We start from the raw sequence: 993,437 nt of genomic DNA on the forward strand, positions 1-993,437 counted from the left end.
GACAGTAGGAAAAGGAAGAGAAGGAAACGTAGTAGGTGAATAGGGACTGGGGCTAAGAAATGAAAGAGGAAGCCGCCTGGTAGAATTTTGCACAGAGCATAACTTAATCATAGCTAACACTTGGTTCAAGAATCATGAAAGAAGGTTCTATATATGGGAGAACCCTGGAGATACTAAAAGGTATCAGATAGATTATATAATGGTAAGACAGACATTTAGGAACCAGGTTTTAAATTGTAAGACAGATGTGGACTCTGACCACAATCTATTGGTTATGAACTGTAGATTAAAACTGAAGAAACTGCGAAAAGGTGGGAATTTAAGGAGATGGGACCTGGATAAACTGAAAGAACCAGAGGTTGCACAGAGTTTCAGGGAGAGCATAAGGGAACAATTGACAGGAATGGGGGAAAGAAATACAGTAGAAGAAGAATGGGTAGCTTTGAGGAATGAAATAGTGAAGGCAGCAGAGGACTAAGTAGGTAAAAAGACGAGGGCTAGTAGAAATCCTTGGGTAACAAAAGAGATACTTAATTTAATTGATGAAAGAAGAAAATACAAAAATGCAGCAAGTGAAGCAGGCAAAAAGTAATACAAACGTCTCAAAAATGAGATTGACAGGAAGTGCAAAATGGCTAAGCAGGGATGGCTAGAGGACAAATGTAAGGATGTAGAGGCTTATCTCATGAGGGGTAAGATAGATACTGCCTACAGGAAAATTAAAGAGACCTTTGGAAAAAAGAGAACCACTTGCATGAATATCAAGAGCTCAGATGGAAACCCAGTTCTAAGCAAAGAAGGGAAAGCAGAAAGGTGTAAGGAGTATATAGAGGGTCTATACAGGGGCCATGTTCTTGAGGACAATATTATGGAAATGGAAGAGGAGGTAGATGAGGATGAAATGGGAGATATGATACTGCGTGAAGAGTTTGACAGAGCACTGAAAGACCTAAGTCAAAACAATGCCCCAGGAGTAGACAACGTTCCATTAGAACTACTGACAGCCTTGGGAGAGCCAGTCCTGACAAAACTCTACCATCTGGTGAGTAAGATGTATGAGACAGGTGAAATTCCCTCAGACTTCAAGAAGATTATAATAATTCCAATCCCAAAGAAAGCAGGTGTTGACAGATGTGAAAATTACCGAACTATCAGTTTAATAAGTCACAGCTGCGAAATACTAAAGTGAATTCTTTACAGGCGAATGGAAAAACTGGTAGAAGCCGACCTCGGGGAAGATCAGTTTGGATTCCGTAGAAATGTTGGAACATGTGAGGCAATACTGACCCTACGACTTATCTTAGAAGAAAGACTAAGGAAAGGCAAACCTACGTTTCTAGCATTTGTAGACTTAGAGAAAGCTTTTGACAATGTTGACTGGAATACTCTCTTTCAAATTCTGAAAGTGGCAGGGGTAAAATACAGGGAGCGAAAGGCTATTTACAATTTGTACAGAAAGCAGATGGCAGTTATAAGAGTCGAGGGACATGAAAGGGAAGCAGTGGTTGGGAAGGGAGTGAGACAGGGTTGTAGCCTCTCCCCAATGCTATTCAAGCTGCATATTGAGCAATCAGTAAAGGAAACGAAAGAAAAGTTCGGAGTAGGTATTACAATCCATGGAGAAGAAATAAAAACTTTGTGGTTCACCGATGACATTGTAATTCTGTCAGAGACAGCAAAGGACTTGGAAGAGCAGATGAACAGAATGGACAGTGTCTTGAAAGGAGGGTATAAGATGAACATCAACAAAAGCAAAATGAGGATAATGGAATGTAGTCAAATTAAGTCGGGTGATTCCAGAATGAGATTTTCACTCTGCAGCGGAGTGTGCACTGATATGAAACTTCCTGGCAGATTAAAACTGTGTGCCCGACCGAGACTCGAACTTGGGACCTTTGCCTTTCGCGGGCAAGTGCTCTACCATCTGAGCTACCGAAGCACGACTCACGCCCGGTACTCACAGCTTTACATCTGCCAGTATCTTGTCTCCTACCTTCCAAACTTTACAGAAGCTCTCCTGCGAACCATGCAGAACTAGCACTCCTGAAAGAAAGGATATTGCGGAGACATGGCTTAGGCACAGCCTGGGGGATGTTTCCAGAATGAGATTTTCGCTCTGCAGCGGAGTGTGCGCTGATATGAAACTTCCTGGCAGATTAAAACTGTGTGCCCGACCGAGACTCGAACTTGGAACCTTTGCCTTTCGCGGGCAAGTGCTCTACCATCTGAGCTACTGAAATAAAAAAGAAAACAAACACTGGGATAAAATGCAGAATAAGTATAACTTCTTTTTAAACAGTAAACATATATTCACAAATGCAGTTTATATGATGGTACTATATTTTGTATGAGGTAATGCTGGCAGAGTTCAAATGAATTAAGTATTGTTTATGGTGCAATAAGCTGAAGTTAAGTGCACAGTACTTGACACATATGTATTGCTGAACCACTATTAATAGCACTAGGTTAAGTTGCATGTTGGACGGCTCTTAGCACTATGGGACTTAACATCTGAGGCCATCAGTCCCCTAGACTTAGAACTACTTAAACCTAACTAACCTAAGGACATCACACATATCCATGCCCAAGGCAAGATTCAAACCTGCGACTGTAGCAGCAGCACGGTTCCGGGCTGAAGTGCCTAGAACCGCTTGGCGACAGTGGCCGGCTGCACGTTGGATGAAGTGTTATTTTGTATTACAAAGCCTGTTAATTTTTGAGGAGATTATACAGACTGTGATACGTTATTCCATTGTATTTAGAAAGCAGATACCACTGAAGAAATGATGTGAAGTGTTCCAACACACAGCAGAAAGTTTATATAGGGTTGTATTTTCTGATGTCATGGAAGAAGTGAACATAAACATTAATTATCAGTAATACCGTGTCTACAAATGTTTCATTTTCTATACAGAAGCCAGTGCTCATTATTCAGATTTTAAATGATTTTTTCCAGCTATTATTCCTACCATGGAAACAATGAACTATTGAAGTTAGTTAGTTGTTATAAGTCACAGAATATCTTCTTGAAATTTGTATACTTAGTTTTGAGTATTAAAATTCATAACATTTTTTTCTATAAAAGTGCAGAAAGATGGGCTTCCTAAATACAGAACTGACACTGAAAATTAAATTTCTTGCCTCCAGTACATAATTTTTGTCTGAGCACATTTTCCATATTGACATTTCTGATATATATAAGAGGTGCGACAATAAAATAATGAGACTTACCGTTTTAGTCAAGTTTAGTGTTGTCTCCTTCAAAGTAGTTCCCTTCTGATTGACACACACTTTTTCCAGTGCTTCTGCCATTGATGGTAACATTTGTGGAACTCATCTTCTGTAATATCCTCCAAGACCCTCATCACAGCTTTTTGGACAGCTTGTGTTGTTTGAAAATGGTGTCCCTTGACCGCCGTTTTGACTCTTGGATATAGAAAAAAGTTGCACAGAGTGATATCTGGTGAATAAGGTGGCTGTGGTAGTACTGAAATTTGTTTTGAGGTTAAAAATTGCTGTACTGACAGAGCGGTATGGGATGGAGCATTATCATGATGCAGAATCCAATTATCAGCAATGTTGGCATGGACACGAAGAACTCTTTTTTTATGAAATCTTTCTAAAATTTCTTTGTAGTAATATTGGTTAACTGTTTGTCCAGGAGGCACCCACTCTTTATGAACAATTCCCGTGGAATCAAAGAGGGTGATGGTCGTCCATTGTGGTCCTCATCTTCAACTTTTGTTCTGCCTTTACTAAACATTTTATACCAACAAAAAACCTGAGTTCTTGACGTAACCTCCTCTCCAAAAGCCTTCTGAAACTTACAGTAAGTTGTCATCTTCATTTCACCCAATTTATTGCAAAAAGAAATGGCATACCATTGCACAATATTATGCAGTTCCATTTCTGTCATGAGAGACACAAACATGTGTTAACTTATTACAGCAGAACTCACGACTGAGCAGTTGCATCGATGTGCTGCTTGGACCAGATGCAGTTTATAGACCAAGTTCAAAGATATTGTGCCTACGCAAGCCTGCAGGGTTGCCACACCTTGCAAAGAAAATCAGTCTCATTACTTTATTGTCACACCTCGTATATACTCTCTCTCTCTCTCTCTCTCTCTCTCTCTCCAATCATGAACAACTGTGGCCTGGTGACATGGCACATTGTCAGCCATAAAAATTCCATTGTTATTTTTGAACGCAATGTCCACAAATGGCTGCAAATGGTCTCAAAGTAGCCTAACTTCCAGAGGACCCAGCACATTCCATGTAAACACAACCCACACCATTATGGGGCCACCACCAACTTGCACAGTGCTTTGTTGAGAACTTAATTTTTATTTATTTATTACTCACAATTACAGCCTATTATCTGATAGCGAAAATGGACCACACAGATCACAGTTTGTTGGATAGTAATAAATTATGTATTAACTATTTGTTTCTGATACATATTTTTTTTTTTTGAAAAAAAAGAAAGAAAAAACTAAAACTACTTCTGCTACCTCAAAACTACAATGAAATCCTTAACTAATTACCCAAATACTGATCTACAAGCACTAAAGAATCTGTTCTCTGTTTGTTCTTTTTTTTATGCATTCAACTAGTAGATGGCTGTTTCCAATACTGGATCTGCCCTCATACTACCATGCTTAGCAGCCATTGTCTGGGTGTCAGGCAACACGTCAGCAATATTTCCACTATAGCAAGTAATTCCACCCATCACTGTTATGTCTTAAAGTTCACACTTCTGTGATCAGTTGCACCAACACAGTGTAGAATCTTTGGACAGTATTTCATCTAGTGGTTACCTACCTCACTTACATTCTCTCCATCTACAGAGTATGTTGTCTAGCCTGGGTGGCAGCATAATGACTTATGGTTGAAGGTCTCATGAAGTTTTACTTGGCATTCCTGAATCCTGTGGCTGTAGTATCAACCAAGATGCACCAGGACATCTTGCCCCTTAGTGCTGCTTTGGGATCCAACATCCTTAATAACTGATGTCCATTACTCGCTGCATCTTTATCAGAGTGTGCGGTTCCACAACATGTGTTCTGGTGTGTCCACACTGCACGGGTGCAGCTATCATTCATCTGTCTTCCAATTTTGCATAGGTCTGTAGCATAAGGGCCATGGCCAGCCAGGTAATGAATCAATCCACTCAATAGGCTAAGAAATCTCATGTTTAATCTCTTCCTGATGTCAGGGAGAAATTTGTATGTTCTCCTGCCTGTATCTGAAGTGACCCTTTCATTTTGTCACAGTTGTAATATGCTATCTATAATTGCCTTTTTCGAACTGGCATCAGTTCCAAGCACCCTTCGTACTTCCGTTTGATTGTCTTTCTTTAACCAGTAAAAGACTCTACTTTTCCTGATTTCCATGTCCAGTGGACATATTCCTAGCATTACTAACAAAGCATCATTCAGGATAGTGCAGCAGGTGCCTGTTAGTCTTAGTAGCACTTCTTGTTCAACACTTCTCACTACTTAGGCTGGCTTCACTGGCTACATTCTATGAGCCCAAACACTCACACCATATCCTATGACTAAACCTATTATAGACTGGTGGTATACTCTGATTGTTTTCAGGGGAAGCTAAAATTGCCTGTTTGCAATGGATATAATTTTGTTCATCATGATGTGCAAAGTTACTTCATTCATCCAGAATAACCCCTAGATATCTTGTTACTGTGCTTCTCCTAATTATTATGTTGTTTTGTGAGGTGCTAGTGACAATTTAACACTTGGACACCAGCCCTCAAGTTCATGGAGAGCCACATTACACTTGTCTTCTATAATTCTTCTGGAGTTACCACTTACAACAAACAGCATGTCATCTGCAAATATCAACAGTTTGCTTATATTACTGCTGTCATGTAACTTCTGTAGTATGGGCTCAAGCACTACATCCCAAAACTCCAGACCACACACTGATCCCTGCAAAGAGCCTTTTGTTATTGACTTTATGATTTTCTTTTCTGGGCATGTTAAAGAAGCATGTCAACATGTGACAATAATCTACAAGCTAGCTATACAGCACTTCTGGACACTCCAGATCCCTTAGGTGAATAAAAAAAGACAGCCACCATAGGTTATCGAAAGCGCCAGCAGTATCATTCATCACTGGTAGAGCATACTTAGAATAAGTATCTGCCACTAGCAGAATCACCTTTTTAAATGCATCTTTGGTTGACTTGCCTCTTCTAAACCTGTACTGGTGAGGGTTCATCTCACGTAGCAGTCTGTGATCTTGTAATCTTTTGCATAACAGTTTTTCATATATCTTGTTGAGAATGTTCAAAACACAAATTGGTCTGTACGCTTTGGGTATCACTGAATCCTTATCCTGCCCTTTACTAACTATTACCACTTCAATGTTCTTCCATGGTGAAGGCACTCCTCCTTGTAAGAGACACTCATTGTACAGTTCCCACAAGTAGCTGTCTAATTGGTCACATAGGAATTGTATTACTTTGGCAGAGATCCCGTCCAGTCCAGGAGGTTTTTTCTTTCTCAGTCTTATAATTAGTTGCGTAATTTCTTCTTGTGTTAGGGGAGCACAAGTTTATTGTTTTCATAGTGTTCCCATAACATTTTCTGTAACCTACACTGATCATCTGTCTCGTCTTCTTCTCCATTGTCAGCAAGTGGTGTTTCCATTAGCAAGGCAGCTGACTGTTCCCAACTTTCTGTTACCATCCCATCATTCCTTTTGAGCATTGATAAGACTGTTGGTGATCATATTTTCTTGCAGACTATTTTATATGGTACACACAGGGATTGGTGTCCATGCTAGCCTCCACAAGTTGCTTCCATCATTCCATTTTTGTTTTCTATAACCGTTGTTTATTGTTTAACATACCTGTATCTATGCAACCCTTGGAATCTTTCTTCTTGGGCCATGCTGCTCTTGTGTATCTTCCTTGCTCTCCTCATTTCACATCTTAATTTCTGAAACATCTTGGTCCAGATGCAAGGTACAACTTTAGAATGACCTCTGCTGACACTTATCGATGCATCCATTGCTCTATGTATAGCCTGTGTCAGTTCTTGCATTTTGACATTTACATCATTACCCAGTGATGGACTTCGTGGACACTGAAACACCATTCTCTGTTCTTCCCAGTGAGTGTCCTTGATCTTATTTTTGGAACTTATGCACACTTATGCATTTTGGATTTCCCTTCCAGCGATAGTCTAGTGTATGATATAGTGACCACTCAGTGTCATTTCACTCTCAACCTTCCAGCCTTTCACACAGCATGCTGCTGCCATATTTGCTAAAGTGATATCAATATTTGACATTGCTCCAATCCTCCCTTCGTAGGTTGGTGGATTGTGAGGTTCTTTCAGTACTTGAAGGTTGATTTTCATAATGACAACTTTTAGTTGTCTCCCAGAGTCATCAATTAGGCAGCTATGCCATAATCCTAACCACACATTTGCATCAATGGAGCACACAAGAGGCTTAGTTTGTCCTAGGTGACTAATATCCTTTAGTGTTAGCAGATACTTGTCACTCTCATCACTAAATTCCTAATACATAGGAGCCAAGGTGCAGCTCTCCCTACCAGTTACATTTCCACATAGATTACGTGTTCTGAACAGTATTGTGATATTTTTGTCACTGTTATGGAATTGTTAAGTAGTATTATCACTACCATACAACATTACCCTTGTGTGATTATATGGGCAGTTATTGGCATACTGTGGATCTTTCCTGCCTTTGGATACCGTTCTTGGAGGCACAGTACATCTAAGTGCAACTCATCTGCCACTATTCTAGCCTCAATCAATGCACTGACACTTCTCATGCCATTAAGCTCTCCTATCTTTGTGTCCATTAGGGATTATGGGTATATATTTGATTGTCTTGCCCTACTCATCTATAATCCTATGCAATATGACCATGCATAATCACAAAGTGCTTTTACAACATATCTAAGGAGAATGATTTATTTCTTCTGGCAGAAACCTGCTTCAATAACTTCTCCAGTTTTTCCGCTTCTGTTGCCAGATTGTTACCTCTGAGATGGATTCTATCTACAACATCAGCTACAGGAAAAAAAATATACCCCCCTTTCTGAATGCTGATACCTTACTAGATGTCCTTACACTGTAGTAAGCATCGTCAGCTCTTCCGGTTCAGTGAGTTGCATAACTTTCCCTATGCTTTCATAAACCTGACATGGATCTTTTCCAATCTGTGTTTTATTGTTCGCTTCTTTGTAATAGATGTTTGTTTCCTGTACGAACTGGCTCTGAGCCTTGTACTATTTTTGTTGCAGATTCACATCCTGTGTTGGCGAATCTTCTTTTACTTCTGTAGGTAGTGTAGTGTATTCCTCAGGATGTGTGTTGTCACATTCTAGATACAGCTGCCCAGTATGTGATACCAAATCCTGACTGCCTGTATGTCTTTCCTACATTTTTGTAGGTGGATGATGCTCTACTTTGGTGTGTGTGGCATGCTCTTTTCTGTGGTACTAACTTCTCAGTTTTTGCTGGAAATTCGTTGCTCTTTTGGCATCCCTCCTCCTCTTTGATTGTGATTTATGTTTCTTAGATAGATGGCACTTGATCGTGTCATTAGAGACCTCATTGCTTTCTGGTGTTATGAGATGCCTACCCATAATCCATTCTTAAAATCTGCCTTATTAGGTGGATTTAATACATACAACATTCATCTCTTTTCCCTGTGCATTTTTACCCCTATATTTACATGGCACACATAATGCCACTTGTTTGATTTTATTGCAGTCTTTTCTAATATAACCTTGTTTCCACAATGTTTGCAAATTACTAATTGTTTATCACAATGTTTTCCCAAATGACCAAGGTCTTGGCATTAAACACACCATCTCGCTACTAGATAGTCTTTCGCTAAAAGTGAATGAAACCAAAGATATACTTTTTGTTGCTTCATGAGAGCTGTTCTAACCTCAGGGCTCACTTCAGTAACTTGAGGGACCACTTTTCTTCCCCTTGCTCCTGTCCTGAATTATACTGCAGAGCCACTTTTGAAGCTCTCCTTAGTCAGTTCATCTTCAAGGTTCTGCATGTATATTGTGTCTTTTAGTGTATTTGTATCTTTGTCCTCTGGGATGTTGCACAGTATCATTAAAGGTCTATTTTTCTTAGGTTGTTTGCAAATCAGTGTCTCTTGCATCTTTTTGTTGTTCATTATCTTTCCATGTCACTTTGTGTAGCAGTTTCCACAATGACTATGTTACTGGTTTGCTTGATCTTCCTTTCTCCTTGGTGGGCTTTATTATGGTCGTTAATTTTGGTTGCACAGCCTTTGCCTCTTCATTTGTTCTTCACTTTATGAACCATATATTTTGTTGCATTGTTTGCACATACTACTTTAAATGATGTAGCCTACAGGTTCACATTTGCATTTCACAGATGTTTACTTTCACTGTTCACAACCCCCTCCAATAATACACAGTTATATGGCCAGTGCACTATTGCTTAACTTTTGATAAGTCCCATTAATAGGTTTCAGGCAAACATCCACAAACTGCTACAATAGTTTGCTGTTGAACATCTATGAGCTGTAAAAGCCTAGCCACATAGTTCTCATTTCTTGAAGAATAAAAAGGTATGTATGGAAACAGACACTGTCATTGTTTTAACACACGGCCTAATTGTGTTACACTTATTTCACAGTTGAGTTGACGCATTGTTGTTGATCTAACCAAGACAGGTTTCTCGTCTGAAACTCGGCTGTGGACTGACTGTCTCAGAACCAAAAATTGGCCCCTTATATTTCCTCACAATAATAGGTACTGAAACTACACATTGTTCGAAGTTAAATTTACAGAAATTACAATTAAAACTTAACTCATTAAATTAACTGAATGCATCGAAAAATTTGTTCTTTTTAACAGTTTCTTCTATCAGAAGAGTTAAGCCAAATTATTTGTTTAAATCATGAAATTAACTAATACAGTTATGCAATAATACTTTTGACAAAACTGTTAATTACTTTGGAATTAATTAAGGGCTGGCTTTGCCAACACATTTTCAAATAGTGCCAAATAGATCCATCAATAATACTATTAGTTGTTGTTCCTTCAAACATTTATAATTAGTACAGAATTTATATTTGTTTATAAGTCAACAATAGAATTTAAGTTGCGAAACAATTACTGATTTCACCATATAATGAAAGTATTAAGTAGGAATAGTCGAAATAAATTAGAAAATCAATTACATACATAAAACTAAGCACAAAATTAGATCTGGTGTTATATTCTTTAAAATGGAGGGCCAACCTTTCTCTTTTATGAAAATGCAGATTATACTCACGTATGTTAATAGCAATTAGTTAAAAGGGAAATAAAATGAATTTTAAGCAGGCAGATGGCAAAACAAGAGGGGAAGTAAAAATATTCCAGCTTGCTTCATCACATCACCCCCTCATTGGATTGACCAGATAGTTATTCCAAATAGATAACTGGGCAATTCAATGACCACAAGTGAGCCCAGACAGTGGGTTAAAAATCTCACAGAAACAAAATATTAGATACGAAATCTTATCAAAAGTAAAGTAGATATGTGTTTCAAATTCCTATTTATATGAACTGGCCATATGAAAAATCCCTACACAAAATATTTACATACAGCATATTGTACGTTTACACAAAATATGTACAAGGTATACTTTTAATAAGAATTATGCATCTTCATCAAAAGTGATGTCCTTTTTGGGTAAGCAAGGATTGCATTCAAAGATAAATATCACTTTATACAAGTCCTGTCTTGCTTCAAATAATAAATCCTCATAGCTTGCAAAAAGTTAAATTACACTGCACATCGCAGTTCACTTTTTTTTTTTTTTTTTTCTAACTGAAAATTTCACTTGGTCAATGTTTAGTATTTTTCACAAGCACTTTCACACTTTTAATGAGCTTTAACACACTTTCTCACCAAGTTGTCCATGCATGCCTTCAACATGTCCAAGTGGCAGTTAGTAAGGAAATGCACTGTTATCAGTTCCATTGGAGGTGGTTCCCCTCCGCCACACTACATGAAAAAAATTAGAAAAAATACCCTACTTTAGTACACTTACTTTTACTTCTAGCTTAAGTTTAAGAAAAAATGTTTAACACTATTGGCAAATGATATGATTACATCATAAATAAAAACATTACACAGTTCTCATGATCTCACAATAATAAGCCATAAAATTGACTAAAGTATGAGAGGTGTGGATTAGAAAAAAATTTAAAATCAAGTGCACATTATGCTACTATACGTTACTCTAAGTCATAACTGTCTGAAACTGGTTAAACTTGAAAGATTAAGATCTTTTCCATTTGCAAAATAGCAAAAACTCAAGATGTGAAGTAGCATAGATTTACTAACCATTACATTATGAAAAAGAAATAGAGTCGCCATCACATAACTTAATTACTATTCAGATTAAAATTATGGGGATGGAAGTTGTACCAGATCCTCACCCCACTTCTCTACTCCACTCTGAGCACTACTCTCATTCAAGCAGAAAATTAAGTCATCACAAAATCAGAAAGTGTTACCAAATGGTTGACCACAGTTATCAGTTAATCGGCAAGCTTACTGTTCTTCATTCGAGTATTATCACTTTAAGCTCATAATTCCTCAGAACACAAATAGAAGTTTTCAGATAATGTATAGGTCCAATGATGCAGCATTATATGACTTGTACCTCACTAAAATGTTGCTCTTTCTGTTGAGCTCTCATTACCAGCTGCATTGTCATGAATTGCACAATATACACAGTACCTAATGTTGCCTAGCTCAAAAATAGATCCTCCATACAGCTACACCACGTTTGTTTGTATACAGTTACATTTTTCATTAAGCATGTCTGTCAGCTCCGTTATTTTACTTACACTTCTTACCTTGTTAGATTGTGGAGTGCATTCCCAAAAAATATCCCTACTGCAGAGACAGGCTCGCTAACCGTTAAGACCTAACATTGTTCATTATTTTATTATTTCCTTATCACTTCATTAGCTAATAAATAAACACCTGCTCTGCTTATCCAGTGCCAAATTGACTCTACTGAAAAACAGTCCACAGTAAAAAATCCTTATGCTAAGGCAAACTTGACTTTCATTACTGATCAGACAAAATCATCATTTAAAACAACTATTATTTCACTGTATTAAATCAAATTGCTTAAGACTCTAGCCTGAAGGGTGATATACATACAAACCTTGCTTATTCTTTCCTCACACGAAAGGCTGGGCCCAGAATCCAGGGAACCAGCTAGCAAGAAGACGCCACCCACACCTCAAATCAAGGAGGATTTTTTACAGCTAACAATACTAGATGTAAAAAAGAGGTAAGTGGTCAAGCAAGACACAATATAGCCCCTGCATCTTACTTTAAATTGTTCCATCAGAATGTTCAGTCTCTTTCCAATAAACTGAATGAAATACAAATCTTGTTAAATGATATGAGTGATATTTCTGTTTTATGCTTTACTGAGCACTAGCTAAATAAAGACATGATAGAAGTAGCATACCTACTTCAGTTTAAATTAGCTGCCACATTTTGTAGAGAAGTACTCAGGCATGGTGGTAGCTGCATATATGTTCGAAAAGATATAGACTTCACTAACGTAACCAAATTTGACAGCTTATCTAAAGAAAGAGACAGAACTCTCAATAGCAGAACTGCCAACTAGCAATTCTGTACTCATCTTTGTATATAGGTCACCAGGTGGCGATAAAAAAGTTTTTTATAATCATATGGAAGAGCTGATAGAGGACTTCAACACCCTTAAAAAAAGAAAATATCATATGTGGATGTTTAAATGTTGATTTCTCCAAACCCAGTAAATTTAAAGATGAAATCAAAGACTTACTGAAGTCCTTTAACCTAAAACCAACTATAACCAACCCAACTCATATAACCACTACTTCTGCAACAACCATAGATCAGGTGTTTGTAAACACACAGACTGCAAACACTGGTTTTAGTGACCACAATGCCCAAATACTAACAATCGCTATTCCAGGAGACACGAAAGCCCAGAAAACTATACCTATTCTGAGAAAGTTTAATAATGAAAACATAGATTACTTTTGTTCTCTCTTGAGAAGGGAAATCTGGACTGATGTTTACAGTTCAAAGAGCACAGATGACAAGTTTGATAAATTTATGGCCACATACAAACATTTTTTTTGACATAGCCTTTCCTAAACAAACGTCACTTATAAATTCTGTGCACAAACCAAATAAATGGATCACAACAGGAATAAAAATATCATGCCAGAATAAAAGGAACTTATATGAATGCTCAAAGCAAACCACAAATCCTGTATTTATCAGCTACTTTAAACAATATAAACAAATACTTAGACAAGTTATAACAAAAGAAAAGAAAATGGAAAATGACAAACACATAAAAAATTCCAGGAATAAGACTAAAGCAACCTGGAGTATCATAAAAAGAGAAACAGGTACTACATCATTAGCCCACAAAAATATAGAACTTCATGAAAACAACAATAAAATAATCAACCCCACAGTAGTGGCTAATAAATTTAACAACTACTTTTCTAATGTAACACACCACCTGATTACCGAACATTACAACTCACAACCAGACAGCAATACACTCCAGTCAGATACAAAAATTCTTACAAGATCCCTATTCATGCCTCCAACAACACCTGTGGAATTATCTGTCATTATAAAAAGGTTACCCAATAAGTATTCAGCAGGTACTGATGAAATACCAGATATTATCATCAAAGCAAGTGTAACATCTATTGTAGAACCATTAACGGATATTTTCAATTCATCATTCGTGAGTGGTATATTCCCGAAAAATCTGAAAATGGCAAAAGTGAAACCACTGTACAAGAAAGGGGACAAACATGAAGCTGCAAACTATAGACCTGTATCAGTATTGTCAGGCTTTGGTAAAATTCTTGAAAAACTATTCCTTAGAAGGCTGACAGCCTTTCTAAATAAAGAAAACATAATAAGTGATGCGCACCACGGATTCAGAACTGGCAGATCAACACAGTCAGCTATTTATACCTTCTTAAATGAAATTCTAACTGCAGTAGATAATAAGCAACATGTGTCTGGCATATTTCTTGACCTTAGTAAAGCCTTCGATGTAATTGATCATAATACTCTGTTGCAGAAGCTAGGTAATTATGGAATATGAGGCCTGCCAAACAAGTGGATACATTCCTACCTTCATGACCATCAACAGATCACTCGAATAAAATACAAAGACATAAAAACACAAAAAATTGTAATTTTTACAGTAATGCACAAAACATTGCATATGGAGTTCCTAAAGGGTCAGTCCTTGGGCCAATTCTTTTCATTCTTTATGTTAATGATTTGTCAGAAAAAAATAACTAAAGGGACAACAGTACTTTTTGCAGATGACACAAATATCCTAATCAAATCACTTGATGAGGAAAGCCTACAAAAAACACCTACTGGTATAATACAAAATTTGACACAATGCTCAGAACAAACAAGCTAATAATAAATAATGAAAAAAACAGTGACAGTCAAATTCTACAATTCACAGAAACTACATCCTGCAAGACCAATTTTTAAAATTGATGGAAAAACTGTCTCATCTGTGAGAAACACATAATTTTTAGGTATACATATTCAGCAAAACCTAAAATGGGAGACACATCTTAACCATGTAAATAAAAAGCTAAATACACTTACGTACGCAGTAAGAATCATCGCACAAAATTCAAGCCGTGCGTCTGTGATCACAATGTACCATGGCAGTATTCAGTCACTGCTGATGTACGGCATTATCTTTTGGGGGAACTCCGTAGGTACAAACAAAACATTTAGGCTACAGAAAAAGACTGTTAGAATAATAAACCATGCTAAGTACAGAAACTCCTGTAGACCAATATTTAAAAATCTCAATATACTGCCTCTTCGTTGCTTATATACACTCCTGGAAATGGAAAAAAGAACACATTGACACCGGTGTGTCAGACCCACCATACTTGCTCCGGACACTGCGAGAGGGCTGTACAAGCAATGATCACACGCACGGCACAGCGGACACACTAGGAACCGCGGTGTTGGCTGTCGAATGGCGCTAGCTGCGCAGCATTTGTGCACCGCCGCCGTCAGTGTCAGCCAGTTTGCCGTGGCATACCGAGCTCCATTGTAGTCTCTAACACTGGTAGCATGCCGCGACAGCGTGGACGTGAACCGTATGTGCAGTTGACGGACTTTGAGCGAGGGCGTATAGTGGGCATGTGGGAGGCCGGGTGGACGTACCGCCGAATTGCTCAACACGTGGGGCGTGAGGTCTCCACAGTACATCGATGTTGTCGCCAGTGGTCGGCGGAAGGTGCACGTGCCCGTCGACCTGGGACCGGACCGCAGCGACGCACGGATGCACGCCAAGACCGTAGGATCCTACACAGTGCCGTAGGGGACCGCACCGCCACTTCCCAGCAAATTAGGGACACTGTTGCTCCTGGGGTATCGGCGAGGACCATTCGCAACCGTCTCCATGAAGCTGGGCTACGGTCCCGCACACCGTTAGGCCGTCTTCCTCTCACGCCCCAACATCGTGCAGCCCGCCTCCAGTGGTGTCGCGACAGGCGTGAATGGAGGGACGAATGGAGACGTGTCGTCTTCAGCGATGAGAGTCGCTTCTGCCTTGGTGCCAATGATGGTCGTATGCGTGTTTGGCGCCGTGCAGGTGAGCACCACAATCAGGACTGCATACGACCGAGGCACACAGGGCCAACACCCGGCATCGTGGTGTGGGGAGCGATCTCCTACACTGGCCGTACACCACTGGTGATCGTCGAGGGGACACTGAATAGTGCACGGTACATCCAAATCGTCATCGAACCCATCGTTCTACCATTCCTAGACCGGCAAGGGAACTTGCTGTTCCAACAGGACAATGCACGTCCGCATGTATCCCGTGCCACCCAACGTGCTCTAGAAGGTGTAAGTCAACTACCCTGGCCAGCAAGATCTCCGGATCTGTCCCCCATTGAGCATGTTTGGGACTGGATGAAGCGTCGTCTCACGTGGTCTGCACGTCCAGCACGAACGCTGGTCCAACTGAGGCGCCAGGTGGAAATGGCATGGCAAGCCGTTCCACAGGACTACATCCAGCATCTCTACGATCGTCTCCATGGGAGAATAGCAGCCTGCATTGCTGCGAAAGGTGGATATACACTGTACTAGTGCCGACATTGTGCATGCTCTGTTGCCTGTGTCTATGTGCCTGTGGTTCTGTCAGTGTGATCATGTGATGTATCTGACCCCAGGAATGTGTCAATAAAGTTTCCCCTTCCTGGGACAATGAATACACGGTGTTCTTATTTCAATTTCCAGGAGTGTATGTATGAAATATTAAATTTCACAAAAGGAAGTATTTTAAAAGATGGAAATATCTTCAAGCATAACTGTGATTACCACCCTCATGATACTAGGCAGAAGCATTATCTGCATGTCAATACAGTAAGTACAAACATTTGTAAGAGAGGAGTGTACCATACTGGCATAATGCTGTACAATCACATGCCATCCTATTTCAAACAGATGCAAAATTTACAAAAGTTTTAAGTGAAACTGAAAGAGTACTTGCTTGACCACTGCTTCTATTCTGTTTCCAAGTTTTTAGAGTACCAGAAAAGTGTAGTGTAATTGCTCAAATATTCTTAATAAGTCATTTTATTTTATTATATTAAATTTGTCAACAATATTTGACATGTATTGAATAATTATTAATTATTTATCCTTTCAAAATAACAACGTGTATGATGTTGTACATACTGTTCCAACCTGACTTGTCCTACATCGTTTGTGCGAAATATGTACCTAAACACAATTTACAGGACCAATAAAGAAATAGAAATACAAATACAAATGCATTTCTCCAGGCAACTATGTTTAAAGTTGTAATTCTGTACTCTTAGAAAAGACTGTACCATGACACAGACAGATAGTTACCTCCATATACTGATTGCACTGAACACAACAACTTCTGTTATACCACAATTAATATTAAGAGCTATTATTCAAGATGATTTTTACTGAATATTACCTCTGCTGCTGCACCAGTGAGCTGATTACTTCACGTGTTAATTATATTCCACATATGCTGACACCTTTTATTTTCTGTTTACCTTACTTCTTTGCTTGACTGAAATTCTTTAATCATGGTACCAATTTACTTTCTTCCATCCTCTTATGACTCCATTACTTATAGCTGCTAACACCACATTTATTTATATATCACTGGAAAAACTTTTTCTAAAATATTTCTATACTTAAGTAGTATCCTACTGTACAAAATCACATGAAAGTAGAAGAGAAAATGTTTCTGAGTCACTTGTAAACTACAGATAGGATAGTAGAAGAGTTTGACTGTCTCAGGAAACATGAAAAATGAGACAGACAGCTGGGGTAAGCATTACCACTACATAATAAATCCAACACAGAATGTTGAACACCCTACTTTCTTGGTAGTCATCTTATTACTACCATTTACATAACCCTTACCTGTGATTACAGCACATTTATATATAAGTGGCTCTTCACTACCTGCTCGAGTGCAAACCAAAACTGGAACATTAGCTAGTTTAAATGGTTTGATCCAGAATTAAAATCATCTCCTCCATTTCTTTTGCTAGAATTTTGGCTACCGTTTCTGTGTCCATTCAGGCTATCCTCCACCCAACTATCCCTTGAATTTCTACTGTAATTAGTCCTGTTCATCCTATTTACCAGAAATTCTCTCCCTGGACAAGATGGCGGCTCGTATAGAAGTTTTAGTAAGTGGCTCCGTGAAAAACATGTATACTGCCGATATAAAGTGCATCTTATGCAGTGAAAGACTTTTTAATGGTTTCAGACTATGTTCAGCGAGTCAAAAATGGATTCATTCAAAATGCATCTCGAGTTCTGCCGCGGTAAGCGCAAAATGTGACTGTGGTGTAATTGGCTGTTGTTTGCGATCGATGTGCTTATCAAAACAAGATACTGTGCGAGAAGAAAACGTTGTCTCCACATTAGAACAGGATTTATTGTACGCTAAAGAGTATATACATAATTTGGAAACAGTGATTAGTGATCTCAAACAAAAACAAAAAGTGGAAAACGAGCCTTTTCTTAGGCCTAAAATAAACAGGCGTGTGAAACAAAGTGGAAATCGTTTCGAACTAAAAACAAGGAATAAATATGAGCTGCTAGACACGTATGAAGAGACGAACAACCAGGGACATAAGAGAAATGAATACACGTCTCTAGGGCATACTCTGAAGAGTGAAGAAAACACTAAATTTTCGCAAAATGGTTCACGAAGTGAGAGTAAGGGCGATGTTTACATTTTTTCAGCTAGCCACGGAAGAGGCTTAGCAGGTAAAATGGCCACTATGCAAAATAAACGAAAAGTAAGTGGAACCACCAAGCCTGGGGCTCCTCTACGAGAAGTGCTAAAAAACTGTGAAACATCAGTAACAAAAGGTTCGAAATGTGTCATTATTGGAGGAGGTAACGACGTTTATAGAAACGAAAGTGTCAATGCAACAAGGGCTCTACGTGAAACCTTAGGGAAAATTACACATTCAGATGTATATGTTGTAAGCATTCCACAAAGACACGACTTGATGGAAGCTTCATGCGTAAATAAAGAAATTATTCGAACAAATAGAAAATTTAGAAAGATCTGTAGCAGTTTCGCCAATGTAACATTTATTGATGCAACAAGCTCTCAGAGAGATCATTTTACAAAGCATGGGTTGCACAGAAACAATTTTGGTAAAACAATTCTGTGCAAAGAAATATTAGAAAAAATTGACAAACCACAAGAACAGATACATCCACCCATAACACTGCCAGTGAAGGAAGAAAAGGAAGAGTCACCACTTTGCCCTATAAAGGAAAAATCAGTGTTATTACCAGCAGAAGAACCAGTGTTGTCACCTCCAGAAGAAGAAGTTGTGACACCACCAGCTGAAGAAGAAGCACCACCTTCAGAGATCCGGCAGCCAAGATATGGGAGAGGAGAGAGAAGAAAGAAACAGCTAAAGGACCAGGATTTTGTATACAATGAAGCCAGCAGCAGCCGACCAATTCACAAGAGGCAACCACCTGCGAGAAGTCAGGATTTTTGTTGGCCCCAGATCAGCAACAGCACACCATAACAGACATGGGGATCAACAATCTGACAAGCACACCACTCGTAGGTAATGTAAAAAATATAAACTGTGATTCAAAGTCAAACTGTATCCAGATAAACAAAAAGGGAGATAATATGCTGACATTACTTCAAGTTAATATTTGTTGTATTAGAAATAAGATGTTAGAATTGGAACATTTCTGTAAGATTAAGAATGTTGATGTAATATGTGTATGTGAGCATTGGTTAGTTGCAAATGAGGTAGATATGTTTGTACCTCAAGGATACGTCACTGCAGACATAATGTGCAGAAAGCAGAGGCGAAATGGTGGGGCTGGGATCTTTATCAGAGATAATTTCAACTTTACAAAAATAGATGTATCATCTTACTGTACAGAGTTAGATGCAGAATTTAGTTGTATAAAAATGACTGATGAAAATCTAATAATTGTAAGCCTATACAGATCTCCCAATGGCAACATTGATACATTTTTTGAAAGATTTGAACTAATGGTTAGAAAAATACTAATGCATAAAACAAAGATTGCCATATGTGGTGATCTTAATATAGAAATGGTAAACACAAGTAATGAGCCCTCAAGAACTTTTCTTAATTTATTAAGGTCCCTTAATCTGTACTGTACCATCCAGTGTCCAACACGTAAAAATTCATGCATAGACAATATTATTGTGAATTTTCCCCGTGGCAGCTACACTGTTAGCCTTGCAAATGGGTGCTTTGCAGACCACGACCCATTGCTTCTCAATCTCGTTAGTAAGCAACCAAATTCCACTAGTGTGCACAATATGACATGGGTAAGAAGACAAAAAGAAGAATACATTATGTCATTTATTCTTATACTAGAGGATGCAAGTTGGGACTTTGTCTATAAGTGTTCATCTGAGAAGTCTGATGTTGAAACTACCTTTGAAAACTTCCTTAAAAATTATACAGAATTATGGTATTCATGCTCACCACTAATTAAAACCAACTCTTCTGGAACATATAAAAATAAAAAGCTGGAATGGTACACAGACGAACTGGTCCAGATAAGAAAAAACATGCTCGTACTATACACAGCATATAAAAATGCATGTAAACAAAGATCAGAGCAGGAGGGCACCTTTTATGCAGCATACCAAAAATGTAAAAAATTCTACAAACTTAAGCTGATACAGACAAAAAAGGCTGCTTATGAAGGGTACATAGAAGGTGCAACAAACAAGTGCAAGGCAGCATGGCAGATTGTAGCACAAGAAAATCCCACACGTCACACACGTGAAACTCAGCTCACTCCAAGGGAACTAAATGACTACTTCATTAGCTCAATTAAAGAAATTGAAAGTAAGATAGAAAAAACAGATACATCTGCAAGCGATTTACTTAATGCCCTTCCACCAGTAGATCATGTCTTTAACTGGTATAGTATCACACCTGCTCAGATTAAAAGAACAGTCACAAAATTTTCAAATTCTAAAAGTATGGACTGCTACTGGCTCTCCAATTACATAGTAAAAAAAACTGTAGACTCGATCGCTAAACCATTGGCATTCATATTTAATAAATGTTTACAGTCAGGAGTGTTTCCCGACTCCCTCAAAATTTCCAAAGTTATTCCAGTGTTTGAAAAGGGTGACAAACATCTTCCTAAAAGTTATCGCCCAATCTCAATTGTGCCAATATTTTCTAAAGTATTTGAGTCACTTATGTACACTCAATTAAGTAGCTATTTTGAGACACACAACCTTTTGAGCAATAGTCAGTTCGGATTCCGACAGGGCAGAAATACCACTGCGGCCATCCTGGAAATTGTTGACCAGACATTAACAGCCTTTGAAGACCGGAATATGGTGTCACTTGTCTTGTGTGATCTGAGCAAAGCTTTTGACTGCATTCCCTTTGGCACCCTGGTTGCAAAACTAGTATTTTATGGTGTATGTAACCCAGCATTAGCAGTAATAGAGTCATATCTTCATAATAGAAGACAGTTTGTCTCAGTTAAAAATAATTACTCCCCTGTAGCAGCAGTTAGTACTGGTGTACCACAGGGCTCGGTTCTGGGACCCTTCTTCTTCATCATAGCCATCAATGACCTACCTCATCACATAAATAGTACTACCATATGCTATGCAGATGACACAACCCTCCTCACCTCACATCAGAACATCTCAGCTTTGGACAATAACACACAGGAATCACTCAAATCAGCCATCCACTGGTTCACATCCAATAAATTACTGTGTAACTCAGAGAAAACACAACAGCTTCTCTTAGGGTTACCCAAAACCATAGAAAACAAAACTGTAAAACTATTAGGAATGCATATTGATTCCAAACTTAACTGGGAAGAACACGTAAATCAGGTTTGCAAAAAGCTTTCAAGAGTCTCCTATCTCCTTTGGAAACTTAGGGACATGATTAGCATGAACTTTCTGAGAACAATGTACTGTGGACTCTTCCAGTCACATATTACATATGGCCTTCTCATATGGGGGCACAGCTCTCACAGTAACAAAATTTTGTTGATGCAGAAAAGAATGCTGCGCATAATGTGTAAAGTCGGTCCCACGGAGCACTGTCGTCCTCTCTTTATAAGGCTAAGACTGTTGACCATTGTAAACTTGTATATTTATATCTGTGTGTTACACATTAAAAACAATGGTATGGAAGGTGTTGTCAGGGAAGAAATTCATAACTACAACACTAGAAGGAAGGCAGATTATGATATACCAAGACACAGACTAACAAAAAGTAGTAATTCACACAAAGTGAATACCTTAAAAATATTCAACAAACTACCGCAATCTGCTCGGGACATGCCCACAAAAATTCTTAAACAAAATTTGTACAATTGGTTATCTGACAATCCATTTTATTCTATGCAAGAATATTATGATCTGAGTAGCACAGAGATAAACCTGTAATTGCATAATTAACTCAATTAACTACTATATATACTGTTACAAAATATTTCATATCTAATACCTTTGTATTTCAACTGTGTTAGGTAACTACTTTATTTGCCAGTGTTATGATGTGTTACGTAACTACTGTGTTTGCTACTACAATGTAACTCATTTTTGGTACCTTTGTATGTATCTGAAACAAGAATATGTATTAAGCATTGTAGTCACCTGCTTAAGGTTTAGGTTATTTGTAAGTTACTCATATGCTAATTATATCTATGCCTTATATATAGTGTCTGGAATATTAATATTATTTTATGTACTGACGAAGCCTATTTCATCTTGCATGATCAATGGCTAATAAAGAATCTTGAATCTTGAATCTTGATTGATTATTGTCATCAAAATTCCTCCTATGACCGTCCACTGAGGGCTTCACCCTGTCTACTTTATCAACATAATTCAAGAAATTACTAATATTGTCCGTAGGGGCAGGTACAAGCAATGCTCTAACTTTCTGAGGCAACTTAGTTTCTAAACCCATAATTACTGATTCACTACCTAGCTCCTTGTGCAAATATTTCAGTTTGTTTATCCAAAGGTGACAGAAATCTTTCACAGTACCCTTCCTAGAGTCAAATCTCTCCTCTCCTCAAAATATCCTCAAAATTCTCTGCTGCTTCCCTTTGGACCAATATTAATCTAAAATGCTTTCTCAAAGCTTTTCCATGAAGTACAACTATCAGCTACCTGAGCTGCCCATCCATAAGCATCCCCTTTCAAAAAGCCTCTCACAAATGACATTTTCTCTTTGTCATTCCACATTTTAGGCAAATCATTAAATTCCCTAATGAAATTCAGAGGTTGCCCTTCCCCATATGGTTCAAAATTATTAAATTTCTTATAACTAACAAATGAAGAACTGTTTGGGACACTACATACTCTATGCTTTAGATTTTGTACCTCTTCCATCTTTTTCTCTATTACAGAACGATTCACATTGAGCCGTCGGGGCGCACCATTTAGCAACTGTCCTGCTTCCATTCTTCCTAAGCCCCTCCACTGCAGAGAGTCTTGAATGCATCTTCTCTGTACCATACAGCATCGTTTATGATTGTGTATACAGTGATTGTGGATTTGGACGACTGGGAAAATACTACCTCGTTTGATAGGTACCCTGATGTCATTGTTGGCGTGGTTGTTCGTTGACCAGAATGCTATCTTTCTATGCAGAACACGATCATACGGACATCTTTTGACAGTCTGTATGATTACATTGTAAATTACTCACAGGATGGGGAACTAATGGTTTGTTGCTTTAATTTTTGACACTAGTGTTGTATTGTGATATGTAATTGGGACATACGGTGCTTTTTGACCTCCATGGCGGCGAAAGAGTGACAGACACTCGCACGGGTGATGCCAAACGGCGGCTACTATACTGCACTTCATTCCATTCCTCAGTGCTTACAGTTATTACATCATGGGAAGTGCAGTGGGGGTGTAGATGTGAGCTCTACCCAAGAGGGGGAGCTCTGTCTCCTGCATGCATTGAAACACTATTGGCATTGATTTGTATTTGATATCATGAGATCCTTCTTCTCCAGTACAGACTGAGTCTTTTTCCCACAAATTTTTTCTGGGAGGTGTGCTGAGGGAGGAGACGAGTGGTAGGAGGTGTGATGTGGTCTGGTGGTGGCTTTGTATACTAGCTCAATCGATCCCTACACGTCAAGATGAGTGCACACATGAAAAAAACTTTCAACAAGAAAACACCTCCAATTTGCAGCAATGTAATTACATAACAAGAACATGTAGTTGCTGGAGAAGATACTGATTGCACCTGTCAGTCCAACAGCTCAGCACAAACTGAACATTTCCCACCATTTTTTCAAGTAGGGAGAGGAGGGTGGATGGGAATGCTTGAGGGTTTCCCAGAAGGGAGGGAGTAATTGACTGATCAGTTTGATCAATTATTCAATTAATTTGATGTCAAAGGTGTGCTTGTATCAGAAAGGGAAAGGGGAGAAGGCTTGAGGATTTTCCAGAGGGCTGGGCGATGGGGAGGGAGAAGTCGGAGGGGTGGGGGTTTCCCAGACGTTTGCTTCAATACGTGATCTCGAGCCATATGGCTGTCCAGCAATCTGCCAGTTGGTGAAGATGTCCAGAGAAGAAGCAGGAAGAAACCATGTTTTTATTTCTGCTTAAAATAATGTGAAATTACTTTTAAGTTGAATGACCAATAAATGATTTTTTGTACTAAATTAGTATGTGTTTCACTTATTTATTACTCCTCATACACTAACAGATTTTGAATGGTAAGTATGCAAATTCTCAGAATGAGATTTTCACTCTGGAGAGGAGTGTGCGCTGATATGAAACTTCCTGGCAGATTAAAACTGTGTGCCCGACCGAGACTCGAACTCGGGAACTTTGCCTTTCGCGGGCAAGTGCTCTACCACCAGAGCTACCGAAGCACGACTCACTCCCGGTTCTCTCAGCCTTACTTCTGCCATTATCTCATCTCCTGCCTTCCAAACTTTACAGAAGCTCTCCTGCAAACCTTGCACAACTAGCACTCCTGAAAGAAAGGATACAGCGGAGACATGGCTTAGCCACAGCCTGAGGGATGTTTCCAGAATGAGATTTTCACTCTGCAGCGGAGTGTGCACTGATATGAAACTTCCTGGCAGATTAAAACTGTGTGCCCAACCGAGACTCAAACTCAGGACCTTTGTCTTTCGCGGGCAAAAGGTAGCAGATGAGATACTGGCAGAAGTAAGGCTGTGAGTACTGGGTGTGAGTCGTGCTTCGGTAGCTCTGATGGTAGAGCACTTGGCCGCGAAAGGCAAAGGCCCCGAGTTCGATTCTCAGTCGGGCACACAATTTTAATCTGCCAGGAAGTTTCATATCATCGCACACTCTGCTGCAGAGTGAAAATCTCATTCTGGAAACATCCCCCAGGCTGTGGCTAAGCCATGTCTCTGCAGTATCCTATCTTTCAGGAGTGCTAGTTCCGCAAGGTTTGCAGGAACGCTTCTGTAAAGATTGGATGGTAGGAGATGAGATACTAGCAGAAGTAAGGCTGTGAGGACCGGGAATGAGTCGTGCTTCGGTAGCTCTGATGGTAGAGCACTTGCCCACGAAAAGCAAAGGTCCCGAATTCAAGTCTCGGTCGGGCACACAGTTTTAATCTGCCAGGAAGTTTCATATGCAAATTCTGCCACATGCGTTCCTTGTGATTATGTTCTAGAAATGGAGACAGAATTTCTGGCAGTTCCCAAATACATTTTTCAAAGTGGTGTCAGTCAACTGCATTTGTCCCCCACTTACCAATACAAGCTGCCCAATAAGTGCATCACCATATATGATCATTAGGTGAAATGTGTTACATTTGTCATCAAACTGAACATGCTTCTCCTCTTCTATCAAAGGGGGCCCATGGATGTCATATGGCTGGCTCATGCTTCCCTATATTTCAGTACTGACAATCCCATGCCATGCCCCCTTTGTGTTTAGGATGAGTGTTTATATTGAAGATCATCTGAATGCAGGGGTTTTTGAGCTGCACCAACTGTTACTCTCTGTACAGTGTGAGACACTTAATAATCTTTAAAAAGAGGGATGTGATCATACTGAATAGCAACAGCAATGACTTTACCACCTCTGACAGAGCTGAGTATCACTAGTGCATTCATTAAGATCACATGCACAGAGCAGTTTTCAGAAAATGAACTTATTGCCAAGATGTACTTGTATATACACACAACAGGTCCAGGTGCTTATTACTGGACAACCCTTCTCTGTCTGCCTCAGTGCTGGAGCTGTCTGCTAGAGAAAATACCATGCAGGGCAGTGACCGCATCAATGCTGGGATTGTGAAGCACTACCTGTTACAGAATTTATTACATATACTGCAATACTGTGTCTCGGTCAGTGCCAGTACCGTGGAACATCATCTGCTTCAGCAGATGGTGTTTGTGTCTGGTAAGAAAATTTATTGGAGGGCTCTGCCCATATCACTGTGCTTTGATGGACATTGTCTATCTCAAAATTTATCATACATGCAGTACAGGACTCTGCTATGGAGCAGTGTTGGCATTGGCAGATATTGTTTGGTACATATGTTCATTATATAATACACAGTATGCTACTGTGCCAGCTGTGACGGGTACAAAAATTTATTATGTGGTACACAGGACTTTACTGTGGAGCAGCATCTGCTATGAAACTTATTATATACCACACACAGTACTCACTGTATGAGAGCCAGATTTATCTGCTCTTCCAGGCAATATTTGCCTGGTACAGAAATTTATTACATTGCCCAGGCCCATGCTTTGGATGTTCTGCTCTGTGAAGAAGAAGAAACAGCAGGTCTACTCAGGCATACAGCATATGGTTTATATATTGCATCATTTCTATACAGCAGTGTTCTCTGCTCTGTTGGTTGAAAACAAGGTGAGGGGGGATGGGGGGCCTCTATTAGTCAGCCCTCATGCTAGTTGACCCCCCCATTGGTGGCAGTATGTATCGTGAACTTTGTGTGTGTCTATGTACATGTTTGTTGCTGCATATCTCAACTCTAATTATGATTTTTTGTTGCTGCAGATGGTACTAGTAATATACTACTGCCATTAATGGGAAGTAACATACTTACTTGACTTCTTGTACACTGATTGTCTAGAGGGTGGAGTGAGATAGTTGGGCTTGTGGCTCTAGAACTGTTAACAGGAGATTTCAGTGGTCGTGAGTGTCCATAGACACACACTGATCAGCCAGCTCTGTCTGCCTATAGTTTCTTAATTTTATCAGTATAAACTGGGAGGAGGTGATCGTTAAAAAAGAGAACACAGGTATTATATTGTATTGACAAATATATATCCAGGGTTTGGTGGTCATGGAGGATGATTCCAAACAAAGTTACTAGGGCTCATTTCACATGGTAAAATACTGCAAGGTGCCTGGAAATTACTTTAGGTGGGTGTGGAGACACTACCACCAGCTGAGCTGTTGTGTGTATTAGTAATGCGATAGCAGAACTACGTATTGGATGCATCACGATGTTTTGTATGTAGAGGTATCGTACGTGACAGGACACAGATGGTTAGAGAGTGGTTCCACTTAGTGCAGATCATCTCAGTGCTGATGGAGTAAATTTGGTTAAGGGGTTGTTAGCTGCTAATTTAGCTGTGCTAGACAGCACAGTATGGACTATAGCTAGAAGCAACACATCTGTACAATGACAATATATTACTTCCTCGTGTACAACTAGAGAATCTAGAACATTAGAGTTAATATGTGAGTTTATTAACAATCATTCCTTAGGTTTGCTGTCAAGTTTCTTAAACCTGTGGAATTATTACATTTAATGAGCATTTGGTTTTGGTGGAGTTGTTAATTACGTGGAAACCAATTCAGCAGTCAGCCACCTTACTGGGTTGTATTTTTGCTATGTAGCCAATTGACCCAAGATTGGGAAACATGTTTATTTGTGGTGATGCAGTGACAACTATGTCTAATATCAGCTTCACCTTGCCAGATCATCCTCTCTCCCCCCTCCGTCATAATAGAGGTCAGTGTTGCCAAGGCAGCAACATTATAGTTATACCTCCACCAACATAATGTTGCATGTGGATGTTCACTTTTGCATTGCCAGTTCTGTGAGCAAATAGAAGAATTCAAGCACCAACCATACCATGCCATGCCATCTACTAGGTTAGTCTAAGTACATGGACACCACATTGTGACAGCTACATTACTAGTTCAGCAATGTCTACTGCTTCTAGTGTCATGTGACCGTTGCACAGGATTGTTATTAAATAAGCACTGCTTGCTTTACTTTGTTTTTAATAACCCAGTATCTGAAACAAACAGAAATATTACTAATAAAAACATTTTATTTGATAACTGCAAATTTTAGCATTACTGGAACAGTGAATTGAATTTTGGTCGGTTTTATTTCCTCAGTTATGAGTTATCAGTACTTTTTAAAAAATCAAATATCATTACGCCAAGGAAACAGATAACAGTGGTTAACATAACTAAAAAAATAAGTAGGTTTTTCCCATATTTATTCTTCAGTTCTCTTTGTGTCAATGGCAGACAGCATCTGCCAATTTCAAAATAAAGGATAACTGTAATTACACCATCTCTGAGACTCGTCTTGCTATTTCTCAGAAGATAAATGTGCTTACACATAATTAATATCTGTCAGCTTCTCCCAGAGCACAGGGAACTTCTGGAGAATAGTAATAGGGCCTACTGTAATGCCTACAGTCTCACATATTGTGATAGCAGAAGTTGACCGCAGTGCACCTCCACCTCATTTCAAGACCTTTGAGTTTGCAACAGTGATAGTGATTTGTTTTACAAACTTCTGAGAGTTGTGAATTTGGTGTGCAAGAGTGAAAGCTTGATTTAAGTGATATTAACATTATGGAATACAAACACAAGTCTGGACATTGAAGAGAAAAGAAAAAAGAGATGAACAGGTGAATGAGGAAAGGTCAGACAAGTTTATTCAGCTTTGGATTTGTTTCTACCTCAATGTAGAATGATAAAGAGAAATGACTAAAACCAGTCACCTGATGTTCAAGCTGCAGATGTGGAAAACATAAAGAATAAATTTATTATGTGATTATGGAATAATTATTGTTTGTTAATTTTTCATTTTGTATAATTTTATTTTCTCAGGTGCATTATTGTAAATAATGATACCCTTGCAGAGTCCAATGACAATGCAGGCAACAAAAGTCATTCAACTGAAGTTAACCTTGTTTTGAATTTAATGAGTTTTGTACTGAAGTTGAAGTACTGAAAACCAGTAAGGATAAATCACTTCCCACTGTCTGGCAGCTACAATTTGGCCCCTACCACTAATCCATGTGCATCAGTAGATGTCAGAAGCTGTCATCATTGGATCTAACGACAAAATATGCAAAGCCATCAATTGGTAGCACTGAACTACAAAATATTACCACTGTGTCAATTCATTGTCTGTGTCAGAGTGACTTCATTCATTAGAGAAATATAAAAAAAATATTTCTTTTTGAACTTAAAAAGAAGTTTGTAGACACATTAATACTCCTCATACTTGAATATGGTAGTGCAACTTTCTGAGTATTTTTGCATGAAAGCTCACCCAGGCTAAAACTGGTGATGAATACCTGTGTATAACACATTTGTAACATACACCATTTCGACCATATCACTCCTGCCTGTGGACAGGTATCATTGCTATCTGCCATTAAGTGTAAAGATTATCATACTCTACATTTGCTTTATGATTTTCTCAAAGATTGCACACCTTCTTATTTATCTTCCACTCTTAAACTGCTATCTGAACAACACAGCAGAAATGCCCATTCTCAACAAAATAAAATCCTCTGTGTACCATCACATAACATTGCCATGTTCTCTAAATCATTTTCTATATCAGGAACCTGACTTTTGAAGAATCTACATCAATACAGCAGAAAAATTAAATTCCTTCTGAACATAAAAAGACAGCCAATGGCCCATCTTCTATCACAATAACAAACTCTCCCGTATCCCAGAGTTTAGCTCAATCTCGTTTTGTCCTGCCCCCCACCGCATTCTATTTTTCCCTAATCCTTGTCGGTAGAGTTATTCAATTTATATTCTGCTCTTTCCTAGCAGCCATTGTAACAAATGTCTGCATAAAATCTTGTTACTTTTGTGCATCACTTCCACCACAGCAGGTGATCGGTATGAAGTGTGAACCAAGTGTGTTGCCAGCACTGCAGGAAATGTTCCCATTGCATCATTCCTCACCCAAAGGCAGCCAATTTGTTAATCTCTCTGCTTATTACTCTCACATCATCTCAGAGCTCAAAATGAATAGGACAAGTTATACATTAGAGCACTGAATTATTGAGTTCATTATTGTGAATGATAAAACATTATTTAAATTCATGGTTATAAGTAGGGCCCAGATCTTAATGATATGTCATCTTCACTGAGTGGTGTCATGCAAAATGGGTGTTGTTTGGTGTAACCAACCCAAACTTCTCCATCACTGGTGACCCCGAGTTGTAACATCCTCCGTTTTCGTCGTTTTACTGTGTCCGCGACTTCCGTGTCAGTTATTTTCGTGTGTATTACATCGACACAGCATTCAAACAATGACTTCAGCCCAGCGCCTAATGCTGGATTCTGAGATCGACATGCATCATGTTGCGGGCGATGTACACATGCCAGGACTGCAACACGATACCTCTCACTCGACTATTACGCTGATTTCGCCGGACGTTTTCGAGCCCGCAACAATTAGTGAGGTTAGGAGTGCACATGACTCTGGCTATCAAACACCTTTGTTCCCACCACATGTGCCCTCCCTCATTAACTGTGCAGTTACCTCCTACGGATCTCTGTGCAGTGTGGGACCAGTGCCGATTTCTGCAAATCCTTCGTCGGACAACCTACTACTGCCAGGACAACGATTTGCTATGCCGCAATCTGTGCAGTACCACGGGGATACCTGCCACGTTGCTGGAACTGCTTCGTTCTCAGGTCTACCTCCTCAGCATCCGACCACGCCCGCGCCTGTCCCAATCCAGCATCAGCACATGCCTTCCTACTTCGATACCTTGGTCTGCAACAGGAACAGTAACTTGTTATCTGTGCCTGACATCCATCTCCGTCCCACTGCTATGCCTCAGTGTTTTGTGCCACGTCATTCACCTTATCTGCACACCGTTTTGAGTGGAGTGACTACGAACAGTGAACATTCACACATTCTGTCCCACGTTCGACATCATTCCCCACACTGTGCTTCTGGACAGCCCGCACCTCCACAGCCTCCCTGCAACACAGGTGGCCCCGGCTTTCTGCGGACTAGCACACATTCTCAAACTTTGAACTTTTTCTCACCTGTTGCCCCCGCGCCAGCTCCAGTCAAGCTACCGCTACTGTTCTTGGCACATCTCGGTGCCTCATCCACATCGGTCTTCTGCGACGCGTCAATCCGAACGCACCCGCAATGTGTTGAGCTTCCGCAACCGCAATTGACACATTACGGTGTCTCACCTACGTCGACCTTCCACTTCGCAACGGACCGCGCTCAACCACAATTTGTCACCTTCACGCTGCCACCCGAACAGCCATCATTGCCACATCCCCTGGAGGCACACTCTACTGGAATACTACAGCAACAACAGCTCGATGCAGGCAGTGCCCCGACGAACTCAACTCAACCTGTTCTTCCGAATATTCTATAACGTTTACCGATGCTGCCGCTGTTTAATCCCGACAGAGCAGCAACCTGGTTCAAAATTGTGGACAAAGTGTTTGACCATAACAAACTCGACGAGTCAACCAGGTTTCTGTGCCTCATCACCCACCTGCACGACCAGGAGGACTTGATTGCTGACCTGGTCGACGCCCCGGACTCATCTAACTGGTACACTCTAGCCAAAAAGACAGTTCTACGTCGGCTTGCACGCTCAACTGAGGCAGCAATACGGCAAGTGCTCCACATTGGGCAACTAGGCAACGACAAACCTTCCCAGCTCTGGAGACGATTACGTGCCCTGGTCAGCGCCAATCTATTCTCTGACACAGCTCTCCTCGCCATCTGGTCAGATAAACTATCTCCTCACATCTGCTTTGCTCTGGCTCAAAGCTCTCCTGAACCTGTCGAGCAAAGAATGACAATTGCTGACAAGCTACACGATGCATGACTGCTCTATTTCGCCAGCCCTGTCTACCTGACAGGTCTCAGGTTCAGTCTCATCGCCCTGAGGCCAGATGCAGCCAGGGCCGTACTGTGCCAACCATTCCGCTCGCTCCGGGAAGCAATAAACAAGCAACTGGGACGTCACCGGCTCTGCCCACTGTCACGCCCCCTCCTGCAAGCGAACCTGTTGTGGCCACCGAATGTCGGCCACCGCCACTGGCAACGAACTTTCCACAGGAAATGCAACAGCACTACCTATACTGTTACTTCCACACACGGTTTGGTGAGGGGCACAGAACTGCAGACCATCCTGCTGCTTCCCAAACGCCAATTGCGGGTAGGTCCGGGTGCCGCCTCATGTGCACATGACAGGCACTGCTCAGTGCTCCATTCTGTCCAGGAACGACCGGATAATTGCGGACGACTTTACATGAAAGACATTTCGTTGGGATACCTTTTCCTAGTGGCCACAGGCGCCGATGTTTCGCTGCTGCCTACGTCCTTAGCGTCGTCAAACATCCACCCTCATCATACTTCACTGCAAGCCGTGAATTCAACTAAATTACAATGCTCAGGTTCAACTTCCCACGTTGTCTCACTCTCCGCAAACTGAAAACTCGAGTGGACTTTTTTGGTGTGTGAAACTGACAAACCAATACTAGGCATTGACTTCTTGCGACACCACAAACTTTCACCGGACCTAGTGTGAAACACTGTGTTTCATCATCCGTCCAAGACTCACTTCCCTCGTGCTCCGTCGAGCAACCCCCCTGTGACATATCGGACCGGGCTCATCTAATCCGTACATGCTCACCTCTGTTGACGACGTTACAAGAAATCGTGCACAAGTGCCTTGTCGGGCTCAAACAAGTCACTCACCTATGCAAGGAAAACTTTGAGCTCTCCCTCCGGCTCCTCGAAGCACAGCTCCAGCTCTCCGATGCAGCAAAGGAATTACAGACACTACAGCAAGGACAAAGCAAGGTCAGTAAGTGTGCCGAATCTGCTTGCAATCCCAGAAATCGAGCCTCCGTGTGTTTACCTCCCGCTACCCCTCACAACTGTGCTATCAAGACTGCCATAACATATACTGACAGTTCCGCAGGGCCATACCCTCCTAACACGGCAGCGTTTGACACTCGGACGGACACAAGTGCGCATGCGCGACGAGCGTCACGTGTTCCCGAATTGACGGCCCCTACCACGCCCCTTGCGGACAGCACCTCTAACTATGCAACTTCGGCTCCTGCGCGCCGCCGTGCGACCGCCACTGCCAACACGAACAGTGCACTCGCGCCAAGCGCTTCGCCAGCGACCGTGCTGCCACAGGCCGCGCCCTTGGACAATGGACTCACTAACGGCTCACGAGCTCTACCGAGCATACCTGACCACGGTGCCACTGCTTCGGGCCGGCGGCCATCTTGTCACGTTGAGTGGCTCCGAACACCACGACCACGCCTCGCCTGCCCCGCCCGCCACACATTGTAAACAAACCGCCTCCCGCGCCGCCGGAAACATTTACGTCGTCACCAACGGCATGGTTCACAAGCTTCGCCTCACGCCAGGTCCCCCAATCTCCAGTAAACCACGTCGATTTTGTCCCAAGCGCCTCTCCGACCTTAAAGATCAGATTTCTGAACTACTAAGCTCTGGCGTCATTGAACCCTCTGCCAGTACCTGGTCTACGCCCATCCATATGACGCCCAAGAAAGATGGGTCCTGGTGCATGTGTGGAGACTACCATCGACTAAACGCATGAACAATTATGGACACCTACCCCATACCCAACATTGCCGACTTTACCAGTTCCCTCGCAGGTGCGAGCACATTCTCTGTCATTGATTGCAAACGGGCCTACCACCAAATCCCCATGGCACCTGAAGACATCGAGAAGACAGCAATCACCACCCCGATCGGGTTATTTCAGTTTCGATTCATGCCCTTCGGTCTGAAAAACGCAACCCAGACCTGGCAATGCTTCATCAACGAAGTGCTATTCGACCTAAAATTCTGCTTTGCATATCTTGATGACATTCTTGTGTTCAGCTCCTCCGTCGAGGACAACATTCGACATGTGCAAACTGTTATGAACACTCTCGCGGCAGCAGGCATCGAGACCAACCAGGACAAATTGCAGCTACACCAACCTGCTGTCACTTTTCTTGGTTTTTGGGTCTCTGCCGACAGCATTTCACTGCCCCCTGAGAAAGTACAGACAATACTAAACCTACCCAGACCTTCGTCATTCGAAGAGCTCCGCCGCTTTCTGGGGACGGTTAATTATTATCGCCGACATCTACCTCGGGCTGCGGAGATTCAGGCTCCACTGACGGACACCTTGGCAGGCACCAACACTTCTGGACCTCGGCCTGTTCCATGGACCCCTGCTATGACTGACTCTTTCACTACCCTCAAAAATCTTCTTGCCGAGGCCTGCACCATCGCGCATCCTCATCCCAATGCGCAGCTTTTCATCACCACAGACATGAGTGATACTGCCATCGGCGCTGTCCTTAGCCAGACAATCGATGGCCAAACCTCGCCTCTGCAGTTCTTCTCGCGCAAGCTCACCAATGCACAATGGAAATATTCCGTGTTTGACTGGGAGTTGCTCACGGTATATGAAGCGATCAAGCATTTTAAGACTGACGTTGAGGGATGCCCTTTCTATGTTTTAACGGACTACAAATCCCTGGCTGTGGCCATTACAAACCCGCCAGCTGACCCGCCTCCTCGCCGCTTCAGATACATGGACTTCATATCTCAATTCACCACCGATATCAGACACATAAAGGGTGCTGACAATATAGTTGCTGACTTCGTTTCACAAGTCGACGCCGTCCATTCGCTGTTAGACCTCTCTGAACTGCCTAAACTCCAACACGCCGACGAGGAAACACAAAACCTGATTTCAGACTCTACCTCTTCACTACACTTCGTCTGCACCACCTTCCCTGGCATTTCTGGTGAGATCTGGTGTGACGACAGCACGGACACGTTATGCCCCTTCATCCTGTTGAGCTGTCTTCAACGCATTGCATAATTTAGCCCACCCCAGTGTTCGTGCATCCGCCCGCCCCGTAGCGGAGTGCTTTGTGTGGAGAAAGACACACAATATATAAAACAATTGAAGATGTGGAAATGACAACATCAGCTGCAGACAAGAAGAAGAATACAGTAAAATCCGTTGCTGCACACTCGCTTCTAGATGGACCTGCAGTGTTTTGTGGATGTAAAATCAACTTCAGCATTGACATTAACGATTCATTTACACATGGTAATGGATGGCTTACAGTGGCCATTGTATGAGGTGGTACAGGTGTTCCAAACGTTTCTGGATTGGAGAGCTTCGTCGACAGAGACATCATCGCCTACAAGACCTTTCATGTTACTGAAAATGCAAATAAAGACTTTGGAAAATCAACATACATGTCACCCTCTCCCTTCTTCCTTTATATACGTAATAGACGTAAGATATCTGTAAATGAAACTGTATTTGTGTGGTGTAAGGGAAAAGGTGTTTGCGAATATGTTAAATTTGTTGGTGATTGTACATTGTATTTTCACAAATAAATTGAGGACTGCCAGCAATGGGCACACTCCTGCATCGCGTGCCAACGCTGCAAAGTACACAAGCGCACTTCACTCCCCCTCGGCGCCTTTTCGATCCCTCCTGGGCGTTTCAGGCATATTCATATTGACACTGTCGGCCCTCTCCCCCCTCTAATGGCTTTCGTCATGTTCTCTCGTCTATCGACCAAACAACTCGCTGGGTCGAGGCTGTCCCCCTCCCCAATATTACGGCAGAAACTGTTGCTCGAGCTTTCGTCGATTCATGGGTATATCGCGTTTCGGATGTCCAGCTATCATCACAACTGATCAGGCCAGACAATTTAAGTCGGCCCTGTTCAACGAGATTTGTAACATTTGCGGCATCCGGCGCATCCATACCACAGCATCTCACCCACAAAGTAACAGGCTAGTTGAGCACTGGCATCGCACTTTCAAGGAGGCTCTTCGAAGCCACGACTCTCTATGGACGGAGGCCCTTCCCCTTGTGCTACTCTGCATCCGTGCAATCTATAAGGAAGAGCTCAAAGGCACAATAGCCGTATACGGCCAGAACATTGTTCTCCCTGGCGAACTTGTAAGCCCTTCCGCTTTCCTCCCTCAGCCTGACTTACCTTCCTTCGTGGACCGCATCAGACGCCACTTCATCAACCTCCATATCCCTCTGACTGACAGCCATTCGCGCCCTAAGGTTCACGTCCAGAACTCTCTGGACAATTGCGAGTACGTCATGCTCCGAGGTGACACTGTCCGTGCTCCCCTCCGACCTCCATATACTGACCCGGACCGAGTTCTCCGGCGCTCAGCCAACACCTATGACATCCAGATGAAAGATTCAGCTGTTACAGTTTCTCTCAACAGACTTAAGCCTGCTCATGTCGAGCCTTCTTCTACCCCCCTTCAGGCCACGACCACACCACTCACTGTCGTGGCTCATGACGCTCCGACCACTCCCTCCATGTCAGACTTACACACTCCATCGAGTGACTTCCAGTTCCAATCATTGAGCTCTCCTCTGAACTCGCCCTCTACTCCGGTTTCACGCACTCCGTCGAGTGACCACATGCTCCCCACGTCAAGCTTACCTACGATCACGCCCTCACTGCCGGCCCCTTCACGGGTCCCTTCGACCTCTCCACCATCGCCTGCCTCGCCCTGTCAAGGTTTCTCATGTCCCCCATCTTGAACGTGCCCTCGCTCGAGGTGTTTGTTCCTGTCCCTCCGGACATAATCCACGACATCTCAATAATACTGTGCGATGATACACTGTTCATTGTGTGTTTCCCTTCATCCAGTGCTCATGACACAACCTCCACCATTCCCTGCCACCTGGTGAAATGTGTTCCCCTCCCGCCCGACGTCGACCTGGATATGCTTCGTGTGTTCGCCACGCCCTCCGGAGACATCATTGTCGTCGCTCTGTTCCACCTGCGAACCGCCGGCCTACCTGTCGCCGCATGACCAGCATGCCAAGTAAGACACCTGGCTCACTTCAACGACTTCCAGGTTCGGTGGCCAAACCTTCCTTTACGACATCTACCCACACAGCTCCCCGACGACACTGTCGAGCTGACAGGGGTCCGGCTCCCGCAGACCATCCCTGCCGACGCCTTAGCCACCCCCTCCTTGGCCTGTCAAGAGTACTCCATACTTCATGGGCGGGGGGGGAGAGCTATGTGGCGCTGATGGGGTCAACACCAGCATCGATATGCGTTCGTCTTTGGACTCTGAGCATCATCGTTGGACTCTAAGCATTGTCTTTGGGCTGTTCCAGCATGCTCAGTTTTTTGTGAGCCTTGCCTGTGTGTAGGTGAATAAATGAACTACTGCAAAATGGGTGTTGTTTAGTGTAACCAACCCGAACTTCTCCCTCACTTCCCTCAGTGTCAAATCTCATATTGCTGAGGTAAAAATTATTCCATGGGTAGGAATGAGTATGCCTTAGCAGTCAAACACTTTCCCCACATCAAGTGCACTCTGATGATGTTAGCTGGTGCTTAATGCAGCTTTTTGACATAAAAACTTGTTGGCTGATAACTAATGATCTTTTGCATTTGACAACCTGAGGATGACATTGCAATTCAACTTGGACTAAAGTGAATTCAAAACATTAGTTACAGTATTGAAGACCCTTAATTTTTTGCATTTTATGTTTATGCTTAAGGCATTAATTTATGATGTAATTTTAAAAAATTTATTGTAAGGTAATTTTATTCATTGTATATTGCATTTTCTTTAATTTGGGCCATTTATTAATGTCATTTTTAGTGTTTTAAGTATATCTTTAAACTATTTTATAATATCAACATCTGGGCTCTGGTTATAAGTTTAATGATTATTAAAAGACAACAGCTATTATCTGTGTAGACAAACCGTTGACTAGTGCCTATAATGGTTTTGATGTTGGAACTTTACACTTTGAATTCTGCAACTGAGGAAATAGAAGAGGCAGTAACCATTCAAAACATTTTCTAGCAGATGTTAATTCCCATCTATTTCCTACACTTATAATACATTGTAAACTTCTGAACAATGAACGTGTGCCCTGTGACCTGTTACCTTGAAGTGAAAGAGAACAAGTACTATTTTGTTTTCATTGCAGTCTTTTTTCTAGTCAGACTGAGGCACTTTGCTCATTCTTCTCTTAAAACTCAACATATTTGTATCAATAGAAGCAGGAAAAAATATGTGACAGGATCCCAGAATATGAATTTACCAATATTTATAAAGAATATTACTTGAAATGGTAAAACTCTGAGATTCACTTAAAACACTCTGATACTATATTCCAAAGAACTGACAAGCAGCTTGAAAATGAAACCTATGTTTAGAAAAAGGTATGATGATGCTTGTTCAATGCAACATTATTTCTTAGTCTAAGAGGCTTTGCCTTCAGAGATTCATCTTAGAAAATCGGAGACCCAAATAATGGGAATTTCCTCCGAATATTAGAGCTCTTGAGTCACTATGATCCAGTTCTTGCAAAACAATTTAGCAAGGTTAGAGATGGACAAGAAGTTGGTAAATGTTTACAGGTGCATTATCTGTCTAATGATACTCCAAGTGAATTTATTTCTAGTTGTGGATATCACTTCAGGAGTGCTATTTTGGAACAGAGAGAAAATGAGAATAATCGTTTAATTATTGTTGATGCAACTCTTGATTCAACTCATGCTGAACAGACAACATTCATCTGATGTTATATTTACTTCAATAATAAAATTGATAAATATGAAACAAATGAATCGTCTTTGTAATTTGTAGATTGAAATCAGAAAACAGCACTTGCTGTTGCCCATTTAATTCGCTCAATTCCTGTCAGTGAATGTTGCAGACAAGGTTATGATAATGGAAGTAATATGAGAGGTGTTTGTAAAGGACATTTTCTTCAGTGAAAACCTCTTTAAGAATTTTCTCCAGTTTTCTCCATGTGCTTGCTGTAGCATTAGCTTCAGTGGAGTACAAGCAGCTGAGAGTTGTCATGAAGCAGATACTTTTTTCAGAGTGATTCAACAGCTTTACAACCTATTCAGTTGCAGTGCACAGTGATGAAAACTTCTGAAAGAGTGTGTTAGAAGTTTTTTATATTCCATGTTTTATACCTGTTGGAGTGCTCAGGTTAATGCAGTAAGACAAATTGCAGCTCATTTGGACAAAATTGCCACCACTGTTGAAACTATCGTTATGTGAAATTTGACCACTGAAACATATTATGTGGTACAGCATATTTTGCATTAGGTGAAATCTTTCAAATCTTTAGTCACAGCATCGATGTGGCTAAACTTGTTGGTACCAATTGACTACAGAAGCAAAGAACTACAAGCTCAAAATACTGCCACTGATGTTGAGGTAAGAAACATTGGGATGTTATTAAATAACTTAAAGTATCTTCTTGAAAACTATAACATCATTTTCTCTGAATCTAAAGTTCTTGCCAGTGCAATTAATATTGATCCTGGATTTTTGGATGCACACACTGAAAAAGAAATCGTTTCATGATGAAAACAGGAAAGAAGTGGCAGATGCAAAGTCAGAAGTTTAAATCAAGATACATTTTTTAATGTAATTATTGGCATTGTAGTATCTAACTCGAAAACCCAATATGAAGCTGTGAAGACTTTAGGGTTTTTATAGAACCACTCAAAAATGACAGATGGGTAAGTCTCAGAGGCTTGCAAGTTATTTAGCAATGACTACCATAATGACGCCACAATGGATTTAGAAGAAGAAATTAAATATTTGAACAATTGTTTTGCCATCTGCCTCCTTAAAATTCATTTTTTTCACTTTTATCTAATTACTATTAACATATGTGAGTATAATCTGCATTTTCATAAAAGAGAAAGGTTGGCCCTCCGTTTTAAAGAATATAACACCAGATCTAATTTTGTGCTTAGTTTTATGTATGTAATTGATTTTCTAATTTATTTCGACTATTCCTACTTAATACTTTCATTATATGGTGAAATCAGTAATTGTTTCGCAACTTAAATTCTATTGTTGACTTATAAACAAATATAAATTCTGTACTAATTATAAATGTTTGAAGGAACAACAACTAATAGTATTATTAATGGATCTATTTGGCACTATTTGAAAATGTGTTGGCAAAGCCAGCCCTTAATTAATTCCAAAGTAATTAACAGTTTTGTCAAAAGTATTATTGCATAACTGTATTAGTTAATTTCATGATTTAAACAAATAATTTGGCTTAACTCTTCTGATAGAAGAAACTGTTAAAAAGAACAAATTTTTCGATGCATTCAGTTAATTTAATGAGTTAAGTTTTAATTGTAATTTCTGTAAATTTAACTTCGAACAATGTGTAGTTTCAGTACCTATTATTGTGAGGAAATATAAGGGGCCAATTTTTGGTTCTGAGACAGTCAGTCCACAGCCGAGTTTCAGACGAGAAACCTGTCTTGGTTAGATCAACAACAATGCGTCAACTCAACTGTGAAATAAGTGTAACACAATTAGGCCGTGTGTTAAAACAATGACAGTGTCGGTTTCCATACATACCTTTTTATTCTTCAAGAAATGAGAACTATGTGGCTAGGTTTTTACAGCTCATAGATGTTCAACAGCAAACTATTGTAGCAGTTTGTGGATGTTTGCCTGAAACCTATTAATGGGACTCATCAAAAGTTAAACAATAGTGCACTGGCCATATAACTGTGTATTATTGGAGGGGGTTGTGAACAGTGAAAGTAAACATCTGTGAAACACAAATATGCACCTGTCAGCTACATCATTTAAAGTAGTCCATGTTTGACTTCCACCCCCCAATTTTTCAGCCAGTATAGCAACGCAGTACGTTGACACCGAGGACAACAAATGAAGAAATAGAGCGGGCAAACTGTGACATTTGGTGCCCTGACATGAGGACTATTGTATGTGGCCACAATAAACTAGAACTCGCGAACTTTGAACAGTGAACTCAACAGCAGTTTACAATGCAGTGGTGCAACAGCCGATCAGCGCATGGGTTTCATGGCCACAGTATAACAGCAACAAATCAGAGTGGATTCTATGGAAGCAGCTACTGAGTACAGGAGTAGCTGATCAGCACACATGTGGACACAGCTAACTGGAGGTAAACAAGTCACCTTGCTGAGAGAATTACAACTTGCCGCAGTTGTGATTATCCAGATGACAACCGCAACAGCAGCAGCAAAGCAGCAGAAGGAGAGTGAATGAGAATAAGGTAATTTTATAGCAAAAGCTTAACGGAAGGACATAAATGAGACTGGTTCTGCAGATGATAGTGATTATAAATCAGACATGAATATAACATTGAATGATGGGGATGAAAGTCCTATTTTAGATCGAATGAAAAAAGCGTCATAGACATTGTATGGTGATGTGAATGAAATGGATGATAACAGTACTGAAGTGGATGAAATCATTAAGGTTAAGAGGGAGGAACGTAGTAGTGAAAGTCAGCAAGGGCAAACTTTTATGGCAGTCAACAATTTGGAAGCGATGTTAAGGCAAATTATGAGCTATTTGAGTAATATGAGTATGAAAGAAGACATTAGTAGTATGAAAAAAGGCATTAGTAAGGTGGAAAATAGTATAAAAATGGTTCAAATGGCTCTGAGCACTATGGGACTTAACATCTGAGATCATCAGTGCCCTAGAACTCAGAACTACTTAAAGCTAACTAACCAAAGGACATCACACACAACCATGCCCGCGTCAGGATTCAAACCTGCGACCGTAGCAGTCGCGCAGTTTGAGACTGAAGCGCTTAGAACTGTTTGGCCACACCGGCCGGCAAAATGGTATAAAATAAGACATTATTAGGGTGGAAAATAGTATGAAAGAAGACATTAATAGGGTGGAAAAGAAAACTGATAGCATTAGAACTGACATGGTTAGCTTAAAGGGTGAACGGAAGAAAGAAATTCAAAAGGAGATTCAGGTAGTCAGTTCTAATCTTTCAGAACTAAATAAGAAGGTTGAGGCTGTAGCTAAAGACTGTGATGAAAAGATAAAGAAAGTAGTACATAACACTAATGAGTAATTAACATTAATGAGTAGTAAATGTGTAGAAGAGAGAAACAAACTTTGTGATGACTATAGTAGGAGGGTGGAGGATTCCAAAAAACAATTTAAAGATGAAGTCAAAGCTGCCAGGAAATTTTGTGTTGGAAACAGGGTTAAACTTGAGAACCAAATTGTTCAGATTAAGAATGATTTAGAAACAGAGGCAGAAACCAAATGTGCAGCAGTGGTAGAGGAAAAACTTTTAAAAGTAAATAAAAATGTAGATTCAAAATTGGCTGGAATTGAGAAAAAGATGGAAGAGGTACAAAATCTAAAGCATAGAGTATGTAGTGTCCTAAACAGTCCTTCATTTGTTAGTTGTAAGACATTTAATAATTTTGAACCATATGGGGAAGGGCAACCTCTGAATTTCATTAGGGAATTTAACAATTTGCCTGAAACATGGAATGACAAAGAGAAAATGTCATTTGTGAGAGAATTTTTGAAAGGGGATGCTTATGGATGGGCAGCTCAGGTAGCTGATAGTTGTACTTCATGGAAAATCTGTGAGAAAGTATTTTTAGATGGATATTGGTCCAAAGGGAAGCAGCAGAGAATTTTGAGGATTTTTGGGGAGAAGAGAGATTTGATAAACAAACTGAAATATTTGGACAAGCGGCTAGGTAGTGAATCAATAATTATGGGTTTAGAAACTAAGTTGCCTCAGAAAGTCAGAGCATTGCTTGTACCTGCCCCTAGGGGTAATATTAGTGATTTTTTGAATTATGTTAATAAAGTAGAGAGGGTGAAGCCCTCAGTGGAAGATAGTAACAGGAATTTTGATGACAATAATCAATCAGGGAGAGAATTTCAGATAAATAGGATGAACAGGACAAATTACAGTAGAAATTCAACGAATAGTTGGGTGGAGGATAGCCAGAATGGGCACAGAAATGGTAGCCAAAATTCTAGCAAAAGAAATGGAGGAGATGATTTTAATTCTGGATCAAACCATTTAAACTAGCTAATGTTCCAGTTTTGGTTCGCACTCAAGCAGGTGGTGATGAAGAGCACTTGTATATAAATGTGCTGTAATCACAGGTAAGGGTTATGTAAATGATAGTAATAAGATGAGTGTAATTTCTAATTCTAATGAGATGTTAAATGATGGTGTGTGTAGCACTGTTTACCTCTTAAAAGGAGAGGAGGAACTAACTATTACGTGCATTGAACTAGAAGTAAGACTACAAGCAAGTAGGGGGTTCAACATTCTGTGTTAGATTTATTATGTAGTGATAAAGCTTATCCCAGCTGTCTATCTCATTTTTCATGTTTCCTGAGATAGTCAAACGCTTCTACTAGCCTATCTGCAGTTTACAAGTAAATCAGAAACATTTTATCTTCTACTTTCATGTGATTTTGTACAGCAGGTACTACTTAAGTATAGAAATATTTTATAAAAAGTTTTCCCAGTGATATATAAATAAATGTGGTGTTAGCAGCTATAAGTAATGGAGTCATAAGAGGATGGAAGAAAGTAAATTAGTACCACGATTAAAGAATTTCAGTCAAACAAGGAGGTAAAGTAAACAGAAAATAAAAGGTGTCAGCATATATGGAATATAATTAACATGTGAAGTAATCAGCTCATTGGTGCAGCAGCAGAGGCAATATTCAGTAAAAATCATCTTGAATAATAGCTCTTAATAATAATTGTGGTATAACAGAAGTTGTTGTGTTCAGTGCAATCAGTATATGGAGGTACCTATCTGTCTGTGTCATGGTACAGTCTTTTCTAAGAGTAAGGAATTACAACTTGAAACATAGTTGCCTGGAGTAATGTGTGGAAAAAATAAGCAAGATCTTTATGTATATCACCCTTCAGGCTAGAGTCTTAAGCAATTTGATGGAATACAGTGAAATAATAGTTTTTTTAAATGATAATTTTGTCTGATCAGTAATGAGAGTCAAGTTTGCCTTAGCATAAGGATTTTTTACTGTGGACTGTTTTTCAGTAGAGTCAATTTTGCACTGGATAAGCAGAGCAGGTGTTTATTTATTAGTTAATGGAGTGATAAGGAAATAATAAAATAATGAACAATGTTAGGTCTTAATGGTTAGGGAGCCTGCCTCTGCAGTAGGGATATTTTTTGGGAATGCACTCCACAACCTAACAAGGTAAGAAGTGTAAGTAAAATAACGGAGCTTACAGACATGCTTAACGAAAAATGTAACTGTATACAAACAAACGTGGTGTAGCTGTATGGAGGATCTATTTTTGAGCTAGGCAACATTAGGTACTGTGTATATTGTGCAATTAATGACAATGCAGCTGGTAATGAGAGCTCAACAGAAAGAGCAACATTTTAGTGAGGTACAAGTCATATAATGCTGCATCATTGGACCTATACATTATCTGAAAACTTCTATTTGTGTTCTGAGGAATTATGAGCTTAAAGTGGTAATACACGAATGAAGAACAGTAAGCTTGCCGATTAACTGATAGTTGTGGTGCTAGAGTGCTGTGAATATTATTCAGATAGGTCAACCATTTGGTAACACTTTCTGATTTTGTGATGACATAATTTTCTGGTTGAATGAGAGTAGTACTCAGAGTGGAGTAGAGAAGTGGAGTGATGATTTGGTACAACTTCCATCCCCATAATTTTAATTTGAATAGTAATTAAGTTATGTGATGGCGACTCTATTTCTTCTTCATAATGTAATGATTAGTAAATGTATGCTACTACACATCTTGAGTTTTTGCTATTTTGCAAATGGAAAAGATCTAAATCTTTCAAGTTTAACCAGTTTCAGACAGTTATGACTTAGAGTAACGTATAGTAGCATAATGTGCACTTGATTTTAAATTTTTTCTAATCTACACCTCTCATACTTTAGTCAATTTTATGGCTTATTATTGTGAGATTATGAGAACTGTGTAATGTTTTTATTTATGATGTAATCATATCATTTGCCATTAGTGTTAAACATTTTTTCTTAAACTTAAGCTAGAAGTAAAAGTAAGTGTACTGAAGTAGGGTATTTTTTCTAATTTTTTTCATGTACTGTGGCGGAGGAGAACCACCTCCAATGGAACTGATAGCAGTGCATTTCCTTACTAACTGCCACTTGGACTTGTTGAAGGCATGCATGGACAACTTGGTGAGAAAGTGTGTTAAAACTCATTAACAGTGTGAAAGTGCTTGTGAAAAATACTAAACATTGACCAAGTGAAATTTTCTGTAAAATAAATAAAAAAAAAAAGTGAACTCCAATATGCAGTTTAATTTAACTTTTTGCAAGCTATGAGGATTTATTATTTGAAGCAAGACAGGACTTGTATAAAGTGATATTTACCTTTGAATGCAATACTTGCTTACCCAAAAAGGACATCACCTATGATGAAGATGCATAATTTTTATTAAAAGTATTCATTGCACATATTTTGTGTGAACGTACAATACGCTGTATGTAAATATTTTGTGTAGGGATTTTTCATATGGCCAGTTCATATAAATAGGAATTTGAAACACATATCTACTTTAGTTTTGATTAGAATATAATAGAGGGAAACATTCCACGTGGGAAAAATATATCTAAAAACAAAGATGATGTGACTTACCGAACGAAAGTGCTGGCAGGTCGATAGACACACAAACAAACACAAACATACACATGAAATTCAAGCTTTCGGAACAAATGGTTGCTTCATCAGGAAAGAGGGAAGGAGAGAGAAAGACGAAAGGATGTGGGTTTTAAGGGAAAGGGTAAGGAGTCATTCCAATCCCGGGAGCGGAAAGACTTACCTTAGGGGGAAAAAAGGACAGGTATACACTCGCACACACACACACACACACACATATCCATCCACACATACACAGACACAAGCAGACATTTGTAAAGGTAAAGAGTTTGGGCAGAGATGTCAGTCAGAGGTGGAAGTACAGAGGCAAAGATGTTGTTGAAAGACAGGTGAGGTATGAGCGGTGGAAAATTGAAATTAGCAGAGATTGAGGCCTGGCGGATAATGAGAAGAGAGGATATACTGAAGGGCAAGTTCCCATCTCCGGAGTTATGACAGGTTGGTGATAGTGGGAAGTATCCAGATAACCCGGACGGTGTAACACCATGCCAAGATGTGCTGGCCGTGCACCAAGGCATGTTTAGCCACAGGGTGATCCTCATTACCAACAAAAACTGTCTGTCTGTGTCCATTCATGCGAATTGACAGTCTGTTGCTGGTCATTCCCACACAGAAAGCTTCACAGTGTAGGCAGGTCAGTTGGTAAATCACGTGGGTGCTTTCACACGTGGCTCTGCCTTTGATCGTGTACACCTTCCGGGTTACAGGACTGGAGTAGGTGGTGGTGGGAGGGTGCATGGGACAGGTTTTACACCGGGGGCGGTTACAAGGGTAGGAGCCAGAGGGTAGGGAAGGTGGTTTGGGGATTTCATAGGGATGAACTAAGAGACCTCTTAGTTCATCCCTATGAAATCCCCAAACCACCTTCCCTACCCTCTGGCTCCTACCCTTGTAACCGCCCCCGGTGTAAAACCTGTCCCATGCACCCTCCAACCACCACCTACTCCAGTCCTGTAACCCGGAAGGTGTACACGATCAAAGGCAGAGCCACGTGTGAAAGCACCCACGTGATTTACCAACTGACCTGCCTACACTGTGAAGCTTTCAGTGTCGGAATGACCAGCAACAGACTGTCCATTCGCATAAATGGACACAGACAGACAGTGTTTGTTGGTAATGAGGATCACCCTGTGGCTAAACATGCCTTGGTGCACGGCCAGCACATCTTGGCACGGTGTTACACCGTCCGGGTTATCTGGATACTTCCCACTAACACCAACCTGTCAGAACTCCGGAGATGGGAACTTGCCCTTCAGTATATCCTCTCTTCTCGTTATCCGCCTGGCCTCAATCTCTGCTAATTTCAATTTTCCACCGCTCATACCTCACCTGTCTTTCAACAACATCTTTGCCTCTGTACTTCCGCCTCGACTGACATCTCTGCCCAAACTCTTTACCTTTACAAATGTCTGCTTGTGTCTGTGTATGTGCGGATGGATATGTGTGTGTGTGTGAGTGTATACCTGTCCTTTTTTCCCCCTAAGGTAAGTCTTACCACTCCCAGGATTGGAATGACTCCTTACCCTCCCCCTTAAAACCCACATCCTTTCGTCTTTCCCTCTCCTTCCCTCTTTCCTGTTGAAGCAACCGTTTGTTGCGAAAGCTTGAATTTCGTGTGTAAGTTTGTGTGTCAATCGACCTGCCAGCACTTTCGTTCAGCAAGTCACATCATCTTTGTTTTTAGTTTTGATTAGATTTCGTATGTAATATTTTTTTGTGTGTAGATTTTTAACTCACTGTCTGGGGTCACTTGTGGTAATTGAATTGCCCAGTTAGCTATTTGCAATAACTAACTGGTAAATCCAATGAGAGGGTGATGTGACGAAGCAAGCTGGAATATTTTTACTTCACCTCTTGTTTTGCCATCTGCCTCCTTAAAATTCATTTTATTTGCCTTTTAACTAATTGCTATTAACATATGTGAGTATAATCTACATTTTCATAAAAGAGAAAGGTTGGCCCTCAGTTTTAAAGAATATAACACCAGATCTAATTTTGTGCTTAGTTTTATGTATGTAATTGATTTTCTAATTTATTTTGACTATTCCTACTTAATACTTTCATTATAGGGTAAAACCAGTAATTGTTTCACAACTTAAATTCTATTGTTGACTTATAAACAAATATAAATTCTGTACTAATTATAAATGTTTGAAGGAACAACTAATAGTATTATTAATGGTTCTGTTTGGCACTATTTGAAAATGTGTTGGCAAAGCCAGCCCTTAATTAATTCCAAAGTAATCAACAGATTTCTCAAAAGTATTGTTGCATAACTATATTAGTTAATTTCATGATTTAAACAAATAATTTGGCTTAACCCTGCTGGTAGAAGAAACTGTAAAAAAGAACAAATTTTTCGACGTATTCAGTTAATTTAATGAGTTAAGTTTTAATTGTAATTTCTGTAAATTTAACTTCGAACAATGTGTAGTTTCAGTACCTATTATTGTGAGGATATATAAGGGCCTGATTCTTGGTTCCGAGACAGTCGGTTCATGGCCAAATTTCAGACAAGAAACCTGTGTTGGTTGGATCAACAACAATGCATCAACTTAACTGTGAAATAAGTGTAACACAATTAGACTGTGTGTCAAAACAATGGCAGTGTCGGTTTTCATACATACCTTTTTATTCTTCAAGAAATGAGAACTATGTGGTTAGGCTATCATTTTTCATAGATGTTCAACAGCAAACTATTGTAGCAGTTTGCGGATGTTTGCCTGAAACCTATTAATGACATGTATGAAAAGATAAACAATAGTGCACTGGCCATATAACTGTGTATTATTGGAGGGGGTTGTGAACAGTGAAAGTAAACATCTGTGAAATGCAAATGTGAACCTGTAGGCTACATCATTTAAAGTTGTATGTGTTTGACTTCCAACCCCCCTCCATCCCCCCCCCCCCCCCCCCAACTTTTCATGTGGTATATTAATGCAGTACGTTAACACCGAGGACAACAAATGAAGAAATAAAGCGAGTGAGCTGTCACAGGTGTACTGAGAATACAACATTTCAGGCAATACCTCTCACCAAGGGCAACACACTGGCTGATGGCTTTCATGTAACAACTGAAAGCAATGGTATTTGCATGGAGTTTTCACTGCTAACACACAAGCAACACTGTGTGAAACAACCGCAGAAATCAATGTGAGATGTACGGTGCATGTATTTATTAGTAAAGTATGGTGAAATTTGGCACTAATGGGCTATGGCCGAAGACAAGCGGTGCAAGTGCCTATGCTAACAACATGACATCACCTGGAGCACCTCTCCTGGGCTTGTGATCATATAAGTTGGACCTGAGACCACTGGAAAACCATGGCCTGTTCGGGTGACACCCAATTTTAAATTGTAAGAGCTGGCGGTAGAGTTTGAGTGTGGTGCAGACTCCTTTAAGCCATGTACCCAAGCTGTCAAGAGTTGTGGCAGTGCAAACAATGCAACAAAATATATGGTTCATAAAGTGAAGAACAAATGAAGAGGCAAAGGCTGTGCAACCAAAATTAACGACTATAATAAAGCCCACCAAGGAGAAAGGAAGATCAAGCAAACCAGTAACATAGTCATTGTGGAAACTGCTACACAAAGTGACATGGAAAGATAATGAACAACAAAAAGATGCAAGAGACACTGATTTGCAAACAACCTAAGAAAAATAGACCTTTAATGATACTGTGCAACATCCCAGAGGACAAAGATACAAAGACACTAAAAGACACAATATACATGCAGAACCTTGAAGATGAACTGACTAAGGAGAGTTTCAAAAGTGGCTCTGCAGTATAATTCAGGACAGGAGCAAGGGGAAGAAAAGTGGTCCCTCAAGTTACTGAAGTGAGCCCTGAGGTTAGAACAGCTCTCATGAAGCAACAAAAAATATATTGGGTTTCATTTGCTTTCAGCAAAAGACTATCTAATAGTGAAATGGTGTGTTCAATGTCAAGACCTTGGTCATTTGGGAAAACATTGTGATAAACAATTAGTAATTTGTCAACATTGTGGAAACAAGGTTATATAAGAAAAGACTGCAATAAAATCAAACAAGTGGCAGTATGCGTGCCATGTAAATATAGGGGTAAAAAATGCACAGGGAAAAGAGATGAATGTTGTATGTATTAAATCCACTTAACAAGGTAGATTTTAAGAATGGATTATGGGTAGGCATCTCATAACACCAGAAAGCAATGAGGTCTCTAATGACACAGTCAAGTGCCATCTATGTAGGAAACATAAATCACAATCAAAGAGGAGGAGGGATGCCGAAAGAGCAAGGAATTTCTGGCAAAAACTTTGCAGTTAGTACCACAGAAAATAGCATGCCACACACACCAAAGTAGAGCATCATGGGCCTACAAAAAAGTAGGGAAGACATACAGGCAATCAGGATTTAGTATCACAAACTAGGGAGTTATATCTAGAATTTGACAACACACATCCTGAGGAATACACTACATTGCCTACAGAAGTAAAAGAAGATTCGCCAAAGCAGGATGTGGATCTGCAACAAAAATAGTACGAGGCTCAGAGCCAGTTCATACAGGAAACAAACACCTACTACAAAGAAGCAAACAATAAAACACAGATTGAAAAAGATCCATGTCAGGTTTATGAAAGCATAGGGAAAGTTATGCAACTCACTGAACTGGAATAGCCGATGATGCTTACTACAGCATTAAGATATCTAGTAAGGTATCAGCATCCAGAAAGGGGAGTTAATTTTTTTTCCTGTAGCTGATAGAATCCATCTCAGAGGTAACAATCTGCCAACAGATGCGGAAAAACTGGAGAAGTTATTGAAGCAGGTTTCTGCCAGAAGAAATAAATCATTCTCCTTAGATATGTTGTAAAAGCACTTTGTGATTATGCATGGTCATATTGCATAGGATTATAGATGAGTAGGGCAAGACAATCAAATATATACCCATAATCCCTAATGGACACAAAGATAGGAGAGCTTAATGGCATGAGAAGTGTCAGTGCATTGATTGAGGCTAGAATAGTGGCAGATGAGTTGCACTTAGATGTACTGTGCCTCCAAGAACGGTATCCAAAGGCAGGAAAGATCCACAGTATGCCAATAACTGCCCAGATAGTCACACAAGGGTAATGTTGCATGGCAGTGATTATAGTACTTAACAATTCCATAACAGTGACAAAAATATCACAATACTGTTCGGGACACGTAATCTGTGTGGAAATGTAACCACTAGGGAAAGCTGCATCTTAGTTTCCATGTATCTGCAATTTAGTGATGAATTTGACAAGTATCTGCTAACACTAAAGGATATTAGTCACCTAGGACAAACTAAGCCTCTTGTGTACTCCATTGACGCAAATGCGTGGTCAGTATTATGGCATAGCTGCCTAATTGATGACTGTGGGAGACAATTAGAAGTTCTCATTATGAAAATCAACCTTCAAGTACTGAAAGCACCCCACAATCCACCAACCTACGAAGGGAGGATTGGAGCAATGTCAAATATTGATATCACTTTAGCAAATATGGCAGCAGCATGCTGTGCGAAAGGCTGGAAGGTTGAGAGTGAAATGACACTGAGTGGTCACTATATCATACACTAGACTATCGCTGGAAGGGAAATCCAAAATGCATAAGTGTGCATAAGTTCCTAAAATAAGATCAAGGACACTCACTGGGAAGAACTAAGAATGGTGTCGCAGTGTCCACGAAGTCCGTCACTGGGTAATAGTGTAGATGTCAAAGTGCAAGAACTGACACTGGCTATACATAAAGCAATGGAGGTATCAATACACGTCAGCAGAGGTCATTCTAAAGGTGTTCCTTGCATCTGGACCAAGATGTTTCAGAAATTAAGATGTGAAATGAGAAGAGCAAGGAAGCTACAGAAGATCAGCATGGCCCAAGAAGAAAGATTCCAAAGGTTGCATAGATACAGGTATGTTAAACAACAAACGATGGTTATAGAAAACAAAAATGGAATGATGGAAGCAACTTGTGAAGGCTAGCATGGAAACCAATCCCTGGTGTGTACCATATAAAATAGTTTGCAAGAAAATATGATCACCAACAGTCTTATCAATGCTCAAAAGGAATGATGGGATGGTAACAGAAAGTTGGGAACAGTCAGCTGCCTTGCTAATGGAAACACTACTTGCTGACAATGGAGAAGAAGACGAGACAGATGATCAGTGTAGGTTACAGAAAATGTTATGGGAACACTATGAAAACAATAAACTTGTGCTCCCCTAACACAAGAAGAAATTACGCAACTAATTATAAGACTGAGAAAGAAAAAATCTCCTGGACTGGACAGGATCTCTGTCAAAGTAATACAATCCCTACGTGACCAATTAGACAGTTACTTGTGGGATCTGTGCAATGAGTGTCTCTTGCAAGGAGGAGTGCCTTCACCATGGAAGAACACTGAAGTGGTAATAGTAAAGGGCAAGATAAGGATTCAGTGATACCCAAAGCGTACAGACCAATTTGTGTTTTGAACATTCTCAACAAGATATATGAAAAACTGTTATGCAAAAGATTACAAGATCACAGACTGCTACGTGAGATGAACCCTCACCAGTACAGGTTTAGAAGAGGCAAGTCAACCAAAGATGCATTTAAAAAGGTGATTCTGCTAGTGGCAGATACTTATTCTAAGTATGCTCTACCAGTGATGAATGATACTGCTGGCGCTTTCGATAACCTATGGTGGCTGTCTTTTTTTATTCACCTAAGGGATCTGGAGTGTCCAGAAGTGCTGTATAGCTAGCTTGTAGATTATTGTCACATGTTGACATGCTTCTTTAACATGCCCAGAAAAGAAAATCATAAAGTCAATAACAAAAGGCTCTTTGCAGGGATCAGTGTGTGGTCTGGAGTTTTGGGATGTAGTGCTTGAGCCCATACTACAGAAGTTACATGACAGCAGTAATATAAGCAAACTGTTGATATTTGCAGATGACATGCTGTTTGTTGTAAGTGGTAACTCCAGAAGAATTATAGAAGACAAGTGTAATGTGGCTCTCCATGAACTTGAGGGCTGGTGTCCAAGTGTTAAATTGTCACTAGCACCTCACAAAACAACATAATAATTAGAAGAAGTACAGTAACAATATATTTAGGGGTTCTTCTGGATGAATGAAGTAACTTTGCATATCATGATGAACAAAATTATATCCATTGCAAACAGGCAATTTTAGCTTCCCCTGAAAACAATCAGAGTATACCACCAGTCTATAATAGATTTAGTCATAGGATATGGTGTGAGTGTTTGGGCTCATAGAATGTAGCCAGGGAAGCCAGCCTAAATAGTGAGAAGAGTTGAACAAGGAGTGCTACTAAGACTAACAGGCACCTGCTGCACTATCCTGAATGATGCTTTGTTAGTAATGCTAGGAATATGTCCACTGGACATGGAAATTAGGAAAAGGAGAGTCTTTTACTGGTTAAAGAAAGACAATCAAATGGAAGTACAAGGAGTACTTCGAACTGATGCCAGTTCGAAAAAGGCACTTAGAGATGGCATATTACAACTGTGACAAAATGTCACCAGGCCACAGTTGTTCATCATTGGTTTGAAGAATATTTTGGACAATTCGAGCGAACGGTTTGTTCACCTACATCACCCAATATCAATGCCATCAAATGTTTATGGGTCATAATCAAGACGTCAGCTCAAGCACAAAATCCTGCACCAGTATCACTTTTGCAATTTTGCATGACTATAGAGGCAGCATGGCTAAATATTTCTTCAGGGGACTTTCAACAATTCACAATAAAGTGCCTCGCAGAGGGCTCAATGAACCACCTTCATGCTGTCTCTCTACTGTTGCACTCTCGAACGGCATGCGGGAAAAACGAGCACTTAAATTTTTTTCCGTGCTAGCCCTGATTTCTCTTATTTTATCGTGATGATCATTTCTCCCTATGTAGGTGGGTGCCAACAGAATGTTTCCGCAATCAGAGGAGAAAACTGGTGATTGAAATTTCATGAAAAGGTCCCGTCACAACGAAAAACGCCTTTGTTTTAATGACTGCCACTCCAATTCACATATCATGTCTGTGACACTATCTCCCCTATTTCGCGATAATACAAAACGAGCTGCCTTTCTTTGTACTTTTTCGATGTCATCTGTCAGTCCTACCTGATGCGGATCCCACACCGCACAGCAGTACTCCATAATAGGGCGGACAAGGGTAGTGTAAGCAGCATGGAGGTTTATACCTCCATGGTAAGCAGTCTCTTTGGTAGACCTGTTGCACCTAAGTATTCTGCTAATGAATTGCAGTCTTTGGTTTGCTCTAACCACAATATTATCTACGTGATCGTTCCATTTTAGGTTATTTGTAATTGTAATCCCTAAGTATTTAGTTGAATTTACTGCCTTCAGATTTGTGTGACTTATCGCGTAATCGAAATTTACCTGATTTCTTTTAGTATTCATGTGAATAACTCATACTTTTCCTTATTCAGGGTCAATTGCCACTTTTCACACCATACAGAAATCTTATCTAAATCATTTTGCAAGTCATTTTGATCATCTGATGACTTCACAAGACGGTAAATGACAGCATCATCTGCAAACAATCTAAGACGGCTACTCAGATTGTCTCCTATGTCGTTAATATAGATCAGGAACAACAGAGGGCCTATAACACTTCCTTGGGGAACGCCGGATATTACTTGTTTTACTCGATGACTTTCCGTCTGTTAGTACGAACTGTGACCTTTCTGACAGGAAATCACGAATCCAGTCGCACAAATGAGGCGATACTCCGTAGGCACACAGTTTGAATAGAAGACGCTTGTGAGGAACGGTGTCGAAAGCCTTCTGGAAATCTACAAATATGGAATCAATTTGACAGCCCCTGTAGATAGCACTTATTGCTCCATGAGTATAAAGAGCTAGTTGTGTTTCACAAGAACGATATTTTCTGAATCCGTGCTGACTATATGTCAATAAATCGTTTTCTTCGAGGTACTTCATAATGTTCGAATACAGTATATGTTCTAAAACCCTACTGCAAATCGACGTTAGTCATATAGGCCTGTAATTCAGCGTATTACTCCTACTTTCCTTTTTCGGTATTGGTGTGACCTGAGCAATTTTCTAGTCTTTAGGTACATATCTTTCTGTGAGCGAGTGGTTGTATATAATTGCTAAATATGGAGCTATTTTATCAGCATACTCTGAAAGGAATCTGACTGGTATACAATCTGGACCGGAGGCCTTGCGTTTATTAAGTGATTTAAGCTGCTTTGTTACACTGAGAATATCTACATTCCCACCAATCGTTGACTTTTGGTCAGTATTATTTCGTATCACCAGCAATCATTTACTGATGATGTATTATACTTAGTAGTAGGGGATGTGTGATAGGTTCGCCATGAGCATCAGGTTTATAAAGTATTTGTTTGTGTTCCGACATGTGCAAAGGAGATGACTGTGTCCAGTCACAAGGAAGGTATGGATTTGATGTGGAATACTGTGATAGTAAAGGGAAGAGTATGTCAAGTCATAAGCAAGGTACAGATATTTCTATTTCCAGAGCCATCAGCAGGTGTATTTCCAATACTTCGCTCAGTGTCGAATGTCATTCAACTGAAACCACAAATGTAACATTTAATTTTAAGTATAGCGATCAATTACATATGTGACCGATTTCGTAGGATGATTCTGTCTATGCGTGGTCTGTGGCGGGAATGATTCCCGTTTCCTGCTAATGGCAGGGACTGTCCGAATGGAGAGGGCTGTTACAACGCAGGAATGTAGTTGACTTAACTGTGAAGTTCTCTAGACGGCCGAACAGCGAACTAATACTTAGTATGTGTTGGACAGCTTTCGTAATAAAGTGGAAATTTGAGAAGATTCAATATGGACGTGTGTTTGCACTTGGCCATTATTCCCTCCCATGTAAATTGTTCCGTTGATTGCTTCTTTGCATTTCACGTCTTTATTTAGTTGAGAGAAGATAGATTGTGGTGTGTGCATCTAGCAGGTGGAAGACACGTTGTCTGGTTCTCTAGATATGAAAAACACTTTATTTGACTTTGTAAATTATAGGGGTGATATGGAATCTGTAACCTCACCATCATCGGTATTCGTGAGTGGAAATATCGGTTTCCTCTATTTTCATTTCCGAGTTTCCTCGTAAATGTCTTCGTAGATATGATAAGTTTCTCAGTCGAATGTAAAAAACTATACCGATTTTTCTCATAAAGCTAAATGAAACTCGACTTTGTCTATTTTCGTGGAAAGAGGACATTTATTATTGTCGTGAATGTGTTTCACCTTTAGTTAATAGTTGCTTTATTATAGGAGTCGAGCTGATGTTAAATAATCCCTCGCAGAACGGAGGGTGAGTTCTCTATGATACTGTGGCTCTCGTGCGGTCCCTGCTGGAGCGTCCTACTTGACGTTAAACAAACATGTTTTCCATCCCAGAACGATAGGCGTTGGGGACCTGTCCAGTTCTTGACAGCAGCGCCTCCTAGCCATTAGGGGCAGCTGCGCCACTATACTTTAGATGACCAAGATGCATTTGGGGAAAGCCACCCTTTTCTCTCCTAGTTAACTATACCTGCTTTAGAGTTGGTGAAGCGCGATCATATCAAGGCAAGCGTGGCCAGAACGAGCCACGAGGCTGTCGGCGGAGTAGCTCCATCCTGTGTGCTGATTTTCGGTAGCTTGTGATTGTACATGGAAGAGAGCGCACGATCAGCTGCAGTCTTTTAGAACGACAATTTTGCCCAGTACATGTGATGCATTATGTATGACCTGTTCAATACAAGTGTTGGATTTTTTAGCGACAATTTCGATGTGTGATTATAACTGTCACGCATTTTTTTCCATCAGCTGTGATAGCGTGTATTGCTTTCGGTTAGCTGGGCTGTAGGGTGATTTTTAGTAGGCAAGTGTAGTGAAATCTGACGTCAAACAGTGGAAGCTGCTATATGCATGCAGGTAATACACTTTTTTTTAAAACTCTTCTCTGTCCAGCACCAGCATCTAGTGAGTTGAACGTGTTTCTCACCAAAAAGAATAAAGATTGTACCTTACACACCAGCCTTTTCCCCCCTAGCTTGTAGGTGTAGGGTAGAGTGCTTCTGTGGCTGGTTTCGAGAGGTATAGCGAGATTTTTTTCCCAGCAGGATAACACCAGTTGTATGGTATCGTCAGTTTTTGCGGAGAATTGCTGTCCTTGTGAAGCGCTATGCATATAGTTGTGTAGTTAGGTCCAATCTTTGCGATTAATTACGTAATTAGGATCGATATTTGCGTAAGTTTGGAGTGGTACTGCGAATTTTTTCCCCAACAGCATAACACTAGTATCATCAGTTTTTGCGCTGTATTGTGATTTTAGGCCGTCCTTGTGCAGCACTATGCATATAGTTGTGTAATTAGGATCGAAATTTGTGATTAATTACGTAATTAGGACCGATATTTGCGTCGGTCTCGAGTGGCATTGCGAAATTTTTTATCCAAACAGGATAAGACCAGTTGTATGGTATAGTTAGTTTTTGCGATTTTAAGCCGTTCTTGTGCAGCACTATGCATATAGTTGCTTCATTAGAATCGATCTTTGTGGTTAGTTACATATTTCGGATGCATATTTCCGTCAGTTTCCCGAGAAAAATAAATAAAGAAGACTAACCTAATGCCGGCCGTTGTGGCCGAGCGGTTCTAGGCGCTTCAGTCCGGAACCGCGCTGCTGCTACGGTCGCAGGTTCGAATCCTGCCTCGGGAATGGATGTGTGTGATGTCCTTAGGCTAGTTAGGTTTAAGTAGTTTATAAGTCTAGGGGACTGATGACCTCAGATGTTAAGTCCCATAGTGCTTAGAGCCATTTGAACAATTTTTTTTTGAACCAACCTAATCTTCCAGTTTCCATATGTTAGGGGGTGCACTTAGACTTTCCATCCAGTAGAATCAGGGTTCGAGTCACTGATAAGTTGCGTTTTTTACGTGCACTGAGTGTTTGTGCACAGAATTTTTTTCGAGTGTTTAAGCGTTGTGAGCGTGTTTGCATGCATTATTTCGGTGACCTACAAGTAGTTTGCATGTCTGTGTGCTGTGTACTAGATTAATTCAGTAATTTATGAGTTGTCTGCGTCTCTGTACAACAGTGTACTGAATTATTTCTGAGTAGTTTCCATGTCTGTATATTGTGACCCCAAGCACGTCAGGGTGAGTGTTTTGTATCACCGTAATAAATAAACTAGGTGAAATCCGTCGCTAAATAAATTGTTCCAAAAATAAATAAAGTACACTTGTTCCTCTCTCCAGCAGCCCAGAACAGACTGATTCCTTTTCCGCCCAATTTTCCCCCTCCAGGCCCACAGCATGGTGAGCGTTTTACATCAGTGTAATAAATAAACGAGGTGAAATCTGTCCCTAAATAAATTGTTCAAAAAATAAATGAAGTACACTCCTTCCTCTTTCCAGCAGCCCAAAACAGGCTGATTCCTTTGCCGCCAGTTTCCCCTCTAGACCTTGGGATGGGGGGGGGGGGGGAGGTGAGGAGGCTGGGCAGACGTGCAGCTGAAACACGTGATGCCATCATGATGCTGAGCTCCTATGGACTCAACTGCACGGTCACGTGACCTATCATGGCGCCCTCTAGCAGTGAACTCGCGAACTAGGTCAGTTCTTTGGTCTGGTGGATCAGAGGCTGTTGTCTTTTGTATGGTGGGAGCTTATACGTAGGTTTTAGAAATGACAGATAATTTCAGCAGAGACAGATGTTTTCATGCATTGTGTAATGCATCTTTAATGCAAAGCATTTATTTGTAGGACCGTATTCTTCCTCTTCATATGTTCAAGCATTAATGCTCGCTTCCATTCTTCATGCAGTGAGCTGTGGAAGCACTCCTCGGATGAATGAGTGCATGTAATACAGCTATTAAAACTCCCCCTGCCTGGCACCAATAACTCGCTAATTGAACACCGACAGCTCAACAAGCGCTGATATCTCAGCCTCTTGCGGTGGTAACAGTGAACTAAGCCGCTACAGCTGTAGGTAGATAAGTTTAAACAAATTTCAACAAATTGAAACAAATGTATACAAATTTAAACAAATAATGTTCGAATTGAATGACGTCATGAACAGCCTCTAGTGGGGGAAACACCATCCTAACTCCCCACAGCTGCAGGAGTAAGCTCTTAGAGCAAAATTCCCTGGAAAATTCGAAATTCCCGCCATTTCCCAAGAGGATGATGCACCATCATGCAAAAAGTCGGAAAGGGGGACCCATAGAAGCACATATTTCAATTTCACGCAAAAATTCAAACTTCCCGCCAGGGTGCGTGGCAGGGGCTGCGTCACTTTCCCGCCAAAATTCAAACTTCCCGCCAGGGGGCGTGGCACTTTCCCGCCAAAAGCCTCCATCTTGGATAAGGGTGCTCGCGTCATCAGCTGACGTCACGGTCGCCATCTTGGATTACGTCAGTGGGGTGGTGACCGCCTAGCTACACTACTAGAGAGTACCATATGGCATTGCCCCTCACTTAGTTGGCATTAATCGCAAATCTTTCGTCCAGCACGAAGTCGCAACCGACTGCAAAAAACGGCAGGTGCCTGCTATATATAGGAGGGATAAAAGAATGGACCCACAAAATTAAAGACCAAAATACTTAACATGGGTTTCCTGCAAAATTTTAGAATACATTCTGAGTTCGAATAGCATACATTTCCTAGAGACTGTAAAGCTGATGTCCACGAATTGGCATGGTTTTAGAAAGCATCACTCATGAAAAACTCAGCTTGCCCTTTTCTCACGTGATGTACTGCAAGCTATGGATGAGGTGCAACAGGCAGATTCCATATTTCTGTGTTTTCGGAAAGCATTTGAGATGGAGCCCTGCTGCAGACTGTTAACGAAGGTACTAGCAAATGGAATAGGTTTCCATATATGTGAGTAGCTCGCAAACTTCTTAAGTAATAGAACCCAGTATGTTGTTCAGTATGTTCCTGAAGGAAGGTAATATCTATGGCATTGGTTTTTAAGAAATTCCCCGCAATCTTCAATTTGTTCACTTTTTATTCCGCAAATACTTACCGTCGGTAGAGGAGGCATTCTCGTATTGTCCAATACAAGCTATTTACGAGTTTTCATGCATTTTCATATTTCCATATTCTTGTTCTGATTCGTGTACTATAGGTTCAATTTCCATTTCTCCATTTTCGTCGTATTGGTGTTCCCTTTCCGCATCTTCCTCCTGTTTTCGAGATTTCGCATTTAGATATAGTTTTGTTATCACTTTTTGTGCCTTCTCAACATCTTGAGGTTTTATAGCCTTCTTGTTGCTAACACTTACTCTGCAGCATTGACTGCGTGCTTTGCAGATCGTTTGGTGATACTGAGAGCTGTTTCCGTACGATCTTCTACGTCACTTCTCTTGTTAGATGCTTCAGTCACAGCTGTTGTGGTGTCACTCAGATGTTCCCGTGCAGTTGCTTGGCGTGTTTTCTCTTGCGTTGGTTGGTGTTTACTTTCCTGCTGTGGACGTCGTAAGGGGCTCGCCACGTTTGGCTGTCGGGACTGAGGAACATCTGTGTCCGGGTGAGTTTTCGTCTCCTTCTCGGATCCACCCTGTTTTGCTGAAACGTTATCAGATTTCTGTTTCCTTAGTATCGGGGCCGGTTTTTCTTTGGGGACTTCTTCGGAGCTCGTACTGCTCTTTTCTAATATCCGTTTCTTGTTTTGGTATGAATGAGAACAACAAGAACTTCCATTTTTCGTGCCTTTGTCGTTTTCTTGCTGTTGTATGGAAATTTCACGGACTCCGCAGCTGTTTTCCTGAACAGTAGTTGCAGACTGCTCTTTATGGGTTACTTCTTTTTGATTTATTGCGTACTTCATTCGTTGCTGGTTTCTTGTTCAAAGATGGGAATTCGTCTTCAACTAAATCAGGGGACTGGTCAATCGATTTCATAGGAGTATTCGCGGTGTTGCCCGTTGCAGTACTTCAGTGAATCAGCTCTTGTGCCTCCAGTTTTGTCCACTGTTGCAGAGTATTTCGTAGAATAAACACACTACGTGGGCAGTTTTCTCGAAGATGTCCTGTTTCATTGCACACGTCGCATGTGGGAGTTTGCCCAACATATATTATTTGTGCCTTGCAACAACCTACACGAATATGGAACGGGATATCGGACGTAACAAACATTTGTACAGATATAAACCCGTTTGGAACACTGAATCTTGTATCTATTTCACCACTTTTCGAATTCGATGCTTTTTACCTGACCATATTTAGAAAGTACCTGTATCAAGCCATTGTTGTCTAGCTCTGAGGGAATATAACCACACTTACAGTTTTCAGTTCGCTGTTAGCGTCACGTATATCAACAGTACTGACAGAAACATCGCGATGACGGAATTCAAATTTTCCCTGGATTTTCAGTGATCTTCTGGCTAACATAACAGAAGTATGCAATTTAGCAAAACCCAGTATTTATCATTATCCATTTGAATGAACTCAGCATTATCACCAGATATACTGAAATTTTTATGGAGCCAGTCATAAATTGCCAGAGCTATAGGTTGCATATGTCTTGTATCCTTGTCAAAGGCGAACTTCAAAGAATTTTTGCTGATCGAATCCACAAACATTATTTACAGATACGAAGCGGAACCTTCTCTTCACGTTGAGGACACAGAGACGACGAAGAAGAAATGTTACCACCTGCACGTTCGGTGGGTGCAAAAGGAACATGATATACACGTACCGTAAATGTGAGAACAGAAACAAAGCCAGTAGTTTGCGTGCCGACTTGCCGCGCTGTTCAGCGCAGTTATACGGGCCTACGGGTGTTGGCAGGGAAAATTGGTTAGCTTGCTAGTCAATGTTAGCCGGCACCGTAGCTCAGGGTGATCGGTCGGAGGGTAAGCAGCCCTCTGTAATAAAAAAAAACTGTGTGAATGGATCAACAACGAACTTCAGCGGGTGTCATGGGACGTCCGCCCCGAAGAAACGCAACGAACATTAACGAGCAAAATGAGTTAAAAAAAAAGTCTCACACGATTTTACAGAAACCAATAACTAAAGAAAAAAAAGATTTTCAAGTTGCTAACAGCTTTATATGTCGGCTTCATGGTGAAGTGCCCAAAATTTCAATAATGGTACGGTGATACTTAACGTGGTATTCGCATGTAAGTACGATATTAAGCGGAATTAGAAAAAGTTTACTGTGAAAAATATGGGACGCCATGACTTTGCGTTTGGTGCATGTTACACCATATGTAACTGCGAAAGAAATTTAGCTAATATATGGAATTTTTCTTTAGACTTGAGAGGATATCTCTATCTGTCTCCAATGTCGAGAAAATGGAATTCGTGTAGTACGATCACTTCCGACAGCACGTGCACATGAATGAAATATCCATAACATACCTCATATCTCCTAAACCGTTCAAGATATCTATACGAGATTTTGGCAAGTGACAGCTTGCAAAGAGTAGAGTATTTTGCTATATGGTTAATATAAGGAACTTTCTAGGGCGATATAGCGGAAGCTATGGTTTATACTTTCTTTTTTCATCCATTACCGTAATATTTTTGGGGCCTTAGACAATTATTAGAAAGAAAATTTCCTGGTATGAAACTAAACATGAAATTTCTTATCTTATTTTACAGAAAACCGACACAATGAGGTTTTCCATAAACTACTGACAACCCTAATCGCCTATTACTTTTTAATAAGGCACTCTGTTTCATGATTCTGTCGCAATAGGTATTGCAAGGGAAGTTTGTGAAATTTATACCGTATTTTGACAAAAAAAGGAAAATTAAACTTGTCAAGAAGAGAACTGCAGTCATTCCTTTTTTTCGAGTGGGAAATAGTTACCAATTCAAACAAAAATAAATCACCAACTCTGTTGCAGTTTTGGCAGAATCCTGTAGCACACCGTATTTTGTAGTAGTGAACGACTGGAAAGGAAACTTACAAAAGGATTTTTTCCTTGTTTTTTTATCTGAGAAATGAGAAAATAATTCGCAGGAAGTGGTGTACAATATTTATGTTCCTATCCCCATTCAGAGTGAAGTGGTGAACTTTACCACCATAATTTACTGTCTTTTAATCTGTTAAAGATAGATTAAATATATTTATAATGTATTTTAACCTTAATGAGTGGTTTCGAGCAGTTCATAAAGTAGTGGAACAATGTAATTTTTAAGGACCATCAATGGTGAAATGAGATTTGCTTTGGGCTTTTGCAACAACACAAGAGAAGAAATTACACATTTATTTTCAAATCGAGAATATAGTTCTTGATAAGCTATTGACCTGACTTGTTCTGAGTTCTTCACTTACTAAACCACTGTTTCAGCAGGTTTAAGGTGCAGAAAGAAAATCATTTACCAAGTTTCAGTACAACCTGTTCCTATTAAATAATCACTGGGTTACAAGATTACTCTGAAACTGCAACAAAAGGAACAATTTATTTTGGCCTGACTTGATAACCTTCTCTCTTTCCTAAAAGTGACGATTTTTGTCTAAAAAGATTAACAACTCAGATGGAATCGCCAGTTCTGTTACAATTTCAGTAGACTCCTGGAACGCAGTGTATCTTTAGTAATTAACAGCTGGGACTGAAATTTACTGAAGGATTTTCTTTCTACATAGCCATTTTATATGACATATGAAAAGGTACAGTGAAGGAGTGAATCTTCTTATTGCAAATATCTTTTAATTCATCAGTGATATTGACTTTGACGAATAATTGGCAAGGTTCTGGAAGTCGCTAGTGCGTTCACAGATTCAGAGTTACCAAAGATTGTTAATGGGTCTGTCCTCCTCTGCAGCAAAAATGCAGAATTGTTCTTTTGTAAATGACAAATTAGGTTCAAAAATGGTTCAAATGGCTCTGAGCACGATGGGACTTAACATCTATGGTCATCAGTCCCCTAGAACTTAGAACTACTTAAACCTAACTAACCTAAGGACATCACACACATCCATGCCCGAGGCAGGATTCGAACCTGCGACCGTAGCAGTCGCGCGCCTCCGGACTGAGCGCCTAGAACCGCTAGACCACCGCGGCCGGCGACAAATTAGGTGTCTGTGTATCTGTGGATAACAATATTACAGAAACATGATAGTCATTACTTTATGAACTGCTTGATACTGCTCATTAAGGTTAAAATATATGTCGTTCACTATTAAACATACGGTTGGTTACAGAATTCCTCCAAAACTGCAACGGAATTGGAGATTTATTTTTGTCTGAGTTGGTAACTGTTTCTCATTTAAAGAAACATCATTAGTTATGAGGAACGGCTACATTTCTCTTGAAGACAGGTTTAATTTTCCTGTTTTTGTTAATATACAGTATAAATTGCACAAACTTACCTTGCTGTACCTATTTCGACAGAATCGTGAAACAGAGTGTCTTATTAAAGTGCAATAGGCGACTAGGGTGGTCAATAGCTTACGGAAAACTCCATGGTCCGCTGTGTTCTAAAATAAGAAATATCGCGTTTAGTTTGATACTAGCAAATTCTCTTTTCAATAATTGCCTAAGACTCTTAAGAGCATTACAGTATTGGGTTTAAAAAATAATAACCATAGCTTCCACTATTCGCCCTAGATAAGAAAGTTCCATATGTTAATCTAATAGGAAAATTATGTCCTCTTTGCACTTGCCAAAATCTCATATCGATACCTCGAACGGTTTAGAAGCTATGAGGTATATTATGAATATTTCATTCCTTTGCACATGTGGTAAGAAGTGATCGTACTACATAAATTCCATTTTCTCGAGACCTCCTCTCAAGTCCAAAAAAAAAAAAAAAGTCTTAGCTAAATTTCATTGCATTAACTTGTGGTGTAATATGCAACAAACACAGAATCATAGTGACCCATACTTTTCATAGCAAACTTTTCGAATTCAATGCAGTTTCGTACTTAGATGCGATTATCAAATTAAGTAATTTTGGGCACTTCACCATGAAGCTGACACATAAAGCTATAAGTAAGGTGAATATCAGTTTCTTTACCGGTCGGTTTCTGCAAAATCGATTGAGATAGCAGGGCGTGCACCTCGATTCTGTCAGCGCAGCGCGTCGGGGTAAGAATGTCTCGTTCATTACGGCTCGCCGCCAGGTACGGGTCCGCCACGAGGCTGCCATTGTGTGGATAACAAGGGGGTCGCCCTGGGTCAAGCCGCCTCGCGCTGTGGCACCCTGCGCAGGTAGCCCAGGTAGCCTCAGTTATTTACACAAACGGCCAGCTACATCGTGGAGTGCCGCACCACACGTCCACACAGGCAGAGCACTCAGTTTACTCAGTGAGCTACAATGGGTGGTACAGTACAGTGCGGTGATAGACGTACATTCCGATGCGCTGCGTAATGTGACAGTGTTGCCAGCTCCTCGTTGTCATACATGCGGTTTCAAAATGCTCCTTATCTGATTTTGCAGGTGCAGTGGTGCAGTGCAGTGGTTAACACACTGGACTCGCATTCCAGAGAATGATGCTTCAAACCCGTGTCCAGCCGTCCTGATTTAGGCTTTACGTGATTTCCCTAAATCCCTTCAGGCAAATGACTTTGAGAGGACACAGCCGACTTCCTTCCCCATCCTTCCCTAATCCAATGGGTCTGATGACGTCACTGCTTGGTCCCCTCCCCCGAATCAACCAACCATCCAACCGATCTGATTTTGCTAGATAAGCTTTTGTGTTGAATCTGGATGGAGAATTGCATGCTGACCTCCAAGTGCGACACTTTTTCTTCACCCTGTATGTTTGGTTTGTCAATGCTGGATATTGTTATGGTTGGTGCCTATTTTGTTGAGGACTTAATGTCTGCGACCCCTGTGTCTGTAAAACTACAAACGTTTTGCGACTTCTTAGTGGATACGTATATAGATGGCAGTGTATTCTTTCCTCCATCCATGTGGTTGGAACTAAGTAAAAATAGACAGAAAACCATCGATGCTTGCGAAAGTTCCCACAGCAAGTACAGCAGTCAATACACTCCTGCAGCCCAGATATAATCGTATACTGATTTCTTGAAGTACTGAAGCAAATTCTACTCGACATCAAAATTGCAATCAGTTCCTCAAAAAACAAGAAAAACGAAATGTCTTGATCGGCTTTATAATTCATGATTCAGCAAGTGGCGAACTTCTGGGCAGGGAAAATTACGAGAACACAGTATGTGAAATTACTTTCGTATAAAATCAAATCTGAAAGTGCAAACTAAAATGATAAATACCGCAAATTTTGATGACGGGCGTACATGTATACGTCTGCTTCTACATGACTACTCTTGACATTCACAGTTAAGTGCCTGCCAGAGGATTCATCGAACAACCTTCGGACTGTTTATCTGCCGTTTCACTCTCGAACAGCGCGCGGGAAACACGAACACTTCAGTCTTTCTGTGCGAGCTCTGATTTTTCTTATTTTATTACGATATGTAGATTTGCCTCAACAAAATATTTTCACATTCTGAAGATTAGTAATTGAAATTACGTGAAAAGATTTCACAGCAACGAAAGACGCCTTTGTTTTAATCATTGTCACTCCATCTCGCGTATCATATCAACAACTCTCTCCCCTATTAGTACAAAACGAGTTACCCTTATTTGAACCATTTCGATATCTTCCGTCAGTCCTATTTGATACGGATCCCATACTGCATAGTATTACTCCAGATGAGGACGGACAAGCGTAGTGTAGTTAGTCTCTTTAGAACATCTACAGGGTGTCCAGAAAAGGGCTCCCTGATTTCAAAATTAAATATCTCGAAAACAAAGATCGATAGAGGAATGCAGTAAACGGTATGTTTATTGTGAAAGCTGTAAGAAGTTGATACAGCAGTTTGAAATAATAGTTACAAAAGCTGATAACAGATGGCGCTGTACGCTGTACAGCTCATATCAGCATACATAAGTGAAACAATCGTATGAAACCAATCTTTGCAAACAATCACACCACAATGTTTTCAAAATGTTCACCATTGGCACTACAGAGGTGGCGCAAATGAAGAATGAAATTCGCCATCACATTTCGTAGTGTCTCAACCGAAATGGATTCACATGCCACAGAGATCGCCGATTCAAGCTCGTCCAGCGTGGCGGGATGTTTCGGGTAGACCATGTCTTTCACTGTGCCCCACAAAAAAAAGTCACGGGGAGTCAAATCCGGCGAATATGGAGGCCAATCCATGCCTGCACCAGTAAATTTGGGATATTCCAAAGCAATGACTCGATTCCCGAAGTATTCCTCAAGAAAGCGAAACACTTGTTCGGTCCGATGTGGTCGGGCTCCATCTTGCATAAACCATTCAGTACCTGGTCGATCCTCTAACGCTTGCTGTGTGGCGACAAATTGTTCCAAAATTGCAATGTAACGTGCACCAGTGACCGTTTCTCGAATGAAAAAAGGGCCAATAATGCCTCTGCTACATACTGCAGCCCACACAGTAACTTTAGGAGAATACAGGGGTTTCGCTTCACACCAATATGGCTTTTCGGAACCCCAAAATCGCCAGTTCTGCTTATTCACGTATCCATTCAGGTGGAAGTGTGCTTCATCTGTAAAACAGATGCAGCCAACATCAAATCCTTCACTATCAATCGTTGTGAGCATCTGATTAGCAAAGGCAACCCTTTGTTGCACAGCTAGTACGGGTATAACCTGGTGCGTTTGAATTTTGAATGGAAACATGTGTAGGCTCTTTCTCAGTATTTTCTGCGTGCTGGAACGCTTCAAACCAGTCTCAGATGCAATTCTACCGACGGATGACATTGGATTTCGCTGAATAATTCCAGAAACTGTGGCGATATTTTCAGGCGTAACTGCGGTTTGCTTGCGGCCAACATGCCCCACTAGATCATCAGTTACGCTGCCTGTTCGTTGAAATTTTGCGAAGAGCGTACGAATGTTTTTTGCATCGGGTCCTTTTGGAACATTAAATCGTGCTTGAAAACTTCGCCTTGTTGCCGTAGGACTCTCTTCTAACCTGTGGTACCCTAGCACCAGAAAAACGCGTTGTTCAATGGAGTACATGGTTTTAATCTCTTCCTTCGGTACGCTAACCTCGTTTCACGTTTCAATAGTGAACGTCACCGGCGGACAGAGCCATCACACCGACGTCATCTCAGACGCCGTCGCAATCTGTTCCACCGCGCGACCGTGGCGCGGGGCGCGGACGGCGGAGTGAGCGCGCCGCGGGCGGAGGGTATTTAAATCGGCCGCCGCCGCGAACGAACCCAGTTCCCCCTGAGCAGCCATAGAGTACGGATCTCCGTGCCGGCACGTTCACAGGCGCTCAGTCCGTCAGTTCACCTGATGATGGCGACATGTATGATCGCCGAAATATCGTACCCGTTGGACACTGTAGACCGGCAGTACACCCGTGGATATTTTGATTATCAAATACGCCGGGAGAAACTCAAGAATCACACAATAGTGAAATTGATCGCTCTGGGCTTCGGATCACTAGGCATTACTATGGCGATTACAGCGCCATCTGTTAGCAGCTTTTGTAACTATTATTTCAAACTGCTGTATAAACTACTTACAGCTTTCACAATAAACATACCGTTTACTGCATTCCTCTATCGATCTTTGTTTTCGAGATATTTAATTTTGAAATCAGGGAGTCCTTTTCTGGACAGCTTGTACATCTACATACATAATCCACAAGTCACCGTTCGGTATAAGGCGGAGGTTACCACGTACGCCTATTGGTTATTTCCTTTCCTGTTCAATTCGCAAATAGTGCGAGGGAAGAACGAGTGTCTAGAAACCTATGTACGAGCCCTAATTTCTCGCATCTTATCTTCATGGCCTTTCACGAAATGTACTTCGGTGGCATAAGAATCGTCATGCAGCCAGCCTCGAAAGCCAGTTCCCTAAATTTCCGCATTAGTGCCTCGCGAAAAGAGTGTCGTCTTCGCTCCGGAGATTTCCATTTGAGTTCACGAAGCATCTCCGTAATTTGCGTGCTGATGGAACCTTCTAGTAACAAATAGGTCGCCTCTGAAATGCTTCGATGTCTTCCTTTAATCTGACAAGGTGGGGATCCCAAACACTCGAACCGTACCCAAGAGTGGGCGCTAACTAGCGTTCTATAGGCCGTCTCCTTCATGAATGAGCTACGATGCCTCAAGATTCTCACAATAAAACGAAGTCCAGCATTCACCTTCGTATTACCAACTTGACGTGCTCGTTCCATTTCATATCGCTTTGCAACGTTACGCCTAGATATTTAATTGGTGTGACTGTGTCAGGCAACACCCTGCTAATTCTGTGTTCGAACGTTTTATAGTTGTTTTTCCCACTCTTCTGCTTTAACTTACATTTTCCTGTTGTTAGAGGAAGCTGCCATTCATCAAAATGGTTCAAATGGCTCTGAGCACTATGGGACGTAACTTCTGAGGTCATCAGTCCCCTAGAACTTCGAACTACTTAAACCTAACTAACCTAAGGACAGCACACACATCCATGCCCGAGGCAGGATTCGGACCTGCGACCGTAGCGGTCGCGCGGTTCCAGACTGTAGCGTCTAGAACCGCTCGGGCACCCCGGCCGGCGCCATTCATCACACCTGACTTGAAAACTGATACTTAACGCCGTAATATAGGCTTAACCAAGCAGAAAACAACGTTAAAACATGGAAACATGTAAGAGCAGCAAGTGCAAAGCACCATTGCTCAGGCACAACCGAGCAATGATACTGCGCTGGTTTCCTGCTTGGTTAACCCTGTATTACGGCGTTAAGTATCAATTTTCTTACGTTTTCAAGTTAGCAATGGCATATACTTTCCTTGTTAAATAGCGTGTGTGCCATGTAAAATTGTTACAATAGATATGTTTTCATTGTGAAGATGGTCCATGATCGAAACCGGTAGGTGATTCATGTGGAAAGGTTTCCGACGTGATTGTGGCCGCCTGACAGGAATTAACTGACTTTTTACGCGGAATGGCAGATGGAACTAGGCGTAGGGAGCAATCCCTTTACAAATCGTTAGAGAATTCAATATTCCGAGATCCATAGTGTCCAGAGAGTGCCGAGAATACAAAATTTCGGGCATTACCTCACACCACCGACAACGCAGTGGCCGACGGCCTTCACTTAACGACCGAGAGCAGTGGCGTTTCCGTGGAGTTGTCAGTGCTAACAGACAAACAATACTGCGTCAAATAAACCCAGAAATCAATGTGGGACGTACCACGAACGTATCCCTTAGCACAGTGCGGCGAAATTTGGTGCTAATGGGCTATAGCAGAAGACGACCGACGGGAGTACCTTTGCTAACAGCGCCACATCGCCAGCAGTGCGTCTCCTGGGCTCGTGACCATGTCGGTTGGACCCTAGGTGACAGTGGGAAAACCGTGCCTCGTTAGATGAGTCCTGATTTCAGTTGGTAAGAGCTGATGGGAGGGTTCAAATATGGTACAGACCCTACGAAGCCATAGATTCAAGTTGTCAACAAGGCACTATGAAAGCTGGTGGTGGCTCCATAATTGCGTGGGCTGTGTTTACGTGGAATGGACTGGGATCTGTTTATGTTCGGCTACTTGCTGACCATTTGCAGCCATTCATGGACTTCATGTTCACAAAAAACGATGGATTTCTTATGGATGACAATGCGCCATGTCACATGAGCCACAATTGTTCACGAATGGTTTAAAGAACATTCCAGGCAATTCGAGCGAATGATTTGACAACCCAGATTGCCCGACATGAATCCCACCTAACATTTCTGGGACATAGCTGAGAGGTCAGTTTGTGCTCAAAATCCCGCATTGGTAACACCTTCGCAGTTGTACAGGGTGATTCAAAAAGAATACCACAACTTTAAAAATGTGTATTTAATGAAAGAAACATAATATAACCTTCTGTTATACATCATTACAAAGAGTATTTAAAAAGGTTTTTTTTCACTCAAAAACAAGTTCAGAGATGTTCAATATGGCCCCCTCCAGACACTTGAGCAATATCAACCCGATACTCCAACTCGTTCCACACTCTCTGTAGCATATCAGGCGTAACAGTTTGGATAGCTGCTGTTATTTCTCGTTTCAAATCGTCAATGGTGGCTGGGAGAGGTGGCAGAAACACCATATCCTTAACAAACCCCCATAAGAAAAAATTGCAGGGGGTAAGATCAGGGCTTCTTGGAGGCCAGTGATGAAGTGCTCTGTCACGGGCTGCCTGGCGGCCGATCCATTGCCTCGGGTAGTTGACGTTCAGGTAGTTACGGACAGATAAGTGCCAATGTGGTGGCGCTCCATCCTGCTGAAATATGAATTGTTGTGCTTCTTGTTCGAGCTGAGGGAACAGCCAATTCTCTAACATCTCCAGATACTGTAGTCCAGCTACAGTAGCACCTTCGAAGAAAAAGGGACCAAAAACTTTATTGTCTGAAATACCAACGTTTAATACACCACCTATCAGGAGGTTTAACACCATACTTCGTTCGAAATGCACGCTGAACAACTGTCGTCGATTCACTTCTGCCGTACTCAATAACACAAAAAGCTTTCTGTTGAGCGGTCGCCATCTTAGCATCAACTGACGCTGACGCCTAGTCAACAGCGCCTCAAGCGAACAAATGTACAACTAAATGAAACTTTATAGCTCCCTTAATTCGCCGACAGATAGTGCTTAGCTCTGCCTTTTGTCGTTGCAGAGTTTTAAATTCCTAAAGTTGTGGTATTCTTTTTGAATCACCCTGTATTTCTGCAGGGGACTTCCAACGACTTGTTGAGTCCATGCCACGTCGAGTTTCTGCACTACGCCGGGCAAAAGGAGGTACGACAAGATATTAGCGGGTATCCCATGACTTCCGTCACCTCAGTGTGTAGCTTAGTTCCCTTATTTCAAATGAAGTAAGAAAATAATTTTAATTCTTCTAAAGCGCACAAATTTAATAACAACATACCCCTAAGAAGAAGAATGTTTTGGTTTTAAGATGAAACAGAAGTTACTGGTTAAATTTAACGAAGAATTTAATTACTTAAGGAATATTAAATACAACTGAAAGAACCTAGCCGATGGAGGCATAATTTGGCGAGCATTAGGACGAGCTGTAGGGCCGGATGGAGGTCCGAAAAGAAACAAGAATTAAAAAAATAGACTGCTGAAACATCAAATCTATATTCAACATGATTCCTTTTTATTTTTCAGGCATCCTTTCCCTAGTTCTCGTCGTTCAAAAATGGTTCAAATGGTTCTGAGCATTATGGGACCTAACATCTCAGGTCATCAGTCCCCTAGAACTTAGAACTACTTAAACCTAACTAACCTAAGGACAGCACACGCATCCATGCCCGAGCAGGATTTGAACCTGCGACCCTAGTACCAGCGTGGTTTCGGACTGAAACGCCTAGAACCGCTCGGCCACACCGGCCGGCCGGAGTACACAAACGATGAATATGTCGATATGCTTTTGGTGCCGGTTGCATCCGATAACGAGGCTGCTGCTGCTACTCGTCCGTCTGCTGCACGGTAAACTTACAGGTGCTATCCAGATAACAATGTTTTTCGTCGCCTGGAGCAACGCCTTCGGCCAATCGGTAATCGTCCACAAGAAATGGACAGAGATCGTCCAAGGACTAGACGTTCTCCACAAACAGATGACGTGGTTCTTGAAACCGTTCACCAATCACGTCGGTGAAGTATCCGTGATACTGTAAGGCAGTTCCAGAGATCTCAGAGTTGCTTGTTGAAGTGGTGCATGATGAAGAACTGCATCCATATCATTAAACTCAACATCAGCAGCCAGAAGGCAACATTCGACGAGTATAGTTTTGTGAATGTCTTTTGCACCAAGCTGAATACGATGAAGGTTTCAAAAATAACGTGATACGGGCAGACGAATCTAGCTTCACTCGTGAGGATAGTTTCGACCTCTTCGACAGCCCTTATTGGTCGGAACACAATCCACATGTCACCCATGCACGCTTTGGCATAAACCTGTGGGTTGGAATCGTGGGAGCAGTGCTTTTGGGCACATTGCTGAACAAGAGGGATGCACCCCTGTGTCGTACGTTTCTTTACAGGACTTTCCTGACGCATTAGAAAACGTTCCACTTGCTGTTCATCGACATCTATGGTATCAACATGCCGGTGCACCGCCACACTTTGGAATGAATGTGCGTAACTATTTAAATGAAGCGTTCCCAGGGATATGGATTGGTCGTGGAGGTCTTTTATTTGTGGGGACACTCAAAGGAACAAGTTTGTCGTACTCCACCCATGGATGTACACGACATAATAGCTCGCGTGCAGGTCGCTTCGCCGGCCGCGGTGGTCTCGCGGTTCTAGGCGCGCAGTCCGGAACTGTGCGACTGCTACGGTCGCAGGTTCGAATCCTGCCTCGGGCATGGATGTGTGTGATGTCCTTAGCTTAGTTAGGTTTAAGTAGTTCTAAGTTCTAGGGGACTGATGACCACAGCAGTTGAGTCCCATAGTGCTCAGAGCCATTTGAACCTGGTCGCTTCGGGAATGCTGTATGCAGTTGTGTTGCGTAGGATACTGCACAGTATGATGCAGCGAGTGTCGAAGTGTTTGCAAATCCGAGATGCTCGCTTTGAACATCTTTTCTAAAGTGAACGTTGGACGGTAAACGTACAAAATGGAATTACTGTGCGCAGAATAATGTGCAACCGACGTGTTATGTACTTTTGTATCTCAATGGATACAGACAATGTTACTGTATCCACTGCTATTTTCTGTTGGCTCTGTCAGTGTCATGTACGAAACAAAGTGGTCGTTTATGTCTGTAAGGAGTTCATGTTATGTTTTAATGTATAAATAAAGGTAAGTAACAAAAAGAAATACACAAGATATCACATTGCAGAAGTGTAAATTGGATACAAGTTTGATATTTTAACTGAAAAAAAAAATTGGGCGCGAACGTGACTCGAACATCGCCGAGCCTGCATATCCGTTTCCCATGGCATTGCCTCGTGTCACTTAGCCAGTGGGACAGCTCCGGTACAGTGCAGAGTTCATGCTACCTGTTTCCGGCTACGTTGCAAGCACAACGTTGCCAGAGCTTCGTTTCTGAAATCGCTTTGCTGTTGTACCTATTGGCAGGACAAGATTTTTGCTGGATACACTTTTGTCGTGAACTGGGGCGAGGAATCGCATGCTGACCGCCAAGTGCGGCCTTTTCCTTCACAATGTATAATACAGAAACTTCCCGGTTTCAACTCTGGAATAGTGGTTACGTGGAAGTCACAAAGTTTGTATCTTTCAGCACCAAGTCTGTTTTAGATGAAATTAACACGCTTGGATTCTTACATCAGTCCATCCTTCACTTCCAGCTTTTTTAATGCACCCTTCAAACTCTGAAAACATTGTTGATGGAGTTAATTTCAGACCTAGATTATCACATTTATCAACAGCTGTTGAACTGACGTACTGATAAGATGAAGTTTTCTTGTTTTTCAACAAAGGAAAAACCGTTGGAATGTAATGTGCATTAACGAACTCATGGATCGTAAATAGCTGAGAAAGGAAAACAGTTTTCGGCAATACTTGAAAGTTCCACCAACATATATTGTGTCACACTGACTAAATATTTTGAGGTTTTCTCCTGCGCAGAACATTAGTCTTTCCTTGTCAGCACCATTATGTAATAACAAATCCTCCCCATCCATAATTTTCACACTTAATGTGCTCAAAACAACATGAAGCTTATGAATACTTGTCAGTAATTTCGGCAGAATATACCGCATAGCTCTGTAAGTAGATATGTGTAAGCAGTTGACGTTTTAAATGGTTATAAGAGGCGATCAAAAAGATTCCGTTTGAGGGCGTTGCTGCAGCGTGTGTGCAACGCAGCGTGACTCCGATGCACGTATATGGGTTCAAGATTAATAAAACCGAAAAACTGCAAGGACGTATTCCTAACTGGAAATGGAGGAAAAAAGGTTTTATGAACATGTGTTCGGAAATGGATGGTGGTGTTCAGAAATGGATGGTGTGCGTGCAACGGCAACAAATCGTCCCTGAACACAGTACAGTACAGCACAGAGCTCAGTCATTCCTCGAGGATTATCTGTAGCCACAGATGACGATTATGCAGATTGATGATGCTAGTTCTGGTAAAGGTTGTTTCGTCGGTAAAGAGGACTGATGATCGAAACCCCATAATTGTGATAGTCTGGTTCAAAAACCATCGACAAAATCCTTCCCGTAGAGGGAAATTTGCTGCTGATAATCGTTGCACTCGTCACAGCTGATAGGGATAGTAGTGGTTATCGTGCAGGATACACATAATCGTACTCTCCGCCTCGCCTATCGCATCCGTCTCCCCTCCCCCACGCGGATCCTGTATGATCTCATTCCATTCCCCCACCTCCTACTTTTCCTTGAAAGGATACGGATCCTGTACACCTCCCGCAAACTCGATCCTCCTCACCCGCTTGTCTCGCCCATCCTCTCCCACCCCCGCCCACTGCCGCGCCTGTATTCCCACGTCCCACCCGGTCTCCATCTCTCCACCCTCCTTACCCTCTCCCAAGGTGGCTTCCGCCAGCTCCCCCTCCCTGATGATGTCCTCCTCCCCTCCATCTACCCCTCCTATCAACTTTGATCCTCCCCGCCCCCACTTCCTGTGTCCTTTCCTTTAGGCACCCTCCCTCCCTTCTCTTTCCTTTTCCCCCATCCCCTCCCTCCACCGCTCTTCCCGCGGGCCTCCCCTCCCCTTTCCTCCCTTCTCCCTATCTCCCCTGCCCATGGCATCTGCTCTCCCCTCTCCCTCTCCCACCCCCACCCCCTCCTCCTCTCTTGGCAGGTCCCCGTACACGGTTAGTGAACATTCGCTTGCCGGAGATCAACGCCTCGTGTTTCTGTGTGTGCCGTCGTTTTGTGCTTAAGTGGTTCAGTGTTATTCGTTTCGTGCACCTACGTTCACGTGTGACAATTTTCGTCTACGTATGTGTCCAAGTGTCTGAACAAATTTTATCTTGGACTCTACGCCCGTGAACGGCTCCATGTATTTTAAAAAGTGTTTGTATCCGTTTATATGTCCACCATATTTTTTTTCTCTAATTGTCTCCATTTGTATCTTTTGTGTTTCTCTGCAGCCAAAGAGCGGCGTAGTATGCTGCTGCAGGCCTGCCTGTAAACAGGTTTAAAAATAACGATAAAGAAAAAAAATCATAATCGTACTTTGCGTTACATCATGCTGGCGGGACCCTTGCATGGAGCTTGTACGAGGGCGAGTCAAATGAAAACCTTAAATATTTTTTAAAATATTATTTATTGTGCTGAAGTGGTACGAAGCTGTGCATTGTGCTTGTACGAGGGTGAGTCAAATGAAAACCTTAAATATTTTTTTTAAATATTATTTATTGTGCAGAAGTGGTACAAAGCTGTATCATTTCTCAACATAATCTCCCCCACGCTCAATGCAAGTCCTCCAGCGCTTACAAAGTGCATAAATTCCTTTAGAAAAAAATTCATTTGGTAGTCCACGCAACCAATCATGCACCGCGTGGCGTACCTCTTCATCAGAACGGAACTTCTTTCCTCCCATTGCGTCTTTGACTGGTCCAAACATATGGAAATCACTTGGGGCAAGGTCTGGTGAGTCTGGTGGATGAGGAAGGCACTCAAAATGCAGGTCTGTGATTGTTGCAACTGTTGTACGGGCAGTGTGTGGCCTTGCATTGTCATGTTGCAAAGCCGGCCGGTGTGGCCGAGTGGTTCTAGGCGCTTCAGTCGGGAACCGCGCGACCGCTACGATCGCAGGTTCGAATCCTGCCTCGGGCATGGATGTGTGTGATTTCCTTTAAGTAGTTCTAAGTTCTAGGGGACTGATGACCTCAGCTGTTAAGTCCCATAGTACTCAGAGCCATTTGAACCATGTTGCAAAAGGACACCTGCTGACAGCAATTCACGTCGCTTTGATTTGATTGCCGGCCGCAGATGATTTTTTAGGAGATCTGTGTATGATGCACTGGTGACAATGGTCCCTCTAGGCACGTAATGCTCCAAAATGACGCCTTTTTCGTCCCAAAAGAGAGTCAGCATAACCTTCCATGCTGATGGTTCTGTTCGAAACTTCTTCAGTTTTGGTGATGAGGAATGGCGCCATTCCCTGCTCGCTCTCTTCGTTTCCAGTTGGTGGAAGTGAACCCAGGTTTCGTCCCCAGTAACGATTCTTGCAAGAAAGCCATCACCTTCTCGTTCAAAGCGCCGAAGAAGTTCTTCACAAGCATCAACACGTCGTTCTCTCAGTTCAGGAGTCAGCTGCTGTGGCACCCATCTTGCAGACACTTTGTGAAACTGGAGCACATCATGCACAATGTGGTGTGCTGACCCATGACTAATCTGTAAACATGCTGCAATGTCGTTCAGTGTCACTCGGCGGTTTTCCTTCACTATGGCTTCAACTGCTGCAATGTTCTGTGGAGTCACAACTCGTTGTGCCTGACCTGGACGAGGAGCATCTTCCACCGAAGTCACACCATTTGCTACCTTCCTACTCCATTTGTAGACTTGCTACTGTGACAAACATGGATCACCGTACTGAACCTTCATTCGTCAATGAATTTCAATAGGTTTACACCTTCACTACTCAAAAACCGAATTACAGAACGCTGTTCTTCCCAGGTGCAAGTCGCAAGTGGGGCGGCCATCTTTATACTGATACTGCGACGGTATGTGCGCATCTGCACTATGCTGCCACCTACAGGCCATTCTGCACGCTGTTTGTAGCACGCTCACCAACATACAGGATGTTGTTGTTGTGGTCTTCAGTCCTGAGACTGGTTTGATGCAGCTCTCCATGCTACTCTATCCTGTGCAAGCTTCTTCATCTCCCAGTACCTACTGCAACCTACATCCTTCTGAATCTGCTTAGTGTATTCATCTCTTGGTCTCCCCCTACGATTTTTACCCTCCACGCTGCCCTCCAATACTAAATTGGTGATCCCTTGATGCCTCAGAACATGTCCTACCAACCGATCCCTTCTTCTTGTCAAGTTGTACCACAAACTCCTCTTCTCCCCAATCCTATTCAGTACCTCCTCATTAGTTATGTGATCTACCCATCTAATCTTCAGCATTCTTCTGTAGCACCACATTTCGAAAGCTTCTATTCTCTTCTTGTCCAAACTATTTACCGTCCATGTTTCACTTCCATACATGGCTACACTCCATACAAATGCTTTCAGAAATGACTTCCTGACATTTAAATCTATACTCGATGTTAACAAATTTCTCTTCTTCAGAAACGCTTTCCTTGCCATTCCCAGTCTACATTTTATATCCTCTCTACTTCGACCATCATCAGTTATTTTGCTCCCCAAATAGCAAAACTCCTTTACTACTTTAAGTGTCTCATTTCCTAATCTAATACCCTCAGCATCACCCGACTTAATTCGACTACATTCCATTATCTTCGTTTTGCTTTTGTTGATGTTCATCTTATATCCTCCCTTCAAGACACCATCCATTCCGTTCAACTGCTCTTCCAAGTCCTTTGCTGTCTCTGACAGAATTACAATGTCATCGGCGAACCTCAAAGTTTTTATTTCTTCTCCATGGATTTTAATACCTACTCCGATTTTTTCTTTTGTTTCCTTTACTGCTTGCTCAATATACAGATTGAATAACATTGGGGAGAGGCTACAACCCTGTCTTACTCCCTTCCCAACCATTGCTTCCCTTTCATGTCCCTCGACTCTTATAACTGCCATCTGGTTTCTGTACAAATTGTAAATAGCCTTTCGCTCCCTGTATTTTACCCCTGCCACCTTCAGAATTTGAAAGAGAGTATTCCAGTTAACGTTGTCAAAAGCTTTCTCTAAGTCTACAAATGCTAGAAATGTAGGTTTGCCTTTCCTTAATCTTCCTTCTAAGATAAGTCGTAAGGTCAGTATTGCCTCACGTGTTCCGGTATTTCTACGGAATCCAAACTGATCTTCCCCGAGGTCGGCTTCTACTAGTTTTTCCATTCGTCTGTAAAGAATTCGTGTTAGTATTTTGCAGCTGTGGCTTATTAAACTGATTGTTCGGTAATTCTCACATCTGTCAACACCTGCTTTCTTTGGGATTGGAATTATTATATTCTTCTTGAAGTCTGAGGGTATTTCGCCTGTTTCATACATCTTGCTCACCAAATGGTAGAGTTTTGTCAGGACTGGCTCTCCCAAGGCCGTCAGTAGTTCCAATGGAATGTTGTCTACTCCGGGGGCCTTGTTTCGACTCAGGTCTTTCAGTGCTCTGTCAAACTCTTCACGCAGTATCGTATCTCCCATTTCATCTTCATCTACATCCTCTTCCATTTCCATAATATTGTCCTCAAGTACATCGCCCTTGTATAGACCCTCTATATACTCCTTCCACCTTTCTGCTTTCCCTTCTTTGCTTAGAACTGGGTTTCCATCTGAGCTCTTGATGTTCATACAAGTGGTTCTCTTATCTCCAAAGGTCTCTTTAATTTTCCTGTAGGCAGTATCTATCTTACCCCTAGTGAGATAAGCCTCTACATCCCTACATTTGTCCTCTAGCCATCCCTGCTTAGCCATTTTGCACTTCCTGTCGATCTCATTTTTGAGACGTTTGTATTCCTTTTTGCCTGCTTCATTTACTGCATTTTTATATTTTCTCCTTTCATCAATTAAATTCAATATTTCTTCTGTTACCCAAGGATTTCTACTAGCCCTCGTCTTTTTACCTACTTGATCCTCTGCTGCCTTCACTACTTCATCCCTCAAAACTACCCATTCTTCTTCTACTGTATTTCTTTCCCCCATTCCTGTCAATTGTTCCCTTATGCTCTCCCTGAAACCCTGTACAACCTCTGGTTCTTTCAGTTTATCCAGGTCCCATCTCCTTAAATTCCCACCTTTTTGCAGTTTCTTCAGTTTTAATCTACAGGTCATAACCAATAGATTGTGATCAGAGTCCACATCTGCCCCTGGAAATGTCTTACAATTTAGAACCTGGTTCCTAAATCTCTGTCTTACCATAATATAATCTATCTGATACCTTTTAGTATCTCCAGGGTTCTTCCATGTATACAACCTTCTTTCATGATTCTTAAACCAAGTGTTAGCTATGATTAATTTGTGCTCTGTGCAAAATTCTACCAGGCGGCTTCCTCTTTCATTTCTTAGCCCCAATCCATATTCACCTACTACGTTTCCTTCTCTCCCTTTTCCTACACTCGAATTCCAGTCACCCATGACTATTAAATTTTCGTCCCCCTTCACTATCTGAATAATTTCTTTTATTTCATCATACATTTCTTCAATTTCTTCGTCATCTGCAGAGCTAGTTGGCATATAAACTTGTACTACTGTAGTAGATGTGGGCTTCGTATCTATCTTGGCCACAATAATGCGTTCACTATGCTGTTTGTAGTAGCTTACCCGCGTCCCTATTTTCCTATTCATTATTAAGCCTACTCCTGCATTACCCCTATTTGACTTTGTGTTTATAACCCTGTAGTCACCTGACCAGAAGTCTTGTTCCTCCTGCCACCGAACTTCACTAATTCCCACTATATCTAACTTTAATCTATCCATTTCCCTTTTCAAATTTTCTAACCTACCTGCCCAATTAAGGGATCTGACATTCCACGCTCCGATCCGTAGAACGCCAGGTTTCTTTCTCCTGATAACGACATCCTCTTGAGTAGTCCCCGCCCGGAGATCCGAATGGGGGACTATTTTACCTCCGGAATATTTTACCCAAGAGGACGCCATCATCATTTAATCATACAGTAAAGCTGCATGCCCTCGGGAAAAATTACGGCTGTAGTTTCCCCTTGCTTTCAGCCGTTCGCAGTACCAGCACAGCAAGGCCGTTTTGGTTATTGTTACAAGGCCAGATCAGTCAATCATCCAGACTGTTGCCCCTGCAACTACTGAAAAGGCTGCTGCCCCTCTTCAGGAACCACACGTTTGTCTGGCCTCTCAACAGATACCCCTCCGTTGTGGTTGTACCTACGGTACGGCTATCTGTATCGCTGAGGCACGCAAGCCTCCCCACCAACGGCAAGGTCCATGGTTCATGGGGGGGACATACAGGATAACGGAGCGAAATTTCGATTTGTTATTACAAATTTAAGGTTTCCATTTGACTCACCCTCGTACTACGGCTCGTCTCAATATCCTGTAGAACTCGGTCCTCCAGATCTGGTGTATGCACCGTCCGCCGCCACACTGCATGCTCGTCTGTGTGAAAGCACCCATGATAACACAGACACCTAAAAAGGGCTTGAAATGTTGTGTGATGTGGTTGGTGTCTGTGAGGGTACTTGTCTTGATATAACCGTGCTGCCTCTCGTCTGTTTCCATCTGCTTGGCCGTACACAAACACCAGCTAAGCTTGTTCCCGATATGAATACCGGACCTTTTGCTGCTTACAGTACGCTGTGTCAATCACACAGCCTGCAACACGCAAGGAACACACGGCACATGGATAGAGGAACTTTTATTCGCCAGCGTCATCTATCATGGCAACGATGCATTTCCGTACAAATGTTCGTAGTCCTTTTTCCCTCCATTTTCAGTCAGGAATACGTCCCTGCATTTTGTCAGTTTCATTGATGTTCAACCTGTCTAAACACAGACATGTAGGAAAGGGGTTAGTGTAGCATTTCTATCTTTCCGATGTGCGTGCGGTAAATGCGGAACGTGAACTATGGTGACGTTATTACCAAATGCATCCAAGCAGGACCAACCTGCTGTTATTCTTTTCTTGACTGCCGAAGTACAAACATCGGCAGACAGCCATCGGAGAATGCGGCATGTGTATGGGGCAGAATGTCTGCGAAAACCACCGATGTGGATTGTGCGCCACGGGGTGCTGCTCCTTCGTCGTGACGCACGTCCCCATATCGCAAATGTCGTAACGCAGAACTTACGTGGGAGACACTCGAGCATCCGCCCTATAGTCGTTATCCGTCCCAATGCGATTATCACGCCTTCGGTCCCTTAGAAAAGGCCTTGAAGGGTCAATGATTCCTGTCGGACGCGGATGTACAGGAGGCAGATACGGACGTCTTCACGCAGCAGGAAATGGTGTTTTACGGTATGTGTACCTTCAACCTAGTGCGTTGGTGGGATGGTTGCCTAAATGCTTACGGTGGTTTTGTCTGATTGGCACACCAATTCTGGACTGTACAGCCTTCGAATGGAAACTTTTTGATCGCCCCTTATATTTCATACGTGTGTCCTCGTTTCAGTTAGTTATGTGTAAGTTTTGATGGTTCCTGTTTAGATCACAAATTATTTTCTGCCTCTGAAGTTTGCCACCAGTTATTTCTGCGAGGTCTTGATTCTCGAACACACATGTGTCTTCAGTGGAGGCCTTTATAATAAAACTTCTGTAACTCTTTAGGTTGCACGTTCTTCGCGCTACACCAATTTTTGACAATATTTGGATTCCGAAAATGTAGCCTCTCGGAAGTAGCATTTCCCATCCCATTCTGTTCACTGTAAATGGAATAGTGTCGGAGGACATGTTCAATTCTTCACTATGAAACGAGAAACTACCACTTCGAGGAGGCAGGGAGGGCTCGGGGCTACTAACGGCTGGTAATTAGCCTTGTTCCGTAGGCGTGGGTCCTGCTACCTGCTAAGCCTACATGGTTACAGGAGGCTCAGGTCCTGCGCTCGGGAGACACCTCGTCTTAGCGTGCTGTCACTAACTCACTAAGGTGAGTGAACTCGAGTTCTTAAAAGTTTGTGATTTTGTGCTGTCGTAGCGCTCCGTACCTTGGTTCTCACTGAGTGTCGGTTTTTGGTGCTCAGTGCTATTGTAGGGTCTTGGTACCTATGTTTGTGCTTAGGCCGTTGTATGTGCTAAACGTTCGCTGAATCGCTGCAGCGATTGTACTGCATTCGAAGTGTTCAGTGCCATTCTCAGATTACTGAAAAATGGATGTATATACCGACACTTGTGTGTTTCGTAGTGCAACGTTCAAAGCCAGCAGTAATTTGCAAAGGCATATTAACTCGAAACATCTGAATAGTGGGACTCAGAATTTTTTTTGCAATATTTGTGATTATAACACTTCTAGACATGACAGTTTTCAGAGACATAATCTCAAACGCCAAAAGGTACATGAAGATGAAGTTTTGTGTTCGCTGTGTGCAGAATGACGCCAGATGGATCAGTATTATTCCGTCCACGACGAGATTCCCATAGCTCAAGAAACTCTTGAATTTTCTCATGAAAACGAATTTTAATCGTGGAAACGTAGGACAGAAACAGAGTCATTGTGTTAGTTTGTGCGCAACTCGGGACAGCACGTTTGAGTTACAGATAACAGTGCCAAATTACTCTTTCTCTGCCACCTTAAAGCTGTTTACAAACCCAGACGAGCAAGCAAGTGTCATCAGCAGCCGTTGAGTAGTAACAAAATCGGACGTTACCCTCTGACCGACATGGATTTCACGTGTCATTCAACAGGGAGAATTACTATTTCCTTTTGCAAGACACACGTCTTCTGTACTGCACTAAATCTAAATTCGCTCCGGGCCTCTGCAGTAACCAGGGCGGCAGTCCGTTAAAACCCTGGGTTTGAACCTGTACGTGCCACACAACAAGATTCTCCAGTTCACGCTTTGTGCGGATTCCAGGGCTTGCAGGGCTTGTTGGACAAGAATAATGCGGGAGAATCTGTCAATATCTGACTTTATCCTATGAATGCAAGAATACTCTGTGACTCCAGTCCAGCAGGGAAAGACGACCAGTCGTAATCGTAAATTCCTCACTATGACCGATGTGCTAGAAATATGTAGATAACCTAACTGCGTCGGTATAGGACGCTTCCAGTATAGTTTTGTTTATATGATCAAATGCACTTACTGCACAGTCATTTATCTGCATTCGCAGTCTAGTATATGGTACTTGCAGAGTAATAGATGGGTGATTTAGCGATGATACAGAAATTGGGATGCATTCTGCTTTGTCATTGGCTGGCGTTGAAATTACAGAACAAATGGTAAAATTGCTAAAATTGATCGTGCTATCAATTGCAGTGCTTATTGCAGTACACCGTCCCATATTAATAGTGTCTTTTCCATCCCATTCGTCCACTGGTACGCTGTTGATTACCACATAATCATTGACTGACACCACTTGTTTGAGATGGAGAGAATTGGCGGAACACTAGACATCCGCTACTTGTAACTTTGGAACATGAGATTAAATGTAGAGGTCATCATCTTCAGACAGTTGTTTGGAGGCGTTCCTCAATGCTTCAAACTAGTCCTATTTCCTTATGCTGAGATGCCCTCCACATTTTTTTTCACCGATAAGATAACAGTACCTCTTTTTATTTCTATTACCCCGCACATTTTGTGAACAACACCTTCTGGCGATGGTCAACACCGGAAAAGTTGTTTATTTACATGACTGCAAAATGAGAAAACAATACTCTTCGAAACTGAACAGTGAGACATCTGCTGCACCACCACTGTGAGAACCAATGGATCGAAACATGTCAGCGCCAGTTTAACACTTGACAGAGACCTTGAAGTCGTGGTAGAAAAATAAAATGTATGGCGGTGCACGAAGTTGTAGTCATACGCAGGTTGGATGTGTTACATCTGAAAAACAATGCATTAAACTAATTATGAAAGAAAAACAGAGAAACCCCCTCTTGTCATTAACAGTCTGTGGGATATGGTTTCGTCCAGTACAGGTGACAAAACTTTACACAGGTCTGTACAAGTGACTTCAATCATTGGCCTCCTGCTCCAACGGACCAAGCTCGATGTCAGCACACAGACAGTATTTGTTCATCGGTATATCAGGAGGGAGAGACGTGGTAAAATCTTATAGAAGATTCTATTACAGGGGGTGGTACAATGGGTTAAAGTGTGGATGCAGATAATTCATAGTTTTTTACCTACGCTGAATGTCAGAAAATAACAATGAAGGTTGCTCTCAAACATAATAAATAAATGTAGAGATGCTTATCTGTATCAGTATTTCACATGTCTGAAATGAATTTAGTGCCCTTGTGCATGACCATTTGTAATTTGAATACACAGAATGCTCTCCAACTACACTGATTTTGCTCATAAAACTAATAGAAATCGATTGTATCTACTTTCGTGGAATCATGACTGTTTTTATTATTGTCGTTACGACTGCATGTTTAAAAACATTTATTACCGCAAGCCCTGTGTTATTCCGTACGTCGTAACCTCTAATTATAAAGTAGTCAGCACTTGAATTATAGCTCATTGTGGAACCTAGTAATGATAGTGTTTTTTCCGACATGTGAGTAGATTGTGTGAAACAGACTTTTCTGTGATGATCAAATTGCTTGCAAAACTACAACGCAAGAAACTGCTGCTATTTCGAATGATAGTCTGCTGAATCTGGACTTCTTCTTCAAGTACGGGTGGCAGAAACTTTACGTGCACGTCGGTAGAGGGGAGTTACGGAGCAAATCGTCAGATATCAGCAAGCAGACGGTATTTGTTTTTCAGTTATAGCTTGTTGTTGTTGAACGTAAAATTATTGTATTTTTTCGGAATGTGACAAATGGCGTGAAAGGCTGTATTCTCTAATGTTATTTCACATGTCTGAAATGTTTTTAATACACAAGTGCATGACAATTTATTTTTAGACACTTATTTGAACATGAAGGATGCTCTGTTACCATGTAATTTTGTCCATCAAACTGAAAGAAATCGCTTAACATACATGTTTTTCCCTTGGAGTTTAATTTCGCGCTTTTTCTTTACTCAAATGAAAGTTTCGAAATAACGAGGACATTATGCAGTGATCGGTAGTTTTCACAGCAAAGAAGTGGAAGTGTTTTTTCGATTTTATTGGGGGTGTTGGGAGACAAAGATGTGAATTGTGTCCTGCAGTTGAATGTAAAATAATGACTGTATACGTGCTGTTCTATATTTATAGTTCAACCACCTGAAAGGAATGTAATGCTCACGTGCACAACAATTTATAATTTGAACACAATGATTGCTCTCAAACTATACTGATTTTTCTAATAAAACTAAAAGCAAATGGACAGCACATATTTTCATGGGACATTTATTATCATTTTCTTTTTTAATAGATGCTCACTAATAAGAAGTGTGTGTTGACATTAAATGCAATTGTTACAGTGAAGTGTTTTCCATCACAGAACGGCGGGCGTTTGCATGGGCGCTGTGGGGGACGGTGCGGAGCAAATGCATTTTAGACACACAAGTCACGCTCTGAGTAGCCGTCTTTTATCTCGCTTTAATTGATCAATTTAATTAATTTGCATATCAATTTGATATCAAAATGGCACCCAGAGCCCCATTACCCTACTACTAATAGCTACAAACTAAAAGTACAAAAAAAAGCATCTACAAGCAAGGGAAGAAATGTTTCAGTGTTTGTACCAGCTTGCGAATTAAGCTGAATCTGATGAGCACTTGGAAAGTATTAGGAAAGTGGTAGGACCATTTTCACCAACGATTTGAGCCCCAAAATCCTCGACGGCTTTGGCGCCACTTCTGCTGTTAGATAAATGTAAGTCTGAACCTCAAGGAAAATCTGTGTCTACGGAAAAACATGTGTCGGTTGCGAAGCCCACTGCCTCTGCACAGGGAGACATTAAGCCGAACAGTTGATCAAATAACATAATGAGGAAGAGAAAAATGTGCCTGACTCTTAGTGTTGTCTTACCGAAACGAATTAGAAACTTTCGAGGTGGCAGGAGAAGGAGAGCTGTTCTTTACGCAGTAAGGGCACATGGTTCTCTAAACTTGACTATTGTAAATAAGTAACTAGTGCAGGATAAGAAGCCCATAAAGAGAAGTTCAGTCTTGTGTTCGTGGTTGATGGGACAGACCAATCTAATTCAAGACAAAGCAATTAAGCAGTGTCACATGCATAATTTCGCGCTTTTTTGCAGTCTGATTGCTCTGCATTAGTTCTGCCCATTCCTTAATTTTCATCAGGTCCTTCCTCTGTGCAACAGTAATTGAATACATTCGTCACTAGAGTATTCCGTTAGCTGACCACTTTGCTTGAAAGAAATTTGTGGTACTTGTTAATTCACTTGAAATGCAAGTGGAATACGTTGAATATACTCTATGCGGACAATGTAACTATTAATATTTATCACATTCGTAGACATGAACTTTGGTAGAATATGTTGCTTCCGATGTGTTCCTATTACTTGTGTATAGTGCGAGGACATATTTTCAATAATAATTACTCCATTATGATCTGATCTGGAATATCAGCAGTTCATAAATTCGTTACTGGTAAGCGTGGTACACAAAAATTATTGGTAATACGAAACTTGTTTGTGAATTGTTTGTGGCTAGACGAGAAATTCGGCGTTGCCTGGGTATTTATTTATAGCTGTACCCGAGACTTCATAGGTATGAAATTTATTTTTTACTTATAAAGCTTTTTTGTATATAACATTTAAAGTAGTGTGAGTGGTTAAGTGAACGAAGAGAATGTTTGCTTCGGTAACACGAAAGAGGGTCATATAGACCTAGCTGTGCAGAAAGCATCTGACACTCTCACAACACTCAGCATCTGGCCTTGGCATTGTTTATGTTCATAGCATAATATAAGCTCACCGGCGATTGTACGTGTTTAAAGCGGAATGGTAACTTGTTTAGAATATAGGAATAAGCGGGATTTGGGGTATGAAAACTGTCTCGCCTTCGCCATGTCCTGTCAAAATTTCAGCTTCTATGATGTTACGCTATAGACAAGTAACTTTAAGCCTCTGTGAGTGGAGGGTTGTGAGGAGCAAGGTAATGCATGACACTTTCTTTCAGAGTTACGTTGAGCCTTGCTTTCCGAAGGAGTTTCCAAGGAGCGAGTTAAAGCCTGATGTTCTCAAGGCGCAGCAAGTCTGTCCTCGCGATCTCCATTGGGTCCTTGAGACCGCATAGTTCTCAGTCATTTAGCCGTTTCGGTGTATTCAAAAATTCTCGACCGTTTTCTAGGCATAGAAATGGAATGATTAAGCACGCAAATCACGAACAAAACTTAATAAACTCGTTTTCCCTAACAAAGAATGAAAATAAAACCTATCGAAAGAAGCAAAGCACTGTCGTCAACTTTTTTAATACACAAAATCGATATCAGTAAATCCACATATCCTAGTCAAGTAAATTCGCTGTCAGTGTGTATTTGAAAAGATAAGACTGCGGCACTTAATTCTGTGAGTGACATGAACTTCCGAAAATAAATGTGTCACTGAGTTAAAAAGTAACTAACATTCGTTCTTAGGTGTACTATGAAACTAACACAGCCATTTATTGGTTCTTTGGTGTACTACACTGAGATGATTTAAACATTCGAACTACTAACCTGAGCACACAGTTTTGGATAAAACTTTAAATTACGGTATCTGTTTCTCCGTGTTCCGATTATGATAACATCAATCCTCTACGTTGGCCCAAAAATTTGTCTATTATAAATAGTTCTCTGTTGAAAGCAACCGCAACTGGAGTAATCCATGTTTATGAAATAAACCGCTTTCAGCTGTATATGAACTTTTACAGGAACAAGAAAGGTTTCGTGACTTCAGATCACATCGTCATGTGTACATCTACAAGATAGGAAATGTACAATCGGCATTATGATAAAAAACAGATACCTAGCCTAATAATCTATGTTCTACTACAACCAATATGACATACTCATACGCCAGTGAAACATTTAAGCCTTGATATGGGCAGGAGTGCGACTCAACCTTCTCAAAATAAAATACTGTTACCCACAACAAACTGACAGGTTAGAAGTGCGTTTACCTACAATGAAAAGAGCAATTTAAGAAAACAAGAAACGGTGGAAGCCCCGTCTAGCTGGGGCTACTTCCTTTTCTTGTTTTATTATTTTGCTCTTTTCATTATAGATAAACACACCCTGCCAGTTTTTCAACTGGTCAGTTTGAATATGACGCCCTACTTGTTGCAAGTAACAATATTTTATTTTGAGAAGGTTGAATCCCCCTCCTTCCCATATCAGGGCTTAAATGTTTCACTGACGCGTGAGTATGTCATAATGGTTGCCACAGAGCATAGATTATTAGGATAGGTATTTGTTTTTTTATCATAATATCGACTGTACGTTTCCTATCTTGTAGATGTACACCTGAAGATGTAATTTGAAATCATGAAACCAGTCTTTTCTTGTTAAAGTTCGTATACAGCTGAAAGCGGTTTATTTCAGAAACTCGAATTCGTCCAGTAGTTTTAGAAATTAGCGTATTCAGATAAACAAATAGAGAGACACGACGGTTTTACAGTTTTATTGCTAATATAGATTTGATTCTTTTACCCACTTCGGAACCACAAGTGATGACGTTCAAGCTCCTGCTTGTTCAGACAATACTGGAAATTTATTTTACTAAATTAAAAAGCAGATCTGACACGAAAGAAGAACTGGCTACACAACAAACTTGTAAAGTTAAAACTATGATCTTTTCTCATAATCTACCGTCTCATGGGCACCATTCACTAAATGTCTAAATTCCCTGTCTGTACCCGAGACAAAAACACGATTAAATTTGTTTGGCATCACCGAAGTTGTTAAACGGACAACTTTAAGCGTTCAGTTAAGGCAACTTCGCTAATTTGCTTCCACGCTGGTAGATAGGTGAACGGCTGTTAGTATGGGACGATGTGTAGTATGCGCCACTTGGGGTTTCTTGGATTTTCCGCAAAAAAAATAGACGCATGCGGTGCTTGAAATAAATCGCAGACATCACTCCGCCATTTGGCAGCACTTGAGTAACGTAACTATTAAGTTTGTCTAACAAGCAAATGAAATTTGCTTATGAGTGTCGAAGCTGGTGAATGTTGTAATTTTCAGCACCGGTTTATACTGTTAAAGGTAAATAGTGATATTATCATACTGGTATTAATATTTAAGTATTCTAATGTAGATTTGTATCGTAATAATGAAAATAATAATAAATAATAAAAATAATAATAAAATTCCACTCAAGCCGATTTCTGTTTCTGTCACGTTTTAAAGTGCAGTGCCAGTGTGGTAGTGTGAGTCACACCCAAGTCGGTTGATATGGTCCATATAAGTAAGTTTTTGCTTGTTTTTAAAGCAGGATGTCAAGGTTAAAGAAGAAGCCTGGTGTTAATGGTCGAAGGGAGTGGTGAGAGGCTGAAACAAAGCAAGCGGTTTCACGTGTTTTGGAAGGCAAAATAATCGAAATGGTTGCTGCAAAATAATAAAACAAGAAAAGGAAGTAGCCCCAGCTAGACGGGGCTTCCACCGTTTCTTGTTTTCTTAACTTGCTCTTTTCATTGTAGGTAAACGCACTTTTAACCTGTCAGTTTGTTGTGGGTAACAGTATTTTATTTTGAGAAGGTTGAATCGCACTCCTGCCCATATCAAGACTTAAATGTTTCACTGGCGTATGAGTATGTCATATTGGTTGTAATAGAGCATAGATTATTAGGCTAGGTATCTGTTTTTATCCTAGAACTACACTAGATAGAAGATTAAAATCGGTGGTAGGAAATCAACTGACATCTATTATATCTCAGATGGCGTTCTAAAAGCCAACATTGCAGGTTAAACTACGAAGAAATGCTTGTAGCTCATATGAGAGATATAGATTCCAAATTATTTTCGCTAAGATTGAATTTCAAACATTGGCTTACGATTTGGCAGAAAACTTGAAACTTCCTCACAGATTTAACAGACAAAAGAAATTAGCAGGTAAAGATTTCTGTGAAAGCTTCATGAAGAAGCACCCCGAACTATCTTCTAGAAAACCACAGTCGACAAATTTATGCGTTTTGTCCGATTCAATCGGCCAAAAGTTGAAAGGTTATTTTAACCAAATTCGTTTGATTATCGTGTGCTTTCCGTATAAAAACAAACTAACTTGTTTATGAATCACAAAAACTCCTGTTTTAGTTAAAAACCTATATTTTGTAGCATGGCCCATACTACCCTACACTTTTTTAAAGCCTAGAAGTGTAATTCTTAGAAAATCTCCCCTTGCTGTGTGCCGTTTTGGTTAGAAATCTTCTTTTGAATATTCATACCAAAACAAATCTTGAAGTAAAAGTTTTACGCAATTTTATATTATTTTAAAACAAGAAGAAACGTTTTACGTTAAATGTAGCTGAAGCAGCGCATACTGGACGTCGTTCTTAACTATCCAAGTAATCATAGTGCTATAATATGATTAGGAAATGATGACATTGTTCTGGCATAACCACAAGCGCCGGAACGAAGAAGACGAACGCAAGACCAGAGAAGGCGGTGAGACGACGTCACCCAATAGCGCGCTGACCAGGACGTCACCACGATAGGAGCGGCACATAGTCAAAGTGAATATAAGCCCCGCTCCTGCCTCGACCGGGCCAGGCATCAGAGGGTTGGATCCCCTCAGTCGACGACGTCAGGTTGCAACGCCTGGGCTACTCTCAGGTTGTAATCTCCGTCTTCGGCGGTTGTGTCTGTCTGTCTGTCTGCCTGCCCGTCGCTTCCTGCTGTCTGCTCGCTGTCCACCGCCGCCGCTGCTGCCTGCTGTCCGTCCGTCCGTCTGCGCGCTGTCCACCGCCGCCGCTGCTGCCTGCTGTCCGTCCGTCCGTCCGTCCGTCTGCCTGTTCGCCGCCGTCTGCTGTCCGTCCGTCCGTCTGTTCGTCGCCGCCGCCGCCGGTGCCCGCCGCCGCCGGTGCCCGCCGCCGCCGCCGCCGCCGCCATCCGGTGCCGCCTGGTCGCCGCCGTCCTGACCCTGGTCTACGGCCGTCATCGTCTTCATCCGTCTTCGTCTTTGTCTGTCCCCAGTTTCTGCCCTTTCCTCTCCGTTCTGTTCGTTATTGTTTCTGTCTACGATCATGTCCGCCCCCACTACCACCGTCACTACTACCACCACCGCCATCGTCTATACATCCCCTTCCGCCGCCTCCACCACTATAACCTGGTGTGCCCAGTCCCACCCCCCTCCTTCCATCCCACCTCTCCTCACTCTCCCTTCACCCTCTATCTTTGTCGCCCCCTCTCCCGCTTCTTCCTCTCGCCCCTCTCGTTCTGATCCTTTCCCCCCACTCCCCCAGCCTGTCACTGCAGTTCCGGCTCGGGTGGTGGCCCGTCGGGCCACTGTCCACGCCCAGCTTTCACCGTCACCTTCGCCATCACCGCCGCCACCGTCACCGTCATCGCCGTCGCTTTCGCCTTCGCCTTCACCGTCACCATCACCATCTCCGGCGCCAACTCCGGCCCCGGGACCTGCCCCTCCCCACCGCATTCCCGTTGTTCCCGTCCCCCACACCTCCTCCACCGCCGTCAAGCGCCCCAGTGGCACCCCTGCTTCCTCTGCTTCCAAAAAGGCTCCGCCTCGTCCTCCTTCCTCCACCCATGATGCCATGGATGTCTCCCCGCCTGTCCCTGCCCCCTCCTCCTCCTCCTCTACCCCCTCCTCCTACCGCTACCTCCTCTCCCGTCCTGATCCCTCTCTCCTTGAAGCCCGGAACCTCACCCTCTTCCTTCGCCAGCATTGTCCTGGTGCCCCCATCTCCCTCCTCACCCCTCGTCGTGATTCGGTCCTCATCTCCTCCCCCAGCCCAACCCTCCACACATACCTCCTTTCCCGCATACCTGTCACCCGCTTTGGCCCTCATGCCTCTCTCACCCCTGCTCCTTCCCCACCTCCCTCCTGCCAACCCCAACCTCCGCGTCGCCCGCCAACTCTCACCGCCGTGATCACTCGGCTTAGTCCAGTGATCATGGAGGAGGAGGTGTTGGCGGAGCTCAAGGCGCATCCCCATTTGGAGGTGCATGCGGTTCGCCGCATACATAACGCTGCCGGCCCCACCCGCCTTATGCGGGTTTTTTCTGAGCATGCCCCCTCCATTGACCGTCTCCTGAAGGAGGGTGCCCTCTTTTTTAACCAGCGGTACAAGGTCGACCCCTCCCGTTCCCCTCCTCAATCCCTGCGCTGCCAGAGGTGTCTGCGCTATAACGCGCACCCCACAGCTGAGTGCCGCGAGGCCCCCACCTGCCCGCATTGTCGCCAAGCGCACTTCCTCCGGCAGTGCCCTAACCTCCAATCCCCTCCTTCCTGCAATACCTGCAGTCTCCCCCATCCCACCTACTCCCACAAGTGTAAAGCCCGACCCCCTCCAACCACTCCTGAACTCACCGTCCCTGTCCGTCCCCTGGACGCCCCCACCCCTCCTGGCAATTCCCTTCGTCCCCCCCCCCCACCGCTGAGGACATCATCAGGTTCCTAACCATCGTCCTCCAGAATGTTCATCCCTTTCAGCGCCCCCACACCCTCCAGCAGATCTCCCTTGCCGCCCGTACCGTATTCCAACTCAAGATGTACGCCACCTATTCCAACAACCAGGCCCATTTCACCTTCTCCCGCCTTGACACCCTCGTCTAAATCCCGATCATGGCGCGACAGCAACGTATCCTTTTCAACAACATCCGCTCCCTACCCGCCAACAGGAACCTCTTCCTGCACACCCTTGCCGCCCACCGCGTGGATGCCTTCCTCCTTAATGAAACCTTCCTCCAACCCCACCACACAATTCACACTTCGCCCTACCTCCTCCACCGCTCCGATAATCCCCTCCCAATTGCGCGTGGCGGAGTTGCCATTGGTCACCACCGCCAGATCCCCGTTCGGCTCCAACCTCTCCTTCCCGACCCCACCGAACACCTGATCCTTAGTCTCTTCTTCCCCGGCCTTACCGTTACCTGCGCCACCATCTATGTCCGCCCCAACGCTCCTATTCCCTTCGACTTCCTCTCCCACGTCGATCGTACCTTTTCCTCCTACGTGATTGCCGCCGACCTCAACATCCATAGTCGTTCCGCCGCCCAGTTACGGCGGTGGCATCGGTTCCTCTCCTCTCTTCAAGGCGACCTCATTCCCATCCCCCAGCACACCCGTCCCGAATCCAACTCCACTCCTGATGTTATCCTCTCCTCCCCCAACCTCCTTGGCCGCATAACGGTGGATGTCCTGGAGCCTATTGGCAGCGACCATCTCCCTGTCCTCCTCACCGTTTCAGACGGTCGTCGCCCCCGCCCCGACCCTCGTAATGACCCTCCCCCTAAGTATGTCCATGACTACTCCCGTGCCGACTGGAATGCCTACCGGGATACCGTTTCCACCCAGGTCGATAGCCACCCCTTCACCTACCACCACCCTGACGATGTTACCCATGCCACTTCCTTTCTCCAGCAGACCTTGTCTGAGGCCGTGGAGGCCCACGTCCCTACTGTCGCCATCCACCCCCACCGTCCTACCTTACCCCCACAGGCCGTCCTCCTCCTCCGTGAATCCCGTCGTCTCTACCGTGCCTTCCTCCGCACGCGTGACCCGGACACACTACGACGCCACCGGCAACTCCAGCGACACATTCGTAATTTGCTCGCGGCTAAGAAACGCCGGGACTGGCGACAGACATGCACCCGTTTAAATGCTACCCTACCAATAAACTCGTCCAAGTTCTGGTCGGCCTTCCGTCGCCTTACTGGAACTAAGCCCTCCCCTTATTATCCTCTTCTCCATGATGATCACCCTTTCCCTGACTCCCTTAGTAAGGCCAACCACTTTGCCTCCTACCTCTCCGATGTGTTTTCCATTCCCGATGATCCGCAGTTCGATTACTCCCTCTTCCCGGATATCCGCGATCGAACTGACACATCTGTCCCTCCCCTCGCTCCTGGTTTCCAGTACTTGGACAACATTGCACACACGGAACTCAATGCCCCTATCACTACACAGGATCTCATTGCTACACTCCGCACGAAACGCACCACCGCTCCTGGCCACGATCGTGTCACCTACCGTCACCTTCGTGAAGCTCCTGTCTCTTTCCTCTCCACCCTGGCCAGGCTCTACACTGTAGTCCTGTCCACCGGTTACTACCCCGACCTGTGGAAAACCTCCCGTATCCTCATGTTCCTTAAACCTGGCAAACCGCCGTCAGCCGTCTCCTCCTACCGCCCCATCTGCCTTACCTCGGTCTTCAGCAAGGTCCTGGAATCTATCCTCACCCGCCGCATGCACCAGCATCTCCGCCAGCACCGCCTCCTTCCCGTTACCCAGTGTGGCTTTCGGCCGTCCTTCTCTTCCGACGACCTTCTCCTTCACCTCACTCATCTCCTTACCGAACACCTTAATTCCCGTCGCTCCGCAATCTTCCTCTCCCTGGACCTCGAACGTGCCTATGACCGCGTACGGCATTCCGGTCTCCTCTTCAAGCTCCAAACCTTCGCCCTTCCCATTAACTACGTCCGTCTGATAGGATCCTTTCTCTCCCGCCGTCCTTCCTATGTCACCGTCCATAACACAGATTCCTACACCTTTTTCCCCTCTGCCGGTGTGCCCCAAGGCTCCGTTCTCTCCCCCCTTCTGTACCTCTTGTACACGGCGGATATGCCGCCGCCGTCAGCCCCGGTCCACCTTCTCCAGTTTGCCGATGACACCGCCTTCCTTGCCCTTGCCCCCACCCTACAGCGCTCCCAACACCTTCTCCAATCCCATCTTGACCGGTTCACCGCTTGGTGCAACCAGTGGTTGCTCAAGGTCAATCCCTCCAAAACCCAGGCGATCATTGTAGGCAAAACCACCCCTTCCTTCCGCCTCCTTGATTTCTACATCACCATCTATGGCCGTCCTATCGCCCTCACTCCCACCCTTAAGTACCTTGGCGTCACCCTCGACCGTCGCCTCTCCTGGACTCCCCACCTCCGGACAATCCAAGCCAAGGCACGCTCCCGACTCAATCTCCTAAAGCTCCTCTCTGGCCGTACGTGGGGTCTGGACCCCTCCACCATCCTCCACACCTATAAATCCCTCATCCGCCCTATCCTTTGTTATGCCCATCCGGCTTGGATCTCCGCCCCCCCTCCCTTTTATAAATCCCTCCAAATCCTGGAACGCCATGCTCTCCGCCTCGCCTATCGCATCCGTCTCCCCTCCCCCACGCGGATCCTGTATGATCTCATCCCCTTCCCCCACCTCCTGCTTTTCCTTGAAAGGATACGGATCCTGTACACCTCCCGTAAACTCGACCCTCCTCACCCGCTCGTCTCCCCGATCCTCTCCCACCCCCGCCCGCTGCCGCGCCTGTATGCCCACGTCCCACCTGGTCTCCATCTCTCCACCTTCCTTACCCTCTCCCAAGGTGGCTTCCGCCAGCTCCCCCTCCCTGATGATGTCCTCCTCCCCTCCATCTACCCCTCCTATCAACTTTGACCCTGCCCCCCGCCCACTTCCTGTGTCCTTTCCTTTAGGCACCCTCCCTCCCTTCTCTTCCCTTCCCTTCCCTTCTCTTTCCTTTTTCCCCGTCACCTCCCTCCACCCCTCTTCCCCCCGGGCTTCCCCTCCCCCTTCCTCCCTCCCCCCTTTCTCCCCTGCCCGTGGCATCTCTGCTCTCCCCTCTCGCTCCCCCACTCCCCTTCCCCTTCCTCCTCCTCCTCTCTTGGCAGGTCCCCGGACTCGCACACGCATAGTGAACATTCGCGCGCCGGAGGTCATCGCCATTAGTGTCTCGTGTGTGTGTCTTCGTTTGTGTTTAGTGTTTGTTCGCCGGAACGCCGCCACTGTTCACGTGTACCATCGCCATCGTCCCTGTTTTGTGCGCCGTGTCCACTAGTGTCGGTGATGTTTTCTCATCAGGCGTGAACGGCTCCGTGTTTTTTGTTTTTTGGTGTCTACATTGTTTTGCCCGCCATTTTTGATTGTATTCTCTGTGTCCCCTCTATTTCTTACTTATTGTAAATCTCAAGGCTGAAGAGCGGCGTACTCAGCTGCTGCCAGCCCGCCTTATGTAAGGTGATAAAAATTACAATAAAGGAAAAAAAAAAAACTCGACCGGGCATTAGTGGACAGTATTCTCAGAATATCAGGACTAGACGCGGCCTAGCAGAGAACGCTACGAAAGCAGTTATTTGTGATCCACAAACTGTGTGTCAAACTTGCATGAACAGTATATAGGGGAAGGCGGGGCAAGATGGGGAAGGGCTATAAGCTACAGTTAGAGTGCTCTCATCTGTGGATAGCTACGTCAACATCATCAATACACAGGTCCCAGTGTGTTGACATAGCTGAATCTTAGTTTCGCGGTGGTTTCTGTGAGCTTTGCAAGGTACGTACAATTGTTATACTCATTTGCAATGTTTTACACCTTTCGATGTCCTAAAACATGTGTTTCGTGAACATTTGTCCAGACTGTATATATAGCACTGAATAGTACGTCTTATTAACAGTAAACAGCTGTATCAGTAGTCAATGTTCAGTAAATAGTGTTCATGTAGGCGTAACATAACCTGACAGCATGGTAGGGGGCAAGACGGGGTGGGGCAAGATGGGGAGCTTCCCCGTCTTACCCCTACTATTTGTCCTACCATTACGCTCTTATCGTCTCACGTGTTTACCTCGCTGCGGGTTTTGAACACGTACATTATGCGTTGAATGCAACTGTAAATAGAATGGCATTCGTTATTCCAACGTTTCCTAATTAATTACAAAGTATGCCTTAGGCTATATGGTGATTACAAATACACAAAACGCACAAAGTCAGTATTCTTGCTATGCTTTAACGAATGACTATTGGAAATATGGTATTTACTATATAATATAGATTACCAGGAATGATCTGACTCAATAGTACGTTCCACGTGTTTTATTTCAGATGGTTCGCAAGCATCGGCGACAAACGTCTAAGCAAGATTGGTCATTGGAGTCAATGGAAGGCGCTGTAAATGCTGTTATAGAAGGTCATATGGGTTCTTTCAGGGCTGCTCGACAGTCAACGTGCCACAGACAATGACTGAACGACATGTGGCAAAGAAACGTGCTAATCCTGGCTATACAGTTGTGAAAAGGTGAGGACCAATCACTAGTGTGTTTACCCCAGAACTAGAGGCTGAACTTAAAGACTACTTAACACAGATGGAAGGACAGTCTTTTGGCCTAACACTTAAAGAACTTTATGAACTTGTTTTTCAGATATCTGAACGAAACAACATCAAACATCCACTTAATACTGCAGCCAAATCTGCTGGAAGAGATTGGTTAAATGGGTTTCTTGCACGAAATCCTACCTTAACAATACGAAAACCAGAGGCCGCATCAATCGCACGAGCAATGGGGTTTAATCGAGTTGCTGTAGATCGGTTTTTCGATCTGTTAGAAAGTCAATTAGACACATTCAATTTACGGGTGACACAATTTTCAGTTGCGATGAGACTGGTTTCACAGTCATTCCAAAAGGTCACACAAAGGTGGTTGCTTTGAAAGGGCGCAGGCAGGTGGGAGCAGTTACTTCAGCAGAAAGAGGCCTGACTGTGACTGCAGAAATCTGCGTTTCAGCGTCGGGGTGCTACGTACCACCTATGTTAATTTATCCTCGAAAACGAATGCAACAAGCGTTTGAGACTGGCCTGCCCCCTGGTGCCTGGGCAGAAGCCCAAGAAACTGGTTGGATGACGAAAGGACTATTTTTGACTTGGTTTAAGATGTTTATTGCATTTACTGGAGCGTCAAAGGAAAGACCAATACTTCTCATACTGGACGCCACAAAACGCACACCAAGAATTTTGAACTGATAGATGTGGCCCGCGAAAATGGGGTTGTCTTGCTGTGTTTGCCACCACACTGCTCACACCGTCTTCAACCATTGGACGTGGCATTTATGAAACCTCTCAGTAAATTTTACGAAGATAAAGTAAGATTGTAGCTTCGCATCCATCCTGGAAAAGTTGTTACGCTGCATCAGATCGCAAGTTTATTCGGCACATTCATCAAGCTCACACATCTGAAGTTACAGAAACGGAAGACCAAATACCAGAGATGTTGTCAAGACGTAAAACACCTGAACACTTAACAACTGACGATCAAGCCTCTGTTTCGTCTAAGTTTCAGGTTACCAGCCCTGAAATGGTGTTTGCTATTCCATAGGTAGATAAAAAAAACCATAAGGAAACCATCTAACAGGCGTGGAAAACCCGTTGTTTTAACCGAATCTCCTTATAGGAGTGAACTATCTGAAGAAATTAAACGAAAAGGAGTCCCCAAACGTGTGGCATGTAAGCGAAAACTCTTCTCAAAGAAGTTTAATAAACCTGGAATACCATCAAAAGGACATAATGACAACGAAAAAGTGACGAACGTTACTGACTTCATGCTCAAGGGATAATAAAATGGTTCAAATGGCTCTGAGCACTATGCGACTTAACTTCTGAGGTCATCAGTCGCCTAGAACTTAGAACTAATTAAACCTAACAAACCTAAGGACATCACACACATCCATGCCCGAGGCAGGATTCGAACAAGCGACCGTTGCGGTCGCGCGGTTCCGGACTGAAGCAACAGTAGAGTGGATGGCAGCAAACGTGTGTCCCATAATAACGAAAGTTCCAGATACGTAAAGTCTGTTGCCTTTGTTAGGCTGCCCGCATCATAAGATAAATTTCCCACATTTAAGTGTTAATGTGTAAAATGTTGACGCAGAAGATAACGTCAGAAACTGTACACAAATAACTCAAGGATTTATCTTTTTCCTACATAAAATTGTTGAAGTGTATGGAGTTTACAACTGAAAACTGCGAAAATAAAAGTGTAAGAGGAATGACAACTCGATGACAACCAGGGCGGAGCGCTGCCGATCAGAGTGCGTCTGTAGTGCCAGTGATTCGAGTGCACTGCCAAATGCCGCTCTGCCGATAGCTGCTGAGAGAATCCGAGAGAGACCGGGAGATGCTCCGCATTTGACAGCCTCGAGACCATAGTCGGCGAAACCGACGCACCACGGAGATTAGATGAAAAGACTTCCCATGTTTCAGCGTGCATTAGCACTACAGTGATTACAAAATATTGTCTAATTTATCTAATATCTACATGAGGCATACTTCCGGTCATCTTACGACACCAGGTACTTGAGATGATCTTATGACACCAGATGCTTGAGCAGTGCAGCTGAGACATAGCGCCTTACATCGTGCTTATTGAGGTCATACATAACAGCAGTGTTGTGTACATAGTTCCGCGTAGTCAGCGTGTACACAACTTTCCCACTAGAGCACGCCCCGCTAAGCACAACAGCGCAGGCGCAGCGCTCGTCCGTCTCCGCACTACGAGATGGCGCTGCCTTAGAGACGGACCAAATTCTGCTTCCGCCTATCCGCGTATTAATATGTAACGCAGCCAATGAGATTGCTGCTAATGTAGAACCTTTTCTCCTCGCGGATCACACTCGCGCAGTGATACCTGAACGCGCGAGGTATTACAACGAGTGTACAGGCTTCCGATTAGTCAGTCTGCATTTGTCTGCATTAGTCTGTACCAGTCTATAGTCAAGTTTCAGTCTGTGCCTAATAAGATTACCATATTCCTGTACATAGCCATGAAGATAAACGAATAGACACTTTGTCAAGTATCAGAGAGAAATGAGAATAAGATTAACATGCCAAGACCAAAGGAACTTCAGATGTCAATTGTAAACAGCATCCAGAATCAAGTGACGTAATGTCTATGCTTTTTATTATTTTAATAAATGTGTGTGAAAATTAATCAAGTTCTGTTTAAAGTTGGTCACCGTCAATCTGCTACTCTAAGTGTGCAAGTGGCATTTCTATCGTCTGACCTAACGGCAGAAGATAAACACGCCACGATAAGACCACGAGACATATTGCTGACACTCGCCTACTTCGTTAGAGCGACAAGTCAAATAATCTGATGGTGTGTGTACCGAAGGTCTTACAGTACGCACTCCACAAGCAGTGAACAGGTGTGCGGTGTGAGTCATGCGCAGGACAGGTGTTGTCAGGTGCCCGAGTTTACGTAGTTTCTATGCGATCTGGTAGTGGTCACTAGCTGACGGACACTGAGCTGCAGTAAAAAAACTGTCATCCAAACGTTTATTAATTACTATTACAATTGTGCTTAGTTATGAGAGTGCATGAAGGCGAATGTGAAACGATGTTTTAGGTAAAGTTTTTATATTGTACATCGAAATAACTGGTCCCTCAAGAAATGTTCGAGAATGACGTGTATGTTAGTCATTCGTACTAAGGAATTCGTTATAAACTGTTTTGTCAGTGTATGATACTGAAGAAATGAAATTACGATTTCGGTAAAGCAGTTTTGTTAAGAGGGTGTCAATTTTAGATTTGTGGGTTTTCAGAATTTCTTTATGTTAATTTACTGTTCTGATTCAGTGACAAATTTTGGTTGGTTCTGTATGTATGCACGGGACTGAGCGGGTTTGATGCTGCTTACGGATTGGCTGTGATGTTTCGCTGCCAATCAGAAATTAGATCCGATGAAAATTATTAATATTGTGATATTTCGGTGCTAAAATGTTTGAAAAGTGCCAGAACGTGTGAAAGAGAGTTTGATTTAATGCGCGGTGTGAAACTGAGAACTTTTAGCGAGATTTTAAATAACTAAATTCCGCGTCGCGTGTTGCTTACTCGCGAACGTGAACATTTTGTTATGTGAGACTGATTATAGCAATATTTGATCGAGCCTTTCTAAAAGAAACAATCCGTTTGTAAACTTTCTGTAAAGGGAAACTAATAATTACCATAAACTGGGTACGATTCTGAATGATGTGTACAAGTGGACTTTTCAGACTTTGTGCAGCTTAGGGTAAGGCATGGTAGTAACTTGTGCACGCAAGCTTATCATAATAGAGTGAAATTTTGCACACATAAGTACTATAATTTCCTGTTATTAACCTTCCACCGATAAAACAATTTTTATTGCGACTTGTGGTTACGACGTGTACAGCTGTTTTTTCTATAGCTTACTCCAGCTGAGAACTGCATTTCAGTAACTTCAAGGAGGCGTATGTGTGAGAAGAGATTCACCACAAGGTGAGTGGAATATGATACACAGCAGCATAACACCGCACCGCCGCACAGTCGATGAACAACGGCAGAGTGGACGTTTGTTTACGCGAGGATTAACCTTAGGTGTCTACAGGTCCAAAGACTAAAAACTCCTGTTTATTAGTAATCAATAACAGAAGGCTAATTGCTGAATTATTTTTACACAGCAGTAGTACCCAGTGCTGTAAGGTGGCGATACTGCGCCCTTGTTAGAACTGCCATATCTGTGCATCTCACCGAAGAACTACATTTCTACAGTATTTCTGCATAGGTTTGGCTACTTTTATGATTTTGTGAGTAGGTTTAATAAAAGCATTATTGAAAAATATTACTTTACTGAACTACGATGGAGGTTCAATAAATGATGCAACACATTTTTATTATCGGCCAATTTCACTTGAAAAAAACGCAGATTTGTTGTGGGACACTGTGGAATATATCCGCTTCAGCCCCTATAGTTTCATGAAGTTCTGATAGGTGGCGGCGCTATACACAGCCTTTAAAACAGTGTCTTTAACAGAGGTGTGTTCCAAGCAGAGAGCTGTCATTGAGCTACTTTTGGCGTAAAACCAGAGCATCGCAGATATTCATAGGCGCTTGCAGAACGTCTACAGAGACATGGCAGTGAACAAAAGCACGGTGAGTCGTCGGGGGAGGTATCCATCATAATCGCAACAAGGTCATGCAAACCTCCCGTGTGCCGGCCGGCCGCGCACAGCTGTGACTCCTGCAATGTTGGAATGAGCAGATACTCTCATTTGAGGTGATGGACAGATCACAGTCAAACACTTCGCTGCACAACTGGTTGTCTCTGTTGGGTGAGCAGACACACTCAAACATCAGTTGGGGTACTCAAAAGGTGTGTGCCCAACTGGTTCCTCACTGCCTAACAGTAGACCATAATGAACAGCGAAGAGCCATCTGTGCAGAATTGCTTGCATGTTTCGAGGCTGATCATGACAATTTTTTGTCAAACTTAGTGACAGGCAATGAAACATGCTTTCGTCTCTTCGAACAAGAAACAAAACGGCAATTCATGGAGTGGTGCCACCCCTCTTCCCCCCCCCCCCCACCACCCAACAGAAAAAGTTCAAAGCTGCACCCTCGATCGGTAAAGTCACGGCGACGGTCTTTTGGTCCTATGAAAAAGTTATGCTGTTTGGCGTCCTTCCTCATGGTACAATGATCAACTGTAAAGACTACTGTGGTACGCTCAGGAAATTGAAGAAACGACATCAGCTCGTTCGTTGCCACAAAAATGCAAACAGACCTCTCCTTCTCCATGACAATGCAAGACCTCACAAAAGTCTGTGCACTTGAGAGGAACTCACAAAACTTCATTGGACTGTTCTTCCTGATCCATCCTGCAGCCTGGATCTTGCACCTTCCGACTTCCATCAGTTTGGCCCAATGAAAGATGTACTCTGAGGAAAGCAGTGCGTGGATGATGCAGAGGTTACTGATGGAGCAAGACATTGGCTCTGACGTCTTCTAATAAATTGGTACCATGTGGGCATACAGACCCTCCCAGTTAGGTGTCATAAGGCCATCGCACTGAATGGAGATTATGTTGAAAAATAAGGTTTTGTAGCCAAAACCAACTGGCTTTCAGAGAAAAAGAGCTGTGTTACTTATTGAACACCCCTCATATACTGATATAAAATATTCCACACAACAAATTACATGTATCATTGTAGTAGATAATAAACAAATAGTATAAACTTTCAGAAAAAAATCATAGTGAAAAGGTATTGTATTGTTCGTGGAGTTACTGTGTATAGGTTTTAGCATGATGTATAATAAAGAACAGTTACAAAAATCCCCCACCCCCTCCTCCCATGAGCCATAGACCTTGGGTAGGCTTGCGTGTCTTAGTGATACAGATACAACCCAAAAGGAGGGGTATCTGTTGAGAGGTCAGAGAAAGCATGTGGTTCCCGAAGAGCGACAGCAGCCTTTCCAGTAGTTACAGGGGCAACAGTCTGGATGACAGACTGAACTGGCCTTATAGCGTCAACCTAAACGGCTTTGCTATACTGCTACTGCAAACGCCTGAAAGCAATGGGAACCTACAGCCGTAATTTTTCTCGAAGGCATGCAGCTATACCGTATGGTTAAATTCCGATGGCATCCTCTTGGGTAAGATATTCTGGAGGTAAAATAGTCCCCCATTCGGATCTCTGCGCAAGAACTACTCAGGAGGACGGCAATACCAGGAGAAACGAAACTGGTGTTCTATGGATCGGAGCATAGAATGTCAGATCTCTTAATGGACCAGGCAGGCTAGAAAATTTAAAAAGGGTAATCGATAGGTTAAAGTTAGATATACTGGGAATGAGTGAAGTTGGGTGGCAGGAGGAACAGCACTTCTGGTCAGGTGAATAAAGGGTTATAAATACAAAATCAAATAGTGGTAATGGAGGAGTGGTTTTAATAATGAATAAAAAATATGAACGTGGATAAACTACTTCGAACAGCGTAGTGAACGCATTATCGTAGCCAAGATAGACATGAAACCCAAACCAACACAATTGTGCAAGTTTCTATGGCAACTACCTCCGCAGCTGATGAAGAGATTGATGAAATGTATGATGAGATAAAAGAGATTATACAGGCAGTTAAGGGAGACGAAAATTTAGTAGTCATTGGGGACTGGAATTCGACAGCAGGAAAAGGAAGAGAAGGAAAAGCCGTAGGTGAATGTGGACTGGGGGAAAGGAATGGAAGAGGAAGCCACGTGGTAGAATTTTGCAAAGAGCATAGTTTAATCATAGCTAACACTTGGTTTTAGAAGCATAGAATCATGAAAGAAAGTTGTATATCTGGAAGAGACCTGGAGACACCGAAAGGTTTCAGATTGATTGCATAATGGTCAGGCAGAGATTTCAGCAACAGGTTTTAAATTGTAAGACATTTCCAGGGGCAGATGTGGACTCTTACCACACTTTACTGGTTATGAACTGTAGATTAAAACTGAAGAAACTGCAAGAAGATAGGAATTTAAGGAGATTGGATCTGAATAAACTGAAAGAACCAGAGGCTGTAGAGAGTTTCAGAGAGAACATTAGGGAACGACTGACAAGAACATGGGAAAGGAACACAGAAGAAGAAGAATGGGTAGCTTTGAGAGGTGAAATACTGAAGGCAGCAGAGGATCAAACAAGGGCTAGTAGTAATGGTTGGGTACCACTAGAGATATTGAATTTAATTGATGAAAGGAGAAAATATAAAAATGCCATAAATGAAGCAGGCAAAACGGTATACAAACGTCCCAAAAATGAGATCGATATGAAGTGCAAACTGGTTAAGCAGGAATGGCTAAAGGATAAATGTAAGAATTTAGAAGCATATATCACTAGTGGTAAGATAGACGCCACCTACAAGAAAATTAAAGAGACCTGTGGAGAAAAGAGAACCACCTGTATGAATATCAGGAGCTCAGATGGGAAATCAGTCCTATGCAAAGAAGGGAAAGCAGAAAGGTGGAAGGAGTATATAGAGGGTCTATACAAGGGAGGTGTACTTGAGGCAATATTATCGAAATGGAAGAGGACGTAGATGAAGATGTGAAGGGAGATCGATATTACTTGAAGAATTTGACAGAGTGCTGAAAGACAGAAGTCGAAACAAGACTCTGGGAATAGAAAACATTTTGTGAGAACTACTGATAGCCTTGAGAGAGCCAGCCATAACACAACTCTTCCATATGGTGAGCAAGATGTATGAGACAAGTGAAATACCCTCAGACTTCAAAAAGAACATAATACTTTCAATTCCAAAAAAAGCAGATGCTGACAAGTGTGAAAATTACCCAGCTATCAGTTTAATAAGTCATGGTTACAAAACACTAACACAAATCCTTTATAGAAGAGTGGGAAAACTGGTAGAAGCCGACCTAGAGGAAGATCAGTTTGGATTCCAGAGAAATATAGGAACATGGGAGGCAATACTACGACTTCTCATAGAAGATAGGTTAAGCATTTGTAGACTTGGAGAAATGGTTTAACAACGTTCAAATGTGTTTGAGTTACTCAGGGACCAAAAAGATGAGGACATCGGTCCCTAGACTTACTCACTACTTAAACTAACTTACGCTAAGGACAACACACACACACCCATGCCCGAGGGAGGACTCGAATCTCTGGCGAAAGGGGCCACGCAATCCGCTTTTGACAATGTTGACTGGAATACACTCTTTCAAATTCTAAAGGTGGCAGGGATAAAATACAGGGAACGAAAGGCTATTTGCAATTTGTACGAAAACCAGATGGCAGTTATAAGAGTCGAGGAGCAGGAAACGGAAGCAATGGTTGAGAAGGGAGTGAGACAAGGTTGTAGCCTATCACCGATGTTATTCAATCTGTATACTGAGCAAACAGTAAAGGAAACAACAGAAAAATCTGAAGTAGGAATTAAAATCAGGGAGAAGAAATAAAAACTTTGAGGTTTGCTGATGACATTGTAATTCTGTCAGAGACAAGAAATGACTTGGTAGAGACGATGAGTGGTGTGGACAGTGTCTTGAAAGGAGGCTATAAGATGAACATCAACAAAAGCAAAACGAGGACAACAGGATGTAGTCGAATTAAATCAGGCGATGCTGAGAGAATTAGATAAGGAAATGAAACACTTAAAGTAGTAGATGAGTTTTGTTGTTTCGGCAGCAAGGTAAATGACGATGGTCGAAGTAGAGATGATATAGAATGTAGACTGGCGTTGGAAAGAAAAGCGTTCCTGAGGAAGAGAAATTTGTTAACATCGAGCACTGTCAGAAAGACCTTCCTGAAAGTTTTTGTACGGAGGATAGCCATGTATGGAAGTGAAACACGGGCGATAAACAGTTTAGAGAAGAAGAGAATAGAAGCTTTTGAAATGTGGTGCTACAGACGAATGCTGAAGATTAGATGGGTCCATCGCGTAACCAATGAGGAGGTACTGAATAGATTTGGGGAGAAGAGGAATTTGTGGCACTACTTGACTAGATGAAGGGATCTGTTGGTAGGACATGTTCTGAGGCATCAAGGGATCACCAATTTAGTATTGGAAGGAAGTGTGGGTGGTAAAAATCGTAGAGGAAGGCCAAGAGATGAATACAGTACGCATATTCAGAAGGATGTAGGTTGCAGTAGTTACTAGGAGATGAAAAGGCTTGCACAGCATAGAGTAGCGTGGAGGGCGGCATCAAACCAGCCTTTGGACTGAAGACCACAACAACAACAGGAATCCTACTAGACGAAGTCATCACACAACTTGACGAAGAAAAATTATGCCAAAAAACCATTTGCAGTTTCCCAGTACATTAAGTCACCAACGCAAATTGGGCCAAATTCGTTGCATTATGTCAACAAGAGCATTTGAAAATCATGTCAGCCTCGCTGAGGAAACATTTTCGAAAACAAAAGATCTGAAGGTAACCCATACAATTGGATGGTGAGTATCAAATCCATCTTGATGCCATCGCATACCGTTTACGGAAGGAAGTTAACGAAGTACGTCTTCAGAGGTGAAAACATCGACACGGATCACTATTTTGTCAGCATAGAAGTGAAATGTACCTAAGAATGGGGCACGTCGAGAGTAAACATCTTTAGAAAATTGGCACAAAAATGATTCAGGGAACTAATATAAAAGAGGAATGAGAGAGAGAAAAGTCAGTCACCTGGGAACAGTTCCAAACTAAGATTGTACAGAAAGAAAAAAAGCTAACCCACAGAAGAAGAATACAAAATAACCATGGCGGGACAGCATATGAAGACACTCTGAAGAATTAAATAGAGCCTTCCAGAAATATAACACTAAAACATCACCCAAGACGTTTTCGAGATAAGAAAGTAGGTCGCAACATTAATCAGACATACAAAGAGCAGACGCGTGAGACAACAATATTAAATTATTGAAAAAAAACTTTAGGGAGATCAACCCACGTGACTTTTACAAGATGGCCAGTGGAAAAATCCGTGGATACACACCACAGAATCTATGCTTCAGAAAGCATGACGGTAAACTCGCTCTGACAAATTACAACTGTAGAGAGCTATTTCTATACTTCTCTGAGATACGCAACTACCCAGAGCCACCTTCAACATTTCCGAGTGTTACTAATAAACACACACACACACACACACACACACACACACACACACAGAATCGCAACCACTACCAAAGACGAAATCTACAAACATATCCTTAGGCTCGAAGTGAACGGGACATTTGGCGAAGACGGCATCATCGCAGAGTTATTGAAGCACATAGGGGCAACTTATACAAATCATCGCGGATATTTGGCGCACAGGAAAACTGTCAGGAGACTGGAAAAGTGTCCACCCACTACACACACAAGGCCACGGGAAGACGTAAATAACTATGAAGGGTTCACTCTCCTTTAAGTCACATACAGGATTAATCAAAAAACACTCAGCACAGCTTCAACATGTGATCGGCGAGTATCAAGCGGGCTTCCTGCCACCGTGCTCATGCACATAACAGATCTTCAACATAAAAACAACACTGAAATATGAGGCAATCCCTAACAGCTCAATCATCTACACTTTCGTCGATTTCATAGAGACATGACTTGACTGACTGGGATTTTCCGTTTGATAGCCTAGAAGGACAGGGACTAGAGCCTTATTAACCGAACCGGATGCAAAGACCGTAGTAAAATTCATGGGGGAAGTATCAGAAACCCTTTGAAACTAAAAAAGGTGTTCGCCGAGGAGATGGACTGTTCACAGACTCCTGACAACGAGGCTTTCACGCAAGATAATGGAATACAGGTGAAAATTAAGCCGTGGAAATGGTAAAGAGGAGCCTGTTGAGTCAAAAAGTAAACCTTGGGATAGAACGAAAAAAAAAAAAACAGAAGGAACCAAGTGGATTTAAGACAGAAAAATAGCCTATGGAAAGAGAACGAGAGCCATTGGAAGATCAGAAAAATGAATCTAAAAGCACTGCGTTACGCAAATAATAATAACAATAATAATGAACAGATTTAATATGTTCCTTATAAATTATCAGTAGCGCATACATTACTAATTTGAAATAGAACAAAAGGGTTAATTGAAGAGTTGAGGAAGTATCCTGTTACAAGTTGTTTTTATATAATTTTGCTTTGCATTTCTTTGTTTTGAGTGAAGAAAACTCATTAATTATTTCAATGAAATAATGCAGATGTCGGGCGGCGTAGGCTGGGCATAATGATAAAACAGGGCAGGCGGCGAACTGTGGCGGAACTAACATCAGACGTTAATGCTAGGCAGAGTACAAGTGTGTCCGAACGTACAGCGCATGAACTCTCTTCATGATGAGCCTCTGCAGTCGAATACCCCTGCATGTGTCAATCTTAGCACCACGACATCGGCAACCACGACTAAAATGGGCACGTGACCATTGACACAGGACGTTGGCGCAGTGGCAGAGCGTTGCATGATCTGATGAATCCAGGTACCTTATTCATCATGCCGATTGGAGGGCGCGAATCCGTCGTCGTCCAGGAGAACAGCTTCTTGACACCTGTACTGCAGGACAGAGGCAAGATGGTGGCGGCTCCATTATGCTCTGGGGAACATTGACGTGGGCATCCATGGGGCCAGTGGAGCTCGTGATGGTCAAGGAGTGTCCTACACTGGTTGCAGACTACGTACACCCCTCCATGACGATCATGTTTCCCTCCTCCCCGGAATTTACCGGAATTAGGTGACGTGTGTGCAGTTGTGGTGCCAACTCCCTCCAGTGACCTACAAAGGCCCCATTGGTTCCATTCCACGACGCGTCGTCGCTGTTATCCTTGCCAAAGGTGGAGATACCGACTAGGTCATAATGTTTTGGCTGATCAGTGCATGTTTTTTAGGAACTTAAATGGAATTCGAAATACGGAAACTTTTTGGTACGATCCTAGTGTCTACACTGGGACTCTACCAGGAAAATCAGATTTGTAACAACTCCCACATGCCATCTCAAGGTGTGTGGTGGAGAGTAAATTACCACTCTCAGCCTGCTCCATTCGTCTGGGAAGAATGGCTGTCGGTAAACATCCGTAATTTCTCGCAGTGGTCATTTTGTGGGTCGTATGTGGGAGGATGTAACATGCTGGCTACAATATACTCCCTCCGATTTTCACAACAGTAAACCTCTCCTTGATACACAATGCCCCTAATGTAGAGGCAGCCACCTAGGGATGAAATTTAGAGATATTAAGTGACGCTTACATCTCATCTTGACAGGTATAAATTCCCGTACAGCCAAGCCATCCATATTGCAAACTACGAATCTGCTTGCACTATTTTCGACACGTGTGATTCTACACCTGAATTATTGACTACCTATTGAAGTGTTCCGATGGCTGCTAGAGAGGTATACCTCTACACAATCAGCGTTTTGCAAAAAGGAATTTCAGCTGGTTCATCATTTGTCCATACAACTTACCATGCTTGGAATGCATTTAGCATAGCGACATGAGCAAAATGTCTACCACCAGTCAATGTTTTTTGTTGGCGATGATTGTTCATAATAGCAACAAAAACCTCTCGGAAGGTGGACCTGCTGTCAGCCATAGTTGCTAATGCATCACCGCAAATACACGTGTTGTCTAGTATAAACTCAGTCTTGTTTCAGTTGATAACTTAGCAAGTATCCGACCCAAATAGGTAGCTAGCCAAATCACAAATAGTGTTGGAGCCTGTACAATTGATTTCCACCTACTTTACCACTCTAGCAAAAGAAATTATCATCAGATATAATTATTTAACAGGTTTAAAAAAACTTGGCAGTGAACCTAAGGAGGGACTGTCGGTCTACATATTAGTTTGTCATGTCTGACACGTATTTGCTAGGAAGTAGTAAGTTGCAGCTGTACAGAAACTTTGTTGCTGCCTACAGTCCATACTTTTGCTGCCTAGCACAGCTAAATAAGCAACTAACAGCCCCTCAAAAAAAAAAAAAAAAAAGCTTACTTGATGAGCACCTAAATTATCTACTTAAACGGGAACCACTCACTCACCATCTATATCCTGTGTCTGCACGATACTTCTACGTATAAAACATCTTGATGCACCCAGCACAGTTCTCCTCCAATAGTTCTACTAAACACAACGTGTCAGCAGGTAGCTGCATCCCCGCGCCCACCTAAAGTAACTTCCCGGTGCTGTGAGGTACTTTATTATATGAATCGAGCCTTAGTGATGATGCCAGAAGTTTAGCATTTCTCCATGACCAACTAACCTTAGATGTATACACTGCCGGAAAACCCCCTCAAGAACTGTGTTCAGTGACGCCAGGGTATAATATGTGTGTATTGAGGGGTTGTAGTGTTAGTGATTTATTTGTCACGGTCATCGACGATCAGATGGCGATTAGGAGGTGTGTCTGTAAAGCTTTTGTTTTGACTCTGGGTGCAGTAACTGTGCTGGGTTTAGAGGTGAACAGAGTTTGCAACATTCATACTAGGGAACAACCATGCGCCATTGACGACTATTTACTCCTACTGAACAGCTTCGGCCATTTGAACGGGGTCGCCCGTGGAAAGGTGGATGGACGTATCGAAAGACTGTTGCAGGTGTTGGGCACAATTTATCGCTGGTGTGTCACTACTTTCAGCAGTGGTCTATGAAACATTTCCACAAAGAACATCATCTAGGGCCGAATCCTGGCACATGTTACACCTGCTGTGTCGTCAGAGACAATCCGGAACCGTCTACTTGCAACAGGATTAAGATCAGCTGGACCTGTGGCCAGACTACTACTGACACCACGACATCAACAAACATAGCTACTCGGATGTCGCGAAAGTGTTGACTGGAGGGTGGAACTGCTCTCTTATATCCTCAGTGATGAGAGTAGGTTCTGTCTGTATGTGCGTAGTGGACGTACACGTGTATGGCGTGGACCTCATGAGCTGCCTACTCCAGAGTGCATTCACTCACCACACACAGGTCCTACCACAGGATTTATGGTGTGGGGAAGCGGCGGAGGCATCACGTACAACATGCGGTCACATTTGGAGTTTCTGAAGGGGCAAAGTAACCATTGGCCACTACATTAAATAGGCTCTTAGCCTCATGCTACTGCCATTTCCTTGATAGAAATGTGATGTGCTTTTTCAGCAGGACACTGCACGTCGACATACGGCTGCTGTGCCACAACGTGCTCTTCATAGAGTACAACAACTGCGTTGGCCAGCTAGATCACCAGATATCCTGCCAGTTAAATGCGTATGGGGCATGATGAAGCGGGAACTTTGTCGTTCTCCAGGACCTGCAAGAACCATTGCCGAATTACAATAAAAAGCTTGGGCCAGTCTATCACGGAATGCCATTCGACACTCTTATGATCGCTCGCATGTGAGAATACACGCCTGAGTTGCCGCCAGAGAGGGCCACACTGTGTATTGATGCTTCTGCGTGGGCACCCTTTACTGTGACGTGTGATTCATTTGGCATACATTAGTTATCATGTTCTCCTACAATGATGAACTACCTGACATCTCACTTGTCAGTAAAATAACCATCTCCTTGAGGGTTTTCACATTTCTTTCCGGCAGTGTATTTCACAATATTATCGAGAAGTATGCTTTAGATTGGGAAAAATATGTTTCTCCAGCTTTAATATACACTTAAGAGCCAAAGAAACTGGTACACCTGCCTAATGTCTCGTAGGACCCCCGCGAGCACGCAGAAGTGCCGCAACACGACGTGCCATGGACTCGATTAATGTCTGAAATAGTGCTGCAGGACTGTCCATAAATAGGTAAGAGTACGAGGGGTGGAGATCTCGTCTGAACAGCACGTTGCAAGAAATCCCAGATATGCTCAATAATATTCATCTCTGGGGAGTTTGGTGGCGCCGTGCGGAGAGGCCGAGCGGTTTGAGGCGCCATGTCACGGATTGCGCGGCCCCTCCCGCCTGAGGTTCGAGTTCTCCCTCCGGCATGGGTGTGTGTGTTGTTCTTAGCATAAGTTAGTTTAAGTAGTGTGTAAGTCTAGGGACTGATGACCTCAGCAGTTTGGTCCCTTAGGAATTCACACACACATTTGAACTTCGAGTTTGGTGGCCAGGGTAGCGTTTAAACTACGAAGAGTGTTCCTGGAGCCACTCTGTAGCAATTCTGGACGTGTGGAGTGTCGCATTGTCCTGCTGGAATTTTCCAAGTCCGTCGGAATGCACAATGGACACAAATGGATGCAGGTGATCAGACAGGACGCCTACGTACGTGTCACCTGTCATAGTCGTATCTAGAAGTATCTGGGGTCCTACATCACTCCAGCTGTACATGCCCCACGCCATTACAGAGGCGCCACCAGCTTGAACAGTCCCTTGCTGACATGCAGGGTCCATGGATTCATGAGAGTGTCTGCATATCCGTACACGTGGGTCCAGGCGAGGCGTAAAGCTTTGTGTCGTGCAATCATCGAGGTTATACGAGTGGGCCTTCGGCTCTGAAAGATCATATCAACGATGTTTCATTGACTGGTTCGCACGCTGACACTTGTTGATGGCCCAACTTTGAAATGTAAAGCAATCTGCGGAAAGGTTGGACTTCTGTCACGTTCAACGATTCTCTTCAGTCTTCGTTGGTCCCGTTCTTGCAGAAACTTTTTTCGGCCGCAGCGGTGTCGTTGATTTGATGTTTTATCGGATTCCTGATATTCATGGTATACTCGCGAAATGGTCGTACGGGAAAATCCCCACTTCATCGCTACCTCGGATATGCTGTGTACTATAGCTCGTACGCCGACTAAACGCCACGTTCAAACTCATATAAATCTTGATAACCGCCCTTTTTGCAGCAGTAACCGATCCAAGAACACGCCAGACACTTGTTGTCTTACATAGGCGTTTCCGACGGCAGCGCCGTATTCTGTCTGTTTCCATATCACTGTATTTGAAGCCACAGCTTCTCCAGCTTTAATATACACTTAAGAGCCAAAGAAACTGGTACACCTGCCTAATGTCTTCAGTGTACTTAGTGTGCAATATTTAACCATATTTATTTCAGCCATGTTGGACTTTTGGGGAAATTATAACATGTTTATGAGGTGTTTTTACTATTTCTTGGGTTTTTGGTAGGGAGTACTTTGTGCATGTGTTAGTTGCCCACCACATTTATGTTATACAAAGAAACCTTATTCTCCCATACAGTAATTAAAGTGAAATTGCTTTCAACGTGTAAAGTAAATTCGTAGAATAAAATTGCGAGAAGCACTGAGCTGAATTCTTTACACACTCACAAGCCAAAACATTATGACCGACGGGGTAATAAAAGTATGTAACCAGAACAGATACGGATGGGGAATCATCCTAGCGAAGATATGGACTGCCAGTGGGGAAATTCATTGAGATAAGTGACTTTGACAAAGGGGAAGATTATTATAACGCAGAGCCTGTGAACGAGTATCCCTAAACCGCTAAAGCTGGTAGAATGTTCACATGCTTCTGTCGTGAGCATCTACGGAAAGAAGTAGGACAGTGAAACTACCACTGTGCGCTAAATGGTTGGACGACCATGACTCTTCACAGAACGTGGGGTTTGGAGACTCGTCTGCTCTGTAAAGTAGATAGTGATCTGTGGCACCTTTGCCGAAAGCGCACAATGCTGGTGCACGCACAAGTGTTTCAGAGCACACCGTTCATCGTACAGTATTGAACATCGAGCTCCGCCCCAGACCACCCCTACCTGTTCACATTTGACCCAACGACATGGTAGGTTACGATTGCAGTAGGCACGGGTGTGTCTGACTGATTGGTTCTTATGGGGCGTGATAATAATGTCAAGTGATGTTCCTGCTTGCGGACTACCACGTAACAAAAAATGGTTCAAATGGCTCTGAGCACTATGGGACTCAACTGCTGTGGTCATAAGTCCCCTAGAACTTAGAACTACTTAAACCTAACTAACCTAAGGCCAGCACACAACACCCAGCCATCACGAGGCAGAGAAAATCCCTGACCCCGCCGGGAATCGAACCCGGGAACCCGGGCGTGGGAAGCGAGAACGCTACCGCACGACCACGAGATGCGGGCTACCACGTAACAGTTACTGCAATTTTTTCAGTTAAAATGTTTTCCTGATTACCCATTGCACTGAATGAAAAGCAAAAGAACTATTTCTTTTGGTTGTACTTATGAAAAAGCAACACATTTCAAATATTTATATCTGTAAGCCTCTGATATTTTACCATTCTTCTTTCGCTGATAATTGTAATTGTTCTGTCTATGAAAATACTGCAGGAGACCATCTTTTTCTTGTTCTGACATCAACGCGATAGGGATGTAAGTTTTATTAGCTGTAGCGCTTCGCCGATAAAAACTGGAATATTGCGTTTAAAACACGTTTATTCTGTGAAACAATAACTCTCCGTGTTCTCCTGTTTTAATTAAGTAATTTCATTAATTTCTTGCCGTGTAAATTGAGTTGGAAGCGTCTTGTTCTGCGGCGCAACGATCGAGCGCCATAAATACTCTGTCGTTAGTTTTTTGTCATTAAAAAGTCGAGCCAGCATCTTAATTTGAAGTCCGATTCATTTCTTATAAATTAATTTCCTTTTGTATGAACAGATACTTATAACCTGGAAAAGTAATCAATTTATACGAAAGGAACCACATCAATTGGTGACAGTTTATCTGGCCTTAGATGCAATATTGTTGAGTTTGCCGTGTATATAAATTTTGTCGTCCCACAAATACCACGTATAAGACAACCTGATGTAGAGAAAGAAAATAAATAAGCAATAAATATAAAAAGAGAACAGTTAAAAGTTACATAAAACTATGTGAATGAAATATTCCGATGCCGGAACGGGAATTTTTACCAATGATTTAAAACACTCTGTCAAACATAAGGATCTCTCTGCCTATGCGTGTGATAAAATTTTGTTAGTCGGGTAGATAGTTCACATACAATGTTATAACGCAAATTTAGTGTTCCAATTTAATTAATAACCTTTTTCATGAAATTATCGTCAACAAGATGGCTGACTTTGTGGGCAGTACATGGATAATACGGAACATCGCTACTATCTCGTTTCTTCAGATTGGTAATTTCTTGTTGTCAGTTCACGCTTTGAGTCAATATTACTTGTATATTTCTGTTCTAAACGGAAATACAGAATTTATTAAAACAATATCAGTCATCTGTGGCATGGTAAAAATAGGTGAAATTATTTACATGGAATCCATGGAAAACAGTGATAATGAATCTCATTCCGAAGGCTTACAATCTTGTTTATCTTGCAATTTATAATGGAGATACTTCAACTGGCGAGACGGAATCGGAAGCTGAAGATGAGGAGTTTATTTCACAAACGAGCCACACTGTACACCCGTTTTCAGAGCTGTATAAAAGAACAGAAGCAATGATGAAGACAAATTTCGATCGTAAATCATTAATGAAAGATGCCTTTCAGTTCACTCAGGGCGCCCTAAGATCCGAAATTTCGGAATTAAAAGGTGCTTAGCAGGGAATTCATAAAGCTAAGTTAACAGACGAAGTGGGTTAAATACAATTGGAACAATCTAATCTAAAAACTGCTGAACAAGAGGTAAAATTTGAAGAACAATTTGATGTACAGATCCATTTACGAAATGGGTGTCTGAGAAAGACACACAGATTAATGAAAAACTGGACTCTGCGTTAAAAGTTGCTATAGGACAGTCTAGTACTAGAGTATCATCAGAACGAAAAGCTTCAGCGTAACTAATTCGATCTGAGCTGTGTCACATCAAAACTGCACTAAGCAGGGATACATGAGTTGCATAACGATGTTGCTTCACATATTAATGATATAGGCGAGTTACCTGCTGTTGCATGACACTCTGCTCCTGGTACTAGGACAGGTGATAATTACAACATTCCGAGTCGGTTTGGTAAGATTCATAGAGACTATGCAGATCATAGTAGCCCGTTGCCTAACCGTGCATCATATAGGATGTGGCCAGCTCCAACTTCGTCAACCTTTTAGAGGAAAGTCTGCTAAAGTGTAAACAGTTCCATGTTTTTTCACCTGATAGAAAGAGCATTCACCCAGCAATTTTTTAAAATAATTTAAAGGAATTTTACCTAAGACATGGATTGATTTACAAAAAATACAGTTCACTATGTATCTTATACACGGTGAAGAGCACTATGGACAACAAAAAGTGCCGAATGTTTCAGTCATACGAGCAACATGAAAAGGCTTTCTTGTCCAAATATTGGTCTACCTGTGTGTACGAAAGATTCGGGAAAGAATGTTATAATACAGAGCCCTTCCATGGCCAACAAGATAGTTTACGTAAATATTTAAAAGATATTTGAATAAACACGATAAAGTGTGAACCGATCTCACACGGAAGTGTGCTGTAGATTCTTAAACTACCAGTTAGTATCAGAGAAAAGCTAGTAAATGTTTCTAAGACGCAGTTAGATCATTTTATGTCCATATTGGATTAGACTGAGTTGATACATGAGGATTCTAAAATAAATAATGTCATCGTCATTGGCCAGTCCATTTCACCAGTTAACAATTTTAACAGACAGGGTAGAAATAACAACTGCTGTGACAGCTGTGTAGCACCCTGGCAGGACCTCTGATGAACAACTATACACAAGAAAATCAGAGTCCAGTAAATCTAAATAATAGAAGAATATATGATGTTGGTACTATCCTGGATACCTTGGTAACTCGGAAAGTTAGTGACATAAAAGTACTTGTCACAGGCAGCGGAAGCCTGATTTAAGATATGGTCAATCAAATGTAAATATTACTCGCCAGGGTAGTAATCGAATGCAAAACCACACTGCCGAAACGAACTAGCATACTCAGAATCGAACAGTTAGTGTAATTGAGGTGGCAGAAGAAAAATGCCCTGTTATGTCCCATGCAGCAAACTAAAAGTGATCTTATTACGCCCTCAAATGTGAGTCAAAATGCCAGTTCCGCCTGTTGCGATGCAATGACAGAACAGAGAAGAGTTGTGTACTGATCTCAAAACGTGTGATGAAGAACATGGAAACCTAGTTCACACTGCTGTTAATGAGTTCCCTGACTTATTCAGCAGGCTGAATGAAATATCGAAAGTGCCTACTTTGCCATTTCAGAGTAGTAAAATTATCGGCATGGTTGGGTATAGGTCGCATAATGTCAAGTTGCAATTTTAAGTGACTGTAATCCTAGGGAAATGGAGCCATCAGGTGCATGTTCCTAATTTTAGAAGGTTTAATGGCGATTTTACACACCTAGATAGAAAGGTAACATGAGAGAAAGTCCCTACAGCACGACATTCCTCAAGTGCTTGGATGTATGAGCCAGCCACAAGGCATCAACTTTTCGAAACAGTCCGTCAACAAGAGTACAACACCAATACTTTCGTGTCTGAGTGTGATTGAGCTAGGCGGAAAAGTGTAAGACAAGAGCAGAGCAATATGCCTCCGTTACTCTCGTCACACTATGTAAGAAGTATTAGGTAGTATGCAACAACACATCAAGGGTTTGACGAAGCAATTATGATACTGCCGGCCGAAGTGGCCGAGCGGTTCTAGGCGCTACAGTCTGGAACCGCGCGACCGCTACGGTCGCAGGTTCAAATCCTGCCTCGGCCGTGGATCTGTGTGATGTCCTTAGGTTAGTTAGGTTTAAGTTGTTCTAAGTTCTAGGGGACTGATGACCTCAGAAGTTAAGTCCCATAGTGCTCAGAGCCAATTATGATACTGAAACAGTTTGATTAAGTCAATACAGTAAAACTGAAGACTGCGCACCGATGACTCATAACGAGCAAAACCAATACGGTAATTAAAAATGACATTGTACAACAATGCCGCTCCTCAACCCACTAACCTAGAGACAGTCGATCAGTAGAATCGATGTCATTCATGTCATTCACACTTGATCCTCTGATTATTATAACATCTTGTGTGAGAGATTTCCCGTGTTGGTCATACTCTTCATGCCTGATGGGATGACCAGCATTCATTACTGAAGTCGCACTGATGGGTAGCCCGTACGTCTACCAACACTGGTGACCTACCGAACGGGCAGGACAGGATCAGCATTCATCACGACATAATAGCATCTGACATCATAGTCCATGTGATGGAACAACACAAGCAGTAACCTGAGATGGGCAGAGTACTCTGAGGACTGTGTTGTGAACCAACATCGTTTTAGACAAAGTAATCAAAGAACGGGGAACAAGATCTGAAAAATCGAAACATCTGGAGACCCATCAGGCTGGGAAAAGAAAAGGATAACATCGACGTCACATGCCTAGCCTTCGCTGATGTCCTCACGATCCTTTCTGGTGATGAACAAACAGCAATCCATCAGAGTGAAGTCCTCAAAGAATGTGCCGAGAAAGTTGGACTACAAATTTCTTTTTCTAAAACAGAATTCATGGCTACAAAACACAAAATTTAATCACAAAATATGGCACACTTCAAATACTTAGGAGAAATTATTGAGCCTACAGGTACAGAAAGATTAGCACAAAAAACACGGGAACTCAAAATGCGGAAAGCATATGGGAAAGTTGCGAGCGTCTACAACAAAAAATTCATTTACATCAACACAAAAGTTCGACATTACGCGACTGTTATCAAAGCCTGAAACACTCTACGCTAGCGAGACTCTACACTTTAATTACAAAGGAGACCTCTAAAATATCAAAAAGGCTGAAAGAAAAATCATCCGAAAAATTCTTGGCCCAAAACTCACACAGGAAGGATACCGTCTACAATCACACACACTCACACAAAAATATTCCAACATCGAAAACGATTTCCGCAAACGACGGCTGAAATTTTTCGGACACATCATGAGACTAGATGATAACCGACTAATAAAGAAAATTTTGACGTACTTACAGAAACTGAAAACGACAACAGTCTGGATAAAACAGGTCCAAATTGATCTAAAAAATACCAACATCTCACGGACAGATATTGAAGATTGAAACGTCTTCAGACATAAGGTCTATAGCTGGGAAATTTCATCAGAAGACAAACCCAAGGCACCTAGAAGAAAATGGTCAGACGAACGTCGAGCTGAGCCTGCCTCTGGATTCAACAGATTCCACTGCGGCTTACCAAGCCACCAGCAGCTGCGAACGACACAACGACAAGATGTATTCTGAGGAACGAAAGAAGTAATATTTGATCTTGTTTTATTGCTTCTGTCGACGTCACACATGTTCCTCGGCATCCATCCTGGCGAAACAGTGGAGGATTCCAGCTCGGGAGTGGGCGAAACCTGCAATGAATTCCATTCTTGGTACTGACTTTTTATGAGAGAGGGACGCCAAGTTAGATAGTAAATGGTAAATGCTACCAATGTATTGGTGGAAAGAATTTTACTATAGATTTATTGAAAACAAAAACCAAACAAGGTAAGTACTGGCAGGTTGTAAAGGTCAAATTTATTAAACCAAAAATGCTGCGTAACAATAGTCAGCAGTCTCACTGCATGTAGACGAACTCTAGTGAAGATAATATGTCACAAAGTGTCTGAATCCAAGTGTCTTCATTCACAGCAACAAGCTGAACTAGTCAATTTATTATTAATGTGTATAGATGTATTTGCAGAGGAACATGGCGCCATTTGAGGCTATGAATACTGTATGGTGTTAATTCCTCGCAGAACCTAATGTCATGCGTCTTACTTCATCCAATGGTCCAAGTGGGAGGAAGTTACTAAGGAAATATGTAAAATGCAATCCTGGAAGATTATTAAGCCTTCGTTATCTCCATATTGTAGGCCGCTATTAGCGTATCCTGAGTCAAACAAGATTAAGAGGGCTCTAATTTCACCACAACTTAATGAAATGTGTACAGTAATTTTAAGTTTTCTACATATATGGGTTTGTGTAAGTACGTAGAAGCTGTAAGTTATATGTAAGTTAGTTGCTTTATGCGAATTGACGAAAAACTGATTACACGATTTATGCAAGGAAGCACATGAGTACAATTAACCTGCAGTAATTAATATGTCCTGTACTCATATACACAATGCATGTATAATATATGTATGTTCTACAGTTATTTTGTATGAAGTTCAAAGGATATCCAGAAGCAAAAAGTGTCTTCTGCCAATTAAAAGACTGTTACTCACAAACATAGTTAAGTTGTGAAACAGTGTAATTGAGTGACTAGCTAATCCTCTCTATACCTGCTGTGTTTGTATATCTGTACATAGCAGTGATTAAGTGCATAGAATAAAATTTTCATTACAGTATTTCAGGTAGGAACGGAACCGTGTTATTAAACTCTACCTACATTGCAACAACTGTGTGTTTGTTGATAATTAGCAATAGTTCATTGAGCGATGGACCTTAATAATATTATGAAGTGATAACTGGTGGAATGCAGAGATTAACAACATATTCATGTGTTCAATGAGAGAAGCACAAATGAGTGCTAGGACAAAATGTTAATGGCATGTTACCTGTCACACAACATACGAGGCCTGTTCAGAAAGTAAGCTCCGATTGATTGCCAAATTGAAGCCACAGTGAACATCAGAAATGTTTTACTTGTAACAATTAGCTACACCTTTCAGCTACTTCTCTACGTAGTCGCCGTTCTGACTTAGACTTTTGTCATAGCGTTGTACCAACTTTTCAATAGCCTCATCATAGAAGGCAGCCGCCAGTGCTTTCCGCCAATTCTCCACGCTGGCCTACACCTCGTTGTCTGTGTCAAAATGTTGTCTTCAAAGACAGCGGTTCATGTGACCAGAGATGAAACTCAGGGGGGGGGGGGAATTGCGGACTGTATTGTGGGTAATCTCACATTTCCATTTGAAAACGATGCAGGAGCATCTTCATTGCCCCTGCAGAATGCGGCTGAGAATTGTCTTGAAGAAGAAACAGCACGACAGTTATGTAATGTTAGCTGCATAGCTTCAGGCGAAATTTCTCACCAGGCCCTCGTACTTGGCGGCAGACACTATTTTCTAGACATCTTTACGCACTCACTGCGAGCTCAGAAATGAGAAGAGCGACGTGATGCTAACTGGGGTTATACTAGAGACACTACCCAACACATCTGTGCAAAGCTTTATCGGATTTTCATAGTCGTTTCCATTTCGCGACCGATCGGAGCTTACTTTCGGAACGCCCCTCGTATTTTACACTGCTGGCCACACAAAATGCAACACGAAGAAGGGCCGGAGGTATCACAGCCAAATTGATTTCGGGGGTAACACGTTGTACTAAGATCACATGATTGAAAATACAGTCCCATGTGAAGTGGGGAAGATGATGAATTCAGTATTGAGTGTTGCCACCATTTCTGGTTCAAATTGCCCTGAGCACTATGGGACTTAACATCTGAGGTCATCAGTCCCCTAGAAGTTAGAACTACTTAAACCTAACTAACCTAACGACATCACACACATCCATGCCCGAGGCAGGATTAGAACCTGTGACCGTAGCAGTCGCGCGGTTCCGGACTGAAGCGCCTAGAACCGCTCGGCCACAACGGCCGGCGCCATTTCTGGCTATAAGCGCCGCTACACGCCTCGGCATTGAATCAAAGAGGCTCTGGATATGTTGCTGGGGTATAGCAGTCCACGCTGCTTCCACAAATTGCCAAAGATTATCTGTTGTAGCAGCGGGTGGTGTACCCGGGCCAGTCGTTCCGCAATCATCAACCAGACGTTTTCGATAGGCGAGAGATCAGCAAAACAGGGAAGCCAAGGCAGCAGTGCAGTCTGATGGGCGACGAAGAAGTATTGAACATTGTGTGCCACGTGTGTTCGTGCATTATACTGTTGCAATGTGGCCGTCGGCAAGCTCCGAAGGTATGGGGGTACAACAGACTCCAACACTTCAGAGATGTAACGCGATCTGGTTAGTGTACCAACAGTGCGTACAAGTGGGGTGCGGGATTGGAATCAAATACTGCCCCAAACCACATTACCGCGTGCAGGACCTGTATGGCAATTTATAAGGCAACATTTCAACAATCTCTCACCACGGTGTCTCCAGACACTAATCCGACCATCGTGGTGGTGGAGGCAGAATTGGGATTCGTTGGTAAAACAATGTCGTTCCCTTCGCTTTTCTACGTTTGTCGTTCATCGCACCATTGCCAGCGCAAATGCCTGTGGCATTGACTGAGTGATAAACGCAGTAATGGACGCCTTGTGGAGCGTACACCCTGCTGCAAACGACGGCGAATGGTACGTGCGGACACAGCTTGTTCCACAAAAGACCGAATTTATTCTGATGGTTCGCGATGTGGCAGAGCGATCCACTGCCATGCACACAATATGCCTGTCATCACGTATAATGGGTGTAGCGAGGTAGGTGAAACCGGTCCCTTCCCTCCTACATCCAGCGATTACAGATCCGTATCACACTTGCTTGATTCCGCCCGACACGATTACCGATTCCTCTGAAGGATAATCCGCAATATCTATAGGCTACTATTCTTCCTCAGTCAAACTCCGTAACGTGCTCGAAAGAAACTCGCTGTCTTCTAGTAAGCATACTGTAACTGCTTACGCAAAACAACCTCACGAAAGAAGAATTCCAATACGTCCACACACACGCACGTTCCTCTCTATATAGCGCTTGGTGGTGGGACTACTGGCGCCCGTGATGTGCACCTACGCTGAAATGCTAATCATGTCCATCTCTCGTCGCCGCAGACGCGCGCTGCAAATTTTAGCTGATTTTGAGTGGCCAGCAGTATATAATGTTATATGCACATATCCACGGCCAGTGTAGTCGATCCTTTAACACTGTACCATAACAGCAAACAGTATTCCATTCTACCAGTGACTGACTAGCTACTTACTTTTTCTCTTCCTTTCCTTTTATCACGGTGAGGGACATGTTATCTTCTGCAGCCTTGGAGAGCACTTTCTAGCTGGTTACCACAATATGGAAGCTTACTTAAAAGGACCACAGGGTGACAAACATGTCACGAGCTGAAGGCTGTCCTCCACAGCAGGTAGACAACGCAGACTTCACTTCATCCTGTCTCAGCCCACTAGATGCCTCAGGGTCCGGGCTATCTGAAGGAATCCATTTGGAAAGATAACATGTGAAGCCAGGCGTAGCCAGCAGAACGGGAGAAGTGAGAGACCTGTCATTTCTCTGTGGTCGTGCGACGAAAGGATGTTCGTTTAAAATCCTCTGATTAACTCACAATATATATTTCGGTAGAACGCGTGCTTCCCTGTGCGTGCCTACGTGTAACCCATTTGATAAGCCAGAGTTAGAAACCTGTCATGAAGTGGCTGAGATTTTTTGTGTTCCTCCCCATGCTAGACCATCATTAGTTAACTATGACAAAATGCGCGAGAGCAGGAGTTTGTTTAATTTATTTACAAAATTATTGCTCTTCAGAACTCGAAAGATCTGCTGTAATTGACTGGCCAAGTTTCAGAGAGTTGAGTGAGAGGGCACTTGCTGCTGCTGCGACATCGGTGAATGAAGACTTGCCGAGGCGTCGAATAGGACATCTCGACACTAAAACTGGCTACAGAGGTCGAGCTGGGTCCGGAAATTCCAGCCATTACTGCCGCCGTCTTCCACATTTACTTCGTAAAGGAGAGGTAAGAGTGAGCCTATGGTGTAACTGAATCGAGGGGGCATGAGGCTAGTTAACTTTCATCAGGACTTAATTGCACAGTTTTAACGTTTTCAGCCAGGTAGTTGCTTCCATCATGCGCTTTGGCGATTCTGCTGGTGCTCGTACTTATTTTTCCATGTTCTTTCTGTAAATCACTAATCATTCGTTCATTCGTTGGGTGTATCCGCAATTTACTCACGATTACGGTCTTAACTTGTTCACCCACGTTGCCAAGTTTAGATTTCTTAGTTAAAATCCCTTGTCCATTTATTACATGTTCACACACATATCTCAGTGGGTAGTCCTTACACTGTTTCATAATAATAAACCAAATTGTTACAGTGACCGCTTGTTTTTGTTGATATATCGATGTGTGATATGGTACTAATTTTTTCATGTTAGATCTGGCTACTCTCTTAATTTCCCTTCACTAAGTCGTTTCATTTACGTTACCTTTTTTTTTAATTTCCATGGTCTTGTGAGAAGCTTTTCTTCTCTGTAGGTCACCAGAAATCAAACTCATAGCACATTAGGGATGTGCTAAACAGCTCAAGTGGCACCTCACAAAAGGTCAGTGTATTTTACTATCTAAATTTTCATACGATTTCTAGAATCAAACATATTTTCAGTAAGAGACGCACTTGGATGTGTATATAGTGAAGCAAAGAAACTACCCGTGTATACCGCGTGTGGTATAATAGTTGTGCTCCATGAGTAGTCATTCGCAAACAAAAAAAAAATATTTCTACGTTACTTGCATCTCTGAAAAAACGGGCACTATTGACGATGCGCAGCTGTACGAAATAATTCTAAACTTATTCACTGACTGTGACTTCTTTACATCAGCTGTATTAGGTACTGATGTACTACCTATTAGTGACATATGAAAATTTATGCCAGATGAGAACTCAGACACGAATTTCTCGCTTATCGTGAGTGGTCGCCTTAACTACTTCGTTTGTCTGTGCACGTTCCCCGAACCGACCCAACATCCATTTGTCACATTGTCTACACTCTTATGCCATAGTCCACTATATTCATCACCTAATGCGCACCAGCAATATTAAGTAGAGTCCCGCACAGGGAAAATGAGACTACGAGAAATCGAGACCTCTGTTGTTTCAAGTTCTTAATATAGCACTGTTAACTTTATGCATGAGGTATTACATAACATGCAGTGACATTCGTGAATAATATAAGGGGCAATCAAAAAGTTTCCGTGTATATGCAACGTAGTCGACTCCGTTGCAGGTATATAAGCACCTACAAGTAGGCAAGGAATTAGTCTGGCATTCGTGTCTTTCGGAAGTGCGTGCAGTAAATGCGTAAACTTGAAGTTTGGTGACATTGTTACCAAATGCCTCCAAAGAGGACCCATATGCTGTTATTCTTCTCTTGGCTGCCGCATCGCTCGTACGCCGACTAACCATCACGTTCAAACTCACATAAATCTTGATAACCGCCGTTTTAGCAGCAGTAACTGATCCAAGAACTCGCCAGACACTTGTCTCGCATAGGCGTTGCAGACCGCAGCGCCGTATTCTGCCTGTTTCCACATCTCTGTATTTGAATACACATGCCTATACTAGTTTCTTTGGCGCTTCAGTGTACTTAGTATACAATATTAATCATATTTATTTCAGCCCTCTTGGACTTTTGGGGAAAATTATGTTAGTTATGGTAGGAGACGTTTCGGAGGTGTATTTACTATTTGTTGTGTTTTTGGTAGGGAGTACTTCATGCGTGCGTTAGTTGCCCACCATATTTGATGTTATACAGAGAAACTTTATTCTCCCACACAGTAATTAAGGTGAAATTACTTTCGACGTGTAAAGTAAATTCTTAGAATAAAACTGCGAGAAGCACAGAGCTGAATTCTTTACACACTAACAAGCCAAAACATTATGGCCACCGCCCATCGCGACGTTGGATGCCTCCTGGTTGCGTTGCGGGCAAGTGACGAGGTAATAAAAGTATGTAACCACAGCAGACACGGATGGGAAATCACCCTAGCGAAGATATAGACTGCAAGTGGGGAAATCCAGTGAGATAAGTGACTTTGACAAAGGAGAAGATTATTGAAACTTCCTGGCAGATTAAAACTGTGTGCCCGACCGAGACTCGAGGTTCGCAGGAGAGCTTCTGTAAAGTTTGGAAGGTAGGAGACGAGGTACTAGCAGAAGTAAAGCTGTGAGTAGCGGGCGTGAGTCGTGCTTCGGTAGCTCAGTTGGTAGAGCACTTGCCCGCGAAGGCAACAGGTACCGAGTTCGAGTCTCGGTCGGGCACACAGTTTTAATCTGCCAGGAAGTTTCATATCAGCGCACACTCCGCTGCAGAGTGAAAATCTCATTCTGAGAAGATTATTATTACTCAGAGCCTGTGAACGAGTATCCTTAAAACACTAAAGCTGGTCGAATGTTCACATGCTTCTGTCGTGAGCATCTACGGAAGGAAGTAGAAGGACAGTGAAACTACCACTGTGCGCTAAATGGTTGGACGACCACGACTCTTCACAGAACGTGGGGTTTGGAGACTCGTCTGCTCTGTAAAGGGGGACAGGTGGTGATCTGTGGTACCTCTGCCGAAAGCGCACAATGCTGGTGCACGCACAAGTGTTTCAGAGCACACGTTTCATCGCACAGTGTTGAACATCGAGCTCCGCCCAGACCACCCTTACCTGTTCACATTTTGACCCAACGACATACAAATACTTTCAGAAACGACTTCCTCACGCTTAAATTTATACTCGATGTTAACAAGTTTCTCTTCTTCAGAAACGCTTTCCTTGCCATTGCCAGTCTACATTTTATATCCTCTCTACTTCGACCATCATCAATTATTTTGCTGCCGGCCGCTGGTGGCCGAGCGGTTCTGGCGCTACAGTCAGGAACCGCGCGACCGCTACGGTCGCAGGTTCGAATCCTGCCTCGGGCATGGATGTGTGTGTTGTCCTTAGGTTAGTTAGGTTTAAGTAGTTCTAAGTTCTAGGGGACTTATGACCTCAGCAGTTGAGTCCCATAGTGCTCAGAGCCATTTGAACCATTTTTGAATTATTTTGCTCCCCAAATAGCAAAACTCCTTTACTACTTTAAGTGTCTCATTTCCTAATCTAATACCCTCAACATCACCCGACTTAATTCGACTACATTCCATTATCCTCGTTTTGCTTTTGTTGATGTTCATCTTATATCCTCCCTTCAAGACACTATCCATTCCGTTCAACTGCTCTTCCAAGTCCTTTGCTGTATCTGACAGAATTACAATGTCATCGGCGAACTTCAAAGTTTTTATTTCTTCTCCATGGATTTTAATACCTACTCCGAATTTTTCTTTTGTTTCCTTTACTGCTTGCTCAATATACAGATTGAATAACATCGGGAAGAGGCTACAACCCTGTCTCACTCCCTTCCCAACCACTGCTTCCCTTCCATGTCCCTCGACTCTTATAACTGCCATCTGGTTTCTGTACAAATTTTAAATAGCCTTTCGCTCCCTATATTTTACCCCTGCCACCTTCAGAATTTGAAAGAGAGTATTCCAGTCAACATCGTCAAAAACTTTCTCTAAGTCTACAAATGCTAGAAACGTAGGTTTGCCTTTCCTTAATCTTTCTTCTAAGATAAGCCGTAGGGTCAGTATTGCCTCACGTGTTCCAATATTTCTACGGAATCCAAACTGATCTTCCCCAAGGTTGGCTTCTACTAGTTTTTCCATTCGTCTGTAAATAATTCGCGTTAGTATTTTGCATCCGTAACTTATTAAACTGATAGTGCGGTAATTTTCACATCTGTCAACACCTGCTTTCTTTGGGATTGGAATTATTATATTCTTCTTGAAGTCTGAGTGTATTTCGCCTGTTTTATACATCTTGCTCACCAGATGGTAGAGTTTTGTCAGGACTGGCTCTCCCAAGGCCGTCAGTAGTTCCAATGGAATGTTGTCTACTCCGGGGGCCTTGTTTCGACTCAGGTCTTTCAGTGCTCTGTCAAACTCTTCACGCAGTATCGTATCTCCCATTTCATCTTCATCTACATCCTCTTCCATTTCCATAATATTGTCCTCAAGTACATCGCCCTTGTATAGACCCTCTATACTCCTTCCACCTTTCTGCTTTCCCTTCTTTGCTTAGAACTGGGTTTCCATCTGAGCTCTTGATGTTCATACAAGTGGTTCTCTTATCTCCAAAGGTCTCTTTAATTTTCCTGTAGGCAAAATCTATCTTACCCCTAGTGAGATAGGCCTCTACATCCTTACATTTGTCCTCTAGCCATCCCTGCTTAGCTATTTTGCACTTCCTGTCGATCTCATTTTTGAGACGTTTGTATTCCTTTTTGCCTGATTCATTTACTGCATTTTTATATTTTCTCCTCTCATCAATTAAATTCAATATTTCTTCTGTTACCCAAGGATTTCTACTAGCCCTCGTCTTTTTACCTACTTGATCCTCTGCTGCCTTCACTACTTCATCCCTCAAAGCTACCCATTCTTCTTCTACTGTATTTCTTTCCCCCATTCCTGTCAATTGTTCCCTTATGCTCTCCCTGAAACTCTGTACAACCACTGGTTCTTTCAGTTTATCCAGGTCCCATCTCCTTAAATTCCTACCTTTTTGCAGTTTCTTCAGTTTTAATCTACAGGTCATAACCAATAGATTGTTGTCAGAGTCCACATCTGCCCCTGGAAATGTCTTACAATTAAAAACCTGGTTCCTAAATCTCTCTCTTACCATTATATAATCTATCTGATACCTTTTAGTATCTCCAGGGTTCTTCCATGTATACAACCTTCTATCATGATTCTTAAACCAAGTGTTAGCTATGATTAAGTTGTGCTCTGTGCAAAATTCTATCAGGCGGCTTCCTCTTTCATTTCTTAGCCCCAATCCATATTCACCTACTACGTTTCCTTCTCTCCCTTTTCCTACACTCGAATTCCAGTCACCCATGACTATTAAATTTTCGTCTCCCTTCACTATCTGAATAATTTCTTTTATTTCATCATACATTTCTTCAATTTCTTCGTCATCTGCGGAGCTAGTTGGCATATAAACTTGTACTACTGTAGTAGGTGTGGGCTTCGTATCTATCTTGACCACAATAATGCGTTCACTATGCTGTTTGTAGTAGCTTACCCGCATTCCTATTTTCCTGTTCATTATTAAACCTACTCCTGCATTACCCCTATTTGACTTTGTGTTTATAAGCCTGTAGTCACCTGACCAGAAGTCTTGTTCCTCCTGCCACCGAACTTCACTAATTCCCACTATATCTAACTTTAACCTATCCATTTCCCTTTTTAAATTTTCTAACCTACCTGCCCGATTAAGGGATCTGACATTCCACGCTCCGATCCGTAGAACGCCAGTTTTCTTTCTCCTGATAACGACATCCTCTTGAGTAGTCCCCGCCCGGAGATCCGAATGGGGGACTATTTTACCTCCGGAATATTTTACCCAAGAGGACGCCTTCATCATTTAATCATACAGTAAAGCTGCATGCCCTCGGGAAAAATTACGGCCGTAGTTTCCCCTTGCTTTCAGCCGTTCGCAGTACCAGCACAGCAAGGCCGTTTTGGTTATTGTTACAAAGCCAGATCAGTCAATCATCCAGACTGTTGCCCTTGCAACTACTGAAAAGGCTGCTGCCCCTCTTCAGGAACCACACGTTTGTCTAGCCTCTCAACAGATACCCCTCCGTTGTGGTTGTACCTACGGTACGGCTATCTGTATCGCTGAGGCACGCAAGCCTCCCCACCAACGGCAAGGTCCGTGGTTCATGGGGGGTCAGTCACTTTATAGAATGTAAAACATTTTTCGTCGTTTGCGACCTACTTGGGGCCGAGTTGAGATTCTCTCTGATGAATAGGCAACGGGTTCCATAGAGGTATGGGTGGTGGAATGCGATGCTCATTTCTGTTTCTTGGTGCATGAATGAGTGTATGATTATGAATATACCATCCTAAATCACGTATCCTTTCATTTTCCTGGCTAAGCCATCTGACTACTCAGTATGAGGCACAGTAAAATTTAACTTTGGTATAAAGTAATGATCATACACAAGTAATTTGTCGATAAGAGCACTTTCATCATCTATACTTGGTCTGTACATAACATGTTTGATTAATAAATGCCGGCCGCGGTGGGCGAGCGGTTCTAAACGCTTCAGTCCGGAACCGCGCGACTGCTACGGTCGCAGATTCGAATCCTGCCTCGGACATGGATGTGTGTGATGTCCTTAGGTTAGTTAGGTTTAAGTAGTTCTAAGTTCTAGGGGACTGATGACCTCACATGTTGGGTCCCATAGTGCTCAGAGCCATTTGGACCATTTGATTAATAAATCATTAGGACCAAATTTTTAAGAAAGTAAGATTTCTGTATTACACATCCAATCACTTCCCTAATGCATTTGTGGTGGAACAGATAAAAAAATGTTTAGTTAAATTAGATATGATATTCTGATTATTTGGTTGCAGGAATTTAAGAAAATAAAGATATCCAATACACTCTTCTACAAACAGCCGGCCGAAGTGGCCGTGCGGTTAAAGGCGCTGCAGTCTGGAACCGCAAGACCGCTACGGTCGCAGGTTCGAATCCTGCCTCGGGCATGGATGTTTGTGATGTCCTTAGGTTAGTTAGGTTTAACTAGTTCTAAGTTCTAGGGGACTAATGACCTCAGCAGTTGAGTCCCATAGTGCTCAGAGCCATTTGAACCATTTTCTACAAACACTATCAGATTCAAGTAAGTTTATTATCGAATTAAGCAGAATGAATAAATTAAAGTAACAGTTTTTATTTATCACGAGACTGGTACTTCAGCTTCCGACTCTTTTCAAGATTACGGCTTATTCATATAATGCCGGCCATTCTATCGGCGACCATTCTACAGGCGACCTTTGACAAAATCCTCTTTGTACAGAAGTACAGTACCTTTCACTTGGCATACCCTGCTACAGGATTAAGAAACAGAGTTCGAATCGTCTGGGAAATACTTAGACAAGGGAAGCAAACAGGATACATAGGTTTTCTAATGAATGATTTTTCTTTGTGGTCTGAAGTGTTCTTTTTGTCTTATATTTTGATGTGTTGTGATTTTGGAGGTTCTCTTATTTTTTTGTATGTTGTGTGATTTTGTGGGGACAATTTTAGGGAAATTGATAGGTGTGTGTTGCTCATTCCTCGTGTTTCCAGTTGTTGAATATGAATTTCTTTCGCATATATACAGGAAGTTTATACGAAATGGCGTCATGCAATCGATCAAAGAGTTTGTCGAAATTTTTTTGTATGTTGTGTGATTTTGTGGGGACAATTTTAGGGAAATTGATAGGTGTGTGTTGCTCATTCCTCGTGTTTCCAGTTGTTGAATATGAATTTCTTTCGCATATATACAGGAAGTTTATACGAAATGGCGTCATGCAATCGATCAAAGAGTTTGTCGAAGCGAATGAAGTGTGATCTGATGGAAGGATTGGCAGAATTAGAAGTGCAAGGCATGTGCGATTATGACGTAGAGGCCTTAGAGAATGTGTATATCAGGTTCGACGGTGGAAACAGCATACAAGATGCAGCTTCTTTGTCCAGAGGGCAAGATACTGCGAACGTTGGTGAGGAGGTTGAAACACCAACCTCTTGTGTAATGGTAGATCATGGTAATACACCAGATGCTGCACGCAAATCAGACTCCACTCAGACCAACTGTGTGAAGATGAAAGACAAAGTGGTGAACCTATTATGTAAAAAACAGGCAAGGTGAGATGTGTGAATACATTTTCTGGAGAAATTAAGAAAATTGATTAGAAATTAAGCAAGCAAAATGAAAATTTAGGAGAAAAGTTGGTTGACAATAAGAAAACTGCATGGGAGAATGCCGTGTAACAGCTGAGAAGTTTGCCAACAACATTGAAGAAATAGCCTCCTAAACGAACCCTTCCAGATCATAAGCATTCAGCTGTAGGAGGAATTTAAGTCATAACAAAGCACTACCGGCCGTTGTGGCCGAGCTGTTCTAGGCGCCCCAGTCCGGAACCGCGCTGCTCCTACGGTCTCAGGTTCGAATCCTGCCTCGGGCATGGATGTGTGTGTGTCCTTAAGTTGGTTAGGTTTAAGTAGTTCTAAGTCAAGGGGCTGATGACCTCAGATGTTAAGTCCCGTAGTGCTCAGAGCCATTTTATGAACAAAGCACAAAATTGTCAAAGGTTGAAGAGAGTACTGAAACCATGGAAGTGGAACATGTAAAATTACCAGAAGAGGTTAAGGGGCACGAAGAAGCAGTACAGTAGGACTTAGAAGTAATATGGGTGCAACGGAGAAAGGAACACGAATAGATTATGGTCCACGCGTGGGCAGATAAGTTAGAATCATTAAAAATGAATATTGAGGAAGAAAATTAAAATCTAAAAGGCGAGATAGATAAGTCATCTGAGAGTGTGAAGGCACTAGCGAGTTTGGACAGAACCAGTGATGATACTGTGCCGATTGTGGTGACTAACTGTGATGGGATTAAGTCCTTACTAAAATTTAAAGACGTTCAGTGTGAAATTAACTGGCATCACCTAGGAGTCTAGTGGGAAATGTATGAGCGTGTGGCTAACGTGGAGGAAACGTCAGGACATATAACTGACACTGGTGGGAACGTTAAAAACGACTTGTGTCTGCGGTAGCGTTCTCGCTTCCCACGCCCGGGTTCCCGGGTTCGATTCCCAACGGGTCAGGGATTTTCTCTGACTCGTGATGGCTGGGTGTTGTGTGATGTCCTTAGGTTAGTTAGGTTTAAGTAGTTCTAAGTTCTAGGGGACTGATGACCATAGATGTTAAGTCCCATAGTGCTCAGAGCCAATCGACTTGTGTCACACAGCAGATGAGAGCAGCGCTGGACATGAGGATGAGTGGGATAGTGAACTGGAAGACCACGGAGCCATATATAATGTGAATGATAATAGAAATGTCCAAGGATTTTCTTCACAACAAAAGATGGAGGGTTTCTACTACAGACGTCAGCATTCGAGATTTTTCACAATTCACCCAACAGCACCTATCCCAGGGCGTGGTTGGAGCAGTTCTAGTACTCACTACTTTCCACATGGCCTAGTGGCTATCGTGTAGAATTTATGTATGGCTATTTAGAGAGTGAAACAGCCCTTGGGAGGCAATCAATTGCACGGAAAAGTACAATGCACAGGGAATTAGGCGCTCTTTTCAGCAGACTAGTCACATCAAACACAACATAACAATGATACAGAATTATATCCAATTAAGGTTCTTGAGTGCAGCAAGGTTCTATGAACAGATAGTTCAGAAGAATCAGTTATTGTATAGCCAATACAGTCTGGCAGAATTAATTCGGAATTGTTTCACGAAGTTTCCAGTGTACCTTAGGTACATCATTTTAGCTGGGAGAAGCGAGGATAGTGTTGAAGCATTTAAAAGCTTATTGCATGAACTGGAATACGATGCAAGGGGCAATGCTATGTGAAATCACATCTAAAATGTTCACAGAAGGGCAACGCGTTTTGTATTATCTGGAAATAGGGCAGAGAGTGCCACTGAAATGATACAGGATTTGGGACGCACATAATTAAAACAAAGGCGTTTTTCGTTACGGAGGAATCTTCTCACGAAATTCCAATCACCAACTTTCTCATACGAATCCGAAAATATTTTGTTGAGGCCGACCTACAAAGGGAGAAACGATCACCATGATAAAATAAGGAAAATCAGAGCTCGCACGGTAAGATATAGATGCTCGTTCTTTCCGCGCGCTATACGAGATCGGAATAACAGAGAATTGTGAAGGTGGTTCGATGAACCCTCTGCCAGGCTCTTAAATGTGATTTGCAGAGTATCCATGACGACGTAGATGTAGATGTAGAACTTGCTCCGAATTACTGTAATGAACCATCGCGTAATATAGAACGCAGTAGGAGACGGCGAACCAGGTGCGAAAGAATGTGGGGATGTGATCACTTTGATGGGAAACATGAGCACTATCATCAGAATGGTAGGATTCACTAGAAAGCCCAAACTGAGGAAATGGGAGTAGACTGAATTATGGCAATGGTAATCAATATTGGCATGAAATGAGGAACAAAAACAGGACTGTGGTTCCGCCAGGCAATGAGACACGTTTCACAGAGCCACGGAACAATCTGGCAGAGAGTCGTCTATGTCAACAACAATGATGAGAGTCAGCAGTGGAAGACGTGATGAATGAGGATGTGGAGACTGAGTTAGTGTTCAATATAAATTTTGTTAGTGCGCTAGATGTAAGATAGGTATTTTTGAAAGAGAAGATAGAAGCAAAAACTCCGGCCACGAATCCGATTGTCTCGATCTCATTAGATTTGGTTGTTTTAAGTTGTGCCTTTGACACAGGCAGTCCATTTTAATTATAAAGAGTGCGTTTCAGAAATATGGAGAAGTAAGAACTTGACTGATACTATCACTGAGGCTAATCAGTGTTAAGAGAGCAGGTTTCAGTAAAAGCACAAAGATAGAAAGAAAAACTTAGCTAATGTTTGGGTGTCAGAGAATTTAGCGGATGGCAAACTTGATAATTGCACTGTTATTAAACTTTAGTGTAATACTGGGAGTGGATTGTATACATTCCCACCAAATGATGATAGACTTGGCTGGAGCTAAAGTAATGATTAATCTAGAAGGAGTCGTAGAGAAAATGAGATTTGAAGTCTGTGTTGTGAGGGGTGAAGCGGAATTCAGATATACTAAAGTTTTACTGAGGCGAAATTCGTGACCTAAGTTTGATGAAATTGATAGGGGTGAAAGTAGGTAGGGTACTTTCTCTGTCTCAGCAACGAGGGGACGAGACCCTCGTGAGTATGGTAAAAAGGGGTGTTTCTGGTGTTAGAGGTGCATCAGAAGCGGTTCAAACGGAATTGTGTGGAGCGCTGCAAGAATATGGGGAGGTTTCTTCTGACTTGGCTAGTGCCAGTAGTAATTTTGAATATGAGTTTAGGGTTGAAGAACACCAAAAATGTGTAAGACCATACCTCATCTTCCTAGAGTGTAAAGATAAGGTAGAGAAGGAGATCCAGGAAATGTTAAGAGAATGAATTATAGAGCGAGCAGTGAGTTATTATGACAGTCCACTCTTGGAAGTCCCAAAGAAATATGACCCTGTGAGACTAATTCTGGACTCTAGAGAAATTAATACTGTTATCTTACCAGAGACCGACCGACCAGAAACTTTAGAAGAACTATTTCAATAATTTTACAGCCCGCAGGTACAGACTTCTATAAATCATTGTTACTGGCAAAGTGTATTACACCCATAGTGCCGCCATTACACAGCATTCTTGTCCTTTAGTACATGTTATCAGTTCAGGAGAGTTCCATTTGGTATAAACATGTCTTTATTCGACGACTGAATACGATATTCTCATATGACCTGAGGCCTATGAGAATTTTATACAGAATGAGTCACTAACTATTGCGACCAAGAATAACTCCGAAAGTATGATAGGAGCTGAAAAGTTTGTGGGAAAAAAGTTGCATGGGACAACGGGGGCCATAATATGACGTTGGTTTTTTGTTGCTAGGTGGGGTCGCGTCAGAGATATGAAGGTCATTTTTTTATGGGTTCTATAGTTTGGTACTTATTTTCTGATAGCGGCTGTCGTGACGAATCCAATGATGTATAACAGTAAGGTCTTTCAAGGTCAACGAAGTTCAAAAAGGTGTCATGAACGTCCATTTACAGACGGTGTTCGAAGTGATGTGTCGTGGCCGGCTCGTTCGCCAGAGTGGCTGCCTCTGGATTTTTTTTTTGGGGGGGGGGGGGGTAGGTGATTCGTAAAAGACATTGTTTATAAAGACGTTCCAGCTTCACCTGAAGATATGCGAGAGAGAATTGTCAGAGCATGTGCTTCGATAAGTGCCGAAGTGATAAGGATACCATTCAATCCATGACAAAAAGATTGCAGCACTGCATTGATACTAATGGTCATCACTTCGAACACCTTCTGTAAATGGACGTTCATGACACCTTTTTGACCTTCGTTGACCTTGAAAGACCTTACTGTTACACATCGTTGGATTCGTCTCGGTAGCCGCTATCAGAAAACAAGTACCAAATTATAGCATCCCATTTAAAAAAAATGAAGTTGACCTTCATATCTCTGACGCGACCCCACCTATCAGCATAAAAACCAACGTAATATTATGGCCCCCGTTGTCCCTTGCAACTTTTGTCCCACAAACTTTTCAGCTTCTATCATACTTTCGGAGTTATTCTCGGTGGCAATAGTTAGTGACTCACCCTGTATATTCTCAAGCATCCCGAACAGGCCGAAACTGCGCGACATCGCCCCTGCTCGAGGTACGTCGCACCCGTTAACAGGTCGCGATACATATCCCAAAAATCTGCATCGAGTGCATCGATTTAATGTGGAGAAGAAGGCTCCGTTGATCAAGTCCTTTCCAGTTGTCCCTTTTTTCAGGTATAGAGAGACTACAGGCAGTTCCACTTGGGCCTGCAAACAATTGTAAGAGGCCAAAACTTGTGGACCACAGTTAATATGATTGCACATAGAGTATCTAAAAAGCAGCTGCTTAATTTCCAGTCCAATGGAGCATGTGGGCGCTCTGAATATCAAAATAAATTCAACAGATCACAAGAAGTGCTTCCTCCATTACAGATAATGATAGGCACATATAAATTTAATTAAGAGAAACTTTAAAATACGGATATATATAACTAAATAAAAAACATTTTTTTAAAAAAGGAAGGGAAGAAAGAAAGAAAGAAATAATTCTATGGCCACCCACTCAGGTATACATAGACTCGAGTGTTGCCGAGGCACGCACATAACAGTATGGGCAATGCAGAATCGTGTAGCAACAATAGGTTTAGAAGTAGGTATGATTATAGTTAGTGGGCAAAACTCCAGTTCCGAGGCTGCCAGTAACATATCTAATAATATAAGCTGGAAGTTATTCACTTGGAACTTGGGTTAATTCCTTTTATTTTTCGTTTTTTAAATTGATTCTTATTTTCAATTTTATGTTTTATTTATATATTAACATTACAAATGGTTGCCGTTAACATAATTTATTACTGTATACAACATAGAAATCATTGTATGTCACCATGATTATTGAATATGTACGACCTGTTTAGAATTTTCAGATAACAGGTCAAAAATTCGTGGCGCTAAACTGAAGTTGAGAACTGAGTTGAAATTCATTTAAAAAAATTGCATTTTGATTACAGGTTACGCAGCTGGATTTGAATTCCTCTAGGACAAAATAATCTCGTAAATTATTGATTCCCTTGTATCAATGTTTTAATTAACCAATATTAATCAGAACATAGTCGTTTGGATAAAACAGACCACCTGCATGGAGGAACTTCGACCTTATGCATCCACTGTGATACTCCACTTACTTCAGAACGCTGTTCAAAGAAAGTGTCGAAATGTATTATGAGCAGGGTTCTTTTATCGGGCGTTGCGGGATTATTTCATGGAAGCTGTCTCCCACAGATCCTTTTACGTCACTGCGAAAAAGAAGTGGTTCCGATTTCCAATACGTGTTGCTAAATCTGGAGACAATTTCTAAAAGAGGAACCAAATACAAAACTTGCCCCCACGAAGAGAACTGATAAACCAAAATACAAGTAAGGAAACATATCTACTTCTACAAGCATAATCTGCCAACCGTTGTAAAGTGCATGGCAGAGGATACATTCCACTGTACCAGTTATTAGGGTTTTTTCCGTTCCATTCGTGTATGGAGGGAGGAGAATGAGTGTTTAATTGCCCCCACACGCGCCGTAATTAATCTAATCTTGTCCTCGCGATCACTACGACAGCGATACGCAGGCGGTTGTATTACATTCTTAGAGTTATCCTACCATTCTGATGATAGTGCTCATGTTTCCCATCAAATTGATCACATCCCCACATTCTTTCGCACCTGGTTCGCCGTCTCCTACTGCGTTCTATATTACGCGATGGTTCATTACAGTAATTCGGAGCAAGTTCTACATCTACATCTACGTCATCATGGATACTCTGCAAATCACATTTAAGAGCCTGGCAGAGGGTTCATCGAACCACCTTCACAATTCTCTGTTATTCCGATCTCGTATAGCGCGCGGAAAGAACGAGCATCTATATCTTACCGTGCGAGCTCTGATTTTCCTTATTTTATCATGGTGATCGTTTCTCCCTTTGTAGGTCGGCCTCAACAAAATATTTTCGGATTCGTAGGAGAAAGTTGGTGATTGGAATTTCGTGAGAAGATTCCTCCGTAACGAAAAACGCCTTTGTTTTAATTATGTGCGTCCCAAATCCTGTATCATTTCAGTGGCACTCTCTGCCCTATTTCCAGATAATACAAAACGCGTTGCCCTTCTGTGAACATTTTAGATGTGATTTCACATAGCATTGCCCCTTGCATCGTATTCCAGTTCATGCAATAAGCTTTTAAATGCTTCAACACTATCCTCGCTTCTCCCAGCTAAAATGATGTACCTAAGGTACACTGGAAACTTCGTGAAACAATTCCGAATTAATTCTGCCAGACTGTATTGGCTATACAATAACTGATTCTTCTGAACTATCTGTTCATAGAACCTTGCTGCACTCAAGAACCTTAATTGGATATAATTCTGTATCATTGTTATGTTGTGTTTGATGTGACGAGTCTGCTGAAAAGAGCGCCTAATTCCCTGTGCATTGTACTTTTCCGTGCAATTGATTGCCTCCCAAGGGCTGTTTCCCTCTCTAAATAGCCATACATAAATTCTACACGATAGCCACTAGGCCATGTGGAAAGTAGTGAGTACTAGAACTGCTCCAACCACGCCCAGGGATAGGTGCTGTTGGGTGAATTGTGAAAAATCTCGAATGCTGACGTCTGTAGTAGAAACCCTCCATCTTTTGTTGTGAAGAAAATCCTTGGACATTTCTATTATCATTCACATTATATATGGCTCCGTGGTCTTCCAGTTCACTATCCCACTCATCCTCATGTCCAGCGCTGCTCTCATCTGCTGTGTGACACAAGTCGATTGGCTCTGAGCACTATGGGACTTAACATCTATGGTCATCAGTCCCCTAGAACTTAGAACTACTTAAACCTAACTAACCTAAGGACATCACACAACACCCAGCCATCACGAGTCAGAGAAAATCCCTGACCCGTCGGGAATCGAACCCGGGAACCCGGGCGTGGGAAGCGAGAACGCTACCGCAGACACAAGTCGTTTTTAACGTTCCCACCAGTGTCAGTTATATGTCCTGACGTTTCCTCCACGTTAGCCACACGCTCATACATTTCCCACTAGACTCCTAGGTGATGCCAGTTAATTTCACACTGAACGTCTTTAAATTTTAGTAAGGACTTAATCCCATCACAGTTAGTCACCACAATCGGCACAGTATCATCACTGGTTCTGTCCAAACTCGCTAGTGCCTTCACACTCTCAGATGACTTATCTATCTCGCCTTTTAGATTTTAATTTTCTTCCTCAATATTCATTTTTAATGATTCTAACTTATCTGCCCACGCGTGGACCATAATCTATTCGTGTTCCTTTCTCCGTTGCACCCATATTACTTCTAAGTCCTACTGTACTGCTTCTTCGTGCCCCTTAACCTCTTCTGGTAATTTTACATGTTCCACTTCCATGGTTTCAGTACTCTCTTCAACCTTTGACAATTTTGTGCTTTGTTCATAAAATGGCTCTGAGCACTACGGGACTTAACATCTGAGGTCATCAGCCCCTTGACTTAGAACTACTTAAACCTAACCAACTTAAGGACACACACACATCCATGCCCGAGGCAGGATTCGAACCTGAGACCGTAGGAGCAGCGCGGTTCCGGACTGGGGCGCCTAGAACAGCTCGGCCACAACGGCCGGTAGTGCTTTGTTATGACTTAAATTCCTCCTACAGCTGAATGCTTATGATCTGGAAGGGTTCGTTTAGGAGGCTATTTCTTCAATGTTGTTGGCAAACTTCTCAGCTGTTACACGGCATTCTCCCATGCAGTTTTCTTATTGTCAACCAACTTTTCTCCTAAATTTTCATTTTGCTTGCTTAATTTCTAATCAATTTTCTTAATTTCTCCAGAAAATGTATTCACACATCTCACCTTGCCTGTTTTTTACATAATAGGTTCACCACTTTGTCTTTCATCTTCACACAGTTGGTCTGAGTGGAGTCTGATTTGCGTGCAGCATCTGGTGTATTACCATGATCTACCATTACACAAGAGGTTGGTGTTTCAACCTCCTCACCAACGTTCGCAGTATCTTGCCCTCTGGACAAAGAAGCTGCATCTTGTATGCTGTTTCCACCGTCGAACCTGATATACACATTCTCTAAGGCCTCTACGTCATAATCGCACATGCCTTGCACTTCTAATTCTGCCAATCCTTCCATCAGATCACACTTCATTCGCTTCGACAAACTCTTTGATCGATTGCATGACGCCATTTCGTATAAACTTCCTGTATATATGCGAAAGAAATTCATATTCAACAACTGGAAACACGAGGAATGAGCAACACACACCTATCAATTTCCCTAAAATTGTCCCCACAAAATCACACAACATACAAAAAAATAAGAGAACCTCCAAAATCACAACACATCAAAATATAAGACAAAAAGAACACTTCAGACCACAAAGAAAAATCATTCATTAGAAAACCTATGTATCCTGTTTGCTTCCCTTGTCTAAGTATTTCCCAGACGATTCGAACTCTGTTTCTTAATCCTGTAGCAGGGTATGCCAAGTGAAAGGTACTGTACTTCTGTACAAAGAGGATTTTGTCAAAGGTCGCCTGTAGAATGGTCGCCGATAGAATGGCCGGCATTATATGAATAAGCCGTAATCTTGAAAAGAGTCGGAAGCTGAAGTACCAGTCTCGTGATAAATAAAAACTGTTACTTTAATTTATTCATTCTGCTTAATTCGATAATAAACTTACTTGAATCTGATAGTGTTTGTAGAAAATGGTTCAAATGGCTCTGAGCACTATGGGACTCAACTGCTGAGGTCATTAGTCCCCTAGAACTTAGAACTAGTTAAACCTAACTAACCTAAGGACATCACAAACATCCATGCCCGAGGCAGGATTCGAACCTGCGACCGTAGCGGTCTTGCGGTTCCAGACTGCAGCGCCTTTAACCGCACGGCCACTTCGGCCGGCTGTTTGTAGAAGAGTGTATTGGATATCTTTATTTTCTTAAATTCCTGCAACCAAATAATCAGAATATCATATCTAATTTAACTAAACATTTTTTTATCTGTTCCACCACAAATGCATTAGGGAAGTGATTGGATGTGTAATACAGAAATCTTACTTTCTTAAAAATTTGGTCCTAATGATTTATTAATCAAATGGTCCAAATGGCTCTGAGCACTATGGGACCCAACATGTGAGGTCATCAGTCCCCTAGAACTTAGAACTACTTAAACCTAACTAACCTAAGGACATCACACACATCCATGTCCGAGGCAGGATTCGAATCTGCGACCGTAGCAGTCGCGCGGTTCCGGACTGAAGCGTTTAGAACCGCTCGCCCACCGCGGCCGGCATTTATTAATCAAACATGTTATGTACAGACCAAGTATAGATGATGAAAGTGCTCTTATCGACAAATTACTTGTGTATGATCATTACTTTATACCAAAGTTAAATTTTACTGTGCCTCATACTGAGTAGTCAGATGGCTTAGCCAGGAAAATGAAAGGATACGTGATTTAGGATGGTATATTCATAATCATACACTCATTCATGCACCAAGAAACAGAAATGAGCATCGCATTCCACCACCCATACCTCTATGGAACCCGTTGCCTACTCATCAGAGAGAATCTCAACTCGGCCCCAAGTAGGTCGCAAACGACGAAAAATCTTTTACACTCTATAAAGTGAATGACCCCCCATGAACCCCGGACCTTGCCGTTGGTGGGGAGGCTTGCGTGCCTCAGCGATACAGATAGCCGTACCGTAGGTACAACGACAACGGAGGGGTATCTGTTGAGAGGCCAGACAAACGTGTGGTTCCTGAAGAGGGGCAGCAGCCTTTTCAGTAGTTGCAAGGGCAACAGTCTGGATGATTGACTGATCTGGCCTTGTAACAATAACCAAAATGGCCTTGCTGTGCTGGTACTGCGAACGGCTGAAAGCAAGGGGAAACTACGGCCGTAATTTTTCCCGAGGGCATGCAGCTTTACTGTATGATTAAATGATGATGGCGTCCTCTTGGGTAAAATATTCCGGAGGTAAAATAGTCCCCCATTCGGATCTCCGGGCGGGGACTACTCAAGAGGATGTCGTTATCAGGAGAAAGAAAACTGGCGTTCTACGGATCGGAGCGTGGAATGTCAGATCCCTTAATCGGGCAGGTAGGTTAGAAAATTTAAAAAGGGAAATGGATAGGTTAAAGTTAGATATAGTGGGAATTAGTGAAGTTCGGTGGCAGGAGGAACAAGACTTCTGGTCAGGTGACTACAGGCTTATAAACACAAAGTCAAATAGGGGTAATGCAGGAGTAGGTATAATAATGAATAGGAAAATAGGAATGCGGGTAAGCTACTACAAACAGCATAGTGAACGCATTATTGTGGTCAAGATAGATACGAAGCCCACACCTACTACAGTAGTACAAGTTTATATGCCAACTAGCTCCGCAGATGACGAAGAAATTGAAGAAATGTATGATGAAATAAAAGAAATTATTCAGATAGTGGAGGGAGACGAAAATTTAATAGTCATGGGTGACTGGAATTCGAGTGTAGGAAAATGGAGAGAAGGAAACGTAGTAGGTGAATATGGATTGGGGCTAAGAAATGAAAGAGGAAGCCGCCTGATAGAATTTTGCACAGAGCACAACTTAATCATAGCTAACACTTGGTTTAAGAATCATGATAGAAGGTTGTATACATGGAAGAACCCTGGAGATACTAAAAGGTATCAGATAGATTATATAATGGTAAGAGAGAGATTTAGGAACCAGGTTTTTAATTGTAAGACATTTCCAGGGGCAGATGTGGACTCTGACAACAATCTATTGGTTATGACCTGTAGATTAAAACTGAAGAAACTGCAAAAAGGTAGGAATTTAAGGAGATGGGACCTGGATAAACTGAAAGAACCTGAGGTTGTACAGAGTTTCAGGAAGAGCATAAGGGAACAATTGACAGGAATGGGGGAAAGAAATACAGTAGAAGAATGGGTAGCTTTGAGGGATGAAGTAGTGAAGGCAGCAGAGGATCAAGTAGGTAAAAAGACGAGGGCTAGTAGAAATCCTTGGGTAACAGAAGAAATATTGAATTTAATTGATGAGATGAGAAAATATAAAAATGCAGTAAATGAATCAGGCAAAAAGGAATACAAACGTCTCAAAAATGAGATCGACAGGAAGTGCAAAATAGCTAAGCAGGGCTGGCTAGAGGACAAATGTAAGGATATAGAGGCTTATCTCACTAGGGGTAAGATAGATACTGCCTACAGGAAAATTAAAGAGACCTTTGGAGATAAGAGAACCACTTGTATGAACATCAAGAGCTCAGATGGAAACTTAGTTCTAAGCAAAGAAGGGAAAGCAGAAAGGTGGAAGGAGTATATAGAGGGTTTATACAAGGGCGATGTACTTGAGGACAATATTATGGAAATGGAAGAGGATGTAGATGAAGATGAAATGGGAGATACGATACTGCGTGAAGAGTTTGACAGAGCACTGAAAGACCTGAGTCGAAAAAAGGCCCCCGGAGTAGACAACATTCCATTGGAACTACTGACAGCCTTGGGAGAGCCAGTCCTGACAAAACTCTACCATCTGGTGAGCAAGAGGTATAAAACAGGCGAAATACCCTCAGAATTCAAGAAGAATATAATAATTCCAATCCCAAAGAAAGCAGGTGTTGACAGATGTGAAAATTACCGAACAATCAGTTTAATAAGCCACAGCTGCAAAATACTAACACGAATTCTTTACAGACGAATGGAAAAAATGCTTTCGGCAGAGGTACCACAGATCACCATCTGTCCCCCTTTACAGAGCAGACGAGTCTCTAAACTCCACGTCCTGTGAAGTGTCGTGGTCGTCCAACCATTTAGCGCATAGTGGTAGTTTCATTGTCCTTCTACTTCCTTCCGTAGATGCTCACGACAGAAGGATGTGAACATTCGACCAGCTTTAGCGTTTTAAGGATATTCGTTCACAGGCTCTGAGTAATAATAATCTTCTCCTTTGTCAAAGTCACTTATCTCACTGGATTTCCCCACTTGCAGTCTATATCTTCGCTAGGGTGATTCCCCATCCGTGTCTGCTGTGGTTACATACTTTTATTACCTCGTCACTTGCCCGCAACGCAACCAGGAGGCATCCAACGTCGCGATGGGCGGTGGCCATAATGTTTTGGCTTGTCAGTGTGTAAAGAATTCAGCTCTGTGCTTCTCGCAGTTTTATTCTAAGTATTTACTTTACACGTTGAATGTAATTTCACCTTAATTACTGTGTGTGAGAATAAAGTTTCTCTGTATAACATCAAATATGGTGGGCAACTAACGCACGCATGAAGTACTCCCTACCGAAAACACAACAAATAGTAAATACACCTCCGAAACGTCTCCTACCATAACTAACATAATTTTCCCCAAAAGTCCAAGAGGGCTGAAATAAATATGGTTAATATTGCATACTAAGTACCCTGAAGCGCCAAAGAAACTGGTATAGGCATGTGTATTCAAATACAGATATGTGGAAACAGGCAGAATACGGCGCTGCGGTCTGCAACGCCTATGCGAGACAAGTGTCTGGCGAATTCTTGGATCAGTTACTGCTGCTAAAACGGCGGTTATCAAGATTTATGTGAGTTTGAACGTGATGGTTAGTCGGCGTACGAGCGATGGTCCACAGCATACCCGAGATAGCGATGAAGTGGGGATTTTCCCGTACGACCAATTCGCGAGTATACCATGAATATCAGGAATCCGATAAAACATCAAATCAACGACACCGCTGCGGCCGAAAAAAGTTTGTGCAAGAATGGGACCAACGATGACGAGAATCGTTTAGCGTGACAGAAGTCCAACCTTTTCGCAAATTGCTGCAGTTTTCAATGGTGGGCCATCAACAACTGTCTGCATGCGAATCAGTCAATGAAACGTCACTGACATGAACTTTCAGAGCCGAAGGCCCACTCGTGTACCCTCGATGATTGCACGACACAAAGCTTTACGCCTCACCTTGACCCGTCAACACCGACAATGGACTGTTGATGACTGGAAACATGTTGACTGGCCGAACGAGTCTCGTTTCAAATTGTATCGAGCTGATGAACATGTACGGGTATGGAGACAACCTCATGAATTGAATCCATGGAACCTGCATGTCAGCAGGGGACTGTTCAAGATGGTGGAGACTCTGTAATGGTGTGGGGCGTGTGCAGCTGAAGTGGCCTGATACGTCTAGATACGACTCTGATAGGTGACACGTATGTAAGCATCCTGTCTGATCACCTGCATGCACGCATGTCCATTGCGCATTCCGACGGACTTGGGCAATTCCAGCAGGACAGTGCGACGCCCCACACATCCAGAATTGTTACAGAGTGGCTTCAGGAACTCCCTTCTGAGTTTAAACACTTCCGCTGGCCACCAAACGCCCCAGACATGAACATTATTGAGCGTATCTGGGATGCCTTGCAAAGTGCTATTCAGAAGAGATCTCCAACCCCTAGCACTCTTACGGATTTATGGACAGCCCTGCAGGATTCATAGTGTCAATTCCCTCCAGCACTACTTCAGACATTAGTCGAGTCCATGGCATGTCGTGTTGCGGCACTTTTTCGTTCTCGCGGGGCCCCCTGCACTATTAGGCAGGTGTACCAGTTTCTATGGCTTTTCAGTTTATATTCCAGTATCTCCATCTACAGAGTGCCTGGAGGACACCCACTCCTAGCTATTCCCAGCAGCTGAGTGATGTACTAGATGAACGGAGAGTACCTTTCAATTCCCATTGGGAAGGGGGTATCCAAAGATTACCAGCGTCCGTCTTACCAACTTAACCGCATACCTGCTCAGGCATCTGACCTACGTCAACGATAAATCTCTCCGCCTTTCGACTGAAACTACCACTATTGGCACAAATGCCCTAACATGCAACAAATACTGACTTCTCTTACGAAAACTAACATGCAGTCACTTACAATGGATAAAATAATAGGAAAGGATATGCTGAGAATAAAGTGACCAGTTTCCTTCCAAGGAGTTTATCACCTTCGAAATCAAGTAGCGAGATGTAATGCAAAACAGAATGGCTTACAAGAGCAGATAAATACACTCCTGGAAATTGAAATAAGAACACCGTGAATTCATTGTCCCAGGAAGGGGAAACTTTATTGACACATTCCTGGGGTCAGATACATCACATGATCACACTGACAGAACCACAGGCACATAGACACAGGCAACAGAGCATGCACAATGTCGGCACCAGTACAGTGTACATCCACCTTTCGCAGCAATGCAGGCTGCTATTCTCCCATGGAGACGATCGTAGAGATGCTGGATGTAGTCCTGTGGAACGGCTTGCCATGCCATTTCCACCTGGCGCCTCAGTTGGACCAGCGTTCGTGCTGGACGTGCAGACCGCGTGAGACGACGCTTCATCCAGTCCCAAACATGCTCAATGGGGGACAGATCCGGAGATCTTGCTGGCCAGGGTAGTTGACTTACACCTTCTAGAGCACGTTGGGTGGCACGGGATACATGCGGACGTGCATTGTCCTGTTGGAACAGCAAGTTCCCTTGCCGGTCTAGGAATGGTAGAACAATGGGTTCGATGACGGTTTGGATGTACCGTGCACTATTCAGTGTCCCCTCGACGATCACCAGTGGTGTACGGCCAGTGTAGGAGATCGCTCCCCACACCATGATGCCGGGTGTTGGCCCTGTGTGCCTCGGTCGTATGCAGTCCTGATTGTGGCGCTCACCTGCACGGCGCCAAACACGCATACGACCATCATTGGCACCAAGGCAGAAGCGACTCTCATCGCTGAAGACGACACGTCTCCATTCGTCCCTCCATTCACGCCTGTCGCGACACCGCTGGAGGCGGGCTGCACGATGTTGGGGCGTGAGCGGAAGACGGCCTAACGGTGTGCGGGACCGTAGCCCAGCTTCATGGAGACGGCTGCGAATGGTCCTCGCCGATACCCCAGGAGCAACAGTGTCCCTAATTTGCTGGGAAGTGGCGGTGCGGTCCCCCACGGCACTGCGTAGGATCTTACGGTCTTGGCATGCATCCGTGCGTCGCTGCGGTCCGGTCCCAGGTCGACGGGCACGTGCACCTTCCGCCGACCACTGGCGACAACATCGATGTACTGTGGAGACCTCACGCCCCACGTGTTGAGCAATTCGGCGGTACGTCCACCCGGCCTCCCGCATGCCCACTATACGCCCTCGCTCGAAGTCCGTCAACTGCACATACGGTTCACGTCCACGCTGTCGCGGCATGCTACCAGTGTTAAAGACTGCGATGGAGCTCCGTATGCCACGGCAAACTGGCTGACACTGACGGCGGCGGTGCACAAATGCTGCGCAGCTAGCGCCATTCGACGGCCAACACCGCGGTTCCTGGTGTGTCCACTGTGCCGTGCGTGTGATCATTGCTTGTACAGCCCTCTCGCAGTGTCCGGAGCAAGTATGGTGGGTCTGACACACCGGTGTCAATGTGTTCTTTTTTCCATTTCCAGGAGTGTATATGGGCTGGATCTAACGGATCTGTCTCCATTCTTCTGGAAGTCTGAGAGTATTTCACCTTCTGCATCTTCCATAGAAGGTGGGATGGTTTTCAAATGGCTGTTTCTCCCAGGAATCTCAATAAATTTCAGAGAATTTCGTCTAGTTTATTTCATGGGAACTGCTTAATCAATTTTTGTTCTTATATATCCACAGTGTAAGCTTCCCTCTGTCCAGATATTATGAAACTTAAAACAGTTTTCTCTTTCAGATATCTGGCCTTTCCGGTGGAAGAACACTGAGTGAAAGAAAATATACAAGTCTTCGTGGAACATTTGTATTCTGCCACGATAACAGAAAAATAACAAAAATAAAGAATAAGAAGAGTCACGAGCATGAAATCCATAACTATAACATGAGTGAGCACGGCGAAAATTGGTTAACTTATTTTAGCGGGGAAGAGACCTTCCCCCCGCCTTCCTCCCCCCTCTCCCCTCTGCCAACAACGTCAACGTAAATACTTCCTTCCCGAAAAGCCCTGACGTTGTCGTCCTATTCCGTAGATGGCGTGTATGAATGCCGCCATTTCAAATGCATTACGGAATATATTGACGCTCAGTTCTGTCAAATGTGCATCGACAGTAATACATTCCGGTTGGTCGATGCTTGAATGCTAACTGAAAAGACGCAGCAAAGCTTCCACAATGTCAGAGAGGTAGGAAATAATACGTTATTCGATAAGGATCGACAACATACTGCATGGCGGTATATGATTTCGTACTCGTAATAGTATATTAAACAGTAAACAGCGAGAAAACACGCACAGTCCACGTTTAGATTACCGATAGCGCTGGTCACGGAATGGTTTTTCCGTAGGCCGAAGTATTGCTCCGTTTCAACTGGAGTTCTCCCCTCCACTTCCTGCAGTCGAATAGGAAGCGCGGAATTTTAAGTAAACTGACCAAGCCGACTAATTTGTGTTACTGTCAAATAATGACTGCTAAATTTTCATACAGCTCTCCACATAAATTTTCGCGTTTGTATGAACTTCAGGTGGATTAAATATTTTTAGAAGAAGGAAGTCGTTTAAAATCGGTTGCTAGATTTTGACTGCTTGTGTAGAACGTTGAATTGTTGCCTGATTTTTAGTCAGACACACATGGTTTGTTTATGGAGAGGATGAAGCTGATGAATGGTGTGGAAAGGCCTAGAGATCGCGATTAATTTGGAACTGACAGTAGTATAAGCATCCCGAGCAAAACATTAGACACCTCTGGAGGCGTCAAGATGATGCTGTGTAACAACAATAATCTCAGTTCGGCGAGCCAGAGAATCAACAAGTTTTTTTCTGATACCACTTATTGATGACTAGAGTCCGTTGAACTACCGGATTGTGGTAATGTTCGTTGCTATGTTTCATCTTCTACTCCAAACGCTCCCAGACATATTCTGTGGGATTAAATCAGGTGATTTAGCGAGTCAATCGTTGTGCAATAGGATGCTTGAGTATTCATCAAACCAGGAACGTATGCGTCCAGTCCTAAAAGCGTCTTGGAAGGCGCGAGCGTCAACAGCAGATTCGTTATGAAGATGTATAACAAAGCGCAACATGTCACCGAGAATGCTGAGGTAAACATCCTGGTGCATCCTAAATGAGTGAGACCTAGTCTTGGTACGAAAAATACCTTCAAAACATCCTGGTGCATCCTAAATGAGAGACCAAGTCTTGGTACGAAAAACACCTTCAAAACATTACAGTATCACCTCCGACCTGAACTACATCCTCCATACACAACAGACTAAACGCCTTGCAACCTTTGGATAGAGGCAAAATCGCTACTCGCCGGATCACGCAACAAGCCTCCAGTCAGCTTCAGTGTTGCTTGGTTTAGATTTATGTGCCTTTCTTGAGGTTGTAAGGAGTCAGGCAAATCCAACACCTTCCATGAAAACCCTGACATGATAAGCAAATCCAGTAGTATGTCACATAGCTCCGAATAAATCGTGACATTAAATTAACCAAAGTAATACGAGTAACGAGTGAGCAAATGGAATACCACAGACTAACACAAGAATGCCTAAATGCATGTCATACCTTCCCACCGTGAGACAGACGCAGTTCCGAGGGGAGCAACGAGAATAGAAGCCGAGAGCAGAACCGTGTTAAGCTGGAAGGCCCTACGATAAGGGACGGACGGACACCCACGTGGCCAGCTAACCGCTAGGACCACACCACCCACAAGTTTTAACGTGAGACTTTTTCGCGTCTCTGTTACGTTAGGACCACCCCCCAACCCATGTTAAAAGATAGAGCCCTCCAGAAGAACAGTATAGATCTTACGATAACGCTAAAAGGACCACACCAGCTGAAAGTTTCAGCGTGAGACTTTTTCGCGTCTCTGTTACGTTGCAAACTTTAAAAACATTGCCCCACCACGAAAAGTATAACGTTTCTCATTGGATGGACAGAATTTTTGTAGGCGGAGCTTAAGGTTAACATTGAGACCCTGATTGGTCAGATGAAAACACAGTCAGATAGTTTTTTTAAACCAAATTCGGTAAATTGTAGTAAGGAGAAGTTAGAAGGGAGTTGCTTCCGAGACGGCGAGGTGAGGGGAGCTATGCTGCCCGCCGCCCCCTGACGAACACCGACAAGGTAATGAACGCACGCGATGCCGCATAACAGCGCATAAAGCTTCACTCAGAACAGCAGAAGTCTCATCTGTTACACCCCCTTTTTGCGTAATACCAGTGTCGATTGTCAATTAAAGCTCATGGTGTTCACATTTGCCACTTGAAGTAAAAATCTGAAACGCGATGATTTTTCTGTTATATAGTTATTGAGAAGCCACATCAGCCACTGTAACTTACAACAAGTTAGATAAGTAATTAAAGATAATTGAGGGTCACTGTAGACCATTTTGATAGTTTTCTCTTTTGTGAAACTTAATTTAAACCTAGATTACAGATGTGATATGGCATAGGTCATCCTTCGATCCATTGTAGAACTTGGAAACCCATTCAGGCAATATTCGTTCACATTTTTGTTGAACGCAGTTGGTTTTTACCATCCTGTATTAAAACATTTCCTTTTATCAATAGTGCAATTTATAAACGATGTTTTGTGAGTAGAATAAAATTTCCAATGGTAAACTTAACTGCTTTTTCGACGTTATTTTACCAGCTAACTAAAAATAGGAAAGCCTTGAACCCCTTCCAATAAATTTAGTTAGTATTAAGATTCTTTTACAGGGAGTGCAATGGAGCTGACGCTGAAATTATTAAGTATTTGGTTATATCATCGTTAGTCTCACTGAACTCTTCTGAATTCTACATGTCATGTGTGGTCTGGCGTCTCCTTACCAGCAACAGGTCCCAGGTTCAAACTAGTCAATTCCCTAAAAAAAAAAAAAAAAAAAAAAATGCCCAGAGCGTCGTTCCGCGAAAGTGGTAGGGAGACATGATATAGAACAAACAGACACTACGCAGAATGTTAGAAAATGGCGACCCTGCCAGGATGGTAAAATACCATTATTGAAGGTCGACCGCATGCTTAACTAGGTCAGAAAAATATCGTGTTGAATAATTTTCGTAATAAAAAAATTTTTTTAACGTTATAAATAGTCGAAAACAGTAGCTGCAGCGATTGATAGTAATAAAGTATTCAATAGATAGACATTCTAGCAGAGACAACAGCATAATTAAGTTATGAATTTTAATATTGTTAGAATTAAGTTTTCTCTCCAATGCAAGCGCACAGGTGGCGGATACATCGTTGAAAAGTTGGTTCTGACCCAACAAGTAAGTGAATGGTTTGTCAAGTCGTGTGAACAAAAAGTTTATGAAACGCGTGATATCGTATGAGCGCATGTTGACTCGAAGTAGGGCGCGTGAATTGCTTTTAAAACAGAAAATAAGGGATTCGGAAAGATTAGCAATGGCAGATCGAGACCTTGACCGAATTGAGGTGGAGACCCAGCATGAAAATGGACAGAGAATAGAGGACAGTACATCAGACGATGCAGTATCGCGAGAAATAGGACATATAACTCACCATAACGAGGATAATGTACGTCAAGACATAGAAAACGTAAATCAGCATACGACAGAGGAGCAGGAAAGTAGAGAGACAGCCGATGAGGATTCTAACTTGCGTCTTGAATACGTAGAACCCATAGTACAAGTAATCAGAGTTCCCTCACCACAGAGTACAAGGAATTCGAGCAGAAACGTGTCACCGCACAGTTCAATGCAATCGGTTGCAAACCAACACTTGGGCGAAAACACAGAGCGTAGGACGTCGGAAGAAAACGCAATAGAACCCACCAATCTGGCAGAATTAGTACAATTAATGACGGAAACCATGACAAGACAAAATAAAGAAATTGCGAACCAAATTAAAATTCAGAATGCAGAAATGACGAAACAAAATGAAGGAACCACGAGACAAATGCGTGAGATTAAAGAACAAAACAAAAAAAAAATTCAGTTACACCTAAGTCATATTGAAGACGAGGCAAAAGAATCTCGAGAAGTGATAGGAAACTTAATAACAGGTCACAATCAATTGAGAACACACACTGACAAGGTACAAGTGGACGTACAAACATTGCGTAATGACACTCAGGACGAGATCAAAACATTACGTAAAAACACCCAGGGAGAAGTCAAGAAATTAGAGAAACAGATAAACGAAATTACTAGACAAGCAGCAGGTACAGCGCGTGAAATTGTTGAAAACAGTGTGTTACACAAACGTATCACAAAAGCAGAGCTGAAAAGATATGATAACCGCATAGTCAAAATAGAAGCGCAAACGAAGCAACAATTTCAGAAATTGCGAACAGAGTTGTTGCAAACCATTGAAGAGCGTAGTGAACAGGATTGAACAAGCACAGAGTCTGCAACCACATCCGTATCTGTAACAGCACCGAAAAAGCAAGCAATTAACGAAGATATTACGCATTTGCGATTCCAATCACAGGCGGAAAGTAACATACGTGAAACCAGACAGCCTGCACAGCAACAAACACGTTTCGAAATTCTTGATGAACAAACGTCATCACAAACACATGCGGAACCACAAATGTATGTTTCAAGACAGTTTGGATCGTGCAATGAAGCAGCAAGGTTAGCCAGACAAGATACCGAACCAATACCTAACAATGGAAAGCCAGGTCGCGAAGAGTACAGTGCAATGCATTCAGCTACACGTTCACAACCGATGGAAGAAAATTATTGCGTACCAATCCAACGATACTACGCAAGGGTAGGCGAAAGTTACAGTGGACAATATCCAATGGATCTACCACAACCGGAAAGAACGACGGGAGAAATGATCAGAAACAAAAGTGGCGAAGAATCGCGAATTTCATATGGAACTATGACGAAGTACGACAACGATCGTTTCCTCAGTCCGAAAATTTCAACACTTTCGAGAAGGAAACTCATTACATCCACGAACTTTTATTGGTCAATTCCGAGTAGGATTACCAGAACACTGGACGCTAGCACACAAATTAGACTTTATATGTGCACACATGTCAGGAACAGTCGCAGAAACCATGCAGAATGTTGCAGCGACATGCCGATCGTACGAAGATTTCAGAGAGAAGTTTCTCTCACGATATTGGTCCAGCGAAGCACAGAACAGGGTGAAGTACGAATTATTACAGAACCCATATTTTGAAAATTCAGGAGAGAAGAGTCCCGTGAAATTTTTCGAATTAATGGCAAAGAAAAATCAATGCTTAGATGTACCTTACAGTGACGGAGAGTTGATTAAATTATTCGCGATGAAGCAACCATTGAAATACCAGCAATCATTAGTAGGTCGCGGAGGCAATGACGTCGAAGCATTTAAAGGTATTCTAAGGGAACTAGAGTTCATATTTTCGGAAGATGACGCAAGAAAAAGACGAAGCGCACGTGAAAACGAAAGCAAAAAGCAGTGGAATCCACAAGACACAGTACGAAGAAACAATAATTACGAACCATGTGATAACTTCGCACCAAGAAACGACAATAGATTTCAACAAAGAACCGGTTATGGATTTAGAAGAGAATATGGCAATAACTATAATTCACCCAGGAACGGCAACAACTATTACAGAGGGAATAACGACAAACGGAACGGGTACTGGAGAACCAATAGACCGACAAATTATCAACAAAGAAACCACTATCAACAAGCTGAACAAGAAAAGAGAATACAGATAGAAGAGGTAGAGGTAAGACCACCAAACCCCGATAAACGTTCGAATTGACAGCTAAGCGCCCATGCCAAAGAGAATGACGCACCGACCCAGGACAATTGCAGCACCTCGAACAGAGAAGCAGAAATCTTATCACGAGAAGAGAAGAAGGAAGAAACAAATCCGCAGGGACCAGATGAAAACGAAGACAAGAAAATAACAATATCGTGTTGGGACGAAATTAATTGGGAGAATACTGACGAGGAAGATGAATTACCAGAGGCATACACAACGAATGTAGGAGGAAAGGACGAAGTAATGAGTATTGCAGAGCTATTTGAGATGGAAACCAGGGAAAGCGAATTCAATGAGGATAATGCGCAGTCGACAGAAGTTGAAAATAAGTTACGAGTGGGCGCACAACCCAACGTATATAATGAAGGAAGCTATGAAGCGATAATTAGAGCATTTAGATGCGATTATGTGGAAGTAGCGACGAAGAAGGAGAAGATAGACGAGGATGAGGAAAAAGTAGAGGATGTTGAAGAAAGTGTAAATGAAGGAAGAAATAGAGAAGAGGAAATAAAAGAGAGAGAAGTAGCAGTCAAAGCTGGGAAATTCCTAAAAAGACTCATGTATGATTCAGTGGAGGATTCGTTGATGCAAGAAGAAGAAGAACAGAACCAACCCTATCAAATTCAACTAATTGTGAAGGCCATGGTAAAGCATATCCCATTCAATATTGTAATTGATAGCGGAAGTGAACTGACTGCGATCTCAGAAAATTTATTCATGCAGTGTAATGCCAAAGAGGAATTGCCAGTTCTGAAAACACGTAAGATTAAAGTAAGAGGTCCTATTAGAAACAATGCTGTGGAAGTTACGAGACAAACAAGGTTAACTCTTTGGTGTCAAGGTCAAAAGATCGAAGCCAACTCCGTGATTATACCTAAACTAACTGTAGATTTGATCATAGGTGCAGATTTTTTAAATGAGAGACGAGCGATAATAGATATGGGGAAAGGTAGCATAACATTCGGGAATGTCACACTTCTCTTAGAGCAAAAGCTAAAATTAGAAGAAATACCAGTTATAAACAAACAATTAAGAATGATGCGAGATAAAGAGGATGAAGAATTAGAATGGTATGCACAAAAGGAGGAATCGCCTCAACTCATGTTAGAAGTTCATAAAGAAATCGACGAAAAATTGCAAGAAGTTCAAGGTATTTCGGAACACAGTAAAAGAGAATTAGAGGGTATTTTACGAGATAAAGCAGAGGTATTTTTACCTAAGACTGGCAGTATTAAACACTTTCAGTACAAGTTTGAAGATTAATTTTATTACTGGTAAATAATCAGCACAATATTTCAAGATTATGTTGCAGATAAGATCGTCAGGAGAAAGAAGAATGAAGAGAGAGGAAGGTGGGAAAAAGAAAGAAGTTTCAATAAAAATAAAAACAAAAATAACACCAATAGTACCATAGATTAAGGTGAAGGGATAAAGCGTAGATAGTCTAACAGCGTGAAATACTAAAATGCTATACACCACGACACTACACAAAAATAAAAAACGAATTTGAGGTTTCTTGTATAAGTTAAGACTCAAAATATCTTAGAATTGTAACATGGAAAGGGCGGGGAAATTTGTAAAGATTTTTAAAAAGGCGCAAAACAATGTAGGTACTAGACATATGTTAGATGAATATAAGTAAAACTTTTTGTAAGAACCATTGTAAAAAACTCCAGCAAGGACGAGATGCAATGACCCACACGTTGCAACCAGAGAAGTATCAAGAAAGGAAAGGACGTAATTAGCAAGACACGATTCCTACAAGGCAGAAGCGTCGAGAGAAAGGAAAGGACAGCAAGACCAACAGAAGGACCTTCTTGTAGCGAAAGTGGTCAGTAAATAAATCTGCTGCCAAGCGGAACCACAGAGTGCTGGAACCCTGCAAACGCCCACTCAGCGGAGCGAGCAAAAAACGGCCCAACGAGAAGACCGCTTGGGCAAGCCACCACTGGCAAAAAAAAAAAAAAAATGTGTAAAAGTCACACTACTGCTATTAAACAGCACGCTGATGCACGAAACTGAAAAAAACTTCCACAAAGTAAAAATGACATGCACAAACAATTTATCAAACTGTTACTAAGAGGAGAACTTCAAAGCGACTAGTTATCAATAAATATTTCCATATCCTGCCCAGAGAAGAACCAAGAAGCAAGTATGAAGCAGAGAAAAAGCAGGAAGAACAGAAGTTGAATATTCGCAAGATTGAGACCAAGAAAGAAGATGGGTGAAGAATAGACGACATACCTTCCCAAATCCCTATTCTATTGTAAACTAGTCGTCTGCGAAGTATTACAACGAAAAACGACCGCTTTCAGCGACACATAACGATGACTTTCACGCATACAAAGCCAGTAAACCACGAGATTCTGCACTCACAGCTCCATTCCATTATGGAACCTCCACAACAGCAACACACACTTGCAAAGCCAACAAGGAACGACGAACGAAGCTGTACATCAAATACTTGCCCACATCCATCTCGCTCAAGTCCATCACCTTCGTGCAAAAACATTCGCCAACCTCATGCTTAAACATTCATAGGATTGTGTGAATGTGTGAAATCAAATTATGTGATGTAGGAATTGTGCAAAAGAAACGTGTGAAAAACTAAATAAGTTAAGCACACCAGACAGCTAATAAACTACAAAATAACAGTAATTGACTATGCACTTAAGTAAAAAATAGACTATCGATAAAAATAAGTAATTAATTCTGAAATGGACAGTATATAAAGAACAAAAGTAAGGCATAATAAACACTAAAACTATATGCCACTTATTTTCTCCCCATAAAAATAAAAGAATAACTATATTTTACTTATTTTCTCCTTATAAAAACAAAGCATAAAAAATTATCTTGTTGGATGTTTTCCCCTTTCTTTTAACATTTGAACCATTTGTTAGGATAATATCTCAATACTTGTGTATGTATATTTCTTTGTCAAAGCAATTCTTGGAAATAATTCTTATTTGTTAGTGTAACAATGTTGAAATGAGTGTCTAGAAACAAAAACATTTTACTTGTACATGATATTTAGAAAATGTGTTAGGAATAGATTTTACTTAATTACTACATTTATAAAAAAAATATATTTCTAAGAAAATCGATGTGAAAGACTCCTCACTTTCGATAACAAACTTCTTGAAAAACAAACTTCACACTTAAATAAAGAAAGAAAATAATTAAAAATTAATAATAGCACAAAAATATTCTTCTCTTCTCATTTTTGAGAATAATATGGAAGAATATAAAAATATAAATTAGTAATACAAACTAGCATAGAACCAGAGTAACGTGGCTGAACAGTAGGCAACAAAATTTAGATAAAGGAATAATTTTTGACTGACTTAGACAACGATTCAATCATTGCCTAAATTCAGTGCAAAAATTAAGTTCGAAGGGTGGTGATATGTAAGGTGTCAGGCAAATCCAACACCTTCCATGAAAACCCTGACATGATAAGCAAATCCAGTAGTATGTCACATAGCTCCGAATAAATCGTGACATTAAATTAACCAAAGTAATACGAGTAATGAGTGAGACAGATGCAGTTCCGAGGGGAGCAACGAGAACAGAAGCCGAGAGCAGAACCATGTTAAGCTGGAAGGCCCTACGATAAGGGACGGATGGACACCCACGTGGTCAGCTAACCGCTAGGACCACACCACCCGCAAGTTTTAGCGTGAGACTTTTTCGCGTCTCTGTTACGTTAGGACCACCCCCCAACCCATGTTAAAAGATAGAGCCCTCCAAAAGAACAGTATAAATCTTACGATAACGCTAAAAGGACCACACCAGCTGCAAGTTTCAGCGTGAGACTTTTTCGCGTCTTTGTTACGATGCAAACTTTAAAAACATTGTCCCACCACGAAAAGTATAACGTTTCTCATTGGATAGACAGAATTTTTGTAGGCGGAGCTTAAGGTTAACATTGAGACCCTGATTGGTTCAAAAAAATGGTTCAAATGGCTCTGAGCACTATGGGACTTAACATCTATGGTCATCAGTCCCCTAGAACTTAGAACTACTTAAACCTAACTAACCGAAGGACATCACACAACACCCATTCATCAGGAGGCAGAGAAAATCCCTGACCCCGCCGGGAATCAAACCCGGGAACCCGGGCGCGGGAAGCGAGAACGCTACCACACGACCACAAGCTGCGGATCCCTGATTGGTCACATGAAAACACAGCCAGATAGTTTTTTTAAACCAAATTCGGTAAATTGTAGTAAGGAGAAGTTAGAAGGGAGTTGCTTCCGAGATGGCGAGGTGAGGGGAGCTATGCTGCCCGCCGCCCCCTGACGAACACCGACAAGGTAATGAACGCACGCGAGGCCGCATAACAGCGCATAAAGCTTCACTCAGAACTGCAGAAGTCTCATCTGTTACACCCCCTTTTTGCGTAATACCAGTGTCGGTTGTCAATTAAAGCTCATGGTGTTCACATTTGCCACTTGAAGTAAAAATCTGAAACGCGATGATTTTTCTGTTATATAGTTATTGAGAAGCCACATGAGCCACTGTAATTTACGACAAGTTAGATAAGTAATTAAAGATAATTGAGGGTCACTGTAGACCATTTTGATAGTTTTCTCTTTTGTGAAACTTAATTTAAACCTAGATTACAGATGTGATATGGCATAGGTCATCCTTCGATCCATTGTAGAACTTGGAAACCCATTCAGGCAATATTCGTTCACATTTTTGTTGAACGCAGTTGGTTTTTACCATCCTGTATTAAATCATTTCCTTTTATCAATAGTGCAATTTATAAACGATGTTTTGTGAGTAGAATAAAATTTCCAATGGTAAACTTAACTGCTTTTTCGACGTTACTTTACCAGCTAACTAAAAATAGGAAAGCCTTGAACCCCTTCCACTAAATTTAGTTAGTATTAAGATTCTTTTACAGGGAGTGCAGTGGAGCTGACGCTGAAATCATTAAGTATTTGGTTATATCATCGCTAGTCTCACTGAACTTTTCTGAATTCTACATGTCGTGTGGTCTGGCGTCTCCTTACCAGCAACAGGTCCCAGGTTCAAACTAGTCTATTCCCTGAAAAAAAAAAAAAAAAAAAAAAAACACGCTCAGAGCGTCGTTGCGCGAAAGTGGTAGGGAGACACGATATAGAACAAACAGACACCACGCAGAGTGTTAGAAGGTACCCAAATGTAAATGTCAACTGTACGCAGTTCGCTTCAGAACGATCGCGGGGAGACTGATTGAGATAGACTCGAACAGGCTGACAGCAGCAGTTCCTGTCAGATTTGAATCCGATTATCATCGGCAAGGCGTGACACCCGTCTTCGGTTCCTCTAGGATTTTTTACGGCCACTGTTCGCACGTCTTGCTATATAGCTACAAGCAGTACACCATTCCCTGTAGAAACGTTGGACTGTCTGCGTTCATATGCGAACAAATCTGGCAACTTTATTCTTTATGTGGTAGTGTGCACGTCAAAGCACGATGGCTGCTTTCTGACATTCTGTTACGTCTCCGAGTCGACCCATTTAACTGCGCTAATTCCACAGACTTACACTGTCTGATTAAAGGTATTTCGACACATATACATACATACATACATTAATCCTTGTTCCATAGATCATGTATACGACATTTCGTAATTATGTGGAACGTGTCACTTTAACATAAGTTTTCTTTACACAAAATAAATAATTAATTAATTAATTAATTTTTTTTACAGTTACTACTTTATATCTAAGAATTCATCTATTGAGTAGAAGGAGTTGTATTACAGAAATTCTTTTAATTTGCTTTTAAATGTTGTTTGGTTATCTGTCAGACTTTTAATACTATTTGGCAAATGATTAAAGATTTTCGTGGCAGCATAATTTACCCTTTTCTGTGCCAAAGTGAGATTTAATCCAGAATAGTGAATATCATCCTTTCTTCTAGTGTTGTAGTTATACACTTCGCTGTTATTTTTGAATTGGGATGGGTTATTAATGAAAAATTTCATAAGTGAATATGTATTGCGAAGGTACTGTGAATATCCCGAGTTCCTTAAATAAATGTCTGTAAGGTGATCTTGGGTGGGCTCCAGCTATTATTCTGATTACACGCTTTTGTGCAATAAATATTTGCTCTGTTAATGACGAATTGCCCCAAAATATGATGCCATATGAAAGCAGTGAATGAAAATAGGCGTAGTAGGATAATTTACTGATATGTTTATTACCAAAATTTGCAATAATCCTAATAGCATAAATAGCTCAAACTAACCGTTTCAGCAGATCATCGATGTGTTTCTTCCTATTCAATTTCTCATCAATGCACACACCCAGAAATTTTGAGTATTCTACCTTGGCAACAGATTTCCGTTCATGGTCTATATTTATCAATAGTGTTACGCCATTTACTGTACAGAATTGTATAAACAGTGTTTTATCAAAATTTAGTGAGAGTCCATTTGCAGAGAACCACTTAATAATTTTCTGAAAGACATTATTTGCAATTTCCTTAGCTACTAGTGAACATTAATATGACGTATGTCCACCATTCGCCTCCTTGACGACTTGAACTCCGCTGGGGGACACTTTCAAGGTGGTGTCTGAATGTCTATGGAGGAAAGGTGGCCCATTCTTCTTCAATAGCCGGAAACAGAGAAGGTAGTGTTGTTGGATGCTGGAGTGTGGGGCAAATTCGACGTGATAACTTGTCCCGAACGTGTTCCATTAGGTTGAGGTCGGGACACTGAAAAGGCCAGTCCTTTCAGAAACGTTATTGTCTACAAACCATTACCTCACTGATGCTACTTTATGACAGGGTGCATTTTCATGCTGCTACAGTCATCGTCACCGAAGTGTTCCTCAGCTGTACGCACTACAAATTGGTGTAAAATTTGCTCACATCCTTTCAAATTTAGTACAGTAAAGTACAATAAAGGGACGACATCGTAACCACGAACGGGTCCCCCATACCATAACACCACTTCCTTCATATTTCACAGTTGGTACTACACATGATGGCAGGCAAAGTCCTCCAGGCATTCGCCAAACCCGCTCACTTCTACCGTGTTGCCACAGGGTATAGAGTGGTTCATCAATCCAAATTACTCAGTGGGTACAGCGGTCGAACAGCTCCTCGTAAGCCACACACTTTCGTGGTCAGTATTAAGCGACATTTGAGGTGATCTAAAGAGCGTCGCCACTGGACACTGGATGACTGGAAACGAGTGATTTGGAGTGATATATCATGCTATAAACTGTGGCCATCCGCTGGAAGGATTTAGGTTTGCGACTGCCTGGACAACGTTACCTGCCATCATGTGTACTACCAATTGTGACGTACGGAGGAGGTGGTGCGGTATGAGGGTGTTATTGGTCGTTAGGATGTTGTCCCCTTATTGTACTTAAGAAAACACTAGATGTGGAATGATATGAACAAATTTTATGGCACTGTGTTTTGCAAGCAGTAGAGGAACAGTTTGGGGACGGTGCTTGTTTGTATCAGTATGAAAATGCTCTCAGTCTTAAAGCAGCATCTGTGTGGCTGTAGTCTATGGACAACAACATTCCTAAATTGATTGGTCAGTTCAGAGTCCCGACCTGAATAGAATGGAATACCTTTGGCGCGAGTTAGAGTATCGACTTCGCTCCAGACTCCAGCGTCCAACATCTCTACTGAAAGTGTCCACAATTACTTCAAAAGTTTTTCTAAGAAAGTGTCAAAAAAATGAGAAGTGTTCTCGTATTAGTTTGTGCAGGACTAGTTGCCAAAAGCAGTACCTCACAAAATTTATTATGTCACTGCGATTAAGAGGTGGTTCTGACTTTCAATACATGTTCGCAAACTTGAGATAGTTTGTAAAAGAGAAACAAAATACGAAGACTTTACCTCCACGAAGAAATCTGATAAAGTGTAAGTTAGTAAAAATATCTAGCTAGAAAGGGATGGATAATATGACGCTAATTTATGTAGTGGCCGAAATTATCTGATCCGTTACGTCAGAACCAACTTTTATTATGTAAAATGTAGATTATGACGAACAAAGCTGCTCTCATCTAAAGCAGTCGATTTAGAACAAATCGATTGTTTGCAATAGGTCTTGGGTTTATAAAAGAGCGGCGAGTTGAATAGAATTGAGGCATTGACTTGGGAAAGGTAGTAAGTCAAATTAAATCGTTTTTCAGATTTTTTGACGAAACGGTAGTAAGACATGTCGCCAGTGGGATAGAAATAGAAGAATGTCAAAGTTGTGAGCATTTGCGTTCTTACAAACGACAGAACGTGGCACTTGTAGTAACATCACATGAACCGGCATGGATATCGGAGTAAGTCAACAAGCCACTGAGTTACCAGCTTTTACTCTCTGACCAGCTGTTCATTACTGTGTTATTCATTCGGTAGTAATGTTACCTGGAGTTGTTAGTACGACGAAATGCCTCCCAAACCTGTTCTATACAATATGGTAGGCCATATTTTTCGTCTGTAATAAAATTTACTTGTTTACATTCAGTGCTAACAGCAAATTTTGTGTTTTATTGTGATCAACCAATTTATTTGTGTACTTCCTTTGTACTGGCTACTTGTAAATGCAATGCAAATATAGCTGCCGTAGTTTTGGAGGGAACGACGCACGGAAGCTGCACTCAGTTTCAGAACCAAAATTGTGTAGGTAAAGATAATTTTCTTTTTGTTTTAATCACCATAGTGCAGATAAAACAAAGAAAGCTGCGTAATATCGAGGTTCTGCTTTGAGCAGAAGATAAGATATCTGTTACTGACTCTATGTGGCGCGACAACTGCGCCAGCCAAAATAAAAATCAGATGATTTTAAGGACTTTAATGTACATAGTGGTAAAAGTTTGATTGATAATGTCAACCTGAAATTTCTAATGTCGGGGAATTCGCACATGCTTATGACGGAGATTTCGGCGTAATAGAGGAGAGAAAGATTTCGCAAACAATGGCTCCTGAGTAAGTAGCTGATATGATTAGAGAGGCAAAGAATGAACGAACATTCAGTATTGTAAAGACGACGAAGGACGATTTCTATGATATCGCCTCTGTGTGCGATGCATTATTGCATACAGCACCAGTAAAAAGTGTAGTTCTGCTTTTTGAATTAGAAATGTGAGGGATAAGGTGCTCATCACAGAAATAAAAGATTTGTCAAATGAAATGGATTTGTGGAGGGTGCACAACATTTCGAAAAAGGGGAAATCAGTCAAGAACATGTTTGCATTTCATTCTCTACCACAAATTGGATGAAGGCCCATCATTAGTGATGCTAAAAAAAGATTTACAGGCAATGCTGGACTACATAGACATCAAATATCATGCATTTCACCGCAGTCTTCCTACAGCATAATTATATTTCTTATAAAAATGTGCAGCTTGTTGTAAATATAGAGTGGCGCACGAAATGTGTTACCAATTGTTTCTTTCACAATTTACGACGCACATTAGATATCCGAATGGGATCTCTACAGCAGTTCCAGCAGAGCTTGGAAAAACAAATGAGTTACGAAATGACGTGTAATTCACGATACTGCCGCTAGGAGACTAGTAAGCAGCAATGGCTGACAATGGAAGACTGACGACACAGCAACGATCGGCAATTGTGTTACTTTTTCATGAAACGAAAAGCCTTGTTGTGACTCAGAGGCGTTTTCGACAACAGTTTAACACACGATGGGTCCATTGCAAGAAGACCATATACAGGTTGTACGAGAAATTTGTACAGGAAGGAACAGTATTGGAAGCGAAGCGACCTCAGCCTAAGCCTGTTTGTTCACCGGAGAATATTGAAGCGGTACGAGTTGCTGTACAGAGAAGTCCCGGGAAATCGTGTAGAAAGGCAGCAGTGCAACTGGGAATATCCAGACGCTCCGTTCAACGCATTCATAAAAGTGACCTCCATATGTACCCATACAAGATGACCTGTGCACAGAAGCTCACTGAAGAACACAAGCAGCAGAGACTACTGTTTGCTCAGTGGGAGGAGGATAGGGAAGAAACTCTCAACAACATTTGGTTTTCAGACGAGGCTCATTTTCATTTAGACGGTGTGGTAAATTAACATACTAAATGTACGCTTTTGGGCCACTGAAAACCCACAAGTGCTTCATGAACGACAACATTATCCTCCGAGGATTACAGTGTGGGCAGCAATTTCCAGTCACACACTTATTGGACCCTTTTTCTTTGAAGAAACTGTGAACAGTGTGGTGTCACCGCCAGACACCACACTTGCTAGGTGGTAGCTTTAAATCGGCCGCGGTCCGTTAGTACATGTCGGACCCGCGTGTCGCCACTGTCAGTGATCGCAGACCGAGCGCCACCACACGGCAGGTCTCGAGAGACTTACTAGCACTCGCCCCAGTTGTACGGACGACGTAGCTAGCGATGCACACTGACGAAGCCTCGCTCATTTGCAGAGCAGATAGAATAGCCTTCAGCTAAGTCAATGGCTACGACCTAGCAAGGCGCCATTAGCATTACATAGATTGTATCTAAAGAGTCTCACTTGTATCGTCAAGAGCGATGTACCACAAGGATGGATTAAAGTTAAGTATTCCAGGAGCTACGTACTTTTCTTTATAGCATTCATTACGTATCCTGTTTCAGACCTATCTACTAGCCTGCGTGAGTTAACGCGTGCCTTTCGGCTACTTCCGAGTGGCGTGGCTGTCTTGTTACGCCACAACAAAAAGCGAGCGTTATTTGAGCATGCTTCGCAATAGCTTCATTCCACAGCTTCTTGCTACTGGTTCAAATGGCTCTGAGCACTATGGGACTTAACTTCTGAGGTCATCAGTCCCCTAGAACTTAGAACTACTTAAACCTAACTAGCCTAAGGACATCACAGACATCCATGCCCGAGGCAGGATTCGAACCTGCGACCGTAGCGGTCGCGCGGACGCGGTTCCAGACTGTAGCGCCTAGAACCGCTAGGCCACTCCGGCCGGCTTCTTGCTACTGCCTTGCCCTTCAACACGCAGTGGTTCATGCAAGATGGAGCAAGGCGACATACTGCAAACTCTGTGTTGGAGATTTTATACGAGCATTTCGACATGCGGATCATTTCACTCAGGTTTCCAGGTCGCTTCAGTGACGGACAAAATTGGTCCCCCAATAGTCCAGACCTCAATCTATGTGACTTTTTTCTTTGGGGTACCTAAAGGAAAAAATTTTCCCGAAACGTCCACGTGATTTAATGGAGCTCAGAAGACCTATTCTTCAAGCTTGCAGTGAAATTACGGAAGACATGTGCCGTAGGGCTCAAATGGTTCAAATGGCTCTGAGCACTATGGGATTTAACTTCTCAGGTCATCAGTCCCCTAGAACTAATTAAACCTAACTAACCTACGGACATCACAGACATCCACGCCCGAGGCAGGATTCGAACCTGCGACCGTGGCGGTCGCGCGGTTCCAGACTGTAGCGCCTAGAACCGCTCGGCCACACCGGCCGGCTATGTGCCGTAGTGTAATCACTAACTTCAGTGTTAGTTTGAAGGAAGTTAGGAAACGAAATGAGCCGGCCGAAGTGGCCGTGCGGTTAAAGGCGCTGCAGTCTGGAACCGCAAGACCACTGCGGTCGCAGGTTCGAATCCTGCCTCGGGCATGGATGTTTGTGATGTCCTTAGGTTGGTTAGGTTTAACTAGTTCTAAGTTCTAGGGGACTAATGACCTCAGCAGTTGAGTCCTATAGTGCTCAGAGCCATTTTTTGAAACGAAATGGTGGACATATTGAGCATGTGCTGAGTTAGAACAAATCTCCAAGGGCGGAGATTGTATTGACAGTAAAGTATATATTTAAAAACAAAATGGTAACACATTTCGTGCGCCACCCTGTATATTTGAAAAGTTAATTTGGAGTTCCTGTAAACATTTTGCAAATAGAACTTTGTATTTCGTAGTGATAAAACCGTATTTTACTTCTCGTGTCAAATTTGCTGTTCATGACGTAGTCCCTTACCCACGCTAACGCCTCAATTGCATCGCACGTTAATGCTCGACTCGGGGGAAGACGCGTCGGGCCTTCACGTGGCACCACAGGCGAGGGTGAGAGCAGGGCCTGTTGTAAGAGAGGAAGTGGGAGGGGAAGGCGCATTAGGCAGGCTGCCTGGGCAGGCGACACCGCTGCAGCCGGAACAATAGCGCGCCGTAATCACCCGCTGGCAGATCGATGTAGCCGCGCTAACGACACCGAGTCCCAGAGGGGCTTCTCTTGTCTTCATTTTCTGTAACAAACGTCTCTATCCCAATAGAAAGGTTTTGCGCCAACCATAGAGTAGGGAACTCGCTAGCAACTAATCCTTTAAACACAGACGGACAAAATTTCTGGATCCGTTCTGTTACCGGTACAAAGCAAAGTTTCTGTTACGTTGCTTGCGTGTTTTATCCAGTGGTAAGTAGTGTTTACTTCCTTGTCATTTGTGGGTTACAACCACAAGCAGCTAATAGACGACGGTTCCATTAATACGGTAAGCACACCGAACAAGAAACTGGTCACCCACAGGTGACATCACGCTAATATCGTGTAACATCGAATCCATCCTTCTAATGACACTTGCTAAATCTTTGCAAAGAGGTATACGTAAGATAAAAAAAGGAAGCAATGCGCTGCAGCAGATATGCTGTTAGATGAGAGAGATGTGACTTTCACTTTTTTGTAAGTCGGCAGAAAGAGAGGAGTTTGTGGTGTCTTGATGAAGAGAGTACGCAAACATTTTATCGCTCTTCCTGTTGTAACATTTTTTCTGAATAAGAAAAGTGAAGTGAAACACAGTGCCTGTCTATTTATTTGACTAACAGTTCACCTCACCGCATCGAAATAGAAGTTTCTTGCATTAGGCGACACGGTCAACAATTAGCAACTTCTACGGCAGCTGCATTCGAACGACCATTGCAGCAGAAAGAAGAGGTAAAGTTTCCCACTGAGAAGAAAATACAACTAAGAACATTTATTATTAAATTTTCTACAAAATTTATTTCAGATTTGTTTGATGGTGGCCGGCCAGGGTGGCCGAGCGGTTCTAGGCGCTACAGTCTGGAACCGCGCGACCACTACGGTCGCAAGTTCGAATCCTGCCTCAGGCATGGATGTGTGTGATGTCCTTAGGTTAGTTAGATTTACGTAGTTCTAAGTTCTATGGGACTGATGACCCCAGCAGTTAAGTCCCATAGTGCTCAGAGCCATTTGAACCATTTTTTGTTTGATGGTGTCTGTTCGGCAGCCGGGTGTAAAAGCATTTCAATAACTTCCATTTAGCCGGCCGGAGTGGCCAAGCGGTTAAAGGCGCTACAGTTTGGAACCGCGCGACTGCTACGGTCGCAGGTTCGAATCCAGCCTCGGGCGTGGATGTGTGTGATGTCCTTAGGTTAGTTAGGTTTAAGTAGTTCTTAGTTCTAGGGGACTAATGACCTTAGAAGTTAAGTCCCATAGTGCTCAGAGCCATTTGAACCATTAACTTCCATTTATGAGTTCACAGTTAAAAGTCAAAAAATTTTCAATTCAAAAACTCTAATTCATTATCGAGCCAGCAAGTAATAAAAAATAGAGTAGAATACAGCCTCGATAATGTGCGAAGTTAGGCGATGAAGAGAGACCACAAGTTTCTTCAGGTGTGCCATATCCAGCTGAACCCACACACTGATGATTACTTCTGTAGAGCTATCAAACTGCTGTGATTTTGCTTACTTTAGTTTATTTAACCTGGCAAGATTAGGCTCACTAAGCACTCTCTTACATCTCACGATTCTGTATATTTTAGGTTACAAAAAAAATGGTTCAAATGGCTCTGAGCACTATGGGACTTAACATCTATGGTCATCAGTCCCCTAGAACTACTTAAACCTAACTAACCTAAGGACATCACACAACACCCAGCCATCACGAGGCAGAGAAAATCCCTGACCCCGCCGGGAATCGAACCCGGGAACCCGGGCGTGGGAAGAGAGAACGCTACCGCACGACCACGCGGGCTTTTAGGTTAAACTGATTACGGTTAGCACGTTATAAATCACATGTAACATACAACATAAAACATATAGTAATTACGAGGGCGTGCTGAAAAGTAACGGCTCCGAATTTTTTATGTGAAAGCTTTTAAAGTTTCTTAAAAAAAAACCTTTTTAAAATTCTACATCCTTATCCTTCGGGTCTACGTATTTTCAGCCTTCTTCCGGTAGAGGGTTCCAAACAGCAGCATGTAACATGGCTGTGTTTAACTAACAAGGGAACCTCCCCATCGCAACCCCCTCAGATTTAGTTATAAGTTGGCCCAGTAGATAGGCCTCGAAAAACTGAACACAGATCAATCGAGAAAACAGGAAGAAGTTGTGTGGAACTATAAAAAAATAAGCAAAATATACAAACTGAGTAGTCCATGCGAAACATATTCAACATCAAGGACAATATGAACTATCGAGCGCCGTGGTCCCGTGGTTAGCGTGAGGAATTGCGGAGCGAAAGGTCCTTGGTTCAAGTACTCCCTCGAGTGAAAAATTTGCTTTTGTTATTTTCGCAAAGTTATGATCTGTCCGTTCGTTCATTGACGTCTCTGTTCACTGTAGTAAGTTTAGTGTCTGTGTTTTGCGACCGCATCTCAAAATCGTGCGATTAGTAGACGAAAGGACGTGCCTCTCCAATGGGAACCGAAAACATCTGATCGCAAGGTCATACGTCAACCGATTCCTCCACAGGAAAACACGTCTGATATATTCTATACGACACTGGTGACGGCATGTGCGTAACATGACAGGAATATGTTGTCGACCCACCTAACTTGTACACTTGGCGAATGGGTAAAACAATTCTTCTACCTTGCCCGATTTAAGTTTTCTTGTGGATGTGATAATCACTCCCAAAAAAGTGATGAAAACATAAGAGTTTGTCATATAAACTGCAACAAATGAATGCAACAATTTCACAGTCGCACAGTTTTCCCTGTGCTCTGTCAAAACATATGTTTTTCATACAACGTCCTCATACTACGGCGCAGTTACCTCGCATCGGACGGACAGATAATAATTGTCTGAAAATAAAAAATTAAACTTCTCACTCGAGGGGAGACTTGGACCAATAACCTCTCGTCCTGCAACTCCTCACGCTAACCACGGGACCACGACGCTCCTGGGTTTATGCTGTCCTTGATGTTGCCTATCTTGCGCATGCACTACTCAGTTTGTATATTTTGCTTATTTTTTTCATAGTTCCACGCAACTTCTTCCTCTTTTCTCGATTGATCTGTGTTCAGTTTTTCAATACCTATCCACTGTGCCAACTTATAACTAAATCTGAGGGGGGTGTGATGGGGAGGTTCCCTTGTAAGTATGTCGGTACGTGAGAAACAGCGTGATGCAATCGAACTGCGAATTCGAAGAGTTGGTTCACACAGGGAGCACTCCCTCAAAATGACTATTCCAAAAAACACATAAACGCTGCGACATCTGCACCAATCTGACACCTTAGGTCCTGTCATCGATCATCCTCCGTACAGTCGCGATCCCGACTTGGCTCCAAAACCGAAAGAACACATTCGAGGACTGCTCTTTGACAGCGATGAAGCGGTGCAAGCAGAGGTAAGACTTTGGCTCCTTCAACAAAGTCGAACGTTCTACAGTGTCGGTATCAGCAACCTGGTCGGGGTGACTCTGTTGAGAAATAAATTTGTAGACATGAAGACCCACCATGAACCGTGGACCTTCCCACTGGTGGGGTGGCATGCGTGCCTCCGAGATACAGACAGCCGAACCGTAGGTGCAACCACAATGGAGGGATATCTGTTCAGAGAGCAGACCAACGTGTAGTTCCCGAAGAGGGGTGAAAGCCTTTTCAGTAGTTGCAGGGGCGGCAGTCTGGATGATTGACTGATTTGGCCTTGTAACATCAACAAGAACGGCCTTGCTGCGTTGGTAGTGCGAACGGCTGAAGGCAAGGGGAAACTACAGTCGTCATTTTTCCGGAGGGTATGTAGCTTTACTGTATGGTTAAATGATGATGACATGCTCTTGGGTAAAATATTCTGGAGGTAAAATAGCCCTCATTCGGATCTCTGGGCGGGGAATACTCAAGGGGGTGTCGTCGTCGTGAGAAACAAAACTTGCGTTCTACAGATCGAAGCGTGGAATGTTAGATCCCTTAATCGGATAGGTAGATTAGAAAATTGAAAAAGGGAAATAGGTACGTTGATGTTAGGTAAGTGGGAATTAGTGAATTTCGATGGTTGGAGGAACGTTACTTCTGATCAGATGAATGCAGGGCCATAAATACAAAATCAAATGGGCGTAATGCAGGAGTTTAATAATGAATAAGAAAATAGGGATGCGGGCAAGCTACTATGAACAGCATAGTGCACACATTATTATATAGGTTGGATACCACAGTAGTACAAGTTCATATGCCAAGTAGCTCCGCAGATAATGAAAACACTGAAGAAATGCGTGATGAGATAAAAGAACTTATTCAGATAATTAAAAGAGACGAAATTTTAATTATGGTAGGAGATTGGTATTCGACAGCTGGAAATAAAGAGAAGGAAAAATAGTAGGTGAATATGGACTGGCGGAAAGGAATGAAAGAGGAGGCCGCCTAGTAGAATTTTGCAACGACCATAATTTAATCATTTCTGGGTTAAGAATCATCAAACAAGCTTGTATACATGGAAGAGACCTGGAAATACTGTAAGGTTTCAGATTGATTATAAATGGTAAGACAGATTTCGGAACCAGACACTTCCAGGGGCAGACGTGGGTGAATGTACGATGGCCACTGTCAACCATCCATTGCCATGGGTGAATGTATCGTTAATGTCTATGCTGAAATTGAGTCTGCATCCACAGAATACTGCTGGTCCATCTAGAAGGGCGTGTGCAGCGACAGATTTAATTGTGTTCTTCTTCTTGTCGGCAGCAGAGGTTGTCATTTCAACGACTTCTATTGTTTTGTAGATTGTCTGTCTTGCACGTCGCCTTTGTGCAAGACAGACAATCTACAAAACAATAGAAGACGTTGAAATGACAACCTCTGCTGCCGACAAGAAGAAGAACACAATTAAATCTGTCGCTGCACACGCCCTTCTAGATGGACCAGCAGTATTCTGTGGATGCAGACTCAATTTCAGCATAGACATTAACGATACATTCACCCATGGCAATGGATGGTTGACAGTGGCCATCGTACGAGGAGGAACAGGTGTTCCAAACGTGTCTGGACTGGAAAGTTTCGTTGACAGAGACATCATCGCCTACAAGACCTACCACGTTACCGAAAATGCAAATAAAGACTTCGGAAAATCTAATTATATGTCACCCTCACCCTTCTTCCTATCTACACGTAGTAGACGTAAGATATCTGTAAATGAAACTGTATTTCTTTGGTGTAAAGGTAAAGGTACCTGTGAATATGTTAAGTTTGTTGGAGATTGTACTGTATATTTTCATAAATAAATTGATCTGTAGCGTAGCTTAAAAACGGACAAGGGTACATCTAGAATCTGTCGGCATAGAGTATGCAACAGCATGTTACGTCAGCTCTCCGAGCGCTTGACCTTTGACCCCGCCGATAAGGCGTTGCTACGCCAGCTTGGCAGCGCGCCAGCCGCGGACTTAACGCACAATTTATTGGTTATGACACGTAGACTAAAACTAAAGAAATTGTTAAAAGGAAATTAGACATAAATAAGTTGAAAGAACGAGAGATTGTTGAGAGTTTGAGATGGACCGTTAGGCAAAAATAACTATAACAGGAAAAGGAATACAGTAGAAGACGAATAGATAGCTTTGAGATACGAAATAGCAAAGGCAGCAGAGGATCAAATAGGTAAAACGGCAAGGCCTAGTAGAAATATGTGGATAGCACAGGTGATATTGAATGTAACTGATGAAAGGAGGAAACATGAAAATGCAGCAAATGAAGCAGGCGAAAGAGAATAAAAACGTCTAAAAAGTGAGACTGACAGGATGTGCAAAATGGCTAAGCAGGAATGGCCAGAGGACAAATGTAAGGATTTAGAAGTATATGTCGTTTATGGAAAGATATATATCGTCTACAGGAAAATTAAATAGGCCTATCGAGAAAAGAGAAGCAGTTGTATGAATATCAAGAGATCAGACGAAAGACCAGTCCTAAGCAAAGAAGGGAAAACTCAAACGTGAAAGAAGCAGATAGAGGGTCTATGCAAGAGAGATGAACTTGATGGCAGTAGTATAGAAATGGAAGAGGACATGCAGGAACAGGAACATGAGATGGGAGACGCATTACTGCGAGAAGAATTTGACAGAGCAGTGAAACACAAAAGTTGAAACAAGGCCCCGAGAGTAGACGATATTCCTTCAGAACTACTGATAGCCTTGGTGGTGACAGCCATGACGAAACACTTCCATCTGATGAGCAAATTGTTTGAGAAAGGCGAAATACCTTCAGATTTAAGGAATAATATAATAAATCTAATCGCAAAGATAGCAAGTGCTGACAGGTGTGAACATTACCGAACAATCAGTTTAATAGGTCATGGTTACAAAGTACTAACAGGAATTGTGTGCAGAAGAATGGAAAAACAGTGAGAAGCTGACCTTTGGGTAGATCATTTTGGATTCCGGAGAAACGTAGGAACACGTAAGGCAATAATGATCTTACGACTTATCTTAGAAGATAGGTTAAGGGAAGTCAAACCTACGTTTATAGTTCTGTAGACTTACAGAAAGCTTTTGACAATGTTGAATGGAATATCCTCTTTGAAATTCTAAAGTTAGGAGAGGTAAAATACAGGGAGCGAAAGGCTATTTACAAGTTGTACAAAAACCAGACGGCAGTTACAAAGAGTCGAGGGGCACGAAAAGGAAGCAGTTGTTGAAAAGAGAGCGAAACAGGTTTGTAGCTTAGCCCCGATCTTATTCAACTTATACATTAAGCAAGCAGTAAAGGAAACCAAAGAAAAATTTTGAGTAGGAATTAAAGTTCAGGGAAAATAAATAAAAACTTTTAGGTTTGCCGATGGCATTGTAATTTTGTTAGTGACAGCAAAGAACTTACAGGAGCAGTTGAACGGAATGTACAGTATCTTGAAAGGAGGATACAATTTGAACATTAAGAAAATCAAAACGAGGATAATGGAATGTTGTCTAATTAAATCAGGTGATGCTGAGAAAACCAGACTAGAAAATGAGACTGTGAAAGTGGAAATGAGCGTTTGGCGTCATTGGCCGGGAGGCCCCTTGCGGGGCAGGTCCGGCCGCCTTGGTGCAGGTCTTACTACATTCGACGCCACATTGGGCGACCTGCGCGCCGGATGGGGATGAAATTATGATGAAGGCACAACACCCAGTCCCAGAGCGGAGAAAATCTCCGACCCAGCCGGGAATCGAACCCGGGCACATAGGACGGCAATCCGTCACGCTGACCACTCAGCTATCGGGGCGGACACTCTGAACGTAGTAGGTGAGTTTTGCTGTTTGGTTAGCAAAGTAACTGATGACCGAACGAGAGAGGATATAAAATGTAGACAGGCAATAGCAAGAAAAGCGTATCTGAAGAAGAGAAATTTGTTAACATGTAATGTAGATTTAAGTTTTAGGAAGTCTTTTCCGAAAGTATTTGTATGGAATGTAGCCATGAATGGACGTGAAACGTGGACGATAAAAAGTTTAGACAAGAAGAGAATAGAAGCTTCTGAAATATAGTGCTACAGAAGAATGCTGAGGGTTGGATGGGTAGATCACGTAACTAATTATGAGGTGCTAATAGAATTGGGGAGAAAATATTTGTGGCAAAACGAGGCCAGACGGTGGGATCGGTTGTTAGAACACATTCTGAGACATCGCCAGTTGAGTACTGTGAGGACGTGTAGGGGTAAAAATCGTAGAGGGAGACCACGAGATGACTGCAGTATGTAGGTTCAGAAGGAAGTAGGTTGCAATAGTTATTTGGAGTTGAAGAGCCTTGCACAAAACGGAGTAGCATAGAGAGCTGCATCAAACCAGTCTTCGGAGGAGGAGGAGGAAATTAGTGTTTAACGTCCCGTCGACAACGAGGTCATTAGAGACGGAGCATAAGCTCGGATTAGGGAAGGATGGGGAAGGAAATCGGCCGTGCCCTTTCAAAGGAACCATCCCGGCATTTTCCTGAAGTGATGTAGGGAAATCACGGAAAACCCAAATCAGGATGGCCGGACGTGGGATTCAACCGTCGTCCAAACCAGTCTTCGGACTGAAGATCACAACAACAACACTTTTATAAAGACGTAGAATGTTAATAAAGTGTGTTTTATTTAAAAAGCTTTACCAATTTTCACCTAAAAATTCGGAGGCACTATTTTTCAGCATGGCCTTGGACTATAGTCCATAAAGAGAAAGGAATAGCTTACATTCGTTCACAAGTACAACAATAGAGACAGGATACATGAAGGTACGAGTAGTTTTAAACTACTGCGACTAGCAGCAATGGACATGAGAGAGGAGGTGAATGAGGGAGAGAAAGGGGAAGGTTATAAAAAATCACTGATGATAGGGGAAAACAAACTGATGTGATTGAATGAGAAATTGAAAGAGCAAGAAAAATGAATGGGAGAAATGGGGCATTTGGTTTACTGTTTGACAGAGGCAGAACTGGCCATATACGTTAATTTTTGAGAAAATGTTACGAGGAGGACAGAAGCGTTTTTGCTTCTTCTTGAAAGCAACACTGCACTGAATCGCGCGCAGAGTGCACTGTAGCTGGTTACAGAGACTGACACAGCAACAGAGAGGGCGTTTGCAAAGGTTTCATCCGCTGTTCCACACTGTCCCACAAATTTTCTGTAGCATTAATATCTGGAGCTTTAGCGGGCCAGTCGAAATGCGACAGCGTACCTGAGTGTTCGCTAAACCAGAAAAGTGTACGTGCAACCCTGTGACCATGGCGGTTATTACCTTGGCAGATAGGTGTGCTCACAGCATACTCCTCATGAAGATGTAGAAGAAGGAGCAATACTTTGTGACCGAGAATACTGACACAAACGCCCTGGTCCATTTTCAAGGTAAGCTGAATGCGTTGATCAATGTCGTGGTAGGAAAAACGTCCTCAGAACACCACAGAAACCCATCCGCCTGAAATGCGCCCTCCGCACACTGAAGGTGCGCCGCTAGTTCTGAGAGATGGCATGAGCCCCCTCTCATATTTCTTACGATATTCGTCTCTAATTGTATGCGGTGAAAAGTTGCTATTCCTTCACACGCGGACTTCCCACGCAGCGTCTCTCGTCACCTGGGTGGTCCGGTGACAGGCGTGCTCCGCTGATCTGGAAAGGGTTAAGCCGACGGGTGTGAGGAAGTCGAGTGAATGCTTTGCAGACGCCAACATTGTCAAAAGACACGCCCGGAGGGGTCTGAAGTAGCGGCTGGGCTAGAGGTTCCGTTACTTCGCAGAATCTTAGCGAAAACACTTTCTGGCGGGCTACCAGTGAGGCGTGGGAATGACTTGTGTACCCAGGCAGTTGTGACGGGAAAATTCCCGCGCTTTCTGCAAAATAGTAACTGTGATTGGCTAGCTCAGGGCATAGCTCCGTGACGTAGCAAAATCAGCGCAGAAATTGGCACCAAGAATCTCCATTGGTGGAATGGTAGTGCTCCGGCAATGGAGTGGAATTTTCCGCCGGTTTTCGAGTTGCTGATTGGAACGTTTAACCACGGCCACTGTCGTGGGGGCGGGAAGGTTGTGTGTTCGACCTGTACGGGTGCTCTAGGTAGTCGGGTTTCACCTTTCGGTCGAGGACGTCGAAGCAACCAGCCATCGCCTCCGGTACGCTAAATCGTGTTCTTGCAGTTAAGAAGACAGATTGGTAATGTATGTCCGCAGCACCGGCAGACAGGGATTTTCCTAGGTGATAATCAGAGCTCAGCAGAGCGCGCCTGTTCGTCTTTTTCTAATTTTGTTCTGTCTTGGGTAGCAGCAATTAATGTTGGGTTGGCTATGTGTTTTCTCTTAAGATTTGAGTTGCAAGGAATTGGCTCCACATACCACTTCGTCATAATTCTCACAATCTAGTTTAGGGACAACTTCACATTCACAGCGTTTGTTTGAGTATCCAATTTGAGCCAATTTGATGTATTGTAAATGTTTCATGTGTTTTTGTTTATTATTTTGTGTTTAGTCTTAATAAATCATATTGTTATTTTGGACAGAACTTTCATTCTGTTAATCGGTAGAGCAACCCTATCATTCCTCACTATGTTAATGAAACCTTCGTTTATTTAACTTATTTATCAAATTAAATTATTGCAGGTGCCAAACTCTCTTCTACTCCACTGGCAGGGTTGATTAGAGTCAGTTCGCGTATTTTTTTTAATCCTTGTGCAACAGCAAAAGTCGGAGTTAGAATAGGGGGGGGGGGGCTTAGAGCATCATTTACATATGTAGATTCTAGAAGAATTTAGTGTTAAATACACTGCTAGCCCCAGCACCTTGCAGTTCTAAATGTGGAAAAATATAAATTAATGCGGTTTAGTAAGAGGAACAAACCTGTAATGTTCGGTTACAGTATTATTAGTGTGCTGCCTGACATAGTCAAGTCGTTCAAATATCTGTGTGCAACATTGCAAAACAATATGAAATGGAACTAACATATGTGAACTGTTGTAGAGAAAGCGACTGGTCGACTTTGGTTTACCTTTAAAAGAGACCGCATACAGGACGCTGTAGTGACCTATTCTTGAGTACTGCTCGAGTGTCTGGGATTCGTACCATGTCGGATTGAAGGCAGACATCGAAGCAATTCAGAGGCAGGCTGCTAGATTTGTCTAAGGTAGGTTCAAACAACACGTAAGTGTTACGGAGGTGATTTGGGAACTCAAATGGGAATCCCTGGAGGGAAGGCAGAGTTATTTTCGAGAAACGCTATTGAGAAAATTTAGAGAACCGTCATTTGAAGCTGACTGGTGAATGATTCTACTGCTGCCAACATACATTGCGCTTAAGGACCACGAAGAAAGGATTCGAGAAATTAGTGCTCATACGGAGACATATAGAGAGTCGTTTCTCCCTCGCTCTATTTGCGAGTGGAACAGGAAAGGAAATGGCTAGTAGTGGTACAGGCTACCCTCCGCCACGCACCGTACAGTGACCTGCGGAGTATTTATGTAGATGTAGATGCAGTTGTAGGTTAAGTGACTCACTGGATCATCGATGCACTGTAAGCCCTACCTCAATCATAAGGACGCAAACCGCGACTCTTGGGACCACACTGCACGCCTCCCGTCAACTATTGTCCAGCTTCTGCATTGTTTGGTCCATCGAATATGTGCAGCTTTTTGTGCTTCTGTGAGCAGTGACAGTTTGCTAGGTACCCTTCTCAAAATATGCTAGGTACCCGTCTCCAAATACCCATCGGCAGAAAGTGATACTGACAGTAGCAAAGAAGAAGCAAAAACGCTTAACTCTCTTTTCAAATGTTCTTTTACATAGTAAAACCCAGGAAGTGCCCCAGTTTAATTCTCGTACCACTGAAAAGATGAGTGAAATACGAGGGGCGTTTAAGAACTAACGCAAAGCATTTTTTGTCGGCCTATTTCAGTTGAGAAAACGCGGAATTTGTTGTGGAACATCGTCGAATATTCTCGCTTCAGCCCCTATAGTTTCATGAAGTTCCGATAGGTTGCGGGTGGTGGCGCTGAACGTAGCCTTCAGACTGGAGTTCTATGTAGAGAGCTGTCATTGAGTTTCTTTTGGCGGAAAACCAGAGCAACGCATATATTCATAAGAGCTTGCAGAATGTCTACGGAGACTTGGCAGTGAGCAAAAGGCTAGGCGTCTATCATCATCAGAAGGTCGCGCAAACCTGTCCGATCTCCAGCCGACCGGCCGGCCGCGCACAACTGTGACTCCTGCAATGTAGGTATTTGATAACTGCCTCTGACTCCTAAAACTCCTCTCTGGCCGGACATGGGGGTTGAACCCCTCTACCATCCTCCACACCTACAAATCCTTAATCCATCCCATCCTCTGTTATGCCAGTCCCACCTGGATATCCGCCCCCCCCCCACATTCTATAAGTCCCCCCAGATCCTCGAGTGCCATGCACTCCTCCTCGCCTTCTGTACATGCCTCCCATCCCCCACGTGGATCCTCTGCGACCTGATTCCTTTCCCCCATCTGCTCCTATTCCTCGAACATATCCACATACTCTACACCTCCCACTGCCTTGATCCCCATCATCCCCTGGTTGCTCCTCTCCTCTCCAACCCCGCGAGTGGAACAGAGGGGGGAGGGGGGGGGAAGTGTGACTTTGGCACGAATTGTGCCCTCCGCCACACACCGCCTGATGGCTAGCGGAGTATATATGTAGATGTAGAACCCCCACCCTCTGCCGCACCTTCACTGTTGTGTCCCCCTTACCCTCCACCTCTACACCTTTCATCTCCTTTCCCAAGGTGGCTTCTGTCAACTCCCCCTCCTGGATGATCCCATCTCTCTCCCTCCATTTATCCCTCCTATCAACTGTGATCCTCCCCTCCCCCTCCCCTCCTCTATCCTTTTCCTGGGCTCCCTCTCCCCGCCATTCCATCCTGTTTTTTCCCCACCTACCCTCTCTCTGCCTCCCTTCTCTCCCCCGAGTCCTTTTGCGTTTCCCTCCTCTGCCTTTCCCCATTCCTCTCTCGCGTCTGCCCTTCCCCCCCCCCCCCCTCCACTTATGAGTCCTCTCACTCTGTCAGTTCCCCTCCACCTTCGTTTCTCCTCTCCTCCCCCTTTTTTGCCCTCACCTGTCCAGGTCCCCCCCCCCCCCCCCCCGTCCCCGCCATCTGCCTTTGGCTGTGGTGTGTCATCTTCATGCTGACTTTTTAGTGCAGTGTTTCCAGAGAGTGTTAAGTGTTGCGTGTCTTTTCCGAAGTGTAGCAAACGGACATCATACTGTCGCTGCGTGTGATTTTTATATCTCTTGCGAACTGAAACCAGACTGTCGCTGTGTTTTTTAATTGTCTGTCTACTATTTTACCTGTCTGCTTCCTGTGTATTTTATTAGCATCGCCAACCCCTTTGTTTTATGTTTTAACTTTCCACAGTTTTCCGCCGTTTTACAATTTAAGTCACCGTTTTATCGCCTGCTGTTATTGTTCCTTATCTTCTTATGTTTTAAAAATTCAGTAGGCAGCGTACTAAGCTGCTGCCAGCCCGCCCCCTTCGGCGGAATCGAAATTCAATAAAGGAAAAAAAATAAAAAAAAGGTGTTCGACGGATCACATTCAAGTACCTCGCTGCAAAACTGGGCGTTTCTGCTTGTAGTGCTGACACACTCGTTCACCAATCAGGGTACTCAAAGGTGTGTGCGCGCTCGGTTCCTAGCTGCCTAATAGAAGTTCATAAAGAACAACTAAGGACCATCTGTGCGAAGTTGCTTGCACGCTACGAGTTTGATCGTGACAATTATTTGTCGAACATCATCGCAGGTGATGAAGCACGGGTTCATCACTACGAAGTGGAAACAAAACGCCAATCCATGGAATGGCGCATCATCTCTCCTCCGAAGAAACAGTTCAGAGCTGCACCCTCAGTCGGTAAGTTATGGCGATGGTCTTCTGACATTCTGTACGGGTTATTCTACTTGGTGTCTTCCATCGTGGTGCAACGATCAACTTTGGAGTGTACTGTGCTACCCTTAGGAGATTGTAGAAACGACTTGAGCGTGTTCGTTGCACAAAAATGCAAACGAACTTCTCCTTCTCTATAACGAGGCAAGGCCTCACCCAAGGCTGCACGCTCGAGAGGAACTCAACGAAACTTCGATGGGCTGCTCTTTCTCAGTCACCCTACAGACAGCATCTCGCACTTTTCGACTTCCATCTGTTTGGCCCAATGGAAGAAGAAGTACGTGGATGATGAGGAGGTTACTGATGCAGCAAGACGTTGGTTCTGACGTCGACCAGTAGAGTGGTACCATGCGAGCATTCAGGCCTTCCCAGTAAGGGAGCGTAAGGCTGCCTCGTCGAACGATGATTATGTTGAAAAATGGGGTTTTGTATTCAAAAGGGTGAGGAATTAAGTGGTGCATTGTAATCTTGAACAAAAACAAACCTGCTTTCAGAAAAAAAGGTGTTCCATTAGTACTGATACTAGTATCACTGGCGTTGAGAAACAGCTGAAATCGTTAAAACTGAACAAAGCCTCAGGGCCCGATGGAATCCATATCAGATTCTACACCCAATCTGGGGCTGAGTTAGCCCGTTTGTTAACTACAATCTGTCGTAGATCATTCGAACAAAAATCGTGCTCAGTAGCTGGAAGAAAGTACACGTCAGACCTGTCAACATGAACGGTAGCAGAAATGCTACACAAAACTATAGCCAAACGTCTTTGACATTCGTTTCTTGTTGAATATTAGAACATATTCTGAGCTCAAACATAATGAGGTATCTCAAACAGAACGACCTCTTCCACGCTAACCAGCATGGATTTCGCAAACATATGTCGTGTGAAACCTAACTCGTATTTATCTCACATGGCTTGCTGAAAGCCATGGATCAAGGCAGTCAAAAAAAAAAAATGGTTCAAATTCCATGCCCGAGGCAGGATTCGAACCTGCGACCGTAGCTCAAGCCAGTCCGGTAGATGTAGTAGTATTTCTCGCTTTCAGTAAAGCATTTCACTCCGTACTACACCTACGCTTATTATCAAAAGTACAATCGTATGGGGTATCACATGAAATTTTTAACTGGACTGAAGATTTCTTGGTAGGGAGGACGCAAAATGTTATCTTGTGTGGAAACTCATCGACAGATGTAGAAGTAACTTTGGATGAATCCCAGGAAAATTTCTGCGTACCATACTGCGCTCGACAAAGCTTCACTTCGGTGATCTGACGGGAACCGGCAACGCGTCCACGTATGCTGAGGGAAAGAGAAAAGTCTCAGAGTAGCTTGCCCTGGTATGCAGTACGGTACACCTTCGTAGGCACAATGTCTGTAACAGAGTTAGTGGTCGCCACATCGAGCTGCTGTTGTAATGCATCGGTACTGTTCTGTCGTAGAGGACGTTGGATTTTTTGTTTTGGAATTATGTAAATACGTAATGTTTAAGTGTTAATAAAACAAATCTGCTTAAGTGATAAATGGACGTTCCGTTATGTTTCGTTTCGAATTGTTACCTAATAACTGTACTGTGTCACGCCTAATTCAATTCCTCAAACACAAGTGGTTGAAACGTCCTGGCAGATTAAAACTGTGTGCCCGACCGAGACTCGAACTCGGGACCTTTGCCTTTCGCGGGCAAAGGTCCCGAGTTCGAGTCTCGGTCGGGCACACAGTTTTAATCTGCCAGGACGTTTCATATCAGCGCACACTCCGCTGCAGAGTGAAAATGTCATTCTGGAGACAAGTGGTTGAGTTACACATCTGAATTGAAACAGCCGTAAAACGGAGACGGTACGTTTCCCGACACGGATTCCTGTTCGAAATATTATGTTTTCGCTCCCCTCTACAAGTACTAGAAGTTTGTAACGGGAATGTTCTAACAACCAATATATTAATCGATGTGCCCTATTTGACCCCTCATGGTCTGATTGTACTTCTGAGTCCCACTTAAAAAGAAAAAAGAAAAGCAAAAATATTCTTTTTCGTTAGAAGCCTGACAGGACTGCTTCGCTCCGTTTATTTCTAGTTTGGTGCACTGTTAACATCTCTCAGAACTTTAACAGACGTATTATCTGTGACTCCAGAACAGTCCGAATATCAGCATTTGCAGTCCTCACGGTACTCGGTTGTATGTAGGTGGATGTGGGTCATTCTGTGCTTTGTTTAGGGTGTTAACTGTGATAATCTGGTCTTCATATTTTTCTCCCAGTTTTGTGGTTAATCTGCTTATGTTAATAACTGTTTAGAATCACAAAATATTGAGGATTTTTAGAAAAAAGACTGTGGTGAAACATGTTTGGGTGGTGAAAGATGGTTCAAATGGCTCTGAGCACTATGGGACTTAACACCTATGGTCATCCGTCCCCTAGAACTTAGAACTAGTTAAACCTAACCTAAGGACATCAGACAACACCCAGTCATCACGAGGCAGAGAAAATCCATGACCCCGCCGGGAATCGAACCCGGGAACCGAGGCGTGGGAAGCGAGAACGCTACCGCAAGACCACGAGCTGCGGACGATTTTTAGAAAACTTTCGTATAAAATATTCTGTACTTGCAAGTCCCATTGGGTCTCTTGCTTCATGTTTTTGCATGACAGACCACGACAATAAAAATGGAAGGTAATTAGAAAATGGAGTTATTGTAGAAGCGTTCCCCATCTGATATTAACAAACTAATTTAGGAATGTCGTGATTCTGAATCAAAGGACGTTCTTGAATAAGTAGTTCGAACTCGCCAATTTACCGGCCAAATAAACAATAAATGACAGCACGCCAAATGTCATAATCAACAGAATGTTTCCACTTATTCTCCAGAAGCTGAAGAAATTCAATTTGAAGACGACAATGATAGCAAGAAATATCTCCTAATTACTTTTAGAATAAAAGAAGAAAAAAGAGGTTTTCACTTTCAGATGAAATTTGAACCCATAATTTTATTGTTTCGCATCTTACAACTATATTTCTTGATAATGGCCATAACTTTTTTCAATATTTGTTATAATTACTGTGATGTATTGAGATTAAGTAACACACTGCACGAAATTTTAAGAATTTGCAGCGGTAAAAATGCATTACATAAACTTGGTATTTGGTTCATTTTAGGTCACACATTGCTGAGTAAGAAACATAGCCAACATATTGAAATTGTATTTAAAGCTGAGAGCGGAGTGATGTATCTCTAAGTTCTCAAGATACTGGTTTGTTTGTCTTGTGGATTTTTCACAGGGGATGCACTCAGTTCCGCCCATAAAACCAGGAATCATGTGGTAGTAAAAACCGTCATATTTCGTAAACAGTTAAAGATATCGTAACGAGGCTTTTTGCAAATGACAGCACGCAATGAAGCACATATTTTTTGAATGATTAATACTCGATACTATTTTATGAATTATTTATGCAGACTATTTAGATTAAATGAAATACTTTACTTGGCTTTAACACTGACTCCTGATTAATTATGAGCCTTATTGGTTGTTCAATGAGTTTTTTTAGGAATTTAATATGCTTGTTATATTAGGATACATTTGTATACACTTGAAGGTAAAGTACGTTGGTAAAGCGTTTAAAATACTCTTTTAGATGCAGTATAAAGGGTATAGATAAAACTTAGTACATACAGGTAGTGATAGCATTGTGATCGAGTCATTTTTCCATCTCAGCCAATAATTTTGTAGACCAAGAGAAAATAAGTGTTTCAGTAATCACAGGGTGGCTGTCAGCTACTAGTGTGTTTCATCATCTGGTCAAGTCTACAAACATAAAGTATTTCAGGTTTTGAAGCAGATGTAAGTGAACACTCTGTGGACAAGAGCTGTGCGGTGAAGTAACCAGCTCTCGCAAATATTTCAACTGATAAATATTTACACCTTGTGACGCATAGACTGCGGTACTAAAATTCTGAGGTATTTGAGAATAAAAGCTCTTTCGTTAACATAAATCAAATAACGTTAAAAATTAGTTGTTTATTTTCTTTTGTATTTGTTCTTAAAAGGCTAAAAGGGCGAATACTGTTTTATTCAGTTAAACACATGTTAATGAACTTGTATTTTTATGCACCAATCAGTATGGAAGGAATTCAAGTATAGCTTTAAATGAACTTTATTCCGTATTTTGTGCTAACATCCAATTAAAAACCTGAAGGAGGTTTTGACAGCAGACGACTTCATAAAATGGTGCCAGTATATCGAGACAATGCATCAAAAAAGAATTACACGCAAGAAGTTTGAACGGCTTCCAAACGTCGTATTGATGTCTGTGATGGAGGAAGGAACTGATTTCACAAGTGTTCTTCGTCAGATAGTGAGACAGGAAGTTCAGAAGCACCTGGATTACACGGCGAGCAAAAAACCGAGACGCTTCAAGAGGCCATAAGGGAGGAAGTGGAACAGACATTGAACCCAATCTCTCGTCCTTTATTTCCATTTAAAACGGTGAAAAAGTCGAGACCCAGGCGGAGTTACGTTCCTGCAATGCCGCATGAGGAACCTGTTTGGGCACCAAGGAGGACTGACTCCTGGAGGACCCAGGCTAACCAAACAGTATGTTTCCACTGCGGACGACCGGGACATGTGGTGCGCTATTGTCGAGAAAGGCGGCGGATATTTGATGACTCCCGCGCCAGAAGACAGCAGGCCGATCTTAGCCGACGCCAACTCCGGGACGACGAAGATGAACAAAAAGATGTGGGTGCAGGACGACGTAGGTCACCATCACCGCAAGCTAGCCGTTGGATAGGACGCTCCCCAACACGCCGATCAACGTCTCCATCGCCGTTTAGAAGCTCCAGCCGATCACCTAGCAGCCGCAACCTGGAAAACTAAAGGGTGCGACTTTCCTTCGAGGTGAGGCCACCGAAGAGAAAAATCCTCCGCCGTCGATCACTACAAAAATGATAGGAAACTACGTCGATATCCTCAAGGATGGCCGACCAGCCGAAGCTCTTGTGGACTCTGGAGCATCATATTTAGTCATTTCGGAGAAGTAACGTCGCCAGTTGCAGAAAACCGTATTCGTCGACAGCAAAACATCTCTGCGGAAGGTGGTTAATAGGAAATATGTAAAACCTACAGGAAGATGTACCATTCGTGTGGGTATAAGAGGCCATACACAGCCATTAGAATTCAGCGTTTTACAAGAGTGTATTCATAACGTCATTCTAGGATGGGACTTTTCGAAAGCTTCTGAGGCAATTATAGATTGTGGTCGCTCGAAGATCATGCTAGACGAGAGGAGATACTGTGGACAGGAAGATGCAAATCCGAGTGTGTGGAGACAATGTGTGCTGGATGAAGTGATCATCCCTGCAGTCAGCGCTAGAAGGTAGCTGTCACGTATCATGCCATGCATCAGTCCATGGATGTTGTAGTGGAATGTAAGAGAAGCATACCACTGAAGAATAACTTAGTCATCCCAGTCCCTGTCGTCTCGTTTAAGTACGGATGCGGTGAATTGTGGATAGTTAACTGTCGCCGAGAACCGCAGATCCTTTGAAGACGCATGTGCGTAGCAAACGCTGAGCCGTTAATTAAAGAACAGCTGAGCGTCATGGAAACCTCCCATGCCGAGTCTGTGGGCGAAATTACCGCTACTACTACGAGACAAGATCTTCTAGCTCGACTATCACCAGATCTCACTAAAGAACAACAGAAGATTTTTCAAGAGTTCTCTGAATGCTTCAGTCCACAGGTGAAGAGCAAGTTACACAAATCGACGGTGAAGCACCGGATTAGCACTGGAGACCATCAACTAATAAGTCAGAGAGCATACCGTGTGTCAGCAAAGGAACGTCGAATAATTCTCGACGAGGTAGAGAAAATGATGAAGAATGACATCATTCAGCCTTCGCAGAGCCCATGGTCGTCACCAGTTGTCCTCGTCAGGAAGAAGGATGGCAGTTGGCGCTTTCGTGTTGATTACAGGAGGCTTAATAAGATAACTAAAGAGGGCGTTTACCCTCTTCCACGAATTGACGATACACTAGATTGTCTGAAGGGGCTAAGTTTCTCTCAATCATGGACATGTACTCGGGATACTGGCAAATCGAAGTAGTTGAGGCTGATAGTGAGAAAACTGCATTCATCACCCCTGAGGGCCTGTATGAGTTTAAGGCAATTCCGTTTGATTTGTGTAATACACCAGCAACTTTTGAACGAATGATGGATAATCTTCTATGTAACTTGAAGTGGACGATGTGTCTTTGTTATCTAGATGACATTTTAGTGTTCTCAGAGACATTTGATGAACATGTAAAAAGACTGAGGGCCGTTCTCAAGTGTCTCCAACAACGCAGACTAAAACTTAATCCAAGAAAGTGTCTCTTTGGAGCAAAAGAAATCAAGATACTTGGATACCTTGTGTCAAATGATGGTGTGCGGCCAGACCCAGAAAAGTTGAGATCTATAACGGAATTTCCTATTCCTAAAAGTATTAGAGATGTGAGAAGCTTCCTTGGATTATGTTCTTATTACCGTCGTTTTACCAAAGAGTTTTGTATCAAAGCCAGGCCACTCCAAGAGTTGCTAAAAGCTGATGCTAAATTTATCTGGGGTGGTGCTCAACAAGATTCTTCCGATGTGCTGCAAAAAGCGCTGACGACTGACCCTGTACTTGGTCTGTATGATGAGAGACTACCTACAGAACTACATACAGATGCCAGTGGGTATGGGATCGGTGCTGTTCTGGTGCTAATTTCGGATGGAAAAAAGAACGTTATAGCCTATGCTCCTAGGACACTTACAAAAGCCAAATGAAACTACTCCATTACAGAAAGAGACTGTCTTGCTGTGATCTGGGCCAGGTGCAAATTTCGCCAGTATCTGTATGGAAGGCCATTCACAGTTGTTACAGACCATCATTTACTTTGTTGGCTGACAGGTCATAAGGATCCAACAGGACGACTCGCCAGGTGGGCACTACGCCTTCAAGAGTTTGACATTACCATAGTGCACAAAACTGGAAGAAAACACCAAGATACTGACTGTCTGTCAAGAAATCCTGTGCAAGACCATCAAGTCTTTGATGAAGATATTGAATGTCTCGCTCCACTCTAGGATCTGTCTGCTGAGCAGAAGAAGGACGCCAAGATATCTCGAATTATGCTTACCTTAAATCGGTCAGAGGATGTGAAACGACAATTTAAGGTAGTTAATGGATTACTTTGCAAGAAACATTTTGATCCGTTTGGAAAGAGGTGTGTGGCTACCAGTGATTCCTAAACACATGCGCTTAGATGTTCTACAGAAATTCCATGACACACCTGAGGCCGGACATTTAGGATTTATTAAGGCATACGATAGAATCCGCAAGAGATTTTTCTGGCCAGGTTTATTTAGGAGTCCCCGTCATTATGTGTCGCGCTGTGGAGAGTTCCAGAGGAGAAATACAGTTCCTCAGAAACCACCTGGCCGACTCATACCAATTCCACCAGCCGAAACGCCTTTCCAGCGTGTTGGGATAGACCTCCTCGGACGATGTCTAACGTCTGCTAGTGGCAATGGATGGATTATTGTTTGCACTGATTATCTGACACGCTATGCCATTACAAAAGCTGTGAAAACAGCCGAAACATCCGAGGTAGCCAAATTCATCGTGCAAGACATTGTATTAAAACACCGTGCCCCATGGTCGTTAATTACGGATCGGGGGAAAGTTTTTCAATCGAATCTTGTGACAGAGATGAACCGTCGGTGCAACATTACTCATCACATGATGACTGCCTACCATCCGCAAACTAACGGGCTTACTGAACGCCTTAATAAGACCTTGACCGATATGCTATCAATGTTCGTCAATGTTGAGCAGAGCAACTGGGATGAAGTGCTACCTTTCGTGATGTTTGCCTACAACACCGCCAAACGAGTCACCACAGGATTTATGCCCTTTTTCCTGGCGCTTGGGCGTGAGGCGACTACGACGATGGACACTGTGTTTCCGTTACATCCTTATGACGTGGACGACGACTACATCGACCAGGTGTTAACCAAAGCTGAGGAAGTTCGGCAGTTAGCTCGACTTCGCACGCTGCAGGCTCAAGAAAACGATCGCGGAAGGTATGTAGCGAGCCACTGCTCTGTTGTCTACCAACCTGGTGACCTCGTCTGGATCTTCACTCCTGTTCGGAAGGTTGGTCTCTCTGAGAAGCTCCTCAGGCGCTACTTTGGACCTTATAAGGTTGTAAGACAGTTAAGAAATGAAATGATAATTAAATAGACACCCTAGCTGCAAACAGGCGTTGATATACTTCACTGGGGACATGTTGAAAATGTGTGCCCCGACCGGGACTCGAACCCGGGATCTCCTGCTTATATGGCAGACGCTCTATCCATCTGAGCCACCGAGGGCACAGAGAATAGTGCGTCTGCAGGGACTTATCCCTTGCACGCTCCCCGTGATGGGCAAACATCTATTAGGCGCACTACGAATGTAGTGGTGTGGACATGTTGGGAATGTGGATCTCACGGGGAGCGTGCAAGGGATAAGTCCCTGCAGACGCACTATCCTCTGTGCCCTCGGTGGCTCAGATGGATAGAGCGTCTGCCATGTAAGCAGGAGATCCCGGGTTCCAGTCCCGGTCGGGGCACACATTTTCAACATGTCCCCAGTGAAGTATATCAACGCCTGTTTGCAGCTAGGGTGTCTATTTAATTGTCATTTCATTTCTAGCAAAGCTGCATGGTCATCCACGGTATGTGTTCTTTCGGGAACAGATACTACCGTCATATATTGTAAGACAGTTGTCTGATGATACTTATGAAGCTGAAGATTTCGACCTCGACACAAGACGACGAAAAATCAGAGATACGGTCCACGTTCTTCGAATGAAGCCCTACAAGGATCCTGCAACCGAGGGTAAATTCGAAGCTCCAGCGACAGGCAACAAACGGAAAGGCGACGAAGAGCGTAGCGGCAAAAGAAGTTCTACGAATATCACCGCCAGGGCGAGCATCCGCGTTTCTGGATGAAGTATCGAATATATTGCTTCCCCCTACTTATACCTCCCGAGGAGATCACGAATGTAAAATTAGAGAGATTCGAGCGCGCACGGAGACTTTAAGACAGTCGTTCTTCCCGCGAACCATACGCGACTGGAACAGAAAAGGGAGGTAATGACAGTGGCACGTAAAGTGCCCCCCGCCACACACCGTTGGGTGGCTTGCGGAGTATAAATGTAGATGTAGATGTAGATCAGTCATCGGGAGTCTGAGTATGCAGGACCGATGACTCGTTCCCGGACTAGGACGACGTAACATCGAGACGCTGTTCTCTTAAGGAGGGAGCAATGTCGCAGCAGAAGCTGAGTAGCACCGTGGTGTAGTGGTTATGATACTAAACTGTTGCATGGAAGGTCGTGAATTCAAAACTCACCTGGACTGTAGAATTTTAATTTCGGTTTGAGTACATTCTAGAAGTGTCCATAGATGTCAAGAATCATTGTACTGGAATGTTCTGTAGCTGTATATATACTGTAGGTGTACTGGCCGGAGGCAGTTCGCTCCGCGCTCTTGTATGAGCAAGTGCTGAATAAACCTTCGTTAAGTGAAGTTAGTGTTCGTCTTTCATCTAATTACACCTTCTTCTAAGTGACAATATACATAACTACTCTGCTATTAATAATACGTAGAAAGTTATTAATTGCTGACGTAATTTACACAGTACAAACAATGCCAGCATTGATTTGTACCAAACAAATTGTCAAGGAAACATGAAAAAGTTTCTAACGCTATGTAGATAACCGGTATGTTATATGTTGAAAGCACATACCAGTAGACGGTAAAAAATTTATGAGTTGAACAAGTAGTTTACCTAAATGCATTGACCAGTTTTTGTCCCATGCTTATCGGCTTTGTGAATAACAATAACAACACTCAACACTCAAAAACCGTTCAAATTATCATAAAAATTATAATAATTAAAAAGTCAAGAATGATGTGTTCCCAGAAGCCGAACTGCTGTAGCTATAGGTGGAAACACCTCACATTCATGACCTTTTAATTGTCATAATTTTTATGATAATTTGAATGGTTATTGACTTTTGAGTGTTTTTATTGTTATTCATAACGTCTCTGAGCAGTGGTTGCCCTCCCCAGAAAGTTGTTTTTTATCGACTTTACTCTATCGACGAGATAATCGAGCGTTTCTGTAATAATCTTCATATACTGTATTTGAAGAATTTCACTGTCGATCTTCCTAGTTGATGAGATAAACGATGAAATTCTCCACGAAGATTCCTCCCTATCGTAAATTTCATGTACAATTTCATCAATAGATCTGTCTCCAATCGATCACATATGGTACGTCATCGGACGACTACTCTAGCGTCATCCAAAACCAGCTTTAACTGTCCCTGTATTGATCGACCCAGTGCAACAGTCATGGAACTCCATCCCAGAAACTGACATCCAGCACCTGCACAAGACAAGCATGCACGTTTGCGTGGTTGTATTCAACATTATGCCGATTACACCGGTTATTATTGTATCAGTATTTAACATTTTCAATGGCTTATCTCGCGCCTGCATTAGCCTGTGAACTTGCAGTATTAATCACTTACATATCTTACCTAGACAAATGGATTCCCGAAATTTAATTTCTCTGCATTAATTATTTTTTGGTGTTGCGATTTTTTCCTCATCAGTGTATGTTGTTTCTCGATAGTACGGCATCAAAGTTATCTTTACTTAGAAAAACAAGGCAACGAAGTACATGTCCGAAAGAACAGACACTATATCCATATAAGTATATAGTTCTGGCAATACCGGCCATGACCTTCTTCTCTATGCGGATGCACACATATTACCCGAACTCTTACGGGACTTGGAAAGAAGGTCTTCCACGAGTAATGAGTGTGTTGGGTTGGGACATTACGTACGTAGTGTGTGGACTTACACGGTGAGAATGTGGGTCTCACGGAAGGCGGGCGCGAGATAGTCCCTGCAGTCAAAAATGGCTCTGAGCACTATGGGACTTAACTTCTGAGGTCATCAGTCCCCAAGAACTTCGAACTACTTAAACCTAACTAACCTAAGGACATCACACACATCCATGCCCGAGGCAGGATTCGAACCTGCGACCGTAGCGGTCGCGCGGTTCCAGACTGTAGCGCCTAGAACCGCTCGGCCACCCTGGCCGGCAGTCCCAGCAGTCGCACTATCCCTTGCGCCCTCGGTGGCTGAGATGGATAGAGCGTCTGCCATGTAAGCAGGAGATCCAGGGTTCGAGTCACGGTCGGGGCACACATTTTCACCTGTTCCCGTATATATATATCAACGCCCGTCAGCAGCTGAAGGTATTAAGTTAATTCTAATCACATAACTAATGAGGAGGTATTGAATAGGATTGGGGAGAAGAGAAGTTTGTGGCACAACTTGACTACAAGAAGGGATCGGTTGTTAGGACATGGTCTGGGGCATCAAGGGATCACCAATTTAGTATTGGAGGGCAGCATGGGGGGGTAAAAATCGTAGAGGGAGACCAAGAGATGAATACACTAAGCAGATTCAGAAGGATGTAGGTTGCAGTAGTTACTGGGAGATGAAGAAGCTTGCACAGGATAGAGTAGCATGGAGAGCTGCATCAAATCAGTCTCAGGACTGAAGACCACAACAACAACAACAACAATTTCATTCTAGACGGCTGCAGGTCATCAATGATGTCTGTTCTTTCGGACATGTAGTTAAATGACATAATTTTCTGCTGTTGCATGTATGCAGTGAAAATACTGGTGGTAATAGCTTAGTACTTGCAATGTAATGAGAGGGAAGAAATAAAAACACAAACATTGTTATATCCATTTTTATTCAGTAATCAAATACAGGATGCACTGCATCAACAGGTTTTTTCTTTATCTTAACACCAGTACAGAATACAGAAAATAAAACCTTCTTGCAAGCATAGAATACAACATGTATTTCTCTCAAACTTATTGGCAGTACATTAGTTTTCGTTGGCAAAATATTGACCCACTCTTCAAAGTCGTCTACATGCATACTGTTCGTATTTAGATGCTCTGCAATGTCCCTATACACAGCTTTTACACAAGGCAGCCATCTGTTCAGTCTGTCCAACACAATGGATAACATGCTCTGTAGCTCGAACAAGTTTTTAACGATGGAATACTGTAGATAAATGGATGTGTCATCCAATTCCACATGGAGTGCTGAGTTATTTATTGTTCACTGTTGTAATGGATAGAGTTAGAGCAGCACAGTGAACGTCTGGAGAAGGACGGCTCGGATGATACTCGGCGGTCAACTGCTGCTTGATGTAGGCTTTTGGACGACACAGTTCATTCCATTCCACCTCCGTAAACTTCACTTTAAGACTATTAGCTGCATTCTCGATTTCTGTCACAACATCCCAGCCTCTGTTTGTTGTTCCTTCTATACCAATATGTAAACACTTCGAACTACTAGTGGTTATATTGTACACTGAAGTGAACAGTAGTGGTGCACAGGCCTTAAATGGTATCTTCTCATTCACTAAATCCTCACTTTGCTTATGCAATATCCCTGGAATATTCTGGGATGGCGCCTATGATGGAGTCCAGTACCGACCTGTGTCATGGTGACTGGGACCCCTGGGGCACTACAACGAGTCAGAGGCTGGCTGGGTGTCTTCAGCCAACAATAACAGCTGATTGTCCTGCTCCATCAAGCTGACCAGGTGCACAACAGGAGCCCATGGTGCTGCCACCGCTGGGACACATCACTGTTGCAGACCCAGACAGGCTGGAGGACGTCGCATCCACTGATAAGCAAAGAAGAAACACTATTACAAGCAATGATAAAAACACAAAGACTCATCTTGCTCACACAACAGTAAACACAGACATTAAGCAGAGTGGATCTTACTCTTCCGCAACTTCTTCTTATTCTGTTACTGGTGAAGTTGGGAGTTGCAGGATGATCTCAGCTGGCACTTCATGCTGACTGACTGACTGCAACTGAGGCTGTAGATCGGCTGGGCCCGCCTTATATTCCCGATGTGATCAGATGCTGTGTTGCTATTGCATAATGCCAATTTCAAGCACCTCTGGCAGTACAATTGTGTTTGGGGGTTCACTTGGGCTTTCCTTCCAGGAAGACCGGTGTTTGAGTGCTGGAAATGTCCCACCAATTCCTGCGAAGGGGGGGGGGGGGTGCAGGTAGACATCATCAAATTCCCTCCAAAATTCGAAATTCCCACCAAAATTCGAAATTCTGCCAATAGGATAGGTGAGGGCAGATCGGAGGGGAGGGGGGAAGGGGGCTGGGACCTACGTGCTGGTTGAGGAAAACACATGACATCATCTGGGGGTGGGGGTAATGAATTGATCAATTTAATTAATGTGCACATCATTTTGATATCAAAATTGTGCTGATACCCCCATTACCCTACTACTCGCAGGAAGCAGTACATAGATGATGGGGATATGTTGGCTCCAACGTCGACCAGTAGAGTGGTACCATGGGTCATACAAGACATCCCAGAAGGGTGGAGTAAAGCCATCTCATTGAACGAAGATTATGTTGAAAAACAGAGTTTTTTTTTTTTTGTCAAAAGAGTGCGGAATAATACGGTATAGTGGAATCCTAAATATAGCCAACATGTGCTTTAGTTATTGTACGACTCTCGCACATCCAGCGTCTTACGGTGTTATGTTCCATGTGGTGGTATCGTGAATACAGAAATTGCAGTCTCTTCTTCTCCATCTCTTGATATGTTGACAAGGTTTTGTGACATTATTACATTACTGTGCTTCGTGTTACTGATGAACTGTATGCCTGTGTCGACGTCTTTCGTCCTTATTTTGGCAAGAGATCGATCGGACGTGGTTTCTAAATTACAGCCGTTCTGACCCATATTGCGCACATTCTGTCTATCGGCCGTTTCCGTAGTACCCCTGGCATTAGCGACAAATTCTTCAAATGCAGTAAATATGGCTGTCTCATTACCCAGCCTTTTAGCTGTAGTAACAAGGGTTGTTTATCGCGATACAATACCATGTTTCTTCTTGAAAGCGTAAACCTGCCCAGCAGATGCTTTAAACTTTTTTAGTCGCACCTCCATTGTGGCTTAAAGGCCATACTGCTATATATTAATAGCGTGAATCGTCGCCTTTTTCCTGAATGCGTTATTTAAGTTATTTAGACAGATTGTATTGATCTTGGAAAGCGTTGATGCGTGCCTTAGTTTTCAAATAATCTACACCAGCTGTAGAGATCTCTTCTTTTGTTTTAATAATATAAAGTTCCTCTTGGCGGCGCTGAAAGGCGGAGTCCCCTTCTTTCCACTTTTGCAAAAGGCGACAGTCCGTTTCATATACTCCTCTGTTAAGGACAGGGTAAAGTGGTGTGACGATATTACATCTTGATAGGAGGCTTTATCATCACTGCCACGTTGCATCAATGACGCTGTTCGACGAATGTTGATGTGCTGAAAGGGCAGCCCCATTATCGTCATTGTCAACAAGCAGCGAACGTCAGTCCATTATTTTGCTCTATATTTAGCACGTCCTCCTTCCTGAAGCTGTCTGTTATTTCTGCAGTGAAAGTGGAAAGTATAAATATTCTTTAGTTCTTTATAAAAGTTAGTCGACTACAGGGTGTCCAAGTTAAAGTTCCAGCTTCAAAACGATGTAGAAAGGTAACCACTGCGCAGAATGACGTCAAATTTGAACGGCATATTATTTTCGCAAGGGCAAATGTCATGGAACAAAAAAAGTTACCAATAGATAGCCCTGTAAGCGTCTTAGCGTAAATGGGATTGGATACAAACGACAGACGAAGCGCAGTACGACTGCTGTGGTTTGAGATGCACATTAGACCAACCGCACTGCCTAATGTGCGTGACTGCACAAGTTCGGCAGTCAACGGCTGTGGCACTGTTAGATAAATCCATAACCCATGGCAAGGAACAGCATCTTCCACAACAGACCGGAGTGCCTCGGGGCTCACGTTTGGAATACGTTGCCTATTACGTGCCTTCAGTTCAGCTACGTTCGTAATTGGAGCAATGAACATAACATCTTTCACATAACCCCACAAGCAGAAGTCACGCGGATTGAGATTAGGTGATCTGGTCGGCCAGGTTCTAGGGAACCAACGGATGATAATTCTGGAATTTCCGAAATGGGTGATTATTTATGAGTACCAATGCAGGATGCTTCGTAGGAGTTTACGCACCGCGCTCGCAGGTATGTCTAACATTCGCGCAATTACCCGCACACTGCATGTTTGTACACCACCGCTAGACTCCTCCTGCAATGCTGTGGCCAAATCTTCCTTTACCCCTTCTTCCACACTGCACTTCAAAAGAACATGTCTTTCCGAATTTTGTACTCATTTTCTCCCGACCCTTAGCAGACATCAGACCGATGCCTTTTATAGTACACTTGAGTGTCCGGAACATCTACAGGGATTTGTGTACAGACACAGTCTTTGTAAAAGAGTTTTACCAGTAGTGCGCGATTCTTCATGGAGATAGTCTCGGACGCAAGCCATGAGCCGCGCGTCTCTTGGTGCGCATATTCTCACACTTACAGCGCTATCTATTCGTCAATTTTTCGTTTTTTCCCCCAACGACATTTCTCCATGCGTCAATAATATGCTGTTCAAATTTGACGTCATTCTGAGCAGTGGTTATATAACGATGCGTAACAGTCACGACTTTCAAGAGTTCCCATTGTTTGGCGTTTAAACACTGCAATTTGGCTGTCATTGCGTACCGATCTTGGAGGTGCCGCACTATCACTTGTTGGTTCACCGACATTATAAATGCAAACCTCTTACCCACCTCTTTGTACAGTAGTTTTTTCTCGGGTCTTAAGCAGGCGCAGTGGTGCGGAACGAGTGACAGACAGAAAACGTGCGCGCATGTTTAAACGCTGTACTTTCAGAAGGTCATAACTGCATGTTATCAGAATAATGGCCCAAATTTTCGAGCAGGATCGATTGCTGGCGCTGATGTACTGCACGTGTGCTTTTTTTCCTTAAAATATGACTTCGAGTTGGTGACGTTTCCTTGTTAGTGATGCAGAAAACATCAGGTAGTAAATTATATGACGTATTGCGGGAAGACTGCTAGACACAGGAAAAAACGACTAACACACTCAAGAGGGTAAATATCAAGGTACCAACGTTCACAACGTCTGCATTTATCCCACTAACATCCTGTATATCCCTACATGTTGGCACGGTTTGCCTAGCCCACCATGTTAGCAACCATACAGCTGATAAATCGTTTTAATAGTATATCTATGTCGGCCTTGGCGTACTTTTTGGTGCATATACAGGGTGAATCACATAAAACTTGCACCACAGATATTGCTGAAATGGGAATCGCTACTGATGTGTGGTTTTCACAGAATGGATTTGTAGTCAGGGACTCGTACTCTGGATTCTACTGCCAGTTGTTTACGAGATATCGTATTTTGAACAGTTCGCACCCCGACACTTGTACAGTACCTGTGGTAGCGCACACTACACAACACACAAGTGTATACGCTAGTTATGTGGATTCTGGCCAGTAACGAGACAACTGACCGTGTTCATAATGATCACCGGCAGCGGCAATACACGCTTTCAGTCTGGTATGGAATGGTTCAAATGGCTCTGAGCACTACGGGACTTAAAATCTGAAGTCATCAGTCCCCTAGAACTTAGAACTACTTAAACCTAACTAACATAAGGTTCAAATGGCTCTGAGCACTATGGGACTTAACATCTGTGGTCATCAGTCCCCTAGAACTTAGAACTACTTAACGAAATGAATTTTCAGATTCAAAATATGACACCTGGCGAATTGCTGACATACAAGTCGGTTTATTCCGTTACTAACCAAGATGATGTAGTCAACTATCCTACGGAATTTTTAAATTCGCTGGATTTCCCCGGATTACCGCCTCCCAAACTGTAATTAAGTCGGATCGGCAATCATTATGTTGCGAAAGGTAAACCAGCCACGTCTTTGTAATGGCACCCGGCTTGCGGGGAAGAAATTAAAGAACAACGTAATCGAAGCCACAATTTTAAAAGGAAAGTACAAAGGTGAAGACAGTTTGATTCCAGTATCACTAAGATTCCGACCGACATGCCATTCGACTTTAAACGGTTATAATTTCCAGTGCAGCTTACATTTGCCATGTCGATGGATAAATCGCAAGGGCAGTTGTTATATGTTTGTGGCATCAATCTTGAAAATCATGTTTTTCACATGGCCATTTGTGTGTCGCATATTCCCCTGTCGCGACACCTTCAACTTCATTTGTTTACGCACCAGAAAACAAAACTATCAATGCTCCGTATCAAAAAGTATTACAATAAATGCTACCTAGCAATTAACTTTGACACTGATTCACTGATTACCACAAAAGTTGACAGATATATATGAGTTTTCATAGATAGGTGAAGAGGAGATGAACTGAGGTGGCGGAATCCAACAGAGAGAGGACGAGGAGAAGGATAGAGGGTGTGGGGAGAAAAGGGGTCAAGGGATGGGTTCAAAAATGGTTCAAATGGCCCTGAGCAATATGGGACTTAACTTCTGAGGTCATCAATCCCCTAGAACTTAGAACTACTTAAACCTAACTAACCTAAGGACATCACACACATCCATGCCCGAGGCAAGATTCGAACCTGCAACCGTAGCGGTCGCGCGGTTCCAGACTTTAGCGCCTAGAACTGCTTGACCACTCCGGCCGGCCAAGGGATGGGGAGGGGGGGGAGGTGATCCGAGAGATAGTGGGAGAGGACTAAATGGATAAAGAGAAAATAGGGGAGGGAAGATGGACTACGAGAGTATGGAATAAATAAATGCCCAGGCAACACAATGCAGTCTGTGCTGCACTTTTCAACACCGAAACGGATGGATATTTGTACTAAAGAAGTGAACCTCCACCCCCCAAAAAGAAGATTGGTCACCTCCCCAGAAGAATAAATTATCTACGCCCCTATTAACCACTGTACTGCAATGAGAACCAAATTAAGATTTTGGAAGTCTAGATTCTTTAACTTTAGTATGTTTCAGCCAAGTATGACACCAATTATATAAATATTTAACTACGTTTCCAGGATGTATTTTACTGGTTGTGTGAATTCATTCGAAGTTGGCAAAATCATTCTAAATTGCCAAAATGCATTTTAACAAAATCGAAGGACTTGTTTCGTATCCAGTTCGTCTAAAAACTATAGTACTGAGAATACAATGGCGACCCTGAGCCATTTTTCGCGGCACCTACGTTTGCGTCATGAGAGTCCACACTTGTAGTCTAGGTCTGCGTCATGAGGGACCATATTTCGGACCATCATGATGCAGACTAAGACGACGAGTGTTTACTTGCATGATGAAAACCTAAACGACGACTGTAGACCCTCATAACACAGACCTAAACGACGAGTCTGAATCCTCATGACGCAGATGTAGACGCTGTGGAGAGTGGCTCAGAGTTTCCATTATATTCCTACTACAATACATTCATGGAAAAAGACGCTCTTCATTTTAGGAGCATTTGTAGTGTCTAGGTCTTTAGCATCTTGACTCTGCATGTGGGATTCCCCTTAATGTAGAAATACAAGAATAAAATTACATTTTGCAATGTGTGTGGAACTCAACAAAATAAATTGTAATTTAAACTCATAATGTGTATTGCCTTAATCCACAAATGAATATTTTATTTTGCAGAACACTTTTCAAAATAAAATATTTACGAATTTTCCTTCAGTTCCCCTGAAAGTATTATTTAGGCCAAACCAGATACTCCTAAAAATATTTGGCTACTTTTGCAAACACAAGTAATAGAAAATGGTTTACAAACAATAATAAATGTCACTTGGGAGGATTGAAATCAAAAAGTTTAGTCTAAAATAAAAATGAACTGTATGCACTGCAAAATTTCTATCTCAGTAATTGACGCCCAGAAAGCACAAGAAAGAAATCTGCACTCTTAATTAGTAAATTTGCGCTCAAGCTCATAGTTTCCTGTTTAAAGTTCTACTGTATTCTTAATGTGTCTGCTGATTAGTGTTTGAATGAATTATGACGAGATCATTAAGTCTGTCTGCATTAAGACGTGATCGTTTTTCGCTAATTAGGTTTCCAGCGCAACTAAAAATTCTCTCACTAGAGGCACTAGTGGCTGGTATATTTAATATTTTTCTTGCCACACACGCAAGTCGAGGAAGTCGTTGGGAGTTATTTTTCCACCACTGTAGAATATCTCCCTCGTTCACACAGTGTTCTTGCAAGTATCTGCTGACTTCTTCATGTAGGAGAGGAGGCTCTTCTGCCCAGTCCTCAAATTTCGCCATTTTGTACTGCCCTGGATTTGTTTCTTGGGTGCTTTGATTGGGCACTTGTACTGAAACTGTACAGGTTCCAATTAATATTTGCAGAATAATGTGAAGATCGTACTACACATGGTTGAAATTATAATAGTTTTTAGATGATGCTATCATTTATCGTCCAGTAAAGTCACCAGAAGATCAAAACTAACTGCAGGACGATTTAAATAAGGTATATATTTTTGGTGTGAAAATTAGCAGTTGGCAATAAATAATGACAAGAGCGAGGTTATCCTTGTGTGTACTAAACTAAGTCCGTTAAACTTCGTTTACAAGATCAACCAGTGAAATCTAAAGGCTGTAGATTCTACTTAACACCTCTGATTACAATTACGACCTACTTAAATAGGAATGGACACACAGAAAATGCTGTAGGCGTTTTAATGACAAAACACTCTTTTGGAGCATTGCTACGCAGTTGGAGAGCCTTACGATTGGCGGAAGAGGTCGAAAGAGTCTAAATAAGGGCAGATGGTTTGGTATTATCGTGAAACAGGGGAAAGAGTGTCGCGGAAATTACACAAGAGTTGGGGTGGGAATCAGTACAACAATGGCGTTTTCTGACGTGGCGCGATCTATATATGAAATTTCGATCACCAACTTACACCTCCGAATTCGAAGATATATTGTTGAGTCCCATCTACATTGGAAGAAATGATCATCAGAATAAAGTACAACAAAGCAGCGCTCAGACGGAGAGATGTAGGTGTTCTATCCCGCGCGAAATTCGAGAATATGAGACAAATAAGTTGAAAGTGGTTCGATGAACCCTCAACCAAGCACTTGCGTGTGACTTGCAGAGTAACCATGTACATGTAGATGAAGAATATACGCATTATCTTAGGAGCTTACCTTCAGCACACATCTGTCGTGCTGCTTGGTAAACTTCAATTTTTTCATCCTCGGTTAACTTTCTTAATGTGCGGTAGTTAGCCACCATAAACGTTGCAATTTTATGCAACATACTAACGCACGTTCTAGGAAGGCATCGGCGACTTGTTTCAAAGGTTTCATGTCCTGAAAATACATTTTCTCAACATACATATTTCACAAGTGGTTCTATAATATTCAGATGGAATAAAATTACAAACCTCTTCATCGTTATCCCGTACGGTACAGTGAGTTTTTAAGGCATAAAACCACGGTAGAACTAAATGTAGGGTTGGCTCCTTGTCACCCTCTAGATCAACTGTGGCTTCTTTAAACGGCTTAAGAAATTCTATAAGCTGGCCAGTTATATGGTGGTCATAACCCAGCATCTTATCAGAGGCACCTTCATTATGTAAAACAGCCTTCACTGAATCAATCTGAGAATGGACTGATACAAGCATGTCAAAATAACTATTCCAACGAGTTGAAACCCACTGCTTTAAAGATGAGTTCAGTCTCACACAGAGACCTCTTCTCTTGAAGTACGAAACCGTAGCCCGCACTGTTTTAAGAATGGCTAATATATTTGGAACATTTTCTTTCAAAAACTGTTCGCTCAGAACAGACTGTGTTTATACTATGAGACATGCATGGAAGACGCTGATATATTTCGAGAGCTTTAACAATGTTACTGCCCTGGTCTGTGACAAACGTAATTTTGGCAATGTCTTCACGAGAAACACCCATAGTTTCTAAGCCATCTTCCAACTCGTTTCGAATATTCGAGCCAGTTTTTGGGCAGGCAGGAAACGCAGAGCACATCAGTACATATTTATCCAAACGCCAGTCTGAATTTATGTAATTCATTGTCACGGACATGTAATGCACCCCTTTGTAATTGTCTGTCCATAGATCAATTGTACTGGCACATATACCAGAACGAATCGCATGCACTATATCTGGGAGCATTTTGCTGCGCACTTTATCAGCTAAGGTTTGAACTTTCCTAGCTACTGTCACTCGGGAAGGCATAACATTTTTAATATCAACTGAGCCATATTTTTTACCTATGTCGATCAGTGTCTGCCCTAAATTAAGAAATCCTTCTCCCTCTATACTGCTAAATGGTCTCAGGTCCTCAGCACACATTTCGACGCACTTTTCGGCCACTAAATCTTTGTCCTCTTTCAAGATATTTACGGAGTGAGGGAACTGCTTGTCAAACTTGCACACATGTCGTAACATACTCGAGGTTCCCGAATAAGTACTTAAGAGCTTTTTACATAGTTGCATTGAGACACACCTACCGATTTATTTGAAGCGGCCTCATAAACACACGAAAACGTTTCCCATGCGGCACTTGTGCTCTGTTTCGTTACCAGCATGTATTCGCCAGTTGTCAATTTTTTTTCAATCTCACTAAAGTTCGACCTATTCATTGTGCTGCCTCCACCGTTGCGATAAATGAACTGCGGGCTAACTACCTGGCTACTCTAGTCACGGTAGCTTGACAGCGCAACCTGTTGTCAGGCGCAGCAAGCTTGGCAGGCTTGCGGGAACCCAGGTAGCCCGGGCTTGCGGGAGCCCGTATCGGCCGCATTACCCACTATGCCTCAGTACACGCGCACTCTCGTGTTTACGTCGCGGCAGGCTGACCTGCATGAATGGTTGCAGAGGAGCTAGGGGCAAGCAGGCTGCAAGGGGAATTTGTACACCTCTATTCACTACCCCATCCACTCGTTTACTCATCATGGACGCTGACGTGCCACTTGACGAAGCCAACGGAGATTGTCAACAGTCCAGTTATGCATGTGTCGGTGGTTTAGCTGGTCATGATTGGTAAATGTGGTTTCATCACTAAACAAGATACATGATACATCTGGAGTATGCTGTCTTAATGCCCAAGTACAGAAGTTAAAACGATTCTCATAGTCGTTTCCATGCAGCTCTTCACGAAATGGTTCAAATGGCTCTGAGCACTATGGGACTCAACATCTGAGATCATCAGTCCCCTATAACTTAGAACTACTTCAACCTAACTGACCTAAGCACGTCACAAACATCCATGCCCGAGGCAGGGTTCGAACCTGCGACCGTAGCAGTCGCGCAGTTCCGGACTGAAGCGCCTAGAACCGCTCGGCCACCGCGGCAGGCTCTCTTCACGAAGACAGATGTAATAGGGATGGAACCTATGTCGATGGAGAATGCATAGGACACTTGCCTGACTCGTGCCACTTCCTCGTGCGACTGCGCGGGAGCTAACGTGTGGATCAACTGCAACAGCAGCAAGAACATTAATTTCCACCTCTTCTGTCGTCACTTCTTTCCTTCTCTTACGTTTGTCTAGATGTTATGCTACCATTTTCACTAAACTGGTTGAAGAGGTTGGCAAATAATTGTCGAGATGGTTGACGTGTATTGGAATATCTTGCCGCATACACCGTACAAGAACGAACTGCGTTCTTCCTACACTCTCCATCGACCATGAGCATGTTGACTGTTTCTCCATTGCTAAATCCCATCGTCAGCTCACGACCTACTGCTTGGATGTCAGGCAATGCACTTAGGGAGCGCACAATCACACTGTAAGCAAACATAACATCCACCTAGCAAACTACGTATGCTGAATCACACATGTAAGTGTTAGTGGGAAACTTTTCAAAATACGATATGCCGAAAACAACTCGCGCTATAATCCTGGACAATCAGCACTGACATTCTAATTTACCCCAATGCCAACAGGCATGGTTCCAGTTAAAAAACTGTATGTATGCACAAAGATACACTTTATAAGTATTATTACAATGTTATTTGCTAACAATAGGAGCCCCTGACTACCACTCCATTCTGTGAAAACCGCACGCCAATAGCACTTTCCATTTTCGCAATATTTACGGCGCAAGTTTTAGGTGATTCACCCTGTATACTGACTGTAACGTACATAGTTTCCATGACGTCACACGGGTTGCCTCCATGCAGGGACAGGACAGCAGCTAGATGCTCTTCTTTCAACAGCTACCTTGAAGCTTCTTTATTAAAATATTTTACATAAACTGCTGAGTGAAACTGAATGCAAGTGAACCTACTTTCTCTTTACTTTTTCTTATCATGTCAACACTGATTCACGCTATTCTAGCGCAACGCAATCTGAATGCTCAAAAAAATTACAACCTGACTTTAAATAATTAATTCAAAAGAATGGCCTTACTAAAAAGAAATATTAACAATAACCTATACATTTCATTCAGCACTTACCTCACAAAAATCTTCATTACGCGAACTACTGCAATACAGCGAGTGTCAATACTGCCAGCTAAATAAAAGATTCTAACTACGAAAGCCACTAACTATTAATAGGCATGTGGTTAGCAAAGGAAAGATTTTGTGGCAAACCAAATAATGTATTTTTTACCTAATAATGTGACATCCAGTTCAAACACGAATATAAATCGTCATTGACATCCAGTACCAAGATATATAATCATGAATAATTTTCAGTTTCCAAGTCGGTTACTTCCAGGTCGTTATCCTACGCTAACACTTCAGACCTTTACCCTCCATCAATGCTAACTCCTCACATTTAACATCCATCACTGCTGGCTGTTCACCTCTAACTGCCCAATAGTACTTCCATCACTGCTGGCGACTAACTTTCAACTGCCTAACACTACTGGCGATTAACTTCCAGCAACGAGTCCAACCAGCCACAGAGTCTCTTACAAAGAAAGCGCAGTCAAGAACCAATGCAAAGCGCTACACAGCGCTGCCAACACAGAAGCAGTCCACTTACAACCTGACACAGCTTAATCAGCAACACACAAACACACACACACACACACACACACATTTAGATCTACCTATCAAAGTTCAGTATTTTACCAGCCATTAAAATGAAACAGCCAGTCTGTATGTAGCCTCAGAGCCACCATCCTCGCTATATTCAAAAGCATCCCAAGGAATTAAATTGCGCTACGGTCGCAGGTTCGAATCCTGCCTCGGGCATGGATGTGTGTGATGTCCTCATGTTAGTTAGGTTTAATTAGTTCTAAGTTCTAGGCGACTGATGACCTCAGAAGTTAAGTCGCATAGTGCTCAGAGCCATTTGAACCATTGTTTTAATTAAATTGTATAACGTGGTGACATGTTCACACATCTGAACGACCTAAATTGTGTGAATCAATTACATTTTCATAGTACAACTACAACCAGTAAATCAGTAACGTTTTATTAGTATATCTACAAATATTTTCAGAACAAAGTGTGATATTAGTCTCATCCAGTGGTGATGGTTCAAATGGCTCTGAGCACTATGGGACTTAACATCTATGGTCATAAGTCCCCTAGAACTTAGAACTACTTAAACCTAACTAACCTAAGGACATCACACAACACCCAGTCATCACGAGGCAGAGAAAATCCCTGACCCCGCCGGGAATCGAACCCGGGAACCCGGGCGTGGGAAGCGAGAACGCTACCGCACGACCACGAGCTGCGGACTCCAGTGGTGATGACAACTGCATAAATGCCGACACTGCAGGTTCAAACAGGCCAGCCAAAACTTGTGATGACGCCTCAGCGGATGCGTGTTAGCGAAATAAGACACGCTTTATTTGAAAATTGATGTGCTACTGTTATCTGAGGTTTTTCAGAATTTTTGCAGCCTGTATCTTAAAACATGTCTTTTGGACCCTGCTTATTACATTACCACACCTGGGCTTTACAGAAAACTAGAAGAGTAGACTTGAAGTTCATTGCTGACACTTAGCGACTTCAGTTTGTTGAATAAGATATTAGAGGCAGTATTGATCACTGATCATGTAGACATGCTTTAGAAAACAGTCGGTTCATGTCTAATTCGGTGCTACCTAAATAAGAGTTGTCCTTCGCCACATGTTTTATCTCGCTAACACGCATCTCCTGAGCGCAACCTCGTTGTCTGTGTCTGCCGGTCTGTTCGAATCTGCAGTGTGGGCAGTCACGTAACTGTCACAACCACTGGACGAGAATGATACCTCGACTTGCCCTTAAAATGTAATACATTGGTTGTTGATGTATTAGTAAAACGTATTTGATGAGTGTGGTGTTTGTGTGTGTATGTGGTTCGCTGAAGAAGCAGTGTCAGGTTGTTGCTGATAGAGCATATCGCGGCTCTCCTGCCCCTGCATATAGGTAACCTGCACATGTGATGTCTGTGTACAGTACTAATTGTGGTATGGTACAATGTGTATGCACTGAAAAGTGCGAGTGTCGCACTTTGTCAATGACAATCGATTTCAAACCCGACAGGAATCACCCCTGTCCGTGAACGCAGATATAGTTCGTCCAGTTTTCGAGCTAACATTGTGAAGGTGTAAGTTCTGCTGCTGCGCTAACACGTGTGATCCTAAGCTGAGTAGCGATGGCTCGTCGCTGATGTCGTAATATCCATATTTTAATTTTTCCAAGTTCATATTTTCATAAGTTTCTTTAAATTTTACAGACTAAATTTCTGGAAAAGAAGGATATTTGTTCCCATAGTGCAGTTGGACAACTTTGAAACTTCTACTTGATCTATTTATAAGAAGATGAGACTGGTCTGGTTCATAAGGAATCTTAATGTGTTCAAAGAAACCATTAACATCACGAAAGAAACAAAGATTGTCGTACATTTGGTAGAAGCACGCAAAATCCTCATGCCTTAGCCTATATTTTACTATTTTACAGGATTTATTTAGCCAGTCATATGGCTTCAGCCAAAATTCAAGGAGTTCAGCCTTTGATTTGGTTAGCTGCAATCCCCGAACAAGGTCATCCATTTTCGGCTGAGTAAAGAGCTGTTCTTCCAGATTGCTGCCATCATTCAAACTGAAATCATTGACATCACTTGCACTCGTCACACCGTGCTTTTCACTGTTATTCTGCTTCGGTGGCAATGGAATTGATATCTCTTCACTATGTGGTACTGAAGAAATAGATGACGGTACGCTAGGACATGAACTATTTTTTCTGCTCTGGGTACTTTTGTGATGGGTGATTTCCACCACACGAAAATAACAGTTACCGTGATGGTTTGTAGGCTCTCGCCACATTCTGGGAATAGCAAATTGCATACATTTTCTTGGTCCACATCATCAACCCTTTAATGTAGACCGGAAGCTAGCTGGCACAAGTCACATGAGGAGCCCATGTTACATGTTGGTCTTGAACGTGAAAACGAAATAAGTGCAATCGCCTCACAAAACTACGTGCCCGGCACAGTTTTATGTTTCGCTTGTTTAGATCCAATTTAACGTCCACAAACATAACAAAATGTGTCTGCTGGCAATTTATAACTTGTAAATGTTGATATTTTACTTTAAAAGACAGCAATCGATGTTCTTATAACCAAAGAAGTACATATACATTCATAAACGACAGGAAGACAGCTAATGAAACATATCGACGTGTATCGATATATACAGGTTGTATTTAAAAAGGTCGATATATTGAACCCATACACAGAAACGAGAACTTCGACAATTCTTGCTTGTTATCGATGTGGATACTGGAATGATATAAAAATACGTGACGTAAATGACCATATCTTTTGATTTCATTGCCGGCCGCGGTGGTCTAGCGGTTCTGGCGCTGCAGTCCGGAACCGCGGGACTGCTACGGTCGCAGGTTCGAATCCTGCCTCGGGCATGGGTGTGTGTGATGTCCTTAGGTTAGTTAGGTTTAAGTAGTTCTACGTTCTAGGGGACTTATGACCTCAGCAGTTGAGTCCCATAGTGCTCAGAGCCATTTGAACCATTTTGATTTCATTGACGTAGTAGCTTGAAATTTTTACAGCGCTAAGGGGCTATATACCCTAGTAAGTGACATAAATTTCAACTTGATACATCCACCTGTTTCTGAGAAAAAGGAATCTTAAATTTTTTTCGTGTGGTATAATTACAAATTAACAAGTTCCGGATTTTTTGCCTTACTTGTACTGTGAAACCTTGCTTCTTGTCAATTTTTTTTTTTGATTCTAGGTCAATGGGAAGTACCCTACAGATTCTGATGAGTGATTTACGAATATGAAAATATGTGACATAAATGGCCGTATCTTTTGATTGTACTGATGTAGAAGCTTAAATGTTTTATTGCCGCAAAGGGACCTTAGTATGTGCCACAGATTTAAACGTCTTACGTCTACCCATTCCTGACAGAAATAGTTCGTAACAGATGGACAGATAGGCGGATAACAAATGACAAAAAAAGTATTTTTATCGTGGAATATAATTACTAATCAACAATTTCCAGATTTTTTCCTTTACTTGTACTGCGAAATTTTGTTTCTTGCCAAATTTTATGAGTCTAGGTGAACGGGAAGTAATCTACAGGTTTTGATGAATGAGTTCGCGAGTATCAAAATGTGTGACATGAAATCGCTGTGTATTTTGATTGCATGGACTTAAGAGCTTATTTTTGTACACCATTAAGGGACGCTGATATTAGAATGTGCTCTAAATTTCAGCTTCATAGATTTACTCGTTCCTGAGGAAAAGTGGTCTTAACAGTCGGACAGACAGTTTACCGAGTGAGGTACGGAACCCTAAAAAGTAATGGCATTTTCGCGTAATCATAAATAAATAAACAATTTTTTGTTACATAGTGTTATCCACAACGATGTCGACTTGGTGCAGACCTTGGACGTATAAGTTTTCACTTTGGCCGTTCAGGAAACATTACAACCTCGAAAATCACCTCGTCTTCATTCTAGAAATGCCTACCACACAATGGTTCTTTTATCTGAGGAAAGAGGAACAAGTCAGTGGATGCAATTTCAGGAGAATATATGGGGTGAGACAAAATCTGATAGCCCAAATAGGCAGTATGTGTGAATACGTGCAGTTCAGAATGAAACGGGGCGTTGTAGAGCAAAAAGACTCGTTTCAATAGCTTCCTGGTACGTTTCGTCTTCGTATCCTCCCGCAATCTCGTCAGGCTGTAGACCTGGTGGCGATGATTTAAATAAAGTGGAAGTGGAATGACAATTGTGAGTGGGGAGTGTAATTAATTGAACTGTCTACCGCTGATAGCCTATTAGCTGGAATAATCAGTCTCCCTGCCAATCTTCCGTTGTTTCGACCGTGGTGGGCGAGGCCTCTGTTCCGCCTAGCAGGGGTTTCTGGCTGATAAATAAAACTTGGTTAAAGGGGGCAACAGGGAAATGCTACAGACCAGAAGACAGACAGATTAGGCAGAAATTCAGATCGTTGGTTGTTTTAGTCTTCAGTCCGAAGACTGGTTCGACGCAGCTCTACACACAACTCTATCCTGTGCAAGCTTCTTCATCTCCTAATAACTGCTGCAACCTACATCCTTCTGAACCTGTTTACTACATTCATCTTTTGGTCGCCCTCTTCGATTTTTACCCCCACACTTCCCTACGATACTAAATTGGTGATCCCTTGATGTCTCAGAAGGTGTCCTATCAACGGATCTCTTCTTTTAATCAGTTTCTGCCACAAATTTCTTGTCTCTCCAATTCTGTTCACTACCTCCTCATTAGTTACGTAATCTACTGATCTAATCTTCAACATTCTTCTGTAGCACTACATTTCAAAGGTTCTTATTCTCTTCTTATAGGAACTGTTTATCGTCCATGTTTCTCTTCCATACATGGCTACGCTCCAGACAAATACCTTCAGAAAAGACTTCTTAATACTTAAGTCTATATTCGATGTTAACAAATTTCTCTTCTTCAGAAACGATTTTCTTGCCATTGCCAGTCTACATTTTATACACTCATGGAAATGGAAAAAAGAACACATTGACACCGGTGTGTCAGACCCACCATACTTGCTCCGGACACTGCGAGAGGGCTGTACAAGCAATGATCACACACACGGCACAGCGGACACACCAGGAACCGCGGTGTTGGCCGTCGAATGGCGCTAGCTGCGCAGCATTTGTGCACCGCCGCCGTCAGTGTCAGCCAGTTTGCCGTGGCATACGGAGCTCCATCGCAGTCTTTAACACTGGTAGCATGCCGCGACAGCGTGGACGTGAACCGTATGTGCAGTTGACGGACTTTGAGCGAGGGCGTATAGTGGGCATGCGGGAGGCCGGGTGGACGTACCGCCGAATTGCTCAACACGTGGGGCGTGAGGTCTCCACAGTACATCGATGTTGTCGCCAGTGGTCGGCGGAAGGTGCACGTGCCCGTCGACCTGGGACCGGACCGCAGCGACGCACGGATGCACGCCAAGACCGTAGGATCCTACGCAGTGCCGTAGGGGACCGCACTGCCACTTCCCAGCAAATTAGGGACACTGTTGCTCCTGGGGTATCGGCGAGGACCATTCGCAACCGTCTCCATGAAGCTGGGCTACGGTCCCGCACACCGTTAGGCCGTCTTCCGCTCACGCCCCAACATCGTGCAGCCCGCCTCCAGTGGTGTCGCGACAGGCGTGAATGGAGGGACGAATGGAGACGTGTCGTCTTCAGCGATGAGATTCGCTTCTGCCTTGGTGCCAATGATGGTCGTATGCGTGTTTGGCGCCGTGCAGGTGAGCGCCACAATCAGGACTGCATACGACCGAGGCACACAGGGCCAACACCCGGCATCATGGTGTGGGGAGCGATCTCCTACACTGGCCGTACACCACTGGTGATCGTCGAGGGGACACTGAATAGTGCACGGTACATCCAAACCGTCATCGAACCCATCGTTCTACCATTCCTAGACCGGCAAGGGAACTTGCTGTTCCAACAGGACAATGCACGTCCGCATGTATCCCGTGCCACCCAACGTGCTCTAGAAGGTGTAAGTCAACTACCCTGGCCAGCAAGATCTCCGGATCTGTCCCCCATTGAGCATGTTTGGGACTGGATGAAGCGTCGTCTCACGCGGTCTGCACGTCCAGCACGAACGCTGGTCCAACTGAGGCGCCAGGTGGAAATGGCATGGCAAGCCGTTCCACAGGACTACATCCAGCATCTCTACGATCGTCTCCATGGGAGAATAGCAGCCTGCATTGCTGCGAAAGGTGGATGTACACTGTACTGGTGCCGACATTGTGCATGCTCTGTTGCCTGTGTCTATGTGCCTGTGGTTCTGCCAGTGTGATCATGTGATGTATCTGACCCCAGGAATGTGTCAATACAGTTTCCCCTTCCTGGGACAATGAATTCACGGTGTTCTTATTTCAATTTCCAGAAGTGTATTTTGCTGCCCAAATAGCAAAATACAGCCACTACTTTAGGTAGCTCAATTCCTAATCTAATTCCCTCAGTATCACCTGATTTAATTGATTTAATTCGACTGCATTCCCTTAGCCTTGTTTTGCTTTTCTTGATCTTTGTCCTTTCAAGCCACTGTCCATCCCGTTCAACTGCTCTTCCAAGTCCTTTGCTTTCTCTGACAGATTTAAAATGTCGTCGGCAAAACTCAAAAGTTTTTATTTCATCTTCCTGGACTTTACTTCCTATTCCAAATTTTTCTTTGGTTTCCTTTATTGCTTGCTCATTGTATAGATTGAATGAGATTGGGGATAGGTCACAACCCTGTCTCACTCACTTCTCACCACCGCTTCCCTTTCACGCCGCTCGACTCTCGTAACTGCCATCTGGTTTCTGTACAAGTTGTACAGGGTGTTTAAAAAATGACCGGTATATTTGAAACGGCGATAAAAACTAAACGAGCAGCGATAGAAATACACCGTTTGTTGCAATATGCTTGGGACAACAGTACATTTTCAGGCAGACAAACTTTCGAAATTACAGTAGTTACAATTTTCAACAACAGATGGCGCTGCGGTCTGGGAACCTCTATAGTACGATATTCTCCACATATCCACCATGCGTAGCAATAATATGGCGTAGTCTCTGAATGAAATTACCCGAAACCTTTGACAACGTGTCTGGCGGAATGGCTTCACATGCAGATGAGATGTACTGCTTCAGCTGTTCAGTTGTTTCTGGATTCTGGCTGTACACCTGGTCTTTCAAGTGTCCCCACAGAAAGAAGTCACAGGGGTTCATGTCTGGCGAATAGGGAGGCCAATCCACGCCGCCTCCTGTATGTTTCGGATAGCCCAAAGCAATCACACGATCATCGAAATATTCATTCAGGAAATTAAAGACGTCGGCCGTGCGATGTGGCCGGGCACCATCTTGCATAAACCACGAGGTGTTCGCAGTGTCGTCTAAGGCCACAAATTCACGAAGAATGTCCACATAGCGTGATGTAGTAATCGTTTCGGATCTGAAAAATGGGCCAATGATTCCTTTGGAAGAAATGGCGGCCCAGACCAGTACTTTTTGAGGATGCAGGGACGATGGGACTGCAACATGGGGCTTTTCGGTTCCCCATATGCGCCAGTTCTGTTTATTGACGAAGCCGTCCAGGTAAAAATAAGCTTCGTCAGTAAACCAAATGCTGCCCACATGCATATCGCCGTCATCAATCCTGTGCACTATATCGTTAGCGAATGTCTCTCGTGCAGCAATGGTAGCGGCGCTGAGGGGTTGCCGCGTTTGAATTTTGTATGGATAGAGGTGTAAACTCTGGCGCATGAGACGATACGTGGACGTTGGCGTCATTTGGACCGCAGCTGCAACACGGCGAACGGAAACCCGAGGCCGCTGTTGGATCACCTGCTGCACTAGCTGCGCGTTGCCCTCTGTGGTTGCCGTACGCGGTCGCCCTACCTTTCCAGCACGTTCATCCGTCACGTTCCCAGTCCGTTGAAATGTTTCAAACAGATCCTTTATTGTATCGCTTTTCGGTCCTTTGGTTACATTAAACCTCCGTTGAAAACTTCGTCTTGTTGCAACAACACTGTGTTCTAGGCGGTGGAATTCCAACACCAGAAAAATCCTCTGTTCTAAGGAATAAACCACGTTGTCTACAGCACGCTTGCACGTTGTGAACAGCACACGCTTACAGCAGAAAGACGACGTACAGAATGGCGCACCCACAGACTGCGTTGTCTTCTATATCTTTCACATCACTTGCAGCGCCATCTGTTGTTGAAAATTGTAACTACTGTAATTTCGAAAGTTTGTCCGCCTGAAAATGTACTGTTGTCCCAAGCATATTGCAACAAACGGTGTATTTCTATCGCTGCTCGTTTAGTTTTTATTGCCGTTTCAAATATACCGGTCATTTTTGAAACACCCTGTAAATAGTCTTTTAGTCCAAGTATTTTATTCCTGTTACCTTCAGAATTTCAAAGAGAGTATGCCAGTCAACATTGTCAAATGTTTGCTCTAGCTCCATATATGCCATAAACGTATGTTCGCCTTTCCTTGACCTATCTTCTAAGATACGTCGCAAGGTCGCAAGGTCGCAAGGTTCGAGTCCTCCCGCGGGCATGGGTGTGTGTGTTTTTCTTAGCATAAGTTACTTTAAGTAGTGTGTACGTCTAGGGACCGATGACCTCAGTATTTTGGTCCCTTAGAAATTCACACACATTTGAACATTCCAAAGTGATCTTGCCCAGGGTCAGCTTCTGCCAGTACTTCCATTCATCTGTAAATAACTCGTGTTAGTATTTTACAACCATGCCTTATTAAACTGATGGTTCAACAAAATTCACACCCGTCAGCACCTACTTTCTTTGGAAATTCATATATATTGACCATAAAACACATGAAACGCGAGGCAGCCTGTTACAATTTATTTACGGTTAATCCATATACACTGACTGAGCAACAACGTGGCACGAAAACGTCTTGCTGCAAGTCAAGGAAATCACAATCGAAATAGGTACGAATATTTTACTGAGAAGTGGTTGTCCTAACACGAGCTACAACTGCTACCAAGTGTAGGAAGCATGCACATGGACATGAAAATAGCGGTGACACCACGGTAGCGCTCTTATGAAGTAGCTTCGAATAAGAACTGCGACCAGCTGGTGTGGCGAGAGCATGTCTTGTACATTTTATCAGTCTCGGCGGCGGATTTCAGTGGGCGTCCACCGGCAGAAAGTTGACCCTGCAGAGCCAACTTAATGAGGGTGGCGGTTAGAATTTGATACGGCCAGTGACAGCCTCACCTCCCAGCTCAGGGGTTGGTGGGAGGTGGGGGGGGGGGGGGAAGGTGTGGGAGGACTGAAGTGGTGCCAACTCTGCGAAGGCGGGAAGGACTCGTATTCTTGCGCTGCGAAGTAGCCGAGGCTTGAAATGCTCGGAAGCCTCTGCAGCATTCCACTATCTTTCACATTATCAGAAATAATTAATCCGTGCTCCAGAAAACTTAACACGCCTCCATGAGACGGTAGCTCTCTGTTTATTTACACTGTCACTGCTCTCAAATTTCCGGAGAAAATTTGTTTAATATCACTAATCAATCAATTAATTTTATCGATCCTTGAATTAATCATTTGAGCAACCCGTGACCACTATCATAAGGTTCGTAATTTTTCAGGCAGTCCGAATCTGCTATCGAAAACATAAATTAAATTTTACTTAACAACTCCCTCTTCATCAAGAGGCTGGACAGGGCTGCAGTCGTTGCTTCTGCACGCCTGTTGTAGATCAGAGAACAGTTTATTCACTGTAAGGAGATTTCATTAGTATACTACTGTGACGGATAACTTCTTACGAGAATAATCTGTTAGCACCGCACCATAGGAGTCCCTGAAAACACTCAGCACCATCTCCCTAACTATAGTTGGATCTTCGCCTTTTTCGGCGGTAGTGAATCTACATGTACATCTACATACTTACTCTACAAGCCATCATACGGTACGTGGCAGAGGTTAACCTGTAGCACTACTGGGGCAAGGGAAAAAATATTGTCTATATGCCTTCGTATGAGCCCTAATTTCTTGTATCATATCTTCATGTTTCTTACGCAAAATGTACGTGTGGACCAGTAGAATCTTTCTGCAGTCAGCTTCAAGTGCAGGTTCACTAAATTTTCTCAACAGTGTTGCTCGAAAAGAGCGTCCTCCCTCCAACGATTCCCATTTGAGTTCCCGAAGCATCTCGGTAGTACTTGTGTGTTGTTCAAACCTACCGGTAACAAATGTAGCAGTCCGTCCCTGAATTGCTTCGATGTCTTCCTTCAATGTGGACCGGTGAGAACCCAAACACTCGAGCAGTATTCAAGAATGGGTCTCACAAGTGATCTATACGCGGTATCCTTTACAGATGAACCACACTTTCCTAAAATTTTCCTAACTAGCCGAAGCCGACAGTTTCCTAATACAATCCTTACATGCTCGTTCCATTTCACGTCGCTGTGGAGCGTTACGTCTGGAAATTTAATAGATTTGACTGTGCCAAGCAGAACACTACTAGTGCTATATTCGACCATTAGACATTTGTTTCTCCTACGCATCTGCATAACTTACCTTTTTCCATATCTGCGCCTAGCTGTCATTCACCACCTCAACTAGAAATTTTGTATGTGTGGTGCGGTGTCCCGCCTCCCATCAGACCTAAATTCCCACCCATCCACAGACTACGAATGTAGTGCCCCTTGCCCATTATCCTCATTACTCGTGGTATTTCGCCGATTCCCGTAATAGTTCGAGCTGGTGTGCATTCAAACTGAAAAAATCATTGCCCCTATCCGGCAGAAATTTGCAACTTTCCCCACTGGTTTAAAAAAATGGCTCTGAGCACTATGGGACTCAACTGCTGTGGTCATAAGTCCCCTAGAACTTAGAACTACTTAAACCTAACTAACCTAAGGACATCACACACATCCATGCCCGAGGCAGGATTCGAACCTGCGACCGTAGCAGTCGCACGGTTCCGGACTGCGCGCCTAGAACCGCGAGACCACCGCGGCCGGCACTGATTTAAATCAGTGCCAACTCAAAACCAATGTCTGTAATTGTTTGTGTCTAAAATTCTGTTAAATTATCTTTTATCCCCCTCAGTCACTCAACGACGATGTATCCACAAGTTTTCACTCTTTCCTTTGCTCCTTTGCCTCGAGGTCGTATTGTCACAGATGCCATTTGTCCACGGGGATTTGACGGCTAAAGAAGTTAGCACGCAGGATTCGCATCTGCTTCAAATCCACGTCCGGCCATCCTGATTTACGATTTCAGTGATTTCCGCAAATCGCTTATGGAAATTGATAGAATGGTTTCTCAGAAAGGGCACAACTGATTTCCTTCCACACCCTTCCTTAATACAAGCGGTATTATTACTCCATTATTCATCATTCAAAGTTGTTTAACTACACTGGAAGCGTCTGCGCCACATAACTACTCTGATGTGTTGTTGCCGCACACGTCCATCATCTCACCATGCATTCTTGCACCGTTGTTACCCTTAAAATACAGAAATTGAAATATCACACGATATTCCATTTTATGGACTGCCCCATTTTGAGTTGGCTGCTCTAGCGGTTTGCTACGGAACTGACTGGCGGGAATTCGATGTGGACCAGGAATGTAGACATATATCTACAAGCGAACAAAAAATGAATGACGCATTTTTATTAGTTCGAGGTGATAATTAAAACTTTGTGACTAACCTAGTAAGATAATAGTAGTACATCGGCCCAAATAACGATCTAATCTACAGATCACCACCCACACCTGGAAAACTAATGCAGATACACGTCTGCGACATGTTTTATTAGATTCACCAGACAAATAACAACAAAATAAATGGAAATCGTGCTTTACTTTAACCTCGTACAGTTTTGCGATGGCTTCATATTAGCGAAGTTGATAAATTTCAGGCAAAATCTTTTATGAGCCGGAACTCCGTAACTAAACATTTGCGGACCTATGTTTATATGAACGTCTTTCTTTAGTTTTACTTACAGAATAACATATAAAAATATTTGTATATCTTCGTGAATCACCCTGTATACATGTACATTCATTTTCCATAGTATGTATGGATTTAAATGACAGAATGGGCTGGGGAAAATAGAGCCATTGTGTTCAAATGGTTCAAATGGCTCTGAGAAGCATGGGACTTAACATCTGAGGTCATCAGCCCCTAGAACTTAGAACGACTTAAACCTAACGACATCACACACATACACTACTGGCCATTAAAATTGCTACACCAAGGAGAAATGCAGATGGCAAACGGGTATTCATTGTACAAGTGTATTATACTAGAACTGACACGTGATTACATTTTTACGCAATTTGGCTGCATATATCCTGAGAAATCAGTACCCACAACAACCACCTCTGGCCGTAATAACGGCCTTGATACGCCTGGGCATTGAGTCAAACAGAGCTTGGATGGCGTGTACAGGTACAGCTGCCCATGCAGATTCAACACGATACCAGAGTTCATCAAGAGTAGTGACTGGAGTATTGTGACGAACCAGCTGCTCGGCCACCATTGACCAGACGTTTTCAATTGGTGAGCGATCTGGAGAATGTGCTTGCCAGGGCAGCAGTCGAATATTTTCTGTATCCAGAAAGGCCCGTGCACGACCTGCAAAATGCGGTCGTGCATTATCCTGCTGAAATGTAGGGCTTCGCAGGGATCGAATGGAGGGTAGAGCCACGGGTCGTAACACATCTGAAATGTAACGTCCACTGTTCAAAGCGCAGTCAATGCAAACAAGAGGTGACCGAGACGTGTAACCAATAGCACCCCATACCATCACGTCGCGTGTTACATCAATATGGCGATGACGAATACACGCTTCCAATGTGCGTTCAGCGCGATGTCACCAAACACAGATGCGACCATCCTGATGCTGTAGACAGAACCTGGATTCATCCGAAAAAATGACGTTACGCCATTCGTGCACCCAGGTTCGTCGCTGAATACACCATCGCAGGCGCTCGTGTCTGTGATGCAGCGTCAAGGGTAACCGCAGCAATGGTCTCCGAGCTGATAGTCCATGCTGCTGCAAACGCCGTCGAACTGGCCGTGCAGATGTTTGTCGTCTTGCAAACGTCCCCATCTGTTGACTCAGGGATCGAGACGTGGCTGCACGATCCGTTACAGCCATGCGGATAAGATGCCTGTCATCTCGACTGCTAGTGATACGAGGCCGCTGGAATCCGGCACGGCATTCCGTATTACCCTCCTGAACCCACCGATTCCATATTCTGCTAACAGTCATTGGATCTCGACCAACGCGAGCAGCAATGTCGCGATACGATAAACCGCAATTGCGATAGGCTACAATCCGACCTTTATCAAAGTCGGAAACGTGATTGTATGTATTTCTCCTCCTTACACGAGGCATCACAACCACGTATCACCAGGCAACGCCGGTCAACTGCTGTTTGTGTATGAGAAATCGGTTGGAAACTTTCCTCATGTCAGTACGTTGTAGGTGTCGCCACCGGCGCCAACCTTGTGTGAATGCTCTGAAAAGCTAATCATTTGCATATCACAGCATCTTCTGCATGCCGGTTAAATTTCGCGTCTGTAGCACGTCGTCTTCGTGGTGTAGCAATTCTAATGGCCAGTAGTGTACATGCCCGTGGCAGGATTCGAACCTGCGACGGTAGCAGTCGCGGGGTTGCGGACTGAAGCGCCTAGAACCGCTTGGCCACCGCGGCTGGCAGCCATTGTGTAGGATATATTATATATACATTGTCAATCATCATAATAGTGAAATATTACGAACGTTGTGTTTCGAAATATTTCGTGAATAATTGTTTTCTGTATGTCTTAAATTCTCCCTTATTACATTCAACCCTTAAGTAGCAACATTATACGTTGGTGTTCCATCTGTAAATTTAGCCTCTACGGATTTTATACTTATGGGAACAATAACAGCATACTTCGGCATTGCATGAAAACATGAATTTATACACTGTTCTAACTCACTCATATGTACAATATGCTCACGCAGATATCTTACAAAGCCATAGAATACAGTTCTGATATATGGCCGCCAACGAATCGATCTGTCTGTTGTGATCACTGATGCACTGTATAGGTCACGCAAGTACACAGAACACCAATGTTTTATGTAAATGCACGACTCTGCAGAAGTTAATTCCAATATCGCTTCTCTGTACATATCGACGACAGACACATTCCTAACAAACATACGAAAGTCAATAGGGGTATGAAGCAGGGTTGTACTCGGCCATCATTTTCCTCTGTGTGTACCACATCATGTCTCGTAGATTGTACCACTCAAGCCATGTATACTTCACTTTATCACCAACACTTAGAACATTCTGTACTTCTTCTATAATTCAGAAATTTATGTCAGGTGCTTAGCCCACATCCACGCACTTCGATCCACTAACAATCACGTGATTCTTTTTTTCTTTGTCTGAGCCTTGTCCCGCAGTTACGCAGGGTCGGCCATTGTTAATCGGATGCGGCATGGTAAGTTTACCCCCCCCCCCCCCCCCCCGGGGTACCCCCCGGGAAGGAACTAGTGTACCCCAGCTGTCGGTGTCTAATGTTAGCCATGGAATAATAGTGCGAATGTGTTGCAAATGTCTGCGAGTCGTGTAACTGAGGCGGAACGTGGGGATCAGCCCGGTATTCACCTATGGGGATGTGGAAAACCGCCTAAAAACCACATCCAGGCTGGCCGGCACACCGGCCCTACGTCGTTAATCCGCTGGGCCGATTCGATCCGGGGCCGGCGCGCCTCCCCGAGCCCAGGAAGCAGCGCGTTTGCGCTCTCGGATACCCTGGCGGGTCCACTAACAATCACGTGACAAGTATTGGAAAAGAGCATCATTCTCGAACTACTTACGTGCTGCTCGGAGGATTGAGGAAGTTCCGACAGCTGCTCCGATAGGCCGTCGCTGCGGTTCTACTGCTGGAAGCATCGGCCGGCTGCTTTTCCTTATCCCTTTAATGCAGATACGTCGCACAGGATATCGAACGGCTGGTCCGATAAATCAGATAGGCCGACTGTGGGCTGCTGCTGTGCTGGTGCAAATACCAGCAACCAGAATACCTACGTATCCTGGTGCAACAGATCAGCTAATGCTGATTTCCGATACACTGCATCAGGGGGGTATTGTGCTGTTGTGAAAAATTAAAAATCATAAGTAAAAACACATAGAATACACTAATAAACGAAAAAAAGTAGAAAGGTGGGTGTACTAATACCTGCTTTCGAGTGTGACAGTCTTATTATTCCTTTGATTCTGTCCAGACATGGTCGCTGATATCTGTTGGCCCTTCGTGATAATGATCCTTCCACTATGGCGTTCAGACCTCGAATGACGAGGCTTACTCAGCTGAAATAGTGAAAAAAGGGGAGGGGCGAACTTTATTTCCCGACTTTTTTAAGCCATTCTATTGACCTAGAAAGAGAAGGGGAATGTTACGTCCACCCAATGTAGTTTTTAATTTTGTGCGTTTCACACGCTTGTTGTTTCCAGCAGTTTCAATAACGTGATTTTTAATAAATCTTTTTATACGTCCTCGAAGACGTTTGCGAATATTGATTTGTATAATTCAGTATATTATATCACATCTCTATAATCAGTTCCCTGATACTCTGGACATAGCCCTCTCTTTCACAGTTGCCTTGTTTCATTTTAGATTTTCATTCCTGCAGCCTCATTTTCTAAGCTGCTGAACTTGTTTCTTGATTGAACGTGGTACGGCCGGCCGCTGTGTCCGAGCGGTTCTAGGCGCTTCAGTCTGGAATTGCGCGACCGCTACGGTCGCAGGTTCGAATCCTGCCTCGGGCATATGTGTGTGTGATGACCTTAGGTTAGTTAGGTTTAAGTAGTTCTAAGTTCTACGGGACTGATGACCTCAGATGTTAAGTCCCATAGTGCTCAGAGCCATTTGAACCATTCAACATCTTTTTTGGAGACCATAAGATAATACCTAGCAATGTACCCAACACACCCTTTCCAGCCCACATTAGTGCTCCAAAGCACCCTCTTCCTGTATAACTCATTTTCTGAGTTTTATAATAAACTACTTCTCCATATAAATCCCAAATCCTCTTTTAAATAACAAAATTCCGCATACAGACTCATTACGTAGAGTTCTAAGGAACTCTCCCCATCGTCGTCTGCAACGCTACTACGAACTTACTTATCTTCGGAATTTCTCAGTTGCTTGAAAGACTGATGCTGCGTCACTGAAGATTTGGAAGAGCCGCAGTATTACTCTTATTTTATGTAGCCGCATCTCACTCACCGTGACTGAAGAGTCGCCGACGGAAGATGGTAAAGACAGTGGGGTCTCCTAGCGGTTAAATCTGATCAAAGGTCAGTTTTTCCTAAATGTGAAGTTGTTACAGTCTCCCCAATTGACCTTTCAACTATGGAACCCAATCAGAGACCAGCAGTATGTGCTGTGGGCAGACGGTACCAGTACAGGTATTACTGACAAGGGAACCTCCCCATCGCACCCCCCTCAGATTTAGTTCTAAGTTGGCACAGTGGATAGGCCTTGAAAAACTGAACACAGATCAATCGAGAAAACAGGAAGAAGTTGTGTGGAACTATGAAAAAACTAAGCAAAATATACAAACTGAGTAGTCCATGTGCATAATACGCAACATCTAGGAAAGACCGAGGTCAGGAGCGCCGTGGTCCCGTGGTTAGCGTGAGCAACTGCGGAACGAGGGGTTCTTGGTTCAAATCTTCCCTAGAGTGTAAAGTTTACTTTCTTTATGTTTGCAAAGTTATGATCTGTCCGTTCGTTCATTGACGTCTCTGTTCAGTGTAATAAGTTTAGTGTCTGTGTTTTGCGACCGCACCGCAAAACCGCGCGATTAGTAGCCGAAACGATGGGCCCGTCCAATGGAAACCGAAAACATTTGATTGCAAGGTCATAGGTCAACCGATTCCTCCACAGGAAAACACGTCTGATACATTCTATACGACACTGGTGACGGCATGTGCGTCACATGACAGGAATATGTTGGCGACCCACCTAACTTGTACACTTGGTAAATGGGTAAAAAGATTCTTCTACCTTGCCCAATTTAGGTTTTCTTGTGGATGTGATAATCACTCCCAAAAAAGTGTGAAAACATAAGAGTTTGTCACATAAACTGCAACAAATGAATGCAACAGTTTCACAATCGCAGAGTTTTGTCTGTGCTCTGTCAAAACATATGTTTTTAACGTTTTCAAATTTTTCCGTGTGTAGACCGTCAAATCCTGCATATGTCCAAGCAAATCTGAGCATGTCCTGGAATTTTGGAGAGCGAAGTTGATTATATGTGAGTGTCTGAACTTTGATAATTGTCTGAAAATAAAAAATTAAAATTTTCTCCCGAGGGAAGACTTGAACCAAGGGCCTATCGTTCCGCAGCTACACACGCTAACCACAGGACCACGGCGCTCATGGATTTACACCCACGTGGATGTTGCCTATCTTACACATGGAGTACTCAGTTTGTATATTTTGCTTATCTTTTCGTAGTTCCACACAACTTCTTCCTGTTTTCTTGATTGATCTGTGTTAAGTTTTTCAAGGCCTATCCACTGTACCAACTTATAACTAATTCTGAGGGGGGTGCGATGGGGAGGTTCCCTTGTGAGAAGAATGTTCACGCCACCTTCGTTCTAAAAATGAGAGTTCTTATTTCTTCGTCAGTGTATTTTCCCACATAGTCTGTAAACACCCTTCATGCTTTCCACCACCAGCAAGTCGAGGGCTCGCAATAATATCTTTGGGAGATTTGACTGTGAAGGGTGAAGCAGTATGTAGACGGCCAAGGGAGTATGAAGCACGAGGGTGTGCTGAAAACTAATCCCTCCGAATTTTTTGTAAGAAAACTCTTAAAGCTTGTTAAATAAAACATGTCATGAACATTCTACATTTTTATTCTTCAGGTCTACATATTTGCAGCGCTCGAAACCTCTTAATGCTTTTTAAATCTACATCTACATCTACATCCATACTCCGCAAGCCACCTGTGGTGAGTGGCGGAGGGTACCTTGAGTACCTCTATCGGTTCTCTCTTCTATTCCAGTCTCGTATTGTTCGTGGAAAGAAAGATTGTCGGTATGCCTCTGTGTGGGTTCTGATCTCTCTGATTTTACCCTCATGGTCTCTTCGCGAGATTTACGTAGGAAGGAGCAATATACTGCTTGACTCCTCGGTGAAGGTATGTACCGAGCTACTGAGCGTCTCTCCTGCAGAGTCTTCCACTGGAGTTTATCTGTCATCTCCGCAACGCTTTCGCGATTACTAAATAATCCTGTTACGAAGCGCGCTGCTCTCCGTTGGGTCTTCTCCATCTCTTCTATCAATCCTATCTGGTATGGATCCCACACTGCTGAGCAGTATTCAAGCAGTGGGCGAACAAGCGTACTGTAACCTACTTCCTTTGTTTTCAGATTGCATTTCCTTAGGATTCTTCCAATGAATCTCAGTTTGGCATCTGCTTTACCGATGATCAACATTATATGATCATTCCATTTTAAATCACTCCTAAGGCCTACTCCCAGATAATATATGGAATTAACTGCTTCCAGTTGCTGACCTGATACATTGTAGCTAAATGATAAAGGATCTTTCTTTCTATGTATTCGCAGCACATTACACTTGTCTATATTGAGATTGAATTGCCATTCCCTGCACCATGCGTCAATTCGTTGCAGATCCACCTACATTTCAGTAAAATTTTCCATTGTTACAACCTCTCGATATACCACAGCATCATCCGAAAAAAGCTTCAGTAAACTTCCGATGTTATCCACAAGGTCATTTATGTATATTGTGAATAGCAACGGTCCTACGACACTCCTCTGCGGCACACCTGAAATCACTCCTACTTCGGAAGACTTCTCTCCATTGAGAATGACATACTGCGTTCTGTTATGTAGGAACTCTTCAATCCAATCACACAATTGGTCTGATAGTCCACATGATCTTACTTTGTTCATTAAACGTCTGTGGGGAACTGTATCGAACGCCTTGCAGCAGTCAAGAAACACGGCATCTACCTGGGAACCCGTGTCTATGGCCCTCTGAGTCTCGTGGACGAATAGCGCGAGCTGGATTTCACACGATCGTCTTTTTCGAAACCCATGCTGATTCCTACAGAATAGATTCCTAGTCTCCAGAAAAGTCATTATACTCGAACATAATACGTGTTCCAAAATTCTACAACTGATCGACGTTAGAGATATAGGTCTATAGTTCTGCACAGCTGTTCGACGTCCCTTTTGAAAACGGGGATGACCTGTGCCCTTTTCCAATCCTTTGGAACGCTACGCTCTTCTAGAGACCTACGGTACACTGCTGCAAGAGGAGGGGGGGGGGGCAAGTTCCTTCGCGTACTCTGTGTAAAATCGAACTGATATCCCATCAGGTCCAGCGGCCTTTCCTCTTTTGAGCGATTTTAATTGTTTATCCCTCTGTCGTCTATTTCGATATCTACCATTTTGTCATCTGTGCGACAATCTAGAGAAGGAACTACAGTGCAGTCTTCCTCTGTGAAACAGCTTTGGAAAAAGACATTTAGTATTTCGGCCTTTAGTCTGTCATCCTCTGTTTCAGTACCATTTTGGTCACAGAGTGTCTGGACATTTTGTTTTGATCCACCTACCCCTTTGTCATAAGACCAAAATTTCATAGGATTTTCTGACAAGTCAGTACATAGAACTTTACTTTCGAATTCTTTGAACGCCTCTCGCATAGCCCTCCTCACAATACATTTCGCTTCGCGTAATTTTTGTTTGTCTGCAAAGCTTTGGCTGTGTTTATGTTTGCTGTGAAGTTCCCTTTGCTTCCGCAGCAGTTTTCTAACTCGGTTGTTGTACCACGGTGGCTCTTTTCCATCTCTTACGATCTTGCTTGGCACATACTCATCTAATGCATATTGTACGATAGTTTTGAACTTTGTCTAATGATCCTCAACACTATCTGTACTTTCACTTTGGTGAAATCTGCTTTTTGTCACTTTTGCTAAACAGAAAAACCTTCCTACCTTTTTTAATATTTCTATTTACGGCTGAAATTATCGATGCAGTAACCGCTTTATGATCGCTGATTCCCTGTTCTGCGTTAACTGTTTCAAATAGTTTGGGTCTGTTTGTCACCAGAAGCTCTAATATGTTATCGCCACGAGTTTGTTCTCTGTTTAACCGCTCAAGATAGTTTTCATATAATGCACTTAAAAGAATTTCACTGGTTTCTTTGTCCCTGCCACCCGTTATAAACGTTTGAGTCTCCCAGTCTATACCCGGCAAATTAAAATCTCCACCCAGAACTATAACATGGTCGGGAAATCTATTCGAAATATTTTCCAAATTTTCCTTCAGGTGCTCTGCCACAACAGCTGCTGAGCCAGGGGGCCTATAGATAGAGACATCCAATTACCATGTTTGAGCCCGCTTTAACCGTGACCTTCACCCAAATTATTTCACATTTCGTATCTTCGTCAATTTCCTTCGATACTATTGCACTTTTTATCGCTATAAACACGCCTCCCCCTTCACTGTCCAGCCTGTCTCTGCGGTAAACATTCCAATCTGAGTTTAGAATTTCATTACTGTTTACATCTGGTTTCAGCCAACTTTCTGTCCCTAATACTATGTGGGCATTGTGACCGTTTATTAATGAGAGCAGTTCTGGGACCTTTCTATAGACGCTCCTGCAGTTTACTATTACCACATTAATATTGTTATTCCCTGTTGCGTTTTGCCTACTACTACCTTGTCGCGTCTCAGGAGGCGTCTTGTCGGGCCTAGGGAGGCAATTCTGTAACCTAAAAAACCGACATGTGCACTCCACAGGCACTCCGCTACCCTTGTAGCCGCTTCCTGCGTGTAGTGCACGCCTGACCCATTCAGGGGGACCCTACATTTCTCCACCCGATAGCGGAGGTCGAGAAATTTGCACCCCAGATCTCCGCAGAATCGTCTGAGCCTCTGGTTTAAGCCTTCTACTCGGCTCCAAACCAGAGGGCCGCGATCGGTTCTGGGAACGATACTACAAACAGTTAGCTCAGATTCCACCCCGCGAGCGAGGCGTTCCGCCTTCACCAACTCCGCCAACCGCCAAATGTTACGAAACATTCTACATTTTTAATCTTGAGGAGTACATATTTGCAGCACCCCACCCCCATAATGCTCCGAATTGTAGCGTGTAGCACGGCAGCACGGCGGCGTGCAACTAAACTACGTCGGTGCGTAAGGAATAGCGGGCTGTAATCAAGTTTCGAATTCGAAAAGTTCGCCCACACCTGAAGCTCCCCTTCCTGCGGCATGAGAATGCCAGAGCACACACGAGCGCTGCGACATCTGCAACAATCCAACGCCGTGGGTTCATTGTCACAATCATACTCCATACAGTCCCAACTTCCCCCCATTCGATTTTCGTCTAATATATAAGAAACTATCAGCCTCGATTGCGGCAACGAAACCAACCTTTACATAGGTTTCAGCCCAAGTAATTGAGCCTTCTTCAGAAGATAAACCTGATTCTACATGTCTACGAGGGCATGGTCTAGAAATAAAACTAAAACCGCCTGAATAGTTTTATTTCTAGACCACGCCCTCGTAGACATCGCTCCTGTGCTGAGTAAAACACCTCGTTCAAACTCACTTAAATCTTGATAACCTACCATTGTAGCTGCAGTAACAGATCTAACAACTGCGCCAGACACTGGTTGTCTTATAAAGGAGTTGCCGACCACAGAGCCGTATTCTGCCTGTTTACGTATCTCTGTATTTGAATACGCATGCCTATACCAGTTTCTTGGCGCTCACACTGAGGTGATAAAAGTTATGGGATACCTCCTGATATCGTGTTGGTCCTCCATTTTCCCAGCGTAGTGCAGCAGCTCGAAGTGGCACGCACTCAACAAGTCGCTGGAAGTCCCCTGTATAAGTATTGAGCCATGCTCCCTCTATTGAGAAAGTATTGCCAGAGCACGATGTGACCTCTCTATCATGTCCCATAAATGTTCGATGGGATTCATGTTGGGCCATCGGGTTGTCCAAATCATTCACTCGAACTGTCCACAATTTCTTCAAACAAGTGGTGAACAGTGGTGACCCGATGACATGGCGCATTGTCATCCATAAAAATTTCATCGTTGTGTGGGAACATTAAATCCATGAATGGCTGCAAATGGTCGACCGATGTGTTTAGGGTTAAGTACAGATGTACACACCTACATAATATAATGTCCAATCACATTAACGTGACCACCTGTCAAAAACCTGAATAGCCGCCTTTTGCAGTGCGAGACATACAGGAAGAGTGTCAGTGAGGTCCTGAGGTACCGATAGGGATGTGGAGCCCTATCGAAATGAACCGACAGATTCTCGGATTGGTTTAAATCTGAGGAATTTGTTGACCATGGGAGTCCGGTAAATTCGTCTAGGTGCTCTTCGAATCACGTACGTACACGGCGAGCTTTGTGCCACGTTGCATTGCCCTGCTGGTAGATGCCACTCTGCCGAGGAAAAACAGACTGGATGTATGGGTAGACATGGGATAGATGCATACTTGTGTTTATCCATTGTGCCTTACAAAATAACAAGATCACCCAGAGAATGCCATTAAAACATTCCGCAGACCATAATTATCCCTCCTCCGGCTTGGGTCCTTCCGACAATTGGTCCAGTGCCGTACACCTACGGCCATCTGTCTGGTGCAGTATAAAACGTGACTCGTGTGAAGAGGCATCTTGTCACGACCCAGGGGACGTCCAGTTGCGGTTTTGGCGTGCCAATTCCAGCCTTTCTGGCCCTTGAACAGCAGTCAGTATGGGTGCATAAACAAGACGTCTGTTGCGGAGGCCCATACGCAGCAACGTTCGCTGAATGGTCGGTGACGAGAGACCGTTGGTAGTCTCTTCGTTCATCGTGGCGGCCAGCTGCTCAAGAGCTGCACTTCTATTTGCCCGTACACATCTCAGCAGCTGTCGTTCACCCCTGTCATCTATGGCCGTAGTTGGACCATAGTTGCCTCGGCGCCGGTTTCTGATAGCGCCATTTTGTCATGCACGGTATACGAGGGGCGTCTGAAAAGTCCGTGCAGAATTAAAAACTACTTACGTGTTTGGGGTAAAACTTTTTTATTTTTCGACGTAGTCTCCTTTTAGACTTACACTTCGTCCAACGCCGTTCTAATTTGTTGATCCCTTCCGAATAATAGGAATTGTCCAAGTCAGCAAAATAGCTATTAGTTGCTGCAGTCACCTCCTTGTCTGAACAAAATCTTTGTCCCGCTAGCCATTTCTTCAAATTGGGGAACAAATAGTAGTCCGGGAGAGCCAAGTCTGGAGAATAGGGGGGATGTGAAACGAGTTGGAATCCTATTTCCATTAATTTTGCGACCACAACTGCTGAGGTGTGTGTTGGTGCATTGTCGTGATGGAAAAGGACTTTTTTGCGGTCCAATCGCCGGCTTTTTTCTTGCAGCTCGGTTTTCAAATGGTGCAGTAACGATGAATAATATGCACCTGTAATAGTTTTACCCTTTTACAGATAGTCGATGAGGATTTCCCCTTTCGAATCGCAAAGACAGTCGCCATAACCTTTCTGGCCGAAGGAATGTTCAAAATGTTCAATTGTGTCTGAAATCTTATAGGACATAACTGCTAAGGTCATCAGTCCCTAAGCTTACACACTATTTAACCTAAATTATCCTAAGGACAAACACACACACCCATGCCCGAGGGAGGACTCGAACCTCCGCCGAGACCAGCCGTCCGAAGGAATGGTCTTCGCCTTTTTTGGTGCAGATTCTCCCTTGGTAACCCATTGTTTAGATTGTTGTTTGGTCTCAGGAGTGTAGTAATGTATCCACGTTTCATCCACAGTGACGAAACGACGCTTAAAAGTCCTGGGGTTCTTCCTGAACAGCTGCAAACCATCCTTGCAACACTTCACACGATTCCGTTTTTGGTCAAGAGTGAGCAATCGCGGAACCCATCTTGCGGGTAGCTTTCTCATGTCAAAATGTTTATGCAAGAATTATGTACCCATTCATTTGAAATGCCCACAGCGCTAGCAATCTTACGCACCTTAACTCTTCCGTCATCCATGACCATATCATGGATTTTATTGATGATTTTTGGAGTCGTAACCTCCACAGGGCGTCCAGAACGTTCAGCGTCACTTGTGCCAATATAGCCACTCCGAAAATTTTGAAACCACTCATAAACTGTTCTAATCGAAGGTGCAGAGTCACCGTAATGTTTATCAAGCTTCTCTTTAGTCTCCTGAATCGATTTGCCTCTCATAAAGTAATGTTTAATCACCACACGAAATTCTTTTCGTCCATTTTTTGATAATCACTCGACTTCCTTGATTCACACGAATGCCAAACACAATGAAATAGACCAATATGTCTGAAACTTGGTGGGCATTCTTTCCAAAGATGCTACTAACTAAACATGACCGCGATACGCGCCACTGGTGCCATCTCTCGGACTTGGCACGGACTTTTCAAACGCCCCTCGTATTTTAACCATGGCGGCAGACGAAAAGTTTACAATGTTAGCCGTTTCGGAAATACTTCCACCCTTTACCCGAAAGCCAATGATCATAGCCTTTTGGACGTCAGATAAACCTCTCCGTTTCCGCATTGCGACAACGACTGCACTGTTCGCCGACTCGCCCCGACACGATTTATCTACCCTACAGTGCTAGTGCTGCCAGCCGCCACCTGTCAGTGGCTATGGCACGTTGACGTCGAACACAGGCGGTGGTCGCATTAATGTGAGTACCGTGTCGCATGGCTTCGTTCTTCCGAATTTATCACAATAGCTCTGTCGCGTATCGCGTATAACTGAATGTAGAATCATGAGTTTTCTTTTTACACAGAGAAATGGTAAACTAGCAATTGTGATTCCGACAGCCTGAACACGTAACGGTAATTCCCTACTCAAGCAGCTGATAGGCTCCGACCAGTGGTACTTATTTGTTCTAGGATGGCAGACGCAAATGGAAAGGCATTACCATGCGCTTACTGCAGAGTACTGCAATCCTCACACTTCAGTATATGTTGAGACGAACTGTTCTTATATCTGAAGCAAACCAAATTTTTAAATATAGTTGATTCCAGACAACAGACGCTGTTTTAAGTGAGGAACTGGAATCGAACATGATAGAAAAAATCTCATTTTAGTAGTTGTAGAAATGAAATTAGAATACATTTTTCAATGACACAGCAACTATGGCAATATTACGACGCTAACAAAGATTATTAAAATTTAATTTTACATTCGTTTTACTTGTACTGTACAGGGTTAAGAGCGGCACCTTTTCCGGTGTCAGACCAAATCCAACAAGGGGACCTTAACCGACTGGCCGTCCTCGATTTTCTTCGTACTTTGAAACGTTACTTCGGAAGACTTCTCTCCATTGAGAATGACATACTGCGTTCTGTTACCTAGGAACTATTCAATCCAATCACACAATTGGTCTGATAGTCCATATGCTCTTGTTGTTGTTGTGGTCTTCAGTCCTGAGACTGTTTTGATGCAGCTCTCCATGCTACTCTAACCTGTGCAAGCTTCTTTATCTCGCAGTACTTACTGCAACCTACATCCTTCTGAATCTGCTTAGTGTATTCATCTCTTGGTCTCCCTCTACGATTTTTACCCTTCACGCTGCCCTCCAATTTGTGATCACTTGATGGCTCAGAAAATGTCCTACCAACCGATCCCTTCTTCTTGTCAAGTTGTGCCACAAACTCCTCTTCTCCCCAATTCTATTCAATACCTCCTCATTTGTTATGTGATCTACCCACCTAATCTTCAGCATTCTTCTGTAGCACCACATTTCGAAAGCTTCTATTCTCTCCTTGTCCAAACTATTTATCGTCCATGTTTCACTTCCATACATGGCTACACTCCATACAAATGCTTTCAGAAACGACTTCCTGACACTTAAATCTATACTCGATGCTAACAAATTTCTCTTCTTCAGAAACGCTTTCTTTGCCATTGCCAGTCTACATTTTATATCTTCTCTACTTCGACCATCATGAGTTATTTTGTTCCCCAAATAGCAAAACTCCTTTACTACTTTAAGTGTCTCATTTCCTAATCTAATTCCCTCAGCATCACCCGATTTAATTCGACTACATTCCATTATCCTCGTTTTGCTTTTGTTGATGTTCATCTTACATCCTCCTTTCGAGTCACTGTCCATTTCGTTCAACTGCTCTTCCAAGTCCTTTGCTGTCTCTGACAGAATTACAATGTCATCGGCGAACCTCAAAGTTTTTTATTTCTTCTCCATGGATTTTAATACGTACTCCGAATTTTTCTTTTGTTTCCTTTACTGCTTGCTCAATATAGAGATTGAATAACATCGGGGAGAGGCTATAACCCTGTCTCACTCCCTTTCCAACCACTGCTTCCCTTTCATGCCCCTCGACACTTATAACTGCCATCTGGTTTCTGTACAAATTGTAAATAGCCTTTCGCTCCCTATATTTTATCCCTGCCACCTTTAGAATTTTAAAGAGTGTATTCCAGTCAACATTGTCAAAAGCTTTCTCTAAGTCTACAAATGCTAGAAACGTAGGTTTGCCTTTCCTTAATCTTACTTCTAAGATAAGTCGTAAGGTCAGTATTGCCTCATGTGTTCCAACATTTCTACGGAATCCAAACTGATCTTCCCCGAGGTCGGCTTCTACCAGTTTTTCCATTCGCCTGTGAAGAATTCACTTCAGTATTTTGCAGGTGTGACTTATTAAACTGATAGTTCGGTAATTTTCACATCTGTCAACACCTACTTTCTTTGGGATTGGAATTATTATATTCTTTTTGAAGTCTGAGGGTATTTCGTCTGTCTCATACATCTTGCTCACCAGATGGTAGAGTTTTGTCAGGATTGGCTCTCCCAAGGCCGTCAGTAGTTCTAATGGGATGTTGTCTACTCCCGAGGCCTTGTTTCGACTCAGGTCTTTCAGTGCTCTGTCAAACACGCAGTATGGTATCTGTGGTGTCACCGCCAGAAACCACACTTGCTAGGTGGTAGCCTTTAAATCGGCCGCGGTCCGCTAGTATACGTCGGACCCGCGTGTCGCCACTATCAGTGATTGCAGACCGAGTGCCGCCACACGGCAGGTCTAGAGAGACTTCCTAGCACTCGCCCAGTTGTACAGCCGACTTTGCTAGCAATGGTTCACTGACAAATTACGCTCTCATTTGCCTTCAGCCTTCAGCCTTCAGCTACGTCATTTGCTACGACCTAGCAAGGCGCCATTATCATTTGTTATTTATCTTGGGATGCATGTACAGTCAGACCGATGTTCACCAATTATGGATTAAAGTTAAGTATTCCAGCAGCTACGTACTTTTCTTGATAGTATAATTACTTTAACTGTTCCAGACCTCACGCCAGCCTGCGTGAGCTTAAACGCGTGCCTTTCGGCTTCCTCCAAACCCCGTGAATTGGCTCCTGCCAGTTCACAACAGTATCTCCCATTTCATCTTCATCTACATCCTCTTCCATTTCCATAATATTGTCCTCAAGTACATCGCCCTTGTATAGACCCTCTATATACTCCTTCCACCTTTCTGCTTTCCCTTCTTTGCTTAGAACTGGGTTTCCATCTGAGCTCTTGATATTCATACAAGTGGCTCTCTTTTCTCCAAAGGTCTCTTTAATTTTCCTGTAGGCAGTATCTATCTTACCCCTAGTGAGATAAGCCTCTACATCCTTACATTTGTCCTCTAGCCATCCCTGCTTAGCCATTTTGCACTTCGTTCAAATGGTTCAAATGGCTCTGAGCACTATGGGACTCAACTGCTGTGGTCATAAGTCCCCTAGAACTTAGAACTACTTAAACCTAACTAACCTAAGGACAGCACACAACACCCAGCCATCACGAGGCAGAGAAAATCCCTGACCCCGCCGGGAATCGAACCCGGGAACCCGGGCGTGGGAAGCTTTGCACTTCGTGTCGCTCTCATTTTTGAGACGTTTGAATTCCTTTTTGGCTGCTTCATTTACTGCAGTTTTATATTTTCTCCTTTCATTAATTAAATTCAATATTTCTTATGTTACCCAAAGATTTCTACGAGCCCTCGTCTTTTTACCTACTTGATCCTCTGCTGCCTTCACTACTTCATCCCTCAGAGCTACTCATTCTTCTTCTACTGTATTTCTTTCCCTCATTCCTGTCAATTGCTCGCTTAAGCTCTCTCTGAAACTCTGTGCAAACTCTGGTTTAGGCAGTTTATCCAGGTCCCATCTCCTTAAATTTCCACCTTTTGGCAGTTTCTTCAGTTTTAATCTACAGTTCATAACGAATAGATTGTGGTCAGAGTCCACATCTGCCCCTGGAAATGTCTTACAATTTAAAACCTGGTTCCTAAATCTCTGTCTTACCATTATATAATCTATCTGATACCTTCTAGTATCTCCAGGATTCTTCCATGTATACAGCTTTCTTTTATGATTCCTGAACCAAGTGATAGCTATGATTAAGTTATGCTCTGTGCAAAATTCTACCAGACGGCTTCCTCTTTCATTTCTTACCCTCAATCCATATTCACCTACTATGTTTCCTTCTCTCCCTTTTCCTACTCTCGAATTCCAGTCACCCATGACTATTAAATTTTCGTCTCCTTTCACTACCTGAATAATTTCTTTTATCTCATCATACATTTCATCAATTTCTTCATCATCTGCAGAGCTAGTTGGCATACAAACTTGTACTACTGTAGTAGACATGGGCTTCGCGTCTATCTTGGCCACAATAATGCGTTCACTATACTGTTTGTAGTAGCTTACCCGCACTCTTATTTTTTTATTCATTATTAAAGCTACTCCTGCATTACCCCTATTTGATTTTGTATTTATAGCCCCGTATTCACCTGACCAAAAGTCTTGATCCTCCTGACACCGAACTTCACTAATTCCCACTATATCCAACTTTAACCTATCCATTTCCCTTTTTCAATTTTCTAACCCACCTTCCCGATTAAGGGATCTGACATTCCACCTTCCGATCCGTAGAAAGCCAGTTTTGGGGTTGTTTTTGGGCTGAGGAGACCAGACAGCGAGGTCATCGGTCAAATCGGTTTACGGAATGATTGGGGGGGGGGGGGGAAGTCGGCCGTGCCCTCTTTTAGGGAACCATCCCGGCATTTGCATGGAGCGATTTAGGGAAATCACGGAAAGCCTAAATCAGGATGGCCAGACGCGGGATTGAACCGTCGTCCTCCCGAATGCGAGTCCAGTGTGCTAGCCACTGCGCCACCTCGCTCGGTGAACGCCTGTTTTCTTTCTCCTGATAACGACGTCCTCTTGAGTAGTCCCCGCCCGGAGATCCGAATGGAGGACTATTTTACCTCCGAAATATTTGACCCAAGAGGACGCCATTATGATTTAACGCTACTGTAAAGCTGCATGCCCTCGGGAAAAATTACGGCTGTAATTTCGCCTTGCTTTAAGTCGTTCGTAGTACCAGCACAGCAAAGCCGTTTTGGTTAGTGATACAAGGCTAGATCAGACAATCATCCAGTCTGTTGCCCCTGCAACTACTGAATAGGTTGCTGCCCCTCTTCAGGAACCACACGTTTGTCGGGCCTCTCAACAGATACCCCTCTGTTGTGGTTGCACCTACGGTACGGCCATCTGTATCGCTGAGGCACGCAAGCCTTCCCACCAACGGCAAGGTCCATGGTTGAGGGGGGGGGGGGGGGAGGAGGGCATATGCTCTTACTTTGTTCATTAAACGACTGTGGGGATCTGTATGAAACGTCTTGCGGAAGTCGAGAAACACGGCATCTACCTGGGAACCCGTGTCTACGGCCCTCTGAGTCTCGTGGACGAATAGCGCGAGCTGGGTTCGCACGATCATCTTTTTCGAAACCCATGCTGATTCCTACAGAGTAGATTTCTAGTCTCCAGAAAAGTCATTACACTCGAACATAATACGTGTTCCAAAATTCTACAACTGATCGACGGTAGGTATATAGGTCTATAGTTCTGCACATCTGTTCGACGTCCCTTGACGTTGAGTTTCTTTTCCTTATCAGGGAAACAATCGTAGGTAAAATGACTACTCAATTTGAAAGGAAAGATCCTTCCAGTTGCTAATTTACTTATTTTTATCCGTTTTTTGGGGTGACTGTGGGGACGACTCCCCAAGCCTGATGTGCGACTCTGACACTCACGATTGCTCTCTGGTCATTTGAATAATACACTGACGGAAAAAAAGGAACACCAAGAAGGAGTTGTGCGACATAAACGCCAAGTTGGTAGGCGTTTTCCTACATCTGAAAGATGATGTCTACTCAAATTTCGCTTCATTCCCATAAGAGTGGCGTTAGTAGTACCACTATGATGGTGTAAATCAGGTTTGTCTTAATTACACACTGTAACGGTTGTGAGCGTTAGTTACCTTTGAGACTGGAAGACTGGACGTAATAATCTGATGTTAGTGAAGAATGCGTTTAAGGGGACAAAGACGCCGTTATTAATACCTTACTGAGTTTGAACGAGATCGTGTAATAGGGCTACGAGAAGCTGGATGTTCCTTCTGCGATATTGCGGAAAGACTTCGTAGGAATGCAGCCACTTTACGTGATTGATGACAGCGGTAGTCACGAGGATGTACGGTCGCAAGAAGACCGGGCTACGGACGGCCAAGTGACATTAACGGGAGATAAGAGCATCGTGTCTGGCGTATGGCTCTTTCGCATCGTATTGTATCTGCAACACGAATATGGGCAGCAGTTGGCACCACAGAGATTTAATGCTACATTTGCGTGCTGAGCTTTTATTAGCAGAAAACGTAATTATAAGTAATGAAATAAAGAAATAATTTAAGCCACAGATATAGTCCACGGCTGTATAAGTATTGTATACAGCCGCTGGTAACATTTGAAGATTTTTGATCGTCAGATGAACAAGAGGCACATTTTGTTTTCTAGGTCTTGTCCAGATCGGACGTATGTAGCACACCGCCATTAATACTACATTATTTTATTAATACTTGACGAGTTGCAACCAAACGGCACACGTTATTAGATAATTTAAGTGTACTTTTAATTGTGTTTTCATTTCGTAATATATTGTTATTACCAACCTATGTATGTTTTATTTTGTGTCTTTAGTCATTGTAAGATTGTTGGGTGTATTATCGTAGCTTGCTTGGTAGATCTATCACAATTTTCCGTTTCCGCGGCAATGATTTGAAGCTACATCGCGGTTTCGAAAATTATTTTCGTTACTCATACAGTTTATCAGTTCACAATATGGCCGACTTTAGCTCTGTGCGACGTAATATGGCGTGCAGCCATTAGTTTTCAAAATTCCACCATTACTTTCGACAGTTAATTTTCTTGTTCAGACATTGTCGCGCAGCGAGATTAATTTTTACATTTATTCTGATTACCCATACGAATTTAAAATTTTATTGTGTCATACATTACGTGTGGCATGGTACTGACCAGAAAACAATTAGCAAATATGGAGAACCAGAGACTGCAAACACAGACACAATCCGACTCTGACATGCCATTAAATAATGAAAGTGACGTTACAGTTGACTCGAATAGCAACGAGCGACATATTATTAACTATTGTGGTGACGCAAATTTAGAAAATAGACCGTCTACCAGTAATACGCTTAAATCTAGATCCGAACCCATTTTGGTGTCTGACGTTATGTCTAACGACGTGGCGGGGGCGGAATAGTTGCACATCACTAATATTGCCAGAATGTTCGATACTATTATGAAACAAATGAAACAACATAAACAAGACATTGGCGCACGTATCGACCAACAGATGACGTCTATACGCGCAACTATGAAAACAGGACATGATGAAATTAAATCAGATTTAGCTGCAGTTAAATCGACAAACGACACTTTTTGTAGCCGTGTTGAGGAGATAAATAACAGACTGACTGGACAAGTGCCCGACCTGAATGCGAAATTTTCAGAGCTTTCATTACAACAAGAAAACACAAATAAAGATGTGACAGATATTCAAGCCCGAGTGAACAATCTCAGTAAAACATGCGAGTCTATAGTTACTCAGAATAAATCTTATCCAGCAGTGCATGATGATATAAAATGGTGTATTTTCGATGTGGAAAACAAAGTTGACACAATTCACAAACAGCTTTCTGATAAAGTAAGACTATGCACTGACAACCATTTCTAATGCATAAAGAGAGAATTTCACAGTTGGATAGAGTAAAAAAAAATATTTTGACGAGTGCTTACCAAAAAAAAAAAATTGCCTGCTGTTGTCCACGATACTGTCGCGGTTTTTATAAATAACAACAAACACGTTATCAGTCAAGCAGCACAATCTGCCGCTGCGCAATCGAAACAGTTTGACAATTACGTACAACCAGTGTGCAATGACGGTAATAGCAACCAAAACACACAGTTTGGCAATGAATACAAGTACATTTATGACGCATACACACCGCACATTAAGTACTCACAACAACAGTACGCACCTCGACATGACACGCTGCAATGCAGTCGTGATAATTCTCAACAACATTTTCCTTGCCATTCGCCAATTGAACTTTACAGTAATCATTCTGAAACTAAACATTACTATAATGCCAAGGAAGAGGAGAGCCTCATAAGACACAGACAATTTCAGCCATTTACACCTGAAAAAAAGAACCGTACATCCTGTCATCTTTCTTAAAGCCTTCAGAGATGAATTTCCTTGTCCGTGGTGTGACCGTAAGAGGATAACTTATGTTGTGGGCTGTATCCAAGGCGACGCAACTGTATGGGCCTATAATGAAGCCGACAGATGCGTCACGTACGAACAATTTGAGAAAGCCTTTTTACCTAAATTTTGGTCAGGACTTCGTAACCAGATTGTGGATCCTGAACCATTCAATCTTAAGCACGTCAATTTGCGCCGATATTTTGAGAAATATTTAAATGTGGGAATTTCCTTGACGGGTCTGTTGCAACGCGCGACGTTCTCCGCGCATTAAAGGCAACACTGCTGTTTAATATCAAAGAAAAACTTCTGCACATCCCAGACAACGATGCAGACTATTTTCTCACAGTGCTCGATTCTGTCAATATGCTTTACGAGGACCAGCGTTCCGTACGGTAAAACAATTGCTACAATGTTTACACCAGCGCCACGCAAAATACGCAGGATAAACCCAATTCCGGCGCGCCGGCTGTTGTCGCAAACACAAGCCAACAGAATTAACCGCTTCAAATGGCAAATGTATATACACAACAGAACCAACATGCTCAACACAGCACAAACAGCAATTATAACAATTCTTATTCTACTGGCGGCAATCCAAATAAGAGAAGCGCAACAGCAACAACAACGACAGCAACTACAACGGTAATAATAATTATCAGAATGGTAACAAAAATTTTAAGAGAAAAAAAAATAACTATCAATACTCACCAAACCAGCATCAGAGCTGGAGTAACACCAACTACGCTGCCCAGTGTCAAAACCCTGCGACACCACCGCAGCGAAACAATAATAAAGGCCAGTGGCATTTGCCACAGGAGCAAATGCAAACTCAAAACTGGAATGCATCTACGAACCCGCCGGTGAGTCAAAACATGAAAACGCAACGACCGCCACAGTTCGGAAACTGGTAGAAACAATACCCAAATGTAAATATTATCGAAGTAACTAGTCATACTCCACCTCCGTCTGTGCCTGCACCTACTACAAATGTGACGACGTCAAACTAAAAACAGTCACTACTATGCCCCAGGTCGTGGCTGTGCAAGAATTGGGGCGGGGGGGGGGGGCGACTTCAATTTAAATGTATTATGTGATACACCCACTTTGCAATGGCACATGTAACACCTCCGTTTTTTATCCCGACCTGATCTGATCGAATAGCAGCCCAATATTTATTATTAACATGACCGTTAATCTAATGGGGCTGGTAATCGGAATTGACTGCTACGGAAGTTGTTACTTTCCAGTTCGTCCTGTTCAATACTATAATACTGAATGTATGGTAATAAGGAACACCAACACAGTTTTACTAATTACGAACTTATATTCTTCTCAAAACTCAAAAAGGAGACAGCCACTGCCTTCGTCATACATATCTAATTACGGCTAATCTCAGCACAGGCTTTCTTCATTTGCCATTATCGTCACACGCTAATCCATCACTGCATCCAACACTGCAATCCAAGGTTAGGCCGGCGCGGTAGACACGAAACTAAATATCGGCACTAGTAACGTCACTGATCACTTTTGTAAAGATACTTCATCACTTTCCCGGTATTTATTTATTACTTAGGGTTTAACCACGGCGATGGTGACACCCTTTTCGGTTAAAAAGCCTGTATTCCAATAATGGCCTGCACACACACACACACCATTCCCGCCAACCACTCTGGGGCATCTCCACACTCGCTCTCGCAACACGTCACAATCGATTGTTCGCCCTATCGACCTGTGCAGAGTGCAAAGTTATAGTAAGGGCCTACGGACCCCTTACACACAGTCATCATGTACTTGACTGTTGTATACAGCAGCCATTATTATTCATAAGGTATAATCATGACAAAAACTTATCTGATGAACTGTTACAAGAGAACACACAATGTCGTTCATCATCCAATGAAATTGTTTTGGCGCAACTACTCGTGTTGTGGCTGGTATTCCCACTACTATTATTCTGGACACAGGAGCGGCTGTTAGTGTCTTGTCCTATGACCTTTACAAGAAAATGAGGGAGTTTTAACCCATACCAGAGTATCCTGTCCAGAACTGTAAAATTTTAACTGCTGTAGGCAATAAGTCTTCTAGGGTTAAGAAACAGGTATTTGTGACAGTCAAGGTAGGTAATGGAATCGTGCAATGGCCATTCCTCGTCGTCCAAAACCTGGTCACTAATCGTATTTTAGGTTTAGATATATTGTGCGAGAAGGACAGCACTATTGACTTCTCCTAGCGTAAATGTATGCTTAGAGATAAGGGCAGTGATATTTCAGTTGACCCAGATACCGGGACTCTGAAGCACGATAAATATTGTACAGGGTACAAGATTCAGTTAATACGAGACACTGATGATGCTGACACACAGACACACGCACCTGATGCCGAGTTTGAGGACTTGAAAACTTTAATTAGTAATAAGTTAACAGAAACTGCAGCTGTCACACATGATGAACGTAATGAACTTTATGATGTTTTGTCCAAGTATATACTATATTTAGCAAACGACCAGGTGTTTTCAACACACATGTGTATAAAATAGTAGTTAAGCCTCACCAGATTTTCTTCTACAGAACCTATAATGTGCCACTATCCCAACGAAGTGCTGTGTGTCACGAGTTCAAAAAAATGTGTAAGGTGGCATATTAACTGACTGTGAATTTCGCACTTTATATGGGAGATTTTATACATCGTAACAGGAAGGTGAATATGTCACCTGACATACTTCGGCAAAAATTAGCAGATTTGCCTATTAAAATGTACAGTATGCAATGCAAAGGGATGACACTCAGTCGACAGTATTAACACACCAAACCTAAATCCTGCATGTCAATGAGCAAGAGGTGACAAAAGCTGCTGGAGGAAACCTTTTAGTTTGGGGGCGTGACGTGGAGCACGAAAGCACCCAGGTGGGGGACAGTTTTGCTATGAGAGACACAAGACCGAAAATTTCGGGGACTCTCCTATGAACCAGCGTCAAGTGTAGGACAGGGCACATCATTCTCTGTACGACGCAAAGGATGAATTTTGTGTGAACACTGTGTTCACTTCGGCTGACATTCAGCTAGATATTAGCTGTAGAATCGTTGAGCTCCAACAGCGGAGGAACGAAACAGCCATGTAGTTAGTTGTTCTTGCGAGAACTGAGAGGGCATTGTAATATGCACGCTGCTCCATTCAGGCACGTGCATATCGCCATATTTCAAGACTAGGGATGAGTACATGTTTTCTCGCCTAACGAGGAACATAGGACAGTTTCAGCTGGTAAAATCAGCATTGACTTTGATTAGCTTTTATAGGACTTTCAGAGGACGAGAACAGCCATGCAGCCAACAGCTCATCGCAGCTAAGGTAAATACCGCTAACAGAGGCGTAAACTTGTTCGTTCACCAGCTTGCCTTCACTGTGATCTCGAGCAACCTTGAGTAATATTTTGCTCAGCTTGTCACAAGAACTAACCATCCTCCGTAGACTTGATTGTCATCCTAAATAGTACCGAGCTTAGAACCGGAATCGGATAATTTGTCGCAATATTGGACAACTTCACGATGTAGTACTAAGAATAGTTTTGTAGAGAACCTTCTGGTTAAAACTTGATATTGTTGTGTTCAGTATTTTTTCGATTAAACAGGACGTAATGTGTTATCTTGACAACTGTCCTAACATTGTCATGTTACAACCTATGTAAATTCGTATTCTTCTTTGACAATAATCCTGAATTAAAAGCAATTCGTGCACAGCTAAACATTGTTGTGCTCTGTCGTAGAATAAGGGTCCACTCCTAACCACAGTCATTTATTCTATAGACGCTAACACACTCACTGGGTGTTTTTGCTGATGTCTGACGATAGGGAAAAGGAGTGGAGTGTCAGATACTGGCGACCCTGCCAGGATGGCAATTACTCAAATTAGAAAGGGCAATTAAAATTTAGTATTGAAAAAAATTCTTTTGTGACAAGGTTACTCAGGGTATGTGTCTGCATAGTGGTAAGAATACTGTAAATGTGTGATCCATAGAGTAGAAAAAATTGTATTAACGAGTAAAGAAAAAGTTTTGAGTAAAAATATTTTGTGGGTGACATTGCTGGCGCATGCGAAGCTATTCACAGCGTTGTTGAGTTGGTTTGAACATTCACAAAGAGTGAACGGCGTTGCTAGTGATGTGTTAATAGCGTAAGAAACTTTCTATGATATTTTGGAGACGTGTCAGGTCATATAACTTCATGTTGACTAGAGCTCAGGCTCGCGCAAATCGAGAAAGACAGAGGTTAATTAGATGGTCTGAGATGGCGGAAGGACGGAGATCATCGCATATAGGGCAAACTGAAGAGCTTGATAGGACAGAAATTGACGTACAACAAAATGTATCGAATGCAGGTCACGAAACCGAACGAAGTGGCAGTGCAGAGAGCCGGCCGCGGTGACCGAGCGGTTCTAGGCGCTTCAGTCCGGAACCGCGCGACTGCTACGTTCGCAGATTCGAATCCTGCCTCGGGCCTGCATGTGTGTGATGTCCTTAGGTTAGTTAGGTTTAAGTAGTTCTTAGTTCTAGGGGACTGATGACCTCAGATGTTAAGTCCCATAGTGCTCAGAGCCATTTGAACAGTGCAGAGGGAAGGGTGGCAGTTTCGTGATTGGCATCGCAGTCTGAGACCGCGTAAAAGCTAACAGAAGACGGATCTGGTGGGTCAGAAGTGGAATCAGGGAACGAGCAACTTCGGTACGTGGAACCAAATGTTGTAATTCTGAATCAAACGGGATAGTTTCCTACGGAAAGAATGTGTATAAGTGCTCAGCACTAGGCACAGAAGTCGGTGAGACGTCACGTGAAAGACGCGAACGGCAAAATTTTCACCACATGGTGACAAGTGACGATGGCGAAGAGTCTGATAGTGTGATCGCAATGCTGAAGAAACTCACTATTGTTGTCAAGCAAACAAGTGAAGCGACAAATGCAGGGTTAGCAAACTTAAAAACCGAAACGGCGAACTTAAGAAAAGAAACAAATGCAGGGTTAGCAGACCTAAAAACAGAAAAAAAGCAGGGATAGAGGACTTAGAAACAGAGACAAATGCTGCTTTAAATAGTCTCAAATTTGAAATCAATGCTGGATTCGAAAAAGTCCGCAAAGATCAACAAAAGCTGCGAACGGAAATTAATGAACAGCTTACTGAAATCCGGAAAGAGGCGAGAGACTCGCGCGAACTAATTCAATTGCTGATAGCTGATCAGAAAAAGGTGCGTACTGACAGCGACCACGTGCAGGATGCAGTGTCTAATATAAACCAAAGAGTTCATAATTTAACACGCAAGGCGTCTGGAAGGCGCAACTCATTGTAGAAGAACTCAATGTCAGAAAGCGTGTCACGCGAGCCGCGTTAAAAAGATTCGAAACGCGCATTGTAAACATCCTCTCGAAAAATCAGCAGCAGTATGAGCAGCTTCGTGCAGAACTGAAGCAGTGTATTGAGAAACGTTCAGAAAGCAGTAGTGAGGCAACGGAATCGGTACTATCATCTGACATAGTGGTGAAAGAAAAAAAATCCAGCGGTAACCAAGTCAGTTATGCAATCTTCCGTGGCAGTTGCGGAAAAACAAAAAAAGTCATGAGATTCCACTTGTATGTCCACAAGAGGTTGCGTCAGTATTTTCCGATCCGAAACAGAAACAATTGGGAGGAGTACAGTTGAGACAAGTGAGCGAAGCGGGTAATGTGTGTTCACCGCAGACAATGGTGCGAGAAGCGGTAACTGCGCACATACCAACAGAGCGGCAGCCGACCCTCAGTACGAACGCGAATGACGCGATAACAGAGCAATTTACGACGACACATGTACCAAATTCTCAATATACGAGTTATAGTACAACAGGTCATAAATCGCAGATCAATAAGAATCAAGTACAAAGACAAAACGTTGATCCAGTAACGGGAATTTAAACGTATCTTTCAGTCCGATACACGAGGAACGTTACGGTTTAGATAATTGCACACCACTGCTTAGATGCGATGCTAGATGGGACTCAAATATGTCATCTCAAGATCCAAATGTGGTAGGACGAATAAAGGAAACCATGACACAATTGAAGGGAACGGAAAATTTTGTGAAAACACAAACGCCATATGGTGCAATACAAAAATTTGACAATGATCATTTTCTGACAGTCAGAAAATTCCAACATTACAAAGAATGCGGGAACGGCTTACACTCCCGTACGTTTATACATCAATTCCAGATCGGTTTACCAGAACATTGGCCACTTACCCATAAACTTGACTTCATTTGTAGTCATGTGGATGGTGCATTAGCGGAAAACATGTAAAGAGTCGCTGCAAACTGTCAGTCGTATGAACAATTTAAGTCTGCATTCTTGGAGCGATACTGGTCCGCGGAAACCCAGAGTAGGATAAAATATTAATTGTTACAGAATGAGTCATTCGAAAATTCGGGAGAAAAGAAGCCAGTTAGATTTTTTGTAGAAATGACGAAAAAGAATCAGTGTTTAGACAATCCATACAGTGATGGGGAACTGATACGTATGTGCACAATGACACTACCCTTGCGGTATCAGCAATCGTTGGTTGGCAAATCAGGAGATAATATACAGGCATTTAAAGGGTGTTAAGAAACTTGGGAATTTGTGGTAAGGTCTTATGGGACCAAACTGCTGAGGTCATCGGTCCCTAAGCTTACGCACTATGTAATATCACTTAAACTAACTCACGCTAAGGACAACACACACACCTATGCCCGAGGTAGGACTCGAACCTCTGAACGCGGCTACCTCGCCCGGCGGATGTTAAAAGAACTTGGAATTCATCTTCAGTGAATATGACGCGAAGAAACAACGAGCTGTGAGATAAACCAGTGGTAGGGGGAATAACAGCAAGCGACTGGCCTTTAATAATGCTTACAATGGCAATAATGATGTTGGGAAAGGTAATCGTTTTGGGAAGAATAGTAATCGCCCATGGGATAATAATAGCTATAGTTGTGGCAGTTCACAGAGGTCAAACAATCACTATGGTTTTGGTGAGCTGCGGAATTATAATAATGGCTTTGGTTCAAATGGTTCAAATGGCTCTAAGCACTATGGGACTTAATATGTGAGGTAAGTATCAGCAAGATTCTGAAGCAGCTTTAGGGGGTGATCAGATACAAACACCAGCATGCTGGGAGACAATTGACTGGGGTCCGACCGATGATGAGGAACAAGAGTTGTTAACAGTTAATACTGACATCATCATCATCATCATCATTTAAGACTGATTATGCCTTTCAGTGTTCAGTCTGGAGCATAGTCCCCCCTATAAAATTCCTCCATGATCCCCTATTCAGTGCTAACATTGGTGCCTCTTCTGATGTTAAGCCTATTACTTCCAGCCGTACAAAAACTGAGGATAACCAACTTGTGAAGGATGTAGTTCATTTATACGAAACCAAGAGAGAAATGGTATGCCAAGAGGATAATGCACCATTGGCAACACCAGTATGACATATACTGGACAGGAACGTATAAAGAAGTAATAGAGGCGTTTGATTGGGCAAATAACTTCATCCCAGAGCATTCAGATGACACGTGTTAAAAGTAAGGAGGAGAATAAAGTGACGGTAGCAAACCAATGGGAAATGCAGGCCCAACACATTGACAGGGTAACATATGACTCGATAGAGGAGGCATTAATGCATGAGAATAAAACTAAAGCTCCTCATGAGGTGCAATCGATCGTTCGGGTTGAGGTAGGTGGCACGCTTGAAGACGCCATCCTTGATACGGGAAGCGAAATGACGGCGATTTCGGAAGAACTTTTTGAGAAATGTAACGCTGAACAAGCACTACCAGTGTTACGGACGAAACGTGTTAAAGTCAAAGGATCGACCTTGCGTCAGCGGTGATTACTAGGCAAACGCGTGTAACTTTTTCATGTCAGGGGCATGAAACAGAAATGAACATGGTAATTGTGCCGAAACTATCTGTGCCCATAATCATTGGAGCCGATTTCAAGTGTCAAAATCGTGTTACACTCAATATGGACAAAGGGTATGTGATGCTTGGGAAGGTACGTCTTACTTTTGAAGAAATCTCAAACATGAAGAGATGCCAGGTGCTTACAAATAACTGACTATGCATCCGGATCTGTATCAATCGGAGGAGGGACATCCGCGGTATAGGTGGGCGAAAGAAACACGACCTGCGGATGACGAAGTAACAGTGGAAATTCCTCAAAAAATAGATAATAAGTTGCGAAAAGTAAGGGATATTTCAGATACAGACAAAGCCGAATTAGAAGGAGTATTACGGCAAAATGCCGAGGTGTTTCTACCAAAACCCGGTGCAATTAAAAATTTTCAATACGAATTCAAGATTAAAGATCACAGGCCATTTAGAGTGCCGTCTTACGCCATTCCACTGTGTTAGCGAAGACAAGTATTTTAAGAATTACACAAGATGCTAGATGATGACATTATTGAAAATTCAACCTCAACATACAACAGTCCCTTGCAAATTGTAGATAAGAAGGATGGAAGTATTAGGTCAGTCATTGATGCAAGACAGATAAATTCCATTCTCATTCCTGAGACCGATCGCCCAGAAAAATTGGAAGAGTTTTTACAAAAGGTCTTTGGGGTTAAGATTTTCTCTTCCCTTGATTTGAGGGTTAGTTTTTGGGAAATAGAACTTACACCTGAATGCAGAAATTATACGGATTTTATCGCATTTGGACGAAGTTATCACTCCAAAAGGCTCCCTTTAGGACTGAACATATCCTCTGGTGCCTTTATAAGAGGTTTGGGGACTGTGTAGGATAAAGAGCTCCAACAGGTCTCATCTGTTACGTCGATGACATATTAGTAGCTGAACCATCATGGAAACGTCATAATGAGGTGCTCGATAAATTGCTACGGACATTAAAAGAACATGAAGTAACCGTAAACATAATGAAATCCAGTTTTGGGAATAAAAAGGTTGAGTTTTTAGGCCATATTAGCGCTGAGCAGGGAATTGAACCTAACCCTAGGAAACTGCAAGCAATACAGAATATAGGCACTCCATACAATAGAAAGACGTTGCGTGGCTTCTTGGGACTCATTAACTTCTACTAAAGGTTCATTTGGATAGAATCCCTTGCTAGCCGACGTTGATGTGCGTTAACTAGTAAAAAAATGCCCTGGGTGTGGGATGCCTAAGCAGAACAGGAGTTCCAACAACTAAAAAAAGTCACGGATAAAGGCACCAATTTTAGCGCATCCCGATTTGACGAAGGAATTCTGTATGGCAACCGACAGTGCTAAAACAGGCTTGGGTGTGGTACTCTTTCAACAATATGAAGAAGACGGGCAACGGATAAGAAAGACAATAGCTTTCGCTAGGGGAGTACTTACTAAATGTGAAAAAAATTACTCGATCACAGAGTTAGAAGCCTTGGCAGTAGTATGGGGGTTTCATAGATTCAGATACTTTTTGTTTGGTGGAAAAACCAAAGTGTTTACTGACCATAAGGCACTAGAATTTATGTTAGGTGCAAAACTACTGCCCGGTACATTAGGTCGGTGGATGTTAACGCTGCAGGAATATGATTTTCGAATCACCTATGTGCTTGGGCCATCAAGTATCATAGCTGATATCCTTTCCCAATTGCCGGGAGGAGTTGACGAAAGCAGAGTGAGTAATACAGAAGAAGAGCAAGTAGCCATGCATTACTTGAAAAATGCGCCATTTGAAAATTACGTCACCAATACCTTAAAACAGTTACGCAGGGAACAAGATAAAGATCCAGACCTCGCCAGGCTTAAAGTTGAGTGTCAGGAATGTTAGAGTGGAAAATTATCGAACATTCCACGTCACCTTACTGCAGCCCTTTACTTATTGTAAAGAAACCCAAAGGGAATATCAGAGTAGTTTTGGATGCTCGTGCAATCAATTAGATTTTATTACCTGTTCGCACGAAACCTGAGAATGTAGAGGAGCAACTCCATAAATTTTTAGATTCTAAGTATTTTTCTACGATAGATCTGTCCAATTCGTTCTGGCAAGTCGCAATAACTTCAAATTCTAGAACATATACTGCATTTATATTCGGGGGGCGAACCTATCAATTTTGTGTCCTTTCCTTCGGTGTGTTTATCACCGCATTGGATACTGTACTTGGTGGTGAAATGATTGAATCAGTTACTCATTACATTGATGACCTGCTCATAGTTAGTAAGACTTGGTCTGAACACATTGATACTTTGCAAAAGATTCTGCATAAGTTCGCACAAGCTGGAGTGACAGCTAATCTCAAAAAGTCGAAATTTGCTTGCAGTGAAATTAAGTATCTTGGACATATTAATGCTCAAGGTATACATCCTGACCCAGGTAAGTTAGACGCAATGAGGAATTTTCCTAGTCCACGGACTAGAAAGCAACTGAAATCTTTCCTTAGACTTTGTTCTTTCTTTCGACGATTTTTGGCACACCAACTTTTAAACAGCAAACATCAGTGGAACCTACTCAAAAAGAATCAGATATGGACATGGTCTGACCAGTGCCAGAAAGGCTTTGATAGTATTAAGCATGCTTTGGTTAATGCAAACATTTTGGATCTCCCTGGTTTTAATTTAGATTTTTGTATGACATGTGACGCCTCATCCTATGGGTTAGGTTCTTGTTTGTTTCAAGTTGTAAAGAATGGAGAACGAGAACATGTGAAGCTTATGAGTTTTGCGAGTCGCACACTTAGTGAACGTGAACGCACTTACTCTACCACAGAACTTGAAACACTCTCTATAGTGTGGGCCTGTAAGAAATTCAACTATTATTTGAATGGTAAGCACACTTAAATTTATACTGACCACCAAGCTCTCACATTTCTGTTAACTTGTAAGCTTGTACGTCCCAGATTATCGCGCTGGGCTTTATCTTTGCAAAACTATTCCTTTGAAATTGTATATATTAAGGGTAAAGACAACATCATTGCCGACGCTTTCTCTTGTCTGCCTCAAGGCTTGAATGAGTGTAAGTCCGACCTGGAGAATGTGAATGATTATCGAATACTTCTTATGCAGGATAAGCTATATCACCGGTACTATATCGACTTATGTAGATATATGTCAACGTTGCAGAAATATGATCCTCACTGAAATAACGTAAGAATTTTACTCACAAATCAATCTGACCATCCTCTGTCGAACCGATATTTGATACATATTGAGGTGTTATTTTATCGCCGTCATCCTGAAGCCACTACTTAGTGTGTTTGTATTCCTAAGGATTCTGAACCCAACCTAATTTGGCACACACATTTTGTTTGGTTTCATTAAGGTACTAAGAAGTGCCTATCAAAGCTTAGTACCTATTGCTACTTTAGCAATATGAGACGTAATCCACAGTATACTCAAAAAATGAGTGATCTGTCAAAAATCTAAACCGCTGAACTTGTCTACGAAGACTGATTTGCATTCTATTCTACCCCGTAAACCTCTAGAAATTGTAAGTTCTGACATAAGTGGTCCACATCCCACAAGCAGTGGTGGTGTGACATATATTTTTACATTTTACGAGTTATCCTCCAAGCATGTTAAACTGTATGCTATAAGATCTTCTACTGCCACTGCCATTATTCGTCGTTTCTCATGTGACTACATTCCTCACGTGGGGAAACCAAAAGCTATTTTATCCGACAACGCTGCATACTATACTGGGTACAAGTATCGAAAATTTCTCAAATACGATAGTTGTTGTTGTTGTTGTGGTCTTCAGTCCTGAGACTGGTTAGATGCAGCTCTCCATGCTACTCTATCCTGTGCAAGCTTCTTCATATCCCAGTACCTACTGCAACCTACATCCTTCTGAATCTGCTTAATGTATTGATCTCTTGGTCTCCCTCTACGATTTTTACCCTCCACGCTGCCCTCCAATGCTAAATTTGTGATCCCTTGATGCCTCAAAACATGTCCTACCAACCGATCCCTTCTTCTAGTCAAGTTGTGCCACAAACTCCTCTTCTCCCCAATCCTATTCAATACCTCCTCATTAGTTACGTGATCTACCCACCTTATCTTCAGCATTCTTCTGTAGCACCACATTTCAAAAGCTTCTATTCTCTTCTTGTCCAAACTGGTTATCGTCCATGTTTCACTTCCATACATGGCTACACTCCATACAAATACTTTCAGAAACGACTTCCTGACACTTAAATCTATACTCGATGTTAACAAATTTCTCTTCTTCAGAAACGATTTCCTTGCCATTGCCAGTCTACATTTTATATCGTCTCTACTTCGACCATCATCAGTTATTTTACTCCCCAAATAGCAAAACTCCTTTACTACTTTAAGTGTCTCATTTCCTAATCTAATCCCCTCAGCATCACCCGATTTAATTTGACTACATTCCATTATCCTCGTTTTGCTTTTGTTGATGTTCATCTTATATCCTCCTTTCAAGACACTGTCCATTCCGTTCAACTGCTCTCCCAAGTCCTTTGCTGTCTCTGACAGAATTACAATGTCATCGGCGAACCTCAAAGTTTTTACTTCTTCTCCATGAATTTTAATACCTACTCCGAATTTTTCTTTTGTTTCCTTTACTGCTTGCTCAATATAGAGATTGAATAACATCGGGGAGAGGCTACAACCCTGTCTCACTCCCTTTCCAACCACTGCTTCCCTTTCATGCCCCTCGACTCTTATAACTGCCACCTGGTTTCTGTACAAATTGTAAATAGCTTTTCGCTCCCTGTATTTTACCCCTGCCACCTTCAGAATTTGAAAGAGAGTATTCCAGTCAACATTGTCAAAAGCTTTTTCTAAGTCTACAAATGCTAGAGACGTAGGTTTGTCTTTTCTTAATCTAGCTTCTAAGATAAGTTGTAGGGTCAGTATTGCCTCACGTGTTCCGATATTTCTACGGAATCCAAACCGATCTTCCCCGAGGTCGGCTTCTACTAGTTTTTCCATTCGCCTGTAAAGAATTCGCGTTAGTATTTTGCAGCCGTGACTTATTAATGTGATAGTTCAGTAATTTTCACATCTATCAACACCTGCTTTCTTTGGGATTGGAATTATTATATTCTTCTTGAAGTCTGAGGGTATTTCGCCTGTCTGGTACATCTTGTTCACCAGATGGTAGAGTTTTGTCAGGACTGGCTCTCCCAAGGCCGTCAGTAGTTCTAATGGAATGTTGTCTACTCCCGGGGCCTTGTTTCGACTCGGGTCTTTCAGTGCTCTGTCAAACTCTTCACGCAGTATCGTATCTCCCATTTTATCTTCATCTACATCCTCTTCCATTTCCATAATATTGTCCGCAAGTACATCGCCCTTGTGTAAACCCTCTATATACTCCTTCCACCTTACACCTTTCTGCTTTCCCTTCTTTGCTTAGAACTGGGTTTCCATCTGAGCTCTTGATATTCATACAAGTGGTTCTCTTTTCTCCAAAGGTCTCTTTAATTTTCCTGTAGGCTGTATCTATCTTACCCCTAGTGAGATAAGCCTCTACATCCTTACATTTGTCCTCTAGCCATCCCTGCTTAGCCATTTTGCACTTTCTGTCGATCTCATTTTTGAGACGTTTGTATTCCCTTTTGCCTGCTTCATTCACTGCATTTTTATATTTTCTCCTTTCATCAATTAAACTCAATATTTCTTCTGTTACCCAAGGATTTCTATTAGCCCTCGTCTTTTTACCTACTTGATCCTCTGCTGCCTTCACTACTTCATCCCTCAGAGCTACCCATTCTTCTTCTACTGTATTTCTTTCCCCCATTCCTGTCAATTGTTCCCTTATGCTCTCCCTGAAATTCTCTACAACCTCTGGTTCTTTCAGTTTATCCAGGTCCCATCTCCTTAAATTCCCACCTTTTTGCAGTTTCTTCAGTTTCAATCTGCAGTTCATAACCAATAGATTGTGGTCAGAATCCACATCTGCCCCTGGAAATGTCTTACAATTTAAAACCTGGTTCCTAAATCTCTGTCTTACCATTATATAATCTATCTGATACCTATTAGTATCTCCAGGATTCTTCCATGTATACAACCTTCTTTTATGATTCTTGAACCAAGTGTTAGCTATGATTAAGTTATGCTCTGTGCAAAATTCTACAAGGCGGCTTCCTCTTTCATTTCTTCCCCCCAATCCATATTCACCTACTATGTTTCCTTCTGTCCCTTTTCCTACTGACGAATTCCAGTCACCCATGACTATTAAATTTTCGTCTCCCTTCACTACCTGAATAATTTATTTTATCTCGTCATACATTTCATCAATTTCTTCATCATCTGCAGAGCTAGTTGGCATATAAACGTGTACTACTGTAGTAGGCATGGGCTTTGTGTCTATCTTGGCCACAATAATGCGTTCACTATGCTGTTTGTAGTAGCTAACCCGCACTCCTATTTTTTTATTCATTATTAAACCTACTCCTGCATTACCCCTATTTGATTTTGTATTTATAACCCTGTAATCACCTGACCAAAAGTCTTGTTCCTCCTGCCACCGAACTTCACTAATTCCCACTATATCTAACTTTAACCTATCCATTTCCCTTTTTAAATTTTCTAACCTACCTGCCCGATTAAGGGATCTGACATTACACGCTCCGATCCGTAGAATGCCAGTTTTCTTTCTCCTGATAACGACGTCCTCTTGAGTAGTCCCCACCCGGAGATCCGAATGGGGGACTATTTTACCTCCGGAATATTTTACCCAAGAGGACGCCATCATCATTTAATCATACAGTAAAGCTGCATGTCCTCGGGAAAAATTACGGCTGTAGTTTCCCCTTGCTTTCAGCCGTTCGCAGTACCAGCACAGCAAGGCCGTTTTGGTTAATGTTACAAGGCCAAATCAGTCAATCATCCAGACTGTTGCCCCTGCAACTACTGAAAAGGCTGCTGCCCCTCTTCAGGAACCACATGTTTGTCTGGCCTCTCAACAGATACCCCTCCGTTGTGGTTGCACCTACGGTACGGCCATCTGTATCGCTGAGGCACGCAAGCCTCCCCACCAACGGCAAGGTCCATGGTTTATGGGGGAAGAATACGATAGTATTAAGAGTATTTTTATCTCAAGGTATAGTCCCCAGTGTAATCCCACTGAATGTGTGTTCCGTGAGGTTAACAGATTTATGAGAACCTATATTTCTACCAAACATACCAACTGAGTAACATATGTGTCTTTATTTGAAGGGATACGCAACAATCTCAATGCTTATGAAACTCCGTACACTCCTAATGAGCTCATGTTCGATCGCAAAGAACACAACGAACACAACGATAGGACAATGCCGTTACCAAAGCTTTCTGGTTCAAATGGCTCTGAGCACTATGGGACTTAACATCTAAGGTCATCAGTCCCGTAGAACTTAGAACTACTTAAACCTAACTAACCTAAGGACATCACACACATCCATGCCCGAGGCAGGATTCGAACCTGCGGCCGTAGCGGTCGCGCGGTTCCAGGCTGTAGCGCCTAGAACCGCTCGGCCACCACGCCGGCTATTTGTAGTTGTGCGCTTGGTCTTATTGCAGGTGTGGGATCTCGTGTCTAATCCTCCTCTATTCCAGGCGACATCATTTGCAAAAGCAAAACATAGATCTTAACTTGTAATGATCGTAAATACCGGAAACGTTGGAAACTTATGCAAAGTTATATGAAAAATATTTCTGTGTGACCAATCATACTTGTGTGAAGACAAGAGAAATATGTCTCTATGTTTATGTGAAGCCAATATGTAATATTTTTGTATCTATTTGCATCTATGTAAAACCCTATATGTAACATGTTTCTATATATTTATCTGTATTTAGGTAAAGTTAAATGATATATGCTCACTTGTATATGTTATATGTACTTGTTACATGTGCCCATATATGAGAAGTTATGAGACTTGCATAAGCTGAAACTATCTATGGACGTTTACTATACGTCACTGAACTTGTAACTACGAGGAAACTGGTGTGCAAAATCGCATAATCGAAAAAGACTATTCATCATATATTGCTATGTATGTAGGCGTGAGGAACTATTTATGTTTGAAATTTGTTTACGACTGTTAATGTAAAATCGTGTTACGAATTGTTTGCATAAAGACTTGTCACCGAACATTTGTTCTACCTCACAACTATTTGTGTACGAATATTTGTAAATCGCCTGACAAACTATCATGTTGAAGTGCTCCAACACTTTTCAGTGCATCGCAAATTGACATTTACTGCGCTGCTTCTCTGTATATTTGCATCTCTGCCAAGTCTGAATAGCAAGAACTGGTTCCCTACTGCACCTACCGTCGCTTTGTTCCAAAACGAGGAAGACCACTCGACGGGTGGAGGAATTTCGGACTGGTCCTCAGGGAGCAATATATTATCGGAAATGACGGGCACTCTTACCTGGTCTAAACGAGGATCGACACCAGAATCGTGCCGTCCGAGGTCCTGATTCCGTGCCTTCACGAACTTATTCTGTGGAATGGGAATCCATCAGTCTTCTATCAGGCGACGTACGACCTAGGACAAAAAAAAGGAACAGTGACGTCAGTGTAAATAAACAGTGTAACCTGTGCAAAAATATAAACTATGCTACGACTGAACGCGCACACGCATCTGCATCAAAACTGCGAACTGCGACATTGAACTACCATAAACAATGCTCACCTTTATAATGTTATCGTATGTTTTCGGTTCATGGAACTGTCAATGGCGACACGTCGTGGAAAGACGTTTTATCTTAAACAAAAAGACATTTCGAGCGCAATACTGTGCGATAGAGACTATCAAAAATAAGAATTTGTAATTTCATGATTAACGAATGTTGTAACTTTAGGGTTTTGTATCTCTTTTAAATATTAATCCACATTTGTAAAATCCGTGATGATAAATCTTAAGACGTCTTCTGGACACGAACACACGGACTGAGTACAAACTATGTGTCCTGTGATGAACTCGCTTCGCAACGGCCGCTCTAGTACTGAACTTTACGCGACAGCGCATGCGCGGCAGGAACAATACCAACATAAAACACTGGAAATCTGTTTTGTGTAAATATTTTGTTATGATATGTATGTTATATATATAATATGTATGTGCATTTGTAGACTTACGTATGCAAAGTTCTTTGGAGTGAGTTGCTCGCCTGCAGGTGTGTATTTTCGCCTCGCAACTCAGGGAGCAGTTTAAAGGCACATTTGCATGCTGAGCTTTTGTTAGCAGAAAACGTAATTATAAGTAATGAAATAAAGAAATAATTTAAGCCATAGATATAGCCCACGGCTGTATAAATATTGCATGCAGCCGCTGGAAACATTGGAAAATTTTTGATCGTCAGATGAATAAGAGGCACATTTTGTTTTCTAGGTTTTTTCCAGGTCGGACGTATGTGGCACACCGTCATTAATACTACATTATTTTATTAATACTTGACGAGTTGCAACCAAACGGCACTCGTAATTACGTAATGTATGTGTACTTTTAATTGTGCTTTATTTCATAATATATTATTATTACTAACCTATGTATGTCTTATTTTGTGTCTTCAGTCATTATAAGATTGTTGGGTGAGTTGGCATAGCAAAAGGTTCCATACTTTTAGGCAAAGAGTCGTCCAGCTCGATCCACCGTCGTCTTTGGCTGCTGTTTTTTTTTCACAGGGAGAAGAAACACGGTTAAAAATGTATGAACGGACCTTTAACAGAAAAAGCCATGCTCATGCGCCGAGAGTTTGTATGAAATATATTTTAACAATCCGTAAACTTAATTGATCTCTATTTAATATTCATTGCTATAATTCATTGTGTGGTCTCGAACCAGGAACGAAGGAGCAAAAAAAAAAATTAAAGAGAGACAACGAACTGTTACAAATCGGTTACTTCAAGGACAACTCCGAGCCAGACGGCCCATAGTGTGCGTTCCAATGACTCCAAACCACCACAAATTGCGACTTCAGTAGTGTCAAACGAGAACTCATTGGAAGGTAGGGTGGAGGTCTGTTGTGTTTTCTGATAATAGCTGGTTCTATACCGACTTCAGTGATGTTTGTGAGTTGGTTGGAATGAGGCCAGCTGAGGATGTGCACTCAAGCTGTCTGCTTGCTGGAGCCACTGGAACTACACCTGGACGTAAGGTCTGGGATGCGATATCGTACGTCACTGGAGGGCTCTCGTGGTTATCCCAAGCACCCTCACTACAATATTGTTCGTTAGTCTCGTGATTCGAACTGTTGCGGTGCCTTTCATGAACAGCATTCCAGGGGGTGTATTCACCGGGACAAAACTCGTCCACATACCGCTGTTATAACCCAACATGCACTACAGAGTGTCGACAAGTTGTCGGCCTGTTTGATCACCAGATCTGTCTCCAATCGAGCACATATGGGACATCATCGAACGACAACTCTAGCGTCATCCACAACTAGCATTAAGCGTCCCTGTCTTCACCAACCATGTGCAACAAGCATGGAACTCCATCCCACAAACTGACATCCGGAACCTGTACAACACAATGCGTGTATGTTTGCATGCTCGCATTCAACATTCTGCGATTGCACCGGTTACTAATGTACCGGCATTTCACGTTTGCAATAGCTATCTCGCTCTTGCATTAAAGTGTGATCTTGCAGTGATAATCACTTAAATACGTTACCTAGACAAATGTATTCCCGAAATTTCGTTACTCTACATTAATTATTTTTGTGTTGCGATTTTTTTTGCGTCTTTGTTTTGGATTATGGAGCAAACATTGCTGGGCTTCTGCTTGTGTTCATATGTGAGTAATTAGAGAATTCTCCGTTTTCCTTACTGTGTGGCTCTCATTTCCTAAAGCCGGGTTGTGATAGTTCATGTGTTTGTATTAGATTTCTCGAATTACTTCATCCAAGTGCCTATAAATGGACCGCTTATAGCCGGGCGTTGTGGCCGAGCGGTTCAAGGCGCTTCAGTTCGGAACCTCGCTGCTGCTACGGTCGCAGGTTCGAATCCTGCCTCGGGCAGAGATGCGTGTGATGTCCTTAGGTCACTTAGGTTTAAGTAGTCTATGGGACTGCTGTCCTCAGATGTTAAGTCCCATAGTGCTTAGAGCCATTTTGGGACCGCTTATAAAGGTTTGACTATAGAATTCCGATAAGTGTTAATCAATGTACCTTTCAGCACTATTAAATTAAGAAGCCAATGATACGTAGACGTGCTTCTGAATATTAGCATGCCAAAAATTCATATCGTTATTATGGAACCTCGCTGTATTCATAACGTGGCCCCAGTTGCACCATCTCACTCCCAAATCCGCATTCTATGATCCTCCGAATTATTAATATGCATGATGCCTAACTGAGGTTCTGAAACTGACAAAGATCCAGTTATTAAAAAGCAGCTGAGTATTTGAAAGTCATGCATCGCTCCTGGCATCACCTTCCTCATACCTCTGCATGCTGGCCGTGAACAGGTCATTCCCTTTATATTTATCCGTTGCAAAAAATAATAACAGAATTACTTAAATCGCTGGGCCGGTTCTATAAATAAAGTCTTATTAAATTTGATTGTGTGCAGGACTATGAATGTGATGTAGACGAATATGAATGCAATCCCAGATGAACCAAGAGGTGCGAGCATAATCCTAGAAATAGCCGTTGTAAACGAGCGCATTTTTAAAGAAATAAACTGAAGTCATTTTAAAACTACTCCTTTTCAAACTATAGGATTTGAAAGTTAGTTCTTAAAGCAGTACGACGCAATTAAAAGAGTAAGAAGACGAAAAGAAGTTCAGAAAATTTCCGAGCGCTGTTATCTACGGAATGTTTCCAAAATTTTGCAAAATTCGCCGTTAGGTGAGTGAGTAGCGTAGAGGTTGTGGAGAATCAAATTTTAACGGCTGTCTCGCCAGTATCCTCATCACTCAGCGTATACAGGTGAGAGGACACAATCATATAGATGCTGACCTATGAAGGGTAAATAAAAATGTTCTGCACACTTTCTAGCGACTGTAATTTTTTTTATTGAGGTAAGGGATTATATGATTATGTGTATCGAAATAACAGCTCAAGAAGTTTTCTTGTTACAGCTAGTGCCATCAGCATAGCTGCTAGACCAACGGTGAAGCTATTTTGTGTGATGGAGTACTGGAAGAGCGAGTTCACCACCGCAGTGCGTCGAAAATTCTGAACCTCATTTAACGAGGCGTCACCTACCAGAAAATCCATTTAAGAGTGGGAACAGAAGTTTAAAGAAACCGGAAGTCTTTGTAAAGACAAAACCAGAGGGTGGTAATCAACATCTCAGGAACTGTCTGGACGTTTCTCACAAGTCCACAAAAGTCAACATCTCGTGTCAATCACGGCCTAAGGATTCCACAGCCAACAATTTGGAGAGTCTCTTATTGTAGTTTTGAGTTCACTTTTCGGGCATACAGAAAAATAACAATGAATTAAGTATGGGTCCGCCTTTTTGCAAGTACACAAATTATTGTTCTCTTTCACCACCGCCCGCATCTCGTGGTCGTGCGGTAGCGTTCTCGCTTCCCACGCCCGGGTTCCCGGGTTCGATTCCCGGCGGGGTCAGGGATTTTCTCTGCCTCGTGATGGCTGGGTGTTGTGTGCTGTCCTTAGGTTAGTTAGGTTTAAGTAGTTCTAAGTTCTAGGGGACTTATGACCACAGCAGTTGAGTCCCATAGTGCTCAGAGCCATTTGAACCATCTTTCACCACCCAAACATGTTTCACCACAGTTGTGCCTTCCTCTGTGGGTATTTTTGTTGTTTTCTTGAAATACATACATACATGTTATTTTTAGGTTAAGGAAAGTGATACATCAGATTTTGTTGTTATTTAAATTGTATGTGCTCTTTACTTTTTATTTTACACTGTGTGTGTCTTGTGGCTGCCAACCAAAAGCTGCCACTATGTTACTTGTAAACTTGAGGAGATGTTAGAAAATCTTCTACACTGGGTGTTTTGTTTCTTATCCAATCATTAAAACGTATGTTCTGGTAAAATTTGTGGCATATGGGTGATTTTGGCCTTACTATTGTAATATTTTGCTTGAACACACATTTCACTGCACAGATTTAGGTCTCTCATGCGTTTCCGACTGTCATTTGTTATGTGTGTGGTTGCGTGCGCACGCGGATGTGTGTGTGTGTGTGTGTGTGTGTTTGTGTGTTTGTGTTTGTGTTTGTGTGTGTGTGTGTGTGTGTGTTTTGTGTTGTCCGGCAATTCGTTTAGAGTACTGAATAGTGTTTTGTTACATAGTAGTCATTTGTCATTGATAACTTTTCTGATCTGTGTGATAGCTTTCTGCATGTGGTAATTTTCTTCTGTTGTCAAACACTGATACAGATGGTTACCGTGTTTTAGGATTTGGAGTTCTGTTTCTATGCCACTGGGATGGTGGTTGTTTTTGATGAGGTGGTCTGCAAAATGGTTCAAATGGCTCTGAGCACTATGCGACTTAACTTCTGAGGTCATCAGTCGCCTAGAACTTAGAACTAATTAAACATAACTAACCTAAGGACATCACACACATCCATGCCCGAGGCAGGATTCGAACCTGCGACCGTAGCGGTCGCTCGGTTACAGACTGTAGCGCCTATAACCGCACGACTACTCCGGCCGGCGGTGGTCTGCAAATTTGTAATGTATGCTGCCACTTTTCAGTGTTCTTAAATGTTCTGAGTAGCTTGTTCTAATGAAAGCTATCACACAGGGCAAAAAAGTTATCAATGACAGAACAGTACCATGTAACAAACAAAACAACACTATTCAACACTCTAAACGAATTATCGGACAATACTAAATGAAACACACACACACACACACACACACACACACACACACACACAGAATGGAAACAAACGGAACAGATGCAAAGTTCGCGGACGCTAAACCAAAACAAAACAAATAACAGATAACAGTCGGAAGCCCATGATAGACGTAAATTTGTGCAGCGAAACGGATGTCCAAGCCACAGCAGCATAACAGGACGCAATATGTAGAAACTAACAGGAAAAACTTGAGTAAATACTGTCAAAATACGAAACATAGCCCATGAATAACAAACTACATGAAATAGATCGCTATACCTAAGCTTCACAAAATTTTTATCGATGTCCACAGGTTCAGCTCAGCTACATAAAAACACCTCTGGTGTGTGTGTGTGTGTGTGTGTGTGTGTGTGTGTGTGGTTTGGGGTTTTCGGGCGCTAAACAACACCTCTGGTACCTAAAAACAAACTTGTCATAGCTAAGGTCCAGCAATATACTACAGTGGTAGGGCATATGCCACAAATTTTTACCTGAACATACATTTTCAGTACTGGATAATAGACGAAACATTCAGTGTAGAACATTGTCTAAAATCCCTCATGTTTGCAGATGACACAGTGTACTAATTTAGACCTGTGGTTGATTTTGATTTTCAGCCACAGGACACACACAATGAAAATAAAAGATAAACTGCATATACTATTTAAATAACAACAAAGTGCCTGCAAACGATACGGTACCGTATTCAGCTGCTCCAAGTCACTGCACGTGACGAGAAATATTTGTGGAAACAGTTTTGCATGGCTATGCGTAAACCCACTCTTGCAGATATTAATCATGAGAAATGTCTTCTCCGTCGGTCTAGCAGCCCGGTTTCTGGAGATCACTGTAACAAAAAGAACTTCTTGAGTTGCTGTTTCCATACATATAATCACATAATACCGTATCTCAATGCAAAAAATTTTTACAATTACTTGAATGTGTCTACATGAATATGAATATCCCTATAATGCAAAGAAGTTAATCTTTGTACGAGACGGTGTTATTTATTGTTGTTGTTGTTGTGGTCTTCAGTTCAGAGATTGGTTTGATGTAGCTCCCCATGCTACTCTATCCTGTGCAAGCTTCTTCATCTTCCAGTACCTGCAACCTACATCCTTCTGAATCTGTTTAGTGTATTCATCCCTTGGTCTCCCGCAACGATTTTTACCCTCCACGCTTCCCTCGCTTCCTCCAATTCTAAATTGGTGATCCCTTGATGCCTCAGAATATGTCCTACCAAGCGATACCTTCTTCTAGTCAAGTTGACCCACAAACTCCTCTTCTCCCCAGTTCTATTCAATACCTCCTCATTAGTTATGTGATCTACCCATCTAATCTTCAGCATTCTTCTGTAGCACCACATTTCGAAAGCTTCTATTCTCTTCTTGTCTAAACTATTTATCGTCCCCGTTTCACTTCCATACATGGCTACAGTCCATACAAATACTTTCAGAAACGACTTCATGACACGTAAGTCTATCCTCGATGTTAACAAATTTCTTTTCTTCAGAAACGCTTTCCTTGCCATTGCCAGTCTACATTTTATATCCTCTCTACTTCGACCATCATGAGTTATTTTGTTCCCCAAATAGCAAAACACATTTACTACTTTAAGCGTCACATTTCATAATCTAATTCCCGCAGCATCAGCCGATTTAATTCGACTACATTCCATTATTCTCGATTTGCTTTTGTTGTGTTCATCTTATATCCTCGTTTCAAGACACTGTCCATTCCGCTCAGCTGCTCTTCCAGGTCCTTTGTTGTCTCTGACAGAAGTACAATGTCATCGGCGTACCTACAAGTTTTTATTTCTTCTCCATGGATTTTAATTCATTCGTACAAAATTGTTTCGCTTCTTATGTTGCATTATGAGAACGAGGGTGTCGCAATACGACACAGGCAGCGACGTCATCGCTGCGGTCAGAGACAATAATCTGACCACTACTGCAGTCACAGCGAAGGCCAGCGACGTGGTCCAGATTCTGCTACATAGTGTTACACCCCTCTGGTCCTCGTTAAGAATTAATTAAACTAATGTAATTATCCCTCAAAAAGATGAAGATCTAAAATGTGACACCATTGTACGCTGGGATGATGAAAGTCATGTGATAGCGCTAGGGGTATATGCAGATGGCAGTAGTACCACGTACACGAGATACAAAAGGGCAGTGCATTGGCGGAGCTGTCATCTGTGATCGGATTATTCATGTAAACAGGTTTCCGACGTGATTATGACAGTAAGTTGAACGCGCAATGGCAGTTGCAACTAGACACATTAAAAGGGAATTAAATAACCGAGATTCACTGTGTAAAGAGTTTGTTGAGAATACAAAATTTCAGAAATTACTTGTCGCCACGAACAACGCAGTGGCTTTCACTTAACGACCGAGAGCAGCGGCGTTTGTGTAGAGGTGTCAGTGCTAACAGACAAGCGACTCTACATGAAATAACCGCAGAAATCACTGTGGGGCGTGTGGCGAACATATCCGTTAGGATAGTGCATAGCAGACGACTGACGCCAGTGCCTTTGCTAACCGCACGATATCGCCTACAGCACCTCTTCCAGGCTTCTGACCGTATCGCTTGGAACCTAGATGACTGGAAAAGCGTGGCCTGATCAGATGAGTCCCGATTTCAGTTGGTAAGAGCTCATGGTAGGATTCGAGAGCGGCGTAGACCGCACGGAGCCATGGACCCAGACTGTCAACAAAGCACTGTGCAAAATTCATAATGGCGTGGGCACTGTGTACACGGAATGCACTGGGTCCTCTGGTCCAACGGAACTGATAACTGGCTGGAAAGGGTTATAGTTGGCTACTTAGAGACCACTTGCAGCCACTAAGGATGGAATTTTTATGGATGGCAATATGCTATGTCACCGTGCCACAATTCTTCGCAGTTAGTATGAAGAACATTCTGTACAATTCGTGTAAATGATTTGGGCTCCCTGATGGTCCAACACGAATCCCATCGAACATTTATGGGACATGAGCGAGAAGTCACTTCGTGCACAAAATCCCTCCGGCAATAATTCTCAATAATGGACGGCTATAGAGGGGGCGTGGCTCAATATTTCTGCAGGGGATTTCCAGTGACTTGTTACGTGCGTGTCGCGTCGAGCTGCCACACTACGCCTGCCAAAACGAGGTCTGACATACTGTATTTATGATAAGTCAACTGTATATGACTTTGAAAAGGCTATCGACTCTGTCAATCGAAGAGTCATGTGGAATACTCTTGCAAAATATGCCATTCCAACAAAGATTATTAACATCATTAAGGAAATGTATGCCAAGTTCTACATAATGGAGAACTAACAGAGCTTTTCCAAGTTAGTTCGGGAGTACGACACGGGTATATTCTTTCGCCAACACTATTTCTTTTGGTGTTGGACCATGTGATGAAGAGAGTGTGGGGGGCCGGAAGAGAGGTGTGCAATGGGGGATGCGGGATAGGCTCGAAGATCTAAATTTCGCAGACGACGTTTGCTTAATGGCACATCGATATCGAGACATCGAAGAGAAACTGGCCAGGTTACAGAGAGAGGCGGAAGTTTCAGGCCTCAAGATAAATGTTCGCAAAACCAAAGAAATTCGGATAAATTCGACCATCACGAATAGGCTGGCCATTAATGGAGAGGACGTAGAACAGGTCCAATCTTTCCTCTCTCTCGGAAGTATAGTCACGACTACAGGAGGCGCTGAGGAGGACAACCGTAGTCGCATCCGCAATGCAAATGGTGCATTTGTACAACTGTATCCTGTCTTGAGAAATAGGAACATCTCGAAAAAGACTAAACTCCGGCTTTTCAATAGCAACGTGAAAGCTGTTCTGTTGTATGGTTGCGAAACTTGGAAGGTGACTAACCATATCAAAAACCAGCTCCAAGTTTTTATCAACCGCTGTCTCCAGCGTATCTTAAATGTTAGATGGCCAGATATAATGACAAATGAAGATCTTTGGAGGGAGACAAATCAGCAACCAATCAATATGCAAATCAAAGAAAGAAAATGGAACTGGATTAGGCATACATTGAGGAAACCAGATGGATCTATTTAAAGGATGGCTTTGGATTGGAACCCTCAAAGAGTTAGAAAACGTGGTCGTCCCAAACAGACGTGTAAAAGGACGATCGAGAGAGAAGCTGCAGAGGATGGGAAAACCTGGCGTGAAGTGAGGAAACTTGCTAGAAATCGTATCAGATGGAGGAATTTCGTCACGGCCCTATGTCCCAGATTGAACGATAGGAACTAAGCTAAGCTAAGCTAACTGTATATGTTACGAATGGAATAAAACATGAAGAAGTGAAAAAATTTATTTGTCTGCATACTCAACCCAGATGTATTAATGGATTCGTAAATTTGTGGATGAAGACTGAAAGTGTTTTACTGGATATTTGACTGAATTTACCAGATTAACAGAAGATTATCTTACAAGTTCGAATTTTACGAAAGCATAATTATTAGACCTTTGATAAATTATAACTTGCAACAGAAAGCCACCGAGACAACCATAGTGTTTGGTTTATCGGCAATATCCAGCCATTTTACTAGAACAAGAGAGTGCAGTTTTCTGCAACTTAGCCCCTCTCGAGAAACAAACGTACTAATTGAAATTCAAGCGGATTTAACTGAACATAATTAAAATTTTACCTGCGTGTTACACTCTAGTTACATGAATTCCGAACACGGTCTGACAGATTAACTGAGAGGAAGTCGTGAATATTCAAGTTTCATCCATCAGATCCATTGGACTGTAACATCGCAATGTTCTTGAATCGCAAGGCTTCTGGTTCAGTTACTGAGTAAGAGCAATTTGTGTTTACTTTTATTTAAATTCTATATTTACTAGCAAATGGAAATGTTATATTAACAAACATAGAGATACATTTTTAATAAAAAAATTATAAAAATATTATTTTTGTTTTTAATTCCACTCATGTGGAAGTACATTAAAATTTGAAAGGCCTGCGAAATACCGTATTTTTAGAAGAATATTTTATGTACATAAGTAACATTCATCATTTTCAAAAAATACAAATGTTTCACATTTTTATACCAAATTTTAATTACATCATAGTAATGCGATTTGTAATTTAAAATAGAAGGACGTTATTTGTATTAAAAAATTTTGTTTCGATATTTGGTAAATACCATTTGATGATGAATATAGCATTTAAGGTAAAAAGTTAAAAAAATATTGTTACTAACCATAATCAAAAAACACATCTCGTGATTAAGTGACTTCAAAAAATGGTTTAAATGGCTCTGAGGACTATGGGACTTAACATATGAGGCCATCAGTCCCTTAGAACGTAGAACTACTTAAACCTAATTAACCTAAGGGCATCACACACATCCATGCCTGAGGCAGGATTCGAACCTACGACCGTAGCGGTCGCACGGTTCCACACTGACGTGCCTAGAACCGAAGTGACTTCACGCTAAGCACTCAGTTGCAGGGAGTTCTTTAAAGCAAAGCACTTAACATCTCTCGAATATCTTCAGATCCTCGAAGGCGATTTTTTCGAGTCTTTTTTTTTACTTTTTCAACTTTTATTATTTTATTTTTTTAGAATTACGTCGTACTGCTTTAAGAACTTTGTGTCCTTTCAAATCTTTTAAGTATGAATAAATTGGAAGAGGGTAATGTCACCTTCTGCTTGACAAATAAATGAAAGAGACAACCGTATTTCGTGTGATTGTCTTGTTATGTTTTCGAACTGTCGCTGGAGAGTGGCGACGCTGGACTGTTTGTGTGGTCATTGCTGCGCCTAAACAGCGTGCGCGAAACTGGAGAAAAGGCATGTAATGAGGAAGCGCCGTCCGCCTGCAACGAAGGTTAACTGCCGTTGTTAGGCCAGCGGTGTCAACCATTAAACTACTGTTTCCGGTCCATGAATATGGAAGCGGGCAATGTGCTTGGAAAGTGGACACTGAAAACACGTTCCTCCTTTGCAACATTCACCAGAATACTTAACAGAAATAGCCACGAGGCTACTCTTAATACAGGTTGTATGAAAAAGTTTCATCCGCTTTCGCAAGACTAAATCTTCTACGTGGGTGCAGGTAGACACAGAGTGAGTTTCAACATACATATCGGAAATGGCCGGCCGCAGTGACCGAGAGGTTCTAGGCGCTTCAGTCCGGAACCACGCTGCTGCTACGACCCCAGGTTCGAATCCTGCCTCGGGCATGGATGTGTGTGATGTCCTTAGGTTAGTTAGGTTTAAGTAGTTCTACGTCTAGGGGACTGATGACCTCAGATGTTAAGTCCCATAGTGCTTAGAGCCATTTGAACCATGATCGGAAATGAAAGTTTATGTTGACGCCAGTTTCAAGTTGCCGGATCACGCGTTTGCCGGAAAGGGTCTTCCTGGCGCATATTGTAGCTCACTCGTTATTTCATTGGCCGATGTGCGTCTAGTCGATATTTGCACTGTTAACTCAACAACAAATGTCGTTTTGCGTTACCCATCACAAGAGGTGTAATCTGGTTATAAGTGTGTGGTGTGATTTTCGTCGGCGTATGGCCAGAACGGTAGCTTAGGTGTAAGGGATGTACGGATCTCGCGTTCTACACCTAGATCTATTTCTATATTCCGCAAGGCACCTTACGTTGTGTGGAGTAGGGTACTTTATGTACCATTTTCACTTACCCTTTTTCTCGTTCCAGTTTCCTGGTAAGCCTCCGTGTGGACTCCGATCGACTGCTCGGTAAGCCTCGGAGTGGGTTCGAATCTGTCTATTTTTATCTTCATGGCGTTTTCGCTAGATACACGTCGGAGGAAGCAATATATTGGTTGACACTCCTACGCACGCACGGTCTCGGAACTTTAATAGTGAACCACACCATGATGTAGGATGCCTCTCTTGCAGCGTCTGCTACTCGATTTGGCTAAGCATTTCCGCGATGCTTTCTTGCTGACTAAAGGAACCCATAACGAAACGCGCTGCTCTTCTTTTGATCTTCTCTATTTCCTTCATCAGTCCTATCTGGTACGGATCCCGGACTGACGGTCAGAGTTCAAGTATTGGTCGAAAGAGGGTTTTGTACGCTATCTCCTTATGGGTGGACTGCATTTCCTGAGACATTTTCCAATGATTCCCAATCTGGCATCCGCGTTACCTGATGTTAGTTTTATCTGGTCGTTCCACTTCAAATTGCTCGGTACTCATAAGTCTAGATATTTTATCGATGTTACTGGACTACACCATTGGCCTCGAAGCTGAACTGTTTTAGGCCGGGGCTTGTGAAAGACTCCGTCTATGTGCCTTCCTTATCAACGAGTTTAGTTAACCTGCGACGTCGCATAGTAAGGGCAGTGAATACGGTTATTCGAGAAATGCTCGCCAATGTATAGGATGAGCCTGCCTATCGTCTGGACGTTTGTCGTACGGCCGCTAGAGTGTACACTGAAAATTTGTGAAAAGTAAATAAAGTCTTTCGTAGCAAACATAGCTATTACCAGTACCTAAAGTTTGTATGTTCTTGCATGTAAATTAATAACCTTTTAAAATCAGATGCTTCTTTTGACAATAAAAACTTTGCAATCCTATGCTTAATTTCACATGGATCCTAAGTTTCTATCTTCAATTATGCAGAAGATATTGTTTTGCGAAATTGATGAATCTTTTTTGGAATCAGCCATTAGTTCGCGAAAGTGCTCAGAAATGGCTGAATTTTTTCCTAGTGTTCTTCGTTCTCTGTAACCGCAAAATTACGCGTTTTTTCCATTTTCCTTGTAGAAAATCTAGTAACCTCGTTTCTCACATTATAAATACAGAATATTATCAGTAGAAATTCTTTCGACCAGAGATTGCACCACTACATGCTTGCCAGAAGAAAAATTTTGAAACAGTAGTTGCATTTAGTTTTTTCAAGAAAGAGTTCTTTCTTGTTTACGTGTGACCTCCGGGACGAAAACTCATTTTCACGCAATATATAAAAGCCATACGTATGACACTGGAGATAGTTATTTATTTATTGGAAGTTTGTAAAAATAAAAGCTGATAGATGATTCTCTGTAGTCAAATAAAGTTTCCCAAATTGTTTTGTCGCGTCATTTTTCATTCCTGATGCTCCTCGTCTGAAACGTACTACTGAGAACTTCCTATGGAATCATTTCTCTTCAGATGACAAACGCCTGCTGGGAAAGACAGAGCTGATTACCTAAATAAATGGACGTTCTCCTGCACTTTTCTGAAAATAGGAAGTTACTGGGCAATACACGAGAGGCCCCCGCTATCGAACGCCCTTTATTGGATAACATGTGACATTTCTCTTCATGCTTACCCGCTGCTAGTATGTACTTGCCTACCTCTCATAGTCTCGCGTAAATTACCCATTTCATAAGAAATGCGTTCCAGAGAACGCCCTTCAGCACAAGTGGAAGACATACGTTCCCTTTCGAATGGTTTTCTATGTTTATTATAGTTATGAAAAGCTTTCATTTTGTTTTTTATTTTAAGTATTCACAATTGAAATTTGTTCTGTAACAAATCTGCATTGGGTCGTAACCTGATTTAGACAATTCATGCCAAATATTTAAAGCAAAGTGAAGGGGGCGGGGGATAGTGCGCAACTAAAGAAAGATTATTATTTTGGCATATTCGTAATAACCAACCTAAAACCAACTGTATATAAGATCGTTGAAGTTCCTCTACTTTTGCTATACTAAATCAGTTTAGATGTAAAAAAAAAAACAAAAAAAACAATACAATGAAGTTTAATTGCAATTATCACAAAGATGCGATGGCACACTCTTCTCCATTGCATGGGGTAATTATATAGAGAATTGTGCGTTAGAAAGGAAGCTTACATTAAATACAGCGTGTATCATAATTAAGGACGTAAACACATGCAGCTAGAAGCAAAAAATTGTCGCTAAACATGGGTCCGAAATCTAACAGTCTGCCATATAATTGCGATCTTGTCGTTACCAATCACCTCTAACTTGATTCTGTATAAACGCCATCCTAGTCAGAGTAAGGTAACAATATCACACAACATTAAGAAAAGTTATTAGAGATACTTTGGCAGAAGTGCAGGTGTTTTGAATGACGACGACAACAGTTACATGGCCGTACTCATAGTTAAAGAAGGTGTTCATGCTGTCGTCCTATTACCCGTCGCCGCAAAGAGTTTCGAACTCTTTCAAACACTCTTGGATCATTTCGAAATTCTTGATAAGGACTGACAATTCTCTGCTTCACTTCTTCGCTCGTGTTAATCAGAGTGCCGTACACTACCCCTTTAAGTTGGCCCCAAATACAAAAATCCACGAGTTCAAATCAGGTGATCTTGGACGCCACGGTACAGCTCCTTCTCACCCAATCCATCTTTGGCCGGCAATCCTGCAAGATGATGCCGCAAATAGTTTTGTCCACTGAGTTTTTTGGTAACAAGTAGGGCCTAATAATATTATTACCTGGTACCCATAACCACACATTCAAAGAGAAACGTCGCTGATATGGAGACTCATGCACAGCATGTGGATTCAAGCCTAGGTAATACCAAACATGAGACCTGTGGTAATTAAACACACTATCACAAGTGAACCCTGCTTCATCTGTAAACTGAATGTTATTGTCAAACATAGTGTTGCCTAAAATTTTTTATTGTATCCACTGACAGAATATTAGTCTAGGACCAGAGTCCACCTCACTAAGACAATGAACCCGTTGGATGTGGTACGGATGCATTGCACTGCGATGCATTATTCTCCAAACACTACTGGCTAATTCTACAGGGTGTTTCAAAAATGACCGGTATATTTGAAACGGCAATAAAACCTAAACGAGCAGCGATAGAAATACACCGTTTGTTGCAATATGCTTGGGACAACAGTACATTTTCAGGCGGACAAACTTTCGAAATTACAGTAGTTACAATTTTCAACAACAGATGGCGCTGCAAGTGATGTGAAAGATATAGAAGACAACGCAGTCTGTGGGTGCACCATTCTGTACGTCGTCTTTCTGCTGTAAGCGTGTGCTGTTCACAACGTGCAAGTGTGCTGTGGACAACATGGTTTATTCCTTAGAACAGAGGATTTTTCTGGTGTTGGAACTCCACCGCCTAGAACACAGTGTTGTTGCAACAAGACGAAGTTTTCAACGGAAGTTTAATGTAACCAAAGGACCGAAAAGCGATACAATAAAGGATCTGTTTGAAAAATTTCAACGGACTGGGAACGTGACGGATGAACGTGCTGGAAAGGTAGGGCGACCGCGTACGGCAACCACAGAGGGCAACGCGCAGCTAGTGCAGCAGGTGATCCAACAGCGGCCTCGGGTTTCCGTTCGCCGTGTTGCAGCTGCGGTCCAAATGACGCCAACGTCCACGTATCGTCTCATGCGCCAGAGTTTACACCTCTATCCATACAAAATTCAAACGCGGCAACCCCTCAGCGCCGCTACCATTGCTGCACGAGAGACATTCGCTAACGATATAGTGCACAGGATTGATGACGGCGATATGCATGTGGGCAGCATTTGGTTTACTGACGAAGCTTATTTTTACCTGGACGGCTTCGTCAATAAACAGAACTGGCGCATATGGGGAACCGAAAAGCCCCATGTTGCAGTCCCATCGTCCCTGCATCCTCAAAAAGTACTGGTCTGGGCCGCCATTTCTTCCAAAGGAATCATTGGCCCATTTTTCAGATCCGAAACGATTACTGCATCACGCTATCTGGACATTCTTTGTGAATTTGCGGCGGTACAAACTGCCTTAGACGACACTGCGAACACCTCGTGGTTTATGCAAGATGGTGCCCGGCCACATCGCACGGCCGACGTCTTTAATTTCCTGAATGAATATTTCGATGATCGTGTGATTGCTTTGGGCTATCCGAAACATACAGGAGGCGGCGTGGATTGGCCTCCCTATTCGCCAGACATGAACCCCTGTGACTTCTTTCTGTGGGGACACTTGAAAGACCAGGTGTACCGCCAGAATCCAGAAACAATTGAACAGCTGAAGCAGTACATCTCATCTGCATGTGAAGCCATTCCGCCAGACACGTTGTCAAAGGTTTCGGGTAATTTCATTCAGAGACTACGCCATATTATTGCTATTCATGGTGGATATGTGGAAAATATCGTACTATAGAGTTTCCCAGACCGCTGCGCCATCTGTTGTTGAAAATTGTAACTACTGTAATTTCGAAAATTTGTCTGCCTGAAAATGTACTGTTGTCCCAAGCATATTGCAACAAACGGTGTATTTCTATCGCTGCTCGTTTAGTTTTTATTGCCGTTTCAAATATACCGGTCATTTTTGAAACACCCTGTAGGAATTGTGTGGCAGGCCTCCTTGTCGAGGGTCCTGGAAAGTGTTCTACTGTTTTCAGCACCATCTCTTCAAGAATAAGAGTTGTTCGTGCAGGCCTTCAAGCTCCAAGTTTCCAGGAAGCGACAATGCACCCTTGTAAACGCTGGGCTCTCGGGATAACTTCGGGCGTGGTATGCTTCTTGGTACAAGCGGTTAGACTTCCGTACATTGCCGACAGCCCTACCACACATGAAATGCATATCCGCTTACTCCTTCTTACTGTAATGTTCCGTGTTACCATCAATAGTGGTACAACACAACTGACACTCCGCAAACAACTGACATGAGTGGCGTTCTGACTGGGTATCAGTCGACGGCATAAGTATTGCACCTAGGGGTCAGAGCACTTTTTATCACGAGTTTTTATATACTTCATCATGACAAGCTGAACCACTAGATATAATACGCACAATTGTCTTGAAATCATTCATAGTGCGGTGCGTTTTCTTTAGTCATCACTGTACTTGTTTGCCGGCCGCTGTGGCCGAGCGGTTCTAGGCGCTTCAGTCCGGAACCGCGCTGCTGCTACGGTCGCAGGTTCGAATCCTGCCTCGGGCATGGAAGTGTGTGATGTCCTTAGGTTTAAATAGTTCTAAGTCTAGGGGGCTGATGACCTCAGATGTTGAGTCCCATTGGGCTCAGAGCCATTTGAAACACTGTACTTGTTTAATCTAACGTCACCGCGGGTTTCAGATAACGGCCACGGGAGGTCAAGTGCAATGATATCCTGGTCGGGTAATACTATACTGTCGCAACCATTCTGTTTACAACTACACGTCTTGGAACTGTAAACAAAGGCCACACCACGGACCAGCCTGCGGTGTCCGCACAGAATCATGTCAGCAGTTTCTGGTATACATCTGCATCATACTCCGCAAGCCACCAAATGTTGTGTGACGGTGGGTTCTTCTGGTACCTATAACCGATCCCCCCCTACCCTGTTCCATTCACGAGTGGTGCGTGGGAAGAATGATTGTCGGTAAGTCCCTGTATTGGCTCTAATTCCTCAAATTTTCTCTTCGTGTTCACTACGCAAGAAAGTGTCTCTCGAAATTTCACTAGTAAACATCTTGGTGACGCGCAGCGCGTCTCTTGTAACGGCGAACGATGGCGCTTGTTGGGCATATCGGTAAAGCTCTTGCGCCGACTACGATCCCGTGACGTAACGCGCCACTCTTCACTGGATCTTCTCTACGTATTCTATCAGTCCTACCTGGTAAGGATCTCATATTGATGAACAGTACTCAAGAATAGATGGAACAAGCCCTTTATAAGTAACCAAAAATTTGCAGTTACCTCTCAAACGGTTCGTGTGCAGACCTGTGTTTAATGAGACTTCTTTGATTCTAGCATCGTGTACTTTCCGCTATATGCGTTTACGCCATCAGTGATTAAAACGTGTAATTCATTGAATCATTGCGTAGATTTGTTTTCTTAATATAACAGTTTAACGTCCACAGTTTGATCACTTTATTACGTAATGGCAGACTGTAGTAATGGTGTGCTGAAGGAGCAAGTACGTACCCCTGTGAAAAGAGACCGAGCAAGATTACACGGTGGTTAGCACAATGGACTTTCATTCGGGAGGACGACGGTTGAAACCCGCGGCCAGCTATCGAGACTCACATTTCCCGTGTTTTCCATAGATAGGTCCAGACAAGTGTCGGGATGGTTGCTTTGAAAGGGCAGGCCATTTTCCTTCCCCAGCCTTGAAACATTCAAAGCTTGTGCTCCGTCTCTAATAACCTCGATGTAGACTGGGCGTGAAACCATTACCTTCCTTTCTTTCTCCAGTGAAAAACAAGCTGGAAGAAGTTGAACTGAAGAATTAAGTAAGGAGAGGAAAGAAAAAAACAGATTGATTTGAAGAACAAGAATGGGAAAACTGTACGTTGGGTGCTTTACTGAGCGGACAGTAAAGAAGAAAAAGACTTTAGAAGTAAGGAGGAAACTACAGAGTCATCAGAAGTATTTATAGTGATGATGATGAGTTATTCTACGTCTGTGGAGAAGTAGGTAAAGACAAACAATTGTGGTACAGGTGTGTTCGGTGCACTACTTGGAGTCATGCTGCGTATACTGGAGAAACTACCACAAGAGCAGGTTTCTGATGACTTCTTATCCAAGAAATGAACGCTCTAAAATTGTTCAAATGTGAAAATGAAAGTGGTAACGCATTCCATGTTACTGTTTAAATAGATTTCAATATTCTAATTTCCAATCAGAAATTTCTGTTAGTAAAGTTTGTTGTATTTAAAAAGATCGAAGACTTTTCATATAAAAAATTCGGAGGCAACACTTTTCAACGCGCCCTGTTATCCGACTCTAAGGCCATCCGAGTTAGAGCCATTGTTTCTGACAGCGGTGGCGGCTGTGTGTACTAAATATTTCACACTGTGTATCCCCAAAATACCTAAAAATGTAATCACATTGTCTTCCCATTATACTGTATACGCACAGTAGGTAAAATTTTGTAATTTGATATCCATCCCAGTGTTGCAACTTCGGTGACCAGCAGTATATTTCAAATTCACAACAGTTCACAGAACGTTTTCGGTAACCTAAAATAAATTTACAACAGTTCAAGATCAATTTTCGAAACAGTCTTCGAGAAATTTCCAAAACGTCCATTCTATTTTATTCTCTTAGTAGATCACGTGGCGCTGACACGTTCTTTGACGAAGGCAGCACATTCGTTATATTCTCCAACAGCCTTCTCTTGCATTCATGTTTCTTCTGTACTCCCATATCTTTGTCCACTCACATAAACAAAAGTCCAACAGTTTGAGATTTGTGATGTGGTGAGCTGACGCCCCCTCATGCTGGATATGTATTACATTACAGGCAGCCTACGGAAAGCTCTCTAGCCGTCAACAACAACAAGAAGTTAACTCTTAACTCGCGAAGTGACTTTTCTGTAACGTATAGCACGTCGTGCGGTCTCTGGGACCCCTATGTTTAAACCGAAATTTAAGGCAAAAATCATTTGAAATTTTTAATTTATACTATATAACATTTATTTTTACAATTATTTAAGTGTTGTTCAAATGCTTCTAGTTTATTTTATTGCACTATACAAAGGCTGAAGCATTTTACTATTTATAACACAAAAGCACATAATTTTGTATGGTTCTTTTAAACAGTACACATAAATAGACTGTTAGAGTACTGAATCGTACATTCTGAAAAATTATACAATCTGTGTAGCAAATAAATTTCCAAATCAATCGAAGTTCCAGGGTTTAAACTTGGGGATAAAAATTCCACCCGACGTACAAAAAGAAAGTCTCTCAAATTGACATTCATTGCTGGGAACTACATTTTTCTTATCACCACTCGTTTCTAACAGACACTAAGTATTTCACTGAAGAAACAGACAGACCCCCATCACAACTTTCCTGAAGTTCTTCCTCTGAATCATACTCTTGTTCGATAGCAGAACTGTGATCACTGGCTAATGTAAAGTCGTCGTTTTTTTCGTTTATTTCTTGATCTACGAGGTGCGGCTAGAAAAAAACCGGACTGATGCTGGAAAAACATTTATTTACAATTATTTAGAATTTCATGTTATCTCCTTCAATGTACTCTCCTCCTCGGTCTCTACACCGCTCCATACGAATTTTCCACTGTTCATAGAAATGCTGCAGATCATTTTCGGTAAGTCCATACATTACTTCCGTCGCTTTTTCTTTTACTGCTTCAACAGTCTCAAATCTAGTTCCTTTCAAAACTGACTTGACTTTAGGGAAAAGAAAAAAGTCACAGGGGGCCAAATCAGGTGAGTAGGGTGGATGATCTAAGATGGGAATGTTGTGTTTTGCCAAAAACGTCTTCACTGACAACGCACTGTGAGCTGGGGCATTGTCTTGGTGAAGGATCCATGACTTTTTTCTCCACAAATCGTTCCGTTTTCTCCGTACTCGCTCACGTAGGGTACCCAGGACGCTAATGTAGTAATGCTGATTCACTGTTTGTCCCTCTGGTACCCAATCAATGTGCACAATCCCTATGATGTCAAAAAAAAAAAAAAAAAAAAAAAACAATCATCATTGCCTTGAATTTCGATTTTGACATTCGTGCTTTTTTTTGTCGTGGAGAACCAGGAGTTTTCCAATGCATCGATTGGCGTTTAGTTTCGGGATCGTAAGTAAAAAACCACGATTCATCGCAAGTAATAACATTTTGTAAGAAGGTGGGATCACTTTCAATGTTTTCCAGGATGTCAGAACAAATCATTCTTCGGCGTTCCTTCTGTTCAATTGTGAGACACTTTGGAACCATTTTTGAACACACTTTGTTCATGTTGAAACTTTCATGAAGAATCTGCCTAACACTTTCCTTGTCAACTCCTGTTAACTCAGACACTGCTCTGATTGTTAAACGGCGATCTTGTCGAACAAGTTTACCGATTTTTTCAATGTTTGCATCAGTTTTTGCTGACAATGGTCTGCCAGTGCGAGTGTCATCACTGGTGTCTTCGCGGCCATCTTTAAATCGTTTAAACCACTCAAACACTTGTGTTCGCGATAAACAATCATCGCCGTACACTTGTTGTAACATTACAAACGTTTCACTTGCAGATTTTCCTAGTTTGAAACAAAATTTGATGTTAACACGCTGTTCTTTCTGTACACTCAACATTTTCCGACGCACAGACAAAACGTCAACTACTTAAAACAGACGCCACGGGCAGACTGAGTGCAGGAGGCAGATGAAACTCGAGCAGTAGGCGGAGCGAGAGTCACGTGACAGGCCACGCGACTTTCAGCCTTATTGCATTCGTTTTATTGTTTCACCAGTACTAGTCCGGTTTTTTTCTAGCCACACCTCGTATATCACTGACACCTTCCTCCATAGACCGACTAACAATTTAATCAAACTTGGGAAAATTAAAAATGAAACGTTCGTGCCAACACATTTTGAGCTATACGGTACCGTACTGAAGAAAACAGGTACGTAGTACAAGAGGCGCGGTCGAGGAGATTCCAACACCTATCAATGACACGTGTCAACAATAAACACAGAAGGCGATAACGCAATCGACAACAAAACATAAGAGGCTTGGCAATTTAAGGAGGGTAGGGGGAGTATAGAAGCATTCCACCACAACTGGCCTTGAAGAGCGAGTTCGGATATTTTCGCGCTGTCTGAGAGATCACACCTCGTGAGTTAAGGGTTCTACCATAGAGGACAAGCTAGTAAGATAAAAGCAGCGCGCCATAAGCGCTTGAAACGGCGGCAGCAAACATCATACAGAACTTTCGTATATGAGGTCTGATGCATTACTCTGTGCTTTGTATTATGTGTTTTGATGATGGTACACTATGTGATCAAAAGTATCCGGACACACCCAAAAACATACGTTATCCGTATTAGCTGCATTGTGCTGCCACCTACTGCCAGGTACTCCATATCAAGGCCTCAGTAGTCATTAGACATAGTGAGAGAGCAGAATGGGGCGCTCTGCGGAACTCACGGACTTCGAACGTGGTCAGGGGATCGGGTGTCATCTGTGTCATACGTCTTTACGTGAGATTTCCACACTCCTAAACATCCCTAGGCCCACTGTTTCCGATGTGATAGTGAAGTGGAAACGTGAAGAGACACGAACAGCACAAAAGCGTACAGGCCGACCTCATCTGTTGACTGACAGAGGCCGCCGACAGTTGAAGAGGGTCGTAATGTGTTCAAAAAATGGTTCAAATGGCTCTGAGCACTATCGGACTTAACAACTGAGGTCATCAGTCCCCTACAACTTAGAACTACTTAAACCTAACTAACCTAAGGACATCACACTCATCCATGCCCGGGGCAGGATTCGAACCTGCGACCGTAGCGGTCGCGCGGTTCCAGACTGAAGCGCCTACAACCGTTCGGCCATATCTGCCGGCCTCGTAATGTATAATAGACAGACATCTACCCAGACCGTCACACAGGAATTCCAAACTGCATCAGGATCCACTGGAAGCACTATGACAGTTAGGCGGGAGGTGAGAAAACTTGGATTTCGTGGTCGAGCGGCTGCTCATAAGCCACACATCAAGCCGGTAAATACCTAACGACGCCTAGCTTGATGTGAGGAGCGTAAACATTGGACGATTGAACAGCGGAAAAACGTTGTGTGGAGTGACGAATCACGGTACACAATGTGGCGATCCCATGGTAGGGCGTGGATATGGCGAATGGCCGGTGAACTTCATCTGGAAGCGTGTGTAGTGCCAACAGTAAAATTTGGAGGCGCTGGTGTTATGGTGTGGTCGTGTTTTTCATGGAGGGGGCTTGAACCCCTTGTTGTTTTGCGTGACACTATCACACCATAGGCCTACATTGATGTTTTAAGCACCTTCTTGCTTCCTACTGTTGAAGAGCAATTCGGGGATGGCGATTGCATCTTTCGACACGATCGAGCACCTGTTCATACTGCACGGCCTGTGGCGGAGTGGTTACGCGACAGTAACATCCCTGTAATGGACTATCCTACATAGAATCCTGGCGTGAATCCTATAGAACACCTATGGGATGTTTTGGGACGCCGACTTCCGGCAAGGCCTCACCGACTGACATCCATACCTTTCCTCAGTGCAGCACTCCGTGAACAATGGGCTGCCATTCCGCAAGAAACCTTCCAGGACCTGATTTAACGTATGCCTGCGAGAATGGAACCTGTCCTAAAGGCTAAGGGTGGGCCAACACCATATTGAATTCCAGCATTACTGATGGAGGGAGCCACGAACTTGTAACTAATTTTCAGCCAGGTGTGCGGATACTTTTGATCATATAGTGTATATTACAGACGATTGAACTGTTTTCAGTGGTATTATTATAAGAATTTTGTAATAGTGGTACCAAACCGTTTAATTCTTAGTTACGTTGTTACTCTACAGGACCGGCCACAGCGTGCCAACCTTCACGCGGGCCGAGTGGGCGGGCCACGTGACGGCCGAGGGTACGCTTGTCTCGGCATTGCTCGTTCCTTGCCGGATGCTCTGGGTAGAGTGCGACATTTCATTTACACTGAAGTGCCAAAGGAACAGTTATAGGCATGCGTATTCAAGTACAAAGATAGTATAAACTGCCAGAATGCGGCGCTGCGATCGGCAATGCCTAAACAGGTATAAGACAATAAGTGTCTGGCCCAGTTGTTAGATCGGTTACTACCGTTACAATGCCAGGTTGTCGACGTGGTGTCACAGTAGGCGCACGAGCGATGGGACACACCATCTCCGAGGTAGCGATCAAGTGGGGATTTTTCCGTACGTCCATTTGAGGAGTGTACTCTGAATATCAGGAATCCCGTAAAACATCAAATCTCCGACCGGGAAAAGATACTGTAAGAAAGGGACCAACGGCGACTGAAGAAAATCATTCAACGTGACAGAAGTGCAACTATTCCGCAAACTGCTGCAGATTTCAATGCTGGGCCATCAACAACTGTCAGCGTGCGAACCATCACCGATATGGGCTTTCGGAGCCGAAGGCCCACACGTGTACCATTGATGACTGATGGCACAAAGCTTTACGCCTCGCCTGGGCCCGTCAACATTGACATTGATCTGTTGATGACTGGAAACACGTTGCCTAGTCGGACGAGTCTCGTTTCAAATTGTATCGAGCGGATGGACGTGTGCCGGTATGGACACAACCTCAGGAATCCATAGACCCTGCATGTCAGCAGGGGACTGTTCAAGCTGGTGGAGGCTCTGTAATGGTGTGGGGCGTGTGCAGTTGGAGTAAAATGGGACCCCTGATACATCTACATACGACTCTGACAGATGGCACGTATGTAAGCATCCAGTCTGATCACCTGCATCCACTTACGTGCATTGTGCATTCCGACGGACTTGGGCAATTCCTGCAGGATAATGCGACACCGCACACGTCCAGATTCGCTACAGAGTGGCTCCAGGAACTTCCTTCTGAGTTTCAACACTCCCACTGGCCACCAAACTTCCCAATCATGAACATTATTGAACATATCTGGGATGCCTTGCAACGGGTTGTTCAGAAGAGATCTCCACCCGCTCGTACACTTACGGATTTATGGGCAGCCCTACAGGATTCATGGTGTCAATTCCTTCCAGCACCACTTCAGACATTAGTCGAGTCCGGCACTTCTGCGTGCTCGCAGGGGGCCTACACGATATTAGGCAGGTGTACCAGTTTCTTTGGCTCTTCAGTTAGGTTAGGTTAGGTTAGGTTAGATATATACTCGAGGCCACATGCGACATGGACAGGAAGAGCTCCAAAGACAAAAATGGCTCTGAGCACTATGGGACTCAACTGCTGTGGTCATAAGTCCCCTAGAACTTAGAACTACTTAAACCTAACTAACCTAAGGACAGCACACAACACCCAGCCATCACGAGGCAGAGAAAATCCCTGACCCCGCCGGGAATCGAACCCGGGAACCCGGGCGTGGGAAGCGAGAACGCTACCGCACGACCACGAGATGCGGGCGAGCTCCAAAGACAACACTTTTACATTATCTATAACATATGGAAAAAAGAAAGCTTTATATATATATATACCGGGTGATCAAAAAGTCAGTATAAACTTGAAAACTGAATAAACCACGGAATAATGTAGATAGAGAGGTAAAAATTGACACACATGCTTGGAATAACATGGGGTTTTATTAGAACAAAAAGAAAAAACACCCCATATTGCTAGACTCATGAAAGATCTCTTGCGCGCGTCGTTTGGTGATGATCGTGTGCTCAGCCGCCACTGTCGTCATGCTTGGCCTCTATTCTGATCTGATGAAGTGCCATCTGTCGGACATTTTTTGAACATTTGTATTTTCTCGGTTCTAATGAAACCACATGTCATTCCAAGCATGTGTGTCAATTTATACCTTTCTATCTACATTATTCCTTGATTTATTCAGTTTTCAAATTTATACTGACTTTTTGATCACCCAGAATATATATATATATATATATATATATATATATATATATATATATATATATATATATAACGTACTAACGGGCTGCCCAGCTCACCTTCCATGCACGCGTCGTTCCGTTCTCTCAGAGTTAGTGTCGGAGTTCGCAATCGTGGCTATATAAGCGCAAAACCGTGCCACCCCGACAGTCAGTGATTTTACTCCTGACGACGATGATGGAGACAGCCATCGAAAGCTCGAGAATTTTTTCCATATGTTATATAGATAATGTAAAAGTGTTGTCTTTGGAGCTCTTCCTGTCCATGTCGCCTGTGGCCTCTAGCTTCGTGCAGTGGGTATTCGAGCCGTAAAGGTGCAGGGAATTTATTCCTACCCGACATCGAGTGGACATTCTCATCTTCATCGAGCTCGCCAATTGCGGAAGAATGCTTTCATCAGTGAGAAGACATCTTGTTTACATATCTCCCTGCAATTATAAAATATACGCTTACACAATGCCTGCTTGTTTGTAGTTTTTAGAAATTGTAGATGAGTAGTTGCTTTTGCCTCAAGTCAATCGCCAGCTCCAGAACGACTACCCAGCCCATCATCTATCTTCGCACACAACAGAAGCAGTGTCTGGCCATCTGGAGGACGTTATAATAATAAACATCTATCTGTAAACAGCAGCTCTTCATCCCACCTCAACCATGTGAACCACATGATGGCACAGAAATACCTTTTACAGTGATCGTGTGTGAATTTGGAGATATGATTTTACATCTCCAGATCGAAAATTCGGCCGTGTACCGAGACCCGACACTATTCTTAATGCGTATCAGCATGTTCGGGACTGGGAAATTTCGAAAATACTTGAGGATCCGCAAAATGCCACCGTAGAGTGTAAGACTATGTTGTGTTGCGACTTTGCCCTCACAAAGAATGGGGTCGTTCTTGCAGCGTCCATACATTTGTGCGGTGAGGGTGTCGGGATATTGGAGCACTCCAATTGCTGAGTGGTTCCAAGAAACTATTGCAAACTAGATTCAGAACTTATTCCCCGAGTTTCACTATCGACAGTAGGGGAAAGTCTTAACGATGGTTGTGTTCTTGGACTTTTACGCACAGCTTTACGATCCATTTCGTAGAGGTTCTTCCTACATCCCACTACCAGCGGAAACAGTGAACAACGAGCAGCTGTTAATGTGAAGAACTGCAACAATGCTTACTTTGCTTGTAACTTCTTGCTTGCGAAAAATTGTTTATAAGTATGATCGCAGTCTTCAGCGGCGGCATGACTGAATAAAATCTTCTCGGTTTTCAAGCCTCGTCAGTTCGAATAAAATTCTCGAGCTTTCGATGGCTGTCTCCATCATCGTCGTCAGGAGTAAAATCACTGACTGTCGGGGTGGCACGGTTTTGCGCTTATATAGCCACGATTGCGAACTCCGACACTAACTCTGAGAGAACGGAACGACGCGTGCATGGAAGGTGAGCTGGGCAGCCCGTTAGTACGTCCGGCCCGCCGTGGGACCGAGTGACGTTAATTGGTGCGAGGGACCGGCGCCAGGTATCAAACTTCCGCTCCCGCCTCTCTACAAGCGTCAAGCATCCCTCATTGCTTCCTTTCTACATCCAAGGCCCGCCCCCACGCCCTAATAAGCATGTACCCCTTGCTTCTGTTAAAACGGTTGTTGTTCACTGTAAGCTCAGCCGCCTCTTTTATAACGGAATACCAGTGTGTTGCCGTATGTCATGAAATGTATGATAGCCGGCCGGGGTAGTCGAGCGGTTCCAGGCGCTACAGTCTGGAACCGCGCTACCGCTACGGTCGTAGGTTCGAATCCTGCCTCGGGCATGGACTTGTGTGATGTCCTTAGGTTAGTTAGGTTTAAGTAGTTCTAAGTTCTAGGGGACTGATGACCTCAGCAGTTAAGTCCCATAGTGCTCAGAGCCATTTGAACCAAACGTATGATATCCATAGGTATTATGAACGTCTTGGTATTGGTTTCCTCGTCAAACATCAGGACGTTGCAAAATTTGAGAGACAGACTCCCGGTGTATCAGTCTATGTATATAGCGTGAAGAAAGTCAATTCACGTAAGCATCATGTGCAGATGTAGGTCAAGTATGCTGTTGCTGAACAGCCTCCACTTGTTCCCATTCGCAGGTCAACGCAAGAAATATGTCAATTTTTTATTCATCTCTGAATGTGTTAAGCAACATTACTGCTAGATCAGAAACATTTTCCACCTTATTTTCTATCAACTGATAGCACATTGTCGTACACATTATATTTGTTCCCAAAGCCTGAATGTCTTGTAAACATGAAAATCTGACAGAGAATGAGATGGATTCCTCTATTCAAAATCCAGTACATGTAGAGATCCCTACAGCGAGTATCGTTGATATTGTACACAGACTCTGAATATCTTCCCATTCCTGTATAAGGCCGTGAGGGTGATTCCACTGCCTCACATACAACTTTCACACAACGACATATACTATTGCTTCAGTGTGTCAGGTTATATGTTCATATGACTCAAACTGCAATTGTTTTAAATCCTTGACAGGGAGAAATCCTGTTAAACTCTTGCAGACAGTTTAACGCCAAGCCAAATATTAAACAGGCTAGTATCTTCAAAAATTCAAATGGCTCTGAGCACTATGGGACTTAACATCTGAGGTCATCAGTCCCCTAGACTTAGAAGTACTTAAACCTAACTAACCTAAGGACATCACACACATCCATGCCCGAGGCAGGGTTCGAACCTGCGACCGTTGCAGCAGCGCGGTTCCGGACTGAAGCGCCTAGAACCGCTCGGCCACATCAGCCGGCTTGTATCTTCCAAAAAGAACTTACGACTCCGTAACTGGTGAAGGCTCCAATACAGTCTACGAAATTGTGCGGAGTAGAAACGATGAGTAATCATTCTAACGATGATAAGCGTCGCAAATTGGAAAATGTACTAAGATAAGTGAGTTTGACAAAGGGCAGATTGTTTTGGTCCGGTGTCTGGGAACGAGCATTTCGGAAGCTGCAAAGCCGGTCGGCTGTTCACTTGCTACTGTTGTGAACATCTGCAGAAAGTGATTTAAGGACGGTGAAACAACGAGTAGGCGTGAAGGTGCTGGTCACCAATGGTTCGTTACAGATGGCGGGGGCTTGACAGCTCAGTTAAGTAGGATGGACAGAGATTTGTGGCAGGTCTGACTATAGAACATAACAATGGCGCAAGTGTTTTGGAGCACACCATTCAATGCAAACTGTTCGGGGCTCCACAGCAGACATCCCTACATGTTCCCAAGCAGCCCCAACACCTCCGCCAATTAGGATTCCAGTGGGCATACGATAATCGAGACTGGACCATGGATCAATGGAAACATATCGCCTGGTCGAATGAATCGGTTTTCTTTTTACACCAGGTTGATTTCGTGCCTGGACACTCCGTCATTCAAGCGACTGGCAGGTGGTGGGCGACACTGTACCACGGGGGGAGGGGGGGGGGGAAGGGGGGGGAGGGGGGGAAATGACATTCACCTGGAACTCCGTAGGACCTGTGACAGTAATCTAAGGCACCAAAACAGCTGTAGACTACATGAACATTATTGTGGACCACCGGCAAGCCTTCATCCTTGCTACCGATCTCATATTCCAACATTTTAACTGTCCATATCACAAGGTTAGAATCGTGCTACAGTGTTTTGAGGAACTAGACAATCATCTCACGTTGGTATCTTGGCCACCAAAATCGCTTGATCTTAGCCCGATGGAAAACATCTGGGACGCAGCTCCGTGTCCATCAACCACAGGACAGTAATTATGGGAACTGCACACACTATGCATGGACATCTGGTACCACATTCATCAGCGGACGTCGACATCGCACTACTACAGGAAGTACACTTGGCCACACTTCCAGACGTCGCGGGATATAAACTTATCCTTCTCCTGGTGACCACCTGGGACGCGGCGTAGCCATCTACGCCCAAGAAGGCATTCCAGTGGCCGATATCACATACCTTCCATCCGCCAGAGGCATGGCCGTCACCGTCATGGGGACGCGTATTGTCAACATCTACGCTCCGTCAGGCTCAACCCGCAGACGCGACAGGGCACTTTCCTATCCAGAAGAAATCGCCCCTTTGTTTCTTGGACGCTGCGACCATTACTTGCTTGGGGGTGATTTTAATTGTGTCCTGCACCCTAAGGATCAAGTGCCCCACTACAACACCTGTCAAGAACTGCGTCTTGTCGTCCGAGATCTGTTGCTCCGCGACACTCGGGAAGTTCGGCACGGCGACGCGCCTGGACATGCTAACCAGATGAGTCACTCCGCGACCCGCCTTGATAGGATTTACATCTCTCGGGAACTCACACCTGCAGTCCAAGGTGCAGAACTTTGGCCCTTGGCCTTTTCGGACCACTTTGCCTACCTCTGCAACATCTCCTACCCCAGCAAGTCTGACGTAGTCGTGCACCGTGGAAGCTAAACACCTCCCATCTTCGTGATCCCGAATGTATTCAACGTGTTACCGTGACATGGGCCACCTGTGAACGTCGCTTACGTAAGTACTGCACGACCTTGACCTGATGGCTGGAATGTGCCAAACCTGCCATTCGACGTACCTTGATTCAGTATGGCAAGGAAGTAGCTACGTGGCGCCGGCACACTACCGACTATTTCTACGCCTTTCTCCGCGACCTGGAACCCCAGCCGCCCACCCCCGACACCCAGAGGGAACGCATCAGGATTAAGGCGCAAATTGAAACGTTGACACGCCGTAGATTGCAGGGGGAGTTGGTGCGAAACCGACGTCAAGCTACGGCGGAACAAGAACATCCCACCATGCATCATATCACCTCCGATAGGAAACATCGACAACAACGACTCATCATCGAGATCAACACCTGTCGCTCCCAGCAAGTCACTTGCCAGGCCGAAATCGTCAGTGCCTTTGTAGACCACTACCGCACAATGTACCGGGAGGAGACTACCAACAACCACGCTGAGGAGTCTGTGTTACCACACGTAACTCGCACACTCGACAGCGACGAAGCGGACGAGCTGATGGAGCCAGTTACGCGTGACGAAGTCCACGATGCAATCAACAAAGGTGCTTTGAATAAGTCACCTGGTGTCGACGGATTGCCGATAGAATTTTATCGCGCTTTCCTCACACTAATGGCGTCACGGAGGACGACGATGTTTCATGAACTGATGACGATGGGGAACGCCGTACCGCCGTCCTTTGTCACGGGAATTATTATACCCATCCACAAACCGACACCGCGTGTGATGACAGCACATTACCGTCCCCTGACTGCTCGACGCAGACTATAAAATTTTTGCTCGCCTACGGGCGACGCGGTGCCGCAAGGTCCTGCCTAACATTCTATCCCCGGAACAGACAGCTCCGGGTGGCTCAGTTAATATACAAACGGCCACAGGAGAATGTCGTGATTTAATTGCACTGACAGCGGTGTGGAGACTCCGCGCCGTGGTGGTTGCCATTGATTTTGACAGCGCATTCGACAAGGTGCGACATCGTTTTCTGTTCTCAGTGATGGACCGAATGGGTTTTCCACCAGCCTTTATCGATGTCATCCGGCGCCTGTACGGCACCGTCGAATCGCTGATTGAGGTTAATGGCCGTGTGGCGGGACCGGTGGCGATCCGGCGTTCCGTAAGGCAAGGTTGCCCACTTTCGACCCTACTCTATGCCATAAGCCTGGAGCCACTCATTGGGAGTCTGACGAGCCACCTTTCTGGTCTCACTTTGCGGCAGCACAATTTTCGATGTCGTGCGTCTGCTGACGACCTCCTCCTCTTGGTCCACTCACGGAGTGAAACACAAACGGTACTTGATTTGATATCAACGTATCGAACTGCAGCGGACAGTAACATGAATGTGGCTAAATCCACGGCGATGTCCATTGGACGTGGCCTCTCACACGACGACTTAGCACCTCTCCCGTTTGTACAAAAACAACGATACCTTGGTATCATTTTCACCTCCACCGTACGCCGCTCCGCTGCCATCAATTTTCGGCGTGCACTCCAAATTACCCGCATGACGGTGCAACAAAATCTTCTCCGCTGACTCGATTCTTTACAACGTGTCCAGTACCTCAATCAGCATGTGGCGTCCAGAGTGGTCCACATCGCACAGGTGCTCCCGCTGCCATCAACTATTGGACGCAGCATCCAGCCTGCTTTCGGATACTTTCTTACGGCCGGTACCCTCTTTAAGGTCTGCTACGACACGCTCACCCTTCCCCTGCGAGCGGAAGGCCTCGGCCTTGTCAATGTGTGACTCCGACCGTAGTCCTTGTACATGTCCACCATGCACAAGCAGCGGCACGGGGGCACCTCCCTTACGCGCAGCTTGCTGGAAATTCTTGTGCCCGCGACCATAACGCCGCCAGTACCTGTCGGACACATCAAGCACCATCTGACGCACATTACTGATTTCATCGTCGACTTCAGTTATGCTCACACACACTTACCGACCACGCGTTCTCCTCGACCTACAGGTTTTTACGCCCCACTGCTTCCTTCCATATCCAGCAACAATATCGAACTCATACACCGTCCAAGCGGTGGCCCACGGTTTGGCGTCACATCCACCAGCCTTTTCTTCCCTCCAACGTCCGGGCAACATGTTACTACGCCGGAAGTGGAAAATTCGCCACAAATCAACATCTTGACGCCATCGGACTAACGGACTCTCCAATTTGTTCGATTTGCCACCTCATGGATGACGATGTCCACCAACTGACTTGTGCTGCCACCAGTGACGTCAGGAAACTCGGCCGGCAGTTCGTTGCCTGTTACCTCCGCGTTCCGCCGGACTCGATTGACCCATGGACTTTTATCCATCCTCAAAATACTTATTTCCCCGCTACCAAAAATCATGCGATTGTATGGGTCAAGGGATGGACGATCACCTACATGGATATGGCGACAAATCACGCCTTGATTTCTGGCAGTACTTACAAACCGCCCACAGTGAAGTAGAGCACCGACAGCGCTACCGCGCCTTCTTCGCCAATTACCTACACGCAATCTTTACGTCACCCCCGCTCAGTTGGATGGTGCCACACGCCGACAGCACTCCCCCCCCCCCCCCCCCCCACGCCAACCCACCTGCTGACATCTGAGACTCTCCGCGCTACTTTCTATATTGTAACCCACAGTGGAGTAGGCGCATGGAGACGCGCCTCCTTTCTTTTATGCACTAGACCAGAACACGCTGGTTTTCCCCCCAACTGTACTGTCCATTGCTTCACACCTCTTAGCTTACATCAGTATTATTATTGTTTTTTTCCTACACCTTATTAATAAAAAAATTGGTCGCCTTGTACGAGTGTAATGTCTCGTGTTATTTCCGCCGGAAGGATGGCATTTCTGTTGTATTTAAACTTGTACCAATAAAGATACACTCCTGGAAATTGAAATAAGAACACCGTGAATTCATTGTCCCAGGAAGGGGAAACTTTATTGACACATTCCTGGGGTCAGATACATCACATGATCACACTGACAGAACCACAGGCACATAGACACAGGCAACAGAGCATGCACAATGTCGGCACTAGTACAGTGTATATCCCCCTTTCGCAGCAATGCAGGCTGCTATTCTCCCATGGAGACGATCGTAGAGATGCTGGATGTAGTCCTGTGGAACGGCTTGCCATGCCATTTCCACCTGGCGCCTCAGTTGGACCAGCGTTCGTGCTGGACGTGCAGACCGCGTGAGACGACGCTTCATCCAGTCCCAAACATGCTCAATGGGGGACAGATCCGGAGATCTTGCTGGCCAGGGTAGTTGACTTACACCTTCTAGAGCACGTTGGGTGGCACGGGATACATGCGGACGTGCATTGTCCTGTTGGAACAGCAAGTTCCCTTGCCGGTCTAGGAATGGTAGAACGATGGGTTCGATGACGGTTTGGATGTACCGTGCACTATTCAGTGTCCCCTCGACGATCACCAGTGGTGTACGGCCAGTGTAGGAGATCGCTCCCCACACCATGATGCCGGGTGTTGGCCCTGTGTGCCTCGGTCGTATGCAGTCCTGATTGTGGCGCTCACCTGCACGGCGCCAAACACGCATACGACCATCATTGGCACCAAGGCAGAAGCGACTCTCATCGCTGAAGACGACACGTCTCCATTCGTCCATCCATTCACGCCTGTCGCGACACCACCGGAGGCGGGCTGCACGATGTTGGGGCGTGAGCGGAAGACGGCCTAACGGTGTGCGGGACCGTAGCCCAGCTTCATGGAGACGGTTGCGAATGGTCCTCGCCGATACCCCAGGAGCAACAGTGTCCCTAATTTGCTGGGAAGTGGCGGTGCGGTCCCCTACGGCACTGCGTAGGATCCTACGGTCTTGGCGTGCATCCGTGCGTCGCTGCGGTCCGGTCCCAGGTCGACGGGCACGTGCACCTTCCGCCGACCACTGGCGACAACATCGATGTACTGTGGAGACCTCACGCCCCACGTGTTGAGCAATTCGGCGGTACGTCCACCCGGCCTCCCGCATGCCCACTATACGCCCTCGCTCAAAGTCCGTCAACTGCACATACGGTTCACGTCCACGCTGTCGCGGCATGCTACCAGTGTTAAAGACTGCGATGGAGCTCCGTATGCCACGGCAAACTGGCTGACACTGACGGCGGCGGTGCACAAATGCTGCGCAGCTAGCGCCATTCGACGGCCAACACCGCGGTTCCTGGTGTGTCCGCTGAGCCGTGCGTGTGATCATTGCTTGTACAGCCCTCTCGCAGTGTCCGGAGCAAGTATGGTGGGTCTGACACACCTGTGTCAATGTGTTCTTTTTTCCATTTCCAGGAGTGTATTTTGTTCATTTACCCTGTTCCTGGTAAAAAAAATATAATAAAATAAAATAAAAAAATAAATCAAAAAGCTACTTTGAGGGAGTGATTCAGTTATGGGAGGGGGGAGGCATCGCGGCCAGGCCTCGGGTTCCGGCCCCTGCCTGCCTTATCTCCACCTGCTCATAACTGACCACTCTACTCTTTTTTTTTTTTAAGTGGTCAGCGCGACAGAATATCAATCACAAAGGCCCGGGTTCGCTTCCCGGGTGGGTCGAAGATTTTCTCCGGTCAGGAACTGGGTGTTGTGTTGTCCAAATCATCCTCATTTCCCCATCGACTCGCAAGTCGCCGAAGGTGCGTCAAATCGAAAAACTTGCACCCGGCGAACGGTCTGCCCGACGGGATGCCCTAGTCACACGACCAACAACAACAACCTGTAAACGTGTTTTTATTCGTCATATTTTCACAAACTGTGGTACTAGTGACCAAGACAAATGGTCTGTGTTGATTTTGAAGCATTTTGTACGTATCAGCTCGTACAGCAGATGAGAAACAGGAAAAGTGGCAAAGTTATCCTTTTTGAAGGATAGTGCCCTCAGTTGAAGAGCTTATTTCCAACCTGACGCATCTTAACCTTAGACCAATATTCAGTTTGCAGTTCCAGAACGTCGTCTACATGTTTTTCCATCATGCTAGTCGCTTTTTTCTTGTCGGTGTGGCGTTTATCTGCTTGAAATCTTATCGGAAAATCAGCTTTGTTTCCATAGTGACGTATCCCATTTTTGTGTTTCCAAACAGTCGCATTTCTGCATAGCCGACAGAAACTCTTGAGAATGACCTGGTGAGTCAGTCTCTTCCAAAGAGATGTATTTCAAATATGTGAGCCCACAATGTTAAAAAGAGACACAAGTGGTCATCTCTTGCAGTTGATATGGTGTCACCCGACGGAAGCCTTAAGCACAAAAGGTTTGATGAGTAACTCGGCTTTTAAGTCAATTAAGGAGAACTGAAGAACTTTACCCTATGTCCTTTTATAACAAAGTGTTTTTTATCGGTCCAAGTGAATATATTTCCCTCGAAATAATGATTTATTAATTCTCTGTATGAAGTTAACCATTTCTCCTCGATATTTTAGACCTGATGTAATTTTATTTCCAAATCCAGTAATGTACTTACTGTCTGGGACGACGTAAGTGGTATTTCATTTTTGACGTTAAACTAATAAAAATTATACTTGTCTTTAACGACGATAAACAGAAAGAGTTAGTAATTTTACTGCAAAGTGACTGAACTCCAAAACTCATAGTGAACTGTCTATCGTTTCGTATGAAAAGTATTTTTTTTTCTCTATTGTGTCTCTATTTAGAACATAAATGTAGAACAATGTGCCAAAAACGAGGGATCAGGAATTTTACTAGAATTATTTTCAGTAATTGATTCCATATGAACTTTGTTATGATTACCAGCTACGGAGTTGGCCATCTTCAGATCTGTTACAGGAATTAAAAAAGAAAAACTGCAATTATCAGCTGCGTAAAGAAACTACAGTTCACATTTATATAGCGTCCATGAATAACGTAGGTGCGATGTGCAGTCATATCAGTTCTTTCCCCTGTTCGATACAAAATATATCCTGTCGTAAGTTTTTCTATATAGTAGTACACGTCACAGTTTATAAGTGCTGCAGGCTTTTGGCATTTGCATCTTTATACAGCGTGGTCAAAACAGTCAAAGAAGTTTGTAAGGGTGTTGCAAGGTAGGCTGTGCTGGGAAATAATTATTAAGAAAAAATGCAATACGTTTTGCCGTTTTCGAGTTAATTAGCACTGAAGTTAACCATTCAGGCCATTGTGCGCGCAAATTCGAGCGGCCAGTCAGCGACGGTGTCGGCAAACATATTCTTCGTTAGCTTTGCTAAAACCGAACATGAGAGCGATACAAATATAGGGTATGGGACGGCAGTAAGGATCGAACCCGAGCCAAAGGCTCAGCAGGAACGTGCGCTATCATCTACGCTATGTGAACAACTGACACTAATTTTGCATTTGGCGAGCCGCTTGAATTTGCGCGCGAACGGCCTGATTGGCTTAACTCAATGCTAATTAGCTCCGAAACGGCGCAACATACCGAATTTTTTCTTAACAATTATTTCTCAGTTCAACATACCCTGTAACACCGTTCCAAGTTTTTCAGACTGTTTCTGACCACCCTGTATAATCGTTCATGGATATTACAGTACTGGCCATTAAAATTGCTACACTAATAGGAAATGCAGATGATAAACGGGTATTCATTGGACAAATATATTATACTAGACCTGACATGTGATTACATTTTCACGCAAATTTGGGTGCATAGATCCTGAGAAATCAGTACCCAGAACAACCATCTCTGGCCGTAATAACGACCTTGATACGCCTGGGCATTGAGTCAAACAGAGCTTGGATGGCGTGTACAGGAACAGCTGCCCATGCAGCTTCAACACGATACCACAGTTCATCAAGAGTAGTGATTGGCGTATTGTGACGAGCCAGTTGCTCGGCTACCGTTGAATAGACGTTTTCAGTTGGTGAGAGATCTGGAGAATGTGCTGGCCAGGGCAGCAGTCGAACATTTTCCGTATCCAGAAAGGCCCGTACAGGACCTGCAACATGCGGTCGTGCATTATCCTGCTGAAATGTAGGGTTTCGCAGGGTTCGAATGAAGGGTAGAGCCACGGGTCGTAACACATCTGAAATGTAACGTCACTGTTCAAAGTGCCGTCAATTCGAACAAGAGGTGACCGAGACGGGTAACCAATGGCACCCCATACCATCACGCCGGATGATACGCCAGTATGGCGATGACGAATACACGCTTCCAATATGCGTTCACCGCGATGTCGCCAAATACGGATGCGACCATCATGATGCTGTTAACAGAACCTGGATTCATCCGAAAAAATGACGTTTTGCCATTCGTGCACCCAGGTTCGTCGTTGAGTACACCATCGCAGGCGCTCCTGTCTGTGATGCAACGTCAAGGGTAACTGCAGACAAGGTCCCCGAGCTGATAGTCCATGCTGCTGCAAACGTCGTCGAACTGTTCGTGCAGATGGTTGTTATCTTGCAAACGTCCCCATCTGTTGACTCAGGGATCGAGACGTGGCTGCACGATCCGTTACAGCCATTCGGATAAGATGCCTGTCATCTCGACTGCTAGTGATACGATGCCGTTGGGATCTAGCACGGCGTTCCGTATTACCCTCCTGAACCCCCCGATTCCAAATTCTGCTAACAGTCATTGGATCTCGACCAACGCGAGCAGCAATGTTGCCATACGATAAACCGCAATCGCGATAGGCTACAATCCGACCTTTACCAAAGTCGGAAACGTGATGGTACGCATTTCTCCTCCTTGCACGAGGCATCACAACAACGTTTCACCAGGCAACGGCGGTCAAGTGCTGTTTGTGTATGAGAAATCAGTTGGAAGCTTTCCTCATGTCAGCACGTTGTAGGTGCCAACCTTGTGTGAATGCTCTGAAAAGCTAATCATTTGAATATCACAGCATCCTCTTCCTGTCGGTTAAATTTCGCGTCTGTAGCACGTCGTCTTTGTGGTGTAGCAATTTTAATGGCCAGTAATGTATGAAGCACGTCACCCATATGTCCATGTATGAGTATATAAAGATGCCAGTGTCCTCCATATTGAGCACTTATAAATTGTTACGTGTACGTTCTGTACAAAAAAAGCTGGTAGTGCAACGTAATGCGAAATGCGCTAGCTTGCGAGATGGAGAGGAAAGCCAGACCAGGATCGAATAAGCGCGGCGAATTAACGGTGCATCGGCCAGCCTGAGGTTGTTTTCCTCTCTCGTTAGGTAAATGCCGGGCTGGTCCCCAATTTACACCTTAGAAATACGATACACAGTCAAAATATGATCACACGACTTCCCACCCTTAAGCTACGTTTTTATACCCACAGGGGTTTTTGCAACGTGCTGCATAGCGAGACCGCCCTCCCCACTCGCAAAATGCAAATATGTTGTTGTTGCTGTGGTCTTCTGTCCTGAGACTGGTTTGATGCAGCTCTCCATGCTACTCTATCCTGCACAAGCTTCTTCATCTCCCAGTACCTACTGCAACCTACATCCTTCTGAATCTGTTTAGTGTATTCATCTCTTGTGCTCCCTCTACGATTTTTATCCTCCACGCTGCCCTCCAATACTAAATTGGTGGTCCCTTGATGCCTCAGAATATGCCCTACCAACCGATCCCTTCTCCTAGTCAAGTTGTGCCCCAAATTTCTCCTTTCTCCAATTTTATTCAATACCTCCTCATTAGTTATGTGATCTACCCATCTAATCTTCAGAATTCTTCTGCAGCACCACATTTCGAGAGCTTCTATTCTCTTCTTGTCTAAACTATTTATCGTCCACGTTTCACTTCCATTCATGGTTACACTTCATACAAATACTTTCAGAAACGACTTCCTGAAATTTAAATCTATACTCGATGTTAACAAATTTCTCTTTTCAGAAAATGCTTTCCTTGCCATATTTTATATCTTCTTTGCTTCAACCGTCATCAGTTATTTTGCTCCCCAAATAGCAAAACTCATTTACTACTTTAAGCCTTTCATTTTCTAATCTAATTCCCGCAGCCCGCATCTCGTGGACGTGCGGTAGCGTTCTCGCTTCCCACGCCCGGGTTCCCGGGTTCGATTCCCGGCGGGGTCAGGGATTTTCTCTGCCTCGTGATGGCTGGGTGTTGTGTGCTGTCCTTAGGTTAGTTAGGTTTAAGTAGTTCTAAGTTCTAGGGGACTTGTGACCACAGCAGTTGAGTCCCATAGTGCTCAGAGCCATTTGAACCATAATTCCCGCATCACCACCCGATTTAATTCGACTACATTCCATTATGCTCGTTTTGCTTCTGTTGATGTTCATCTTATATCCTCCTTTCAAGACACTGTCCATTCCGTTCATCTGCTCTTCCAGGTCTTCTTCTGTCTCAGACAGAATTACAATGTCATCGGCGAAACTCAAAGTTTTTATTTCTTCTCCATGGATTTTAATTCCTACTCTGAATTTTTCTTTTGTTTCCTTTATTGCTTGCTCAATATACATATTGAATAACATCGGGGGTAGGCTACAACCCTGTCTCACTCCCTTCCCAACCACTGCTTCCCTTTCATGCCCCTCGACTCTTATAGCTGCCATCTGGAATGCAAACATACGGGACCGTTTTCGTAGGGCGCGGACAACGCAGTGCCGTTGCGGTCTGTACTAGCGCGAAACGTCTGCGTGCTTCTGGACGAGTCTGTCCCGCACGTCACACCGATTTGCTCGGTTAGAGGAGAGGGGGAAGTCGAATGAGCAGCAGAAAGCAACTAGGCGACAGCTACAGTATTTGTTTCGCGAGCACAGGCAGTATCAGAGAAGCTAATTCCTCGGATCTAATTATTGAAAATTTCACCAGAAACGCCGGCTGACCGCAGAGGATGAGAGGCTTATCGAGTTGGATTCGAACAGCGTATTTTGTGTTGATTGGATTGTTTGGGGGAGGAGACCAGACAGCGAGGCCATCGGTCTCATCGGATTAGGAAAGGACGGGGAAGGAAGCGGGCCGTGACCTTTCGAAGGAAACATCCCGGCATTCGCCTGGAGCGATTTGGGGAAATCACGGAAAACCTAAATCAGGTTGGCCGGACGCGGGATTGAACCGTCGTCCTCCCGAATGCGAGTCCAGTGTACTAGTTTTGTGTTGAGAAATTAAATGAAGTAGGAGGTAATTTGGACAGACACCGGAGAAAAATAAATTAAACATGTAAAAATAAATGTCTTTATGTCCAACGTAATACATTTATTTGTACTGAGCCTTTAACCATAGTTATAATGAGGTGGATATTGTCGTTACTGTGATTAGTACGGTGAACGGTGATTAAAATTCGGCCCGTTTGAGTAATCATTGAGTACGCTCCTCACAGTGAATCCCTCAGCTTTGGCGTAGCCACTGATACCTACCAAGGATATTTTGTTGCCCTAGCGTAGTTCATTAATTTTTGATACGTCTACGTTATAGGTCAGTGGGAACTGCGATTCCTCTGCACCGTCGAGCAACCTTTTTGTTACTAAAATGTTATACGTTCGTTCTTCTTCATGCTGTAAGACCATTCGTGTGACTACTTCGTGCTTCGTGAGTACTCATCCCAATAATATACAGTCTTCCTCCAGTACCCTAAGTTCCGTGTACTTTCGAAGTGCCAAAATTAACAAGTTTTTAGATCGATTATTGCGCTGTATGTTTTGCCTTTGCTGCCTCCGCTGCTAGTGTCGCACCGCACTACACCGCACCTATAGTAGCTTTTAAAATGTGCCTCACAGCGCGCTGGAATACGCGTCGCGTCCATGAACCACACAATACTGCTCTCGTCTAGGGGAGACTTAAGCACCCACCGACTTGCAACAAACTATAAAAATAAACTCAAATCTTTCTGAAATTTTTTCTCGCTTTCTAAAGGGAAGAAGTTTGTCGCTTACTACATTTCGGATGTTGGTTTGCTAAAAATCATACGTGACATTTTAATTTATTACTTCACTGTTACGGACTCTGTCGGGCAGATTCTTTGCACACGTTATCGACATGTACTACTGAATCCAACTACAAAAACCCCGCGACTGCTACGGTCGCAGGTTCGAATCCTGCCTCGGGCATGGATGTGTGTGCTGTCCTTAGGTTAGTTAGATTTAAGTAGTTCTAAGTTCTAGGGGACTTATGACCACAGATGTTGAGTCACATAGTGCTCAGAGCCATTTTTTTGAACCAACTACAAAATTATGTTGTTGTACGACACTTATTTTAGGATATATAGCGTGATAAATACTGAGTAACGCGGAAAAGCAACTTTTCGTATAATCTTAAATATTTCTCTGTTTCTACAGTACAAGATTTTCACTGATTAAAAAAAAAAAAAGTTGCCAAAAGGTAGTTATCGTATCAGTCTATCATGCACAGTTGTCAAATTATAAACAAACACCACTCTCATTTTTTACGTTTTGACGCGCTTCGCCCCGCGCCAAGGAAAACGTTTCACGCAGTGTCCTGCGGCCCGCATCGCACAGCGGAAGAACCAGACGTATTCCGCAACACGCTGCGATAAATTTCCGCATCTAAGAAGACGGAGCTCAGTAACTGACCACTGCTCCGACTGTGAAGGAGTGCAACTGCGAAGTTAAATAAAATAAATCTGCTAAATCTTGACTACAGCGGGACCAGGACTATACGAGATTAACGCTAAGAAAAAGAAGGAAGAAGACATTCTGTGCAGAAAAACTTGCGACAGTATTCATTTTGTACTGAACAGCGGAAAGAATTGGTAAGCTGGCCCATCCTAACTTCGTTATTCAAGGAGGCCACAAAAATTTATATTTTTTTAATAATGCTGTTGTTAACTGTATTTTTGCTTTTATAATGGCCGTCATAGTTGTGAAAATGGCTTACTCCGAAATCGGTAACCGTAATAAACTGCGTATGCGATCTGGCTGAAGATGATTGTAGTATAAGTGCAATTACGACCGCGGGCTTTCAGTTTGACAATTATCCGCCGCAGCAGCTGTGGCGTCAGCGTGGCTGGATGCCGATCGAAGGGGCCTGGGTTCGGTTCCTGCACGCTTCGGTGATTTCCTCCGCGGGGGCACTAGATGTGTGTGCTCATCACCGTTTCATCGTCGGCGACATGCAAGTCACCTCAATGGCGTCAGCTAAAAATACTTGCACCGGCGACAAAGCCGGCAAAAGGACACAGGGAGAGGGAGGGAGAGAGAGAGAGAGAGAGAGAGAGAGAGAGAGAGTAACAATTAAGCGTAATGTCTGAAATATGTCTCCTTAAAATTTCATGGAGAAAAGTAATTTCGGAAGTGGGCCCATACGGACGGGTTACACCATTTTGTCCCGTTAGGTGGTGAAAGAGGACGCGCCCATTCCGAGCAAATTGCTGGTCTCTTTTTAATGACGAGAAGCGCTAAGCGCTAAAGGCAACAACGGCAGAAGCAGCAGCGCCGGCGCGGCGCGGCTCGTAATGAGGCGAAGTGCGCATGCGCAGCCCGCCAGCCGCTAAGGCCCGCTCCCGCGTCAGACGGGCAGCGCAGTGTTGCAGATGTGCTAGGGATAGGTAGTAGATCAATATAGAGCACTCAACACGCATTTCTTATCACATTCTGGCCCACGTCTCTTCCCTGCCTCCGCGTTCTCCTCAGTAATCCGGCAGCGGTGAAACATTAAAAATTAACAAAGGTCTGTCTCCTGGTTTGTCCCTACTGTTTCATCGCTCTGTGCCTGAGGTACTGGTTAAGACAGAGCGAGTTTTGCATCTGGCAGGTTGCCTATTGCTGACGTGTCATGCCCAGCGGCGGTGCGCGCCGGCAGTCACGTGTTTAGTCCTTACAGAGTCAGAGCCGACGTGCATGAGCGTGGCCAGGCTGCGCCTATTCACACGCCAGCCGTCGACCACAGTGCACCACAGGTACGCATCTCTCCTCACTGCTGACAGCTTTCCTCTTGCATTTCACCCGTTTCAATCTTTTCTTTCGTACAGTTTTTCTCCCAACTTTCTTTGATATTTTATCCTAGTTTTTGTTCGTTTTTTTCTTCTTTTTGACATAGTAAAAGTGCAACAGTTCCTTCTAGTAATTTCTATGATTCGCCGTTCGCTTGCCAGTCATCAGGTTTACGCCTTTCGCAGCCTCGGAGTCTTATACAGTTGCCACACCAGTGGACGCTAGGAGACATTAACAGGATGTAGTTGCGATGGTATATCATTTCGATAACACTAAAGTGTCTACATGTGAAACCCCAGTTGCTCGATATCGAATTAAGACAATAAATACATTTCAATGCAAAAAATTAGCAATAGAATAGCTTTTGTTCTCCATAACAAAAAATTATTCCTCGTCCCTACGTTCGAAACGTGTCGTTCGCAACGGAGCGAAATCGCATATTCTATTCAGTACTCATTCGTTTGTGTTTGATCGTAAGAAACTATTAAGAGGGCAGGTATCCATTCGCCTGACAGAATTTTCCTTTGAGGCATAAAAGTCTGTTGGCTCAATAACGCTAATACTGATAACCGAGGGGAAAGTACTGTAGATGAGGGAAGTAGGTTAATCTAGCAAAAAACAAAAGGATATCCATGGAAAAATATAGGTATATAATAATAAATGCGAGAGATATGTAATTGTTATAAACTGGAATTTTAAAAATGTCCCATAGCACCAATAATAAAACTTTGTTGTCCTATGTTGTTTTCTAGGGGCTTCGTAATCGTTGTCTGTTTCATGGACCTTCTTCACTGGTAAAATTAATTTCGCATTGATGTTATAACAATGTTCGCGTCTTTGCCTATTACGTTTTTTGTAACCTACTGTTGTGATGCTCTTAGCAGGAACTTTGTGCAACAGAGCATTTATGGAAGTGAAATTTTTCAGAATTGTTTACATACTGCTTACGTCTTTTATCTGCAGATTTCTTTTTATACGAATAACCATTTAAGGAAACAAAAGAATATGCCAAAGTGTGTGTCAGCACGAGGGCATTAGACTTTAATTTTTACCATATACTAAAAGTAAACTCATTGTCACTGAAACTTTGCTGCCTCATTACATTTTCGTTGCTTTGAGCGACGCCCGCGAAAGCTACCTAGCTAGAGGTATTAGAGCCACGTGAGGAATATCTCGTACAGACCTCCGAATGGCTTAAATCTTGTGCACTGCTTTTGCTATATGATGAACTGCATACTGATGCCAGTTTCCGCCGTGTTAATTAGATTACTAACTGACGACGCCTGTGCCTTCGTACAGTAACACGTGTTTTGCTCACGTGAGACACGGACAGTTGTTCAGGAAGCTTTTTAAAATTAATTTAGCGGTGGACGAATTCGCTCTGTTTTTTTTTTTTTTAAATTAGGATCTAAGTGCTTCTACAAATTAATGTTGGCACGACAGTTTAGGTGCTTTCGTCAGCGCCGGCTGTCATGACCGACACATCTCGCACCAGTTATCAATGCTCAGCTTCAAAAGTTTACGATGAACCACCAGTGCTTACATTCGAAGGTTTCCACTTAACAACGAAGTATAAATCACAACCTAGGCACTTCGAAGTGGAAATCTTATTTCAGACACTATTTCGCACTGGTACTGCTTTTCGAAATCCATAGCCGTTAATATAGTTCCATAATAAACTCCATCAGGGCTACTGTTAACTAGGCACGTTGTATTTCACACTTGCCCTGGCTATAAGAGCTGACTGCGGAGACACGCACAGCCAAATTTTAAAACAAATGCCATTTACACGGACGTCCTTCTTTAAAAAGCTTTTTTCTCACGGCCTTTAAGTTGCAATATATTTTGTGATAATTATTCTTTTGCTACGGTGATGTGTACAACATAATGAAAATCTGCTACTTCCGTAACTCATTTTGCACGTGACACGATCGTAAATTTTATCACACGCTTTTTAAAACATTGTTTGAGTAATTTTTCGTTCTACAAAGACGGTTGACTTATTTCTAACTTTTAAAAGTCATTGCTTGCATGCCAACAGCATATTTACGTTGTTTTGTGGATCCAAAACAGCACGATTCCGGCTCTCAGAAAAGCGACTTACTCAACAGTAGAAGAACTGCTTGAACCGAGACGGAGTTTGATCCCTCAAACCAACTGTAACAGAAAAAATCCATTGCTAATTGTCAGAAACCTCCAGCAACGGGATACATTTTGGCCTTCTTGTTAGTCCAGCGTTTACCGTTTAGCCGCTTTCTTGCAGATTGGCGAGAGAGAGAAAAGATAGTGCCATGTTACGACGACGCCTATGAAAGCATAACTGAAGTAAATAATTTGTAGACAAGCCTAATTTTACGAAAATATTTTTACAAAGGAGCTGCTTATATTATTTTTGTTTCCATGAAATTTAGATTGCTGGAAGAAACTGTAGTACCGCTGAATTGAGTAAGCGCTCATTCAGCTTATACATAACCTTGACTCCTATGGATTAATGAAATGATATAAGTCAACACATTTTTAAAATAATTTTTCCATATTTTTCATCCTTTTACGAATATTAAAATGTAACTGTACGCGCGGACGTGAGCTCTTGCAGCCAGAAGAGTATATTTCTCATATCGATTTTCGGTTGTGTACATTTATATTTCTGGTGGTTGCTTGTTTAGTTGCATGAATGCTCAAAGTATTTATAGGAGTTGAAATATTGGTACGTCTTCTATTGAACTCATTACAAAGTTTTTGCGTAAACCCAGCCTGTTGTAAATATTTCTTAGGCAAAACTTGCATAGTTATATTACTACTTCACAGGATTCGTGTCATCAGAAGAATTAGAAATCTATTAGCAATAACTTGCGTGTGATGGGAAGAAATTATTGATAAAGGAATTCCTTAGTATCACGTCGAGCAAATGTTAAAGAGGCTCAACGGCGTCTATTGAACGTCTACAGGTAACGTGCAATTCTGGAACAGATGTAACGAGCTCGTGGGTAGGCAATGCTAATTACCTTTTACGGTTTGTTCAGAGCGTACTCGTTGCATTAAAGGCACACGTTGAAGCAAATCAGAGGCGTACTGCCACATTTCTTACGTATACATGTCTAGATCAATGTACATACTCCGCAAACCTATGTGATGTGCAAGGCGGAGGACTCTTCCAATTGGGGCTCCTTCCCGTTCCGTTGACGTATGGAGCGTGGTAAGAATGTCTAGTTAAATGCCTTTGTGCACTGTAAAATTGATCTAATCTCGTCATCTCGTTCTCTACGGAGGCGATGCATGTGGGACTGAAACATATTTTTAGATTCTTTTCTTGATACGTTTCTTGAAACTTTGCAAGTTAGCTTTCGCAGGACAGTTGACGCCTGTGTTTCAGCGTCTGCCAGTTGAGGCTTTGTAGCTTTTCCGTGATGCTCTCCCGTGATTCAAACATGTGACCATTCGTGCTGCCCTGCAACATCATCTGTTAATCCTGTTTCGCAAGGGTCTCATACACATAACTAGTATTATAAGATGGTGCTCACAAGTGATTTGTAAGCAGTCTCCTTTTTACACTCACTGCGTTTTCCTAGCACCTGCCAATGAACCGAAGTCTCCTGCCTGCTTTATCAACGACGAAGCCTACGTGATCAATTCCATTTCACATCCCAACCAATTCTCACATCCAGGTGCCTGTTGAGTTGACTAATTCCAGTTGCGACTCCTCGTTATTGTAGCCCTAGAAAATACGCTCTAAGACAAAAAATGTACACACCAAATTATTACAATTAATTTGGCTGATTTATTCCAGAGGAAGGGCTTCACAAATTGAGTAAGGCAATAACGGATTGGTCCACTTCGGGCCCTTATGCAAGCAGCTATTCAGCTTGGCATTGATTAATAGAGTTGTTGGATGTCCTCCTGAGGAGTATCGTGTCGGCCGGGGTGGCCGACCGGTTCTAGGCGCTACAGTCTGGAACCGCGCGACCGCTACGGTCGCAGGTTCGAATCCTGCCTCGCGCATAGATGTGTGTGATATCCTTAGGTTAGTTAGGTTTAAGTAGTTCTGAGTTCTAGGGGACTGATGACCTTAGAAGTTAAGTCCCATAGTGCTCAGAGCCATCTGAACCATTTTTTTGAGGAGTGTCGTGCCCACTTCTGTCCAGTTGGTGCGTTAGATCTTCATAATCCAGCGGCCTTGCTGGCAAAATTAGTGTTTGGCAAACACGAAGATAAGCAGTAGAAACTCCCGCCGTGTGGGGTGGGGGAGAGGGGGGCATCGTCAGGCTGAAACGAGGATGGCTTGCCGTGAAGGGTAACGTAGAACGGTGCGTAGAGTATCATCGACGCACCAGTGTCCTGTAAGTGTGCCGTGGATGACAACCAAAGCGTTTCTCCTATGAAAGGAAATGACACCCCAGACATCACTTCTGGCTGTTGGGCTGTATACGGGCTACAGACAGGTTGGTATCCTACCGCTGTCCGAGGGGTCTCCAGACACGTCTACGCTGTTCTTCGAGACTCAGTTCGAAGTGGGACTCATCACGGAAGGCAATTCTACTCCAGTCGATCAGATTCCAGGCTGAAGAATTGTCTGGAGACGCCCCGGATAGCGGTAGGATACCAGCATGACTGTCACTCACCATATGGCACGAGAACGAGGAGTGATGGCGTGGGGCGTCATTTATTTCCATAGTATGACCCCTTTGGTTGTCATTCGCGGCACCCTTACAGCACAGCGGTACGTCGACGATATTCTACGCCCCGTTTTGTTGCCCTTCGTAGCAAGCCATCCTGTTCTTACATTTCAGCAAGATAATGCCCGCCCGCACACGGCGAGAATTTGTACTGCTTGTCTTCGTGCTTACCAGACCCTACCTTCGCCAGCAGGGTCACCGGGTCTCTCCCCAACTAAGAACGTTTGGATCATTAGGGGCAGGGCCCTCCAACCATATTTTGACGATTAAATTGGACAGAATTTTGTACGATACTCTTCAGGAGAACATCCAACAACTTTATCAATCAATTTCAAGCCGAATAACAGCTCACATAATAGCCAGAGGTGGACCAACGTGTTACTGACTTGCTCAATTTGTGAAGCTCTCTCGAATAAATCATTCATTTTTTTCTGAAATTTTAATCATTTGTTTCTCTGTACATGTGCATCACATATACCCGTTCCCGTTCCAATCGGATAATTCCGTCATGGTGCGTCATCTTTTCCCCCCCTTTTGTCTTGTGTTTGTTTGGTAAATGGAAATGAGCGTTTGGCGTCACTGGCCGGGAGGCCCCCTGCGGGGCAGGTCCGGCCGCCTTGGTGCAGGTCTTATTACATTCATCTACATCTACATGGATACTCTGCAAATCACATTTAAGTGCCTGGCAGAGGGTTCATCGAACCACCTTCACAATTCTCTATTATTCCAATCTCGTATAGAACGCGGAAAGAATGAACACCTATATCTTTCCGTACGAGTTCCGATTTTCCTTATTTTATTGTGGTGATCGTTTCTCCCTATGTAGGTCGGTGTCAACAAAATATTTTCGCATTCAGAGGAGAAAGTTGGTGGTTGGAATTTCGTGAGAAGATTCCGTCGCAACGGAAAACGCCTTTCTTTTAATGATTTCAAGCCCAAATCCTACATCATTTCTATGATACTCTCTCCCGTATTACGCCATGATACAAAACGTGCAGCCTTTCTTTGAACTTTTTCGATGTACTCCGTCAGTCCTATTTGGTAAGGATCCCACACCGCGCAGCAGTATCCTAAAAGAGGACGGACAAGCGTAGTGTAGGCAGTCTCCTTAGTAGGTCTGTTACATTTTCTAAGTGTCCTTCCCATAAAACGCAGCCTTTGGTTTGCCTTCCCCACAACATTTTCTATGTGTTCTTTCCAATTTAATTTGTTCGTAATTGTGATACCTAGGTATTTAGTTGAATTTACGGGTTTTAGATTAGACTGATTTATCGTGTAACCGAAGTTTAACGAGTTCCTTTTAACACTCACGTGGATGACCTCACACTTTTCGTTATTTAGGGTCAACTGCCACTGTTCGCACCATTCAGATATTTTTTCTAAATCGTTTTGCAGTTTGTTTTGATATTCTGATGACTTTATTAGTTGATAAACGACAGCGTCATCTGCAAACAACCGAAGACGGCTGCTCAGATTGTCTCCCAAATCGTTTATATAGATAAGGAACAGCAAAGCGCCTGTAACACTACCTTGGGGAACGCCAGAAATCACTTCTGTTTTACTCGATGACTTTCCGTCAATTACTACGAACTGTGACTTCTCTGACAGGAAATCGCAAATCCAGTCACATAACTGAGACGATATTCCATAAGCACGCAATTTCACTACGAGCCGCTTGTATGGTACAGTGTCAAAAGCCTTCCGGAAATCCAGGAATACGAAATCGATCTGAAATCCCTTGTCAATAGCACTCAGCACTTCATGTGAATAAAGAGCTAGTTGTGTTTCACAGGAACGATGTTTTCTAAATCCATGTTGACTGTGTGTCAATAGACCGTTTTCTTCGAGGTAATTCATAATGTTCGAAAACAATATATGTTCTAAAATCCTGCTGCATATCGACGTTAACGATATGGGCCTGTAATTTAGTGGATTACTCCTACTACCTTTCTTGAATATTGGTGTGACCTGTGCAACTTTTCAGTCTTTGGGTACGGATCTTTCGTCGAGCGAACGGTTGTATATGATTGTTAAGTATGGAGCTATTGCATCAGCATATTCTTAAAGGAACCTAATTGGTATTCAGTCTGGACCAGAAGACTTGCTTTTATTAAGTGATTCGCCACATTGCCACATTGGACGACCTGCGCGCCTCTTGGGATGAAATGATGATGAAGACAACACAACACCCATTTCCTGAGCGGAGAAAATCCCCGACCCAGTCGGAAATCGAACCCGGGCCCGTAGGACGGCAATCCATCATGCTGACCACTCAACTAACGGGGCGGACTTGTTTCTTTGGTGAAGTGCACAGTTTAATATTTCTACACGTTTTAAGCAAATTGCCAATCTTCGCACGACACTGAAATGTAATGGAAACAACTGTGGATAACGTTACTGTCACATACCGCTATGCGATATTATTCCATTTGAGCCAGCTATTTCGCAATTATCTAAGGTGGAGCAGTGAGTCTGAGAAAGCAGTCCTGCGCCCGTCACGACGGGCGGGTTTGCAGCTGGGAACGTCCCTGTAGTACACTTAGTCAGCTCTAGCGGGGCCCTCTTTCGTAGAACCTGGGCAACGACCAACAGTGTGGGTATTGAAAGCTGGGCTGGCGCCTGCAGTGGGTGGTTTATTCCATGGCCGCTCTACAGCGTCCAGAGAACAGGTGAGAGTGACAGTCTTTCTTTTCTGCTCGACTTTAAAAGACAGATAACAACAACAACAACAATAATAATGATAATAATAATAATTTCGTATGGCTCAATGGCCTGGTGCTGACCCAATCATCCATCTGGGGAAATGGGCCTATAGTTAACGTGGAATCCGGACCACATATTGTTTTTGTCAACTCATTTCGTTGAGAGGTCAAGACTAAGTTAAGGCGAAGACTGACGCATCCGTTGACCGACCCAGATTCGATCTCACGGTCTCTCGGTTTCCAGGCACACGCTTTACCACTAGATCATCAGGTCCAACATGAACCATGGCATCATCGCACCAGTGTCGAAGAATCAGTTGTATTCGGTCTAAAAATTTGGTTCACCCAGTAGTATTTCTTCGCTCTGGATAGATTTCTTGGCGCTGAACAATCATGAAGACGCAGCTCCAGCCGAGCGCCAAATTCGTGTGAAGAAATGTGCGTCTTGTACACATAAGGGATCACCAATTTAATATTGGAGGGAAGCGTGGAGGGTAAAAATCGTAGAGGGAGACCAAGAGATGAATACACAAAGCAGATTCAGAAGGATGTAGGTTGCAGTAGATACTGGGAGATGAAGAAGCTTGCACAGGATAGAGTAGCATGGAGAGCTGCATCAAACCAGTCTCATGACTGAAGACCACAACAACAACAACAACAACAACAACAACGTACACTAAAGGAGGAAAGTTACGTGTGCTTTCCCCTGCTTTTTCACAGATTTATGTTCGTCCGTCGCATTGGCGACAGCATCTTTTTCTCGAAGTAGGGTTTTTGAGAGCCGAGAGCTGAGGGCTGTGAACCTGGATTCTGGGCACTCTACTTCTGGCCATCAATGAGACGGCATTATCTCTAGCCGCCGGTGGGTGCTTGTCAGCACACTCTAGCCGTATAAGCGTTTGTAAGTAGCGCAGTTGTGGTCTAGATCCATATTCTGTGAAGCTCATTATCTGTTTACTTTTCCACGCAATTTCTGTTGCTCATTTTGATCATATTTGTGGCTTCTTGTTGTAACATTGTCCTCGATTACATGCGCTGCCTGGATAAGGACGTGTTGTGTGCTAGCTCCATACAGTCTTCCACAGCTTTTTCGTATTTGCATCTGTGTTAGCGTCATTTTGTAATCTAATTTTAACTATGTAGGGCGAACATTAACAAAACCGACAAGCTGGAGGGACTGATTCATGATTGGCAATGGAGGGTAAAAGGTCCTATGAACGTGTGTCCGGAAATGCATCGTTGTCACAGTACATGGCACTGACGAATGAAACTTCCTCTGACAATGTGCCGTGTTTGTAGCCCACTGACGACCATTATGCAGACTGATGATCCCAGTTCTGGTAAAGGTTACTTCATCGGTAAAGAGGACTAATGACAGAAATCCCATTATTGTGATGGTCTGGTGCAAACACCATCGACAAAATCGCGCAGTCCGCGGCTCTCTGCACGTTCGGCTGTATGAAAGTCTGAAAGGACCCATGATAACACAGACATCCAAAAGGGCTTGAAATGTTGTGTGATGTGGTTGGTATCTGTGAGGGTACTTGTTTTGGTATACCTGTGCTGCTAGTCGACCCTGTCCATCTGCTGAGTCTTACACAAATATCATCTCGGCTTGTTCCCGACATGAATACCGGACCACTCTGCTGCTTACAGTACGCTGCCCCAATCACACAGTCTGTAACACACAAGGAACACACGCATGTGTTCAGAGAAACTTTCATTCGTCAGCGCCACCTACCGAGGCGACGCTGCATTTCCGGACACATGTTCAAATTACCCTTTTTCCTCCATTTCCGGCCAGGAATCCGTTTGTCGGTTTTATTAATGTCCACCCTGTATAGAAACTTTCTCTCTGTTAATTTCCTTAGCCGGCCGAAGTGGCCGTGCGGTTAAAGGCGCTGCAGTCTGGAACCGCAAGACCGCTAAGGTCGCAGGTTCGAATCCTGCCTCGGGCATGGATGTTTGTGTTGTCCTTAGGTTAGTTAGGTTTAACTAGTTCTAAGTTCTAGGGGACTAATGACCTCAGAAGTTGAGTCCCATAGTGCTCAGAGCCATTTGAACCATTTTTTTTGTTAATTTCCTTGTTAGTAATGTCAGTCGTAACAGCAAATAAATAACTGTTAATTTCAGTCCCGAGTTGGATTTCAAGATCCTTCAACTTATCTTACAAGTTGTCCTAGTTAGGCGACACTTCACTTTGACGGCGTTGTCCTCGTGCACACTGCTCCACTACAAGGATAACTTACTTATTATTTTGTCAAAGCAGCGAGTATTGCATTCATTGGTTCTTATATCACTATGATTGAATTTCTGTAGGCATCATTTTGTCAAAGCAACGAGCATTGCATTCGCTCGTCTTATGCCTGTACCAGTTAATTTCTCGCCAGACTCTTTTGAGTGGTGTTGTGTGAAAGATATGAGCACTGCGCATGACTCGACTTGCATCACCGCACAACATACGAAGCCTACAACTGTTCAATAGAATACATCATTATCTGCAAAAAGTGTGAGGTTTGTATTAATACTGTATGCCAGGTCATTAATATACAAAATGAGCAACAGGGGTCCCAACACACTTCCCTGGGACACGTCTGCAGTTACACGTACTTCTACATCTGTCGTTGACTCTCCGTGTATGATAACACGCTGCGTCCTCCCTATAAATAAATCCTCAATCATGTCACAAATTTTGCTAATAAACGTTGGTTCGGTACAAAGTCAATGCAAAGTCAAAGACTTTTCGGAAGTCAAGAAATACTGCGTCCCCCTAATTTCCTTCTACATCTATATCTACATATAGATGTGGATACTCTGCAAATCACACTTAAGTGCCTATTCTCTGTTATTCCGATCTCGAACAGCGCGCGGAAAAAACTAACACCTATATCTTTCCGTGCGCACTCTGATTTCCCTTACTTTATTATCATGATCGTTTCTCCATATCTAGGTCGGCGTCAACAAAATATTTTCGAATTCGGAGGAGAAAGTTGGCGATTGGAATTTCGTGAGAAGATTCCACTGCAACGAAAACCGCCTTTGTTTTAATGATGTCCACCCCAGATCCTGTATCATGTCAATGACACTCTCTTCCCTATTTCGCGATAATACAAAACGCGCTTCTCCTCTTTGAACTTTCTTGATGTACCCCGTTAATCCTATCTGGTAAGGATCACAGACGGCGCGGCAATACTCCAAATGGTTCAAATGGCTCTGAGCACTATGCGACTGAACTTCTGCGGTCATCAGTCGCCTAGAACTTAGAACTAATTAAACCTAACTAACCTAAGGACTCACACACACCCATGCCCGATGCAGGATTAGAACCTGCGACCGTAGCGGTCACGCGGTTCCAGACTGTAGCGCCTAGTACCGCACGGCCACATCGGCCGGCGGCAATACTCCAAAAGAGGACGGACAAGCGCAGAGTAGGCTGTCTCTTTAGTAGATCTGTTACATTTTCTATGTGTTCTACCAATAAAACGCAGTCTTTGGTTTGCCTTCCCCACAACGTTTTCTGTGTATTCTTTCAAGTTTAAGTTGTTCTTAATTGTAATTCCCAGATATTTAATTGAATTTACGGCCTTTAGATTAGACTGATTTATCGTGTAACTGAAATTTAATCGATGCCTGTGTAAGTAGGCTGTTTATGTTTTCTTATTGGTAACGCCACGTAGCGCTCTATATGAAAAATCACTGGCTGTGCTGTGTGCAGTCTGTGGGTAGTTTGCATTGTTGTCTGCCATTGTAGTGTTGGGCCGCGGCAGCTGGATGTGAACAGCGCGTAGCGTTGCGCAGTTGGAGGTGAGCCGCCAGCAGTGGTGGATGTGGGGAGAGAGATGGCGGAGTTTTGAAATTTGTCATGAACTGCTATATATATATATATATATATATATATATATATATATATATATATATATATATATATATATATATATGATGACTATTAAGGTAAATACAACGTTTGTTCTCTATTAATATCTTTCATTTGCTAACTATCCCTATCAGTAGTTAGTGCCTTCCATAGTTTGAATCTTTTATTTAGCTGGCAGTAGTGGCGCTTGTTGTATTGCAGTAGTGGGAGTAACCAAGATTTTTGTGAGGTAAGTGATTTGTGAAAAGTACAGGTTAATGTTAGTCAGGGCCATTCTCTTGTAGAGATTATTTAAAGTCAGATTGCGTTGCGCTAAAAAAAAATATTGTGTGTCAGTTTAAGGACAGTCGTGTAAAATTGTTCAACAGGGGACGTTTCATACCTGTTAACACCCATGTGGATAACCTCACACTTTTCATTATTTAGGGTCAATTGCCAATTTTCGCACCATACAGATATCTTTTTGCAATTTGTTTTGATCTTCTGATGACTTTGCTAGACGATGAACGACAGCATCATCTACAAACAACCTAAGACGGCTGCCCAGATTGTCTCCTAAATCGTTTATAAAGGTAAGGAGCAGCGGAGGGCCTGTGACACTACCTTGGGGAACACCAGAAATCAATTCTGTTTTACTTGACGACTTTCCGTCAGTTACTACGAACTGTGACCTCTCCGACAGGAACTCACGAATCCAGTCACATAACTGAGACGATATTCCATAAGCACCCAATTTCACTACAAGCCGCTTGTGTGGTATGGTGTCAAAAGCCTTCTGGAAATCTAGAAATACGGAATCAACTCGAAATCCCTTGTCAATAGCACTCAACACTTCGTGTGTGTAAGAACTAGTTATGTTTCACAAGAACGATGTTTTCTAAATCCGTGTTGATTGTGTGTCAATAGGTCGTTCTCTTCGGGGTAATTTGTAATGTTGGAACACAGTATATGTTTCAGACTCCTGCTGCATATCGACGTTAATGATACGAGCCTGTAATATAGTGGATTACTCCTTAATTTCTTAAATACTGCAGTGACCTGTGCAATGTTCCATTCTTTGGGTGCTGTCTTTCGTCGAGCGAGCGGTTGTATATGATTGTTAAGTATGGAGATATTGCATCAGCATGTTCTGATAGGAACGTAATTGGTATACAGTCTGGACCGGAAGACTTGCCTTTATTAACTGATTTAAGTTGCTTCAGTGCTACGAGGATATTTCCGTGGCTTTATGGATGTCAAGCAAGAAATGTGCGTGTTTTCACATGGCCGACGTTTCCGTAAGCCGTGCTGTTTGGCATGAGGGTGGTCATTGTAATCGGATTACGTTAAAGGTTACCGATAGCCTCGATAAGTACGACAGTTGACGGAAATTCTCCGTGAACTTCTAAGGAAATTCGTTGAGAGCAGAAGACGATTTTTCCTCTAAACGCTGCTGAATAATTTTATAAAATCAACAATTGTGACTCACAGCAAAACGATTCTGCATCCTACATAGATGTCAGGAAATAAAAGAGGAATTAGGGCTCTTGATGGGATATAAAAGCAATTACACTGCATGACCGAAACAGTGAGGCAGCCAGAAGGCGAGAAGAAAATGAAATTAAACTTCACGGGTTGAGAGGTTATGTGATGTTATTCCGGTGATTACAAAATCGAGCCAACTTTACAAAGTTTGAACTCATTTTGTAAGTATGTCATTGTACCCTGTCTGGTCCGGATGCTTCCATCGATTCGGTTGGGAAGAGTGACGTTAGGCTGTTGTAGTCCCTTCTAAAGCAAACTGACCCACATCCTGTGACTGTTCCTTGATATCTTCGATACTGGGACTGGGACGAAGTTGACATCTGGGCTTGTCACACACATCTTCTGTCAGGGGCAGATCTGAGGATCACGGAGGCCTCAGGAGTACCTCAGCAACATGAAGGCAGCTCACAGAAACACGTGCCACATGTGGACGAGCATTGTCCTGTTGAAAAATGCCAGCATGGTACTGTCACATGAGTGGTAAAACATAGGGACGCAGGATGTTTGTGACGTACGGTTGTGCCGTCAGAGTTCCGCCTCTAACTACCTGCAGTCATATCCGATGGCTCCCCACACTATGACGCCAGCAGTAAAACTGCTGTGCTCCTCTAAAACATTTGGTGAATGGGAATTCTCCCGAGGTCGCCGCCACAATCGCAGATGACGGTCATCCCTAGTAGTGCTGAACCGCAATTGATCGATGAACAGAACGAGACCACAGTCATCAGCAGTGCATGCTTCCCGGCCATGGCAATATTCCAAATGCACCGTTTGTGTTGTGTTAACGGCAGACTGTCCATGGGACGGTAATTTCCTGATCCGGGTGCTGCTAGGCTCTGACCAATTGTGCTTACTTGTTTTCGGGTGGCAGTCGCAAATGTGACGATGTACTCAGTGCACAATCCTGCAGTCCTCCCTTGTACTGATCAGATGTGGTCGACTCGATCCTCGAGCAGTCCAACACCAGACCAATCTCACATCCCAAAACCCCACAAATTCTATCAGTTGCTGATAGTTTTGCAAAAACAGACATAATGTCTGATGGGATAACAGCAATCAGTGATTTTATAATGTTACTTATAATCCGTCTTGATTGTAAATTTTTTTATTCATATGACCGGTTTCGGTTCATTCAGACCCATCTTCAGATCTGTAACCATAATGTTACTAGTTTACTATTTCACGGAAGCAAATCTTTTTCATCCTATCTAATCAACATCAAATGTACCAGAACGTTCCTGATATTTCAGTTACAGGAGTAACCCGTCCAAATCCAGCAACTTTCACATGCTGCGTCACATAAAATTGGTTGGCCGAGTGCACGTCATTTATGTTAATTATAACACTATTACCGACAGGTGGCGTCTGGTACATTTGTTACATTCCATTTGCACATACTATATTCAGTAGATTTTTTTTATTAAAAATACTTAATTAAAATACGTAGATGTCAAGGTTAAAATCTGTACTTATCAAAATTTTAAAAAAAACAGTAAAATTATCATTTTTATACGATCTAAAAAACATAGGGAGATTTGTATATCTATGGTGCTGGTGTGGACTTGTTTTCCTCTACGGTCTGCTTCCGTGGTTCCCGCCATTTCGGTGTTGCGCCGCGATCCGCTCAGTCGTCTGATGTCCATCGCCGCAGGCAAGAGGGCCGCGCAGGAGGGCCCCGTCTACGACGCCAGGCGCTGCACGCATCTTCCGGCGTCTCCACCGCGCACCATCTCTCATCCCTCGGCCTGGATCTCCACACGCAGCAGTTGTCATCTTAGTAAGTCGTCATAAATGCTGAAATAGGCGTTATGACTGAATTCGCTTTGCTCGTTGAGGATTAAATCCGGATCTTTATTTTTGTGGGTGTATATTTCAATTTCTTCCAAAATGTTAAGAAACCGTCCCTTATGAGCTCTATGCAGGATGTCTAAATTGTGTTCAATGTTCGTGACTGAGTGCTTTGACGCAGCCATATGCGCCCCAAAAGCCGTTTTGTTTTGAGAGTAGGTGTGCTCCCTGAATCTGGTTTCAAAGTCCCTACCAGTCTGCCCTATATATTGTTTACAGCAGTCATTACATTTGATCTTATATACACCTGTATCCTGAAATTTATTCCTACTATTACATATTCTGTGCCGGAGCTTCAATTTTAACGTGTTATTTGTTCGGAACCCTATTTTAACGTCGGACTTACGAAAGCATCTTTCAATTTTATCTGTAATTCTTCCATTGTAAGTGAGAGCCACATATTTTTTCTTGTTGTTCCTTTTATCTGCGACTTGACTTCCTTCTATTTGTTTCATTTGTCTCTTCTTTATCTTCCTATAAATATTCATCACCTGCTTACACGTATATCCGTTCGCAATGGCTACTTGGTTTAAAATACTTAGCTTCTTTTCTACTTCCTGTTGGCTTAGTGGCAATCTTAGTAGCCTGTATACCATCGAAGTAAAATATGCCCATCTGTATCGTGGTGGGTGACAAGAGCGCTCATTGATAACTAAATCTGTACACGTAGGTTTTTTGAATATGCTAAATCCATGCTTCCCATCTTTCTTTATTAGTGTTAAATCTAAGTAATCTATACGGTTGTGTTCTTCAAATTCCATGGTGAATCTAATTTTTGGGTGTTGAGAGCTCATTTTTTTCCTCATTTTTTGTGCTAACTTTTCGATATCATTTTTATCTCATTTGTATAATAAAATGGAGTCGTCAACATATCTCCTGTAATAAACAATTGTCTCAGCGATATTAGGATTTTCATCAAAGAGTTTGTTTTCTAAGTGATTTACAAAAATGTCAGCCAGCGTCCCAGCTAAACTGTTCCCCATTGCCAGCCCGTCTTTCTGTTGATAAATTTTACCATTGAAAGTAAAGTAATTGAACGACAAGACTTGTTCCAACATTTCCACTAATTCAATCACATCCCCCAGTGCCAATTTACCAGGAGTGAGAAGATTGTTCTTAATGATCTCAATCGTTTCTTTTACGGGATTGTTTGTGTACAGATTGGTGATATCCAATGAAGCTAGTGATATCCAATGAAGCTAGTGACGCATTCTGAGGTATAAGTACGTCTTTAATTTGCTCGGCAAATTCGTGGCTGTTGCTAATGTTGAAAGTCCGATGATATGTATATGCTGCCTTCATTCTGTTATTTAGCTCTTTATTTAATTTATAACTTGGGATACTGGTATTATTAACGATTGGGCGAATCGATTTTTCAACTTTATGGAGCTTTATTTGTGACCGTAATTCGGGGATTCGCGGATTCATTACTTTCAGTTTAAACTTTTCCTCCTCTGTGAATAGAAACACACTGTTATCTATTTGTTTCCTTATTTCTGTTTGAAATTTCTTGGTTGGATCTTTCTGGACTTCTACTATTCCGTTCTCCATAAAGAACTTTTCAGTTTTCTCTATATAGTCTGTATCATGTATTAAAACCATAGTGCCGCCCTTATCTGCCTTTGTGACGATAGCCTTATGTGATTCTAACTTCTTATTCAAGCCCTTAAGAGTTAGTAGTTCGTTTCTGTTCTTGTGAGCAGAGTGCATTTCATCTATAATCGACTTCTTTACTTTAACTGCCGTGTTGGTCTGTTCGTATCTATTCATATTTGCGATATCACATGCAACTTTCACTTCTGCGACAGTCTTCTTTATTGTACTTGAGTTAATTGCGGGATTTAGGTTATATTGCAGCCCTTTATTTAAAATGTTCTGCTCATCCTTTGTTAATTTTATCTCAGTTAAGTTCACGACCCTCTCATAAAAAGTATGCAACTTTTTACACGCCGTTTCGTTATCAATATTAAAATCTACATCTAGGTTAAAAAGCTTCTTCTGATGTCTGTATAGAGTTAATTCTCGCTCCCTGTCAATTCTAAAAAAATATGTGGCTCTCACTTACAATGGAAGAATTACAGATAAAATTGAAAGATGCTTTCGTAAGTCCGACGTTGAAATAGGGTTTCGAACAAATAACACGTTAAAATTGAAGCTCCGGCACAGAATATATAATAGTAGGAATAAATTTCAGGATTCAGATGTATATAAGATCAAATGTAATGACTGCTGTAAACAATATATAGGGCAGACTGGTAGGGACTTTGAAACCAGATTCAGGGAGCACACCTACTCTCAAAACAAAACAGCTTTTGGGGCGCGTATGGCTGCGTCAAAGCACTCAGTCACGAACATTGAACACAATTTAGACATCCTGCATAGAGCTCATAAGGGACGGTTTCTTAACATTTTGGAAGAAATTGAAATATACACCCACAAAAATAAAGATCCGGATTTAATCCTCAACGAGCAAAGCGAATTCAATCACAACGCCTATTTTAGCATTTATGACGGCTTACTAAGATGACAACTGCTGTGTGTGGAGATCCAGGCCGAGGGATGAGAGATGGTGCGCGGTGGAGACGCCGGAAGATGCGTGCAGCGCCTGGCGTCGTAGACGGGGCCCTCCTGCGCGGCCCTCTTGCCTGCGGCGATGGACATCAGACGACTGAGCGGATCGCGGCGCAACACCGAAATGGCGGGAACCACGGAAGCAGACCGTAGAGGAAAACAAGTCCACACCAGCACCATAGATATACAAATCGCCCTATGTTTTTTAGATCGTATAAAAATGATAATTTTACTGTTTTTTTTAAATTTTGATAAGTACAGATTTTAACCTTGACATCTACGTATTTTAATTAAGTATTTTTTAATTAAAAAAATCTACTGAATATAGTATGTGCAAATGGAATGTAACAAATGTACCAGACGCCACCTGTCGGTAATAGTGTTATAATTAATATAAATGACGTGCACTCTGCCAACCAATTTTATGTGACGCAGCATGTGAAAGTTGCTGGATTTGGACGGGTTACTCCTGTAACTGAAATATCAGGAACGTTCTGGTACATTTGATGTTGATTAGATAGAATGAAAAAGATTTGCTTACGTGAAATAGTAAACTAGTAACATTATGGTTACAGATCTGAAGATGGTTCTAAATGAACCGAAACCGGTCATAAGAATAAAAAATTTACAATCAAGACGGATTATAAGTAACAGTTGCTGATAACACTGACTCACATATCTGTGTCCTTCACAGTGATCACTCAACATATGAACTGTTCACGCCACTCATACGCTCTGCCAGGCCTGATAACAACGCTAAATGTGAACAACACTAATGTAATCTGAAGACCATTCTAAATGTTACAATGAATTACAACATTAATGATTTGCATACCTGCCGATGTACGTGTACAAAATTGCATTGACTTCCGACCATGTCTCCCGGTTGTTTCACCTTTTTTTGGTCAGGCAGAGTACAGGGTGTTTCAAAAAGAATGACCTCATTTCTAAACTCCATATTTATTGATAAGAACATACTACGAACATGGGATGGCAGGCCGCTGTGGCCGAGTGGTTCTAGGCGCTTCAGTCCGGAACCGCGCTGCTGCTACGGTCGCAGGTTCGAATCCTGCCTCGGGCATGGATGTGTGTGATGTCCTTAGGTTAGTTAGGTTTAAGTAGTTCTAAGTTCTAGGGGACTGATGACCTCAGATGTTAAGTCCCATAGCGCTCAGAACCATTTTGAACATGTGATAGATTGGAAAATATTCACAAAATTTTAAAGTTTTAGCTATGCTATTGCAAATGCTCTATGCGTTCACCTGCAGCAGCACGAATAACATCTAGACGATAGCTAAATTCGTCTCGAACTTTAGAGCTGTTATTCTGTTCTTCACTTATTCTGTGTTACGAGATAAAGGGGAGATGAGCACACTTTCCTTCACATACTCCCACAAGAAAAAATAAAATGGTATCATGTCTGCCGATCTTTGAGGCCAGTGTAGTGGGTTAGTGTGTCACTGAGAAACTGACATACGTTGTTGTTGTGCCAGTGCGGTGGAGCTCAACCTTGTTGGAAACTGAAGTCATCGGAGTCCTCCTGAAGTTGTGAAAAAAGCCTGTTCTGCAGCATCTGAAGATAGCCCACTCCAGTCCCTGTGTTTTGCTCAAAAAAAGAAGGGACTGTACACTTTTTCACGAGAAATGGCACAAAAAAGTCTTTCACTTCAGGTGAGTCTCTTTCGTGCTCAGTAATGTCATGAGGGTTCTTCAGTCCCCATATGCACACGTTATGTTGGTTTAATTTACCGCTAACATGAAATGTTTCTTCATCAATGAAAATTAACCGTTGCAAAAATGTATCGTCTTCCATGTCCTCTAGCAAAGTACTGCTGAAGTCATCTCCTTTCCTTTTATCACCAGTCAGGAGAGCTTGCACTGATTGTTGTGTGTATGGTTTATAGACCAAACGACGCCTTAACACTTACCAGTCAGTCGTATGAGGCATTGCCAGTTCTCTGCTTGCACGGTGAGTAGACTTTCGTGGACTCCACTGAAAGGTTTGCCGAGTTCTTACATCATGTCATCAGAAGTGCGAGTTGGACCTGGAGTCTTACATTTGCACAAGCATCCTGCCTCTTCAGGTTGGCTATACCAACGACGAATGTTTTTTGGTGCAAGAGAATCAGTGCCAAAACGCAGACGAAAAGCACGCTGGACTGAAATCACTGTTTCACTCTTTGCAAACTGCAGCACACAAAACGCCAGAAGATGCCATCTTACTTCTGACTGATTGTAAACTGAGAAGACGCATTGACTGACATCTAACGGCGATTTTCTGAAACTCTTGGCCACGATCACTCAAACAACACACATTTCCTAGCCAACACGCCCCATGTTTCATAATTATTACCGTCCAAAATCATGTCATTCTTTTTGAAACACCCTATATTTTCCTGTGTCTATTTGCAGCAAGGAATGGCTAGCAATGGAACAACGTCCCTTCCGCCATGCACTGTACACTGATATGAGGAGTATGTGTGTAGATATTCTGCAACAAACTCTCTTATTGTAAAATAAAAGCAATCAGAGGAAAAAAAATATTTATTGCCTTTCTCATGAATTAGTGTGTGTTCACATTGCGCGCCGGCCGACACGTGGTGCGTCGAGCCGTGACGCTCCGGGCTAACAAACCCATTGTTTTGCATTGTGTTGTTCACAATGGCGGCCGGACTGTGACGGCATGGCGTGCGTCGGGTCGCGCCGCTTCGACGTCAACCACAATGTTGAATATTTCCGGCGCGAGCCGGTGGCCGGCGCAAGGTGGTGAACCTACCCTTGAGCTTTTGCATTACACGCAGCAGACATCTCCCTCTTGCTTTCATTCTAAGTCTTATTGAACATTTTTTTCCCCTTTTCATTATTTTATTAAAGTAGAAATCCTTTACATTTCACAATCAGTGAGAAAAATTACAATTATTGAAATGATACATGCAAATTTACTTAGTCAATCTAGATTTACTTAGTTCACCTTTTTTCATACATCTGTAACAATAGGGAACCATATGTTTAACACTTTTTTATTATTCTTCAAATTAAAATGGTGAAATAGAAATGGAAACACCTTAGAGACAGTTATCGATAAAACTTGGCAAAATATGATCAGGTGATCCAGGAAAATGTCCATCGAAATGTACTTCCACTTGGCCTCGGTTTCATCATAATTTCATACAAGGTACCTTTAAAAGAGCTGTGCACAGTTCCTTGAAAGCGGAAACTGAACCATTCAGCCAAACGGCATCATGTCAAGAATTTTCACCTATCACTCTGTCTGTGTCACAAGACGAAGGATCACTCTGAGAGGTTGTCATTGCCTCCAGTCGATGAACCATCACCTATACCAACTATAGCATCATTAACAAAAAAGTGGAAAAAATTTATGGGGAAAAATGTTGAAGAATTTTTGCAACTTGAAAAGGACAAAACACTGTAGGAGACAGCACTCACCAGGTCTATGTCGTACGCGCAAACGACCACCACTTGCGTGCAGGCGGAATCTGCTTTCAGCGCTGAAGACGACGGCGCTCCATTCCATCTTCGAAGTCATCCTCTGACGGCACCAGTCACGCCGTGCTTTTTATGCTGTAGCGTGAGTGAAATAAGGGCTAGAGGTGCACGTGCCGAAGTCCCAGTGCTAATACCGGGTTCGCAACTGTTCGTGTTGACAAGCTGGGCTCCCCAGCACCCGTATCTGTGCTGTACGACCTACCAGTGCGGCCCTTACGACACGACGATCCTGGCGGGCGTCTGTGCTGCGTGGACGTCCAGAACCTCGTCTACAGTGTGACAATGTTCACGTGACCACTGATACCAGCAACGTTGTGTGGCAGTTGTCCGAAAGCGCCATCCCGCCACTCGGAAGGTCACCGTTTAACTCCTTTCAAACTCGCTCACTTGGTTGTAGGAAGCCCGAGTGAGTCTCTGTAGCACGGTTACCTTCTTCCTTCACGTATTTGCCCCACACTGAGCCTCCTGGCTGTGAGCATTCCCTATTAATGGGGAGCTATGCCACTGCGCTACCTGTTGGCGGATGACGTGGGAACCATTATCAGCACATCTACTATACCGCATGTGGCATATGTCAGCGTCGATTCAAAATCGATGCCGTCTTTCCAGGTGTACTAATTTCTTTTTTCAGGAAGTGCATGGTGATTCATTCTGTAATACGAATAAAATTTTTCAGGAAACTTTTTATTTTTTAATGAAAAGCAAAAACCTCTCCTAAATGTCTGTCGCTATTCATTGGACGAGTCCATAACCTATTTCTTCTGTGCTTACGACGAGCTACTGCACTGCACTGTCAATTCAGCTCCTATAAAGAAGTCATTGTTCTATACGATAGTACACTGGCTGGCGGTGAAAAGCTGATGGCTGCACCTGTGTTATCGACGACCTTGCATGTCAGCAGTCCAAGAGTGGGGATTCTCTCGCCGGTGTAGCTCGGGCGTCAAGGGGGAAAAAAACGCGCATATCTGCATCGATCGGCAGTAATTCATTTACCTTCCCTGCAGTGTTTGAAGATTTGCTGAAACTGCCCATTATTCTTTTTGTTACGGTCTCTAACGAGCTCGACATTGACAGGAAATTAAATCCTAAAATTCCTTCCCTCTTTCTATTAAAATATAAAACTCGATATCGAAACTCCTTACCGACTGAGGTGAGATATAATTATTTACAACTTGCGGTACTACACTCTCACAGAAACACGAAAGTGAAAATTTCAAAAAGGAACATACTATGCATTAGTCAGACGTATAAACATCTTATAAGTCTCTGCCGTTTCTCGTCTCAAAGTAGAAAGCAATTAATTAGAACGTCGCAAGCTTTTGCTGTAGTTCGTCCTCAGCAGTTTCATCTTAGAATAATTTCTTCGTCTTTTCTAGTTCCAAATACGAAATGAACGTTCTATTAATTGTGGGCTGTCGCCTTTTATAACGTCAAGTGTGGCGGTCGTCGCCGAGGGAAAAATTCATATATCTTTGGAGTTTTCTGAACACTGATCAATAAAATAACATGAGGGACCAACAATAGGCCTGCACTGATCTCTAATAATACATAGCTGCAATGTTTCACACTACGCTAAACACCCACGAGCTACGGACTGTGATCACGGCATTGACGTCGCTCAGTAGCTCGCATTTACTTGTGAACGGAGACAGATATCAGTGTAACTACCATGTCAGTTTTTTTTGTACGTTTATCTTTACTTCACTCGTAAGAGTACGCTACCCGCTGTTAAAATTTTTCACTACAAGATTTGAAAATCAAGTACAAGTGCTTGATAATTAGCGTCATTTCACAATGGCTGTTACGAATTATGAAGAGCTAAATTACTTTTAATTAAGAATCTAAGATGCTACACTACCACTTGTACACAGATAAGATTTTTTAACGGCATATTTTCTTCAAAATCGGTTGAGAAATGTTACGGAACCAAAAAATCACGCAAAACGAAAAGCAAGCGTTTTGTTTTTTCACGGGGAAAGTAAGTCTTTTAAGAAAAATATAGTCTTAAATACTGCCAAGAGTTTTTACAACGTGATAACTGGAGAAGCGAATTTTTCCCCTTACCCTGTCCCAGCCCAGCGCTCAGTGTGGTCACTGGACGGCTGCTTGCGCCAGCCAGGCGCGGGCCGGTCCTGTATACGAATATCCCATTCCTGCCCATCCCGGCGCTTGGGATAGGAAAAACCGACTGGTTAAAACCGATATCGATATTTTAGTTCTGAATGATAGATATTTTCGGTATTTGTTTGGTCTCTGTTACGACAGATGTTTTCATTTGTTACTAATAACCGAGTAAAAAAACGAAATATCAATTAAAACATAGCAGCAGTGCTAAAATTTCCCATTTTCAAATAAACGTTTTTTAAAAAAGGAATAATTTGTATTCGCAAAACCTGCATTGGTTTGAAATATTGCATTGTTATAGACTATGAGAAAAGCAATGAGTGCTATTCTAGTAATTGTAGAGTCTTGTACCACGGGAGCAAGGGAGAGGATGAGTTATGGGTGGGCGGTATCCTCTTTCTACAACACAAATGCACACGTGGATTAACACAGTTCTTTATTCACATGAACAGATAGCTGCTACTTACGTTTAATAGAATCCATGTGTTGAGCTACAAGCTCATCCGTAATAGTCCTCTTGCTGACAATATCGGTATCTTGCTGTTACATCTAATCTGGTCGCCATGTACTGTCGTAGCCGGTGATGTGAACTGTCAGACGCCAACTGGAACGCGAGTTAGTGACTGAGGCCCTCCTGTCTCACTCTCATCTAATACACTCCTGGAAATTGAAATAAGAACACGGTGAATTCATTGTCCCAGGAAGGGTAAACTTTATTGACACATTCCTGGGGTCAGATACATCACATGATCACACTGACAGAACCACAGGCACATAGACACAGGCAACAGAGCATGCACAATGTCGGCACTAGTACAGTGTATATCCACCTTTCGCAGCAATGCAGGCTGCTATTCTCCCATGGAGACGATCGTAGAGATGCTGGATGTAGTCCTGTGGAACGGCTTGCCATGCCATTTCCACCTGGCGCCTCAGTTGGACCAGCGTTCGTGCTGGACGTGCAGACCGCGTGAGACGACGCTTCATCCAGTCCCAAACATGCTCAATGGGGGACAGATCCGGAGATCTTGCTGGCCAGGGTAGTTGACTTACACCTTCTAGAGCACGTTGGGTGGTACGGGATACATGCGGACGTGCATTGTCCTGTTGGAACAGCAAGTTCCCTTGCCGGTCTAGGAATGGTAGAACGATGGGTTCGATGACGGTTTGGATGTACCGTGCACTATTCAGTGTCCCCTCGACGATCACCAGTGGTGTACGGCCAGTGTAGGAGATCGCTTCCCACACCATGATGCCGGGTGTTGGCCCTGTGTGCCTCGGTCGTATGCAGTCCTGATTGTGGCGCTCACCTGCACGGCGCCAAACACGCATACGACCATCATTGGCACCAAGGCAGAAGCGACTCTCATCGCTGAAGACGACACGTCTCCATTCGTCCCTCCATTCACGCTTGTCGCGACACCACTGGAGGCGGGCTGCACGATGTTGGGGCGTGAGCGGAAGACGGCCTAACGGTGTGCGGGACCGTAGCCCAGCTTCATGGAGACGGTTGCGAATGGTCCTCGCCGATACCCCAGGAGCAACAGTGTCCCTAATTTGCTGGGAAGTGGCGGTGCGGTCCCCTACGGCACTGCGTAGGATCCTACGGTCTTGGCGTGCATCCGTGCGTCGCTGCGGTCCGGTCCCAGGTCGACGGGCACGTGCACCTTCCGCCGACCACTGGCGACAACATCGATGTACTGTGGAGACCTCACGCCCCACGTGTTGAGCAATTCGACGGTACGTCCATACGGCCTCTCGCATGCCCACTATACGCCCTCGCTCAAAGTCCGTCAACTGCACATACGGTTCACGTCCACGCTGTCGCGGCATGCTACCAGTGTTAAAGACTGCGATGGAGCTCCGTATGCCACGGCAAACTGGCTGACACTGACGGCGGCGGTGCACAAATGCTGCGCAGCTAGCGCCATTCGACGGCCAACACCGCGGTTCCTGGTGTGTCCGCTGTGCCGTGCGTGTGATCATTGCTTGTACAGCCCTCTCGCAGTGTCCGGAGCAAGTATGGTGGGTCTGACACACCGGTGTCAATGTGTTCTTTTTTCCATTTCCAGGAGTGTAGTTTCCTCTCTTTGAAGAAGTGTGTAGGGGAGTTTGTAGCTTAGTTTCCTCTCTTTGGAGAAGTGTGTAGGGGAGTTTGTAGCTTTTCGCCTTTTACTCCACTGTGTGGTTATTTCTGTAGTTTTTGGGTGTCTGCGTGATGTGATGAGTGTTCTGTGTGTGTCTGCTACTTGCCTGAGGTTGTCGAGATGATTGATATTATGGGGGAGGGAGGAGGATTAGGAACTGGATATAGGGATTTTCTCCTCTCAAAGATCGTCATTGGGCGTTTGTGCTTGTCATGAGACATGTCATACCGACCTAGGAAGTGGATGAGGACGTTTCCTGATCTGGAACAGCTTTCGTAGACCTTTGCCAGATCTTGGAAATGCTCTTTCAGGAGTGGGATTTCAGCTGCGGCGTGCAGATCATCGGTAGGGAATCGGGAGGGTAGATGCAGTGCCCTCCTGAGGGCACGGTTCTGCGGCCTCTGGAGTTGTCCAGGTGCTGCTCCACCGCGTACCGCCAGACAGGGCACGCATATTCCATTACTGGCCGTATCAGGGCCTGATAAATATTCACTCCTACAGAGCAGGGAAGGGAGTTGGTTGAGGACTGGGTATAGGATGGACATTCTGGCACAGACCTTCCTGTGGACCTCGTCTATGTGGGGTTTCCACGTAAGACGAGAGTGCAAGGTTACGCCAAGGTACTTGGCGGTTCTGCGCCAGGGGAGTTCCGTTTAGGTGGAGGTGGAGGGGGGCGGGGGGGGGGGGGCGTTCAGGAGGTCTGCACCTTCCGAGCCTCCGGGTGATCAGCATAGCCTGCGTCTTTTCAGAGTTGAAGGTGATACGCCAGAGACGGGCCCAAGTTTCTGTGTCATCTAAAACCATTTGTAGCCTACGGATGACCAGGTCCTTGTTCGCATTTCTGGTGTAGAAAGCTGTGTCGTCTGCGTGCTGCGCTGTGTGCACCAGGGGGGCCGTCGGTGTGTCCGCAGTGTACAGACTGTACAAAACGGGCCCCACGACCGATCCCTGTGGCACCCCAGCACGAATACGCCTTTTGGCAGTTTCTACTTTGACAAAGAAAGTTCCATCCGTGAGATAGCTTTTGATCTGCTTAACTATGCTCCCGGGTAACCCTTGTGTGTACAGCTTGTAGAGTAGCCCTCTATGCCATAATGAGTCGAAGGCTTTGGCTACGTCTAGCAGCTCTACCCCCCGCAGTAGCCTCTGTGATATAACCCCTCTGTGGTTGCTTCAACTACTCTCATGATCTGTTGTGGGGCAGAGTGGTTTTGCCAGAATCCGAATTGGAAATCCGGCAGAAGTTGCTCTCTGGTAATATATCCCTGTACGGGTATTAGCAGGAGGCGCTCATAGCTCTTGCTGAGAGTTGACAAGAGGCTAATCGGCCTGTAGTGCTGCGGGAATAGAGGGTCACTCCCTGGTTTGTGTATGAAACCACTTCCGAGTGTTCCCAGGAAGCTGGGAACTCGCGGGAACGAGTAATCTCGTTGAAGGCGTTCGCAAAGTGTGTGATCGCCGAGGATGGGAGGTTTTTAACTAACTGATTGGTGACACTGTCATGTCCTGGCGCCTTTTTTGTGGGGAGGGACCTAATTACTTTTGCCACGTCTTCGGGGGCGAAAAGTGTGGATTCGTCCTCTGGGTCCTCCTCAGCATTGAGGAAGATAGGCAGTTGACGACGGACTTGCTCTTCATGTTCTGCATCCTAGGTTCTGCCGCTTGAAACTGCTTCTCGAATGAGTCGGCGAGGGCGTTGGCCTTTTCAGCACGGTTGTGGGCCAGACCCCACTCGCCGTGCAGTGGCGGCATCCGAGTCCGTCTTTTGGTGAATTGCAGTGTGTGATCGTCTACTTTGAGAGCTGTGAGGAGGTTTTGCCACTCCTGGTTTCTGTGCTCACTGAGCGCTACCTTCAGCTCTATGTGTAGACGATTGAGCAGCCTCCTGTTGGCCTGATTTCTGGTGATCTTCCACTCTTTTGCCATTCTTGTTCTTATGTCGAATTTGAGCTAGCAAGTGTTCTGGGAGCTGTATTTGCGGGGACGACCCGACGCTTTGCGGGGGGGGGGGGGGGGATGGCCTCTTCCGCCATCCCTCTAGAGTCAATGGACTGTGGTCGGAGGACGTTCTGTTGACTGTCCTTGCGGCCACAAACCCCACGATCCTTAGAAAATGTGTGGGCTCAACAGGACACCATGTCTCGAAGGAGACCCTCCTGTCAGCGGAGGCGGCCTAAATACGTGCGGTCGAGAGTGCGTTGGCGTCATATTGTTTGCAAGTCTTCGCGCTACATCTTTGCCGACCGGTGTGTTGCCGACAGCTTACGTCAGCACAGTAATAAAGCCAACAGAAACGAGCAACAAACACATGGCAGAATTGGTACAGAACTGCTGAGATGATAATATCCTTGTTGCTGTGTGTTGTGGCTTAAGGTACGCGTGTACGTGCAGTGTGCAAAACTTGCCCCCACTTGGTGTATACGGTATTTTCTCGCTGTCGTCGCCGGACATACGTTATATTGCAGAATGGCACCAACCCTAGTCTGGAAATATTTTTGCGAAGTGACTTACCAACAAAGAACAATGCTACATTTGCTTTAAAAGATTAAACAAATTTCTACAATTTTTCTGAAATAATAAAAGAGGAAGGAAATTATGTTAACAGCAATAAATTAAAAACTTAACAACAGTTCATTCATAGCATACAAGAAAAATAGAAAGTAGCTGATCTGCTGCCTATGTCTTCATAATACGGCCTTTTCTTCTTGTAGCCTTTGAAAGCGGACAAATTCACAGGAGAAACAGAGTTCCTCAACCTCCGTTTTCACCCTTTAGTACTGACTATTCATAGTACGCAAATACTGGTATGATTCTTCTTTCTTCTTTCTTTCGCTTACGCCATAGTCCCGCAGTGATCGCAGGGTCGCCGAGGTTACAACGGATTTGGCAATGTTAGTATTAGGGATGGCCGGATGCCCTTCCTGCCGCCACCGCGTAGCCCCAGGACGGAATCAGTGCACCCCAACTGTCTGCGTCTAGTGTAAATCTTGAAATAGTGCGGACGTGTTTCAAATGTCTGCGACGCGTGTAACTGAGGTGGAACGTGGGGACCAGCCCGGTATTCACCTAGCGAGATGTGGAAAACCGCCGAAAAACCACATCCAGGCTGGCCGGCACACCGGCCCTCGTCGTTAATCCGCTGGGCGGATTCGATGTGGGGCCGGCGCGCCTACCCGAGTCCAGGAAGCAGCGCGGTAGCGCGCTCGGCTACCCTGGCGGGTTACCCAAATACTGGTATGATCCCCGATTACAGCATGATTTTTGAGCAGAGATTCAAAAAATTTGAATCAGTAGGAGAATATTGGCGATTTTCTGTCGTATACTACCTTTTATCACTTTTCGGGAAAACAGTGATTGTTGGATGGACTTTCTTTTATTTGCCTGTTTAATATTTGATTCTATGTATCTTGAAACTGAGAGAGCCAAAATTTTTCAGTCTTTGTTCAATTTCTACGTGTATTACAGGAAGTAATGGGAATAAAAAACGGAAAATCGGTAATTTCGGAAACCGGAGATTTTGAACGATTTCAACAAATGGGTTAAACCAGCGTGGAAAAAAAAACAAGTAACCGAAAACCGGTTGTTTCAATAATAACCGCCATCCATGCCCAGCGTGCAGTGTGAATGCGGATTCATAACCATAATGTCCCTGCTTCGAATCAAAACCACATGTTACTGTTCCAAGTGCCGCTGGTCTAACACTAACGAACATCATTTGAGCTATTCAGGGACCAGCTGCCGTTAGTTCCCAGTATGCTCTGTTGCCAAGTCTAACAAGGTGGCAAAAAAGAACATAGCCCAGAAATTGCACACCCAATACGCGACTGCTGTCCTAAACACCTGTGAGGATTTTGGCATACCTAATGGTGCGTCTTCTGTGACTAGTACGTTTCATCCGCTGTTCCAAATCGTCACCATCATAACACTTGTACACCGAGATTGTTGAAATAAACATTTTGGTTCATGTTCGTTGTAATATGGATGAGCAGGCCCACTCATCATAGGTGGAAAAAAAAAAAAAAACACAGAACTCTCCTGCCTGAACTACAGCATCCACACACTGTGGGTTAAACACCTCATTGTGCTGTATGTCCACTTGAAGCTCAGTACCATTAGAAAAGAGGAACAATAGCGACTCTTCGGGCCAGACTGCACGCCTCCAGTCAGCTTCTGTCCAGTTTGTGTTGTCCGGCCCACTGAAGTCATCCAGTGGGCAACGGTCTCTTTCGGTGAGCGTAGTTCGCTCCATTTTTGCTCCATTTATGGAAAGAGAGAAAGAAAAATACTTATCTCGAAGGATCGCTTGAACACCACAGTGGACGGCATACCTCCGCTTTCCACCGACCTTTCAACTGTCTAAAGCAACCGGGTACACGAGGACCTACAGTTTAGTGTGGACTCCGAAAAGCGGGGCAATTTAGCATATTACACATATACAAATGATTGCTAGAGTTTAGAGAAGTTATTAAGTAACAGAAAAAAATGAAAGAATGAATGTTGGACCTTTAGACATGTAGTTTGAGGCGACAGGCGCCAAGTCACTATCATATCTCACTATACACCCAAATTTCTCTAATCTTCCTTTTTTTGGACCTTCTCTAAATCATTTTTATTTATTAATTCTTTTAATTGGCTTTTGGTTTCGTGACCAACAGCTATCCACAATTTGTACGTATTACAATCGTCAGTTCTGTGTACTACATACACCACTGAGTCAAAAGTATCCAGACAACTCTTGGTTGATATTAATATGATTTGTGTCCAACCTGAGGCTTTATGACGGCTTGAAATCTGCAAGGGCCACTTTCAATGAGGTGCCTGGATGTCTGTGAAAAACTGATAGACTATTCTTCCTTAAGAGTCGAAACCAGAGAAGGTACTGATGTTGGACAGTGCGCTCTGCAGCGAAGTCGATGTTCTAACTCATCCAAAACGACTATTGGCACGCCAGTCCATTTCAGGAATATTATTTTGCAGAAACCATTGACTCACAGATGCTGCTTTATGACAGGATGCACTGTCTTACTGATGCAAACAATCACCGTATCCGAACTGTTCTCTTACTGTACACAGTACGCATTGCAGTAAAATGTGTTCACAGTCTTCCGAATTTAGTGTTTTCTTAAGCTGGGGGACCACACGTTAAACACGAAGAACACCACCATATCGTATCACCATGCCCTCCGTACTTCACTGCTGGCGCTACATATGATGGCAGGTAACGTCATCCAGGCATTCGCGAAACCCAGACCACTTCATCAGATTGCCATAAGGTATATTGTGATTCATCATTCCAGATCACTAAAGTGCGCGTCATTTATGTTGGCGGCCGAGTTTAGGTTCGTTCTGCGCATCTGACGTCAAAAAATACAGTCAGCCAATGAACAGAGAACGACGTTGCCAGATCTCGACTGCAGAGCAGAGCACGGACGAGTGTCTTCAGTTTTAGAAACGTTCAGTCATAAATAAAGTAATAGAACAAAAGCAATGTCTTGATAGCAGACTTTGTTATTTGAAAGTTTGGAAAAACCATTATTTATACCAATTGCTTCATTTTCTATTAATTAATTAAACCAAACAAGCAATAAGACTCTTAATTCAGGCGATAGCAATGAAAGGTGTTTGTATCAATTTCACGAACCGCTTTTTCGTAATAAAGAACAGCGGTAATTGTTTATTTCCTATTGTACTTAGACGAAGTGCGAGTAATTCATAGGCATACCAACAGTGTTTGTCAGAATTTTGCGTGAGCTGTTATAGTCCTTATGGAGAAACATTGAAGTACGAGCTGCGCTAGCGTAACGGTTAAGGCATTGCGTTGGTAGGCGAAAGGTAATGAGTTAAAACCTTGTGCGATGCTAGATATTTTCTTTATTTAAAAACAATATCGAAGTGTCTTACTTCACGAATTTTATTCGTTTGAATGCAATTTTTTGAAATTTCTAGTGCTTTGTCTCTTCATTAACGCTTTCGCTGCTGCAGTCACGTGCTCCCTGCGCGATTTTGTCATCATTGCACTGCTCGACTGTGCAGACACATGGTGTTCCCACTGCTTTGACACACTTATCATTCGATTTCACAAAAACTATTTGGCCCAAATATTAGATTTTTACACATCTTCTTGACTGATACCTTCCCCCCATAAATGACTTAATTTTGTTTCGATGTTCAACCCAGTTATTGTGCAGCATTAAATGTAGTAAACCATTGCACGAAATTTTGAAGAGTTTGCAGAGGTAAAAGTCCATAGCGTATACTTTCCGTATGGTCGATTTTAGTTGCCACAATGTTGAGAATGAAATGTGGACAAGGTACCTAAATTTCATATAAAATTTACTGTATAACAATATCTCATTTAATTTAAGTACCACATAGGTGTCGTATGTAATATTGAGAAATGTTCCGTCTTTCGCGACTGTAATAAAAGTTTTATTTACACCGGGCGCGTTTGGCTTTATTTTAAAGCACTTCAATCAGTCAAAGGAAGTGGGGGGAAGGTATCAGTCAAGAAGATGTGAAAAAATCTAATTTTAGGGGCAAATAGTTTTTGTGGAATCAAATGATAAGTGTGTCAAAGCAGTCGGAAACACCACGTGTCAGCACAGGCGAGCAGTGCAGTGACAAAATCGCGTACAGCGTGGAATGCGGGGAGCACGTATCTGTAGCAGCGAAAGGGTTAATGCGGCCGTGGTGGCTTTACTTCATAAACTGCGCGCTCCCCCCTAAACGTAAGCTTGCGAACTATACTATACTATGGCGCTGCTTCTCTTAGCGCGTGCGTCGTGTGCAACTGGCAACGCAGCAATCTCCCGCGTCTGGGCGGGCATGCGCGAGCCGCCAAGATAAAAGAATTCAACTATAGTCCACAGTCATCCACTGTCCAGTGGTGTCGCTCTTACACCATCTCAAGTGGTGCTTAGCATTGACTACAGAAATTTGTGGCCTATGAGGAGCCGCTCGACAAATGTAGTCCTTTCTTTTTAGTTCCCTACGCACTGCCATTCTGCTAGCTGGGCTGCTGGTAGCACTTTGGAACAGATGAATGGTTCCTTCTGCTGATTCCATGCGATGTATTACGATTACCCTTCGTAATGTCCGACGGTACTTGTCTGGCAGTACATGCGATCTGCCGAGTCTTGATTTAGCTGTAGTTCCTCCTTCCCGTTAGCACTTCACAATTATATCGACAAATGTTGTCTTGGACAGCTGTAGGACTGTTTAAATGTCTTGTTGTTACTTAGGTGGCAGTCGATGACTTCTGCACGTTAAAATTCACGGAGCTCTCCTGACCGCTCGATTCTCTTGTTACTGTTTCTCTACCGACAGCAGAATACTGTGCGACTTTATTTATACTGGTCGGTGCGCCTCCCGTGACATCTAATATCCAGTTCTGCATTATGTAGGGATGTCCGGATACATCTGATCAGATAGTGTACTTAATTAGTGAATTACCTGTCCATTTACAAAAAGAAATCAGACATCATCTTACTTCGAAAAAGAATCAAATTTTAAAAAAATTAACGATTCAAGCATATACTGATGTTATCTCATGTTGGTCTAGATTAACATGTTTTGTAATATTAATTGTTCTGTGGCGTGTTTTATACATATTTGCTACCTAGTTTACAGTTAAAATTTAGAAATTTGTGGTAAGGTCTTGTGGGACCAAACTGCTGAGGTAATCGGTCACTAAGCTTACACACTATTTAATCTAACTGAAACTAACTTACGATAAATGATAATTATTTGAAACCGTTAGCTGCCGACAGGTGTTGTTGATATAAATCGATGGGGACAGTTGAAAATGTGTGCCCCGACCCAGAATCTCTTGCTTACATGGCAGACGCTCTATCCAGCTGAGCCACCGAGGACACAGATGAGTAGCGCGACTGCAGGGACTTATCCCTTGCACGCTTCCCGTGAGACCCACATTCCCAACTGTCCACAATCTACATGCGTAATGTTCTTAATAGATATTTGCCTCACGGGAAGACCCACATTCCCAACTGTCCTCTCGCTTCCCACGCCCGGGTTCCCGGGTTCGATTCCCGGAGGGGTCAGGGATTTTCTCTGCCTCGTGATGACTGGGTGTTGTGTGATGTCCTTAGGTTGGTTCGGTTTAAGTAGTTCTAAGTTCTAGGGGACTGATGACCATAGACTGATGACCATAGAAGTCCCATAGTGCTCAGATCCATGGAACCCAACTGTCCACAATCTACATACGTAATGTTCTTAACAGATATTTGCCTCAGGGGAAGCGTGCAAGTGATAAGTCTCTGCAGCCGCGCTATTCATCTGTGTCCTCGGTGGTTCAGATGGATAGAGCGTCTGCCATGTAAGCACGAGATCCCGGGTTCGAGTTCGGGTGGGGTCACATGTTTTCAACTGTCCCCATCGAGGTATATCAACAACACCTGTCGGCAGCTGAGGGTTTCAATCAATTATCATTTGTTCTAGAGAAGCTGCACGGTCATCAGTGGTATCTGTCGTTTCTAGAACAGTTACTATCTTCATATAAACTTTCGATAAGGACGACACACACACCCATGCCCGAGGGAGGACTCGAAGTGGTACCTGTTCTTTAGAGAACAGTTACTATCTTCATATAAACTTACGGTAAGGACAACACACACACACCCATGCCCGAAGGGGGACGCGAACGTCCGCCGGGCGGAGCCGCGCGGACCTTGACAAACGCCTTAGCCCGCGCGGCTTTACAGTTACTCCAACCCACACTACACACAAAAACACGCATACGCACACACACACACACACACACACACACACACACACACACACACACTTTCGGCTGGCATCAGGACCTTGACTATGCTCCCGACATTAAATAGCCTGTAAAAGCTGAGTCAGCACCTCATCTCAATGAATGAGATGCCGAGCTCAAGAAAATGGAAAGAGATCAGAATTATCCATCACAGGTAGTCGGCACTGGATTCTACAGTACGATTCATTAGACCACGACAGTTTACTGTAGAACAGCATTGTTGAGCCAATGGCGATTGCAGTGTCCACGCTACCATTGAGTCTGGACCGCGAATCAGTGGAAACCTGCCACCTCCTCGGATGTATCACTTTTATTGTTACACTAGGTCCACGTGTTCGATTACGCCGGCATCCTGGCAAACCGCTGCTCGAAACACGCACCCACCCACGGACGTAGGCTGGTGGGAGCAATATTTTGCTGGGGGAGTGGGGGGGGGGGGGAGGTGGCATTCTTGTGGGCTTCGTGTGACCTATGGTATTAATGGAAGACACTATAACAGCTATAGACTACGTGAACCCTGCATCCATTCGTACTTGATGTCGGCATCTTTCAGTAGTATAACTCTTCGTGCCACAAGACCTGAATAGTGATACAGTTGTTAGAGGAGCACAACAATGAACTCATGTTAATGTCTTGGCCGCAAAATTTGTCTGATCTGAACCCGACGGAAGACATGTTGAACGCGATACGGCCGCTAGCTCCGGGTCCACTAGCGACAGGCCCGCAGTACGGGAATTACGTTACTTGTCCGTAGACATCAGCCCCCTCATAACTCCGGAAACCTGCCAAGGACATGAAGAAACCCTGCTACGCAGCATCGGTGCTTTATTGCGTTCGAAAGGTGGACCAAAATGCTATTAATGGCTCGTCATAAAAGTCAGTGTACACTGAGGTAACAAAAATCATGGGATACCTCCTAATATCGTGTCGGAGCTCCTTTTGCCCGGCGTAGACCAGCAACTCGACGTGACATGCAAGTCGTTGGAAGTCCCCTGCAGAAATATTGAGCCATTCTGCCTCTTTAGCCGTCCATAACTGCGAAAGTGTTGCCGTTGCAGGATTTTGTGCACTAACTGACCTCTCGATTATGCCCCATTGACGTTCGATGGGATTCACGTCGGGCGATCTGGGCGGCAAAATCATTCTCTCAAACTGTCCCCAATGTTTATCAAACCAATCGCGAACAACTGCGGCCCATTGGCATGGGGCATTCTCAACCATAAAAATACCATCGTTGTTTGAGAACATAAAGTCCATGAATGGCTGCAAATAGGCCCAGTTAGTTCAGTTGGACCAGTGGACCCAGTTCATTCCTTGTAAACACATGTCACACCATTATGGATCCACCACCAGCTTGCACAGTGTCTTGATGGCAACTTGGGTCCATGGCTTCACGGAGTCTGCGCCACTCTCGAACCCTACCATCAGCTCTTACCAACTGAAATCGGGACTCATCTGAGCAGGCCTCTGTTTTTAACTCGTCTAAGGCCCAACCGATATGGTCACGAGCTGATAGCAAAAACACACGTGCCGATCGTGTGCTGCCATAGCCCACTGACGCCATATTTCGCCACACTGTTCTAACTGATACGTTCGTCGTAGGTCCCACATTCATTTCTGCGGTTATTTCACGTAGTGTTGCTTGTCCGTTAACACTGAAATTCTAAGTAAACGCCGCTGCTCTCGATTGTTACGTGTAGGCCGTCGACTACTGTGTTGTCCGTGGTTAGAGGTAACGCCTAAAATTTGGTATTCGCGGCACACTCTTGCCATTCCGAATTCCATGCGAGTTCCGAAATGGAATGTCGCATGCCTTTAGCTCCAACAACCAATCCGCGTACAAAGTCAGTTAATTCCCGCGTTGCGGCCATAATAACGTCGGAAATCCTATCGCATGAACCACCTGGAGTGGTAATGACAGCTCCGTCAATGCGCTGCCCTTTTGTACCTTATGTACCCGATACTACCGCCATCTGTATATGTGCATATCGCTATCCTATGACGTGTCGTCTCCGTGTATTTCGTAATACTGCAACATCCCTTTTTACTAGCTGCTCTCCCAAAATGCAAAAAAGAATTATTTCTTAACAGTGTACCTTCCTTGTTTAGCAGCTGCTCTCCCAAACACAAAAGAAGGGCCACAAGCTACATTATAATCTCCCAGTTCTCTGTTAGGTTGAAGCAGAATCTTTATACTTCGATGTTTTGCAGAAGCGGATGGAGCTTCCTCAGTGCATTGTGTAGTATGGTTTCTCGTAGAAATATTTTCTGTACTGTTGAAAGTACTCTGTAGGACTCATCATAATCCTCATTTTTAGAAACATTACTCATGCTTTCTTCAAAATGAGATGTAGAGTTCTCACTATCAGAAGTACTTACAATCGTTCCTATCTCAACATCAGGTGGTGATTTGTTCACATGAGCATTCAGGAGCTACGTTACGATGCTAAAGCAATAGAGAAATCAGCAGAACACTCTGGCAGCGGGATTTCATGTGATCAGTAAAGAAAAACGAGACAAGTGTTGACAATGCCTGAATTATTATATGACATTAAATATTTCTCAAATGTAACATGAAAGCATATCCCACAAAAAATGCTGAAATCAGACGAGAAAGAAAAAAGATAACTTTTTGGGTCGTATCGAGTCGAAAGCAGGATACATAACAATTATCGTCTGTTATCAAATTAGCCGGCCGCGGTGGTCTCGCGATTCTAGGCGCGCAGTCCGGAACCGTGCGACTGCCACGGTCACAGGTTCGAATCCTGCCTCGGGTATGGATGTGTGTGATATCCTTAGGTTAGTTAGGTTTAAGTAGTTCTAAGTTCTAGGGGACTGATAACCACAGCAGTTGAGTCCCATAGTGCTCAGAGCCATATGAACCATTTTTTTGTTATCAAATTAATTTAACGATGAGAATAATTTTTTGAGTCACAAACAGCTCTTACACATACACAATTATGCTGAATTAGTTACTTAAAAGTAACAATAAATGATTTCGAAACCACTGACTGATTATTAGCCGGAGGCTCTTCAGTGTTCTCAAGTTTCCATCCTACGCGTCCAAATGTCGCTCCATTCGCTCGTTATGCGGATACAGTGTGTGACCGCATACCAGTGGATACGTATAGCAGCTTGTTAAGTTTTGCTTAAGGTATCACGAATCGCATTCAGCAATTGTTGTAAGAAAACTCTTCAGAACGAAATATCACAAAGCTGTGCTTCAGGCAAAGACTATAAAAGCATGGACTGAACGGTTTGTGGAAACAGGTTGTGCGGTACGTCGAGAGAAAGTGGTCAACTGTTTGAGTTAGATGCTGGCATGCTTTCGCGCATCTGGGGATGAATTTCGTACTGATGTCGTATCTGCTGTGTGGCAACAGGAAGCCACATGGAACATTTGTTTAAAGAAATTTGACGTTCTGTCAATTACGAAGCTGAGAATAAATTTTTTGAAGCAAGTAAATCTCCTGTGTTATTTAACGTTACTTGTAGGTAACTAATTTAGTCACCCTCTATAGGTAAAGTCATTGATATTCACAAACATATCGTTTTTGTAAAGAAAAAAGATTTAAATAAAAAAGGAGTAGGGGTGAGTGTTGCATCTTGGAACAGCCTTCAGACTATCGCATCTTAATATAAGTTTAATATATTTTTCTATTCCATTTTTAAATGATGGCATTCAGTTTTTATGTGCTGCAGCCGTTTTCTGAATTTATAAAAAAAGCTGCTACTGATAATTAAGGGTTTTTCAAATGTGAAAATATATTCCGGGACAACTGGTCGTGTACAGCGTTACAATCGAGAAAATCTTGTCAGTACTGTATTTGGTCGTCTGTCTGATACACTATTCTCTATTATACACCAGTAATCAGCAAGTTAAATTAAATTAATAAAAAGTGTTATGAAACCAATTGCAGGTTAAATACATTTTTGCAAATGAATCTACTAGAAACTAACACAAATTTCCATTTTCAAGACAGGTGAAACTTTGACACATTAACTCAATAAATATGCATATATCACATGTTCCATGGCAAAAGAACTTCTGTTTCAAGGTACAAAAAAATGGTTCAAATGGCTCTGAGCACTATGGGACTTAACTTCTGAGGTCATCAGTCCCCTAGGACTTAGAACTACTTAAACCTAACTAACCTAGGGACATCACACACATCCATGTCCGAGGCAGGATTCGAACCTGCGACCGCAGTGGTCGCGCGGTTCCAGACTGTAGCGCCTAGAACCGCTCGGCCACTGCGGCCGGCTTCAAGGTACAGGATGGAGCCCGGCCGACTAACTATAGCTTCACCGTCCACACGTTATACAACTTGTTTTAAAGATGTATAGAATTTTACTTGCATAACATTTTATAACTGAAGAATTAACGACATATTTCAGATAGCTTTAATATATTATACAGCACCTAAATATGCAGAAAACTGACCAAAATAGATCATGTGTTCCTCGATACACATCCTTTAGGTGCAACACTCTCTCCTACTGCTTTCGGGCCATACAGACCAGAATACAGGGTTTTGACAAAAATGTGGAAACGCCTAGAGAAATGCATGCTTGAACATAATTTCAGGTGTTAGCTAAGCCTGTAGGTTGCGCTGTTCTAAGTATTTGACCATGAAAAGCACCTGTGTGAGGTCCTCAAACCATGGCAAACGTCAGTCGTGGTTGGAACAGAGTTCTTTGTAGTTGTGAGTGCATTATGCTGGAGCTAATTCGAACGTGGGCGAATTGTTGGTGCTCGAATGGCGGTGCCTTCCGTAACCAGGGCAGCCGAAGTATTTGGTATTTCAAGAGACAACGTATCGAAGAAGATATACCGCATACAGGGAAAGCGTAAAAATATCATCCGATTAGTCACAATGCCGACGAGAAGGTGTATTGATTGATCGTGACAGTCACTGAAGGGGTCTGTGACGAAAAGTAAGAGGACGTCAGCTGCAAAGGTCACCACAGAACGAAATGTCGCACTCGCGAACTCTGTCAACAGCAAAACAACACGGAGGTAGCTCCATAACTAGGGAACTGCAGGGCGAGCTGGAATTACAGATCCATGCAGCAGTGATGCAAATACTCGTAAAAGTAAAATGTGTTGCCTAAGCCATAAAACGTGGACTATGAAGCAACGGAAGAAAGTTATTTAGTCGGATGAGTCTTGTTTCACACTATTTCCAACTTATGGCTGAGTTAACGTTCCAAGAGTGGAACATGGCTGGTGCTGGGTGATGGTCCGGGTAGCCATATAGTGGTATTCCATGGGCCCCACGAATACTGTGAAGGTACGCATGACTGCCAAGGATTATGTAACCATTCTGGATAATCAGGTCCATCCCATGGCACAATGTTTGTTTCTCAATGGCGATGCTGTGTTCCAAGATGGCAGGGCCCCTGTTCATACTGCTGGCATCGATCAGTACTGGTTTTATGACCACAGCGATGAACTATCGCATCTCCCCTTGCCGCCACAGTCACCACATCTTAGTATAGTGAGTCATTGTGGTCAACTTTGGAGAGAAGGGTGCATGCTACATTCATTATCTTTTCCTGAACTTGCCACAATTTTGCCTGAAGAGTGGTATAAGATACCCCTGAAAACCATTCAGAACCTGTATATACTCATTTAGAGACGTGTGGAAGCTGTCTGAGTGCCAAGAGGTTTCCAACACTGTATTAGGCAAGTGTTCCGGTTTCGGTGATGATGATACGTATTTGGGTTTGTGGGGCGCTGAACTGCGCAGATATCAGCGCCCGTACAGAGTCCCAATTTTTACACAGTCCAGACTAGCCACTGTCACGAATTATAATGATGAGGACAACACATATACTCAGTCCCCGGACCCGGTCGGAAATCGAACCCGGGACCCAGTGATCAGAGGCATCAACACTAGCCACTAGACTGCGAGGTGCGGACATGAGGATTCGGTGTTTCCATATTATGTCCATCCCCTGCAAGAAGACAGAGTTAAACAGCTTACGAGGTAGTCAAGATCATTTTACAGATCTTCAGTCGGGCAACGAGCTGAGGCATGTTGGTGCTGCGGCTGATGTGTATTACCTGATCTGTCTTCTCTGCCGGGAGGACAAGTAATTACCGTATATTTGCTTGCGAATTGGTATAATGATATGCGACTGACGATAGATTAACATTTATGTGGACAGAAACATATGTAGTCCCCTGAGCGACTGAACGCTTACTGGAAACTATTGGTGCCGAACATCTGCAGCATGTAATCTTATATAAATGTTTTGGCATACGCTTTAAGACACAAAAGCGGCACACGACGAAGGAATTATCTGAATGGGACGGAAATCAATGGATGTAATGTACATGTATAGACAAACAGATGATTACAGTTTCAGGAAAGAAAGAGCTTCACTAATTTAGCAATTCAATAACGCGTCGGTCCACCTCTGTCCCTTGTGCAAGAAGCTATTTGGCTTGGCATTGATTGACAGATTTGTTGGATGTCCTCTTGAGGAATATCGTACCAAATTCTGACCAGTCGGCACATTAGATCGTCAAAATCTCGAGCTATTTGGAAGGCCCTGCCCATACAGCTCCAAAGGATCTCAATTGGCGACTTTCTAACCGAGTTAGGATTTGGCAAGCCCGAAGACAAGCATTAGGAAAATGTCCGCAGTAACAAATCATCCTTCACCGGTTGTTACTGCGGAAGTGGGAATTTACACAATACCGTGTCAATGTGGTATGGCCTATATAGGACAGACAACGCGTACAGTGGAGGAGCGTTGTACAGAACATCAACGTTGCACTCGCCTACTGCAACCCAGTAAGTCTGCAGTTGCGGAACATTGCATTTCTAACGGAGTTGCAGAGTGTCTACGAAGATCTGGCAGTGATCAAAAGCACGGCGAGTTGTTGGCCGAGGCGTGTGTCATCATCCCAACAAGGTCTACATCTACATCTACATCCATACTCCGCAAGCCACCTCGCGGTGTGTGGCGGAGGGTACCTTGAGTACCTCTATCGGTTCTCCCTTCTATTCCAGTCTCGTATTGTTCGTGGAAGGAAAGATTGTCGGTATGCCTCTGTGTGGGCTCTAATTTCTCTGATTTTATCCTCATGGTCTCTTCGGGAGATATACGTAGAAGCCGGCCGGAGTGGCCGTGCGGTTCTAGGCGCTGCAGTCTGGAGCCGAGCGACCGCTACGGTCGCAGGTTCGAATCCTGCGTCGGGCATGGATGTGTGTGATGTCCTTAGGTTAGTTAGGTTTAATTAGTTCTAGGTTCTAGGCGACTGATGACCTCAGAAGTTAAGTCGCATAGTGCTCAGAGCCATATACGTAGGAGGGAGCAATATACTGCTTGACTCCTCGGTGAAGGTATGTTCTCGAAACTTCAACAGAAGCCTGTACCGAGCTACTGAGCGTCTCTCTTGCAGAGTCTCCACTGGAATTTATCTATCATCTCCGTAACGCTTTCGCGATTACTAAATGATCCTGTAACGAAGCGCGCTCTCCGTTGGATCTTCTCTATCTCTTCTATCAACCCTATCTGGCACTGATCCCACACCGGTGAGCAGTATTCAAGCAGTGGGCGAACAAGTGTACTGTAACCTACTTCCTTTGTTTTCGGATTGCATTTCCTTGGGATTCTTGCAATGAATCTGTCTGGCATCTGCTTTACCGACGATTAATTTTATATGGTCATTCCATTTTAAATCACTCCTAATTCCTGTTGTTGTTGTGGTCTTCAGTCCTGAGACTGGTTTGATGCAGCTCTCCATGCCACTCTATCCTGTGCAAGCCTCTTCATCTCCCAGTACCTACTGCAACCTACATCCTTCTGAATCTGCTTAGTGTATTGATCTCTTGGTCTCCCTCTACGATTTTTACCCTCCACGCTGCCCTCCAATGCTAAATTTGTGATCCCTTGATGCCTCAAAACATGTCCTACCAACCGATCCCTTCTTCTAGTCAAGTTGTGCCACAAACTTCTCTTCTCCTCAATCCTATCCAATACCTCCTCATTAGTTACGTGATCTACCCACCTTATCTTCAGCATTCTTCTGTAGCACCACATTTCGAAAGCTTCTATTCTCTTCTTGTCCAAACTATTTATCGTCCATGTTTCACTTCCATACATGGCTACACTCCATACAAATACTTTCAGAAACGACTTCCTGACACTTAAATCTATACTCGATGTTAACAAATTTCTCTTCTTCAGAAACGATTTCCTTGCCATTGCCAGTCTACATTTTATATCCTCTCTACATCGACCATCATCAGTTATTTTACTCCCTAAATAGCAAAACTCCTTTACTACTTTAAGTGTCTCATTTCCTAATCTAATCCCCTCAGCATCACCCGATTTAATTTGACTACATTCCATTATCCTCGTTTTGCTTTTGTTGATGTTCATCTTATATCCTCCTTTCAAGACACTGTCCATTCCGTTCAACTGCTCTTCCAAGTCCTTTGCTGTCTCTGACAGAATTACAATGTCATCGGCGAACCTCAAAGTTTTTACTTCTTCTCCATGAATTTTAATACCTACTCCGAATTTTTCTTTTGTTTCCTTTACTGCTTGCTCAATATACAGATTGAATAACATCGGGGAGAGGCTAATTCCTACTCCCAGATAATTTATGGAATTAACTGCTTCCAGTTGCTGACCTGCTATATCGTAGCTAAATGATAAAGAATCTTTCTTTCTATGTATTCGCAGCACATTACACTTGTCTACATTGAGATTCAGTTGCCATTCCCTGCACCATGCGTCAATTCGTTGCAGATCCTCCTGCATTTCAGTACAATTTTCCATTGTTACAAGCTCTCGATATACTACAGCATCATCTGCAGAAAGCCTCAGTGAACTTCCGATGTTATCCGCAAGGTCATTTATATATATATTGTGTATAGCAACGGTCCTACGACACTCCCCTGCGGCACACCTGAAATCACTCTTACTTCGAAGACTTCTCTCCATTGAGAATGACATACTGCGTTCTGTTATCCAATCTCCGGCTTGCCGGCCGGTCGCACACTCTTGTGACTCGTGCGGTGTTGGAACGTGGGGACAAACTGTTTCGTGGTGATCGACGGGTCACAGCCCAAGACGTCGCTGCTCAGCTGGACGTCTCTATTGTTAGTGCTGACACACAAGTCCACGTATTGGGATACTCAAAGCTGTGTGCCTGCTGGGCTCATCACGGCCTCCAGAAGACCATAAAGAGCAACGAAGGACCATTTGTGCGGCATTGCTTGCACATTACGAGGCTGATGGTGAAAATTTTTGTCGAACATCGTCACAGGCGAAGAAACATGGGTTCATCACTTCGAATCAGTAGCAAAACGCCAATCGGTGGAGAGGCACCACGTCACCTCTCCTCGGAAGAAAACGTTCAAAGCCGCACTCTCAGCCGGTAAAGTCATGGCGAAGGTCTTCTGGGACTCTAGAAGCGTTATACTGTGTGATGTCCTCCCTCATGGTGCAACGATCAACTCTCAAGTATATTGTGATACCCACAGGAGATTGAAGGAACGACTTCAGCGTGTTCGTCGCCACATAAATGCAAACGAACTTCTCCTTCTCCATGACAATGCAAGGCCTCATACAAGTCTCTGCACCCGAGAGGAACTCACAAAACTTCATTGGACTCACCTTCCTCATCCCCTCTACAGCCCGGATCTCGCAGCTTACGACTTCCATCTGTTTGGACTAATGAGAGAATACACTCTGTGGGAAGCAGTACGTGAATGGTGGGGAGGTTATTTATGCAGGAAGACGTTGGCTCCGACGTTAACCAGTGGAGTTGTACCATGCGGGCATACGGCCCCTACCAGTATGGTGGCGTCAGGCCACCGGACTGAACGGAGATTATGTTGGAAAACAGGGTCTTGTAGACAAAAGAGTGGGGTATAATATGCTGTATTGGAATTCTGAATGAAACTAACCTGCTTTCACAAAAAAATGTGTTGCGTTACTTACTGAACGCCTCTCGTAAAAACAATAATACTGTTATGCTAATGTCGGGCCGCCCTCTGAGATCATGAGCATGCATTCTTCTTTGGCCAGCGCCGGAAATTTATCCGCTAATTTCCTAGGTTACTGCCCGTATCGCTATGCAAGGCAGCAGACAAACCATTAACATTCCTGACATGATTAGCATTTGGTTCCACCGGAATTAAGTATAGCTTTTTTAAATTTTTCTAGGTGTTGGAATGGCCTGAATTACCACGCCTATAAAAACGAAGAGACAATGAAGTTGCCGTTGCGTGAGTGCGGGTGGTCTCCGCTCTGAAATATTATAAAGTATAGCGTCACATAAAGCTAATGGACAATAAGATGTTTGTTATACGGCGACCATGCATGGACAAAAATGTAAAGTAATGCTGCGAGTTATTTATGGAAGGAGGGAAAGGGAGGTAGTAGCCGACTTTGGGGAAGACACTGCGGTCCGGAGAAATGTAAAAAGTAGGAACGCCTGAGAGAATACTGACCCTGATCCAAAGGCTAGTCTTAAATGATATAGTGAAGGAAGTCAAATCTAACATGAAACCATTGCTACATAGACAGAAAGATACTGAAAAAATTGACTGGAATAAGGTATTTTAAATTCTAAAAGTAGTTGGGATCAAATGTAGGAGGCGGAAGTTTAGCTACAACATGTACAGCTACCTGCCCTTGTAACACTGGAACGACCTGAAACGGAGGCAGTATTTGAGAAGGCAGACAGAATTGTATCATATCCCCGATGTTATTCAGTCTGTGCTTTTAGCAAGCAGTAAAAGAGAAATTTGGAAAGGGATTTAAAGTTCAGGGGGAAGAAATAAAACTTTGAGATCTGCCGGTGACATTTCATTCTTTCAGAAGGCGCAAATAATTAGGAGAGCAGCTGAACGGAAAGGACAGTGTCTTGAAAAGAGATTATAAAATGAGCATAACTAAAGTAAAACTAGGATAATTAAATAAAATCGAATTAAATCAGACGATGCTGAAAGAATTAGATTATGTAATGAAATACTAAAATTATTAAATGACATTTGCTTTTTGTGCATCAGAGTAACGGACGTGGCCAAAAGAAAGAGGATATTCAGTGTTTCACAATTCATGTTACACACGTGTGGAGGTTGTAGAGGGGACTTAGTAGATCAAGTTTTACATAGGAAACCATGTCCGGAAACCTGTAAATGTATGTATATACAAGGTGATTCAGTGATGATGTTACAAACTTCTCAGGATGATGGAGGAGGATGACTGTATAAAATTGAGGTAAGGTCCCTGTATCGGAAAAGAACGAGTCGAAAATTATAAGCGAAAACCTTTCTGATACCCCTGACAGTGTAATACATGTACTGCCCGTGTTGTCGCTGAGACTGTAGGGTAGGCAACATTCAGAGGAGGTAGTATGGACCAAAACAAAAAAAAATGTCTAGTAAGTAGGAACGCGTGAGAGAATACTGATCCTGATCCAAAGGCTAGTGTTAAATGATAGAGTGAAGGAAGCCAAATCTAACATGAAAACATTGCTAGATAGACAGAAAGATACTGGCATCACTTCGAATCGGAAGCAAAACGCCAATCCAGGGAGGACATGTGTTTCACAGTAGAGAAGATTATGAAGTGCTCATAGCTCCTCAGGTGCGCATTTTAAATCCCGTGTTCATTGGACACTTTTTCCTTGTTTTAGTCCATCCTACCACCTCTAAAACTTACCTACATTACAATCTCAGTAACAACGCAACCAGTACATGTATTCCACTGTCAGAGGTATCAGAACGGTTTTCGCTAATAACTTTCGACTCGTTCCTTTCCGGTACAATGGGCCTTACCTTATACTGATACAGTTATCCTTCTCCATCATCCTAAGAAGTCTGGAACATCATCACTTTAACACCCTGTATATACATATATTTGCAGACGTAGGCGCCTATAGCTTTGATGCTAGGTAGCGTCTTTGGATAACGTTTCCGGACATGGTTTCATATGTAAAACTTGATCTACTAAGCCTTCTCTACAACATCTACACGTGTGAAACGTGAATTGTGAAACCCCTGTATATCCTTTCTGTTTAGGCCACGTCCGTTACTTTGATGCCCAAAAACCAAAAGTCATTTACTAATTTTAGTATCTCTTTACATAATCTAATTCCTTCAGCATCGTCTGATTCAATTCAATTATATGTCATCATCCTAGTTTTACTTTAGTTGATGCTCATTTTATAATCTCTTTTCAAGGCACTGTCTGTTAAGTCCCTCTACAACCACTATAAATGTGTAACATGAATTGTGAAATACCCTGTAAAACACAGACTGCAATAGCGTGAAAAATGTTTCTGAAAAGAGAACTTCGTTAATATGGAACACGAACTGAAGTGTCAAGAAGTTGTTTCTGAAGGTATTTGTCTGGTGGGTATCCTACTACGGAAGGGAAGCGTGGACGATAAACAGTTCAAATAAGAAGGAAATAAAAACTTCTTAAATGGACTGCTGTACAAAAAGCCTGAAGTACTTAATCGAACAGAGAAGAACAGAAATGTGTGACACAGTATAATAAAAAATGGAATGGTTGATGGGACACATCTTGAGACGTCAACGAATCGTGACGTTAGTAATGGAGGGAAGTGCGGAAGGTAAAAATTGTGGAGGGATACCAAGGAGTTACTGCAGTAAGCAGGTTCAGATGGGTCTAGGCTACAGTAGTTATGGAAGATACAGAAGCTTGCAGTGGATAGTCTAGCGTAGAAAGCTGCACCAAGCCGGTCCTCGGACTGGAAACGTCATCAGCACATCGACAACAACATGGTTACAGTCTTCTGTTTATGTTCTGATGTTCTGTGTTAGCCGGAAAAGCGAACTGAATACCTTGCAAGGGGGGCAGCACCCTCGAGTTCACGCTCGAGAAATAGGTCCGGGAGGTAGTTACAGCGCACATTCCGATATCATCACAAGTGTTGCGCTGCCACAGGCTACATGCCAGTACGAAAATTTCGGGCATAGAATAGTAATTAAGGGTAGACCGGCAATTTTGTTTCGCGGCTCTTACCTACAGAGTATTGAGCCGTGTTGTCTCTATAGCCGTCCATAATTGCTGAAGTATTGCCGGTGCAGGATTTTGTGCACGAACTGACCTCTCGATTACGTCCCAAAGATATTCGATGTAACTCATGTCGGGCGATCTGGATGGCCTCATTCGCTCGAATTTTCCAGAATGTTCTGACGTGGCTCACTGTGTTCCATAAAAATTCCATCATAGTTTGGGAACTTGAAGTTCATGAATGGCCACGAAGTAGCCGAACATAACCACCACTATGGAGCCACCACCAGCATGCTCAATGCCTTATTGACAGCTCGGGTCCATAGCTTCGTGGGGTCTGCGCCACACTCGAACACTGCCATCAGCTATTACCAACTGAATTCGGGGCTCATTGACCAGGCCAAGTTTTTCAGTCAGCTAGGGTCCAACTGATACGGTCACAAGCTCAGGAGAGGCGCTGCAGGCGATGTCGTGCTGTTAGCAAAGGCACTCACGTCGGTCGTCTGCTGCCATAGCCGTCAAGACAGATTTCGCCCCACTGTCCTAACGGGTACGTTCCTCGTACATCCCACAATGATTTCTGCAGTTATTTCACGCAGTGCTGCTTGTCTGTTAGCACTGACAACTCTACGCAAACGCCACTGCTCTCGGTCGTTAAGTGAGGGCCGTCGGCTACAGCAGTGTCCATGTTGAGTGGTAATGCCTGAAATTGGTATTCTCGGCACACTCTTGACACTGTAGATCTCGGAATGTTGAATTCCGTAAAAATTTCCGAAATATCCCATACGTCTAGCTGCAACGTCCAAATTCTTTTAACTCCCGTTGTGCGGCCGTAACCAGGACGGGAACCTTTTCATATGAATCGCTTGAGTACAAATGACAGCTCCGCCAATGCAATGCCCTTTTATACTTCATGCACGCGATACTACCGCCATCTGTATATGTGCATATTACTATCGTATGCCTCCATCCTATGGCTTTTGTACCTCAGTTTATATATGAATCCACTTTTCATCTAAATAAATCACTGATTACTTTAATTTCTAAGCTCCATTATTTGCAAAAATCTCTTGCAGCTTTTGAAATATATCGTCTCCTTAATATCAAACAACTCGTTTAATGTGGAGCCTTTTAAAAACAACTTGCACTGTAAAAACAAGGGAAATCATCTGCTGAAAGTGGACGAGATGAATCTCCATACTGTCTGTTGAAATCGCTACAGTTTCTATACTCGCTGTGTGGACCAACTGAGGGCTACGGCGGGGACAAAGCCTCTTCGTCGTTTCTAGGTCCCCAGTCCCATACAATACAATAAGTAGGGTGTTTTTTGCCATTTGTGAGACAGTCTCCCTTCCCCACCCCTTCCCCACCCTACACCCACCACCCATCCTCCTCCCCATCCCCTCTCCCACCAACATCTATTGATGGAAAAATGATGAGAAATACAAGATAAAAGTCCTATTCATTGAGGACATTCGCATAACCTACATGGTTGCCAGATTTCTGGACCTAGCCCTCGAGGCCAAAGAGTTTTGGTGGCCTCTAAAGTGCAACACTTCCAGATAGTCCACTTATACTAAGCATAAAATGGCAGGGAATTAAAAAATCCAAGATAATTTGCTTGTGAAAACAATTATTATTGACTTGTTTTACATCACTGATGCGTTTCTTTACATCTTATAGAACTCAGTCCCTCGCCAGACGTTTTTAGTCGTCCCAGACGTGTGTGTGGGTAACATTATCATTACTAGGAGAGGCGTTAAACAATTAGGAAAGCTTTATTTAACGTTTAAGCCATTAAGCCAACTTCAAAAAACATCGCGCGCCCATTGTCACCATTCACAGAGGCGGTTGACAACTGAGGCCGCAGGGTCCACTCGCGAGACATACACGATGTGATCAAAAGTATCCGGACACCTGGCTGAAAATAACTTACAAGTTCGTGGCGCCCTCCATCGGTAATGCTGGAATTCAAAATGGTGTTGGCCCACCCTTAGCCTGGATGACAGCTTCCACTCTTGCAGGAATATGTTCAATCAGGTGCTGGAAGGTTTCTTGGGAAATGGCAGCCCATTCTTCACGGAGTGCTGCACTGAGGAGAGGTATCTATGTCAGGCAGTGAGGCCCTAAGATGTTCTCTAGGATTCAGATCAGGATTCTGTGCAGGCCAGTCCATTACAAGGATATTATCGTCATGTAACTACTCCGCCACAGGCCGTGCATTATGAACAGGTGCTCGAACGTTTTCAAAGATACAATTGCCATCCCCGAATTGCTCTTCAACAGTGGGAAGCAAGAAGGTACTTAAAACATCAATGTAGGCCCGTGCTGTGATAGTGCCACGCAAACCAACAACGGGTGCAAGCCCGCTCCATGAAAAACACGACCACACCATAACACCACCGCTTCCGAATTTTACTGTTCGTACTACACACGCTGACAGATGACGTTCACCGGGCATTCGCCATACCCACACCCTGCCATCGGATCGCCCCATTGTGTACCGTGATTCATCACTCCACACAACGTTTTTCCACTGTTCAGTCGTCCAATGTTTACGCTCCTTACACCAATCAAGGCGTCGTATGAGATTTACTGGCGTGATGTGTGGCTTATGAGCAGCCGCTCGACCATGAAATCCAAGTTTTCTCACCTCCCGCCTAACTGTCATAGTACTTGCAGTGGATCCTGATGCAGTTTCGAATTGTTGTGTGGTGGTCTGTATAGATGTCTACCTACGACCCTCTTCAACTGTCGGCTGTCTCTGTCAGTCAACAGACGAGGTCGGTCTGTACGCTTTTGTGCTGTACGTGACCCTTCAAGTTTTCACTTCACTATCACATCGGAATCAGTGGACCTAGTGATGTTTAGGGGTGTGGAAATCTCGCGTACGTATAACACAAGTGACACCCAATCACCTGACCACGTTCGAAGTCGATGAGTTCTGCGGAGCGCCCCATTCTGCTCTCTCACGACGTCTAATGATTACTGATGTCGCTGATATGGAGTACCTGGCAGTAGGTGGCAGCAGAATGCACCTAATATGAAAAGAAGTATGTTTTTGGTGGTGTTCGGATGCTTTTGATCTCATAGTGTACGTCCCAGCCGAGTGTTGCCCGCCGTTCGTGATCGCATCCTATGCAAGCAAGCGCGGGCCACCGTCTCGCGTGCACCCCTCGCGTACCTGCGCCCGGTGAAAAACCGATTCGTCATGCTTCGCGTCGTCACGGCCTGCGGCGCCAACCCGTCACTGCGCCTCTGCGATTGCTCACATCACTCCAGCGCCCTTGTCACGTTAAATCTGCCGGGCTCCACACGCTGGGAAATTAAGCTGACAGCGGAGTTAAATGCTCATCCACGGACACGTAATCTGAGAATTTTAAGCAGACATTAGCAGCAGGGACGGCGACTGTGCAGCGCCCCTGTCAAGTTAATTCTGCACACCTGTCTAATTAATTGATGGCCAGGACTCTATGTAGCCCACACAGGACAAACAAAGATGGTGGCCTCTATGACATCACAATCCAAGATGGAAGAATTACTCCTCAAGGCCACCAGTACCGCAACAGCCCTGTAATTGACGGCGTAGATTCTATCTGTGTGCAGAGTTGCATCCACTCTCCACTTCACTCTTGCAGCGATATAAGAGGGAACCAGTGAACGTGACTGCAGACATATCAGAATTAATTGATGGTCAAGACCCTGTCAAGGAGCACTGAATTTTAGATACACGGTGGAACCCAATAAACATCTAGCCTCGTGCACTGGACCATCACAGTATGCTGCCTAATAATGTCAGTACTGCCTACAACTGGTCCGCAGTATCGGAAATTGTGCTCATGCTGGGTTCCGCAATCACTGTCATTTGCACACAAAGACGCAATGCCTATGGCGTCTATGGGCTTAATTAAGCATTACTCCGTGGACGGCAATGATTTTCTTAGTTGCATCATTATGGGTTATGAGACGTGGGAAACAACTTGCAAGTTTTTCAATGTTTCACCTTAGCAAGAACCAGCTTAGGGTGGAAGAAAGTAATGTATCATGATATACTAAAAAATTAACTAAAGATATTAACTGTCTAATATTGCTTTTGATTTGCGTGTCAAATAGACCTACTCGAAGAAATGTGCAAAAAAAACTTTTGAGGAACGCTGAAATATTAAACAGTTGGAACTATGATGCCAAGGCTCTCTAAAACGTTTAGAGACTATATTTCCCATAATCAACTATTAAATAACAACGACATGCTAATCCAAATACGCCATGTAAAACTAAATACACACACACACACACACACACACACACACACACACACACACACACACACACAAAATGGTCACAGGTCGCTTATGACAATACGCAAGTGTAATTATGGATCTCTGATCACGAACGAAAATTTGAAATTTGCACCAAAATAAAACTGTTTTATTTATTGAAATATGTTGGATTTCGAGCACAAAACACATGTGCCATTACTGTCATAAATTAGTTTTTCTATAAAATTAACAAAATACACATGGCTTGCGTATTGATACTATTGATAAAACCTATAGGTTAAGCAGCATTTGTTGTTGACCAAAGTGAGATTATTGTACCACATTTCGCAAACACGGTGGATCTTCACATTAAATAGTTCACAGCTACATTATCTCTATTACTTTCTAAAATTCACATGGCTTAGTTATTGGCACTACTGAAATAAATAATATGTTAGTAGATCAGTGGTCGATGATCTTTGTCCCACACATTGATAAAACGCATTAAAGTCAAAAATGTTTTTCTATAACACTGCAAAATACGTGAGAACTACTGCTGAACTAACTTATAGCTTGAAGTCTGCGTATGATGTCATATGTACAGCGTGAAACACACAGTCAAGCAAGAACCCTTAGATGTGTATGTTCTGTGACGTGCTTGCTGACAGGTGTTGTTTGCAGAGATTAACTTCGAGTGAATAACTAGATCTGGTTCTTCAGTGTATACGTTCAATGGTAGGGGGAGAGGCTTTGACATAAGAATTCAGTGATTTTGCAACAAAATGCAGCGATTTCAACACAAAATTTACTGATTTCGACATTAAATTACATAATTTCGACACAAAATTCGCCGATTTCGACATAGAATTGAAAAATCGTGTTTCACTCCCTAGTGGTATTAGCGCCTGTCAAACGAAAAAGTGAACTACACCATTTCTTCGTTGCATCTGGTATTTCTGCAAGCAGCTTGATCTGAGACCTAGCCGTTCATTAGAATTTATGTGAGGAATCACTTAAAATCACTTAAAATGCGATATTAGCCAGAAGAGTGGATAGCGTTTTGTTTACAGGAAGGATGACTGGAGTTCAATATACTGTCTACATCAGCATCATTACAGACAACTGACACGACCATCATATTCGTCTGAGTTGAACACATCAAGAGCCGTACTGAACGTCTGCAATTTACAGGAATTGTGTAAACATGCGAAGCGATATACCTCTTGCAACCAGAAATGATCCACTGTGGCACTTATTTCCGAGCATTCTCAATCTACTGACAACACTCATGCTGTCAAATGTAGTGTAGTGTAAGTTATAACGGCAGTAGTGCTATACAATCAGCTGGGTTTTCCCATAAAAAAGGACAACTGCATTTGGATGTTTCAAACCACACTAAACGATTTTGTCAGCCTTGTGTAAGATTTTCCTATCCAAGATTCGATTCTACTGATGTGTATGATAACCACTATCACGTGTATAATGGCAGCGTACGACGACAGTTAGTTACTACGGGAGATACCTCTCTCCCTGTTCGACCACATACTACCAGAGACAGAAGACGTCTACATCAATCGTTTTCACTCACATGGAAGGGGTCTTTGCCTTCCGATATCATGCATCACTGCTTGCTCCGATGTTTCCCCGTTATTCAAACTTCTTGTCATCTATTTTTAGGTCTGAAGAATGTCATCGTTGGCTGAAATTAACAGGCTGGTTCATAAACATTTGTGGTTCGTGACTAGATATAGAGAAAAATAAATTTATTTTGTATTTAAATACATTTCTTAACCCACTGAATCAACATTTCAGCTCATAATTCAAATTTTACTGCTTCAGTAGAAATTCTAAAGCTGATTTTCGGTACTGCTATTCAAGGACAAAGAGGTGAGACTTTGAGCATTAATATTGCTTGATACTTTTAGAAATTATTTATAAATTTTAAAGTGGTAGGTATATTTACGTTTTCCAAACGACAATATCCAATGCACTGTTACACCTAGCTGTGGATGCTTATATGTGTTTCCCCACCTCGTTTTTCTCTTCCAGGAGGCTCCATAGTCTATTCCGCATTTTGGTTAATATGGATTTTAGTATCTGACAGTGATTCGGATTCCCCGTCCAGCCGAGATATCGATAAGGAAGAGAGGTCAGAGATATTCGCACCACCTATTTCAGTCGCAGCCGCAAGCGTGTCACGTGGTGTCACCTACTGACGTGAGAGTACCTGCAAATACAGCGTCGCAACACCTGCCAGTCAGCCTGTAAATATCGCGGTCCAATGTCTGCCACTCAGTCTCGCTCCTTCATTGAAGCCTTAGATAAGTGCCATTCATTAATGGAGTGCTTGGCTTTGCCTGTATTATGTTTTTGGTTCGTGTTGTTCCCTGGACTGTTCGTGTACGAGACTTTGTTACGCACTGGATATAGTTGTAAAACTACAGAAGGTTACCATAAGTAAGCGTAACCTACGGTAGTTTTGCTAGTAGTTTTGGTCAGTTTAGGTCATACCCGCGTTACATGACCGTTAGGTGTGTTGCTTACCTATTAGGCGTTAGGTAAAATAGATCTCTCTCTCTCTCTCTCTCTCTCCCCCCCCCTCTCTCTCTCTCTCTCTCTGTCTGTGTGTGTGTGTGTGTGTGTGTGTGTGTGTGTGTGTGTGTGTGTGAGTGTGAACAGAGTCTTACTAGATTCCCCTAGAAACCGGAAGCAGTGAACTGTCTAGTAACAGAATGAGGATATACTGTATAAACGGCTGCATAGCCTTTGTAACGTGTTTGTTCTACACAGTTATCCTCTTGTCTGTTACTTAAAAATAAACAATATTTGTAGCAAAATTGAAACTGTCAGCGCTTAATTCAAATTTTATTCGAAAATCATTGATTTGTAACGTGAAAGAGAGAAATGCTGGAGCAAAGGTAAAAGAAAAAATACATACACTCCTGGAAATTGAAATAAGAACACCGTGAATTCATTGTCCCAGGAAGGGGAAACTTTATTGACACATTCCTGGGGTCAGATACATCACATGATCACACTGACAGAACCACAGGCACATAGACACAGGCAACAGAGCATGCACAATGTCGGCACTAGTACAGTGTATATCCACCTTTCGCAGCAATGCAGGCTGCTATTCTCCCATGGAGACGATCGTAGAGATGCTGGATGTAGTCCTGTGGAACGGCTTGCCATGCCATTTCCACCTGGCGCCTCAGTTGGACCAGCGTTCGTGCTGGACGTGCAGACCGCGTGAGACGACGCTTCATCCAGTCCCACACATGCTCAATGGGGGACAGATCCGGAGATCTTGCTGGCCAGGGTAGTTGACTTACACCTTCTAGAGCACGTTGGGTGGCACGGGATACATGCGGACGTGCATTGTCCTGTTGGAACAGCAAGTTCCCTTGCCGGTCTAGGAATGGTAGAACGATGGGTTCGATGACGGTTTGGATGTACCGTGCACTATTCAGTGTCCCCTCGACGATCACCAGTGGTGTACGGCCAGTGTAGGAGATCGCTCCCCACACCATGATGCCGGGTGTTGGCCCTGTGTGCCTCGGTCGTATGCAGTCCTGATTGTGGCGCTCACCTGCACGGCGCCAAACACGCATACGACCATCATTGGCACCAAGGCAGAAGCGACTCTCATCGCTGAAGACGACACGTCTCCATTCGTCCCTCCATTCACGCCTGTCGCGACACCACTGGAGGCGGGCTGCACGATGTTGGGGCGTGAGCGGAAGACGGCCTAACGGTGTGCGGGACCGTAGCCCAGCTTCATGGAGACGGTTGCGAATGGTCCTCGCCGATACCCCAGGAGCAACAGTGTCCCTAATTTGCTGGGAAGTGGCGGTGCGGTCCCCTACGGCACTGCGTAGGATCCTACGGTCTTGGCGTGCATCCGTGCGTCGCTGCGGTCCGGTCCCAGGTCGACGGGCACGTGCACCTTCCGCCGACCACTGGCGACAACATCGATGTACTGTGGAGACCTCACGCCCCACGTGTTGAGCAATTCTGCGGTACGTCCACCCGGCCTCCCGCATGCCCACTATACGCCCTCGCTCAAAGTCCGTCAACTGCACATACGGTTCACGTCCACGCTGTCGCGGCATGCTACCAGTGTTAAAGACTGCGATGGAGCTCCGTATGCCACGGCAAACTGGCTGACACTGACGGCGGCGGTGCACAAATGCTGCGCAGCTAGCGCCATTCGACGGCCAACACCGCGGTTGCTGGTGTGTCCGCTGTGCCGTGCGTGTGATCATTGCTTGTACAGCCCTCTCGCAGTGTCCGGAGCAAGTATGGTGGGTCTGACACACCGGTGTCAATGTGTTCTTTTTTCCATTTCCAGGAGTGTATTTATCATATTGCGCTAGAAAACTCAATTTAATTTCCTCAAAAAAAAAAAAAAAAAAAAAAAAGAGAGAGAGAGAGAGAAAAGGTTGATATTGGAACAAAACCGCAAAGCAAAAATACATCATAAATTGCTTCAATACTTCATCGAACTTACATAAAACATGTATCTCCTTTGTATAAACAACTTTCGCATTTATCAATAATAAATGGAAACTTGCTTTTGATAATGATGAAGAACATTCTATTGAGTGCAAAATAACAACATTAAGTTTGTGCATGTAAACTGTACTTGCGTCAACAACAATTGCTTCGGTTACATAAAAGAGCAGAAGTTACGCTATCAACTAATTTTTACATATAAAATGAAATTTATATTCTGTAAGGATATAAAATGTACACTGGACTAACACTGAATGATATGTGGTTATAATTATATATAAAACAAACTGCTAAACAAACAAGCAAACAAAGAGTTCCTCTCTTACATATTTATTTTTGTTTCTTTCCCTACGAATGCTACCAATATTAGCGGTAATCCTACCATTTGGTCCGTCATCTTTTGTACTGCAACAAAACTACCGCGCCATAGCTTTGGTAGTGCGAAACTCTAGCTGTGGATTTTGCTTTTGGCTAGCATTCACTTTGTGAACTACGTCGTCATAGACCACAGGAATCACCTGTTTGTTCCACCGATCTCTGCGTTACCGCCAGTGTGAGTTATCACAAACTGTGTTCTACCTATGTACAGTAGGACAGAATATGGACTTTACTTATGCGGCAGCCGAGAAACAATTTCGGCCTTTCAATTTTCGCTGATGCCAAGCGCCGGTCTGCAACGGCCACTCGCGCGGGAGAAACCACACCAAATAACCCTTCAGTCTACCTGCAACGCATACAACAGCCGGCCTTGTTCGTGATGAGTACATCTCGCCAATAGCAGAATCTCAGGCGTCGTCTGCTAGTCAAACTGACAGCACCACGTATCACCTCCTCGCGAGATTTTCCGGGGCCTGCCAGACGTCACGGCATGGGTAAGGCTCCTATAACCTGAGCTGAACTATCAGCCATGTTTTCCCCAAAGTATAAGATATCCATACTTGGTTACATATGAGTCACGATGCGAGTGGAAATTTTTAATTAAATGCGTTTAAGAATTCGTCGTAAATATGGGTGGCTGGTCAGCTGTGAACTGCACTAGCCACTGCAAAAATGGTTTTCGCATGTTTAGATTTCCAAGTTACCCCGAACGAAGAAAGAGATCGGCCATAAATTTCCGCAGAGAAAACTGGGAAGCAAGACCTCGCGCTGCATTGTGTATTGTAAGTATATGTTAATGGAAGTAGTTATAAACACGAAACCAACTGTATACGATGGTCGGCCGTGGTGGTCTCGCGGTTCTAGGCGCTCAGTCCGGAACCGCGCGACTGCTACGGTCGCAGGTTCGAATCCTGCTACGGGCATGAATGTGTGTGATGTCCTTAGGTTCGTTAGGTTTAAGTAGTTCCAAGTTCTAGGGGACTGATGACCACAGATGTTTAGTCCCATAGTGCTCAGAGCCATTTGAACTATTTTTTGTATACGATGGCGTTTCTTCCCCGAATCGAAAACTGTACTGAAGCAGTTCATCCCAACATTTTTCGATTCCTGAGATATTTTCGGAATTGGCAAAGTGGAGAGGAATGTTTTTTGGATGTATTTATACGTCGTTGTCATAAACATAGATAAAAAAAACTGAATAATACTTAACCCCAATTCTTATATAGGGACGATAGGACGACTGATAGTAAACAGATTTACATAGCGGATTGGTCATTGTGAGGAAATCTGCACAAGAAACATAACCTTCGAAGAATATAGTTTTGGCCACAACTCAACAAGCAAAAAATTTTCTGTCTTATTTTTGTAGTAATAGTAAAGACATTTAATAACAGCTTAAATTCCAGATACACAAAGTTTCACTTGCTCTTTGGACGGAGGGGGGCGGTGGGGGGGAGGGGGAGTTACTCAGACCTCCCTGCTGGGCAAGGACTAAATTAATCTAACGAACCGAAGACAACATAAAAGGTTAAAAACGGCTCTGAGTACTATGTGACTTAACTTCTGAACTCATCAGTCGCCTAGAACTTAGAACTAATTAAACCTAACTAATCTAAGGACATCACACACATTCATGCCCGAGGCAGGATTCGATCCTGCGACCGTAGCGGTCACGCGGTTCCAGACTGAAGCGCCTAGAACCGCAAGAACATAAAAGGTTAGTTTTGGGTAATAGGCCTATATAAACATGCTTCAAGGCCTGAGTTCATGCGTGGCACAATTGAAGGGGCTTCATTATGACAAAATCTTTCAGTTTTCGCTGTGGCTAGATTCATGCTATGAGGAGAGGATGTTAGGCACTTAACCGCCAAGATTACATCTTCAATAATGCTACTTTGTGGCATATTAATATTGCACATTTACACTCAGTAAAAACAATGCTCGCTTTCTACATGAACGTGTGAGAATACTGAACAGGTTAACCACCCACCGAGCTCGGGAAAACATGGCGGACGATTCAGTTTATTATGTGAGGAGCTCTAGCGTGGGTGTTACGCACAGACACAGGCTCGACGGCGGTGCGACTTCCCGTATGAAATTTTGATGCAAACGTATAAACCGTCATATGTTGTATATACGCATATTTCATTGCATTGTGGAGGAAATGAGAAGGGGGAATAAAAAATATAGAGCGAAAACGACGTCTGTATACAACGTGCCGCAGTGGTGTAGGAGAGGTCAAGACTAACATCTCGATATAAGATACCTGTGATCTATCAAGCAGTGAACCAACCTCAAATTGGCTTACAGAACCAACCTACTCTTTAGAGGACGCGCGTCGCACGAGATTTTTAATATCGCACTCATGAACAGAAAAGAAACAGAACACCTTGAACGACAAGAGATAGGACTTTCATATTCACAGGATAGGTCTTTAGCATGTTCTACAGAAATGATTAGCACTTGGACAACGTAGGACTGCGGGTTCTTGGTTGATATCGACGAACTACCCGTGAAATGTGCCAGCAGGTCTCATTGTCGCTATAAACCGAAGGTAATGGATCAGTGTGACTTGAGGAGGTGTGCCTCCCAGACGTATGCGCAAATCGTGCCGTCAAATCAGTGAGTTTCAAAGAGGGCGCATTATTGGCGTCAGAGAATGTGATGTATCCATCCGGGAAATTGCTGCTCGTGTGAGACGAAACGGCTCTGAGCACTATGGGACTTAGTATCTGTGGACATCAGTCCCCTAGAACTTAGAACTACTTAAACCTAACTAACCTAAGGACATCACACACATCCATGCCCGAGGCAGGATTCGAACCTGCGACCGTAGCGGTCACGCGATTCCAGACTATAGCGCTTAGAACCGCACGGCCACACCGGCCGGCTGAGACGAAATGTATTGATAGTGCAACATTTGTGTGCAGAATGGTTCACGGAAAGCTGTAGATAGGTCAGGTTGCAACACCCAGATCATACCCCGAGAAGATCGACGTCTCAGCCGTATGGCATTGCAAGTCATATCTGCGTCCTCCTCAGCTTTGGCGCAACAGTGAAACAGTGGACCACGTCGTACACTATCAGGGGTGACGATTCGTGGCCGTTTATTACTGCATGGATTACGTGTGCGTCGTCCGCTTCTCCGCCTCCCTTTGACGAATGTGCAGAAACATGCTGGACGGCAATAGTGTATGTAGCGACGTCACTGAGAACAGGAATGGCATCAGGTAGTGTTTTCGGACGATTCCAGGTTCTATTTGTTTTAAAATGATTGCCGCATTTTGGTTCGCCACAGATAGAGGGAGCGGCATCACAGTGACTGCATTCGCACAAGACATATGGTTTGGGATACTATTGGGTACAGCCACAAATCACAGCTGGTGTGTGTCCTGGACACTGTGGCAAGTGTGACCTAAGTGGATGATATCCTGCGATCCGTAGCGGTACCCTTTCTGCGCAACACCCCAGATGCCATTTTTCAGCAAGACAATGCACGACCACATGTTGCTCCACAAACACGTGCCTTATTGGTGTCACAGCATGTCAGCCTTTTGCCCTGGCCAACCAGATCACCAGACTCGTTGCCAAAGGAAAATGTGTGGGATAGGATGAAACGAAGGGTGCAGCGCTATGACCTAATGCCAACCACCACAGATGGACTTTGAAACCAGGTGAATGCAGCATGGATGGCTATACCACAGGGCGCCATTCGCGCCTTACACGCGTCGATGCCATCAAGCATGGAATAAGTTATCATGGTCCATGGCGGACACTGTGCCTACTAGGAAACAGGACACACGCTGAACCGAGGTGACTGAAATGTTAATCATTTCTGGAACGTACTAAGTTACATGTCCTGTGACTATGAACGTCCTATGTCTGCTCGTTCAAGGTGTTTTGACCATTTGAAGTTCATTCATTTTTGTCGCTAAAATAGTCCTAGAATATTAAAAGCGCCTTGTTCATGCACTTTCAAATTGTAAAATTGACGTTTTGTAAATTTTACATCAAAATTTTAACAGCGGAAAATTAACAATTATATCGGTATGGTTCTGTGGCCTTTGTACTAAGAAACTACTGTGTTTGTAAGGGTTTATTTTCGACTGAAATGTCAAGGTAATTAGTTTTTACATAAAGTTTACAAAAGTATTTTCTGTTTCATTAACCTCACGGGATAATTTAAGTCATTAACTTAAACGAAACAAAAAGTTTCAAGAATTTGACCGATTAAGCTGGAAGGGCTAAGAGTGCGAGAAGAAATTCAAAAGCTCGCGCGGTGTGCATGCACTGTAGCTTATATGGCTCTAGGAGGCCAGTTTGAGATTGCTTCCCAGCTTGGTAGACTACAAGTGTCCTCTGTCAAACTGTTCGTCTCAGCCTCCCTTGCAGCACTGTGATACGCTGTAAACAGTTATCGCTTACACCTCGGATACACACTCATCAGCAGTATTGTCTTCAAGGCGATTACTTGCATCATTTTTGAGGTCTTGTGAAATGTCCAGCCTTGGATCTTCAACTAACGTGAAAAATACAACTTCTGTATCATGTGGCACAGAAAAACAAGCAGGAAGTAAAACTAGTAAGCAAACGACACAGCGCTATACAGAAATCTGCATTTATTTTGAAGACGTAAGTAACTTCCTCGAACTGTTTACAAGGCGGTTACATTTTATTGTTCATGAAAATATTTCAAAAGTTATTTCACAACCCTACCCCAAGTACCTATCTCGACAAAGTGGGTATAGCCAGCTGTCTTTTCTATAAACTATTTAAACATTTTCCTATAACTTGGCGCTGCTTAAGAACGAACTTTCAAAGTGATCAGAAAATGAGCGTTGAAACAATCGGTATCCTTCAAAGACAATTTGAAATATTAAATGACATGCTTTCTTTACGGTAGTGCTGCACAGATTCCGTAAATATGAGCGAATATTACTGCTTATCCCACTTGCTGTGAACTCATCACCACTGGCAGAAATGCCTTACATTTATCACACTTATTTATGAATTCAAGTAAACAGTGCAGTACGCAACATCCTATGCAGCACAACACGCTGAAGTCCTTCTGACAGATATCTCTTTTTCTGTATGTTCATGAACATGTTTTAAATGGCTATAAGCGCTTCTACAAAGCTTAGTATCAGATTTTTTTTTTTACACAGAAGTCCTCAAAAAACGTCGATCTCATTTTTAACGTACTCTACACAAACTGATCAAAAGTATTCGGGCACCCCTATGTAATGCAGAACTGACTATCGGATGTCGCGAGAGGTGGAGCATAAAAGGTGGCGGGGAGTCTTGTGTTGTCAGGAGAAAAGCAGCAATAGCAGGATGGGCCGGTCACGACAGCTAACTTACTTCGAACATAAACTAGTCACTGTGTGTCAGTCTGACAAGGGGACCCTCCATTCTGTAAAATCACGCATTTTGATGCGCTTAAAATATGTTGTAAAGGCACTTACACTGAGTACCTGGCTATCCGGTTTTTTAGCGACGGGTCTTGGTTTTTGAGAAAATCGATTTTGAAGTTCATTGCGCGCTTTGTATACCCGTAACATATATTTCGAGCAAGTTAGCGTAGCGCAGCGGTGAAGGTTCACGGCTACCGAGTGAAGATACCGTGTTCGAATTCTGCTCGTGTACTTTTATTTTTCAAAATCGACCGAATTTTTCAATTTTATTTCAAAGAATATCAACAAGCAATGTAAGGTGCACGAAATTATAAAGATATATTCAGTTATTAATTTTTTCAAATATTCATTCCGTCTGCGGTTCGCATCATATTTTCCCAATTCATCTTCTTCGTTAAAATCTATCAATTCATCATCAATAATGATCTGTCTTTCGGCCAAGAGATCCTGTATTGCGATACATATCTCATCGCCAATTGCAACGGAATTGGCAGAGATCACGCTAGGCGGTGTATTCGTTACGCGATTCAAATCCCGGAGTAGATTTTCGGCGTGTTTAATGGCATTTGTGATTTCGCCTTTTGATTCTTCGTTCAACTCCTCTACTTGTCGATCTTCTTCTGGCTGCACTACTGCAGAAACACTTGGCTCTTCCATTTCACAGAATTTTTCTAACACATGGCACTAGAGACGCTTTGCGAGCAACTGACGCTGTAGTTAGGTGCGAACGTAAAGGAATGCAACTCACATCCTCATTGGCCTAGGAGATGGGGTTCCCGTTACGGCTAACGGCATTCACGGGAGAGGGGATGATAATGGGCGGAGATCGTTTTCAGGTAATACAAGAAGCGACCGTTGTACGAACATTTGGAACTTCAACTGCGAACCACAAACGGAATGAATACTTGAAAAATTAATAACTTAATATATCTTTATAATTTCGAACACTTTACACTGTTTGTTGATATTCTTTGAAATAAAATTGAAAAATTTGGTCGATTTTGAAAAAAAAAAGTGCATGAGCAGGATTCGAGCACGGTACTTCCAACGCGGTAACCGTGAAACTTTACCAATGCGCTACGCTTACTTGCTCGTAATATATGTAATGTTACGGGAATAAAAAGCACGCAATGAACTTCAAAATCGATTTTCTCAAAAACTAAGGCCCGTCGCTAAAAAACCGGATAGCCAGGTACTCAGGGTAAGTGCCTCTACAACATATTCGAAGCGCATCAAAATCCGCCATTTACAGTATGGAGGGTCCCCTTGCGACTAACAAATCCATAAGAAAAATTTAACCCCTCTAAAGCTGCCCAAGTCAACTGTTGGTGATGTGATTGTGAAATGGAAAAGTGAAGGAAAACCATAGTTAAACCAAGACCGGGCAGATCTTATACATTGACTGAAAGGGACCGTCGAGCGTTGAGTGGTTGTAAGAACAGCATGTGGTCAGCGGGAAGAATCACTCGTAAGTTGCAACGGCCTACCAGTAGTCCAAGTAGCACACAACTAGCACATTGACAGTGCATAGGGTGTTAAAAAGAATCGGGTACAATCGTCGAGGCTCTCCTCATAGGCCACACATTTCCTGATGATGTTTGGTTTGTGGGGCGCTCAACTGCATGGTCACCAGCGCCCGTACAAAGTCCCAATGTTTACTCTACCCAATTTTTCTACACAGTCCAATCTAGCCACTGTCACGAATGATGATGATGACATGATGTGGGCAACACAAACACCCAGTCCCTGGGCAGAGAAAATCCCCGGGAATCGAACCCAGGACCCCGTGATCTAGAGGCAGCAACGCTAGCCAATAGACCACGAACTGCAGACGCCACAGATTCCTTTATTGAATGCTAAGCTACGCTTGATGTGGTGTTAAGAGCAACGCAACTGGGCAGTGGACTGGAAACCAATGGTTTGGTGCAGTGAACCACGCTAGACCCTATGGTAATCCGATGGAAGTGTTTCGGTTTGGGGAATGCCTAGAGAGCGTTACGTGCCATCATGTGTAGTGTTACGTTATTGGGGTGTTTCTCGTCATTAGGGTGTGGTGCTCTTATTAGGCTTAAGGAAACGCTAAATATGAAAGAATGTGAACACATTTCACAGCATTGTGTGCTGTGAAGAGCAGAGGAACAGTTCGATGAGGACACTTGTTTTTTTATCAACATGACATTGCACCTGGTCATAAAGCAGCATCTGTGAGGCTCTGATCTGTGGACAATAACGTTCCTGAAATAAACTGGCCTGCCCAGAGTCCCAACTTGAAACCAACGGGAGAACTTTGGACTGAGTCTGAACGTCAGCTCTGCTGCAGACACCCGAGTCCATCATCATTGCATTCTCTGTTTCGGGCTCTTGAGGAAGAATGGGCTGCCATCCCTCCACAGACATTGATACACCCTTTTGAAAGCGTCCTCACCAGCGCTCAAGCTGTCATAAACGTGGATGGCGGACACACCCCATATTAATGGCACTGTGTTGATACTTTTGATCAGATAGCTACGGCTATGCTCGCCTGTGTCAAGACTTACGCCATGTGTCTAGCCCCCCCCCCTTCCCTCCCCCTCCCTGTCATTTCATAACACCTAGGGACCATACTGATCGAGTGGATATGGTTGCTTAATGTCTGTGTCGATACGGCCCACCAGTTGTGGAGCTCTGTTGCGTTACCGTAGAAGTGTCGACGAGACATAGTTTGCAGGTAGTTTTCATCAGTTGGAGTTGCTGTCGCAGGCGACCGCGACGAGGCAGATCTGATAGAGCAGATGTAAGACGTAAACTAAGTTACTCGAGGGTGTCTCCAAAAAGTCTCACCAATATCTTCAAGGTGTAAGATTAGAATGAAAGGCCTTTTCTCTCGCAATATTTATTACATTTCAGAGAAAGCAATTTCGTATTTACATAACCGAAGAATTCAAAGAAATAGAGTACTTTTTATAAAAGTATTTAATCATGAAGGTGGAGCAGGTGATTGAAAATGCATATCAGTACAAAAAAGATTGCGAAATTAAAGTGGTAGATTCAGAAGGACTGTTCACAAATGCAGTGTTGAATGGTCTGTCACTAGGCCGCTCATTAGAGGATCACTGATATGATATCATTTAATTCCGTCCGAACAGGCCTCGTAAGACCAAAAGTTACCGATCGACCACCGTCTCATCCTCTGCCGATAGGCGTCACTGGATGCAGATATGGAGGGGCAAGTGGTCAGCACACCACTCTCCCAGCCGTTGTCAGTTTTCGTGATCGGAGCCGCTACTTCTCAGTCAAGTAGCTCCTCAGTCTGCTGAGTGCACGCCATTTGCCAACAGATCTCGGCAGACCCGGACGGTTACCTATCCAAGTGACAGCCAAACCCAACACCACTTAACTTTGGTGATCTGACGGGAACCGGTCCGACCACTGTGGCAAGACAGTTGGCGATATGATCTCATTAATCAATATATATTATAAAAGTAAGTGTACATTGTGCGTGCTGCTAAAACTCAGAAACGAGTCCCGGTACGATTAAGTGAGTTATAGGGTGTGGTAGCCCTCTATCCCCACCCGTGAAGAAGGTTCCCGGTTTCACCTGAAGGGCGTGCTTTTAAAGATATAACGGCTGGGAAGTTTCACCCTCTAGAAATTTCTAGAACATTCCAGAACATTCGAGAGTATTCAAGAGCATTCCACAACATTCGAGTATGTTCCGGAACGTTCCACGATGATCCGTGATGTTCTGGAATGTTCGAGAATAGTCTGGAACATTCGGAAGATTCCAGAATGTTCGGGAACATCAAAGATCATTCTGGAGCGTTCTAGAACACTCTCGAATGTTATAGACTGTTCTGGAATATTGTTAATCATTCGGTATGTTCTAGAATTCGCCACTGGTCTCCACCATTGGTAGGGGTCGTGGGTTCAAAAAAAATGGCTCTGAACACTATGGGACTTAACTTCTGACGTCATCAGTCCCCTAGAACTTAGAACTATTTAAGCCTAACTAACCTAAGGACATCACACACATCCATGCCCGAGGCAGGATTCGAACCTGCGACCGTAGCGGTCGCGCGGTTCCAGGCTGTAGCACCTAGAACCGCTCGGCCACCCCGGCCAGCCGGTCGTGGGTTCCAACGTCAGTTTCTTATCAGTGACGGGAACCGAAAAAGTAGTGCAGTGAGTGAATAAAAATAAACAGTGAAATGTGAGGAGTCAAAGTGATATAGTGAATGAATGTAAATTGAAAATAAAATATGAAAAGTGTGTAAAGTGTACTTAGTGTAATTGTTAGTAAAAAGCTGATTTGATATATTTTAGACAGCACCCAAACGTAAAAGAGGAGGATACGTTGTCAGTTCTGAAGCAAAACAACGAAAACAAAAAGAACAGGGAAGAAACGAAACAGACGAGGGCGAAGCTCGTTTAAGTTCCCAATGAACGAGAATGAGCACGGTGAGAAGCAGAGTAACCGAAGAAGAACGAAATGAACGGATTGAAGAATCAGAAACTGTGACACAGTCTTATAATAAAAGACTGGGAACTCAAGCCAGCCATGAAAATATCCTACGAGAAGCGCGGACGAGGAAAAATAAAGAATTCTACCTAACGAATGAGGCATTCCACTACGATCCTACGAAAGAATACAACACACACAAATACGTCGTAATCGGAAAAACGGGTACAATCTGCCAATTTTGCAACGTGAAAAAATTCAGTAGAAAAACACCGGGATTCTGTTGCATGAATGGAAAAATTCGATTACCACCACTGGTAGCACCTCCGCAGGAATTTTTAAAGTGCATGGCAGAGGAAACTCCAGAATCAAAACATTTTCTTCAAAATATAAAAACGTACAACGCCTGCTTCCAAATGACTTCCTCGATGTCACTTCGATCGACACTAACAGAGATGAAATCGATTATTTTTCTTTTCCATTCAAGGACAAATCTATCACAACATGGGATCATTACTACTACTACCCACCAAAGACCATAAATTACTGCAAGTAGAAAGGGAAGAAGAGGAGATGTGCAGAAACATGGGAAAGAAGAGACAGTCAGAGAGACGGAGGAGGAGGAGATGAATAGAGAGAGGGGAAGGGGAAAATGGGCAGAGAAAGGGAGGAGAAGGAGATGAGCACACAGAGGGGCGAGAAGGTGGTGGGCACAGAAGAGGAAGAGGGGGGGACAAGAACAGGGAGAGCGGAAGCAGGAGACAGACAAAGAGAGAGGAGGGAGGAGACAGACATAGTAAGGTGGAGGAGATGGACAGAGGTAGGGGGTGGTGGAGATAGACAGAGAGAGAGAGAGAGAGAGAGAGAGAGAGGTGTAGGTGATGGACAGGAGAGATGGATAAAGAAAGAAGGGACGAGAGGTGGATAAAGAGAGAGGGGATGAATAGAGAGTGGGGGGAGGAGGAGGTGGTAAAGAGAGGAGCAAGAAGGAGACGGAGAGAGAGATGGGACAAGAGGAGATGGACCGAAAGAGGGGGAAAGAGAAGATGGACATAGAGAGGAGAGAGGAGGAGATTTACAGAGAGAGGAGAGAGGGGGAGATGGATTAATAGTAGGTAGAATAAATAAATACCAGGGCAACGCCGAGTTTCACAGCTAGTCTACAAAACATTTCTTCTTCTATTTTAGATACTACATGAAACGCTTTTCTCCTCACTGACACATGCTTTTGGCACTATAAATAGAAATGGAAAATTGATGTAAAGCATCGTTGCCTTGTTCTATTACACTCGCAAGGAAGATTGTGTCCAGTGGCAGCAAGCAGCTTTAAGAAGACCAATACTAAAATGACGAACAAAGTGCGTCGTTAATGAACGCCGTGTGGCACCACCCAATGGGCATACGAAATTTAAGGAATGATCCAACACACGCAGATCGGTCAAACTGTGCGTGGCGGGTTGGTGAACTGCGATAGTGATGTGGAGCAAGCGCGATGCGGCACCGCCGAGAGCTCCATCGCAGACATAGACACTGCTGGGATAAACATGAAGCTTAATGCAGAGGGCATTCTTGTCACTTCTGGCCGCAATTTTCATCTATTTAGACCATAACATTGACCTTCGCTTAACTATACGACACACCTACTGGGGAAGCGAGTATGACTACCGCTCGTCATGGGTACGAGTCTGCCTATATTTTAATCTTGCTCTCTGGACCATGCGTTTGCTCTCGCAGAGAAAAATTATTTTGCATGTTTCTTAAAGTATTATTTTAAATATGTACTGTGATTTCTTGATCACAGAGTGGCCTGATGATGGTACTTGATACCAAAACCAGTTGCCAATTAGGCAAAACGTAAGTTGTGACTTTAGACTAAAGCAAATAATTATTTCCGGTTGTATTGGTCGCTGTTCCAACCGACAGTATGTCGGGAATATACACTAAATATTCCATGCATTTTGGACTCTTCTTTGTACTTCCTAAGCCAGCTAGTTCTGCAATTCCGTGCCTCTATTCCAGTCTCGCCATGACCCCTTGGGTGGCCTCTGACAGTACCCAGCCCTGACTTGGAACTTCACAGATACTGTTCTGTTATCTCACACACAGACAGCAGTGTGTGAGCTGCCACCATTTCGTCACTGAGGCAAAGTGCAATACCCTTGATGTGTCCTTGTTTTGACGCAACTTCGGCAGCTGAAAACAAAGAGGCACAACCTTAATCAAAATAGAAAGCACCTGAGCGGTACAATACAATTTTTCATCTACATTTTCATTTATACCCAGAGAATTACTGCGAAATGTGTGGCAGACGGAAATTCTTATTGTATCGTATATTGAAACTTCTTGGCAGATTAAAACTGTGTGCCGGACCGAGACTCGAACTCGGGACCTTTGCCTTTTGCAGGCAAGTGCTCTAACAACTGAGCTACCCAAGCACGACTCAGGACCCATCCCCACAGCTTCAATTCTGCCAGTACCTCGTCTCCTACTTTCCAAACTTCACAGAAGCTCTTCTGCGAACCTAGCAGAACTATCACTCCTGGGAGAAAGGGTATTGCGGAGACATGGCTTAGTCACAGCCTGTGGGATGTTTTCAGAATGAAACTTTCACTCTGAAGCGGAGTGTGCGCTGTTTTCATTCTGAAAACATCCCACAGGCTGTGGCTAAGCCATGTCTCCGCAATATCCTTTCTTCCAGGAGTGCTAGTTCTGCAAGGTTCGCAGAAGAGCTTCAGTGAAGTTTGGAAGGTAGGAGACGAGGTACTGGCAGAATCGCAGCTGTGAGAGGAGTCGTGAGTCGTGCTTGGGTAGCTCAGTTGGTAGAGCATTTGCCCGCGAAAGGCAAAGGTCCCGAGTTCGAGTCTCGGTCCAGCACACAGTTATAATCTGCCAAGAAGTTTCATACCAGTGCACACTCCGCTGCAGAGTGAAAGTTTCATTCTCTATCATATATTGTTTCCTCCCATTCCATTCACGGCTGGAGTCTGACAAGAATGACTGCAAGAACGCCTGTGAGCGAAAGCTTTCTAAGCTGGTTCTTGCAATACGTACGGCGTCTTTCTTCGAGTGTCTGCCTGTTAAGATCTTTCGACGTTTCTCTTACACACTGTCGGCAGTCAAACAAGCCTGTGGTTATTCACAACGGTTTTTTTAAAAAATAATATCAGTGTCCTCAGTTTTTTCGACGTGATATGAATCCCATAAACGTAACCTATAACCAAGTGTGTGCCGTACAGGTGTTTTGTTTGCAATCTCTTTTTTTTATAGACAAAAGCAGACAATCCTACCATAGAATCGATAACTCTCATTTGCTTTAATGACAACTGAACGTTTTTCCAAGGATTCCTGTTTCATTTCTCCAAGCATTTCTACTGAATTTCCGTATTGCCTGCACCGACCTGTGGCGTTCCTAGCAGCCCGTGGCCAAATTAGTTCGGTATCTGTTGTCATACCTACTTGATACGACTCCGAACACTGGAATAATACTCTAGAATTGGTCGCACTAGCGTCTTGTAAGCGAGTTCCTTTACGGGCGTATTGCATTTCCTCAGAACTCTTCCAACAAATCTTCTATTCGCCTTGTCTAATACTGATTTCACTCAATCGTCGCATTCCATTTCGTTTCTTACAAGGGAACCTCCCCATCGCACCCCCCTCAGATTTAATTATAAGTTGGCACAGTGGGTAGGCCTTGAAAAACTGAACCCAGATCAATCGAGAAAACAGGAAGAAGTTGTGTGGAACTATGAAAAAATAAGCAACTGAACGTTTTTCCAAGGATTCCTGTTTCATTTCTCCAAGCATTTCTACTGCATTTCCGTATTGCCTGCACCGACCTGTGGCGTTCCTAGCAGCCCGTGGCCAAATTAGTTCGGTATCTGTTGTCATACCTACTTGATACGACTCCGAACACTGGAATAATACTCTAGAATTGGTCGCACTAGCGTCTTGTAAGCGAGTTCCTTTACGGGCGTATTGCATTTCCTCAGAACTCTTCCAACAAATCTTCTATTCGCCTTGTCTAATACTGATTTCACTCAATCGTCGCATTCCATTTCGTTTCTTACAAGGGAACCTCCCCATCGCACCCCCCTCAGATTTAATTATAAGTTGGCACAGTGGGTAGGCCTTGAAAAACTGAACCCAAATCAATCGAGAAAACAGGAAGAAGTTGTGTGGAACTATGAAAAAATAAGCAAAATATACAAACTGAGTAGTCAATGCGCAACATAGGCAACATCAAGGACAATGTGAGCTCTACAGCGCCTTGGTCCCGTGGTTAGCGTGAGCGGCTGCGGAATGAGAAGTCCTTGACTCAAGTCGTCCATCGACTGAAAATTTTAATTTTTTAATTTCAGAAAATTATTATCTGTCCGTCCGTCCGTCCGATGTGAGGTAACTGCGTCATAGTATGGGGACGCCACACCGAAACAAACATCGAAACACACGATGTCAGTCGACTACAGCGCACGGAAGAGAGAGTATTCCTGCTAACGAGGCTCCCTGGCTGGCAGTTGACTGTTCACTACTTTGGACGAGAGGCTGGCTCTGAGCACTATGGGACTCAACTGCTGAGGTCATTAGTCCCCTAGAACTTAGAACTAGTTAAACCTAACTAACCTAAGGACATCACAAACATCCATGCCCGAGGCAGGATTCGAACCTGCGACCGTAGCGGTCTTGCGGTTCCAGACTGCAGCGCCTTTAACCGCACAGCCACTTCGGCCGTTGGACGAGAGTGCATTAAATACGTGAGATGTATTCCGTGGGCAATATGAATCCAGCAAATATAGCTCGCGACTTCAATAACAATCGCACGGTTTTGTGGTGCGGTCGCAAAACACAGACGCTAAACTTATTACAGTAACGAACGGACAGATCATAACTTTGCGAAAATAAAGAAAGTAAAATTTTTACTCGAGGGAAGACTTGAACCAAGAACCTCTATTTCCACAGCGGCTCACGCTAACCACGGGACCACGGCGCTTCTAAACTCAAACTATCCTTGATGTTGCCTATCTTGCACATGGACTACTCAGTTTGTATATTTTGCTTACTTTTTTCATAGTTCCACACAACTTCTTCTTGTTTTCTCGATTGATCTGTGTTCAGTTTTTCAAGGCCTATCCACTGTGCCAACTTATAACTAAATCTGAGGAGGGTGCGATGGGGAGGTTCCCTCGTTAGTATACATTGTGAAGTGCTCATGATGTTCTTCGGTAAGCTGGTGATCAGGTATTATCGGGTCTGTTCTCTTTATTATAGGTATCATGTCACATTTCTCCACATTTAAAGAGAGGTGTCATTCTTTACATCACGTAGAAATTTTTTCCAGGTCTTTCTATAATTCCTTGCCATCGGTCAATGACGATACTTCCCTCTACACAATAGCATCGTCAGCGAACAATCTGATAGCACTGCTGATCTTACCTGATGTTTGGTTCATGTATATTGAGAACATAATAGGGGCTATTACGCCTCCTTGCGGTACACCTGTTATTACTTTAGTTTCTTGGAACATTCACCACCTACTGTCACGTAATGGGTTCTGTTTCATATCACCGGCAATTTTCTTGCATTTCGTTACTATTTTCTAATAATGTTGCTCGGTAACCGTCTTTCTTGCTTGCGTTGCTGTTCTGTGCTACTTGCCTGCTTGGTTGTTTGGTGCTCATACACTAGTATGACACAGTATCCTTATTTCCCCTACTGTATGCTGTGGTTGAATGTGCGTGATAATTTTTTGTGTGAGTACAACCCTGAATTTTAATTATTGATAAAACACTAGTGCACGTAGCGGATAACAAGACTCACACACAAAACCAACGCACACAATAACGACGGCGGTAACCGCTAGCATTTTTTCTAGCTTACGCCCATATTCCTATTCGGTTATCAAGAGGGGGGGGGGAATTCTGGTTAATTTGGCATTATTTACTAAGGTAATAAGGGGTTCTTACTCTCACAAATTTAGATGTTATAGTTGAACATAATTTGGAATCACTGATCCATATTGTTATCGGTGCTGACAAGGATTGAAATAGCTAATTGGTCTCGTATTATCAGCCGACCAATGGTCACACTATAGGGAGGCTGAAGGGAATTCACTATCGCACACCAGGGCAAAACTCTTCCATGAGTCCCGGCGCTGAAGCACGCCGCGAAGCACTACGCGAAATGCCGCTGCTACATAAATTAATGCACAAGCGCGACCGCACAGAGCTGGGAAGCTACCTACGGAGGTACTTCAGCACATATTTTCAAGTACGCTCGTGAGACGGGCCAAAGAGGGGAAGTTGGATATACTGCATTTCACACCTGACGGAGAGTCTCCGCACTGCGTCCTCTGGTCAGCACGGCCCGCCTACCTGTACCCGCCACGCTACCGACCGGCCACCCCGGCCGTTGTTCAAACTGCCACGTTCCTGTTGGCTGAAGGGCAGCCTCTGCCCTCTACACTTCTCAGAACCGATCTTTCCGAAGTGCTCTGGCGGTTTCCGGCACTAGAGGAAGCAATGTGGTGCTGGTGTGCAAGACTCACACGTCCCCTTCATCATACTTGGAGGTGCTTTGCCGATCTTCTTCTCAGGATATCCGGCTGCGACGATCTGCCCAACCTCTTCTCCGAAGATATGATGCTGTTGGGAGGAATTTTCTCTACTCTTAAAATGATTGCGTACACTCAGGATACTTTTAAATCAACCCTCCTATATTTCACTTCCACAAACAGAACACCACATAACAGTTTCACATCAATGAATGATATTTCGTAAATCCAGTGAATTCCGGCCCGGCAGAAACTGTTGATTACTTTTACAATAAATACAGTTCCAAACATCTCTCAAGGCTCTCACCAGTCCACCATCCGCAACTCTAGAGAGTCAATAAGTAAGTGTAAGTATCTTTTGTTTTCCTTTACACAGTTCAACTGTTTACAATAATGACTGACGTAGCACCGTCACGGAATAAGGCGCACTTGCTCTTAGTGCTAGTCATGTAACGTCTGTGACGAGCGCGGCAACCACTTGCCCGCACCTATCGACCGTCACCACTGCCGTATCCTCTTGACACACGTCCACCCTGCGCACACAGAAAACCGGCGCGAGGTAGACACTCTCCCGTTTCTCACGCTCATACGTAAAATATCGGGTGTTCGAGGCGGTGGAAAGCCGAGGGTCTCTAAAATTTGCGTCGAAATTCTCGAGGCACTACAGTGCCTCAAGCAATCCTTGTGTTTACCTTTCCTAGTTACCTTTTGAGAAGCCTATCGCATCTACTGACAATCCTTTAAACAGCCCTTCACCTTTCTAAGCCCAACACAGTCACATAACACGACTTCATACGTACTGGAAAGGTATAGAGAAGACGAGGAAGTGTGACGCATCGAAAAAGTAATCGAAATAAAAAACTCAGTTGTTTTCTGCATGTCCATTAGCTGGGTTTCCCATGAAGCGTAATCACAGTACCGCTTCAGTGTCACCACTCTATATATCACCAAGACGTCTGTGAACAGTCTCACTGGGAAGCAGACTTCATACGGCAGGTCATTTACGTAAACTGAAAGAATATCATACTGGTTAATGCGTTATATGGTCTACCCACAAATCTACACGGATTTAGAAAGAATAGCTCGCACATAACTCAGATTGCTCTTTTCTCGCACGATATCCAGCGAACCATGGATAAAGGATAACAGGCACATTTCTAGATCTCCGGAAAGCGTTTGACACAGTGCCACTCTGCAGACTGTTAACAAAAGCCTTAGCGTACGGAACAGGTTCTCAGAAATGAGAGTGGCTCATAGACTTTTTAAGTAGTATAACTTAGTTCGTTGTCTTGGACGGCGAGTGTTCATCGGAGTCAAACGTATGATCAGGAGTGCCTCAAGGAACTGTGATACGACCGCTCTTGTTCTCTACCTATACAAACTATATGACAGATAGGTGAGCAGCAACTTACGACTGTTTACTGATAGGACTGCTGTGTACGGGAAAATGTCGTGTTTCAGTGGCTGTAGGCGGATACAGGATGACTTGAACTGAATTTCTGTTTGTTGTAACGATTGGCATCTTTCTCTAAATTTGGAAAAAATATAACTTAATGCAGTTGAGTAAGGAAAACAATACTTCTTTGTCCAAATACAGTATTAGTGTTGTCCTGCTTGACACAGTCATGATGATTAAATTTCTAGGCATAACGTCGCAAAGGGGGATGAAATGGAACGAACGTGTAAGATCTGTTGTAGGGAATCATAACTCTGATTTATTGGAAGAATTCCAGGGAAGTGTAGCTCGTCTATAATGGAAATCCTTAAAAAACCACTTGTGCAACCCATTCTTAAGTACTGCTGGAGTGGTTGGGATCCATACCAGCACAGATTAAAGAAAGACATCGAAGCAGTTCAGAGGCGCGCTCCTAGGTTCGTTACCGATAGATAACACGCGAAAATTACTCAAACGGGAATTCCTGAAGGGAAGAAGTCCTTCTCGCTAAACAATGTTGAGAAAATTTAAATAACAGGCGTTTGCGACAAGTTGCAGAACGATCCTACTGCCAGCAACGTACATCTGCATAAGGACAGTGAAGAGAAGATTAGAGAAATCAAGGCTTGTGCCGAAGAACTATCGTTTTTTCCTCGTTCCATTCGTGAGTGTAACTGGAAAGAGCATGACTAGCAGTGGCAGAAGGTACCCCCCCCCTCCCCCGCCATGCACTGTATAATGCTCACAGGGTATGTAAGTGAATGTTGACAGATGTACATGAAAGCTGGAAGGGCTACCAGAAGGGAACCGTGGACCCGGAATCGACTTACTAGTAGAACGAGTCGTGACTATCGGGACCTGCAGCGGGAAACCCTAGGAGTAACGGCCGACGCCAACTCAGCTGTCTGTCTGAAGGGATTCCCTAGCGCGGAGTTCATTTCTGGCTTCAGCCGATGAAAGAGAGTGCCGGCCCGAACCACCTCGCCGAGAGAACTTGCTGGATGTCCGCAGCTGTAGTCAAACGAGGGTATCAGTACGTGCGCATAGCAAACTGTAATTTCGACGTTCGGTAAAAGATCAAAACTCCCTGACAGATTAAAATTGTGTGTGAACCGAAATTCGAACACGAATACTTGCCTTCTTTCATACGATCGTTTATTAAGCGCGAGAGTGCTACTGAGATGCTCATCAAACTCCACTGGCATGAGCTACAAGAGAGACACTGTACATCGCCTATATATATATCGCCGGCCCGTAAGTTACGAGAACTTCGTGGCCTGTGCTAGAAAGATGGTGCCACATGACACCTAAAACCTACGAAGGACTCGTAGAATCCATGCCCCACAGAGTCGCTATTTCATTGCGTTCCAAAGGTGGACCCAAACCGCTATTAAACAGGTGGTCATAATATTTTACGTTGCCTCTTCCTATATATACGAGGGTTATTCGGAAAATAAGGAACGATTGGTCTCAAAATGGAAACCACAGTGAATATCCGATAAAGTTTTGCACAGGTGTGTTGGGCAGAGTCTCTACTATGCCCGTCGATCGCGTTATGTCGTTTTTTAGTTCTGAGTACACAGGGAGCACATAAAGATACCTAGAACAATAGACTCTCCCGCCAAGTACGAGGGACTGGTGAGAAATTACGCCTGAAGCTATGCAGCCAACATTACAAAATTGTTGTGCGTTTTAAGCTACAAGTCAATTCTCAGCCGGGTTCTGCAGGGGCAATGAAGATGCTCCTGCATCGTTTTCAATTGGAAATGTTTGATTATCCACAATACAGCCCGTAATTGTCCCCCTCGGAGTTTCATCTCTGCTCACATGAACCGATGGCAACATTTTGGCACAGACAACGAGCTGTAGGCCGGCATAGAGAATTGGAGCAAAGCACTGGCGGCTGCCTTCTGTAACGAGGGTATTGGAAAGTTGGTACAACGCTACGACAAACGTCGGATCGGCGACTATGGAGATAAGTAGCTCGAAGTTGTAGCTAACTGTTGCAAATAAAACAGTTTTGATTTTCACTGTGGTTTCCATTTCGCGACCTATCGTTCCTTACTTTCCAAATAGCCCTCGTATATATCCGGCCCGTAAGTTACGGGAACTGCGTGGCCTGTGCATAGACACACACACACACACACACACACAAACACACACACACACACAGGGTGTCCCATTTATCTTGACCACCCTAAATAAATCTTTCTCCAGATGCAAATTACAAAATCTTTCAAGCAAATGTTCTTTAGCCGCCAGGGGGCATCAATCATCATGATTGCCTTCGTTGTAGCTTTATTTTTTACAAAGATATGAACAGCGGTATGACTTTTTTAAATGGCACCCTGTATTTTTAATTCGGTAATTCATTTCCTCTCCTAAAGACCTATGGTACCATTCACTGAAACACAACGTTATTAATTACATAACACAACTGTGACTTTGAAGCTCCCAGCGCTTAGTACAGGTACTCGGGGTAGTGGAACACATCCACGAGCTGACGTTGACAGAGGACTAATGTAAACATAAGTAGAATGCACACCCGTCATTCCGTCAACTATCGTCAGTTGAAGAGTTGTGTGAGTAGATTGTACACCAACGAAGAGAAGGAAGAAATGCTACTCATCTATGGGGAATGTAAGTTAGCAGAACAGTAATTGCAATACTGTTTTCTTATGTACGCGTTCATTTAGTACAGTAGTTTAGTCCTTTTAAATACCGTTGTGTAGAGTAGGTATACAGTAAACGCTGTCCTTCCCACAAACTGCATCGACATAACGTTTCTTTTATTGTTGTTGAAGGTAGGCGAAATGCTACGCAGGCAGCGGAACTGTACAGAGAGCGATATCCTGACAAGAACCCACCTTCCCGACGGATGTTTCCTCGTCTTGTTGCGACGCTTCAGGAAACAGGAAGTTTAAACCTACGACAACGCAATCGTCGTAGCACTCGCACAGACGAAGCTGCCGAAGTTACTGTTCTCGCTTCCGTTGCTATGAATCCACATGAGAGCACACGACAGCTTGAACACGAGATTGGCATTCCTAAAACCAGTGTACATCGTATTCTTACAGGTCATCGGTTCCATCCTCACCATGTACACCTATATCAATAATTGCATGGGAATGATTTCCAGAATCGTGTACAGCTCTGTCAGTGGGCACAGCAGTAAATCCTCGCCAACCCAAACTTCTTCTCCAATGTTTTATTTATAGATGAATGTTCCTTCTCAAAGAAAGGACAGGTAAATACAAGGAACATGCATTATTGGTCCAGCAACAACCCACGATGGCTTAGACAGGTGGAACATCAGCGTCAATGGAGAGTTAACGTCTGGTGTGGGATGCTTGGTATTGCAATTATTGGCCCTTATTTCATCAATGGTAGTCTAAACGGCACAGCGTATGTCAACTTCCACAGACGAATTCTTCTTCCTCTTCCGGATGAAGTGCCGCTAAGAACCAGTAGTAGATGGATGTCCAGCACATAATGCCTTGCGTGCACGTCGTGTTCTGAACCGAAGGTATCCTGCCAGATGGATTGGTAGAGGAGGAGCAGTTATTTGGCCTGCTAGGTCTTCTGATTGAAATCCTCTGGACTTTTTTCTTTGGGGATGCATTAAAGACGTTGTCTATTGCGATATTCCAACAACTCCAGAGGACATGCAGGAACATATCATGCCTGCTTGTAACTATCTTCAGCAGGAAACACTGGAAGCAGTAAATAAATCTTTCATTCAACGAGTACACCAGTGTATTGGTGTCCAGGGTCACCACTTTGAGCACCTTTGAATGTCCTACTCCAGGGCAATGGTGCAGGAGAGTCAGAGTCAATTTTGTGTTATGTTTGTACTTGGTTTTCGTTTGTTTTCTGACAATTCCAGCAAGTGGACGAATTTGTGATCCGGGCTCGAAGTCAATGTTGTGTTATGTAATTAATAACGTTGTGTTTCAGTGAATGGTACACTGTGATACATTCTTGAACAGGTCTTTACAAGAGGAAATGAATTACCGAATAATAAATATAGGGTGTCATTTAAAAATGTCATACCGTTGTTCATATTTTTGTAAAAACAAAGCTACAACGAAGGCAATCATGCTGATTGATATCCCCCTGACGACTAAAGACCATTTTCTTGAAAGATTTTGTAATTTGCATCTGGACAAAGAGTTATTTAGGGTGCTCAAGATAAATGGGACACCCTATGTATACACTACCGGCCATTAAAATTGCTACACCAAGAAGAAATGCAGATGATAAACGGGTATTCATTGGACAGATATATTATACTAGTACTGACATGTGATTACATTTTCACGCAATTTGGGTGCATAGATCAGGAGAAATCAGTACCCAGAACAACCACCTCTGGCCGTAATAACGGCCTTTATACGCCTGGGCACTGAGTCAAACAGAGTTTGGATGGCGTGTACAGGTACACCTGCCCATGCAGCTTCAACACGGTACCACAGTTCATCCAAAGTAGTGACTGGCGTATTGTGACGAGCCAGTTGCTAGGCCACCATTGACCAGACGTTTTCAATTGGTGAAAGATCTGGAGAATGTGCTGGCCAGGGCAGCAGTCGAACATTTTCTGTATCCAGAAAGGGCCGTACAGGACCTGCAATACGCGGTCGTGCATTATCCTGCTGAAATGTAGGGTTAAGCAGGGATCGAATCAAGGGTAGAACCACGGGTCGTACCAAATCTGAAATGTAACGTCCACTGTTCAAAGTGCCGTCCATGCGAACAAGAGGTGACCGAGACGTGTAACCAGTGGCACCCCGTACCATCACGCCGGGTGATACGCCAGTATGGCGATGACGAATACACGCTTCCAATGTGCGTTCACCGCGATGTCGCCAAACACGGATGCGACCACCATGATGATGTAAACAGAACCTGGATTCATCCGAAAAAATGACGTTTTGCCATTCGTGCACCAAGGTTCGTCGTTGAGTACACCATCACAGGCGCTCCTGTCTGTGATGCAGCGTCAAGGGTAACCGCAGCCGTGGTCTCCGAGCTGATAGTCCATGCTGCTGCAAACGTCGTCGAACTGTTCGTGCAGATGGTTGTTGTCTTGTAAACGTCCACATCTGTTGACTCAGGGATCGAGACGTGGCTGCACGATCCGTTAGAGCCATGCGGATAAGATGCCTGTCATCTCGACTGCTAGTGATACGAGGCCGTTGGGATCCAGCACGGCGTTCCGTATTACCCTCCTGAACCCACCGATTCCATATTCTGCTAACAGTCATTGGATCTCGACCAACGCGAGCAGCAATGTCGCGATACGATAAACCGCAATCGCGACAGGCTACAATCCGACCTTTATCAAAGTCGGAAACGTGATGGTACGCATTTCTCCTCCTTACACGAGGCATCACAACAACGTTACACCAGGCAACGCCGGTCAACTGCTGTTTGTGAATGAGAAATCGGCTGGAAACTTTCCTCAAGCCAGCACGTTGTAGGTGTCGCCACCGGCGCCAACCTAGTGTGAATGCTCTGAAAAGCTAATCATTTGCATATCACAGGATCTTCTTCCTGTCGGTTAAATTTCGCGTATGTAGCACGTCATCTTCGTGGTGTAGCAATTTTAATGGCCAGTAGTATATATATTGCTCCATTCGTCTCTGCTCCACTTACACACTTTCCTTACCGAGTCACGCGCCCGCAACACCACCAGGTGTCATTCAGTCTCGTGAGGGAGGGGTGTAGCGGGGGAGGGGGGCGGGGGGAAGCAGTGGAATTTTTTTTTTTTGGCAAATGAGTGTATACCGCGAAACGATCACAAGAAATCAGAGAAATTAGTTCTATACTTAAGCTTACTAGTAGTTATGGTTCACACACATCATTCGTGAACAGAACTGGAACTTATAATGATAGCACACTGTAAGGTACTAGTGAGAGTATAGAGGTGGAAATAGACGTAGGTTTCGCCGTTATTCCAAGAGCGGTAATTCTCAGGTCAAAATATGCGTCGAAAGTTTCACTGCTACAATAATACAAAAGTACATCACACAGTCGCATACGTAAACTAAAACTATCTAGCCGAATTGAGAACATTAAAAAATAACAAACAACAAGAAAACTGCACACTGTGATCCGGTTGATAAATATGAGTTTTTTTTTTTTGTAATTACGTTCTTCTTCTTCTTCGGTTATCAACCCACAGGTTGGTTGGCAGCAGCACGCCATTCCGTTCTTTTGTCAACTTTCTTCTTCATATCCGCATAGGTCTGGCACCCGATGTCATTTATTACTTGTTGAATGTAGCTTAATCTAGGTCGTCCTCGGCGAGTTCTTCCTTCAATGATTCCTTCTAATATTCTCTTAATGAAATTGTTATGCCGTAAAATGTGACCTATGAAGGTTATTCTTCTTTTCTGTATATTTCGCCAAAGAGATCTGTTTTCTTTCACTCTTCTGAGGACATCTTCGTTTGTAGCCTTGTCTCGCCAGCTGATTTTTTCCATTCTCCGGTAGCACCACATTTCGAATGCCTCTAATCTTCTCTTTTCTTCTTTTCCACTAGTCCAAGTTTCACATCCGTAAAGGGCTGTACTCCACACATAGGTTTTCATGACTCTCTTTCTTACGTCTAAACTAACATTTCTACTCGTCAGTAAGTTTCTTTTTCCATTGAATGCTATTTTGGCAAGTTGTATTCTGTTTTTAATGTCACTTTTGCTCCTTCCATCTGCTGTTATTTTGCTACCTAAGTAGTTAAATTCTGTAACCTGCCCTAGTTTCTCTCCCTTTATTGTTATTCGTATGGGTTCATTGTAGTTCAGGGCGCCACTCACCATCACTTTAGTCTTTTTCTTATTTATTTTCATTCCATACTGTTCTTTTAAGGTGTTTTCCATTTCATTGAGTGCGGCTTCTAAATCTTCTTTCCTTTCTGTAATTATGGCGATATCATCTGCATATCGCAACATATCTATTTTCATTCCGTTAAGTTTTATTCCTACTTCAATATTCTCTCTTATTTTATCTATTGCTTCTTGGATATATGCGTTGAAAATTACTGGAGATAGTGGGCATCCCTGTCTCACTCCTTTCCTTATTCTTGCTGTTTCTTCTTTGTTTTCCTTCTTAACTAAGGCTGTTTCATTTTGGTATATTTTAAAGATTATCCTTCTATCATTATATTTCAGACCAGCCTTCTTCAGAATTCTAAACATTTCTGGCCATACAACATTGTCAAATGCCTTTTCGAGGTCTACGAAGGCTATAAATACTTGTTTGTTTTTGGAAATTTGTTTCTCAATTATTAGTCTTAAAGATAAGATTGCTTCCCTCGTCCCTACACCGCTTCTAAAACCGAATTGGTCTTCACTTAGAGTGCTATTCAATTGGTTTTCAACTCTTTTCAAAATTATTCTTATTAGAATTTTTGATGCGTGTGAAAGAAGACTGAGTGTTCGATGGTTTTCACAGTCCATAGTAGATGCTTTCTTAGGTATGGGGAATATGATGCATTTCTGATAGTCTTCAGGAACTTCACCTGTTTTGTATATTTTCTGTATGAGTTGCAGTAATGTAGCTTTCATTTTGTCTCCTGATTTCTTAATTAGTTCAGAAGGTATATCATCAACACCTGCCGCTTTCTTATCTGGTAGTTCTTTTAGTGCTTTTTCAAATTCATCTTTCAGAATTGTGTCCCCTAGTTCTTCTTTCTCTACTTCTTCGCTTAATTCTATCATATTATCTGTTAGAGGGTCTCCTTGATATAGCTCTTCAATGTATTCTTGCCATCTCTTCAGCGTGTCATATCCAAATAGTACCTTGCCCTCTTTGTTCTTTATAGTTCCTGAAGATTTTACTTTCCGTTTAGCAAAGTTTTGTTTTATTGTTCTGTAGGCCAAGTCAGTTTTTCCTTTAACCATGTTTTCCTCCACCTCTTTACAAATGCTGTTGAGGTAATTTTCTTTTGCTTTCCTAGATTCTCTGTTTATTTGGTTTCTAAGCTTTCTATATTTGTTTTCGCTTTGCTCGTCAGAGGCATTTTTGTATAGTCTTCTTTCTTCCATTAGACAAATTATTTCAGGTGTTATCCACTCTTTCCTGTTTACAGGTTTGGCTTTCCCAATAAATTCTTCTGCTGCTTTATGTATGCCTTCTTTGATTTGTTTCCACTCCTCGTTAGTACTCCCGGGAATAATGTTTGATGCCATCTCATCAGTTTTCCGTGCATAAGGGATCACTAGTTCTTCAGACTTTAGGTTATCTCTGTTCCATACTTTGTTCGTTTTTCTCTCTAATCGCTTGAGTTTGAGTAAGCATTTCATCATTACAAGGTTGTGATCACTATTAATATCCGCAGACGGGTAGCTTCTGCAATCCTTGATTTGGTTTTTAAAACGCGATTTTACTAATATATAGTCGATTTGGTGTCTTCTAGTATCTCCTGGGGCTTTCCACGTGTACCTTCTTCTTTTATGGTGGTTGAAAAGGGAGTTCGCTATGACCAACTTGTTTTTGGCACAAAATTCAATTAGCCGGCTTCCTCTTTCGTTCCTATCTCCTAGACCATATTTCCCTACAATTCCGTCAACTTTCTCTTCTCCAACACTAGCATTCCAATCTCCCATTATAATTAAGTTCTCTTCACCTTTAACATAATTTATAACTTTGTTGATGTCTTCATACACTGTTTCTATTACATCGTCTTCTTCTGCCGATGTCGGCATATAGACTTGTACTATTACCGTGTTCTTTGGTTTGGTTCCAATTTTGACTAGTATTATCCTAGAGTTAAATTGCACATATCCTGTGACTAGATTCCCGAGTTTTCCTTTTAGAATTATTCCAACTCCACCGATTCCAGTTGTTCCTTGGTTAGTACCTGTATGAATGATACGATAATTTCCTGATCTGAAGTCTCCTGGTTCAGGCCATCGCATCTCAGATATTCCTATTATGTCTGTTCCCATTCTGTCCATCTCTAGTTTGAGGTTCTCTAATTTCCCGCATTGGAGGAGTGTTCTTACATTCCATGTTGCTATTTTTAGTGTATTCTTCAACTTTGCCTGACCTTCCATTGTCCCCACCCGGAGATCCGATTGGGGGACTATTACTCCGGATTTATGTTTAACAGAAGATTCTGGCATGGTGCGCTACTGATTCTTGGGATATCTTGAGTGATCTTTAATGGAGTGGTTTCCCGTTGCCTTCTCCATCCTATGCCGTTGACTGTGAAGTTCTTCCGCCTTTAGGAGCAATTTCTCACTCCAAGGACAAGAGAGTGCCCTGCCTCTATCCGCTCATCCGCTCTCTTTGAGACCGTTGGCACTTGATAGGGGGGGTTTCCTTATCCCGGGAAACATTCGGTCGTCAGAGCCTCGTTAGCAATAACAGGGTGTACCGTGCAGCAATCCTTAGCTGCAACTCGGGTAGGTGAGGTTGACATTTGTACAGGAGAGGCTGTTAGAGTCGCTTCACTGTACCTTACGTTATAACAACTATTACAAGCTTCTCGGCTAGGCCATGAAGGCCCGAGGTATGTCTACCGGCCGCTGTCATCATCTGCCTTGGGGCGTCATGCGGACGCGGTATGGAGAGAAATGTGGTGAGCATATCGCTCTCCCGGCCATTGTGCAGACTTTTAGGACCGTGGACCCGCTCCTATTCGTTCAAGTAGCTCCCCCATTGGCATCACGAGGCGGAGTGCAACCCGTGCCAGTCCTCCCACCAAGGAAAAATCCTTGGTAGTACCGGGAATCGACCCCGGTTTCTGCGCATGGCAGCCTGAGGCAGCACGACGACGGGGAAGGCAGGAGTTGAACCCGAGGCCACGTCGACGCAACGGCTCTAGGATCAGGGAGGGGATTAAGCTTTTTTTAAGTAGATCCTACGACCGCCGTAATGAGCGTCCGAGTCGTGTGTTGGTAGGGGATCAGCATGCTCCAGGAATCATCTTCAGTAACTGCGTCTCATACTCGGAATGCCCCAATGAGCAGGAGGGTCCGTAAATAATGAACCTAATAATTACCGAACTGGGTACTTTTGGGTGGCGGCTGAATGCCGAATGTGTCGTCGCTAGTAGGAACCAAAAATCGAGTGTCATTTTGTGTGCATCAGGAAATATATATAGTAAAGTGCCTTGACTTTTAGCCAGTTAGCGGCATTCGTCCTGGCTGTTGGGCAATATAGTCTGTCTTGAAGCAATATATCGTCAGGGCAGACAGACTCCGGCAATCGCTGCAACAGCGATGCCAGCATAGTTTGTGTGCGCCGGCAGCAGTCACCAGTCGCGTCGAAGTAAGGGGCACCGCATACGAATCAACGACTGCGCATCTCGGGCACAGGTGGTCATCCGCCAGATGAATGGACTGTAGTAGCTGACGAATAGCGAATTTCCCGTTCTCCGTCACGTACGACAATGAACGTACCGACGCAGGCAGAAAAGACGTGTGTACTGCACGCCACACCGTGTTCCAGCCAACTTCGGAGTGCTGCTGTGGGACCATATAGATGGGTTGTTGCTGTTGGTAACGGCGATAATAGTCTTTCGTGCTGGACATCCGTCTCGACGGCATGTCCAATAGTAAGTAGCTGGGGTCAATCAAGAACTCTCTAATACGGGCGAGTGACGATGAAATGTATGTGTCCACCGGAAACAGGTGGTTGTAGAGAGCGTAGTGCCTCTTCAGCTATCAGGTTCCCCATCAGACTGGCGTGGGCAGAAGCCCATGCGCGACACACAGTGCTGAGATAAAGCACTCGCGCGCTTTCGTTGACATGAATTAGACCGATACTGCCCTCCCGCTACGGCAGTGACGGTGGCGCACCGGACTAAAAATGAGATCAGTGCTCATGAAATGTCCACATGCTGCTTGAAATCTATCGGCCATCGTAACCGTCAAGGGAAAGCGTGCGCGAAATAGTTCTTCAAGATAGAAGTTGACACAACGTGATCGTAGAAGTATGTCCATTCGACACAGTTTGTTGCTCTGCATCAGAGCGCGTGTCTGGTGCAGTAGTCGGCAGTACGTAGCTGCCCCTGTACAGCGAACATTGCTAGAGAATATCATCCCCAAACCTTTCAACGCCGGCACGTTGTCAAAGGGCACCGACCGCCGTTGTTTGGGGCAGTCCCCCTCCGACATTCATTTATTTTGTCTTCTTCGTTTTGATGACATTCCCAGCAACCGCCTCATACTGAAGAACCATGTGTATTCCACTCCCTGATCTGACCAGGAACACCATATCATCCGCGAATGCACCGCAACGAAAGGTAGCGTCCTGTATGCAGATCCCTTCCAATCACCCCCTCAGACCATGCAAAGCTGGTTCGAGCGCTACTGCGAATAATACAGCCGAAAAGGGGCCGCCTTTTCGCAATGACCATCAGATAACAATGTGACCATATAGTAGCCGTTCACCATCATCTGAGGATGCTCCCCTAGGATCAGTCGAAGGAGCATCCCTGTGGACACCAGACAGAGGCCTATGCATAACAAAGCCGGGCGAAGGATTCCGTGGTCAAAACGTTTGAACGTGTGGTCGAAATCTATAGAGACACGATCAACCCGTATTTTGCAGCCTGCTTTCAACACTATAACATTACCGTATGTTCACAGTGCTATATGAATGCAGGTGGATTTTTTCCTGATAGCGGCATGTAGACATGCGTGGAGGATGCAGGCAAACATCTTGTAGTCTGTATTGAGACTGCCACCTACAACCACCACTCTGTTTTGGTATGGGGCTCAGGATGACACCCATAAAGTGCGAGGGGACAGTGATATTAGGTCGGATCAGTTCTTGAAAAGTCTGTAGCCACTTGTCGCCCGTGAGGTCATAAAAACTGCGGTAGAATTCCTGGGGAAAACAGTCCGGCCCTGGTGATTTGTTCGGTGCCCCTCGCACGAGGCCGATGTCACTCGTCGAATGTGGTGTAGCAGTTTCAATGGCCAGTAGTATATATATATATATATATATATATATATATATATATATATATATATATATATATATATATATATAGGGTGTTACTAAAAGGGACGGCCAATCTTTCAGGAAACATTCCTCACACACAAATAAAGAAAAGATGTTATGTGGACATGTGTCCGGAAACGCTTAATTTCCATGTTAGAGCTCATTTTAGTTTCGTTCTTCCACCTACGCTCAATGGAGCACGTTATCATGATTTCATACGGGATACTCTACCTGTGCTGCTAGAACATGTGCCTTTACGAGTACGACACAACATGTGGTTAATGCACGATGGAGCTCATGCACATTTCAGTCGAAGTGTTCGTACGCTTCTCAACAACTGATTCGGTGACCGATGGATTGGTAGAGGCGGACCAATTCCATGGCCTCCACGCTCTCCTGACCTCAACCCTCTTGACTTTCATTTATGGGGGTATTTGAAAGCTCTCGTCTACGCAACCCCGGTACCAAATGTAGAGACTCTTCGTGCTCGTATTGTGGACGGCTGTGATACAATACGTCATTCTCCAGGGCTGCATCAGCGCATCACGGATTCTATGCGACGGAGGGTGGATGCGTGTATCCTCGCTAACGGAGGACATTTTGAACATTTCCTGTAACAAAGTGTTTGAAGTCACGCTGGTACGTTCTGTCGCTGTGTGTTTCCATTCCATGATTAATGTGATTTGAAGAGAAGTAATAAAATGAGCTCTAACATGGAAAGTAAGCGTTTCCGGACACATGTCCACATAACATATTTTCTTTCTTTGTGTGTGAAGAATGTTTCCTGAAAGTTTGGCCGTACCTTTTTGTAACATATATACGGGTTCAGATCATCAGGCGAATTCTGGGGCCAAGTCATCAACGTCACTTCACGATCAAGCTCCCCAAATAACTGGGCAAATCTTCGTAATCACGAACGTTCCGCGGATCTTCCGCGTAAATGGTCCCATAGAACCGGGCGAACGTGTGCGCTATGTCAGTTTGTGTGACGTCGCTCCCACCCGCCTCCGTGTTAATCGCTCTGATGAGCTGACGGTTGCTGTGGCGCCTCTCGCGACAGTATGATAGACTTACGCCGTTTCGGTGAGGATGTAGTCGTGCACTCTCGCACGAATGCAGACGCCTTCTAGCCGCTTCTCCGTTGTGCAGAGGAGACGGATTTTGGTGCATTGCATGGCCAATTGACTTTCGGATGATGGTGGTTGTGTCACGAGCTCACGTAATGCTGTATAGTAAAATTTCTATGTCGCCCTTTGCCAAATTAATCTGTCACGTCTGTATGCCATCATGGTCTTTCGGAGTGCAGGTCTGACGCATCCTAGCCACCACTGTGCCAACAGTCTTGCCGCCGTGTTAACACCGGTTCCCGTCAGATCACTGAAGTTAAGCGCTGTCTGACTGGGCTATCACTTGTATGGGCGACTATCCGGTCCGCCGAGCGCTGTTGGCAAGTGGGGTGCACTCAGCCCTTGTGAAGCAAACTGAGGAGCTACTTTATCGAGAAGTAGCGGCTCCGGTCTCGTAAACGGACATACGGATGGGAGAGCGGTGTGCTGACCACATGCCCCTCCATATCTGCATCCAGTGACGCCTGTGGGCTGAAGATGACACGGCGTCCGGTCCGTACCATTGGGCCTTCCAAGACATGTTCGGATGGAGTTCAGTTCAGCCACCGCTGTAACGTGGAAGCGCATATGGGCAGATGCCTGAGACAACGACGCCACATGTCAGCAACCGCTCATCGACTTGCTTCCTCGTGAAGGAGAGTGACCTTTAGCGTCCTTGGGCCTCTGCTACATCGGATGAGTTGACGGTGTAAGGTGGCAATAAAGATATATGCGAGATGACCTGTGAGAGTCGTCGGCCAGATTTCTGCATCGCTGGTAGCTGTGCGAAGGCCACGTGAGACGTAATCCTATCCAGTCGACTGTCAGAGTGGGGATGGTGAAGTGTGTATGCCCGCGCTGGTTCCTTCGGTGTAAGAGCCATGTGCCTTTGAGCGCCAGATCGCCTACCAGTACGTGCAGTGCCAGGCATGGGACATTATGTGATATCTGATCCCCAGACTGCAAGACACTGTTAAAATCGCCACCCACTATGTAATGATATGTTTTTCCCTGCAAAAGTGGGGCAACCTCTTCCGAATAGAAGGTGTGACTATCGTAGTAGCGTGAAATACCAGAGGGAGTGTTGTGTATGAGGCGGAACTATGGCCCTCATGGAAAAATGGTGACCCGGCTGATTCACGCAATTTGACTCTTAGTCTGATCACAAGGGGTGGCCATTATTGCACGCGTTGATCACGCGGCTGACGTGAGGATCAATGAACTATACTTGACGGGATGTATCTGGAACATCTTAGGTGATTAGAAGTTAGTAGACAGGAATACAATTAAACGCCTAGCTTGAATTCAGCATCAGCGATGAACGTCGATCTTGACTTTGTACAATAATATTTACAAGTGCAATTATAGACTGAACTGCGAATACTGCTATACAATTCTGATTCCTTCACACATATAAATCAATTGGTAATGCATAAACTGTATGTGTCGCCTGGGTAGGTCGTAGCTACTGACTTAGCTGAAGGCTGTGCTAATTAGTGTCTCTGCAAATGAGATCTCTGAAGCTATACCAAGTGAACCATTCCTATTAAAGTCGGCTGTAAAACTGGGCGTGCGCTAGCTTGTCTCGTAAGACCAGCCGAGTGGCGATGCTCAGTCTGCTAGCGTCGACAGTGGCGACTCGCGGGTCCGATGTGTACTGACGGACGGCGGCCGATTTGGAGACTACGACCTAGCAAGTGTCGCGCCTTGCGGTGACACCACAGGGAGCATTTACGCTAATGAGGTAGACTGCACCAACCGTGAGTGCTATGCCTTGCCGGTCGAAGTGGCCGAGCGGTTAAAGGCGCTACAGTCTGGAACCGCACGACCGCTACGGTCGCAGGTTCGAATCCTGCCTCGGGCATGGATGTGTGTGATGTCCTTAGGTTAGTTAGGTTTAAGTAGTTCTAAGTTCTAGGGGACTTATGACCACAGCAGTTGAGTCCCATAGTGCTCAGAGCCATTTTTTTTTGCTATGCCTTGCGCATTTGGCAAGTATGTCACATCTGTCGCTTCTATGCTGTAGCGGTGAAGGATGACCGTTCTGTCTGCACTGTCACTGAATGGTAGACTGTAGTTGATGTAGCCATACAGGTCTAACTGCAGATCTTGATGATCCTCCTGCAGAAGGGCAATATCCAGTTCTGTAGCTCTTGCCATCGTTGTGTAACATGCAGGTCTTTATGGTCGAGTGAATACTATTGACATTGACTGTTCACATGTGGAAGGTTTGAGAAACCTCAAGTGGTGGGGGCAATGTGTAGGCGCCAGCCCATGGCACGGTCGGCCACCACGCATCCACCCAGCTATATGACATGCATTACTGTGCCGTATGGACTCCTCGTGGGGAGGACCCTTCAGACTCAATGCCAGTCACGGGCGTCGGAGGAGCTGTTGGTGTGTGCCGTGTGACGTCTGCCTCCATGTCGTCTGCCTAACCGCCAACAGAAGATTGGGAGATCAGTGAAGGCTGGCTGCTTTCACGGGAGCCCAGGTTGTTGGGCTCGATCCGATGCGCCTGGTTTCCAGGACCGCGAGGAGGAGGCGAATGTTCCAAACAGTCTGGCGCCTGCTGTTGAATGAGGCTGCTGGAAGCCACTGGAGCTGAAGACGCTGCTTTGGTTTCGGCGTCTTCTTCCAACATCACATACCCATACTGTCGACCTTCTTCAGCTGACAGTCGTCCCTTTTTGTGCAGCTTAGGTGGCTTTCTCTTGCGGGTCTGTGACTCAACATTCGTCGGAGGGCGGTGTTCGGCACGGTCATCGGGAATCCCTGCTTTCCATCCTGACAGTGATGGCGGCTGGATGCCATTTGTGTCGCGATGTGCAGTGGCTGCCAGAAATTTTGCACTGTGCATCGGCGTCGCCGTCGATGCTGCGTCTCCAACGAAACTCATAGTGGCTCAGCGTCGTATCAGGTTTTGATCATCCATCACACCACGTCGTGCCGCCTCCATATACGTTAGCGCAAGGGAGGTCATCGTGGATCACTGGGGAAGTTCCACGCAGGGCACCTGGACGAGACGTCGCTGAAGACACTCAGATCGGACATGGCCTTCCTGGCCGCGGCCCGCACAGGTCCTCAGCTGCTTATCTTCTACGATAATTGCGCGGCATCCCCAGTGAACACGTATGATGGAACGTGCTTCTTAAGTTCTATGCGTACTTGGTGTACTCAGTAAAGTATGGGGTATGTTTCAAACGTATTCCATTTCTCTTCCGTGTGGCTCAGAATTACGTTGAATGGCCGCAGAGCGCCAACGACGAGGTCGGCGGGAACTTCGAAGGGGAGTTCAAATATTCATACGATACGCAGCCCCGGACCGGCACAGAGCCTCGCAGGGAAGCCAGGCAGTCTTGGGCGCCTTGCCACGGTTCGCGCGGTTCCCCCGTCGGAGGTTCGAGTCCTCCCTCGGGCATGGGTGTGTATGTTGTCCTTAGAGTAAGTTAATTTCAGTTAGGTTAAGTAATACGTAAGCCTAGGCACCGATGACCTCAGCAGTTTCGCCTCATAGAAACTTACCACCTCCAACATGGTCAACTGCTACCGCGGTCATATTACCGTCAGCGTCACAGAAGCGAAAGCCGTTTTTAGGTCGTTGAAGCAGTCTGTTACAGGCTGCTTTGGCAATGAGTTCCGGCATTTTGTGCTGTGTACAGTAGACAAAGAGATGTCTATCAGTTCTTGCGGTCGGTTATGTATGCATCACCTCTCGAAGAGAGCATTCTATTTCACGGGCCTTCGATCTTGTGTACGATGCGTTGAACTTTAGTTTGACTGTCGCTTGTCGATACGATAACGCCGTGGCTGGTCGGTATTGTAAGTCAATACAACGACGCAGCAAAGCCCGCTAGCGGGTAAACAAGGACGCCTGCGGAGCGATGCTCGGCGCGCCGGGTCACGGCTGAGAGCCATCAGTCAGCCCCGCAGGCGGGCTAACAACTACTACGCGTTCACAAATCATTTGAGTAACGCTGTACCGAACGCCGCCCTACAGATCCTATGCAGGCGGGGACCAGGAAATTCTAAATTGTCGTAATTCTGCTTTGGATAAACTAGCAGCTAATCATGGAGCTGTAAGGCAGAAGGACCTCTGTCTCTGGTGTACAATGTGGCAGAAAACTGAACAAATGTTTGATACAATTACAAACATGCAGTTAATGCTGATATATAACCATGGGACCATACCTGATTCCAAGAAATGTGACAGAACAGTCGCACACAACTAAAAGGAGCCGGCCGCTGTGACCGAGTGGTTCTAGGCGCTTCAGTTCGGAACCGCGCTGATGATACGGTCGCAAGTTCGAATCCTGCCTCGGGCATGGATGTGTGTGATGTCCTTAGGTTAGTTAGGTTTACGTAGTTCTAAGTCTAGGGGACTGATGGCCTCAGATGTTAAGTCCCATAGTGCTTAGAGCCATTTGAACTAATAGGAAAATATCCCTGATGTCAATCTTGTAACCTGCCATTTCGAACAAAAGGTGAAACTATCAATGAGAAGATAACTACAGATGTATGACAGTTCGAGGAATTTTAAAACTAGATATGCTCACATTAAATAGCTTTTGAAACTGGTACTTAACTTATTTTATATGTTGGTTTCGTAGTCTTCGAAGTATGTTTGTTGACTCCGTATTTATCATTTCAAATAATTCTGAAACTTCCCATGTTTTGTAAAAGTTCCACGAATTACTAACTGCCAAACAATAAATGTTCATACTTTTCTTTATTCTGAAATAATTCAAATAACTGGTTGACAAAAATAACTTCCACCTGCTCCCATGAGTTACAATCTCCAACTGACAACAAAACCACCCTTTACAAAAGAGTTGCCGGCCGGAGTGGCCAAGCGGTTCTAGGCGCTTCAGTCTGGAACTGCGCGACCGCTACGGTCGCAGGTTCGAATCCTGCCTCGGGCATGGATATGAGTGATGTGCTTAGGTTAGTTAGGTTTAAGTAGTACTAAGTTCTAGGGGACTGATGACCTCAGCTGTTAAGTCCCATAGTGCTCAGAGCCATTTGAACCATTTTTGAACAAAAGAGTTCTCAACAGACTATTACAGTTCCACTTTCTGCCAAGCGATTTACATTAGTTTCTATTCGCAGTGGATGTAAGCAGAAATTCATAAAATATGACATTACATATGAAACGTCCCCTTTGAACAATTTATACATGACTGTGCTTAAACTTACATACAATATTTTTAGCGCAACGCAATCTGACTTTCAGAAATCCCTACAAAAGAATGGCCCTGACTTTCATTAACCTATGCGTTTCACAAATCGCTTACCTCACAAAAATCTTGGTTACTCGAACTACTGCAATACAGCGAGCGCCACTACTGCCAGCTAAATAAAAGATTCAAACTACGGAAGGCACCAACTACTGATAGGCATAGTTAGCAAAATGAAAGATTTTGATAGAGAACAACCAATGTATTTACCTCAATAGTCATAATATATATAGCAGTTCATGACAACCGAGCGAGGTGGCGCAGTGGTTAGACACTGGACTCGCATTCGGGAGGACGACGGTTCAATCCCGCGTCCGGCCATCCTGATTTAGGTTTTCCGTGATTTCCCTAAATCACTCCAGGCAAATGCCGGGATGGTTCCTCTGAAAGGGCACGGCCGACTTCCTTCCCCATCCTTCCCTAATTCGATGAGACCGATGACCACGCTGTCTGGTCTCCTTCCCCAACCAACCAACCAACCAGTTCATGACAAATTTCAAAACTCCGCCATCTCTCTCCCCACATCCACCACTGCTGGCGGCTCACCTCCAACTGCGCAACGCTACGCGCTGTTCACATGCAGCTGCCGCTGCCCAACACTACAATGGCAGACAACAATGCAAACTAGACACAGACTGCACACAGCACAGCCAGTGATTTTTATACAGAGGTGGCGTTACCAAAAAAAAAAACCTAAACAGCCTACTTACACATACAAATAGTTTTGTATGAGTTTATAGTCTAACAAATTAAATTATTGATAGACACTGGTATCAGGGAGTTCATAATATGCATTCAGCTTTATTACATCTGTCTACTGAATTTTGGAACAGGTTTTATGCTCACGTATTATAACCTTACTAGACACTGAAACTACTTTGTAGGTATGAACATGGATTCCACAAACAACAATGGTGTGAAATCAAGTTAGCTCTGTTCTTCCACGAGACCAAGAAGGCAGCAGATACCCTGCATAGCTTGATTCTGTGTTCCTTGATTTACGAAAGGACTATCAAACAATTCTGCGCTGTCATCTAATGAACGAAACCGGAAGTCTGGAATGCAGACCAACTTTCTGACTAACTTTAGGAGTTCCTAGCAAACAGAGCACACCATGACGCTAATAATGAATAATACTCGTCAGACGTAAAAATAACTTCAGCCGTAAGCAAAGGGAATGATATTCGCAATATATGTAAATAAACTAGTGGGTAATGTTTAAAGATTCGTCAGATTATTCGGATATAAGAGATAAGTTGCAACGCTGTGGAATTCTAGCGAGCTAAAGGAAGATACGCAGGGGATCGACGCTTGGCGCATGAATAGTGAGTTAGCTTTAACACGTACAAATGTAACTTATTGCACCATAAATGAAGATGAAAGACCCGTCATTAAACGATTACTCGATCGTCGAACAGTCACTGGGAGCAATCATACCATTAAATATCTAGGAGCGTGCGCACATAGTGATTTAAAATGGAACGACAACGTAAAACTATTTGCATATAAGGCAGATGACAGACAACTTTATTCGGAGTACCCTCAAATGTATATTCCACGTACGAAGTAGGTTACGGAACCCCCGTTCAACCGTTACTTGAATAACGATCTTCAGTCTGGGAACCTTACCACATAAGATTGATAGAAAACATATAGAAGACCAAAAGAAGAGCAGCGCGTTATATCACAGGTACATTTAGTAAGCGTGAAAGCGTCATGGAGACGCATACAACTTCTGTGACAGACACAACAAGAGAGGCGTTCTGCATCGCGGCGTGGTTTAATTTCATTCATCGTAATCGATGTTTTTAGAAAGCCCACTATTGTGTCATTCATGATTGCAGTAATAAAACAACGCACAAATTATAGCTTTTCCATGGGTGTGTTTGTCTTGTGTATTGAACAGGGGACCTAGAAACGACGTAGCCCTCAGTGGTTCACAACCCCACAACAGGCCACAGCTGACGCCCCACCTCACCGCCGCCCCTCACCGAACCCAGGATTCGGCCCCCTGTGGACCCCCCCAGGAACGTCTCATACCATACGAGTGTAACACCAAACGTTTGCGTGGTAGAGTAATGATGGTGTACGCGTAGGTGGAGACAGTGCTTGCGCAGCAATCGACGACATAGTGTAAATGGGGCGGAATAAGTGGAACCAGCCCGCATTCACCGAGGCAGACGGAAAACCACCTTAAAAACAATCACAGGCTGGCCGGCACACCGGTCCATGCCACGTCGTGTTGCGGCACTTCTGCGTGCTCGTGGGGGCCCTACACGATATTAGGCAGATATACCAGATTCTTTGGCTCTTCAGTGTAACCGAGCGAGGTGGCGCAGTGGTTAGCACACTGGACTCGCATTCGGGAGGACGACGGTTCAATCCCGTCTCCAGCCATCCTGATTTAGGTTTTCCGTGATTTCCCTAAATCGCTTCAGGCAAATGCCGGGATAGTTCCTTTGAAAGGGCACGGCCGATTTCCTTCCCAATCCTTCCCTAACCCGAGCATGAGCTCCGTCTCTAATGACCCCGTTGTCGACGGGACGTTAAACACTAACCACCACCACCACCATCTTCAGTGTAGAAGGCTGCAGATTCATGAAAGGTATCTGTTCTTTCTGGTATGTCCGAAAGAAAAGACATCACACATACAAATTCTCTGTCTGTCTGTCTGTCATTGAGAATTTTTTCTACTTCAATTGTTTTGTCTGCAGCCTTCTTGTGTGTATTTGGGTGAGATGAAGTGGCAGGGACTGTGAATCCATTAATTTCTTCAAATCTTCTTGCTGTATATAGCAACTATAGCAAATTCATAAATATGTTCGTTCTTCCATACATTGCACTCAGTATTTGAAACAGAGTAGCACAAAATTGAATATGAAGCATATTCGATAACTTAAATAGTCAGTAATGTTAGGATAGGAGTTTTAGTTGACAGACTGATGTAAATAATGTAATCAACGGAAAACTGCAAAACCTCTGAGTGCAATCAAACTCTTTGGAAAGAAATACTACCGTAATATCTTTTTACGATATCTTGATTTCACATAAACGAACAGTGGAAGTGAAGGTTTGCTTGTGTGTGGATTTCTCCACAATGAAAAAGACTCAGTAACCGTAAGTACACAGACAAAATATACTATTTTCTAACATTAGCACGCAACAAAATTTCAAGATTTGTTTTGTCCGGTTTTCTAACTGCAGTAAAACCACGAAAAGACGACTGCAGTGTAAGAGGTAGAACAACACACAAGCGAACATCACACAAGACACAAATGGAAATATTTGTTGTCTAAAAGAACAGACACCGCGCATTCATATAACTCCGAGCTTCCTATACACCAGGATCTCACCAGCACTAGCCTCCTCTAATCCATGTCCCCGCCATATCAGGCAACGAAGCACCGGAAAACTTTGATGCAAGTAAGAGTAATACAGTATCTGATTCTTCCAAACCTAGGACTCGCAGCCCTGTGAATAACCCAATTATAAAGATGGAAGGCTTCCACTTTACTAGGAAAGTACGGGTGGCGCTGAATCGGGCGATGGCGGGAGTGAGCAGATGCTAGAAGTTGATGGTAATGTGAGGCCTACCAGAGTCACAGTGCGACTGTGGCCAGTTGCAGCTCACGAGACGCTTACAGGACTGCGACTCGTATGGCCTGCACAGAGACCTCTATCTATCATATTTACTCCACTGCCAAGTACAGCGCTGGAATGGCTAGAGAACATTAACACAGTAAAGTAGCACTCGGAGATTATCCTTCTTACTGTACTGCCTTATTTATATACCGTGATAAACATATAACAAACAGACAGAAATATGTATTCGTGTTACAAGAAGTTCATATGAGCGATACAAGGGGAAGAACGCTGCATATTCGATCTCGTCAAGGTTTTGGAAGGATAGTAATTCAGTTTCCTTCCATAATTTACTCTAACAATTACATACTGTACATTAAAACTGTAGACTATATACGACTTGTCATGTTTTTTTGGAAATATCCGTTAATATTTTTGTAGTGTCTTTTTCAGAATCAATGTTCGACATCGTCCATGCTTTTATTCATTTCGGTGCTCCAATGCCATCAAAAGGGTTGCCCAGAAAGTAACGCACCGCATTTTTTCTTCAACAATTGTTTATCGAACATAATAAAAATTACACACACGAAAGAATGGTGCTTTATCTACACACCCAATTTTTCCATGTAATCTCCATCCCGTTCTACGGCCTCCCTCCAGCGCGAAACAACTGTGTGTATGCCCTGCTGGTACCAACCTTGTCCTGGTGGTGGAGCCAGTGCTTCACTGCGAGAATCACCTCCTCATCATCCTCAAAATGTCTTCCCCGAATGGCATCCTTTAACGACCCAAACAAGTGGAAGTCCGATGGCGCTATGGTTCAAATGGTTCAAATGGCTCTGAGCACTATGGGACTCAACTGCTGTGGTTATCAGTCCCCTAGAACTTAGAACTACTTAAACCTAACTAACCTAAGGACATCACACACATCCATGCCCGAGGCAGGATTCGAACCTGCGACCGTAGCAGTCGCACGGTTCCGGACTGCGCGCCTAGAACCGCGACAGTTGAGTTCCATAGTGCTCAGAGCCATTTGAACCGCGAGACCACCGCGGCCGGCATGGCGCCATGTCAGGGCTGTAGGATGAATGGGGTAAAACTGTCCAACCCTGCCGGCCGCGGTGGTCTAGCGGTTCTGGCGCTGCAGTCCGGAACCGCGGGACTGCTACGGTCGCAGGTTCGAATCCTGCCTCGGGCATGGGTGTGTGTGATATCCTTAGGTTAGTTAGGTTTAAGTAGTTCTAAGTTCTAGGGGACTTATGACCTAATATGTTGAGTCCCATAGTGCTCAGAGCCATTTTTTTTTGTCCAACCCTGTTTTGCGATATTTTCAGCAGTCCTCACACTTGTGTGGGACCGAGCGTTATCGTGTTGCAGCGAAACATCTCGTGGGTTGCTGTGGCGCCGAAGTCGCCGGAAGCGCCACTTGAGTTTTGTTACTGTGTTGAAATATGCTTCTGAATTAATGGTACCGCCTCTTGGCATCGCATCAATAAGAATGACACCTTCACAGTCCCATAACACAATGATAATGACCTTACCAAAGGAAGCAATTGCTTTGAATTCTTTCTTTGTGAGGACTGGGAATGGCGCCATTCCATCTACTGTCGGTTTGTTTCAGTCTCAAAATGGTGAACCCAGGTTTCATCACCTGTCCCAATCCGGGACAAGAAGACCTCCCCCCAGCTTCAAAACGTTGCAACAAATCAAGACAAATTTTTCTGTGCGATTTGTGATTCACTATTAGAAACTGCGGGACCCATCTTGCACACACTTTTGAATATCCAAGAGTGCGGATAATTGCATCCGCATTTCGTGTGCTGGTTCACAGATGCACTGCCAACTGCCGAGTTGTAATGCGTCTGTCGTCGCGAATGACATCAGGTTGCTGCAACATGTCACGTGTGACAGCCGTGGGTGGTCTCCCCGACGGCTGCGAATCGTGATTCTCCGCCCAACCGCCTTTTGATGACCTCACCCTCCGTGCCCAGCGACTAACTGTACCTCTGTCGACAGCAGATGCTCCATAGAATTTGCAGAAGCGTTTGTGAATATTCCCCACAGTTTCTTTCTCTGGAGTGAGAAATTCAATGATGGCACGTTGCTTGTAACGTACATCACCGACAGACGCTATTTTGCAACTGTCCTGCAGCTACGCTATCTGTCGGAAGTGACGAAAACGGGGCGCACTCGCTCGGGGAGCTTCAAATAATACATACGTAACGTCTCGCCTTCGTAGCATTATTTTCAGCTGAGAAAAAAATTCGGTGCGTTACTTTCTGGGCAACCCTCGTACACAGATGCGGATACTTTTCATGACTTTAGGCATTTATGTTGTCGTGAGAACAGGAAATGCGGTGTTGTTTCCCTGTAAAATTAGTCGCCGTATACAATGATGCAACACTTTGAGCGCTACAAGATTACGATGTCTTCATCTGTCATAATCGACGATCTACACATCATTATCGACTGCAGTTTATTCTGTATGACTCTCCGATAATGTGAGAACTTTCCAGAATTCTCTACTATTGTACTGTCATTTCCAAAAATATCCGAACGACCTGAATTGCGTTCCGCCTGATTTGCATGCAGCCCACATAACGTGACTATCTTGCAAGTGTTACGAACGTCTTTTTGACGGTTTGATTACTACAAGAGACCACTAGAGAACACAGCTGTGTATCTTAAGCGATCCACTACTACCTTAATACAACGAACAGCAAATATTAGGAATGGGAGACGACACAACCTTAATCACTTGTAAACTTAAATTTATTAGAGAAAGTGACATTCTAAAATAAAGTCTCAACATGAAATCATATAACAAAAATTTTTGTACAAGATCAGGTTCCGGCTCTCCAATCGAGCCAAATATTGAAGAGGAGAACTAACTAATAAAAATTTTAAATGTGGTTTCGTACACAACAGCATTGTCAACAATGCTTTTGCCTATGCTGTTATATCCGATGAAATGGAAGTAAAAAAATGGTTCAAATGGCTCTGAGCACTATGGGACTCAACTGCTGAGGTCATTAGTCCCCTAGAACTTAGAACTAGTTAAACCTAACTAACCTAAGGACATCACAAACATCCATGTCCGAGGCAGGATTCGAACCTGCGACCGTAGCGGTCTTGCGGTTCCAGACTGCAGCGCCTTTAACCGCACGGCCGCTTCGGCCGACGAAATGGAAGTAAAGAGAGGATCACGTTCGACTACGCAGCTTTGCGTTTACACTGCACAACGTTTCCCACTAGATCACATACGAGGTGTGGCTAGAAAAAAACCGGACTAGTACTGGTGAAACAATAAAACGAATGCAATAAGGCTGAAAGTCGCGTGGCCTGTCACGTGACTCTCGCTCCGGCTACTGCTCGAGTTTCATCTCCCTCCTGCACTCAGTCTGCCCGTGGCGTCTGTTTTAAGTAGTTGACGTTTTGTCTGTGCGTCGGAAAATGTTGAGTGTACAGAAAGAACAGCGTGTTAACATCAAATTTTGTTTCAAACTAGGAAAATCTGCAAGTGAAACGTTTGTAATGTTACAACAAGTGTACGGCGATGATTGTTTATCGCGAACGCAAGTGTTTGAGTGGTTTAAACGATTTAAAGATGGCCGCGAAGACACCAGTGATGACACTCGCACTGGCAGACCATTTTCAGCAAAAACTGATGCAAACATTGAAAAAATCGGTAAACTTGTTCGACAAGATCGCCGTTTAACAATCAGAGCAGTGTCTGAGTTAACAGGAGTTGACAAGGAAAGTGTTAGGCAAATTCTTCATGAAAGTTTCAACATGAACAAAGTGTGTTCAAAAATGGTTCCAAAGTGTCTCACAATTGAACAGAAGGAACGCCGAAGAATGATTTGTTCTGATATTCTGGAAAACATTGAAAGTGATTCCACCTTCTTAGAAAATGTTATTACTTGCGATGAATCGTGGTTTTTTACTTACGATCCCGAAACTAAACGCCAATCGATGCATTGGAAAACTCCTGGTTCTCCACGACAAAAAAAGGCACGAATGTCAAAATCGAAATTCAAGGCAATGATGATTTTTTTTTGACATCAAAGGGATTGTGCACATTGATTGGGTACCAGAGGGACAAACAGTGAATCAGCATTACTACATTAGCGTCCTGGCTACCCTACGTGAGCGAGTACGGAGAAAACGGAACGATTTGTGGAGAAAAAAGTCATGGATCCTTCACCAAGACAATGCCCCAGCTCACAGTGCGTTGTCAGTGAAGACGTTTTTGGCAAAACACAACATTCCCATCTTAGATCATCCACCCTACTCACCTGATTTGGCCCCCTGTGACTTTTTTCTTTTCCCTAAAGTCAAGTCAGCTTTGAAAGGAACTAGATTTGAGACTGTTGAAGCAGCAAAAGAAAAAGCGACGGAAGTAATGTATGGACTTACCGAAAATGATCTGCAGCATTGCTATGAACAGTGGAAAATTCGTATGGAGCGGTGTAGAGACCGAGGAGGAGAGTACATTGAAGGAGATAACATGAAATTGTAAATAATTGTAAATAAATGTTTTTTCCAGCATCAGTCCGGTTTTTTTTCTAGCCGCACCTCGTATTAAGTACAAGACCACAGCTGATCAACTGGAAAGCAATATTTCCTGTAGAAATTTCTGCATCCAACACTGTTGCCGCAGCGCGGTTAGAGGCGTCGTGTCACTGATTGCGCGGCTCCTCCCGTCGGAAGTTCGAGTCCTCCATCGGGCATGGGTGTGTGTGTGTGTGTGTGTTGTTCTTAGCATAAGTTAGTTTAAGTAGTGTGAAAGTGTAGGGACCGATGACCTCAGCAGTTTGATCCCTTAGAAATTCACACAGATTTGAACACTGTTCCCCGTTCGTGCTGTTTTATGGTTTTATTTCAGTGACACAAAATCAAGTCAAAAGTACAGATTGGGTAAACGAGGCAGCTGTTGAATGGTGATGTGGTAGAACAGCGAAATGAACGTATTGCCCAGTGTGGCACAAACGCCATTAAGACAAAAAAAAAGAGTTTAGTGATTTGTTGGAATGATTCTAGGTTAATGCTAATTAGATCTGGATTTCATTCACACTACAAGCACTCATTTTAACAGGCAGGAGCAGACTTTCTTTACCTCTGGAAACGCCGGTCGAACAACACAGTGTTCCACTATGGTTCCAAATCCACATTGAATATTATTTCCCTTAACTGGAGGAGATTCAGTTTATGTTGCATAATGACAGAGGCGGAAGTTGCGGCAAGTAGAAATTCTGCCACTAATAAGCCTCATTGAACTAGAAATTTTATTTAATTTAATGAAAGGATCACGTAAAGTTACAGGGCATTTATTTCTTTGAATCGAGACGTTGAAAATATGGGTGCTGGACTGGAATTCGGTATCAAATCTCCGCTTTCGCTGGATTTGACCGCTTCAGGACGTACAGTTCCATCATTTCGTTGTTTCCCCAAGATTCCAAACTCCTCAAGGTCCCCATGAAGGCTGCGTGTTTGGGTTCGAATCCTAGTCCGGCTTAAAAATTTACATAGTGTCATTTCAAGCTGCAACTTTCACACGTTAAGCTTTTGGTGAGAAATAATTATTAACGCCTCTTCGCCTGTTGTCAATAATAACTGTGTGGTGTCGACTTCCAGTCAGGCACAGAACTTTTCATCACATTGTTTCATGTTAAAAAATGTTAATTCAAGTTACTGGTTAAAAATAACTCGATAGTTAACAGCTCTTCATGTGTAGCCAACAACGACGACACGTGCGGGTTTAAAAAAAAATGGCTCTGAGCACTATGGGACTCAACATCTTAGGTCATAAGTCCCCTAGAACTTAGAACTACTTAAACCTAACTAACCTAAGGACATCACACACACCCATGCCCGAGGCAGGATTCGAACCTGCGACCGTAGCAGTCGCGCGGTTCCGGACTGCGCGCCTAGAACCGCGAGACCACCGCGGCCGGCACACGTGCGGGTTTCGACCCCCAGTTAGCACACAGCTTTTCCTCACTTTGTTTTTAGTTCCAATATGGGCAAATCTCGTCTCTGCTGAAATAAAACGATATTTGACATCAGTCTGTGGCTAGAAAACAACAGCGATAGGTGAAGGGCTCTAATCCCAGTAAGGTAATACTTTTTGTCTCAGAAACTGGTTTCAGATCCTTTCCCAACACAAAAATTTACGTCACGTCCAAGTATAGACAAGCATACACTTTGTTATTTTTGAATGAAATTTTATTCAAGAATTTTCGTGGTTAGTTAATAGGGACAATAGTTGGTTCATAGGAGCCTCGAAACCTTTCACAATACAAATATTTTCGGCGTGCGATTTCATATGGAGACATCCTAAGTCATACTAATCAAAAGCAAGATATTTCATGTCTCTTAATGCCTAGTCGCTGCTTTGTTCGAGTCTAGGTTAGGCACAAAAGCTTTGTTCATTTAGCGTTGCCTATGGGTGTTGCGTTTTAATCCTATTGAGAAAAGAACAGTACGGCATGTAAGTTAATGTTCAAACATTCTTACAACAAGTTGCACATCAATACTTTTAAATAATTAGCGTCACATTTGTCGTTGTTAATGTGCTCGATAGGTTACTTTGGATCTGCAAATACGAGTACAGCCACGTGTCGTCATGAATACAGAGAATTTACCAGTGATATGCTGGTGATGAGGTTTCTGTAGGCCACTTGATGTTTTTAATCGCGGTTTGTCTAACTGGTTGGTTCAAAAGCCCTCGACAAGCTAATCAAGTATTGGAAAACGTTCGAGAGGGAATGAATACTTCGAATTACAAGAGACGATAAAAAAGTTTCTATGCAAGGCCGTACAGTCCAGAATCGCTACGTCATCAGACAAAATCGCCGTGAGCATTGAGCTCGAAGATACCGTTTGCTAAAACACTTAGTCCTGCTTGGTGAAGAAGTCCGTAACTAACTGCTGTCGCGTCCGACAGGAATTGTCGACCCTTCAGGACCTTTTTTAAGGAACCAACGGCGTGATAATCGCATTGTGGGGATCAGGACTATATGTCGGATGCTCGAGTGTTTCCCACTTGAGTTGGCTTAACTTCTGCGTTAAGACGGGGACGTGCGTTACCGTGAAGCAGCATCACGGAATTTAGCGCCCTATTTCATAACGGTGGTTTTCTACAGACGTGCTGCCCAATCCAGATTCTTCACTCTCCGATGGAATTTTATCGGTGTTTGCCCTTCGGCAGCCAAGAAAATAACAGCACGTTGTTTCTGTTTGGACGCATTTCGCAATAACGTCACCGTTGGTCACGTTTCCGCATTTTCCGCGCTCACGTCGGAAAGACACGAATGCAGACTACTCCCTTGCATACATGTCGGTGCTTATATACTAGCATCGGAGTCAAGCTACGTTACAAAAAAAAATGGTTCAAATGGCTCTGAGCACTATGGGACTCAACTGCTGAGGTCATTAGTCCCCTAGAACTTAGAACTAGTGAAACCTAACTAACCTAAGGACATCACAAACATCCATGCCCGAGGCAGGATTCGAACCTGCGACCGTAGCGGTCTTGCGGTTCCAGACTGCAGCGCCTTTAACCGCACGGCCACTTCGGCCGGCAGCTACGTTACATATACGCTGCAGGAACGCACACAAATGGAAACTTTTTGATCGCCCCTTATATCATAGAACATTGAAAGTCCAGATGTTCTTACAAAATATATTTAGAAAAATCTTGTTTTGACTACCAATTAGCTTATTACATGATTTATCTGACGGGGTTTCGGGTGTTAGTCGTCTCAGACATTAATGCGCATAGTAACAGTTTCAAACGTCACTTATTCTAATAAATTTTAGGTTGCAAGCGTTAAGGACTGCTTCATTTCTAACACAATTTTTCCTGATATGTACAATATCATAGAATTAATTTACATATGGATTCAATGGAACACAATGCATTTTTCTCTAGTGGTCACTTTTAACTATTTAATATAGTCAAAAGACTATATATAAAAAAGATAAGGGAACCCTCAAGAAAGTTATGTTATGTGGGTTGCAAGAAAATCAGGTGGAACGCTACTCTGGTCGTTCAGACACTTTTGAGCGTGATAATACTTAAAAAAATTACAGTACAGCTATTTAGAAGCAAAACACACTAAACGTTTTCGACGCAAAATTCAGTGATTTCGACACACACTTTACCGATTTCGACGCAGCCATCATCCAATTCGAAAACTGAATGAAGTATTTTGTCAATGTCAGAACCAAAAAACTTTTGTTCGATCCTTTATATCATAGAACTTCTTTATTTTGTTTGGTCCAAAGAAAAAAAATATTAAACCTGATTGACAGCATGACTGAAGGAAAGTGTTCAGATTGGTTCAAATGGCTCTGAGCACTATGGGACTTAACATCTGAGGTCATCAGTCTCCTAGACTTAGAACTACTTAAACCTAACTAACTTAAGGACATCACACACATCCATGCCCGAGGCAGGATTCGAGCCTGCGACCGTATCAGTCGCGCGGTTCCGGACTGAAGCGCCTAGAACCGCTAGGCCACACCGCCCAGTGAAGTAAAGTGTATTGGCTCGTCCAAGAAGCGAAATCCCTTAAGTGATTTTTGCTTTGTGTTAACAGAACACATGTATGGAATTACATAATATATTGTTGGGACCACAGTATTATTTGGCGATAATCCATTTTTCGTGTTAAACGTTTCGTGGTAAACGTTTGCCACGGCATTTTATACTTTAAGAATTATATGTGTGCTCATATGATACCGAATAGTCAAATAAATAAATCATGTGATATTCGTTATGAGATAAAAGCACCACATCTCGGAAGTAGTCATAATGAAGTGACTCAGCCTTATGAATTCCTACAATATAAATCTTCGTTGTAAGAATCAGCCTTTCACATACAGTTTCCTAAAAATGTCGGAAGCTTTCCCAGCACAGTAATACTGTATGTTCGGCTGCTGTAACTCTCGACTGTAATTTATATCGGGCACGTTAGGTTTCAGTGCACAGGGTTATACATAGGTACTTCCAGTATTTCAGAAGGTGATTGCATGAAAACTACAAGACATACAGAACAATGACCTACATAAGTGGATAGAGTATCTGTCCTGCTGTTTACAACTTCATACACAACGGTAAGGAGAGGTGGTGCGGTGCGGCAACTGCCGTCGTAGGAAAGCTGGACAGGAGCAGTAATGATTAGCGAACAAGTTAACACAACAACAGAAGATTTACTTAACTTGCATTTCTCCAAGCGTACAAACACTTATTATAAATAATGCTGCAAGAAACACAGTCCAGCTATCACATTATCAACAAGGATGATGTTCGCTGTTCTAAGCACAAATGAATGTATCATAGCAATGAGACTATAAGTGCAAGTGGGGTCTGTGGCTGCCGCCGACCGTCCTGTATGACGGCGCCAGATGGCGCTAATGGTACAGAGTAACTGGGGGTGGGGCTCAGCGGCTATTGGGTCCATCAGATCCAGTGTGACTGTTATCAGTGTCAGATGCAAACTTGAAATTCCGTTGCTGTGACACCCTTGGGGTGGTATCGATACGTGATACCACATCTCCACGTTTTTACTCACAGTACAGGTACTCAATATGGGAACCATTTGTGATGCTGCAGAGGTCATAAATGTGTGAATGATATGTCTACATGTTTTGACACGCCGGTCCCCTTATGGTATGCTCTGCAACTAAACCACGGCAAGTATTACGTAATGAAACTCGGAGAGATTCTCTATGCAATGGTATGTGTCTTTTTTATATGTTTGGTAGTCTGACAAAGTCGTTTTCTGAAACGACGGAAGGACTTACGACTAAACTTGTATAACAAGATATAGTATTTGACATAAAGCGTGGTCGCCAGTCAACCTCGGCAGAGGCTAAGTCCGAGTCATTCACTTGTGGTGCCAATAAATCTGGCTGTCACCCACGATTCAAAGTCTGGCCATCTGCACAAATCTGGCAACGTTGCACGTGCATAAGTTTCTGGAGTCAGTGAGTCTTCCGCTCGAGTTGTTGTCTTGCTCTACCTGCTCATGGTCAGTGGTAAACAACGTGCACTGTAGAAACAAAGACACGGTTTCCAGTCTGCTCCTTCGTTTGATTTTAAACTACATGTTACTCGTCTGCTGAAATTATCAGTGCAAAGGAAGCTCAAAGGTAATCAGCTTCCATTTCATCTGTGTTCCTCTGTTATCGGAATAGTTCCAGTGACTGTGATCTTAAGAAAACCATTTTTAAGTCCATAATTATCAAAAGGCATGTTTCCTACACAACATGAATGAGTTTTCCAGTTTGCAGTACGATTAAAAACAGAAAAAAACGAAAATAACTGTGACAGTTATTCATTTATGAGTTTCGGTTTATAGCAAGTGGATCTGATTATTATTGGTAACTACACTGTCCGATCACATTAATGTGCTAACCAGTCAGAAGCCTGAATAACCGACTTTTGAAGCATTTGCAGACTCAGTGAGGTTCTGGTCGATACCGACTGGCTGTGAAGCCATGCCGTCTCCCGTGCTGTGGCCAGCTATACTGGGTTTCTCTCTGTCGAGGATCCATGGCGTGAACAGCCTAGTCGCCGGGCGGTCTAGGGCGTCTTGTCACGGTCCGCGCGGCTCCTCCCGTCGGAGGTTCGAGTTCTCCCTCGGGAAAGGGTGTGTGTGTGTTGTCCATAGCGTAAGTTATTTTAAGTTGGATCAAGTAGTGTGTAAGCTTAGGGACCGATGACTAAGCAGTTTGGTCCCATAAGATCTTACCAGAAATTTACAATTTTTTACAGCGCAGTCGAGGTAGTCCCACAGATTCTCGATTGGGTATTAATCTGGGTAGTTTGGTCTCCACGGGAGTATGATAAACTCTCTTCGAACTACGCACGTACACTGTGAGCCCCGTGACACATTGCATTGTCGTGCTGGTAGATGTCATCGTGCTTCGGAAAAACAAACTGCATGTGTGGGTGGCCACGGTCTCCAAGGATAGACGCATACTTATGTTGATCCATTGTGCCTTTCAGAATGACTAAGTCACCCAGGGAATGCGGCAATAATATTTCCCAGACTATAATGCTCCCTCCTCTGGTCTGGATACTTCCGATTATTGTTGTATCGCGTTTGATTTCAGATCTTTCACGATGTACACGCCAATGGTTAGCAGCCCCATGGATCATAAAACGTAGTTTATATGGAAAGGCTAGCTGCCGCCACTCAGCGGACATCCAGTTCCTGTATTGTCATGCAAATTCCAACCTTCGTTGCCAATGAACAGCAGTCAGCATGGGCGAATCAACGAGACGCCATTTGCAGAAGATCATATTCGGCAACGTGTGTTGAAGTGTCATTGAGAAGACACTTTTGGTAGCCCATAGGTTCATCTGGGCCGTCAGCTGATCGACAAGTGTGCATCTGTTCATCTGTACATACCTCCACAGCCTTCGGTCACCCCTGTCATCTATGACCCGTGGTGCACTAGAGTTGCTTCGGCGGCGGCTTTGGATACCGCCATTTTGCGATGTACGGTATACTATAACCACGGTGGCATGTGATCAGTTTATAAACTTAGACTTTTCAGAAATGCTTCCACCCTTGGTGCAAAAGATAATGACCATTCCCTATCGGAGTCAGATAAATCACTCCATTTCCGCATTACTACGACTGCACTGTTTTCCGTATCCCCCAATATGATTTATATACCTTCCACTGCTAGTGCTGCCACTTGCCATCTGTGAATGGTTATTGCATGTTGTCATCGAACATAGGCTGTCGTCACATTAATGTTACTGGACTGTTTGTGATCTAACCCCTAAGCATAGTTACAGACATGGGAATTCAATTCATTGGCTTATACACTCAGTTTTCTGGTGCTTGTCAGCTGCGGCTTTCAGATGCAAGCTGTACTCCTCACTTCCAAGCCCACTCAAGACGCGCATCAGCCGTGTAAATGTATTCTTTGTGTCGCTGCTATAACCTAGACTTAGTAACAATGTAGAGTAAGTTTGGCAACTTTGTGATCAACAAATTACTTACTTGATGACACAGAATTATCTGCTTAACTCACTTAATGTTTTCTTGTCATTTCCATTGAATAATCTAAGTTATTTTCACTTGAGATGTGACGTTGTGTTGTTAATTAACAGTCTTGAGTCCAGGAAAGTAGTTCCAAGCAGAAGCTAATTTCATCTTTTACGTTGTGAATTACTGTCTCATCACCAGTGGGGCTGTAAGGAAGATACTAGTGCTGCAGTTATTCGCTAGGTGTGAGGTAACATGTTTGCGTTGTAAAGTGAATGCTGTGTTTTAGCTCTTGAGCCCAATTTCGGTGGAGATAAGCTTTTTACCTCTCCTGTGACAGAACTACAGGCAGTCACATCGAAATTAAATAAGGGAAAACATATGAAGACTTCTGCATCATAAGTCTTTTCGCTACCTCCAGTATCCCATAGTATGAGGGCTACTGTTCTTTCAGTCTCTGCTTGTTTACGAAATGGTAAACACAATGAAGACCCAAAATGTTTGATTTGCAAGATTTAGCTACACCTCCCGGCTACTTCTCTACACAGTCGCCGTTCTGATACACATTCGTCATAGTGTGCTACCAACTTTCCAGTACCGTCGCCATAAAAGGCTGATAGCTGTGCTTTTCGCCGATTCCCTATTCTGGTGTGCTGCTCTCAGTCTGTGCCAAAACTCTGTCCTCACAGCCAGCTGTTAACGTGAGCAAAGAGATGAAAATCATAGGGAGCCAAATCCGGCCTGTATGGTAGGTGATCAAACACTTCCCACTGAAACCGCTGCAGGAGCATCATTGTCGTACCTGCAGTGTGCGACCAAGCATTACACGATGAAGGAAATGCATGACAGTTACATAATGTGGGCTGCATGAACTCAGGCGGACCCCTCAGCAGGGACTTCATGCTTGGTGGGAGACTATTGACCAAAGCATCTTTAAGTGCTCACTTTGCACTCAGAACTGAAAAGTGCGGCGTGTTGCAATCGAAGGGCGTAGTAGAGACATTGTGCAACACATCTGAACGAATCTTCAAAGTAGTTTCACTATCGTTTTAATTTCCCGACCGATTATGGGTTGAGAAAAAGATAACCGTCATATAAGCTTGAAAAACTTGCGTTACTGCACATTTCATAATGCTCTTTTTTTTGCTTATGCTGAGATAATTTTTATTTTTTGGTGAATATACAACTCCAACACAGTAATTTGTTAACTAGGTTTGTTTATGCATACACTCCAACTGCCATAACTACTGGAGTATGACACAGGACAGCATATAGACACGGACCATTACGAAGTCCGAAGTGTGTAATGTCTTACTAATATGTGACAATTTAGGCACTCTTATTTTACAGATTCTTTGTTTTATTAAGCTAGACTTTCATCTTTAGGTTATCATACTAAGTTGTAATTCATTTGTCTTACTGCAATAACTATTTTAATAGCGTTTTTCCATTAGTATTTCGAGCACAAAAGTAAACATAGTAGAGAGAGGAATCATAAAAATAGATATTCTCTCACATATTTCAAACAATTTGGCAATGCACAGGTATTTTAGGGATTTAACACTTGTTGATACGAGGCGTGTTTTTTAAGTAAGTACTGTTTTGAAATTAAAAAAAAAGACGTGCTAAGATATCTCAATAATTTTATTTTTACATGAAAGTCTGTACCTTAATCTACTTCTCTACATAATTTCCGCAATATTGAGGCACTTGTCATAACGTTGTACCAGTTTTTGAATGCCCTCCTCATTGAAGTCTGCCGCCTGACTTGTTAACCACTGCATCACCACTGGTTTGACTTCGTCATCGTCCTGAAGACGCTGACCGTCCAGGTGTTTCTTCAAGTGCAGGAACAGATGGTAGTCACTGGGCGCAAGATCGGGGCTGCACGGAGGATGATCTAGAGTTTACCATCGAAAATATGTGATGAGATCTTTGGTCTGATTCGCCACATGCGGACGGGCATTGTCTTGCAGCAAAACGATGCCCTTGCTCAACTTCCATGGACTGTTGCTTTGATTCTGGTGTGACGTATGCCACCCATGTTTCATCGCCCGTAACAGTTTGACTTAATAAATCATCACCGTCGTTGTGGTACCGCTCAAGGAAAGTCAATGCACTGTCTAAACGTTTGGTTTTGTGCACATCCGTCAACATTTTTGGTACCCAACGTGCGCACAATTTTCGGTCATTCAAGTGCTCGGTCACAGTGCCATACAAAACACTACGAGAAACATTAGGAAAGTCATCCCGCTAGGAGGAAATCGTAAAGCGTCTGTTTTCTCTCAGCTTATTGTCCACTTCCTGCACCAAACTTTCATTAACGACCGAAGGACGCCCACTCCGTTGTTCATCATTCACATTTGTGCGGCCATCTTTAAATTCTTTCACCCACTTTCTTACCATTCTATCACTCATAATGTTTTCTCCGTAAACTGCACAGATCTCACGATGAATATCGACCGCTTTTAGGCCTTTAGCACTAAGAAATCTTATAACAGCCCGTACTTCACAGTCGGCGGGACTCACTATTATCGGAGGCATCTTAAACACTCAGTAGACAACGTAAACAAGGAAGAATCAGACTATAATGGCGTCAGTGCGTAGATTAAGGTACAGGCTTTCATGTAAAAATAAAATTATTGAGATATCTTAGCACGTCTTTTTTTAAATTTCGAAACGGTACTTACTTAAAAAACGCGCCTCGTACATACTGGTTCAGTGTCAACAATTTTTTCAAGCCAGATTCTAAGAGTACATTTTCGCCTAGAAAGGAATTTTCTTGACAGCTTCTTCTGTGAAATCAACCATGTTCTGGTGGGCATTATCTTGCAGTAGCAACACTCCATGCAGTTTTCTTGATCGTTTTTCTTACACTGCGACCCAAACGTGTCTCAGTTACTGATGACAAAAATGCCAGCTCCTATGGACACATTCCTGGGGAGTTTTCTTGATCGTCTTTCTTACACAACGACCGAAATGTGTCTCAGTTACTGGTAACAAATGACAGCTCCAGCGGATACACGCCTGGGGAGCAGTTCACATCACACAACTTCCTTAATGTCCCACCAGTTGCAACATGGTATGTGTTCACGCTGCCCTTTTCTTGAAGATGTCTACTGGTAGGGCTCAGCCGTTATTTTCTTCTCATGAAGCTAACATGAAGTCATTATTCTCGTCACTGGTAACAATATTGCTTAGGACTTCTCAATATGGTAACTGAGATCGGTCAATCAAAATTGCAGACATTGACACCCCTTTAAGTTTTGTTGCTTTGAGTTTGAACATTCTGAAGAGAGAGTGTGTCACTTAGAACACTTTCCAGAATTTTACCTCTCGCTAGCCTTGTAATAGAAGTTTAATGGAGTTCCTTATTTCATTTTGAAGTGATAGCATCACTTTATGTGTGCTGTAACCTTTTTCTGAAATTAAAAAAAATTACTCCGCGAAAGTAAGGGTTTTTCGAATGTGAAAAACTGTTCCAAGGTACCACATGATCATGTACGTATCAACAAACATTCCATTCAAATTTAAAAGTGTTGCAGTCGAGAAAATCTCGTCAATTTTTTATTTAATAGTCTATGTATTACATTATTATACAGCATTTAAATAATCGTGTGTAGAATATTTATAATATTTACAAACGCTCCACAAAACACAACTTCATGTCTCCCAACAACAAAAACAGTAGAAAATGCAGGAAACTGCTTATGGCGCTCTCTAGTGCGCTTTCCTTTAAGTATTTTTTGCTTTCGGTCATTATTTAGAAACACGAACAGGAAACGTCATCCGTACAGGTACAATTCTCTGTCTCCTAAGCCTACACCCGGCTTCTGAATCTTGCTTATTGAATGCAAATGTCGCAAAAAGATTGAATTGTCGCAGTTCGGTACAATACTGGAGGAGTGCTGAAAAGTAATTCCACAGAATACCTTATTATGTTCTCAATATCGACGGAAGTATTTTGAAGTATTATGTGTCATGCATATTACTCGGTCGACTGACGCATGTTGCAATCCCCTGTCAAGAGAGGGCTCCGAATTGTAGTGTGTAACATGGTGGTATGTAACGTAACTACGTTTGTGTTTGAGAAACAGCGTGCTGTAGTAGAGTTTCTCACTGCAGAAAACGTGCCTCCAGTTGAATCCCGTGTACGGTGATCATTCTGTCGACATCAGTAATGTGTAACGTTGGGTTGCTCACCATTTTGAGCCCCAAAATGGAGTTCCGCCATAAAGGATCACCGACGTCAAAAAATTTCAATACCATGCTACACTCCTGGAAATTGAAATAAGAACACCGTGAATTCATTGTCCCAGGAAGGGGAAACTTTATTGACACATTCCTGGGATCAGATACATCACATGATCACACTGACAGAACCACAGGCACATAGACACAGGCAACAGAGCATGCACAATGTCGGCACTAGTACAGTGTATATCCACCTTTCGAAGCAATGCAGGCTGCTATTCTCCCATGGAGACGATCGTAGAGATGCTGGATGTAGTCCTGTGGAACGGCTTGCCATGCCATTTCCACCTGGCGCCTCAGTTGGACCAGCGTTCGTGCTGGACGTGCAGACCGCGTGAGACGACGCTTCATCCAGTCCCAAACATGCCAAATGGGGGACAGATCCGGAGATCTTGCTGGCCAGGGTAGTTGACTTACACCTTCTAGAGCACGTTGGGTGGCACGGGATACATGCGGACGTGCATTGTCCTGTTGGAACAGCAAGTTCCCTTGCCGGTCTAGGAATGGTAGAACGATGGGTTCGATGACGGTTTGGATGTACCGTGCACTATTCAGTGTCCCCTCGACGATCACCAGTGGTGTACGGCCAGTGTAGGAGATCGCTCCCCACACCATGATGCCGGGTGGCCCTGTGTGCCTCGGTCGTATGCAGTCCTGATTGTGGCGCTCACCTGCACGGCGCCAAACACGCATACGACCATCATTGGCACCAAGGCAGAAGCGACTCTCGTCGCTGAAGACGACACGTCTCCATTCGTCCCTCCATTCACGCCTGTCGCGACACCACTGCAGGCGGGCTGCACGATGTTGGGGCGTGAGCGGAAGACGGCCTAACGGTGTGCGGGACCGTAGCCCAGCTTCATGGAGACGGTTGCGAATGGTCCTCACCGATACCCCAGGAGCAACGGTGTCCCTAATTTGCTGGGAAGTGGCGGTGCGGTCCCCTACGGCACTGCGTAGGATCCTACGGTCTTGGCGTGCATCCGTGCGTCGCTGCGGTCCGGTCCCGGGTCGACGGGCACGTGCACCTTCCGCCGACCACTGGCGACAACATCGATGTACTGTGGAGACCTCACGCCCCAAGTGTTGCGCAATTCGGCGGTACGTCCACCCGGCCTCCCGCATGCCCACTATACGCCCTCGCTCAAAGTCCGTCAACTGCACATACGGTTCACGTCCACGCTGTCGCGGCATGCTACCAGTGTTAAAGACTGCGATGGAGCTCCGTATGCCACGGCAAACTGGCTGACACTGACGGCGGCGGTGCACAAATGCTGCGCAGCTAGCGCCATTCGACGGCCAACACCACGGTTCCTGGTGTGTCCGCTGTGCCGTGCGTGTGATCATTGCTTGTACAGCCCTCTCGCAGTGTCCGGAGCAAGTATGGTGGGTCTGACACACCGGTGTCAATGTGTTCTTTTTTCCATTTCCAGGAGTGTATTAGCAGGCAAGGTCATGATTACAGTGATCTAGGATGTCCACGTGTGGTGCATTTTGAATTCATGTCTAAAGGCACAACCATAAATTCTGCAAGGTACTGCGAGACCCTCGGAAAACTGAATGTTCGTTCACACATGGATCACTCTTTCCTTCACCATGACAATGCCCGACCACACACGAACGCTGCGATGTCTGTAAGTATCCGACGTCTGGGTTCACTGTCATCGGAGACACTATTTTTCGCACATCCTTGTACATATAATGTTTTAATGAAATAATGATAAATAATATAATTATGATAAAAAAATTGTTGACATTAGTGAACAGTACATAGCTGTAACATAACGTGCAAGAAATTGCAGTTTAGACAATTGAAACCTTTGAAAAGCATACATCCGAAAAATTTAGAAGTATATGTGTCACAATTAATTTAAGAACTGTAACAGAAACAGAATCTCACAACTCTGATAAAATCATAATATACATAATATAAAATCGAAGTATGCCCTCATGATTATCAGTACTTTCTCAGTGAAGCAAAGTAATTTAAATCCTGTAATAAAGACAAGGCCTCCGGTCCTGATTATACACCAGCCAGGTTCCTCTCAGAGTACGTTGTTACAATAGCTCCGTACTAAGCAATCAATACAACCAGTCGCTCGTTCAAAGATCGATACCTAAAGACTGAAAAGTTGCACAAGTCACACCAGTTTTCAAGAAAGGAATTAGGAGTAATCCACCAAATTACAGACCCATGTCGCTAACGTCGATTTGCAGTGGGATTTTGGAATATAAGTATACTGTACTCAAACATTATCAGTTATCTCAAAGAAAACGATTTATTGACAATCAGCCGACACGGATTCAGAAAACATCGTTCTTGTGAAACACAACTAGCTCTTTATCTTCATGAAAAAATAAGTGCAACTGACAGGGAATGTCAACTTGATACCAAGTTTTTAGATTCCCAGAAGGCTTTTGACACCGTACCTCATAAGCGACATCTGATCAAATTGCCTGCCTTTGGACTATCGTCTCAGTTGTGCGACTAGATTCGTGATTTCCTGTCAGAAAGGTCACAGTTCGTAGTATTTGACCGAAAGTCACCAAATAAAACAGAAGTAATAGCTGGCGTTCTCCAAGGAAGTGTTATAGACTCTCTGCTGTTCCTGATACGTAAACGATTTAGGAGACAATCTGACTAGCACTCTTAGATTGTTTGCAGATGATGAAGTCATTTACCGACTTATAAAGTCGTCATGATGAAAACAAACTGCAATAAAAGAAAAGAAAAGAAATTTTAAAAAAATAATGAAAAGTGTAAAGTCATCCCCAAGAGTACCAAAAGCAATCCGTTAAATTTTGGAAACACGGTAAATCACACAAATATAAATGCTGTAAACCAGTTAAATACTTACAGATTGCAATATAGAAAGTGTTCTGGGTAACGAAAACAAAAGACAGAACACTGAGAAAATGCAACAGATCTACTAAACAGATTGAATACACTACGCTTGTACGTCCTCACCTGGAGTATTGCTGTGCGGTGTGGGATCCGTATCAGATAAGATCGACGGAGGACATCGAAAAAGTTCAAAGAAAGGCAGCTCGTTTTGTACTATCGAGAATAGGGGAGAGACCGCCACAGTTATAATACGTGAGTTGGGGTGGCAATCACTAAAACAAAGGCGTTCTTAATTGCGGCATCCCTTCTACTATATATGGACATTGTGTGACTACATCCACAGAGGACGTGATCGCACTCCTTTGGAGTGCAGCACAACCGCAATTTTTGCTCTTGTGTACAGGTTTGAACCACATGGAACCGTTCGAAACCTTCGACGAATTTTGAAAGAATGAAACTTCTGAGGGTGTCAGCTGTTTCAAAGGTTGTCAAGAATGTATCCTGTTGTTCATCACATTGCTAATTGTCGTCTTTGACCGTGAAATGGGTGGGAATCAACGTTCCAAGGAAAGGCCACCCCTTGAGGCCTTTTCGTTTAGAGTCTGAGCGGCGGTGTGTCTGAAATGTTCACCTCGGTCATCCATAAGAAAATCGTGTGATTTCAATGCTGGGCGATCCGGTTCTGACCATCACAGAGGCGCCAGAAGAAGGGGTGAAATGTGGGTAAGAGAGGCTGCGACTAACTTCCCATCGTTGACACGTCCATGGTGGGCCGAATTGCGGTGAAATTCGATGCCAATGTGACATCATTAACCCACTTTACATCTCACATGAATTTCTTAGCTCTGGGCTTTTTCCGAAAGTCTCGGGATCTTGCTGTTTGAAGCGTCGTCGAACCCGAGGCCGACATCGCATGACGCCGTGCTTTTGCGGAATGTTGTAGGCACCTTCGAGCCAAATTACAGACTTATGCCTCACAATGAGCGACAGTTACGGAGTTTGCAAAAAGTGATCTTTTAATTTTGTTGTGCATTGTAGATACTGCAAATTTACCTCAATGGAAAATGTATATTTGAATAATTGCAAATCCATTGATAACATCAAAACAGACACATGTGTGGCCTTTTTCAAACATCAGAAGCAAAATAGAAAGAAAGTCTTTCTCCCTTTACAAAACCAAATGGAACAATGAATGATCTTGCCTTATTACATTTGAGAACTAGTTTTCAGCTTCCAGAGAGCAGATTGTAGCATCATTAGATCGTCCATATCAAGCCATAAACAAGTTCATATGGCGGTTTCCGACCGTATTAAATCTGGTCTTTCATCAGCAGATCATGGAACGAGGTTAAATATGACCAGCTTATGTAGTGTAACGACGTAAGTTTTGTATAAATGACTTTCTTTTGACATATGAACATGTGCAGACTTCGTCACTTACGTCAGTTACAACACACTTCAAAATTATTTAAATTCTTTTTAAAATTGTCTCTGAATGGTTCTTGAACGAAACTGTAAAACATCATCATTTGAGTCGTATGCGCAGAATTACGTCACTCAGTCCAATTGGTTTGCGCAAACTTTTTTCAATTTAGATGTCGTTTTGTTTCTTCTCAGAAATTATATTAATGTAAGTTATCTGATTTAATAAATATTAGAACCACATTGAAAAAACTTTCAAGACTCAAACTCGCGATGAACGTTGTCAAAATTAATAATCTTGTCAAATAAATTAGTAATTCATTAACATAATTCTTCATAAATAAATTCTCGGAACACGTATTTAAACTTTAGTAGCATCCACTAGTTTATTATCTTCCTACATATAGACGTGAACCTGAGCCTTGACAAGACAGGACTGAACATTTACAACATGATTAAAATTTCTACGACGTCATTGTTGTAGAAACATTACAAATTCTTATTTTTTCAGTTTTTAGAAGCACGATGCAACAACTCGGTTTCAGGATCTTCTGTTGCTCTTTGGCTGTCGACCCGCGACGTATAGTGGCCAGCAATTTTCTCTCTGGTCCCGGCAGTGAAGATGCTGTCTCCGTTCGTTGCGCCGCCCTCTCCGTACATGAAACATAAAAAATAAATACAAAACTTTAGACAATTCACAACCATTACAAATATTACAAAAATACCTAAACAAAACACTAAATTGAACTTATATTCACCTGCAAACTGGGCTGACACTGGTGGATGGTTGACGCTTCAATTTCGCGTCCCACTACATACCCCACCCACAAGCTCAGTTTGTCAGGTTTTAACCGAAAATAAAACTTCTTCTACATACAATATTTAACTGTTAATATTATACATTTTTCTCACATTTTCCGTAATCTAAAGTCCTTGTTCTTAGATTCAATCCTTTTATGACAATATTGTTGTGACTATTTGTCATTTACTTTTAATTGTGCTATTATGTTAATTCATAACCGAATATATGGAGATTACTCCTTTTCATTTAATAGTTGCTAGTAAATAATAATTTAGTACGTTCTTTAACGTTGTTACATTAGGACAGAGCGTCTAAATTGTGATAGGTTAGTTTCAGTTTTATTCATTTACTAGAGTTATTCTTTCCAAAATGTGTATTACTAATAAGTTTCTCACAATAACTAATAGTACTATTTACTTTACGTCGTTCTTTTCCATAATTCTTTCTTTATGCCTGAGGTCAAGAATAAATCAAGCAAACTTTCTTTAGAATCTCGGCACGGCTTTCTTTAACTTCGGACACTTTCTTGGGTAATGGCAATTTATTTAGGAGAAACAAGCGAAAGAGCCCCGTTTGGTGTGTTCTATATTAACACTATTACAAATCTCTATTAAAGGCACTCTGCTATGTTCTCGTGAGCCGTATAGCTCTGGACGCCCATGGTCCCTAAAATTATTAACCATCCCCTTTGGTTCCTACCATCCGAGTAAATATAAAATATACAAAATTCCTTCTGACCTAATAACAAAACTTTCTTCCATATAAATCCCCTTTTAGTTATCTTTCCCCTTTTGAAGTACCGGTAGATTATTGTAGAACGCTTATTTAAACTTCCTGTCATTTCTTTAAAATAACACGTAACTATCACGAAAAACTTCACATGAATAAACTATGAACGCTCTTCCGTATGTAACATATACTAAATATTAACTTATTTAGGAATGAAGGGTTTAATTTGATCGACACTATATAATCCTTTAATTACACCTGATGAAGGTTCCATAAGAAGTAACGCTTTGGGATGTACAATCTTATGAACAACATATGGACCTTCAAAGATAAAGAAGAATTTTCTACATTTCTTATTAATCTTCGAACTTTTAGGATGAGATCGTACTAATACAAGGTCTTCCTTTTCTTGTTCGGATGGACAATTCGTAGAATAACATTTTTCTTTCACTTCGGTTTCGATACTATTACTAGCCTCACATTGGTATACTTCATATTCAAGATCACTAGAATCTATTGATAGGTTCATGGTCTGTGTGTACTTAATCTGTAAGGATTCGTAGCAATTTTCAGGTACTTGATTATTAGAAAACCTCACTTTAAAAGCACATGCCTCCTTATGGATGGTTAAGGAAGAGTCTTTAAAATCTAATATATCTTTATATTTACACAGCCAATCTATACCTAAATTATGGCCACATTTAAGTTGGCTACGACAAGTACAGAGTGAGCAATTAATTATTTAGAAATTTCAAAAGTTAAATAAACTTCCTCAGTAATATTTTGACTTCTTTTACCAGTAACTCCTATAATTTTCACCCCAGTTACAGGTAAGGTTGGGAAATTCCAATACTTTCTTTTAAGTTGAAATAATTCTTTAGATAAAATACTTACTTCGCTACCCGAATCGATTATAATATCTACTTCGGTATCTTTAATATAACCTTTAATAACGGGTTTATAAGTTATATTATTCCTTATCCGATTGTCTTCCTGAAGTAAATCTTGTTGCCAATCACCTTCCTTTTGGCAGCTTAATAATAAATTGCAATTGGGTCTTGTATAAGTTTGACTAACAGTTCCCTTTAGTCGACCCGTACTAAAGGACTTTACTAGTTTTCCGAACTTTCTATGATAACGTCACCTACAACTTGACGTTCATTAATTACTTGAGGATGATTTATCTCATTATCGTTATTGTATAATTTCCGCATTTTAGAGTTATTACCACGATTTTGTTGGCCCGCTTTATCTTTAGATTGACGTTTTATATAACAAAACCGGCTATGATTGTTGTTGTTAAATTTTCGTGGTTCTGAATTATTATTATTATTATTATTTATGAATTCTCCCAATAACGGAAGACATTAAGCAAATGACATTAAGCAAATGACAATCAACTTTTTTTCTGGTTCTTCTTGTTGCTCCAATAGATCTTCATTCTTTTTGAGAAGGCTTGCTTTCGCTCTTCTGACCACTTCGGTCTGTACTGTTTTTGTTTTGGTTGCTCTGGTAAAACTTTCCACTTCTCTACTTTGTGCTTAAAAGTATCTCTGTCTGAAATATCGGTTGCTGTTATATCCGCGTTGGTGAGGTCTTTTCTAACTTCGATCATCCAAGGTGTTGAAGCTTTAAGTGAGGTTACGTAATTTATTAGCTTTCTGGTCAAACGGTTTTCTGGTAATCTGCTAAGATGACCAAAGAATTTCAGTCGCCTTTTCTTAAAATCAATTTCTATGTTTGAAAACTTTTCTGTTGTTTTGATTGTTTGCAGTCTGTAGCCATCTTTAGTCTGTCTTGCTCCTAAAATTTTCCTAATGATTTTTCTCTCTTCTTTTTTGATGTCTTCGAGTTCTCGCTTTCTGTTCAGTACTAGTGTTTCACTTGCATAGAGGACTGTTGGTTTTATGACGGTATTGTAATGCCGAATTTTAGTTTGTCTTGACAAGGATTTCTTGTTGTAGAGGTTGTGGACTAACCAGAATGCTTTTTTGACTTTTTGTAAACGATTTTGCTGTGATACTATTTCTTGGCCTGTTGGTTCAATGTATTCTCCGAGGTACTTAAAATAAGGGATTCTATTGATTTTGCCATATTTTGTTTTTAAGCTTGCAATTTCTACTTTTGAACATAGGAATTCAGTTTTTTCAAATGAGATTTGTAGCCCAACTTTCTCAGCACATTCTTTGAGTGTGTCAATCTGTTTAATGGCGGTCTGCTCATCCTCCGCTAGTATTGCTAGATCATCTGCAAAAGCGAGGTATGGAATGTAAAGATTGTTTTTGGAAAAGCCAAGTGAAATTGGTTTCCAACACTCATTTTTCCGTAGTTGTTTCTCCCATTCCTCCATAACTTTGTCAAGAACGATGTTGAACAAAAGAGGAGAGAGTCCATCGCCTTGTCTCACACCTGTCTGAATGCCGAAGGGCTCCGAAATTTCTCCCATGAATTTTATTTTAGACTTCGTGTCAGTTAGTGTTTGTTTTATTAGTTCTCGTGTCTTGTAATCTAATCCCCTTTCTTCTAAAATTTGAAATAATGAGGGTCTATCTATTGAATCGTATGCTTTCTTAAAGTCTACAAATGTGCATACTAATGGCTTTTGTCTGAGAGCTCGCATTTTGACTATGGTTTTGAGGTTAAAAATTTGTTCTGGGCATGACCTGTTTGTTCTAAATCCTGCTTGGTATTCAGATAATTTTGATTCTAGTTGTTCTTGTGTTCTCTTCAGGAGACAGGCTGACAAAATTTTATAGGTGACTGGTAAAAGCGAGATCCCTCTATAGTTGTTCACATCTGATTTGTCACCCTTTTTGTGTAGTGGGTGAATTAGTGCGATCTTCCAGTCATCTGGGATTTTTTCGGTTTGCCAAATATTTTGGATAATGTGTGTGATTTCTCTGAGTGAATTTGGACCTAAATTTTTCAGGAGTTCAGCTACAATTCCATCTTCACCTGATGCTTTGTTATTTTTAAGCTTCTGGATATGTGAATAAATTTCTTCTTTTGTTGGTGGTGCTGAGTTTTCTGATACGGTTTCTGGTTGTATTTTCGGAAACCTCTCCTTAGGTTCTGGACAGTTTAAAAGCTTTGAAAAATATTTCGCTAGTTCTTCACAATTTTCCTTATTTGTTAAGGCCAGTTTACCATTTGATTTTCGGAAGCAGAGGTTCTGTGGACAGTACCCTTTAATGTGGTTTGCAAAGGTTTTATAGAAATCGTGTGTGTTGTAATTTTTAAAGTTGTCTTCTATCGATTTTAGTTGGTCATTTACATATTTCCGTTTGTTTTGCCGTAAAATCTTGGATGCTTGTTTGCGGACTTCAAGGAATTTCTTGTGGGTTTCTTCTGATTTGTTGCAATTGTAATTTTGAAACGCTTTTTTTCTCTCTTCTAGAGCGTCTTCACATTCCTGGTTCCACCATGGGTGTTTTGGTTTTTTACGTAGTGGGATTAGTTCTTTCGCTGTTTTGAGGATTTTAGTTCGAAATTTTGGCCACTCTTCTGCAGGTTGGTCTTCCCATTTTTCTGTGATCCTCGAATCTTTAATTCTGTGTAGGTCGAACTTCGGGATCACGGGTGTTCTCCTGTTACATTTCCTTTTAGGTGTGAATTTAATTTTAATTCTAGTTAAGTAATGGTCTGAATCAACATTTGCGCCTCTGCGCACTTGTACATCATGAATTTCTTTTTGGTACTCATATGATATTGCAATGTGGTCAATCTGGAATTCTCCTAGATGATGGATGGGTGATCGCCATGTTTTTTGTTTTTTGGGTTTTTTTCGTAATGAGGTTGACATAATTTTGAGATTGTTTTGTTGGCATAACTCCACAAATCGTACACCATTTTTATTTGTAAATTTGTGTGCGGGGTAGTCCCCTACTGTCTTCTTATATTTGCGGTCCTTGCCAATTTGTGCATTGAAGTCACCAAGCAAAATTTTCACATCCTCTGTTGGAATTTTTGACATCTCTGTTTCGAGTTCTTCCCAAAATCTTTCCGTTTTTTCGGGCTCTTTTTTGTTGTCCCCATTTGTTGGTGCATGTACATTGATGAAAGTGTAGTTTTTGTTTGCATGTTTAATTCTCATTGTCATAAGACGATTGTTGATGGGTTTTACATCCTTTACTGAATCTAGAACTTTTTGGTCCACAATAAAGGCCATGCCAAATAGTGCTGCTCCTTTACAAATTGTCTTGTTCGTTCCACTTTTGAAAATTCTGTAATTATTATAGTCTACTGTTTCTGAGTCCCTGAAGCGTGTTTCTTGTACGGCGAGGATTTGGATTTTCTGTTTAGTTAATTCTGTCGTGAGGTTGTGCAATTTTCCTGTTTGAATGAGCGTCTGAATGTTAAAGGTGCCAATGTAAGTATGTGTTTTCTGCGGTAGTTTACCAGAGCACTCCGACTTGCTCTCTCGTATAAGTCCAAGCTCCCCAGAATCCGAATGCTTGGTTGCCACTTTGCAGTGGGTGGATTGTCCACCTGGGGTAATTTTGTCTTTACTTGTACGAGTCATGTTTGCTTGTTATTTATTTTCTAGCTTTCGCTAGTGGTTTAGAACCAGGGATTGTAAGTTCCTGGAGCATGTTTGCAGCCGCACCTCCTGGTGGACAGACGCTGACCATACTGCCGCTTGTTCCAAGTCAGACGCAGCACGGGTTTTGGTTGTCATTTGGTCCGCGGGTGGTATTTTATTTCCCACCTACCCGGCATATCTGCCGAGCATTCCCCTATCCGCCACCTGGGGACGCGCCCGATGGGGGTTGGCAATCCCCTCACGGGGGTTCTGAATTATTATTATTTCGAGGATTGTCATTTCTACCAAATCTAAATTTCTCGTCTTCCCGTTCTCTATTAAGTATGTCTAACTGTTCTAAATATCCTAATAATTCGCAAGGTTGTGGCCATTCCCTTTCTATCATTCTTTCCTTTACATAATACGGTAACCTACTAATTAGGACTCGTATTAGATGACTTTCAATAATTGGTTCTTCAATTAATTTAGCATGGTTTAAATGCCATTCGAAATAATTCCTATAACCTCCCCACCGTTTAGAATATGGAGGAGGGTCTAACAACTCTAAAGTTAAGTGTTGTTGTTTTCCTCTTGACCAATAACTTTGTTTAAACTGCTTAACGAAATCATCCCAGTCCCTAAATTCAGTTCTATGCAGTACTGCCCATTCCGCAGCTTCTGCTTCTAAATGTCCTATTACAAATTGAATCCGTTTTTCATTACTCCATTTAGGAGATAATGAAGTTTCAAAAGCTTTTATAAAGATTATAGGGTGAAGTTCGCCTCCTGGTTTGAATACAGGAAATCGACTTGCTACATTTGAATTTGTCGTTATATCATCCCAACATTCTGCGAGAGACATAGTTGGATTTTGTTTTGATTGCAGAGACGGAGTTGCGTCGGATTTGCTTGCCGCGATTTCTTTATTTGTGTTGTTGTCGTCTGAGCTAGGAAACACGATGCGACTGTCGTCTCTGATTACGTTATTGCTTCTACTACTTGAAATGTTTTCATTATTATCTAATTCCGATAAACGTTTAGTAATTTCCTGCATTCGCATTTCTGTATTGGATACGCGGTTAGCCAATATCGATTCTTCACTGTGTTCACGATGTGAACGCTCTGTACCTTCCTCAGTGTTATTATCTTTGGAAGTCTCAAGGTTACTGCATATTTCGGTAATTAAAAATTTCATGTTTTCTATTTCAGTATGATCTTTTTCTACTCGATAAGTTAATGTCTCTAATTCTACATTATCTATTGAAGAAATCTCTACAGGTTTAGTAGAAACCTCTTTAATAGATTCTAATAATTCTCTACGAACAGTTTCTGTTTGCATAGAAAATTCATCTCGTAACTTATCGTTATTTTTCCCTATTTCATTTACAACTAAGAGATTGACATTATCTAGTCTCTTGGTTAAGTCAGTAATATGATTTCGCATGCGAGCTTTTTCCTCGCGCGATTCCTGGATATGTTCTTCTAATCTTTTACAATTATCAGCAATCTTATTACTAAATCCTACTAGTTTTTCCTGCATTTCAACTTTAGAAGCCTCTATTTTATCACTTAATTCTCGACTGATTTCATTAAGATGTTCCTGTAACCTGTTTGTAGATTTTGTTAGCTCCCCTTTTAATCTAGCAGTACATTCTTCGGTAAACTGTTGTAATTCCTGTTTTAGTTCCTCTCTGAATCTAGCAGTAGATTCTTCGTTAGATCGTTTTAATTCCTGTTTTAGTTCCTCTTTTAATCTAGCAGTAGATTCTTCGTTAGACTGTTTCAATTTAGCGATTGCCCTAAAAAGGGATCTCATGCTCCTATCGGACACAGATTGCTCTTCGTCTGACATTTCACTTCCCGACATTATTGTAAGATATTAACTAGTTACACACGCAGACTTGTAATCAACAATCCTATTAAAAGCACACTCCCTATGTACAACACTCCACTTCCAACTTAAAACAGACTCACCGGACACTAATATTGTAGTTTGTAGTTCTCGGTGATCAGTGTGCTGCTATGATTCAAATGGCTCTGAGCACTATGGGACTTAACATCTTAGGTCATCAGTCCCCTAGAACTTAGAATTACTTAAACCTAACTAACCTAAGGACATCACACACATCCATGCCCGAGGCAGGATTCGAACCTGCGGCCGTAGCAGTCCCGCGGTTCCGGACTGCAGCGCCTAGAACCGCCAGACCACCGCGGCCGGCGTGCTGCTATGGGCTGCAGAAGTAACAGCCGTCGATGCAGCCGTTGAGATGCTGCGACCCCCCTTCCGCAACCGGCAGGACGCTGAGTCGAACACCGGAGACGGTCACTGGCTGCAACCACGCCCGGCTCCACCGTAGACAGGCGAAGCCCTCAGCAACACCTCTAATACCAGCCGGAGGAAGGCCCCCCAGCTGACGTACTGGGCCTGTTAGTTTAGGGAGGAAAAGGTTGTCGGGGTTTGCAGCGTTCAGCTGCTGCCCAACAGATGCGCCTGCTCGTGGAGTAACTACGTGATCGTACTGCTTGGCTGCGCTCCGTCAGATGCCCACACCCGCGACGTCGCCGCTGGCTGGTGAAGGCTCCACGAAAACTCGCGTTGACTTCCGAAGGACTCTTGATGTTTTGTTTCGTACCTGTGTGTCATGGTTGCACACAAGTCCGGTTTATAAGGTCGCCACGGTGTAGTGTAACGACGTAAGTTTTGTATAAATGATTTTCTTTTGGCATATGACCATGTGCAGACTTCGTCACCTACGTCAGTTACAACACACTTCAAAATTATTTAAATTCTTTTCAAAATTGTCTCTGAATGGTTCTTGAACGAAATTGTAAAACATCATCATTTGAGTCGTATGCGCAGAATTACGTCACTCAGTCCAACTGGTTTGCGCAAACTTTTTTCAATTTAGATGTCGTTTTGTTTCTTCTCAGAAATTATATTAATGTAAGTTATCTGATTTAATAAATATTAGAACCACATTGAATAAACTTTCAAGACTCAAACTCGCGATGAACGTTGTCAAAATTAAAAATCTTGTCAAATAAATTAGTAATTCATTAACATAATTCTTCATAAATAAATTCTCGGAACACGTATTTAAACTTTAGTAGCATCCACTAGTTTATTATCTTCCTACATATAGACGTGAACCTGAGCCTTGACAAGACAGGACTGAACATTTACAACATGATTAAACTTTCCACGACGTCATTGTTGTAGAAACATTACAAATTCTTTTTTTTTCAATTTTTAGAAGCACGACGCAACAACTCGGTTTCAGGATCTTCTGTTGCTCTTTGGCTGTCGACCCGCGACGTATAGTGGCCAGCAATTTTCTCTCTGGTCCCGGCAGTGAAGATGCTGTCTCCGTTCGTTGCGCCGCCCTCTCCGTACATGAAACATAAAGAATAAATACAAAACTTTAGACAATTCACAACCATTACAAATATTACAAAAATACCTAAACAAAACACTAAATTGAACTTATATTCACCTGCAAACTGGGCTGACACTGGTGGATGTGTGACGCTTCAATTTCGCGTCCCACTACACTTACCGTCAAATTTTTCCAGCCGAGACTATTTAATAGACGCAGTACAGTTGTCACTGTTTTGTAGAATAGCAATCGATTAAAGCAAACTGGTTTCGACGATGGCTAAATGGTGGCTGCCTGTGTTCTCGCAAAGATCGTTTTATAGAAAGCGTAAGTACTTCCTATATCCTGTGGTAGAAAATCAAGTAACAAGAAAATTGTAGTATTATTCTCGCAAGGAAGGCTCATCTTGTACAGAAGTTCACAACATTTGTTCTAGAGCAGAAAATCAATAAACTGAAATATCCACCTTCGGAATGGAATGTTTTCCACCAGGAAGCATCGGTCCGACATTTATGAAACTTTTTACAGGTGTTCATACTATAGTATAATAAAATAATGGAATAGATGATAATAAAATGCGTGGCTTTTTAAAATGTATTGAATTAATGAGATTAATTTTTCGGCGTGAATGACAAGCACAATAAGCTGAGCTATGCCTGGAAATAGGTCCGTATTAGTTCATATTATTTTGCAGGGTGGAGTAGTTTCTTTCTCCGCTGTAGATTTGTGCTTACCATTCTTTATAATACTACGTTTGGTCGCCGCGTTCACCTTTGAAGTCTTGACCGTATTCCTATTAAGCTTATCGGATCTTCGTAATTTTCCAAAGTACACAGGTGGGCTTCAGTTATTGTAATTATTGTACTATTTGAAATAACAACTCACACGACCTTTCTGTTAATAAAACAATACTGTATTTTTCTATACGGTGCACATATGAAATACACACTCCTCACTTATTCATAGCGACCCCAAAATGGCGGTCTACAATTACTCGCTAAAAAATTGGCGTGCTTCTCACTCTTTCACTAGCTGAGCGCGAATCCCTCCTTCCTCCTACTGGTACCAGAAAAAATCCTCTGTTTATTAACAACTGAAAGTCAAAAAATACATGACGGTAGGCATAGGCTCTATGATGGGCTACCGCTTCATCTTGTCTCTTTGCCTTTAAAGAAGACGAAAACATAAAGGAAATGCAAAAGGTTTATCACAAATGCCCCCCTACTGTATACTGTCGGAAATAAGTCTCTTTATTTAGGGAGACAGTATACAGTAGTCTTATTAACCTTGGGGCTCATAGTTCAGTCACTTGGTGCACGTCAATGGAGTTTTAATACCCTTATGTTACTACAAACATATCTAAAAAGCTCATTTTCTTGGCCATTACAAATTCATACATGTAAATACATTCACATATACTTATATCACGTAATTACATTCACATATATTCATATTACATATCGCACGTCCATGGCGTGCTAACGTCGTAGTCTCTTATTTCTCCTTACATTTCTTAAGCAGTATTATCAGGAGGAAAATGTTACATTTCTTACATTGTCCTTTCACCATATTTTAATAATTGTTTTTCTCCTTGGTGTTTGGTTCATTAGCCATTCTGATAAGCTGTCCTTTCGACACACGTTATCTCATTGTTCGCTGCACTTATGGCCAGCAGCAGCTCATTGTTTAACGCGCCAGACTCAGTGACGCAAACGCCACGTGAGCAGCAGCACTGACCGCGCCCACACTGTAATGTCGCTCCAGGCTCGTGAAGTCGGTGTTGTATTTGCCTTCCAGTCCGCAGACTGGATACGACGGATTCAGCTCCAACGCTCAACCGAAGAACACCAATAACTCATCTCGCGCCTGGGCGAGGATTTCGGCCAGTGACATTGAAGGTAAGAGCCGCACTGCAGGATACGGTATTATCTTCCGTCGTGCATCATAGTTCAGCGGTTCTCACACCTCAACTCGTGGTTATACTGATTTCCTCTGATATCTCCGCCGCACACGCATCACACTCTCTGCATTCACTTTGCTAGACTGTAGCGTTTACTCATATTACGGCTGAGCCGTTATTTTCAATATTATTACGCCTTAATATTTTTGTATCACTTCACACGTGCGAGTATTATACTCGTCCGTCGCGTTGCACTTCACATACATACATAAGTTGTTCTTCTTCAAGTATAAAATCTCACATAAAATTGATAATAGTACATACATAGACATAAACATTGACAATAATAGAGTTGACACATAAATTTACAATTCACATCCACATTTCATATACGCACTCCATGACATGCACCCTCTTACACACTAATACGTAAATCAGGAAGTATCTTTCATTTATTCTGAACATTCGCATTTTCTATTCTTGTCTTGCAGGACCGACCTCCTGCGCGTTTTTACGTCCACAAATACGCATAGAAAAGAAGAAAAGAGTACATACATACATTTTATATGGACATCGACATTAACAATTATATAGTTGGCAAATAAATGTCCAATTCACATTCACATTTCGTATATGGACTCTATGTTAAGCAGCATCTGACAGAGCAATAAGTATATTAGAAGGAATCTTGCACTTGTTCTGAATGTTTGCTCTTTCTTGTTATTGTCTTGCAGGACCGACCTCCTGCGCGTTTTTACATCCACAACTACAATAGAAAATACTACATACATATTTTCATAGATATCGACATTGGCAATAGTAAGGTTGACACATAAATGTACAAGTCACATTCATATTTCCTATATGGGTTCCATGTTAGGCATCATCCATCTTACACACTAATAAGTAAATTAGAAGGAATCTCTCATTTGTTCTGAATTTTTGCTTTTCTCTTGACTTGCAGGTCCAACCTCCTGCGCCTTTTTAGCATCAAAATACACATAGAAAATACGATCCAGCACTACTCACTACATGGAAAACAGGATTTGCTAAGGTCTGCTTCAGAGATCGAGCTGCTTCTAGGATTGCTATTTGTAGTGCGTCGTTAGTGTACTTATTCTATCCTTGGCATTTGATAAATCTTCATACTATGTATAATATTTACAAATGCTCGTTTGTGAGCGAGTGTGGGGAATGTTTTATCCCTTGACAAACCTGACTTCATCACTGCTTGTTAATCATCGTAATATTCCACATTCGTGAACACATATTTCAAGCCATATTTCTGCCTTATTGATTCGACGACATGTACATGTTTACCTTTGTGACGTGTGACCGATAATTTTACCGTATTTTTGTCATGTGTTGCTCCACTCATAATTCATTACCGATAGATAAGAACGCGCATGTGTTAAAATGATGCTTTCGCTTCTGCGTGCAAGAACTCAGTGTAGAAAATATTGTTTCACTGCATTTTTTTTTCATTCCTCATACGAATCGTGTATCATATTTTCATTTATATTAACCTTATAGTTTCTCGAGCTGTAACAGTTAGTCGCTAAGGCAATATTTTTCATACTAGGTTGTTTTACATTCTGATGTCTGTGTAGCAAATCACTGTGCTGTGGTGTGTTTTAAATGTTTATCATGTACCATTGTTACTATCGACTTCACTGTTTCTTTTATACTACTCACTGCTTCTTCGTCATGTTCGTTTTCATAATTACTTACCGTACATGCATCATCATACTTTGCTTTCCACACTCATACAACCATTCATTCTAAGACTTAAAACTATATAGTGTATTCTTTCTTACGTCAGCTTCGTGGCCCTTTCCTAGGTACCCTTGTAACATCAATCTTCATATTCATCGCCGTATACCCATATAATTATTCATTAAAATGTTCCACATAAATCGCCATTTATACTCGTGTACTACCTACAGGGCCCTCACACTAGAACCACCGCCCTATTTATTTCTTCCCACCAATATAAATAAACTCGTATTACTCTAATACACTTTCATTCTCTTCCTAGATTCACTCCATGCACGATACGTCACCACAAACGTAGATTAACTAATTAATACCTTCAATCGAATCTAATAAAACCTTTCACTCTCTCTACTTCAAAATATTATCCAGCAGTGAAATTTCATTTATTTCTCCATATCGCTTTTGTAAACATACAGTACTTACCTCAGTTCTTTTGTTTTAAGTTTATGCAATTACGTTGTGTGCGTATTGGTTGGTGTTTGTATTTACTTAGCTTATCTCCCGCGTGTTGTTCAATTCATGTTTACAGCTTTATTTTGCTGCTTATACTATAAGGTACCGTTTAATTAATAGCAACTAACATAGGTGAGTTCTGTAATAACAAATTTGTGGATATGTATTACTTATAATGTTGTCTGTAGAGAAGTGTGGTTCTACGATATGTTATTTTATAGTTTATGTCTCAGTCACACGCACGTCTCAGTCACACGCATTTTTCTATGTTTATGTCTCATTCTACCTTTCACATCGTCGCTCGCGTATGTGTTGTATGTAAGTCGCTTAGTTCTTAAGTTATGTGCTAATCGCGTTCTTTCAAGTGCACATGTTGTTACTTCCTTTTTCAACTTGTCTTAGTCCTGTTGTATATAGTCGGATAGGTCATTTCCTGTATATATTCTCTTCTACTTCGAATACTTATACTTATTTCTAGCTATGTACATTCAATAGAATATGTTGAGTTCACAAATTTAGCGTATTCTACTCCCCTTATAGCTTACTTGCGTCCATGCGCTCATTTTCTTAAAGCTGCATATGCTTAAACTAATGATTTACTCTTAACATTAATGCTCTTCACAGTATAGTCACCGACTTAGGAATAAATGTCTCTGTTCGTTTAGTTTGTGTTGCTCATCTACGTCAGAGTAACTAGCTGATAGGTACTCTATTTCCTATTGCTCCTATTTTGTCCAGCTGGTTAGGCGGTGTGGATGCCGATTCGCTTAAATTCTAGAATGGTTTCCGTCGCGGTGCGCAGTGTGTCTTTGCGCATCGTACAGGGGACACTGAACTCAACCTTGCTTTTTGCCTACTTGGCCCCTACGATCAGCTGTTAAGCCGCTTCGTATATAATTGTTGAAGTACGCTCTGCTTTAAGCGCGGCAGCACGGCTCAGTATACCCCATCGCTCATGCCTCTCGCTTAAAGCTCGCGCGCTGTGAATTAAGTCTTAAGAAAGTACAATATCAAAATACAAGAAAAGTTTATTTTCACTAGGCTGAATCTCACTCTATGCATGCTAGATAGTAAAAGAAGATTGAACATTCCTTATTGATTAAGCAGGATAGTAGAAGAGGGAGAGGGCACCGGAAATATAAATATTGTACCCCCTAGCTGGAGAGGAACCGAGCGCCAGTCGGTTTATTCGTCAAAGAGCGACAAACCTCCTACCTTCTTGCGTTTTACTGATGCAACAGATAAGGACAGAATGAGATTTGAATTTTCATTTAATAAATTTCCGCAAATCTTTATGTGGATACATGCCTTTTATTTTACCATTTTTTATATTTCCTATCAAGTAGCACCCCGGATGTGGCTTGTCAACAATGATATACGGACCAACATATAACAATTGCCATTTTCTATTCAATGCCTTTAATTTCGATGATTTCGGATGCGTTCTTAGTAGTACCTCCTGTCCAATCTGGAATTCTGTTACATTTTTCAATTTCCTGTCGTAAATTCCTTTCCTTATCTGAGCTTGCTCTTCCAATGTTATTAGCGCTCGCCGTACTTTCTCTTCTAAGATTACGTCTTTGTGCCTTAATTTAGGTATCGGTTTTGCCCATTCATCTAGCTCCATCTTTTCAAACATTAGTTCGGCCGGTGTGTGCCCTGTGGATGTGTGTGGTAGGTGATTTACTATGTGCTGAAACGGACCCAGGTATTCTATCCATTTCCTTTGGTTCTGTGGTATATATGTGCGGATAAACCTATTAAATTCACGGAAGCACCGTTCGACGGGACTTGCTTCCGGGTGGAACTTGGATACTAAAATATGACGTATGTTTTGTGATTTTAAAAATGATTTCCATTGGTCACATGTAAAATTTGAGGCGTTATCAGTTAGGACTGCCTGTGGTTTCCCGATGCGTGGTATGTAGTCTTCCAGAATTCGCCTTATAATTGGCCCTGACCTAACTGTTTTGACTGCGTACAGATGGAGATACTTACTAAAAACATCATACAGGGCTACGATGTATTTAACTCCGCCGCGGGCTTGGGGATAAGGACCTGCGGCGTCAATAGATACAAGATCTCTTGGTTGCTTTGGTATTATTGGGTTTAGTGCGTTAAGACAGGTCCTATTCTGATGTTTGACCTTTTGACACACCGCACAGCGTCTGATTACTTGCTCTATACGTCGCCTCATATTAGGGAAATAACAATACGTAGAAATTTTGGCGGCACACTTCAGCACTCCATAGTGCCCCCATGTGCGGTGCGTGTGTTGAATTAAGTTTTCCACGTATTCCTGAGGTATGCACACACACCACTTATCCATTCGTCGATCTCTTCTGTGAAAGAGGACGCCATTATGTATAATGTAATACTGCTCTAAACGTTCGTGTGTTCTAGCTTGCAATTTTTTCCTTACCTTGCTCCATCTCGGGTCTTCTTCCTGTAAACGTTGCATGTTTTTGCACATTTTAATATAATATGGTTTAAAAGTTCCATCCTCTATTAAAAGGACCTTGAAGTCTGATGTTTGTTCCTCTAACTCGTGGAAATCGGTAAGACCTTGAGGTAACCGTGATAGTGTATCTGCCAAAACATTCTGTTCCCCTTTTATGTACACTATCTCAAAATCAAACTCTTGGACATACAGGCACCACCTCGCTATTCTCTTATGTAACAACTTGCACGTCAGAAGAAAAGACAAGGCTTGATGATCACAGTAAACTTTGGTATGTTTTCCCCAAAGGTAATATTGAAATTTACGAAACGCCCAAACTACTGCTAATGCTTCTAGCTCAGTTACGGAATAAGATCTTTCACATTCTGTGAGGGTTCTACTGGCAAAACTGATTACATTGACTTCTTCCTTACCATCCTTTGTTATTATTTGAAACAGGCACGCACCGAGCCCCTGATAACTAGCATCGGTGCTTAAACAAAAATCCAATTCCATATTTGGGTGTTTCAGGATAGGCGCGTTAATCAGCGCCTGCTTAATCTGCTGAAAATCATTTTCACATTCTTTAGTCCACAACCAACTGTGGTTTTTACGCAGTAAGTTTAATAGTGAACTACTGTTCAACAATTGTTGTGGCAGGAACTTCCTGAAAAACGAGGCCATACCTAGAAAACCTTTTAATTGTTTCTTAGTATAGGGTGTTGGGAAATTCCGTATCGCATCTAGTTTACTGGGGTCAGGTAGAATTCCTACTGGTGAAATAATATGCCCTAAGAATTTTATTTTTTCCTTTCCGAATTCAGACTTTTTAAAGTTAACTGTGACATTGTATTCATCAAATTTTTGCAAAATCCTTTCCAAAATACTTACATGTTCATCCCATGTTTGAGTTGCAATTAATAAATCATCAACGTAGAGTGTAACCTGGCTAAGCAGTTCCGGTCCAAGAACCCTGTCTAATGCTTCAATAAATACACCAGCGCTCACATTTAATCCGAAAGGCAGCACCCTAAATTGGTAGCTCCTCCCGGCATTTATGAAAGCTGTATACTTTCTACTCTCTTCATGTAATAAAATTTGCCAGTACGAAGCTTTCAAATCAAGGGATGTTAAATACTTAACGCCATGGAACTTTAATAACTGCTCTTCTAGATTCTCTGGCCTTGTTCTTAGAGGAACGATGATATTGTTTATTTCCCTCGCGTCTAACACCAACCGCACCGTTCCGTCAGTTTTACCAACTGCGAGAATCGGACTGCAGTAAGGTGAGTGCGATGTTTCAATAACCCTCCAACTAATCATACGCTCTATTTCCTTTCTTACTGCCTCTTTCTTTGCCCAAGGGGTGCCATAAGACGTTCTACAATAAGTTTCATGCGGGTATACTTCCATTTTATATTCATATCCCTTAATAACACTAGGTTGTTTACGAAAAATGTTATGATATTTGAAGAGTAATTTTGTCAGTTCACTTCGCTGTTCATTGTTAAGACAAGTGGATTTATTTATTTTACTGTCTACTATTTGCTCATCGAGGATCTCCCTACCAGAGTCATCAAGTTCCATCTCCTTTACCACTATGGGTTGAGGGTAGACAAATTTAACATTAATGTCTGGCATCGGCCTAACCTGATTTGTCATTGTAGTTCTTATTAAGTCCATAGTCAGCGTGCGCTCCCCTACATGAAACTGGCATTCCCCGCTGCCAATATCTATTTTTATCCCATAACTTCTGAACACCTCCATACCAAGCATACAGTTCACTATAAGTTTATCTACCAACAAGAAAGTACACTGCAAAATTACGCCACATATGCTAATGGGTATGCTGGCCTGTAATTTTATAACTTTAGATTTACTTCCCGTCGCCGTTACGATCTTACAGTTCTCTACAGGTAGTGTGGGAACATTTACTTCCCTCGCTATCTCTTTGAACAAGCTAGTAGACATCAGGCTTGTCGACGCGCCAGTATCCAAAACAACTAGTACATCTATGTTTCCCACCTTTACCTTTATTATTGCTTGAATAATTTCACTTACCTTGCGTGTTGTTTCTTTCTCTTCGATAAACAAGTCTTCTTTCATTTCTGCGCCCTTATCATACCTTAAAAATAGATTCCGGATATGCTGTACGTGTAGGTTTGTTTCAGTGTCTGCTTCCTCCTTTCCGTTCCTGTTCGCTTTAGTGTTTAAGTCGCTCATATTAGTACTGTGGCACACTGACAGTTCATTACCTTCTTCCTCTAGTCACGCTCGATTATTATTTCCTGGAGCCGGTAAAAGTATTGTTTCATTTTCTGCCGTCACTTCTACTATGTTTACTGTATGTTCGCGTGCTCGCCAGTTCGTGTCCCGGTTGTTTCGATTTGACTGTACGGGCTGCCTGTTAACTCTCGGATCCCTGTGTTGCATATTCCGTTCCTGGTAATTTGCATTTCCTTGTCGCCCATTGTCGAAGTTTTCCCTTGAGTTTCTATTGTCTCTGCCATTACCGTACCTATAGGGCTGATATTTAGTTTCGTACGACCCTCGGCCACTCTGTGGCTGGTAGGTAGACCGATTGTACGGATTTCCGTTGTGGCGCGGCGGTACATACGGATGCCATTCATTCATACGCACACGACCGTTATAATTTCCAAAGCCGTTGTCGTTACCGTAGTTCTTCCCGTTTGGGTTGTGCCCATTACCGTTACGATAACTAGGCGTGGCTTGCCCATCCTCATGAATCAGATCTATTGAGTCGAGCACTGAAAGAAAATACTCGAGATCATATTCGGGAACAGTTATTAATTTTTCCCTAACATTTGCAGGTAACTTGTTCTTTAAGATTTTCAGTACATCGACATGAGATATCGGATTATTCCAGTAACGGGTCTTGTTTAGGTATTTTTCAAAATAGCTTCTTAGCCCCCCGAATTTTGAATGATATGGTACTGGGTTAAATACCTCTCGTCTTAACCTCTCCTGGATAGCTGTTGACCAGTATTTATCTAAAAATGCATTCTCAAACTGCTCATATGTCTCGCAAAGTTCTGACATCTCCGTAGCCCACAAAAGGGCATCACCCTCGGTGTGTCCTACTACATATTTAATTTTTTGAGCTTCTGTCCAAGTCCTGGGCAGTACGTTTCTAAAGGCTCGGACAAACACTACTGGGTGCGTTCGCTTTTTCTCATTTGAGAATACGGGAAACTGTCGATGTTTTATTAAGCTCTCATCCATTAACAACGCTGTCCAGCACGGCGGAACAGCATTTCCCTGCGGTGATGGTATATTTGTTTCAGCAAAGTTTTGCCCGCTGCTCGCGTCGCGCGTCGACATGCGGTCGCGCGGCGTGGGTTGGGCATTGTTGTCCGCGCCACTGATTTCTCCCACTGGCGGATGGCTGTTTATCGCTCCGCTTACCACCCCAGGCGATGATATTACCGTACTTTGTTTGTTAACTATTTCGTCTCTTAACCGTTGTTCTAACTGCCTGATATCATGTCCTACGCGTTTTAAGATTTCTTCTTCCTTGTCCCCCATTACTTCCTTTACCGCTTCCACATAGGTACGCTGTTCACGTACGCATTTTTCTGCGAACGTTGTATTGTCGTCCTTTGCATTGCTCTTTACCGATTCATAAAGGTGCACAATGTCTGAGTTGATCCTCTTGTGTTCTAACTTGAGTAATCCTACCTCCAATGTGATTTTTTCTACATTTTCTGGCAAGTCGTTACAGAAAGAATGTAGTTTCGCTACATCTGATTGTACATTGTCTAAGTTGACCTGCGTATTCTTTTGCATTGCCTGTAAATTCTCTTGGGTTTCTCTAATTCCGGATAGCTCCTGTCGATACGTGTGTGTTAGTGTTTCAAATTTTTCGCCCACTATGCCTTTTAATTTCTCACCCATATCGTGAACCGAAATTTGTACTTGTTCATTAATTTTACTATCCACCTCCGTGGAGATTTGTGAAATCTGCTGTGTGAACTTCGTGTCCAGACTATTGAGTTCTGTGCGCAAATTTTTTACGTCGTCTGAAATGTGTGTCATGTTTGTATTAACCTTCTCGATCTCGGACTTTACTGTGGTCATGTCTGCTTGTATCGTTTGTAAACTTGACATTTTAGTCTCTAAGCCCGACATTTTTGAATTTATGTCTGCTTTCATTGCATTCATGCTTGTTTGTATGGATTCTGTTAAGGCTCGAAATAAGGCTTGCATATCTTCCGTATTCACTTCCGGCCTACGCCTGTCAGTATCTGTGTCCGTACTACGCGTACTGCTCTCATTTAAAATATTCTCTGGCCTCGAGGTGCCATTAGTTACGTCTACTGTAATTAACGTATTGCTTGTAATTAAATGTTCTGTATTCACGGGCGTCGAATGCAACAATGGCATGTCGCGCCCAGCATCCAAATAATCACCGTTAAACAGTTACAAACCACTCATTGTTGCATTTTGCAAATGAACATCCACTACATTCGCATTATGATTTTCGAATGACATTTCCTTATTGTTTTGACCCTCCATTATAGAAATCCTTATACCACTGCAGTTATCAAAATAAAAATTTTCTTTTTTAAGATTTTACTTCCGCGCTATTTCTCACGCGAAAAAATGCATATACAGTTGTATGTAATTGTAGTCTCAGCTATTCTTTAGTCAATATATTTTCTATACTAATAAAGAAATGTCATTATCTCCACTTGACTACAATAGCGTTAATATCTGAAGCTTTAGGTTCTGGAATTTAGGAAATAGGTGGATGGATTTTCTAATAGATCTACTGGGAACGCATTCTCTATATGCATTGCGCAGTCCTACCTGATTGTTGTCTTGTAAATCGTACTTCCTCTATTGTGCTTTGTTGTGTGCTCTTGGTATTGTCACCTTTTTTCCTTCTAATTTATTTATTATTTCCTTTTTATAGCATTTCTTCAGTACCACATCATCGTCTCCGTCACATCATCAGCGTACATGGAACATAAAGAAATCGTTAACATACAGGTATATTCATTTTCCTAACAATACTAGTACTCAAAGTTTTGCCCACTGCGTATCGTGCCTGTCACCTGTCGCCACTTTATAGTATAATAAAATAATGGAATAGATGATAATAAAATGCGTGGCTTTTTAAAATGTATTGAATTAATGAGATTAATTTTTCGGCGTGAATGACAAGCACAATAAGCTGAGCTATGCCTGGAAATAAGTCCGTATTAGTTCATATTATTTTGCAGGGCGGAGTAGTTTCTTTCTCCGCTGTAGATTTGTGCTTACCATTCTTTATAATACTACGTTTGGTCGCCGCGTTCACCTTTGAAGTCTTGACCGTGTTCCTATTAAGCTTATCGGATCTTCGTAATTTTCCAAAGTACACAGGTGGGCTTCAGTTATTGTAATTATTGTACTATTTGAAATAACAACTCACACGACCTTTCTGTTAATAAAACAATACTGTATTTTTCTATACGGTGCACATATGAAATACACACTCCTCACTTATTCATAGCGACCCCAAAATGGCGGTCTACAATTACTCGCTAAAAAATTGGCGTGCTTCTCACTCTTTCACTAGCTGAGCGCGAATCCCTCCTTCCTCCTACTGGTACCAGAAAAAATCCTCTGTTTATTAACAACTGAAAGTCAAAAAATACATGACGGTAGGCATAGGCTCTATGATGGGCTACCGCTTCATCTTGTCTCTTTGCCTTTAAAGAAGACGAAAACATAAATGAAATGCAAAAGGTTTATCACAATACCATAGTGAGTATTAATGATTAAACTTTCATTCTCTTTGGAACTGATATCCACACATGCTGTGCCCGTTCATTCGCTGGCTACAGGCTGGTATGAAAATATCCGTCTTCCCATCATGCTCCAGACATGCTCTACGGTTGACCAATCAGGGGACCGGGCATGCCAGTCAAGGATCCGAATATTCCTCAAGACGTTTATGGTGTGGGCTGCAGTGAGGGATCTTGGATTATCCTGCTGGAATATTCCATTTGGTAACCTAGTCATTGAGGTTTTACCATTCTTGCCATCTTGTGGCGAGTTTTCAGCTTTCCTTCGCAGTTATCAAATCAGTATTGTTATTATATCTACACACACCAAAAAAAGTTTTGCATCACCTCGGTTCAGAGAGTTCCGGAATCTGTACAGAAAATTGGAATAGAGATCAACATAAACATCATTTCCGCCCTTTTGCTCAAGAAAACCACACATTGCATGTTGTACCACCATACAGCGAGATCTTCAGAGGTGATGGTCCAGATGGCTGTACACACCGGTACCTCTAATACGCAGTAGCACGACCTCTTGCACTGACGCACTCCTGTATTGAAAAGAATGTGTTTACATGGAATATGTTCAAATGTGTGTGAAATGTTATGGGACTTAACTGCTAAGGTCATCAGTCCCTAATCTTACACACTACTTAACCTAAATTATCCTAAGGCCAAACACACGAACCTCCGCTGGGACCAGCCGCACAGTGCATGACTGCAGCGCCTTAGTCCGCACGGCTGATCCCGCGCTGCGCCTGTATTCGTCGTGGCATACTATCCACAAGTTCATCAAGGCACTGTAGGTACAGATTGTCCCACTCCTCAACGGCGATTCGGGGTAGATCCCTCAGAGTGGTGGTGGGTCACGTCGTCCATAAAGAACCCTTTTCAGTCCATCCCAGGCACGTCCGATAGGGTTCGTGTCTGGAGAACATGCTGGCCACTCTAGTCGAGCGATGTCGTTATCCTGAAGGAAGTCATTTACAAGATGTGCACGATGGGGGCGCAAATTGCCGTCCAAGAAGACAAATGCCTCGCCAATATGCTGCCGATATGGTTGCGCTATCGGTTGGAGGATGGCAGTCACGTATCGTACAGGCGTTACGGCGCCTTCCATGACCACAAACGGCGTACGTCGGCCCCACATAATGCCACCCCAAAACAGCCTAAAACAGCAGGGAACCTCCACCTCGCTGGACAGTGTGTCTAAGGTGTTCAACCTGACTGGGTTGCCTCCAAATACGTCTCCGACGAGTGTCTAGTTGAAGGCATAACGACACTCATCGGTGCAGAGAACGTGATGCCAATCCTGAGCAGTCCAATCGGCATGTTGTTGGGCCCATCTGTACCGCGCTGCATGGTGTCGAGGTCGTGGTCGCGAAGATGGACCTAACCATAGACGTCGTGAGTGAAGCTGCGCATCATGCAGCCTACTGCGCACAGTCCGAGTTGTAACACGACGTCCCGTGGGTGCACGAAAAGCATTATTCAACATGGTGGCATTGATGTCAGGGTTCCTCCGAGCCATAATCCGTAGGTAGCGGTCATCCACTGCAGCAGTAGCTCTTGGGCGACCTGAGCGAGGCATGTCATTGACGGTTCCTGTCTCTCTGTATCGCCTCCATGTCAGTACAACATCGCTTTGGTTCACTCCGAGACGCCTGGACACTTCCCTTGTTGAGAGCACTTCCTGGCACAAAGTAACAATGCGGACGCGATCGAAACGCGGTATTGACCATCTAGCCATGGTTGAACTACAGACAACACGAGCCGTGTACCTCCTTCCTGGTGGGATAACTGGAACTGATCGGCTGTCGGACTCCCTCCGTCTAATAGGCGCTGCTCATGCATGGTTGTTTACGTCTTTGGGAGGGTTTAGTGACATCTCTGAACAGTCAAAAGGAGTGTGTCTATCTTCAGGAGTTCTGGGGACCAGGGTGATGCAAAACTTTTTTTGATGGGTGTAATAGGTTGCCACGTTAAGATTCCAGGAGTTGGATGGTATAGGTCCTAAAAATCGCTGTTCCCTTGACCTTTCACCAGATCGTTTACGGACACATTGGTTTCGATCTTTCCGCCACAAACGAAAGCGAGAATTATAGCTGAAACTGCTGAATGCCACTCTGTATCCCACTTGAGTCTGTCTCTACATCATTCAAATCCCTGTTGGCTTTATACGGTGTCATGAGTAAATGAAGCATTGCAACTTGCGACCTCAACCCAGCTTACATTAATCCGTTCCCTATGGTTCGGGAAGTCACTGTTTGTAAACTCTTCACATATTCCAGCTTTTGACATCCACGTTTTTGTCAGAGCCGGTCGAACAATGCTATGACCTCGTGGTGAAGTCCTTCAGGAAGGGCCCGTGCCTATTCTTGTTATGCTATTATCCTAACTCCATCTCTTCACCATTCGTTCTGCTGTCATGCCCATGATTCGACCTTTACAGAGTCCGAAAAATTGCGATACGATGCACGTGTACGTCCTCTGGGCGAGTTGTGTTTCCATCCCATCTTAATAGTTCTGATATCATTAAACACAACAAATAACCAAATGTACTAACACAATTCTTCATCAGTAGGAATGGCTTTTTTGTGTACTGAAAATTGTCGTGCCCGTAGGTGAAAGAGGTGGCTGTCATCTGATGGACGTTCTACATGGAGTCAAGTTTCCTGTTTCCGACGCAAAACTGACACTTAATTGTAACCCTCGCACCCTTGCAATGAGGATGGAACGCACAAATTGCGTCGAGATTCAATACATCAGTCTCCAAAATAGTTCTTTCCAAGGGTCTAACGCAGCCACGGTCACCTGATGGACATTCTCTTGGGAGTCAAGTTTCTTGTATCCGACGCAAAACTGACAGTTAATTGTAACATTTATTGGTTAAAACATAAGCATATTTATTTACACTATTTACAAGATAGATGCACTTATACATAACTTTGAAATTCTTGGCACTAGCTGTTCTACACACTCTTAGTTCTAACGTGGATCATTGGTTAGCAGTTAGAATTTACAGTCACTTGCTTGTTTTCATCAGATTACTAGCGTCGTGCTATGTCCTTCTGTTCTCACTGCGAGTCTTCCTAGGTTACATGTGCATGCAATGAGTCGAAGCGAAGACGGCGTCCTCTGATGACGTCCGTGGCATCACCCATAGGAAGACAGCAAGCTATGGAGAGATCTAGGCTTGCAACGGTACACTGGCTGGCTTTTTTTAAGTCTTGTCTTCCGCTGTGATGTGTGCGGCCGTCAATGGCAGTACCGAGACAGCAAAATTAAGCTCGTGTAAGGACAAAATTTTAAGCAGAATATTCCACAGGCACTGGAGATACCGAAGGTCAATCAAGGTGTTCATGGTCTGAAACTTTCCATTTCCATCAGCGTAATTAATAACAACAGTAACACATCTAATTTACTGTAAACAGTCACATACAAAAAAGTTAATCGTTAACAAGAGTAGATAATACCACAAATACACGTGTGTGCAGTGTTCTTACGTTACAAGGGGATCAAGATCATTCTCACAATCTGTATAGAATAGTACAGGTGCCCCATCAGCTCACGATTTCTTTCCCTTAGTTGCGCATTCTTACAGATTTGTAGCCTGCGACAATTTACCTCATTATACATCATTTCAACATTTGTAGAAGAGAGTGGAACAGTTTCAGTAGACCGAATCATTATTTCGATCTTCTGTATTCGGAAATCACGAAAGGCTGGGTGAATTGGTAAATATACAGGTTACCCCACGAGGAGGAATGGTCAGTTTTCAGGGATATGACAGGAACGATCATTCGAAGCGATAATGTCTAATAAATATGGGCTCTAAAATGCTTACCTTACAAGCTATGAGCACATGTTCATCTTCGATACTGTGAATCATTTACATCTACATCTACATCTTATTCCGCAAGCCACCTTACGGTTTGTGGCGGACGTTACTTCTGGTACCGTGAGCTTTCACAAAAATAAATGATGAGGTGTGGCGCTCAACTACGTAACCTCAGACTCAGAGTTGAAATATTGAAAGTTTTGGCTGGTTTCGTTGTCTGGGGGCTGGAATACGTACTTGCCACATTACAGGCCAAATACTGCTGAGTCTACAGTATACAATAAGAATATACACATGAATCGAATGGTCGAAGGTTCCTATCACTCGGCAATTGCGAATTTTTAATGAATAGACATTTATAAATCAAAGATTGCAATTAAATAAAATCTGCAGGTACTATCATAACGACTTTAAATGATGAGTACGATAGCAGAAGTACCTTTTAAAATGCCGTTTATTACTGCAAAACATTTATTGGTGTCGATGGTACAGCAATTAAATAAAATATAAGTTGAATAACAGGGAAACAATAGATTCCTACTTCACGTAATTAGTTATGAACAACAACGTAGCTCGCTATATATTCACTTCTACACGCATACTGCGTCTTCACTGCAGAAGCCACGGAAGTCTCACAAGTGCACAAGTCGGCACGACCAAATATTTCTATCTCCCGCGAACACGTGCAAACCGCTCCACACTCTCCAAGTCTCTCCTGCGACCGTGCGTCCGTCGCGCCGTCCTGTCCAGGACTCTCCGTTCAGTACCTCCTGTGTCGTGTGCCGTACTGTTCCTCGCGCCGCCCTGTTCAGAATTCCCTCACTTCGGTAGTCGCCTCCCTTAGTAACGAGCGCTGTGATTGGCGATAGCGCTCCCGTCATGTCTCCAAGTCAACGCACACTCACAAACATTTTGAAACATATACGAAATACTGGATTTACATTTAAATAACTTGAAATTAAATAAATATTCCTATGGCTGGACCATAAACAGACTCTAACACACATGATCAAATACATAAACAAATTAAATAAACATATATCAAATGAATAGAACAGCACTAAGCCAGTAGCCTAATGTCTCTGTGCTCTCTAAAACACAGTAAATAATTCACCAATTTCTTCATGAATAGTATATATCGCATATAAACAAAGACATAGATGAATAAATCTATTTATAAGCATGCTGCTACCGTTTTTCGTGTAACTGTGGAGTACTTATGGCCTGACGCGATCGATAGTAATCGGCCACTTCGACCTTTAACGTAAGATGCGGTCAGTATTGGCCACATTAATCACATCCCCGTCCAGCCACAATGAGCCTACCAAACACATTATCCTTAGCGTCTTTTTCCCCACCCTTACCGTCATCTATGCCACCATATACACTCCTGGAAATTGAAATAAGAACACCGTGAATTCATTGTCCCAGGAAGGGGAAACTTTATTGACACATTCCTGGGGTCAGATACATCACATGATCACACTGACAGAACCACAGGCACATAGACACAGGCAACAGAGCATGCACAATGTCGGCACTAGTACAGTGTATATCCACCTTTCGCAGCAATGCAGGCTGCTATTCTCCCATGGAGACGATCGTAGAGATGCTGGATGTAGTCCTGTGGAACGGCTTGCCATGCCATTTCCACCTGGCGCCTCAGTTGGACCAGCGTTCGTGCTGGACGTGCAGACCGCGTGAGACGACGCTTCATCCAGTCCCAAACATGCTCAATGGGGGACAGATCCGGAGATCTTGCTGGCCAGGGTAGTTGACTTACACCTTCTAGAGCACGTTGGGTGGCACGGGATACATGCGGACGTGCATTGTCCTGTTGGAACAGCAAGTTCCCTTACCAGTCTAGGAATGGTAGAACGATGGGTCCGATGACGGTTTGGATGTACCGTGCACTATTCAGTGTCCCCTCGACGATCACCAGTGGTGTACGGCCAGTGTAGGAGATCGCTCCCCACACCATGATGCCGGGTGTTGGCCCTGTGTGCCTCGGTCGTATGCAGTCCTGATTGTGGCGCTCACCTGCACGGCGCCAAACACGCATACGACCATCATTGGCACCAAGGCAGAAGCGACTCTCATCGCTGAAGACGACACGTCTCCATTCGTCCCTCCATTCACGCCTGTCGCGACACCACTGGAGGCGGGCTGCACGATGTTGGGGCGTGAGCGGAAGACGGCCTAACGGTGTGCGGGACCGTAGCCCAGCTTCATGGAGACGGTTGCGAATGGTCCTCGCCGATACCCCAGGAGCAACAGTGTCCCTAATTTGCTGGGAAGTGGCGGTGCGGTCCCCTACGGCACTGCGTAGGATCCTACGGTCTTGGCGTGCATCCGTGCGTCGCTGCGGTCCGGTCCCGGGTCGACGGGCACGTGCACCTTCCGCCGACCACTGGCGACAACATCGATGTACTGTGGAGACCTCACGCCCCAAGTGTTGCGCAATTCGGCGGTACGTCCACCCGGCCTCCCGCATGCCCACTATACGCCCTCGCTCAAAGTCCGTCAACTGCACATACGGTTCACGTCCACGCTGTCGCGGCATGCTACCAGTGTTAAAGCCTGCGATGGAGCTCCGTATGCCACGGCAAACTGGCTGACACTGACGGCGGCGGTGCACAAATGCTGCGCAGCTAGCGCCATTCGACGGCCAACACCGCGGTTCCTGGTGTGTCCGCTGTGCCGTGCGTGTGATCATTGCTTGTACAGCCCTCTCGCAGTGTCCGGAGCAAGTATGGTGGGTCTGACACACCGGTGTCAATGTGTTCTTTTTTCCATTTCCAGAAGTGTACGTCTGTCCCGCTACTCCCATCCCCTGTGACTTCCACTCCCATATTGACTGCACCTTCTCCACCTACATGATTTCCACAGACCTTAACATCCGTAGCCATGACTGTGCCACACTCCGACTGTGGCATCAGTTCCTTTCCACCCTCCAAGGCGACCTAGTCCCCCTCCTTCAGCATACCCATCCCAAAAGTAACACCACCCCCAATGTTGTCCTCACTTCCCCCAACCTCCTTCGGCATGCCACCGTGCAGGTCCTAAATCCCATTGACAGTGACCATCTCCCAGTCCTTCTCACCATCTCCTCTGCCCCTCGCCCTCCCTCAGCTCCCCACCCTGTCACCCCTCCCAAAGTCATTCACGACTACCACTGTGCCGAGTGGAATGCCTACCAAGAATCCAGGTCAGAAGCTACCCCCTCCCCTTCCACCATCCTGATGACATCGCTCAAGCCTTGTCCTTCCTCTAGAAGACCATCACTGACGCTGTGGCAGCCCACGTTCCCACCAAACGTATTCACCCCTACAGTCCTACCCTTCCTCCACAGGCCGTCCTTCTCTGTAAATCCCACTGGCTCTATAACAATTTGTCCATTATATTTGGACTGTTGAGCTCCGTGGCCGTGGATAATGATATTTCACTGTAAAAATACAGCAACCAGCCACTTTTTAATGCGTTTTATTTATGCCAATATGCATTTCGGGTTTGCACCCATCTTCAGCTGGCAAATTACATGGATCTTCAGTTACTACAGTAGTACAATCTCGACAACAGTTTGGATGCTGCAGCAGGCCTGTGCAAAAGCCACGATTCCAATCATTTACTTCAATTTCGCGAGTTTAAAGTTACGCACTATCAGTTTTTCATTTTACTTACATTCTCCTCTCCTAATTTTTTCTTGGTTTTTCTTCTTTTTTGCACCAACACAAACACTTTTTATCACGTATTTTACACAGGCGCACTGCGTTATCCGCCATGTTGTCGACTGACGGTTTTTGTTCACATACAAACGGTTTATCTATGGACAGAGTTATATTTCACGAAAGTTTTGAGGTTCTAAGATAAGCTAGTTTTCTAAACATTGACTTGGGTGATAGAAGTATTCTAAGTACGATGTATACAATTTTTTTGGCAGTATTGAAGATAATAAACTAACATAACACATTTATACAAAGCAGTAATTCATACATTTACAATATAACAAAGATAGAATTAAGATTTTAGAATTAAGATTTTTATGTTTTATATTATTACATGCATTTGTTGGGTTTATATTAGATTATGTTATTTCTTGATTGTGCTTAGTAAGTGGTTTGATAAGTAGAGTGTGGAAGTTTTTCAGAAATATTCGGTTTGGCAGCTCTGTTTGGTCGTTAAATATGTCAGAAGGGGATGCATGCTTATGTGAATAAATTTCGATTTCTTCTAGGAGGTTCATTCTTTTTCCTTTGTTGGCTAGGTGGAGAACTTGTAGGTTATGGGATATGTGTGTTACTTGATGTTCTTCTTCTGCTACATGTTGGGCGAATGTGGATTTATTTAAGTTTTTTAAACGAAGAGCATCCATGTGTTCTCGAAACCGTATGCTGAAGTTTCTCCCTGTTTGGCCTATGTATGTTTTTGGACATGAGTTGCAGTTAAGTTTGTATATTCCTGATTGATTGTACGGTTTGGTACTATTTTTAATGTTATGGATAGCTTTGCCCTTTATTTTGTTATTTGTATAGTAGCTGATTTTGATATCTGTTCTTCGGAACAGGTTTGCTATTTTATATGACAGCTTTCCTACAAATGGCAAGCTTACATATTTTTCTTTCGGCTGTGTTGTGATATTCTTTAATGTTGTTTTGTTATTGTATTTGTTTATGTGGGGATTTATCTTAGAGTTTAGTTCATCTATTAATTTGGGATTGTAACCATTATTGTAAGCAATTGCTTTGATGGTGTTTAGTTCTTCTATTTGGTCAGCTGGTTCTAGTGGTATTTTGTGCATTCTGTTTAGCATTGCTCTGTATGAAGCCATCTTATGTTTATCCGGGTGGCAGGATGATTTATTAATTGTGTTATCTGTGTATGTTGGTTTCCTGTATACTTAAAATTTGTGTTTGTTGTTGGAGCTGCTTATGCAGAGATCCAGAAAATTTAAACCTACTTCTGTTTGGTGTTCTACAGTGAAGATGATGTTCTGACGCATTTTATTCATTTCTTTTGCAAGGTTATCAATTTCTTCTGCTGTGCCATCAAATAAGATTATTATATCACCAACATACCTTTTGTAATAAATTATCTTGGTTACTATCTGGGGGTTTTCTTTAAAAAATTTACATTCTAAGTTATTGATGAAAATATCTGCAAGCAAACTGGCAAGGCAGCTACCCATAGCCAGGCGCTCTTTCTGCTGGTACATTTTGTTATTAAAAGTAAAATAGTTGTGTGATAGTACTAGTGTTAATAGATCAATAAATTCATATATTTCTGGTAATGCAAAATTGTTATGTTTAAGTAAATTGTTTTTAATTATTTCTATTGTTTCTTTGACCGGTATGTTTGTGTGGAGGTTTGTGATGTCAAGTGATGCAAACCTAGCAGTATCAGGAATCTGAATTTCCTTTAGACAATTAATAAGTTTATAACTGTTCTTTACTGAGTATGTCTCTTCAAATTTGAATGTGTTGCTAAGGATCTCATTCAGTTTCTTGCTGATTTTCTAAGTTGGGCTGCTCCGAAAATTAACAATTGGACGTATGGGACAGTTAACTTTATGGATCTTGGGTTGTGCTCGTAGACGTGGTGCATAAGGGTTCATAACAGTGTATTCATGTATATCTTTTGCATTTAAGAGGAAATCACTTTTCTTCATCATATTTTTAAGTTTATTCTGTAACTTAAGAGTTGGATCAGACTGAATTTCTACTATATTATTGTTACTGAAAAATTCAATGGTTTTTCTTACATATTCACTTTCATACATTACAACAATAGCATTGCTTTTATCTGCTTTACTACTAAAGCTTTATTGTCGCTTAGTTTCTTATTAACACTTTTAAGTATTGTACTGTCATGGTGCTTTATACTATTATTATTATTTGCTTTCTCAATTTGTTTGGTGATAAAATTGTTAACTTTGTGGCCTATGGCAATCTGATCATTCTGAGTTAGTTTTGCAATATCACAGGCTATTTTGGTGCCTGCTATTAATTCTTTAATATTATTTTCAGTCAGGGATGGGGTGATATTATGTTGAAGCCCTTTATTCAGCAAACTTACTTCTTTATCACTGAAGATGATGTTTGTTGAATTTACTAGACGTTTGGAGAATTTATGCTTAGTGGAAGGTACATTGTCATTCACCTTTGGAATTTGTGACATAAGCTTTTTCAACTTATTGTTATGCCTACATCTGACTTTATGCTGTTCTTTCATAGCTATTATACTGACAAAATCTAATGCATGGTTGAATTGTGTGGGAGTAAGTTGTTTACCTAGCTCTAAATGTAATCTAGATAACTGGTGGCTTAAAAACTGCTTCTTTCTGTGTTGGTTTCGGATTTCAGATTGGAGCCATAAAATTTCACTTCTTTCTTTAGCTATTTTCGCTGCTTTGCTTTGACTGTAGATGTTCACTTTGACATATTATTGCTTACAATAATGGTTACAATCCCAAATTAATAGATGAACTAAACTCTAAGATAAATCCCCACATAAACAAATACAATAACAAAACAACATTAAAGAATATCACAACACAGCCGAAAGAAAAATATGTAAGCTTGCCATTTGTAGGAAAGCTGTCATATAAAATAGCAAACCTGTTCCGAAGAACAGATATCAAAATCAGCTACTATACAAATAACAAAATAAAGGGCAAAGCTATCCATAACATTAAAAATAATACCAAACCGTACAATCAATCAGGAATATACAAACTTAACTGCAACTCATGTCCAAAAACATACATAGGCCAAACAGGGAGAAACTTCAGCATACGGTTTCGAGAACACATGGATGCTCTTCGTTTAAAAAACTTAAATAAATCCACATTCGCCCAACATGTAGCAGAAGAAGAACATCAAGTAACACACATATCCCATAACCTACAAGTTCTCCACCTAGCCAACAAAGGAAAAAGAATGAACCTCCTAGAAGAAATCGAAATTTATTCACATAAACATGCATCCCCTTCTGACATATTTAACGACCAAACAGAGCTGCCAAACCGAATATTTCTGAAAAACTTCCACACTCTACTTATCAAACCACTTACTGAGCACAATCAAGAAATAACATAATCTAATATAAACCCAACAAATGCATGTAATAATATAAAACATAAAAATCTTAGTTCTAAAATCTTAATTCTATCTTTGTTATATTGTAAATGTATGAATTACTGCTTTGTATAAATGTGTTATGTTAGTTTATTATCTTCAATACTGCCAAAAAAAATTATATATATCGTACTTAGAATCTTCTATCACCCAAGTCAATGTTTAGAAAACTAGCTTATCTTAGAACCTCAAAACTTTCGTAAAATATAACTCTGTCCATTGATAAACCGTTTGTATGTGAACAAAAACTATCAGTCGACAACATGGCGGATAACGCAGTGCGCCTGTGTAAAATACGTGATGAAAAGTGTTTGTGTTGTTGCAAAAAAGAAGAAAAGCCAAGAAAAAACAAGGAGAGGAGAATCTAAGAAAAATGAACAACTGATAGTGCGTAACTTTAAACTCGCGAAATTGAAGTAAATGATTGGAATCGTTGCTATTGCACAGGCCTGCTGCAGCATCCAAACTGCTGTCGAGATTGTACTACTGTAGTAACTGAAGATCCATGTAATTTGCCAGCTGAAGATGGGTGCAAACCCGAAATGCATATTGGCATAAATAAAACGCATTAAAAAGTGGCTGGTTGCTGTATTTTTACAGTGAAATACCACTGGCTCTACCATACCTTCCTCTGCACTCATGACTGGGGCACACTCCTCCACCACCAAAAATTACAAATACATGTTTCTAATTTTCTGACAGCAAAGAAACTCTGGGACTGGCGCCGTATATGCACATGACTCAAAACCGTACCTTCCCTGACATCCTCAGTAAAGCTAACCATTTTGCTTCCCACCTCTCCGAAGTCCTCTCCCTACCTGATGACCCTCACATTGATTACTCCCACTTCTCCTATGTGCATGACTGCACTGATACCACTGCCCCACTGCTTGCTCCTAGCTTCCAGTACTTGGACTAGTTACTGCCTACAGAATTGAACACTCTTATTACAATACATGCCATTAAACCCATCCTCCACTCCAAATGCAACACTGCCCCTGATCATGATTGCACCATCCACCACCACTTCAAGGAATGCCCTCTCTCGTTCCTCGACGCCCTTGCCACGCTGTACAACACCATCCACTCCACTGACTTCTACCCTAACCTGTGGAAGACCTCCCACGTCCTGTTGTTCCTTAAACCCAACAAACCCCTCCTCCAACACCTCCTCCTATTGCCCCATACATGTTACCTCCATGTTCAATAAGGTCTTTGAGTCCATCTTCTCCCACTGTATCCATCACCATCTAACTCAACACCACTTCCTTCCTCTTACCCAGTGTGGTTTCTATCCTTCCATCTCCACTCATGACCACCTCCTTAACCTTAGCCATCTCCTTTCCCTCCAGTTTAACTCCAGTCGCTCTGCTATTTATGTTTCCCTCGACCTCTAGAACACCTATGACTGTGTATGGCATTCCAGGCCCCTTTTTCAAACTCCAGACCTACGCCCTTCCCATCAACTTCATCCGTCTCATTGCCTCCTTCCTCTCCCACCATCCTTCCTATGTCACCATCCATTATACCAATTCCTGTACCTCCTACCCTATCACAGGTATGCCCAAGGGCTCCATCTTTTCTCTTCTCCTTTATCTCCTGTACACCAGTGATATGCCCAAACCACCCCCACCTGTCCATGCAATATGCTGATGACACTGCCTTCCTTGTCCTCTATCCTACCCTCAATGGCTCCAGCGCTCCCTCTGAACCCACATGGACCATTTTACTGCTTGGTGCAACCAGTGGCTCTTTTGGATCAATCCTTCCAAAACCCAGGCAATCATAACAGGATGTACGACCCCCTTCTTCTAGCTCCATGATTTCTACCTCACCACCTATGACTGCCCTATCCAACTTCCTCCCACCTTGAAATACCTTGGCCTCAACCTTGACTGTCAACTCACCTGGACTCCCCATCTCCTTACCATCCAATGCAAAGCCCACAATAGACTCTGCCTTCTGAAACTTCCGTCTGGGCAGACAAGGGGGCTACATCCTTTCACCATCCTTCATACCTACAAATCCTAGATCTGTCCCATACTCTATTATGCCACTGTCACCTGAATCTCTGCCCCCCCCCCCAAAATTCTACAAAGCCCTCGAAACCCTTGAATGCCATGCTTTCCACCTCGCTTTCTGTGTCTGTCTCCTGTCCCTCACGAGGAACCTTTATGACCTCATCCCTCTCTGACATCTCCTACTTTTCCCTGAACACATCCGTATCCTCTACACCAACTGCTGCCTCAATCCTCCTCATTCCATGGTGTCTCCCTTCCTCTCCACTACCCATCTGCTGCTGCACCTCTACCGATGTGTCCCACCCTCTCTCCATCTCCACGCCCTCCACCTCATCTCCCAAAGAAACTTCCAGTGTCTCCCTGTCCTGGCTGATGTGCTTTGCCCCAGTGTTTATTCTTCCTTCCAACTCTGACCCTCCTATTCCTCTCCCCTCCTCCCTAAGTCTCCCTCTCCTTTCCCTCTCCCTATGTATCCCTCTCCTTTCCCTTCCCCTCTGTAGTTTCCTCCCTCCCCATCCTTCCTACTTCACCTTTCTCAGTCCTTGCACCCCTTCCTGGATAGCTCCCTTCCTCACCTTCCCTGTCTCCTGCCCCTTGGTGTGCTACCAGTTCCCCACTCCTTCCGCCCCTTCCGGCTCACCCTCCTCCACCAAGCCCCCTCCTCTCCCTCCCCTTTCCCTCCTCTCTGGCCTACCCCCATCCTCTCTGACAGGTCCTTTCAGTTTTAACCCAGCTACTCTCCATTGTGTTTTGGTGCTCGCCATATGTGTTACATAAGTGCAGTGTATTTTAAGTGTCGTTGTCCCGTGTGGCTTTCTTGCTGTGAAAGCCGGTTTAATTGTGCTCTCCGTGCCGCCAGTGTTTATGTGCTACATCCCCGTCGAGTGCAATTTTATCTTTATATGGATTTTATCTAAACGTGCCTCATGAAAATACCCCTTTTTGTATCTTTTAACTCCCACTCTTTCCCTTTCTCTTGTGTCAACTTCATATTTTATCCCCATATTTTACGTATTTTCTCCTGCCAGTCCACCCCCACCCACATGGAGTAGGGGTATAAAATAACAATTAAAAAAAACATGATAAATGTCGATTCCTCCATTTCATGCGCGTTATTTCTGAAGGCGGAAGAAATCACTATAATATCGTTACTTGATGATTCTTAGTGTGGAAATCCTACAACAACAGTATGGCATAGGCTATATTTCTTTTAATTATTCTTTCATCCGGTAAAAAAATCAGTTCTTATCAGCTTAATGTCTGTTACGTCCTGCGTCACAGAAATAGAATATTAAACTCATTTTTTGACTCATGACGGACTGCTAAGATCATGCTCTAATTCTACTCTGGCACAGGATGCCTCCTCACTTTCAAACTCTCTTAAGGCAGTCAAATACCTCGTCACCTATGAAGTCTCTTAAGAAAGCCAAATAGCAGCACAGTGTAGTTGTAAATATCAGGTTAACACTACGTATCACTTTATAAATTCAGCAATGTAGCTGATTTTATTAAGATGGCCATATCCCCCTGTGTAGATGGGAGATTGATATTTCGTGAAAAGGTTTCGCCATGGTATTCTCGCCCACACTTCCACCCGCCGAGTGCCACGTCAATTATATCAAACTGATGGACTAATCAATTAAATTCATTATGAGAGTCCCTTTGTATGTTGCGTAACTTATTCCTGCAGTCGGATTACACTTGCCAGGTAACTCATATTGGAATCCCTTGAGGGAAGACGATGCTCTTTTCAGCTAACACTATTGACAAAATTCAGAGAACCGACACTTGAAGCTGACTGCAGAAGGATTCTACTGCCACTAACATATACTTCGTAAGAAGGATCACGAAGATAAGATAGGAGAAACCAGCGCTCATACGATGGCATATAGAAAGTCATTTTTCCCACACACTGTTTGCGAGTGAAATAAGAAAATAAATGATTGGTAGTGGTACAGTGCACCCTCGCCATGCTCCGTATGATGACTTGTCAAGTGTGCATTTAGATGTAGCTGTAAATTTAATCTACGTATTGTCAGTCTGGGAGAATATTGTCTCCTATTTATCGAGAAAACAAGACAGAACGTCTGCTGCTGATTGTCTCTCAGTAATTAGCCTCTAATTTTCACACTGCAGTCACTTCACGAGACGTATGTGGGAGGCTTAATATATTTGCCGACAGCACTTCCAAGAAGCGGACTAGAGCTCCCTCTCAACTCCTCTTTTGTCAGAGTATCGCTTAACCGCCATACTCTCACGAATCTCGCAGTCTTCGATATATAGCGATACAGTATATAACCCCAGCAAAGTCACAGACCCCTGCTAATTTTCTCGAAATCCCATCACGCTACGACAGCACTGTTCCATTAGTTAGGAGGCTGTCTAGCCATCTGCTTGTAACTGGCTATGTAGAGAGCTATCACAAAGAAAAAAGTAGCAAACTAATTTACCACCATGTGGAACCTCGCATCCAGATTTTTTTTACGATTGCCACTGCTGCTCGTCATTTGTTGCTACTGACTCAGTATAATAGTCGCAGATCCCTAGGGCTATTTTCGATTATTAGCTACATTTATTTCGGTCTCGGAAACACATACGGTCGGGAGATCGGTGTGCTGACCACATACCCGTCCATATCCGCATCCAGTGACGCCTATTGTATGAGGATGACACGGCGGCCGGTCGGTACCGTTGGCGCTGTTCGGAAGGATTTTAGTTTAGCTACATTTATTTACTTTCAGCTCAAACACAATCCTCTGCAAATCGCTGCCGGCCGATGTGGCCGTGCGGTTCTAGGCGCTTCAGTCTGGAACCGCGCGACCGCTACGGTCGCAGGTTCGAATCCTGCCTCGGGAATGGATGTGTGTGATGTCCTTAGGTTAGTTAGGTTTAAGTAGTTCTAAGTTCTAGGGGACTGATGACCACAAATGTGAAGTCCCATAGTGCTCAGAGCCATTTGAACCATTTTTGAATTTGCAAATCGCTGTAGCTTACCGATGTCGCAACACTGTTATAGACAGTAGCATACATATCCCGCAAACCACTGCACCGTGTGGACTGTGTCGTATCAGTATTATCAATGTCTTCGATCCTTTTCCTGTTACATGCGTAATGATCGAGTAAAAATGAATGTGTGTATGTACTATAAATAACAAAATGTTTTATATCATCGCTGCGCCAGATATAGTCTTTTTAATGGCTGAAGAAGCCCTACTGCAGCTCCTTTACTATGCGAGGGCTGCACAAAGAAAATATTGTACAGCTGCAATTCGTCGATATCGAATGATTGTCTATAATTGTGTCCCTGTATGTGTTCTAATCTCCTTTATCGTATTCTGATGATCACTGCGTTATACATGCGACAGCGTAATGGTATGAGAGACTTCGTTGACAGCATAGTGTTTCATGAGCAATCCATCACCAGTTTTTCAGTTGGGATATATCTCGGTAACACAACTCTAACAGTATCACAGAGCTTCCAACAGGCACTCTATCCACCGAATCATTTACATCGGAGCATCAGCGGCAGACTTCCACGCCCAGCTGAGATCTGCTGCAAGAGTTGGGGAAGATTCGGGTATTCATCATACCGTTGTTCATTTTTCCCCCACGCGCTTTACGTGAGTGGACCGACCACGGGACCGTATTCCGCCTAGAACAGATCATATCCACACGGTAGAACCCATATGCGTAGTGTAGGTATTTACTTAGAAGCAAACCCAGTACCTAAACGCTTATTCTATTAGCGCGCATCGGGTGCCAATTAACGAACAAGTACTGACCAGACCAAACCAATGTCGATGTTTCCTCCAGCCGTAGCAGTCATCTGAGTGGACATATTCTCAGCTTTAGCTGACCGACCTATCAGTCCTCTGTGTTTGAGTTGCTTCCCTTAACATTCCAGCAAATGAATCTGACCGCAACCCGCAACATAGGTATTCTTCTTCAGCTCGCTCCAGATGATTACTGCTAAGCATTTTACTGCGGTTAATGGTTCCGATGACAGTGTACGGGATCTATAGTCCTATTAATGTGTAATAGATTTAGTTATGTTCAGTTGAATTAGCAGCCCCACCATAGATCTTCCCGCCTGCTTGCAAACAGCTCCATCACTTGCGAACATCCTACATATAAAACAAATGCGCCGTAAGCCGCTGTACAGTTCGTGGTGCACGATACATCGCACCAGTATTATCGATCATCCTTCCATCCCTATCTCGCTCGCTGATCGAGGAAAAAAACGATTGTTCATATTCTTCAATACATACCTTAATCAGCCCTTGTGCTTCTGGGAGAAATAGGTCGTGTTTCTCAGAGATTTTTTGTTCGTTGCATATTCAAATGGAGTATGCCAACCTCACCATCCTACCATCATCCACACGATGCTTTTGCTTCGCGGATCAGCCACGTAACACGCACTGATGTGGGCCCACATGATTGGTAGACAGCGACTATGTAATGATGTAATGTTGAGCTGTAGAATCGATCCTACGGTTCACCAGTACATATCATTTATAAGAATGCGTGATGTCTGTTCCTACGAAAGGACACCACGCAGATTCCGCAGCTGTCAAATACTATACGTAAATGGAAGGGGGTGCTGTCAGCTGCAGCGGGACATTAAACGGAATCAGCGGTCTCTGTGTATTAATGTCGGGATAGCAGCTGGCGACGACCTGAAGTTATAGTGGACGTTGAGAATGTTTGGTTAGGTACGAAGGTGCGGCAAACTGATTTTTTATATATACACTCCTGGAAATGGAAAAAAGAACACATTGACAGCGGTGTGTCAGACCCACCATACTTGCTCCGGACACTGCGAGAGGGCTGTACAAGCAATGATCACACGCACGGCACAGCGGACACACCAGGAACCGCGGTGTTGGCCGTCGAATGGCGCTAGCTGCGCAGCATTTGTGCACCGCCGCCGTCAGTGTCAGCCAGTTTGCCGTGGCATACGGAGCTCCATCGCAGTCTTTAACACTGGTAGCATGCCGCGACAGCGTGGACGTGAACCGTATGTGCAGTTGACGGACTTTGAGCGAGGGCGTATAGTGGGCATGCGGGAGGCCGGGTGGACGTACCGCCGAATTGCTCAACACGTGGGGCGTGAGGTCTCCACAGTACATCGATGTTGTCGCCAGTGGTCGGCGGAAGTTGCACGTGCCCGTCGACCTGGGACCGGACCGCAGAGACGCACGGATGCACGCCAAGACCGTAGGATCCTACGCAGTGCCGTAGGGGACCGCACCGCCACTTCCCAGCAAATTAGGGACACTGTTGCTCCTGGGGTATCGGCGAGGACCATTCGCAACCGTCTCCATGAAGCTGGGCTACGGTCCCGCACACCGTTAGGCCGTCTTCCGCTCACGCCCCAACATCGTGCAGCCCGCCTCCAGTGGTGTCGCGACAGGCGTGAATGGAGGGACGAATGGAGACGTGTCGTCTTCAGCGATGAGAGTCGCTTCTGCCTTGGTGCCAATGATGGTCGTATGCGTGTTTGGCGCCGTGCAGGTGAGCGCCACAATCAGGACTGCATACGACCGAGGCACACAGGGCCAACACCCGGCATCATGGGGTGGGGAGCGATCTCCTACACTGGCCGTACACCACTGGTGATCGTCGAGGGGACACTGAATAGTGCACGGTACATCCAAACCGTCATCGAACCCATCGTTTTACCATTCCTAGACCGGCAAGGGAACTTGCTGTTCCAACAGGACAATGCACGTCCGCATGTATCCCGTGCCACCCAACGTGCTCTAGAAGGTGTAAGTCAACTACCCTGGCCAGCAAGATCTCCGGATCTGTCCCCCATTGAGCATGTTTGGGACTGGATGAAGCGTCGTCTCACGCGGTCTGCACGTCCAGCACGAACGCTGGTCCAACTGAGGCGCCAGGTGGAAATGGCATGGCAAGCCGTTCCACAGGACTACATCCAGCATCTCTACGATCGTCTCCATGGGAGAATAGCAGCCTGCATTGCTGCGAAAGGTGGATATACAGTGTACTAGTGCCGACATTGTGCATGCTCTGTTGCCTGTGTCTATGTGCCTGTGGTTCTGTCAGTGTGATCATGTGATGTATCTGACCCCAGGAATGTGTCAATAAAGTTTCCCCTTCCTGGGACAATGAATTCACGGGTTCTTATTTCAATTTCCAGGAGTGTATATAAACACAAACACAATCCTCTGCAAATCGCTGCCGGCCGGTGTGGCCGTGCGGTTCTAGGAGCTTCAGTCTGGAACCGCGCGACCGCTACGGTCGCAGGTTCGAATCCTGCCTCGGGAATGGATGTGTGTGATGTCCTTAGGTTAGTTAGGTTTAAGTAGTTCTAAGTTCTATTATATATATATATATATATATATATATATATATATATATATATATATATATATATAGGCAGTGACGGTTAAGTACGACACATTCTGCCTCGGCATTCCCGTCTCCGACAGCAGCAGTGTTAGTGCATCATTCCCCATCATACTTGGTGCTGCTACGTTAAAATTAACTACTCGAGAGTCATCATATAGCGTATAGCGATGATGATGGCATTGAAATAGAGGATGACACGGGTAAAGCTGAAATACTAAACACCTTTTTCCAAAGCTGTTTCACAGAGGAAGACCGCACTGCAGTTCCTTCTCTAAATCCTCGCACAAACGAAAAAATGGCTGACATCGAAATAAGTGTCCAAGGAATAGAAAAGCAACTGGAATCACTCAACAGAGGAAAGTCCACTGGACCTGACGGGATACCAATTCGATTCTACACAGAGTACGCGAAAGAACTTGCCCCCCTTCTAACAGCCGTGTACCGCAAGTCTCTAGAGGAACAGAAGGTTCCAAATCATTGGAAAATAGCACAGGCAGTCTCAGTCTTCAAGAAGAGTCGTCGAGCAGATGCGCAAAACTATAGACCTATATCTCTGACGTCGATTTGTTGTAGAATTTTAGAACATGTTTTTTGCTCGCGTATCATGTCGTTTCCGGAAACACAGAATCTACTCTGTAGGAATCAACATGGATTCCGGAAACAGCGATCGTGCGAGACCCAACTCGCTTTATTTGTTCATGAGACCCAGAAAATATTAGATACAGTCTCCCAGGTAGATGCTATTTTCCTTGACTTCCGGAACGCGTTCGATACAGTTCCGCACTGTCGCCTGATAAACAAAGTAAGAACCTACGGAATATCAGACCAGCTGTGTGGCTGGATTGAAGAGTTTTTAGCAAACAGAACACAGCATGTTGTTATCAATGGAGAGACGTCTACAGACGTTAAAGTAACCTCTGGCGTGCCACAGGGGAGTGTTATGGGACCATTGCTTTTTACAATATATATAAATGATCTAGTAGATAGTGTCGGAAGTTCCATGCGGCTTTTCGCGGATGATGCTGTAGTATACAGAGAAGTTTCAGCATTAGAAAATTGCGGCGAAATGCAGGAGGATCTGCAGCGGATAGGCACTTGGTGCAGGGAGTGACAACTGACCCTTAACATAGACAAATCTAATGTATTGCGAATACATAGAAAGAAGGATCCTTTATTGTATGATTATATGATAGCGGAACAAACACTGGTAGCAGTTACTTCTGTAAAATATCTGGGAGTATGCGTGCGGAACGATTTCAAGTGGAATGATCATATAAAATTAATTGTTGGTAAGGCGGGTACCAGGTTGAGATTCATTGGGAGAGTCCTTAGAAAATGTAGTCCATCAACAAAGGAGGTGGCTTACAAAACACTCGTTCGACCTATACTTGAGTATTGCTCATCAGTGTGGGATCCGTACCAGATCGGGTTGACGGAGGAGATAGAGAAGATCCATAGAAGAGCAGCGCGTTTCGTCACAGGATTATTTGGTAAGCGTGATAGCGTTACGGAGATATTTAGCAAACTCAAGTGGCAGACTCTGCAAGAGAGGCGCTCTGCATCGCGGTGTAGCTTGCTGTCCAGGTTTCGAGAGGGTGCGTTTCTGGATGAGGTATCGAATATATTGCATCCCCCTACTTATACCTCCCGAGGAGATCACGAATGTAAAATTAGAGAGATTCGAGCGCGCACGGAGGCTTTCCGGCAGTCGTTCTTCCCGCGAACCATACGCGATTGGAACAGGAAAGGGAGGTAATGACAGTGGCATGTAAAGTGCCCTCCGCCACACACCGTTGGGTGGCTTGCGGAGTATAAATGTAGATGTAGAATGTAGATGTAGATTACTAAAGCATCAAGGTGTCATGCACGTATGTGGGAGTCAGAAAACGGTACGTGCTTCAGTGGAGCGAGAGTATATCTGTGGTACTATCTCGCTTACGATAGCGGCAGCATGGCTATGGAATATGTTGTTTGTGATTTCGGTCATTCAGCCATTCTAAGTTCAACGAAAGTTCAATGCAAGGTGGTATACCAACTCCAACAGATTTTGGATGCAATAAAAACAGAATTCAAAGCCTACAAAAATAATTATTTGCGAAATACTGTCGCATAATCTCCGAATGTAAGTCAGGGCTTTTTAAGTACAGCAGTGCTGTGTGTGATGCTCCCTCCTGCCATTAATAAGTGCCATTAAAACTACAGTCTTCCGTGCCATATATGTCCTTATAGAACCCATCCTGATTTCGAAGTGTAATTTGCTTAGGGGGAAAAATACCCATAACCTAGCGGTGCAATGGAATGAGATGCATCTAACTTAATCTCCAAACGTCTGTCAGAGCTATGTAAGTACAGTGATGTTGTGGGTGGTGCTTCTCCCACCATTAGCAAATTTTGCATTCAAACTACAGTCTTCCACACCATTTACGTGCCATACTGATTTTTGAAATGTACTTCCATATCGGTAGCATTTAGACGGGATCATACACAAAAAGTCAGTCTCCTTAGTTATAAATCAGAGCTTAAAAACCAAGTTCTTTTTAGCGGAGGAAAATGTAAACATTTCTCCCAAACGTTATGTAGTCGCACATATCCATTCAGATAAAAAAAATTCTAGAGTTTATTCTAACCCATAAGCTAGCAGCTACCTATAGAAGGCCACTGCAATAGCACAGACTGATGGTCTATCTCAACATCAACTATTTCTGCTTTAGACAGAGTTTTTATATTCCCGATGCATCCATAACAATTGCTCCTAATATACACCTGATCGTAACTGTGGAAAATAGTGCATAGACTTCCCCTATTAAGGTACTGATATACAACATCATCCATCTATCCAACATATACTGCATGCATTAACATACACCTGATCGTAACTGTGGAAAATAGTGCATAGACTTCCCCTATTAAGGTACTGATATACAACATCATCCATCTATCCAACATATACTGCATGCATTAACAAGTCGAGCACTTTCAACCACCAGTTACGATTACGTGTGTTGTGTAATGCTTTATACGAAAGTAATATGACGCATGGTCGTAGGCAGTACCCAGATTTTCTTTTTCTCCCTGCAGTATACCCTAACACAGAATGTAGTCGCTACCACCTTCGTGAGTAGTACATGTTGGAAAGCATTTGTTACAGTATCATATGGAACTGTGCAGCACTGATCTTAACAGTAGTACTCTAGTGGGGACGAAATGATGGTTTTTAGCATAATGGAAGACTGCATACGTTGACAGGACGTTGGTATTCTATGTCAATTATATGCTTTGACACTAAAAAAAATCACGATTATTCAGCGCAGATCAGTGTACCATCATAGGTATCATATTAAGAGCAGACATAAGTGTGATTGGTGTAGGAAAAAAGCAAGAAAAGAACACATTTTAACGATAATACATTATTCTTCTAATTTTCTATTAACAATGTATAAAGGGTACAAATGTTTCAAATGGCTCTGAGCACTATGGGACTCAACTTCTGAGGTCATCGGTCCCCTAGAACTTAGAACTACTTAAACCTAACTAACCTAAGGACATCACACACATCCATGCCCGAGGAAGGATTCGAACCTGCGACCGTAGCGGTCTCGCGGTTCCAGACTGCAGCGCCTAGAGCCGCACGGCCACTTCGGCCGGCTTAAAGGGTACACCATAAAGTAATAATGCCTCTTACAACATCGTTGCCCTCGTCAAAAATTCTCTTATTGTAGTTCAAACATGTCTCTGACACACAGCACCCAAGGAAAGGGTAGGTCCACATTTAACGCAAGCAGCAATATCCACTATGTGATCAAACGTATCCGGATGCCCCCAAAAACATACGTTTTTCATATTAGATGCATTGTGTTGGCACCTATTGCCAGGTACTCCATATCAGCGGCCTCAGTAATCATTAGACATCGTGAGAGAGCAGAATGGGGCGCTCCGCGGAACTCACAGGCTTCGAACGTGGTCAGGTGATTGTGTGTCACTTGTGTCATACGTCTGTACGCGAGACTCCCACACTCCTAAACATCCCTAGGTCCACTGTTTCCGATGTGATAGTGAAGTGGAAACGTGAAGGGACACGTGCAGCACAAAAGCGTACAGGCCGACCTCGTCTATTGACTGACAGATACCGCCGACAGTTGAAGAGGGTCGTAATGTGTAATAGGTGGACATCTATCCAGACCATCACACAGGAATTCCAAACTGCATCAGGATTCACTGAAAGTACTATGACAGTTAGGTGGGAGGTGACAAAACTTGGATTTCATGGTCGAGCGGCTGCTCATAAGCCACACATCACACCGATAAATACCAAACGATGCCTCACTTGGTGTAAGGAGGGTAAACATTGGACGATTGAACAGTGTAAAAACGTTGTGTGAAGTGACGAATCACAGTACACCATGTGGCGATACGATGGCAGGCTGTGGGTATGGCGAATGCCCGGTGAACGTAATCTGCCAGCGTGCGTAGTGCCTACAGTAAAATTCGGAGGCGATGGTGTTATGGTGTGGTCGTGTTTTTCATGGAGGGGGCTTGCACCCCTTGTTGTTTTGCGTGGCACTATCATAGCAAAGGTCTACATTGATGTTTTAAGCAACTTCTTGCTTCCTACTGTTGATGATCAATTCTTCGGAGATGACGATTGTATCTTTCAACACGATCGAGCACCTGTTCATAATGCACGGCATGTGGCGGAGTGGTTACACGACAATAACATCCCAGTAATGGACTGGCCTGCACAGAGTCCTAACCTGAATCCTATAGAACACCTTTGGTATGTTTTGGAACGCCGACTTTGTGCCAGGCCTCAACGACCGACATCGATACCTCTCCTCAGTGCAGCACTCCGTGCAGAATGAGCTGCCATTCCCCAAGAAACCTTCCAGCACCTGATTGAACGTATGCCTGCGAGAGCGGAACCTGTCATCAAGGCTAAGTGTGGGTCAACACCATATTGAATTCCAGCATTACCGATGGAGGGTGCCACGTACTTGTAAGTCATTTTCAGCCAGGTGTCCGGATACTTTTGATCACGTAGTGTATCTGCGAGGAAGGTATAGAACTTCCATTTCTTCCTGGTAGCAGATTTTATACAGGTGAACATTGTCAGGACCTCTCGCAGTCACGTGGTGTTCTGATGCTGCTTTCATATGATGTGATGGAGATTTATTATTAGCTGCAACCTTTGCATTAATTTTTGCACCCCTTTCCTGTTAAATATCATCCAAAAAATCCTTACCCTCGCAAGAAGTACAAACAACCACTTGGAAAACCACACAGAATGTTAAACACATGTGTTATTCGTTTCATTCCACTATTTCAATCCTCCACCACAATGGAAATACGCAGTTTTATCTCCCACAACAGTATAAAAGAAACCAGCTTCATTTAGTTTGTCAGTACGCTGCTTAATAGCTGAAGTCCAACCATTGAAAACTACAGCCTCGCATTGCGTGTTCTATATTTAGGATGAGATAAATTAATATTCTGCACATCACACGTTGAACTGCATAATGATGCAGATTCAGAAGATGAATGTGGGAGTATCTCCACTCTGCACAGGTTATAAGTATGGTAGAAAATAAACAGTTCGACCCACCGATATACCTCCCCAACACCCTCAGACATCCAGAATTACAGAGCGACCTGCTTTCAAAGATGCCTTTATATATAGCCTAATCTAAAGATCCAAGATACTTACACTTCTTCTCACGTGATCATGACGTCACTTCTGACGACGTATTCTAATTTTGGTTATAAATGTAGTACAGTTGTAAACATCTAGCGTAGTTGCGCTATTTTTCTGTATATATGTGTATCGGTTTCTTGATGGAGGGCCCCACAACCTACCACGGACCCACCGCTGGTGAATCAACCTTCAGACGACACCTTGGCCACAAGGGGTCCATTCACCTTCCAGACCTATTCCGAACCTATAGCTGGTGGATCCACCTTCAGACACCACTTGGATGTATCACTGGTGGATTCAACTTCGAACCCCATCTCGGACGTAATGCGTGGGGGATCCACCTTCGAATACTGTCCCTGCCGTAATGCATGGCGGATCTACCTTAAAACCATATCCACACCATAAAGTGTGGTTGGTCCATCTTCGAACCCCATCCTGGACGTAATGTGTTGTGGATTCACCTATGAGCTCTATCCTGGCCGTATCCGGACCTTCCCTGTACCAAGAAACTGATACATGTACATTCAGAAAAACAGCGAAACTGCGATGTGTGTTTACAACTGTACTATGTTTGCAAGCAAATTTAGAATACGTTGCCAGAAGTGACATAATGATCACGTGAGCATAGATGTCAGCATCTTGGATCTTTAGAGTGTGCCATATATATAGGGACCTTTGAAAGCAGGACGTTCTGCAACGTAGTGGATGTCTGAGGGTGTTAGGGAGGTATATCGGTGGATCGAACTATTTGTTTTGTACGATACTTGTTACCTATGCAAAGTGGAGATACTCATACATTCATCTCCTGAAGCAGCATCGTTATGCAGTTCGACCTGTGAAGTGCGGGAGATCAGCTCATCTTAAATATGGAACATACGATGCAACGATGGCATCTTTCGATGATTGGACTTCAACTATTAAGCAACGCCCTAACAGATTAAATGAATCTGGTTGATTTTATATTGGTACCGGAGATGAAACCATGTGTTTCCATTGTGGTGGAGAGTTGAAATGTTGACATGAAAGGTCAGATCATTTGCTGGAATCTTAAGGGAAGCAACCAAAACTCTGAGGATTCATGGGTCCGTCAGCTAAAGTAGAAGGATATGTCACTAAGAAGTGAAAGCGTAGGAAGCGACAGGCTACAATTTCCGTCGATATGTCACCTCGAGGCTGCGGCACTGCAATTCAGTTCGAGGTGTAAGAGGGACTAAATGACTGCTGTTGCTGGAGGAAACATCGACATTGGTTTGGTCTGGCTTGTACTTGTTCGTTAATTGGCTCTCGATGCACTATAGTCGCATAAGCGTATAGGACTATAGGTGATCCGTTTGGCTCTAAATAATTAACTAAACCACGCATATGAGTTCTGCCATGGGGATATGATCTGTTCTAGGCGGAATACGGTATCGTGGTTAGTCCACTCCCGAAGAGCATGTGGGGGAAAAATGAACATACTACAGTGTAACCCCGAATCTTTCCCTACTGTTGCAGCATTCTGACTTGTGCGTGGAAATGCGAGGTTGTTGCTCCGATGTAAATGATTCAGTGGATAGAGTGCGAGTTGGAAGTTCTGTGATACTGTTAGAATTTTATTATCGAGGTATATCCCAATTGAAAAACTGGTGACGTATTTCTGGTGAAACACTATTCTGTCAACGAAGATTCTGATACCATTATGCCGTCACATATCTAGCGTAGTGATCATTGCAGTACAATGCGATAAAGGACATTATAACTCGTCCTGAGTTGCAAATGTATCATATTTTCTTTGTGCAGACCTCGTGCAGCAAAGGTGCAACAGCCAGATTTTCTTGACCATTAAAAAATCCTATATCTGGCGCAGCGATCATATAGAAGATTATGATACATACAGAGGCATGCAGACATTACTCGATCATTACACATGTGACCTGAGGTACTGATACGACACAGTCCACGCCGTGCAGCGGTTTGCAGAATACGTATTTAGATGTATACTTCTGTCTATAACAGGGCTGCGACACCTGTAAGCTATAGCGATTTGCAGAGGGTTGAGGATTGGTTGGCGTTGGAGATGAGTGTAGATAAGTGTAACTAATGATCTAAAATAGCCCAAGGGATCTGTTACTGATCTATTTAGTCATTCACAACAAATAGCGAGAAGCAGTATCAATCGTAAAAAATATCTGGATGCGAGCATCCGCATAGTGGTAAATTTATCCCAGGACGTAAATGTGCTGTTTTTTTCTCTTTGTGACATCTCTCCATATAGCCAGTGACAGAAAGACGAAGTAAATATTCCAGAATTCAAATCGAGAACAGCTGCCAACATGAGTAACGTAAAAATGGTTCAAATGGCTCTGAGCACTATGGGACTCAACTGCTGAGGTCATTAGTCCCCTAGAACTTAGAACTAGTTAAACCTAACTAACCTAAGGACATCACAAACATCCATGCCCGAGGCAGGATTCGAACCTGCGACCGTAGCGGTCTTGCGGTTCCAGACTGCAGCGCCTTTAACCGCACGGCCATGAGTAACGTAGAAGTAAATATCCTCGGAGTAGTGAAGCAACTTAAATCACTTAATAAAAGAGAGTCTTCTGGTCCAGACTGTATACCAATTAGGTTCCTTTCGGGGTATGCTGATGCATTATCTCCATACTTAACAATCACATACAACCGTTCGCTCGCCAAAAGATCCGTTCCCAAAGACTGGAAAGCTGCACAGGTCACACCAATATTCAAGAAAGGTAGTAGGAGTAATCCATTAAATTACAGGCCCATATAGTTAATGTCGATATACAGCAGGATTTTAGAACATACATTATGTTCGAACATTATGAATTACCTCGAACAAAACGCTCTATTGACACACAGTCAATATGGGTTTACAAAACATCGTTCCTGTGAAACACAACTAGCTCTTTATTCACATGAAGTGCTGAGTGCTATTGACAAGGGATTTCAGATCGATTCCGTATTTCTGGATTTCGAGAAGGCTTTTGACACTGTACCACACAAGCGGCTCGTAGTGAAATTGCGTGCTTATGGAATATCGTCTGTTATGTGACTGGATCTGTGATTTCCTGTCAGAGAGGTCACAGTTCGTTGTTATTGACGGAAAGTCATCGAGTAAAACAGAAGTGATTTCTGGCGTTCCCCAAGGTAGTGTTATAGGCCCTTTGCTGTTCCTTATCTATATAAACGATTTGGGAGACAATCTGGGCAGCCGTCTTCGGCTGTTTGCAGATGACGCTGTCGTTTATCGACTAATAAAGTCATCAGAAGATCAAAACAAACTGCAAAACGATTTAGAAGAAATATCGAAATGGCGCGAAAAGTGGCAGTTGACCTTAAATAACGAAAAGTGTGACGTCATCCACATGAGTGCTAAAAAGAACGCGTTAAACTTCGGTTACGCGATAAGTCAGTCTAATCTAAAAGCCGTAAATTCAACTAAATACCTAGGAATTACAATTACGAACAATTTAAATTGAAAGGAACACACAGAAAATGTTGTGGGGAAGGCTAACCAAAGACTGCGTTTCATTGGCAGGACACTTAGAAAATGTAAAAGACCTACTAAGGAGACTGCCTACACTACGCTTGTCCGTCCTCTTTTAGAATACTGCTGCGCTGTGTGGGATCTTTACCAGAAAGGACTGACTGAGTACATCGAAAAAGTTAAAAGGAAGGCACTTTTTGTATTATCGCGAAATACGGGAGAGAGAGTCACAGAAATGATACAGGATTTGGGATGGACATCATTAAAAGAAAGGCGTTTTTCGTTGCGACGGATTCTTCTCACGAAATTCCAATCACCAACTTTCTCCCTCGAATACGAAAATATTTTGTTGACCCCGAAATACATAGGGAGGAACGATCACCACGATAAAGTAAGCGGAATCAGACGTCCTACGGAAAGATATAGGTGTTCATTCTTCTCGCACGCTATACGATATTGGAATAATAGAAAATTGTGAAGGTTGTTCGATGAACCCTCTACCAGGCACTTAGATATGATTTGCAGAGTATCCATGTAGATGCAGATGTAGACAGGTAGAGTGCTAGACAGCTTTCCAACTAATGGAACAGTGCTGTCGTAGCGGGATGTGATTTCGAGAAAATTAGCAATGATCTATGACTTGTGTGGGGGTACATGTCGCTATATATCGAAGACTGGGAGATTCGAGAGAATATGAGGGGTAAGCGATACTCTGACAGAAGGTAGGGTGAGAGGTTATCTCTTTACCGCTTATTCTCGTGAAGTGACCGCAATCAGAAAATTAGCGGCTGTGCCTCAATTGATCGACGAATTGATCGAGGAAGTATAAAAATGTTCAAGGACTTACGACTATGTAAATATTATGAACGAGTATTCGAAGTGCGGGACAGCCACGGCGATATGGCTGCAGTATAAAAAATGTGATGAGCTATTTTATTGTTGTGATAGCTCTCTGCCTACTCAGTGACGGGTGGGGTTCTACGTAGCCTTCTAACTAATGTTCAAAAAAATGTATGTGAAATCTTATGAGGTCATCAGTCCCTAAGCTTACACACTACTTAACCTAAATTATCCTAAGGACAAACACACATACCCATGCCCGTGGGAGGACTCGAACCTCCGCCGGGACTAGCCGCACAGTCCATGACTGCATCGCCTTAGACCGCTCGGTTAATCACGCGCGGCTTTCTAACTAATGAAACATTACTGTCAGAACGTGATGGGATTTCGAAAGAATTAACAGGAGTCTTTGACTTGGCGGGGCACATATCGTACTTGTTAAAATCAGGTGGATTCGAATGCTGTATTTCAAAGACTGGAAGATTCGTGAGAATATGTCGGGTAAGCGATATTCTGACAAAAGGGGAGTTGAGAGGTGACTCTACACCACTTTTTCTAAATTTTGTGAGCAAACACATTACAGCCTCTCACATAGGTCTCGCGAAATGACTGCAGTGGGAAAATTAGAGGCTAATACGAAGGTTTTTACTGATAGACAATCAGCAGCAGACGTCACATCTTTCGTTTTCTCGATAAAAAGGGGACAATATTCCTCTGTGAGTTCTGTGAACCAATAAATGAATGGCTTGAAATCTTAATCGGTAGACTACATTTACAGCTACATCTATACGCATACTTCGCAAGCCATCATACAGTGCGTGGCGAGGGTACCCTGTACCACTATTTGTCGTTACATTTCTTAATCTACTCGCAAACAGAGCATGGGGAAAAATGTCTATCTACACTAGTGGCCATCGAAATTGCTACACCAAAAAGAAATGCAGATGATAAACGGGTATTCATTGGAAAAATATATTATACTAGAACTGACATGTGATTGCATTTTCACGCAATTTCGGTGCATAGATCCTGAGAAATCAGTACCCAGAACGACCACCTCTGGCCGTAATAACGGCCTTGATACGCCTGGGCATTGAGTCAAACAGAGTTTGGATGGCGTGTACAGGTACAGCTACCCATGCATCTTCAACACGATACCACAGTTCATCGAGAGTAGTGACTGCCGTATTGTGACGAGCCAGTTGCTCGGCCACCATTGACGAGACGTTTTCAATTGGTGAGAGATCTGGAGAACGTGCTGGCCAGGGCAGCAGTCGAACATATTCTGTATCCAGAAAGGCCCGTACAGGACCTGCAAGATGCGATCGTGCATTATCCTGTTGAAATGTAGGGTTTCGCAGGGATCGAATGAAGGGCAGAGCCACAGGTCGTAACACATCTCAAATGTAACGTCCACTGTTCAAAGTGCCGTCAATGCGAACAAGAGGTGACGGAGACGTGTAACCAATGGCACCCCATACCATCACGCCGGGTGATACACCAGTATGGCGATGACGAATACACGCTTCCAATGTGCGTTCACGGCGATGTCGCCAAACACGGATGCGACCATCATGATGCTGTAAACAGAAACTGGATTCATCCGAAAAAATGACGTTTTGCCATTCGTGCACCCAGGTTCGTCGTTGAGTACAGCATCGCGCGCTCCTGCCTGTGATGCAGCGTCAAGCGTAACCGCAGCCATGGTCTTCGAGCTGACTGTCCATGCTGCTGCAACCGTCGTCGAACCGTTCGTGCAGATGGTTGTTGTCTTGCAAACGTCCCCATCTGTTGACTCAAGGATCGAGACGTGGCTGCACGATCCGTTACAGCCATGCGGATAAGATGCCTGTCATCTCGACTGCTAGTGATACGAGGCCGTTGGGACCCAGCACGGCGTTCCGTATTACCCTCCCGAACCCACCGATTCCATATTCTGCTAACAGTCATTGGATCTCGACCAACGCGAGCAGCAGTGTCGCGATACGATAAACCGCAATCGCGATAGGCTACAATCCGACCTTTATCAAAGTCGGAAACGTGATGGTACGCATTTCTCCTCCTTAGACGAGGCATCACAACAACGTATCGCCAGGCAACGCTGGTCAACTGCTGTTTGTGTATGAGAAATCGGTTGGAAACTTTCCTCATGTCAGTACGCTGTAGGTGTCGCCACCAGCGCCAACCTTGTGTGAATGCTCTGAAAAGCTAATCATTTGCATATCACAGCATCTTCTTTCTGTCGGTTAAATTTCGCGTCTGTAGCACGTCATCTTCGTGGTGTAGCAATTTTGATGGCCAGTAGTGTACACGCCCGCGTATGAGAGCTAATTCTCCTACCTTACCTTCGTGACCATTACGCGAAATGTATGTTGGCGGCAGAAGAAACCTTCTGCAGTCAGCTATAAATGTCGGTTCTCTACATTCTCAATAGTGTGCCTCGAGAAGAACATCGCCTTCCCTCAAGGGATTCTTACCTGGCGTCCCCATCTGTTGACTCAAGGAAAAAAATTACTCATCATGCAAAGGGACTCTCGTAATCAATTCAATTAATCTGTCAATCAATTTGATATCACTGACGTGGCGCCTGCGGGTGGAAGCGAGGGATAGAGTGCCACAGGTATGATTCGCCAGTTGGTGTGGTAATCATGCGTTTTTTCGCTGTGTGGAGATCTTTTAACGAAATTTCAATCTCCCATCTACACAGGCAGAGACGGTCATCGTAATAAAATGAGCTATGTTACCGAATTTATAAAGTGATACGTAGTAATATCCAGGTATTTCCAATCCTCTGTGCTGCTATTTGGCTACCTTAAGAGACTTCATAGGTGACGCGGCATTTCACTACCTTGAGAGTTCGAAAGGGAGGAGCCATCCTGTGACAGAGGTAGAGTATGCACATAGCACTCCGTCATGAGTGAAAATTGATTTTCATAGTCTAGTCCTGTCATGCGGGACGTAACAGATATTAAGCTGATAAGAACTGATCTTTTTACCAGATGAGAGAATAATTAAAGCAAATATAGCCTATGTCATACTGTTGTACAGGATTTCCACACTAAGAAGCAACAATGTAGTGGATCAAAAACACCTCTAAGTGCAGTTCAGCAATATTAAGGGATAAATTTCGTTCTGGGAATGTAATTGGGTGTAGGGGGAGGGGAGGGGATGTGTGGGGTAGAAGCGCGGGGTAAGGTAGGTTGCCGGATTGTGTTCACGCACTTCCCTTCTTCATAGGTCTGCAAACTGAAGATCGAGCAGGTGATTTCCCACTCTATCTACCCCACTATGTCACAAGAAGTAACTACAGTTATGCCGACCGTCCACGGTGTACATTAACATCACAGGCTACACAGTGTACAAACTTATCCGGGGGATGTTTATTTTCAACAAAATGTGTTAACGATACGTGGAATGCAGACATGTGTTACTTATAAGACTAATACAACATACGCATATGGAAAGAATCCACCTAAATCTCTGCACGCTGTTCTACATTGCTAGAGAGGAAGTTGATTCTTAATTATCCTCTACAGCAGCTGTAGAGCTCTTCCGGGAAAGGCAAATTCCCCCTCTACAATCACTGCTCGCTTTTCATTTTTCAGACAGACTATACCTCCCCATCACTTCCTCTCCAGTTCTACATGTAAGTAGAACAACTAACTTCAGTGAGCTCGTGATTATATAGTGGAATTATTTTCAGTTTATTAAATGAGTACTTTTTGCGAGTGGTAAATTGGGCCATTATAGAAAATACGTGCCTGTAAACAATGGCTGAGAAGTGCTTAATTTGTAAGTCGCATGTAGACAGTGTCCCATGTTGCGTTGTTGGTAAAGGGATTGGATTGGCAAATGTGAAGTCTTGCTGCTGTCTATCGTTGACAGCACATTGTAAAGCCGTGTAATAGTATTGTAGTCGCTTCGTGATGAATTAATGGATTACCAGGAAGTTACTACTCTTCTCTCGCCGTTAATTGTGTTACTGCTGGGTTGCAAAAATCTTTTCCAATCAGGAATTGCTGGCACTTGTAGAGTGGAGCTACTTACCACACATTCACAGTATACCTTCCTACATGGATGTAAATGTGTCTGATGGAATGGGACAGATAATGTGCAAGTCTAGAACAGTAATGTGCTGCGATGCAAAACCTTGGCTTATGTCGAAATACCTGAATTTCTATAACATATAGGTACCTAAGTTGTAGATGGCTGGATTATAAGCCTCTGGGTCTCTTCAGAAGTTGGAAGAGCTTAAACTGGGGTGATGCGTTTGATACCCTTTATGCTGTGAAAAGTATTCCAGACCATGATAGTGAAGACAATGAAATTGATGTGTCGGCAGCTGGGCCAACACCTTGTAGATAGAGGTGGCTTAAAGGGCACGCGAGACTAACGCAGACGGGCGTGAAGTACTGGAACAGGATACGTAATTAATGCTATGAAGAAAAGAATGGAGTTTCTCATATACTTATCTTTAATTTCTTCTTGTACATCTCTATGGTGAACACAAGTGAGACTCTAATTACAATCACTGTAAGGCTAATGGCGCCTTGTTAGTTCGTAGCCATTAACTTAGCTGAAGGCTATTCTATCTCTCGGCTAATGAGAGAGAAAGGCTTCGTACGTCTAGTCGCTAGCTCTGTCGTCCGTACAACTGGGCTGAGTTCGAGTCAGTCTCTCGAGACCTGCCTTGTGGTGGCGCTAGGTTTGCGATCACACAGTGGCGACACGCGGGTCCGACATGTACTACAGGACCGCGGCCGATTTAAGCTACCACCTAGCACGTGTGGTGTCTGGCTGTGACACCACAGAAATCGTCATCGTCGAATACGTATTGACAGCATGTTACACTTGGGACAGGTTCTTCAGTCTGGCAGACAGCTCCAGCTGTTGAATTTTTTTACATAACAATTCAATCAATAACAGCAAATAAGGGCTCACTTAGTAAACTGAAAATTATTCCACTATACAGACACGAGCTCGGTGAAGATATTTTGTCTACTCACATAAGAGAAGAGGCAGAAAACGCCTGTCTGCAAAATGAAAATCGAGCGGCGCTTGTAGTGGTGGAATTTGTCTTTCCCGGAAAAGCACTACAATTGCCGTGCAGTATGACTAAGAGTCCATTATCCCTCAAGCAGTGGAGAACAGCGTGCAGAGATTTAGGTGGATTCTTTCCATACGCGTATCTTTTATTAGTACAGTAAGTAACTCATATCTGCATTCCACGTATTGTTAAGGCATTTTGTGGAAAATAAACAACCCCCGGGCATGTTTGTGCACTGTGTGGCGTGTGATATAAAGGCACACTGTGGACGGTGGACATAACTTTGTGAAGCATCCTGTAGTTGCTTCTTGTGACATAGTGGGGTAGATAGAGTGGCAAATCGCCTGTTCGATCTTCAGTTTGCTGACTTAGGATGAAGGGAAGCGCATGAGCACAACCCAGCGATCTATCCTACACCGCGCTTCTACCCCACACATGCTCCCTTTCGCCCTGTTACCCCCATGGGACACAATTTATCTCTTAACATACCTATACTGTACTTACACGTGGTACACACATTTGATATTTGTTTATAACTCACTTTATTTAAACACGAAAATTACACTTCTGTCCATTAAAATTACTACACCAAGAAGAAATGCAGATGATAAACGGGTATTCATTGGACAAAAAAATGGTTCAAATGGCTCTGAGCACTATGGGACTCAACTGCTGAGGTCATTAGTCCCCTAGAACTTAGAACTAGTTAAACCTAACTAACCTAAGGACATCACAAACATCCATGCCCGAGGCAGGATTCGAACCTGCGACCGTAGCGGTCTTGCGGTTCCAGACTGCAGCGCCTTTAACCGCACGGCCACTTCGGCCGGCCATTGGACAAATATATGATACTAGAACTGACATGTGATTACATTAACACGCAATTTCGGTGCATAGATCCTGAGAAATCAGTACCCAGAACAACCACCTCTGGCCGTAATAACGGCCTTGATACGCCTGGGCATTGAGTCAAACAGAGCTTAGATGGCGTATACGGGTACAGCTGCCCATGCATCTTCAACACGATACCACAGTTCATCAAGAGTAGTGACTGGCGTATTGTGACGAGCCAGTTGCTAGGCCACCGTTGACGAGACGTTTTCAATTGGTGAGAGATCTCGAGAATGTGCTGGCCAGGGCAGCAGTCGAACATTTTCTGTATCCAGAAACGCCCGTGCAGGACCCGCAATATGCGGTCGTGCATTATGCTGCTGAAATGTAGGGTTTCGCAAGGGTCGAACGAAGGGTAGAGCCACGGGTCGTAACACAAATCTAACGTTCACTGTTTAAAGTGCCGTCAATGCGAACAAGAGGTGACCGAGACGTGTAACTAATGGCACCCCATACCGTCACGCCGGGTGATACGCCAGTATGGCGATGACGAATACACGCTTCCAATGTGCGTTCACGGCGATGTCGCCAAACACGGATGCGACCATCATGATGCTGTAAACAGAAACTGGATTCATCCGAAAAAATGACGTTTTGCCATTCGTGCACCCAGGTTCGTCGTTGAGTACACCATCGCGCGCTCCTGTCTGTGATGCAGCGTCAAGGGTAACCGCAGCCATGGTCTCCGAGCTAATAGTGCATGCTGCTGCAAACGCCGTCGAACTGTTCGTGCAGATGGTTGTTGTCTTACAAACGCCCCCATCTGTTGACTCAGGGATCGAGACGTGGCTGCACGATCTGTTACAGCCATGCGGATAAGATGCCTGTCATCTCGACTGCTAGTGATACGAGGCCGTTGGGATCCAGCACGGCGTTCCGTATTACCCTCCTGAACCCATCGATTCCATATTCTGCTAATAGCCATTGGATCTCTACCAAAGCGAGCAGCGATGTCGCGATACGATAAACCGCAATCGCGAAAGGCTACAATCCGACCTTTATCAAAGTCGGATACGTGATGGTACGCATTTCTCCTTCTTACATGAGGCATCACAACGACGTTTCACCAGGCAAGGCCGGCCAATTGCTGTTTGTGTATGAGAAATCGGTTGGAAACTTTCCTCATGCCAGCACGTTGCATATGTCGCCACCGGCTCCAACCTTGTGTGAATGCTCTGAAAAGCTAATCATTTGCATATCACAGAGTCTTCTTCCTGTCGGCTAAATTTCGAGTCTTCGTGGTGTAGCAGTTTTAATGACCAGTAGTGTAATTTTATACCCTTAAAACAATATTTTTAATAATCTGCAGTTTTTCCATCCCCTGCAACGGCGGAACTGTTAGTACTTGAGAAAAAATGAACAGGACCTTTTTTATAGGAAATGTTATGTAGCTTTGATATCGTACTGAGAATCATTTTCGCTAGGAGCCGCGTTTTCAAGTTATTGGAGAAAAACGTAAAAAAGTTACCTTGAACCACCCTCCCCCCGCCTCCCACCACAACGCTCACACCCCACCGATCAGGATGTTTAGTATGATGTTCAGCACACTCCCTCCTAGTACTGTGCAAAAATTTGCCACTACACGATTTTTCCGCTAATCGACCTTTTTTGGCTTCGTTGACTGGGCTAATTATTTATTTGTCTAATTGTAATTTGCCGTTAGATTACTTTATTTCGTTTTTCTGAGACAGTCCACACATTTCAGACACAGATACACTATGAATAAAGGATAGCATCTGCAATTCTGTTACGCTCAGATAATTCCTATACTGGAAATTAGGCCTAAAACTCTGACATCAGTAAACATTTGTTGGCCAAGAAATGTCAATATACTACGTTGACAGTTACTACTGCTCTAGTTCTGTTTACAGTATGATGTTTTTAAGGTCACTGATTAGTGGTATTCTCCTTTTTTATCGTGGTGATGTACGCATTTGCCTGATGTCCACAGATCTTGGTGATCTGTGGCTACCAGACAATTACGTAGACTGCCGAGATATAAAGTACAATACGACTATTCAAGAAGCTGAAAGTGCCTCATCTCACAAGACTCAGACTAGGATCATTACAGTATCAGTAAGTGTCAACGCTGTCATACGTTAAAGTTTTTTGCCTCAGATTTGTTACCATGGGACAAATTCTCTCTATAGTTATTATTTGAGCAACCTTATGTTTCAGACAGTATGCTGCATTAAATACAGATCTGTGGGTGAACGGGCAGACTTTCACAGAAAAGTGAAATTTTGACTGAAGGTAACATATAGATGGGCAAAAAATGATGTAAACAGTAAGAACAGCCAAGTGTCCACATATTCCAATCATATTGATTTTCTATCGTTTATATTGTTAAAGAAAACAAATGAGCGTCCACTAGGGATGCCGCGGCTGTGGTGAAAAATGTTCCGATAAATACAAACATATAAATACATTGTGTCAGTGGGCAGACACTGTTAGACATAACTCTCATTGACGCTTACAACTTAACGATTCGGTCCTTTCACGACCACAGTGTACCACCTAAAAAAATTAAACACCGATCCCACCGTTTCTGCCACTTTTGGAATGAATCTTGGTAGTGTATCTTTGTTACGGGGTATAGCACCCCCTGCAATTCTACTTGAATCACTGTATCTAATTGAATAACTGTCATCAAATTTTAAGCCAAAAATTCGTGAATAATATAGGCCTCACGCAGTCGTCCATTGTCATAATGGAGCGCCCAATTGTTTATACGTTTCTTATGTAGATGTTTTCTCCTCACATCCCCCCTCAAACGACTTAGAACACTGCTGGATATAAAACTTATTATCGACAGCCTGACATGGAGGACCGAGCGAGGTGGCGCAGTGGTTACACACTGGACTCGCATTCGGGAGGACGACGGTTCAATCCCGCGTCCGGCCATCCTGATTTAGGTTTTCCGTGATTTCCCTAAATCACTCCAGGCAAATGCCGGGATGGTTCCTCTCAAAGGGCACGGCCGACTTCCTTCCCAATCCTTCCCTAATCCGATGAGACCGATGACCACGCTGTCTGGTCTCCTTCCCCAAATCCACCAACCAACCAACCTGACATGGAGGGAAAATCCCATCTGTATAAAAAAAATAATAAAAAAAAGTCAACAGGCACATAATCTTACTCTCGAATTGTCGGGCGTTTTTGCTCGAGTTGAAGAAGGAATATTCCATTGCTGGTTACAGTAGTTTCAGCGTCCTAGAGACAAAAATCCAACCTTCGCCACCAGTTCCAAACCTTTGAAAGAAAGTTGGGATCGTCTTGAAGCAGCTGCGTAAATTCCCAGCAAATTTCCACACAATGCTGCTTTTGATTGCCTTGAAGCGTCGGTCACAATCTTCGCCACTATCTGTCACAGGATCAGTTCTTTTAACAGACTACGTTCATGCATATCATAACTTACTTCAACGGTGTTGCAGAAGACTTGGATAGTCTGTTTTTGATCTTACAGAATCGGATACCTCAATCTCCAGTTATCTTCTGGTGTGATGTCAATTGACCCCCGATCGGAACGTTCGTCATGACGAATAGATATTTGTTTCTTTTTGAAGGGATGACACCAGTCATGAGTCTGTCTCTGACCTAAAGCTCTGTCTGGAAAAAGTAGTTTCAACATTTGGCGAGTTTTTGCGGAGGTTTTCCCAAGCTTGAAAAAAATGTTGCCTTTTCAGGTCAGCCATCGCAAAACAGTGAGCTCACAGCAACATGACTGTGGGAATATGCTGAAAAACAACTAACCAAACCTCTCAGTTCGCAGCCGCTTGCCGCAACGCCATTGTGCCACACAGATTTTAGAAGGGTGTGTGGGGAGACACCTTGCGGGATTTCAGTGTACTAGTAACCATTTGAACACAAAATTCAAGCTATTTGTGTAGGTAAAGGTCGGGTAGTAACAGACACGTAAGCTTTATCGAAATTATAATATTTTCTGAAGGCTGTATTGTGACGTTCTGCACACTAAACAATACTATGGTACTATAATCAATAGATTTATAAACTATTTCATGAGAATACAGGTACCTGGACATTCGTTGATTTTTTAATATTTTTCCAATCTTTGCATTTTGGTCGTTTAAATTTTTGGATGATTGAATTGGACATGAAATTGTAATGTGCAAAAATGTCAGTTTTGTTTCAAAAACTTTAAAAGGACCGTAAATTTTTACAAAACTAATATTTTTCCTCATATCGCCTAGTTTTTCAAGGAATCTATCAACCTGTTCCCTGCTGAACCCCCCTGATCGCTGCAAACTAGTGGATTCAGCTGTCCTTACCGTTAAGTCTTCACGTCTTTTCATAAAATCACAGCAATGTCTTACACTATGATCTTTGCCTTATTGCACTTATTTTTAGTTGTTCTGCATGTTTTTACACTACATTTAAGAACTCATCTTGAATCAAGGGCAAAAATTTTTTAACATGATTGTACAATACTGTTTTCTTTTCCTCACAGAATGCTTTCGGAAAAAGACATACACTGAGGTGGTAAAAGTCATGGAATACCTCCTAATACTGTGTCGGACCTTATTTTGTCTGGCGTGGCGCAGTGCGTCGACGTGACAAGGAATCAACAAGTAACTGGATGCCCCTGAAGCCATGCTGCAACTATAGCCGTACATAATTACGAAAGTGTTGCCGGTTGCAGGATTTTTTTGCACGAACGACCTCTCAATTATGTCCCATAAATGTTCGATAAGATGTATGTCGGGTGACGTGGGTAGCCAACTCATTCGCTCAAATCGTCCTGAATGTTTTTGAAACCAATCGCGAACACCTGTCGCCCGGTGGCATGGTGCATTGTCATCCAGGAAAATTCCGTCGTTGTTTTGGAACACGAAATCCATGAATGGCTGCAAATGGTCTCCAAGCAGCCGAACATAACCAGTTCCAGTCAATCATCGATTCATTTGGACCAGAGGACTCAGGCTATTCCATGTAAGGCGCTGCAGTCATGGACTGTGCGGCTGGTCCTGGTGGAGGTTCGAGTCCTCCCTCGGGTATGGGTGTGTGTGTTTGTCCTTAGGATAATTTAGGTTAAGTAGTGTGTAAGCTTAGGGACTGATGACCTTAGCAGTTAAGTCCCATACGATTTCACACACATTTGAACATATTCCATGTAAACACCGGCTACACCACTATGTAGCCATCACCAGCTTGCACACCACCTTGTTGACAACTTGCGTCCATGGCTTCGTGGGGCCTGTGCCACTCTCGAACCTTACCATCAGCTCATACCAATTGGAAACGGGACTCATCTGACAAGTCGTCTAGGGTTCAACAGATATGGTCCCGAGCCCAGGAGAGGCGCTGCAGGCGATGTCGTGCTGTTAGCAGAGACACTCGTGTCCGTCATCTGCTGCCATAGCCCATTAACGCCAAGTTCCACTGCACTGTCCTAACGGATACGTTCGTCGTCCGTCCCACATTGATTTCTGCGGTTATGTCACGCAGTGTTGCTTGTCTGTCAGCACAGAGAACTCTACGCAAACTCCGACGCTCTCGGTCGTTAAGTGAAGGCCGTGGGCCACTGCGTTGTCCATGGTGAGAGCCAATGCCTGAAATTTGGTATTCATGGCACACGCTTGACACTTTGGATTTTGGAATATTGTATTCCCTGACGATTTCCGAAATGGAATATCCCATGCATTTAGCGCCAACTACCATTCCGATTTTAAGATTGTTAATTCCTGTCCTGTGGCCAGAATCGCATCGAAAATCTTTTCACATGAATCACTTGAGCACAAATGGCTGCTTCGCCAATGCACTGCCCTTTTCTACCTTGTGTCATCTGTATATGTACATACCACTATCCCATGAATTTTGTCACCTCAGTGAATTATTTCTTAAAACTGGTTTCGTGGCTCTGCCTTTCTTTTCCTGTAAAGTTTTAGGTCTGTCACTTAATTAATGTACTTCTTGGAACTGAATATTTGTCACTAGCTTCTATGTTTGTAATTCCAAGAGACTCACTTTGTCTAAGTCTTTCTTCCTGTTGTTTTCATCCGATTCATGTTTAATTTTCCATCTTTGCCTGTTAATGAAAAAGAAACCTAAAATGTTAAGTTTTTGTGCTATTTGTTTTGTCCAGTACAATCACACACAGCTTTGTCCGATACAATACAACTACCTCTATTTATGTTTAACTTTCCGATTGCTACTTCATTTTATATTTTGGGCTAGACGTTGGCACAACCTAAAACCTAGAGAAAAATATAAAAAAGATGGTTCAAATGGCTCTAAGCACTGTGGGACTTAACATCTGAGGTCATCAGTCCCCTAGACTTAGAAACTACTTAAATCTAACTAACCTAAGGACATCACACACATCCATGCCCGAGACAGGATGCGAACCTGCGACCGTAGCAGGCGCGCGGTTCCGGACTGAAGCGCCTATAACCGTTTGGCCACAGCGGCCGGCGAGAAAAATATAAGTTGTATCTAAAGACACAAGAAAACGTAGTATTACTGCCTTGCAAACATAACACAACACTCCAAAGCTCCTGGACCTTAAAACTCACTAGTATCATACACTGAGGTGACAAAAGTCATGGAATAGCGAAATGGATATGCATAGAGGGCGCTACCACGCCGGCACAAGGTATTAAAAGACAAAGCATTGCGAGGCTGTCATTTGTAGTCAGGTGAGTCGTGTGATTATGGACACACCACGGGAATTGACAGACTATGAACGCTGAACGATGGTTGGAGCTAGACGCATGGGACATTCCGTTTCCGTAATCGTTAGATAATTAAGTATTCCGAGATCCAATTTGCTGAGAAGTTTCAGGCATTACGTCTCACGCCGGACAAAGCAGTAGCCGAAGGCCTTCACTTAACCACCGAGGGCAGCGGCGTTTACATAAAGTTGGGAGTGGTAACAGATAAACAAAATAGCGTGAAATAATCGCAGAAATAAATGTGGGACGTACGAAGACCGTATCCGTTACGATACTACGGCGAAATTTGACGTTAATGGGCTATGGCAGCAAACGACCGACACGAGTGTCTTTTCCATAATTGCTATCAGCACGACATCACCTACAGCGCCCCTACTGGGCTGGCCACCATATCGGTTGGATCCTAGCGACTGGAAAAGCGTGGCCTGGTCAGATGAGTCCTAATTTCAGTTGGTAAGAGCTGTTGGTGGGGTTCGAGCGTGTCGCAGATGCCACGAAGCCAAGTCGTCAACAAGGCCGTGGTGGTTGCATAATGGTGTGGGCCCATTGAACCGACCATAGAATGGACATGGTTATGTTCAGCTACTTGGAGACCATTTGCAGCCATTTATGGACTTCACGTTCCGAAAGAACGATGGGATTTTTATGGGTGGCAGTGCACCATGTCACCAGGCCACAATTATTCGCGACTGGTTTGAAGAACATTCTGGACAGTTCGAGCGGATATCTGGCCACCCAGATCGCCCGACAGACATGTATGGGACATAATCGAGAGCTCAGTTCGTGCACAAAATCCTGCACTGGCAACACTTTCGCAGTTATGGACGGCTACAAAGGCAGCATGGTTCAATATTTCTGCAGGAACTTCCGACGACTTGTTGAATCCATGCCACGTCGAGCTGCTGCACTACGCCGGACAAACGGAGGTTCAGGACGATATTAGGAGGTATGCCATGACTTTTGTCACCTCAATGTACTGCTAGGCCGGCCACTGTGACCGAGCGGTTCTAGGCGCTACAGTCCAGAACCACGCGGCTGCTACGGTCGCAGGTTCGAATCCTGCTTCAGGCATAGATGTGTGTGATGTCCTTAGGTTAGTTAGGTTTAAGTAGTTCTAAGGCTAGGGGACTGATGAACTCAGATATTAAGGGGAGGTTTACTATCTTTGGCCCGAAAAGAGCATGTTCTTTGAAAATTTTTCTCGGGATGTGTTACAGATATCAATGTCAAATTTGGCCAAAATGTTTACTGATATTTCCTCCACAAACTGGAATTTTTTCGACCGGAAATGTCGAAGAACATAGGCGGAAGCGCCGTCGGAACGAAGTAAAATTTCGATGTAGACCACGTGCGGTATGTCACAAGTCAGCCGGCTCGTCTGAATTCCAAATTGAGTAGACGTTAGCGAAGTATATAAGATTATTTAGGACTTGTTCCTCGCTTAAGTTATTTGGACCATAGGAAACAAAATGGCGGCCATTTGAAACAAAATAGGGTTTTTTCACCAATTTTTCGACTTCGTCGGACAAGTAAAAATATTTATAGTTGATGGATCGGAATAAAAGTGGTATAACTCCTAGACAATTTAGCTAGATTCGTCGGAAACAAAGAATCATGCCAATCGGTTCAGTAGATTTGAAGTTACCATACCGAGCGAAATAAAAAAGTCACTTCGAGACAAACGTGTTTGAAGTTTTGACTACATATAAATGCAATATTATGCAACTTACAGTCAATCTGCTATTCAGGGTCCATAAACTAGTCCTTTCTCTTCCTCATAGAGGACGTTCTGCTCGATCTGGGCCATCCTGCGCTGCTCCAGAGCCGCTCGTACGGCCGGTGACAAGCAGTTGTCGGCCGCATCAATCCGCTGGGCGTCCGAAAGCTTGGCAAACTGCGTCGAATAGAGTCCCAGCGTGACGTCCATCGTTGTCATGGTTTCCAAAATTGCTGAATACCCTTCGTTGAAGCTGCTCACTGCCAGGAAAGTCGCAATCTCCACAGTCTTCGAACCAGAATGCAAATACTTGGAGACTAACTTCCAAACACACGCGTTCAAACTTTCATTTGAATTTTGTGTGTTTCCTCCAAAGCTCGGTACAATAACTCGTCCTCCGAAACGGCCTCGAAGATCGGGTGAATCACTTTTTGAACTTCTTTGGAGAGCGGCTGGTCGTGTTGATATTCGTCCAGATGTCCGGTAGCCTCTGCAATGCGCCACTTGCGCCAACTAGTTTCCCCAGCCGGACAATTTTGGTGTTGTAGATAGTCATCCGTCGAACACTTGTGGAAATAATTTGCCCAAATGGCCTTCCTCATCTGTTCCACCGAATTGGAATGCCGTCGGATTGCCAAGCCTTAGTATGTCGTAAGCTCCTTGATCACTTAATCAGTTTTAGTCATGGGCAAGCACATAGAACAATTTTTCGTGGCTACAAAGTCGAAATTCCCGAAAAACAATGGTGCGTGAAAAAGGCCGATTTCAGGTAGGTGCATTTTTTTGTTCAACCGCGAATAACAAACATTTCCGTTCCGTATTCGGAAAAATCGTTTCAGGGCTGGTTTCCAAACACTTTCATGAATCCAAAAATGCAATTTAAAAAAATAGATTTTTTGAACCAAAATATAGTAAACCTCCAGTTAAGTCCCATAGTGCTGAGAGTATTTGAACCATCGTGACAGCTGCTACCACTAGTGTTAGACGGCCTTGCTGTGCCTGCTGGTGACGTGATATCTGAGACGCCGCCGGCGTGTTGCAGGAGTGATGACGTCTTGAGGCCGGGCGCCGCAGCAGCAGTTGGAGCGCCGCCCGCCCGCCAACCGCCCACGCAGCATGCGCTGGACGCTGCCCGTCCCAGGTTGGTAGCGCCACGCCGCGGCCAAGCAGCTGATGCCTCTCTCGTCGCGAAACGCACCGGCAGCGTCATTGTTACTTCTCAAAAGCCTAAATAACATTAATATTTCGGTAGGTTTAAAGCACAAGCGTAAACGATAATGTGATAGGAGGGTTCATTCACAAGACTATATCATCTTCATCGCGATCAAAAAGTAACGCACATGAAAAGAAATATGTCTGTAAATACACTACTGGCCATTAAAATTGCTACACCAAGAAGAAATGCAGATGATAAACGGGTATTCATTGGACAGATATATTATACTAGAACTGACATGTGATTGCAAAATGGTTCAAATGGCTCTGAGCACTATGGGACTTAACATCTATGGTCATCAGTCCCCTAGAACTTAGAACTACTTAAACCTAAGGACATCACACAACACCCAGTCATCACGAGGCAGAGAAAATCCCTGACCCCGCCGGTAACCCGGGCGTGGGAAGCGAGAACGCTACCGCACGACCACGAGCTGCGGACCATGTGATTGCATTTTCACGCAATTTGGGTGGATAGATCCTGAGAAATCAGTACCCAGTACAACCACCTCTGGCCGTAATAACGGCCTTTATATGCGTGGGCATTGAGTCAAAAAGAGCTTGGATGGCGTGTACAGGAACAGCTGCCAATGCAGCTTCAACACGAAACCACAGTTCATCAAGAGTAGTGACTGGCGTATTGTGACGAGCCAGTTGCTAGGCCACCATTGACGAGACGTTTTCAATTGGTGAGAGATCTGGAGAATGTGCTGGCCAGGGCAGCAGTTAACATTTTCTGTATCCAGAAACGCCCGTACAGGACCCGCAATATGCTGTCGTGCATTATCCTGCTGAAATGTAGGGTTTCGCAGGGATCGAACGAAGGGTAGAGCCACGGGTCGTAACACATCTCAAATGTAACGTTCACTGTTTAAAGTGCCGTCAATGCGAACAAGAGGTGACCGAGACGTGTAACCAATGGCACCCCATACCCTCACGCCGGGTGATACACCAGTATGGCGATGACGAATACACGCTTCCAATGTGCGTTCACGGCGATGTCGCCAAACACGGTTGCGACCATCATGATGCTGTAAACAGAACCTGGATTCATCCGAAAAAATGACGTATTGCCATTCGTGCATCCAGGTTCGTCGTTGAGTACACCATCAAAAATGGTTCAATTGGCTCTGAGCACTATGGGACTTAACTTCTGAGGTCATCAGTCACCTAGACTTAGAAACTACTTAAATCTAACTAACCTAAGGACATCACACACATCCATGCCCGAGACAGGATGCGAACCTGCGACCGCAGCGGTCGCGCGGCTCCAGACAGTAGCGCCTAGAACCGCTCGGCCACTTCGGCCGGCTGAGTAAACCATCGCAGGCGCTCCTGTCTGTGATGCAGCGTAAAGGAGCCGGCCGCTGTGGCCGAGTGGTTCTAGGCGCTTCAGTCCGGCACCGCGCTGCTACTACGATCGCAGGTCCGAATCCTGCCTCGGGCATGGATGTGTGAGCTGTCCTTAGGTTAGTTAGATTTAAGTAGTTCTAAGTCTAGGGGACTGATGACCTCAGATGTTAAGTCCCATAGTGCTTAGAGCAATTTGAACCATTTTGAGCAGCGTCAAGGGTAATCGCAGCCATGGTCTCCGAGCTGATAGTCCATGCTGCTGCAAACGTCGTCGAACTGTTCGTGCATATTGTTGTTGTCTTGCAAACGTCCCCATCTGTTGACTCAGGGATCGAGACGTGGCTGCACATTCCGTTACAGCCATGCGGATAAGATGTCTGTCATCACTGCTAGTGATACGAGGCCGTTGGGATCCAGCACGGCGTTCCTTATTACCCTCCTGAACCCACCGATTCCATATTCTGCTAACAGTCATTGGATCTCGACAAACGCGAGCAGCAATGTCGCGATACGATACACCGCAATCGCGATAGGCTACAATCCGACCTGTATCAAAGTCGGAAACGTGATGGTACGCATTTCTTCTCCTTACACGAGGCATTACAACATCGTTTCACCAGGCAACGCCGGTCAACTGCTGTTTGTGTATGAGAAATCGGTTGGAAACTTTCCTCATGTCAGCACGTTGTAGGTGTCGCCACCGGCGCCAACCTTGCGTGCATTTTTTGAAAAGCTGATCATTTGCATATCACAGCATACACTTCCTGTCGGTTAAATTTCGCTTCTGTAGCACGTCATATTCGTGGTGTAGCAATTTTAATGGCCAGTAGTGCATAAGTTGAAGTGTATTCGATCGCTCAGCCACTGTAAGATAGGACCACAGATATCGACGACAAACGACGCCGCCAACGTGGCAGGTGACAGGCACATGACGTCTGCTGTAGTGTGTTGTTCATTGCTTGGTGGGCGTATGCACATGTTGTAGACCCATTTTGTGTGAAATACACAGCGGATCAGCAAAAGCTTGTCCCGCAAATATTGCGTAAATACACTCCTGGAAATTGAAATAAGAACACCGTGAATTCATTGTCCCAGGAAGGGGAAACTTTATTGACACATTCCTGGGGTCAGATACATCACATGATCACACTGACAGAACCACAGGCACATAGACACAGGCAACAGAGCATGCACAATGTCGGCACTAGTACAGTGTATATCCACCTTTCGCAGCAATGCAGGCTGCTATTCTCCCATGGAGACGATCGTAGAGATGCTGGATGTAGTCCTGTGGAACGGCTTGCCATGCCATTTCCACCTGGCGCCTCAGTTGGACCAGCGTTCGTGCCGGACGTGCAGACCGCGTAAGACGACGCTTCATCCAGTCCCAAACATGCTCAATGGGGGACAGATCCGGAGATCTTGCTGGCCAGGGTAGTTGACTTACACCTTCTAGAGCACGTTGGGTGGCACGGGATACATGCGGACGTGCATTGTCCTGTTGGAACAGCAAGTTCCCTTGCCGGTCTAGGAATGGTAGAACGATGGGTTCGATGACGGTTTGGATGTACCGTGCACTATTCAGTGTCCTCTCGACGATCACCAGTGGTGTACGGCCAGTGTAGGAGATCGCTCCCCACACCATGATGCCGGGTGTTGGCCCTGTGTGCCTCGGTCGTATGCAGTCCTGATTGTGGCGCTCACCTGCACGGCGCCAAACACGCATACGACCATCATTGGCACCAAGGCAGAAGCGACTCTCATCGCTGAAGACGACACGTCTCCATTCGTCCCTCCATTCACGCCTGTCGCGACACCACTGGAGGCGGGCTGCACGATGTTGGGGCGTGAGCGGAAGACGGCCTAACGGTGTGCGGGACCGTAGCCCAGCTTCATGGAGACGGTTGCGAATAGTCCTCGCCGATACCCCAGGAGCAACAGTGTCCCTAATTTGCTGGGAAGTGGCGGTGCGGTCCCCTACGGCACTGCGTAGGATCCTACGGTCTTGGCGTGCATCCGTGCGTCGCTGCGGTCCGGTCCCAGGTCGACGGGCACGTGCACCTTCCGCCGACCACTGGCGACAACATTGATGTACTGTGGAGACCTCACGCCCCACGTGTTGAGCAATTCCACCCGGCCTCTCGCATGCCCACTATACGCCCTCGCTCAAAGTCCGTCAACTGCACATACGGTTCACGTCCACGCTGTCGCGGCATGCTACCAGTGTTAAAGACTGCGATGGAGCTCCGTATGCCACGGCAAACTGGCTGACACTGACGGCGGCGGTGCACAAATGCTGCGCAGCTAGCGCCATTCGACGGCCAACACCGCGGTTCCTGGTGTGTCCGCTGTGCCGTGCGTGTGATCATTGCTTGTACAGCCCTCTCGCAGTGTCCGGAGCAAGTATGGTGGGTCTGACACACCGGTGTCAATGTGTTCTTTTTTCCATTTCCAGGAGTGTAGAAAGTGGTACTGATGCGCGGTTTTCACAGAATGTGTCGGTAGTTAGGATTCATGTTGTTAGCCGACCAAGAGACCGTAATAATACTTAGAAAGTGCATTTCTTGTGCAAACATACACTTTTTTAAATGGAACAAATGTAATTGACATTAACAGGCTAAAAGTAGAGTAAATAGGAATGTCAGTGGAATTTTTCACTGGATTCTAGTGCGAGTCGTTTACGAAATATCATATTCTTAAAAGTTGCCACAACATTTGTTTGTGCCATTCAGCCTGTATAGTTCCTAGGTAGGATGTTGTTATATTTGCTTACAACGTGCTTGTGTGTTCCTCGAGTTCATTAAGACTTGCTAGTCAGTCAGTGTGTGACCGTCCAACCTGTAGGTAGTGAGTGGACAATGCAGAAAAAACCGACTTGCTCGTGGCGCATGCAGAGTGTAGGTAGAATGCAGTTCGTTCTTGTACGATGTATGCGGCAAGATATTCCAATAGACGTCAACCATTTCAGCAGTTATTTATCAGCCTCTTACGCGAAAGTGGCAGTGTAACACGTAGACAACGTAAGAGAAGGAAGAGGGGGAAATTAATGTTGTTGCTGCTGTAGCAGTTGATACCCATGTTAGCTCCCGCGCAGTAGCACGAGGAAGTGGCAAGAGTCAGGCAAGTCTCCTACGCATTCTCCATCGACATCGGTTGCATCCCTATCAAACCTCTCTCCATCAAGAGCTGCGTGGTAACGATTATGAGAATCGTATTAACTTATATATATCTGGGCAGGATACTTTAGATCTGTCATGTATCTTGTTTAGTGATGGACCTATATTCATCAGTCATGGCCACGTAAATTGTCGAAACATGCACTTGTGATCTGTTGACCGTTTCCGTTGCCTTCGTCAGCCAGAATGGCAGCGTCCATGGTGTGTAAACGTGTGGTATGGTATAGTGAACCATCAGCTCATAGGCCCGTATTTGACAGACAGAACACTGAACGCGCCCATGTATCGCAGCCTCCTAACAGACCATCTTCCACGGATGCTAGAAGACGCCTTGTTGCAGACTAGGAGGAACATGGGGAAAGAACATGATGGCTGTCCAGCCCATAGTGCACGAAGTACTACAGCATGTCATGTTTCCAAAATCGTTGGATTGGACGGAGAGAACATGTATCTTGGCGTGTCCGTTTTCCGGATTTGACACCTGTAGATTTTTTTTCTGTGGGGATAGCTGAAACACGCTGTCTACAAGGACATACCAACTACATCCGACGATATGCAACGATGTTTTATTGCAGCCTGCTCGAACATCTCCACTGAAAGTTAGCACGTCCGCAGCAATCGCTCAAAAGAGGAAAGGCCGCTGGACCTGATGGGATACCAGTTCGATTTTACACAGAGTACGCGAAGGAACTTGCCCCCCTTCTTGCAGCGGTGTACCGTAGGTCTCTAGAAGAGCGTAGCGTTCCAAAGGATTGGAAAAGGGCACAGGTCATCCCCGTTTTCAAGAAGGGACGTCGAACAGATGTGCAGAACTATAGACCTATATCTCTAACGTCGATCAGTTGTAGAATTTTGGAACTCGTATTATGTTCGAGTATAATGACTTTTCTGGAGACTAGAAATCTACTCTGTAGGAATCAGCATGGGTTTCGAAAAAGACGGTCGTGTGAAACCCAGCTCGCGCTATTCGTCCACGAGACTCAGAGGGCCATAGACACGGGTTCACAGGTAGATGCCGTGTTTCTTGACTTCCGCAAGGCGTTCGATACAGTTCCCCACAGTCGTTTAATGAACAAAGTAAGAGCATATGGACTATCAGACCAATTGTGTGATTGGATTGAGGAGTTCCTAGATAACAGAACGCGGCATGTCATTCTCAATGGAGAGAAGTCTTCCGAAGTAAGAGTGATTTCAGGGGTGCCGCAGGGGAGTGTCATAGGACCGTTGCTATTCACAATATACATAAATGACCTGGTGGATGACATCGGAAGTTCACTGAGGCTTTTTGCAGATGATGCTGTGGTGTATCGAGAGGTTGTAACAATGGAAAATTGCACTGAAATGCAGGAGGATCTGCAGCGAATTGACGCATGGTGCAGGGAATGGCAATTGAATCTCAATGTAGACAAGTGTAATGTGCTGCGAATACATAGAAAGATAGATCCCTTATCATTTAGCTACAAAATAGCAGGTCAGCAACTGGAAGCAGTTAATTCCATAAATTATCTGGGAGTACGCATTAGGAGTGATTTAAAATGGAATGATCATATAAAGTTGATCGTCGGTAAAGCAGATGCCAGACAGATTCATTGGAAGAATCCTAAGGAAATGCAATCCGAAAACAAAGGAAGTAGGTTACAGTACGCTTGTTCGCCCACTGCTTGAATACTATTCACCGGTGTGGGATCCGTACCAGATAGGGTTGATAGAAGAGATAGAGAAGATCCAATGGAGAGCAGCGCGCTTCGTTACAGGATCATTTAGTAATCGCGAAAGCGTTACGGAGATGATAGATAAACTCCAGTGGAAGACTCTGCAGGAGAGACGCTCAGTAGCTCGGTACGGGCTTTTGTTAAAGTTTCGAGAACATACCTTCACCGAAGAGTCAAGCAGTATATTGCTCCCTCCTACGTATATCTCGCGAAGAGACGATGAGGATAAAATCAGAGAGATTAGAGCCCACACAGAAGCATACCGACAATCCTTCTTTCCACGAACAATACGAGACTGGAATAGAAGGGAGAACCGATAGAGGTACTCAGGGTACCCTCCGCCACACACCGTCAGGTGGCTTGCGGAGTATGGATGTGGATGTAGATGTAGATGTAGATGCCGGTGATCATTTTGAACACAACCTGTGATGGTCAATCGTGTCATTGCTGGTTAGAATCCACATAACCAGTGTACGCACTTGTTCTTTAGTGTGTGCTACCACAGGTATCGCCCAGGTGTCGGTGTGGGAACTTTTCGAAATTCGATATCTCGTAAACGACTCGCACAAGAAAAATGCAACAAACAGCACTGTCATTCTAATTTATCATACTTTTAATCTGTTAGTGTCAATAGGCGTTGTTCCATTTAAAATAATGTATGTTTGCACAAAACTACACTTCATTAGTATTATTACAGTCTGTTCATTGGCTAACAATGCGAGCTGCTGACGACCAATCCATTCTGTGGAAACCGCACATCGTTAGCATTTTCGATTTCCGCAATATTTGGGGTGCAATTTTTATGTGATTCACCTTGTATATCCATATGCTGCAGTGTCGAACAATTCAAGGATAACCAGATTAATTTACGGTTTCCGGGCATAAAGTTCAGTTGCAGACAAGAAAAGAACCTGGAGGTCGGGCATTCTGACGTGAAGATCTTATGCTGCGTTGCCTTCGAAAAGTTTGAGGAGACTAGCTGTCCAGTGTCAGATTTAGTATGGCAGTGCTTGTAAAACTACGTAGAAGCTAAAACTTCGTGCACGTCGCGATCACAGAGTGCCAGGTAAAGACACGCACCTACCTACTGTACATGGTCTCGGTCATTTGTTGAGATCGATGGAATGGCAGAACTAGTCTGTGATCTCTTCAGTGATGAGGCGTGGTGTCATCTTATCTCACCAGTTCCCACGAGGAATCAACTGCAGGCGGGCGGGTATTCAAGCTGGAACAACACTTTCAGCAAGATGTAGTCATAATGTTTTCGTTATAATTTTCAGAAAGTGAAGTTAAATATTTAATTTTTGCGAATTTGCAGGTGCGTGTCTGCGCTTCTAGTACGAGGGCAGTTCAATAAGTAATGCAACACATTTTCTTTCTGAAACAGGGGTTGTTTTATTCAGCATTGAAATACACCAGGTTATTCCCCAATCTTTTAGCTACACAACACTATTTTTCAACGTAATCTCCATTCAATGCTACGGCCTTACGCCACCTTGAAATGAGGGCCTGTATGCCTGCACGGTACCATTCCACTGGTCGATGTCGCAGCCAACGTCGTACTGCATCAATAACTTCTTCATCATACGCGTAGTGCGTCCCACGGATTGCGTCCTTCATTGGGCCAAACATATGGAAATCCGACGGTGCGAGATCGGGGCTGTAGGGTGCATGAGGAAGAACAGTCCACTGAAGTTTTGTGAGCTCCTCTCGGGTGCGAAGACTTGTGTGAGGTCTTGCGTTGTCATGAAGAAGGAGACGTTCGTTCTGATTTTTGTGCCTACGAACACGCTGAAGTCGTTTCTTCAATTTCTGAAGAGTAGCACAATACACTTCAGAGTTGATCGTTTGACCATGGGGAATGACATCGAACAGAATAACCCTTTCAGCGTCCCAGAAGACTGTAACCATGACTTTACCGGCTGAGGGTATGGCTTTAAACTTTTTCTTGGTAGGGGAGTGGGTGTGGCGCCACTCCATTGATTGCCGTTTTGTTTCAGGTTCGAAGTGATGAACCCATGTTTCATCGCCTGTAACAATCTTTGACAGGAAATTGTCACCCTCAGCCACATGACGAGCAAGCAATTCCGCACAGATGGTTCTCCTTTGCTCTTCATGGTGTTCGGTTAGACAACGAGGGACCCAGCGGGAACAAACCTTTGAATATCCCAACTGGTGAACAACTGTGATAGCACTACCAACAGAGATGTCAAGTTGAGCACTGAGTTGTTTGATGGTGATCCGTTGATCATCTCGAACGAGTGTGTTCGCACGCTCCGCCATTGCAGGAGTCACAGCTGTGCACGGCCGGCCCGCACGCGGGAGATCAGTCTTGCTTGACCTTGCGACGATGATAACACACGCTTTGCCCAACGACTCACCGTGCTTTTGTCCACTGCCAGATCACTGTAGACATTCTGCAAGCGCCTATGAATATCTGAGATGCCCTGGTTTTCCGCCAAAAGAAACTCGATCACTGCCCGTTGTTTGCAATGCACATACGTTACAGACGCCATTTTAACAGCTCCGTACAGCGCTGCCACCTGTCGGAAGTCAATGAAACTATACGAGACGAAGCGGAAATGTTTGAAAATATTCCACAAGAAATTTCCGGTTTTTTCAACCAAAATTGGCCGAGAAAAAAAATGTGTTGCATTACTTATTGAACTGCCCTCGTACATACAGAAATCCTTGCAGCACATAATTCCGTAGCGTGACGCTAGAGGAGCCAAAACGAAACTGATGAAATGAAATGTCTTGTGTCTACAGCCTCCCATAGGATAGACCGGTCGCCTGGTGCAAGTCTTCTTAGTTGACACCACTTCAGCGACTTGCTCGTCGACGGGGATGATATGATATGAAGACAGCACAACACCCAGTCCTCGAATAAAGATAATATCCGACCCATTCGGGAATCGAACCCAGACACCTTGCACGAAATTCAGCTGCGCTGATTACTCAGCTATCGAGACGGACAACAAAATTGTTAATGTGCAGTAAATAGCAGTAATTCGTATCGGGCATCGGTAAAAATGTTGCAACTGTGTAAGACCAATCTGTGTAAACTCTTTAGCGACCTGGATTGGCCTGTGATGGCTGCAAAATTTCCGTTGCTGCCGAAAACGAATACTTCACGATGCATCACTTTAGATGTAGATGTAGATGTAGATAAATGGGTTGTGCCACGTTGTTTTGGCTCCTGTAACAGTCTGCTACTGTTCTATGGCGCTGAGATTTCAACATAAAGGGTCCATCAAAAAGGTCTTTACAACTTTGGAATGATATAGAAATTTATTGAGATAACTTACAGAATCAATAGCTGTGTCATTTTGTAGCAAACAACCTCAAATATCACATAAAAGTTCCATGTGTGACTACCGTTTGTGCTACGGCAAACTTCCCACCGGTAATCAGTTTCTTCCCACACTCTTTGCAGTGTCAGGCTTAACTTGTGCAACAGCAGCGTATATTCCATTTTTCAGGTCGGCTAAATTGTTTGGCAAGTGAGGAACATACAAACGTTCTTTTATGTAACCCCAGATAAAGAAATTCAGTGATGTCAATTCTGGGGAGCGAGGTGACCAGGCAATTGGCCCTTCACGGCCAATCGAACGACCTGGGAAGCGGTTATCGATGAAACCTCTAACTCCTGTGAGGAAATAAGGTGGTGAACCATCTTTCTATAGTAAACTGTCCCACCTCGATCATCTTAAAGGCCTACGCTTCAGTTTGCAGTGAACAACCTGCATCGACAAAGGTCTTGAGTGTGGAGTAAATTGTAGGCCTACTTGGAAGTTCTTTAGCGTATTCGGTGCGAAATTTACGCGCTGGCGCTCCTGGCGGCGGAATGGGGTACTGATGCACTATGTAAATCAAACTTGGGGTTGTTTGTTACAAAATGACAAATCTACCGATTCTGTAAGTTATCTCAATAAATTTCTATATCCTTCCAAAGTGCGAGGCGTGATTTTCTACGAGAGTACGGCACTACAAATCTGTACAGTGTACAAATCTCGTATTGTACCACTGACAACCATGGTCGCCCGATCTCACACTACGTGATTCTTTCTCTGGAAGTTTCTAAAATACTCTGTCTATGTCTATGTTCCGCTTCCACCAACTTTGGGTGAACAGCGATGACATGTAGCAACAACAATGAATGCAGTAACTCGCGACATGCTTGCAAAAATATGGTACCCGTCTGAATTGGGGCTGGACGTTTGTCGTCGCTCTGGTGGAGGACACATTGAATATTTGTGATGGGTAAATGTAAACTTTGAACCTAAGTGTGATTGTAAAAAGTGTCCCATAGTTGCATATGCATTCACGTAAAATATACGAGGAGTTAAAAAAATTTCATTTCTCGAGTGGTGATAGTATGAACTGACCCAAGACAAAAACATCCAGTAAATACGGGGTCTGGAATGCACACCATAAGAGCTATGAGCACTTGTTCACCATCGCTACTGTGAAAGACAGTTCTGCTACATCAAGCTCTTTGCTATTCTGGATGACCTACAAAATTCAGTAAACAAACGAGGACACATTCCTCTGTTATTATTCATGGATAGAGTATGCAGCAACGAGCGAGGTGGCGCAGTGGCTAGCACACTGGACTCGCATTCGGGAGGACGACGGTTCAATCCCGCGTCCGGCCATACAGATTTAGGTTTTCCGTGATTTAACTAAATCGTTCCAGGCAAATGCCGGGATGGTATTTTTGAAAGGGCACGGCCGACTTCCTTCCCGTCCTTCCCTAATCCGATGAGACCGATGACCTCGCTGTCTGGTTTCCTCCCCCAAACAACCCAGCCTAACCAACAGTATGTAGCAAACATCTGTTTTTGTTGTTACTGTACAGTGTATTCATTGTTTTAGGTATTAGGTCTAAGCGAATCAGTTTATGTTTTGATAAGTTTGTGAAATACTTCAACTTTGCAGTTTTATCTTGCACTTACTAGCACAACGGAAAATGGCAAATACGATCTTCTGTTATGGTCTGTTGGATGGAAGCAAACATACTGTATACTGAAAAATATCCAGAACGCGGGGTACCATCTGCACTACTATTGAGTCATCTTTTCCAGCGACTACCAGGCTCTGGCTGCAGAGCTCCAAAATCAGCAGGTCGTTGCAGACCTCACACCATCCCTACTCCTGTTGTGGAGAAGCGAGTATGTAATAGCATGCAGATTACATTAGAAGGTCTACTGTTTCACAGTCGTAGAATAATGTGTTCTCATTCGTCTACTCATTTGTTTACTGCTTTCTTTAGGTCGTTCGCGATAGCAAAGAGCTTGCGGTGGAAGAGATGTGTTTCACATTAGCGAAGATAAACGAGTGGCCCCAGATCTTAAGGTACGCATTTCAGAGCCCATGTTTACTGGATATTTTTGTTCTGTTTTGGTCCGTACTACCACCTCTCAAAATATGGAATACTTTTTTTAACACCCTGTATACATTTGTACAGTCAGAGGTTGTTTTGAACGTAAAATGCTTTGTAGTCCTACGGCTAAGTTAAAATACACCCCAATTTATATTTTAATTAATGAAGACGATATAGTCTTGTGAAATTAGATGAATCTTTATGAAGCAATCTGTACTGTTGCAGCATAATCTTAGTTATCTAAACTACTCAAAAAAATATTGGCATCATAATCATGACATGCATCGTTTTTGTTTGCTTAATCGTAAACCTCTTTCTCAATACTCCTTAGACGACACGAAACCGCTACATTCAGACACCCGTGCAATGCAGCTGAAAGAAAGCTTGCATGCTCACATGGGATGCATCCCACGTACTGCTAAGGCTGAATAAAAATTATTTTAAATACTGAGATCAGCCTCTTCTGTCACTTGTCATGGTCATTTATCTGTGAAGCTCAGCTTTTACGTACAGTCGGTGTTTGAAGGTTTACGGACGTAAAGACTGGAGAAGCCAGGTCACTGAAGAAATAATGCGGTGTAACAGACAGTTATGATCAGCAGATTAACAGGAGTCATAATCGAGGAATTCTTAGGAAACAATTGCTTCAAACAATATATGCTATAACATATGCAGTATTTAGAGATTCGTATATCCCAGCAGAACATGTGGTAAATATCTCGATAATGTGATCACTACGATTATTGCAGTGTGGATACATCGAAAATGGTGTGCATACTGTTCCCTTCCACTGTGATTTAATCACTTCAATGAAACTCTTTATCTGCACTGCGATGTTAAGAGAAGAACGAACCACAACACAGCAACTTTTGTTTCGGGAATTATCACTGTGTAAGAACATTATTTGTTAATATTCACATTCAAGTCACATTAACGTGACAGCTGCCTATGTTCGTCGTCAAAGTGCGGTAACCACTCACAGACAGCAGGTGGCTGCATTAGCAGGGGAGGTTATATAAAGCGTGTCGGGGGACGCCGATAACAGTGCAGTCATTGTCGTAATGCGGAAATGGAGCGGTTTAACTGACGACCAAATGGGCACGTTCGTTGACTTTCGGGCCAAGGGGGGAAGCATTTACGAAACGGCAGAGTTCGTAAACTATTCGTGTGACACCGAGGATAGAGTATTCCGTGGATGCCAAAATGGCGCTATCCGAAACTGGCCCCGAGGTAACTGTGATGCACAACAGGCCATAGATGACAGAGCTGAACGATGGCTGCGAAGATGTGGACGGGTGAATTGATCTGCAACTGTTGAGCAGCTGACAGCCTAGATGAACCAATAGGTTACCAACAGTGTCTTCTCTACGACCGCTCAGCGAATGTCGGGCCTCCTCAACAGGCTTGTCGTTCAGGCACCCCTGCTGACTGCTGTTCATGAGCGACGAAGGCTGGAATTTGCACGCCAGTACCGCAACTGGACTTCCGCTGTACGGCGACAGCTGACATTTTAACATGGATCACATTTTATGCCTTATTGCACAGATGACCTTTGGCGTGTACGGCGTGTAACGTCTGAAAGCAAACACCCTACTTCAACCGTCGGAAGGGTTCATGCCGGAGGAGGGAGTGTCACTGTCTGTGGAATGTTTTCGTGGCTTTCCCTGGGTGATCTCGTTATTCTGGAAGACACAGTGGATCAGCGCAAGTGAGCATCTATCCTTGGGGACCATGTCCACCCTCACATGCAGTTTGCTTTTCCTCGGCACTATGGCATCTACCAGCAGGACAGTGCAATGTTTCACACAGCTCGCAATGTACGTGCGTGATTCAAATGACTCTGAGCACTATGGGACTTAACATCTGAGGTCATCAGTCCCCTAGAAGGTAGAATTACTTAAACCTAACTAAGCTAAGGACGTCACACACATCCATACCCGAGGCAGGATTCGAACCTGCGACTGTAGCAGCAGCGCAGTTCCAGACTGAAGCGCCTAGAACCGGTCGGCCACACCGGCATGCTTGTACGTGCGTGGTTCGCTGAGCACCAGGATGAATTTCCCGTACTCGTCTGGCTACCAGGCTCCTCGGATATAAACTCGATCGAAAATCTGTGGACTGTTTGCGCCATGGATCCCCAGCCGAGAAACCTAGCGCTGCTGGCCACAGCGCTGGACGCCGGCCGGGGTGGCCGAGCGGTTCTAGGCGCTTCAGTCTGGAACCGCGCGACCGCTACGGTCGCAGGTTCGCATCCTGCCTCAGGCATGGATGTGTGTGATGTCCTTAGGCTAGTTACGTTTAAGTAGTTCTAAGTTCTAGGGGACTGATGACCTCAGATGTTAAGTCGTATAGTGCTCAGACCCCATTTTAAACACAGCGCTGGAGTCGGTACGGCTCCAAATCCCTGTCGGTAACTTCCAGAACCTCAGTGACTCTCTTCCTGCACGTCTTGCGCTGAAAAGGTGGTTATTCATGCTTTTCACAAGTCATCACGTTAATGTGACTGGACAGTGTATATCAGTTCAAGCATATGTTTAGCTTTTTAGTAAGCAATATATCATTTATGGGTTTTGTGAATCTGCCGATTAAAGGGTTTGCCAGTTGGAATTGTTTCTTCAGCGACCTCTGCTGCTGTAGGCTTTAAACTCATTAACCTTCAAACGTCGCCGTTACAGATATGCACAGTTTGTAATATGTAGGTGGTGCCAAACAATATTTTTTGAGCAGTTTATTGTGTAACTCGATTTTTTAAATTATTATTTCGTCAGTGAAATTTCATACAGTCAATGGTCTATCACCAGTCTTCTGCGGAGGTTGACAGTTTGTGTGTCGTGTCTCTACAAGAGAATAAACCTTTAGCTTTACAGCCTAATGTACACTTTATTGAAACTTCATGACATGTTAAATTTGGACCTGGGGCATTGGATATCGCTGGCATTAGCCTTATTCGTTGAACTATCGTGGCTTGTCGGATATCTTCAACCTTGCAGTAAAAGTTTTTTTCCTTAGATGACAAGGGCGCTGGTTCTAAAATTAATCTGTCGGACAGTTAATGACTCTGGACGTTGCGATACATACGTTTCCGGCATTTTAACAATCTAAAAATTTTGTGAAAACTTGGCTATAGCATAATTATGAGGACTATTCGTTAAAACAGTAACCAGATAAAATTTAGGTACGAAGCTTTCGAATAAAAGTCATCATAGCCGGCATCAGGTTTATAAATCATCTTCAGAAGGCAGCTACCGTCTGAGGCCTTGTTTTGTGTTAACTTAATGACTGGGTAACGTAGAACCCACAAAATAATTATCATTTTGAATTGAAAATAATTGGAAATGCGTGTTAAAATGAATATGGCCTTATATTTTGATTGATATGCAGTTTGGCGAGGAATTGGGGCACATGTGAACGGGCGATGCAGTCGTTATGTATTTCAAGTACAGCTTTCCAAAATATTCATCTTGCGGTTGAAGCCTGATTTTGGTCCCTCTTTGCTTTCTGATTTGGAAGGTGGTTTTGTTGAAAGGGAAAAGATGCAGGAAACGATGCAAAAAAAGATCACATGCACATACGGCCGGAAATGCGTACCGCGGAAGTACAACCACTGGAAAGTGGAGGCAAAAGATCTTTTAGAATGTAGGTTTCAGTGACTGAAAGCGCCAATCAGAATACACCAGGCAAGTGGGAATGTGCCCTCTGTACTAGTGTTTTAGGCCGACACTCAAGAGGACAGTGAGCTGTAGCACCATTGTGCAGCAGCCACATTACCCTTCATAGCACGAAAGACACATCTTCCAGCAGGAGAGACAGCGACATCCACAGGTAGTGCTGATATGCCTCGCCTCTGAGACATTGTGGAAGGATGACTGGTCCCACCACGCAGAGGCCAATAATCCCAGCCCACACACTGAGGCTGAATCGGTGCCAACGATTCTCTGCCACAATGACATGGGGATTCTCCGTAGCCCACAGGTTAGCATTGTGAAGGTTGACGATAAAGCCAATCGTAAACGCAGCTTCATCTGTGAGTAGGTTGGACGACAGACATCCCAGCACCGTGGTGGCCTATGCGACGAGTCAGCGACAAAAACGTAGCTGCAGAGTCAAGTCCATAGATAATAAAACTTGCAAGTGATGCAGATTGTGGCAGTTGTGGGTAACGTTCCACGCCGTAGTCTGGCTTACTCCATGCTGAAAGGCCGACTGCCTGTTGCTGATACCGAGGCCACTGTGGAAGATCTTTTATCTCCACCTTCAAGTGGGTGTACCACATTTCCAACCATATATCCATATGTCCCATTTTCCTCCTTATCCTCTCAGGGATCTTATCCCGCATATTGCTCCCTTTTAGCTAAATCACCCTGTGAAGAAGTGCAACTAGAGTCCTAACTTCAGGAAACGCAATTATCTTCTTTAAAACTCATACATGTTTCGATGAAGTTTCACCATCGTCAATTTCATTTCATTTTCTGTAGAAAAGCAGGTGAAGAGTTTGCCTGATAATACATACAGTTTTGGGGTTATAATTTTTGTATTTATAACGTTATTACCGCGATATACAGAGCGAATCACCTAACATTTGCACCGCAAATATTGGGGAAATGGAAAGTTCTATTGATGTGCGGTTTTCACTTAATTCATTGGTAGTCAGTAGCTCGTTTTATTAGATAATCAACAGATTGTAATAGTAATTAGAAACTGTTTGTACAAACAAACTTTTCTTAAATGGAACAATACCGATTGACATTAACAGACTAAAACTAGGGTAAATTAGAATGTCAGTCGTGTTATCAGGTTTCTAGTGCGAGTCGTTCACAAGAAACCGTATTTTGTTCAAAAATGTGTGTGAAATCTTATGGGACTTAACTGCTAAGTTCATCAGTCCCTAAGCTTACACACTACTTAACCTAAATTATGCTAAGGACAAACACACACACCCATGCCCGAGGGAGGACTCGAACCTCCGCCGGGACCAGCCGCACAGTCTGTGACTGCAACGACTTAGACCGCTCGGCTAATCCAACGCGGCAAACCGTATTTTGAAAAGTTCCCACACCGAATCTTGTTTGTGCCCTTCAACTTGCGTAGTTGCTACGTACGATGGTTTATGTTTACTTACAGTGTTCCTTGAATGCATTGCAGTTTGCTAGTTAGTGTGCGACAGTCGAAGCACTAGGCCGTGAGTGGACGATGGGATCTACCAACGTAGAAAACGGCGACATGCTCGTGGTATGTGGAGAGTTAGGAAGAGTGCAGTTCGTTATTGTACGCTGTATGCAGCAAGATATCCTAATAGATGTCAACCATCTCAGCATTTATTTATCAACATTTTCAAAAAGTTACGTGAAAGTGGTAGAGTAACATCTAGGCAACGTAAGAGAAGGAAACAAGTGACGACAGAAGAGGGGGAAATTAATGTTGCTGCTCCTGTAGCAGCTGATCCGCACGTTAGCTCCCGTGCAATAGCACGAGGAAGTGGAACGAGTTAGGCAAGTGACCTACACACTCTCCGTCGACGTAGGTTCCATCCTCTCTCCATCAATAGCTGCATGGAAACGATTATGAGAATCGTGTTAACTTCTACACATGGGCATTAATACAGGATACTCCAGATGTATCATGTATCTTGTTTAGTTATGAAACCATATTTACCAATCGTGGCCAGATAAACCACCGAAACATGCATTACTGGTCTGTTGACAATCCCCGTTTCCTTCGTCAGGTGGAACGTCAGCATCCATGAAGTGTAGACATGTGGTCGCAGGTAGTGAACCATCAGCTCATAGGCCCGTTTTTCATAGAAGGAACACCGAACACGCACAAACATCGCAGCTTCCTAACAGATTATCGTCCACGGAAGATAGAAAACATTCCTCTGCAGACTAGGAGGAACTTTGGTGTAAGAACATGATGGCTGTCCAACCCATAGTGTACAATATACTACATCACGTCTTCACGAATTGTTTTAAAATCGTTGGACCTGTTTCTTGGCCGGCCCGTTCCACGGATTTGACACCTGTAGACTTTCTTCTGTGGATAAAGCTGAAACACGCTGTCTACAAGGTCATACCAACTACACCCAATGATACGCAACGTCCAGTTACCGCAGACTGCTCGGGCATCTCCGCTGAAATGCTAACACGTGTGCAGAGGCGTTCCATACCACACTGGAAGGGTGTACTGCCGCTGCCGATGATCATTCTGAACACAACCTGTGATGGTCAATTGTCTCGTTACTGGCCAGAACCCACAAAAATAGTGTATGCACTTATGTTGTTCTTTAGTGTGTGCTAGCACAGATACTGCAAAAGTGTCGGTGTGGAAACTTTTCAAAATACGATATCTTGTAAATGACCCGCACTAGCAACCAGCAACAAAGACCACTGGCCATATGCAACAGGCATGGAACTCTACTCCACAATCTGACATGCAGCACTCGAACAACACAATGCATACGCGTCTGCATGCTTGCTTTGAACATTTGGGCAGTTACGCCGGTTATTAATGTATCAGCCTTTCACATTTGCAGCGGCTCATGTCGCACTTACATTAACCTTACAATGTTAATCAATTAAATATTTTACCTAGGCAAATGCGATCCTGACCCTTCATTACTCCACATTAATTGTTTTTTGGTGCCGTGATTTTTTCCGTCAGTGTGTGTTTTTGCTTAACTTCTTCACTAACAATTTTTTTCAGAGGGAAAGACGTTGAAGTATGGTTATTTTAATCAATTCGGAGTCACAAGTAACAACATGAAAAAATATATGCCACAATTTCACTTTACAACACGAGGAAGAGTGAAAAGTACGAAGTTATTCGTAAGTACCTCCGACATTTCAGAAGACGAATGTGCAAGAACTACAAGACATGTAGGAAACAGATACACATCGATGGATAACGCGTCTCTTTAATTTTTTATTCGCCGTACAAGTGATCAATATGGGCAGCGTTTGTGACGCACCAAACGTCAATACATGCGTGCAGTTCATTGACACGAATTGTCCGGGAAGGCGCGACAGCAGCCTGCTTTGTAAATCTGTTCGTTGGATGGCCTACCTCCAGGCGTAAACTAATTCGATGCAACCATACACAGTATAGGGTTAACGATGAAACTGGAAGGAAGCGGAGTCTGCATGCGCTAATCATAAGAAATCTGTAAACGATTGGCAGGTTTGCCTTTACCAGTGGGAAATTGGTGTATAGAAATAACATGCAGCAAATTCCCGCTGTTTCTCTGAAAACCTATCGTGAAACACATATGTCACACTAGTGAAAGTGTTGTAAAGTGAAAGGGTTAAAAAAGGTATATTATTCCGCAGACAGACAAGGAAGACAGACATTGTTCATTGTTATAGATGAATTCTAATATAAAAGAGAGAGAGAGAACTGATTAAACAAACTTTGACCATAACCTCAGAAATTGTATTTTTAGAATAATTTTCTTAACCGTTCGAGATCAAAAGACGGATCAGACAAAGGGATGGATTACCGCCATTGCTGTTCATTTCGGTTCTGGGAAAAGTGATAAAGAAATGACAAAATGAATCAAAAGGCTTAAATATCAGCGGAAGTCTCCTAAATGAAACGCGCGTTCTTTTTCTAGTATTTGCTGATTACACAGTATCCTTCTCCAATAAAAGACCAGAACCAATCCAATCTATAGAGAAACTCCCAGAAATGGCGGCAAAAGTAGGGCACAACATTTCATACTGCAAGGCCCACTATATGTGAGGGAACAAATCAAAATTTTAAAATTAAATTTTAATCACAGATTCGGCAGAATCTCTCAAGGAGACAAATTCAGGTAACTACCAGAAATCATTGAAACTGTAGTTCACAATGTGGAAGCTAGCAAATAATGAACTGCAAAACTATAAAAAAGCATACAAACTCACCATGAACAGATGTAACATAAACTCTGTGTCCTACCAGGGAAAATTGCAGCACTGTCACACAATTGTTAAAACAGAAGCTGTTTACGAATATGAAACCATGATAATTGGTGGTAGACTCCAAATAAAAGTCGGTGAAAAAACAAGAAAGGAAGATTCTCAGAAAAATCTTAATACCAAAATGCGAAAATGGAATTAGGATCAAGCAGACGTTACAGAATAAATCACAGGCATCTTCAAAGAAGAGGGTTACAGTTCTGCCGTCACCTACATACAGTGTGTTCATAAATTGCCGTTACAGATTTCTAGGACTTGTAAAGGGGCGTGAGTAGATAATACGAGGGCTATTCGGAAAGTAAGGAACGGTTGGTCGCGAAATGGAAACCACAGTGAAAATCAAAACTGTTTTATTTGTAACGGTTAGCTACATCTTCCAGCTACTTCTCGACACAGTCGCCCCTCAGACTTAGACATATTTCGTAGCGTTGTACCAACTTTTCAATTCCCTCGTTATATAAGACAGCCGCCAGTGCTTTTCGACAATTTTATACTCTGGACTGCAGCAAAGATGAACCTCAGGAGTAGCCAATTACGCGCTGTATTGTGGATGATCAAACACGTCCCATCGAAAACGCTGCAGGAGCATCTCAATTGCCCCTGCAGAGTGTGGGCGAGAATTGTTGTGTAGAACGAACCGCACGACAGTTATGTTATGTGGATTGCATAGCTTCAGGCGAAATCTTTCGCCAGGCCCTCATACTTGGCAGAAGACGCTAATTTCTAGCCATCTTTACGTTCCCACTGTGAGCTCAGAACTGAAGAGAGCGACATGATGCGATCGACAGGCGTACTAGACACAGTGCCCAACATATCTGTGCAAAGATTCATCAGATTTTCACTGTATTTTCCATTTCGCGACCGATCGTTCCTTACTTTTCGAATAACCCTTGTATTTTGAACTAGAAACCATGGACGCAAACGTACCGTGCTACAGCCATTTGAAAACATGTTACTAAAGCGACCACTTGTACAAGTAGTTGATAAGGCGTGACCGAGTACATCACTGGTTCAACAGTTTCACTCATTAATAGCCAAGGAATTTGTTCGTGTACTCGTTGACGTGTTCTCTTCAACGTGTTTTTCTTTTTTTTTTTTTTTTTTTTTTTTGTAAAATTTAATGTCTTGGTCACATGATACTTTATTAAAACTAATTAGCAGTTTCGACTTCGCAGTCCTCATGGGCGTCGAAATCGGCCATCAATTTTAGTAAAGTGGCATGTGACAAAGACATTGACTTTTATAATCTAATCCGATACAGAAGTCACAGGTCTCCTTCGCAGGTCCAAACCGCCTCATTTCGCAGACCTCTTCTAAGTAGAACTTCATCAATCAGGCAACTAAGAATTTGACTTCTCTGTTGCCTTGCAACAATGTGTCTACACGTTACCCCCATATAATAGCGCTGTCTAAGTGCTAAGATTGTCTTGCAGCAAGACAAGAGATGTATTTTGCACGCGTGAGAGAGGTATATTATTAAAATTAAGTTGTCCACCTCACTTAACAAGAGTTGCCAAGTGCTGTCTGAAACTGAAACCAAATCTAAACCTGTGTGACACACTTCTGAACGCTAGTTGCAAGCAGGAAGTAATGAAAGATAACCGAAAATCTCTTATCATACCTCGCCATACCATCTGTAGAAAAATCTAAAGATTTAGCCATTTGTTCTTCTTCTAATAACTAACAAATGCAATCAATAATTCTGATTGCATACGAAAAATATCATTTACACTAGAGACTTGTTTACATAATCTGTGGACGATCTACAGAATCATGCCTGTGTTGAGAATATGTAAAACATTTTGTGGCTGTTTGTTACTGTACACATCTATCTTAAATTGTGTACCCGAATCAGCGGCCATTTCTATAGTCATAAGAATATCTGTCTTACTATAGCCATGTCAAAGTATATTAAGCAATGTTTGAAAGACGAACCGGAGCTGGCATCTAGGCTAATTGTGCGAATTGATTAACTCCTTTTGGAAAAGATTTTAATTGGGCTGAAATTAATGCTCAGCTAATGGCACAATTTGTATGCGCATCGTTCGGATTTTACGTGTTAAAACAGTCACCATCATTCGGATATTACTTGCAAAAACAGTCACCCTCAAATAACTCTGGCCTAGAGCCCAACTGATTGTTCAAATGTGGTCCACCGCTGTATCGAATCTTGGTCTAAATTGAGTTTTAACCATTTGAAAAAAATGTTGCTTCATTTGGATTTTACGTGCAAAAAACACATTTTTCTGTGGGGTTTTTGAAGCGCCTCACATCTGTACTTTAAACTTGTGCAAATCGTTTCAAGCTTTTCACGAATGTAGATATATGGATAAAGTCAAAACGAAATTTTTTATCCAATAATCTTTCTGCGTTGTCGATATACGATGGTTCAAAGTCGAGATAAATGTAGCACGTAAAATTCGTTCTTACATGAACTGAAAGCGCAGAAACAGTTTAAAGTGAATCAAATAAACGAAAAAATTCATTCTTACGATAAAATTGAAAACTCACTTTCACGAATCTAGCTTCTTTCGAATTTTACGTGCAAAAAAACATGTTTTTTGTGAGTTTTTATACGTGCGCTGCTTCTATGTTTCAAACTTGTGCGAATTGGTTCAAATTTTCTAAGGACGAAGATAAAGTAATTAAATGTCGTCCTGTTCTTTTGTGAAAGCTTTATTCGTTCCCTTGATATAAGCAACATGGGTGGAAAGACAATAAAAAACCTATACTGGATTAGTCATCGCCCTAGTCAACAAAAATCTACATCGGTCGCCAAGCTACGGCGATCGAATGTCAAAATTATGGTGGAGCAGAAGTTGGGAACCAGAATGAAAATGCCCCTGTTGTAGCACAAAAAAAGGAGAATATGTCCTGGGTAGAGTTAGGGATGTGAAAGAAATGATCTATCTTTTCGACTTAATCGAGATTTTTTACTTGTTAAACCTACTTCTCCAACACGGTGATCTCTCTTAGCCCCACCCCCTGTTACATGTATTGTGAGGGGTGTAAGAACAAATAGGCACAAATTTATGTGTTTCTATAGAGTGGGATGCACCTACAATAGGAAGTACCCGAGAGTGGGGATGCATCTATAATAGGAAGCATCCCGGAGGGGGGATGCATGCATCTGATGGCTCTGAGCACTATGGGACTTGACATCTGAGGTCATCAGTCCCCTAGACTTAGAACGACTTAAACCTAACTAACCTAAGGATATCACACACATTCATGCCCGAGGCAGGATTCGAACCTGCGACCGTAGCAGCAGCGCGGTTCCGGACTGAAGGGCCTAGAACCGCTCGGTCACTACGGCCGGCTGATGCACGCATCCTAAAATCTAATGACACGCAGTGTCATATTGCACGACATGACAAATGATGTGCTGAATGACATGATGGCATGTGTCATGTTATAGGACACGATATCATGTGTCATGTTACTTTACTTGACACCATGCATCATATTACGTGACATAGGTATTAATACAGACAAGTAAAAAAGCGCGAATATGTCAAGATTTTTTGATACAATAGCAGCAGTTTTCATTCTGGTTCTAATATCAATAACCGTTTTTCGAACTACAGTATTCTAGTGTTTCATTTAGCCTGCAGATTGCGTAGAAACATCACGGTGCCGCAGAAACTGTATTTCACATTTTCGGCTATAGGTTCCTGATATCAAAACGATCACAATTTTTTCTTCTACAGTCCCCAAACTCTTAAAACATTCTGTAACACACTTTATAGAAAGATCCAACACTAATTACAAAAATGAGCGTCTTTATATATTTCACCTGAATCGACAGAATAATGCAGCAGCTTACACAACGCAAATACACCGCATAAAAATCATAATATACGAAAAGCACGCTTGAGAATTGGAATCAGCTCCGAAAAAGCGCCATGCAAGAAATAAATAAGAGAAAATCGTGGCTGGTAGCAGAAATGTTGTTTTTACACTTCCAGACTTCCACCGGCCATTTCTAATCGATAAAATAAATTTGAATCCCTTCTGGAGTTATTTTCTCTGAAAAAGCGCACGCGGGTTAATTGCCACAAATCTGTAAATCAGAATGCTTGTCACATAGGCTCCTCACATGGTCAGTATTTACTGCATAGTATTGTGTATTGAGCAATAACATTTACTGTCTGAGGTCGGTATTGGCGGTCTGCGAAATATATTGAAGGAGACTGCAGAGCTTTAAAAACAATGACGCTCTTTAAAAATATTGCGCAATTTATCGTACTGTCTAGTATTGTGCCAGTTTTACCGTTGCCCCGGGAGTACCACTAGGAGGCAGTCTACACACACACCCCTGTCCATTTTCATTATTTTATGTTATGTCAATGTGCTTAACCCGCACCTGCTTGGTGCTAGTCATTGTTCTTATGTAATGTTTCGTGTACTGTAATTTTTTGTGCTTCTCATACGAAGTATATATTTTGACGTGCAAGGAAGGTAGTGCAAAACGCATATCATTTCCTCCCGAGAGCGAGAGAAATTCACTTCAGTCCAAACTAATTTTGGCAAAGAACTGATAAAAAAATTGCAAATGATTAGAGAGTGGGTTGGAAAATGAAGAAATGAATTTGGTGAACGATCAGGAAAGGCCAGATACTCGCTGTCCCCAACAGCAGAGGAAACAAGATCATGGACGCATGGCAATAAGCAGATGTGTTTATTTTACTTGTAGCAGTTCTCAGAATTGGCAAATCAGATCAGCCTACCTGTCCACTGAGTACACATGTTTGTTTTTCTTTCAACGGTTGTCACAGCACAGATATGAGACCATGTAAGCTATCAGTCATCATAATTGTTTTATTCCATTTGCAAGGTTTGTTACAGTAGATAAGTAATGGAGAACAACATACGCACCCGATAAATTATACACTTCACTTGTTTCATTTGTAATTAGTGATACTGTGGTTTATGAATCTATGCTGCCATGAAATGCTCTTTGGCCCACTGAAATGTTCACAGGATTCCTCTCGGAATTGTTTTGCCATTCTGCATAATTTCTGCTTGTGTGATACACTTCCGCACCGTCGAGCGCCGACATATTTGCTATGAAGGCATAATTCTAACTGTCGTGTCCCGGACTGACAAGCCAAAAGATTTATGATAACGGCCCAACGTGGCGGTGGGTGCCGCCTGGTGGCGTTGTGGTCACGTGGGGCGGTAACAAATGTATATAAGCGGTGCAGACATGGACGGGGATCACCCAGGCGAAGATAATGGGCTGCAAATGCGGAAATCCATTGATATAAGTGACTTTGACAAAGGGCAGATAGTTAACACGCACAGCCTGTGAACGAGTATCTCGAGAACAGCGAAGCTGCTCGAATGTTCACGTGCTACTGTCATGAGCATCTCCGGAAAGAGGTAGAAGGACAGTAAAATTAACCACAAGGCGGTCAATGGTGCCGCATACACGGCCCGTTATTTACACGTGTGCGTAGACATCTGATACCACATACCTCCAAAAACCTGCCAACAAACTGTTGGATCCACGACTCTTCACAGAACGTGGGGTGCGGAGGCTTGTCTGCTCTGTAAAGTACGATAGACGGTGATCTGCGGCATCTCTGCCGAAAGAGCGCAATGCTGGTGTACACCCAAGTGTTTCGGAGAGTACCGGTCACCGTACATTGTTGAATATGGAGCTTCGCAGCATACCACCCCTAAGTCTTCAAATGCTGTCCCGACGATATTGTCAAGTACGATCGCAGAGGGCACGGGACCATTGGGATTCGACCGTCGATCAATGGAAACTTGGCGGCTCTTCCAGCGAATCACATTTTTGCTACACAAGGTCGATGGTCGTCGCCACGAACGCCTTCAACGAGGTGAGCGTCGCTTCGGAACGAGCAGCGCGCCACGGATGCAGGCTGACGGGAGCAGTATTATGCTACGGGAGACGGTATTTTGCGCCTCCATGGGACCTGTGGTAGTATTCGAAGGCACGCTGAGAGCTGGGAACGACCTGCATCCCTTCACGCTCGATGTCTTCCCCGACGGCCACGTCATCTTTCAGTAGTCTCCGACTGTCGGAGCCAGAACCGTGCTACAGTGGTTTGAGGAGCATTACAGTGAACTCGCGTTGATGTCCCGGCGACCAAATTAGCCTCATGTAAATAATATGGAACCCATCTGGGTCGCTATCGAGTGCCGTCACCGCGTACGCAAATCAGCGGTCCGTTATTTAGGCAGATTACATGACCTGTGCGTAGGCATCTAATACCACATACCTCCAAAAACCTACCAACAAACTGTTGGATCCCTGATACCTAGAATCAGTGATGTATTTGGTTCCAAAGACAGACAAAGAAGCTATTAAGCAGGTGGTCATAATGCTGTGGCTCAACATTGTAAATATTGCGCAATAGTATTGTGCGTTCTTGGCCTTTCGCACAACACATTGACACAATATTATCGTGTCAATGGCAATGAGTGTTTGAGGATCGCTTATTGTAGTTACATTCGTTGTAAGTAAACTACACAGTAGGATAGTCATATCTCCGGAACAATAAGAGATAAAATTTCATTTGGAAACAAGTGTGATATATTTTCCCATATATTACAACAAATTATTTTAGTATGTCCTTGGATCTTACCACGACTGGAACTAAGGCAACCTCGCCTTAAATTAAAACACAGATGTGTAAAACTTAAGGACGAAAGTAACTTTCGTATGATGTGTCACTGACAAGTAAAATAGCCCGATGAATCTTGGATCATACATAGAAAGAACTACGACAGTATAGTACAGAAGGTAATTGAAAGAAATATGCATTCAGACGAACAGAAATTACACCTTTATTTATAACTGCACTGAAGTCACCGCGATTCCTAATGGTCCTTTGGAGATTACAAATGGCGTGACATGGATCTGAAAAGAGAGTATGTTCACCACGGACGACAAAGCAATGCATGCTCTGCAACGTGCCTTCATGCTGTGGCCACAAGGTTGGTAAGGTGTTCTTGTGGTAGGGCGTGCCAGTCCTCCACCAGCGTGCATCACAACTGTTGGATGGTGGTTGGTACATGTGGACGAGCTTCAATACGTCTTCGCAACGCATCCCATAAGTACTCTATGAGATCTAGGTCGGGGGGGGGGGGGGGGCGGTGGCTGTTCGACGCTGTAACGCAGTGCCATCCATATAAATAAAGTCAGTGCCCGATACACCCCTGATAAGAGGCTCATGGCAAAGGAGTACAGTGTAACAATAATGTTGATCGTGGACTGTACTGTACTGTGTTAAAGATTTAGCTGCCAATACGCCCGTGGAACATAACGCCTCCCCACACCTTAACACCTGGACCACCGAAATGGGTGCATTACGTGTTTTCATCTCTCGTCATATGAGGACATGGCTAGCGTTGTTGAATATGACCGATTTGGTGATGCAGCTGTTGTGAGGGGGCGAGGCATCATGGTCGTAATGACCTCCAGCTCTTTGAAAACAATCATGGAAGTACTCCTATACGGTAAGCGGCGGAAATACTTAATGTACCCAGGAACACTGTGTTACAGTAGATAGGCCGTGCGGTTCTAGGCGCTGCGGTCTGGAACCGCGAGACCGCTAGGGTTGCAGGTTCGAATCCTGCCTCGGGCATGGATGTGTGTGATGTCCTTAGGTTAGTTAGGTTTAACTAGTTCTAAGTTCTAGGGGACTAATGACCTCAGAAGTTGAGTCCCATAGTGCTCAGAACCATTTGAACCATTACAGTAGATACACATTCACCAACGGCCATTCAGCAGTTGTCAATAGCAGTGGTATAGGAACAGAACGTCCTAACGAAACAACTTCTTACCAACTTTGTGGTCAGCATGGGAGAACGTTGCAGAACATGCATTGCTGTCCGTGGTGATCGCACACCAGTTTCAGAACCCTGTCACGCCATTTTTGATGTCCAGGGGACTATCACGAGTCGCGGTGATTTCCGTGTAATTATTGTCTTTGAATAAAAGTGTTATTTCTATTCCTCTCACTGCGTAGTTCTTTCAGTTGACGTCAGTAGCAGTTCTTTCTACGTATGGTGCAAGTTTCATCGAGTGAGCGATTTGGCAGTGACACATCATGCGAAAGTTAGTTTCGTCCGATAACTTTTGCACACCTGTGTATTAGTTCGCTATTCTATAAGCAATTCGCGGTTACAAGAAATAGAAAGAAAATTCTTTAGGAAATAAGTAAAGCGCTGTTGACGTGTATGGATCTTTGAATAACTTGTGATTAAACAGGCTCTCTCAAGCCCAATACCCCACAGCTGTAGATCTAGGGTTCGCATATTTTGTTTATCTCACTGCTTAGTACATCATTTTAGCATAACTTTCAAGAAATTGTAGTTCAGATAAATACGTCATCTGGGAAGCATTTGTCCAAAAATTTGAGAAGTGCCTGTGTCGTGGAACTGTCTTAAGAAATTCAGAGTGCTCCAGGAGGAATGATCAGTATTCAGGGATATGAGAAGAATGATCATTCGAAACAAAAAAGTCATGTAAACATGGGCTCCGAAACGCGTACCTCAAGAGGTATGAGCAATTCTTGATCTTCGATTCTGTGAAACATATCTCTTCTACTGCAGGTTCTTTGCTTTCCATATTTTGGAAGTGGTAGTACGGACAAAAACAAGAAAAAATGTAAAGTAAACATGTGCTCTAAAATGCAAACCTTAAATGTTATGAGCACTTGTTCATTAGAAGAGTTGTGTTTCAAGGTAGTGAAGATGAACAAGCTCTCATAGCTCTGAAAGTATGCATTTTAGAGCGCTTGTTTACTAGACACTTTTTTTCTTGTTTTGGTTAATATTGCCAAAAATATCGAATGTAAAGAGCTTCCAGTAGAAGAGTTTTGTTTCACCGTATCGAAGATCCCGAAGACCCCATAGCTCTTAATATACGCGTTTTAGAGCCCATGTCATATCACTGAATATTTACCATTCCCCTGGAACACCCTGTATAATAGCAACAAACTTCCACAAATTTGACAGCTTCATAGTGCAGGGTGTTTCAGCACAGCGGTTAAAAACTTTCAGGAGAGATAGAGTACACCTGGACGATGGAAAACCACACAGCAATGCAAAGTCGGAAATGCCTTCCTGACGCGGTAGTGACGACAGAAACAAGAAAAGAAGGACACGAACAGGGCGAGAAAAGATGACTATTATTCTCAGAAAAACAGACAACAATTATCGCCACAGGAGGTGTTCGAAATTTCGACCCCAAATGGTGATGCAGGCCTCACATCTCTAGCGCGTGGAAGATCTCATGTACTGGAAAATATCGAGAGTGTCCCGGACTTCCCCACCAGCTGCCAAGACGGGTGCAACAAGTTCCTCAGTCCCGTTAACGGGGTTTCGTGCACCAGCTTCCCAGAGGAAATAGTCAAGGCAAGTGAGGTGCGGCGATCTCGCTGGCCAGTGCACCGGACCACCACAGCCGACCAATGTTCACGATACGTTGTATTCAGGTGGCGGCGCATATATAGGCTGTGATGTGAGAGGTCCCATCTTTCTGAAACCGTATGGCAGAAAGCATCGCAGCGGGTACTTGTGCATCGTCCCATAGCTGCGGCAATACTTGCTGAAGAAAGATGAGACAGTGAAACTGGTTCCACTCCATGCTGGGCGCCTGGTACACCAACCGGTTGTGAATTTCTTGAAATAAGACTAGTAGGAAATTTCGTATAAGATTCAGTGAGCATTTGCTTAACAAGAAAGGACAGATTAACATCATTCAGCTTTTGGGTGAGCACTTAAAATCTACTGGCCACCGGCCCCCGACGTGGAAGAATTTACATGTACTCCAGGCCGCCCGCAAAGGGAAAAGGGAAATCCTTTAGAGGAAATAAAAATTCTTAAGCATTCTAGTGCAGAAAAGGTAGATTATTGATAGATTAATTGATTAGCAGGAAACAGTTATATTATGATATGATACCCACTACATTAATCCACCAATAGTTCTTTAGCGTAAATATGACGCTATCTTATTCATTCTTTTATCTTCTGACTGGTTTTTTATGTTCTGACTAGTTATGTTTTACTTATTTTAAGTTTCACTGTTAAGCAGGTATTAAAATACTTAATAGGGGTCATTTTATCGCTACACAGCTTGTGTCTTTGCACTTATTTTATCACTTACCTGCCCTGATGTAATTTTAATAACTTTACCGTTCACCTAAATTTATTGCTTTCCGCATATGTAATTTAGCTGTGCAACCGATTTTCTTAAGAATGTTGGTTAACCGAAGCTATCTTTCTTTAATGCCTGTTACTACGGTTGTATAATCCAGTCTTTACGGCTCTGTTTGTGTGGCCGGCTACAAAGTCTGACGTATCTTGAGTTCTCGACCGCATTACATTTACATTTCGTCCGCTGTACGCAACGTTCCATGTTGCGTACGCCAGAGCGTGATTGGCTCAGTATTATGTAAGCTCTTTTAAACTTTTTTCTTGGTTGACATAGTTCTTCTTTCCAATAGGTATTGTAGTTATACTTGCCATTTCATTCCCTGTTCAGGTCCCTTATGCTTTTAGTTGCCGAATGACGATAGGACGATGTTTGCTTATAATTTTTATCTTAAAGCCATATGCGTGCATTCAAGAACGGAACTTGGTTCATCACATTACTTCTTAAGTAACTTCACAGTTATTGTTAGTTGTAGGGTCTGCTACACCCCCTCGGACTTTGCCTCATACTACCTTCACCTCCTGTTTTTAATATACCAGGGCTCACAATTTTATTTTACGCTCTAGGTTAATCTGAAAATGCCCCACAAGGTCGAAACGCATCACTGCCAATAAATACATAAAAACAGTTTTTAAGCAATACTGTATTATTTCAAGAAAATACAGACGTTGGGCAACAAGTACGGCCTGACGAGGTTATCCCCAAGTGTCTTGGCCCACACATGAACTGAAAACCGTCTCTGGGCGGCACGGGATCTTATTGTGTGTGGGCTGTCCTTCGATCACACATCGGTGTCGTATGGGTCGAACATCCAATTCCGCGTGAAGATCGCCTCATCGGTGATCAAAATAGTGGCTGGGAAACGGGGATCTGTGGTGCGTTACCGTAAATACCGCCGTCCGAAGTCTATTCGTGGAGCATAGTCGTATCCAGCCAGTAACTGCACGCACTGGGTGTGATTACAGACGTTTGCAGTTAGCATGCAGGATCCTCGAGACGCTGCTGTGGGAAATCCAGATATGACTGCCGACAGCCCGCGTATTGACACTAGGGATGGGAAAAACCAACTGGTTAAAACTGAAACCGGTATTTTACTTCTGAATAACCGGTATCTTTCAGAATTCGTTTGTTCCCGGTTATATCAGGTATTTTTTATTTTTTGCTAACAACCGAGTAAAAAAAACGAAATATGAGTTACCCACAGCAGCAGTGCTAAAATTTTTTGGTTTTTATATAATTCTTTTCAAAAAAGAAGTAATTTTTTTCGTAAAATTTACTCTGGTTGGAAATATTGCGTTATAACAGAAAATGGGAAAAGCGATCAGTGCTATTTTAATGACAATGCCGACAGAAACGAGCAACAAACACATGGAATAAGAACTGGTACAATACTGGTGAGACAATAATGTCCCTGTTGCTTTGTGTTTTGGTTAAGGTACGTGTGTAAGGGCAGCGTGCAAGACTTGCCCCAACCTGGTCTATACGGTAGTTTCTCGCTGACGTCGTCAGACATCCGTTGTATTGCAGAATGGCACCAACTCTAGCCTAGAAATATTTGTACGAAGTGACGTAGCAGTGAAGTAAAGAGTTTCATTTGCTTTAAAAGATTAAAGATTTTTCTGCCATTTGTGTGTAATAAAAGAAAAAGGAAATTCCGATTACAATAATAAATTAAAAACCTAACAATTCATTCATAGAACACAATAAAAGTAGAAAGTAGCTGATCTGCTACCTGTGTCAACACAATATGGCATTATCTGCTTTTAGCCCTCGAAAACGGACAGATTAACACAAACAACCTCAATTTTTCCCCTTTACCACTGACTATTCGTAATGCCCAAATAGCGGTATGATATCCGATTATAATATGATTTTTGAGCAGAGTTTGGTTTCTACGTTTATTACAGGAAATAATAGGAATAAAAATCCAAAAATCTGTTATTTCAGAAACCGGTTATTCTGAGCGGTCTCAACAGTCAAGTCAGACTGGCGGGAAAAGGAACCGATATAACCGAAAACGAGTTGTTTCAGCGATAACCGCCATCCCTAATTGGCATCGGGATTGTTCTCTATCAGGCCCAGCACAGTCTCCTAGCTGGTTACCATTGTTATTATTGTGTCTCCTCGCTGAAGGGTCCTCTTTCGGACAAACTCCTGTGCTTGCGTGCGAAGGTGTGACGGGAGTTTTCCTCTTGGTGTAACGTTGGGCCTACAGCCGATCTCGTCTCTCCCACCGCAATCAGCGGCCCAGATGCATATCAGCGAGCTCTGCGTTCGTGTAACGAACCGTCCTACTTCCACCCTGTCAGCAAGCGAAAAGAAGCGCAACGACCTCGCACATGCCGCGACCTCTAACATCGCGGTATACGTGGCACCATCTACCAGCCAAAGCCGTCCCAGCACTTAAACTGTACTAAGCATAATAAACATGTTTTCTCGCCCTTTTCGGGTCCTTCCTTTCCTGTGTTTTGTCATTTTCCATCGTCTGCGTGTGCTATATATCTCCTGAAAGTTTGTGATCACTGTGCTGAAACAACCTGTATGCAGGGTGAATCACCTAATACTTGCACCGCAAATACTGCGGAAATGGGAAGTGCTACTGATATGCAGTTTTCACAGAATGGATTAGTAGGCAGGGGCTCGTACTGTTAGCCAATAAAGAGAATGTAATAATACTTAGAAAGTGTCTTTTTTGAGCAAACATACACCTTTTAAATGGAGCAATTCCTATTGATATTAACAAACTAAAAGTGGGTTAAATTAGAAAGTCAGTGGTGTTTGTTGCAGGGATCTAGAAAATCTGTGGTAGGATCTTATGGGACCAAACTGCTGAGGTCATCGGACCCTAAGCTTACATACTACTTAATCTAACTTATGGAGAACACACACACCCATGCCCCAGGGAGGACTCTAACCTTCGATGGGGGCAGCCGCGCGAACCGTGACAAGGCGCCTGAGACCGCAGGGCTACCCTGCACGGCTGCAGGGATCTAGTGCGAGTCATTTACGAGATACCGTATTTTGAAAAGTTTCCACACCGATACTTGGTTGTGTCATTCTACCTGCACAGTTGATAGGTTGATGTTGTTAGAGTGTCTTGTGTGTTCTTTGAGTACATTGCGACTTGTTAGTCAGTTAGAGTGTGACAGTACGGGTAGTATGTCGTTAGTGGACGGTGAGATTTACCATTTTAGAACAAGCCGACGTCCTCTTGGTGTATGGAGAGTGTATGAAGGGACATAAAGATGGGTAATAATATTAGAACAGCGACCCACTGTCTCAGTGCGGCCGTAAACCCCTGCCCGTATATACAAGAGTCCTGCAGCAACAGCATTGAGGAATGAAAGACACTTACACATATTTACGAGTCACAACTCACATCCTAGCCAACAGAAACATGGAAAACACACTGAAGCGCCAAATCAACTGGTACATCTGCCTAATATCCTGTAGCGCCCCCGCGAGCACCCAGAAGTGCCGCAACAGGACTTGGCATTGCCTCTACTGACGTCTGAAGTAGTGCTGGAGGGAACATGAATTCTGCAGGGCTGTCTATAAATTCGTAAGAGTACGACGGGGTTGAGATCTCTTCTGAACAGCACGTTGCAAGGCATCCCAGATATGACCAATAATGTCCATGTCTGGGGAGTTTGGTGCCTAGCGGAAGTGTTTAAACTCAGAAGACTGTTCCTGGAGCCACCCTGTAGTAATTCTGGACATGTGGGGTCTGGCATTGTCCTGCTGAAATTATCCGAGTCCGTCGGAATGCACAACGGGCATGAATGGATGCAGGTGATCAGACAGGATGCTTACGTACGTGTCACCTGTCAGAGTCGTATCTAAACGTATCAGGGGTCCCGTATCACTCCAACTGCACACGACTCACGCCATTACAGAGCCTCCACCAGCTTGAACAGTCTACTGCTGACATGCAGGGTCCATGGATTCGTGAGGTTGTCTCCATACCCGTACACGTCCATCAGCTCGATACAATTTGAAACGAGACTCGTCCGACCAGGCAACATGCTTCCAGTCATCAACAGTCCAATGTCGGTATTGACGGGCCCAGGTGGGGCATAAAGCTTCGTGTCGTGCAGCGATCAAGTGTACACGAGTGGGCCTTCAGCTCCGAAAGCCCATATCGATGATGTTTCGTTGAATGGTTCGCACGCCGACGCTTGTCGATGGCCCAGAATTGAAATCTGCAGTAATTTGCGGAAGGGCTGCACTTCTGTCACGTTGAACGATTCACTTCAGTTGTCGTTGGTCCCGTTCTTGCAGGATCTTTTTCCGGCCGCAACGATGTCGGAGATTTGATGTTTTACGGTATTCCTGATATCCACTGTACACTCATGAAATGGTCCTACGGGAAAATCCCCACTTCATCGCTACTTCGGAGATGCTGTGTCCTTTCGCTCGTGCGCCGACTATAACATCACGCTCAAACTCATTTAAATCTTGATAATCTGCCATTGTAGCAGCAGTAATTGATCTAACAAGTGCACCAGATACTTGTTGTCTTACATAGGCTTTGTCGACCGCAGCGCCGTATTCTGCCTGTTTACATATTTCTGTGTTTGAATACGCATGCCTGAACATCGTAGTGCAGTGCTCATTATACTACTTGAAGTCGGCATCTCGAGACGAAAAAATTGGCCAGTCACCTCCAGTCTAGCACAGCGCCATCTAACGAGTGTATTGTATACCTTAAGAGCCAAATAGCTGGAATCTTCCTTTGCATCTGACCAGTCGGCACAGGCTAAGCCGCAGATTCCTGTCGGCTGAACAATCGTGACTGCGTTTGCCACGGACCTGCGTCGTAACTCCTAGCTCACTACCAGACAAGCAGGTGCGGCTTGGGTGTAAATTTATAACTGCAATTCCGTCCCTGACATAGACTCTCCTCACTTAAAAAAAAAAAATCATTTTATCCAATCCGAGATGGGGATGTTGCTTTCCATACATCTTAAATTTCGCACGCGAAACGTAGATTGCTCCCTTTTATGCATGTTATTTTCGAAGACAAAATAAATAGGTGCTTACACGCGATTTCAATTCGCTGAAGTATCTTTCTTAGAGTGAAAATCCTGTACAACAGAATAGCACAGGCTTCATTTCCTTTAAGTATTCTCTCATCCGATGAAGATATCCGTTAATATCAGTTTACTACGTGTTATGTCCTGCATCACAAGACTAGATCATTGAACTCATTTTTGGCTCATGATGGAGTGCTAAGAGCATGCTCTACCACTGTCACAGGGTGCCTCCTTACTTTCGAAGTCTCTTGAGGTAGTCCGTTGCCTCATCACCTACGAAGTCGCTTCAGGTAGTCAAATAGCAGCATAGAGGAGTTGTAAATATTAGGATAATACTGCATATCACATTATAAAGTCGGTAATACAAGTGATTGTATTACAATAGCCTTCTCTCCCTGTATAGGGAGGAGACTAATATTTCATTAAAAGATTTCGCCACAATAAAAACGTCTGATTGTCGCTCGAACTCGCGAATCATATTTGTGGCGCTCTCACCCACGCTTCCACCCTCCCGGCGGGTGACACGTCATTGATATCAAACTGATTGCCTAGTTAATAAAATTTGTTATGAGAATCCTTTTGCATGGTGAATAATTTTTTTCCTGCAGTCAGATTATACTCGCCAGGTAACCGTTACAGACGCTTTGTGGCGTCTCTGGGGGCTTCCCACAGGCTAGGTAGACACATCATTCGACACCAAAATGGCTGGTAACAGTCTTCAGATAGCTGAAGATATCCAACACTATTAACGTTCTGTTTGTCGGTTCTTTGTCACGCCGGTGTAAGTCACCTAGAATCGTGCTGAGATCTGTCGGTCTCTGGGGTCAGTAGGATGTTTTAGTATCTGATCTGCCCCCGCGACGCCTCCGCTCCCATCCCCGCTGCCGCCACCGGGTCGCATCCAAACAGCTGCCTCCGCGTCGCGACCCTCCACCCTCACGTCAGGGCTATACCGCTCCCAGCCAAAAAGCCACTGCTACCCGTGCCGGACAGCTGTTAACGATTGCAGCCTCACAAAAGTTGTCCTGTCCTTCTCAGAAGGACATGGCCCTTAAATGTCCCTGGGCAAAATACCAGGATGTTGAACAATATGATTTCCGACCTCCCATTTGCAAACCGAAACGTTATGAAATGTGTTTTTTAAACATATCGGAAAGGCTGACCAGGTGAACAATAGCAAAATACCTGTCTGCTGAGCACCTCATCCCAAACGTGTATGAGCCTGTAGACCTGTGTTTCCTTCAGAATACAGCCTCTAGAAGCGTTCCTATAGCCTCCCGCCAAATTAGTGGGCGGATACTTCGAGAACTCAAATAGAAATTCCTGGAGGGAAAGCTATGTTGTTTTCGAGGAACAGTGTTGAGAACCGGCATTTAAAGCTACCTACGGAACATACAACACATATTTCACATACGGACCACGAAAATAAGATACGAGAGATTAGCGCTCTTACGGAGGCATATAGACTCCTGGAAATGGAAAAAAAGAACACATTGACACCGGTGTGTCAGACCCACCATACTTGCTCCGGACACTGCGAGAGGGCTGTACAAGCAATGATCACACGCACGGCACAGCGGACACACCAGGAACCGCGGTGTTGGCCGTCGAATGGCGCTAGCTGCGCAGCATTTGTGCACCGCCGCCGTCAGTGTCAGCCAGTTTGCCGTGGCATACGGAGCTCCATCGCAGTCTTTAACACTGGTAGCATGCCGCGACAGCGTGGACGTGAACCGTATGTGCAGTTGACGGACTTTGAGCGAGGGCGTATAGTGGGCATGCGGGAGGCCGGGTGGACGTACCGCCGAATTGCTCAACACGTGGGGCGTGAGGTCTCCACAGTACATCGATGTTGTCGCCAGTGGTCGGCGGAAGGTGCACGTGCCCGTCGACCTGGGACCGGACCGCAGCGACGCACGGATGCACGCCAAGACCGTAGGATCCTACGCAGTGCCGTAGGGGACCGCACCGCCACTTCCCAGCAAATTATGGACACTGTTGCTCCTGGGGTATCGGCGAGGACCATTCGCAACCGTCTCCATGAAGCTGGGCTACGGTCCCGCACACCGTTAGGCCGTCTTCCGCTCACGCCCCAACATCGTGCAGCCCGCCTCCAGTGGTGTCGCGACAGGCGTGAATGGAGGGACGAATGGAGACGTGTCGTCTTCAGCGAAGAGAGGCGCTTCTGCCTTGGTGCCAATGATGGTCGTATGCGTGTTTGGCGCCGTGCAGGTGAGCGCCACAATCAGGACTGCATACGACCGAGGCACACAGGGCCAACACCCGGCATCATGGTGTGGGGAGCGATCTCCTACACTGGCCGTACACCACTGGTGATCGTCGAGGGGACACTGAATAGTGCACGGTACATCCAAACCGTCATCGAACCCATCGTTCTACCATTCCTAGGCCGGCAAGGGAACTTGCTGTTCCAACAGGACAATGCACGTCCGCATGTATCCCGTGCCACCCAACGTGCTCTAGAAGGTGTAAGTCAACTACCCTGGCCAGCAAGATCTCCGGATCTGTCCCCCATTGAGCATGTTTGGGACTGGATGAAGCGTCGTCTCACGCGGTCTGCACGTCCAGCACGAACGCTAGTCCAACTGAGGCGCCAGGTGGAAATGGCATGGCAAGCCGTTCCACAGGACTACATCCAGCATCTCTACGATCGTCTCCATGGGAGAATAGCAGCCTGCATTGCTGCGAAAGGTGGATATACACTGTACTAGTGCCGACATTGTGCATGCTCTGTTGCCTGTGTTTATGTGCCTGTGGTTCTGTCAGTGTGATCATGTGATGTATCTGACCCCAGGAATGTGTCAATAAAGTTTCCCCTTCCTGGGACAATGAATTCACGGTGTTCTTATTTCAATTTCCAGGAGTGTAGATAGTCTTTTTCTCCCTTGCTATATTTGTGAGCGGTATAGGATGATGGTCTGCGAGGTATGCATATAGATGGAGATGTAAATTTAGTCTGCCTATTAAGTTGTCAGTCTATTTTTAAAGGAGACAAAACTTACTGAAGATTGTTGTCTCTTATTTATCTAGAAAGCAAATGAAAGAACTTCTGCTGCTGATTGTCTCTCGGCAAAAATCTTCGTATTAGCCTCTAATTTTCGCATTGCAGTCACTTCGCGAGATGTTTGTGAGAGGCTGTAATGCGTTTGCCCACAATACTTAAAAGAAAGGATATAGAGCTCACCTCTAAACCCCCCTTTCGTCAGAGTATCGCTCACCTGCCACATTCTCACGAATTTTCCAGTCTGAATCTGAATCCACATGATTTCAACAAGTAAGAGATGTCCCCCGCCGAGTCACAGGCCCCTGCTGACTTTCTCGAAAGCCCGTCAAGTTCCGACAGCACTGTTCAATTACTTAAAAGGCTGTCCAATCCTGCACCCGTCACTGACTAGTCAGAGAGCTATCACAACGAGAAAAATAGCACGCTAACGTGCAGAAGGAATTTCACAATCATGCAGAGTATACGTGAACTGCGCAAAGAAATTCTCGAATGACTGTCTATAAATATTCCCCTGTATATGTCCTAATCTACTTTAACGTATTCCTATGATTGCTACGCTAGAAATACGGCAATGTAATGGTGTCAAAGTTTTTACTGACAGCACAGTGTTTCGTGAGAAATACATCATCTTTTTTCAAATAGTGCATACCTCTATAATACGAATCTAACAGTATCACAGAGCTGCCAATACACTATCCATTCAATCATTTACATTAGTGCAACAGCCTCACACTTCTGCGCATAATCCAGAGCTACTGCAAGAGTAGAGGGGTGGGAGAGAGATTCGGGACTTAATCACAGCATTGCTCATTCTTAGCCTCCATGCGCTTATCGATAGTGGACCGACCGTGATACTGTACTTCATCTAGAGCAGAGTATATCTACATGGGTAGTATGCCTGTGCATCACTGTTTCCCCCAGCAACAGTAGTGATCTTAGTACCTCTTACACCACTATCCGAATTGTAGTGCCGCTGTCTCTAGGTACCATACCGAAGGGATTTGCGCTCACTCACCTCCTACACAGTTATTTCTTAGTAGGTGGATCACACCCCCTTATAGGTCCATGCGAATGAATTTGAGCCTGACATATTCTTCTGCTTTAGCTCACCGACTTGTCAGTTCATAGTGTTTGGAATGCATCTCTTAAGATTCCAGCAAATAAATCCGAATCTGACGTATGCATTGTGCCTCAGCTCGCTCCAGATGCTTATTGCTAGGCATTATACGACAGGTAACGCTTCCGATGACAGTGTACCGGATTTCTAGTCCTACTAATATGCAATAGTTTTAGTTACGTTAGGTCAGCTACCAACTCTACCACAGGTCTTCTCGCCAGCTTGCCGACAACTCTTGTCGTCTATGAATAGCCCACATCTAAAAGAAACACACTGCAAAGGGCTGTACAGTGCACAGTGAAGGATACATCGCTCAAGTATTATCGATTACTCTTCTACCCCAATTTCACACGCTGATCGAGTAAAAAATTGCCTATATACTTCCACAGAAACCCTATTCCACCCCTATACTTCCGAGAGAACTACGTTGTCTTTCCCAGAGATTTTTTTCCGTCACATATTCGAATGGAGGATGCCAACCTATACGATCCTAGCAGCATTCACATGATTCATTGGCGGCCGGCCGGGGTGGCCGAGCGGTTCTGGGCGCTACAGTCTGGGACTTAACTTCTGAGGTCATCAGTCCCCTAGAACTTAGAACTACTTAAACCTAACTAACCTAAGGACATCACACACATCCATGCCCCAGTCAGGATTCGAACCTGCGACGGTAGCGGTCGCACGGTTCCGGACTGAAGCGCCTAGAACCGCTCGGCCACAGCGGCCGGCAGGCGCCAGAAGTGTAGGAATACATTCCTGGGATGTAGTTGGCTGTTAGAACAAGCCAGCTAATGGCAGCGTAACAGATCTACATCCGCATGTACATTTACATACATGCTCCGCAAACCACCGTACGGTGCATAGCGGAGGGTACCTTGCCCCACTACTAGTCATTTCTTTCCTATTCCATTCGCAAAAGAAGAGAAGGGAAAACAACTGTCTAAAAGCCTCCGTACGAGCTATTTTCTCGCATCTTACCTTCATGGTCATTACGCGAAACGTGCTTTCACGGCAGAAGAATCGTTCTGCAGTCGGCCTCAAACGCCAGTTTTTTAAATTTGCGCAATAGTGCCTTGCGGAAACAGCGTCGTCTTCCCTCCAGCGATTACCATTTGAATTGACGAAATATCTCCGTAATATTTGCAAACTGATAGAACCTGCCGGTAAAAAATATAGGAGCCCGTCTCTGAATCGTTTCGATGTCTTCCCATAATCCGACCTGGTGCGGATCCCAAACACTCGAACAGTGCTCAAGAATGGGTGGCACTAGCGTCCTATACGCCGTCTCCTTATAGGTGAGCTACACTTTCCCAGAATTTTCCCAATAAAATGAAATCGAGCATTCGCTTTCCCTACAACCAACCAGACGTTCTCGTTCCACTTCACATCACTTTGCAGCGTTACGCCCTGATATTTAATCGAAGTGACTGTATCAAGCTGCAGCCTACTAATGCTGTATTTGAACATTATAGGACTCTTTTTCCTCCTCATCCGCATTAACTTACATTTTTCTACATTTAGGGCAAGCTGCTACTCATTACACAAACTAGAAATTTTCTCTAAGTCATCTTGTATATTCCTGCAGTCACTCAATGACGACACATTCCTGTATACAACAGATCTGGAGACTTCCCTCAGAACTCAGTGGTACGACAGACAACTTTTTGCAGTAACAGCCGTTTAGGGAGGCAATGGAAAATAGTGCCTGTGGAGTAGTGAACACGTACATCACAGAGGAACTCGTGGACACCGACCAGCCCCCGTCGGCACAACACAGCGAGACGTTACGATCTGCAGCAGGGACGGCCAAAAGCTCCGCTTGCGTGTAGTGCTCGTGCATGCATGACAATCTCTCTCGCCCGAGTGCACACTTCCCCCTCTAAAACGCCACGCTGTCTGAGCGGGAAGAGGGTGAAGGGGTGGAAACTGCGAAAGCACCGCATGCAGCGCTGTTTCATATTTCATACGAGGCCGTGCTGAAAAGTAAGGCCTCCGAATTTTTTATGTGAAAACCCTTAAAGCTTTTTAAATAAAACAAACGTTATTAATATTCTATATCTTTACTCTTCATGTCTACAAAGACTCTAAGATAGAAAAACAACGACGCACCATGAAGGAATTATCTGCATGTTACTGAAACTGGTAAACGTGACGTACATATACAGACAATGGAATTATTACAATTTCAGAAGAATTGGATGATTTATTCAAGAGAAATAGCTTCACAAATTCAGCAAGTCAGTAACATATTGATCCACCTCTGGCCCTTATGCAAGCAGTTATTCGGCTTGGCAACGAACTATAGGGTTATTGGATTTTCTCCTGAGACGTATTGTGCCAAATCTGTCCAACTGGCACGTTAGATCATCAAAACCGCAAGTTGGTTGGAGGGCTCTGTCCAGACTTCTCCAGACGTTCTCAATTGGGGAGCGATTCGGTGACCTCGTTGGCCAAACTAGTGTTTGGCAAGCACGAAGACAAGCAGTAGAAGCTCTAGTCTTATGCGGGCAGTCATTATCTTGCTGGAATGTAAGCCCAGGATGGTTTACCATGAAGGTCAACACAACGGGGCGTAGAATATCGTGGACGACCCGCTGTTCTGTAAGGATCCCGCGGATAACATCCAAATGTGTCTTGCTATGAAAAGAAATGGCACCCCAGACCATCAGTCTTGGTTGTCAGGCCACATGGTAAGATGACAGTCGGGTTGGTAAGCCACAACGGCCTGGGGCGATTCCAGACACGTCTTCACTGGTCGTGGGAGCACAGTTCGAATCGGAACTCATCACTAAAGACAATTCTACTCCAGTCAATGAGATTCCAGGCCCCAATGACCAGCAATGAGTTGTCTGGAGACGCCCATCATTATACCAACCAGTCACACGCCATACTGCCCAACAACCAGAAGTGATGGTCGGGGGTATCATTTCATTTCGTAGCAGGACCCCTTTGGTTGTTATCTGTGGCACCCTTACACCACAGCGGTTCGTCGACCATATTCTACACCCCGTTTTGTTGCCCTTTATGACAAGCCATGCTGCACTTACATTTCAGCAAAATAATGCCCTTCCGCACACGGTGGGATTTTCTGCTGCTTGTCTTGGTGCTTGCCAAACCCTGCCTTGGCCAGTGAGATGGCCGAATCTCTCCACAATTGAGAACGTTTGGGGCATTATGGGCAGGGCCCTCCAACCGTCTCGAAATTTTGACGATCTAACGCGCCAATTGGACAGAATTGGCACAATATCCCTAAGGAGGACATCTAACAACTCAGTTAATATCAGGCCGAACAATTGCTGCCGGCCGAAGTGGCCGTGCGGTTAAAGGCGCTGCAGTCTGGAACCGCAAGACCGCTACGGTCGCAGGTTCGAATCCTGCCTCGGGCATGGATGTTTGTGATGTCCTTAGGTTAGTTAGGTTTAACTAGTTCTAAGTTCTAGGGGACTAATGACCTCAGCAGTTGAGTCCCATAGTGCTCAGAGCCATTTTTTGAACAATTGCTTGCGTAAGGGTCAGAGGTGTACCAACACGTTATTGACTTACTTAGTGTGTATTTAGGGTGTATTTGTAGCTCTCTGCCGATTGAGGACTCGGAATTGTAGCATGTAACATAGGGGTGTGTAACATAAGTATGTCTCTGCGTGAGAAACAGCATACTGTAATCGAGTTCCGAAGAGTTTGTCCACACATGGAGCACATTCTATTTCAATATGACCATACCAGACCACACACGCGCGCTGTGACATCTTCATCAATTCGACGCCTTGGGCTCACTGTCATTGATCATCCTCCATACAGTGCTGACCTGGTTCCTTCCGAGTGTCAGGTTTCCAAAACTTGAAGAACGCTTTCCAGGACTTCACTTCGATAATAACAAAGCGATGAGAGCACGAAAGTCGAACGTACTACAGTGACTGTATGAACAAAATGGTCTGTCGTTAGGAGAAATGTGTTCGTCGCGAGGGTAACTATGTTGAGAAATAACTATGCAGGCATGAAGAATCAAAATCTAGCATGTTAATAACGTTTGTCTCATTTTAAAATCTTTAAGAATTTTCACATAAAAAATTCGGAGGCGTTAATTTTCAGCACGCCCTCGTATTTCTCAACAACATAAATCACAAATAAGGCCAGTTTTTAGTAGTGTTTAATTGTTTTTGGCGCGCTGATGACATAATAAAATTTATGTGTGGCACAAATTGTCGGCATATGGAGATACGCAGACAGTTTCGCAAATTTTCGTCACTCATGTTTCCATGAATCGTGACTTATTTAGTTTCATTATCGAAAAAGTCTTTCACGCACATATGTTGGTCGGAACGTTGATAACACGTTTGCTACCTCGCCTTGGATACGTGGAAACTCTTCCTGAAGAAAACAACGTAGAACTCCTGGACAGTTTTAATGTAAAAGAGTTTTTTTTTTTTCAAAACGGGAATCATATTGCACATCGACCAGTTTCATCTGCAGATGCACACGGACACTTTGAACTAAATGGCAAACGGTCTGGAAATCAGCTAAAAAGGCAGATGTAAGACTGGCAGTGTGCTCATACGTTTAGAAAACTGTTTCTGTAATTATTTGAACGCCATAATTGATTGTTAAAATTTTTCTATAACGCTAAAGAGCTTAAGAAATGGCCGATGTTGCTTGTCAGAAGATATTCCTTCCTCACTGCGATTTTTTTTTTAACTGCGTCCACTTTTGTCATTTAATCAGAAATAAGTGCTTCTCATCTTGAAATGTCTTATTGAAGGCAGTCTGTAGTCATCTCTATTTAAAATGTAGCGTCCGCAATTCGTTCCGAATCATTCTTGTTTTGTTAGTCCTTCATAATTACAACAATAGTAGGGTTTAAATGGAAAACTGGTTCCAGGTATGTCCCTTGGCTTCACCAATGTACTTTGCAGTAATACATAACGTCTCCACTCTTTCATTCGATTCCATCAAAAACTGTTGCAACTGCCCGTATAATAATGCGTGCAACTTCAGCAAATTTAATATTCGCACCACCAGCTTTATCAAGTCTTCCATGCCTGCGTATTTAACACGAAATGTTTCTGTATGTACAGAACAATGAATACTATGCAAATTGTCTGTTGATCGTTATAATTTGTAGCTCTTTCATCGACGAATGAAGGTTCACTACGGTGATGCATGTTTGTCACAGCAGCAAGTCTACGGATGGAGTAGGAGGTTCGCAAATGGTGTGACTTCAGTGGAAGATGCTCCTCGTCCAGGTCAGGCACAACGAGTTGTGACTCCACAGAACATTGCAGCAGTTGAAGCCATAGTGAAGGAAAACCGCCGAGTGACACTGAATGACAATGCAGTATGTTTACAGATTACCCATGGGTCAGCACACCACACTGTGCTTGATGTGCTCCAGTTTCACAAAGTATCTGCAAGATGGGTGCCATGGCAGCTGACTCCTGAAATGAGAGAACGACGTGTTGATGCTTGTGAAGAACTTCTTCGGCGCTTTGAACGAGAAGGTGATGGCTTCTTTGCAAGAATCGTTACTGGGGACGAAACCTAGGTTCACTTCCACCAACTGGAAACGAAGAGAGAGAGTAAGGAATGGCGTCATCACCAAAACCAAAGAAGTTTCGAACAGAACCATCAGCAGGCAAGGTTATGCTGACTCTCTTTTGGGACGAAAAAGGCGTCATTTTGCAGCATTACATGCCAAGAGGAACCACTGTCACCATTGCATCGTACACAGATTTCCTAAAAAATCATCTGCGGCCTGCAATCAAATCAAAGCGACGTGGATTGCTGTCAGCAGGTGTCCTTTTGCAACATGACAATGCAAGGTCCCACACTGCCCGTACAACAGTTGCAATAATCACAGACCTGCATTTTGAGTGTCTTCTTCATCCACCATATTCACCAAACCTTGCCCCAAGAGATTTCCTTATGTCTAGACCACTCAAAGACTCAATGGGAGGAAAGAGGTTCCGTTCTGATGAAGAGGTACGCCACGTGGTGCATGAGTGGTTGTGCGGACTACCAAAAGAATTTTTTTCTAAAGGAATTTATGCACTTTGTAAGCACTGGAGGACTTGCATTGGGCGTGGGGGAGATTAGGAGATTATGTTGAAAAGCTTTGTACCACTTCTACACAATAAATGATATTTAAAAAAATATTTAAGGTTTTCATTTGACTCACACTCGTATTTATTTCTCAACATAGTCACCCTGGTGACGAACACATTTCTCCTAACGAGAGTCCAATTTGTTGATATTGTCACTGTATAATGTCTAACTTCGTTGGCGAAACCACAATCTCACGTCTACTTGCTCCGCTTCACCACTATCATAATGAGGTCCTTGCAGGTGTTCTTTAGGCGTTGGAAACAGATAAAAATCTGATGGGGTCAAGTCGGGACTGTATGGAAGATGATCGATAACAGCGAATCGAAGGCGTCGGATTGTTGGCAAATGTCGCAACGTTCGTGTGTGGTCTAGCTTTCTCATGTTGAAGGAGAGGGTCATCCAGGCGTGAACGAACTCTTCGGTTTCCAAAGTCTATTACAGAACGCTGTTTCTCACGCAACAACATAGTTACGTTACACCCCGCCATGTTACACGCAACAATCCAGAGTCCTCCACCGGCAGAGGCTTGCAAATGTTTAGAGGTGAGGAATAAAGATAATTAATGTTAATAACATTTGCTTTATTTAAAAAGCTTTAAGGATTTTCATATGTACATACGGACCGCGCACACTCATATCTCTACTGTGCTGAGGTTTGAAACTAACGTCTAAGTCACGCGACGAAGCGTAAAAACCGGAGATTCTGTAATTAAACACTTTTTTGTGTGGAACTGATATTTATAGTTATTCAGACTTACGGATGAAATCAATCAATGATTTATACAATTGAACCCCATGTTGTATTAGTATTAGCGGTATTTCAGTTACCTAATATCCCCGAAATTGCCTTTATTAATGCGATGATTATCGTTTCTACATTTGGTCAGGTGAAAGGATAACAAACAGTTTCTATCAATGATGTCCGCTTTTTACATAAAATTAGCGTATATGTCTAATTTTGTTCATTATAAATTATTTTTTTAAAGTTTGCGACTGTGAAAACAATGAGCTTTTTTATAAATAACTTCCTGCTACCAGTCACGTTTTTCTTATATTTATGTTTTACACGACGCGTTTAGGGGAAATGATTCCCATTTTCAAGTGTGGGCAGAACATCATTACGAAAAAATCGCGCATGACTTCATTACACTGAAACCGTAGCCTGCGATAAATACAGGCCAAAGCGCACGTCTGTATGACGTCACCAATGTAGTGTTATGAGCCGGCCGACACAAACGCATGCTTTCCCAAAGATTTCGTCAGACTTCTTTGACCAAACTACTTCACTGGAGGCATTACACGATAGTAGAATTTTTCGTCATCTTTGTTCGGGAATGGATGCCTAACAGTTGACAACAGCATATGCTGATGGAATCGGCGAACAAATATTTCAGTTTGCCGACATGAAACAGGCCCCTCATATCTACATACTCGACACTTGTTTAAGAGATGCCCTTTCTTAATTTTATTCATCATAATTGATGTTTTTGTAACGCTTGCAACTGTATCATTCACGATTTAAATAATGAAACACTGCACTATGAAAATTTTTGAGGACTTATTCTCATTATCAAGAAGAAACATTCACTTAGGTGTTTTTTGTGCCGTTTGTGTGTGTATTATTATGTCTCTCTTGCCGTGCAGTTGTGTTTTTATGGTTTAATACAGCCGCACAGATTGCTTTTGTCCTATTTTCCGAAACATTTCGTAAGTTATCTATATAAATATTTGTACCGCATCATAAGAATATACTCTAGCAAAGCATCGTGTAAATCGTAAAAAAGTAGGCAACTGGTGCAGTGCTTCATTATTTCAATCATCAACGCTATTTCTGCTAAAGATCGGCTCGTGGCTAAGTTAAGATTTATAGTAACAGGCGAAAGCTTTTCCAGCTTGCAATATAATACTCTAGTCCCACAGTGAGCGATTTTACGTTTTATTCCAGAAACATGTGAACCAATATACAGGAGTAAATCAACTAATGAGGAATTCATAAAGGTTAGTTTACTCAGAGTATAAATAAATACATTTGTTTCGCTTATACACACTCTGAACACACTTCGGTTTTCACCTGTAAGCTTAACATCATCCACAGTGCAGCAACTCAGAATGCATCTGATTGCTGCAGCTATTTCTGTTTAAGATTCCAACCGCTTATTACTGTTTTTGTAGTCAGCGTTCTTTATGTTATGAAGAAATTTGTATTCTTAGTGCTTTTCAAAGATCACTGTGGTAGTAGCTTCGTCATTTTATAGCTCAAATGGACTAAAGCAAGCGAAGTGACATGTAAACAATGGCTCTCACTATTATCAACGATCTTCGCTAAAAGCTTCCCTGCTACACTGTCAGACATTTGAGTAAACGTCTTTGATAAGTATTTATCGTTGGCCACGAACGCCACATTGCTGACGTCACATAGTTGTGCGCTCACGCCTGTATTTATCGCTGGTCACGGTTTCAGTCGTGGACAATGATGAACACAGGCGTGAGTGCACGTTCGTGTGACGTCACCACTATAGTGTTCGTGGTCAATGATGCATACTTATCAAAGCCGTATGGTCAAATTTTTGACAGTGTAGTAGGCACGTTTTTTCAAAGATCTTTGATAAAAGTTAGAGTGAGGGCCATTTTTCACATGTTGTTTCGCTTGCTTTAGTTTACGCTATAACACGACGCAGTATATTTGGTGCGTGGCTGCTACCACAGTGATCGTTGCTAAGTATGGAGAATACGAAATTCTTCGTAACACAAAGCACGCTGACTACAGAAACCGTAATAAGCGGTTGGTATTTTACAAAGAAATAGCTGTAGCAATCAGCTGCATTCGAAGTTGCTGCATTGTGAATGACGTTAGCTTACATGTAAAAAGGAAAGATGTGGAAGAAGCTGGAGACGTGAAAATCCACTTGTGTTCAAAGAGTACATAAGTGAAATAAATGCATTTATTTGTACTCTAAATAACCTAATTTAACATGCATAAATTCCTCATTAGGTGGCTGATATATTGGTTCACATGTTTCTGGAATAATACGTAAAATGATAGACCGTGGGATTCGAATGCTATACTGAAAGCTACAACAACTAAAAATCTTAGCTTAGCCATGAGATAATCTTTAGAAGAAATATCTTTCATGATTTAAATAATGAAACACTGCACCAGTTACATATTTCTCCACAATTTCCATATTGCCTTATGAGAATTCAATCCTAATGATAAAGTACAAATATTTAGATAGGTATTTCGTATTAAATTGCGAAAACTCGAAAAAAAATCTGTACGATTGCATTAAACCATAACAACACAATTGCAAGCCAAGAGAGACAGAACAACACACATACAAACACCACATAAAATAATACCAATGTGAATATTTCCTTTTGACAACGAGAGTAAATTATCGAAAAGCGTCATACACTCCTGGAAATTGAAATAAGAACACCGTGAATTCATTGTCCCAGGAAGGGGAAACTTTATTGACACATTCCTGGGGTCAGATACATCACATGATCACACTGACAGAACCACAGGCACATAGACACAGGCAACAGAGCATGCACAATGTCGGCATTAGTACAGTGTATATCCACCTTTCGCAGCAATGCAGGCTGCTATTCTCCCATGGAGACGATCGTAGAGATGCTGGATGTAGTCCTGTGGAACGGCTTGCCATGCCATCTCCACCTGGCGCCTCAGTTGGACCAGCGTTCGTGCTGGACGTGCAGACCGCGTGAGACGACGCTTCATCCAGTCCCAAACATGCTCAATGGGGGACAGATCCGGAGATCTTGCTGGCCAGGGTAGTTGACTTACACCTTCTAGAGCACGTTGGGTGGCACGGGATACATGCGGACGTGCATTGTCCTGTTGGAACAGCAAGTTCCCTTGCCGGTCTAGGAATGGTAGAACGATGGGTTCGATGACGGTTTGGATGTACCGTGCACTATTCAGTGTCCCCTCGACGATCACCAGTGGTGTACGGCCAGTGTAGGAGATCGCTCCCCACACCATGATGCCGGGTGTTGGCCCTGTGTGCCTCGGTCGTATGCAGTCCTGATTGTGGGGCTCACCTGCACGGCGCCAAACACGCATACGACCATCATTGGCACCAAGGCAGAAGCGACTCTCATCGCTGAAGACGACACGTCTCCATTCGTCCCTCCATTCACGCCTGTCGCGACACCACTGGAGGCGGGCTGCACGATGTTGGGGCGTGAGCGGAAGACGGCCTAACGGTGTGCGGGACCGTAGCCCAGCTTCATGGAGACGGTTGCGAATGGTCCTCGCCGATACCCCAGGAGCAACAGTGTCCCTAATTTGCTGGGAAGTGGCGGTGCGGTGCGGTCCCCTACGGCACTGCGTAGGATCCTACGGTCTTGGCGTGCATCCGTGCGTCGCTGCGGTCCGGTCCCAGGTCGACGGGTACGTGCACCTTCCGCCGACCACTGGCGACAACATCGATGTACTGTGGAGACCTCACGCCCCACGTGTTGAGCAATTCGGCGGTACATCCACCCGGCCTCCCGCATGCCCACTATACGCCCTCGCTCAAAGTCCGTCAACTGCACATACGGTTCACGTCCACGCTGTCGCGGCATGCTACCAGTGTTAAAGACTGCGATGGAGCTCCGTATGCCACGGCAAACTGGCTGACACTGACGGCGGCGGTGCACAAATGCTGCGCAGCTAGCGCCATTCGACGGCCAACACCGCGGTTCCTGGTGTGTCCGCTGTGCCGTGCGTGTGATCATTGCTTGTACAGCCCTCTCGCAGTGTCCGGAGCAAGTATGGTGGGTCTGACACACCGGTGTCAATGTGTTCTTTTTTCCATTTCCAGGAGTGTATTAAGCATGAACAAATAAGTAAATAGTACGGTGTTTCATTATTTAAATCATGAATGACACAGTTGCAGGGTTTCCAAAAACATTGAGTATGATGAATGAAATTAATGAACGGCAAAATATTTTTTCCCCATTCTCAATTAATTTTCGTTGTTCTTTATGTCCTCGCGCTGTAGCTTACGAAGCAGATAATAGTGAACACTTCGAGCGTCTCCTGTCGCTAACCATGATTTCACCCACAATCGTTTCCATTTCTCGGTCTTTTCAAACAGTACACTCTCGATCAACATATGCTGTTGTTAACTGTTCGGCATTCATTCGCGAACAACGATGACGAAAAATTCTACTATCGTGTAATGCCTTCAGTGAAGTAGTTTGGTCAAATGAAGTCTGACGAAATCTTTGGGATATCATGCGTTGGTGTCGGCCGGCTCATAACACTACATTGCTGACGTCATACAGACGTGCGCTCAGGCCTGTATTTATCGTACGCCACGGTTTCAGTGTAATGAAGTCATGCGCGATTTGTATCGTCTATGGTCTAAGGAGAGAGATCGAGGTCTAATGCAATCTGACGGATGAAAATTTAACTATGGCATTTACTTGATTCACGACTACACTGAAAAATAACACGCTTATAGAATATGTTTCCTTTAATTTACGTCTATGGTCAAAATCTTTTCTGTTTAACAGATTACCGGTTTCGGTCTTTAAAAATGACCATCATCAGATAAAACTACAAATAAAACATAAATTGAAAGGGAACTATGATAAATTTGATGGCTCTGGAGTGTATAGGATCGACTGCAGTAACTGTGACAAATATTATATAGGTCAAACAGGCCGCTCTTTTAAAATAAGGTTTAAAGAACACTCACAGCCTCGTAGCAAAACGGCTTTGGGACATCATTTGTCTGATACTGGTCATTCCATAGGGAGCATTGAGAACTGTATGCGTATTCTTCACAGGGTGGAAAATGGCCGTGCTCTTAATTTGCTGGAGAAGCTTTAAATTTATAAGGAAAAAAATTGAGAGCCAAATAAACTGCTTAAGTGGAAAAACGATTTTGTACCCAATGACTACTTTGCTTTATTTCACAATGTTTTCCCTAATCACTCCACGCCTCTGTTATATATAGTGTGTTCGCAAGTTCACCTAGTATTGAGTGTATCACATATTTACTTCGTTTTCATACGTTTTACGCATGACTAGTAGGTTCTTGTTCCTTCTTTATTCATTTCATAGACTGCATTAATCAGATAATGCAGATCATCCACTAGTATGGAATTTTGTCATTCTGTGCTTGCAACGAAGTACCGCAGGGTACGAGGGGCCCTCTGTCGGTCACGTTCCTCCAACTACTTCCCGCCTGTGCGAAATTCTAGAGTTAGCGCTAACAGAGGGCGCTGATTATGTGCAGAACTATATTTCCTTTCATTTGTGGCTCCCTTAGCGATTTGTTTTATGTTGTTTATATTACCCGGTGCAATATCAACGGTGTTTCATATTTATGTCATTGCCTATAATATTGGCACTAGAGCATATGTCAACCACTGTTTTTTAACTCTTCGTCTTTTTAACAATATTACTTTTGTCGTGCTCTTCTTTTTAGTGTTTTTTATTACCGTAACACTTTTTATACTTTATAAGCTTATTACAGACTTTAACTATTGTATCCCCTTTTATTTTCGCTGTTTCAATTAATTATTGAAAACTAGTGTATGCTGACATTAGCGACATCTGGTCAACTTACTACACAAACATCTTGTGGCTACTGTACAGCAGCTTGTTTTAAACAGTAGTTTTACTGACAACATGACTCGTGCATGTGATGTGATTTATATGTATTTGACGATGCTGGTGCTGATTCCGCATTTAACAGTTAACTATGCCACTGTGGCTGCAGTGCATTAGGACTTTGTTTTTATGAGACAGGTATGCCTCTTCACATTTAAAGCGCACAAATGTAAATTTTGTCAGTACTACTTTTCAATATGCTCTATGTATTGTTCTTAAGCTGTATACAGTTTGCGAGTGTATTTATATTTTTCCCATTTTTGCTGCAGATCTGATGATGGTCATTAAAGACCGAAACCGGTAATCTGTTAAACAGAAAAGATTGTGACCATAGACGTAAATTAAAGGAAACTTATTACATATACGGGTCACTGTGTTTTTTCGCGACGATGTCGCAGCTTGTGAAACGGTTATAGAATACAGCGATAGGTACTATTGAAAAACAGTTCGCATTAAATGTGAACCCTAGAAATTTAGGAAGGGAATGGAAAGTATGAGCAGATGGAAATATATGATGTCGTTGTTCGGCAGTGGCGCAGCGCTACTGCGGTGGACTGCGGCCTGCGCAGACAGCAACCGTCGTAACGGCGCCTCGCCTTGGCCGGCAGCCAACGCTCCCAGGCTCAGCCCGACAGAGTTATGCGTTTCTTTAAAAATTATACTCACCTGGGTTAGGCGTACGGATTCAGTAAACGACTGGGCAAGAACAGGAAATATGCGAAGTTGTTTTTAACGTTTGTAAATAAACAGGCCTATATCGCTGACCTAAGTATGTTGTAGAATTTTGGAACTCTTTGCATGTTCGTGTATTACTCGTATTATGGTGTGGCACATCGTCGGTCCACCGCTTCCGCTAGCAAATAGATCCCAGTGAAAATGATACCATACCGTGTGAGCGTGGAAGCAGCTGACTCGACTCTACTTGCAGGTGTGAATCGAACAATCACTTAGAACAATGGTTAATCGATGCTTATCATGGGGATGTAGGTGAACAGGAAGGGCAGTACCACAATCAGAACTATGAGATCAGCGCATATTCGACTTTTTAAGCACGATGTAATCTGCATTCAAAATTTACGAAGAAACAAAACGAATATTATGCATTGAAATCGGGAGGAAACGGTGTACTGACGTTCGCTATCAAGTTCACACATTATCAAGTATTAATTAGAATAAAAGTTACAAAAATATAATCTCTGAAACCTCTATAAGGTTGATACGAGCGAGAGAAAGAAATGCTAGCAATGAGGTGCAACAATGGAGCCAGACGGCGCGTTACTTGCAAGGGGAAGGCCTCAGACACGGCCAACCGATTCGGCTCAGATTTGGCAGGTCGCTTATGAACAACCTGAAACGAAGGAATCTAAGATATTTTGGGTCAACACCCCCCCGTTTTTGAGAAAATCACCCCTAAAGATTATGACGAGCGATCGACTCAAAATTGGCGGGATCGATAGATAATCGTAGATAGAGCATTTTCCTTTATCAGGTGTGGGGTCCGAAAATGCATACTTTTCCAGAAATCGAGGTAAGAAACTTTTACAACTGCCGCTTCTGTACCCACATGGTCAACGCTGCCGGCAGGGTAGCTCAGCGTGTTCGGTCAGAGGGTTGCGTGCTATCTGTAATTAAAAAAAACTGAGTCAAAGAATCCAACGATGAACTTGAACGGATATCTTGTGACGTCCGCCCAGACCAAACTCAACGAACAATATCGAACAAAATGAATTAAAAAAAAAAAAAATAGCGCAACGGCCAAGGTAACTGGCTGCGAATCTCGAAGTGTATGTTATTCTTTTGGTTTGCATTTTTTCATATCTCAATTGATAGGGATAGGAGGGTTAATAAGGTAAGTAAATCAACAAGGAATGATAATAATGTGGGCAAATAAATTTCTCAAACCTCTTGGGATAGTAAACAACTAAAATGTTACTGCAGGTCACTTTACAATGGCACCAAGAGCATCTAATGAATACAATCCTTCGACAGCTGCACTGTTCCTTCTCTATGATATGACGAAGAGACAACCGGGACAACATAATTCTCCCCGCGTGCATTCTATCCCGTGCCTCGCTGTAAACAAGCGTCGCACGGTTGGCTATATGTGATCCCTCGTGAGGAAGTCGCAGCAATTTTACTCGGAGTTGTTTTCATGTGACAAGGCTTAAAAGTTTGATACTTTCCTAACTCACGGCGTTTGGGATATTAGTTTGCCTACCTTATTATTATCATTCCTGATTTACTTAACTTACTTAACTAACTCTGTTTATCGAGTTACAGCCTCTACGCGAAACCTTTCGTTAGAATGAACACCTTGAAGAACAAAAGATGCGCTCTCTTGCCGAACAAGAAGGAGAAAGAAAACAGTCCAGAAGAAGATATCAATTGAGATATGGAAAAATACAAACGAAAACAATAACATCCTCTAGGTTTCTTCAGGATTCGAACCTGGGTTTTCCGATTCCCAGCCAGTTACCCTGGCCGCTGCGCTATCGGCGCTGTCGACGACAGGCGTTAACCATATGGTTACAGAAGCGGCAGTTGTAAAAGTTTCTTACTTCGATTTCTGGAAAAGTATGCATTTTCGGACCCCACACCTGATGACGAAAAATGCTCTATTTACAATTATCTACCGATCCCGCCAATTTTGAGTCGATCGCTCGTCATAACCTTTAGGGGTGATTTTCTCAAAAACGGGGGGGGGGGGGGGGTGTTGACCCAAAATATCTTAGATTCCTTCGTTTCAGGTTTTACACAAGCGACCTGCTAAATCTGACCCGAATCGGTTGGCCGTCTCTGAGGCCTTCCCCTTGTTAGCCTGTAGACCAAGGACGACCATGGCATGTAAAACTTATAGCGTGCAAAATGTTTCACACCTTCACTTCGCAGAAACCGCATAGCGGAACGCTGTTCTTCCCTGGTGCAAGTCACAAGTGGGGCGGCCATCTTTATACTGATACTGCGACGGTATGTGTGCATCTGCACTATGCTGCCACCTACAGGCCATTCTGCACGTTGTTTGTAGCACGCTTACCAACTTACAGGACAACGGCGCGAAATTTCGATTTGTTATTACAAATTTAAGATTTTCACCCTCGTATGTAGACATCAAGAATAAAGATGTTGTATATTAATAATCTTTGGTTTATTTAAAACGCTTCAAGAATTTTTGCTCAGAAAATCGGGAGCATTACGTTTCAGGACTTCCTCGTATCTATGGTTTAAGCCTCTTCCCCTCAGAAGTAAACACGTACAACTCTGCTTATCGAGTTACAGCCTCCGCGCGAAACCTTTCGTAAGAATGAATACCTTGAAGAACAAAAGATGCGCTCTCTTGCCGAACAAGAAGGAGAAAGAAAACAGTCCAGAAGAAGAAACCAAGCACCTGGCGTTCCATTCGTACGAAGGGCCACGCTCAGCCAAGATTGCTAGGATAATGACGAAGCACCACATTTTCCCGCTCAACGGTTAAAACGAAGATGCTTGGGTCAGTCAAAGGCACACAAGGGCTACGAGCACGTGGCGTCTGTAGCATCACTTCGGAGGGTGGCATGCAGTACATCGGCCAGACGCAGCGTTGCATCTCGCAGCGCTTTCAGAACGTGTAAGGAGAGTACGCTTCGGTCACACCGACACGTCTGCAGCATCAGAGCACAGCATCAACGAGAGACACATGTTTTTTTTTAACAAAGAAGGTACTGTGCCGTGCTAATCGGTTCTGGGATTTGGTTTCCAAAGAGGCAGTGGAAATAAAGGTACAGCCGTGCTCAAAAGTATCCGAACGACCTGAATTGCATTTCGCCTGATTCGCATGCAACCCACATAACACAGCTGTCTAGCAGGTCCTCTAATCGCTCCTTGGTACAGGCGTTTGACTATTGAAAATGGTTCCAACAAGTCATCACTACAAAACACTGCTCTGTATCGCAATAACTCAAGATGTAAAGTAATACCACGATACTACAGATATCAGGGAACACCTTATCACAGATAAGACTGTCCTTAAGGATTATAAGTTCACATTTATTGCAATAAATGACATACCTGAAATGTTACCACTCTCATTACTACGTCAGATAGGTAAACCACGTAGTAAGTTCGTCGTATTCATGATTTCGTCTTCAAACTAACATTACATTAAAAAACTACGTTATTCACTAGCAGCTAGTTGAGAATATGTACGAACTTCAAATGACACGACGAACCGTCTCGTTCTGCATATGGATTCAAACCCAGGTCATGCAGACTAAGATTTCGTGACTGACGGAAACTAACAGTCATTCCTGACTAGGCATACGGAGAGTCATATACGTCGATTTTAGACAGTGTCAGTTAGCAAATATCAACTTTAAATTGCATAACGTAAACATTTTTAACGGACGCGAATTCCTACCCAGCATCTATTGTCCCTGTTAACGAACTACGAGAGATGTTAAATATTGCTTCTTCACAAGTAACGTACTTGAAAAGCCGTGAGGTGAAGCTTTGTGTTGGACAGGGATTCGAACCCAGAACCTAATCGGATTGTTATCGAAGCACAATCAACTGTGACATATCGGATTTCCTCGGCAGTAGCTAGATGTTTTAACTGAAATGACGAGACGAAACATTAATTTTTTTCCTCACCAGGACTCCAACCCGGCACTTATCGCTTTTATATTCTAGCGATAACGAACATTAAATATGGGTTTGTTACACCAGCAGTGACATATGAGCATGTTTGGACCAGAAATAATATGACGAAGAGTTCAGTGCTGGCTGGGAATCGAACCCCACAAAAATCATTGTTGACTACACACAAAGAGACTACAGCTACCGAATTTTTCTCCACCAGCAGCACGGAAAAACATCCTTGAACTTACAGGAATCTCTCAAATAGTGCTGTGTCTCACTGGGAATCAAAAACGTGAGATATCGTTACTGTTGACAATGAATGAAAATGCATTAAAAATCAAAATTGTTATCCACCAGCAGACAGGTGCTCTCATGCTAGAGCTTGATAATACATAATGAAAACTTTAGTGCCGGGCCAGGATTCGAACGCATTCACGCGCAATACGTGGAGATGTTAAGGAATTTGCAGTTTTGAACAAACAACAAATTGTAGTCGAGCTGTATTGTCACCAAAGGATCAAATTCCGCGTTAAGCGCGGTCTGAGTTGCATTCCCGGTTCAGAACCAATTATATCGACATACAGAAGCTCAGATAAAAGATTGAATAAGTATCCTGTGAGCCTACATAGCATTTCTTTCGTCACTAGAAATAAATAACTAGTATAAGAAAGGTTACTGGTGATAGAGTTCCCACATTTCACCACTCCTCACTATATTGTGGCTCAACCTAACAATATGATATTTAATGTGAATTTCAGACCACAGTGCCCTTATACCTTCTTCACTTGACGTAGCCAGAAGAGAATGGAATCTGTCTCTCCCTATTAAAAACAATCGGCAAAGGTTTGTATCGAACCCAGACCATCACCATAGGAATACACCATCAAACCAACAGACCACCAAATCCTCTTCCTGGAGGCATATTTTTCTTTCGCAACACTGTTGCGGCACACTCTATGAGAATTCTCACACACGGGCTCCATGTAGTGGTTTGGATCATGTTCAGTACATTCGACTCTATTTGTAATCACCGAAAAAAAGTCATGTAACTGCCACCTACACAAAACTGCCAACAGTGTAGGGTGCAGAAATTTAAATAGTAAGTGTTCCTATCCATTTGAGCTACTGTATTGCGCTATCTGTTTGTTGAAAACGTCGTGCAGGGCAAAAGAAAAGCTGTAACTGCCTGTCTCTCAGATGTCTAGATCCGGCCCTATGCATTATCTCATGGCACTGTGGAATGTGGAAGTTCTGGACGAACTTTTGTTGACTTCTGGAGCTGCGGTAGCTAAATAACAACTAATAATGTAACGGTAAGCGTCGCGCACCGTAGTTCAGATGTCCCGAGTTCTATTACACTCGCTGCTACAATTTTTTAAAACGTAATTCTGCTGTCTACTGAAGTTATCAATTTAATGGAACTTTGAAAATAATTCCCTTCACTTCTTAACCCAAAATAGCCGCATGTGGAAAAAGGGCTAAATTCCGCGACATTTTGTTCTTCTCAGGTTTAATAGAGGGCCAGGCAGCAGATGCATCTCTAAGCTTTGGTATTATGTATGGGGAGAGCGCATCGTGCCAAAATAGTCAGAAAAGTATTTTCTACATTAGCTGTCGTCTGGCAATGGCATTTTATTCTTCTTCAAACCTAGTTTAAGAGCTTTAATTCAGAACAAGTTTTCTACATGCATGTAATCAGTAAACTGCATGTGCATTGTCAGACTGTTGTAGATAACATCAGAGAATTCGCATTTATCGTTGATGATTAATTTCTCTCGCATGTTTAGTATTGTTTTAACAACACTAAAAGAACCCTTACGAAAATTGTGCACTGTATTATAAGAAATGAAATAAAACAGCCCACGATAACCTTACGACAAACGTCTGTTTTAATAAAACTGAGTATCTGTACACAAGCGTGCCTCTATCGGCACGAATTAGTAAAATACTACTCACTTAGATTTCGATTGGGTATGTGTTTAATTGGTATGCTGTGTCATACTCAACAGGTATGTAAATGTGGCATATCATAAATAAGGTTATGTATTCCTAGAAACCCAAAATTTGCTTGCCAGCAGCCGAAAGAGGCGTTGCCTGTTGTGCAGCATTGTAAGTTTCTCACTGTTCCACTATGACCTGAAAGTATTTTCTCGGGATTCCCTTATCGATGTTTGATGTGACTGTTTGTAGCTCTTTCACAGAAGGGATGGAAACGTTTCAGTAAGCGAAACTGGAACAGAGAACCATAACAGATGCTTCCTCACGGGTCAGCACGTCACCACAGAGCTAACGAAGAGGTATGTGATCTGCCTTCCTCTTACGAGGTCAATGGTGGCTAGAACCCGTAAACTGCTATATAAAGAAGGAGATTAGTTGCAATTTCCACGTGGACCAACTTTCCTGGGCTGAAAACCGTAAAATTACAATCTTTTGTTACAGCTCAAGCGATAATAACGTAGATTATTCAATGGAAATGACATGAGGAATCAAGTGAACTTTGAGGCTTAATTCCGTGCACAGCAGGAAGTAACTCGTCGATCACAGAGTTGCCAAACATACCTTGCCTTGTTGCCAAATCTCAATGACAGTACCAGCAGGAAGAAGAACCGATGTGATCCTACAGTGGGCTGGGAAGTGACAAAAATGGTTCAAATGGCTCTGAGCACTATGGAACTCAACTGCTGTGGTCATCAGTCCCCTAGAACTTAGAACTACTTAAACCTAACTAACCTAAGGACATCACACACATCCATGCCCGAGGCAGGATTCGAACCTGCGACCGTAGCAGTCGCACGATTCCGAACTGCGCGCCTAGAACCGCGAGACCACCGCGGCGGGCTGGGAAGTGACCATAGCTGGCGTCTCAAAGACGCGGCTGCTACGGCCGGGAATACGTAATGCGTCTGATTGGCATTTCTGTAACTAGGTTTGGGGACTGGAGCGTAGTTACTAATAATACTCAGAATTGACTGCAAACTAAGCATCATAAATCAGTATCTCTCAAAAGAAGGTATGTATGTATGTATGTGTGTGTGTGTGTGTGTGTGAGAGAGAGAGAGAGAGAGAGAAAGAGAGAGAGAGAGAGAGAGAGAGAGAGATAAAAAAGAAAAAGAAGGTAAAAAAATTGTTGTAAAGAAATTGAATACCGGTATATAAAGAAATCTTTCATTAAAATGACACGTTCCACATCATTACGAAGTGTCGTATTCATGATCTATGGAACAAATATTAATCTAATCTAATTATATCATACTGCTGAGTAGCCCTGTAGTTTTTGTAATAAACCAGGACTCCTATCGAGACCCTTTCATCCCTGTTAACTAACCATGAAAGATGTCTGATATACCTCCACTCAGAAGTGACAAAGTGTGTATGCATTTAAAGATGAAACGCATGATGTGAAGTTCTGTGACAGAGGTACGAACCCAATACGTAGGCCGGCCGCGGTGGCCGAGTGGTTCTAGGCGCTACAGTCCGGAGCCGCGCGACTGCTACGGTCGCAGGTTCGAATCCTGCCTCGGGCATGGATATGTGTGATGTCCTTAGGTTAGTTAGGTTCAAGTAGTTCTAAGTTCTAGGGGACTGATGACCTCCGATGTTAAGTCCCATAGTGCTCAGAGCCATTTGAACCATTAGAACCAGCCCAACACGTAATCGGATTGTTAACTAAGAAAATCAAATGTTACATATCGGTTTTTCATACCAGCTGCTAGGTGTTTGAATCTAAATTAAGGATACAAATTTTTGTGCCTGAGCGACAATCGAACCGAATTCGTATCGTTCTTCTTTATCGTCCACGAATATGCTTAAGTATCAATTGCTCACTCACCAACAGTAACATGTGTACGTGTTAGACCAGAAATTATTGTCAACACATGAACAGACATTAAAGATGCACGTTAATTTTCACTAGCAGGCCAGTGTGCACGTGATAGGGCTTGAAATGAAATTACGAATATTTTTGTACTGGATCAGGAATCGGACCCACATACTTACCTTGATTACTATAGGGCCTCTTTGCTAAATTTCCATAGTAGCAATTAGGATCTCTCTGCAAAAGGGAAGCAGCGGTTGGGAAGGGAGTAAGACAGGGTTGTAGCCTCTCCCCGATGTTATTCAATCTGTATATTGAGCAAGCAGTAAAGGAAACAAAAGAAAAGTTTGGAGTAGGTATTAAAATCCATGGAGAAGAAATAAAAACTTTGAGGTTCGCCGATGACATTGTAATTCTGTCAGAGACAGCAAAGGACTTGGAAGAGCAGTTGAACGGAATGGATGGTGTCTTGAAGGGAGGATATAAGATGAACATCAACAAAAGCAAAACGAGGATAATGGAATGTAGTCGAATTAAGTCGGGTGATGTTGAGGGTATTAGATTAGGAAATGAGACACTTAAAGTAGTAAAGGAGTTTTGCTATTTGGGGAGCAAAATAACCGATGATGGTCGAAGTAGAGAGGATATAAAATGTAGACTGGTAATGGCAAGGAAAGCGTTTCTGAAGAAGAGAAATTTGTTAACATCGAGTATAGATTTAAGTGTCAGGAAGTCATTTCTGAAAGTATTTGTATGGAGTGTAGCCATGTATGGAAGTGAAACATGGACGGTAAATAGTTTGGACAAGAAGAGAATAGAAGCTTTCGAAATGTGGTGCTACAGAAGAATGCTGAAGATTAGATGGGTAGATCACATAACTAATGAGGAGGTACTGAATAGGATTGGGGAGAAGAGGAGTTTGTGGCACAACTTGACCAGAAGAAGGGATCGGTTGGTAGGACATGTTCTGAGGCATCAAGGGATCACCAATTTAATATTGGAGGGCATCGTGGAGGGTAAAAATCGTAGGGGGAGACCAAGAGATGAATACACTAAGCAGATTCAGAAGGATGTTGGTTGCAGTAGGTACTGGGAGATGAAGAAGCTTGCACAGGATAGAGTAGCATGGAGAGCTGCATCAAACCAGTCTGAGGACTGAAGACTACAACAACTGCAGACATTTGCTAACAGCGGCTGTAGCAACTTACTTTTTCTCTGGGTAGCTTCAGATATAGGCAATTTTGTCGCCTTGAAACCAATTGAATATTTTAAATATCACTTTTGAACAGCATTCACTTCTCCATTAATTGAAGGGCGTATTTCAATAGTGGTACAAATGCATTTTTGTTCGTTCTGAGATACGGAGACCTAAAGTTAAATGTGTGCTGAAAAGTCTGTAGTTGAGATACAAGAAATATTCAAGTATAGCACTCTGTATCTCAGAATGAAAAAAAATGGACTTGTACCACTGCTGAAATAAGCCCTTCAATTAATGTATGGGCCTCAACACAAGCAATTTGCCTGAGTAGCTATAGAGCAGGTTATGAAAGGTATTGACACAATGTTTCGCATCCATTTACCATAGGGAATGAAAGAAAGAAACCAAACACATTACATTGCATTTACTCTCTACATCTACATCTACATTTATACTCCGCAAGCCACCCAACGGTGTGTGGCGGAGGGCACTTTACGTGCCACTGTCATTACCTCCCTTTCCTGTTCCAGTCGCGTATGGTTCGCGGGAAGAACGACTGTCTGAAAGCCTCCGTGCGCGCTCTAATCTCTCTAATTTTACATTCGTGATCTCCTCGGGAGGTATAAGTAGGGGGAAGCAATATATTCGATACCTCATCCAGAAACGCACCCTCTCGAAACCTGGCGAGCAAGCTACACCGCGATGCAGAGCGCCTCTCTTGCAGAGTCTGCCACTTGAGTTTATTAAACATCTCCGTAATGCTATCACGGTTACCAAATAACCCTGTGACGAAACGCGCCGCTCTTCTTTGGATCTTCTCTATCTCCTCCGTCAACCCGATCTGGTACGGATCCCACACTGATGAGCAATACTCAAGTATAGGTCGAACGAGTGTTTTGTAAGCCACCTCCTTTGTTGATGGACTACATTTTCTAAGCACTCTCCCAATGAATCTCAACCTGGTACCCGCCTTACCAACAATTAATTTTGTATGATCATTCCACTTCAAATCGTTCCGCACGCATACTCTCTGTGCCTTGACTAACACATATGAATCCATGACAAAAATAAATTATTTGAAGAATCTCCTGTGAAAGGAAAAAGAACAGGATGTGATGCTTTAATTATAGAGCACTGGATCAGAAACAATGAAATTAATTCTGTACCACATTGATGTATTGCATACTAGTGTAATAAAATACTCATCAAATAAAAACGGTTTCGTGTCTCCGTTTCTATCGAGTGTGAAACACAAACTGTAGACAGATTTTATGGGTCACCACTCAACAACATTAAAGCATTTTACACCGTCGAGAGTGAAGAGTGGAGCAGACATTGTCGGCAGAAGGCGAGGCAGCGCAGTTTCTCAGCCGCCGCCAGTAGGCAGCAAACGAGTCCCAGAGAACTCAGACGCAAGCGGTGTTCAGAGGCAGATGGTCAGCCAAGAAATCTCGCGCTAAAATATCGTTGAACCAAACTGTTATTACCAATGTGACACAAAGCGAAATATATTGTAGATTCGCTTGAATTACACTCATAGCTTTAGCGCCGAGAGGAAATGGCCGATTAAAATTTTGTCGACGTGTGCTCTCACTTCCCAGAAGCTGTAGTAGCTATTCTCGCGTTTTACCTCAAGACTACAGTCGAAGTCAAGAGTTACGCACTCAGACTGCAGCCAAGACTTACTCCAGGAAGTGCCGCAGTCTACAATGTTGCCAGATTGAGCATATTGCCGGACATATAATTCTGAGGGGAGCATGACTGTATTGTCCACCTTACGTGAAAGACTCGGCGGTCAGCTTCTTCTCTAAGACTGTATCTACACCACATATTGCACGCTTAAGAACCAGAAGAATTAACAAAACAAAATTAGTTTATGAGAGCAACGTTACCTATAGCGTTTGAAGTATTCATTGTATGGTATACGTGTGTGTCAATGCCATCCAATGCCCACTCAAGGAAGACAAGGATACACAGTCTAGCTTCAGTATTATAAATACGCCTCAGTTTGTGGATGAACTCAGACTTAAGTTGATAATCACTTTGAATATGTAGCAGTGCTGTACCCACTGGCGTTAAACTCGTTTCCAACCAATGATTCCCACAGCTACAGGAACACTACTTGAGATACCTCTTAGATAAAACACTTACGCACTTACGAAAAGATCAACCTGACACAAACTGTGGGAAGTTTGTTTTACAATCTTCGTACCTGGATAAAGAGCTTTTCCTATTTGAGATATCTGCGAACGTTGCTGCTTAAGAAGATTTAAAAAGAAACTAAATTCCTTCAGCTACGCCAATGTTTAAAGAAATCGTCTTAGCTGCACTAAATCGTGGTTTGTGAATCGTTTATCGGCCGTACTCTGCCGCATGTCGCTGGTTGGAAGGCAAAAAGCTTACTGACAAATTTCACAGAAGAAATAGGGTGACGAAATGTCTCCCACTGGAAGGTCATGATGTTTTATTTAAATGATTACAAAATCAGGTAAAACGAACAGTGAGGCTGTCAGTATAAGCACATTACTGTTGTCAGTATGATGTTGCACCGCCCAGGCCCTGTAATGATAAAAGGCCCGTTTAGGTCAGGCATATTGTATACAGAAGTGGAAGAGAGAGCACGACTAAATTCTACAATCCGTATCCATTGCATACACACGGAAATTACTGTTACAGTGTACTTATGGAGCCCAATGAGTGAACTGCATATTTTCCCGTGAGAAAGAGCACTGGCAAAACGTCTTCGCTACGTTAGATTACTTAAACTGGTGTCACTATGGGCTAGAATTTGTGGTCAGCGACTAAGTGTGAGGTCAATGAGTCGGGTGCGGGTTTTGCAACTGTGAAATACTTTCCTACATTATAGAAGCGAATATTAAATTTGAACTAATATTGCGAAAATTTTGAACTTGGATAGCTTAGAATGAAAATCTTTCTGTTTATTGCAAAGGAAAACAATTGATTTTGTAAAACATTCTGTGTCATACATGACTTGAAACAGGTCACGTCGACTAAATCATATGGAAGGACTGACAGCGGCGTATATCCGAAGGCAATAAGATCCCTTGGCTTTTGGTTTGGCAGTATTCGACAGCCATTTCTAGGCGCAAGTAAATGGAGAAAGGCAGCGCGTTTTTGTTATCAGGTAACATCTTCATCAGTTACTTTAGTTTTAATGTACTCTACGAGTAATTGCTGATGTTTGAAATTAACGTGAAAAGGATTCCGTAGACAGGGAAAGAACCTGTTTTTGGGCAACTACTTCTATAATGACCAAAAGGTCTTAAATGATCTTCAAGCACATGTGCTCCAGCAGCGTTATGAAGAAAATGATAGTAATAATGACGGTAATAATCGAATTATCCGGTAATTTCACACTTCACAGTGGATTTACTCGAACTAAGAAATTTTCTTAATTAGTGAAAATTTCAAAATGGCTTCACATCGAGGATATGATGCCTAGAAGATTCTTTACATCCCTCTCACGTGAGAATAGCATAACCTCCGCGTCAGAAGATTGCTTCTACTTAACCATTTAATAGACTCGCATTTTTTCCACCGTGACTAATTTTGTAAGCTAAGCACATCATCCGGTACAGCACACTCCTGGGGCTGGGAAATGTGGCCACAATGGTCTGGTGGGAAGAACTATCACAAGTACAATGCGTGGGTTCAGGCATTTACTTTTAAGTGGCACAAACAAATTTACTTTACCTCTGGTAACGTCAAGAGAAAGACGTTATAATCAAGATTCCGCATTAAACATCACGTTCCTTCATTCCCAACTGGACAGAGCCAGTTTGCTTTGGGAATTGACATAGGTGGAGGTCATGGTAAACAGAAATACTGTCGCCAGTAAACTTACTTACATTAGAAAAATTTATTTTATTTGATGAACCGACAGCCATCTAAAGGAACAGGTCTCTTATTTTACTTGTACTTGATTAAACTAGAGACGTTATAAAATTAGGTGCTGGACTGTGATTCGAATTCGTAACTCCTCTTTCGAGGATCTGAATCTCTCGGAACAGTACAGTTCAATCATTTAGTTCCTTTTTCCAAGACTGCAATCTTCTCTAGGACTCCTCCAAAGGTAAGTATGTGGGTCCGATTCCTGATCCAGTACAAAAATATTCATAATTTCATTTCAAGCCCTATCACTTGCACACCGGCCTGCTAGTGAAAATTAACATGCATCTTTAATGTCTGTTCATGTGTTGCCAACAATTTCTTGTCAAACAGGCACACATCTTACTGTTGGTGAGTAAGCAATTGATACTTAAGCTATATTCGTGGACGATAAAGAAGAACGATAGGAGTGCGGTTCGATTGTCGCTCAGGCACAAAAATTTGTATCCTTACTTTAGATTCAAACACCTAGCAGCTGGTAAGAAAAATCGATATGTAACATTTGATTTTACTTAGTTAACAATCCGATTACGTGTTGGGTTCGTACCTCCGTCACAGAACTTCACATCATGCATTTCATCTTTAAATCCATGCACACTTTGTTACTTCTGAATGGAGGTATATCAGACATCTTTCGTGGTTAGTTAACAGGGATGAAAGGGTCTCGATAGGAGTCCCGGTTTATTAAAAAAATTGTCGTCTTTTATTTTCAAGTTTAGATTTGATTACTGATATTGGCAAAAATTTCGGTAATTCATGACTCTTCACGGCTAGTCAGCAATATGATATGATTAGATTAGATTAATACTTGTTCCATAGATCATGAATACGACATTTCGTAATGATGCGGAAAATGTCATTTTAATGAAAGATTTCTTTACATACCGGTATTCAGTTTCTTTACAACAATTTTTTACCTTCTCTCTCATTCTTCTTTACTTTTCTCTCTCTCTCTCTCTCTCTCTCTCTCTCTCACACACACACACACACACACACACACACACACACACACACACACACACACACACATACAAACACATTCTTTTTTTATTTTTATTTGTTTGGTGTACTCGACTATCGGCGAGGCACGAAAACGTCCGTGAATGAGTTTCTTAGTTTTGAGTACAGTTACAAAAGAATTATAAAAACAACTATGAGAGTTACTGATTTATGATGCTTAGTTTGCAGTCAGTTCTGAGTATTATTAGTAACTACGCTCCAGTCACTAAATCTTGTTACAGAAATGCCAAACAGACGCATTACGCATTCCTGGCCGTAGCAGCCGCGTCTTTGAGACGCTAGCTATGGTCACTTCCCAGCCCACTGTATGATCACATCGGTTCTTCTTCCTGCTGGTACTGTCATTGAGATTTGGCAACAAGGCAAGGTATGTTTGGCAACTCTGTGATCGACGAGTTACTTCCTGGTGTGCAAGGAATTAAGCCTCAAAGTTCACTTGATTTCTCCTGTCATTTCCATTAAATAATCTACGTTATTATCGCTTGAGCTGTAACAAAAGATTGTAAATTTACGGTTTTCAGCCCAGGAAAGTTGGTCCACGTGGAAATCGCAACTAATCTAGTTCTTTAAATAGCAGTTTACGAGTTCTAGCCACTATTGACCTCGTAAGAGGAAGGCAGATCACATACCTCTTCGCTAGCTCTGTGGTGACGCGCTGACCCGTGAGGAAGCATCTGTTACGGTTTTCTGTTCCAGTCTCGCTTACTGAAACGTTTCTATCCCTTCTGTGAAAGAGCTACAAACAGTCACATCAAACATCGATAAGGGAATCCCGAGAAAATACTTTCAGGTCATAGTGGAACAGTGAAAAACTTACAATGCTGCCCAACAGGCGACGCCTCTTTCGGCTGCTGGCAAGCAAATTTTGGGTTTCTAGGAATACATAACCTTATTTATGATATGCCACATTTACATACCTGTTGAGTATGACACAGCATACCAATTAAACACATACCCAATCGAAATCTAAGTGAGTAGTATTTTACTAATTCGTGCCGATAGAGGCACGCTTGTGTACAGATACTCAGTTTTATTAAAACAGACGTTTGTCGTAAGGTTATCGTGGGCTGTTTTATTTCATTTCTTATAATACAGTGCACAATTTTCGTAAGGGTTCTTTTAGTGTTGTTAAAACAATACTAAACATGCGAGAGAAATTAATCATCAACGATAAATGCGAATTCTCTGATGTTATCTACAACAGTCTGACAATGCACATGCAGTTTACTGATTACATGCATGTAGAAAACTTGTTCTGAATTAAAGCTCTTAAACTAGGTTTGAAGAAGAATAAAATGCCATTGCCAGACGACAGCTAATGTAGAAAATACTTTTCTGACTATTTTGGCACGATGCGCTCTCCCCATACATAATACCAAAGCTTAGAGATGCATCTGCTGCCTGGCCCTCTATTAAACCTGAGAAGAACAAAATGTCGCGGAATTTAGCCCTTTTTCCACATGCGGCTATTTTGGGTTGAGAAGTGAAGGGAATTATTTTCAAAGTTCCATTAAATTGATAACTTCAGTAGACAGCAGAATTACGTTTTAAAAAATTGTAGCAGCGAGTGTAATAGAACTCGGGACATCTGCACTACGGTGCGCGACGCTTACCGTTACATTATTAGTTGTTATTTAGCTACCGCAGCTCCAGAAGTCAACAAAAGTTCGTCCAGAACTTCCACATTCCACAGTGCCATGAAATAATGCATATGGCCGGATCTAGACATCTGAGAGACAGACAGTTACAGCTTTTCTTTTGCCCTGCACGACGTTTTCAACAAACAGATAGCGCAATACAGTAGCTCAAATGGATAGGAACACTTACTATTTAAATTTCTGCATCCTACACTGTTGGCAGTTTTGTGTAGGTGGCAGTTACGTGATTTTTTTTCGGTGATTACAAATAGAGTCGAATGTATGCACTGGGTAGCCGAGGCAGGTAGTTCATGGCGGTTCGGTCAACCAAGTAAATGAATGTACTGAACATGATCCAAACCACTACATGGAGCCTGTGTGTGAGAATTCTCATAGAGTGTGCCGCAACAGTGCTACGAAAGAAAAATATGCCTCCAGGAAGAGGATTTGGTGGTCTGTTGGTTTGATGATGGGTTGCTATGGTGATAGACTGGGTTCGATACCAACCTCTGCCGATGGTTTTTAATAGGGAGAGACAGATACCATTCTTTTCTGGCTACGTCAAGTGAAGGAGGTATAATGGCATTGCGGTCTAAAATTCACATTAAACATGATATTCCTTGTCTACCGAGTACACGTTAGGTTGAGTCACAATAAAATCAGGAGTGGCGAAATGTGGGAACTCTATCACCAGTAACCTTTCTTATACTAGTTATTTATTTCTAGTGACGAAACAAACGCTATGTAGGCTCACAGGATACTTATTCCATCTTTTATTTGACCTTCTGTATGTCGATAAAATTGGTTCTGAACCGGGAATGTAACTGAGACCACCCTTAACGCGGAGTTTGATCATTTCGTGACAATAAAGTTCGACTACAATTTGTTGTTTGTTCAAAACTGCAGATTCCTCCACATCTCCACATATTGCGCGTGAATGCGTTCGAATCCTGGCCCGGCACTAAAGTTTTCATTATGTATTATCAAGCTCTAGCATGAGAGCACCTGTCTGCTGGTGGATAATAATTTTGATTTTTAATGCATTTTCATTCGTTGTCAACAGTAACGATATCTCACGTTATTGATTCCCAGTGAGATACAGCACTATTTGAGAGATCCCTGTAAGTTCAAGGATGTTATTCCGTGCTGCTGGTGGAGAAAAATTCGGTAGCTGAAGTCTCTTTGTGTGTAATCAACAATGATTTTTGTGGGGTTCGATTCCCAGTCAGCACTGAACTCTTCGTCATATTATTTCTGGTTCAAACATGCTCATATGTCACTGCTGGTGTAACAAACCCATATTTAATGTTCGTTATCGTTAGAATATAAAAGCGATAAGTGCCGGGTTGGAGTTCAAAATGGTTCAAATGGCTCTGAGCACTATGCGACTTAACTTCTGAGGTCATCAGTCGCCTAGAACTTAGAACTAATTAAACCTAACTAACCTAACGACATCACACACATCCATGCCCGAGGCAGGATTCGAATCTGCGACCGGAGCGGTCGCTCGGTTCCAGACTGCAGCGCGTAGAACCGCACGGCCACTTCGGCCGGCACCGGGTTGGAGTCCTGGTGAGGAAAAAATTAATGTTTCGTCTCGTCATTTCAGTTAAAACATCTAGCTACTGCCGAGGAAATCCGATATGTCACAGTTGATTGTGCTTCGATAACAATCCGATTAGGTTTTGGGTTCGAATCCCTGTCCAACACAAAGCTTCACCTCAAGGCTTTTCAAGTAAGTTACTTGTGAAGAAGCAATATTTAACATCTCTCGTAGTTTGTTAACAGGGACAATAGATGCTGGGTAGGAATTCGCGTCCGTTAAAAATGTTTACGTTATGCAATTTAAAGTTGATATTTGCTATCTGATACTGTCTAAAATCTCGGTATATCATTCTCTGTATGCCTAGTCAGGAATGACTGTTAGTTTCCGTCAGTCACGAAATCTTAGTCTGCATGACCTGGGTTTGAATCCATATGCAGAACGAGACGGTTCGTCGTGTCATTCGGAGTTCATACATATCCTCAAGTAGCTGCTCGTGAATAACTTAAATTTTTAATGACATTTTGTCTTAAATAAGAAGTACGGTATGTTACTTTGAAGAGGAAATCATGAATACGACGAACTTACTACGTGCATTACCTATCTGACGTAATAATGAGAGTAGTAACATTTCAGGTATGTCATTTATTGCAATAAATGTGAGCTTACAAGCCTTAAGGGCAGTCTTATCTGTGATAAGGTGTTCCCTGATATTTGTAATATCGTGCTATTACTTTACATCTTGAGTTATTGCGATACACAGCAGTGTTTTGTAGTGATGACTTGTTGGAACCATTTTCAATAGTCAAACGACTGTACCAAGGAGCGATTAGAGGACCTGCTAGACAGCTGCGTTATGTGGGTTGCATGCGAATCAGGCGAAATGCAATTAAGGTCGTTCGGATACTTTTGAGCACGACTGTACGCTACGATCTTGTCAGCTGGGGCAGCGGTTTCCAACTGAGCACAGCATGGGATGTGGCGTTAGCAAAAACACGTCAAGAACGCTCTAATGTGAAAGCGGCGGCGGCAGCGGCGGAATTGACAGGTAGCACCAGGACTCGATGCGAAGACCCCTACCACGCCCCCGCCGGTGCGTAGATTTTGGAGTGGGGTAGGGGGATGTTGGAGATGCGCCGCCGGACCCTCGACAGCGGAAGGACCGACCTGGACACGAACCCGACACTTCGCCTGAAGATGTAATAGGTAAGTTACATTACTCCAGGAATCTGCAATGTGTGCTACTAATAGAGACTCAAAGACAAATTTCGGGCTACATTTTTAGTAACGTAATATTTACGCGAATGTACATCGTGGTACGTGTTTGAACAGGTCATAAGATGTGGCAGTGAAATAGCGAGTAAAAAATATTGGATGCTATTCAAAAAAGACATACCGGTGATCACATATTCATAACGAACAAAGTTACATGAAAAGCAATCATGCTGGTTAATATCCTCCTGGTAGCTTACAACATTTGCTTGATAAGCTTTTTATTTTCTTTGTGCACAAAATTACGGGTAGTCAAAATAAGTAGGACATCGTACACAAAAAGTGGCTAATTGCTGTATTTATACAATTAAGAGGATAGGCTGGTAAGAAAATACTGAATTTTTGTAAAAAAAAAAAGTTGCTTAAATGTGTTCATTCATATATGTACTGTTATAATGCGAAAGTATTTTGTAAAATTCGAAGGAGATATGTAGGAAAAAATATAATTAGTTCAACGAAATCTCTATGGGAACACAGAAATTGTGAAAGAAGAGCGTGTGAATCACATTACGAAACAACTTGGGACAGGATTCAGAAATGTAGTGAAAGAAATTCGGGCACAAAACGTGACTCTCGGTGGGAAAGCAAATGGAAGTTTGAAAGGAGTAGCAATTGTAAAGCTGACACATTATTACAGAAGAGCCATTGGTGACAATGCTCCAGATACTACGGCAATGAAGAGTGCGATCTTCCAACACTGTACTACTACATGAAAACTGATGAGAAACCGCAACACATGAAGTGTTCAGAAGGTGAGAATTCTTGGTATTTCTTTAACCGTGCCATTGTCAAAGGAGAACAAGCAGAATCACGTAGGCGGCCGGATTGGCCGAGCGGTTCTAGGCGTTACCGTCTGGAACCGCGCGACTGCTACGGTCGCTGGTTCAAATCCTGCCTCGGGCATGGATGTGTGTGATGTCCTTAGGTTAGTTAGATTTAAGTAGTTCTACGTTCTGGGGGACTGATGACCTCAGCTGTTAAGTCCCATAGCGCTCAGAGCCAGAGAATCACGTAAAACTGCTATCCATACTTCTCTGAGACCGTCTCAAAAATGGTTCAAATGGCTCTGAGCACTATGGGACTTAACATCTGGGGTCATCAGTCCCCTAGAACTTAGAACTACTTAAACGTAACTAACCTAAGGACATCACACACATCCATGCCCGAGGCAGGATTCGAACCTGCGACCGTAGCAGTCGCGCGATTCCGGACTGAGCGCCTTAACCGCGAGACCACCGCGGCCGGCTGAGACCGTCTGTTGCTGTTAGAATGATATCTGTTTATCAGACGCTGACACCTAATACTATACTCTCCAGATGCACAGCTGCAAAGACTCAAAACGCAAATGAGTGTCTAAATAGTATAATCCGATCAAAGTTCTCAGAGGGTGTATTTGTATCCAAAAGATAAGAAGAACTGAGGCAGAAGCTGTTCCACAGTTCAGTAAAGGGTGCTATCTGACAGAAGCTCTATTGTTGTAATAGAGCTCACTCCACTGTCAGGTGGTGCGCCTCCAACAACCACCCCCCTCCCCCACCTGAAAATCTGCTCGGTGGCAGGGGAAGGGTAGAGGTCTTGGCGTCGAGTCCTGGTGCTACCTGTCTATCCCGCCCGCTGCGGCAGCCGCTTCTCACATCAGAGCGTTCCTGACGTATTTCTGCTAGAGTAAAGACGCTAGTGAAGAAGGAAGCAAAAGGCCAAACGGTGCCTAGAATTTGAACAAAAAAGACGTCCATCCACACTGACGGCAATACAAGCTGAGGAATCTCAGAAGAGAGCAGAAAGAACAATTTACAGCCCAGGTGAAAAAAAATGGCTCTGAGTACTATGCGACTTAACTTCTGAGATCATTCAGTCGCCTAGAACTTAGAACTAATTAAACCTAACTAACCTAAGGACATCACACACATCCATGCCCGAGGCATGATTCGAACCTGCGACCGTAGCGGTCGCTCGGTTCCAGACTGCAGCGCCTTACACCGCTCGGCTAATCCCGCGCGGCTCTGATTTGTGAAGCTGAACTTAAAAATATAACTTTTTCATAGTAATTATTACCTAAATTGGACGCAACTTTTATAGAAAACTCTTACTATCATTGCTAACAGTCTTACGTGTAATTCTGAAAAAAATTAGAAAAGAAAATACTGATATGTGAATTTTTTGATTATTTCAATTATAGGATTCAGAACTTTGAAAATTACTTTTAAGCCCGCCATAAAACATATCCCAAAAAGCTTACACCAACTTGTTCGTCTATCTTATTAACGATGTGACGTATGGGCACCTTTCCACTGGTATGATAATCTTGACAGTGCCCATTTAAATATGTTGAGCACTCCGTTACACGTTCACTCGAATTCTTCAATAGCCGCATTCCTGCTTTCGCATATTCGTCACGGAGCAAACAGTACTGACCACTCACGTAATCAGTGTTGTTTACAAATATTTTCCATTGTAACAACTAACGAGAATAAGACGACAAATCGATGGTAGGCAATGAAATCCTTGCAACTCCCTCTGTCTGTGTAGCGTACTGTAAAGCCGTCAGTACACGGAACGTCAACGTTGAGCATGCTGAGTTGAACGTGATGCTGAACGCTCAGAAAATTTGCCACTTGTGCATGCGGTACGTGTGCCCCAACGTGGTATAAGCGATTGCAACGCTCTCCGGCGGTAGTGTCGGCTATATCTGGCTCGTAAATCACACTGTTTACGAAATGTACGGGAGTAAAATTCCTAGATTACCTCCACTAAAACACACTTTCCTGCCTTGTCCATATGCTAGTCAGCCAGTTCTATCTGTGGTATTCGATATACGTGAAAATATTATAAGGCAAAAAGGAAAATACCTGTCTTGTCAATAATGACATCTGCTTGTAAAAGTTCCATTACAAATAGTGCTATACAAATTTACAGTACTGCTCCACATAAGACAAAAATTGTTTCATCAGTCTCACCTTTTAGTAAAACCCTAAGGTCATTCTTACTTGATCACTGTCTCTACTTAGTAGCAGAATCTCTACAACTTTTGAATTACAAAAATTAAACGAAAAAAATGGCAAAATATATTGCTGCAGGTAGTGCAAGGTGTCCCGTGCCAATGGAACAAACTCACTCCTCAAAAGGAGTGCACTTATACTTACGTAACATCGAATATTATAGTATATACTTATACTAAAGTAATGAAAATGTATCAGAACCTATTAAAAACACGAAGGTAAGAAAAAAATTCGGATGTAGTGGGACGCGAAATACAAAGACATACGGTTTTTTTCATTATGAATCCGTGACGCTATTCATTTCGCTTTTTTGTCTCATTTTGTTCGTTATTGTTCTTTGCATTTTTTCGGGGCGGACGTCCCATGACACCCGTTGAAGTTCGTTATTGATCCATTCACTCAGTTTTTTTATCTTTTTTATTTATTAAATGAAGTTAACGAGGTTAAACACAATCTGAATATGGCAATTACAGAGGGCAGTTAACCATCCGACCGGACACGCTGAGCTACCGCGCCGGCTGATAAGTGTGTTGAAATAAGAGGGTCACTCCAAAAGAAATGCACACAATTTTTTTTAAATACATCCTTTATTCTACATGCCTGAAAGTTTTACAGTGTGTAGATATATCCTTTAGGAATAATATTTTCATTTCTCCATATAATTTCCATCCCTCTCAACTGCCTTGCGCCATCTTGAAATCAGCGCCTGTATACCCGCACGGTAAAATTATGGACCAACCTGATGGAGTCACTGTTGGGCAGCGTGCACAAGGGAGTCATCATCTTCAAACCTTGTTCCACGAAGAGAGTCTTTCAGTTTCCCAAAGAGATGATAGTCACATGGAGCCAGGTCAGGACTGTAAGGCGGGTGTTTCAGTGTTGTCCATCCGAGTTTTGTGATCGCTTCCATGGTTTTGTGACTGACATGTGGACGTACATTGTCGTGCAACAGCAAAACATCCTGCTTTTGCCGATGTGATCGAACACGACTAAGTCGAGCTTGAAGTTTCTTCAGTGTCGTCACATATGGATCAGAATTTATGGTGGTTCCACTTGGCATGATGTCCTCAAGCAAGAGTCCGGAATCGAAAAACACAGTAGCCATAACTTTTCTAGCAGAAGATGTGGTTTTGAATTTTTTTTCTTGGGTGAATTTGCATTATGCCACTCTACTGATTGCCTCTTCGTCTCTGGTGATAAATGATGGAGCCATGTTTCATCACCTGTCACAATTCTTCCAAGAAATTCATCTCCACCATTCTCATACTGTTCCAAAAGTTCGCTGCATACCGTTTTTCTTGTTTCTTTGTGAGCCACTGTCAACATCCTGGGAACCCACCTGGCACAAACCTTTCTTAACGCCAACACTTTCAGTATTCTGCAAACACTTCCTTCCCCTATCCCTACGTAGCGTGACAATTCATTCACTGTGATGCGTCTGTCAGCAGTCACCAATTCTTTAACTCTGTGCACATTGTCTGGAGTGTGTGCAGTACGAGGCCTGCCGCTGCGAGGACAATCCTCAATATTGCCGTGCCCGCTTCCATCACGTAACCTGCTTGCCCACCGATTAACTGTACTGCGATCGACAGCAGCATCTCCATACACCTTTTTCGACCTCTTGTGGATGTTTCCCACTGTCTCGTTTTCACATCACAGGAATTCTATGACAGCACGTTGCTTCTGACGAACGTCAAGTGTAGCCAAGACATGCTGTGACGGCGCCATTCACGGGAACAGGTTGAACTAAGTTTGAAAACAAGCGGGAAGTATGTATCTACACACTGTAAAACGTTCACACATGCAGAATGAAAACTGTATTTTTACAAAAATAGGTTGTATTTCTTTTGGTGTGACCCTCGTATGTCACGAAAATTCTATGCTACGCTGTAGGCCTGTCTGCCATCTCGTTAGTCAACGTTCAAACGCACGTGCTAGACATTGTTGTGCACGTTCGGAAAGACTCCTCAACGTGCTACTCCACGCTCTGACGTCAGACACTAGGCACGCTCAACGGCCAACTTTCGGATGTACGGTCCGTGCCGACGGCTCTAGCAGCAGAACGGTCCGGTAGTCATGCTGGGAACAAGCCGAGATGTTTGTGTACGGCCAAGCAAATGGAAGCGGTCGAGAGGTAGTACAGCTATACCGAAACTAGGCACCAACCACATTATACAACATTTCAAGCCATTGTTGGGTGTTTGTGTGATCATTGGTCCTTTCGAACAGACGAACGTGCAGGGAGGAGTGGAACTACGCGTGCACCAGATTTGGAGGATCGGATTCTACAGGACAAAGAGAGGAATCTTAGTAAAAGCTTCAGGCAAATGGCCCACCAACATGGTGTAATCCAAAGGACGATTATGTATATCCTGCATGACGAGTGCAAGGATTATCAGCAGCGGATTTCCCTCTATCGGAAGCATTTGTCGATGGTTTTTGCACCAGACCATAACAATTACAGGATTTCTCTCATCATTCCTCTTTACCGACGAAACGATCCTTGCAAGAACTGGCATCATCAAACTGGATAATCGTCATCTGTGGACTACAGACATGGCACGTGGCCAGATCGACTTCCATTCGTCAGCGCCACCTAGCGTGGCAACGATGCATTTCCGGACACATGTTCATAGGACCTTTTTTCCTCAATCGCCAGTCAGGACTCCGTCCCTACAGTTTGTCGTTTTTTTTTATGTTCACCCTGTACAGTTATACATTTAGCAACATTATCTGTATCTCTTTATACAGATTTTAAGAAACTGGTTTTGCTTCTCCTCATTTTAACAAAATGAAGTTAACGAGGTTAACGCAATCTGAATATGACAATTTACGAAACATTAAATTACCTATTTTATAAACCAGTTGAATAAACAGGCAACAGGTGGCGCCACAAACTTTTAAAGTAGCGTCAATGAACAGTCAGTACAGTAAACGTGGTTCGGAAAAAATAATATCTACCTGTAATGCCCCACCATCTGTTGAGAAAGCATAACGTAAAGGGATTTGTTTGAGGTAACGGAAGCTAACAACTTTCTGGGAGCTGAGTTGCGTGACGCACAAACAGGAGAAGTGATTTATGTGAGCGACGCGAGTCAAGTGCGACGTGCAGCAGCCCGCAGCTGTTGCGCGCGGTCGTTTCCCTGCTGTCAGAACGCTGATGGGCTATCGACCCAGTCCCACTACATTTCCACAGCTGGCAGCCTTCTCTACGCTCGAGGAGGGGAGCGGCGAAGCGCAGCCCTCGCTGACATCGCTATCAAATTAGGTGAAGGCTCAGCGCTGTTCATCGACCCCAGACATCTACATAAATACTCCGCACTCCACTGTACAGTGCGTGGTGGAGGGCATATTGTACCAATATTAACAATTTTCTTTCCCATTCAGTTCGCGGACTGAGATAAGAAAAATGTGTCTAAATGCCTCAGCACGCACCCTATTCTCCCTTATCTCTTTCTCATGAACCATACGCGAGGCTTACGTTGGCGGCAGCCTAATGGTCACACAGTCATCTTCGAATATAGGTTCTCTGAATTTATCATACAGGGTCTCGCGAGAAATAAAGGCAGCCTAATGGTCGCACAGTCATCTTCGAATATAGGTTCTCTGAATTTATCATACAGGGTCTCACGAGAAATAAAGGATTCTCATTCAATTTGTCCGAGCGTTCCTGTTACACTTTCGTAAGGCGTATACCGAAGTGTTACGATCCCAGCAGAGCGTCTCTGAATTCGTTAAATGTATCTAAGGCTTCCATTCGCATTCCCTGCTACTGATTTTACTTGATCGACCCTCTTCATTTCGCTCCTTAGTATTCCCCTTAAATATTTATTATTAGACTGTGACATGCTCAAGATGTTCAGCATTTACCTTGTAATCATGTACTTCTAGCGAACCTACCAATGCTTCGCAGTTGATAAATAAAGAAATGTTCAAATGTGTGTGAAATCTTATGGGACTTATCTGCTAAGGTCATCAGTCCCTAAGCTTACACAAATGGTTCAAATGTCTCTGAGCACTATGGGACAACTTCTGAGGTAATCAGTCCCCTAGAACTTAGAACTGCTTAAACCTAACTAACCTAAGGACATCACACACATCCATGCCCGAGGCAGGATTCGAACCTGCGACCGTAGCGGTCGCTCGGTTCCAGACTGCAGAGGGACCCTCTGCTGTTTTATTCACTCATATGTCAATGTTGCATCACTCCATGATCACAATGCAGGAGGGTGCCAAACAGAAGGGTTGAAAAAAAAAATGGTTCAAATGGCTCTGAGCACTATGGGACTCAACTGCTGTGGTCATCAGTCCCCTAGAACTTAGAAATATTTAAACCTAACTAACCTAAGGACATCACACACATCCATGCCCGAGGCAGGATTCGAACCTGCGACCGTAGCAGTCGCACAGTTCCGGACTGCGCGCCTAGAACCGCGAGACCACCGCGGCCGGCAAGGGTTGAAAAAGCATAAATACCCTTTACTGCTTCAGCTCACGTCAAATTTCGTAGAATGCTTTTTAATGGTCACAAGTAGTTCCGCCCTGTGTTCTAGAGCAAAAAATTTCGATCGCACTCCACATCAAAGGGACCAGACCACGTTTAATGGGTTTCCAGCCCCACGATGTCCTTAAAGTATGTTTGAATCGTCTGTGGGGTGTCAGCAGTGTCGAATGTTGTCAAGAAAGACGTAATGTTGCTCATCGAACTGCGTAATGTGATCAACGTAAAAGATAAAGACAACGTTGCATGTAAATCAGAAAAAAGTAATGAGAAATAAGATAGTGTGTAACTATCGGCTACAAAATTGCAACACCATGAAGGCGGCATGCAATAAACGTCAAACCAGCATGACGAGTACTAAACGCTTCGATATACAAATGAATAGCATTTCAGCATAACCACATAAAGTACGTAGGAGTGACTCTATGTATATTCCGTATACAATGAAAGATTATATTGTAGGTTTCTCATTCAGCAGGACTATTTGAACATAGGTTGTTTGTGAGAAGATCGTGTTATGCCGCGTGTAGGAGAAGAAATGTCTAGAAATGCGTGTCGGAGCTAGACAGCAGCAAGATTGTGGCCTGTTGATAGTACAGTTTATCATTTCATGATAGTGGTGGTCGAGTTGTTCAGGATCCCACGACCGTCGTACAAATATGGAATCGATTAGTTGAGGTGGCCCATACTCATCGCCAATGAGAATGTCAGTGGCCCAACGCGACTAGCGCCCGAGAGGACAACTCAGTTGCACATCACCGTATAGCCACGTCGTGTACGTTGACACAGACAATGGAATTGTTTGCGTCCTAACCGCCGTCTGCTTCACGTCTGCTGTGCAGCGAGCTACCTTAATTTAAGTATTAACTGTATTTTTCTTACTTGTCACTTCTTCTTCCGTGTGTTTTTGCTTTTAGGAATCTTTAATTGTCGAGTGCTATTAATAGTGTTCCATAGATTTCGTGTTTGTTTTGAATACAGTGAGAGAGAGTCCCTTTAGTCAATCATAGTGCCAGTAGTGCTAGTGTTTGTTTTCAATACAATCCAGAGACAGGTAGTGCTATTTTCATTGTTTTCTACAAGAAGTGGCTAGCAATCGCAGTTTAGTCAATAATCAGCCGCCTAGTGAATTAGCAGTCTAGTTAAAAGTTGATTAAGGGGCTCCAGAAAGGCTCAAAATCATGAAAAGTTCAATTTTTACTTTTTTGCGTTTTCTGAATCTGCAGACTATTACCTTTTAATAGATATATAATTTATTCAATTCCGAAGACTACAACTATTTTTAAATTTTTTTTTGAAATGTGTTCTACATGGGCGTGACCCACTGTGGCGCTGTTAAACTGCTGTCAAATGGTGTTATTATTAACGTCCGTGTTCATCAGGTACAAAAATGGCTCTGAGCACTATGGGACTCAACTGCTGTGGTCATAAGTCCCCTAGAACTTAGAACTACTTTAACCTAACTAACCTAAGGACATCACACACATCCATGCCCGAGGCAGGATTCGAACCTGCGACCGTAGCAGTCGCACGGTTCCGGACTGCGCGCCTAGAACCGCGAGACCACCGCGGCCGGCTTTCATCAGGTACATTTTAGTGATGTGAGATAAAGTATGTGTTGTGACTAACCTGTGATGGTTCAATATATATCGCTGGTGTGATTTTCGATTGTTTCATGTTTATTTACTCTGTCGTTATCTCGAAAATATTCGTAATTAATTCTGTTTCTTGAGTCTCTGTTTTGTTGAAGTATAATAATGAGTAAAAGTAAAGTTATTAGAAATCCTCTGAAGGCTTTTAAGAAAAGGAGAAATGTTGGAAAGCCAAAGGTATGTGTTATTACTGTAAACAATAAAGACGATAACCAAGTGAGTGAACCTAACCTCTCAAGTACACCTGCCCATAGCAGTCAAAGTGGGAAAGAAAATACTTCACAGAAGAAGCTTGGTTCAATGAGTGAAAACTATGAATGTTTTATGGGCGAATCGGATGTGAACGAAATATTTGATATGTCGGTTCTCAAAGGAATTTTTTCAAACTGTGTAAGATGTATTCATTGTAGTGAAGTTGGTCTGGAACTCTCCATAATAAAGCACGTAGGACTTGCTAGTGAAATACAACTGAAATGTGATAAGTGTTCATACATGACCACCTTTTGGAACAGTGTTGCAGTAACTGCAACTGAAGAAAATGGTAGCAAAATCTATGAACACAACATTAGATTTGTTTATTCCTTGCGTTCAGTTGGTAAGGGTGCTACCGCAGGTGCAATTTTCTGTGGCATCATGAATCTTCCAAATCCCCCAACCAAGTTTACGACCTATAATAAATTAATAGGGTCTAAAGTAGAAGATGTCTGTATAGAATCTATGAAGAACGCTGTGGAGGAGGCAGTAATGGAAAATAATGGTAACAGAGATTTGACTGCAGCGTTCGATGGTACCTGGCATAAACGGGGACACACATCTCTTCATGGTGTAGTATCTGCCACCAGTATGTATACAGGGAAAGTTTTAGATGTAGCAGTAATATCAAAGTATTGTAGATGTCCACAAAAATATAAAGGTACACACGAAAATAATTGCAAAGCTAACTATAGTGGCAGTAGTGGAGGAATGGAAGTGGCTGGTGTTGCCAGTATATTCCAGCGTTCTGAGGCGTGTGGTAAAGTGCGATATGTTAATTACCTTGGTGACGGTGATTCTAAAAGTTTCAAACATGTTCAAGGACTGAAGCCCTATGGTGATGATATTGTAGTGCAGAAATTTGAGTGTATTGGACACGTACAGAAGCGAATGGGAACAAGACTTCGGCGACTGAAAGCTTCGTACAAAAAACAAAAACTCAGTGATGGTAAAGGGTTGGATGGGAAGGGAAGGTTAACTGGCAGTGTAATTGACAAAATACAGAACTATTATGGAATGGCTATTAGGCAAAATACACAAAGTGTCGACGAAATGAAGAAGGCTGTTTGGGCTCTTTTTTTTCATACTTCTTCAACCGATGAAAATCCCCAACATAGCTTGTGTCCCAAAAAAGAAGACAGTTGGTGTAAATATAACAAAGGATTGCTAACTGGTGAAGTGTACACTCATAAGCATAGTCTGCCTCATGCAATAATGGAGGTGATAAAACCTATTTTCAGAGACTTAGCAGCACCTGAACTGTTGAAAAAGTGTATTCACGGAAAAACTCAAAACCCCAATGAAAGTGTAAATAGTGTTATATGGTCGAGAATCCCCAAGACTGTATTTGTTGGAATAGAAACACTTCACTTTGGTGTGTATGATGCTGTTGCGACTTTCAATGATGGCAACATTGTAAGATGCAAGGTATTTAGAAATATGGGAATGAAGATAGGTTCTAACATGGTACGAGCGATGCTTGCTTTAGACAAGGAACGCCTTCGGGCTACAGAGAGGGCTGTAAAGAGTCTAGAAATACAAGCAAGAGCAAACAGGAGGAGGAACAAGAGGAAGCTGGAGGAGGAGTTTGCAGAGGATGAAGATAATCCATCCTATGGACCTGGAATGCACTAAAAAGTTAATACAATCTTTGTCGCTCGATTCCCAAAACTTTTATTTTCTCATACTAATTACATGTTTTCTAAGGATCTTCCAAACATATTTGTTTCAAACTTTCAGTAAATGTTACACAGTACCTTCTGCATAATTTAAAACAGCCTTTTTCCAAAAAACTGTATATTTTTGAATATATAAATAAAAAATTGCAAAAAAAGTTGTGAATTTTCATTACAATTGAAAAAAATCATCTTTAATAACTGAACAAAAATTTTGTAAAATCCCTGTGTTAAGTTGTAGCCCATATTCCAATAAATAATCTGTAAAAAGTTCAACTTCCTACCTCAAATACTTTGTGAGGAAAGATGTAATTTATAAGCGTTATTTTAACATTGCAAGTATAGGGCGTTCCGGAGCCCCTTAACTCTCTTCAGTAAATTGATTCCTTAGGATGGATAGGACGTGTGACTGCTGTGCACGGACGCAGGAGGAGCTGGCCACTGTTCGCGAACAGCTGAACGTGTTGATGGCCGCGGTCAGCCGTCTTCAGGCTGCTGCCTCTGAGTGTAGCGGCAGTGGGGAGTCTGGTGCGTCGCAAGGTACACCCCAGGTGGTACATGCTTCACCCACTGTCCCTGCTGTCGAGACATCTTCGCGGGTACCGGGCGCGGTTGGGCCACCCTCTCCCCAAGGGGAGTGGCGGGTTCAGCGGCGTTCGCGGCGCACGAGGCGGAGGGTAAATGTGGAGGCTGGCCGTGTGGCATCGCCCGCTCTGCCTGTGAGTGGACATGTGGCTGCCCCTTCAGCAAGGTCCAAGCAGGCACACGGGGGGAGGGGTTTATTAGTTATTGGGAGCTCCAACGTTAGGCGGGTGATGGAGCCCCTTAGGGAAATAGCGGAAAGGTCGGGGAAGAAGGCCAGTGTTCACTCTGTCTGCTTACCGGGGGGTCTCATCCGAGATGTGGAGGAGGCCCCACCGGCGGCGATAGAGAGCACTGGATGCACCCGACTACAAATTGTTGCTCATGTCGGCACCAATGACTCCTACCGTCTGGGTTCAGAGGTCATCCTCAGTTCGTACAGGCGGTTGGCGGAATTGGTGAAGGCGGAAAGCCTCGCTCGCGGGGTGGAATCAGAGCTAACTATTTGTAGTATCGTTCCCAGAACCGATAGAGGTCCTCTGGTTTGGAGCCGAGTGGAAGGCGTAAACCAGAGGCTCACACGATTCTGCGGAGATCTGGGGTGCAAATTTCTCGACCTCCGCTATCGGGTGGAGAAATGTAGGGTCCCCCTGAATAGGTCAGGCGTGCACTACACGCCGGAAGCGGCTACAAGGGTAGCGGAGTACGTGTGGAGTGCACATGGGGGTTTTTTAGGTTAGAGAATTCCCTCCCTAGGCGCGACAAGACGCCTCCTGAGACGCGGCAAGGTAGGAGTAGGCAAAATGCAACAGGGAATAACAATATTAATGTGCTAATAGTAAACTGCAGGAGCGTCTATAGAAAGGTCCCAGAACTGCTCTCATTAATAAACGGTCACAACGCCCATATAGTACTAGGGACAGAAAGTTGGCTGAAACCAGATGTAAACAGTAATGAAATCCTAAACTCAGATTGGAATGTATACCGCAGAGACAGGCTGGACAGTGAAGGGGGAGGCGTGTTTATAGCGATAAGAAGTGCAACAGTATCGAAGGAAGTTGACGGAGATCCGAAATGTGAAATGATTTGGGTGAAGGTCACAGTTAAAGCAGGCTCAGACATGGTAATTGGATGTCTCTATAGGCCCCCTGGCTCAGCAGCTGTTGTGGCTGAGCACCTGAAGGATAATTTGGAAAATATTTCGAGTAGATTTCCCCACCATGTTATAGTTCTGGGTGGAGATTTTAATTTGCCGGATATAGACTGGGAGACTCAAACGTTCATAACGGGTGGCAGGGACAAAGAATCCAGTGAAATTTTTTAAGTGCTTTATCTGAAAACTACCTTGAGCAGTTAAACAGAAAACCGACTCGTGGCGATAACATATTAGACCTTCTGGTGACAAACAGACCCGAACTATTTGAAACAGTTAACGCAGAACAGGGAATCAGCGATCATAAAGCGGTTACGGCATCGATGACTTCAGCCGTAAATAGAAATATTAAAAAAGGTAGGAAGATTTTTCTGTTCAGCAAAAGTGACAAAAAGCAGATTACAGAGTACCTGACGGCGCAACACAAAAGTTTTGTCTCAAATACAGATAGTGTTGAGGATCAGTGGACAAAGTTCAAAACCATCGTACAATATGCGTTAGATGAGTATGTGCCAAGCAAGATCGTAAGAGATGGAAAAGAGCTACCGTGGTACAACAACCGAGTTAGAAAACTGCTGCGGAAGCAAAGGGAACTTCACAGCAAACATAAACATAGCCAAAGCCTTGCAGACAAACAAAAATTACGCGAAGCGAAATGTAGTGTGAGAAGGGCTATGCGACAGGCGTTCAATGAATTCGAAAGTAAAGTTCTGTGTATTGACTTGGCAGAAAATCCTAAGAAATTCTGGTCTTATGTCAAAGCGGTAGGCGGATCAAAACAAAATTTCCGGAAACTCTGTGACCAAAATGGTACTGAAACAGAGGATGACAGACTATAGGCCGAAATACTAAATGTCTTTTTCCAAAGCTGTTTCACAGAGGAAGACTGCACTGTAGTTCCTTCTCTAGATTGTCGCACAGATTACAAAATTGTAGATATCGAAATAGACGACAGAGGGATAGAGAAACAATTAAAATCGCTCAAAAGAGGAAAGGCCGCTGGACCTGATGGGATACCAGTAAGATTTTACACAGAGTACGCGAAGGAACTTGCCCCCCTTCTTGCAGCGGTGTACCGTAGGTCTCTAGAACAGCGTAGCGTTCCAAAGGATTGGAAAAGGGCACAGGTCATCCCCGTTTTCAAGAAGGGACATCGAACAGATGTGCAGAACTATAGACCAATATCTCTAACGTCGATCAGTTGTAGAATTTTGGAACACGTATTATGTTCGAGTATAATGACTTTACTGGAGACTAGAAATCTACTCTGTAGGAATCAGCATGGGTTTCGAAAAAGACGGTCGTGTGAAACCCAGCTCGCGCTATTCGTCCACGAGACTCAGAGGGCCATAGACACGGGTTCACAGGTAGATGCCGTGTTTCTTGACTTCCGCAAGGCGTTCGATACAGTTCCCCACAGTCGTTTAATGAACAAAGTAAGAGCATGTGGACTATCAGACCAATTGTGTGATTGGATTGAGGAGTTTCTAGATAACAGAACGCAGCATGTCATTCTCAACGGAGAGAAGTCTTCCGAAGTAAGAGTGATTTCAGGTGTGCCGCAGGGGAGTGTCATAGGACCGTTGCTATTCACAATATACATAAATGACCTGGTGGATGACATCGGAAGTTCACTGAGGCTTTTTGCAGATGATGCTGTGGTGTATCGAGAGGTTGTAACAATGGAAAATTGCACTGAAATGCAGGAGGATCTGCAGCGAATTGACGCATGGTGCAGGGAATGGCAATTGAATCTCAATGTAGACAAGTGTAATGTGCTGCGAATACATAGAAAGATAGATCCCTTATCATTTAGCTAAAAAATAGCAGGTCAGCAACTGGAAGCAGTTAATTCCATAAATCATCTGGGAGTACGCATTAGGAGTGATTTAAAATGGAATGATCATATAAAGTTGATCGTCGGTAAAGCAGATGCCAGACAGATTCATTGGAAGAATCCTAAGGAAATGCAATCCGAAAACAAAGGAAGTAGGTTACAGTACGCTTGTTCGCCCACTGCTTGAATACTGCTCAGTAGTGTGGGATCCGTACCAGATAGGGTTGATAGAATAGGTAGAGAAGATCCAACGGAGAGCAGCCCGCTTCGTTACAGGATCATTTAGTAATCGCGAAAGCGTTACGGAAATGATAGATAAACTCCAGTGGAAGACTCTGCAGGAGAGACGCTCAGTAGCTCGGTACGGGCTTTTGTTAAAGTTTCGAGAACATAGCTTTGACCGAAGAGTCAAGCAGTATATTGCTCCCTCCCACGTATTTCTCGCGAAGAGACCATGAGGATAAGATCAGAGAGATTAGAGCCCACAAGGAAGCATACCGACAATCCTTCTTTCCACGAACAATACGAGACTGGGATAGAAGGGAGAACCGATAGAGGTACTCAGGGTACCCTCCGCCACACACCGTCAGGTGGCTTGCAGAGTATGGATGTAGATGTAGATGTAGAATCATAGGATGAACACGAATAGCCCCAAAACGTCTAAAACATCAAGGACTGTCACATGGCGACCATATGGAGGTGGCGATATTGGTATGCTCAAAGATAACACTGCACACAAGAGCAGCACCACGCCGTCTCTGGAACGACTCACTGTTTTGCGTACAGCAACACAATAGACGTAACTGTGGGTGCGCCAAGAAGGACGAACGTTACCAGACTGCATTCATTATCGTCACATGGGCCAGCAGCGGGCGTGATATGGTGAGCTGTTCACTATACAACACGATTATCTCTTATTCATATAGCCACTCATCTGGACAGCATGCGTTACACAGCTGAAGAGTTAAGGCTGATGGCTGTGCCCTAACTTCGTTGTGTCACAAGTGAACCGATGCAAGGGATACACTTCGATTTTGTTCGGTTTTTAATACACCTATAAACCAATGACCATTTTATGACGACTGCACTCTGTCAGGTTGGATGCCGCCTGGTGGCGTCGCAGGCACATGACGTGGTAACAAATGTATGTATGCGGCGAAGTCACGGATGGGGGATCATCCTAGAGAAGATATGGGCTGAAAATGGAGAAATACATTGAGATAAGCGAATTTAACAAAGGGCAGATTATTATTACGCTGAGCCCGTGAACGAGTATCTCTAAAACAGCGAAGCTGTTCGGATGTTCGCGTGCTACTGTCGTGAGCATCTACGGAAAGAGGTAGAAGACAAGCGCAATTACCACGAGACACTAAATGGTTGGACGCCCACGACTCTTCATAGAATGTGAGTTTCAGAGGATTGTAAAGTAGGATAGATGGTGATGCGTGGCATCTCTGCTGAAAGAGCGCAATGCTGGTTTGCCTACAAGTGTTCCGGAGTACACCGTTCATTGTACATTGTCGAACATGGAGCTCCGCACTAAACCACCGCTACGTGTTCATATGTTGACCCAACGACATCGTCAGTTACGATTGCAGTGAGCACGGGACCATCGGGATTCTACAACTACATCTACATCTACATCTATACTCCGCAAGCCACCTGACGGTGTGTGGCGGAGGGTACCTTGAGTACCTCTATCGGTTCTCCCTTCTATTCCAGTTTGGTTTTGTTCGTGGAAAGAAAGATTGTCGGTATGGCTCTGTGTGGGCTCTAATCTCTCTGATTTTATCCTCATGGTCTCTTCGCGAGATATACGTAGGAGGGAGCAATATGCTGCTTGACTCCTCGGTGAAGGTTATGTTCTCGAAACTTCAACAAAAGCCAGTACCGAGCTACTGAGTGTCTCGTCTCTCTTGCAGAGTCTTCCACTGGAGTTTATCTATCACCTCCGTAACGCTTTCGCGATTACTAAATGATCCTGTAACGAAGCGGGCTGCTCTCCGTTGGATCTTCTCTATCTCTTCTATCAACCCTATCTGGTACGGATCCCACACCGGTGAATAGTATTCAAGCAGTGGGCGAACAAGTGTGCTGTAACCTACTTCCTTTGTTTTCGGATTGCATTTCCTTAAGGTTTTTCCAATGACCGTCTGTCAATGGAAACGTATCGGCTCTTCAGATGAATCACTTTTTTGCTACTCTGGGTCGTTAGTCATCTCCACAAACGCCTTCATCGAGGTGAACGGCTACTCGAAACGTGTAGCGCGACAGGAATGCCAGCTGGTGGTACACATTCTCCTGCGCTTTCATGGGAACTATGTTACTAATCGAAGACACTCTGACAACTACATCTACATCTACATCCATACTCCTCTGTCGAGGAGCTCCTGGAAGAGCTAAAAAATTAAGCAAATTCCAGTGTTACATTGTTGATTTTCTTTATTTAAACTTACGACTTGTCACCTGAATATGTTTTTTTTTATATTTCATTTTATCTGTTTCTAATATCGTGTTATAATTTCATGTATTGACTCGTTCCATGACCATGGAGACTTCTCCTTAATTTTGGTCCCACGGAACAATAAATCAATAAAATAAAAAATAAAACTGCGAACCAGCTGCATCCCTTCATGCTTGATGTTTTCTCCGACGGCGATGTCATCTTTTGGAGCGAGAATCGTGCTACAGTGGTTTCAGAAGCATTATAGTGAACTCACGTTGATATCTCGGCGACTAAATTCGTCTGATGTAAATCCTATGGCTCCTATCTGGGCCGCTATCAGGCGCCATCACCATGTACGCAAATCGGTGGCCCGTTATTTACGCGAATTACGTGACCTGTGGGTAGACATCTAATGCCACGTACCTCCAAAAACTTACCAACCAACTGCCTGATCCCTGACACGGGCAGATGGTCATTAATGCTTTGGCGCATGTATGTTGCAATGTAGAGCAAAATTAAAGACACGCCTTTTCCAATACTTGTCCATAATGCCGTTAAGGGAGTGAAACACTATGAAGAAAACTGAGCTTAATGTTTCTGAACAAATACCCTCGGAACGGTAAAGGATTAAATGAAATAAATAAAAAAAACTTCAAATAAAATTTGTATGGTTTTTAATGTACTGTACGATAGAACTCCCAGATTTGTAGAAAAAGTCATTGTTCCGAAATCCCTTCCACCACTGTTTTGTTTTTCATTTCGACATTTGAATGAGAGCAAAATGTATAGCATCGTTAATACCAAATTCAATCGTATACGACGAAATGGTATTCCACAGACGTTTTTCTCAGAAATAAGCTAGAAATCTCTCTATATCGATGTACGCGCGCCCGATATGTGTCAGCTTCAGTGCCAATTGTCATGTTGGATTGTTTAATAAGTCTTTCCCACATAAATATATTCTAAATGTATATTCTATACATATATTGTTCTATATATTTTTTCTTTTAATTTTATGACATATGAAATATTTTGTGCTGCATTTGTGTTTTCCTTTTACATTTAGTGTATTTGTTTTACTTTCAAGTTGCAACATTTTCAGATTTAATTATGATATATTCGAAATTGACTGTTCATTATTGTTATACGATTATTTTAAACTGTACAATAATGAGAAAGGTGCAGATTTGTTTGTGTAAAAATAATGCTGACTGCATTTTGATATAGACATATTTCTAGCTTATTTCTGACAAACCCGTCTTTGTAGTACCACTTCATCATATAGGACTGAATTTGATATGAGAGATTCCATACGTTTTGTTATTGGTCTCATGTCGAAAAGCAAAATATTGGAGATGGAATTTCGAAAAAAATTACTTTTCCGACAAATCTAGATGCACCATTGAAAAGCACATAAAAAACCATAGAAACTTTATTTGTAGTTTTTTCATATGTGTTACCTTTTCAACAGTATTCATTCAGAAATGTTAAACTCAGTTTGTTTCAGGGGGTGTTTCACCCTCTTAACGGCCGTATGGGCAAGTATAAAAAAAACTGTGTCCCTTGTTTTGCTCAACACTACAACATATTCAAAGCTGATCAGAATCGAATAGTGTCCCTTGGGTAGATTTACATGTCACTGACGTTACCTTTCAACAAGATAATGGGATATGGTGTTCAGCTGTTGCCCTGTGCAACAAGTTCTCCAGATCTCACGCCCACTAAAAACACATCGGGCCCTGAGAACGGTAAGGGCTTAAAGCACACCATCGTCGATTTAGAGATTGTAGTATGAAATTGTCCTGACATATGTTGATTTTATGGTTAGCCAGAATTATCTTTCTCGAGGTACATATGAGCATTCAGGAAAAGCTGCCCCGCAGATTCCTCTTGGATTCGCTTCCATATGTGTCCAACGACGGTGTGCTTTAGGCTGTTATGTGTCTCAGCCCCTCATATGGTAATAGGATAACGAGGGACTGGCACGCCACCACACGGAAGCTGCTATAACTGATGAACTCTGACAAAGAGTTAAATCGGCACACAGTGAGGTATCTGCCATCGATCAATACGATGTCCACCCAGATTAGAGCCACTGTAACTGACAGAGACAGCAGCTGTGTGAACTTTATTTCGCATCCTGTATTCCTCCAGATCACCTAAATATTTAGTCAGCCACTTTTAGACTCTTATTCGGCCGTTCTGCTCTGTGATAGCACGTCGGAAAAATGAACATTTAAATCTTTCCGTGAGAACACTGATTTCTCGTATTTTATTACGATGGTCATTTCTCCCTGTGTAGGTGAGAGTCATCATTTTTTTTTTCACTTGGAAGAGAGAGTTGACAGTTGAAATTTCGTGAAAAGATTTCGCCGCAACGATAAACGGCAGATTGCATATCATATCAGTGACACTCTCACCTCTGGTTCGTGATAATACATAACAAGCCGCCTTTCTTTGAAATTTTTCGATGCCCTCCTCCAGTGCTATTTGGTAAGGCTCCCATACCGCGCAGCAATATTCCAGAAGAGGGCGGACAAACGTAGAATAGGCAGTCTTTTAGTAGATGCTGAGTAAGTGTTTAAGAAAACCAAACGCTAAGGTCATCATTCTCCTATCTCACAACTGTTACGATACTCCCTAGGCACGCAATTTTATTAGCAGCTGCTTGTAATGAACTGTGTCAAATCTAGAAATATGGAATAAATCTGAGATTTACTCTCGACAACATTCATTACTTCGTGTAAATAAAGAGCCATTAGTGTTTCAAAAGATCGAGATTTCTGAATCGATGCTTGTTATGTGTTCTTCGAAGTATTTCATAATGTTGGAACACATATCAGAGGTTGAAAATACCGCTTCAGTTGTAAATTTCTTTATTTTCACACGACTGGTTTCGGACTGTTATAAGCCCATCTTCAGGTGTTGTAGCTGTGCTGTGGTCCCCGAGCGCCGTGTGTACCAGGCGCGGTGTGCTGCCTATTTACAACTGAAGTGGTATTTTCAACTTCTGTTAAAATGCTCAGTTGCGGATGTTCTTCCAACAGGATTGCTTGTTTACATTATATGTTCCAAAATCCTACTAGAATTCGATGTCAATGATGTCGATCTATAAGTCAGTGGATTATTTGTGTTTCTTTTCTCGTGTACTGGTGTGAACTGTAAATTTTAAACATTACTGCATCGTTAGTACAGGCAGGTGCCTTTCAAAAGTAGTGTGGATTTTGTATACACAGCGACATCTTATTACAGGACCTTTCATTAAAAATGCAAAGAATTTGGTCCTCTTTTTTTGAAGGGCGAAGTGTAGCTGCAGACTGAAAAAAGCGCAGGTCATTCAAGTTTTCAAGAAGGATCTTTGAAAAGACGCACAACACTGAAGGCCTATATTTCTGACGTCGGTCAGTTGCAAAATTTTGGAACATGTTTTATGCTCGCATATTATGACATTTCTGGTGGCCGAAAATCTCCTCTGCGGGAACCAACATGAGTTCCGAAGATAAATATCTTGTGGAATCCAGCTGGCGCCGTTCACCCACGAGACCCAGAAAGCAGTAGATACTGGCACCCAGTTGGATGCCGTGTTGCTTGACTTCCGGAAGGCATTCGATACAGGTCCGCCCTGCCACCTAATGAGCAAAATACCAGCGTACTGAATATAAGACCAACTGATGTGATCGGATTGAAGAGTTTCTAGTAAACAGAACACATCATGTCATTCTGAACGGGGAGAAGTCTTCAAACGTAAAAGTAACTCCCGGAGTACCCAAGGGCAGTGTTATAGGACCATTACTTTTACAGTACATATAAATGACTTATAAGATAATGGCGGAAGTTCGATGAGGCTTTTCACGGATGATGGTGTTGTATACACAGAAGTCGCGAGGCTAGAAAACTATAGCGAAATGCAGGTATACCTGCAGAGGGTCAGTTCTTGCTGCGGAGAATCCCAAATTGACACTCAACATAAACAAATGTAAAGCATCGCGAATGCATAGACAGAAAGACCCTTCGTTGTATGATTACACAATTGTAGAACAATCACTGGTAGCAGTTACTTCCATATCTAGGAGTACGATTACTGAGCGATTTAAAATGAGCAGTCACATAAAATTAATCGTGAGTAATGCAGATGCCAGACAGACTCATTAGGAGAGTCCTCGGGAAATGTAGTCCCTCAACAAAGGAAGTAGCTTAAAAAACACTCTTTCGACCAACGCCTGAATATTGCTCCTCTGCATGGGATCCGTTCCGTATGGGACTGATAGAGGAAATAGAGAAGATATAAAGAAGAGCGGTGTAGTTCGTTACAAGTTCATTCAGTAATCACGACAGCGTCACAATGATTATCAACCACCTACATTGGCGGAGGTTGCAAGACAGGCGTTCTGCGTCACGGTGTGGTTTATTGTCAGAGTTCCGAGATCGTTGAAAAGAGTAAAAAAATATATTGCTTTCCCCCACGTACACCTCTTGAAAAGACCATGAAGATAAAATTAGAGAGTTTTGAGCCACAAGGAGGCTTACCGGCAATCGTTCTTCCCGCGAACTAGTTGCAACTGGAACAGTGATAGCGTTGGGTTTTGAGGGAATGCATAGAAATTCACCGCCTTGTTTACTTTCGAAAGGACGAAGTTGGTATAGGTATATATTTGAGGGAGATCAGACAACGCCCCTACCCCCCCTCCCCCCTCCCCCCAACAAAAAAAGCAGAAGAAATGTACTAATTCATATGTTTTATTGCTATTACTATTAAAATTCTAGGCACATATGCCATGTTAAATGCGAGGGTGGTAGCAATTTATATTTTCTGAATGGTGGGAGGATGGTAGTCTAAATAGACACTGAAAAACTGTGACCCCTCAGAACGGAACCATGAATCCGTGCCAGAATTGATATCACATACATCAGCAAGATGGTAGCACGAATGCATTCAGCAGTCCATGACGAAGACTATGTAGGTTGTAGTCGATATCTTGCATTTTAATTCGAATTTGAGTCGAAAAGAGCTCCGAGAGTATCTTATGCAGGCATGTCGTCGTGAAAAAAATCGTTCCCATACTGCGACACAGGGTTGGCACCGTATAATGTCGCCGTATATGCTAGCGAGATCATTTAATAAGAGCTCTAGCGTGTCCTCTTCACTCAGGCAGCGATTTACCAATTTAAACGATGAGAGGCCCAACCAGTAAGCAAGTGGCCACGTGTCACCTTCATGGACTCCAAGAATGTTACCAATCCACACTGCGGATGCGGCATCTCTCCTTGATGTGGTGTCTGCTGCCAACATACATTCTCTGTTCATTTGTTTCCCACAAGTAGTCTGTAGTGTGCGGAAGACGGCACTCCGGTTTGGTGTCGAGTGGAAGGGTCGGGTGATCCGGCAACGATCTCGGATGTGAAGTTCTTGTCATCCTATAGTCGATGGAGAATTGCCAGTATGTTGACGTTTGTCATTTAAAAAACAAAAAAAATCTTTTCAATTAAAGACAAATATTTTTTGTATTATATCTGTACTAATATAGGTTTATTGTAACTAACCAGCTCTATATATTTCTAATTTAAAAACAATGAATGTGCTAAAATGGCTGTTTTATGAAAATAAAATAACTTTCTGGACAAACTGCAATCACCATTGTTATTCCACTCGCACGACAGACTTAAATAGCAACAGAGTCCTGGTTCAGATCTAATTTTTTTCATTAAAATAAGAACCAATCTACACATAAAAAATCTGATTTATAGAAAATCGATATTTCACATCAGGCATGTCATCAGAATCAATATAACTTAGACAATTTACAAAAAAAGTCGATATATCAATAGTTCACAAAATGTTGCCACCTCTATGTGTAACCGTCTCTGCATTCTCTTCAACCAAGTCTACATTCGCAAGTAGGACACATGTATTAATTAAGTGCAGCAGTTTGATATTCTACAAGGTGACTTCAAAAAGTAAGTAAACATTATTATGGCAAGTAACTTTTATTGAATGTTGCACAATAATTCAAAACGACACATATACGTAACAAAGGTTTGCAGTACAGTCACCAAGCCTCTGTAAACGACGGTCGGAACGTTAAAGTTCTAACGGTCGTTCAGTTCCTCAACATTAGAAATCCGCTTTTGGGTCAAGAGACCTTGCGATGGAAGGCATGAGGAGTAGTCTTTAACCTCCCTTCGACAACGAGGTAGTTGCTCGAATTGGGAAAAGATGGGGAAGGGAATTGGGCGTCCCATTTTTAAAGAAATCATCCTAACATACGGTTACGCGATTTAGGGGAAATCACGAGAAGTCTACATCTGGATGATCGGAAGGGGATTTGAACCCTCGTCCACGCCAATACGAGTCCAGTGTCCTAACCACTGTGCCACATCGCTCGCTCGAAGCTATTAGAGAACCGCTGTGTGAACTTCTTCATCGTTGGAAAATCTTTCCCCCCTTCCCCGCAGACTTTCTTCCAGCTTGCCGAAAAGATGGAAATCGCATGGTGCAGCATTTGGACTATATTCCGGATCAACATCACCCACGAGTGTTCGGCCTTGGTCAAATTGTTGGCATCATTTCACGGCGAATCTGTGTGCAGTTCAGATGTTTTGCCTACAAGAATCGTACTGTCTAGCATACTTTGAGTTTGGAGTGCTTTTTCGGTTTCCGCACCATTTCGATCGTACACTGTGCTACACGTGTTATCCGTATCGCGGCAAAACTGTCTGTATGAAGTCCAGAACATGAATTCTCTTCTGACAATGCACTACTCTAGTTGCGCATTGGCCTCAGTGTGGGATGACATGAGAGTAATTTCTGAAGTCCCTGTGGTGGTCAATCCACCCTAATCAGGCAACTGCTGTTGAGCGGGAGGGCCGGGCCACCTAAGCAACATTCACAGTTTGTAACAACAATTTTATTAAACTTTTCTTTAGAAAATAAAATTTTATTTTAAAATTTTTGTGATAAGGTAAGTTAGCAAAGAATCCTTACAGGTACGGGCAAGCTGCCCTATTCAAACAATAACATTAATCTTTAAACGCATTAACTGATTCGTAAGTCAATTAAATTATGTACACAGTAAAACTCGCAAAAGGAGACTGCAATAATGAGATAAAGTTTAACCAATCATGGATATCACAAATCTTTTTACAAAATAAAATACAAACAGATACACCCCTTCGTGACAGATTTTCAAAACAGGTGGCGTCACATAGGCACGGGCTAATTCAAGTAGCAGAAGGGGGGGGGGGGGGGGGGGCCGCTCGACCCAGACCACAGGCGGCTAGACCCAGAACCCACAGCAAGCGGGCGAGCTGGACAGGGTGCCACACACAGTACATTATAACACACTGAAAAAAGGTCTTAGAGCCCGTGCTACTACACAATTTCAGAGAAGGGGGGGGGGGGGAGGTACGTAAAACATCAATTCCTTAAACGTAAACTAATTACGATGTATAAAATAATAGCCCATTTCACGAACATTGAAATAAAATAGTCAATGGTGAATCAATAACTAATGCCCTTGACGTAACCTTAAAGGACGAGGGCGAATAACATAATACCAAGTCAGCTTAGAAATTTAAATTACACTAGTAGGTTAACATATGCTCACTGAAACTGGGGACCTCATTTAAATTACCCCCTTAACAGGATACTGATAAACTTTAACAATCAAGTAAGACTACCATTTCACTGTTTACGAGTGAACAAGTAATACAATTAGATAACACAGAACGTTCAGATTCAATATTAAGCCTGTGCTTTGAACCAACTATAACAAGGTCCACACAGTTCAGTGTACCAGGAAAAATATTACAGTTTCACCATACCGGCTTATGCCGTCCGTCACTCCGAACAGCGCCCGCATCTCGTGGTCGTGCGGTAGCGTTCTCGCTTCCCACGCCCGGGTTCCCGGGTTCGATTCCCGGCGGGGTCAGGGATTTTCTCTGCCTCGTGATGGCTGGGTGTTGTGTGCTGTCCTTAGGTTAGTTAGGTTTAAGTAGTTCTAAGTTCTAGGGGACTGATGACCATAGATGTTAAGTCCCATAGTGCTCCGAGCCATTTGAACCATTTTTGAACTCCGAACAGCAATAGTAAAGCTTTAACCAAACAATAACACGTGTTTACTTAAACAGCACTAAATAGAGGGGACCTTTTGGTTGGCAAGACAACAGTTTCCAGTCATGGTGCCGATACTTGGGAAGCAAGGATCAGTATAATATGCGCAACAAAAACATGACAAGCAATTCTCACCAAATCTTTTATGAAATACTTTACGGATCCAAATTAGAGCCGCACGACTCGATTCGGGTAATGTGGCCGAGTCCAGTTCCCACACTACAAACCAGGTTCGGTCTTGCAAACGTGTCAAACACACCACAACCTCCGCGTCGTGCCGCGGCCTGCTAACCACGCTCCCCCTGATTCCCTAGCGCAGCGAGGCTCTCCGGCTGTCCCTCCCTAGCGCCACACGCCCGTCGCTGCCAAAAGCCACGTCAAACGGCCGAGCCCAAAGAACACACCATGCCGACCCGATCGATCAATCGATACGAGCCGGCACGGCTCAGTCCCAACGTCTTTTGTCTACAGTAGGTTAAAATGTTAAAAATCTTAGCTTATGTATTGTGCATATATGGATACTAGAAAACAATCTTAAGCCTGTTCAAACTATTTATATCGTATTTTCTCTATATAGATCATTTCAATACTGGCACCAAGCTGTTGGTAGTGTGGTTCCATACATCCGAACAAAACAAAAGTTGTGCTGTAGCACGGAACCCGAAGGTAGACGATTCCGATGTGGCTGATGTAAAAAGCTTCATCATTACTTTTTAGTGAGCAAGGGAAGAAGAGTTCACTGTAGGTTTAATGCAGAAGTCAATTTTGTGCCATGCATTCTTTCGGCTTTGTTGTTACGTTATCTGGTTCCCGCTGAAAGTAAACCGCATACTTCAGAGTACGGTAGCGTTCGATTCTAAATGTACGGTAATGATGCAGGCTACTGCTCAATATCGCCTTCCCGGTGCATTTAACGTCCAACTGCTCTACCCTCCAGCCCTACTGCTGTGAGGATTGCGCTGCGTTGCAGCTCCGCATGAAAATATCTGAACAGCCGATCGATACAACATTTTGCGACGAACAGACAGTTAACGTGTAGCCTTTTTTCCTTTTCACCCACGTAATATACTCGACGCAGAGGCTCTACTAAACTCAAAAGCTGTTTCAGCAGTCTGACGTATTCATAACGACGGATTGTTTATTTTAATTCGTAGTTTAACTAGCTGAGTACCCGGCATTGCCCCCGTATATATTTATTTCAATCTTGTATTTGTCCTTCTCTTCCTTCCCCCTCTCTCTGTCCATCTCCTCCTCCCCTCTCCCTGTCCATTTCCTCCTCCCTCTCTCTGTCCATCTCCTTCTGCTGCTTCTCTCCGCCCATCTCTTCTTCGGCTCTTTGTCCTTCACTCCCTTTTTCCTTTCGCTGTCCATCTCCTCCTCCCGCTTTTCTCTGTCCATTTCCTCATCGCCCTCTCTCTGTCCACCTCCTCCTCCCCTCTCCCCCCCACCCCATTTGTGTCCATCGCGTCCTCCTGTCTGTCAATCTTCTCCCCGTCCGTTCTCTCTCTCACCCAAGTAGGAAGCTGGTAGACCTTACCCCTCAGTACTTCATTCAAAAAAATGTTCAAATGTGTGTGAAATCTTATGGGACTTAACTGCTATGGTCATCAGTCCCTAAGCTTACACACTACTTAACCTAAATTATCCTAAGGACAAATACACACACCCATGCCCGAGGGAGGACTCGAACCTCCGCCGGGACCAGCCGCACAGTCCATCACTGCAGCGCCTAAGATCAAATGGTTCAAATGGCTCTGAGCACTATGGGACTTAACATCTATGGTCATCAGTCCCCTAGAACTTAGAACTACTTAAACCTAACAAACCTAAGGACATCACACAACACCCAGCCATCACGAGGCAGAGAAAATCCCTGACCCCGCCGGGAATCGAACCCGGGAACCCTGGCGTGGGAAGCGAGAACGCTACCGCACGACCACGAGATGCGGGCGCAGCGCCTAAGACCGCTCGGCCAATCCCACGCGGCGTATTGCATTCTAGATCGTCTAATATGTGTGCCATATTTGATTGAAATCGTTCCAGGGATTTAGGATGAGCTTTTTATCCGTGGCTTTCCCACTTACCCACAATTAGTCCAACCTGCTACGGAATAAGCCTTGGTAACTGCGCAGTTTCTTTGCTAACCACCGGAAACTGCTACAGTAGGACTTATCCTTAAAATGAATAGCCAGACGCTTCTTCTCAAGTTCTAAATTGGAAGTTTACCATTCTTCAATCACGTCCTTAAGATCCTACCGGTGATGACCAGATCTCTTACAGTCTCTAAATTTTATGAACAGGTAGTTAGTTCGGACACGTGAAGAACATGATAATTCTTATTTCTTCAAAAGTAAAATTTCACACTGTGCAGATGAACTGAACAAAGTTTGCTTCACACGCAAAAATGGTTCAAATGGCTCTGAGCACTATGGGACGTTACATCTGAGGTCATCAGTCCCATAGAACTTAGAACTACTTAAACCTAACTAACCAAAGGACATCACACACATCCATGCCCGAGGCAGGATTCGAACCTGCCACCGTAGCGGTCGCGCGGTTCCAGACTGAAATTCCTAGAACCGCTTGGTCACACCGGCCGGCGCTTCACACTCTACCAACCCTACCACAACATAGGTCAAAAATTAATTTTAATTGTTGTGTTGCTCACGCTGCTAAATATTGCATTTTCGGGCAACAAGAAAGTTATATTATGTGGCATTAGAGCATAGTTAATAAAGTCATTTCTTGAAATAATGGATAAACTAGGCACTCATCTTTTCATGTTTCCAACGCTGGTCTCGTTGTGAACTCATGGCCCAATCGTCGAAAATCTAGGTAGCGATGATTCCAAGCTCGGATGCAAAGAGGCCTAGGTGTTATTCTGCGATATTCAAAAGTTTTATAGATGTGTTTCATACACCATTCTTGAAGATTAAACTTTTGCAAGTTAAGACAATGGTGATGTAAAAAAGTAATCAGCATTCCGAATTTAAGTTACACTTCTTTTTATTACTTTTGTTGCAATATCACGTAACTCGTTCCAAAACATCACTTCACAATATAAAACATACTTGAAAATATCTTACTCGCTGTTAAAGTTCACATTTCATAAACTGACTACAATTTGCGTCTTTTTAACATGACGACCAAAAATTGACTCTCTAATAACCGCTTACGCGCCCAAAAATCAGAGTTACAAGTACGTCAAAGATCATAGTGACAAAAGAAAGAATACACATAAGAATAATATCATTGCAATATAGACATATCAATGTATCGAAGTACCTCTACATTAATGAAATCAAATCTGAATCTTGTCACAGAAATATGTTAACTATTTTACAGAAACACAGTAGAATATTGCTGGTATCGAGAGGTTGAGGTGAGGTGCCGTAATGGTTACGTAATTCAAGTACCATTACAACACGCAATTATGAATAAAAAGTCACAGAAATACTATTAGTCACAAACATTGTTCAAATGATCCAACACATATTTTGATTGTCTGTTGCTCATTATTATAAAACAAGTTGTCTCAGCCTGATTTGCAGGTACGGGGATGCAACTCAAAACGTTCCAGAGGCAAGGCTAGGAACAGACGCAAGATTAGCCCTGTATGTAGCCGGTTGCAAGTCTGAAGGAAAAATGAAGTAAGACTGAAACGCGAGTGTTGGCCTTTAAAGGACTCGCTCCAGAATATGACTGAACTTTGTTAATTTAGAATGGTTTACACATACTATAGGCCAGGAAGTTCATATTTTATTGGATATTGATCGTTTGATCACATTTTATTTGTGTATTATGTATCATGAGCAGTATTTATTAAAATGCGCAGTACTAATTTAGCCGGCCGAAGTGGCCGTGCGGTTAAGGGCGCTGCAGTCTGGAACCGCAAGACCGCTACGGTCGCAGGTTCGAATCCTGCCTCGGGCATGGATGTTTGTGATGTCCTTAGGTTAGTTAGTTTAAGTAGTTCTAAGTTCTAGAGGACTAAAGACCTCAGAAGTTGAGTCCCATAGTGCTCAGAGCCATTTGAACCATTTTTGAAAGTACTAATTTACTACGCCTACGCAATGGGAATCGGGGGTTTATGACCGTAGGATTCATTTCGGATGTTAAAATTTAGTTATTGAAAATTTAGTAAATTCTAATTAGGGAGTCTTGCTCCTTAATATGAATGTCAGTGAATTCAGAAAAATCAGGCGATCAGAAGTACAGCAACAGATCACAGAAATTTAAAGTAGTTTAGCTAAATCGACACTTGAAGTTTGGACCGGGCGAAATCTTTAATTAATAATAGCTTTTAAACTAATAACGTATGGGTTAGCGCAAACACTTTACTGAAAATAGGAAAATATCTCTTTAATTTTGAAATGGTCTTTCCTTCTGAATTTACTTTTATCTCATAAGATTTTCCCTATGGCTGAATGTACGAAATTTTATAATTGCAACTTTTGTTGGCCATTATTCCTGATGAAATTAATTAACTCACTGAATCCAGGACAACGAACTGAATGATCTGAATAATGAAGTTTTATGGAGGGAATTTGTATCTACCATTTTGATAATTTGCATATTGTGTGCTTAACGTAACAACTTTGACGCGAGAATTTTGGAAAAATGTTAGCGAAAATATTATATAGACCTTAATACATGAAATATGATATACACAAAGTAGGATGGTGGGGTCAATTTGTTCTGTGGCAACATGTCAAATTTATTTCACATATATGTATTAAAAATTTTCCACACAAATTTATTTTCAATTAGTATATTATTCAGTATTTGGTGAGAATGAGTTTTACCCAAGATTTTCTTCTGATGATATACACATATTTCACCTGTATCTCTAGAGAATTTCGCCCTGCACTTTCAGTTTCACGCAGCTCAATGTTAACGAAGTCTTATCTCCAGAACTATGTGTCGTACAATGACATAATTTTACTGGTGCATTCAGCGGCATATGTGGATACTCTCTGCGAAATGTGTTGCGATTATAATTAGTAGGAAAGAAGTATTAAATTTAAATGCCATGCATGATGCGGCAGTTTTCCACTCATTTCAGTATTTGACGTCCTGCTCTAACTGTAGTACGGTGATATAATTTTGCTGGTACGTTGAGTGGTATATGTGAATACCGTCTACAAAATGGGTCGTTAGTACAGTTAGTAGAAAACAAGTAATGAATTAAAACGTTATGGTTCATGTGGCAGTTTTACTGCATGAACAGCGAAAAAGTAAGCTATAAACCTTTTTCCTTTAATGATTTTGTGGGGTTTGTCAGCGAGAAAACGTTTCGTAAAGGTTTGAAATTATTTTTAATGTTTGTTGCAAGTCACTAAATGCTCTAATTCTTAAATACTGGATGAATAATGTGTGGGTATTCGTGTGCCGTAGGCTACAATGCATTTTAACCCTCACCCCTCTGAAAAGTGGGCGGTTCTTACCCCCACAGCAATTGTTACCAATCGATAAGAGATATTTATACCAAGTTTGGTTGAAATCGGTCCACTGGTTTAAGAGGAGAGATGTAACATACATACATACATTCATGCATATATACATACATTGTTATATTATCTATGGATTCCCCAATAAAATAAATATAGTACTACAAGGGACGTGTTAGCTACTGATTCTACACAGCCTACGAGAAAGAAGATCACGTTGTGTTTCGCAGCAAGACTCGAAGGAATACAGTCACACTCTCACTTCCATCGAGATGTGCAATCCGCTATGTATTGGCAAAAGGCAGCGACCGTATTCGCTAGAGTGAACAATGTGTTCGCCATAGTAAACAAAGTAACTGTACGGCACGTAAGATGTAACTGAAACAAAGACCTAGAGGGATGTGAGACTATCAGTATTTGTATTTGTGATAACTGACTGCTGTCTTCTAATAGCTGCATGAAAGATAAACGTAGCTCAAATTCGTGTCTCAATATTACATCCGTTGGCTTCGCCAGCTCATAGGTAAATTACCATCTTTCAACCGAGCCTCGAGCTTGGGCTATACTACGGATCAATCTGTCACTACAACTTTCATTCGAAGTAATTGTTAAAACACGGTGCCAGAAATACATTTCCCCTTTTCTGGCCTCTCACTGGCTACGTGAAATCATCCCTCTGGCTGATACGTTGCGAATCTATGAGCAGCAGAGAAACGTATTTACTTACACATTCCGTTGTCTTCCCTTTCAGCACCATCACTCATTTCTCCTCCTTAGCGTCAATAAGACAAATGATGTTGACAGGAAGCCGTCGTGCCTACACGCAGCGGTGTCAACCGCGGATCAATTTTCGTGGCAACCCATCTCGGCAGGCGAGGCCGCAAACGCACGCCATTGCGGTGGCGCTCGATTCGGAGGTAAGCCGGTTCGAGTCCTGGGGGTGGATGAAATTTTCTGACAGTATTTGGTGGTGGTGTAAAGTTACTGATCACTAGTCTTTGCGCCAATGTTGTGGATTTAATTCCAACCCTCTCGTAGTGTCTTAAGGGGCTCCGGAAAGGCTCAAAATCATGAAAAGTTCAATTTTTACTTTTTTGCGTTTTCTGAATCTGCAGACTATTACCTTTTAATAGATATATAATTTATTCAATTCCGAAGACTACAACTATTTTTAAATTTTTTCTGAAATGTGTTCTACATGGGCGTGACCCACTGTGGCGCTGTTAAACTGCTGTCAAATGGTGTTATTATTAACGTCCGTGTTCATCAGGTACGTTTTAGTGATGTGAGATAAAGTATGTGTTGTGGCTAACCTGTGATGGTTCAATATATATCGCTGGTGTGATTTTCGATTGTTTCATGTTTATTTACTCTGTCGTTATCTCGAAAATATTCGTAATTAATTCTGTTTCTTGAGTCTCTGTTTTGTTGAAGTATAATAATGAGTAAAAGTAAAGTTATTAGAAATCCTCTGAAGGCTTTTAAGAAAAGGAGAAATGTTGGAAAGCCAAAGGTATGTGTTATTACTGTAAACAATAAAGACGATGAAAATCCCCAACATAGCTCGTGTCCCAAAGAAGAAGACAGTTGGTGTAAATATAACAAAGGATTGCTAACTGGTGAAGTGTACACTCATAAGCATAGTCTGCCTCATGCAATAATGGAGGTGATAAAACCTATTTTCAGAGACTTAGCAGCACCTGAACTGTTGAAAAAGTGTATTCACGGAAAAACTCAAAACCCCAATGAAAGTGTAAATAGTGTTATATGGTCGAGAATCCCCAAGACTGTATTTGTTGGAATAGAAACACTTCACTTTGGTGTGTATGATGCTGTTGCGACTTTCAATGATGGCAACATTGTAAGATGCAAGGTATTTAGAAATATGGGAATGAAGATAGGTTCTAACATGGTACGAGCGATGCTTGCTTTAGACAAGGAACGCCTTCGGGCTACAGAGAGGGCTGTAAAGAGTCTAGAAATACAAGCAAGAGTAAACAGGAGGAGGAACAAGAGGAAGCTGGAGGAGGAGTTTGCAGAGGATGAAGATAATCCATCCTATGGACCTGGAATGCACTAAAAAGTTAATCCAATCTTTGTCGCTCGATTCCCAAAACTTTTATTTTCTCATACTAATTACATGTTTTCTAAGGATCTTCCAAACATATTTGTTTCAAACTTTCAGTAAATGTTACACAGTACCTTCTGCATAATTTAACACAGCCTTTTTCCAAAAAACTGTATATTTTTGAATATATAAATAAAAAATTGCAAATAACTGAACTAAAATTTTGTAAAATCCCTGTGTTAAGTTGTAGCCCATATTCCAATAAATAATCTGTAAAAAGTTCAACTTCCTACCTCAAATACTTTGTGAGGAAAGATGTAATTTATAAGCGTTATTTTAACATTGCAAGTATAGGGCGTTCCGGAGCCCCTTAAGATACGCCGGCATGTGATGCTGTTGATGGGGACGTTAAGCTCGACAGTCCCCTTGGTGCTATTCGAGAGGAGTAGGCCAGAATGCGCTATGTGCTGGCACACGGTTTAACCCTCTCCCTTCTCTCATCATACAACACAATCATAACACTGCATTATACACGCGTCCATTACACTTACCCGAACTCTGTAAACACACACGACACCACCCTCACATCTCCGCAAGGAAAGGGGCCAATGTGCACCCTTTCCGCTAGGCGGCTGATCCCGGCCAGTGGGATATCCCAGCCAACACTCACACGACATTTAATATTTGGTTTTTAACTTCCCGTGCTTGCACTCCGAGGTAACAACGCGGACTCCTTTGAAATGGAACACGTGACTGTACTTACAAGGGATACATTTGTTTTCTGATCGGCTTTGAATATGCTGTAGTGTAGAGCAAAATAAGAGACATATTTTGTGGGGCCGTTAAGGGGATAAAACACCCCATTGAAAAAACTGAGTTTAATATTTCTGAATGAATATCATCGAAACGTTAATAGATACAAAAAAACAATTCAAATAAAAGTTCTGTCATTTTTTATGTTACAACGATGCACCCAGATTTGTCGAAAAAATTATTTTTTCTAAATACCCTATGCTTGATGCGCAAAATCAAAGTGCATTCAACATTTTTTGACTTGAACTATTCTGCACTTCCTCCTTATTGCCTAGATTTACAATAATGTTACAATAATAGTGTACAAATAATTTCAAATATAAAATAATTAAATCTGAAAATGTTATTTGAAAAAATGCGGCAAATGTAAAAAGAAAACACAAATACAACACAAGATTAAAAGATAAATAAAATTAAAAGAAAATGTATATGCAGAAGATTATATGAGAATATGCATTTAGAATATATATATTTGGGAAATTTGATTAATAATCAAATCAACACGACAGTTGACATTTTAGCGGATATATGTCGGTTGCGCGTACAGTGATATGGGTATGTTTCTAGCTTATTTCTGACAAATGTGTCTTTGGAATACCACTTCATCATATCTGACTGAATTAGGTATTAACGATGCTATACGTTTTGCTATTCGTCAAATGTCGAAATGAGAAACAAAATGTGTGTGTATGTGTGGTGGGGGAATTACGAAGAAAATGGCTTTTTCGACAAATCTGGGCGCATCGTTGTAACGTACATTAAAAACGACAGAACTTTTATTTATTTACGAAGGAACGAAATCGAATCACAACTTACGTTACAGATTGCAAGCGTTGTCTGATTATGCGACACAAGCAGTCATTTGTTATTCGACACTTTCTTTGAGTTGTCAAGGCTGTACGCCTGGTTGGTTAGGAAGGAGTCGAAGTTTGTGATGTCTGAAGATAGGTGTAATCCCAATATTCATTTGAACATCTGATGACTTTATTGCGATTGTACAGCATCGGTTGCCAATTATTAGTCATAACATTTACATATGTCTTGAGGGAGCGTAACTCATCGCGCGCAAATACCTAGACTATAATCATCGATTATTTGAGAATGAGAGCGCTTGATGTCTTTGAACAAACTTTGCGCATAATTTCAAACCTGTACGAAACTTTCCCACTGATGCCACACAAAAAAATGATGAAAGGATAAATGTTTATGGTTTACTACATTTTTGCTGTTCCTGCAGGAAAACTGCCGCATCAAGCACGACACTTTAATTTATTTCTTCTTTCTTACTACATGTATTCCCAATACATTTCAGACGGTGTCCACGTAAGGCACTAAATGTATATGCAAGATTATATCGTCGTACGACACTTGGTTTCGGAGATATGACGTCATAAACATTGAGCTGGGTGAGAAACTTACTTTTACTTAAAACGGAGCGCCAGTCACACAGAATATACTGATCAGGTGTTTGGCGATGAGAGCACTTAGCGGCTTCCAACAATCTCTGAACATAATTTCAAACCTTTTCTAAACTTCTTACACGTTTAACGTCAAGTATTTAGCACACTAACTACTTTTAAAGTAATCGAAAATTTGAAGTTGTGTTGTACACCGGAGTTCGATTTATTAAAGAACAGGGGGGTCTGAATGGTACTGTGGAATCTACAGTGTAGATTTATCGGCCGTCAGTGAAGTTAGAATTATGCCGAAACTTCCTCACTAAAGATAAACATAACGTTACGTCTTGACATTGCTGAACACTTCACTTTAATAAAAGTATTTCTCAGTAGGTATACAGAGGCCGTGAATTATTCAAATAAGTCACGGACTCCATTAATCACCATGTTTTGCCGACATTAACGATAAAACAGCTAATAATCAAGTAACATCACATGTTATCAGTGACATTAACCACGCTTTCTATTAACTGAGACAAGCAAAAACTGTGGACGAGGAGGTAATGGGAGCAAAGAAATTAAAGTGATAATGCCAACAACGACGAACTCATTATTTCTTGAAACGCGTAAACGTGACTAGTTACAGTAATTTATGTATTTCATTTGGAAAGAAACGCATGTTTGATTGTAGATATTTAAGAGTTCTCTTCCGTCCAACGCATTGGTTTAGCTGCGTCGACGAATGCTTTTGGGACTTCAGGACAGGGTGTTCTAACTCTGAAAACTCGATTTCCTCTTTGTCGACCTCACTGAGTTGATAAAACATGCAAAATTAAGATTCAGCGAGGATAAGACTGGAAACTCTACCAGCAGATCTGCTTCAGCACAAGACACACAGCCTAAATGTCTGAGATTACATCCCCGTGTCGCCGGCTCGGGGGAAGAACTTCGACCGTGCGAGACTTTCTCCCGCGTAATTCGATTTTGCTACAGAACTCGCTGCAAACTCTGTTAGCCGACCGCCCTCGGAGATGGACGAAGAGGAATGGCCCACGCGAAGAGTGCACTGCAGTCCTCAGTCAGTGGTGGCCTGCTTTCTTTTAGGAACTTCTCCCGCCCTCCGAGTTCTCGTCCTTTCACTCCTACGACCACTGGGCCATACGTGTCTCGTAACATATCTGTTCCCAACTGCCTACAGGGACAGAAGTGTCCTACTTCCGTTCGCTGCTGACGTCTGTTGGTGACTGAACTATTTGAAGCTCATTTTGTGACGCCTAGATCGCATTCTTAAAAATTCTAAACGAAGCAAATGTAAGATACAGGGAGCGAAAGATCATTTGCAACTTCTATAGAACCGCAATGCAATTACAAGAGTCGAAGGACATGAATGGAAGGCAGTGGCTGACAAGGGAACCTCCCCGTCGCACCCCCCTCAGATTTAGTTATAAGTTGGCACAGTGGATAGGCCTTGAAAAACTGAAAACAGATCAATTGAGAAAACAAGAAGAAGTTGTGTGGAACTGTGAAAAAATAAGCAAAATATACAAACTGAGTAGTTCATGGGAAGATAGGGAACGTCAAGGAAACTAGGAACGCAGGAGCGCCGTGGTCTCGTGGTAACGTGAGCAGCTGCGGAACGAAAAGTCCTCGGTTCAGATCTTCCATCGAGTGAAAAGTTTAATTTTTTATTTTCAGTTTATGTGACAAACTCTTATGTTTTCATCACTTTTTGGGAGTGATTATCACATCCACAAGAAAACCTAAATCGGGCAAGGTAGAAGAATCTTTTTACCCATTCGCTAAGTGTACAAGTTAGGTGGGTCGACAACATATTCCTGTCATGTGACGCACATGCCGTCACCAGTGTCGTATAGAATATATCAGATGTGTCTTCCTGTGGAGGAATCGGTTGACCTATGACCTTGCGATCAAATGTTTTCGGTTCCCATTGGAGAGGCACGTCCTTTCGTCTACTAATCGCACGGTTTAGCGATGCGGTCGTAAAACACAGACACTAAACTTATTACAGTGACCAAAGACGTCAATGAACGAACGGACAGATAATAACTATGCAAAAATAAGGAAAATAAAATTTTCACTCGAGGGAAGACTTGAACCAAGGACCTCTCGTTCAGCAGCTGCTCACGCTACCACGGGACCACGACGCTCCTGAGCTCATTTTGTACATGATGTTGCCTATACGACCCGTGGACTACTCAGTTTGTATATTTTGCTCATTTTTTCACAGTTCCACACAACTTCTTCCTGTTTTCTCAATTGATCTGTGTTCAGTTTATCGAGGCCTATCCACTGTGCCAACTTATAACTAAATCTGAGGGAGGTGCGATGGGGAGGTTCCCTTGTGAGAAGGGAATAGGACCGGATTGGAACCTACCGTCGATGATATTCAGTACTAGCTGTTACCCACAGTTGCACTCATGTGTCGGTAGATTTTTTTTATGATGAGTGAAGGTGAGTAAGTAAGCTACTAATGTGCGTGCAATAAGATCAGCTGCCCTCACGTGTTTACCTGTTCGGGTAGGCAAAGCTCGTGACGTGCAAACCGCTCTCCCCTCTCCCATGCTGTCTCTACGCACAATACGTCGGCAAGCGCAGGTGCCTGATATTCAGTGTGTGCAGAGGGGTATGGGCAAGAGCGTGCATGTGTGCATCGTTCATTGAAGTAGCTATACGTTATCCAACGTATACGTACGTTATGCAACAAGCAGTGTGGAAGTATGGATAAATATATTCAAGATTGTATAAGCATTGTATTCATTACTTTGAATCGTATCACGTAGGACATATCAGTCAATGAAAGTATTTTCATAAATTTGATAAAAATAAGAAATCAAAGTGTAAATAGCTTTTTCAGGTTGTAAATATTGTGGGGAGTGAGATGGCGGAGTTTTGAGAGCGGATGATCTGGACAGAAACAGTAAATTTGTAAGACTGGATGTCATGAACTGATATATATATATATATATATATATATATATATATATATATATATATAATGACTTTTGAACAATAAGGTAAATAGATTGTTTTTTCTCTATCAAAATCTTTCATTTGCTAACTATGCCTATCAGTAGTTAGTGCCTTCAGTAGTTAGAATCTTTTATTTAGCTGGCAGTAGTGGCGCTCGCTGTATTGCAGTAGTTTGAGTAACGAAGATTTTTGTGAGGTAAGTGATTCATGAAAGGTATAGGTTATTGTTAGTCAGGGCCATTCTTTTGTAGGGATTATTAAAAGTAAGACTGCGTTGCGCTAAAAATATTGTGTGTCAGTTTAAGCACAGTAATTTATAATTTTTCTAAGGGGACGTTTCAATATTATTCCATAATTCGCGTAATATTTTTCAAACAATAAATATCTTGTACTACGCTTACACTATACTATGTTCTTCCTCAGGGTTCAAGCTATCTCTATACAAAATTTCATCGAAACCGGCTCAGGAGGTTAGTCGTGAAAACGTGAAAGACAGTTACTTCCATATTTATAATATTAGTATGGTTAACACTTTCAGTTACGATATCTTTTTTTCTGTCATCCGATTTTGATGAAATAAAGCCTATAAGTGCTCCAAGCTTCGCTCAAATTATCTGTGAAAATCCTATGAAAAAGATTAACGTGATGAAACAGCTAACAGACAGATACAACGGATTTAGATAAAATTTTAAATCGTGATATCTTTTTACTTTGATTCGATTTTGATGAAATAAAACCCGCAAGGTGCCCGAAGCTATGCTCAAGTTACCAGTGTAAACCCCATGAAAATGCGTCTAGTATTTTGGAGAAGCATGTTCAAACAGACAGATACGACAGCTTTACAGATTTATTATTAGGGTGGCCAGATGCACGTTGAGCAAGCAGTAAAGGAAACCAAGGAGAAATTTAACTACGAATTAAAGACCAAGGAGAAGAAATGAAAACTTTGAGGAATGCTGATGATATTGTCATTCTGTCAGAGTCAGCAAAGGACTTGGAACATCAGTTGGACGGAATGTATAGTGTCTCGAAAAGAGGTGATTATAAGATGAACATCAAAAAAAGTAAAACAAAGGTAATGGAAAATGGCCAAATTAATTCATGCAATTGTAATGCAATTAGATATGACACACTAAAAGTGGGGGATCAGTTTTTGTATTTGTGCAGCAAAATAACTGAAGATGGTCGAAATAGAGAGGATATAAAATGCAGACTGGGAATATCAAGAACAGCATTTCTGGAAAAGAATAGTTTGTCAACTTCGAATGTATGGTTCAAATGGCTCGGAGCACTATGCGACTTAACTTCTGAGGTTATAAGTCCCCTAGAACTTAGAACTACTTAAACCTAACTAACCTAAGAACATCACACACATCCATGCCCGAGGCAGGATTCGAACCTGCGACCGTAGCGGTCCCGTGGTTCCAGACTGTAGCGCCTAGAACCGCTCGGCCACCCCGGCCGGCCTTCAAATATAAATGTACATATTAGGAAGTCTTTCCTGGAAGTATTTTTCCTGGAGCATAGCCCTTTACGGCTGTCAAACGTGAACGACAAACAGTTTAAACTAGAAGAGAATAGAGGCTTTAGAAATTTGCTACTACAGACGACGGCTGAAGATTAATTGGGTAGATCCGATAAATAATGTAGAGGTACTGAAATGCATTGGGGAGGAAAATATACGGCAAAATTTGTTTAAAAAGAGGGACTGGTAGTTCTGAGTCCACAAGGATTGTCAGTTTGGTAATGTAAGGAATTGTGGTGGTAACAGCTGTGGACTGAGACAAAGTTTGATTACAGTAAGTAGGTTGGCGTGGACATAGATTACAGTGGTTATGCAGGGATGTAAATGCTTACTCAGTGTAGACTAGATGCACAAAAGTAACGGTCACTCTGTTGTAGAATTTTAGAGCACATTTTATGTTCGCGTATTCAGACCTTTCTGGGGGTCGAAAATCACATTTGTAGGAATCAATACGAATTCCACAGACAATAGCCATGTGAAACCAAGGTAGCTCTGTTCGTCCACAATACCCTACCCAGAAGGCAGTTGATACCGGCGTCCAGACTGATGCTGTGTTCTTTGAATTCTGGAAGGCGTTTGATACAGTTCGGCACTGTAGTGTAAAGAACAAAACGAGCATCCGTAATACCAGATCAGCGTAGTGGTTGGTTTGATGAGTTAAGAGCAAATAGAACACAGTACGTCACTCTTACCGAACTTAAATCTTTAGAAGAGTAACTTTGTAAGACCAGTATAACTCACTATATCGGCTTGATACGGGCAAGTCTTCAGGTCCAGATTGTATACCGGTTAGGTTCCTTTCAGATTACGCTGATACAATAGCTCCCTACTTAGCAATCATGTACAACCGCTCGCTCACCGATAGATCTGTACCTACAGATTGGAAAATTGCGCAGGTCGCACCAGTGTTTAAGAAGGGTAGTAGGAGTAATCCATCTAACTACAGACCTATATCATTGACGTCGGTTTGCAGTAGGGTTTTGGAGCATATATTGTATTCAAACATTATGAATCACCGAGAAGGGAACGATCTATTGATACGTAATCAGCATGGTTTTAGAAAACATCGTTCTTGTGCAAAGCAGCTAGCTCTTTATTCGTACGAAGTAATGTCCGCTTTCGACAGGGGATTTCAAGTTGATTCCGTATTTCTAGATTTCCGGAAAGCTTTTGACACCGTTCCTCACAAGCGACTTCTAATCAAGCTGCGGGCCTATGGGGTATCGTCTCAGTTGTGCGACTGGATTCGTGATTTCCTGTCAGGAAGGTCGCAGTTCGTAGTAATAGACGGCAAATCATCAAGTAAAACTGAAGTGATATCAGGTGTTCCCCAGGGAAGCGTCCTGGGACCTCTGCTGCTCCTGATCTATATAAATGACCTGGGTGACAATCTGAGCAGTTCTCTTAGGTTGTTCGCAGATGATGCTGTAATTTACCGTCTAGTAAGGTCATCCGAAAACCAGTATCAGTTGCAAAGCGATTTAGAAAAGATTGCTGTATGGTGTGGCAGGTGGCAGTTGACGCTAAATAACGAAAAGTGTGAGGTGATCCACATGAGTTCCAAAAGAAATCCGTTGGAATTCGATTACTCGATAAATAGTACAATTCTCAAGGCTGTCAATTCAACTAAGTACCTGGGTGTTAAAATTACGAACAACTCCAGTTGGAAAGACCACATAGATAATATTGTGGGGAAGGCGAGCCAAAGGTTGCGTTTCATTGGCAGGACACTTAGAAGATGCAACAAATCCACTAAAGAGACAGCTTACACTACACCCGTTCGTCCTCTGTTAGAATATTGCTGCGCGCTGTGGGATCCTTACCAGGTGGGATTGACGGAGGACATCGAAAGGGTGCAAAAAATGGCAGCTCGTTTTGTATTATCACGTAATAGGGGAGAGAGTGTGGCAGATATGATACGCGAGTTGGGATGGAAGTCATTAAAGCAAAGACGTTTTTCGTCGCGGCGAGATCTATTCACGAAATTTCAGTCACCAACTTTCTCTTCCGAATGCGAAAATATTTTGTTGAGCCCAACCTACATAGGTAGGAATGATCATCAAAGTAAAATAAGAGAAATCAGAGCTCGAACAGAAAGGTTTAGGTGTTCGTTTTTCCCGCGCGCTGTTCGGGAGTGGAATGATAGAGAGATAGTATGATTGTGGTTCGATGAACCCTCTGCCAAGCACTTAAAAGTGAATTACAGAGTAATCATGTAGGTCTTCAGGCGCATTTTCTCCGGTGTTTCGAAAGACACTTGCTTTCTTTCTGGAATCGTGCCACGTAGAATCACACGTGTACTGCGTTCCAAAAGTGGACCAAAACTCTATTACGCAAGTTGCTGTAATGGTTTGACTCACCTGAGAATCGTCAGGCACATTTTCTCTGGTGTTTCGGGAGATCTTTGCAATTTAGTTTTGCAACGTATAGTTGGAGTCAGCCCAAACAGATCCTGCTTATCACCTCTTTCATACGACGCCCAGCGTCGAGGGAAAGCGTCGATTTGTTTCTCATAACAACCAAAATGATTTTTAAATCGGAATCTTATGTGCCAATTCGGCAGAGCGCATCCATCTTAATCTAGTGTGTTATTCATTTTATCGACATGTATTAAAAGGAGCAGCGAAACATGAAGAATAATTTCAGTCCTCCAGCAGCGACTGACAAGCGCTTCTACATGACGATAGCTGTCAGCGCGGCCCAGGGCGGCGCTGTTGCTGCCTGAGCACTCGTTATTCTTCGTGTTTTCCTCTGCCTGGTAATACATATCGATGAAACGAATATCGCACTAGAGCAATTTGAGACTACTCTGTCGAATGGGCACGTAAATTCCACATCAATAATATTTTTTTCGAAGAAAAACTGACGCTTTCTATCGACACTGGGCGTAGCATTAAAGAAGTGATGAGCAGCATTTGTGTGAGCTGACTCCAGCTACATGATGCAAAAACAAAATTGCAAATATCTGCCGAGACACCAGAGAAAATGCGCCTGAAAATTGTCAGAAGAGACTCACCTTTGTATACAGAGAGTCAAAACATTACAGCAACTTGCTTAATAGCGTATTGGTGCACTTTTGGAACGCAGTACGCCTGTGATTCTACGTGTCATGGTTCCAGAAAGCCCATATTAGATTTCTAAATGCAAGTGGCGCCATACGTCTGTGAATAGGTCACGCAATTGCAGTAAACTACATGCTGGTCGTTTGTAGACGCTGAGCTGGTATTCGATAGTTTACGAGATGTGTGCGTACTGTAAGACCTTCGGTACACACACCATCAGATTATTTGACTTGTCGCTCTAACGAAGTAGGCGAGTGTCAGCAATATGTCTCGTGGTCTTATCGTGGCGTGTTTATCTTCTGCCGTTAGGTCAGACGATAGAAATGTCACTTGCACGCTTAGAGTAGCAGATTGACGGGGCCCACTTTACACAGAACTTGATTAATTTTCACACACATTTATTAAAATAATAACAACCATAAACCTTACTTAACTTGATTCTGGATGCTATTTACAATTGATAATCGGAACTTCCTTTGGTCTCGGTACGTTAATCTTATTCTCACATATCTCTGATACTTGACAAAGTGTCTATTCATTTATCTTCATGGCTATGTACAGGAATATGGTAATCTTACTAGGCGCAGACTGAAACTTGACTATAGACTGGTACAGACAGATGCAGACTAGTGCAGACTAATGCAGGCTGACTAATCGGAGGTCTGCAAACTCGTTATAATACCTCGCGCATTCAGGTATCACTGTGCGAGTGTGATCCGCGAGGAGAAAAGGTTCTACGTTAGCAGCAATCTCATTGGCTGCGTTACATATTAATACGCGGATCGGCGGAAGCAGAATTTGGTCCGTCTCTAAGACAGCGCCATCTCGTAGTGCGGAGACGGACGAGCGCTGCGCCTGCGCTGTTGTGCTTAGCGGGGCGTGCTCTAGTGGGAAAGTTGTGTACGCGCAGACTACGCGGAAGTATGTACGAAAATGGTTCAAATGGCTCTGAGCACTATGGGACTCAACTGCTGAGGTCATTAGTCCCCTAGAACTTAGAACTAGTGAAACCTAACTAACCTAAGGACATCACAAACATCCATGCCCGAGGCAGGATTCGAACCTGCGACCGTAGCGGTCTTGCGGTTCCAGACTGCAGCGCCTTTAACCGCACGGCCACTTCGGCCGGCGCGGAAGTATGTACACAACACATTGGGTACAGATCAATGTGTATTCGATAGCCAAGACATGAACATAATTTCACCATCACGCTTCTCAAACAACTTTAGCGTGATTCTGACTTTCTGACACAGACTGTTATCCTGCTGGAAAATGCTATTGCTTTCGGGAAAGACATCAAGCATTCACGGATGCAGGAGATCCGCAATAAGGTTCAGGTCGTTCCTAGCTGTGATCGTGCCTCGATTATATCACTAGCCCCATGCCAGGCCAGATGTATGTCCTCATCAGCATAATAGTGTCCCCACCAGTCTGTGACCACTGACGGTGCATGTTTAGAAAAGCCCCTCGCCTTGATGACGGCGTATTCGGACACGACCACCGCCCTGGTGTAACAAGAAATGGGATTCATCCGACCAGTCGACAAGTCTCCATTGTCACACGGTCCATTATCGATTATCCCGTGCCCACAGAAACCCCAAATGGCGATGTCGTTGAGTCAACATATGAACATGTAGGAGCTGCCTGTTGCGGGACCCATGTTTAGGAACGAGCGCTGAACTGTGTACTCCTAAACAGTTGTGCTTGCACCAGCATTATACTTTTTCTTCAGATCTGCCACAGTTCCTGCCTATCTTGCTTTCGGAGTGGGTAAGCATCTGAACTGCAGCTCTGTGATGAGCTGTAGACGTTCAATTCCTTGTCACCTATTCCATCCTGCAACCACTTTCCAAAGACGCTCATGACGGTAGCACTTGAACAGCCTACCAGCTTCGCCATTTCACATATGCTCGTTCCCAGGTGTTGGACCATAACAATCTGCGCTTTCTCAAACACACTTATGGCAGTGGATTTCCACATTTGCAGTCCGTATCGCCGCTAGAACGTTTCCCCATTCATCCCTGTTCCTCTTTACTTACTTTTCTTAGAGTGTCATGTGCCCGCAACACCAACAGGCGACATTCAGCCACGCGGTGGGCAGTGTTCACAATTCTTTGGGTCACCAGTCTACAAATGTGACCTACTGGGTAGCGTCAGAAGTTCCACGAAGCTATTCAGAGATGATACTGTTGTGTGTAGAGAAGAAACAATGCTACAAAATTGTAACAAAATGGGGGATCAAATGCAGAGGATAAACGACTGGTGCACGGTAGGTACACTAAGATACTGTGATGCTGGCACCAGTGACATAGAGAACAAGTATGTGCAATTTATACAAAATGCAAAACTTTTGTTGGTGTTTAAAGTTGAACAACAAGTACACTGTTTTTGTTCTGCTGATTTTTGTTTATTTCAAACTAATTCTCGGGTTATTGGGCCATCATCAGGAAAAAATTGGAAATTTTTGGTAAGGACTATGGGACCAAACTACTGAGGTCATCGGTCGTAGCCGTCCGCTGTGGTCGAGCGGTTCTAGGCGCTACAGTCTGGAACCGCGCTGCTGCTACGGTCTCAGGTTCGAATCTTGCGTCGGGCATGGATGTGTGTGATGTCCTTAGGTTAGTTAGGTTTAAGGGACTGATGACCTCAGATGTTAAGTTCCATAGTGCTTAGGGCCATTTGAACCATCATCGGTCCTTAGGCTTACACAGCACTTAATCTAACCTAAAAAAAACTTACGCTAAGGACAACACAGACACCCATGCCCGAGGGAGGACTCGAACCTCCGACGGGGGGGAACCGCGTGAATTGTGACAATGCGCCTGAGACCGCGCGGCAACCCAGCGCGATCATCTTCAGGAAACAGCTGACTATGTTTTGGAAGGGACACTTATTCTTAGGTAACCAAACATTGTAAGTAAAGATGCGCTTCGCTTGCATAGAGTGTTGTGCATCAAACTTGTTTGGTAACGTTGAAATTACACATTACCCAAAGGCACAATAAATAATTAAACTACACAATATTACAGGTTAAATGGTTATAATGCTAACGTTTGTGAGGTCTTGACACTGGCTGAGAAACTGTTAAACTGAGCACTGTTCTTTAATGTCACGCAACAAACACTTTGTTTAACATTGTAAATTAAAATTTAGGCAATGGACACTATTATGCACAATAATTAAAGTACACAATCTAACAGTAGTATAAGTAATATAGTTATGATGCCATAGTTTTTGAGGTCTTGACATTAATTGGGAACTGTCTGAGCACTAGTAACCTATGTTCTCCAAGAAACATGTTTCACATTGTAAATTACATTTTATGCAATGGGCAATATGAAAAATAGTACATGGTTAAAATACACATTATTACAGTATTTAAATTTGTTTTGTTGAAGTTTTTGAGGGAGACAAGGTTTGTTGTGTTTTAGTTTTGTGTAGCAGGATGTGTCACCGTGGCGGTCTGTGGCTATGTGGCCGGTTGATTGCATCATGTGAAGCTTAAAATTGGAGATGTGCTCTGCCGTAACTGATTTAGAACCAGCTGGCGATTTTGAGCTAAATGTTTGTTCACCTCAAGTGCCTCTTACAGGCTTAGCTTTCTTTCTTTGTTAGCTATATGTAGTACTTCTGTGTGGACTTCGTATCTATGTCCTTTCGTCAACACATGTTTAGTAACGGTGTAGTGTGACACGTAATCTCCAGCTGCGTTCGTGTTCAATCTGCCTAGTTGTTGTCGTTGTGTGTATTTTGTTTCCAAATGGTTCAAATGGCTATGAGCACTATGGGACTTAACTTCTGAGGTCATCAGTCCACTAGAACTTAGAACTACTTGAACCTAACTAACCTAAGGACATCACACACATCCATGCCCGAGGCAGGATTCGAACCTGCGACCGTAGCGGTCGCGCGGGTCCAGACTGTAGCGCCTAGAACCGTCGGCTACTCCGGCCGGCATTTTGTTTTCCCTAACAGATAACGAAGATTAAATGTGTGGTACTCGAAGGTAAAAATGGACGAATATTTTCTCTAGAAATATTCCGAAACGTATTCTACGAATATCACATTAGTTAATTCGTCCCTAGTACTAATCGTAGAAGATAGTGGCTTTATTTCATTTCAGTTTATCTGATACGACAAGCATTAGAAACGTATAACGGCAGGTCTCGGTGAAACTGCAATAAATAAAGAAGTCACGTAAAGTAACTGTTATCCCCGAAAGGTCAAATGTCAGATTTTTTGCCCGCGAAGCTTACAAACTTGTACACACATTATTTCTTGGTGGCAGTCGCCAAGTGGAGTAAAAAGGACAGATAGCGTGGCCTGTACCGTGATTTCCCCAGATGCCACAGGCACAAGAAGTAACGGCTGCGAACTCTTTCAAGTCCCGCAGCAATTTCGCGGCTCCCTCCAGACCGCCCTCACTCCTACACGTAGTTCCTGACGACCGCTACCCGCCGCACGACTCCAGTAGCTGGCCAACCGTCTCCAGGCGAGCATCGCAGGTACTCCCATACTCACCAGCAGTGTAAGTAACGCCTCTTGCTACTAGCACAGAGTAGGAATAATTATCTGTGAAGTGAACATCCAGATGCACAGAATCGAATTTCTGTCGTCAACGTGCATCAACTCCAACAGTCATCTGATCTAAGACCAAAGATGATATAGACCGTGCCTGACGTCATTATATTGAAACCAACATCTCGACCACTTGACTAGTAGCAGTATCCATTAGCAGGCGACTTCTGGAATATTGTTCAATTTATCTTAACTATAGTATTTTCAGTAAATTTTTTTACTACAATAGTGAAATCGTGAGTAACGTTTAGGTGCACAGAAAGATATGTGAAAGGCATTAATATTTCGTTCCATAGGTAAAACACAAAAAAATGCCAAACAGACTTTTTTCGAGGTTGCGTCAGTGAACTGACTACCTGAAACTAAGGAATGGTATCGTTACCAATCAGATGCGAATAGTCTTCTATTTGAAAGTATTTATTTGAGTCTAAATAATGCGAATTTAATGATACTGTATAATTTGTCTCATAAAACTACGTTGGTCCTCAGATCCAACACTCACTGAATTATGAAGATTTTGAGACGACACTGTGTTCATATCTAACTCACTACAAAAAATTTCTCTATAATCGACGTTTTTGATTTATGTATTTATTATGCTTCGTATCTTAATATTCTTTTGGTACTTGTGCTAGAGTAAGCAAAAGTCATGAAACATAAACGGTTATTCTGTGTAAACACCGGACATTATGGGTAGGAACAGATAACATTTACTATAAAAGCGTAATGAACATTTCTCACATGTTAATGAGGAATTGCTAGAAAACTAGATTCTGTATGTCAGACTGACGTTTTCTCTTATACTTCCGTGTAACTGGTGCAACAAATACAAGAATTCACTGAAGTATTTTAATTCTGTCACCTGTAAGAAAAAAATGTCTATACAGTGTTTCAAACTGTTTTTAATCTTTCTAGTGGTACAATGTATACTGTTAACCAGCGCATTAATATGGAGAATTTCAGAGAAATTAGGTTAACTGTATTGCTATAAATGATCCCAGTCAAGCCATTCAACTGTCAAAAATCAGTGTTTGATTTCATCTATACAGGATGCCCTAAGAGGAGCGAGCAATATTCAAGGATATGACAGAAATGCTCATTTGAAGCAAAAAACCTTATGTGGATATACGCCCTATTCCGAATGGTTTCCGAGATACAACACATTTAATGTACATGTTTTGGGCTATCGGCGTGCACGTATGTGTCCTGCCCACACAATCTCTTTGACGTTTTATCCTAGCCTAACCTACCTCGTACTTTGAACTTCTTTCCTCACGATGGCTTACTACAATTAAACTAGCCTACTGCCGCACAGTTGTCCATGGTGTGTCGTGAGTGGAGTTGTGAGAGGGATTGAATGTATCAGCATTGGTGAAATATATTTGTACACGCGCTGGGTAAAATACCGCACATCTACACTAATGCAGAGCACGCAGATATGTTGTGTGTTTACGGCTTCTGAGATAGTAGTGCTCTTGCTGCTGTCGAAGAATACCGTCGGCGCTTTCCGACACTTCGAATTCCTGATCGTGGAGTGTTTACCAGACTTCTCAACACTTTGTGTGAAACAGGTATTCTTTCAAGTTTATATTTTCTTCTGAACGTGTAACTCAACACCCTTTCAAGTTCATATTTTATTCTGAATGTGTAGTTCAACAACCTACGCAGAAACAGCAACACAATGTTGAAATTGTGCAGCGTAGTTCTACTATCAGCACTCGGCAACTTTCTGTACGTATCAGTGTCCTAAGAACATGTGGCGAACATTATATTCTGAAAACTTGTACCCGTTTCACATACAGCGCGTCCACAATCTTCACATTGGGCGACAATGCTACACGACTTGAATTTCACTGCTGGTTAAATGACAATCACCATTTCACACTCTCACATTGATATGAATCTAAAAATTTGCCAACACCCAGAATCGTTACTCACGAGCCGCCACTGCAAAGGAGCGTCAGGGTAGATTCGATCCTTGCAGTATAGAATCGAAAATGTACCCCTACGAGGTGAACAATTTAAAAATACCTATTTTTGAATTGATACTTTGTAAAACGCTTGTTCCAATGTTTACCAACTGTTGTACATGTGTAAACCGGACAACGCATTGAATAATACAGGAAATAAACAACAATGTACATTAAATGTCTTCTGTTTCAGAAACCTTTCGGGGTAGGCATATATCCATAGGAAGCTTTTTGATTTAAATGATAATTCCTGTCATTCTCCTGTCATACCCCTGAATATTGAACATTCCTCCCGATAAAACCTTTGTATGAGAAAAACTGTAAATATCGACTCCACTCTGCGTAATGTGTTATGACAGAAACTCGGCTCATTCCACTCTGTCACCTTGATGTTGGTTTCAAACATTGACACGACAGAGATACAGGCGTTCGCGGTTGATATGTATCTATGGTCTAAGCAAGTGACTGTGGTGCCCGTAAGGGCCCAGCGTTCTAAAGGACCGAGGATTTTGAATATGCGTTTCACGGCCATCTTCATAATTTGCATTCGAAATCTGGAATGAACTTCATTTAAAGATTTGAAGAGATAAGCGCAAATGAATTTCGCTTGTTTTCGGATAGTGTCTCAGCTCAGACGTGGCTATTTTTTGCTATAAGAAAAAGAAGACATACCCACGGCAATTTTTAGTTTATTTACTGTTCTGTATCATATCAGCGAGTCTCTGTGTTAATATAGTATGCTCTGGTGGTATTGAAAAACAACTTTCTAGTACGCCAAACTGAATGTACCCCGACAAAAATCTAATTTGAAGCTGTAATATGTAACAAATACTTTGAGTAGCCCCAAGCCCCCCCGAACCATGGGCCTTGCCGTTGGTGGCGAGGCTTGAGTGCCTCAACGACACAGATAGCCGTACTGTAGGTGCAACCACAACGGAGGTGTATCTGTTGAGAGGCCAGACAAACGTGTGGTTCCTGAAGAGCAGTAGCAGTCTTTTCAGTAGTTACAGGGGCAGCAGTCTGGATGACTACCTGATCTGGCCTTGTAACATTAACCAAAACGGCCTTGCTATGCTGCTACCGCGAATGGACGAAAGCAAGCGGAAACTACAGCTGTAATTTTTCCCGAGGGCATGCAACTCTACTACTTTGAAATATTTTTAGGGATGAAATTAATTCGTTTCCACTTTCGAGTAGGAGAGAGTGTTGTTCTTGGTACACTTTTCAGACTTTCGTCTCTGTAACAGAAGTTTAACATATTTTCTTATTCCATTTTGAAATGACAACATTCACTTTATGTTTACTAGAGTCATATACGTAAATTACAAAAATTGCTCCGGAAAAATAGGGCGTTTCCACATGTTAAAAAGCGCCCCAAGGTACAACATGGTCATGTACCTAACAGTAAATATCCTATTCAAATTTAAGAGAGGTTATCAAGGAAGTCTTGTCAGTACTGTATTTAGCAGTGCAACTGTTACATTATTACTGTACTACAACCCAACAATCAGTAAGTAATACCAAATTAAGCAGAAGTATTATCAAAAACCAGTTACAAGCTAAAAATATTTATAAATGGAAGTTATTGTCAACTAACAAAAATTTCCATTTTTGAGACAGCGAAAATTGCTAATAAATTAAAGAACCTATCGTCATTTGCGAATATCACAGGTAAAGAGACATTCTGTTTCAAAGTACAAAATGGTACACGGCTCACAAAGCGTGGCATAGCTGTCTACTCGTTTTTTACTAGTTTTAAAAATATATAGAATTTTACTCACCATAAAACTCTGTACCTGAAGAATTAACAATATCCTCAAAATAGTTACAATTTATTACACGGCATTTAGATACGTAGAAATAGTACACTACTGGCCATTAAAATTGCTACACCAAGAAGAAATGCAGATGATAAACGGGTATTCATTGGACAAATATATTATACTAGAACTGACATATGATTACATTTTCACGCAATTTGGGTGCATAGATCCTGAGAAATCAGTACCCAGAACAACCACGTCTGGCCGTAATAACGGCCTTGATACGCCTGGGCATTGAGTCAAACAGAGCTTGGATGGCGTGTACAGGTACAGCTGCCCATGCAGCCTCAACACGATACTTCAGTTCATCAAGAGTAGTGACTGGCGTATTGTGACGAGCCAGTTGCTTGCTCGGCCACCATTGACCAGAAGTTTTCAGTTGGTGAGAGATCTGGAGAATGTTCTGGCCAGGACACCAGTCGAACATTTTCTGTATCCAGAAAGGCCCGTACAGGACCTGCAAGATGCGGTCGTGCATTATCCTGCTGAAATGTACGGTTTCGCAGGGATCGAATGAAGGTTAGAGCCACGGGTCGTAACACATCTGAAATGTAACGTCCACTGTTCAATGAACCGTCAATGCGAACAAGAGGTGATCGAGACGTAACGAATGGCACTCCATACCATCACGCCGGGTGATACGCCAGTATGGCGATGACGAATACAAATGGTTCAAATGGCTCTGAGCACTATGGGACTTAACTTCTGAGGTCATCAGTCCCCTAGAACTTAGAACTACTTAAACCTAACTAACCTAAGGACATCACACACATCCATGCCCGATGCAGGATTCGAACCTGCGACCGTAGCGGTCGCGCGGTTCCAGACTGTGATGACGAATACACGCTTCCAATGTGCGTTCACCGCAATGTCGCCAAACACGGATGGGACCATGATGTTGCTGTAAACAGAACCTGAATTCATCCGAAATAATGACGTTTTGCCAATCGTGCACCCAGGTTCGTCGTTGAGTACACCTTCGCAGGCGCTCCTGTCTGTGATGCAGCGTCAAGTGTAACCCCAGCCATGGTCTCCGAGCTGATAGTCCATGCTGCTGCAAACGTCGTCGAACAGTTCGTGCACGTGGTTGTCTTGCAAACGTCTCCATCTGTTGACTCGGGGATCGAGACGTGGCTGCACGATCCGTTACAGCCATGCGGATAAGATGCTTGTCATCTCGACTGCTAGTGATACGAGGCCGTTGGGATCCGGCACGGCGTTCCGTATTACCCTCCTGAACCCACCGATTCCATATTCTGCTAACAGTCATTGGATCTCGACCAACGCGAGCGGTAATGTCGCGATACGATAAACCGCAATCGCGATAGGCTACAATCCGACCTTTATCAAAGTCGGAAACGTGATGGTACGCATTTCTCCTCCTTACACGAGGAATCACAACAACGTTTGCCGGCCGCGGTGGTCTAGCGGTTCTAGGCGCTCAGTCCGGAACCGCGCGACTGCTACGGTCGCAGGTTCGTATCCTGCCTCGGGCTTGGATGTGTGTGATGTCCTTAGGTTAGTTAGGTTTAAGTAGTTCTAAGTTCTAGGGGACTGATGACCACAGATGTTAAGTCCCATAGTGCTCAGAGCCATTTGAACCATTTGAACAACAACGTTTCACCAGGCAACGCCGTCAACTGCTGTTTGTGTATGAGAAATCGGTTGGAAACGTTCCTCATGACAGCACGTTGTAGGTGTCGCCACCGGCGCCAACCTTGTGTGAATGCGCTAAAAAGCTAATCATTTGCATATCACAGCATCTTCTTCCTGTCGGTTAAATTTCGCATCTGTAGCACGTCATCTTCGTGGTGTATCAATTTTAATGGCCAATAGTGTAATATTTACAAACGCTGTACAAAATACAATCTCATGTCTCACAACAATAAAAACAGCAGAAAATGAAGGAAACTGCTTATGGTGATCGCTACTGCACGTTACTTCTTGTGATTCTAAAATCGGGCACTACCTAGAAACGTCGAGCAGAAACAACATGTGTTCCTAGGCACACTATACTGCAGGTAAAAAACTCTTCTCTACCATAGCGTATGTATAGTGTTCGTTTTCTCTCAGGAAAACTAAAAGAGTAACACATAATCAAACGTACTCTTTCTCCACATCATAGATACTAAAGTTTTTATTGTGACTATTTTAAAATTAACACAGTGGATTCGAGATACATATAATTCAGATGTACTGACTAATTTTATCGTGTATAAATGTTAGCTTCTGGTGGAAATTGCTTTATATTTGTATACATCCAACAGATTAATTGGCAGCACACTCCCACATTACATAAATGTTGTACTTATCACATAAATATATGGCCACATAGTCACATAAGTTAGTCATACGATTTTTCGTCATTAAAATGCGTCTCAATATTAAATATTACCTAAAACACCTCTTATTAGTATGATAAATATAATTAAATGTTTGTGGTACTTACCTATGAAAATTAACATTTCTTCTCTTGACGAATTTTGATATGAATCCGGAACAGAATGAGTTACAGACTATTGCTGTTTTTAATAACACTTCTAAAACTAAAGTTACGGTCTTAGCGAAAAATGTGGGCAACAACGCCACAACATGGCATCACGTTACGATTTCGGTTCTATGTCAATGCTCAGTTCATAATGCTTCTCTTCTATGGGAACTGGACTGTGCTGCCGATTCGGAGACACTTTCACAAGGGTCACAGAACAGGAACATCATAGCGAACTGCACATGTCATAACATAAACCGTAATACCACGTGACTTAAGTAAAACGCAGTGTGTACATTTTGTGCTCAAAGCGAGACTTTTGTATTACACTTATTCGGCCTGTTTTTACACTTGTACTAGTAATAGCAATGGTCAATAATTGTTGCTACTAAATTCTAAATCGAACACTTCGAAATAGGAAATGTTACGTTTCAGGAGTAAGTACCAGAGAGGTACTTCATGTTCTGAAAAATGTCGAAACACTGTGTAGTAAAGAGCAAATGTTTTAGGTTAATCTATGTGACTGTGTGGTCATATATAGTCTAAGAGAAAAAAACCGACGCACCAAGAAGGAATCATCTGAGTGGGACGGAAATCGGTAGATGTGATGTACCGGGTGGTTATAATTAAACTTTCCCTATTTAATACACGCAAAATAATTACCGTACGACGACCAAACCTGATAGATTAATGTCGAGGACATGGGGAAGAGGAATAATGCAGAATCAATTCAATGGAAACACTTTTAATCTGCCGCTACGGTACATAATACCATTACATACTGGTACCATTACTGCTACAAAAGGGGCTCAATATGGCGCCCATCAGTGTCTAGAAGAGTCTGAAAGCGCAGGACTGCATTCTGCACAGCAGAACGAAGCATGTGCGGTGGTACGCTGGTTACCTCTCTTGATATGCTGCGCTTCAGATCAGCACATGTGCGAATATTCCCCTGGTAACCACTGTCCTTCAGGTAACCCCACAACCAGAAATCACACGTGATCGTGCCGGCCAAGCATTTGGAAACGATCGGCTGATAATTTGATCGTTTCTAGATGAGTTTCGGAGAAGCACGTGAACTTCACGGGCGGTGTATGGTGGGGCCCAGTCTTTCACGAAAACTCTTGAGTTCAATGCGTCTCTCTCCTGTAGGGCGGGTATGACACGCTGGCGAAGCATATCGCAGTAACGCTGGCCAGTCACACTGCACGTGTTTGGTCCTTGAGCGTCAACCTGTTCAAAAAAGAACGGGCCAATGACGAGCATAGCCGTCAAGCCACACCATACGGTGACACGTTCGCCATACACAGGCACTTCATGCACAGTGACTGGAGGTAAAGATCCCCACACTCGGCAAGTTATGTGTTCACCTCATACGGCAGAGAAAAATGAGCTTCGTCTGTCCATAGGATGGTCCAAGGCCAGCCTTGTCAACTTCAATTCTTGCGAGAAGGAGGAGAGCGAAGTCACGTCGTTGTGCGTCCTGTGGTGCAAGCTGCTGTAAAATACGGACCTTGTACGGATACCATTTGAGAATGGTTCGAAGCACCTTCCGTACAGTGGTTCACGGGATGTTCAACTGTTCTGACACAGCACGCGCATTGCCTGACGATCGGGAATTGCGCGCAACGTTGTCCACCATAGCAACAGCGATTTCATGAACCACCTGTGCTGCAACCGGTCGTCGGCCTCTTCCCGGAGCGACTGCCACTTCTGCAGTTGATTCGAACTTCTTCATCATGCTCCACACAACAGACGGAGAAAGAGGACCCTTCCGTAATCCTTTCAACCGGCGACATTCTCGAAGTGCAGCTGCAGCATTACTGTTGTAATGATAATAGAGCTTCACCAAAAATGCCCTGCTCCTTTTGTCAAAGCTCATGTTGACACGTCAACAAGTGCACTGCTACTAGTCTGGTGTGTGAGACTGTGAATCATGACGACTGATCACGGCACCTGGTGGCCATAGTTGGAACTGGACGGTGGCGCTGTAACGCATGGAAATCATGCACCCCATACTTCGGACATTGATGCTACCAAGTTTGGTACTCGTACGGCAATTATTTTTCGTGTTATTATGTGTTAAATAGGGAAAGTTTAATTATAACCACCCAGTACATGTACAGGCAAACAAATGATTGCAATATCAGAAAAATTGGATGATTTATTCAAGAGAAAGATGTTCACAAATTTATCAAGTCAGTAACGTGTTGGTCGATTTCTGGCCATTTTTGCAACCGGTTATTCGGCTTGGAATTGATTGATAGACTTGTTGGATGTCCTATTGAGGGATATCGCGCCAATTCCGTGTAGTTGGCGTGCTGGATCGTCAAAATCCCAAGATGGTTGGAGGGCTATGCCTACAATGCTCCAATCATTCTCAGTTGGGGAGAGATTCGGCGACCTTGCTGTCCAGGGTAGGGTTTGGCTAGCACGAAGATGAGCGGTAGAAACTCTCGCCGTATGCGGGCGGGTATTATCTTGCTGATATGTAAGCCCAGGATGGCTTGCCATGAAGAGCAACAAAATGGGGCATAGGACATTGTTGACGTACCGCTGTGCTGTAAGTGTGCTTTAGATGACAACCAAAGGGTCTGATCTATGGAAAGAAAAAGCACCCAAGACCATCACTACTGGATCTAGGTCCGCAGGGCTTGCGACAGTCAAACTGGCATCCCACAGCTGTTTGGGGCGTCTGCAGACACGTCTTCAGCCAGAAATCTCATTGACTGATGTAATTGCCTTCATTGACGACTCCCGTTTCGAAATGAGCCCCGATGACCAGTGAATACGTGTCTGGAGACGCCCCGAATTGCACTGGGATAGCAACTTATCACCCACGGGCTTCGTGGTCTCGACTTAGAATATTTCTCTTGTGGACCAGCTTTCTCGGACTTGAAATTTTTCGGCGATACATGCCGCCAGTACGCTGAACATGTAGAAATTTGCGAGTTTACTTCAAGACTTACGATATTTTAGAAGTCGTGCCCACTTGGAACAGTTTTCGTGTCGTCCTGCATTCGTGGACTTGACTGTTTCTGTGGATATACTCAGACAGTGAGTTGAACTTGTGAAAATTTTGCCGAGGTTCGTCGGGTGAACTTTGAATATTTTCGTGGTGAGAAGAAGTTGAACTACTTTCGTGTTGAACCACACTCGCGGGGGATGATTTTATTTTGTGTTAAAAAAAAATGGCTCTGAGCACTATGGGACTCAACTGCTGTGGTCATAAGCCCCCTAGAACTTAGAACTACTTAAACCTGACTAACCTAAGGACAGCACACAACACCCAGCCATCACGAGGCAGAGAAAATCCCTGACCCCCCGGGAATCGAACCCGGGAACCCGGGCGTGGGAAGCGAGAACGCTACCGCACGACCACGAGATGCGGGCTTTATTTTGTGTTGTTAGACATTCTTGGTCAACTAGCGATTTATTGATAAGTGAGAGAGTGGGGACTTGTGTTTCGGTCGTAGCGCTAGTTTCATTATATCGGCCTTCCTTTGCGAGCTATTCGGAACATCAACCGTGTATTCACGATCATTATCGTGAAATTAAGTCGTTGGTATCAAAATCTGATTTTGTTGATAAAAGACCACTTCGTTTGAAAGATAAAAATAAATCTGTGAATTCACGGAAATATTTCATGAGAGTGTGTTGGTGTTTCAGTCAACAACCCCTGCTTGCATTTTATACAAATACAATTCAACTTTGTTGACTACAAACAGTGGGTTTATGCGATTAGTGTGCTGGCCCCCATATATTACAGTGTAGCCAGATTTACTAAAGTCCAACTTTACACAAGGAAGGCTTTCTGTTTAGCGTGAAGGGTGTAACGGTTGCTTCATATCTTGATTTATTGTTTTGTGTACCGTACATTATTCGTGCGGAACGCACATGGAGGGTCGGAGCTAAATTACATACTTCACAGACTGAATAAATAGTGAACAAGAGAAAATTCGCGTACTCCCACTCTTTCTGTTGCATTATCATAACCCGTCTTAAGACGGTAATTTATCTCCATTATTCACAACCCAGTCGCAGTCCAACGCGGCAGTTGGATAGCATTGACACGATATCCGTCAGGAAGATATCCAACAACTGTAACAATTTTTGCCAAGGCGAATAACTGTCCGACGCAAGTAGCGTGCAACCCTTCTGTAACACGTCCGAGAGAACAAATGGGGGTGGGGGACCCTTAAACTGTTTCTGTTTCTGATTTTCTTAACCGTGCGCCCTGTCCACACCACGTACCTGGTAATCCCGCGGCGGTCATACTGTTCTGCTCCAAACTGCTGCTGGCTTTCCTGAAATTATCTATCGAAATATGCAAGCTGATTTAGGGGAGCCACTCAACGTTAAAACACAACACTGTCCTATGTCTGGTATGAACATCTATATTCTGAGATGATATGGAAACCACAGGTTGCACTGTTTACACTCTAAATCGTAAATGTTATCCCAATTAACAATCTTGATGATTAACGGTCCAAAATATCATTCGGACGAGCGTACGCGTAACCGACACGACGCGGGTGATTGTTGATGATGCGGAAGCCGAATGATCGAACGAAAGCTCTTACGCTCGTCACACATACAGATATCTGGTAATAGTCCTCCTTGTCACTAGTAATGATATAACACTGCTCGTAAAGTTAATGTTTCAGTTCTCAGTTCTCACTTGTACGAGCGTGCGCGTAACCGTCGCGGCGCGGCTGATTGTTGATAATGCGGAAACGCGATGATCGAACGCACGTCCTCACGCTCGCTACAAGACACTGGCACTTGACTGCACTCGTTTATGGTAACTAATTTCTAATGATTCACATCAGTTCATTCTGAGGGACCGAACACGGCGCGGATGATTGATACTGAGCGACAAGCAACGAGAGGATACACAAATAGATTATCGGCGGCACTGCTCATTTTTAATTGCATCTTGATGCACTTTCCTCTGAATTACTTCAATATTTATTCACTTTACTGTAATAGCACTTGTAGCAACACTTCAACCTGAATACTAACAATGCTTCTTACATGCAGAGCTACACACTACACAACATAACAATTTCGTGTCCCGTGCTCGACTCTCAGACGCGGCTGCCCGCAAAGATACTCCACAACTAAGCCAGCGATATGACAATACGCTTACACCCCTTCCACGCAGCACAAGTAGGAGAAGGCTGGCAGGCCCATCATCCCGGCCAGCTTTTACCCCAGGAATAGATCACCTGTGTTCATTTCATAGCAAGCTGAATGGAGCAGAGACGTCCTGGAGGGACTGGAAGGAGGCTAACGCCCAGACCCTATCGGAAGCTGTACCCATTAGACTCCTTCAGTTCAGGACGAAAGTAACTTTCACATGAAGTGTCACTGCCAAGTAACATAGCTCAACGAAACGTGTACCATAGAAAGAGCTGCTACAGTATAGTAAGAAGGTAATTGTAAGAAATACGCAACAAGACGAAGAGAAATGGTACTCTTATTCAGAGACAATAATTACACTTAAGTCACCGTAATTCGTGCTAGGCTCCTGGGCTGAAATAGTTTTTAATAGAGTGTATGATCATCACGGACGGCAATACAGGGCAAGCTCTACAGCATGCTCCCATGCTGACCACAACTTTCATTAGGTGTTCTTGAGGTAGGGCGCTCCATTCTTCCACCAGGATGATTGACAAGTGCTAGTTCGTCATTGGTGCATTTGGACGTGGTGCAATATTTGTCCCGAATGTATCGCATACGTGTTCGATGTGACTGAGGTCGGGAGAACGCGCAGGCCAGTCCATTCGTCGAATATACGCTTGATCCAAGACCAACTCCACCTACACAGTTCGATACAGTCGCTCATTGTAATCTGTATAAATAAACTCAAGGCCGAATGCACCACTGAAAAGTCGCACATGGGGAAGGAGTACAGTGGCACGATACTTTCGACCGGCGAGTGTGCCGTATTCAAAGATTTGGAGATCAGTACGCGCATGCAGCGCTATACCTACCCACACCATAACACCTCGACACACGAAAACGATCATGTTCGACAATGTTTCTGAGTGAATTATATGTTCCCACCTCTCACTATATGAGAGTACGTAATGCACCAGAAGCTACAGTGTCGCTGTGTCCCTTCCTCACGTACATCTTTTCAGTGATCCATTCGGCTCTGGCTCCACTTTTATGGATAACAAATCGCGACCGCATCGAACTGCGCAGGTGGAGGAGTTTTTGGAACGAGAGGATATGCGTCGAATGAATTATCCCGCTCGCTCCCCAACTTAAATCTCAACGAGCACGTGTATGATGCGTTGAGGGCCGTATTGCAACACGTCCACAAGCACCGACAACCACCCTGCATCAGTTAACCACGCTGTTGAAGAAATGGAATAGCCTACCATAAGAATTATTTACCAGACTTACGGCCAGTATGAGAGCACGTTGCAGAGGATGTGCTGCCCTCCGTGGTGATCGCGCGCCCTGGTAAGGCCCATGTGACTTAAGTGTAGTTATTGTCTTTGAATAAAACTGACATTCTGTTCGACTCATTTCGTATTTTTTCACTTACTTTGTGTCGTGTACTGTACTGTACTATACTGTAACGGTTCTTTCTATGTATAGTCCTTCAGTTAGGTAGAGTGGTGCCAGTCACTCCGTTCAGTTTATGCTATATTTGGAGCAATTGTCACTTGCAAATAACGTTTACACACTGAAGGGTAAAAGAAACTGGTACAGGCATGCGTATTCAAATACAGAGATATGTAAACAGGCAGAATACGGCGCTGCGATCGGCAACGCCTATACAAGACAACAAGTGTCAGGCGCAGTTGTTACATAGGTTACTGTGGCTACAATGGCAGGTTATCAAGATTTGAGTGAGTTTGACGTGGTGTTACAGTCGGCGCACAAGCGATGGGACACATCATCTCCGAGGTAGCGATGAAGTGGAGATTTTCCCGTACGACCATTTCACGAGCGTACGGTGAATATCAGGAATCCGGTAAAATATCAAATCTCCGACATCGCTGCGGCCGGATAAAGATCCTGCAAGAATGGGACCAACGACGACTGAAGAGAATCGTTCGGAATGACAGAAGTGCCACCCTTCCGCAAACTGCTGCAGCTTTCAATGCTGGGCCGTCAACAAGTGTCATCTGTATGGGGTTTCAGAGCCTAAGGCCCAATCGTGTACCCTTGATGACTGCACGACACAAAGCATTACGCCTCGCCTGGGCCTGTCAATACCGACATTCGACTACTGATGACTGGGAACATGTTGTCTGGTCGGATGAGTCTCGTTTCAAATTGTATCGAGCGGATGCACGTCTGCGGGTATGGGGAAAACCTCATGAATTCATGGACCCTGCATGTCAGCAGGGGACTGTTCAAGCTGGTGGAGGCTCTGTAATGGTTTGGGACGTGTCCAGCTGGAGATCCCTGATACTTCTAGATACGACTCTGACAGGTGACACGTACGTAAGCATCGTATCTGATCATCGACATCCATTCATGTCCATTGCGTATCCCGACGGACTTGGGAAATTCCAACAGAAGAACGCGACACCTCACAGGTCCAGAGGTGCTACAGAGTGGCTCCAGGAACACTCTTTTAAATTTAAACACTTCCGCTGGCCAACAAACTCCCCAGACATGAACATTATTGAGGATACCTGGGATGCCTTGAAACGTGCTGTTCACGAGAAATCTCCACCCCCTCGAACTCTTATGGATTTATGAACAGCCCTGCAGCATTCGTGGTGTCAGTTCCCTCCAGCACTACTTCAGACATAGTAGAGTCAAAGTCACGTCGTGTTTCGGCACTTCTGCGTGCTCGAGGGGGCTCTACACGATATTAGGCAGGTGTACCAGTTTCTTTGGCTCATCAGTGTATATGACAATGTGAATCAATACCTCCATATTAGACAGACACCCAAGTCAGTATATTTATTTAAAATTGTGCATACTAAGAAACTGTGATACTAGTGTCTGTGCCCTGGGTAATGAGTACGTACGTTTAATATTTCAAGTTTCTTAAAGACGAACGAAGATTAAACATATGGCACCAGAAAATAAAAAGGGAAGAAATTGGTCTCTTAAAATATTTCAAAGTTTGATAAATCGCTAATTTGCACAAATGCCGTCTCTAATGACCTTGTCATCAACGACAAATATGACTTTGATATTCCTTCCTGCCTTCTTACTAATTTTCTGCATTTTCATTTTGGCGTACTAGGAAACCATTCTGCAGTTAGGGTAAAGCATAGTTTATTACAGCATAGATCTGGTAATACGATCAAATGTTGTGGCTATCCATTTTTTCCTATAGCGAAAAATTTAGCGACTTGTGAATTGTAACGTAGACACAAACAAGCAGAATGCTCTTACATTTATCTCTTCAAAACTTCAGCATAACTTCATTCAGGTAACGAATGCAAATTATTAAAGTATTCTTGAAACGGGTATACAAAAGCGACAGTACTTATGAACGGGATCTGTCTGTACTAACCATGTATTGACAGTCACAACGTGCGGGGCGCTTACGGGTAAACCTTGAGTCATACCACAGACAAGTGACTTCTGGAGGCAATGTGCGTCGGCCACAAAAATCTGTTGTGTGCAACAGAACGCTCTCTTCATAGATTTTCCTACTATACAGCGGCATAAAATGGCATAATTCACTGAGCCGTGTAGTCGGTCTGTCGTCAGACCTGGTATTGACACCATTTTGGCACTCGATGCGAGCAGTGAGTGAGGCTGCAGCCACAGTGGTGCCGAAATATCACGGTCCGGCCGATACCCGGCTTCAGAGTCTTTTTTCTTTTTTTCCCTTTATTGTGTTTCAGTGCCCCATCTGGGGCGGGCTGGCAGCATCATATGCGCTGCTCTTCAGCCGAAAGACAGTAATGATACAAGGAAGACATTTAAAATAACAGAATGGAGAAAATATGGCGTACAGATATATAAAGAATGGGGAACAGTGCGAAAGAGAACAGACAAAAAGCGGGAGACTGAAAAATGGAGATAAAACAGAAAAAAAGTAGTGCACACAAAAACCACACACTGGGACAATTAAAGAACACAAAGCGTAGTTGACCGGAGCATAAGAGTATCGATGGACGGCGTAGCACATAACAATCACTGATAGTAACACTATGTACAAGAGCAGCACACAATTAGAATCACAGCTCTTGACGCACAGGAGATCAGTGCCAAACACAACACTGAAGTAACACTGAGAGGATCTGCCAGGGGCATAGAGACAAGGGAGGAGGGAAGAAGGGAGGGATGGGGCAGACGGGCAGGGGGCACGCCGTAGAGGGCCAGGGAGGGAAGGACATGGGAGGAAAGCAGTCGAAGGGATGGTGCAGGGACTCAGGGATGGACGGAGGAAAACCTGCTCTCGGAGTTGGAGGGGAGAGGAAAAAGGGGGGCCTGGTACGGGGAGGGGGAACAAGACCAGGTTACAGTTGGAAGGAAGGGTCGATGTCATGGCGGAGTTCAACATCCGAGAGGGGGAGGTGCTGGAAATTGCCCTGATGAAGGAAATGGAAGGTGTGGAGGTGGAGAGAGTGAGGGATACAGTGATAGAGGCGCGACAACGGGTGGGGGGGGGGGAGAGAGGAAGGAGGAAACCAGGGGGGGGGGGATCAAGCCTGTGGACAGTGTAAAGGATGTGGAGATGTTGGAGGAAAAGGAGGAGGTGGGGAAGGGGATGAGGTCATACAGGAGTCATGTTGGAAAAGGAAGGTGGATATGGAAGGCAAGTTGGAGCACATGGCGTTCGAGAGCCTTGTAAAAGGGGGGGGGGGCAGAGATCCAGACAACACTGGTATAACAGAGGATAGGATGGATGAGGGATTTATAGGTGTGGAGGATGGTGGAAGGATGCAGTCCCCATGTCCAGCCAGACAGGATTTTCAGGAGGCGGAGTCGGAGGCGGGACTGGGCTATCTGCTGGATGGTCAGGAGGTGAGGGGTCCAGGTGAGCTGATGGCCGAGGGTGAGGCGAAGGTATCTCAGGATGGTGGTGAGCTGGATGGGACAACCATAAATGGTGAGGTAGAAATCGTGGAGACGGAAGGAGCAGGTGGTGCAGTCTATGATGATTGCCTGGGTTTTGGAGGGGTTCAGATGAAGGAACCACTGGTTACACCAAGTGGTGAAATGGTCAAGGTGGGTTTGAAGGGGGCGTTGGGACCGTTGAAGGGTAGGACAGAGAGCCAGAAAGACAGTGTCATCAGCATACTGGAGAAAGTGGACAGGTGGAGGTGGCTTGGGCATATCGGCAGAGTACAGGAGATAGAGGAGAGGGGAGAGTACAGAGCCCTGGGGGACGCCAGCAGTGGGCTAAAAGATACAGGAGTTGGCGTCGTGGAGGGTGACATGGGAAGGCAGCGTGATAGGAAGGAAGCGACCAGATGGAACAAAATTGATAGGCAGGGTGTAGGTTTGGAGTTTAAAGAGGAGACTGGGATGCGATACTCGGTCATAGGCATTTTGGAGGTCGAGAGAGACAAAAATGGTAGATCGCCTGAAGTTAAGCTGGAGGGGGAGAAGGAGGACGATGTTAAGGAGTTGGTCTTCAGCGGAGAAGGAGGGTCGAAAGCCACACTGAGTAAGGGGCTGTTAATTAAGGTGCTGATAGATACGATGAGAGGGGATGGATTTGAAGACCTTACTGAAGATGGAGGTGAGGCAGATGGGACGATAGGAAAAGGTGATGGAAGGGGGTTTGTTGGGTTTGAGGAATAAGAGGACGTGGGAAGTCTTCCATAGGTTGAGGTAGAGGCCGGTAGAGAAGATGACATTAAAGAGATGGGCAAGGACAGTCAGGAAGGAGAAGGGGCTCTCTCTAATGTAGTGGTAGGTGACACAGTCATGACCAGGGGCCATAATGCGTTTGGACTGGAGGATAAGTTTAATGTAATGTGCTGTGATTGGAGTGTTGATGTCAGAGGGGAGCAACTGCCCCAAATACTGGAGATTACGAGCAAGTGGAGCAACCGAGGTATCGGCATGTTCCATGATGGTGGGGAAAAGAGAAAAATCAGAGTGGGTATCATCAGGGATGGAGAAGACCTCGGAAAAGTGGGAAGCAAAGTGATTGTCCTTGCTGAGGTTGTCGGGAAGGGGGCTGTCGTTATGGAGAAGGGGGTAATGGGAACCAGGAAGGTGATAGAAGGCGGACCAGTCCTTGAGGAGTAGACAGGGAGGATGGCGTTGAGTCATGTACAGGTCTGGCGCCAGTCCCGGCGTTTATTTGCTGTAATAAGTTTCCGTACGTGTTGCTGTATTTGCCGGTGGCATAGGAGTGTAACCCTGTCATGAGCACACAGGAAGGAGCGATCGAGGCGGCAGGATTCGTGGAGGAGGAGGGCAGCCTGCGGAGGGAGAGTGGGATGGTGGGGGTGAATGGTTTTAGTAGTAACATGGGCCTCCAAGGCGTCAGTAATTGACTTCTGAACGAAGGATGAGGCGTGGATGATGTCCTCAGGTTGGTGATAGGTAAGAGGGTTGCTTTCGACCTGGGTGGCGATGGATTCCCAGTAGGCTTCCCTGTTGGCACGATGGTAGTCAGGGACGACCTTGGAAGGTGGTGCAGGGCGGGAAGCTGAAGGGGGATCATAAGCGACATTATTATGATAAGGATGGGGATGTGGTCACTACCTGTGGGGTCAAGAACGTCGATGGCGATTCGCCCAAGAACGTTGGTGGAGGCAATTACAACATCAGGGGTGGTGTCGCTTTCAGTATGGGTGTGCTGGGGAAGGGGAACAAGGTCACCTTAGAGCATGGAGAGGAACTGATGTCACCACCGAAGGGCAGCAGGGGATCGGCTATGGACGTTGTCGGCAGCAATCACATAGGTGGAGAAGTTGTGGTCAATGTGGGAGATGAAGTCATAGGGAAGAGGAGCAGTGGAGCGGACATAGATGGTGGTGCAAGTAATGGTGAGGGAGGGGAAGAAGATGCGTGAGGATAAGGTGTTTGGTGGGGTCATTAAGGAGGGGTTGTGGCCGGATGGGGATATGCTTAAGGTGGCCAATGGTGACTCCAACCTGCGCTCAAGGACCAGTAGCATCAGTGTGGTGGAGGATATAGGGGGAAGTGTGGAGTGTATGGTGGGGCTGGAGAAAGGTTTCATACAGGAGGAAGGTGTCAACGCGGTGGTGGGAGAGGTTGTTCATGAGTAGGTATTTGTTGGTGCAGATGGAGCGGAAGTTCTGGAAAAGGATGTGACACTTGTGCCACACCATGATGGGAAGAGTGGGGAGGAGGGAAGAGAGGGGAGGGAAGAGGCTTAAAAAGGTGTCGAGGTGGGTGAAGGTGAGGATGCGACACTCATGCTGTGCCATGATAAGAAGAGAGGGGGGCAGGGAAGAGAGGGGAGGGAAGTGGCTTAAACTAGGGTGTCGAGGTGGGTGAAGGTGAAGTGGGCTTGGTTGTGGAAGTAAGTGGCGAAGGTGTTCAGCTGAAAGACAGAGTGGGCTGATAGAGAGTTCTGTTAGAGTGTGTGGGGATGCTGAGAATGGTGAATGTCTTGGAGGACTACGGTGAGGAACCAGATGATATCTTCAGACGTGGGGGATGGACAGAGGGAATTGTTGGGGTGGATGGGGGAATGAATGGGACGGGCAGGGATAGTAACCTTGTGGTTGGCACGAGGGGGTTTAGCTTTACACTTGTGGCAGTTTTTAAGAAAGTGGGAGGCCTTGCAATGGGGACAGGTGGGAGGGCTTTTGCAGTTGGTGGTCAGGTGATCATTGTACAGAGGCTGCACTGGCAGCGGTAGGATTATGGAGGGGATCTGGAGGACTCAACAGGGTGCCGACGGTGGACAATCAGGGCACCCTGGGTGAGGAGGTGGTCAATGGAGGGAGTGGACTTCAAAAGACCCGCATGAGGTAGGTGGGACTGGAGGCATTGTGGATACATCGGGCAGAGCGTACTTCCAAGTCTGGGTGTGAGTTCAGTTCTGCCAACAACTCATCCTCCGTGATCACTGGGCTGAGCATGGTAATCATGGCAGTGTAGGTGGGGCGACAATGGGGAGGCTGTGGCTGACAGGGAGAGGAAGAGGAGAGGAAGGACGTCAGGGATGCGTGGGGGCCAAACATAATGCGCAGGAGTTTACGGAGGAGGTCTGTGTGAAAGGAGGGGGAGGTGGACTTGATGAGGAGTGAGTCCCTGTGAGTAATGAGCTGGGAGATGGGATCACCAGGTAGATACTTTCGTATCTCCATGGTGAGGGTACGGGTATCAAGGAACTTAGGGTCCAGGGTTGACAGGACAAAGATGTGGAGGGTGGGGGCTGGGGTATGAATGTCAGGGGGAGGGGTGGTGTCCATGGAGACAACGGAGGGAGGGGGAGGTGGTATCCATGGAGACAACGGAGGGAGGGGGAGGTGGTAGTGACTTTTTGTTGGAGGTGGCGGGAGCAAAGTCGCCAATGACGCGCTTCTGGGGTTTTTTGGAGACTTTAGGCTGTGAGGAGGGGAGAGGGACGGGGAGGAGAGGGAGGTGGTGGACAGCAGATCCAGTAGGCGTGCCGGGAGAAGCAGGTGGTTCAGGGGTGGCGATTGTGGCCCGATGTGACGTGATGCGTGCAAGGGACGCAGACAATGAAGTGATGGAGGGTGAGAGAGGGGAAGCCGACCACCTGGGGGTGGCAGCAGAGACGGCAGCAGAGGTGTACATGACGGCGGGGCAGGAGTGGGAGCTTTTGTGGGTGTGGATGCTGGGGGGAGGGTGTAGATGGGGGGTATACAGCAGGGGAGGAGATGGGGGAATGGGTGAGTGGGGGGAGGGGTGGTGAGGTATAAGGAGGGAGGCCAGACGTGGCACTCCAGGAAGTGACAGTGGAAGAGGAGGAGGGGGAGCTGTAGATGAGGTGGGAAGGCTCATGATGAATGGACGGACGGACGGATGGACAGACGGACAGCAGGCGGCGGCGACGTCGGGCGGCGCGGGCGGACGGACGGCGACTGACGGACGGCGACGGACGGACGGCGACAAACGGACGGCAGGCGGCGGCCAGGACCAGGCGGCGTCGGCGGTGACGGTCGCGGCGAGACCCGGACGGCGGCGAACAGGCAGGCAGGCAGACTGCGGCGCTGGCGGACGAACAGACAGACAGACAGACAGACGGACGGATGGACAGAGACAGCAACAGCAACGGGCACTTCGAAAACGTAGGTAGCCCCGGCTCTGCAATCTGTCGTCTCTGAAGGAGCGGATCCAACCCTCGAGATGGACATCAGAGACTGTTGGTCTTTTCAGCATGTAAGGTAGTCTGTATGCGACCAGAGTGCAGAGAAATTAAGCGTCCGGCATTTCCAATATTGGACGATGGTCAACAGAATTCAGATCTGTCCTTTTCTGATCTGGACAACATTTCCTTGTGGCTACAAGGGGATTGCGGTAACACTTATTTCTTTGGAAACACTTTTAGGAAATAAAAGTACGCTGCATGTAAACCGATCAAAATTATGTCGACTGACCTATGTAATGCGGAATTGACCACTAGATGTCACTAGAGGCGGACTTCCCAGAAAAAAGACGCGGTAAGTACTGTGTTTCCAGCAGAGAAGCAATAACAGCAGAACGAGTCAGTCAGGACAGCTCAGTGACTTCCAGCATGGACTAGTCATTGGAAGTCACCGAATAACAAATCCACCAGGGATATATCAACCCATCTAAAGCTGCCGAAGAGGAATGTCCGCCATGTGACTGTGAAATGGAAATTCGAAGGAACAACCCTAGCGAAACCTAGACCAATCAGAGCTCACTACAGCTGGACAGAAACCGTCGTACATTGCGAATGGTGTTTGTAAAACATCATATCAAATAAGTGGTGAGTTCCAAAGTGCCACCAACAGCCCAGCTAGCACAATAACTGTGCATAGGGAGTTAAAAAGTATAGCTCAGCAGTTCCTCACCAGCCTTATATTTCTGTAGTCAGTAGTAAGCGTCGCATTTGGTGTGTAAAGGGCGACGCCACTGGATAGAGGATAACTAGAAACGAGTATTGGAAATGGCGATCACGTTGTGCCCTGTGGTATTACGTTTGAAGGGTTTAGGTTTGACGAATGCCTGGAGAACGCTAAATGCCATCATGCATAGTGCCAACAGTTAAGTATGAAGAAAATAGTGTTACGGTATGTGGCTGTTTTTCGTGGTTAGGATGTAGTAACCTTATTACGCTTAAGAAAATGCTACATGAGGAAAGATATGAACAAATTTTACAACATTGTGTACTGTGTACACTAGAGGAATAGTTCGGGGACGACGATCGTATCAGCATGGCAATGCACCCGATCATAAAGGAATTCCCTGTATATAACATCGGGTTCAAATCAGGCGTATTTGGTTGCCGAGAGGTCACTAGTTCACTATCATCTCATAAACCACTTTATCGCGATTCTGGCTGTGTGACCTAGATACTTAAACCTCTGGAAGATGGCATCGATCTGGTGAAACAAGAAATGTCATTCAGCCGACCCTTCTCCGTTGATCCATGGTTCAATCACGGTGATTCTGGATCCACTTCAATCGTGATTGGTGACGTTGTTGGGTCTGCAAGGGAACACGTAGGGGTCGTCACCTACGCAACGCCATGTTCAATAATGTGCGGTTAACGGTGTGCTTCTAAACACTTGTGCCTGCAGCAGCATTGTACTCGGCCCTCGGATGCGCCACAGATAGTCATCTATCCTGCTTTATAGAGAGAACTCCACGTTCTGTGATGTGTCGTGGACGTCCGACAACTTATTGCCTGACATGTGGAGTAATTTGGTCTACTGCCGGATGTTTGTGTCGTTCTGGCACAATATTTCGGTCACATAACTCGTTGCCTTCTTCAGGTGCTACCTGAGACTGCCATATTGGAGGATCTTGTCCAGTATTTATGCCCAGAGTGTGCTGGGTGCTCTCTTTGCCGGACCGCGAACGGAGCGCCCGACGCGAGACGGGCCTCAGACAGCTGCCACAACTGCAGATGGTGGACGAGGAGGGCGCGGACGTCCGTGGGAGCACCAGGGAAGTGCCGACACCTCAGGAGGAGCGCCAAGCGGGCGCGGACCACGAACAGAACGCCAAACGCGGGTCCGGCCCCAGACGGCTGCCACGACCACAGATGGTGGACGAGCCGAGCGCGGACGTCCGTGGGAGCACCAGGGAGGGGTAAAAACCTCAGGAGCAGCACCTGGTGGGCGCGGACCGCGAACGGAACGCCCGACACAGGAAAGGCCTCAGAGAGCTGCCACAGATGGCACCCAAGTCGGACGCGGACGTCCGAGGGAACACCGGGGAAGAGACAACACCTTACAAGCAGCGCCAGGCGGGCGCGACGGCAAAGAGAGCATCCAGCGCACTCTGGGCATAAATACTGAACAAGATCCTCCAATACGGCAGTCTCAGGTAGCACCTGAAGAAGGCAACGAGTTACGTGGCCGAAATATTGTGCCAGAGCGACACAAACATCCGGCAGTAGACCCGATTATTCCACATGTCAAGATCTCGCCGGGAAAGCCTGAAGAGTTACAACTTAGCGCCTGCCTTTGGCTTCATTATTCTTCATCCACTTTCCATAGATGCTCACGACAGAAGCACGCGAACACCCGACCAGCTTCGCCGTTTCCGAGTTGCTCGACCCCAGATGCTGTGCCATAAGAATCTGCTCTTCGTCAAAGTCGCTTACGTCAGTGGATTTCCCCGTTTGTGCTGCATATGGTGGCTAAATTGATTTCCCAGTCTTCGTGTGTGTGTGTGTGTGTGTGTGTGTGTGTGTGTGTGTGTGTGTGTGTGTGAAGCCCCATCACTTTCTAGAAATGTGACATACACTTTATTGAGGGAAGTAGGAAACATTTAGGTTGACTCCTTATTTCACTGTGGTGAAGAGTATGAGGACCACTCTAGAGCACGTAACCCTATCAACCCTATCATCTGCCTTGGTGTGCTAAAGCTCAATTCTAATTTACCAGTGGGCAACGGCCTTGCCGCAGTGGATACACCGGTTCCCGTGAGATCACCGAAATTAAGTGCTGTCGGGCGTGGCCGGCACTTGGATGGGTGACCATCCAGCCGCCATGCGCTGTTGCCATTTTTCGGTGTGCACTCAGCCTCGTGATGCCAATTGAGGAGCTGCTCGACCGAATAGTAGCGACTCCGGTCAAAGAAAACCATCATAACGACCGGGAGAGCTGTGTGCTGACCACACACCCCTCCTATCCGCATCCTCAACTGAGGATGACACGGCGGTCGGATGGTCCCGATGGGCCACTTGTGGCCTGAAGACGGAGTGCTTTTAATTTACCAGTGCCATAGGACTCCCATATCTGTGACCCGTCTGGACAGCTGTGCGTGATAGACCGCTGCCTCCGGGACGGAGAGGTGCACCAGCCGCGGATCAAACCCGCCCATCGGATTAACAGCGAGGGTCGATGTGTCCGCCAGCCTGGATGTGGTTTTTAGGTTGTTTCCCCAGTCGTACTCGGTGAATACCGGACTGGTACCCAAGCTCCGCCTCAGTTACACGATTCTCAACCATTTAGAAAACTTTCGCTTTCTTTCAAATGAATAACACTACGCCTGGACAGTTGGGATATACATATTCTGAGGTGGCGATACGAAGATCATTCGGCCAGCGCTTAAATTATACCAAAGCCGTAAATAACCACGCCGACCCCGTGCCTATGTGGGACAAAGGCACAAGGAAAAGAAGAAGTAGGAACCCTATATCTCTGCCAGGTCGAAATTCCGTGATGCTGATTTTTTGTTGTTGTCTAACTGTCCCTGCTGTCCCGTTCGGTATTGTGACGAATGGCCTCTTCCATCATCTTTATGTGGGCGTTGTGGAGTAGGCAAGTTATTTGGGAGCATCTGTTCCCTCGTAGAATCCGCCGTAGACATTTATTTTGTGTCGCCTGCACGTTCTGTAGACACGTATCACTGGCGAAGACAAAGACAGAGCTTCCATAAAGCATTTTTGAACGCACTGCCGTGTTACGCAGTCTTAGTTCCGCGGACATACTTAGTTCGCTGATAATAAAGAATGGAATAAGCCTATGTGATCGTTGCTGCTGCGTAGCTGAAGAGTTTCGATCACAGCTGGTATTTTTTCTGCTAAAATAGATTACCACTGGGACTCATTTCTACCTCATTTTTCCTACACCTACAAGTTTCGTGCCATTTTTCAGTAAACATGAGTTAGTACGCTAACGGATCTTACGTGGAACTCCTGAGATGGGCCTGAAAGCATTCATTAAGTCAGATGTTGTTGAATGCGTCGTGATCTTGGTGCAGGCGCTTTCCTCTTTAACTTCGCCTTTCGCCAGAGTCAGTGGGCGACTTCTCTTGTAACAAAAATGTACCGTCAAATTTCGAAGATTTGTGGAGGATATCATGAGGGATTAAGCCGTCATAAAGATAACTACAGGATAATAACTACAGTTATATAGCTACAAACAAGATTTTAAATCTTTTCACATAGATACATAGATAAATACGTTTTCTGTCCCATAAAGCCACTGCAGGGAGATCCTGATGATTTCATATTCCCGCCGGCCGCGGTGGTCTCGCGGTTCTAGGCGCGCAGTCCGGAACCGCGCGACTGCTACGGTCGCAGGTTCGAATCCTGCCTCGGGCATGGATGTCTGTGATGTCCTTAGGTTAGTTAGGTTTAAGTAGTTCTAAGTTCTAGGGGACTGATGACCACAGCTGTTAAGTCCCATAGTGCTCAGAGCCATTTCATATTCCAGTACACGAGAACACGAAGGTGGTGTATGGGTAAGGAACTGATTGTTGCATTCGTCCGAAATCGCACTGAATGCTGTTGCAGAAAATTTATTTTTAATACCTAGTTCAGGAGCCCACTCGGAGTGTAAACGGTTGCGAAAATGTACTTGACCTCTTAGCAACAAATAATCCTGACCAAATAAGGGATTAGTGACTACAAGGTTGTTGTATCTAGACTGGATACTGTAACATAATCCAAAACCATCAAAAATAAACGCAAAAAACACCTATTTGAAAAAGCAGATAAAAATTTGCTTTACACCTTCGTAAGAGACTCCACTTCTTCCAATCTGGCTATGTAAGCGCCGACCAGATGTGGTTCAAATTCGGATAAATAGTATCGACGGCAAAATAAGAGTTGGTACTGATACCCCTTGGTACACAAAGCAGGTCAGAACACTAACATCATGCCAAAATTTAAAGAACGCAAAATCCACAGGATTTGCAAAGTTTACAGAAGCGCAAAATTTAGCGTTAACTTCAGTGCGAGATGTTCTTAATAGTTTACAACGAAACTCTGTCTCTAAATCTGGCAGAAAACCCAGATATTGTGGTCGTACGTAAAGTACACCAGTGGAAAGACGCAATCAATACCTTCACTGCGTGATAACAATGGTGATGTTATTGATGACAGTGCCGCTAGAGCAGAGTTACTAAACACAGTTTTCCGAAAGTTCTTCATGAAAGAAGAAGAAAATAGTAAAAAATTCGAATCAAGAACAACTGCCAACATGAGTAACTTAAAAGTAGATATCCTCGATGTAGTGAAACAGCTTAAAACAGTTAAGAAAGGCAAGGCTTCCGGTCCAAGCTGTATTATATCAGTCAGGTTAATTTCACAGTATGCTGATATAATAGAGCCATACTTAATATACAGCCGCTCGTCGTAGAAAGATCCGTACGCACAGACTAGAAAGTTTCACAAGTCACACCAATAGCCAAGAAACGAAATAGCAGTAATCCGCGGAATTGTAGACCCATATCACTAACGTCGATTTGCAGCGGAATTTTGCAACATATACTGTGCTTGAACATTCTGTATCACCTCGAAGTAAAAGATTAACAGGCAAACGGCGAACACGAATGCAGAAAATATGGTTCTTGTGAAACACAACTATCTCTTTATTCTCGTGAATTAATGAGCGCTATGGGCACGGGACGTCAAATCGATTCCATATTTTTAGATTTCCAGAAGGCTTTTGACACCGTTCCTCACAAGCAACTTCTAATTAAATTGCGTGCCTATGGAGTATCGTCTCAGTTGTGTTACTGGGTTCGTGATTTCCAGTCATAAAGGTCACAGTTGGTAATAACTGACGGAAAGCCATCGAATAAAATAGAAGTAGTATATGGCGTTCCGCAAAGAATTGTTACAAGTCCTCTGCTGTTCCTGATTTACATAAACGATTTAGAAGACAGTCTGAGCAGTACTCTTAAAATGGTTCAAATGGCTCTGAGCACTATGGGACTCAACTGCTGTGGTCATAAGTCCCCTAGAACTTAGAACTACTTAAACCTAACTAACCTAAGGACAGCACACAACACCCAGCCATCACGAGGCAGAGAAAATCCCTGACCCCGCCGGGAATCGAACCCGGGAACCCGGGCGTGGGAAGCGAGAACGCTACCGCACGACCACGAGATGCGGGCAGCAGTACTCTTAGATTATTCTCAGATTATGCTGTCATTTACCGTCATGTAGTGTCATCAGATGATCAAAAGGAATTGCAAAATGATTTAGACAAGATATCTGTATGGTGCAAAAAGTGGCAACTGACTCTAAATCATGAAAAGTGTGAAGTTATCCACATGAGCACTAAAAAGAATCCGCTAAATTTCGGTTACACGATAAACTACACAAATCTAAATGCTGTAAAGTCAGCTAAATACTTAAGGATTACAATTACGAATAATTTAAACTGGAAAAGTCACTTAGATAATGTTATGAGGAAAGCTAACCAAAGACTGCTATTTATTAGCAGAACACTTAGAAAATGCGACAGGTCTCTTAAAGAGACTACTTACACTACACGTCTCCGATCTCTTCTGGAGTACTGCTGTGCGGTGTGAGATCCGGTTCAGACAGTATTGACGGAGGCCATCGAAAAAATTCGAAAAAGGACAGCTTGTTTTGTATCATCGCGGAATATGGAGGAGAGCGTTACGAATATGGTACAAAAAATAGGTACAGTCATTAAGACAGAGGCGTTTCTCGCTGCAGCATGAACTTCTCATGAAATTTCAGTCGCTAACTTTCTCCTCAGAGTGTGAAAATATTTTGTTGGCGGCCACCTACATAGGGAGAAATGATCATCATAATAAATTAAGATAAATCAGAGCTCACACTGAAAGAGTTAAGTGTTCACTTTTCCTGCGAGCTGCTCGAGAGTGGGACGGTAGAGAGGTAGCTTAAAGGTGGTTCGCTGAACCCTGTGCCAGGCACTTATTTGTGAACTGCAGAGTACTCATATAGATGCAGACGTAGATTTAGCAATTAGGAGAGGGTAGGGTTTTCAGTTAGTCAAGAATAGGGTACATTGGAGCCTTGTTTTGGAATAGGACAAAAAAATGGCTCTGAGCACTATGGGACTTAACATCTATGGTCATCAGTCCCCTAGAACTTAGAACTACTTAAACCTAACTAACCTAAGGACATCACACACATCCATGCCCGAGGCAGGATTCGAACCTGCTGCCGTAGCGGTCACCCGATTCCAGACTGAAGCGCCTAGAACCGGACGGCCACACCGGCCGGCTGGAATAGGACAGGTGGGGTTGGTACCAACAGGGTAGATCTGAAGCTTTGTGTTTGAGAGGCAGAGGGAGGTGGTTACAATTCCTCTGGGAAGGGACGTGGAATGTTTGGATAAGAAAGGGAAGTGAGTTTTTTCAATATCGACACAACAGCAGGTCCAATGTTTCACAGGTGAAGAGTACAACGGCGTGTTGTGGGCTCAAGTATAAGGGAGACGTAGGACAGGCAAAACCCGTCTGCAGTCGTTTCATCAGCTGTTGGAAGCCGGTAACGGACACGTAAGGGCGGAGGTAGCCGGATGTGGAATGCAAGGTGAGTTTAGGTGAAAAAGGAAAAGGGAGTATTAGGATTTGACGTCCCTTCGTCGGCAAGACAATGTGAGATGGACATATTCGGTTGGTGAAAGATTTTAAAGGATATCGGCCATGTGCCTTTCAAAGGAATAATCGCGGCACTTGCATAAGCGATTTACAGAAATCACAGAAAACTTATAAGCGATTGCAGTCTTTCTCGGCGTATTCCACTGATGAATTCTTCTCGGGTTATCAGCCGAGTGGTGGCGTCGACACTTCGCCAGAAGATGATGGGTACGGAACTCACTGAAACGTGGCGACAAGACGACGCCACCAGTCGGTTGATAACCCGAGAAGAATTCACCACAGAAAACTTACCTCCGGACGTCAGGTCGGTATTTTAACCACTGTCCTCCCGTGTAAGAGCCCAGTGCCTTAGCACTCCGCCATCTCACTCTGTCATGAGTGCATGTAGTTTAACAATTTGGAGGGTGAGGCAACATTTGCGAGGGCCATAGGTACAACGAAGCAAAGTTTGCGTAGCTAGGACCGGGAAGTATGTGGATCTTGTATGTATGGACGATAGTCGTGGGGTATAGGGCTTGTTAGTAATTTTTGTAGCTTTAGTTTGTTGTGGGCCTTCTTGTGGATGGCGAATAGATCAGCATTTCAGGTTATACTACGTAGGGCGAAAAATGATCCGATTCCGTAACTCTGTGGTGATCGCATTTGATTGTTGTGCGGAGAACCTGGAAGCAGTTCTCGTTATGGATTTTTCCTTGGTGTGAGGATTGGAAAAAGGTCCACTCAGCGTTGCGATGCCAACTGTGAGGCTATTTGAATTACAGGTGGCGGCTAGAGACCAGAAACGGAGCGAGTGCGAGTCTGTGTTCGGGTTGCATACTTCACAAAACAAGGAGCCGCTGTTGGATCGGTGCTGACGGGCCTCCTTTCCCGCTGCTGTTCCACGAGTATGACGACTCTGAGAACTGTGGCGCTGCAGTCGCTTCGTACTCGCTTCTCTCTGAAGCATGCTGGAGTGAAGGGCTAGTCGTGACTTACCGTTAGTATGGAAGATCAGAATGCGATCTTGCTGCTGTAAAGTAGCAATGACAAGGCGAAATGACCGATTGTTGGGATCATAGTGTCTCCAACGAAGTCGTGTTTGGTAAGACTGTGGAGAAGGTAACGAAAAAATTTAATGTTTGAAAGTGCACAATTGCAAATGTGTTCCACTAGAGGAGGAGTGATGGCTGGAAAACATTTCACGTTATAGACCACGCTTCAAACGAAAATCATACAAATTTCGTTCGATGTAAACAAAATAGTTATAGAGGACGTATCAAAAAAAAAACATCCGATTTGACACGTTTATATTTCTGAAACTAATAAACATATACAACGAATTTTGTTTTTTGATGAACGGGAAACTCAACAAGGTTTTTTTTTAATACCTTTTCATAGGTGTTCAATATGCCCCCCCCCCCCCCCTTGAGATGCATGGCATATGTCAGTGTGTTATTCAAATTGTTTCCTCACTGCAGCGAGCATGTCTTGAGTTACAGTTTCCACAGCTGCTGTTATGCGATGTTTCCGTTCATTCATTGTTGTTGGTAACGGCGGCACATGAACAAAGTCTTCTTTAAACCCCCACAACAAATAATCACATAGAGTCAGGTCCGGTGACCATGGAGGCCAGTAATGTAAGGCTGAATCATTTGTTCCGGTGCGACCGATCCATCGTTCAGCAATCCTTTGATTTAAAAATTCCCGCACTTCCAGATGCCAGTGTGGCGGACTTCCATCCTGTTGGTAAATGAAGTCTCCAACTGTGGGAAAAGAAAGTTCTCAAGCATATCGAAATATGTGCTTCCCGTAATAGTCTTCTCGGCAAAGAAAAATGACCTACACACCTTTTCCTGTGAAACTGCATAATACACATTAAATTTTGAGAGTCCCTGTCATGTTGTACAACTTCATGTGGTTGTTCCGTACCCCATACTCTCATATTATGCGGTTCACCTTTCCATTTAAATGAAATGTTGCCTCGTCACTAAACACTAAACGTGGAAGAAAACTGCATCCTCCATCTTGCCAAGAACGAAATTACAGAACCCACACGTTGTTTGTCACCATCACGAAGAGCTTGCGGTAGATGAATTTTGCGTGGTTTCATGTGTAAACGTCGACGCAACACACGCCAGACGGACATCGGGGGCATGTTGAGCTGTCGAGTTGCACGGCGAACGGATTTCTACGCACTGCTTGTGAAACTAAGGCGTATGCCTTTACATAAACAACCTATTTCTTGGAATTGTTCGTGCCATCGTCTAGTGATTTGTGCTCTAGGAGAATACAAACCATACCTAATACGATAGTCACGCTGAACAGTTATTACTAACCCGCACTGCGCAAAACGTAGAACACAAAACGCTTTCTGTTGTCTTGACATCGTTTTTACTAGAACTGAAGTGGGCGCACACTGATGCTACCTAGCGGGAACCATGTAAAACTCGACAGTTTGCTCTTTCCAACAGTACGTTGTTCACTCACCTATCTCAACTAACATAATAGTTATTATTTTTTTAAAATCCGATGATTCTTTTTGATACGCCCTGTTTTCTTGTTTATTCCACCCCCACCATGAGAAAACGTACGTTCTGCATCAAACGAAAACTACACTCCTGGAAATTGAAATAAGAAAACCGTGAATTCATTGTCCCAGGAAGGGGAAACTTTATTGACACATTCCTGGGGTCAGATACATCACATGATCACACTGACAGAACCACAGGCACATAGACACAGGCAACAGAGCATGCACAATGTCGGCACTAGTACAGTGTATATCCACCTTTCGCAGCAATGCAGGCTGCTATTCTCCCATGGAGACGATCGTAGAGATGCTGGATGTATTCCTGTGGAACGGCTTGCCATGCCATTTCCACCTGGCGCCTCAGTTGGACCAGCGTTCGTGCTGGACGTGCAGACCGCGTGAGACGACGCTTCATCCAGTCCCAAACATGCTCAATGGGGGACAGATCCGGAGATCTTGCTGGCCAGGGTAGTTGACTTACACCTTCTAGAGCACGTTGGGTGGCACGGGATACATGCGGACGTGCATTGTCCTGTTGGAACAGCAAGTTCCCTTGCCGGTCTAGGAATGGTAGAACGATGGGTTCGATGACGGTTTGGATGTACCGTGCACTATTCAGTGTCCCTCGACGATCACCAGTGGTGTACGGCCAGTGTAGGAGATCGCTCCCCACACCATGATGCCGGGTGTTGGCCCTGTGTGCCTCGGTCGTATGCAGTCCTGATTGTGGCGCTCACCTGCACGGCGCCAAACACGCATACGACCATCATTGGCACCAAGGCAGAAGCGACTCTCATCGCTGAAGACGACACGTCTCCATTCGTCCCTCCATTCACGCCTGTCGCGACACCACTGGAGGCGGGCTGCACGATGTTGGGGCGTGAGCGGAAGACGGCCTAACGGTGTGTGGGACCGTAGCCCAGCTTCATGGAGACGGTTGCGAATGGTCCTCGCCGATACCCCAGGAGCAACAGTGTCCCTAATTTGCTGGGAAGTGGCGGTGCGGTCCCCTACGGCACTGCGTAGGATCCTACGGTCTTGGCGTGCATCCGTGCGTCGCTGCGGTCCGGTCCCAGGTCGACGGGCACGTGCACCTTCCGCCGACCACTGGCGACAACATCGATGTACTGTGGAGACCTCACGCCCCACGTGTTGAGCAATTCGGCGGTACGTCCACCCGGCCTCCCGCATGCCCACTATACGCCCTCGCTCAAAGTCCGTCAACTGCACATACGGTTCACGTCCACGCTGTCGCGGCATGCTACCAGTGTTAAAGACTGCGATGGAGCTCCGTATGCCACGGCAAACTGGCTGACACTGACGGCGGCGGTGCACAAATGCTGCGCAGCTAGCGCCATTCGACGGCCAACACCGCGGTTCCTGGTGTGTCCGCTGTGCCGTGCGTGTGATCATTGCTTGTACAGCCCTCTCGCAGTGTCCGGAGCAAGTATGGTGGGTCTGACACACCGGTGTCAATGTGTTCTTTTTTCCATTTCCAGGAGTGTATATACATAATAACGTCACTGTCATATCACTGCGACTACATAGCGCGCTATTTCTGTAATCCTTTGGTCATGAGAACTTGCGTTTATAGGCTAACAGCTCATCATTCACTTCCGTAATTTATTTTAACAATTGATCACCATTTAGAGATTGCCCTTCACCCTCGTGTCATGATTTGTTGTACTGTCGTTACAGACTCGCTAACACTTCGAAAGTATGTATATGTCAACATAATTGTTAACGTTCTCTGAATAGATATTAAATATTAAAATAAATTTACAGCAGTCTTCGAGAAAGTTTTATCTATATAGATGTATGTATAAACAGAACAATATATACTGCTAACCAGTAAGTGATTATATTGGTGCAGTAAGTCGCGATAATATGGCATCCGATAATGCAGCAGATTCGATTGTCCGGCACGCATATCAAATTTTCCCTTCGAGAAACATCCGAACCGTCCGGAGCGGCGCCTCGTCTGTAACAATTTTCTGCCTCACGGAGCGATTATATTCTCGCCAAGATAAGCCAGATTCATTTCTACGCCAGGAGAAAACTATGGGACGATTGAAGCTGAGATGGAAAGCTATGTAAATCATGAGACGACAACTGATCGCTCTGAAATTGTGGGGTAGCAGTGCGGTCTATGGCGCCTTGCCACGGTTCGCGCGGCTCCCCGCGTCGGAGGTTCGAGGCCTCCCTTGGATATGAGTATGTGTGTTGTCCTTAGCGTAAGTTAGTTTAAGTTAGATTAAGTAGTGTTAAGCCTATGGACCGATGACCTCAGCAGTTTGGTCCCATAGTACTTACCACAAATTTCCAATTTTCTGAAACTGTACGATTGCTAAATTCTGCGTCCACTAAATGAATTGAGTGTGTTTCAAGCAGGAGAAGTTGACGAATGGATTTTATTTGAAAGACATTTAGCTGTCGAAGAAGAGCTATTGACGATGTGATATTACAAAGTGGTTTCAACCCATAGGATGCACCAGAAACTGAGATTGACTAAGAAGAGACGATCTCCTAGGCTGGAACTTCAGAAGCCTTAACCACTTTTATGAAATTCTCTGAGAGTATCCACCAACAGAATGCTTCTGTAGTTTCGAATCTGGACATCACACAAAACAATTTTTGTCATAAAAAAGGTCAATCCAAGAAAAGAAGTTACAATTTCTGCAATGTTCCCGAGGGCTGAGAAAAAAACTTCACTAAACCATCAGTGGCAAATACCAGTCAAACATATTCCACATCCTTGCAACGTTAGATACATCTGCTGTTCCTACAGAGAGTGATTTCAACTAAACTGCACCATATTCTTGGTAATAGTTTTTTTAATTAATTACCTTGTTCTTGATGTTTTCAAATCGATGGTGCTTTTTTTATTTCGGAATTAGCCCACAAAATTATTCGTGTGTATTGAAGTTTTCTGCAGCTTTGAGCCTTAGACTGATTTAACAGAGAATTACAGTATTCGACTTTTAATTCAATTTCGCATTTACATAAAAGTAAGACGTATTTATAATGCTTTATATTGTAATCTCCCATGCTGTGTTTCATAATTAACAGTTACCGGTAATTTTTTGTGTACGTTAAAACTACAGGTTTTACTTGTATCCATTTTTCCTTAACCAGATTTTGAGAAATAGCCTCGATAATCCGGCAAAACTGATAATCCGGCATTCACAGATCCCAGAGCCTGCCGTATTATTAATGCTTTCAGACCCTCTGGCTACAGTTGTCTACATTAACTTTTACTGCGTCATAGCTGCAGGGGAAGTATTTTTTCCCAGTGAGAGCCCAAGGTACACATTTGTAGATGTTCAAACTTTTCATCACGCGCAAGTGCAGCCAATTGTTGGGCATCACTATGAAAGTCTCAGCAAGTCAATATAGCGGTGCGCAGCAGCTCGTGGTTGGCCGCTATATTTGACTGTTATGATATTGAATATTGTTATTGTAATTTTTCATGCTTATTGTTGATTGATCATTTTACTATTTATTACAATAGAGAATAGTTTGTATTTAGTTTTTTTACTCCATAAAATGAAGCGTAATGTATAAAGTATGCTTTGAAATCGGGTATATATTTTTGGATAAATCTAGAATGTAAAATCACTAAAAAGTCACCCAAGAGCGTTACTACACAAAAAATTTTTCTTTCCTCCAGAAAAAATTCAGGTCTGAAAAAGCGTTAAGGTCCTACTGCATATAACTCTCTCCTGTCATTTAGGCAGGTGGGACACTTTTTATCATTTCAACTTGTACTTAAAAATGACTATAAAACCGAAGTAATGATTGTGTGAAATGAATGAACAGTAATTTACAATTCAATGGCTAAATTTTTTCAAAACCGTTGCTTATGTAGAGGGAATGCCGCGAGTCCGCAGTTACATGTGCGAAGTCGTGTGAGCGCTCGCCTTTCTGAGCGAGTTGAGTCCTCATGCACCCGACAACAGAGTTAAGTGACAGGTGGGCACCGGCGGACACTCACAAGCCGCGTCTAAGGGCACGCGGAGACGGCGAGTTCTCAGATGCCAAAGGGCTCACTGGCGATTTTGAAGCGGGTATTCTAATCTCTAGTAGGGCTTCAAGGTCTGGAAACCCAGTAACGGCCGGGAGAGCAGGGTGCTACCCTAATGTCCTTCCACCCTGCATACGAATGACTCCGTATGGCAGAGGATGGCACGGCGGCCGGTCGGCATCGCGCAGTCTTCAAGGCCCGATCGGGGAGTTTTTTTATTTAATTTTTACGAGAGGGGAGGAGAAGTGAAAGGGGAACTCTGGTACAGTAGCTACGTGACTGAAAACAATAGCCGTCTATCGAGATAAGGCAGCATTGGGGCGTTGTCATACAGACGTAAACATAATTGCGTTGCGTGATTGGTAGTGCAATACGGGCGAAGCAGCTGCGACAGACACACTTCGGAAGTTTCGACACGGTCGCGGATTAAAACACTGATGCAGGAAGTGTAGAATGCATTTCTTTTATTTCCGCCAATGACCACAAAACATTTGGTCCTTAGACTACCAGTTACGGTCAGCTTCGATCATCTACAGATCTGCAGTACAACATGGGAAATAAAATACCAACTAGTGAACAGATTACGTCACAGGACAATCAAATATGCGATAAAGAAAAATTATTACTTTCATGGCTGTGAAAACATGCGTTTAAAATATGACGAGACTTATCTGTTTTATAATATGTCATGATACATTGAAGAGCCAAAGAAACTGGTAAACCTGTCTAATATCGTGTAGGACCCCAGTGAACACGCAGAAGTGCCGCAAAACGACGCGGTATGGACTCGGCTAATGTCTGAAGTAGTGCTGGAGAGAGCTGACATCATGAATCCTGCAGGGCTGTCCATAAATCGGTAAGAGTATGAGGGAGGTGGAGATCTCTTCTGAACAACACGTTGCAAAGCATCCCAGATAGGCTCAATAATGATCATGTCTGGGGAGTTTGGTGGCCATCGGAAGTTTTAAAACTCAGAAGAGTGTTGCTGGGGCACACTCTGTAGCAATTCTGGACGTGTGGGGTGTCGCATTGGCTGGGTTGGCTCTGAGCACTATGGGACTTAACTTCTGAGGTCATCAACCCCTAGAACTCAGAACTACTTAAACCTAACCAACCTAAGGACATCACACACATCTATGCCCGAGGCAGGATTCGAACCTGCGACCGTAGCATTGGCTGGGCTCTATCACTATGGGACTTTACTTCTGTGGTCATCAGTCCCCTAGAACGTAGAACTACTTAAAGCTAAGTAACCTAAGGACATCACACACATCCATGCCTGAGGCAGGATTCGAACCTGCGACCGTAGCGGTTTCGCGGTTCCAGACTGCAGCGCCTAGGACCGCTCGGCCTCCCCGGCCGACCATGTGTGGCATTGTCCTGCTGGAATTTCCCAAGTCCGTCGGAATGCACAATGGACACGAATGGCTGGAGGTGATCAGACAGGATGTTTACGTACATATCAGCTATATCCAGACGTATCAGGGGTCCAATATCACTCCAATTGCACCCGCCCCACACCATTACAGAGCCTTCACCACCATGAACAGTCCCGTGCTCATATGCAAGGGCTATGGATTCATGAGGTTGTTCCATACCCATACCCGTACACTTCCATCCACTCGATACAATTTTAAATGAGTCTTGTCCGACCAGGCAACATGTTTCCATTCATCAAGAGTCCAATGCCGGTGGTGACGGGCCCAGGAGAGGCGTAAAGCTTTGTGTCATGCAGTCATCAAGGGTACACGAACGGGCCTTCGGTTCCGAAAGGCCATATCGATGACGTTTCGTTGAATGGGTCGCGCGCTGACACTTGTTGATGGCTTAGCATTGAAATCTGCAGCAATTTGCGAAAGGGTTGCACTTCTGTCACGTTGAACGATTCTTTTCAGTCGTCGTTGGTCCCGTTCTAGCAGGATCTTTTTTCGGCCGTAATGATGTCGGAAATTTGATGTTTTACCGGATTCCTGATAGTAACGGCACACTCGTGAAATGGTCGTACGAGAAAATCCCCTCTTCATCGCTACCTCGGAGATGATGTGTCCTATCTCTCGTGCGCCGACTATAACACCACATTCAAACTCCCTTAAATCTTGATAACCTGCCATTGTAGCAGCAGTACTTCATCTAATAACTGCGCCAGGTATTTGTTGTATTATATAGGCGTTCTCGGCAGCAGCGCCGTATTCTATCTGTTTACATATCTCTGTATTTGAATACGCATGCCTATACCAGTTCCTTTGACGCTTCAGAGTATAATAAAGCCATAGTGGTATCGTCAATAAATGTACACAAATTCGGTTTAGCATCTTCGCACATATTTAAAACATGGTGTATCTAAGCCACAGTTCTGGCAGAGTCATACAATCTCTATCGCTACTGTTCTTAACAAACAGCAGTACAGGAGCCACAACATATTTTTGTGCCGCACGCTCGTTAGATGTCGCTACTGTAAATCTACACATATTCGTCAGTTATAAAATTGTGCAGTATGCAATAAATGAAGAGTGCTATAGGTAGAGTCTATAGGGGGCTTGGCAAATATATAAGTTATTACAGTCATAAAATGTGATAATGAAAGACACGAATAAAGTTAAACTTAAAATTGTTGAAAGAAAATGGTTAAGTGATAATATCCTATTCTGGGACGTTCTTGTGGTCATTTTGGGTAAAAATAATAGCATACACAAGCACAAGCTTATGGAGCTAATAAAATAACATAAAGGTGATAGAATACCTAGGGAAAGAACTGTGAGATCTCTTCCTTTGCTGTATCGACTACAGGTTTTGGGCAAGTGGTAGTCCGAAGAGGTTTAATGTTTCAGGTAGTTGGATTGCATGACTGTGAATTTTTGCGTAATGGAACTGAATGGACAGGTAGCCTTTTTATACAGATATTGCCTGGGGTTTGGATAATTTGTGGAGAGGTGCCTCGGATTACATCCGAAAATGAAATTGTTTAGATGGAGTTAGAGGGATCAACCGAATGAACGGAGTTTTGAAAGTACAGCAAGGATGTTAGTGAAGTGGTCTGCTGTTGGTGTTTCTTAAATATACCAGGAAACATTTGTGGTCTATCGCCGCCATCTTGGAATTATTCTGTCCACTACAAAAGATCAAGCAACTCTTTACGTGAAACAATGAAATCAAACTATTCTCTAAAACTGAATTAGAATAGTACGTGATGGCTTTCCACAGTACTCAACTTCTACATCACCATTACGTGGCATTCAGTGGAAGTACCGTTTCGCGCCTGTCCCGGCCCTTGCATAATATCTTATCAGAATAAGTAGCTGAAAATTACAGGTGTTGCTTGGTTCAGGCAGGAAGAAGGGAGGGTAAGAAAAGAAAATGTTTTACTTTCGAGGCGGCAATAAGTGCGAACGAACTGGAGAGGTACACTACACAGCTGTAGAGACACACAGGTTTTCCTCCAGATATAATCGAAGGACAAAGACGAGTTTCGCAGCAGGGTTTCTCAGGTAAACATCAACATGTACGGAGCCATAAACCGATGCGAAAACTCAAGGCTGTCTCGGCAACAAAAATAAACAGCGCGTGTTCCGCCTTGTTTTACGATTCTTCTGAAATTGGCGGAATCCGGCCTCACCGCAGCCTACCGCTGTTTCACGTCGGATTCGGCTTTTATATCACTCGGTTTATGGGCAGCAGCTAACATTAAACACAAACTGAGCATTTGCGTGCTGACTTTGCGGCAAATTTTGATTATGTGGACTACCGTACTTTGAACAGGGGTTGTCTAGCACTTCCAACTGAAGTCCGTCAATTCCCGCGAATGTTCTTACTCTTCGTTTCTTCCGTGGTGCGTGTAGTGAAGTCACGGTGTTGCTTCGTCTGTGAGAATTTTATAGACACAGACCTCGTAGTCATCCTTACCTAAGAAATTAAAGCAATAATGTGAATTAGGTTCTTCCCAACACAATTACAACTTCTCATTTCAGATTTACTAAGAAAATCGTAAATGAAAATTTAAAATGAAGATAGGATTTTTTATATTTGGCTGTATTTACAATGCCTGGCAAGAAAAGAAACATCCGGAAGGGGTGGACGAAACGAAATGAAACGACTCGGGTTAAGAGGGTATGTGACGTAATTTCAGTGACTTACACGGAAGCGCCAGAGAAACTGGTATGTGCTTGCGTATTCAAATACAGAGATATGTAAACAGGCAGAATACGGCGCTACGATATGCAGCACCTGTATAAGACCACAAGTCCCTGGCGCAGTTGTTAGATCGATTACTGCTGCTACAGTGGCAGGTTATCAAGATTTAAGTGAGTTTGAACGTTGTATTGTAGTCGGCGCACGAGCAATGGGACACAGCATCTCCGAGGTAGCAATGAACTGGGAATGTTCTCTCACGACATTTCACGAGTGTGCCGTAAATATCAGGTATCCGGTAAAACATCAAATCTCCGACATCGCTGTGGCCGGAAAAAGACCCTGCAAGAACGGGACAACAACTACTGAATACAATCGTTCAACGTGACGGAAGGGCAACCCTTCCGCGAATTGCTGCAGATTTCAATGCTGGGCCGTCAACAAGTGTCAGCGTGCGAACCATTCAACGAAACATAATCCATATCTGATTTCGGAGCCGAAGGCCCACTCGTGTACCCTTGATGACTGCACGACGCAAAGCTTTACGCCTCGCCTGGGCCCGTCAACACCGACAATGGGCTGTTGATGGCTCGAAACATGTTGCCTGGTCGGACAAGTCTCGTTTCAAATTGAATTGAGCGGATGAACGTGTACGGGTATGGAGACAACCTCATGAGTCCATGGACCCTGCTTGTCAGCAGGGGACTATTCAAGCTGGTGGAGGCTCTGTAATGGTGTCGGGCGTGTGCAGTTGGAGTTATATGAGACCCCTGATATTTCTAGATACGTCTCTGACAGGTGACACGCACGTAAGCATCCTGTCTAATCACCTTTACCCATTCATGTCCATTGTACATTCCGACGGACTTGGCAATTCCAGCAGGACAATGTGATACCTCATACGCCAAGAATTGGTACAGAGTGGCTTCAGGAACACTCTTCCGAGTTTTATCACTTTCGCTGGCCACCAAACTCCCCAGACATGAACATTATTGAGCACATCTGGGATGCCTTGCAACGTGCTGTTCAGAAGAGATCTCCACCCCCTCGTACTCTTACGAACTTATGGAGTGCCCTGTAGGATTCGTGGTGTCAGTTTCCTCCAGCACTACTTCAGACATTAGTCGAGTCCATGCCACGTCGTGTTGCTGCACGTCTTAGTGCTCGTAAGGGCACTATATGGTAATAGACAGGTGTACCAATTTCTTTGTCTCTTCAGTGTACAGCGGGCTTGGGAGTGTGAGCGAACTTACCAGTAAGACGTTACTGCCCCCCTGGTCTGGTTGCATGCACTGATTCGGTTGGGAATGGTCTCGTAAAGACGTTATATCCTCTCCTAAGGCACTGGGTTTGGCTTGTCGTCCTCGATGATCCCACACAGGTTCTATGGGGACAGATCTAGGGATATTACTAGCCGTGGAAGTCCCATAATGTCACGCAGACGGTTCATAGAGACACGTACCAAGTGTGGCCGACCATTGTTGTGTTAGAAAATGGTACCACTATAATTTCGGACGAGAGGTAATACACTCCTGGAAATTGAAATAAGAACACCGTGAATTCATTGTCCCAGGAAGGGGAAACTTTATTGACACATTCCTGGGGTCAGATACATCACATGATCACACTGACAGAACCACAGGCACATAGACACAGGCAACAGAGCATGCACAATGTCGGCACTAGTACAGTGTATATCCACCTTTCGCAGCAATGCAGGCTGCTATTCTCCCATGGAGACGATCGTAGAGATGCTGGATGTAGTTCTGTGGAACGGCTTGCCATGCCATTTCCACCTGGCGCCTCAGTTGGACCAGCGTTCGTGCTGGACGTGCAGACCGCGTGAGACGACGCTTCATCCAGTCCCAAACATGCTCAATGGGGGACAGATCCGGAGATCTTGCTGGCCAGGGTAGTTGACTTACACCTTCTAGAGCACGTTGGGTGGCACGGGATACATGCGGACGTGCATTGTCCTGTTGGAACAGCAAGTTCCCTTGCCGGTCTAGGAATGGTAGAACGATGGGTTCGATGACGGTTTGGATGTACCGTGCACTATTCAGTGTCCCCTCGACGATCACCAGTGGTGTACGGCCAGTGTAGGAGATCGCTCCCCACACCATGATGCCGGGTGTTGGCCCTGTGTGCCTCGGTCGTATGCAGTCCTGATTGTGGCGCTCACCTGCACGGCGCCAAACACGCATACGACCATCATTGGCACCAAGGCAGAAGCGACTCTCATCGCTGAAGATGACACGTCTCCATTCGTCCCTCCGTTCACGCCTGTCGCGACACCACTGGAGGCGGGCTGCACGATGTTGGGGCGTGAGCGGAAGACGGCCTAACGGTGTGCGGGACCGTAGCCCAGCTTCATGGAGACGGTTGCGAATGGTCCTCGCCGATACCCCAGGAGCAACAGTGTCCCTAATTTGCTGGGAAGTGGCGGTGCGGTCCCCTACGGCACTGCGTAGGATCCTACGGTCTTGGCGTGCATCCGTGCGTCGCTGCGGTCCGGTCCCAGGCCGACGGGCACGTGCACCTTCCGCCGACCACTGGCGACAACATCGATGTACTGTGGAGACCTCACGCCCCACGTGTTGAGCAATTCGGCGGTACGTCCACCCGGCCTCCCGCATGCCCACTATACGCCCTCGCTCAAAGTCCGTCAACTGCACATACGGTTCACGTCCACGCTGTCGCGGCATGCTACCAGTGTTAAAGACTGCGATGGAGCTCCGTATGCCACGCCAAACTGGCTGACACTGACGGCGGCGGTGCACAAATGCTGCGCAGCTAGCGCCATTCGACGGCCAACACCGCGGTTCCTGGTGTGTCCGCTGTGCCGTGCGTGTGATCATTGCTTGTACAGCCCTCTCGCAGTGTGCGGAGCAAGTATGGTGGGTCTGACACACCGGTGTCAATGTGTTCTTTTTTCCATTTCCAGGAGTGTACATTAGGGCACAGAAAGTTCGTGATGTGCCTTTTCCATCAAAGTTCACTCAATCACTGCCAACCGTGACCTGAAGTCATACACGATGACTTCCCACACCATGACGCTAGAAGGAACACCGCCGGTCCTCTCCAAAATGTTGGAGGAATGGGACGTCTCCCAGGGTCGCTACCATACTCACCGACTATGCTCATCCAAGGTATTACAGAACGGCGATTCAGCACTGAACACCATGCGACGCCATTGATAAGCAATCTGTGCTTCCTGGTTACGGCAGATCTCCAAACGCAGCCGTTTGTCTTGTGTTACCGGCGGCCACGCAAAACGCATGGAACGGTAATTTCCTAGTCGGGCTATTGCTCGTCTCCGACCAATGAAGAGGGATATTTTGTTTATTTTTATTTATTTATTTATGGCCAACGGCTTTGCCGCAGTGGTAACGCCGGTTCCCATCAAATCACCGAAGTCAAGCGCTGTCGGGCTGGGCTAGAACTTGGGTGCCGGGCGCTGTTTGCAAGCGGGATACTCTCAGCCCTTTTGAGACAAGCTGAGGAGCTGCTTGATTGAGAATTAGCGGCTCCGGTCTCGTAAACTGACATACGGTCGCGAGAGCTGTGTGCTGACCACAGGCCCTCCCATATCCGCATCCAGTGATGCCTGTGATCTGAGGATGACGCGGCGGTCGGTCGGTACCATTGGGCCTTCAAGCCCTGTTTGGGCGCAGTTTTAGTTTTTATTTATTTATTGCGCATTTAACGAACTGTTACCTGATATTTTATCACAGGTTGTATATGTTACAGTTTTCGTTTGTCATCTTTTTTTGTACTTTGTGTTTTGTTTTTATCTGCAACATATGACAAAGAGTCACATTTTTAAAAGAACAATAATTTGAGGCCGAAATACGAATGAAATTTTGTTGTTTTAAGAGGAACGTAAAAAAACTGTAAGACAGAAGAGAGATTTGTTAGCGCCGGCCGCTGTGGCCGAGCGGTTCTAGGCGCTTCAGTCTGGAATCGCGCTGCTGCTACGGTCGCAGGTTCGAAACCTGCCTCAGGCATGAATGAGTGTGCTGTCCTTAGGTTAGTTAGGTTTAGGTAGTTCTAAGTTCTAGGGGACTGATGACCTCAGATGTTAAGTCCCATAGTGCTCAGAGCAATTTGAACCAGATTTGATAGCACCATCACCGATTGTAACGATCAGCTGACCGGACCTCGACGCAAGTCCGCCGGGCGGATTCATGCAGGGGACCAGGCGCTCCTTCCCACTCCGGAAATAATATTGTTAATCATATGGATTAACATAAGATACTGATCTCTGTACAACATTTGTTGCTTTTGGCTAGATTGCCAGCATCTTACACCACATTTACTCTACTATTCGCCATTCTTAACTACTATTTGACTAATATGTAGTACAATTTGTCAGTGTATTTAGGCGTGTTATATTTGATTCATAATTCTAGGTGTCTTATTTACTGTTGCATCTCGTCTTCCACCTCCTCTTGTTCCTCTTCAGTGTCACTGTTTTCGCTGTCACTGTGGCTGTCGACGTCCACTCTCTGGAGATTGTTGTTACGTTGCGTATAGGCATGTCTGTTATGTCGTGTCCGCAGGTACTCTTCACGTGTTGTTTTTGAAATACTGTTAGTTAATGCATTCAGCTGTGACCATTGTTCTTCGTATCTTATTTCTGTGTAGATGTGTATGTCTGTTTTAGTGAAGTCTAAGTGTAGTGAGCCAACGGCCTTTGCCTGGTTCCTGTCAGATCACCGAAGTTAAGCGCTGTCGGGCTGGGCTAGCACTTGGATGGGTGACCATCCGGTCTGCCGAGCGGGGTGCACTCAGACCTTGTGAGGCAAATTGAGGAGCTACTTGACTGAGAAGTAGCGGCTCTCGTCACGAAAACTGGCAACAGCTGGGACAGTGGTATGTTGACCACATGCTGCTCCATATCCGCATCCAGTGATGCCTATAGCCTGAGGGTGACACGGCAGTCGGTCAGTTCCGTTAGAGTCTTCCGAGCTGTGCTCGGATTGAGTTTAGTAGTAATTTTGGTTAAGTGTAGTGTATGTTCGCATATTGCCCACAGAAGGAAACAGTGTGTTCCGGGGAACCTTCTTCCCCGCCTGAGAATGTACCATAGGTATCTGTCTCAGACTCACGCGGTTTAAGTGTGTGGGATGAGGTCCGAGTCCAGTTAAGAAATTTACCAAATTGCGGCTAGTATCGATATGTTTCATTCTGAGCCGCTCCCTTCAAATGGTTCAGATGGCTCTGAGCGCTAGGGGACTTAATATCTAACGTCATCAGCCCCCTAGAACTTAGAACTACTTAAACCTAAGTAACCTAAGGACATCACACACATCAATGCCCGAGGCAGGATTCGAACCTGCGACCGTAGCAGTCACGTGGTTCCGGACTGAAGCGCCTAGAACCTCTCGGCCACAGAGGCCGGCGCCGCTCCCTTATGTCAGGGAGGAAGTCGTGCAGTCTACATCCCTTATCACTTAAATTCGAGTCACCTTGCCATGTATCCAGACGCCATCTTTTAAGGTAATGTGTCATGTGTATCTGAACATCAGTTACTGTGTGTACCTTATCTAGTCTCCTCACCTGTAACCAGTACCAGCAGCTCTGTAGTTTATCGTGATATCTATGGGACATATACCGGGATGATACGGGATGTTGGAGGGAGTCCAGTACTTGTTCTTGAATCACACGCGAGATGTGACTGGGTTATGTTGTACTTAGTCCACAATACGGTGGTCCTCCTTGTGGTGGTCTGATGTCGTCGAGCAGAACACTGACGACCAGTGTGCCTGCCGTCAAATTCCCATGCAGTCCAATATAGGGCCACTGCCGCAACAGAATCCCCCTTAAATCTGGATATTGCATGATTCGATCAGATGGCTAAGGGGAGAGACGCATAATGAGGCCTCTTTTAAAATCTGCCAGGTGCTGATAACGCCGTCTCAGACGAGTGTGTTTCATCTCTGTGACCTCCACAGTGATCACTGAGCACCTGATGCTGTTGGTGCCCCTTATATACGCTAACAGGCCTGATAGCAACAACAGACACGAACAACGCTACAGCACTCTCCTGCCGTTCTACCTGTCACAGTGAACTGCCACATGTATGATTTACATATCCGCCGATGATTTGTATGTGTGCAAAGTTACATTTACGTCCAACCATGTCGTCTGGGTGCTTTACGGTTTTTTTTTTCATGCAGTTTAAGTAGAATTTCATAGCGGAATACTTACCGAAGCTGTAGTTCTTTTTATAATTTTTAAATTCCGAGTTGGTACTTGTATGTGTAGATTCAAACTACGTTGCATAATGAGATTTTCACTCTGCAGCGGAGTGTGCGCTGATATGAAACTTCCTGGCAGATTAAAACTGTGTGCCTGATCGACACTTGAACTCGGGACCTTTGCCTTTCGCGGGCAAGTGCTCTACCATCTGAGCAACCCAAGCACGACTCACGACCCGTCCTCACAGCTTCATTTCTGCCAGTATCTCGTCTCCTACTTTCCAAATTTCACAGAAGCTCTTTTGGAGTGCTAGTTCTGCAAGGTTCACAGAGGAGCTTCTGTGAAGTTTGGAAAGTGGGAGACGTACTGGCAGAATTGAAGCTGTGAGGACAGGCCTTGAGTCGTGCTTGGGTAGCTCAGATGGTAGAGCACTTGCCCGCGAAAAGCAAAGGTCCCGAGTTCGAGTGTCGGTCCGGCACACAGTTTTAATGTGCCAGGAAGTTTTATGTTGCATAAGATACTCCCTATGAAAACATTGTAAGAACAGTGTTTTACGACTACATCTACGTCTACACCTGGACTCTGCAAACCACCGTGAAGAGATGGTAGAGGGTGCGTCCTAGTGAACCATTTATTAGGGCTTTTTCCCGTTCTGTTCACGTATAGAGTTCTAGACGAATGATTTTTTAAATGCCTCTGCGCACTGTGTAAATAGTCTAATCTTGTCTTCGCGATCTCTGAGGGGGTTGTAGTATATTCCTAGATTCACAACTTAAAGTTGATTCTCGAAACTTTCTATGTAGGTCTTCAAGGGATAGTTTGCATCTGTCTTCAAGTATCTCTTCAGTTCTTTCAGAATCTTCGTGACACTCTCCCATGAGTCAAACAAACCTGTGACCATCCGTGCTGCCCTTTCTTGTATCCATTCAATATTTCCTGTTAGAGTTGCTACGGATTCCACACTCTTGAGCAATATTCTAGTGTAGGTCACACGAGTGGTCTGTATACAATCTTCCTTGTAGACTGATTATATCTCCGCAGTACTCTACTCGCTTTACTTACGATTGAGACTATGCGACTGTTCCATTTCATGACCCTACAAATTGCTGCACTCAAGTATAGCTCGCGCAGTATACAGTGGCCAATGCGTAGTGACCAGCTTTCGTCCAAAGCGCTGGGCGAATTCATTCGTTTGTTCACAAGTGGAGGCCGATAAGTGTTTTCCACCTTTCGGCCGGTCGCCGATAACAGAATCGAGGCGCGTACCGTGCACTATTTCTTAAACGATTTTACAGAAACTATTCAGTAAATAAATTTCATTTTTGCTTCACTTATAGCTTTACATGGCAACGGCCTTGCCGCAGTGATACACCGGTTCCCGTCAGATCAACGAAGTTAAGCGCTGTCGGGTGTGGTCGGCACTTGGATGGGTGACCATCTGGGCCGCCATGAGCTGTCGCAATTTTTCGGGGTGCACTCCGCCTCGTGATGCCAACTGAGGAGCTACTGGACCGGATAGTAGTGGCTCTGGTCAAAGAAAATCATCATAACGACCGGGAGAGTGGTGTGCTGACCACACGCCCCTCCTATCCGCATCCTAATCTGAGGATGACACGGCGGTCGGATGGTCCCGATGGGCCACTTGTGGCCTGAATACGGAGTGCTTAGAGCTTTACATGACAGGTTCATGATGTGCCCATCATTTCGTTAATGGTCACAGTTATTGAGATATTTACTTGAAAGTAAGGAAGGCACTGAACGGAATTCGGAAAAGAGTGCAATGAAAAATAGAGGTCGCTGTGATTTTCCGTTGGTGCGTATTACATAATATGTTGCTGCGTATGACATTTAGCTAACATATTGAATTTTTCTTTAGACTTTGGTAGAGGTATCTATCTGTCACCACTCTCGAGAAAACTGACCTGACATAGCGCACTCATTTGCGATCGCGTCGCGCCAGCAATAAAGCCTGAGTGAAATATCCACAACGTTCCTTGTAGTTCATAAACGGTTTGAGGTATCGAAATGAGATTTTGGCGAATCATAGCAAGCTAAGAGGGGAATATTTTACCATATCGTTATGCAAACTTTCATTACCTACCACGTTACTCCAATAACTACAGACTGTTTCGGTGAAAGAATATAATTTTTAAGGGCCATCGATAGCTGGTGAAACGAGAAATGCTATGGGTTTTGGAACAACATATGTGATAATATTACACGTTTATTTTGTACCGAGGATGTGCTTTTTCAGAAGCTACTGACCTTACTTTTCCTCAGTTCATCACTTAACAATTTGCTGTCCGGTGACACCACGGTGGTGTCGTGCGTATAGTATTGGTCAGTGGCCGGCGACACCACGGTGGTGTCGTTTGCATAGTATTGGTCAGTGGCCTGCGACACCACAGTGGTGTCGTGCGCAAAGTAGCGGTCAACAGCCGGCGACACCACAGTGGTGTCGTGCGCAAAGTAGCGGTCAACAGCCGGCGACACCACAGTGGTGTCGTGCGCAAAGTAGCGGTCAACAGCCGGCGACACCACGGTGGTGTCGTAGGTCACTGACCGATACTATGCACACGACACCACCGTGGTGGCCGGTGACAGCACTTTAGTATCTTTTGCGTTCTGTTGGTGTTTTATTTAGGTAACAATAAGTTCATTGTTGTTATAAGTAGTTCTGCGTAGTTCTCTGTTTTTATAAGTAGTAGTGCGTTTTCATCATGGCAGACGAAAGAGACGATACTATTACTTACGGTGAATGCGCGGACGTATTGTCTGACGTTCCGGACGACTTGGCCGATTGGGAAGAAGACATTGGATATCAAGATTTTGAAAATGAAGCAGAATCGTCGGAAGATAGTGAAATACGTCCAAGAAGAAATCGGTGAACGCACGATTGCCCACTGATTCGGATGAATCAGACGAAAAAGACAGACTATGATTTACTGAGGACCAATAATAAATTCGAAGGCCCTCCATGTCCACACATATTTCCCAAAGATACACAGAGCGTCGTGGATATCGTAGAATTATATATTGGGAACGATCTATTTGGATATATTAGCAACGAAACCAACAACTATTACAGTCGAAATTGCAATAGAAGGAAACTGGATTTTTAAAAAAATGCCAAATTTGTCGACGTTACGGGACCCGAACTTAAATGGTTTGGGCTTTCTATCCTTATTCCGTTAATGGACAAAAAGTGGCTCAAATGGCTCTGACCACTATGGGACTTAACTTCTAAGGTCATCAGTCCCCTAGAACTTAGAACTACTTAAACCTAACTAACCTAAGGACATCACACACAGCCATTCGAACCTGCGACCGTAGCGGTCGCGCGGTTCCAGACTGAAGCGCCTAGAACCACTCGGCCACAACGGCTGGCGTTGATAGACACACCGATATTTCGCAAAACGATGGCCCGCAACAGATTCAGACAAATACTATCATTTTCACGTTTTTCCGACATCAACAATAAACCGGATAATGCCGACCGGCTTTTCAAAGTGCAATTCGTAATTTATTATTTTTCCAAAAAGTTTAAAGAAACGTTTAATCTAAGTCAAAACATCTCAACCAATGAAGGAATTATACCGTGCTGTGGACAGTTAAATTTTAAAGTTTACAATGCGTCAAATATTACGAAATACGGAATACTCATTCGGATGCTGTGTGATTAGAGCACGGGATACATTTCCTCATTCAAGATATATTACGACACTGGACAACGTTTAGCAAAAACTAAGATGGAACTGTTGACACCTTCTTATGGAAAGTGGCATCACCTCTACATGGATAATTATTGTAACTGTGTAGAACTTACAGAGAAGTTACTTGAAAAGAAAATTCGAGTTTGTGGAACGATACGGCAAAATAGACGATTTCCGGAAAAATTAAAGCGTGCAAAGGTCAATATGTTTGAAGCTTGTCATCAGCGGAAAGGTGACAAGCGGCCGGCGACAAGCCAAGTAATCCGAATTAGCGCTGCCGGTGCCAAGCGAATAAATTTGTACGAGACGTGCGGACGGCAAAGTATTAATAAACCACTGTTTCAGAATTCTCTCGCAATTGTGTCTGCACAACATGTTAATGAGGTGAGACTGTGTAACCTCCACTGAATTTTGACAAAAGAAGCAAATTTTAACATGAAAACAAGAGAACTGTGCAGGTTTTACTCAAAATTCCCCACTCGCTACTCTTCTCTGAAAGTTAAAAATGGTGAACAAACCAGGCAAAAATAAAGCGTTGTATATTCGGCGGAATTCTTTTTAGGTACTAACCAACCAAGAAGTGAGAGATCTTTTTGAATGGTCACTATGCAAATGCGGGCGCGGAGGGATCCCGCTTAGTGTTTCCCAAAAATGTGAGCGTAGGCTTTAGTGAAGAGCGGTGCTTCCCTCCAGCGCTCTGAGAGACGCTCCACCACTGCCGTTCACTCCGCGCTTCCCCAGCCGACTGCGCATCTAGTGCCCACTGCATTGTGCGCGCCCTGTAATTGTATGAGTTAACCAATTTCAAATGTCACACTTTGATATTATAGTCATAGGATAGTACGTTCTTTCCGCTTTGTGCAGTGTACAGTTTCATACTTCTGATTATTTAGAGCAAGTGGCCAATCTTTGTATTTTATCAAGATCTGACTGAATATTTCTGCAGCTTCTTTGAATTAGTACTTTATTATCGATAACTGCATCATCTGCGAGAATTATGGGATTAATATGAGTATTTTCCACAAGGTCATTAACGTACAACATTAACAACAAGGGTCCCAGCACACTTTCATGGGAACACCCGATACTTTCCATCCAAGATCACTTACTGCTTCCTCCCAACAAAAAAATTCTAAATCCTGCCCCAAATTTCGCTTAATACGTACGATCATACCTTTGGTATAAGCGTAGATGTGGCACTGTGTCAAATGCTTTTCGGAAATAGAGAAACTGCATCTACCTGATTGTCTTGATCTATGGGTTTTATAGTATGTCATGTGAGAAAAACGTGAGATGGATTTCACACGATTAGTGTTTTCGGAATCAATTATGGTTGGCGTGGAAGAGGTCAATCTGTTTGAGGTACCTCTTTACGTTTGCGCTTAGACTTTGCTCTAAGATTTACAACAAAAAGATATCGAGTTCACGGCTCTGCACAACTTAAGTACAACGAACATAAAGTAGTACAATACATCAGCTACTCTGTGAAAATGAATGAAAATGTGGGAGCATTTCGCCAGAGGCCTCCCAGTCGTGCACAGAAAGCTGGATGTCACATGACGTGAGGTTGTAAGTGATGTGTCGGCAGAAGTGCCAACACCGTGTTGTTTGAGGAAGCCGAAATACACGCTATAAGCTCACGCAGGATGGCGTGAGGTCTGAAACAGGATACGTAATGAATGCTATAAAGAAAAGTACGTAGCTTCTGGAATACTTAACTTTAATCCATAATTGGTGAACATTGATCTTGTTACTGTACATGCTTCATTAGATACATAGCAAAGGAGAAATGGCGCCTTGCTAGGTCGTAGCAATTGACTTAGCTGAAGGCTATGCTAACTATCGTCTCGGCAAATGAGAGCGTAATTCTCAGTGAACCTTTCCTAGCAACGTCGGCTGTACAACTGGGGCGAGTGCTAGTAAGTCTCTCTAGACCTGCCGTGTGGCGGCGCTCGGTCTGCAATTACTGACAGTGGCGACACGCGGGCCCGACATGTACTAATGGACCGCGGCCGATTTAAAAGCTACCACCTAGCAAGTGTGGTGTCTGGCGGTGACACCACATTCCTCCCCCGCAAATCGGCGAACGGTTGTGTTATAAGGCTTCCGCCCGCCGTGGAGAGGACCCCATGTTGACGTATGCGATGAGGTGGGGAGCCTAACAACAGGCGAGGCTGTGCCACCCGCACCCGGCCATTCGGTCCGCGGGGAGCTAGGAAACGCCTGAAAACCTAGTCCAGGGTGCACGCCAACATGCGGGTTATGCGCCCGAAGAAAGTCAGGAGGGGCCGAAGGGTCGACCTCCATCGAGTCGGAGCACCCGACTGGCGAAGACGACAGATGGTCCGGAGCGGGCAAGAGTTCCATGTCGGAGGACAGCTGGTCCCGGGAAGCGAGCGGCGGCGCGTGACCCAGGGAGGCGCTTGGCGGCTGCAGCGAAGCGTCCACTGCGGGCGGCGCCGGCGGGAGAACCGGCGGCGACGGCGGCGCGTCGCCATGGGGCAAAATGGAAGGCATCGTCGGTAACGATAGTCTGTGGAAGACCTTCAATACAAAAGATAGCGGACAACGCTTGGAAGGTGGCAGATGACGTCGTGGAAGACATCCTGACAACAAAAGGAAAATTACTGAAGGAATCGACCACAACCAACCATCGAGCATTCCAGAATGGACCAGCAAAATCGATGTGCAAGCGCTGCCAAGGGGAAGTGGCTTTCGGCCATGCAAAGAATTTCCGCGGCGGTGCGGAGTGTTGTTCGGCACACGCCATGCAAGAAGAGCACATATTCGCAATCGCAGCATCGATTCCGAACCAAGTACAGTGCTGACGAGCAAGTTGTTTCGTTCGCACTATACCCCAATGTCCTTGGTGGAGAAGCCGTAAGACACAGGACTGTAACGAACGTGGGACCACGATCCGGGACTGATCATTATCAGAACGCAACAGCAAAACACCACGTCGTACAAAAAGTCTCTCCTTGTGAGCAAAAAATCGGCGAACCAACGGATCCTCGATCCGTGACTTTGACAAGGGCCATTGCGTGGCAACAAAACGCAAAACGGTAGCAATGACAGGGTCGGCAGCTGTTGCTGTAGCTACACGACGAAAATCAATCGGAAACGATTCGACCACGTCATCGGTTTCCGCATCAATGAACATGCAAGCAAGTTCGGAAGAATCGAATGCTCTATCCTCAGCAACAGGCAAACGGGACAACGCATCGGCGTTTCCGTGCTTAGCAGTGGACCGATACAAGATATCGTAGCGGTACTGCAAGAGGAAAATAGACCAGCGAATGAATTTCTGCGCTGTACGTGGAGGTACAGGCTTGTTTGGATGAAAAAGCGATGTCAAAGGTTTGTGGTCGGTGATGATGGTAAAGTGACGACCATACAAGAAATCGTGAAACTTAGTAACACCAAATACGAGAGCCAAAGCTTCTTTCTCTATCTGGGAATAATTTCTTTGCGCAGATGAGAGCAATTTTGACGCAAAGGCAATAGGGCGATCATGCGATCCATCTTTGTGTGCAAGCACAGCACCGATCCCGAAATCCGATGCATCTACCATCAACAAAAGGGGTTTTCGGGGATCGAATGGCGTAAGGCAAGTATGTGAAAGCAACGCCGATTTCAACTGGCGAAAGGCGCGTTCGCATTCCGTCGTCCAGACGAACGGAACACCTTTACGGCGTAAGCGATGAAGCGGAGCTGAAATGGAAGAGGCATGGGGAACATATTTATGGTAGTAATTAAGTTTCCCCAACACACTCTGCAGCTGTTTCAAGTTCTGCGGTGACGGCAAATCCTGTATGGCACGGAGGTGCTCTGGACTCGGATGTATTCCTTGGGTATTCAGGACATGGCCCAGGTAGGGTAAATTCCGAGCAAAAAACACACATTTGTCCTTCCTCAAGCGAAGACCATTTTGTCGCAAGACCTGAAATAACGTTCGGAGATTTTGCAAATGTTCGGCTTCTGTCTTTCCGGAGATCACAATATCGTCCAGATAGTTCGCAGCAGTAGGGACCGACGCACAAACAGTTTGTAAATATTACTGAAACAATGCAGGTGCGGATGCACACCCGAATGGCAGTCTGTTGAAGCGATACAAACCAAGATGCATGTTTACCACCAAGACGCGCTGGGATTCTTCGTCCACCGGTATTTGCAAGTACGCATCTGCTAGGTCCAACTTCGAAAAATATTTACCCGGGCACAGTTTGTCAAAAAGATCTTCCGTGCGGGGTAAAGGAAAAGTTGCAATCACTAGTTGTGGATTCACCGTTGCCTTGAAGTCCACACAAAGCCTCAATTTTCCGGAAGGTTTTGGGAAAATTACTAAGGGTGATGCCCAGAGAGAAGCCTGCACACGTTCAATCACACCTTGTGATTCCAAATCGTGTAAGGTTCTTGCGACCTCATCACGCAATGCGTGGGGAACATTGCGCGCTCTGAAAAATTTCGGTTGCGCGTTTACTTTCAGTTCCAAATGTGCTTCATAGTTCTTAGCGCAACCGAGGCCCGGTGCAAAAATGTCTGCAAATTCTGCACATAGACGAGAAACACTGTCGGAAGGCACAGTCTGGTTCACTGATAGGATCTGATTTACGATAGACAAGTTAAAAAACTGAAATAAATCTAAACCAAACAAGTTCACTGCAGAAGAAGAACGAAGGACGTAAAATGACACAAGTTTTGTTTGTCCCTTGTATGTTGCAAGAAGGCTGCACTGTCCTAACACAGGGAGATGCTGTCCTGAATAACAAGTGAGCTTAACATTTGCGGCACGCAACGGAGGGTTGCCCAGTTGTTTGTACGCGTCTTTATTGATTAGGGAAACTGCAGCTCCGGTATCGAGCTGGAATGGGATCACGTTGCCATTAATGTCTAAGTCTACAAAAAGTTTATTGTCCTACCGACGACAAGAGCGACTGTTTTGTGCAACGTGAACAGACACTGGTACAGAATCACTTGCGACGTGACGTGATTTCCGTCGATGTCGACGCACACTATTTGTGGGACGAACACAGTCACTGTTAGAAGGACCGGCACTGGGCGGAGTGGAATTAACTACATGAATGTCCATGGGCGAAGGTTCACGAGCCTGAGTATTCTTGGTTCGATTCCGGCGTGAAGCAAAGGACCTGGAATGGTTGTGAGTGTCCTTTCGGAGCTTTTTCTGGCAAACACATTGAACATGTCCTTTCTTATTACAGAAAAAGAAAATAGCTTGGCGTGACGGGCAATTGTCACACGAATGTCTAGTTGCACACCGCGGGCATGATTTCACTGCAATTGCATGCTTGCGCGGGACACGTGGCTGCGCGGACGTGCGCGAGGGCTGTTTACCATTCCGTGCAGCTCGCCCGGCGGGCCGGTTAATGTGACACACAGCTGGCGAAGTTGCAAATGATTCCTGAGCAAAGTCAAGTGTGTCTTGCCTATCCAATATGTCTATCACTTGTGGAAGGGAGGGATTGACTAGTTTCAAAATTTGTTCCCGTATACGAACATCAGAAACGTTCTGTGCAATTGCATCACGTGCCATTGTATCTGAATAAGGGAGTCCACATTCACACTCTAAAGCACAATCCCTAGTAAGGCCTTGCAAAGTTGCAACCCACTCCCGATTAGTTTGACCGGCCATACGTTTTGTACGAAAGAACGTATACCTTGTTGCAACGACATTGACTGTTTCTTTGAAATATGCATCTAAAGCAGACAAAATTTCTTCGTAGGACAGAGTTGCTACGTCGCGTCGGGGAAATAATTTCACTATCACACGGTAGGATTGCACCCCTACACACGCCAATAAATGAGGCTGCCGCTCGTTACCTTGAATTCTGTAGGCGGCTAGATGGAACCCAAATTGGCGTGACCACTCCGTCCAGCTTTCCAGGGCCGCATCGAAGCGTCTAAAAGGTGGTGCAACTGCATGTTGTGGCTGCGGTAGCGGTGGAGCGGCGGCTGCCGCATCGTTTTGCATTGCACGTTGACCCTGGACGAGCTGTCCATGGGCATCCAATAACGCCTACGTCTGCTGATTCTGCAAGCGATAAAATTCGGACAGTACATCTGGAGATTGTGGCGAAGCCATGACACAAGTAAACTAAGCAAGGATAAAGAACAAGACCCAGTTTTTACTCGTCGCCAATTTGATGTGTCGGCAGAAGTGCCAACACCGTGTTGTTTGAGGAAGCCGAAATGCACGCTATAAGCTCACGCAGGATGGCGTGAGGTCTGAAACAGGATACGTAATGAATGCTATAAAGAAAAGTACGTAGCTTCTGGAATACTTAACTTTAATCCATAATTGGTGAACATTGGTCTTGTTACTGTACATGCTTCATTAGATACATAGCAAAGGAGAAATGGCGCCTTGTTAGGTCGTAGCAATTGACTTAGCTGAAGGCTATGCTAACTATCGTCTCGGCAAATGAGAGCGTAATTCTCAGCGAACCTTTCCTAGCAACGTCGGCTGTACAACTGGGGCGAGTGCTAGTAAGTCTCTCTAGACCTGCCGTGTGGCGGCGCTCGGTCTGCAATTACTGACAGTGGCGACACGCGGGCCCGACATGTACTAATGGACCGCGGCCGATTTAAAAGCTACCACCTAGCAAGTGTGGTGTCTGGCGGTGACACCACAGTAAGCTGTGGGGTTGGTGGTTTAAAAATGTGTATCTTTAATTGGATATATTAAAATAGTCCCGTATTTCTGACACAATCAAATTGCTGCCCTGCAAATCAATGAGCAAGGAAATCGTTATCTCCGAAATTAAACAACAAGCTCAATTAACTCACTTTATTCCACGAAAATGCAAAAGAAATAGTTTGGCAATCATTGACAATAACAAGCTAATGTCTTGGCAAACCTGGACATGGGATCTGAGTTATGATTCAAATAAAAACTTATCTGGATAAAAGATTTACCGGGTGATCAAAAAGTCAGTATAAATTTGAAAACTGAATAAATCACGGAGTAATGTAGATAGAGAGGTACAAATTGACACACATGCTTGGAATGACATGGGGTTTTATTAGAACCAAAAAAATACAAAAGTTCAAAATATGTCCGACAGATAGCGCTTCATCAGATCAGAATGGCAATAATTAGCATAACAAAGTAAGACAAAGCAAAGATGATGTTCTTTACAGGCAATACTCAATATGTCCACCATCATTCCTCATCAATAGCTGTGGTCGAGGAATAGTGTTGTGAACAGCACTGTAATGCATGTCCGGAACTATGGTGAGGCATTGGCGTCGGATGTTGTCTTTCAGCATCCCTAGAGATGTCGGTCGATCACGATACACTTGTGACTTCAGGTAACCCCGAAGCCAATAATCACACGGACTGAAGTCTGGCGACCTGGGAGGCCAAGCATGACGAAAGTGGCGGCTGAGCACACGATCATCACCAAACGACGCCGCAAGAGATCTTTCACGCGCCTTTTTGTGATTTTTTTTTGTTCTAGTAAAACCCCATATCATTCCAAGCATGTGTGTCAATTTTTACCTCTCTATCTACATTATTCCGTGGTTTTAAGTTTTCAAATTTATACTGACTTTTTGATAACCCTGTACATTTACAGAAGTAGTACCGTGACTCGAAGGTTCGTGCGTACTACAGAAGGGTACGCAATTGCACCTGTGGCCAGAGTTGTTAGTATGTTGAACTTCTAATAGCAAGCGAGTTTTCAGATTGAGGATCTAAATTTATAAACCTCGTTAAAAATGACTCGAATTCCTACAGTTCGCCTCACGTTTGTGGCTGGAACTGACCATAGTCATAATCTGCAAGTGGCGGTTGAAGTTAGGTGCAAAATCAGTAATTGTGTCTGTACCAACTACTTGCTTCAAGTTCAGCTCCGCAAGATGCTTCTTTCGCTGCTGAGGTGAAGTGTGGCCAGGGTGGTGGCTGGCTGTCGCGATGCTGAAATACGAAGGAGACTGCCCGGGAAGGCGCTTATCTAACAAGTAACAGCCCGCTTCCGACAAGAAAGACTCGGTTCTCTGCGTTTTTCTGGAACACGCAATTTTGATTGACTGAATGATAAATACTGTGAGCGCCAACCAGTGAAATGAAATGTCGTGTGGCTAGGGCCTCCCGTCGGCTAGACCGTTCGCCTGGTGCAAGTCTTTTGAGTTGACGCCACTTCGGCGACTTGATGATGATGATGATGATGATTAGGACAACACAACACCCAGTCCCTGAGCGGAGAAAATCTGCGACCCAGCCGAGAATCGAACCCGGGCTCCTTGGCATGACATTACGTCGCGCTGACCATTCAGCTACCAGGACGAAATAAGAATTATATATTAGTACCTTCAGATGCTGACCGGCGTTGATATATATCAACGGGGACAGGTGAAAATGTGTGCCCGACCGGGACTCGAACCCGGGATCTCCTGTTACATGGCAGACGCTCTATCCATCTGAGCCACCGAGAGCACAGAGAATAGTGCGATTGCAGGAACTATCTCGCGCACGCCTCCCGCGAGTCCCACATTCTCACCTTACATGTTCACACAACACACAACACGCTCATTACTCGTTGAAGACATTCTTACCAAGTCCCGTAGGAGTTCGGGTAATATGTGGGCATCCGCACAGAACAGGAAGGTTATGGCTGGCATTGCCAGAACTATACACTTATATGGACATGGTGTCTGTTCTTTCGGACATAGGGACACGACGAATGTAGTGTGTCGACATATAAGGTGAGAATATGGGTGTCGCTGGAGGCGTGCACGAGATAGTCCCTGTAGCCGCACTATGCTCTGTGCCCTCGGTGGCTCAGATGGATTGCCGGCACGGTAGCTCAGCGTGTTCGGTCAGAGAGCTGGTTGGCCTCTGTAATAAAAAAAAAACTGACTGGAAGGATCAAAAAACGAACTTTAAAGGATGTTATGTGACGTCCGCAACGACCAAACCCAACGAAAAAAAAAAAAAAAAAAGGATAGAGATTCTCCCATGTAAGCAGGAGATCCCGGGTTCGAATTCCGATCGGGGCACACATTTTCACCTGTCCTCGTTGATATATATCAACGCCCGTCAGCAGCTGAAAGTAATAATATATAATTCTAATTTCGTTCTAGACGGCTGCAGGTCATCAATGGTGTCTGTTCTTTCGGACATGTCCGCAAGAACAGACACCATATCCATGTAAGTCTATACTCAGCTACCAGGGCGAACAGTGCCAACCAGTGAGAAGTTCTCTTAAATGACGTTGCTTTCCCTCCTTTAATCTCATTTCAGGCAGTTAACCAGTTACAAAATTCGTTATTTTTGGTGGTACAAAACTGTCATGTTCTCTCCCTCCCTCTCTCTCTCTCTCTCTCTCTCTCTCTCTACGTTCACGTGCTGGCCAGTAAGGTCGGACTCGGCCTCTGTAGGTACAGTCATATTTCTTACTCCCACTACTAAGTTATTTACGTTAACCAATGGCAGCTGTTTTTTTACTTTTCGTTAAACAATCATGGTTTCCTGGGCGTGAGAGCAGTGGCGGTGTTCCACAATCTTCAAAGGCGCCCTAAACATTCTGTGCCCATTCCACTCTCCAAGAGGTTAGTATTATGACAGCACGGGTCCAGGGTCACTTTTTTATGTGATTTAGGGTTTGACCCCTGATAAGATAACAATTAATTGACCTCTTACATAATTGTGCTCTGTCTCTCTTTGGACGCATTCTATCACACGACTCCTCCTCCTTCCCCTCACCCTAGTGCTTGAGGGGTCCAATAGTGTTCCAGCATCGCAGCCTTCCCCTCAATGGGCTCCTGAGCTGCTGGGACTCCGCGTCGAGTAGCATTTTACGCTATCAGTTGCCGGAGCACGGGCAGCTCCAGTTCCTACTAGCATTGGCAGCAGCAGTAGCCTCGGCGTTGCAAAAAAATGCGTTTAGAACAGCAGAAAGCAGCCAGCAAGTTTTGTCAAATATACCTGTGAAATTGTTGCCATTATAATTGTTGTTATAATTGTTTATTTCAGCAGTGCTGCTTCCAGCAGTGCAACCATCAGCAATATAGCCGAGCCAGTAACGAGTTGCATTGCCTGCAGTTTACTTTCACGCCATCACACAATGGCGTGATAATAATAATTAATATTTCCCTCCCTGTCGTAATGCTACACTGATGTGGGAAGTTAGTTGAAGAAATTAATATTTTTTCCAATGACAGTCTACCTGTCATGAGGAAGAATGCTAATACACAGTGATGAAAGCGAAAAAAAATTATAAGTGTGTGTTAGCGCAGTGCGAGTGTGGCATTATTAGGCGTTCACCACCGCGGTTGTCTGTCTGTGGCGGCAGCAGCCCGCCTCGAATTACTAGCAGCTATAACTGCTCTAAAAAGGAGTACTCTGAGCAGGGCAGCATGGGGAGGCGATCGGACTGCGCCTGTAACAAATTACGCCACTTGAGATCTATTACGCCATTAGAGGCACCAGGCGGACATGTAAATGCTCCCACTAGAATCCTTACGTGTTTATCCACAGCAAAGTTCTATAATAATTGTTCTTAGCACCCAATCGCAATATCACTAAGCCATTAACGATGTGTTCTCCGGAAAGTTAAAAACTTTCGAGCCATCACTCAAGCGTGTGAGCAGGAAGTTGAAAATAGTACGATGTGTCGATCGTGATGTGGAAAAAGTGGTGTGGCCAGGCAGTTGAGTCGTTAGCAATAACTCCAATACTCAGCTGCACGCGGATCAAAAAATTATTTAAGTTGCTGCATTAATAAGCAATGCAAGTGCTCTCCACCACAGGTCATCTGTCCGACAATACTGTGGCAGCTGTAGCCGTGGATTACTAAAGAGAATAACTGCTACACACACTCTAGCTAAAAAGGACACTGTTTCTTCCAGCAGCACAACGTTGTAAACACGTCGACAGCGTCGATATAGCCTACTCAGTTTATGTCCAGCAGAGCTCCGCCAGCGTACACTGATGTTGAAAAAAAAAATATTTTCGTACCTGCCGTCAGCAGCAAAACCAAAAGGTCGAAAAAAATTATTACAACTGTGCGGGATTAATACGGTAATGATAACGCACTCCAATGCAGACAGTCTGTTCGAGAATACTGTGGCGGCAGTAGCCACACTCTAGCTAAAAAGAAAAGGCCACTGTGTGTCCAGCCCAGGGGATAAGAGAGGATAAGTTAGAATCGATTTGCTAATAACAAATTACATCATTCGAGGCACTGGCAAATATGTAAGTACTCACAACAATTTTTACGTATGTTATCCATCGACAAGCTAGATGAACAATGACTACCACACATCTCTTGTGAGTTCTGTTACATCATTCGAGGCACACAATACTGTGGCAGTAGTCATGAATTGTCGTTATTGGCTAAGCTATGTTGCGATTGGCTGCAAAAAACAATTATAGAATTTTGCTATGAATAAATATGTAATAATTCTGGTGGCATACTTACATATCCACCTGGTGCCTCGAATGGCGTAATACACCGAAAAGCCAAAGAAACTATTACACCTGCCTAATGTCGCGAAGGGCCCCCGTCAGCACGCAGAAGTGCCGCAGCACGACGTGGCATGGACTCGACTAATGTCTGAAGTAGTGCTGGAGGGAACTGACACCATGAATCTTGCAGGGCTGTCCATAAACCCATAAGAGTATGAGGGGGTGGAGATCTCTTCTCAGCAGCACGTTGAAAGGCATCCCAGATACGCTCAACAATGTTCATGTCTGGGGAGTCTGGTGGCCAGCGGAAGTGTTTAAACTCAGAAGAGTGTTTCTGGACCCATTCTGTAGCAATTCTGGACATGGGGGGTGACGCATTGTCCTGCTGGAATTGCCCAAATCCGTCGGAATGTACAATGGATATGAATGGATGCAGGTGACCAGACAGGATGCTTACGTACGTGTCACCTGTCAGAGTCTATCTAGACGTATCAGCGGTCCCATATCACTCCAACTGCACACGTCCCACACCATTACAGAGCCTCCACCTGCTTGAACAGTCCCTTGCAGACATGCAGGTCCCATGGATTCACGAGATTGTCTCCATATCTGTACACGTCCATGCGCTCGATACAATTTGAAACGAGACTCGTCCGACCAGGTAACATTTTTCCAGTCATCAACAGTCCAATATCGTTGTAGACGGGCCCAGGCGAGGTGTAAAGCTTTGTGTCGTGCAGTCACCAAGGTTACACGAGTGGGTCTTCGGCTCCGAAAGCCCATATCGACGATGTTTCGTTGAATGGATTGCACGCTAACACTTGTTGATGGCCCAGCACTGAAATCTGCAACAATTTGCGGAAAGGTTGCACTTGTGTCACGTTGAACGATTCTCCTCAGTCATCGTTGGTCCCGTTATTGCATGATCTTTTTCCGACTGCAGCGATGTTGGAGATTTGATGTTTTACCGGATTCCTGATATTCACGGTACACTCGTGAAATGGTCGTACTGGAATATCCTTACTTCATCGCTACCTCGGAGACGCTGTGTCCCATCGCTCGACTATAACACCACTTTCAAACTCACTTACATCCTGATAACCTTCCATTGTAGCAGCAGTAACCGACCTAACAACTGCGCCAGACACTTGTTACTTATATAGGGTGTATCATAATTAATGGCGTAAACGCATACAGTTGAAAGTACACGATAGTAGAAGCAAAAAAGTCTCAGTAAACATAGGGTCGTAAATGCATACCCAAGAGCTACGAGCAATTTTTCACCTTCGATACTGTGAAACAAATCTCTTCTACTGCAAGTTCTTTGCTTTCCATTTTTTGGGAAGTGATGGTATGGACCAAAATAAGAAAAAAAGTCCAGCACACATGTGCTCTAAAACGCATACCTTAAAAATTACGAGCACTTGAACATTAGAAGAGTTGTGTTTCAAAGTAGCAAAGATGAACAAGTGCACATAGCTCATAAGGAATGCATTTTAGAGCACATGTTTACTGGCTTTTTTTTCTTGTTTTGGTCCATACTACCAGTTCCCACTCCTGTATAGACGTTGCCGACCGCAGCGCCTTACTCTGCCAGATTACGTATCTCTGTATTTGAATATGCATGCCTATACCAGTTTCTTTGGCGCTTCAGTGTGGCTCTCAAGCGACATAATTTGTTATAAGCACAGTCTCGTCCTCTAGCTATGCTACCTTGCTCCAGACCACCCCTTTTTTCAGAACAGTTATAGCTGCTAGCAACTCGAGGCTGCTGCTGCCGCCACAGACAGACAGACAATTGCGGTAGCGAACGCCTAATAATGCAATACTTGCACTTATCAGACACACACTTATAGTTTTTTTTCGACCTTCACCACTGTGTACTGCATTAGTGCTGACGACAGATAGCCTTTGACACGAAAAAACGTTAATTTCTTTCAACTAGCTGCCCTCACCACTGTAGCATTACGACAGAAACGGAATTCATATTTTCACGCCACTGCATGCTGGCGAGATAGTAAACTGCAGGCAATGCAACTCTTTACTGTCTCGGTTATATTGATGATGGCTGCGCTGCTGGAAGCAGTAGTGCTAAAATTAACAGTTGTAATATCAATGAGAAACAGTTATAATGGCAACAATATCACTAATATATTTGACTAATACTTACTAGTTCCTTGCTGCTCCTCAAAATGTCTTTTTTTTTTTTTTTTTTTTTTTAATGTCGCTAATTTATGTGGCTCCTGCTGCTGGAGCAACACTGCTGACGTAAATAATTTTAATAGCAACGAGAAACAATTACGATAGCAACAATATCAAATATGTATTGAACTTACTGGCTGCTTGCTGTTATTCCTACTTTTGCAACTTTTCCGTTTGAGGCTACTCCCTCGCGCGATCCGCGAGTGGACAAGAGTGGGGGGGAATATGACTTCGGCGCGAATTGTGCCCTCCGCCACACACCACTTGGTGGCTAGAGGAGTATATATGTATATGTAGATGTTAATGCTGGTGGGAAACGGGCGCTGCCAATCCTCAGGCAACTGATAGTATAAAATACTACTCCACGTGGAGTATCACCTACTCAGGAGCCCACTGGCCGAAAGGTTGCGATACTCAAACGCTACTGGACCCCTCAAACACTAGGCCAGGTTGCAGGGAAGAGGGAGGGAGTGACAGAGAGCGTCCAGAGAGAGACAGAGCACAATTAAGTAAGGGGCCAATTAATTAAGTTGTTATCTCATCAGGGGTCAGGACCAAGTCGTAAATCACATAGAAAATGGCCCAGAACCCTCTTGTTACACTGCTGATGTTAAGTTATAGACAGATGTATTTTGACGAATTCTGACTGCCTGCAGTTCTGTCCATAGTACAGGGCTATTCAGAAAGAAGGAACAGATTTCAGACATTTGTTGACTCCAAACTACAGAAGATAGAAACACAATTCCAATATTCCTGGAAAGACAAAAGTTCAAATATTTTTATACATTCAATGTGAGCACCATGTGTTACACGGCAGATACTTAAACGGTGGCTTGTTTCCTGCCACACACGAAAATTTCTCTTAGCACGTCTGACGTTACCTGAACGACACTCTTCCAGGACGTTGGGTTGGAAGAGGAGGGACAGAAGATGAGCTTCATCGCCTGTGGCCTCCCGGGTCTCCAGACCTCGCACCTTGTAACTTTTATGTGTGGGATTACGTAAAATACCATATTTTTATCCTCCATATGCCTGACAGTCTTAAAAGTGTGCGACATCGCATTGTTGAAGCTGTGAATTTGATAACGAAAGACATGCTGCTTCGTGTGTGGCAGGAAATGACCCACAGTTCTATTTGTCGTCCAACACATGGTGCTCACATCGAATGTATGAAAAAATTTGACCTTTCTCTTTCTAGGAACTTTGGAACTGTGTTGTATCTTTTGTGGTTTGCAATCAATAAATGTCTGAAACCTGTTCCTGTCTTAAACAGCCCTATAGTAACTTCCTGGCAGATTAAAACTGTGTGCCCGACCGAGACTCGAACTCGGGACCTTTGCCTTTCGCGGGCAGGTGCTCTACCATCTGAGCTACCGAAGCACGACGTGCTTCGGTAGCTCAGATGGTAGAGCACCTGCCCGCGAAAGGCAAAGGTCCCGAGTTCGAGTCTCGGTCGGGCACACAGTTTTAATCTGCCAGGAAGTTTCATATCAGCGCACACTCCGCTGCAGAGTGAAAATCTCATTCTGGAAACATCCCCCAGGCTGTGGCTAAGCCATGTCTCCGCAGTATCCTTTCTTTCAGGAGTACTAGTTCTGCTAGGTTCGCAGGAGACCTTCTGTAAAGTTTGGAAGGTAGGAGACGAGATACTGGCAGAAGTAAAGCTGTGATGACCGGGTGTGTGTCGTGCTTCGGTAGCTCAGATGGTAGAGCACTTGCCCGCGAAAGGCAAAGGTCCCGAGTTCGAGTCTCGGTCGGGCACACAGTTTTAATCTGCCAGGGAGTTTCATATCAGCGCACACTCCGCTGCAGAGTGAAAATCTCATTCCAGCCCTATAGTACTTCCGGGATTCTGCCAAAACAGCATCCATCCTCAGACCACGTAGCTTCCTAAAAACAGTCCCTGTTGTCCTGGCCTTCTGTGAATTCTGTCGGAGGCTGTTTTGCTGCTAGCAACTGTTACCCTACAGTGCGTCCCCTCGCCTTCAGCGAAGTGCAAGATGCTTTCATAGAGGATTCTTATTTAAGTGTATGTGCAGCTCGATATAGGAAATTGTAATCTACGTAGTCAAGCCCTGGCAATCACTGGTACCGAGTCATATTCCATTTATCGGCGGGGATTCATTTATTCCGATTTGATTTATCTTTTCACTTCGGGTTTTTAATCAGTTACAAGACAGTTTGGGAAAAACAGTCGCGTAACAAGTTCAGCGTGAGTACAGCGCCAGAGGGGACTGGCCCCGCAATAAGAGGCAGTTGGAGCAACAGGAAAAGGCAGTGTGTATGTGTGTGTGTGTGTGTGTGTGTGTGTGTGTGTGTGTGTGTGTGTGTGAAGTATGAATCAGTGAGAAATTACGGTGCACCCTTGTGGTGGTGTTCTTCACTACAAGATGGCCCAGAGACAACACCTGGATGACTTCAAATTGGGAAGAATCATCGGGAAACTGGAAGAAGGATGAAATGTAACGAGTGTAGCCCAGGAATTAGGTAATGCCCGCAGCGCTGTTACACGTACATCAACAGTGTTCCAAACGACAAGTACTGCTGCCCAAAGGAGAGGAAGTGGTCGATCACGCTCAGCTACGGCAGCAGATGACCGAAAGGGCCCCTAATCAAACAGCACATGCATTTGCAACCACATTTAACAGGACTGCAAGCAGTCTCACACTCCCCAGTGGCACAGAGACTGCATAGGATGGTCTTCCTGCCCAGCGACCAGTACATTGCTTTCGGTTGACACTTCCGCGTTGGGAGCACCTTTTGCGTTGGTGCCAAAGAGTGTAGGGCCTGGATCAACGAGGAATGGCACCACGTGCTCTTTTCGGATGAGAGTAGATTCAGTATGAGCAGTGATTCTGGATGCACCCTCATATGGTGAGTGGTGGAAACATGTGAAACTTCCACTTTGTATGTAAATGCACAGTTACCAAATTACTGTGCTGAACATTGGTTAATTCATTACACGGTGGCGCAAACACACTACTCTCGTCTTCACTGTCATTTCTCAGTTTACTTTGGAGCCTAGTGTTACATTTTTCACATTCCATAATTGTCAAAATATTTCACACAATAACACAGAAAAGCACAATTTGAAGAGCAAAATAAGAAAACACTTTAAAATAGCACTGAAAATAATATCCAATTAATTGCAAGTGCGGCTGCAAAATACTTGGTGGAAATCTACCTGCTTGTCACAACTGTTTCACTGTACAACAATGAAAAACTACAACTACAAAGGAGATTCTCTCTACAATTACATGCTAGCAATAAACAATAACTACACTAATTACACAAACTACAAGAAAAAAAATCTGATGATTCCAGTGAGGTATCCTGGCAGGGTTGCCATATGAAACTTCCCCTTTGTACGTATATAATGACAGTACTGGAAAATCTCTTACGTTATTTGATTTTCAAACAGCTGAGCAAAACTCAACGCACTCAGACAGTTATCTCTTTACTTATTCTGATCATCACTAAACTGACACACAATATTTTAGTGCAACACAATCTGACTTTCAATAAACCCTACCAAAGAATAACCCTGACTAAGAATAACCTATACCTTTCATTAATCACTTACCTCACAAAAATCTTCGTTACTCGAACTACTGTAGCGCCAAAACTTCCAGCTAAATAAAAGTTTCTAACTACTGAAGGCACTAACTACTGATAGGAATATAGTTAGCAAATGAAAGATTTTGATAAAGAACAATGTATTTACCTTAATAGTGGTCAAAAGTCATTATATATATCAGTTCGTGACATCCAGTTTTACAAATTTCCTTTTTCTGACGGACACTGGTCCAGATCGTCCGCTTATAGTAACCTCTCAAAACTCTGGTATCTCTCTCCCCACATCCACCACCGCTGGCGGCTCACCTCCAAGTACCCAACACTACGGGCTGTTCACATCCAACTGCCCAACGCTACACTAGCGAATATTTCAACAATGAGTCCAACCAGCCACAGACTGCACACAACACAGTCATCGATTTTCATAGAGAGCACTACGTGGTGTTACCAACATAAAAACCTAAACAGCCTACTTACACATGTAGTGCATCCAGAAACATTGTAGAACATTATCGTCTGTTTTTTTTTTTTTTTTTTCCTTTCTGGTCGGGAGTTATCTTATGGGGAGACATACTGTTGCATGCGCGTACTGACCTCCAAATCATTTTGAACACGGCACGCTCACCAGTCAAACGCTACTGTGTCACTGTTCTCCTTCCCTGTGTGCGTCTCCTTAAGGTGCATGTTTATGACAGTAAGTGACCGCGTCGAACAGCACGTGTGGGATGCGTTGCGGAGACGTTCTGCAGCACGTCCACATACCCGAACGGCTGCCCAGCAGTTGTCGATTGCTCTGGTGCAGGAATGGAATGCCTTACGACATGAACTCCTTACCAACTTGGTGTCAGCGCAGGAGCACGTCGCAGAGCATGCCTTAATGTCCGTGGTGGTCACGCCCCCTATTAAAAACTATGTCCCGTCTTTTGTAATGTCCAGAGGACCATCGTAAATCGCGGAGATTTCAATGTAATTATTGTCAGCTATTTATGTTCGTCTCGTTGCGTATTTCTTTCAGCTACCTTCTGCACCATACTGTAACAGATCCTTCTGTATATGACCCAAATGACATCGAGCTATGTTACTTGGCAGTATCGTATCATGCGAAAGTTACTTTCGTCCGTAAGTTTTGCAAACCAATGTGTATTGGACGTAATGGTTCAAATTGCTCTGAGCACTATGGGACTTAACATCTATGGTCATCAGTCACCTAGAACTTAGAACTACTTAAACCTAACTAACCTAAGGACAGCACACAACACCCAGTCATCACGAGGCAGAGAAAATCCCTGACCCCGCCGGGAATCGAACCCGGGAACCCGGGCGTGGGAAGCGAGTACGCTACCGCACGACCACGAGCTGCGGACATTGGACGTAATGTTGTGAATCACTTCTTGTACCCTTCTTGTAGACTGATGTAAGCTGTGTGTTCCTCCAACTACTGGGCATGGATTTTTGTCCTAGGGATGTACAGTATATTATAATTTAGTGGACTGGGTTACGTCGTTCGGAGTTGAAGCCCGTAATTGATGATCAGTATACTTCTAAGAATGTACATTTGGATCACAGCACTGTAAGAGGGTTGCTCAGAAAGTAATGCACCGCATTTTTTATTCTTTGACAATTAATTATTGAACATAATGAGAATTACACACAAAAAAATGATGTTTTATCTACACACCCTATTTTTCCAAGTAACCTCAATCCCAGTCTATGGCCTTCAGTGAGAAACAAGGGCGTGTATGCCCTGTCAGTACAAATCCTTGTCCTGGTGGACGAGCCAGTGCTTCACTGTGTGAATCACCACCTCATAGTCCTCAAAATGTCTTCCACGAATGGCATCCTTTAATGGCCCAAACAAGTGGAAGTCCGTGGGGGGGGGGGGGGGGGCTAGGTCAGGTGTGTCAGCTATGACAGGCGTGGATGGTCTCCCCGACCGCTGCAAATCGTGGAGCTCCGCCGAACCGCCTTCTGATGACCTCACCCTCCGTGCCCAGCGACAAACTGTACTTCTGTCGACAACAGATGACCCATAGACTTTGCATAAGCGTTTGTGAATATTCCCCACAGTTTCTTTCTCGGCAGTGAGAAATTCAATGACAGCACGTTGCTTACAACGTACATCACCTACAGACGCCATTTTGAAACTGTCCTGCAGCTACGCTATCTGTCGGAAGTGACGGAAACTTGGCGCGCTCAGTCAGCAGACTTCAAATAATACGTAAGCAACGTTTCACATTCGTAGCATTATATTCGGCTGAAAAAAAAATGCGATGTATTACTCTCTGAGCAGCCCTTGTATTGAAGTGAATCTTGGACTGTGGAAACCCGTAAAAGAAGAGAATCGAAGCGTTTGACATGAGTTGCTATATAAGGATATTGAAAATTAGATGGACCTATAATATAAGAAGTGTCCAGGTTCTCTGCAGGACTGGCTGGCGAGGAGAGGAACTTGTAGAAAACATTGATAAAAGAACGGACAAAATGATACACATATATTAAGACTTCAGAGAATAATTAGCATGGTACACGAGGGAGCTATAGAGGGTAAAACCGTAAGGAAAGACAGAGCTTGGAATACATTTAATTGATGATGAAAGGACAAGCATTCCTCTGAGATGATGAGATTGGCGGAAAGTATTAAACAATTCGGTATTCCGAGGATAGATGACCAAAAAAAGCATCTTACGTGCTATGGTGATATACTGTTTCGAAGCATTGCCACACTGAGGATTTCTCGAAAACGCGTCGTTTTTCGTACGATTTGTCATAATACAATGATGAGAAACAACATGTTAGTGGTTAAAGGATTTTCATATTTGGGCCATTTAGCACTATGCAGTTTCAGAGAACTGGCACATTTAGAGGGCCTCATTTTTATTACGGTTCGTTATGATGAAATTTCCAGTAATTATATAGCTGTGGCTTAGCCTTTATACTGCCGCAGCAATTTCGTAAGGATTCTATGGCTACCTTATTAACTTCACAGAACAGTCTTCCGGCATTTTCTATATGCCGAACAAATAAGAGTGCTATCCGTTGAGGAGTAGGTCTGCATCATTTTGTGAACGTGTTAGGGAACGTGGGCCAAATAACTGCAAGATTGCTACCTACGACACTGATTAATTCCCTCGCAGTTCAGAATAGCCATATCAAAATACTACAGGCATGTCAGAATGGATAGCATGTGGGCAAGGGACAAATGTGCGTCTTAATGGAGCAGAGTTTGTGTAATGTTAGAAATTACAGTTTCGAAACTAAACTTTGCAAGCTTAGACGCCTTCCCGCGTATATGAAAAAGTAAAATACATTAGGCCACAGTTAATGACTCCAAAGGCACGCCAAAGCGAATTTTCAGATATTATTACAGTTGAAAGGTATAGCCGAAAAATGACGCTGGGGAGAACTGCGGTCGCAAATAACGTTGAGGAGCACGTTGTGTGTGATGTACTATCGTGCTCAGAAGTATCCAAACCACCTGAATTGCGTTCCGCCTGATTTGCATGCAGCCCGCTTAACTTATCTCTCTTTCAGGATCTCTACTCTCTATACGAATGGCTCAAATGGCTCTGAGCACTATGGGACTCAACTGCTGAGGTCATTAGTCCCCTAGAACTTAGAACTAGTTAAACCTAACTAACCTAAGGACATGACAAACATCCATGCCCGAGGCAGGATTCGAACCTGCGACCGTAGCGGTCTTACGGTTTCAGACTGCAGCGCCTTTAACCGCACGGCCACTTCGGCCGGCACTCTCTATACGGTATAGTCATTTGACTATACAAGGTGGTTACCATAACTGCCTACTTGAGAACACCGCTCTGTATCGCAATAAAGCCAGACGTAAATTAATACCACGATACTACAAATATCAAGAAACACCTTATTAGAGACGACACCCTCTTTAACGATTTTAATCCCAGATTTATTACAATACGTCACATTTTTCAAATGTTACCACTCTCATTAGAATGAAAGACAACTAATGTCCAGAACTCAAGCCCATAAATCATTCCGTAATCCTTTCTCAAACTACATTTTATTGCAAATAAAAGACTTTTCAAAAATGTATACAGAGTGGTTCATAATTCATATTAGATACGTGTAGAGGTTGTAGAGGGGACTTACTAGATCAAGTTTTACACAGGAACCTATGTCCGGAAACGTCATCCAGCGACGCTACAGAGAGTCAAAGTTATAGGCGCTAATGCCTGTAAATGTATGTATGTATGCACAGACTGATTCCGTGACGATGTTACAAGCTTCCAGGGATGATGGAGACGGATAAATGTATCAATTTGAGGTAAGGGTCCGTGGTTCGGAAACGAACGAGTCGAAAGTTACACGCGAAAATCATTCTAATATCTCTCACAGTGGAATACATGTACTGGTACTGTTGGAGGGGGAAGAGGTTAGCATTTAATGCCCCTTCGACAACGAGGTCATTAGAGACGGTGCACAGGCTCGGATTAGGGAAGGATGGGGAAGGAAATCGGCCGTGCCCTTATCGAGGGAACCATCCCAGCTTTTGCCTTAAGCACTTCAGGGAAATCACGGAAAACAAAGATCAGGATGGGCGGACGCGGGTTTGAACCGTCGTCCTCTCAAATGCGAGTCCAGAGTGTTAAACACTGCATTACCCAGCTCGTTACCGGTGCTGTTGTTGCTAAGAATATACGGTATGCGACTTTCAGAGGTGGCTGTACGGACCAAGACATGAAATACTATCTAGTAAAGACTGGCTCTAAAATGCATACATAAGAGCTATGAGCACTTGTTCATCTTCGCTAGTGTGAAACACACATCCTCCATTGAACAAGTGCTCATCGCTCTTAAGGTATGCGTTTTAGAGACAATGTTTACTAGATACTTTTCGTGTTTTGCTCCATACTACTACATCTACCCTACAAACTTAACAACAGTACCGGTACATGTATTCGACTGTCAGAGGTATCAGAACGGTTTTCGTTTATGACTATCGACTCGTTCGTTTCCGGTTCAGGGACCCTTACCTCAAACTGATGCATTTATTCTTTTCCATCATCCTTGAAAGTTTGTAGCATCATCACAGAACCACCCTGAATTTACATACATATCAGGCGCCGGCGCCTATAACTTTGGTGGCCTGTAGAGGCGCTAGATGATGTTTCCGGATGTGGGTTCCTATTTAAAACTTGATCCAGTAAGTCCCCTCTGCAACCTCGAGAAATATCTAATATGAACCGTGAAACACCTTGTATATTTCAATTATGCTTGCCCTCTACATGGTTTTTAAACCAACGATTAACAGTTGTTCGTATTAACTGGTTAACCAGCTAATCAGTTAGAAAACCGCAATTAACAGGATCAAATACTCCACGCAGACCTTACCACCAACAACGTAAGCTCACCGGACAAAAAATTAGTCATCCCAGTGCGCACGCGCAGTTAAGTGGTTAATCCTTTGCAGATGGAACAGCGATCGACTTTCACGCCAACCACGCGCGTTGCATAAACGTAAAACCGCACTGAGCGGAACTGCACTGCACCAGAGAGGCGCGGCGCGCCTTAATATACCGCATTGGAACTGCAGCGGCGCGACAATGCGTAGAAAATTTTGTATGTAATCGTTCAGCAAACTCCGAGCAAATTGGATGAAAGTGACACAGATGTGATAATTTCTTTGTAATGTGAGGAAGAAGATTATAAATTTATATATGTGAACGTCGGTGACCTTGGAAAGAGTAGCGATACGGGGATCTTTCCACGGTTAGGTTTAGCAAGAAAACTGAAAACAAGTATCTTGAATATACCAGGCCCAAAAGAATTACTAGGCACGAGAGTTCGACCGCCTCACGTCACTGTGGGAGATGAAGCTTCTCCAATGAAAACCTGTTCAATGAGACATTAGCCCGGTACACAGTTAGATGACCGATCGGAAAAAGATATCGTTACAGACATAGCAGCGCTCGAAGTGTTTCAGAAAACGCTTCTCGAATACTGTGCCAAAAATTTAGGATTTAGTATCGCAACATCCGTCTCAGTCCAGAACATACAGAGCACGTGATTCTTACCACTTGTGTCTTGCATAATTTCCTGAGATAAGATACATTGTTTTTGACAATGAAGAGACTGAAGTGATACAATTGAGATTTTCCGCATCTAGGAGGCAATTTCGCAAATAATGCTCTCCAGATAGGGAATGGATTCATAGACTGCTTCAATTTCCCGTGAGGAATTTTGGTCTGACGATACGACGTGGTAAACAGGGAATGGCGTCGAAGAGGAAAAAAGTAGTTAAAAACGTTGTAATAAGCATACAGTCATAAAAATGAAGACCTAATCGTCAGTTTCACAAAATAAAATAAAAATGTAATTTGTAGGAATTCGTACGTTATGTTTATTCCCATTTCCCCGGCATGTTCTTTCCAAATGTTGCTTTTTCTGATACTATTCATATAATGTTCATTTTGAATGTCATATGACTCTGGCTACTAACTTATACAGTCAGTTAACTTTTCCTCATCTGACGCCATTCTGATAAACAAAAAGTTCATTGATTAGATGTATTGTGAAATAAAATCAAACCTCTGTCTTATAATACGTAAAGGAGAGCTTTTCATAGAAATCAACACTACCATCTAACGATGAATTCAGGCCCGAAACTAGTAATGGTGCAATAAAATTACTTCAAAAATCTTGTGGCTGGTTGCTGTATTTCCTACAGTGCAATTAACGAAAACAGCTGCGGTGTTCTCTCACCAAAATGGATACAATGAAAAGAACTTTCGTTTGCCACGTCCAAAGGGGTACGATTTGAATGAAGCCCATTGTCGCGATACTTGCTATACCGCACTAGCGACAACGGAAGTCTGCGACGGGGCATGGGGTGTCAGAGTTGGCCAATTGGTCAACTTTGCCTAGCACGGCTGCGCTGCGCAGTTCCGCTGCCGCGTAGTACGTTCTGTCTCCTACTACTTCATATACACTGAGGCGGCAAAAAAAGCTGGTATCCGCATGCTTCTTCAGATACAGAGATAAGAACAGGCAGAATACGGCGTTGCAGTCGGCAACGCCTATATAAGACAAAAAGTGTCTGGCGCAATTGTTAGGTCGGTTACTGATGCTGCAATGGCAGGTTATGAAGATTTAAGTGAGTTTAGCGTCTCCGAGGTAGCGATGAAGTGGGGATTTTCCCGTACGACCATTTCACGAGGGTACTGTAAATATCAGGAATCCACTAAAACATCGAATCTCCGACATCGCATATGCCGGAATAAAATCCTGCAAGAGCTCTCACCAAAATGGATACAATGAAAAGAACTTTCGTTTGCCACGTCCAAAGGGGTACGATTTGAATGAAGCCCATTGTCGTGATACTTGCTAGAAGATAATCGTTCAACGTGACAGAAGTGCAACTCTTCCACAATTGCTGCAGCTTTCAATGCTGGGCCATCAACAGGTGTCAGCTTGCGAACCATTCAACGAAACACCATCGATATGGGCTTTCGGAACCAAAGGCCCACTCGTGTACTCTTTATGACTGCACTACGCAAAGCTTTACGCCTCGCCTGGGTCCGTCAACACCGACATTGGACTTTTGATGACTGTAAACATGTGACCTGGTCCGACGAATCTCGTTTCAAATTCTATCGAGCAGATGGACGTGTACGGGTATGGAGATGACCTCATCAGTCCACGGATCCTGCATGTCAACAGGGGACTTTTCAGGCTGGTGGAGGCTCTGTAATGGTGTCGGGCGTGTGCAGTTGCAGTGAAATGGGACCCTGACACGTCTAGATACCATTCTGACAGGTGACACGTACGTAAACATCCTGTCTGATCACCTGTATTCATTTTCGTCCATTGTGCATTCCAACGGGCTTGGGCAATTCCAGCAGCACAATGCGACACCCCACATGTTCAGAATTACTACAGAGTGGCTCCAGGAAATCTCTTCTGACTTTAAACAGTTCCGCTGGCCACCAAACTCCCCACTTGAACGTTATTAAGCATATCTGAGATGCCTTGAAACGTGCTGTTCAGAAGAGGTCTCCACCCCTCGTATTACTACGGATTTATGGACAGCCCTGCAGCATTTATGGTGTCAATTCCCTCCAACATTGCTTCAGACATTAGTCGAGTCCATGCTGCGTCGTGTTGCGGCACTTCTGCGTGCTCGTGGGGGCCCTACACGATATTAGGCAGGTGTACCAGTTTGTTTGCTCTTCCTTGTTAATAGTATTTGGTCACGTCGTGCCTCGCCGCTCTGCTGCAGTGCAGTTCGACTCGGCGTGGTCTTACTTTAAAGCAGCAGCGAGCAGTGAGACGTTTGTGTTTCAAGGGGACATCGAACGTAAACAAGGGTAAACGTAAGGACGTGACAGAGTGCCAAAAAGGGGCAATAGTGTTCAGCCGTGCCCATGGCCATACGGTGTGTAAAGTTGCTGCATTTCTTGGTTTTTCGCGGCGGAATTCTCAACTTGTCTACAAGCAGTGGCCACGAAACACGATGTGAGAACTGTGATCGGAAAAAGATCCTGACTTAGAGAGACCGGAGACGCGTTTCACGGCTTGTGAATCAAAATCGCTTCCAAACTCGACAGGAATTTCTGCAAATACTGAATGAAAGTCCATCGCATTCTGTTGGCGAGAGATCACTGCGGTGGGAATTGCATGCAATGAACATTTGGAGCCGGCCGCAGTGCAAGAGACCATTGCTAACCAGTATTTTTCAAGACGACAACAGCAAAGTTCATCGGGCTGGAAGAGTATGTGACTGGTTTCCTGGACACCCCTCGACCCTATTATATCTCGAGTGGGCTGCTAATGCCACTGACTGCTGGAAGAATATGTGACTGGTTTCCTGGACACCCCTCGACCCTATTATATCTCGAGTGGGCTGCTAATGCCACTGACTTTAATGCCATAGAAACTCTGTGGGACATGCCGGAGCAGCGGATAAAATGCCGACATCAAAATCGCCGCAATTTAGTGGAATTGCGCGATCAGATCCTCAGCGAGTGGCTTAATCTGGATGCGACGTACCTGCACAATCTTGTGGACTCGCTTCATAATCAAATCCAGGCGGTTATTAAGTCAGGGGGCATAATTACACGTTATTAAATTTTGCCTGTAGCTAACGACCTTGACGCTGTGGTAGCACCGGTTTTCTTCAGATAACCGAAGTTAAGCACTGTAGGGCTTGGATGGGTGACCGTCTGAGTCTGATGTGTTCTATTAGCAAGCAAAGTGTACTTAGGCCCTGGTGAGGCCGATTGAGGAGCTATTTGACTGAGAAGTAGCGTCTCCGGTCACGAAAACAGACAACAACCGGGAGAGCGGTGTGCTACCAAATGTCCCTACATGTATGCATCCAGTGACGCCCATTGGCTGAGGATGATACGGCCGTCGGCCGATACCGTTGAATCTTCCGAGGCTTGTACGGACGGGCAGAAATTACGCCTATAATGATTTCTCTAGGGGTGATTAATTTTTTGTCCGGTGAGCTTATCAGTAGTAGTTTCACTGTGTTTGTGATAGCACGTAGATCTACGTGCAGTTCGAAAGTGATCTATCACCCTTGTTGTCTAACACAAAGTGCCATGAAAAGTCATGAGCAAATAGTTGTGCGTATGTTTGAGCTATAAGAAACATTACGGACTCTTTTGTTCTGGATATGGCTATAGGCAATGCAAACCAAGCAAAGCTTTCGTGCCTGATCGAGACTCGCACACAGGCCTGAGCTTCATTGTTGACTGGGCATTAAGAGGTGTTATATACCTCATTTCTACCTAGTTCAGTTAGTAATGAGAACTCCAAATCACATGACTACTATCATTATACTGGAGCGCCACTCCTACCCCCGAATTATTATTCCCGTTAACTAGTCACGAAAGATGTTAAATATATTTTCATTCGCAAGTAACAAACATGAAACGACTTAAATTAAGTTTTATATTGGACGGGGATTTGAATCATATTGTTAACTAAGCAAAATCAAATGTTAGTTATCGAATTTTTTCAGCAGTAGCGAAATGTTTGGTTGTGAAATGACAAGATGAATGAATAACTTTTGCCTTCTCTGGATTCAAAGCCGGCAGCTATCGACGTTCCTTTCTAGCCATAACGGACGTTAAATATTGGTTTCTTTCGCCAATAGTGAGATTTGCGCGTGTTTGACCTAGGAATAACGTGACTAAGATTGCAACGCTGATTGGTAATCAAATCCTGCACATTTCGTCGTTACTGCACACGAAGAGACGTTAACTGTCGAATTCTTTTTCATCGGTACCTGGGAGTGGCATGAATGAATTTGAAATGATGTGACGAAGCGTCCTGTGTATTGCTGATAGTGGAAACCGTCCCACGTCATTATTGTTGACACCTAATGACGAGACGTAAGAAATCATAATTATTGTCCACCAGCAGTTAGGTGTGCTCACACTAGTGCTTGTAAAGACATTATGAAAATTTTTTTTCTGGACCAGGATTCGAACCTTACATGGAGACATTGAGAAGTTTGGAATCTAGAGTAGACAAAGAACCGATGGAACCGTATCATCATTAAGCGATCAAATCCTGCGAAGATCCGACTTCGAATCATATCTTTACCAGATAGGACTGGCGGAGTTCATCGTAAAAGCCCAAAGAGGGGCAGCACGTTTTGTATTATCGCGAAATATGGGAGAGAGTGTCAGTGAAATGATACAGGATTTGGGCTGGACATCCTTAAAAGAAAGGCGTTTTTCGTTGCGGAGGAATCTTCTCACGAAATTCCAATCACCAACTTTCCCCTCCGAATGCAAAAATATTTTGTTGACACCGACCTCCGTAGGGAGAAACGATCACCACGATAACATAGGGGAAATCAGAGCTCGTACGGAAAGATATAGGTGTTCGTTCTTTCCGCGCGCTATACGATATTGGAATAATAGAGAATTGTGAAGGTGGTTCGATGAACCCTCTGCCAGGCACTTAAATGTGATTTGCATAGTATTCATGTAGATGTAGATGTAGATAGTCCAGAGTCGATATATTCAACGACTCAAGCTCAAATAAAATATGAAATAAATGTCCTGTGACATCACATGGAGCCGGCAACTGTGACCGAGCGGTTCTAGGCGCTTCCGTCCGGAACCGTGTGGCTGCTACAGTCGCAGGTTCGAATCCTGCCTCGGGCATGGATGTGTGTGATGTCCTTAGGTTAGTTAGGTTTCAGTAGTTCTAAGTCTAGGGGAGTGATGACCTCAGATGTTATTTCTCTGCCTCGTGATGACTGGGTGTTGTGTGCTGTCCTTAGGTTAGTTAGGTTTAAGTAGTTCTAAGTTCTAGGGGACTGATGCCAATAGATGTTAAGTCCCATAGCGCTCAGAGCCATTTGAACCATTTGATTTGAACCTCAGATGTTAAGTCCGATAGTGGTTAGAGCCATTAGAACATCACATGGCGTTTTGTTCGTCAACTAGAATAAAGTTACAAGTTTATGAAAGGTTACTAGTGACAGAATTTCTACATGTCGACACTTCCGCCTCTGTCGTGGCCCATCCTAACCTCTAATTGACAGCGAAGGGACATCACGCTCAATCTGAATTTGAACCACCTCACGTGGCGTTACCAGAGGTAAATAGGATCTGTTTTTGCCAAATTAAAAGCCATCGCCTCAAGTGGGACTCGAATCCAGACCTAAAGTATACAAACTTACTATCAATTCATTTTTTTCTGTAGGTTGTTTCCTTACAGCCCTCCTTTCTCCAGCCAACATCGCCTCCTCCCGTGTGGTTTCTTCGCCATTGAACTGGAAAGTACTAGCCTTCTTAAAAGTCTTCATACTGACGCAGATCCTTCAACTTCTCGTGAAGTCCTCTTGAAGACCAGCTTGTTGTTTAAATCTGAACTGTAGAGAAACTTCACTTTTCGAACTAAAAAGGTCTTCTGCGCACACTTGTTCTCGCGATTAAAATAATTTTGAAGGCCATCATCTTGGAAGAAAGAGAACAATGAAGAAAAGAAAAAGAAAGGGAATCACACTGGGAAATCAAAATTTCCTCCTGCATGAAAGAGATTCCTCTTAGAAGGCGACTCGCTGAAATGCTGCAGTTAAGTCGTCTTTAATTCCACGCTGTTCTCGAAAGATTCAGTAAGAGCCAGTGCGTGTTCCCCTTCAGATCCTCCGCTCTTAGGTTGTCTTGATGTACTCCTAAGTAGACTGTATGGACTAGAAAACTTTCAATGAGGGTTGTATCGAGACAATACTCTACCCACACTGTATATGGGATTTCGTTTTATCTTCCAATATTCCGTGATTAAAAATTGCATGTTGCCCATGTATGAGTGAGATTTTTGTTTTCTACTGTGAAAGCATAGTAAACACGCGACACTGTAGTTTCCTCCTCTTAGGTGACAGTGCCAGTCCGGTTTGGTGTTAAGATCTGTTATAATTAATAAGGGAACGGTGCCGACAATATTGACTACCTTTTTGTGATCCATTTCCACGTGTCGAATTGTGCTTTGCATACAAATTTGTGGGACTGGGAGTCACTGATTTTACATAATCGGCTTTGCGACAAATGTGTCCTATCATTAACCACCTCATACTCTGCCGCCGCCACACTGGATAGTAAGATTCGGGTGTTTCTATTCTTCCAGACGCTTTTCCATTCGATATGCGTATTTTTTCTTCGACGGGGCTGAGTGGGCTGATTTCATGAGTTCCTTGTAGACGGTTTTCGAGGAGTTTCGAAGCGAGACCCGTGGGTAACTGCGTTCCAAATAAAATTGTCGTACATAAAACAAGTCTCGTTGCATGAGTCCAACATCGACAAGAAGTACGCAACTTGTTGGTTTTAGTTCCATGGAGGCATTTTGTAACCGCGTTATTATCGTTTTGTAGAGTTTTGCAGGTTACTTTCACGAATAAGGACGTCGTTTGTGCCGCCACATTTTTTGCGCCCAATACGCCTACGAGTTCTCGTAGCGATATTGCGTTAAAGTTTGTTTTAAAAATTCTGCCACGCCATACGAACCAACTAACAACAACACATTGTTGATGGTGAAGTTTCCATAGAGCACTTGACGCTGTTAACCGCGGTTTTCTGACAGATTAGTTCATTAACCACTTGACGCAGACGACGATTAATATGTGATTTTCTTGCACTGCATTCATATGGTAAATATTTTGCGGTAATTCATCATTAAGAGAAAAAGTATTCATTGCACAAAAGCCTGTAATCAGAATAATAGCTGGACCCTACCCCAGATCACCCTGCAGACATTTATTTAAGTAACTCGGGATATTCACAGTACCTTCGCAGTATATATATTCACTTATGAAATCTGTTACTAATAACCCATCCCAGCTGAAAAATAATAGCGAAATGCATAGCTACAACACTAGAAGAAAGGATGATCTTCAGTATTCTGGGTTAAATCTGACTTTGACACAGAAAGGGGTGAAATATGCTTCCATAAAAATCTTTAGCCATTTGCCAAATAGGATTAAAAGTCTGACAGATAGCCAACCAATCTTCAAAAGCGAATTAAAAGAATTTCTGAATGACAACTCCTTCTACTCAATAGATGAATGTTTAGATTAATTATATTACTTAAAGAAGACTTATGTTAAACTGACACGTTTCACATCGTTACGAAATGTCATATTCATGATCTATGGAACAAGTATTAATGTAATGTAATGTAACGCCTTTTAGAGAAGAAAAATACTTCGAATTATCATCGAACTTTGGGAGTCCAGATATTATTGAAAACTCTCTTATTCTCAAATAAATTTAGTTTTCGGAAAGGATTACGGAATCATCTATGTGGGTGAGTTATGGGCATTCGTTGTCTCAGATACTAATGAGAGTGGTAACATTTGACAAATGTTGTAATAAATCTGAGTTTAAAAGTGTTAAAAACTGTCTCACGTCTAGTAAGGTGTTCCCTGATATTTGTAGTGTCGTGGTATTAATTTACATCTCGAGTCGCTGCCATATAGAGCAGTGTTCTCAAGTGGTTATCTGTGGTAACCATATTGCATGGTCAAACGACTTTACCGATAAGAGATTAGAGACAATGCAAGAAAATTACTTTATATGGTCTTAATGCAAATAAAGCTGTCAAACAACAACAAAGCATTCGTGAACCAAAACGAATAGAAAACACATATTTAAAGGCATCAACAATTCAATAGCATGTAACGCATAGATTTCTGTTGCATAACCACAAAATCACTTGATAGTGGCCTGTTAAGCTGAAACTAGTGTGAACATGTAAAACTAATACAGCAAAAGTGAAAAATGTCACCTTCTTTTAAGCAATTCAGGTCGATCGGATACTTTTGTGCATGATAGGACCAACTCGTTTCTATGTGTGCACCAATCACATGAGAATCAAGGTTTGTTGTGCTTCACACTGCGAAACACTTTGCGTGTGAGGACGGTATAAGGCGTCTACTCTTATGCGTGCTAACTGAACGAATAAATGCAAATGAAAAGCAGTAAAGTTTTATATCTCCTGCAACAGGACCTACCTCAACGGCTCCCCTCTTTTATTTCCCCTTTTATACGGAAAAATCGATGCCCACCTCCATTCATTCTCTCCCTTGAGAGTCCTCTACACCATCGTAAACCCAACTCATAACTTCTGTACTTGACCTAAGCCGTCACCTTCCGACCAGCTGTGTCACGCACTCAACTAGCATACTGAAATGACACTGCCGCTAGCAGGTCTTCAGAGAAATTAGCACTTATCATCACCATAACTCGCGTAACCTCCTAATGCAGAAGCGATATTGGCACAGGAAAGCACTGTCCTCCTTCACTCGGTGGTGGCAGAAGGTCTCGTGTGAGTGGGACGAACAGCAGCTGTCGGTGCAGAAAAACGATCTGATAAGTTGAGGTCGGTGTAGTACGCCATCCGACCACAACGGATTTTCTTCCCCCGCCTCCGAAATTTTGAGGATGGAGTTAGACTTCATCCTCTATACGCACACGCTGTTTCCGACCAACATTTACAGCAAAAGAATTCGTTATTAAAAACACAGACTCACTGATTGTACGATGCAGGAAATATCAGATCGGAACTGATGAATGAGTGCTAACATTATAACTAACAGATACAGCGAAGGGAACTTTAACAAATTCGAGTTGACAAAGAAACAGAGTGACAAAGTCGGGGAGGTGGAACAACCAACCACCATTCTGCTACTATATGCGCAAAATGTAACTGACCGTTTGGCCAAAGTTTTCATCGGGTGGTCATTAAATCGCTGTATCGAAGTAACAACAAAATTAGAAACCTGCTGGATTACACCAAAGACGCCAGAGGTACCCTGCAAGCGCCGGGAGTTTACACCGAAATGACAAAAGTCATGGGATATGATATGTACATATGTAGATGGCGGTAGTATTGCATACACAAGGTATAAAAGGGCAGTGCATTGGCGGAGCTCTCATTTGTACTTAGATAATTCATGTGAAAAGGTTTCCGATGTGATTATGGCCACACAACGGGAATTAACAGGCTGTGAAATCGGAATGATAATTGGAGCTAGGCGTGTGGGACATTCCATTTCAGAAATCTCCAGGGAATTCAATATCCGAGATCTACAGTGTCAAGAGTGTGCCGAGAATGTCACATTTCAGGCATTATTTCTCTCCACGGACAAGGCAGTGGCCGACGGCCTTCACTTAACGACCGAGAGCAGCTGAGTTTGCGTAGAGTTGTCAGAGTTAACAGGCAAGAAACATTGCGTGAAATAACCGCAGAAATCAATAAGGGACGTACGGCGAACGTGTCCGTTAGGACAGTGCAGCGAAATGCTGCATAAATGGGCTATGGCATTAGACAACCGACGCGAGTGCCTTTGCCAAGGATTGGACGTCGCCTACAGCGCCTCTGCTCGACTCGTGACCATATCTTTGGAGCTTAGACGACTGGTAAACTGTGGCCTCGTCAGATGAGTACTGATTTCATCTGGTAAGAGCTGTTGGTAGGGTTCGAGTGCGGCGTAGATCTCACGAAACCATGGACCCAAATTGTGAACAAGGCACAATGCAAGCTGGTGGTGGCTCCATAATGATGTCGTCTGTATTTACATGGAATACACTGCGTCCTCTGGTCCCACTGAAACGATCATTGACTGGAAATGGTTATGTTCGGCTACTTGGAGACCATTTGCAGCCATTCATGGACTCCATGTTCCCAAACAACGATGTCATGTCACTGGGTCACAATCGTTCGCGACTGGTTTGAAAAACATTCTTGACAGTTCGAGCGAATTGTTTGGCCAACCAGATCGCCCGACATGAACCCCATCGAATATTTATGGGACATAATCGAGATATCAGTTCATGCACAACATCCTGCGCCGGCAACTTTTTCACAATTATGGAAGTCGATTGAGACCGTATGGCTTAATATTTTTGCAGGAGACTTCCAACGATTTGTTGAGTCCTTGCCATGTCGAGGTGCTGCACTAACCGGCCAGAAGGAGGTCCGAGACGTTATTTGGAGGTATCCCATGACTTCTCTCATCTTAGTGTATTACTCCACCGTCAGTGCGAAGTATTGACAGAACACCAAAATGAGTGTAGTAAATGTAAAATTACTATCCAAAACACTATGAATACTGTCCACCGCGAGAATGAATGTCACCTGGTGTGTGAGCTCAGGGCCAAAGAGATGTGACGTCACACTAGTCGGCTTATCCGCCACATTTCGCGAACGCTCGGCTCCATGCAGGGCCCACGGCAAATCAACATGTAATTTAAAAGGTACCCACCAAAGGTCTTAAATTTCTCGTGTAGTATCGATAGCTTGTATTGTATTGAACTGGGGACCTAGAAACGACGGAGAGGCTTCGTCCCCGCCGTAGCCCTCAGTGGTCCACAACCCCACAACAGGCTACAGCAGTCCACTCACCCCACCGCCGCCCCACACCGAATCCAGGGTGATTGTGCGGTTCGGCCCCCAGTGTACCCCCCGGGAACGTCTCACACGAGACGAGTGTAGCCCCAGATGTTTTCGTGGTAGAGTAATTATGGTGTATGTGAATGTGGAGACAGTGCTGGCGCAGCACTCGCCGACATAGTATAACTGAGGCGGAATAAGGGGGTATCGATAGCTCACATGCATTTAAACGCTCAGTCAAGAACTATTATTACTGGCTCCCCGCCGCGCGGGATTAGCCGAGCGGTCTAGGGCGCTACAGTCATGGACTGTGCGGCTGGTCCCGGCGGAGGTTCGAATCCTACCTCGGGCATGGGTGTGTGTGTTTGTCCTTAGGATAATTTAGGTTAAGTAGAGTGTAAGCTTAGGGACGGATGACCTTAGCAGTTAAGTCCCATAAGATTTCACACACATTTTTTTTGAACTGGCTCCCCGCCGGAGAAGGCTGCTGGCACACGTAAGATATGCAGTGTCAGTGCTCTCACTTACGCGCCACATCTACATCTACATCTATGTGGTTACTCTGCAATTCACACATTAAGTGCCTGGCAGAGGGTTCATCAAACCATTTTCATACTACTTCCCTACCATTCCACTCTCGAATGGCGCGTGGGAAAAAGGAACAACTAAATCTTTCCGTTCGAGCTCTGATTTCTCTTATTTTATTATGATGATCATTTCTCCCTACGTAGGTGGGTGTCAACAAAATATTTTCGCATTCGGAAGAGAAAGTTGGTGATTGAAATTTCGTAAATAGATCTCGCTGCAAAGAAAACCGCCTTTGTTTCAGTGACTGCCACCCCAACTCGCGTATCATATCAGTGACATTCTCAACCCTGTTGCGCGATAGCACGAAACGGGCTGCACTTCTTTGCACTTTTTCGATGTCCTCCGTCAATCCTACCTGGTAAGGATCCCACACCGCGCAGCAATATTCCAGCACAGGACGGACAAGTGTAATATAGGCTGTCTCCTTAGTGGGTTTGTCGCATCTTCTAAGTTTTCTGCCAACAAAGCGCTGTCTTTGTTTCTCCTTCCCCACAATATTATCTATGTGGTCTTTCCAAAAATGGCTCTGAGTACTATGGGACTTAACTTCTGAGGTCATCAGTCCCCTAGAACTTAGAACTACTTAAACCTAACTAACCTAAGGACATCACACACATCCATGCCAGAGGCAGGATTCGAACCTGCGACCGCAGCGGTCGCGCGGTTCGAGACTGTAGTGCCTAGAACCGCTCGGCCACTCCGGACGGCCTCGTCTTTCCCATTTAAGTTGCTCAGAATTGTAATTCCTAGGTATTTAGTCGAATTGACAGCCCTTAGATTTGTGCAACTTATCGTATACCCAAAAGTTATGGGATTTCTTTTAGTACCCATGTGGACGACCTCGCACTTTTCTTTGTTTAATGCCAATTGCCACTTTCCGCACCATACAGAAATGCTCTCTAGATCATTTTGTCGTGGGCTTCGGTGAGGTGCACGTGACGCAGTAAGGAAAATATACAAGGGGAGCAGAGACGAATGAGGAATCATTGCTAATGGGGAAATCTCATGACATAAGTGGCTTTGCCAAAGATCAGATTGATATGGCCTAGCACCTGGGGATGAGCATCTCATAAGCTTAGAAGCTGGTCAGCTGTTCGAGTGCTGTTGTGAATGTCGTGAGCATTTATTGAAAGTGGTCGAACGACAATGAATTCACGATTAGGCGACAAGGACGTCCCATCTATTAACGTAGAGTTCACAGGCTTACTCGCTCTGTACAGTAGGACAGGCGGGGATCTGTGACAGATCTGAAGAAAAAGTATGATGCTCATGCAGGCAAAGTGTTTCGGAGAACACCGTTCGGTGCACAGTGTTGAACGTCGGGCTCCGCTGTAGACTTCTCCTACGGCTTCCCATGTTGACTCAACGACATCGTCAACTGCGATTACGCTCACGGGATCATTGAAATTGGCCTGTGGGTCAGTGGAAACGTGCCGCCTGGTTTGATGTTTCTTGATACATCAGGTACATGATCGTGTTCGGATACGTCCTCATCCAGGTGAGCGGCTACTCGAAACGTGCGACAGGAAAATAGCATAATACTGACCCCAGGCCACAGGGCTTCCATGGGACCTGTGGTGGTAGTAGTCTAAGGAACAATGGAATAATGGAATCTGTGGATTACGTGAACATTATTGCGGAAAAGCTGTATCCTTTCATTCTTGATGTCTTCCCCGACGGTGATGGCATCTTCCAACAGGATAAATGTTCGTGTCAGAAGGCCAAAATCTTGCTACAGACGTTTGAGGAACATGGTAGTGAACTCAATCTGATGTCTTGGTCATGAAATCTACCTGATATGAATGCGATGGGTCACACCCATATCGCTGTCGGGCTCCAGCACCGCGCCCATAAGCCATCAGTACGTAATTTACGGGAACTACGTGACCTGTGCGTATTACCCACGTGCCTCCTGAAACCTATTAAGCAGTGTTCGAATCCATGCCACGCAGACAGCTGTAGTGCGTTCCAAAGGTGAATCAACTCACAATTAACCAGGTGGCCATTATTTTTTGGCTCATCGGTGTATAAACACTTTTAATCAAAAATGGTTCAAATGGCTCTGAGCACTATGGGACTCAACTGCTGTGGTCATAAGTCCCCTAGAACTTAGAACTACTTAAACCTAACTAACCTAAGGACAGCACACAACACCCAGCCATCACGAGGCAGAGAAAATCCCTGACCCCGCCGGGAATCGAACCCGGGAACCCGGGCGTGGGAAGCGAGAACGCTACCGCACGACCACGAGATGCGGGAAACACTTTTAATCCCTGGATTCTCGGGTATATGCAAGTCACGAGAATTGTGCAACATATTTTGAGCAGTTTACTAATACTGGAGAAAGACGTTATGTTAGCATTTTTTCACTGCATGGGCATATCTGTTTTAGTGGTTCTAATGGTTCTGAGTAATATGGGACTTAACTTCTGAGGCCATCAGTCCCATAGAACTTAGAACTACGTAAACCTAACTAACCTAAGGACATCACACACATCCATGCCCGACGCAGGATTCGAGCCTGCGACCGTAGCGGTCGCGCGGTTCCAGACTGTAGCGCCTAGAACCGCTCGGCCACTCTGGCCGGCGGCATATCTGTGATTCGCCGTTGGTCTGTTACGAGCTGACAGATTTGGCACACCAAACGATTACTACGGTGCAGCGCTTTCATACGAATCAGAATTAGCTGGTGCACTGCGCAGGCGTAGTCGCCGTTCACTTTGTGCAGAGAGTTGTGGAACTGCGTAAACAGCGCCGCTCGAGGGCTCTTCCGACGGCCACTGGCCACTCGACAATATTGGCTGCACATCGCGCTCAAGTATGCTGTGGCGCGCGAGGGTCACAAGCGGACGATAGTCCTCATAAGCCAGCAGTCAGTGAAGTCACAAATAAACCGTTTCCAGGCGTTATACATGCTTCAGTTCTCCACTGAGTAGATGCTTATCCCCCTGCGCGTGTGGTTTCATACATAGTTTGAACGCGAACCCGCCGATAACCATTCAACTTCATGTGGTCTCCTGAGCTAATTTCTCGAAATGAAATAGTAGCAGGAATGGCTAAAATCTTGTACGCCGGCGGACCAAGGTTTGGAGCGCAATTATGCCGTAATTCCACCAGGAAAGAAACATATTCTGGTCTTCTGGCTTGCCTGTCGTTGGGTACAAATTCATCTGACATATTAACATTGTTAGGGGTGTCATTCTCAGAAGGGCAATTTCGAAATCTGCTCTTATTGGACGGGCTTTTATACCTAGCCGTTGTTTCATTGTTTAATCTTAACAATTTCCAAAAAGTTACAAAAAATTATTCTGGTGAAAGTATTGTGGTGCAGGCCTCTAGGCTGCAGCCCTGAAAGAACATGTTAGCTAACATGTAAGCGAAAGCATTGCAGCCTGTGGCCCTTGGGTCGTCTTCCTGTTCGTGAATCCAAAGGAAATTTTGGGGCTGTGACTACTCAAGTGAGTGCGCCAGCCCGCAGCAACAGCCTTCCGACAATATAGCGGCTAGCCTGAGTTCCATTGTGCTGGAGAATTACTGCACCACGCCGTCCGTTACGTGTTGGCTGCATCGCAGGACTGACAAAGATGAGAGCTGCTGAGTGCTCGGTGCCAGCATGAAGACAGCGCATTCTCTTTGGTGCCGCCGTCGGTGTACATTCGACACCACGCGTACCTAATATGTTCCAAAACGTGGATTTTCCGGTGCTCATAGCTCGAGTTCTAATAGTGATAAAACGTAGGTTCAAGTGTTTGAGATATCCCTTGGGCTAGGTTCAAATGGCTCTGAGCACTATGGGACTTAACTTCTGAGATCATCAGCCCCCTATAACTTAGAACTACTTAAACCTAGCCAACCTAAGGACATCACACTCATCCATGCCCGAGGAAGGATTCGAACCTGCGATCGTAGCGGTCGCGCGGCTCCAGACTGTAGCGCCTAGAACCGCTCGTCCACTCCTTGGGCTAGGGACCATTTGTATACCCAACAGAAGAATCACCTTAGGATTTATATCCCACATTACAGGATCGAAGTATGAATATCACACACTTCCTCCTGCCTAGGCAAATGGAGAAAATCGGTTGATTGTTTTTGCATTTGATGTGGTCTACGATAGGCTTTGTGGGATTTCTAGGGGCACCATTAGTTCATGAGCGGTTCCTCTGAAAACAAAAAAAAGGGTTTATACTGTATTTTCGCTGTCACCAGCGAACCAAAAACCAGCTGAGGATTCCAAGACGGCTATGCACAGCCAATGGCTGAAATTCTTAGGATATATTTCTAAGATCCCGATCTCGAACAGCTTTGAAGATTTTCTTGATATCTTTATCCGTTTCTCAGATACAGAGGTTCAAAGTTAAACTACTGCCACACGTAAAATCCGATTAGTGGCGAAATCTAAATAATAAATAAACGCAGGAAATTGCTGAAATTCTTACGGTATATTCTCTAGACATTTATCTAGAAGAGCCATCTTCCCGTAATCAAAATCCTTTGCCCATTATCGATAAACATTACATTACTTGTTTTTGGATACCACAACCAAAAAGCCGATTCTAAGACGGCTACTCACAGCAAATGGCTGTAATTTTTGTGCTGTATTCCTAAGATCCCGATCTCGGAAAAGGGTTGAAAATTTTCTTAATATCGCTACGGTCGCAGGTTCGAATCCTGCCTCGGGCATGGATGTGTGTGATGTCCTTAGGAGCCGGCCGGAGTGGCCGAGCGGTTCTAGGCGCTACAGTCTGGAACCGCGCGATCGCTACGGTCGCAGGTTCGAATCCTGCCTCGGGCATGGATGAGTGTGATGTCCTTAGGTTAGTTAGGTTTAAGTAGTTCTGAGTTCTAGGGGACTGTTGACCTCATATGTTAAGTCCCATAGTGCTCAGAGCCATTTGAACCATTTTTCTTCATATCTTTATCCATTTCGGAGATACAGAGGTTCTAAGTTACTCTATTTGTAGACGTAATATACGCACGTAAAATCACGTGTGAGGCGAAAACGTAGTTTATGAAGTGACATAGTTCGGAGAAATATACTGTAAAGTATCTCCATTATCATTTGGGATCACCATGTTGCAGTACTGAAGCACACGCAAATCTTTTTTAAATGTAAAATTCTGTCTGACATGTAAAGCTAGTTCTGCGTTATTTCAGTTTCACATAAGTAAACTACCTAAATTTTACTGACCAATACATTTCTTTTCAAATGAGTTACACACCCTACTGTAGCAGGGAAAAGAAGGGAATCAGCGGAAAAATGCTTCTATGGAGCACAAAAACTGCGAATTTGTTAATGTTTATTTAAAAGACTGGCTGAAAAGCGGCGTACCAGGTGCCTCATTCTACCTTCCTCAGCACCTTCAAAAATGTTCCCAAAAATTTTGGCATGCGAACATATCGCGTCTTTTTATGCTGAGGGATAACAAACCAGTGGCAGTGGCAAAGAGACAGAAAAGTAATAAATATTGGAAGACAGTAGACAGTGGTTGTGTTATAGAATGAGCAAAGGAGACAATGGCAGTGTAAGAGAAAGAAAGGGACGCAATTGTAGAGGAAGATAGTTGACATTGACAGAACGGTACTAGGAAAAAGAGTGATAGAGCTAGTGCCAAAGCGGGGGAGAGCGAGAGGGGGGGCGAGGAATGGAGAGAAAAAGAGATTGGATGTGGATGAGAGCCAGTGATAATGAGAGAGAGAATATATGATAATAACAATGAGGAAGAGAGAGATAGTGACATTGAGAAGAGGCATTTGAGTGTCACACTACATACACGAAGTTAGTACGGAATACATGCACAGCCGGCCGAAGTGGCCGTGCGGTTAAAGGCGCTGCAGTCTGGAACCGCAAGACCGCTACGGTCGCAGGTTCGAATCCTGCCTCGGGCATGGATGTTTGTGATGTCCTTAGGTTAGTTAGGTTTAACTGGTTCTAAGTTCTAGGGGACTAATGACCTTAGCAGTTGAGTCCCATAGTGCTCAGAGCCATTTGAACCATTTTTGAATACATGCACAAACATTGAGATTGGATTGCTCACATTAATACAAATTATACAGGGTGTCTCCGAAAAGTGGTAACATATTAAGCGTGAGTTCTACGATAGAAAGTGGCCGAAATTTTCATATTAACATATCTGCTGCACACAGAGAGGAGTAATACCTTACTGTGTGAGCATAGCGCATTGCGCATATTGCCACCAACATATAGTCAATGTCACGTGTCTTTTGGTGTAACGCTGTTGTTTATATCTTTCAGAAAGACCGAATGTTTAATATCACACGTATTTCTCTTGTTTATGTACATTTATTTAGTTTTAAGAATAATGCTGATTAATTGTAGACTATAAATGGGACACGCTTAAAGCGCGCAATGACAGAATGAAGGAAAACACGAATAACCATGTGAGATTCGCATTACAAATCAATTTATTTGAATAAATGCAAATTTCGGTAGTTTCACATCATTTGTAACGTCTGGCAGAAAATGTGTTGCAAAACTACACTCCTGGAAATTGAAATAAGAACACCGTGAATTCATTGTCCCAGGAAGGGGAAACTTTATTGACACATTCCTGGGGTCAGATACATCACATGATCACACTGACAGAACCACAGGCACATAGACACAGGCAACAGAGCATGCACAATGTCGGCACTAGTACAGTGTATATCCACCTTTCGCAGCAATGCAGGCTGCTATTCTCCCATGGAGACGATCGTAGAGATGCTGGATGTAGTCCTGTGGCACAGCTTGCCATGCCATTTCCACCTGGCGCCTCAGTTGGACCAGCGTTCGTGCTGGATGTGCAGACCGCGTGAGACGACGCTTCATCCAGTCCCAAACATGCTCAATGGGGGACGGATCCGGAGATCTTGCTGGCCAGGGTAGTTGACTTACACCTTCTAGAGCACGTTGGGTGGCACGGGATACATGCGGACGTGCATTGTCCTGTTGGAACAGCAAGTTCCCTTGCCGGTCTAGGAATGGTAGAACGATGGGTTCGATGACGGTTTGGATGTACCGCGCACTATTCAGTGTCCCCTCGACGATCACCAGTGGTGTACGGCCAGTGTAGGAGATCGCTCCCCACACCATGATGCCGGGTGTTGGCCCTGTGTGCCTCGGTCGTATGCAGTCCTGATTGTGGCGCTCACCTGCACGGCGCCAAACACGCATACGACCATCATTGGCACCAAGGCAGAAGCGACTCTCATCGCTGAAGACGACACGTCTCCATTCGTCCCTCCATTCACGCCTGTCGCGACACCACTGGAGGCGGGCTGCACGATGTTGGGGCGTGAGCGGAAGACAGCCTAACGGTGTGCGGGACCGTAGCCCAGCTTCATGGAGACGGTTGCGAATGGTCCTCGCCGATACCCCAGGAGCAACAGTGTCCCTAATTTGCTGGGAAGTGGCGGTGCGGTCCCCTACGGCACTGCGTAGGATCCTACGGTCTTGGCGTGCATCCGTGCGTCGCTGCGGTCCGGTCCCAGGTCGACGGGCACGTGCACCTTCCGCCGACCACTGGCGACAACATCGATGTACTGTGGAGACCTCACGCCCCACGTGTTGAGCAATTCGGCGGTACGTCCACCCGGCCTCCCGCATGCCCACTATACGCCCTCGCTCAAAGTCCGTCAACTGCACATACGGTTCACGTCCACGCTGTCGCGGCGTGCTACCAGTGTTAAAGACTGCGATGGAGCTCCGTATGCCACGGCAAACTGGCTGACACTGACGGCGGCGGTGCACAAATGCTGCGCAGCTAGCGCCATTCGACGGCCAACACCGCGGTTCCTGGTGTGTCCGCTGTGCCGTGCGTGTGATCATTGCTTGTACAGCCCTCTCGCAGTGTCCGGAGCAAGTATGGTGGGTCTGACACACCGGTGTCAATGTGTTCTTTTTTCCATTTCCAGGAGTGTATAATAAGTCTAGAATTAAAAAAATGAAAATTCATTTAAAGGTGTAGGTGCCATGTTTCGTTTGTAAGAACTCACTGGAGGTGGAAAGCGTCGTCTCACTTATTTCTGAGCAGTAACAAAGAAGACCGTATTGACATCACAGACACAACGAGAAATAAAATTTCGCTTCAAGAAAAGTGGCCATGGCTAACAGGATCTACCTTTTCTTCAGTACTTTATTTGTTGGTCATTGGAAGGAGAGGAGTATTTCCTACCATGAGAAGATAATGTAGTCTGTGAACTCCAAAATTAAACAATATTTTGTTTTATTTCATTATGCTACGCAATACGTCCTTGAATTGAAATATTTTTAACTTTCATCGCGTGGTGGTGTTGGTTTCTGAGTAACAGCTGTCCCTTTCTTTGTTACTTAACAGCTTTTCTTAATTTCTTAGTTCAGTATTCTTCTTTATGTTTCTAATCTTGCCTTTTCTTTTCATCATAAAGTAGTGGACACAAAAGATTCTCCTCGAAAATAACTGAAATGAAGTAAAATGTGCTATCGGTCGTTCTCAGAGAAAAGCGAGCGAGAAACAGATTTATAACAGGTTTACCACAGCGGTCAGACATACTCGGCACGTTGAGCATTCCTCGTAGCGCGAACAAAGTAGCTTACACACTGATAACCCTTGTGGAGGTACTGTGAAGTAGAAGGAGGCTTCTCTGGTACTTCCAACTTATCTCAAGTTGTTAGAAGTAACACATTCAGTGGTTTACTAGGAAAAAAGCTTAGATATCCCATTTTAGCACTTCCAGCGTTCCCCATGTCCAGTATTCAGTTATGGCTGTTACGGATGCAAATCAAAATACATGAAAAGAGGGGCAGTTACCGCTTATTAGTAACTATCACATGGTGATGTGGTCTGGGAGATGATATACAAGAATCCTGATCTGCGCCTCTGATTCCTCACTCCAACAATGCGTTGCTACTAAGACCCCTAGGGTCTGCAGTTGACAAGAATATATGTGGCAGGAATGCGGCTAAGAGTGGGTTGTCGTGGTCTAGATAACATACACTGAGATGACCAAAATCATGGGATAGCGATAAGCACTTATACAGATGGCGATACTATCGCGTACCCAACCTATGAAAGGGCAGTTCATTGGCGGACCTGTCATTTGTACTCGAGCTGTCCATGTGTAAAGGTTTCCGACGTGATCATGGCCACACAACGCGAATTAACAGACACTGAACACGGAGTAATAGTTTCAGCTAGACTCAAAAGACATCCATCTGGGAAATCGTTAGGGCGTCAAGAGCGTGACGAGAATACCTAATTTCAGGCATTACCTCTCACCACTGACAATGCAGTTCCCGACGGCCTTCACGTAACGACCGAGAGCAGCGGCGTTTGCTTGGAGTTGTCAGTACTAACAGAAAAGCAGAACTAAGTGAAATAAGAGCAGAAATCAATGTGGGACGTCCGAAAACTGTAACCATTAGGACAGTGTAGCGGAATTTGACGTTAATGGACTCTGGCAGCAGATGACCGACGCGAGTGACTTTGCAAGTAGTACGAGATCGCCTGCAGCGGCTCTCCTGGGCTCGTGACCATATCGGTTGAACCCTAGACGACTGGAAAACCGTGGCGTGGTGAGATGTGTTCCGGTTTCACTTAGTATGAGCTGACAGTAAGGTTCGAGTGTGGCACAGACACCACGAAGCCATGGACCCAAGTTGTCAGCAAGGCAATGTGCAAGCTGGTGGTGGCTCCACAATGGTGTGAGCTCTGTTTACATGAATGACCTGGGTCCTCTCTTATGCTCGGCTGCGTGGAGACCATTTGTAGCCATTGACGGACTTCATTTTCCCAAACAATGGTGGAATTTTTATGGATAACAATGCGCCATGTCACCGGGCCACCATCGTTCACGTTTGGTTTGAAGAACATTCTGGACAGTTCGAGCGAATGATTTGACCACCCAGATCGCCCGACATGAATCCCATTGAACATTTGTGGAACATAATCGAGAGGTCAGGTCGTTCACAAAATCTTGCACCGGCAACACTTTGGCAAATATAGACGGCTATAAAGACAGCATGACACAATATTTCTGCAGGGGACTTCCAGCGCCTTGTTGAGTCCATGCCACGTCGAGGTGCTGCAACTACGCCGGGCGAAAGTAGGTCCGACACGATCTTAGAAAGTATCAAACGGCTCTAACCACTATGGGACTTAACATCTGAGGTCATCAGTCCCCTAGACTTAGAACTACTTAAACTAAACTAAGGACATCACACACATCCATGCCCGAGACAGGATTCGAACATGCGACCGTAGCAGCAGAGCGGTTCCGGACTGAAGCACCTAGAACCGCTCGGCCACAGCGGCCGGCTAGGAGGTATCCCCTGACTTTTGTTACCTCAGTGTAGTATGCGCTGTTCTAAAAATATTTTCTGAATGCAGCTATATGAAAATTGTAACTGTTACTTTCTCGAACAGGTTCGAGCGACGTAAATACTGGGTGATCAAAAAGCCAGTATAAATTTGAAAACTGAATAAATCACGGAATAATGTAGATAGAGAGGTACAAATTGACACACATGCTTGGAATGACATGGGGTTTTGTTAGAACCAAAAATATACAAAAGTTCAAAAAATATACGACAGATTCTGATCAGAATAGCAATAATTAGCATAACAAAGTAAGACAAAGCAAAGATGATGTTCTTTACAGGAAATGCTCAATATGTCCACCATCATTCCTCAACAATAGCTGTAGTCGATGAATAATGTTGTGAACAGCACTGCAAAGCATGTCCGGAGTTATGGAGAGGTATTGGCGTCGGATGTTGTCTTTCAGCATCCCTAGAGATGTCGGTCGATCACGATACACTTGCGACTTCAGGTAACCCCAAAGCCAATAATCGCACGGACTGAGGTCTGGGGACCTGGGAGGCTACAGTATCCATTTCTTCCTGAACTGTCTCAGCAGCATACGCCTTGTGCACGGTCGGCCACTACGGGGTCTATCGTCTAAACAACCCGTGGCTTCGAACTTCGAAATCATTCTCGCCACAGCTGCAGTTGTCAACGGACCTTTACCCGTTCGAATCCCCTTCCTATGGCGATAGGATCGTAACGCTGAACTAGCATATTCCCCATTCTGATAATACAGCTTCACTAAAAGCGCCTTTTCAGGTAACGTCAACATGCTGCGACTGCTGGCGCATCTGATTCTCTGTCTCATTACAGCTCCTTTTATACACGATTGTCATGCGCAGTCACTGACGTTTTGCTGTCCAGCGCCATCTGTCGGACATTTTGTGAACTTTGTTTTTTTTTTTGGTTCTAATAAAACCCCATGTCATTCCAAGCATGTGTGTCAATTTTTACCTCTCTATCTACATTATTCCGTGGTTTATAAAGTTTTCAAATTTATACTGACTTTTTGATCACCCGGTATATTAGAGCATGTCACGCCTCCAGTGCACTGATACTACCGAAATAAGTCCGTCAAATTCTCCATATGTGTACGTGGTATCAGTAACTACTCTTCCAATAACTCATTAACACTGCAACTACGAAATACGTTTTTCCGTTACGATACATTTTCTCTTTATTCGGTTAAAATATCGCCAATGGTAGGATTTTCTCATTGCTTCTTGCTTTTAATGTGTATGTGATGTCTGCATTCACGTATGACTAAAATATTTCCCTTTGGCAGCGGAGCTGTAAATAAAACCAGGTAAAAAACTGAGACAATAGCCCACGAACAATGTCAGGCAAGGCTGACAGTCAAGTCTATTGGTAAAGCAATATTTTTCGGACGGACAATAACAGCTCACGGGCTAGCAGGGGCGAGAGGAAGCGATGGGAAGGATTGTTTCTCCGCTCCCCGCCTCACCCTTCGCAATCATTCTTCTCAGCTGTCTACAGCACTTGCGTTGCAAAAAATGTGGCACCAAGTTTCCCTACTGTAAACTTTTGTTCACCGACGTGGCCATATTTAACGATAGGTGAAGATAAATCTGTCACCGGCACGAAAATTGATTTTAACGCTGATGAATTTATCTTTCGGAATACTTCCACAAGATCACAAACAGATGCAATTAAACTTTTTCAATTTGAGCACGTTAACTTCGAATACAAACAGTCTGCTGTTTCAATTGCAATACAACAAATGAAAATAAACGTTCTCCAGAAATTATTCAGTAATGTGAAGCAGAAGTTCGTCGCAAACAATCGTTCTTCGACGAAACGAAAATAAATTCTTGAGATCGTAGATTATGTTCTCTTGACCAACGAAAAGTCTGTCTCCAAAACAAAGTAGGTATTCAAAGTTCTATCTCACGAACAGCACGACTTGTCCCCGGCGCAGAACACCAAGGCGCGGAGCTCAGATCGCAGCCATCCTGGCGGTGGAGGCTACGTCCAATCCGAGGCGGTGTCCAAACGGTGATGGTCCATCAGTCGCTGGCTGGCAAAGACTGAACTGTCTCTAGCCAGCTCTGCGCCGGCAGAAATGCTCGCGCGGTGGAAGGTTACAATTTTCATGTTGGCTATCAACGATGCTGCGGATTCAGCAAGAGGTGCATGTCTGGAGCTACCCCTGTTGCTATCTTCTGCGCCCTCTGCAGAAACCAGCACGAACACAGTAGCTGAACCGACGATACCTTGCTAACAAGGGAACCTCCCCATCTCACCCCCCTCAGATTTAGTTATAAGTTGACACAGTCGATAGGCCTTGAAAAACTGAACACAGATCAATTGAGAAAACAGGAAGAAGTTGTGTGGAACTGTGAAAAAAGAAGCAAAATATACAAACTGAGTAGTTCATGGGAAGATATGCAACATCAAGGACACTGGGAACGCAGGAGCGCCGTGGTCTCGTGGTAACGTGAGCAGCTGCGGAACGAAAGGTCCTTGGTTCTAATCTTCCATCGAGTGAAAAGTTTAATTTTTTATTTTCAGTTTATGTGACCAACTCTTATGTTTTCATCACTTTTTTGGGAGTGATTGTCACATCCACAGGAAAACCTAAATCGGGCAAGGTAGAAGAATGTTTTTACCCATTCGCCAAGTGTACAAGTTAGGTGGGTCGACAACATATTCCTGTCATGTGACGCACATGCCGTCACCAGTGTCTTATAGAATATATCAGATGTGTTTTCCTGTGGAGGTATCTGTTGACCTATGACTTTGCGATCAAATGTTTTCGGTTCCTATTGGAGAGGCACATCCTTTCGTCTACTAATCGCACGGTTTTGCGATGCGGTCGCAAAACACAGACACTAAACTTATTACAGTGAACAGAGACGTCAATGAACGAACGGACAGATAATAACTATGGAAAAAAATAAGGAAGTAAAATTTTCACTCGAGGGAAGACTTGAACCAAGGACCTCTCGTTCTGCAGCTGCTCACGCTACCACGGGACCACGGCGCTCCTGAGCTCAGATCGTCCATGATGTTGCCTATGTGGCCCATGGACTACTCAGTTTGTATATTTTGCTTATTTTTTCACAGTTCCACACAACTTCTTCCTGTTTTCTCAGTTGATCTGTGTTCAGTTTATCAAGGCCTATCCACTGTGCCAACTTATAACTAAATCTGAGGGGGGTGCGATGGGGAGGTTCCCTTGTAAGTAAAAATGCGTTGCGGGTTGGTGGAGCCGAAAGCCAAGCCGAGAGACATCACAAATACCATAGGGCTTTGCTAGACATGGCCCTACTGCAGGTTGTGTGCCGTTACCTTCCTTCAATCTATAAGCTAACTTATCCAGCAAACTGTAAGTGGATCATTGGTTTTAATGTGGACTCGGAACAACGATTAACTGCTAAGATATTTTTCGTATTACGCATAGAAGTACGAGTACTTCAACGTTCAATAAAAAAAAATTCCAAACGTGACATCAATCTAAGCCCATCAAACAAAAATATTGGTCACTCATAAAAGAACACACCTATTGCTTAGGAGGTCTGTAGCTCAGCTGGTCGTGCGACAAACCAAAGATGGTGTAAGTCATGGCTGTGAGTGATATGTACACTATGTGATCAAAAGTATCCACACATCTGGATGAAAATGACTTACAAGTACGTGGCGCCCTCCATCGGTAATACTGGAATTCAGTATGGTGTTGGCCCACGCTTAGCCTTTATGACAGCTTCCACCCTTGCAGGTATACGTTCAATCAGGTGCTGGAAGGTTTCTTGGGGACTTGCAGCCCATTCTTCACGGAGTGCTGCACTGATGAGAGGTATCGATGTCGGTCAGTGAGGCCTGGCACGAAGTCGGCGTTCTAAAACATCCTAAAGGTATTCCATAGGATTCAGGTCATGACAATGTGCAGGTCAGTTCATTACAGGGATGTTATTGTCGTGTAGCCAGGCCGTGCGTTATGAACAGGTGCTCGATCGTGTTGAAAAATACAATCACCTTCCCCGAATTGGTCTTCAACAGCGAGAAGCAAGAAGGTGCTTAAAACGTCAACGTAGGCCTGTGCTGTGATAGTGCCACGCAAAACAACAAGGGGTGCAAGCCCCTTTCATGAAAAACACGACCACATCATAACCAATGAGCTGCCATTCCCCAAGAAACCTTCCAGCACCTGACTGAACGTATGCCTGGAAGAGCGGAAGCTCACATCAAGGCTAAGGGTGGGCCAACACCATATTGAATTCTAGCATTACCGATGGAGGGTGCCACGTACTTGTAAGTCATTTTCAGCCAGGTGTGTGAGTACTTATGATCACAAGGTGTTTTTCTGTCAGTGGTGTCACGTGTCTCGACATTCTGCAATTGTGGTTCCTGCCACAACTTAAAGCAAACAGCAGAGATTTCATCTTATCTGAACGGGACTTGCCGCGTCGCTGGACTGGCCGTGTTGCGGCCGTTTCCTGTCGCTACTCGCGTGGCCACCTCGGCCGCCGGACATCACAACTTATTATTGTTTTCTTGTGGGGATACATCTACATCTACATCTACATTTATACTCCGCAAGCCACCCAACGGTGTGTGGCGGAGGGCACTTTACGTGCCACTGTCATTACCTCCCTTTTCTGTTCCAGTCGCGTATGGTTCGCGGGAAGAACGACTGTCTGAAAGCCTCCGTGCGCACTCGAATCTCTCTAATTTTACATTCGCGATCTCCTCGGGAGGTATAAGTAGGGGGAAGCAATATATTCGATACCTCATCCAGATACGCACCCTCTCGAAACCTGGCGAGCAAGCTACACCGCGATGCACAGCGCCTCTCTTGCAGAGTCTACCACTTGAGTTTGCTAAACATCTCCGTAACGCTATCACGGTTACCAAATAACCCTGTGACGAAACGCGCCGCTCTTCTTTGGATCTTCTTTATCTCCTCCGTCAACCCGATCTGGTACGGATCCCACAATGATGAGCAATATTCAAGTATAGTTCGAACGAGTGTTTTGTAAGCCACCTCCTTTGTTGATGGACTACATTTCCTAAGGACTCTCCCAATGAATCTCAACCTGGTACCCGCTCTACCAACAATTAATTTTATATGATCATTCCACTTCAAATCATTCCGCACGCATACTCCCAGATATTTTGCAGAAGTAACTGCTACCAGTGTTTCTTCCACTATCATATAATCATACAATAAAGGATCCTTCTTTCTATGTATTCGCAATGCATTAGATTTGTCTATGTTAAGGGTCAGTTGTCACTCCCTGCACCAAGTGCCTATCCGCTGCAGATCCTCCTGCATTTCGCTGCAATTTTCTAATGCTGCAACTTCTCTGTATACTACAGCATCATTCGCGAAAAGCCGCATGGAACTTCCGACACTATCTACTAGGTCATTTATATATATTGTAAAAAGCAATGGTCCCATAACACTCCCCTGTGGCACGCCAGAGGTTACTTTAACGTCTGCAGACGTCTCTCCATTGATAACAACATGCTGTGTTCTGTTTGGTAAAAACTCTTCAATCCAGCCACACAGCTGGTCTGATATTCCGTAGGTTCTTACTTTGTTTATCAGGCGACAGTGCGGAACTGTGTCGAACGCCTTCCGGAAGTCAAGGAAAATAGCATCTACCTGGGAGCCTGTATCTAATATTTTCTGGGTCTCATGAACAAATAAAGCGAGTTGGGTCTCACACGATCGCTGTTTCCGGAATCCATGTTGATTCCTACAGAGTAGATTCTGGGTTTCCAAAAACGACATGATACTCGAGCAAAAAACATGTTCTAAAATTCTACAACAGATCGACGTCAGAGATATAGGTCTATAGTTTTGCGCATCTGCTCGACGACCCTTCTTGAAGACTGGGACTACCTGTGCTCTTTTCCAATCATTTGGAACCCTCCGTTCCTCTAGAGACTTGCGGTACACGGCTGTTAGAAGGGGGGCAAGTTCTTTCGCGTACTCTGTGTAGAATCGAATTGGTATCCCGTCAGGTCCAGTGGACTTTCCTCTGTTGAGTGATTCCAGTTGCTTTTCTATTCCTTGGACACTTATTTCGATGTCAGCCATTTTTTCGTTTGTGCGAGGATTTAGAGAAGGAACTGCAGTGCGGTCTTCCTCTGTGAAGCAGCTTTGGAAAAAGATGTTTAGTATTTCAGCTTTACGCGTGTCATCCTCTGTTTGAATGTCATCATCATCCCGGAGTGTCTGGATATGCTGTTTCGAGCCACTTACTGATTTAACGTAAGACCAGAACTTCCTAGGATTTTCTGTCAAGTCGGTAAATAGAATTTTACTTTCGAATTCACTGAACGCTTCACGCATAGCCCTCCTTACGCTAACTTTGACATCGTTTAGCTTCTGTTTGTCTGAGAGGTTTTGGCTGCACTTAAACTTGGAGTGAAGCTCTCTTTGCTTTCGCAGTAGTTTCCTAACTTTGTTGCTGAACCACGATGGGTTTTTCCCGTCCCTCACAGTTTTACTCGGCACGTACCTGTCTAAAACGCATTTTACGATTGCCTTAAACTTTTTCCATAAACACTCATTATTGTCAGTGTCAGAACAGAAATTTTCGTTTTGATCTGTGAGGTAGTCTGAAATCTGCTTTCTATTACTCTTGCTAAACAGATAAACCTTCCACCCTTTTTTTATATTCCTATTAACTTCCATATTCAGGGATGCTGCAACGGCCTTATGATCACTGATTCCCCGTTTTGCACTTACAGAGTCGAAAAGTTCGGATCTGTTTGTTATCAGTAGGTCCAAGATGTTATCTCCACGAGTCGGTTCTCTGTTTAATTGCTCGAGGCAATTTTCGGATAGTGCACTCAGTATAATGTCACTCGATGCTCTGTCCCTACCACCCATCCTAAACATCTGAATGTCCCAGTCTATATCTGGTAAATTGAAATCTCCACCTAAGACTATAACATGCTGAGAAAATGTATGTGAAATGTATTCCAAATTTTCTCTCAGTTGTTCTGCCACTAATGCTGCTGAGTCGGGAGGTCGGTAAAAGGAGCCAATTATTAACCTAGCTCGGTTGTTGAGTGTAACCTCCACCCATAATAATTCACAGGAACTATCCACTTCTACTTCACTACAGGATAAACTACTACTAACAGCGACAAACACGCCACCACCAGTTGCATGCAATCTATCCTTTCTAAACACCGTCTGTGCCTTTGTAAAAATTTCTGCAGAATTTATCTCTGGCTTCAGCCAGCTTTCTGTACCTATAACGATTTCAGCTTCGGTGCTTCCTATCAGCGCTTGAAGTTCCGGTGCCGGCCGGAGTGGCCGAGCGGTTCTAGGCGCTACAGTCTGGAACCGCGCGATCGCTACGGTCGCAGGTTCGAATCCTGCCTCGGGCATGGATGTGTGTGATGTCCTTAGGTTAGTTAGGTTTAAGTAGTTCTAAGTTCTAGCGGACTGATGACCTCAGAAGTTAAGTCCCATAGTGCTCAGAGCCATTTGAACCATTTCTTTGAAGTTCCGGTACTTTACCAATGCAGCTTCGACAGTTTACAATTTCAATACCGATTGTTGCTTGGTCCCCGCATGTCCTGACTGTGCCCCGCACCCTTTGAGGCTGTTGCCGTTTCTGTACTTGCCCGAGGCCATCTAACCTAAAAAACCGCCCGGTCCACGCCGCACAACCCCTGCTACCCGTGTAGCCGCTTGCTGCGTGTAGTGGACTCCTGACCTATCCAGCGGAACCCGAAACCCCACCACCCTATGACGCAAGTCGAGGAATCTGCAGCCCACACGGTCGCAGAACCGTCTCAGCCTCTGATTCAGACCCTCCACTCGGCTCTGTACCAAAGGTCCACAGTCAGTCCTGTCGACGATGCTGCAGATGGTGAGCTCTGCTTTCATCCCGCTAGCGAGACTGGCAGTTTTCACCAAATCAGATAGCCGCCGGAAGCCAGAGAGGATTTCCTCCGATCCATAGCGACACACATCATTGGTGCCGACATGAGCGACCACCTGCAGATGGGTGCACCCTGTACCCTTCATGGCATCCGGAAGGACCCTTTCCACATCTGGAATCACTCCCCCCGGTACGCACACGGAGTGTACATTGGTTTTCTTCCCCTCTCTTGCTGCCATATCCGTAAGGGGCCCCATTACGCACCTGACGTTGGAGCTCCCAACTACCAGTAAGCCCACCCTCTGCGACCGCCTGGATCTTGCAGACTGAGGGGCAATCTCTGGAACAGGACAAGCAGCCATGTCCGGCGGAAGATCAGTATCAGCCTGAGACAGAGCCTGAAACCGGTTCGTCAGACAAACTGGAGAGGCCTTCCGTTCAACCCTCCGGAATGTCTTTCGCCCCCTGCCACACCTCGAGACGACCTCCCACTCTACCACAGGTGAGGGATCAGCCTCAATGTGGGCAGTAGCCCTGGCAGCCACAGTCGTAGTCCGATCGGGGGATGCGTGGGACGAGCTGGCTGTCCCCTACAAACCCCCATCCGGATCCCCACAGTGATGCCCATTGGCGACAGCCTCAAGCTGTGTGACCGAAACCAACACTGCCCGAAGCTGGGAGCGAAGGGATGCCAACTCAGCCCGCATCCGAACACAGCATTTGCAGTCCCTATCCATGCTAGAAACTGTTGTGCAAAGAGCGTCTGAAATAATCTACAGAGAGCACAAACAAATTGACACAAAATTTAAACGGTTATTAAAATACAAGATTGCCTAGTAAATGCAGTAATGCTGCTACTTGCGCACTGCTGACACAATGCTCGGCGGCGGAAGGAGACTACGCGAATTTACACTATTCAGGTACTAAAACGCGATGCTACAACTCTCAAATACTATAATACGCCCGAAATTTATGAATTAAACAAAGCAAGTACCAAAAACATGCAAAGAAATTAAGAATTAAACTATGTAACAAATAAGTGAGCTAGGAGTATACGACTTTCTGCTGGCAGCTGCTTATCCAACGGCGGCAGGGGGCACATCAAGGATTTGTATTCAAACCTTAAGAAAGATCCTCGAACTCTTGCGACTGTAGCTGTTCATGTCATCACTCATGATATGCTGGGTCAGGTGTGGGTAGAACAGAAGTACCGATTAGTTGTGCGCCGTGTGACGCATAGTTTACCCATAAATACTGCACAAAAATTAAGTTGTCTTTTACAAACTGTACCATCTTTTACATTAATCATGGCTATTTATCACTACCGATTTTTTGAAATGTTTCATAGATTTTACTCTAAAGCGCCAAAGGAACTGGTATAGGCATGCGTATTCAGATATAGAGATATGTAAACAGGCAGAATACGGCGCTGCGGTCGGCAAAGTCCTTTTAAGACAAGTATCTAGAGCAGTTAGATCGGTTCGTGCTGCTTCAATGGTAAGTTATCAAGATTTAAGTGAGTTTGAAAGTGGTGTTATAGTCGGCGCACGAGTGAAGCGACACAGCATCTCCGAGGTAGCGATGAAGTAGGGATTTCCCCACACAACCATTTCATGAGTGCACCGCGAATATCAGGAATCCGCTTAAACAACAAATTTCCGACATCAGTGAGGCCGGACAAAGAGCCTTCCACAAATTGCTGCAGATTTCAATGCTGGTCCATCAACAAGTGTCAGCGTGCGAACCATTCAACGAAACATCATCGACATGGGCTTTCGGAGCCAAAGGCCCACTGGTGTGCCCTTGACAACTGCACGACACAAAGCTTTACGCCTTGCTTCGGCCCGTCAACACCGACATTGACTGTTGATGACTGAGAACATGTTGCATGGTCGGACGAGTCTCGTTTCACATTGTATCGAGCGGATGGACGTGTACGCGTATGGAGACATCCTCATGAATCCATGGACCCTGCATTTCAGCAGGGAACTGTTCAAGCTGGTGGAGGGTCCGTAAGCATCCTGTCTGATCACCTGTATCCATTCATGTCCATTGTGCATTTCGACGGACTTGGGCAATTCCAGCAGGACAATGCGACACCCCAGACGTCCAGAATTGCTACAGAGTGGCTCCAGAAACACTCTCCTGAGTTTAACACTTCCGCTGGTCAGCAAACTCCCTAGACATGAACATTAGAGAGCATATCTGGGATGTCTTGCAATGTGCTGTTCAGAAGAGATCTCCACCCCCTCCTACACTTATTATGGATTTATGGACGGCCCTGCTGGATTCATGGTGTCAATTCCCTCCAGCACTACTTCAGACATTATTCGAGTCCATGCTACGTCGTGTTGCGGCAGTTCTGCGTGCTCGCGGGTGCCCTACACGATATTAGGCAGTTGTACCAGTTTTTTTTCATTGTATAATTACCCTGTGTATTGAGGGAAGTAAAGATCCAATAACACTGCCTTGACGTATGCCCGAAGTTACTGTTACGTCATTCCAAATGTTTTCATTTGTGTTCAGGTCGGGACTCTGAATAGGCCACTCCATTTCAGGAGTTGCCTCACAGATACTGCTTTATGACACGGTGCGCTGTCATGCTGATACAGTCATCTTCTCCAAACTGTTCCTCTACTGTACGCAGTACACAGTACTGTAAAACGTGTTTGTACCCTTGGGGATTTGGGATTTTCTTAAGCGCAATGATGGAACCACACGCTAAGCACGGAAAAAAACCCGTACCATAAAACGGCCTCCTCCGTACGTCTGTGTTGTCGCTACACATGATGTAACATTCTCTAGTCATTCGCCAAACCTCAACCCTTCCATCGGATTGAAACAAGTTACAGCGTGATTCGTCATCCCAAACCACTCATAACCAGTCACCCACTGTCCGCTGCTCAAAATGGTTCAAATGGCTCTAAGCACGATGGAACTTAACATCTGAGATCATCAGTCCCCTGGACTTAGAACTACTTAAACCTAACTAACCTAAGGACATCACACACATCCATGCCCGACGCATGATTCGAAGCTGCGACCGTAGCAGCAGCGCGGTTCCGAACCGAAGCGCCTAGAACCTCTCGCCCACAACGGCTGGCCACTGTCCGTGGTGTCAACCTTTACTCCAACTGAGGTGTCGCATAGCATTTACCACAAAAACGTGTGGCTTATCAGGAGCTGCTCGAGCATTGGACCCCACTTATATGACTCCCTAACAACATTCACTGTACTGGACTGCTGGTAGCACTCCGGAACTCACGGGTGATTCCTGCGATATTTTACAATCATCCTCTGCAATGCTCGACGGTCCCTGTCCGTCAAAGCATATAGTCTGCCTGGTCTTGGTTCAGCTGTGACTGTTCCTTCGCGTTGCCACTTCACATTCCCATCACCAACAGTCGACTAGGGCAACTTTAGAAGGGTCTGCACGCCTCTGATGGATTTGTTACTCAGATGACGTCCAATGACTATATTTGAGGTCACTAAGGTCCCCTGAGGTCACTGAAGTCACCGAGATCTCCTATTTGGTTGGCAGATTTGGGGGGGAGAGGACCACACAGTGAGGTCATCGGTCCCAACGGATCAGGGAAGGATGGGGAGGGAAATCGACCGTGCCCTTTCAAACGAACCATCCCGGCATTTGCGTGGAGCGATTTAGGGGAATCACGGAAAACCTATATCAGGTTTGAACCGTCGTCCTCCCGAATGTGAGTCCAGTGTGCTAACCACTGCCCCACCTCGCTCGATAGGTCTCCTGACCGACTCATTCTGCTGTCATTGCTTCTTTGCTGACCACGCAATACTCCCCGCCTTCTTTTATACTGGCTGGTCCCTCTCTCGTGACATCTGGTGGTCAATTCCACATTACATAGGGGTGTCCTCATACTTTTGTTCAAACAGAGTATAAGCCGGGGGCTGACGAATTTGTTGTTGTCCGGCGTTCTTATTACCTCGGGCACAGGTGCAAAAATGGCTCTGAGCATTATGGGACTCAACTGCTGTGGTCATTAGTCCCCTAGAACTTAGAACTACTTAAACCTAACTAACCTAAGGACATCACACACATCCATGCCCGAGGCAGGATTCGAACCTGCGCCCGTAGCAGTCGCACGGTTCCGGACTGCGCGCCTAGAACCGCGAGACCACCGCGGCCGGCCTCGGGCACAGGAAATAAAAGAAATGAAGTTAGTTAAGGACAATTAGATAGACAAATTTAATCAGTAAAATATCGAAGGCAGCATGTGAAGAGGATGAAACAGGTTATTGATAAAATATGTAACCAGCTGTACGCTCTAGTGGTGCAGCACAACAGCTGGAATCCCTGAGAGACAGCGGAAGTGCTGTGTCGCTAACCTTTCTCAAGGGCTGACAGCGATCCCGTTGTTTGTGAGCGTGCCGTTGTGTCGTCGCGGCCACATCGAGTCCCCGCCGCTTTGTAACTGGAGCCCAGCGCGAAGCGGGCCGCTTAAAGCCGATCTCCCCGAACTGGCAGGCAGCGCGGCGCCGCTGCCCCTTCAAGTGCGCTGCCTTCACCCCGCAACTATTGGGCGCACGGAAAAAACTAATGGCTGGTTCATCTAAAAAAGAAACAAGTGCCAAATTCGTGGTAAGCAATGTCCCATCACGTCGTACCAGTACACAAGAAAGGAAGTAGAAACAAAAGTCGGCTGAATCACAGACCTCCGTAAGTGACAACGATATTTAGTAGGATTTTTGAAAACATTCTGTATTCGATCATTATGAAATACTTCGAAGAAAACGATCTATTAACACATAATCAGCACGAATTAATATCGTTGTTGTGAATCACAACTGGCTTTTATTCACACAAAGTAATGAGTGCTATCGACGGGTATATCTAATTGTCTCCTTATTTACAGATTTTACGAAGGCTTTTGACACCCCACCTCACAAGCGGCTTCTAACCAAATGGTATATCTATAGAGTATCGTCTCAGTTGTGCGAATGGATTCGTGATTTCCTGTCAGAAAGGTAACAGTCATACGAACTCAAGTCATCTAGTGGAACGGAAACCGAAGTGATATCTGCATTTTCCAAGGCAGTGTTATAGACACTATGCTGTTATTAAACTACAGGGTGTTTCAAAATTCATGTTACACACTTCTAGAGGTTGTAGAGGGTACTTAGCAGACCTAGTTTTACATAGGAACCCATACCCGGAAACGTCATCCAACGACGCTACTGGCTGTCCAAGTTATAAGTGCCGGCGCCTGTAAATGTATGATTAGACATGGGGGTTCCGGTATGGTGATGGAGACGCATAAATGTGTCAGTTTGTGCTAAGGGTATCTGGTTCGGCAACGAATGAGTCGAAAGCTACAAACGAAAATCATTCTGATACCTCTGAAAGTGGAATACATGTACCGCTGGTGTTGCTGCTAAGTATGCACGATATGTGTCTTTAAGAGGTGGTAGTATCAATCAAGACAAGAAAAAATGTCTAGTAAACATGGACTCTAAAATGGATACCTGAGGAACTATGAGCACTTGTTCATCTTCGCTAGTGTCAAACACATCTCCTCTATTGAACAAGTGTTCATAGTTCTGAATGTATGCATTTTTAAAGCTCATGTTAAATAGACTTTTTTTCTTGTTTTAGTACATACTACCAGCTTTGAAAGTTCCCTACCCTACAACATTAGCAACACCATTACTGATACACATATTCGACTGTCATAGGTTCAGAGGTATCGAAAGATTTTTCGTTTCCGGTACAGGGTCCCTTACTTGAAACTCATACCTTTTTCTTATCTATCATTCTTGTAAGTTTGTAGCATAATCATGAAATCACCCTGTATATACACACCCTGTGTATACACAGGTGCCGGCGCCTGTAACTCTGAGGCTCTGTAGCGTCGTTGGATTATGTCTCCGGACATGGGTACCTATGTAAAACTTGATGTCCTCCGTCCCGCCTACAACCTCTCGCAGTGTGTAATATGAATTGTAGAACAGCCTGTATACAGGGTGTTACAAAAAGGTACGGCCAAACGTTCAGGAAACATTCCTCACACACAAAGAAATAAAATATGTTATGTGGACATGTGTCCGGAAACGCTTACTTTCCATGTTAGAGCTCATTTTATTACTTCTCTTCAAATTACATTAATCATGGAATGGAAACACACAGCAACAGAACGTACCAGCGTGACTTCAAACACTTTGTTACAGGAAATGTTCAAAATGTCCTCCGTTAGCGAGGATACATGCATCCACCCTCCGCCGCATGGAATCCCTGATGCGCTGATGCAGCCCTGGAGAATGGCGTATTGTATCACAGCCGTCCACAATACGACCACGAAGAGTCTCTACATTTGGTACCGGGGTTGCATAGACAAGAGCTTTCAAATGCCCCTATAAATGAAAGTCAACAGGGTTGAGGTCAAGAGAGCGTGGAGGCCATGGAATTGGTCCGCCTCTACCAATCCATCGGTCACCGAATCTGTTGTTGAGAAGCGTACGAACACTTCGACTGAAATGTGCAGGAGCTCCATCGTGAATGAACCACATGTTGTGTCGTACTTGTAAAGGCACATGTTCTAGCAGCACAGGTAGAGTATCCCGTATGAAATTATGATAACGTGCTCCATTGAGCGTAGGTGGAAGAACATACTGACGAAACTAAAATGAGCTCTAACATGGAAATTAAGCGATTCCGGACACATGTCCACATAACATCTTTTCTTTATTTGTGTGTGAGGAATGTTTCCTGAAAGTTTGGCCGTACCTTTTTGTAACACCCTGTATAAATGATTTACCAGACAGTCTGAGCGGCCTTCATTGTCTGCAAATGGTGCTGTCATTTCCCGTATAGAAAAGTCACCAGAAGATCAAAATGGATTGTAAAATGATTAAAGCAACATACCTGCGTGATGTGGAAAGTTTCAGTTGACCCTGGACAATAGAAGGTGTGAGGTGTTCCACAAAATCACTACAGTATTCCTTTAAATTTTGGTTCCACGATAAATAACATAAATTTAAATGTTGAAGATTGAACTAAATACCTAGGAATTGCACTTACACTCCTGGAAATGGAAAAAAGAACACATTGACACCGGTGTGTCAGACCCACCATACTTGCTCCGGACACTGCGAGAGGGCTGTACAAGCAATGATCACACGCACGGCACAGCGGACACACCAGGAACCGCGGTGTTGGCCGTCGAATGGCGCTAGCTGCGCAGCATTTGTGCACCGCCGCCGTCAGTGTCATCCAGTTTGCCGTGGCATACGGAGCTCCATCGCAGTCTTTAACACTGGTAGCATGCCGCGACAGCGTGGACGTGAACCGTATGTGCAGTTGACGGACTTTGAGCGAGGGCGTATAGTGGGCATGCGGGAGGCCGGGTGGACGTACCGCCGAATTGCTCAACACGTGGGGCGTGAGGTCTCCGCAGTACATCGATGTTGTTGACAGTGGTCGGCGGAAGGTGCACGTGCCCATCGACCTGGGACCGGACCGCAGCGACGCACGGATGCACGCCAAAACCGTAGGATCCTACGCAGTGCCGTAGGGGACCGCACCGCCACTTCCCAGCAAATTAGGGACACTGTTGCTCCTGGGGTATCGGCGAGGACCATTCGCAACCGTCTCCATGAAGCTGGGCTACGGTCCCGCACACCGTTAGGCCGTCTTCCGCTCACGCCCCAACATCGTGCAGCCCGCCTCCAGTGGTGTCGCGACAGGCGTGAATGGAGGGACGAATGGAGACGTGTCGTCTTCAGCGATGAGAGTCGCTTCTGCCTTAGTGCCAATGATGGTCGTATGCGTGTTTGGCGCCGTGCAGGTGAGCGCCACAATCAGGACTGCATACGACCGAGGCACACAGGGCCAACACCCGGCATCATGGTGTGGGGAGCGATCTCCTACACTGGCCGTACAGCACTGGTGATCGTCGAGGGGACACTGAATAGTGCACGGTACATCCAAACCGTCATCGAACCCATCGTTCTACCATTCCTAGACCGGCAAGGGAACTTGCTGTTCCAACAGGACAATGCACGTCCGCATGTATCCCGTGCCACCCAACGTGCTCTAGAAGGTGTAAGTCAACTACCCTGGCCAGCAAGATCTCCGGATCTGTCCCCCATTGAGCATGTTTGGGACTGGATGAAGCGTCGTCTCACGCGGTCTGCACGTCCAGCACGAACGCTGGTCCAACTGAGGCGCCAGGTGGAAATGGCATGGCACGCCGTTCCACAGGACTACATCCAGCATCTCTACGATCGTCTCCATGGGAGAATAGCAGCCTGCATTGCTGCGAAAGGTGGATATACACTGTACTAGTGCCGACATTGTGCATGCTCTGTTGCCTGTGTCTTTGTGCCTGTGGTTCTGTCAGTGTGATCATGTGATGTATCTGACCCCAGGAATGTGTCAATAAAGTTTCCCCTTCCTGGGACAATGTATTCACGGTGTTCTTATTTCAATTTCCAGGAGTGTATAAACACCTTAAATTGGAATCATAACACTGAAGAAGATTTTGGGAAAGACGAACTTAACAGTGAGTTTTGTCGGCAGAAAACTTAGAAGATGAAAGAAATCTACTGGAGGGACTGCTACACTACTGTTGTCCGTCCTCTTCTGGAGTCTTGCTGTATGGTATTGGATCCTTACCGGGCTTGACGGGGGACATCGGGAAAGTTCAAAGAATGGTAACTCGTTTTCTTTTACCGCGAAGAAAGGAAAGAGTTTCACGGCTATGATAAGCGAGTTGGGGTGTCAATCATAAGAACAAACGAGATTTTCGTTGTGACGAAATCTTTTCACGAAATCTCAACCACAAAATTTCCATTAGGCTTGTAAAGAAACATTTAAGTGTTCATTTTTTCCTACGAGCATTTCGAGAGCGGAACGGTTGAGAAATAGTCTGAAATTCGATCTAGAACCAAACACTTCAGAATTAATTCTGGGGTAACCATGTTGGTATAAATGTAGATGCCGACAATCTAATCATGGATTTACAAGCAGTGATAAAGTTACGTAATAAATGTTTGTTTGTTCGAAGGTACACGTCTGCAGTCCTGCTACACAGTGAATCCCCGTGTCACAGTGCCGTAGCACGCCACTAGGCGAGACGAAACAATATGGAACAGGTAATCGATGAATAGGAGTCTCGTGCGGTAATTCGTTTTCTGAATTATAAGGGAAACAACGCTGCAATAATCCACGGTGACTTACAAAGGGAAGTCCCCATCGCACCCCTCTCAGATTCAGTGGTAAAATGGTCCAGTGGGTAACCCGTCAAAAACTGAACACAGATTAAGCACGAAAATAAGAAGAAGGTGTACTGAATTGTGAAAAAAGAAACAAAATAAAGGCAGTCCAAGCTCAAGATGTGTAACGCCGAGCGAATTGCTGGTACCACGGCGTCCTGGTTGTGTGGTCATAGTTTTGGACTGCAAACCAGGAGATCCGTGTTCGAATTTCCCTCGAGACTCCCCCTTTTTTCCCACAAAATTATAGACTTTCCATCCGGTCATTGACGTGTCTGTTCTATAGTCTTGGCAACTGTCGTACTATACCTTGGTTAGAGAGAATATATCACCATCGCAAGTAAATGTGATGAACAGCGAGAGCAGGCGAGATGCCACATAGACTTCTCACACAAATGAAAGCAACAAATAAACGGTTGTGAACTATGTTACAACAAAGGAATTCAACAGTCAAAACTTCCAAACGGAACGCAAGAGTTATAACATGCGGTACTTGTGTAGAACAAATAGGAGGTACATACGTCTGGAGGTTCCTTTCTTACACCCCGCTGTTGCAAACGGACGCTACACCACGACACAGACACGAATTTGAATACAGCGCACAGACATATCAATGACAGGATGGACAGTTCATAATTTTGTGCAAAAAAAAAAAAAATGGGACACAAGAGAGATTTGAACACAGATCTTCCAGTTCGTAGTCCAACAAAAATGGTTCAAATGGCTCTAAGCACTATGGGACTTAACATCTGAGGTCATCAGTCCCCTAGACTTAGAACTACTTAAACCTAACTAACCTAAGGACATCACACACATCCATGCCCGACGCAGGATTCGAACCTGCGACCGTAGCAGCCGCGTGGTTCCCGACTGAAGAGCCTATAACCGCTCGACCACAGTGGCCGGCGTAGTCCAACACCGTGACCACATAAACAGGACGTCGTAGCTATTCAAATTCGCTTGATGCTGCACAACTTGAGATTGCACCGTCCACTTTTTCTATTTTGCTTCTTTTTTTCACTGATCAGTACACGGGCTATCCACAGGCCATCTTACCACTAAATCTTGGAGGGGGGGGGGGGGGGGGTCCCTTGTTAGTGGAAGTGTATGACAGTAATGCACCATCATACGACACAGTGGTTAGGTGGAGTAGACGCTTCCACTGTGTTGGAATTGAAACGTCCCCTTTGGAAAATTATAAATTACTGTGCTGGTAAACCTCTCACGTTATTTGATTTTCAAACAGCTGAGCAAAACTGAACGTGCTCAGATGTGTTTCTCTCTTTTCTTATTCTGGTCATCAATAAACTGACAGACTATATTTTTAGCTCAACGCAATCTGACTTTCAATAATCCCTACAAAAGAATGGTCCTGACTAACAATAACCTATACCTTTCATGAATCACTTACCTCACAAAAATCTTCGTTACTCGAACTACTGCAATACAGCGAGCGCCAATACTGCCAGCTAAATAAAAGATTCTAACTACTGAAGGCACTAACTACTGATAGGCATAGTTAGCAAATGAAAGATTTTGATAGTAAACAAACAAAGTATTTACCTTAATAATGTTAAAAAGTCATAATATATATATATATATATATCAGTTCATGATATCCAGTACTACAAATTTACTCTTTCTGATGGACACACGTCCAGATCGTCCGCTCTCAAAATTCTGCCATCTCTATCCCCACATCCACAACTGCTGGCGTCTCACCTCCAACTGCGCAACGCTATGCGCTGTTTACATCCAACTGCCGGCCGGTGTGACCGAGCGGTTATAGGCGCTTCATTCTGGAACCGCGCCACTGCTACGGTCGCAGGTTCGAATCCTGCCTTGGGCATGGATGTGTGTGATGTCCTTAGGTTAGTTCGGTTTAAGTAGTTCTAAGTTCTAGGGGATGATGACCTCAGATGTTAAGTCCCATAGTGCTCAGAGCCATTAGAACCATTACATCCAACTGCCCAACACTACAATAGCAAATATTCCAACAATACCAACCAGCCACAGATTGCACACAGTACAGTCAGTGATTTTCATACAGAGCGATACTTGGCGTTACCAACATAAAAACCTAAACAGCCTACTTACAGAGTAGGCCAGAATAACGGAGAACGAAAAGGAGAATCATCTGTCTGTGAATAACCTGGAATCGTAAGAGAAGTGCTGCTCGAAGACACACATATCGCAGTCGTAGTGAAAAGTGGAAAAAAAAATGAGAAACAGTCTCTGTTCACTTTTCAATATTTTGCACAACATTTTCAACTTGACAGCGGAGGCCAGTATTTAGTATCTATAGACTTCTGGGCTGAACTTGTGGTGCAGACACTACAAAGGGAAATTTTGTGATACCTAGCCGAAATTTTGTGATACCTAACCTGAAAAAATATCACTTAAAAACAGTTTTCAAATTAAAAGCCTTTAGCGAAGCATTTGGCAACGGCCTTGCCACAGTGGATGCACCGGTTCCCGTGAGATCACCGAAGTTAAGCGCTGTCGGGCGTGGCCGGCGCTTGGATGGGTCACCATCCCGCCGCCACGTGCTGTTGCCATTTTTCGGGGTGCACTCAGCCTCGTGATGCCAATTGAGGAGCTACTCGACCGAATAGTAGCGGCTCCGGTCAAAGAAAACCGTCATAACGACCGGGAGAGCGGTGTGCTGACCCCATGCCCCTCCTATCCGCATCCTCACCTGAGGATGATACGGCGGTCGGATGGTCCCGATGGGTCGCTTGCGGCCTGTAGACGGAGTTAGTTAGCGAAGCATTTAAGGTTTATGAGCGCAGTCTGTAGCTCACAGCCCGTGCCCAGGCTACTGACCTCACTGTGTGTAGAGTATTATTCGGCAAATCGTGTTGCCACTTGATGGGAACTACTGTAAAGGCATTTCCCATTTACTCTCGCTCCCATCAGCCACCTCACCGAACGTCAATGTGATTTGCGAGAGGAGTACAGCCTTCCTTCGCCGTGGCACTAGAAGGGGAAGAGTGTTGGGCGCATCTCCTCGGCTGCCTTTTATCTTCGGTGCTCATCTGACGGCAAGCTGAGTGGATCTGGGGCCGTCCTAGAGGGACTGGAAAGAGGAAAGCTCCCCACCCCTGTCTGTAATTGAACCTGAGACCTCCACGGTCGGAGTCTAGTGCTCTTCTCGCTATACCACTTTAGCCACTTACGGTTGTTTAGTTACACACAGTTTTACTGCAAAATTTATTATTCAATGAATTGAGGATATTAAGGAATGAAAAGAACTGAAATCATTAAGGTATTCGACATGATTTATTAAAGTCGATATGAACACCAATATTTAATACAAAAAAAGACACTGTAGGATACACTGCAACCAGCCAATAGTTGTTTTGAAATGATTTTCTTGTATCTTACTAGTTTCGGGCCTGAGTCCATCATCAGATGGTAGCGTTGACTTCTTTACAAGTTTTACATTTGTGACTTCGTGAAAAGCCCTCCTTTATATTTTGTAAGACATCCAGACAATCCACGCTGATCAGTGAACTGGACTAATTACAAGATGGCGGATACATTTGTTTACATCGGCCGATGTAAACAAATGTATCCTCCATTTTGTATTTAGTTCAATTCTTTGACCAGCATGGATTGTAAAAGAAAATCAAACCTCTCTCTAAAATGTAAAACTTATGAAGAAGTCAACTCAACCATATGACGATGGGCTCAGGCCCAAAACTAGTAATTGTACAATAAAATAATTGCAAAAAAAGTTGTGGCTGGTTGCATTATTTCCTACAGGTAATTTACGAAAGCTGCTGAGGTGTTCTCTGCCCAAATGAATGAAATAAAAACAAAAATAAAAACACAAAAAGTTGAGACGCATGTTCATGCAAGAATCAGTATTTCAGTTTGAAGAATAATATTTTCAACTATAAGCAAACATGTTTGTTAGGCAAATGAAAGGTAACGAAAGGAATGCAACAAACAGGCAAATTTCACTAATATTTGATTGAAACACGACAATTACCCGCAATATCTCGTTAACGAATGAAGTTACCTGAAAATGGTTCTTCCCAGCTTCAAGAGCGCAAGAATCTACGCTAGTTCAGCTTCCTATAGTAACTACTTTAGAATAAGCGTAACTGTTTGGAACTCTATATAATACAGAGTAAATGACACATATATAAATTTATCTGCTGATGAACATTGCTCGAAATGTGCATACATTCAACGGATTCCCTAGCAACACTCTCCCACACTAGCGAATTTACCTAACACTTGATTGGTAAATATTTGGCCTTACAATCGCATAAATTAATGCTACGATATTAACATGCTGTGTCTCGATATTTTCTACACATAAAGAGCTTCTTACTAATACGATAAATATAATTAGACACTTGTGGTACTTTCAATTTTCAATAGGCTTCTATGAGAACTAAAAAAAAATTAGTAATAAACACCTGGCATTCGAATCCAAGTTGAAAGATTTCCTTGTAGTACGCTTCTTCTAATAGGGGATGGGAAAAACTTACTGGTTACAACCGATACCGGTATTTTAGTTCTGAATTAGTTTTTTAGTATTATTTGGTCTCTGTTATAACAGCTTTTTTTCTAATAATCAGGTACAAAACCGGTTTATCGATTTTCCACATCCTTGTTCGATGTCTATGTTTATTACAGGAAGTAATAACAATTAAAAACCCAAAATTTGTTACTTCGGCAGCCGAATATTTTGACTGGTTTTAACAGAAAAGTTAAACTCGAGTTGAAAAAGAACGGTGTAACCAAAAACCGGTTGTTTCACCGACAACCGCCATCCCTACTTCTGGTCTGAACAGGAGTTCTCAGTATTAGTTGCGCACTTTTATTTGTAATGTGCTAATTATTCGTATACTCCTTCACAGTTGTTTCGTGCTTGATTACTTGTTTAATTCTTTTGGTTATAATTCCAATCAGCATTCTGTAGTATATGTACTGACTCGCTCCAGAACCATGTGTTGTGACTGGCTGGTCGATACGTCACCTGGAGCCGTCACACCACCTATCTCCTTTAAGGTGAAAGCTTAGAATTGGGGGGGCTAAGTTTCGTATGGTAGGGACATCCGTATTAGACTCGCCTATAAAAGAAACTTTCAGGGAAAAAGACATCCAAAGGAACAATACTGAAGTTAATAGACATGTATTTTCTCTCCTTGAGGAAGAAGAAAAGGAGGAGATAAGTGTTTAACGTCCTGTCGACAACGAGGTCTTTAGAGGCGGAGCAGAAACTCCGAGTAGGGAAAGGTGGAGAAAGAAAGCGGCCGTGCCCTTTCGAAGGGACCATCCGGCATTTGCCTTAATCGATTTGGGGAAACCAAGGAAAACCTAAATTACGATGGCTGCAGGCGGGTTTCTACGTCTACATCTACATGGACATTTTGCAAATCACATTTCAGTGCCTGGCAGAGGGTTGATCGAACCACTTTCACAATAATCAAAATATCCACGGGTGTACTGCCGGTCTACATTGTCCAACGGGCACAATATTTCGGCGATCATACATGTCGCCATCATCAGGTGAACTGACGGACTGAGCTCCTGTGAACGTGCCGGCACGGAGATCCGTACACTATGGCTGCTCAGGTGGAACATCTGAGAACTGTATTTCGAAAAAATGGGTACTCAGAGTGGCAGATTCAACGTGCTCTCCGCCCCACCACTACAGCACAACCTGTGGATATGGATGAAATCACGAGGGATGAGGTAGGCACTGCGTTTATCCCATATACAGGCGCACTCTCGGGAAAGATCGCCCGCATTTTGAAGAAACACCGGGTCGGAACGGTGTTTTGTCCTCCGAATAAAACTCGTGCACTGGTGGGGAGCGCCAAAGATGACCTCGGTTTGAGGAAGGCCGGCGTGTACCAGATTCCGTGTCAATGTGGCAAGTCGTATATTGGTCAGACGATGCGTACCGTCGAGGATCGATGCCGTGAACACCAGAGGCACACTCGACTGATGTATCCGAGCAAGTCGGCGGTCGCTGAACATTGTTTGTCGGAAAATCACGCTATGGAGTATGAACGCACGAGGATTCTGGTACAGACGTCGAGATACTGGGACAGCGTTGTTAGAGAGGCCATCGAAATTCGCACCAATGACGACCTCATAAATCGTGACTGTGGCTATAATCTTAGCAAGGCTTGGGAACCAGCGATTGGGTTAATCAAGAGTAAATCGAGCAAATGTATAGTTGTGACGACCACGGCGGACGGAGCCATCACACCGACGTCATCTCAGACGCCGTCGCAATCTGTTCCACCGCGCGACCGTGGCGCGGGGCGCGGACGGCGGAGTGAGCGCGCCGCGGGCGGAGGGTATTTAAATCCGCCGCCGCCGCGAACGAACCCAGTTCCACCTGAGCAGCCATAGTGTACGGATCTCCGTGCCGGCACGTTCACAGGAGCTCAGTCCGTCAGTTCACCTGATGATGGCGACATGTATGATCGCCGAAATATTGTGCCCGTTGGACAATGTAGACCGGCAGTACACCCGTGGATATTTTGATTATCAAATACGCCGGGAGAAACTCAAGAATCACACTTTCACAATAATTCTCTTTTATTTCAATCTCGTACATCGTTCGGAAAAAACGAACACCTGTATCTTTTCGTGCGAGGACTGATTTCCCTTATTTTATTATGATGATCGCTTCTCCCTATGTAGGTCGGCGTCAACAAAATTTTTCCGCATTCGGAGGAGAAAATTGGCGATTGAAATTTCGTAAGAAGATTCTGTCGCAACGAAAAACGCCATTCTTTTAATTATGTCCACCCCAAACCCTGTATCATTTCAGTAACACCCTCTCCCGTCTACGAGTCCAGTGTGCTAACCATTGCGCTACCCTACTCGGTTTCTCTCCTTGAACAACTATGCAAGAAGTACATAGGAAGCCGGCCGTAGTGACTGAGCGGTTCTAGGCACTTCAGTCCGGAACCGCGCTGCTGCTGCGTTCGCAGGTTCGAATCCTGCCTCGGGCATGGATGAGTGCGATGTCCTTGGGTTAGTTAGGTTTAAGTAGTTCTAAGTCTAGGGGACTAATGACCTCAGTGTTTACAGCCATTTGAACCATTTAAAAAAATGGTTCAAATGGCTCTGAGCACTATGGGACTCAACTGCTATGGTCATCAGTCCCCTAGAACTTAGAACTACTTAAACCTAACTAACCTAAGGACATCACACACATCCATGCCCGAGGTAGGATTCGAACCTGCGACCGTAGCAGTCGCACGGTTCCGGACTGCGCGCCTAGAACCGCGAGACCACCGCGGCCGGCGAACCATTTAAAGTACATAGAAAATACAGAGGAACTGCGCACAAGATTCAAATGCTATGATAGGTAAAGTCGACACCAGTGCTAAATGCGAAGAAGCGAGACGCGAAAATGCAAAATTCTACATCTGAGATCATTACAGATTCGGCGTCGGTGTGGTTGACGCCAAGATACTCCCTGTTCTAGGAAACACGGGGTGCCGTACGCTAGGATATCTGTTCTCCAACTTCATCTGTAGTGCCAGCAGTCGGCCAATTCCGCATGACGTACTTCTGAAACTATCGCAGAATTAGCCGACGTGTGCTCGACTCTCTTCGTGTGTGACCGCGAGTGGGGGTTCTTTGCCTTGTTCGGTATAAGTAATAACAACAATCGTCGCCTATACGGCGTTTGGTGGGGCTGGGCTGAGCGTCGCTACTTTACATTGCTGGAGTGAATGCCGGACATTTGCCACGCCGGACATTTGCCACACTTGCCCCTTCGCCAGGTAGCTTGAGTAGAGATACCTCAGGTAAGGGACGCCCTTCCTCGTACTTCTGTCCGCTTTCAAACCGCCGTCTCCACATCTTAGTCGATACAACGAGTACGCAAGGGACCTTCTTCTTCGACATCTTGGCGAAATACAGATCTTCTTTTTCGAAATCGAAATATTTATAATTTTTGGGAAACGAAAGCAATACCGTCGATTATGTCAGTATGTAATTAGTTCTACCAAGTATAAATATAGATCCCTCTGTCCGTACGGTAGCTTCGTTTCACGCTTACTGATTGCGATAGAAACAGTCCATCGGCAGGGGAGCAACAAGAAAGGAACGATGTAAAGAGAATGTGAATGTACGCTAATCATTTCTTTTTGATCACTGCATTTGCACCCACTTTAATTACTACAACTGCCAGCCCAAAAGACAATAAGGAAAGAAGAAATGGGAATGTGAATGTTTGAAAAGAAGAACGACATACCCCATATTAATTTACTCTCTAAAATCCGATATCCCTTGCGGTGAAACATTAGTTCATAAAGTGTAGCGGGACAATGTTCAAAACATGACTGAAAATACGTTCACTAAATAGAGATAAGAACATCTATGATTGACATGTCATCTAAAGTCGACGTACAATTATAAAATGTTAGAAATAAGGAAATGAAGTAATACAGAATGCTATGTTTGTAACGTACGTTGTTGGTTCAAATGGCTCTGAGCACTATGGGACTCAACCTCTGAGGTCATTAGTCCCCTAGAACTTAGAACTAGTTAAACCTAACTAACCTAAGGACATCACAAACATCCATGCCCGAGGCAGGATTCGAACCTGCGACCGTAGCGGTCTTGCGGTTCCAGACTGCAGCGCCTTTAACCGCACGGCCACTGCGGCCGGTCAACGTACGTTGTTGTTCTACATTGTTTAGCTCTGGTATTTACAGGCTCACAGAGAAAGCATCCTAGGTTTTGGAGGGAAAAGCCGTAATTGTAATGATCTGCACTACAACAGAAACAAGAAGAACAACTTAGGGAAAAATAATGTAATGTGTGCTTCAGCTCACAAGCGACATTGAAGCAGATAGTCCCTATGACTTGGTCTGGGCAGAGGTTACATTCGACAACCGGAATAAATTAATAACTGACTCCTTTTACCGATCCCCGGTCTCAGATGAAACACTTGCTGAACAGTTCAAAGAAAACTTAAGTCTCATCACAAATAGGTACGCTACTCATACAATTATAGTTGACAGTGACTTAAATCTACCTTCCGTATGTTGACAAAAATACATTTTCAGACCCAATTGTAGATAGAAAACATCTTCCGTAATTGGTCTAAATGCTTTTTTTAAAATTATTTTGAACAATTAGTTCACGAGGCCATTCAAATTGTAAATGGTTACGAAAACACACTTGACCTCTTAACCACAAATAATCCCGAGCATCACGACGGATACAGGGATTAGTGAACATACAGTCGTAGCGAGGCTCAATTCCGTAACAAAGAAATTCACCAAAACTAAACGCGAAATATATTTATTTATAAAAGCAGCTAAAAATTCGGTTGATGTCTTTCTGAGAGACAGTCTACAATCCTTCCAAACTATGTAAGTGACGACCACATGTGACTTAAGTTCAAAGAAACAGTATCAACAGCACTCGAGAGATTCATACCAAATAAATTAATAAGAGACGGAATTGGTCCCCCATGGTACACAAAACACGACAGAAAGCTGCTGCAGGAGCACCGAAAGAGGCACGTATAATTTAGACGAACGCAAAATCTCCAAGGTTGGCGAAGTTTTACTGAGGCTCGAAATTAGGTGCGGATTTCAATGCGAGATGCATTTAATTGTTTCCACAATGAAAGTGTCTCTAGAAATGTGGCGGAAAACCCAAAGACATTCTGGTCCTATGTGAAGTAAACCAGCGGAAAGGCTCAGCAAGTACCTTTCCTGCGCGTAAGCGATGAGGAGAAGGAGGGGGAGACAAGCGATGCAACCCTTCGTAGCAGGTAAAATCGTGGCAAATGTCCGGCGTGGCAAATGTCCGCACACCGATGGAGTGGGGATCCCCTCTGCTGAAAGGCCTTCTTCCTTCAGTGTTCTCACGCACAGGATTCACGCTGAATTATGAGGGCGAGTTAGGAACCACGTGCTTACAGCAGGTCTGATACAAATGTGTTACCATACACCTCAACGTGACCATCAGCTGTTGTCCCTCGGGTAGCATAATAGCTGTGTTCCGCGGCGCCTGCCGTGCGACCGACACAGGCAGTTCTGAGAAGCAAACTGTAACGGTAGGACCCACAGGAATTGTCTCTGCGTTTAGACTGAATGTACACAGCGTCAGCTACCGATTCTGATTTGTCCTCTCGGTTTCTCGTGCGTTAACACTGGCAGCTGTGGTCGTATAATACGACACGTTTAGCTCTGGCTCATATGGTTCCACGGAATTTAAATAAATTAATAAAGAAAAATATCTATGTAACGTGACAGTAGATTATTTGATGCATTTCAATTATTTACCAATATTGTTATTAATAAATGAAATTGCAAAAACAGGGACTATTCGAGTTATATTAGTGTTCCGGACTTAGAGGAAAATGTAAACAAACAGCGTAAAATTCAAGTTACGTGTCAATTTTCGTTTTATGTTGGCAGTGTGCGGAGTACGCTATGCTGACTCCAGAGATATTCTTACTCTACTGTAGTAGCGAAAGAAGTGTTTGAAAGCAAAATCGTTTTATTTTTAGTCGAAGATATTTGTGCTATGTAGTTCGTATACTCGATGCGCTCCCGTTTCTCACGATACGCAGCGTTTTACACAGTAATAGAACTAAATGCGACTAAAAGATAATGACAATAGGGGCTGCCAGTGAAATTATCGCCTGCGCTGCCGCAGTCACTAAGTAAGTTAACTTGCCACACAAGGTGCAGAAAAGAAGGAAAATATGACCGAACGTCCCGTCGATATCGGGGTCTTTTGAACTTAGTTTGAAAAAGAATAGCGGCCACGCTATTTTTAATCAAACCATTCCGGCATTCGACTTAATTCAGTGACTTGAGTAAATCACGGAAAGCCTAAATCTGCATAGAGAAACGGGGATTTGAACCGCTGTATAACAAGGCTATACATTAAAAGTCTTAAGTCACAGTGAAGCTAAGTCCAAAACATAGCATCATGTTGTAAGAACGATTATGTAAATTTATGTACGCTTCATCTGAAGATGAGACTCAAATGGCTATAAAAGTAGATAAGTAAAATAAATTAATATTTCATAAGCGACTGGTTGCTGTCTGTAGCTATAATTCCGTTCATACCTATTTTACTGTGCGTTAAACTGACAGACATACAGAAAGGAACAAATGATTCATACGTGACAGAACAAGAAACAACGCTTAACTATTTTAATTGAATTACAAATAAATAGAAAAATGCGTTATTACACTTCAAAATACTGTCTAGCCATTAAAACTGCAGCATCAGGAAGGATAGGAAATAACGAAATTTTACTCAATCCATCTGTGGCATACAGCAAACCAGTGCTTAACAGTATTGGTTAAAAAACAGTCTTTTTTGTATCCCGCCTGGTAGGCTGCGCGTGGGTCTGCTCCTGTAAACTGAAAGGTGGGCCGAACGTAGGAAGGGAGTAGGAGCAGGTGAGGTAAAAATCTCTCGGTACTGCTCTTATAAATGGTTTTACTAGCTTACTACACAATAACTTGAATTCATAAACTCTAGCTTAACTTTGGCTGAGACGAGCACGTGGGTGCGAAGCTGTACATCAAATCTAACATCGGCTAGAAGTTACAAAGGCAAAATCTGCAGTGGCTCGCCCACTATGAAATATAAACAATGTTGCTTAGTCGTCTACTCGGAATCAAATGGGCAGGATCTGGAGCGGCGCTCGTAGAGCTGCACAGCGCCGGCTAGAGGGCGCTATCGTCGGCGTCGGTGTGGTAGTGCCAACCTAGCAGAGCGCACCTACGTTGTGACATCGTTGCTATCGATACCACAGTCTTGGTTTGCAATTTCAGTTTTTTATTTTTCAACTACGCGTTTCGCCCTATTTAGGCATCTTCAGGTTGATCATAATTTGGTATATTTTAGAACGATCATTTAGACAGTGTAGCCAAAGGGCATCGTCGAATATATCAGGCCAACATCGACTTCGTTAAACGCAGTAAAAACTTTCTATTACTCGCTCCTGTGAACTGGAACGCGTTATGCAGGTCTTGGAGTCACTCACGTCCATCTAGGAAGTTTTTACTGAGTTTAACGAAGGCGATGTTGGCCTGATGTATTCGACGATGCCCTTTGGCTACACTGTCTAAAGGATCGTTCTAAGAAATGTCAAATTAAGATCAACCTGAAGATGCCTAAATAACGTGAAACACGTTTGTGAAAAATAAAAAACTAAAATTGCAAACCAAGACTGTTTTTTAACCAATACTAATACATTTTGCTCATTGCGCTTATGCAGTAGACAGGAAGAATTTATGTCCAAATTTCTAGCTGATTTGGGGATATACGTCTGCCAATACCAATGACTCTGACCCGGCTGCACACCGCGTCCAACTGAGCAAGGTGACGCGTGAGAACGTGCCAGTCTGTCGGCGATCCATAACCACGCTGGCCAGGGCTTCTCTACTGAGGTACGTCACGACAGCAGGATCAACAAATCTTTGCGATATCTTTTGAAAAATAACATCACGGATCCCTCAGACAGAGCGCTGTCACCTGCCTTCGCAAGTCAGAAATGTAACGACTGCTGCCCAAATTATCTGCTATGACAACCAGAAGTGATCGTACGCGACACCGTCACGCTATTTGCACACTGGACTCGCGTTCGGGAGGACGATACTTGAAACCCACGTCCAGCCATTCCGATTTAGGTATTCCGTGATTTCCTTAAATCGCTTCAGGCTAATGCCGGGATGGTTCTACGAAAGGGCACGGCCGATTTCCTTCCCCATCCTTTCCTAATCCGAGCTTGTGCTCCGTATGTAATGACGAATAGGAAATAACGAAATAAAAATAATGAGACTAATGAGTCCTCTTCCTCCTCCGCATCCATCACGCTAGATACTGGGCCCCTGCGATGATGACGAATGGAATTCGGCAACGTTGTTTTCCTCGATGTCTCCACTCACAGATAAGTCCATCATGATGCTGTGTGCAGAACAGGCCCTCGTCTACAGAGACGCCATGGCGACACTTCTGTGTCCAGTGTTATCGATGGGGGCATCCGTCTCGGCGCACCTCTCTCTGCTGCCGCTTCTGGGAAAACTGCGAAAATGATCGCCGAGCTGGGAATCTGTGGTGTTCCACACGTCGTTGTTTTGTCCGTGTGGATACTTGTATTGCTGCAAGCAAGCGCATTTCATCACTTGAGGTACTTAACGGTGCTGTGGATCGTGCATGTCTGAGCGAACAATACACGGTGGATCATCTAAAACTTGCACCGCAAATACTGCGGAAAAAAAGTGCTATTAATGTGCGGTTTTCACAGAATGGATTGGTAGGCATGCGACCGTACTGATAGCGAATCAACAGATTGTAATAATACTTAGAAAGGGTATTTTTGTGCAAACATATACTTTTTAAATGGAATAATGCCTATTGACAGTAACAAACTAATGTAGGGTAAATTAGAATGTCAGTGGTGTTTGCTGCAGGATTCTAGTGCGAGACGCTTACGAGGTATCGTATTCTGAAAAGTTCCCACAACGACACTTGTGCAATACCTGTGGTAGCACACACTAAAGAACAACATATGTGCATACAGTAGTGATGCGGATTCTGACCAGTAACGAGACAATTGACCATCACATTTTGTGTTCAAAATGACCACCTGTAGCGGCAATACGCATTTCCAATCTGCTATAGAACGACTGCTGCGCACGTGCTAGCAGTTCGGCGGAGATGTCCGAGCAGGTTGCAGTAATACGTCGTTGCATATCATCGGGTGTAGTTAGTATGTATTTCTAGACAGCGTCTGTCAGCTTTCCCCACATAAAAAAGTCTACAGGTGTCAAATCCGGGGAACGGGCCGGCCAACGTAAAGGTCCTCTGCGTCCGATCCAACGATCTGGAAACAGTTCGTGAAGACATGCTTTAGTGTTTCGTGCACTATGGGCTAGATACCCATCATGTTGGTACCACAGTTTCCTCCTAGTCTACAGAGGAACATCTTCTAGCATCCGTGGAAGATGGTCTGTGAGGAGGCTGCGATACTCGTGCACGTTCAGTGTTCCGTCTATGAAAAATGGGTCCATGAGCTAGTGGTTCACTATCCCACACCACACATTTACACTCCATGGCCGCTGACGTTCCACCTGACGCAGCCAACGGGAATTTTCAAGGAATCAGTTGTGCATGTTTCGACGGTTTACGTGGCCATGATTCCTAAATTTGGCTTCATCGCTAAACAAGATACATCATACATCTGGAGTATCCTGTCTTAATGCCAATGTACACAAGTTAACACGATTCTCATAATCGTTTCCATGCAGCTCTTGATGGAGCCAGATGTGATAGGGATGGAACTTACACTACCGGCCATTAAAACTGCTACACCACGAATATGACGTGCTACAGACGCGAAATTTAACCGACAGGAAGAAGATGCTGTGATATGCAAATGATTAGCTTTTCAGAGCATTCACACAAAGTTGGCGCCGGTGGCGACACCTACAACGTGCTGACATGAGGAAAGTTTCCAACCGATTTCTCATACACAAACAGCAGTTGACCGGCGTTGTCTCGTGAAACGTTGTTGTAATGCCTCATGTAAGGAGGAGAAATGCGTACCATCACGTTTCCGACTTTGATAAAGGTCGGATTGTAGCCTATCGCGATTGCGGTTTATCGTATCGCGACATTGCTGCTCGCATTGGTCGAGATCCAATGACTGTTAGCAGAATATGGAATCTATGGGTTCAGGAGGGTAATACGGAACGCCGTGCTGGATCCCAACGGCCTCGTATCACTAGCAGTCGAGATGACAGGCATCATATCCGCATGGCTGTAACGGATCCTGCACCCACGTCTCGATCCCTGAGTCAACAGATGGGGACGTTTACAAGACAACAACCATCTGCACGAACAGTTCGACGACGTTTGCAGCAGCATGGACTATCAGCTCGGAGACTATGGCTGCGGTTACCCTTGACGCTGCATCACAGACAGGAGCGCCTGCGATGGTGTACTCAACGACGAACCTGGGTGCACGAATGGCAAAACGTCATTTTTTCGGATGAATCCAGGTTCTGTTTACAGCATCATGATGGCCGCATCCGTGTTTTGCGACATCGCGGTTTGCACATTGGAAGCGTGCATTCGTCATCGCCATACTGGCGTATCCCCCGGCGTGATGGTATGGAGTGCCATTGGTTACACGTCTCGGTCACCTCTTGTTCGCATTGACGGCACTTTGAACAGTGGACGTTACATTTCAGATGTGTTACGACCCGTGGCTCTACCCTTCATTCCATCCCTGCGAAACCCTACATTTCAGCAGGATAATGCACGACCGCATGTTGCAGGTCCTGTACGGGCCTTTCTGGATACCGAAAATGTTCGACTGCTGCCCTGGCCAGCACATTCTCAAGATCTCTCACCAATTGAAAACGTCTGGTCAATGGTGGCCGAGCAACTGGCTCGCCACAATACGCCAGTCACTACTCTTGATGAACTGTGGTATCGTGTTGAAACTGCATGGGCAGCTGCACCTGTACACGCCATCCAAGCTCTGTTTGACTCAATGCCCAGGCGTATCAAGGCCATTATTACGGCCAGAGGTGGTTGTTCTGGGTACAGATTTCTCAGGATCTATGCAACCAAATTGGTTGAAAATGTAATCACATGTCAGTTCTAGTTAATATATTTGTCCAGTGAATACCCGTTTATCATCTGCATTTCTTATTGGTGTAGCAATTTTAATGGCCAATAGTATATATCGATGTTGTATGTGTAGGACACTTGCGTGACTCATTCCGCTTCCTCGTGCGATCGCGCGGAAGCTAACATGGGGACGATATGAAGTGGAACGAGCATGTGAGAACTGTAGTCGGGAAGGTGAATGGCCGACCTCGGTTTATTGGGAGAATTTTGGGAAAGAGTCGTTCATCTGTAATCGAGACCGCAAGTACGACGCTAGTGCGACCTATTCTTGAGTACTGCTCGAGTGTTTGGGATCCGTACCATACCGGGCTGAAGGAAGACGTCGAAGCGATTCGGAGATTTTTTACCGGTTGGTTCCAAAAACGTGTAAGTGTTACGGACACGCTCTTTTCGACGCTCTTTTCGAGAAACACTACTGAGAAAATTTATAGAAGCCGTATTTGAAGCTGACTGCGGATCGTTTGTAGTGCCGCCAACATACGTAGCGCGTAAGGACCACGAAGATAAGATACGAGAAATTAGGGTTCATATAGACAGTCGATCCCCCTCGTTCTGTTTGCGAGTGGAACAGGAAAAGAAATGACAAGTAGTGGTACAGCTTACCCTTCGCCACACACCGGTGGGTTGCTGATTATCTATGTAGATGTAGAATAAGTCTACCGTCACATGCATAGGCTGCAGTTAACACTACAACGCTGGTGGCCGCGTTTGGAGTGGTGCCGTAATCAGGAAGCATGGATTGCTGATGACAGATGACTAACGTAGCACTGTGCTCAGTAACGAATCCCGTTCCTGCTCTATCCTGGATGACCATCGTTGGTGAGCGACCTGGGAAGAGGTGCCGTTCTTCCAATGTTTCGAGAGGCAGAGCGGTGTTATTCCTGGTGTTACTGTATGACTTCAGGCCACGGTTGGTAGTGACTGAGGGTATTCTGACCGTACAACGGTATATCACGGACACCTTACGTCCTCGAGTGTTAACTCTCATGCGTAAATATCGTGTTGCCATTTTTCAACAGGACAATGTTCGTCCACACATGTCGCGTTTCTCTGTCAACTATCTGCGTTATGTTGAGGTATTCCCATGGCCAGTAAGATCTCTCTTAGATACAAACTGTGTGGTACCAGCATGGACGTCAAATACGTCTTAGTGCCAGTATTCGGTATATCAAGGATCAGATACAATAGTTACGAGCCATTTTACCGCAAGAGAGGATATAATGGCTTTATGATACCCTTCCCAACCGTTTCGTTGCATGCATCCAAGCCAGAGAGGGTGCAACGTCATCATGGTGTTAGCTTCCTTGTAAATTTTACTCGATTTTGAAATCACTGAAATAACATCACATACCCTTGAAGTCCTTGAAATTTCGTTTTGTTTCCTACTCTTTCTGGGTACTTCATCTTTCTTGTCGGGTGATGTCTTTGTTGACTCTTCTAGAAACTTTCGGAATTTTAACAGCAAACCACACCGTGATGCAAAACGCCTCTCTTATTGTAGTCTCAATGAAGAGAAGTCTTCGGAAGTAAGAGTGATTTCAGGTGTGCCGCAGGGGAGTGTCGTAGGACCGTTGCTGTTCACAATATACACAAATGACCTCGTGGATAACATCGGAAATTCGCTGAGGCTTTCTGCGGATGATGATGTAGTATATCGAGAGGTTGTAACAATGGAAAATTGTACTGAAATGCAGGAGAATCAGCAACGAATTGACGCATGGTGCAGGGAATGGCAATTGAATCTCAATGTAGACAAGTGTAATGTGCTGCGAATACATAGAAAGAAAGATCCTCATCATTTAGCTGCAATATAGCAGGTCAGCAACTGGAAGCAGTTAATTCCATAAATTATTTATCTGGGAGTAGGCATTAAGAGAATTTAAAATGGAATGACCATATAAAATTAATCGTCAGTAAAGCAGATGCCAGACTGAGATTCATTAGAATAATTCTGAGGAAATGCAGTCAGAAAACAAAGAAGTAGGCTACAGTACACTTATTTACCCACTTCTTGGATACTGCTCACCTGTGTGGGATCCGTACCAGAAAGAGTTGATAGAAGTGATAGAGAAGATCCAACGGAGAGCAGCGCGCTTCGTTACAGGATCATTTAGTAATCACGAAAGCGTTACGGAGATGATAGATAAACTCCAGTGGAAGACTCTGCAAGAGAGATGCTCAGTAGCTCGGTACGGGCTTTTGTTGAAGTTTCGAGAACATACCTTGACCGAGGAGTCAAGCATTATATTGCTCCCTCCTACGTATATCTCGCGAAGAGACCATAATGATAAAATCAGAGAGATCAGAGCGCACACAGAGGCATACCGACAATCTTTCTTTCCGCGAACAATACGAGACTGGAATAGAAGGGAGAACCGATAGAGTTACTCAAAGTACTCTCCGCCACACACCGTCAGGTGGCTTGCGGAGTATGGATGTAGATGCAGTTCCTTTTAAATTCTAGTTTTTTGACATTTATGTGTCTCTCTTATGATAGAACCTGCTCGCTTCAGGGGCCAGCATGTACACAGCTTAGGTTTTCACAACAGGACAGAAGAGTAGGAATACTATTGTTTTAAACTGTTTCGTTGCTAGGCACACTGACATAATGCGACTAATTATGTTTATTCACGTGGTTTTCGTTTGTTTGTAATGATGGGTCCCATGACCTCTCGTCCGCCTTTCCCAATGTTGTATTAAATGGTGCCTGTACCTCGTTTTGAATTTAAATAGTCGCATTTGTAATGGTTCAACTCTTGCGGTCTGGTGAGTATTGCCATTGCTGCATCACAGGAGTAGACATACCAAGCTGCGAAGGAGTCGGCTGTCGATTGCTTATAATTTCTCAGCGCATCGTTTCGATATGCCGCCCAGTGGCGTATTGGCTTACTCGAAGACACGCGTATAAATGGTTGTATGTACTAGGCTAGTATCCATGGAATCGTCCTTGCCACAGTCCTACGTTGTTGACGATGTGGAGTAGGTGGTTGCGCCAGTTCAGGTATTGAAGTACACATCAAGGCAGTTATTCAGATACCACTATCATTTTTTTCGTCTTTGAGTGACTATAGGAGTATACATGATGAAATGGATAGAATTTCTATTTCGTGTGAAGAATGGTAATTTGCTCTAAATGTGCGTAAATGTAAGTTAACGCAGAAGAGTAGAAAAATATCACGTAGTAGTCTAATATAACATTAGTGGTATGCTCCTTGACACAGCCATATCGATTAAATGTCTAGGTGTAACGATACAAAAGAACGTGCAATAGAACGAACACATAATGTCGGTTGTAAGGAAATCGAATGGCCGACTTCGAATTTATTGAGGGAATTTTGGGAAAGTATTGTTCATCTGTTAAGGAGATGGCGTACAAAACAGTTCTGTGACCCATTTTTGAGCACTGCTAGAGTGTTTCGGATCCTTATCAGGTTTGACATAGAAGCAATTCATATGCGTGCAGCTAGATTTATTACTGGTAAGTTCGATTAACTCGTGAGTACTATGGATATTTACCGTTTACTCAAACGGGGATCTCTGTAGCGTAGAAGACGTTCTTTCCGCGAAATGCTGTTGAGAAATTTTAGAGAACCGGAATCTGCGCCGCACAGCAGAGCGACCGTACTGTCACCAACATACATCTAGCGTAAGAACATCAAAGACAAGATAAGAGAAATCTGGACTCGTACGGAAGCACATGATTGCTAAAAGGAATTTGTTAAACTTCGGTTACACAATAAATCAATCAAATCTAAAGGCCGTAAATTCAACTATATACCTGCGAATTACGATTACGAACAACTGAAATTGGAAAGAACACATTGAAAAGGTTGTGGGGAAGGCGAACCAAAGACTGCGTTTTATCGGCAGAAAACTTAGTCTTAAAATGTACAACAGATCTACTATTGAGCCTCCTTTGGAATATTGCTGCGCAATGTGGGATCCGTACCCGATAGGATTAACAGAGAACCTCGAGAAAGTTCAAAGAAGGGCAGCACGTTTTGTATCATCGAGAAATAGGGGAGAGAGTGTCATGGACATGATACACGATTTGGGATGGATATCATTAAAACAAAGGCGTTTCTCGTTGCAGCGGGATCTCCTCGCGAAATTTTAATCACCAACTTTCTCCTCCGAATGCGAAAATATATTGCTGACGCCGAACCACATAGGGAGTGACGATCATCATAATAAAATACGGGAAACCTGAGCTCGCACGGAAAGAAATAGGTGTTGAGTGGAATAACAGAGAAATAGTGTGAAGCTGATTCGATGAACCCTCTGTCAGGCACTTACGTGTGATTTGCAGAGTCTCCATGTAGATGTAGATACAGATGTAGATGAAAGTCCGTTTTGCGTTGCTGCATCTGCGAGTGGGACAGGAAAGCGAATGACTAGCAGTGGTATATGGTACCAAGCGCCATGCATTGTATGATAGCTTGCCGAATATGTATGTGTACGTTCATAAACTCCAACCACTAGCCCTAGCAGCCCATCGGAACCGACCGACCGCCGTGTCATCATCTGACAAAGGCGTCATTGGATGTCGTATGTACATGTAGATGTAGAATTCGACCACCGCCCCCCCCCCACCCACATTTTCGCCAATTCCAATCACGAATGGTGCTTGGGAAGGACGTCTGTCGATAAATATCCAACATGCGCTCTAATTTCTCAGATTTTCTCGTCATGGCCACTTTTCAGGACGTACACTATCACCAGAAGGTTATGACCACCTACCTAATAGCCAGTGTGTCCACCTTTGGCACGGATAACAGCGCCGACGCATCGTGACACGGAAGCAATTGGGCCTTGGTAGGTCGCTAGAGGGACTTAGCACCACATCTGCACACACAAGTCACCTAATTCTCTTAAATTCCTGAGAGTGGGGCGATGAGCTCTGAGTCCACCTTCTATCACATCCCACATGTGTTCAATCGGGTTCAGACCTGAGGAGTTGGAGGTCCAGCACATCAATTGGTACTCGCCACTATGTTCCTCGAACCACTCCATTACACTCCTGGTCTTGTGACAAGGCGTATTATCTTGCTGGAAAATGCCACTGCTGTCGGGAAATATGATCTTCACGACGGGGAGGAGGAGGAGATTAGTGTTTAACGTCCCGTCGACAACGAGGTCATTAGAGACGGAGCGCAAGCTCGGGTTAGGGAAGGACGGGGAAGGAAATCACCCTTTGAAAGGAACCATCCCGGCATTTGCCTGAAAGGATTTAGGTAAATTACGGAAAACATAAATCAGGATGGCCGGAGACGGGTCACGACGGGATGTACATGGTCTGAAACTAGCGCACCATACTCCGTGACCGTCATGTGCCTTGCGCAAGCTCCACTGAATCCATGGATGCCCACGTGAATGTTCCTCAGAGCATAATATAGCCGCCGCCAGCTTGTCTCTGTCCCGCAGTATAGGTGTTAAGGAGTGGTTCCCCTGGAAGACAACGGATTTGCGCCCTCCCATGGGAATGATGAAGAATGTATCGGGACTCGTCAGACCGTGCAACGGTCTGCCACTGCGCCTACGTCTGGTGCCGATGGTCACGCGCCCATTTCAGTCGTAGCTGCCGATGACGTGTGTTGACATCGGTACCCGCATGGGTCGTCGACTGTGGAGGCCCAGCGTTGGAAGTGATCGGTACACTGTGTGTTCAGAGACAGTTGTACTTTTTCCAGCATTAAAGTCTGATGTTAGTTCCGCCACAGTTGCCACCTGTCCTATTTTACCACTCTACCCAGCCTACGACGTCCGACATCTGTGACCGCCCAACCCCATGACGTCTGGACACGGTTTGAGCTCGGTTTCGCCACGTGTTGAAGACACTCACCACAGCACTCTTCGAACATCCGACAAGTCGTGCATTTTCCGAAACGCTCGTGCCGAGCCTCTTGGCCATCACAATCTGCCACATGCACCGTGCGTGTGTCCGACTAGCAGTCATTCCTCGCCAGGTGACTTCGCTACAGCCTGGACGCATTTATATTTTTAGCAGGTTAGTGATTATAATTTTCTTGCTGATCAATGTATGTACGAGGAAGTATGGATGTTAATATGTTGCCCAACTCTTCTTATGTCGTATGCAACTAGAATTTTACACAGCAGACCCTCTGTGATACATAACGCCTCTCTTATGCCTTCTGCCAATAAAATTTCTTCATGTTCGTAACGCTCTAGCGCCTACTACACGATCAAAAAAATGGTTCAAATGGCTCTGAGCACTATGGGACTCAACATCTTAGGTCATAAGTCCCCTAGAACTTAGAACTACTTAAACCTAACTAACCTAAGGACATCACACACACCCATGCCCGAGGCAGGATTCGAACCTGCGACCGTAGCAGTCGCGCGGTTCCGGACTACACGATCACATGGCGAAATTAAGCGTCGTAATACGTGTGCCTAAAACATGTTTCACAGTTTCGATTTCCACAGGAATTTTCGTCTCTAATGAGTTGAGACTCAGGTCCCGGAAACACAACCTTTCTAACAATTCCCGCGTGGAGGTAGTCAGCTGAGGCAGAAGTGTGGCAGGTAGTATTGATCAGCGCGGGCTGACGAATGCTCCCCCAGCCACGGCGTGAAGGGCTTGCCACGGTTAAGGACCCCGCAACAAAAGGGCCCAGAATAGCTTGCACAACTTCACCAGCCTAGGCGCAGCATTCCAGTCCCTTTCTGAATGCAAGGGTGCTGGGGGAAGGTAAAAAATGCTACAGCATACTAAGAACTAGTTTGCAGCGGGAAGTGGTACATGTCGTGTGCGATTCTTGCCTTAGTTTGGATCTCGTGCTAACGTGGTGTGTTTGTTAAGTAGGCCACATATGTAACTTTAGGCTTGACAAGCATACAAGGTCAATCATTTTGTGCACGTTTGCACAAATCCCCTGCGCCTTCATGCCGTCTACATACCCATCTATTCTTCGCAAGTCAACTTACGGTGTGTGACAGAGGGTACTTCCTGTACCACTATCTGATCCCTCCTTCTCAGTTCCATTCGGCAATAGCACGTGGGAAGAATGTTTGTCGGTAAACTCTATACGAACTCTAATTCCCTCGATTTTCTTGTTGTGGCAAATGGCTCTGAGCACTATGGGACTTAACATCTATGGTCATCAGTCCCCTAGAGCTTAGAACTACTTAAACCTAACCAACCTAAGGACATCACACAACATCCAGTCATCACGAGGCAGAGAAAATCCCTGACCCCGCCGGGAATCGAACCCGGGAACCCGGGCGCGGGAAGCGAGAACGCTACCACACGACCACGAGCTGCGGACAAAAATAAACAAAACTTCCTTAAGATTCTTCCAACGAATCTAAATCTGGCATCGGCTTTTCTTACAATTTTTGTTATGTGATTATCCTAGTTTAGGTCTCGGCTACTTCTAGGTATTTTACGGTTGTTAAGGTTTCCGGTGCTTTACGGCTTATAGTGTAATCCAACAGTAATTAATCTCTTTGCCTGTTTGTGCGAATTTCGCTACTGTATTTCAGGTCCTGCTGCCAGGTGATCCTCTGCAGAACTTCCTCCATTTCTATGAAGTCTCTGTCGCTGCTGCTTTCCAGTAGACAACTGGACCCTCTGCGAGCAGCCTCATGAAATTTCCGACGTTACCTACTGTATCATTTATACCTACTGTAAACTGGAACGCTTGCATCACGCTTCCTTGTTGTAATCCTGTAATTTCCTTGCACCTGTGGATTTTATTGCATTATGAACTATTTGTTGAGTTCTATCTACAAAGAGCTATTGAATTCAGTCACAAATCTGGTCCCAAACTCTGTAGCCTCGTATTTTTTCTCGCTAAACGACTGTACGAAACTGCATTGAATTCCTCCCTGAAGTCAACGAACACTTTATAGGCGTGGACGCCGATGTCTGCGGTGCTGTCGATCTCATCTACGAACAGTTGGAGCTAAGTTTCGTAAGATTTCTGTTTACAGAATTCATGTTGATTTTTATGGAGGAGAGGTTTGTTCTCCATATACTTCAGTATACGCGAGGAGGAAAAGATGGATGTCAGCGATTTAGGACAAGAATTATGTGGATCTGGCTATTTGAAAACGAGAATGACCTGTACTTATTTCCATCCCCAGCTAGTCTTCAGTGCTCCAGTGAGCTACGATAAACTACTGCCAGAAGGGAAGCAAGTGTTTCGAACAATCTCTGTCGAGTCTTACAAGTACCGGATGATTATAACCGAAGTGCAGCTACTCACATATGTCCAGTGTCGGCTGTAATTATCGTATGGCAGCGAAACTTCATAGATATTCTAATGCGTTAATGCGGAACCGATTTACTATAGAAAACAATACATCCTGTTTTGACCTCCAGGTGCTATTCTGATCTGTGGTTGCAATGTTCGCATATGTAATGGATTAGGAACGGAATGTGGTCAGAAAAAGTCAAACAAGTGAGAAAATTATACTGTTGATTTTATCATTAATCGCCGCTTACATAAGCTGTTCACTATAATCGCCGGAGACGTCGACGAAATTACTGTACAGCACCAGACTTGCACTTCATGGCTCAAATTGGAACTAATTTTTCCCAGCGTAAATCGGTTCCGCAATAACGCATTAGAATATCTACCAAGCTTCACTGCTATACGATAACTACAGCCACATTGGACCTCCTTGAGTAGCTGTACTTTAGTTATAACCACCTGATATCTTATCCAATCCAAACAGGCCTTCAGTTTGTGCTTCGAATATGTATCCCAGATGACGATGACTCACTCATATTTTGAGCTTCACCTTTTGGATGCGGAAAAAGAAAGAAAGAGGACACGTGGTATGTGGTGTAACGACTGTTTAATGACACTAAAAACTAGTTATTACCTTAAAATACTGTGAGAGAGTTGAAGCTATAACAACCAGATGGGTATAATTATTTCAGAATCAATGGAGTAACATATGTGAACATCGTATCACTTGTACTACTTTGATTAAGAACTATAGTAAAGTCATGAGAGAAAGAACAAACAACTTAGCCGGTCGCGTTGGCCGAGTGGTTCTAGGCGCTTCAGTCTGGAACCACGCGACCGCTAGGGTCGCAGGTTCGAATCCTGCCCCGGACATGTATGAGTGTGATGTTCAAATCAAATGGCTCTGAGCACTATGGGACTTAACATCTATGGTCATCAGTCCCCTAGAACTTAGAACTACTTAAACCTAACTAACCTAAGGACATCACACAACACCCAGTCATCACGAGGCAGAGAAAATCCCTGACCCCGCCGGGAATCGAACCCGGGAACCCGGGCGTGGGAAGCGAGAACGCTACCGCACGACCACGAGCTGCGGACGATGTGTGTGATGTCGTTAGGTTAGTTAGGTTTAAGTAGTTCAAAGTTCTAGGGGACTGATGACCTCAGATGTTAAGTCCCATAGTGCTCAGAGTCATTTTGAACAAACAACTTAAAATGGATCCATCACGTAGAAGATTTTGTGTTGGAGCGCAAACCAAAGTATGCATTGGAAGATGCGACAAATTTGCAAAAGGGACTGCCTACACTACGCTTGTCCACACTTCTCTCAAGAAATGCAATGCGGAGTGGCATCTTTACCATTTGGGATTGATAAAAGACAGAGAGATAGTGCATGGACGGACAACGTATTTTGTATTATTATTACGAAATAGAGGAGAGAACGTAACGGATATGATAAGCGAGGTGAAGAGGTAATCATTAAAACAACGGCTTTTCCACTGTCGCAAGATCTTTGCACTAAATGCCAATCAACAACATTTTAAGTGTTCGTTTTTTTTCTGCGTTCTGTTCGAGAATGCGATGGTAGAAACAAGCTTGAAGGTAGGTCGGGGAGTCCACTGCTAGGTACTTTATTGTGAACTGCAGAGCAGACATGTTGATGTAGGTGTAGACTGTGAAGGGAACGTAACGTCAGACCGACAACGCTGCAAGGTACCATAACAGCACTTACACATTACACACGAATACCTTTCAGCCTGCTGACATCGCAGAAAGCGCCAAGCTAAAGTGCTAAAAGGCACAGCCATGCGACCAAGGTGTGCTAAAGAACGCTGGCGAGCCCAGAAGACAAGGCCACATTTGGTCATCAAAATTGGTTCAAATGGCTCTGAGCACTATGGGACTCAACATCTGTGGTCATAAGTCCCCTAGAACTTAGAACTACTTAAACCTAACTAAACTAAGGACATCACACACATCCATGCCCGAGGCAGGATTCGAACCTGCGACCGTAGCAGTCGCGCGGTTCCTGACTGAGCGCCTAGAACCGCTAGACCACCGCGGCCGGCCATTTGGTCATCCACGGCAAGGAATAATGTCATTGCCTCCAGTAAACATCTACATATACACTCTAATACCCGAATGGAACGGACATCTGCAAATGTACTGATGTGATGTACAAAGAGGTAACAAAAGTCATGGGGTAGCCAGATGCACATATACAGATGGCGGTTGTGACGCATTGGCGGAGCTGTCATTTGTACGCATGTGATTCATGTGTAATCGTTCCCGACATAATTATGGCCGCACACCGGGAATTAACAGACTTTTAACACGGAATTTGTAGTTGGAGCTACACGCATGGGACGTTATATTTCGGAAATCGTTGGAAAATCCAGTATTCTGCGATCCACAGCATCAAGAGTGTGCCGAAAATATCATTACCTTTCTCCACAGACAACATAGTGACCAAGGGATTTCACTTAATGACCGAGAACTGTGGCGTATTCGTAGAGTTGCCAGAGATAACAGAAAAGCAACACTTCGTGAAATAACCGCAGAAAGCAGTGCGGCGAAATTTGGCGTTAATGGGCAATGGCAGCAGGCGACCGACGCGAGTGCCTTTGCTAACAGCACGACATCGTCTGCAACGACTCTCCTTAGCTCGTGACCATATCGGTTGGACCCTAGACGGCTGTAAAATCGTGGCTTGGTGAGATGAGTCCCGACTTCAGTTGTTAAGAGCCGATGGTAGGGTTCGAGTGTGGTGCAGACACCTCGGAGCCATGGCCCCAAGTTGTCAACAAGGCACTGTGCAAGCTGGTAGTGGCTCCATAATGGTGTGGCCTCTGTTTACATGGAATGTTCTGGGTCCTCTGGTCCAATTCAACCAGCTGAGACCATTAACATGAATTAATTTCCCAAACGACGATGGAATTTTTATGGATGACTTGTCACCAGATCACAATTGTTCGTGATTGGTTTGAAGAACATTCTGCCGGGCTGAGTGGCCGAGCGGTTCTAGGCGCTACAGTCTGGAACCGTGCGACCGCTACGGTCGCAGGTTCGAATCCTGCCTCGGGCATGGATGTGTGTGATGTCCTTAGGTTAGTTAGGTTTAAGTAGTTCTAAGTTCTAGGGAACTGATGACCTCAGAAGTTAAGTCCCATACTGCTCAGAGCCATTTGAACCATTTTTTGAAGAACATTATGGACAACTCGAGCGAATGATTTGGCCACCCAGATCGCCCGACTTTAATCCCATCGAACATTTGTGGGAAGCAATCGAGAGATCGGTTTGTCCACAAAATCCTGCACCGGCAACACTTTCGCAATTATGGGTGGCTATAGAGGCAGCATGGCATAATATCTGTGCAGCGGACTTCAAACGACTTATTGAGTCCATGCCACGTCGAGTTGTTGCATTACGCCGGGCAAAAGGAGGCTAGACACAATATTAGGCGGTATTCCATGACTTTTGTCACCTCAGAGTACATATACAGACAACAGAGTGATTACAGTTTGAGAAAAATCGGATGATTCATTCAAAAGAAAGAGCTTCACAAACTGAGCAAGTCAGTAAGCGTCGCTACACCTCTAGCCTTTATCCAAGCAGTTATTGGGCTTGCCTTAAATCGATAGAGTTGTTGGATATCCTCTTGAGGAATATCGTGCCAAATTCTGTCCAACTGGCGCGTTAGATCGTCAAAAGCCCGAGCTGACTGTAGGGTCCTGCCCATAATGCTAGAAACGTTCTCAGTTGGGGAGAGATCAGGTGTCATTGCTGGCCAATGTAGGGTTTGGCAAGCACGAAAACAAACAGTAGAAACTCCTGTGCGGGAGGTTATCATCTTACTGAAATGAAAGCCCACGATGGATTGTCATGAAGGGTAGCAAAACGGGACGTAGAATATCTTCGATGTACCGCTGTAGCCGTCCGCTGTGGCCGAGCAGTTCTAGGCGCTTCAGTCCGGAACCACACTGCTGCTACGGTCGCATGTTCGGATCCTGCCTCGAGCATGGATGTGTGTGATGTCCTTAGGTTAGTTAGGTTTAAGTAGTTCTGCGTCTATGGGACTGATGACATCAGATGTTAAGTCCCATAGTGCTTAGAGCCATTTGAACCATTTTGTACCGCTGTGCTGTAAGGCGCCGTGGATGACAACCAAAGGGATTCTGCTATGAAATGAAATGACACTCAAGACCATCACTCTTGGTTGTCGGACTGTATGGTGGGTGACTATCGGTTTGTTGTCCCACCGCAATCCGGGGCATCTTCAGACAAGTCTTCTCTAGTGATCGAGGCTCATTTCGAAGCTAGTTTTTTCAACCTCCGATCGATCGCGAAATGGATGCGCAGTCAAAATCAAAAATTTTTTATTTGCCTCATGTAGCTAAATCTTCCAGCTACATCTCTACATAGTCAACACTCCATGTTATACATTTGTTGTAGCATTGTGCCATCTTTCCAGTAAGCTACTCATAGAAGACACTTCCTGCGATTTCTGACAATTCCATGCCCTGATCTGCGGCTCGTTGTCTGTGTCAAAATGCTTTCTGTGGTGTCACCGCCAGACACCACACTTGCTAGGTGGTAGCCTTTAAATCGGCCAGCCGGCCTCGGTGGTCTAGCGGTTCTGGCGCTGCAGTCCGGAACCGCGGGACTGCTACGGTCGCAGGTTCGAATCCTGCCTCGGGCATGGGGGTGTGTGATGTCCTTAGGTTAGTTAGGTTTAAGTAGTTCTAAGTTCTAGGGGACTTATGACCTAAGATGTTGAGTCCCATAGTGCTCAGAGCCATTTGAACCATTTGAATTTAAATCGGCCGCGGTCCGGTAGTATACGTCGGACTCGCGTGTCGCCACTGTCAGTGATTGCAGACCGAGCGCCACCACACGGCAGGTCTAGAGAACCTTCCTAGCACTCGCCCCAGTTGTACAGCCGACGTTCGTAGCAGTGGTTCACTGACAAATCACGCTCTCATTTGCCGAGACGATAACGTCATTTGCTACGACCTAGCAAGGCGCCATTACCAGTTATATTGAACTTATTATACTTTTGTATCATCAAGAGCGATGTACTCCAATTATGGATTAAAGTTAAGTATTACATCATCTACGTACTTTATTTGCAATTCTCAAGACATTGTCCTGTTCCAGACCTCACGACAATCTACGTGAGCTTAAAAGCGTGCATTTCGGCCTCCTCTAGCAACACGGTGTTGGCTCTTCTGCCAACACTTCACTTTCCTCATAGTCAGCAGTTCATCTGAGCGAAGAAATAAAAATCTGAGAGCGCCACTTTCGGGCTGTAAGGTGGATGATCAAACGCTTCCCATCGAAACCGGCGCAGGATCATCTTCGTTGGAGTGTGCAGCCGAGAATTGTCATGAAGAAGGAAACGCATGAGTGTTACGATGTGTGGGCCGCATGAAATCAGCCAAAACCTTGCAACAGGACTTCGGACTTGGCGGGAGACACTATTTTCTACGCATCTTTACGTGCTCACTCTGCGCTCAGAACTGAAAAGTACGATGTGACGCGATATATGGACATACTAGAAGCACTGCGCAAAACATCTGCGCTAAATTTCACCAGATTTTCACTGAGGTTTTAAGTTCGCGACCGCTCGAAAGTTGGAAAAAAAAATATCCCTCGCAATTTATTACCGCTACCCAGACAAGTCAACCGGCCATAGGCTCCCTTGCCATTCTTACGAGGCCGCATTGAGTCGCTAGCAAATAAATATTTGTTTCACTTATTATTTTGTAAGTTACAGAGTCTAACAATACCACCACTTGCAAAGGAGGTTAAAAATCAGATTAATAATGTTGCTCACGCAGTATATGTTCGCTTTATCGGGCAACAACAAAGTTATTGACTGTGGATGGTATCGTCAGAATGGAAGTAATGAAGTCACTATAAAAAAGTCATTAATTTTGGCACTTCTCTTGAATGGATTCCCACGTAGATTTCGTCGAAGTTGTTATGGCTCATCTTATTGATTCTAGGGTGATTCCAATTTGACTGCTAGAAGGTCTAGATCAGTAATTTAGCAATATTTTAAGACCTAACAAATGCGTTTTTCAGGAAATTCTTAATGATCAAACAATCCCAGATCAGAACAATGGTATGGTAGAAATAATTTTTGACTTAGTGTTCACGATCCACATATTTATTAAACTTCTTGTAATTTCACATATACTTCTTCTTAATTGTCACATCATCAAGAAAACATTTTTGTATCAATCTTCATATATTTAATTTCCATTTTAACCAAACACAAGACTTGACTGTTGTAATGGTTCTTTATTTACGTGACCATTACGGCACTCCAACCCCAGTTCTCGATACCAGTAATATCGTACTACTTTTCTGCGAAGTAAAAGACATATTTTTGTGACAATATTCACATTTGGTTTTATTAATGTATAGGTACTCCGATGTATCGATATATTACAGTGATATGGTTCTTGTGTGTATTCATTTCTGTGAGACTGTCATAAAAATGGTTCAAATGGCTCTGAGCACTATGAGACTCAACTTCTGAGGTCATTAGTCCCCTAGAACTTAGAACTAGTTAAACCTAACTAACCTAAGGACATCACAAACATCCATGCCCGAGGCAGGATTCGAACCTGCGACCGTAGCGGTCCTGCGGTTCCAGACTGCAGCGCCTTTAACCGCACGAGACTGTCATAATTTTTGACTTACTTGTAACCGTTTTGGCGCGAATGCGCACAGAGCAGTCTTTGTTTCACTTCGCAGAAGTTAAGTTGTTATTTCGCTTTGTAAAAGAACAGTTAAGTCTTGTGTTTGGTTAAAGTGGAGATTAAATATATGAATATTGATACAAAACTGTTTTCTTGATGATGTGACAATTAAGAAGAAATACACTCCTGGAAATGGAAAAAAAGAACACATTGACACCGGTGTGTCAGACCCACCATACTTGCTCCGGACACTGCGAGAGGGCTGTACAAGCAATGATCACACGCACGGCACAGCGGACACACCAGGAACCGCGGTGTTGGCCGTCGAATGGCGCTAGCTGCGCAGCATTTGTGCACCGCCGCCGTCAGTGTCAGCCAGTTTGCCGTGGCATACGGAGCTCCATCGCAGTCTTTAACACTGGTAGCATGCCGCGACAGCGTGGGCGTGAACCGTATGTGCAGTTGACGGACTTTGAGCGAGGGCGTATAGTGGGCATGCGGGAGGCCGGGTGGACGTACCGCCGAATTGCTCAACACGTGGGGCGTGAGGTCTCCACAGTACATCGCTGTTGTCGCCAGTAGTCGGCGGAAGGTGCACGTGCCCGTCGACCTGGGACCGGACCGCAGCGACGCACGGATGCACGCCAAGACCGTAGGATCCTACGCAGTGCCGTAGGGGACCGCACCGCCACTTCCCAGCAAATTAGGGACACTGTTGCTCCTCGGGTATCGGCGAGGACCATTCGCAACCGTCTCCATGAAGCTGGGCTACGGTCCCGCAAACCGTTAGGCCGTCTTCCGCTCACGCCCCAACATCGTGCAGCCCGCCTCCAGTGGTGTCGCGACAGGCGTGAATGGAGGGACGAATGGAGACGTGTCGTCTTCAGCGATGAGAGTCGCTTCTGCCTTGGTGCCAATGATGGTCGTATGCGTGTTTGGCGCCGTGCAGGTGAGCGCCACAATCAGGACTGCATACGACCGAGGCACACAGGGCCAACACCCGGCATCATGGTGTGGGGAGCGATCTCCTACACTGGCTGTACACCACTGGTGATCGTCGAGGGGACACTGAATAGTGCACGGTACATCCAAACCGTCATCGAACCCATCGTTCTACCATTCCTAGACCGGCAAGGGAACTTGCTGTTCCAACAGGACAATGCACGTCCGCATGTATCCCGTGCCACCCAACGTGCTCTAGAAGGTGTAAGTCAACTACCCTGGCCAGCAAGATCTCCGGATCTGTCCCCCATTGAGCATGTTTGGGACTGGATGAAGCGTCGTCTCACGCGGTCTGCACGTCCAGCACGAACGCTGGTCCAACTGAGGCGCCAGGTGGAAATGGCATGGCAAGCCGTTCCACAGGACTACATCCAGCATCTCTACGATCGTCTCCATGGGAGAATAGCAGCCTGCATTGCTGCGAAAGGTGGATATACACTGTACTAGTGCCGACATTGTGCATGCTCTGTTGCCTGTGTCTATGTGCCTGTGGTTCTGTCAGTGTGATCATGTGATGTATCTGACCCCAGGAATGTGTCAATAAAGTTTCCCCTTCCTGGGACAATGAATTCACGGTGTTCTTATTTCAATTTCCAGGAGTGTATATGTGCATTTACAAGAAGTATAATAAAAATGTGGATCGCGAACTCCAAGTCAAAAATTATTTCTACCATACCGTTGTTCTGATCTGGGATTGTTTGATCATTGAGAATTTCCTAAAAAAACGCATTTGTTAGGTCTTCAAATATTGCTAAAATACAGATCTGGAGCTTCTAGCAGTCGAAGTAGAATCACCCTAGAATCACCAAGATGAGCCATAACAATTTCGACGAAATCATCGTGGGAATCCATTCAAGATAAGTGTCAAATTTAATGACCTTTTTACAGTGACTTCATTATTTCCATTCTGACGATACCATCCACAGTCAATAACTTTGTTGTTGCCCAATAAAGCGAACATATGCTGCGTGAGCAACATTAAAAATCTGATTTCTAACCTACTTTGCAAATGCTAGTATTGTCAACGTGATCTATTACTTACATAAATTATACTGTGTCTCCGAGTTCTCGAATTTTTATGGTGACTTTAATAGTATGCATTATCTCTCCTTAAGAGGGCAGGAGAAGGCCGTGCTTGTACACATTACACAACGAGGCTAGGAAGGTTGGAGTACTTTAATTTTAGCCGCTGTGTAACGTTCGGGCTGTGCGTGATACGGGCCTGTGTGTGCCTGCCGCGTGACGCAAGGGCAGTTCCATCTCACCCGTCCCCCAGTCGCACGACCTCGCGTGCGCGACCTGGTTACCATGGAATTTGAATGCCTTGAAATAAATTCCAAGGACGTCGAATGAAACGTTTTGCTGATGTTTATCTCAGGCCGCAAGTCGTTGGTACTTCCTTAACGCTACGCCGTTCGGAGCAGCTAAGAAATAAGAGGGCTCCATTATTTCAGTACTGTACGTGATGGAAATGTAGGAACACCCGAGGCAGTACTGACCCTACGACGTATCTTAGAAGATAGGTTAAGGAAAGTAAAACCAACGTTTATAGCATTTGTAGACTTACAAGGAGACGGCACGAGCGTGGGGTCGGGGATTTGTCCGAAATTTTGTGTGGTGAAAGAGGACCCCTAACACCTCACGTGGTTAAAATGTTAGGACGCACTACCCGGGAAATCCCGGGAAAAATCGATCGAAAGTTCCTTAGGTGCCTTATGAGTATAAAATGTTAGTCCATGGCCGCGCCGGCCTCTGGCCTAGATGTTTAGGGCTCGGACTTTTACGCCAGAGATCTCGGGTTCTATTCCTTCTCTGGCACTTTTTTTTTTCTTCTGTTTCATTTTATTTTGTTATTCCACCAATTATTCAGAAAGTTTCCCAAACCTACATTATCTTTAACAAATTAGTTACATTATTGAATAAAAATTATTTTCTTTTTGTCCAACAACACAATTCATGGCGGTGGGTTTTCCATTTTTCATTGTAAAGTATATAAGGAGAATCATTGGGTTTTTAATCAGAATAACAAATTCGATTGGGAAACATTCTATTTTTATACATATAATAATTATAAACAAGAACAGCAGTGGTAATTATCGTTAAAAAAAGCAATAATTTTTGCGACATTTTGCGCAACATATAAAAGCGGATTTTTTAAAATCACAGGGCGTTTGCAATAAATCTGTACAAAAATAGGCTCCATTAACATTTACGAAAATGATTTGAGTTTCTGATAATTTTGAGACAAACCAGGCGTATTGAATCATGTCTCGGAATATTGGTGACGATAACTGATGGTGAATTAAAGAATGAATTTTTATACAGTCTTCCCAGGAATTAATTTCACGATTCTCCTGTAACAATGAGCTGTAATTTTCCAAGCAACAGAAGAAAAAAAAAGTGCTAGTGGAGCAATGGAACCCGAGGCCTCTGGCGTAAGGGTCCGACCGGTAACGATGTAGACCAGACGGCGGTTCGGCAATGGACTAACATTTTATACTCATAAGGCACCTAACAAACTTTGAATCTATTTTTCTCGGGATTTTCCGAGTAGTGCGTCCTAATATTTTAACCACGAGAGGTGTTAGAGGTCCTCTTTCACCAGACCCCACGGTCATGCCGTCTCCTTGTTAGATAAATCTTTTGACGATGTTGACTGGAATACTCTCTATGAAATTCTGAAAGTAGTAGGGGTAAAATACAGGGAGTGAAGGGCTATTTAGAACTTGTGCAGAAACCAGACGGCAGTTATAAAAGTGGAGGGGCATGAAAGGGAAGCAGTGATTAAGAACGGAGTGAGCTAGGGTTGTGGCCTATCCCTGACGGTATTCAAATTGCAGGTTGAGCAAACAGTAAAGGAAACCAAAGAAAAATTTGGAGTAGGAATTAAAGTTGAGGGAAGAGATATAAAATCTTTGAGGTTTTCCGAGGTCATTTTAATTCTGTCAGAGATAGTAAAAGAATTGGAAGAGCAGTTAAACGGAATGGACATCGTCTTGAAAGAAAGATATAAAATGAACATCAACGCAAGGAAAACAAAGGTAATGGACTGTAGTCGAATTAAATCAGGTGTTAAGCAAACGAGACACTAAAAGCAACAGATGAGTTTTGTTATTTGGGCAGCAAAATAACTGATGACGGCCGAAATAGGAAGCGTGTAAAATGTGGACTGGCACCGGAAGGAAAAGCGTTTCTGAAGAAGAGAAATTTGTTGACAAGAAATAAGCGTTATTGAAATTACAATATTTTGTGGAGATTGTATAGGAACCTTCTTTACACTAAACGATACTACGACAGAATTAGAAGACTCTATGTCATTAGAACATACATTCATTGGATTTTTAATATTTTCTTTCCACCCTTTGCATTTCGGTCGTTTAAATTTTGGGAGGGCTATATAGAGCAAGAAATTTTAATGTGTAAAAAATGAATTTTTACAAACAAGTTTTAATAGGATTCTAAATCAGTAGAAACGAGAACTTGTCCGTAAGCTCATCTAGTTTGTCAAAGAATACGTCAACTTGTTTCTTGCTGAAACCTTCTGCTCTCTCCAAACTCGTGGATTCAGCTGTACTCAGCCTCAAGTTTTCATGTCTCTTCATATCATCATATCTAGCTAACGCCTTCGGTCACTTCATTACGTCGTGTTGCGAGGTTGCGACGGGTACATCATTTCTTGTAGACACGTTGGACAATCCGCGTTGATATAGGCCTACCAACAAATCCAAAACTTCATTCACGATATGGACCTTGGGATGTCTGTCTCGTGTCCACGTCGACCCTCCCTCACTCATTCCACACAACCCACTGACATATACACACCATTCCACCACTGCTATGAGTTACGTCATCAGTGGAGGGTCACATGGCAGCATGCTAAAAGTTCTACGCCGTCCACAGAGCTGAAAATCGACAAGCGTGCTCTTTTAAGGTGTTGATAATAATTAGAACAAACAGATGGTTCAAATGGCTCTGAGCACTATGGGACTTAACTTCTAAGGTAATCAGTCCCCTAGAACATAGAACTACTTAAACCTAACTAACCTAAGGTCATCACACACATCCATGCCCGAGACAGGATTCGAACCTGCGACCGTAGCGGTCGCGCGGTTCCACACTGTAGCGCCTAGAACCGCTCGGCCAACCCGGCCGGCGAACATACAGTAATCCGACCATTTGTGAGGAGTTAAGATTCTGAGTCCGATTGCGAATCGAACATACGAGGGTTGCCCAGAAAGTAATGCACCGCTTTTTCTTTTCAACAATTCTTTATTGAACATAATGAGAATTACACACACGAAAGAATGGTGTTTTATCTACACACCCTATTTTCCTACGTAATCACCAACCCATTCTATGGCCTTCCTCCAAGGGCGTGTATGCCCTGTCCATATCAGTCCATGTCCTGGTGGCGAAGCCAGTTCTTCACTTTGTTTATCACCTCCTCATCGTCCTCAATATGTCTTCCACGAGTGGCATACTTTAATGGCAAATGACAACATCAGCTCGCTGCAACATGGCATATGTGACAGCCGTGGATGGTCTCCCCGACCGCTGCAAATCGTGGAGCTGCGCCGAAGCGCCTTCTTGATGACTTCACCCTCCGTGCCTAGCGACTAACTGTACTTCTGTCGACAGCAGATGCTCCATAGACTCTGCAGAAGCGTTTGTGAATATTCCCCACTGTTTCTTTCTCTGCAGTGAGAAACTGAATGACGACACGTTGCTTGTAACGTACATCACCTACAGACGCCATTTTAACTGTCCTGCAGCTACGTTATCTGTCGGAAGTGACGGAAACCTGGCGCACTAAATCAGGAGACTTCAAATAATGCATACGTAACGTTTCCCATTCGTAGCATTGTTTTTGGCTGAGAAAAAAAAATTCGGTGCATTACTTTCTGGGCAACAGCCTTAGGTCCCCAAATGGAGACAGCAGCGCCCTAAAAACACAATAAAACAAAATAAATATTATCAAAATTTGTGTTTATAACATGTTTGCCGCCATGTCTACCAACTTCATCTAAAATAAAACTTTCATCTTTACAGGGTCATTGGAGATGCACACAAGCATTGGCTTTGAAAAATAATTATGGAGATTTATCTTTCAATCTTATACTATGTTTGTTTGCATGACCATCTTCTGCAGCAGCTGTTGAATTCAGGTATTATTAGTTTCTCCGTCTTCAGCTTACTACAATTTCGTTAAAGCGAGTTTTACACCAGACGTGTTTCGCTTTTATTTATAAAGGATCTTCTGTGGTTATTCTGCAAATTGGATTCGTATCTTGGTACATTTTGGTTGTTTCAGATTAAAAACAGCATTTTTGTTTATACAGCTGGGGTACACTTTACTTACGGCGGTTCTCCCTCTTCTTTACATGTTCTCCAAACCACTGCTTCTTCCCTCTTTTTTAGCAGAGGTCAATGTCGAAAGACTTCGTTCCACATATACACTTGGCAGTTATTGCCTTTCTGCACTTTTCTTTTTACACTGCATTTGTGTTAGTTACACTTCATCTAACTTTTGCAGATCGAACTGAAGTTGTGTGTGTTCTCACTCAGCACAGTATTACAGTGTTTACGTCTGGTCGTTTGTGTTTGCGTATGCCAGCCTTTGAAATTACATTTTTTTTGTAGGAAAATATATATAATTCGTATGTGGGGGGTGGAGAGGGGGGAATGAGATTAAAAGGTTTGGGAGGCTAGAGGGTGAATGTTAAATGGTAATGGTAAATAGAGTCTGTGGTTAATATGTGTATATTTACTGTTATATTAAGTGGTCAGTCAGTTTAAACAGTGTCTGGTCTGCCAGGCTGGTCTGCCCATTTATGAGCTGTTTCTTTTCTGTTATGGTTTTTTGAATGTGGCAGTTTTCTTGTAAGGTGGGGAGGTGCTTTTTGTTGTTGTTTATCCATATCATTTCCATGTCTGTGTCTCTGAAGGTAATTTTATGTTGATTTTGGTGTAAGTATTCTGCAGAAATTGAATGATTTGTCCCATGTTTGGTTTGGAGAAAATGTAAACAAGAGGCAGAAACATCGTAAGTAAAGTGCACGCCAACTTTATAAACAAAAATGCTGTTTTTAATCTAAAACAATCAAAAATGTACAAACATATGTACCCAATTTGCAGAATAACCACAGAATATGCTTTATAAATAACAGCGAAACGCATCTGGTGTAAAATTCTCTTTAATTAAATTGCTGTAAGCTTAAGACGTAGAAACCTATAATAACTGATTCCGCCTTATACGTTTGCACTGATAGGTCTGTACAGCAGTTTTAACCACTGACGTACCGTTTCTCGACATTTTACTGTAACTATTTGGCAAAGAGATGGCTACTCGTGTCAAACAACGACTTTAATTTGAGAAGGAAATATCTGTTGGAGCACAGGATTGTAGGGATGTGAATCATGAACTGTGGGAAAACCGGAAAAGAACAGAATCGAAGCGTATGTGATGGCGCACTGTAGAAGGGCGATAAAATTAGGTGGACTGTTGAGATAAGAAATAACAAGGTTTCTCCGCTGATTCGGTGAGAAAAGTAACATATGAGAAACGCTGATAAGAAAAAGGAACACAATGACAGGACATTTGTCAGCAAAATACGAAGTAACATCCGTGGTACTCAAGGGAGCTGAAGAGTATAAAAACCGAAGGAGAAGACAAATTCGAACTATCAACAAATAATTGAGGAATTTTGGTACAAGAGAACTCCTTGCCGAGAAAGCAAATGAAACTCTCAAGGACGTTATCGATTGGTCAATAAGCAATAAAGCGAATTCAACACAAAGAAAACTAATGCCATGAATTTAAGTTTGAAGAGGAAACATGACAATGTTAAATTAAATGTAGATGTCACCTCTATAGACTGTGTAACAAATGTAAAATTTCTAGGACTGAATACTGATTCTCAGTTGAAGTGGAGTGAACACACAAAGGTACTTGCAAACAGAATCTCATCAGCATGTTATGCCCTTAGAATCCTATCATCAGTGTGTAACATGCAGTGTCTTTTAGTTACATATTATTCATATGTACACTCAATTCTTAGTTATGGCATTCTTTTTTGGGGAACAAACGCACAAAATATGAACACAGTTTTCAAACTCCAGAAAAGAGCCATAAGAATAATGACCAAAAAATACTAGTCGAGCTCATTGTAAAGATCTGTTCAAAACACTGAGGATTTTAATTGCTCCATGTGAATACATTTACCAGTCAGCTGTACACATCGAAAATAACATTGGTAAGCCGGCCGGGGTGGCCGAGCGGTTGTAGGCGCTACAGTCTGGAACCGCGCGACCGCTACGGCCGCAGGTTCGAATCCTGCCTCGGGCATGGATGTGTGTGATGTCCTTAGGTTAGTTAGGTTTAAGTAGTTCTAAGTTCTAGGGGACTGATGACCTCAGAAGTTGAGTCCCGTAGTGCTCAGAGACATTTGAACCATTTTTTTGAACATTGGTAATTACTGCACAATTACCTCTGCCCAAGACCATGCAACAAGAGATAGACTCAACTTACATTTACCAAGAAAAAATAAACATAAAACTCAAAACAGCATTTTCTACCAAGGAATAAAACTGTACAATAAATTACCAACAGAGATCAAAGAAATTGTATAATACACTTATTTAAAAAGGCAGCTAAAAGTACCTATTATGCAATACATTTTATACATTGAGAGTATACATTATAAACAGAGTAGGGGTTTGATAAAAAAACTGTTATACAAATAAATAATAATAACAATTATTACAAAACATCCAACATTCCACATAACACCTTCACTTTATGTTTTTCCCTTCTTTTTTCCTCTCTAGAAATACCCCCAAGCTATGCATAGCACAATACTAACACCTCTTCCTCTTTCTGAGCTCAACATCTCACTCATTATGGAGGGATGGAGGGATGCTGACTCAGTTTTTTAGGATAGCAAATGGGAAGTTGCGGTACAGAAAATGGCCCAGAGACCACCAGTGTGTGTATGTGTGTGTGTTTGTCTTTGTGTGTGTAGTGAGTGAAGTGTTATGAAACAATGTGTGTATAGTGTGTGCAGTGACTGATAGTGAGATATGACTGAACAGTGTGACATTACATTATTTAATAAGTTATTTTTTCAAATGGTTCAAATGGCTCTGAGCACTATGGGACTTAACTTCTGAGGTCAGCAGTCCCCTAGAACTTAGAACTACTTAAACCTAACTAACCTAAGGACATCTCACACATCCATGCCCGAGGCGGGATTCGAACCTGCGACCGTAGCGGTCGCGCGGTTCCAGACTGTAGCGCCTAGAACCGTTCGGCCACTCCGGCCGGCTAAGTTATTTGTAAAAAATATACCAGGAGTAAATCTAATGATTTTCTCTAACTAGAAATCTGTAAATATATGTGTATACGAATTAGCTTATTTTAAATTGATGTAAACTTGTAAATACTTTGACATGTTATATCCTTGTAAAAAGAGATCTACGGATGAATAAAGCTACTACTAGTACTACTACTACTACTACTACTACTACTACTACTAAGTGCTACTTTGCGATGAATAGGGGATCCGCATCAGTCAGGACTGACAGAGGACATCGAAAAAGTTCAAAGAAGGGAAGCTCGTTTTGTATTACAGAGAAACAGGGGAGAGAGTGCCACGGATATGATACACAGTCATTAAAACAAAGACGTCTTTCTCTGCGGCAAGACTTTCTCATGAAATTTCAGTCACCAACTTTCACTTCAGAGTGTAAAAATATTTTGTTTGAGCCCACGTACATACGGAGAAATGATCATTATAATAAAAAAGGAGAAATCAGAGCCCGCGCAGAAAGATTTCAGTGTTCGCTTTTCCTGCGCGCTGAGTGTAGCGGTAGAGAAATAGCTTAAATGTGGTGCGATGAACCTCCTGCCAGGCAGTTATTTGTGAATTGTAGAGTAATCATGTAGTTGCAGATGTAGATGCAGAGCTTTGTAGAAGAGAGGAAGTCGTAGCGGGTAGCATCAAACCTCTCATTATAATGATGACTCAAAAAAAAATCGTACCAAAAACGGCGCATTTTTATATTTGATAGTTGTAGTTTACAGGTGTTACTACATAAATCGCCAACGCTTTAGCTTTGTAAGAACTATTCCTCTCATTTCTCGCCGTGCGATCTTGCATCATATTTGTTCAAGTTGGAAGTCTCCGGTAGGACTTTTTCATGAGTCCAGTGTTTCGCAATGTGAAATTCCAACTTACCACGTCACAAGTGTTGACCCGACACCCGAGTAAGAATGCTATTAGATGCCTGCACATAAAAGTAACAGAATCCCAAACGACGGCAGACTTGGGAACCTCGGAAGTGGCAATCTCGCGGTACGTCCAGCGGCGCCTCTGCGCCCACAAAATCCGCCAGCTCTGCGTTCGTCCAGCACTACGCTCGAAAGTCGATATCCTGCGAAATGCGGGAGCCACGATGGCCGTCGTTCCGGCCGGCCCATCACCCCTTCGTGGAGCGTACAATTCCGTGAGGACACTCGACTGTTCCGAGAGTTTGCCCTCGCCCTGAGAGCCACCACACTCGGGTCTTTTACGAGTTCTACAAAGCTTCCTCTGAGAAGTCGTATCATTTGTGAGCGTCACGCTTTCTCCCTCTACGTATCCCTTTGCTCTCTGCCTTCCACAGTCGACCGCTCGTCGTCTGCTGAAATCCCTTATCACCGATAAAAATCGTACAGCCTATCTGTCGCAGGTTCGAATCCTGCCTCGGGCATGGATATGTGTGACGTCCTTAGGTTAGTTAGGTTTAAGTAGTTCTAAGTCTAGGGGAGTGATGACCTCAGATGTTAAGTCCCATAGTGCTCAGAGTCATTTGAACCATTTTGTAACCCAGGAAAAGCAAGTCTGACTTGCACCGTGCAAGCGTTAAATATATTTTTCATAGAAAATCCTAAAAGCCTGTCGCACCGTTGGTACCGGGATGTCCTTCATCTGGAGAACGTTCGTAGAAAGGCATCATTACTTGTCTCTTGGCCCCACGTCTTGTTGTACTTCGCCGTTTCCAGTTTCTTCTTTTATGGTACGTTATGACAGTCGTAATAAGAAACGCACGAGCCGTACCGGAGTTACGTGCAATAGGACTGACGTTTGTGGAACCTTCTCCCCTGACAGCGGTATAGTGTATTGCGGCGTTGTTATATTGATAATACACTCCTGGAAATGGAAAAAAGAACACATTGACACCGGTGTGTCAGACCCACCATACTTGCTCCTGACACTGCGAGAGGGCTGTACAAGCAATGATCACACGCACGGCACAGCGGACACACCAGGAACCGCGGTGTTGGCCGTCGAATGGCGCTAGCTGCGCAGCATTTGTGCACCGCCGCCGTCAGTGTCAGCCAGTTTGCCGTGGCATACGGAGCTCCATCGCAGTCTTTAACACTGGTAGCATGCCGCGACAGCGTGGACGTGAACCGTATGTGCAGTTGACGGACTTTGAGCGAGGGCGTATAGTGGGCATGCGGGAGTCCGGGTGGACGTACCGCTGAATTGCTCAACACGTGGGGCGTGAGGTCTCCACAGTACATCGATGTTGTCGCCAGTGGTCGGCGGAAGGTGCACGTGCCCGTCGACCTGGGACCGGACCGCAGCGACGCACGGATGCACGCCAAGACCGTAGGATCCTACGCAGTGCCGTAGGGGACCGCACCGCCACTTCCCAGCAAATTAGGGACACTGTTGCTCCTGGGGTATCGGCGAGGACCATTCGCAACCGTCTCCATGAAGCTGGGCTACGGTCCCGCACACCGTTAGGCCGTCTTCCGCTCACGCCCCAACATCGTGCAGCCCGCCTCCAGTGGTGTCGCGACAGGCGTGAATGGAGGGACGAATGGAGACGTGTCGTCTTCAGCGATGAGAGTCGCTTCTGCCTTGGTGTCAATGATGGTCGTATGCGTGTTTGGCGCCGTGCAGGTGAGCGCCACAATCAGGACTGCATACGACCGAGGCACACAGGGCCAACACCCGGCATCATGGTGTTGGGAGCGATCTCCTACACTGGCCGTACACCACTGGTGATCGTCGAGGGACACTGAATAGTGCACGGTACATCCAAACCGTCATCGAACCCATCGTTCTACCATTCCTAGACCAAGCCGTTCCACAGGACTGCATCCAGCATCTCTACGATCGTCTCCATGGGAGAATAGCAGCCTGCATTGCTGCGAAAGGTGGATATACACTGTACTAGTGCCGACATTGTGCATGCTCTGTTGCCTGTGTCTATGTGCCTGTGGTTCTGTCAGTGTGATCATGTGATATATCTGACCCCAGGAATGTGTCAATAAAGTTTCCCCTTCCTGGGACAATGAATTCACGGTGTTCTTATTTCAATTTCCAGGAGTGTATTTAATGAAGTCCTATACATGTTATATCGCTGAAGTTATTTTAGAAGCTTCTTTCGAATGCCACGGAAAAAAGTACATAGCTTCATTAGAAAAAAATAGAGTCAGTGTCGTAATTCGGCGGTATAAACGATAAAAATTACCTACGAGCGCCAGAAAATTCCCAAATTGTCCGCCATAGCTCGGCGAAAACCACACCTCAATATATTTATCGATACTGGATATATCTGCGGTGGCCCGTCTTAGATGCCTACCCTGCATATTAAAACAATCAAGTACTTCGCTTTTAGGATTTTCTATGAAAAATATATTAAACGCTTGCACGGTGCAAGTCAGACTTGCTTTTCCTGGGTTACAAAATGGTTCAAATGGCTCTGAGCACTATGGGACTTAACATCTGAGGTCATCACTCCCCTAGACTTAGAACTACTAACCTAAGGACATCACACATATCCATGCCCGAGGCAGGATTCGAACCTGCGACCGTAGCAGCAGCGCGGTTCCAGACTGAAGCGCCAAGAACCGCTCGGCCACAACGGCCAGCTTTGCCTGGGTGAAAGATAAATTGTACATTACTTATGCCATGTGGAAATCTGAATGCGGTTATGCGATCAATTACAGTGTTAATCAGACAGCCGAGTCTAGTATCTTCCATGGTAAACAAGTTAGAGTTCCTTCATCTTTGTGACGCTGGTAGGTAGCCTTCATCTTCACAGGTTTGACTGAAAGGCTGTGAATTGCCAGCCGTGCAGCAATTCTGAATGTGTGTGTCAACGCCTCCACACAGACAGTCAAACGCACTGTTCCACGCTGCTGAAGTCGATAACCGGCGTGGCATACATCATGAGTTTCATGAGTCCCTGCGTGAGAGGAGAGCAAAGAGGCAAAGAACTGATCCACAAGGTTGTAAGTGTTAGCCGAGAACTGGCGCACTTTCATACCGAAGTGCTGGGACCCCGTCATATACGGCCCATGTCGGGCGGTGAAATCTCGGGGCATAGTTTGCCACTAGTACAGGCATTATGTCCAAACAAAAAAGAAAGGTTCAAATGGCTCTGAGCACTATGGGACTTAACATCTGAGGTCGTCAGTCCCCTAGAACTTAGAACTACTTAAACCTAACTAACCTAAGGACATCACACACATCCATGCCCGAGGCAGGATTCGAACCTGCAACGTAGCGGTCGCGCGGTTCCAGACTGAAGCGCCTAGAACCGCTCGGCCACCATGGCCGGCCAGTATATCCCGAGAGAAGGGCAACTAAGCAAGATTACATTAAACAATATGTTCATTCCATAGACTCAGATGTTGCACTGTTATATTGTAGTTACTGTGCTTCACTGCACTTTTTAGCCATTTTGGAGGTAGCAATTTCGAGCATTTGCTGTAAAGAAATGTGATTTGAGACAAAAAAAGGGTACATAAAATTTAATTTCTGTTTTCTTTCTCACCACTGTCTTATACCACTCCTACTGTTCTACATAAGTTCACTAATGCTTCTTTATACAGGGGGTTCGGAAATTCCCGTTAAAAAGTTCTTGCACTTTTAGAGGGGAGTGAGTACACAATAGTTTGAATGAGAATCTATGTCCGGAACCGTACGGTTTCCGTGCTACAGCCGTTTGAAAACACGTTTGCTAGATAGGTATGCAACAAGGTAGTCATGGTGGGTGTGGTTACGTCGGATCGGATGGTGTCATTTGAAGTCTGTCCTAGCTTCTGACCCGGTTCGAGCCTCCTTCACGTGTCTGTGAGCGTTAGAGCAACATGGCTGAGTACACGTTTGCAGAACACACCGACATGATTCTTCTGAATGGGAAGCTCACGGTGGTGGAAAATCTGCTGACCGCCTTTATCAAGATCGTTCTCTCCGATTCCATCCCTTACACTTTTCGTTACAATTAAAAACGGCTTCGAGAAATGGTACCTTCACCATGAGCAGGCGTGACCGTGGTACGCCAAGGAGACGCCGCACACTCGAATTGGAAGAGGGTGTTCAAATGTTCAAATGTGTGTGAATTCCTAAGAGACCAAACTGCTGAGGTCATCAGTCCCTAGACCTACACACTACTTAAACTGACTTAAACTAACTTAATCCGTGACACGACGCCTCAAACCGCAGGCCACTCCGCGCGGAGGAAGAGTGTGTATTGCATCACGTTGAAGAGAACGTGTCAACAAGTACACGAGCGATTTCTTTGGCTATTAGTGAGTGGAACTGTAAAACAAATGATGTAATGGGTCACGTCTACTCTATTACTTGTAAAAGTGGTCGCGTTTCCAACACGTTTTCAAATGGTTGTAGCACGGAAACGCTACGTTTCCGGACGTGGGTTTCTATTCAAAATATATGTACTCACTCCCCTCTACAAGTCCTAGAGTCTTGTAACGTGGATATCCGAACATCCTGTATTCACAAGCCTTCCTCACGAATTGGTGTATCTATTAGTATAAACTATATCAAAATCCCTAGAGGAGTTGCTGAGAGCAGCCTTCAAAAACACACAAAAAAACGCCGCGGGGGACTTTAATTTATAAAATGTATAGATTGCAATGAGTAACCTTCAGATTTCATTGCCGGCCCGAGTGGCCGTGCGGTTCTAGGCGCTACAGTCTGGAACCGAGCAACCGCTACGGTCGCAGGTTCGAATCCTGCCTCGGGCATGGATGTTTGTGATGTCCTTAGGTTAGTTAGATTTAATTAGTTCTAAGTTCTAGGCGACTGATGACCTCACAAGTTAAGTCAAATAGTGCTCAGAGCCATTTGAACCATTTTGAAGATTTCATTATTAATAACACTGTTCCAACAGTACTACATGTCGAATACTTTACTGCAGCGTTTTTTATATAATACATATGATTATCTTAACAAATTAAGAGCATTATTGTCATTTTAGCGTAGTTTTAATAAACAAGTTTTACCCACACAGAAAATTCGCGTCTGACGTAACCAGCCATGGATAGGAAATCAAAGTTTGCTTAGCTTCCATAGTTCAGCTGGAAACATCCAGCTAATTGAGTCACTACGTCCTTTATCATAACAAGTATAGCTAGAGCAAGTTAGTTTAAATGCACACACTGTAGCGCGCCAGTCGCTGATTGCTGTCGTTTAACGGTCGTAGCTCCACACCGCTGTATTTCCGAACTCTGGTTATTTGGAACACTTTGTTCGATTCGGTAACGACTGTTCTGTTCCAACCTTGTTATCAAGCTGTTTATCTCCACCCGGTATACAATTGACGGTCCTTCTCTCTGTAGGGCTTACAAAATGATGAGGGCTTAAACGTCGGAATAAATCGTAGCTGTAGAGGTTGTTACCGAGTGTGACTGAAAAAGTAAATATTTACATAAAACTGAATTTTTATATAGCATATTTTTAAATCGGACTAAAACGTATAAAATAATTTTTCCCACCTCCATACAAATTCTTAAACTCATACAGACAGTCATGAAAATCTGTGATGGTGGCTTTTCAGCAGCTATAAAAATATTTACGAGATTTCAAATGAAAACGGTGGGGCTTATGCAATATATAATAATGAGGTGAACTATTCGTGCAGCAATTACGCGGGGTATTCCACACTTCTAGACGTGGTAGAGGGTACTTAGCAGATCAATTTTACATTGGAACCCATGTCCAGAAACGTCATCCAACACGCTACAGAGCGTCGAAGTTGTAGGCGCCGGCGCCTATAAGTGTATGTATATACAGAATCTTTAAAGTCAGTACCGCCATTAGCCGGCCGGAGTGTCCGAGTGGTTCTAAGCGCTACAGTCTGGAACCGCGCGACCGCTACGGTCGCAGGTTCGAATTCTGCCTCGGGAATGGATGTGTGTGATGTCCTTAGGTTAGTTAGGTTTGAGTAGTTCTAAGTTCTAGGGGACTGATGACCAAAGAAGTTAAGTCCCATAGTGCTGAGAGCCATTTGAAGTACCGCCGTTAGACTGTTGTTTATTTACAGTGCTACATTTACACTTACACAATCATGATTTCGGCTTCAAAGTGACATTATCAAGTGTTTTAAGTGTTATAAATTGCCTAAGATGGCATACTGTAGTATTAAAATACACTATTAGACACATTGTCTAAGAGTCGATATTTCTGGCAGAGCCTACTGCTTTGTTTCACTGCTGAGTACTGAAGATGGTGTACTCAGTAATGAAACAAACCAGTAGGCGCTGCCAGAAATATCGACTCTTAGACAATGTGTTCAAATGGCTCTGAGCACTATGGGACTCAACTGCTGTGGTCATAAGTCCCCTAGAACTTAGAACTACTTAAACCTAACTAACCTAAGGACAGCACACAACACCCAGCCATCACGAGGCAGAGAAAATCCCTGACCCCGCCGGGAATCGAACCCGGGAACCCGGGCGTGGAAAGCGAGAACGCTACCGCACGACCACGAGATGCGGGCAGACAATGTGTCTAATAATGTATTTTAATACGACAGTATGCCATCTTAGGCAATTAATAACACTTTTACAACTTGATAATTGCATTTTGAAGCAGAAATCATGATTGTGTAAGTGTAAATGTAACACTGTAAATAAACCACAGTCCAATGACGGTACTGACTTTAAAGAAATATATTATGACTGTGGCCCCGCATTATGAAAAAATTATTATGTACAGGATAATTCCGTGATGATGTTACAAACTTTCAGAGATGATGGAGACGCATAAATGTATCAATTTGTGATAGGGTCCCTGGTTCGGAAACGAATGAATTGACATTTACAACCGAAAATCATTCTGATACCTCTGACAGCGGAATACTTGTACCGCTAGTATTGCTGCTAAGAATGCAGGATATGCAGCTCTTAGAGGTGTTAGTATGGACTAAGTCAAGAAAAAATATCGAGCGGACATGGGCTCTAAAACGCATACCTGTGGAACTATTAGTACTTGTTCATCTTCGCAAGTGTGAAATACATCTCCCCTATTGAACAAGTGCTCATAGTTCATGATCTATGCATTATAGAGCCCACGTTCGCTAATCATTTTTTATCGTTTTGGTCCATGCTGTCACTTCTGAACGTTGCCTACCTTACAATCTTAGCAAAACCAGTACCGGTACAAGTGTTCCGCTGTCAGAGGTATCAGAATGGTTTTCGCTTATAACTTTCAACTCGTTCGTTTGCCTCTATCTCCAGAAATAAAAACTTCGGAAATTCGCTCCTTATATGGGTCTCTTTAGTGTCTCCTGTTTCGACTACTTTCATTGCATAAAATAAACGCTAAACAAATGACGGTAACGACTGACAGAGGACTGGGAGGCATCATTCTTTGTGCAGCGAAAGACTGGTACATTACTGGCGTGAACAAAGCAACCCGCTGGCAGTCAACTGCCAACTAATTTAAATCGGACTATAGTAACTTCTGGAGAGACAGCAGGAGGGGTTTGAGGGGAGGGAAGCCAAAGTGGATCTTATGCAATTACTTGTCGCACACGTGTCGAAGCCCCATCTAACGGGCTCAGCTGCGCTTAAAAGAAGTGGAACTGCACAGCCGAGTCCCTTCACAGTGTGTGATACTACACATATCTAATTACGGAATGAAGCTAAAAAATAAAATAAAAAACTGCCTCTCGGTGTTTGTATCTCCCCGATAAAACAGTGTGACGAAAATTACTTAACACTATAAATTCTATACTAGAGTAATTTTGACCCAGGTTAACTTTAAGGCAACGCCTTTCATATCGTAATTATTAGTGGTCACAAAGATGGCGGAGACCTTTAGAGAAGCCCCTTGGGTTGAATAGCATTTCTCCTCATTGCTAGCATTCATCTCTCTCGCTCGTCTCAACCTTGTACAGGCTTTGCAACTTTTGCTTTAAATGATCCTTGATAAAATGTGAACTCGATGTTGAACACTAGTGCGCTCTTTCCTCCCTATTTCACTGCCTGATATTCATTCTCTGTTGCTTTGTGCATTTTGAATGCAGAATACATCGCAACTGAGGAGTCCAATTTGGACTCTTCCCCTCCTTATGCTTGTAGTAGTGCCGTTCCTATTCACCCACGATTAGTTTGGATTAATCAGTGTTCAAAGTGACTGCTTCATCTACGCCTGCAAGTAGGATTGAATCAGATGCTTCCAGTGGCACGCGGTATGGCATCATCTTCAGTGCGTACCATCTGCTATTGGAAACGGTGAACAGATGATGTGCTAACCACAGGAGGGGGTATTGGTAGGAACCTTATGAATCTTCCAGCCCAGTGGTTCTCAGCCTTCCTCAACTCAGCGCATCCTTGCTGCATTTCATTGGTGGCGAGCAGCCCCACTCGCAACTGTTCATCATCAGAATTACAAGTATTCCTAGATCAACCACATCCAGAGTTTAACATACATAGAAACCCTGTTCTGTACTTAGCGTTGCCATAACTACGGGTGAAATAATAGGAAGGTGTATTCATAACTATAGACAAGGAGAAAAGGCAGGCATGGTCCAGATCTTATAAATCTGGGAAAACAGAAAGCTGAGAAAACATTAGGTGTGTCAATCTCAACTATTCGAGTCTACGTTAGAATAAAAATGGCCTTAATTCAGGGTCGATGAGGTTACGCCACTTTCTTCAGGTGTGACATACCCAATTGAAGCAACTCATTGATGATTAAATACCGTAGAGCTTCCAGATTGTGAGGATGTACACTATTACGTCAGCTGTTGTCTAATTTTTGTGTTGTTTGGCTCATTGAAGTCGTTGAACTTTATGTGTCAAATGGTAAATTGCGACTCAAAAGGTCTACTGAATGTAGGTACCTTCGTAATGTTTGCTCGGAAACTGGTTATATTGACTAATATTTACTGCCAGCAGCAATCCCTGTAGGGTATGCAACCAATAGTCATTTACAAGGTGTAACACCCGTCTAAGGTCCGTGCAGACATTTAGGACAAAGCTATGGTTAGGAAGTTCAAAATATTTCTTTATGTTATGGTTTTTTTTATTGTTTTGTCATGTTTGTTCCATATATAAGTTAGATACTGTAACTTATCGGCGCGTCGCAGGGGGAAGGTGGCGTGAGCTATGAGGGCGACTATCCATCAGGTAACGAACTGAAGTCTGGTGCCGTGATAGTTGTTGGGTTAAAATGGTTCTTTGTTTTTCTGTTGACCATTCTGAGTATTTGTTTAGTAAGCTTCCCAAACTGCCGCGACCGCTTAACATAAAATACTGCGTTCCAGAGTGTCTAGCTCAATGCAAATGTCGCCGGCTTTTTCCTGAATCAGGGGTACGCCTGACAGTTTTTCATTGGTCAGAATAGTCCTGTTTACAGCTTTCGGCCACATGCTGCGGACTACTGGTGGTTATAAACGCACCGAGACGTTTTCCCACTCGATGATCCACCGATACTGCGGAAATTTCGACTCAGTGGTATTCATGAGACGGCGGTTGGTCGATACATATGGCACGCCAGGGCCTGTGGACAGAGTTCACGTTTACGTTTACGGTATTCATGAATGGGTTCCTTCCAACATCGCTTTGTTGTTTCTTTGTTGCCTTCTCTCTGGAACTGAGGACGCTTCTTGTTGGTTAGTTAGTCGATTTGGGGGAAGGGCCCAAACAACGAGGTCATCGGTCCCATCGGATTTGAGGAGAATGGGAAAGGAAGTCGGCCATGCCCTTTCAGAGGAACCATCCCGGCATTTGCCTGAAGCGATTGAGGGAAATAACAAAAAACCTAAATCAGGATGGCCGGACGCGGGTTTGAACCGTCGTCCTCCCGAATGCGAGTCCAGTGCGCTAACCACTGCGCTACCTCTCTCGGTGCGGTTCCTGTTATGTACCTGTTCTGCCTGTAGTACTGTCGCATGTCATAGAGTGAAGGTGGAACCTTCATGTGGTCCACGGTTGCCGTTGTCGAACAAGTTTGCAACAGACGGAAGGCTAGGGACCACTTCTGGGTATGGATTTGCCATAGAATAACTTTATCCGTAGAGAGTCAGAAATGATGTATTAAAGCTATTGGCGGAGACGAGCAGGAAACGCGGCCTTGCCATCCCGTAGAGATGTATGGCTTACCCACTCGAGCCCAGGGCATGGTCAGTGGCTCTTTGGTGGCAGAAATAGCGCCCCAGCGTCCTTCAGGCCGCATCGACTCTCAGCTGCTGCCTCCTCGCCACACCCATACACTCTTCTTCTTTTTTTCCAATAGCTCGACGGAGGAATCCCATTAGATTATTAATGGTAAAAGATATGTCGTCCAACGTTGTTGAGCAGCAATATCTCCACTATTCGCACGGCCAATGCTCGATCTCGATAATGAAGTGTTGTTCCTAGAAACAGTTGTACAACTGCATCTACTTCTGTTCTCCGCAAGCCAGCTCATGGCGTGCGGCGGAGTACTTCCGGTAAAACGATCTTTCCCCCCTTCCCTGTTTCATTCACGAAAGGCGCGTGGGAAGAATAACTGTCCGCAATGCTAGGGATGAACGCAAAACGTAAGTGAAAGAAAGTAATATGTCGACCGAGTCATTCCGGGACGTACTCTTTCGGAGCTGCAACACTAAACCTCTCCGTGATGCACAACGCCTGTCTTGTAGCGCCTACCGCTGGAGTTTCAAAATGATTCAAATGGCTCTGAGCGCTTTGAGACTTAACATCTGAGGTCATCAGTCCCCTAGAACTTAGAACTACTTAAACCTAACTAACCTAAGGACATCACACACATCCATGCCCGAGGCAGGATTCAAACCTGCGACGGTAGCGGTCGCGTGGTTCCAGATTGAAGCGCCTAGAACCGCTCGACCACACGGCCGGACGCTGCGCCGCTGGAGTTTGTTTAGAATTTCTGTAACGCTCTCGTGCAGTGTAAACGTACCGCTCTTCGTTGGATCTTTGCTATCCCATCTATTAATCTTACTTGGTAAGGGTGCCAAACTGACGAATAATACTCAAGTATCCATCGAACGACAGTTTTAAGCCACTTCTTTCATGAGTGAATTACATTTCCTTAACATATTCCCAGTGAATATCAGTCTGGCATCTACGTTTTTTCCTGTCTGTTTGACGAGGTCATTCCACTTCAGGTCGCTCCAGATAGTTACTCAGAGGTAAAGCACGCTACTTAATGTTTCCAGTGATTTGTCGCCAGTAGTTTAATTGAACAGTAGTGGATGTCTTCGCCGATTTATTCCAAATACTTTACAATTATTTGCGTTCAGGAGCAACTGACAGCCTCTCCACACAATCTCGATCCTTTGTGGGCTTTCCCGCATTTCCCTACTTTTCTGGCGTTTGCCGGCCGGGTGGCCGAGCGGTTCTAGGCGCTACAGTCTGGAACCGCGCGAATCCTGCCTCGGGCATGGATGTGTGTGATGTCCTTAGGTTAGTAAGGTTTAAGTAGTTCTAGTTCTACGGGACTGATGACCTCAGAAGTTAAGTCCCATAGAGCTCAGAGCCATTTAAACCATTTTTTTTTTCTGGCGTTTCAAACTTCCCATAGGCAACAACGTCGTCCGCATCTAACCATCCAGAACTACGAAAAGTGGAATGATTACATAAAAGAAGATTCAAAGAGCAAAGAGGAGCAGCACGTTTCGTTATAAGTTCATTTAATGAGCGCGAAAGCGTCACGGGGATTCTCAGCCAACTACAGTGGCAGACGCTGCATCAGGGCATAATCTATTGTTAAAGTTCCGAGAGCATACGTTCCTAGAAGGGTCAACCAATATATTGCTTCCTCCAACGTATATGTTGAGGAAGGCCCATCATGATAAAATCAGAGTGTTTCGAGCACACGCGGAGGCTTACCAGCACTAGTTCTTCCCACGAACCACAGGTGACAGGAACGGGAAAAATGACGAAGTGACACCCGAATACAAATAACCTACGCCACGCACCGTGATGTGGCTTGCGGGGTGTTGATGAAGACTTAGATGTAAATGTAAAAGCAATGGTAGGCAAAACGGATGCCAGGCAGAGATTCAATCGAAGGATCTTAAGGATATGTAGTTCATCCAAAAAAGAGGTGGCTTAAAAACATTTGTTCGACTTATTCTTAAATATTATTCATCAGTTTGAGACCTGTACCACGTTCGATTAATATAAAAGATATGGAAAAGACAATGAGCAGCGTCTCGTTTCGTTACGTGAACTTTTACTCAGCTCGAGAACGTTACGGAGACGCTCCAAAAATTCTGGTGCCAGATGCTACATGAGGGACGTTGTGCATCACGGAGAGACTTCCTGTTGAAATTTCAAACACGTATGTTCTAAGAAGAGTTGGGGAAAATGTTACTTCCTCATACATACACTTCGCCAAGTGATAACGACGACAATATCAGGGAAATTAGATGTCATATAGAGATTGACCGGCAATCATCCATCCTATGTCCGTCCCCTTATCTGATTGGTCAGCATGTCTGTCATGCAGCGGCCTCGGGTTCAATTTCAGGCCGGATCGGAGATTTTCACCGCTCGAGGAATGGTTCAAATGGCACCAAGAACTATGGGATTTAACATCTGAAGTCATCAGTCCCCTAGAACTTAGAACTACTTAAACCTAACTGACCTAAGGACATCACACGCACCCATGCCCGAGGCAGGATTCGAACCTGCGACCGTAGCAGCAGCGCGGTTCCGGACTGAGGCGCCTAGAACCGCTCGGTCACAACGGCCGACCTCGAGGAATGGGTGTTGTGTTGTCATCACCACCATTTCATCATCATCAACATGCAGGTCGCCCAACGTGGTGTCAACTGAAAAGACATGCAACTCTGCGGTAGAACTTCCACAACCGAGGACTCCGAGCCATCGGTGCCATAGATCACTTCATTTTCATTTTACCTATGTACTATTCGTGAATGAAACAGGGGAGGGGGAAAAGATAGTAGTACAGAAGTAACCTCTGCCACACACCGTAGGATGGCTTTGGGCGTCCGCGAGACTGTCCTGAAAAGTAATGCATCCGAAGTTTTTATGTGAAACTCCTAAGGCTCTTTAAATAAAATTTACTGTATGTGACGGTAGTATCTGTTCCCGAAAGAACAGTTACCGTGGATGACCATGCTGCTTTGCTAGAAATGAAATGATAATTAAATGGACACCCTAGCTGACAACAGGCGTTGATGTACTTCATTGGGGACATGTTGAAAATGTGTGCCCCGACCAGGACTCGAACCCGGGATCTCCGAGTCCCGGTCGGGGCACACATTTTCAACATGTCCCCAATGAAGTACATCAACGCCTGTTTGCAGCTAGGGTACCCATTTAATTATCATTTCATTTCTAGCAAAGCTGCATGGTCATCCACGGTAACTGTTCTTTCGGGAACAGATACTACCGTCATATATAGTTAAAATATGGCTTCCCGGCCATTGACCTTCTTGTGTGAACGCACACGCTATGCCCGAACTCGTACAGGACTTGGTAGAATAATCTGCCACGAGTAATGAGTATGATGGGCAAACATCTATTAGGCGCGCTACGAATGTAGTGGTGTGGACATGTTGGCAATGTGGATCTCACGGGGAGCGTGAACGGGATAAGTCCCTGCAGACGCACTATCCTCTGTGCCCGCGGTGGCTCAGGTGAATAGAGCGTCTGCCATGTAAGCAGGAGATCCCGGGTTCGAGTCCCGGTCGGGGCACACATTTTCTACATGTCCCCAATGAAGTACATCAACGCCTGTTGTCAGCTAGGGTGTCCATTTAATCATCAATAAAATTTACGTTATTAACATTCTACATTTTTCTACTTCACGTCTACATATTTGGAGCCTTCGGCCGCTAGAGGGCTCAGAATTCTAGAGTGTAACAAGGCGATGTGTAACGTAACTACGTTGGTGCGTGAGAAACAGCGTGCTGTAATTGAGTTTCGAATTCGAAGAGTTCGTCCAGACATGGAGCACCCTCTCCTTCAACATTACTGTGCCTGACCACACACGAGCGTTGCGACATCACTGTCATCGATCAACCTCCATACAGTTCCGACTTGGCCCCATCCGATGTTCATCTGTTTCCAACACTTTAAGAAAAACTTCGAGGAATTCACTTTGATAGTGATGAAGCGCTGCAAGCAAAACTGAGTTTTTGGTTCCGTCAACAGTGTCAAACATTCTACAGTGACGGTATCAACAGACTGATCTCTCGTTGCAAGAAATGTGTTCGTCGCCAGGGTGACTATATCGAGAAATAAATATGGGGACGCGACGAATATAGGTGCAGAATGTTAACAACGTTTGTTTCGTTTAAAAAGCTTTAAAAGTTTTCACATAAGGAATTCGGAGGCATTACTTTCCAGGGCGCCCTCATACAAGATGTAGCTCCCGCACTGTCTGGATTAGGCCTGATCTCAGCGTAGCAGCTCATGGGTGGTTGATTCTTTTGTTAAGGAAGACTGAAAGAGATATTAGATAATCGAATCCACGTCATGGCCGTGACGGATAGGTCAATATCCACTGGCTGCCGTACCATCCACTGCCACTGGCGTCATTCTGATGCGGTATACACAGACGTGACAAAAGACATGGGATAGGACGGTATTACACTATCAGATTTCTTTGTCAAATATCTTTGTCCAATATCTTTGTCAAAGATATTTGATGGTGTAATAGGGAACTTTGTCAAATGTCGTCCAATATTTGATCAAATCTAGGGCCTCGCTGTAGATTTGATCAAAGAAGTCGCTTGTCTTCTGTTCACTGCAATGTGACATGTTACCACATGGAGCGCTAGCATCGCTGCAGCATTCTGTCGTCTGTAGTGTTTTTATAAACGTTGCCGGTAAATACAATTGGTGTGTGCCGACAACTACAAAATTAATAGAGATGTATGAAGCTGATGAGGCGCTTTACAACGTGAGGCACGCTGAATACAAAAATAGATTACGAAGGTTGGAGACCTGACCTGACCTGACCTAACCTAACCCTCTCCTGTAGCAAGGAATCGGAGTGTTACAGTGAGCCTGTCTTCTGCAGATGTAGTAGTTCTTAAGTGAATATTGTGCTCTGTGATACGAGGATATACTTCATTGAGCACATACAGAAATGTATGCTCATCCATTCTTAAGTAATTGATGTACGACTTGACGTCCTCCAATATAAGCTCACGTAACAAGTTTTGTTGAATGCTTTTATCGTGTCGTCGTAAAACCCACGGCTTCACCCAGGTATGTTTCCTTTTTTTCCCCGCGCTTCTCTTCCACATGTGCACACAGTGCAATTGTGGTACATGCAACTGCTGCGGTTAGTAACAAGTTGTTGTTGTCAGCCATCTTGAACTTTGACGAAAAATATGACAGTGTAATACCCCTTCTAGCGCTACGTCAAAGATCTTTGTCAAATATATTTGACGGAATATTTGAACACATCTTTGATCAAATCTTTGACAAAGAAATTTGATAGTGTAATACCGGCCCAAAGACCTTGTAAAAAATAACTAGACTCACTGATGGCGCTGCAGTCGCGGGATAATTTGAACCTTCGGCTGGACGCCATTATAGTGGTTGTAGTCTGATGTGTTGTGTAGTATTGTTGTTCATGAAGACCCTGATTCAACGTTGTATATTTGTTGGGGCGTACATACAGTATTTGTTACTCGTAATTCTACTGTCTGTGCGTTCCAATCAAAAGAAGTACAATGGTGAAGAGTTGTGCAGCGATTAATTGTAGAAATAAATTCGAGAAAGTAACGAATATTACATTTCACAGATATGTGAATATTTTAAGTTGTTTTGTATGTCAGTGCACTTACTTAATAAATGATTTTGTAACACGGTATTAGCATAATGTCTGTGCATCTATTTGCAGGTTTCCTTTCTCAAAACCACAGCTGTTACAAAAATGGTTACACGCTGTCAGAAGGCAAGATTTCCGACCGACAGAATACCATTTTATATGTTCTGATCATTTTGAAGAAAGTTGGCTGATCGGAAGTGTTTTCATGGTCTAGATTAGGTTGAAACTTGATAATTTGGTCGTGAGTTGCCAAAGCACTATGCCATATATAACGCACTTCTCGTCATAAAATCTAAAGCAGGGTAGAGTCAGAAAATATCTATTAATATAGTGGGCAAATCTTAGAGTATTTTGATGCATTTTGCGTACATCTATCGTAAATGAACTACGAAAACTGCTAGGGGTCCAGTACATAACTTTTAGCTACGGCAGATTCCATGTAGTACGTAAGATAAATTCTTAAACAGTGACTAGTTGCTGTTTGTTCATAAATTAAGAAGTATATTGTAGTAACGTATTTAAATGAGGCATTATGTTTGTGACCTAACTCGAGGGAAGGCATTTTATAACCAAAATTGATGTATAAACATTCGAACTCCGCGCGTCAGTTTACCACTCTAATGGCCGCCGGCCAGCTATTCAATTTGTCCGCTCTTCACAGTCGACCACTTGTGCGGTTGTGGGGGCCTGTACCGGCCATAGCGATATTGACATACAAGTACACAGGTGGTGGTAGTACCTCGTATACAAGGTATAAAAGGGCAGGGCATTGGCGGAGCTGTCATTTGCAGTCAGGTGATTCACGATCCATGTCTGATTCCCAGATGACATTTAACACTCCGTTGCTGCAATGACCTGTAGTCGATAAATTCCTGTATATCAGTGCCCTTGAGTTTGGCGATAAAAGAAGTCATGTGTCCAAGAAGCCAGACCAATGCACTTCGTTTAGCGTCAGGGAGAAATTTCCAAACCGGTCGCAAACGACGCAGCACTTTCGTACGTAACAGTACTGCGAGAGGGGATCGGCAATGATATATGCCATAAGGTGACTTGCGGAATATCGATCTAGTAACGAATTAGTGGCGCCACACATGTATAGAACCGTTCCGTTTCGCCACACGATCGCCATAGGCGACTGAGCCTCAATCATGTTTCTCATTTTCCTTTCTACCAGTCTACGGTATAAGTAGGATGGCTTGCAGGAGAGTAATATTTTGCCCGGCAGTATTCGTAGTGACGCTCCCAGAGGCGACTGCGCACTGACCCCGCGAGCACCTCGCTTTGTCTCCGCCGTCCTTTGTGTTTTCCCCACCAGTCCAACTCGCTGCATGCCAGGCCGAAACAAGAGAGCCCACAGAATGTTCCGTAACTTCACTCTCTGCTTTAATCATACTAGCAGCACAAACTTACTTAAGTAAGGATAGTTTCCTTCAGTTAGGTACATTGCAACACTATGTAGGCGGTATGCAACAAACATCATTTTGGCATAAAATGAGATACACGCTATATGCAAATTGTTAGCATTTCACTGCAAACGCGCTGAGTAGAGGGGAATGTCGTTCTCTATATTCTGTATACAGGGTGTAACAGGCGTAAGTGCAGATATCCCCATTGGCGACTGAGGACGATATACTCTACAACATCACAGCAGTATTTACGTCATTTTAGACTAATGATTATATCTAGTACAAATCATATGTTTTTAGGTTGGGTAGACCTCCAAGTACATGTGGCAAGAGCAAGCAATTAATGCTTATTTTTCCCTGGGTAACATGTCAGGTGTTGAAGTGTGGTCACCGGGACACAAGGTGGTTAGTCTATGCTAACAGGAGTAATCCACATGGTGGTGCAGTTATGACATTGCAGAAAACATCAGATCATAAAGTTTGTGATGTGACCCTGTTAGATGCAGGGAAAAAACAACCAACACACTGAGGTGGGTACCTGTAACATCCTGTAAAAGGAAGGATTACACAGACAGTTTCACTTTCACAAATGGCATTTGCATGTTTGTTGTTTGTGGAAAGATCATCTTATCCCTCATGCACAGAGGACAAACATTCAGCACATGCCAGAATAGAGAGCAGCTAAATCGTGGCCTATCGAGTCGGCAGTTTATCATTCCTGGATATTGCTGATGTGTTGGTGGGGATCCTACGACTGTTGCGCCAATATGGGTTCGATTGGTTCTGGAGGGCCATACTCAACGCCTCACAAGATCTCAACGGGCCCCCACAACTGGTGCCCGAAAAGACAACTGACTGTCAGCACAGGGATCATTGTTGCGGCTACCCTTGTCGTGGCAATGGAGGAAGGGGCAACAGTTATACGCCCCATGGCAACACTGGATGGAAGAGTGCCATCACTTCGTCTTTCCTGTCCGGATTTACATACAGCATAACGAGGGGCGTGTCCAGGTGTGAAGGCCCTGAGGAGATAGAATGTTACCAGATTGCATTGGTTTTAATACAGTCCACCATATGGTTCGATGGTATGGGGTCCTTTTAGGTACACAAAAAATGGTTCAAATGGCTCTGAGCACTATGGGACTCAACTGCTGTGGTCATAAGTCCCCTAGAACTTAGCCATCACGAGGCAGAGAAAATCCCTGACACCGCCGGGAATCGAACCCGGGAACCCGGGCGTGGGAAGCGAGAACGCTACCGCACGACCACGAGATGCGGGCTTAGGTACACAATATAATCACCACTGGTTCACACAGACAGTAATTTGTGTAGCAGCCATTACATTTAAAGCTGATGGCTGTGTCATATCTTTGAGGGCTGAGACCAGATACTGCCCACGCTGTCCTGGCCTATCTACCTATTGCCATGGTCAGCACGTTCTCCAGATCTCTCACCCACTGGAAATAGCTGGTTATGAATTGCCGGCTAGTGTGACACACACACACACACACCAGATACACAACAAATATGAAAATCCAAAGTCAACCACCGAAAACACATAAACACAAATCACCATCAACAATACAGAGAAGCTACCGAAGATCAGTTTCCTGGAGAAAACAAATGAGTCTTCTGTTAGAGAATTACGACGAAAATGAACTTATCCCGCCCCTAACACGCTCAGCGACGTTACAGAATGGTTATATTCAAAAATGGTTCAAATGGTTCTGAGCACTATGGGACTTAACTTCTGAGATCATCAGTCCCCTAGAACTTAGAACTACTTAAACCTAACTAACCTAAGGACATCACACACATCCATGCCCGAGGCAGGATTCGAACCTGCGACCGTAGCGGTCGTGCGGTTCCAGAATGGTTATATTAATGCGATAAAATATACACTCCTGGAAATTGAAATAAGAACACCGTGAATTCATTGTCCCAGGAAGGGGAAACTTTATTGACACATTCCTGGGGTCAGATACAGCACATGATCACACTGACAGAACCACAGGCACATAGACACAGGCAACAGACCATGCACAATGTCGGCACTAGTACAGTGTATATCCACCTTTCGCAGCAATGCAGGCTGCTATTCTCCCATGGAGGCGATCGTAGAGATGCTGGATGTAGTCCTGTGGAACGGCTTGCCATGCCATTTCCCCCTGGCGCCTCAGTTGGACCAGCGTTCGTGCTGGACGTGCAGACCGCGTGAGACGACGCTTCATCCAGTCCCAAACATGCTCAATGGGGGACAGATCCGGAGATCTTGCTGGCCAGGGTAGTTGACTTACACCTTCTAGAGCACGTTGGGTGGCACGGGATACATGCGGACGTGCATTGTCCTGTTGGAACAGCAAGTTCCCTTGCCAGTCTAGGAATGGTAGAACGATGGGTTCGATGACGGTTTGGATGTACCGTGCACTATTCAGTGTCCCCTCGACGATCACCAGTGGTGTACGGCCAGTGTAGGAGATCGCTCCCCACACCATGATGCCGGGTGTTGGCCCTGTGTGCCTCGGTCGTATGCAGTCCTGATTGTGGCGCTCACCTGCACGGCGCCAAACACGCATACGACCATCATTGGCACCAAGGCAGAAGCGACTCTCATCGCTGAAGACGACACGTCTCCATTCGTCCCTCCATTCACGCCTGTCGCGACACCACTGGAGGCGGGCTGCACGATGTTGGGGCGTGAGCGGAAGACGGCCTAACGGTGTGCGGGACCGTAGCCCAGCTTCATGGAGACGGTTGCGAATGGTCCTCGCCGATACCCGAGGAGCAACAGTGTCCCTAATTTGCTGGGAAGTGGCGGTGCGGTCCCCTACGGCACTGCGTAGGATCCTACGGTCTTGGCGTGCATCCGTGCGTCGCTGCGGTCCGGTCCCAGGTCGACGGGCACGTGCACCTTCCGCCGACCACTGGCGACAACATCGATGTACTGTGGAGACCTCACGCCCCACGTGTTGAGCAATTCGGCGGTACGTCCACCCGGCCACCCGCATGCCCACTATACGCCCTCGCTCAAAGTCCGTCAACTGCACATACGGTTCACGTCCACGCTGTCGCGGCATGCTACCAGTGTTAAAGACTGCGATGGAGCTCCGTATGCCACGGCAAACTGGCTGACACTGACGGCGGCGGTGCACAAATGCTGCGCAGCTAGCGCCATTCGACGGCCAACACCGCGGTTCCTGGTGTGTCCGCTGTGCCGTGCGTGTGATCATTGCTTGTACAGCCCTCTCGCAGTGTCCGGAGCAAGTATGGTGGGTCTGACACACCGGTGTCAATGTGTTCTTTTTTCCATTTCCAGGAGTGTATATGTGACATGACATTCTGTGGCTCCTTCGTGTACGAAGTGGCAAAGCAAATCGAAAGACAATTACACCACTGAATAAACTTCCAAAAAACATTAACGCAGAGGACAGATAAGTTGGAAGACGAGTTTACATATAGTGCACACAAGGAAATGTACAAACAAGCCACACACTCACATTTCACCAAACCGAAGTACATCACGTCCGAAATATACAAGACGCACCAAACGGGAATAACCATCACACGGAAAACCCTACGACGCACGTAAATGTGAATAATACATCAAACCAGTAAAATTTGTCTCGGGAGGCAATCTCCACCGCAGCCAAAGAAACAAGGAATAGACAAATACATAGACCATGAATCAACAGACGCCGAAACAATCAAACCACAAACCAATACAAAACCTAGAACTACCAGACCCAAACAAGTAGACAAATTAGATGAAAACAAATTTGACAGAGTCACATGTGATATTTATAACTATGTCAACACGCATCTAGAAATAACCACCACCCTAAACACCAACAAAGTTATCACCATCGGTGACATCACACCAGCAGGAATCACCAACCTCAGTCAAAGACATATGAAAGCAAAAAGCATTGAAGAAGCGTGTGACAAAATGAAGTGTAACCGTGAGACATACCAAAAAGAGTTTAAAATGTCTCCCAATCAGCGGCCGGTTCTAGGCGCTTCAGTCTGGAACCGCGCGACCATACGGTCGCAGGTTCGAATGCTGCCTCGGGCATGGATGTGTGTGATGTCCTTAGGTTAGTTAGGTTTAAGTAGTTCTAAGTTCTAGGGTACTGATGACCTAAGATGTTAAGCCCCCTAGTGCTCAGAGCCATTTGAACCATTTTTGAATCAGCGGCCAATACAAAACCACAATCTATGTAATACCTCCGCACAAACCGCAACAGATATCAGCACCAACAAGAAGCCAGCTACACCTAATTAAGATAATTTAGAAGTTAACTTACTTTTAAGTAGATTACAAAAAAAGAGATATTACAGACAGCGCAGAAGATGCTACTTAGATTGTACCATCCAAAGGGTGATTCTCCCTGTGTTTTATTAACTGAGCAGACAGACAGAATTATCCTAAGAACAGAGAATATTATTACACTAGCAGAGCCGCTACTCGACTTCGTGCTGTAGGTCTGCCGGCGCAGTTCAGAATCATTTGACTTGGACAAAATATATACAGATCATGTAAGCGCACATGGACGAAAATATTTCGATTGCATACAGACAGGCAGTAAATGCTTTGTACTTGTAAGACACCCAACACACACGGACACAGAATGAATATATTACAACATAACACAAAAAACAGTACTTCGGTTAACGCGGAAATCCCGAAAATATCACAAGACGTGCAGGCAAATATCATGTGCTTATAAGAACCTTACAACAGAAATGGGCAACTAATATGTCTACCAAAAGATACTCCCATAATAACAGACAATGACTGTATAGCTGCAATAGCAATTTTAAGTAGAACTTATAATTAAGGTAACAGCTATGGAATTAACATTTAGCTATCATAGAGACAACCAATGCGTACGTTACGTGGGTGATTGTATCCATGTATGCTCAATATACAGTTATCAAATACAATCTTACAGAGACCGCATCAGAGACCTAGCAATGTATGTCAGGGACAAAAAATTAGTGATAAATGCTGGCACAGATTCAAGATACACCCTCTGGAACTCACACAGAACATATGACAGAGGATGGATAATCACCGACCTAATACACGAAACATAATTACAAGTAAGGGACACAGAGGGACCTATACCGACATAATGCAGATTCTATAAAGATTATGCGAAAGAACTTGCTTCCCTTCTAGCAGAAATTTCTCGTAGATCGCTTGAGCAACGAAAGGTACCTAGCGACTGGAAAAAGCGCAGGTCATTCCCGTTTTTAAGAAAGGCCGCAAGACAAAAAAATGGCTCTGAGCACTATGGGACTTAACTTCTCAGGTCATCAGTCCCCTAGAACTTAGAACTACTTAAACCTAACTAACCTAAAGACATCACACACATCCACGCCTGAGGCAGGATTCGAACCTGCGACCGTAGCGCGGTTCCAGACTGTAGCGCCTAGAACCACTCGGCCACTCCGGCCGGCGGCCGCAATACAGATCCACACAATTATAGACCTACATCGTTGACGTCAATCTGTTGTAGAATTATGAAGCATGTTTTATGCTCAAGAATTATGACGTTTTTGGAAAATGATCGTCTCCTCTATAAAAATCAATATGGGTTCCAAAACAGAGATCCTGCTAAACTCAGCTCGCTCTGTTCCTCCATGAGATCCACAGCGCAGTGGACGACGGCGCTCAGGTTGATGCCGTGTTCCTTGATTTCAGTAAGGCATTTGACACCGTCCCGCATTGCCGTTTAATGAAAAAAATACAAACTTACAGAGCATCGGTGCAGACTTACTATTGGATTCAAGACTTCCTTGCAGATAGAACTCAACACGTCGCTCTTAACGGAACTAAATCCACAGATGTAAACGTAATATCCGGAGTACCACAGGGAAGCGTGATAGGACCGTTGCTGCTCAAAATATATATAAATGATCTACCAGAAAGCGTCCGATGCTCTTTAAGGCTATTCGCAGATGATGCAGTTGTTTATACCAAAGCAGCAACGCCAGAATATACTAAGAGTTTGCAGAACGAACTGCAGAGAATTGATGAATCGTGCAGACTTTGGCAGTTGACCCTGAACGTAAATAAATGTGACACATTGTGCATACTTAGGAAAAGAAATCCACTACTGTACAGCTACACTGTTGATGACAAACAGCTGGAGACAGAGTCTGCCGCAAAAATTTCTACGCGTAACAATCCAGAATGACCTTAAGTGGAATGACCATATAAAATAGATAGTGGGAAAAGCAGACACCAGACTCAGATTCATCGGAAGGATGTTAAGGAACTGTAACTCATCCACGAAAAAAGTGGCTTATAAGGCGCTTGTTCGCCCTCTTCTTGAGTATTGTTCATCTATCTGGGATCCCTATCAGGTATGACTGATAGAGGAGATAGAGAAGATCCAACCGAGAGCGGCACATTTCGTCACGGGATCGTTTAGCTGGCGAGAGAGCGCTACGTTGATGCTAAAAAAAACTCCACTAGCAGACGTTACAAGAGAGACGTTGTGCACCACGGAGAGAGTTACTATTGAAATTTCGGGATACCACTTTTCAGGAGGAGTCAGACAACATATTACTTCCCCCATATACATCTCGCGTATTGACCACGTGGAGAAAATTCGAGAAATTAGAACCAATACAGAGGCTTACCGGCGATCATTCTTCCCACGCACTATTCGTGAGTGGAACAGTGTTGGAGGGACCAGATAGTGGTACCGAAAGTACCCTCTGCCCCACACCATTAGGTGACTCGCGGAGTGTTATGTAGATGTAGATGAAGCTCTGCTAGACTATTCATGGATGATGCTGTTGCATGTAGAGAAGTGGAAATGTTAGAAAACTGTAGCGAAATGCATGAAGACCTGCAGACGATCGATCATTGGTGCAGCTGACCCTCATTATTTCATAATTAAGCTTCTGCCTAACAGTCACTGGAAGCAGTCACTTTCATTAACTGTCTGGGGGTATGCGTACGCAACGATTTAAAATGGACGCCCATATAAAATTAATCGCAGGTAAGACAGATGCCAGAGTGAAATTCATCGGTAGTGTCCTCAGGAAGTGCAGTTCACCTACGAAGGTGGTAACTTAGAAAACTCTCCTTACAACCAATATCTTAATATTGCTCGTCAGTCTGAGATCTGTACCAAATAGGACTGAATGAAGAAATAGAGACGATCCGAAGAAGAGCAGAAAGTTTCGTCACAGGTTCGTTTGGTGTGGACGAAAGTCTCATGGATATGCTCATGCAACTACATTAACAGACATTACAAGAGAGGCGTAATGCATCATGGTTGGTAAAGTTCCATAAGCGTACTTTAGTATCTGCAGAAGGCGTGACAACGCCTCAACTTCACGGGCCACTAGTGGCTCGGTAACAACTGGGGAGAAGAACGAAGCAGAGTATCTGAACCTACGTAGATACGCTCGGACGGTAATATACTCGTATTCAGCACGCGGCTGCCGCGGATGACTAACAACTCAGTATACGACAATACAAGCACGAAGTGCATCAAGAGGTCAGCGGCGGTTTAAACTCCGCATGGGCACTGGCCCACTCCGCTTACTGCTGTTCATAAGTAAACACTCCTTTCAGTGAGTCTGCCAATATGATACGACGCGTGCACACTCCATGGCAGGTTTCCGAACTCCTACACTGTTCCGCCCACGCCAGCTCATCTGCCACCATCGTGATGTTCACTGGCCGCGATACTAAATGTACTTCCTAGAATACTCAACCAACACATTGCTGCCTCCTTTGTATGTCTCTCTATAAGACCATAAACATAAAATTAGACAAAATTGAGCTCTTGCTGAGGCTTACGAACAGTCGTTCGTCCCGTGCATCATTTGAAAAAAATGGTCAAAAGGCTCTAAGCACTATGCGACTTAACTGCTGAGGTCATCAGTCGCCTAGAACTTAGAACTAATTAAACCTAACTAACCTAAGGACATCACACACATGCATGCCCGAGGCAGGATTCGAACCTGCGACCGTAGCGGTCACGCGGTTCCAGACTGAAGCGCCTAGAACCGCACGGCCACACCGGCCGGCTGCATCATTTGAATCGGACAGGAAAATGGGGAAGATACAGTAGTACATGAAGTACCCACTACCGCACACCCTAATATGTTTGTCGAGTGTAGTAGCATATATACGAGTATATAAAAGGTGTTCGGATGACAGGAAATATCCTCGTAATACTGTCATAGCCGCATTGGCAGTGTGTTCTCTTGCATTGTCCCACGTGAAATAACTATAGGTGTTGAAATGCGTCAGGCTGGTGCCAGACTGTTATTTCATTCTAATTACTTATAATTATTCATCATCCAACGTCCTAGTTAGTTTTTACCCCCTTTTTCCTCGAAAATTCAAAGTTTTACATCAAAATCGGTGATATAGATGACAGCAGAGATCTAGCCATTTATCTATAAAATAAATCTGATTAACGCTGAGTATTTAGATTGTATGCAGTACTGGGTAGGAGAATTTGGCCGAGTCTAGGCGAACCATCCGGCTAGGGACCATTTCCTAGCCAGGGGCCGAGGAAGTGCTCCCAGGGACAGCCCTGAAGCATTCGGTCAGATGGAGCCGTTGGTAAAACATCGATATATCGATGTTTTCTACAAAAAATATCGATATATGTTGCCGACGTCTCCTTCGCTGATATGTCGATATCGAAATCGCAATATCGAACACCGATATTTTCGTATTATAATATATTTTTTCTCAATTTTCAGTAAATATTTGAAGTCCTTCTTTTGAAATTGTGGTAGAACGTAACTACTTTCACTGTGTGAAAGTGTCTCGCTACTTCTTGAGCATTCATCAAGTACAGCCTTTCTCTTTAACTGTGTGAAGCAAGTATAGGTGGCATAAAGAAGAAGTTCGACCGCGCTGGAGGGTGCGATATGACTGGAATAACAAGATTTCCTATGTGAAGAAACAGCGCACCAGTTGAGTTAAAAAACAATATTTAACGCAACCAGTGTGCTGTTTCTTCACATCGGCATTCTTCAAAAACAGTTACTGAAAATGATGAACAAAAATCTAAATGACTAGCTTGGTCTTTACGGTTGGCGGAGACGTGTGAGGGGAAATGCTAACGTAATCGTCGCTCACGCTACCAACACAAGATGCAGCGTTTAACTTCACCACGCAGTTGTCACACTACAACTGCTAGTTCGCTGGCGTTTGCAGCAATGAGGAGAAAAAAAAAGAAAAAAGAAAAAAGGAAAGTCGATATGAAGTGTTCTGGAAAAGTCCGCTACGTGATAAAAACCGAACGACGGACACATCGGACACCTTTCATTGTGCCACTTACATGCAGTTACCCTTGCTAGCAAAGTGGTTATCGCCAAGCTTGAAGGTGCATCGTTTTCCTTTCAATTCATGCTGCAAGGGAATGACCAGGCTGCTAGGTTGTTGATGTACAGATTATCTGATAATAAATCAGTACTTAAATATACAGCTCTGAAACCGGCATTACATTTACAATGTTGGCAAATATGGTTCAAATGGCTCTGAGCACTATGGGACTTAACATCTGAGGTCATCAGTTCCCGAGAACTTAGAACTACACTACTGGCCATTAAAATTGCTACAGCACGAAGATGAAGTGCTGCAGAAGTGAAATTTAACCGACAGGAAGAAGATGCTGTGATATGCAAATGATTAGCTTTTCAGAGCATTCACACAAGTTTGGCGCCGGTGACGACACCTACAACGTGCTGACATGAGGAAAGTTTCCAACCGATTTCTCATACACAAACAGCAGTTGACCGGCGTTGCCTGGTGAAACTTTGTTGTCATGCCTCGTGTAAGGAGGAGAAATGTGTACCATCAAGTTTCCTACTTTGATAAAGGTCGGACTGTAGCCTATCGTGATTGCGGTTTATCATATCGCGACATTGCTGCTCGCGTTGGTCGAGATCCAATGACTGTTAGCAGAATATAAAATCGATGGGTTCAGGAGGGTAATACGGAACGCCGTGCTGGATCCCAACGGACTCGTATCACCAACAATCGAGATGACAGGCATCTTATGCGCATGGCTGTAACGGATCGTGCAGCCACGTCTCGATCCCTGAGTCAACAGATGGGGACGTTTGCAAGACAACAACCATCTGCACGAACAGTTCGACGACGTTTGCAGCAGCATGGACTATCAGCTCGGAGACCATGGCTGCGGTTACCCTTGACGCTGCATCACAGACAGGAGCGCCTGCGATGGTGTACTCAACGACGAACCTGGGTGCACGAATGGCGAAAACGTTATTTTTTCGGATGAATCCAGGTTCTACTTACAGCATCATGATGGTCGCATCCGTGTTTGGCGACATCGCGGTGAACGCACATTGGAAGCGTGTATTCGTCATCGCCATACTGGCGTATCACCCGGCGTGATGGTATGGAGTGCCATTGGTTACACGTCTCGGTCACCTCTTGTTCGCATTGACGGCACTTTGAACAGTGGACGTTACATTTCAGATGTGTTACGACCAGTGACTCTACCCTACATTCGCTGCCTGCGAAACCCTACATTTCAGCAGGATAATGCACGACCGCATGTTGCAGGTCCTGTAAGATCCCTTCTGGATACAGAAAATGTTCGACTTCTGCCCTGGACAGCACATTCTCCAGATCTCTCACCAATTGAAAACGTCTGGTAAAGGGTGGCCGAGCAACTGGCTCGTCACAATACGCCAGTCACTACTCTTGATGAACTGTGGTATCGTGTTGAATCTGTATGGGCAGCTGTACCTGTACACGCCATCCAAGCTCTGTTTGACTCAATGCCCAGGCGTACCAAGGCCGTCATTACGGCCAGAGGTGGTTGTTCTGGGTACTGATTTCTCAGGATCTATGCACCCATATTGCGTGAAAATATAATCACATGTTAGTTCTGGTATAATATATTTGTCCGCTGAATACACGTTTATCATCTGCATTTCTTATTGGTGTAGCGATTTTAATGGCCAGTAGTGTACTTAAACCTAACTAACCTAAGGACATCACACACAACCATGCCCGAGGCAGGATTCGAACCTACGAGCGTAGCGGTCGCGCGGTTCCAGACTGAAGCGCCTAGAACCGCTCGGCCACACGTTCGGCTCTTACAATGTGCAGTCGATATTTTTATAGGCAGGTACGTCGACACTTCTACAGGATATATATCGATAGTTTTTAAGTTTTGAAGAGGTCCTGTTGTGATATCTTTTTAAATATCGATACATCGAATTCTCGATATTTTAAAAATGTCAACAGTCCAAGTCACAAATGGACGAGGTCGCCTGGCCACTGCTATTGTGTGTCGGTCCCGTGGTGGCGCAACGCACTGGCTTTTCAGAGAAACCGCAGAGACAGCTGGAAGACAGGCATCACCAAATAGCCCTTAGCATGTGCACCAGTGAGAAAGTTTGGACTGTCCGGGACCTGTGCGTTTCTTTACGTGGTGCTCTATTTAGCGAAAACGATATCGCATGCTGCTTGATGGGTGCAGGCCAGGCGCTGGTGGTAAAAGAATAGTGTGATGGTGGTCAGAGAGAGAGAGAGAGAGAGAGAGATAGAATCTTGTTTGGCTCGTGACGGTTGCAAAACTTCACGAATGTTAGCCGCGCTTTGTAAAAAGCTAGCGTGCGGCACTCTGCCGATAGGTCAGGAGCAAAACTTGACGAATATCAGCCGCGCTTTGTAAAAAGCTAGCGTGCGACACTCTGCCGATAGGTCAGGAGTTTGTTGACCCGAGCACAGCACAAAAGTAGTGGGAAGTATAACGAATAGATGGTGCTTGATAACGTAGATTGGGCGGCGTTCTTTTCGTAAAGGGCAAGTTCACCTGCTACTCACATTGGTTCTTGTAGAAACGTTTCTCTAGACTGGGAGATTGTCACTAAAAATGAGAGATTGGCTACAGTTTATATACTTTTTCGGGGCAACTTCTGTTATGAGTTATCCCATTGGGAGAACATTAACAGACTTTTTCATTTGAAGACGGATATGTTTTGGCGACTTTTCCACGCAGAACAGGGAGCAAGGGCATTTGTTGCACACTTGGTTTTTAGACTAGTTGTCAATCGGTTGGTAGACACTAACATAATTTTACTGTAGACTTGGACGTGGACGCTACAATATTAAGTATCGGGACGGCTGAGAGAGGGACATTCGGAGGCTGCGATCTTCGGATGAGGCTTGCGTCCACCACACACTCAGTAAGCAACTGCATTCCACATTGCAGCAGAGAACTTGCTGCGATGGCGAAGGGGAGATGAGGCCAATCAGGAATATGTAGGGCGTTTCTTTAAGTTTATAGGATTTTATTTCAGAATTACTCTAAATTTTCGGTGGCTCACAAATGGATCAGACACTTTGGGGTTTTTGCATGTGATATCCTTCCACCCGATGGCAGAGCGAAGCAATCATCATGTGCTCAGCGGAATAGTGAATTTACTCTTTTCGATGAGATACGAATTATTCGTTGGAGCCTTTTCTTTACCCAAACCTTGCAGGCTTCGTTGTATTACAGTCACGTCTAACTGAGTCTGTATAAAGATTCTATGTTGTGATTATTGGCTACCTCCCACTGTTCGGCATTAATATTTTTTTATCAAATCCTGTTTGTTCTTGCCTTCATTTACGATTATAATAAAATTGGCCAGCATGGACCGCTCGTGAGAGTGCAAAACTTGTGGAACGTTGGCTCCACTCCGCAAAAAGCTCGTGTGCGATACTCTCTCGCCAGGCCATTTTCTAAGGTTTCCGTCGCGCAACAGCTTTCAGTTTCACATTTGAGTCTGCAGAAAGCGATCGGCATCTCAATAGGGTTCTGTCGATGCAGATCAAAGTGTCAGCAGATTAAACAAGCTGTGAGCTCGGTGGAATCCTGTAGTGTTTTTGTTGGTTGTCAGTTCTCTAAAAAAATTCTGTATATTGTTAACATACTTATCAGAAGTTGATGAAAAAAGAATGTAAGTTGCACTAATTTCACACTGCACTCCTATTTTCAAGTCATGCAGGGGCCCTTGATGTTACCGGTAAAGTGTTTTAGCACTGCTCCGTCAGTTCACGAATCCCGATAAATTCAGTCATTGTTTCGTGAAAAAAAAAGAGTATTTCAGAATCAACCTCACAGTCATTTACAGCTTGCCATAGCCAGCTGCAGTATTGAAATCGATTAACGGTACCTAGTCAGACAGTAAAGTACCGTTACTTTGTAAAGTTTCAGTTTGAGTCTGTGAACGACCCAGTGCTCAGATTCTACTGACACGGAGATCTGAAGTGCTAAGTGGGACAAAGAGTTTCTCGGACTTCCTTCATAACTCGTCTAGCTCGGCTAAAAACTCTACACCAACTGCCTGAGTCTACATTTGCATATGTAACATATTTAAGGGATTAACATTGCAAGCCGGCCACCGTGGCCGAGCGGTTCTAGGCGCTTCAGTCTGGAACCGCGCGACTGCTACGGTCGCAAGTTCGAATCCTGCCTCGGGTATGGATGTGTGTGATGTCCTTAGGTTAGTTAGGTTTAAGTAGTTCTAAGTTCTAAGGGACTGATGACCTCAGATGTTAAGTCCCATAAGAAAAAACTAACATTGCAAGATCACAGGTTAATGTAAGCGCGACATAAGGCATTGCAAATATGAAATGATGGTACATTAATAACCGATGGAACCGCCAGAATGCTGAATGCAAGCATGCAAACTGGCATCTATCGTGTTGTACAATTGACAGTTATTAGTTTTTGGGATAGAGTTCCATGCCTGTTGCACTTGGTCGGTCAATAAAGAGACGATTAACGTTGTGTGTTGATGACGCTGGAGTTCTCGTCCGATGATATCCTATATGTGCTCGATTGGAGACATATCTTGTGATCGAGCAGGCCAAGACAACATGTCGACGCTCTGTAGAGCATGTTGGGTTACTACAGCGGTATGTGGGCGAGCGTTATCCTGTTGGAAAACACCCCCTGGAATGCTGTTCATGAATGGCAGCACAACGGGTCGAATCAGCAGAGTGATCTACAAATTTGCAAAATGGTTCAAATGGCTCTGAGCACAATGGGATTTCACAGCTGAGGTCATCAGTCCCCTAGAACTTAGAACTACTTAAACCTAACTAACCTAAGGACATCACACACATCCATGCCCGACGCAGGATTCGAACCTGCGACCGTAGCAGTCGCGCAGTTCCAGACTGAAGCGCCTAGAACCGCTCGGTCACTCCGGCCGGCACAAATTTGCAATCAGGGTGTGTGGTATAAGCACGATAGTGCTCCCCCTGTCATACGAATCTCATCCCAGGCCATAACTCTAGGCGTAGATCCATTGTCTCTAGCACACAGACAGGTTGATTGCAGGCCCTCAACTGACCTCCTTCTAACCAGCACACTGCTATTACTGGCACCGAGGCAGAACTAGGTTTCATCAGAAAATACAACAGGCCTCCACACTGCCCTGCAATGAGCTCTCGCTTGAGACCACTGAAGTCGCAAATGGCGGTAGTCTGGGGTCAGTGGAATGCACGCTACAGGTCCTCTGACTTGCAGCTTTACTTGAAGTAACCGATTGGTAACAGTTCGCTGTGTGACTGTAGTGCCAACTACTGCTCAAATTGCTGATGCAGTGCGATGCGCCAGAGCTATACGCCGACCACGATGATCTTCACTCCCGGTAGTGTCACGTGGCCACACGGAGGCCGGTCGGCCGGCCATGGAGGCCGAGCGGTTCTAGGCGCTACAGTCTGGAACTGCGCGTCCGCTACGGTCGCAGGTTCGAATCCTGCCTCGGGCATGGATGTGTTTCATGTCCTTAGGTTAGTTAGGTTTAAGTAGTTCTAAGTTCTAGGGGACTGATGACCTCAGAAGTTAAGTCCCATAGTGCTCAGAGCCCTTTGAACCATTTTGGAGGCCGCTCTCCTTGCGACCGTACATTCTCGTGACCACCGCTGCCAGCAATCATGTACAGTGGCTATATTCCTGCCAAGTCTTTCTGCAGTGTCGTGGAAGGAATATCCATCTTCTCGTAGCCCTACTACACGACCTCATTCAAACTCAGTGAGGTGTCGATAATGGCACCTTTGTTGTCTTCAAGGCATTCTTGACTAAAATCAACTCATCGCGTCCCGTCCCAAAGACAACTAACGCTCACGACCATTACAGCGTGCACGTAAAGCAAACATGATTTGTATCTTCATAGTGGCTCCACCACTCAACGCCACTCTTACGCGACTTGCGCCAAATTGGAATAGAAATAATCTATCACGTGTAGAAACACACCTACCAACTTCTGTTTATGTCGCACATCTACTTCTTGGTGATACGATTTTTTTTTTCCGTAAGTATATGTAATGTAAAACATGTGCCTAGTTAGATGTAAGAGAGGGCGTGATGGGCGTAGTCTTGCCAGGTTCAATAAATAAATACATCGATTGCAATCGCTGGCGGGGAATATTGGCTTGTGTTTTGAAGGGGAAGTCTTAAGGGATCGCGTGCTGACCCTAAGACGCTGCTGGAACAAATGTTACGGAAGGTCAGGGGGCAGCCGAGAGGGAGAGAGTAATGTAGGGTCATAAAACGGGCGCGCCTCCGTCCTTGAGGGAGAGGCGTCCTGACATGGCTGCGGGAGCTGCCTCTGCCTGCTGCGGGAGCTTTAAGCCAGCCTTAAAGCGGCTGGGCCCTCGCGTCGAACGCACCACGTGGCCCTCTGCTCACAGTTTTCTGCCCACTGGTAGCAGAGCGCAGGCTTCACGAAGCCTGAGATCTGCTTGCTTATGTTAGCGTAAGTGCTCATTTCCAGGTTCTTGGAGCACGCGGCAGAACGCGCTCTAAAGCGAATGAGAAAAGTCGTGCGTGTTTCGACGCGACGTTATACCAATATACGAGTGCTAAATAGTGGCGGTTTCACGTTTTGAGCATATTCGTACATAATTGCTCACATAATGGCACGTCACATTATTGTATAGTGTTGTTGTTGTAGCCTTCAGCCCAAAGACTGATTTGGTGCAGCTCTCCATGCTACTCTATCATGTGCGAGCCCTTCATCTTCGAAAAACTGCTGCAACCTACATACTTCCGAATCCGCTTACTGTATTCGTCTCCTGGTACCCCTCTACGATTTTTACCCCTCACACTTCCCTCCTATACTAAATTGGTGATCCCTTGTAGTCTCAGAACGTGTCCTGTCCACCGAATCCTTCTTTTGGTCAAGTTATGCCACAAAGTTCTTCTTTCACCATTTAATTCAGTACCTCCTCATTAGTTAAATAATCTACCCATCTAATCTTCAACATTCTCCTGTAACCTTCTATTCTCTTTTTGTCAAAACTGCTTATCGTCCACGTTCCACTTCCATACATGGCTACACTCCAAACAAATAATTTCAGGAAAGATTTCCTAACACTTACATCTACATTCGATATTAACAAATTTCTCTTCTTCAGAAATGGTTTTCTTGCCATTGCTAGTTTACATTTTAAATCCTTTATACTTCAGCCATCATCAATTATTTTTCTGCCCATTCAGCGAAGCTCATCTTCTACTTTAAGTATCTCGTTTCTTAGTCTAACTTCCTTAGCATCATCTGATTTAATTCGATTACATTCAGTTATCCTTCTTTTACTTTTGTTGATATGCATCCTATATCCTCCTTTCAAGACAATGTCCATTCCTTTCGACTGCTCTTCCAAGTCCTTCGCTATCTCTGAAAGAATTACAATGTCATCGGCAAAACTCAAAGTTTTTATTTCTTTTTCCTGAACTTTAATTCCTACTCCAAATTTTTCTTTTGTTTCCTTTACTGCTTGTTCAGTGTACAGATTGGATAACATCGGGGATAGGCTACAACCTTGTCTCACTCCGTTCTCAACCACTGCTTCTCTTTCGTGCCCCTCATCTCTTATAACTGCCGCCTGGTATCTGCACATTGTAAATAGCTTTCCGTTCCCTGTATTTTACCCTTGATACCCACAGGATTTCAAAGAGAATTTGGGAATCAACATTGTCAAAAGCTTTCTCTAAGTCTACAAATGCTATAAACGTAGGTTTACCTTTCCCTAACCTATCTTCTAAAGCTAAGTCGTAGGGTCAGTATTGCCTTATAATAATCCATACATATTATAAAAATAGATGGTTCAAATGGTTCAAATGGCTCTGAGCACTATGGGACTTAACTTCAGAGGTCATCAGTCCCCTAGAACTTAGAACTACTTAAACCTAACTAACCTAAGGACATCACACACATCCATGCCCGAGGCAGGATTCGAACCTGCGACCGTAGCGGTCACGCGGTTCCAAACTGAAGCGCTTAGAACCGCACGGCCACACCAGCCGGCAAAAATAGATGAAAGTATGTGTTTATGAGTGTATGTTCCACATTTCCTGCTAAACCACTGGACTGATTTCAACCAAACTTGGTACGCGTATCCCTTACCATCAGACAACAATCGCTGTGGCGGTAAGAATCACCTACCTATCATAGTTCAGGAAAAATGACGTCGTTATCAATGAGGTGCCTGAACAACTGCCGCATCGTGCACGACGGTTAAATGTATTATTTCTGTGCTACTAACTGTATTCGCAATAAATATGGCAGGCATTATCCGCATATTCCACTGAATGCACCTACAAAAGTGTATCACGGTACCACACATAGTTCTGGAAATCTGGCGTCATGGACACTTCGATGCATGAAAAACTGCCGCATCATGTATGATGTTTAAATTTATTACTTCTTTTCTGCTAACTCTATTCGCAACACATTTTACAAACAGTACCAAAATATGCCGCTGAATGTACCTACACAAACATATCATTGTACGACACATAGTTCAAGACATATGACGGCATAAACACTGAGATGCGTGAAAAAATGCCGCATCATGCTTAAAGTTTTACTACAGTTATTCTTTACTACTAAGACAATCCTACGGTCGAGTCGACTTAAAGAAGTCCCTGACATCTGGCAGCGCTTTTGACAGCTTCCAACTGTGAAACGCAAATGGAATTAGGCGAAAAGAATAGCCGTATACAGAGCTATGAAGACGCGTTACCTTAGATACGTTTAAAAAACCGTGTTGTAGACACGCGAAGCAGCTGCTCCCACCGTACGGAAATTACTCAGAATCATATTTCTTAACCTGGATACTGTACTGATACATTTGTACGTCATGCATATTTCTTTGTATGACTGTTCCATAATTTCAAAAGTGTTTTCACATATAGATAGAAACGAAATTTGTTCGATACTTCACAATAAAACACAGTTGATTTTTTGTTTTCATTTCTAACAGAAAATTGGCAAATTGAATAGTTTTACACATAAAATAGATTTAATATCCGAGCAAGACGTAGTTAACAAACAAGTGAAAACAGCGAAAGGTAGTCTTGACCGTCAATCTTCGTGATGACATTGATCATTCGCTATATATTCACTCTTCAATGAAACACATTTTTCGCATCGATGGCTAAGTTGGGATGAGTGAATAAGTCTGTATTTTGACTGTTAAGGAATTGCTACACGTCCGCACCTCGTGGTCGTGCGGTAGCGTTCTCGCTTCACACGCCCGGGTTCCCGGGTTCGATTCCCGGCGGGGTCAGGGATTTTCTCTGCCTCGTGATGACTGGGTGTTGTGTGATGTCCTTAGGTTAGTTAGGTTTAAGTAGTTCTAAGTTCTAGGGGACTGATGACCATAGATGTTAAGTCCCATAGTGCTCAGAGCCATTTGAACCAATTGCTACACCTCGAAAATCATCACGTCACCATCCTCGAAATATTTCGACAAGCAACAGTTTCTTCATCGGAGGAAAGAGCAAAAACTATGTGTTATGTCAAGCAATACAAGTAATATGGGACTATGGGAGGCGAGGGTGGGGGGGTGAGGTGGGGGGGTGGAAGCAAAAGTCATATCCCAAAGAAGTAGCATGTGTGAATGGGCACTGCGTAGAACAAGCTAAGACATTATCGTGGAGCAAATGCAAATATACTCCCTTGTTGGACAGCTTCCCGTGACAGCCTCATTCAATCTCGGCAGGAGATTTCGGAAGCTCCTGAGACGATTTTTTCCCTTAGGACCATAATCTGTTAGCGCTACACGACGGCAGCCCAAAAAATCACTCACAAGGGATCGACTTTTCGAAACCATCTTTACAGTGAGGTAGGTTAAGATCCCAGGTATCTCACCCTGCAGCCGTTCACCCCTGTGAGCCCTCGTTTCCGAATAATTGATGAAAAAAATATTTCTTTATTTTGCAAGACGCTTAACTGCGTTATAAAAGTAGTACTGTGTCGAATGGTTTGGTGGTGTCCTGGGTAGGGTAAGGCCTTCACATGCAGAAGGCTGTGGGTTCGAAAATCGCCAGGTGCTTTAAATTTGATTTTTAAATCTTATTTGAAATTATTTTGATAATTATTTTTATTCACTTATATGGTTTAAATTTTTTTATTTCTATTCCTTTGTCGCATCATTTTAATCATCGTATCAACTTCTTCATTTGCTCTCATTTCCCTTCCTATCATTCTTTTCTCGCCTGAAATCTTCGTTCATGTGATTTCAGTTAAATTTATGTATTAATTTCGATTTAATTTCTTTCGTGTTATCATCCTACTTTTTCGTTCGTGTTAATGCATTCATTATTTCTATTCCACATTTTGCTTGAATTTCGTTTTACCTATAATTCCTTCTTTCGCTTAAATCTTCATCTGCGTTATTTTGTCGATAGTGAAATAGGAATTTAGGCTATGTTTTAATTTTTTATAACCATTACCATAATAATGCACATCTTATAAGGAAGAGTACATTTTTGATACCATTGAACAGTCAAAATAAATAGACTAGTTTTCGTCCTTGGTTTTTTAACCAATAGATGGGAATTTTCATACATTTAAGTACCGTAACAGATAAGTATAATTAAATTCACATTCACAAAAATTCAGAGTAGAAAAAGAGTGATATAACGAAAAATTTAGAACAAATGAAAAAGTTCATACGGTGATTAAAATTATGTGACAAAAGAATAGAAATTAAAAAAATACGTTTCAACAAAGTAACTGGGTAACAATAATGATCAAATTCACTTCGATAAATATTTAAAAATAAGAAAACTTACAGCATCTACAGATAATCGAACACACGGCCTTATCCATCCCAAGGCGTTACCCTACCCAACATCGTGCAAACAGCCTACACAACACCACATTTATTGCGCCATTGAGCGCCACGCAAAATTCCTAAATTTTTTCGACGATTACTGGCAAAAGAGAGCCCATCAGGGTGAATGGCTGTAGGGTGTCACACGTGGGGTCTCACCGTACAACGTCGTACAGATTCACTGCTGGGGACCTCTCCTTGCCAGATTCACCTTTCCCGATGAAGGCTGGGTCATCGCCTTTTACAGTGGTGGTGGATCCACATTTTTGCAGAATTTTGAAACAGATCTTAATATAAGCACACAGGTTAAAGAATAAGTCACCCCCAAGGAGACGTCACGCTAACACCGTAACCCCGCCTCCAGCTTCGATAACGGCCTCTGTTCGCTAAGGAAGTGAGACTAAAAGTTTTTTCAGGTGTTCCACATCCATCTGAAGTCACTCATTGATAATTAGATCATATAGAGCAGCCATATTTCTAGAATTTTGATTGCTACGCGTCACCTCATGTTCGAAATAGGTCCAGACACTTTCTATTGGTACATATGCAACACTTGACCGCCGTTATCAATTTCAGCGGTGGACGCTCACATAACTACTTGGTACTAGTTCTACACCTTCCACAGATTTCCAAATGGACTTCTGTGTATTGTAAGTAGCTAGACAACTAATAATTTTTCCTTGGAGCTTATTTGGCCACATGGTGCAGAACCATGCTAGTCGAAATAATCGAATTCACTCTCTCTATGGCCAATCGTATTGCTGATTTAACCCCTTCCGAACAGGCTTCGGAAGGCCCAACAGCACCGGCCTACATCTATAGGCGTCACTGGATGTAGATATGGAGGGGCATGTGGTCAACACACCGCTCTCCTGGTTCTAGGCGATTCAGTCTGGAACCGCGCGACCGCTACGGTCGCAGGTTCGAATCCTGCCTCGGGGATGGATGTGTGTGATGTCCTTAGGTTAGTTAGGTTTAAGTAGTTCTAAGTTCTAGGGGACTGATGACCTCAGATGTTAAGTCCCATAGTGCTCAGAGCCATTTGAACCAAGATGACTTCTGTGCACATTCTAAAGAATAACTGAGAACAAGTAGTGCAACAAAATTTTCACTTATTTGGTTTATCTTGTTACTGACTGTTGTACAGTTGTTGAAAATCTCCCTCAGTTCCGGTGTTACTCGTTAAATTCACTTATACTGAGTAAAGCTGCATAGTGGTTAGCACAGTGGACTTGCATTTGGAAGGACGACGTTTCAGATCACCGTCCGGCCATCCACATTTAGGTTTTATATGATTTCACTAAATATCTGCAGACAAATGCAGGGATAGTTCCTTTGAAAAGGGCACGACCGACTTTTACGCCCAACCTTTCGAAATCGAGCGTGTGTCTCTAATGACGACGTAGTCGACGGTGCGTTAAATTCTAATATTCTTCCCATCCTTTACTCATACTACATTTCTTACAGCCACAATTCTGTCTTCCAGCCGACTCACATTCACACTCTTCCGACGGTTAAAAAAAAGTTGCCACCAAAAATGACGTGAAAAAACTCTTCCGACGGCTAAAAAAAAGTTGCCGCCAAAGATGACGTGAAAAACCATTCAGTAAACCATTCACATTATCCTTATCGCTGCTAATTTACGAAAGGATTTTGTATTTTAATATAATTATCGTGAATGTTTCCATTAAAAATATGTGGTGTCACAAATTTAAAATATTTCTTTTAGTAATAAAAAGTTTATAATATGAAGAAAATATAGATTTTACCAAAAAGATACTTGGATGTTACAGGAGCACATACATTAGTTTGCGTGGCCATCATTCGCAGAAAGCACAGAAACATTCGTTTTATAAATAGAAATCGCCTTTTCTTGCTGCAAAGTATATTTCTTCCAGACACGTTTCGCCTTTTACTGTAAGGCATGTTCAGTGGGATAGTTCTTCGCGTTTTTGGTTGGCATCTACGTTTTCTCTCACCTGGTCACATGCTGGAGGTCGCACTGTAACTTTACTTACGAAAAAAAAACACATTTTTCATGTTCCGAACTTTTCCCGTAACAGTATTTATATTGTTTGCCCTGATTACTGTGGAGATACATCTAGGAGCGAAAGAAACTGGTACACCTGCCTATTATCGTGAAGGGCTCCCGCGAGCACACACAAGTGCCGCAACACGACGTGGCATGGAGTCGACTAATGTCTGAAGTAGTGCTGGAGGGAACTGACACCATGAATCCTGCAGGGCTGCCCATAAATCCGTAAGAGTACGAAGGAGTGGAGATCTCTTCTGAACAGCCCGCTGCAAGACATCCCAGATATGCTCAATAATATTCATGTCTGGGGAGTTTCGTGGCCAGCGGAAGAGTTTAAACTCAGAAGAGTGCTCCTGGAGCCACTCTGCAGCAATTCTGGAGGTGTGAAGTCTCGCATTGTCCTGCTGGAATTGTCCAAGTCCGTCGGAATGCACAATGGACATGAATGGATGCACGTGATCAGATAGGGCGCTTACGTACGTGTCACCTGTCAGAGTCGTATCTAGACGTATCAGAGGTCTCTTACCACTCCAACTGCACACGCTTCACACCATTACAGAGCCTCTACTAGCTTTAATAGTCCTCTGCTGACGTGCAGGGTCCATGGATTCATGAGGTTGTCTCCATACCCGTACACGTCCATCCGCTCGGTACAATTTGAAACGACATTTGTCCGACCAGGCAACATGTTTCCAGACATCAACAGTCCAATGTCGGTGTTGACGTGTCCAGGTGAGGCGTATAGCTTTGTGCTGTGCACTCATGAAGGGTACACGAATGGGCCTTCGGCTCCGAAAGCCGATATCGATGATGTTCCGTTGAATGGTTTGCACGCTGACACTTGTTGATGGCCCGGCATTGAAATCTACAGCAATTTGTGGAAGGGTTGCACTTTTGTCCCGTTGAGCGATTCTCTTGAGTCGTCGTTGGGCCACTTCTTGCAGGATCTTTTTCCGACCCCAGCGATGTCGTTGATTTGATGCTTTACCGGATTCCTCATATTCACGGCACATTCGTGAAATGGTTGTACCAGTAAATCCCCACTTCATCGCTACCTCGGAGATGCTGTGTCCCATCGCTCGTGCGCCGACTATAACACCACGTTCAGACTCATTTAAATCTTGATAGCCTGCCATTGTAGCAGCAGTAAACGATCTAATATCTGCGCCAGACACTTGTCTTATAAAGGCGTTGCCGACCGCAACGCCGTATTCTACCTGTTTACATATCTCTGTATTTCAATACGCATGTCTATACGATTTCTTTGGCGTTTCAATGTATAATCTCTTTTCGTTACAATCATTGGACGATACAAACAGGTTACTACAAAAAACCACTCGAGAAAACTGCTATGTATGGCTATCAGTCTAGATGCAAATTTATACCACGATGATGCAAGTACCAGGAAACACGTTATTAGGGATGGCACGCTCTTTAATGCTTGTAAGCTCAAATTTATTACAATAAACGACATTTCAAAAAGCAGATTTCAACTTGCAATTGCATGGTTAAAATTTTTGTACGTGGGACTCTAATCCAGCAACTATTTTCCCTATTAACTATCCACGAAAAATCTTAAATACGGTTTCAGTCACAAATGGCAAAGTGCTCCCATGTTTAAACGTGAAATAACGTGGCATATCTTTTGTATTGGAAGGGGAGTGAACCCAGCATCTTCGGACTTTTAACCAAGCACAAGCAAATGTTAGACATCGAAATTTACGCCGGTGACTGAAACCGAAAAGGCGATACAAAAAATTATTGCATTATCGTGGTATTAATTTGCACCTGGACTAATAACCAGACAGAGCAGTTTTCTCAAGTTGTCTCTAGTAGTAACAATTTTGTGTAGTGAAACGACTGTGCCGAAAAGAGAGTATAGAACCTGCAGGACAGCTGTGTTATACGGGTTGCATACAAATGAGGCGGAACGCAATTCAGGTCTTCCGGATACTTTTAGCATGTTTGTACGTACTTTTGTGAAGCTGTGTCAACATCGGACCATATTTTCCAGACGCATAACTTGCTTTTGGCAGTCAATGTGTTTTATGTCTATCTTTGTAGTACTTTTACTTGAAGAGCGGCAAGTGTACCCCTGACGGCGCAGTTACAAAAAAGAGAAGAAAGAGCTCTGACTGATGTAGCGTATCAGTTTGTCCCGCTGCCTCAAGTGATGTGCTGTGTAGTTCGCCGGGAGTTCTCAGGAGGCACTCCCAGAGGGGAATCTAATTACGGGGACCTGGAGAGGCGCAATCCAGCGCCGCAGGCTCGGTTTTAATGAAGCAGCTGGCACAGAGGCGAGGGCTGACGGAGGAGCCCTGCCTTCCTTGTAGTCGCGGAAGCTTCTTCTAGCCCTCCAGAGCTAACACACGCCGCTTGCACAACGGTGCAAGCTATTCTAGGCTTTACAACATAAACTAAGTCACAATATACAACACAACAAGCGAGTAAAACAGATTTCGGCTCAGTTTTAGATTCTAAAACGAATTTAAGAAAGCTTCGCAGTATCTGGCACTGTCGCAGTAATTCTGCTTGCAATTAAAAGTGCAGCACCATGCATATGGCGTGCAATAAATTTACATCTAACATGAAGTGTTCTACATGTTTGCCTATGCAAATGATTATCATTTCAGAGCAACCGCACAAAGCACATAGGAGTAAAACCTTCTACATCCTGACCACGTGGAAACATTATGCACCGGGTTACCCTCCATTCAGAGGCTGTTGCACGCAGCGACTGTTGTATTGACTTGTAAAGAATAGATTTCAGCTATCAGTCGTCCTTTTGAAATTTAATTGGCAGATCTATTCAATGAACTGTGGATGAAGCCCGACCAACAGGCATTAAATTCATTCATCAAAAATGACAGTGCATTGAGAATGACTAGTTTATAGCTAAAATCTAGATCTGCCAACAAAATTTCAAAAGGACGGCTGATAGCTGAAATCTATCATTTACAAGATTATGCATCGGGTTTATCGTTCATAAATAGCTTCTGAAAAGATAGTGTTAAGCCTCGTTTAAGGAAAAATGCCTGATAGCTTGTGTAGGAATACAACAACTGCAGGAGTGTGGCCTATCGCGTGTGTAATTTATCGTTCCACAACATTGGTGATGGTTTCAGCCGGAATCCCAGGTCTGTCATACGAATCTATGGATTCTGTAGCCGCATACTCGACGCTTCCACGCTTCTAGCACCCGAGAGGACGGACATACAATGAGGCGACTGAATTCATGGGACAGTGATATGCACATGTACAGACGGCGGTACACAAGGTATAAAAGGGCAGTGCGTTGGTGGAGCTGTCATTTGTACTTAGGTGATTCGTGTGAAAGGGTTTCCAAAGTGATTATGGCCGCACGACGGGAATTAGTCTACTCTGAACGCGGAATGGTAGTTTGAGGTAGACAAATGGGACATTCCATTTCGTAAATAGTTAGGGAATTCAATACTGCGGCATCCACTGTGTCAAGAGTGTGCCGAGAACATCAATTTCAGGCACTACCTCTCACCATGTACATCGCGGTGGCTGAAGGCGTTCACATAACAACGAGAGTAGCAGCGTTTGCGTAGAGTTGCCAATGCTAACAGAAAAACAACACTGCGTGAAATAACCGCAAAAATCAATGTGGGACGTACGACGAACGTACTTGTTAGTACAGCACGGCGAAATATGGCGTTAATGGACTATAGCAGCAGACGACCGACTCGAGTGTCTTTGCTAACAGCACGAAATCGTCTGCAGCGCCTCTATTGGGCTCGTCACCATATCGGTTGGACGCTAGCCGACTGGAAAATGGTGGCCTGGTCTGATGAGTCCCTGTTTCAGTTGGTAAGAGCTGGTGGTAGGGTTCGAGCGTGCCGCAGACCCAACGGAGCCATGGACCCAATTTGTTAACAAGATACTGTGCAAACTGGGGGCCGGCCGCGGTGGTCTAGCGGTTCTAGGCGCGCAATCCGGAACCGCGCGACTACTACGGTCGCAGGTTCGAATCCTGCCTCGGGCATGGATGTGTGTGCTGTCCTTAGGTTAGTTCGGTTTAAGTAGTTCTAAGTTCTAGGGGACTGGTGACCACAGATGTTAAGTCCCATAGTGCTCAGAGCCATTTGAACCATTTGAACCAAGCTGGGGGCAGCTCCATAATGGTGTGGGCTGTGTTTACATGGAATAGATTGGGTCCTGGTTATGTTCGACTACTTGGAGACTATTTACACTCATTTAGGGACTTCGTGTTCCCAAACAACGACAGAACTTTTGTGGATGACCATGTCACTGGGCCACAATTGTTCACGACTTGTTTGAAGAACGTTCTGGACAATTGGAGCGAATGATTTGGCCACCCAGACAAACCCACATGAATCCCATGGAACATTTATGGGACATAATCGAGAGGTCAGGTCGTGCACAAAATCCTGCGCCGGCAACACGCAATTATGGACCGCTAAAGAGGCAGCACTGGTCAATATTTGTGCAGGGGACTTCCAAAGACTTGTTGACTCCACGCCACGTCGTGTTACTGCACTAAGCAGGGCAAAAGGAAGTCCGACACGACATTAAGTGGTCTCATGACTTTTGGCACCTCGGTGTACAGTGTGCTTGGCCGTGCAGGGTCGTACGCATCTTCCGACAGGTTATGGGCTTGCCTGAAATTAGTATCCACAAGCACAGTGTGAGGATGTATGGAACACCACGTACTGTCACCTTGGCGGCCATTGTTGTGGCTTCCCTCGATACGGCGGCAGAGAGAGACCCGCTGACAGGTATGTGCCACACCACAACACTGGTCACAGGAGTGTACCACGTCGTCTTTGCTTATGAGCCCCGCGTCAGCGTACATCACAATGGATGTGTCCGTGTGTGGGTGCTCCAAGCAGAACGACTGTTTCCAGACTGCCTTTATCGTCGTCGTACTAGTGCAGCACATGACGTAATGGTTTAAGGTGCCAGTGGATACACAAAAGAACCTCCTCAGGTTTGTATAGCCGGTAACTGTGACCAGAACTGTTACTGTTCTCACCGATGGTTGTGCCCTATCTTCGAGGTCTCTGTGATGTCGCACCATCACTCCATGTGCTGGGCCGTTATGACGTTGAACAATGACATCTGTCAACGCTCGGACTCCTCGTAGCCACAACATACAGTTTTGACCTTAACGGTACTGAAACGCTACTCCGTTTGTAAAGGTCAGGAAACATGGTTCCACTGAGGAAATGTGCTGGGCCCAAATTATCAAAAATAAAATTTATTACAAAATCCATCCATGACAGGTTTTTTCATTCCGTGGTACTTACGCGATACAAACACAAAGGCGCCTGATTTCTGCTGGAAGTTTGCAAGAGCTTCTAATCATTCCAATAATTAAGAAAGATTCATTCTGAATTATTAAAAAAAGGCAGAATTCGCTTTACGCAAATATATAAAAAAACAAGCATTCACTTTAACAATTTAAAAAAAAAACTTTCAATAAAATCTGGCACTGGCCTAAATTACATGGGAACAACTGCCACCATAAAAGGATGTTCAAAACAAGTTACTCGTGAACAAGGATAGTTTAGCCAACATGGTTGCCTATAGAACCTCATTAACTAGAACTTACCAGGAGATTCTCAAAATGGCCAATAACAGTTCATAGCTCGTAACAAAATAAAACTTTAGGCCGCAAACATGGAATTCAACCTTAGCCAACACTCGCATTACTGATATTAATTACACTACTGATATTAACTGTACTACAAGAGGAAAAAAATTATTGAAAAGGTTACAGAAACCAACATATCACGTTTACAAACAGTAATGGTTTTCCCTTGGGCCGGACACAGAATGGTAAAGCATGCCCCAACTCAAACAAACCCGCGATCACACGGAAGGCAAAATAAGCAGGCTTCTAGAACACACGGAGAAGTGACATTAGTTCAACAGACTTGACAAACACACACATTTCCTCTCGTGCAATTCAGGGAAACAGTCTTAGAGAAAAGTACTGAGGCCACAATATCGTAATGACAGCTTCTCCCCTGTTAGGTCAAAAAAATGGTTCAAATGGCTCTGAGCACTATGGGACTTAACATCTGCGGTCATCAGTCCCCTAGAACTTAGAACTACTTAAACCTAACTAGCCTAAGGACATCACACACATCCATGCCCGAGGCAGGATTCGAACCTGCGACCGTAGCAGTCGCGCGGTTCCGGACTGAGCGCCTAGAACCGCTAGACCACCGCGGCCGGCTGTTAGGTCAAATACTTGACGGTTAAAGTAAAGGTTCCTGATCCGTCAGCACACCACACAGTTACTATTTGAAGTTAGTGGCAAAAATTTCAACTGCTGCAATCAACACCGTGAATACGTTTAACAACGTTACTGTGTCGCCATAAGTCCACACAGTTCCTAAGTGCAGCTCACCAAGTTACCGGTTGTCCGTATCTGCAATGACGTCCTACTGGATGAGAAGGACCCACACATCCCCGTGCCGGCCGAAATCCAAATATACCAAGACTGAACGCAGTGCCCGCTTCGCGGCCGTTTCTTGCTACTTCTGCACTCCGCCGTCTAGAGCAACTGCCAGCACCAGCGCATGCTGCACCTCCTTGCGGTTTCCTCGACAACCACCGACCGACCTCCTTGTGTATCTTGCGTGCTAATTCGTAGGCTTCGCGCTCCACTGAGCCTACGGCCCTGGGTGCGATATCGTATAGTACAAGTCGATAGGGCGGACTCGGTGTGGAGAGACCAGATACTGTCCGCGGAATGAGGACCCATGTGAAAAGTCGACATGGTGCCCTTCCTGTATCTCTTGTTGACTCTGGGAGCACCACTGTTGGCGGGCTTCTCTGTGCTGCCACGTCAAGGGAAGCCACAACAACGGTCGCTACGGTGGTAGTCCGTGGTGCTCCAGACATCGCCACACTATCGGTCTTGATACAAAGAAGCTCATTCCATGACTCAAAGTACGTGTCGTAGCTGTACGATTCTACACGGTCGATTGAACATTTATCCCTCGGGTGCTAGTCGCATAGGGCCGTTGAGGCTATAATCCTCGTGAACCCATCGACTCCTTATTCGCAAGACGTACGTGAAATCCTGAGCAACGTGAGCAGTAATAGTGGAAATGATAAACCGCAGTCTCAATGGGCCACAATCCTACAGCTGTTGAAGCCCGAAACGTTTCTCCTTCTTACAACAGGCAAGCGTGAACTTCTTACAGGCAATAAACATTCAGTTACGTTATCTGACTGTGAAACTCGCTGGGTAATTTAACCTTGTATACAGAATTTGGATGGCATTACTACTACCTGTTTTGTGCTATTACATTGAGACCTTAAATCACTTGTACTTCCTAGCATGGCATACACTTCATGCCAATTTGAAGTTTGTTGCATGCCTCGTTCACAGTGCTGCAGTTTCATTGGCGAAAGTGTATTTTGCGACTGGTAATTTAATGTATCTCTCATGGCGGTGTGTCATATTAATTGTGCTGCAGATTTATTAGCCAGCAGTGTATTTCACGACAAATAATTTTATGTATCCCTAATGATGGAACCTCCATGAGTTGTGTCATGGGCATTTTCTGAAGTCAGGTGGTAAGTCTACTTAAGCATGAGGGCGGTAGAAAGCGAGGCGCACGTGTTTGCGCAGCAGTGGTGCGCTTCACGGACCAGTTTTCTGCTCCGAAGAACATTAGCGGCTGCCTTTGATGTCGCACAACGTGCTGACACTTCCCCTGTGATCCTAAGGCAGGTGTGCAAGCGCGAATAATGAGAAACGCTTTCACAAATGAAGCACTTCCGCTTTATCGGATTAAACAAAGCAATTACACTACAGTCAAATGCGGCACACTCCCTCCGGCTGTTGCGGAAACACTTCACTTGCGCATTAGACCACTTCCACGTCCTGGAGTACAGTCTACATAGCGATCAGCGGGAGCCTATAGCCCTCCTCATACAGGGTCTGTCATAATTAATAACGGACATTGGTGAGCTGCTATTGACTACAATATGAAATATTGTTGAAGCAATTAGATGGGAACTTAATTGAAAACCTCACATTGCAAGTGTGTTTTACTAACTAGGGCAATATTTCATACTGAAGTCAGTGGGCGCCCTTAATTATACATTCACAGTTATCTCGCAAACGGATAGTTTGCGAACCCTTGTTCACTGCAAATTTTTTTACCTCTATTATCTTGTACATAACCGCTGATCACCGTGGTAGTCGCATTGGGTGTTGTTCACAACACTAAGTCTAAAAAAATGAGCTGCGGTGATGGAATTTAATTTTTTTTTTTTTTTTTTTTTTTTTTTTTTTGTAAGCTTGTGACAAGACATCACCAATCTTGTGGTGGACAGTAATTTCGAGTGGCTGAATGGTCTGGTGCAAGTATTTCAGTTGGATGTCACTTCGTCGACTTCCGAGTCCGTAAGGTACCCCAGTTAAAAGGGGACCTACAGTTTAACGCGGCATCCGAAATATATGTCGTTCCTGGAGACTCTTCACATAGTTGAGAGCTGAGGTTAGATCAAAGGCGAACTCAAAGTTTCCGTGGTCTGACCGGGATTCGATCTCTCGACCTTTCGGTTTCCAGGTGCGCCCTTTACCACTAATCCACCAGCCGTGACTTTTGGTCGACTAAACAACGCTTTGGAGGAATTCCCGCACACCATTTGTCTTTGATGGCACCAAAGTCCTTCCGATTTTCTTTCGAACGTTCTCGAGCTGTGTTTCTCACCTACAGAACAAGATAAAGCAGTAGACTGGTTGTATTTAACGATTTATCGCAGCTGAAACATCTTTAGTGAAATGGCAAATGTGTTTATTTCGAGATATTGCTATGCTGCGGATTCGACTGCTGCACTGCCCTGTCTAGTGTTGACGAGCCTGTCTTTCCTACGCGTCGCTCCCCTGCGGTCAACCCAAACCCATCGGCAAAATTTTTAAGGTTGTTCAGGGATATTTTCTGAGTAATCCGGTATAAAGGCACCGTGGTGTTCGGTGGATCGTTGCAAAATAACTGCATTTTGTTGGAGCTCTTACCCAATTTAACTTTGCATCTGTTGTTGTTGTCTTTAATCCGAAAATTGGTTAGATGCAGCTCTCCTCACTAGTTTGTCTTGTGCAAGTTTCTTTATCTCTGTATATCAACTGAGACTTACATCCATTTGAACCTGAGTACTGCCAAATCTTGGTCTTTGTTTGCTGTGTCTCCCCCCTCCCTGCCCCCACTTCTCTCTATTACCAAACTGAAGATTCACTGACGCTCAGGATGTGTCGTATCAACTAATCTCTTCTTTTATTCAAGTTGTGCTATAAATTTCTTTTCTCCCCAAATAAAAAAAAATGGTTCAAATGGCTCTGAGCACTATGGGACTTAACATCTGAGGTCATCAGTCCCCTAGAACTTAGAACTACTTAAACCTAACTGACCTAAGGACATCACACACACCCATGCCCGAGGCAGAATTCGAACCTGCGACCGTAGCGGTCGCGCGGTTCCGGACTGAAGCGCCTAGAACCGCATGGCCACACCGGCCGGCCTCCCCAAATCGATTCAGTACCTCCTCATCAGTCATTTGATCTACACATGAAATTTTCAGCATTTCAAAAGTTTCTATTCTCTTATTGTTTCAGTTGTGTGCAAGGCTAGACTCCAGACAAATACGTTCAGAAAAGACTTTGTAACAGTTATATTTACATTCAGTGTTAACAAATTTCTTGTTTGCAGAAACTCTCTTCTTTCTATTGCCACTCTGCATTTTATTTTGCGGCCTAAACTGCATAATTCGTTTACTACTTGTAGTGTTTCATTTCCTACTCTAATTCTCCCAGTATCGCCTGATTTAATTGGACTGCATTCCATCACCCTTGTTTTACTTTTGTTGACGTTCAACTTATAGCCTGTTTTAAAGATGCGTTCCTATTACGTTCAACGGATCTTCGACGTCCTTTGCCGTCTCTGGCAGAATTAGAATGTCGTTGGCAGACCTCGAAGTTTTTATTTATTCTCCCAGAATTTTATACCCATTTCCAGATCCCTCCTTGGTTTCCTTTATTGCTTCCGCCATGTACAAATTGAGTAGCAGCAGCAACGTCGCCTGTATGACCTAATTTGTTCAGTAGAGGAGATGTATTTCACAGGAGCAATAATAAACAAGTGCTAATTACTCTTAAGGCATGCACTTTAGAGCCGATGTTTAACGGACTTTTTCCTTTTTTTGCTCCATACTAACACCTCTCAAAACGTGGAAATCAAAGAGCTTGCAGTAGATTTTTTTCACATTACCGAAGGTAACAATGCAGTTTAGAGCCCACATTTATTAGACACTTTTGCTTCGAATTATCTTTCCTGTAATAGCCCTGAACACTTACCATTCCTCCTGTGACACCCTGATAGTAGTAATGTTCGAGGTGGGGAACGGTTAACGAAAGTAGGAAATCCAGAAGCCGGTTCTTACGTATTTAGGACAAAGAGTAGTAAGCGTGTGAAGAATCAGATATGGAAATCTGTGTACTTTTTGATGGTTTATGATGTTGGCTATGAGGCTCAGTGTTTATGTGCCAGAATACGGATCCAAAGGTCTCGGGTTCGATCGCTGGTCATTTATAATGAAATTATCACCAGACATGAAATTATCGGCTGGCATCTTCTCAAGAAGAAAGTGAACATCCCCACTTCATCTAAGACCACATGCCTCTCCGCTCCAGCGTTGAATCAAATGACACGGGACAAACACATGGAATATGTGACAGGAAAAGATTGGAAAAGCACTGAATATACTATATGCAGTGGCTCGACTATGGTGGGGAGCATTAGAATTTGCTTGGGCACTGTGAAATCCATCCCGAAAAATGTGCTGCTGACTGATGCCAAAGACAACCCGTAGAAAATTCATAGACATCTAATAGCTCAGAAATTTATACTTAACAGAGCAACTGAATCATCACATCCACTTCTTCACAGACATCAGATGTTAAAAGAAATTATCAGTGCCAGAGAAATACTACTGGGTAAAATAATACTTCTCTTAGCCTCTAGTTACAGTCACCTGCAATAGGTCGTTCCGCTCGTGCTGAACGATGTAACAATACGGATTTCGTAAACACTGTAACGGAAGGGGAATTTAATGAATGATACCGATTCTGGGAAACCTCTAACATAAAAGGATTTAACCATTCTTTCCTAAAAGAACATGGCATTCACAGGTCGAACTTCCCCGACAACATACACCATTAATAACTGCGTAATGGACACAAGTGTTATCCCGCACATCTCTACAGAATCAAAGTCCTAACCTCTCTATACTGTGAAGATCACCCTTCAGGATTGGCAGATAGAAATCACCTACTGTTCGGCTGTTGCCACTACGTCAGTCAGGTCAAACCGTGCAACGCAACCGTCAGCCTGGGTGTCACGGACCTAGCCCAGCATCCAAACATACATGACCACACTGCAAAATATTTTAAAGACACGGGCACTCAGCTCTGAATACCAAAAATGTGGAGACACCAGGGCACAGCGACCGCTCTACGTGATTCATTCCACAGCTGCGCATTAGCAACTGATACTTTGAGAAGAAACCGGCTGGTCAAGTCTTGGCTCAAATGGTTCAAATGGCTCTGAGCACTATGGGACTTAACTGCTGTGATCATCAGTCCCCTAGAACTTAGAACTACTTAAACCTAACTAACCTAAGGACATCACACACATCCATGCCCGAGGCAGGATTCAAACCTGCGGCCGTAGCGGTCGCGCGGTTCCAGACTGTAGCGCCTAGAACCGCTCTGCCACTCCGGCCGGCGGTCTAGTCTTATAACTGGTTATTTGTTTAGTGTTAATATATTGCCCTATTAGTTATTTATTTCCCATGACGAACCCCATAAAACGTACTTCGAACGCGAATGATCACCAATTATTAACATCCTCAGCATAAGAATAAGGAAGTTTATATGTTTGAATTATTTGGAGCGATAATATACAGGGTGATTCAAAAAGAATACCACAACTTTAAAAATGTGTATTTAATGAAAGAAACATAATATAACCTTCTGTTATACATCATTACAAAGAGTATTTAAAAAGGTTTTTTTTTCACTCAAAAACAAGTTCAGAGATGTTCAATATGGCCCCCTCCAGACACTCGACCAATATCAACCCGATACTCCAACTCGTTCCACACTCTCTGTAGCATATCAGGCGTAACAGTTTGGATAGCTGCTGTTATTTCTCGTTTCAAATCATCAATGGTGGCTAGGAGAGGTGGCCGAAACACCATATCCTTAACATACCCCCATAAGAAAAAATCGCAGGGGGTAAGATCAGGGCTTCTTGGAGGCCAGTGATGAAGTGCTCTGTCACGGGCTCTCTGGCGGCCGATCCATCGCCTCGGGTAGTTGACGTTCAGGTTTATACCAACGTTTAATACACCACCTATCAGGAGGTTTAACACCATAATTCGTTCGAAATGCACGCTGAACAACTGTCGTCGATTCACTTCTGCCGTACTCAATAACACAAAAAGCTTTCTGTTGAGCGGTCGCCATCTTAGCATCAACTGACGCTGACGCCTAGTCAACAGCGCCTCAAGCAAACAAATGTACAACTAAATGAAACTTTATAGCTCCCTTAATTCGCCGACAGATAGTGCTTAGCTCTGCGTTTTGTCGTTGCAGAGTTTCAAATTCCTAAAGTTGTGGTATTCTTTTTGAATCACCCTGTATAATTAAACAAGTTTGAGATATATCGAAAATTCTCTGTACAGATAACAAATTAATAAGTAGCTGTAAACATATATGTAATTAAGGCGAGAATGGCTAATGATCTCTTCAGTACGGATGCACAACAAGTTCGAACTCTTACTGGAATCAGCAAAATCCAACTAGTAATGACGATCATGGGAAAGAGGCGCTACATTAGTAATGTGTGGATAAGTTGAGAATTTGTGTCTGACGGGAGGCGTTCTAGGATAGTCCGTGCAGTTGTGTTGATCACTGAGTCCAGATGGCTTAGAGGTCAGAGCAACTGCCTAATAAGCAGGGGATGCGGATTCGAATCCCGGTCCGGCATAAAGTTTCAACTTTCCCATTGATTTCAGTCAATGCCCACTGGCAGCTAATGTCTGTATCTCTTTTAAATCTTAATATTACATAAAAGTATCCGTCTGTCACGTATTAATTTATTGGCCTTTGACACTGGTTGTTAACCTGAAAAAAAAGGCGAACTGCACCGTGCTTCGGAGTCCATGTTAAATTGTACATTCCCCTATAACTGGTTGGGTAAGTCACTTCCAACGTCATACTTCATTCAGTAGGACTATGGCGAGTATAGCACTGCGGTGTGCAGTCAACTTTAGGGCTGATAACATTATGATATTGTAGGAACACCAAGGGAAAAATAAAACAGCTTCTGACCTATTAACCTGTGATACGCGAGGAGGAATAATATTTCATTTGTTCTTCATTCTTATAATCACTAACTATAAATAAATTACTGTAGATGTACTCTGCTGGAAAAAATTACTACACCTGGAAAGACGACGTCGATTTTGATCCGATAACGGCATACGCCGCCTGGGGGACAACAGATGTATCGATAATGGTTTCAACTTCGTCCGTCAACAGGTAGCGTTGTGGCATACCTACCAGAGCGCCATCTGTGTCTAGCCTTTAATACGGAAGATTCACAACGAGAAGGCTCAGTGTGGTGCGAATCTCTGAAGGAAGCAGGCAACCATGCCACGCAGATGTACCCGTGCTTCCTACAGCCAACTGAGCGAGTTTGACAGGGGTCAAACTGTGGCCTTCCGAGTGACGGAATGGTCCTCTCGGAGAATTGCCACACAAGTTGGAAGTGCTGCGTCAGTTGTCCAACGATGCTGGTATCAGTGGTCACGTGAACATTCTCACACCGTAGACATGGTTCTGGACGCCCACGCAGTACAGACGCCCGACAGCACCGTCATATTGTAAGGGCAGTAGTGGAGATCGTACGGTTACTCCCCTCCCGCCGGAGGTTCGAGTCCTCCCTCGACATAGATGTGTGTGTTATTCTTAGCATAAGTTAGTTTAACTAGTGTCTAAGTCTAGGGACCGATGACCTCAGCAGTTTGGTTCCTTACGAATTTACACACATTTGAACATTTGTGCAGCCAGGCGTGCCAACACGAACTGTTGCGAATAGGTTATTAGCAGTGGGACTACAGGTACGCTCACCTTTACTCCGCATATTACTCACGACAAAGCACGTGTATGGGTCGTGGTGCCGTCAGAATACGAGGTGTGGCTAGAAAAAAACCGGACTAGTACTGGTGAAACAATAAAACGAATGCAATAAGGCTGAAAGTCGCGTGGCCTGTCACGTGACTCTCGCTCCGCCTACTGCTCGAGTTTCATCTGCCTCTTGCACTCAGTCTGCCCGTGGCGTCTGTTTTAAGTAGTTGACGTTTTGTCTGTGCGTCGGAAAATGTTGAGTGTACAGAAAGAACAGCGTGTTAACATCAAATTTTGTTTCAAACTAGGAAAATCTGCAAGTGAAACGTTTGTAATGTTACAACAAGTGTACGGCGATGATTGTTTATCGCGAACACAAGTGTTTGAGTGGTTTAAACGATTTAAAGATGGCCGCGAAGACACCAGTGATGACACTCGCACTGGCAGACCATTGTCAGCAAAAACTGATGCAAACATTGAAAAAATCGGTAAACTTGTTCGACAAGATCGCCGTTTAACAATCAGAGCAGTGTCTGAGTTAACAGGAGTTGACAAGGAAAGTGTTAGGCAGATTCTTCATGAAAGTTTCAACATGAACAAAGTGTGTTCAAAAATGGTTCCAAAGTGTCTCACAATTGAACAGAAGGAACGCCGAAGAATGATTTGTTCTGACATCCTGGAAAACATTGAAAGTGATCCCACCTTCTTACAAAATGTTATTGCTTGCGATGAATCGTGGTTTTTTACTTACGATCCCGAAACTAGACGCCAATCGATGCATTGGAAAACTCCTGGTTCTCCACGACAAAAAAAAGCACGAATGTCAAAATCGAAATTCAAGGCAATGATGATTTTTTTTTTTTTTTTTTTTTTTTGACATCAAAGGGATTGTGCACATTGATTGGGTACCTGAGGGACAAACAGTGAATCAGCATTACTACATTAGCGTCCTGGCTACCCTACGTGAGCGAGTACGGAGAAAACGGAACGATTTGTGGAGAAAAAAGTCATGGATCCTTCACCAAGACAATGCCCCAGCTCACAGTGCGTTGTCAGTGAAGACGTTTTCGGCAAAACACAACATTCCCATCTTAGATGATCCACCCTACTCACCTGATTTGGCCCCCTGTGACTTTTTTCTTTTCCCTAAGTCAAGTCAGCTTTGAAAGGAACTAGATTTGAGACTGTTGAAGCACTAAAAGAAAAAGCGACGGAAGTAATGTATGGACTTACCGAAAATGATCTGCAGCATTGCTATGAACAGTGGAAAATTCGTATGGAGCGGTGTAGAGATCGAGGACGAGAGTACATTGAAGGAGATAACATGAAATTGTAAATAATTGTAAATAAATGTTTTTTCCAGCATCAGTCCGGTTTTTTTCTAGCCGCACCTCGTATCACTTGGAAGACGGAAAGGAGCGCCGTGATCTTCAGGGATGAAAGTAGATTCTGCCTGCACGCAAGTGACGGTCGTTAGCGCGTGCGACGTGCACCTGGTGAGCAGTGTCTCGTAGAGTTCTTTCATCCAATCCACACTGGCCCCACTCGAGGTCTTATGGTCTGTGTGTGATACGCTACAAATCGTTCACGTTTGGTGTTTCTTGAGTGAACGGTAACCAGTGCCTGGTATGTGCAGAATGGTGTTAGTCACGTTCTTTTGCCGTTCTTCAACAGGAAGGTTATGTGTTGTTCCAACAGGAGAATGCTCGCCCATACAGCGCTCGTAGAACTCAACGTGCTCTGCAAGAAGTGCAGCAACTTTCCTGACCAGCACGATCTCCAGACTTGTCTCCCGTCACACGCGTGGGACGTGATGGGACGAGGAGTGATTCGTGCGACTCGTCAACCAACAAATCTTACAGAACTACGCAAAAAGATCAGGCAGGCGTGGGATAACGTATCCCAGGACAGTATTCGCCATCTGTACGGTCGACTAGATGCAACAGTCAGCGTCCGTGGAGGTTACACCTAATACACACATAAAAAAAAGTTTTGCATCACTCCGGTTCCCAGAACTCCCGAAGATAGACGTTGACTGTGGATGTTGTATCACAGACACAGTCCCTTTGACTGTTCAGAGATATCACTAAACCCGCTCAAAGATGAAAACAACCATGCATGAGCAGCGCCTTTTAGACGGAGGGGGTCCGACAGCCGATCAGTTCCAGTCATTCCACCAGGAAGGCGGTACACGGCTCGTGTTGTCTGTAGTTCAACCATGCCTAGACGGACAACACCGCGATTCGATCGCGTCCACATAGTTACTTTGTGCCAGGAAGGGCTCTCAACAAGGGAAGTGTCCAGGCGTCTCGGAGTGAACAAAAGCGGCGTTGTTCCGACATGGAGGAGATACAGAGAGACAGAAACTGTCGATGACATGCCTCGCTCTGGCCGCCCAAGGGTTACTACTGAAGTGGATGACGGCTACCTACGGATTACGCCTCGGAGGAACCCTGACAGCAACGCCACCAAGTTGAATAATGCTTTTCGTGCAGCCACAGGACGTCGTGTTACGACTCAAACTGTGAGGAATAGGCTGCATGATGTGCAACTTCACTCGCGAAGTCCATGGCGAGGTCTGTCTTTGCAACCACGACACCATGCGGCGCGGTACAGATGGGTCAAACAACACGCCGAATAGACCGCTCAGAGATGGCATCACGTTCTCTTCACAGATGAGCTAGACAGTCGTCAGGCACATGTTTGGAGGCAACCCGGTCAGGCTGAACGCCTCAGACACACTGTCCAGCGAGTGCAGCAAGGTGGAGGTTCACTGCTGTTTTGGGATGCCATTTTGTGGGGCCGACGTACGTCGCTGGTGGCCATGGAAGGCGCCATAACGGCTGTACGATACGTGAATGCCATCCTCAGACCGATAATGCAACCTTATCGGCAGCATATTGGCGAGGCATTCGTCTTCGTGGATGACAATTCACGCCCCCATCGTGCACATTTTGTGAATCACTTCCTTCAGGATAACGACATCGCTCGACTAAAGTGGCCAGCATATTCTCCTGACATGAACCCTATCGAACATGGCTGGGACAGATTGAAAAGGGCTGTTTATGGACGACATGACCCACCAACCACTCTGAGGGATCTACGCCGAATCGCCGTTGAGGAGTGGGACAATCTGGAGCAACAGTGCCTTGATGAACTTGTGGATAGTATGCCACGACGAATACAGGCATGCATCAATGCAAGAGGACGTGCTACTGGGTATTAGAGGTACCGGTGTGAACAGCAATCTGGACCACCGCCACTGAAGGTCTCGCTGTATGGTGGTACAACATGCAGTGCGTGGATTTCATGAGCAATAAAAAGGGCGGAAATGTCGTTTGTGTTGATATCTATTCAAATTTTCTATACAAGTTCCGTAACTCTTGGAACCGAGGTGATGCAAAACTTTTTTTGATGTGTGTACTGATATGGGTGTTTCAGCATGGGTCGATACCTGGTACCTCAGAACCGCTTGTTCTATTGATCTCTAAATGTAATCATTTATGCAGTCCGTAAGCACTGTTACAATAATAAATCTTCAGTGAATTGGAAACCTCTAAAAGGGGGTATTAATTTTTTCCAGCAGTGTATTTAATTGATGACTGATTCAATTAATATGTAAAAAGTGGAAGTGCTCCATTTAGTTTCTTAATGCGATTACCTCCAACGAACTGTAATCTGTGCAGCTGTAAGCGGTCTTCTTCATTACGAAAGCCAAACTATGTCTGTAATTTATCAACGCTGTAACTCGTAATTCGTGTAGATGTCGGCAGACTCTCTTGAAACGACATCGGTTGCGTCACAATCTCTTTAAAAATATGGAGGGAATTCGTCCGTCAGATGGATGCTCGTGCGCAAACTCACCTCATCTCCCCGGTGTAAAGTACTAAGTTGTGTTCCGTCCCTATTTCACATTGTCTGATTACACTTTATTCGTAAGTTCTAACCTAGTGTAAACAAACGCTCGCACCCTGCGGCACTCACCCAGAGAGTTTTGTAACGCCACTGGATATAAGTCAACTTATTTACAGGATATTTTATTGTTGTTACGTGCCCAGTTTATGAGACCTTGTTGGTAGAAGGGACGTAGCAGCATCGGGGTATTCTCGTCTACAAGGCACTGCCAAACGAACTGAAATTTGGCTTCACGAATGAATTAGCTTCAGCCTTCTCAAAGACAGCCGAAATAGAGGATGTGGACCAACTGATCCGTTCCCATGGCAGAAGGATGTGAGGTTCCGAGGAGAAGGAGAATGACTTGGTACTAGGATAGCAACGAAGGAAATAGGGCTAGAAAATGGTTAGCTTCTTTTCGTTTCAGAAGCCGAGCTACCTTCGGATCCGAGGTCGAGGCTGAGGGTGAGACTGGATCTCGGTACCTACGTAACAACATAGGCTGTGAAACGGTGAATACTCTAGTATAGCGTCGACTTGCTTTGGGGTCCACGAGGCTCCTAAAGGTTGTGTGAAAAGGAAACAGGGTGTTAAGTACCCCAGCCACTGAGACTACCAAAGACTACTCAAAACCTATCGCAGTAGTTGTCGCCTCCTCCACATAGTCTTGTAATGATGACATACCTCTTTCTTCCTTTCTATTTTTTTTTTTTTTTTTGGTGCTCCCGCCCACTCTATCTCTAACTTTTTGTTTTCATTAGTTGTCTATAACTACTTTTATTAGATTCTTAAAATTTTTAATTAGATGGTAGTTTTAATGTATAGCTTTCATAGATAATTAGTAATACCAAATAGTTAGTTCATAGAAGAAACGTGTCGTGGAATGCACACTGCATGGTCTGTCGTCTGTGGGCAGATAATGTGGTCGCCATTATATACTATGTAGTTTAAGAAATAACAACAAACATTTCTAGGTTTTTTGTACAACCTGTTTCAAAATGTAATGTAAAAATACCATGCTTTTAGTAAGCTGTGTCATGAACCATCAGTAAAGGTAAATAAATGTAATTCTAATACGAATGATACACAGAGACACGATGAAGCACTGAAAGCCTTCAGTAATTTTTTTTTATCACTGTACTAAATATTTAGCACTTGTAGTTCTTGCTCCGACAGTCGCTTTCTCAACCCCGCCAGTTGTCCCACGTGGTCTTACAGTTGGTATGCGGCTTGATAATGTGTGAAGCTATTCAGATATATGAAACTGAGGCGAGACAAACTGGTAAAAACAGGTGAGAAGTAGTGTGTGCCGAATGGTTTTCACAAGCTATTAGTAAAAATCAGTAATCACTGACACGGCAGAGGACCGAAATAACATAATTTTATCGGAGTTTGTGTGTCGGATGTTTTCGGGGTGCGGCTCTTGACACCAAACCAGTCGTGGCAGCTGCAGCCTAATCTGGCACGAATCAGTGCAACGGCTGATAGAGCAGTGCAGTTCCCGGTTAAATGGGCCAGCAAGACTACGTGTGTGCACCTGCAGATTAAAAGTGCGAGGAGACGCTTTGTTAGCAGCGGAAATGTAGCATAGCTGCATAATCGTGCGCAATCGTACTTCCGCGGGAAGAAGAATCAAATGACGTAACAACAAACGTAGAGGATTAGGCAGCGCAATGTTGACTTCCGTGTTAAACTTATTATTAACAGAGTACAGTACCGCGGTATCTCAGCATCAGTCGCAGCTGTTCGGTGTCTGCGCGCCGAAGCGGATACGCTGCTGCAGGCGCCACGACACTGCATTGGCCTACCGGCCTGCCCTACGCCACGTTGGCCTGCGCTGCCGGGCTTAGTCGTGGACCGCGAGACGTGCAGGTTGTCAGATACCAGCGGGCACAGAGAGGGCCGTGGTCGTTGATCCGTGTCAGCGGCGGGATTAAGTCGGCCGCTTAACGTGAGTGCCCTGGCCCGGCCAGACTGCAGCGGGCTCGATACTGCGGCGCATGGCTATCGAGCGATACGCCAGCGCCATCCTCACGCACAGCGCAGCGGTGCCAACCACAAATCGCAGTCACAGCTGGCGGGAGAGGAGGCGACTGCGATTCCACGAAAGTCCCAGCACCCTCACCTCCTCATCCACACTGGGCATCTCCCTGTCTTCTACAGATCCCACAGACTTGACTTCAACAGCCCAACCGTTTACCAATCTTAGCACGCTCTCTAGCAAATATCAACGCACTCCAACGACCAAGCACGCACACACCTTCCATGTTCTCTCCTAATGCACCTTCAACAACCTGCCCCTCCCGAATAACAAATTTCGCCCTGACATATCTCGGAACAGAAATTCGGTCTGCTGTTAGCTAGCAGGATAGCTCAGCGTGTTCGGAAATTTTTCAGACTGCTTGTAACTTAGCCTTCACCTGTCAATTATGCAGAGAGTCGTCAGAAACCAGGAACGACGAGTTAAACTGTAGCTCACCTTTCCCCGGTAGGATTGCTGGGGTAGGTTAAGAACACTCACATCGGCGAAGTGGCGTCCAGTTGAGGACTAGCACCAAGTTATCGTTATTATCTCGAACAGAATGACTTCCTCCGTCCTAACCATGGATCATGTAAAACTCAACTCGCACGTTTTTCATACGACATGCTGAAAGTCATGGATCGAGGCCGTCAGGTACATATAGTATTTCTTGATGTCCAAAAAGCATATAACTCTGTGCCATACTTACGCTTATTATCGAATGTAAAATCGTTTGTAGTATCATGGGAAATTTGTGACTGGTTTGAGGATTTCTTAGTAGAAAAGACATCGGGCGTTATCTTGGATGGAGCGACAGATGTAGAAGTAACTTCAGGTGTTCCGCATTGTAATGCGACCCTTGACGTTCATGTTATACACTAAAAAACTGCACAAATTCACCGTAAGACAAAATAAAACGACGCACCACGAAGAAATTATCCCAATGGGACGGAAATCGGTAGATGTAATGTATATGTACGGACAAATAAATGATTACAATTTCAGAAAAATGAGATGATTTATTCAAGAGGAAGAGCTTAACAAACTGAGCAAGTCAATAACGCGTTGGTCCAACTCTGGCCTTTACACAAGCGGTTATTTGGGTTGGCATTGATTCATAAAGTTGTTGTATGTCCTCCTGAGGGATATCGTGCCAAATTCTGTCCATCTGGCGCGTTAGATCGTCAAAATCCCGTGCTGGTTGAAGTGCACTGCCCCATAATGCTCCAAAATTTCTCGAGTGGGGAGAGATTACACGAACTTGCTGTCCAAGACAGGGTTTGGCAAGCACGAAGGCAAGCAGTAGAAATTCTTGCCGTGTGCGGGCGGACAGTATCTTGCTGAAATGTATGTGCAGGACAGCTTGCCATGACGGGTAACAAAACGGAGTGTAGAATATCTTCGACGTATCGCTGTGCTGTAAGGGTGTCGTGGATGAAATGAAATGGCACCTGGTTGTCGGCCAATGTAACAAGTGACAATCAAGTTGGTATCCCACCGCTGTTCGGGAGTTTCTAGGCACATCTTCACCCTGGAACTTCATTGATTGGAGTAAAATCGTCCATTGATGAGCCCCGCTTCGAATTGAGGGCCGATGACCAGCGAAACCGTGTCTGGAGACTCCCCAGAAATCGGTGGGGTACCAACCTGACATCCGCGACACGCTTACAGTACAGCAGTACGTCGACCATATTCTGCGACCTGTTTTGCTGCCCTTCATGGCAAGGTAACCTGGGCTTACATTTCAGAAAGACAATGCCCGTCCGCAGATGGGGAGATTTCCTACTGGTTGTCTTAGTGCTTTGCCAAACCCTACCTTGTCCATATTGTGAAAGAGAAAAAAATGGTTCAAATGGCTCTAAGCACTGTGGGACTTAACATCTGAGGTCATCAGTCCCCTAGACTTAGAACTACTTAAACCTAACTAACCGAAGGACATCACACACATCCATGCCCGAGGCAGGATCCGAACCTGCGACCGTAGCAACAGCGCGGTTCTGGACTGAAGCTGTGAAAGAGATCTACAAACAAATACTACTACTACTACAACGATGGGCGTTCGGTAAGTAATGTAACACTCGTCCACCATTTGGGATACTCAAAGGAGTGTACCTGCTAAGTTCCTCGCCGCCTAACAAAAGACCATAAAGAGCAATGAAGGATCATCTATGACGAATCAGTCGCACGTTACGAGGTTGATCGTGACAATTTTTTGTCCAACATCCTCAGAGACGATGAAACATTGGATCATCACTTCCAACTGTAAAAAAACGGCAATCCATGGAGTGGCGCCACACCACCCCTCCTCCAAATAAAAAGTTCAAAGCCGGTGGAGTCATGACGACGACGACGGTCTTCTGGGACTCCGAAGTGGTTACTTCGTTGGATGTCTTCCTTCATGGTGCAACGATCATCTCGGAAGTGTATTGTGGTACGCGCACGGAACGGAAAGAAAGCCTTCAGCGTGTTTGTATCCGCAAAGATGCAAATGAACTTTTCTTTCTCCGTGACTGCTCAAGGCCTCGCACAAGTCGGCGCACCAGAGAGGAGCTCACAAAACTTCATTGGACTGTTATTCCTCACCCACCCTAGAGCCCGGATCTCGCAACTTCCGACTTTTATCTGTTTGGGCCAATGAAGGATGCACTCCGCTGGGAGCAGTACGTAGATGATGAGGAGGTTACTGATGCAGCAAGACGCTGGCTCCGACGTCTAGAGCGGTACCACGCCGACCTACAGGCCCTGCCAGTAAGGTTGCGTAAGTCCAGCGCATTGAACGGAGGTTATGTTGAAGAATAGAGATTTGTTGCCAGAAGAGTGGAGAATAATACACTACTGGCCATTAAAATTGCTACACCAAGAAGAAATGCAGATGATAAACTGGTATTATTTGGACAAAAATATTATACTAGAACTGACATGTGATTACATTTTCACGCAATTTGGTTGCATAGATCCTGAGAAATCAGTACCCAGAACAACCACCTCTGGCCGTAATAACGGCCTTGATACGCCTGGGCATTGAGTCAAACAGAGCTTGGATGGCGTGTACAGGTACAGTTGCCCATGCAGATTCAACACGATACCACAGTTCATCAAGTGTAGTGACGCGTATTGTGACGAGCCAGTTGCTCGGCCACCATTGACCAGACGTTTTCAATTGGTGAGAGACCTGGAGAATGTGCTGGCCAGGGCAGCAGTCGAACATTTTCTGTATCCACAAAGGCCCGTACAGGACCTGCAACATGCGGTCGTGCATTATACTGGTGAAATGTAGGGTTTCGCAGGGATCGAATGAAGGGTAGAGCCACGGGTCGTAACACATCTGAAATGTAACGTCCACTGTTCAAAGTGCCGTCAATGCGAACAAGAGGTGACAGAGACGTGTAACCAATGGCACCCCATACCATCACGCCGGCTGATACGCCAGTATGGCGATGACGAATACACGCTTCCAATGTGCGTCACCGCGATGTCGCCAAACACGGATGCGACCATCATGATGCTGTAAACAGAACCTGGATTCATCCGAAAAAACGACGTTTTGCCATTCGTGCACCCAGGTTCGTCGTTGAGTGCACCATCGCAGGGGCTCCTGTCTGTGATGCAGCGTCAAGGGTAACCGCAGCCATGGTCTCCGAGCTGATAGTCCATGCTACTGCAAACGTCGTCGAACTGTTCGTTCAGACGGTTGTTGTCTTGCAAACGTCCCCATCTGTTGACTCAGGGATCGAGGCGTGGCTGCATGATCCGTTACAGTCATGCGAATAAGATGCATCTCGACTGCTAGTGATACGAGGCCATTGGGATCCAGCACTGCGTTCCGTATTACCCTCCTGAACCCATCGATTCCGTATTCTGCTAACAGTCATTTGATCTCGACCAACGCGAGCATCAATATCGCGATACTATAAACCACAGTCGCGATAGGCTACAATCCGACCTTTATCAAAGTCAGGAACGTGATGGTACGCATTTCTCCTCCTTACACGAGGCACCACAACAACGTTTCACCAGGCAACGCCGGTCAACTGGCGACCGTGTATGAGAAATCGGTTGGAAACTTTCCTCATGTCAGCACGTTGTAAGTGTCGCCACCGGCGCCAACCTAGTATGAATGCTCTGAAAAGCTAATCATTTGCATATCATAGCATCTTCTTCCTGTCGGTTAAATTTCGCGTCTGTAGCACGTCATATTCGTGGTGTAGCAATTTTAATGGCCAGTAGTGTATATTGTATTGGAATCCTCAACAAAACGAACCTTCTTCCAGAAAAAAATGTGTTGTTTTACTTTTTTGATCGCATCTCATACTTGAGTGATGGCGTGTTTTCACACTGACAGTGGTAAGTTATTATTTATGAAGTTAAAAGATTATCATGTCACATGTAAAATTTTGAGGCGACCTCTTTGGTCCAGTAGTAAACGTCAATGACTTCTGACTCGGAGGCCTTAGGTTTGATACCCGGTGACCACCTTAGATTACTCTGTGTTGGAAAGGTCTGTAACAAGATCTGCCAAGCCACGTGTGGTCAAATGAGAAGTCGGATAAAATAAGCAGCGAAACTTACAGGCGAGTCCGTGCTGTGTTGCCAAGTAGAGAGTTTTACACCAGGCAGATAGCCTCGCGCCATTCATTTATCAGATTCTTCAAGAAATTTTTTCAAATTGCGAGTGAGGAATCTTGTGGCTAGTTGAAGAAAAGTGGAAAGTTTATTTTCTGCATGTGAAAACTGAAGCATTTATAACAAAACTAAATCGCGCGTGGTTGCCCAGTGTGTAGACACTGGAATGGCGTTTGGCGGACCCTCTGCCATATGGCGTCATTCGGATTCAGTATGGAAGATTTGAGGTTCCTCTTTGTTTTGAACAGCATTTTATTTTCTAGATTTTACATTTTATTTGTCCAACCCGATAGCTGAGTGGTCAGCGCGGCGGTCTGTCACACCAAGAGGTCGGGGTTCGATTCCCGGATGGGTAGGAGATTGTCTCCGCTCAGGGACTGGGTGTTGTGTTGTCCTCATTATCATTTCATCCTCATCAGTGGGAGGCAACGGAAAACCACCACTGGAATCACTTTCCTAGACGCTCATGCGGTGGACCTCTCTGACGAGGCTTCCCTGTGACAAGACCTGCCGTAAGGCAGAACACACAGTTAGTTTTTACATTTTATTGGAGCGATGCAGCTGACAGAAGTAATTCGTGCCCTTAAGTAGCACTGCAGAATACAACAGCATCGAGTGAGAACTTGTTTCCCACGCAGACATGGATAACCAATGGACCACGTGGGATGTTAGTGAGCCAGTGGAGGGCGCAGAAGTAAGCAAGCCATGAGAAAAAATCTTGCCTAGCTATCTACACGTCATTGATCCACCAATGCTCAGACGAAAAATCTAACACATTTACATTTCTTTAACAAACGTTAATAATTAGAGTCCACCTTTGGCATAGGAAGGCGCTAGGAGGAGCGTAACTGTCGTAACAGCTTCGATACCACAATCCTGCTATGCAGTAAACCCATTAAATGTGAAAACAAATGAAAATTATTCAGCTAGCTACCACGTACGAATAGCAAGGAAGTTGTACAAAGTATGGACGAGTTCCCTGCTACGCCCCAAACTAGTCAGTCGGCGATAAGTTGTAATCCGAGTCTGTTCTCAGTACCAGTGGTCTTAACCGTGTTCTCGATTTTTAGTAACTTTTGCGATGAATTGCGACAGAAGAGGGTATGGGAACGGGGAAGATCAAGGCAAAGATCAAATTTGGTTGTAAATGCCAATTGCATTCCTACTCGTGGCATACAGAAAAATTTCAGACATTGTGCATTTTCAGTTACTCGTGTTTGTGTAAAAAACAAAGCGGTAAATATGAAATTTGTTACTTTTTGCAAATGATATCAGTTTCCTGCACTGTCTGTTATTGTTAACATTAAAACATCCTTTTATGTTGTTCACAAATACGTAATTTCGCCCGTGTAACCATTCTCAAATATAAGTAACTATGCTGAGTAACTACTGTTTTCTTAACACCTGGTGTCATCCCTAACGGCATGAGTTCCGGTCAAAATGCTTTGCTTGTACAATTGTGTGACTTAGACAAGTACGTTGACTATAATCAATGCCTGTGCGTTTGAAGGTTTTTTAATTGCATTTGTTTCGCCGATGGCTGCCAAGCTATTTATCCAATCGTATTGTTCTTTAACTCGAGTAACTTTTCTGGGGTTCATTCCTGAAATAAATTTCTAGTAGGACTAGAGGTCAACACTGTATACAAATATCCAATTCTAAAATGAGTGAATACCATTTCTTCTTCTGGCATCAGTTAATACCTGTGGAGTCAACCAAGCCTTGCGATTGCTTTGGCTCGGTGCCTTCACTTCTTGGAGTTTAGAGATGAGTGTCCATCTCTTGAAATTATCTCGTGACATGGACGAAGATTTTCTTGTTAGTTGCCAGTTTCGTGACGCTTCTGGGTAGGGGGAAACCCAAACGGGAGATTTTCTTATAGAACAGGTGATTTGGATATGCCAGTTCTGAAGGGTGATTTTTGCTATATGAGAACGGTAAAACTGTGATTCTGTAGAGATGCACAGGATAACACACGTCCCCATTTCGATTTCTTTTGATTGATGTATGTCGTGAAAGATTTAACTTTGAATATCATGTTCCTTTAGGACTGAATGATTGAATCCTTGCAAAGTTTTGCCTTGGACGTACAAAGAGAGATATTCCTTCCGTGCTACCATTGTTTGTTATTGGTTAGCCATTTCGTTGTCTACGATTCCGGAATGCCCTTTAACCCAGACAAGTTGCAATTTTTATATTTCCAGAATGAGATTTTCGCTCTGCAGCGGAGTGTGCGCTGATATGAAACTTCCTGGCAGATTAAAACTGTGTGCCCGACCGAGAGTCGAACTCGGGACCTTTGCCTTTCGCGGGCAAGTGCTCTACCAACTGAGCTACCGAAGCACGACTCACGACCGGTACTCATGCCCACGAAAGGCAAAGGTCCCGAGTTCGAGTCTCGGTCGGGCACACAGTTTTAATCTGCCAGGAAGTTTCAATTTTTATATTGTTCGATACACTGATAGATTTTTCGCTGCACATCGAAGAGATGATGTTCAGTTTCCAAGTTCCAGGATTCATGTTTTAGTTTTTCGAATGCGCTCCGCTAATGTTTTGTTATAACAATATCGCTGATACTATGCAATGCGTATCTGAGTGCCTCTCCTATTGCTAGAACCTCAGCTGCAGATCTGGTCTTTAAACGGTTGTGCTTTACACTTGATAACGGCTACGCAGCCGTTGAAAAGGCAGCATTGTACAATATAAAATAAGAGGATGCTTTAATCCTTACAATAACAGCCAGTGCGGCAAACTGATATCATTCAAGAAATTTATCACTGCGATGGACCCTATCGCAACCAAAGTATTGAAAATTTGTAGTTAGCGTTACCAGCACCCTTGCCGCAGTGGTAACACCGGTTCGCGTCATATCACTGAAGTTAAGCACTCTTGTCCTTGGATAGCACTTGGATGGGTGGTTGTTGGAGTCTGCGTAGCGATGTTGGTAAGCGGAGTGCACTCAATCCTTATGAGTCCTATTGAGGAGCTACTTGATTGAGAATTGGCGGCTCCGGCGCGTAAGCTGACAACGGCCGAGTAAGCGCTGTGCTGACCACATGCCCTTGCACATCCGCATCCAGTGACGCCTGTCGGCTGGGAATGACACGGCGGTCGGTCGGTATCATTGAGATAATTGAGCCTTCCGAGGCCCATTCCGACGCTGCAATTACTCTTGGTTAACTGTCTAACACACAGCCTTCATATTCCGCAACATCGTCCGACGCTGAATAAATTGTCAAAGTACTTTTAAAACTGATAGAATTAGTACGCAGTAAAGGGAGACGTGCTACCAATAGTCAAGAAAATGATAGGACATGGCTTAAAATGAAGAAGGGGACGTTGCCATTTCGGCGGGAGTGCTACAGGATTCAAAACCCGCCCGACCAACCAGATTTAGGTTCTCCGTGACTTCTCTAAATCGCTAAAGGCAAATACTTGGATGGTTTGTTTGCAAGTGCACGGCCGATTTCTTTTGCTGTCCTTCCGTCTGGTCGCTAATGATTTCGTCTCTAATCTCCCTTCCTATTTCCCTTAAATAACTCCAGAAGTATATTGAGGATACTCTTGTTGTTTGCCGAGTAATCTCGTTACGGCAAAAAGTTTTCGCGATCCACCTGCTGTCGCAAGGGAACGCATCGGCCTAAGAAAACAAACATATTTGTGTTCCGCCGCCGCCCTCACCCCCCCCCCCCCCCCGGTCCTCCCCAAAGGTCGGAAATATAAATTGATAAGAGTCGTTGAACTCAGAGCGCACACGTGTACACTATACGCAACCATCACGCCACGCTGTCTCACAGGAAGATGGGGAAGCTGCGAATGCACATCATTAAATGGCAATATAGTCGCACAGGGAGAGCTGAACGGCTTGCATGCGGCTTGGTTTCGTATTTCTCAACGATATACTCGTAAATCACAAAAACACAGTTTCTCACTATTATTCAGTTATTTTTGGTTCGCTGAGGACGTAATATAATTCAGATGTGGCACAAACTGTCGGAACACGGAGAGATGCAGGAAGTTCTCCAGACTGTCGTCACTCTGTTTGTCGCAATATTGTGACTTGTTTAGTTTCATAATTTAAAAAAGTCTTTTACACGGGCACTGTGATCGAAACATTGATATCGTTTTTACAGCTTCATTTAAGAACACGCGGAAACTCTTCCCGAGGAAAATTCCAGGACGCTTTTGATGCAAAATAATTTATCTTTTAAATGGGAATTACACTGCAAGTCGATATGTTCCATATGCACATACACAGAGGCACTTTCAACTGAAACGGCAAATGCCCTTGTAAACAGATCAAAAGCAGATGTGTGATTGGCAGTGTCCTGAAAGCGTTTAGAAAACTGTTCCTGTAATTCTTTCAACACCGCAATGAATTTGTCAAACTTCACGTTTGTTTAATGCCAGAGAGCTTAGGGAAGTAGTCGGTGTTCTTTGTCCAGAGTAGTCCCTTAAAAAATGTGATAATCTTGTTGGATGCATCCACTTTCCCCTTTAAATCAGAAATAAGTTGCTAGTTGCTTCTCACCTTGCAATGCCCTACGCATTGAAGTCCTCTAAAAATGTGACGCCTGCAAATCCTTTAGAACACTCTAATTTTAGTTCTTGCTTTCCTTTTTCCATCAGAAATTCACCAATAACGGGTCTTACACTGAAAAAGGGTTCAAAATATGACCCTTGAGTTAACCAACATAGAGTGCAGTAATATATAACGTCTTCGTACGATTCGTTAAATTAAATAAAAAACAGTTGGAACTGATGGTGTAATAATCCGCGCGACTTTGTCAAATTTACTACTAGTAGCACCAATTTCATCACGTGAGTAGGAATACAATTTATGATCCTGTTCAGATAACGATCTTACCTCAAGGTTACTTATAAGGACATCCGGTGTCAGTTTACACGCTTGGGCTGCTTGGTTCTCCCCACACCCTTTCCCCCGGTGAAACACCGGGAAGTGATCAAGAGCACCGAGGGGAATCACCCACGCAATTTTGATACTTACATTCAAGGTCTTGTTACATAAAAAGGATAGCAACCCCCTCCCACCCCTCTGGACCAATAAGGACCATGCACCCCCTCCACACTTTCATCTTTTATAAATGGGGCGTTTGTGTGGGAAGAGTTACGCAGGAGCTGGACAGCATACAGAGAGGATGTTTCTATTTGTTAATAACAATATTATGTTCAGTCACGTCACTTAAACTCTGTTTGTTAGTACCAATACTATGTGACACCAACAGAGGCCACAACCAGACAGATATGTAAGTACTCTCAATTTTACGCTGTTTTCCGTATTTCTAGTTTTACGTATTTTTCAACATTTCCTATTTTATAAGTGGAGGCACTCTGGAGAATAGGGAGAGGCGGTGTCCATTCGTTTATAACAAATTATATTACTCTAGGTCTATTTGTTACGTGGCACCAGCAGAGGCCTCACCTAGGCAGACACGTAAATACTCACAATTCTACCTATTTTGTCCATTAAAGTAACACTCTTCCCAGCGTCCCACTGACACCATGATCTCTCAGACAATTACAATGTAGACGTAGACACCATCGATATTGTGGCACACCTGCCCAACTCCATCTATTAATACTGGGATACTTTGGGGCTTGGTGGCTTAGGAATAGGAAGAATCTGTTTGTTAATAACCAATTACGTAACTCGAGGCCCGTTTTTTTTAATATTTCGAAGCACCAGCACACGCCTCACACAGTACTCCTCAGTAAATTCTTTCAGTTTTCCATATTTTCCACAGTTTAGCGCATTGTACCCTATTAAGCGAGTAATGTATCAACATCGCGTCTCATCGTGTCAGGAAGTCGTGTCGTGACGTCGCATCACAGTGGCGCATCGCATCGCATCACGTCGCTTTGCGTCGTGCCGACGTCACGATGTTGTCAGCTTTGGTCGCGATTTGTGTTTCACTGCTAAGTCATAGCTCCGTTTGTAGTGTGTGACGTCATACTGTTAGAAACGAACACGTTGGTATAAATAATGGCGCCATACACTGATCAGCCAGAACATTACGATCACGATAGCCGGCATGCGCAACTGCGCCACGGATAACAGCAGCGGCCCATCGTGACATGGAAGCAATCAGGCGTTGGTAGGTCGCTGGAGGGGTTTGCACCACAACTGCACAAACAAGTCTCCTAATTTCCGTAAATTCCTGGGAGGGGGCGATGAGCTCTGACGCCACGTTGAATCACATCCCAGATGTTCGATTGAAATCAGTTCTGGTGAGTTGGGAGGCCAGCACATCATTTGGAACTCGCCACTGTGTTCCTCGAAACGCTCCATCACACTCCTAGCCTTGTGATACGACGCATTACTTTGTTGAGAAATGCCACTGCCGTCGGGAAAAACGATCGACATGAAACGGTGAACACTTGCTGCAGACACTGGTGTACGATACCCCTTGGCGGTCACACCGCCTTGCACGAGCTCCACAGGACCCACGTATCCCCACGTCAGTATTCCGCAGAGCATAATGGAGCCGTCGTCAGACTGTCTCCGTCACGCAGTACTCGCGTCAAGGAGCTGTTCCCCTGGAAGATGACGAATTCGTGCTCTCCCATCATCATAACGAAGAAAGGATCCGGATTCATCAGATCATGCAACGCTCTGTCACTGCGTCAACGTCCAATGCCTATGGTCATGTGCTCATTTCAGTCATAGTTCCCGATGTCGTGGTGCTAAAATCGACAATTCATGGGCCATCGGCTGCGGAGGCACATCCTTGGGAGGGTTCGGTGCACTGTGTGTTCAGACAGGCTTGTGCACTGCGCAACATTAAAGTCTGATGTTAGTTCCGTCACAGTTCACCGCCTGTCCTGTTTTACCAGTTTGCCCAGCCAACAAAGTCCGAAATCTGTAACGAGGGTGGTCGCCCAACCCCACGACGTCTGGACGTTGTCTCGCCTTGGTTTCGCCACGTGTTGAAGACACTCGCCACAGCACCCCTCGAACACCCGACAAGTCTTGCAGTTTCCGAAAGGATCGTGCCGAACCTCCTGGCCGTCGCAATCTACCATCGATCAAACTCGGGTAGACCGCGCACCTTCCCCATTCTACAAACGGACAGCGCGCTCACTGATACTACATGCCCGCATCTCGTGGTCGTGCGGTAGCGTTCTCGCTTCCCACGCCCGGGTTCCCGGGTTCGATTCCCGGCGGGGTCAGGGATTTTCTCTGCCTCGTGATGGCTGGGTATTGTGTGATGTCCTTAGGTTAGTTAGGTTTAAGTAGTTCTAAGTTCTAGGGGACTGATGACCATAGCTGTTAAGTCCCATAGTGCTCAGAGCCATTTGAACCATTTTTTGATACTACATGCACCGTGCGTTAGTTTGACTAACACTCACTCATTGTCATGTGACGCTGCTATCGCCTGAACGGATTTATAACGATAGTAAGTCTGTGGTCATAATGTTCTGGCTGATCAGTGTAGATAATTCTGTAAGCCATAGATACTGCATAAGAAATAACTCACTACGTTACTAGACTATGTGACGTCATAGTAAAATTCTGATGCCTCCAATCAAAACCACTTTATGTGCAGAACAGCGCTACAAAAATACTCCTCTAGAGAGAGGAGTGCCCAACATTGAGAACCGAGAGATCTCCCGCCCGCGGTAATAACGGCAAACAGATCCCAAAACGTAGCTGGAAACAGCAAAGACTGGTGCAAATACTCACTGCTATCCCCTATATTCGTTGGATAATGCCAATACTGTGTGTAACATTTCGTACGATAGTGGCCATCAGGTCACGAACGGGAGTACTCCACATGTCTGCCTAGCACTACGACAGACCATCTCCCCAGGAGTGGTAGAGAAATTTGCGCAATGTATGTGTAATCACCCCCGACCAAGTAGTTATCATAAAAGCCGCTCAATCGTCCAGGAAAAGGGCGTCCCGCCACAGCAGAAACCTGTCGTAACTTCTCGACGCTTTTGCAGATAAACGTTGCTAACAGTTTAAGCGCCTAGCTCTCCGCTCCCCGGGCCTTCAACCTCACTCTCTGGACCACCACCTAGGCGAACCAGTCATAACTCACAGACTCCCACATGATGCCCAGAGGAAACCTGTGGACTCCTTTGCGGATAAATGTTGCTAACAGTTTAAGCGCCTAGCTCTCCGCTCCCCCCGCCGGCCGGAGTGGCCGTGCGGTTCTGGGCGCTACAGTCTGGAGCCGAGCGACCGCTACGGTCGCAGGTTCGAATCCTGCCTCGGGCATGGATGTGTGTGATGTCCTTAGGTTAGTTAGGTTTAATTAGTTCTAAGTTCTAGGCGACTGATGACCTCAGAATTTAAGTCGCATGTGCTCAGAGCCATTTGAACCATTTTTTCTCCGCTCCCCGGGCCTCCAACCTCACTCTCTGGACCACCACCTAGGCGAACCAGTCATAACTCACAGACTCCCACATGATGCCCAGAGGAAACCTGTGGACTCCTTTGCGGATAAATGTTGCTAACAGTTTAAGCGACAAGCACATCCATCCCCACTATCCCGTCTTTCCGGACCAATCAGAAACATACTCCCCTTCACCTCTCTCCAACCGTCATGCTTTTGGAAACTACTACAGGTGGCTCCATTTTCCGCTAGGCAGCTTCCTAGGTGGAATGAAGACTCATAACAATATAAATCCTGCAAGTACAAGTGACATTATTGTAAGCCTCGTATACTAACCACAGGAAAATTCGAGTATGGTATGCAATTTCGACCGATCTATGGAATTCGAAAGAAACACCATGCACAGACTGCACTCTGATGTACAGGGTTATTACAAATGATTGAAGCGATTTCACAGCTCTACAATAACTTTGTTATTTGAGATATTTTCACAATGCTTTGCACACACATGCAAAAACTCAAAAAGTTTTTTTAGGCATTCACAAATGTTCGATATGTGCCCCTTTAGTGATTCGGCAGACATCAAGCCGATAATAAAGTTCCTTCCACACTCGGCGCAGCATGTCCCCATCAATGAGTTCGAAAGCATCATTGATGCGAGCTCGCAGTGCTGGCACGTTTCTTGGTAGAGGAGGTTTAAACACTGAATCTTTCACATAACCTTACAGAAATAAATCGCATGGGGTTAAGTCGGGAGAGCGTGGAGGCCATGACATGAATTGCTGATCATGATCTCCACCGCGCCGAAAATTCAAAGCGTTTGACTTTGTCATCGGGTGTCAGGGCTTGTAGCAATTGTAAACGGTAAGGCTTCTGCTTTAGCCTTTTCCGTAAGATTTTCCAAACCGTCGGCTGTGGTACGTTTAGCTCCCTGCTTGCTTTATTCGTCGACTTCCGCGGGCTACGCGTGAAACTTGCCCGCACGCGTTCAACCGTTTCTTCGCTCACTGCAGGCCGACCCGTTGATTTCCCCTTACAGAGGCATCCAGAAGCTTTAAACTGCGCATACCATCGCCGAATGGAGTTATCAGTTGGTGGATCTTTGTTGAACTTCGTCCTGAAGTGTCGTTGCACTGTTATGACTGACTGATGTGAGTGCATTTCAAGCACGACATACGCTTTCTCGGCTCCTGTCGCCATTTTGTCTCACTGCGCTCTCGAGCGCTCTGGCGGCAGAAACCTGAAGTGCGGCTTCAGCCGAACAAAACTTTATGAGTTTTTCTACGTATCTGTAGTGTGTCGTGACCATACGTCAATGAATGGAGCTACAGTGAATTTATGAAATCGCTTCAATCATTTGTAATAGCCCTGTATTTCCAACGATGACTTATCTGTGTAGATAGGTGCTGATAACCGCGCAGTTGAGCGCCCCACAAACCAAACATCATCATCTGTGTAGTACTAATGAGTACCCCGCAAACGAGAGCAGGACTGGTGCAACAGACATCCCCACTACTTGTGAACAATACCTGGTATATCGGGGGAAAATTAGCGACAGAAAACAACCGTATGACCATGTCGACTGTGGGCTAGAGCAACCAGACATGTAATTCTAGCGATAGTACTTCACTATAAGATTCAGAATTAATCATATACGACACTGTCACACGCAAATGGTACTGAGAAGTTGTCACAGTTCAACAAAAAATAAACTCTTCCTATATAGAACGTCGTAGAATTGCAGAGGTCACGATACTATAAAATGTGTTCTCAGAGATCGTGCGCCGTATACCGATAAACCGGTTCTCCATGGACCATTTACCAACGTGATTCAATCAACATAATAATTATGACGAGATGCTGCTCGTATCTGCTTGGCGCTACAGACCCAGAAACGACGAGGGCCGACATCGCCATTGTGAGCGCGCACACAGACCTGGGAATATGATCAAACTTCGGCCGTGCAACACATTAGCGTATATACGCCCACCAGTCGCGAGGAAGTGCCATCTCATTGGCTCCAAGTAATCGCTGGAAGTGGTCCGTGCTAAGCTGATAAATTGATCGGAATCACTGAGGAGTAGCGGTCCAGAATTCTTTTCCGATGGCTTTCATCTCATAACTCGCGTCGCCTCGGTCGCGTGACTCTACGAGTGCAGTTGCATGGTTTCAAATAAAATATTTAATTTTTAGGTCCAGTTCAGTACACTGCAAGCTGAAGTTGCAATAAACAAACGATTAAAGGAAGACCTGAACCAATAACATTCTAACGCTGAACAAAGTAAGGGGTGGCCAATCCGACTAGTAAATTATGCTACAAAGTTTCCATCTAGGAGACTGCCGACGTATGCCTTCTATATCTTATGTATAGTGGCAATAAATAGATGAGTTATATATGAAATAGTAACGAGCATTAACATAGATAAAAGAAATTCATACATCAGCTGCCAGATAAACTGAATGGAACGAAAGAGCAGGAAGGAGAAGAGACAAGAGAAGATGATAAATACAAAAATCATAAAGAAAGCAGAAGTGCAACCTCAGCCCTCGTAAAGACCACAGGACGAGCGACAACTGTGTAAAATGCCAAGGCTGTGTACAGAAAATGTGCACACAAAACAGCAGGCACTGTTATTGAGTGTATCTAACAGATTCCAATGACTTGGGTAAAATGTACCACATAGCGGTCTGTAGAACACATGCCAACATACACTCCTGGAAATGGAAAACAGAACACATTGACACCGGTGTGTCAGACCCACCATACTTGCTCTGGACACTGCGAGAGGGCTGTACAAGCAATGATCACACGCACGGCACAGCGGACACACCAGGAACCGCGGTGTTGGCCGTCGAATGGCGCTAGCTGCGCAGCATTTGTGCACCGCCGCCGTCAGTGTCAGCCAGTTTGCCGTGGCATACGGAGCTCCATCGCACTCTTTAACACTGGTAGCATGCCGCGACAGCGTGGACGTGAACCGTATGTGCAGTTGACGGACTTTGAGCGAGGGCGTATAGTGGGCATGCGGGAGGCCGGGTGGACGTACCGCCGAATTGCTCAACACGTGGGGCGTGAGGTCTCCACAGTACATCGATGTTGTCGCCAGTGGTCGGCGGAAGGTGCACGTGCCCGTCGACCTGGGACCGGACCGCAGCGACGCACGGATGCACGCCAAGACCGTAGGATCCTACGCAGTGCCGTAGGGGACCGCACCGCCACTTCCCAGCAAATTAGGGACACTGTTGCTCCTGGGGTATCGGCGAGGACCATTCGCAACCGTCTCCATGAAGCTGGGCTACGGTCCCGCACACCGTTAGGCCGTCTTCCGCTCACGCCCCAACATCGTGCAGCCCGCCTCCAGTGGTGTCGCGACAGGCGTGAATGGAGGGACGAATGGAGACGTGTCGTCTTCAGCGATGAGAGTCGCTTCTGCCTTGGTGCCAATGACGGTCGTATGCGTGTTTGGCGCCGTGCAGGTGAGCGCCACAATCAGGACTGCATACGACCGAGGCACACAGGGCCAACACCCGGCATCATGGTGTGGGGAGCGATCTCCTACACTGGCCGTACACCACTGGTGATCGTCGAGGGGACACTGAATAGTGCACGGTACATCCAAACCGTCATCGAACCCATCGTTGTACCATTCCTAGACCGGCAAGGGAACTTGCTGTTCCAACAGGACAATGCACGTCCGCATGTATCCCGTGCCACCCAACGTGCTCTAGAAGGTGTAAGTCAACTACCCTGGCCAGCAAGATCTCCGGATCTGTCCCCCATTGAGCATGTTTGGGACTGGATGAAGCGTCGTCTCACGCGGTCTGCACGTCCAGCACGAACGCTGGTCCAACTGAGGCGCCAGGTGGAAATGGCATGGCAAGCCGTTCCACAGGACTACATCCAGCATCTCTACGATCGTCTCCATGGGAGAATAGCAGCCTGCATTGCTGCGAAAGGTGGATATACACTGTACTAGTGCCGACATTGTGCATGCTCTGTTGCCTGTGTCTATGTGCCTGTGGTTCTGTCAGTGTGATCATGTGATGTATCTGACCCCAGGAATGTGTCAATAAAGTTTCCCCTTCCTGGGACAATGAATTCACGGTGTTCTTATTTCAATTTCCAGGAGTGTATTATGGGCCATATAATCGTATGCTAAATGTGCCTGTAAGGTTATTACTATGTGGGTCTACAGTTCAGGAAATGTGTCAGCATGTGCAACGGTAATTCAGTAAGATATCGTTTCTTGAAATAACTGTGGCCGAGCGGTTCTAGGCGCTTCAGTCCGCAACCGCGCTGCTGCTCCTTTCGCAGATTCGAATCCTGCCTCGGGCATGGATGTGTGTGATGTTCTTAGCTTAGTTGGGTTTAAGTAGTTCTAAGTCTAGGGGACTGATGAACTCAGATGTTAAGTCCCATAGTACTAAGAGCCATTTGAACCATTTTTTGCGTCAGTTAGTCGAGGACTGCCCACGCGCTGCCAATAATCTCCTGTTGCCTGCTTGATAAAGCTGCCAGTGTTTCACCTGTCGAAAGCGAAGCAGACAGCCGCAGCCGAGACTGTCAGAATAAAAATACTCTCAAATTAATTTATATTACACATCTGTGAACTGCTGCATACATTCTTCTTAACAAACAAAAAATTTATTTAGTAGCACAAACAATCCATACTTTTCCTGTACTGGACGTTAAGATTCTACCACCAATCCGCCTCTCACATATTGTTACAGCTCCGACAACATAGCGTCGTCGATGACGAAATCATGTAAAAAATACAATTTGGTCAGGGGGGATGTCTTGGATGCTTTGCTAGAAAGCTATAAGGATGAGTTACCAATTAGAAACACTGCGCAATCGAAATCACTCCATTCCATAACTGCCGCGGTGGCACTGGTACAGGAACCGTAATAGATCTTTAGATACAAAAAAAGTCTTGGTTGCACAAGATAGGTTTATTTAATCTTCACATTTTGCGCTTTTCACCTGTTCTAGACATAATCAAACAATATGGGGAAATTACAAACTGGTATAAGTATAAATTGCTATTAAAGACAATAACAAATGAATAAATTAAAAATAACAGAAGGAAGACAAGCATCGATTGAACGATAGAGCAGAGGGCCACATTTGTGTTTCAGGTGGTGGGGAGGGGCATAAATTTCAACCCGTAAAATATTGCACCGTAACTGACATTACCGATAAAAACTCTTGTTAATCGTGACCGAGGCGTCGAAACTTAATTAAAAGTCGCAAAGAACCGGTTCTATAAGAACCGGTTGTATATCATTACTTCGCCGGCCGGTGTGGCCGTGCGGTTAAAGGCGCTTCAGTCTGGAACCGCGTGACCGCTACGGTCGCAGGTTCGAATCCTGCCTCGGGCATGGATGTGTGTGATGTCTTTAGGTTAGTTAGGTTTAATTAGTTCTAGGGGACTGATGACCACAGATGTTAAGTCCCATAGTGCTCAGAGCCATTTGAACCATTTTATCATTACTTCGGCATCTATTTAAAAGTCTTATGGTGGCTTAATATTGCTACAATTAGATTTATCCCACAGTCCAACTGGTCCTACTTTTGTTTTTTGTCGCTAACTTTTTCCCCTATATACCAGGTAATGCTCACGTGTTGTTTTTTTTTTTTGGGGGGGGGGGCAATGTATGTCTGTTGCACCAGTCCTGTTCACGTTATTAATGCACAGATAAGTTTTTCGTAGCAAATACATCAGTGTGCTGGCTGTGCATCGTGTGTCTCTGAGTTTCCGTGGATCAGTCGTAGTTACACAACATTCTCGGATTGTCCTGTGGTTAGTACACGAGGCTTATAGTAATGACGCTCATACTAGCAAGATTTATTTTTTTATGAGTCTTCGTTCCACCTGGGAGGTCGTCTAGCCGAAAATGGAAGTCACCCACGCTAGTTTAAAGAGCATGACGGGTGGAGGGGGAGGAGGGAAGTATGTTTGTGAATGGTGTGGAAAGAAAGGATGGTGATGATGGGTGTGCTTGTCGCTTAAACTGTTAGCAGCGTTTATCTGCAAAAGCGTCGAGAAGTTACGACAGGTATATGCGTAGCGGCACGCCATATCCCTGGACGATTGAGCGCCATTTCTGATAGCTATTTGGTCAGAGGTAGTTACACACTCATTACGCGAATTTCTCTACCACTCTTGGGGAGATGGTCTGGCGTAGTATTAGGCAGACATGTGGAACACTCCCATTCGTGACCTGGTGGCCACGATCGTACGAAGAGTTCCACACCGTATCGGCATTATCCAACGAATATAGGGAAAAGCGGTGAGTATTTGCACCAATCTTCGATATTTCAAGCTACATCTTGGAATCTGTTCGCCGCTACTGCCACGGACAGGAGATCTTTCGACCATCAGTGTGAGGCACAAACCGCAACTATCTCAGTAATTGCTTGGCACTGTGTCCACAAGCTTCGGTGTTCGCGGCTATGATTGGTTGGTAGTTTTGGGGAAGGAGACCAGACAGCGAGGTCATCGGTCTCATCGGATTAGGGAAGGACGGGGAAGGAAGTCGGTCGTGCCCTTGGCCTGGAGCGATTTAGGGAAATCACGGAAAACCTCGCGGCTATGACCCATCACGTAGGAGTCTGAAGGTTAATCTATCCTCCAGCAGGCGAGATGATTTTCGCAGAAATTGTTGCAGACACTGCTCTTCCCTCTATATAGGAGTACTTTTGTAGTTCTATGCTACGCATAAAGTATTTCTCGTTGAAGGCATCAGAATTTTATTATGATGTCACAAAATCTAGTAATATAGTGAGGTATTTCTTACGCAATACCTTTGGCTTACAGAATTATCTATGAAGTCACTGTTTCTACCAATGTGTTCGTTTCAAACACTATGACATCACACACTGGTAGTGGACCTGTGGCTTAGCAGTGATATATAAATCGGGTCCAAAGCTGACAACATCATGACATTAACGCGACGCAACGTGACGTGACACGACGCAACTTGACGTGACGCGACGCGATGCGACACTGTGATGCGACGTCATGACGCGATGGCGTGACACGAAATTCACATATAACTCGCATAATAGGGTACAATGCGCAGGGATTCTAAATATTAAACAAACGGACCTCGAATGACGTAATTTGTTATTAATAAACAGAGTCGACCTATTCATATGCCGCCCAGCCCCAGAGGGTCCCAGTTTCAATAGATGGAGTTTGGGAGGTGTGCCTCAGTATCAGTGGTATCTAATTCTCCATTATGGTTGTGACTGTTAAGAAAAGAGTTACTTTACAGGACAAAATACGAGAAATTGTGGAAAATCCGGTAAAAATTCGTAAAACTGAGAGTACTTACATGTCTGTCTACGTGAGGTCTCTGCTGGTAACAGATAGACCTAGAGTGACGTAATTTGTTATAATCAAGTAGAGACCGCCTCTCCCTATTCTCCAGAGTGCCTCCAGTTATAAAAAAGGAAATTTTGGAAAATACGTAAAACGCGTAAAAATGAAAGTACTTACATATCTGTCTGGCTGTAGCCTCTATTGGTACTAACAAACAGACTTCAAGTGACGTGACTTAACACAATTTTGTTATTACCGAACAGACACATCCTCTCCCTATGCTGTCCAGCTCCTGAGTAACTCTTCCCACACAAGCGCCCCACGTATAAAAGATGAAGGTGTGTAGGAGGTACATGGTCCTCATTCATCCAGACGGGATGGGAGGGGCTACTGCCATTTTTATGCAACAAGACCTTGAATATAATTAGCACAATTGCGCAGGAGATTCCCCTGGGCGACCTCGATCAGTTCCCGGTGGTTCCCTAGGAGAGAGCGAGTGGGGGAAGCAAGGAGCCCAAGTGTATAAACTGCCACTGGATGTCCTTATCAGTAACCTTGAGATAAGACAGGAACATACATAGTATTCCTACTAACGTGCTCCAGGCCGGCAAATTTAGATCAATGTTTAACTTTAATGTACAAAACGAATGAATCCCGCACATATCGGTTCTTATCGTTGTAATTTTAGCTCTTTCATTGTCAACTAAATCATTAGGTTCCTTGTGGATTGTGTTAAAATGTTATTCTATACAAAATCTGGTGTACACGTTGATTGTTTGAATGCATAATAAGTATTGCAGATTCTCATCCTCCTCTTCGAAAAATAAGTGTGATTCCGTTTCATTTTTAAAGGCTTGTGTCGAGAGATTGCTAGACTACCTCTTTTGGTGCTAACAGCCACTGCACCTTTGAAATTCCTTTATAACGCAAGCAAAGAGTGAACAGCATTGTCATTACGATTCTATCGTACTGAAGAAGTCGTGTCGACCGAAGAAAGCCACACCAAATGTCGGAAGAAACAATGTCGCATCGCACTGCTAAATGAAATGTCAAGCTACACCGAGCGGTTCTGAGAAGGACCGAACAAAGCCGATATGTGTCGAGTCGTGTTGAGATAGGCCGGGCTCTGGACCGCACGCAAGCAGTACATTATGCATGCGTGAAGTTTTGCATGCCGTGCCCGACCTGCCGTATACGTCTGAGAAGAGCGTGGTTCACTGATGTCGCTCGTCGGGCTACTCGTCCAGCTGTCGACACCTAAATGACCGCAGTTCCCTGTTCGCTGTGTAACGACCCAGTGGACGCAAAATAAATAAATAAATAAATAAAATAAAAAAAAAATCTATTGAAACAAAATGCAAGTTAACACATACACTACTAGCCATTAAAATTTCTACACCAAGAAGAAATGCAGATGATAAACGTGTATTCATTGGACAGATATATTATACTAGAACTGACATGTAATTACATTTTCACGCAATTTGGGTGCATAGATCCTGACAAATCAGTACCCAAAACAACCACATCTGGCCGTAATAACTGCCTTGATACGCCTGGGCATTGAGTCAAACAGAGCTTGGATGGCGTGTACAGGTACAGCTGCCCATGCAGCTTCACCACGATACCACAGTTCATCAAGAGTAGTGACTGGCGTATTGTGACGAGCCAGATGCTCGGCCACCATTGGCCAGACGTTTTCTATTGGTGAGAGATCTGGAGAATGTGCTGGCCAGGGCAGCAGTCGAACATTTTCTGTATCCAGAAAGGACCGTACAGGACCTGCAACATGCGGTCGAGCATTATCTTGCTGAAATGTAGGGTTTCGCAGGGATCGAATGAAGGGTAGAGCCACGGGTCGTAACACATCTGAAATGTAACGTCCACTGTTCAAAGTGCGGTCAATGCGAACAAGAGGTGACCGAGACGTGTATCCAATTGCACCCCATACCATCACGCCGGGTGATACGCCAGTATGGCGATGACGAATACACGCTCCCAATGTGCGTTCACCGCGATGTCGCCAAACACGGATGCGACCATCATGACGCTGTAAACAGAACCTGGATTCATCCGAAAAAACGACGTTTTGCCACTCGTGCACCCAGTTTCGTTGTTGAGTACACCATCGGAGGCGCTCCTGTCTGTGATGCAGCGTCAAGGGTAACCGCAGCCATGGTCTCCGAGCTGATAGTCCATGCTGCTCCAAACGTCGTCGAACTGTTCGTGCAGATGGTTGTTGTCTTGCAAACGTCCCCATCTGTTGACTCAGGGATCGAGACGTGGCTGCACGATCCGTTACTGCCATGCGGATAAGATTCCTGTCGTCTCGACTACTAGTGATACGAGGCCTTTGGGATCCAGCACGGCGTTCCGTATTACCCTCCTGAACCCACCGATTCCGTATTCTGCTAACAGTCATTGGATCTCGACCCACGCGAGCAGCAATGTCGCGCGCGATACGATAAACCACAGTCGCGATAGGCTACAATCCGACCTTTATCAAAGTCGGAAACGTGATGGTACGCATTTCTCTTTCTTACACGAGGCATCACAACAACGTTTCACCAGGCAACGCCGGTGAACTGCTGTTTCTGTATGAGAAATCGGTTGGAAACTTTCCTCATGTCAGCACGTTGTAGGTGTCGCCACCGGCGCCAACCTTGTGTGAATGCTCTGAAAAGGAAATCATTTGCATATCACAGCATCTTCTTCCTGTCGATTAAATATCGGGTCTGTAGCACGTCATCTTCGTGGTGTAGCAATTTTAATGTTCTGTTCTTGGGAGGCGAATTGTGGACTTCGGTTTATTTTGAGAATTTTAGAGAAGTGCCTACTAGAGAGAGCGCGTACAGAACACTTGTATGATACAATCTTGAGACTGCTCAAGTGTTTTGGATCCCCACCAGGTCGGATTAAATTAAGACATCAAAGCAGTTCAGTGACGTGCTACTACACTCCTGGAAATTGAAATAAGAACACCGTGAATTCATTGTCCCAGGAAGGGGAAATTTTATTGACACATTCCTGGGGTCAGATACATCACGTCTCCATTCGTCCCTCCATTCACGCCTGTCGCGACACCACTGGAGGCGGGCTGCACGATGTTGGGGCGTGAGCGGAAGACGGCCTAACGGTGTGCGGGACCGTAGCCCAGCTTCATGGAGACGGTTGCGAATGGTCCTCGCCGATACCCCAGGAGCAACAGTGTCCCTAATTTGCTGGGAAGTGGCGGTGCGGTCCCCTACGGCACTGCGTAGGATCCTACGGTCTTGGCGTGCATCCGTGCGTCGCTGCGGTCCGGTCCCAGGTCGACGGGCACGTGCACCTTCCGCCGACCACTGGCGACAACATCGATGTACTGTGGAGACCTCACGTCCCACGTGTTGAGCAATTCGGCGGTACGTCCACCCGGCCTCCCGCATGCCCACTATACGCCCTCGCTCAAAGTCCGTCAACTGCACATACGGTTCACGTCCACGCTGTCGCGGCATGCTACCAGTGTTAAAGAGTGCGATGGAGCTCCGTATGCCACGGCAAACTGGCTGACACTGACGGCGGCGGTGCACAAATGCTGCGCAGCTAGCGCCATTCGACGGCCAACACCGCGGTTCCTGGTGTGTCCGCTGTTCCGTGCGTGTGATTATTGCTTGTGCAGCCCTCTCGCAGTGTCCGGAGCAAGTATGGTGGGTCTGACACACCGGTGTCAATGTGTTCTTTTTTCCATTTCCAGGAGTGTAGATTTGTTACCAGTAGGTTCGACAACACAAGAGTAGTAAGTAAATGCCCCGTGGACTCTAATGGGAAGAAGTAGTTCTTTCGTGAATCACTGTTGATCATACACTGAAGCGCCAAAGAAATATGTAAACAGGCAGAATACGGCGCTGCAGTCGGCAACGCCTATATAAGACAACAAGTGTCTGGCGCAGTTTTTAGATAGGTTACTGATGCTACAGTGGCAGGTTATCAAGATTTAAGTGAGTTTGAACGTGGTGTTATAGTCAGCGCGGGAGCTATGGAATAAAGCATCTCCGAGGTAGCGATGAAGTGGGGATTTTCCCGTGCGACCATTTCACGAGTGCACCGTGAACACGAGCAATCCGGTAGAACATCAAAACTCCGGCACGGCTGCGGCCGGGAAAAGATCCTGCAAGAACGGGACCAACGACGACTGAAGAGAGCCGTTCAACGTGACAGGAGTGCAACCGTTCCGCAAATTGCTTCAGATTTCAATGCTGGGCTATCAACAAGTGTCAGCGTGCCAACCATTCAACGAAACATCATCGATATGGGCTCTCGGAATCGAAGGCCCACTCGTGTACCCTTGGTGACTGCACTACACAAAGCTTTATGCCGCGCCTGGGCCCGTCACCACCGACATTGGAATTTTGATGACTGGAAACATGCTGCCTGGTCGGACGAATCTCGTTTCAAATTGTATCGAGTGGATGGACGTGTACGCGTATGGAGACAACCCCATGAATCCATGGACCCTGCATGTCAGCAGGGGACTGTTCAAGCTGGTGGAGGCTGTAATGATGTGGGGCGTGCGCAGTTGGAGAGATATGGGACCCCTGATACTTCTAGATACGACTCTGACAGGTAAACACACGTAAGCATCCTGTCTGATCACCTGCATCCATTCATGTCCATTGTCCATTCCGATGGGATTGGGCTATTCCAGAAGGACAATGCGACACCCCACACGTCCATATTTGCTACAGAGTAGCTCCAGGAACACTATTCTGAGTTTAAACACTTCCGCTGGCCACCAAACCCCCAAGACATGAACATTATTGAGCATATCTGGGATGCCTTGCAACGTGCTGTCCAGCGCAGATCTCCACTCCCTGGTACTCTTACGGAATTATGAACAGCCCTGCTGGATTTATGGTGTCAATTTCTTTCAGCACTACGTCAGACATTAGTCGAGACCATGCCACGTCGTGTTGCGGCATTTCTGCGTGCTCGCGGAGGGCCTTATAGATGTTAGGCAGGAGTACTTTTGCGCTCTTCAGTGTATAATGAGTAGTGTCTGCTCTGTCGGACATACATACAGGTGTTTAAATGGTAACTGTACACACTACGTGAGTGTAATGTATGGATGAACATAAGAGTAAAATGTTAAATAAAGTTTTGTCAGAAACTGGTTTATTTCTGAGTTATGATGCATAATGTCACTTGTGTAGGCATTACATCATAGGCCACCACAGGCTTTTGGCTTGTCGTGTTCGCCTCAATATCGACTGATGTTTCTTTGTCAACGACGTCCCTGCACATTTCAGTCGGGAGGCAAGAGAGTGTCTCATAGTTGCGTATTCCGATAAGTCGACAGGAGTTGCTTGGCCCGCCAGATCTATAGATCTTAATCTCTTGACTTCTACCTTTGGGGCAATCTCAGTGAGCTTATGGATGGTGTTGCAATTGCGAATGTAGCATATCTACAGCGGCGAACTGAAAATCGCTGTGCAATTGTGCAGAATGAGATGAACGGAACCTGCAACATTCCGAGAGCGGGAATCAGTAATTTGCGAGTAGAGGGTTAATGGTCGAGAGACGTTGCATTGCAGTGTGCGATAAGTTGAAATCTGGATCTGTTTGGGACTGTGCCTGGATGGCCGAAGCGGTGAAGGCACCCGGTCATGAGAAGCGGCAAATCCGGCTTTGAGTCCCAGCCCGGCACAAGTTTTGAACTTTCGCCATTGCATTTCCAGAATGCCCTGTGCGGCTGGAAGTCACTAGTTTCCCACCAACCCTTTCCCTTTCCTTTCCATTCCTGCATTTCATATACAACCATTGAGATATTTCAGAGAACCTGAATTTGCCACAGACTTCAGAACAAACCTACATCCACAAAGTTATGTCTCATGTAAAGATCGAAAGACGAGTTGTAGGAAATCACTGTCTGTACGGAAGCAAATAGTAGCTTTCCCTCGCTCAATTTGTAAGTGGAACAGAGAAGGAAATGACTAGCGGTAGTACAAGGGACCGTCCACCATGCACCGTACGGTGGCTTGCGCAATATGTCTGTAGCTGTAGATTTTTCGTGGATTACCAATACATTTATTGACTTGTGTATTTATTTCACCTGACAAGATAAGGGCCTTCCATCCCTCAGTAACATGTAACCGGACGTTCTTAGTAAGTTAACAGTGTATGTAGTATAAACTAACGTTAACATGGTTGAGAGAAGCCTTAGTACATGTGCTTGTATCTAGGTTGGCCCCTGCACGTAAAGACCGACACGCAACGAGAGTATGCTGGCTAAAAATGTGACAATTACATTAAAATTCGTATTATGTCCGGGTCGCCAGGAACGTGAGCAGTCAGATAAAACATGTGATTACGTATATTAAAGTTTATTACGTCGACATTACTAACACACTGCAAACGTCAGCACGTCTGACATGCTGCTCGGTTTAATACATGGCTAATAGTAACTCTGGTCCGCCCTTTGTGGTCTCGCGGTAGCGTTCTCGCTTCCCGAGCACGGGGTCCCGGGTTCGATTCCCGGCGGGGTCAGGGATTTTTCCTGCCTCGAGATGACTGGGTGTTGTTGTGTCGTCTTCATCATCATCATTCATCCCCATTACGGTCGGAGGAAGGCAACGGCAAACCACCTCCATTAGGACCTTGCCTAGTAAGGCGGTGCGGGTTTCCCGCATCGTTCCCCTACGATCTGTAAAGAAGCATGGGACTTCATTTCATTTCATTTCAATAGTAACTCTATCCACAAAAATCTCACAATTCTAATAGCAACATTAATGTCTTGAGTTTCGTGGGCAGAAACGAGTTTCAGCATCTCTAAAATCTACCAAGAAGGCATGCCAGTCTGCCTTCTTCAATCCACTCAGCGTATGAACAAAGTCGAAGTCACCAAGTCATCGTTAGAAGTGAACTTTATCATGTCTCTGTGGGTGGCAAGAAATCACAAGTAATTGAGACGTTACATTTTTCACAAGAACTTATCAGTAACTAGCAGGCAGTCACAGCTAGATATCATAAGTAGAAACTATGAGTACCATTATAACGCTCAACGCCGTGTGCCATGTGTTGACCGACGTTCACACTTCGTTCTTAGGACTGTGTCATGCTATCGTGTAACGACTGTGAGAACGTTATTAGACTGTCATCAATAGCAGTATAAATCACAAGTAGCAACTAAAAGTAGCATTATAAAATTGAACACCATGTGCCATCCATTAGCCGGAGTTCCATTAGTCGTAGTTTATGAAACTTCCTGGCAGATTAAAACTGTGTGCCGGACCGAGACTCGAACTCGGGACCTTTGCCTTTCGCGGGCAAGTCGTAGTTTATGTATGTCATATGTAAATAATATACATCAAAATACTCGACCAAGACTTGTTCGTAATGTGATATAGGTTCTTTCTTTCTTTCTTTTGCTACTGCCTATATCCCGCATTGTGCACAGGGTCGGCAGGGTTAAGCACGGATTTGGCATGGTTAATTTCAAGGGGTGGCCGGATGCCCTTCCTGCCGCCACTCCATACCCACCGGGATGGAATTAGTGTACCCTAGCTGTCTGCGTCTAGTGGAAATCGTGAAATAGTGTGAATGTGTTTCAAATGGCTGCGAGTCGTGTCACTGAGGTGGGATGTGGGGACCAGCCCGGTATTCACCTAGTAGGATGTGGAAAACCGCCTAAAAACCACATCCAGGCTGGCCGGCACACCGGCCGTCGTCGTTAATCCGCCGGGCGGATTCGTTCCGGGCCCAGCGCGCCAACCGAGTCCAGGAAGCAGCGCGTCAGCTCTCTCGACTACCCTGGCGGGTCTAATGTGATATAGGTTATCTGAACCTAGTTCGTAGTTGTAGTCTTTATGACGAAAGGAGCATTAAATATGGCAAAGTGTGCTAAATATGGCAGACTACGCTACAGGTCAGTGAGTTACCAAATATTTAACTTCCTGGCAGATTAAAACTGTGTGCCCGACCGAGACTCGAACTCGCTATGGCTAAGCCATGTCTCCGCAATATCCTTTCTTTCAGGAGTGCTAGTTCTGCAAGGTTCGCAGGAGAACTTCTTTAAAGTTTGGAAGGTAGGAGATGAGATACTGGCAGAAGTAAAGCTGTGACACCGAGCGTGAGTCGTGCTTCGGTAGCTCAGATGGTAGAGCACTTGCCCGCGAAAGGCAACGGTCCCGAGTTCGAGTCTCGGTCGGGCACACAGTTTTAATCTGCCAGGAAGTTTCATATCAGCGCACCCTCCGCTGCAGAGTGACAATCTCATTCTGTACCAAATATTTATTTGTCATTCACATTCATTGGCTTCATCAACCCACAGTGTCACGTTCTAGCCAGTCCTTATCAATAAAAAACATGGCACAGAAGTTGCGGGTGTGTTGTAGTGGTCCCTATCCCTTCCTAACTAATTATGATGAGATACAGATTGTTCCTGCCATGCCACATTGTTGCGTCGGACATGATAACAGCGCAAGTTGTTCGTTGCGAGTTGACTACACTGACCAACTAGTAACAAGAAGGTTCCGCAAACTTTTTGCATTTCGCTAGCTCAAAAGGAGGAGATCTGCTTACCTTGCGTTTTGTAAATCTGTCTCGACGTCCCCACTGCCTTTCTTCTCCGCCAGTCGCTGATTCTAATATCTTTACAATCGACTATGAACGATGAAACTGCAAGTGGGAAAGTCCCAACTCGAAATAAAAATTCAAATGGTTCAAATGGCTCTGAGCACTATGGGACTTAACATCTGAGGTCATCAGTCCCCTAAAACTTAGAGCTACTTAAACCTAACTAACTTAAGGACATCACACACATCCATGCCCGAGTCAAGATTCGAACCTGCGACTGTAGCGGTCGCGCGGTTCCAGACTGTAGCGCCTAGAACCGTTCGGCCACAGCGGCCGGCGAAATAAAAGTATACCAACTTATTTTGTTAAAAATATGGATAAAATAAACTTTAGACTTGGTCTAATGGCAATCAAAGTTCGCAGAGTCTAATCTTCACTTATTGAGCACCATTTTAATTTCACAAAATTATCTCCACACGACCTCAATGACCATACGCGAGATCGCATATAAATGATTTCCGAGGCACTATTAATCACTAATTCACTCTTTCGTGGAAATACAATTCATCCACTGCACATACGTGTTGCCTCTCCAAAAACTAATCCAAGGCTGTGGTGCCGCGGCTGCCAGCACAGGGCTCGTTTCTGGTTGATCTGTTTAGTCCCCAGTGATTGACAACTTTACATAAAATTCAAATTAATATTCGAGCTTCATTTTGGAGTTACTGAAATCATGGTTAGGAAGGTGTCAGTGTGGATAATTTCGGCAGTCCAATTAGAGACATACATGAACATTTAAGTAGTTAATATTAATAAATAAAGTTACACGTTTTCCGGTAAGCCTTGCGGTGTGAATACTCTCCACTACGACACAGCTTCTATTCGCGCCTTCGTTCTCACACTTCGTGGCCATCTGTCGTTTTATGGGATGGAGAATGCTACCGATCTTAACCGCTTGCTAGCTTTCAACAGCGTTAAGTTAGGTATATTAAATGATGAAATATAACCAAATGTTGGTTGATATGTGGCAAAAATGCCGCACATCACCCAAGAAAAAAATTTTTTTTAAGGTTTCAAGTTTTTATTTTAAAAAATGGCAAATTTAAAAAATGAAAGAAATTTCAACCCTCCTGGGGCTTTATCCGGACCACTGCAATTTAGATTCCCTAATGTTATGATTCTTCAATTTTTCAAACCTGCTAACTTATTTTAGCTATTAAGGTGCTTGTCCCCACCGTCAGATAACACTTACAATTACTATGTTTGATAATTAGTATTTATAGTCTGGCTACGACCAGTCATCTTTCAATTACAATAATATAATAAGTAATTGATATTTCTCTGAATTTTTACAATTTAAAATAATAAATTTCATAGTTTACACTCACGATGCAGCCACATTACTCTCTGATGTGTTTATGTTGGTTGTTGCGACTGCAGAATCAGTCCTCGTGACGTTCATGTTGAGAGGCACCCACTTGCCTTTCTCATACTGTGGCATCAAGCAGTCAGGCCTGCAAGATGGGTGGTTTGCCAAGCGAGTGGATTAGCAACATGAATTCTCGTATCTTACTATTTTGTTATAAATTATCCTCCTGCATGAATAATACGCAACGGAAACACGCATCTGACTATAGAACTCCGTCTGCACACTACGCACTGGCAATACCACACTTACTTTTTGTCTTTGATTTAACGGCTTTTATACAAATTCGGGACATTATGATAACATACAATTTAATGAAATAGGCCACTAATCTCTTTCTTTTCACTATTTGATTTATTCATTAGCACACAAATTCTACAACCTACGACAATATCATAAGAGAATTTCCATACTACGGTCTCGTAATCTATCTACCACAACTGTGCACTCCCTGGATCGGATGGTGGATCTTTTATTATACCTCACACTTCGCCTCTCACAATCATTCTCCAGAAACATTCCTCCAGATCGAGCGATGCAGAAGGAACAGGCATACCCACAAAATCTTCCGAAACTACCTTGCTACTCCCATGCAAAACACACATATTCAAATTACAAGACATACCCAATACAACAATCTGAAATAATACACAAAAACCGTTACAACTTCATCATTTTCCGCTTTCCCACATCAATCAATATTTAACCCAGTTTCACTCGACACTGCCCCAATTTGTAATTCCAGTTTCCTACTGTGAACTCTGGAGATAAACGCTCGTCTTCCTGTGCAATGCAAGCCAAGTGGCGTTGCTGGAAAAACGGCCGACTCACCTTGATTTTCTCTCAGAGTTTAAATTCAGCGTCACACGGAATGATATTTCTTAAATACTTCAATTTATGATACACACGCAATTCTTAAATATATCAGCTTATTGTACACACGCTATTAATTCTCAAATATTTCAGCTTATGGTACACACGATATTAATTCTTAAATATTTCAGCTTATTGTACCCACGCTAGTATCTCAACTTATAACTACACGTGGTCCCTTTGTGACCGTTGGTTTACTATAATCCCTTTAAAATTACCTGCCTCACTTTGTAATTTTCCCCACAAAAGATCCTAGGAAAGAGAAATGATTAGTTCTAACTACTCTTAAGTATTCCACATCCATACCATGCCTCCACGCTTTCATTACGGAGCACAACAAAAAACAGGTCTTCACAGCAGAAGGTTCAGCGCCAGAGTGCCGAGTCTGAAACATGGCCGTCTTTTCGTTCTCTCGCACCTCTCTCGAAGTGGGAGAAGCACCTTGCTACCTTATTGGTCGGCCACATTTCAAACGCTCAAAAGCTCTGGTAACTTCCATCTCTTTGGTCTCACCAAAGGTACCCAAAGGATCGACTCAAAGATGCTCATATCGATTCACTATCTGTGGTTAGCAGACGACCATACATTCATTCATTTACACCACACAGATCTCACCAAACGGGATGTAGGGATTTATTTTGCGGAAGTGCACATGTGATCAATTAAATAAATAACTTGTCATTCTTTCCCACACTGGTATCCGGCTTCGCTGTATTAATTGAAATTATTGAGTTACTTTTACACAAAAAATGTGTTGTTCTGACAAGAATTTCGTACCTATTCTCAATGTTGGGCGGTACTGTACCCTTTCATCACCGGCTACCCATGCAGAAAAAAATGGCACGGTACTATCCTTGCAATGCGAGGGTAGTTCCGAACATTTTTTTTTTTTTTTTTTTTTAAGAAAACTGTATTAAAACAAACGTAGCAATTCATCAAAATAACCAGGAGGAGACCTTAGCCCCTGGTGACCTCAAATAGACGACCAAATTATATTGTACTCTCCACAATCCGGAGTAACGTACACATACAAATATATAACAATCCACATGACAAATAAAACATCACATCATAGAAATGAAAAAATAATATTGAGATAAAAATTTGCTTTAGTTACTGGGATCTTCGTTACTCATGAAATTTTAAATGGCTCACCGTCCAAACACAGAGCAAGTAATCTGACATTCATAAATTGCGCTGTAAAAACCCTTACATAGCAAAGTCTAAATACAAAACAAAATCAACAAAAGAAAAAAAATTCGTACACTAGTTACACGTAGAATGTCAGGCTCCATACCATTACTCTAAAATATACCTCAAACCTACAGAGAAATAAAAACTGAGAAGAAAAACAATAAAATATTCCACAAGTTACATACTGGTTACGTAATATAGTTCGTCTAAGACATCATGTCACACCTCATTAACTATCATCACCTAAACAATTGCCACAGCTACTCGACAGTGAGTTTAACCTTATCCTATATCCATCAGTACAAATACCTGCTGCTGAGCTAGTCAGTCCATCAACTTTGATCAATACTCGCAATAAATAGTTTATCAATAAGTGCTTGAATCCACCAGTAGCTCTCTTATCTTACTCTACTGTTCATTTCTCTGTTGTCACACATATAGACGACAAGAACTTGCATTTCGACTAGCCTTCGTTACACTTTAATGTGAAATATCACCACTGTGATAATAGAAATAAGTGGCTTCAGTCAAAACACCAACAAGATTATTACCATGCACGACATCAAAATACATCAGTTAATTCCGATATTTGTTGTGCAATGCAAATTCTTCTCCCCTGTGACAACCTTACTGATAAATGCTACAAGGGCCGCTACGTTAGTATTACGCCACTGGCTAATAGTTAAAGCATCATTGTACCAAATATTCTAATACACATGCTACGTGAACTTGATAACCCAGAACAAACCAAAAAACAAACACTAACTATTCTAAACACAATTATTAATAAAATACAATTACGCTTGCTGTCCCTTCAGGAATGAAACATATAAAAAAAAAACATTTACACAATTACAAATACATTATTCCCTATCTTGCGAGTCACACGGAAACATTTCATTCTGTGATTTTCTTGGGGTCAAAAAGTTGCTGATAATTTTCCTAGAACCACTGTCTCGGTGTCAAAGCTCTCCCATGGTTACCCGGACGAAAGTCTTTGAGTCACTCAATTCGGCATTTTGAACACGCACTGAACAGTAAACTGTATCTCTCATTAAGCACAAATGTCATAGTCACTCTCAGAGTACCATCCACACGAATCTGTTCGTCCAAAAAAATGGCCCTACAACTACTATTACCCACGGTTCTGTCCTTTCAGTTCATGGTGTAATTAAAAGTCGTAAGTTTCAACAAACAGCACTTATTCCCGCGCCAATCCAAGAAATGTCTCCTACTACAGACGCAAATGTCAATGTCCCACTCTAATTGTTCACCAAACGACAACTGTCCTCTAAGTATACCAAGTGTCCCACATGCAATTCACAAAGCACACTTAACAAGTCACTGCCAAAAGTTTATGGATCCCACCATTCAGTGGTCAAGACAAAACAAAACAATCGTCCTGTCTGCTAAGGACAACATCTTTTCCACCTCTCACAATGTGGAAACACCAGTCCTTCACTTTCCACCTTATGGAAAGTCGCAGTCATCTTGTTTCACGGCTCCACAGTCCAGTACAAGTTAATAGCTGCAGGTAAAAAATGCTCGCCGGGCTCTGTCGCGCCTCGTCCATTCAGCAGTAGCGTCGCTGCGCGCGCCGTTGAGCAGAAGAAACCACCCGCTGTTGCCTCCGCGGGCTACCTTCCCCAGTCGTAAGGGTGGCGGAACTCATGAATGGCCAGTGATACGTGCGTGTCGCCCCAGGCCGTTGACCTGCTGTAGCGGGCGCGTGGAGTGTACCTCGTCCCGACAATGGAGTGGGGAGTGCCGCGGCTGTGTCGCCTGTCGTCGTGGTGACGTCAGCTCGGCCCGTTAGCGGTATGGGCGTTACGACACCCAATTAGCCAGATCTTCCGTGCATCTCGCAACATTACAGACAAAAGGATATACAGCATTTAAATACTCATTGATTACATGTATTATCTATTAGCTACATTGGTAACAAAAGAATCTTTGTTCTAAAAAGAACATAAAATTATACACCCTAGTTTTCTACACAGACAACATACATTTATCTATCCTTTTTCTATAGATAGCCCACACTCGTGCTATTCTTTGTACCTGTCGTCCCTCATACAAAACATGAAGGTGTAAAATAAAGAACAAAATGAATAAGAAACAATCTATACAACTCATAATTACAATACAAAATAGTAAACTACTCTAACATCCTATCACAGTGAAAAATATTAGAAACTGTTGATTCTCACGCTACAATATACAATGAACCTTTTGTGCTTATGACACGCTGAAATTAAAATCCCTTGAAAGTGTTCTAACAAAAAAATGAGAAAATAATCTACACAACTCTCAATTACCTACCACATGTTATTAAATAGTAAACTACTTTAACATCCTAACACAATAAACATTTTAGAAACTGGTGACTTTAAATCTACAACATATAATGCACCTCTGTGCTTGTGACAGACTGAAAATTCGTATCTCTTCACATACTTTACATTTCATTATATATAACAACGTTTCTAGGACACGTATGACAGATCCTGACCTCACATCAAGGTTCATCCCAACAAACAATAAAACACAATAATCTTTTAGTTATGGATCGGTAGCATCCCCTTTTCAGGAGTGTGCGCATTGATCACACTACTCTACGACTCTCACTCACCAGACATCACATTTTCCCTCTCATTCATTCCATTAACACACTAACAGAATAGGTTTAGAAGTCAGTTAACCTTAACACCACCACACTCACTACAACATACCATACCTTTGCTCCCTTATACTCAACCACATAACACATGAAGCTGTTTCGGAGATAGCTTTCCAGTCTCCGAATTCGTCCTTTCACTCTGGCACCTCTCTCCATCGGCTTACCTCTGCATTCACTTTATGCTAATATCAACCTAGAATTGCGACATTTCATCTAAGAACAAAAAATACACAAATTATTCATCCTGCAAAAAATAGCTGTACACATTCTTGGTACCGTTTTGATTAGTTATACTGGTACGAGGCTTCAACAACAACAAAAAATATTTTTCTCAAATCGCAATTGTTATGCTAAGAATTAGATCTACACCTACATTACATCTTTCGTCAGTATTCCACAACGTTCACCATCTGGGTCTCATACTCCCTTTACGTCCTTTCACATTGTGCAGTTGTCCTCATCTCTTCATTCGTATTTCGGCTCTCCGTCCGTCCATTACTCCATCATTTCCTGGTCTTCCTTCGCCATTGGCATCAATCTCTATTGCAGCATACACAGGCCTCTCTGTAACATACATCTAAGACATCTCCACATTATTCAATTCTACTCACCTTTATTTTACCGCTGCTTCATCACGTCGAATCTCCCTTCATCATTCACACTGCTTCACGTCGATTCTCTCCTCAAAAATTCACCTTTATCCACTACTATTTATCACGTCGCTTCTCTATCTACCATCTTTATTCACTCATTAATCATCACGTCGTTTCTGCTTGATCCTTATTCATACGACAAAAAAAACACGTACATACACCACTCTGTCGACTCCTGTTCATGACTCATTTGACCAGTCTATTCCGTCATACTTCCTGACATCCCGCCTGAAAATTCTTATGTTCGATTTGACCCTGCACAACGTTACACACCACAAATAAATACACTGACTATCTACCATAAATTGCCTACCTTAGATCTATCCTTAACTTTTCCATAATTTGATGTTAGAAATGTGATGAAGCCCACGAGATTGTTTTCCCTTGATCGTCTCAATCAGTACAGCATTTTCATGTACAATCCGCCTCACTCTGAATGGTCCACTATACACAATAAAGAATTCGCTAGTTAGGAATCTGTGCTTACACGAAAATTAAATGTGTGCAGAGAATATACAAGCTGGGAGAATTGGGCAGCCCAAGTGTTAGTAACTTTGGTGCTAGTGGCCTCTTTCACTAACACCAGATTCCGAACAACCATACACAGCACTTCATTATAACTGTCACCACGACAATGACATACTATAGATCAGATGGCATCTAATTTAAAAACTTCGATCACAATGTTTACTTCTTACATTACGTGTTTAGTATCTACAATAGTCAAATCACACTAATTAAACTGGACTCATTGGCATTATTACATAACATTTCTTTTACTTTACTGTTCGAAATAAAAATTTGCAAATTTTACTGAGATACCAGCCTAACAGATTCCATTACTGCCGTTTTATTCTCTGATCAGAAATATGGTATTTTCATTCCTACATATTAGTTGAGTTTGTCTGCTACATAGACAATTTTCAGTGCCAGCTGCATGTGTTTTAGAGCAAGATATTAAGGGCTGATATGTTGGATTAGTTTCTCCTATTTTTCAATCTATTACGACATGAATGAAATGCCTGGATTCCACGCTCTCCTGTCATCATGATAGTTTCTGCCGTTCCTATCCTCGACACTAACTGACCTATGAGTCGTGTCTCCGTTCACGATATCGCTCTCATTACCCAAGTGTTGAAATGACGCGGAATCGTCTAAGCCTCTGCCTGCCATCACTATACCTCTGCGCAATTTCACTGGCAACTTCGTTATATGGATCCTAATGAACTCCGCTGGTTCGTATGTCACATCCAAGTACCTGTTTCGTCTGAACATCTCCTGATAGCATGACACTGAATCCCTTATACCACATTCGTTACGATTTGGCATCATCAATATGCTTTGCGTAACCTGGTCCTGCTTACTTTTCGACCAGAATTCATTTAAATAGCTACTACAGTCTTTAAGGTCTTCCTGCATTTTCGCTCTAGCCTCGTCCCTCAAATAGTTATACACAAACTTCGTTTTGCGGAGCAGTCCCCTCGATGAAGGTAATGAATCTTGAAATTGAGACAGCCTTGGACTATACCCAGTTGAGTCTGCCACCTGTTTTATCCGACACAACCGTTCTTCTGACTCTGTGAATTCGTCTTCCTCTTTCTGCCTATTTTCGCCTTTTGAGTTTATCTCACTCTCCTTCTCCAATCTACCTGGTGGTGTGTCACCTCCGCTACTGCACGCTAATTGCAACTGTGCTAGTTCTTCACTATGTTTCCTACTTATTTCTAATTGTCCCTCTTTAAACTGTAATGGTGGTTGTATCTCCTCCTGATCGGCACAAACCTCTCGCTGCGTACTGTCAGAACCTGTCTCGCCTCTCGTACTGATCTTTTCTACATCTGCGCTAATCGTATTCATTCTGACCACTACCTCTTCGATTCGCTCATCCGGCAACACGTCCCTCCGCTCAGCAGTATCACTCTCTATTGCAAATACTTGTACCTCCAAATTATTATCCTTTTCTTTCACGGCGTCACATACTTCCTTCAACGCACCCAGATCCTTCTCCCCCTCATCTAACCGATTATTAACTGCGGGCAGACGCTCATCTGTAACTGAGTGTACCTTCCTCATTGCCTCTTTATTTCCCTTATCCAATGCCTCCATACTTTCCTCACTATCTTTATCCATCGCTTCCCATCTCTCCTCATTACCTCTAAACATCGCGTCCATCATTTCCATTAACTCCCTATGTCTCTCCTCAGCCTCCCTATCCATCTTCTGTAAAAACTGCAGTATCGCTACTTTCGACGCGCTCACCTCGTTCGCCTGAGAAACCGTTGCTTCGCTAAGGGTAGCTGCACTTTCACTCTCTACCTGACCGAGTCCCTGCTCGCCCGCGTCGTTCGGAAAGGCCCCCGATAGTGAACAAAGCCCCCTGCACAAAGGCTCCCCTTGCAGCGGTCCACTGAACAATACAGCCTCTTCGGAGTGCCTGCCGTCCCCTCTCATTAACTCACGGTCAACACCTACTTCCCGCTGCACTGCTACATTCACGCCAGAATCGTTATTCTCCATGGTGACTATACTTTTAGCCTGCGACCTAGTTACTACGGACATTACACAAAAAAATTATAAAACGATCTTCTAGCCTTGTGCTATACTGCAATTAATTACATAAAATAAAATAAAAGATCCTCACCAATCCAGAAAGAAATTGCAAACGGAAAAAACTTTACTTCTTAGCGCTATCACAATATATTCCATCAAAAAAAAAATTTAACAGCAAACCCTAACAACAAAATATCCTAACAAAAATGATCCTGGCAACAAAATTATCGTGACAAAAACGGAATCTTGGCAACAAAATATCCTAACCAATAAATAATCCTGGCAACAATTATCCTAACAATTTAAACATCCTGGCAGGGTCGAAATTATGAGAGGCACCCACTTGCCTTTCTCATACTGTGGCATCAAGCAGTCAGGCCTGCAAGATGGGTGGTTTGCCAAGCGAGTGGATTAGCAACATGAATTCTCGTATCTTACTATTTTGTTATAAATTATCCTCCTGCATGAATAATACGCAACGGAAACACGCATCTGACTATAGAACTCCGTCTGCACACTACGCACTGGCAATACCACACTTACTTTTTGTCTTTGATTTAACGGCTTTTATACAAATTCGGGACATTATGATAACATACAATTTAATGAAATAGGCCACTAATCTCTTTCTTTTCACTATTTGATTTATTCATTAGCACACAAATTCTACAACCTACGACAATATCATAAGAGAATTTCCATACTACGGTCTCGTAATCTATCTACCACAACTGTGCACTCCCTGGATCGGATGGTGGATCTTTTATTATACCTCACACTTCGCCTCTCACAATCATTCTCCAGAAACATTCCTCCAGATCGAGCGATGCAGAAGGAACAGGCATACCCACAAAATCTTCCGAAACTACCTTGCTACTCCCATGCAAAACACACATATTCAAATTACAAGACATACCCAATACAACAATCTGAAATAATACACAAAAACCGTTACAACTTCATCATTTTCCGCTTTCCCACATCAATCAATATTTAACCCAGTTTCACTCGACACTGCCCCAATTTGTAATTCCAGTTTCCTACTGTGAACTCTGGAGATAAACGCTCGTCTTCCTGTGCAATGCAAGCCAAGTGGCGTTGCTGGAAAAACGGCCGACTCACCTTGATTTTCTCTCAGAGTTTAAATTCAGCGTCACACGGAATGATATTTCTTAAATACTTCAATTTATGATACACACGCAATTCTTAAATATATCAGCTTATTGTACACACGCTATTAATTCTCAAATATTTCAGCTTATGGTACACACGATATTAATTCTTAAATATTTCAGCTTATTGTACCCACGCTAGTATCTCAACTTATAACTACACGTGGTCCCTTTGTGACCGTTGGTTTACTATAATCCCTTTAAAATTACCTGCCTCACTTTGTAATTTTCCCCACAAAAGATCCTAGGAAAGAGAAATGATTAGTTCTAACTACTCTTAAGTATTCCACATCCATACCATGCCTCCACGCTTTCATTACGGAGCACAACAAAAAACAGGTCTTCACAGCAGAAGGTTCAGCGCCAGAGTGCCGAGTCTGAAACATGGCCGTCTTTTCGTTCTCTCGCACCTCTCTCGAAGTGGGAGAAGCACCTTGCTACCTTATTGGTCGGCCACATTTCAAACGCTCAAAAGCTCTGGTAACTTCCATCTCTTTGGTCTCACCAAAGGTACCCAAAGGATCGACTCAAAGATGCTCATATCGATTCACTATCTGTGGTTAGCAGACGACCATACATTCATTCATTTACACCACACAGATCTCACCAAACGGGATGTAGGGATTTATTTTGCGGAAGTGCACATGTGATCAATTAAATAAATAACTTGTCATTCTTTCCCACACTGGTATCCGGCTTCGCTGTATTAATTGAAATTATTGAGTTACTTTTACACAAAAAATGTGTTGTTCTGACAAGAATTTCGTACCTATTCTCAATGTTGGGCGGTACTGTACCCTTTCAATGTGTAGCTAGCATCCCTTCTCCAATGCTTCCCAACATCATAATACGTGTAAGACACAACTGACCCTACTTATATTTAAAACAGCTCATTAGGCTTTTAGGGCAAAATGTCCGGGTAAACATAACGCCGAATCCGGCTTCTCGCTGTTTGGACCTGGCAACCCCATATACCTAGCACTCGTTCGTGGCAAATAGGCAGCTAAGAAGATCACCTGAATTTCCACTGCTGCCCTGGTTTGGCAGTCTTTGTGAATGGATGTGAACAATCGTGCGATCCGGCGGTTGGAGACTTGTCATGTTTACAATGTCATGCTAAATGTTGAAAACTGATCCATGACTGATTTTCACTTTTTATGTCCCCTTGGGGAAGCAGCCCGGCAGTGTCACAGGAGATGGGTGGGAGAAAGAATCTGCTCGTCTACTGGGATACAAATGGATTTCAGACTAGCAGTCACACAACAGTAGGCTGATTTAGATTGATCAGCCTCAAAAATTGCTTTATTGAGTGATATACAAGGTGTTACAAAATGATACCGACAAACTTCGAGGGGTTGTAGAGAGTCATTACTTAACACTTCCGGGCTGAGATGCCGTGGTCCATACATAAAACTCTCCCCTGACGTTTCGCCTTCGACTGCGGAAGGCATCCTCCGAGGACAAGCGGCAAACTGCTACGAGAGCGCGAGTGAGCGCCGTATATATAAGCCATCCAGAGGGCGCCGCTGTCAATCACGTGACGTCGGCTGTGCTATAATCTCTGATATTGCCAACTTTCTCAACTGAAATTAATCTATTGTCACGCTGTTGCTGCAATGTTGACATCCATATCTTATCCAGCTTAATGCCTTCATCGTTTCTATTAACATTATTGCAATGTTTGGCAATCTCAATAGCCTCTTTGTACATTCGCGCATAATAATGCGACGTCTTTGCTATGACGGTCGTCTCAGTAAGCTTTATTTCGTGATCACCTTCCTGGAACACATGATCCGCTACAGCCGATTTATCAATATCTCAGAGGCGTAAGTTCCTTTTATGTTCACCCAGACGGGTGTTGACGCTTCTTTTTGTTGTACCTATATAGACCTTTCCACAGCTGCACGGAATTTTATAGGCACCTGGTGTAGCTAGAGGATGTCGTTTATCTTTTGCGGATCTTAAACATCCTTTTATTTTCGTGGTGGGTCTGAAAACAGTTTCCACATCGTACTTGCTTAAAAATTTTCCAATGCGATCAGTGACCTAACTAATAAATGGCAAGAACACTTTCCCCTTGCGTTGGTGTCGATCCTCGTCCGTCCTGGTTGTCAGTCTAGGTCGTAGTGCACGATCTATCTCTCTGGATGGCTTATATATACGGCGCTCACTCGCGCTCTCGTTGCACGCGCAGTTAGCGTTGAGATGTCGGAGCGAGAGGATGTCCGTACAGCGAGGGGTGTGGCGGATCGCCGTCCGGCAAAGCCTGCTTTGTCGGCGGCCCCATCCGCCCCCCACCTACGATGACCGTGGCAACGAATATGGATACGGAAATGGAATACGTTTCGGACGCACTGAAAGTTCCGCTGCCCGATTCGGACGACGAGTCGACGGCAAGAAATGACGCTTCCACCGCCGCCAGGACGACGAAAAGGCGAGCGACCACTGTCACTGGCACAACCCGCGCCCCTCCTAAGGGCAAAAAGGCGAAACGGGCAGATGTCGTCGTCGATGACGAAGGGCTTCAACTCGTCAAACAACCGGCCAGGAAGGCTCACCTCTCCTCAGCGCCGCCGGCTCAGACGGCTAACGCCTATGATGAGCTCGCTGAAGGTGTGGAGATGTCTGCTCAGAAGAGGGAACCCAAACCACCGCCCATTGTGGTCCAACACAAGGGGGACTACGACGGCCTCTACAGGATCCTCCTTCACCTTGTCGGCCAAGATAACGTCGTTATCAAGCCGGCTGGCACCAACCTACATAAGGTTACCTTAAAAACGGCAGAAGATTACAGAAAGGTTACGGCTACGTTCGGAGAACAAGGGAAGCCGTTCTACACTTACCCATCTGCAACGGACAATACACTCAAGATCGTCTTTCGAAGGCCCCCTCGAAACTACAGCCTGGATCACATCCGACGACAACGGGAGGATATGGGCTATGGATTTGGTCTCCGGTCGATAACCCGCCTACCCTCTCGCCGAACCCGAAAGGAGACTCCACTGGTCCTCGTGGTCACCTGTGATATCCCACACAACCGCGGGCTATGGCAGGTCACGAAGATAGCGGCGACACCTGTCACTACGGAAAAACTGCGCTCGAAGAGGGGCGAACCGCAGTGCTACAACTGTCAAATGATTGGGCATGTAGCGCGGTTCTGCACGCTTCCCCCACGCTGTGTTAAGTGTGCACGGAAGCACGCCAGTCGCGACTGCACACGGCAGCGGACAGATGGACCGCTCAAATGCGCTGGATGTGGTGGGGAACATGTGGCCTCCTACCGCGGCTGTTGCAGCTTCCAACGTGCTGCGGCACGGAGCCGTGGTCAACGACCTGGCTCAATAAAGCGACCTGCACCAGTCAGACCTGGCGGCAGTTTTGCTGCTGCTACTACCTCTGGCTCCTCCCCGCAGGCCTCCGTACCTGCGACGAAGCCGGCCACTGTCGCAACAGCCACCAACACCGAGATGGACCGCCATCCACGGGCCACAGTGCGACTACCAGCAGCGGGGTGAAGACCAGGGACACCACGACCACTCCCAACAGGGACGACAGGCTGGCGTCGTGGCAAGCCTGGCTCGACACTCACGTACTGCAACTGTACCATCCCAGGCGGCCGATTCCAGCACGGACGAAATGAAGCTCCTCCTGCATGAACTTCGGGAGCTTCTCAAAGATATCCCACGGCAGCTCATTGCCGCTGTCAGTGCAGCCATTCAGGCAATCTCCACCGGACCACTGGCCACCCAGCATGGCCGGTAGTCAACGAGGAGTCAGTCTGCGTGTGGAATGCCCAGGGCATCCGCACCCAAGATGGCGAATTTCGACAACTGCTGTCGGATGAGGACATCGACATTTCCATGGTTTCCGAGACTTTTCTAAAGCCTGGTGTCCATGTCCGAGCTGCCAACTACGTGTGTTACTGGACGGACAGACCAACTCATGGCGGTGGCGCAGCGATCTACGTCCGGACTTCACTGGTGCACCATCAAGTTCCACTTCCGCCGCTCCAAGCGATGGAGGCCATTGCTGTAGCTGTCGACACTCCGCATGGGTGCATCACGTTTGTTGCTGTCTACCGTTCGCCTGGCCGGCAGTTACTCCTACAGGACGTTGAAGCATTGCTGGCATTAGCTGGGAAGGTCTTTGCTGGTGGTGACTTTAACGCAAAACGCAACGAATGGCATTCCCGTGTCACCAACAACCACGGACGAAAACTTCTCCGAGCAGCCCAGTGGTGGAACGCCATCATCCTCGGACCTCACGAACCCACCCACTTTCCCAACAACGGTGGACCTCCGGACGTGCTCGACATTGCGGTGGCCAAGGGGGTGCCCTATGTTATATCCGCCAGCACCCGCAATGCCTTATGTTCGGACCATGTCCCAGTTACACTCCTGGAAATGGAAAAAAGAACACATTGACACCGGTGTGTCAGACCCACCATACTTGCTCCGGACACTGCGAGAGGGCTGTACAAGCAATGATCACACGCACGGCACAGCGGACACACCAAGAACCGCGGTGTTGGCCGTCGAATGGCGCTAGCTGCGCAGCATTTGTTGCACCGCCGCCGTCAGTGTCAGCCAGTTTGCCGTGGCATACGGAGCTCCATCGCAGTCTTTAACACTGGTAGCATGCCGCGACAGCGTGGACGTGAACCGTATGTGCAGTTGACGGACTTTGAGCGAGGGCGTATAGTGGGCATGCGGGAGGCCGGGTGGACGTACCGCCGAATTGCTCAACACGTGGGGCGTGAGGTCTCCACAGTACATCGATGTTGTCGCCAGTGGTCGGCGGAAGGTGCACGTGCCCGTCGACCTGGGACCGGACCGCAGCGACGCACGGATGCACGCCAAGACGGTAGGATCCTACGCAGTGCCGTAGGGGACCGCACCGCCACTTCCCAGCAAATTAGGGACACTGTTGCTCCTGGGGTATCGGCGAGGACCATTCGCAACCGTCTCCATGAAGCTGGGCTACGGTCCCGCACACCGTTAGGCCGTCTTCCGCTCACGCCCCAACATCGTGCAGCCCGCCTCCAGTGGTGTCGCGACAGGCGTGAATGGAGGGACGAATGGAGACGTGTCGTCTTCAGCGATGAGAGTCGCTTCTGCCTTGGTGCCAATGATGGTCGTATGCGTGTTTGGCGCCGTGCAGGTGAGCGCCACAATCAGGACTGCATACGACCGAGGCACACAGGGCCAACACCCGGCATCATGGTGTGGGGAGCGATCTCCTACACTGGCCGTACACCACTGGTGATCGTCGAGGGGACACTGAATAGTGCACGGTACATCCAAACCGTCATCGAACCCATCGTTGTACCATTCCTAGACCGGCAAGGGAACTTGCTGTTCCAACAGGACAATGCACGTCCGCATGTATCCCGTGCCACCCAACGTGCTCTACAAGGTGTAAGTCAACTACCCTGGCCAGCAAGATCTCCGGATCTGTCCCCCATTGAGCATGTTTGGGACTGGATGAAGCGTCGTCTCACGCGGTCTGCACGTCCAGCACGAACGCTGGTCCAACTGAGGCGCCAGGTGGAAATGGCATGGCAAGCCGTTCCACAGGACTACATCCAGCATCTCTACGATCGTCTCCATGGGAGAATAGCAGCCTGCATTGCTGCGAAAGGTGGATATACACTGTACTAGTGCCGACATTGTGCGTGCTCTGTTGCCTGTGTCTATGTGCCTGTGGTTCTGTCAGTGTGATCATGTGATGTATCTGACCCCAGGAATGTGTCAATAAAGTTTCCCCTTCCTGGGACAATGAATTCACGGTGTTCATATTTCAATTTCCAGGAGTGTATATGGCATGAGGGGATTCTCTTCAAGCTCCTGGAGCTCGGTGTGCCCCTGCCACATGTCCGTCTGTTAAAATCTTACCTCGCCGACAGAAGCTTTCATGTACGCACGGAGGACCTGTCGACGCGCCGCCGGGTCAGGATTGGTGTTCCCCAATGCTCCGTCCTCGGCCCGATACTGTACATCCTGTATACCACAGACATGCCGCGAGTGGACAGGGTCCATCTCGCCCTCTACGGCGATGTACACGCGAAGCATGAATGTAGCTCTGCTCCAACGACGCATGCAGGCAGCAGCTGACACACTTAGTCACTGGGCCAGGAGGTGGCGCCTCAGCTTCAATGGGGCTAAGACGCAAGCCCTCCTCATCACCAAGAAGCATATCCCAGCCGACCTACCGCGTCCCATCAGGGGAACCGCCGTACCTTGGGGCAATACAGCCAAATACCTGGGTGTGACGCTGGATAGAGGGCTCACATGGAGACACCATATGGGCGACATCGTTAAAAAGGTCAGGGGTAGAATGACTCAACTCTACCCCTTCCTAAATCCGACACCTGCGCTCCCACCAGAACTGGGTGTTGCACTTTATCGTACACTCATACGCCCTCTCATCGACTACGCCGCTGTGGTTTGGGGCAATGCTGCAGCGACCCATGTCGACCGACTCCAGAGACTTCAGAACCGAATTCTACGTCTGGAATTGCACCTCCCTCGGGACTTCCCGTCGAACGACCTTAACCGAGTCTCCAACATCCCAGCTGTTCGAGACAGGTTTCGTCAGGCTGCACGGCACTTTTACGAGAAGAACGCGCGGTCCGAAAATCCGCTCCTTCGAGCACTGGGCCACCGGGTACAGCGTCTTAACGCAACCAGATGGCCTCACCAGCTTCGCGACCAATAAGTTGCCAGCACGTCCAGAACACCGTCCCAGCAGACTGACAGGACATAAAACAAGAAGTAAGGACACCTCATACGCACCGTCAGTTTGGAGGAATAGCCTTACGGCTTAGACTCCACCGACCCACATGGGCCCATCTGTCCCTGTCAGGCAGCAGCAGCACCTCTCGTTGCAGTTCGCCGCTTGTCCAAGGAGGATGCCTTCCGCAGTCAAAGGCGAAACGTCAGGGGAGAGTTTTATGTATGGACCACGGCATCTCAGCCCGGAAGTGTTAAGTAATGACAACACCTGCCGTGAAAGCCTTCATTCTATGGTTGTAGAGAGACATAGTTGACTATTTCTGTACTAATGTGAATCACTATTAGGGATGATTACTCTCAGACTCAAGAACGCTTGTGAATTTGTTCTGATTACACGACAGAAATAGCCAAAGGAATTGAAAGTAGAGGTCTGGAATAAAACATTCAAATGGTTCAAATGGCTCTGAGCACTATGGGACTTAACATCTATGGTCATCAGTCCCCTAGAACTTAGAACTACTTAAACCTAACTAACCTAAGAACATCACACAACACCCAGCCATCACGAGGCAGAGAAAATCCCTGACCCCGCCGGGAATCGAACCCGGGAAAATAAAACATTATCTCATACAGAATTTAAATTACTTTAAAATGACACTTAGGTTCAGTGCAGTCCTATAAGAAATTTTTGTTATCGACTGTCCCGTGCACAGAAAATGGAATTAGTATCCATTTCCATTCAAAGGCCTACCTCGCATGAACAGTTATCCCGTATGGCTTTGTAGCCGACATGGTCTTGCTACGTTGGTATTTCTGAAAGCAAGCGGAAGCTGTTGTTGTCAGTCCGAAGACTGGTTTGCTGCAGTTGTCCATCCACCTCACAGCCGTTTTTGCGAGGACAGGCAGCTCTACTGCGTGGCTTACTGATGATACGATTCTCATAGACAAAGTATTCAGCACGTAAAATATTCCTCATTCGAATCTCCGGGCGGCTACTCAAGAGGATACTGTCATCAGAAGAAACTAATTTAAATTTGATGTGTTGATACGTACTGCAATAGTCTAATACCTACGGCGACTGCTCAAGGAAAGTAGGAAATATGATATCGAGTCCAGGACTGGCTCAAATTTTTTAATGTCACAACATTATTAAAACTGTCCCAAAGAACAGATACCATCTTCATATAGTTAAGGCTAACCGGCCAATGACCTTCTTCATCTGTGCGGATGTACACGTATTGCCCGAACTCTTACGGGACTCAGTAAGATTGTCTGCCGCGAGTAATGAGTGTAATGGGCAGGGGCACTACGAATGTAGTGTGTGAACATTAAGTTGGGGATGTGGGTCTCACGGGAAGCGTGCAACGGATAAATCCCTGCAGTCACACTATCCTCTGTGTCCTCGGTGGCTCAGATGGATGCCGACACGACTCAGCGTGTTCGGTCAGAGGGCTGCGTGCTCTCTGTAATAAAAAAACTGAGTCAAGGAATCAACGATCAACTTGAACGGGTGTCTTGCGTCGTCCGCCCAGACCAAACGCAATGAACTAATCAAAAAAAAAAAAAAGATGGATAGAGCGTCTGCCATGTAAGCAGGAGATCCCAGGTTCGAGTCCCACTCGGGGCACACATTTTCAACTGTCCCCGTTGATGTATATCAACGCCTGTCGGCAGCGTAGGGTCTTGATTTAATTATCATTTTATTAAAACGTTGTGTCTATTCTGCGTACGGTCGAGTCGGCTCGATGTTCGGATGCAGCATTAGTAGCGTCCTGCTTGACACAGCCATCTCGTGTAAGTACCTGGTCGTAACGGTGCGAAGCGATTTGAAATGGAACGAGTATGTAAGGATTGTGGTAGGGAAGGTGAATGGTCGACTTCGGTTTATTGGGAGACCTTTGGGAAAGTGTGGTTCGTCTCTAAAGGAGACCACATGTAGGACGCTGGTGCGACCTATTCTTGAGTGCTGTTCAAATGTCGGATTAAAGGAAGACATCGAAGCAGTTTAGAGGCGGGCTGCTAGATTTGTTACCGCCAGGTTCGAACAACACGCATAAACAATTTAGGAGACATTATGAGCAGCCCTCTTAAATTGTTTGCAGGTTATTTACAATTTGCAGATCATTTACCGTCACGTAACCTAAAGTCATCAGATGATCAAAACGCATTGTAAAATGATTTATAGTACTTATCTGTATGTTAGAAAAAGCGGCAATTGATTCAAATCATGAAAAGTGTGAAGTCACCAACATGAGCACAAAAAAGAATCCGCTAAATTTCAGTTGCACGGTAAATCACAAAAATCTAAAGGCTGTAAACGCAACTAAGTACTTAGGGATTAGAATTAAGAATAAATTAGATTGGAGCAATTAGATAGATGATGATGTGGGGAAAACAAACCAAAGATTGCGATAACCGAGTATTGGCAGACCACTTAGAAAATGTAACAGGTCTATTGACTGCTTACACTAAGCCTGTCCGCCCCCTTTCTGGAGTACTGCTGTGTGGTGTGGGATCCGCGTCATATAGGATTTACGGACCTCGGAAAAGTTCAAAGAAGGCAGCTCGTTTTGTACCATCGCGAAATAGGGGAGAGAGTGCCACGGTTATGATACACTAATTGAGGTGGCAGTCATTGAAACAAAGGCGTTTTTCGCTGCGGCAGGACCTTCTCATGAAAATTCAATCACCAACTTTCTCCTCAGAGAATGAAAAAATTTTGTTGGCGCCCACCCACACAGGGAGAAATGATCATCATAGTAAGAGAAATCAGAGTTCACACCGGAAGATTTGAGTGTTGTTTTTTCCCAGGCGCTGTTCGAGAATGGAACAGTAGAGAAAGAGCGTAAATGTGGTTCCATGAATCCTGTGCCATGCACCTATTGTGAACTTCACAGTAATCACGTAGATGTAGACTACGGAGATGCATCAGGAACTCAAATGTGAATCCATGGAGGGAAGGCAACGTTCTCTTCGAGGACCACTGTTGATGAAATTTAGAGAACACATACATGTCGCGTAAAGAGTACGAACATAAGATACGAGAAATTAGGGCTCATAAAAAGGCATACAAAAATGGTTCAAATGGCTCTGAGCACTATGGGACTTAACTTCTGAGGTCATCAGTCCCCTAGAACTTAGAACTACTTCAGCCTAACTAACCTAAGGACATCACACACATCCATGCCCGAGGCAGGATTCGAACCTGTGACCGTAGCGGTCGCGCGGTTCGAGACTGTAGCGCCTTGAACCGCTCGGCCACTTCGGCTGGCAAAGGCGTACAGACAGATCTGTTTGCGAGTGGAACAGTAAAGAAAATGACTAATAGTGGTTACAGGGTACCCTCCACCAAGCTTGTGGAGTATGTATGTATCTACGTAGAAGTAGAAGTAAGCTTTAGCGATTCTAGAGGTCGGTCAAGGGGGGGGATGGATAATGGGAGGGGGGGAGGAGGGTTTGGGGAATGGAATACGGCTTAACAAAAGGAGAGTTGGGATCCTATACAGACAAATTGGTAAAATTTGGTGTTGTTTAAAGTAGTTTTTGGTTACTGTTTTGGAGTTCAGGGTAAAAAATGTGTATTAATAAATAATAAGACGCCTATTTTAAGTTAAATGGTATTTATTGGCCGGCCTGTGTGGCCGAGCGGTTCTAGGCGCTTTAGTCTGGAACCGCGCGACCGCTACGTCGCAGGTTCGAATCTTGCCTCGGGCATGGATGTGTGTGATGTCCTAAGGTTTTTTTGGTTACTGTTTTGGAGTTCAGGGTAAAAAATGTGTATTAATAAATAATAAGACGCCTATTTTAAGTTAAATGATATTTATTGGCCGGCCTTTGTAGCCGAGCGGTTCTAGGCGCTTTAGTCTGGAACCGCGCGACCGCTACGTCGCAGGTTCGAATCTTGCCTCGGGCATGGATGTGTGTGATGTCCTAAGGTTAGTTAGGTTTAAGTAGTTCTAAGTTCTAGGTGACTGATGACCTCAGATGTTAAGTCCCATAGTGCTCAGAGCCATTTTTGATATTTATTGGTTTAGGTAGTAAGCTATTTGCCGCTCTTATTCTTTTGTTAAAATGTGTTTGGAATACATAGCAATCTATATTGTTACATAACTATAAAAATGATTGAATCTGTTGGAGTAATATATTCGCTGATTTCTGAAGTCATTTTATCCAGTGTAAAATGATACTCCATGGGGGGGGGGGGGGGGGCTATAGCCTCCATAGCCCCCCCCTCCCCCCCACCTTGCCACCGCCCCTGACTCGAGTCGCGAGTTCAGCTTTACTCCAAGCGGCCAAGGTCACTAGGACTGAGCGAACCTGGCGCGCGTACTGACCACCTCAACAGTTTATGTATTTCCAGCGTACAGTACGTAGCTGTTGTAAAATTTGACGAGACCGGCTATACAGTTTTTTTTTATTTTTATTTTTTTTTATTTGCTCGCTCATGGTTTGAGAACAAAATTTTTTTGGTCCCCTCTCAGTGTAAGCAGTAAATCGTGTGTGAACGTATTCTGTTTTGACGACAGTGCGCTTATCGGGACGTACAGGGAAAGAGTGTGAAAGACGTTTGTGCTAAGCCGAAGCGTCTGTTGTCGCGAAAGATTTTGGCGAGCGGCTAGACGCGCGGCGCGGGTACATACGCTCGATACGGCGCCCGAGGCGCGTGTGCTCGCGGGCCTGTGCCGCAGTGAGCCACCGCTGGCGGCCCACTGGGTCGATGCTATTCGCGCGCCGCCCAGCGTCGCGTGACGCAACACACAGCAGCCGCACTGGCGCAGTAGCCACTGCGCCCCGGCCCCAGTAGACGCCAACACAGCGCGGCATGAGGTAAGGCCTGGGACGCCACGCACGCGCGTAGCTTCTTGTTTACCCGGTGTCGCCAGCGTGTGTGCACCACACACGTCTGTCCCGCCACGTGCTCCGCAGCGATGTGCTAGCCTTTCACTTCCTGAGTATTCTCCGACATCGACACTCGGTGGCTTCTTTGTCGTTAACACGTCGCTCTTCGACCTCGGCTGCTAATGATATACGGGGAGATCGGAAAGGAACTACACACATTACGGCTGCGGAGGTATATTTGAGTGTCATTATTCGAGTTCCTGTTCTCACTGAAGTACTTCTTGTTTCATGGCATTCTGCTGTATTCAGCTGTTCCATTGTTGCGTGAAGCTCAATTGTTTAAGATAAGTTCTCAGCTGTGAAATAGTGGTAGCAGTAGCGAATTTGTAGTTGTAGAATTTATAGGTTCGCCTTGCTGCAAAACAATATAATTTTTTGTAAGTTTGTAGGCTTTCACAGATAGCCAACATCCGTGAAAGTATTCCGGGTCGTAGATCGTGTCGTGTTGTAAAATTGTGTAGCAAGTTTCGGCACTTATTGTCAGATACCTTCATCAGGGTATGCAACTTCGACTCGTAACACATGATCTTCACTCTTGACCCTGCAATTCCTTAAAAGAACCGTAAACAACCATATATAGAATTTTATTTATGTCGCTTTGAACATTTAAGGAATTACATGAACAAATGCGAAGTAAAGCCAAAGCTGTCCTTCCTCAGTATTATCACCGTGGTGAAGGCTACTTACAGTAGTGATCGAGAACATTGGTACATAATTTTACGAGATGACACGGTCTGCAACTGAAAAGAATTATGTGAAACTGATTGTTTTGCTGATGCCAACGCTTACAATGATCATTCATCACTTCCGTTTTGAAATTCACATCATTTCCTTTACCAGTTCCACGTCCATGTTCCACAGGTGCACATTTATGTATTTTATCACTCGACAAACAGCAGCTTTGATTTTGTTTTCTCGCTTGCTTTCTTGATACTTGTTATTCCTGTTGAAGTGGCTGTAAAATTTATATACGAATACATACTCTGTCAATTTGATATCAGTTCCATAGTCACACCAACAGGAAGAATGAATAAACTGTGAGGAAGCGGTCGCAAACATGTGGAATCTGGTATGTACTGTATAGTGTTAAATAAATATGCCTCTTCCGAAGCGCATGTGAATAAATTCGAATCCTCTCAAGAAGAGTAACGTAAATTTCGGAACATAAATATTGATTTGTTGCACTAAATTCTATCACTATCACAAGTGTGCAGCATTTCATTATAGAGAAATTAATGTTACTGTTTCTTTTTAATCTCTGAAGCGCTGTCAAGATCGTAAATAACAAACACAAATAAATAGCGGTATTGTTGGTGTAATTCTGCCCAATATTTCGACAGCTGCCGCCGTTAAAACATTGTGCAATACGATTTTCCCTTTAGTTCTCTATTTTGGGCCCACAGCTGATGTAAGAATATTACTATCTTTAGCACTTCGTTTGATTTACGGATAGCACGAGTCAGTTCAGCCGTTTTGTGTTCTGATTCCACATTCAACAAAGACGAAATCTCCAGCTGCGTAATTCATTATTTTGACGCCTTTTATAACTTGTGAACAGTACTGAGTTAATGTATAAATCAAAACAAAGACAGCGTTAGTGATGCCGCATCCACGCGAACATGAACGTGACAGTCAACTAATGTCGCTTGGCTACCGGTCAACAAAAAAGACGAAAATAGCTGACCCAACAGCTAAGGTGTTGGACTTTCCCGAATGTGTAAACTGAACACCAGGAAACAATTTTAATCGACAGGACACCACTGTATTGGCAATCAAAGAAATTTCATGAACCTGTTGGAATTTAAAGAGATAATTGCGAGAAAGAGGGGGAAATGAAAAAAAAGGCCAACATTGGCGGAACTTTCACTTTATGTAGACGTGGAGAACTTAAGGTTACAGATGCTCGTAAATGTTTATCATAACTGATGAACCGAATGAATGTTTATATCATTATATCGGTCTTTAATGCTTAAGTTCAACTGAATTTCGTGTTTTTCTGATTGAAAATGTATTTGGACTACACGGCAAGTGGCAGGAATCTTATAGAGATTATCAGGACAGCAGTGTACTTTAAATCGTCTTGTTTGAAAATTTCATATAACATTTACAGATGCAGAACGAACTGGAAGACAACATAAATTTAACGAAGAGAATTTGTTGAATATTTGTGTATGTCTGTCGCGATGTCTGTCGAACTCGTGGCGAAAGTCAGCACACGCCAGGGATACTGCGGCTGCAACAACGCATGAAGCAAAAATTTCTATGAGAAGTGCAACTGTACAAATTTTAGCGGGCGGAGTGCGAGGAACGAATCTAACGAAACTGCACTGCGACAACTAATGTCAACAACCTTCATGGCACTTACTCTTCAACTTTTTAATGTAATATAAAGTGCTGGTATGGTTGACAGAAAATCTCCACGTTTCATGTCAAGGTAAAGAATGGGGCATGTGGTTCTTTTCAGACTTGTATAGACGTTAGTTCTTGTGTTGGCGTAAGTCCACACAACAGTTTTTAAAAGGTTCCGTTAAGGCTGACTAGTAGAAATTAAGTCTTTTGCTTTTTCGTCCCCTTACGTGCGTTGCTTTTGTAGTGCCATGCAGAACATCACACCAGACACTTCCTCAGATAGCCCATCTAACTTGAGTTGCTCTTTGAGAAGTCATTCGTACTGGAGCTCCCTTTAGCTGTGTATTACTGATTGAATCCGATCGCTACTAGCAACATTTCTTTGAGGGACGGTGGTTTAATGGAATGGCAACCTTCTGCTGTAAGGCGAATGTAAGATTGGAGGAATTTCTTTACATCTGAGTAATATATGCATTTTTGTTTCTTCTTTAAAACCTGGGCGTATTGCATGGGACACGCAAGTGCACGTTCGCGAGATAATGGCTACCAACAGAGATTGAATGGTTCCAGGACGACATGATACTGGATTACTGACGAATTGAACAGATGATGCTTATGTAGAAAAGCACTGTTTGTAGTAATTAACTACGAAACAACAGAGATATAGTATAATGACCAAGAAGCAAGGCCGTACAGTAGATAAAGTACTGAAGAACCGAGAGTAAAATCCGTATCTGACCATCTTGATTTACGGCTTTCTAGAATCACGCCAGGAAAATGGCTCATGTCGTTGGCCCTGTCCATAATGCTCAAATGTTCACAATTGGGAAGAGCGACATTGCTGGCCAAGGTGTGGTTTGGCAAGCACGAAGACAGCAGTAGAAACTCTCGCCGTGAGCATTATCCTGCTGAAATGTAAGGCCAGGATTGTTTGCCATGAATGGCAACATAACGGAGCGCAGAATATCGCCGACGTACCGCTATGCCATAAGGGTGCCGCGTATGATGTCCTGCTATGAAATAAAATGGCACCCCAGACCGTGACTTCCGGTTTTGGGCTCTATGGCAGGCGACAGTCAAGTTGGTATCCCAATGCTCTCCAGGACGTCTCCAGACACTTCTTTGCTGGTCATCGGGGCTCAGTTCGAAGCAGGATTCATCACTGAAGACAGCAGTACTCCAGTCAATGAGATTCTAGGCCGAAAACGTGTATCGAGATGCCCCATACAGCATTTGGATACCAACCTGTCTCCCGCCGTACGGACCGACAGCCTTGAGTGATGGTCTGAGGTGCCATTTCTTTTCACCTTTGGTTGTCACCCGCGGTGAACTTACAACACAGCGGTACGTCGTCGATTTCTACGCCCCGTTTTGTTGCCTTCATGGCGAGCCATTCTGCACTTACATTTCACCAAGGCAATGCCCGCCAGCAGACAGCGAGAGTTTCTGCTGCTTGTCTTCATGCTTGCAAAACCCTACCTTGGCATGCAAGGTCGCCGGATCTATTCCCAATTGAGAATATTTGGAGCATTATGGGTAGGGTCCTCCGACCAACACGGGATTTTTGACTATATAACGCGCCATTTGGACAGAATTTGGCACGATATCCCTCAGGAAGACATCGAACAGTTCTGTCAGTCAGAGCCAAACCGAACTATTGCTTGTATAAGGGCCAGAGGTGGACCAACACGTTGACTTGCTCTATTTATAAAGCTCTTTCTCTTGAATAAATCATCCAATTTTTTCTGAAATTTTGGTAATTTATTTGTTTGTACATTTACACCAGATCTATCGATTTCTGTCCCCTTCGGATAATTCCTTCATGGTGAGTCTTTCTTTTGTCTTAGCGTGTATTACTCACTCATTAAAGGCACACACTGATCGCTGTAGATGGTGTAGAGCAGTTACAGCCAAGAATTCAGCTCGCAGGCAGGGGTCAGGCACGAGGGCCATAGCGTTGAGTCTTGTTGCCACTTCCCCAAGCACCACACCACGCAGTCAGAGCGCATGGATGGGGAATAGGGGAAAGTGCGAATGTGCTGCATTCAAGTGGCAGTGTAGTCACATTGGATACGACTTGGTGTTATGTGTCACATTTCTCAACAACATTGGTCACAAAGAAAACAAATTCTCAGCATTATTTAACCATATTTGGCGAGCTGGACACGTAATTATTATCTGGTACAAACTATCGGCATACGGACAGACGCAGACAATTTCAGAGTTTCGCACTGAAGTTGCCACGTAGTCGTGACTTATCACACAAATATACTTTCGGAAAAAAATTATTAGACCCTTTTAGAAGTTTCCAGTTGACTCAAGATTTATTATTGCAACAGTGCATATAGAGTACATGAAATGATTACATTTACAAATCAATAGCACAAGCGGTTCTGAGGTACCAGGTATCGACCTATGCTGCAACACCCATATTTGTGCGTGATGTAGCTTTCACGGGCGGCAATGCAGGCGCTGGCATGCGCTCGGTCGTACAGGTGGTGAACACTGTTCAGGGTTACGTTACTCCACGTCTGCTCGACCTGTTCACGTAGTTCTGTAGGAGTTGGTGGCTGACGAGTATCACGAGTCACTTCTCGTCCCGTCATATCCCACGCGTGCTCCACTGAAGACAAGTCTGGAGATGGCGCTTGCCAGGGACGTTGCTGCACGTCTTGCAGGTTGTGTATCACGGGCGGCGTGTGGGCGAACATTATTATGTTGGAACAACACGTCACCCTCCTGTTGCAAGAACAGCAAAATAACAGGACTAACAACATTCTGCATGTACCGAGCGCTGGTTAGCGTCCCATCCACATACACCAAAGTTGAACGAGAGCTGTAACTTATCACCTGGGATGGAGCCAGTGTGTCTTGGACGAATGCACTCTGCGAGACAGCACTCACCAGATCTACGTCGCACGTGCAAACGTCCATCATTTGCGTGCAGGCAGAATCTGCTTTCAACGCTGAAGACCACGACGCGCCATCCCATCTTCCAAGTGATCCTCTGACGACACCTGCCTAGCCGTGCACGTCGATGCTGTGGCGTGAGTAGAAGACGGGCTAGAGATGTGCGTGACCATTGTATGTATTGTATTGTATGTTAACCGGGGACCTAGAAACGACGGAGAGGCTCCGTCCCCGCGGCAGCCGCGGTGGTCCACGACCCCACGACGACTACCGCAGTCCACTTCACCCCTCCGCCGCTCCACACCGAACCCAGGGTTATCGTGCGGTTCGGCTCCCGGTGGACCCCCCCCAGGGAACGTCTCACACCAGACGAGTGTAACCCCTATGTTTGCGTGGTAGAGTAATGGTGGTGTACGCGTACGTGGAGAACTTGTTTGCGCAGCAATCGCCGACATAGTGTAACTGAGGCGGAATAAGGGGAACCAGGCCGCATTCGCCGAGGCAGATGGAAAACCGCCTAAAAACCATCCACAGACTGGCCGATTCACCGGACCTCGACACAAATACGCCGGCGGATTCGTGCCGGGGACCTGGTGCTCCTTCCCGCGCGGAAAGCCGTGCGTTAGACCGCACGGCCAACCGGGAGGGCTGCAACCATACTCCCACTGCCAATAACTGGTTCACAACAGTTCCTGTTGACACGTCTGGGCTCACAACCCTTCTTATCTGTGCTGTGGTAGGCGTACGATCTGGCATTGCTGCCATTACAATACGACCATCCTGACGGCCGTCTGTGCTGCGTCGACGTGCAGAACCTCGTCTAGCATTTTTGCAACATCATTAAGGAGACTTAGAAATGTACCTGAGGAAAGTAGAGTAGTTGTCCTGGACATTTTTAACGCATTTGTCACTAAAACGGGAATTACCTGCACATGCACAGAGGCGCTTTCGACTGAAACGGCAAACAGTCTTGAAAACACCTCTAAAACAGATGTAAGACTGGCAGTATCCTCAAAAGGTTTAGGAAACTAGCCATGAAATTCTTTCGAGGCGCCGGAGTGGCCGTGCGGTTCTAGGCGCTACAGTCTGGAGCCGAGCGATCGCTACGGTCGCAGGTTCGAATCCTGCCTCGGGCATGGATGTGTGTGATGTCCTTAGGTTAGTTAGGTTTAAGTAGTTCTAAGTTCTAGCGGACCGATGACCTCAGATGTTAAGTCCCATAGTGCTCAGAGCCATTTGAACCATTTTTGACATTCACACATCCATGCCCGAGGCAGGATTCGAACGTGCGACCGTAGCAGTCTCTCGGTTCCGGACTGAAGCGCCTAGAACCGCTCTTCCACAGCGGCCGGCCATTGCTTCTGACTTCAGAAATCTTACAGTTCATACCACCAAGTTCTTCACTCGCAGCTTACTTGCAAATTTAGCACAAGTACTTCTTGATGTGCAGATCAATGAATCCCGTCTGTCGATCGTTGTAAGTTTCTTCCCTTTCATTGTCAACTAAATCTTTAGATTCGCTCCGTATGGTTTTGTAATATCGTTTCATAGCAGATTTTCATTTTAAAGGCTTGTGACAATAGAGCGCTGGAGTGCCTCTTTTCGCGCAAACAGCCACTGGACTTATGAACGTGCTTCGTACCACCAACAAATAATGAAGGATTAACAGTGCTGCAAAACTAAAGAGAGTGGTGCCGGCCGAAAAATGCCACACAACAATAGTAAATGAAATATCGCGCTGTACCAAGTCCTTCCAGGAAGGAACGTCCCAAGCCGATACAGACCAAGCCTCGGCCCGCATGCGGCCTGCGTGAAGTTTGGCACGCCGTGGCCGGCTCTGGTGTAGAGCACACCAGGCGGCCGTGCGCCTCTCCACGGCTGACGTAAGCCGTAGCAGTGGAGCGGCGTGTGTGAGCCCGTCGGTTGCCGGAATCAGGCACTAACGTAAGATGAGCCGGAGTGGAGGCGTCATAGAATGGCTATAGCATTTGGAGTTGCCCATGATCACACCGGGAATGCGGGTTCCCGGGTTCGATTCCCGGCGGGGTCAGGGATTTTCTCTGCCTCGTGATGACTGGGTGTTGCGTGCTGTCCTTAGGTTAGTTAGGTTTAAGTAGTTCTAAGTTCTAGGGGACTGATGACCATAGATGTTAAGTCCCATAGTGCTCAGAGCCATTTGAACCAACACCGGGAATGATTTGTTCGATTTGTTCGTGTATCAAAACGAAATGTTCAATGTGTCTACAAGGAATGGTGTACCGCACACAGCCATGTAACACATTGTAAGAACAGTGGCCGTACAACGATCCTAACCGACAGGAACTAGAGACGAGTGTCACGCCTTGTCAGTGACGATCTGTTTCAAACCTGACAGTATTTGCTGTTGCCAGTGAATGGCGGTCTATCTCAATCACCTCCGTGTGGTGATCATTGCGCACGGAAATGCGTGCAGTGGACACTTGGATTCGGGTACACTCGGAAGGCCGTTGATCGTACTGGCGTATAAAGTTGTACGTCTTCAGTGGACCGAACAAGGCAGAACCCGCGAACCGATAAGTCACCATTTTATCTCTTTTCCCAATGATGGAAGCCGACAACTGAAATTGAGCATTACACCCATTAAAAATTTAGCATGTTTTGAGGGAATTTTCGAGATGATGCTTTCTAATGTTTACCAAGCTTCATTAACTTCAACAGGTTTTTTACGGTTATCCTCATTGACTGGCATATGGGCATTAATTAAAGTATATGCTTTATTTGCGCATTTAAGAGATATTGTCATTAGTCTATTATTAATGGGTTTTACCTCCGTTATTGAGTTTAAAATATTTTAAGAGACTGCAAAAGCAACTCCTAGATGTGGCGCGTTATTAAGTATTCTTTTATCAGTTTTACTTTTAAAAAGGCGATAATTGCCGAAATGCATGGTGTTATTGTCCGTCATTCGTGTTTCTTGAAGTGCCAAAATTTGAACCTTCTTTTCTTTTAATGTATCTCCCAACTTAAGAAGTTTACCTGGTTGCAAAAGTGTTTGTATGTTAAGTGTCGCAAAAACTGTATTTGTTTTGGTTTTAAGTTGGCCAGAGGACTCCGACTGCCTCTTCTGAATCACATTGCATTTTAACCTGGCCGCCCCAGAACCCGAAAGACCAGTTCAAATGGTTCAAATGGCTCTGAGCTCTATGGGGCTTAACTTCTGAGGTCATCAGTCCCCTAGAACTTAGAACTACTTAAACCTAACTAACCTAAGGACATCACACACATCCAAGCCCGAGGCAGGATTCAAACCTGCGACCGTAGCGGTCGCTCGGTTGCAGACTGAAGCGCCTAGAACCGCTCGGCCACTCCGGCCGGCCGAAAGACCAGATGCGCCAGTAATACCACCGGTGGATTGACCATCTGGGGTAATATTGTGATTATCAAAATGCTCCATGATGGTTGTACCTGGAATCAGGTGGGGTTGAGTAGACTTGTTGAGTGAACTCAGAGTGTTAAGATTGGAAGGGTTAGTTCCAGAATATGAATTTCAGCCGCACCACCGGTGAACAGCCGCTGACCACTTCGCTGCTTGCTGCAAGTCAGACGCAAAGTGAATTTGGTTTTGTTTCTCCATTAGGTTCTTCCGCTCTCTCTGCCGTTGGGAGTTATGATTCCTCTTCCGCCTTTGAGACCGTTGACCGGGCTTCACCTGTCACCCTAGGCAGGGGCCCTCACATGGTGCTACCATCCGGAGCCAGATGGACCCAGGTTTTCTTACGAGGTGTTACTCCTCCCCTTCCTCCTTCCCCATCACTTGCGAGATGAGGCCCCGGGCTTGGGAGCGGCAGTGACGGATTTTAAAAGATGGATTACAACTGCCTTTGATTCATGACAAGCGCAGTGGAACTTTCCCATTGGTAGCCCAGTCACTTTTCTCTCCTCGAGGTGTCTTTTAGGACAGAATATAGAACCTCTGTCGTTTCATGTGACAGCTGACTTACTCCAATCTAATGTGCTCTCGCACCTGTGTATTTCCTTTCTCAGCTTCCGTCGGGGGTCATCTGTGTCAAAGCCAACGCAATGAACTGGTACAATTTTTTTTTTTACTGGGAGACAAATGGAACAGAACAGCGTTGAAAGCCGCGCTGGATTAGCCGCGCGGTCCCGGCGGAGGTTCGAGTCCTCCCTCGGGCATGGGTGTGTGTGTGTGTCCTTAGGATAATTTAGGTTAAGTAGTGTGTAAGCTTAGGGACTGATGACCTTAGCAGTTAAGTCCCATAAGATTTCACACACTTTTTGTTTGTTTGTTGAAGAGTTGAAAGTCGGATGATGGCAAGGATAAAATCCAAGGAGCGAACAATTATCAAGTTGTACCGGAACCAGATTGTAGTTACAAAAGTCGAAATTAAAGGCAGTGATTGAGAAGGATGTGGGATAGAGTTGTAACCTATCATCAATATGATTCATTAATTATTTTGAGCGGCTGTTAAAGGAAACGAAGTAGAAACTGGGAAAGGAAATTAAAGCTCATGGAGGAGAGGTAAAATTTTACGGGCTGCCGATGAAATTATAATTTAGTTAGTCAGTTATAAGTTCCATACATCATTTGAACGATTCTTCTATCGAAATGATGTGGAACGAGTCAATATACAGGATATGTGGCCGCGCGGGGTAGCCGCGCGATACAGGGCGCCTTGCCACGGTTCGCGCGGTTCCCCGCCCCGCCTCGCAGGAGGTTCGAGCCCTCCCTCGGGCGCGTATGTGTGTTGCCCTTACCGTAAGCCTAGGAACCGATGACTTCTGCAGTTTGTTCCCACCACCAGGATATGTGTATATGATTAGTGTCAACATTAATGACTACATTATTTTTTTAGTCCTACGGATGGAACTACACATTAAAACAAGGTTTTTTAAAAGTCAGATTCAAGACTTGCTTTGATACTTGTCAGACATTTTCTGTTATTGACAAACGATCAACAATTTTTTGTTGCTGGATAATATTGCTGCATATTAATTTTGACAGAGACGGCAAATGTCTCGGAAGATTAACTGAACGCAATACACAATGACTTGATAAAGAGATTATTAGATGAATATCAACAGATGTAAAAAAAGGGCAATGGAATGCTGTCGAATTAAATCAGGCGATCTTGATAGAATTAGATTTGAAATTAGACTAAAAGTAGTCGACTAGATTTGCTGTTTGAGCAGACAGAGAACTGATGCAGGCCGAAGTAGTGAGGATACAAAAAGCAGACTGGTAACAGCAAAATACGCATTTGTGAACAACAGAAATATGTTAACCACTAATTTAATTGTTAGGAAAACGTTTCTGTAAGTATTTGTCTGGTGTAGAACGTCGACTAGAAGTGAAACGTGGACAATAAACGGTTCAGAGAAGAAGAGAATAGATGCTTTTGATATTTGGTGCTACAGAAGAATTCTGAAGATAAGATGGGCAGACCGCATAACTAATGATCAGATACTGAAACGAATAGAAGAAAAAGATATTGACGACACAGCTTGCCTAAAAGAAGGAGTCGATTGAGAGGAAACATTCCGAAGCCTCAAGGAATTATCTGTTTGATAATGAAGGAAGTGTGGCGCTTGAAAACTGTAGACGGAGACAAGGTTTGTTGGACGTATGTTGCAGTAGTAAGTCAGACACGAAGAGGTTCGCGCAGGATAGAACTGCAATAGCATAGCTGGGCAACGTCAATCAAAAATTTAACTTCGCTAATCGTTAATCCGTTACTAAAAGGTTGACTTCGTTAAACATTAATGCATTGCTTTACAGGAGATTTTTCCGAAGTGAAAGTCAATCGTTAATCATTAATTCGTGATAGTAAAATTTATGTCGTGAAATGAGCAAGGGAATCAAACTTATTACCGTTTCTTAAATAACAATGTCTTAGTTGCAGAAGTTTACGTAGGACATCGAAGATAAATAAAAACAATTAAATCATTTGATCAGTACAGGAGAATGAGATAGCATCTGCGTTAAGGTGCATATTTTCCTTCATGAACATCAACATGTTGAAATTTTCATCCGGGAGCGAGGCTCGTTTAGGAGACAAAATGTCTTTGTCTACGGAAAAAAGTCGTTCAGCTGCAGCACTTGACGATGTAGGGGTACTACATTTAATAAATAAATTTACTAAAGCCTGTTCCACAAGAAATACTGTACGGTTGAATGAATATTTTGATTTCATATCTAGCCACATTTTAATTAGATTCTGGATTTTACTATTTACGGATGTGTTACTACCAGGCTTCTGTTTAGATTGAGTTAGAAACGTAAAAAAAAGTCAACTTCCTCTTGGTCTTCGTTGTTGCTTCTTCCGCCACCGCTTAAACTTTAAGCCTTAAAGTGTCTATTTCGTTTGAACTTTGCCGCGAGAGTTAGCCGAGCGGTCTAGTGCGCCTAGTCACGGCCCGCACGGCTACCCCCGTCGCACTTTCGAGTCCTCCCTCGGGCATGGGTGTGTATGTTGCCCTTAGCGTAAGTTAGTTTAAGTTAGATTAAGTAGTGCGTAAGCTTAGGGACCGATTACCTTAGCAGTTTAGTCCCATAAGACCTTACCACAATTTTTTTTTCCTTTGACCTTTCGGTGCCTTTGTGCCTTAAAGCCTCTTCTACAGCTTTTTCTCTTCTTTTTCTTACTACCTTCAGTCCACTGTTGTCATTCATTTCCAGCCATATCAACCAGAACTTTGGATGAAACGCCGCAATCAATCCACTAACAAAATGTAGTACCTAACGTGAACTCAGCAAACAACAATACATAGCCAACACTAGTTATTCTCGCTCGCAATTGACTGTTTACAACACTTGCAACACACTCCGTCGTAGCCACAGACCTAGATGACCTAAACTTGCCAGAATTGATTTACGCGGGCGGCGCGACGTCATTTTTGTCATAAACAGTAGATATCTAATTAACGATTAACGGATTCAAATATAGTTAAGGGAAGTTAAACAATGCGTTAAGGTTTTTTTAAAATTAACTCAAAAGTTAATCCGTTACTCGAAAAGTTAACTTCGTTAATTAACGATTAACAGTCTTGTGCCCAGCTATGTGTACTAGCATGGAGAGCTGCCTCAAACCATTCTTCGGATTGAAGACTACAACATGTATCCGTGTACTACAATACAGCGAATTGCTCCAAGTACTGCGTTGAGCTAATGTACAGAATAGCAGAAGGAAGGAGGAAGGAAGAGTAAGGTTTAAAATCCCGTCGAAGACGCGCTCTGAGGTGTTGGCAGAAGAGCCAACACCGTGTTGCTAGAGGAGGCCGAAATGCACGCTTTTAATTACACGCTGACTGGCGTGAGGTCTGGAACAGGACAATGTATTGAGAATTGCAAATAAAGTACGTAGATGATGTAATACTTAACTTTAATCCATAATTGGTGTACATCGCTCTTGCGGTACATGTTTTATAATTTCAATATTAATTGAATACGGCGCCTTGCTAGGTCGTAGCAAATGACGTAGCTGAAGGCTATGCTAACTATCGTCTCGGCAAATGAGAGCGTGATTGTCAGTGAACCATTCCTATGAACGTCGGCTGTACAACTGGGGCGAGTGCTAGTAAGTCTCTCTAGACCTGCCGTGTGGCGGCGCTCGGTCTGCGATCACCGACAGTGGCGACACGCGGGTCCGACGTATACTAATGGACCGCGGCCGATTTAAAGGCTACCACCTAGCAAGTGTGGTGTCTGGCGGTGACACCACACGCTCGTTAAGAACTGAGCCCGAGTTTGCATTGGTGGAAGGAAAACGGACACGTCGTCATCAAAGGATCAGAGGAGTCTAGGGAAACCGCGGAAAACGTAAATCCGGATTTGAACCGGTGGCTTCCAGAATGCGAGTCGACTGACCCGGTGTAAAGAATGCGCTGCAAGGAAGCCCGTCAACTTAAGTTCGAATATGAGATTTACACTTCACATATGTATTGGAAACCTACTGGGAAGCAGAGCACATTTAAGAGCTGGCAACCTAAAGTAGAGTCGACATTGAAGACTCCGGTGACTTGCAGTGGGCACGGCGCTGCTGCCTAGCCCACCTGCGTCAACCAATCACGTAACGCGATTTTGTGTATGTCGCTATGGCGACACCTCAGTGTTGTCACTGTTCTATCGACGACTTATTTCCGCCTGCAGCCGCTTGCGCTTCGTAATTGAAAGCTGGCAACAGCACTGCCAACTGTCACGGATCTTATTTCGCCGGCTCGCTCTACTAGAGGGAATGTTAAAATGTCGGCTCAACCTCCTGTATTCAGTGTAAAAGACACTAGAATATATGCGTTTAGAAGCCCAAGCCTTCATATCAGAATAACGGTACAAGCATCTCTAAAAGTGACCAATAAAAAACAGAAAAATGAACTATAAAAGTAATAATAAAATAAATAATAATGAAATAACGCGCCTCTTCAGATGTATATCCACGTCATCGTCAACCGATAAAATAGATTAAAATGGGATTCTATATGTTGTTCTGAGTACTGACAGCGTCGCAGTAACAGCTATAAACATAGATGGCCCATGCATCTTCCGAACGCGACACTCCGCAGGCAAACACAGAATTGACGCGAGTAAGTACTTCGTAAATGTAAACATGAAATCGAAAGAAAATACCGAAGAAACAAAGATATATAACAATGCCGGGTAACCCGGAAATTTAAATCCCATCATAAACAGAAAGCTGTCAAGTCAATAATTAACGGATATTAAAAAATTTCTGAAAAAGTGATTTGTGTCACCTGAGAGCTGTTAATTTAATGTATAATGATTTCCCACGCTCTGTAGAGTAATCTCCAGTTATTCAAGTAGATCCAGTTTCTTGCCCTTATCTTGTATATGAAACACTGAGAGATCCTCTTCAATTTTCAAAATTGAGTGGCCAGTTTCATGAATATGCATGACTACGGCTGATTTCTCGAAATCGTTAAACTGAAAAGCGTCCCTATGTTCTTCGCACGTTACCTTAAAGGACCTACCCGTTTGGTTCAAATGGCCCTGAGCAACATGGGACTTAACATCTGAGGTCATCAGTCCCTTAGACTTAGAACTACTTAAACCTAACTAACCTAAGGACATCACACACATCCATGCCCGAGGCAGGATTCGAACCTGCGACCGTAGCAGCAGCGCGGTTCCGGACTGAATACCAGTTTGGCGTACGTAGTTCACATTATAGGTGTTACACTGAATTTTATAGATACCAGTCCTCTATTATAGCCCAAAGGAGCCCGCACAACAAACACTCAAAATAAAATATCATTCTTTAACAGTGTAGTGCGGTCCCCGTTATAACAATAAAAGACGTAGACACAATTGTTGTGTTTGGACTTATTCGGCAAAATTTTTCAGTGGACAGCTGATATAAATTAAATCACCATTTACCTCTCAAAATTCTTGTTCCATTGCGTCAAATTTCCAGGCGCACCTGATCAGACACGTTGCGCTTCTATTGGGAAATGCGCTAAGACTTTTAAAACTGTTGTCAACGGAATTTTGGCTGTTTGAAATGAGTTACATTTCACGAAAAAACGATTTCTTCCAAACCAGGACCAGCAAAACATCAAATACGCTTTCCTAATATCGAGATCACTGTGAGATTAATGATTACAAACACCAGTGGAAAAAGATCATCTCCACTGCGAAGCTGACGAAAAGTGGGCTTCGAACTTGAATGTTAGAAGACAGGCTCAACATTATGGCTTCACTTAATACTGAAAGTGATATTTTAAGATAATAAGTTATGAAATGTAAGTTCAAACCAAATTAAGCACTAAGGTAGTTTAAAACTTTCGTTTTGTGGCTGATTATTTGGGAAAGTATTGAATTTTAATTAAGTATAGGTAAAATTTTCATGGTAGGTATATTCCAGTACTGATTTTTGCATGGACGTGAACATCAACTTTCTGAAGCTTTTTTTTTTTTTTTTTTTTTTTGTTAAGTATCTGAATGATTTCAATTCTTCTCGTTTACCTAGACTTAAAGCATCCATTCGTGAATATACAGAGTTATCCCAAAATATGATGTTGTAGGACATAATAGAATGAAACGTAGACACGCATTCCCATTTCAATGTTAGTGTCACGTCAGTGAATATTTTTCATGCAGGTGATGAATACATAAGCATCCAGTTTCTGCATAACATCTAGAGTGTGAGGCGCCCAAAAGCGCTTTCGTCTCTCTTCTCTCTCTGTCTCTCTCTCTCTCTCTCTCTCTCTCTCTCTCTCTCTGCTTCCCTTTTACCTTTCTATATTTTAGTCGGCACTAAGTATCTGCGACCGTACTTGTATGGCGTAGCGATCATAGATTGTACTCACAAAACTTCCTCGTGAACCAGTCCATTAACGAAAACCGTATCAAAATTCCTACAGTAGCTCCTATGATTAGCCTTCGCTTTCAGAGAGGAAAACGCAGCAGGTGACTTAAATTGAGTAATTTTTATAGAGCTTCTTTGGTAGAAATAGGCTGAAACTGCTCAGCCACATTTTTGAACCTTGTTTTAATGTCTACTCAAAAAACGTTAAGTCGCCCAGTGAATAATGCCTAAATACTTCAGTGGCAGAGCGTTTGCTTCCACTTGGTGACTAAATGTAATTAATGATGAACTGAAGACTTCAGAAACAATATTGCCTTGTCGAGAGAACATGTAGACAAGTTAGTTCTGAATGTTAGCCTTGATTAACGAAGTATTCTGACAACCATTTGTATTTCTTATATCTTATGGTAGACGAAAAGCTTCATTGAAAGCATCACGTTCACGATCTTGTGCAGAAACTGAATCCTACCAACTTCGCTATATTAATCACAACTGTCTCCGAAACCGAAATGAGAAGACTTGTTTATTTTGCGTGCTGTAGGTCTTTATTTTCTATGGTACAATATTTTGCAGCAACTCTGTGAACCCAACAAGAGTATTCTTGCCTCATAAAATGGTGGTCAGGCATATCCGTGGTGTCAGTTCACGAACTTCGTGTAGGTCATTGTTCAGGTGTCTCGAATTTCCGACTCTGCCATCCATCTACATATAAACTACATCTTGGGATTCTTTTATCTTGACGTTAAAGCTCTTTTGTCCGTGTTTGCTTTAACTATACATATGTTTTTGGATGGGGTCCGCCTTTAGCAGAACAAAATTTTGTTTTATCTGCCAAACATGTTTCACTGCAATTGCAGCGTTATCAGTGGTCCTTTATTTTATGGCTGTTAAACCTAAAGAATGTTCTTTACTGCTTGTCAACATTTAAATATTAGTTTTTAAAATCGTAATTACAAATTTTGAAGGACACATAGAATTATGTATTCATACCTTTTTACCACTAACCTAAACAAACGTGCTAAATGGGTATGAATACATAGTTTTATGTGTTCTTCAAAATTTGTAATTACGATTTTAAAAACTAATATTTACATGTTGACAAGCAGTAAAGAACATTCTGTATGTTTAACAGCCATAAAATAAAAGCCGACCGATGATACTGCAACTGCAATGAAACATGTTTGGGATATAAAACAAAATTGTGTTTTGCTAAAGGCGGACCCATCCAAAAAAATATGTATTAGGATTCTTAGTTGACGATACTGACTCACTCAAAGGAAACTGCCGCATTCATTCTATGAACACTACAAGGAAAAACGATTTGCATTCTGATAACACTTCCTTAAGCATTGTACAGAAAGATGTGCATTGTTGGGAGGTTTCATTTTCTATAGTTTTCCTCCAGGACTGAAGAAATCGACTGATAAACTGCAAGTCCTTAGAAGTAAGTTCAAGTATTTCGTCTTAGAACACTTCTGTGGAATTTTATAATTCTTTAGCTTGTTTTAATTACACATTTTGTGATCAGCATTCTGTAGACCATGTGCTGATTCCCCCCCCCCCCCCCCCTGAGAAAGTTGCTTTTATGGTCCCACGGAACGGGATAAAAAAATAAATAAAACCACTTATCCGCGTCTCGTATAGATGCCGAATTTGTCAGGAAGCGACCTTTTGCTTTATAGATGACTGAGGAGTCTCCGAGAAGAGTACTGGAAAGCATTATGTCGTTGGTTCCTGTAGATCATAACTACGCTACCTAAGATTAGCAACAACAGTCATATGCACACAAATGCAAATGACATTTGAATCACATTCGAAATCGACAAGCGGCAAGTTAAGTGACCACTTTTTCATACAAAACGAAAGGCGACTAGCAGTCGTAAAGCCGGCCGCTGGTGGCCGAGCGGTTCTGGCGCTACAGTCTGGAACCGCGCGACCGCTACGGTCGCAGGTTCGAATCCTGCCTCGGGCATGGATGTTTGTGTTGTCCTTAGGTTAGTTAGGTTTAAGTAGTTCTAAGTTCTGGGGGATTTATGACCTCAGCAGTTGAGTCCTATAGTGCTCGGAACCATTTGAACCATTTTTGAAGCAGTCGTAAAAGTTTCGTTTTGCAGCCTTAATAGACTGTTCTACATATACATTCATACTCCGCAAGCCACCTGACGATTCAAAAGAATCAGGGGAACAGGTGTATCAACGTCCGGTATGTTTACTCTTCTTTGATACAGGCGTTACCTGTGGCCTTATTGTTCAGCCTGAGATCTTCGCTTTCAGTGTAGGCAACAATTAAAATCAGTCGCCATTATTGGGTGTATGATGCATTAAAGGGTCAGCTGACCCCTCAGAAGGAAATGAGTACTTGTATCTCAGTGTTTTCTAGTAAGTTACGCAGATGACAGTTGTCATTTTTGGGCGTTGTATTCAACAAAGCACATGCAGTGCGACATCTTAATGCAGTGTAATTTACAAAGACGAACTGTTTGATCCAAAAATTATGCCCTTTAAGTCGTGGTGCTGCAGATGCCAATGCCTCTCCATGTGTCACCCACAGTTTGCGAACACGCTACAGGGAGACATATGGCAAGTTGGGCAAGGTCGCTGTCGCATTACAGCCGCACGTGAAGACCGGTATCTGACCATCTCTGCGTTTTGACGTCGTACGGATACCGCCAGACCACTGTGAGACGATCTCAGAGAACAGGTTACGAGAAAAGAACTTACGACCCAGACGTCCTGTTTGAGTACCCCGCTTGACAAGACAACATCTTGCAGCTCGTCTTCAGTTCTGCCGTTGCCATGTCAACTGTCAACTTTGTCACTGGCGGAATGTGTTATTCATAGACGAGTCCCGATATCCACTGACGCCAGGTGATGGCAGTGTTCGTGTGCGGATACGTGTCGTGAGCAGTACCGGCCGAATGTCGTCCAGGAAGTCGACATATTTCCAAGGTTCTGTGATGCTGGGGGGGGGGGGGGGGGGGGAGTTCACTTGTGAGTTAACGAGCATTGCGCTCTCATTTAAATATAGGGCCGAAAAAGTCAACCTACAGGAATTACTTACCGCCTACTTAGCACTCATATACAACCGCTCGCTCACCGATAGATCTGTACCTACAGATTGGAAAATTGCGCAGGTCGCACCAGTGTTTAAGAAGGGTAGTAGGAGTAATCCATCTAACTGCAGACCTATATCATTGACGTCGGTTTGCAGTAGGGTTTTGGAGCATATACTGTATTCAAACATTATGAATCACCGCGAAGGGAACGATCTATTGATACGTAATCAGCATGGTTTCAGAAAACATCGTTCTTGTGCAACGCAGCTAGCTCTTTATTCGCACGAAGTAGTGGCCGCTATCGACAGGGGATCTCAAGTTGATTCCGTATTTCTAGATTTCCGGAAAGCTTTTGACACCGTTCCTCACAAGCGACTTCTAATCAAGCTGCGGGCCTATGGGGTATCGTCTCAGTTGTGCGACTGGATTCGTGATTTCCTGTCAGGAAGGTAGCAGTTCGTAGTAATAGAAGGCAAATCATCGAGTAAAACTGAAGTGATATTAGGTGTTCCCCAGGGAAGCGTCCTGCGACCTCTGCTGTTCCTGATCTACGTATATAAATGACCTGGATGACAATCTGATCAGTTCTCTTAGGTTGTTCGCAGATGATGCTGTAATTTACCGTCTAGTAAGGTCATCCGAAAACCAGTATCAGTTGCAAAGCGATTTAGAAAAGATTGCTGTATGGTGTGGCAGTTGACGCTAAATAACGAAAAGTGTGAGGTGATCCGCATGAGTTCCAAAAGAAATCCGTTGGAATTCGATTACTCGATAAACAGTACAATTCTCAAGGCTGTCAATTCAACTAAGTACCTGGGTGTTAAAATTACGAACAACTTCAGTTGGAAAGACCACACAGATAATATTGTGGGGAAGTAGAGCCAAAGGTTGCGTTTCATTGGCAGGACACTTAGAAGATGCAACAAGTCCACTAAAGAGACAGCTTACACTACACTCGTTCGTCCTCTGTTAGAATATTGCTGCGCGCTGTGGGATCCTTACCAGGTGGGATTGACGGAGGACATCGAAAAGGTGCAAAAAAGGGCAGCTCGTTTTGTATTATCACATAGTAGGGGAGAGAGTGTGGCAGATATGATACGCGAATTGGGATGGAAGTCATTACAGCAAAGACGTTTTTCGTCGCGGCGACATCTATTTACGAAATTTCAGTCACCAACTTTCTCTTCTGAATGCGAAAATATTTTGTTGAGCCCAACCTACATAGGTAGGAATGATCATCAAAATAAAATAAGAGAAATCAGAGCTCGAACAGAAAGGTTTAGGTGTTCGTTTTTCCCGCGCGCTGTTCGGGAGTGGAATGGTAGAGAGATAGTATGATTGTGGTTCGACGAACCCTCTGCCAAGCACTTAAATGTGAATTGCAGAGTAGTCATGTAGATGTAGATGTAGATGTAGAATTGTGAAACGAACCCTGTCGTCCAGGGCCGCTTGCCACAAAGGGCACAGATTCACCACGAGATGGGGAAATTCGCGGGCGTCTATTGTCTATTGAGGCCTAAGCGCTGTAGTGTGCGACGCGACTGAGACAGACGTGAACCTACGTCATAGGGAAACCCAGTAGAAACAGTTTGTGGTCAAGGAGACGTAGCAATGTTAAATATGGCGGACCCAAGATCGGCCACAAAGGGAAACATTTATGAAAACTATTTAATTCTGTAGTAATGCAGGGAATCAAGCCACAGTAATTTTAATCTGCCATCCTCCTTAAATTTTCATGGTGATCCCAATAAAACTTGAATACTGATAATATCTATAATAGTTTAGGATTTATTGTTTAAGCGAAATTAACACGTTTTGTGACAAAGACCTGAATGCTAAAATCTGAACGCTTTGGTCGATCTTAACGATCGACATTTCAGATGGAAGTGCATCATTAACATGACAAGCGTTGTAAATATCAACTCTGTAACTTTATTTGTTTGGAAGATATAGTAAATTTAAATTATTAGTATTTCCAGTTAAGCATCAGATCATCGTTTCCTCGACACAAAACACATTGAACGATGACAGCATGACACCTTATTGAATCGTTAGGTAATAGAAAATTTGTTGTAAAGTTTAGTGTTTAATAGTTACTTTTGTTCTTTATTTATCTATGAAAAAGCACAATGGTGCAAGGCTACTGGCCATGGCATTCAAAGCTAAGAAGGAAATTGTATTGCTTTTATGTAAAAGAATTTAACGCTTATTATGTAATGGCTATTATTGTTACTTGATTATTTAAATATGTTAAAATATAAAATAATGTCGAATAAGCTGTAGCCAATCAGATGGACGGCTTCAGGAAAGGGAACTGCCCTAGTCAGTTGAGTGAGGATATTCGGCGCGCGGGAAACGCGGCGGGGGAAGACAGTGCTGGTGCGGACGCGAAAGGGATAGTTCGGCTGGAGACACCAAAGGGTACAGTTCAGATGCAGACGCGAAAGTGGACGGTCGGTCTTTAGACAGCTAGGAAGTGAAACGACTTAGAAAATTTCACGGTGTGTGGTATTGCAGGACTTAGTCTGAGCGGTGAGCAGCCGCGCGCCTGGTGTGAACTCTAGCTTTTCGCGTAGATAACTTGTATTTCGCGATGAGATTGTGAATTATCGAACGTTGTCAAATGGATATGCGCTCGAGTGAAACAGTAACTCTAAATACGACCACTTTCACTATTACTTTGCTTTCTGAATAAACATTATTCTAACCAAATCGCAGCTGTGTGGCCTACATCACTTATGGGTCGTTAATTTAGTTCCCGATATTATTATTACTGTTATTATATGTTTTGTTAACTTTGTATTTCGCAAACTTGCCATCAGCCAGACAATTTAACCAAAGGATCACAAGTGTCTAATTTAGGGCGTGTAATGCAACACGTGCGGTTCAACCCCGAAACGACTTTGAGCCAAGACATTTCGACGAAGAGGAACCGCGGTGAATCCCGACCTAAACCCTATCATGTACATGTTGGAGATGCTTGATAGATGTGTCCACGGTCGCCCTGTTCCACCACAGACTCTGCAAGGACTCTCATGGGCTCTCACTGAAGAATGGGACCTGCGTAGACTTATACGGAGCATGCCACGTAGCTGTCAGGCAGTGATAAGCGCTCACAGAGGGCATACACGTCAGTCAAGCTCTCAAAGTCCATTGAAAAGCACACTGGATGGCGGGTTGAACGATTGCTTCCCCTTTGTTTTCGACGCCTGTCGGATATTTCACTTCTTTTTATGTAAACGATCGAGGATGTAATGATGTTTTGTTGTCTGCTTGATTTGTGAAAGATAAAGCTATAATTTGGTAACATACCCAGCCCTCAATTATTGCTCAGTGGAGTATGTCAGATGCCCAAAGTCATATTGCCTAATTCTTTTGAGCAGTGTATAAATTTATAGTTTCATTTTTGAGCAATTTGCAACAAAAGGCAATACAGACATACTTTTTAACAGCAGTCACGAATGAAATTTATTGAATGTCTAATTTAATATTTCAAATGACTCGTTTAGAAGCTAGAGTACCGACATCAGGCGTTCGTTAAAAAACAAACATTACACTGAACAACAAATTTCAAGTGAAAGTGTGTCAGTTGCATGATTTTTGAGCTAGTTATGTTTATTTCAGTATAAAATGATACAAAATCATCGTCTTTATAAATATTTAGCTCTAGTTATTTAAGAAAAGTAATCTACATTTTTGTATAAATAACTCAATAACTAAATATGCATTCATGTTCCAAGATTCAACAAATTTTAAGTGAATAATTACGTGAATTACGTTATGTGTTATGCATTGATAAATTTCAGTGTCATCCTGGAAGCACAAAAGTAAAATATTAAGAAAAAATGAAGATAATATTACAGGAATGAAAATACTTCGTAAATATATTTTGTACCAAACAATGTAAAGCACAAAAGAAAATATATAAATTAACTGTTCACAAATGTTTATAAAGGCTTACATATCTTAAATGTCCATATGTACAGTATATACAATTACATATTTTGTTCAGAGATAAATTCAGAAGACGACCGTTTTCGTTTGGTTTGACGTTTATACTCATACTCGGGAACATCCCTTACGACAGTCCAGCAGCAATCTGCTAAAATAGTAGGGCTCCACTTTCCTGCATACCTCTTCTCAAATGTGGCAATATCTTGATGAAATCGCTCCCCATATTCATCACTTACTGCAACATAATCATTGGGGAAGAAGTCAAGATGACTATGTAAGAAACGCATTTTCAATGACATATTGCAACCAAGTTTTTCATAAGATGACAACATGTTATCTACAATCTCCTTGTAATTTATTGCTCGTTTGTTCCCTAAGAAATGTAAACAGACTGTCTTAAAACATTCCCATGCATGCTTCTCATCACCTTGTAAGATTCCATCATAAGTATTGTCTCCAAAAAGCTCTCGAATCTGTGAGCCTACGTTCGCAGCTCGTGGTCGTGCGGTAGCGTTCTCGCTTCCCGCGCCCGGGTTCCCGGGTTCGATTCCCGGCGGGGTCAGGGATTTTCTCTGCCTCGTGATGACTGTGTGCTGTCCTTAGGTTAGTTAGGTTTAAGTAGTTCTAAGTTCTAGGGGACTGATGACCATAGATGTTAAGTCCCATAGTGCTCAGAGCCATTTCTGTGAGCCTACAAAGATGCCCTCCTTTACGTTGGCATCACTTAAGTAAGGGAATTTTTGCCTTAAGTACTAAAATGCGTCACCATCTTTGCTTATTCCCTTAACAAAGTTTTTCATGAGACCCAACTTGATGTGCAAGGGTGGGAGCAGAATCTTTTTAGGGTCTATCAGAGGTCCACTCTTAATGTTCCGTATACCTGCTTGAAGAGATTTCCTTGTGGGCCATTCGTTTTTACTGTAATGAGATGCACGAGCTCGGCTATCCCATTCACAAAGAAAGCAGCAATATTTAGTGTACCCGAAGTGCATACCTAATAGCAGTGATACTACTTTCAAGTCACCACAAATCTGCCATTGAGAGTCATTATATACTTCATGGCTTCTAGTAAAATTTTCATGTTTTGGTATGACTCTTTAATATGCACACTATGCCAAACTGGAATAGAAGGAAGCTCATTACCAGTATGTAAAAGCACAGCTTTTATGCTCAACTTTGACGAATCAATAAAGAGTCTACTATCATCAGGGTTGTAATTAATTCTGAGAGCCTTCATTAGACCATTTATGTCTACACATGCCATAAGACAATCTTGCATCTTAATAACAGGAGTGAATTGTTGCTCTCTTATGCGGTAGAATGAAACATTTACATTGTTTTCCAGAAAATTGTGCTGATGCTATCTTGATGCTAAAATCTCAGCCTTGGCTTTAGAGAGCTCCAAATCTCTAATGAAATCACTTAACACATTTTGTGACAATTTTTGAGGATCATCGGTTGATTATGTACACTATGTGTTCAAAAGTATCCGGACACCCCCAAAACATATGTTTTTCATATTAGGTGCACTGTGTTGCCACCTACTGCCATATACTCCATATCAACGACCTCAGTGGTCATTAGACATCGTGAGAGAGCAGAATGGGGTACTCCGCGGAACTCACTGACTTCGAACGTGGTCAGGTGATTGGGTGTCACTTGTGTCATACGTCTGTACGCTAGATTTCCACACTCCTAAACATCCATAGGGCCACTGTTTCCGATGTGATAGTGAAGTGCAAACGTGAAGGGTCACGTACAGCACAAAAGCATACAGGCCGACCTCGTCTGTTGACTGACAGAGACCGCCGACAGTTGAAGAGGGTTGTAGTGTGTAATAGGCAGACATCTATCCAGACCATCACACAGGAATTCCAAATTGTATCAGGATCCACAGCAAATACTTTGACAGTTAGGCGGGAGGTGGGATTTCATGATGGTGTAAGGAGCGTAAACATTGGACAGTTGAACGGTGGAAAAACGTTGTGTGGAGTGACGAATCACGGTACACAATGTGTCGATCTGATGGCAGGTTGTGGGTATGGCGAATGCCCGGTGCACGTCATCTGCCAGTGTGTGTAGTGCCAACAGTAAAATTCGGAGGCGGTGGTGTTATGGTGTGATCGTGTTTTCCATGGAGGGGGCTTGCACCCCTTGTTGTTTTATGTGGCACTATCACAGCACAGGCCTACACTGATGTTTTAAGCACCTTACTTCCTACTGTTGAAGAGCAATTCGGGGATGGCAATTGCATCTTTCAACACGATCGAGCACATGTTCATAATGAACGGCCTGTGTGCGGAGTGCTTACACGACAATAACAGCCCTGTAATGAACTGGGCTGCACAGAGTCCTGGCCTGAATCCTATAGAACACCTTTGGGATGTCTTGGAACGCCGAATTCGTGCCAGGCCTCACCGACCGACATCGATACCTTCCCTCAGTGCAGCACTTCGTGACGAATGGGGTGCCATTCCCCAAGAAAATGAATGAAACACAGAAAGTGAACTGAAAGGAATTGATAAGATATATAGTGTGTTTAAAGTGTAATTTTGTAAATAAGATGTCAATTTCCGGCAAGTAACGCTAGACTTTTCCGTCTTCTGTAACATGGTGGTGAGCAACGTAACCATGTCGGTGCGTGAGTAACAGCGTGCTGTAATCGAGTTTCTAATCGTAGAAAACGTCTACTCATGGAGCACCTCCTCGTTCAGCACTACAATGCCCGACCACCCACGCGACATCTGCAAAGATCCACCTCGGGTTCACTGTCATCGATCAGTCCCTACTTGGCCCCGTACGATTTTCATCGGTTTCCAGAACTTAAAGAACAACTTCGAGGCTCCACTTTGTCACTGATGAAGCGGTGCAAGCAGAGGTGAGGTTGTTGCTCCGTCAATAAAGTCAAACATTCTACAGTGACGGAATCAACAAACTGGTCTCTCGTTGGAAGAAACGGTTTCGTCACCAGGGTGACTATCTTGAGAAATAAATATTTAGACACAAAGAATAAAAATGTACTCCTATAATGTTAATAACGTTTGTTTTATTTAAAAAGCTTTAAGAGTTTTCACAAAAGAATTAGGAAGTGTTGCTTTTCGGAACGCCCTCGTAGTAACTGACGAAAAGACATCGAGTAAAACAGGAGTGATATCTGCCGGTCCCCAAGGAAGTGTTATAGGTAGTCTGCTCTTCCTGTTCTCTATAAACGATTTAGGAGACAATCTGAGCAGCCCTCTCAGATTGTTTGCAGATGATGCTGTGGTTTACCGTCTAGAAAACTCATCTGAAGATCAAAACCAAATGCAAAATCATTTAGACAAGAAATATGTATGGTGCGAAATGTGGCAATTTACCATCAATAATAAAAAGCATGAGATTATCCTCATGAGTACTAAAAGAAAACTGGTAAATTTCGGTTACGCAATAAACCACACAAAATTGAAAACTGTCAATTCAACTTAATACCTAGAGATTATAAATATGAGCAGTATAAATTGGAACGGTCACATAGAAAATGTTGTGGTTAAGGTGAACAAAATATTGCGTTTTATTGGCAGAACACTAAGACGTTGCAACAGATCCACTAAAGAGACTGCCTATATTACGCTTGACCGTCCTCTTCTAGAGTGCTGATGCAACTTTTGGGATCCTTACCGGATGGGATTGACGGAAGACATCGAAAATGTTCAGAAAATAGCAGCTCCTTTTGTATAATCACGAAATATAGGAGACACTTTCATGGACATGATAAGCGAGTTGCGGTGTCAATCATTAAAACAAAGGCGCGTTCGCCTGTGGCGAGAGATTGTCTCGTTATTTCAGTTACCAACTTTGTTTTCCGAATGCCACGATATTCTGTTGACTTTATCACTTCAGACACAAAAAGACTGTCAGGAGATGTACGCCATCTTTTGCACTAAACGGTAATGCACTTGTCTTGGTCGTCAAAATAATTTATTTATTATCTCATGACGCGTTTCGGGCGAACCACACATCAGATCTGTGGTACGAAACTTATTCAAAGACCCACTCTGTTTCTTATGTCTGTATGTTCAGGCTATTCTAAGGAACTACTGTAGGGATTTTGATATGGTTTTCACTAATAGGTAGACCGATTCACGAGGAAGATTTATGTGTGTAATTTGCTACCGTTAAGTAATGATGAAGGTGCAATATATGTATTGTTATCTGTTCCATGTTCAGTTGACGTTGGAGAGACATCCCGTAGTACTGATGAGAGCTACGAGCTAGTCAGCTGCAGAGAAGACCTGAAAAGCAGGAAACAGCCGGCGTTAACTACTGAGAGCAACGAAGCTTAAGCGGAATCTTTGTCGTTTCTGGTTCTGTAGCGGTAGAGCGCGTGTCTTACGGCCCAAATGTCGCGGGATCGAATCTCGGCCAGACCACGGATATTCCAGTCTGCCTTTTAACTTAGCATTCACCCCTCAGTGACAGGAAACGTGGTTGGATTTCACTTTAAACTGTAGGTCCTCCTCCCCGATTGGATCAGTGAGGTATGTTATGGAAACGCAAGTCGCCGAAGTGACATCCAATTGAAAGACCACTGAGCCACACGAAATTAATATTACCACACTGTATACGTGCATACATATCTTCTTCTTGTATACATATTAAAATTAATGTCCTACGCCGCGTTTTTCTGTGTGTACACGACGACTAATCTCAGGAACTACTGTAGGGATTTTGATGCTGTTTGCACTAACAGAGATCCTGATTCACGACGAAGGTTGAGTATACAGGGTCTTTGGAAATTCCCATTACAAACTTCTAGGAATTTTAGAGGGGAAAGAGCAGATAATATTTTGGATAGGAATCCATGTCCGCAACGCATGGTGTGCGTTTTACAACTATTTCATTTCAGATGAGTAACACGTCTATATTTGAGAGTGAAAAGTCTCAGAGTTGTTTGTCCTCGTATGCAGTAGGGTAGACAGGATGACGTGTATTACGTCAGACGGTCACCTGATGTCACTTAACGGCGTATGCGAAGTTTAATTTACGAAACTCCTAGTGCTGGCGCGAGTTGTGGCCGCTGCACTAGAAATTGTGGACGCCAGGTGGGATGAGGAGCGTGTACTAGAACATGCTTCGTAGGTAACAACGTTGCTGGTGGCCACGTCGAGCCTTCGATGTTATTTATCAATACTGTTCTGTACGTACAATACGCTTGGTTCCTTTTTTGTTTTGGAATAATGGTTGCTTGGTTTGGGGGAGGGGGGCAAACAGCGATGCCATCGGTCCCATCGGATTAGGGAAGAATGGGGAAGAAATCGGCCGTGCCCTTGCAAAGGAACCATCCCGGCAGTTACCTGAAGCGATTTAGGGAAATCACGGAAAACTTAAATCAGGATGGCCGGATGCGGGTTTGAACCGTTGTCCTTCCGAATGCGAGTCCAGTGTGCTAACCACTGCGCCACCTCGTTCGGTTTGGAATGATGTAAACACGTAATGTTTAAGTGTTCATACAAACAAATATGCTTAAGTGATAAATGGGTGTTTCGTCATGTATCCTCTCGAACTGTTTACCAGTAATTGTACTGCGTCGAGCTTAATTAACATCCTCAAGCAGAAAGTTTGACCGAGTGAGGCGGTGTAGTGGTTAGCACACAAGACTCGCATTCGGGAGGACGACTGTTCAAACCCCTGCCCGGCCATCCTGATTTAGGTTTTCCGTGATTTCCTAAAGCGCTTCAGGCAAATGCCGGGAGGGTTCCTTTGAAAGGGGCACGGCCGATTTACTTCCTCATCCTTCCCTAATCTGAGCTTGTGCTCCGTATCTAATGACATCGTTGTCGAAGGGACGTTAAACACTGATCTCCTCCTCCAGAAGTGCATAAGTTAAACGTCTGAATTGAAAGCGTCGTGGAGAGGAAACGGTACGTTTCCCATTCATAATATTATGTTCTCACTTCCTTCTACAAGTCGTAAAAGTTTGGCACGGGAATTTCCGAACACGCTGTATAATTTGTTACCGCTACGCTAGACAACTCGTCCGGCCGCAGATACTAACAAGGGGAGGACACGACGTTGGTGTCACGTATTTATTTCAAACTTTGTACACTTTGGTAGGCCATTAAAACAGCATAATGTGCGAATAGTAAGAGGCACTACTCTCGCAATTTCGAGAAAACCGCAAGAGAAGTTTTACGCTTCCGTTATGTAACTGATGTATCTATGCGTAGGTGATGAACGTTGGAGTTCATGCTGGTCAGTTTGCTGGTAGCTCAGCGTGTTCGATCAGAGGCTTAAATACCCCCTATATATAAAAAACTGAGTAATTGGATCAATAATGAACTTGACCGGGTGTCATGGGACGTCCGCTCTGAACAAATACAACCAACAATAACGATGAAATGAGTTTTAAAAAAAGTTACTTAGCGTTAGCGCTTCGTAAGACGAACATGTAGAGAGGCGACGATTCGACTCTCGCTCAAACCTTCATTTTTGTACTACAAGTGTAAATTCTGTGATAGTCAAAAATTTTGCACCTAAACTATTCGTTCTTGCCACATTCGCAACGTCTCAACGCTACCCAGGTTAACTGCCAAACGGTGCCTGCCTCTGTGTCTGCAGCTCGAAGTGTCGAGGTGCAAAGTAGTTCTGGGTACCGTACCAGGGTGCATGTATAAGGGATTTCGCAAATCACGACAGGCATACATTTTCAGGAAGACTCTTTGCCTTTCTTCATTTGCTTGTAGATAGTTATAAATATGTTTGTTCTAATAATTAAATTTAAATAAAAATAGTAAGTAGTCAAATAACATGAAATTTTCTAAAGCTTCATCTAAATACACGTGGTTTTTTGAAACTATATTACCTCTTAAATGACATATAAATAAAATAAAATGGCCAGTGATGAAAAAATGTGGACTAAAAGTTAAGTTTGAGTGGGCGCCGAACCATCGCCTCAGACCCATGTAGCTCGAACGCTAGTCACGTGACCACCACAAAATCTAATGTCTAGCACCTACGCGTACATCGGGTACGTAACAGACGCATCAAACTTTTCTTGCGATTTTCTCGGAATTACCCGTTTTGAACACCCTATTACTTGCACATTATTCTGTTTTAATGGTCTACGAAACGTGTACAAAGTTTGATATAAACCTGTGATCCCAACGTCGTGGCTTCCCCTTGTAAGTGGGAAGTCTGGGGGGTTCGCCAGTACAACAAAAGACAAGATATTAACAACACAGTGAATCTGAGAAATGTGACGTTTAAAATCAATACATAGAACATCTACGCTTCCTACTCCATTCCGTACCACCATCAGTGCCAAAACTGACTCAGTAATTCCGACAGGGTAAATAATTTAACCAATACGTGACTTTAGTGACATTATTACCTGCGACATCAGACATTACTGTTATATGACAACGCTTATTAAAAAGTACGTGTGACATTTAACTTACATAAATACAAAAATTATTAATAAAGCCGTAACTCTCCATCCGTCCGAACAGGTCTCGGAAGGCCCAACGGTACCGACGCCCGCCGTGTCGTTCTCAGCCGACAGGCGGCTTTGGATGTGGATATGGAGGGGCATGTGGTCAGCACACCGCTCTCCCAGCCGTTGTGTTTTCGTGACCCTAGCCGCCGTTTATCAGACAAGTACCCTGAAGCGCCAAAGAAACTGGTATGGACATGCGTATTCAAATACAGAGATATGTAAACAGGCAGAATACGGCAATGCGGTCGGAAATGCTTATACAAGACAACAAGTGTCTGAAGCAGTTGTTAGATCGATTACTGCTGCTACAATGGCAGGTTATCGAGATTTAAGTCTGTTTGAACGTGGTGTTATAGTCGGCACACGAGCCATGGGACACAGCATCTCCGAGGTAGCGATGTAGTGGGAATTTTGTCGTACGACCATTTCACGAGTGTACCATGGATATCAGCAGTCCGGTAAAACATCAAATCTCCGACATCACCGGGGCTGGAAAAAGATCCTGCAAGAACGGGACCAACGTATCGTTCGAGGTGACAGAACTACAACCCTTCCGTAAATTGCTGCAGATTTCAATGCAGGGCCATCAACAAGGGTCAGAGTGCGAACCATTCAACGAAATATCATCGATATGGGATTTTGGAGCAGAATGCCCACTCGTGTTCCCTTGATGACTGGACGACCCAGAAGTTTACGCCTCGCCTCGGCCCATCAACACCGACACTGGACTGTTGAAGATTGGAAACATGTTGCCTCGTCGGACGAGTCTCGTTTCAAATTGTATCGAGAGGATGGACGTGTACTGGTATGGAGACAATCCCATGAATCCATGGACCCTGCTTGTCTGCAGGTGACTGTTCATGCTGGTGGAGACTCTGTAATGGTGTGGGGCGTGCGCAGTTGGAGAGATATGGGACTCCTGACACCTCTAGAAACGACTCTGACAGGTGACACGCACGTAAGCATCCTGTCTGATCACCTGCATCCATTCATGTCCATTGTGCATTCCTACGGACTTCGGCAGTTCCAGCAGGACAATGCGACACCCCACACGTCCAGAATTGCTACAGAGTGGCTCCAGGAACACATTTCTGAGTTTAAACACTTCCGATGGCCGCCAAACTCCCCAGTCATGAACATTATGGAGCATATCTGGGATGCCTTGCAATGTCCTATTTAGAAGAGATGGCCACCTCCTCGTACTCTTAAGGATTTATAGACAGTCCTGCAAGATTGACGGTGTCAGTTCCCTCCAACACTGCTGCAGACATTAGATGAGCCCATGCCACGTAGTGTTTCGGCACTTCTGCGTGCACGTGGGGGCCCTGTTCGAAATTACGCAGGTGTACCAATTTGTTTGGCTCTTCAGTGTAGCTCCTCAGATGGCCTCCCAAGGCCTGAGTGCATTCCGCTTGTCAACAGCGCTCGGCAGATCTGGACGGTCACCCATCCAAGTGTTACCAAGCCCGAAAGCACTTAACGTCGGTCATGTGACAGGAACTGATGTTACCACTGCGGCAAGGCCGTTGCCCACAGAAAGCCGTTAACTGCTACCCTCCAAAGTCGCTAAATTTTGAACGTTGGACGTGAGACAATCGAAATAGCTCAGTGAATAAATTTCAACCAAAAACTTAAAAGCAATATTACACGACATAACTGAAATTACAAATAGCTCGATAAATATAAACCATAAGAATATGGAAGGAAGCCTGGTTTCTTGCATTTGTGACTGTCGTATACTGCTATTTTTAAACATCCGTTCACTGTCGTGTACTGTTGTTTAAATCGGTTCTTTGAAATTTGCATATTGAACATTCCCATGTGCGCCTGTATTCCTAGGTTCATTCTCAACAGCCTGAAGCGCTGCAGTTACGGTTTTAAAAAAATGGTTCAAATGGCTCTGAGCACTATGGGACTTAACATCTGAGGTCATCAGTCCCCTAGAACTTAGAACTAATTAAACCTAACTAACCTAAGGACATCACACACATCCATGCCCGAGGCAGGATTCGAACCTGCGACCGTAGCGATCACGTGGTTCCAGACTGAAGCGCCTAGAATCGCTCGGCCACATCGGCCGGCCGTTACGGTTTTATTGGCAGAAATTTGCAACTGCAGTTTCTTACAATTTTTGTAGTGTAATGCGAATGATCGATCTCGATGGTATAACTATTACTTGCTATTAAGTCGTAGATTGGGAATGGTTCCTTTTAATAGTAATTTTGTTGATAAATTTAAATATTTAGGCGAAATAATAACATACAATCTAAATGAGAAGCCATCATGGCAAAATAGAATAAAAAAACTGAACTATGCAAATTACATTACCAAAACTACATACAACAAAAACAGCCTATCTATAGATGCAAAATTAAAACACTATAAAACAGTTACACAACCAGAAATAACGTATGCAGCTGAAACTATCTTCAAAACAACTAATACAGCAGAAATTGACAGAATACTAAAAATAGAAAGAAGAATAATTAGGACATGTATAAATAAACAGTATAAAATAAATGGACATTGGAGAATAGCATCAAATGAAACAGTGTATAAGAAAATAGAACCAGTCATGAGCACAATCAGGAAGAAACGCATCTCATTCTTTGGACATCTGATGAGAACTCCAGAAAACAGAATTAGTAAAAAAATAATACAAAAATTGTGGAATAGCAAGAGCGACATTAAATGGATCACAGAAATTAAGGAAGATATAAAAGAACTTCAAATTACAGTAGATGACCTAAAAAACAAGACAGAGAAAACCAGAATACTGCAAGACCCGCAAACCAGACTACAAATGAAAATCAATAAAAGGAGTACAGGAAGAGTTGTCTCAAATGAAGAAAGAAAGAAAATATCTGAAAGAATGAAGAAATATTGGGCAGACAGAAGAGCAAAACACCTTTCATATAAGAATAGCCTCTAATAATTATATTACCTAAATATATTAAGTTATTGTCGAACCAAATTGTATCCATGTGTAACAACTTGTTTAGAACTTTGTATTTTTGACTACAGTGGTCCAATGAAGGCCATAAAATAAATAATAAAAAATAATAATAATAATGATCCCCTTTCCCTTCCCTCCAGATTTTTCAGGTTTATAATTTTTGAGCTATTTCCAATTTTCATTGTCTCATGTAATATTGCTTTCAACGTTTTATGTACTCAGCTGTTTCGATCTGTGTCGTTTCCTCTGTTCAAAATCTAGGCGCTTTGGAATGTAGCAACTAAGGCCTTGCTAGTACCATGTGATTGATTTATTAAAAAAAATTACTTAAGCAATACATACTCTTTTTTAATAAGCGTTTTCATATTATAATTATGGGTGATGTAATAGGCATTACTACCACGAACGCCACCTACTGTCAAAATTGTTTACTTGTACCACGTCGAACTGCCTATATCAGTTTGGGCGCTGATGGCGTTATAGAATGGAGCAGGGAGCGGCAAAATACTTTTTATTGATTTTAACAGGTACGTTTGTCAGCTTGACTCAATTGCTGCAATGTATGCATTTTAATATCTTCTCTTATTTATGTTTCCTATCACGTATCTTATGATGCGTTTCATCCGAAAATAGTCACAAGATGGTAAATAAATAAAAAAATAAATGTTATTCGGCAATCGAGACAAGTGGTAACCACTTATTGTCTTGACTCCCACTTTCATAGGATGAAATAACCATCGTAATAAAATAAGAGAAATCAGAGGTGAGATTAAGGTGTTCATTTTTCACGCGTGTTGTTAGAGAGCGGAACGGTCAAGAAATATTCTGAATGTGATTTCGTGAACCCTCGGCCAAACACTTAACTGTGGACAACAGAGCAGTCATGTAGATGTAAAAAGTAACGCGGTGCGCTGTCAAATGTATCATGTTTTGTAAAGGAAATAAACTGCAGTTTCCGGTAAAAACACATGTCTTTCGGATTATCCGCGTTTTTCGATTATCCGTGCAGCCTAGGGTTTCACTAACCAGGATGATGGGGAGCTCGCCGTCTTCCAACCTAGCTGCCCTCACTTCTTGGCATTCAGCTCCACTGCTTCTCAACCGTTTCGCGCATCTGCCAGGAGAGTTTTTGCTTCTTTTGTTTGGCAACCATTTTTAACCGGTCGAAGCGGAAATCGTATCCAAAGCTGGGTTTTCATTCTGTTGTAAGGCATTTTCCCAGTTTCTTTTGTGTTACAACAATAGTTCACCAGAAACTATCCCATATCAAAATAAATGGTATAAACAATTAATGGATATCGCATATAAAGTTTTATGTGAATGAGTGTTGTAACAATTTCTCGGTTTTTAGTAGTCGACAATCGTGAATCGAAAGAGACACCAAAGCGTGTGAGGATTGTCACGTATTTATACAGTCCAATCACTTTAATGTGACCACCTGTCAAAAGCCTGAATAACCATCTTTTGCGCGAACCGCTACGAGACGTGCAGAAAGAGACTCAATGACGTTCTGGGTGGTACCTAAAGGGATGTGGAGCCACGCAGACTCTAGTGCTGTGGCCAGCTTCGCCAGGTTTCTCGGTCGAGGATCCATGGCACGAACAGCCTGATCTAGGTGGTCCCACAGATTCTCCATTGGGTTTAAATCCGGAGAGCTCGGTGGCCAGGGGAGTACGGTTAACTCATCCTGGCTCTCTTCGAACCTCGCACTTACACTGCGAGCTGTATGACACGCTGCGTTGTACTACTGGTAGATGCCATCATGCCGAAGAAAAATACATCGCAGCCAGGGATAGCTGAATACTTGTGTTGATCCATAGTACCTTCCAGAATGATCAGATCACCCACGAAATGCCACGAGAACATTCCCCAGATCATCACGCTCCCTCCTCCGGCTTGGAACCTTTGCTTTCAGACATTTCACGCCGTACACGACAACAGCCATCTGCCTGAAGGAGCATAAAAAGTGACCCAACTGAAGATTCCGCCTGTCGCCACTCATTGGACATACAGTTGCGATACTGGCGTGCGGATTCCAGCTTTCGTCTCCGATGGACAGCAGTTAGCAAGGGTACATTAACAGGCGCCTGCTGTGGACGCCCACTCACAGCAATGTTCGCTGAAAGATCGTTCAGGAGACAGTGTCGGTATCCTCTTGGCTCATTTGGGCCGTCAGTGGCCCAAAATTTGCACATCCATTCGCCCGTACACATTTCCGCAGCCGTCGTTCAGTCCTGCCATCTGCGGCCGTGGTGTACCACAGCTGTCTCGGCGCCAGTTTTGGATAGCGCCATTTTGCCATACACGGTACACTTTAACCATGGCGACAAGCGAACAGTTTACAAACTCAGCCGTTTCGGAAATGCTTCCACCTTTGGTCCGAAAACCAATGATAATGCCCGCTTGATCGTCAGATAAATCGCTCCGTTATTTCATTGCAATGACTACACTGTTTTCCGCGTCCCTCGACACGTTTTTTGTACCCTCCACTGGTAGTGCCGCCACCGGCCGTCTGTGAGTGGTTATTGCACATTCGTCGGTGGTCACATCAATGTTCAAATGGTTCAAATGGCTCTAAGCACTATGGGACTTAACAACGTCAGTCCCCTAGACTTAGATCTTCTTAAACCTAACTAACCTAAGGACATCACACACATCGATTCCCGAGGCATGATTCGAACCTGCGACCGTAGCAGCAGCGGGGTTCCGGACTGAAGCGCCTAGAACCGCTCGGCCGCAGCAACCGGCCACATTAATGTGACTGACCGTGTATATAGCCAGAGTACAGGGACTCACACACTGAAGAGCCAAACCTTATGACCACTACCCACTGCGGGACTGAATACCGTCTGGTGGCGTTGAGGACACCTGCCGCGATAAGAAAGTACATCTGCGGAGCAGATAGGAATGGGTAATCATTCTAGAGCCGGTATGGTCTACAGAAGGGGAAATCCACTGATGTAAGAAACTGACAAAGTGTAGGCACCACTGCCCCGACGCCGTGCAGCGAGCGTGTTGGAAACGGAGAAGTTGGTCAGTTGTCCGCGATGAAACACATGTGGGACGCTATCGGGAGCCAGCTGGAGACCCGAGGACTACTGGCTCGTAATTTACGGGAACTGCGTGACGCGTGCGTAGACATCTGGTGCTACATACCTCCGGAAACCTACCAAGGACTTGTACAACTCATGCTGCGCTGTACTGCGCTCTAAGGATGGACCAGCACGCTCTTAAGTTTGTGGACATAATGTTTTGACTCGTCAGGCTAAATTTAAAAGTATATTTTCTCTAATTAGTGCTGAAATTTACCGAATTAGTTGTCTACAAAAATTAGATTTGAACTGCTCCACTGGTCTGCAAAACGTAAGAGTAACCTTACCAAATAGCATCGTTCGATGAAACTTGGACCATATATATAAAGAAATCCTATAATTTAGTATACAAGATAACTGAAAGAAATACTCAGTGAGACGAACAGAAATAACGCTTTTATTCAAAGATAATATAACTGCACGGAAGTCGCCGCGATTCGTGATGTTCTCCAGTATATTACAAAAGGTGAGACATGGTTATTGATAGGTGTGTCATCACCAAAGTTGGCAATTCGTGCTCTGGAACGCGCTCCTATGCTGGCCTCAAGGTTAGTAAAGAGTCCTTGTAGTAGAGTGATCCATTTCCCCACCAGCGCAGTCCACAACTGCTGCGTGGTCGTTGGTGCATTTGGACGTGCTGCAATAGATCTCCCCACCACATGCCACGCGTGCTCGATAGGGACGGGCAGGCCAGTCCATTCGCCGAACATCGTCACGTTACAAGAGCTCCGCAACCTGCGCTGTTAGATGCGGTCGCTTAGTGTCACCCATAAAAATCAAGTCAGGGCCGGTTTCATCGATAAAAAGACACGCATGGGGAAGGAGTACATTGCCATACTAACGTGTACCGATGGGTGTACCGTGTTCAAACATCTGGAAGTCAGTGCTCCCATGCAACATTATGCCTCCCCACACCTTAACACCCATACCACCAAAATGATCGTGTTCGACCGTGCTACACACACCCTCATATTGCGAGAGGTGGGAACACATATTGCACCAAGGAACAGTGTCGAACATGAACGCTTTGGTGGTTCGGGGGTTATGGTGTAGTTTCATCGACCTATGTTATGTGACAGTGACGCGTCATGGTTGGTTGGTTGGTTGGTTGTTTGATTCGGGGGAGGGGACCAAACAGTGAGGTCATCGGTCCCATTGTATTAGGAAAGGATGGGGAAGGAAGTCGGCCATGCACTTTCAAATAAACCATCCCGCCATTTGCATGACGCGATTTAGGGAAATCAAGGAAAACCTAAATCGAGATGGCCGGACACGGGCTTGAACCGTCGTCCTCCCGAATACGAGATCCTGACGCGTCATACAGAAGTTACTTTCGTGCTTAAGTTTTGCACATCGGTGTATTTCATATATGAAAAAAACTGTAGAACATTTTATGACGTTTTTGGATAACGAAAATCTCCTGTGTATATAAATCAACATAGATTACGCAGAGGTATAGCGAAATTCAGTTTGCTCTGTTCGTCCATGAGAGCCACAGCGCAGCAGACAACGACGGCCACGATGATGCTCATTTCGTTGACTTCCGGATAGCATTAGGTACAGTTGTTTAGTGCTGTTTAATGTGCAAAATACTGGATTTCCGAGTATCGGACCAGATCTATGACTCGATTTAGAACTTCCTAGCAGATAGGAGTTAACTCGTTCTTAGCTGTACGAAATCGACGGGTGCAAGGCACGGTTCTCACTGAGCCGATGCGGAATGCGATATGAGATGTTGCAGTAAAGATCGCGTGATGCGACGGTTATCTGTGCAACACTCGTGCTTCCCTAGGAGTGACACGACAAGCGAGAAAACTCAACAGGCGGCAGTAGCCTTGCATATGGCATATCACTGCCAGCCTCGTTGTAGACAACTTACAAGTGCGTCGCGTACTTACTCGACACTTCCTCCAGCGTTGGAAACAATTTCGATATGTTACCTACATTCGGTACGCAATATTGTGTGACCTAAAATGCATCCAATATAAACTGGCCTGCGACTACGATGTATAGGGCAAACGTTTCAAAGTAAGCGCTGTGTTTTACTTAATTTCAAAGTATCACAATACCGAAGGGCAACAGCGAGAAGAAAACCAGTTCATTATCAGACTGTGATATCAGAATATCGGATACCAGAATATCAATTTTTTACCGAAAGGTTTCCTGAAAATCGAATAAAAAGGACTGCATAGTGGAGAACACACGTAAATCCCAAAACAGTGGTTTCTAATTTTTTACGCGAAAAGTAAAAGTTTTACTGGGGAACCAGCACAGAGACGGATGTAATAGTGCTTCATCTACATAAAACAGTTTTTTGAGGCACATCAGATGACTTCGAATTCCCTCCCCGTGCATCGTACGATATAGTGGCGTGAAGCAACCAGCACTCAGTGTTGCGCCAGGCGACACGACAGGGAATCGTACCGGTGCGAAACGGTTAACTCGCTTCAACTACTGTTGTAGGTGTTCCACCAATTAACGGGTTGCTTCTGCGTCGTATCTCAAGATGCATCGCATATTGTATCGCATATCCTATAGCCTCAGTGAGAACCACAACGTAACGTAAATTCGGGATAACCCAAAAGGAGTGCTATATGGTCTTACTGCTTACAATACGCATAAACGACCTCGTGGAAAGTGTCGGAAGCTCCGTGAGGCTGTTAGCAAACGATTCTGTTCGCTATGGGAAGATTGCAACGCAAGAAGACTGTAGCGCAATGTAGAAATATTTTTAAATTATCCATGTTATGTTGTTTGAGGGCTGAGACTGTATTGTAAATTTTTATGAAATAAAATACACTCCTGGAAATTGAAAAAAGAACACCGTGAATTCCTTGTCCCAGGAAGGGGAAAGTTTATTGACACATTCCTGGGGTCAGATACATCACATGATCACACTGACAGAACCACAGGCACATAGACACAGGCAACAGAGCATGCACAATGTCGGCACTAGTACAGTGTATATCCACCTTTCGCAGCAATGCAGGCTGCTATTCTCCCATGGAGACGATCGTAGAGATGCTGGATGTAGTCCTGTGGAACGGCTTGCCATGCCATTTCCACCTGGCGCCTCAGTTGGACCAGCGTTCGTGCTGGACGTGCAGACCGCGTGAGACGACGCTTCATCGAGTCCCAAACATGCTCAATGGGGGACAGATCCGGAGATCTTGCTGGCCAGGGTAGTTGACTTACACCTTCTAGAGCACGTTGGGTGGCACGGCATACATGCGGACGTGCATTGTCCTGTTGGAACAGCAAGTTCCCTTGCCGGTCTAGGAATGGTAGAACGATGGGTTCGATGACGGTTTGGATGTACCGTGCACTATTCAGTGTCCCCTCGACGATCACCAGTGGTGTACGGCCAGTGTAGGAGATCGCTCCCCACACCATGATGCCGGGTGTTGGCCCTGTGTGCCTCGGTCGTATGCAGTCCTGATTGTGGCGCTCACCTGCACGGCGCCAAACACGCATACGACCATCATTGGCACCAAGGCAGAAGCGACTCTCATCGCTGAAGACGACACGTCTCCATTCGTCCCTCCATTCACGCCTGTCGCGACACCACTGGAGGCGGGCTGCACGATGTTGGGGCGTGAGCGGAAGACGGCCTAACGGTGTGCGGGACCGTAGCCCAGCTTCATGGAGACGGTTGCGAATGGTCCTCGCCGATACCCCAGGAGCAACAGTGTCCCTAATTTGCTGGGAAGTGGCGGTGCGGTCCCCTACGGCACTGCTTAGGATCCTACGGTCTTGGCGTGCATCCGTGCGTCGCTGCGGTCCGGTCCCAGGTCGACGGGCACGTGCACCTTCCGCCGACCACTGGCGACAACATCGATGTACTGTGGAGACCTCACGCCCCACGTGTTGAGCAATTCGGCGGTACGTCCACCCGGCCTCCCGCATGCCCACTATACGCCCTCGCTCAAAGTCCGTCAACTGCACATACGGTTCACTTCCACGCTGTCGCGGCATGCTACCAGTGTTAAAGACTGCGATGGAGCTCCGTATGCCACGGCAAACTGGCTGACACTGACGGCGGCGGTGCACAAATGCTGCGCAGCTAGCGCCATTCGACGGCCAACACCGCGGTTCCTGGTGTGTCCGCTGTGCCGTGCGTGTGATCATTGCTTGTACAGCCCTCTCGCAGTGTCCGGAGCAAGTATGGTGGGTCTGACACACCGGTGTCAATGTGTTCTTTTTTCCATTTCCAGGAGTGTATACTGCTACAGTTACTTATTACTAATATTTTATTAGCACGAGCCGTTTCGGCAGCATGCTGTCATTATCAGGTGCATTTACAGTTACTTTTACATTGTAATTTTACAGTTACTTTACATTGTATTGAAAATGAAGTGAGGTTAGCTTCTTTTGCTGCGTGTGCCAATGAGGTTATTTGTTGAAAAAGACGTGTTTATAGTGTGTATACGAAGCGATAGGCATGACTAGCTCATTCTGATAGTGCATTTACTTACATTTTTGAAGGTAATTTCGTTGTCTGGCAAACATCATAACTTAACACTTTCACAATCATTTGTTTACATCAATCCAAAGAATCTTATAAGCTACAGCAAATGGCTAAGATGACAGAGTAATTGACAGTCTCGCAGGAAAAAAAACTATATTAAACCAACGTCCACACAGAAAAAGAAAAAGGAACTCACTTCTTGCATTTCATTCACAGGGAAACTCTTCCACAGAATAGAAAAAATTTTCAGGCCACGCAACATCAACATTGCCTCACAATACACAACGAACTGCAACACACGCTGAGACCCAATGTTAACACATATACAGGTAAACACTCACAATCAGGCATTTATAAAACAGTATGTAGCACCTGCAAAGCACTCTATGGTGGCCAAACAGGACGAGACTTCCAAACGAGATACAAGGAACATTTAAATGCCTGCCACACTAGCAACCATAATAAATCAGCAATATCAACTACATAAAAAACAGAGGCCACCCTTTCCACGATATTGCATGTGATCTTCATATATTACATAAAATGGAAAAGGGACAACAAATGGACTTATGTGGCGAATTGGAAATATTTATTCATGGTACATTATATGGAAACATGTTACTAAATGACAAAACTTGAAAGTAATAAGTGGAAATGGGAGTCGACCATGAGGCGTGCCGAGATAGTCAGCGCAATTCCGATAAACATTGTGTCCGGGTGGCACAGTGGTTAACACAAGAGCCTAGTTAGCAGGAGAGCCCGGGTTCGAAACCCAGTCCGGCACAGCCGGCCGCGGTGGCCATGCGGTTCTAGGCGCTTCAGTCCGGAACCGCGCGACTGCTACGGTCACAGGTTCGAATCCTGCCTCGGCCATGGATGTGTATGATGTCCTTAGGTTAGTTAGGTTTAAGTAGTTCTAAGTTCTAGGGGACTGATGACCTCAGATGTTAAGTCCCATAGTGCTCAGAGCCATTTTGAACCAGTCCGGCACACAGTTTCACTCGTCGCCGCTGATTTGATATAAAGTCCTGGTCAGTAATTCCTTTCCTTTCCTTTCCTTCCCTTTGCTTTCCTTTCCTCTCCTTTCCCTTCCTTTCTCCCCCCTCCACCTCACAGCAGCGGATTCCACGTGGTGTCTGCTCTTTCGGACATGTCCGAGAGAACACACACCACACATTCATACAAAGTGGAATGAACACAAAAGACTAGTAGTGGGAAAAACAGATTTTAGGCTTAAATTCACAGCAAGAATGTTAATGAAATGTGATACATCCACGAAACAACTGACTTACTAAACACTTGGTTGACTGATTACGGGGTATTTCAACCCTTACCATGTGGGATTAATAATACAGGTCTGGTCACATTAATGTGACCACTGCCGATGTTCGATGTCAACGTGCAATAACCATTCATAGCCGGCAGGTGGCAGCAGTCGCAATGGAGGATATATAAAGCGTGTCGGGGAGACGCGGAAAACAGCGCAGTCATTGTCATATGCGGAAACGGATCAGTTTATCCGTAGTTCAAAAGAGCACGATCATTGGCTTTCGGGCCAAGGGCGGATGCATTTCCAAAATGGGTAAGTCTGTAAACTGTTCACGTGTCCCCTTTGTTAAAGTATACTCTGCATGGCAAAGTGGCGCTGTTCAAAACAGGCGCCGAAGCAACTCTTGTGTACCACAGGCCATAGATGCGAGGGCTGAACGACGGCTACGGAGATGTGTACAGGAGAACAGACGCACAGCTGCTGAGCAACTGACCGCCCAGATGAACCAAGGGGGCTGCCAACAATGTCTCCTCACAGACTGTTCATCGAACGTTGGTGCGTGTGGTCCTCCAAAGCAAACACCTGGTTCATACACCCATGCTGACTAATGTTCACCCGCTACAAAAGGCAGTAATTTTCACGCCAGTTCCGTAACTGGATGGCCACTGATTGGTGACAGGTGGCTTTCCCAGATGAGTCACTTACCATGCTCCATCGGACAAATGGCCATTGGCGATTTCGTCATTCTAGAAGGCACAGTGGATCAACACAAGTGCGCATCTACCCTTGGGGAGCACGTACACCCCTAGATGCAATTTGTCTTTCCTTGACAAGATGGTATCTACCAGCAGGACAGTGCAACGTGTCACACAACTCGCGCGTACGTGCGTGGTTCGAAGTGCAGCAGTATGAGCTTACTGTACTCCCCAGGCCACCAAACTCTTAGGACTGAAACCCAGTCGATGATCTGTGGCAACACCTCGATCGAGCTGTTCACGCCATGGATCCTCAACCGAGAAACTTAGCGTGCCTGGTTGTTGCACTGAAGTCAGCATGGCTCCACATTCCTGTTGGTACCTTCCAAAGCCACATTGATTCTCTTCCTGCGCGTATCGCAGCGGTCGCCGTTGCAAAAGACGATTATTCAGGTTTTTGAGTGGTGGTCACATTATGAGACTGGACAGTGTGTATATAGAGAACATCCAAACGAGAATCGCTCGTTCCGTCACGGAATAGTTTAATCGGCTAGAGAGCGTTACGGAAATGCTGAACAAACTCCAACGGCAGATGCAACGGGAGATGCGTTGCGTTCCACGGAGAGGATTGCCGTTGAAATTACGAGACGTTCCCAGAAGAACGTTACAACATATTACTTGCTCCCACACTCGTCTTGCGAAATGGCCGCTACGAGAAAATCAGGGTATTGGATCTCAGACGGAGGATTACCAACAGTGGGTCTTCCCAGACACTATTCGTAAATTAACAGGAAAGGATGATAAATGATGGTGGTGACAGAAATATCCCCCACAAGGCTCCGTAAGGTGGGCTTGAGGAGTATAAATGTAAAACAAGGAAGGTTACTGCCATTGTCAAGGGGGTCATTAGAGACGGAGCAGTAGCTCGCGATGGTCAAAGATGGGGCAGGAAATCCACAGCCGCCGTTTCAAAGGAAACATCCCAGCATTCGCGTCGAGCGTACTAGCGAACCGATGAAATTTAAATTTACATGGTTATATACTTGCTTCTCCCGAATGAGAATACGGCGTTTGGACACGGTCCGCCTCGCACGTTGTCCCCTTTCGGAATTAATTTGATCCAACTGCACACAATTAAGGCAAAGACATTCTTGTATCGTACTCTCGCGGCGGTCAGATGAAGTGAAATGTTATAGACTTCGCTTGAACTTGCACAGACTTGCAATAACGGGCCTCAACACCACTACTGAACAAATCAAATCGACAGACTTATAATAGAAGTTACCAAGCTGTTTTAATGTATACGAGGTGTCCCAGTTGGTCAGTAGTCAGTATTCAGGGATATGACAGGAACCATCATTTGAAGCAAAAAGCTTAGTAAACATGAGCTCAAAAACGCGTACCTTAAGAGCTACGAGCACTTCTTCAGCTGGGATACTGTGAAACAAATCTCTTCTACTTCAAGCTCTTTGCTTTACTTAGGTGTTATGCTTTCCTTAGGTAGAATGACTCAAAACAAGAAGAAATGTGTAGCAAATATGGTCTGCAAAATGCACGCTTTAAGAACTATGAGCGCTTGTTCAGGAGATGAGACTTGTTTGACAGTAGCGAAAATAAACATGTGCTCGTCGCTCTTAAGAGCACACGTTTAATGGCCTGAATATTGACCATTCCTTCTCTGACACACTGTATATTTTTTATATCTGTTTTTTAGATAATCTAATGAAACACTTCATGATTCCGCTTAGCATCTTCTTTTTTGCCTTCAAATTTCAAATCTGAAAATTCTGCAAGACAGTTGAGTTTTTGTGCAATCAAAACACATCTCCTAAAACTGCTCATGTCTGATGAACGACAGTTAACTGTAATATGTGTGTTAGACGTCATATATCTCATTACTACGATAGGTGTAATGTAAATTTCGTATGTTTTCTTACTTTTTCAGATGACCAAAAAACGCTCACAAACAGATCCGCAGTTAGAAGTAACTTTGTTTCCAATTAAGACGGTATCGTGCGCAATATCGGGAAAAAATTAGGTGGGGAAGTTTTGTGGACCGTAAATATTGATACTCCTCACTGCATGTACGTGCTATCTCAGCAATCAGAAATGCTGATAGTTCTGTTCATAAAAGTGTCATATCTACCAGGTTTACTCTCCAAAAAGAAATATATGAAGCACCTATGCATATTTATAGCCACTTAATAACATTTCAAAAGTTTGTCACGTACCATGTGATTGTTAATAAGCAAAGGTGAACACAACAATTTCTTTAGATCGGTTAAGGCGAATATCGGAATGTTTCTTTTTTAAAGGACAAGGCCCATTACCTTCCCCAGTCCGAGATTGTGCTCTGTCTTTAATTACCTCGTCGTCGACGGGACGAAAAAACCCTAAGCTTCCATCCTCCTTTGAATGAAGAGGAACGGGAAGAAAAAAATCGAGAACGGGTGGGGGGGGGGGGGGGGGGCGGGCCTGAAGTGGGATAGGGTAAGGAGGGAAGGAACGACGACATAAAACTAATTGTAGGCAGGACAGATGTCGGACGCGGATTCATTGAGATTCATTGGAAGAATCCTGAGGACAGGCGTGGACGCACAGACGGCGGAAGGAGGGAGGTGTCATTGGGTTCGGAATAATGACCGCCCCCTCCCCTCCCTCATCCCTGCCATCCGAGTGGCTGCGTTGAAATTCCGCGACGCTTCGACGAGTTCACGTGACTTTCATTATCTTCAGGCCAGGAGATGAGAGACAGACCCACTGAAACGTCGCGGAATTTCAACGCACCCACCCGGATGGAAGTCCGGGAGGGTCTCATGTGCAGTATTCGCCGGGAAAGTCTACATTCACGTATAAACCACTTTACTAACCATAAATGAAAATTATTCTGATTACATTAAAACGTACAGGTTGGTTCTTGCAAAGAAGACAACAGCAACTAATCACAACTGATATTGCTATTTATATTTCACAAATAGCGTCTAACCGGTTTCTAACCGACAGGTTCATCTTCAGATGGATGTTTACGTCTAGATACAGAAGATTACATACGTTTTCGGATCTTTATTCCTCCATGTGGTGAAACATTCTTGGGATGGTGGTGCCCTCCAGTAAAAAACGAAGTTAGAAACGACTTACTTGAACGTTAACTGTCGCTAATAAAAATCGAACACATTGTTAACAAATGTTTGAGGTTCAGTTGCTGTAGTTGTGTTTTACTTTCCTCAGAATAAATTCAGAATATTCAGAATAAATTTCTGAATAAGTATAATTTATTACGATCTACCTACAATCGTTGTCCGGTCGTCGTTGGGCAGACTCGTACTTCGTTATTATGCAACGGCCAAGGAAAACCTATAGAATTGTCAGAGACAGGATGAAGCCATGGATGCAAATCGTAAATTGCACTTTAACGAACTTACTAATTCCTGCAAAGAAACAAGGTCCTTGGCGCTTATAAGCATGAGCCGGTGCAGCTGCAAACTGAATGTCTCGCATACTCATTGTGGCTCAGTCTCAAACTCCTTTCATTTTCTGTAACTGGGATGGTGATTCAGGCGTATAAATAATACTTGGACGAATTTTGAAAGCAAGTTCCCCATTCGAAAACAGAGAAAAGAATCGTGTAAATGTATTTCCAGATAGGTTTAATTTCTTGTTGGGCGACATCTAGCAGAACATCTGTTCCTGTTCGCTCCGCTCGTTGCATGCTTCTGCTTTCCCTTTGCGTAGGATTCCAGTGCCCAACCAGTAATATTTTTTTGCACTTCGCTGAATTTTCTTTGTTCTTGGACACCGTCTATCAGGATGCCTTTCTGTCTTGGACACCGTCTATCAGGATGCCTTTCTGTGTACAACTCAATTGTCCTCTTCTCTTTCCTTCCACATTCTGTGTAAAGAAGTAGCATATTTCTCTCCCTTGGTCTGTGAAATATATCTGGTTTTTTTTTTTCAGAGGAACCAGCACATTTGAATAAAACTCGACAGAAAGCAGCACTTCTTCTGTGCCACTTTTATCGCGCGGTACAACTCTCTGTATCCTCCTTATCCGAGGTGACGCATTTCCTTATTTCGGAATCCAATCACGAAATACTGTAATTGTTTGAAACTAGTAATCGAATTTGGAAGAGTGAAACGCCGTTGAATTCGTCTATTTTAGAACTGCGATACCATCAACGGAAGTTACTATAGGTCTATTTGAAAAAGTGAAGTTGGAACAGATGTCTTTGTGATTGATATAGCTATGGAAAGAGACTATACGTCGTTTAAGGAGGACTTTCTCATACTCCGTTTCGATGAGAACAGAATTGAGATTTGTTAAACGAACCAGGAAATATCTGGGGTGAATGGGATAGCTGTATAACCCATGCGGTGTGCTTTTTTCCTAGAACATTTAGCTTTGTTATTGTTTATAATGTATGACTTCAGCGCCATATTATGATAACAAGTGACATATGCATTATCTGATCGAAAGTATCCGGGTATCTATTAGTGGACATTAATATGGGATATGCCCACCCTTCGCTCCTATGACGGATTAAATTCTACTGGGGACACTTTCAATGAGGAGTCTGAATGTCTGTGGAGGATTGATAGCCCATTCTTCCTCAACAGCCGGAACCAGAGGTTAGTGGCGGTGGACGCTGAGGTGTGAGCGAAGTCGACGTTCCAAGTCACCCCAAAGGCGTTCCATTGAGCTCAGGATGAAACTCTGGGCAGGCCAGTCGATTTGAGGAATGTCATTGTCCGCAAACCATTGTCTGATTGGTTCAAATGGCTCGCAGCTCTATGGGACTCAACTGCTGTGGTCATCAGTCCCCTAGAACTTAGAACTACTTAAACCTAACTAACCTAAGGACATCACACACATCCATGCCCGAGGCAGGATTCGAACCTGCGACCGTAGCAGTCGCACGGTTCCTGACTGCGCGCCTAGAACCGCGAGACCACCGCGGCCGGCTCAAACCATTGTCTGAAAGACGCTTCTTTATGTCAGGGTGCGTTATAATGCTGATACAATCATCATCTCCGGACTGGAAGCAGTACAAAATGCTGTAAAATGTATTCATATCCTTCCGAATTTAGCGTTTTCTTAAGCACAGTAAGTGGACCACACACCAACCACGAAAAGCACATCGGCACCATAACTTCCTCCTCTATACTTTACAGTTGGCATTACACATAATGGCAGGTAACGTGTTCTCCAGGCATTCGCCAACCCAAACCCTTCCATCGCACTGTCACAGGTTATAGCGTAATTCATCAATCCATCTCACTCGTTTCCACTCATGCACTGCCGAGTATCGTCGCTCTTTACGTCACCTCAAGCGTCGCTTAGAAATGAGTGGTTTATGACGAGCTGCTCGACCATTGTATCCCATTCTTTTTAACTCCATGCACACAACCACTGTGCTAGCTGGACTGCTAGTATCACTTTGGAACTCACGAATGATTCCTTCCACTGATTTCATGCGATTTTTTACAACCACGCTCCGCAACTCAAAATGTTCAAATGTGTGTGAAATCTTATGGGACTCAACTGCTAAGGTCATCAGTAACTAAGCTTACATACTACTTAACCTAAATTACCGTAAGGACAAACACACACACCCATGCCCGAGGGAGGACTCGAACCTCCGCTGGGATCAGCCACACAGTCCATGACTGCAGCGCCCCAGACCGTTCGGCTAATCCCGCGCAACCTCCGCAACTCTCCACGGTCCTTGTCCGTCAGTACTAGAGCTCGTCCTGGGCTTGGTTTACCTGTAGTAGTTCCTTCTAGTTTCCAGTTCACCAACAGTCGACTTGGGCACCTATAGAAGGATTGAAATGTTCCTGATGGATTTGTTATTCAGGTGACATCCCATGACTGGTCCATGTTCGAAGTCGCTGAGCGCTCCTAACCGACCCATTCTGCTCTTGTTGCCTCCGTGCTGACATCTCTATACTTCCTGCCTCCTTTTATAGTAGCAGGTCCACCTCTCGTGACATCCAGCGGTCAGTTCCACATTATATAGGGTTACCGGCTACTTTTGATGAGTCAGTGTATCATAACCCATTGCATTTCGCAAATCCCAGTCCAACATAAGTACTGGACAATGAGAACGAAAGTACACGGTGTCGGCCTCATATCTAATGCATTGTTGTGCGAGCTAACAGCCCAGGAACTCTGCGTATCTATTCTGCAAGCCACTGCAGAGTCCTTCGGATCCTTGTTAGTCCCTGCTCCACATGTAACACGAGTTTTTTCTGAATCCAAGTAGTCCTCATCAGAAACAGTTTTTGTTCTGTGTACTAATGTATTTAAAACTGCTCTCTCTTGAACTGAGTCATGAAAACTCTGGGCGCTAATATGTGAACGGACGGAATGACTATGGGTGCTCCGCTTTCTGCAGCAGTAGCCAACATTTTTATAGAACATTTTGAGAAACATGCATTAAATTTGTCCGTCTAGATTTCATCGTTATGTTGACGACACGTTTATGATCTGCCCATACGGAGTAGATGGTTTGAGCGCTTCCTTGAACATATGAACAGCATGCACGCAAACATCCAAGGAAGGCAGACAACGAAAGTCAGACCGAAGTCTCGGCCACTCAGTATACCGCAATCTGACGCACACTGATTTACATCATAGCGCCTGGAGTTTTCACCATCTATTCCAGAAGAGAGCAGTTTTACATTTATTAGTATACAGACCAAAAACTGTTTCTGACGAGGACCACTTGCATTCCGAAAGTAATCATCTGAAGCAAGTGTTCCGAAAAAATGGCTATGGTTCACATGATATGAAATCAGCGATCTCCAAGAAAAAGAAAAGTGAAAATGTTGGACATTCACGTGATGAGGCACCGGATACGTTCCTTCAAATCTGCGGCACCACATCCAGCAAAATAGGCATCCTGGGAAGGCGAGGTATAAAACCATTTTCTGACCTCCTAAGGAGGTAAAAAAGATCCTACACCTTGTTTACGACAGTCTCAGCCTCAGGATCCCTGGGATTTGTAACATCCCTTGTGAGTGCAAAAGCAATTACATTGATCAGTCCATCCGACCGCTGTGCAGAACAGCAACCTCATTTTAAAAATTGAAAATTGGAGGATTCTGCAGTTGCTGAGCACAGTCTCACAAATACAAAATACTGTTTGACAGAAGTTTTGTCCCAGGCTCCCAATTACTGGAATTCTGCAATTAATGATGTAGAAATAAGAATGTGCGAGAAGAACTTCAACCATGGCAGCGGAGGTAATCTTAGCGGTGCGTGGAAGCGATCTGTAGAAGTAGGGAAGAGGCAGAGACATTTGTCAGGTTACGCCACTACGCGAGTGGTGGCGCTGCCAACGCAGACCTTGACACCATCTGCGACAGCATTCCGTAATTACTGACTCATGAGAAGCCATCTATGAGTTATATAAGATCACCACGGCATCATTTTCGACAGTCAGTTGCTCCTAATGAAGCCAATGGAGGTAATCGTTGTAAGCTCGATGTGGCAAGAAGTCCGAGAATGTTTTATGCAACACTGCCGTCGAGAAAGACTTCGTTCTCAGTACTGTTTGTACTGCACATCTTCTGGAAGGTGAGGAACATGGCATCAACCATGATATCTTAGATCAGTGAAGGCCAAATTTCGGCTCGCGGGCCATGCCTGGGCGCCAGTACCAACGCGCTCAACCTCGCTTCACATTTCCCCCACCGCCACGCCACACTGTCTGGCGCTGCCTGGAGACGGGATGGAGATTCCCCCGACTTTCACGCAGGTGATTATGCGGCTATTTCGAGAGGCAAAACATCCAGGCTTCTCGTCAACGGCACGCTTACGGAACTTATACGGATCGAAGGCTCAGTACGGCAGCGTTGCCCACTGTCGACGGTGCTTTATGTCACTGCGATGAAACCTCTCATCTGCCGATTACGGCGACGTTTGAGGGGTATTCCAGCCCGTGACCACGAGTTATGCTGCTGCTAAATGGCACAGTGCAGTTGCACTGCATACGACTTGGTTTTATATTTCACATTTGTTAACAACATGGATCACAAACATAACATATTTTCATTACACTGAACAACAAATTTGAAGTGAAAGTGTGTAAATTGCATGATTTTGAGTTAGTTACGCTTATTTCAGTATAAAATGATACAAAATCATCGTCTTCATAAATATTTTAAGTCACTAACTAAATATGCATTCACGTTCCAAGATTCAGCATAGCAAATTTTAAGTGAATAATTACTTGAATTATGTTATGTGTTATGCATTGATAAATTTCAGTGCCATTTCTGGAAGTACAAAAGTAAAATATTAATAAAAAATGAAGATAATATTATGTGAATCAAAATACTTTGCAAGTCTACTCTGTACCAGAACTGTGTAAACATCCCTTACGACAGTCCAGCAGTAATCTGCGAAAATAGTAGGGCTCCACTTTCCTGCATACCTCTTATCAAATGTGGCAATATCTTGATGAAATCGCTCCCCGTGTTCATCACTTACTGCACCACAATCTTTGGGGAAGGAGTCAAGATGACTATGTATGAAATGCATTTTCAACAACATGTTGCAACCAAGTTTTTCATAAGATGACAACAAGTTATCTACAATCTCTTTCTAATTTATTACTCGTTTGATCTCTAATAACTGTAAACATACTGTCTTAAACCATACCCATGCGTGCTTCTCATCGCTTTGTATGATTCCATCAAAAGTATGGTCTCCAGAAAGCTTTCGAATCTGTGGGTCTACAAAGATGCCCTCCTTTACTTCGGCATCACTTAAATAAGGGAATTTTTACCTTAAGTACTTAAATGCTTCACCATCTTTGTTCATTCCCTTAACAAAATTTTTCATGAGACCGAACTTGATGCACAAGGGCAAGAGGAGAATCTTTTTAGTGTTTAGTAGAGGTTTACTCTCATTGTTATTTATACCTTTTTGAAGAGATTTTCTGGTGGGCCATTCATGTTTACTGTAATGAGATGCGTGAGCTGGGCTATCCCATTCACAGAGAAAGCAGCAGTATTTAGTATACCCTAACTGCATACCTAATAGCAGTACAACCATTTTGAAGTGACCACAAACCTGCCATTGAGAAGAAGAAGAAGAAGAAGAAGCGGGCAGTGATGTATCCTAACATTCCATCTGCCATACGTCCAGTTCTACATGGGGAAGGATTGCTAATACCTGAACCACCGACAGAGTACGAGATTACTTCTGATGGGGATTCTGAATGTCCTGAACCATGTACACCACAAGATCCAGTGTTTCTTCCAAATATATCATCAACTGAAGATCCACAAAGATTGTCTCAAAAAGAATTAAGTGAGCTCATTAGAGATTTGGAGCTCTCTAAAGCTAGGATGAGGGGGGTGGGGATTTTAGCATCAAGACTGCAGCAGCGCAATTTTCTGGAAAGCAATGTAAATGTTTCATTCTACCGCAGAAGAGAGCAACAATGGCTTCTAGTAAAATATTCATGTTTTGGAATGACTCTTTCTTATGCACACTATGCCGAACTGGCATAGAAGGACGCCCATTACCAATATGTAAAAATCAGCTTTTAAGCTCAACTTTGAGTCTCCACTCATCAGGGTTGTAATTAATTCTGAGAGCCTTCATTAGACCATTTGTGTCTACACATGCCACAATACAATCTTGCATGTTAATAAAAGTAGTGAATTGTTGCTCTCTTCTGCCGTAGAATGAAACATTTACATTGCTTTCCAGAAAATTGCGCTGCTGCAATCTTGATGCAAAAATCCCCCCCCCCTCTTAGGTTTAGAGAGCTTCAAATGTCTAATGAGATTACTTAATTCTTTTTGAGTCAATTTTTATGGATCTTCAGTTGATGATATATTTGGAAGAAACTCTGGATATTGTAGTGTACATGGTTCAGGACATTCAGAATCCCCATCAGAAGTAATCTCGTACTCTGTCGGTGGTTCAGGTATTAGCAATCCTTCCCCATGTAGAACTGGACGTATGGCAGATGGAATGTTAGGATACATCACTGCCCGCTCCTTCTTCTTCTTCTTCTTCTTAGATATTACCTTCTTGATAGGAGGAACCATACAAAAGTAGCAGTCACTGACATGGTTAGTTGGCTCACGCCAGATCATAGGCACTGCAAAGGGCATTAAACGTCCTTTCCCATGCATCCAATTCCTGAAGTTTCTGGCACAAGTGTTGCAGATCACATGTGGAGCCCAGGGTTTATCCTGGTCGCCTATTTTGCACCCAGAATAACAACTGTAAGCTATTTTAATCAATGGAGTATTTGCTGCTTTTGTGAAGCAAATGCCACTTCTCCACACACATAGCAAAATGTGTCAGTACTATTCACACAAACTCGTGGCATTTTTGTTCACTTCAGTAGCAGTTAAGTTGAACAACTGGTAGTTTATCTAGAAACAAATGTGCAATTATTATTACATGGATTAATAATGTCACTGAAGTTGAAGAGGAGGGAGACAAAAAGATCACTAAAATTGGTATCAAAATGTTTATACCCAAAATATTGCACACAAGTAAGAACAGGTCAATAATATACTCCATTGTTACTAGTTATTATGACTTTGACAAACCATTATAATATCTGATTTTAAACTTAACATAAATATCCATGTATAATTATTTCACCGTGATAAAACAGTGTAAAATGAAAACCAGAGCTAATTTTAAATTGTCTTTGTGATATTCGCTATCAGCACATTAGAATTGATAGGAATTGGCTATTTTCATTCGATTTACATTTTCATTGTTGCAAAGTGTTATTATTTAATTATTTTTGGTGCACTGAAGACATAATATAATTTTTATCTGGCACAAACTGCCGGCTTACGGACAAAACCAGACAATTTCATAGAGTTTACAAACTGCCGGCTTACGGACAAAACCAGACAATTTCATAGAGTTTTGCACTCAAATTACCACGTAATCGTGACTTATTTAGTTTCATAGTCCAAAAAAGATCTTTTACACAAACGTGTCGATCGAAATATCGTAGCTCTTTCGTAACCTCATTACAGAGACATGGAACTCTACCTGAGAACGCAATGTAGACGTCTTGGACAGTTTTAAAATAAAAAGGGTTGTCATAACTGGAATTACCTTGCAGATCAATCACATCTGCACATGCACAGGGGCACTTTCAGCTGAGATGAAAAACGGTTTCTAAAACAGCTCATAAACAGATATAAGACTGACAATGTCCTTAAAAACTTTATAAAGCTATCCCAGTAATTCTGTTTAGGCTACAATGAATTCTTGAAACAACGCATTTTCTTTAACGACAGTGAGCTTAGGGAACTGGACTGTCTTTATCAGAATGTGTCCCTTCTAGAACCCGATTTTCTTTTTAAATGCATCCCCATCAAATCAGAAGAAAGTCACTGCTGTGGCCAGTGGGCAGTCCAGTCCGCTTAAAATGCGAAGTCTGGACTCCATTCTGGATGTTCTAATTTTCGATCCTGCACTCCTTTTTCCTTCGTAAATTCAACAGTAGTGAATTTTAAATCGAAAAATCGTTCCAGGGATGAGCCTTGACCTAACCTACGTATTTTGGAGTAACACGTGAAGTCTACATACTCTTCATTCAGTTTCACTGAAAACTGTTCAACAGACAATGGAATAATGTGTGTGATTTTAGAAATTTTACTATTCGTACCACCAATTTCTTCACGTGGTCCCATGCCTGCAAATTTACATCTACATCTACATTTAAATGGTTATTCTCCAATTCACACTTAAGTTCCTGGCAGAGGGTTCAGCGAACCATTTTCATACTGCTTCTCTACCATTCCACTCTCGAATGGCGCGTGGGAAAAAGGAACACCTAAATCTTCCCGTTCGAGCTCTGATTTCTCTTATTTTATTATGATGATCATTTCTCGCTACGAAGGTGAGTGTGTGTCAACAAAATATTTTCGCATTCGGAAGAGAAAGTTGGTGACTAAAATTTCGTAAATAGATCTCGCCGCAAAGAAAATCGCCCTTGTGTCAGTGACTGCCACCCCAACTCGCGCATCGTATCAGTGAGACTCTCACACCTATTGCCCGATAACACGAAACGAGCTGCCCTTCTTAGCACAAAATGCTTTTTGATGAAAAAAAACTATTGTAACTGCGACCGGAACGGTCGTCGGGTTGACGTGACGGAAAGCGCAGCGGGACCCACGGAGCGGCGCCGGCCGCGGTGGTATCTTGGTTCTAGGCGCGCAGTCCGGAACCGTGCGACTGCTACGGTCGCAGGTTCGAATCCTGCCTCGGGCATGGATGTGTGTGATGTCCTTAGGTTAGTTAGGTTTAAGTAGTTCTAAGTTCTAGGCGACTGATGACCACGGCAGTTAAGTCCCATAGTGCTCAGAGCCATTTGAACCACGGAGCGGCACGCGAACGACAACACGAACGGGAGAAGACGGACACGACCAACGTAGGACCAAACGAATAACAGCAACAAGATCGACACAACAGAACCACAAGAAAACCACGTCCACTCGTACACAAAACAAGAATGTAAAGATGCTGTCGAAGACAAGGCGAAGTCAAGAGACGCACGCAAGATTAGACTGGCCGGCTGAGCGAGAGGCAGGCGCTTAAATACACTACTGGCCATTAAAATTGCTACGCCAAGAAGAAATACAGATGATAAACAGGTATTCATTGGACAAATATATTATAACAGAACTGACATGTGATTACATTTTCACACAGTTTGGGTGCATAGATCCTGAGAAATCAGTACCCAGGACAACCACCTCTGACCGTAATAACGGCCTTGATACGCCTGGGCACTGAGTCAAACAGAGCTTGGATGGGATGGCGTATACAGGTATAGCTGCCCATGCAGCTTCAACACGATACCACAGTTCATCAAGAGTAGTGACTGGTGTATTGTGACGAGCCAGTTGCTCGGCCACCATTGGCCAGACGTTTTCCATTGGTGAAAGATCTGGAGAATGTGCTGGCCGGGGCAGCAGTCGAACATTTTCTGTAACCAGAAAGGCCAGAACAGGACCTGCAACATGCGGTCGTGCATTATCTTGCTGAAATATAGGGTTTTGCAGGGATCGAATGAAGGGTAGATCCACGGGTCGTAACACATCTGAAATGTAACGTCCACTGTTCAAAGTGCCTTCAATGCGAACAAGAGGTGACTGAGACATGTAACCAATGGCACCCCATACCATCACGCCGCGTGATACGCCAGTATGGCGATGACGAGTAGACGCTCCCAATGTGCGTTCACCGCGATGTCGCCAAACACGGATGCGACCATCATGATGCTGTAAATAGAACCTGGATTCATCCGAAAAAATGACGTTTTGCCATTCGTGCACCCAGGTTCGTCGTTGAGTACACCATCGCATGCGCTCCTGTCTGTGATGCAGCGTCAAGGGTAACCGCAGCCATGGTCTCCGAGCTGGTGGTCCAGGCTGCTGCAAACGTCGTCGAACTGTTCGTGTAGCTGGTTGTTGTCTTGCAAACGTCCAAATCTGTTGACTTAGGGATCGAGACGTGGCTGCACGATCCGTTACAGCCATTCAGATAAGATGCCTGTCATCTCGACTGCTACTGATACGAGGCCTTTGGGATCCAGCACGGCGTTCCGTATTATCCTCCTGAACCCACCGATTCCATATTCTGCTAACAGTCATTGGATCTCGACTAACGCGAGCAGCAGTGTCGCGATACGATAAACCGCAATCGCGATAGGCTACAATCCGACCTTTATCAAAGTCGGAAACACGCATTTCTCTTCCTTACACGAGGCATCACACCAACGTTTCACCAGGCAACGCCGGTCAACTGCTGTTTGTGTATGAGAAATCGGTTGGAAACTTTCCTCATGTCAGCACGTTGTAGGTGTCGCCACCGGCGCCAACCTTGTGTGAATGCTCTGAAAAGCTAATCATTTGCATATCATAACATCTTCTTTCTGTCGGTTAAATTTCGCGTCTGTAGCACGTCATCTTCGTGGTGTAGCAATTTTAATGGCCAGTAGTGTACATGACCAGGGGCGCCGGTATTGGCTGCTAGGACCATGTATTCCACTGTGGCGCCAGGAGGCGCGCACCGCCACGGCTACGGCGCTATGTTGCAGAGACCTCTAGGGGTCTTCGACCTCCATGCCGTCTGGCGCGGATTCTAATTCTACCAGAAAACCAATGAATCCCGTCTGTCGGTTATTGTAATTTTTTGCTCTCTCACTGTCAGCAAAATCTTTAAATTCTTTCAGCGTGGTGTTGTGATGTCGTTTCATAGCAAATGTATACTACCTGTCACTTACGTTAATTGAGAATTTCATCCCTTTCTTCTGTCGTTTCCATTCATTTTAAAGGATTCCGACACTAGATCGCTAGCTGCCTCTTTTGTGCAAACAACCACTGGACCAGTCAACGTCCTTCATACCACGAAAAAATACCGAAGTTTAAACAGCGCTGACAGCACGATTCTGCCAAATTGAAGAGACTTGTGCCAACCGAAAAATGCAGCACCTCAATTCTAAGTGAAATGTGGCGCTGCTCTGGGTATTTCCGAGAAGTAGCGAGCAAAGCGGTGTGACAGCCCGTGACCCGCACACGCAGCAAGTCTGAAGTTTGGCAAGCCGTGGCCGGCTTTGTCTTAGATCAACAGAGCGAACTCTTTCAACCGCTAGTTTCTTGCGGAATCCTGAGAGGAGATCCGCTTACAAAAACGGTTCCATAATTCTACAACACAGAGACGTCAGCGATATACACTGATAACCAAAACATTACGATCACTTGCCACCGCGAAAACGAATGTCTCCTGATGACGATGAGGGCACGTGATGCGGTAAGTATGTATGCCGAGCAGAGTCGAATGTGGAATCATTCTAGAGACGATATGGGCCGTAAATGAGTAAATCTACAGACATAAATCACTTTCACAAGGGGCAGACGATTATGACTAGGTCCCTCGGAACGAACGTCGCCGAAGCAGCCGAGCTGGTCTGCTGCTGGTGTGCTGCTGCTGTGAGCATCTGCGGAAAGTTGATATAAGAAGGTGAAAACACAAACAGGCGACAGGGTGTTGGATGTCCACACCTCATCACAGAACTTCAAGGTCAGAGGCTTGCCAAATCTGTAAAGCGGGTCAGGCGGCGTACTGTGGCAGATTTGACGAAAAGTACAGTGCTGCTGCGGGCAAAAGGGTTTCGGAGCATACCAATAAGAGCACACTGTTAAACATGGAGCCTCACAGCAGAAGATCACCCTGTTGACTCAACGACATCGGCAATTACGATTGCAGTAAACATGGGATCATCGAGAATGTACCGTGTATCAATGGAAATGTCTCGTCTGGTCGGATGAATCGCGTCTGTCGTTACGTCAGGCCGATGGTCGTTTCCGGATACGCCATCACTCAGACGAACAGCCTGTCGAAACATCCAACGCGCCACAGACACAGGCCGGTGGGGCGGTATTATCCAGCCACGGACATTCATCAGGGAATCCATGGAACCTGTTGTAGTCATCAAAGGCGCCGTGACTGCTGTGGACTACGTGAGCATTACTGTGGACCACCTGAATCCCTGCATGCTCGATGCCTTCCCCGACGGCGGACGCATCTTCCGGCCAGACAAGACCTGAATCGCGTTACAGTGGTTTGAGGAGCGTTGCAATTAACTCACGTTGACGTCTTGACCACCAAATTCACCTGACCTGAACTCGATGAAACACGTCTGAGATGCTATCGGGCGCCACCTCCACACCCACAAACCACCAATCAAAAATTGTGTTTGATTGTTGACTGGTTGTGAGAAGATTGTGTCATGTCACATATAATGAGGAAGAAACGTCTGCCAGCCGATGTCGGAATTCGGCAGTGGCAGAATAGTGACCATAAAGTCTACAGTTTATCGTTATGCTATATTACTGCTCGCACTGGTCGGGATCTCATGACTGTCATGCAACTACTGAATCTATGAATGCAGGAGAGCCGCACACAATAAACTCCCCGCGGCTAGCGCTCGAGAGGGCAGACAATTGTTCCAAGGGCCGTGTACGATAGCGTGACGATGTCTGGAGCATTACGGATTGTCAGCACAGCAACTGTTTCAGCTTCCCTCAACATGGCAGAAGAGAGATTGGTGTACCCAAGACAACACCGGACACAAGAGTGGCGCCACTGTCTCTTCAGAAGAGCCGACGTTCTGCATACAGCATCACAATGGATGTATTCGTGTGTGGAGGCTCTGAGGAGAACTCACTTCGCCGTTTGCATTCGTCATCGTTACACGGACATTTCTGATTCGTATAGTCCGAAATTTGGACAGCAGACGTTACATTTTTAACGTGTTAGACCCTCTGGCAGTGTCCTGTATTTGAGGTCTCCATGAGGTTATCTTTCCACAGCAAACGCCAAACTGCACATTACCTGTGCTGTCCTGACGTATCTCTACTCAGAGGGTCCTCGACTGTTGTTTTGACCAGCTTGTTCTCCAGCCCTCTCACTCACTGAAAATATCTGGTCATCCGTTCCCAAGAGACTGCTATAATGCCATTTGCCAGCCACTGCGGCAGATGAATTCTGGCACAGAGCTAAAGCCGCATGGAATGACGTACCTATATCTGTCATCCAAGCTTAGTGTGACTCAGTACACAGCCGAGCTCGAGACTTCATTGCTCCCAAAGTTGGCAGATCTGTGAAGTATTGTACCCTGTATACCCCCAAACTACCAACAAATTTCACCATGTATTCTTATTACTATACAGTATACAGGATGGATCAGCTGCTCCTACCGCTTGGTTTTATGGAACCCGCAACACCTTCAAATACCATGTGCAAGATTTTCATATTCTCTCGCTCGCTACAAGCAGACTGTTAGTCCTACAGAAAAATGGAAAGGGCCTTTCTTTTAGAAAATTTAGTGCAGTTAAATTTTGTACTGAGATGCGTTCTCACAAGAGGCCGCAGTTTTGGAATTATTCAAGGAAAACATACAAAAGTTATTTTCAAACACGTTTGTCCTGAATACTTCGAAAACCCTGCTCTCCAGCGAAAACGTATCCTAGTAAAAATTTAACTACATTAAATTTTCAACAAAAAGGCCCTGTTCATTTCTTTCTGTACGACTAATAGGTCGCGCATAACGAGCGAGAGAATATGAAAATCTTACGCGTGGTATTTGAAGGCATTGTGCTCATAAAACCTAGCGGTAGGGGCAGCTGTATGCACAGTAAGTAAAATTACATTTCCTGGTGTTGCAATTTTAATGACCGGCGATTTAAAAAAAAGGTGGCAAGACACAATCAATACCTTCACTGCCCGATAACAACGGTGAAGTCACTATTGACAGTGCCACTAAAGCAGTTATTAAACACGGTTTTCCGAAACTCCTTTACCAAACAAGACGAAGTAAATATTCCTGAATTCCAATCAAGAACAACTGAAAAGACGAGAAACATAGAAGTAGATATCTTCGGTGTAACAAAGCACCGTAAATCACTTAATAAAGGCAAGGCCTCCGGTCCAGATTGTATACCAGTCAGGTGCCTCTCAAAGCATGCTGATAAAATAGCTCCATATTTACATATTTAGCAATTATATACAACCAGTCGCTCACAGAAAGATACGTACCTAAAGACTGGAAAATTGCTCAAGTCACACCAATACCCAAAAAGGGAAGTAGGAGTAATCCGCTGAATTACAGGCCTGTATCACTAACATCGATTTGCAGTAGTGTGTTAGAACATATACTGTATTCGAACATTATAAAGTACCTCGAAGAAAACGATTTATTGGCATATAGTCAGCACGGATTCAGAAAATATCGTTCTTGTGAAACAAAACTAGCTCTTTATATTCATGAAGTAATAAGTGCTATCGACAGGGGATGTCAAATTGATTCCATATTTTGAGATTTCCAGAAGGCTTTCGACACCGTTCCTCACAAGCATCTTCTAACCAAACTGCGTGCCTACGGGGTACCGCCTCAGTTGTGCGACTGGATTCGCGATTTCCTGCCAGAAAGGTCACAGTCGTAGTAATAGACGGAAATGGCTGGCTCTGAGCACTATGGGACTCAACTGCTGAGGTCATTAGTCCCCTAGAACTTAGAACTAGTTAAACCTAACTAACCTAAGGACATCACAAACATCCATGCCCGAGGCAGGATTCGAACCTGCGACCGTAGCGGTCTTGCGGTTCCAGACTGCAGCGCCTTTAACCGCACGGCCACTTCGGCCGGCAATAGACGGAAAGCAATCGAGTAAAACAGAAGTAATATCCAGCGTTCCCCAAGGAAGTGTTATAGGCCCTATATTGTTCCTGATCTATATTAACGACATAGGAGACAATCTGAGTAACCGTCTTATATTGTTTGCAGATGATGCTGTCATTTACCGTCTTGTAAAGTCATCATATGATCAAAACGACTTGCAAAATGATTTAGATAAGATATCTGTATGGTGCGAAAAGTGGCAATTGACCCTGGATAAAGAAAAGTGCGAAGTTATTCACATGAGTACTAAAAGAAATGAGCTAAATTTCGATTACGCGATAAGTCACACAAATCTGAGGCCTATAAACTCAACTAAATACTTAGGGATTCCAATTACAAATAACCTAAACTGCAACGATCACATAGGTAATATTGTGGGTAGAGCAAACCAAAGACTGCGATTCATTGGCAGAACACTTAGAAGGTGCAACAGGTCTATCAAAGAGACTTCTTACACTGCGCTTGTCCGCCCTATTCTGGAGTACTGCTGTGCGGTGTTGGATCCGCATCAGGTGGGACTGACGGATGACATCGGAAAAGTTCAAAGAAGGGCAGCTCGTTTTTTACTATCGCGGAATAGGGGAGATAGTGTCACAGACATGATACGTGAATTGGAGTGGCAATCATTAAAAGAAAGACGTTTTACGTTGCGACGGGATCTTCTCATGAAATTTCAATCACCAGTTTTATCTTCCGATTGCGAAAACATTGGCACCCACTTTCAAAGGGAGAAATGATCATCACGATAAAATAAGAGAAATCAGGGCTCGCACGGAAAAAATTAAGTGCTCGTTTTTCCCGCGTGCCATTCGAGAGTGGAACGGTAGAGAGACAGCATGAAAGTGGTTCATTGAACCCTCTGCCAGGCACTTTGTTGTGAATAGCAGAGTAATCACGTAGATGTAGATGAAGATTAATGTTTAACGACGCGTCGACAAAGAGGTCATTCGAGACGGAGCACAAGCTCAGACTAAGGAAGGATTAGGAAGGAAATCGGCCGTGCCCTTTCGAAGGAACCGTACCGACATTTAGCTTATGCGATTTAGGAAAATCACGGAAAACCTAAACGAGGATGGCGAGATTTCCTCCCGAAAGCGAGTGCAGTGTGCCAACAACTGTCTTACCCTCCGGGTGGCAGCAATGGAAACATCAGGATTTGCACGTTACGTGGAACATTCTGTGTATTGTGCCAAATGTCTCGTAATAATATTGCGTTAAAGCTTAATTTAATGACGAATGTGTTAATTAAGCACGCGGTTACTCCGCGAACATGCCACTTGGCGAGACGTAATTCCGGAACACATTTCTCCTCTTAGCGCAGCTGTCAGTTGGCTGCAGGCCTGAATTCGCCCGTTATTAACGAGTCGCCAGGTATCGGCGTCGTTTGCTTTGTTCAGTTGGCCCGCCTCGTGTACGGCCGTTGCCAAAAATATCCGTCTGGGGGCTAGCGACGCTCCACTGGCGGCGATGGATAGCTGCGGCCAGGTGCCACGCGCACGCACACTCTCATCTACGCGCTCCGTTGCCGCACTTGACACCGGGGACAAGGCGATTGTCTCACTTCCAGACACATGAATTAACGCAGGATGATCTGGGTTGTCAGCTTTTTGCGAACCATGTCGGGATTTGTTAAGAACATTACGCTTCTAAACCGTATAAATTCCTGATGCTTTCGAAACTGATATATCTACGGCTTGAATTAAAACATGCGGGTTCACAATCGAAATATACAGAGTGAATCACCGAAAACACAGGGCACAGGTAGGTGTCTTGCTGCCCTAGGCGAGAATTGAAAAATGACGTCCCTTCTTTTTTACTACCATCGGTCTCCCCGATGCCCCCCTCCACCGCCACCAACATACAACGGCACAAGAATGCAAATGTCCTATTATAATCATTAAACTAAGGTTATCAGACGTCCCTGTTTTCTGGGGATAGTCCTCAATTTTCATGTTTTGTCCTCAATTCCTTTAACATTGATTGAGAACAACAAATGTCCTCAATTTCTTATTTTTTTGTCCTCAGTTATGGAATTTTCCAAAATACTTGAAATAGGAAGAATGTGCTGAACATTTTAAACTAGAACTCAACTGAATATACCAGTGCAATCAAATTTGGCATCAATTTCTGTATTTAATTGCAAGAAAATTCGTACTCAGTAGTGGTTGCTTTACTTTTGAGTTATGTAGAGGCAATGTGCTTACTTTCCTCAAAGAATGTAAAGACTTACTACGTAACTGTTCCGTATGCTTGTGAAAATAATTAGGTGTTTTAATTTTTCTTATATTCCATGTTTTCTTATAATTTACTCAATTTTTTCGCTGTTTGATTTGAAATTACTTTTTTTCCCCTTGGCCGCCCTTAAAATTTGCCACCCTAGGCGGTCGCCTAGTCTTGCCTAATGGTAGAAACGGCTCTGCGAAATCATGCACCCTCTTATTTCGTGAACGGTTCGAGGTTTTGAAAAAAAAGTTTTCGACATTTGTATCAATCGAGATATTGAAGCAACTGTGTTTTATTAGTGCAGCGACATACTTTCTAACGACATTCGAAAGCTCCAAAAAAGGTGGATTCAGTACAGCTTGTTAATGCAGACCATGAAACTTCTCCCAATAATATCCGAGAAATGAAGAAGTAATGATCGGAAAATCATAGAGTAAAAACAGGAGTAATATCTGGCGTTACCCAAGGATGTGTTATAGGCCTACTCCTTTCCCTAATCTATACAACCGATTTAGGAGACAATGTGAGCAGCCCTCTTATATTGTTTGCAGGGGATGCTGTCGTTTACCTTCTAGTAAAGTAAAGAGAAGATACAAAACAATTGCAAAATGATTTGGACAAGAAATATGCATGGTGCGAAAAGTGACAATGGACTCTAAATAATAAAAAGTTTGGATTATCCATAGGAGTATGAAAAAGAATGTGTTAAATTTTCCCTCTGCGAAGACATATGTATAATACGCCGAAACGCAGCTAAATTCAAATACTTCTTTATTAAATCTTTATTTTCTGGTTCTGTAAACTTATTTCAGCTCCATGGCCATTTTCAAAAAACATCGTTAACGATGTCGTGGTCTAATACCTTGTATTGCTGCGTATCCTATGTGCAGCGCAGACGACAGCATTAATGATTTGTTATGGAAATACACTGAAGAGCCGAAGAAACTGGTACATCTGCCTTATATATAATGTAGCCCCCCCCCCCCCCCCAACCTTTTTGGTTGAAATTTATGTACTGAGCTATTTCGATTGTCTCACGTTCTACGTTCAAAATTTAGCGGCTTTGGAAGGTAACAGTTACGGCTTTCTGTGGCCAACGGCCTTGCCGCAGTTGTAACAGCAGTTCCTGCCACATGACCAACGATACGTGCTTTCTGGCTTGGTAACACTTGATCTACCGAGCGCTGTTGACAAGCGGATTGCTCTCAGGCCTTTGGAGGCCAACTGAAGAGCTACACTGAAGAGCCAAAGAAACTGGTATACCTGCGTAATTTCGAACAGCCCCCCCCCGCGAGCACGCAGAAGTGCCGCAACACGACGTGGCATGGGCTCAGCTAATGTCTGAAGTAGTGCTGGAGGGAAATGACACCATGAATCCTGCAGGGCTGTCCATAAATCCGTAAGAGTACGAGGAGTTGGAGATCTCTTCTGAACATCACGTTGCAAGGCATCCCAGATATGCTCAATAATGTTCATGTCAGGGGAGATTGGTGGTCAGCGGAAGTATTTAAACTGAGAAGTGTTTCTGGAGCCACTCTGCAGCAATTCTGGTCGTGTAGGGTATCGTATTGTCCTGCTGGAATTGCGCAAGTCCGTCGGAATGCACAATGGACATGAATGGATGCAGGTGAACAGACAGGATGCTTACGTTCGTGTCATCTGTCAGAGTCGTATCTAGACGTGTCACGGGTCCCATATCACTCTAATTGCACGCGCCCGATTCCATTGTAGAGCCTCTACCAGCTTGAACAGTCCCCTGCTGACGTGCAGGATCCATGGAATCATTAGGTTGTCTCCATACACGTATAGATACGTCCACTCTATACAATTTGAAACGAGACTCGTCCGATCATGTAACATATTTCTAGTCATCGTCAGTCCAATGTCGGTGTTGACGGGCTCGGGCGAGGTGTAAAGCTTTGTGTCGTGCAGTCATCAAGGGTACACGAGTGGGCATTCGGCTCCTAAAGCCCATATCGATGATGTTTCGTTGAATGGTTCGGATTCTGACATTTGTTGATGGCCCAGCATTGCAATCAGCAGCAATTTGCGGAAGGGTTGCGCTTCTGTCACGTTTAACGATTCTCTTCAGTCGTCGATGGTCCCGTTCTTGCAGGATCTTTTTCCGGCCGCACCAATGTAGAAGATTTGATGTTTTACCGGATTCCAGATATTCACCGTACGCTCGTGATATGGTCATACCGGAAGAAACCCCATTTCTTTACCTCAGAGAAGCTGTGTCCCATCGCTCGTGCGCCGACTGTAACACCACGTTCAAACTCACTTATATCTTGATAACTTGCCATTGCAGCAACAGTGACCGATCTAACAACTGCGCCAGACACTTGTTGTCTTATATACGGCATCGAGTTTTCTGCCTGTTTACGTATCTCTGCATTTGTATACGCATGCCTATACCAGTTGCTTTGGCGCTTCAGTGTAACTGGACAGTGGCCATGGAGCTGAAATAAGTTTATAGCGCCAGAAAATAACATCTTAATAAAACGTCTTTGAATACGGTCGCGTTTTGGCTTACTAGACATATATAATGCCATTACAAGACATCTATAATGCTGCAGGCCCAGAAGAATTAAAATGTTAAATTTCGGTTACACGATACACCACGCAAACGTAAATGCTGTCAGTTCATCTAAATACCTACGGATTACAGTTTCAATTGGAGCGGTCACACAGAAAATGTTTTGGGGTAGGCGAACCGAAGGCCGCGTTTTATTGGCTGAACACTTACAAGATGCACAAATCTGCTAGAGAGACTGTCTACATTACGTTTGTCCCTTTGCTTCTGGAGTACTGATACGTCATATGGGATCCTTGCCAGACAGAATTGATGGAGGACATCGAAAAAGTTCATAGAAGGGCAGCTGGTTTTGTATTATCGCGAAATAGGGGAAAGAGTGTCAGGAATATGACATACGCGTTGTGGTCGTAAGCATTAAAACGATGCCGTCTTTCGTTGCGGCGAGATCTTTTCGCGAAATTCCAGTCACCAACTTTCTTATCCGAATGCGGAAATATTTTATCGGCTCCCACCTACATAGGGAGAAATGACCGTCGAAATAAAATAAAGAAATTACATTTCGCATGGAAAGATTTAAGTGTTCGTTTTTCTCGTGTGCCGTTCGTGAGTGGAACGGTGGAGAAATAGTCGGAAAATGGTGCGATGAACCCTCTATTCAGCACTTGAGTGAGAATTGCAGGTTAATCAGGTAGTGAGTAGTCGAAGAAACTGAAAGGCAAGGTGATCTGAATCACCAGTTGCTGTATAAACGCCGTCAAGTGGAGCTCTCATGCTAGGCTTCGTCCTATGATGGAGGAAGGAGATAGGCCTGCGTAATTAAGACTAAATGTAAATTCCTCGATCCTAATTCACATGATATACACTATGCGATCAAAAGTATCCGGACACCTGGCTGAAAATGACTTACAAGTTCGTGGCGCTCTCCATCGGTAATGCTGGAATTCAATATGGTGTTGGCACACTCTTAGCCATGATGACAGCTTCCACTCTCGCAGGCATACGTTCAATCAGTTGCTGGAAGGTTTCTTGGGGAATGGCAGCCTATTCTTCGCGGAGTACTGCACTGAGGAGAGGTATCGATGTTGGTCGGTAAAGCCTGGCACGAAGTCGGCGTACCAAAACATCCCAGAGGTGTACTACAGGATTCAGTTCAGGACTCTGTGCAGACCAGTCCGTTGCAGGGGTGTTATTGTCGTGCAAGCACTCCGCGACAGGTCGTGCGTTATGAACAGGTGTTCCATCGTGTTGAAAGATGCAGTCGCCATCCCCGAATTTCTCTTCAACAGTGGGAAGCAAGAAGGTGCTTAAAACATCATTATAGGCCTGTGCTGTGATAGTGCCACGGGAAACAACAAAGGGTGCAAGCCCCTCCTTCAAAAACACGACCATTCCATAACACCACCGCCTCCGAATTTTACTGTTGGCACTACACACGCTGGATGATGACGTTCATCGAGCATTCGCCATACCCACCCCCTGCCATCTGATCTCCACATTGTGTTCCGTGATTCGTCACTCCACACAACGTTTTTCCACTGTTCATTTGTCCAATGTTTACGCTCCCTACACCAAGTGAGGCGTCGTTTGGCATTTACCGGCGTGATGTGTGGCTTATGCAGCAGGCACTCGACCATGAAATCCAAGTTTTCTCACCTCCCGCCTAACTGTCATAGTACTTGCAGTGGATCGTGATGCAGTTCGGAATTCCTGTGTGATGGTCTGGATAGATGTCTGCCTATTACACATTATGACCCTCTTCAACTGTCGGCGGTCTCTGACAGTCAACAGACGACGTCGGCCTGTACGATTTTATGCTGTACGTGTCCCTTCACGTTTCCACTTCACTATCACATCGGAAACAGTGAACCTAGGGATGTTTAGGACTGCGGAAATCTAGCGTACAGACGAATGACACAAGTGACACCCAATCATCTGACCACGTTCGAAGTCCGTGAGTACCGCCGAGCGCCCCGTTCTGCTCTCTTACGATGTTTAATGACTACCGATGTCGCTAATATGGAGTGCCTGGCAGTAGGTGGCAGCAAAATGCACCTAATATGAAAAACGTGTGTTTTTGGGGGTGTCCTGAAACTTTTGATCACATAGTGTAGATCCAAGGTCGGCTACCACTGTTCTGACGGGAAAACATTCAAACATATAGTGCTTCAGATGGGGCTTAGGAAAACTGTTTCAGATGTGTTTACGTATTGAAGTTTAGGTGACTAGCTTTTTTCGGCAACAAGTAAGCAGTTGAATGGCATGAGAAGCTCACTTTCCAGTGCTTACAGTGCAAGAGCTGATTCCGGGCGCCTTGCGTTTCAATTTTAGCCCATTTACCGGAATATTTTTGTTAGAAGTTTCTACGCCAACATTAACAACTTTTTAACAGCGTTGTCGTCTCTTCAGGAGCTTTCAAATGCCAATTAAAAAAAGTACATCGCCCCATAAAAAATATACTTACTTCTCTATCTCGTTTGATACAAGAGTTAAGTGGGTTAAACAGGGAACAAACTTACGTGCTCCTTTGTGTACCATTATATTCCGAAAACCTCGCATCTGTATATTGAGACGTACACGAAATACAGTAAAAGGGAGGTAATTTTTAGGTGAGTAAGCCTGTAGAGCCTGCAGTTACTGTTTTCAATCCTTAAAGTGTTACAATGACGTCAATAGCGCTATATAAAAAAAGATTGAATTGAAACTAAGTACCCTGCATTTTACCTTTTTAATATTTCTGCTCACTTTTGAACATTCTCAGTATGTCCACCCCTTCTTCCCCGTTGAAAAAACGGGGAAACTGCAGGCACGTAGATGAGTACTTTACCTCCATCATTAATTTGGCTTCTAATGTGACTATTTTCGACATGTTTTTATTAGGTCGCTTTCTTGTCTGTCTGTCTGTTCGCTACAAATTTTTCAATGGATTTCAAACTAACTTCCCGCTGAGATAGGGACTTGAAATTTTTATCATAACTCTGAAATGGATGAGAATTCAATAGCATGGTTGTAAGAACCACCAACCTGCAATAGGGGAGTGGGGGTGGAGGTGAAAACGCGGTGACAAAGAAACAGAGTATCGCCTGTTTATTTGAAGTCCCCGAACAATGGCTATGCTTAGCAGATTGCAGCACAGCCGGTACGGGCGCAATGTGCATAAATTACCTGCTGCGGCAAGACTCAGCGACAACACAAACGATTTATAAGTGCACCTCTGTCACGCCTGAAGCACGTTCTACCAAATTGCTGTGACGATAAGACCCCCTATCACCCCTACAGCTGAGGGCGGGGATGAAATGGGTTTTAAGGAAGCAGAACTGAGTGATGCCTAGAGCAATTTCAACCAAATTTGGTATACACATTATTCATTTTACTAGATTTTCTTTTTACTTTGTGTCTTGTCTCTCTGTTCGTGTGTTCGGTAAAACTTTTGCAGTTGATTGTAAACTAACTTCCCAATGAGCTAGAGACTTGAAACTTTCAAAATACCTCAGAACTGGATGACAATGCAGTATTAACTCGCTTTAGTGTGTGGTATGTGGCGGATGGAATTTTACTTGCCACTGTCGGTTCCTGATGAGCTAGAGACCAAAAACTTTCAACATGGCTCAGAACTGCAACCAGCTTTCCTATGTGGTGTGTGGCGCAGGGTACCTTACGTAACACAGACATTTCTCCTTTTTCCTCTTCCAGGGGCGAATGGTTCGTAGGAAGAACGGTTGCTGCTAAGCCTCTGTGTGAACTCGGCCCATACAAATAGGATGAAGCAATATGTTGGTTGACTCAGGTGAAGAAAAACTGAAATCAACCTGAAATTTACAAGATGACTCTGTTGACCGTGTCACGATGTTTGAAATCGATTGAAAAGTTTCACACAAACAAGGCTAAAAAGCGTAAAATAATTATTTTTATTTAAAATAAATTTTTAGTGTAACACGTTTTTATATTGCACTAGAAACTATAAAATAATTTCTCCGAGCCCCAGACAGATTCGTAAGCCCATATAGATAGCTCTGAAAATTTGTGATTGTGAATTTTCAATAGCTATGAAAAACTTGTGAAATTTTTAATGGAAAACGTAGGGTGCCTGCATTAAATGACTGATTAGTTAATAGTTCACATCAAACTATTATGTAGTCCATGCTTCCCACGTTCTCCGTTATAAATCTTAAAGTTTTTTCATAGTTATTAAAAATTCACAATCATAAATTTTCAGAACTGTTTTTCTGCGTTAGGCATATGTGTGGGGCTAGGGGAAATTGCTTCATTCTTTTTATTCCGATATAAAAACAAGTTATATTGAAAACATTTTTATTTCAATAATTATTACATTTCTACCTCTACGAAACACGCTAAAATTATGAGGAGCACCGAGTACGGTGTACCTTTGTTAAGCCATAAGTATGAATTACACCATTCATCATCAGTTTTTGTTACTTCATATTTTTATCTTATTTCATTGGTATTAAGCCAGGTGTTCAATTTCAGCTTTTTTCGGGACTAGCACTTCATTAAGTCCGCTTACTGACGACCAATTCATTTGTGAAAATACTGCGCAAAGCTCAAACTGTAGCAGCATCCTAGTGCCAACTGCAAGCCGTGTTTCACAATTATTATTACTGTCGCTACAATCCACAGTACATCAATAAAATTCTTTTCCTACTTTCATAAAAATTTATCGGCACAGTTCTGGAACCCAACATCACACTGGACTTCTGGACTACTTAGAAAGAGAAAAATGAAAAGAAGTTAATGTGGAGGAGGAGGGAAGAGACACCCGACGCGCAAAAAGTTCCGAGACTGATTTTATTTCTGGCGCATAAGCGATATCAGTGTAGTAACTACGGTGGTAGTTTGCACTGAAAACTGTAAGCAATAGACACGCAGCCGACCAGTCAGATGTGAACAAGTATTGTTAAGTGGTGGACTAGCGACCGTGGTGTGTCAGCGTTGTTGTATCAGAAATCGCAATGGAGCAACATCTCTAAACTAAGTGTTCAGATCAATCTCCAGAATTTTTTGAAGAAGAAAAAAGTGTGTGCAAACGTTGGCCTCACATCTTGTTTTCTGAACCAAAACGACGACGCGTGGACACCTGCCGCGACTGGATTGAAATGCAAAAGGCGGCCATTTATTTTCTTTTTCCGGTTAGGGGACTTGGTGTTAGCAGTACGAACCTACCACTAATCGACAAAGTGCAGAAATTCAAACGGAGGATCAACTCTTTGACGACATAACCGACATTCAAGCCAATGTAACAGGCGAATTTTGAACGTTGCCCTAAAGAAGAAATGTTCTAACAGTTTCACATGGTTGTACGAACGTTCTGTGCATTTTATTGAAATGGGGACAGACAGTGTAAAACACCTGAAGATTTAAATGCACCGTCTTAACGTTTCCATGTTTTTTCTTAATCCAGTCTCGAAACTTTTTGGACTGACTGGGTGGCGGGCAGGAGAGAATGAGTTTGAAAAAATCAAGTTATTATCTAGCTACAAACAAACGTTGAAAATAATTAAAAGAGATTTGCAGTAATGGTAAGAAAAAGTGAGAAAGTTAATAAGAGTGTTCTAAGCGTAGGTAGTAATTCAAAAATGTTCAAATGTGTGTGAATTCCTAAGGGACCAAACTGGTGAGGTCATCGGTCCCTAGACTTACACATTACTTAAACTAACTTATGCTAAGAACAACACACACACCCATGCCCGACGGAGGATTCGAACCTCCGGCGGGAGGGGCCACGCAATCCGTGACATGGCGCCTTGAACCGCGCGGCCACTTCGCGCGGCAGGTAGTAATTGTTCATGGTTGTGTTACTACTGGCTGTCTGAAACTGACACCTACAGATAACGATCATTGTTTGGCAGGTTTTGCGCCACCTGATATATGCCACGCTGAAAGGGCAGAGGTTTAACTATATCATTTGCTAGCTCCCCACGGCCATCAACGACAAGGATCTAGATTAAAATCTAGAAGTAGTTTTCGTAGTTCAGTGCAAGCACCACATATATATCTCCATGCGCTCCCAGAGAAAACCTCTGGGCAGCTAGATGTGACCAACTTCAAACGCGGATGAAACCTGCCGAATGCCTACCACCTGGAGACACGTTAGACTGGCCCACCTCGAGATCATTGGAGAGGATAAGATCAGGTGTTGGCAAATCAAGGGGCAGCCTTGTCAAATGGAGATCATGCAAAGGATCTACACCGCACGAACCCAGAGGAGAACAGACAATAGGTCACTTGTGCCATTGTCCCTGCTTCCCTGAGCCATGCACTGTTGAAGAGCTGATAAATGTTGAATGCGTTTGCAATTCCTCTTGTCCAATTCTGGGCCTAGATCATTTAGCTCATTATGTAAACTATCTAAATTATAAAGTGTCTAAATTGATGTTTTAATAATGTCGCATAATATGATACAATTATGCGATGTAGAATTTTGTACGGCTTCTCACTCGGGTAAATAAACTATTCTGTTATTAGTTCGAAATAACTTCGCTGAGCGCGAATATCGTGATATCGGCGGTAATAGGTATCGATATACTATCTATTAGTACATATAAAAACTTGTGCCGGATTGGGACTCGAACCCAGACTTACTGCTTATGAGGAGCGGTCGCCTTAACCATTCGGCTATCTGCGCACGCCTCCCGGACTACCCATCTCATTCTCACTGGTGCCGGAATCCAGAGTAATGCTGCGAGCATCAAGTCATGAATGTAGCGGATTGTGGTACCACGATGTAGACAGTGTGACATACGGAAGTTTGCGTCGGACCGGAAGGCGTCCACAAATAGCCGAAGTGGACAGTCTGCCTTCGGCGGTGCAGCGGCTCAGCCGTCTGTTTACGTCCCTGCCGCGGAAGTTAGGGTGCGCGCGGTTGTTTACCTATCCGGCGTACTCTCGGGTTTCGAAGCCACCGATATAGAATGGCACATGTATACCGAAAGTCGACTCTCAAGATTTGTTTTCCGAATGAATATGCGCGACCGAAAGCCTATGAAATTGAAAGGTTCCTATGAGACGAAGTTAAACTTGTTTACAACGAACTTACTGGAATCCACCTCTCCATAGTAGGCAGTGTCCTCTTGATTAATGATTCAATGTGTGACAAAATCATTCAGGATACTAAACATGGGCTCAAATTTCGTCACTCCGATGGACATGTTATAGACGTAACTATTGATCATGCAGGACTGGAGCCGGCCGGTGTGGCCGTGCGGTTAAAGGCGCTTCAGTCTGGAACCGCGTGACCGCTACGGTCGCAGGTTCGAATCCTGCCTCGGGCATGGATGTGTGTGATGTCCTTAGGTTAGTTAGGTTTAATTAGTTCTAAGTTCTAGGCGACTGATGACCTCAGAAGTTAAGTCGCATAGTGCTCAGAGCCATTTGAACCATTTGAACCATGCAGGACTGGGTTTACGAAGCATACGCATCTTCGAATTTCCATTCTGACTTGGTCATTGATGCCCTACGCCCAAATGGAAGAGTGCTTAGCCACGTGGAAGAAAAAATGGTCCAGCTGGCTGGCTCTGAGCACTATGGGACTTAACATCTATGGTCATCAGTCCCCTAGAACTTAGAACTACTTAAACCTAACTAACCTAAGGACATCACACACAACACCCAGCCATCACGAGGCAGAGAAAATCCCTGACCCCGCCGGGAATCGAACCCGGGAACCCGGACGTGGGAAGCGAGAACGCTACCGCACGACCACGAGATGCGTGGTCCAGCTACACGACCTACCCCTTTCTCAATGAGGTGCGACAAATCAGAATAGAACTGACACGACATGTACCCTCATACTTGTTCATCGGCGGATGCAGTGCAATGATTATCTACGATGGACAACCTGAAACATGCTCTGGATGCGGGAAAGATGGCCACGTCTGTTCAGAATGCAGCGGATGATTGTGCAAATTCCATCTAACGAACCCGTGCCTACGTCCAAGCCGACGCCGGTGACGCTTACATATGTGGACGCGTTTCGAGCAGATCCCATCCCGAATAATGACCAGCTCCACCATCCTGACAGTTTACGGCAACCGTCTGCAGCAGAAACCGCCACCTGTGAAGAAACGACGCACATATCTGCCACTCCGGCGCCGCGACCCCGTTAACCGACGGGAAAGGATCGGTAGGAAGGATGGAAATTGATCCTCCCGAACAACGATCGCCGAAGCGCCACAAGAAACGACGATTAGCGCTCTCGGACGGACACCTGCTTAATGCACTCCACGGCAGACGGAGTTGCGTGCAACGACGACACAGTGAATCCGGATGCGCAACGGGATGTTCTTCCTGCCGCACAGCAGTACGACGCTATTCACACGAGACAGTGGTTGAATACAGACCCACCGGACGGAGATCCGGCGGTACGAGTCCCTCCATCCACCGTAGCAACACCTTTGCCTTCGATCATCCCGGTGGGAGAAACACGACGAGAGATGGACCTCCACCACAGGAACTGGGCCAATGAATCCGATGTTGATCCACAGATCGACGATGCAGCCACAATGACGGGTGCGGCGTCCACCGGATGTTAACCACGCCGAAGATGCAGTCTGTCGCGCAGACAGCATGTCGCCGAGCAGCAGCACACAAGTTAACACAAGCGTTGATGTGCGCTTTACGCACTGAAGAACAGCGGCAGGCATATCTAACAGCCTCTATTAACATTGATACAATTAGAATGCCGGCCAAATTGCAATTATTGCGAAACACGCTGCGTGCGTCCGACGTCGACATGGTCCTTCTGCAGGAAGTATGTGTCGAGAGCTTCCCCGATCTCTATTAGTACGATACATACATTACACCCACTACAGCCGGCGGCAGCGGAACAGCGATACTTCTACGTGAAGGCATATTAGCCGATGATATGGAGTACCTGCCGTCAGCGCCCGCACTGCTAAGAGTACGGATTGTTAACGTCTACGCACCGTCGGGGTCAGACAGAAGACGCGATCTATCCCTATTTTACGCAGAGGAGATTGCGCCACTATTCTTAGACAGGCATGAACATGTCTTATTTGGAGGCGACTTCGTGCTCGCATCTACATCTACATCTACATTTATACTCCGCAAGCCACCCAACGGTGTGTGGCGGAGGACACTTTACGTGCCACTGTCATTACCTCCCTTTCCTGTTCCAGTCACGTATGGTTCGCGGGAAGAACGACTGTCTGAAAGCCTCCGTGCGCGCTCTAATCTCTCTAATTTTACACTCGTGATCTCCTCGGGAGGTATAAGTAGGGGGAAGCAATATATTCGATACCTCATCCAGAAACGCACCCTCTCGAAACCTGGCGAGCAAGCTACACCGCGATGCAGAGCGCCTCTCTTGCAGAGTCTGCCACTTGAGTTTATTAAACATCTCCGTAACGCTATCACGGTTACCAAATAACCCTGTGACGAAACGCGCCGCTCTTCTTTGGATCTTCTCTAGCTCCTCCGTCAACCCGATCTGGTACGGATCCCACACTGATGAGCAATACTCAAGTATAGGTCGAACGAGTGTTTTGTAAGCCACCTCCTTTGTTGATGGACTACATTTTCTAAGCACTCTCCCAATGAATCTCAACCTGGTACCCGCCTTACCAACAATTAATTTTATATGATCATTCCACTTCAAATCGTTCCGCACGCATACTCCCAGATATTTTACAGAAGTAACTGCTACCAGTGTTTGTTCCGCTATCATATAATCATACAATAAAGGATCCTTCTTTCTATGTATTCGCAATACATTACATTTGTCTATGTTAAGGGACAGTTGCCACTCCCTGCACCAAGTGCCTATCGGCTGCAGATCTTCCTGCATTTCGCTACAATTTTCTAATGCACTAAAGGATCAGCACCCTCGCTATAATTCATGCGAGGAGCTGCGGCAATTGATACAGGACATGAATCTAATCGATACATGGGAGTCGATGCATAGCGACGTAAGCGGCTATACCTATGTTAGAAGTCACTGTGCGAGTCGCGTCGATCACATTTACGTAACACGCCTTTTCGAATCTGCGATCCTCGATGCGGAATTTTGGCCTGTCTCCTTTTCAGATCGCGTCGCATACATATGCACGGTTTCCCTACATCGTCAACTAATACAGAGGAGTCGCGGTGTTTGGAAATTGAATACAGCAGACTTCAAGAAACCTGAGTGCAGATGCTTAATCGATGACTGTTGGCACATATGCGAACGACGCCTTCCGCCCCAACGACGTTGCAGTGGTGGTTGGAATGTGTTAAGCCTGCATTGCGCTGAGCGTTGATTGCATACGGAAGGGAGCCGATGATGTGGAGACGCCACACGGCGGAATTTTATTTCACGATGCTTCACAGGATCTGAGTGCTGCTGTAAAACGAGCGCAGACCCAAACAATTTCCATAACGCAACGCCGTCTGGAGGATGTCGCAGTCCGCGCAAGGGCCTTTGAACGAGTCGGTGGAGAATAGCCGTCGATGTATCACGTTATCAGAGAAGATACAGAAGGTAGCCGCAGAACCATAATAACGACGGTCGTATTGCCGGATAGTCGTCGTATGACAACGTAAAAAGACATTGCCAACGCCTTCGAGGAGTAATACGGTCACCTCTATGAAAAAGCGGAACACGATGAGGCAGCCTTCCATGATGTCCCACGAACGCCATCCGCGTGCCTCGACGCGACGGCCGAGCGAGAGTTAACGAGGGAAATCACAGATGACGACGTAATAGAAGCAATAAGGGAGCGTTGAACAAGTCGCCGGGCCCGACGAGTTTCTGTTAGAGTTTTATCGTACGTTTAAAGATCTCATGACTCCACGATGGATTGCCATCTACTGCGAACTGATGTTTCCCAATGTGCCTCTTCCTCCTGCCTTTGTGGAAGGAATGATCATCCCTATCCACAAACCATCTGGTGGCACAGGGGTACAGGCCTACCGGCCACTGACCCTTCTCAACTGCGACTGCAAGATCTACACCAGGATACTTGGAGTTTTAAACGCGTACTGCGCCAAGTGATATCACTTGATCAAACCCAGCCACGCCTATCTTGTGGAAATGATGATGCAAATGAAGTTTCCACAGAGTTTTGTCACCGTCGTGATGCGACTACTCCAGGGCGCCTCATCCAGAGTGCTCATCAGTGGACGCATGGTGGGGCCCATCACCATATCACGATCGCTCAGATAAGGGCACCTGCTGTCGACGGTACTTTATGCCATCCCTCTCGAGGCGCTGCTCTGCGGGGTCAGGAACCGTCTCCAAAGAATGACAATAAAACACCGCAGTTTATATGCAGAACATACGCGGATGACTAGTGTTTTTAGCGCGGTCGGGCGACGAAGAAAGAGCGCCTTTCATTGGATTAATTTGTATGGTACGGCTACGGGAAGTCGTATGAACATGGCAAAGTCGGGAGCGATGAACATTGGGAGAGGACTTCCGACGGGAAGTGTAGTACCATTACAGCCGATAGACAAGATGAAATGCTTGGGAATTATCTCAGCTACAGACGTTCGACGCACGGCGGCACACAGCTACAGACATCTTCTGCAAACAATTCATGTGAGTGTTCGAAGTCACAGGTTAAGGACTCCAGGCATGATACGACGGGTTACCTTTGCCAAGACTTATCTTGCTTCTCGCATGCCCCACATGGCCCAAGTTTTTACTATGCCGGTGGTGTTGACGCGCCGAATCGTGGCGGTATTAGGATATTTTGTGAGCACAGGTCTGCTTTTTAAGGTATGATACGAAACCCTCACCCTTCCTAGTAGTCGTGGAAGTCTTGGGCTAGTCCACGTCCACGACCAAGCAGGGGTTGTTTACATAAGCACGATGATAAATATGTGGACACGACACCAGACAAGTCTGACGGGTAGCTCGATGGACGAACTGACACCACCTTCGTCTGGCACGGATAATGGTGGCTCACATCTCACCATCGCTTGCCCACATACGAATCCTTTTTATGGAACACAGTTATGTGCAAATGGAATTACCGACTACCAGGATGGCAACGGCACCTAATATATAATGCGTCTTGACTCGAGGACGGCCGAGTAATGCCGTAGAGAGGCGACAACCAACAGTGACATGTTCAGTGGTATGGCGTACAGTGCACCACGTACGCCTTGATACGGGGACGCACGAACTATGGTATCAGGTAGAAAATGGGAAATATGTGACTCGTTCCAGGTTACATACAATTCATATGACGGATACGCCACTGTGTCCACAGTGCAATGCTATAGATACAGACGAACATCGCCTGATATGAAGGCCTTCGGCGGCAGTGTGGTGTTTGATCCGAAAATGATCGCCTTCTTCCTTCGGGTGGTGCTGCAAGGATTCGAACCACGGATACTAATTCTCACACATATGACATGTTTTCCCCGAACGAAGACCAACGCAGTGACTTGGATTCGGGAAAAGACTGTAGTTTACCGTTTCCCAGAGGGCATTTAGAATGTGCTAGACTTTTGGGCCTTACAACACGAACATCACTCACTGTTTACACAAAATCCGAGATTTCGAACATATTACTCTAATTTTGAAGGGAGTTCCTTGCTTGATCCCCTACCCAGTTGAGGTGTACCGGGTAGGAGAATGTAATTATTACATATTAAGCATTCTGAACAAGAAAGGACCAGGACAGTGGAGAGGATCCATCCACCACACGTGTAGACGTACCGGCAACAATGCGGACGCAGCCGGCAGCTGTGGTCGAGCTGTTCTAGGCGCTTCAGTCCGGAACCACGCGGCTGCTACGGTCGAAAGTTAGAATCCTGCCTCGGCTATGGATGTGTGTGGTGTCCTTAGGTTAGTTAGGTTTAAGTAGTTCTAGGTCTAGGGACTAATGATCTCAGATGTTAAGTGCCATAATGCTTACAGCCATTTTAACCACTTGCCAGGAATGCATCCAAGAAGACGGACGTGGTCCGTTATTGTTTTAAAAAAAATGAGAGAGAGAAAGAAAGTGGTAAACGTCTCACGATGTATTCTTTTTAATCGCATTAAAAAAAAGTGGTTAAGGCGACAGCTCGTGATAAGCGGGAAATCCGAGTTCGAATCCCAGTCCGGCACAAATTTTCATATGCCACTAATCGTAAAAGTATATCTGAACGTAATAGAGCCGATGCCAATATATTCGCACTCAGCGAATTTATTTCGAACAAATTTCGCGTAGCTATCGATCGTCAGTAATGTCTATTCATCAGACATAAAATTAAGTATTCTGTTATTGTTTAACCTGAACTTGAGGATGGTATATCCAACAGGCGCAGTCCGTGTCTCCACAGGCGGTGTCCTGCAGGCTCTCGACACACACAACAGCAAGTCTGTGATGTGCGCAACGAAGTTTGTTCGGTGAGGCTGCGACAATCATTTCGAGAGGGTAGTACTTCATGTCAACTGTGTAGCGATGTCGGAGACAGGAATTTCTAGCATTTCATGAAAAATATGCGACTTAAGAACAAAAGAATGTTCAAAAATTTAATTTCTGTTTTATTTTTCGCTACTGTCATACATAACACTTCCTGAACTACAGTACTTATTAGAATAAAAGTTCATTCATGCTCTCTATACAATTTGCAAAAATAAAACGTGTGGCCTTTAGAGTTCTATATGAATGACACGGCACCTTACAGTAACACATGTCGACTATCTCCCGCCCCTAATAACCGCGATGTAGACGGGACGTTAGACCCCAGTCTTCCTTCCTTCGACTTCTTTACTACAGTGCTGCTTCTGCAGTACAGCTTATTATCGTAACAAATTAATGGCAATACCGTGCTTTACGCGCTGTTGATTTAATAGTTAAGCTTTACCGAAGAAACATCACAAAAAATTCGCGTCTTGCATAACCAGCGATGGATTGGAACTGAAAGTTTGCCTAGCTTTCTTTGACTGTTTAGTTGAAACCATTATCGTCTGCTGAAAAAAATGGTTCAAATGGCTCTGAGCACTATGAGACTTAACATCTTAGGTCATCAGTCCCCTAGAACTTAGAACTACTTAAACCTAACTAACCTAAGGACATCACACACATCCATGCCCGAGGCAGGATTCGAACCTGCGACCGTAGCAGCAGCGCGGTTCCGGGCTGAAGCGCCTATAACCGCTCGGCCACCACGGCCGGCTATCGTCTGCTGATCAAACCAGTAATGCGCTCCTTAGCATAACGGGTATAAGTCGGGACAGTTTGGTTGCACAAACTTTCGCGCGACCGTCGCTGATTGGCGCTCGTTCTGTGGCCGTAGCTGGATTTGACGTCCCCTGTCCTGCTGTGATCATATTATCAGGCCTTTTTCACCGCCCTACATAGAAAGAGGATTTGAGAGCCGCCACTGCTTTGCGTTTCATGGATGGCAGCCTGGGAGTACCTTTGGTCTGCAGGCACAGTATTAGCGCGTGATGAGACGGCTGAGAATATGGAGTCGCCTTGCCTGGCGATGGGAACATACACATGCGTATAATCATTCAATCTGTTGTTACTGTAGTGTACTAGATTCTGCACTGGTTAGTCTGTCCTTAAACGTAGGTTATTTTCAGACTAATTTTTTAATTATTCATACTTTTTATTTGCCCATTTGTAAACAATACCTGGGCATGATCTGTTCTATCGACGTGGTCCAGTCACATTAGTTTGACCACCACCTATGTTCGACGTCAACGTCCGGTGAAACACAAAGGATCTGCGACATTTAGCTGCCAGTGGGTACTGATTTACATCAATCGGGAAAGTTTTTGCGCCGAACCAGGATCCGAACCCGGGTCTCCTGCTTATTAGGCAGATGCTCTGACCACTAATCCGTCTGATCACTGTGGTCATCGCAAGTGCACGGACTACTATAGCACGCTTCCAGTCAGACCCAAATTCTCAACTTATCCATTGATGTAAATCAATGCCCACTAGCAGCTACGTGCCGTAATTCGTTTCTGTCTTTGTTGATAATGGCTACAGGGTCAGTAATGCTGTCTGTTCTATCGGACATGTCGCGAAAGAACAAACACCACATATACCGGATGGTCATAACTAAACTTTCTCTATTTAACACGTTATAACACGGAAACTAACAACCGTTTGAGTATCAAACATGGTAGCATTAATGTCCAGACTATGGGGTCATGATTGCCGTGCGTCACAGCGGCACCGTCCAGTTCCAACTATGGCCGCCAAGTGCCGTGATCAGTCATCGTAATCCATAGTCTCACACACCTGACCAGTCGCGGTGCACCTGTTGTCACATGGGCTTGGACAAAAGAAGCAGGGCGCTATTGGTGAAGCTCTGTTATCAAAACAACAGTAATACTGCAGCTGCACTTCGAGAATATCGGCGGCTCCTTCTCCACATGCTGTGCGGAGCATGATGAAGAAGTTCGAATCAACTGCAAAACTGGGCGTCGCTCCGGGAAAAGGCCGACGACCGGTTGCACTACAGGTGGTTGATGAAGTCGCTGTTGCTACGGCAGACAACTCTGCGCGCAATTCCCGGTCGTCAGACAGTGCGCGTGCTGTGTCACGGCAGTTCAACATCCCGTGGTCCACTGTACGGGAGGTGCTACGAACCATTCTCAAATGGTATTCGTACAAGATCCATATCCTACAGCAGCTTGCACCACAGGACGCACAATGACGAGTTGACTTCGCTCTCCACTTTCTCGCAAGGATTGAAGTTGACGACGGCTGACCCTAGACCAACCTATGGATAGACGAAGCTCGTTTTTCTCTGACGGGTGAGGTGAGCACAAAGAATTGCCGAATATGGGGATCTTCACCTCCAGTCACTGTGTATAAAGTTTCTTTGTATGGTGAACGTGTCATCGTATGGTGTGGCTTCTCGGCTATGTTCATCATTGGCACATTCTTTTATGAACGGGCTGGCGCTCAAGGACCAAAGACGTGCAGTGTGACTGGTCAGCGTTGCTGCGATATGCTTCGCCAGCATGTCACACCCGCCCTACAGGAGAGAGACGCATTGAACTCCAACAGCTTTCATGCAAGATTGGGCCCCACTGCACATCGCTCGCGAAGTTCACATGCTTCTCCGAAACACATTTGGAAAAAACGAATTCTCAGCCGATCATTTCCAAATGCTGGCCGGCACGATCACCAGATCTCACTCCCTTTGATTTCTGGTTGTGTGGCCACCTGAAGGACAGTGCTTGCCAGGGGAACATTCACAATGTGCTGATCTGAAGCACAGCACAGCATACCTATAGACATGCTTCGTTCTGCTGTGCAGAATCGAATCCAACGTTTTCAGACTCCTCTGGACACTGATGAGCGCCATATTGAGCCCGTTTTGTCCCCTCTTGTACCAGGAATGCTACCAGTATATAATGGTATGATGTACCGTTGCAGCATATTAAAAGTTTTTCAATTGAATTGATTCTGTATTATTTCTCTTCCCCATGTCCTTGACATTAATGCTACCAAGTTTGGTACTCGTACGGTAATTAGTTTCCGTCTTGTAACGTGTTACGTAGGGAAAGTTTAATTATAGCCACCCAGTATATATATTTCAACGTTCAATATCCAGTCACAGACGGCAGGTGGCGGCACTAGCAGTGGATGGTGTATGAAGCGCGTCGGAAGACGCGGGAACGAGTGCAGTCGTCGTAATGCAGGAACGAAGTAAATTATCTGAGCCCCAAAAGGGCACGAACATTGGCTTTCAGGCCAAGGGTGTCAGCATTTCAGAAACGACTAAGTTTCTAAAGTGTTCGGGTGCCACCGTAGTTAAAGTTTACCGTGCATGGCGGTATCCAAAACCGGTGTCAAAGCAACTGTTATGCACCACCGGTCGTATCATAGGGGTGAACGGTGCCTGCGGAGATGTGTACGGGCGAATAGACGTGCAACAGATGAGCACCTGATTGCACAGATGAGCCAATGGGCTACCAACAGTGTCTTCTCATGTCTTCTCAAAGACCGATCAGCCAAAGTTGTTGCGAATGAACCTCTGCAGCGGGCGCCTGGTTCATGCACCCATGCTGACTACTGTTCATCAGCTACGAAGGCTGGCATTTGCACTCCAGTACCGCAACTGGACGTCCACTGTGTGGCTTTTTCAGATGAATCACGTTTTTTGTTCCATCGGGCAGATGGCTGCTGGCGTATACGGTGAACCGCTGGAAACCAAACAATCTGCCACAGTCGTCGGAAGGGTCCAGCCGCAGGCTGGGAGCGTTATGGTCTCTCCCAGGATTTAAATCCAATAGAGAACATTTGGGACCACATAGATGGAAGTATTCGCGCCATGGATCCTCAACCGAGAAAGCTAGCGCAGCTGGCCACGGCATTGGAGTCGGCATGGCCCCAGATCCCTGTCGGTAACATCCAGTACCTCACTGACTCGCTTCCCGCAAATCTCGTAGCGGTCCGCGCTGCGAAAGGTGGTTGTTCAGGCTTTTGCAGGTGGTCACGTTAATGTGACTGGACAGTCCAAATGTTCAAATGTGTGTGAATTCCTAAGGGATCAAACTACTGAGGACATCTGTACCTAGACTTACACTCTACTTAAACTAATCTACGCTAAGAACAACACACACACACATGCCCGAGGGAGGACTCGAACCTCCGGCGGGAGAGGCCGCGCAATCCTTGAAATGGCGCCTCAAATCGCTCGGACATTCCGCGCGGCAACTGGACAGTGTATTTGTATATACACTCCTGGAAATGGAAAAAAGAACACATTGACACCGGTGTGTCAGACCCACCATACTTGCTCCGGACACTGCGAGAGGGCTGTACAAGCAATGATCACACGCACGGCACAGCGGACACACCAGGAACCGCGGTGTTGGCCGTCGAATGGCGCTAGCTGCGCAGCATTTGTGCACCGCCGCCGTCAGTGTCAGCCTGTTTGCCGTGGCATACGGAGCTCCATCGCAGTCTTTAACACTGGTAGCATGCCGCGACAGCGTGGACGTGAACCGTATGTGCAGTTGACGGACTTTGAGCGAGGGCGTATAGTGGGCATGCGGGAGGCCGGGTGGACGTACCGCCGAATTGCTCAACACGTGGGGCGTGAGGTCTCCACAGTACATCGATGTTGTCGCCAGTGGTCGGCGGAAGGTGCACGTGCCCGTCGACCTGGGACCGGACCGCAGCGACGCACGGATGCACGCCAAGACCGTAGGATCCTACGCAGTGCCGTAGGGGACCGCACCGCCACTTCCCAGCAAATTAGGGACACTGTTGCTCCTGGGGTATCGGCGAGGACCATTCGCAACCGTCTCCATGAAGCTGGGCTACGGTCCCGCACACCGTTAGGCCGTCTTCCGCTCACGCCCCAACATCGTGCAGCCCGCCTCCAGTGGTGTCGCGACAGGCGTGAATGGAGGGACGAATGGAGACGTGTCGTCTTCAGCGATGAGAGTCGCTTCTGCCTTGGTGCCAATGATGGTCGTATACGTGTTTGGCGCCGTGCAGGTGAGCGCCACAATCAGGACTGCATACGACCGAGGCATACAGGGCCAACACCCGGCACCATGGTGTGGGGAGCGATCTCCTACACTGGCCGTACACCACTGGTGATCGTCGAGGGGACACTGAATAGTGCACGGTACATCCAAACCGTCATCGAACCCATCGTTCTACCATTCCTAGACCGGCAAGGGAACTTGCTGTTCCAACAGGACAATGCACGTCCGCATGTATCCCGTGCCACCCAACGTGCTCTAGAAGGTGTAAGTCAACTACCCTGGCCAGCAAGATCTCCGGATCTGTCCCCCATTGAGCATGTTTGGGACTGGATGAAGCGTCGTCTCACGCGGTCTGCACGTCCAGCACGAACGCTGGTCCAACTGAGGCGCCAGGTGGAAATGGCATGGCAAGCCGTTCCACAGGACTACATCCAGCATCTCTACGATCGTCTCCATGGGAGAATAGCAGCCTGCATTGCTGCGAAAGGTGGATATACACTGTACTAGTGCCGACATTGTGCATGCTCTGTTGCCTGTGTCTATGTGCCTGTGGTTCTGTCAGTGTGATCATGTGATGTATCTGACCCCAGGAATGTGTCAATAAAGTTTCCCCTTCCTGGGACAATGAATTCACGGTGTTCTTATTTCAATTTCCAGGAGTGTATATAGTGTCTATATGACTATAATACCCGAGCATAATTTCGCCTGTAGCTCTAAATGTATGGGTAGGTGTGTTTTCACGAGCGTTCATGAGTTCCGTCGTGTTAGTTATTGTCTGGTGTGGCACAGTTTCTGTGTGCGGTTATGCTTTTAACAGTTTGTGCTTCTGTGTTAATACACTACCATTGCAACACCAGTAAAGACAGCAAATAATGAAATTTTGTGTATTGCAGGCATACAGTGTAGTAGGAAGAATACGTTATTAAATTTTTAATTGATCTAGAAGTGTCCACGGTAGGGAATTTAGCACACAGAGGTGCCGCTTCTGACAGCAAGAATGGCTCTAACCCGGCTGGGCATCGGCTTCAATCTGAGCTTGGGTAAGAGATATCGGTGCGTCATTCCATGTTGCTTCGGATCTGTGCCAGAGGTCATTAACCGCAGTGGCTGGTGAGTGGTGCGTGCCAGACTCTCGGCAATCTGAGACCATACACTGATGAGCCAAAACATTAGGACCACCTGCTTAATAGCTTGTTTGTCCGTCTTTGAAGCGGGATACATAACTGATTCCGCGTATCAGCCATCCGAAAGTTAGTTAGTAGGCTTGTGGAGTTGTGTGGCGGCAGATGGCTACGCACAGGTCATGTAATTCGCGCGAATAGCGGGCCGCTGATGTGAATACGCGATGGTGGTGCCTGATAGCGACCCATATGGGTTCGATAGGATTTACTTCAGGCGAATTTAGTCGCCAGACATTAACGTGAATTCATATAATGCTCCTCAAACAACTGTAGCACGGTTCTGGCTACGAGACACGGACAATTATACTGTTGCAAGATGACATCGCAGTCAGGGAAGACATCAAGCATGAAAGGATGCAGGTGGTTCGCAATTGTCAGCATGTCTTCGATTACTGCCACAGGTACCGTGCAAGCGCGGGAGAACGTCTCACGTAGCACAATGCTGCTCCAATCAGTCTGCGTCCGTAGCGTGCTGCACGTTTCGAGCCGCCGTTCACCTCGGTGACGGCGTTCGCGGAGACGACCACCGATCTAGTGTAGCAAAAATGTGATTCACTCGAAGAGCCGACACGTTTCCATCGACTGACGGTCCAATCCCGATGGTCCCGCCACCACAGCAAGCGTAATGTACAATGTCGTTGGGTCAATATGTGAACACGTACGGGTGGTGTGCTGTGGAGCTCCATGTTCAATAATATACGATGAACGGTGTGCTCCGAAACATTTGTGCGTGTTATAGCATTATGCTCTCTCGGCAGAGATGCCACGGATCACCATCTATTCTACTTTACAGAGCAGACAAGACTCTGAACTCCACGCTCTGTGAAGAGTCGTTGACGTCCAACCATTTAGCGCCTAGTGGTAGTTTCACTGTCCTCCTACCTCTTTGCCGGCCGCGGTGGTCTCGCGGTTCTAGGCGCGCAGTCCGGAGCCGTGCGACTGCTACGGTCGCAGGTTCGAATCCTGCCTCGGGCATGGATGTGTGTGATGTCCTTAGGTTAGTTAGGTTTAAGTAGTTCTAAGTTCTAGGGGACTGATAACCACAGTAGTTGAGTCCCATAGTGCTCAGAGCCATTTGAAATCCTACCTCTTTCCGTAGATGCTCACGACAGTAGTACATGAACATTCGACCAGCTTCGCCGTTTTCGAGATACTTGTTCACATGCTCTACGTAATAATAAGCTGCCCTTTGTCAAAGTCGCTTATCTCAGTGGATTACCGCAGTTGCAGCCCATATCTTCTCTAGGGTGTTCTCCCGTCCGTGTCTGCTCCGCTTACATACCTGTGTTACAGCGTCACGTGCCCGCAACGCCACCAGGCGGCATCCAACATCGCGTTGGGCAGTGGTCATAATGTTTTGGCTTATCAGTGTATATTTACAATAGATGAGAAAATGGATGGAGAACGTGTTGGCCAGGGAAACAGTCGAACGCCCTCTGTGCAGAAATAGGTCAGGACTAGCACCATGAGATCAAGAATACGTTGGAGACAGGACGCAGCCACCTTCTTAACAAGTTACAAATACAGCGGCCGCTGTCTCCATTTCTGCTAGTGCAAGGTAATCGTACTGTGTACTGAATGGTACCCCGTACCATGAACTGGGCCAGAATGACGATGATCAACACAATCTGACAACATTTGATCTGCTCGGAGTGCGCACACTCAGATACGTTCGTCGTGATGCTGTACGCAGAACTTGAACTATTTTCGGTGGGTGTGCCTCTCTTTCTGCCACATCAAGGAAAACAGCAAGAGTGGTCGTCGTGCTGACAGTCGGTGGTGCTGCAGACAGCGTCGCACTGCCTGTGAGGATACTTGCTTTTCGGTAAAAATGCCTATTTCCGGGCAAGATACGTGACGTGACTGTATGATCCTGCTAAGCCGAGCGGACAATATATCAGCACTCTCGTGCGTTAGTCGCGTGTGGCTGTTAACATCCTGAATGGCGTTGTGTGTAGTTCACTTGAACCCATCAAATCCAAAATATGTTATTATAGACATAAGATCCTTACTTGGATCTGTGACCCATATTAGCGTGACAGTCGAGGGATCCCGATCGACGTGAGCAGCAATATGGAGGGACCATAAGCAGGAGTCTCCATAACCTTGATCGTGCCACTGTCGAATTCTGTCACATACTGGTAGACTTTCCTACTTCTTAAACGAGAGGTAGCACAGTCTTCTGACAAATAACACTCAAATGCAATTTCTGAATCTTACGTTCGTGTTGAAGCCTGTCCCAAAGCATAAAGAACTGGTCACAGATGGCGTATCTGCAGAAGTGCTATTAACGTCAAATTATGGGGCACAATAGAAGAGAAACTAATCCGTACTGTTTCATATACTCAACAGAACGGCCTCCATCATGATCAAAGGTAAGAATTTCCTGTTATTAGTGAAAAATGCGAAGGTTGTTCATGAATAACAGAAACGTGTTTTATATTTGCGTTTTCTAGCGCTGTATGATATATCTGTATTGCTTTTTTTTTTTTAGCTCTACTAGACATACCTCTGTTTGACTTTACAAATCAACAGTTTCCGAATAGAACCTGAATTAAACATGGACAATTTCAGTTTTGCTATAAATAGGTACTGTTATTTTTAACTTACGAACAGGAGGATAACACTGTAGAAAAAAAAAATTTCCGTACGTTGTATGGCCTTTTATATACGCTCACTCAGTTTCTAGAGTGTTCACCGCTACCGATTTCTAGGGGACTTCAGTAAGACACGGATCACATACGTAAAGAAAGCGATCGTCATGACGTAATGGGTGATAGGTTCGCAACACACCTAACGTACACGTAACACAGGTACAACCTCAACTGACCGAAGCTACTAGGAAAACTGCCGTAGTCTTTCCTTACTTATGATAATGTTCTGTAGCCTACCGTAGTTTTACAACACTATTTGTGAATCATCTGCAGTGGAATGTAATACATGTTTGTTTTATGTATATAACTAGCTGTACACCCGTGCTTCGCAGTGGAAGTTAAAGAAGCGCCTTTGCATATTGTTTCTTTTCAGGGTCCGTACGTCAGTCGGTAAAAACGGTACTCATGTAGGATTGCTCTGTCAATAAATTCGTTTCTCCTTGCTAAGAAGTTAAATATAATTAAAACCTACTGAAAGAAGCAAAGCAATTTCGTTAAGTTTTTAATACACAAAGATAAATCAGGAAATCCGTGTATCCTAACCGAGTAAATTCAATGTTAGTTTGTATTCGTAAGGAGTACGATTGCAGCGCTTAATTCCATCACTGATGTAACCTTCCGAAAATACCACTTTGATTTATTGAGTGATTGATTGATTTGGGGGAGGGGGCCATCAGCGAGCTTATCGGTGCCATCGGGTTAGGGAAGGATGGGGAAGGAAGTCGACCAGCTCTTTCAGAGGAACCATCCCGGCAGTTGCCTAAAGCGAAAACTTAAATGAGGATGGCCGAATGCTCCCCGAAAATACCTCTTTCTCTGCGGTAGAAAAACTAACAGAGCCAATTTCAATGGTTCATAGGTGTACTACGAAACTCACAGTGCCATCAGTAGATGGTCTTTTGTCTACTACGCCATCACGAAGGTAAAACATCCATACTACTGACTAGGCTCCTATAACATTAATTTACGATCTCTTTTTGTTTTCCTTGATCCGATTTTGATTAAATAAAGCTTATATGTTGCCCCAAGCTATGCTCAAGTTACCTGTGAAAACTCAATCTACATTCTTCTAGTAGTTTTGATGATTATGGTATTCAAACAGACAGACTCGATAGTTTTAGATTAAACTTTAAATTACGATATCGTTTTCGTCCTTGATCCAATTTTGATAAAATGAAGCCTGTACGGTACCCAGGGATACACTCAATTTGACGGTGAAAGCCCATGAAAATTCGTCTAATAGTTTTGGAGATTAGTGTGTTCAAAGAGACAGACACTCACGACCTTTTTAGATAAACTTTTAAATTACGATATTTTTTCCGTGATCCAAATTCGATGAAATAAAGCCTATAATTATGTTCCCCCAAGGTACGCTAAAGTTGCCTGTGAAAATCCTGTGGAAATTCATATAGTAGTTTTGGATATTAGCGTGTTCAAACAGACAGACACAACTGTTTTACAGTTGTATTATTAGTATAAGCAATTGGGTTACATAATAATTACAGCTATGTTACCGTATTGTAGTAGATAAAGAGGCAGTAGCAGCATATATCATTGAGGAGCTTCAAACATTTAGCTTCGGACAGGAGCATGAAGAAGAACTACGATGCAAGTTCAAAGAATAGTTAACCATGCACTAGATACATATATATCTAGTAGAACAATTTATGGTGGGAGTGTTATGGTATAAGATCACTGTAAAGAAACAGAGACGAATGCATAATACGAGTAAAACGAAGCATAGATAGGAAGATGCTGAATGAAAGGTGTCTGGCTGTCAAGAGAGCAATGTGTGAAACCTTCAACGACTGCTACAATATTGTCGAAAGAACTCTCACAAAACCCAGAGAAATTGTGGTCATGTGTAAAGGCTGTTAGTGGCATCAAAGTTAATGTCCAGAGACTCATGGATGGCACACGAACAGAAATTGGAGTTAGCAAAGGAAAAGGAGAAATACTGAAATCCATTTTCAAACGTTCCTTTGCAAAGCAAAATCGATGAATATTATCCTAATGCAATTATTGTTGCACTGCAAAGACGAAAGAAATATATAGTAGTGTCAGTAGCGTCGAGAAACCGGTGAAATCGTCAGAATTGATTAAACTCCAGGGCTCGATGGAATTCCTATCAGAGTGTCAATCGGATTTGCGGCTGAGTTAGTCTCACTGTTAACCAGAGTATGCCATAGATCCCTCGAACAAAAAGTCGTGCACAGTGGTTCGAAGAAAGCCCAGCTCACTGCCGCTAGAAGAAGGGCAGCGCAAGTAATCCACAAAACCACTGACCAATATCCTTGACCTCCATTTGTTGCAGAATCTTAGAACATATTCTTAGCTCAAATATAACGAATTATCTCTCACAGAATGACCCCCTCCATGCTAACCAGCATAGATTACGAAAACATCGATCATGTGAAACCAACTTGCGCTTTTCTCACACGTCATTCTGAAAGTTATGGGCCAACGCAGTCAGGGAGATGCAGTATTTCTTGACTTCCGAAAAGTACATACAGGCTTATTGTTGAAAGAACGGTCTTATGGAATATCAAGAAAAGGTTGTGACTGGACTGAGGATTTCCTGATAAGGAGGACGAAGCAAGTTAAGTTTTACTGAGAGTTATGAACAGATTTAAAATTACTTTTGAGTGTACCCCACTGAAATGGACTGATACCTGGCCGTTCATGTTGTATAATAATGGCACAGTAGACGATATTAATAGTAACCCCAGACTTTTTTCCAAAAGATTCAGTTATCTACAATGAATTACTGTCTGAAAAAAAGCTGCACAAATATTCAGTCATATACTGATCAGATTTCGAAATGGTACAAAGACTAGTTAGTAACTTACTTTAAATATCTATGAATATAAAATTTTGCACATCACAAAACTAAAAAAAAAATGTAGCAGCATGTGGCTGCAATATCAATGAGTAGAGTATTATAATAAAACTATCATAGGGTACCGTAGACTATCATATGTGTGCATAGACTACAGTAGTTTTCCTAGTAGCCTTGGTCAGTTAAGGTCGTACCCGCATTACCTCCACGTTGGGTGTGTTGCAATCAATCGGGCGCTACCTCATATCGATCGATTTGTTTACGTATGCTTTCTGTGTCGTAGGAGATTTGACTAGAAACTAGAAGGGGTGAACTGTCTAGAAACTGAGTGAGGATATATAGAGGCCTGCTTAACCAACGGAACAGCCTGGTCTACATAGTTATCCTTCGGTCTGTTACCATATCTGTAGCAAAACTGAAATCGTCAATGTTTAATTCATGTTTAATTTGAAAATTGTTGATTTGTAACGTAGAACAGAGAGACGCTCTAGTAAAAATAAAAAACAACACAGATTTGTCATACAGCGCTTGAAAACACAAATTCCTCAAAAAAGTTAAATTTAAAAAAAGGCAAAACAAAAGGATATCAAACATCTCTTCGACACTTTGTCGAACTTATGTAAAATATGTTTCTGTTATTCACAAACAACTTTCGCATTTATCAATAATAACAAGAAACTCTTGCCTCTGATCATGAAGAAGAACGTTCTATTGAATACAGAATAACAACGTTAATTATGTAGATTTTTTGTGTTTGTGCATGTGAACTGTACGTGCATCAGAAGTAATTGCTTTGCTTGCATAAAAACGCAGAAGGTACTCGATAAACTATTTTTTTTACTTATAGAATGCAATTTATAAGGGTATAAAATGCAAAATGGACTAACACTTAACGATGTGCGGTTCTAATTATGTTTAAAATAGACAAACAAATAAGAAACGAACGAAGAGAAGTTGTCAGCTCCCAGTTTCTTTCTTACACACTCACTAATTTTTCTTTCCCTACCAATGCTACCAATACTCCCTGCAATCCTACAATTTACTACGTCGTTTGCATACTGTACGAAAACTACCGGGACATAGATTTGGTAGAGGGTAACTCTATAAATGCAGTTGGAATTGGTCAACACTTTCAAATACGAAAGTGTAACAGTTTTGTAGGGATATGAGCTAGTACGATCACACAGGCTCAGTCGTAGGTAAAGCGGGTGGCAGACTGCATTTTTGGAATGCTATGGAACTGCAATTAATCTGCAAAGGAGGTTACATACAAAAAAACTCGAGCGACCTATCTTAGAATATTGTTCAAGTATGTGGGACGCGTACCAAATAGGACTAACAGGTGGTACTGGACGTATACAGAGAAGGGCAGCACGTATGGTCTTGTCTTGCGGGAGAGCATCACAGAGATATTGAAAAAATCTGAACTGGCAGACACTTAAACATAGAGACAAACTATTCCGGGAAAGCACACTTAAGAAGTTTGAAAAACGAATCTACGACATCCCCTACATATCATTCCCGTATAGATCGCGAAAACAAGATTAGACTAATTGTGGAGCGCACAGAAGCCTTTAAGGAATCGTTCTTCCCGAATTGCATACGTGAATGAAACGAGAAGATGGCCTAATAACTGGCAGAATGCGAAATATTCTTTGTTACGCCCTTCACAATAGTATGCAGAGTATGGATGTAGATATAAAAATGCCAGGTAGAAGTTAGAGATCAACTCTGCATTTAAAACCAACTTGTAGTCTAGACAGAAAAATTTTAAACGACCCGTTCAATACAAGTGCTGGTTTTTTAACGACAATTTCCAAGTGCAATGAGAATTGTGATGCATTTTTTCCATCAGCTTGTATAGTGAACTCTGACGTCAAACAGCGATAGATGCTATATGCTTGGAGGTAATATACTTTTTAAACTCCTCTCTGTCCAACACCGCGCGGCTGCTACGGTCGCAGGTTCAAATCCTGCCTCGGGCATGGATGTGTGTGATGTCCTTAGGTTAGTTAGGTTTAACTAGTTCTAAGTTCTAGGGGACTAATGATCTCAGAAGTTGAGTCCCATAGTGCTCAGAGCCATTTGAGCCATTTGTCCAACACCAGCGTCTCGGCAGTTGAACGTACTTCCCACTATAAAGTATAAAGATAGTACCTTACACCCCAGTCTTTTCCCCCCTAGCTGGTAGGTGTAGGGTAGAGTTAGAGTGTTTCTGTCGCTGGTTTGGAGTGATGTTGCGAAATTTTTTCCCAGCAGGATAACACCAGGTGTATGGTATCATGCGTTTTTGCGCTATATTGCGATTTTATGCCGTCCTTGTGTAGCGCTATGTGTAGTGGACTGTTAAGGCAGCCAGTCCACAGTGAAGTAGCCGAAAGGGCACGCGTCAACTCACGCCGTCTGGCGTTAAGTCTGGAACAGGATTCGTAATGAATGTGATAAAGAAAAGAACGTAGCTACTAGAACACTTAACTTTTATATTGTCCTTTGGTATACAGCATTCTGGATGATACAAGCGAGACTCTATCTTGAGGTACATGCAACGTTACAAATGGTTAATGGCGCCTTGCTAGGTCGTAGCCATTAACTTAGCTGAAGGCTATTCTAACTGTCTCTCGGCAAATGAGAGAAAGGCTTCGTCAGTGTAGTCGCTAGCAACGTCGTCGTACAACTGGGGCGAGTGCTAGTACGTCTCTCGAGACCTGCCTTGTGGTGGCGCTCGGTCTGCGATCCTGACAGTGGCGACACGCGGGTCCGACATGTACTAATGGACCGCGGCCGATTTAAGCTACCACCTAGCAAGTGTGGTGTCTGGCGGTGACAACCACACTATGCATGTAGCTGTGTAATTAGGCCCAATCTTCGTGATTAATTACGAATTAGGATCGATATTTGCATCAGTTTCGAGTGGTATTGCGAAATTTTTTCTCAGCAGGATAACACCAGTTCTGTGGTATCGTCAGTTTTTGCGCTATATTGCGATTATATGCCGTCCTTGTGCAGCGCTATGCATATAGTTCTGTAAATAGGACCGATCTTTGTGATTAACTAAGTACTTAGGATCGATATTTGCGTCAGTTTCCCCCGACCAAAATAAATAAAGTACACTAACCTAACCTTCCTCTCCCGCATCTGGACAGTTTCCATGTGTTAGGGGTTGCACTTAGGCTTTCCATCCAATAGAATCAGGGTTCGTGTCGCTGATATGTTGCGTTTATTACGTGCACTGTGTGTTTGTGCACTGTATTATTGTCGAGTGTTTAAGCGTTGTGAGCGTGTTTGCATAGCATTATACATGCATTATTTCGGTGATCTACGAGTATTTAGCACGTCTGTTTGCTGTGTACTGGATTATTTCGGTAATTTACGAGTTGTTTGCGTCTCTGCACATCAATGTACTGCATTATTTACGAGTAGTTTCCAGGTCTGTAAATTGTATATTGTGACCCCAAGGACGTCAGGGTGAGTGTTTTGTATCAGCGTAATAAATAAACTATGTTAAATCTGTCCCTAAATAAATTGTTCCAAAAATAAATAAATTACATTCCTTCCTCTCTCCAGCAGCACAGAACAGGCTGAGTTCTTTAACCGCCATTTTTCCCTCCAGACCACCAGATGGATGAGGAGGCTGGGGCACATGAGCAGCTGAGAAAAACACGTGACATTATCATGATGCTGTGCTCCTATTGACAGAACTGGACGATGACGTGACCTATCACGTGCCCTTTAGTGGTGAACTCACGAACTATCTCAGTTCTTTGGCCTTGTAGGATGGGAGCTTATATGTAGGTTTTAGAAATGACAGACAGTTCCAGAAGAGATAGATTATTCTATGCATTGTGTAATGCATCTTTAATGCAAAACATTTATTTGCAGGACTGTATTCTTCCTCTTCATGTGTTTCAGCATTAATGCTCGCTTCCATTCTTCATGCAGTGAGCTGAGGATGCACTCCTTAGATGAATGATACAGCTATTAAAACTCCCCCTGTCTGGCACCAACATCTCGCTACTTGAGCACATGCTCTTTCCACACCGACAGCTCAACAATAACTGATATCTCAGCCTCTTGTGGTGGTAACACCACACCAAGCCGCTACTGCTGTAGGTAGATAACAAATTTAAACAAATTTATACAAATTAAAACAAAATATATTCGAACTGAAGGACATCATGAGGAGTCTATAGTGGGGGCAACACCATACTAAATCCTCTCAGCTGCAGGAGTAAGCTCTCAGAGAAAAATTCCCTCCAGAATTACCACACTAAGCCACTAATGATGTAAGTGGATAATAAATTTAAACAAATTTCAACAAACTTATACAAATTTAAACAAACAAATTATATTCGAACTGAATGACAGCATGAGCAGTCACTAGTGGGGGCAACACTATAGTAACTTCCCTCAGCTGCAGGAGTAAGCTCTTAGAGCAAAATTCCCTCCAAAATTCGAAATTCACACCCATTTTCCAAGAGGAAAAAAAGTAAAAAAGGGGGGTGTGGGACTGCCAGTTGACCCATGGAAGTGCATAATTCAATTTCCTGCCAAAATTCAAATTTCCCACCAGAGGGGCGTGGCACTTTCCCGCCAAAAGCCGCCATCTTGGATATCGGCACTCACATCATCAGCTGCGTCACGACCGCCATCTTGGATGACGTCATGTGCTGTTGCCAAGTCTACAGACCGCCATCTTGATTGACGTCATCGCTGACATATTGGATACATCTGGCAACAATGGATAGTGGGGCTGTATATATTTTGCCCTACTACTCACCTGTTCTGTTTCCGTTATACCGTAGTTTAGGTGTGTTTGTTAGTTTGTAACTGCAGGGCGTCTGTAGTGTGGTCCTTTGTGTTTATTGTATTCGTTCCGCTATGTATATCATTTCTTATATGCAGGCAAGCGTTTTATTATAATTAGGTTCGTCTTCCTCATTGCAATTTTCTATTTTCTTTACCAAAGTTTCTGATTCCTGGCGACGATAAAGACGTGAAATTGTATGTGGTGCTTGGATAAATGTGCTATCTAAATTGACCATTAGTTATTCCTTAAGTATTTTGGTAATATAAAATAACAGTGGTTTGAAATTTTCTTAGAAATGATTGTCATTTGGGAAACTGCCATGATCTGTGTAATAATTGTTCTTTCTTTTATTTACCCAGCAATCATAATTTTTGCTCAAGCAGTTACCAATTTAGACTGTAAACTACTGCCGTCTTAACATCTGCCAACAAGAAAAAGAAACCAGAAAACCAGTACAGGAATACGCGTTATGTTTCCTTATTATTTGTCTCTTCTTAATGTCGTGCTACGTTATTTCCTTTAGCATTCCTACCAGCAGTGACTGATCGCATATGTTTATCTCATTTTATCGGAAGCCGATTTGTATTTATGACTCAATTTTTAATATACCTTATGTTAGTATTACTGTAATAGCTCGCAAAAGCAGTTTTTCTTGCGTTTGATGCAACAGGGTCAGTTTTCTTCATTCTATTTGCAGTGTACTTACTTTATACGAACGGAACGCAAATTGAATGCGAAAAACACAAAGAAGAAAAAATTTCGTACATACAAAGAATCCAATGAAGATGCTTTTAACATGAAAGGTGAAAAGCGTCGGCTAATTACATCATACTATTGCAGAAAGAAAAGGTCGTTTAATTTATAAAACCACAAATTGTGGGTTTAGCAGCTATATCATTACCGGTAGAGATCTCTTCCAATCGTCTAGAAGTGACAAAGTCATTATCTTCCACCACTGTTTTCAAATTCAACATGTCCCACTACAGTATCAGAGACAAATCACTGGAAAGGGTAACTACCGTAAAATACCTAGGAGTAACCATCTAGAGCGACCTATAGTGGAATGACCACATAAAACAAATAGTAAGAGAAGCAGATGCCAGGCTAAGAGTAATTGGGAGAATCTTAAGGTAATGTAATTTATCCACGAAAGAAGTGCTTTTCAAACACTTGTTCAGCAGTCCATGAGCATTGCACATCAGCCTGGGATCTTTACCAAGTTGGATTAACTGAAATAGAGAAGATCCAACAAAGAGCGGCGCGTTTTGTCACGTGATCGTTTAGTCGGCGGGAGAGCGTTACTGAGTGATTCAACAAACGGCAGTAGCAGACGCTACAACAGAGGCGTTGTGCATCACGCAGAGGTTTACTACGAGTATAAAAGATCCGAGAGCGTATGTTCCAAGAACATTCAGTCAACGTGTTACTTCATCCCACAGACAGGGGTTGGACAAAAATATGGAAACACAGCGAGAAATAAACGATTGAACATAAATGCAGATGCTAGGCAAGCATGCAGCTTTCGCTGTTGTATTTCACCACGAACGGTATCTGTGCAATGGACTGAATACGTGTCAAGTGTCAGTCGTGGTCAGAACACTACTGGCCATTAAAATTGCTACACCAAAAGAAATGCAGATGATAAACGGGTATCCATTGGACAAATATATTATACTAGAACTGACATGTGATTACATTTTCACGCAATTCGGTGCATAGATCCTGAGAAATCAGTACCCAGAACAACCACCTCTCGCCGTAATAACGGCCTTGATGTGCCTGGGCATTGAGTCAAACAGAGCTTGGATGGCGTGTACAGGTACAGCTGCCCATGCAGCTTCAACACGATACCACCGTTCATCAAGAGTAGTGACTGGCGTATTGTGACGATCCAGTTGCTCGGCCACCATTGACCAGACGTTTCCAGTGTGTGAGAGATGTGGAGAATGTGCTGCCCAGGGCAGCAGTCGAACATTTTCTGTATCCAGAAAGGCCCTTACAGGACCTGCAACATGCGGTCGTGCATTATCCTGCTGAAATGTAGGACTTCGCAGGGATCGAATGAAGGGTAGAGCCACGGGTCGTAACACATCTGAAATGTATCGTCCACTGTTCAAAGTGCCGTCAATGCGAACAAGAGGTGACCGAGACGTGTAACCAATGGCACCCCATACCATCACGCCGGGTGATACGCCAGTATGGCGATGACGAATACACGCTTCCAATGTGAGTTCACCGCGATGTCGCCAAACACGAATGCGACCATCATGATGATGTAAACAGAACCTGGATTCATCCGAAAAAATGACGTTTTGCCATTCGTGCACCCAAGTTCGTCGTTGAGTACACCATCGCAGGTGCTCCTGTCTGTGATGCAGCATCAAGGGTAACCACAGCCATAGTCTCCGAGCTGATAGTCCATGCTGCTGCAAACGTCGTCGAACTGTTCATGCAGATGGTTGTTGTCTTGTAAACGTCGTCGGAAACGTGATGGTACGCATTTCTCCTCCTTACACGAGGCATCACAACAACGTTTCACCAAGCAACGCCGGTCAACTGCTGTTTGTTTATGAGAAATCGGTTGGAAACTTTCCTCACGGCAGCACGTTGTAGGTGTCGCCACCGGCTCCAACATTGTGTGCTAATGCTCTGAAAAGCTAATGATTTGCATATCACAGCATCTTCTTGCTGTCGGTTAAATTTGGCGTCTGCAGCACGTCATCTTCGTGGTGTAGCAATTTTAATGACCAGTAGTGTAGTTGTGAGTGCATTATGTCGCAGATAAGTAAATTCGAAAGTGGGCACATTGCTGGTGCTCGTGTAGTGGGCGCCTCTGTAACAAAGGTAGGCGAAGTGTATGTTGTTTCAAAATGAATTGTATCGAAGATGACTACTGCATGCAGGGAAACGGGGAAACATTATCCGCTAAGAGACAACATGGACCAATGCGTTTGTTGACTGATCGTGACAGACGGACGCTGAAGAGGTTGTGACGAAAAAGAAGAAGACGATAGCTGCTACAGTCACTCCAGAACTGAAACAACGCGAAGGGAGCTCCATAAGCAGGGAACTGCAGGGCGAGCTGGAATTCCAAAACCACACATCAGCGATTCAGATTCCCGTGACAGTAAAAGGTGCTGCTGAAGCCATAAAACCTGGTTTGTGGAACAATGAAAGAAAATCATTTGGTCGAATGAGTCTTGTTTCAGACTAGTTCCAACTTCTGACCGAGTTTACGTCCCAAGAGTGGAACATGGGGTGTGTTCGGCGATGGCTTCGCCAGCCATATCGTGGTCACTCTGCAAGACCGCATTACTGCCAAGGGTTATGTGACGACTTTGGCTGATCAGGTCCCTCCCATGGTACGTCTGTGCCCTGGTGGTGATGTTCCAGGACGACAGGACACAGTCACCAGATCTCAGTGTTATTGAGCCTTTGTGGTCTACTTTGGAGAGAAGGGTGCATGATCGCTATACATCTTCATCGTCGTTACCTGAACTTGCCACTATTTTACAGGAAGAATTGTATAAGATTCTCTTGAAATCCACACAGGATCTGTATTTATCCACTCCGGGACGACTTGGAGCTGTTTTGAATGCAAATGGGTTTCCTGCAACATATTAGGTATGCTTATCTGCTGTGTTTTCTGTGTTTCCATATTTTTATCCAACCCTTGTAGATACAGACGTATTACAGCCTTTTCTATTTCCCACTTTCTTAAATTATCAATATAAGAATATTCCTGATCAAACGCTCTCGCCTAGTCTTACACAGTTACTTCTTATTCAGTGTTATGTAGGCCCCTCAAAGAGTCCAGAGGAATGTTGCAGATATATCTCTCTGTTCCTTTTTTTCTTTTTAATGTTCCAAATCAGTGGTACTGAACTTATGCAGCAGTGGCGGGGAGGGACTTGCTGAAGAGAAAACTCCTTTTCTCTTAAAATGCTGTCGACGGTGTGCACACGCTTAGATTTACTTGCCTTAAAATATCAAACAGTTCTCCTCGATTGGTTATGTCTTCTGTCACCGAGATATTACTTCTTTCAACAACAAGAACATCGACAGAACCGTCCATGTGTATATTTTCTTTTCTGGAAGCAGTGGTGGGAGTTTTATTTTCTTGAATTGTGCAGAGTCAGAAGAAAAAAATTCATGCATTCGGTAGATTTAAGTTAGATCGTTCTTGTAACCTCTTTACACAATTTTTACTTTTCAGTTAATCAGCTTTCAGCTACAGAATAGTGAGGTCTTTCTGTTACTATTATTTGTACAACTTCAGGAGATTGTATAAAATTTTGTCACTCAGATATTTCACTTATGGCGGTTGCCTTGGAGATGTCTTCGTTGCTGCGCTACATAGAGCCGAGCTGACCAAAGTTGGTACGGCAGAAAACGAGCCCTGGAAGTTAAAAAGTGGGCTTGGTGCAGCTAGTTCAGACGTCTGCCACAAACACTCAAGTAACACAATTTCGTATACGTCTCTACATCTACGTCTACATAACTGCTCTGCAGTTCACATTTCAACCATCAGCCAGGCACATTTAAGTGCCTGGCAGAGGGTTCGTCGCTTCACTTTCAGACTATTTTTCTACCGTTCCACTCTGGAACGGCGCGTGGGAGAAACGAACACCCAAACATTTCTGTGTGACCTCTCATTTCTCTCATTCTATTTCGATGATCATTTCTTTCTGTGTAAGTTGGCGACAAAAAAATACTTTCGCATTCGGAAGAGTGAGCTTTTGATTGAAATTTGTGAAAATATTTCACCGCAACGAAAAACACCTTTAATGACTACCACCCCAACTCGCATATCTTATCTTTGACACTCTCTCCCTTATTTGGCGATAACACAAAACGAGTCGCCTTTCTTTGAACTTTTTCGATGTCCTCCGTCAATCCAATCTGGTAAGGATCCCACATCGCTCATCGATACTCCAGAAGAGGGCGGACATGCTTTGTGTAGGCAGTTTCTTCAGTACACCTGTTGCGTCTTCTAAGTGTTCTACCAATCCAATTTAAGTTGTTCGTAATTGTAATTGACAGCCTTTAGATTTGTGTGATTTATCGTGTAACCGAAATTTAATAGATTCCTTTTAGTACTCATGTGGATAACCTCATACTTTTCACTATTTATACTCAATTGCCACCCTTCGTACCGTAATGATATCTTGCCTAAATCATTTTACAATTAGTTTTAACCTTCTGACGGCTTTCCTAGACGGTAAATGACAGCATCATCTTCAAACAATCTAGGAGGGCTGCTCAGATTGTCTCATAGATCGTTTATATACAGTAGATTAGGAACAGCAGCGGGCCTATAACACTTCGTTGGGGAACGCCAGATATCACTTCTGTTTTACTCGATGACTTTCAGTCAGTTACTATCAACTGTGACGAATTCAATTGCACAACTGAGACGATACTCCACAGGTACGCATTTTAATTAGAAATCACATGTGAAGAATGGTGTTACAGACGTTCTGGAAAGCTAGAAGTGTGGAATCAATCCGAGAGCCCCTGTCGATTGCACACATTACCCTTTGTGACAACGCGCAGCGTTGCCGCAGGATTATAGACGACTGTTGTTCCCAGTCTATACTTTCGACACCGCCAGTAGCCTTTTCTGCTTCGCATTTGAACGTTGGCAACAGTGCTGCCACCTATCAAGGCTGTTCTTTTGCTATAAGAAGTATGGTGCCCGACGTATGGAAGTCGCCGTCCAGCAAATGTATATTTGCGAGGTACGTGTCGTAGTAAACAACTCGTTACAGATTTGCGAATAGTACGTGCATGAACATTACAAAAATGAGGCGTTCCTGTGCATGTTCGGGTCAGCCGGCGATCCCTGCTGGAGGCATTTCTTCGTTTTAGCAGTTCTGCACGCAGAAATATAGTGGCGACGTCTGAGATATGGAAGCAGTTGAGGAAAGTAGGGACTCCATTTGTGGAACAGGTAGAAACCGGTGCTTATGTACTGAGGAGAAATACGTAAATAATCGAGCAAAGCATAATTAGTGGAAATCTATGAACATTATTTTTGATTGTTCACGGTATTGTTGAAGCACACCAGCAGCTTCTAAAATATGAACCAGAAGTATGTGAGAAAGATTAACATTTTCCTCCGTCTTCATTCTTAGTATCAGCATCTTTAAAAAACACTATATATGAAGTTAACTGTTGATTGATCAGTTAAACAGCAAATGTTCCATTTAGTTCGTAATCCAATTTTCACCAATGGACCATCATCTTTTTTCGTTCGAAGGGCTATTTTACTTTGCGGAAACTGAGCTATTTCAGATGCTTAACAGCGCCGTTATTCGAATGGATGCTGCAAGGTTTTGTCTAATGAAACCATTCATATAATAATCGCTTTCAAAAGATCGCGGCAGCTCGCTAACCAGATGGTTGTAAGTGCGAGTGACCATCCCACACCTCCGACAGGAAGACTACTATGCCTTATGCTCCATTTGTCTATCCCACACCTCCGGCAGGACGACCACCTTGATTTGTGCCCCATTTGACTGTGCATGTGTAAAGGGGCAGTAGTAGGAGCAATTCAGTGCTATGCTGTGTTGTGTTGTGCCTGAGCGCCGAAGACGATACACTGAACGAGGCGCCGCGAACTGTTGACTGCAATACGCCGGGCGCTTCTAAAGACTGAACTAATTGCTCGGGAGAGGACAAGTTATCCAACACCCCGACTCTCCACAGTTCGCACGGGTAGGTCCAGTATTCGCCATCGCCGATAATTAAATATATATTTTAAACAGGCAATAAGTCTGTCCGTTACAAGTAAAGACAGAAATCGTGTTCCGGAAATGAGGTGTTTGTACCAGGGTGCGCTTCTATTTGACGTGTACAAACACGCTTTGTGTCCTCAACAGGTACGGCAGCCAACGACCCTTCCAAGTGGTGACCCGCGGAGCTTCTGGTAAAGACCGTTCGATCCGATCTGAACCGAACGGCTGCCTGGCAGCAGGACTGCGAGACCTGCGGATAGATCAACCTCACAGACGCTGCAGGCGGTCTCTGTAACGGCCCGCCTACATTTCTCGCGAGCCGACGTGGGCGGTTACTGCTCGGCGTCTCGGCAAACACAGCGGACGCAGTGTGTGAGTGTGTGTCGGATGGAACTGTGTGTCTGCTTGCAGGCGTGTGATATTACGTGACCTGCTGCGATGAAGCCGCTGATGGCAATGTAGATTGTGGACGTCACGCCGGAGCGCTACACATATCTATATGGTTTCCTGGGCCACCTTAGGTGAGACACTTCACTTTACCGCATCTTTTTTACTCTAACATAGACAGCTTCCCGTCAGGATTGCCAGACTTCCTGTATGTAAAAAAAAGAAAAATGAAGAGTTCATTGTAGCTTCAGTTCCACTGGTGGTGCATTTTGTTTTCAATGCGTTACGGAAGAGCAACCTGTTTGTGTGTGTGTGTGTGTTTTTACATGGGTAAGAGGGTGCATGTGGTGTAGACATGTCTAAGGATTGCGAGGAACCAAGGGTTGAACTATAACGGGTGCATTACTATACAGAACCTAGTAAAACTCTGCGTGAAATTCACAGCTGTTAGCCTACTTTGAAGCCGCATTTTGTCACAACATTCCGCATTTAGTTCAAGAAAAAACCGTGTATAGACACCTTAGTTCATTAGCACGTAGCAAAAGCTGTCGTGATTACAACTTTGAGAGCTGGCCTTCATTCCTTACAAATGCTAACTTCATAAAAAAAAATTTTCATGCGCCCATATTTAATAGAAATGTGTCACATCAGTGATATTCACAGTTAATGCATCGTGCAATCCTTTCCATAACTCCACCACCGTAGAAAGTCATTAGATTTGCGGTAAAAGAAACACGATACGATATACGCTTCTCAATAATGCTTTTGTAATAAGATTAGAATGTGGTGAATACGTCACAACTTATTAATTCCATTTGGCCAATTTTGAAATAATTTCTCATAATCGTTTCCATATTGTCAAAAGCAGAGAGAGTAACGATCGTGTGAACGTAGCCTTCAGTAAAATACTCCAGGGTACGTGACTGTGTCGGTATGTGTAGGCCAACACCACCCTGATGAAATCCACTTCTAACAGTGGCCGAAATCTTGGTCTACATAACAACATGACGATGCAGTCACAAACCCAACAATATTTTACTGAAATACGCGACATGTGCGAGCGGTGTGTACCTTTCGGAATGGAGTCGCAGACACATGCAAGATCTCCAGAGACAACATTCCCTTCAGAGTCTGGCAATCCTGCGAGTTAACCACAAGTCTTGGAATTAGTTGCCTAATTTCAGTATATAGCACAATAAACTTATTTCCCTAATTAGACCACTGACTAACTGATTGCTTGTACATACAATAGACGATTATTAGTACTTATTACCTATTCCATTAGTAGACCTTTCGTAGAAAATCGTTAGGTATTAACAGTTCGTCTTAACTTTTCTGCATGGAAAATCTGGAGCCATTAGCTGCATTCGTGATCAAACGTACAATCAAGATTTGCAGTCTCTTGGCCTCTGCAAGAAATTTTGAAATTAATTCAGCTTATCGCCTATTAGAGCTGCGAGTGCAAAACAGCTTTTAGATGCGGCTGTAGCTACGGTATTCAGCTGGACATAGAAACTGCAACATTCTCTTGCAGCTACTGACACATGTTTTGCGTAATTTGAAGTGTACAGATCATCCAGTTTAGCCGTTAATTAAAGTATCCTTTTCACCACAGAATCAAAGAGTTCAATGAAGGTAAATTTTGATATTTTACAATGAATTATTCCAGGCAAGCTGCAAATAGTTCATTTAGTAATGCTTCTTGCAGAATTTTCATAGTATGTATTTTTGATATTTTGGAATAATTAGAAGAATTAAGAATATATACGTACACGAAAAATCATCCAAACGATATTCTCAATGAACAAATCTATCTTAAATATAAGAATAATCAAAAAAGTTTTACTGACAGTTTGGAAATCGAGAACGGATAAAAACACAGTAAACGAAAACAAAAGATAGACACAGATACATATCATAACAAAATTATAATATCAATGAAACACAACTAACATTACAAACTAGCAAAAGATTACGATGTAAACAACAAACATCAACGAAAATAAAATGTCAATCTAGCTGTCAAAAATATTTCACGAAAAAAATCTACACAAACAGAAATTAAATGACTTATAACAATCTAGCAATAAATAGACAGTCGACAGTTTACTCAGTGATGCAATGTGGGCGTCTTTTCCAAATAGAAGTAAATATGTAATATGTAAATTCACCTTATAGCTTTCATAAACGTAAGTAGGTTCACCAACTGTAACATCTACAGGTTTACATGAGAATGGCGATATAGCCAAAACAAGCTTTGAGTAAGGAAGAAGCACTACTAATTAAACTATTTGCAGCTTGCCTGGAATAATTCATTATAAAATGTCATATTATGACGTATTCTACGCTGCGGGCTCGGCCGAAAAGACAATTTTTGGTATAGTAACATCAAGTGAAGCTGCGTGTTATGAATATTTATTTACAGTCTTAACAGAGTAGGCTCGAGTACTCTGGCCATCTTCAGCAACATGCTAGCAGTAAAACTGTTGCATTCTGACGTTAGGTGAAAATTAATCCAAAGCACTAATAAAACTGTCAAAATTATACGTTAAAAATATTTACGCTACATAAGATGCATGCGTTTAACACTAAAGCAAGTTCACTGGACAAAACATTCACTCCATTAAAAGAGCCCACTGGTCGCTTTGCAGCATTGTACGTCGTGTAGAGCTGATACCAAAAACGAAAAACAAGAAAAAAAACACCGTCAGAAACAGGCCTTGAAGGCCTGTACCGGTACCGACCTGCCGCCGTGTCATCCTCAGCCGTTAGGCGTACGGATGCGGATATGGAGGGGCATGTAGTCCGCACACCGCTCTCCCAGCCACTGTCAGTTTTCGTGACCAGTGCCGCTACTTCTCAGTCAAGCAGTTCCTCAATTAGCCTCACAAGGGCGGAGTGCACCCCGCTTGCCAGCACTCGGCAGACCCAGACGGTCTCCTATCCAAGTGCTAGCCAAGCCCAACAGCGCTTAACTTCGGTGATCTGACGGGCAATTGTGCTACCACGGCGGCAAGGCTGTTGACAGAACTGATAGCAAGCAGTCATATAACACCTCCATCGCTAAAAAAAGTCATGGCAATCAATTCGTGTTTATGTGCCAGTCGGTTGTTTGGGATCAGCACAGTAAGACGGGTAGATGTGGAGACGTGACAGAACGTCAGAAAACAGTTATCGTGTTTGGATGTGCACTGTGAATGAATTTGCCTGATTTGTTAGTGTATCAACGCGGACTGTTCAACGTGTCTGCAAGGAATGGTGTACCACTTGCAGCCAAGAAACACGGTGTAATAACAGTGGACATTAAAAGAGCATAACCGACAAGTACCGGAGACGGTTGTCGCGCCTTGGCATTGACAATCTGTTCCAAACCCGACAAGAATTGCTGCTGGTAGTGAATATGTCCATTTCTACCAGTTCCCAAGCGAAAAATGCGAAGGTGGTGGTGGTGGTGGTTAGTGTTTAACGTCCCGTCGACAACGAGGTCATTAGAGACGGAGCGCAAGCTCGGGTTAGGGAAGGATTGGGAAGGAAATCGGCCGTGCCCTTTCAAAGGAACCATCCCGGCATTTGCCTGAAACGATTTAGGGAAATCACGGAAAACCTAAATCAGGATGGCCGGAGACGGGATTGAACCGTCGTCCTCCCGAATGCGAGTCCAGTGTGCTAACCACTGCGCCACCTCGCTCGGTAAAAATGCGAAGGGAAGTGCTTGCAGTGGACATCTGCAGTCGGGTACCTCGCAAAATCCCATTGCTCATTGAGTCACAGAAATGTGCACGACTTCAATGAGCCGGACAACACAGAAACTGGACGTCGCTGAATGAAGGCTTGTTGTGTGCTCCACGGTTCACGCTTATGCCTCTCTTCCCAAGGCGTCGAGTACACTGACTTCTCAATGAGAACTTAAACTCGCAATGTGTCGAGGGTGCAGTTCAGGTAGGAGGTGGTTTGATGATTTTGCATTATGCACGTGGTTCTGGTTTGACTAAGACCTACCTGTTAGTCACACCATCGCACCTCGACTAGCCCGCTAAAACATTGGTGGAAGCGTAGCAATTAACATCCCCACAACCCCAATCTAGTAGCCCTATGGGATCCAGTTATCAATAAGTGGCTTCAGCGGGATATGGCATACACGAAGAAACTCGTGGGCTCTCTTCCTCGCCCAACTGAGACTATTGTACGACATCAGCGTTACGTCTTCTTGGGATGATGAACATTTTGTCCGGCTTGCTTATGTCCCATGTTATTTCCCTTGCATCATATTCACTTTATGTTTTGCATACATTTAATATTTTTTTCAACTTAAGTGTTTCCTTACCGGGATAAAGTATGTTTTTACTTTGTCTTTTATTGTAATTTATACAAATTATGAAATACTTAAATTCTTGACCACTTCCCTGCTTATAGATTTCTCCTCTGTTGGCTATATTTATGACTGAGCATACTCCCGATATAAGGGTGTTTCACAATTCGTGTTACACACTTGTAGAGGCTGTAGAAGGGACTTCGTATATCGAGTTTTACACAGGAACCCATGTCCAGAAACGTCATCCAACGACGCTACAGAGCGTCAAAGTTATAGACGCCGGCACCTGTAAATGTATGTATATACGGGATGATTCCATGATGACGTTACAAAGTTTTTAGAATGACGGAGAAGGATAAATGTATCGCTTTGAGGTAAGGATCCCTGTATCGGAAACGAACGAGTCGAAAGTTATAAGCGAAAACCGTTTTGATACCTTCCAGTGGAATATATGTATTGGTACTCTTGTTGCCTAGAATGTAGGGTAGGCAACTTTCAGATATGATAGTATGGACCAAAACAAGAAAAAATATCCAGTAAACATGGGCTCTAAAATGCATACCTAAGGAGCTATGAGCACTTGTTCAATAGACATGTGTTTCACAACAGCGAAGATAAATAAGTACCCATAGCCCATGTTTACTGGACTTTTTTTGCATGTTCTGATCCATATTACCACCACTGAAAGCTGTTTACCCCGTAATCTCAGCGACAACTGTATCAGTACATGTTATCTACTGTCAGAGGTATCAGAACGGTTTTCGCTTATAACTTTCGATTCGTTCGTTTCCGGTACAGAGACCCTTACCTCAAATTGATACATTTATCCTTCTCCATTGTCCTACAAAGCTTTTAACATAATCACGGAATCACCCCGTATATATATATATATATATATATATATATATATATATATATATATATATATATATATATATATATATAATAACAAGCGCCGGCGCCTTTAACTTCGACGCATACCGGCGCCTATAATTTTGACGCTCTGTGGCGTCGTTGGGTGACATTTCTGGACATGGATTTCCGTGTAAAACTTTATGTATTAAGTCCACTCTACACCCTCTAGAAGTGCGTAACATGAATTGTGGAATACCCTGTATATATTGCTGGAATGTGATAAAACACGTATGCTTAATGTATCGTGTGCAGTATGAACATTTATAATGTATTTACCGTATGGAGTTCACACAGTTATTTTCTGATTCGGATTTATTTTTATGTAAAGTTTTTTAATAACTTTTGGCAACACTGTAAATAAATATCCATATTACGTAGCTATCGTCGATATGACTGTATCAAAGTTGGTCTCCAGTCAACATGTTCAAGCTGCTGAGCACCAATGTTTTGAACTTTGTCCAAAGTTCAATTTTATTTAGGTTTATGTTTATGATCTGCGTAGAAGGCAACGTGTTTAGGCATTCCATCATACAAGTTCCGAGTAACGTTTGGAAAGTTATTCCATTCGTCTTGCAATTGTACACACCTTATGCTCAACGTTCGCGCAAATGATTTTCGGGGGAGAAGAATTAGTTCTGTGTCGATCCAAATCTCACCACTGGACTAAATACTGGGTAACTTCATACGCAGAGGAACAGTGTAAACTCTTCGTGTCAACCCTTTTCATAGCAAGTCTGGTGGCGCAGGTCGTATGAGCTCAGGCATTATCTTGCTACACGAAATTGGCACTGGCATAACCCTGGATTGTCTTCGTCCTTTCTAAAAATACCCATCTGTAGTCCGAAATGTAAGGCGTTCTGAAGCGTATTTCTAGATTGTAGCGCTGTTCTTTGGGATGGGTGGGACTCATAAGAAATATACTGTACCAACCATTACATGTGCACCCAGTCGCGATATTCTGCGCTCGAGTATCGAATCGTCCTTCAACAGTGGAAGCACCATACTATGATGAATTTTCCTTGATGTGGAGCCACAGTCATGTAACTTACGGAAAGATATAACACCCATTGACTGTATGATATGCCAATACACGATCCAGATTTCAGCATTAGGTCAGCATTAAGTGTGACAAATGTCAAAAATCATCTGCTCTGTGTGAAAGGCTGGTCATCTTTAAAATATATATTTTCTGTTATATACACCGGATGTTCCGTAAGTAAAAGCGAGAACATTGTTGTAATATGTTAATTGTCTGGTGATTTGCGTAACTTATTAACATGATAAGGCTGTGAAATAAAATGGATGACCAAATCACAGGTAAATCGCCAGCCAACTAATATATCACAAAAATGCTCTCACCTTTACTTACGAAACATCAGGTTTATATAACCGAAAAAATATGTATATTAACGATGATATATTTTCCACATACGTCAGATGATTTTTGACATTTGTAACACTTGACAATGGCCTAAGGCTGAAATCTGGATAGTGTAATGAAGCATATCATACCAAAAAATTGCGGTTATAGCTTTCCGTGAGCATTATTCCGTGGTATCTCGCTGAATATAAAGGCACCTCGTACTCCTGTTCTTCGACATGTGTGATGCTCTTCCGTGTCTGTCGTGTGTCATGGGGAATCAATATTCGTCGAACGTGATACTGCCTAGTGTCGAACGCACAATACGTAAGACTAACCTTGCGCTTTTCTGCAACACGTCGTCTTTTCAATAAATATGAATGATAAGAATCTATGCCGATTAAAAGATGATATTATGGGCATTTCTGACGAAAAACGTACATCCTTTGCCACCTGGCGTAAGCAGCACATTTCCCTGATAATGAACGAAAGAGTAGCAACGAAGCATTTAAGTTGTTAATTCTTATAAAGGTGAAAATTTTGTTCCCAAAATTGCGACATAATTATGTCTTGCAGTGGTCTTGTACACAAGCGCATTTTCCTCAGGTCTTTCGTTACTGTTTCAGATACGATGAATTCACTAGTTTCTGTGACGTAAATCATTCTTCATAGATATCGATCCCTTTTGTTTGAGTATTACTTCTCCGATCTGCGCTGACAAAACCGTACCTTCTTCTCATAATAAATTGGACATTGTAATCGCACCCTTTTTATTCCTGTTTGCGATTGAAGCTATTGCAATTTAATTATTTAACACGTTGTTGATTGAAAGGTGAAATTAATCACTAGCAGCTCCTGTAGTAAAAACAACAGTTTTGTATGCAAAGAGTGGCGACTGAGCTGTAAGTAAACTGAATCACATATGCCGAAATAAGCCAATATTCGTCTAAAAATATCGTTTAGATTCAGTGGTAGTCAACCTGCTCCCTAACGCCCACTAGTGGCCGTTCCAGCTTTCGTGGTGGGCAGTAGGCAGCTGGAGGTTAAAGATATTTTCGTTAGGTTTCCATAAAATTTTGACATAAAGTAATTGATAAGTAATTATTATTATATGCTTTAACTTGCTGCAACTCTGCTTTATAAATTTAATGAAGTAAAGTTACTTTCCTGCTGTATGAGTCACCGTTACTGTGGAACTGGTGAGCGTTTAGAAAATTTTACTGCTAACAGAAATACAAAAGTGAGCGAAAGATAAATTTTTTTGTATGTCCATCCTTTTGGCAGGAGGTCTGTGGGACGACGGCCGTTTACTGTTGTGACAAAATAAAACACCTACAGCTGTCCTTATGATTTTATTTTGTTGCATCCAGTTTCAACGCTTCATTGCGTCATCTTCAGACCTATATGAATGAAACATTAACGATAGCATTACCAACTTATCAATCAAGCTACATAGAAACACATTAAAACAGAATGAGAAACAATGGCGAGACTTTACAAGTGAATTTACACCGAACACTTGATAGAACGAACAGATATATCCATTGCCACACATCTAAAATATACCGTCAAGAATTTCCACTCAGTACGTTGTACAATTATGCTATCTATTAAAATCTTCTTTAAACAACTATTCGTAATTTTTATTGGACAGTCCGACATACATTATCTGCTCAACCCTGAAATAACCTAATGTAAGACAAAATAACTGTAGAAGGTGATAAATGGAAGGAAACAATACCTCACAAACTAGTAAACAGAAGGAACATGACGTATGTGTCGTGTCAAAGTACATAATAATTAGTTGTACATAGATGAGGGGCATACAATATGTCATATCTATAAAATGAACGTGGAAGACGTGTTATAAACCGAATGTAGGACCCCCCTCAAATCATAACATATGTAGAGCGTATGAAAGGCGCCTGTTGTGGATTGGCAAGACAGCCAATCCACTAGGAGGAAGCCGAAAGGCACGCGTTTAGGCTCACGCAGGCTGGCGTGAGGTCTGGAACAGGACAAGGAAATGAGAATAGCCAAAAACGTACGTAGCTGCTGGAATACTTAACTTTAATCCATAATTGGTGAACATCGCTCTTGACGGTACATGTTTTACAGCATCAATAGTGACTGGTAATGGCGCCTTGCTAGGTCGTAGCAAATGACGTAGCTGAAGGCTGTGCTAACTATCGTCTCGGCAAATGAGAGCGTAATTTGTCAGTGAACCATCGCTAGCAAAGTCGGCTGTACAACTGGGGGCGAGTGCTAGGAAGTCTCTCTAGACCTGCCGTGTGGCGGCGCTCGGTCTGCAATCACTGATAGTGGCGACACGCGGGTCCGACGTATACTACCGGACCGCGGCCGATTTAAAGGCTACCACCTAACAAGTGTGGTGTCTGGCGGTGACACCACAGCGCCCACAAGGAAACTGTTCATGATGCAAACATTCATATGCGAATGCATCATATATCGTGTACTGCCAAGAAACAACCTCACACAGGCATACTAAGTAGCCCGCAAAGATTTCTTCGCGATCGCTTATGTTTAACATACATGAGTATTTTTTGAGTGGTGTGCTACTCAGTAAGCTTTTCTGGTTTTTTCATATATATGAGTCATCCTTTATGATACACTGCATATTTGCGGGCTACTTAGTATCCCTGTGTGAGGTTGTTTCATAGCATAACACGTCTTCCAAGTTCATTTTATAGATATGACATAGTGTATGCCCCTCATCTGCTTACAACTAAGCATTTTATACTTTGACACGACACATAGGTCACGTTCCCTCTGTTTACTAGTTTGGGAGGTATTGTTTCCTTCCATTTATCACATTCTACAGTTATTTAGTCTTACAGTAAATTATTTCAGGGTTGTGCAGATAATGTGTGTCCGACTGTCCAATAAAAATCATGAATAGTTATTTAAAGAAGATTTTAGTACAAAGTATAATTGTGCAATGTATTGAGTGGAAATTCGTGATGGTGTATTTTAGATGAGTGGCAATGGATCTATCTGTTCGTTCTATCAAGTGTTCGGTGTAAATGCACTTGTAGAGTCTTGCCATTGTTTCTCATTCTGTTTTAATCTGTTTCTATGTAACTTGACTGATAAGCTGATAAAGCTATGGCGCCTGTTTCATGCATATGGGCCTGAAGATGACGCATTGAAGCGTTGAATCTGCTTGCAACAAAATAAAACAAAATCATAAAGACGGCTGTAGGTGTTTTATTTTGTCCCAACAGAAGATAAAAAAGGTTGACTACCACTTTTAGAACAACCACGTTCGAGCAATTTAGTTATTGATGGCGTGGCTATTGGAAAGTACAAAACCGATAACATAATTACAAACAAGAGACAATACTGCCCTGTCAGAAGAAAAAGTTTGTTGTGATGTTAATCACTGTTAATTATTCATCTGTATGTAGCAATGAACGCGTATGATGGAATGCAAGAACTTTACCCTCACTATATTATAGTTCAGTCACAAAGCTAAAGAAAAAAAACTTAGTGATTATTTAAATTTTTTGAATGTCACTTGTTATGCCATTAGTGAACTTGAATAATTGAAACTGTTTCTGATGAAACTAATGTCCTCGTAGAAAATAATGAAGTGATCAGATTCATATGAACTAATGTTCTCGTAGAAAACAACGAAGTGATCAGATTCATATGTGATATCCATCTGTCTTTACAGTTAACATTAAGTAAGTTCAGAGCTTCCTGCACGCGGCATATTCTGCACAGAAGTTTCACTTTAGCGCCAGTAGAGATCTTTAGCATGTACGTAAATAGGACGACAACAGCGCTCTGCATGATCTTCTAAATAAGCACTGCATACTACCTGCTCATATACACAATGCATTTGGAACAATATGGGCCTACCTACGCAAACAAAAGTGGATTTGTAAGACTGTCGCCTCCCCTGACAGAGTATTTCAGGTTCTGGTTGCAACATTGCTTGACAACTGCTAGGGAACAATAAGATTTCGAGATCTGTCATTGCACTACATCTATGAATTAATTGCTCTACTAAGGGGTCCTCCCAGCACTACCTGCAATAACGCTTTTGGAGCTCATTTATCAAGTAGACTAAGGTTGCAGCCGAAGAGGAACGGATGTGACAGACCGGAGCACCACGCCGTCAGAATGAAATTGCTACGACTACAGCGGCGAAAAAGAGTGCCGCTAAAAGCAGCACGTAGCAGCCATCATCGTGTTCGGACAACTCCGGGGATGTTCGGCAGGTGCCGAATTACAGGAAGCATCAGTGACATCCTTCTATCCTCAAAGTAACTGACTGTAACTTCCGTTCACGCTCATCGGGAAACGGTGGTTTTCGTGAATTACGCCACGCACTGCCACGATGCTTCATTGCCCTATTATACCACAGTGCCACGAGTACTTCAAACGCCCCGGTGGTGCAGGTTTACCTCTCGCGCTACATACAACTTCATTATAAACTGGGAATAAACTTAAGTCTGTAGGCCGTGTCCTGCAGTACCGTCGAAGTCGAAAGGAAGCGATTTCAGTGGCAGTGTTGGGAATCAAAGGACATGAAAAGGATGCAGTAATTCAAAAAGGAGTTAAACAAGGCTGCAGCCTTTCTCCGTGTAATTTAAACTATACATTGGGCAGCACTAAAGAAAACTAAAGACAAATTTGAAAAGAGAATTCAAATTTAGGTAGAAGAATAAAAACTCTAAGGTCTGCCGATAGTATTATAATTTTGTCAGAGAAATCAAAGAAGTTGGAACAGAATGGGTACTATCTGGAAAAGGGATTATAAGAGTAGCTTCAATAAAAGTAAAGCAAGAATAATGAAGTGTAGGACGTACTGTCGGAATTAGATTAGGAAATGATATACTGAAAATAGTAGAAGAGTCTTACCAATTGGGTGCAAAATACCTGACAGTGGTAGACATAAAGAAGATATAAAATGCCGAATTTCAATAGCAAGAAGAAACTGTCTGTAAATATAAATATAAATTTAAGCTTTAGGAAATCTTTTTGAAATTATACGTCTGGAATGGAATACAGATGTAAACAGAAGTGAAAATGGACGATAAACAGTACTGACAAGAGGAGAATAGAAACTTTCAAAATGTGGTGTTACAGAAGTAATCTGAAGATTAGACGGGTATCTTCACTGCAAGGCACGCCGCAAGGGAACAGAGTCTTACTGAAGTTTCTGTATGTCCATCCTTGTGATCGATGGTCCGTGGGACTTCGGCTGTTCTCTTACGTAATAAAATGAACTACCTGCAGCCGTTGTTTTGATGTTATTTTATTACATGACAATCACTTTCGGTGACTCAGTACACATCCTCAGGCCTTAGCTGATGCTGAGGGGGTGAGCTGCGATCTTTTACACGATCCCATCAGTGGCCAATATCTATGAATTAGCTTCCGTACAGTACTGTAACAGCGATGTTGTGTCTTCAGTTGGTAGTTCACGGTCGACATATAATAAAATAACGTCGAAACGACGGCTGCATGTATCGTATTTTATTACGGAATCATATTGAGGTCGTGAAAGGATGCGTTCTAACTTTCTGTTGTATAATGGTCCACGAGTTAATCTTAAAAGAGGCAGCGCTCGTCTCCCCATAATGAGATATAATTCTTAGAGACACGAGTCTGAGAAGTTCTCGCACAGCCCCAAGTCCCAATGAAGATGCACGGAACGCCTCCGAAGTAAGTACTGCGGAGTGGGTGGCGGCACCTCACACTTTTCCGATACTGGAACAACATAGACATCAGCGGAGGAGCACCAATAGGCAGTGTCTCAAACACATGCTTACTGTGTGTTTGTACTTGCTCTGAGCATGATACACTGACTAAACCTGAACTCCGCCAACACAATTTAGGAGGTTCGTGAATATTTTTGGAACATATTGATATAAAGGCTGTTGGTCTCCTAAGGTTGGTTACAAAGTAATAATTTAATTATGAATTACTCCGTTTGTTACCCCAGTTGTCTTTGCTTCTGGTTGGTTGGTTGATATGGGGGAGGGGACCAACAGCGAGGTCATCGGTCCCATCACATTAGGGAAGGGTGGGAAAGGAAGACGGCCGTGCCCTTTCAAAGGAACCATCGCGGCATTTGCCTGGAGCGATTTAGGGAAATCACGGAAAACCTAAATCAGGATGGCTGGATACGGGTTAGAACCGACGTCCTCGCGAATGCGAGTCCAGTGTGCTAACCAATGCGCCACCTCGCTCGGTCTTCGCTTCTGTGAAAATACCTCGTGAAAATACTGTTAAGAGAAGAATTGATACGTATCTTTCTGGTAGCAGTTGACTGTATAAGTTCCTTTTTCAGACAAATACGAAAGTTTTGAATTCTCCAGTCAGGCTTCATGCTATGAATGATAATTACAAAGTACATACAAAAAAAAAACTGGCCAACAACTACATGAGAATACTGAATATCAAGTACAAGTCACAAGTGAGCGCGAGAGAAGCCGTTTTTATAATTTAAATACTTCCGCCGCTGGACCTCGGAGCGGGTTGGCGGGTTTGGGGCGGGGGTCCTCGCAGATTATTGGCGGCGGCGGACAGCGTCGAAGCAGCGCCCAAGGCCACGACGGCGGTTGTGGGAAACGCAGCGGTGACTAGCGCCAAGCGTAATTCAAAGTACGGTCGACCGGCGGTGGTCGATACCGCACAAACAAATTGTGATGTGGTTGCTGTCTCTGCGGGAATAGCTTTGCAATAGCTTCGTTGTACCGCTCTTCCATTTCATTCAGTAAAACCATACTCCTGGTGCATGTTGGCCAGCTCTTCATCAGAAAACCTATTCATTTGTTGTTGCCTATCACTGCTAATGTACATCTAACGTGAGACCGAACCGAGCACTGCTGAATGCATACTCAACGACGAAAAGTAAAGTGGCGATTACTATTGTCTGCACCAAGTTCCGCGAATGAGTGAAACAATTTTGATTCCAAACAAGACACATGGCACGTACCGTCACATTTTCACTGTTGTGCAGATGTTGTCAGTTCAGTACAGATACAAAGGTAAATGGGGGTAAGAAATGAAATGAAATGCAATTACCGTGTAATTCTGTACCAAAATACTCAAAAAATATCTTTCAATAACATCGGTAGTGTTCGAGTTCATCCTGTGTAGACACGCATGGGATGATGACAGTTCCCGTCATCACACATGATACTGCTGTGGGTGTAGCTTCGTTTCCTCTCTCTCTTTCTCCCCCCTCAGCCCCTTCTTTATCTATCTGTGTATCTCATTTTCTTCCTACCCGTTCACTGCAATAAACTCCTGCTGTATCGCATTTTAATCAAATCAGCATATTCTCTAGCTGTTAATTGTAGTACTGACATGAAGAAAAATCACAGCGCAATATAAGGCTGTTCTTTAGTATTGTCAAGCAATGTTGCTGGTAAATCAAAAATTTCTAAAACTGCGAAAACATACAAAATGAGGCACTTAAGATGTTAACCTCAAATATTTTGGGAATCGTTTAAGATACCGTAATTCTGTTTTCACCCAGATGAATCGCAATGAAGTCCTCGCTAAATGACATATAACCTCTTCTCAAAGCAATATTATCAGTTAGGGAGATAAAGAAAATAGATTCCGCAATCAGACCCAGAAGACTGTGTGATGCCAGCTGGCTGCAGTTATCATGTACAACCTCTAGGGCCCACAGGCATGATGAATTGCAGGCAATAAATAACCAATGCGACAGTTCTGATCCGGCCGAACGCACGCACATGGTTTGCACATGCGCAGAATACCCATTCGTACGTGTAACAAAGCAGTATGGCAGGTTGCCTATACTAGTTGCGCCTCCCAAGAGCGAGCTGAGGGTCGCCCAGGAGTGTCCCTGCACTATGGGGCAGCACTGGAACAGCCTGCCACATGGCGTCATTAGGAGGCGGTATAGAGGAGCACGGGTGTCACCGTACTGGTCTCCCGGCCGTTGTCAGCTTTCCAGGCCTTGGAGTCGCTACTTTTCACTTGAGCAGACTTTCAGTTGGCTGAGTGGAGCCCATTCCATACGTCCTCCCAAGGAAAAATCTTGGCGGTGCTGGGAACTGAACCTAGGTCCTCGTCATGGCAGTTAGGCGCTCTGGCCAAACACCTTTGCCTTTTCCCCCAAACCGAACTATGTAGTCCTTAGCGTCAAAATCATATATATGCTAGACGATTTTAATCTGTGTCCTTTGAGATGAGGAACACTACGTCGAAAAGAAACAATTCAAAATGATGACTGGGCCTCGGGAAAAATCGACAAGAGTGAGATCTGCCAACTATGGTGATCATAGAATAGGGCCATCTGTTTCAATCGAACGGCAAGAGTGTCTGTTGCTCAGTTGCTTACAGGCGTTAATATCCAAATGGAATGGGGCACCGACTTATTGAAACGACATGGTCTCATGTACAACAAGTGGAGCAGTCGCCAACAACTATGTTAGCATATATCGAATGAGCACCATTCAAATCGGGTGGCTGTGACAAGTTTGTTGGTGGCCATATTCTGCAGTAAATACGAGAACTATTCGGAAAGTAAGGTCGGATCCGTCACGAAAAGAAAATCACAGTGAAAATCAAATTTTTTTTATTCGCAACAGTTAGCCACACCTTCCAGTTACCTCTCTAAATAGTCGCAGCTCCAATTTAGACATTTGTCGTAGCTTTGTACCCTCGTCACAGAAAGCCGCCGCCTATGCTGTCCGCCAATTCTCTACTCTGGTCTACCTTTCGTTGTTTGTGCCAAAATGTTGTCTTCGCAGCCAGCGGTTCATGTGAGCAGAGATGAACAACGGAGGGAGCCACTTAAGGGCTGTATTGTGGGTGATCAAACACTTCCCATCGAAAACGCTGCAGGAGCGTCTTCATTGCCCCTGCAGAATGCGGCTGAAAATTGTCTTGAAGAAAGAAATGGATGACATTTATGTTAGGTGGGCTGCATAGCTTCAGGCGAAATCTCTCACCAGATTCACATACTTGGCGGGAGACACTGTTGTTTCAGGAATTTCTACGTGATCACTTTGCGCTCTGAACTGAAAAGAGCGACGTGAAGCGATCGACAGACACACTACAGACACTGCACAACACATATGTGCAAAGTTCCATCGGATTTTCACAGTGGTTTCCATTTCGCCCCTAATTGGACTTTACTTTCCGAATACACCTCGTACATAAATATTCGTTTTATTAATTCAAATTTCCTTTCTCGCTGCATTATAATATTTAGTTATGCTACAGACACATTTCGGATTTTACTGAAGTTGGAAAGTTGATAGTGGCAACTATTTATTTACAAATGATACAAAATAAATACGTGTTTCGACGTTTTACTGTCCTTCGAAGTAGTCACCAGTATTGTCTATAAGCCGTTGCCAGCGATGTGGAAGTCCTAGGATACCTTTAGCACCGCCAGTTGCATTGATAGTTCGAATGTATCGGTCTGTTGGCCGATGAATCTGTCTGACAGTTCTGAATCGAATGCCACGAAGTGCTTCCTTCATCTTAGGAATCAAGTCGAAGTCACAAGGTCTTACATCCTGGGAATAAAGCGTACGCTACAGCACTTACCAGCCCCATCAACCGAACAAATCGGTCACAGCTTGCGACTGATGTACCCAATCATTATCCTGCAAAATGATGGGTGGTCTTTTTCTACTCACTCCTCTCTACAAGTCCCAGTGTCGCCACTTCTTTCTCAAATCTGGTCGCAGGTTTTATTCCAAAAATGAATAGTAATATAGCACAATGAAGGTCTGCCGCTGGGGAACAGTATCCGAGAATCACCATAATCTTCACACTGACAGAATTTTGACAAACTTTCGATCGTCGAATTGACCTGTAATGACGCCTCTTTCTTGGCTGATCATTCAATGTGTGGCTCGTAAAATTTGGCACATTTCACATTCGGCATAATGACACAGTGTAAGAAAGCTTTTCCTTCGCCTTCATAACGTCCTAACTCGGTTTGAGCAACGTTATATAGTAGCCATGTCTGCATTTCCGATATATCGTGTGGAACCCATCGTCACATAATTTTGCTCATACCAAGCCCTTCATTCAGAATGTGAAGCACAGTCATATGCACAAATCCTGTCTCTCGGGCCAGCTCACGAATCGTTTGGCGTCGACCACTATTCAGTAAGGCTGTAAGACCACACACTTTACCTTCACTGACACTGGAAGGATCTGGCCGACGAATGTTTGCCACATTTTGGCGTTCTTCGCTTCAAGCTTTTACCCTCCTTGCCACTCTTCCGCAATGAAATGCGGATTTCCCACAAGCCTCATGAAGACCTTGATGACACAGTTGTGCTAAACGTCTAGCGTATACTATTTTTATCCAACTTCATTGTCCTTTCCAAAACATCGCGACAGCACTTCATTAAGCAGTCCGCTCCCCTAGTCTCTGTTTTTCTCGCAGCTGCGCATGAACGTGACGTATAGGTAAGACGCCATTTCCTCTGAGGGAAGGTAGGTTTACGTAACGAACGTGTGGTCTAAGTGACATTATTTGAGTCTGTAGCCTTGCGTCTCTACATCAGTGTTGCCACTATTAAAAGTTCCAACCCTCGTGTGTTAAAGACACCTTCTGTCGATATTTTCTACACAGCTTTGTTCTTAAGCCTGATACTGGCAGATTCTAAATAGTTCATACCATAATATTACCCACATAAAATTTTAGGCACTGTTACTCCTCCGCACTTGCCAAAATCTGCGTTTCCTCTCATCTGGTCATAGAGAAAACACAGATTTGTAGCGGTATATACGAGTAACTGTAAGAAATATTTTATTCGTCTAAAAATTATGGTGTAAACTATTTCTAACATGTATAAAATGTACGTAAAAACAAAGCAGTATTATTATATAAAAAATCCATGAACTAGTCTGTAATACCATATACGTATAAAATGTGTATGTGTGTGTGTGTGTGTGTGTGTGTGTGTGTGTGTGTGTGTTCCACATTTCCTCCTTCTCTGTCCGGGGACTAGGTGTTTGTGTTGTCCTCATCATTTCATCATCATCATCATTCGTGACAGTGGCTAGATTGGACTGTGAAAAAAATTGGACTGCGTAAAAATTTGAACTTTGTACGGGCGCTGATGACCGCGCAGTTGAGCGCCCCACAAACCAGCCATCATCATCATCACGTTCCCTCCTAAACCACAGGATCAGTTTCAACCATATTTGGAACATATGCTACTTATTATCTGGGAAGAAGTATTGTGAGAGTAAAAATCACCTAGCTCCCACAGCGGTGGGGGTGAAAATGGCTGGTAGCCTCTGCTATCTAGGCTGCATTGCACAAGTGTGGTATAGTATCGCAATGTGTTCCAGGGTATACAGTTTGTTCGGAAATTTCCGTTACAAACTTCTGGGACTTGTAGAGAGGAGTGAGTAGACAATATTTTGGATTGGAATTCATATCTGAAAACGGTACGTGCTAGAATCATTTGAAAACATGTTGGCAACGCGACCACTTTTACAAGTGATTGTTTAGGCATAACCTACTACATCATTCGTTTTACACTTTCACTCAGTTGCCAAAGAAATTACTCCTGCACTCATTGACTGGTTCTCTTCGGTGAGATGCAGTACGGTCTCTTCCAGTTCGGGTGTATGACGTCTCCTTGGAGCACCACTGTCACACCTGATAACAGTGAAGCTACCTCTTCTCGAAGCTGTTGTGTAATTGTGGCGAAAAGGTTATGGGATGGAGTCGCACGTTGTGGAGATCGATCTTAATAAAGGTGACGAGCAGCCCTTCCATTACCATGAACTTCGCCATTCGCAAAGATCATGTCGGTGTATTCTGCAAACGTGTACTCAATAGTGTTGCTCTAACACTCACAGACTCGTGAATGAGGCTCGAACCAGGTCAGGGAGATAGGATAGACGTCAAATGACATTGGCTGATCCGTCGTAACCACCCTCCACCAAGACTACCCTGTTGCACACCTACCTAGCAAACACATTTTCAAAAGGCTGTAACACGGAAACGGTACGTTTCCGGACATGGGTTCCTATTCAGAGTAGGAAAAGTACACAAGCAATTTCTTTGGCTGTTAATGAGTGGCTGATGATAATGATGTTTGGTTTGTGGGATGCTCAACTGCGCAGTCATCAGCGCCCGTACGAAGTCCCAATTTTTACACAGTTCAATCTAGCAACTGTCACAAATGATGATGATGATGAGGAAATGATGAGGACAACACAAACACGCAGTCCCCAGGCAGAGAAAATCCTCAACCCCGGCGGGAATCGAACCCATGACCCCATGATCCAGAGGCAGCAACTCTAACCATTTTTTATTTTTTATTTCTTTTTAATCTCATTTTGTTCGTTTTCGTTCGTTGCATCTGCTCGTGGCGGACGTCGCAAGACACCCGTTTTAGTTTGTCGTTGATCCATTAACCCAGTTTTTTTATTACTGAGGGCAGCTAACCCTCTGACCGAACACGCTGAGTTACCGTGCCGGTGTCAGTAGGCCACAAGCTGCGGACGTTAATGAGTGGAACTGTAAAACAAGTGAAGTAGTAAGTCACGCCGAATCAATCACTTGTAAAAGTGGTCGCGTTACCAACATGTTTTTTCCCTCTGCAAGCCCTATAAGTTAGTAACGGGAATTACCGATCACCCTGTAAGTGAGGATGGGCACAGCTGAGCGGAGACAGAGGGGAGGAGGAACTGGATAGTGAGGAGAGGATGTAATTGACAGAGAAAGGATGGAGGAGGAGAACGACAGATAGAGCTGGGAGTAGGAAATGGACAATGACAGACGCGAAGGAAGAACTGAACAGACAGAGAGGGGGGAGAAGCTGATGGACAGGCACAGACAAGGAGGGTTGCGGACTGCAAGAGAGGAGGAGGACATTGTCAGAGAGAAGGGGCAGGAGGGGGACGGGTGGGAAGCAGGTGGAAGATGGAGAGGGGTAGTGGGCAGGTGAAAACAAAGAGGAAGAGAAATAGGTGGACAGGAGGGGGGAGGAGGAGATGTGTGCAATGTACAGCTGTTTGCATGCACGGGCGAAGCCGCGGGTAAAAAGCTAGTAAATAAATATTATACGGCAGCGAGAAACGTTGTCTGTATTTATAAAACGAAGGTCACTTAGTTGATCTTGTATACATTGCAGGCCACAAGTTCCTGCTGACCTGAAACAAGCGTAGTGTATGAATTTTCATCACTCTAGACCATGCTATTTCATGTGCTTTGAACAGCTGGTAGGATCTTAAGATGGTGCTGTAGCAAATCAGATGCCAGGCAGTACGGTAGCGTACAATACAGCCTGGCTGCCTCACAACCTGCGTGTCAGACGTATGGTCATCTCCGCCCACTGCTGCCCATGGCTGCCCGGCTGCCTACATGCAGGCGCTCAAGCTCGAAACTATCTGTATAATAAAGTTTAGGAATATCTTGTGTAAATGTCTGCTACTAGTACCGTAGATCTGAGAACGTCAACAGTGTTTCAAAATCCAGTAAGTAGTTTCGGAGAAAATTCTATATGTGATATATAATTTTTGCCAACGGACTTGTCACGGTGGTGACACCGGTTCCCGTCAGTTCACCGAAGTTAAATGCTTGGCTATCACTTGGATGGGTGACCGTCCCGGTCTGCCGAGCGCTGTTCGTAAGCGGGGTGCACTCAGCCTTGTGAGGTCAATTGAGGTGCTACTTCATTGAGAAGTAGATGTTCTGGTCACGAAAGCTGACAACGATGGGGAGAGCTGTGTGCTGACCACATGCCCCTCCATATTCGCATCCAGTGACGCCTGTCGGCTGAGAATGAGACAGGGATCGTTTGGTACCGTTGGGCCTTCCGAGGCCTGTTCGAACAAAGTTTAATTTAGTTAGTAGTACATAAAATGGCTCAAATGGCTCTGAGCACTATGGGACTTAACATCTTAGGACATCAGCCCTAGAACTTAGAAGTACTTAAACCTAACTAACCTAAGGACATCACACACATCCATGCCCGAGGCAGGATTCGAACCTGCGACCGTAGCGGTCACGCGGTTCCAGACTGACGCGCCTAGAACCGCACGGCCACACCGGCCGGCAGTAGTATATAACTTTTGCCTCCAGACTGATTGCTGTCTTATTTATGAGTTCGCGATTCCATACTTAATAAATGCATCCTTGTATCCTGTTTCTGCCTTTGTTATCGCAGCCGGCAAACATTCTGGTTCTTTTTTTTTCGTATCAGTTGAAATGGCGCTTTCACGCTGCAGATGAATACATCCCGAGTGGGTAGCCTAGTGGTCAGCACATCTGTCTGCCATGCGGAGGCTCTGGGTTCAGTTCCCCGTACTGACAGGGGTTTATCCACAGCGGAATAACTGGAATTGAGTCTGCTCAGCATCATGATGACAACTGAGGATTTATCTGAATGAGAAGTAGCGACTCAAAAGTATGGAAAGGCGACAACAGCCGGGAGAGCTGACCTCATACCCCTCCGTACCGCATCCCAAAGACGTTCAATGTGGATCAGGATGACACTGCGGCCGATCGGCACTGCGTAGTCCTGTGGAGCTGACCACAGAGTTTTTCTAGTTTTCATGTAATGTACTTTTCACCTTTATTAACAAGGCATCATCGGCGAGTGCCCTGGATTTTTACATAATGTTGGCATTAAGACATTGGTTATACAGTATTTAAAACATTTCACATATAAATTTTACATAAAATGCTAGGGACCTTACAGTTAAAAGTATCATGGTGACTGTGTTGCTTTCGCTCGTTTGGTAACAGGTTGAAAGTCGCACTTTTCCGTTCAACATGTTACAAAACGAGGGAAAACAGTACAGTGGTCGAGAAATGAGACACACTTTTAACAGAGAGGACCATTGCATTTTACATTAAAAAGTTGCATGTGAACTGTTCTAAATCTAAAATCAATGTTTGTAAACCAACATAACGTAACATTCCAGGACACTCACTAACGATGGTTTGCTAATAACGGCAAAACGTGTCTGGCTGATTAAATAGATTCGTTCGCAGCATGCAAAACACGTTTCATTTCATACAAAAATTCGGAAAATGGTAACTCCGAGAAACTTGTTATTGTGTTTCACATTTATCCGACACGACGTAGTTCTTTATTTGGGTTTCAAATCACTGACTTTCTCATAACACAGTAGCTAGTCTTTCTGCAAAATTATGATATCTCAAGTGATTCCTTAAATATTTGAGAATGACTACTTTGGTGACTCACACTATAGAATGAGTAATGGAAGACGACGTCTGAGTGTTTTTTTTTTTTACATCGTAGTCTTTTCTGCAGACCCAAATAGCTTAATTTGTCGGTCTGAAGTATTAAAACTTACAAACACAAATGCACATACGAAGGATCAGTCCCGAGGAAGAATATCTAAGCATGATAGCCTTCAAATAATACCTCTCGTGAGGAATCTGCCCTAAATTATTTTCTGACGTGGTCACTGAAATGCGGAAGTACACTGTACTCAACTGTTACCCGTGGATTGTTAGCGTTTCGTTCCATATTCTACATGTTTTCATCCTGTGACTGTTTACAGTGTGGTTCAAAAGTACTTTTACAAATTTTGGTGTCAGGTTCGGTACACCAAAAGCAGAAAAAGTTAATACAAACATAGGCTCAAAAGTCCTTAGTTTATTAGTGAAGTTTAGTGAAACTTTATGCTCAGCATATCAGTTACAGTTGTCAGCTTGACAGTGTCGTCAACTAAGAAACTCATAAAATATTCAAAATGCCTTCCACACACGCATGCGCTCATCGAATGATGGACTGTCACACCGTTTGAAATACTCCCTGACGGTGTCGAAAGGCTTCGCAGGCGTACTTCGCACGTCAGTGAAGAGTATCTGCATCCAGATTGTCCGTCGCACAAACCAGTTGTTTAAGGAGACCCAGTGCTAAAAATCTAAATCGGGAGAACGGGTTTTCCTCTACCTATCCACCTTTCATAGTAGATAAAAATCTTGTCTACCTGTTCCCAAAATAATATTCCGCCATGACTCAACAGAACCCTTTCACTTAACTCACAACATGTACACAACTGAAACGCTGAAGGCACACTAATGACAAACGTAAACAAATCTCCATGGTACCACGTCGCCATCTAGGATGCAATGAGTCAAAGTCTTCTTTGAATGGGATAATTGCAGTTGTGTGTTTTTACCTGAAAAGCCGTTGAATATAAACTTTTACTAATAACTCGAAAACGAACAATTTTTTGGTCATGTTTTTATACGACCTTTCTTCCTTGATTTGATATAAGGAATCTGCACCCAAAGTTTGTAAAAGTATTTTTGAATCCGTCTGTGTAATACTTTCCCATCGGAGAGACGTCATCGTTACAACAGACGATTACCTTCCCTAGTTCACTGATCATTAATACAGTCTTCCTTTTCATCATAGTTGGAAGCATCTTGGAACTTTTCTGTACTGTTATGATAGCATGCACCAATTATAGCCAGCACCAGAATTTGTAAAGGAACTGCGGTGAGCGCCTGAAGTTCGTAGTGTTTCTCTAAGCCGTGTGCATCATAGCCACAAGGAAAATGCATGAAAAAACAGCTGATCCGTTCGTCAGAATGAGAGAAACTTCCTGGTAAATTCTTCCCGCTGTAGACCTTATTTTAGCTTGGCCTACTGTAGTTTCAGATTACAAGCATCATAGTTTAGTTACTAGTCGTAGACTTCTGACAGGCAAATGTTCTTAGAGCGGACAATATCGCCTGCCTGACGTAAGTTTCGTGCCTTAAAATTTTTCTTAGAAGCATGATTACATAAGTCGGTAAGATGATTTCATGTAACTATTGCACAACTAATTCAAGTAACTATGTTTAAAAGATTTCTCTTTGTGATATTTTTTCGTCAAAATTTACGGACATTAAAAGGAAAAGACTGAACAGAGCTGCAGTTTCTTGATTCTGCCGCTTCACGAACAAATGGTCAACATTTTGAAGAGGCATTCGTGATAATTCGTTGTAAAACGAGTGTCCATCATTAGCAAAACAGATACTTTCTACTGCCCACCTCTTTTAATTTACGTAAAGAAAACTCACCATCATGCGCCAAAACGTTCCATGTACTGAGACGTAAGAATGAATGGGATGAACGACTATCCGAGGTCGCACACGATTTATTCTTAAAATAACATCTGTAACCTTAAAAGAATTAGTTTCATTCATCGCACAACAGTTACAGTAATGGCTATTAAACGCATTAGAGATTTACTTATCTAATTTTTGCGTCAGAAACTTGCACAGGAAACAGAAGCTGAAGAATAGTATCAGCAGACGGCTCATATAGTATGTTAACTTTACAATATTTTCTCGTACATACAGTTATGTGTTTCTTATTATAGTTCTAATTTCATACAGTCGACTTCTTAATTAATTATTGCTTATTAAATAATGATTGCTAGCAGATGATTTTTGACAGCTGGCGTTCTCTCATCTGTTTCTTTTTCCACTGGGAGTAAAAAGCTGGCCGTACAATAATTAGCATAATGTTGTAGTTCTGGCTCCTCATTTTTGGCACATAACGATATAGTTATCCGTTGCTGTTATGAAGCATATCTTCCTTATTCTGTCGTATGTTACCAACAAACTAAAGTCATTTGCTGCTATTTCGTTTAGCGTTCTAGTACGACATGCGACAAAGCTTGAGAGTAATTCTGGAGGTATTATGCTGTAACAAGAGCTCACTCTGTGGTTTCATACATATGTTTATGACTGCTAGGAATATGAATGCTGTATTTTCAAGGCCGTGTCTATGTAATACCCATATAGCGCCATACGTTACATTAAAAACCTAAACTGGTTGTATTAATTAACCATTTACGAGTGGATGCAAAGAAAAAACTACATAGCATTAATACGAGGTGCAGAAAAACAACGCGATTGTAAGGTCAGAGCGGGCTAGAGGCCGTCGTATCCAAATTACCATGGGTCGTAAACTAACTCACCGTTGTGCAGCTACTGACATAAAACGACAGCCAATCAGCGATAAGTGCACATTGAAATTAACTTGTCCCAGCTTATACTGTTACACTTAACAGCGCAGTTACTAATTTAATTAACGGAAGATGATTATCTGAGCTGAACAGTCAAAGCAACGCAAATTTTAAATTTTAAAAGTACCATCATGCCATTAAGTTGTTAAGTTATTAAGCCGTACTGTAGAAACAACACTCCAGTAAAATACTTGCCGTTTGGCACTGTGTAGTTAATAATTAGATCTAAAGGCTACACGTTTCAATTTCTGCTAATGTACAGAGAGCATCAATGAACTTCTATTCTAACAAGCAGGGCTTACTGTAGATCTTTTTAACCTGGGCTCAGAGAATGGTAAAAAGGAAATAGAAATTAAATTTTGCACACCTTTTTTTTTCAAATAACATTTGTTTCCAGAATCAGATTTTCACTCTGCAGCGGAGTGTGCGCTGATATGAAACTTCCTGGCAAATTAAAACGTTGTGCCGGACCGAGACTCAAACTCGGGACCGTTGCCTTTCGCGGGCAAGTGCTCTACCATCTGAGCTACCCAAGTACGACTCACGACCCGTCCTCACAGCTTTAATTCCGGCAGTACCTCGTCTCTTAGCTTCCAAACTTCACAGAAGCTCTCCTGCAGACCTTGCAGAACTAGCACTTCTGGAATAAAATCCAGGGGTCGTGAGTCGTACTTGGGTAGCTCAGATGGTAGAGCACTTGCCCGCGAAAGGCAACGGTTCCGAGTTCGAGTCTCAGTCCGGCATACAGTTATAATTTGCGAGGAAGTTTCAACATTGGTTTCATCAAACGCTCGAAATTCCTGGCTCCAACATCGTTATAAAATTAACATCTTCGAAGAAGACTTTAATTGGATAATCTGAGAAAATCGCGCTGCTATTTACACCCGAATACGTTCGTTTACCGCAGGCATGGCCAACATTTGGTGACACGCCGGCCTGCTTCACATACGATTTTTAAGCTTGTGGGCTGCCTCGTCACGCCGCGCAACGAAAGCGCTCCAACCGCATAAAGTCAGAACTGTAACATCTGTGATTTTTGAGAGTACATTCATTTATGTGAACCGCATCTTCAGATGTCTACGTTTAGTTACGCGTCGTGAACATCGTTTCTTTACTTACGACGTTTTGCAACAGGTGTCTTAAAAACTTCCGTTGCAAAATTCTGCAACGCTGTTAGTAAAGAAAAAATGCTTACAACACGTAAATAAATGTAAACATATGAAGATCGGATGCCAGGCACCTTGAAATATCATTATGGAAAAAAAAAGCGTGAACCGACAACAGATTACTAGTTTGTTCACCAAGTACCATGCTGCCACTGATCATATCGGCACATTTCGCGAGGAGTCGGTACTTTTCGTGCCGTTTTCTACAACTACCAAAGTTAGAGACATAGCAGTGTGTAGCACAGATATAGGACGTAAGCAGTAAATAACGTATATGTGTTGTCAGCACTGATCCAGAGGTGAAAATACTTCTCCGCGAATCCCTTCCAGGAAGTGAGTTGTTTCCTCCACTCTCCAGACGCACGTGAGCACATGGGCCATAACTTCGTGCTCAGACTGGAAACGTGTTTCTTTTGTTGCTGAATCCAGCTGCAGTGAAATAGCACTGCGCATGTTCGGAGCGAGGAAAACTTTCGTTGGTCTACCTCATGAGCTGCAAATCCGAGGCGAGGCGAGCTTCGGCGGAAATATCCGAAAATGCGTCCCAGACGAAGTAGAATGCGAGCGGTCTCTCATGAATTTCTTCAGTGGGCCCGGATGAAACCAGTCACGGGCCCCATGATCCGGCCCGCGGGCGCCGGTTGCGTATCAGTGGTTTCAGAGTGCTCTTCACTGATTGGCTGTCGTTTTATGACTGTAGCACCACAACGGAGAATTTCTGACCAATGATTATTTGGCAAAATTTACTCTCGATTCGACGTGCCCTGCCCTGCTGTTAGATTGGTATCGGTTTGTTTATCGCCAACCCCGTACACTGTGAATTGTGATATCAGGCCTCCTGTGAAATATGAGTACTATTTTCGAAGTAATTATTTTATACTGTTTCGTGTCCTATATGGACAGACTTGTAGGCGACAAAGAAATCGCAATGGAGCATTACAGTCACCAGTTGTTAACTATTAAAATATGGATGATTATCGGGAAGAAGTAAAGGAATGTAACGATACAGGTGTGGAAAGTTGCACGTCTCCCGAATGTGCTGAGCTGAAGTAAAAAAGAGTTAACCATGACAAACAAGACAATTGTCTTTAATTAACTTTTTGGACACATTCTACTCTAAAGCATGTATTGTCGATTCACGCGAGTAAAATTAATTTCAGTACAATCATTTGCCATATTTTTTTTATAGTTACAGTGAATGTTGCTCTGAAAATTAAGATTATATACCTGATGTTTAAAAATCATGTGATACAGACCAGTACTCTCGGAGATAAAAATCGTAACAGGAACAACATGACAGCGACTAATTGCGTCAAAAAAGGGCTTTTGCATCCATAAAGAGATTACTCAGAGTTTTGACCTTGTGAGATAAACATAGCTCTAATTTTGTTACGTTACGATCGAGTAATTTGTTTCAGCCACTGTAGTGTTCCCCCAACTAATATAATAATACACCAAATGTACTTGGGGTGGTCAAAAATGATTGGCACTACAATTTTTTGCGTTCACAGAAAACATTTACTGAACAAACGAATACAGTTTAATAATCTTAGAGTTGAAGCTCTTTTTTCCCGTGTTTGCTTTAACAATACATATGTTTTTGGATGGGGGTCTGCCTTAAGCAAAACACAGTTTTGTACTTTATCCCTTACATGTTTCACTGCAGTTGCAGCATCTTCAGTGGGCTTTTATTTTATGGCTGTTAAAGATAAAGAATGTTCTTCACCGTTTGTATGCATGTAAATATTAGTTTTTAAATCGTGATTACAGATATTTGAAGAAAACGCATAAAATTATGAATTCATACTTTTCTACCACATGGTCTGGTTTTCCTGATGTATTATGTTTCTACAGTGACTATTTTGTTTCACGGTTTGTCATCTGCAACCACATACACCTTAAAGTAGACAAATTATTTAAGCCAAAATTCAGATTTCAAAATTGTTGAATTCATAATTTTATGCGTTTTTTCAAACATCTGTAATCATAATTTAAAAACTAATATTTACATGTATACAAACAGTAAAGAACATTCTTCATCTTTAACAGCCATAAAATAAAAGCCCACTGAAGATGCTGCAACTGCAGTGAAACATGTATGGGATAAAAAACAAAATTTTGTTTTGCTGAAGGCGCCCACCATCCAAAAACATATGAATACAGTTTATATTACAGGTATTCCCTTCTCATGTCTATGCTTTTTTGCCAACGTTCTGGTAGCTTCTGTACTGGAAAAGCACTGGAAATGTTACACCAACTGTTGGCATATGTCCACACGCTTCTGTTTCCCTGCAATGGTGAGGGAAAGGGGCACCCATTCTGTACACACCTTCCTCATCTTCAGATCTTGATGGATGGTGGTGTGGAGCGTTCTCTGTGATAGACCTGTTGCTTACGTTAGTTCAGCAAACGTGATTCGCTTGTGCCCCATTATCAGGTCATTAACACGCTATGCATTGTCTGGTTTCCGTGCAGTTGCTAGACGCCCATTGCTTTTGCGTTTTTCAGCACAGTACCTGCCGTCTCTGAACTCTGATACCCAAGGAAACATGGACCTGCGACTTAGTGCTGTTTCCCACCATATGACTTGAAACCTCCTGTGGATCCCTGAAGCAGTCGCTCCTTCCCTCCAAAGAGACCACACTGTCCATCGCTATCCATGACTGTCAGGTTCTATGTTGTATTATCGATGTCCACCAGCGTACTCGCAAGCCGGAACAATTGCTGCTGCAATGCGCCACCTACGGGAAGCAGAAACACCATCTGGTGGCAGTAGACAGTACTGTAGTCAATCTTTACACATACACCGACACACATTTCAAACAGCTACTTTGCAGGAGTTAGAGGGGGAGTGCCAATCAATATTGAACAAACTAAGTAACTACAATTCTCTGAAAATTTCATCATAGAGATAATACGAACGAATCACGCCCAAAAACATTGTTTTTTTCGTTATCTGTTCATCATAATATTATGGCATAAGTATGTCGTGATAACGTTTCGACAGATACGTCAACTACCATACAGAAGGCTGAACATATAAAGGTTAAGACATTATTAATATCTATTCAGTTGAGTTAGTATAGAGAAACTACGAAATATGAGTTTAGTGTTGGCAGTATATCATGTTTCTTAACGACAATAAAGTTCGAGGTAAACACAGACAAGTTCGCAAATGCTTATTTCTAAGTTACTTTCAGCACGTAACACGTAGTTCAGCTCAGATATAAACAAATATCCAGCGCTACTGTAAGTCGGTACTGACCTAAAAGATAACACTTGTCACAAATCACTTGTGGAAAGCTCTGACACACAGCCAGGTTTGCTCAGATTATCTGTTTCTTTCAAGTTGAATGCAATTAAAGAAAACTGGAACGGTTTTGGCATATGAAAGAGATTTTCGGCAGTATAAGGCGTGAATCATAAACAGTTTTACAAATTTTGGACGTTGAAATATCTGTGCACAATCATATTTTCGAAAACCCATTGTTTTGCAGTTGTTAACGGAAATCCGTAGTAGACAGTTCTCCAGTCAAAAGCACGTAACAAACCTTCAAATTGCGTTGCGCTCACTTGTATACAAGCATGAATTCGTTGGATCATGGACTGTCAAACACTTTTCAACACTCCAGATGGTGTCAAATGGTGTCCTTCACAAGAAACCTGCCGTGATAGCGTGCTTTGTCACACTACGGCTTTGCTGATTCTCTTTATTACCGCAGGTGCTAGTTTGTTCTAAATTACAAATGTACTAGGTTTGTCAAAATTTTTGCCCTTATAGTCGGATATAACGAACGTGAAGATACGCGGGTCAACTTCTTGCGTACGATGACACATTATGCATCATAGTCATTATTCCTCTAGTAAACAAACACGAGTTTTCGTAGGGTGGACTGTGAGTCTTCTTTGGAGAGGATTACTGCACAGTTATTTTGGCCTGTAATAATAATGCTTTTGTCCTTTTTTACTGAAAAGTTAAAGACACAACCTGCAGACTAATTGTCTCAAGTTTCTCTATTTATTACACGTAAATTCTAATGATGACTTGGTGACTGGAGAAATTACACAACAATGTTATCATTGCTATTTTCGTCCACAGGCTTTCATTTCTCTCCCGCATTAAAACTACATTTTTCTTACCGTGTTAGCTGCAGTGGTCAGAAAGAAGATGGTTTGTATATGGCTGGGGTAAAGACTGCAGCAAATTTATCAGTTAACTGTGCGTTTCTGGAACGTTTTTGCAATTCAGAGGGAGAGATATTCCTTCTCATGCTTTCATATGAAATTATGATTCATTCACCATCACTCCGCATCTAATGTTTAACTTGTAAAGTGCCACTTCCTAACATTCGATGTCTGTATCACCAGAAATCATGTGAAAATTAAAGTTATTTCTGAAGTTCCTATGGTCCACTAACACAAAATTTTTCTTCAAATCTAATTTCAATATTAGGGTCATTTCACTATAGCTGCAACAGAAATAACATACTTGTATTCAAGATCTATCTTCTTTATCTGATTACTGAATCAAACTCGGCCTAAATAAGACTACTTTATCGATAGCCATTGATGGAAAAAATAGTGTAGTATATTTTCCTCTAACTCGTCAACTTATTTAATGATCAGCCTTTCCTAAAAAACTGTTTCTGAACTATTTGTGACGAGAACACTTTAGAAACCAAAGCATCAGGAAAATAAACTTCTGCTTCACATGCTCCATTCGTCAGTACCTTATCATCTGGATAGAACTGACACTTGAAATCTTATGGAAAGCTTTCTTTAATGGATATGGCAGACTGCAACATCGACCTAAATGGTACTCACACATGCATATATTATTTATGACAGCTCCTTCGTACTAAAAAATTCTAATACATTATCTTATTTTTGCAGCAAAGGTACCTTGCACGTCATTATATTGCTACTTTAAATGGAAACGACTCATTCATTATTTTCATTCTGCATGAAAATCTATTCGAAAAACATTATGGTAAAAGAATAGAAATTCAAGTGTCACAAAAGTCCCAGCAAATCCTAAGATAGTTAAGTTAAAATGTCATTCTTCTGAGCACACTGTAATTAGTGTGGATAAGTGTGGGACAGGAGATACTGATAGTGATGTGGCCATTTCTACAAACGTTTTACCATGTAAAACTGAATGCATTGACATTGTAGCGAGACTGATTATTGGGCAAGTGGTTCTTGTCTTTCAAATTATGTATTACTGAAACTTTTTTCTTTAAAGTGACCTTTCTAATCTATTGAGGAATAAATCTGACTATTCAATATATTTTTACCTCAAATATATATGTAACATGCTTCTCATTCTGAGATCCTACATTATTGTGCTATTTAAATTGTTTTAATTAGGATGTATATACACTGAAAACAAATTTTATCTGTGGCAGATGTATGTATTATTGAGGTATATCTGACAGATGAGCAGGAAATTGTCTGTCATGTTGATCTCTGATCCATTACACAAACTTCGTTTCCAGACATGAGCAGAAGCAATAGTTAGTGGAATATAAAACAGTAATATGTTTCAGCATAGCAGACTGCACCTGCAAGTAGTAGAAGCGTTTTTAAAGCATGCAGTAAGCACTTAGAGCTGATATATATTAATAGCTAGTTCTGTAAAAAGCCTGCTATTATGTAGAGTATCTCCTAGTTTTTAATTGTTTTATGAACTTTAACACCAATGACTTAACAGTTGATTCAGTCCAGAACGGAATAAAAAATGTTAAAGGGCCATAGCTAGAAAACTGGAATTTTTTGTCTGTGTACCATCAATAATTTGTGATACAAAATACTAATCTATTGATTTAGAGGAGTATAATGCTTAAAAGAAAATAATAATATTTATTGTTTCTGATGAAGTCATATGAATAATAATTGAACTGATCAATAATCGAAATTTTCTCTTAATCAAAATGTTGTATGTCTGTAATTTAAACCTGTCAATATTGGGGAGCCATACAAAGTTCAACAAAACATTCTGTAACTTAATTTTAACAGGTGCTCCAAATACCCAAGAGAAGCTTTCATAAAGTTTAATATAACATATGTCAAAAGAAGGTACCTACATAGTCTTCAGAATCACATAATACAGTTTTAAACTGTAATACAGAGGTCCAGACTTGGAAATTTTCGCTCAGCGCCCACTATGAGAGCTGTGCAATGTAATTTGCAACAAAATATTAATATAGACAAACGTGTCACATGTTGTTAATGAATAATGTCAATAAAAATTATTAACTAATTCTCTCATTGGTCTAAAAAAATATTCTAAGCTCTAGCTATGGCACTATACTACTGTATGGAAGGACATTGATACAATATATAGTTAACTGTTGAGACTAACAAAATTAGAGGACAGGAGTCCAGTGCATGTCTGACAAATATCTTTAAACATTTCTGTAAGTTCAGTACCAGTTGTTCATATATTATTTTGCTATCAAGAGATATCTGAAATATGTTTTTAGATAAACATGTATTTAGCAAGACAGAGCAGAAGTATTACATATTCTGACAATTGTAGATTGGTGTAATTGTTCATATCAAGAAGTATTAGATTCCAGTGTTACATGTTTTATGCTGTGATATTTTGTAAGCTTTAAAAGCCTTCTAATGGAGGGTTTTACGCGTTCTGT

General features: G+C 43.7%; 1 long non-coding RNA gene and 1 other non-coding gene across 2 annotated transcripts; one reads left to right on the forward strand and one right to left on the reverse strand.

The window, feature by feature from the left end:
- Positions 1 to 187,647: 187,647 nt before the first annotated feature.
- On the reverse strand, positions 187,648 to 187,722 carry Trnai-uau (transfer RNA isoleucine (anticodon UAU)). Its single transcript has one exon. It is a non-coding gene; the product is annotated as a tRNA-Ile (tRNA).
- A 107,309-nt stretch (positions 187,723 to 295,031) lies between these two features.
- LOC126248512 (uncharacterized) lies at positions 295,032 to 961,147 on the forward strand. Its single transcript, XR_007545497.1, has 4 exons — positions 295,032 to 295,166; positions 295,251 to 295,395; positions 478,169 to 478,267; positions 960,789 to 961,147. It is a non-coding gene; the product is annotated as an uncharacterized LOC126248512 (long non-coding RNA).
- Positions 961,148 to 993,437: the final 32,290 nt, after the last annotated feature.

This window comes from Schistocerca nitens, chromosome 3, assembly GCF_023898315.1.
Source record: "Schistocerca nitens isolate TAMUIC-IGC-003100 chromosome 3, iqSchNite1.1, whole genome shotgun sequence".
NCBI lineage: Eukaryota > Metazoa > Arthropoda > Insecta > Orthoptera > Acrididae > Schistocerca > Schistocerca nitens.